The sequence below is a fragment of the Agelaius phoeniceus genome, chromosome 8 (assembly GCF_051311805.1).
Source record: "Agelaius phoeniceus isolate bAgePho1 chromosome 8, bAgePho1.hap1, whole genome shotgun sequence".
Classification (NCBI taxonomy): Eukaryota; Metazoa; Chordata; class Aves; order Passeriformes; family Icteridae; genus Agelaius; species Agelaius phoeniceus.
The window spans coordinates 26927317-27930168 of NC_135272.1; the positions used below are offsets into that span (position 1 = coordinate 26927317).

The 1002852-nt window shown below is 46.7% G+C and overlaps 24 protein-coding genes across 89 annotated transcripts; 16 read left to right on the plus strand and 8 right to left on the minus strand.

Annotated features, from left to right (window-relative positions):
- Positions 1–28750: 28750 nt before the first annotated feature.
- Positions 28751–35492, minus strand: PIF1 (PIF1 5'-to-3' DNA helicase). Its single transcript, XM_077181872.1, has 12 exons — positions 35019–35492; positions 34837–34942; positions 34608–34733; positions 34357–34510; positions 33704–33818; positions 33523–33629; positions 32984–33123; positions 32213–32319; positions 31335–31422; positions 30656–30801; positions 29561–29752; positions 28751–29244 (listed from the first exon to the last, which is right to left on the minus strand). Exons 1-12 carry the CDS (start codon positions 35490–35492, stop codon positions 29188–29190), a joined length of 1812 nt encoding a protein of 603 aa, XP_077037987.1. The 3' UTR covers positions 28751–29187.
- A 144-nt stretch (positions 35493–35636) lies between these two features.
- CFAP144 (cilia and flagella associated protein 144) lies at positions 35637–39191 on the plus strand. Its single transcript, XM_054638145.2, has 4 exons — positions 35637–35796; positions 36504–36563; positions 37803–37906; positions 38924–39191. Exons 1-4 carry the CDS (start codon positions 35667–35669, stop codon positions 39044–39046), a joined length of 417 nt encoding a protein of 138 aa, XP_054494120.1. The 5' UTR covers positions 35637–35666; the 3' UTR covers positions 39047–39191.
- Positions 39192–39361: 170 nt separating this feature from the next.
- EBNA1BP2 (EBNA1 binding protein 2) lies at positions 39362–44171 on the minus strand. Its single transcript, XM_054638144.2, has 9 exons — positions 44022–44171; positions 43855–43938; positions 43455–43612; positions 42398–42521; positions 41145–41234; positions 40858–40933; positions 40537–40627; positions 40046–40235; positions 39362–39695 (listed from the first exon to the last, which is right to left on the minus strand). The coding sequence occupies exons 1-9, from the start codon at positions 44100–44102 to the stop codon at positions 39645–39647; spliced, it is 945 nt and encodes a 314-aa protein (XP_054494119.1). The 5' UTR covers positions 44103–44171; the 3' UTR covers positions 39362–39644.
- On the plus strand, positions 44150–66986 carry CFAP57 (cilia and flagella associated protein 57). Of its 3 annotated transcripts, XM_054638792.2 has the most exons (22): positions 44150–44354; positions 44435–44751; positions 46062–46345; positions 46517–46682; positions 47633–47785; positions 48851–48990; positions 49660–49825; positions 50223–50336; positions 50837–51049; positions 51686–51859; positions 53080–53241; positions 53669–53824; positions 55888–55981; positions 56641–56831; positions 57223–57396; positions 58633–58791; positions 59181–59324; positions 60422–60538; positions 61589–61723; positions 61807–61950; positions 65726–65852; positions 66137–66986. In XM_054638792.2, the coding sequence occupies exons 1-22, from the start codon at positions 44198–44200 to the stop codon at positions 66313–66315; spliced, it is 3666 nt and encodes a 1221-aa protein (XP_054494767.2). In that variant the 5' UTR covers positions 44150–44197; the 3' UTR covers positions 66316–66986. The 3 variants fall into 3 exon arrangements, 2 of the variants coding, with proteins under 2 accessions (XP_054494767.2, XP_077038499.1); XR_013183300.1 differs by lacking the exons at positions 56641–56831; positions 57223–57396; positions 58633–58791; ... (4 more) ...; positions 65726–65852; positions 66137–66986 and adding an exon at positions 54939–55031 and having other exon boundaries at positions 44164–44354; XM_077182384.1 differs by lacking the exons at positions 56641–56831; positions 57223–57396; positions 58633–58791; ... (4 more) ...; positions 65726–65852; positions 66137–66986 and having other exon boundaries at positions 44164–44354; positions 54939–55950.
- Positions 66987–70832: 3846 nt separating this feature from the next.
- TMEM125 (transmembrane protein 125) lies at positions 70833–78317 on the plus strand. Of its 2 annotated transcripts, none has more exons than XM_077182394.1 (2): positions 70833–71216; positions 75487–78317. In XM_077182394.1, exon 2 carries the CDS (start codon positions 75793–75795, stop codon positions 76453–76455), a length of 663 nt encoding a protein of 220 aa, XP_077038509.1. In that variant the 5' UTR covers positions 70833–71216; positions 75487–75792; the 3' UTR covers positions 76456–78317. The 2 variants fall into 2 exon arrangements, with proteins under 2 accessions (XP_077038509.1, XP_077038508.1); XM_077182393.1 differs by lacking the exon at positions 70833–71216 and adding an exon at positions 75164–75377.
- On the plus strand, positions 76615–101619 carry TIE1 (tyrosine kinase with immunoglobulin like and EGF like domains 1). 3 transcript variants are annotated; one of them, XM_077182386.1, is made up of 23 exons: positions 76615–76706; positions 89709–89996; positions 93275–93385; positions 93497–93652; positions 93743–93874; positions 94154–94294; positions 94499–94627; positions 95014–95159; positions 95303–95447; positions 95690–95848; positions 96012–96149; positions 96255–96545; positions 97532–97822; positions 98353–98666; positions 98768–98978; positions 99131–99241; positions 99348–99538; positions 99664–99777; positions 99942–100012; positions 100264–100304; positions 100427–100523; positions 100778–100877; positions 101037–101619. In XM_077182386.1, exons 1-23 carry the CDS (start codon positions 76691–76693, stop codon positions 101106–101108), a joined length of 3465 nt encoding a protein of 1154 aa, XP_077038501.1. In that variant the 5' UTR covers positions 76615–76690; the 3' UTR covers positions 101109–101619. The 3 variants fall into 3 exon arrangements, with proteins under 3 accessions (XP_077038501.1, XP_077038500.1, XP_077038502.1); XM_077182385.1 differs by lacking the exon at positions 76615–76706 and adding an exon at positions 83603–89243; XM_077182387.1 differs by lacking the exon at positions 76615–76706 and adding an exon at positions 83603–89243 and having other exon boundaries at positions 98353–98546.
- C8H1orf210 (chromosome 8 C1orf210 homolog) lies at positions 81140–83638 on the minus strand. The gene is made up of 3 exons (XM_077182674.1): positions 82902–83638; positions 82107–82253; positions 81140–81763 (listed from the first exon to the last, which is right to left on the minus strand). The coding sequence occupies exons 1-3, from the start codon at positions 83311–83313 to the stop codon at positions 81414–81416; spliced, it is 909 nt and encodes a 302-aa protein (XP_077038789.1). The 5' UTR covers positions 83314–83638; the 3' UTR covers positions 81140–81413.
- A 141-nt stretch (positions 101620–101760) lies between the features above and the next one.
- On the plus strand, positions 101761–108505 carry MPL (MPL proto-oncogene, thrombopoietin receptor). Of its 7 annotated transcripts, XM_054638044.2 has the most exons (13): positions 101761–103052; positions 104902–105081; positions 105155–105266; positions 105601–105776; positions 106003–106256; positions 106333–106489; positions 106655–106784; positions 107027–107199; positions 107303–107445; positions 107588–107747; positions 107897–107990; positions 108111–108198; positions 108284–108505. In XM_054638044.2, exons 1-13 carry the CDS (start codon positions 102800–102802, stop codon positions 108485–108487), a joined length of 2124 nt encoding a protein of 707 aa, XP_054494019.2. In that variant the 5' UTR covers positions 101761–102799; the 3' UTR covers positions 108488–108505. The 7 variants fall into 7 exon arrangements, with proteins under 7 accessions (XP_054494019.2, XP_077038503.1, XP_054494020.2 ...); XM_077182388.1 differs by having other exon boundaries at positions 106333–106784; XM_054638045.2 differs by lacking the exon at positions 104902–105081 and having other exon boundaries at positions 105137–105266.
- Positions 108506–108526: 21 nt separating this feature from the next.
- CDC20 (cell division cycle 20) lies at positions 108527–114024 on the plus strand. Of its 3 annotated transcripts, none has more exons than XM_054638051.2 (11): positions 108527–108775; positions 109120–109316; positions 109864–110009; positions 110642–110738; positions 111276–111404; positions 111745–111941; positions 112270–112364; positions 112710–112941; positions 113051–113176; positions 113348–113465; positions 113763–114024. In XM_054638051.2, the coding sequence occupies exons 1-11, from the start codon at positions 108729–108731 to the stop codon at positions 113939–113941; spliced, it is 1563 nt and encodes a 520-aa protein (XP_054494026.1). In that variant the 5' UTR covers positions 108527–108728; the 3' UTR covers positions 113942–114024. The 3 variants fall into 3 exon arrangements, with proteins under 3 accessions (XP_054494026.1, XP_054494028.1, XP_054494027.1); XM_054638053.2 differs by lacking the exon at positions 108527–108775 and adding an exon at positions 109482–109605 and having other exon boundaries at positions 109229–109316; XM_054638052.2 differs by lacking the exon at positions 108527–108775 and adding an exon at positions 109485–109605 and having other exon boundaries at positions 109233–109316.
- Positions 114025–117230: 3206 nt separating this feature from the next.
- On the minus strand, positions 117231–131348 carry ELOVL1 (ELOVL fatty acid elongase 1). Of its 5 annotated transcripts, none has more exons than XM_054638040.2 (8): positions 131276–131348; positions 120931–120992; positions 120305–120495; positions 120066–120146; positions 119803–119859; positions 119370–119475; positions 119081–119217; positions 117231–118671 (listed from the first exon to the last, which is right to left on the minus strand). In XM_054638040.2, the coding sequence occupies exons 2-8, from the start codon at positions 120974–120976 to the stop codon at positions 118417–118419; spliced, it is 873 nt and encodes a 290-aa protein (XP_054494015.1). In that variant the 5' UTR covers positions 120977–120992; positions 131276–131348; the 3' UTR covers positions 117231–118416. The 5 variants fall into 5 exon arrangements, with proteins under 5 accessions (XP_054494015.1, XP_077038512.1, XP_077038511.1 ...); XM_077182397.1 differs by lacking the exon at positions 131276–131348 and adding an exon at positions 130327–130348; XM_077182396.1 differs by lacking the exon at positions 131276–131348 and adding an exon at positions 130193–130214.
- An 11626-nt stretch (positions 131349–142974) lies between these two features.
- On the minus strand, positions 142975–152653 carry MED8 (mediator complex subunit 8). Its single transcript, XM_054638848.2, has 7 exons — positions 152554–152653; positions 149802–149920; positions 148641–148785; positions 148186–148326; positions 147696–147777; positions 146489–146737; positions 142975–143445 (listed from the first exon to the last, which is right to left on the minus strand). The coding sequence occupies exons 1-7, from the start codon at positions 152644–152646 to the stop codon at positions 143381–143383; spliced, it is 894 nt and encodes a 297-aa protein (XP_054494823.2). The 5' UTR covers positions 152647–152653; the 3' UTR covers positions 142975–143380.
- On the plus strand, positions 152625–205773 carry SZT2 (SZT2 subunit of KICSTOR complex). Of its 5 annotated transcripts, none has more exons than XM_054638850.2 (72): positions 152625–152674; positions 152917–153042; positions 153202–153375; positions 153722–153892; positions 155729–155860; positions 157829–157988; positions 158437–158543; positions 158707–158917; positions 159952–160122; positions 165170–165401; positions 166056–166185; positions 167411–167553; positions 168137–168289; positions 168640–168754; positions 171253–171458; positions 171843–172067; positions 172501–172579; positions 172885–172982; positions 173234–173402; positions 173868–173982; positions 174470–174583; positions 175078–175278; positions 175400–175512; positions 176038–176179; positions 176700–176858; positions 177509–177713; positions 177924–178036; positions 178496–178754; positions 180074–180239; positions 180324–180416; positions 180597–180678; positions 180822–181103; positions 181468–181606; positions 181844–181960; positions 182070–182133; positions 182494–182679; positions 182752–183084; positions 183210–183399; positions 183793–183867; positions 184041–184179; positions 184415–184535; positions 184777–184906; positions 185013–185165; positions 185282–185384; positions 185752–185869; positions 186100–186211; positions 186636–186754; positions 187234–187398; positions 187995–188079; positions 190336–190524; positions 190633–190830; positions 191171–191340; positions 191510–191676; positions 192091–192188; positions 193006–193138; positions 193249–193376; positions 193668–193798; positions 193988–194170; positions 194597–194867; positions 195074–195153; positions 195452–195577; positions 197278–197483; positions 197602–197695; positions 199041–199121; positions 199504–199578; positions 200451–200664; positions 200939–201122; positions 201422–201544; positions 201778–202279; positions 202600–202716; positions 202819–202887; positions 205057–205773. In XM_054638850.2, the coding sequence occupies exons 1-72, from the start codon at positions 152645–152647 to the stop codon at positions 205198–205200; spliced, it is 10908 nt and encodes a 3635-aa protein (XP_054494825.2). In that variant the 5' UTR covers positions 152625–152644; the 3' UTR covers positions 205201–205773. The 5 variants fall into 5 exon arrangements, with proteins under 5 accessions (XP_054494825.2, XP_077038515.1, XP_077038514.1 ...); XM_077182400.1 differs by having other exon boundaries at positions 197605–197695; XM_077182399.1 differs by having other exon boundaries at positions 184418–184535.
- A 582-nt stretch (positions 205774–206355) lies between these two features.
- HYI (hydroxypyruvate isomerase (putative)) lies at positions 206356–209315 on the minus strand. 2 transcript variants are annotated; one of them, XM_054638852.2, is made up of 8 exons: positions 209102–209315; positions 208914–209025; positions 207676–207790; positions 207451–207529; positions 207226–207275; positions 206981–207050; positions 206674–206808; positions 206356–206486 (listed from the first exon to the last, which is right to left on the minus strand). In XM_054638852.2, the coding sequence occupies exons 1-8, from the start codon at positions 209295–209297 to the stop codon at positions 206398–206400; spliced, it is 846 nt and encodes a 281-aa protein (XP_054494827.1). In that variant the 5' UTR covers positions 209298–209315; the 3' UTR covers positions 206356–206397. The 2 variants fall into 2 exon arrangements, with proteins under 2 accessions (XP_054494827.1, XP_077038517.1); XM_077182402.1 differs by having other exon boundaries at positions 206356–206808.
- A 52902-nt stretch (positions 209316–262217) lies between these two features.
- Positions 262218–637190, plus strand: PTPRF (protein tyrosine phosphatase receptor type F). 20 transcript variants are annotated; one of them, XM_077182405.1, is made up of 37 exons: positions 262218–262376; positions 351351–351431; positions 392224–392385; positions 443284–443429; positions 446091–446232; positions 530588–530776; positions 538321–538338; positions 547023–547133; positions 563507–563776; positions 566483–567064; positions 567600–567733; positions 568709–568853; positions 573850–574155; positions 577021–577214; positions 583389–583415; positions 585631–585748; positions 587970–588548; positions 589178–589275; positions 594486–594739; positions 595483–595573; positions 598491–598703; positions 601755–601909; positions 602776–602787; positions 605080–605195; positions 607927–607959; positions 610809–610906; positions 618659–618782; positions 620726–620901; positions 626846–626965; positions 628009–628163; positions 629452–629737; positions 631347–631525; positions 633926–634052; positions 634274–634399; positions 634960–635114; positions 635247–635382; positions 635523–637190. In XM_077182405.1, exons 3-37 carry the CDS (start codon positions 392301–392303, stop codon positions 635589–635591), a joined length of 5769 nt encoding a protein of 1922 aa, XP_077038520.1. In that variant the 5' UTR covers positions 262218–262376; positions 351351–351431; positions 392224–392300; the 3' UTR covers positions 635592–637190. The 20 variants fall into 20 exon arrangements, with proteins under 20 accessions (XP_077038520.1, XP_077038519.1, XP_077038524.1 ...); XM_077182404.1 differs by lacking the exon at positions 262218–262376 and adding an exon at positions 262472–262619; XM_077182409.1 differs by lacking the exons at positions 262218–262376; positions 607927–607959 and adding an exon at positions 262472–262619.
- Positions 637191–641876: 4686 nt separating this feature from the next.
- Positions 641877–664736, plus strand: KDM4A (lysine demethylase 4A). Of its 2 annotated transcripts, none has more exons than XM_054638132.2 (22): positions 641877–641987; positions 642303–642455; positions 642649–642824; positions 643957–644071; positions 644831–645024; positions 646456–646505; positions 647006–647109; positions 648176–648313; positions 649200–649450; positions 650231–650421; positions 651378–651724; positions 653429–653549; positions 654110–654288; positions 656552–656756; positions 657048–657124; positions 657834–657889; positions 658671–658779; positions 659650–659838; positions 660509–660679; positions 661128–661247; positions 661851–661943; positions 662949–664736. In XM_054638132.2, exons 2-22 carry the CDS (start codon positions 642318–642320, stop codon positions 663087–663089), a joined length of 3165 nt encoding a protein of 1054 aa, XP_054494107.2. In that variant the 5' UTR covers positions 641877–641987; positions 642303–642317; the 3' UTR covers positions 663090–664736. The 2 variants fall into 2 exon arrangements, with proteins under 2 accessions (XP_054494107.2, XP_054494108.2); XM_054638133.2 differs by having other exon boundaries at positions 641879–641991.
- Positions 664737–675486: 10750 nt separating this feature from the next.
- Positions 675487–851590, plus strand: ST3GAL3 (ST3 beta-galactoside alpha-2,3-sialyltransferase 3). Of its 10 annotated transcripts, none has more exons than XM_077182426.1 (13): positions 675487–677094; positions 681487–681631; positions 716052–716099; positions 717859–717993; positions 725123–725165; positions 743106–743198; positions 781234–781328; positions 793859–793922; positions 801671–801766; positions 806074–806260; positions 825287–825433; positions 835022–835168; positions 847399–851590. In XM_077182426.1, the coding sequence occupies exons 2-13, from the start codon at positions 681517–681519 to the stop codon at positions 847486–847488; spliced, it is 1260 nt and encodes a 419-aa protein (XP_077038541.1). In that variant the 5' UTR covers positions 675487–677094; positions 681487–681516; the 3' UTR covers positions 847489–851590. The 10 variants fall into 10 exon arrangements, with proteins under 10 accessions (XP_077038541.1, XP_077038547.1, XP_077038540.1 ...); XM_077182425.1 differs by lacking the exon at positions 675487–677094 and adding an exon at positions 677164–678961; XM_077182424.1 differs by lacking the exon at positions 675487–677094 and adding an exon at positions 680653–680770.
- Positions 848838–860674, plus strand: ARTN (artemin). 5 transcript variants are annotated; one of them, XM_077182434.1, is made up of 5 exons: positions 848838–848970; positions 852358–852587; positions 858625–858695; positions 858837–859026; positions 859395–860674. In XM_077182434.1, exons 2-5 carry the CDS (start codon positions 852554–852556, stop codon positions 859829–859831), a joined length of 732 nt encoding a protein of 243 aa, XP_077038549.1. In that variant the 5' UTR covers positions 848838–848970; positions 852358–852553; the 3' UTR covers positions 859832–860674. The 5 variants fall into 5 exon arrangements, with proteins under 5 accessions (XP_077038549.1, XP_077038550.1, XP_077038551.1 ...); XM_077182435.1 differs by lacking the exon at positions 852358–852587 and having other exon boundaries at positions 848841–848970; XM_077182436.1 differs by lacking the exons at positions 848838–848970; positions 852358–852587 and adding an exon at positions 854531–854671.
- Positions 860675–860954: 280 nt separating this feature from the next.
- IPO13 (importin 13) lies at positions 860955–892138 on the plus strand. Of its 2 annotated transcripts, none has more exons than XM_054638563.2 (20): positions 860955–861240; positions 870583–871319; positions 876733–876873; positions 877024–877165; positions 878027–878193; positions 878553–878673; positions 878965–879112; positions 879261–879442; positions 880319–880345; positions 880999–881133; positions 881364–881507; positions 881901–881981; positions 882568–882705; positions 882781–882877; positions 884707–884759; positions 890635–890701; positions 890878–890936; positions 891054–891143; positions 891293–891474; positions 891589–892138. In XM_054638563.2, the coding sequence occupies exons 1-20, from the start codon at positions 861175–861177 to the stop codon at positions 891686–891688; spliced, it is 2877 nt and encodes a 958-aa protein (XP_054494538.1). In that variant the 5' UTR covers positions 860955–861174; the 3' UTR covers positions 891689–892138. The 2 variants fall into 2 exon arrangements, with proteins under 2 accessions (XP_054494538.1, XP_054494539.1); XM_054638564.2 differs by having other exon boundaries at positions 860957–861240; positions 891592–892138.
- A 468-nt stretch (positions 892139–892606) lies between these two features.
- DPH2 (diphthamide biosynthesis 2) lies at positions 892607–896295 on the minus strand. Its single transcript, XM_054638442.2, has 6 exons — positions 896108–896295; positions 894700–894812; positions 894356–894576; positions 893532–894170; positions 893225–893410; positions 892607–893135 (listed from the first exon to the last, which is right to left on the minus strand). The coding sequence occupies exons 1-6, from the start codon at positions 896255–896257 to the stop codon at positions 893005–893007; spliced, it is 1440 nt and encodes a 479-aa protein (XP_054494417.2). The 5' UTR covers positions 896258–896295; the 3' UTR covers positions 892607–893004.
- Positions 896296–896493: 198 nt separating this feature from the next.
- On the plus strand, positions 896494–903002 carry ATP6V0B (ATPase H+ transporting V0 subunit b). 2 transcript variants are annotated; one of them, XM_054638253.2, is made up of 8 exons: positions 896494–896662; positions 899562–899610; positions 900093–900176; positions 900618–900695; positions 901268–901337; positions 901680–901731; positions 902120–902310; positions 902685–903002. In XM_054638253.2, the coding sequence occupies exons 1-8, from the start codon at positions 896596–896598 to the stop codon at positions 902706–902708; spliced, it is 615 nt and encodes a 204-aa protein (XP_054494228.1). In that variant the 5' UTR covers positions 896494–896595; the 3' UTR covers positions 902709–903002. The 2 variants fall into 2 exon arrangements, with proteins under 2 accessions (XP_054494228.1, XP_054494233.1); XM_054638258.2 differs by lacking the exon at positions 899562–899610 and having other exon boundaries at positions 896528–896662.
- A 2509-nt stretch (positions 903003–905511) lies between these two features.
- B4GALT2 (beta-1,4-galactosyltransferase 2) lies at positions 905512–912191 on the plus strand. Of its 2 annotated transcripts, none has more exons than XM_054638417.2 (7): positions 905512–905738; positions 907942–908328; positions 908694–908929; positions 909001–909191; positions 909459–909581; positions 910650–910754; positions 910888–912191. In XM_054638417.2, exons 2-7 carry the CDS (start codon positions 908013–908015, stop codon positions 911036–911038), a joined length of 1122 nt encoding a protein of 373 aa, XP_054494392.2. In that variant the 5' UTR covers positions 905512–905738; positions 907942–908012; the 3' UTR covers positions 911039–912191. The 2 variants fall into 2 exon arrangements, with proteins under 2 accessions (XP_054494392.2, XP_054494391.2); XM_054638416.2 differs by having other exon boundaries at positions 905734–905861.
- A 501-nt stretch (positions 912192–912692) lies between these two features.
- SLC6A9 (solute carrier family 6 member 9) lies at positions 912693–930188 on the minus strand. 3 transcript variants are annotated; one of them, XM_054638246.2, is made up of 14 exons: positions 929971–930188; positions 927398–927553; positions 918861–919017; positions 918574–918705; positions 917335–917587; positions 917123–917255; positions 916556–916690; positions 916373–916476; positions 916058–916295; positions 915835–915969; positions 915442–915541; positions 915085–915185; positions 914728–914898; positions 912693–914506 (listed from the first exon to the last, which is right to left on the minus strand). In XM_054638246.2, exons 2-14 carry the CDS (start codon positions 927425–927427, stop codon positions 914294–914296), a joined length of 1902 nt encoding a protein of 633 aa, XP_054494221.2. In that variant the 5' UTR covers positions 927428–927553; positions 929971–930188; the 3' UTR covers positions 912693–914293. The 3 variants fall into 3 exon arrangements, with proteins under 3 accessions (XP_054494221.2, XP_077038555.1, XP_077038554.1); XM_077182440.1 differs by lacking the exons at positions 927398–927553; positions 929971–930188 and adding an exon at positions 923031–923164; XM_077182439.1 differs by lacking the exons at positions 927398–927553; positions 929971–930188 and adding an exon at positions 923019–923158.
- Positions 930189–961080: 30892 nt separating this feature from the next.
- Positions 961081–965403, plus strand: KLF17 (KLF transcription factor 17). 5 transcript variants are annotated; one of them, XM_077182444.1, is made up of 3 exons: positions 961081–961772; positions 962325–963476; positions 964061–965403. In XM_077182444.1, the coding sequence occupies exons 1-3, from the start codon at positions 961770–961772 to the stop codon at positions 964124–964126; spliced, it is 1221 nt and encodes a 406-aa protein (XP_077038559.1). In that variant the 5' UTR covers positions 961081–961769; the 3' UTR covers positions 964127–965403. The 5 variants fall into 5 exon arrangements, with proteins under 5 accessions (XP_077038559.1, XP_077038556.1, XP_077038557.1 ...); XM_077182441.1 differs by lacking the exon at positions 961081–961772 and adding an exon at positions 961838–962082; XM_077182442.1 differs by lacking the exon at positions 961081–961772 and adding an exon at positions 961840–962049.
- Positions 965404–970641: 5238 nt separating this feature from the next.
- Positions 970642–998455, plus strand: DMAP1 (DNA methyltransferase 1 associated protein 1). 2 transcript variants are annotated; one of them, XM_054638740.2, is made up of 10 exons: positions 970642–970717; positions 971090–971245; positions 973782–973873; positions 974275–974470; positions 978812–978970; positions 980075–980242; positions 981191–981376; positions 984236–984307; positions 995210–995282; positions 997111–998455. In XM_054638740.2, exons 2-10 carry the CDS (start codon positions 971144–971146, stop codon positions 997455–997457), a joined length of 1395 nt encoding a protein of 464 aa, XP_054494715.2. In that variant the 5' UTR covers positions 970642–970717; positions 971090–971143; the 3' UTR covers positions 997458–998455. The 2 variants fall into 2 exon arrangements, with proteins under 2 accessions (XP_054494715.2, XP_054494714.2); XM_054638739.2 differs by lacking the exons at positions 970642–970717; positions 971090–971245 and adding an exon at positions 971279–971593.
- The last annotated feature ends 4397 nt before the right edge of the window (positions 998456–1002852 follow it).

Below are 1002852 nucleotides of genomic sequence, written 5' to 3' on the forward strand. Positions count from 1 at the left end.
GAGGCAAATGAAAAACATTCCACCCCCTTCCCACCACCCTCCAGTACCAGCTCTGTAAAGAATAAAAGGAATGAGGCTGGAGAGAAACCATCCTGAAAAGGTCAACCATTTCAACACGTCCAAAGCATTGAGGGGTTTCCAGTGAGTTATATTCCTCAGGGAAAGGCAGAGGCATGGATAGTTGTCTTGTTTTAAGCATCTCTGACATGCTTTGATTCTAAACATCACATCAGACAAAATGTGGTGAACTTTAACTTTTAGACTTTTGGTAAATAGCTATTTATGTTTAAAATACTTCATCATTAGTATGAGCAGCAACAGCCACCCTTCTCTCTTTCTTTCAGGAGAGATATGAGATTTCATTTTATTTTCTCCTTGGGACAAAACTGAAGGTGTGACTTGAGCTGAGATCACCACAAAGAGCAACAGAAAGTCCAGTCTTGGGCTGAGCTAATTTCACCTCAGGGAAACTACACGAGGAAAGGCATCCAGCAAATGATAAAAGCAAACAGCCACTGTAAGCACATCATTCCATGAGTCTCATGAAGTGCTTTACCTGAACTTATGATACCCTTGAAATCAGCTTTAGGCCAAACATAGCTCACATAAATTTCAGTCATGCTTGCAGCTTTCCACCCAAAATTAACACGGCTGTTGTTGCCTGTCAAAGGCAGTGTGAATCTGCCTTTCAAGTCTGAGTCATTGCAACAGGCCACACAAAGTCACTACTTCTAGTTCTGAGGACAAAGACCTTTAGTTCTGGGGACAAAGACCCTGCATGTTTTCCATCTAGTCCAAACCCTTCTGATACATTCGTGTGGTGACACAACCTTGGGGAAAATATGGTTGTGTGGGCAGCAGCCCTTTGCAATTCTAACTCTTAAAAACTAATTCTGTCATAAGAAACCAATCCTTCATGGAGAAGGCTTAAAATTAACCTTAATTTTTTAACCTTAAAATTAAACCTTAATTTGCAGAGGTTAATACTGAGCTCTGTTGAGCTCTCTGAGAGCTGCACAATCCCATCATCCATGCAGGGGTTTGTCATCTCACTGATCATTGAAGTCAGACTCTGGTTCATGTAGTGAAAATGTGCCAAAAAGGAAGAACCTGTTCTTACACTTGCTGCCACTACAAAGTTTTATCAGACAGTGATGACACAAGGTGGCATTTTTCACCTTTCAGGTGCAACCTGAGTCAGTGGCAGAGTAACAGATCCACTCTGCTGTTATCCAGAGATCTCATCTTCCCAACCTTCTGTGCCAACCTTCTCCTTACCTCATGTAACACACTGCTATAAGTAAGAAATTTAAGGTACCCAGCAGCCCAATGCCATGGCAGAGGGAGAGGATGAAATGATTAAAAACCCAGCAGGTTAAGATTTGAACAGGAAATCTTATCAGGTTATCCAAATGCTACATGAAATTTTAATTTAAAAGTCATAATCATGTTAATTTTCCAGGTAAGAAAAAGGCTTAATGAAGCTTGACTAATTAATTTCAGAGGTGAATCTCTGCTACATTCTGGAGTGCAGAAGCTGAGGAGAGCAGGTGGGGCTTGTTACAGCCTAAATTCTACTGTTACTTTTCAGAGCATCCTTACAGCTTAAAGCAAGCTTGCCATGTGCACCTTACCGAAACAACCAGTGTATATTGCCCTGCCCAGCTTCCTTCCCAGCACAATCCATCTGAGCCTTACTCAGCTACAGAACAACCCACAGCCATAAAAAAAAAGTTTTAGTCAGAGAATACTTCTGCATGTGTCAGTGGCAGGAGACAAGGAGTGCCTGGCACCATTCCTGCCATTGGAAATTCAGCTCCTCACCTCCCTGTTACTCAGTGTCATGGCAACAATTCAGCACAGCCACACAGCACTTGCAGACCTTGCATGTCCTGGTGTTCCCCCAGCCCCATTCTAATGCACACACACAAACTCTCAAATCAAGGCTTCCCAACTTTATTTCAACTAAACATTCTTTAAAAAGAAAAAAAAAAGTGTTGGCCACACCTAACAACATGTGAATATTCAGAGATTAAAACACTAAGGTCTGTAGAAGTTCTTGGAAGTAGAAAAAAGCAAACCCTACAAATCAGTAATCTTTTCAGACTGTTGACATTTTATTTTCAATGCATGCTCATCTGAGAGCTTCAGGTTTCTGTTTTCAAACATGGTTATTAACCAGTGATGATTTTACACTGAACCACAGATTATTGGGATTTTTATTATACACCAAAAAGTGCATATCATCTGTTATTTGTAACTTATTTTTTTAATTAAATGTGTTTTAACAGAAACAATGTTGGGGTTTTTTTTAATGCGGGGGGGGAAAAAAAAACAAAACAAAACAAAAACCCCACATGCTTAGAAAAGAACAGTGTCTCTCCCAGACAGCTTTCCTCTAATTAAAACAGTCCAAGCAACTCTAAAGAGTGCTGTGTCTGCTTATGCCACTGGATGTTTTGTCTGTCTAAAAATAGTACAGTAATCAAATCTATGAATTGCTGCAGCCTCCAGGAGAGGAAAACCCACCAGTAAATATTCTGAAGGGTGTTCAAAAGCTAAATGATGTGTTTGAAAATCTCTGTTATTTGCAGGTAACTGCTGAATAGAGAATATGGTTGGTCAATTGGTATTTCTTGTATGTTCTTCAGTAAAAGATGGATTTGGTTTTTCCACTATCAAGTTTTTACATTCTTTGCTCTGTTATCAATGCTTTACACTCCCACTATTTTTATGAGCTATAACTAACATCACAAAAGTACTGATACTGTTTCACACTGAGATATGGCTATGTCACTTTATCCTCTAATGAGATTTTATCTGGAGAATACAGCTGGACACATAAAAGGAGCCTAGGAAAAGGAACCAGCCAAACTCCAATCGTGTGCCATGGAAGGCCTTAAATTAGAACAAAATGTAAAAGCAGCATTTCAGTTTAGGACAATGCCTCCCCCTGAACTAAGGAAGCAGAGACACATCCTGCCTCCTTCCTCCAAAGATCCAGCCTGTTTTTGTGGGCTAAGCTCTGTCCTTATCCAAACAGTTTGTCTTTAAAAAAAAAAGAAATAAAAACACCAAACCTCTCCTCCCTTCCCAAGGCTTTATCTAATGTTTCATTGCACTTGAAAGGAAAAGCTTCAAAGTGCAGCAGAAAAGACAAATATATTTAATTCAGGAGTGAATTAATTTTGGTGCAGGGAAGGATGGAATTTTACACCACTCTCAAGTAACATGGAGAGGGTCTCACCCCCAGCAGTGTCAGAACTGAGTCACCTTGTTCAGCAACATCCTACTCACACCATCACAAAACAGGATGTAAACTAGCCCCAAGTGCAAATGGTGGTCTTGTTTCACGAAATTATATAAATTAGCATTATTTTAGCATGCTATAAATCAATCTTGAACATGATTACCATAATTTTAGGAATAAAAAAGGTTTTCACGGATTTTTTTTTTCCTGTCATGGATATATTTTGTTCAGTTATGGCCACAATGTTTAGACATGCAGAAAAGAATTGGATTTGTGCAACCACAAAAGTAAGCAATATTTTCTCAGTAGCAGAGGTGTCATATGGGGAGTTTTACAGAAGATGGTCAGAGAGTCACAAAAACCACCTATTCCTGTTCTTAAACCTCATTCTGTACTTGATTCCTGAGTTATGAAACCAATTGAATTATACTGAAATCCAACTCTACTCCTTCCATTAAGATTCTCTCAGTGAAATTCTGTTCTTGGCAAATTTAATGTCTTACCTAGCCACAGCACGAGCAACAGCAAAAGCTGCTTTTAGATCTTTAATCATGAGTTTACTCTTCTGAATCCAAATAAATGCTACCCTACTGCTCTGTTCAATCCACACTCCCCTTGGAGCCTTCAGAGGCTCTAAGCAGCCACCATGCTCTGCCCTAGCACCAACAGACTTTGCTCCACTGGATATAAAGTGAAGAAAATAGATTGTTATTGAAGTTATTTTCACCTATAAAAGTTGCCAGTAGCAAAGCACTGCCATACTTTGAATAGTCCACCTCAAATCATTAATATATATATTTATATATATATAGGAAAACACCTTTACATCTTTTCAAACATCTGAAAAGTCTCATGCAAATTTTTAACAAAATCTATCCCATGCAATTGTTTAATTAACAATTTTGCCAGTGTACAGCTGACAACAGTCTTGCCTTTGACAGTTGTCTACACTGCTGTGTACTAGTGAACAGGAAGATAAAAAGATGCATTTATAAGGGAATCTTAAGGTGTTTAATAAATTAAAGAATTTGTGAATATTACCTTGTTGGACAAAACAGCAATAAAATTTGCAATCCAAGTTGCAGCAATGAACACAAGACTAAAGAAATACAGGAACTCAGCCTGAGTGTACAGATCTCAGAATTGTTTAAAGACATGATCACACCATTCTTTCCCCAAAGGAAGTTTTGGGGTTGTGGCTTGTTGTTTGGTTTTAGGTTTGTTTGGGGTATTTTTGGTTGGAGTAAGGAGTGAGATTTGGGGGTTTGAGGTTTTTTTCCATTTGTCCACCCTTTTCTAGTTCAAAAGATGAAACTTGCAAAAGATGAGTTTGAATCAGCATTACATGAATATGCTGTTTCCTACAGGATCACTGCTTCATTTACTAGAAAAAAAATGATACAGAGCATGAGAAATGGTTTTAAAGAAAAGCTGCAGAAGTCTGATGATTTAAATAATTGAAAGCAGCTGTGAAGAGGTAGATTTTGAACCTGTCTCTAACAGAAATCCACTGCAATGGTCTCTGATTTAATAGCTAGGCACTGATATTTTTTTTCCTCATTTTCTGGACTTGGAATTTGAAACCACAAGGGCTTATTTACCAATGCACTGGGTACTTGCAGCTGCAATTGAAGGTAATAGGAGTTACAGTCTGATCATATTAATTGATACATAATGCTGAGTGCTCTGAAGAGGAAAACGAATCTCAGGCACCCGATATTGGACATCAGCATAAAAGGACACATTAATTCTTTTCCCTTGACTCACTTTCTTTCCTATAAAACAGTAATAATTTTTAATGTCAAGGTGTCATATTACAGTGAATGGCATAAGAGTGTCCATTAGGAAATTGGGCAACCTGCCTTCAGGAAGTGCTTTCACTGCCATGAAGCACCACGTGGCCCAGAGCCACACTGGGGCATGGTGGAGCAAACAGAATATTAAATAGCTGCTCTCTACCTGCATCTGGCCAGCCCATGAACATAAATAAGCCAGAACCACTAGAACTATAAGTAACAACGTGTTACTTATAATTTAAAACTATGTTTAGAAGATAATTAGACTAATAATTAAGATATTAAATAATAAATAATTTAAAATAATTAGGGCTGCAGAGGTAATCCCACTGGCATTTTAAATTTTGAATGCTTAGGTTTCTTACTATTTTTGTATCCCAAAAGTCAGAGGCACAAATTCCATCTCCCACCATTACTGGCAACCCTGTGATACACCACTGCAAAGTTTCTAACTTCCAGAACCATCCAGGACTCCCACTCCTGAGAAACCAAGTCAAAGCAGCCATTTCTAGACCCACAGTACAAGGCACACCTTTCCCCTGACAGGAGAAAGGAAGATCCTGTCCTGTGGCACACTCCAGTCTTGTTAATATTGAGTGCTGAATCCCCCAGCTCAGGCACTGAACAGGACACAGCCTAAGCTGTTCCTGTCCCTTGGGACTGTTCTTTCTCAGTTAGAAACTCTACAAAGAAAGCCTGCCACTGCTATGCTAACTTTGAGAAGGGACAAACCCCAACAACTTCCACGTTATTTTAAGAGTCCCAATAATGCAAGAAACAAAGACTCTGAGTAAATCCATTTAACAGGCCAAGTAAAGTACATACAGTGGCCCTTAGAAAATTACAAAAGTGATGGTTGGTAATTTTGATATTTTATGACTTCTGGTGACCCTGATAGTTTGCTCAAAGTTGTTTCTGAATTTTTGAAAAGTTGTTAAGGTCTCTATTAACAGCTTCCCCAAAGTGAAAGTTGAAGATCCACACATCCACTAAAGTGAACAAAACACTAAGATTTGGCACTCTGACTGTTTTTAAAAACCCTTTTTATGAGCAATGCAATCCTGCCATAGATCACTCTAAGCCAAGTAAGAGACTTTATGGACACAGTGGTCTTTGATGTAAAAGACCAGGTTTTGCAAAGTTTTCACTGGAAGCAAGTTCCATATCTCCAGAAGAAGTTGATTAATATTGCTCTGTAATTACAGCCTACATCTCAGGAGCAAAGGAATCAGAACTTGGATTCAACCAGTTTGAGAACATCTAAATAAAATGTGTTCATAATGCAGATTTTTTAAATTAATGTGCATTACAAAGTAAGACCTTTCCTGCCCCTATATTTTCAAGATGATTACCAGCATCTCATTTTTCTATGTCTGTTCTTATTATTGAGAGCATACCACAAGTGTTAGCAGGTCACATAACAACCTATTTATTTTTCACCAAAAGTGGAAGTAATGTTGCATGTCAACATCCAGGACAGGAAAAAATAAGCCTAGAGAGACATACTCTTTGGAAATAAAATCATTTTAATCATTCTCAGGTGGGTAAGATTCCTCATTTCATTTTCCCCCAGATAAATATTATTAGAATTAGTATTAATCTCAATAAAACTACAGTATTTCTGTTAATCCACCAGAGAGCATCAAATTTTAAAATAGCTTGTAATTTATTATGCACAGCATAATACAGTTTTATAACATTTTTATTGTTTTTGAGACCTTATAGGATTTTCCTTATCAAAACGTGACATAATTCTTCCCATAGCTTAGTTGTCTCTTTATAATGCTGCAGCACATGATAAAGAAAATACTTTATAGCTGGAGATAAACTTACTGTGTCTGGCTTTCCATTTTAATAAAATTTACGACAGCATTTGGAAAAACTGCAGTACCCGATTTCACCGACTGAAAAAAAACACACATTGGTAGCTAAGATTTACTTTACACCTGTTCTGGCATTTTGTATAACAGTCATGGAAGCAAGCTATCAGGATAAGGTCCATGAAGGATTTTAGGAGTGGTTTAATTGAAATTCAGGGGTTCAGATGCAAATGGGATGGCTGCTAGCACTGGAAAGTGTCAGAGCATATGGGTTGCCTAGATTTATTTTTTGTGTGAACCTGAAAGCAACACCTACCTACAAACAGAGTTCCTCCATTTTATTAATCTGAAATTAAGTTATCTTTTGCAGTTAAACATTCCTGAAGTGGATTTGCATATCTTTGGAGCTGGGATAGGGGGAGATTTTATTATATTGGACTAATCCACTCCTTTAATTCCCTTAATGAACTATCATTGCAGAAGCAGATGCCACGGGAGAAATGGCCAGATCCAGTGAACTTTGTCCAGGATGATATTTACATCCTTCCTGGTATAAATCAAAGTCTTCTGAGAGTTTTCATGAGAAGCAAGAAATAAACCTGACTGTTAGGTGAAGTCATGACCAACTGGAGTCAGAAATTGAGTGGGAAGAAGGAGGGACAGTGCTCATAGCTCAGACACAGCCTTTGAATTCTTGGACAATTTGCTTTGCAATTTAACATTCCTGTATCTTTTCCTGATAAGAATAAAGAAAATTGCACATTGCTGTGGTAAAAATCTTGGTTTAATATAATAGCAACCAGTAGAGAGCTCCCCTTTTGGAAACACCAAGGCCATCACACTCTCCTTCTGTGAACCCTGCAGTTTGCTGCTGTTGCTGCACTGTGCCAAGCCTGTAACATTAATAAGGTTTCAGCTGGGACTAAAGGTCTTGGAATCATTAATAGATGGTGGAGTGATAAAGATGACAATCAGAAATTACCATGTTGCAACTTCAAGAGCATTTCCTTCCTTCCTTCCTTCCCCTGGTTACTATTTTTAAATCCCACTAAGTGAAGCATCAGGAATTCCTCCAAGGTGACAGCAGCTCTGTGCTAGAAGGGTAAAGGCACCAGGCCACTGACTGGCATAGTTCAACAGAGCAGCATCAGGGCTTGGTAAAGAGCTGACAGATTGGTGCTTAATTCTGTTTTCACAAACAGAAATGGAGACTGTTTTGCTAAAGTGAAAATCTCTTCCTTTAACATAGCTTCCCCAACAGAAGGCCTGGCTAAGTGAGAGCAAATCTGTGAATTTTCAAAGCAGTTCCTTAAACCCACTTGAGATTTTACTGACATTTACATTTCTAGAGCGTGCCCAGTTTATTTCCACCCAGAATTCAGAAGCCATTATTTGCATCGCTTGAAGCTTTTCTTTTGCACAGTCAAAACACACACTGCTACACAAAGTGAGTTCACAGGAGGGGCAGGAGAATTCAGCTTCAAATACATTTCAAACAGGAGCTCTGCTGTACTTTGAACAAAGCTTTTGGAGTTTTATCATGGTATCCTGTCTCTCCTTGAGAATAGCTGCAGAAATATGTGGGGTTTTCCCCAACCTTCCACCTGCTCTCCTTCATCCTTCCTTCCCTGTCCCCAAACAGGGATGCTGACCACAGCCAAACTAGAAAAGTATTAGAGATCACCCACATGGCAGCATATTTATATACCCAGGTAAATGCTGGGAAAAAATAATTTGATACAGCAAGAGGAGATGGGTTGTTAGAGGAAATAATATCAGCTGGAGAACAAGCAACAATCTACAAAAAGCCAGCATTTCTGTTTAACTGTTTGCTTGCTGCAGTTGACAAAAATAATGATTAAACTTTCATGAGGCAAAATGAAACTGGACCAGGACTCTGCAAGTCTGCATGGAAGAACCTGAGAGAGAGAAGACCATGAGACAAGGCTGGTAACACACAGATCTCACCATGACACAGATGGAAATTTAAAGTTTTAAATATTTTAATTTACTTTCTGTGTTAATTTAATTACTATTTCAAGGAGGCATTTGCTCAAGCGTTTAGCACACATTTACAGTTCCTTTCTAAAACTACAAAAGAATTTTCAATGATGTGTAAAAATCACTGAGGAATATTCTCTAACAAAACATGAACCTATTTACAGGAGGTCAAAATTCACCTATTCAAAGATTAGTCAGAAAATTTCCTTATTGTGGCTGAAATGCAAATAAACAGTACTATGCTTTAGCCCACTGAGAAAGAAAACTCCAAGAACTGCTCAGGAAGTTCCTAAATGTGCTATAAAGTAATTCACAGAAGTCAGGATCTGCTCTTAAACAGTTTAGGAACTTAAGACACTAATTATGGTTGCTGATTATACTGCATGGGATGAAATCACAAAAAAGAACCCACATCTCTTTGAGCCCAGATTTATATTGGCTCTTTCAGTTCTCACTTCAGGCCACAATGTCAGTACTGGAACATCTTATTCCAAAAGCAAATTATTTACACATTGGAAAAACAAGCCCCACTAGGTGGTCATGTCACCCACCCCTTCCACAGTGAGTACATGCATTTTTAGTGAGGTAAATGCAAATAAATCTAACAGCTTGCTCTGCTGGAACAGAATTCTTTCCTAAGAAGTTATTTCAACATCTTCTATGCCAAATCTGTGCTGTTGGCTGTTATTTGTGCCTGATGAGAGCTTAAGGCATGGCTGCAAAGCAGCACTGACTGAGCTGCAGCCTGGCTACCTGCACAGCACCATACAGCAGCTCCAGGAATGGTGGCAACCACTTAAACAGACAAAATTCCTTCTGTGTAAGGGCCAGGAGCTTCACTAAGTGTATAGCTGGCAGGGCTGGTTATTAAAAAAGCTCTTAATTATACTATCATCAGGAGAGCCACTTGTCTTGAGCAGCAAATAGCCCATTAGGAGATTATTTTTCTTTAGCCTCGAGTATACTCTAGTTCTCATGCAGTATTATTCTTTGGGATCAGCCATGATACCCACAGATAACAGGATCCTTGCTTCCTTTTCTTGCACACAGTACTACCAATAATCAGTTATCAATAGAACTGTTAATTTTAAAGAAAAACAAGGGTATTTTCCACTTCAACCAGTAAAAGAACTATGGGAGACAAGATGCTATAAACCCTTTTTTCTTTTTAATTAAAATATCTTGGTATTTGAAATACTGATAAAAATTATATAACAGAAATATTTCTAGGTGCATGTCATGACAGACTAGAAGGGTTTCTCCCTTCACCCTGGATTACCCAATGTCACATCAGATATTCCTATGAGGACACTGCAACCCAGAAGAAGAGAAGGATCCAAAAGAGTGTGAGTTTATTAAATGATCTACAACATAATTAGCCACAGTGTGGGTACATATATACGTCTGATTTTACACATGTATGTCTGTGGGTGTATGTATATGAAGTCCTCATATAATTAGCTTCTTTTCTGTGGCTGTGAACACACTTCAGTTTCCTCACAGTAGCCCTCAAAATTGTTTCAGGGTATTTGTCTCACAGCCTTTAATGGCTTAGTTACCTAATGAAGTAAGAATTTAAATTGTGAATACTTAGATTTGTTCTGGAAAGAGAGAAGAAACCTTCCCAGAAAGATAATAAACAGAATTTGTAGTCAAACAGCACTCTAGCAATAACAGAACACAAGAACAATGGTAGAGCCAGGCACTGGCAACCTCCAAGACAGATTATTTGTGATGGGGTTATGTTGTGCTATTAGAGTGCTCAAATTTCTACAGCCGTGTCCTTCCTCCTGGGGGTTCAAAGGCAAACCACTGCCATGGGAGAAAAGTTACTACATTTTGGGCAAGATTTCAGCAGAGGGCAATGAAACATAAAATAACATAGGAGAACAAACATGTTAGCATTGAGCTCTCCAATTCTCACTGAATGCTTTTGCTTGGGAGCACAAATGCAGCAGCATTCAGAGAATGCACCCTTTAAAGTGACAAATTCAAAAGGCACCCAAGCACATACACTGACCTCCACTCCCCTTCATGGTGTTTGGTTGGGTACAACAGCTCACTGCAGTTCTTAAATGCCATTCACAACCACAACAGTGCAATTCATGGCTTGTACTCAACAGTGACTCTCCAGGTGAGAAGATTGAATTACTTTTCCAAGTCAGAGTTTTCTAACTTGCCCTCTCTAACCTTGCTGCTCTCCTCTCCTTTCCAGTAGTCTCAAGTGCAGCATTCAGATGGCACAAAATATCTGAACCCAGCCTGATTTAGCCAGACATTATGTATTTTTACATTTTCAAATAGCTCCATCAGTCTAGATAACAAATCAGAATTAAATATTGCATTCATATTCCTATGTTACTTGTGGCCCAACCAGATTATTTTTGTTAAAAAAAAAAAAACACCACCAAACATGAAAATATTTTTTTTAAATATTGGCATTCAATGGTATGGACCACATCATCAGTTAGATTATAAAGCAAAAACTGTCAGGGACACACTGAGGTGGCCAGGATCACCTGGGCCTGCCTTATCTTACTTTGAAATCAGTCTCAAGAGAAATAAAGGAGTAATAGACATTGGGCATCCTAGGGCAAATACCAGTAGCATGTTGAATATGGACCAAGAGCCAATCTACCATTTCTTCTTGGACTCAAATAATAGAATGGACTTGTCTACCTGAATTTCTCCCTTCAATTAACTGTTGGAAACAACTGATGTTTTCCACTAAAGTATTCACAGTTATTAGGAGCTAAACCACAGAAAAATGCATGCAAATAAAATAAATAAGCTTTCAATAGTCAGAGTCATTATTCAAATTGGATCCTTCAGTTTCTGAGGAATGACTGCCTTTTCTGCAGAGCTGGGGGATACAAATCATGGCAATACTCTTGTCTGTGACCAGCCAAACATGATGCAAGATCACAGAAAGGAGGTACCACCCCTTTTTAATGATCTAGTCTGGATCCTCACACTAAGAAGACATTCATATTGCTTCCATATGTTTTCCATTTCATTTTTCAAAATTCCCCTAAGTTAATCTATTGTGTCATTTGGACTTTATATCACTCAGTCCTGCTGTGGCAGCAGTTCATAACATACTTATGAGAAAAGTGAATTATCTCACTGGAATTGCTGTCCTTTGGAATTAATTATCTTTTTGTGATCCTCCCTGGAAGGTTTTTTGAGAAAAATCCTGTCTCTTTGTTTGCCCCCAGCTGATCCTCACACACCCTGATGGAGTGACATTTCAAATCAGTTGAAAATTCCTGTCCTTCTAAGGAACAGATGAGAAATGGACTGTCATTGATAATCATTTTCAGATTTGTGATTTGTATCTTCCCAATGTTTGCCAGAGAGAGACCCTCCACGTGATTGTTCTCTGAAGCTGTGAGTTCACAAGCGACCCTTAAAAGCTGTTAAAGCAAAATAAACTAAAAAGCCCTTGAGCCATTCTGGATTGACTCAATTTATAGCATACTCCCTGTAGGAAAAGAATAACCACATATGCTTATATAACTAATTGAGATAATTCCAGATTTTCTTTCCCCAAGCTTAACACTCAGAACCTCATAGGGAAGCTTTTGACAGATTTATTTCTTTAGTAAGATTACAGCCTTCACCTATTATGGCTCTTACTCTTCTCAGTAATCAAGTGACTGTTACCTGAATACAAAGCCTCAGACACAACCCTAACACTCCTACTGCTGAACTTCACAATCATATTTTATATCAATTACTTGTTTTTCTGTTATTTAGGGGGGTTAAGTAGCCTTGAATTGACTGATATTAGTCTCCAGAGTGAAGGTGGATGGAGACAGTGATTATTGCACAAATTAACACACCTCCACTGTACTAACTCAATGATTCCCCCACCTTTAGCTAAAATGCTGCCTTGAGCTTTTCACAAAACTCCATAAGCCATGTCTTTGAAGATCTCACACAAGCACTTTTCTGTGGTCACACACTGCCAAGGGTAGATACTCATTACTCTTTTGGTAAAAATCTGTTTCATTAAAAACAGGGGAAAGAGTTATTGCTGCCTCCTTCCTGTGTAATAGCCAGCTGCAGAACATCTGCCAGGGAAAAAGAGACCTCTGCAAACCAACCTTCAAAGAGAGCATAACAACAACCCTAGGGTGCTCTTCCATGGGGGCATCTCCATCTCACACAGCTTGGCCATGGCAGGGTTACCAGGGGACACCAGGGAAGGGATCCACCTCCAGGTGAGGGTTTTTGAATCATCAAGCAGGTTTCAAGCTTTCCTGCTTTACCCTGGAAAGCTGAACTAGGATGGGTGTAGAAGTTGCACCAGATGCACCAGTGAAGCTTGAGCAGCGTCCACCTCCTCCTCCAGGAGCTTTAATTGTTGGCTGCTGTTGGCAAAGCACTGGATGTTGCATACAAGTCACTAAATGCCTGGGAAGCACCCAAATACTGACTGAGGTCATAAATGCCAGGCAAGACCCTGGGAAAAAAACCTCAGCAGAGTTTCAGTGCTGCCCACCTGCCATGACCCTCTTGTCACTGCTGCAGCACCTGAAAAAGCTTTTTGGCAGCCCATAAAAGGGACTTCCAGCACTGACCACCGCTTCCTAAAGCTTGCCTTTGCCAAAGTCTCACAAAGGGTGCACCTACCCACCACCAGATGCCAAGCACAGCAAGTCAGAACATCAACATTGACTCAACTTCAAACTGAACCCTTGCAGTGAACCAAAGGGGAACTGAGCTGCCTGTCTGTAGGAAAAATACCCAACACAGCATCAAGATCCAAGGCTGGCTTGCCCAGTACACAGTAAATACATGCTCTATAAAGTTCTGATTCTGGTACCTGGCTTTCTTGGCCAATACAAGGCTCCCTACCCACTGCTGCCATCCCTGGATCTGTTCATGCTGCAACCCTCAGTTACAAGTCCTCCAAATCCAGCACACTCTCACATAATGCACCAGTTTCTTTAACTAATCAGCAAAAATAGTGCTTAAATCCTGCCAAAGCCTGCAGGCAATCAAGAATTTAGATTTTTCACTCAATTTCATGATTTAGGGAGCCCTCTAAAATAGAAAATACATGTTTGTATTGATAGTTTCTGCACATGACATCACATTTTTGGCATGGTACAAGCATTCTATGTTTTATAGTGTTGACAACTTTTTTCTATCAAAATATATTTGCAAAATCTGTGGAGAAAGGTGAAGTAAAAGGCTTCAACTATTCATTGGCCTTTCAGTCTCTTCAGATGTGCTTGCCCCTTTAAGAACATATTTTGCCCTTTCTTTTAGAACATCCTTCCACTATCCTGCTCAGAATGTGTTACAAGGATTATTCTATGTCAGATGAAGCATGGTAAAACACTGTTATGTGAAACAAATAGAAAACAGATTTGCTTCCATCTTTATGCTGATTTTTTAAATCACAGAATCAAACTGATACAAGCTACCACTTAGGCTCCTTGGAAATGTTCCAGCACATCCAAGAAGTGCTGTCTTCCTGAGAACACACGGCAGCAGGTGACACACAGTAAGACTAAGGCTATACAAATAACTGATATTGCAGGTTCTTGGGGAACACAAAAACTCATTTCTGATTAGTCAAAAGTATTCTCAGTTCTTGGGGGAGGAAAAAAAAAAAAAAACCCTGCTCAAAACAGAAGGCAGCATTCAGCATTTCATACCTAAAGGTTTTAACCTTGTGAAATGTGGCTGCAGAAGACACTGACAGAGGAAACACTTCAAATGTTTATTGCATATTCTGCACAAGAGTCATTAAGACTGTTTTTTAGAGAGATGTTCTGTTTAAAGAGAAAAACTTGAAACACATCAATCCATATGCACAGCTATTATTAAGTTTCCATTCAAACTTTTTATTAATAAAAGAAGATTTGCCACATGGGTTTTATATCTGCTGCATAGAATACAACACCACAATCCATACACTTGTCTCCCCTGAAGAAAACTGAAATTAAACTGTGATTTTTTTTTTTTTCTCCTGGAGCCTTAACAGCATATTTAGCAGAATACTTTAACCCATTAATATCTGTGCCATATTGTTCTGCAGAATGGTATTTGACTTAGAGGAAGAATCATAACCCTTCCATCTAAGGCCTGTTCAGCTGTATTTCCCTGTCCTCTGGGGGTGTAGTGCACATAGTAAAGCTCTGGTGTCTTTACTGGTTTTGCATATATAGATCAAACTTTAAAACAACAAAAAACTATAAAGCATAAATTATATCTGTCATCCATATAAGGACATAAGAGAGTCTCAGGCCAAAAGAGGGGCTTTGACTGCCATTCCCATCACCATCCCTTAGGCATTCTAATCCACATCAAACCCTAAAGGTTTTTAAGCAACCAGAAAAGAGAGACATATTGTTTTCTACAAAGTCATTAAGAAGTTTTCTCTACTAGTCATACTTTGCAGTTCTCCATGGCTTTCATTTTATCTTGAAATAACAAACTTAGCATTATCTAACACAGTGCCTCTAAAAAGTCAATCAGCAGCACTTTCTTCACAGCCCATATTTAATCTTAGCACTTGAACAATATTCTACATCTTCAAAGCAAGCACAGTGAAAATATTTAAGCTAACCCCCACAACACTTCAAGATCTACACTTGTTAAATAATTTAAAATAAAGTGAAAGATTTCTAATACAAAAAAAAATAATTCCAAAAAGGGGAAATAAATACAACATACATTCATTATCCTGAATATGCATCTGAAACTCCAGGCTTGCATGAGAGACAGCATAGCCCACACAAGTGAAGATGTTCTGAAATGTGTTAGTAGTAGAAAGCCAGCACTGCACACATAATGTCTCAAGGAAAAAGCACTCCTAAGAACACCTCACCAACCCAGCTTCATTTGCAAACCAACTTTTACCAGCACATCCCACTCCTTCCACACTTACGCAGCACAATGCCCAGCTTGGTCTCCTGAGTGCAAAGCTGTTGGAGTAGGAAGCAGCTCCCTCCCCTGGATCACAGCCACATCAGCCATGGAGCTCAACCTGCTCGGGCAGCAAATAACCCAAATAACCCCAGCCCACCCTTTCCTGGGGATCCTGGGCAGCTGGGACTGCCACAATCAGAGCTTCTGCTCTGCAGCTGCTTGGCAAAGCCAGTGTAATCTTGTCCTACCTGCTGACTTCTTTAGTAACTGTGCTAGGTTTACAAACTCTGTAACAGCTGTATGCATTTAAGCATTTGAAGACCGGGTTTTCAAAGGTATTTAGGTATTTAACTCATTTGCTACAACCAAAACCAGACACCTAACTCTCTGCAGCTGTAGGCCTTAATTCTGTGCAAACTATTGTCTCCCAGCTTTAGTTAGACTTAATCTGATTATTTGGCACAAACAACTCATTTGTGTCACTTTCTCCAGTCAGGTTCTTTTTGCTTCCTTTCCCTGGCTCTCTTGGTATGTGTTGGCTTCTTCTTTCCATCATGTTAGATTACATAGCTCAAATTGATCCCCACTTGTAGCTTGCTGCTGGGACTCCACTTGGTATCTCATTTCACATTTAATTTCTTTTTAAAGTAGATGCTATAAAACCAATGTGGACAATTGGGAATCTAATTTAGTTAATCAAACTGTGCTGATACTGCCATCAGCTGACCACTTACAGAGACCACGAGAAACTCTTCCAGTTCATAAACTGTCCAAGTTTATTAAAAACAATTTTGTTGCACCTGGCAAGGCCACCACTTCCCTCCCTCACATGTCTCTCAGGAAAAATACTTCAACCACACAGGAGGGAAATGTGCTCTATGAACTTGTTTAGGACTGATAAAGCAAAGCTCCTCAGTTCCTTCTGCAGACAGAAAGGGTCTGGAGCTGCATTTGCAGTGATAAACGCTGCTCTTAACCACAAAGCCACCCAGAGTAAATCACTGTAGAGCCACTTATACAACCAAGTAGTCCCTAACTTCCCTTATCTTGATCAACTGAATAGCCAAAATGTAAATGGAAAAATCAACAATCTCTTTTCTTGCCCTTCTTGCCAGTTGTATCTGCTATGTCAGAGAATCTCTCCCAAATTCTTTCATACAAACTGTTTCCCAGATCTGCAGAGCTGGAAACTTGACTGCAAAAGGGAAAGATGTGGGAGGCAAAGGCACAGATGTTTTTCCCAAGGAAGCTTAATTAATTGTGTTTATAACATATAAATGATCTTAAAATTCTTTGGAAGTGCCAAGTCTTCTTATTTACTACCACAAACAGTCATGGAGAACAAGAAATAGCATGACCACTGTACTTGGTGGTGATTTTAGGTTGTGACTTAAGTGTTCTGTAGCTTTTTCTTTCAACAGATAATCACAGACCACATAATAAAATAGTGGAAATCTCTTCTAGTGCTAATAAAGGATGTGTGGAGGGATTAAAAAAAGAAAACCAACTTAATTTCTGCCCCCTCTAATATGTTTCTATGGTATTGGAACCTCAACCCACCTTTTAGCTATTCATGTCCATGCTGGTTTTATTCTGTTCTGAAAATATCTTTGTTCCATTAGAAGGCACAAAGATTGCTCCCAGGTGAAATAGATAAATACAAAGGATGAGTTTACAATTAAACATTGTTTTCTTCCTCCAGCTTCTACAGAGGGTTTGTCCTTGCTGGCAGTCCCAGCTGGAGGACTACAGTGCCATCTCTCTCTCTGAGCAGTGTTTGCAACATCATTTAACCTGCCCCGGCCATGGGACAGAGTTGCTGTCAGGATGAATTATGTTGGTGTATGCTAAGCAGGCAATCACTGCAGCTATTGTGCATCCCTGCATCTCTTTTATATAGCTACAAACAGTTGCCCCACAGTCATTTTGCTGTGGCCATCCAGTTTCAGCAGCACCTTAGTGAAAGAATGTGAAATCCCATTAGTTACCATCCTCTGTGCCGTGGGATTGAAATACTGCAGTCATGTAGCATGCCAAAACAAGTGACTCCTGCAGAAACAAAGGAGCTGGAGTACAGTGGAATGGAGGTGAGACAAACAGGCTCAGCTGGCATAGCTCTGAGCAGCCTTTGCTGATGAGAACTAGGCAGGCTGATAACACAGGGCTGTGTTCTGGGAACAAGCACAAATACCTGCAGCCAGTACTCCTGACTGCCACCAGTTACCAGCCCGAGCAGAGGCAAAGGTTCAGAGTCTTAAATAGCAAAGAGGAGATTTCTCAAAGCAAGATGGGAACTTTCTGGGGAATCTTGTATATCTGGCTCAGGAAGCTCAGCTCTAGAGATGGTGAGGTTAAATAGGTTGAAAACTGTGTGACCACAGAACTGCAGAAGCAGTCTTGATGTGTTAGGTCTGTGCACTGAAGAAAGTCATTGATTTTTTTTTCACATAAGCAGTTATGCAATTAAGCCAATATGATGTAGAAATTGTCTTTGTCAGCCTTAGGTTGCAGGTCATATGAGGTGGCCTAACAGGATGTGTTAGGAAAATTATGTTAGGAAAACATGGGATGAAAAAGATTACAATTCCAGCTAATCCTGTGAATTAAAATTCAATACACCTGAACAGATACTAGTGAGCAGTGCATGACATCATGCAAACAGAGTTTAAAACACAAACCCAGCACATCTTTTCCCTTTGTCTCTCAGATGACAAAGATTTTCCCAATCATTAACTCCAAAAGGAAATGAATTATTCTTCAGTGACTTAAGATTAAGTTCAAAGCTACTAAAGCAGCAGCTCAGCTGAAGTGAGCCAGTGCTTAGGAAGAACACGTGCTACCAGTTACACACTTGGAGACTAATTTACAGTAGTGCTGAGTGCTCCCAGTGCCAGCTGCAGCCAAGTGGAATGGAAGGAGATCAGCACATCAGAAGATCAGGCTCCTTGATTTAAAGAGCCACAGAAAGGCTACCTGTGGGATGAAAGTATGGATGACAATGACTGTCAGTAAGAGTCAAGCATTTTGGAAAAACAAGTTGAAGCCAACAAAATAATCTGATCTGTGTCCCACTCCTCAGAAAGACATAAAACTCAGCACTCTAATAATCTGGGGGTAAGAAACATCTGTGGAGAGGAAAAAAGTGGTGCTGCAGTAGCTGAGTTTTTAAGGTGACTGCTGGACAGATGCTTGATGGGTGTACCTAAAGGAAGGCTATTATGTCCTCCAGCTGGTAGAACCCATCTCTGCAGATGGTTGGTGTAGGAATTCTTGTATTCCTGCAGAAGATAAAGCACAAGCAGATAGCCACATACACAGCCCTGTGACTTGTCTACCCAGCTGTTCAGTGGTTTCCAAATCTGCACAAGTATAATAAATCATATTTTAATACAAAATATATTCTCTCCAGTGCCCATAAATATGGCAGTTTATTGAAGAATATTGATTCAAGGGTATTTCTATGCCCTCATTTAGTAATTGCCTCACCCACTGACAGCTACAGCTCTATCAAGATTATCTTGGTGATGTTCATTATATAGTTAAATATTAAAACTATGTCACACTCTATTCTTTCCCCTTTCCAACCAAAAAGGAAACGTGACTAAAGCTTTGTGGGTTTGGTAATGACAGAGGAGGAAATGAGTACACCAGAAACGTGTTACAAGTGCTTGGAGTTTGTAAATTAGTTCATTCCCCCTTGTGTCAAACTGCAGGCTCTGGATTGGATCAATGACATCCACAAATGTGAAAATGAAGCAAAGTATTTCAGACTGTTTTGTCAAGCTGGAAAGATTCAATGCTGACCTTCTTTTTAACTTTGCCCTTCCTCATCCTCCAGAGCATGTAACAGCAGATAATGCCTTCACCTGTGCCCTGCTGCAGTTTCTCGAGTGTGATCAATTTTTGCTGCCTCTGGAAATGCAGAGAGAGCCTGAGTAAACTGGACCACAGCAGTATGTAGCTGTAAAAAAAGCCTCATTCTGTTGGATGTAAAACATAAAACTGTGAGAGAACTACTTTGTAGCTCATCCAATATTTTTAAGACAAAGATGTCTCCACCTGTCCTATCACTTAATAACAAAAGTTGAAATGTACACATCTGGAAAGTAGGATACTCCCAGAACCTGTGAGAATCACTGGACATCCACATGAAGCTTTTCTATTCTGTTTTCTTCTTTTTCTTTTCTTTCAGTGTGATCCACACTATAAATCTTCCAAACAATAAACTCCCAAAGCCACCCTGATTGCCTGCATTCAGAAGGCAACTGCAATGTACTGCAGAGGGAGAAAAAGCACAAGTTAATACAGCCTCAAACACCTTTAGATAATAGAGGCTTTCATCTGTCTAGAGAAATAGATGGAGGCAATGCATTTAACCTGGGAGAACAACTCCAAGATAAGCTTCCCCTTGGAAACTGGACACAGAGAAAAACAAGGTGATTCCAAAAGGTAAATAGGATATTCAGAAGAGGCTTGGAAGACAGCATGTGGAAAGGAGGTGCTGTTTTCTAGTTCTTCAGGAAAGATAATCTGTCATGGCTCCCTAGTCACTGAATGCCAAATACTGTGATAAGTACATTGCTTGTATGCTAAAACCCCAATTAAACAGTTTATCTCGTCACACCAATGTCAAGTCAAGTCTCACACATTGCAGTAACACATTTTGAAAGAACAACATTTATGGCTCTTTGTGGAGAGGAGATGGATATAAATGTCTATAATTTCTTTGCTGTGTTATGCATTAATGCTTACTATCAGCTGTTACCAGAGCTGAGCAATTTGTGAATATGTTATTTTAAGCCACCCCTACTGCAGCCTGTAGATGCCTTGAGTTTTGCCTATATTTATGCAATTAAGCAGCATTTAAGTTTCCACTGCCAGGGGTGATTTCTGTGGTAATGTGTTGTGAGCTTCTCTCCAGGACAGGCTTTCAATAATACAGATCCAAGTAAAGCTTTAGTGTAAACACACTGTTGAACCTTGAGGATGAAATGCACAAGATTTGAGCACAGAAAATAAAGGCAGGTTGGGCATCAGTCTTGTTTTTTCTTGTCTGGCTGAGCAAGCTTTGCTGAACAGGAAATGATCTTGCTATGAATTTAATCAGTGTTGCATTTAGTGTGCCCTAAGTTTCACATCTTTCCATATTTTCTTTGGCTATAACTGTTTTCCAACAGCTGTTAGTGAAAACTCCAACAGAAAACCTATATTCTGATAGCCTCTTAAATATATACCCACAAATCTGTATACAGCTTCTCATATGCTTTGACACAAATTTGGATAAAATGGACTATAGGTCCTACATGTCCTCAATGTTCCTTGTAAGAAACTGAAGGAAGAGGAATAATTAGAAAATAAACAGCAGTGAAGATACTTGGAATTAACAGGTTTCTCTAGGATAAAGAACATAATAGTGCCATTAAAGTTTGTATGTTGTTCATGGTTATGGTGGATCATAAAGCTGGGTGCAAACCCTTGTGTCCTACTGGGGCCCACAGGGGATGTTTAATGTCATTTACCCATAACAGTCACACTTTGCATAAAACCTAATCAGCAAATTGATGAAATACACTGAGACTACACTTGCTTAGCTTGAAATATCCAAAGTAAATGTCTAGATAGTGGCTATGTCTGACCAGAATGAAGCTAACACTGTTTACTCCATGCATCCAGGCTCCCAGCTGCAGTCCCAACAAGCCTGATCCACCTTGCCCAGGAGCTTGGACTGCAGCTGAAACTGAAGACCAGCCAAACTCAAGAAAATGTATGTCTTTCTAAACACCAGTTTCCTTAAGCAACTTAAGGAAAGGGTTTTAACTGATGCACTTGAAAAAGAAATATGAGCATATATTTATGCTTTTCCTCAGCTGGTGTACAGGGAAAATACCAGATAAGATGGGTCAGGTAAAACGTTCTACCAATTGCAGTTAAGAAAAACTGGACACAAAATATTTGCAGAATTTGTTTGTTTGTTTTAAAGTGTAGTAATTAGACCTGTTGTAGCCATGTCAATGTGTACATGTTTTGAGGATACTGTACTCTCACCTTTGAGGGAAGAAGCTCAGGGCATGCAAAAGAAAAAAAATCAACAAGAAGTCTATCCCTCATCCCTGAACAAGTATAGCTGCTTTCTGAGTGATGTAGATTGGCATATTTGTAGAAGGGTGGTCCTTCATTCTCTGAATAACCAGATTGTAAAACAGTAGGCATTGCTGAGGGCAGGAAATCAAACTTGATGTTCTGATGGAATATGGCAATTCCTAGAGCACTACCAGTGGTTCATTTCCATACAAAGTCTTCCAGACAGCCAGATAAGAATTTCACCCTCCCATGGATATCTCTGTCAACAGAATTTGCATTGCATGCAATATTTATGGCATCCTTCAGGCGTTCTACAGGACTTGTCTCACACTGGCATCTGCACTTGCCCAGGTGCCTGTCACATTCCCTGACAGGTTACAGAGGAACCCCTTGGCACAAGAGCTCCAAGAGGCAGTCATGGGACTAAGTATCAAAATGTTTAGTTGGGATTATACTGAGACTGTAAAATATTATGAATTAGCCCTGTGAAAATACCTATTCAAGGCAAAAATTAGGACACAGCAGGCATTCCACATAAAGAAACCGTCTGGCACACCAATAGCTAATTGGTTGTTATCGTTTAGTATATTTGCAGAATGGAGCATAAGGAAACAATTAAGCCTGCATACCACTTAAAAGCTGTAAAGTGATTTTTGAAAATCTTGTTTGATAGAAAATAAGAGCAGCTTCCAGCCTGCTAAGTAGGCAATGCAATTTTCTTCTGATGTTATATCACTTACGTAGCATTTAAGATCAGAATGCACACTCTTCCCCTGCTTTTATTGTCAATTATCTTCTCTTTAATGAAACTGCATATTTTAGAGGCAGAAAACAATCCCACACTTCTAAAAAAGTGAACTGAACAGGAGCTGTTTACTTTAGACTGTTTAGTAACATCAGACCAACTTCCCTTCAAACAAAGAGCTGGCTTGTAGTCTATTTCCTGGGCAGCATTTTCTATTCAAATATGTGTTAGGTAGCATTTTCCCCCTCAGTTATTGGAAAGTATGCAAAACAAATCCTAGAAAAAAATGTAGTTTTCATTTCACTATAGAAAGCATACACATTTAGGGGTTTAGCACAGGTAAATTCCCTTTGAAATAAGGAACCCGCAGCCAAAGTCTAGATAAAGGGGAAAAAATGGAGATATAAAGCAGTTTTCTCCCCTGCCAGCATGCTAAGCAGAGAATTCACCTGTGACTTCTAGCAAATATTTTCAGTGAGAACAACATGAGGTCCTTATGAACTGAGAGGTAAAGACAAAATATGCTTCACTGAGCTCCGGAAATAAAATACCTTCCCTTTTAGTAAGATTTACAGGGGGTTTTGTGTCTTTTTCCCCTTGTTTGGGATGAAATATATTTGTATATAACGAGCCTGTGGACATATCATCATCCTATGTATTTTATGTACTTACACGTAGCAAATCTTTTTTGTCATCTCTAAAATGAAATGCCTTCTCCACCCACCTCCTGCTCTTCAAGGAGGCCATCATAGCAAAACATAATTCATGTGAGTCAAAAAGGATTTACTGAAACATGTTGCAGGTTTTCTACTGTTCCAAACACTTGTCCACATGTGCAGTGTATGTGCCCCTAGCCACAACTTCTTTTCAGAGCACCTCACCTTCTCCTCATTGGACTGGGATGATTCTGACAAGGGTTGGAGTCATTTGTCTGCCCCCAGCACCAACTTCACCATAAAGCTTCCTAATGGCATCTGAACAGGCTGTCCATCTGCTGCCCCAAGGTGAGCTGACAAACTCTTCTGCAGCAGAGAACACCAGCAGCTCCTTTGGAATTGGAGCTGATGTCCTTTCTGTGCACAGCATTGCAAATGCTGCTGAACGGCCCTTGCCCGGGGGGCTGCTCCTGTCTCTCCTTCCTCACATCATCACCTCCATTTTTATACTTCCAGCCATTCCACAGTGACACCAAAGATGCTAAAGGATAGTCTTGTGCCTCCCCCTGCTCTTTCAGACACTTATGGACCATATTGGATCTCTTAACTATCCCAAAAGACCCACAGGCATTATTGAATCTGGAAAAATACTTGGTAACTATTCTAAAATTACCTCCCCTGCACTCCTTGATCTGGACATACTCCTGATGATTCCATTGCTCTGGCTCTAAACAGAGTTCTTCAGAGGCTATGGTGCCCTCTTCATCTTCAGTTTTTACATAGCTTTCACCTCAGCTTGATATCCCACTCCTAGCACCCTGCTTGGAGCTGTTAGAGTTGGTACAGTGCTGAATCTGGTTTTTTGCAGGGGTTGGGCTTTTTCTGTTTTGTTGGGGGTTTTCCCTTTTTTTTTTTTTTTACTCAAGAACATCTCATGAAATCTATAGCAGAAGTTGTTAAGGGTCTGGCTCCTCTTTCTCATATTAGTGTCCTGACCCCAAAACTGAACACTGCAAGATGATCTACACTTTACAGAGTTATTGAATGAATATCACACTTAGGAGTTTTTGCCTGAAGCTTCTGAGGTATTACATTTTATGGAGGCCTTGACACTTTCAGGACAAGTGTCAAAACCTGATTATAATTTGTTTTGACAATATTTCTGTTAAAATATATAGGGCATTACAAACAATACTTTTGACCTTGTACTTTTTTTGAGATCCGAGAGTGCACAGGACTTCACAGCAATCTGTCAAAAATATTACTGTATCTTGAACATGAACTTAGAATTGTTTCTACAGAGCCATTTTTATATTTTATTTTTAAAACAAAATGAAGACATGTTGTATTTTTCCCAAAGTTTAAAATTGACAGCAATAATTATGGCTAATGAAGACAAAAGGACAAGATTTTATGAAAGTTTGTCATTTTAACCTGACTGAATCATCTGATGTGTTCTATTTTCAGTGGGGATTTTATGTTAAAATAGCCATAGCTTGCTACCATCACATGTAAAAGGGTTAAGGTTATTGCAAGGTCTCTCTCATCTGGAGAGGAAATTGTTTGGGTAAAACCCAAACAATTTCAGAGCTTCCTCCTTTATTATTAAAGCTTCCTTCTTTATTACTAAATCAGATCTGGTAACATCCCCCTGCCTTATGCATTGACATTCTGGCAATGAATTACTAGCTCATTGCTCAAGATTCAAGATCTGTTTTTAAAATGTACTTTGTATTTCTAAGTGTCAGTTGAAAGGACCTGGTGTTATTAGGGTCAAATATTTTATTACAAGGTGTCCTATTAATCCAACACAAACACAAAGGTAACTTACCTGGAATTTTCTTATGGAACAACCTAAAAACTGGCTGGTCACTACATACTCTCTTCCCAGATAAATCACAACCTTTAGAAGTTGTTTTTTAATCCAAGTTATTCTCATTAATTCACATCAATATTTTTCATATTTGATTTGTTACATTCAGTAAGCTTGTCCAGCCTTTACTTGGAAATACAAAAAGATATGTGATGCCTTGTTTTTGTGAATTATTATCTACTGGAATAATCTAAAGAAGTTTTACTTATGTTTTTAATTTAATGTCTAGCATTGTCTTCAAATAAGTTGTACCCTTTCTAACCTGACATTTAATTAAAGGGAATCACAGATCTTTCAGTAAACAATCCAGAATCCAAAATCTGAAGACCTGGACCAACTCCTAACTTCCAACTGGAAGTCTGTGCAAGTCCCCCTATAATTCTCAGGGTGTTCATAGTAATTTGAAAAACAAAAATTAAGTGTCCTACAGAAAACTGATATACAGATACAGCCCAGTGGCTTAAGAAGCAGTAGATGGAAGGTGTGGTTCCTGTACACATTCACCTGTCTGTTGACAAAAACCACATATTTTGAGAAATAAGAGGGGAAAAAAAACCCAACGAAGTCCATATAATAATTTTTTTAAACCTTCATTAAAAATCTTAAATTTCTGACAGAGACATCTTTATCATAGTTGTCATTGCAGAAATATTGTAATAAGCAATTTAGAAAAAATGTGTGTTACCTTGGAACCCAGTTGCCCACGTGTGGTAGGAAGCTGTTGGTGCCTACAGAGCTGCCACCCCAGGAGGGCTCTCATACATTCTTTGTCACATCTGACTGCCCCCTGTATCAACACCATAAAAAATTTAAAAGAAAAAAGATCAAATAGTGCAGTATTTAAGAATTATAAGTGAAAAACTACTCTTAGACTTCCTATCCACTTATTTTGCCTCTATAACAAGATTTCATAAATTATATACTAGTCAGTAGCTCAGCTAAAATATTCCATACATCTTATGATTTTTAATAGTAACAAGCATAAAATAGTTATATAGGAAACAGCAAAATAGAAATTTTACACATCTAAATGCAATCTCCAGCAATTCAGGTCTTTTCTCATGCTAATAATAGAACTGCTTAGATTTAACAGCAGAAGACAATTACATGTCACGGAGTGGCCTAATATAAAATGAGAAACTTGTAATATCTACAAGAAAAATGACATTATTAGCATTCATAGCACAACCAATAATGTACTGTATTTCCATCACTTAAGAGCAGCATTTTTTTATCTATTCAGAGCAATTCTGGATATGAAGGTCTAATTCCTGGACACAATCTTATTACAGCATCCAAGATCAACAGGACTATTGCTGCCTTTCCTGTGCTCACAGGACTTGTGGGCACAGGCTGTGAGGACACATATTTGTTTAATTATAATGAAAATGTTACATAAAGAATAGGAAGGGTGTTAAATCACCATACAAAGACTTGAACTGGAAGCTGGTAAGGTTTTAATAACACTCTGTTTGTGAATTATGCTTCCAATAACACAAATGTATTATGGAGCTTTAGCTGGTATAAAGCAGTTTCTTATGGTTTAGTGTATTTGAAATGAGAATGGCTGTACTTTGTAGTAACAGAAATACCAATTATGAATCAAACTCTTAGTTTAATTCACTTAATAATAGCTGCAGTTAAGGGAGATGTTGAAAGGCTTAAATTATAAATTGTGGTTTTGTTGTTTTGCTTTTTTTTTTAAATCTCATGGGGGGGGTACTGAGTTCTAGCTCTAGATAGTACCTTTGTAAGAAAAATTAACATGTTGGGGAGAATATGGAAGAAGGGATATTTATTGTATGACAAGATTTTTTTTGCTTTTTTTCCTTGCTCATGTAGGAAAGCATTATTCCATTTTAAAAAGGCCTCATCATAATCCCAACCCAAGGGGAGCCATGACAGAGCCTGTCAGCTCAGATTTGTCCTGACTGCTTCTTTTAGGATTCAAATAGCAGCTTTCAAACTCACCACCCATCCACATATCTGCTGTAGCTGGAAGTGAGAACAGCCAGAGTTTACACAGATGGATACCTTTTGGCCTCAGAGCAGCTGCCAGCCCTTCAAAAGCCACAGTGATTCTGCTTCCACAGTTCCATCACTGAGAATGCATGCACAATATTTCACCTAGATTTAATACTAAATGAAATATTCACCTTTTCATCTTTTAAGTTCTGTTTAGCATTTTACCTCAAATTGGCACCAACCCTACCCCCCAATACATCTGCAAAGATTTCAGTTCCTAAGTCCATGAAAGTTAAGTGAGTTACTTCACAAGATGATTATTAAAAGTTTATTTGCATTGCACATAATCACTAGTCTTACACTCTGAATTGTTTTGCAATTACAGGGGTACAGGAACTTTTTAAGAGTAATTAAAGGATTTGAACCTGCCTTATCGCTCTTACGTAATCAAACAATAAATCAATTTATTGTCAATAACTGGACTTGCCTGGCATATTCTTCATAGCTGTCTACCCCAACAGTAAAACTCAATTTAGCATTCTGGGCATTTCAGGTTCCACACTTTAAAGTCCAATGCAACATAAATCCCTCATTATACTGCAGCATCCCATCTTTAAAAACCCACAAGAATGCTAACTGAAACCAGCCCCCTGGCCAAGCACAAGGTTTGGGACTTGCCTTCCATAGGCTCCAGCTCCACCTCCAGGTACTTCCATCCACTCCCCACCAAACAATGCGCTGATACATTAAGAACCTCTCTGAATAATAGTAACACTTCTGTCTTATACTACTGCTTCCTCCAAGACTCTACCTTCTCAAGCCCAGAAAAAAAAAAATCAAACAAAGAAACCCAAAGCAAAACAAAAAAATACATTTTGAAATCCTATTGAAGTCTGTTTTCTGTTATGTTAACCACTGGCTAGCCAACATCCTTTCCTGGCCTTATGGAGAGCAGCTGCCAAGAAATGGCCTTCAACTTGCTTACACTGCAAAGGCTTTTTTAGAGAATGCCCCTGCAGGAGACAAGTTCCAGCTGGATGTTATTTCATGTTATTCCCATATGTAAAACATTTTAAAATATGCAAGTTACTCTAGCTTTAAGCGAAGTGCTAAAATACAAAGACCAAAGCTTCTCCTTTATTAAGCAGACAGCACGTTAGTTCTGCTCATCTCTGCTTTTGCTGAAATGAGTGAAGTTACAGCACACTTCCCATGTCCTTAGCCATTCCTCTGTTGCACACTCAAGTTCCACCTTATTAGTCAGACATTTTTTCCAGGAGAAACTCCCATCTGAATGGGAGCCTCGTGTGTTTAAACAAGAGGGGTCCCACCAGCACCCATGTCCTCTGATCCCCTTCTTGCTCATGGGGTGATCAATCTTCACAGTTCTTATAGTTCCATAATTATGGGTATAAGATGTAGGACTCCCTCCTATTTTTAAATAGTGCCAGCTCATCTCAAAAGGTTGAAAAATATCACCTCATTGTATGCAACAGACTAATAAAAATGCTATGTATCAGCATAACAGGCCATGTGCAACTCTGACAATTCTGCTTGTGGAAGAAGTTATGCAGACTCCTGGAGTCAGGCAGCAAGAACAGCTCTTCTCTTGCAGGTAAATCAAGTATTCCAGATATTTAGCACTGCTTTCCCTTGTGTCAGCAGCTCCTGTGATCAATCCATCCAAGCAAAGAGGACACACTTTCCATCTCTCCACAGTGGTATACTTGAAGAAAGGCACACAGGTCTCAGTCTATATGCGCAGATAATAAAATACACTGAGCAGGCAGGAGAGAATGGTAGGAAGGTACCTCAGACAGCATAAAACTGTAGAAATGTCCCTCAGGTACATCCTTGTTCAGTCATTTTGTTTGCTAGAGTTGCATGTGTGACACAGGAGTACTCAAGGCTGGGGGCTCAAAAGGGTCTGCAGAAGCCTTCCAAATTCCAGAGATGTGAGATGAGGATAGTTCTACATATCCAGAGTCAGCTGAATGAAGCAAACATCCAAAAAATCTCCTTTGACTTTGTCTGTGTTATCAAATATACACAGCAAGATTGCTGCATCTCAGCAGGCTGAGCTGACCCCTCACAGAGACTAGAAGAGCATTCTCAGTTGCATTTCCAGTTCTCCTTCTCATCAGCATCTGAATGGGTGTGTAGTGAATCCTTGAGGAGAAAGAAAAAGAAGAAACATACCAGAAATTTCTTTTGTGCCCACTACTCCCTCAATCCTTACTGCAAGAGGAGGCTCAAAGAATCCCAACCCATCCTTTCACCCAGAGGACCAGGTTGTGTTACACAACCCCAACTCTACAGGGGTATTTTGCCACCCAGAGCTGCCCTGCTACATGCCCTCTCTGCAGTTTCATCTCTCCTGCCACAAGTGTTGATCTTGCTTAGGAAGTAAAAGAAACATCCTGGTGACCACATCTCTTATCCTGGTGGCACAGGGCAGCTTTGCTAGAGTGGGATTTTCCTTTACCTGGGCTAGAAGCTGGTGATGCCTCAGGTGCCTGTAGAAGTGCAGCACAGCAGGATCAGCTCTCACTGCTTTGGGGTCAAAATCCAGGACACGGAGCCCCGCCAGGCTTCGGGCTCGGGACAGGGCTACGTAGGCCTGGCCACTCTCAAAGACTCTGGCCAGGGAGATCTCCACACAGTCCAGAGACATGCCCTGCCAAAGGTACAGAGGGCTGGGTTACACAGCAAACAAACACTGGGATGTATCAGCACTAACCTGTCCTGTGAGTCTGTCCAAGGTACCATCTTTGGGAAAAGGTTTTGATTTTAAAAAAAAGGGAATCAGTAGAAAGCAAAGACATTTTTCCACTGTCAGGAAATGTCTAGCAGACAGTAGGATCCACTAACTAACTCCAGTGAGGCTCTTGTTGTGTGAAACTCCATAAATCCCATCTAATCAAGATAGCAGGGGAAGAAATCCTGCTGATTTCACTCTTAGTAGTTAACTGGAGCAGGCACCATTCTCAAGCAGTCCTCAGGGAGACCTGAGAGAGAGTTTGGGTAAGGCCTGGCCAGCCCTGCCCCATGGGTTGTCCCAGGTGCAGCAGAATTTACAGCATGGCCTAGTTTAAACTATAAACTCATAGGTCACAGGTCTCCACGACCAGTATTTATCAAATATGAAGTCTTCTGGAAAGAAAGGAACTTTTAAAATATTACATTGTCACATTGAAAGTTATATTGAAAAAATCCCCGCTCTGCACCACCAAAGGGCGAGTCCAGCCCAAAGAGCACAGCTGTGGCTCCAGCAGCCTCCTCAGTGACACTGCAGAGCTCAGGTCCCCAGTGCTCTCAGGGGAGCACTACCCTCATCAGCCCAGAGTGATAAATAATGCTGCTGTATAGCCCAACTCCAACTCTGCAGATGGCAGCGCCCTTAGGGAAACCCCAGCAGTACTGAGAGCCCCACTCTCTGCAGCTAGACACATATTCTGGCCTTCCCCCCAGCAAGGGCCTTTCAGCTTCCCCTCCTGTTTCACCAGCAATACAAGCTCACCCAGGAAATAAGGTTTATACTGGTGTAAAAGTTTATAGACAGCTGTACAAGAACACCCACCTGACTCTTGTGAATGGAAATGGCCCATGCCAATTTTAAAGGTAATTGCTGACGACTCAGATGAACTCCTGATGGTCCTTTGATGACCCATTTCTCCATTTTTATGAGCTGTGTGACCCCACAGAGAAACCTCACCTTAGGCAGCCCTGTAGGAATGGGAGCAGGAAAAAAACCAGGAATGTATTCCTGACATTCAACAGCCAGGATGTCAGCAGCTAAAGAACACCGTTTTTCTGCCTAAACCAAACCTAAATCCACAGACAGTTAATAGCATGTCCTGAAATGATGTTTGACATCTACTTAAGCAGAAGAATTAAAGGCAGGTAATTTTACCAGTCGAGATGCAGAGAAAAATACATTTTGCAGGTAGCAGAAGATTATTCTTTGAGAAAAACAAACAAAAATTAATCAAAACTTGCTTCAGCAGAGCAAACAGGAAATTCAAATGAGCATACACATTTGCATACAGAATACAGAACACAAGAGGCCTACAGATAGCTGTAGCTGATGCAGTGCATGACATCACAGCTCGTGAGAGCCCCAAGCTTGCAGAGATCTCTCTGCTTTCCCTCAAATTATTACCAAGCTGTAAACAAATAAAGAAGTCATTAGCCACCAATGACACACTGTTTTGTTATTTTCCCACTTCCTTCAACAAAAGATCAAAAGGCTTGCTTACCCTTCTGTTCACTTTCAAACCCTACAACAACACCTCGTGCCCCATTCACCAGCCCTTGAGACACATCAAGGTTCTTTGCTAACATCACCTACAGAGAAAAAGAAATATCTTCAATGCACTGCTTCTACAGCCTGTTCAGCTACCTGCAGCTAAACTTCTTGCCAGGAAGCATGAGCACATCAGGCTGATTTGGCCAAATCGTCCTATCCTGCCAATTGCAGCACCATCTCCCATTTGATTGGAATTCTTTCATAGCCTTTCCTTCCTAGGATTCCTAACTACATCATTTTGCAGCATTGAACACTTTACTTGAGCTATTTCTGTCCACAGCTGTGAGCTCAGATCCAGGGAGCAGTTTCCCCTCCACCAGGCATCACCAGCCTATACAAATACAGATTCTGGGAGTAGCAAAGGAACAAGTTTCCAAAGCAAACAGTGCTACTACTAAGTACAATCCCACATCCTTTCCATTCTGACAGCCCCAGCTCAGAGCTAGGTGCCCAGCCCAGCAAATATGGCAAGCTGTGCCCTACCTTTACAGGTGGGGAGGGCTGCTGTACCTGGAGCTGAGACTGCAGGCAAGGACTGCTTATGCTCTCTGCTACTGGAAAGCTTCTAAATATGACTGGACATGTCTGTCAAAGTCACAGCAATCACCACTGTCCTCAAGACATGGACCTGAACTCATCTTCTGTGTGGATAAGACTCTAATCAGAAAAGATACAGGAGATTGGGATCATCTTCTGTTGGCCTGGCATTGTCATTCTAGACTGAATTTGCATTCTATATATTAATCTACTCTATACATTTCTCTGATATTCCTCCATTTTTCTTATGCCATTTGTTCTGGTCTACCATATGTGTGTACGCACACTTACCTGAGCTCCAAGCTTTAGCTCAACTCTACCACCCACAGGACACTGAGCATCAATTAACTTCACTAGCATTGGGTCACTGTCCAAAGCCTCAAACACATGCACTTCTCCTGTTAAGGAAAGACAGAACTTACAACTGTTGAACATACTCTACACAGCATTTCAGGACGTTCAGCATTTATTTCTAACAGCAATTCCTCTTTTAATATCCATTCTGCTCTGCTGCTAGGATATCCTCACACAAACCTAGTCACATCTAACAGCAGAGAGCTCACTATTGCCTCTCTTCCCTATCTAACTTCCAGAGCATGAAAAGGCACAGGAATGAAAGGTCAGCAATAAATAAGAACTGAGTAGACAGCATTTTGAGCAGTTTCACTCACTACCAACACCAGATCTCCAAAGCAGACTAAGGAAGAATCCAAGGGCCAGCAAGGGAGACAAAAAATTAAATAGTCTTTAATTCAAGTCATGGCTGGATAGAACATGGCCTTTCTAAGATGCTATAGAAAGAAAAAGTAGGGGTGTGGAGGCAATTAATTGCCCACCCTACCTCACAGCAAGCAATGAGCTTGCTGTTTCTTACAAACCAGTGACATTGTGGCTTTTTAAACAAAAAACTGAATTTTTTTTCCCCAGACACCTCAACTCTAACACACAGAACTTGGACTGGTGCTGCTGTGCATGACAGAACACTGGTCCCACCCCAGTACCCCCAACTGCACCCACACAAAGCTCAGCCCCAGAGCCAGGAGTTTCCTCCGCCGAGTTCACCTGGAAGCTGTTGCAAGCGTCTCTCGTTGGTTATTTCTACATCATCTTTATGGGTGCACAGCCTCGTAGCCAGGATCCCATCGCGCTCAGACTTGTGAGCAGCTGTCTGCATCAGCTGTCTGGTAACCTCCTCTGTGCACCTGGTAGCCAGGAAAAGGGAATTCTTCTTTAAAGTGATCAGGGACAGGTTCGAGCAGCAGTAACCTCCACACAGCTAGATCAGTCTGTGCAAGCTACAGGCCTCCAGAGAGGACAGAGAAGGATCCCTGCATAAAGTGAGAGAGCAGAGCCAGTGTGTGCCCCAGCCCTGCCAGCTCAGGATCCTTTGAATTAATTCACAGAAATTGCACAGGGACCCTAGGAAGACCCTTCCTTACCAGAGCAGCATATATGAAATCTGTCTATGTTAACTAAAGCATTTATAGCTTTTGCCCACAGCCACACATTCCTGACAGGGTACAGAAAAGTGAAAAACTGCTCTTTACTCTGCTCCACCTGTGGGGAGCAGGGATTACAAAGAGAGATGAGTTTCTCCTCACCTGCCTAAACGGATTGCACTCAGGATTGAGACAAAGGTCTTGTCAGTCTGTCTCCGCACTTCAGTCAGCTCCATGTTTATGTGGATGCATTTCCTCCAGCTTTTTGCCTGGAAAAATCATTGTCTTGTTAAGAAAGAGGCAGACTTGAGGTATGAGAGTGAATTTAGGAACAGTTTTGTACCTGGAAGCAGAACTTGGTTTCTTCATTAGCCTTGCAGACTGGGGGTAGCTGTAAGAAATCCCCACAGATAATTAGCTGAATTCCTCCAAAAGGCTCATCCCGTTTTCTGACAGCCCTGAAAGGGATAGAAGAGAAGTTTTGAATGTCCTCCAGAATCTAGATATAGTCAGGTCCCAGAAGTTGCTTCTTAATCTGTCAGTATATTCAAACCTAGACAACCTGCAGTGAAAGATGTTTATCCCCAGCTACCAAAGAAGAGCTCAAATAATTAAGCAGTGCGAGTACAAGACATTAAATTTTCTTTGCTTACCTAGCCCAGAGGTCAATACTGGTCTTGGTTCCTTAGTGGCTGTTATACTACAGCTACTTCTCTCTGCCAAGAGAGACCTTTTGGGCAGAGCTGTATATTCTGGACTCAGCTCTATAGACACCACTTAGCTCAGGAGAGAACAACCCAAAGAGCCACAACTGTGAGTGAGAAGTGGACATGACCAAAACCTATCTCATAATAAAGATCGACCCAGATGCTACAATTTCATGCCTCCTTACCATTCTGTCGAAGCAGCTGCTTGTATCCATTCACAAAACGAAAGAAAGGAAGCAGACTGGAAGTTCAGAGAAATTCATTGCTGCTAGACCTGACAATTGCTCACCTTGCCACTGCTTCCAGCTTGTCAAAGAACTTGCCATCCACCATTGAGATCTCATCAATAATTAAGTGCTGGCAGGCCAGCCAGTGCTGGCGCACCCCCGGCCTCTCTGCCAGCTGAATGCACTGTTCCAGCGGTGCCTTCCCAGAGCCGATCCCTGTCACAGGACAAAAGAAGCAATGCTTTAGGATGCTCCTGATTCTTTGGGAAGGGAGTAAGAGCTCCCAGCCCCTCACTGTCGGGCAGGCCATCACCTGCAAAGGCGTGGAGAGTTGTGCCACCGATGTGACAAGCCGCCACTCCCGTGCTGGCTGTAGCGTAGGTGATGTTGGGAGGGAGGGAGCCCAAGATCCTCTTCAGCAGGAACGACTTCCCAGTCCCTTCGAGAGAGAAGCAACAGGTCAATGGCCAGGACTTTCCCCGGGGAGCCGATGAGAGTGGCCAGGACCGCTCACCTGCGGAGCCGGTGAAGAAGATGCTCACCTGCAGAGCCGGTGAAGAAGATGCTCTTCCCGCTCCGCACGGCGCCCAGCACCGCCTCCTGCTCCGCCGAGAGCCTCGCCGGGGGCCGCCTCTCCGCGCGGGGCACCTGCGGGACAGGAGGGGCGCGCTGTGAGGCTGGGCAGGGCCGCTCGCCGGGGCCGCCCCCTTGCCCCGGGACTCACCTCCGCCGGGCGCTGCCCGCACTCTTGGCGGCGGCCGGGGCCGCCCAGCAGGTCCCGCTCCTGCACCGGGCTGATGACGGAGAAGGACGGCGGCGGCCGCTCCAGCAGGCGGGGGCGGCGCGGCGCGTCCCGCGGCACGGCGGCCACCTTGACGCGCAGGAGGCGGAGGAAGCGGCGCAGCGCGTCCGGGGGGCAGTCGGACAGCAGCACCTGGGCGCCGTCCGGCCCCACCCGCACCGCCGCCCGCCCCTCGCCCGCGAACCGCGTGAAGAGCCTCACGGCATCACCGGCCAGCACGAAGCTCATCACCGCCGCCGCCGCGCCGCTGCCGCCGGCCACCCGCAGCACGGGCTGCCGCAGCTCGTTGCGGCCCAGCAGCACGGTCGCGTTCCGCATCAGGCGGCGGCGCGGGGCGAGGCCCCCCGGCAGCGGCTGCTCCACGGCCGCCGTACAGCGCAGCTCCGCCGCCTCCATCAGCCCCACCGGCCGTTCAAACGGGCCGCGTGCGCCGCCGCCAATCAGCGCCGGGGGCTTTAACTCGGCGGCCAATAGGAGGCGGGAAGGGCGGGGCGCGAGGCGGAGCGCCGCGCGGGCCAATCAGCGGCCCCGGCGGCAGCACGCGGGCGTTGCTAGGGCAGCCGCGCGGGCATGGCCGCTCGCCGCGGAGAGCGGGATCCGCCGGACGCGCGGCAGAACCGCCTCCAGGCAGAGCGGGCCAGGAAGGAGCGCCGCTGGCAGCTGCTCTTCACCCAGTATACTGTGAACCCCATCCATCCCGGTGAGGCCTCCCGGCCAACCACGGGGAACCGGCGTAAAGCCCCGGGGGCAAAACAAGCGGTGAGGGGAGTGGGGGGGCCGGGGCAGGCCCGCAGCGCTCAGCTGCACTCAGGGACGAACAGCCGCAGCCCAGAGCGGCCAGCGAGGGGGTAAAGCTGGAAAAGGCAACTGGTGCACTTCCCTTTTGCACACTCAGAGACAGAACACAGACATGACCCGCTTGCCTAGATGGTGCCTTCAGTAACCACGTAGAAGTGAGGCAACTATTTAGGGCGTGGAATTTACAAATTCAGTGAAAATACAGAGCCAAGATGGGGTAGAGGGCCCCAACACTACACCCTGTTCCTTCAGGTCCTGATCACTTTCTACCTGCTAATTCACAGTCTGTGCTAGCACAGGCAGGTGATGTAAGTAGATTCTTTCAGGTCTAAGTTTTTCAATAAAACAACAAAGAAAAATGATTTCCTGAGACTTGGCACTCTGCAGGCTATCCCTTGGCTGGGGTGGGACTCTGATATGGTAAGTGCAGGCAGCATCCTATTGAAAGGTCTTTAGCACACTTAATGCCCTTCCCTTCCTAGAAGTTGCCATTAATCTGTATTTCTAACTCATTTTCTTCTATGCACAAGCAGTTCATTAATACATATTCTATACCTGGCTGTGATGCCAAATTCACATTAAAGTCATTCACCTCTCATTTCTCTCCAGTCCACATGGTTTCTAGGAAGCCAATGTCTTGGCACGAGAACATACAGGAGCCAATAGATGGTAAGAAGTCTCTGAAAAGCTTGTGGTAACTACATAAGAAAATTATTAACACATAAGATTTAGTAATTGTAACCAGTCTAAAATAGCATGTATGCGGACACACCTCTGTGACCATATAAGTTAATCTCATAAATGATTTTTGTTTGTAAAGCAGGTTTTGCCCACTTTAAGGCCCTTTCCTATTGCTTTCCATTTTCAGCACAAGTTTGCATCCATGCAACTATGGTCTTATTTTTCTTTTTAATTAAAATATGGAGCAACTGTAAAATAGATAAAATTCCTTATATTCATACTATAATGTGACAGTGTTCACAGGGGTTTTCAGGATGAGGGAAGAGACATAGGTCTGACTCCATATTTCAGAAGGCTTGATTTGTTATTTTATGATACATATATTACATTATAACTATACTAAAAAGAATAGAAGGAAAAAGTTTCATCTCAGAAGGCTAGCTAAGCTAAGAATAGAATGGAATGAATAACAAAGGTCTGTGTCTCGGACAGAGAGTCCAAGCTAACTGGGCTGTGGTTGGCCATTAATTCTAAACATTCAAGATGGGCCAGTCACAGACACACCTGATGCATTCCACAGCAGCAGATAACCATTGTTTACATTTTGTTGCTGAAACCTCTCAGCTTCTCAGCAGGAAAAAATCCTAAGAAAAGGATTTTCATAAAAAGATGTCTGCGACACTATAAAATTTTGGTTGAGAATCTAAACCTGTCAGGAAAACAAAAATACCTAGAAGCATGTTGCCTGCCATTGCAGATTCTACCCAACTAAACTGCTGAAATTACTGTCCAGTCTTACTTTAGATATATAGGGCTCTTATACTGATAAGAGCCCTTAGAGCAGCTACTCCCTTATTTTTAACATGCCAGTTTTGTCTAGGAACCTTAATGGGTCAGGTAAGTTTGGCCTGCTCTATTCAAGGACTGAGGAGGGTGGCAAACCAAACCAGGGGAAGGCTGCAGGTCTCAGGCAACCAAGAAAGTCGAGAGCTGTCATGGAGCACTGGTTTGTACTAGATGTGGTATAGGAAAAGCAAGATGCTGCAGTACAGTAGTCAGGGATACAGAATTACAGGACAGTACTGTCAGGCAAATCTTGAAACTTCCTTGGGAAATATTTGAGTAGAAATGTCACCATGCATTCTGACAGTATGATTCACAGAAGCACAGGGGCTGTTTTTAAACACACTTTCATTTGTATTTGTGTCTCGTTTTTTAAAACAACAGATGAATTCCTGAAACTTCTTCACCGTGCAGCAGTGGTGCCAAGAGAGAAATACTCAGAGCCACAAACTGAAAGCCAAGAAATTGGCTGGCATACAAAACCTTTGGTGAGTAGGATGCTTAAATACTCAGCCCCTTACAGGATTCAGAGATCTTAAGCCTGCCACACTGAAAAATACTCAAGCAGGAAAACAATTTGTGACAAACAAGGAAAACAAGAATTACAGGGAATGAGCAGAGCTGTTCACAGAAAATAAGTTTTTTAAATTTACACCTAAGAGGACTCTTCACACTAGCAGAGACTCGTGAACAGAGAAGCAGTACACTTCCCCTGAGAAACCTGACTGCAAAACATCTACAGACAGTGACAGCACACTGCCAAATGCCACAGGTGTACTCAGGGCTGTTTATTAAAGCATTCAGCCATGAGAAATGGCATAGTGAGCAATGCAAAGTGATGTACTGAAGTACTGTGAAAAGAAACGTGCTGCTGCACAGCATCTTTCAAAGTAATTGCAAGCAGAACCATAAAATTAATAATCATCTAAGTATACCCAAAGCAGATACAACAGTGAGGATTCATCTGGGGAAGTGTGAATAAACAGGAGAAGAAATATGATTAACAAGCTGAGACATCAATCATATCTGGCAAACAGCTGTGATGATGAAGAGCAATTAGCGTTTTGGGAAAGGCAAATTTTGGCCTGTTATAAAGAAAACTAAGATAAATAAGAAAATAAGACAGTCTTCATTGACTTTTCATATTATATATCAAGTAAACTAGTTAGTAATGACAAGAGTGGAGACAGACATCCCAGCTGGGCTCTGTGGTATTAAGGAACTGCTGGTAGGATTAGTCTGGCAGGGTGGAGGCAACTAAACTTGTGTGTAGGGAAGCAAGTTTGATTCTTAGAGTCAGAAGTAATGATACTATTTAATTTGTTAAGTTTTCCGTATTCAGCAGATTTGACCATAACAAAGCAGAGAACAGTACAGTGGTACCCTGCTCTTCTGTCATTTGGACATTTCTCAGCAGTGGAACACCATGCATCACTCCCCTAGGAGGGACTCCTACTACTGATTTTAGTAAGAGCACATGACTGTTTGTCATTCTTGTTTCCCAGGTTCCTTTTGACCGCAGTGATACCAGATTCTACTTCCCACGCCAGACAACTGAGATCACCATCCATGGCTACCCTGCACCACGGGGACAGAAGTCTAAAGACCAGGAGGAAAGCTACAGATAGATGTTGACATCTAATGTGTTAGGTCCTGCTTGTTATCTAGCAAGTCTGGCAGATTTCTAGTGAGAGACAATAGAAAAGAGAATATTAATCTGTCCAGATTTACAACCTGACAACAGTGTCACAAATAAACCTATCTGTAAGGCTCTGTATTTGTCTCATTGCTGTTCCTATACCCATCTACACAGATAATCTAACATCTCAAAAAGCTTCAGACTTCTTATTTTGACATTGGCAACATGACCCAGAACTCAAGGTCACCAACTTCATCTTAACAGTAGTGGTGGAAAAAGCTGTCAGAATGAAGGGAACAAAGGGCAGACTTCAGCCACCATTCATTGAACAGCTAAACATGAATTACACATAGTTCTGTGCAAACCACTTAATGCATTCACACAAAACAGGTTTAAGTAGAAAACAATCCTTCAACAAAACAGACAGTAAGAAAAAAAACTGAGTGATAAGGCACTGTTTCCACTGGCTTTTTTTCCTTGCCACTGCAAAGCATCCAGCTTGTTCCACAGTTAACTGCTTGATGACGGCAGAAACACATCTTGCAACACAAAGAAACACAGGAACCCCTCTGGGGAGCACAGTTCTCTTAGCGGGCTCGGTTCTTCATTTTCTGCCTTGCTCTCTTTCCAGGTCTCTTCTGCAAAAAAAAAAAAGATAGATTCAGATTTTTATTTTCATGTTCTCCATCTTTGTTTTAGCTCTATAGCTTGGGGAGGATACCAAAGAGAGGGTATTTGTCAGAATTGTCTGGAGAAGAAGGTTTTGGCACACAGGTAGCAAACAGCACTTTTGAACTCCCTTTCTGATTTTCCTGCTGATACCAAACCACTGTCCCCAGCTCTGTTAGTAACTGAATTATGCTTAGCTCCCAAAGACAGGCATCACTTCCTGATGCTGAAGGCACATATCATGCACTCATCTCTCCCTGCCAGACATGGACTGGCTTCCAAGCCAACCAGGATCGATTTCATGCAACATTTTACTTACATTAAGGGCTTTTTTCCCTCCTTTCCCTCCTTTTCCTCCTCTTCCTCCTTTTCCTGGGCCTTTGTTGTGAGCCACTTTTGACTGGAAGCTGGATACGTCATTAAAACTCTCCTTTGTGTTCCACTTGGAGCCCTTCTTCTTCCCACCAAAACCAAACTTCTGATTTTTGTATCGTCTTTTGGCATTTGGTCTGAAAAACAACCAACCAGCATCACTGCCTACACTCCTTGTTTCAGAAAGCTCTCAAGACAGACATAAATATGCTCATGGTATCCCATCAACCACCATAAACTTTTCCCCTCTTAACAAAGACGCAGAAATCACATTTCAGTCTCTGCTCCATTTTGGCCATAGTTTTCTTTAGGGAGAGAAAGCCACCTTGGACTTACTTTAACACTAAACAGAACAGTTTTCTTGTTCCCCAAAATTATCCCCTAAAAAGACTAAAAAATCAGACATTCTGTGTTTAACTCTCTTGTTTCTGGTCTCACCCCTTCTTTGTCCGTTGACTTGCATTGCCTTTTTTATTCCCTTGAGATGACGTCTGCTCTTCATCTAGAAAGTCCAGCTTGTCAGAGAGACCTGCAAGAGTGAAGTACAAATTTTCAGTCTAAGCAAGTAAGGTCACCCTCACTGAAGAACAGCTGCTTGGGAGGTTTTTCACTGCCACTGGCACACAATTCTGCACAGCAGCAGCTTTCCAACCTCAAGGCCCAGAATTACAGACACAGTGACTACATCGCACTGCTCTACACTGCTCACACACCACTATTGCCCCTACACATTTGTTCTCTTAGACAAGTTGACTTTACCTTTCTGGTATTTCTTGACTGCATTCAACATATTTTTCTTCTCCTTCTGTCTCCTCTGCAGAACCTCAACTTGCACCTGAGATTAAAAGCAGAATGTTAGTGTTGTTCCTTGCAGCATCCCATACCCTATCTTTTGTTCTGTTTTCCTTCAGAGCAGCTAGACAGGAGACTAGAAGATTCTGTGTGTTTTAGCCAGACTCCTGTGGCTGCATTTTTCCAGCCCCCCACTCAGGCTCCAAATTCTTGTCACAGATCCTTTTGCACATGTCCCTTTTGTAGCTCCTCACCTTCTTGCCATATTTTCTCATTGCACGGAGTTGTTTTGCTTTCTCAGACCTTTCCATTGCTTCTTGTTTACTCTTAAGTTTCTGTCGAATCTAATTAGGGAATAGAAAAACAGAATTTATCAGTAACACAAAAGAAGAAAAAAGAATTTTATAATTTCTGTACTGATCTATAGCCAAAATCTGGCTAAAAAAGACAAAATTCACACAAGAGAGAAGAAAAAGCCTTATAATGGGCTCTAATGGAACTGAGAGTATCATGTCAGTCTATTTGGGTGTATCAAAAAGACTTAATAGTTTCTTTCTTGTCATTATTAAAGGTAAAGCACTGAAGAGAAGACAACAGTCCTGTAGAAAACATTTTTTCTGTTCCTTCCTTGTTCACAAACATTTTTATAAGGATGCTGCCTTATGGAGAATTACAAAGATTTCAACACAGATCTTAGTGATTCAGTCTAGTGACTCCAGTAGGAGATAAAAACTGTTCTTCAAATGAAATCAGCAGAAGAGAACAGTAATGTGCAGGATTGACTTAAGCCTTAGTACCAGCTAATTATCATTCTTCAGCTTATCTAGAAAGGTTCCATCAGAAAGCAGAACAGTGACCCAATAATACATGAACCTTCCAACTAGACTCCAGCTCATGTTTCTTTAATTTATACAATGTAGTCTTTTTTCAAAATCTAAACCAAAAAATAGAGTTCAATTTTGAACAAAGACTACAGTCAAGAAGGAAATGTGTGAAAGACTTATTTCCTACACCAATCTAATTTCCTATCCAAAACAGATTCATTCAATAACATACAATTTAAAATAGCAGAAAACCAGAACACACTGACAATAAACAAAAGGTGATATTTAAATAGGAAAAAAAGGATTGCATTAAAGCCACAGTCAACTGCAAGTTTTATGACAAAGAGCAAAAACACAGGTAACTTTACATCCACTAATACACATACTAATAAAAATTCTCCCTTTTTAATATTAAACACATTCAGGACAAAGTATAAATCACATTTTTCTACTTTATCATCCAACCTGTTATAAAAATCCCCACATTGTACCAAAAACCTAAAGAAAAAGAAATCTCCTGTCACAAAGTTTCAAGCCCAATCATTGTCACAGGAATCAGAAAAGCAATGAAGGTCAATACTTACATATCACACCTTAAATTTAATGGTTACCTTAAATTTAATACTTACCCTATGTTAAAACACACACATTACACTGGAAAGAAAACCATTCCCTGCACATACCTTCTGCATCTGTTGGTCTGATTTGGCCATCTCTGCAAAGTAATCATCCGGCCTCCTCGTGGGAACTTGGAGCTTACGCAGCCTAGGGAGGGCTTCCAGGACAGCTGCCTGCGCCTGCCGGTAGCTGGGAGAGAGCACAGCACGAGCTGTCACTGCCCCGGCCCTGTCACTGCCCCGGCCCTGTCACTGCCCCAGCCCTGTCACTGCACCAGCCCTGTCACTGCCCCCGGCTCTGTCACTGCCCCGGCTCTGTCACTGCACCCGCTCTGTCACTGCCCCGGCCCTGTCACTGCCCCGGCCCAGTCACTGCACGGCCCTGTCACTGCACGGCCCTGTCACTGCCCCGGCCCTGTCACTGCCCCGGCTCTGTCACTGCCCCGGCCCTGTCACTGCCCCGGCTCTGTCACTGCCCCAGCCCTGTCACTGCACCAGCCCTGTCACTGCCCCCGGCTCTGTCACTGCCCCGGCTCTGTCACTGCACCCGCTCTGTCACTGCCTGTTGGGCACCTCAGAGTGCTGACACAAACTGCTCACACAAGCAGGCTGATACTGGGATCTAGCAAGCATTGGTCTGGTCTAGCAAATATTCAGTGCTACTGAAAGCAGCTTAGGTGCCAGTACAACATTAACATTTATGCCTTGCACATATACATTTATCTTATTTCCAGTTATCAAGGGGTTTTGTTGGAATATAAAAGGCAAAGCAAAACAAGAGAACTGTAAGAGCACCAAAACAAACCCACAAAGAAAAATCAGTATCTTGTGTTAAAGTGTTAGTCCTGCTGTCAAGGAGCTTTTAAAATAAACTCAGCAAAGGATGAAGTCTGTTATGAAGAGAGAAATTATTCATTTTAAGTCACACAGGAGTAGAATATACTAGCACTAATTTGTAGTTGTTTTGGAAAACATTCAGAGCCATCGAATGTAAAATAACATGGCCAAGAGCATCACAGTGACAGCCAGTGTAGCAGTCTGCAGCATACTGGTGAAAGAAACATAACTCCAAAAACGCAACAACACAGTGAGACACTACATGAAATGTCTTTTTGACACTTACAAACTCATCTCTCTCTGGAAATCATTCTCAGGGTCAACGGCATCAGACGTAGAAGCATTCTGAGAAACGGGGTCCGCGACCGGGCCCAGAGTTACGTCCAGCCTTTCCACCCAGGCGAGCTGCTGCCTGAATTCGGCCAGGCACTGCTTCAGGCCGTCCTGTGAAAGGAGCCCAGCTCAGCACAGCAGCGCACCGACCGATCCGCACGGCTGGCCCGGCTCAGTGACCGAGTGATACTGCGGGCTGCTCCTCGGGGCCACCGGGGCACATCCGCAGCCCGCCCCGCAGCGCAGAGCGCCGAAGCCCGGCCCGCGGCCCCGCCGAGCCTCCCGCGCCCCGCTCCCGGCGCTGGGGCCGCGGCCCTGGCCGGGCTTTTCCCGGTCCCCGCGTTCCCGCTCACCGTGTCATTGCGCCGCTTCGGCCGCTCCTCCAGCACCACGTTGAGCCCCGGCTTCAGCGCGCCCTTCGCGAAGGCCTCCTGGAGCTGTGAGAGATTGCGGTCAGTCCGCGCCGTCGGCACCGGGCGGCCCTTCCCCACCGGGCTCGCCACGGCGGCCACGGGCTCACCTCCGAGTCCGAGAGCGAGGAATCCTCCGAGTCCGAGCCGGAGTCCGAGAAGGAGCCACGCCGCGCCACCGCCGCCGCCATCGCTGCCGCCCCCGCGCGCCGCTTCCGGCCGCGTGCGCCGCCGCTTCCGGGGCTGCCGGGGCCGCGGTCACCACGGCGACGGCGGCAGCGGCAGCATGGCGGCGGCGGCCGTGCTGCCCGTGGCCGTGTTCGGCTGCCGGCCGCGGGTGGCCGGCGGTGTCTGCTTCCTGGAAGAGAAGGTGGTGCTGCACGCCGCGGGGGCGGGCTGCCTGCGGCTGCACCTCGAGCACAAGTGGCACAACTTCATCCCAGGTGGTCCCGACCCCGCTCCCGACCTTAACCCTTGTGCCGGTCCCGACTGCGGCCCGCCCTGACCGCTCTGCTCCCCGCAGGCACGGAGAAGAGCAGGGGCGTGCAGGCGCTGGCCGTCAGCCCCGACCGGCGGTTCCTGGCGCTGTCGGAGGCGGCGGGCGAGCGGCCGGTGCTGGCGGTCTATGAGCTGTCGGCGGAGCGGGCGCGGCGGCGCAAGGTGCTGGCCGCCGAGGAGCTGCCGGCGCGGCAGGCGGTGTCCCTCGCCTTCTCCCCCGACAGCCGGCTCCTGGTGGCCGCCACGGCCCCCCCCGAGGGCCACCTCACCTGCTGGCTCTGGGAGAAGCAGCAGCTGGCGGCGGCCGTCCGCGTCCAGGCCGCGGGCGACGGGCCCTGCCAGGTAAGGGAGGGCTCCAGCCCCGCCGGCTCCCAAAGCTGCCGAGCCCGAGCTGTGCCTGCGTCCCTGCCGCTCGCTATTAACGCTCCCGTTCGCAGCTGACTGGTTCTTCGGGAGCATACTCCGCTTTTCAAAAAGGTGGATAAAACGATCAAACTTTAGTTCAACAAGTAGCAGGTGCGAGGCTGGACATGCGTTCATCCTTCAGGACGTGTGCACAGTGCGTTTTCCCCTGGCCACATGGCTTTTTATCCACGGCAAGAGGAGAGGGCTCCACACTGTAGATTTCATACACTTTCTCTGACCTTTCTTGACATCTGCTGTTGGTCTCCCTCAGCAATAGGACACTAGGCTAAATAAAGTTTTGCACTGACCCATAATAGACATTCTTGTGTCTGTAGCTGTTATATCACATGAGATTCTCTTACACCATATGAGATCTATGTTATGAGGCCAGTATAACAGGCAGTGAATGTGCAATGTGTCCCTTGTGTCCCTGCAAAAGCACACACTAAATAGATGGGCTGTCCCCAGTAGTAGTAACACACTTTTGGAAGCTCTCAGTGCACCTTTTCCTTCCTGCAGTTTTCTGTGTTCAGAGCAGAGAAGAGTGGCTAGGAGTAGGCTGATGGCACACAAATGATTTCTGCATCCAGGTCTGGGTGCCCCTTTTTAGATTCGTTCATGTAGGGAGTTCTGACACTTTCAGTCCATGTGTTGGTTGAGCTCCAGCTGACATTTTTTCTGGGGTACAGATACAAGCAGTGGTTGGCTCAACTAGTGAATTCATGAGCTCAATTCCTAAAGAGAGGGCAGTGTAAAGACTCTGGCTGTGTAAAGTCCCATAAAGCATAAAAATTAACTCAAACTACCCTTCCTATCCATGTTGAATATTGAGATGGCTATTTTTTTAAATTATTTTCACAAATAAACACCTAATTTTGTGAATTCATGTACATACTGTTAGTTTGAAACACAGGAATACAGAACTTATTCCTGGCCTTTTGAGAACAAATGGTCCCACTTTTCAGGAAGCTTGCTACTGGAAAAAAATTGTTAATCAGTAGTAAAGAGGTATTTTGGCCTTACTTTTGTAATTTAATTTTAATAGACACACTTTCAAAAGGGGGAAAACTGCAGTATGAATTATGATGGCTAATTCTTACTCTTCTTGGTATTCCTGTATGTTTCTATGAACCATCTGCCCTTGTTTGTTTTCCTGTATCTGGTACAGAAAGTCTTCAGAACAGGTATAATATTTGTTTATTTGTGAACATAGTTGGAGAAAAAACTTCCTCTTTTTTGTTCCATAGGTGAGCTTTAATCCTCAAGACAATACCCAGGTTTGTATCACTGGAAATGGCTTTTTTAAACTTTTCAAGTACAGTGAAGGATATTTAAAGCAGATGAATTTACAAAGGGGAGAGCCAGAAAATTACTTGTGCCATGCCTGGCTGTCTGAGGAGGAAGTTATATGTGGCACTGACACAGGCAAACTTAGCTTGTTTGAGACTGGAGAGCTGCACTGGGAGAAAAGTTTGGAGTACAGAAAACCACCCAGGAAACAAGAAGAAGATACAACAAATGAATATGAGAGGTAAATCTGTTCAAAGTTATTAATAATAGTTCCATGCTTTTGCAGGCAGATTAGTTCCTTCCTTCCTATCCAGTTTATGTTGTCAGTTGCTGCTTAGCATTTTTTGATTTTGTGCTTCTTTATTTTTAAGCATCTTTATGCATTTCCTAATTGCATTTCTGGTGTTTCTAGTGGAGTGGCCTTTGAAGATACTGGTTTACAACAGCATTCTTTGCCTCAAATATCTGCAGTTGCAGCATATTCCAAAGGCTTTGCATGTTCACCTAGCCCAGGAGTTGTTCTTCTGTTCGAGAAGACCTGTGAAAAGGAGGCCTACGAGGAGAGACAAGAAGTCTGGGTAAGGAGGGAAAAAGCTTTTGTAAGCAATTATGCAGCAGGGCCCTGTTTGCAGAACTGTGAGTGTTTCTGATTTAGTTATTAATAATAATTTTTAGCACACTGCTAAACTGAATTGTAAGGATTAGCTAACTGTGCTGGTGATGTCAAATGGAGTTGCCAAAGGTCACACTGAAAGTCAGTGCCTGATGACCTTCTGCATGGAAGTTCTGTATGTTTCCTTCCCACATAGAAAATGTGCTTTGAGGCTGCTAAACTTCAGGAAACCTTTAAGAAACTTTTATTTGTGGAGGCTTTTAGGACTAAGACATAGTTTACATCAGTTTTGAAGAACTTGGCTGCTTGTTTTTTTCCAAGGAGAAGCTTTTCTCCCCTCAGGTATTTGTTAGAGCTGTCATGAGACCTGTGCACTTTTAATAATCCTTCTAACTGTTCTATAGCAAACTGTATGCATTGACCTTCTGAAATCTCTGGATAAGAACATTTAACTCTAATGAACTGGTCAAGACTTCATACTCTCATTCTAAAGGGTCAGATCTTCCCTATGCCTGAGATCCTGTAATAAGACTTATGTACCTTAATGATACATTACAAAGAACTGTTGTTCTAATCACAATTTTTAGGCAGTTCTCATTCTGACACTTGCTAGTTTTTTTTCCTTGATATTTTTCTACTACCATTTCAATTCTTGTTTAGTGCAGTACTTCATATTACTGCTGAGATGTCCCCTGCTACTTTATTTCAGCTGTAATGTTATGAATCCCATTATTGTCCTCTTGTCCTCTATTCCATGCCTTGCAGTAGTTATGTGCTATTAAATATCCAGATTGTCTTGCTGATATTATGTATGTGCTTATTAGAGGAGCATTACAACAGAAGTTTGTGTGTGTGCATGCCCACTACCAAAACATGGAAACCTGGCACATCCCACAGGATGCCTTTCTTGTGCAGCTGCCTCAGGACCTGTTCAGCACTGAGCCAAAAAAGTCAAGCAGACAGGACATAACATGTATATGCTTCAGCCCCTCTGAGGAAATGATGGTCATTAGCACAAATAAAAATCAGCTCTACATGTTTACTATGTTCTCCACCAAACTTATAAGGGTAAGTGCAGTTCAGTCACATTGCACATCTTTCATGTCCAGAATTGCAATGATACAGGGTAGTCAGTTGTTTTCTGTGATGCATTCTCATTAAATCCTTCAAATGAACCCTTAAAGCTCAAGATCTGATGTGCTCAGTGTGCTTCTCTGGGGGCAGTATTTTTGTAACCCCTTGCTCAAGGCTCCCTCCCTGTGAATACCTGATGCTATTCAGCAGAAGGACAGAGAACACTTAAGACCATTAAAGAGTGCCTGTTACTGCTGAACCACTTCACTAGGGCTTTAACTGGGATATCCTCCGTGTAACTCTGTGGTTCATGCTCCACTGTAATAGGCAGAAATTTTATTGCAATGATAAAGCTGGAACAGCCATGGGAATCTCATTCTACTCTAAAAGAGTCTTAGTCTTAGTCCTCTAGCCAAGATTTGGTAAAGTCTTAGCTAGAAGTAAAACCTCTCTGTGAAATACAAACATAATGAAAAACCTTCCCTACTCTGAAGGAGTTAAATAATACAAAGATAAGTGAAAAATGTATTATCATTAAATAGACTTCTATGGAATTGAGTTCCTAACCTGTGTACAGGCATATGGAAAGATCTTCACAGGAAGAGGGGTTGTAGTTAGGGGTTCTGTTTCCACATGCAGCCTAACATTTTATTGGTGCTTCACTTCCAGCATGTGGTAACTGGACATCCTAGTGAAGTTTTCTATCACTCAGCACTTGACTTTTTTTAAGTATCTGCCTGATCAGACAATATTAACTGAATTCTTGCAGGTCCAGTTTTATTTATTTATCTAACTTGCTTTTTTTATATACATACAATTATGTTCTGCTCTCACTGCTCTGCCCTGCATCACTTTTCTTGATTATTAATTATGAACTTAAAACTAACATTGTCAGACTTTTAGCATTGTTATGTTTAGATCAGTGCAGTGAAAGGATTAAGTGGTTCCCTCAAATCTATTCTACAACTGTATGCAAAAACCCATGATAGATTTTTTTTATCTGCCTTACTGCCTGCAATAAAATATTTGTGATTTCTTAATGTTCTCATTCCTTCTCAGGAGAAGATATCTTATTTTGCATATATGAATTTCCCATTGCATTCTAATTCAATCACTGGTCTGGACATGTGTATTTGGAAACCCATCCTTGCTACGTGTTCCCTGGATAGATCTGTCCGCATCTGGAATTACAAGAAAAAGTAAAGAGTTGTTTGTATTTGTTATTACATCTTGCTTTTTTGTATATTGTATTTAGGAGGCAACAGCAGCAATTTCATATGAATGAGAGTGTTGTTCTGGTAAAATTCTTGTGTGGTGTGGCATGTAAATGGTATTACTGACATGATTTGGGGAGTGTGAATATGCAGTGCCTTTAACACTGGTGCCAAAAGAATACAAAGCCTTTTCTATTTAGCTATTTTTGTGTCAGACTTCTTGTGTTTTGGAAAAAACTCTTTCATTCAGCTTTGTCTTAAGTTACTGTTGCCCCATATCCTGCTTCTTAGGCATAGGTCTTAAGCAAAATGACTCCAACTCTTGAGGTTCCCTGGAGGGAAAAGCAAATCTCAAGAGATGCTTGTGTAGGATTGCAATCAGCAATTCATTTACCTTCTTCATTATATTACACTACACAAGGATTTGCTCTTGCACCTCCCACACCTTCTCTGTGAACCAGAAAGTCAAATTTGCTTTTGTTTCCTGTAACATCTCTGTGATCATTACTTAACTGAACAACAACACACTTCCTCAAGGACAAGGCAGAGTCAGATTTTAGCTGCAGGCATCCTTGCTGGGCCAGATAATATCCTGTCAAGTGTGCAATGGGGAGTTTGTCCTATTCCATACTGCTCAATGGTTTTCTCTTTCAGCACTTTGGAGCTGTGTAAGGAATATCAGGAGGAAGCATACACAGTATCCCTTCATCCCACTGGCCTTTTCTGTTTGGTTGGGTTTTCTGACAAACTACGATTTATAAGTCTCCTGTATGAGGACATGCGTGTTTTCAAGGAGTTTGCTGTGAAAAAGTGTAAAGAGGTAAGGAGTGGTGCAAAAATGAACCTGGAGAGTTATGTGGAACAGAATGCTGAAGAATGACAGAAAATAAAAACTTCTCCAATACATCCTAGTACTATATATGATGTCCTATATCAAAGCTTACAGAAATTGATTCTGACTATTGGAGAACAGGCCCAGAGGCTGATGTGTAAGTGTAGGCCTGGGAAGCAGCAGAAGGGATAATTTGCTCAGAAATACTACAGAACTGAATTTTACAGGGGAAAGCATTGATTAAGAAAACTGTAAGTGGCTAATTATGTAATGGAGTTTTCTTTTCATGCAACAATTTGATATTAAAGGATGTAATTGAAATTCAATGCATGAATGTTTTTATCCATTCCATCTACAGTAATGGGTGGTTATGTTCTTTTTGTAGTGCTCATTCAGTAATGGAGGCCATCTTTTTGCTATAGTTAATGGAAATGTGATTCAAATTTATTCCAGCATCACCTTTGAGAATGTTACTAATCTGAAAGGACATACTGGGAAGGTAAGTAAACAAATCTTATACAGTACAACTTATTAACATATAACTAGTTGATAAGATGCATTTTGAAGAGGTAAAGTACAATTTTGGATCTTGAGATGGCCCCAGAAAGTAAAAACAGAAATAGAAAACTTAGTTTTCATTGGTCAGAAGGCAAAATGTTCATGCACTAGATACACCTGAAAAGTCTGCCCTTAAATTAAAAGTGAACAGTTGGCAGCTGGCTGGACAAAGTAAAATATCCCAGTAATACATTATAAAAATAAAATCTACTACTCCATATTGAAATGTACTTTTTCCTGATAGCGTGTTCACGAAGTAGTTCTTACTGGGTTTGTTTTTTTCTAATGCTAAAATAGAATTGGTTGAGAAACATTTAGAGGCTTTTCAGTAAGGTTTTGAAGTATGATTCTGAAGTTGTCATGGCTTTAGCAGTACAATGACTCCATGCTGTATGTCTGTAATCTAACATCAAGCTCCTTGGTGTGTTTTGCTTTTGCCAGGTACATGCTATTAAATGGAGTTCAGATGACACTAAACTTGTCTCCTGTGACACACATGGTGCTGTGTATGAGTGGAATTTGTTGACAGGTAAAAAGGAGTCAGAGTGTGTGCTCAAGACCTGCATCTACAGCAGCATTTCCCTGACTTATGATGCCAAAATTATCTTTGCTGTTGGATCTGACCAAACTCTCAAAGAAATTTCAGAGTCTTCGGTGAGCTAACAAACACTCCTGGATATTGCTACATTCTCTGGGGAGGGTACTGGTGCTTTGCTTTCCTTACCATCTATTTGGTAAATAGGAATCAGTCTGGTTTTGAAAGCTGTGGTATTTACTGCCAGTTTCATGTTCTTATGTCTTTTACAATGAGACCTGAGATTTTGTTGTAGTTTTATATTTTTGTCATTTTACTTGCATTTACCTAGAAGTCTTCTAATCCAAGTAACAAACTAGCTAGGCAATATTGTATCAACAGTTCTGCTGAAATACAAGAGTATCTCATCTACCACTGTATCTACATGCATTTTTTCCAGAAAAGTAGTAAATTGTATGTGATAACCATTACATCTTTGAGATCACACATCAGCCTGGCTTGAAATTTTAATACTGGTAACTATAACAAATATAGAGATTTTATATCTAAATATTTCTTTTAAATCTAATTTTTTAAAAATATATAAAACTTAGTACTAATTACTGTTGCGACTATACTTCCATAGGCATATAGATTCTCTTAACTGCACTATGTGCTGCAGGCAGAGGTATAACAATTGCTCATGCAGTATGTAATCAAATATTTGCTGTAATGTGAGGTTTGTGTGGTGGTTTGTGCTGTTGGTTGATGTGCAGATCCAGCACGAAGTGCCTGCCCGTGACGTTGTTTACACCACTGTCGCTGTCTCGCGTTCCGGGCGCCTGATATTTGTTGGCACCTCCCTGGGGACAATTCGAGCTATGAAGTACCCATTAACTCTGAAGAAGGATTTCAGCGAGTACCAGGCCCATGCAGGTGCTGTTACAAAGGTAGCACAGAGTTCTTTCTTTTCCCTGTAATGCCAGCTGCACACAGATCCTTTAGGGCTGATTTTCCTTCTCAATTCATAGCATAATATGTTAAAATTAAGGCTGAGTCTGCACATGGAGAATGAATATCACAGCATTCATAGGAGTCCTGTCTCTAGATATGTCAGGGAATAAGCTGGTGACTAAAAAGTGGCTTGCACCACAAAACATGGCATATTGGATGGAGAACTTTGATACAGCTCCTTCTGAAAAGAGGAAGGTAATTTTGTCATAGAATCTTTTAGGTTGGAAAAGAGCTTTTAGGTCATCAAGTTCAACTGTTAATCCAGCACTGCCAAGTCTACAGTAAACCATGTCCTCGAGCACCACACCCACACATCTCTTAAACATCTCCAAGGATGGTTCCTGTGCCACTTTCTCTTGTAGAGGGGCATCACATTCACCCATTTCCAGAGGGCTAAGACTTCTCTAGTGAGCCAGTACTGCTGCCAAATGACTGAAAGGGCTCAGTGAGCACTTGTGCCTGCTCCCTCAGTGTGCTTTGGTAGGTCCCCATTCTCCAGGAAGCCACATGTTCTGTGTTGTTAAAACTGGTTGTAATTTTGGTATTTTAAGTACCACTGTCAACTACAGCACCTTGACTTATCCTCACACAGTCCAACATGAGAATATGAACTTCAATTACTGTAACTCTACTTTCACCTCATTGTAAGCTGTATCAGCTCCCAGGTACTCTCTGCCAGATCAGGCAGCCACAGGAGGTCTGGAGGAGGTGGCAGCAGTTACTACTACATAGTTCTTGGTGAACTTAGTTGTAGTTTCAAAAGAAAACATTTAGCCATCTGTTGGTCATGCAACTTCTCAAAGAGAAACACTAGAGACCTTTGGAGTTGTCATATAAATGGCCTGTCTGTCCTATAATAGTCTAGAAGGTCTTTTCTGCTTCAGGTTTTTAAAAATCTTGCTATGGCTTTGAGACCAGAAGCAGATCCAGTACCTACACATATTCTTTCCCTTCCCTTTGTTGTTTCAATTGGAGTGGAACAGGAATAGGAGACATAATCAAAATGTTGGTAGTGGAACTGTGTTATTATTTCCACTGTTGAATTTCTGGGGTAGAGATGAAGAGAGTATGGGGGTGGGGAGAAAAATGTGGTGTAAAATAAAACTGTATCTCCATTCTTCCATGTCTCATCTATTATTTTGTTATCTCTTCTAAGATGACAGTAACAAGTGATGACCAATTTCTACTGACTGCCTCAGAGGATGGCTGTGTATTTATCTGGAAAGTGCATGATAAAGAAGGTGGGGAAGTGAAAGGAGAGCAGGAACTTGACTATGCTGAGGAAGTGTTGATCATGAGATCAGATATAGATGAGAAGGTAGGAGGAGCAACTTGTGAACATAAACCATAGGATTTCTGTCAATTGCACTTGCATAATGCTTGTTACCAGCCAGTCCTATATGGCTTTGGTCAAAGAGGTTGCAGCAAGTTGCTGCAGTGGCTTGTCAATATGCAAACAGCATTGTACAAACAGCAAGTGTGGATTAGATTTTTCTCTAATACTTTCCTCAATCTCTTGAAAGCAGTTCTAATGGAGTAGAGAAGTCAGAAGATGCATTGCTATAAACTATCTTCTAAGACAGCAAAGGAACTTTAGTTCTAGGACTTCTTGGTCATCTGTCCGAAGATTCTCTGTGAAGGCTGTTGTTCATAAATATGTGCATGTAAATAAAACATCCTTAACAAGCTGTTGTTAACAGCAAATATTCTCTCTCAAAACTGTTTTCTCATCCATGTCCTAACAGACTCAGGCAATACTAGACCTGCAGAATTGTGTGCGAGATCTACAGACAGAAAGTGAGTATGAGCTACGTCTCAAGGACATTTACTGTGAAGGAAAAATAAAAGCATTGGAAGAGAATTTCACTCAGGAAATAGACTCCCTTAAAACTAAACACCAGGTATGATTCATGTTGCAGAACCAAATACTAAGAAATCTTTCACTGAAGAGTTGAATTCAAGCTTGCATTACATATGTAGAAATGCCATACAGCATCTGAAATCATTCCTTTCCAGTTTAAGATGTTCTTGATATTTATAAAGCATGAAACTATCTTTGAGTTAAGTATCTCATAGGTACAAGGGGATGCAAGAGTTCTCCCAGGTACCCTGTAAGTATTTTCACATAAAACTAGCACAAAAAATACTGCCTGAGCCTGAGGATCAGTAGTAGAAGTGGCACTGTGCCTTAAAAGCTCCTTTCTATATAACGCTGCAGCTGCTGCAAGATCTAACAGTTATTTTCCTTAATGCTGCCTTCTTTATGTCCTGTCTGCTTAGATTTTTAAGAACATCTGCTGAGGTTTCTTGTATGTTTTTTGAAAATAAAAGTAAAATATATTCCCTGCATGTCTTCTGTTTGTGTGCTTATTGATTTCTTTGTGGTCATGAAGCAGAACTCCCCTGAAAAGCAAAGGCTATGATAATTCTTCCCAGTGTCTTATTTATGTGTGTCTGATAATGCTATTCTGTCCATCTGACTCGTGCACACACACACTGGATTTCTGAGCTGTAATTTGTTATATTTCTGGACTTCTTTTAGATGTAGAAGGCAAGGGATCCAGTAATAATTTCTTTGGCAGTACTCAGAGTAAGGAATTATATATCACATGATTCAATCCTGTCAGCCTCATGTTCTTTTTGAGCTTTTGGGTGAATATTGTCCTGTTCTGGTGATTTGTTGCTGCTGATTTTGTCGAGTTGTGCATAGTACCTTCAAGCAGTATTTCTGTTTGACTCCACATAAAGGAGTTCAGTATGAAAGCTTGTCAGGTGACTTATTAGTTGTAGTATTTTACAGGTTTGTAATTTCTAAGTGCTCTCTTTATACCTCTCTTGTCTATTGGCCCTACAATTGTTCCAGTAGGTCTTTGATATTCATTTTTTGAGGAGGTTTAATTATTCATTTTAATGTTTTCTTCAAGTATTTTTTCAGATTCTTTGGCTTGTCTAATTGTGGGGTTTTTTGTCTAAATAACTTGAGTTTAAACCTTTCTATTTTTCTCTCTTTTGTAGAACCTAACCTTGTACAAGAAAACCATTTAAATTCCTCTGTGGATTCCTCTACCTCTGTTTATCTCTGCTGGGTTTTTTTCTGTGGTTCTTCAGGTCTTTTGATAAGTAGTGCTTGGCTATATATTTATAATAATCTCAGCTACACTGAAAATTGTCTAGACTTGTTGATTATAGGCTTGTAAACAAATACCTTTGAAGGTGAATATAATTCTCTAGGCAGGCAAGTTGTACTTCCTGTCCAAGTATCAGTACAAGTTAAGATTAAACTGAATGACAGCTTTAGACTGAAAGCTAAATTTTCTAGTTGTATCCATCAGACAAATGGAATATTTTTGTTTATGAAACACCCATGAAGTTGTTGCAAGAAAAAGGTGAAAATATTGTAACTATGGTACAATTTCTAGCATCTCTGGAAAATTTCTCAGCTGTTTTCTTGCTCCAGTTCTTTGTGCTTTTTTAGAAGATTAAGTGATTTACAGTGGCAGGCTGACATTTCAAGCAAATGGCATTTAAAATTCTCTTGCTTAGGTTTATGTCATAGTATGCAAATGTCAGCATTTTAGGACCTCAAAGTTGCTTCAAGTGAGACAGGAAGCAGCTTGAACTTTAATATCTGGACAATAAATTATGGAACTGCAAATTCTCCTCAGGCAGGCACACATAAAGGAGTGGAGGCTTTTGTAGCTCACAAACTTTTCTTTTTAGATTAGGATCAGTAACTTGTATTATATGAACACTGTCTGCTGCTTTTCCTTAGCTTAACTTGTCAAAACAAACTAAAATGTGGGAAAACTTGTTTCAGTGACACATGGCATCTCAGTTTTGGTGAGAGATTTCAAACATATTGCTGTTTTGTATGTATTCCTCACCAGGGGCAATAGTGCAAACAATTTGGACGTTGCTTTGTCTAGTTTCGACTTAAAATGTATTTTTCTTTTTTTAATCCCAGATTTTACAGGAAGAGAAAGAAAAACAGAAGCTGCAACACGAGGTTCAACTGTCTGAGCTGATGGATAAACAGGCCAAGGAGGTGCAACAGCTAGGTTAGACTGTTACAAATGTTTGTAACTGGAAACTGGGGGAAATGCTGTATTGACAGCAAGTGACAGGGAGGGATTACTAGAGCAGAGGTACAAAGAAAAATGGATGTATGTCATGTAGGTATTTGGTGCAGACCAAATGAGTGTCCAGACTGCACCATACATGTGCTTATGATGAGAACATGCACATGGACCCTGTGTCTTAGAGGTTTGGTACTTGAGATTAGTAATTCCTTCATTAATTTTATGCACAGCTCACTGTGCAAGAACAGTGCAGTCATTCAATTCAGCAAGGAGGTGCACACAGCCTGGAAATACTTGGACTCCAGATTTGTAATCAAGACAAAAATACTGCAAATTAGTACCAAGGAGCCCCCCCATAAATGACTCCATTGCCTACTTTGTAGCAGTTGAGCTCATACAGCTCTGCCATGGTTGTCATCCCAAGGAAGTGCCTAAATTAGTTGTCAATTTTGCACGGCTACAGAGCCTAAAGCCCCTGTATATCTGATGAAGAAAGTGATTAAATACTTCTACTTGTAATTTATTGCAACCAGCTGCCAAAAAGACAGTAAATAATAAGGCAGTGATAGCTGCAGAAGGATAGGATTCAGTCTTCTTTTCTATTAGTTTTATCCATTCCATATGTTTCCTGTTAACAGAATCTGACAGTAGTCAGAAACTCTCAATGGAAAATGAGAAATACCAGGAGCTTCAGGTGAAATCCCAGAAGATGGAGGAGGAATACGAGAAACAATTGCACAATTTGGAGGAAAGCAAAACCAAGGCGTTGGCAGAGCTAAAAGAACATTATGAGAAAAAACTTAAACATAAATCTGTTCTGCTGGAGGAGGTAGGAAGCTTGATTTGCACACAGCCTGGAAGAAACAGCAATTCTAATTGCATCAAAACCAGCAATTTTAAAAGATCCTAAGTGATACTGGGTGATTTCTTGCAGAACAAGTTTGCTGATGTTAGTGTTTGGGCCAGATTCATAACTTGAAGCTTTCAAGTCTTAAGAATTATTAAATTAAAAAAAAAAAAAAAAGAACCTCAATGTGTATGTTATCATACACATAAAGTTGCTTTAATCCACTAAAAAGTTATCTTAGATGATATTGCTGCAACTGAATATTTCACTAAACATAGATTCTCCCAGGAGAAACACAGTTACAAATAACCTTTTATTTCTCTCCTTTATTGGTCTCTTACACTTCTCTAATGTTTGTTTTCCTTAACTGCAGACAAAGGAGAATATGAGGAAGCAGATTGAAGCACATGAAGAAATGGAGAAACAAATTTATGAAGATGGAGACAAAGAAATCTTAGAACTCAAAGACAAGTATGAGAAACAGCTCTTGGAGGAAAAGGAGTCCAACATCCAACTGAAAGGAGAAATAGGAGTCATGAATAAAAGGGTATCTTTTATTCTCTGCTAGTATCAGACCTGCATAGAAGACCTAGAACTGAGGATTGAATGTGATTAATGGCATGTCAGTTTAGTCCATTCATCTAGTCTGTAAAAATGTGGCATTTCATATGAGAGCAGTAGCCCATTCTTAGGTTAGTTTGCATGTTTAGAGTATTGGGCAGAAGAAGCTGTCTGCTGATTGTATTGCTGATATGATTAGAGACAGATGATAAAGGAGGTATGTTTTTATTAGTACACTTTCTCTGATCTGCATAGTTTTGAACTATAAATAATATTGTTCATCCTATGACAGGAAAGAAATTAACTCTTAATTTTTCTATCATTGAATACTTTGCTTTATTAGTAAAATACTTCTACTGCTTAATTCAATGCAATAATCCCTGTGTTTTGTTTGCATCATCATTTTTATTGGCTTTACTGGGGTTTTTAAGGAGACATAAAATATTTTACCTCTTTTATGGTCTGGGTATTACATTTGCCTAAGGATGTTGGAGAGACATTTTTTCTGTTTTGTTTTCTCCAGTATCTATCTGGAGACAGAGAGGTTCTTTTCATACCCTCTACTATCATGGTACTGTCTTTTTAATTTCTTTGTCTTTTAGACCTCAAGGTTTTCTTCATGTGTCCTTACAGTTTGTCCAGTGTCATTCATTGGTTCCAACTTTCTTGGTTTTGCAGATCTTAGTACTGAGGCAGGGATTTTGAGGGTACCCAAGAGCTATGAACTGGGCACCCTTCCAATCTTCCATCTTTAGAGATGTATTGCCTTCACCTTATGAGAATATTCCATGGATTGAGTGTTAGATGGAGCTGATGCTTAGGTATAATATCCATACCCTTCTTGCTGCTGCATGCAATTTCCTTCCTTCCTTCCTTCCTTCCTTCCTTCCTTCCTTCCTTCCTTCCTTCCTTCCTTCCTTCCTTCCTTCCTTCCTTCCTTCCTTCCTTCCTTCCTTCCTTCCTTCCTTCCTTCCTTCCTTCCTTCCTTCCTTCCTTCCTTCCTGTGCAGCAGGTATTCTTGTCAGAATATACAGAAAAAGCAAAACTGGATACTCAACCCCCTTTTGAGTTAGAGGCATTTAACTGGTGAGCTGCTCCTTCCTCATATCTTAATTTGATGTCCTTTATCCCACACTGTCTACAAGGTATCCTACAGAATAGGAGGACCAAGCTGTGCACAGCTTTTGGAGACTGGTAAGGTCTTACTAGTTTGCCTCTCTAGTTGAACAGCCTACAGAAAGAGCTCAAGGACCGAAACAGGGATATTGAGGAAATGAGACTGGAACAGCAGAAGCTGCAAGACATCATTAAATCACTGGAAAAGGATATCTTGGCACTAAAGACAGATGTTAAAGAGAGAACTGAAACTATCCTAGAGAAGGTGAGAAAATGGACAATTGGATGAGGTCAAAATCACCTCCCTTAATTAGAGATATTTATTTTAATAGTATTTATCATGATAATATCACATGACTGAAAAGTCAGTTTCAACTTAAGGAATTTTTCAATCTCCAGTTTGGGATTTTGGTTTTTAGTTGGCATTCTAAGCTTTTCTTGGGGAGCTCAAGTTCAGGATGTTGACTTTCTCATCCCCTGTTCTGGGATCTGTAGATGGCTCAGCATTATTTTCCCCTTCCCATCTAACCTGGAGTTCAATCTTCCACAAGATCTGTGACTGCTGGTTTTGTCTCTTCCATATTTGTGTCTTGTCCTAGGGATCTGTGTGTGAGTGCTGGCTCTGATTCAGCTCTCTGTACTCATTTCTTCCAGGAGAAGTATGTATATGATCTAAAAATGAAAAATCAGGAACTGCAAAATTTCAAGTTTGTACTGAGTTACAAAATAGAGGAGTCTAAGAAGCAAATAGAGTCACGTGAAAATGATATTGAGACAATGAAGAAACAGATCAGTGAGGTGAGTAACACTCTCATTTGGCCTCTGCTACTAGGCCCATTGTCTAAATACAAACATGACCCAACAAGTCCATGAAAGATTCCACCCTGGTTGTTCTTTGACTTCTTTCAAGGATACATAGCACTGATTCAATATCTGTGCAGCTAATAAAAATATCTGTAGGCAATAGCTAATTAATTTTCTATCACATGTTACCAGTGATCCACACAGTTATTTAAGTTCCGTATGTAATTCTAAATTTTGCTTTAAAATTGATCTTATCCTTATGTGGTTGCCTTCCACGTGTCCTATAGCATTTGCAAGACACTGCTTTAACTGATTTGGCAGAAAAGAGTAAATTTCTTCTCTCAGAAATGTTGCAGATTTATGCAAACATAACTCTGCTAGGGGTTAGGTACATGGACAAATTATATTCATCAATTGATACATCGGAAATTTGAATGTATTTATACTTAGCATGCAGCAAATTAATTGAGGGAACTTATTTATGATAGAAGCTTACTATGATCTCTGCATAGGTGTATCCTTAGCTCAACCAAACTAGGACTATGGTGACATAGTCTTTTAAATAAAATGCAAACTAATCAACAATTTGTATGTACTTCAGACTAGCAAGATTAAATCACTGTTGGCTTTTCTGGTCACCACCTTGTGCCATAAGTAAATTCTGTAGTACCCTTATTGTTTTTTCCTGTGTGTTCTGCAAATGTACCCACAGTTTTCAATCCATTTGTTTCTTTTCAGTATCAGGATCTAGTTATTGTTGCCCTTACTCTTTCCAGACTGTCCATTTCTCCCTCATCCATTTTTTGTTCAGATGGAACGGTAGAGCTCCCATTCAGCTCAAGGAATTTAAGGGGTATCACATAATTTAAATTAATGTGACTCAGCAGGGAGTTGCACATTCATTTGTGTGGTTTCTGTATATGCTGACAGAGGGCAGTGTTGTTACAAAATTGACGTTTTTCATGTTGTCGTTCAACCTGAAGGGGGACCTATTCCCTCAAGTCTGTATTTCCAGCCTCTGGTTTTCCTGTTATGTGTTATTTTTTCACGTCTCCTTTTAGCCCTGATTTCCTTGTCCCGCTTCCTTTCAGATGGAGGAGGAGCTGGAACAATTCCGCAAGCAGAGCGTAGAACTGAAGCTGAACATCACCCAGCTGCAGCAGAAACAGAAGGCAACTGCTGGAGAGGTGCACAGAGAGATGGAAAAGGTATGGGGTACCCCCACCCTGCAGGTCCCCCAGAATGGCATTGGTGGGGACACAACACTGGGGAAACACTAATCTGAGCAAACAGATTACTGCAGGGATGCTGTGTCCAAGGACCAGGAGAGTCTCTGCTCAGGGGGGACAAAGACACAAAACTTCCAAGCCTGCAACCAGCTTAGAGCATTCATATTTTTAAAAAATCCAGTTATTTATGAGTCAACACATATTGTCCTGAGTTTAAGGAAACAGTGAGGTGAATGCTGAAGTACTTGCTCCTGCCCAAGCCTGAAATCTGGGGACACTTGGCCTAAACAGGACCAGCATGTAGGATACCACCTAGGCATTAGTAGGATAGCAGAAAGGAAGGTTTCATTAATGGAGGAGTCAAGGACCCCTTGTTTGGCAGCGTATCAGACATGAGGGAGGAAAAGGGACTGCAGGTGAAGGTGGAGGAGCTTAGCAAGCATGAGTGCATCCGTGAGGAAGCAGGTAGGGAGGCCTAGCAGAAACCAAGAGAGAATGAGAAGGCAGTCTTGATGTGAAATCAGCAAGCTGTGCATGTGTCTGATATGTTTTGTCCCTTGCCTTCTCTCCTTAACTGTTGGTGTGTTGTTTCTAAATAAGAAGGTAGGAGAGCATTTGGACAATGCTCTCAGGCACATGATGTGGCTCCTGGGGATGTCCTGTGCAGGGCTGAGTTGGACTCAATGATCCTGGTGGGTCTCTCCCAACTCAACATATTCTGTGATTCTGGGTTTAGGAAAGGACAGTGGGCAACAGCATAATGAGCCACTGTTTTTCAGTTGTCATCTTTGCAGGTTGTCACTGATACTACCTAATAAAAGTATTTTGGCTTATTATTATTCCTAAAATCTAAGACTGCTGTTCAGCAAGTAATGCTTACATTCCCAGTGAGTTGTTAATTAATTTTTTTTTAATGAAGTGCAAGAAAGTATATGAGAGTTTTCACCAGTTCCACTAGACTCTCTAGAAAATTGCACAATGGAGTGTTCTGATGAACCAAATAAGAATGTGACTACATCATTCTTGCAGAGGCAAAATATGGAAACCCTCATCAAACGATTTAAGGCAGATCTTCATAATTGTGTGAGATTCATTAACGATTCCAAAAAAATGAAAGATGGTATCCGTGAGCTCTACACCAAGTATGTGCATCAACCAGACGTGGTGAGTCAGGACCTTTGCCTTCTCCCTGCCCATGACTGTGTCTAGTGGTGTCATTACTGAGACAGCATGCTGTGCCCTCTCAGGTGGAGGCTCAAGCAGAAGATGCAGATTTGCAGCAGCAGTACAAGAAACAGCAAGAGTATAACGAGAGGAATTTGGCAGTTTTGAGGAAGAAGGTGATGAAGGATAAGGAAATGCAGCACACTGCTTACATGCGCATCATGCAGGTAATCAGCCTTTTCCTTGTGCTGTGGACTGGGAACAAAGGAAATGCCTGCACAAAAGAGACTTTATTGACCTTTCTGTTATGGCTTTTTAGGACTTTGAAATAGTTTTGGTTGACTTTCTTGCCAGAAATTCCTACATTTTTCAAGTGCTTCCTTTAACTTTTCTGAACAAAAAGAGTAAGATCTCGAAAGTCAGAAATGGCTTTTGTTTATCTCCCACTCCCTAAAAGGAGATAGGGAACTTCTGTTGCATGGATGTTTTAAAGGAAATTAATGTACCTACTTTTTATTTCAAACAGTATTTATAATTGCCATCATAGTCAATTTGCCCTTGCTTGGATGCCAAGCTATATCTGCTATGTAGTAATGTTTAGGAAGTAATTTTGGAGGAAGAAAAGGAAAAAAAACCCCTTCTTTGTCCACATAGTCCATCCCTACTGGTGTGAATTGAGAAGAACTTTTTGCTTTTCACATCCAAAATTTTCAAGGAAGTTCAGAAATAGATGGGGAATATGTCTATTTGTACAAAGATCTCTTGCTCAGAATCCTTGTTTCTTACAAGGCAAAGTAAACTCGTGACTGCTGGGGTCAAAGATCCAATTTGTTTTTATCTGGAGTGGGAGGACCTAGAGCTCCACACCAGGCATCCTAGGAGGACAGCTGTTCTAGTCTCTTCTTAACATGCTCTCCTTCTGCTCAGTCAGCATTTCCTTTTCCCCTCAGTAGCCCTTTCTACATTGTTACTTTATTATGCTTCCTCTGGATCATTAAATCTCATCCCCTCCTAAGTCATCTGTTGTTTGCTATTTATTCGTAATTTGCTTCTTCAGGGCTAGACAGCAGCAATCTTCTTCCCTGATGCTATTTTAATTTTTTTTTACTCTTTCTGTGAGATAGATGTTTGCCTTGGTGCAAAAGGAGATGGGTTCAGAAAATAACCTGAAGAATTTCCTTACTGGAATAGGGTGACAGATGGTGTTCATAATGATAATACTTGATGTCTTGGATCAGTAAGCCTAAAATGAAATGATGATTAAAACCAAATTAATAAAACATCTGGAAGATGAAGATATCAAAGATTCTAACCAGCCTGGTTTCTTCAAAGAAAAAGCAGTTCTCTGAAGTCCAGTAGATTAATGAGATTTTATAACCAGCAGGAATTATCATGGCCTTCCAGTCTTTCACAGGGGCTTTTAAGACTAGTTTAGACAAACTTCTGTGAGGATTTGCTTTGAAAAAGCAAATGACATCTTGACAGTCTTCTAGCTCTGTATTTCTATTATTCCTCAGTTGCAGTTACATTTTCAGAGCTATGCCCTCCTCTTTGAGAGATTATTCATAGGTACACTCCACTAGTGACTGCTGCAACAGATGGTTAGAACTGTCAAGATAATTTTAGTTATTCTTACCAGTTGACAAGTTGCCTGTTATTCAGCTATTAGTTTTTCCTCCAGCCTTCTGTATTTGTAATAGTTTCTTTGGATTCATAAAAACAGAGACACTGAATAAATTTGAAGTAGTGCTGCTTAAACTGAAGCCCATATGGGATGAAATTTTCTATATGTCCTACCTGTGTCTGACAGGCAGCACTGCAGGGACTTCCTAGACTGTAGATTGCATCCATATGACATGTCATTGTACCTGATGGCCTCATTATCCATGCATTTGATCAGTCCTTTTTCTGAAACAATTGGTTCTTTGACACAACCTCCCATGACAATGAGTTTTCCCATGAATATTTGTTTTATATATCCATTCTGTGACGTTGCATTGCAGTGCAAGCATTCTGTCAGAATGTAAATATTGAATTAAAGGCTAATCTCTCTGGAGAAAAGGCCTCTTCAGGAAAATATTAGCAGTGTCAACCAACAGTCTTTTAGCGTCAAGCAAAGCAAACAAGACATTTTTACATCACCCAGATTGCTTCATCAAAAGACTCTGTATTATATTTTCTGATAGACCAAAAACAAGAACTTCACTTGAACGCAGCAGGTAATCACTTGGAATGAACATATGAAGGTGCTCATGACTGAAGTACACCTAAAGGCAAATGTTATGACCCAACCCTGAAAGCTGGTCAAAAGAAAATTACCTTGACTGATTATTAGAAGTTATCTTCTTCATGTGCTCTTTCAGGATCAAGCTCTGGAATAACTGCATAGAGTCAAATTTCATCTGTATTTAAAGGCTTACATTAGACAAGTCAGACTCAGCAAAATATTAGAGTTCCAGAGCTGCCTGAGCACACCAACTCCTGCTGCATTTATAGTCCAGCATAAGCACTACAAGAGCAACTCTGCTTGCCCAACAAGTTCAGAACTTAATGAATCCCACACTCTTCTTCCAGTCAGTGATTCTCAGCTGAGGAGAAGCTAAAGCACAGCTGCTCTGCTTGTCTTAGTGTGAAGTCTTGATAATCTTGCCACACACATGCCCTGAGCTACTGCTGCCAGCTTGAAGTCCTTGAGTGCAGGCATGTACTGAGAGGTGCAGTGGGCTTTGTACTTCACTAATGACCAGCCTGCAGTTGTGTGGTGCCCACACAACTTTTATAAGTATACTCGAAGGAACTGAGTTGTATGCTTTGCACAATCTTTTGTGGCAACATAATTATCTCTATCAACCAAAATTATCATTAAAACAAAAGTAGAAAACAAGATTTGAAGACTCCATTTTCATGGAAAAATTTCATTTATCCTTGTTCTTATCTCCTGCTGTTTTAGTGGGTTCCCTGCTGCTTGAGACTGGTATTGTGAGGTACCCTAAACATGCCTTTTGCCATCTATCTTTCTTAAATATTGCCACTGTGTTCCAAAAGTTCTAAAAAACACACCTCAGGTAGCTGAAATAGTTGCTATTCTTGGTTCAAGTATGATGGCAGCTGTTTAACATTTTCCCTAGTTACTGATGTGTTATTTCACTGTCCTTGTAAGAGGCAAATATACAATTGTACTTCACTCTCTTGAGTGAATACAGAGAAGAAATATTTAGTTAATGGTGCTCCTGTTTCTAAATCATGAGCAGCAGTGTTATCATCCTTAAATAGTATTAACCATACTGGTTTGGCTGAAGTCTTTGAATCTGTTGCAACAATGGGTAAATTACATTTACTGGCACTTTCACAGCTCCTTCAGGAAGATGCTTCATGGTAGGCTACTAAAAAATTAGAGGATTGAACTTTTATGGGCTGAAAATGGACTTTAAAAAAAAGAACAACTTGCTAACTTTTCCTTATAGCAGCTTGTTAGCAGTAGGTACCCCAAGTCTCCACATGCTTTATAGATTTCCTAATAATTTGGAAGGAGTGTGGAAAAGTAATGTCTGTCAGAACTAATGAAGAGGGCTTTGACTAATTCCAAAGAGATAAAGATAATTTAAGTGAACAAATACATAGTGACAAATGAAAAGTAAAATAATACACACTGGAGAGAGAGATGGGAATTCTTCGCATTAATTCTGAATTAATTGGATCAATTTAGGAAGGCCCTGAGCTTCCCTTTGGAATTGGCAAGGAAGATGATACCTTGGAATGCAGCTGCAGTCAGAAAAGCAAAACAAATATTAGTTTTTTGAGCTAACGTGGTTTGAATAGTCATGTTCTGAGTCACATCTACTGTGACCTTACCTGAAATGTTGTGTACTCTCCTGATTGCCCTGCACCTGCTTGTGATACTGATTCTGTACTGTCCAGTGTCTTTCTCAAAGATATGAAGATGCATCTTGCTCAGCCAGATAGTACCTGTGCCTTTCCTTATAGAGCATGTTGTTTTTGCAGGAAAATGTGAGTCTGATTAAGGAAATTAATGACTTGAGGCAAGAACTGAGGGTGGCCAACGGGCAGGTGCACAACCTCGAGTCTGCACTGAGATTAAACAAGAGCAAAAAGGCAATTCAAGACACAGGTGAATAGCTCTTGTATATTTTCCATATTGTCAGTACTCATGGCAGAAGCTCTTTTGGTCCTTGGTGAACAATTTTATTACTGTCTGTGTTTCATTCTAACTTGTCTGCCTGGTGGTACCTGGTACATTTTAATGTTAATTGTAGAAGCTGCTAAATCCTGCAGATTCTTACTATTTAGATCTACTCCTTCAGCCCTGAAAGATGCTTTCCTTTGTTCATGCCCAAGAACTGTATGAGCTGGACCTTTGTTACTGTACTATGTCCTCTCTGTTTTATCTTCTAGCTCCCTCTGCTGAACTTCCGTCCAACCCAGCTGTCCTGAGGTTGAATCCAGAGATGGAAAGTGAAAAAATCATAGAAATGCAGCAGCTAGAAATTCAATATCTGCGAGATCAAATCCAGGAGATGGGGAAAGCCCTGAACTCTCCATGTTCAGTCTCTTTCAGTCAGAAATCTTCCTGACCTGAATCTGGGAAGAAGCCACAAGACACAGCAACACTGACTGTGGTTCAAGGATGCCTTATGTTATTATATCCTCCTGGCAAGATCAGAAATCCAACAGCATAGAACAGACTTACATCATCCTATACTCTTCCACTAGGAGCATTTATGAAACAATCAGTGCTCTGAACACTTCTACTTTCCTGAAATCTGCCCTTTTCATGAGACTTAGAAGCCTAAAGAAAAAAAAATAAATTCATGCTAGTGTTAGACTAACCTTTGTGTCTTCATACTAGGTATTCATCTTTCTCTTGAAAACTAATGTGTCCTAATTCAGAAGAGCTGGCCAAACTGTAAGCCTTTTCAGCTAGAATTCTAATTTGGTGTCATTGTGCTGCAAAATTCAACATCAGTCTTTTATTTTCCAGTATTAAATTGCCTATGTCCATACAAAGGACTGCTGCTCTTAAGACCGATGTCATTGTTATTCCAAGCAGGTATCCAGTCACAGATTAACAATCAATTACCTTGTGAGGACAACCTTTGACTCAAGCTAGAGCCCTTGGTAAAGCCTCTGCTTTCTGTCTAGAGATGTGTTGCCTCCTCTGCTACAATAATTTCAGCAAGACAAAAAAGGCAGCCCAGTTTCAAATTCCCCAAATCTGGAATAAAGTCCAAACCTTATGTCATAACTCCTATAACTTTGATAAACTGATTTTTGTTTGTCTTTTTTTCAACATCAGCAATCCCTTTAGTTCAGTTTTTCAGTGAAATTCTCCTAATAAGTCACTCTGCAAAGTACTCATACACAGAAAAAGGCAGAGAGTAATTTCTTTAATAATGAGGGGGGAAAAAAACCTAAATTTTTCATCTTTTGTTGTCAGTGCATGACACACTGTGGCACTGAGGAGTATTTCACATCTATCAGAAGTTTGAGCTACTGGTTGAGCATGGAACTATATGGCATTGCAACAGCCAGTATATTTCTGTTTCATTTCCTATCCTGAGTTGTGGAAAAGTGATGAGTGCTTTTAATATACTCCTAATATTATACAGAAGGTGGTGCCAGGGCTGGGTAACATGTAAGCTGCATTACCATCAGGAATACTAGATTCATTTCCAGGGCAATACCATGGCAAAATAGATGGTTCCATGAGCTCCAATGATTTTGGAGACTTAGCTGAATGCTTTGTCCCTCAATGTGGAATTAACTTTCTTTGGTCTATTTTTTTTTCCATTTTGCATCTTTAACCTTGTACAGATCATAGGTTTCACAGGAGCAAAAGGAAGAAGTTAATGGGCTAGTGTAACACCTTTTCTTCCTCCTCCCCATATAATCATCTTGATACTTCCTGTACAGAAAGAGGATGTAATTAATGTAATTAGTAAATATTTTAGAAACTAGTTCCCTCTAAAATTTTCAGGACACACCCATCTTAATTTGCTAGGCTCTCGTGTGGTATAATTTTCTCCTCTCTCTGTCAGGACAAATTGAGTGCTAGAATCATACACCACACTGCTTTAATAGCTGTGGTTTAGAGAAATGCAATCAACTTGTCTAAATAAGAAGAATCTTTTCCTAATATCCCTATACAGATAGTGAATTATTTCTAAATGGTGACTGATATGCTTAAAAATATATCCCTATGTCACCCTTGTTAGCAAATTTTAAAGGCAATACTCAGCCAGTCAGATGAAGCCTAGGTAGCTTCAGCTGCCAGACTTAGGCTGAGGAGGATTTTGAACTTAGTGGCTAAGGGGCAGCTAAAACACTGTTTGTATAGGGGAGCATTAAACATCAGGCACAGCAGAGTGCTACAACTAAACTTCAACAGACCTGCTGGAAGCAAAGTAGATGTACAAGCCCCTTTTATACTGGGAAAAGCAGACCAAGGTCAAACTCCCACACACAAACTCTATAAATGTTTTAGAATTAATCTGGAACTGGATTATGGTTTTGTGTGCTAATGGTCTTCTGAATTCTCTCAGGGTGCAAAATCATTTTCTGCTTTCATCCTCTCTTGACCTTCATTGTTCTGTTTCTCCTACTGGTATCTCCCTAAAGGAGCTGGTAAGGATTTCATGCTCTTATAAAGCTACAGCCCACTTTTTAAAATGACTACATTTTAAAGTCATTTTAAAATGACTACATTTTAAAGTCATTTTTAAAATGACTACATGGCTATCTGAATAAGGTTTCCCCTTAGATGCTTTTTTTGCTAACTGGGCCAACTAAAAACCAGGTTCTTCTGGATAGGGTCATGCTCATTGTTCAAAGGTGTTTGTATAGGAAAACCTATCACATACCATTTGTTTTTTTATGTGTAGGACAACATCCTTTGGACTGATGATATTTCACAAGTCTCCAAAGACGTATCAGATTTTTCTCAGACAAATTCCTGAACCTGTCACACTACTTGGTTTCTATTTGATTAGCATATCCTAAGCTTCCCTTCTCACAGCCTGATAAAAAGTAGCATGTGACTTAATAACCAAACCTCCCTATCCATTAGCTAAGCAAGAGCTGTTGTTCAGTCCTATTCTCTCCTTCCTGCATTTCCCTGGTGATTTTCCAGCTGCTCAGACTAACGGTAATGATCCCTTCTGCCATCATGAAACCTAGCCAGGAAGGAGGGGACATTGATCAGTCTGGGAATCCCATTCCCCTACTGAATTCAACATTCCTGCTACTCCCTTTTGTTATTCTTCAGCTCTTAAATGAATGTTTTTCTGTTTCCCTGATACCTCTCAAAATAGTTACACTTTTTTCCCCACTGGATTACCAGGAAATCAGCTCTTCTGCAGCTTAGTAAACTCTGCTGGTGCTGATGTCTCCCAGGGAGGGGGTTGTGCAGCTGTCTTTTGTTGGGAAGATGTGACGGTAACATCTTTTCTGACTTGAGTGTTTGCCTGAACTTCTGACACAGAAAGAAGCAGTCCTGATATGACTGGATGGCCCTAACCTATAAAGTAAAGCAGGAGCTACCTTATTTAATGCCAAATACCTGCTGAATGTGTCAAATGTCCCCTAGCACTACTCCTTACTGCCTGGGAGCTGCTCTGGCACCGCTTCACCTCCAGCTGGGAGGAAATGAGCCACCTTCCAGGATCGGTGTGTGGCCAGAGGCCAGATCCTGCCCGAGGAGGGAGGGGTGGCACCTGCACACCGGCGCGGCTCTGGAGCGTCTCCAGGAGCAGCAGCAGCTTTGCTGAGACGCCACCCAGCTGGGGAATGCACCTGCCCGGGCAGGAGGCGAGCGCGGCCGCCGGACCGCGGTGCTGCCGCGGCACCGGGAAGGGGAGCCTCGCCTGGCTCTTGGCAGGCACTTGCGAGAGGAAGGGAAGAGATTCTCCCCGTAGGCTCCCTCGTTAGCTGGATCCAGTGGAAGGAAAGCCAGGAAAGACCATTGCTGCCAGCCTGGAGCAGGGAATGTGCCGGGCTGTCGCATGTGGGCAGTGTCTGCTGCAGGTGAGTGATCCCTTCCTCCCTGGGAGCTGTGCAGTAGCTGCTGGCAGGTTCGAGGCTGCTTCAGACTCACTTCTTAAGAGACCCTGCTTCTTGCCTCCAATTCAGTTCTTCCTTGTGCTGTTGTTTGCTCTCACCACGTCAGGCTTGGGAGTTTCTTGTTCCCTTGGAACTCCCAGGCCACCCTTGGCAGAGGTGTATCAGGACAGGCTCTGCGGGGTCAGGATAATGGATGCCTGTGGAGCGTACAAAGAGGAAGGGGAACATGACATTTCACAATGGAGCGTGCCAAAACGGTCTAGATCTGTGTAAAAGGCAGCTGTGCACTGACTCTGTTACAAGAAGCCCTCCACCATCCCTAAGAGCAGAACCCCTAGGCTTGGGGAAAGGAAGGGACAATCCACCATCAGCCAGGGTTCCCTGGGGCTTCCCAAACGGGGTCTCATGGCAGGAGCACTGCTGGGACAGATGCTCACTGCTGGGACAGCATTATCCATCTGTCAGGGGAGAGAGGGTGGGCTCTCCCCAGAGGTGCAGATCAAACTGCACAGGTTTGCATGGATCCTGAGCAGCCCAGGAAAGGAGGAGCATTGGGAATTGGTGGTTGGTGTGGCAGGCAAAGGAGTGTGGCTCTCGAGCTAGGATTTTGGGCAAGACAGATAGATGCCACATAAAAGCCCCATTACTCCCATTCCTTGCATGTTTCTCTATTCCCAGTCCTGAGTTCTCAGAGAGGGAATATTCCCACATGCTCCCAGGTGCACAGACAGGCCTCAAGCACCATGACACTGAGAGCTTCTGGTTTGTGCACCAACAATAATTCAGTCATAAAACAAGATACATGAGCTGTATTCTCTTTGAGCTTATAGGGAGTTAGGACAGAATCAAATATGCTTAGGAAGCATTTCTTTACTGATAAGGTGGTCAAAGACTGGAAGACACTTCCTAGAGAATTGATTGATACCCCAAACCTGTCAGTATTGAAGAGGCTTCTGCCCAATGCCCTAAAACACATTCTTTAATTTGGTCAGCCCTGAATTGGTCAGGCAGTTGGACTAGATGATCATTTTAGGTCCTTTTCCATTGAAATACAATAGAATAGACAACACAATAGGCTAGAATAGACAAACTAGAACACAATAGACAGAATAGAATGTACTGTTTCAGTTGGAAGGGACATACAACAATTCAGAGCTGACTCTCTTGCTAAAGAAATGCTTCCTAAAGCATTGGAGGTTGAAAAAATTACGTGAAATTATGGGAAAATGTTTATGCCTATTCTGGACTAAAGATTTTTGTGAGGCACTGAGTGGCAGCAGGTCCATCCCAAACAGGCTATGGACAGATCAGGTGAAGAAGCAAATAAGCTGTGATGGACTGGGGAAACAGAGGGCTGAGATGGCTTGGATTTGCTTGAGATTGTGAAACTCTGTTGGCTCTCATCCACACTGCTCAGGTAAATAATTTTATGTATGGTTATTTTATAGGAAATCTTGTTGGACTCTCCCAGTCTCCATGATGCTTACAACGTCCACATAAAAGCTGCATGAAACCCTTCCAAGGCTGGAAGTACAAGGAAATACTGCAGGAGCCTGTCTCATCCCCAGACTTCCCCTCCTAAACCCTGTGGGTAAGCATTGTTTCGAGGGGTACCCTGGGTTTGAGAAGAGGAGGGAAGTGAGAAATATTTCAAGAGCTGAATTGCATGTGGTTCTGAAATTGAATTGTTAATTAATGTACAGTCCATGGCCTGTCTGCCAGTTATCAGTCTGTCAGGCACAAAAAGTTTATAAGTTACTAAATATATGCATGTATCACTCCGAGGCGTTCAGCCAGGGTACATCTCCCACACCTGCAGCCAGGAGTGGCCAGGAGCACATTGATGATGACCCTCAATTTCCACTTAAATGTTGTCAGAGCAGGGAAAGAAAAAAACAACCAGCACAATGGAAAAGGAAAAACATGAATATTTTTGTTTTCCTGCATTCCTAGTGCTTTCCTGCTCTTCCTCCACAGCTGCCAGCCAGCAGTGGGGAAGGACAGCATGTCATTTTTTTCCTGAAATGTGCTGTTTGGACTTAAAGCATTGTGTGGCTGTGCTGGTGCTCGCCTCCTTTTTCTCTTGCATACAGTGATAGAAGCACAGAAGGTGCTGGCTTCAGTAGTGAGTAAATGTAGAGATTAATGACCCGTGATCCACACTATCAAATACACCAATCTGATGGGCCACTGGCTTGTTATGGTCTGTCCCAGACCAGTGAGACCAGGTAGCCCAAAGAACACCAAAAGAAGGGGCAACAGCTTTGGGTGGCTGTCCTCCCTCATGGCAGAGCAGGCATCTATATTCCTTCCCTTCTCTCAGTCTGATCTGGGCAAAGTGATGTGCTGCACAGTGCCAAGAAAGCAGATCAGCAAAGCTGCTGTGAGATCAAAGTTCATCCCTTCTTCAAGGACAGTCCAGGATAGGGCTGCTTTGGTTTAACATAGAAAGGGTTTTCTGAAGAGGGTGGGAGGCAATGCACCCAGCCTGAGGAATGAGAAACTGTAGCTAGATTTAAGGAGGAATGTTTTCATGATGAGGGTGATTTAACTCTGGAATGATCCCTGAGGGGCTACAGATCCTCCATCCTTGGCATGTAAATGAATGGGGCCCTGACCTGCTCAGTCTGACTTTTAGGTGAACTCTTCTTTAAGCAGGTGACTTCACAAGGTCCCATCCCACCTTAATTATTCTGTGATTCTAGGAGTAAAAATACTGTTATTAGCGGCACAAGCCCTCAGGGTCTAGAGAAGCAAGTGTGGATGGTTTTAGAGCAAAAGATTATATTCCCAGAACATTTTCAAACAGAGGCAAGGAAACATGAAAGCACACTCCAGTGGAAGCCTTTGCCTCTCCAAATCATTTGTTTAATAGAGGTTAATGCAACACTGGGAAACTCTCCAAATAATCTGCTTAATAGAGGTTAATATAACACTGGGAAATACGTGCTTGTAGAGGTTATACCTAATTTTGTTCCTCAGCCAGATGCTCCTATGGTTTTATTTTGCTCCCTTGTCCTTCTGAGCAAATAAAAACCTAAAATGGTTAAATTTTAAAAAGTAACACGAGAATGCAGTGCTGTATTCAGTGATTTTTGATCACATTTTCCCTCATTGTGGTTCATGCTGTTGTGGTTTCCTTGTTTACTGTTTGACTCGTGTAACTTAGGTCAAGCAGCAGAAGGACACAGACTTTGCACTTCTCCAAGCTTTATGTTCTCTTGAAATCTCAATCTAATCTACAAACATGCTACCTACTAGACTCACCCATTCACTGGTAAGGAGGAGATAAGACACAAGAGAGAGCAATGTTTAGAACCAAGCTGATTTGCATCGGCTAAGGGAACAACTCCAGACTCAATGTCTCCTTGCCTCTCTCTACTTGAATAGTGTCCCGTGACATCCTCACCTTCCTGGGGACTTGTGTCCTGGGCACACACAAGGTATCTGCTGCCTCATGCAAAATCAAAGTGCATCCTAGCAGGCACAAACCAACGCGCCCAGCAGGCACAAACCACGCTCAGCCACAGCTCTTTTCTCTCTCTAACTGCTGCTTTCTGATGTCTCCCACGGTTCTCCCAGCAAGGGTGTCTCCTCTGTGTCCTGGGGGTCTGTGCCGCAGCCAGCGCTGCCCGGCTCCCCGAGCAGGACCAGCCCCGTGCGGGACCCGCCGTGCCCCCGGGCTGCCCGCACCGCACCCGCACCCGCACACGGGCTGCCCGCACACACACCCGGGCTGCCCGCACCGCACCCGGGCTACCCGCACCGCACCCGGGCTGCCCGCACACACACCCGGGCTGCCCGCACCGCACCCGGGCTGCCCGCACCGCACCCGGGCTGCCCGCACACACACCCGGGCTGCCCGCACCGCACCCGCACACGGGCTGCCCGCACCGCACACGGGCTGCCCGCACCGCACCCGGGCTGCCCGCACACACACCCGGGCTGCCCGCACCGCACCCGCACACGGGCTGCCCGCACCGCACCCGGGCTGCCCGCACACGCACCCGGGCTGCCCGCACCGCACACGGGCTGCCCGCACACGGGCTGCCCGCACACGCACCCGTGCAGCCGCTGGCAGCGGGCCCGGAGCCAGGCCACAGTGACCTCATGCTCCATCGCAGCCGGGGAGTGACTCAGGAGGAGCCTGGCCTGACACTGTCAGGCGGTGTCTGGTTCGGCACTCCCCGCACAGTTGTCCTCCCTCTCCCCCCGGCCGTGTTGGCTGGGCCCCGACAGAGGGGTCTGAGGTGTTTGCTGGCAGCAAAGGCATTGCCATAAGGGATGCGGTCTGTGGAGAGCAGAGACAGGAGAGCGATGGGAGGAAAGATCCCTGGTGTGTGCAGAGCTGCCACGTGTGGGGGTCATAAATTGTCCCTGCCTGTGTGTAATGAGCCCTGAGCCCAGTGCCGAGCAGAGCAGGGTACAGAGTGTGTTTGACGTGGGCTGATGGGCTCCTGAGAGCCATTTCTAGCAGGCAGGGTGGCTGTCCTCCCACCCAGAAGTGACACAGCTCTGACACAAGGGACCTGAGTCAGTTCCTGTCCCTGCCATGGGCTCCTGTAGGACTCAGAGCAATTCATGTGTGTGCCTGTGGTGGTCAAGGGTGCATTATCCTGTCTAGGAGGTGACCAGAGAGGCTGTTCTGAGTCTCCAGGGCTTGCCCCATGTCTCCCAGGCTCAGCCATTGCTGACATGCTCCTGTACTGTTCTCTCCAGCACCTCTCCATGGTTTGGGTACTAGCTGGCCTAGAGGGTCCCTGTGGTGCTGTGAGACCAGCTGGAGCACTCACATGCCAGGGAGGAACATTATGTAAGAGAAATGCAAGTGGTTTCCACTCTTAGTCTAAAACTGTACCCAAAGAAGCATTAAGGGAGGCCAGGACAGCAGGGACACAAGCCTGGGACCCAGGAGTGGTGGGCTGAGACAAGGGGCTGGCTGTGCCCAGGGGAGCCCAGCTAAGCACAGCACCTCGGAGCCAGTGCTGCCCTTCCTCTGCTCCCCTCCAGTGGCAAAATGCTTCACAGACCAGTAGCAAGGAGAGCAAAATCTCAGGGTGCCAGGCCACAGCTAAGGGCTCTTTCCAGGGAAGTGCTGAGATCACTGGACATGTAGCTACCATATTTCTGTAGGAAATTTCTGAGGGGAAACCACTGGCAGTGCAGGGATGGGGACAGGGCTGAGAACATGCAGCTAAGGCAGATCTCACTCTTCCAGCCACTGGAGTGGAAGGGTTAAACCCTGGTCCTGACCCCCACCTCCCCTTCTGGGCAGCAGAGCCAGTTGGTGACAAGAGGCTGATGCTGATGAGGGAGCATGTGAAGCCGGAGCTGTGAATGGGGCTTTATCCCAGAAGGGACCTGCCTCTGCTCTGTCCCTGCCCTGCTGCCAGCACCAGCTGCAGGCAGAGTCCTTCAGGCAGCAATGTGCCAGCAGCCTCTGAGCAGGGCACACGGCACTGGGGAGGCAGGAGACTCGAACTTGGGGCAGGCTGGGGTTCCCCCACAGCACACAGAGGTCTCCCACGAAGACATGCAGCTGAAGCACACAGGGCTCCTGTGAGGGAAGCACAGCAAGGTCTGCAGGCCAGCCTGAGCAACCAAGGCCCAGGGTTTGGCACAGGATTATTTGGTACAGGGGAGCAGGGTCTCTGGTTAATGATATCTTCTCTTCTTGACTTTTTCAGATGAAAGACACGGGAAAGGAAGGAGACAGCCCTGGCAGTTCCCCTGTGGTGCTGTTCTGGGAATGCTCCATCATGTTTCACAGGCCTGCCTCAGTGGTGGGCTCAACCCCAGCATGTGGACCATAGCTCCCCAGGTGGCACCACTGCAAAAGGAAATTCCATCAGGATCTAAAGAATGAGACCGAGACATCACTGCTGGAGAAATGCAGCTGCCTTCACCACTGCTGCTGCATTGACCCTCCATTTGCTGTGAGGGTGCAAATTCATCTGTGCCACCCCTGTGCCCTCTTCACCCAGCTGCCCACCATGCCAGAGCTGGCAGAGCTGAGCAGCCCCCGCACCCCTGCGGATGTGGACCACATCCAGAGGAATATCTTGGAAGAGCATGTGGAGCTCTGGTGGTTCCAGGACCCCAAGAAGTCCATCCTGTGCTATGGGATGGCCGTGGTGCTGATCCTGGCCTGCGGGATTGGGGGCATCATCCTGCTGTACAGCACCAGCAGCCGGTCCGGAGAGTGGCGGCTCGCCGTGGGCACCACACTCTGCCTGCTGGCCCTGCTCGTGCTGCTGAAGCAGCTGCTGAGCTCTGCAATCCAGGACATGAACTGCATCCGCAGCCGGGATCAGATCGAGCTCCTCAAGAGCGGAGGCTTCTCGGACTGCCTGGTGCTGCTGCTGAGCGCCCTGGTGCTGCTGGTCTGCGGGGTGGTGCTCACCATCCTCTCCACCACCACCATGCAGCTCAGCCCCGCACGGCCGCTGGCCAGCATGTTCACCAGCGGGGTCATCCTCCTGACTGCCGGCAGTGCCATCCTCCTCTGCCTGCTGCTGTACCTGCTGTGCACCTCCTGCCGCCGGGCGGCTCCCCGGAGCCTGGAGGCCGGCGACATCCGCGTCTTCACCATCTCCGGCCGCCTCGCTGGAAACAGGCGGCTCCCCCCCACCTCCAGCATGGCCAACCTGATCTGACCCAGGACACCTCTGTGTGAGCCTTAGTGGATACAACCTGTCAGTGATGGCCTTTCCCCGAGGAAGGGCGAGAGCTGCAGTGTGCCCTGTGTTTCTGGTGGAGATGACTGGCATTTGCTTTGCCCCAGGCTGGTGGCACAGCACAGACTCAGGGCACGTGGATGGGCTCTGACCTGGCTGGCATTTTATTTCCACAAAGCCTCCTGTGTCAGCTGCTGCCTGCCTGGCTGTGACCATGTTACAGAGTGAAGGTGAGCCTGTCCTGTACCCCTGGGAACCCCAGTACTTGTTTGGTTCCTGCAGTTCCTGGAACTGTGTCATACACTCTCCTGGCAGGAGAGGCTGTAATTGTGGGTGGTATAAAACCAACCTGTGCTCTGGGCAGAGCCTCCAGCTCTTGAGTGAAGTAGAGCCTCTAGCAGCTGGTGAATGGCAGGAGAAACTTTGCGTGTCAGCAGGCACGAGGGAGCCTGGTGGGAGGTATGGCTGCAGGGGCTGCTCCCAAAAGTCACCGGTGTCTGTGGGAGTGAGTGTGGGATTTGCATAGGATTGTGTGTGCCAGAGCCACAGCATGGCTGGACCTCACATGAAATGCTGTTTGTGTTTGCAATGCCAGGATCTGTTCTAGTGTTACATTTCTGCAGCCCACCATCGCCTGTGGTTTATCAAAGGGGTGATCAAGCCATGTTGGTGTCAAGGCCCTGATGGGCTATCTGTACTGGACTCAGTGTTGGGGCTGTGTTATCATGCCAGGATGCTCCTGGCATGAGCCGCATGAGCCACAAACAGCAAGGTGCAGTTGCTGGGAGATGGTGATGAGATGCCCAAATCCTGGGGCTGAGGCTGCCCTTTGCAGAAGCTGTGCCAGGGGAGAGCGCTGTGCCCTCCCACAGGAGTTTCCCAGGCAGAGGCAGGAGCCCAGCAGCCCATCCCAGTCCCTGCTTGTTTCCATGCTGTTTCTGTCTCCCAAGTGCTGCAGCTGCTGCAGGGCAGAAAAGTTCCTCTACTGTCACTTGGGCCTTACCTGGAGTTTTTTTGGTGTTTTATCTTTACAAGGTGTCTTGTTTTATCACCAAGGTCTCTCTACCAGAGGCAGACTAACAATTCACCCCAGGAACTTTTCCTGTGACTTAAGTCTAATTTACCTGACAAAATTCTCACTTCCCTCATAGACTCACTAAACATTTCACTGCCCTTTCCATAGAAATAGATCCCAACCTCCTGCTGGAGATGCTCCTGCATGACCTTCTCTTCCTCTGAGCCAGTTGGTCAGAGCATGGTGCTAATAACACCAAGGTCATGGGTTTGAACCCCACGTGGGCCATTTTCTTCAGAGCTGGACTCTGTGATCCTTCTGGACCCCTTCCAGCTCAGACTGTTCTGTGATTCTTCATCTTGTCTGCTCCCATCTTTCCTTCACCTGAGTTGCTCTGCTCCAGATGTTGGTTTTGCTCATTATTTGCCAAGTGTCCTCTGCAATGGAAAAAGACTGAGCTATTGTTTTTGGTGCCTGATAGCAAAATCATTTGGAAGAGGATGGTAGCTGATTCCCTTGCTAATAGCACAAATCACTGTCCATGTTACACCTGGAGGCAGTGTCAGAGCTTACCATCAGCTGGTCACTGAGGGCTTCACCCCTTCACAGCTCCAGACCAACCATTCCCAATGCAGTGAGATCTCATGAAACCACATCTGTATTCACCTTCTCTTGCTGACTTTCCTCTGCTTGAAGCCTTGGATTGTTTTCCCCAATGTAAAGGTACATAATTTGAGCTTTTCTCTCTGTATCTCTGTTATTTCTACATTTTCCTCTGCCACTTTCACATCATCTGTAGATTTTATTAAACTGCTGTTTCCTCTTCTCTCTGCATCTCCTCCCTTAATCTGCCCAGGAGCTCAAAAGGTGGTGGTGAGCTCAGATCCTCCTGTGCTAAATCTCTTGAAAGCTGAGCTGTTCTTCCCCTCTAGGCTGTTTGGCCTCAGGTCCACCAGGGACCCCTGTGCTTACACAGGAGGGGATAGGCCAGAGCTGAATGGTCTTGCACCACCATCACCATTACTGCTGCTCTGCAGGCTTTTGTCAATGCATGTGCAGTTATGCCTGGCTGCACCCCCTCTGCCAGCACCAGAGGTCCAGCAGTGACTGCCAGCTCCAGCAGCCTGCACGTGCTGGCAGGCCACAGCTGCCTGCACACCAGCTGTTTTGCACATCTGGGCATTTCTGTGAAGAGGCGTGACTGTGCCCAGCTCGCAGCTCCGTGCTGCCTGCGTGTCAATGTGAATCCTGTTCCCTCCGCAGCCCCTTCAAAACGTGCCCCAGGTGCCTGTGACTTGTGCCAGGAAAGGGTGATTGACTGTGGGCCAGCAACCCAAGGAGATAATGGCTAAGAACAGGCTGTGCCTGAAGATGGTGGCTGGCTGTCCAGCTGCCCAGAGGGACAGCCTGTGCTGCCCAATCACTGACTCCCCTCTGCAGCACAGGTGTGGTTTGGTTTTGGTTCCTGCGTTGTGTGTGGACATACATAATAAAGTGTTACAGAAGTTGATTGTGTTGAAGGCTGATACTTGAGTGCAGGCCTCTCTGCAGAGCAGAGCTGGCCTCAGCCCAGGGCAGTAATCACAACAGCCCAGGGTCCCTCGTGTGGCTGTGGTTTTGGATCACCAGCTAGTGTGGCAATGCCACCACAGCCCCAAAAATGCATGTACTTCTTTCACGATACACAATTCCCACCTCCAGATCCATATTAATCTCTCTGCTTAAGAACCCAGATGTATCCCCTTACCACTGCTCTGTGAACCTGAGACCTCACTATGCCCCTGAAAGATGCTCACATGGAGCACACAAAGCCTCTGAATATGTCAGTGCAGGCTAGCTTGTTTACAGAGCAGCTGTTTCACCCTGTGGCAGGGCTGAGCCTCGCACGTGGAACCAGTCTGCCTGCATACCTGCTCCTGCTCCCAGCCAGCCAGCCTCAGCCAGGCCCTCATGGCAGCTTCCTGGGTGGACCCCTGGAGAAGGATCCTCCTTTTCATGCTCTGACCCTTTGTATTCCCAGCTCTGCATGCCAGATGTATTTTCCCCCAAACATGAGTTGCCAGGTTCCTGCTCACTTGCACTGCAGCTGCCTGAGGGCACACACACACACACAAAAAAAAACCTGCCATGTCTGCTTGGCTAAAAAATAAATGAGTGGACTTATGAGCAGGGTCAAAGTAAACAAGCCATCCAATGCTGAGGGACTGGTGAGTAAGATCCTGGACAAATAAGCCCGGGTGCTTGTATTTTTAACTTCTTTTAAGACATCACTGAGACTAAAAAGAAAAGACTGCATCAAGCATGAATTCACGTGATTGAAAAGCATGTTGAAAAGCCCAGAAAATACCCTCCAAAAGATAACTGAAATGCTTTTTCCCAGCCCTCAAATTTAAATCTCTAACCCAAAAGATATTAGAAATTTCCAAAAATACAGTGTATATTGTATTTTCATAGGTAGCTGATGACCCCAAAAGGCAAATTATGAGACAGTAACTGAAAAAGTAAAGCTCACTTTAGAAATATGGTATTTAAGAGCAAAAGCTGGCTGACCACTGAAAGAAGCCAACAGGTTTTCATCCTGCTAAGGCTTCAAGTGGCACATTTGCTTTCTACCCTGTCTCATCCATCCAATACCTGACCCATTTTTCCCCTTTGGTTTGCATTCTCTGAGGTGTATTATTTACCTTTTTTATAAACTAAATGTTTTAATGAATGGAGAAATAGAACGACAGTTAGCAGTGAAACAGAGGTTTAAAGGAGGTGGGGAATTAGCTGTGTGGCAGAGCTTTGAGAAATGCTGTCCTGTGTTATCTCATGCTCTGGAGCATGATGGGAAATCTTCCCAATCAGTTGGTACCAGCCTTATGAATCACTTACTAAAGGTGAATGCCACTCCTGCTCCCTGCTTTTAACTCCAGAGTAACCCATGAAGGCACGACCAACTCCAGCAGAAATAGCTCACAGTTACCTGTGTCTCATGTGCTGTTCATCATACCACAAAGATGACAGGAATGTAAAAATTATTGCATTTGTACAACTCCACAGCTGAAGAGACACATGGAACTCTGTAATGGGTGTTGGGGGAGAGGGTCACCTCGCCCCAGTGCATGGGCCTGGCACTGCAACTAGCAGCACTAATGAGTTTGCTCAGCTCTGCAGAGCTGACAGGGGAAAGGTGTCTTTTAGCTTGTCTTCCTGGAGAGGAAAGAGAGAAAAGAAAGAAGGGCTGTGGCTGAAGAGACATGCACAGAAACCCTGTGATGGTGCACTAGGGCCTACACCAGAGCAGGTGAAATATTTGTTTGGACAAGAGCACTCACTGTGCCACAGATGTGGTCTTTCATTGCCACAGTTAGAGCAATGTATTTATGGTCCTTGAAAGCACATGCAAAAAAAGCTGCACCCCAGCTGTGGGGCTGGGAGTCTCCTCCCAGCACTGCCACTGGGAGAGTCCCACCAAACTACTGCAGGCAGAGGGAGGGCTAAATCATTCTTTAATCACACCTCAGAGTGACAATGCATTGAGGGACAGAGCAGGGCTGATTCTGGCGCCATGGGGCAGTGGGGCCAGGACCCCATGGCAGCACCAGGGCAGGCTCCTCTTCCCAGTTCACCTGGCTTCCCAGGCACAACAGGCACCACCTCCTTCATCTTCAGCATCTGAGCAAGGCTGGGAAAGCAGCACCTGGTTTGGTGTCCCTGTGACAGTGCAGCCTAGTGGTGTCATGCTGGGACACTCTTCGACCAGCTGCCTTCAGCCTCCATCATCATTCCTAGCCCATCCCTCCCTCCCCTCCTCCCTGCTCCCTTCCTCCAGCCCCAAACATGTGGGGTCCAAAGCCAAGGACTGGTAGGAAAGGGGTGGAGCCAGGGAGACAGCAAGAGGCCACAGCAGTGGTGGCTGAGCTGTAAGCTTGTAAGCTCAGATGGAGCGATGCAACTCCCGCTCCTCTTTTGTTGGCAGCTGCTCACTGGGCTGGATGTAGTTGTCCTCGATGAAGCCATCATCATCCTCAGCTTGTAGGTCAGCAGCATCAGTTATGGAATGGCTCCCACAGGAGCCCCTGTCCCAGCTGCTGCTATCCTCCATGGGGCTGCGTCCGATGGAGCTGATTTCAGGCAGCGGCCGGTGGCGGTAGCTGGCGAAGTTCTTGTGGGCAAGCTTGCACTTGGCAGCCAGTGCAATCAGGATGGAGATGCCAATCGCTGTCACCAGGAATCCCACCAGGTATGGCCAGCTCCTTCCCCCCTTCCCAGCAGGCAGTGCAGTGCCTGTGACACAGGAAAGGCACATGGTCAGCCTGTAACACACCCAGGGGGTGTGAACACTGGGGGCAAAACTGCCTGACAGCTGGCTGGTACTGCTGCCTATCACTGTGGAGTCTGTGCTCCATGTGGCTTCGTGGCACCCGTTAACTTTCCTGTCACAAAGCCAGCAAACACCTCCAGGAGTTGGCCACCCTCCCACCAAGCCACTGCACGAGCGTGGCCCAGCAGCCTGAGCCTCTGGGACTGTGGGGCAGAGCGGGGGGTCTCCACCTACAGCCCCACCCAGTATGACAGAGGACAGGAAGGTGCTAGACCCTATGGACACCTCTGAATCTGCACAACTTACTGTTGTTCTCAGTCACTGTGATATTCTGTGGTGTGGTGAGCTCACGAGCAAACCGCTGCTTAACCTGGCAGCCCAGGTCCTGAGAATCCAGAGCTGCGATCTCCTGGCCCCTCAGCTCTGGGGGGGACACGCAGGTCACCTGCACAGCTGGGAGACAAATGGGCTAAGGTGAGATGGGGGTCTGCACCCATCCCCTCTCCAGTTTAGAGAAGATGATCCCCTCTTGCTCCTGGGTTGATGGGTTGCATTGCAAGGTGCTCCTGGCTCTGCCTTACAGATTCGCTGACCCTCAGCATATTGTAGGAAACAACCAAAGGAGAAAATCCCCTGACCAAGGAACCGTGTGTGACTCTGATTAGCAGCTCCTTTAAACTGGATACAGACAAATTCATGGATACCCACAGAAACCCCACTGCTCTTACTTGGAGCTGAGCTCAAATGGTTGGAGCCTGACCTGGCTCCAGAGAGGGAGCTGCCAACTCCTCAACAATGAAAATGTGGTCACTTCACAAAGTCACATAAAGATGGATTTAAAGGCCAAAGTGTACACACAACCCATTTCACAGAAGAGTAGCCAAATTATTCTTCTGACATTCTTAGAAATCCTTGGTATCCTGTGTAACTGCAAGCAAGGAACAGACACATCACATTTCAGTTTGCTGTCCCTCAGCAGGGTAGGACAGAGAGCCATCTCAGACCTTGTCCAGGGATTGAAGCAAATGGATCAAGCAAGACTCCTGCACTCAGGGTTCTGCATGCCTGACACACTCCCTGCCACCCATGCCCTCCACTCACCTCGCCTGCGCCGCAGCCACTGCTGCAGAGTGTGCGCGCTGCAGTCGCAGGCCCAGGGGTTCCCTTCCAGATGGACTTGTGGGACCATCTCCAACAGCTGCAGGCTCCAAGGGTCCACAGAGACCAGCGCATTGTGCTGCAGGTCCAGGTGGAAAAGAGCCTTCAGCGGCAAAAGGAAAGGGACATCAAGCTCTTGCAAGCTGTTGTTTCTTAGAAGCAGGGTGTGCAAGTTTCCCAGGCCCTTGAAAGTGTCCTCATGAATGTGGGTGATGCTGCAGCTGCTCAGGTCCAGCAGACGCAGCGCCCCGAGGTTGGAGAAGACTGCTGGGCTCAGCATGAGCTTGGCATTGCTGGAGAGGTTGAGAGACTGCAGGGAAGGGAAGTGCTTCAAGAGAGTCCTGTGATGGGGCATGACCAAGGAGTTGAAGGAGAGGTCCAAACTGCTGATGTTTCTTGGAAGGGAACTTGGAGCGTGCTGAAGGTTCTTCCCACTGCAGTTGGCCCACCCCTGGGAAAAGAGCTACTGTTGAGATGGGCTATCCATGATGGGGAGTGTCTCCATAGAGAGACTGCTCAAAGGTTCAAACGTCTTAATTACTCTTGCAGAGTTTAAAAAAGCAAAGACCCACACATGTTTAAAAAACACATGAGCTATCAGACTGGAGTGGGCCTAGATAAATGGAGAAAGATGAGCAGGACAGCCCAGGACTGAGAGCAGCTGACTGAAACAGTAAAGAAGGAGCATGCAGGGCTGGAGGAAAAACCCAAATGGATGAGTGAAAAGGCAGCAGGTTGTCACCTCCCTGTCCTTCCATAGAGGGCAGTTGTCATACAGGGTCAGTTTGCAGAGGGCCTTCCTTTTCCTCCCCTGGATCCCCACCTCCAGCCCCCTGGGAGCTCTTGTGTGACACAGGGGCATCCTCCCAGGTGGAGCAGGGAAGCAGGCAAGCCTTGCCTGTTGCAAGGGCAGGCAGGAAGCTGACCAGGCTGCAGAGCTATAGGCACCTGTACCAGTCACCTGTGCCTGGAGCAGCTCCCTGGGGCCTGTGCAGGACAATGCACCAATGCTTCCATCTATGCCACCTTCCTGAGGATACACAGTAGGTAGCTGTGGCTTACTGCTGGCTGGCTGTGTCAGTATCAGGAAACCTGAGGCCAAGGACCATTCACTGTCCCAAAAGACCAGCAGAGCAGGATGGAAGGATGTCAACCCACATGGATGGATTTATTTTTTCCCAGTAAAACAGGGTGCCCCAACTCAAATAGTTCTGGGGAGCAATCCGCAGCATGGGTTACTCTTTCCTGGGCTTTTAGTGGGAGGGGGTCAAGTATCCACACTGAAGCTGCCAGAGTGCAGGTCAGCAATTTAAGTTTGGTTTGGCAGGCACAAGCTCCTGCTAAGTACTGTGTTTGGACCTTGCAAGCAGAGATGCTGTGATTTAAGTCTACTGTGGTCCATAGTCCTGGGTTTCTGTGTTGGCTACATTCCAGCTAGCTGAGCTTTCAGTTTCCTTCACCTGTCTTTTCATCCTCCTAAATCTCCTATCAGACCCTGCTGTTCCTGCTTGGTAGAGGAACAGATATGCCCTTAAAAACCTCAGGTGCTGAGGACTGGGTTATAATTGGGCCCAGCCTCAGGGGCACCACACAGGCCCTGTTTCCAGCTCAAACACAGCTGGGCTCAGGGAGGCTTTGGAAAACAGTGCAAACTTTTGAGTGGAATAACTGAGAGCTCAGTGGAAAGGTCAGTGGCCCCTGACAGCCACTTTCCTTCATTCTCTCAGCTCCTGCCTGATGCAGCCAAGCTGCTGGCTGCAGTGCTTGTCCCAGTGGCTTAGCAGTGTTTCCTGCTCCTTGCCGGGTGTTTAGGGATCCTGCCCCCATGCTTGCCAATCACCCTGGCTCCAGTCACTGCATCACCATGCATTGGGGAAGGGAATGAGGGGTTGGGACCTCCTCAGGGATGTGACTCATGGCTGCTTGCCATGCACCCCTTATGGGCAGCTGTGTTACACCTGCAGCCAAGAGACCCCCACAGTCAGAAATGCTGTGACTCAGACAATGCTCTCCCAGGCCGTGCTCTGTGAACAGGCTGGATAACATGACACGTTCAGCCCAAGGCTGGGAGCAGGACAGCCGGGCTCTGGGCATGAGCAAACCACCCCTGTGGCTGGTGGCCACTGGCACGGCACATCTCCCAATTAACTCTGCTGCCTCCCGTGGGTTTTCATCACTCGTCTTCTCTTGAGCCGTGCAGAGCAGGAGCTGCCTGCCAGGCCCCGCTGCCCGTGACACCCCAGCTGTCCTGCAGGCCCAGGAGCCGGCCCTGCCCACCCCCAGTGCTGCCCGCGCCGCAGCCCCCACGGCCCCCCTACCTGGTGGTCAAGGCTGCAGGGGTGTCCCATCACCACTGACCAGGCGCAGAGGAGGCTGCAGACCCAGCAGAGCAGGCAGGTAGGAGCCATTTGGCTCCAGGAAACTTCCGGCCAGAAAAACAAGTCTCGGGGAAAGCTGGGAAGCCGGCAGAGCCGGCCCTGCCGGGCGAGGTGTGGCCGCGGCCGCACGGTTCTGGGCCGCCACCGAGTCCTCACAGGCCGGCCCCGCACTCAGCAGCGCCCGGGACCCGGCCTGGCTGCCGCCCCGGCCCCGCTGCGCCGCGGCCCCGCTCCTCCCGAGCCGGTGAAAGGTGGCGGTGCCAGTTACACATTAACAGCCGCGCCCCATCACCTCCCAGCCGTGTGGCCGCCCGTGATCGCTGAGCAGGACTGCCGGCTGCGCTGTGGGTGCCGTGGGGGCTGCCGAGGTGGCAGCAGGACCCTGGGAGGGCTGGGGAGCCTCCAGAGGGAGGAGGGGGCACGGCTGTGGCATCTGCCCTGAGACGCTGCACTGGAGGAGAGCAGCCTGAGCCTGGTCCAGATGTTGGTCCACACACCTGGGACAGGGGCACACAGCCAGCCCCGTCGGGGGAAGCTGGGGCTGAGGCAGCAGGAAAGTATCCTACAGGAAAACAAAGGTCTTGCTGGAATTCCAGCAGAAAGGTGTTTAAAGCATGCAGCAAACTGGCAGGTCTCTGGGGCCAGCAGCAGCAGCTCAGTGAACAGCACCTGTTCATGAAGGTCCCAGAGGACGGGAGTGCCCCACCACCTTCGGCACCCCCCATGCAGACCTGCCACTTAACAGTAGTTCTCCCTTCCAATCCTGCCATGGAGTCAGTGACAGTCTGAGAAATCACATCAAAGCAGCATCTCATGGGTGTTTGCTGGCACGCCAGACCTGCTGCTGTGCCCGCAGGTGATGGGGCAGGTGAGTGGGCAAGGCTGGCAGAGCCACAGGCCAGGCAGGGAAAGTGCTGGCTGCACCTGCTCCTGGCTTTGCCTCTGAAGCAGGGGGAGCCTCAAACTCTCTTCCCTGTTCCCCATTCCCTGGTCCCATGCCTGCTCATCGACAGGAAGCCGATTGCCAGCAAGAATACTTCGGAACTGTCAGCAGCTGGGACAGGATGGCCCCTCCTCCCCCAGCTGCCAAAGGGCCCCTCCACAGCCGCACATCCACCCTTTCCTCAGGGAAAGGGCTTCCCAGCAGCCTGTCCTTCATCCTGTGGGCATGTGCTGGATGCTAAGGCAGCAGGCAGCTCCTGCTTCCCAGCTGCCCAGGCGGGCTGGGGATGCTCAAATACCCCACTACCAGGATGCTCCTTTGCCTGGTGGGATGAGTCCTTAGCCCAACTTTGCAGGGCCTCCCCAGGACCCGCTGAACACATAAAACAAAACAAGTATCCAGAGAAGCAGGGCTAGAAAGTGTTGCTGAGGCAGCCCAGTCCACTGGTGGATCTGCAGGGGGGTTGCATTTCCTATCAGGAAGTGTATCTGTGCGTTATGGTTTCTGGCATGTGGTGCCATGCATTAGAATGTGCAAATGAAAACAAAAAGTGATAATTTTTTCAGTCTTTGAGGGATTTTTGTTTTTGGTTTTTGGTTTTTTTTTAGTATGTTGTGATTCAGCAAAAAAGCTGAGGATCATTAAATCAGCAGATATTCAGGTGCTTGGAGTGTCCTATGGATTGGGCAACTGGAGCTTTCCATGTGGCCGGAGAGCAAGTGTGGAGAGCTGCTTCGGCTGTGCTCAGCTGTGCCTATCTCTCTGGTGCCTCCCCTGGAGACAGATAAACTTAAACTGGAGCTGTAAGGTCCTAGCTGACCACAAAACTCCCCAGAAAGGTTTCCTACCCTACCTCCAGCCAAAGGAATCTGCACATATAGCTCTTATCCAGGTGCTCCTAGCAAAAAACACAAGACAACAAATCACATTGGGTCAGATTCCTCAATGGATCCCTGAGATCTCCTGGGTATGGCCTGATGCAGAGAATGACCCCATATGGCTCCAATTCCACAAAAATTCTGCATGAATAATCCCATCCTCAAATGGATCCTCCCGAAAGAGGGCATTTCACTGAATGCACTCTGACTCGGGCTCTGTGTGATGCACTCCCCCACAGCTGCCAGGGAAGCACAGAATGAGTTGCACATGTAAGCACGCAGTTCTTAACCTGACTAGCCCCTACAGCCAGCTTCATTTTCCAAGCAAATGAGGGCAGCTGCACCTGGTATCTACCTTTTTCAGATCCTCTCCCCCCTCCTGCCTGGGGTGGCCGGGCAGCTGCACTGTGGGAGCCCCTGCTCGCTGCCATCCCTTCCTCAGCATGCCATGGGCACCGCGCGGCCCCAGAGCACTCTGTAAATAGTCGGAAGCGATGAATGGATTTCCCTTTCCTCTCCATGTGTACTTTAGATTTTTGGCCGGATACAGCATGGGCCCAGGACACATCAAAACATGAGACTCACTCCCTGGCAGCTCTGGCTTTTCACATGGGAACAGTTTGATTTGTGAAGCAGTGTGAGGTTTGGTGCGTGAAGCTTATGGCGATTTCATGAGAAACACTTTTCGTTTGCCAGGCAAAGAGCCTGGAGCCTGCTGGTGGCTGGCACAGCCTCCACGCTGGGAGGGAGACACTCTGGGGCTGGGCTGTAGCAAGGCCATGCTGTGCTGTGCCCATGCCAGCACTGTGCATGGGAAAGTGCTCAGGGAAAGCCAGGCTTTCTCCTGCTTCCCCTTCCCCCCAGACATGTTTACCACAAACCACAGGGTTTTCTCCTCGGGCAGTGGCCACGCTCCCGTGTGAGCTGGGCAGCTTGCTGGCTCCCTGCCCATGCTCCCACTCAGCCCCTTTGAAGCGGGACAGTGTCCCCCCCAATGGGCCCCTTCAGGACGAGTCAAGCCCTGGCAGTGCACCCCGGAGGCCGGGCGGGCCGTGCCTCGCACCCCGGAGGCCGGGCGGGCCGTGCCTCGCACCCCGGAGGCCGGGCGGGCCGTGCCTCGCACCCCGGAGCCCGGGCGGGCCGTGCCTCGCACCCCGGAGGCCGGGCGGGCCGTGCCTCGCACCCCGGAGCCCGCGCGGGCCGTGCCTCGCACCCCGGAGCCCGCGCGGGCCGTGCCTCGCACCCCGGAGGCCGGGCGGGCCGTGCCTCGCACCCCGGCTCGTGGCGGCGGGAGGCTGAGGCGCCCCGAGGTGTGCGCGGCCTCAGCCCCGCCGCACGCCGCTCCCCGGGGGACAGCCTGTGCAGGGCTGCTCCCGACGGCTCCTGGAGTCAGGGCCGTCTCCAAACAATGGGTGGAGAGCAGGAAACGCCGCATGGGAAACAGGATTTGGCTCCGCCGCCGCCGCCAGCCACGGCCCCTTGGCCCCTTTCCTTTCCCTGCTCCAGAGAGCCCTTCCCACAGCCATCAGCCACGGGGCTGCACCGCGGGGATGGGGATGCCACTGCCCGGGCGGGCTGGGGCATGAGGCGCTCTGAACATTGGACGAAAAGCAGGGTCAGGGCACCTCCTGCCTGGGCTAGGGGCTCAGCATGGCTCAGGGAACCCTGAGCACGCAGCCCTAGCCCTGGAGGGGTGGGCGGCTGCCTTTCCCTGGAAGAGCTGCCACCAGGCAGGGGAGCCCGGGGGCCCCTTGGCCAGCAAGCCCTGCTCCTGAGCAGCTGGCTGGCCACAGAGCCAGAGAAACGGGGGCATCTCTCAGTCCGTGTCCAGGCTATGCACCACAGGAGGTGGTCCCAGCTGCCCTGGAAGTCAAGCAACAGCACGGAGAAGAGATGGGGGACATGGGCAGGGAGCAGTGGACCTGAGCTGCTGCTCACGTGGAGCTCCTAGGCAGCCACAGCCTCCAGCTCTGAGCCCCGTAGCCAGGAAATGCTGGGGATTTTCTGACCTCTGCCAGATTTGGAACAAGCTCCAAGGACATGGGACTCCAGCTTTATCTTCTACTTCTCTTCCCACATCTGGCAGGTAAATTGCTCCTTTTCATCTGACTTAAGTGAGCAGCCCCTGCCTCAGGGTGGCTTGGTGGGAAGAGGCAGCTGTGGAAGCTCAGTGGCGCCATCGGAGCAGGGTTGGGAGGGAGGAAATGTCCCTTTGTGATCAGCCATTTGGAGCTCTCAGAGGCCCTTGGCTGTCTCTCTCTGACATGGGAGGAGAGGCACCCCAAGACCCCCATTCTGATACATGCTTGGCTCATGCTGGGGAGCTGATCCAGCTGGGGTCTCCAAAAGGAGAGCAGAAATGTGGACTGTGTCATCCCAATGTGTCTGCAATGCACCTTGCTTTGCCTTGGCTGTGCCTTCTGGGCTGGGGGTGGCAAAAATGTCCTAGAAAGGGGGGGACATCTGGGTGACAGGATCTGGCCCCGAGGCAGGGCTGGTGTGGCCATGCTCTTGCCCAGCTGTGATGTGCTCTTGTGCTCCCTCACCCCAGGGGCCATCCTGGACATCACCCTGGTTGCCAACGTGCAGAGCCTGTCCCACTCCGACTTCTTCCTCTCCTGCGTCGTGGGGGAGCACGACGTGAGCTACCTGCGGATCGAGCGGGAGAACAAGATCGTGATGACTCACCCCAAAATGGGCTTCCAAAACTACCACAACCGCAGCAACCAAGTCCAGGCCAGGGGCTTCTCCAAGGCTGACCTGGTGGGGATCCTCTACTGCCTGGGGCGCACCCCAACCGAGCAGGCCCAGGTGGTCTATGTGCACAACAGCCACAATGGTGAGTGCCTTCTGGGGGCAGCAGGAGGCCCCTGCCTGCCAGTCGGGTGCACAGGGGACCTGCCTGCCCTGTGCTTCACAATCCCAGCACCAGGCAGGGGGGTGGGGGGACAGTGGTGAGCCATAAGCTATGTTTAGGGTCCACCAGCCCTGGTGGTGGGGAGATGGAAGGGAGGTGGAAGGGATGTTCAGCTAGAAGAGCATGGTCGAGCCCCGTAGAGGAGCAATCTGTATTTTTAATGGGGCTTGGGAGAAGGACAAGGTCCAAGAGGAAGTTGAGTGCCCTTGGAGGAGGTTGTGGGGTCTGGAAATCATTAACTAGAGCAAGGGGTAGCCCTTCGGAGCTGTGCTAGCCCATGCCCCCACCACAGGCTCAAGGGGAGGAGGTAGTGCTGGGACAGATCTTTGGCAGCCTCCCCAGGTGCTGGACAAACACCATCCTGGGGCAGCACATGGCCCTTCCAGCAGTGGGGCTTGCTGAGAGGCACTGCCAGACTGCACTAAGGGCAGTGCTGGGCTTGTCTCCTGCTCCTATTTTGGGCCATAAGAATCCAAAGGGCCTCCCTGGGCTGACCAGCAGCAGGGACACCACCTGGGGCCGCACACTCCTATTAGGACTGAAATTTTCTGTGATATTTGCCTCAGGATGCTTTCTTGCTCATTTTTAGAAAGTCTAGCTAAAACAGCTGTCCTTTTGCTCAGAATAAGAGGAGAGGATACAATTTTCCCTGCCTGTGTTAAGACAGCTTCAGCAAGGAGATTGAGTGTCTCCAAGCTGGGGCACAGAGGCTGCTGGTGTGGCCTAAGCATCCCCCAGGGAGCAGGACTCAGCTTTTGTCCTTGTAAAGAGGCTCAAGCTGAAAAATGGCAGTGGTGCTGTTGGAAACAGAGCTAGATTGTCTGAGCAAGCAGGGTGGCATTGAGGAATGGAGCAGAGGCCAATGGAGACAGTGTGGGAGACATGACCAGCAGCATGGGGTGAGGAGCACAGAGGGATTTCTGCACCCCCAGATGTTCTTGTTTATAAATCATAGATGGAGATGATGGCTCTGGGGCTCCATCCTTGGGACAGTGGGGTGTTCTCAGTCAGCCCCACTCCTGGGTCCACTTAGCCAGGCTAAAATAGTGCTTTGGAGGAGCCCCTCTGGGAGTTACAAATGCCAAAAATGTGTCTCTTTCACAAGTTTCTAAGAAGCTTCTATTGCTCTGTTTTGAGGAGAAGGTAAAAAATAAAGGAATTAGTAAGCAAAAAATTTGCATGTTTGCAGGAGAGCTGGAGACAGAACCCACTGAAGTGACTTGGTGTGTGCCATCTCTCCTGTTTTGCCTGAGAGAACACCAAAGCAGGCCAGGGTGATTAAACAGTGGGTGGGGAATGCTGTTAGAGGAAAGCTGGCAGCTCTCAAAAGGTCATGCATGGAGAAGAACTTAGGAAGTTTGATAAATTTTGGAAGCATTACTGAAAAAACAAAGTAAAGCAAACCAAAGAGATCCTGAGAAGCAATTTCAGAAGTGTTTAAATCTGTCAATAAACTATCTTTTACACTTTCCAGAGCAGAAAGACACCCAGAAAAACAACTGCAGAAAACCAACATTTTAAAAATTTTTGTATCTGTGTGTACAACAGAAAGTTTGGGAAAATTTTCTGGAGGATCTGTCTAAAATGCCACTGTTGTTAGCAAGAGACAGGTGATAAATAGCAGAATGGAGCAGCATGACATCACCAGGCTGGGTGTGTGGTGAGCTAGGCTGTCTTGCTGCCCTTGGGAAACCAGACTTTCCTAAAACTTCTGGGTAGGGAGTTACAGCCTGAAAACTCAAGTCAGAACCTGGAAAAAGAGCACAAACTGTAATAAAGAGCAGATTATATGGTGGTATGGTCCCTGAGAAAGAGTTTGCAGTGGTTGGGTCTCAGGGGTGGCTGCAGTGAGGATGCTGTGAAAGACCAAATTGATACTGTCTGCTCAGATTCCTGGAGAAAACTGGGAAAAATCCCTTTCAGAGTTTCTTTGAGACAAACTTTGCACCCAGGGGGTGGCAGGAGTGATCTTTGCATGGGTAAATAACTGACTAAAAAAAGGGAGAGTAGGAATAGGAGTGGTTCTTGTCACACGAGGCAGTTCCCACTGGCATGGCACAAGGTCTTTGCATGGACCTGTGTCACCAGCTGTGGGTGCAGAGCTGAACAAGCAGCCATGCTGCCTGCTGTCCCTGAGCTGCCTGGGGAGATGGTGAATGCACTATGGAGTGGGAGAGAGGGAGAGATGCAGCTTGGAAGGGCTTCAGTGATGGGGTGACAGGTAAATCTGTGTGCACAAATGCAAAGTGTTGTGTTTGGGGGTCCCCAGGGAACTGTTGCCTTTCGTTCCAGGGAGTGAGGTGGATTGAAACAGAGTGAGTGCCATATCTGTGAGCCCACCACTGAGGGCTTCAAAGTCCATGGAAGAAAGATCCCAACTAGAGGGATAGATGGGGAGGCGATTCTGGGAAATGACTGCCAAGTGTGACCTGCGGTGCCCTTCCCTGGGCGTCTGCAGCGTGTGCTGCTTCCTCCTGGTCCTTGGCCTCAGAGGGGCAGGACACAGGGCTGGATGTGTTTTAGCTCCAGCCTGGCGTGGCTCCTTTTAGTGTGTGCAAGCTGGAGTACTGCCAGGCTCCAAAAACCAGCAGCCGCCTGTGTCCTCCTTTGTGTCTGTCCTGGCACGCCCAGGGCTTGGTTTCCCATGCCTTAAGGTATTTATAGCTCTGTTTGTGCTCAGGCTGGGGTCTGGCTGACTCACATTAATACTCCAGGAGTTCATTGCTGCTGCACACCCCAGCACCTGAGGAATCAGGAAAACAGCCATGATGGGGCTGCTGGTCCTGGGGGCTGGAGTGCAGCCTCCTGCACACTTAATTCCCCTCCCCTGCCCTGCTTTCCCTGCCTGCAGCACTCCACACCTCACCAGCAGGCGGGGTGCACCATGCACACTTGTTCAGATGTCACCTCCCCAGACTGCTGCCACCAGCATCCTGTGCAGATGGCGGGCTGGTCAGAGGGCAGGGTGCCAAATCCCATTCCTTAGTATATGCCTGAAGAGGCTGTGAGGGAGCCCAGTTCCTGCAGAGACTTGGGGGGTCCTGGGTCCAACATGGAGTGGACAGGGAGATGTGTCATTACATTCCAGCAGAAACATACCAGGGTGTGTCCTGGTGTGACCAGGTGTCAGCACTGCCCTCGGGTGTGAGTGCCCTCAGGGGGTGACTGCTGTGCAATCTGTGCCTCCTCCTCCTCTGCAGCCCACCTCTTCCCAGTGAAGGCCACACAGTCTGTGAATGTTGCCGAGGTGGCCACCTTTTCTGCCAGGATCCTCAAGAGGAAGGAGACAGATGTTATGTGGAAAAGAAATGGCAAGTAGTTCCAAGAGCACACAGACACAGGGCTGGAGCTGCTCCCAGCTGGTGCCTGGCACTGGCCCTGTGGGCATGGGAGGTCATAGATAACCCTCTGTCCCCTTGCAGGCACCTACTACCAAACCACGGACCGGGGCGAGGTGCAGGATGACCTCGTCGTCCTGACACTCCCCAATGTCAGTGTCAATGAAAACGGTGTCTACAGTGCCGCATTCATGGGGGACAGCCCTCTGTGGAGTGCCTTCTACCGCCTCATCGTGAGAGGTGAGCAGGGCCCTGGCTGCCTGGGACTGGGGACAGCCTTACCCTGCCCTGTGGCAGGTGGCACCCTGGCCCTCTCTGCTCTCTCTGCAGCCTGCCCTGCGAAGAAATGGGGACCATCCTGTGACAAGGACTGTCCCGACTGTCTGAACGGCGGCATCTGCCACGACCACGTTGGAGAATGCATCTGCCCTCCAGGGTTCATGGGCACCCGCTGTGAGAGAGGTGGGTTCCACCTGCCCAGCACTGGGTGCTGTGCCCAGGGCATATGTGGGGGAATCTCTTGCACCCCTAGACCTGAGCACTGTGTCTAGAAATGCCCTGTTCATCCCCAGCTCCTCCCCACCCTCAGTGCCCTCTGTGGCTGGACCAGCCACATGGGTCCCGTGTCTCCTCGAGGTGGTGATACGGGGCTGGGGGCACCCGAGCCAGCTCTGTGCCACCCACAAGCAGTAAGTGCATGGATGAATGGTGGGTGAGAGCAGACCATGCTTCTTTTTCCAGCCTGCCAGGAAGGCCAGTTTGGCCGCAACTGCCAGGAGACATGCCAGAGAGCCCAGGGCTGCCGGGGGCTGAGCTTCTGCCTTCTCGACCCCTATGGCTGCTCCTGTGCCTCGGGCTGGAGTGGCTCCCGCTGCGACCAAGGTACAGGGACATGGGTGTCCACCAGCTCTCGCCCAGCTGGGCTTCCTCCAGGGCCTGGCTGCTCTCCAGCAGCACCTCTGCAACCCTCTCCACATCTGAGGGTCAACACAGGCTGAGCAGTACAGCTGCCTGCATCAGCTGCTTGCTGTCTCTATGGTCCTGTGCCATGGCCAGGGGTAGCAGTGAGCTCTTCTTTTCCCACAGCCTGTCCCTCAGGATTCTACGGCCCTGACTGTGCCCTGGAGTGCACCTGCCAAAATGGAGGCAGCTGTAACCGCTTCAGTGGCTGTGTCTGCCCCGCAGGCTGGCATGGGCAGCACTGTGAGAAGTCAGGTGAGATTGGCACGGGGCTGTGGCAGGTTTCCATCCCCCACCCTCTAGTGGGTGCTGGCTCTTTCCTCATCAGTGGCTGGGAGGGCCACTGGCTATTGGCCACTAACGCCAGCTGGTTCAGCAGGACCCCTTGGCTGTGGAATTAGACTCCAAGTCTGTAGAAACCAGGACATTGCAAGGGCAACATCTGGTCTGGATCCCAGCATTATCTGTGCTGAGAGTGTTGCTGAGCTCAGCATGTGGGGTGGGGATCAGGGCTGCGCCACAGCATCCATCACCTTTCCCTTGGCACCACAGTCTGGCCGCATCTGGGTCCAAGAAAAGGTGCCAGGTTTTCTTGTAGGGGAGGAGCAGGGTCAGCCCTAATGTTGATTTCTGTGTACCAGACCGGTTCCCCCAGATCATCCAGCTGGCCTCAGAGCTGGAGTTCAACCTGGGCTCAGAGCCCATCATCAGCTGTGTGGCCATTGGCAACCCACTGCCCACCAGGGACAGCGTGGAGCTGCGCAAGGCTGACGGCACTGTGCTCAAGGTACTGCCCCATGCCCTTGCCCCACCACCATCTCCATGTTCACAGCTCCCTCAAGAGTACCTGCAGCTGCTGGGCAGCTTGAGACTCATGGGGGCTGAGCCAGGGGCAGAGTGGAGGGACTGACAGCACCCTCTGTGCCACAGGTCATCAAAACCATCATCGAGCCGAAGCAGATCACCTGCGAGTTTGAGGTGCGGCACCTGACAAAGGCAGACACAGGGCTCTGGGAGTGCCGGGTCTCCACAACGGGGGGCCAGGACAGCCGTAAAGTCAAGGTCAATATCCGAGGTGAGGAAAGTGTGGTGGCATGAGCAGGACAAGCCAGGGTTGCTGCAGGTGTCTGTCAGCATGGTGTGGCGATACAACCCCTGCGCCTCCCATCGTCGGCTACAGTGCCAGCAGACAGGTTTGGGTGATTATAAAAGACTCTCCTGACAAAGCTGGAAGGAGCCAAGAGGTGGCAGATATATCCATGCTCTGCTCCTTGTTGCTCCCAGTCCCACCAGTGTCATTCCCTTCTTCCCCCCAAGTGCCACCAGTGCCCTTGAGCGCCCCCCGGCTTTTGGCCAAGCAGAGTCGCCAGCTCGTGGTGTCACCTGTGGACAGCTTCTCTGGTGATGGACCCATCACCTCCATCAAGCTCTTCTACAAGCCCAAGGATGACAATTCAGCATGGTCATCCATTGTGGGTATGTGCCTACAGGGCTGGGGAACCTGTGTGTGGGAGGGTGAGATCTGGGGTGGGCAGATGTCTCCATACCAGGCCCCCTGTGGTGATGCTGAGGAGGATGCCAGTGTCAGGGCAGGCTGTGGATGATGGGCATGGTTTTGACATGTTTTCTTGACCAACAGTCGACAACAGCGAGAACATCACCCTCATGAACCTCCGGCCAGTCACCGCCTACATTGTCAAGGCGCAGCTGAGCCGGCCAGGGGCTGGTGGGGAGGGCAGCAAGGGTCCCGAAGCCATCATGGTGACTGACTGCCTCGGTGAGCCTCCATCTCCTTGGCCCTGGCCCTGACCCTGCACAGCACAGAGCCTGAAAGGTCTCACAGCTGATGTGCCGTGAGATTTTGCTGCCTTTTTGTTTACAGAGCCCACAGTCAAACCTGTGATTGAAGGCTGGTCCATAGAAGAGAAAAATATGCTTCATGTCAACTGGAAGTTGCCAAGCAACCATGAGCCAGCACATGGGTTCATTGTCCACCTCTTTGACTCTGCAAGGCGGTTGGTCTCTGAGAAAAACATCACATCCATCTCTGTGCTCTCTGCCCGCATCGGGGGCTTGGAGTTTAACAAGGAGTACAGGCTGGAGGTGCTGGTGTACCACTGCACCAGCCTGGGGCCACCCTCTGACCCCTATAAGGTCATGATCAACAGTAAAGGTGAGTCCAGTGGAATGCTGGGAACTGTAACAGGGAATTGCAATGATAAATCAGTTATAATTGTAACAGCAACCATCCCCAGGTCTGGCTGCTTCTTATCCCAGCTGTTAGGGGAAAATGGGCCCTCCTTTCCCCACTAGACCCTGCAGTCTCCAGCACCAAGGAGCTGAGAAACATCCTAAGCTGAATGTGACATTCAGGTCATCATGAGTGATGCTCACAAACAGATCTGTTCTCTACACCCTGCTCAAACCTGTCTATACTTGCAGCCTTTACAATACCCTGTAGCAACTAGTTCCTCTATATCATTATACTCTGCATGAAAAAAATATTTCCCTTTTGGTTTGCTTTAACCCTGCTGCCAGGTAATTTTGCTGTGGTCACTAGGGCTTGGGGAGCCCTGCAGTCCCACCTATGGGCACACACACACAGAGCTCCTGGAGCAGGTGGAAGACCATGCAGAGATGGAGCACCAGCCTGACCAAGCTTTCTGGCAACCAAGGAAGGCATGCATGAGGCCTTTGGGGGGGCTTAGCACCATACAGTACACATTGAGAGGACTGATAGGCATCAGGCTTGAGGGATGACAGGTTTCCTCTGCTCTCTGCTTGTATGAGCTTTGTATGATTTTGAAATTTGGGGTTAGGGATGTGGGCAGGCAGGAGGGGGGGCTCAGAGGAGGTGGTGGATAGGCAGTATGTGACGGAGGCCTAAAGAAATAAAATGTCACAAGAGCTAGTCAATACACAGGCATTTAGACCTCAGATGGTGTGGCTGGAATATTTGGGAGTCCTGCTTCACTGTGGTACATGGAGAGCACCTCCACCTCCTCCAAGCAGGGGCCAGGGATCCCTGAAGATCCCTCAAAGCTGACCTTGCTCTGGTTGCCATTGCCATCCACAGGGTCCAATCCTAGCAGCAGCACTGAGCCCCAGCAGCACGAGGAGCCCCATTCTGGGCCTGACACTCTTCTCTCTTGGTCCCAGGGCCCTCCTCCCCGCAGCTGCTCTCAGCAGAGCCCGTGTCTGACACCGCAGTCAGGCTCTCCTGGCAGGTGCCCGAGTACCCCAACGGGGGCATCACCAAGTACATCGTGGAGCTGCAGCAGGTGGGAGGCACCAGTGAACCGCAGTGGATTGACACCGACAGCGGCGCCGAGACCACCAAGATCATTGGGGGCCTCAATTCCAGCACCAGCTACCAGTTTCGTGTCCGTGCCAACTCCCATGTGCCAGGGGAATGGAGCCTGCCCGTGAAAGCCAAGACCCTCGGGGATGGTGAGAGGGGTGTCCCAGCAGGCAGAGGGCTCACAGCTCTGCTGCAGCTTGGGCTCAGATTCTGATCAGCAAAGAATGATTGGGGTGCTTGTGGCAACCTTTGAGCGTGGCTCTGAAGCAGCAGCCCAAGATCAAAACTCTTGGTGTCTTAAGAAAACCTGCTCCTCCTAGTTCTACAGGGGCAGGGGTGGCATGATGACATCATGGCTCCTACAGAGTGACTCTGCCTTGGGCAGCGGGGGATGTGAATCAAGGGGCTGGGGGAGCAGAGCAGAGCCAGCATGGGAGGAGATCATGGCTTGACCCAAAGCTGGTTGGAGGTCCAGAAACCAGTGGTTCAGTGTCAGGAGCTGGGCGGTGACACTTCCCCCTCTGTGCCACTGTGGCACCAAGAGCTCTGGATGTGGTTATGGTGTCTTCATTGGGGATCTTGGTGCTGGGAGAGGGCTGCTGTCATGGTGGTTGGCCACTAGTGCAGGCCAGGCAGGGCTTGACCATGGACCACAACCCTCCATCCCTCCTTTTGGCAGGAGTGCTGAGCGTCCCGCCCAGCCTGGGCAGCCAGGGCACTGAGCAGGCGGGAACAGACCAGCAGCTGCTCTTGGCCATTGTTGGCTCTGTGTCCGTCACTTGCTTCACCATCCTCTTTGCTCTCCTGGCACTTTTCCTCATCAAGAAGAACTTTTTCCACCGGCGCCGCACCTTTACCTACCAGTCTGGCTCGGTGAGTGCCGCCTGCCCCGCCAGGACCGTGTCCCCTGCTCCCCAGGTCCCAGCCCGATCCAGGTCACGTTCCATAGCCTCCAGCCCGGATGCAGCCAGACCTCACTTCCACACGGAGAGGGTGCGGAGCCCACCCTTGCCCATGACTCCTGTCCTGCTGGGACTGCCGCATGGGCGGGCAGGTGCCCGGTGCCTCTAACCTCACCTGCTTCCATCTGCCAGGGGGAAGAGACCATCCTACAGTTCAACTCAGGGACCCTGACCCTCACACGCCGGCCCAAGCCGCAGCCTGAGCCCCTCAGCTACCCCATCCTGGAGTGGGAAGACATCAAGTTTGAGGACATGATCGGGGAGGGCAATTTTGGGCAGGTAATCAGGGCCATGATCAAAAAGGACGGCCTGAAAATGAATGCAGCCATCAAGATGCTCAAAGGTGAGTGTTGGGGGAAGGAGGCAGGGTGGGCTGACTGCTGCAGCTGTGTCCTGGGCCATGCTTGTGCTGGGGAGCATCAGGACTCTTTTGCAGAGAAGCAGAGGAAAGGCTCCTGTTGTAGCCTGAGGTGTTCATCCCTTCTTTGCTTCCAGAGTTTGCTTCAGAGAATGACCATCGGGACTTTGCCGGGGAGCTGGAGGTGCTGTGCAAACTGGGCCATCACCCCAACATCATCAACTTGCTGGGTGCCTGTGAGAACAAGGGTGAGAGCTGTCCCATTCTACCCTGTCCCACAACCTCTGCCCTTGACTCCTCTATTCCTTTCTGCTGGGGAGAGCCCCAGTAGCCCAACCTCCTCCTTCCCCCCAGGCTATCTGTACATTGCCATTGAGTATGCTCCATATGGAAACCTCCTCGACTTCCTCCGCAAAAGCCGAGTCTTGGAGACAGACCCAGCCTTTGCCAAGGAGCACGGCACTGCCTCCACCCTCACATCCCAGCAGCTCCTCCAGTTTGCTTCAGATGTGGCCAAGGGGATGCAGTACCTGAGTGAGAAGCAGGTAATCCCAGCAAGCCCCTCAGATCACCCTCTCCTTGAGGCCTGGGGGTTCCCCACGGAGGCATGAGGTCCCTGGGACCAGCAGGAGGGAGCATGTAGCTCCTGCTAACTGCTCTTCCTTTTCAGTTCATTCACAGGGACCTGGCAGCAAGAAACATTCTGGTGGGAGAAAACCTGGCCTCCAAAATTGCCGACTTTGGCCTCTCCAGAGGGGAGGAGGTCTATGTGAAGAAGACAATGGTGAGCCAGGAGTGAAACATCCCCATGGGGCCTGCACCAGTGTGGTGGGCAGGATGCCCACCATTGGTGTGACCGACCCACCATGGTAAGACTGGCTGGATCACAGCTGTCTTCCCCCCAGGAGGCACTCCTCCAGCCCTGATGGTGGCTCTCTCTTTCCCCAGGGCCGTTTGCCAGTTCGCTGGATGGCCATCGAGTCCCTCAACTACAGCGTGTACACCACCAAGAGCGATGTGTAAGTGCTGCAGGCAGGGGCACCGGGCTGGGGCATGGCTGTGGCCGCCTCCACCCCCTCTGGTGCAGTCACAGAGGCAATGCTATTGCTCTGGATGCTGCAAGGGCAGGAGGTGATGCTGGTGCATCTTCCTGAGGAGCTGCTGGCTCAGCCCAACCCCTGGCTGCCTGTTCCACCCTGGGCTTTGCCCTGTGCCCATCAGCGAGGCACAGCTGGGCACTCTGTCACAGCCTTGGCTCCTCTCCTTTCAGGTGGTCATTTGGTGTCCTGCTCTGGGAGATTGTCAGCTTGGGTAAGGCTCTTCCCTGTCCCCTGCCTTCACTCAGGTCCCTGTAGGTCTGGTTATCCTGGGGCCCTGGGGGGAACACCCTAGGGACTGTCACCTCCTCAGGCTCTGGGTGTCTCTGGCTGCAGGGGGAACACCGTACTGCGGGATGACGTGTGCCGAGCTCTATGAGAAGCTGCCGCAGGGATACCGCATGGAGAAGCCGCGTAACTGCGACGACGAGGTGTAAGTGGACAGAGCCTGGGCTGGTGGTGGCACCCACGTAACCTAACCCCACTGCCCCACAGGGCTCGCACCACCTTCCAGTAGCTTCTGCCTGGTTGCCTCTGCATTGTGGCTGAGGAATGGGCTGGGGTCCCACACCCAAACACCTTTCCTCGGCTTTAGTTTCCTGCCTGCTTCCCCCATCTCCCACAAGGAGCTTTTCCGTCCCGTCTCCTCATGTGCTCACTGAGCCGCCCACGACTCTCCGCCCCCAGGTACGAGCTGATGCGGCAGTGCTGGCGGGACCGCCCCTACGAGCGCCCTCCCTTCGCCCAGATCTCCATGCAGCTCATCCGCATGCTGGAGGCCAGGAAGGTGAGTGGTGGTAGCAGAACCATGTATGGGGGTTAACTCCACCATCACTTTTTGGGTGCAGGGAGACAACAGGGCACAGTGCCCGTGAGCATGCTAGTGGGGACAGGAGATAGATGTGGACATGCTCACAACCGGCTCCTAACTGGGGTTCCCCCACAGGCCTACGTGAACATGGCCCTGTTTGAGAACTTCACCTACGCGGGGATTGATGCCACCGCCGAGGAGGCGTGAGGCTGCGCTGGCCCCAGCCTGCTGGAACAGTGCTGTGGGGACAAGGGGCTGCTCATCCTCTCCAGGGCCAAGCAGCCAAATGGCAGTGCCCCTTCTCAAGAGTGCCTTCCCTGCAGCAGGACTGTGCCATCCCCTCCCTGGCATGGTGCCAGCCACTAAGAGCCCCACACTGTTGGGACATGCTGGGGTGGCCCCCAAGGACAAGCAGCAGCAGGGTGCTGGCAGCAGAGCAGGCAGGAGAGGGCCTCCCTCAGAAGCCAGGGTACTGCCTAAGCCCATGGACACAAATGCTCAAGCTTTGGGTGAGAGGAGGAAGCAGCAATACAACTGCAGCCCTCAGCATGCTCTGAGCCTGAAATGGTGCCAGGGGTTGTGAGCAGCGCTGCTGGCATGGGATGGGGCCACCTTGCTGGGTGCAAAAAGACAATGATGGCTGTGCACAGCATTCAGCTCTGCAGTGGCCCTTTGGAGATGTCAGCTCTGCCTTATGGACAATAAAGATCATGCAACAGCTGGGTCCAGAGGAGTGTTGGTGGGGACCCACCTCTGCCCCACTGATGGGGAACAGGATCTGCTGCTGTGGTGGGCACTCCTCAGAATCCTGTTCCCACTGGGGTCCTGTGATAATCTCCAGGAATGTCCGAGCATTCCCAGACAAGTCCCGGGTCTCATCATGGTATGGAGATGGGTTTTCTTAGGATCCAACTGGGATCTTTTCCCACATACACAATTTAAGATTTGGTCTTGTCCCCAAACGGATATGGAGAACAGACTATGTCCTTCCTATGCACAGCTGCCTCTTGCATGCTTAAAAATTGTTCCTGCAGCTTCCCCTCAGCTGGTTGGTCTTTAAAGGATGGCCCTGCTCCTCCAGCTGGGTCCTGTGCTCTTTGGTGTGAACTGCAGCTCTGCCCCATCCCTGAGGTCCCCAGTGAATCAGTGATGGGGACTGGCCCTCACAAACAGCCTGATACATACCACTTCTTCTGCACCCTCTCTGCTGGGGACAGTGTCTGGGGCAGTGTCACCAGTCCTGCTTACACCTAGGTCTTCTTTTTTTGACAAAATTTGTCTGTGGCAAGTTGGGGCTGGCACAGCTCTTCCCTCAGTGCCTCTAGTGCTGTCCTCAGCTGCTGGGCTTGGAGAAGCAAACCTGGCCTTGGTGCACAGGGGACACGTGCAAGTGGCTCCTTGTGCCCTGGCTGGTGCTCCCTGGGCTGTGCAATAGAGCTGTGCCCTGGCAGGGTGGGAGACACTCCAGCACCAGAAGTAATGCACTGGTTGAGCATGACTGTGGCCCTGCTCCTGCACCACCAGCACTAGCACCTCTGAGGGCTTTGCCCCCTGTGCCTGCAGCTCTGCTCCCAGCACAGCCACAGAGACAGTGCTGCTGGCAGAGCAGACCTGGAGTACACCGGTGCCAGGTGGCACAGGACACCATGGAGGCAGATCAGCTGTGCCACATCCTGTGCTCCCATGTGGCAGCAGCCCCAACAGCCTGCCCTGCCCCACACAGGGGCCTCCCTAGTTTCTTGGGGGTTGTTTTTCTTCCTACCCCATCCTCCCAGCATGCCAGTAGCCACAAGGGCAGGAACATGCCGCCTATCTGATAGGAGCAGTCTCTCTTGGCACTGCGGCCAGCGGCAGAGGGGCTGTGGCCTTGTGGTTTCAGGCACAGGGAAGTGCTGGTGATGGGGTGGGGGGAGCCCCCAGCCAGGCTTCCTGAGCTGCACAGCCACCACTTCCCAGATAAAGGTATTGCCTGGAGGAGCCGCAGCAGCTCCCAGGATACCGGGAAGGGACGAGTGCGGCACGCGTGGCTCCGGCACACAGGTTGCAGGATGGCAGCCTGCCTGTGCCAGGGCTGGCAGCTCTCACTGCTCCCTGCCATTCTGCTCAGCCTCCGCAGCCCACCATCAGCCCCTGAGCCAGTGACATCCCAAGGTAGGTCCTTGGGGCTATTTTCTCCCCCAAAGGATGGGCCAGAGAGCAGCTAGAATGTCAGGTGTGGGCAGCGAGCACCTCACAGCAGCCAAAATCTATGGGATTGGGAAAGGGGCATTCCAGGAGGGTGTGCAGGGAGTGTTCCAGGAGGGTGAGCAATGGAGTGCACTTCTCACCAGTGGGACACCCTGAGATGCTTGGAGTAAAGGAACATCTATGTTCTTTGCAAGCAGAGCTTGGCTGCCCATGGGCTGCCCCTGAGATGGCAGCCTGGTGCTCCCAGTCCTGCTCAGGTAGCAGAGGGGCTCCTCACTCATCAGAAGTTCTCAGAGTTATGATGTGATGAGGGTTTGAACAAGACTCAAGTTAACATCTGATGGCACAGCTCTGCACCATGGGCAATGCAGTGGCACTGCCAGGCTAACCCCAGGGCTCCTGCACCAGCCTTGCTGTCATGATCTTACTCTCCTGCTGGACATCCTCATTTTAGCTGATAGCTGGCCCCAGTCTGGCTCACTTGCACCTGCCAGAGCCACTCCCCAACTTGGTCTCATTTCAGAATGAAATCATGCATTCTTTAAGCGCCTCTTTAGCCCCTTTAGAAGTTTCTGTAATACCATAAAAAGCATTAATTGAATAAAACCCTGTTGATCTCCTGCTTGTGTCTCCAGCCCCACCCCAGGTCTCTGGCCAGGACAGACTTGGGAGCACATTTTTAGTCACCCCCATAGGGACAGTGGGACAAGGGTCAGGGTTGGATTCTGCCCACAGCCTCTGCAAAAGGGCTTTGTGCCTTGAGCTCTCCACTGGCTTGGCAGCACTGCCCAAGCATGGCTGGTGGGGGATGCAGAGCTGGGCAGCTGCCCCTCCTAAGAAATGGGCTGTGCTCAGCAAAGATGCTCTGATAGCCCACAGGACCAGGGTGGGCTCCCACTGATGCCATGGGTCCCTGCCCCACCGAGCTGCTGGGACCTGGCCACTTCATCTCCTGGTGCTCAGAGATGGATGAGGCCATGGAGCCAGCATGAGGCCTGGGGTGGGGTAATGGGGGCAAAAAGAGAAGAACAGGTGGGGGGGCTGTGGCAGAGATGGGACAATGGACACGGGGAAGAAGGCAACACAGGGCTGGGAAATGAGGAACAAGGCTGGGGGGGGTCAGGGCAAGAGAAGGGACAGGGTGAGCAGGACACCAAGAATACTTGGGAGCTGTGACTTACTCTTTGCCCAGGGTGGGCTCAACTGGCAGTGCAGGGGTGTGTAGCAGAGAATGGATTTACTCAGCAAATGCAGCGGACATTGGCAGTGGGCTTGTGGGATTCCAAAGCTGGGGGCAACCCCTGGGGAAGGCAGCAAATGCTGGTAGGAAGAGGAGGAGGAAGAGGACTGGAGCAGGTCACAGGGCAGAGGGAGTGGGGGGAGTAGGGACTGCTGGAGCAATGCTGGGGACAGCAAGACCACCCCTGTGCATCACACACCTGCATCTTGGGGCTGTCCCTCTTCCACGACAACAGGGGCAGACACCCATATGTTAGCAGAGCTACCAGTGCTTCAGATAGAGATCCTGCAGGGCGTGATGCTGCAGTTTGTCCATGTAATGACAGGGAGCACAGCTTACTGAGGGGGACAGACAAACCCCAGGGGGTTTGGGTATCCCCCCTGCTCAGGATCACATGCCCCCACACCAGCCCCCCAGGCCCTTTCCCTTTCCCTGGGGTGCTGCTCCTCCTTATCTCACTTCCGTGCACCTTCCGGCATGAGCAGGGCAGGGGTGCTTCCCCCTGATCGCTGGGTCCTGAGCTCCCCCCCCCCCGACCGCAGGGCTATTTCGGGATGTTTGTTTGTCCTCAAGGACCTCGTGTACTGAGGAGGGGGCGTGGTGGGGCCGGGGGGAGCCCTGCACCAGCCAGGACCCCAGTGCAAGCCAGCAGCCAGCATGGGCGCCCTGTCCCTCCCCAGTGTGCCAAGCTGGTGGAGAGCACCCGTGCCACGGCCATGCTCAGGCTGCCCCACGTGCCTGAGGTGGAAGCAGGTGAGATGGGGATGGGTTTGTGCCCAGGGGCTCCTTCATGGCCACACTCCTCCAGACGCTGCACTGCTAGCAGGCGTGTCCGAGGACATCCTCTGTTTCTCCCGCTCCTTTGAGGACCTCACCTGCTTCTGGGACGAGGAGGAGACAACAACTGGGATGTGCCACTTCTACTACTGGTACAGCAGGTAGGACATGGTGGGGACACAGCCTCCTCCTTGCCGGACAGAGAACAGTGTGGTCAGGGTGTCTCAGCAATCTGGGCCATCCCAGTGGCTCCAAGCTGCAAGGAGAGATGGAGAGCCCACAGAAGCTATACAGCAGCCGCTGCACACCCTGCAGCAGGGCTGGGGCCTGGCTGTCCCTCAGTCCCATGGGGATGGTGCCCTGCAGTGGATTATGGCACAGGAAAGGAGCTGGTGACACCGAGGTCTCGGTGCTGTGCCCCACATTGCCTTTCCTCAAGTCTGGCTCGAGGCAGGAGGCGTGAGGTGCTGCAAGACCCCACTCTCCATTCCTCAGGGATGTGCCCACAGCGTGCGTGGTCTCCACGTGGCCCCGTGGGGCTGGTGGGAAGCGACATGTCTGCGTCTTCCCCAGCCAGGACGTGCGGCTCTTCACCCAGCTCCACCTCCGCGTCCTGGATGCCACCACAAACCTCACAAAGTACTGGCGGGAGCTCAGCGTGGATGCAGTGGGTGAGTCCCTTTCACTGGGCAATGCCCTGTGACAACAGGACAGTCCCCAGATCTGGGGATCTGGGTCCCCTGACCTTCTGCCTGCCACGGGGGCTGGCAACACCCTGAGCCCTGCATGCACAGAGGCAGCCTGGGAGAAGACTTGCATGCGTCCCCCAGCAGGACCAGGCATTGCCCGGACTGGGGCTGCTGCAGGAGGACAAACACCCTGGCATGTTCTCTGCAGGTCTCATTGCTCCCCCACTGGACATCACTGCCCACTGGGCTGGGGCTGCAGGGCAGCTCTGCGTGTCGTGGCAGCCACCACTCGCTGACTTCCCGAACTTCTTCCTCTACGAGGTGCAGTGCTGCCCTGCCAGCTCCCCAGGGATGCCCTGCAGCACCACATTGAACCCCGGTGGGCAGCACCCTGGGGACCTCTCCATGCAGTCAACTGTCAGCACCCACACGCCCAGGGCAGCCTCCCTGGCACTGGGGCAGGTACATAGAGGGGTCAGGGATTGGCAGGAGGGTTTGGGGCCTGCAGTTGCTCCTCAGCTTGGCCCCTCTCCTGCAGAGGCTTGTCCAGGCCAACACTTGGGTGGTGCTCCGGGACCTGCAGCCAGGGGTGAGGTACCACATCCAGGTGCGCAGCAAACCCGACGGTACCTCCATGGACGGCGTCTGGGGGCCCTGGTCGCAGGCTCTGGCTGCTGAGACACCCCACTCCTCTGGTGAGCAGCCATCCCCTCTGCAGGGGTGCTGGCAGGAACAGCAGGGAAGCACCCACGCCTGGGGCTGCAGGGGGTGGGGGTCCTGTTGTAGGCGAGGTGCGACTCCCAAGTTTTGGGGGCCAAGGGGAAGCAGCCCCCTCCCTGTCCTGGCTGTCCCCTGCCCAGGAGACATCGGGCTGTGCTGCAGTACCCCCGACCTGCGGCACGTGCGCTGCGAGTGGAGCTGGGACCCTGCAGAGACCCACAGCTCCCACCAGCTCTTCTACCGCCCACCTCCAAGTGGGGCTGGTACAAGGTAAGGGGCATGGCAGGCAGATGGCACTCAGGCAGCCACATCCCAGGGACCACTGTGTCCCAATATCACACAGTGGGCCCCATACCCTGCTCTGTCCTGCCCTTCCACCACCAACCTCATACGTCCTCACCACATTGCGCCTCTGACTACAAGCAGCAGTAGCTTTCCTGGGCAAGTGCAGGAGGAATGCTGACTGTGGGTATGCTTTGGTGGGACTGACTGGCTCCCCACTCTTCCCACAGAGAACATGCATGGCAACAGTGTGAGGAGGTGAGCAAGGGGGCACAGGGCACCTATGCCTGCACCTTCCAGCCCAAGGCTGGCAGTGCCATCTCCGTCCTGGTGAATGTCACCAGGACCCACATGCTGCCCACACTGAGCTACTTCAAGGAGCCCTTTTGGCTGCACCAGGCTGGTGAGTCCCAGTGCCACCACAGCCCCTGCCTGGCTCACAGGGGACACAGTGTCCCATGCCCCGTTTCACAGGAGCGACACATGCCTGTCCCCAACACCAACAGTGCTCACAGATGCCCCACAGCTTGTGCAGGCAAGAGTGTCGCAGGGCCGGCTGAGCCTGCAGTGGCTGCCGCCCCTGGAGCTGCTGGCAGAGCAGCTGGACTACCAGGTCCGCTATGCCATGGAGAACAGCCATGACTGGAAGGTAAGGCCTGCCCAGGATACCCCGAGCAGCGCTGCCCACCTCCGCTGCTGACACATGGCAGGCGCGGGGTCGGGTAAAGCGGGACCCGCCCCTTGGTGCCACCCCCCAGCAGCCATGCCTCCAGCTCGGCTCTGCCCCGCAGGTCCTGCAGGTTCCACGAGCCGCTAGGAAAGAGGTCCTGGACCTGCGGCCAGGGTCCCGCTACCACGCGCAGGTGCGGGCCCAGCCCAGCGGGCCGTGGTACCAGGGCAGCTGGAGCGCCTGGTCCGAACCCGTTGTGGTTGATGCCGTGGCTGATGCGGGTAAGGGACAGGGCTGGAGGCTGCGGCCACAGGAGCCACACGGCTGACGGCAAGAGGCGGAGAGTGCTGGAAATGGAGTGGGGAGCACGGGGCTCAGAGGTGGTGGGTCTGGGAAGGGCTACAGTTCCAGCGTTCCTCCTCCGATGCAGATGCAGGCTGGCTCATCCCCAGTGTTACGGTGGTGCCGCTGCTCTTCTCAGCAGTGCTCCTGGGGCTGCGCTGCACCTTCCCCTCCCTCTACAGGTAAAAGGCTGTGCCGGGGGCAGGCGGGGGGGGTCCAGCACCAAGTCTGGGCACCTTGCACGAGGCATTAGGGCACCTCAAGTCTGAAGGTAAATTCGATGCCCCTTCCTCCGTACCCAGCAACGTGAAGCAGAAACTCTGGCCGCCCGTTCCTGACCTGCACCGTGCTCTGGGCAGCTTCCTCCAGGAAAGCAGCAAGCACGGCCAGGTGAGGGGGCGGGCAGGGCGGTTCAGCTGCTCCCGGGGGCAGCTCGAAGGGCAGCTCCTACCGCGTCCACTCCGTGTCCCCCCAGGCCAGCGCCTTCGACAAGCAGCCGCCGGAGGAGGCCGTCCTGCCCTGCCTACTGGAGGTGCTGCCCGGCCCGCGGCGCGAGGCGGGCCCGCCGCCGGAGCACGCTGGGGGCCGCCTGTCCAGCACCGACATCGCCAACCAGTCCTACCTGCTCATGAGCGGCTGGGAGCCGCGGGCAGCCGCGACCGCCCCCATCCCGCCATAAACTCTGTTCCCTCCCCGAGCACCCGCCTGGTCCCTCCTTCTTCGCCCCGCCCCCAGCCCGGATCGCCCCGCCCTAGCAAGAACGCCCCGCCCCCGACCCCGCCCCCTTGTCGCACGCGCGGAGCGCCCCGCCCCGTCCCGCGACTCAGCCAATCGCGTTGCATCGCGCGGCCGTCGCCTGGCAGCGCGCGGCCGTTGGGTTTGAAGCGGCCAACCGGGGCCCCGTCCGCGCGCCGTTTAAAATGCTGCGGCGCAGGCGGGGCGGGCGAGCGGCGGCGGCGCGGCGGAGGTGAGCGTGCCACAGGGCCGGGAGGCGGCCTGGAGGCGCAGTCCCGAACGGGGGAGGCTGTGGTGAGGCGGGCGAGGGAAAGGGAGAATGTCGCTTATCGGAGAGAGCCCCAAAGAGCGGCTGGAAGGGGTGTCGGCTGATAGAAAGGACCCCCGAGGAGCGGAGGGAGGGTGTGTCGGCTGATGGAAAGCGTCCCAAGGAGCGGTTGGGGAGAGTGGGGGGTGTCCGCTGGTGGGGAGGAGCGGCCGGAGCGCTTGCAAGGTCCGGTGGTGGGGAGGCCGGCGGGGCCTGTCGGAGCAAGCTCAGCCCGGCCGGTGGGCACGGCTAACGCCGCCCGCCCGCAGGACCATGGCTCAGTTCCTGTTCGAGGCGGACCTGCACGGGCTGCTGAAGCTGGACACGCCGATCCCGAACGCGCCGCCTGCGCGATGGCAGCGCAAGGCCAAGGAGAGTGGCCCCGGGCCCAGCCCCGTCGGCGTGTCGCCCATGAAGCCGGCCAATCGCTCCCACAGCTCCAGCAAGACGCCGTCCAAGACACCCGGTGAGCGCCGGCTACCAGCGGCAGAGGTTGAGTGCGGGAGCCTCGCCCAGGCCGCTTGTCTGTAGCCATGGGGCTCTGGGCTCCCTGCCACGCTGCCCTACCGGCATGCTGCTCAGGCAGGAGGAGGTGGGCTGTGCTCCTGACAGCCACCCACCTCCTTCCCAGCAGGAGGGGCAGAGCTCTGAGCACTGGGGCTGGCGAGCTGCTGATCGCCCAGCTGAGCCTTGCTGGCACAGCTGCATGCTGGGACGAGTGTGGGCGGGACTGTCAGCTGACAGCTTTACATCCTGTAAGCGTTTTTGTATCTTCCCCTTATCTCTGGACTCTGGAATTGTTGCACTAGACCCAAGGAGTTGCTCCACACAGTCCCTAACCAACTTGGTGGCAGGGAGGAAAATATAAGTTAGTTGTGACTGGGTGGCATGAGATCTCAGAGTCCTACTTGTCTGGTGGGTGTGATATGAAAGAGTGCTGGGTTTGCTCTCGTGAAAGCTCTAATACAGGCTGTTAAATAGCTGTAAGACAATATTTTCATATGCGAATGCAGGTAAATCTGGATCCAAAATTCAAAGCACCCCCACAAAGGCTGGGGGGGATCGCTACATTCCCAACCGCAGCACTATGCAGATGGAGATGGCAAATTTCCTGCTAACCAAAGAGAATGACCCTGCTGAGGATTCCCCTACCAAGAAGGTGAGCATGTTGCTAAGTTACAATTACTTCAACAACCACTCCTCCTTCCTGCCCCTTTACAGAGCAGTAAACTATAGGTTCTATCGAGTGGACACATGAGACTGACAAGTCCCAGCCATCACTACTTGCAGCTCTGGGCTTCAGGAACCTAGGATGAGATTGAAGCTGTAGAGACTGCCATGCACTCTAAGCCTATGCTGCTTCTGGTAGCAAAATTTAGCTTTTGACTAATGAGGCTTTGAAATGTAGCAGGCAACAAAAACACAAAGCTGTGAGCCTATGCAAAGTGAAACTGCTGGTGGTAGCTATTCTAGGACAATGTCTCCACAGGGAACACTTCTGGAATGTTTTACACTGTACTCTGAAAATCTGTTTATGAAGCATTTGGTCGCTTTGTGGCTGTGGCTTTTCCCACTGTCAATGACACTGAATTTGCCATTGTGTGAAAATGTGAGCAGGACAATGCATGAAAGTCTGAGGAAAAACTGCTTTGACCTGGCTGTGTGTGACTGACCCTTGCAGCACAGTCAAACATCTTCAGATTCTAAGAGAAGGGGACTTAGGTGTCTATTTAAATTGCAGTGTGGGAGTTGTTTTAAATGCATTGCACTGAGGGTGATTTGTCTCTGTAGGAGCAACAGAAAGCCTGGGCAGTGAATCTGAATGGTTTTGATGTAGAAGAGGCAAAGATCCTCCGCCTCAGTGGAAAACCACAAAATGCTCCAGAAGGTATGATACAGGGTCTGTGTGAGCTGAATCAGCAGGAGAGATCAGGTCAGCGGAACAGCAACACAGAGGCTCTGTGTGGTCACAGGAGAAATCAAGTGGTTTCTGAGAGCTGTACAGGCTGGAGTCTCCTTTCTTAAGGTTCCTGAGGTCGAGGGAGGGCATAACAGTTACAGTGAATTTATTTAGGAAAGTTGCTATGACTGCCAGTTGGTCACTGCAGTTGTACTGCAGGTTCCAAACCTTCATGAAGTCTGTAAGAGCATCAAACTCTCTGCTGTGCACTTTCTAGCTTAAACTGCAACTAAATATAATGGGATTCAAAAACCCAAGTGTTTGTTAAATTTGTTTCCATGAATGAGGAAATTGTAGCTCACCCCTGTTCAGCAGTTCATACTGCCAGTGATTTTAGCGCACTGCACTCTTGTGAGCGTTTCCCTTAGGACTTTATTTTCACTCCAAGGGATTCCTAGTTGGGTGAGCAGCACTCAGCTGGGAGGAAACTAACTCAGGTTAACAAACCTGTTCCTCTGCACACAGGCTATCAGAATAACCTGAAAGTGCTCTACAGTCAGAAAATGACACCTGGATCCAGCAGGAAGAATAGCAGATATATTCCTTCAATGCCAGACCGGATCTTGGATGCACCAGAGATCCGCAATGACTACTGTAAGTAGGCTACAGGGTTGAGTGCTGGGCATCCAGAACATTCTGCACTGGATTGCTGTTCCTAGGACAGTGTAACTGGGCTGCCTGTATTATTTTATGTACCCAGGCTAGCACAGACCACTTCTGAAGTGTCCCTATGAGCCTTACAGAGCACTGTGTAGATGCCTTAGAGCAGGGTACCTGGCCCCAGCAGCTGGGCATAGTGACACTCAGAGGGCTGCCCCTCACCTGTATGTGTGTGTGTGCACATGTGCACCCACACCTGCTGCATCAGCATGGGTGAAGGGCAGGGCTCTCTAGCCGAGCGTGGTGTGACCTGCATTGCTCTTTCAAATTGTAGATCTGAATCTCATAGACTGGAGCTCCCAGAACTTCCTGGCAGTGGCTCTGGACAACTCTGTTTATCTGTGGAATCACGCTACTGGGGAGATTATCCAGCTGCTGCAGATGGAGAATCCAGATGTTTACATTTCCTCTGTGTCATGGATTAAAGAAGGAAACTACCTTGCTGTTGGCACAAGTAATGCTGAGGTTCAGGTGAATGCAGGAGTAAAACTGGAGGTGTTTTCTAAGGATTGACAGAACTGTGGGGCCTGAGGACAAATCCTTGGCTGGCAGAGGAAGGATGCCATGCACCTGACTTGTCTTCCCTAGTGTTGGGTGGAACTGCCCAGTGTGCAAGGCAGGGTTTGGTTTGGGGGTTTTCTGATACGTAGCGTTACCTTCTGTGCTATAGTCATGAGATACACATTTTCACTGTTCCCTTACTGAGAAAGCTGAATGCCAGAGCCTGTGCAGCGAGGTTCCTAGGGCATAGAAACAGGATTTGGTTACTTCTGAAGAACTTTTTGCTTTGCCTCTCTAGCTATGGGACATTCAGCAGCAGAAACGTCTCCGAAACATGACCAGCCATTGTGCCCGTGTGGGAACCCTCAGCTGGAACAGCTACATCCTCTCCAGGTAAAGCAGAGAGTCAAGGGCAGTTTCCAGTTGTTGCAAACTCCTATCCCTCAATCTATGTGTGGCATGGGTTAGGGATGGCAGAGAGAAGTTTGTCCTGGCTTGGGATTCTTACTCAGCCTTATCTGTTGGGGCTGTGAGGAGAAGGCCTCTTTCCTGTATTGCAATTTGTGCTGAAGTTTTAAAGAGCTTGTGTGGGTGTTTCACTCACACCAACAGACCAGTGTTGCTGGTAACACTGGTTGAAACCCAGTGGCAGGTATAGCAGTCTTGCAACAACAAAAATGGATTTGGGTGAATGAAAATGTGCAGCCTGACCCTGCAAGCCTTCTCTTCTCTCTGCAGTGGTGCACGGACTGGGCACATCCATCACCATGATGTCCGAGTGGCTGAGCATCACGTGGCCACCCTTGCTGGCCACACACAGGAGGTGTGCGGACTCAAATGGTCTCTAGATGGCCGCTACCTGGCCAGTGGTGGCAATGACAATCTGGTGAATGTCTGGCCATGCACCCAAGGTGGGGGTGGAGACTTTGCTCCTGTACAGACCTTCACTCAGCACCAGGGTGCTGTCAAGGTGAGCACAGAGCTGCCACGGGCAGATATGTGTGTGCAAGGCAGGCATGCAGCACTGGCTGGGTGCAGGTTGCCTCTTGTATGTCTTAAAATGAACTCTCCTCTCTCAGGCTGTGGCGTGGTGCCCATGGCAGATGAATGTTCTAGCCACTGGAGGTGGCACTAGTGACAGACATATCCGCATCTGGAACGTGTGCTCTGGCGCCTGCCTCAGTACTGTTGATGCCCATTCCCAGGTGAGAGATGAACATCAGCCTGGAGACAAACACCTTCTGGCAGCACACCTACACAGAGCTGCTGGCTCCTCAGGCCCACAGGCACAGGGAAGGAGGGGGACCATGCTCGCTTCCAAGTGGTGAGCATCAGCACAAGCATCTTGTCTCACCTGTGTTACTGGCTCTTTGCAGGTCTGTTCTATCCTGTGGTCAACAAACTACAAGGAGTTCATTTCAGGCCATGGCTTTGCACAGAATCAGCTGGTTATATGGAAGTATCCAACAATGACCAAGGTTGCAGAGCTGCAAGGTAGGTGGACAGAGCCTGGGTGGGGGGGGCCTGTTAGAGGTTGAAGACAGCTGCACTCCTTGGTTTGAGCCTGCAGCATCTCTGATGCAGGACGGTATCCAGGCCCATGCTGCTAGGAGTAAAGCATGCCCACGGGGCTGTGGAAGAGATACCATTGCTCCAAGTGTATGCTTGGGGTCTGAAATCATGCACAGCCAGTGGGAGGGACAGCTAGGCAAGCTGGCAGGGCTCATGGGAGCATACAGGAGCATGTGCTGATCAGCTCAGCCCTGACTGCACACTCCTTCTCCTCCTCAGGGCATACTGCTAGAATCTTGAACCTGACCATGAGCCCTGATGGTACAACAGTGGCCTCAGCAGCTGCTGATGAAACACTGCGCCTCTGGCGCTGTTTTGAGATGGACCCCATAAAGAAGAAGGAGAAAGAGAAGGCAAACAGTGCCAAAAGCAGTATTATTCACCAGAGCATCCGCTGAGAGCACAGGGTTGTTGTGGGGAGGGGGATATTTGGTTTACACGCTGTACAGTATTTTAAATGTTAATAAACTGCTTAACTTGACTTTTTCTTAATGGAGTCTGATGGAAGAAAAAGCCATGGCTCCTAAACCCAAGTCCTTCTCCCTGAGGCTGGGGATCTGGGCAAGGGGTGGAGATGTAGGTCTTAAGGGCTAGTTTACAGGCCCTTGAGCCTCACACAGCGCTGAAGGATGCTGGGCAAGGGCTGTACTTCTGTTTCTGTCCTAGCAAAGACAGATATGTCACCTGCCCCATCTAGATGCTGACTACAAGTACAGCAGCTCCACCACAGGCTCAACTGAAAGCACAGCATGGCTGTGGCCTCAGTTAGTGTTGTCCTGGCCTCTCTCACAACCACAGACCTTACTGTGGCTCTGCAGGCAGATCTCAGTTTGTCTTGTTAGCTACAGGCAGCCATCACTGCCTGCTTATGGTGCTCTGGAGTAGAATACCTATTGGAAAAAAAAAGGAGGGGGGAAACATACAGCAACAGCTGTACTCACCCCAAAGGCTGGAAAGGGGCTGGCACTGGCATAAAGCCTGATACAAAACAAAAGGTTAGCTTACACTGCCACGGCCAGCCTGGATGTCATGCAAGAGCCACACAAAGCACCACCAACCCTGTACTCAGCCTTCAGTCATGTATTCTTCCAACAACTCTGATCTCTCTTCCCCTCCTGCTGACACGAAGCCCTGGTGCCTTGCTGAGGCTTCATGCAGGGGAGCAGGCACCAGGGCTCAGCTGACATTTATTGGAGCTTGACTCCCCTACACTTGGAAAAATGCCTTTTTCCCATGCTGACCTGTGCAGGAGCAAGTTGCAGGAAACATATTTGAGCCCTTACCTGACCAACAGCCAGCTTAGCCATGCTGCTCTGCATGGTGGAGCCATGGTGTCTGAGGTTGTGGGGCTGCACCAGACCCATCAAGCCTGTCCTTCAGCTGCACCAGCACTGCCAGGGGCTGCTGGGGACACTGCACAGCTGATAAGCACCTTGACCTGTGCAAAGCAGCTCCACCAAGCCTGTGCCTCCCATCAGCCCTCAGTGATTAGCTGAGGGTGGATTATTAACTGTTTTCACCTTTCCCTCAGCACAGTACCACACTGTGCCTAGCACCAGCTCTGCCTCCTGAGCCTTACACCAGCTGGAACCTTGAAAGGTTCCAACTTGTGCTCTGCCAAGGCCAGTGAGTGTGTAACCACACCCACCAGAGCACCCCCCCCCACACACACACGCAAAGCTGATATGGGGGGCACAGTCTCAAAAAACAACCACTGAGCCCAGCACCTTCCCAGAAGTGCTGTACTGCTGGTGCATCCCCACTTGGCCACTTGGGAAAGATCACAGGAGGTCCAAACAAGGAGCTCTCCCTCAGACACAAATCCTAGGACCACAGCTGCCTCTAAAGGGGAAGCAGGCAGGAACTCAGATGCAAGGTTGGGCTCTTCCACAGAGCTGTGCTGCTGTTGTAGGAGCCCTGCCCCACACCCCTGCACTTGGTGCTGGGAGTTAGCACAGACTTGCCCTGTAAGGCCACAGCTGATTAGGCCTTCCCTGGTCCCTGACCTGGAAGGAAAGTTTTATATGCCAAAAAGTTGCTGTCATTTTTTCAGTCCCATGTAAGAGCAGCTCAGCTTTCTCTCACAGACTCTTTCTCCTTAGCACATGCCCCACAGCCAGATGCTGTGCATTACATAGCCCTTAGAGGACCTCTGAGCATTACTAGAGGGTAATGATACTGCAGGGTCTTTGACCCCATGCTGGTCTCTTACAGTCCTGGAGTGAGGAAGAGCAGAGGAAGGAAGTGGGCACTGATCCAGCAGGCCCAGTAAACACAGCCCTATAAGGTGTGAATTCAGTTCACAGCATGACAGCATATTAATTACCAAGTGCCATGGCCAGCCCATAGAAGAGCACAGCTAACAGGAACAATTGGAGGAAGGGAGAGCAGAGCACATGCAGGGAACAGCCCATTCTAAAATACCAAGCATAAGTAGTTTAAAGCATTGTTACTATTTTGGGCAAAAGCAAAGACAATCCTGTCCTTAGCAAGAGCCAGTGGGAGGGGAGAAGGAGGCTTGACAGGAAAAGGTCCATGGCAGCTGGACCATCATCCTACAGCTCCTGAAGTGGTGACTTCTGAGCACTGACCTAACATTACACACCACTTCAGCATGGACAAGAACAAATTCTCATCCACGTCTTTACTCCCAGAGAAGCATCAACAACTGCAAGAATACTGCATGACTTACATACAAGGACATTCAGTGCTGTAGAAGAGGGTGATGGCTGTGTGCTGTTTAGGCATATTAGTCACACCAGTTCAGGGCACTTCAAGATGTTTTCCTGCATTTCAGAGCATGGTCTTGAGGTGTACAGCAGCCCAGGTCAGATGAGCAGAGCTCTCTCACACCAAGCTCTGCTCCAGGGCTTTAGCTGGGCATCCACCAAAGCCCTCCCACCCCACAACCCAACCCTACAGTGAAACTCAGCATCTGGAGGCTGCTGATCTAACACATTCCTCCCAGCCACATGCTGCCCAGCTGGCTCCCCACTCTTCTTCCCAGGCTTGAGTCAGCACCCAGGCTGCCTTCTGCTCAAGAGGGCCCCAGTCATAGGGTGATGGGGAAGGCAGCCCTACACCCCAACAGTACCAAAGGGATACCAGAATGAGACAGTTGGAAAAATAACAAAGCCCAGCCAGGCAAAGATGCACTTCTGCAGCAAAAGCAGACAGCAACATTAACATTCCTCTGACCAACCTGAGCTACATTGTGCACAGAACCATGCTGCAGGGGCATTTACAGATAGGAGCAGTTTTTGCTTTGACAGATTCAGAAAGCAACAAACTGCTTTTTCTCAAGCACTCAGGTTTCCAAAGTCTCTATTCCCTGCTCTGCCATACCTCAAATCCCCATAATTTCTGAAAAGCAGCAGTTCTTCCTGGGCAGGTGGCCCAGGGCCCAGCCCACACCCACACTCCACCCCAGCCATTTTTTGACAGGGTGGAGTCACTTTCACAACAGAAGCCTTGACACACATCCAGCCCTGAGCCCTGCTCTACCAAAACAGTTGGAAACAATCTGCCATCTGCTTCATCAGCACACAACTATCACCCTCTTCCCCCAGCACAAACCTGCTACACCAGCTGTTTCTCCCAGCCCTGCCTTCAACCACGCTGGGCAGGACCAAGCACCTGGAAGAGCTTTTGCTTATAGTGAGCCAAGAAAACAAGAGAACAGAGCCATTTCTCCTTCTGTTTGTTTATTTGTGATAGAAGAGCAGCCCAATCTGACAGGGCCTGGCTCCTTCACCTCGTCCTCGAGGCCATCAGCATGTTTTTGGTTACAATCAGAGCAGGTGTCGGGCACCAGGCCAGGAGAGCTGCTGCACTGCCTTGCTGAAGTACAGAGCACATCTTCACACAGGCCCAGTCAGATCCACAAAGGCAAGAGGTGCTCACTTAAAACCACCCTCTACTATGCTCAGGCTAGGCCAGAGCAGGGCTGGACCCAAGCAGGAGAGGCCAGGAGCTGATTTTAGGGGCAGTTATTGCTCAAGTCTTGAATTTACAAGAATGGAAGTAGTCCAAGACTAGGCTGAGCTTGGTCTTCCCCCACTATGGAGCAAGCCACCAGCTGCCTTAGAGGATCAGGTAAGTGTGGCTTAAGCACACACTGAGCACCCAGCCCAGGCACAAGGACAGCAAGGCAACCTGGGCTTATCACAAGGGGGAAGCCTTTCAGGCTGTCACAGCCCCTGCTATGTACTAGGCACAGGGCATGGGTACCGTACTGGGCAGGTCTGGGCCCTTAAGTCCCATAAGTACTGCCCCTACGTTCTCCACTGACACCTGGGCACAGATATGCCAGGGCAGGACTCCCAAGCTGGGCACACAGGGACCAGAAGGGACATGCAGCACTGTGGCATGGAACAAAGTGGCACAAGGCATCGTAGAGCAGGAGCACTCACACATGAGCTGGCAGTAACAAGCAGCCAGGGATGAATCTGCTCATCCATACAAGCTCTTGTGAGCCAGGGAAGAGGAGAGGGCACCAGGACAGGAAGCGGTCTCTTCTTTTGGTCCTACTCAGAAGGAAATGGCCCCTAGGCAGAAGAGCCAGATGTAGGCACTTGGGGAAAGTTCCTTTGGAAACACTGGAATGGGACTGCAGCCCCACAGCTGTGATGCAGGCAGCTGCCTCTCTGCTCAGCAACACTGAGAAACAGCACAAGCCCTCCCAGGAGCAGAAGTGGCCCATGGCTGCTCAGAGCAGAGGGGCTGAGCATGCAGACAGGGGACAGCAGGACTGGGCACAGGGGTACAACAGTCTGTAGGCACTTTACTTGGCTAGTAGCACCCAGGAGCAGAGGGACAGGTCCCAGCTGCCTCTGCCCCGGGGCTCTCATTGGCTCTGGGAGCACTTTACCCTCTAGTTGGCTTTGACCTTGCCATTGGTGACAGTGCCATTTTCATGGATGCTGCTACCGTTGTGCTGGGCTGCTTGCTGAGCCACCCTGGGCAACCGCTTGCCCTTGGTGTAGGACTGGTACCAAAAGTTGGAGAAGAGGATGAAGAAGATGGTCCCATAAATCCAGATAAGGTGAATGAAGATGGGGAACTGGTATTGGCAGTTTGGCATGAAGTAATACTGGGAGATGTGGACGGAGACAATCACAAACTGTGCCTGGGAGCAAGGCAGAGTAAGAACAAGTTATTAATGGGAGCAGGGCCAGGGAACCCACTAGAGACCTTATTTTTAAAGGCTCCTTTAAAAATAGACTCCTTTCCTAGTCTAAAGCAGAGTTCCTTATGGTGAGGCATTCAGCAGCAGCTGGAAGAGGCAGGCACAAGTCTCAGAGCAGCATGTGCCTCTCACCCTCCCAGCACAGCTACAGCCCAGGAGCTGAACAGCACCCACACCCCAACCAGGCTGGTAGGGCTATCAGAGGCCCACAGTGGGGCAGAGCCGCTCAAAACTCAGAGCAATACACTACAGAGGGGACAACTGCTGCTGGGGCTGCACCTTTCAAAGGTACAAGGGCTGGCCTGCCCTTCACATCAGGCACATGCTCTGCTCTACCATACAGACTCACCAGCTGGATGGCTGTGATGTGCTTCTTCCACCACAGGTACTTCTGAAAGGCAGGTCCTGCTGCTGAGAGCCCATAGTAGAAATACATGACAACATGCACCATGGAATTGATCATGGCATGGAATGAGCCCATTCCCCCTGTTAAGATAGATTTTCCATAGTGTAAGTCAATACTCTACAGCAATCAGCACTACACAGAGCTGCTAAGAGCACAACAGGGCCAAAAACCCCTTCTCAGCATGCTGGGGTAACCCTACCCAATCCCTGCACCCAGGCAGTTGCCATCTTACCTGGACCAAACTTGGCTCCCCACCACCAGCTCCATGGCAGAACAGAGTGGTGGAAAAGGTGCAGGAATGTGACTTGCTCATTCTTCTTCCGCAGGACAAAGATCACCTGCAATGAAAGCCCAACAGCATTAAGAACCTGCAGCCTGGGAGCAGCTAGAGCAGGCTGGGCCACTAATCCAGTGTGTGCTCTCAATGATGCTTCACTCCCTCCCCACTCATTGTCATCACCCATTAGGTCACCCCACAGCTTCCAGAGCTGAAGCATGTAAAGAGTGGCCTCAGCACCAACAATCCAGGGTGGCCTCCTTGGCAGTGATGCCAGACAGAAGCACTACCAGGTCAGACTGGAAGGGCTGCAAAAGCACCTACCCCAAATACACTGGGCTCAGCTCCCTGCCCAGCAAGTGGTGAAAAGGCCTTCTCAGTAACTCACCGTGTCTGTCAGTTCAATGAACTTGGAGAAAACAAAGAGCCAAGCAACACTGACCATCTGTAACAGAACAGGTTAACATCAGAGACCTGCCTCAGCCTGAACAAGCCCAGTGAGTGAAGGGCTTCATACAGTTACCCTGGCATGAAACCAAGCCCCAGAGACTACACATCATCTGCGTCAGGAAAGGCAGGAGCTGTGACCCTGCCATCCAAACAGAAGCACTAAAGGCCCTCCCACTTATCAGGAGAGGGATGAGAACTCACCCTGAGGGCCTTGGGGTCCTGTGAGAAGTCCACAGGGTCACATCGCCAGGTGTACCCAGTGAGCCACCCTGCCATCAGGAACTGCAACAAGAGATCATCAGGGTGAGGCCAAACACATCACCCACTGCACATCAAGTTCTGCACAGAAGGGCAGGGAACAGCCAGGAAAAGGGTTCCCCATCACCCACAGCCTGCACACGCTGCTTTACACATGCCTGACCAAGCTACCAATAACTCACCTCATAGACTATGTAAAGGGAGAGTCCCACCAGAAAGAAGTTGTATAGCACCATGAACTTCTTCAGGTTTAGAGGCTTCCTGTTGGCCATTAGCCGGGGACCCAAGGATAGGACAAAGTAGACATATCCCAGAAGGATGCCCATCACAAGGAATGGGGACTGCATCAGTGGATAATCAGCGATGCGGGGGTCTGCAGAGAGAGCCACAGTGCAGAGCAGTTAGCATCCTCACCCCAGCCTGCTGCCAGCACTGCTACTGCCACAGCAGAGGCACGGGCACGGCAATCCTGCTCTAGGACACGAGTGCAAGTAGGGAAGCAGGCTGGGAGCAGAGGCTGGTGAAGTCAGACTCAGCACAGTATAGCCTGAAGCCATGCTGCAGGGCAGCCTGGAGATCATCTGCCCAGGAGAACACAAGTGCCCCAAAACAATTTACACAGGCACTGATGCAAGACAGCCTCATAACAGGCAGTACAAAACCCCCAGAGTTGCATCTGTGTAAGGGCAAAGGCAGGATGCAGTTACACCAAGGGATGCTTCAGGGATGACAGACCACCCCCCAGAGCCTCTGGCACTAAAGCATGTAGTGCTACCTGTCTGATGGCTGGGCAGAGCCAAACACTGACCTGCTTTCTTCATGAAGTCCTGATACATAGTCACAATCCCCTCCATGGTGGTGGCAGTGTCTCTGTGGAAAGAGGCAGGGAAGATCAAGCAGCTGTTTTCCCAGGCTAGCAGCCTACAGAGCATAGCCCTGCAGACCAGTAAACTCCAAGCCCAATTTCAGAGAAACAGTCATGTATCTGGCCAGTGTTGCTTTCAGCTCATCACACACCAGAATCCACTTTCCAGCTGAGCTACAGGCCTCCTCACTTCTCACAGAGCCTGGCTCTGTTTCCCCAGCTCTGCTGGGAACCCCATCATCAAATGCCAGCAGTCCTTCCCTTCACTCAAGGCAAGAACCCAACATTTCAAGCCAGCTAGGAAAGCTTCCAACCTCAGCACTGTATCTCCAGCCCCTTAATCTTGCTCCTGCTGTACAAGCTCAAGCATTATCATCCACAAGCACCAGGACACTGCCAGCAGCATTGGCAGCCATACCACTCAGCACACTTCTCTGTGTGACCCTGGAGCAGAGATGCAGGGCTGGCCCACACTCTCCACAGCACAGTGCCTTTATGGTCAGCTTTGGGCTCCTGCCAACTCGTTCCCACCACAGAAGCAGCACATCACCACTGGCAGGCCCATTACATGAGGAAGGAAATCCATAGGTTCAGAAACAAACATCACTTTCTGATGTCAAAGTTCCTGGTTTCACATCCTTGCACAAAGCCCTCTGGACAAGAAACTACTACCACATAACCTAGTACCTCAGAGGCCAGGTGCATCCTGCTTGGCAATGGCATTTCCACTCCCCTTCCAGACAAGAGAAAGCCCTATGATGGAAGGCTGCAGAGAGAAGGACTGGCACTCCCCACACTTGCTGATCCTCAGTATGAACACACACTAGAAAGTGATCTGGGCAGATGCTCTCCAGAAAAATCAGGAAGGGTTCTTACTGCTGCAGGTAAGTTTTAAACACCCTCACACATTCCCTGTGCTCCCCAACCTCTCCCCAGCCCACAGAACACCAGAGCAGCAGGAAGGGAGGCAGAGCATAGGCCCAGCCTCATCTGACTCATCCATCTGCAAGGGAGGCATTCCTCACAGCTGCTACCAGACACTCCACCTACCCCTTCCCTCCAAGAAGGTGCACTGGAGTCACAGCCCACGCATGGCCTGGGGAAATGGGTCCCCAGCCCAGTCTTCCCAGGAGGTATATTGCTGCCACCACCAGGAAGCACATGGCCTCTTCCAGACCAGCAGCCAGGAAGCTGAAGCCAGAGTACCCCTCTTCTGAGTAAGGTCCCTGAGTACTTGGCAGCCACTGCCACCTCAAGCCCTCACCAGCCAACACCAGCACTGCTCCTTCAGCTTCACAGCAAGAGGAAGAACTCACTGCCATCTTTGCTGTAGGCAGGGTGGCAGCCGACACTTCCTGTGCAGAGCTACCAGGCACCTCCATGGCAGGCTTTGCCAGCAGTAATCTTCAGGGGGGCCTGGCACACACCATTCTGGCTCACCATTCCCTGCAAATCAGTTTGGTGCAGCAGTGGTGCTGGCTCTGTGCCTGCCCAGTCATCCCTTCTGCATTCCTCCAGACTGGGGAGTGCCACCTAACCTCTTTGCAAGGGCAGCAGGCAGGAAGAGGTCTCCTCCTTCACCGCAATCCTCCAAAACACCCATTCCCCCAAGCAAGGCTCCAGAGCACTCTGCAAAGCCATGCAGCCCAAGGACAGAGCCCAAGAAGTTTTGCTGTGTTTCAGAAAGCAGAGAAGGTGGTCCCTTGTGCCATCTTGCAGGCAGAGAGAGCAACAGGGCAAAGCCCATTTAGGACCGATGCCCCCACATATCAGGGGCACCTCAGCAGCAAAATACCTGTTCACCCTCCCAAGCAAGGTTTCAAAGGGTTTAATAGCAAGTAATACTCACTTGTAGTATCACCGTGATGCAAAGTAATATTTAAAGTTCTGGGTACTGCCAAGATAATCCACTCACCATGTGCAGCAAAGGCCAGCTGAAAGTGCAGCAGGAACTATTGCATCCTTAAGAGACACTCAAGGCTCAGCTGTGGGAAACACAGTAAGCACAAGTCTGGAAAGCTGCTGAGCTTTATGTTGCTCTAATGGCTAAGAGCAAGCTCCAAACTTGTCTGTCTAGTTTTAGCTTTCAACCACTACATCCAGCTACACCTTTATTTGCTAGATTGAGGAGCCCTCAAGAGTCAGTTCCCAGCAGAGGCACCTGACTATTCAAGGTCTGTGTTTATCTTATCAAGGTGAATGAGTCAGCCTTACTACAAGTCCAGGGCAGAGACAAAAGTCCTGCCGAGTACTTGCCGATTTTGAGCAGGCTAGGATGAGAAGAGAGTGTCGGTTGTCTTTGAGCTCAGAGCTACATCTCACACTGCAGGAACACACTTCAGCTCAGACACTATGGATCACTTCCCTGACCCTGGGCCACAGTCTCCAGTACCACTGGCCAACTAGGACCCCAGCTCAAAACAATTCAGGGTCCATGGCAGCTATTCCCCCAAGTAGTGGGAGAAGCCCATTTCAAACCAGGACTGGCACAGAAGTGCCCACCAGTGTGAACAGTAACAAGTCTGTCTTATTGCTGTTTTGTGAAGCACCTCTGACACTCCTACAGCCACACATGCCACAGGAAGTTGGAGGCATTGGACTTGTCCTGAACACAGGCTCTGGGCAAGCACCAAGATGTCTACCAAGACAAAAATAATAGAATTATGCTACTAGTAGAATTATAGGCCCCTATGGAAAGGACATGTAAGTTTTCCTTGGTTTCTCTAGGCAGAACAACATCCTCCTAAATTAAGCTAACAGAGCAACCACATCTCCAGAGAAACCCCTGAGGTCTTCAGGTCTTTGGGAGACCTGGCATCTGTCCCCACTGGCATGCTACATCATCCTACATCAAAGTGGCCAAAGTATGCCTATGCTCAGTGAGCAGATGCAGGTATGTCTTTCCCTCCTCCTCTGCCCCTCAGGGGGCAGCCACTGACCTTGGGGTGTTGACAGCTGAGCAGCAAAGTGGGAGTTGCAGGGCACACTCAAGAGTTACCTTCACTAGGCAAGGGGGTGTGAAGTGCACTTGCCTGCCTAAACCATGACTGCTCCATGCCAGCCTTTCTGCTGCAGGCAGGGGTTTTCCAGCACAGAGCACCAACTGTCCAGGAACCTGAACTCTCCTCTGTGCACAGCACCCTTCAACACTTTGAGAGGGGTTCATCATCCAGACAGGCATCAGCTCTTACTGCACTCCACATCACACACTACAGCTGTTCACAGCTCAGTGGTTGGATCTGTCCTCTCTGCACATGGGGGACACTTTAACTCCTCCTAAATCCTGACCTTCTTAAGCAAGGAGTTGGGAACAGATGCAGAATCCAAAACTGAGCCTTGAACATCTGAAGAGAAATCAAGCAAATAGGTCCAAGCATTCCAAATGAGCAGGAACCCTAGGGGCCCAAACACACCCTAGATGATACAGAGAAACCTTGCAACACATCTCCTATCTCTCAACAACAGGGAGTCGCTTCCCCATGTCAGACAAAAAGTTCCCACTATTTGCAAACTAGGGTATCAGGCCACAATCTGCTCCAGTAACCAACATCAAGGATTAAATACTTGCTTACACCAAGCAATGTGTAGACTGCATATTTCCAGCAAGCTATAGAGCTAATTAATGCAACTTCAGCAGCAACAGCAAGGCCTTTTATGACCAGCCCCAGTCAGGCCACAGCACTGTCAGAACCATGACACTGACAGAGACCAGAGTTAGTTTTGTTAACAGCCTTGCAGGGCACACATCTCCCCACACAACTATCTGCATGCAACAGACTCTGCCCCAGACATTGAACACTCCTACTCCTCATTCAGGAGCATTCAGGTCAGAAATCAGTCCTGTAATAAGTGCAAAAGCAAACACCCTCATCTCCCCACTAGTTTAATTAAAGGCAGCACCAAAACCATCTGCTAGGTGGCCACAGAGCTGCCACCCCAGGGAGAGCTGGCAAAGGGCCCTTGCTGAACTGGCTGAAGCAGGCCTGGCCCTGTAGGGCTTCCCAGGGAGTAGCAGCCCTCAAAGGTCAGGAGATAATCAGTTGGCCAGATGTGAAACTAACTCACATCCCTAACCTACAGGCTGGCAACAAGGCTGGCTGCCTGATGCAGCTTTGAGCTCCACCACCTCTCAGGAAGAGGCATCTTCCTCCCCCAGCTCCCCACCATGGCACCTACCCAATTGCCTGGCATTCCAGAAAGTCACCATGGGGTCCAGCAAAGGCTGCACACAGCCCCATGTGCCCATGGACTATATTCCCCTGCAGAAGAGTGGAACTGATCAAGCCAGCCACAGACAGGGGTGTGTACTGCACACACAAGGCTGGCACCACAAAACATCACCACCAAGAGCTGACAGCCACAGCTCCAGCAGCTTTCCTGAGCTTATGCACAAGCGAATCCAGCAAGATGAGCAACATGCAAATTTATCTGCCCCAAACAACACACAGGCAGCAAGGCAGTCAGAGCAAGACAAGAGAGAGAAGGAGCCCAGCCAGCAATAAGCTGCAAACCCCTGTTTTCTATCAACTCTGTAGTGGGATCACTCTAAGACTCAAGTGTACAGTGAAGCACAGAAAACTGAATTTGGATCCCCACTGTCTGCTGCTCTGTGCTCAATGAAAGGGAGAGGGGCTTGTAACCAGGCAGTACACACTCATTTCACACACAGCATCTCCTAACACCAGCTCAAACACATGCAGCAGAGGCCACTCAACAGGAGAGCTGTATTCAAGTACACTTGCATTCCTGCTAATAATTTCAGCCATTCACTGAAGACTCAAGTTAAGATAGCATTGTCCACATGCTTCCAAAGTAATGTTTTTTCTCAAAAGAAATCAGTATAAAGACATGCCTGTCACCAGCCACAGAAGACAAGTCTGGCAGGACAACCAGAGCTTCTATGTTTCAAGTGTGGAAAGTCACACCAACAGATATGGGCAGTAAAGCAACTCTGCTAGCCTGGCACCTCAGCTCTTGAGGACTTGGGGCAAACTCTGATTGGAATTTGAGAACAACCACTCCCAGAACTCCAGTCACAACTTAACTACAAAGATTTCAAGGAAACTTTATGCTAGCAGCACCAGATAAGTTTTCCCATTTGAATCCTATCCATTAGTCACTTCCTCTGGCTCGCATGCTTCATGCTGAGTGTCAAAGGACATGGCCGACAACCTGGTACCGTATACTCTACACCAGCATATTCTCAAGTCAGTACAGGAGGTACTGTGAGACATAAGGGATGCCAACTCTCAAAGTTGTGATATGTAACAGCTCTTGCAAGAGCTGCCATTGCAACTGGTGAGGGAATCACACTGGCTGGGTGCTGCGCCTGGCACATAGGACCCAAGTGGCAGGAAGTGCCCTGCCTGAAGATGAGCAGTTTCCTCATCCTCACCAAGTGTGTGTTAATACCCTACCACTCTCTCACGAAGTGGCTGTAAAACCCTGAGGCCTTTGGATAGCATCCTACAAACAGATTAAGCTCTCCCCTTCCCATACTCACTGGAAGCAGGGAAAGCAAGAGGAGACTCCCACATTAGCAGGAGAGCTCTGACTGACAGTCAGTGTGGCACCTCACAAGTTTTCAGGGAAAGGGGGACATCCATTGCAATAGGGTTTGGTAACCTTGTACAAAAATCAAGGCAGATAATCAGACTTCAAGGTTCCACAAGAGCACACCAAGAGCAGTAAGATGTTTAATATGCACAGCATACTTTTTGCAGGGGCAGCACCTCCTCAAGCTGTAAAGAGTAGGTTTACTCCTTATCACATTCAAAGCCAGTGGCTGCATATTCAGAGAACCGATATCAGTAGAGATGAGAGCAGATGAGATGAGAAAAAAAACACAGAAAAGGCAACATTAGAAAGAAAATCTGACATAGCAAAGAACAAAGGAGTAAAGAAGTGAAGGAAAAAAGAAACAGTATGAGATACCAACAGAAATGGGAAAAAAAGGTATTTCCTTTCTGAATAACCATATTGATCTCTGTCACTCCCTCATACAGTACCAAGTGAAGGGGGAAGGTAGGGATGGCTGAGCTCCCTCTCTGAAGTGAAAGCACCCAGCAGCCCCCCAGAGTGCACAGAGCACGCTCAGGAAGGACAGAGCTAGGCCAACTTCTAACACCTGCATCCAAAATCAGGTCAGCCTTCTAAAGCCACCTAGCAAAGAAACAGAGTACCTCTATCTGGAGGTGGGACAGGCTGTACCACAGCACTCATCTCTGGTTTTAATCACTATGCAAATGCCCCAATACAAGGTTTCACCTCTGTTCTCACAGCCCTGGCTGTAATCATGACACAGTAATGATTAGTGTGCTCTACCCCACTGAGGCCGGCACATTAATTAGACAGGTACAGCAAGACAAGATGGACATTAAAATCTACAAGGCAAGATGCAGAAAGGAAAGACTCACAAATCCCCCCCAACAGCTTTATTTTGACGATTCAAGAAGACCAGGTATGAACCCAGAGACACTTCTCAACAAGACAAGAGGCCACTGCCTGGAACTTACCATGGCACCAGCTTTGGGTCCTGCACCCTCCACACCAAGAAGGCAGTGCAGTGACACAATCTTCTAACAAGAGAGCAGGACGTTCTCTGACAGTATGAAGATGTCATAGTCCAGTAGCACAGTATATGCACCTAGAACCCAACATGCCTGAGGCTTAATGGTTACTACATTCGAGGAGGTTCACAGCCTTCCAAGCACAAAGAACGTGAAGTATGAAACCTGACTATCTCAACACAGGTGTAGATTGACCACTCAGTCAATCCTCAGTCAATTCCCTGTCTGTACTGCTTCTACAGCTGTACAGACATGGAAAGCCTCTTAGGGTTAAATAGAAGCAGCATGAGTTATAAAATCTGTGTGTGCACAGAGCAAATCTTAAACTATGAGAGCAAGCTAGCTGGTCTGATCCACAGGGTAAGATAGCTCCTTGCCACAAAGCTGGAGAACTTGCTGCCAGTGACAGCTCACCACCCCAAGCCATCCCAGAGCAAAGAATCGATCCTATGACACACAAAATCAAGAAACATCAGACCCAGTTACCACCTCCACCACCCTCAAGCCACTAAAGGCTCAGAATGCAGACAACAGCCTGATGGTGGGGAAGAGGCTGTGGCAGCTGCAACTTGTCATCTCTGAGCAACAGCAGCCCCACAACTCCTGCAGGGAAGAGTCCTGGCTCCTGGGGACCGTCTCCTCCCTGTAAGAGCCCAAGCTGCCTCACCTGTTTGACTGGCAAGAACCAGACTTTCCAGCCCAAGTACTCCCACCATCTGACAGCCAGCAGGGCACAACTACCAGAACTCCAATACAAAAGCACAGAAACACAGAGCATCTCTTGGGCCATCACAGGCACCACTCCCAGTGTCCCTCATAAGCATCTCAGGCTGAGTGTTCACTATGCTGTAACCCCCAGCAGAAAAGAAGAAAGCATTCACCTGTAACATTCAAGGACAGCACCTAGCAAAGCACCTGCCCCTGCCCCAGCTTCAGAGGTCCCTCAGGATGCAAAGCTTTTCTCCACCAGGAGAGAAAGGAGACACTATCCAACTTCGATAAGCTCCCTTACTTATCTCTTACATATGGTAAGAGACACCTCTAGGTCAGAGTGAGCTTTTACTCCTTAGTCTCAGTTTTAACAGTACTTTCATATTACACTTCCTCCCTGAAGGACCACATAATCCCCCCCAACTGGCTTTCAGGAAACAAAAATAAGAACACAACCTAAGGCAGGACCACAGAGGCCCAGGCTGTGTGGGTGGCACAGCTTAATCTCCACAGCAAGATGTAGCAAGTAGATGCTGCAACAACTGGCATCTTGCTGTTTCTCATAGGAACCGGCTATTAGCAGCAGCTCACACCCATGAGCTAGAGGGGCTTCCTAGGAAAGAGATAAGGCACAGCAGTCTCAGCCAAGCCCCAAGGACTCCGCCAGCTGTTTGACTCTAAACTACCCTCAAGAAGCTGCCCAGCAGGTCTGGTGGGAAGGTCAGCTCCATCCAGCTAGGAATCTGCCCTGGCTGCATTCTGGTAGAAGAGAAGGTGGTCAGTTTGGGACAGCACAGCAGGATGGATGCACTGCTGCATAGACAATCCTGGCCTCCAGGATGGGAAGAGATGCTCTGAGGAAATGCACTAGCAGGTAAAGCATCCAGTGTTATTCCATGCTGCCCACTGAGTATAGGAAGGAGTATTCACCCCACTTTTCCCTCCCTGCCTTTCAGATGGCAGAACCAACATGATCAGTCACAGGGAAAGCACCTGACAGCCCCTCTACAGGCAGCAGCCCAGGCACTGGCACATGAGGCATGGACTGCCACCCCCAAAGCTTAGCCTCTTGTTGCAATGCCTATTTATGCTGCCTCATTTAGTCTGTTACAACGTAAAAATAAGTAGCTTTCCCAGCTTCCCCTTCGCTACAACAGAGGAGCTGGCCCACGTAAAGAGATCTACACACCATGCCCTGAACTGCCAGTGGTTATCGAGCCCACAGTGGTCAAGGAAGCACAGACCGCTGTGAACGACCACACCAGTGCCAGGCCAGCCCGAGGCCAGGCAACTGCTGCTACCAGGGGGGCTGACAGTGACCTCCTCCTCCTGCTGCTACCAGGGGGGCTGACAGTGACCTCCTCCTCCTGCTGCTACCAGGGGGCTGACAGCGACCTCCTCCTCCTGCTGCCGCCGCGTTCCAGAGCGAGGGCCAGCGGGAGGCCAAGCACCTACACGAGCCGGCACTCAAAGCTGACATTGTGTCGCAGCAGCGGGGGAGGCCTGGTACTGCCACCCTGCCCGGGGGAGGAGGGAAGAGCCTTCTGAATGGTTACATTGATGCCGACGGCTGGGTAAAAGAAAGCTGCCCGGCCGCCGGGGGCTGCTCGCGTCCCGCTGCAGAGAAGCCCCAGGAGACCACAGCCCTCGGCTGCTCAGCGGACCCGCGGCTCAGCCCGGTGCCTACGGCAGGAGCCGGGCAGTTTCCCGCTCAGCCTTGCTGCCATCCCTGCCAGTCCCTCTGGCAAAGGCCCCGGCCCCACTGCCGCCGGAGTGAGCGCCGGGTCCCCCCGCCCGGGCGGTTCCCGGCCCGGCTCGGGTGTGGCGCGGACGGGCCCGGAAGCGGGGCCTGCGCGGCTGGGAAGGGCCGCAGCGGGCCCACAGAGGCCCCGCGCCGCCGCCGCGATGTGTGCGGGTTCAGCCACCTTCCAGCGAGCCCGCGGGGCTACTCCGCTGCCTGTGGAGCTGGGACAATCCCGCCAAAGCGCCAACAGGGCGATGGCGATCTCGCTCCTGAGGCTGCGCAGCCGGCGGTCCCTGAGCCGGGAAGCAGGCGTACCCTGGGCTCGGGCCACCGGCCAGCAGCGGGGAGACAGCCCCTTCACGGCCGGGACCCAGCGAGGCCTCTGGCAGAGGCCGGTGTTTGTGCCACGGAACACAGCGTGGAGGAACAGTCCTTGCCCTCGGCCGGCCGGGAAGGCATCCCAGCCTCGCACGGAGGGGCCGGCTCTGCCCCGAAGGAGAGCGGCCGACTGCGGAAGGGAATTGCGCCCTTCCCTGGCACCATGGGTGCGCTGAGACAGCGGCACCAGGCTGTGAGCCAAGGAGCACTACAGCTCCTCACAGGACCCTGTTGCTTTTGAGAAAAAAAACCACAAACCCAAAAACCACTTCAACAGCTCAACTCGGACTCCACTTCTGTCTCTCCGTCTGACACGGGCAGGTTTGCACACCGGTGGATTTACCACACGGTACTACGGGTGCCCCCCTTTTCCGGAGGGGTGACAGCCTCTACAGCCGCACCCAGCGTGATCACCCGCCAAGTGCACGTCACAGTACCACAACACCCATCCCACCCATCAGGCCACGGCCTCCCCACCCCTGTGCTGAGGAGACACCACACACCTCCTCCCATGACCGTGAGCATCCCAGGTGAGGGGAAAATGGATATATACACACACGAGCCTCCTCCAGCAGGCGAGTTAACAGGTGCCAAGCAGCACATGGCTTCCCCGGGGCAGGACCCACCATTCCCGGCAGCAAAGCTTAACTCCCCAAAGCAGCTAAACCCTGCTAAGGCCTCCTCAGCATCCTCCGGCTCGGCAACCACCTTCCGAAGCCCCCTCAGCACATCCCAACGACCCACCGCTAACCTCGGACACCTCCACCCAAACTCTCCCTCACAAACACCCCAAATGACCGCTAGAACAGACTAGACATCCCCAGCCCGGCCCCCGCCAGGCCAGAACGAGCCCCACACCCTCCACCCCACGGCCACCCGCACTCACCACCAGCCGCACCCCGTTCTGCCGCCGCCACGGCCGCCCCCGCCATTAAAGCGGGAAGCCCCGCCCCTTTATCGCTGCCGATTGGCAGAAAGTGCAGAGTCCCACCCCCGGGAGAGTCGCGGCCAATCAGCGCGCCCGCCGCGTCCCGCCCGTTCCATGGCCACGCCCGCCGCGGTCGTGCTTGAGGGCCCGGGCGGGCTCTGCCTGTGGAGTCGAGCGGTGTGAGGGGAGGGTGGAAAATGGCTGGGGACGGGTGCGGCTTGCGGCAGGGTCAACGAGCGGTGCGGAGGGCTGGCTCGAGGGTGGTGGTGACGGCATGAGGGAGACCCGTACAGGTCCGTAAACCTGCGGCTCAAGGGCTCTTATCCCCCTCGTGACACCGCAACAGGCACCGCGAGCTTTCGGAGACACCGGACAGAGCCCAGAGACGCCGGCCCGGACGGCGGGCAGTTTCCAGAGTGTTTCCGTCCTGTGGCGCCTCCACATCCAGGCCAATCTGCATCCTAAAAAGTGGCCGGGACTTCAGTCGCGCTCGCCTGCTCTGAAGGCGTTTTCAGAACTCACTATTCTAATTGTTAGGAATCATCTTCTCATTTCCAGCTTAATTTGATGCACGGCTGGTTAATAAACACTTGTTCCTGTGCCAGCGTTGTAATTTATCTCACCACGATCCTGCCTTGGTGTTCGTGCTACAGTGTGTTTGTAGACTGCAATCATCTCCCTCTCAGCCATTACAGGGAAGACTAAACAAGTTTTTCCAGCATTTTCTTACTAGTCTGCCTGTTCCTGCACCTAATGCCATGGTAGCTCTTTTTGCTGTACTGCTGTTCACATTTCCTCTCCTGAAGATGGGTGACCAGGAGCAGTTACAGACTTGTGCTCACCTAGTGAGAGTTTCCCACCTGGACACAGGCAGGGCTGCATTTGCAGAGGCAGGTCAATGTCTATTCTGGTGACTTTCTTGCCCTTTTTTGGTGGTACAGCATTCATTTACTTTCCCCTACATTGTGAATGCGCTACAACATTCTGATTTCATCAGATTACACCTAATATTTATGCCAGTCGTTAAGGAAAATAATTTATAAAAATATCCACAAAGTACCTCAGTAGTAACCCGTGTGTCCTGATATGCTCCCTTTCCTCAGTCTTTGCTTTTGTCTTGACCCGAACCACTCCTTCCCACATGGAATTCCTGTGCTTGTTTCTGCCCCAACACCTACCATGGTTCCTAATTGGTCCCAAGGTTCAGAGCTGCTTCCCTGGAGGACACACAGGGCCTATAGCTTTATAGAAAGAGGGTTTTTTAAGCTATCAAGTTAGTCGACATAATAAATTTTATTTTATCCTCTATTTCGTGCCTGTGTGCTGTGTTACTCTTTAACTGGATACTGTTAACACCAGACTAGCAGAGCCGAAGCAGTCTAGATCACTTTTTCTTCCTTGTTAAGTATAGGCATCAGCCTTGTTTGTTACTCTTCACTGTTTTTCTTTTTTGTTCTTTCATTTTGCAACATTATTTTTAGTTGATTTGTGTTCCAATTCAATGGAAATCTTGCTACAAAGTTTGTCATGAAATTAGAGATCAGTGGATTCCTTCACACTCTCTCATACTGGATTATTTTCCACCTTGTATCCTGCATCACATAGCTTTCTCCAAGCATTCCTCTCTCCTCTGGATCCACCCTTGCTGGCAGGCTTGTCAGGCTCTAACAATGAGCCCCAAATTGCACAGCCCAGTCTCTTCCTGCTATTGGAATTAATTTCCAGGTCACTGTCTTTTCTTCTGCTCTGAATGCAATTCATTTCTCCTGTCTTGGTCCTGGACTCTACTTCCCTGTTGTGTCTGCCACCTCCACCATTACTTCTGTATGGTATTTGCTCATTAGTTTTTTTTCATTTTTACTGCACCTTCTGTTTCACTCCTTAATTCTCCAGCACATTTAGTAGATTTCACCATTTTACTTCTCCTCCATCAGTTTGTTCTTCTTTTCACACTCACTAGCTTTGAGGGGTTCCCTTTGTCTGCACATTGGCCTTTGTTTACTTCCCATGCTCAGCAGGTGTCTGTGTTCCTTGGTGCTCACCCTTCCCACACCGTTGGCAGTGCTGCAGCTCCTGGGCAGGAGCTCCAGCTGGAGCAGGGACCCTGGGCTGCAGGAGCACCCTGGCTGCAGGGACACAGATTCGGTGATTTGCTCTCCAAGGGGTGATGCAGGGTCCCCTCCTAGCCCCTGGGGACAGGCCTCCAGCAAGGACTTGACTAATGTGGTACATGTTGTGGATCTGGGTTTCTGCCTTCCAGCTTCTTTGGAAGCCAGGTAGCACAAGAACACATAGCAAAGAAAATCCCTCAAAAATAAGGGAGGTGGGGGACACAAGTGATGTGACCTGTTGTGTACAGCCTGATCTTCCCAAGGTGTCTTGGGACAGAATCTCTCACAGATGAGTAATCTTCTGCTTCCATCTTGAATCCTGTCCATCTGACCTGAAATCTGGGGAGAGAAGCTGTTTGCAGGCAGCCAAGCGTGTCACCCTGACTACAGTCTGGACCACCAGACCAGAGATGATCCTGTCACATGCCTGCACGAGGGAGTCCTGCCTGCTCTAGCCACTCCTGCAGCTGGCACAGCCCTACAAGTCATTAATTCTTCACCTGCAATTCAAGAAACAACCTGAGCTTGCTCCCAGCAGCCTGGGCTGCACCAGACCCCAGTCTGGAAAAGCTTAAGCTCCTTCCTCCATTTCTTATCCTGGAGAACAACATCAATTTTCACTTTAGCTTTAGTGAGGGTCTTGCCAGTCCTTCTTAGCGTGGGGATCCAGTCAGATGGAGGTGAGTGGGAGCCTCTGCATTCCTCCCTTGCACTGTTCCCTCCACTGCTCCTTGTCTCCTGCTTTCTCCTTGCTCCTTGCAGAGCCAAGGGCGCCTCTCTCTCCCCTCACAGCTCTGCCCTGGTGCAAAAAGCAGGCATAGGCTAATGTAACTTGCTGAAGGCACAAATACTGAAGCCATCCTCAGTGCAGACAATTACCAGACTATCAGATGGGAAGGTCTGTAAGAACTAAGCAATGAAAAAGGAATGAAGTTCATTGAGAGGTTATAACCTCAGGGATTAGTAATGATCATTTTTTCTGCATGTAATGAGAGATGCTGGTGCAGTGTTGCACCTTTTCTGGTGCCAGTCTTGAAGACTGGTTTCAGCCTCACCATGCACCTGGGTGGGAAAAGGGATGTTTCAGTCTCTTCAGGTGTCAAGTTTCTCAGTTTTCTGACAATTTAGAAATTCTAAAAATCTAAAATATCCTTTTTATCATACCTGGTTTATATAGTAAATTTGTATTCTCTTGTTCAATGAATTTATAGCTATAAATTTATTTTTTAAAATACTGATCAATTGAATGGTGAGAGTTTTATTTGGCAAAAACATTAACATTATTCAACTTGAAAAAAATCTAAAAGAAAATAAAAATTTCAAATGAATTCAGTGAAATTAAGCACATAAACAATTGGCCCTGTAATTTTTCAGTAATGTACTTGACACATATAGTTAGTAAATTTACACACCTTAATACACTTGAGGAGTGAGAAGATGATTTACAGATCCTCCCATCTTTTTCTATTTAATTCTGAAAAACCAAAAATTTTGCATTTGATCAGATAAAAACAGTGAATGTAAATTGGCTCTCTAATGTTGTTTTACTCTTCTCCCTTTCCCTGAGGTTGGGCTCTAAAGTAGTATCAACCACAAATTATTGCTGCACACTTTCTCTGTGGCTCCATGGAAAAAAATGGTAAGTTGAATTTGCTCACAATCTCAACACATCCAAGAAATGCTCCTACAACACCTCTGTCTATACTGAGAGAATCAAAAAAGGTTTTCATGGCCACTAAAAGTGGTGAGATGACACCTCTCAGCACCTGAAGGCCCATTAAATGCCATCATGTCACTCTGCAATTTCAGTAAGTGGAGGTGGGCAGGTAGGCCATGCCTGGGCATGTGTTCAGGCTGATGTGTTGCCTCCTTCCACGGCTGATATCACGATTAAGTGACTCACCTTGTGAAAAATTTTTGTTATTTGTGCTGATTACATTGTAGTGGCAGTAAAGGCCAAATACCCCATCACTGTTGCCCTCTTCCCTTAAGCCAAAATAAATGCTTGCATTCCTGGAATCTGAGGTCCTTATAAGCCCCTCAAGCTGCAAGCAAACAACTCACATTTCTGTAGCCAACAGGCATGAAATGACCCTGCTGAAAACCCTGTTGTAACATGACACTTAGATTTACATTAAAATATCAACCTGCAAAAAGGCACTCCCTGAGATGGAAGGGGCAGTGTGAGCATCACCTGGGATCTTGCTGGCACTGTGGTGGTGCCCTGGAGCTTTGACAGCAGACTTTCATCCTGGTGTGTTTAATTGCTGGACTTTGCCTCCAGCTGGGGTGGGCAGCACACATGACTGTTGTTTCCCACTGGGACAAGAATTCTTTGTCAGCTGCATAGCAGCCTCTCCAGCGTGAGCCCTGCCACCCACCTCCATGGGCTGGCAGCACTACTCCAGCAATACAGGGCACCCTGGGGTCCTCCACAGATGTGCCAGAAGTCTCAGCCCACTCTGAACCTGTTAAAGCATCCTTACTTGTTCCTGTGGCCTAGAAGATAGTCTTATGGAATAATGGTGCTTGTTTCAAATCCATGAAATCATGGGGCAGGGGGAGGGAAAGAAGACAAGCCATAGCCAGAGCAAGGTGTCTGAGGATCCTAAAAGCCTGGAGAAGCCCATTCTTCACTGTCTCTGCACGGCAGCAGGCATGGCAGGACCATCTCAAGGCCCAGAGTGCACTGGCAGGGGGTCAGGAGGTTGGAAGGTTTCAGGACATGCAGCTCAACAGGAGTCCTTGGTTACTGTACAAGTATTGGTGCCTGGCCACAGGCCACAGCTTGGCGGATGACCACAGGGACTCTGGGAGCTCTGTCTCTTGTAGGGACATGAAAACTGCCCCTTCTCAGGGACCTTTCAAGGCTGGGCACATGGGCACATGCTCCTGAAGAGAGAAAAAGCAGGTGATGAGAAAGCCATGGTCCTGCTCATCCCCAGAGTCCCCTTTCCATACGAAGTAACTTCATATTACCTCTCTGATTTAAAGCCCACAGGAGCTGATCATCTCTGGCAACCTGTCCCAGACTGCCTGGAGCCTGAGGGAGCAGCTTGGTGAAGCTGGGTGACTTCTTCACTCGGGCAGTGGGAATCACAGTCAGATTTGGTGACTCGACACCCATATGTCACGCTCCACAGCTGTGTTCCAGGACTGTCCTCCTAACTTGTGGAACAGCGGTGCCATGCAGCTCCATGGAGTGACCAAAGGTAGAAGAAAAGACCCCCCAAGTGCTTCAGGCTGTGCTGGGGACTTTCCTGAGAAGATTTTGCCTTGACCTGAAGTAGCCACAGAGTCTCAGCAGAGGCTGCCCAGGGCAGGGGTTGCAGGTGCTGCACCTCGGCCATGGGGCAGTGGGGTGTGAGCTGCCAGGCGTCAGGCTGAGCACACTGCTGGTCACTCCACAGGGACTAAGCCATAGAAGGATATTGTCAGAGCAGAGGATTGTTCTGGGAGAACAGGCTGCACAAAGAGGAATTGTTTTGCCATGAAATGAGGCCATGTTTAGCTCCAGCCAGGGCTGGGCTTTGCCTGCCTGTCTGGGCTGCAGGCTGGCAGGGGATACTCTCCTCTCTGGCCTGCCTGGCATCTTCTCTGCTTCTGAGGTTGTCCACTGACACAGTCAGCAGCACAAGTACATGCCGTGAGACCCAAAGTGGGTAGGGAGAAAAAGGAAATTGAGGGACAAGAAAACTTGTGGCAGGTCTGCCATGGCCCACTGCACCTGTCTGGCAGGTCCAAGGGGCACAGGGAAAGGGGAGAGTAGGAGTAGGGCAGCTTCCATGGCAAGGGGCTGCACTGTTTCTCCCAGTAACAGGTGTATACTCACCTCTCCAAAAAGTATTGTTGATGGCCTCCCTGAATGTGTGTGAGGGGACAAGCATCTTACACCTGAGCTCCAGCAAGACATACCAGAGAGCACAGGACACAGAGGCAAAGGGAGAGGGAGCTGCGTGCTCAAAACGTGGGTTGGAACACTCCTGTAATTTCCTATTGGTTTTACTCCCTGTGTGAGTGAATCCCAACATTTAAGAGGAATGGTGGTTGCACCCACAGAAGCATTCTGTGAGTCATTACTTCCCCAGCAGCTGCAGCGGGGCTTCCGCAGCCAGGACTGCCCGGCTCCTCCCGCCGCGGCCCCGGGGCTGCCCGGCTCCCTGCCAGCTGCGGGGGGCTGCACACGTGGGAGCTCCCGCACATCCCCATGTGAAATCAAGTCACAACCTGATGCATTGTTCTGCTGACAGAGCAAAACAGGCTGTGCCATCATGACAACGATGATGATGAAGATGATGATTGATGCTGTTTCTACTGCTGTGATGTCTTGAGAGTCTAAATACACAAAAACAAGACAGCCAAAATTGGTTCCACAATCCCACTTATGCAGAACATGTTTCTCAGGGGGATGCAAACCGTTCCTGTATTATCTACTGCCACAGGCTCTTGGGGCAGTGCTTTGAAGTCCCGCCACACTGCTGCAGCAGAGCAGGAGACAAGAGCTGTCTCTCATATCACACAGCAGGACCCCGACTTCAGTACCAAAAATAAACTCCACATAAACATCCGCTGCACGTTTCAAAGGCAAATTCCCGTGGGAGCAGCACACCTCTGTGCTGCAGGCCAAGGTGGGCAGAGCCCGAGACTGGCACGTGGCAGTGGGAGACAGACACCTCCCACCAAAGCCATCTGGCAAACAGGCATAGAGGGGACAGGTCTGCCTTCAAAAGAGGAACATCCTGGGAAATGCTGTAGCTTTGAAATAACACTCACAGACAGCAATGCCCCAAAGCATGGCCTTTACCCCAATGCATGGCCAGCAAATAAAAAACTTCATGCAAAAGTACCCTGGGGCACAGCCTTTACTCAGAGGAAAGCAGCTGCCATACCAGGCTGGACTTAGCACCCACTGCTATTTCAGTGCAGAAACTGCTTGGACACAATGGTAGCAAAGGGAGAAGGCTTAGAATCAGCAGGTAAATCAATGACAGAATCTGAGCAGCAGTGATAAGATAGCTGCTGCAGGAACTACAGCTCTTGAACCCCTGACTTTAGAAAATATGCATCTCAGTCAGAAATATACATGCAGTGATTTCCTTTTTTAAAAAACACACACCAAAAAATAAAAAGGACAAAGGCTTCTCCTTCAGAGGAGCCAGACAGCATGCTTTGCATTACACTTATGTACAGGGTTACCCCTAGGGAAACTGCAGGAGGTTTTCATTAATTTCTAAGTGCAGGTTTCCACCAAGGCAGTGTTCCTGGATCCAGCCAGAGAGCTGCAATATCATAGGAACAATAAATAAACTGTGGAATCATATCAGCTTGAACTATTTTTATGGCATGTATTACAAACACATCCAAACATCCCATTTCTTGAGCACGAGCTTTTACCACCACAGCATCTCTGTGAGGTACAAAGTGGTAACATTTTATGTCTAAGACAGTTGAAGATTTATTGCCCTTGTGTGGAAGGAGGAGATCCATGGGATTTTTTGAAAACAGCTGTGTATTCATTCGTAGGCACCAGCTGTCACATAGACAGGCTCTGCCTCTTCTGGGGCCACCAAGCTCATGCAGGGAGCCTGGGGAAAAGCAAAGACCCAGACTGGGGAGCTGCTTCCACCATTTGACCACTTACCCTGTGGTTGTGCCTTTGACTTCCAAGCAGTCTCTGAGCTTTTCACAGGTCAGTTAAAATGCATCTTCTGCTGCTGTTTCCGTGTGCTTGTCTCTCCTCAGTCAGCTGCAGGTGAAGCTGCTTTGGAAACAATGCAGATTAAAAACTTGGCTGAACACCCTTTGGCAGCACTCACCCCATTATCTTGCTTCTTAGCATAAAAAGCGCTCTGGCTTTCTCAACCCAACCACCACAAGACTTCTTCTTTGGTCCCAGATGTTTCTGGCAGAAAGATCCTATCCTAGCAGGAGGATGGAAACCAACCCTGCAGCGCACACCAAAACCCTGCCTTACCTGTGGTATGGATCTGAAAAGTTCCCCTCACTCCTCTGTCCCCCTATCTTTTCAGTTGCTTCTTCCCTCACACCTCACACACTTCACTTCCACTATAAAGGCTTAATGACATCCACTTAAAAGATCTGTAAGTTAAAAAAACAAACAAAATGTTATGTTTTGCTTGTTTAAACAGAAAACATCTGTGTGAACATTGCTGCTTGGGGACGGGACAAGAGAACAAACAAGCAGCAGGTGTTTGTCGTGCTGATCACTGGATGCAGAGAGGTGCAGGGAAGTGGTGGCACCACTCTGAGCTTCATGTCTCCCAGGGATGATGCAGCCCAGGGCAGCAGCAGGACAGGCTGTGGGCACGACCCATCATGGCTGCATGTGTGATACAGACTGGGAACAGTGGGCCTGTGGGTAGCTGGGCAGGAAGGAAAGGCAATAAATATCTCTCTCCTGCATTTGGGAGAAGGCTCGATGAAGCATTCCTGTCAGGAGGGTGAAACACTTTCCACTCTAACTGTAACTCAGGAAGATGTTAAAAAACAGTTGCATAAGGCAAATGTTGAAAACTCTTCAGTCTGGGTATCCTGCATCTAAAAAAATAACATCCATTTTTAAACATCCAAACTATTAATGCTGAGATCCAGTAACACAAGGAAACCTGGAGAAGCTCCAGAGAACAAGCAAGTTGATGTTATGCCAGCATATTAAAAAAGTAAACAGGATGGCCTAGTAAACAGGTGTGTCTATTCAACAGACATCCTATGGAAAATAATGACCAAAAAATATGTGATCATATTGATAAAGACTTAAAGCAGAGAAATGTAAATACCAATCAACAAGGATTACAGACAATAAGTCTGTCAGACTAACATGATAAATTTTTTGGCACTGTACATCTTCAGTATCAGAGAGCTGGTACAGCAGTGTGTGCAGTCAAGGAACCAGCTCATGGGTGGCCTGGCCAAGGTGAGGCAGAAGAGGAGCTGCTCCTCTCTGGGAGCAGGTACTGAGCACGTGTTTGCAGCAGGGTAAAGCTGGTTACGGGTACTGACGGGAGGTTTGGGGGGCCAGAACAAACCTGTGCCCATCTTCCATCACTCTCCTGCACCTGAACTGGAGCCCAGACAGCCCAGCAGCACCTGCCATGCCAGGGCTGAGCTTCCTCCCTGCCAAAATTATCCTGCTTGGAAGAGATGAGTTCAAAAGGGATTGGATAAGGCAGGGGAAAAAACCACAAGAGTTCAGAATGGCAGCACATCCCATGCTCACAGGAAGTGTGCTTCCCAATCACCCACTTGGCTGCTGCAACAGTAGGACACAGCCTGAGCCTTTGCCCTGACCCAGAAGGTCACACTTTTATTCTGACACAGTGCACTGGGAACAGTGAATCCCTGTTGGACATGCAGACCACAGTGGCAAGCAGTGGACCATGAATTCCACAGTGACTTTATGGGTAAAAGGCTTGTTCCTGTTCCCTGTTTAAACATTCAAACACTAGCAGCGACTGGATAAAAGGTTAAAGTTGCTCTACATCTGAAATTCCCATTCCCACAATTAGAATAGCATGTCCTGGTCCAGCGTCCCAAGGGATACAGATGCATAAGATTTGGATGTGAGTCAAGAAATGGAAAATATGCCTTAAAGCAAAAGGGACTTACATCAGTTCAGTCTGTCTTAAAAAAGGATCAGGAAAGCTTGATCATAATATCTGACTCCTCTGGTACTAACAACTCAGAGGCTCAGTTCCTTCCTGAGAAGATCCACTGACTTGAAGGGAATTAAAGAAATGCAGCTTCAGTCTAAGGTGAAACAAGAAAAATAGTTTCTAGAACAACCTACCAGCCACTGTAGCAGGGACACACCAGTTTAAAATCAACTGTTTTCCTAACAACAGTGCTCTAATTTACACAAGAACTAATTTGAGGCAGCCTGTGTCATGCAGGAAGTTACGCTGGGAGCCTGGGAGCCTGGCCAGCCTCCCTGCTTTATAATCTACGGAAAAAAACCTGCCTGTGTTTCCCTTCCTGCAGTCCAATTGTGTGAAAGGTCTGGCCTGCCCCACTGGAGGCGGTTTTGGGAGGCGTGTTACTCGGGCTAGCGTGGGCAGCAGGCAGCCATGCCCAGCCTGTGTCCCGGGCTGCCCGAATCGCTCCAGGCAGCTGCTGGCCCTGAGCTCTGGCACTGAGGCATTTTAGCTTTATAAGGAAGCCAGTCTGAGGGGAAAAAGCAAAGCAGAATCCTAGAGCTGAGGCTTCAAGAATGATGAGTGCCAAGGTTCTGATACATACAGTATTCTGCCTTCCTTTCCAACCGAAGCAAGGACATGAGACAGAGCAGGGAACAGCCATCCCCATGGTTCTCATTACGCCACAGGAATAGCCCTGCAGGCTCCAATTCCCCGGCTGCCAGGCTTGGTTTTGCACAAACCACTCACACTGGAACCAGTAACCTGCCTCCACACCAGTTCCCTGCAGCAGTCAGTGGCATCCCAGAGAGCCAGGACCTCCACATTCATTAGGAGCAAAAAGCAATTCCAGCAGTCTGGCTGGGATGCTGCCACTGCAGACGGACTCATTTGTAGTGGAGCAGCTTTGCTATTGTATAAGCTGTTTATGCTTCCAGCTCAACTTTCTACTTCCCAGCTCAGTGCTTTTCAAGGGCCAGCATGTCAAAATGGGTCAATAACTGCCCTAGTCACAGCTTTGTGGACGGTTTTGTTTTGGGAGAACAGCTCACAGCCTCCACAAATAAACTGGATCTGATTAGCTCAGAGGCAAGCAGTGCAGGAGCAGCTGCAGGCTGTATCTGCTGAGTGGAGATTTCCTCACCCAAAGATTGCTGACAGATGCTATTGAGTAAAACACACTGCTGGCTTTCAACACAAGTCAGAAGGAAGTCCATGCAAGAGCAACCATAGGCAGGACATTTGTCCTTTAGGATAGTGCTATATGTACTGACAGGCTCCACGGGCATGTGCCCCACCCTTTTGTCTCACGGGAATCTCTCATTAGGGAGATTATATGTTACAGCTCAAGGGCATAAAGTAGAACAGGGATGGCTTCACAGAGCCCAGTTCCAAAGAGAAATGGGCCAGACTTCACAACCTGGCCCATCCAGAAGTGTCACAGTCCTGCTCACGTTGGAATACCTTTCTGAAGTGAAATACCTTTCTGAAGAGATAGATGAATCCTGAAGCAGCTAATAAACTTTATAGAAAACAGAAGCTGAGAAGCACGGAAGTGAAATCAGATCCAGCTGGGATTTGCTGCAGCATCAGAATACAAAAGCTCTGTGCTTCTGTTCCTCAAGTGCTGTCTCTTCTTACTGTGGGCCTTGAAATAGTCCTTCCCAGTATTTTGCTTCCTGGGGTAGAGCCATAATTGGTTTTTGATGCACAAGATGTTTGCTGCTTATGTTTGTACCCTGCTGACTTACTCTGCTACACCCCTTTACACACAGACCTGCAGCTCTAGCACTTGGCCTCCAACATTTTCAGTGTGGTTTAGACTGGAGCTGCTCTGTAGCCTCACCCAAAGGGAAATAAGAGTCCTTATGAGCCAAGAGATGGACACAGTGTCTCACAGTGAGTATAACAAGGTCTTTATTAAACAAGACCAAGTAAAGAAAGCACATACCAAGTGAACAAGCAGAAACAATGAGCTCTGTGCAGCTCTTCAGGGTCTCTGTCAGGAAAGGGTAGTGATCCTCCAGAACAGACCTGGAGAAGATGGCATCCATACCAGAAGCAAAGTCCTCTGCTCTGGCTGAACAGAGAAGTACTTGTGTCCAGGAGACACGGCCAGCAGCAGCTCCACACAAGCCACCCAGCACTAAATAAAATCCAGGGAAGGGCCTTATAAACCCTGTCTTCCCAAATATGGTGTGTGGATATGTGAAGGGACTTGGAAGTCCTAGAAGGAATCCAGGTGGGGTGCCTGCAGCAGTAACAAATGTGTCTGTTCCCTGGGTCTGGTTCATCTCAGCTCATCTCTGATACGGATGCATTGAGGCAGATTTTATATTTGTTTTTATGCCACTCGGCATTTTTCCTGCAGAGAGAAAAAGGAAAAAGCAGTACAAAATCAGTAATATGACAGGACATTTGCTCAGGAGCACACAAGACTCACAACAACTCTGTCAAGGCTTTTTCAGTTCCACTCCAGGCTCATTTGCTACAGAACCTTCCAGCTTCTGACCTACCCAATCAATCTCTTGCACAAATTGGCATCTTTCTCTACTGACAAATCTCCTTGACAATTCCTGTGTCCCCCTGCTATCCCATTCAATTCTATTCTTTTTTCATCCTCAGCAATCTTTCTCTTTGTCAGGAGGCTCCTGCCAGATGTGTTAGACTTAGTCTCATAGAAGTTGCTGGCAGCAGCACACACAGAAGAACCCAGACTGTGTCCAGTTCCATTTCAGAGGGTCTCAGCAGCCCTTTCCCTGTAGCATTATTTATAGTCAGGATGTATATATAAATTACTAAGCCTCTCTCAGATTTCGTAATTTCTTGTAGCCACATCCACCTCTTGGGCATTATTACTCTCTGCTGATACCAATCTCACATGGGAGTGTGTTCAAAGACATCTTACTAGCAGCTTACAGTAAGTGAAGAGTGTTAGACAAAACTGAGATGATCTGAAAAATAAACAATGATTAAAGAGCAGCACAGAGGGATATTCAAAAAACACTCCTTCAGTGTCTTCAAACTGAACCAGAAAAAAAATAATAACTTCTGAAAGTTAAAATTATAGTGCATCAGGATGAGAAAAGATTTGATAAGCAAAAGCCTAAACCAATAAAGATTATTAAACTTTCTCAAACATATCCATAGTGGGTCACTGCCAGCAATGAATGGACTGAAAGATATCTAACAGTAACTGATAGATACTAACAATCAGGAGACAAATACTGTTAGATATCACCCTAAAAGCAACAGTGACCCAAACTGTATGGTTAACCCACATCTGAGACACTGTGAGTGGTTGTGGTGTTCCCAGTCTTGAGAGCAACCAGAAAAAGTGCATGTAAGAGTGAAAAGGATGATCCAAGTTATAATTTTCACATAAAGTCATATTAAGGAGAATAGGACTTAGCTAAGGGAAAAACACCTAAAAATAGGTAAAGGAAGGAGACATGACAGATTTCCAAAACATGAAAACTAGTATGCAGGAGGTAACTGAGGAATGATTATTCACCATTTCTCACAACATGGGTAAAAAAAGAAAAATGCAATAAAATTATCAAGGAAAATATTCAAACATCAAAAAGATTTTAAGCAAAATGTGATAAAGCTGTGGGACATACTGCCATAGGTGTTGTAGAAATCAAAACTGAAATTCAATCAGGAGCTGCAAAAATTAATGACTCCTGGACCAAATGGTATCAAACCAAACTCTGGCTTAAAATCCCTAAAAAGCAACTGTGGTAAAGATAAACTTTGTTCTTGAATTTTTTCAGCCTCAGCTATGGACACTATCAAAAGCAGAATAGTGAGACTGACCTTTGCCCAAGCCCACTGTAGCTGCCCTCATCAAGAGGTACTGTCCCCATCACACAGGCTGGCCAAGTGCTCTCCTTACCAGCGCACTCTGCTAGGCCTGCAGAAGTGACTGTCTGCCTAGCCTGGATACAGTATCTCTGGGTATTCAGCCAGGAATCACAGGAGGTCTTCCTTGTTACCAAATTACAGTGGAAATTACTTTCTAACTCTTACATAAATACATATTTAACTTAGGATCAATACTGTTGCTCAAGTACACATCTGAACAACAATCATTATATACAGGCAAGAAAACATCAATTAGGATATAGGATATCCTAAACTGCAATTAACATAAACATTCTGACAATACAGGGTTAGCCTGCAGGTCCCCCAGGCCAACCCCATTCCTGACAGCAGAGGATTTTTAAGTAGGAATACCAGAATAGGGCAAGCCTGCAGTGATATCCCTGCAGAATACCTATTCTGCTTCTAACATATTGTGCCTCAGGGCCAAGGAATCAGAGCTGGTATCCTCAGGATTAGATGTTGACTGATTTTTCATCCAGAAGTCTATTTATTTACTTCTTTTTCCATCTCATATAAACATTATCTGCCTATCACACACTAGGCAATGTGCTCTACAGTGTAATTATTTAGTATTCAGAAAAGTATCTCCCTTTCATTCTAATCTACAAGCCCACATTTTGATTGGTGCATTTTCAGCAATCCTCCTGTATCATGGGAGGCAAATGAGGCCTCCTGCAAATGAGGCAAATCATTCCTCATTTGCCTGCTGTATATAATTTGGGATTTTATATGCTTCCAGTTTCTTCTCCCTAGCCCAAAGCTATGCCCACTAGCACAGGAGATATCAGAACTGCCCATAATATTGCAGATGTGGGTACCCAATGGATTTACAGAATAGCCTAAAGATATCCTGTTTCTCTGTTCCTTTTCTAGAAATTCCTAGCATTTGGCTTGCATTTCTGCCCCATCTGAATACCCAATTATTGTCTTTACAGAACTCTTCTATCATGGATGTATTTCACAAATACAAGCAACTAGGTTAGAGTCCAGGTGCTGGATGTGTAGTCAAATTTCTATGCCTATGTATTTCACTTTATAGTCAATGCAAGTGTCATCTACTGCTGTTAAGCAAAGTCACTTTGTACAGGAAATCCTTCTACCTTTTTACAGAAAACTTTCTTTTCTTACCTTAAATAACTCATTATCATCAAACTTTTCCACTTTATTACCTACCCACAACTTAAATTTCACAGGAAAACCCCCAGTATCCCTGAAAACTACACTGTGATCTCTCTCCATATTGATTCCTATGTTCATTCACTAAGTCTATTATTAAAACAGTATTGCAGTGGGAGTTAAGAAGTTAAGAAGTTGAAGCTGGTTGGCTGGGATCCACCTCACCCTCTGAGCCAATTCTAAACAGGTATTACTCCTCTATTATAACCTGACTCATATCATTAAGGCCCAAAAGGAACCTCATACTTAGTCACATCTAAAAGGTGACTGGGGAAGAATCTCTACATCTGCATTTGTCTTTCCTAGTCCCTGGGTTTCAACTGATCTCAGATATGGAACTTTACCTGGCTGCCCTGCTGGTGCCATCTGCACTCCTGCCAGTATTGGCTGCTGCTGAGCTGGTGCACCTGTCATTGGGACCTGCTGCATGCCTGAAGCACCTGCAATGATGGCACCAGCTCCTGGCTGGCCTGACTGGACAGATGCCCCAGAGCCTGGGGGTCTCCTGTTTGACAGCCCTTTCCCAAAGGCCACAGCTGCTACCAGGGCATTGGTATCTGCAGGGTTGAAGGTCTGCTTGTTCTGTCGTAAACCTGTAAAAAAATGAAGTTAGTTTGGAAGTTATTTTTAGACTCGGCAATCAGGTCTAAAAAGTAGCATAGCTGGTCCTGAATTTACTTTTCTGCTACTTTAGTGCATGCAATAGAGATGAGTTTCTTACAGGCTGTCCTACAAGAGCCTCAGCAAGGTCAAAGAAGCTGCAAAATCAATGGACGCTGGTGATCCAAGAGCTTTTTCACTGAGAGCAGGGCATAATCTGCTCGTGGAAGGAGGACAGAGTGACCTAACCCCTCCATGCCCTTAAGAAGCTGCCACTAAAGGCTATTGCATGCTGAATCCTATGGCAAGTAACACTGTGAATCAGACAAACAATAGCAACATCTCCTTTTGGAAGCTCATAAGCAAGGGGTGTCTGCAAGTTTTTTTGCCACACATGTGCTCAGTTATACTGTTATTCCCAGATAGTAGACAGAACCTGTGCTCAGGTCCTGGGTCAAACATGAGAGTAAAAACAATGCCACTGCCTTTATGACAAGTGTGTGGCACTCTCAGGAATAGTGAACACCACAACCAGAAAAGGTTGGCCATGAGCCTGAAGCACCCATTATCTAGACAGGATCACACAAGAGCCTGCCAACATGGGGACTCCTTCAGAACATAGCTAAAGGGTTTCTCATTCACTGCTGCTGCATTTTCACAGCTATTTTTATTAATTAAAGTTGATTGGGAAATCTTCTTGGTAGATACTTATCACCTCCTCAAAGGTGGATGTGTCAAAGGGCTGGGGTGACCTTCACATTGCACCCCACAGGCTCCCTTCTCAAATTAGGGGGCTCCAGGACAGCCAATCTTGCATCTTCTGGAGTGTTTTCATTTGTGCTGCTCAACTGTGTTTCCCATACTTCAGGTTCTCCAATATACCTATTTTGCCTCTACTCTCTCAAATCTGCTGCTTAAACCCCACACCCCACTTCCACCTCAGTGACATACCTCCACTTTCAGATTCACGCTCCTCCTTATTGATTTTCTCCAGCAAATTTGAGCACATTTTGTTCAGACTTTGGATCTGTTTCTGCAAAATAAAAACTGTCAGAAACTGCCAGGATACCTCCAACTCAGTACAAATCAGCAAGACAAATGAACAAGCTTTCCTTTCCCCAGATCCATGTAACCAAATATAAGTGTTTTGGTAGCTGAGCTTAGAGTGCCCAGTGCTAATGCAGGAGGGCACTGTGGAGATGGGACAGCCTTCGCCTCTGACTGGCTGGAGGGCACCTCCTGTGAACAACCAGAGAGCTGGATACCCTTGTGAAACTGTGGAGGAAACCAAACCTCAGCTACGGTCAGCTGGAGAAACCTCAGACAGGAAAGGACACAGAAGAAAAAGAAAACTGTCAAATGGAAGGGTGGAAGAAGCAGTTAAAAGGCATCTCGTGCCCTAGGGGTAAGAGGCAGAAGTATCAAACCCTTCTTTACCTACCTGTGCTGCATCAGGGCTGATTCGAGCTGCATCTGTGATCAGCTGCTTCTCCTGCTCCTCCACCTCAGGGTCGGGCTTAGTTCGAAGGTGGTCGGGCACCACTTCATGGCTGAACACCGGCACACGCCCCTCTGTCTGCCTCTGCAACGGGGCACAAACCTCACTCAGAGCCTCTCCCTCCAGCCCAGCACCAGGCAGCTCCAGACCAGGGCACAGGCCATGGTGCTGAACAAGGCTACAGGGAAAGCCTTGATCTGGGGAGCCTTAGGAAGTTTCAACAACTTGTCTAGGAATTTGCACTGTGCCTGTTTAGTAACAGCAACGTATTTATTAACAGCAACACCTCCTGTAAAGTGTATCCAGTGCAAGTGTTTGTAGGTGAAAACCCCACAGCAAAGCAGCTCTCAGCCAGAAGTACTTCTTGGCCTTTCTGATACTCAAGGGACGTGTCTTACCATGATCTCCTCATCGCGGTCTGGAGACAGCACTAGCGGGATGATCACCTGGTTCCGCAGCAGCGGCGTCTTCTCGTGCTTTAGCACTTTATTCAAGGTGTTCAGCTGTCCTGAGAGCAATGCAAAGCTGTCCAGAACTGAAGGCCTGGAAAAGCAAATAAAGAAGACAGAACATGGAAAGGGGATGTCACATAGAGCTTTTCTCTCTTCTTCACTCAAATGGCTGAGGAGTGAGGAAACAACACTGTCAGTCCTCAAATCATCTGCTCCGGACAGTAAGCAGTAAAACCTAGGCTGAATATGGAGTTGTGGACAAACCCCAGTCCTAACTGGAAAAGGCTCAAATGCAGCAAATACCTCAGGGACATTACAAGCAGTACCACTGAAAGTGGCAGTTGTGTGGGATTTCAGTAATACACACAGAAGCACTTTCCTTTCACCACCTCTCCCAGTGAAACTCTGGAGCAAGGTCTAAGAAACAATTTCATTCCAAAGCACTACAGTCAGGACAGACAACATTTATAGCTTGGCTATCCAGACTAAGAAACAATGAAGCTAAACAACTGATAATCTTTTCAAGGAGTTTCTCTCCAGCTTAGTCTGTGCTGGATTCATCAACTCTCCTGCCTTCTGCAACATTAACTATAAATGTTAACTTGTCTGTGAAACTTTGCTGCAGTGGCAGACACTAAGATTACCATATAGCTTATTAAGCTATGCTCCATATTCTCCAGGAAGAGAATGCCATCTTGCAAGGCTCTCAAACTGCAGTAAAGCAGAATCAGCAAAACACAAAAGCTCAGTTTATATCAGAGCCACAAAAAGCCAGAAGAGGTCAAGAAATGCAGAAAGAACCATTCCTCATTTTATAATGTATGTGGGTCTCTAAGGTCTTTCATCTGAGAACTTCTACTCACTGCAGATGCAAGTCTAGTTCCCATAAAATGTCTGGATTAAAAGGTGTTAGTGTGACTCTAATTACTCTACAGCATGAAGCCAATGGTTTTCAACTGGTTTTCTTGCAGAAGACGTGTAATGGTTCCTCCAGCACAAAGGTGAAAAGAAAATTGAAACCTATGGACAAGAAGCTAATGTTTTTTAATTAATCCTTTGAGCCAAGTCTGAAGAGCTCTGGCAGTGATCAACAGTGAGACACTTTACCATGTGAGTCGATCATACTCATTCTCCAGCTTGTAGATAAAACTGACCAAGGAGTTCTTCAGGTCGGCCACCTGACTGATGAGTGCCTCCAGGGTCAGCTCCAGCTGCTTCTCCTCTCTCTAAAAAAAGGCAAGACAGACAAGGGAAGAGAACAAAGACATTGTGAATCCACACCCATGCATCCATGATCCAATCTATCCTACAGGCAGCCTCCTTTTCAGAGAAAGCAGAGGCATTGGAGATAAAAATCCCATTATTTCACACTGATCCCTTTCCCTTGGGTCAGACTCCTTAGGCAAGAGACTTGTGCCTGAGACAAATGCTTGGCCAGCTGTCCTGTTAAAGATCTGGATGAGTGTCTGAAGACATCACTTGCACCTACTTTTCACCAGATCAGGCAAAGTCATCAAAACTAGCTCACCTTTGTAAGTCACTTAAGCTAATCCAGATCAAAGTAAGCATTCCCTTAGCCTTTTCTGAAGCAGTTGTGGGTGCTGTGATGCCTTCATCCAAAACAGTCTTTGCAAAATGAGTATTGGGACCGTGGACTACTGAAGACTCCAGTTTGTGTCATTCTTTACTTTCTGCCCATGTGACACTTTCAGCTGCCAAGGAAACTGGCAGCTCCTCCTGGCACTGCCCTCCTGTGACAGACTGGCACTGTACCCACACACACCCCTCACCTCCTGCCTTTTGCTGGGATTATATAGTTTAAGAAATCTTCCCCACTGACATCCCCTTCCGGGTGAGGGAGGATGGTGACAGACAATGTGTCAAGACTGGCGATGTGTTGCTGAAGACATCAAGGCATGTCCTTGACTCTTGCAAAATCCCTCTAAACTCTTATCTACTCTAACTTACTCATGCTACAGTGTTGTGCAAAATATAATTAAAGTCCCAGCCCTAAGGAACTGCTCGTGTAAATTGAGAACAGTACAATAATCCATGAGGAGGGTGGGACACAGCAATCAAATAATAGAAAGGGAATACCGATTGGAGAAGCAGATAGAGTGACTCACACCGTTGGCGTGCTTGCTATTGGGTTTGTTGTTGCTCCGTTTAAATACACTGGCCCAGTGTAAGCTTCATGGAGAGATTATCAGGCACCTTCCATGTTCATGAGAACACAACATTATTCTATTTTATTTGTACTCTGACAAGTCGGTAATCACTGATGGGACTTCATTTCACTTTAACAACCTTAAAACAAACAGCTGAATCAACCTTATTAAAATTTGATCCCCAGTCCATGGAGTGGACTCATGAACAGATTGCTGCTGGCTGTTCCACCTAGAGATAAAAGCACTCTCCTTCATCTTGCGATGGGACTAGTCAGTTCCTGTCCAATGAAGAAATGTGCCTGCAACAGTTTGTGTGCCCTGTGTTTGTGCAAGGAGGTTAACTACTGCCTGTGTTACAGGCTGGGCTGGCAGCCAGTGTTTTACTGCAGAGGTGCCAGGCTGTGCACCCACGGCCATTCCCCTGGCCCCCTGCCTGTGCTGATCCAAGAAGCCCTCAGGAGGATGAATGAATCCCCATTGCACAAGGAGCACTCTCACGGCAGCAGGGCACTCCAAGCCTCCTTCCCCAGGCTCTTCCCAAAGCCATCAGGAGCTGGAAGCAGATGCAAACTGTGCAATAAGCACACAGTAAGATTGGCCAGCGATTCCAAGGAATGCTGTGCTTCTCCAAGAGGACACTTTGAGGAGTTTGTTAGCAATGTTACATTGGCCCGAGGTAGTAAAGGTAGGGCTTATGGTTTTTTTTGATCTCCATATCAGAAGTACCTCCTGATATGGAGGCAAAAAAAACCAAATCCAAAACCTGAGAGGTAAAGGTGAAATTTAGAGTAGGTAAAAGTAAAACAATGCAGGCGGCAAAACAAAGTAGAAAAAAAAAATCCTGACTGGCAAAATAAAGGGGGAAAAAACCCCATGACTTTCTGTATACAACGACATTATCTGAGCTGATAACGTTGTAACTCTACAAGATCTCAGGATTATCTGAGGGTAACCCATGAAAACATCTGCCCAATCCTGGAAAGGCAGTCAAAGAAGTAAAAGCAACCACAGGAGTTATTAGGAAAGCAACAGAAACTAAGCATCATTATGTCACCACATAAATACATCCCTCCTTTACATCTCGAATACTACATGTCACTCTTGTACCCTCAACTGCAAAGGAATAGAGTAGGAATATGTACTGATAAAGGCAACGAGGATGATGAATATTCATAGTTAAAAAAAAAACCAACAAACCCAAAACAAAACAAAACTTGAAAAAAAAAACAAACTGTGAAAAAGCAGTAAAAGACTAGTATGACTAAGTGGCTGAAACAAGGAGAGACAATGTAACAAGCTCTATAAACGAAGAATAGCAGGACAAGCTGTTTTCACTTTCTTTTCAAGCGGGACAGCCAGAACATCTGTATGAGGCCAGCCAGCTGCGCTTTCAAACAAACCAAAGGAGGTGGATCTTTACAGCCTGTCAACCTGCCCTTAATGCTCTTTTCTTTGGACAGTGCGGATGCCACAAATTCACAGCATTTCATAATTAGGTTCTTTTCCCATTAACAACGTTTCATTCAAGCGGGTCGGGGGCACTCAGCCGCACACACGCTCGCCCCACAATCGTGCAGCAGCAAGGGGCTGTGCACAGCAGAGCACCGCACCGGCTGCTCGGGGACGCGCTCGCCACCCGCGCAGGCAGCCACAGCCCCGGCCCGGTCCGATCCCGCTCCCCCGGCCCTCACCTGCATGGCGGCGATAGCGGCGGCGATGGCGGCGGCGGCCCCGCCCCGTGGTCCCGGGAGAGCCGCACTTCCGGGGCGGGGCCGCGCGGACATGGCGGCGGCCGAGCGGCCCGACGGGGAGGTGGGTGCGGGCCGGGAGGGGGCTGGGGGAGCCGCGCCGAGCCGCGCCGAGCCGCGCCGCGCCGCGCCGCGCCGAGCCGAGCCGAGCCGCGCCGCGCCGCGCCGCGGGCGCAGGGGACACGGCCGCCATGGGGAGCAGTGGGGCCGGCGGCGCGGGGCCGGAGCAGCCCGGGGTGAGCGGCGGCGCGGGCGCTGTCCGGGGCTGCTCCGGGGGTGACCTGGGCCGCTGTGCTCCCGCCGCAGGTGGAGGAGGCAGGGCACGTGTTCCTCCTGATGAAGAAGGACTATCGCATCTCCCGCAACGTGCGGCTCGCCTGGGTGCTCAGCCGCCTGCACCAGGTCATCCGGGCCGTGCCCGAGCCCGAGCTGGTGAGTTGATGCTCAGGGCTGCACGGTGTCGCCGCCGCTGGTGCTGCACCACCCAGCAGCACCTGTACCCTGCAGGGCATTTGAGCCCCTTTGCTCTCTCTGAGCCTTCCTTTGGTGTGGCTTGATGTTCTCTCATGTTCCGTTTGCTTGTGCTGGCAGGTAAATTCAGAAAATGAGCTTGATGTTCTCAGCATCCTGCCTAACGGGTGGCAGCCAGACGAGCCGGTCCAGCCCAGGCCCTACCTCCTCGTGCCCTCTACACGGGTCACCTTCCTGGCCCGCCAGTACCGATTTGTGATTGAGCTTGATCTGAGCCCTTCCACGGGGATTGTGGTAAGAGCAGAAACTGCCTCTCTCGGGGGTGTTCTGCGTTGAAACAGAAACCCATTTCTATTTGCTGAGAAAAGGTTTATTGCTCTCAGTGTCAGTCTGAACTTTTGCAGAAGTCTTGCTTTTCCTGGGAGGGAGCCATGCTTTGCCCCTGGCTGGGAGCTTAATGTCAAGTCCTGCTTCTCCATTGGATGCTTAACGTGTGACTTCTGTTTACAGGAGTTGTCACTTTAATCCAGCTGCCATTGCAGAAGGATGTTTCCTGTTGGCTCTGTGCAGTGGGACAACCACCAGTGAGACTAAAGGTCCTAGGAGATGTAAAAGCTGTTCCCTTTCTCTGTTTCTGTAGGATGACTCAACGGGGGAGATAATTTTTGATGAAGTGTTTCATGCCCTTTCCCGATGCTTGGTGGGATTGTTGAGACCCTTTCGTATCCCCGGTTCAGACATTATCTACCAGCCAGAAATCTTTGTTACCATCCAGGTGTATTCCTCCATCATTGGCCTGCAGTCCCACCAGGTAAAGTTCAGGCCCTGCCTTGGCACGGCGTGAACAGCTCGCTGTGCTGTGCAGGTGTCCTGTGAGCACAAGGGAAATGGGGCAGGTGGCAGCTGGGCTCTGCTGTCTATTATACTGCAGGGTTGTCTCACTAAAACATGTGGCCTGGCATGATGCAGAAGTGTGTGTGAGCAACTTCTCCTTCTTGGGAAAGAAGCAGAGGTTTCTCTGGAGAATGCTGCCCTCAGGCAGGATCTTAGAATTGGGCCACAGGGAATATTTGCTTCATGTTGAATCAGTGCTTATTGTTGTTGTTCTTGTTTTGTTGTTTGGGGGTTGTTTTTGTTTTTAATTTCTGTTGATTAATTATTTTTGCCTGTTTTAATTAGCTTGAAGCATTCAAGAAGGGCTTGTATGACCAAAAGCTTGTTTCCCTATTCCAGCTCTGTAGCAGAGATAATTGCCTCTTCCTAAAACCTTGGTTCTTTTTGCACTGGTCTGAATATGCTTCTTCTTGCTGAAGGGAGCAGCCAACCCCAATATTGAGATTTATCAGTGAGGTTTTACTTGTGTTGTGGCAGGTCTGTTTAATAAATTTGAGTCTGGTTTATGGGGCCAGTGTTGTTTTTGGAGTTCGTCCTTGATCTCTTCCACCTTACAGTATTTTCACATAACTTATGTGTTTATGGTGGTGTATTTCATCCCTTTGCTAATACCAGGGGAAGTGTGTGGTAACAGGAGGAGCCTGTTAGTCTGTGCTTGTTCCCTCCCTCCCCTTCCCCAGCCTAAGCCTCCCCCTCCCTGCCTAAGCCTTCTGCCAGGGTTTTGTTGTACCTGAGGAGTGTGGCCATCACTTTGGTCTGTTCTGAGGTGCTACTGGAGTAAGTGCTGCAGGAATTTGTCTATTTGCCATTGATGTTTCGTGTGTCATCTTGTGCAGCAGTCCTGCAGACCATCATGCTGTGCCTCAGTATCTCCCCTATTTACACTATATTGAGCACTCTGAAGTTGCTACATTTTTTTTCTTTGGACCTCTCTAAATTCCCACTTCGTATATGAGGCCATGAACTGTGATCTCCAGGAACAACTGGATAATTCTATTTCTTTTATGGAGGAAAAGGTGTATGTGTGTATGTGTTGCTCATCCAGGAAAGACTCTCTGTGGTGATCATTTATTTCTCCTGTGTCACTGTGAGGTCTTGCCCATATGAGGCTGAGGGATGTGGGTAACATGCAGCACCCCACCAATCTGCTGAGGTCTTTGTCTGCATGTTGTCTCTTTGTGTCTGGGTGTGGACAGGGATTGCCTGTACCAAGGTGACATCTGTAAACACAGGTGTCATGCCTGTCACCTTGGGGAGTTTCTGTGGTGGCAGGCTTACTCTGTCACATCACTCAGCTTCTTGTAATGTCCACTCTTATTGTTTGTTTATTTTAATTTGCTGTTCCCCTTGGAAGATAATTTGATCAGTCTATAGGTAAGGTAGATTAGAACAAACAGGCCTTCCTCAGAAGCATCAGACTACAGTTAATGGTTTTTAACAGTGATCCCACATCACTTTCTCCTAATAACTGATTATCCTGGAGAAAGTCAAATGAAGCAGAAGTTTCTTGCCCAAGAAGGAGATTCCCCAAAGTGTCACATAAGCATCTGCTGTGGCATGCAGAGCAATTGCCATGAGGTACCTCTGCTCACAGGCAGCTGCTTTTGAGCAGGAACAGAGAGGAGTGGCCTGTGCTGTACCTGTGCTTTGTCAGGGACGTGTTTGACCTTCACTGTGTAGAACTGTGTACCATCTTGGGGGCTGGTGCTATAAAACCTTAACTTGATGCCTGACATGTGTGTCCTTGGGCCAGGTACTGTTCCAGGGCTGTCAGCTGGATGAGACGAAGCGTGAGGCCTTTCTGCACCAAGTTTACACACAGCTCTGTGCCTTTGAAAACAAAGTGGCAGAGATGCTTCAGCAACAGTATGAACCCAAACCACAGGTAAGGAGGGCAGGGGTAGCTGGGCTCTCTTGGCTTCCTGGATATGTGCACTCTGAAACCCCTCTGAGGTGGGGTGGCAAGAGGAAAAGCAGCATAGGTGTGCAGAAGGATCAGCTAAGCAGTTGGTGAGATAATGTTGTGGGATCCAGCAATGAGACATGAACACTGAGGAAGCAGAACCATTAAGTGTTTAGAAGGACTGGTGAGGATGGTTACCTTCCCCAAAGTTAATGTGCTGTAAGACAGCCTGACTGTAGGTCATGGGAGAAATGGTAGGATGTGCTTTCTCTCTGAAGAAGGTGGAGGCAGAGGTGATTATGTCCATGTAATTAATCTATAAATAGCTGTGAATATGCCCTTGTTACATTTCTTGAATGAAAATACTTCTTTGTTACCATGAAAACTGGCCATGAGCTGAATAAACAGCCAGTTTTTTTAAGTTCTCCTTGAAATCTGTGACAGATGCTGCTTAGTAGCCATGGATATATGTATCAGCAAATTAATGACAGAGTCCTAGTATGGTGTGGGTTGGAAGGGACATTTAAAGATCACCTCCCTTGACCTGCTGGCCATGCTGCTTTTGATCTTCTTGTAGTCAAGGTCATTGCTTTCATGGCTGAGGTTATTTGGTCCTTAGTCAGCATAAGTTATTAGAGTTCAGGCAAAAAGAAAAAGAAAAAAGGCCCAAAATTACATGACCAAGAGGCTGTTGGTGATGTATTGCAGTTGCATATCTGAACTACTTGAAATCTCGTATTCTAGCTGCAGTTTGTATGTTTCAATGCTAAAACTGCTGGCCCTGAAACAGAAAGTAGATTGCCGGAAGTAAATAACTCAGCTGGTGAGTCCAGATGGTGTTTTTGCAGTGCTTTGTATGCATTCCTGCTTGATGCAATATTTCTCTCATGGTAAACTACCCTGTAACTTCTTCCATGCAAATGGAGGAGAGAGACGCTCTTGCAGGCCAGAGGGACTGGTGAGTCCTGCCACGGGCGGTGGGGTGGAGGTGGGAGGCCCCAGGGGAAGGGCAGGGACTGAAACTTTTTTCACTTTTGAAGTTGCACTTGCTGTATCATTGTTAACAAGTATCTGAATTTCAGGCATCTGGCAAATTAAAGTGATGGACAGTCAATATTTTTTGCTCACAGGCACAAGCTGCTCCCATTTGTGCATAGCAAAAGTTTAGTTGGTTCTAGTTTTATTTTCCCAGCTCCAATCATCTGTAGCTTTGTAGAGGGGTGGCCGTCTCAGCCATTCTGTGCATTAGCAGTAAAAACAAAGCCATGTTTTATTACAGGGTTGAACTGCCAGAGCCTTGTGGGGATTAAGGGACTATGAATACACTCGGTTTCTCACTGGTGTAATTATACAAATTTCAGGCTTTGCCTAGGGGATATTTTTCATAGAAGGTGCAGAAGCTTACCTGCATTTGTTTATATCAACACTGCATAATGAGAGCCATTTGAGTTAAATGCATAGACATTAGACTTTGTCTTTAGGAGGCTCCTTGCCCCCTCTGCTGCAGAGCTTCACAACTGAGATGCAGCTGCCTCTGCCTCTCCAGTGTTTCTGAGCTGAATATAGTAGATTAAGTAGATGCTGAATAGCTGCAGCTTCTAAATGACAGGGGGAGAAAGAAGTATTCACATCTCTTTAACTGGGAACTGCTTTGCTCCACAGAGGAGTTTTAGTGACCCCAAAGTGACCCAAATTTCCCCTTCTATTAGAAATCAGCTTCATATAAAGCTCTGAGCATGCTATCCCTCCACCTTCAAGCAGCCTTGCCCCGCTGCTCTAAGGGGCCCAAGTGACCAGGATTTTACAAGCACCTGGAAGTTAAAGCTACAGATGGAGTCTGCTGCAGTGCTTCAGAGTACCAGACTGAAGGTGTTTGGAAGAGCGAGGAGTTGAGCTGAAATCTGCCCCATGGGGCCTTGTGTTTTGTTTTTTTTTTTTTAACTTTTCCAGGTGGATTTATCCCCCCTGAGCCAAGAGAGCCCTGGTGACGTGCAGGAGTCATCTGGGAGGAAGCCCAGTGTGTCTGTGGTCACTGCTGACGTTGGCCTGGTCAGCATGGTCCGGCAAGGGATCCTGGCCCTGCAGCTGCTGCCCTCCAACTCCAGCGCAGGTTGGCTGCGTCCTCGGGGTTAAGGTTGGCCTGGTTGTTTGTGAAGGGTTGTGTTCCTCCTGCCATAGGCTGAGGTTGATTTTATAAGGGCTGGTGTGTGCATGGACCTTTCTGTTAGGGATGAAATTTCAACTGAGGCATTTACTCTGCATTCTGGGGGAAAATTTTTGTGGTGGTGGGAATGGGGAGGACCACAGTGTGCCAAGTGCCATGTGTCAGTGTTGGGGAGTCTGTGAGGCAGTACAGCTGTGACTGTTGCTCAGGGCACCCTGGGATGTGAAGAGCTGTGCCCTTTCTGTGTGCTGTTCTGTACCTAATCAGGATGTTTGCCTAGCCTCAGGATTTTCCTTCTACTTTTACCTAGCCTAAACATTGCCTGGTAGATTTCCTGGGAGAATGATAGCTGTTTGAGATGGAAGATGGCACTAAGGTGCTGCCTTGTTTACAGGTATTATAATAATTACGGATGGTGTGACCAGTGTCCCCGACGTGGCTGTGTGTGAGACTTTACTGAACCAGCTGCGCAGTGGCACTGTGGCCTGCTCCTTTGTGCAGGTATGTCTGCTGCTACCTGGCAGTGTGGGTACCACAGGGACAGAGGTGGATTGCTGCTGGTGGCATTCACCTCCAGAGGAGAAGTGGGGGTCCTTACCCAGCTGTCTGCTTTGTTCTCAGCACTGCTGTTCTCTCTCAGGTGTCTCCTTTATCCATCCTATAGGTGGGCGGTGTCTACTCCTATGATTGCAGCTTTGGCCACGTTCCCAATGTGGAACTGATGAAATTCATTGCCATGGCCACTTTTGGTGCTTACCTCTCCACGTGCCCTGAGCTGGATCCCCTGAGTCTGGATCTGAATGTGTATCACAAGGCATTTCTGCTGTACTCCTTTCTGCGTACTGGGGAGTCCCTGAACCCAGAATATTACTGTGGTGAGGAATGTGCATGTTCTTGTTCCAGTAGATGGATGTCTTAGAGCACCTCTCTTTGGGGTCACTCCCCAGGCTTGGTTATGCTGATACTCTCCCTTGTCATGCCTTCTGTAGGCTGTGGGCACAGTGGGTCACACAGCCTCCCCTCTGGGTTCCAGGAGTTGGGTGGACCAGGGGAAACAAATGTCCCATTTTCCACCATTCCCCTAGCTCAGTAATCTGCAGTTAGGCCCACAGTGTTGGAATGGGGAGGAGGTTGGAAGCTCTTGCTCACCCTTCTGTGCACACTGGCTAGCTCTCAGGTGGGGCTGTTCTGGAGAGCTTGTCCTAACAGGACTTGCAGATGGCGGTTTGGATTGAAAAACTAGACCCCTGAGAACTGTCCCAAATGCCTCTCCTGGTTGTTCTTATTTTGTGACTGTTAGTGACTGAGAGTGTGCCAAGAGAGATTAGTTTAGTTACCAGTAAGACATGGAAACACCTTTTCATGTCCCAGTGATATGCTGTTGCCATCTGCTCTTTCTGTAACTTGGCAGCAGAAGCCACATAAACTGGCAAGTTTGAAGAGAGTTGGCTTGGGACTTGAAAATGTTGAATCTTAAAAAGATCAGCTGTTAGTGGTTTAAGCTCCACATCCTGATACCTTTTAAAAAGCACCTGGGAGCTCAGGGTTTTCCAGGGAAATCAGTAAAGCCCCAAAGCTTGCTGTGTGACTGTTGAAACAGATGTGCAGTTTCTGCCTGTCTAGGCTGAATGTGGAATTCCAGCGCGTGCCTTATCACAAATGCTGTCCGAGAGGAAGCAGTGCCTGACACTGCATCCTGTCCCTTTCCCAGGCCTCTTGGCCACACTAATGAACCTGTTTGCAGTATTGCAGAATCAGGAGTGGGTGTAGGTGGTGCCTGAAGGATGTACTGTTCCTCAGGCGAGCAAGTGTTCCTGGCAGCTTTCATGAAGCTCTTGGGGAGGCCTGTTCCTACAGGATGGGGCTCAGGGGAGCTGCTCCCTCACAAACCCATCTCTGCCTTTTGCAGTGTCCCAGCACAGGCTGTTCAACGAGCACCTGGTGTCTGCAAGCAGCAACCCTGCTCTGGCGATGCGGAGGAAGAAGCACACAGAGAAGGAGGTGCACGCTGACCTCGTCAGCATTGTTTCGGTCCGGCTGCGCGAGGGCTACAGCATCCGGGAGGTCAACATCACCAAAGGTGACTGCTGCCTTGGGGGCTGGACACAGCTAGGGCTCTGTTCTCAGCTGCTGAGAGGAAAGCACTGGGTCTGCCATCTCACCAGTGATGGTGTTGTGGAGGAAGGAGCCATTTTCCCCAAACTCTGTTTTCATGAATAATTGCCTGATGTAGGGCTGCCCAGTATTGTGCAGTTATGCACTTGCCAGGCTCACTCTCTGAGTGATGCCCTGTATCTTGGAAATGATTCCCCACAACTGCAGAGAAACTAGTGACAGAACTGGGGTTTGCAGAGTTTTTTTGGGATTTCATCTATAGTTCTCCTTTTTTTCATCCCTTTCTATTCTTTGCTAGATGCACTCCAAAATACTAACATGAAGTTGAGCCCTTTGGTACAACAGACTTAATGCCTCCAAACTGCAGTCTTCCAAAAGAAGAAATTGGGCAAAACAAGGATGTTGTTAGGTGAAAATGTCAGATCAGTCAGGACCATAACCAATTCTAGAAGACCATAAAACCTTCCAGTGATCCTGTTCTCTTACCTGACTCACTAGGCATGGCACCTGGAGTGTGAGAACTAGCTGCTGACTGGAAACCTTGAGGGGTTTGATTATCCTTACGAGTGCCAGGAAATCCTACCTAAATTTCCATCTCCAGCTGTGACTAGTGATAGTACTTTAACTGAAGGGGAGATGAAAAAATCCCAAAGCAAGCTTATTAGTACTCTAGAATGTGTTTTATATCAGACAATCAGTCTGTGATCTAACTCCAAAACCATTCTAAACTTGCCATGTGATGTTTTCTGTGAATTTACCGTGGTCTGCCTAAAAAACATATAAATCCCTTCTGCCCCTGCTCTGGTTGGAAGACTGTCCCAGAGCTTCATTGCTCTTTCTTTAGCTTCCGTTCTAAACTCCCCAAGGCCAAGCTAGACCTGTGTGACTATTATCTTTAATTAACTTTATCCTCCTTCTCTGACTTGCACGAACATATTTAACAACATCTTTCTCCTTGTAACCTACCTTTTGGCAGGTTAATATTAAGCAAGCCAATATTTCACCTTTCTTTTGTAAGGGCAGGCTGTGTTGTTTATTCAGGTTAATAGCTCTTATATTTTTTCCCTTAAGTAGTTTTCTTTTCAGTTTGATCTCACATTTCTCAAAACAGTTGATAAAAGTGTAGTAACTGTGGTTTAATCAATGCCTTGTTCAGCAGTATTAATAATTTCCTGCTTCTGAAGTAAAATACCAAATCTGATAGATGGGGAATCACGTGGACTTTCTCCATTATTGTATTGCAGAAATCCCTGAGTCTTTCACACACCTTTTCTTTCAGCTGATGAGTCCTTGGAGGTGTTTTTTGGGTTTTGTTTGTTTAGTAGTCCCTAAATGTGCTGTCCTTCACATGATATTACTCCCAAGTTTATCTTGCTCAGTTCACCTACCTGTTCCTCTGTGATGCCTGGCAATTTCAGTTCATTTGCCTTGATGCATCTTACAAACTGAATGGATCTAAATCACCTCTTTTGGGGGGAAGATTGCTAGCAATCATATTAGGTGGGGTAATTCCTAAAGTTTGTCTTACATGAATCTCTAGTTTCTTGTTTCAAGAATTTTCTGTTAAAAGTCATTCATGTTTCAGGAATTTTCTGCTAAATTTTCCAGGTGAGACAACTGTTCTAGTAATGTTTGCAGGTTGTTTTCCCTAATGTAGGTGAGGCATGAGATTACTTCCCTTAAATCCAGGCAGATGAGATCCATTGCATTCTCCTTGGCTAAGAGTGTCTGTGAAACAGTGTGACAAGTCCATTCCTGTCCTCAATGTCTTTTATTCTTCTGTGCACAAGTTCACTTACAGCTTGAACAGTACTGGATAAAAAGCCTTTCTCTTTAATCTGGCAGCAATGCTGCAGTGCTTTTGGTGGCTGTGTAGTCCTGTATAGAAATGCTGTAAGAGCATTCACCAGGTATGAATCATTCAAAAAGCAGTCAGACAAGTTCATGTTGTATCTTTTTGTACAAAGGTATAGCTACAACCTCTGGGTCAGGATATTTTAAAGCAGTGAATTCCTGCACTCTGGAGGAATGTATTAGAAATATCACCACATGTTACAATTCTCCCTGCATTTTCCTCCAGGTATTTGCCTGCTGGTTTTTACTCCTTGGAATGCTAAATGGATTGGTCTCCCATTTTTACAAGAGCAGAGAGCAGAAGAGCAGCTGCTGGATCAGAGTGACCTTCTGTGGTGAATAACTATGGGCAGGTGTACAGGGAGGAGTAAGAGCAAGATAAGCACACATGATAATAATCTCCATTCTCCTTTACTTTTTTTCTTCCTTTGAAGCCAGAAATAATTTCTGTGTATTTTTTTAGGAGAAATTTAAAAATGAAATGTCAGAGATTTCAAAAACATGGAGTGTATTCCTATGAAGCCTTCAGACTAGTAGCAGATAATGTTACTTAATACTTGGGAAAGGCTAAATGCTCTAGGGAGTTGGTGAAAAATTTGCTGAACTAACAGGTTAAAGTAGAGTTGAGAAATTATTCAAGACATTTAGACATTCAGCACTGCCTTTGCTAAGGAAAAGCATGTTTGGCTAATCAGGGTTCTCTGAGCCATTCTACAGAGAAGTGTATAACAAAGAACAGTTAATTAACCTGCATTGCCAAAACTTGCCAATTAAAGGCTGTTAAGGAGTCAGCTGGCTGTGAAGCAAGAGGAAAAAAGTGCGGCTGTGGACTTTGACACTATCAGTTTTCTCCTTCACTTTACCAAAACCAAAACAGAATAAAAAGCTAGCTTTGTGCTCAGAGTTGCCTGGAGAGGTTGGTTGTGATATTTATAAGTACTCTGGTTACCCTCACTGTTTGGTTTTTAAATATTTAGGTATTTAGGAGGCAGCTTGGTTATTTAGGACTGCAGAAGTGCATGTGAAGGGAAAAGGATTGGAAGGTATGGAAGGGAAAGAAGCTTCAGGGTCATGGTGTGTAATGGAGCCCAGTTCTTTTACTTTCTGGAACATTGTCGGGGGATCTCTCTCTGTAACAAAAAAAAAATTCTCACTGACCATTTTGTGTTGAGAGCAGCCTGGAGGACAGTTTTCAAAACATAATCTTCCTCTGTGAATCAGTCCAGCACCAAAACTGGCTGGGCACTAGCTGAGCAGTGAGAATGTCCTCCTGATTCCTGTCACTAGAGAATAGCCAAAGTAAGCTTTCTGAAAAAATCAGAGCTGGAGGTTGTGAAGGAAATCAAAGTAGAAAAAAATTATTTGCTATTAACTCAGGAACCAGAAAGATATTGCTTTGCAGTAAAAAAAAAGCTAAAGATTAATCTAGATGTTACTTCAAACTAAGTAAATATTTTGCCTGTGTTTTTACTTTTGCTTGTGTGGGATCACAGGAGTGAAGCCAGGATGACTAATGGAAACAGAAGTGGAAGTAGGAAATATTTTCATTTATGATCTAAGCAAAAATGTGGGAATTTACTTATCATGTTTGCTATTGATGAAGTAGAAAGGCTTTATTATGAGAACCAAAATATTGTGCAGAAAGCAATGGATGAGCCCTGAAGCAGTAAGAGCGAGGTGACAGTAAGAAATAAAAGGAGATGAATCTATAAATTCTTGTTTAGCCTCTCTGATAAACAAGACAATCTTCATAGGAAACAACAGATGGTGCAGTCCTGGCAAGTGCATTTGTGGTAACACAAACCATCCATTGTAGAAAATATTACTGACTTTAAATAAAATCCTACTAATCCCCCAGATTAAGTACAGGTAAAATACAGTATACACTTCTGATTATCTTTGTTCAAGAAAGGTGAATTCTTAAGGTGCAGGAAGGTCTGGGTGTGTTAAGGGGAATGAATGTTCTGCCACAGTAACAGCTGAAACTGGGTACGGATTTCTTAGTACTGCACACTCCTTGTCAATGTTATGGAAATGAAGTTTCTCAGAATAAAAAATAATCTAATCAAAAGAACAACCAAGCATGAATTTAGCATGTACTCTGGAAGGTTTCTTCTAAACATCGATGGGGAAGAGTACTTGGAGGGTGCCTCCCTGCAGGGACCATGAGAGCAAAAAGATGGCTTGAAAGTGGAGCTCAATCAGCCCGTGAAGGGGATGGCATGATGTGCCTATGACAGCAGCAAATGCAGCTCTGCAGGAAACAGAGCATCCAGGCTGATGATCTGTTCAGAAGGTTTCCAGCACATCCAATCACTTATCACACAAACCCTGCAAGTCTGGCAAACTGTAGAGCAGGCTGGACATAGAATAGATGATCGAGCAGTTGAAATCACAGCGTGGTCATGTGTTTCCCTGGGATGTTTCAGTACAAATACACATGCACAGTCAGCAAGAGTGGGATAGTTCTCTGCTCTTTTGGCTCAGTGAGGCCTGCTGTCAGGTGTTTCTGTTAATCTTGTTAGATAGGCTCACTTAAAGGGAAAGGTAAAAATGTACAGTTTGAAGAATAGGTGAATATTCCTCTTAACATCTTAGCTTTGGGAAGAGAAGATAAACATGGTGAGAAGCTTTGAAGATTGAAATTCTAGATTGCATGAAATACAGTCTGTGTAGGATGAATAGAGATTAATTCAAGAATTAGGCCTCATCTTCCAGGTTGTTTGTGATCTGTGTCCATCAGATACCTGTGTTTCTGTGATGGGATGGATTAACTCTGCAGTGTGGATGACAAAACTTTATAGTTGAATGGCCCTGCTCATCTGTGCAAAAAACCAGTTTTCTTGGAAACAAAGATGATACTGTGAAGAAGAGAGCCCATTGCAAATGTCAGCACCTCCTCTGAGTTTCAGTTACCTTCTCTAGTGTAGGTAGTGCATGTACACTTCAAGAATTGCAAACTCTTCGTCAAGCGCTTCAGTGCAAGCAAAGCCTCCCTCAGAGGAGAGACAGTGACCAGCTAAAGCAAACAGTTGTTAGATTGCTTTGTTCCCCTCAGCAATCAAACAATCTCATGGTACTCATAAATCCCTGGTGAGAAATAATGCTCAGATGTGTACAGAACAAGCACCTGAACTTTCTCTTCTGCTCCCATGCAGGTGGGTCTCAGCTGGAGGTGAAACTAGTGCTGCTTTGGAAGCATAACATGAGGATTGAGTACTTAGCTGTGACACCCTGGCCCCTGGACCCATCAAAACGCAGCACTTGGGTGGAAGTGACCATGGAGGGAAGCTATGACATTCTGCATGACATCAGCTGCACCATGAGGAAGCCCATCACCAGTCTGTACCGCACCACAGTCATCCGGCGCTTCTGGAACACCCTGCAGAGGTGAGCTGCACCATGCCCAGCAGTTTCCAGTGCCATCAAATAATTCCTTCCTTGGCATGTTAGGATGAGGGTTTTGCAGGTGGCCATCCCAATCCAGGGTTCAAAAGGAATGTGCTCTGAGGAAGGGGCATGACTCATGACTGATTACAAGCTTGCTGTCTAGCCAAGGAAAAGATTTCAATTGGTCTGTGATCTAGTTTGTAAGAATGCTTCAGGGTAATGGTATTGCTGCTCCTGGATCTGGATCCTGGGATGCAAACCTTGCCTCTGACTGCCATCCCATGGAGGTCATGTGTTCTTATAGCACACCCGTGCAGCTCTGCTGCATGGTCACACTGGGAGCAGCAAACAGTCACACACTGGGACTGAAGTGCTTGTAGGTCACAACTGTTTCCTGGCCAGGGTGACTGTTACTCCCAGCTATCCAGCAGATTCCTCTTCTAGCACTTCATTTCCAGCTCTGATCATCCTCTCTATGGATGAGGCTTCCACACAGGAGCCCCTTTAACACATGGAATCACAGCATTCCCTATAAAGCTCTGTTGATGTAGATGGGCTCCCAGGACAGAGTGCTGTGTGTGCAAGCCCTGTGCTGACTGGGGCAGCAAGGGGGAGAGCATGGGCTTTTGTGGCTAACTGCCTCTTCTTTTCCAGCATCAACCAAACAGATCAGATGTTGGTACATCTGCAGTCTTTTGACACAGTCCCAGAACATTTTACCATTCCTGAGAGCACCAAGAATGGGGTTCCCCTCTTCTACATCCCCCCAGGCTCCACTACTCCGGTATGTTCCCTCTCTCTCTGTTTAACATGGGACAGGTTGTCTCCCCTGCCTATTCTTGTACTCAGGCTTCATCTCTTGCTTATCTTGTCTTCATCTTATCCTGCTCAGTCAGAGAGTTCAGGTGTGCTGCAGTGAATATCCCATGCCATACATTTCCCCCTCTGAGACATCACCCTATGTCTTGATTGTTGCAACTACACCTCTAAGCCCAACAGCAAGTCTCCTAAGTGTGCTGTGAAACCTCCTGCAGTGCTGTGGTGTGTGAGACTGATGGGAAGGCTGACACATTTGCTTTTCTGTGCCTTTTCAGTGGATACCCCATAGGCATGGAGTTGCTGCTGGCTGTGCAGCCAGTGCTCTGGAGATGTAGCTCAGTACTGTCAGATGAAGATGCAGGATGTGCTGAATAGTTGTTTAATAGGCTCATTGCTCTGAGCACTCATGTGGAAGGTGCAAGAGAGATACTTGTCATCTGCACAGCAGAAACTAAACAAAATATGAGCTAATAGTTTCCACTGCAAAATTCAAACTCACTGAAAACTCACTAAGCAGAAGAGCCAGCATATTATCTGTTCCCTGCTACCAGTGTCCTTGGCATAGATGGAAGAGGACTAGGAGATCTTAAAGCTAGGAGAGCTTTACCTTCAGAGAACTATCCCTTTTATTTTATTGTCTAAGTTCTTTTTTATGTTTGCCTAGTCTATTTTCCTGATATAGGGTTATGTATCCCACAGTATATCTGGAACATCCCATCTTATGGGTAACCACCACTGGATTTCTATGTCAGCAGAGTTGCTACAGTTGGTGGAATCAATGTCACCATATAAACCTATCAGAGTTGCCCAATGCCACCCATTCTGGCACCCTATTTGCCTGAGGACTTTCAGATGAGTAATCTCAGTGTTTAATTACTTTGCTGACACAAGCCATATATCCCCCTCTCAATCAGAAGGCACACCATTACATATGCTATCTTTTTCATGGTTGATTTACTTGATGCTAAGTAGTTAAATTCCTAATTAACTTGACATTTCAGGAGCCTAATTTATTTTTGCTTACGCTGTACTGCCTGTTTAAATGTGAGCACACTTACTCTATTCAGAGGAAATTACCCAAAGCCAGAGATGTGACCTTCTTAGTCTGCAACAGCTCAGCTGCTGGAGAAATTCTTGCTCTCTCTGGGTGGAGAACTTTTGTGCTGAATATTGTCCCATAATTTTCTCAGGTATTATCTCTGCAGCACAGTGGGTCTGACTCAAGCCATTCCCAGTTTGCCTCCTACTGGAAGCCCATCCTTTCCATGGATGCCAACTTCTGGCAGAGGTGGCTGCACATGCATCGTATAGTCGTCCTTCTGGAGCATGACACGTATGTAATGGGCAGGGGTGAGCTGTGTGCTCACTGTGGGCCAGCCTGGGAAAGCAGGGTGTCCAGGACTTGTAGCAGGTGCCTATGGCCCAGGGAAGGGTCTCACTAGTGGGGCCTGATGGATGCTAATGCTTTGTTTATCTGAGAGGGGCAGTAGGTTGGGAAGTCATCTTTGATTGGAACAATAAATTGTGTCTCAAGTCCCTCTTGGGTTTTGATTTCCCAATTGCAGGGCGTATGGGGCCATTCATTTGGGAGCTAACCCACAGTTTGCTGCTTTCCCAAAAGCATTGCTTTTCTGAGGCTGGTCCTAGTTGCAGAGTAATGTGAATAATAGCCACATATTTCATGGAGGGAGATAGGATACAAGGGATGTGCTCTCTGCAGTGTGGAAATTCCAGTGCACTCAGAAGTGTGACTCTCCTCAGTGCTTGATTAGGAGAGGTGTTTATTCATTGGCTGCCGTGGAGGAAAAAAGGCTGATGGACCAGTCAGAGTAGGATGGATGTAGCAAAGCCTCTGTGGGTTTTGGGGGAAGGAGAGACACCGCAGCTCTGAAATGACTCTGTGTCCCACGCTGCAGGCCTGTGCCCAAGCACCTGCACACGCCGGGCAACAACGGGCGCTACAGCACCATCCAGTGCCGCATCTCGCACTCGGCGCTCACCTCCCTGCTGCGCGACTGGAGCAGCTTCGTGCTCGTGGAGGGCTACTCCTACGTCAAGCTGATCCACGGGTGAGTGCTCTGAGGCAGTGCTGTGTGGGGAGCTGGGCCTGTGGCCAGACCAAGGAGCTGGTTAGACCAGTATGTGGCTATGGGCCTGAAGCAGATGTTTACAGGAGAGGATGACAGCTAGACAAGGGGGTATGAAATCCTGCAGTTTCTGAGCTGTTCCATTGTGTTCGGGTGCAGCCTGGAGGGAGAGGGAAGCCAGCTGAGGGGTTTCTGCATGCTGGAGCTGATATGGGTTACTGTGAGGTTGTGTGGGCTTGTTGGGCTCTGTGGAGCAGACCTCTGCTTGGTCTGCCATGTCAGAGCAGCAAGATCCATGACATTTCAGCCTTGTCCTAATCCCTCCTCCCTAGGTCTGAGGATCTTACCCCTTCCTCGTTCTATGTGGTACGAATCATCTCCAAGGCTCCTTGCATGGTTCTCCGGCTGGGCTTCCCCATTGGCACACCTGCACAGGCCAGGAACAAGGTGAGAGCTGCCCGTCTGCTTCATGGGGTGGGGGCAGAGCAAGAAGTTCTGAATGTAGAAATGATGGGTAGATCACAGGCAACACTGTAGGCAGCTACCCTCTAATAATAGAGCCATGTTAAGGCTTAGATAGGTTTGAATCTACTGTAACAGAAAGGGTCATTTGGGACAAACTTTGTTTGTTAAGTCTATGAAAGATCTAAACCCAAAGACTCGAAGATCAATAGAATGGTTGGTCACATGGATGTTTTTCCCACTGCTTAATTCAGTTGTGGGGCTTGAAATGACTAAGAGGTTATCTAGTCTATCCTTCTGACCAAAGCACAATCAATACCATCTGTAAAGAACAGCAGATACTTGTCTGACTCATCTGCAAAGACCTCTGTGATAGATGTACTGCATGTTCCCTGGGCTATCTCTTCCAGTACATGTATATTGAATCTATTGGGCAGGGAGGAAGTTACTGGTTAAAATGCAAACAATGCCCCACATAAGCAGTACAGGGAGAGAAAAAAAATGAGTACCTAGGAAATGTTTTCAGGATAAAAGTCTGTCAGATAGACTTTAATAACTTTTTTGTATCAAAATAAATGAGCTGCCCTAGTCAGATGCAAAAGGTGGAGTTACTGTGTGAACTCATTCCCCAGTTATAATGGCTGAGACAAATCTAAGTGTTCCTAGGTAAAGCATGACAAAGATACCCTGCTATTAAACTGTGTGAACTTTTTAATATAAACAAGAGGTTTATCATTAAATCTAGATCTTTTATCTTCATGAAAGAAATCTTTGGTTTGTCTAGCTTAGCTTTAGTGTTAGAGACTAGTCTGAGGAGAAGCTAACAAACATGGGAAGGGCCATCTCTTTCTGAGATAATGAACCCAGATAATGCTAAATGTTCTGGCACTCTGGCAGATCTGCTCTTTCATGACTTTAGGGAATCCAGGACTTGGGCACTGGTTGCTGGGTCAACATGTGGGCTTGGTAATGCCAAGTGACAGGTTTTTTTGAAGGAGTTCCCTCTGGCAGGTGCAAATGAAGAAAGTATGAGACAGGCACCATACCCTGCAGCTGTGGGCAAGCTCCAGGTCATTGCAGCAGGAACTATATGTAGATCATAAATTGTATCAGCCATAATATTTTTTTTTGCCTGCTATAGAGCTGATTAACTACTCATTGTGGAGGATGGCAGTAGAACTTAGCCTGCTTTGTTTAAGGGAAAGGGGGTTTTGTGCTGAGCAGTTCAAATTTCCAGTGCTGAAGGAAAGCACCTCATACAGTCGACTTTCAGAAAGCTTTTTGGTGAGACTTTGCATAGGGCATGACTGTAGAACTGTAGGAATGGGATGTCATAAAGCAAACTGCCTTGGGGAACAAAGGAAGGAAATTGAAAAAGTGCTCTGTTTCATCACAGCAGAAGCTGTTTGTGATTTTCCCAATCTTTTTTCTAGTCAAAGGGTAGGGAACTCATTTGCAGAAAGGTAACACGAGCTGAGGAAATGTGCAGGTGGCACAAAGCTATTTCAACCTCGGTGCTTTGGTGACACCTAAGCAGCACAGTCGTGGCTGGAAGCCAGTATGGATGGCTGCAAAATAGTGGGATTTGGGAGCTTAAGCACCATTAGTGATTCTGTGATATCAATATGAAACTATGAAGGGGACCCAAGTGGCAGCACAGTGCAGGAAAGAACTCTTGTTTAACATTTGGGTTTGGGGACATTCCTTTCCTTGAAAAAGACATAGTAATGATGAGAAAAGTTACTGAAATAGTTAATGTTGAGGAAGATGGAGAGCTGCTGTTCTTCTGTTTAACTACAATGGTAATAAAAATTGAAAAAAGTTGAACAAAGATCATGAAAAGAAACCTAACTATAGAAATTTCAAAGAAAACACTGGGCTATTGTGGGAATCAGATGCTGGTGTGGGTTGAACTATATTCAGAGCTACTAAAAGCTTAAAAGAGTAATCAGGAAGTGATTGTGAAAGTATCTTGGAAAAAAATAACCTAAAAAATAGCTCAGGCTCCTGAAACCTTTTGCCATAGAGGTTTGACAAATGAATGTGGTAGTGGGAGAATATATAAGACAGAGCCAGTGCTGTTCCCACAGCTGATATGGACTAGTTTACATTTACTGTAGGTGTTGAGGAGAGGAGGAGGGAAGAATGAGGGTGCATGCTTGGACTGCATCTGTGGAGGAGCTGGCATGCAGTTAATTTGTTTTTAATCTGAGTTTTGGAAGGCAACTTCTTCAGCCTTGAAGTAGTCTCTGGGGGTTTTTTAATCTTCCTTTTGCTTTTAAAAATAAATAGGGACCAGGGAGCCTTGTGTCATCTTGATCTTGGTCTTGCTAGTGCCTCAGAAGTAAAATTACCTTTAACTCCTGCTCTTCAAGGAGTGTTTTGTTCCTTTTGGTCAAGCTCTTGTTCTAGACACTTATTTTGAGTAGTTTATGTCTCCAGACAAAGTTGGTCATGTTTACCTTTTGCTTTTGCCATGACAGATAGTGGAAGAGTTACGGGACCGAATCTTGCAGCTGCGCTTTCCCCACAGGGTCCAGAGCAAGGAGGCAACTCCAAAAGCAAAGAGGAAAATGTTGGGCAGTAGTTCTCCCTCCAAATCCCCACCTGTGGCTGGGGCCCAGTCAGCCCTCTCAGACAGACCCTGCCTTGTTGTGCTGCACAAACCGTTGGAGAAGCTGCTGATCAGGTAGGGATGGAGTACCAGGCTGTCACCTTGCCCTGTGAAGGGGAAAGGAGGAAGATCTGTGGTTGGTGCTGTCAGTTGTAGAATGAGAGTGCTGTGAATGGAACTGGTGCTTGTTGGGATGGGTTTGTGTTGCATGGCTGTAAGCTGCAGCAGGGATTCTTGGTGGACAGGCAGATTTATCACTCCTAATGAAATACAGTGTGGAAGTAATTTAGGTACTGCTCTCTGAGCAGGATCCTGTGCTGGGCCAGTGACGTTTTCCTGCTGGAAGACTCTGTCCTGGGCCCAACAAGTGGGTTGTGAATCCAGACAACTCTGACCCTAAACAAAAAAAAAAAAGGATTTTTTTCCATGTCAGCATGTTACACTTCTGCCCTCTCCTAGGTATGAGAAGCTGCCTTCTGACTATCGAGCCCCCTTCATCCTGAACCTGGAGCATCCCCCCGTGTCTGGTCCCCTCACCATGGTGGCCAATCGCACCGCCTCCTCCACCCTGGCTTCCCTGTCCCGCTACTTCTACCACCAGCGCTGGATCTGGAGTGTCCAGTCAGGGCTGGCACCCGCTGTGCCCATCACTGCTGTGGCCCAGCTCCTTTCCACACTCACAGAGTAAGTTGCACACCTGACAGGGGTCCTCTCTCCAAGCTAGTCCTGGGGATACAGGGAAAGCAAAGTCAACCTTGCTTATTACATTTATGAGGCCTTATAATAGGTAAAGCTGCTGTGCAGAAGGTTTTGGTCCTGTATGCAGCTTCTAGAGCCACTTGGGTCAGTGCTTTACCCAGTTCTGCAGCTGTAATTGGAGAAAATGAGAGAAAATGTCCTGGAAAACATGCAAAAGGCAAGATGTGTCACTGTACCTGGTGTGTGCTGATCTTCACGCAGGCTGTTCTGGCAGTGTCATATCTCCCCATTTTCTGTGTGCAGCTCCCTGTCTTGAGAAGGACAGTGTTTTGGGGTGAAGGGTACAGTCATTCTTGCATTTAAAGCTTGCAGTATGGGTGGAGAAGTCCTACAGGTCTGACTTCCTCTCTGTTGCAAGGGTTCGTCTGTCAGAGGGTTTCCACTTTGCATCCAGTGGGGATGGCATTATCAACATGGTGCTGGAGCTGCCCATGCAGGTGAGCCTGGCTGCTGTCCTCATTGCTGCTCCTGGGGTGGATTCACCTGTGGTAGATTTATCATCTGCTTCTAGCACACACCCTTGACACGTACAGGGAGAAAGTAAAGCCACTTGTGGGTTGGGCATTTTTCTGCCTTCATCTGCATTTAGAGAGCTGCTTTGTGGTAGGGGCGTGCTGTGCTGGAGGAGTTCTTGGGGTTGGGACAGGCTTCCTCTTTCCACCCCTGCTAGTGGGAGCTGTGTGATGGGGCTGTGCTGTGTAAGGGGGTACTGGCTAGGGCTCATGCAGTGTCTCCCCTCCAGATTGATGGCTCAAGTGAGAGCAGCAGTGACAGGGAGAAGCACACCTGTGTCGTCCAATACATCCTCTTCCCACCCCACTCGACCTCCACCAAGGACAGGTGAGGCTGCTCTTCTGCTCCCAGGGGGGGTTGGCAGTGGAGTCACAGCTCCAGACTTTTGCAGTCAGTGTGGAAAGGAGGGAGACCTCCACCATCTGGTACAGATAACCAGTTGTCATTGATCACCAGGTTGCTGGGGCTTTGCCTGCCACTCTTGGTTCCTGTAGTTGGTCTCACAGCTCTGAGAGAAACTACAGTGGACTGCTGGCTCTGTGCTACCTCACAGGACTTTCCTTTTGACTTCCCTCCAGCTTTTCCACAGATGATGACAATGATACAGAAGTAGAAGCCATTGAAGTGGACACAGAACTGAACTTGGTCACTGAGTGCTGGGTAGAGCCACAGAGTGGCCATGTCCACAGTACTGCTGAGAACTGGAAGCACCTCCATGGCTTGCCCTACCAGAAAATACCTAAAGCGGTGAGTCCCTGAAAGGGGAGGGGCATGGGCTCTTTCGTGCAGGGAGAAGGGTTCAGTGTAAGTACAGCACAAAACTGCAGGTAAATACTGAGGGCAGAAGAGATGGGAATGCTAGTCACAGAAGAGTCTGAGATTTCTGAAAGAGGAACTGGCCACTGGCCATAAAAGGTTTATTGATTGCAGTGCAGTGGATGCAATGCTGCTTTGGGATAGCTGGGAAAATACAAATGATTTTGTGAAAAGTCATTCCATTGGAGGAGGAGAGTAAGCTGGACCAGAGCAGGGACTGCAGGTAGTGCTACCAGCACTCCCCCTGAGCAAGGTGAAAACAGGCTAAGGGGCTGGTGGCGAAGGACGGAGCAATGAGTGAGAATAGTGTTCCTTCTCCTTGCTTTTAGATTCTTTTCTTCTGCATTTGTGGGTAATAATTCTGCTGCATAAACTGAGCCTTAACTCTTACTGCAGCTCTATCCCCGGGACCTTGCATGCATCACCACCATGCTGACCTTTGAGTACATCAGCCAGCTGTGCCAGAACAAGGAGTGGGTCTGCCCTCCCTCGGACACCAAAGCTGCTGAAGGTGAGTCCACCATCTGTGCCCTAGCAAGCTTGATGGAGCAAAGAAGAAGCTAGGTTTTGAATGTCTCAGGACCCACAGAAGGTAGAAGAGGTATTTTGACAACTTTGTAGACTTTGATGGCTGTGGGTCACTTTTCTGCACTTATGCTAAGTTGGCAGAGAAATGGCTTCAGCCTGGGAAGGCCAAAAAAGCACTGAGGCTTTCTGCCTAGGCTGGAGAGGTGACAAGGTCACCTTGCTTGAGCAGGGGGGTTGGTCCAGGTGACCTTTCCAACATCAACCATTCTGTAATTGTGTGAGAGGAGCTGACTTCAGGAGCAGGTGGAAGATGAGCTCATCTCTTCAGTGATAGGCCTGGTGTGCCTGGGCAAGTGGTTTTATAGAAGTCATAAAGGATATTAAGGAGGAGCTCCTCTGTTCTCAGTTTCAAGTCATACTTCCTACAGCAGTTTGTGGAATGCTGGTGGTCCTGTTCATCTCTCTTGCAGATCCAGACATGGGGCCTGGTTTTCGAGTGCATGAGATCCCATTCCAGTTCAACCTCATGAAGCTCTTGCCCAGGTGCCAGCAGGTGGAAATGTTCTTTCTAATGCTAACAAAAGGTAGGTGCCCCTTCACCACCTGCCTCCCCTTGTCCTCCCTCCATGGCTATGGACAGCCTGCTCCACCTGCTTGTCTCCCTGGGCAGCAGCATGTGAGCACTGCCATACTTCTTTTAGTAGCTCAGTGCTGTTCTTCCCAGCTCTGCAGCCCCAGGGCTGTCCAGATATATTGCTGCCTTTTCCTGGGATGGTAATTTGTAAGAGCTGCTTTTGAAATCATTAAACCTAGATAGTAGCTTTGTGGTGATGGCTCTTGTGTGTACCCCCAGCATCTCCACAACAGTTAGAGTAGCAGGGTGGGTGAGTGCAGGGTAACTAATGATGCCAAAACTCCAGGGCCTCCTCAACACTACCCAAGTCAGTCTTGCAGAGGTGCTGGGGAAATTCCTGGCTATGTGGTAGTGTTGTTTTGCAAAGGGCTGTCTCCTGGGATTGTGGGCAGGTGGTAGCTATGGAGATGCTGTCTCTGAAGCTGCCATGGTTCTGTTTTGAAGCAGAGAATGAGGAGGTGACCAAGGACTCTTCGTTTGTGCCCAATGAAATGCTACTAAACCTCTTCCATGGCTGCCTTCAGCATGACCTCAGTGACAGGGAGATCCCCATGGCCGATGCTGATCATGTGGCTTTCATGGAGCAGGTTCTGCAACGGGATCGTGATGGCCATCAACCCCCCTTCACCCTCCCTGTCATCAGAGGTAAGGACCAGGAGTGTGGCAGTAGTGACACCAGCAGCAGTGAGGTTTTTCAGAAGCCTTGCTTTCAAGTCTCATTCTCAGCTGGGGTGTCTCACATTGGTTTCTCTGTGCTCCATTTCAGAAGAAACCCTAAAAGCTTCTGGGACCCTGGAGCAGCAGGATGCTTCTGCATCCTATCATCTTGTTGGCAGCAATGGCACCAGGGATATGACTGGCTCCACAAGTACTCTGCAGGTACTGCTGTGCTGCTCTCCTTCTCCTGAACCCCCTCAGAAACCAAGGCAGCAGCTGATAAAGAGCAGGAGAGTTAAAAGGGCTGAGAAAGGCTGAAAGGCAGCTGTTCCTGCCCACTTTTGGCAGCAGTTTAGGCTGTATCCTGGGGCTGAAGTCAAGCAGGAATCTAGAAGGTGTGTGGATAGTTGCATTCACTCTGGGCCAAGCCTGTTACAGCAGCACTGGTACTGTGCTGCAGGTTGTTCTGAAACCATGGGCACTCACTGCCTAGAGTCAGAATCGGCCCCAGCACAGCTGGCTAAGCATCTCCTGACTGTTGTGCTGTACTTCCTGCAGCCAGGCTGCTCCCAGAATGGTGATTGCTAGAGTCAGGCTGCTCTGAGAATCTGCAGAGGTGGCCAGGGTGGTTTCAGTGCTGTGCCAGCCAGCAGGCCTGGAAGAACTTGCTCTGTGTGCTTGCTACCTGCCTCAAGGTGGGCCTGTGCCATATGCCATGAGTTTATCCAACTTCTGCTCTTCCACCAGAGCCTTGGCAACACAGAGCTGCCTGAGGATGATGTGACACTGAGTGACACGCTGGGGCCCTTTCCCCCTCAGTGGCGATGTTATGCCAAGCTGGTCAACCCGCAGCATGTGTTCCTGACCTTCCTGCCAGCCACCTTCTCAGGTGAGGGGGTCTGTTGTGGGAAGCAAGAGGAGGCAGCAGTCCTACACACCTGCTCAGGGAAACAGAAAAGCCAGAATCAGCTCCTGTAGGGTGGAGAGAAAATTGAATAGCAGAGTTCATGCACAGTCTTTTTGCATCACATGGCCAGGAATAGAATAGTGCCAAGTGTTGAATGTCCTGCTTTTCTCTCAGCATGTGGTGCTGCCCACATAGGGTTTTCAGGTGGGGGATGTGGTGTTGAGTTGTTTGCTAGCTATAGCCATTTGGACTGTTTTCCCACTGGGGTTGTTAAGGAATGGATTAAGGAGATTGCTGATGGGATGGTCTGGGAGAGTCCCTGCTTCTGGGCATTGGCACTGGTCTGGCTTTCACTGAGCCACTGGTGAAGGCTACTAGGCTCAGGTGAAGCTGCTTCTACACACAAAAAGGTAGCAGGAAATCTGCTCTCTTGAGAATATAGATTGAGAGGTTAAGCTGTTCTCACTGGACAAAGGATGATTTTTATTTCTTTTTCCTCCAGATGTACAGAAGCTGATGGCTTGTGGGTTGGACAAATCTCCAAAAGATGAGAGTCGATCTGGAGAAGATACCATGGGATCTGTCTGTGCAGAGCGAGTCAGAGCTGAAGAGGGGGATGCTGCAGTGCCATTGCCAACCCTCAGCATAACACCAGCTCATGGTACTGACAGCACCTTGTTAAAGTATCGGTATCCTTGCTATTCTTGAGCATATTGTTGAGCAGATTAAAGCAGGAGGAGTAGCAGGCTGCTGCAGCCTGTCAGCTCCTGCCTGGCAGTAAGCAGAGTTGAGACAAGAGGCATAGTGATGTTCATGGGGGCATGAAGGAATGTAAAGCGAGTTGGGTGCTCATGGCCTAAGGTTGATTCCTTGTAGGCAAGAAGGTTGCAGGCAAGATAGAAGCTACTAGGAATGGCAGTAGTGGGCTGCACTGGAAAGTCAGTGACTCTCATTTCATGATCCAGATTGGCACTGTCAGCAGCACATTGTCTTAGGGAGAAGGGCACAGGTCTTGAGGTGTATAGGATTAGATTGCACAGCCCCTAGGGCAGATCAGACATGCTCACAGTGATGATGAAGGGTTGTGCTGCTGCAGGAGGTAGTGGTGGTGGTGATGAGCAGTCATGGCTGTAAAGGGGATCAAGGTGGCCAAAGCACTGAGCTGAGTGGTTGGGTGCTGGGTGAGGATGAGTGGTGAGAAGCTTGAAAAACCAGTATCTAACTGTGGTGCCTTCTGTGGGAGCTGTGATGTCTCAGACCAAGAACTAGGAACCATCAGAGGCCTTTATCTTAGAACTGTCACTTTTGCAGAAGTGAGCCAGGACCCTGGGGAGCAGAGTGGCCCCTCCCGGAGAGATGTGCACATCTCCTTCTGCCGGCAGAACTCGCAGTCTGAGCTGGCCGAGAGCCGCCGCTTCCGCTGCCCCATTTACATCTACAGCTGCTCCCTGGAGCTGCTGCGAGAGCAGCTCGTCAGCCCACGGGCACAGCGCCCTCCTCGGGACATCTTTTTCAGGTAATGCCCACCATACTTGTACCTAGACAGAAAACAGAGGAGTTTCCTTGGCAAGGGGCTGGTTCTAGCCCTGTCTTCTTGGCTTGGCCTCTCTGCCTTATAGCAGCCACTGCCTGTGCATGCCCTAGGCTCTGCTTCACTGGCACCAGAGCCATTTACAGTTTAAAATGTGCTTCACTGGTGCTAAAGGCTGTGGTTCCTCTTTTCCAGGTCCCAGTCTCTGGAGCGTCCTCCAACTGCTGCCTGGCTAGACCACAAGCACAAGGAGTTGGTGACTTACTGCACTCTGCTGCAAGAGCACTCCCACCAGTGCTATGTGAAAGGTGAGCAGCAGCACAGTGGGACCTGTGGTGGGGTTGGGGTTGGACCCTGGCTCTTCTTCTAAGAAAGCAATGTCTCATTCTCCTTGTGATCTTACTCCAAGCAAAGGGAGGAGCTGTGGGACTGATGTACCACTGGGAGGGATTTAAGATGCTTCTGCATGCCTATGGGCCTTGCAGAGGCTGTTCTCAGAACTCTGGAGTGCTGTGAAGGAGCATCCCTTCTTTGATGCCTTCCTCTCACCTTCAGGGTGACAGATGCTGCGGGCACTCTGGTGTCACCCAAGCCAGGCTAACACATAGCATAGGTGCCCTGGCTGCCTCCTGTCTCCAGCACCAGCACTGACTCCAGCTCTCTGCTGGGACTTGGTGAAGATCCATCCATATGTGGCCACTGCCTGACTCCCACAGCCTCACATCCTTGGGCTGTGAGGGATGCTCAAGCACTGTGTTTATCTCTAGGGCTGTTCAAGAGCCTTCAGCAGTCACACAGCATCAGCTCCCAGGACCTGCTTACTGCCATGGACTACTGTGAGGAGCTGCTCCAAGAGATTGACATCACCAACTTCCTGCTGACAGTGTGCAGCCACGTCCGCTCGTTCCGAGAGAGCCACCAGCATTTCCACACACACTCCAAGGCAGCCAGCTTCCAAGTGGGCAGCATGGAGCAGGAGGAGGAACAGAGCTCTAGGGAACGAGGTGTCTTGGTCTCTGAGTCAAGGTAGGGACCCACCTCAGTCTTCCTTCTGTTCTTAGAATTGTGCCAGGACAAATCTTTTTTCAAGCAACTTCTAGTGCCTGCTAGAAGGAATGCTGTAGGGCAGAGCCACACAGAGGAGCAGACACTTACAGTGAGATACCCACCTGGTATGGTGTCCACCAGGACCCTCTATTTTTTACAGTCTCTGATGACATCCATCCTTTCTTTCTCTGATAGTCTTGGCTCATTGCTGTCCCATCTGGCCTGAGCTGGAGGGCAGTTTGTCTGCAAGCCTGCAAGACTTGTTTCTGGAGAAATTATGCATCTCCTGCTGCTGTTTGACTCATTTGAGTTTGCTGTTGACTCTGGTGTAAATGACAGCTTTGTTATCCTTTTCTAATGAATAAAGTGTCTCTTTTTAAAATTAAAACTCTTGGAAAAAAATGCACAAGGGAAACACCAAGGCAGAATTGAAATATGCTAAACTTCTGTCCTGTTCCTTAGGGTATTTATGAGGTTTCTGTCTCCTCTGAAGGCTTAAGGGAGAAAGAAATGCTGTGCCTTAGTGTCAGTCAAAGAAACAGACAGTTTCTTTATGTGAATTCACTGGCATTTGTTGGGAATATCCAGTGCTATGTCATCTTATACTGTAAATCATTGAGGTGAGACTGTGATTTTGAAGAATTTTCGGTGTTTAAAAAGTAAGGTGATTTCAAGTGCTACTTTCCCCAAGAAAAACGGTGGCAACATTTTTTGTTGTTGTTGTTGTTGATAGGATATTATGAATCACCTATCTGAATGCAAGTTGCATAAACTTTTACTGAAGAATGTACAGCTTGCAACACATTGCACCCAGATCTGCCACCTGTATCACTAATTTGAGTACCAGGGGAGTGCTTTGACCAGTCAACATCCTACTCCCCAGGTTGCTTTTCCTGAGTTTTAGGGACTAATTCTGTCATGGAACTGCTGAGTGAGCATGGGCCTGAGCTTTGCTGCCCAGACCCTGGGGTGCTGACATGGTGGTACTTGCTGTGAGGAGCCCTGGACTGGCTGCTGGTAGTTCAGGTTGCTGCAGGCCTGTCCCTGTAGTTAGTCTGTGTGTGTGTGGTGTACAGACATGGCAATATGATCAGCATGGTGAAACTACCTCAGGCCTGGCTTCAGACAGCAGCTGGGCACATGGGTGGCTGCTGGGCTGTGGAGTTGTGGGTGTTCAGATTGTGTTGACACACATGAGGTTTGGGGAGCTGGGAGGTGGGATACTGGCAGGATGGAGAACATGTAAAACTTGTCTTGTTTCTCAATCTGCCTGTCTGACCTGTCCACAATCCTGTCAGTGCTGAAATGGAAGACTACAGTGAGCAGGACTCCCATAACATTGCCAGCCCCACAGAGGAGCCAAAGAGCAGTGTGGGCACCAGCTGCTGTTCAGAATTTCCCCTCTCACTGCTGGAAATTGGACAGCCCTGCCAGGCACACCCAGACTTGCATAAAATTATCCAGGTGAGGAATGTGCAAGCTTGACCTGGCTTCAACAGGAGTGTGTAGAGTAGGATGTCTGCTTCATACTTGGGATTTCTCTTCTAGGAAAAATTCCTGGAAATTGGAAGCTTACATTTCAAGCCAGTGCCATCAAATCCTCACTATTTCTTCTACTGCCCACCATCAGCCAAGAAAGAGGTAGGTATGGGGCTGTCCTGGAGGTGCCTGGTCCTTGTGGAATAGCTTTTCTTGGTGTCAAATACGGATTTGAGGCTGGCAGGCCCATGGGTGGACTTAGTCCCTGGAGCTCCCATCAACAACCTGATGATGTATTGCCTGGCATGATTCTAGTATGTGCCCTTTCTCTCTCCATCTCAGGAAGAGGCATCTCGGGATCAGGCAGACAGGAAAGGCAGCGAGGACATGGAGGGATCAGAGGCAGAAATGGCAGCTGAAGAAGGTAAAATTTTTCCAAGACAGGTTTGCTCTGCCTTGGAAAAGAAAACGTCTGTCCATGTGGTGATGCCTTTCAGAGCTAGGTGTGTCTGGTCGGGTCTCTGGAGGTGTGGACCTGGTTTGCTGACAGGGAACCTGTACCAACAGGAGCGGTGTCTGGATGCTGCATTGCCACAGAGAGTGACCCAGAGCTGGAGGTGGAGTACCGTGAGAAGCTGGAGCATGAGTTCCCAGACACAGATTCCCTCTCAGACTCCAACACAGTGAACCAGGATGACGACTCCTTCAGCGTGCTGGGAGGGGACTCGCTCAATGAGCAGGAGTTCCTGGAGCAGGAGATGCCCCCGCTCTTTGTGCACCTGACCTGCTCAGTGAAGCTGCGTAGCCAGCATAGCTCCATGCCCGTGCAGTCCCTGCCAACCTGTCTAGGTAAGAACAAGTCTTGCTGGGGGGTTAAATGGCAATAGGGCTTCTGTCAGGTCCCTGCTGGGTGAGCAGCTCCTGGAACAAACATGCTGTGTGTTAAACAGCAATCTCCCTAGACCAGCCTTCACTGTAAACCCCCAGGGTTTGCCATCATCAGACAAGGGCTTTTTCACCAGGTCTCCCACTTGCTGTGGGATTGGTCATGGAAGGTTGAAAGGATCATGGAAGATGATGGTGGCCTTCTTGAGCCTGTCCAGGTGTGTGTGACAGCCACCTCTTGCAGTCTCTGTACTTGCCACCAGGCTGGGTATGTGTGCAAGCAGAGATGTTGGTTGCTTGAGTCCCTTGGTTTGTGATCTCTCCTCAGGGGAAGTTCTGGGCTGCCTGGAAAGCTGCCAGGGCTTGAACACCATTGACTTGGGGGATCTCTGTGTGACCCTGGACATCTTTGTGTTGACACTGCCCCTGGAGATAGAAGTTGTGAACACAGACATCCTCCACAACAGGTAGGTGGAAAGAGGCCCAGTCACCCACGCTCTGCCTGCCCTAGCCAGACAGTCATTATTGGCTCATCTCCATGTACTGAGACTTACAATTCTTCTTCTCACAAAGCCTGTCACAGCCTTAAGAAAACTCAAATATTTCCTAGATAGGCTCACCTTCCCTAGAGATCCCTTTTCGCTCTCTGTGTCTGTTTATCCTCTCTGGCTCCAACTCTCAGGCTGCTCTCTCTCCTGTGACAGATGCACCTCTGAGAGCAGCGTGTCCTTCACGCGCTCTCCAGGGCAGCCATCCTCTTTCCGCTCAGACGAGGACATTATGCACAACCTGGAACGGCTCCCATCCACTGGAGATGAGAGGTAGGGCACTGCACAGCCCCTCACTGCTTCCTTTTACTGCCTGGGAGCTGCTCTGTGGTAGCTGCATGAGTGAGAAGGACTGGTTGATTCTTTGTCTCCTCTCTCCTAGGCACCCTGCCCTTTCCAACCTCCCTGGAGTGCACAGGCAGGCTATTGAAGCCACTATGAATGAGGTAAGCCAGATTTGCCTTCCTGCTTCCAGCTAGAGCACTCAACTCCTCTTCCACACTTCCTAGCCTGCTCCAAGCTGCAACCTGTCAGCTGAACTGACTGTTAGGCTTCCTGGTGTCACATAAGATGTTATCCTTGTGGTTCCCAAAACTGTGGGATTACCCGGAGAAAATTCTTGCTTGCAGTTGGGGTGGGCCAGGCAGAGCTGTGTTCTAAAGGCCTTTTCTTAGCTACATTCAGGAGATGAGGGATGTGGCTGATGAGAGAGGCTACCTTCATCCTATTGGGGCTTGGGTGAGAGCTGGGGGAGGCTTGCAAACTCAGGTGACCTGGATGTTGCTCTGTGTCCTTGCTCTGCTCAGATTCGCTGGCTCCTGGACGATGAGATTGTGTCAGCGCTGCGTCACTCGCAGGTCATCAGCACCTCCATCCTGCACAGGGTGGCCACCCACATCTATAACTCCAAGGGCAGGCCCAGCTGCCACAGCGAGGTGGTGCTGCTCCAGTTTGTCTTTGGGCCTGAGCACTCTCTGGAGAAGTTCAAGGAGGTAAAGAGAAAGCCCTGGGGCAGCACCATGCTTTGCTTGCTAGCAGGATGCTTATTCTTCTCTGTGTTGCAGGAGTTCAGGAGAATGGCTCTGCCAGGCTACATGCTGAATGCAGAAGGCAACGACTACCACTACATCTCCATCAGCCGCCTGCACTCCAGGAGGACTGCTCCAGAGCCTTCAGGGACACCCTGCTTGCAGCAGCCAGCTGCAGGGGGCACCAGGACAGGTGGTGGCCAGGAGGGGACCAGTGAAACAGAAGCAGAAGGCTCTGAGCTGTCACACCACACAAGCTGTGTCCTCCCAGAAGAAGGCCAGGGTCTCTGGGAGTGGCCAGAGAGCGAGACACGCATTGTGCCTGACACAGGGAACCCTGCAGGTGGAGGCAGCCACACACTGAATGAGGTGAGAAGCACTGAACAATCTGTTGGTGAGAAGCTGTGGGACACTGATGACAAGGAAGGATGATGGGATTTTTTTTTTTCAGTGCCTGTTTTTCTCGTCATTTTTGTGACTTTGGCTTTATGCAGGCTCCAGGAGATATGCTGAGACTTGATCAAAACAGAGCACCAGGCCAGGACTCCATGGAAGAGGCAGTTCCAGAGACAACCATACAGTCATTGCCATCATCATCATCTGAAAAGGGAAACAGTGAGAAATCACCACTGGTGACACCATCTGCAGCAAGCCTGTCTGAGTCTGTAACACAGGGCAGGGAAGGTAGGAGTTGCAGTGTGGGCAGGATGTACCTCAACATCAGAAACTTTAAAGGGAAGAGGCTAGTTCTGGCTGTGACATAGATAATATAACTATTACTCCTATTCCTGTCCCTAAATACCTGGATTAGTACCAGGACTTTGGTCTCTTCCTTGCCAGGGTGCTGGCAGTTCAGTGCTTAACAGTACCCAAGATGCTGTGCTGCTGCCCTGATACCCCTGATGACATGCAGTTCCTGGTGACTTCAGAGTGGCTGTGAGAGCCCCATTCCCCAGCACTGCCTCCCCGTGGCCAGCACAGCCTGGCTGTCCTGTGGCATGAAGTTTCTGCAGCGGATGGGGCATGTGATGGGGCTTAGCAAGTACTTTCCTGGTCAAACCCCTCTTCTCCCTGCAGGCTCCAGCAGGCAGCGTCCCAGCCGTGTGCAGAGCCTCGTGTCGAGCCAGGGCAGCATGGACTCCGACCATCTGGGTGAGTCTGCCAGGGCAGGGGGCTGACAGCGTGTGGTGGCACTGACAGTGACACACAGGGGGTCAGTGTGCCTGGGCTGGGGTGAGCCCTGAGGGCAGGGTTTGTGAGTGGCTGCCCTGCCCAGGGAGGAGGTGTTTTGCCAGGCCTAGGGCTGAAGTGAGGCTGCGTTGCAGGTTATGATGGGGGAAGCAGTGACTCGGAGTATGAGGAGGCGTTAATGAGTGACCAGGAACCCAGGTGCCCCCTTATGCCGGATTTCTGGCTCATCATAAAAATCCATCAGGACCGAGTGGAGGTCTACTACCACACACGGTAAGGAGGCTCCCCTGTCTGACCACTGCCTCTCTGCACTGTGACCTTGTTGCCACTCACTCATCTCTGGATACAATCTCCTCCCTGCCCACTGTGGATGGGAAGTTGCAGGACTAGATTGGTGCTCTATAAGAGGAAAACTGCCATCCTTTCCCACTGTGTTCCTGCTCCCAGCACCCAGTGATGGGCACTGTCCAGGTGCCCTGCTGACCCCATTCTCCCTTTATTCATAAAGCAGCCTGAGTGTGGAGAAGGCAGAATCAGCAGAGACAGAAGAGGAGCAGCCAGGGGAGTGCCAGAGTCTCAACCAAGTGGTGGTGAAGAAGATCAGTGAAATCTGCAGGGTTGTCAATCAGGTAATAAATCTTAAGAGGGCACTAACAGAGCTGCCAGTGATTAGACGGCTTAGATCAGAAGGTACCTCTGGAGGTTGTCTAGTCAGGGCTCAGCTCAGAGGGCCTGGGGAGCCAGTTCAGCTGGTGGAGTCCCAGCTTGGGGGGGGTCACAGGAAAAGGGACTCAGTCTGTCCCTAAGCACTTCTTGTTGTCTTCTGTGGCTGTGCAAGCGACAGAACCAATCTTTCCTCATCCTTTGCAGCGCTTGCTGCTGCAGGACCTGCATGACAGCCACATATGCAACTCATTACTTGTGGCAGAAAGTGAGGAGGACATCTGGAAGAGTGAAACACCCTATACTTCATACAGGCAGCGTGTGATGCCCACGGATGGTATGGATATTCCTTTAGCCATGCCTCAGCTGTAGTGCTACAGAGATGCCTAAGAAGATGTTAACTTCCATGCTGTGGCCCCAGCTGTGTCCTATGCTCTTTACAGATTACTCTGTAGAGGAGAGCTACCAGCCCCGGGACTACCTGGCTGCCACCATGCAGTTCATGCCAGGGCACTTTGCTTGTGGGGTGGTGTGGAGCACACTCATCCACGTGCATTCACGCCTCAAGATGGGCCCCAACATGGGCGTCTCACGAGGTATGTACAGCCCAGGTTCCTCTCTCCCGTGTGACGTGTCAGGAGTCCAGCTGCTGGCTGGACTGGCACTCCAGGGAAGGGTATGTGGGATAGCTAATGTCCTACATTGCCCACAGCTATCCAGGCTCTTCGCTCCGTGCTCAACGCCTTCTCTGTGGTGAACAGGAAGAATATGTTTGTCTACCAGGAACGTGCCACTAAATCTGTTTTCTACCTCCGGTAAGAAGCCAGCGTGACTTGTTGGCCTTGCTATGTGTGTTACACAGACTGAGAGCTCCTTGGGACAGAAAGTGTCTGCCCAGCCTCAGGGACCGTGTTGTGACCCAAGCAGCAAATATCTGATTTCTGATGAGTCAGTCACATCAAGCAAGGCCCATCCTGCTCTCCCTGTGCTAAGCCTTTATATAGGAGGAAAAATGGATGGATTTTTTGAGGGGGCCAGAGAGCAATTTCTCCACAAACTCCATATTCTAAGGACTAGTCTCCACAAAGTACACAGGGGAGAGCAAGGAAGATGTGGATCTTCTGTGGATGTACAATACTGTCATCCTTGGGAATGAAGGCTGACATGTCTTTCTGTATTCAGGCTGACTGAAACCACCCACAGTGGGAAGGTGTGGGAAGCAGAGAGCAGCCTTAGTGCATCATCTCGCTCACTGGCACTGACACGCAGCCAGGAGCCCATTTACACTGAGGATCTCATGGTGAGTCTGCTGCTCTCTGTGAGTGGATGTGGGTGCTCATGGTCACAGGAATGGGGGCAGCTCAGTAGTCCCAGCAACCTGGATTTTATGTGGGGTAAAACTTACACTGGAGATGTGTGGAGTGGGGCAGCAGTGGGTGGCATCTGCCTGACCCTGCTGACAGCCTGGGACAATGATGGATCTAGAATTCATGTGAAACTACCTCCACATGGCTGCTTTTGTTTCTCCAGGGTTCTCGTTCCTCTCTGGACACTGCCTCATGCCGTAGTGTGGACTCTGCCCGTCCTGTGGGACAGATAGACAGACACATCCAGCTGATGGTCCATGGTGTTGCCCCAGCAGGTATGTGTTAGAGCACCTGGCAGCAGAACTGTGCTGATGTAAAGCAGAGGAACAAAGCTCTGCTCCCTGCCTTCTTTGCTTGAAGAGAGGAATCTCACTCCTGAGCAAATAGCTTTTCCTTAGCCCAGAGCTGCTCTCTGTTCTGTGTGGGTGAAAATATAAGGAAAGGATCCATAACCTACAATGAAACCTCCTGCAGACCCTGTGCAGGAGTACATTTGTCTTTGCCTACTGCACCAGCAGTCTTCTGTGATCATAAACCCATAGAAAAATACGTCTGAAGAAACTGATGGTGGGGACAGTCATGTTCCCATTAGGAAGTGAGTGTGAGGATGGTACATCTTGAACAGGGAGGGAGAGGTGGCTGTAGTCATTCTTACTAGATGGGGTGAAAAAGCTGCTGTTACCTCTGCTCCCCTGTCAGGGCCTGAGATCACAGACGAGCTGGTGAAGGTGCTGCGCAGACGCCTGGATGAGGCCACCCTGGACATCATCACTGTCATGCTGGTGCGGAACTGCAAGCTGACCCCAGCAGATGTGGAGGTACCTCACTGGCTAATCTGCTCTCTTCATCCCAGGGCACTGTCCTACATTTTCACCTGTCTCAGCTGCTACTGCCCCAGGGGCACCCGAGGCAGTTTGCTGCATCCTGTTCCCTGCTCCCGTGCTTGGTCAGGCTATCATTGAGGGAAATACTGAGGGATATACTGTGTGGGTGCCAGGGTAGCTGGGGGATTCCCTCTGCTGGGTTTGTAGCATGGCAGGACTGTGCCCTCCTTCCCACACCTTGGAATGAATGTCTGCCTGTATCTTGGGGCTGGGCAGGGCCAGGAGTTGGACTTTGATGATCCTTGTGGTCCCATCTAATTCAGGATATTCTATGATCTGTCTCAGGACACTGTCTAGGGTTCTTCCCCCCACACTTCTCCCTTTGCAGAGCCAACTGACACCATTTTTATCAGTATTAGAGCCCCAGGGCAGGCTGCTAGTCCCAGCTGGGTTTTAAAGGCTCCTGTGTGCAGTTTATCCAGCCCCCCGGGACGCCGCCCACCGAGGTCCTGCAGTTCTCGCTGCCACCCTCGGCCGTGCCCTGGCTGCACGCCGTGGCCCATTACCTGCGCCAGAACCTGCTCATCTTCCTGCACACCCCCAAGTACACCGACAGCAACGTGGAGCACCACTTCAAGGTGAGCAGGGCTGGGGCTGGGACAGGAGTCTGCCCAGCTTCAGCTGCTGCTGGGGGCATTCCTTTGGGCAGCTCAGACACCATGTTGCCAGCTCTGCCATGGAGGGTTAGGGAGAAACTGACACTAACTCCTGAGGCCTGGGGGAGTTTTACAGGACTGAGCACATCCTGATGAGCCCAGACAGGCCATGCTTTCATGCCAGGCAGTCACTGTGCAAAAAAGCAGCAACTACAGAACTCATGCCCACAGTCGTCTCCCAGGAGCATGGGAGAAGACCCCCTTTCAAAGCTGAACATGGCTCCGTCAGATCTAAGGACTGAAACATCAGGATTAATAAAAATTTGGGAGCTGCTACCCACTCCTTAGCAGGGCCACAGTAAAGACAGATACGTAGTACCATATTACTCTGTATGAACTGTAAGATGTTCCTTCACCCCAGCAATTGTGAAGGCTGTGTTGGCAAGTGTTTTGAGTGTTTTGAGTAGATCTGGATTTGATTCTATGGGTTGAGGAATGAGCTCTGCATATACACAAGCCTCTTTCCAGTTAAGGTAAGTTCTCTAATCTTTGTCAGTATTCTTCCTTGTTCTCCTTAGCACTACTTCAACCATAATGGGAGCGTCCCTGACCAGGATCTCTATTTGTACAACAAGCCAGGTGGCCAAGGCACTGGTGGAAAAGGTATTGTGCTCACTTCTTCTGAAACAGGGTATGGGGCTGTGTGTTGGGGAAGTGTTTCCATGCTGGAGAGCTCTGTCTGACTGAGGAAGGTCAGTGCTGGGGGAGTGTGTTCCTCCATGGCTGCAGGGTGGGTAAGGTGTGTGCCTGAGGGACTGCACACCTCTGCATGTGTGGCAGAGCAAACTAAGGCCTCCCACAAAGCAGCTTGCTAAACTTGACCTGTTGCTGCAGGAAGCAGCTCTAGACACAGTGAGACCTCAGTGTGGGGCACAGAGGCTCCATAGGGCGGGGAGTGGGAGCAGTTGTGGCAGAAGCCTTGCTGCAGAGGGAAATCTGGGTGTGTGTGGGCAATGTCCTTGTTTTTTCTCTAGACTGCTGGAGAGGGGATTGGATAGGGCTCACCCTGCAGCAGGTTGTCACATCATGTTTTGTCCAGGCCGTATGGTCTGTCACCTGGCCATTGTGTGACTTGTGCCCCTTGTGCACTGTTTGAATGTTCTTCTGTTATGTAGGTACCATGTCGGACCTTGTGCAGCACCTCTTTCCACTCTCTCACTTCCAAGGTAGCTCCCCTGGCTCCAAGTGTTACTCCATCTCCTTTTCCCATGCAGCTCTCTGGTCCCAGCTGTTCTTGTTTTCCTTGTGTTGTGGCTTCAGCTCTGACTCCTCTGTGTGTTTGTGTGTGTATGTCTATAGCTGAGCCCTGTTTCTTGCTGGCTGGATAAAGGAGCAAACAGAACCTGTTGCCTTGAGGTGGCAGCTCAGTGATTCCCAGCTTGCAAGCAGTGAACACCAAAGTCCTGCATCTTTTTTCCCACAGGTCCAAACAGGCATCTCTTCCCTGAGGAAAATGGGAGTCCTGGTGTTTCAAATGTCATTGATGCTCCAGGGTGTAGCATCATCACTCTCCCAGTGGCTGTGTCCTGGTGTGGGGTGTTCCCTTGCTTACCAAAGGGCTGGAGTGGCCAGGTGCTATTAGATGTGTGCTTTGTAATTCAGTGAGCCGGGGTCAGAGGGGCTCAGAGACCCCCACAGATGGGGGATAACAGTTCTCCAGCACCCCACCTCCAGTGCACCAGGCAGTAAGACCCTTGGCAGCTCTTGCTGATGTACCTGACTGAAGCAGAGCAGAGATACAAAAATGGATGTAATAGGGAAATGTGCCAGAGGCTGAAGAGGCTGAGTGTGGGAATTTATCCAGGAGAAGAAAAGGGGAATGGTCTATAATTGCCACATGATCATTCAGCCATTTGGGTGGGCCTAGGGGCGACTGCCAAACCAGACTGTTGAGGAGTTTGTGCCCTTTACTGCTTAAAGAAAGAAAGTCTGGTTGGTAGAGCTCATATTCACTGTCATGTGGGGCAGATTTCCTGCTCTGTATTGGCACCCATGTCCTGGAGAGCTGCTCTGCTGCAGCAAGAGGCTCTGTGGGGGTTGCTCATAGGTGTAGTTTCCTTTCCTCAGTGTGGATGCACATGAGCTGCCCTCTGATTTGAACCTCTCTCCTTTGTGAGCATCTCTCTCCATCCCAGGGCACTCTCCCTTGTGTCTGCTATGCCTTGGAGGAAAGGTTGCTGCAGAGCTTGTGCTTCACAGGGAATGATGGACACTGGGTGGTTGTGCTGCTGAGCCAACAGGCAGGGGCTGAACTTTTCTCTGCAGTGACTCCAGGCTAGTCCTGGGTGTGAGCCTGCCTTATCCCCAGTCCTACCTGGCTGGAGTGCATGGGGATGGCACTTGATCCTGTTCAGGTGTACAGTGAGGAGGGGGCTGTGGGTGTAATCTGCAACAAGGTGTCCTGTCTGCAGGGACTATACATCCTTCACAGCCTGGAGGGGGCTGCTGAAGAGTATCTGGGCCCTGTACTCTGTCCCTTAAGAGGACAGGAATGGTGAGCCCCATCCTGGATCAATCTGCATAAAGGCTCTCCTGGTGCAAATGGAGATACTTTCCTCTTGCATGTGGTGCTGGACAACCCAGGAAGCTCCTGCAGGGCAAGGTGAAATCTGCTGTGACTCTACAGGAGAGAGATTCTTGGAATGATGGGGACACCCTGTGCCAAACATGCTTCTTACCCTGGCTCCCCACAGGCACAGCTAGCCTCTGCTGCCCTGGCTGCCTCCCCTCCTGTGGGCCCTGCCTGTGACACTCAACTCAAGTGGTGACATGATGGTGCCAGCTGGCAAGGTGCAGGCAGGCATGTGGGGCTGTACTTGGTGGGTGTTGATGGAGGCTGTTTCGGGTTCTGCCCCGCAGGAATCGCGTGCATTGCGCTGACGTTCGTGGATGAGCATGGCAGCCCCACCTTGCTGCCCCACGGGGAGAGGCCTGACCCTCTGAAGCTGCCTTCCCCCTCTCCCATCGTGGGCCTGCTGCAGGACAGCGACTTTGAAAGCCTCACAGCCGTCAGCAGGCACCAGCCAGGGGCTGAACCCCCGCCTTCAGGTGGGGAGCAACCAGCAGCTGCCATTGCCCACAGCCCCCACATGCCCTGGGGCACCTCGGGGGCTGGGAAGGCAGGGCCGAAGAGCCAGAACTCCCCTCTCCCCACAGAGCCTTGCGTGCGGGTGCGCCTGGATATCTGGGAGAAGGGCAACATCAGCCTGCTGCAGCTGTTGGAGAAGCTGCGCGGGGCCCTGCGCCACGCGCTCTGCGACGCTGTCATGGAGTTCCTCGTGCTGCCAGCCCCGTTGTGTGTGGAAGCTGCCTGCCCCCTCAGTGCTGCAGACCTGGAGGACCTGAGCTCTGCAGGTGAGAGCCTGGCCAGGAGGAGGCCCCACCTTGGGCCTTCACCCAGCCTTGCTCCTCCTGCCTGGCCTGCAGGAGCTTGGCTGTGCTGGGGGAGTCTGGTTGGGTGGGCAAGGAGGGAGGAAGCTGCTCTCCTGTGTGGTGTCTTGGGGAAGAAGCATCATAGACATTGGTGCTGGAGAGATATTTAAGGTCTGTCTGTTCCCCAGGACTGAATCCACTTTGCTGGATGTTACTGATGGCTCTTTTCCTTCTCCAGCCAGGCTCTGGCCAGACACAATGGGGTACCCAGCAACTTTGCAGGGGGAGGCTCTGCAGAGTTTGATTTGCTTTGTCTCCCCAGGAGGCCTAAGGAGGACCATGTCAGAGACCAAGGGCCTGGCCCTGGCCAGTGGGGGGCCTGGCAGAAGCTGTCCTCCACCCCTGCACTTCACCTCTGCACCTTCACCAAGCTCTGGAGAGCCAGTGACACCCACAAACAAGCTGGGACGCCGCAGCTTCTGGGACATGCTGGTAACATTGCTGAAGGAACATGGCCTATAACATCCTCATAGTGTCAGAGGAATGGACAGTAGGGATCTGGCTGGGAATGGGAAGCCAGGCTTGCAGCAGGGACTTTGAAATCAGGGCACTGACTGGGCTGTGTATGTGCACAACATTAACTTACCCCTTCCTCCCCTAGAGCAAGACAGAGTCCTCAGAGCTGGGCAGCCCCAAGACTACTGATGACATTGTGCTGGAGAGGCCAGAGGAGGCTCGCACGAGACGGCGGCACAAGACAGAGAATGTCAAGCAGCACCTGAGCCAGGATCGGGCCACGGCCACAGCTGAGCTGGAACAGGCACAGAGGCAAGCACAGCCTGCAGGCTGGACAGCCAGGATGCTGTTCCCCCAGTCTGTTGTACATTGCTCTGCATCCTGATGGCCTCTGGACCACATTCCTTTTCCTTGTAGTTTCTCCCTTACACTGCAGTTTAGGAAAGCTGCTTTCCACACACAAAGCCTTATCCCTTACTACTGGAGTGTTGCTGGGAGCACAGCTGTTTCTCCCTGCCAGAGATCCCTTCTCTGCACTGTGGGGCCCTGTGCAACACCTGACACTCATGGCTAGTGATCAAGAGTGACCCAGCTCAAGGATTGTGTCAACCCAAAAAGGAGGCTCCCAGGGCTCTGCTCTGGAGCTATGAGGGGACTGTTGCACTTTTCTACCTTCACTACAGATGGCTGATGTAGTGTAACTGTGCTTCCCTTCCCTCTCCTCAGGCGCCGAGCCTGCCAGTTGGAAGAAGGAGATGTAGGTACCATGCACCCACTCTTCAATCAAACCTGCCAGCAGTGGATGGCATTCATGAACCACCTGGGTATGTGTTTCAGCTCCTCCAGATGGGCTGGGAGTGGGCCTTTCTACCCAGAGCTCTCAGGACAAGTCCTCTTCCAGCAGCATCCATCTTCATTCCTTGCTGGTCCTAGTTACACACCCTGTCTCTCCCCAAACCTCCCCAGACTCACATTGGTCTCAGGGCCAGCATCAGCATTAGAAAGCTGTTGCAGGAGGCCTGGCATGTGCCTGTGCATCAGAACAAGCATTCTAAAGCCTGGGTTATGTCTGCCATGCTCCAAGTCTGGGGCTTGCTGAACTTGCCTGCATCTGCTTTGGAGTGACCTGGACTCCAGCAACCAGCTGTGGTAGTGCTTGAACTCCCAGGTGTAGCAGGGATGGAGGATCTGAGCCTCTGCAACATGCTCTGGGACTGTGAAGTTTCATGGGAGACCCTCTTGCCGGCAGGGAGGGAGATGATTGCAGGGATTTGGGGCTGTATGGCTGCCATGTTCCTACTTTCTGGTTACCTTTCACTTTGGTGTTTGTACATCCTCTCACACTCATGCTGGCAAAGTACGGCTCTCCTCTTCCTCTGATGTGGAGTAAGTCAGGGAACAAGTAATAAGTGGGGGAATAAAGTGCTGTGCTCAGAGCATACAGGGTGTTTGGTCCAGGTCCCACTTTGGGCCAGAACCTGAAACCAGGGGTTAGTTCAGGCTTCAACTTCTCGTCCATGTAATATTCTTGTTCTCCAGCTCTGCCTGCCTCAGGCCCTTTGCCCTCTCCACTGCTCATGTGGGCAGGATGTGGCTCTGGGGCAGCTTGGCACCTTGTCCTACAGTACATCTTCCATGCAGGGTGCCCGTCGGTGCAGCAGTGCTCCTTGGAGATGGTTTCTCGTTTCCTCCTGTCCTCCATCCTAGTGGAAGTGGTGAACCTGGTCACTGCCCTGGCAAGTGACACCTCTGTCAAAGTGTTTGAGCAGATCTGGTGAGTTATGCAATTCACAGGTGGCTGTTTAGCACCAGCAGGTGTTGATCAGCTGTACTTTTACTGCCACAGCTCTACTTGGCAGCCACCTCTGGGGCTTTTCTTTGCAGCTACCATCGGGGCACTGCCTTCCTGCCTTATAAGTCTGGTCAGAATACCAGCCCTTGCCCTGGAGTCATCAGACACTTCATCCTGCTGGGACGCAACTTCCAGCAGTGGCGTTGCAGCACAGAACAGGGTGAGTGCCTGGCTGTGGTCCCTAGGACTGTGCTGGGGTCTTTTTTGGGGGGATATCAATGAACAGGGGTCCCCTCCTTACTGGGACAGGCTGCTTGTGCCCAGAGATGGGCACTGGGTTGTCTGGTTTTGCCCTCTGAGACCGTACTCTTGAATGTGCTTGTGACAGTTTATTTCAAGATGAGGTGAGCAGTACTATGGCAAAACATCCTGTCATGACATCTTAATGGCATGGTGGGACATAAAAGTGGGATGAACCAGTACTGAGGGTCATAACTGTGGCTTCTTCCAGTTCACAAAGGGCTCCAGCGCTTTGAGGCCATGGAATTCAGCTCAGCAGAGAGAGGCTCTGATCCCAGCCTTGTTGGTCGAGACCTGGTGCCCCGGCAAAGGTTCCTCTTCATGGAGATCATTGACAAAAAGGTAGTAATGGCTGTGGCTGTATACAGGGGACTGTAACTGGGGTCTTGCCATTCTCCCTGTTCCAGCCTGTCATCTGAAACTGGCTGCAGCTGTAGCAAGTACCTCCAGAACACCTGGGGCAGCCTGTGCTACCAGGCAGGCTCTCTCTGAGCATGTCCTTAAGTCTTCCTCCCCTTCCTCTCTCTCCAGCTGACTCTCTACACTTACAACTGGTCCCCAGACCTGGGAGCCAACTTGAACTGCTCGCTGACACGCCTGCTGCAGTGGCAGAATGCCCGGTCCCACATCGTGCACTGCCTGATCAGCCAAAAGCTGGGACTGTTCCACCACCACTGCTTCATGGACACACCCTGGCATGAGGACAGCAAGCAGGTAGGGCACCACTCCAGGGCGGGCAGTCCTTTCTTCTTCAGGAAGGGCCTTGGCAGTCTGGGGTTCTGAGGAAGCTTGCAAGCACCTTTTATGTCCTGATTGGCAGGGCATCCCCAGACATTCATATGTCCAACTTCACCATTTCCAGCCAGACTGTTGCCCTGCTCTTGGAGACAGGTGATAAGAGAAGCCAGGTCCTTCTGCTGGCAGCACTTATTGGTGACTGAATTACTTAGAGTGGAGGCTGAGGAATGGGCTCCCCACTTCACATTAGAGTCATGGTGGGCCCAGGTGTGCTCTTTTTGGAACTGGTAGTGAAAAGACTAACACAGATTTCAGCAGATGGCCAGAATTGGGTTTACTCTGGGGGTTCTTGCTCCAGGGCTGGCAGCAAGGAAGCTTTCATGGCTGTGTCTGTTTGCTTAGGAGCCAAATCCTTTCCTGAACTCCACTTTGGAGGTTGATGCACTGATCAGGAGCCCGTGTCCCCCACCCAGCAAGGAGCAAGGCCGTCTGGGCAGCTCTGCCCGCAGCCTCCCGTCCCTGCACTTCCACCCCGACGTGGTGCCCTTTGACGAAGCCCTGCGGGATGTCACCACCATCAGGCGCTTACCCCATGGGCCCGACTTGGGACCTTTTGACCCTGTGGCTCGGCATGGGGCCCAGTTCCTGGAAATCAAGAGCATGGAGAGGAAAGGTAAAGCTGATAGGGGGGGCTGATAGCATGGGATAATAATCTCACTTCTAATAATCTCACTTCTGGAAAAGGAGATCAGAGCAGAACAAGAGTTTTGTCGGGGACAGTTCTCTGTGGGAATGGGTTATGGCCTGTTCAGGATGGGAGTGAAGGAGAGTAGCAATACTTGTGGCTTGATGCTCTTGTGACTGCTCTCTTTCCTTCAGAACTGGAGAAACAGATGAAGATTGAAAACCTCTTTGTCACCTGGCAGCAGAGATCAGCTCAGTCCAACATGCCTATCAGTGTGAGTGCAGCCTGGACAGGTGGTGGGCTGGGCCTTCTTACAGCACGCTGGGAGCACCAGCAAAGGGGAGCACTGCAGCTCCGAGCAGGGTGTGTGATGAGGGTGGTGCTAGGCAGTGGAGCCGTGGTCTCTGCTTGAACTTTTGGGTGTGGGGCCTCACTGCCCAGTACTGGAAAGGCTGCAAAGCAGGGGATTCACCCAGTTATCTCTATTTGAGCAGCACTGCAGTGTCATGGAAAGCTTGTTCCCAGCCTCGGTGAGGGGTGTGTGCTGTAACTGCTTCTCTCATGTCGTGCAGCTGGCAGACCTGGAGACTCTGAAGCAATCCTCACGCCTGGTTCACTACTGTGCCACCCCCTTGCTCTTTGACCCGGCCTTCCGGCAGCAAATCCAGACTGACCAGCTGGGCAAGGTCGAGGGGAAGGTGAGTGTCAGCAAGCACCAGTGGGGTCAGGCTTTATGCACAGGGACAAAGGAGCTGTCTTTTCCCAAAACAGGGTTGCTCTGGCCTCACTCCTAAAATACAGGATGGATTTGAATGGTGTAAGTTGGAAACTGAGAAAATCCTTGGGTCCTCAAAGCTTTTCTCCTGCGGCTACACTATGCCTGGAGAAGATTGATTTCCTTTTCTACTCAGGGAATTCAGGGCTGAGTCTGGAGAAGCCATCAAGGGCATTGTCTGGTACTGATCTGTTAAGGAAGCAAAACTGCCCTTATGCATTCAGCAGCCAGACCTGGTAAGCCTTTTCTGGACCCAACAAATAGCCAAAACAACTGAAGGCAAACCAGCTGAATCCTGAGCAGGTTGCAGCCTGACAGACTAACCAGTGCAGATCCTGTACTGGCTGTTCACACTCTGTATGTGTGTCAGAAGGAAAGAACAGGCTGTTGTAATTTATCAGAATGTCAAAAGGATTTTGACAGTCTTTAAGCAGAAGTTGCTACAGAAATTGAACACTCACAGGTGAAAGGGAAAGTATCATCACAGAATGAAAACTTCACTTTGTTTTTGGAACAGAGGAAAATGGAAATTGGTTATTGGATTTGAAGAGCCTTGCAGCAGGGGTTTCAAGGTGCTGTATTGGTTTCTGTATCTCCAGGTCTTTTGCTGGGACGTATGAGTTGCCAGGCTTTGCAGTGCTGGAGGGCTGTTCAGATTGGTCAGAATGGAAAAAGAATGCAAGGAACTCAAAAGGCACCTGAGTAGCCTGTGAAATGAGAACTTTTGTGGGAGCTGGGACCTGGTTCACAGTAAAATAGCACAATGTGGAGAGAAATTTGAACCCTCTTGTATTGTACACTCACTACAGAGCCTGTACAGAGCACACATCTCAGTGGTTTCTGCAATTTGTGAACAGTTGGGTGCAGCAGACACTGGTTAGAGTACATCAGAAAGAGGTGTTAGTGTAATGGGTAATATTCTAATAAATTTCTAAAATAATTGTGTATTAATGTCTTCATCTGACCAGTTAGTGTGAGACCAAACATCTTGTGGCAAAGGCACTGAACTGGAGAAACTTAGAGAAGGTCAGTGAGTAGCTGGAGAGATGCCAGGTAAAGAGACATCTCTTGTGGTTGGTGGAGCAGATAGGCAGAAAGCCAGATAGAAACATGTAACAGAACTGCAGGCTTAAAGTAGAGAGATCAAAAAAAGAAACCTTAGTCTCTCTCAGCACATAGAAAAGGAGTATTCAAGACATCAAAAGGAGAACTGAGTGTTTAGAAGGAAACACTGTTCCTTTTCAGTGCTACTGAACTGCTAGGAAATCCTGAGAAGTCAGCAGGATTCATAAGGGGATTGGACTCTTACCATGGTAATAGGAGCTGAAGCTCTGAGCTTTGCATGAGCCAGTTGTGAGCCACTAACACTTTGTGGAAGCTGTTCTGGGGGAGGCAGATGTTCTGGGGGAGGCAGCAGGTTATTGCAGCGCTGTTAGGTCAGTGCATGGCTGGGTAGATCTTGGATCTTGCATTTTGGTGCATGCACTGGGACAGTGCTTGGACAAACAGATGTTAGTGCTCTCTGGCAGAGAGGGATCTACCTTTTGCTCGACCAGTGTACCTGGTGTCCTCTGCTGGGGCCAGTCACAGCAGTTCTCCTCAGGAATTTACTTTCTCCTGCAGAAGCGCCACCGCTCCAATGACTCCACAGCTTCGGGGAGGGACCGCAGCCACAGCTGTGACTCGGCAGATGCACTGCCCTGCAAGGTGAAGGAGGAGCCCTGGCTGCAGGAGATGTGCAATGCCTTCTTGCAGCAGTACATCCAGTACCTGCAGAGCATGGGCTTCATTCTGGTGCAGGTGCGGCCACCGTCACCTACCACTCGCAGGTCAGTGATGTGCTGGGAGCCCTGGTGTTGGAGAAGAGCCAGCACACTGAGCTGTGCCCTGGTTTGACACAATAGGGCTTGGCTCCCTGCTCAGGGCTGTCCCTGCTCTCATTTCCAGTAGCACAAGCCGGATCCGGGCTCTGGCAGCAATGGGAGTGGAGGGTAGAGGCTCCTTTTCCTACACAAAGCCAAAACCAGAGGGAAGTCCAAAGGTGAGTGCATTTCTGTTACAAGAGTGGAACTGGGATGGAGGTCAGGCTGTGGAGTGGGCCAGTTCTGGTTGGCTTTTGAGACTGTTTCAGGCAGAAAGGAGGTGGGAGGGCAGAGAAAGCATGTCTAGACCAGCACCATCTTTGAGAGTTTGAATGTGATGAGATCTCCTTGCCCTCCTGCATGTCCTCCTACAGGCCTCCGAGCCCTTTCCTGGCATTGGGTGGAACCAGGGCAAATAATCAGAAGACTGGTAATGGCTTGGAGTGGGTCAAAAGAGGAACAGGATGACCTAGGGCAGGGATAGCTGCTTTTGGGTGAGATTCTGAAGTATTACCTGTCAGAGAACCTTCAGCATCTATGCTTAAGGGCAACTCTAGGGCAGAAGGATGTTTAGTTAGAGTGAAATGAATGCAGAAGTTAAAGAGGTTAGAGAAGATAAGCCTGGAATGGCTCTACTGTGAGAGCAGGCTGAGGTTCCTCATGTATAAAGAAGTGGCAGCTAGGGAGGAACAAGTCAGAGCTCTACCATATTGCAGCTAACCTGGAAAGGGATTGACGCTTTCCTGTCTTATTGAATACAACACCTAGAGACCATTAAATTAAAGTATTTGGAGCCAGTTTTGAAACTAAGGAGAGCGTTTCTTTGGGCAGCAGGTTTTGTGAACACAAAAGGTTTTGTGAACACATGAGTTTTGTGAACATGAGCTTACAAGACTGAATAAGTAAGACCCTGGGAGAGGAACCCATTGGAGTCTCTAGCTAAGTAGAAACTATCTATGGCTTGTGGAATCACCCTGGGATGATGGGAGCATGTAGCATTTACTCACCCTTTTCTGATACTTTATTGGCACCTGCCTTTGGCTGATCTTGGTGCAGGACTGTGGGTAAGACAACACCTTGCAGATAAAACAAGAAGAGAGCAATCTGCTGAGCAAGTTAAGAGGGAGCAAATGAATTTGCTGGCAGCTAAACTCTGAGTTGAGACAGGATGTCTCTGATAGCTGCTGTATCAGGCAGGCACAATGCTCTGGGAACACCACAGCAGGGAGTGAGGTTCCATGGACACTATCATTCCTTGGCTCAGCATCCTACACTCTGGAGACACCTTGTCCTCAGCAAGCAGGAGGTGAAGGGATTGATGTGCCTGGTGTGTTCTCTCAAAGGCTGTTTATTAGGTTTGTTAGGATTCTTTTCACTGTCAGCTCTGCCATCTCCTTTCTTCTCTCCAGTGAGATTGCTCAGTTGATGAGGCCTCTCTTTTTCCACCTCTGCCACAGAGCATTGTGGCAGCTTCACACCCCTGTGAGCCAGAGAACCTCTTCAGCTTTGTCCTTCTCTTCCCAGAGCACAACGCCTGCTGTTGCCACCTACCATCTACAGAGAGCTCTTCCAGGTGGGATTGTGCTCATGGAGTTGGCCTTCCAGGTAAGAAAGAAGAAGAAACAAAGTATGATCTCTGGGGTATGTTCAAAGACAGTGTTTAGGAGTGCAGCAGGGGCATGTGATTCTTCATTTGTCCTGTCCCACTTCTTCCATGGTCCTGCAAGATTGGGATCAGCTGGAGATGATTCTGCAGGGCTCAGAGCAGTAAGAGTTGCCTGGAGGAATGATAATGAAGAGCTCAGCACCAGTTAGGGTGCTCTGTGCTCAGCCGCATGTTGGCTGGTCTGGCTTGGTTCAGACAAGAGGTGAGACAGAACGTGGGGTGAGAGTGTCTGGGCCCCAGGCCAGATGTGTAGTGTAGGGGCTGTGCTCCTTCCCTGCAGGGGCCCAAGGCTGTGCTGTGCTCACATGCTCTCTCCTCCAGGGCTGTTATTTCTGTGTGAAGCAGTACGCGCTGGAGTGCTCGCGCATCCCCATGGGCCAGTCCGTGAACTCCCAGGTAATGGCTTTGCAGGCACAGCTGGTGCTCCTTAGGGTCAGGGGATGCTTCCTGGGGAGGAGTGATCTCTGGAACATAGTGGGCATTTCAGGCATAGCAAGTTCTGGAGACCTCTTCTCCCTTCTCATGGAAAAGCAGAGCCTCACAGAGCCTTCTGCAGCCACGTGCTCTCCATGGCGCTGCTTGAGCAGAGCTGGATTGCAGTAAAAGAGGGTGGGAGGTTTGGTGAGAGGATGACTCTTGTCCTAGCCTGGGGAGCAAGACAGAACAGACTGGGGAGGAATAGGAGCAATTCTGGCAAAGATGCCTGCTCCAAGGAAAGTCAGTGCATGGCTCTCTGCTTCCCTTGGAACAAGAAGGAAGTGGAATGGGAACAGGGATCTGTGAACATGATTCCTGCCCTTTGCTAGAGGATATTACTTTCTGCACCAGAAAGGTTCCTTTATACCTCTGTGCCTTGCTCTACAACACTCTTGGGCTGCCTGCTCTCTTCTTCTTTGTCAGGGTGTCTCCTGCCTGTTCCCAAGGGCACTGGGTGTCTGTGTAGAGGCTGGCCAGCCCCAGCCTGTCTGAGACAGGAGGCATGCATAACCATACTGTCCTTTCCAAGGGAGCTCTGTAGCAAGGCGGCATCTTAGATATGCCAGGAGTGTCTCTCCTAAGCTTAGAGCCTTCCAGGACCTTGTCTGCAGATTTGCTGAGCCTTTCTTTCCTGGAAAGCTTGCACATGCACGGGGCAGTGTTATGAGGCTGCATCCTGCTCTGATGCTGGGGCAGCTGCACTGGCTGTGCCATGCCTTGTCAGCAGGGCTTTGCAGGAGGGTGTGAGGTGCCTGGTAACACTCCTGCCTTGACTCTGTGTCCCTCCACAGCTGTCTATGCTCTTCACGGAGGAGTGTGACAAGGTGCGGGACCTCATGCACGTGCATTCGTTCAGCTACGACTTCCACTTGCGCATAGTCCACCAGTACCTGCTGGGCTCCCACATGGCTCTGCGCCAAGGCTACCATCTCACCAGCTTCCTGGAGGATTTCATTGCCCATCACTCTGACATCCCCAAGTTTGGCCGTAATCACGTTTTCCAAGGTATGTAGGTCAATATATGATCGGTCTGGGATTGATCACCAGCATATAACTTGGCAAAAGTCCTTTACAAATAAACCTTCCTGACCTTTGGAGTATTCAGGGAGATGACAGGGTGAGGATGATGGGAGGGTCTGAGCTCCAGGGCAAGTCCTTGTTGCCCTGTTGTGGAAGGGGCAGGTTGGTTGCTCTGTCTCCTGGAGTAGACGGGAGGACACTGCTCTGTCCAGGTAAGAGGCATAGAGTGTCTCCTGACAGCAATGTATTTTTCCACTAGGCACGCTGGCCCTGCCCACCAACATGATCACTGCACACCAGCTGTACAACTACATTGCTGACCACGCCAACACCTACCACATGAAACCCCTGCGCATGGCCCGACCGGCCACGGGCAACGACAGCAAGAAGGGAACACCGGGCACAGAGCAGAACGAATATGCACTGGTCTCTATTTGGAACAGGTGAGTGCATCTGCTGCAAGTTCCTGGAGGTTGGTGGCAACCTGCCAGTCCTGGGGACACTGCCCTAAGGTGCCAGCAAAGCTGACTCTTCTATACAGTGCCAGACAGCAGTTCTGGCCAGTACTTCTGAGATGGCCAACAGTGGTGCGTATGTGTGCAGCTGCATTTGACATTTCCCATGGCACTTCTGAGGACTCCTGCTGTGTGGAATTCCCCATGTCCAACAGTTCTATTGTGATCAGGAGCCCTGGGAGAACAAAGTGAGGCTCCCTTCATACTGATGTGCTTTTTTATCCCAGCTCGGGCTCCTACAAAGATTCTGAAGGTCTGCGTCACCATGATGACTTTGATGTGTCCCTCCTGGTTTGCCACAGTGCTGCGCCGTTTGAGGAGCAGAGCGAGGCAGAGAGACGCATGCTCCGGTGAGCACTGGGGGCCAGGGACAGCAAAGCTTCCTGGGGAGGAGGGCTCTGGGAGGGACTGGTTCTGTCTGGAATAGCACAGGCAGAGTTGTTGGTGTCTGGGGAGGATCATTGTGAGAACCTGGGCAGAGATGCATCCTTTCTGGCAGGGACAGAGGGTCCTGTGGTTCATTTGCAGTGCAGCTGAGAGGGGAGCAGCCCTTCCCCAGCTCACAGTGTCTCCTTGCTCCCAGGTTGCGTTTCTATGTCATCATGACGAGCCAGCGGGAGCTCTTTCCGCGGCTCACGGCCGACATGCGCCGCTTCAAGAAGCTGCCGCGCCTGCAGCGGGAGGTGCTGGAGCCCGTGGTAGGCCGGGCGGCCTGGGAGGCAGCGGAGCCAGAACCGAGCCTGGGCCAGCAGCCGTCGGCAGAGCGGGAGCCGTGGCAGGACGTGGAGGACAGCAGCGAGTTCTACGCGGGGGGCACGCAGGTCAAACTGGGGCCAGGGCTCTTCTACACCTCTCCGCTCTTCCCCTTGCTGGCCTCTGAGGTGGCCTCAGCCCAGAAGCAGCTCAGCAGCATGGTGCAGCTGGCCAAGTGCCACTGTCGCAGGGACAACCTCTGGAAGCGCCTCTTCCTTCTGGAGCCTCTGGCTTCTGACAAGCTGAAGCTGGGCAAGCTCTCGTTGGTGGAGCTGGAGGAGCTGCTGGATGCCGTGCATGGGAAATCCATCGCAGATGTCGACCCCCAGCTGGTGAGCAGCAGGGATGGGGGCACAGCACAGCAGCTGCTGTTCTGCTCAGGGGATGGAGTGGGGTGCCAGGTGAAGGGGCCTGCAATGCACATCTCTTCCTGCTTGGTGGGAAGGTAGAGGCAGGAACACAGCTCCTAACTGGCAGGGGAAGGGGGATACTGCATGGACTTGCCTATAGAGAGTGAACAGCCCTTGGTCAGCATCCTCAGTGGGCTGTGAAGGTTGCATCTGATCTGGGGTCTGAAGGCTGCTGTAGCATTATGGCTGCTGGTGCCACGGCTAGAGGGAGGCTGAAGATCAGGCCTTTTCTATGCCTTCAGGAATGCTTCCTCACCATGACAGTCTCCTGGTATCAGAGCCTCATCAAGGTGCTGTTGAGCCGCTTTCCCCAGAGCTGTCGGCACTTCCACAATGCTGAAACCGGCACCCAGTATCTGGTAAGACACAGCCCATTGCCCACCTGCAGCCTCTGTCCCTGTGTCCCTGTCCTGGGTTCTGTACTGGCTCCTTTCTAATGTGCTCTGTGACTCTCCTGACAGGTTGTGCTCAACCAGAAGTTCACAGATTGCTTTGTTCTTGTGTTTCTCGATTCTCATTCAGGAAAAACGGTGAGTCCTTGGGAACAGAACAACAGCTATGTTGGCTCAGGCCCGGAATCTGTCTAGATTGATCCAGCAGTGGCCAAGGGCAGGTGTGCATGAGAACATGACCAGGTCAAGAAGCTTGTAATGCTTCTCCTAAATACTGTCCCAGTATCTGAAAATCTATAGCTTAGGCCCATCCTGAGCTAGAAGTGGCCTTTGCATTTATTTAATAGCCCTGCACAGCTTTATTTCCTTTGGTTAATTTCTGGCATCTGTGATTTCCCCTGACTTGCAGCTCCATAAGGCAGTTGCAGTCTAGGTGAAGAAGTTCCTTGGCTTATTTTTGAAACTCTTACTGTTCTTTCCATGTGATGTTCCTTTGTTCTTGTATTAGAAAAGAGTGAACACTTGATCCTCTTTTCCTTCACAGGATTGCTTTTGGATCATTTTCTCAGTTGTCTCTCTATCCAGGCTAAGCAGTCCTTCTGTATTCAGTCCAAAGTCAGATCATACTGAGTCTGGCTGGGAGGGGTCACCAGTGCTGTGGGCTGCTCCTGTCTGGGCAGAAAGGAAGGGGACCTGCACTGTCAGGGTCCTAGCAAACCTGCAAGGGCCTTTGCCTTCACCGAACTTGAGGGCAAAAATACTTTGATTTCATCTGTGCTCCCAGGCAGGGTACAGGATAGGTCACAGGGAATGCAGCTCCATGTGAGAGCAGGGGATCTACAAGAGGCTTCAGTCCACAATAAGGCTTCTGCAGAGACTGCAGAATAACTGATGCTGTATAAAATAAATCATGCTCCATCTGAAAAGCAGGTAGGGGAGACAGAAGAGGTGGTGCTTGCTGGAAGGCTGCTCAATGCCTCCTGCCACCTGATGGTCATAGTGTCACCTTGTGGTCATTGATATGATAAACCCAGAACCTCCATCCCCTCTCCAAGTGACTCTCATTTTGTAACAGAAATCCTTTGTTTTCATAACATTGTATTTTGTGCTTAACATTCATCCCATTCTTGTGGCCTCTCAAAAGTCTCTCAGGGTTTTGTTTTTTGGTGGTTTTTTTTTTTTGCATTATCCCAATTGTCTTTTGTATTAGTGCCTCAAATTTTATCAACATACTCCTCATCTTTGTACTAGACTTGTTAAAGTACTAGGCAACGTGAGTCCCGAAACCTGTTCTGAAGGACCTCTATCTGTAACCTCTCTCCATTTCCCCTTTCAGCATTGCCATGTTCTCATCTTATAATTTTTGAGTTAATTCCTATCTTTTCAGCTTACCTAAATTTCCCATGTGACACCACATCAAATCCATCCTGAATCTCAGATAAGATGTACCATGATTCCTTTGTCTGGAAATATTGCCTTATCAAAGAGAATTTTAGCGTTAGCACATCACTTTGGTAACACTGAGCTGCATTTCCCTCATGGTTCTGTCTCCCCCAGTCTGCTCGGAAACCTTGTATGCTGCTGGAGCTGGTTTCACAAATAACTTCCTTTCTCCTCCTATATGATGGTGGTACATTTGCTGTTTTGTAGTTACACAGCTCTTATCATGGCTTAACCAGTTTGTAGGGGATCCTGGCTACTGGATGTGCTGCATTTCAACTCTGGAGAACATCCTGTCCCTGTGTCTTGCCTCCATGACGCTGATCTGAGTGCACTGAGTCATATTTTTGTTCTGCTTCAGCTCCTGCAACCTCTGCCTGCTCCCTGTTCCTCTCTGCCTTTGCCCTGCCTTTTCAGTACAGTCACTAGTCAGAGTGGAGCAGGCAGCGTTTATTTTTAGGATTGCGGTTATTACATTTAATCTCCTCCCCTTCCCCATTTGTTGCACTCCTACTCTTTCCCTTAGAAGAAGAAATTTCCCTCTAATTTCCCTGGAAGCTCCTGTTATTGTGGAGGCAGTAGGATCCCCTCCTCTCCTGTGGCTGCTGCCAGGATTGGTGTAACTGCAGATGCATGAGAGCTGGGACAGAGTCGGCAAGTCCTTGCACCGAATTTCCAGCAGAAAAATTGGAAGTAGGCTCAAACATGCTCTGTCACAGGAAGAGGCATTAGTTTAGTGCCTTTGGCATTTTGGGATTTCTCCCACTATTTGCCTAACACTGCCAAAAAACTTCCACACACCTCGGCTAGGAATTGCACAGTGCTTGTCTGCATCCTGTCCTCTGACCCTCTCCTCCCTCTTGGCAGAGCCTGACTGTGGTTTTCCGGGAGCCGTTCCCAGTGCAGCCCCAGAACAGCGAGAGTCCTCTGCCACAGCTTGTGTCCACATACCATCACCTGGAGTCAGTGATCAACACTGCCTGCTTCAACCTGTGGACAGGCCTGCTCTAGCACCAGCACCCCCGTCCCGGAGCAGCGCCTGTTCTGACCTCGGCACGGCCGCGCCATGGTGACCTGGGGAAGAGCGGCTCTCTGGGGGGACCTGTGCGTGGGCACTGCAGGCAGCGCTGCCAGTGGCACACGTGGGGATGTGCACCTCCTCACTGGCTGGCTGGTATGGCCCTTGTGTGCTGTTTTCACTGGGTTTGATACTGAATGGCCTTGAACCAAACAGCAAGGGCAGGAACTTGGCTGCTGCAGCCTGGCTGAAGCAGAACAACTCTCAGGGATGTGGCTTTGGCAAGCATAGGTGAGTTCTGCCTGCTGGGAAGGCACTGAGGAGTGTGCATGGCACCATCTTTTGCCCAGGGCAGCACTGCACAGTGCTCTGGCTTCAGGAGGAAAGACTCCTGAGTGCAGGGCTGCCTGACTGGCAGTGAGGACAACTGCTTCTGGCCTTTTGCTTTCCTTGGGAGAGCATGAATGGGACAGGAAGGGTAAACTGGATCACAGGAAGGTTTTATAGAGGTGTACATTTGAGCCATTGGTCTATCTGTGAAATAAACTGAACCAGATCCCTGCTCAGTCACTGTAGGCTGTGGAAAGCTGCCTGTGGAGGATGCAGAGCAGCCCTGGCTATGGGTTGGGTTTGTTCTGGAATCTGACACTTGCTCCAGAGCAGGAGCAGCAGGACAGTCAGCCTTGAGTATCCATGTGCAGGCAGCTCCCAGCCTGTTACCTTGGATCAGACAGCCTGGGAGGAGGAGACTGCTTGCTTCACTTGCAGCCCTGCTACAGAGTCATTGCCGGGCACTGGCAACAGCCATGAGAACTTCAGTACCTGGAAGTCCGAAGTGTTCTTTCCACAACTTCAGGCACCAGCTGGAATGCTCCCCTTACTGGGGAAACTGGAAACCTCTCCCTGGACACCCCTGTAGCCTGGAAGTGAAAGTTTTCTGTGTACCTGAAGTCAGCTACAGTGGTGCCTGAGCCATCACTAAACTGAAGATTCTACAGGTGGTACTTGTGTAGATGAGGGTCCAACAGCTTGGGCTGGGCCAGTAGAGCCTGGGGAAGGGCAATGACATAGACGCTCCTAACCTCATTCTGGGAAATCATCCCACCCACCACACTCCCCTAGTCCTAGAGAAGACACGTGCTCCTCTGTTAAGCCATTGCTTTGTCTTTTATTCTCATGGTTTTCTAGTTTTACTTGGCTGCCTTGCTCGTCCCACCGTGCTGCAGCCCTCGGCTTTCCCAGTAGGATCGCAGCCAGCCCAGACCTTCCAGGGTGTCTCCTGCAGTGACAGACAAGGTCTCCTGCTGCAGCTGGAGCAGCTTCTGTTCAGGACAGAGCCCTCATCCCCAAGTAGGGATGACACCCACTACCTGTGCCCCCAGGACCTGCCTGTCTTTGCACAGTACCCAGCCAGCTGGTCTGTGCTTGGCCCTGCCCGTGGGGCTCAGACCTGCAGGCCCACTCACCCTTTGGAGCATACTCGCACCCCACGTAGCCAGTGTAGCCAAGGGACTCCAGGAGCTCAAAGATGTAGGGGAAGTTCAGCTCCCCAGGGCTATCGGGCTCGTGCCGCCCTGGCACCTGTGCAATCTGGATATGACCTAGGGAGGGAAGGGCAGAGGCCATGCCCAAGGCAGCCCTGCCTGTAGCCTTCTTTGGCATGAGACAAGGTGAGCCAAGAGCAGCCCCACACCCCCAGCCAGCTACAGCAGAGCCTGGAGTAGGAGGGCCCTGTCAAAGCCCCTCCCCAGTGGTCTGGGCACAGGGTGTTACCAATGAGTGGGAAGTACGTCTCCAGGTTGCGTGACAAATTGCCATCCATGATCTGGCAGTGAAAAAGGTCCTGGGGGCGAGAGAGGAAAATGGAGGGTGCAGCTGGTCAGCAGTGAGCAGTTAAGGACAGCTGTGCTATGGTCCCTGTCCAGTGTCCCCAAGATGTATAACAAGCCCATGGCCACCACAACTCCTTAGTGGACCTGCGCAAGTTTCTCTCACTGAGAGTTTCAATGCTGACTCACCAGCTGCAGCTTCAGGTTGGGCCGTCCCACTTTCTCCAGGATGGCAGCAGCTAAGGGGGCAAGAAATGAGAAACTATTGCCCCCAGGGTGAAAGCTTTGCAGAGAAGGTCCAGGACCCCCTTTATCAACTGTGTTCTTTCAGCATCTCCCTCCTTGTGAGGCAACCTCTTGCCTTTCAGACTTTGGAGATCCTTCTCCTCTGAAGGAGACTCTTGTCTGGCTTACCTTGGTGTGGGGTGTTCAGATAGTAGCGAGGGTCAGTGATGCGGTTGTTGATAGGCTCCAACAGTCCAATCATGTCTTCCTGTAACACAGTTATGTCACCCTGTGGAGCCTCCTGTCATCTCTGCAGCAGGAGGCATAACTCCCCTGTGCCAGGCTGGTGGGATATTCCCCATCTTGGGTATCCTAAAAGCTGCACACACAAAGGAGGACCCATTCCCCACTTACCTGGGACAGGAGGTCAGCAGTGTATCTGAGATTCTCAATGAAGGTGGTTTCCATCTCACCTGCCACTGCAGCCCGGTCTGTGCCCAAGGGAACCCGCCCAGCCATCACATGAATCCTACAGGCACAGAAAGATTATCATAGGCAGCAGCTGGCCTGATCTAATACACCTTCCTCTGCTGATGGAAAAGGGGGTCAGGCTGGGGGAGCAGACACAGAAGGGGGTAAGAAGAGCCATCTCTCCTCCAGGAGGCACAACAGCAGCCAGCAAGCTGCCAGCCAGGACACAAATATGCACCATCTCACCTCAATTCAGAGAGGGATGACTTTGAACCTTTTGCCTGACAAATCACAGACCTTGCTTCTTCTCTCTTTTGTTAACTGCCTTCAGCTCTTTCACCCTGACTCTGGAACTTTCTTGGACTCTTGCTCCTTGGCGGGGCCCCAAAGCAGCATGTTGGGCAACTGGCATGCTGCTTCTGCCAGGGGCCTGCCCCATGTGTGGTGTCACTGCTTGCTGGCTGTGAACAGGGAGGGGACAGTGCCCCATGCTGGACTGCCCTGCCATGAAGAGCTCAAGCACCAGGCCATCTTCAGCCATCATTGGGGGAAGGGACACAGCAGAAATAAAAACCTTTTCAATGTGTCTGTACCAGTGTGCAAATGGTGCTGGGCAGCCTCTGGCGTGGCTAGCCCATGCCCTCCACAGGGCTTTGGACTGAGTTGCAACAGGAAAGAATGGTGCAAAGTAAGAGGAATAAAAGGGCCCTGTTGGTTTGCTGAAGGGAGCAGTGCCAGGCTAATTGCATCTTTTACGGTGTCTCTGCTGTGCTGGAGTCAGCGTGGCCTCAACAAAGCAACTCTTGTGATGTCCTGGTGGAAACGATTCGTGCAGTTGAGGAGGAAAAAGGGAGGATTATCCTGGGGACTGTTGTGTGGAGGTGGGAACAAGAGCCTCTACTGCGAAGGGCAGGGTCAGGCTCGTGCCTGGCAGCTCTGGGGCCGAGCACGCTGAAGCCACGGCCCCGCACAGCGGGGTCTGCCCCGAGCTGGCTCCGTCCCGACGCAGCCGAGCAGGAGATGCTGCAGGAGAGGCTCCGTGACCCGGCGGCGGCGGGCACCGCGGGGCAAGGGCAGGCTCCGCTGGGCGCAGCGCTGGAGCAGCCCGGCAGCAGAGGAACGGCCCCGGCAGCCGCGGGGCCGGGGCCGCGGCCGGAGCGGGGGTCCCGCCTCGCACCTACCTGGGGCAGCCCACAGCCCTGGCGTAGTGCACGGCCGCCTCCAGGCCCTGCCGGAAGGCTGCCTGCCGCCCGGGCACGGCGGCCAGCCCCAGCTCGCCCGCCTCCGGGTCCCCTGGGAGAGAGCGGCAGGGTCGGCGGAGGGTCCTCGCTACCCCACGCACGGGGGGGGCAGCGGGACGCGGCCGTACCGGGGGGGGTGTTGAGGAGCGCGATCCGCACCCGCGCCCGCTCCGCCGCCGCCCGCAGCTCCTGGGCCGGGCAGCCCGCCGGCCAAGCCGCCTCCACCGCTCCGAACCCGGCGGCCGCCGCCGCTTCCAGCCGCGCCGGCAGAGCCGGGAGCTCCGGGAAGAGCCATGAGAGGTTGGCGGAGAAGCGCAGCGCCATGGCGGCGGGGCGGGGCGCGGCGGGCCTGGGCGGTGCTCCCGCGGCCACTCCGGGCACCGCGTCCCGCCCGGGCTGCCCCGGCCCGCCCGCGGAGCGCAGCGAGCCCCCATCGGCGGGGGCAGTGCTGGGCTCGGCCTTGCGGGCATGCGGCCCCTGAGGGCTCCGGGACGTGCCCCCGGCCGTGGGTGAGCGGCCCCACGCCGCCTGTGACACGCGTGGGGCTCCCGGCTGCGCCCGAGGGTCTGCGGGACAGGGCCGCGCTGGGGGCGCGGGGAGCTGGAATCCGCTCTGGGAAAGGGGGTTTTGCCCGGTGTTGGCCTGACACACGCGAAGCGCCCTCTTAATTGGTTTCCTGGGGAGCTCGTCTCTGACAGCGTCTCATTATGCGAGAAACGCTCTCTCCTTTTGTCCCATGCTCTGCATATTTTACCATAAAATGTTCATCTCCAGTTCTGCAGAGCTGTGGCTCGGGCGTGCAGGAGTGTGACCCGGCGGTGCCCGCAGGCAGCCCCGCGCTCCCAGTGCCCATTCCCTGTGTGCTCTGTGCGGCCCCAGGCACACTCGCAGGCTGCACGCCTGGGGTGCCTGTCCTGCCCTGGCCATGCCCGGGGGCTCTCCCGTGGCTCACAGAACGGGTACCATGAGCCGTGGACATTTTGCAGCCCCTTGTGTTTCAGTTTGTTCCTGGGGCCTCCTTCCCCGTGCCGGGGGAGCCCCGCATGGTCCAGCTCCTCTGTCACTGCTGCAGTAGCCCTCTGCAGCCCCAGGCAACTGCAAGGCCCAGGAATTCGCTGTGCTGTGGGAGCACAGCCTGGGCAGAGGCCAGACACTGCAATAGGTTTTTGGTGGGGGATCAGTCCCGGGGCAGGGCCGGCAAAGGGGATAGCAGTGGTGAAGCTACCCACTAAGGAGTATCAACTCAATTAAAGCTATTGATTAATCAATTAGAAGAGGCTTGAGTTAACTTCTCAGTAATAATCCAAACTGTCAATTGCAGGGAGTGGCATCCATGTCCTCGGGATGCAAAGGGGCCATGAGATGAAAAGCCTCTCCACAGGATCCAGCACCAACCAGGCTGTACACCAAGACCAGTGTATCCCCATGACGGCTGTGCCCTGAGCCCCATCACCCCTGCTGGGATGTCCCTCACAGCTCCTCGGTGTTGGGGCAGGCTTTGCAGAGTGATGTGACCTGGCTGGCTGCACGTATATCCCCAGCTCCCCTTCTAATCCAGCACACATGTCCCCAGGACACAGACTGCTCCCTGCCAGCGGCCGCCATGCCAGGGGAGCACTGCACCTTACACATGTCCTGGGGCCTCACTCTGTGGTGCACAGGGGTTGGCATCCTCTTCAGTCTTTTCCAGGAGGCATCCGAGTGCAGCTGTGTGGATGGCAGAGCTGCACAGTCATTGGAATCCCTAGAAAGAGAGCTGGTACCTGCCTGGCCTGGGGCTGCAGCCTCACTGGGTTCTTGCACCTCAGAAAGGCATTCACTGAGGCCGTGGATCGCCCCGGCAGCCCTGGGTGCATCTCCAGCTGGAGCCCAGGCTCCTGGCTGGGTCAAAGCCCAGGAGTCAGTGTGTGCGAGCAGGAAAGCTTTGCTGGGTGGGGGTGTCAGTGAATAAACAGAACTGAGCCCCAGCATGTGAGTGACCCGAGCAACCAGATGGGAATGCACAGAGCCCTCATGTAAACCTGCCCTGCGATGGCAGGCGAAGCTGAGGGCTCTGTGCTGAAGCATTAATAGCATCTTTATGTCTCTGGTAATATATTGCATTGATTTTCTCATGTTATAACTGCGGTTCCTGCATTGCAGGCCGGTGTTTTGTCACTTTACCTTGACAGGACGCAGAGGATTTACTCCCTGCCGTGGCACACACAGCTCTGGAGCTGTGCCTCACGCTGCTGCTGGGGCCTGTGTGTGAGGAGCCAGCACAATGAGCATGGGGGCAGATGGGCCCCGTGTCCCCAAGGAGGATGAGGAGGGGGCCAAGTGGGGTGCTGGACAGGGAGGGCAGCTCTGTACCAAGCATCTCTGCTGCTGCCCAGGAATTTTATTAGCCTGAGGAAATCGTAGCTTCTGCACATTTTATTGTCGAGCTGACATTTCGTTGCAGACCCAGCTCTGGCCTCTGAGGTGGCTGGGACGGGGAGGTGGCAGTGCCTTGGGGTGCCCTGGGGTGCCAACAGTGGAAGCTGCCCCCTGAAGTGGGGACACCAGTCCTCCCAGTAGCCCATAAATCTCTCATCTCATTTTGCTGTAGGGCAGGTTTTATCTTTCTCCTTTATGAAAGATGTTTTAATTTAAATTGACATTTCTGTATTTTAACTGCTTGTCCCAAGCTCCCAGGTGGCTCAGCTGGCACCCCAGGGGCCATGAGGGATGAGGTGCTGTGGGCTGGGGTGTCTGGATGGTGCCATCCCACTGACACTTCTTACCCCATCCCTCCTGGGCACCCCCAGACCTGTCCCATTCCCCCCTGCACTCTGTGGCTGTGTGAGGGAATCTGGGGCTCAGGATGGGAGGGGGCATCCCAGGCATCCTTTCCCCCCAAGCTTTCTTCTTTCCTCTAAAGCACCCCAATATTTTGCAGCCATGTTTGGATTTTGGCTTTTATAGGGAGTAAATTCTAGCCTCTTTATGTGTAGAAAATGGCTGGGAAAAATAATCCACATAATTTTGGATTATTTTGGAGGCAGCTGCAGAAGTTTTCCTTGTATTAAATCTCATGATTTTTCACCAAAGATGGTCTTCCTTAAACCTACACCCTCAGGATGCAAAGGGACTAAAAGATGAAAAACCTCTCCACAGGATCCAGTACCAACCCAGCCCTGCCTTCCCAGCTGTACACCGAGGCCAGTGTATTCCCATGATGTTCCCTGAGCTCATCACCCCTGCTGGGATGTCCCTCCCAGCTCCCCAGTGTTGGGGCAGGCTTTGCAGAGTGATGTGACTTGGCTGGCTGCATGTACATCCCCAGCTCTCCTCCTTACCCAGAATCCCACTCAATTTCTTGGACCTCCTTGTTTCCATGGCCATGGGCACCAGGGGTGGTTTGACTCAAGGACCTGGCACTGAAGAGAGGAGTCAGTCCTGGTGCCCACTGGGGACTCCTTGGTGGGATTGTCACTCGGTCAAGTCCTCCCCTGCTTACCCTGGTCAGTGCATACTGTACAGAGTTAATTTGTTAATTAGTGCCTTTCTGCTGCTGAGCCACCTGTTTTCTGCCGTTGAGGTCTGCTGTGCCCTTCAGCCACCTTTCTTGCTCAGTTTCCACCTCCTAAAATGAAGAAGGTAACTTCTGCTGCTAATGATGGAGTGCAGCAGGACTGTGCCACAGCTGGGACTTGACCTGGTCCTGTGGGGTCCTCCCCTCCTGGACCCCCTTTCTCCTCCTCCTCCTCTTCCTCTTCTTCATCTTTGCCTTCTTCTTCTATTTCTTCTTCCTCCTCTGCTCCTTCCCCTCCATCCCTCCAGCCCCTCCATATCTCCTCCATATCTCCTCCATTCTCCTATCCCCTCTGCCTTTCTGTCCCCTTCATTTTTCTGGTTGCAGACACTGCACAGCACATGAGAGATGCAGGGAAAGATGGCAGTCCCTTCCAAAGCTGTGACAAAGATTCCTGCAGGATGCCTTAATGAGCATGTTGTCCAGCTCGAGCCTCACTTTCTTGCAGCCTCCAAAAACACATGGATACAGAAAATCTGTATACAAGTAATGGGAAACAAAAGCCCAACCTTTGCCAACTTACGGCTATTCTTCATCAAGAAGGATTGAACTGGGTGCAAGCATGATATAAATCCCAGCAGAGCCAAGTTAAGGACTGAGCACCCCTGCGTCCCTGCAGCTCCCAGCAGGGGTGGGCTCTCCATCAGCCGGCCAGGATTTTCTTGCTATTCCAAGATTTTGTAGGAAATTAATGAGGAGGCCAAATTCTCCTCCAGCTCTTGGAGGAGGCCAGGGTGGGCGGTGCCTGGGCCCGCTGAGCTGGCAGATGTTGTTTAACATTCCCGGCAGTAATTAATAGATGGTTTCATCACTCTTGTACAATTCAAGCATGTCGTCCTGCTTCTCTCCAAATGCAGAGCAGAAATATTTGTTAAACGTGGCTGGTGTTTTCTCCTCATCATTAGTGCTCGAGCGGTTCCAGCCACTCCAGGATTTATCACCGTGCCAAAATTTTGTTTGGCCTCATGATGCTGCCACCAGCCCTCCCTCCACTGCTGGCTCCTCCTGTCAAGAGGCTCCCTTTATCACTTCCCCTCTGATTGATGTCCTGCTGGTTGCACCCTCTCCTTTACATCATGATTATGGATTCCTCCCTTTTCCATTCATTACACAGCAGGAGAATGGGCTTTGGCCAAACCGTCTCCCTGACCAGGGCACCCTGTGGAATTCAACCCAGAAAGGGTCTGCAGGGATCACTCCCACTACCCAGCACCCATGGTGGGCTGCAGGGGAAGGGCTCCCCTGGGGGTGCTTCACCCCACAGTGTCCAGGTGGGCTGGTGAGGCCACCCCAAGCAATGACATATGTGGGGACACAGCCTGGGTTGGGCTGGGCACAGCATGGTGACATCAAGCAGTGGCTTGGGAGCAGGACAGAGCTGCCTTGAGGGAAGTGGCAGCCCATTAGCCAGCATTGCTGGCACCCCAGGGAATCACTGCAGATACAAATTAATCGGAACCTCCCAGCTCATCATTAGTTATTAATAGTATCTATTAGTTATTAGCTATTAGTTATTAATAGGAGCCTGCCAGCTTGCCAGCAGTTCACTCCAAACAAAAGCAAGCAGGTTCCCCCCAGGAGTGCCCTGCTCACGGCAGTGGCATGGCACAGTGCCAGTCCCCATGCCCAGAGTGGGGACATGGGGAATAGCTGCTCAGGAGTGGCCAACCTGATAGGGGAAAGCAGGACCCAGGGTGGGAAGGGGATGCTCCCACTGTGTGCCTGCTGAGCTGAGGCTGACCAGGTGCCCGGGGTCTGAGTTCAGCCCTTCCCTGCCTGCAGGTGCAGAGATCCTATGCATCTCCAGGGCACAGCCTGGCTCTCACTCCCTCAGTGAGCAGCCCCAGCAATGCCGGCCCCAGCACTCTCAGCCCCGTGCCCGACGCCCTGGGGCACAGGAGCCGGTCCTTGTGGCCCTCCTCCTCAGCACAGCCCGCTGCAGCCCAGTCACCACGTTAAGCCATCTCTTAATTAATCAGGCTGATTGTAATGTGTTTTTAGGGCATTAAAATTCAATTGTGGAATTCTCCGCTGGCTGGGCTCGCAATGAATACAGAAGTTTGCCTAATTAGAGCTGACACGCAGCCGGCGGGAGAACCAGCCAAACAGCCCCGCCAGGGATGCCCACCCCGGGCCCCTCGCCTGGCCCCAACACCCCCATCCCTGCTTCTGTGGGGACCCCAGCACCCACCACCCTCGCCGTGGGCACCCAGCCCCTGCCCGGGGCACAGGGAGGGCAGCCCTGCCTGGCTCTGGTGTCCTTGGGGACAGCCTCATCCGTGTGCCTGTGCCAAACCCCTGCCCGGGCACCAGGCAAGAGCAGAAGAGATGTTTCCTTATCGGCAGCATCAGGTCTTCGTTGTCATTACTACGGCAATTATCATCTCATTTGGAGTCTTTAGCTGCCATAATCTGTCTCTTGCACTGATTTATTCCGCAGGTCTCTTCCCCAGACGTGCAGGAGGGAAAGAGTCATCAATAAGGAGTCAACGAGCTCCGTCTCCCGGGAAAGCCTCTTCCCATCGGGAGCTGAGCAGAGGTGCCCTGCGGCTGGACCATCCTCCCGGAGCAGAGCAGCGCTGCCCACATGGCCGGGGCCGAACCGAAACACGGAAACCTGACACTTCCCAGCACCATTGCAGAGCCATTCCTCCCAAACCCGGTGCTGTTGATGATTTCAGCTGCTGCCGGCACCAGCACACACAGGGCTGAACTGACCGTGCACACACAGGTGGGCTGGGAAGCACAGGAAGGTGTTCAGGGATGGACAGGCACCCAGGGGCCACTGGGCAGGGTTACCTCCCGCCTGGCTCTGGCGTGGCTGTGCCAGCAAAGCCCTGCTCCCCGCTCCTGCTGCTCTGCCCACACCTCCACCCCTGCCAGGAGGGAGCCGTGCTGGCCGGGCGCCAGCCAAGCCGGGCTGTGCTGTGGGGCTCCAGGCTGGTGCATCCCCTGGGAAGGGCCCTGCAGTGACAGGTGATGCAGTGGGAGCCATCTGCTCACTGCCCAGCTCTCCCTGGGCATCCCTGGGGCTGGAGAGGGCTCTCCTGCCTACTGTGGGCAGCCACCATCTCTCTCCATACACAGGGGACCCCAGGCACAGGGCTGGTGGCAGCAGTCACCCGAGCAGTCAGCAGTCATTGCTGAGCACATGGAGCGGGATGCCATCCCTGCAGTGCCCTCAGGACAGATTCTGTGTCTCCACAGCCCATGGTGCCCATCCCTGCTCCCACCCCCAATCCCTTGTTTGTAGCAGGGTCCCTGAGGCAAGTGTGGTGTCAGCAGGACAAGGGGCAGTGACCCGGTTTGGGCACAGGTAGGAAGTCACTGCCCGAGTCCCCACAGCACAGCTGAGCCTGGCAGTGGGGCACAGTGAACTGGGGCAGGCAGGGGGGCAGTGATGCCATCGTTCCTCACAGCTCCTTCCCCAGTTCAGTGACTCGGCTCCCATCCCACCATTGCACCCACCACAGCTCAACCTGCCTAATGGAATCCACTTACATGCAAAATCCCCACAAAAAGTGGTAATTAATGAAGTCCCTTTCATTACCATTATGCAAATGCGATTAATTTCAGCTGTTATGAATATGCAAATATTACAATTATGCTCTAATTGCCAATGTGTGTAAGGGAGTGGGCAGAATATCAAGTCTCAGACCAGGGCCCAGGAGCTTTGGGCTCCAGGACGTTTCAGGCAGGAGGGGGAAGCCCAGCTAGAGGGGCTCTACCTGCTCCTGTGGGCTCAGCAGAAGGGTGTGTGAGGGCACAGGCAGCAGGGACATACATCAGCCACCACCTGCCTGTGTCATGGATCCTGCATGGGCTCCTTCTACCCTCCCTTCAGTGCTCCAGGATAGGCTCCAGAAGCTCTGCACTGCATCGTGACCCCTAACCAGGTAAGCCTGTCCCCAACAGCACTGTCCCTCCACTTCCCCTCCTATTCAGACTCACATGACAGTCACTGGGCTGCAGGGAGGAGGAGGCAGAGGAGGAGGAAGGCTACCAGGCAACGTGGTGCTACAGGGCTGGAGGCAAATGGCAGCGGGGGACAGAGATGTGTCTTGACCCTGCTCCCTGCTGGCTGAGGCAATGCCAGCCCCATGCCCACACACAGTGCCACTGCTTTTGGTAAGCCCCAGCTGCGTGTCACTGGTGCAATCCCAGGATGGAGCCATTGTCACCCGTGCTACAAGGGGATCCTGTCCTCTGAGCAGCTGAGCCCTCCAGCCCTTCACTCACCGTTTAGTTGGGGGTTTGGCATGTCCTGGGGTGCTTTGGGCATGGTGGGACTGGGGGCAGTCAGCACATCGCAGGTGCTCTGGCAGGGCTGCAGCAAGCGGGCTGTGGCCATGTCCCGCAGGGGGCCATGGGGTGTTCTGTTTGGGACTTCAGGGATGCCCTGCGTGGGTCTCCTCCCTCCGAAGGCAGGCACAGCCGGGCCGGGCCGTGCAGCCGGCAGCCAGCAGGCTGTGCTCCTGCTCCCCACAGCGCTCGGGAGTCACGCAGGGAAGGGCCGGAGCAGGGCTCTGCTCGCCGGCCGTGCCGCCGCCTCCCCCCCGCGCTCGGCCTGTCCCGGGGCAGCGCCGAGCCGGTCTCAGCTGTGCTTGGAGCCGGTCCCGGCTGTGCCTGCAGCTGGCAAAAGCATCTTTCCCGAGGCAGAGCAGCCCACATCTGCCCCAGCGCCTCCCAGCCCGGTTCTACCGTCCCCGTCCGGCCAAGCGCCCATCCCGGCCGTCACAGCGGCCCCGGAGCCGCGGAGAGCAGGAGCGGCGCCTGCCCGTCCGGATGGAGGGTGCTGGCCACGGGCCGAGCTCCGTGCAGGGCTTTGTTGTGCCACAAAGGACGGGGGTGCTCTGTGCCGATAGCTCTCATTCTGTCACCCCAGCCCCCCACTGCAGCCTTTGGTCTCCTGTCCCCACTGGTGCAGGCTGCCACGCAGGGAGGGTGGCAGAGGAATAGGGCTGTAAGGACACTGCCATCCCTGCAAGGACCCCAGTGCCTGCTCCCCACAGCCCCAGCAAGCACATCTCCACAGCCCAGTGAGGCTGATGGCTCTGAGCCTGGGGAACCTTTTCTTCACCTACCACCACAAATCTCTTTTCCACAGTGGCAGGGACTGGTTGGAATGCACGTTTACCCCCCTGTTCCTCCCATGTGGGATGAAGCGAGACTCCCCCATTGCTCACGCTGGTTTGAGCACCATGTGCCTTACTGGAGGACTGCTCAGACCTAGGGAGGAGAAACCAAGCAAGGCAACAGGTAGCAGGGTGCCCAGGGGCTGGCAGGGACAGGCAGCCCCTGTGCCTGCACCCAGCGGCTCAGCCTGGGCTTGTCCCCAGCCCCACATCCCCAGACCCCTCTGGCCTCTTACCATGGGGCTCAGCTAAAAGAGAAGGAGAAGGAGGAGATTGAGAGGCTCCTCAGAGCTGCCTCTTGGTTTCCAAGGCGATGAGACATAATGGCTGTTCATCCCGGCAGGGTCATCCCTCTGTGCTGGAGCTCTGGAAGAAGGGGCTGAGGATCAGCTGCAGCCCCCAGCCCTGGCATTCCAGCTCCCCAGCCTGTTGGGACGTGCTGAGCACCCACAGCCTTGTCCCTGCCGGGGCCAGCTCTGCTCCGTGCAGGTCAGCACTAGCCCAGCACTGCTCAGGGGCACAGTTAACTTCACACAAGCTGTTCCCTGTCAGTCGCCATCAGGAAGGAGCACTATGTTTGATTCCCCCACACTGCTGCCACCATGTCCTGCACATGCTGGTGGGGTGCCAGACCTGGGGTGACCCCCGAGGCTTTCAAACCAAGTGTGGGCCACCCATGGGTGCTGTCACCTCTGTGTCCAGTGGTCCTCTAGTGATTCGCAGCAGGTGCTTGGTGCTCTATTCCCTGGGGTATGACGAAGTCACAGTCACAGCCCTGCTCCCTGTGATGCCCCTTGTGTTTTCCCAACTAATTGAATTCAGAGAGATTTCTTCCCAGCAGTGCCAATCGATGAATCCTGTGTTATCAGCCCCTCCTCCCCCCCACCCCGGCCCTTGGGATGGATATGGGCAAAGGGAAAAATTGAATTTGCAGCCATTTTCATTGGGATTTAATTGGGCAGTCTCACCTCGTTGCCTTAATCCCGGGCACTGACGTGCGCAGCAGAGATGGCAGCTCCCCTTATTTATCACTTTTCAAATATTTGCCTCTTTGCAGTTGTGGGAAATCGATGCTCCTGCCTGTGGCATGCCGGGAGCGACCTGGCCGGGCGGCCGGGCGGCTGGGGATCCATCAGCCGCTGCCATCGCTATCGACAGGGCGATTGGGGTTTAAGAGGCACTTTGATAGCAGAACCGGCACACATTAAGTGCTCGTCATCAGGGGATGATCATGACTTATTACTGCTAATTCTCCCCGCGCAGCGGCAGCGCTGCAGGGCTCTTCCCCGCTAATCGCTGCCCGGCTCCGAGCCGCGGCGCCGGCGGGAGCTCTCCCCGCGCTCCCGGGGGACAGGGTGCCGCACAATCCCGGGCTCCGTGCCTTTGGGGGTCCTTGGCCCCAGGGTGTGGGGTATGGCTGGAGGGCTGGGCGTTTTCTCTGCCCCCGCACCACACATCCAACCTGAGGGCGGCTGAGTCCCTGCCAAGCTCCTGCCGGCCCGGGTGGGATGGTGGAGGGACTGCAAAGCTCTGGTGCATGGCCATGGGTGGAGGGGACAGGTGCCCACGCTGTCCCCTTCACCTCTCACTGAGCCCCAGTGGTGGCTGCATTCCCTCCATCGTGCACCATTGCTCCCCTCAAGCCATCAGCATCCTGGTCACCGAGGGTCTCAGCTGGACAGGAGACAGGACCAGCATCTGTGAGAATGGCAGCACTGCCAAAGAGTCCTGTACAGCTGATGTGTAGCCCAGGGATGGAGGACAGCTGGGCTGTATGAAGTGGGGGGGAAACTCTTCCTGCAGTCTGAAGTGCAGGGGAAGCTCTTCCTGAGCTCATTTCAGGTAGCCCTCAGTGCTCCTGGTCACTGTCTTGATAGCTTGGCTCTGGTTCCACTTTCACCTCCCTGGATGCCTCCTTCCTGGGCTGCTCCAGGATCCCCGAGAAAATCTGGGCAGCCTTCAGTTCCCTGGTGGAGATACTGTGGGGCAGCCACATGGGCTCTCGCTGTGAAACCAGCCAGATTAGTGTCATCCAGCCCTGTCACTTGGAAGGTGTCCAGTAATGAGCAACCAGAGAGACAGGGATTCTCAGTGGCAGCAAACAGACACTGCTGTCACCACACAGTGCCTCTGGCACACCAGGGCTACCAGCTGGCAGAGGGACCATGGAGGCACTTCCCAATGGACCTGTGCAAGGGATGGGAGCAGCAAGTGGTCCTGTCCTGTCCCCTGTGGGTGGGAAAGGGGGTCTCAGCCTCCCAACAGCAGCACTGAGACAGGTGGGGGATGCTCCTGGGTCACACAGCACCCCCAGCCCTGGTGCAGAGGACAAAGTTCTTGGCAGCTGAGTGCCAGAGCCTTGCTGGCATGGGGTGGGCACACCCTGAAGGAAGGACATGTTGAATTGGGAATGGCTCCATGCCTGGCTGCTACAATCTCCTCCCTCCCTCCCTCCCTCCCTCCCTCCCTTTCCTCCTCGCTTGGCTCTCTCTTTCCAGCCTGGCTTGAGCTCATGTCCTGGACTGTCCATCTTGGGTCACGCTGGGGCTGGCTGCTCTGGCAGTGAGGACACTGCCTCTAATTTCCAGCTCAAATTCTTCCATGGCCAGTTCAAACCCATGATTCCTATGCCAATGCTGTGCTCCAGCCTGGCAGTGCTGTGCCCTCCTGGATGCTCATCCTCATGTGTGCTCAGAGAGAGAGTCTGTGCCCTCCAAGTCCTGGAAGTTTCCATGGGGACACCCTCAGGTGGATAGTTGGATGCTTGCAGAGGGCCTGAGCTCAGTTTCCCCCCACAGCTCCTTGTCCTGTGCCCTTGCCCTGTGTCCCAGCTGCCTGCTCCAGTGGTTTTTGGTGTGCTGTTCCCAGAGCCACCCCTGGTGTGACAGGCTTCACCTCTTGTGCTCATTGCAGTGGGGCTCACTGCCCTCAGCCCCACAGGCAGCCTTTAACAAGGGACCTAATGAAATACAGGGGTTAAACCAGGCCCACGGGGCTGGTGACATGCAGCTGACTGCTGGCTCCCATGGCCTCAGTGCCACAGCCACCAGGGACTCCAGCAGGGTTCCCCTGGGCTGTGCTGCTCATCCTGGCGTGAGGAGCAGCAACCATCACAGGATGCTCCAGAAAGGGCACAGGGGCCAGCTTCCCTCCCTGCCACTGCCATGTAGGAACCCCTTTCTGGAGATGAAAGATTCAGCAGAGGCTGAGTTGGGGCCTGGGGCTTTGGAGGATGGGAATTTGTTTCCCTGTTAAGAGCTGGGTTTGGCTTTTTTAGCAGCCTGTTTATGGGAATGGAACCGCCCCAGCGTGAATTATTCATGGCCCCTCACAGGCTCATTCTCAAAATATCAATTTCTCCCAGTCATGTCAAGCAGCACTTAAGCCTAAAAGCCTTGTTAAAATGAACCACTGGCCCAGTGAGCTGGGGAGGGGATGGAAGCAACCAGGAGCCGAGCTCTGCAGGGGGATCCTGCCCTTGGCCTCCACACCCACCTCACAGGTCCCGGAGCCACGGGTCAGGAATTGCAGGAGAGGAGCTGGCATGGGGTGGAGGGTTGGCATGGGGATGGCAGGCACCACCCCGGAGGGGAGCAGGGAAGGTGATTGCAGTGCCTGGGGACACTCCCTCGGGCTCTCTCCTGGACAAGCTGCTCTTCTCAGGCAGAGGGGATATGCAGATCTCCCTGCTCTGGGCACCACGGCAGCACTTATGGAGCCATATGAGGAATTAATCAGGTGGAGGAACAGGGACAAGAGCAGGCATTAGCACAGGGAGCTGCTGCAGCACACACCAAGACAGCTGTGGCCACAGATGCCACAGTGATGCTCTCCTCCTGCAGGGCTGCAGCTGGGACTCTGGGGCCCCCCTGCATTTGCACAGAGCCCTGCTCAGCAAATCCTCCTCCTTGGCTGGGGACCATCAATGCCAAACCCTCTGCCCCCCTGCTGGCACAGGGAGGAGGGCAGGGCAGGCAGGCTGAGGGCATCTCCAGCTACCCCAGCAGGGCAGCCCCGTGTGGCAGCAGGGACCTTGCAGGCAACAGCTGGGCCGGAGCAGCACTGGTGGTAATTACTAATTAAAATGCAGATGCTCCCCAAACTGCAACTTTTAGTTTCTCTAGCAACTGCTAAATCGAAAGCAATGAGGCAGGGAAACACCAAGTGATGCTGTGGGTGCCACTGTGCCAGTGCTGGTGTCAGTGCAGGCAGGGGATGCTGGTCCTGCTCTGGGACACCCCAACCACACCCCACAGTCTCCTGTGGCATTTCCAGCCTGGCTGCTGGGAACAGAGCTGGTGGTGGGGCTGAGCCCACAGGGGCCAGCAGGCAGCATCCTGCCCTCCCCCTGCTTCACACAATGCAGTTCCTGCAGCCCCTGGGCAGGAGCAAGGCTGGATTTATTCCTTGTCACCTGCTCCAAGCCCACCTGCTGCAGGTTTCCTGAGCCCCATGGCCCCCAGCAGGCCTGTGCATCCTGCCCTTGCCCTGTGTTCACGGTGATATCAGGTGAGTGGAGAGCCCACAGCCAGCCAGCGTGCCCCAAAGCAGGGATGGGGGCTGGTTTTCCACAGAACCAACTGCTCACAGGAAGGCAAAAAACCTAAACAAATAGAAAACTCAGAGATTAATGTGCCCTGCCCACAGAATTGTGTAGAAATGTGTTTCAGGAAGGAAGACACCCCATTTCTCATTAAACCTCTACCTAAGCACATCACCTCATGTTGCAGCTTGCTCTGCTGTGCTTTTCCTGGCACCTCAGGCTGTGATGCTGCAGCAAACCATCTTCTTCCTCATTTCTCAAATCTTCCATACACCAGGGAAGTTTTCACTTACATTACCTGTTGCTGCAAACAGTAAATAGTTTTAGTCCCCAGGGCCTCTCCTTGGCACAGCCTTTCTCTGAAGTTTCCCCATTAACAAGACCAGGTAGGGAATCTGTCCATGGGCAGGTTTTTAATCCATCTACTGTGTCCTCTTAATTCCTCATAAAACAAGTTTTTAATCAAAATGTCATGTGGCAATAAGTGAGATGCTGAAGGGAAATCCATGGTGCTTTGCTGGTGGAGCTGTCTGTGCCTGCCCGGCTCTGCTCCTGCCCAAAGAGGCAGTGGGTCTGTTGTACAGTGGGGGACATACAGTGGGTTCCCTCTTGGCTTTTTGCCATGGCCCCAGATGAACCCTCCACTGTTTCACTGAGTTCAACATCTCCCCACTTGGTCTTTGCTTTTTGCACCATCCCTTTTTCTTTGCCATCCTCGTCCAGGGGAAAGCAGCTCTGCCTCCAACACAGGGTTTGGGCCACGCTCCAGGTTTTGGGCACGGCTCTGTTTTCCCCTCTTTTGTCTAAATTAATGTCAGGAGGACTCATCAACAAGACCCCTCTGCACGGGGGTGATCTACCTGCACCCGCAGACCTGCCCCTGCTGCAGCTGCAGCTCTTGCCACATTCCCTCCTGCTGCAGGGCTGTGTGGGTCACCTGCCCACTGGCATTATCCACACCAAAGTGAGTGCCAGAGGGGCTGCACAGGTGCCCTGGGTGGGAGGATGTCAGCATGTGACAGTGTGATCATCTCCATGGCAACAGTGCATGACAGCGCCGTGTGCTGCTCCCCGGTGTTGGTGCCGGCGCCTGGAGCTGGGGTGGCCCATCAGGGTGTTCTCCTGGAGGGAGCAGCATGGCAGGGACACCTCCTGCCAAAGGTGGGGTGCAGAGGGCTGCCACGAGCCTGAGATCCCCCTGAGCAAACCACAGCTGGTCCCTGACCCCCTCTGTGAACGTGGGGCAGAGCTGTGCCCACAGCTGGCTCGCTGGAGGCATGGGGAAGGCAGGGATGCCCTTGCCCAGGTCCCCTTGCTCTGCAGGGAGGGCAGAAGCCACTCAGGAGCACCACAACAAGGTGGGTGCCACAGCTCTGCCACCAGCATGAACTCCTGTCCCTGGCAGGCACAGGACAGGGCAGCATCCCCATGTGCCCTATGAATGAAGGCACCAGCAGACACGCATGCCATGCAGACCCTGAGCACAGCACCCTGCTCTGAGCAGAGCCAGCAGGACCAGCTCTCAGCCCTGGTCCAGGGGGGCCTGGCAGCTCCCACTGCCTCTGCTCCTGCCATTCTGCAGCCCACACTGTGCCCAGGGTGAGCCTCCAGGGGCTGGAGCAGAGCGTGGCAGGGGCTTCATGGCCAGGAGGGCATGAACAGGTAGGGAGGGACAGAGGGCAGGTGACCAGCAGGTGAGTGCTCAGCCTTGCTCCCGTCCCCAGCACGCCTGTTGCTCAGAGAGACCTGCCAGGGAGAATGGAGTGGGCACTTAATCTCCCCCTGTAAGTTTAATTAATGGGCTGCAGCACTCATTCTGTGCTGTCTTAATTGGTACAAGCTGCAAACGCTGTGGAGCCTGGAAAAAAACATTTGGAAATGAAAAACATATTAAGCAGGAAACAGATCAATGGTTCTTAATGAAGCTGATTCGGGGGCTGCCTGTCGTGGAGGGACCAGGACCCGGGAGACACAGCTGCTGCCCCGGGGCCATGGCCCAGGCACTGCCCCCCTCAGTGAAATGAGAGCCCTCGGCACAGAGCATCAGCCCCGCTCCTGCCTGCAGGAGACTCCTCTGGGGCTCTTCACCTGCTCTGTGTGGAGGCTGTGGGGGCTCTGGGGCTCTTCCCCAACATTTTTGAGGGCAGCTTGAAATCTCCTTGCAACAGCTGGATTAGCCAGCCCTGCTCAGCTGGAGCCCCCTTCCACCCCTGCAGAGCTGGAGAGGCACCCCAGGCACAGCTGGAAAATCACCTCTGCACATCTTCAGCCCCTGGAACAGCTGTAAAGACCACCCAGGGTACAGCTGGAAGGGCAATCTCAGCACAGCTGGCCCTTGTGGGCTGCCCCAAGAGTACATCCAGCCCCAAGGGCCCGGAGTGGGGTTGCTGGGGGCCAGGCAGAGCTGGCCCTGTTTCACTGTGGTGCTTTAATGGGAATTTCTCCCTTTGCACGGGGCAGGGGCATGGCTGGGCTGATCTCCATGAGGGGGCCAGGGGTGCAGAGCTGTGCTGAGGGCTGTAATTGCCTCAGCTGTGCACAGAACATCAGCTGTGCTTCCCAGATATTTGCACAGGGGAAAAAAAAGTCATAACTCACCAAATAAATCTCCCAGGGGCAGCACCCAGGGAGCAGGTGCCCCCTTGCACTCATGCAGCTGGCTCAGCACAGAGCATCCTCCACCATTGCTTGGGGGCTGGCAGGACCCCTCAGGACACACACTGGGGGGCAGAGAGGGTGCCCAGTGAGCTGAAGGGTGTCCTGGGATGCAGCAGTGCAACCCTCCCCACTGAGGGCAGAGGGGTGAGACACCAAGGACTGGCTGTAGACAGCCACAGGTCCCAGCTCTTGTGCAGATTAGCACAGCTCCTGGACCCTCCAAAGCTGTGGGGCCAGGGGAGCCCTGCAGGTATCCCACATGGCAATGTACACCCCAAGAGCACCCATTGCCCAGAGTCCAGGCCCATGAGACCTATAAATCTCCCTGAGCCCTGCGTGGGAGCAGAATGCCACGTGGGAAATGGGGAGCTCAGCACTGGCCCGTTTCACACAATACATTTCATTTAATATTTGGCATTTTACTTCATTTACTTGACAGCCAGCTAACAAATTAGCACGGCATGGTATCAATAGCTCCAGACTGTGTGGATTAAAATCTGTTTAACCAATAGATCTGAAGAATAAAATAGTAAATGAGAGCAGTGTGGCTGCTCCGCTGGGGCTGCAGCACAGCTGGGAGAAGAGCAAACTGTGTTCTGACATCCAAGGGGGATCAGCCACCAGGTCACCAAGTGGGAGGACCCTGTGGCTCCCAGTGCTGGCAGCAGCAAAGAGGACCCCAGCATAGCTTGGTGCAGCTGTGAGCAGGGAGCTGTGGGGATGAGCAGCCCCTCCCTGCCCCTTGGCTGCCCGGCTGGCTTGGCAATAGGCTGGGGTCTTCAGGGACCACTTTGATTTCCTGATGCTAAATCCCAGCCCCACTAATGTGATTGCTAACAGCATGTGGCCCCTAATAGGGAAAGTACCCTGCAGCCTGCCTGCCCGCCTGGTACAAATTGCAAATCTTGTTATGGGGTTGTGTCCAGATTTTTAACGTGATAATAACTCCCCTGCTCAATTATGCCTCTGGCTCAGAGTCCTGATGGTCCCCAAGAAAGGGTTAAGCAGCTGCACTCTTCAGGAGGCAGAGATGGGGAGGACAGGGGTTGTTTATGGGAACCCCATCATGATGCCCCAGGGTCCCCAGAGCTGCCCTTTGGTGGCAGCAGCCCCACAGGGTCCCCAGTGATTCCTGGCTGGGAAATGCTGCCTGTGCTGCCTCACACGTGGCCCCTGCCCCATGGATCTGGCTCCTGGTGCTAATCCCAGGGCTGGGCAGCAGCAGATGAAGCCCAGTCCTGCATTAGTTTCTCTCCCACTAGCCTTGGGCACAGCCATGCTGCTCCCAGTCAGCCATGCATAGGCTGCTCTTCACAGTGTCTAGTTACAAAAAGAGAGAAAAAAATGGATAAATAATTTAAAACATGAAATCTTTTGCACCTCTTTAATGCTTTGCACTTTCAAAGCCGGGTGTGCCCATTAATTAATGAATCACATCAAACACACTTGCCTTGCATCTCTCCTGCTCTTGGTGTCCCTGCTGTCCCCAACGCTCCCCAGGTCCCCTGGCATGTCACCAACAACCCCTTCCCAGCCTGGGGCTCTGTGGTGGCAGCCCTGGCCTGGACAGACAGGCCCAGTGCAGCACTGGGGTGCCCACAGGCTTCCCAAGACATCCCCCTGTCCTGCCCCTTGCTGCTCCCATTGTCACTGGGATTGCTGGTGGGTGCTGTGGTGGAGGCGCGGTGAGGCTGTCACACTCAGGCTGACATTACATTTTTGTTACTCAATATCTTTTTCAAGCTTTTGAGCGTGTCACAGAATTGAGACCATGTAAGTACAGGGATCATTTTCCTTCTCCCACCTCCAAAACTCAGTCACCCTGCAACAGGGTGTAATAGCTGTTTAGCAACATGCAGGGATGTTACTCAGCAGGGGGAGAAGGATCCCACGTCCCTGAAAGGTGATGGATGCGTAAGTGGAAATTACTCCATCCTGTATTTACCTGCAGGAGTGGTGAGCTGGGCCATGGGGGTTGTGCTCAGCCCCCACTGCGGGTACACTCAGCCCCATGCTCCTCCCCAGCCCTCCCTGCTCCCAAGGGATCACAGCTGTGTCACAGCCCTCCCTGGTCCCAAGGGATCCCAGCCGTGTCACAGCCCTCCCTGCTCCCAAGGGATCACAGCCGTGTCACATCCAGCCCTGCTCCCAAGGGATCACAGCTGTGTCACAGCCCTCCCTGCTCCCAAGGGATCCCAGCCGTGTCACAGCCCTCCCTGCTCCCAAGGGATCCCAGCTGTGTCACTTCCAGCCCTGCTCCCAAGGGATCCCAGCCATGTCACAGCCCTCCCTGCTCCCAAGGGATCCCAGCTGTGTCACTTCTAGCCCTGTTCCCAAGGGATCACAGCCATGTCACAGCCAGCCCTGCTCCTGGGTCAGGAGGGATGCTGGGTGTCCCTGGCTCCCTTGCAGGCAGGCAGCAGGAACAGGCAGGGTTGCTGCCCCCAGGAAGGCCTGGGTGTGTGCCTGCTGCCTGCAGTGTCACAGGAGAAGTGGGGTTTGGTCCAAACAAAGAGGTGTTTTCAGAAGGCTGAAATTAATAACACAAACCCTAATTTAAAATTATATTAGGCTATCAATTACTCCCCAAGCGTCCAAGAGCTCCGCTGCCAGCATCAAATTGCCAGCTGTGATAAATGGTTTTATTGGAACTTCATAAGGTCTGAATTATTTGCAGATAGGAAATTTTCATAGATTAATTAAAATTCTGTAACAAGCTGAAGTGGTTTGTGGCAATCCCCTTCATGACTGGCCTAGGGCAGGGTTGGGACTCTCATTTCCCCAGGTTGTCCCCAGGGACCACCATGGCAGGGGAGCCTTGCTGGTGTGGGAGCATGGCAAGGACAAATCCTGTGTGTTTGGCAAATTGGAAGAGACAATTATCAAACCCTGAATGGATGGATGATTGCAATGTGCTTGGCCTGAGCCAGGACTATCCAGTGTCATTTCTTGTATTAGAGTTCTTCTAATACTTCAGTAAAGAGTGAGTAGAGGAAAAACCACTCGACAGTTTATTCAGATTTTCAAAAAGCCTTTTGACAAGATCCAGCACAGGAGGTTACTATAGAAATTAAGTTGTCGTGGAGCGAGAGGCAAAGTATTGCCATGGATCAAAGGCTCACCAAGAGAGAGAAAACAGAGAAGAAATAAACGGGCAGTTGTCATCCCAGCACAGGGCAGCTGCAGGGGCTTGCAGGCTCTGCCACGGCCCTGTGTCACTTAACATATCTGTGGGGTGCTGGGGAGGAGAAGCAGCACTTTGAGAGACACCATGTGGAAGCTCTAGGAGGGTTTGAGGCTGTTGCATGTGGGAGGTGCAGTGTGGCAGGCAGATCATGGCAGCCCTGCTGGGCTGAGCTGCAGCACTGCTGCCTTGCCTGCCCAGCCCTGCTGGTACCGCCGGGCACAGCAGCAGCAGCAGCAGCAGCATCCAGCTCCTCCCAGCTCCTGGGCTGCTGACAGGACACACTCCCAGGGCTGGTACTGTCCTGGGGAGATGCTTGAGGGTCAGTTTAGAGAGCAGACAGGCTGGCAGTGCCATGCTGCCAGCAGTGCTGTCTTGTCCCTGGAACCACCCTCTGCCCTGGCAGTGTCCAGAGGGGAAAGGCTCAGCACCCAGAGCTGCTGCCCATGGAGCAGAGCCCCCAGGCCCAGGGCACACCTCTGTCTGTGCAGGGCACACACCTAGGGATGTCATGAGCCCCAGCTCCTCCACAGGACCCTCTTGCACATGTGGCTCCCAGTGCAAGGAGCAAAGGGGGGTTGACATCCTGACAGGCAAAGCCAAGCCACACAAGCAAGAACACGATGAAGGGTGGCTCTGAGTCACACACACCCCCAGATGAGGTGTCCAGAGAGGTGCCCAGCCCACCCACCCCGGGCAGACAGAAGTTCAACAGGGCTTTGGCACATGGCTGCCCCATCCCACTCCCATCCCCACCGGCAACCCTGGCAGCCAAGGACTGTGCAGGGTCAGCACTGGCGCCGAGCTCCTGCTTCTCCCCCTTCAAGGAGAACCTGTTCAGCAGGAAAGGGGCCCCTCAGTGCCTCTGTGCAGATAAGGGAGGGAATGTAAACACCCTCCCAGCTCTGGCATCCCAGCTATCTGAAGTAGCAAATGCCTCCAGAGCAAATTCCTCCCGCTCTGCCTCCTGCATCAACTGTGGGGGCCTCAAGATCTGCAGGGACATGCCCACCTCTTGCAGCCCCTCATTTTCATTCGCCCCCCACACCTGTTTGCCCCCTTCACCTCTACCTGACACTTCCCTGGCTCCCTGGGAGCTTTCTGGACCACCCTACACAGTCACCCCATCCCTTCAGGAGGATGAAGGGTGGTGTTGGTCCCCCCCTGCTCTGGCAGCCTGGTTTTGCCAGGTGAATTATCTCTGCCCTACAACCCTGCCAGCAGTCAAAGAGCATTTCTCACTGATTTCAGCCTTTCTCACCAATTTTGGCAGCTGGAGAACAACCATGCTGAGGAAACAGAGGCCTTGGAAGAGGCTCGGGGTGTTCCAGGGCACCCCAGTATGGGGCCCTCAGCATCACTGCCTGGTGCTTTGGCTGATATCAGACAATAAAACTCTCCTCCCCCCTCTGAAATGAGTACATGCAGCTGCTGTTTGCTCCCTTCCTGTGTTTTGTGGGCTGTGGGGGCAGTCCTGCTGCAGCCCTGGGGGATGCTGCAGGGTGTTGGGAGGAGCCACTGGTGCTCACTGCTTCCTTTCTCACCTGTCTGTGGGCTCGGTGCCCCTCCCGTCCTGCTCAGCATCAGCTGCTGGAGCTGCTGCCTTGTGACCATGACCAGGGGCTGCTGCTCCACAGGAGGGATGCAGGCAGGGATGCAAACCGGCAGCACAGGGAGAAGGAAAATGCACCCGGGGACATGCATGGCAATGAAGAATCCCCAGGCAGCAGAGAGGAGAGGGTGCTTGAAGGAGTGCAGGCTGCAGAATCCAGGAGTGCTCGAGCTGGCATCACAGCATCCCAGAATGCTGCATCTGCAGTGAGAGGCTCCCAGAGAACCTGTTGATATGGCAACCCTGCACGGGAGAGTGCCCATCCCACTCACCTCTGCATCCCCTCCCGGGCCCGTCCTCACAGCCCCCAAGCCCTGCAGTGTCCCCAGCCAGACCCATGGTCCCTGGGGGCCACACAACTCAGGCTTGAGGGGTGAAATACAGGCAGATGTACAGCAAAATGCTGCACACAGTGCAAAATAATCCAGCATTCTCAGACAATGCAGGGCTTTCAATTGCCTTTTGGATAGGAGACCCCAATGTCTCCTATCAATGCCTTTTGGATAGGAGACCCCAATGTCACTGCAGGGCTCCTCTCTGCAGTGCCAGTGATGCTCACAAAAACTACAAGGAGAGGGATGGATGGATACTGGAAAAAGAAGAGAAACCACTGCAAAAAGGGGTGCTAGTGCAGCAGAGCCATGGGATGAGCAGTGCAGCTGTTGGCTACCCTGGCTCACTTAGGGACTGAGCACTATCCTGGTGGGGTGACAAGCTGTGAGTTTTGTTTGAGAAGAAATTCAGTAGCCTGGAAGTCCTCAATATTCACTGTGTCTCTCAAAACAAGAAGAGCACCCAAACTAGTTGGCTTGGCATTTTTAAAATCAAGGAAATACTTTCTCATGGCACAGATTGAAACTGCAGACTCATGGGTCTGGTGGGGGCAGAAGGGGATCAGTCCTCACCTCCCCTGTGTTGACCCTTTTTCTGTGTGTGACCACTGGCTTCACCCAGCCCCATTTGGCTGCCAGAGCCCTTTCCATCCCCTCACTTGTCTTTGGAAATGTGAGAGTTTTCCTGACTGTGAAATGCGTCTGCACAGTGAAAATCCCCCCTGTCCTGTTTGGGGGTACTGGGGAGGCACAAGCATCCCCACAGCACCCACACTGGCATTTGGGAATGTTCACAAGGTGACAAACATTGCTGGGCATGTCAGACATCAATTTTTCAGCTACCAGCACTGATGCTGGGTGCTCAGGTGTGGGGGGACAGTCTGGTGGCACCACCAGGTCTGCCTTTGGAAAAGGTGGGAGTCACTGGTGATCACAGATTCTGGCTCTTTAAAATCAAATGGTGCTTTAAATTAAATCTCTTTGCTGGTGACTGAGATTTGATGGATGAAAAGTATTTCTCCACATTTCCAGGAGATTTTTTGGTGGCAGCTCTGCCACTGGCCTCCTTACCCTCACCATGTGTCAGCCTCAAACGTGGTGATGGCCAAGCTGCCTTCAGGGATGCACAGGGCACCCTATGACCCCTGGGAAAGGTGACCACAGGCAGCAAGCAGAGAATTGCTATGAGATGTAACCAAGCCAGACAAGGAGCAATTCCTCACTGCAGAGCTGCAGTGGGCTGCTTTAGAGTGTGATTCAGATCCATTTCAAGAGCTGCTGAGCCTTTAATCCTACCTGCTAATCCCCTACCTGAACCTTTACCTTCATTTTCCAGGGACTTTGGTGCCTTATCACAGCGGGGTGGTCTCTTCAGAGGGACCCCCTGAAGGTTGGTGCCTCCAGCAGTCCCTTTTGTAGGGGCCAGAGCAGGTGTTAACACCACTGCAGATGTTTCTCTCTGGCATGGGGGACAGGGCTGGGTGCCCAAGTCCCAGCACAGCCCCAGCATCTGCAGCGATGTTTGAGCTGTGGCCAAAGGCTTTCCCTCCACATGGGCTTGTTTTCTGCCTCCCCATGGCCTGCTGTGCCCAATGCTACCCCAGCCTCAGACATGTTCAGGCAGCTTGAGAGCACTCGAGGAGCCACACGGATGCAAGCCCCAGGTGTGGGTCTCAAAGGCAGAACATGCATTGGTGCTGATGCAGCACATCACAGCCCCAGCACAGGGAATGCTGGCCCGTGCCAGAGGGCTTCTCCCAGCTGGGAAAACAAACCTGGATGAAAGGTAGGATGGCTCCTTGGTGGAAACCCCAGCTGTAAGGCTGGTTGGTGGATCCCAGCTTGTTTGGCCGTGACCTCCTGCAGGCACTGGGGGCTCCCCAAGGGCCATCCCAGGGCTGAAGCTGTGACCCCACACAGCGCCCAGAGCAGGACCTGGGGTGAGGCATGGAGGGCCCTGGCACAGCCCTGGGTAGGGATGGCACCACAGGGATGACCTTCAGGAGCAGTGGCAGCATCAGCTGGCAGCCCTGCTGCGGGAGGCAGAGCGAGGAGGCCATCAGGAGTGTCAGATGTCTGCGGTGCCATCACACACCGGATGCCTGTCTCTGCACCTGGTTAATTATTAACCACTCCGTGCTGCTGCTGAGGGGGCACAGCCAGGCCAGCCCAGCACCGCCCTGTGCAGTGCCTGCTGCCAGAAGTCACCCTCCAACCGAAGCACAGCCCTTCCTGCAGCAGCCCCCACTGACTGTGGCATAGCAGCAAGGCAGCCCTTGGAGCAGGGAATCCCACATCCCACAGAATTGCTGTGCCACCAGCCAGGGACAACACACGTTCACAATAACGCCTCTCTTTTCTCCCCTGCAGACTTGTGCCTTTTTTTCTCTTCTTCTCTCCTCCTGGCTTTGCCATATGCAATAAGGAGTAAATAAAGAACACTGATGAAAAAAAAAAAATCGAGGGAAAGGCTGGGAATCCTTTCCCTGCAATCTCACTCACACCAGTCCTGGAACTCTGGTGTTCCCTGAATCTGTGATTTACAGGGCTCAGGGACTGCCTGCTCTAAGCCCTTGATGCTGCAGCCAGGAGGAACCAGAGGGAGCCAGGAAAGCACCATCGAGCCCAGCTGGTGGGACAGCATGGGGATGCCACTCCAGGCCAGATGGGAGCTGCAGGAGAGGGGTGACTTGGAGAGGCACAAGAGGTGACTTCCACTCTGAGACACATATCCAAAGCACTGTTGGCATGTTTCTTTTCCTCTAACAAGTCTCATACAAGCCCCAGTCTGGCTTTCAGCTGCTGTTTGAGAGGCTGGTGGGAAAAGAATAAAAGATTTCTGAATTTCAATAAAAGCCCCCTTATCTCATCCCTCTCCATCAAGGCTGCTCCACATTCTCTGCCTTCCAGGCTCAGTGATTTGCATGGTAATGGCCTCTTCATCCCAGGGTCAGATGGGGAATTTCGCTGGAGCCAGACTGCCGGCTTGGCCTTGAGGCAGAGGGCAGGGGCCAGGGGTCTGCCCCAGCAGCCTGCCAGCAGCAAGGTTCAGCAGGAACCAAGCTGGTGAGCGCAGGGGAAGGCACAGGGAGAGCCCTGGCAGTGGGGAGCCCCGGGCCCCCCAACAGTGCGGGGTGTGTGAGGCGTGTGCATGGCACGAGCCTCCTGGCGGGATGCTGGAGCTTGGCTCGGAGCGCTGCTTCTTCCCTGCTCGTGCCAGATGGTGGCTGGTGCAGAAAGGCAGAAATGTTTAGTAGATATTTCTGTTCTGTATTTGGAATGAAGCAGGAGGATATATTCATCTCCAGATGATACTGTGGATGGAATATAAATCCTGCCATCTGTAACAATGGGGGATGTGAGGCATGATCTCCTCGAATTCAGCATTTGCAGATCATCCAGACAGCTGATGCTCAAGAGTCTAGAAGGAACTAGCTCAAGCCAACACCACAGCTTAGGAGATCTTAGAAAAATGGTCTAATTCCAAAAGATTAGAGAAATGTCAGTGTAGTTCCAGTGTTTGGAAAAACTTAAAGGCACAGCCCAGAGACCTGCACATGAACTGGTCGGTTCATGTCTTTTTATGGGGTCTTTTTTTGGACAGCCTTGTAGGTCTGATTGATAAAGACAAGTGTACTGTTATAACAAACTGGGATTCCCCAAAGCATTTTGCCTATTACTACCTGACATTTGGAATGCAAAAACCCACGCTACAGAAGGAATTACCAGAGCAGGAACTAAGTGGACTAAAACCCATCTCAGATCTCACCATGTGGTGGCTGCTGGGGACCCTTCAGGGGACGGAGGTGTCCTCAGTGAGGTCTCCTGGGGGAATCTGTTATTGTTGCAACAATGTGTATGTTTTTATCCAATGGTCAACCTGACCACAAAAAAGCTGTGATGGGGAAGTCTGCAGGTGATGCAGTGATGGCAGGGATGTTAATAACAAGCAGGCCATGTTGCTGCTTTAGTATCTTCTAAATTGCCTGGTAATATGGCCATAATCCAACTAAATGCATTTTAATATGGATGCATGCAAGCGAAGGCAACTGGGAGCAAAGATTGCAGCCTTTATCTCCAGGATGAGGCTTGGAAAGCTGTGACAGAAGGAGGCTCAGGAATGATTTTGGGTAGCTGACTCCACATGAGCTCTCATTTCAACAGCATGCTGAAAGCATCCAACATCTTCCTTGAATATATAACAGGAGAATATCAGACAAAAGCAGGGGAGCATCTCGACTCTTCACGTTACTGTTGAAATGATTACTATGGATGTTATTGGCAACTTGAGTATCTAGAAGTTAAAAGGTCACCAAAGTTCAGGAAAGGAAAGCCATACATACTATCCAGGCATCAGAAAACAAGCTCTGGTACAAGAGTGGAATGGTACAAACTGCTCAGTTTGCTGGAAAGAAGATTGAGGGATGCTCCAATCTCAGCCAGAAATGTTCCTGACAGTTCAGCAGTCTCTGTCTCACAGAGGAGCAACAAGATCTGAAGGCTGAAGCAGCAGTTAGAAAAATTCAGTCTGGAAAGGAAATAGAAGATACTAGCAGGAGGGCAGGAGATGTTGGATCAGCTACCCAGAAGGCAGCAGTTTTACCAATTTTACAACCAGTTCCTGTATGTGAGATGGGTAAATCCAGATTCTGGGGAGGCTCCATAGCCTTGTTGTGCACAAGCCCTTCTCTACCCAGGGGTGCTTCAGCTGTCCCAGGGACACCAGGACCACCTGTGCTGGCCTTGACATGTTCATGGCCTGCATGGCACAGGGGCAGGAGGTGGCTCAGGACTGGTTCTGATTCCCTCTCTCCCTTCTTTCTCAGGGTGTTGAGTCCAGCTCAGCAGGGCTGGGCAGCTCTCAGACACGGGGGTTGCACACCTGTGCAGGTATCACCCCTTGCTAAGCTGAGCCTTGGGCCCAGAGCAGCACACTTTGTGAGTGCCCCTACCCAAGCACCTCTGCAAGGATCCTGCTCCTCTCTTAAAGATAGGAGAGTCTCATTTGGGGAAAAAATGCTGTGGATATAAAGCAATGTCTCTTTTTTAGTGATTTTGGGTTGGGTTTTTTTTTTTAATTATGAAAATGTATCTATTTCTTTGAAAGAAAAAGTTTGGAAGTTTGGTGTGTTATTTTATTTCCCTTGCCTCTTCTCCCATCTCTTTCCTGTTAGTTGTTCCTGCTCTGGAGTGGAGCAGAAGGATAGTGGGTGGGGACTGCCTTATGACTTTTCCCTTTCTAGCTGGAACAATGCCAAACTTCAACTTTGGAAAAGTGACAAGAGAGAAACAAAAAAAAGAAACACTAATTCTGGTGATCTGAAATGGCAGAATAAGAAAAACGAGTTTGGGGTGGGTTGGGTTTTTTCCTGAAGAGGAAAACAAGAGCGGGTAAAGTGAAATCCATAAACACACAGGTGGAGAGAATGTGACACAAGTGAGTGAGGGTGCACAGAGGTGTCAGAGTTTGAAAACAGAAACAAATTAGGGAAAATATTTCATTGGAACCAAGCAAAACAGAAGTAAGATTTTTCATTAAGTTGCTTTTCCATTTTTCTCTCTCTGGGCAGCAGCTAGAGCCCTGTCAGGGGCACAGTCACATCTCTTCAGGGAATGAGCTCCTGTCCTTTGCCAGGGACATCTCCTGGAGAACCCCTGCACCAGGCAGCCCTAAGCTAGAAGAGCCAAAGGAAGTGTCTCCTTCCTTGTCTGCACGTGGATTTCTGAGTCTGCGCAGCCAAGAAAATGTGTCTGTGATGAGATTGGAAACTTAGAGGGAGAATTAGAGAGGGAATAAGCAAAATATGTCAGAGCTGTCTCTGCATTGAGGCTGGAAACCAAGGGAATAGGCAGGAGGAATGAGAAGTTCTCATGCATGAAGTCAATTGTGATTTGGCTGGCATTGCAGAGGTCTGGGGGGAGGGAATGTGACTGAAATTCCGGTGGGACACTGTGCAGAGGAGCCACAGGGAGCAGCACTGGCCTGCCAAGCCCCCAGCAGGCACGCCTGAGAGGGGGAATCAGCACAATCCTGGGGAAGGCAGCAAAGGCAGCTGCCACCATTGCAGCCATGGAGCCCTTTTACACCAGGATGGAGCCTTGGTGCTGAGCACAGGGCACATGGGAGGCTCTGACGTTGTTTAGAAGAAAAGCTCATTTTTATTCATAATTAATTGCAATGCAGATTAGTAGTGGATGCACATGTGATGGGCTTAAACCTTAAAGCTCAAACATAGGATTGTTGAAAACTTAGTGACTCATTAATAACAGACAGACTTGTGTGGAGAGGATCATTAAGTAAATGAGTTACAGAAGGCTGTGAGAAACTGCAATAACCTGAACCTCAGCCAGAGGCTTTTGGGGTGAAATTCAGCATGGGCAGCAGGTCAGCTGCTGGCCTGGGCTGTACACTGCTCTTGCATAGAGATGGGGGGAAAAGCCTGGCAGGCACCAGCAGGGCTCAAATCCCTCTCTCAGAATAAGCAGCTATTTATGCTGCATCGTTTCCAAAACAAAAGGCTAAAAGTGAAGAAAATAAAGGAGGAATGAGACATTTTCTGACAGGCAGGAGTCCCTGTTTGCTGAGTTTTGTTGGAAACACAAGATGAAAATCATATCATATCTAGTCAAATATGGCACAAATGATGCAGAAAATAATTCTCTGTGGTAGTGGTAGAGTTGTGCCAGGGTGATTTCTGGCACAGAGGGTAGAGACAAGATTGCACATGCAGTGAATGCCAGCAGAGCAAACCCTTGTACAGGGGTAAATATGTTCAAATGAGTGGTCAAACTTTACAGTGAAAAGAAGGAGAAATGAGTGTGCAGCCACCAGAAGTTGGCAATGTTGCCAAGCACAGAAACCGTTGCCTCCATCCACCCAAAATATCACATATTTGTCATTATTTGTCTTCCAGCTTCTGAGAAGGCAGTTACATTAGGTTTTAATGCCCTTCTCTGAAGCTTTCTGGGATAGTAACTTATTTCCCTCCCCTACAAGATAAAATAAATTGGTGGGAACTGGGGAATAGATGTGTTTATGGAAGTATCCTTGAAGCTGGAGCCCTGGGCAATGCTGTGCTCAGCCAGCCCTGCCCTGAGGCACAGGCGAGGGCAGGGGGTGATGGGCTGAGAGCCTCCTGGAGGGGGGCAGCAGGCACCTCCCTTGGGGCTGGGCAAAGGCATCAGCCACTCTGGAAATCACTGTCTGAAAGCAGTACAAGGTGCTGCAGTAACAGGAATTAATCAAGAGCCTATAACAAAGACTGCTTTGCATTTAGAATATAAAAAAGAACAATAACACACAACACTGTTTGTCTTTAAACAAGCACCAGATAATGAATTTCCAACAATTCTATCCAGAGGCATCACTTGAGAACCTCTCCTGATTATGAACTTAGAAATATTTTTATTGTAAGTGCCACAGGATGACATATAGGGAGATATTCACCCTGTGCCACTCCACACTCTCTGTGACAGTCGAGTCCCACTTTAGTTCAAAGCTGGTGCACAGAATGTCATTTACATTAAAAAAAATCATCTGCAAAGAAGGAGAAACATTTGCTATAATAGGCTTAGCCCGAGAGGATTCTCAGATATCTGGTTGGACTGAGGCTGTCTGGAAAGGGAACACCACATTGAACTCCAAAGGTTAGTTACTTCAATGATCTCTCCAAACCAAAAAAAAACCCCAAAAAACAAGAAACCCCCCACTCTTAAAAGGTAAAGCAAAAATGCAATGTCATATAGAAAATCTGGGAGCTGTTGAAAGAAGAAAAAATTTCAGATGGAGCTAATTCTGTATCTGTCACTGCCAAGGCAGCTTAAGGAGGGAGATGCTTTGGTTTACATTATTTAAATGCAGCTGCAACACATGAACACTGCTCTGTGAAACCACTATGTGACAGGCAGGTTCCCAGCAAAAGGGGAAAAAATCACTGTGAAATGAAGGGCATTTGCTTCAGCAAATAAACTGTGAAGAGACAAGCTTAAATCTAACTTCAACAAGATCTTTAATATGCTATTTGGATGTTGTAAGGGTATGAGAATGCCCTTTGATATTAGTCCTGCTTCTGAGATATTTCACACAGTAATTGCCTACATCTTTAAGGTACAATGTATTGAAGCTATGGTGATTGCTATTTTAAATTGGGCGATGGTTCTAAAAAAGCAGAACCAAAGAGCCAGGCAAGAACTGGAGAGAGCGGAGGAGACACTTCAGAATGAACTTTAAAAGGTCAAAATTTGGTCTAGCAGAATTACCTGCACTGTCTCAGAGCTGAGCTATGATGGCTTTGTTGCCAATTTAGATAAAATAGAAGCAATAATTAGAATGTCTAGCCTCTAGGATATAAAGCGGATCTACAGAGATTTATGAAAACAATATACTATTTGGCAATATCTATTCCTAAATCTATGGCCAGTATTTCCTCAGGAGAGAAGTGCTGCAGTCTGAAATTGCCTGGCATTGGGCAGGCAGGGCAGTGAGTGCTGGAAAGGCTGAAGCTGTGGTGATGGAGAGCCTCTCCCGTGCCGTGGGTCCCGCCTGCCCTTTGCTGCCTGCCCCAGGGCAGTGGGCAGGCACCCCAGCCAGTGTGCTGGGCTTGCCAGGGATGCCAGGCAGGAGTTTGGCTTGGCAGGGCCATCACTGGAGCCTCTGGGGGGTCTCTGCCTGGTGTCTGCTGGGCAGGTGGGGCGTGCACTGCATTTCCTACAAAAGGAGGCAGCAGGCTCTGCAGCAGGCTCCTGGCCCCCACAAAAGCTGGGCTACCCAGCGTGTGAACACTCGAGCATGGCTAAACACAAACCCAACCAGGGTCCCGAACAGACGGAGGAGGCTCTGTGGGGTTTTGTCCTGCCAGCTCCACCACATCAGAAAGGATTAAAATAGGCTGCACACTATTCCTTCCTTGGAAAAGCCTGCAATTGCTTAAATCTGAGAGGGGCAGCCAAGGGTCCTGGGGGAAGAGCCTTGCTCTGATTCTGTGGATGTGTGGGATGCCCAGACTGGGCTTTTCCCTTCAGTCTCTATAACCACATCAATATACAACTGCTGTTGTTAGCCTCTAAATTTGGGCTACAAAGTGCCATAAGGAAGCATGTCACACATGGGGGCTCACTTGAAATGCTCAGCCTCGTGAGGTGCTAAGCACTGAACAAAACACAACCAGCAAGTGTCTTAAACAGCTCTGGAGTCCTGACACACATAAATTGGATGTGAGGTGTGTCAGAGGCCCTGCTTCATTCACATTCCAATGCTCAGCATCTTGCAGAATCATGCCCATGGTGATCAAAAGGAAATGGCTACTAACATGAAGCTCCAGGTAGAATATCCTTTCCTCATGTCCTGCAGTCCCTTTGGTCTGTAGCAGATTGAAGCCATCCAGGGTTTTCCCCATCACTTTGCTGATGAGTGGGAGCAAATGGAGATGGTGAGCCCCACACCTCCCAAAGGCAGAGGGGCAGCACAGGTGCTCAGCAATGACTTACTCAGCTCCTAGGCCATTCCTAAAGATGCTGCTGCACCTTCATCAGTGCACTCCCTAGACAGAGCTAGGGGGTTGGTGCCCGGGCCTTTGTCCTGTCTCTGTGTAGTTGCAAGTGGCTGATGGATGGTTCTGCCACCCATGGGCAACCACAGCCAGGAGCAGGGAAAATTGCAGTGAGCAGTTCTGCAAGGGAGAATTGCAGTGTGAGTGGCAGGGTGGTGAGAGGAGCAATTCAAAGATAATCCACAGGTATAAAATGTCAGACAAGAAATGCGTAGCTAGGAAAGCATTGAAAACGGCAACAAAATTACAGAAGATGGTTAGGAAACAAGAAATAAGAAAATAGCCCATATATGAGGGCAGAGCTGTGACCTACTCATTTAATCCATCAAATGCATGAACACACCAGGTCCATGTGAAGGTAAGCAAGTGCCAAAACAATGTATACCTGTGGCAGCATATGTTTGAACTGTGCATTTTAAACTCCCTCCATGTGGACAGTTTCGCTCTAGTCACACTGTGGTGTTTGTATATTAATGTTTTCAATTCAAAAACAAGAACAGAAGGACAGAGGAATTAGGGAATAAATCCGAGTCTTTCAGCAACTGAAGGCTGAGTTGGGCTGACTCCAGAGTGGTTTGGGGTGGAAAAAACTGTGCTCACTTACCTCCAGTAATGGTAATGAAGAAACTGGGGATTCTTCTTCAGGAAGCAGAGAATTTATGATAGAGCAACTGGAGAAGCCAAGAGCAAAGGATAAACACAGAGATGGTAAAAGAATATCTGACAAAACTCAGCCTATATATTGTTAATCTGCAGGTCCAGACACAGTGCACCTGAGAATTTTAAAAGAAATCTCTGAAGAAAATATTGAAAAATAATCTTCCCTTCATCGGAGGGATTATCTGGACCCTGGAAGAGAACAATGTGCATCCCATTACAAAAAAATGTTGAGAAGACAGAACCAGAATCTGTTGCCCTTTTGCCTGCAGCACTCTGGCAGGAGAGTTTCAAACTGGGTTTCATCCCTCCATCTTCTTCTTTCCTGCTTCTCCTTGTTACTGCTTTACCTAACCTACAGCCTCTGCCCAGGGCTCTGCAGCACAGCTGGGAGCTTGGAGGTGAGGCAGCCTGCCTGCAGGGCTCACCTCTTGCCTGTGTACACAGCCTTCCTTGTTTCAGTCCTTCCCATGTGGCAGGAGGGGAATGTTTGCTCTCTGCCTTTGCTTTTGCACATGGAGACATTTTTTCCAAGATCCGAAGGGAACTGAATGTCAGTGGGGAGGGAAAGCTAACTCTATATCTTATTTTCAAAGTCCAGCAGCTCACATAACCAACAGCCTTTTTAAGTGCAGTCCCTGGAAAATAAGAATTTCAATAACCTCTATTCTCAGATAACCTGCTGAGCAGCCACACATCTCTCCCTCACCAGGAAGCAGATGTTTTGCTTTCCTCCCCAGCTCTTTCACATTTTGGGAAAGGACTAAGATGTAAGAGAGCTGGTATGAAAGTGGTATGAAGTTTCTTGAGGCTGGGGAATCTGCCCTTCACCCAGCTCCTCCCAGCACACAGCTCACACTACGGATGAATCACAAAGCGCTCTGGCCAAGTGCACTTAACTGTGGTAATGAGGAAGGGGATGTGGGATGCACCTCGAGGCCTTCAAGCAGCTTGTGGTTTTGGGAGTTCTGCAGTAACCAAAGCTGCTTTGCAATCAGTTACTGCCCAGGACCCAGCCACACGCTCCCTCCAGCCCAGGGGACATCCGGAGGTGGGACCGCACTGCCTCCAACCCCATCCATCCCTGGGTCTTACAACTAATTTCCTCCTCCATCTGAACTGATTGCCCTCATTAGCAGCCTGCTCCTCCATTCCCTCTGTGGCCAGTCCTCTCAGAGTTGCTATAACTGAGTTTTCTTAAAGACTGAATGGAAACTCAGTGAAGAATTTGGTGTGGGCTAGAAATTGGTTGGTGAGTCATAGACTCAGATAACCATAAAAATGAGACTTCAAAATTGGGAACAATTTTAGTGACGTTACCACCGGAGACAGGACCGGCACTTGCATTTTAAAGTTTCATTAAACAGAGAATGAGGTAGCACCATTTATATCAGCATCACCAGTGGGCACCCAGTACAGCCTGGGGTGCATCCAAATCTGTCTGGGAACGTTACATCCAAGGGCCGTATGCAGCAAGACAAGATCCAGCACTAACACACAGCAATCTGGAACCTCATAGAGAGAGGAAGGTGATGGGGTGACCCTGACTGGACACCAGCAGCCCAAAAAACTTGCTCCACCACTCCTCAGCTGAGCAAGGGAGATAAAATAGAACAAAAGCCTTATTGGTTGAGGTAATGACAGGGACAGATCACTCACCAGCTACCGTCTCATCAAAACAGGCTTGACTTGGGGAAATTAGCTTAATTTGCTAACAATTAAATCAGAATTGGATAATGAGAAATACAGCTAAATCTTAAAACACTTTCCCTCCACCAATTCCTGCCTCCCAGGCTTAACTTTACTCCCGATTTCCTCTTCCTCCTCCCCTGCAGTGGCACAGGGGAACAAGGAACGGGGGCTGTGGTCAATTCATCATGTTGTCTCTGCTCCTCCTTCCTCTGCTGAGAGGAGATCCTCACACTCTTCCCTCCTCTAATTGTGGATTCCCCATGGGCTTGCAAATCCTGCCAGCAAAACTGCTCCTGGGTGGTCTCCCTCTTCACAGGTCCTGCCAGGAGGACCCTCTCCAGCTCAGGATTCCCACGGGAGCCTTCAGACATCCCCCTGCTCTGGTAAAGGGCCATCCATGGATTGCAGGTGGGTCTCTGCTCCATTGTGGCCCTCCAAAGGCTGCAGGGGCACAGCTGCCTCACCTTGGGTGGCACCATGGGCTGCAGGGGAGTCTCTGTTCTGGCACCAGAGCACCTCCTCTCCTCCTTCTTCACTGGCCTTGGTGGCTGCCCAGCAGTTTCTCTCACACACTCTCATTTCTCTTTCTGGCTGTAGCTGCCATGGTTTTCCCCCCTTCTTAAATTTGTTATCCCAGAGATGCTACCATTGTCTCTGATGAGCTCAGCCTTGGTCAGTGGCAGGTCCATCTTGGCTCTGCCACACATGGAGGAAGTGTCCAGGACCTTCTCACTGAAGTCACTCCTGTAGCCCCCCAGTACCCAAACCTTGCCATGCAAACCCAGCACAAGGAATGGCTCAGGTACTGGAAAGCAGTGAGATCAAGGCTAATGGGTAAGAGCCAGGCTAACACTGTATAATCCTGCAGTTTAACAGCCCTGAGCAGAGCTGATGCCAGCTCAGGATGGAGGGCTGGGAAGAGTCTGTATGTCACCTGCCAGTGCCTGCTCCAGTGTCCCAGCTTGGCAGCACTGCCAGTGTGGTCCCTCACCCCAATCCTTTATGCCAGCCACATTTGAGTGTTTGCCAGCTGTGCACCACACCTGGGCATGGAAACCTCTTGCACTGGACTCTTCTTGCTTGCCTCCTCATGGGGAGAAGAACCCAAGTGGTCAACGGGTGGGCAGCCTGTCATTGTGCATGTCCACTTGCCTGAATGCAGGTTGTTCCAAGTTTAAAATATAAAAAATGTCCCTCTACTTTGAGAAATAGAAATAATAGGAATGATGCCCCGATTAAGGCACATGGTTATGAAAGACTGAAGGAACTGAGGTTTTATAAATTAGCAGTGTGAAGAGTCAGAGGGGATGCAGTCTTGATCTATAAATACCTTCAAGGTAACAATATAAATGAAGGAAGGGAATTAGTTCAGAGTCTCAGAAGATGGTAGGACAAGGAGCCTGAAGTTAAAAAGGAGAAGCTGAGGCTGGATGTAAGGTTTTCTCAGCAGTGAGCATCCCCAGGCAGGGCACTCAGCTCCCCATGGCACACAAGGCTGGAGTGGTACAGCAGCAGGGTGATGGAAGGAGCAGCCCACGTGCCAGCTCCTCACCCACTGGTAAAGGCTGGTAGATAAAAGCAAGAAAGAAGTCTGAAGCTCTGGCTCACCAACAAAATAATACCTGGTAGAGCAGAGACACAATGGGGGTTGTAGGGTTTGTGTGTTTGCTGTAGCAAGAAGCTCCATGGAGGCCCTGGAGGGGGATCTCTCTCCTGTCCCATGCCGAGGCAGTGATGGCACAGGGTCCCAGGGATGTGCCAGCTGGGTCAGTGTCTCCTTTGCAGAGCAGCCACTCCTCGAGGAGCTGCCAGGGTGGGTGCTGGCCACACAGGGCACCTTCCAGTCCAGCTGGGGCAGAAGGAGGACAGAGGCTCCAGCAAGACCTGCGAGCATTGCCGTCCATCCCCATGACTGTGTCCGAGCAGCTGCTTGGAAGGTTCAGTTCTATGACCGCTTCCACAGATCCAGGGCTTACCCTGGCTCGGAGGTAGATGAGGAGAAATCCGGTATCCAGTGCTGCCACACAGTGGTGAAGAGGCATTTCAGAAAGTAACATCTGCAAAAACACCCCTTGGAGGAGTTTTGGTTGGAGCCTGAGACGACTCTAGGTTGGCCTCAGGAGACATCTGGGCCTGTGCTCACAAGAGCTTGCAGGCACAGGCCCAATTTAAAGCTCTTCGGTGACCAACTCAATTCTTCCCCTGTGGACATGATTCCCTGCAAGGTGCTCCCAAAGGCATACCTTCCTTTCCACCATTGGTATCGGGTGTCCTTCGTGGTAGTTATATCACCATGTTATTTTCTTTTTTTTTTCTCCATTTGATTTCAGCCCAGAATTCCTGTTTGTATCCTTACATCATCCAAACCAAGCAGCCTCCCATGTTGGGCTCCACAGACTTCACAGATTCATAACTTAACAGTTTGTGATGCTTTGGAAGTGACCCTGAAAAGTGACACTGTACCAACAGAGCTGGTTCATAAAGTGGGTTTTTAAATGTTGGTACTCAAATATGCAGAAAGGAGCCAAGGAAAACTCCCAAGATATCCAGTTGCCCAACACACACCTCCTTGCAAGGCTCAGAGCCCACCAACAGGAAAAGTGTCCTTGCAAAGATTTACCTTTAAAACAGGATCTCTTGACCAGGCAGATTCTATTCAGCTTTGAAACATTGAACAGGGATGGATCTAACACAGGACCCAATTTCCCCATGGTCTGAACAACTCGCCCCTATCTTTCCTAGGTATGGATTGTTGTGGTAGCTCCTGTTTGTACTGCAGAGGTTCATGATCCTTTTGCATTATTTATATTTTTCACTCGTGTGTACAACACTCCCAGCTTTGGGATGATCTGCATGCACACCATGTGCTATTAATACTCCATTGCAGATCATTACTGTAGAAGTTAATTAATACTTTCCCTAAGTACTAAGCCTGTGGCAACCTGCTGAAAGCTCTGTGTAATCTGCAGGCCATAGTTTACTGTTGCTATCACTCACCCTGCTGGGGTCCCTCTTCCCCTGTTCCACCAGTCTCAATTAACCTCTGAGGTATGACAGTAGCTGAGATTTAGTTGAGCACATCATCCAGAGGCTATGAAATTTGACCAAAAGGAATAATGATATCAAGGAAAGAATAAAGTTTTATGTCATATGTATTAACAATGTAAGCTTTATATAATAAAGCAATGTAGATATTATTATATATAGTAATAAAGAGGCCACACTACAGCCAAGCACAGAGACAATGGGAACTCCTGGCCAGCACTTGCATGCTCTATTTCTACATACCCAAGTTTCCTCTGCTCTTTTGGCCCCAGACCACACTGGCAGCTCATCTGTAAGTGATTCCTGCCAAGACCCATCAGTCCTTCTCAGAGTCACCTCTTCCAAAATTCTCATTCCTTACTCATAGGCATCCTTCTTTGTTTTTAGATAAATAATTGCTTATACTGAAACAGATATTGTTTGCCTGCTCCTGTGTTACACACTGCATTCTGGCTGGCTCAGTAAATGTTTCTTTGCTGTTCATCACCTGTGGTGCCTGGGAGAGTAGCTGTGGCGGAGCAGCCGCCTCTCCTGGCAGGCAGCACAGCAGCTCATGCCAGTTGGAGGGACCTTCTTTCCCAAAGCAGGAAACTGGCAACAGGAGCACTCACTTTCCTCCTTCACCACCCACTCCCCCCGGCAGGCTGGCAGGCAGCATTTGCTGGGTTCCCTCACTTTGTCACGGGCACACAGGCTTCTCCAGGCATCTTCGAAGGAAGCTGAGGGTGAGTAGTGAGGTGACACAGCCTGAAGATGATACAAGATTATTCAGGTTACTGAAATGAAGCTAAACACAACCAAAGCTGATTGCAAAGAGCAGAGAGTGATCTCATAATACTGAGTGAGTTTAAAAATTAAATTCAGTATTTGTAGCTGCAAAATAATACACAGGGAAAAAGCAACCTTAACATATAAAATCATGGGCCCTGAATGAGCTGTCTGTACTATGAAAGGGACTGTGGAGTCACTGCAGATAGCTCCATGAAAACAATACCTCACCACTCTGTACCAGTCTAAAAAGTAAATCTGAGATTATTGATTATTTAGAGAACCAAGCAGAGGAAATCACTAAGTCATTCACTAAGTCTACCTTACAGCCAAATCCACCTTACAGCCATGTTTTGAATACTGCAACCAGAACTGATTCCTTCTTTTTATTTCTTCTTCTTTCCCTCCCTACTTCAAGATCATGGGAGAGGTACAAAAGCCTGTGCTATCAGCAGAGTCACCAGACATTTGGAAAAGAAAGGTTGAGCGGTTAAAAAATTTGTTGATAGTAGTTATTCAAGATTAAAGGACAAGAATTTAACAGGAAGAGATTAGAAGGATCTTACAATTCAAAATGACTGGACAACAAAATGTCTGGACAATAAAATATCACCAAAACCAATGTAGATATCTGCAAAGTGCTGTAATGAGAATATACAAATCTAATTTCAAGTACATGTGTTGGTCTGTGAGTTGACTGTTACCACACAGAGAAAAGATTTTGAGGTTATCACAGAGAAATGCCTGGAAATGTCATGGCAGTGTTCAGCAGAGATCAGAAAAGCAATAGAATAACTGAGAAAGGAATACAGACCAAAGCACTAAGCAGCAGCAGGTCAGCAGCACTGTGGATGCTAGGTGCAGCTCTGGTTCCACGCTGGGAAAAGCAGAGAGCAGAGCTGGAAAAGATGGGACTAGATTACCAAGGGTAGTTCAGAACCCCAGGTACACAGGGGTACCAGAATGGCTGAGCAGATGAGGACTCCTGACCTGAACTGACACAAACCATGCTGAATGTTTATAAGGTCCTTTACAGGCCAGAAGAGATGAATTGGAATTTACCCTCCAAAGACTTTTTCAATACCAGAGGTTGGGGCACCAGCCAAGCAACCAGATGGTGGTTCAAAACCAAGCAGGGGAGGTGCCCCTTAAGAGGAGAAGCAAATGAGGTGAGGAACTTTGCTGCCAGAGGATGCTGAGCATGATGAAGGGCCACAGCATTCAAGAAGCAACTGAGCAGAATAATGCTTATCTTTTCTGGATGAGGAAAAGCCTGAGTTGTGAATGGTGGGATGAGGGAGAATAGACCAGGAAGGTACATACTGCTGCTGTCCATACTGCTGTTGTCCCCTCCTTGGTCTCCACAAACTTTTGGTTTGACTCTCCATAACTTTCTTGAGGCCTCTGAGGGCAGGAAGTCATGGAACAATGCCTGTGCAAGGAACAATAAGGATCATGAACCCTGTAAAAGGCAGAGCTGAGGAGATGCTATAGAAGTCTGTAAAATCAAAAATGATGTGGAGAAAGTGATCCAAAATGAACGACTCATTCTTTCTCACTACACAGGAACTGGCAAGCTCCCAGCTGAAATGGGTCACAGGTGTAAAACCAACAAAAGGAAGCACTTTCCCACACAGGATACATATAGAAAAAATTGTGGAATTCATTGTCACGAGATATTGCAGAGTATAAATGGGTTTAGAATGGGATTAGACAAATTCATGAAGGATAGGCACATTTGTGGCTATGAAACACAGTCCTGTGGTTGCAAGTTTTCTTTTAGAAACTGAAAAGTGACTATGTGTTACAGTTCTAGATAATTCCTCCCTGACCTGAGTGGCTGGATACCTGTTTTTAGGTTTCTATAAACTCTATAATGTTCTGCATACATATTATAAAAAGTATTAAGTGTAAGCTTATGGTTTCTGGTATATTCTTAGCCTTTGATGGAGAATGAAAATACTATTTTAGGGCATACTGTGAAGAAGGCATGTTGCCAAGATAAGCCTTTGGTGCAGACTGTCTTCTTTCATCTTCTATCATGGCTTTCTGCATTTCAATACTTCTACAATTTTTGTGCCATCGACAAACTAATGATTAACCATTTATATTTTCTGTTTCCTTCACTGCTAAAATGTTCAAAATGTGCAAGGGCAGGAACTGATTGCTTTGGGCTCTTTAGTCACATCTCCTGTGAGCATTCCTCATATGCCATTGCAGTGCCAAACATGTGCCAGAACTGTTGAGGAGCCGCCCTCAGACTCATTTAATCTTTAGCATGTTTGCTTGCATGTTTCTAATTTATTAAGGAGAATGTTTGGTATTAGGCAATTAGAAGTCTAGCTGTAGATGGTATTAATAGACTATTGCTTTTTAAAATCGAATTTGTCAGCTATTCAAAAGTATATCAAATTAACTTGGTATTTTACATAAATTCAGTGGGGGTGAGTTATATTTGCCAGTTTTAATTCTTCACCAGAGTGCTGTATTTAATTCTTTTGTTGTGGTTAGTTGTCAAAATGAAGGGCCTACCACTGTGTATTTTCCTAAATACTCAAACTATATTATTTTTTAACAGATCCTGAACTTTCCTTAGTTCTAAAACCTCTTGAAAACCAATGGTAATCATCCAGACATCTTCCTGATTGGCTCCTAAAAGATCCTTGATGCAAATGATCTAAGCTACTGATTTAAAAATGGTGCTGTGCACTGCCTTCCATGATCAACGACAGTTAATTATGTCCCACCATCATTTAACATGACAGTGTGATCTATCTTTTCCTCAGAAGACAGAGGATGATGTTTTATAAAAAATTGTGCTTTTACAATTTCATCATTTCTAGTAATAGACCAATATTACCATTAGGATTGTTTTCATTCCAAATACACTTTCTCCAAAAAAAAGGTTTTAAAAATTAATTATCTTAGGCACAGCTTTACAGTTTCATCCTGACTGATTCTCTTTTTAAAAAATGATGAAGATTAGTCAGGATTTCATGTTCTTCTAGGAACATGAAATCTTCTATGCTGATTCTTAAATTTGTTTGCTTTAATATTATGTTCCAGCAGCAAAAAAATACTGCTCAATGCAAAATTATATGATAATTTGAAATACATATGAACTGGAAGAAAAAAATGCAAATGGGTCAGTACTGGTGAGAGCTTTCTCCCACTTCTGAGCATGGTTCTGATTTTCAATTCCTCTGTCAAATTCTCCCTACCTGATTAGAAACTGTGTATGGAGTTCAATAAATTCATCAGTTAGCTCGGTAAATTAGTTTAGGGAAGGGTGAATTTAGTCACAGGGAGCCATGCAGAAGGGAGCTCAGCAGTGGGATGGAGGCAGATGGGCATGGCCAGGAGATGCTGGAAGAGGTGGAGATGGAGATTCCCACCTCGTGGCCCTCAGAGGAGGTGGGAACTGGGCACCAGCCACACGTCCAAGTATCCCAAAAGTACAGTGCCACCCTCACACTATGGCAAAGGGAAGACAGCTGCTGCCACTGAAATACATTTTACACCTCACTCATTCTTTTCAAGACTTTGTAATTGCCTTTAACCAAACTCTGCTGGATGATGAGTCCTGGCTCAGATTGCATTTTTAAGTCTTTCAACAAATCCATTCTGCTATTTTGCATTTTGCCCAGGCATAAAAACCACACAGACATAGAGCTTTCCATCATAAATTTTGCAGAGGCATAACAAATTGTATTAGAAGGAATTATCTTGGTCAGTTCAAATTAAGAAACTCTGTTTTTCCCAATAACAATAACCTAAAGATTTTTAAATTTCATGTAACTTAAGTGTTCAAGAAATTGAGTTTATTAGCCTCCATATAACATTAATGATACATTTAGGTTTCTTTTTATTTAAGTTAGTACATTAAATAATATTGATGTTTATCATTCTGAAGATGGTCTTAGAAATACTCTCCATGAAATTAGTAGAAATTTTGCTATTGACTTCAATGGGCCCAAGGTTTTACCCCTAGCAATTAGCAGTCATTCTACTGTATAACTTGGCTCCCCAAAGGTCTGCAGAGCTCAGCATAATTATAACAGATTGTGTAATCAGACTGGCAGGACATGCAGCTAGCAAGAAGAACCATGTCTACTGCCCTTTTTCTTAAATTTAAAATCAGATATTTTCCTAAAGCATGGATAAAATTAAATGAATTCATTTTCATTATAAATGCCTAAAATACAAGCTAATGATCAGCATGAGTTACAAGAAAAGATTCAACAAAACATTATGTTTGAAAATATTTACATGTTCTATTTCGTCTCTAATGAGGGAGATGATGTGCAGTTAAGGCTGCCAGGCCATTCTGTAATATGACTGAAGTATTCTCTCTACAAATAGGGAAATAAGAGACAGAGGGTGGGGAAGAGAGAAACAGAGACTGAGAGAGAGCCCTGTGAGTATAGAATGGAGTCAGTCTTAAATTAGAATTTCCTTTAGCTTGCGAGTACATTAGACAACCAGCATACCAGCATTATTCAGAAAGATATTGTCAAGGTTGCTGAGCTCCTGCCTCACTGCCCTTCCCCCTTATGACTGTTTGCAAACTTGTTAGGATTCTTAATATTCACTTTCCTCCCTACAAAATGCTCCAATGCTCTTAGTTTAAACTGAACACACAAGGCAAGCCCCGGTGCTCCTCTCACTCCAGCAGCCACAAGCACTCCCGTTCCCACCCCAGCAGGGGTGCAGCCCCTGAGCAGGGGGGTGCAGTGCCTGCACTCAGCACCCAGCACAGACTCCAAACCTGGTTTTCGAGGCACAACCCCAGCAGGCTGGAATAGCTGTGCATTTGATGGAATTCAGAAGCAATGCCAGGAAAAAAAACAAACCGCAAACCCATGTGCACGCGCACCAGGGGGTGGCGAGAAGTGGTTTGGGGAGGGAAGGGAAGCAGATGGGACATTTAATTCAGGGAACAAACTAATTTAAATCTTTCAAGGGGTTTGTTATTATTTCTAGAGTGTTAAGAATGCATTTTTTCCCTGCCTATGAAATGCAACATCCCTGCTCAGAAAAGCTCTAAGAAAAAAGCCCAGCAATATAGAAAGAAGAAAAAAAGAAATCCAGAATGTTTTAATGATATCCTTTAAGAATACTACTATTTATGTATTTCACAGATTAAAATAAATAATCATAAATGTGCAGTTGGTGTATGTCTCTTGGGTAAAGGAAAAAGCAGGCATATTTATAAAATGGGTTTATGTGCCAGGGTGATTGTAATGGCTCCTTCTGTCAGGTAAACACATAATTAGGATGTTTTCAAATAAATGTATTATGCACATGATTGAAGCCAATCCAGGCTGCAGTATAAATATTATGCCTTTTTTTTTTTTTAAAGTTGTATAATTACATATCTACCCATGGAGCTTCTCGCCTGATAGGCATCTATTTATGCAACACCACACTGTGGCTCTTCCACAGGTGCTGTAGCAGATACTTGCTGAACATGCAGCCCGTCTGATTTTTAAAGTGCAATATCTCAGCTTTCTCTCAAAATACCAATTTTGCCTCAACTCCTTTTTGCCTAATTGCTTCTTAGATTTATTGTTTAATTAAAACCATTCTTGGGTTATACAAACAATAAATCCCACTAATGTGTGTTTTTTTTTGCAGACAAATTATCTTCCAAGGGATTATGCATCTTCAACTTGGGAAAGGATTCCGTCCTCCTTGGCTGGGCTGTCACTGCCAAGTGCAGCCTGGTGGTCAAAGCTCTAAGTTGAAGTTTATGGTGGCAGTGTGACAGAGCTGTATCTATGGAGTCAAAGTGGCAATACTAAATGCCATTTGAAAGACTGATGCAGTCTTTAAGCTGGTGCAATAAAAACTCTTCTTTACTTTATAGCATTTTCATACGGAGTCTCACAGTATGTCTGGTCATGCACTAGGGAAGCATATATAAGATGTGAATGATGAGTTACATGAGGAAACACACCAAGAAGACTCTGAGGGACATCACCTTCATGGTATGCCTTTCCTCAAAGCCTTCCCTACCTGCCAGGGTCCTGTGGGAAGGCACAGCATGGGGACATGCACACACCAGTGCCCACACTGGAGTGTTGTCTGAACTCCTCACCCAACAACAGCGTTTCTACTCCCAGCCTGCACATCTAGATCCCATCTTCAGAGCTGAGGTTTAAACTCCAGCCCCTGTTTGCCAAGTTTTGACAATTTGGAAACCTCTGCTAAAATACCTCCATCTGGAGAAAGTTCAGTGAGACACCCTAGTTTCAGCAGCACAACTGCCCCTCAAAAAGAAAAGAAAAAAAAAGATGCTCAGATATAAACTTTCATTTGGATGTTTGTGTAAGAGGAAGACTGGAAAAATGGTTTTTCCACAAGGAGCATATGCTGCAGTTCCTGAAGCAAGAACCCAGCTCTTTTGAGGATTTTGGCTGTCTGCAGCCTTTCAATATTAAAGGGCTCTATAGCAGATAAGAGCAGGATAATAAAAGCTATTAAAGATGAAATGGGACAAATTCAAACTAGAAATTAAGATACACATTTTAAACCACAATAGAGTAAAACAGCTTCCAAAGGGATGTAATATGTTGCCTGAAGCTGGAGCCCACCGAAGGCACGGCAGTGGTGTCAGCAGCTGGAATTGCAGGTGGAATGAAGGGTGGCTTGGAGAGGGCAGCCAGGCTTCAGGAAGCTCTGGGCTGGAGCAGGAGGCTGGAGAGGGAAATGAGACTGTGGAGGATGTTATGAACAGCAGCTGGAGGTGTAATGCAACCACGTGGAGGGAGGTTTCAGGGGGCAGAGCTGCCAACTTCTGTATCCCTGTGACCACTTCCTCTTTCTTTCTCCATCCTCAGCTCACATCCTACAGCCCAGCCTCTCCCAAATTCTGTAGCTGTCTCCTTTTCCCCCATAGCCTCCATGCTTATCTTCAAGCAGCTCCCTCTTCCACCTGCTCTTCAGCAAGTCAAAACCTCCAGCTGTGGAGGGGATGCCTCAGGCTCAGCATCCTGCTGGGAATTTGGGGTAGAGACTCAAATAGGAAACATGAGAAGAAGGTGTTTGTTGCCAGGGTTGGGCTGGGGGGATTGCAGCTGTTGCTACCGTGAGGGGCTGCCTCCCTGCTCAGAGCTGGAAAAACCAGAGGGTGGAGATGATTCGCTCCCTGGCACGGAGGTTCTCTCTCCTTTTGTCTTTCAGATGCAACATATAAAAAGATGAAGTACGTCCCTGATTTACCCCTGTGTGGGCTGTGTTGTGCCCCAATGGTAATGCAAAGCAGCCTCCTGAATTTATAGCTGCTCTACACAGCCAGCACAGAGCACAGCACCCAAAGCACGCAGAGCCTTCCGTCCTACAGATGGAACTACTGATAGATATTTTAACCTAGGGAAACCTTTCAAAATCAAAGCAGGCACAAAGCAATACCCTTTAGATTAGGCTATAATTTTATCTATAATTTACAGTGCAAAAGGAAGTGTCAGTTGTCCCACAATGAAAGCATAAAAGAGTCCTGGTGTGGAAAGCATCCCTGCCTTCTCCCTGCCATAAGTCCTCAGCCCAGCCCTTCACCTTGTGCTGCTGCCAGCATAAGCAAGGCTGCACAGGAAAATACATAATTAAAACCTGCCTTTTTTTTTTTTTTTCCAGATTAGTTTTAATCCAGAATTGATTTGATTGATAGTGCAGTCACTTCTGTTAATGTAATGGAAAATGTGGTATCAAGTGGGAATAAGATGACATGGATACTTCCCTTGGTGGCAGCATCAGCTTTTTCTGAATTCAGCTGCATGTGAAGGTCAGCTCTTAAAATACTGAGTGTCCCTGGCCACACATGGAGATGCCCCTCATCAGAAAAATGGGGAAGAGCTCATCTCAGTGGCAGCTCTGGTCTGTCCCTCATGCTGGGGATGGCAGCAGTGGGTGGCAAGGAGACATGGAAGAGAATGGGCTTATCTTCCTCCCAGCTGCCTGAAACAAACCCACACCCAACCAGAGGAGCTGAAGCTGGCTTGTCTCCTCTTTGCAGTTTCATTTTTATTAGTTTCGATTGCTCTAAATCAATCCCTAAGACAGTATATGATGCTACAGTGAGCCACAGGAATGCCCAAGGGAACTTATTTGTACAGCCATTTTTACATCTTATGCAAGTGAGATTTTGAGTGGCAGTTTTACTTAATGATCACCAAGATGAATTTAGGTTTCTTTACCTACTTTTAAAAAATCACCTGGTTCATTACACCTTTCCTCCTCAACTCAGTTGTTAGTTTTCTTTTCCACTCAGAAATGGCTGGAGAGTAGGGAGAGCAAAAATTGAGTCTATCACCCAAACCAAGTATGAATCTGATGATCACACTATTTTCTTTTCCAAAGTGGAGTTCTTACTGTAACTGAACCCACCTTCTAGAAGTTATCTTCCTGCTAATATCCCATGGAATGAAAAGTAGGAAAAAATTATATAAGACTATAATTTTCCTGGGTTTGTGGATTTTGGGGGTGTACCTTGAAGAACATCAATGAAGATTTTTGGGAAACAGGACTCAGAACTGTTCAGACCAGTCCAGCCCAGACATCCATGCAGCCCCGTGTCCTGCTATGACCAGCAGAGGTTAATGCAGGGGAAGGTGTAAAAACTGACAGGACATAGGTGGACTGCTTTGTTCTCAGCATGTTCTGGTTGACCTCTAATAGTTAAAGATCGACTTGCACAAAAACAGAAGACAGAATACTTCAGGATGGTTTTAGCCACTAAATACAATGCCAAATATTCTTGGTATCAGAGGAATGCAGTGCAGAGATAACGTAAGAATTGTGAAAATCTTCAACATACCAGCAGAATACATTGAAGGGATGAAAGAATGAAGATTGAGGGTGACACCCCCTGCCTCTCGCTCACAGGAAAATCTCACAAACTGAAACTTTACCCAAACAAAACAAAGACTCCAGCACAGCATGTGCAGCCCTCCTTCTTGGGAGAGAATGGGGAGAGAATGGGAAGAGAGAACAAATCACCCAAGCCTGACATGAGTCACATCAGTTCATGCATGACTGAAAGGTGCTCAGATACTACAGTCATGAGCCCAGGCCAAGAACCTATTTAAAAAAACTAAAGCAAGTGACATGGTAAAACTGTTAAAAAGGCATGGAGACAGAAAAATGTGGGGTAGAAAAATAAATGTGTGGGTGAGTTCAGCAGCTCTGTTTTGGAGTTTGAAGTGGAGGCAGTCTGAGCAAGGAGAGGTTGGAGGAAAGGAGATGGCCAGGCCCCAGGGCAGTCACTCAGCTCTGCAAGTGCTCAGTGGGGAGTGCTTTGGGGGCTGTATTTGTGTGTGTGTGTGTGTGTATTTGTGTATCTGTGTGTGTGTGCGCAGGAGAGAACAGAGTTGGAAAGAAAACAAAGACATAGACAAGCCCAGAGAGCTGCTAGAACAGGGGTCAGCAGATGGGAACAGGCAGGTGAACTTTGGTTTAGAGGCAGGGTGAGAAGGAAGTTTGCAGCTTTCTGTAGGGGCCAGGATTCAAGCAAGAGATGGTCAGGAATGCCCAGCCAGCCCAGTAGGTGCTGAATTCACCTAACCCTTCAGTTTTGGATAAATGCCATCTCAAGTTGCTTTTAACAACAAACACAAACACGGTTCTAATATTTGCAGAGTGACCATGGGAGCCAACTCTTCCCCACTTTGACAGCATAGTTCCACAGAGTGGCACTTTAAAGGATTTCTGCAGATCCTTTATTTCCAAATTTTAACAAAATCACTACCCTGTTTATAGACTGTTCCTCACCCAGTTTATTGTTCTTATTTAAACTTGCAGAGAGACATTTTCAAAGCTGGGACACATTTTCCACATCCATTACTCTGAACACCTTAATGGGAACAATGCTGAGAAATGACACTGGTATTATCACCACGGAAGCAATTGTATGCTAACAGGCTGCACCTTTCTCCTAGAATCATGATAGAAAGGTTAGTTAAATTCAAACAAAATATATTCCCTGAAATTCCAACTGTCTTTAATAGGAAAAGCTATAACCTCCCTGATGCACAAAACAGCCCTTGCAGCTGATGTCTGAAGCCTGCACCTGTTATTCCAACAGAGGTGACCTCTGAACAAGAAAGCCATTCTATATAAACACTGAGTTAAGTGACTTTCCCCATGTCTCCTCAAATAACACCCAAATATCTTTTCTTGTCAAAATCTTGCACTTGTCCCATAGTATACACAGTAAATCATGACAACCAGTGACTTATTTGAAGGCTGAAGCCCAAAGCAAGAGGTGCTGGTGCTGAAAGAAGTTTAACCAGTCACCAGCCTCTAAAATATTAAGCTATAAAATACAAATCTATTTTTATAAAAACATTGTTAAATGACCTGTCAAGACAGCTGGTCCCTGCTGTTCTTTTTTTTTCTTTGGGGTAGCAGAAGAAAATAATTGAAGGAAAAAAATCATTAGGGGATCATTTCAGTTTACTTCTATAATACAAGACTTCTGCAATAGGCTAGCAAAATTCTGAGAAGCATTTAAGTCCTGCTCAAGCTTATGAGATTAAGCAACATATATCCCTCATTCTGGCCTCTTCCTGGGTGTGAATCCTGCCCTGTGAGCACTGCAAGGATTAGTCCTGCAGACCAGCACAGGACTGACTCTTGTACCCACCACAGCCAGTGTTTGTCACGCCACAGTCACACCTTGCAGCACTGTCACCTTCCCTGGCACCGTGACATTCTCATGCTGTTCACACGGACTGGCCACTGCCCTGAGCTTGCATGTGGAGCTTTGCACTGAGGGAACTCACTGCTGGCTCTAAGAGGAGTAAGTACAAGTCAGCTGTGAAATTCTACTCTACCAAGTTCACGGCTGCCTGTTGCACTCCAGGCCGGAGCTGGCGCCTGTAATATTTCAGCTAGGAGATCCCAGCTTTCACAGACACAGCTGGGCAGGACCCAAACCCCTCCTCTGTGCCTTTACTGTAGAAAAATGGAGCACCCAAATGCTTCTCCTTGACTTCTTCACAGACCTCAGCTGTGGAGCAGAGCTATGGTAACCATCCTGTGTCAAAGGGCTCCCAACACCCTCCTGCCATTCACACACAAAAGGCTGAGGATATCTGATGTGGGGGCAATACTTTATTCTTACCACTTTTTCAGGACTACAGTTCTCAAACACTGAGGTAAGAATATGGGATTCCTCATTTAGTGCACCAGGAAAATTTCAGGTCTGATTTTTCAAGTTAAAGAGAAAATTTTGTAGAGAAAAATTGTCAGCTCCTTTTGGAATATAAATGTCAATCCAATATATTTGTCCTGTTTGCCTGTCATTTGTTGCAGCAGAGCTGTGGTCAGGGTGATCCTTCTCCAAGTTACTTTTGCTGTATCTTTTCTCTGAATTACCTTTTTATCTTAGGTGGCTGCTGTCAGTGGATGCTGTTGAATGCAGAACCAAGGGCAGAATCCATCCTGCAGTCAGACCTGAAGTTGATGATATGGTCAAAGAAAAGCACCAGCTTGGCACTCTTATAAAATACTAGAAATTGATGAGAGGTGGAGTTCTCTGAGGAAACAGAAGCCATTTGGGCAGAATCATTTCTGGCACTGGGGAACAGTATTTTGTGATACTTGCTTTAATGTGAAACATTCAGCATGACTTCACCTGCAACTTGACTGTGAGATGAAAATTTGAGGTGGATTTTTATGGCAGAAAGAGAGTGTGGAAAAATTTAGTCAGCCCAAAAGTTTAACCTTGCTAATGTCTATATATCTGCTGCACAGATAAGACAATGCCACTCCCTGTCTCAATGCTTTAATCAAAACCCACTCCTGTACACATGAGCTATATTAATGCCATTATTTGTCTCATACTTACAATTGAATATGAACTTTCAAAAGAGAATTTTTTTAAGGTCTCTGAACATAGTCTCCAGTATTTTCTTAACTGCTTCATGGCTTCTTTTAAATGCTTTCAACATGGTCTGAAAACTCAATATAAAAGTAGGCAGGACTAAAAATTAATAAGAGAGAAAAAAATGATTGGGTTAAAATTATATTTCCAGAAGCTCTTGCTTTCACTGGTGTGAAAGTGAGGAAGGGCGTTCTCAGCCCCCAGACAGATTATCTGGCAAGGCTGAAATCAGACAGAGAGCTTTGATCCAATACCAGGAATTGCTGCTCAACAGTAGTTAGGGAAAAACAAAAACCAAGTCTAAAAGCCCAAGCACTCTGCAAACCTGGGCCAGGCTGGTCCAGGTTTCTGGAGCCAGCTGACTTGGAATTCAGTACAAATCTGTCCCTTCCTAGGTTGCCTTGATCTGAAGGCTTGTGCTTACAGTTTTCTGCTGTGGGCTGCCGTGATCTAAAAGCTCTGAAAGCTCATGCTTTGCCTTTGCATGGGGCTTTAAAAGTCTGTGAGCACTGACAGGGCTTTCTGTCCTCTGGCACATGGCAATGGGGCTGGCAGCTGATCTCATTTCTCTGCTGTGCCACTAGCTCCTGTGCAACATTAGCTAAGTCAATTACCTTCTACTGGCATCTGTTTTTCACCCCTAAAAGGGGGACAGTAGTAATTTCCTATTTCACAGAAATCTTGTGAAGGCAAATACATTAACTTAGGAAGTGCTCAAATACCAGTGTGATCAGGGCTCCTCTCCATCTCTTTGGCAGCCTGTATTTTGTAGCCTGGAAGCCTGTGGTTTGCCAAACCATGAAGGATTGGAGCTGAAGAACACCAGATCGACTCTTGGACTGGCTGAGCACAGATATCTTCACAACAAAAGCCAGAAAAACATAACTTCTCAGGAAACTGACTAGAATGGAAAAAAATGGAGGAGAAACAAACTTTGGCAGTAAACACAGAGTGAAGCAGAGACCATTCCAGCCAAAGCCACTGTATTTTGTGTATTGTTTCCTTTAACTTACATGCACATGATGTATTTTAGTCTTTCCATTGCCATTCATTTAGGGTTAGAAAAGCTGATATTCCTGGGGTGTGAACACATGCAGACCATACTGCAAACACTCATCTGCAGCATGGCTTTTCTGAGTATGTGGTTGCATTTTAGAAGAGTCTTCCATGAGCCAACTGCCATTAGTATTCCAGAATTCAGCCCTTAACAGGAGGTCATTTCAATTTTTGTCTTGGTGACCAGCATCCCCAGGGTCTTCTTCTAGCACATTTTATTCAGACAGGAGAAGAAAACTGTACCCATTTAATAATGCTCAAAATATATCTATACACCAGGACCAAATTTTCTAGTGGTGCTTGATTTTGGTTTGTTCGCTTTTTTCCCCAATGATAGCTTTCTGCTTTGATGTGAGGAGCAGGAAGTAAATGAACTATGAGGATTGTTACTCATGTTTATGTGCTTTGTAGGACCTCTAAGACATCAGTCAAGTGGGGAGCTCCACTGTGCAAATCCCTATGCAAAGCTACAGTAAGAGAGAGCACATACCCTGACCAGAACTGGTCAGCCAGCTGAGATAACCAATGCAGCAAGGGAAAGTCCCTTGAATGTACTTTCTAGAAAGATACATGAGGAACTTAGGGCCTTGGCCAGGAAACAGAAGCAAATACCACTTCAGCACTGTGATTGTACTATTATTATAGCACTGACTTTCATTTCTTCAGAAGTACAAGGTATAGTTAAGCAAAATAAGGGGAAGTTGTTGACCTCCTCTGAAAGATTTTTCAACCCAGACAATTTAGTGCTATGGATGAGGAAACATCAGGGCTCTCTAAGGCTTCAGTTCCTTCAATAGGAAATTAACAGAAATGGGCAACACAGATTGTTTTTTTTATTACTTGGAGCAAAACAGTATTCTAATAATCCTGTCTTACAAAGGAAATGCAAGAGTCTTGGGGGTAATATTGAAAAATGGTGGGCAGTCAGAGTCATGGCCATATGGTCCTCAAGCTGTGCTGTCAAGCAGATCTACAGATGGAGATGTATTATCTTACATGAGCACCAAGTTGAGCATTGCACCAGGCACTTGTGAATCAGACCAGTAGACCTGACAATACAATTGACAATTACTATAAAATCAGGTGAGAAACAGTCAGAAGCAAGAATACTCCCTCAAAAAAACCCAACAGCTAGAGAGAGGACAAGCTTCTGACAGGCTCTGCAGCTTACAGATTCAATCAAGAACATTTAGCAAGTTTCGCAATATCTGAGACAAGAAGGGAAGTTGTCCTGACAAGTCTTAAAAAATCAGCATCCCGGCCTTTTGATCTTATACCAATTTATTATGTTAAAGGCAAACTCCACTGTATCTACACATTAGCTGGCTATCAAGTGGCACACAGGACAAGGGTAGGGGTGTGTGCATTTACCCTGAAGAACTGGATCAAAGGGAAGGAAGAGCTATGGGGAGCAGTGACCTCCAAATGGAATATTGCAAATACACACTGAGACTTTGCTTTCCAGAAAGCTTACCACTGAAATGGCTGAGCAGGCTGGAGCCATGAGAGCTGCTGAGATGATACACTTGGGTGCTATGTGTGAACTGATGGATCATTCTCAGGGCTTTAGGACTCTTGTACAGTTCCTCACAGAATACAGCTCTGGTGACAATATACCACTGTGTCCTGTACTATACAAGCCCCTGAAGAAGCCTTTGCTTTGAGGAACAGTGCCCCATAACTGTGAAGACCTCAGAGAGGTAAAGGGGTGACAAACTGGCCACCCCATATCAAGTGGAGCACAAACCACCAGTTTCTAGTGGGTTTATACTATTCATAGCTTCCCAGGTTTTTATGGCATGCACACATAGAGTGCATGGGGGAGTAACAAAGAGTTTGGGGTGGTAGCTGTATAAGAAAACCCTTTGTTTCATGATTCAGATGATTAATGGCTTACGCCCATGGGACAATCATTTACCTGCAAGTCTTGGCTAGAAGCTTCAGGGCATTGAAAGTTTATGAGGCAGCTCTGTGTCAGTCACATGAATCCACATTGGTGAAGGTGTTTGGAAACCTGCATCTTTAGGTGTCTAAAAAGATGTCTTAAAATTTTATTTAAAAGGTGTCTTAAAATCTTATCCTGTAGATTGGCCAGACATTTCAGTGTCTCCACTCAAAAACTCTTAAACATCTGACAAGATTAGTAAAGGAACAACAAACCACACATCTTCAATTTTTCAAGCAAACTTCAAAAACCTGTTCCTTATACATAAAATGAATGGGGGTTGAGTAGACATGACCCCACTTAAACTTGCCAACATGGGTGCTACAGGAGCTGGGGCTCAGGCAGCTCTATGAATCCCTTCTCTGGAGTAGGGATCTCCTGCTTTCCCCATGGTCTTGCGCTCCAGAGCATCCTGAAGCAGATCCAAATTTTAACACAGAGAGTGGAGCCCATGGGCACTTTGGCAGTGCTGTGTGGCATTCAGCCAGCACCACTTTAAGCTCTGTGGCCTCACTGTGTAATGCACAGAAGGGCTGTTTTGCAGCAATATTTGGATGCCATGTAGGAAGGAAAATATCCCCAGAACCAAAGGCTTTAGGTGCCAGAGCTTCTTGTGCTGTGGCAGGGGTGCAAAACTGACTTTAGGTACTCAGTTTAGGGCCAAGGCAAGTGACACATGAGGGGCCAGGCATCAGATTCAGTAGTGTGAAGTCCAGTGCTCCCAAGAGTGCTTGAGGCACCAATGCCAGGACAGAGGAAGAACCTCTACAAACTATTTGGCTCCTACCAGCACCCTGGCTGGAGGAGATGAGATGATAACGGCCAAAGATCCGCAAAGGAACACAATTACCGCACGCGAGAAGAAATACTGGAGACCATAGAGGGGAAAAAAACCTCCAACACGTCGTGGGAAAAGCCTCAGTGACCCCAGCACGGTGCGCAGGGAATGGCAGCAGAGCGAAACTGCCGAACACCGCGGTGTTGCCCTCGCTGACGCAACCCCGGCTCTTAGGAAGGGTTGGGCAAGGAGCCAAAGAGCACCAACACACCCGGTGCAAGGGCCTGCCTGACTTAACCCTTCCGCCGTCTCAAAAGCCCGCAGAAAATATGTCTCAGTTTCTTCATTTCTCCGTTCAGGGCTCTGGACGGGGGAGCAGGAAGGGCTGGACGGAGTGAACGAGCAGCAGGCAGGCGCGCTGGGCGAGCGCCCGGGCTGAAACACCGCGCTCAGCCACGCCGCGGCCGAACCATCACAGCCCGCAACAGGTCCCAGCGCGGCGCTCACCCGCTGCCGCCGAGAGACCCGCGGGGAGCGAGGAGGGCTCCGTTCTGCAACCCGTCCGCCGCTCCTCGCACCTACGGGGCCACCCCCGCCCTCTCGGCTCTGACCCGCTCCGCGACCCGGGGTTCAGAGCGGAGGAACCGGACGTGGGCAAAGGGCCCGCTCCGAGGCACGGTGCGGCGGTAGCCCCTTCTCCGGCAGCCGGCCGAGGAGAGCGGCGAGGGCCCCCCAGCTGCCAGTCCGGCTCCTTCCGGCGGCGCCTCCAGAGCGCCCGCCCCGGGCCGCGGCCGCGCCCTCGCCCGCCCCACCGGGCCGCCCCCCGCCCTCCCCGCCCACACCTGGCCGGGGCGGGCCCTGCCCGCCGGCTGCGGGCCGACTCGGCGGGCAAGGCGGGCGGCAGCGCAGCGCAGGCCGCGGTGGAGCGGAGCAGGACTCGGCCGGCAGCAGCGCCTCGCCTCGCCGCGGGGCCCAGCGCGGCAGCGGGGGCCCAGCGCAGCGCAGCTCAGGTGAGCCCGCGGGCGGCAGGTGGCGGCGGCGGGGCGGGCAGGGCTGGGCTGGGCTGGGCTGGCGGCGGGGCGGGCGCGGCGCGCGGCCCCGGCGTGGGCGGGCTGGCGGTGGCGCGCGCGGAGCGCGGTCCCGCGCGGCGGCGGCTGAAGGAGCGAGCGGAGCGGAGCTGCCGGCGGGGTGCGGAGCGGCTTCTCGCGCGGCGCCCGGAGGCAGCATGCGGACGGCGGAGCTCCGGAGCCTCGGTAAGTGGTTCGGCTACGTCGCCTCTCCCTCCTCAGCCCCGTGTCCGGTTCCCAACACGGCGGGATCGTCTCCCTGGGAGCCGCCAAACTCCGCCGCCTGTTGAGCCCCGCGGATCGCGGCCCCCGAGCGATGGCCCCGCCGCCCGCTTCGGCCCCGCCGCCGCCTCGGGCGCTCCGCGGGGGCCGCCGAGCGGTACCGGAGCCCCCCTGCCGTCCGCTGGGGCCGCCACGCGGTTTTCCGGCGGCCACCGGCTGCGCCCCGCGGAGCCTCCCCGGGTCGGCGGGGGGCAGCCAGGCACCTGCCGGCGCCGCGGTGCTGGGGGCGCGGGGATTGCCGCCGCGGCGTGACCTTCCCGGGCGGGCTGCGGTGCTCGGGGCAGCCCCGGCGGGCGGACTTCTGGCGCTGGGCTCTGGGGAGAGGGGTCGCGCCCCGCGGGGCGCAGCGCCGACCGCGGCGGGGCGTCCCGGGCGGGGTGCCTGTGCCGGGTGCGAGGCGCGGGGCGGTCGGCAGTGGCCCGAAGCTTTTCCCGCGGCTGGCGCCGGCCGTTTCTGCGGTGGGAGGAGGGAGCGAGGGAGGGCGCTGCAGCGGGGGGCGGCAGACCGCGCCTTTCCCCCCCGGTGGGGTGAGCCGCCGCCTGGGAGAGCGCGGGGCTGCCGGGCGGCGGCGTCTTGGGTGGCGAGAACAAAGGGCCCCCGGCGGGAGCAGGCAGGAGCACCGCCGCTGCTCCCGGGGTGCCAGCTCCCTAGAGCGGGGTGGGGGTAGGGGTGCCCATCCCGGTCTCCCCCATTCGCCCTCCCTGGGGAGTGCGGCTGCAGCTTCCGCGGGGCCAGCTCCTGCCCCGCAGCCGCCTCCGCAACCTGTTGTGCCGCTGCCTGGTCGGGGGTGCCGGTGGGGCGGGCAGTGCTCCCCCGCGGGACACCCGGGGGGGCGGGCGGGCTCGCGTGGAGCGGCGCGGGGTGGGCGCAGGCAGCCCGGGGCGAGCGGGTGGCGAAGGCAGTGGGCGGGTGCGTTTGCCTTCGCGGTGGTTTCTGCACCCAGAAACTGTTAAGAACCAACTTCAAGGAGTTCAAATAGCTGGCGTAAATGAAATTCAATGAAAGAAAGTATTTCAGCGCTGTTAAAGGTCTGTTCCCGCGAACCTCTTGTGTGGGAAAGATGTGGTCTGTTTCCAGGAGACTGACTGGGGCAGCTGTTCTGAAGCGTTTTGGAGTTTCGTGTTTATTTCATCTGTAACCAAATGAAGCCGTATTGTCAGTATCAAATACAATATTCTCTTGTCAAGTTTAGAACTCAGCTGTAAAAAGTGATTTGGGCTGACGATAACTGGATAATCAAACCCTTCAGTTGAATATTTGTTGGTTTAGAGATCTCTAAAGGCAGCTAACTTGTGCAGGGACAGTAAGCAAACAGAGTTTCCTTATGCTGCTTCTGTAACCACCTTTGTTCATTTTTCAAGGTAAATGCTAGAGAAATGACAAATTTAATTTAAGATTACTAAGGTCCTGTGCTGCAAATGACTTATCAACATGTCTGGTTGCTGGGTGATTGTTCCAAGACTGCCAGTTAGGCTTTGAAAACAGATTTTTAAATAAGGTCCATCGCATTCATTATGATAATGCAGGAAATGCGTGGCTCACGAGGTTGGTTTTATGGAAGGAACAAGTGTACTTTAATCCTGATTTTATTATTTCTTGCGTGGTGGTTTGCTGTGAGACTGAGGACGTAGGAGTAATAGATATCCGTACTGTGAAGCGCATGATCAGCAATCTGAACTTCGAAAGCAAAGAGTAAAATCTGTGTGGCAAAGCAGCAAGTTTGTGATCTGAATGTGTGGTGGGTGACAGTGTTGAATTATTTAAGTTCTCAGTTTCTGCCGTTAACCAACCATCTTAATGTGCAAGTTTCTTAGCCTGTGTCTAGCTTTTGAAATAGGATGCAACGCATCCATGTATGTGAAAGGGTTAAAACAGCTTATGGCCAAAAATTAACACATAACTTCAGATCAAGAGATTTTTATATTCAGTTTAGTTACAGATATTCCCATCAGCCATTTTCTTTGCACGTGGGTGTCCATGAATACATCTTGGCTGCATACTGGTTGGGCCATTAGCAAAATAGTAGAAGCCACAGACAACATTTTATTCTCATTCATGTTGCCCATGAAAGTGTCAGTTTCTGGAAAATCAAAGTAGAAGCTGTCCTAAGTTGTATATTGTTTTTGGGTTGAGAGGTATGCAGGTATTTTTAATTTTATTTTTTTAAACTAAGTTCTGCTTTTGGATATGTGAGATAATTGTCATTGGCAAAAGCAGAGAAGACCGTCAAAGCTTGTGACTATAAAGAGAAAGATCTAAGCTTGTGGGTAACGGAGAAGAAATGTTTTCCTCTTTGTGTCCACATAATGCAGGGCTGTGGGAAGATATGCCTAATGAAGATGATTATTGCTGTGGCTTTCCATAAATCCACTTGTAATGGAGGCTTTGTACAGTTACTTCTGAATCTGTACATTTAAAAACTGCAAATAGCGATAATGGAGTTGGCTAATAGCAGACTGTCAAGTAAGTGCAATCCTTGTGATAATGTTCAGCCATAGATCTCCATTTAAGCATTACTTTTAAGCAGAAAATGTTTCTTGTAGGTCATAGTATATGCAATTGGGAGGAAAAAACCCCGGAGTTGTTGCTGCCTGTTGTTGAATCCAGGTGATTCTAATTGGCCAAAGGGTGTTTTTTCTCTCCAGCTTTTTATCAGATGGTGGGAGATGTACAATTCAGTAGATCCCATTTGATGTGAATTTAGGTAGTGGAAAGGAATACTAATAATAACCAGCTTTAAGAGACTGAATAAGTTTACCTGAACAGTAAACCTGTGGCTGTGTGCAAATTAAAACAGGGACTTGTGCCTGTCAAAGTATTGCAAACTTTACTGTGATGTGTTGGAGTGAGCTGGATGCCACCACATGATAGTCTGAGTCTGAGCTGATCTTGTTAGTGGTATTAATCAGAACAAATCTTTCTGTTTCAGTGGTTTTGTAGTGCTTCTTAGAAACCACGGTTGAGAATTAAATTACTCATGTCTGTTTTGCAACTTTAAAGGTAAGGTAAGACAGTAGGGAAAATTTTTAATGTGATATCTTGCCCTAGTACAGAAGGATGTGAAATCATCTATTATTTTCAGGTAAAGCACTTGTAGTAGCTACTGGCTGTTTTATATAGTGTTCTGAATGAATGCAGTTTTAACTTACATACCTAAGAAACAGCTTTTGAAGGAAACTGACAGGAGACTTGCTTATGTTTATGTTTGGAGTAATTCATTGAGAAATATTTGTGATGCTCTCCATCATTGCTTGCCCTCCTTTAAAAGCAATACTTTGACTTTCATCTTTCATACAGTATGTGAGGGTTCCTTCTGTGGATTTACTTCTGCTCAAAATCTGACCATAAAAGTAAGTGTTGTTTCTGCAGCTCTTAGTGCAGTATTCAAACCCAAAATATATGCTTCCTTTCCAGTAAAAACTTGTAATTACATGGAGTGGTAGCGAACTGGAAAGTATTGCAAAACGTATGTAAGAATACTGTCGTACAAACTCTAAAACTGACGAATGACTCACTGCGCCAGTGCTATATCAAATTCTATCTATACACAAGGTTTAAATGACAAGTTTACTTTAGGCAGGGAATATGCAATTTTCTTGTACTCTTTCTTCATCTAATGTCAAGTGAGCTTAATGAAATGGTGCATGTGGGCATACAGGAGGTACCAGTTGTAGAGCTTTAATGAGCAGGGGGAACAAGCACTGCTTGGGTCTATTTGTGAGGGTGATAGATGTAACTACTCTTACATTAAAATGAAGTTTGTGGTACTGATGCTTATTTTGAGACTTATATTTCTTTTAATTTACCTAATTGTCATTTGTTTATGTGCGTTTACTAATGTTAGTTCAATTTTTGTTTTCTATGGGAGAGAGTACTTGGCTTTTTAGCAGTATACATGTTCATCTTTACATATTCATATTAATTGAATATTTTAACTGGCAGTTTGGCAGCATTTTTGTGAACATAAAATTTGGGTCACTGCCAAAATGAAAATGTTATAATGGTCAGCATAGGGAAGGGGCCTATGACTGTAGGTTAAAGAGGAAAAGGCCACTTTTCCACTGCAACAACACAGGTTTTATTCATGCCTTTGACACTGTCATTATGAGAAGCTTCACAGAGCTTTGGAGTGCCCCCTCAAAAACCAAAATGTGTTAGCAGACATTAACATCCTGTACTTGGGAAGCCTGTGTGAGCTGGGAGAAGGACAAGGAAGAGTGAAGTGTGGGTATCAGGGTTGTGTGCTGCTACACTGTGTGTCCCATGTGTATGTGTGTGTATCACCTCTGGATGCTGGGGCATCTGATGGAATGTGGGGGGAATCCCTGCCTGCAAAACTAAGAAGCCTGGTAACCACTCAACACTAGGAGGAAAAGAAACCCGTATTGACTTGGCCCTAGATAGAAGACTTTAAGCTATTCACAATCTTTTCTTGTAATTTCTAATTTAGCCATTCTGCCACAGAGCCTGTCCCTTCTGCTCTCTGTTAATCATCTTCTTTCTGGGCAGTGGGAAAGACGCCTTGGTCTTCGCCTTATGTTGATCATGAGAGCTTTGTGACCACTGCCTGCAAGTGTTTGCTGTCTGTAGGAAGGTCGAAGTCTCCTGGGAGTGTGGAAGGAGGCCAAGTAGGGGAAGCTGGAGCATTTGCTATTTAATGTCAGTGTGCACACAATGTTTATACACCTGTGCCTCAGCAGAAAAAAAGGGTGAAACAGGTCTTGCTACTTCAAGGACTCTATTATCTGAGAACTCGATTCTAAAGATCGGAAATACGGAGATAAGTTAGGGTTTTTGGAGCAGAGGATGGAAGCAATGTTTATAAAAAGCCTGGTTGAGATGAAAATTGACAAAAGTATCTACTAATATCTGGGCACTGTACTCAGAGGAAGCTCTGTTTGGATGCTTTAATCAAGTGCAACCCACTGTGTAGCTGAAATAGAGCAATACCATTAATCTCAGAAGGAATAGGATGGTCCCATTCTTATTCTCGTCCTTTAGCAGGCATAGAAGCTTCCGGTTTACAACCTGTCCAAAAGACATTTATTTCTTGGCACAAAATTTCAGCTGCAGCTGGCAAGTGGGTAAGTGCTTTCTTCCAGCGTTACTGAGAAAGAGGAATTATTTAGGTTGGCACAAGAAGTTTATAGTTTGGAGCTGTCACATGAAATTGAATGGAGGAAAAACATGAAGGCCGGGCATGTGGCATTGTTCTTTCAAAAGCAGTGCTGGAAATCTGGTCATCACTTGAAACCAAACAAAGCATACGTGTGCTTGACCATGGTGAGGAATTATCTATTGTTGGCTTCATGGGCTTCTCTTACTTTTTTTTTTTTTTCTTCCTCCTGCAAGTGCTGTGTTTAACACTGAATTGCATGTGTGTATACAAAGAATAACATCTGTTCTATTTTATGAGATCCACAGAGCAGGGTTGCTTTTCTATCCCTCCTGTGTATGGATTCTTCTCTCATGTGTCATCCTTGCTGCTGAAGGCAGCCAGGCACTTGAGCTTTGCAATGTCTTTTCTCTCTGTAGGAGCAGGAAGTTATTCATGGGATGGTACTTGATTCTTTTGTTAGATTTCCTCACAAAATTAGATCTTACAGTGTTTAGGAAAAGTCATAATTTTCTAGAGAGTTTTCTGAGTAGGTAAAGAAGTGGGATGATCTGCATCTGTTTTTCTGGAGGAGTTTGGTAATCGTTATATCAGTGTGTTAGATTTTCTTCTCCCTAGATGTATTTTGATAGGATGGTTAATGGGGAAGCTAAATTAGATCTGAGAAGTATGAAAAAGGCTAGTCTAGTGTTTAGATTTTAGGCTGCATATTTAAAATATATATATATATTTTACCTGGCAAATATTGTGCTTCTGACCTGTCTTGAAGAATAACTATAGAAGTGGCAAAGGAGCCTTTTGGACACAGTGAGTTAAGAACATATTGAGGTCTTACATACTTCAAAGATGTGAGATGGGGGCAAAGGAGAAAAAAGTGACCTTGTTTTTAGATGGAATTATTTCCTTTTTACAAACCACTGTTTTGTTCAAATGCAAAGGAATTATGTTTGTTTATATCTTAAATAACATTTGTTTCACCAAATTTGATCAAAGGTTTAGTTGTTGCAGAATCAATAATAATTCTGTTACCTTAAGGAAAAATCTGTAATTTATGAATGTACTGTCCATTGTATTTTAACTACTTGTACTACAGAATTTGCAAGATTACACAAATTGACTAGAAGATGCACAGAAAATCCAATAATACATTTATCATGTCAAAGTTCAGTGAAATATGAAACATAATTACCATAAACAAAAAAAATTGGCCTCTTAAACCTATGAACTAGAAGGCGTGGAAATAATTTTGTAATATATATTCTCAGTGGTTTTGTTGAGACTACTTTGGCACCACCAAAATTTCTTTACAGTCTGTGTATGCTAACGCCTGTGTTATGTGGTAAAAAAATGTACTCATAAACTTGTACTTAACCTCAGGATGAAGCATGTATTTTTGAACATGAATTTTAGATATTGAATGTCTCCTTGCTATAGTCTTGTTTGTGAGTAGCTTCCCATTAATAAAATGCAGATTTGAAGAGTTACACTTGGGGACCACAAGTATTTCAGCAGATTTTATGGTGTTACTGCTTCAATTCTGCCTCTTGACACAGAGGTAGGGTTATAAACTTTTGCAGGAAAGTTTTTTTCCTTTAGTAATCTTGTGAGATAGGAGTCTGGCTAGCAACTCTTGTTGGTTTGTGTTTTTTATGGATTCTACTACGTCTTTGGATCCTGTAAAACTAAACTTTATGCTTTTGGTTAAGGTAATGTATTCATTTATGTAATGTACTCTTTTGGCTCAAAAAAGAAAAAAAGTATTTTAGATTAGGCTGTCAATTAGCCTAATTTCCTGGGGTCTGTCCCATTGCAGAGGGCTCATTTTAACAATTTAAGTGCTGGATCCTGCTTCAGTCAGCCAGGCCAAGACAGGGGGAGCTTGCAGAAGCCTGTAGCATGGCCATGATTTCAGCAGCTGTTTTTGGGTGGGTGCAAAGTGTAAGTCTCTTACTTGCAGCTGGATTTTGGATGAGACTGAAGCGAGTGTGGGCTCTCGTTGCCGCCACGCTGGTGCTGTCCTTAGCACAGAGGTGCTTCCATCTCGCTTTGTTTTGCCTTCTGTGCTGCTGATTTCCTTGGCTGGCCAGGTGTTTGGCCAAGGCTGTGGTGGCCAGGGGCACCTCTCGCCTGCACCCAGGAGAAATCCACAGAAGGTGCAGCGAGTGCACCTCCACGATAGAACCCCAGTAGCTCTGTGGGAGCAGCTGATGCTGCCAGTAACTGCTTGGCTCCTGCCTTGGCTCTTATCTGAAACAGCTTCTTTGTAAAAAAGATAATAATAATAAAGTGTGCTGTTACAACTTACCTCCATGCCAGTCTCTTTCTTATGCCTGTAGAAGAAATAAAGAGCATAATTAATTATAAAAAGGAGGAGTTCTGAAGTCTTGTGTGGCAGTCAGCTGTCATGCTCTTCCAGTGATCCCCCATGCTGCTGTCAGGAAGATGGGCATCCTTTAGGACACAGCAGTGTTTTGCTGAAGAGTGATCAAAGGCTTCTTCATTGGCCAGAACCATCAAGGTAGATGGGCAGACGTTTGTTTTTAAATGAGCTGCACAGAGTTGCTGGGATCAGCAGCTTGACTGCAGTGACAAAAAACATGTTCAGCATGCTAGAAATCGTGAATTGTTTTGTTTGCTTAGATCATTGAGTGTTCAGGGCAGGCACCGTGAGTTGTACAGTGTTAAAGAACATGCTACAAAGCAGTTATATTGCTGGAAAGCATTTGTAAAGGTAAGCTTGAATTAAAGAGATGCATTTTTTTCCTCTATTAAACTTTAAAGAGTTGAGCTTTGAAGACCAGTGAATTTTTGATGCTCTTAAATGTTGTCTACAAGGAGCAGGTGAGGGATCTCCTGACCTCCTGTTTTGTTTTTGTTTTTGTTTTCCTCCATGTTTTTCTTTGAGCTGATACTTTTGTGTTGGTTTTAGATGCAACAAGAAATGCAGATATTCTGGCTTTGGCATTTGAGTGATAGGATGGGCTGACATAGCTGTATAGGTTATAAGTGGAATAGAAGCTCTGGAATATTTGCTTTCTTAGTATCTGAAGGGAGTTATCAGGCTCTTGGATTTTTGTTGAACAGTGTAATTAAAATAAACACTATAATGCTAATCACTTATGTATTTTTGCCTGTAGGTAAAGTTTTAAATTGGAATTAGCTATACTTTGGTGGAAGTGGATTTTTTGGTGGTGGTGTTTTTTGTTTGTTTTTTTTAATTATTATTATAATGTTGCCTGTTTAGAGTCTAGTGATATTTCAGTGAGTGTATAAAAATATTGCCAGGCAGATTTGTTTATATTTTTATTGTATATTGTAGTAACGATGTAATTACTGCTTTTAACAGAAATGCCTGACTTGAGTGTTTAATTCTGTCAGGCTCAAGCAGTCGCTGATGAGGTGATAAATGATAGGTTATGTGTAGAAGTGGATTTGCAATTATTTGCTGCTTTTGGGAAAAAAAAAAAGATGCTTTGTTTCTGTCCAATGACTAATGTAGAAAATCAAAGTGGTGCACCAGATGTTTTTTTCTGATGACTGTGGTGCAGTGTCTTTTTTTATACAGAGGAGGGTTTTGACTGAGTTTGTCTCTTGGTTTTTGAAGTTTCTCCTGCTTGTTAATGCAGCACTCTTCTACTCTGGACTTTTCTATGGACGGCCTTTATGGAAAAGCTCCTTTCCCAACCATTCATGCCTGTCTCAGCTCCCTGTCCATCAGGAGGTGGAGAGGCAACGACATTTTTACAGCACGGGCTGATCACTTCCTTTCATTTGTTTTTATTTCATAGAATTCAAACAAGAATAAGTGTTTTGCTTTATTTGTTGATGTCTGATTAGGAATTAGTGGAAGAAACTGAATTGTGGGTGTGATTAACAGTAGTTTTTGTTTCTGGTGTATGAAAGGACTCATTGTCTGAGGCTTTTCCTCCATCGTGCTCTGCCTAATCCTGCTGAAATCACACGAACAACGGCAGCGCTTGAGACTCCTTGTCTTGTGTTCCTGCGTACTTAATCATACAGCTGGAAGAATTCCCTCTTTCAGGGGATGGTTGCTTCTTGTGCTGAGTCTGCCATCATGTCATAGGGGCCTTGCTGTTAAGGTGGGCATTAGTTTGAGGGGCCTGGGGAAGGGAGGGTCATTAATCTGAAATGTGAAAACTGATCTAATTTGTGCTACATTTGGGTTTTTTATATGTGGGCCTTGATGGGTTTGTTGATGCTATCACCTACCTCTTTGCAACTGTGGCTGAAGAAGGTGAGCTGCCTCATTCCAGCTTTCAGTTCCTCCCGCCTTTCTGTTAGATCAACTTTCTGTACTTGCTGTCTAGTATATCTGCAGGGAGGAAGTTTAAAATTCCTCAGTATATGTTTTCAAAAGAAATTTTAAAAGTTTAAGGTTTGTAGAAATGAAGACATTTCTAAAGTACATATTAACTACACATAACAGTCATGACTGATACTCTTTCAGGAAAAACCCAGAAGAAACACAATACCCCACCCCATGAACAGTCTTTCTTTGCCTCTGAATCAGGTTGTCATTCCAAGGTCTTAGAGTGATTTAAAAATATAAAAACGACTCCCCTGAGGAATCTATTAAAAAATTATTTGGTTCACTGAACATTCAGTGCACGTTCAGTCTTGGAATCCATTACATGCCCGTAGAAAGACTTTAAACATCCTCTTTGGCAAAGTTGGTCTGAGTCGTGTCCCTTTGGCAGGTGGGTGTGAGGGAATTTCATTGCTTTATTTTCAAAACAGAAGTGTGTGGAATTAATATTGATTTTTATTATAGCTGCTTGCTAGTGCCACTGTATCCAGAGGTCACGTGTCAGGTCTGCTTTTATAGTGACAGCTTTCCCTCTCCCTTTAGTTTAAGTCTGTAGTTGTGGAGCTCAGGAAATAATTGGGAAATGCTGGGTTTTTTTTTTTTTTTCCTTTGAATTCAATTTGTAAAGCTTTATTACCTAAAATTAAATTCTTATCAGGTTGAAATGGTGCATAAATTCTTGTTGAATGGAGACAAATGCTATTAGAAATCAGTGAAACTAAGCTATATTTCAGTCCTAGGTTTATTTTAATTTCCATTGTCATACACTGAAAATACTTTGCATGTCCTTTGTCCATCCTTTTTGGCAGGTTTGGCAGGTTTTTCTGATGAGTTTTAATGGCTAAGTCTGGGAAAGACGTGTTGGAGTCCCACTTAGAGTGCAGTTTTGTGCTGTGACATGGGTTATATTTCCAGGTACCTAGTGTAGGTGTTGTCAGTTCCCATCAGCATGTGCTGCTTTTGTGTGCTGAAGAGAGTTGTCATATTATTCAGCAAAATTGCCTTTTTTTTAAAAGAACTTTTCCATGTTTTCAGCTCATGACAGAGAGCTCTGGTGTCTCTTTGTTAGGGTTTATGTGCAGATATTCACAGTAGCTCACAGCTTGGTAGTTTTTCAGAGTCTAAAGTCAGGTAAGGACTTAAAGAAAACACAAATAATGGGCAATCCCTCCGGATATGCAAGTTTATTTGATTAACCCATGTGACCTGCAGCACTGGAGAGCAGTTAAATATTTGGACAGTCAGCAGTCCTGTTAGTCATGTTTCATTAGGTGAGAGCCTCCTCCATTTCGAGGCTGCTCTGTTTTGCTGCCGTTGCCAAGTCCTGTGAGATGCTGAAAGGGAGCCATGTGTGGGGGCACGGCGGGTGCTTCTGGGGCTGTGGCTGGACCAGGCTGCCAGGAGGAGCTGGGATGTGTGTCACTGCAGCAGCATCATCTGCACTGGGATGGCAATCAGGGGCAAGGGAGAAAATTGTTAATTGCACATTGTCAACGCCGTAAAGGTTAGCTGGTAGATAAAGTTACCAACCTAGGCAGAAATAGCAGCGCTGCCCTGAGAAGTGTAAAAGACTTGTCAAAACCTAATCTAATCTCCTGCATTAACTGTATATTGTAATAATGGATAAATGAATTTCCAGCAAGCTGAGATAGTCCAATTTTAATAACTTCTCAGAAAATCAAAGGGAAGTATTGTGCTGGAAGAGGCATATCACAGTTATCCAAATTTCTTTCCATTAAACTGTTTTTAATTTTATGTGAGTGTAGTATACAAATGGTTTAAAAACTCATTTGTCTCCTTGTCAGCAGCTTGACCGGTATTTTAATACAAAGGACGTGTTATTATCTCGAACTGGTCTTGTTTCTCAATGTATGTAGCAGCCAGCTGGAAAATTGTTTGACTTTTTAACTGCTGTGGTTTTGATTCAGTGTCTAATGTAAGAAAGTAAAATTTATTTAAAATTAGTGACGCTTTTAATGGTTGTGTTTCCATTTAGATTCAAGGGGATAGGAGCAGATATTTATGCTGAAGCACTCACTCTTCCCCATTTTCTAAAGATCTGTGGTAATTCTCTGTATTAGAGCTAGGTAAAATTCCTGTACTTAAAATCTGAGGAAAGTAAGTAGGAAACAGCTGCATTTAAACTCAGAGCATTTCTGGATGCATTGCTGAAGGTGTTCTGATAGAAATATGTCTATTAAATTTTAGGGGCGAAAAACCTACTACAAAAAAACCCAAACAAACCCCATTGGGATTCAAATGTGGTTTTAAAAATTACGATAGTGCCTTTTTGTCTGTTCTAGCAAGAAGAGAGTATGATTATAGTGTGTTTTCATTATAAAGGTTTTGTGAGTGACTAGACGGGATTCAGCTCTGAATTCCTGACTTTGGAGTGTCCAAATTGTGCATAATTAACTTAAAAGTCAGATTTTTGGAGACTCAAATGTTTCACAGGGAAATTAATGAGAAATGTAGTGTAATGTACTGCTCTTTTCAGTATGGTTTTCTCACCTGAAATTACAGAGTTATAAATATTTTAAATGGAAAATGGTTCTGAAATGAGCTAGGAACAAGTATTCTCCTGTATTTTTGGTCTCAAAGTGAAAAATGCTTTGATTAATAGAGCCACTGCATTAGTTTTTATGGTAGTTTGCTGTGACACAAATGTAGTTTCTAGGTGTACTTAAAAGGTGTAAGTTTGGCAAAGTTTCTGCCCTGTCTTTTCACCTAATTGCTTTATGAGTTTGCATATAATCTTGTTAATTAAATTGTTTTCGCATGATTGCTGAAGCATCTCAGAATGGGTAAAAAGTGCTCTTTATGGACCAAAGTGTTCATGGTTTGCTATCAGCTGTGTGGAGGGTGTTGGGTGCTGCTGTTAGAGGGGACAGCGCCCACCTGGGGCAATGCAGTTGTCTCAGCTATTGGAAAGGAGAACAGAATTGTTTGGTGTGGTGTGAAATAACTTGCACAGCTCAGTTTTGCAGTGCAGTTTTCTGTGTGCATTGGCAGGAATAACAAAGGTGTTTGCAGAGTGGCTTTCTCTGCTGATGGTGGGGTATGGGTTGGTGCTCTTGCCTTGCTTGGAGGGGATGACACCGGGTCTCGGTCAGGTTGTTGCTGCCTTCTGACACTGCTCAGAAGGGTTGGCTCATTCTAACCAGCTATGGATAAGTGGAAGTGAATGACTTCACAGGAGGCCTAAGGGTAAAGCAAGTGTCACTGTGAAGGTAACTCCAGGAGACTGATCCAGGCCCACCACAGGGCTCAGTTTTCTGAGCTCTGGCCGTGACCTTGGATGTGCATGGGTGAACTATGAGAGCTAGTGACAAGTTACAGAAATCCTAGGTGGATGCATGGCCTCTCACTTTGTTTAATAGTGGGGTTTTTTTCTTTTTTGAGGGACAGAGACGCAGCTGAGAGTTCCCAGCTACAACGCTTTTCAGTTCCTTATTTGAAAGTGTTTTAAACAAGGGACATCAGAAGCTGAGATACAAAGCAACCTTTTGAAGTTAAAAGTGGGTCTGCATGAAAATGAACTGCTTGTCTGTGAAAAGAGTCAAGTGTGAAAGGATAGGATGGTTTCACTAAATGAATTTGATAGTCTGAATAAGTGTGGTGAGGCAGAGAGGAGAATCTGGAAAGGTCAGGACTGAGCATGTGACTCTAGATGAGGCAGTGGAAAGACATGAAAGGAATTGTGTGGAAATGCCTTGGTTTACTTTTTTTATACTCAGAAGTGATTTATTTATTTTGGTGAAGGTGGTTATAAAAAGGGAACTTTAGAAGCTTACTGCAGAGAAGCAGGGAATCTGATTCCTTTGGGATCTTGTACCTTTTTCATTCAGCCATTGTGTGGTTTCAAATAACTAGCAGATCAAAGCCTAAAGGAACTCCTTGTTACATGTGCAGTCCCATTTGTAGGATTTCTCTGTCTTGCATGCTTACTGCAGTTGAGTGCTTCAGCAGCTTTTTGTCACAAGTAGGTTTCATTTTATTGCTGTCTTGTTTTCAGTAATTAATATAACTTGGAGATTTTAACTCAAAGAATTTATGACATTTATTTTCTAGGTTCCTGATATTGCTTAAAAGTAAAGTATGAGATATCTGCAATTGGTGTAGATAAATGTGAAATGATTTGCACTGCTAGCAGGAAACTGAAATTCTTGTACAAAGTTACAGATTCCAGGTTAACTGTCACTGCTCATGGGGTCTTGAGACCCACAGTACTTCTGTCAAGCCATCAGCTCTGTGCTTAGGAGTGATTAGAGAAAGCATATCAAGTCCTATGAAATGCTATGAAAAAAAGAAAGAATAAGATACAGAACATTATTATGCCTTGTCTAAATCTGTGGTTTGTCTATGCATTAGATTCTATTTAATCTCCCTTTCATATCAAGATACAGGGCAGCTAGAGGAACTGTGGGGAAAAGCGACATGTGACAGATGTTCCATGTGACTGGGAAAGGTATGGTTGAGGAATGATGTCACAGAGGTCCATGAAATTGTGAGTGGCTTGAAGAGAGTTTGGCTATTTTATCTGCTTCATTCAGTATGTAAGAGCCAAGAAAAAGTTGGACAAACTTGGAAGGAGTCAAGTGCATCCTGGCAGGAGGAAGTCATTCTTCATGCACCTAGAACATTCTGCATGTTCTTCAGGCAGCAAGCGTGGAGAACTCCTGGAAAAGGTCTTCTGGGGATTACCTGGTAGACAAATGCAAGTTTAAGAAAATCTCTTCCAGTGAAAGTATTGAAGGCCACAGATGTGCTTGAGGGAAGTGCAGATGTGCTCGTCCTGTTCTTGCTCTTCTCCAGTGCTGTGCTTAGAGGGTGTGTTGGAGACAGGGTGCTGGGCTAACAGGGCTTGTGGTGTGACTCAGCACGTCTTCATGTTTGTGTCCTGTGCTTGGCCATGAACTCCACGAACTTCGTGTCCTCAGTTTGCTTAACACAGGGCAAGCCCTCTGCAGTAAAGCCTTTACTGTGGAACTTATTTTCTTGGGCTATAGCAATAAATAGTTAAGCTGCAGCTGGCAAAAGCTGAACGCAAGAAGGGGGAGTTGCTACTTTCCCATTCGCGCTCCCAGTTGCTGTGGCTTACTTTATGCTATTTTGGTGTCAGTGCCATTTCACTGAAGCAGCAAAAAATTAACTTCAGGGGGAAGAGCTTAATAGCTTTCTGCTGGTTAGTGGATTAAAGCAGTTCAGAGGTGCAGTAAATGCTGCAGGGGGTGGGACTGTACAGCCCCAGAGAAGCCAGCAAGATATTTTCATTTTTACCATTAGTAAGCCATGAGATGGGTGGGCTGTGCCACATCCAAACTATCTCCCAGATGCACAGTCTTCACATGATTATGCTGACTTTGGTGATTTTTAAGCTAACTCGTGGAAGGCTACAGCCCAGTAACACAAAACTATCAAATTCTGTTGCAGCCCTTCAATTTTTCAGCAAGCTTAAGTAGATCACAAATGGTGCTTGAGTAGGGCTCCATGCCAGTATGGATGATGGCAGCAGTGCCCAAACAGGCATGAGCAGTCCTTTCTGCAGAGGTGGTAACCTCCCTTGCAGAACCAGACTGCTGCTGATGGAAGGGTGGATCTGCCTCCCACAGTTTGGTGGTGACTGCGTTTTCCTCTCCAGAGCACATAAAAAGGGTTGTTACCTGTCCCTGGAACCTTGGGGTGCTCTGGAGAGAAGAGATCCTACCAAAGTGTGTAGGTGGGCAGAAGTTATCTACTCGCTTTTGCACTGAGGAAGTTTCCCAAAAGCGACTGGAAAAAGGGAAGGTGTGGGAATTAGATCGGGAGCAGAGCTTCTTCCTTAGTGTCTGCAAGTGGCAGCGTGGAGATGTGGCTTGCCCAGGGAATAGCACAAAGCTAGTTTTTCTGCTTCTGTGAAAGTGGATTGTTTTCTGTCCTGTTGAAAGGAGTGCTTTTGTGTACAAAATGCTGATCTAGGTCTTAACACATTATTAATGTGTGCAAAAGAGCAGTGTTTGCAGATGTGCCCACTTGTTTTAAAAACAGATGGATCATGCCTTATGCCTCATCCTTTTGACATCAGAACCCCCCCCCCCCAAGACTGTGATCGTCAGGACCTTTTATTTAATTGGATAAGTAGCAAAAAAAGGCTACTATCCAAAATGAAAGAGATCTGCTGAAGGGAGTTACCTTGTGAATGTCAAAGACACCTATAAGCAGTAACGATGTAGGATAAAGATTTGTGTTTGAATTCTTCTAAGAGAACTAACAGTTGAAACTGATGGAAAAAATGTATTTGCTTTTTAAAAATATATTACAATATTAATAACTTCCCACTATTCTGCAAATATCTTCATCTTTCTAGTTAGATTGTTCTACATTACTTATTCCAAAAGAGATTTGCTCTACTGCTTCTATCTAGTGCTGCATGTCAAAATAATTTTTCTTTCGTGGACAGGCCAGCAAAATGTCATGTAGACTTTTTTTTCCATTATCATTTCGGTACAGGCAGGTCAGCAACACTTCATACAGGACTAGAAAATTTCCCTGCTTTTGCAAGGCTGTGTAAATAGGTACATCTGTGGCCTACTTTTCAACACTTCTGTAGTGTTTTAGATCCTCACAAACTTAGATTTTGTATTTTTTAGAAAGCTCTACAAGTCATTTTTAAAGCAGTGGTAATTCAGTGTGTCTAACTAGCTGAAGATCATGAATAGCTTCTCAATTCAGTACACTTATGCAGTAAAACTCCTTCTGGGGTGATGCTATTAAATAATTCACTTATTTTCCTCAACTTTTTTCTCATGGCCTAGCTTTTAAAATCTTTGCTGAAATGTTGCTTGAAATCTTAATCTAATTTCTTCTTTAAAGGTTAATTCCATTAGTGTGTAGTTCATGGAGGAAAATGCTCTATTATGGGTGAAACATACATAACTTCTACGATGGATTGTGAAAGCATCAATATAAATATGGGCAGGAGTGGTGGTAGATAATATCTATAGAAAAGTAGCCCATTTTGTTTAGCTTTTGTAGTGTATGTGTTAGGATTGTGGATATTAAGGTAGGTAAAACAGGCTACATAAATGGAAAGGCATTTAGGGTGGTGGAAAATAAAAACATCTTGATGCACATCTTTTTTGAATTATTTTGATCATAGTCACAAAAGCTTTCAAAATCTACACTGTTTAGTGAAGGGAGTGGGTTGTACTGTGACTCTGACAACCATTTCTTTTGAGGGAAAATTGCTCCCTAAGTTTCTCCCACAGCCACTTTTTTGCAGGGGATATGGCCTGGAGTCATGGTGTGCTTAGTCACCCGTTTTGGGTCCTCAACTTAATTTTAGCCTGAGATTTCTACTGGATTGTTTCATCATTTTGGGACCTGGAGTGTGTTGAGTGATTTGCAATACAGTAACTTCTTCCACATTGCCTGATAGACTTCTTTATTTTACTCCTTGGTGCACTGCCAGAAATAATAATTAAATCCAAGCCTTTAACAGCATTTTATTGAGGGCAGATTTGAACAGAGATCTGATGAGATCTTTGTTCTTTTAGGATCATTGTGTTTTTTGGATGTTGTCCAAACATGTTTAACGGTCTTCAGTCCCATTTTTCCTGGGTGCAAGGAAGAAACTGCCATTTCCTTGAGCTTGGTGACAGTTTTGCCTGGCGGTGGTTATCGGCCTGCCAGGAGTCTTATGTGGGTCTGTGCTCTCTCCATTGTCCTCAGTCAGTTCCCACTGGGTATGGTTAGAGGCACTTCCCTGTTCCTGCTGGTGGGGTGTGACTTTGCTCGCGCTGTGTCTCTGGGGTATCATGCTGTGGGTCACCCCATGGAGATGGTGGGCTCAGGCAGCAAGCTCCTTACTGTGAGCCTGGGAGAGCGCTGCACCTACAGGAGGGGCATCTTTTTTACAGATCACAGTCCCAAGCCTCTCTCACCTTGAGGCCAGGCCTGACTTTTGTTGGAACAGGGTAATCAGCCTGTGCACCTTGGTGCACCTTGTGGGCAGAAGCTGTCTGGGGTCTCAGGAGGGCTTTGCTTGGCTGGGCAGCCAGACCCTGTGGGTGAGCCTCAAGGTTGGCTGTCCTGGTGCCCAGAGCTCTGCCACCTTGGGTTGACAGTTCCTTCCAAGTTACCTTACTTAGCAGTTCTTCACCAGGTTTGCTCTTTTCCCTGCTCCAGGGAGTTGCAGCTCTAGTGCTTGACACAGGATTTCATGGCTGCCACTTTCCACCTGTATTGCTCAGTCCTGACTGTTTGTAGCTGCCAGTAATCTGCTGCAAAGAATGCTGTGGAAAGTGAAACATTACCCACTTGTATATTTCTTTACTGTAGCTTGGAAAACACCATCTGAGTTATTCATAATATGTAGGAAAATATTTATAGTTTTTGAAATGTTTGTAAATGTGTTGCAGATAACAATATAGGCAATGTCTTAAGCCATGTGAAATGTTTTAATTTATGTGAAACTGCTCCCAATATAAATTTTTGATCTTGTAAATACAGAAGACTGACTCAGTGTAGTTCAATCAATTTTACTAATTTTTAAAGTAATAAAAATGGTATTTGATATACCTCCAAATTTGCCAAAATGCTTCAGTTGAAGCAGAAGTTCTTCAGATCTCAAACTCCAGTAACATTCTCTTTATGTAGAAACTTGGCAACAGGAATTAAGAGTTGTTGGAAAGGTGGACGACAGTGATCATCTGTGCCCGGGAAGATTTCACATAAAGAGAAGCTGAACTCTTGGATCAAAAAAGACAAATCAGAAGGAGCATAAAAAGTCCAGAATGTAATAAATTATTTAGGGAATCTAGGTCAACAGACTGTTCCTGAATTGTCAGATAGATAAAAAGGAAATGTGAAACACTTTGAGATTGGTCAGTTCAAGATGGGTGAGATGAAAATCCTTCTTGTGATGTGTTCAGGAAGACCATAGCAAGCACTTATATGAGAAGTCATTTTTTGAAGTTCAGAACGTTAGATATTTGTACAGGTGCTGGGATTTGCGATAACATTTAAAGGCTATACTTGATGTTCTTTTATTTGAGCAATCCCTGTTAAAACACTAGGATGAAGCTTAAACTGAACTGGACCTCTGTTGGAGGTTCCTGCATCATCCCCCAAGCCCTGTAGTGCCTCAGTAACAGGTTGGTGGTGGCTGGGTGGGCTTCAAGGTAGATCCTGCCTTGCTTGTAGCATCCTCTGAGGCTGGACATCTTGTGCACCTCTGTGAAATCAGCAAAGTGCACTTCGTACACTGCTGTGTAAGTATAAATTAGTCAGAGGACATAACCTTCCTGTGGGAAACTGAAAGATTGTGTCAACTATTTGATTGGCTTTTTATCAGTAGGTATAACTGTAATGGATTTTAATATTTAGATTAATATTGGCATCTGCTGTGATTTCTGCTGAGTTGGTGCAGAGATTACCACTGACTTCTGTGGACATAGGTCAGATCTCTTAAAAGCAATCCTTATATCTTGTGTTACCTTATTTGATGGTTTTATACTATTGAACCAAAATATGTTAAATGGTAAGCAGAAATTTTGTATATAGCTAATCCAGAAGGAATTACCCAATTACCACGATCCCAAAAGTCTGCCCAAAAGTCTTGCCAAGACAGAAGTATTTTTAGCAGTCTCTGTCCCTAAAGCAGGTCAAATTTCTATGTGTTCTTTTTAGCTACAGGTTACTACTAAAATTTACTTTGTTTTGGGAACACTTCATTCATTTCTCAGAACTGGGGCAATTGCTGAAGGTCATCTCAGAGAAAAAACTGTTTCTAAACCTTGAAGCTTAACCTTGGGAATAGTGATGGCAAAAACTCAGTGTGCCCCGCAGAACTGAGGTTGCAGCTACCCTGACAGAAACTGTTGCAGCAAGTGGTGATTGAATAGAAAGGACAGGAGAAAATACAGGAGTTGAGATCCTGTGGTTGATGCACATTGTTATGTCCATCTTGGAAACCCATGTGTCAGATAATTAGTGTCCTTTGTCCTCAAATGACAAAATGGAGTTGTACAGATTTAACTTACCTGCAGCTATTGAAAAATTTGATGAAAAAAAATTGTCATTTTTGTGATTGCAGAGCAGCAAATTGGTCTTTAAATGGGTACATTGCTGGGGAGAATACGTATTTCCTTAAAATATTTTGCCTAATCCACAGTTCAAAATAATATATTTAGAATTAGCATCCAAAAAATTCTCAGTGAAAATTGGAATATTTCTGGCAACATTTCCACCCTTATGTTCGTTCCTCGTCTCTCTGTGCAGAAGTAACCTGAAAAGCATCTTCTATTTGAGAAAAGCACCAGCTATAAGATCACAGGACTGCAGCACTGTCAGTGCCAAACCGATGGCAGAACCTCTGTGTACCAATAGGAATGTTCAATAAACATCACTTGGCAAAGTTGTTTAAAAGTTGGAATGTTTGAGAGTTCTAAAATCTTGGTGTTAAATGCACTCGCAGTGTTCTCTGAATAATGCATGTTGCAGAAGTGATCTGTGCTGTGGGGAGATGGGCTGGCTCTACATGGCTGGGCTAGTCAAGCGGTGTGAAAAGGAATGGGAAAACAAAGCAGATGCTGCAACTCAGCTTTTAGTTACATTGCATTTTTTCTTTAAAACACTTGAGTGAAGTTTGTATGCTGCAGCAGTGAAAGAAAACTAGAGCTCTTTCCCTACAAAGTTTATAACTAGGTAGTCAAAGTCTTGTGACATGCCTGTACTAAATGCTGGGGTGGTATTCTTCTGTTTAGACCAGTTATTTGGCAATCATGTTTATTGATATATATCACTGTTCAAGGAAAATATGTGGATTTTGCATGGAGAGAGCTGATCCTTGACACTGTAGAAGGAATAGAGTTTTGTGCCCAGTGTTTTTTCAGCCTCCGTCCCAGTGGTGAGGGACGTGCAGTTCCGCTACACTCCCGTTGCTTTGGGTTTCTTTAAGGAAAGCTAGAAATGCATGCTGTGTTAAGATAAAGCAGTTGCCATAAAAAGAAAAAAAGTCAAATTTTAATACTGTGTATGTGTTTGCTGCTCATGTCTTCTGCAAACAAAAGGAGGTTTACTTTCCTCTTCCTTGATATTGTTATGTAATGAAAGTTGTGCTTAGAAGAAAACAAATATTTACTTAATCATATGCTGAGAAATTAATGACCTTCAGCCAACTTGAGAGCCACCCGAACTCATTGTCTGGCCCAGTATTGAGTTGCTTTGCACTACCTGTATATTCTAACCTTTGCAGGTCTGTGGAGAGGTGTTTGCAGAACAAGCTCGTGGTATTTTCTGTGGGAGACCCTTAAGCACATCTTCAGCTTTCTGCTGCTAATCTCATTTGTTGGAGTGAACTCTTCTTAAGTGGTCATTTAAGTCTCTCTTGTGAGTCTGCTTGTAATATTGGGGCTTCAGAAAGGCATTTAGAAGAAAGCTTTCAGACACTAACCCCTGTTTTCCTTTTTAAACATGTCCTTGTACTACCACATACTAGTCTAAATAAGGCTTGTCTTATCCTAGTGGTATTTGCATTCATTTTATAACTGCAGACTTGTCTGATTATGTTGCTTGCTACCCAAAGTGGGCATATTTAGCTGCTACATCCCTTTTGCTTGATGTGGCTTTTTTTTTTTTGCATGTGCAGCCAAGGTTTCATTAATCTTTCTTGCTACCAGATCACACTGCAAACCTTGTAAGAATTTCTTGGCTCCTCAGTTTGTCACTCCCACTGAATATTTCTTTCAGATTATTTTCCTGTTGGATGTCTTCGCTGCACTTTCCCAAGGAGAACCTTATTTTTAATTGCCTGCTTCTCAACTTTCTCTGTCCTCGCTGGGGCTTGCAGCTCCTAAATTTAGTATCATCCACAGATTTCAAGAACACACTTTTTACTCCTGTTCTGCATGATTAACTAAGATTTTTAGGAGAATGTGTTAGAAAATTCCTTGCATCCTTGAGAGATGCTTTTAAAGTTTCGGTATATGATTTTCATTTTCTTTTGAAGTTTGTTTTTTTTTTTTTTGTACGATGTTCTGTCCACATCAAAATTGGTTTCTTAAATAATTTTGAAACTGTATAATATGATACAGTCAAGTGGTTTACTGACATCCAAGCATATTTTTCCACTCTGTGCTTGCTATGAACTACAATTCTCTATAAAAGTGATGGGCTGCGTCAGATTTTGCACATATTCTATAAGCCCCATTTCTCATTTTGGTTGAGAGAAGATAATAATCTTTGAGGAGTCTCAGGGGCTTGGTTTCTCCTATCTTAATAAAACTATTATTTTTTGAGAAGTCGAATTTGCTTCGTTATATAATTTCCTTGTGTTTTTCTTCTGTGAAGTTGAGGTCTAAATATGTTTTTCATCTCTAGATATTCCATAAAGGAATTAGTGTTTATATCTACTAAGCTTCTTTGCTAATTTGTCTTCAACGGCTCAACTCCATTGTATCATTTATTCCAAGGAGTGGCTCTGATATGTATGTCTACATTTCCTAAGGCATTTATTTGTAATTATTAATGCCCATTTGTAATGGCTATCAATTGGTACTTTACTGAGGTAATACAGATAAAAGCACAGAATTGCAGTAGTGGGTACTGCCAGGAGTGCTCGCTGAGAAGAGCCGTCTGTCATAATTCCGATTTCTCTGGGGTTTTTTGTGTGTTTCTCACCGAAGGTGTCTAAAATGTTGAGTTTTTGTGGTACTGCTCATATTTGTTGCAGCTAAGTGTCTGTGTGTGAGTATATATATAAAAATGTTTTAGAAGTTCATAATTGCATTCTAATTGTTTAGCCTTTCCTTTATTTTCCCTTTTAGATTTTGAAAGGTGGTCAGTGTGGCCAGCTACTTGGGTTTTAGTACCTCCTCCTTCATCATTTATTAATGGCCCAGACTATCCTTGTAATGGTCACAAAGCATTAGCTTGTTTTGGCTTTTATGCTGCGCTTATCTTTCCCTGCAGGCAGTAACTGGCTTTCTAATTCTTGTTAAGGTGTCCTTCCCCTCTCTCATTGAGACACAAATCTGGTAGTCCCCCTACCCGTGGGATGGAATCCACATTGATCACATCTTGATTCTTGTATCCTTGCCTTTGAGAAGGACTGGACTTCGTGTGCTTCCAGGTTATTCTGTAGATATCATGAGGTTGTATTAGAATTTAGAATGTGGTTTCTAAATTTTTTCTTCAACCTTCACACTCTTAATCCTTTCTTCAGCCAGACCTTATTCTGCTTTTAATGCTACATGGCTTTTGTTCTTCAAGTGAAACTCTAGGACTGTAAACTCTTAAGTGTGATGAACACCTTAAATGGTAATCCCCAGTTCACCTATGTGCCAAATCTGTATAATTATTTACCACTAAAACTTGTGTTTTCTTGCATCACCATAACTTGCTGTTGTTGGCAGGGAGCTGGTTCAGGACAGTTTCCCTTCTTAGGAGCAATCTCATAGGTCTGTTTGCTGTGCTTTGTGGGCTGTTGCTGCCTAATTTGTGTGTATGTGTGTTAAGCAACAAGAAGCCAATCTAATGGAAGTCCTTCTGGGTGAGTGATTGTGCTGTGGGTGTTCTGTTGTTTGGGCCAGGAATGTTTTGTCATCTCCCATCACCCAGACCAGAAGCCTGTTACAAACATTGGTACTCTTGCTCTTTTCTTCTCCCTACTGCTCATGCCTTGCTTTCTCTCTTGCATTCTTTCCTTAAACCAACCACCTTCTGTGTCTACAGTTTTTATTCCTTTGTAGTTGGGTAGAACTGCTTCACCTTCCTTTTGTAGCTCAGATTTCTTTTGATAGCTAAATGCTGTAGTCTTGCTTAGTCATAATATATTTCATTGCAGTTCTCATTTGTATCAACTCTCTCAGTTCTGCTGCTTTCTGGGTTACTACCTTTTATTGGATACACGTGTTGGCTTACATTTTTCTGCTTTGTGTTTTTATGGTTGAAACTGATATTTTTTTTTCTTTCCTACCTTAATATATAGTCTCATAGTCTCTGATGGTAGCTTTCTATTTTGTAGACTCTCCCAGAAAATGTAATTGCAAGGCTTATTTCTGTCTCTATATTAAATAAGATACCTAATACAGCCAGACAAAATTCTAATCCCTGTGGCAATGTACTGAACATATTTGTTGGTGTGTAGCATAGCTAACTATTTTAGTCCTTCAGCCATTCTTCAAACCACATCATGGGCTTGGTAGTTAAAGTCATGCTGCTTTGGAGCCATGTTTTGGGGAGGAAATCCTCTCCCTTTATCCCTACCTATATTAATGAGCACTTTATATGGTGATACACACTTGAGCATGACAGTGAACATACAGGTTCACAATTTTCTTGCTTTGTGGGGTTTTTGTGCATGTGTGTGTGAAGTGCAAAGCTTGGTAGCCTCGAGTTAAAAACTTCTGGTTTCTTTGGGCCAACATGCAGCCCCCAGGCATTTTCGGGCTGATCTTATATACCGAAAATGACCGAGAGTGTTCTGCTGTTCATAGTTAACCTCTTTTGGTGGACGGATTTCCTTTAAAGAAAAAACACTATGCAGTCATGAAAATACAGAAGTGGCAAAAGAAAGGGTTGTGATAAATAGCAGAAGGCTGTATTGCTTCTGCTGTCTGAGGATGCTCAAAGTGCAGTGGCACTGACCTGCTGTGCCCAGGGGCAGCTTGCAATCTGAACTTCCCTCTTTTAAGAAGAAATAAAAATAACCAATTTTTGTTCAATAAGAGAGAAAAAAGGAAATTTATTGTTAGATGCAGTGGATCACAGACTAATTTTGTGTGGAAAATTGTGCCTTGCGTTAAGGCCTTTAAACCTAACTTATTTTTTCCTAGCACTGTATTTTTTGCTTCCAGTAGTTAAAAAAAAATCAAATTGCTGAACTTAGGAAGGTATTTCTATACCACCTGGTTTGGAGTTAGTAGAGATGTTAAAGCAGCTGTAGCTCACTCTGCATCTGCAGACAAAACAGTATTGCCCTGGTTTACATAGTAAATTCCATTTGTGGCCTCATTCATACACAGTGAAGCAATGAAAGATTTATTTTTCTTGTACAAGATGGAAAGTTCATTTTTTATTGTATATGAATAGCATGTTCTTGAAAGATGATGAGACTGTTTTGACGTGTGGTAGATAGATCTGTGCTAAATCCATCAGGTTTAAGCTACAGAAAAATATGTACAGATAAACCTTGTCCATTTCATGTGAACCCTTTGAAACACTTGAATCTTTTAAGGGTCACTGTTGCATACTTCTGAGCTCAGTTCCCGTCCAAATTCAGCTGGAACAAAGTTGGAAGAAAAAGGATCAGTAAGTAAGACAGGGAAATAATACTTGGTGTCAGATGCAGAACTAAAATTGAAAAATTTGTGTGAATATACATGTACATGTACACACACTCAAACAGGCAATACAATTTATGTGGATACTTTATGATATAACTACTTCTTTGAAGTTTGGAGCATAGTTTTAGAAGCAAATAATGCTCACTGGTACCAAGTGATCAATAAGAAACCTCATTTCTCTAGAAAATAGCTGGAAAACACAAAAGCAGACAAAAATACAAAGTGCTTCTGTAAATTGTGGGAAGAAAATGAATTCTGTTACTCTTCCAAAAACTCAAACATAATATATTATGTTAAAGTGAATGATACTAAATATTGAGTGGTAATTTTTTAGTCAGTGTTTGAGATACAAAGTCTGGTAAAAAGGTGAAGAACAGATCAGGTGAGATCCCTAAAATTAGGATTATGTTTTATGTCTTATCATTCATAAATGTGTTCTCCATCCTTTGCTTTTAGATAATCTGTGCATTTTAGCAGTCATGGTAAGGATTTCTGTCTTGAAAGGATTTATCCAGTTTACAATAGGCAGCTTGCATGGTCATGCAGCCCAGGTGGGAGAGGTGGTTTAGGCATGGCAGAAAGTCTTGCTGTGAAGCCTGGTTTGTAAGGGAGATTTTGATATGGAAGCAAGCTACATTGCCTGCAAACATTTAGCTCTCCGCTTGAATGAAGATGCATATAATGTATGCAGGACCATACCATGTAGGCTTTTCAGAGAGAAGCTCCAGGCATTGATTCCATTATATTTACTGGGGGGCTGTGGGGTGGGTGCTATCTGGAAAAGTTCACAAAAGGACAGTATTTGGAAGCATTGCCTTGGTGTTAATTAACCAGGGCTTTTCCCTGGACTACAGCTGTCGTGTAGCTGCATTGAGAAGGGCTCTCCTGCAGTCATCAGGATGTCAAGTTTAGCAGAAAGCGGAGCTTCAGCTCGCTGGGCTGTGTGGTTGTGCTGCTGGAGCAGATGCTGAAGCGTGGCTGAAGCACAGCGTGGGGAGCAGTGTGGGCAGTGTGGCCCCTGGCCCTGCACACTGCTGAGGGCCTGCAAAAACCTGCTGGGTGTGTGTTACTGGGGGTTACACACATGCTGGCGTCTGGCTGACATGCCTGTTACAGAATGTTTGAAAGATGGGGGACTCTGAGCCACATCAGCAAGTCCCTGGGTTTGAGAGCTGAGCTTTAGGAAAATGGTAAGGACACTGCGAACATTGTCTGGTCTAGACGGCTCATCTCTCTTAAAATCCATGCTGGGTTGATTTTTCTGTGAATTTTTGTAGCATAGCTGGTTATCTATATCCATGTACCCACTAAGACTGTGAGTGAACATCATCTACCTGGCAAGTTATGTAGTGGTATTTAAAGTTTATGATTTATATTGTTTAGGAAAGTGGCGCAATTCCTGGAGGTGGAAATGTATGTTTTTCTTACACTTGTTAATGTGGAGCTCGTGGTTTGTGTCCCTCTTGAACCTGCAGCCCACAGTGAGATGCTTCTTCCTTCCTCATATTCCTGGCCACCGTGTTGCCTTGGTGAAGGAAAGAACACACCTGACAAAGGAAGGCATGTTTCAATTGTACCTTAGTTTTATGGTCTGTAACCTTCATCTGTTCTGTGATTGTAGAGATTTGGGGACAAGGAATTCTTGGGGAGAGTAAATATTCTCTTTTCTTTTTCTAAGCTGGAAAAAAACCACATAGTTTTGAGGTTTTTTTCCGGTCTAATAACTTGGAAGGATTAACTTTGCACTCTAATAAATAAAACAGCCAAGCAGATTTTGTCCAAACGTTTCTTCACCAGACTTAAATCCTAATCCTGGACTAAAATCTCACAGGCTTGTAGTAAAATTGTTCCAGACTAAAACTTGGCAAAGTAAAAGATCTCTGAAAGCAGGGCTCACAATGGAAATGCTGATGCAAGCATAACTGGAGCATTGCAAACACGACGCCATAAGAACAGCTTTGCATATTGCTCATGAATAGCTCAGAGGTAAAAGGATTAACACTTCTTAATGCTGCTTTGAATCTGCTAGACTTTTTGCTTGCTGGACTCAACACAGATATTCTGTAGTGTATGTAGGCTCCATATATTCGCCTTTTATTCTGATCCCTTTATTTCCCCCTAGCTGAGAGTCCTTTATTGCTGCAAACAGAAGCCTTTGTTACCTCGAATTTCCTGCATCACCTCTCAGGATCTGTTAGGAGACAGAAATTAATACCCGAAATAACAATTTGAGCTCAGTGTGTAGCTATTTAATTTGCAGACTAAAAGAACTTCTGCATGTTCTGTATTCAAAGAGGAGGAGGAGGAATGGGACTGTTGGTGAAGAAGAGGAGGGTCTGGATCTCTTGTAAAATAGCATGCATGCTCCAGTGAGGATCTAGTTCTGTGGAAAAAAATCCTGAAAATGAAATGCCTCTTATTTTGATGGTGTCACTGAATTGGTGCCTGCAGACGTTTTGGTTTCTTTTTGCTTATAGCTAAAGCATTCTGAAGTGAGCATGTGTTTGTGTACACTCTGTTAATGTTGGTAGGTTTAAAGGCTTTTCTCTTGGAAGGTTTTCATCATATAAAAGTTAATGCTGCCTCCTCAGCCCATTTGTTTAGACATGGTTACCTGTTCCTGTGAAAATGAGAGCTTAGAAAAATCTTGTTGATGGTCAGGTAAATCAGTTCAGGGTTGTGTGTGTGTGTATTTGTGTGAGCACACACATGCACGCATATGCATAGATATATAAATATCCTGTTGCGGTTGCCATAGTCACATTCTTGCTGGGCTTTATACCAGCAAGTGTGCAGGGAGGTGTCAACAAAACATGATGTGTTTTAAATATAATCTGAAACACCATCCAGCAGCTAATCAGATGTTTATTAAAGGTCCCTTTCCTCCATCAAGCGTTGACTTAATTTGCCTTCTCACAGAAGGGAACAAACTTGAAATACTTCAGTGTTTAAGCAAATAATATTTTATAAAAATGGTAATATGCATGATTAAAGATAAAATACAAGGACTGTGGCTGGTGGTTATTTACAACAGGCATGGCCCTCAGACAGCAATGGTAAGAAAAGTGAGTATACAGTAACTGTTAATCTACTTGACAACTGATAAGAATGGAAATTATGCTGGCAAGAAAATAGAGGTCTTGCACAAACATGACATTATTTTCTTTGACTTATTTTTTCTTTTTTTTTCCTAATAAAATTAAGATAAGTGTGTATATAAATCAAAGTAATTTGAAATACATACCAAAAAAACCTGTAGCCATGATTGCTATAATTCATGTTGTTGGTACTCCTAGATGTTTTGGAACTTGAGTCTTGGTCATTTATTATGGGTGGGTGTCAGAGATTTTGATGTTGTTAGTTCATTTAAGTGTGCTATGGTACGTGCTGTGTGTGGTGCTGTATATGTTAAAACTAAGAGCATCATGGTAGTCTCTAATTTCTTTGGCTTTGAAAATTACTAAGTAAAAAAATAAGCAAGAAATATACATCGTTAAAATTCACAGTGGAAAAGAAGATCCTTTAGGAAGATTTGAGTTGGTCTGGATGATTATTAAAGTTGCTGGTTAATATTTTTAATATAACTTCTGAAGCAGCTTTTATCAAAAGATCTAGGTGCATATTACAGACTAGTTTAGACTCATAATATCCTTGTGGTGAGCTGGGCAAGTATTTTCAAGAAACTGATGTCCAGAGATGGTTGCCATGCTTGCCTGTGCTAATTTGGAAAGCTGGGTCTTGTTTATGCTTGAAGTGAATGCAGATTAAGGTAGGATGTAAGCACAGTAGTCATTTCTGATTAATTAAATGTGCAGAAATTCTTTCTCTGAAACAAGAGTGTCTTGTTTCTGGTTAGCATATCCTCTTTGAAATGGCAGTCATTACAGAAAACTGCCCACTCGTGGCTTTAATAAAGAGCTGTTGTGTGAGCAGGAAGGTCCTGGTTACTGGGGCTGGGCAAAGAGAACATGGGGTTTCTGCTCTTGGTCCTTTGACCTGTCTGCTGGACCGGCTGGTCCAACAAGTGGCCAGGCAGTCTCAGGGGATCAGTGGCCACGAGTCACTGGAACAGAAGCTCTCCAGTTGTTCTCAGCATAGGTCAGGTGATGTGTCCCAAGCCTGGGAGGTGTGGTGCCCTGCTGCTGTTCTATGAGCAAGGCATTAACAAAATCTAAGGGACTCCATTTTGTGTGGGATGGCATCGAATGTTGCAAGGGAGAAAAGCCCGTATTTTGTAGTTGCTGTAGTGAAACCCTGCTGCAATTCTACACATAATCAATTTTCTGAAAACCAAGGAGACCTCCCAGCTGTTTTCGGTCCCTCAGCATTGTCCTGGGCTAGTGAGATCATCTGAAATTTGAGTTAATGTTGCCATTTGTTAGGAAGTTATTTTCCTTGTCTCACTTGTTGTTCAGCATAGCCAACGTCTTGTTTCTGGGTGGAGTTTCACAGCCCTGAAACAGCCCCTTGTGATGCATTAAAAGATGTGCAGTTGTTGCTTTCCCATGAAGATGTTGCACGAGTCCTTGTCTGTCCAGGTGTCGATGCAGGTACTTGGATACAGCAGCAATACAGGTTGTTATAAGAAATGTGTAGTTATTGATGGATTTTTATCCTTAATAAATCCCTGTGGAAATAGGATCGTAAAAGCCCCATGTCTTATATACAGAAACAGGAAATCTGGCAGATTAAATAACTTGACATTGAGTTTTCAGCTGAGCTGAGAATAAAACCAAGGTATCTTAAGTCACTGCCTGGTACATGGTACCTTGTACAAATTGATGTAATACAACTTGCTGGTGTAGATAGATCAATTTTGGAGGGGTTTTTGGCCTTATTTGGAGGAGATCTGATTTAAAATGGGGGAGACCATGGTTGATTTGCAGAATATTGGATGGTTTGAATGAGCATATATGAAGGTCCTTTCCTAAATGTGTCTGCAGCCACTATGTGAAGCAGGAGTGCCAGGCAAAAGCCGCCCCTCTGCCCATCTCATGAGCAACATGAGGAGCAGCATTGAGTGTTGGTTACCATGGGTTGGACATTGTGGCCCTAAATTTTAGTGGTGTCAATTGCCACAGGAACTGATTGACCTGAAATGTTTTACTTCAGTCTCTGACTGTCTATATAATGGAAAGAAAAAAACTGATATATTGCATTTTAATGTTAAAAATTTTCAGGAAACGTTCTGTAAGTGTAAAGCAATTCATAATTCATTAGGGATAAGTGAGTGCCTTGCTTCTCTGTTCTGAAGTGGGCATTGCTTGTTCGTGCTGTGGTCTGTTTGCTTGTAGTCTTTAGTGCTTGTTTGATCACTTAAACAGCTCATGAAAGCACCCTCACAATACAGGAGAAAAGGCCAGTTTGAGGATCCCTTGTATAATGTAGAAGATTGCAACTAGGAAATACTACATAGTGTTTTGTCCTCACAAAATCCTGCAAAAATATTTCCAGTGATGTCTGTGCACCGGGATCAGCGGCAGCTTACGTGCAAACGGAAATGGCTTTTGCTTTGCAGATGTTGTGCTTGGAAGGAGCAGTCTCCAGGACAGTGCTTGGTGTGATGCTGGTGTCTCTGGAAAATCTAGGAGGTTTAGTGTCTCAGGTGTGGGGTGGGAATTACATTTTGAGAGCTTTCAACATTGCTTTTTGTGTGATTGCCGAATACAGCTGAGGATTTTATGTGGGTTTCAGGAAACATTTTTTATATTAGGAATAAGCTCCCTCTGCTCCTCAGGCAAGTTAGGTTCCTGGGTTTCCATTCCAGTTTTGAGGCTGAAGCAGGGTTAAGACTTGTCTGTGTTGATGGGGCTTTCTGGTATATCCCCTGGTAGCTGTCCTTCATGTGGGATAATCAGCATGCTTGCTGAGCAGAGCTGGTAAAACCAACTCTCACTGTGGAATAGTGTGTCTGCTGGGGCAGTAGACCCAGGTTTTTCCACCACATTTCTTATGCCAAAAGCCTGTCCAGTGGCCTAGGTTGCTGAGGTGGAGGTATAATGTTTTTCCTGCAGTCTTTATTGCTCTCTCAAATTCAATTTTCTTTTCACTACCACGTGTCTTAACACTATCTACAGGATGTGTTACTAATTGCATGTTTTCACTGTGGTAGCACAATTGAAAGCAAAAGTTTCCATCATAATAGAGTACAGCTTGTCCTGTGTAATATTTTTTCATGCTGACATGACATTTTAAGGAGTGTGGAGAAGCCAGTTTGATACCGGGAGAAGCTGGAAGTCCAAATGGGTAGGCAGCTCATAGTGTAACTTGGTATTCACAGAAGGCCTCAGGTACACAGGAGACTAAGGTAAAGAAGTAATTTTGGCGAGTTGAGATCTTGCAGGTGTTCTGGTGATGCTGTTTTTCACACTGCAGGTTTTCCAGTTTTCATTTGGCCAGTAAGAGATAATCAGGGGAACGCATGACGAGAAAAGCATAAAACATCCTGGAGTCTGGGGTCTTGTGACACAGAAGTGAAGAAACCTATACAGAGTGATAGAGAAGGGCAGTCTGGATGGAAAAGGTTAAAGTCATGACTCCTGGGGTTTTTTTCCCACTTTACATGAGTGTCTTTGTTTCTACAGGTACTTTGTTGGCAGTGGTTTAGAAAACAGTAAGGTCATAGCCATATTGAACTTCAGAGGATGATTTTTGCTGTCTTCATCTGCCAAGTTTTAGTGAAAGAATTCTCTCCTTGCCTTTCATCCTGTGTTTGACTCTTTCAGAGGAAAGCCTTGATCAGCCAACAGGGTACATCACATGTGCTACAGTTGCTGGAAGATGAGATTTGAGAAGATACCTTGAGTGTGGCAAGAAATGTAGGTGTAGTGTAGTGACCGATAACAGAGAATCAGATAATGACTGCTGAACTGAATAGCAAGCAGCCTTAGCTGACTTTTACTTGTTAATGTTCAAGAAGTTGAAGTGGAAGAGAGAGAAAATTGATCCTATTCTTCTCCATTGCTCTTTGCATCCTTCTTTGTTCTGTAGTACCTCTGGAGACTCCTTGGGGCCGTGAGTCAGTCTGTGTCAGAGTGATAAGTAACTCCAGGTAAGAATTATTTTGTGTTGGATTGAAGTTGAAGGAAAATGCTTCAATGTTTCTGTCTACAGGTGCTGTGTTAATTTGTGCTGATCTTAGCCTTGCAGATTCAGATACCTGCTGTTTGGTTGATGCTTTGTCTAATTTTGGTTCTTACTTCCTACTTCATGACTTGTTATCCCAGATGGGGTTTTTCTATGCCCTTAGTTCTCTCAAAAGACTCCTGAATATCTTTCAGGCATGTATTTGCTGGAGTGAAAGCAGCAGGGCTTGAAAAAGATGACGTGATAGTGCTGTTGAGCAGGCAGCCCAGGAGGTGGATCATTCTATGACAACCTGTTTGCCCAGGCATGCATCTACTGCCACTATAGATAGATAGATATATCCCCCAGAAGCCTTTAACATAAACTTTTATGCATGTGTGAGAGGTGCAGCTGTACACATCAAGGGTACAAGGACTTTGGTAAGCCTGGGCACAGCTATTGATGCTCTGCTTGGCTGATGGTGACTTCACTTCCCTGTAAAAGGACCTCACTGTACAAATCTTCTTGCATTGTAGGACCTGTCACCCCACAGTTAGGTGTTAAATACTGCATTCAGAGGGGGTTATCACCAGCTGTTCTGCCCTGGCTGCGTTAGAGGAGGACAATGAAGTTGCAGCTCTTCAGTCGGGGAGGAGTAAAGGGAAATCGTCTAATATGGTTGTAAAGTTCAGGAGCAGCACTTTGTGATTCCTTTGGGATGTATCATTAATGTTTGCATTTAGAATTTCATATTTGAGATGGATTTTGATGTAGAACTCACAAAGTGGAGATGTGCAGTTCAATGCTGCATCATTGGAATCAATGGAGGCTGTTCATTGTTGCTGTCTAGTTGACATGACAGTGTCGTAGATCAACATGAATTGTTCTGATGGGCTGTGGGAGTTCTGGACTTGGCTTTTGCAAGATACATAGCTATAGACTGGACCACTGGATGACATGGCTGGAATTCTGCTCTTATGTAACTGTTACCTGGTTGCTGTTGTTTCTGTGGCTAAGTAATGTCTTGAATTCTTCAAGAAGCTAATTTTGTGGAGCATAATATAGCAACAACTTGAGTGTTAACAGAAATCTGGAGTGTTACGTGTGTGTGTAAGTTGCTACTACTGTAATACTTTTCAAAGCTATGCTGAAAAAAAAGAAAACAACAAACAGCAGGAAACATGGATTGCTATCATGGATTTATCCAACCTGAGACAACTCTCCAGCAAGCTTTGCTTGATCTAAGGCTGTTTATACAAACCGAGTATTTTGTAACTGTGTCATCTTGTGAGTTCTAGGCAGTACAAATTAAAAACTGCTTTCTGCATTGCTTCCAACGTAGGATTGCTGGTGGCTTACTGGAGAGCAGCTACAGTGAAAGGACTCACTTGCCCACAGCATCTTCTCTCCAACATTATGGCCTATGTTTATCCCTCAGAGCAGTCCTGGCTTCTGAAGTACTGTACCAGTAGACATGTGTTGCCCATGCAGTGATGAGGAAAACAAGGCTAATACATGCTGCGGGGTGTTTTCTATGCATCTGCCCAGTTTTATTTTTGCATGATATATTTATACACATGTGCTATCTTCCCAGTTTAGCTCTAATGCCCTCTAATTCTGAGTATGCAGTTACAAAGAAAGCAAAAATCAATGTAGAGGGAAGAACATGGACCTTTAAAGCTTTGTAGTATATGAAGAATTCCCAAGTCTTCAAGTGTTTTGCACATTCAAATGAATTAACGCTCCTTGTGAAAGTGTTCCTGCTGATAAGTAGGAAGTAAAACTTTGGCTTGAGAACTGTGGCAAAATACAAGGGAGACTCAAGCTGTCTGATTGTAGGCTTTAAATACCCACAATGATTCATCCTGCTTTTTTGTTGTCCAAACCTGTAGTTAAAAATTACTGTATATTTTAAGTAAATTCAAGAAGGGTTACCACAGAAATGTGAGAATAAACTTGAATGACAAAACATTGAATTATTCTCAATTCCTCCTTTATAAGACTGCTCTTACAGTCAAAGAATAATTCTAAGTGACCTGCAGTGCTATCCAGAAGGAGTTTGTAATTTTCAGCTGAGTTGACGCTGAGGATTTAGCAGCTGCCTATGCAAGAAGAGTGGGCGACATAAGCAAATTGTGAAAGTTGGCAGAATGTGGCTTGGATGGCTACTTATTAGATGAAGACTGGTGTGCACAAGACAGTCTAAACAGACTGCTGATAAATTAGAGCATACCTACTAAGTAGACAGCAAAGAGAAATGACAAGTCTAGGCACTCGAATCTCAGTTTTTCATAAGCGGTGATTAGCAGTGAGCTTAGCCTTTTTATACTACAGTATTTTTGCTCTTCCTCAATCTTTGCTTACTGAAAGTAGGGGACACATGGGAGAAGCAATAGCCCTGTGTGTCTGACTGAGGAAAAATAAGATAATTGGGTATCTAGAACCTGAAAATAATCTGGTCATGCTGCTGTGTCATCTGGTATGTAGTTAAGGCATTTTTCTGCTACTAAAAGCCCAAGCACCTTTGGTCATCATGGGTAAATGTCAGTTTCCATTCAGCTGAGAGTAGCACTTTCTTCTCCTTCAACTGTCTGGAGGGATAAAATTGAGAACCACCTCCCTTACTTCTTCCATCCTATACTGATTACAGACAGGATGGGATCTCACAGGTATCATAGGAAATGTCTTAGATGTAGCTACTTGAGCAATCCAACCTCTCCTCCACTGATCTCCCAAAAGCTTGAGAAGAGGACAAGAAATGAGAAGAACTGTGTGCTGGCTTGTGTTTTGGTCTCTGAAAGAAAGCAGAGCTGACAAGGAGGCATTATGCAAGGTTACCTGTGGAATGTAGGGGGATGAGAAAACTGCTCCAGCATGGCTCTGTGGTGAGCTTAGGATGGACCCTACACAAACTCATTTTTATCCTCTTGTGTAAAAGTAATTAATCCCCTATTGCCTCTTCATAGCTTAGGGAAGAATTGAGCTTGGTCATCGGTTGTGGCTTTTAGGTGGGACAATAACTAATTTTCCTTCATCCCCTGGATGCCTCAGTGATGAGTTCTGAGCCACAGGTTGAAGTGGTTTGGTACATCTTGGCACTCCATGGGGAAGTGGCAGCTTCTCTCTGCTTCTCAAGCGAGAAGGGGATGTCAGAGAGTTCTCTATCTCATGTTTGCTGTCTTGGCTTTTTTCTATCTCCCTTCTAAACTTCAGGGTGTATCTTGCAGTAAATCATATGAAATCCATATACACTGGTATTGCTGTGTAAGTAAGGAAATCTGTTTTGAGACCTCTTTTGTCCTTCTGGGTGAGGAGTGATGGGAGCAAGGGAACTTCAGAAGACCAGTTCTGTGGTTTCTCAGGCAGTGTAGCTGCTGTGTTTTTACTGCATTCAGTGTGAGCAGATGTCTGGGGAGTTGCTTTGACCTTGCTCCTAGGCAGCTTATAAATAGGGAATAGAAATAAATTATTTCTTCAATTGTCATTGTAAGTGAGATATTAAACAGAAAGTCTACAGTTCTGAGAAATGCACTGATGGGTGGACAATAACAGGAAAACTAGTGAGGCGAGAAGAGATTAGGAGCTCAGAATGTTACTTGGGTAAGGATTTTCAACTGGAGCAGCAAAATGTCTGAACCTGGCATATTTTTTAATGAATAAATATCTGTTTATGACTACAGGATGACTAGGGAAGAAAAATCCTTAGATCTCTGTGGAGTGATCTGTGAGTCAGAAAGTTCTGGCACTTGGAGAAGCACTCCTTGCTCACCTCCTACTCCACTCTTCTGCTTTCTCTCTTAAATGACCATGCAGTGGACTGAGAGACAAATCTAAGCAGCACTTGGTCAAGTTCTTAAACAGGACACCTATCGACGTTACATCTCAGCTGTCCTGTTGAACATTAACTTGTCTCCTGCTTTCTGAGTTTCCAGTCTCAGCCAAGGGACAAAGAATTGAATAACCCCTGAAGAATGAGCTCCTTTGTTGCCCACTGAGGCATAGCTGTGGCATTGTTTTCACCATAGGCAGGACAGTGAGTAATAGCGTCGCAGCTGCTTCACTGAGCTCTCTGCTGGAGGATACTTTAGTCTCCTTGGACTTTTCTTTCCAAAACCGTTCACGTGTGGAAAAAGATGAAATGCATTTGTAAGCAAGACTTCATTTTTTTTTCCTAAGTGTAGGAATACTGAGTTGTACTGTGGAAAAAAAATAAACACACTCAGACTTCACTCAGTAGAAATTTGAAGGTGTGTGGCAAGGAGTCAGCACTAACTTTTTTTCAAAATAAATTTTCAAAATATGGATGGAGCTTTCTTTTCATCCTGTGTTCTGCATCTGGTGTTACTAGTTTGGGCAGAAATTTACCTCTGTTCATCAAGGAGACAGCCCTTGCCTAGGCAGCATTTAGCACTGCTTCATCCTCAAAGCCCAACAAGGAGTAGACTGCTCATTACATTGCCTCAAAGCATTTACCTCACAGCATTCCACTTTTATGTTTGATATTTAGTAGCACCAACTACCTTCAAATATGTTTTTGCATTGCTCTCTATTCAGTCTGCCAAGAACTCTTGTCCAGTAGAGTTTAAGCTACCTTTTAAGTGTAATTTAGACATAATTATCTCACCAAGATTGTATCTATTGACAGCAAAACTGTATTAATCAAGGACTCCTTTTAAAATACTTGCTCAAGTGGATTCTTCTCTGTTTTGCCAGACTCAGTTTTCTATGATGAAAGTGATAAGTGTGTTCAGTGTCTTTGCACAGTGTGGTCAGCAGTGATCAAAAAAGAAAACAATTTTATTAATTACTATGAGATGAAAAGAAAACAAAGGCATAATGGTATTTTTGTCTTAGTCTGTGATGAGTCTTGTGCTCTGAATGATGGTTTTTAGTCCTCCATGGAGAGAAAGAGAATTTCAGAGAAATGCAGCAAGGATGACCAGCTGTCTTCCCAGATCTTCTGCAGGAGAACCTGGAGGCAAGGGAGATCATGTGAAACTTGACTAAGTCCTGACAAAGAGCAGAAGGGTAAAGAATGGAAACACTTTTTTTCTCTTCCTCACATAAGGATAGATCACCATCAGGTTTAAGATTAAATACTTCATCCTGTGTGTAGCTTAGGCTGTGAAATGCATGTTTTTTTTAACAAAGAGTATTTGACATCCATCAGCGTTGTCATATAATGCCACTATCACCAGATTGTATTTGGAAGAGGAATGCTGCTCCTAATTTGCCGAGCATCATTTAATCATCTTTGTCAAGTAACAGATTTATTATTGATTTCAGGCTCCTAGTTAGTTTAGAGAATTTTACCTTTGTGCTTCGCCTTTCTTCTTCCCCAGAGCATATAATGCCTCTCTGCAAATTTTGTAAACCAGCTATGTTGACAGAACATCAGGGTTGAAAATTCAAGTATTCAGTTCAAGCACTAAGAACTTAAGCATAAGTTTCATCTGGTTTATTAACTGTCTGTAGTATGATTTTGTGAAATATATTGTGCCTAGAAATGCATTTAGGACAGGAAACATATCTGGAAAAAAAAGCTGGGCTATTCTAATTCTAGAATGTGTATTTTTTTTCTTGTTTGCCTTTGAATTTTCCTGTTTTAAATATCTTTTGCATGTAATAAAAGGAATAATGCTTTGTAATTCTTGATTTACAGAGAAAGTATATTTGGAGGAAAACCTATGGTTTTCTACAAACCTGTGCAGTTTGTCATTAGGGCTGAATCAGAGCCGTTCACAGTTCATGGTGAACAAAGAGTAACTAATAGTATTAGTAGATTCTATCCTTCAACCATGTGCTTTAAGGGGGGATGGTGTTGTTAGATGCCTTATCTGATTTTTCTGTCTATTGCAAACCAATTTCATCTGCTCTGAGGTGTTAACTGATTTCCTAAAGGATATGTTGCTCAAGCTGAAGTTATAGAGAGGAAGAAAATCCTGTTCCGTTAATCTACCACTGAGAGCATGAGAAAGGCAAAACTTGTTTTTTCTGTTTTCATCTGAACTAGCTTCAGCATCTAGTTGTGGTTTCTACTTGAAGTTTTCTCCTGTATGTGGTGGATTTAAACCTCTTACTGTTTGGATATTGTTACCAAGTCACCTTTGCTGACTTCTTGATAAAGAAGAAGCATTGTTCTTCCTGGTCTATAGCTGCATTTTAAGTTTTTTTAGTGAGCTTGTAATGTAGGTAACATGCTCTCTCCTAGTATTTTGTAATGTTTACTTTCCAGTTATAATATCAGATGATAATAAATCATGTTTCACTTGGGTCAGTAGGGTTCTCAGTTGTTTGCTGAGCAGCTCAGGGGTAATGTGATTCATCAATGTTGAATTTGTTGTTAGTGGCTCTCACTACATCTTTCAGTTCTTTCTTGCTGTTATCCCTATCTCATCTTCTGCTCTTGTCTGTCCCCATCATCTGCCCTGCCACCTGTGTTCAGCTCAGGTCACTTTCTGCTATGGATTCCTTCCTGAGTCCACCTGAAGCTGAATCTGGGGGACAGAAGTAGCAGGGAGAGAGATGTTGTCATTCCTGATGTTCACTAAAGTTTCTGAGAGGTAGGAGAGGAAATGGTGAAAGGATCTACTGGATCACAGGGCAATTCAGTTTGTTATCTAGATGAGATGTGCAGTGCAGTGGGTGTATCAGTGTATGGAGTAATGTGCTAGTGGGGTGTAGTAACAAGCTCTGACATAGCATGGAAAGCAGAACTCAGTCTGGTCACAGCACTGACCTAAACTGCAGTTCTGAAGAATTCAACTGAGCTTTGCCATTGAAGTTGGTTTTAAGTTGAAAAAAGGCCACTCACATTATTTTAGCTCTGTTTAAGAGGCATTTGACTTTAATTGTGTAATTTAGGTAGGTTGCATCGAGTCAATAATTTTTACATGTAGCAGACTGTTCTTCTTCCAGAAGAAAAGGATATTTCTATAGATTTAAATGATCCTTATTATGAAATTGCAAAATCACTACCATGGAGAATTTCACTTAGATTGTATATTCAGTTTCCAGAGACAGAATTTAATATTTTGAGGTGGATTTTTTCCCTCTGAAAATACTTAACAATTATACAACACAGCATCCTTTTAAACATTCACACCTCAAAGCTTTTTATTACAATGAGAAGACATTTCTTTGCTCAGAAGCACAGTAAAATTTTCCAGTGGTGCAAATCCTGCTGTCAGTGCTGCTGTTGTGGTTTAACTCCAGCTGGCAGCTCAGCCCCACAGAACTGCTTGCTCACTCCCTTGTGGAGGGATGGGAGGAGAATTGGAAAAATTAAAGTGAGAAAATTCATAGGTTGAGATAAAGAGAGTTTAATAGGTGATGCAGAACCTGCCCATGCAAACAGAACAGGGAATTCCTTCACCCCTTCCTATGGGCAGGCTGGTGTTCAGCAGGGCTCTGTCAGGCATAACTGTGACTTGTGAAGGCAAACGTTGTCAGGGCAAACATCCTGTTTTCCTTCTTCCCTCAGCTTTATAGGCTGAGCATGGCATGGAGTATCCCAGTGGTCAGTGGGGTCAGCTGTCCTGCCTGTGTCCCCTCCCAACTCTTGTGCATCCCCAGCCCCCTGACTGGTGGGGTGATGTGAGAAGCAGAAAAGGTTATGACACTGGACCTTGCCCTGCTCAGCAATAACTGAAACACCCCCAAAATATGAAGATGGCACAAATCCAAAACTCTACCCCATTCTAGCTGCTGTGAAGAAAATTAAGTCTATACAAGCCAAAACCAGCACATCTGTTTTATCCATAACTCAGTTTTCTTAAAAGGGCACTGAAGTGATGGGAGACTCAGCAGGCATTTGTGCTTCATTTTCTTCTTAAAACCACAGAAAAATGGTAGTTTCTGTAATAAAGCGGTATCCATTTTGTTAGGGAAAACACCAAGCTTTTAAAATGGCTTTTTATTATCTTTTATAATCTTAGTTTAAATGAAAATTGCATATGAGAGTGCCAAGCCTACACAGATTTGCCTTTGCAACTTCTAGAATATGCTTTCTCAGGAGACTACAGAAGATTACAAGTATGCTATGCTGTCTCAATGTCTGCCTAAGGGGAGTTTTGCCCTCCAATAAATATAAGTCTACAGATCATAAATCAGCATTTTATTGTCAGCCACCAGGTGACTCTCAAATGTCAAGAAAAGGCTCATGACAACTCCCAGATTTCTGTTGATGGCAGTAGCTGCCATCATGTTGTATGAAAGAGAATTTTGTGAGAGGCAAATGTCACCTTTCCTAAATCTTTCAAGTGTATGCTCTGCTCACACTTTTTTTAAACTGAGACTCTATAAATCCACCTAAAATTTGAACAAAATCTTTTTTGAAGCCAATTTGAAGTGTTTGGAAGAGGAAGATAAGCTGGAGAAGTCTTGGTGTTAACTAGAGAAGACTCCCTACTTGGACTGATGTCTCATGCCAATGTTGTTGAGGAGCATGAAGAAATTATCTGTTCTGCAGTGTAACCTTGACAGAAGGGGTTATTGAATCATTTCTCATATTCATTTGTATCAGCATTTAAAAGTGCCATAAACAAGTCTGGCTAACACCTTGGTAGTGATTTGTATTACAGAAAGAATTGTTGTGAAAACAGTTTAAGAAACTGGAGCCTCAGCTGTTGTATTTATTGCTGAGGTGAGAAATTTTTTGTCTTTATTTAAAACAAAACAACTCCCTCCCTGGTTCCACATTCTCTCTTTTTCACTTCTGCCACTCACAGCATCATGTCACTAAATCATGAAGTGACACAGAGAAAAGTTAATTGTGCATTGCTGGCTATCTGATTAAATCCACTCTTCTGCATTTAGTCTCTAGTGAATTTATGAAGATGAAGTAAAGGGGAAGAAATGACATGGCCACTGAGGGAAAAATGAGTATTAATGTCTTTTCAACAACAGTCTGATGAAATGTTATATGTTTAAGCTACCTAGCTGTTTCAATTACTCATGAAACAGCATGGGTTGGTTGTAATTCTGCTTGGTAGTGCTTGCTAAATGCTTCATAAGTGCTTTTAGGTGACCCAGTTTTGGGATTGATACAAGGAACATGTAATTCTTGAATGTGAAAAAGCACTCTAAAAGGCCTCAGCAAAATCCCTGAATTAGGCTGTATACTCCAGGAAATTTGGTACTGGTGCTTTAAAATGGCAGGTGCCTGTTTATTTGTAAAAGTGAAAAATTTTTACAAGTATGTCATTAATGAAATAATGAGTGGAGCAGATCAATAGGTGAATATTTAAAAGGCTTTTTAGATGATTATGCTACAAGAAGAATGCAGGAGGAAGAAATAGCAGGCTTCTGACAGCTAAATCAAGCATTGGTAATGCAGGTAAGCTTGTCATCGAGATCCCTACCCACATGTGAGGAAAGAACCAAGACAAAACTCTTAAAAAATGTTCAGGCTTCGCTTTGAGCTTTTTTCCCTACATCATCAGATCGTGACTTTGCCTAAATTTAACAAAATAGAGCAAATTAAAGGCATAAAAGTAATACTGGGAAGCTCAGACTAAAGAGGATATGCTTTGGAAAGCCTGTGCCTTTGACATGAGGGTTAGATCAGATATACTGCTCTGCAAATTCAGTTACTAGCTTTATTGCTCTTTCTGCGTCTTAAACTTTATACACAGTTTCTGAGGATGGAATTTGAAAAAGTGCAGAAATTTGCTGGAGCCTTGCATTTAGTGTGCCAAATCCCAATTGCCATACATATTGCACATTCAGAGTACGTGAACAGTCTCATCCACTGAATCTTGCCTTATGAATATTTAATAACACTGAAGTGGTTGACTTTTACAGATCCACACCTTTTCTGGGAGTATTTTGTTTTGTAATGCAGCTCCCATCAGCTGAAGTGGGTAAAAGTTCACTAGTGAAGATCATGAGTGCTAGCTAGCATACTGAGATTATTTACTACTTGCACAGAGGTGTAGTAAGAAACCAACACTTTCTCAGTCTATACTTAGCCTACATCTCCCTCCTCTGTGGAACAGATTTTCCTTACATTATCTTGAGCCTCATACCTCATTTAGCCCAACACAGCGCACAATGAGGTCAGTCTTTTGATGTGTGAGGGTTTCATTTTATGGTCACACTTGAGCAGGCAACAAATCATGGGCGAGCTTTGGTTCGTCCAGGTTCTCGTTAGCATCGTTGTTCCTCATGGTGTTGCACCTCGCAGCTGGACCGGAGAGTTCTGTCATGTTTTGTAACCTGCTGCAGCTTCTTGCTGTAGGCTCCCAGTTCAGCTAGTCCTTCTGTGTGGTGAGACAGTGGAGAAGGTGAAGAGGTGAAATAGGTGGGCCCTTCTTTAGGGGTAACAATCATGTAACTTGCTGTGATGCAGGGCTCTGACTTTGACACTCCATGGCTGGGAAATTTCCCACATGCTGGGAAATGTGTGTCAGCTGTGTGTCCTGGCTGAAGCCAGTGAGGAGCTGCATAGGTGAAGGTCAGATAAAAGACTTAGTGCCTGGAGACACAACTTGCTACCTCTCCTTCCCTTAGAGAGATCCCTGGAGATTTCACGTGTGTTAAACCCAGAACATAATGTCCAAAATCTGTGTTATGGTTTATGGTAGGATCTCCCTCATGGTGGAGATTGACTGGTCCTTTCTAGTTAAAGAGAAAAGTTTTCCATACCTCTCCAAGCATCTCTGCAGTGCACAAAGGTGAATCTTGAAACTTCAATTTCCACTGCTTCTCTAATATTTTGATGTCCCTTGTGGTACAGACATGTGTCCATGTTCTTGTGAGAAACCTGTGTCTGCTGGAGGACAGCCTTTACTTTGTGGATTGCTGACTTTCTCTAATGCTTTGAAGGTTGTTTTCACGGAAGTAATTCCAGCATTTTATTTCTCAGTTTATGGATGGATCCATTTGTTGCAACTGTTGGGATTCTCATTAGCGGAAATTAACACAAGCTGTGACATAAGCTTGGCTTGACTTTTCCACCACAGATCACAGTTACATGAATGAAATAACTCATTACTGAAATCATCTGTAGTTAAGAGAAGCTTTCTGTCAAGTGGATTTGCAGAGAGTGGAGCATGATTACAGCCTGGGGAGTGGTGTAAGGCACAGCACTTACTCCATTGGGGCAGGAAGTGTATGGCAAGCTGTCAGCTGAGCCTGCATCTCTGCCTTGACAGCCCTGATTGCCTCCTGTGAGAGCTGTGAGACAGATGCAGGTAAAAAATGGTGGTGGTGTTAGCGGAAAGGGGGCTGTTGTAAGAGTGCGTGCTTTTAATGCTATGGAGTTCTTGTACTTACTCTTGGAAAATGTGTTAAAAATCTGGAAGGGTTTTAAAGAAGGGGCAGTATGGTATTGAGGTCTATAGAGCCTGTCTTGCCTGAGCTTCTGTAGTCACTCTTGGTGCCTTATTTCCAAGAAGGTTCAGAAATATCTAAGTTACCACCAGCATGCAAGTATCTGCAGGAGTGGGGAATTTCTAATGGAGAGCTGTTTAATTTAGCAGCAGAATGAATGATAAGGTCAGTTGGAGGAAAAAAAAAAATTACAGGCCATAAATACCCTTTCCCAAGGAAGAGATATTTGCACTAGGGATGACTCAGTGAGGGTGACTGGACATAATCACTCTGTGTACTGTTGAAGATGTTGGCTTTCCCCAGCTGCTGCATTGGAAGGAGAAGCCTCATGAGGAGGATGTGTGTACAATGGTGAAAAAGACTCCCTAGCCACTGGGAGTAGATTTGCTAGATGGAACCATGTAGTTTGGTTTGCCATAGCCTGTGAGTCTTGCTTCTCTTGACATGTTCTGTATTTAGCCTGCTTTCTGCCCCCCTCCCTTTTTATAAAATTTAAATAGCAGGCATGGTGGTGTGTGCAGGAGATCCTCTCTGTATTGTGAGTCTTGTTTACTCTAGTTCTTGGCTCTTCAGTCACTAGTTGTTTACATGGTTTTACTGGCAACTGTAGTTCTGCTGCTTGTTCAGCTCCTGGCACACTTAATTAACTGGTGGGCTTGGAAGGAAATGTGCTTCTGTTTTCTTTTTTAAGACCTGAGAATAAATATGTGAAAACTGGTTTTCTTATGCTTTTTATATATGGCAGAAAGATGGGAAGGCAGGTGGAATAATACTGTGTATTGATTTTTCATTTAATCAGTTTGAAGGTAACTTTTCTGTAGCATTGTGTATTGTTGGTAGATGAATCTACTCAAAAAAATGATGGCTAATGTAGAAGGAGTTACTGTGAACCCTTAAATCTAGTGACGTGGTGGATCCATGAGTTCAGCTATTTGGATTTTGTTGTAAACCTCTTAGATATGATACAGTGGAATCCTCTTAAACACAAATTCCATGTAGCAAGTGACAGAACATAATGAAAGCATAAACTCTTACACAAATAAAACTGTCAAATGCATAATACTGCAGCTATAAACAGCTGTGGATTTCAGCATGTTCCATGGAATTTAGTGAGCTGGGTTAGGATGCACATTTTTGGGTCAGTTTTGATTTTTACAGCAGAGCTTGAAACAGTATTGATACTTGCTAAAATAAACTGTCCTTGCTTGCAAAGGAAGCCTTTCTTGTCAATATCTTTAAATATCTGTACTACTGACAAATTAGTAGTTATCTTTATATAATGAATTGCAAAAACACTGAATGGACATAAAATGATATAAATAATAGGAGATACAGCATGTCTTTAATACAGTGCAAGAAGCTTTCTCAGCAGGTGTAGAACAGCGCTACTAAAGAATATTTGAACTAAGACTGAATGAAGTGTTTAGGCTTTACGTATTTTAAAATGTGTAGGAAATATTGTCAGAATTGTCAGAAGTTATTCCAAGGGGCTTTCCAGTGTGTCCTCCTGAGGATTCTGCATTGTTGCTGTTGGGCTCAGTGGCCAGCTGGGCTGTGGAAGGAGCACACCCATCACAGGTCTACCTTGTGCTCTGTAGCGGGGCGGGAGGAGCAAAGGAGGTCCTGAGCCCCTCTGTGCCCTCTGCCCGCAGTCCTCAGAAAAACAGTGTAGTTCTACCAAAACCCTCCTACAGCTGCAGATCTGGGTGTGTGGGGAAGAGCTTTTGGTAAGATCCCACTGCTGACATGGCTAAGTCACGCTTTCCTGCTCTGCTGATGTTTTCTTGCTTTGCGCCTGGCACACAGTTTGGAAAGGATCTTATTCATCATAATTAACCTTCCCCTGCATGGGAGTGAATGATGGAGGCTTTAGCAAAAGACAGGCAACCTGTTCTCTGTTAAACAAACAAACCAACCCCACACCATCCTTCAGGTGGTGCTGGTGCCAGTTCCAGGATGCTAATTCTGGAGTCAGTGGAGGGAGTGTGCATGGCTGCTGCTGATGGTGCCGGTGGGCGCCTTGCCACAGCAACCCTCTCCACTTTGCAGGGTGGTGTTTGCCATGCTGTGAATGGATGTGTTGACACAACTCAAGCGTTCTTGTCTTCACTTTGCCTATCTCAGCTCAAACTCTTCCGTGATGCAGATGTATAAATATCTGAGTCCTGCCTACGTGGCCAGTAACTGCAGATACTCCTTGTGTTTGCAGGCAGATACAAAGCACATGCCTGCCAGTGCTGCTGCTGCAGCTTGGTGAGCCCTTCTTGGCTCAACCTGTGCTGTAAAACAAAGCGTCTAAAATATGGGAGGTGTCAGAGACAACTGACATTTCCAGGTGGGATGCTCAGTATGTTATAGTTGGATATTTGTCCTTTGGATGCTATAAATACAGATTTTCCTGCACTGCGGTGCTTCTGGCCCACAGATACGTTGTATTGGAAAGAAGACTGTAGCTTACTTCAGTGGACCTGAAATGGATTGAAATATTTTTAAGCAGCCTGCATTGTTTTAACAAGGTGATTTTTTTTTTTTTCTCCCCAGGAGAATTGTTCCTATGTAAAATGTAAAGTAATTTGGATGACTTTTGAAAGCATACAGCTCATGTTTTGCATAACGCTGAGTTTTCAGGTGACCTGCTTTGTGACCCAGTATCCTGCTCCTCTGGCAGATTTGTAAATGTTCGTAGTACAAATTTGCAATGCAGGGCACGCTTTTCTTTGCTGCTGGAAGGATGTTTGCTGCCACCAGCGCAGGACAGGTGCCTGTCACCCTCGTTGCATTGTTACTGGCAGGCAGCGTGCGCAGAGCTTGGCGGTGGGAGGCTGAACTGCTCAGCTTCCGGCAAAGAAGCCGAGGCAAGGAGAGTGGGAGAGGAAAGGGGTTTTAGGGTGGTGGAAAAGCCTGCGTGGTTGGCTTAGTTCTGCTTAGTCACTGATTCACTGCAGCCCCGTGATCTAAAGAGAAGCTTTTTACAAATCTCCCAGAACACTGTCGAGGGGGAAATAATGGCTGGTGCTGCAGTGGTGGTCCTCTTGGAGAAAGAGCTTTTAGGAAACACAGCAATTCCCATTTTGTGTAATTTATGGAGAAGGCTTGTACTGACTGCCCTGCTCAGCAGACAGGCAAGAATCTCTTCTGAAGTAGAATCATCCTTGAGCCAGTGTCAGCTTCTATTATGAAAACCAATCATTAGGACTTCATTAAGCCCAACTTCATATGTTAAAGTTTATAAAAGTTACTATTAGCAGTCATGAAGAAAGATCTGTTTGTTTTTTGCAGAGTATATTAAGTATAACATTGATTTTGACTTGAAAATGTCCAAACGCAGAATTTAAGGCAAATAAAATTGACATGAAGGGATATGTTTTGCTTGCATTCATAAAGATGGTACTTCAGGGATTTATTTGAAATAGAAAACCTTCTGCAGGTTGCATGAAATGTAATAAATCATGCCTGAAAACACCCCCAGTTTGACTATAAAGGCCTTATCTCACCCATGTAAAATATTTATGTGTAAATGCATATTTTATATTTTTCCTTTACCATCCTTGGGTTGCTTTATACTTTCATAAATGGCATCTCTCTTGTTTACTTGTAGTGGAGGCAGCAAAAAAAAAATCTCATATGTTTAATCTGATGTTATTACTATGAGTTTTCTTTTGGTTTATTTTGAGTATAAGGAGGAGCAAAAGGCTGATTAGAGTGATAGGGTGTAAAAGTGGAGAGTTGGAAATTTTTTGTGGCTCTTTGCCTTATTGCAACCTAACTCTCAGATATTTGAAGCCAAATTTTTCATATTGTTGTATGTGTCACTTTTCTTTTTCCACTACTTCTACCCTACTTTGTGTTGTATTTACTGGTGCTCTAAGAACATATTACCATCTGTATCTGATTATTTGATTTTTAAGACAATTATCACTGATTTTGTGGTTAAAAGGCATAAAAAATTCTTGAGTTTTAAAGTTGGGAAAAACATTGTCTGGACATTCTAAGGTGATGCCGTCTAAGCATTTGGTAGTGATGTGTTTGCTGTAGGAATAGACATGTCCCGTGTTAATGTCCAAGTTTCTAAAAGCATTCAGTTTTGAGTGTTTTCAGTAAAATCTTAAAGAATGATTCAAGTTTGGGAAGCATTTTAGTGAGTGGTTTAAAGCTCAAACTGTTCATTGAAGAGAAGGTGAAAAGGTGACTTTGCTGTTGCTTAGAAATACTTAAGTAAGAGAAAGAGATCAATTTAGAAGAAAAGGAAAGAAGAAAGCTACAGGAAAAGCCAAATTGATAGTTGAAGCAAGACAATTTGCAGAGAGAACATAGAAAACATGTTTACAGGAGGTAATTAGCAGTTGATGCAATTTTTTAAGGGACTTAGTAGATCAAAGATGCGGCGGCTTTAGCAGCTTTTCACCTAAAAAATTTGTAGTTACCAATTTTATCACAGCGTGCTTTGGACTTCCTGAAGTTGAAAAGTTTATTGAAACATTCCTCTCCCTTTGCCTAGTGTCCTTCTAGTAGTGCTTCAGGCTTTGACTGTCCCACGTCACTGCTTTTATCTGTTGTTTTTCAGTGTTACAGCCAAGGCAACGCAAGGGCTGTTGATGCTGGGGGAGGTCCTGTTCTCGCTGCCAGCCCCTGCTCCTCTTGCACAGTCCCAGTGTCTTGGTGTGCTGGTGGGGAGTCACTCCCTGTGCTTCCTTAGAAGCAAAAATTAGAGGAGCTTTTAGCTCTTTGCACAAGCTAAACCCAAGTGCTGTGAGTGCTGGTCTAAAGGAGGGACCAGTGCAATGAGAAGAGAGAACTGGGACAGTGCGCTTTGGTGGCACCGTTACGTGGGTTTATCTCAGTTGTTCGTGCACCTGCATTCCCAGAGACCTGGAGCAGCCTGCCAAAGCCAGAGGCAGGAAGGTCACTGGTTGAAGGAGTGATCCAGATGGTTGTGCTTCCCAGCCAGTGGATTAATACTGTGTTTTCAGCAGATGCTGTGAAATGGATAAATTTAAGACTGTTGTTATGCACTTTGCTTTCCAAATATCCCAGTGAAATATTTGCAGAGTTAGTCATCTAGAGAGAGGGTGGGCAACTCCTACTGCTTCACAGACACGTGATATGGGAGATGCAGGATTACACCCTTGTGGTATCTTATTCTAAAATGTTTTTTTTCAAGCTGAGCATTGCTGAAGAGGAGAGGGTTGGAAGGATTTTTTTGCTTGCCGATCTGGTCTGTGTTTTATCTGCTGTTTTTCAGAGAAACTGAATTTCATGACCTTAAATTCATAAACTTTGGGGATCCTACTGGTCACTTGCTGATAAATTGTCCTTTTGGGATGAAGAACTTAATTTTCAAGCTAATTCAAGAAAATTTTTTAAGCACAGAGAAATCTCTGGTGTGGCTATTCTAGATTAAATGTCGGGGAATTGTGGTGGTCTGGTTAAGATACTGTTTCCCTGGGTGCTGGAACTAACTGATCCTACAGAGTAAGGAAGTATAAGGAATTGGTGAGAGGAGAGGAGAGCTGTTGCTGTAGGTCTGGCTGTGCTCACTGGGCTTGTTGAGCTAGTCAGACTCTGCACTTGGTGCTTTCATTTTTTTTGACATGGGCCTTATATAATTTTTTATATATATATATGATAAAATACTCAATTCCATCCCTTTATTGTCTAAGTTCTCCAAATAAATAGTTCAGTAGAAGCTTGGGATTGGCTGTTGAGCCATGATAGCAATGGCCAATAGAGATGGATAATTCTTAGCTGGAATGTGAGCATTAGCCTCGTTGATTCCCATCTCAAAAGTTTTTGAAACTTCCAGTAAAGGAGAATTCTTTAATACTTCAAACTCTAAAACACGGGTTTCTGGTGGTTGTTTGGTTTTTTTTTTTTTTTTGTTTTCCCCAGGAAGGGGAAAGCTCCCAAATTTACTTAATTTAACACAAGAGGAAAAATTTGTTCCAAACCAGTCTGAGTGATCTGTTGGCTCTGAATGAATCCAAATTTATTGACATTAAAACTGCAAAACACAAGAGATACTAGAAAGCAGTTCATTTTGATATGCTATTGCTAAGATGGCTGCTTGAATTTACTCACTGTGTGAAACCAGAATACAGATTTACTCTACAGGCCTCATGCCCTGTCTTTGCGGTGGCTTATTGTGTCTGTGTAATTGTTCTTTAGAAGAGAAAAATGAGCTTCTGATTGTAGAAGTACCTTGAGTTTGGGATTGTTTTCTTACAAGTCTAGCTTTCATTCTTGCTATTTCTTGTAAAGCCCTACCCATACTGCTGTGATACCTGTGGCATTATAGTAATGGCAATGTTTTAAATTCATTTTAGCCATTCGTACAGAAATTTTTGTGTACCTATAGAAGAAGACTGTGCTGACTTTAATAAATCAGTTTCTGAATTGGTGGGATTCCTGTGAGCTGGAGGTTGATGGACACATGGTAAGAGGTGGTGGAGGTGACAGGATGAAAAGTGGGTGTGTGGTTTTATTGCTCCTCCAAGACAGATGGGTGCTGCTGGGAAGCCCTGTGCTCCCAGGGGCTCCAGCCTGCTGGTGGGATGCCTGTTCTGGAGCTCAGGGTGTGCTGATGCTCTGGGCACAACCAGCCTTCCATGAGACTGATGCATGTGGAATAGGTCCTGAAAGAGACAAAAACATCTAGTCTGTGTATTTCTGCATTTCATTTGAAAATAAAAGTTGGTAGAATTTAGGATCACAGCTTGGTGGGTGCCTGTTGTCCCATGACTTCTGGAGATGATGGTAATGGTGTAATGTGTACCTGCATCCTCCTTCTGCCAAAAAATCACTTTGTTGTTAAGGCTGTAGTCCCTGACTCTGTGTGGGTGCAATGGGCTTTCACTGCATAGGAATAATTTTGTGTTGTGGAAAGCTGGTAGAAGAGAAGAGGTTAATGAAGCTTCTCAGCTCTCTTCAAAACAAAAGCTCTCTCCTCAGCCCTGGGTTTAGTTTTTAATTAGTTTGGATTACAGTTTGATTTAAAGCAGGTGAAGGGATGATGAGTTCATGTGATCTAGAGGTTTGAACATTATGCTGCTATTTGTACTTTTTGGTTAATAATGTATCCTCTGCTAGAAGGATGACTGGTGGTTTAACAGGATTCCTTCCTGTAAAACATTTTTCAAGAAAAACTAGCCTGTTTTTTGCAAACTTCATTCCAGATTAGAGTTGCCAGACAGCAGTGCAGAATTGTGTTTTATTGTGAAATCTACTTCTGTTTAGGAAAAAATAAAGTCTGTGAAATACTTAATTCTCTGGTGTTATATTTTTTCCCCTTCTTCCTCTAGGCTATAGAGGTAGCATAATTTTATATACTTCATATTGAAAATTCATTCAAATGCAGTCTGGATTTATTTATTTTTACTATCTCATCAGCAGAATATACTTTTTTTACATGAATGTATTTTATAGATATATAAAAAAGGCAGGTTAAAAAGAATGTTCCTGAAAAATTGTTTTATTGGTTAGCACAATATATGTGCTTTTAATGCAATTTAGATTGTATCTAGTGAAAATTGAGCTCAGAATTCTGAAGCTGGTGCTTGTTCTTGTAAATAATGCAGGTTTTAAGTCAACGCTTTGCATCATTATCTTGAGCAATGGGTTAGCTTTGATATATTTCAAAACACATGTATTAGATAATGTGCTGTATATATATATATGGTTATTTATGGATATAAACTTTCTGATTAGATATTAATGTTAAAATATCAGAGTGTTTGCTGAAGATGTCTTCCTTGTTCTGCCCTTCAGTCAAGACACAGTGTTAATACTGAATATAAGTAATGATATGCAGGTACCAGAATTTGTCAACTTCTAGTTAATCAAGTTAAATGCTCTGTTTCTAACTTGAAGCTTTTTTCCTTCAAAATAGTATATTAAATGATGCATAAGATAAATTTAAGAGGGTATGTTTTCTAGCAAGCAGTTTATTGTAGTTTGATTGTTGAGAAGGCCCCATTTTTTTCTGCTGTTTAGAGGAAGCTGGTCCTGAAAATGTCTTAGTGGAACAAATTACCGGATTGTAGAAAATACAATTGATACTCATTATTTTGGAAGGGGAGCTGTTTTTGCAGTCAAAAGACTGAGCTAGCGGTGGTGTCTGGAGAGCATGTCCTTTGTCTAAATGAAAAACCAACCCTGAGAAAGGATTTATATTGGGAGAGAGTTAAGACACCTATTCTTCTGTCTTCACTGTTATACCTTCACCTGAGCATTTCTTTCTCTGTCCTTTCTTGATACACACAAATGATGACCTGTGCCTTATACTGCAAAACTACTTCCCACAATTTGAAGAAAGGAGTAAAAAAGCCCTGTTGTCAGCTTCTTTTGCTAGCCATTATCTGTCTCAGTTGCATGGAACTTAGGTGTAAATGCAAATTTGGTAGTTATTGTTTTTTGAATTACACTTCATTGTTAGTCACTGCTGAGGTTCGTAGGGGTAACATTTTGAAAAAGTCACATTATGTGGATGTGTTCATCTACTTCCATATGAAGAAATTTCCTTTAAGCACATCTAAAGGACATTTCTTAATTCAGAATACCATTGTGTAAAAGGTGGCTATGAAGCTGGTTTTGTTTTCCTAATATAATTCCACTCACAGCCTTAATTTCATTTCTTTCTTTAGTTGAAACAACTGGGTTGCTGACTAATTATACCTGTAGTGCCCTGGTACTCTGTCTTCTATACTGAAATTAAGATGAGAGTTTGTAGTGTTTATTGAGAGGATCTTCACTGGTCCCAGTAGGACAGTATATTTCTGTTGCTGAAAATTGTCAAGAGCTGGGATTTCCTTGGTAGCTCACTCCAGCAGCTGCTATGCAAGACACTCCCCCTTTGGTATTTTGGATTTTGTCCATCAGCACTTTCTAGATAGCTGCTTGGGGAAAGCAGATAGTTGGATTTCTAACTTATGGTCACCTGCAAATACTGGAGCTGCTGATTTGGTGGTAAAAGTCTTTGCTAGCAGTGTATGAAATGTAATTGGAACCTTCCCTTGTAATTTCATATATTGATTGGTTGCATGCATTGGCTAAGTCTGCAGCATACCTTAACTCATCTGACTTTGATAACTCTTGGTCCATGGTGAAGCTGTGCAGATACATCATCTCTCAAGGGATAGTGAGGTATGACAGGGCAGGGGTTGATGTATGAGTTGGTTGACCCAAACTTTCCTCTTCAGCAGTGGCACTGGGAAGTACAGGGTAGAGCAAAAACATTTTAAACTTTCTGAACCAGGGAAGATCTGCCTTGATGCTGTAGCACATACATACTTCATCAAGTTTTTTTATCTAGAGAGTATGCAGGTGTTTCAGGAATCACTGATATTACTTTGTATGTCCAAACTATTCTCTGCAAGTGAAACTAAGGAAATGCAGCTCACAGCATCAGCCTTCCTGGGGTTGTCCAAGCAGTACTTTGTTTCTGTAGGTAGTGTTCTAGGTGGTATCTACAAATAATTTGATGTAAAAAAGAGATAAATTTAGTTGTGAACTTGTCAGGTGCTAAAATAAATGTGATCTGAAGGAAGTGTTTTGTTAATCTGGTACTTGGGGAATAATTACTCTTTTGTTCTTTATGTTTGCTAGGTGTACTGTGAGCTGAGCAAAGTGGGGCCAATCTGTTCACATCAAATATTTGTCTGCTCTCTTCCTGTACCTTTTTTCCATGTATTTTGCATGTAGGTATTGTCTAATAGTAAGGAAAACAGTGGGTAAACAGTTGAGTCCAAAAAGCTTACTTATTAAATATTAATACATATTTAAGAAGGGACATCAGCCATAGAGTAGAATAATGAAGTTTACATAGGTACAGTTTCAATTACCATCTTGGATTAATGGTTATTGATGGTAGAAAGAGCTGCTTGTGCCAAAGTTCTAGTGCTGCTGCTGCTAAAGGATATGAGATGTGCTGCTGTTTCCACAATGAAAAATAATGCATTTCCCTTTTTTTATTTCTTTACTGGAGCTTTGTGCATGAGGAAGCTGGGGGAATTATCCCCAGCCAATGGTGTCTCCAGCCTACCTCTGCTGTGCCCAGCAAATCCTGCTATCCTGTTGTCACCTGTATGGTTATGGAGATGTATGAGACCCCGGCCTCCATGTAATACAGCTCAGGGCAGTGGTGGATTTTCGCTTGAGTTGCTTCGCTCACCAACGCCAACATGTCAGATGCAGTTTACACTGTTTGAATGAACATCAGCCCTCTAGCAGGAACTTATAGAAACATTGCTCAATAAAATTCAGCTCAGAGTTGAGGTAGCAAAGATAATCCTCCATTTGCTTGTAGAACAGGTGTATGTTCTATAAAACAGGATGGCACTGGGGATGGTTTTTAAGACTTACAGTTAGGAGGGAAAGAAATTTGCATGGTAGAGTGTGTGCTGGATTTCATTGTCTTGAGTTAGATTTGAGCTGAAATTTCTGTGTGCTTTGTGGGGAGGGATCTGCTTTAGTCTCTTTTGTGCTACCAGCTTGACAGTTCAAATACTGATTTCTCATCCTCACACACCTTTTGACTTCTCTTAGCTTTGAAGAAATTCAGTTTGTAGAAGTGTAATTTCTTTTCAGTTCTCCTCAAGCTGACCCAGCCCCCTGGTTAATTCGCTGCTTGCTGTAACATTAAGCCTCATAAAACTCAGTATGTGGAGCTCTAAACCTGCATTTGCTATTAGCCCTAAAAGTCAAATCAATAATGGAAAGATCTGTAGTTCCTTATCCCAAAGGATATGCTATGCTGGTACCACACAGCTAGGGCTGTCAAGAGTAGTGCAGCTGAGTACCCCAGTTCTGTCCTGGTGTTTGGGTCAGCTCATGTGGCACCTCAGGAGAAGGTGGCTCTGAGACAGCCTTTCTTTGGGGAAGAGGGCAGCAGGAGGAATAGTGGTCTCTGAAGGAGAGCTCTGCCTTTTTCCAAAGTGGGGAGATAACGCAGTTTGCGAATGCCAATGAAGCATCTATCTCCTGCAGAGTCAACTCTTCCTTTATCTCCATGAGCCTTGCTGGTACTGATTCCCTGCCCAGTATCGTGACCTCATCCTCTGTTTTCTCCATAATTACAGGGAACAATGTTGTGTTTTTCCTAAAGGCAAGTTTGGTGGAAATCTTGGCCAGCTCTCTTGGTGTTGTGTATCTGGCTTAGGCGGGGAGCATCTGGGCAGGGCAAGGAGGAGGATTGAGGCTGTTGGGGAGCAGCTTGGAGCTCTGCAAGGCTCAGTCAGGAAATTCATTAGGGGTTTAGTTACATAGAGGTACAAGGAAATGGAAAACTTGCCAGTGCCAGGAAGGGAGAGCATAGCATTCTATTGACTGCCATGTTTGGACACAACCAAACTCTTTCCCCCTCTCCTCCCCCATAAAAGCAGAGTTACAGAGATGTGCTTTCTTGCATTGCTTTGTATGTGCAGATGTGCACAGCAGAGCCTTCCTGTGAAGAGTGGTATGCAGAGGGGTAGGAAGTTAAGGAATGGTATGGGTTTATTTACAGATAATCTTGGTTACACTGGCTGGTTTCTGAGTTCAGACCTCTTGCCGTTAAAGAATCTCTTTTCTATCTATATTGGAAACATGTGCTGTGTGGCAGCACAATAGTAGGACAGCAGGTGACAATGCATCATTAGCTCATAGACCATCAGTCAAAAAAGATAGTGCTTACATGAATTAGATGTGAGATCATTGCAGAGCAAAATTGATAGAGCAAGTTAATTATGCAGCTCTTATATTAGTCCAAATACCTTTGACTGTGATGAGTCTACTAGCACACTTATAAAATTTTAAGTGTATGATGTCTTCACTGGAGAAGAAGTCTTTTGAGTCTTTTAAAAATTCTGTTGCCTTGACCACTGAGGTCTGATAGCATGCTGGGCTGTCCATGAAGTTGCATTTTGGGAGGTTTGTGTTTCTGTCACTGTTCACAACAGTAATGAATAATGTACTCTTACTGGGTGGTTGTGAGATTTCTGGGGGCTTTTGATTTAAACTTAATGCACAAAAGTGAAGAAATACTAAAGCATTTACTGGAAAAATGGTTCATATTTTTGATGTAAAGTTACTTCCATTTGAACTTTTTGCCAACTTAGAGTAATGGTAGGAAGCACTGGAGCATGCAGACATGCTTTTTGGGGTGACTGGGAGGATCTGAGCTTCAGCATCTGCAGGCTGGCTGGAAAATGTGATGGAGGTAATGTAGAGAGATTGAAGGTTTCAGCAGAAATCTGTGTCTTGGTATGTGTGAGTTTCCATATGTCCATATGTTTCACTTTCCTCTGTGTAATTGAGCTCTGTAGATATATGGAAACCCCTCAAGTGCCCTGTGGTGGAAACACTGTTTAACAGTTTTCTGTTGTATGAAAGAGATGAGCACAGTTTAGTAGATCAGCAAAGTAGATCACAGGAGCTGTTAAGTGTACGAAGGAATGGCATCTTCAGCAAGTGCCTGTAACGTGTACACAGTGTGTATGCGAGCAGAGGGGGAGAAATCCCCAATTTTACAATTGGCTTGTTTCTGCTGTGTTTTGAGGTTATGGATGTAGTGTTGTGTGGAAAACAATGTACAGTTTATTAATTTTGAAATTTAAGTCTATTTTGAGAGACAGACACATCTAAATTATGCTTGCAACAGTCAGAAATGCAAAGGCACATTTTCCTTAGGTGTGGAACATTAGAGATTTATTTCATTGTTTACTCTGGGGTTGATAGATGCTGCAAAGGCTGTAGATGTGGAGTTGAAATAGTGTTCCTTGTCTCTGGGGTGTCCGGGATCAGCCCTAATTTGATTAGAGTCACCGTTCTTTTTAAAGCAGTGACACCTGAAATCTGTAATTTACATACTCACACAGCTTTCACAGTGTTTAGAGACCCCAGGCAATGCTGTCCACCACTTCCCGGTGTTTTAAAGCCTCTGGCAATAGCCATTAGGTAAAATGCATCACTAAAAGCCGTAACCGTGGGGAATGGATTATAGAGAACACTTTGCTGTGCTGGTACTCTGGAGAACTATTGATGGATACAGAGAACATGGACATTTAGCTGGTGTTAGAAGGGGTGTCTTAACACTGTGCCAATAGAATGAGCTATTTAAGGAGAAAAGTTGCTGCTGCTTGTTATTTCAGGTGAATACAAAAGGGAAGTGCCTTAGGGATAGCCGTGACAGAGTGATGGTTTTGAGCGGAGTGACATTGACGATGATGCTCTGTTTCGAGAGAGGATGTCCCCAGTGTCACTGGGGGAGGCAGCTGAGCCGTGCACGGGACTGTGGAGTCACCAGTACTTGTTAGTTCTGGCAGCTGTTAGTTAGGGAAGAAAGAAAAGTATAAAACTCAAATCATGTGGAGGATGCCAGCTTTGCTTTGCTGCTTGGAAATACTTAAGGGTAGCAGCGCTGCAGCTGTACCCCCTCCTGGCACGTGCTGAGGAGCACTGGGCAAACCAGGGAGATGCCTTGTTCCCTCCAGATATGTGGCCAGAAGAGAGTGAGGACTTTTTTCTCTTCTGAGAATCACAGTTGTCCAGTCTTCAGCCAGCAAAGAGAGAAAAGCTTTTAAATGATGGTATCTGTAAGGAGATGAAAACTAGGATGAAAACTTGCTTTTCTCTGTGATCTTGGATTGGGAAAAGAGAAGTCTCCTGCATCAGTTACTTAACTGGCTCTTCAAAAGTGTATATAAAACACAATTTAAAAAGAAATCCAAAACTTGAATTCAGCCCTAGTGTCTCCTGCAAAAGATTCATGGCTTTTTTTATAGTTTTTGGAACAGCTTCACTCACACTCAAAAATAATACCTTTTTTCCCTTTTTGGTAAATTGCATGGAGCATGCTGTGCTGTGAGCTTTGAGAGGACTTATCCTTCTTGGCCACCACTGTCTCTTCAATTAAAAGGAGAAAAAAGCCAAAACAAACCAACCTCAAAGTATGGGACATACCCTTAAGGACATGCTGGGAGCAGTGCAGGGTGGAGGAGCTCATGTGTGGATGCTGGGCTGGTCCAAACTGGGCCACTGCAGCTCTGGGTCTTGGGCAGCATCCACCTCTGCCATGGGAATGTGTGAGACAGGGATGTGTCAGAATCTGCCCTTTGCTCCAGAGTACGAAGTTGCAGTGATGAAGGCAGGGGAAGGGTGCTTGAAGTGAAAGTGACCTTGTGAACCTTAATTACTGATTTATCTGCAGTAGCTCTAATGCTCCCTGAAGCCTCTGTGGCTTGTGTGACTCTTGGTAGAGGCATCCATCTGATGGGAGGGTCTTATTCTTTGTTCCTATCATTTGGGTATTATTACATACACTATTACACCAAAATATTCCTGGTCATCTAGCGAGAGTCTTTTTCCTTCCTTTTCTTCTTGGATTACCTTTGCTGCTCTGGGCGCATTCATTTAGGAAAGTGTTGATGGTGGAGGTAATAGGAAAAATATTCTAATGTTTTAGACTAAGACAAGTAAATTGAAGCTCCATTCTTTGTACCAAGCCCACAGCATACCTTTACATCTCTGAGTTTCTTAATTTGCAAGTTTTGTATGTGTTTTTTCTCACCATGTCCATTTTTGTGAAAGGATGTACTGTGTTATTGAAAGACAAATTAAGTAAGCTTGGTACAAAAATGGTCATCACAAAATGTATCAGTTATGTGCACTAATGAGTACCTAGACCTTGGATGGTGAAGAAATAAATTGCTTTCTCTTTTTACTGATTTTTAAACTTTTACTGGAAAGTAAAACTGAGGCCTGCTGTCCTTCTTTCACCATACTTTCCTTAAATAAAACTCAAAGTAAGATGTGACTTTGTTTCCTATTCTGGTGGAGGCTTGTGTAGCCTATTTTAGATGAGTTTGCCAGGATGTATTTTTGGCACGGATGTCCACTGGACCCTTAGCAGGAGTCGAGACCTTGACAGCGAGCGGAGCCCTTGGAAGAGGGGGTACATGCAGGCAGCCACTCTCCCTCTGCCAGCCCTCACAGCTGATCAATTCATTACTCTGCTCAGTGCCTAAAGAGAATACCCTTGTGGCTGCTCAGCGTAGCTCCAAAATAAAAATGTGTTTTGCTCATTTAATAATTGAAAATACATTATTATGTAAGGCTTCGTTGGTACTTTGTGGTGCTAGAAGAGATGCTGTTACTGGGCTTTAAACCCATATTTAACAGCCTGCTCTTCTGCAGTCTGAAGATGTTGCTTAAATCCAAGCAATTTTAGTGGCTCTGACCAACTTATTTTTTTCTTTTCTTTTTTTTTTCTTTTAAGAATCAGTTATGAGTTTTGGTCTAAATATGTTCTGTGCTCCCTCTGCTGGCTCAGTGGCATGGATTAGTGCTTTGCTCCCCTGGGGAGCCGTGATGGATGTGTGCCCACAAAGTATGAACACTGGAGCAGGAGCTTCATTAAAATTAAAGCAGGAGAGACCTCACTGTGTCAGAAAGGAAAAGGTGGTTTGGGCCAGGAAGCACATTTTGTATTCAGTGGTCGCATAAGGTTTTACTAACAGAGATAGAGCTATAATTTGGAAATAGTATGTCAATAAAAAGGTGGCATCTTTTAAAGGTAGTTAGCTTTTTCAAAAAATAAAATGGGAAAGCAGGTGGTATTGACAGGAAAATAACGTTTTAGTAGTAAGGTTTGGGAAGCTGAAGTTTGTTACCAGGGTTAGAATCGGCTCTTTACATACAATTAAATGAGCAGAGGAAATTAAATGCATTTTAGGTGTAATTTGATGCCTACAGTTTCTTTTTCCTTAGAAACCAATGAATATGTGTTAAATTTATCTTGGCACATGAAAAAGATGTAATGACTTGTACTAACAAGATAAAAGAAGAAGGCAGCACTTAATTTCCTAGGTAATACACAAAATAAAAATTATTTGCATGCCTTCAAATGATTATGCACAACCTTGTTAAATGCTGTACAGTACAAAAGAAGAACAATGAGTTAGCCAGATAAGACACATTTTTGTGACTGCATAATGCCCGTGGACAGGCATGAGGTACAGGACTCATTCTCCACTAGCGCTCAGGTTTTTGATAAGCACTGCTGGCAAGGTGCTGCACTGAGAAACACAACGATGTCAGGAATGTAAAATGGTGATGAAATGTCTGTGTGATATTTCATAGTTACATGATGGTGCTTTGGTTACAGATGTGCTTGTTCTCTGAGTTTGAATTGAGTTGCTCTTGTCTGTGTTCAGTCACCCATTGTTGGGTAAGGTGCAACCCACGGATGATGTCTGCAGCCCTGCTCCCGTTTTCTTCTAGGGACTCTCATCTTAATATGGCATTTACTGCCAGTATTTTATAGGCAAATTGTGCTCTTTGAGATTCCAGAGGGCATTTGGTGTCTTTGTAGGCTACTGTAATGAGTAATGGCCCTCATAGCAATAGTTACAGTGCTGCTTATATTGACTGGCGAGGCACTGTCATGAGGCGTGGAGAGGAGCTTTGTACCCGGCTCACTCCGTTTGAGGCGTCAGTCACTGCTGCATCATGGTTGAAACGGTTTATTGACTATGACTGCCAAATTTTACACAGGTGCCAGATTAATTTTGATGTATTGTAGTTGTAGCAGTGACTCTGGACAGTTCGCAATGTGTCTGCTGGAAGACTATCAATGGAAGTGCATAAGCAGTTGGCTAACATAGCAGTTGTGCTGTAAATAATTTCCTCTAGTATTTTCAAAACCTTTCAAACAAGAAATAGATGAAACAGAAACAGGGCGGAGGTTCCTACTGTAAACAAGACTTCTCTCCAGCTTTGATTGCCTTTTAGATGGGCAGGGGCTGTTCAAAGTGTTGCTTTGCTGCTGTTCCTGTGCCTCTGGTGTGACAAGTCCAGTCTACTTGGGCAAGATGGATATTCAGATTCCTGCTTCTTCCTTTGCTGGGGTCTTTGTCTCTTCCTCCTTCCCTCTCCTGCTTTTTGTCTACTCAAGTGAAGGAAAAACCTTTGCACCCACTGTCTTTAGCTTTCCCAGGGGAGAGGTCCTGCTTTCTCCCAAGATCCATGTCTTGCTTTTGGCAATGGATACCTCCCATCCAATTAAGTGACTAGTTCAGACCTCTGGATCTCATGTGATTCACAAGATTCCTTCTTCTCTTGCTGTAGTCTTACCTGACATCCATGCACAGTTATGTTCATGACTTACCCAGCTTTTGGCATACTTGTAAAACAGAGATCTTTTCCTTGTGTGAGTAATTTGGAGGGGAAACCCGAACCCTAATTTGACAGTGAGTATTAGCCATGTTCAGAAGTTGTTCTTTAAATGCAGAATTGAAAAACAGCTTCTACTGACACAGTGTGATATTTAAAGCAATCTCTACTGACCATACAAATCACATTAGTGATTTTGCTAGGTTGCTATTTGCCTGCTTTGCTATAATTTTACAGCAAGGCACATTGATGAATCCTGCTTTTCAGTAGCAGCCTTCTAAGAATTAAGCTTCAAAACTGATCCAGCTTTGCTTTCTCATTTTGTAATCATATTCCACTCCACAGTGGAAATTTCTTTTATCTCATACCTTCCTACTGTCCCTGGTGAGGTCGCCTTATCATAAATTCATTAATTTCCTTGTGCTATTCCACTGAAATTACTGACTGGTTTGGTTTTTCCTGTCTGTTTTGGTAAAACTTGCAAAGATTTCTAATGAGTTGAAGAAGCATTTTACAGAAACTGTGCTCATTTGATTTCTAGCCTGGCTTTTTTAACAGGGTTTTGTAACCTGGGAGTAAGTGGTTGTATTAGGAAATACATGGTGGGAGCAATCTGGGACAGGGTAACCTTACTGGTTTCTTCTTCTTTTAGCTTTTGGGATTTTTTAATCTTCTAGCTCAGACAAAAAAATTCAAATAAAGTCACCAAAGCCCATAAGTTTCTGGAAGCAGTAATTTTTCATTTTTTATTACTATAGCTTTATGGTTTGCTCTTAGGCAAAAATAAGTGAAAGAATAGAGTGCTGATCATGTAATTCTTGTGCAGCCTGTCTTTGGGACAATGCAGCTACAAATCTCACTATTATTTGTAGGCTTTTTGAAGCTGAAATGTATGGAGTGGGTAATATTCCTGTCTGCTTGTGAAGTATCTTCTTTTTATGATCTGCTTCAATCTCAGCTGGAGGTTTTGGTGAAGTTTCTGTACTACTAATCTTTTCACTGTGGGCCAGTTGTTCAGCCTTCCTCTGTGAACGTGCTGTGGGTGAAACCAAAGGTGCTACTTGGGGTTAATCAATCGAAGATACTTGCATAGTTACTGTGGGGCATCCCATTTCTCTGGATGTAGTAGATGGAAACTGAAATTTTTTTCATACTTGTTGGGGATATGTCTGGATATATCTGGTAGTGATCATTTTTAGTTGAATTACTACAATTATTTTGGCACATCAAGAGCACTGTATACGGTGAAAAGATTACAAAGCTTGTAGGAACTAAAAACTCACCCTGTTACACCCTTATGAGGGCTGCCTTCATGTCAAGACAAGTTTTATGCAGGGATTATGCATGAAATGTGAGCGATGGTTTTGTAGAGAAGCTTGGTGGAGAGTCCCTGAGAAGAAAATCACATCCTGGTGCAGCTGGTTTGTGGAGGAAGTAGAGTAAAGCCACTGCGACAGCGGCTGTCTTGTACTTGATTTTAGAGCAATAAATCCCCCATCACTGTCATAGGCAACTTCTATAATGAGAGTGACATGAAGATTTTGAAGATGAGAACTCTTTCACTCTTTTCCTTTATGAAGGAAACAGCATTAACAGAGGCTCAAGTGGCTGCAGGATGCATGGTGACTGTGTAACGGCAGTGTGTAAAGAGGCTTATACTTGCCACCAATAAAAAAGTGGTTTTTGAAGTAGAATCCAATATTGCCAAACCCAAGCTGCCTACTAAAAGTAAAAAGGCACCTTTCAGAAAGAGGAGGCCATCATAAAACAAGGGAACTTGGAAAGGGCATGAATTCTGGGAAGTTGAATGTGAGGATGAAATAGGAAAGTCTGCTTCCGAGATTGAAGATCATCTTATTAACGGATGTAAGGAAAAACCACCATTGAAACCTCATCCAAATAGATTGGCTTCCAGGTGTAAAAGGAGCATTTAATCAAGATAGGAAGGAAAATGTTGAAACTAAACTGTTTCTTTGCATGTGAGAGGATTGTAGAATGATTGTATACCTTAGACCCTTTTTCTTAGAGAAGACTTCTCTGAGGAACTGTCTCAAATTGAAGTGTCAGTGGAATAGGATTTATAATTAATTCATGAAAGGAACTGTAACAAATCATCAGGACCAGATGGTATTAAATCAAGATTTCCAAAAGCATTTGAATGTGAACTTGATGAGCCGCTGACTCTGGTGTGTAACCTATTACTTAAGTTGGCCTTGATGGTGAAGAATAGAAGATTACAAATGGGATGCCAGGATTTTTTCCCTTTTTTGTCTTTTCTTTTTTCCTTCAGAGCTTGATGAGTACTGCAAGGAGATGCAGACAGTAAATGTACAGGGCATATTGATAGAAACTGTAATAAAGAATAGACTTAATGAGAACGTGGGGAAGAGTCAATATTAGCTCTCAGAGAGGAAAGTTGTTTGAAGGAGCCTGCGAGGATGTGGGTGTAGGCAAACAAGCTGGCACGGCAGGCGTAGCTTTCCAGGAAGGTTACCAGAAGGTCCCTTGCTAAAATCATTTAACAATATAGACCTTCCAGGTAGAGCCTCTGCTTGACCAGTCACCAGTGAGCTATAAGCTCTGTGCCGTTAAGACAAATACGGACAAAAAAAAAGTAAGAAAAACCATGATTTATGATTTCTTGTAGTTTTCTGACAAGGAAGCTTGTGTCTGACTCCTGCACTGACACTGGGGTTCTGAGACAGGAGTTTGAATGTGCTGGCAGGAATACTTTAAAACTCAGAACAGTCAGATGTTCAAGCAGAGGGAGCTAAAGGAGGGTGGTTAGTGCCTGTTAGATCCTGTAACATGAAAAATCCATAACTGACAATTGTGAAAACTGATGCAGAGAGATTTTTTGATACTGCTACTGTTTTTACAGTTCACTTGCTGTAGGCCACTTTGAGAGCAGGGGGCTTAGCTGTGCTTTCAGATCTCGTGTGGCCACCAGATGATTCTGGCTGGCTTATGCTGGCAACAACTTGGTTAATACAGCAGCATTACAGGAGAGCACAGTGGGTTGTACTTCAGTGGCATGCAGATATATAAATACCTATTTTCTTCTCAGGGTTGGAAAAGAGAACATATGGGTTCCCCTCTGGGTATTGTAGTCTTAACTTCAGGTTCTGCAGCGCTTGAGGTTATTTGAATAAAAATATTTAAAGGAAAGAATAGAAGCCTTTTAGAACATGTGAGTCTTGAGCATTATGACAAGATAATGAACATCTAGATTGTTGAAATTATTCCTTTTTTCTGCCACATTCATGAGGTTTAAAGTGAAATGTTCAGAGGCTGCAGAGAGGAGAGGAAACAAAGATGGCATGCTCAAGATTAGGAATTCACATTCCCATGGTTAGCTATTTTCTTGGTGTGAAGAAGCAAAAATGGGTTTGAGCTGCCTGTCCAAAACCTATTTGGATGTTCTGGCAGTAGCTGTCTATTTAATGCTGTATTTTAGACATTAGATGTCCTGGCTTCTTTCCCTTGCTTCTCGTTATGGTTGAAATGTTGCTTTTGATAATCACTGTATTGGGCATAGAGCAGTTCCTTCAGCTGCATGTGTTGTTCATGTTGCACAGGAGGGGTGTTACATGTTGTTATTCCTATACGGGTGTGCAGAAAAGGGACTGCAAATGCTGGAGTGTTTATTAACCATTCAGCAGCACTTTCACTTGAGGTTTGTGATGGAATTTGCCAGCTCCTATAGGACCACTCTTACTTAGTATTTCTGGCAGCGTAGATTTGCTTTTGTTACAAGAAAAAGCTCACAGAAAGCAGGAGCGTGTTTACAAAATGAAAAGTGTTTCATCATGGTGTCTGCAGCTTATAAAAGGCTTCAGGGACTGAATGTGTGCAAGTCTGTATAGGAAGCAACCTTACCTGGAATGGTCTGTATCAGCACAGGTTGTGGTGGGGCTTTTCCCCCTCATTTTCTGGGTCCTGACTCCACCTTTATGTTCTTTACCGGGCTGGCTCAGCCTGGGATGGCTTCTGGATGTTAAAAAATGTTCATGGAAATGTGTTGTTCGATAAATGGCAATTAATGTAGATTATTCATTTCTTTGTTTATATGCAATGTAAGGGCTTCACTATCTTTGTACTGGAAATGCATCATTTTTTGTGGAGAACATAATGATATGCATCTTTTGCTTTTCTCAGGTTGAGATACAAAAGACTTAATAGCTCATTTTAAGGGGCTTGCTTTTTCTTTTCATCAGTGGAACTTCAATTAGGGTTATTTCTGAATAGGAGGAGAACTTGCACTAGTTAAAATAAGGAAAAGAGAAGTGGAAATAATTTTTATATACATCATATGTTTGTATAGAGTGTGTTGACTGACATACTGTAGAATTAATAAGGAAATATTTACATAGTAATCATTTCTGGAATTTGCTTCAGGAAAGATTTAATTTTTTTCCCTCCTACCACAAGAGATGCCAACCCGATCAAAATATAACGATATGTTTACCAACAGTAACAGATCTGCAACACAGAATAATCTTAAGCAGCTTTTATTTCAGTAGAATATAGGATTGCTTGTTTGAGGGATCAGAAGCTGTTGTTCTCACTTACCAGTCTGGTATTTCCTGCTCACTAATGTGCCTTTTCCTTGGTGCTAAAGTGGCTTGCTGGGGCAGCCGGCCTGCTGTGGCTTTGGCCACTCCAGCAGGGCTTGCTCACATGCAGGAGGCCATCTTCTCTCCCCTGCTTAAATGTGACTGTACTAACTAGATTTTGGTCCTTTACAAATTCATTTTAATTCCTCATAGGAGTTATGGAGGCTTGTAGGGGCTTAATAGCTCTTTTACTAGAGGGATGCTGTTAGGTTTATTATCTTATTTTCAGCAGCAAAAAAAGCACAAAAAGCACTGAATTGTCAGGAGTCCACATGTGCTGAATATGCCATCCAGGCTGCCCTGGTGTTCCCTGCTGTTGAAGTGTGAGTTTCCTTGTGTGAGGGAGATATTTGGTTGCATTATCTGGGAGTTGTTACAGCAGTCTGAGCGCGGCAATGCCACTGTAATGGTTACTCCTCTAATCAGTTATCTGTTGGAGCACTTGCCTCTGGCATTAGGTTGATCTAAGGGAAGTCTCTCCACTGGATTTGAAAATTTGGTTCTAAATTAAAAATAAAATAATTTAGCCATGAAGTAAAATGTGTCATTCCTTGTGCCCTCATCTTCTTGTTATTGAAGCGCCTGTAGTGAAGCTCAGATTGAAAAATGATGTTGAGATCAATGTCAGGAGCTAGAATTTAACTGAAGAAAAACATTCTGGGAGAATTTATTAGGGAATTAAGAAATACTTCTGACCTTTCAGGTTTGCAGAAGGCAAACTGGGGGACACCACAGGTCTTATTTATTTTTGGCCTGCAAAGGAAAACAAATCTCTTGCTATTCCTATCACCCTGCTCTGTCTCTTTTCACAAACCTTCTTTTAAAACTGAACTGGTGTCTGAACAGCAGTTTCATTGATATTTTAGGAAGAGGAGAGGATACAGAGAGCTGTGAATTCACTTACCTGCTTCCTGTATGATCTGGTTGCTTCACTAGGTGGCCTTCCCAGTGTATCAAGCACCATTATTCTTTCACCGAGGTACGTGCTGAAGAAGCTTTTAAAGAGAAAAGCAATGCCTATGCCACGTCAGAATTTTCCCTATTTCATGCCCTTTTACCAATACATGTCACATCTGGTCCACTGCTTTTGCAGGCAATTGCATCAGAGCCTTCTTTGTCATCGAATGAAGTACCACTTAAAAAAATTCTTTCTGGTGGCTGTTTGTCTTGGGGTGACTGTATGGTCTGGTACACTGTTGCTTCCTGAATGGGTAAAGCATTCAGAATAAACTAAAAAAAAAATCTGAAAATATAAGAAGATGAAAAAAGGTCCAATTTTTAGTCTAAATGTTTTGAAGGATCCTTCATCTGTAAGGTCTTGTTTTGAAGTAAGGTTTTGTGTATGTGAGTGACCAAGGCTGTGCTGAGCCTCGTGTAATGTAAGCAGCAAAAATGCTTCTCTGGAGCTTTTCCCTGAACTGTGTAACTTACTTGTTCTCCATCTAATATACCAAATTTTTACTTTCTTAATAGTTTTATATGTGAGTGTCCCAGAAATTCCTTCTGTTTCCTTCTCAAGTGCATAGTTTTGTGTGTAGTACTAAGTATTTGGGTCTGTTATTTATTTGTCCCTAAATTTACAATATCGTTAGTGTGTAACAAATTTTATTTTCTACACTGACATTTAGCAAACTTGAGTAGTTTTCTTTTTGTCTTCAAGTTGCTTTTATTTTTGTATATGTATGTGTATACATATAAAGTTATAAAATATGTGTTTCAGGATAAACCCTTGGGGAAAAAATGTATTAGTAACTATTACAACCTCTCTTTTCTTGTGAGTGAGTTTGACCTTTTAACTTTAGCCTTCTTCTTTATTTGTCTTATAATTCTTTTTTTTTTTTAAATTTTCTTCCACTAAATTGGTTATTTCCTACATAACATTGCAGGGTTGTTTTTTGATAGCTGGATAATTGAGACCTGCCACATTATGTTTAGAAAATACTGTGTTTTATTTGCAAAACATACTGGGGAAATGTGGCATGAATTATTGCTGGTTAACCCAACTATGTCTTATCCTGTTTTTTTTTCCTTTTCCTGTAGGTCTCTAATTATCTGTCTTTTGAAATGTTTTAAAACATTTCATTACTCCTGAGATCAAATCAGCCAACATTTAGATAACAAAATTAGTTTTTCATTTTTTTAAACAGACATTTGCATTTGCTGTTCTGTAATCCTCTGGTACCAGTCTAGCTTGATGTATTTGCTATCAGACCTGCAGTAATCACACCCCATGTGAGTGTTTGAAAGGCTTTTTCTGGGTCCCAGATGTGCGGTGTATTGAGGGTTGTAGAGCTGGGCTTACCCTCTGGTTACAGTAATTCCCTGAGTGCCTTCAGCATTCTGCTTTCATCCCCCCTTTCTCATCACTGTTGCAGTCACTGAAGGCTGATGTGAGCCATGCAGGTGGTTTTGGATAATTCATCCATGCATTGAGCAACACAGTTTTTTTTCCAGTTTGCTCATAGGGCTTGAGAATGAACCATTTTTAGTCCATCCCCTCAGTGCAAAAGAAACTGAAACTTTGGCAGTTGCCATTTTGTTCTTGGGCTGCTTGTTCTTTGCCCATCATCGCTTTTCTCAATTTTTATTTCAGTTTCGTGCTTGTTCCCCCAGTCTTTGTGGAACAGCTCTATTTGCAGCAAGGTGTGGAACACTTCTTTCAACAAGTTTTTCTCTGGTGATTAGGATCAGCATTCCAGCGAACTTTTACAGCTTTGTTCTAGAGAAATGCCAAGTTTCCTCTTAATATAAAAGTAACAAGTAAACTTGCCTTGCAAGTATGTACATGTGCATACGTGAGTACCTGTACAAATCACGCGTGCTGCAGGAGACTGAAATAAAAACACTTTAGTCCAAATGTGCTGCAGAACTTTAGGGATAAAGAATGTTTACAGCCAACCTAGCATCCATTAGTGTAGCCTGGCTGCTTTTTTAATCTGACTTACCTATCCCATGGTTGTGTAGATGCTGAACTGGCAGGAGGACTTTGACATCTTCAGAATATTAACTGTAGGCTTAATTAGTTGACAGCACTGAGCTTACCTGACAGAGGAGCAGTGCTCAGGGTGTTTCTTGGTGAGTTAATGTACAGCACATTGAACCTTTGAAGCATGGCTCTACAGAAGGCCTCCAGTGAGAATGCATTCCTAATTGCCAGCAGCAGTGGTTAACAGGTTGTCTAAGCAATTTAATGGCCCAATTTTAGAATAGCTTTAATATATTCTTGTCACCCCATGTGAATAAATTGATATACTGATGAAGATAAAACTGCCTCATTATTCAAATATTGATAGTAGTGGTTTTTTTCGTATTATCTTACTTTCTATTTTCATATTCTTTTGAACTGCTATGCATATTCATGTTCATGGCCAATCAGTGGGAATAAAGGACCTGAAGAAGGTCTTTCTCCTTGTCCAAGGAAGTAAATATTTGGTAACTTCAGATAAGCGAGAAATAACATTTTGTTTTCATAAAGAATGAAGGCTCCAGGATTTATTTTGAAACAAGGTGTACCTTGCCAGCAGACTTTTGAGACAGTGGTGTAATCAGTAGTATTTGGCTGGGTGCCATATTACATATATTTTGCTCAGAACCCCAGATTCAGTGTATTATAGATGATATTTTTTGGAGGATGAGCATTCAGTAATAAAAAGATTCCAGAACAGAGATTGTATGCATAGTATTTTTAGCTGCAGTTCCTGGTGCTTGGTGGTTATTTAGTTAATAGTGGGGGTTTATCTCTCCACCTGTGATGTTGCAGTGTCAAGTTTTACTGTCACTGATGGTGGTTTTCTTTTGGTGGTGACCTTACTCATCTTGGAGACAGGTTCTATGCTGTGGTGTCAGACCTGGACAAGCTTTCAGCTTCGATTTATAGGATATGGTTCCCTCCATCCTCCACTGTAACATGTGAGAAATGCCATTACTAGTCCTTAAACAGCTGTCTTACACTGGAAGAACAAATCAGCCACAGTGAAGTGTGCCTTCTGGGAAGATGAATATGGTCATGGAAAACAACTTGAACTTGTGGTTGGTTTTGCTTGTTTATTTGTTACATGCTTTGAGTATTATGAGTCACATTGCTGAGTGTCGTACTGCACCCGAGATATGAAATTGAGGGATTTTTACTCAATTTTTATTGAGGTAGTATCCAAAATGGAAGATCTCTTCTCCCAGTGTCTCTGTAATACAGAAGAATATCTCACTAGGCTTATAAAACTGTTGGTGGTGATAAGAAATGAGTCTTGCAAATAAAAATCTACACATTTAATTTAGAGGTTTAAATCTGCAAAGGAGGAATAAAACGAGTGGGCAAGGGTGCTTACAGAAATCTGTGGTTCCTTAGATTGCTTTGGTAAAGAGGCAGGTGGCCTTTAGTTAAAGCAGGGCAAAACCTTGGTGAATGCAGTTCTTGTTGAAAATGCAGTGCAAGTGAGTGGCTGTAATTCCCCCTTTCTAGACTAGCTGTATCCTACCTGCCTTTAATGAAGGACCTTTGTGTTTTGGCAATGTGGGAATGGCTAAAGAAACCAAGAGGACTTGAAGGGTATGTATGAGTTCTTGCTACTTGATCACTTGCAACAATTCTTTTTCAATTGTCTAGAAAATAGTAAGAAGGTAGATGGGTTATTATTCCTTTGCCACAAATTGTTAATGTTGAGGATTATATTACATAATGCTAGTTAGATTTCAAAGCATGTAGCTGCTTCTCAGAACTATTTAAGTATTTTCTCCTTAAAGGAGGGAGCTCCTGTGGTAGCTACTATTTTTCTTTATTTGCTCCCTGCCTAGAGGGATTTTTCAGTAGTTAGAGAACTAACTAACTGTGTCTTTAACTTGAGGACTTCCCGCTCTGGCCTTGATTGCTCATTGTATTTCTTTGTTGCATCTTGTCTATATTAGATCATAATGTCTTCAAGACAGGAACTGTATGGTGGAAAATCCAGGATCATGGGGTATGATCTTGGTTTAGGACCTTCAGGCAATATTTAAATACAAATAACTATGCTTGAAAGCTGTTTAACATGTGATCTAAACTGCAGGGCAGCAGTTTACATTCTGCTTGAGCTTAGCAATATACAGTCAAGTTCAAACAAGTTGGAAACTGACTATCCTGACTTACAGTTCTTGCTTTGTAATTTACCTGCTTTTCCAGTCTTAACCAAACTCTGTTATCAGCAAATGAAGCACAAACAGGTATGCTAATACAATATTTATTTGGGGATTTTAGTTACAGGAAAGCCAGAGAATTCTAATATTTCCAGTGGTAGTTTCTTCACTGTAGTACAGCTCTTCACAGTGGGATTTTTTTTATATGCCGAATATGTAGTAGTTCACATTCAGATGCTGTAAAAGCAGTAGAGCTTTATTTAAAGAACTAATTTCTTCCTAAGGGTAGGCGCTTAAAAATTGGACCACAACATTCAGTTTTATGCACATGTTAAAGCGTAGTAAACAGCGGCACTATTGCATTCTGTTTCTCAAATGATCAGATAATGTAATTTTTAATAACTTGTCAACTACCAGTATCAGACAGCTGTGTGCAATTGGTACAGGATCCTCAAAAGTCTTCAAAGTGGAAAAATGTACAATAAAATATCTGTGCAACATGCAATGCATTATTTAACATCATAAAGTGCTGTAATGCTGCAAATTTACAGCTGTCTATAAGGCACATTAATAGGGTGGTAAGTTACCTTCAGAATGAATTTGCCTGGCGTGGGAGCCTCTCTGTGCAGCTGCCTGTGCCTCTTTGCTGGGAGCAGAGCGGGTGCCAGGCTGAGCCTGCTGCCAGCACCTGTGGAATCAAGGCACATCAGGATTTTTTGCACTTTAATTCATTTCTGTGTCCACTGATCTTGGGGTGATTATGAGGACAGTGAAAAAAAATCTAAATAGAATTGAACAACCTCCACTGGTGCAGCTGGTTGTCCTTACTCAAAAGTCCATTTTCCTTTGGTTGATAGGTTGTCTTATCAGGAATTAAATTTTTCAGCTGAGGAAGCCATCTAACTGGAAATGGAAGAGAAACAGGGTTAAGGTTAACTGAACTGTTAAAAAAAAAAAGGTATTAAAAGCATTCTCTTGGCTTTGCAATGGGAGGAGTTGGGTCATCACTTGACTTTCATGGGGAAACATTTGGTGCACTGAATGTTACTGAAGAAATTACTGTGTTTGACAAATTTGTATGTAGGGTAGGGTTGTGTAAAGTCATAAACAGGAGACCGATTAAGGGACATCTGAAGCAGTTTTTATGTGAAATTTAATTTAGAGTTCTGTGAAATGGACAGTGCTGCTACAACACAATTTGTTCTTGCAGCACTAAGTGTGTCCTTATGGCCAGCCTGATTGGTTTAGAGATCAGTTGCTGAGTTTTAATACTGGGGGAGCAGGCAGGATTGTTATCAAATAAACCTGAAGTGGGGCAGTGAGTCATGAAAGTGGTTCCTGGCTGTGGTAGAGCTTCAGTCAAACCTAGTGGCAGGTATGGGGGTGTTTTGGGGTGAGGGTTTGAGACACAGGACTTGTTTGCCTACTAGGCATTTATCTGAGGAGAAAACTGAACTGTGGGTTTGCTAGTGGTTCTTTAATTTTTTGGTTTTTAGCTTGATGTGAAACTTTGAGAAAGAAGGGGCCTTTCTGGGGGGAGTTCATGATACCCGAAGGCAAGACAGTCCTCTGGCCTTGGTGTGTCGTGTCAGGTGTACTTTGTTGGGTTAATACTTGGCAATTTTTGTCACCCTACTGCGGTTTTCAGTACTTCTTCATTTGTTTGTGTTTGTTTGTTTTTCTTTTTTAAACACTTGGTTCTTCTCAGCGTTTGAGAATGGATGAAAGCAGGTTGGATGATAAGAGGTAGCCATAAAACAAAGGTAATAAGCATGTAATAGATGGAGGTTTAAGGGAGTGAGGAATTGTAACCCCCTTGGAAGCTTTTCAGATGATCATGTTGTTTCTCTGGCACATTTCAGCTGTCTATTCCAGGATTAAATTTCCAAATGACTGTATAAGCTATCTTCATGTCTTTTTAAAGGATGGAATTACATAATTAAAGATATCTTGACAGAATGTCACACCATGTTTATATATAATTTTCTAAATGTGATTCACCCAGGGTGTGAATACAGCTATAAAATTGGCCAGGTAGATAGCTGAATAGTTCACCATGAATTTTTGTATTATCACAATTAAAAGGAAGCAAGTTTTGGGAAAACGTGGATTGTTAAGGCTTGATTTTGTTCTGAATGCCAGAGAAATCCAGTATGTTATTGAAAAAGAAAGAAGTAATAAGGCCCTGGGAGTTCTTAAATGTGAATATTAGCAGGATGTTTCTGGGTGAAATCCTTCCAAAATGTGAGCTGTGTCTTGGTGTTACTCTGTAATTGCCCCTTTGTTGGCTGTCTGGGAGAGATCACAGGGCTGAAATTATTACTTTGGCCTTGCACAGAGCCTAGTTTGGGCTCTTTCATTGCTATGTTTGCTTTTTAATAAGTAATTCAGTCTGGGAAATTACTTCTCCAGATCTCTGAAATTGGTGAGGGGAAGACTGAGAATTAGGTGAAACATACAAAGATGTGAAATTGAGGCTGAAACCTAATATCCAGAAAGGCTTTCTGTTAGCATAGAAGAAATGGAGTTAAAGCAAATATAACTTGAAAGTTGTGTAAAGGAGAGGGGGGAAGGAGAATACTTTGTGAGTTTCAGGAGCACCACTTGGACCACTATGTTTGAGAACAAGAGTGCTGCTTGCCCCTCAGTTTTGTTCTGACTTCAAAGATAAGTAATTTCTAAGTAGTGTCGAGTCTGGTGTAACAGACTTCTAGGTTATTTCCAAAAAGTACAGGGCAGTTTTATGATGTGAAATTGTTCATTTGCTACTCCTATTGTTAAACTTTGCTTGTATTCAATAACTGAATCCATAAATGTGAGCATAAGTAGCTTCCATAAAATGCTGCCTTGCAATTTATTTTGAATTTGCATTTGCCTTTTTGATAAAATGGTGAGTTTGGTGAGAGATTTCTCCTTGGTATAAGCTTATTTAAAAAAATTGTGAAGTACCATTGTGCTGTTTTGTAATTATTAATATTATGAAGTAACATTCCGAAGCAGTAGCACGTTTTCAGTGTTGTCTGCCTTTATCTGTATTGAATTTGTACACCGTCATCCTGGTGGGGTAAGAGACAGAGATCCCGTTTTCTTCCTTAGGTGTGCAGTTCCAGCATATCTATGCAGGATTTTATACAACCTTTTCTAGCACTATCTGTAGTGCTGTAGGAGTTTGTTACCTAATGCAGTGCAAGGAGTTTACCTCAGAAGCAGCCTCTTGTTATCATAGAAATTGGTTGCAGTGAAAAAGCATAAATATTAAGAAGATAACTTTCTGGCTGGATAGTGGGAGGAAGCCTTTTAAGCCTTGCAATTTGCTTTCAGTGTTTTGAACTGCACTGTTCTGATAGTGGGAGTAAACAGTGGTGGGGAAAGAGGAGGCTGAGCTTGGCATTACCTGCTTTCAGGTGAACGTAGACTGATCCCTGTGTATATAATTTGGTTTCACCAAAGATTTGAGTGTACTTTTTTCTACAAAAAGTAAAAACCCAGGAGGCTGGTGAATGCAGTGTGGAGTTAAGACTCACCCACAGGTATGTCAGTGGGAATTGTTGAAGAAAGAAGTGATGCTTTGCCAACCCCACTGGTTGAGTGAGGACTGGACAGTATGTGGGTGAGGTGACCTGCTGTGCAGTCTTGCTTGAGATTTGACAGGCCTTCTGTCAAAATATGTCAGTGTCCATCTTTGTGGAATAAAAGCAGATGCTTTTGATTGCTTAAAGAGAAATGAAGTTGAACCATATACAGCTAGAGTGTCAGTCTGTCCCAGACCTTGTCCGTTCCCCTTTGCATCTGGGGTCTGGGAGTGTGCCCTTGTATGGGTGCAGGGGGGACGGTGCTACCCCGGGCACTCAGTACTCCTTCTGATCAGCACTTCTTTGTGCAAACACTATACAAATATTAAATTACTCTTTGTTTTGTTTTGTTTGTTAAATATTTGCCTTCACAATGCAGACAAATTGCTGCTGGCACAGCTATTGTCTTTGCAGGGTTACTCTGGGGATGTATCTGACAGATCTCTGTTGCAGCACATGAAGGAAAATTCTGAGTGGTCTCCTCTTTTGGAAAGTGCAAAAGCTTTTCACTTGATTTTGTTGTATTTAATTAAAATAAATACACCCAGAGGCTTGAGCAATTGCTGGATGATTAAAAAATAGAAATAGGAAGATTAAACAATTGAAAAAAATATTATAATGCACAAATGTATTATACAAAATGTATAAACTTATGTTAATAGGATGATAAAAATTCAGGGGAAAAACTGGCTTGAATATTTAAAAGTGTGTCTTTAGATCCATTGGCCTTTGGATCCCGTGCCTCCAGGAAGAAAAATTGGTTAAATATTTAAAAGTGTATCTTTAGATCCATTGCCCTTTAGGTCCTGTGCCCTCTTTCAGTATTACTTAATCTTTGTATTTATATTTTAAAATATTTAGATAATTATATTTTATGTTGCCTTGTAGAAAATTGGGTTGTATTACACAGGTCCTAACATTTTTCTGTGTATGCATCTGATGAACTTGGGTTAGAGTTCTGCATATGTGTTTGATGGAATGTTACTGGTTTTGTTTATGGGCTTTATTGGATTAGGGGGTGATGGTTTTCTTGTTACTTTCAAAGAAAACCTGTTCCTAAAGGATATGGTTGCTGTTTCTTTTATTTGAAATTACAAGTTACACGAATCATCTCTCAGAATTGAGAAGAAAGGTGAAAACCTAAAACTTTCTGAATTATTTGATGTCTTAAGCTGTCTGCAGGCAGAAGCAGAGTTGTGGCCTTCATGTGCCTTGGCCAGCAGTGCAGGTGATGCTGGCCTCCTGCCCAGCCAGTGGTGCAGGCTGCAGTGATCCTTGCTGAGGGATTTTATCTCCTCTTTTACTGTAGATGACAAAGTGAATTTGGTTTCTGTGGTCCTCAGTTGTCTTCTGGAAGTAGATTGGTGAGTGCTGCTGAGATGGAAACAAGTGATGCTGGTGAGATGGTCCTCAGGCTCAATGACCTGTTTGCCAGAAGACTCTCACCCAATCCCTTTGATTCTGGAGAAGAGATCGTAGGCCTTTAGGAATTTCAAATAAAATATTGGAAGCTTTCTCAGTATAAATATTGTCAGCAGAGATCAGAACATTTCACCCTTTGGTGTCAGGAGGTGGCGCGCATTGAGATCTAAGTGGCACATCTACATATTTCAACAAAATACACTGCCTCTCCTGCCTTCACATTTACTTTTAAGTTTCACTGATAGACAGATTGCCTTTTATGTCCTTTCTGTGCACATTATGCCCGAAGGTTCCTTTGCAGAAAATAAATTTATAGTCACTAGCTGATAAAGGTCTTTCCACAGCGATGCTGCAGAAACGTTTTTGGAGCCATCCTTCCCGTTGCGGTGGCATCGCTCAGCCGTCTCTCGGTGGAGGTGACAGTCTACCTGCACTATTTAATGCTGTATCTTTCCATTGTAATTTTTCACACCACATCGAGGAGAAACTGAAATTTGTAAATGAAGACATCTTGGATAACTTGGTGCAAACTATTTTGCTGACTTGAGCTAGGCAGTCTCATAAAAATGCCTTTTTCAAGGGGGAGCTACAGGTTTATGTGGTCATAGGCAACCATTGTATATGTGCTCCAATGAACACACGTGTGTGTGTGTGTATGTACAATGTCTACTCTTCAAAACTGACATGCAAGCAAAGAACAAATCACTTGTGTTCATGGTGTGCTACTGTGGTTTGATGCCAGTGAATGCTGGAGCTTTTTCGTGGTTAGCAGTGCCTTTGTTTGCTGAAGTAAGCCCATGTTTTGATAACATTACTTTCAAGTTTTGCAAACTGTAATCAGTTTACATATATAAGCTATTCAAGTTTTTGAAGTCTATCAAATGTTCCATTTTACATGCTTCCTTCTTTTTGTGAATAGAGGTAGGCAAATGAAAAATAGCCTAGCAATCAGAAATTGTTCTTCACAAAAGGCTAGTAGTGAAAGTGGAGATGGAAAAACACTTTTAAATAGCAGAGGTAGTGTATGGCATGATTACAAAAAAAAAAGCCAACTTTTTTGTCTAGAGTTCAGTTAAATTGAAAAAAAGATCTTTGCATACAATGAAACAAAACTGCTTTTGTCTCCCATGTTGTAGCATTCTGAACAGAATGTAAAAAAACAAACTAAAAAACAACTCCACAACAACTGATTTGCCATAATTTGCTGAATTCTGCATCTTGATATTTTGCAAGAAGAAAATATTGTGTAATATTGAAGTAAGAACTCTAGCTATGCATTTATTGTTAATGAGGTTAGGAAAAAGTACTTCAAGGTTTTGTTGAAGCTTATCCAGTAACAACATGTATTGTGATGACTTGAATATCTTAATAGCAAATTTTTCGTCTTTTTAATAAGGAAGAAATGTAAAGAATATTATCAAAATAGTCTGTCTGACATGCAGAAAATGTTAAACTTTATCGCATTGCAACAAAAACAAACTCATTTATGGCTGCACAAAAAAAAATTATTATGTCCTGTGTTTGCCTGCTATAAATTTGATTTATTCCTCCAGTAATTACAGTCGCTGATTTTGTAAAAGTTGAAAACGTTTCTTTTTTCCAAGCTTAACAAGACTTCTGCGTTACCATTGCTACTGCAATGCAATACTTTGAACTTGCTTAGCAGACATGACAAAAGGTTTTAATTAAAATACTAGTGAGATAAAAAAATATCATTTGTCTGCATTAACTTTGTACATTTCTCGTAATTCTTTAATTCTTGTAATAAAGGAAAAATACCATGACAGTGATAAGAAGTTGTCCTCCCTCCTTTCTCTCCCTCATCTGTAGGAGATTGTGTTGGAGCTCTGGGATGTTTTGCTTAATCCCACTGTGGGCTCTGAAGTATCATTCAGATGTTCCTTGTCGGTGCAGGATGAGGAGTATTAGAAGGCTTCAGTTCACCAGCAGGAGCACAATCCCAGCATGGATAGGGATATGCTGAAATCTCTTCAAGCACCCCAGCCTTCCCAGCTCCCAAGTAATTGTAAAATAACTCACTCTTGAGTTTTATCCCATCTGAGTATTCCAAAATTAAAAGACTATCAGCTACAAAACCAATAGGATAGCTCAAGGACCTTCAGGAGTATTTCTGCCAAATATATGGTAATTCTGGTATGAGGCTAAAAATAGAGAACATTGTCAGAGTTCATTAAATCTTTCCACTCCCTTTTTTTTTTTTTTTTTGCTACTTTGTAATAAATATCTCATTCTCTGAAACATGATTTAAATGGTGATGTAAATCAGGCAGAAACTTTGAAGTAAATTGGTTCCTTTGATCTTACTTTGTTACATTTCTCAAAGGGGAGGTTAATTTTTAGTAGTTTGGTAATTATTAGATTGCCTTGATTTTTACTGCTAAATACAGCTTTTACAGTAAGGTAGCACCTTATGTCAGCCTTCTAAGCATATGTTATAATTGTCTGGTGATGCCAAATAAGCATCCAGGTACTTCATATTTTTGGTAGTAAAATAGTTGTTTAACATGGTGTGCTAAATATATAGTTGTATTGATGTCAAAATTTGAATTCAGTTAAAATGCATAAAACAACATTGTACAATTAACTAAGGTTTTTTAAAATTTATTTGGTATATGAATCAAAAGCAACAGGGCATTTTGCTTTTTAAATTGGTAAGGGAGGACTTTCAAGTTTTAAAATAGTTGTTAATTCTAAATAGTGACTAAATAGGAAAGTAGTTTTGGCCCTGGAAAATTTTGTAAATGGTAGATTTCATCCTCTTGCTCTAAATGTTTAGATTGGAGATTAAAAACAAAACTTCATGCTATGTTATTTCTTAATTGATTTCTTCTTTTGAGCAAAACAAGTCTTTGAATTGAATTAACTGGATAAACGGAAATTAGGAAAAAAACTATTTCTGCATCAGTCAAAAGGTCAATCATTATTTAGAGTTGGTTTAGTGCATTAATTTTAACCTGCTGATTTGCCTTTCTTGAAGACATGGCAAGCAAATGTAGGTTTTTTTAAAATGTATATTAAATTCACATACTTTCAGTACATAAATTAATTTTAATTTTATGCCTATTTACAAATATATTAAATAAGTTGTAATGCTGTAGAAACATAAACCTAATTTTTATTAAGTATGTTAAGACATTTTTATGTATATATTTAAAATAAACATTTATTTTGCTTCTCAAGGAAAAATCATTAACCATGTGAAAAGAGAAATTAATGTATCTGAGAGTTTCTTTTATTCTGTGTCACTTACGTAAGCATGTGGATAAGCATAAGGATCAAAAGAAATTAGGATTTCTTGTATTTGTGATAACAAGAAATGAGAACTCTGACTATCCAAAGGTGGCCATTGTTACTGTATTGGTACTGTTCATCATCCATCTGAACATGTAGTGCTGATGCAGCCATTATAAGTAGTGTGGGAATCCATGTTGTAGTGTTTGCATTTCAGTGCATGAGGGTATAGATGTGAAATTGTAAGGCAAAATAGATACGTGAGGCATTTATTTTACTATTACCAGTATATTCAAATTTTGGTGCTTTATTCACATATATAAAATTGAAATACAGGCATTTCTGAGGCAGAATTTTGGTGTATTTTGCTAACCATAAAACCAGAGTGTTTGTATTGTAAATAACTTTTTAAAGTGTTCTTTATTTTAATATTTCTGTTATAGGAGATCACTCATTGGGGATTATAATTTATGATAATTTTGGTTTGGGAGTGGGGAAAGATGTTTGTTAATTGAAAATATGCTTGTCTAGACTTCATGAATATATTAATCCACATTTAATATACATCTATAATAGATGCTCTATAGTAGTGAAAGTGTGATAGAGTAAATGTGTTAATCTGTGTTCACTTTAGACACCTGTATTTCAATTTGAAGCTGCATCTCACCTTTGGTAGGGATTGTGTGTTCCAGTGTAATGACTGTTGTAATTCCAGCTCCTTTCAGGGATGGGAGTGTTGCTGCTCTGAAAGGAAAACACCAAAACCCTTTTGTTTTGTGCAGACTGATGCTGTTTCTGATTTTTGTTACTGTTTTAGAGGACGTGAAAGAAAAATCCTAGTATGTTACATAAAGGTGTTAAAGATTGATTATACGTAGAGTGGAGTTTGCTGGTAGCAGTTTACTGGTTTGGACATTGCTGCTGATTCTCCAATGTTAATACATTTTTTGGGTCTTCAGCTTTGTGTCAAAAGCCTTGTGAGACACAGATAAACATCAGCTCTTCGGTGTGATGGAGGACACACTTTGGCAATGCTGATGTGAGCTTGGTCTGATTCAGTGAGTTGTGATGGCTTAAAACCAATCAAGCCATTCCACTGTGTTGCATTAATTTTATAACATTTCTTGTAACACGAAGTTTTTTTCATTACAGTGAGAATTTGTTGTCCTGTGCAATATGCCACTGGGCAATTAAAGAAAGCTGAGAGCAATTAATCCTCAAAAGAGCAATCCTAGTCCTGACTTCATGCTGTCTGTCCTGTTAGTGTCCCTCCTAGGAGGTTGTTTGTAATGTAGTTGTTCAGATCTCTTCGCTTCTGCACCCCAGTGCCAGAGCTGTTCTGCTCTTCTGGTGTTGACAAGATACCTGTGTGCTTTTCTCTTGTTCTAAAACCGTTCAAAGTTCTCTAGAGTCCCTTAAAGTCAGTTCTGTTTAGGAGTCTGCTTGATGTGCAATTAAAACCTTGCAAAAGCAGACATGGTGAACCACTGAGCAGTGCTTGGAGTGTGCTCCTTTCTAGCCTACCCTGGACAGAATGGCAGTAACCACATTCTGTGCTTTTCCTCTTTTCCAAGCTAGCTGGGAATCAGCACAGCTTTTTCTGGGACAACAGTATAAATGTGGCTTATACAATGTAGAGAGCTGAGATTTTGAGATCTTGTGTGTGGCATGAAATACTCCTTCTGCTTTATCATTGGTGTATTCCAAGGTTGAGGTGATTGTTTGGGGAATGGATACTTTGGATGAAAAGAGATCTATCCTCTCCAGTAGCAGTTATTCGGTATGCAAGGAAAGATACTGTAGGCTGATGAATAATAGTGAATTTCTTAAAAAGAGTAACTCTAATCCTAATTACTAATAATTAGCTACTCATAATTCTTGAAACATGTGTCTTTATCCCTTTGATTACTTAGTAGCTAATAATAATTTGTATGCCAGTCATCTGTGTTTCCTCATTCCGTACACCTCTGTTAAGTTCTCCAAGATTCCATTCATATTGTACATTTGTTGATGAGCTCAATACTCTGAGGACGGGAGAGGAGGTACAACATGGGAAACTATATCAGAAAGGAGGCTTCTACTTTCCCACCTGATTATTTTAGCACTGTGATGAAGAGGGCTAGAGGATGACTCTTTGGAGGAGTGAGAAAAGGTGTGAAATGAGATTTCTAGCGAAAATTAGTCTCTTCCAGAGTAATTGTTCATCTTGTTCCAAGCTAGAGCCTTGTTTTGCTTTGCGTCCTCTCTTTGAGAGAACAGTCAAGGAGCAATATAGAGTCATATAATCACTTAAAAGATTCTAGGAAACCAGAAGGTGAACCTGGCCTACCTGTGTTTGATGCTGAAAGTCCAATCTGGTTGCTTCAGTAAACATTGACGGCAACTATTGTGGCTTAGTCATGGAGAGTGTTGCTCTGCAGGGTTACATGTGCAGGAGAAAACACGCTTACCTTCCATCAGCTCCCTGAAGAGCTCCAGCCACTTCTTGTTCTATCAGGCTCGTGTGTGTATTGGTCTACCAGCCTGCTGAAGTACAGGAAAGTATTTTAATCTCTGAACAGGATGACGTAGTTGCTGCCCTTCGGTACTAGCAAGATCTGTGGGCTGAATATTGATATGCACCTCTACCCAAGTCATGCAGATCCATGATTGTTCCCACTCCTTTGACGCTGTCGGAAATGGGGGTGAGATGCACAGCGGTGCTTGGATAAAATACTAGTGTGCCAGTTGGATGTATCTGAAAAAAATTAGCTCCCCTCCCTCCAGCAGTATAGGCAAGATAAGTCTTTGACTCCACATGGGTGTTGCTAATCAATATAGGAAGGACTGTAGGAATTACCTTGTTACAGTAAATGTGTAGCAAGTAAAACATAGGCAGGGACATTATGGGCATCGAAAGTAAAATTCCTGGTCAAACCTTGAATTGCCCAGGGTGTGGGGCATGAATTTCCCCCTTGCCACAGGATCCTCAAAGAAGATAGAGCACATAAGCAATGTTCCTAGATTTTGTTCAAGTGGGAGTAGTGGTGTCATTTCTCCCTGGAAATCCTTGTAACTTATTCATCAAACTTAGTCATACCTGGCACTTGTAGGGAAGAGAGATTGTTCAGAGTATCTCAAAAAATGTTTTGCCTTATGTTGAGAGGTTTGTTTGCTTTCTGCCCAGAACTCTCATATTTCCTGGTTTGACCTGCTCCAAGAACCTACTATCAAAATAACTGATAATGTTTTAAAAGCAATACCAAGAAATCAAATGTTTACCTGCCCTCCCCCCTGCCTTTTTTTACTTTCTCAGAAAAAAGCTACGGATGGTTAGGTAAAGACATGCACATATTTCAGTAGTCCAGCTGTGGCTGAAGAAACCTGGGCTATTGATGATTTTTTGGATGGTGCCAAGGGCTCATCTGCCTTCCATCTCAGAGGGATCTGGAACTGAAAAGGTCATAAAAATGCTGATACTCAGGGCAACTTTCTGGTTATTCTGGGTCTTAGTTAAGCCAAACATGAAATGTCATCTCCTTCAGCTCTAGAAATACTCATGTGACTCCCTAAAGCAAAGGGCCCTGCAAGTATTTGCCCGGTGGTGCCAGACAAAGGAACATGTTTGTGCAGTAGTGTTGTATTCTTTGTAACTTCCTTAGTGTGTAAGGATGGTGTGTTGGATGGCCCAAAAGCTCCAAGCCTGTTAGTGGACATTCTTGCTGTAGTAGGCAGGAACAGGGTTTTCTTCTCAGCCACATGCCTGGGATTTCTTGTGTGCAGTCTTTTGAGCCTTTCTGAATCACGTGGGACTCCTCTATACAATCATGGCTTGCTTTGCCAAGGTCTAACTAGCCCTTCATGTGAATCATGCATTTTGTTGTCTTTTGTGTTTTGTAAAGATTGAAGACTGAAGCAATTGCTGAGCTGAGAGCTCCCTTGTGACACAGAATTGCATTTCTCATAGAAAGAAACTGGCACTTGAAATCATAAAAGATGGATTTTACTTTTATTTTAATTGTTCTGTCCTTGTGCCCAGCTCTGTTTTACACTTTAGGGGAAACATGATATTCTTTAGATATCCGCAGAGTTCTTGAATAAATTAATGCAGAATTTGGAAAACAAACTGACTTTGTTTATTATCAAAGCAGAGGATGCCTCAGCACTAACTCTATCTGCATAGCTAAGACCAGTATAGCTCAGATGTGTTCAACTCAAATGCTTCTTCATCTTCTTAAATAAGTTGTCTCACTGATTTGCTGAATATCAGCTTGGTTCTTTATTATACAATATACAGCTTCTGTGAACTAGATAGTCACCAAAGGTAACATTAGACACTGAGCAAATAATTGTTTCCTGTCACACTGCATTAGTAACTGGGAAGAAAGTGTTTCCTAATTTGTATTTGTGCAGAACTAAATATAGCTCTAGTGAAGCTTAACTTCAGCTCCAGCCGTTCAAGTCCCTAAGAAATTGAGTACCGTGCTTGTCAGTCACTGGAAAAATTACTCCATGTGTGTCTATGCTCCTTGCCCTCCCACTTTGTGGTTTTATAATCTTAGAGACTTGAATGTGAGGCTGTCCAAACTCTGAGAAAATCCTGATAGTCTTGGGTTATTGCTGTCTGCAGGAACTATGGCAGAATTTTTTTTTCTAGTAGGAGTTTGAGGATATCAAGCCCTGACTTCATTCCCCTTTCCATATTTAGCAAGGACAAGGTTAAATTGTCCTGCCATTGTGTTTTCCAGCAAAAACTGCTCTGGCTTTTCATCTAAAATCTGAAATTTATTAGTTCTTCTACTCTAGTTTTCTGTAGAGCTGATAGCCTGATGCACAAGATTTTAAAAAAACCGTTTAAGAAGTATTCAGATTGGGATGTACCAGTGAAATCATGCTGGTAAGAAAAATCTGATGTTAGAGAGAGATGTATTGAATAGATTGTGTCTCCTCCCTGGAAAACATAGACGTTTGTGTCTGTGCCTTGGTATTGAGTCTGGCAGCTGTGGGATAACAACCTTCGTGCTACATTTGCACTGAAAAGGCAGCACTGCTTCCTGAGGTACTGGAAATGCCAAGTGCTGCATTTCAGAGCTTGAGTCTTTCACCTGAAATCTGTGAGGAGAATGCTTCAGGTTCATCTCTTCCAGTGAGGCTAAGTGTGAGCCCCAGGCTCAAAATAGTTCCATTCTTTTTTTTGTATTAATTTGAGTTCATTAATATAAGCTCATCCTCCCTGGCTGTCTCTGCTGGATGCTGAGCAGGAGGAGTGTTCTTGAAAGGTCTGAGGGGTCTTTCATCCAGAGTTTGTAGAAAACAAGACAGTACTTCATCATTCATCTGTGTCACTTCAACCTTAAGTGAACTATTAACTTGTGCATTTTATCTGTGCTCTGCCCAGTTCCATCAGTGTTCTGCCCAACTTTCTCTTGTTATTGGTGATGCACATAATTAGGAGGAGGTTGTTGCTGGTGGGGAGGAAGAGGAATCCCATATTAGGTGTCTGTCTGCACCTGTACCTCTTAATACAGAGAGATCCTTTGAAGAAGTGATCTAAAGAAATCCAAAGAAAATTGCCAAGGTTTGTAACAGCTTTCCTCCTGGCAGTCTGTGGTTTATTTATACTGTAGGATGTGACAGGCAATTCCTGGTGCCTCAGCTCTGTCTGAAGTGTGAGTGATCGCTGGAAATGCGAGTGGTTGCATTAGCAGCTTTCTTCCCTCCATTGGGGAGAAGTTTTGAGATTGAGCTCTCCCCTCACTGAGATCTTTGAAGTTTGGATCTTTAAAATCATTCTCCACGCCAAAGACCTACTAGTGCAGTTGTCATCCTTCCTGTCTAAGGAGGACAGGACCAGCCTCTCGTCAGAGGCCATTAAAGCTGCTCGTTTCATCTGCCAGAGAGGTCAGCAGAGAAAGACATAAGTAAGTAATTATTCCCTTCCTCTCCTCCCAGTAGCTGAGTGAGCTCTGGAAGTTGAAACATCATTAAATCTCTGAGCAGTGTGGACAGTCTGCAAGCCAACCATGGAGCCCATGTCACATGGCAGAGGGAGGGCTGAGTAACAGGTGGTATTTAGAAACTAATTAATATTTGTGAATAACAATGTGCTGTTAGTAAGAAAACAATTCTGTCTGCTTGTGAATATTTATGATGATGACTTTCAACACTGCTTGGATCATGCAATGCTTTTCCAGCTGCTGCACCTCCTCTTGTGTCACAACATTTCACACCAGGGTGAAAATATTCTCTGCTGTGTGGATCCATCCCACAGGACGGTAGCTGGCTGAGCAGCACTGTGGATAACACACTCTTGAAAGAATGCTCTCACCAGTTCAGTATTAGTGGAACTAGATCCCAAACATTTGAAGTATTCTTTCCTGGTGGAGTAAGCCATACAAATTAGCTTGAGAATTCATCCCATTAAGAGCCAAACCATGCACAGAGGTAGTGCTATGTTTGAAGAGAAAGCAGGTGTTAAAGGTTGTTCTACCTCTTAATGTTGTGTGTGAGTGTTTTACAGTAGATCAGACTTGCCTAATGTAATCTTCGTAATGCTTTCATTTAAAAAGCTCCCTGTGGTTTGTATTTGTTGAACTGAAAAAGCAGAATCTACTTTGTAGCTTGGTGAGGCGGGGTGTTCTATTGAACATGTGTTCAGACTGTCATTTGGGAAAGATAATAGATTTTTAACCTCTGTCACTGTTAGACTGAGGTATTTATGGAGCTCTGTTGAAGCTGTGCATCAGCAGGTAACCTTGTGATACAGGTTTTTCACAATTTGCCATTTTCTTGTGATAAGTTGCGGCTTTTCTTGGCCCCTTGCAGTGCCTCTTGCAGCGTCAGCCAGCATGGGAGCTCACCAAGAGATGAGGAATTCCTCGCTGTTGTTGATGCTGCACGGAAAGCTCATCATTGCTGGTGTTGTCTGTTCAGTAAACACTGTCTCACAGATCGAAAACTCTGCCTTGAAGAGTTCCAGAAAATATTCCTGGCTTGGCACATGGAAACTGGCAAACCCCATGGAGATAGTGTTCATGTTTTCAGCAGCAGAGGTGTCCAGGTGCAGCTGGAGGTGCTGGGCTCTTGTTCAGGGTGCTGCAGGGGACGTGCAGCATGGCACTTTGTCTTGGCAGCCTCCCCACTGCTCCTGATGGCCTTGAATTTAACTTGTGGCAGGGGAGAAGCTGTATGTACTTCAGTGTGCTAAATTAGCAGATGGAGACTGCAGCATGCTGCACAGAGGAGGTTATCTCCAGTGAACTGCCATCACCACTTTTGTCACTGCTGATAAATTTTTTTTGTTCATGTTTAATCCTCAGTATCAAGTACCTAATGTTTATATGCCCCTTCCCTATATAAGCAGAACATCTCCTTTATAAAGTCACTTAACACATCCAAAACTGAATCAGTGTAAAATTTTAAATACATCTGTCAGATGAATAGACACAAAGAAATTGAGAGCAGAAGTGATCGCTTCGGCGTGCCCAGATCCACTTCTGGCAGGGATTTCCAGGAATCCTCAATTGCTCATTAAACACTGCTTAATATGGCAGAGAATATTTTCTAAACTCTTAATCTTAAAATTCTTTGCTCCATCCTAATATTTTTAATATGGAAGAGGTTGTTTGGGGTTTTTTGGTTGGGGTTTCTTTTTTTTTTAATTTGTTTGTTTTGTTTTGGTTGTTTGGGTTTTTTTTAAGTGACATGTTTCCACTTCCTATTCTAGCAGTAGTGTCACTGTTGTGTAGCTGAGAATAGTTGACTTGAACTACCCCTGTTACACACATGCAAAAAGCTACTTAAGCTTTTGGGAGAAAGAAGTTTATAGTGAAATACATGAATGTGTACCATGAATGACTGGAACTGTGTGTTAGAACTATAGTAAATTCTATAGGGTTTCCAAGGAGAACGTTTAAAAGAATTCATAAAAAGCAATATAACAATTAGCAGCAGAGACCGATATATTTAAATGAAGTCATTAATTTAAAGTGTTGGCTTACAGAAATTTCAAGCGTTTTTATGCATTTAATAAAGGGTTGCTTTTTAAGTAGCTTAAGTATCCTTCTCTGCATGCAATGTGTCCTGGGAATTAACAAACCACTTACTGCTGGATGGATTCCACTCAGATGCAACTGCCATTCCTGCAGCAAAGGCTGATAAAGAGAGTGGAAAGAGCCAGTACTGAAATGGTCATCCTGTTAGTCTGGGGGAAGGGAGAAAAAAAATCTGTACCATCTCTCTTCTGTTTATTTAGTATACTGATCTGTGCCATGGGCATCAAGGTGGATGCATACATGCCTTAAAAGAGGGCTTTCTTCAAATTTCAGGGAGCCTGGCAGGAGGCGCCAGGGTGTTTGTCTAAAATTCTCTCCTGAGGGATGGAGATCAGCACTGTGAGACAGCTGAAGGTGGAAGTTGGTGATCTGATACTGAGGGAGAGGTGCTGGGATATAAAATTGTGAAAGGAGGAAAAACTTATGACATGTTCTAGATAAAGAAGTTCGCAGGGATAGAAGAGAGAAGGACAGTGTAGTCAAAGTTATGGAAAACATACTAAGGAGCATTGTGCATAGATATTGGCAGGGTAAGACCTCCGGGTTTAGAACAGGAGCACGCTCAGAATAATTACAGTGAAGGCTGCCAGTGTCTGCCAGAAGTAAATATAGTAGTGTAAGCACTGCTACAGAGTCATTGAAGTCAATGCTGCATAACATAAATTGCATAATATATTTATTTGTGAAGGTTATTAGAGCACAGTTTTAAATGGATCCGAGTCCTTGGTAAGGTGAGTGTATTCTGGTTCCCTGGGCTGAGGTTTCCAATACATCCCAGTCTGATCTGGAGGCAAACTGCCAGCAAGAGGGGGGAGGTTGCTGTTCCCCTCCTGCCAGCTCCAGTGCTTGTCTGAGCAGCTCCTGAGCTGGTTCCACACAAAGTGCCAGGAGGAAAGGAACTGCCCTCTGCCCTCAGAAATGGAAAAAACTGGGGGTGTTTTTGTTGTCCTGGTCAGCTGAGTTGTTGAGGGGATGAGAGAGGATCTCCAAGGAGTTGTTTGTATGAGGGAGCAGATGGAGGTGTTTCTGAGCACAGGGGACACTGGGCAGGCAGGCTGTTCAAGCCTCATGTCCCACCTCAGAACTGGAGCAAGCCCTCTCCCACCAAGGCTGTGATGATCAGTGCGTGATGCAGCAACCATCAGACACCCAAATTTCAGGGCACTATCACACTCTCCATAAGAGGACTGAAACTGTTTACAAAATGCGTACTTTGTAAATGATAAAGACTAAATAATGTATTCTGTGCATTTGCATAATTTTGAATCACTTATCCTTCTGAGGGCTGTAGTCATTTGGCTCATGTTAAAATATGCTTAGTGGTGGAGTTGAGCTCAAGCCATCAGCTGTGGGTTGAGTTGACACTGAAGATGGGATTTATGTTTTTAGGGAGAGACCATGCAGGATCCCTGTGATGTTCCTGGCACCACAGAGCAGTGTCCTGAGGGCTCAGAGGTGAGACAGGTAGGAGCCATGGTCAGTGCTGTGAAAGGTCAGGGTGTCTTTCAGAAAGACCTTGAGACCCAGAGCAGTTGAAGTGGGACATAGCTCCATGGTGATGGCATGCCAGGTCATAACCTTAGAAGGCATTCGGAGAGAAGCTTCTACTCTGCACTGGGTGGGATGGAGAGGGTTCCCAGCTGAAAATGCTGGAGAAACACATGTTTGGGCAGGTGCAAGATGACAATGGGCCACAAGGATGGGCTTGGGCAGAAGATGCTGATGTGGGGTGATAAGAACTTGCTTGATTTGGGTGGGAAAATGAGCCCTGACAGGGAGGTGGTGTAATTCATTTTTTATTGTCAGGGAAATAAATGTCAGGGATAGGGAAAAGCTGTGTAAGCTGCTGGATCAATGTTGGCATGAAAACAAATGGATAAAAGCTGTTCAGGAATAAGTGTTAGGCTGAAAGTTTTTTAACTAGTGGAGGAGCTCAGCTCTGCAGTTAGAATTGGATGTGGAGGCTGAGGAAGAGCACTGTCAGTATGTGGGGCTCTGTTGCTGTGACTGGGGTTCTTGGATGTGATACCTGTCGTGGAGGGCTAGGCTAATGATCTGTAAACATCTTTCCTGCTTGCATCTGGTGGTGGATTATCATGATTGTGTCATGTGCAAGGAGAAAAGGGGGAATTGTCCCTTGCTGTCATGGTTTTTCAAGTGCTGCATGGGAATATGTGCTGAACTGAACTGCTTCTTCTCCAGGGTGAAGAATTCACATCATTAAGCAAAGTTTTAATTTTTGCTGTACCTTTAATCTGTGAATGTCTCTGCTGTTTTGGTCACTTCTGACACTTATTCTTATGTTGTTTGCTTTTCCCCTAGGTATTTTTATGGCCTCTGTCACAGTGGTGTCTCAGTGTCTTCCAGGCATTTATGGATTTATTCTGAGAACGTTCCTGTGAGGTAAGGAAATATTATCACTTGGTTTTACAGACTGGGAACTGAGGCAGAGGGAGACAAAGGTTGCCAGGAGTCTTGTAGCATAGCCAGCAGTTAAACCCTGATTGCCAACAAGTTCATTACTGTCCTGATCCCATACCCAGCTACCTATCTCTGGCTCTTTTTCTTTCTTCCTCTTTTTACTTCTTTGCTTTTTTCTTTTCCCTTCCCTTGTCTGAGTTTTAGTAGCAATAATCTGCAAGGAGCTGGGAGGACCTGTGGAAAATATGATTAGGGATACTGGTGTCCTTTTTTTAACATTGTTACTTATGAGTTGAAATTCCTTTCTATAAATATCAGCAGATCTGTTTATGTTAAATGATTAGCATGTTTAGACTTCCACAGATAAGCTGCTGTGCCTTTTTGAGTCAGTAACTCCTTTATCCTACCTGTCTAGGCTTGTGGCTGTTGAATTCTTACCTTGCCTAAGCTAATGCCATCCCAATCACCTAAAGCAGTGCCAAGAATTTCATCATCCATGCAAAGATCTGATTCATGTCAAGACAGGTGTAAAGTTTCTCAAGTACACTTATGTATAATTACTGTTTAACTTTATTTTTCAAAGATCTTTCCAAGCCAGCTAAAATGTGCAGGTTTGAGCTCCCAGATTCTCCCAGAAATTGGATTTCAGTGCCTGATTAGTGATGCTGATCCCTTTCAAAAGTATTGCAAAGTTCCTGACACATGTGTGCTCTGAATTATAATTTAGATCATAAAATCAAATATCATGAATAAGAGATTGAAAAGTGTCTCTTTTCCCTCTTTTAAGTAAGGAATTTTTTAAGTTTGGTCTCCCTTGAGCCTTTTTTTCTATTCAAGATGGTATTTAAAATGTGACTTTTACTACTTGAAGAATTTTCTTAGAGTTACAGCAGTGTTACAAGTTAGAAATACACCAGCAGACTCGTACAAATATTTTTGTTTGTTAAAATCATCAATTATTAAAAATATAACAAACATTGCAAAGAAATACTTAATACTATCTTTCTAATTTCACAATCTGTAAAATACACGTACTAGATCACATTTATGCTCTTTATTAGTGTGTATTACGTGTCCTTGTGTCCCCAAGAATAAGGCCCTAATGACTCATGAACTGTCTCAAAGTGTACTAAATAAAATTAAAGAGCTGGCCAGTGACCTTAACAGACAATTAGTCTATATGTCACTCAGCCTAGTATTTGTTGAGTGTAGAAGAGTAGCAAAAATTCATTAGCTAAGATGCTGATGCTTGAAACAAGCAAGATTTCTCTAGCATCAGAGCTGGTGTTGCTGCTTAAGTGGAGATGGAAGCACAAATGATAGGAATGTCTGTGTGTGTGTGTGTTTGAAAGCACTCCTGATGTGGTCCTGGGGCAGGGAGAAAGCTGCTCCAGGGCCTTTGGGCTCAGAGCCTTGTGGAGGAGATCCTGCCAGCACCTGGTGCTGGGCTGGGCAGGGGCAGCTGGAGATGGTGCTCAGGGTTTGGCATGTGCTGCCTGAGAGGTTGCACAGACACAGCACAATGGGAGGGCTGCTTTCAGAAACCTTGTGTTTCACAGCAGCAGGGCAGGGAAGGATGTGTTGCTGTGATGTATGGCATTGCTTGGTTTTCCTCAGAAGTGAGCCCAGGTTGGTGTGATTGCATTTGGGTGCAGGCAGGAGGTGAGCAGGAAGGCTCTGGGCTGCTGTGCCCGTTGAAGAGCAGAGTTTGAATACTGAACCCCCTTCTCCCTTAGCTCAGGAGACAGGACATGAACAGTGCTGAGGATGCAGAGGTGCAGACAGGTCAGACTCCCTGTTGCCCACCAGTTTCTTGCAGGCTCACCTGTCCCATGGAGCTGTCAGCATGAAACCAGGGGCAGCAGGGCTGAGCATATCCCAGAGATGGGCAGGCTTGGCGAGCTGCAGACCTGGACAGTGTCTGAGTTATGGTAGCATCTGTCATCTTAAGTTCACATTTCTTAATTAATCATCTGCATTTTGTTTTGTATTGTGTTTGGAAGCATCCTAGAGCTTAGTTTGGAGATGGCCACCCCCCTGGGAGGGCACTGTGTGGTGACAGAACTGAACCAGGAGAAGTGGCATTACATGGGAGCTTGGGTGGCAGCTTGGTCACGCAGCTCCTCAGCAAAACAACTGTCCTTGAGGGCTTCTCAGTTTTATAGCACTTCTTTCCTGGTATGTGCAGTTATGAATGCTTTCAGCTGACCCTGAGAAGGTCTTCTGTCATTCTTAAAGTAAACTCAGGTTTTAGGAAAGAAAAGATGACAGACTCAGTCAATAAAAAATGTGGCTGAAAGTACAGTTTGAATGGCATGCAATAATATCATTTAAAGTAAATCAACTTTCTGGAACATATATTGGGCAGAATCTCCCTGTTCTAGGTCATGGTTTATCTGTAGGGTTTTCTTTTAAAATAATTTCCTTAATAATGATTTGGGGAGAGGGGACAGAGAGCCTGGGAACAAAGTAAATGAATGGGCGAAAAAAGAAAAGGAAGCCTTTTCAATCACATCAGGCTGAATCCAGAGCATTGAGGAATGATGTTACAGGAGAACCCCTGAAGATAAAGTGTAGCCTAGATTACCAGAATACAGATTAAGTTTTCAGGAGTTTAGAGACAGCACTCTGTCCTGAAGCAGTGTTTTGCCATTCATTTAAACTAAAATTGTTGTATAGTTGCATTTTCAAGGATATACAAAGATACCTATCCATTTGAATGTTACAGTCGTGAAGTTAAGGAATTTATTAAAGTGAAATATTTTTTATTCCTGAAAAGATTAAAAGAAAAACACAGTTTAGATTTTTCATTTGAACTGGCTGTTGCTAGGGAAATACTGTAATATCTATGTGATCATGGTTTGGGGGATTTTTATACAAGCAGCATTACCCCTGGAATTGCAGTTGAAACTGAGCCTTCTACATGATTAGTCTTTTTCATTCTCACTTGAAAGTAAAAATGTTGTCATTGGGTCACATTGTCCTCTTATAATGCTTAGAACATTTTTATTCATTAGTTTATTTACATTTTGGAAAATGTGGTACGATACCATATTCTAATTGAAGGATTATTTTCTGTATTAGAGGTTACATATTTCTACAGAATGTTGGCGCAAAATTACATGATTCAAAGTGATTTAATTGTGTGTTAATGCCATATTGGCCAGAACATACTTATAATTAATGGAAAACAGTGAGTTACCCCTCACTTTTCATCGTAATCCAGTGAACAGGGTTTCTGGCTGTACTTAAATGACAGGCTCAAAAGGGCATTGGCAGAATTTGTTGGCATAATTCAGTCTTATTTATATATGACTATGTATTTTTTGGACTTAACAGTCTTTGCAAGTTGTTTTATCTCACAAATAAGTAGATTGCTTTAATGTATTAGAACCCGAAGGGCGCAACTACTGGCCATTTACCTGACTTCACATGATGAGTGTTGAAGAATGCATGTGGAGATGGAAGGGTGGGGTTTAAAGCTCCAAATTTGCACTTGTAAAATTCCCTTCTGCTTTGAAGGTGTTTGCTTTAGCTGTCTACAGGGATACATATTTTCCGAAGTTTATTTATGAAAAAAAGGCTCAGGAGATGCTGGGGATGTTACAAGATTTAACCATATTTGCAAAATTGAATATGAGCTTTAGCCCTCTGGTCTTTTTCATTTCCTTTTTGTATTTTATGATGAGTATATCGGTAGGTGGCTTTTGTGTTGTCACTTCACCTGTTTAATTTAAATTTAGGTATCTGAGGGTTGTGCAATAAAGGTAGAATCTCCATAACTGGCAACATAACCTTGTCATCTTGCAGAGTCAGCACTTGCTCATGCTCTGGCGCAACGGCTTTGAATAGCTGCCACCCCATGTGTGTGTTTCCTAAACTCGAGACGAGTGCTGAACTCATTAAATATACATGCTATATAAGTTAATGGGCATAAGGAGTTTTGGAGCTGAGATCTCCTTTGAGGCTACATTTAACTCTAATTAACTTGGTTTCGTTCTGTCTACTATCAGCATAGGCTTGGCTGAAACCCGCCAGTATTGGTTAAACTGTGGGTTTGAAGCAGAGCCCAGTGGGGTGATGGATTAAAAAGCAGGGAGTTGTGACTGTGCTGGGGTTCCCGGTGCCTGTGCCAGCTCCCAGGGCTTGCCATTCCTGGGGCACAGGGCACAGCAGGCGGGTACACATCCCATCCTACTCTGGGCAAAACTCAGGATTTCTAAAGAGACCTGAAATAATGAGGTTTGCTGAGCTGTGACTGAACAATTGCATGACACCAGGCTCCTCTGACTAAAATAGAGTCAGAATTTTTCCACTAGTGGAATAAGGAACAGCAGCAGAGACTACCAGTATTTTACTGTTCTGACTGTTCTCTCTATTTGTACCTTGTTTTTATTCATATTAACTCAAGGATGAGATCCAGGGATTCTGCTAATTATAATCCGTTTTTCAGGGGAGGCAGGCAGCGAGACAGGGATTACTGATGGTGGTATTTGCAGCAGGAACAAGTACCAGCAATATATGGATTGGAAATATGGGGTGGGTTCTCTGTCCTGACATTGTTGGAAATCAAGCTTTATATTATGTCCAGTAAAGTAGGTTTCACTGAAAGCTGATTATAGTATTTTGTGAGAGAAGGTTTTCAGTGTATCACTCTGGAAGAAAATACTCACGGATTCATATTCAAGGGTAGGCTGCTGTATTTTATGTAACTGGAAGAATGCATGGATTTGTTGCATTTTCATCACAGCTGGCGAAAGAAAATTATTTTCCCCCTTCTTTTGACTAGTACTAGGGCTTTCGTTTTGCAAAAGGATTTTCTGTAGAAATACCAGGTGAAATGGATTCTGGATTTAAACATCAAGTGGGGTGGGAACCTCTGCCCAGCAGTTTTTGAGTCCAGAAATTTTTCAATTTCTTGAAAATTGGACCTTGTAAAATATTTTAAGTTGGGTACACTAGAAATTGAGGCATTCAAATCACTAACTGCTTTTAAAAGTGACAGCCAGAATCTCCATTAACATTGCATCTTCTGCCTAGGGGATCACAGAACAGAGCCTTGATGTGTCTTTGAGGATGGAAATGAAGCAGTTTAAGAAGTAACTGTGCTTCAGCTGAAATGTGCACACAACCATGTCTAGTTCATTTTGCTGAAAAACAAAATAGAAATCTCAGAGGATGATCTAAGGCTGTCTGTTTTGCTTTGCATAGAAGCAGACTAGCAGTGATCCCATAATGTCTTGCCACGTCTCAGCCATGAGGATGGTAATTTCCAGCTGATGAAAGGTAAATTATGGCTAGAACAGGTGGATGGATGCATTAAAATTGAATGGGCTTCAAGATACCTCTCAATGTTCATGGAGGAGTGGGACTTGCTGGGCTGGTTTGGGCCAGTGGTCAGTCTATTCAATACACTACCCCAGCAATGGTCAGTGCTGGATAATTTAGGCAATCAACAGGAAATTGTGCATTTGATTATCAAATGTTTTATCTACTGGGGAAGTGTTGGATTATTTTTCTTTCTTTTAACTTATAAAACCAAACCAGGCTGACTTAGTAATTGATAGAGTCCTTTCTAAAATGCAGTTAAAATTTCTCTTTAAATTTTCCTGCACAGACAAAGAGTTTATTGACATTTCTTAGTGTTTTCCCTTCAGACACCCCAGCTTGAGGATTGCTCTAAACCATTTGCAGTCCTCAGTCCAGCTCAGACCAATATTCCTAAATGTTCTTCTGTATCTCCAAAAGGCCATAGTTACAGTACATGAATAATGTGGAGTTGGTTTTTTTTGCTAATGTTTTAGCTGAAAGATAAAATATTAAATAGATATCATGTAGTTATTGTATTGCTTGAGTGTGTCTTCACATTAAATTAATTTAAACAAGGTGATAGGAGTAAAGTGCAGAGTAGAAAAAGGATAGATCAGAAAAAGGAGATAAGATAGGTGTATTCAAATAGGCAGAGCCTGATGAAATTTGCCCTAGGGTACATCAGCAACTAGCCAAGCAACCTTTGAACCATTTACAATTATCTTTTAGAAATTGGGAAGGCTAGGAGAGGTCCTGAAGGACTGAAAAGGGCAATGGCATTACTTCAGTTTGAAAAAGGGAGATCCAGGGAATTACAGACTAGTTAGTCTAACTGCAGTGCTTAGAGAATTGGAACAAAATTTTTAATCAGTTTCTAGGAATCTGGAGGATAAGAAAATGAGGACTTGGGGATATCAGTACCTGTGATGTTAGCTTGACTTTAGTAGTTTCTGATAAAACTTTGTGACATTTCTCTGGAATAAGGAAATAAATGTATCTAATAAAATGGTAAACAAATAATTGTATAAGGACCATGTTTGAAGTGTAGTTACCCATAATTGACCGTGAAAATGAGGGAAAGAAGGGAGATGGCATGAGGCATGTGAATACACCCATGTTTGTCTTGGGCTGAGCTTTATTTGCTGTTCTCTTTACTGGTGTGGACAAGGGAATACTAACTAAATCTGCAAGTAAGTCCAGACTGAGAGGTGCTCAAGCACGGCGAAGCATAGTTCACAGTTAAATGGCTATGGTAGATTGAAAAGGCATGTGGAAATCTGCAGCTTACAACTTAATGAGTTGAAATGAGGAAATACAAAGTGGTGAGGACGTGGCAGGACTGCACAGCACAGGAAGACTGCTTTGGGACAGGCACTGGATCACCACCTGTGCACAAGCTGACAGTTGCAGAAAGGACAGGCTGTGTCTGGAGTGGATGCCCAGGACTGTAACTAAAGGTAATGGTGCTGCTGTCAGTGCTCCTGAGGCCCCCGCTGTGGTGCTGTGTCCAGCTGCAGTGATGGTGCATCAGGGAATGTGGGCAGGCTCCAGGCTGAGGACTAGGATTAGAAGTGGGTATTGTTGACTCTCAGCCTGTGGGTGAGGAGACCAAGTGGTCTGTTGCCATCTCAGCCAAGGGATGGACAAGAGGTGGCCCTAGTTTATGGGGAAGCTTGAATCCCACTTCTGGTCACAAGAATGAGGAAGGCAAGTCAAGCAAGGTGCCAAAACCAGATGAATCAGGCAGAAGACTGGGGGTGGCTGAAGACTGGAGCAGGAGATGTGTGAGTGGGTCCAGGGGAGTAGTGCTTCCCAGGCATGGGGGAGGGAGGGTCTGAGCATGGTCACCCACCCCTGGGCAGGTGGGTGGGGTGATGGCAGTATCCATGATATCCAGAGGGAGCCCAGTGAAAGGAAAAGAAAGTGCATGGGGTGCAGCAAGGAAAGTTCTCTAGCTCAGCTTCAGTGTGAAAGAGCACTGAGCAAGAGTCCAGAAAGCTCATAGTGCTTCCATTTTAGAATGTATTCAAAAATAAGCTGGGCAAGGCTCTGGGCAGCACAGTCTGACTTCAGAGTTGCTCCTGCTTTGAGCATGGATTGGGACATGCCGAGGTCCTTTCCTACTTGCTTTATTCAAGAATTTTAATGAGCTATTTCCTTCCTCCTTATCTTTAGAGGATGAAATTTTTGAATGATATGTGTCTCAGGTGAGTGGCAGTGCTTCTCCAGGTAACCAGCAGTTCAGAAGGGCCAGATACTACTGGGATTGCTTCCCTTAGTGTCTCTTAATAATGTAAAAATGTTTGTTTTCTCAATCTCATCTTAATAATGTAAAAATGTTTGTTTTCTCAATCCTCCTTTTTTCAAGAGGAAACAATGTAATCAAATGTTTAAATGTCTTCTATGCTTCAGCATTTTCTTTGTTAGAAGCACCAGTGTATTTTCTAGGGCACAGGTGTTAAAATTCCTTCAAGCCTTTAAGAAACGTTTGTGTCAAGCACGTGGATTGGATTGGGTGCTTGAAGGAAATTGTTGCCTTATAATATAATAAACATGTACCTAATCAGAGAAGCTGATTATTTCCCATCACAATAAATAGAAAACATGTGATCAGTGACATCAGCATCTATTTTTTTCTTAGTGTTTTGCAAAAGTAACAGCTATGAGCTTGTAATAGTGATATGTAATCTCTAGCATGCAGTGGTTAAATATTAATATACACTGGCTGTGTTTAAAGATCAAGAATGGTTTTTTAGGTAATGAAACGTTAACTCTCAACCTCCGTCTAATTTTGTAAGGTGACCTGTAGAAAAGAAAGTGTGTTGCCATCAGAGTGGTAATCTGTTGCATGAACCTTAGTAAGAATTCTATGCAATTATTAGAATATTGAGAAATTGACACTTAAGTTTTCGGTCAAGGTCTGATTTAATCAGTTAAAAACATAACTTGACAGGCTTCTTGACAGGGATCACATAAAGAATTCCCAAAGACTCAGGGTCTGTGTAGCTCATCTGTCCCATTTCCTTAATCATGTTGATGGGGTTCTGTTTTGATTTTGAAGCGGTGCTGTAAAGCTGACAAGGCCACTTTGTTCAGAGCTGTGGCAGTCCAGATTTATTTTTGTGATACTGAGAAAGTCTGTAGGGTCACGTAGTTACAGAGCTGCCCCATTTCCCTGTTGGGACAGTCTCTCCTGGCACTTGCACAGTGGCACAGAGACTTTAGGCCATATGTGTAATCTTGGTTAATTGTGTTAGATATTTATTCTCCTTGTTTAATGTTTGTCAAAGTCTTGTAAATGAAGTTGTTACAGTGTGAACCTTTATGGTGTCTGAGTTGGAAATGATCCTGCTTATCTTGTTGACTTCCTTCCAAGCTATTACCTGTGGTGGTTCTGCTTTGTAGGCCAGCACGCAGGAGTGGTGAGCACATCTTCCTCCTGAGTTTTAATTGATAGTCATTAACTCCAGATGGCAAATATGATTTTATGCTCTTGTAAAAAGGTGTTTTGTTCAAAAGGAGTTCTGTAACACGTGCAGTGGGATTGAAGTTTTTGAAAATTTCCGTTTATCTGTTTATCTCAGGAGCACCAATTATTAGTGTTGCCAGGGTGGAGACCCTGACTGATGAGGCACACAATGAAGAAGGGCTGATACAATGTACACTACAGATGGTATGACAAAAATGTCATATTTTTTTTTTGGATAGCAGTGACTGATCGGCTGTAGACATTCCTGACACTGCCTGACAGAAAGGGTTATTTTATCTGAAAACAGTGTAGTTACAGATGAGAGACCTCCTGAAAAACATCACTCACTTTTACTAGCGACATCCATCACTTCCTAATTATGGGTGCCTCCAGGTGGAGAAACAAGTTCTTTCCATTGCTTCTCCTGAGCTTTTCTTGTCCTTCCAGCAGTAGCATAGAGTTAAAGTTGGCCTTTTATCCAGGGGCAGAGGGACCTGTGGATTAAATTAATGTATATTGATGTCTGTATGTGTTAGATAGGTATCCCACTGTTAAAGGAATGGCAGTGGCCAGTAACTATGGAGAATGAATAATTCTTTGTAGCTTAACCCACCTGCTTTGAAGCACAGAAGATCTGTTAAACTTACTTGTTTGGAAGTCAGGGCTTTTTACTGTCTTCCAAAAGCTGAGTCAGATCAGAGCAAGTCATGTGTCCAGTGAAGAGAAAAATCCCTGATCCCTGCTGAGAAACAGGAGAGAGTCTCTGAATCTCAGTTTTCTAACATGTGCTAATTTTGGTGGCAAAAGCAAGGCTTCCCTTAAGGGTCCTGGAGTTCTAACCCCTCTGGGTGTCCCTGGAGCTGCCCTGGCCATGGCACCTTCTTCCCCAGTCCCTGCTGGCTGCGGGTTGCTGCTGCCCCCAAGCATGGGATAGGGAAGGGTCTTCTTGCATCTCCTGGCCTGGCAGACAGCACTTGGCATTAGTGCCTTTTGGTCCACGACCAGGATGGAGCCTAAAGTGGGATTTTTTCCAAAATGCTGAACCATCCTGGCCTTTTCCCACTGAATTTGTTGATCTTGGTACCGTACTGTAGAATTTCTCAGAAATTCATATACTTTTGTTTTTTAAAGCCATGTGCATTTTCAGTGCAGTCCCTAGCATTGCCTAGAGATCTGGTGTTGATTCCAAACCCTCTACTGCTTCCTGGCATCAGAGCAGACACTGGCAGCTGAAACCATTATACAATGGCCTAATTGATTGGAAATCATTGTCTCTGCAGGAGCCTTTTCTGTGGCTGGGTGTCTTGCACTCCAGTGTGCTTCAGCTCAACTTGTGTGCAGCGCTTGGATTTTCAGCTCGGCTCTTAAGAAATTCACTTTCCTTTGCCATACTACATAATTCTCTTCTTGTAGTCTTAGAGCAAGAGCAAGCAAGATTTACTTTCTCTATGTGATTCTGTTTACATATGGATAAAAACAACAGTTGGTTGAAGTAGTGTTTGTTTTTATGTATAGATGAGCCTTTGCCCCACCTATGAGTGTTCCTCAGCTTATATTTCTTTGTATTTACTTTGTGTGGCCCAGAGATCAGGCAGGTGTGGAGATGCTGAGGATTCCATAGCAGTATGGTCAGCCTAAGTGCCTGTGTGTGTGGTGTGGCCAGGGAATAAATGAGCATTTTCAAAATTGTTAGTTAATTCCAGTGACTCTGCAGATGGCAAAGTATTTACAGTTGCTGGGGTAATCTCTGCTGCCCTGCTCTGCCTTTTCTCTTTGAAGAGTAGCTGCCTTGCAGCCCTTCCCTGGCTGCCAGTAATAGCAGTAATTAAAGCACACCTGGTAATGAACACGGACGTGCTGTACCTTCTGCTGCCGAGGACACCAATGTCCTGAGGTTGGGAGTACCCATTGCTGCTTAATATGAGCCCTCAATTTAAATATAGGCTACAGTCCACAGATAAGGTGGGAGTGGACAGCTCCGTTCCCTGAGTACATCCCTGGCTCCCTCCTGAGAATTATAAGCAGGACAGATACTGTCCTGTTGAACTGAGTTGGTATTCTTTTGTCCTTAATTCTGTAGTGCTACAGCAGGAACTTTTTGCAGGAAGACCTAAAGCTATATCTGTTCCTTCAGATATAGAGGGAATGCAAATGAGATGAAAGTAATTTAAACCAAAAGTGTAGGCTTGGTGATGGTGTGGTCCCCAGACTTGGCAAACACCTGAGGTGCTGATTGTGGATGAGCATTGCCCATGGGTTGTATCTTCAGAGGTCTGGATAACTAACATATTGAGTAAAAACCCTGAATGTTACTGAAGTTCAGAGAAAGAAGTGAATTGCTCTGATGGCTAAGTTTACCTTTTCCTGAAAGCATGGTTCAGAGTTTATTTTACTTTAGGGAAAGGGGGAGGGAGGAAACAACAAGAACAAAACCCACCCCAAAACCCAAAATACCCCATTGCCCACTTTTTTGAAGTCTCAAAGACTGAAATGGATGGTTATCTATTAACTCTCCAAAGACTAATTTGTGGGGATGGTGGCTCCAGAGCAGAGCCTTTTGCAAGGAAAGTGTGGGAGAGCCCATCTGTCAATATTGTTCTTACTACTTTTCCAATGCTTTTACAAATTGATAGTCTGGGAATTGTCTCTGCTGCAGGTAAAGCCACTTTCAAGCCTGTGCGTGCTGATATTTTATTGAAGTGAGACATGAATGCTCTGGGGGAAAATGGCATTGTGAGATAAAGGGCTCTGATACGTGTATATAGCTTGAATGTCATCTTACAAAAAAGAGATAAAGCAGATGTTAATTGTAAAACTGTACTGTATGTACTCTCTTTTCTTATTACAGTTATTTAATTCAGCATTTATGAACACATATGAAGTCTCTGTGTATCCATCCTAAAAATGCATCCTTGAAACTGTTCTGTGATTATGTAAATATATAGTTTTAATAGAAGAGAGAGTAGATTTAGTAGTCTCTGATTAGAGAGAATATTTTTTCCAAGATTAGGAGTCTGAAATAACAGTCGATTTTATCATTTGTTTTGAAGGAGAGCATTGCAGGTACACATTTTCTTCAAGCTTTATATAAGCAGTCTGACTGGAATAGCAGTTTTAATATGTTTTAATGATGTTTTTCCAATATGAAAGGCACCAAGAGATGCCGAAGTCTAAAGGTCTCCTGGTAATGGTTGAAGTGATGGGCGTTGTTTACAGAACATAGTGACTGGATAGTTGCCTCTTGCTAAGAGCATATGTGTGTGACCTTTGTTCTTGGTTTAAAGTATAATTAAGAAATACATGTCTATGTGTATTTTAAAACAATAAAACCATCCCATTTGCTGACTGTAAGGTATTTAGGGTTGGCAGATACAGAAGCATTCCAGTGAATGCTGGTGTTAACTGTTGTGTTATTGCTGATGTTGAGATGCCTTTCTCCAATGCTGTGAAAATGAGGTCAAATCAAATCTTTATTAAGTGTTACTCAGAGGAGTGAGGTAATCGCCTGTTGTCTTATCTGTATAGGAAAAACTTTCATCTTTTTTAGGTCATCACAAAGTGAAAACTGAGAAACCCCAGCCTAACCTGCCTTTTGCCTACAGTGCATGCCATGACTCTTGCAGATTTGTTATGGAGATACTTAGGGTTTGCTTCTTTGTCTTGCTCTGCTAGTTAAGACTGTGTGCTTTCATCACATAGAAACCTCAGAGAGGCAAAGCTTTGGGCTGTTCACTTCTGAAATCCTTGAAGATTGACTTTAATTCTTCGTATTGTTCCTCAATGCCTGAAATTTCTGTGGCAATCAGGCTTAACACCGGTCACTTTGTTGACAAACCATCTTTCTTAGTCTGTTGTTTTGAGTTTTTACAGGAGGAACTTTTTGCTGCTCCAGCATTTGATGCTGTGTGTCTGCAGCCCCCTTATTATGTGGGAAACAGGAAATCTGTGATGCATGGCAGGTTTGAGAGGAGCAGCTGAGAGTTGCTTGGAGGTTTTGGAAGTGCAGTCCTTATGTGCTAGGTGCCTTTCACAAAGCTGTGCTGTCAGCCTGAGGTCCATAGGGAGGCGGTGCTTTCACTACACCCGGGGCACTGATGAGAACAGCCAGCAGGGCACTGGGGTTGGCAGGGCCTTGCTACTCCTGGAGCTCCCTGCCCAGCCCTGCTGGTCTTGTCTTTCTGCATGCCTAATTTGCTGCTGACCTCTGCCTGGAGGGATGCTTTCCCCTTGCAGTGCTGTCTCCCTTCATCCCTCCTTGCTCCCTAACAGCAGCAGCAGAGCCTGTGGATGGGTTTGATGGAGAAGGGTGTTTACTGCTGCTCAGGTACTGGGGTGGTTCAAGTGTGCTGGTGCTTGGGCAGGTTGGGCACACAGGAAAGGCGCCCATCCTCAGCCCTGGGCTTGCCAGCTCTGCAGCAACTGAGCCATAGTGACTGGGGGTCTATCTGGACAGGGTTCTGTGCCACATTGAATTAACTTAAATATTTTCAGTAATGTGTTTATGTGCATAAATATATTTTTTTCTAATGGCTGCAGTTCTTGAACCACAAACTGCAAAGGGAGTAATGTAACACCTTTAAAACAGAGGAGGCAAGCAAAAGAAATTCCTTAATTTAGCCTCTTTTAGATGGATTGTGAAACTTGATAAACAGCTGCCGTAGCATATGGGAGGAAAAGGGCATCACTAAGAAGGGGGAAAGGACTTGAAAACAAATATCCCATCTCATTCCTCCTATAGCAGAATATCAGCTGGAAAGAAACCTAAGCTTTCTATAACAGGTTAAGCAATAACATTATGAGAAGCAGGTATTTCTTCTCCATGCATGCAGCCACAGTTTGCTGACAACATGAGAAAAGGCCTCTGGTGTGTCAATGTGGTAAATGTAAATGTTCCTTCCTTGTGGTGAAGGAACTCCAGATCTACTCTCAGTAGTGTGCACTAACCGTTGTGCGCACCTCCTTTTCTAAAGGTTGGTAATAAATAGAAAATTGACAACTTCCAGAGAATTTATTAAAAAGGAAATACTTTTTTAAACTTCTTTTTTGGCCCACTTGGAAGAAAATCTAGCCAGGGATCTTTCTCGTCTCTCTTGTGATCCAGGATAAACGCCCAGACCCTTTAAAGGCTATTAGTACAAGGGACAGAAGTTAAAAGAAAACAAAGTCTGGTTTTCAGTTGCTTTCTCAGTTATTCATTTTGGATTCAGTGCATGAACGACTTGTAGTTCACCGAGGGTCTGAGTCACAGGATCAAGGCTACAATGGAAGTATTGTGATCACCTTTCTCTATCCACCACCCTGTGCAGCTGAGTCGAAATCCTGCCTTTTGGCATCCAAGCTGTTGCTTTGGTGACCAATTATCACTCCAGAAGTATACATTGTGGTCTCACTCAATAGCTGAAAGAGCGTAAGGAAGAAGATAAATGTGTTCAAACACAGCTCTGTTTTGCAAGCCTTCAAGGTGATTCAGAATAGAGCTGTTGGCATGTTTGATTTAACGTGGTGTATCAGTGCAGTGTTAGGAATTCAAATGTCAGTGTTACAAATCCAGAAAACATAATTAAAAGTGATTTAACACTCAGAATGCTGTGCCCTTTACATACACGTTATAATTACCTCTAATTTTTGTTAGCATGGAATTCTTGGTTTCTTTAAGCAGCACTGTTTCTCTGCAATTATTTAATTTTAGAAATCACTACGTGTTAATCACTCAAACCTTTGTTTTCTAGAAACCCAAGATGCAGTCTGTAATTTTGGTTTAGTGGGTGCATCTTGTGCTCCTTTATCTTATTGATGGTCCTCATAGTCTTCATGTGAACCTGACAGAGTTGTATAAAATATTTTTGGAATCAAGAGGGAGTTTTATGAGAGTGACATGGCAGGGGTGAAAGAGTGAGAAAAATGGTAACTTCCATAAACACTTGAATATGTAAAGGAGGAAAAAAAATCAAATTAGTGTACAAATACAAGAAAAATGTGTAATTTGAGGGAAAAGAATCACATGTAGTGGTTAGGCAGATTTTTCTTTCTTTGAACATTTTCAGCAATGGCGTTTGCAGGATTCCTTCATTGCTTCCTAGGATGTTTAATCTCTTTTTCTGTGTGTGGTTGGTGAAGTCCCTGGGTTGGAGATGTCTTTGTGTTCAGACACCCCTGTCCATGTCACTTGCACTCACAAGTGACAACTCTAGTGATTCAGTGAGTGTGTCCTCTGTAGCATGCTGACACCACAAGTTACTAATGCTCTTCCTGGGCTTGTGAGAGTGTCTGCTGTCCGTGCTGGGGAGGTGCTTTGTTTGTCCTTCCCAAAGACTGGTGTTTATATTCCCTTGATAAAAGAAGAAGCATTCCAAACATGCATTCAAAATGAAAACTCTTGCAGATCTGGCAGGTGGAACAGTATCACTAATAGCAGCAGATACTTAAGTAGCCTATTTTCATAATCCCACAGGTAGTTGTTAAGAGCATTTTCTCCTACTGGGAGAACAGCTATCCTTCTGTTGAGCTTCTTGTCAGCTATCTCTGTATTTATGACCTTAATGGAGTTTCTAGCAATCATACCAAGATATAGTAGGCTCTATGTATATCCATAATTCAGTATTTTATTTTACACTTAGTAGCAACTCATGTTGGTGTAGATGAGATATTTGGGTTGCATCTGTACTGGTAACACAGACCTGTCCCATGTCCTCATAAATGTTCCTTCCTTGGTGGTGGAACTAAATTTAGACTAGCTTTGTAGCTGCATTTTGCTCTTCTAAATGAGATGATTCTCTTGGGCTAGATGACATCTGCTACTGAAGTGGTAGCTAGGGCAGAATTAGTAAATCAGCCTTTTCAAAGCATTTTTCCAAAATCTGCTATATGGAAGAGCATAGATTGACAAACTGGTAACTTCTCATTGGGGTTTATGGAAATTATTAAGTCAATTATGGAGTGCAAGAAAGCTATACAATGCAGCTCGTTTTCTTTTCCTTGTATGGTTTTTAAATACATTGCAACAGTTTTGAACTGGGAATGGCATTTTAAGAGATGCTTTGGTGCCACTGTGAGTGCAAACCACACAGCGCTGAAGAATCAGATTGTGCAGAGGATTTCAGAAGCTGATAATAAAAGACTGTGCTCATTGGTGATACAGGAGTAACAGCTATGTTGCAAGTCAGATTACAATCTCATTATTTCAAAACAAAAGTTACCTGGGATACATACTCTTGTTTTGATCAATACGCCAATCTTGTGAAATATCAGAGTTTTGCCAGGAAGAATTAAGACTTCAAAATAATGCATCTGTTGCTGAAATCTTAGCCTCTGATCTCTCTATTTAATCATTTGGTAGAGAGAAATAAAATACTCTCCAGGTTATTTAGTCTAAAAAAAATTTTTTTTTTTTTGCATGTTGACCAGCAATTTGTAGGCTGAGAATGGGATAGGAACCCTAATTATCATGACTTAACATTCTATTAAAGCTTTATAAAAATGAGCATTTTGGTAGGGTGCAACCTTGTTGCCTTGAACACTTGTTTAGAAAGCAACATCTAAGGATCAGATGTGAATCATGTACTACATCAGGTTCTTGTCAGAGTTTTCTGATTAACAGTTTGCTCTGAACCACTTCCCAGAACAAATGGGAAAATATTTTAAGAACTTTTGCAAATATGTTCTGTCCGTGGGTTGTTATCCATGGTTTTCTCCAGCTGTTAGGGAACTACAGGTCTGTTCTTGCCACTGCACTGCCATCAGTTGTGATTCCCGGGTCAAAGGCTGCACAGACACAGCCTTTAGTCTGGCTGAGAAAGACAAATCCTCAAAAGTATCTTTTCAAAGAGGGGCTATTCTCATTAGCAGATCTTTATCACATGTGCTGCTTGAAAGAACTTGGTCCAGGCGAGCTGTAAATTCTGAACAGTGTGGTCTCTAAGTTTCTCATAAAAGGTAAGGAAGCATGTGGCAGTGACTCTGATCTGAAAGAGAAACAGAAAGTGTTTTGCTGAAACACAACACTTACCAGAAGATTCTCCCTCTGGAAAGCTGGCAAAGGCTTTAACCTCCTGGCAGTGTTGATGATGAGAGAAGAGCATTGTTCTGCCTGTGGAAGAGTGCTGGGGTTTTCCTTAAAGGTTGTTTCCTGCAGAGGGACCTGGGTTTTTAAATTATTTTTTTCTGATGTTATTAAAATGTAACTGTAGACCCTAGGTGGGAGATTGTTTTGCAAAGAAAAATCAATCAAAACACTGCCTTGAAATTTTTTTTGGAGGTTTTACTGTATGCAATAATTGGGCTGCTGTGGTAGATAGAACCTTTCTTGCAGAGATGATCTGGAATTCACCAGTCTCTGCCCATCTCCTCCTGCTTACTCTAAACCTGTTTTGTCACTAGCAGCAGGGTAATAAATCAGAAGTCTGCTTCAGGTCAAAGAGAATTGTGTTCTTTTTCTGCCTCTTAGTTATTTTTAACTTGGACTGGTTCCCCGATCCAATCCCTGGCACAAAACTATTGATGTGTCTGGGGAGGTGACTGGACTTGGGCGCTGTCACTGCTTTAGCCCTCACTGCTTCAGTGTTGCTGAAGGATGTGCTTACCAAATTATTGCCTTGATTAGAAGAGGTAAATAATCTGTTACACTAGAGACTGTTGTGAAAAGTTGGGGACTATGTCCCCTGGTAGCAGTGAGCTCAGTTGATGTCCAAGAGTCCTGCTTCTCTTATAAGAACCTGTTACGAGTTTTGAAAGCATTGAAGTAAAAGTTAAACTATCTTAAAGTGCATGGTTGCACTCCCAAAGGTTTCGATGCTAGTACTGACCTATTTTACTGAAGAGTTTTGGCACCATGAAGTCAAGCCTCAAAAAAAAAATTATTTTTCTTTTCCCCCTCTCCTTTGTAGATATTGGGCAGTTGGCTTTCAGTGATTTGCCAGTGATACTATCACTTAAAGTTTTATTTGCATGAACTCTAGATTTTTGTTCAAAATATTTGAAGTATAAAGATGTCACCTCAAAACAGATTGATACACTGGTTCTGCAGCAAAGGCTTGTAATTGATACAATTTTCCTCTTGAAGAGATCTTGCGGGTACTTTTTCCAGAAAGTTCATGCACTGGTGGCTGCAATTGCATCTTGCTGTCCATATTATCCAAGGAGACAACTGGTCATTACAGGAATAGTTCCTTAGTGTTTTGAGATGGGCAGTGAAGAGTCTTGTGTTCATTAAACCTCTTGGAGGACATCAACTTCTAGATGACTGAAAAATAATGGGAGGTAGTTAGCTTTTTAAACTTTAATCTTAAGGAATAATTTTCATTTCATTATTGAAATTGGAGTGATGAATAATGCTGAAATCCTATTTGTCTATATTAACTGGAAGTTGGCTGATTGTGCCCTCTCTTGAAGAAGTAGGGACAAGCTTTTTTAACTTTGAGAGCAGATCTATGCTGAATCTCAAATGACTAGACTCATACATGTGTAAAGCACCTGGCTATAGTAATAGCAATCATTTTATTCTGCAGATTTCCTAGCAAAAATAAACTAAATCTCACTGCTACATTTTTATTAAAAGTTTCAAGAAAGAGACTATATCTTACCTTTATCAGCTCCCTACTCCCTCAGCACAGTCATGCTGTGCTTGATGCTCCTGATGATGAGATTTATCATTAAATGGTTATTTTTAAGTTGTTTATATGAGAAATAGCATTCTGTAGTCTGGAATATTACTTTGCTTTTTACCTCGCATCCAAATAGCTGAACTTGGCATTGCAAAGTACTCGTCCTAAGTCTTGTTTACAGGTAGCAGAGGTCTGGAATGCAGAAGTGGAGCAATCATGTTTCAGTATTAAGGAATGTCTTAAAAGAAAACTAAAAACTTAAAACAACTAATTTTTTTAAAATTTTTTAAATCTTGTCTTGTTTGGGGTTGTAGTGTTGAGGCAGTGCCTGGCACAAAGGCATGATGCTTTACTTGGATGAAACCTGTGGAGTAAATGTATCACCACCAATGCCTGTTTTCTCTTCTTCATGCTATTGTTCCATACCCCTGCGAAAAAGATTAGGCATTAGTGTTTGCAGGTCATGAGTAGAATTATTGTTGCTTTTCCTTCATTTTCCCCTTTATTGGATGCGAGAGGAGCCTGTTAGATATTTTAAGGCTGCATTGTTATATGCCCTACAGTCGCATCAGCCTTGTAGGGGCATCAGTTTCAAGTTCTGTACATGGTGTGGGAGCAGTGATGTGCTTTGGGGGGGCAAAGGGGGACGAGGCCATCGCTCCCTGCCCTTGGACTGGGGCTCTGTCCCGCTCTCAGCGCCAGCACAGCCAGCCAGTGGAGGGGGGCTCTGCTGCACCTTGGCTTGTGAGGGACAGTGGGCTGCAGTTTCTTTGGTTCACTTAGGTACTGAACTCTAATGGCCAGGCAATGCTGATGGTGTTGAACCAGCAGATTTTGGGGTAAGATAAAGGTATGCAATTTTTTTTTTTTTGCTTGCACAAAAGAGGATGAAGTGGTTTCATGTGAGACATGTAGGAGGATGGGTGAGAATCAACATTTGCCAAGTAGAAAGGGATAAAATCTGGTGGAATAACAGAAACTTTCTGTGAAGCTAAGAGAAAGGCAATGAATAAAAAATGAAACCCCTGAAACCTGAAGAGATTTGCAGGGGAGGAGAGGAGAAGGGGAGCCACAGCATTTTTTATGTCTGAAGTCAGTTCACGCAGATCAAGAAGTGTGCTTCTGGAGACCACATGAGTGTCTCTGAATAATGTCTCTGAATATTTTGATGATTAGATTGCTCTTTTGTGTGTGTATGTGTGCATATTACAATAATTTTCCAAAAGTACTTGGTCACTGAGGCATGCAAGCTGTGCAGCAGTTTGGCAGTACGTGCTCTACTAAGTCAGTGGGCAAGCACTGTACTGGCATTTGAAAGTTTTTTTTTTTTCTTCTCTCTGAACTTTGGGTTAAAAACAAGCTCAAAACCAAACTGGATATGAGACCCAGGCAATGTAAAGGTGTCTCCAAAGCATTACGTAAACAGTCTTTGCTTATAGCTTAGTTGGTTCATTTTTTGGTGCATGTCAGAGTATCTTTATTCTTGTGAGCTGTGTGACATCATCCACTTAGCAGGGAGGTGTAAGACAGCAGAATAGTATATGAGGTTGTTTGCAGCTGTCCAAGGGGTAGAAGAAAGCAAAAGAAAACCAGCTTTAAGGGTGGTTGGTTTTTTTGTGCTTCATTGGAGAAAGTGTTAAAGTCTAAATTACACTTTTCTTGATGGTTTTTTGGCCAAGGCTGTTGCTGAGAAATGTGTGTGTGTCAGTGGAGTATTTGTAAGAGAGTGGCTGCAGGAGCTCAGAGGTCTGTTTAATTCTTCTCTTCCATTAGCCCATGAAGCAAAACGAGTGGGAGGTCTGTGAAGCCAGATCAGTGTTGATAAGGGAAAACACAGTTCCCAATGCAAGGATTTAAAAACTCTCTTTAATACTGCATGAAAAGCAGAGCAAGATGGTGTGACTGGGTGCGAGAGCCAGCAGTACTCGGGCTGGAATGAAGACACATCTCTCAGGGTCCTGTGACAGGGCAGATGCAGAATAGTGTGTCTAGTGTGTCCTTTCCATGTTGTGATGTCTGTCCTGGGCGTCTGTCCGGATTCCTCCCATACCGAGTCTAGATTTGCTCAAGTCAAACAGGGTTTGGGTTCAGGATAGTGGTAGTTTCCTGATATGTCATGTGCCCAAGGTTGTGAGAGGCTGGGCTAATAATCCAGACTAGTCTTCTGACTTGAGGCACTGTGAATGTGAACTGGAGCGCTGTGCAACAAGCACCGCTGTCTTTGGCCGTGTGGATCACGGCAGCACTGCCCGGGGCTTCCCCATTATAAAGCGGGCAACTCAAGAACCCAAGGTTTTCCTCTGTGTGCACCTGAAATGGAGTGATTGGAACGTGGATGCTTCTGGCCTTGGTGAGTTTTTAGGAGAATGGTGTGATTTTTCTGAAGAGGGAGCCACATGGTTCAGGGAAGATCTGGCTGGTGTGTGACTCTGTGCGTGGTTTGTTTCCCTCTCCAAGGTATCTTTGTTTCTGTTTAGTATTCTGTCTGCTGTGCTGAGACCTGGGTCTTGTTTAATCAGTTTGGTTCTGATTGCTTCCTTGTATCCATGGGTCTCATCTTGAATTCAGTGTTTTGCATTACAAATCTGCTCTCCAGAGATGGACAGGATATATAGCTCCATCTGCCACATCCAGTTTTAGCCCTTTTTCATGGGGCCCTGTTAACAGGTGACATGCACCGTCCAACGAGATTCCAGCTAATTGTTGGTGTGTAATTAGGAAGATGAGTGCTGAGTGGACACTCTTCTGCAAAATGGAGGAACTGCTGCAGAGATGGGGAGTATTGGCAGAACCTCCTGGTGCAGCCCCCATTCTCGCTCCGTCCCGGAGCCAGCCTTGGAATTGAACGGTGGGCTGAGGCAGGAGCTGCATTATTCTCCTCGCGTGCCAGCTTCTAAATGCCAGAGGAGACACAGGGAGGTAGATGTATCATTTGTTCTCTTTTGTTTTGTGACATTTGGATGACAGTGTTCTTGAAATGGTCATTTATGCTGTTTGTGTTGTGAGAAGGAGGTTAGTCTAAAATCAGTATGTGGAAGCCCTAAAAATACAGTGTTTATGCACTATCAGTGGATAGATGACTATTTTGATTTCGTATCTCATTGTTCTGCTAGTGCAAAAACTCTTCTTGCTACAGGATTATAAGAGAGAAACTGTATTTTTAGGCTTTTCTTAAGGTAGAAAAACCAGAATTCAAATGGTTTGCAGCCTTTCTTTCCAAAATGGTGGTATAAATTGTTGCACTTAACACTTAAGGTTTAGTGTAATTTTAAGATTATAATTAGTCCAGAAAATGTTTGCAAGGTGATTTTGTTTTTATAGATGCCTGGTAACTGGAGTAACCATCTATATTTTCAAGATAGCAGTATTTGCTCTTCAGAGTTTCGTAGTGGATTTTGTTTGTTTATTTTTCTGGTTTTTAAAATCTGTTATCACTAAATAGTGTCAGGGAGGCAGAGTGTTATCACTTTATAGTTGGGGAGTGCAAGGTGCAGAGATGAAGGCACTTGACAAGGCTGTGAGAGTCCTTGCACTTGAAAGCAGGGTTGTAGCCCTGCATCTGCCTGGCTTCTGCAAAAGCAGCCACTCTGCTTCACTGTATCAGATGGAAAAGCAAAGCACAACAGGGGTTTTGGGGACTTTCAAAAGAAAATTACAATGCATTCACCATAAAATACATGCAGTGACATTTTTATAGAAATATGTGTATACAGATGTAAAATACACACAAATGGTGTGTTAATATGTGTGCATATCTTGTTTAAAAGTTCTTAGGAAAGAAACTCTAAGTATATCTCTATTAGAGTCGAGTAGAAGAAATGAGATCTGCTGGTTAAGTAAAGTCTGGGGAGTCACAGCAGCTGGGGCTGCAATCTCAGTGCAGAGGAAACCTAACAAGATCTCATGCACTGGCTCATCCCTGCTCTTAGGGAACCTTTTTTGAGATTTTATAGCCTTGTGCTGCGGTCTCAGAGCATGGACAAAATCTGGTCATCCAGTTTAGGAAGACCCCAGGGAAGGAGCTTGTGAATTGTATTTTGAATGGAGCGAGTGGGTTTGTATCCTTTACTTTTAAGTATGTACATTCTTTTGTATATTTGATGACTTGGACAGTTGAAACTAAAAGCTTCCCTTGAAACAATATATTGCGAGATGAAAGTTTTGAACAAGGGCTCTGGCAGGTAGTTCTGAAACACAAGTGTAGTTTAAAGCTGTTCTAAAACAACTGTAATGACAGTACTATCATATATTGCTGTCAGAGAAAAACACAATTTCTTCCTCTGTGGGGAGAGGGAAATAGCTTGTTAACAGCCACAAACTTACCTCCTGAGATTTACCTCTTCAGATGAAGTGTTACGGAAAAGTGTGAGGCTTTCTTATCAAGTAGATATTGTTAGCTGTATTTGTTACTTGCTTTGCTGCCAGGGTTAATGAGGTGACTGGAGGCCAAGTAAATGTAATGTATTCATGGATAGTGGTATTAAGAATGAAGCCTGAAAAGGCTGTCTGGCAGCCAGTCTGGGGTCCCCCTTTTCTCACCATTCCACTTGGAGATAAGCTGTGAAGAAGAGCATCTGTGAGAAACGGGAGGTGAGGCAAAAATGTTCAAAGTTGTAGCTTACTATTTAATTTCCAAACGACACTAGGAGTGCTGGTGCCTGTTTGGTAGTTTATTAGGGATTGTACTGTAAAGTTGTTTCAGCACAGGAAGCTGTGGTCTGTCAGAGTTGCACTTACCACTCACTTCCCACGGCTCATGGAAGCTGATGTCTAACTTGACCCAGTATTTCTGTTGATCTTGAGCTGTGCATAACACTTTGCAGCAGAAATATAAATTTATCATAAAATTAGATATGAAGTTTTACATAGTAGCCTGGTGCAAAACATAGGTGGGGTGAATTTTATTAATATTTATATCTATAAAAGTTAATTTTAGAGATTGTAAAGGGTGAGAACACCACTGTACTGGATTTATGGTGTTTCATGAACAAGATGCCTGCACCTCCAGTTTTAGAAAGAATGATGGTAGAGTGTGGCTTTTAAATTATTACTTAGGCTGTTTTGCCATCCTAGTCGTTTGTGGGGTGATGCTTTGTGTTTTTAATGTATATTTTTGTTTTGATTCATTCTAGTTTCACAGCTACGGCCTTATGTAATTGTTCTGAATAATGCAGATCTGTTCAGGTTACATCAGCAGGGCATTTAATGTCCACACAACTGCTAATCATTCTTCAATTTGTGCAATTAGAATAAAGCTTAGGTTATAAGTGGTAGAAATATGAGCAGGTCTGATGCTGCTATGCTCTTGTCTGCTCTTGGTTTATGTGCTGTGGAGGTGATTCTAGTCTGCCCCTGAGCCAGGATGTATTTACTTCAGCTTAATTAAGCACCAGCCTTCCCAGTGCTTCACCTCCTAGTGCAGTCACTGATCTTGATTCATTGGTTGGTCTGGAAGAAGATAACAACCATGGCATAAAGGATGGGGTGTTTTTTCTTGCTGGTATGTGCTCATCACTGCTAAGTGCTTCCATTGATTACAGCAGCATGAACACAGCTGAAAACAACACAGTTGGTGGTTTCTAGGAATGCTTGTGCTACCTTTACCAAGCCCTTGCCTTGTTGCTTGAGGACTTTATTTTGAAACAGAAGAGGAGATGTCAGGCAAACATGTGCAAATGCTTGTTGTGATTGCTGTTTGGAGGGGCTACCTGCTGACTCCCAGCTGTACATACTGAGCATCCCTAGCAGGCAGGCTCTGGTTGCTCTTAGGGTGTTACTGGAACCAGTCTGCAGGAACAGAGCAGGTACACCAACAACTGGGGTAGCTGGGTGGGTGAATGGAGGTGTAGACTGTGCTGCTCTGGTTGTATGCGTGTCGTGTCATATTAGCCTGAACTTTTAAATGGCAGGTGAAAAGCTTCAGCTAATGCTCCTTTAATAATTAATTGATGTGAACAGGCACATCTTTGAGCCATTTTCATTTTATATGGTATGATAGACTTTTGATTAATTGCCCTAGCTTGTAGAGTTGTAATAGATTAGTGTCTTACTTAAGGGAAGGAAAGGCTGTACTTTCCTTGTCATTGACCAAGCGCTAATGGATCAGGTAGGCTGAAGTGCATGCACCCTCACAGGCACACAGCTCCCCTGCCATGCCACATGAAAAATGTCAGTCTCTCTTGAGTGCATCTGTTTACTTTGCTATGTGTTTGGACTGGACACACCACCACAGGCACTGCTGGAATAGAAATTAATTCTTGTGAAGGGGCAGTAAGCTAATTTAGGCCCCTTCTTTCTTAATCAACTTGGCTACCTCATGTTGTGCCTAATTGAGATTACAAATTGCATCCTCTCAACTGTCTTGGTATACACTTGAGCATTAGGAAATGCATGAGGAAAGATAGCAAAGGGAGGGGAAATGCAGACATAGGCAGTGATGCATGGCACCTCTGGGGCTAGACCTACTGCTGTCAAATTGCCCATGTCGGCTTCCTGATTAGGCTGGTTGCCTCGATTAGGGCAGGCCATGCTCTCAACAAGGTCTTAAATGCTGCTGCTGCAAGACCCCTTGGTGCTGTACCTGTTTAATCTAAATAAGAACGGTGTATTTTTATTGAATTTAGTATGAAAATGAATGATACAGTGGCCTCTAGGGCACTCTTCTAATATAATTTTGTATAAAAAAACGGCTTTTCTCTTCCCCATGTTTTTGTGAATGGACAGAGTAAAGACAGCCCTTTTCAAACTAGTGTTGAACTGGGAGTGTTTGCAGTTTAATCTTGTGACTCCATCCATCTCCATCTCCCCTAGATACTATTAGTCTGAGATAACTTGGCAGTGCTTGGCAACCTTTCATCTCCAGCACATGTACAGCTCTCCCCAAGATGCAGCCATTGCTCTGAAAACACAGCAGGGTCAGAAAAAGGCTTGAAAGCATTTATTAATGGTTCTTTGGTTGTTTTGTAGATGGTGTCCCCCACAGGCAGGGTAAGAGAGCCCAGGAGTGACAGAGGTGCTCTCAGCAGGGGTTGTATCAAGCACCTGACAAGGATTTTCTGGTAGCACTATGCTGGAGCTGGTCTGGTTCAGGCCATTGTTTCTCGCTGTTCTTCAGCTGTGTGAGCTGAGATGAAAGGGTTTGTTATCTGATGCTTTCTCCAGAAGTTAATAAATGTAAAGGACATTTTGCATTCTCTCTGCCCCCTAGATTCGATTGCTGAGCGCGGAATGGTTCAGAAGACTTTGTGTAGTTCAGGATTCAAAGCCACTTGAATAAACTCAGGGTTTAATAAACAAAAGATGGATGAGATGGTTCACTGTTTTTCTCTGCACATTTGCCTAAGGCTTTCAGCTGTCCAGAAAAATGACAAACTACATCAAACAGAACCAGTTATTGGTATCAGGGTGGTGTTTTTTTTAATATTTCATTTCAAGAAAGTTGCTGCTAAGGTGTTTTCTATAGCTTCTGATACACTCTATTGGCCAAAAAAAAAAAAAAAGTCAAAAAATCCTGTTTGAAAAACAGATAAAGTCAGTAATGATAATTATGAATTTACAGAATGTCTCTTGATAGAAATCTTTCTGTATGAATGCTAATTGGAAATGTTTTAAAGGTAACATTTAATAATATTTTAGGACTGTCACCTGTAGTAGGATTTTGACCTTTTCATTGCCCCTGTGAGCCTGGGTTATTAATCAGGGAAATTGCAAATGAGACATGAGGAATGTCTGAGATAATTTACCAGATTCTGCAGGTCCTTTCTTGTGGACAAAAATACCTAAAACTTCTTTAACTCATAGAGGAGTCAAATTACAATAGTAGTACATGGTGTGTGCTTTAACTCCCAGCTTTCTAACAGCTCAGCCGTTGCTGGCTGTTCTGAAAGCTTGGGAGGATGTGAGTATGTGCTGTTACAAACTTGGAGGGGTTAAGAGGGCTTGTAGTTAATCCAAAATATAAAAATGCTACAGCAGCAGAATTGCTTCAAGCTCTTTTAAAAGTCCTTTCAAGTTAAGATGACATTGCTTTTGGTTTAATATAATGAATTCAGTAAAGCAAGAAGGCACTAGCTGTTCTGCTTGTTCTCACTCTCTGGTGAGGAAAAGGGGGCTTATAGGATTCTCGTTCAGCTAAATAAAGTTTGACTTGCATGTAGTGTGATAAATTCAAGTGGCATGCCTTCAAAGATAAAGAGCCAAGTGTCTGCAGCTTTTGTGCCTCCAGTAATTTGCAAGCAACTTTTCTGGACAGTTGATGGAAAAGGTTTTGGGGATGGTGGTCTTTCCCAGGGTAGTCGGTCTGTTGGAAAAAAATAATCAGCTTTGCCTGGTTCATGCAAAGGACTGTCAGTAGTTATTTAGTCTTGGTCTTAGCGATGGCTGCTGCCTCTGAGTCGGCTGTGCCTGTAGTTTCACTTGGCCTTCCTGGTGCATCCTCCCTTCAGGCAGTGATTTGATCAGCTGTCCCTTTCCTGTTTGCACAGCTAAAAAATGAAGTCCTGCTGGCTCCACTTGCAGTGCTGGTGCTGCTGGGCAGTGAAGGCTCTGGAGGAGGCTGCGGGACGGGTGCTTGCAGGTTGTGTGATGGAGTTTGCCAGGCTCTTGAAAGGGTGCCATGGTACAGAGTCAGGATTGATCTTGTAGCTGAACACCAGACAGGACTTGGGGCACAGTCCTGCTGTGGATCCCTTCCTGGAGAAGGTTGTCAGGACAGGCATGTGGCAGTGGTTAAAAGTCTGGCAGTCAGTGGCGAACTTCTCAGTGACAGACACTGCAGTATATCCAAAAGCTTTGTCATGCAATCAAAGTGTTTTCCATGTTTGTTGGCAAAGAAAGGTACAGAGGGATGCTTGCATGTGTAAAGCCCTGACTCTTTCAGCCCATGGGAGCTCACCTCTTAGCTTTGCTCAGAAAGGGTCCCATTTACCAGGGATGGTCACTTTGGTTCAGCTAGCCCTGAGTCTTAATTGGTTTTTAATGAACACTGTCAGGGGAGAGACGTACTTTTATTTTGTATTTTTAATAATCCTCTCAGACAACAGATCAGCCTGGCTTCCTTAGGACATGCCATGTCTCAGGCACACTCATTTGGACAAATGCAGGTTCACTTGACTGTCTGAAGCCTGTAAATCTTGGTGGAAGAGCAAGCCCAGATTACTTTCTCACAGAGATCTACACCACCATGACCCATCTGGTGTGAGGCTTTAGTGCTTCTATGGCTGGACAGAAACACACCTGAGCGGTGGGGAATCTGCAGCACCTTAAGCTGACTTCTCCTGCTGGTGTCCTCAGTGTGACCCAGAAGGCTAATCCTTCAGGAATTATGTTGTCTGTCAGCTTGGAGAACAGAATAAGCTTTATTTTTAACAGCACTGCTTCATGAGGGATAGCTATTCAAACTCCTTCATGTTTTCTTTTTAAAAGGGTTGTACACAAATTATATCTCATAAACCACCTGCATATAAAAGCACATTTTCTGTTGCCAGCATCTCCTAGAGTTGGATTGCTGATCTAGCCCTGACAGTGCCTGGGGTACTTTGTTCTTCTGCTTGAAAAGTTGATCATTGATACTTTTCCGAATGTTTACATGTCATTAATGTTAGTTAAGAATATCTAATGCATTGCTCCTACAGACAGAGAGGATACCAGCTGCATCAGGCAAGTTCCTGTTCTGTTGCTTCCTCCTCTAGAGTCAGGAGTGACCCCTCTTCTTTGTGGAAGATGTTTGGGATTCACTTTCTTTAGAAGACACAGGAAAAATGGTAAAGGAAGAATCAAAAGACAGATGCATGAGTCTGTCTCAAAGCCCTTTTCAGAAACCTTGTCTACCCTCTGAAAAGAGAAAATTACTTTGTACATTGCATATCATTTAGGCTGAGGTTTTTTCCTCGCATTTCAACTCTCAAAGAACGTTTTTTTTTAAGGGATAAAGTACAAAAATAAAATTTAAACCCAACCTGTCAGTAAAGGGTAATGCATTCTGAAATAAAGCTTCTGGGCTTTGAACCTTTGCTGGTTGACCCCTAAAACTTCGAGTGGGGTACTTCTTCCTATAACTATTTCTGAAACACTTAGGGATGCTTACCAGGTAGAAAGACTTGGCTTACTAGCGATGGAGTAAAGAAGCAAGATTCACTCAAGAAGTTTCTGAGAGAGCATCCAGGTCAGTGGGAGATGTCCTAGAATTTATGACAGGAAATCTGTGGCTCTGTCTACAGTATCTACCTTTCTTCTGCTTGGATGATTGAAAGATTAATATTTTTCAAGTAATAGGTGGGCTGCCTTTACTACAGGGAGTGTTACAGCTTCTGTCTAAGGAAGAGAGACTTCTTCATTGCTCTGTCCTCAACCCATCCCATTTTGGGGCCTTTGCTACATGAGATGGGTGAGAGCACTTGATTCTGCTGGACCTGTCCCTACCTTCCCCATCAGTGACACAGTGTTGGCATGTGTCACTTCACGTGAAGTTAACACTGGTGGTGTGGGTGGTATGCGAGGAGCAGAGCTGTCCATTTCCTGACAAGGATCCAGTGATACAGCAAGTCCTGTTCTTGATAGGTGATACTCCCTACACTTTCTAAAATGTAATGCTTTGATGAAGAATTTGGGGAATGAGTGCATTCCAAGCATAGACTGGCCTCCCTTTTGCAGTGTGCATTCTAGCAGCCCCTTCTGCAGGGCTGTCCTGACCTTGTTTATTTTGGACTTAGGCACCGTAAAATAGCTTGTTAATTGCTGCTCATTTAGAATTATAATTAGGTGTTACCAGATGAGTTCTGTAATACACAATTAAAATGTTATAAAAATTTTTGTGGCTTTTAATACTTCATTTATTGGTTAAAATTTAATTCAAAGTACACTGATTGCAAGCTCTCTGTGTATGTGCATAATTACTAAAACCCACAAGGGTAAAACCAAAGCAGGTTTGAGTGATGCAGAATCCATGCACTGCCTGGATGTCAGGCAGCTAGGGATATGAGCTCTGGCATCAGATGACTTTGTCCTGCTTTTTTGTAGGCTTATTAAACATAGGACTGGCATGAATGTGGTGTTGTGTGCTCTTGCTGGTTGGGTAAAACCACCCCAGCTCAGACCTGGCTCAGGTCCACTTTAATGGGCTGGGCACACATCTAGAAGTGATGGATACAGAGCTGCAGGCTTGGGGCACACAAGCTTTCAGAGGGAATGTCATCAAAGCCACTTTGATGCATTCAGTCTGCAGGTAAGAAAAAGCTTGGACATCTGGTGGCATTGCATATCCAAAAGTAAATGGTTAAAACTTGGAGCATGTTCCCCATATATTGCTAAGAGCTTCAGAGCCACTGTTGGCAGCTGAGGAGTTGCTGTGCTGTTGTTAATTTATTATGTTTGGTTTTGATGAACAAGGTGCTGCATTTTGTGTTGTCAGCCCCATGCCAGCATCAGCCATGTGGAGGAAGAAGGGGCTGTTCCTTTTCTTGGAGCTGTACTTAACATGGTCACCTTAAGCTTTCCTTGGTTTTTTGTGAGGCTAGGTAATATCTTTCCCCTTTAAGATCTGTCCTGTTTTTCTGCTGGAAGCTTTTTTCCCCTTTAGGATTTTACATTCTGGCAACTAACAAATTAAAATAGCTTTCCTCCTAAGTACGCTAAAATGTACATTGAATCTGATTTCAACGGCGCCAAGTATGTGTTTCAGAACACTAATGCACGAATGGATTGAAAAAACAGCTAGCAGTAATTTTCTTTCCTTGGGTTTTACTGAATAGTATCCCAAGAAGCTGCACATAATGTGTTATCCTCTTTATGTGTTACTCAAGGTCATGTAAAGGTGAAGGCCTGGAAGGAGAGTGAATAATTTCAATAGTAAAGCTCAAAGTTGCTGCAGATGGCATATGGGATGTCTTATTTTTCAAAGGTCTTTCCATCTGCTATTGGCAGAAGCCTCCATTAGAAAAGGGCAGTTTTGTGTGAGGTACATTATTTATTTATTTTTCAGGTTGATCTTCTTTCAGAATTCAGGTTTATCTTGACTCAGACTGTTAGCATGGGACCATTCTCCTGTTAAAGAGAATGCACAGAAGTTATAAGGTCTGAGTTACGTAGGAAATGCTCTCAAAGTTTGAGGAAGAGGAGCTTTTCAAGACTGAATTATAAAAATCAAAAGCAAGCTGCTGTCTTGTGTAAGCAGACATGTTGTGGTGGGTGAAATTTTTTTGTTTGCCTTTTTTCCTTTGAATACTTAAAGGTTGAATTGCAAAACTTAAATTTTTTTAGAGCCATAGGATATAATGGAGGACCACCAAGAGGTGAAGAATGTCCTATATATCTCTATCTGTGCCTTGTGTATGCTGTGCTGAATGTGAGAACTGATCTCTCCTGCTGCCTCTCCAGTGCAGAAATAACAAAGCCATTGGAAGTAGCTACATAACTGCCATGCACTGAATACCCTTGGTTAGCAAAGCATGCCTTTTCTAGTAGTCAGAAAATTGCTGGATATAAAAAGCAAAGTCACACATAATCTGTGATAAATTTAGCGTGGATTTTATGGTGGATGAGGAGGGTCTGTGGGAGGTTCAGGTTCATGCAAGATGCAAGGAGCAGCAAGTGCTGTGTAGGGGTGGTGATGTACCCTACTTACCTGAGAGATAGTAATGTTTGCCTGGGCTTTATGTTTTGGATTTCTTTCTGAGGTTGGCAGAGGCAAATTATTACAGGTTCATTAACATGTGCAGAATATTGTTAGCCTTCCCACCTTTTCTCATCTTTCTAATCCAAAGCAGATGAGGGTTGTGCATCCTTGATAAGGTGTCAGGCAGCACGGATCCACGGCCATGTGGAGCCTTCCTGTCTGCTGCCTCTAAGTGCTCAGCACTTGGCATGTGGTCCCCATGTAAGAATTTACTTGCAGAATGTGAGTGTGGAAGCAGATTTTGGCCTGTTTGAAAAGTCCTGGCATTTGCTTTGTGGCATGAAAGATGGAAGATGGCTGGTCTGTCCGGAAAGCGTTGGATTTGCTGCAGCCTTGTTGCAGCTGTTATCTCAGTCCCTCTGGACAGGAAATAACTAGGAAACTACTGCTTTGATTTGACAAACAAAGAAGACTTGTAAAATACATTAATTGATTTTCTTCCATCAAAGAGTTTTGAACACACAGTCTCAGATCTGAGTGAGAAAAAAATCTGATATAAATCTGATGTGTATATGTTGTGTGTCTTGCTATACAGAATGCGATGCAAAAAACCAGAGTTTAATTTTTAGCCTGAGGTGCTACTGAAGAAGTAGTTTGGAATAAAAACTTAGGAATAGAAATTCTTGTACTAAGAGTTAATATTGACTTGCCATTAAATCAGGAATTTGACAATATGCAGACCTGTAGTTTCTTCACCTTCAATAAGCATTATATTACTCCCAGGGCTTTTTTTATTTACATCTCTTTAATATGGCTTAGGTGCTGTGTCATATATGCCACCTCAGAGGCTGTTTTCTTATGGCAAAGCAAAGCTAGGGGGGCCTTACTAGAAGGAAGAAATAAAAAGGAATAATCATAAATTTAGCATCTTATTACAATAATCTTGATTGCATCTAGGTTTCTTTAGAGGTTACAGAAACAGTTTTCATTTTTCATGCAGAAGGCAATTGCATGAAACTTGTGCTTTCATACTTCTTGCTTATTAGTTGCGGAGGGAATTTCTGGGTGCTGTCTTCCAAATGCCAAAATGCCTCCAGAGCCAGTGAACTGCAGGATGCTGGGGGCGTTCTGCATGGAGAGAATTCAGTTTAATAAATGTAATAAGTCCGTTTACCCTACTGGGCTCTGTTAACTACCTGCATATAAACCGAGCATCCATAATCTTTGGGCAAAGGTTATAGAAGCAGTTTGCAGGAAGGGCTGGCTCCAGAGCACACCGAAACAGCAGCTATTCTTATTTTAGCCCTCAGTAACACACACAATAATGGGGTTCAAGCAGTATCCGTGGTTGAGGCAGTAATAACAACTGAGATATAATTAACTTCAAAGCCCTTTGGGAGAGAATAATTCCAAAATCTTGCATTGAAAATGTTCATAGTTTCACAAGATGAGAATTACAGGAAGTTTAATTGGATACATAAACCCTCCAGTAGGGCATAAGTTGTCTGCTAAATGATGGCATTAGGAAGAAGCCATCCCTGTGGCAGGCTGCTGCTGCCTTCTCCTGCACGGGTTGGTGCTGGCTGACAGGGGTGCCTGGGACAGGCAGGAATCCCGTCTGGTGGAGCCCTGCTGCTCCTCAGCTGGTGCTGCCCATGTCTGGAAAGGATGGTGGCCAAGATGTATTTGAGAACTGGGCACTTTGTGTGTGCTTGGTGGACCTGTGGAAAAGGATTCTTGTCTCTGTGAGCAGGATCAAAGCAAGAAGTCCTTCCGTACTCGATTGCCGCGTGTGACAGCGGCTGCAAGACAGTGGGTGGGGGGTTTGTCACCAGTGTGTGTGTTCTTTCCAGAATAGGCTGCAGACACAAGGAGTAGCTCTGGATTATTCAATCAGTCCTGGCTTTGTCAAGATGCTGCAGCGTCAGCAAGGTTGAAGGTGTTTGTGGGCTCCTCACATACATCTTCATGAGTGGCCATGACAGTGGTGAATATAGGGCATGAATACATCATTGAGCTCGGAGGGGTGAAGAAGATGAAAATGTTGAGAATTATGGTAAACTTTGGAAAGGCTAACTTACAAGAAAGTGAACAAGTTAGTCAAAGCATCCCTAATTATAATGGGAAAAAGTTAGAGTAGAAAAGAAAAATGGAGGGTGCAAGGGGGGAGTGAATCAGTTCCTTGATGTGGTTTGAAATCAGTAGGGGAACATAAGAAAGCAAATTGGGAAAAGCAGTTAAATTAGTAAGCAGTTAACTGGGAGTAATTCACTCTAGGTAGGTGGCAGGCTTGAGAAGCTGTTTGAGATGAAAATTTGGAAACCCAACTCCCATTTGTCAGTAGTAGAGTGTATAAAGTAAAATGAGTGTAAAAGGAAAATTGAAAGATCCAAGGTGGGCTTTGAAGAACTGCTGACTATACATAGAAGATAAATTATTTAGGCAAATCAGTGCTATTGTCTTGTGTGAAAATTTGTCTTGGTGGATGACGGAAGGTTAAGGAAGGCAGTTAAGGAAGAGGAGTGTGCTGCCAAAGAGTGAAATTGTTACTTTGCATCAGTTTTTAACCACTGAAAATATTGTGGAAGACTTGCTACTAGTATTGTGCCCAGTATTTCTAAATATAAAAGCTAAGCAAATTCCAGAAATTGAGGTCTTGGCAAAAGCAGATTTAGAATAAGCTGTTAATCTGAAAGGCATTAAGTGAGCAGACCCCAGTAGTATGCTATGTTACATAAAACATAACTGAACTTCCAGCAAATGTAAGGTATTTTTTGTTAAAAAGAACAACTTTTTTTCCCTCTGCAGAAAAAAGTTCTTTATGTATCTTGTACTCTGGTTGAAGCAAAAATTACTGCAAAAATAACACCATACCCGAAGATTGTGTTCTCAGCGGGTCCACCTTTGATAGATTCTGCAAAGGAAAATCTCTTGAAGTTGCTCAAAATCTCCAAGCCAGAGAAAGGGCTTGTTCAGATTTTGGGAGGTCTCAAAATTTTTGATGCTGAGGCCTCTAAGGAGGCTGAGTAGATATGTGGATAGACTAAAAGCATTCTTACAAAGAGGAAACGGATTTAATTTTGAATTAAAATTGATTTAGGATTTAGTTTGGCTTCAAGCCATTAGACATCATGCAAATTCTTGAAAGGATGGAAGGACAGGTTATCTCTCATCTGGTCAATCATTTGCATTCTTGCAGTTTTGGTTAAAATTAGTTCTGGTGCTCAGTGGAACTTAGGTCTGCTCTGCCTTGCATGTTCTGTCAGTCTGAGAGATGCAGAACCGGTGTGTTTGACACTGCTGGTTCCAGATGCAGGAATGACAGGACCACAGCTGTACAGTCAGTGGCACTCAGCTGTGGTGTGTTGTAAGCAGCAAGTCCAGAAGGACTATGTTTCTCAGCTCTCCCTCTCTTCAGTTTAAAACCACCTGTCTGCACCCTGGCTGTGCAGAACTTAATGCCCTGAAATTGGGTTTAGAGGAGAGGACTTAGTACCTAGTGATTTTAGTCCTTGCACTGTTTTCTATTGTGCTGAATTCAGTCAAGCCTGTTATAGCACAGTCATTTTCATTTGGAATATATTGTCACATGTACAGTAATTTGTTGAAAAAGCACAGAAATTCTTGCTTTGTGGAAATGTCTGACTAATGAGCATGTTTCTTCGCATGAGTGGAGTTTGCTGATAGTTAAGGAATAGGTGAATTTAGTTTTAATTTTTGTGGGACTTTCTACTGCCCTGGATCTGTAATTCATGCATCTGGATGCAGTGCTGGGCCTATTCTGTAAATGTTAGAGACTTCTGTCGAAAAGCTGATATGCAATAGTTTACTTCTTTTAAGGCTACTTTACAGCAGGCATTAGGAACCTTTACACTTGGGTAGGGTGATCCACAGCAATCTGTGCTTAGTGCTCACTGTGAGTGATAGCTGGGCTTGTGAGGCTCAAGGCTGATCTATATTTTAAGTGGATGTTTTAACTTATCTCCATAGTTATTTAATGGGCCCTGCATAATCCTTGTTCCAGTGGAAAAATTCCTCTTTCTTATCTAGTATTGTCTGCAGGCAATGACACCTTCAGAAATTAATGTCTTCAGAACCAAATGTAGCCAATAAAGCTGACAGGAATATTCAAGTTGTGCTTGTATTCTGCTTCAAAGCTTGTATTCTGCTCCTCTCCTTGGGTCAAGTTGGGATTGGATGTTCAAGATCACAGTGACCTGTAGCTGGGCCAGCTTGTGCTTAAACACTTCTCACTTTTTTGTGCTTTATCAAAATAAGGGGAAACTTTTTAAAGTATTTCTGACTTGTTCTTACAGTTACATATATTGCTCCATAGTAATCAGCCTGTATTAGTTTGTTGGTTTGTTTTGTTTTTTTCACCCCCAGATTGTGGGATATTTTGGGTTTTCTTTTTGCAAACAGGTAATGAAACATTTTCCTTCTGGTAAAAATACTTCTGGGGAGGGGTGTGTTTCCCTCTTTTTTTTTTCTTTTTTGGCTGTTTACAGAGAATAATCTGCATACACTTCTGTTTTCTTTGTCTCATTCTCATGGTTGCATGCCCATGACTAATTATACTCCTCCACTCCTTTCTTGGTGTTTTGTATCCTTCTTGTACTTACAGATAGCTATCAAATCCCTAGCAGTCTGTCTAGTGCTTGTGATTTGACAGAGATTTTTATCCTTCCTTGTTCTTAAATTGCTTCGTTCATTCCTTCTCTCCAGATGGTTTGAGAGTCTTGTTACCGAGAGCACCAGACTGATGCTCTGGGTCTGCTCACTCCTGGGTCCCAGATGTGGTACCTTTGCTCATGTGGCAGTGTCTTTAGCTCTTGGCCTTTTTATTGTATTGCAAGATCATAGAAAGTTCCTCCCTAAATCTATTCTAGTGTTGCCATTGTCACCATCTTCATATATCTCCCCACTGAACCTCTCTAATACGTTCCCTGCATGTGGGAGTTCGGAGTGAAATGAGACTCATTTTGTCTTTTTTGGCCATATTGCTGTACTCCCCAAGTCTCTTTATATTATATTTCTCGCAGAAAAGCACAAAGAAATCTATGCTAAAGGAATACTAATGTAGTGAAGTGAAACATTGAAAAGTCATTATCTTGTGTGTAACTGCTTCCGCAACTTTTAATGTGTGCAATATGATGGTCTTGAGTTATATGGTGTGCCATGGTTTTCCTGTTCCTCCTTCTGAGCACAGATGAGGCATTATGTACAGAGTGAAGCAGCTGAGCTGTAGCCAGTTATTGTTCTCACTTTTAACAGAATAAAGAGCTGCCTTATTGCTCTGCGTGATGCACGATCGCCGTCGCTGATGTGACACCCCAGAATTGATCAGGTGGTGTTGCGTTGATTGCGTCCCTCTGGAGGACTGGCTGCCTTTCAGATACTTGTGTAAAATAAAGAGGGTAGGACTCCAGAAGGAAAATTTGATTGTGTTGCACATGTAGTAGCACTGGGAGAAGCTGATGTAATTTCAGCCCTGTCTTTACCATCATCTGGGTGTGCCCAGTTAGTGTTTAAAGACCTGCATCCTTGGGCTCACCTTGAGAAAGCTCAGGAAGTTTCCGCCTTGAAAAACAAACACAATTGTTTCAGGTTCCTTTTTGAAAAGACACTGCTACATCTCCAGGTCAGATAAGGACATTGCTTATGGACTGGGCTCACCTTCCCACCCTGTAAGTTTCTCTGGAGTCTCTTAACAATGTTTCACAACAAAGGCAGTGTCAGTACTCAAACTCACAACGAAACCTGGCAGTTCCGTGGATGAACAGGGGTTCCTGGAGGGAACTTTTTTGTGCTGACTTCTTAGATTCTTTGGGCTGCAAAGTAGCTTAACCTAAAAAGCGATTTTAGTGCAGTGTTTTTGTCCCTGGTTTTGAATGGGCAGGCTTGCTTTGGGGATGCTGTTCTTCACTGTGCCAGTCTTGGCTGATGACCCACTTGTTTCAGTTCAGTTTATCTTACAGGAAGGTTCATAGAGGACAGAAGCTATTCAGTGCTGGTTTGAAATTCCTCTTGACTCTTTAAAGTTGACTGCTTTTTCTAATCTCATTGCAGTCTCCTGTGAGACGTACTCATTGCCAGAATTTCTTAGTACCATATGAGCTGTTGGTATTCTTGGCTCTGTTTTAAATGAGTCTAGCTTTTACTGCCTGTCTGAAAGAATCAAACCATGTAGGTTTCAAAAAATGTCCTCAAGACCGCCTCTTTTCCATCCACCTGCCCTGCAGCAAAAAACTGATATATTTAAATGAAGATTGCTAGTTTTTTGTTGTGCTTTCCTGCTTTCTAGTTTTCTGCCAAACTAGCTCTCGGTAGCTCTAACACTGAGTTTGGAGCAGAGGCAGGAGTTTAGCTTGCTAAACTCAAAGCTGTTTTTACAAAGCCATCTGGAGTGCTTAGCCTCAGCTAATTTTGGGTTATGTAGTCTAGAGTTTATAATGCCAGGACCAGATGCAGAAGAAGAAATGAGAATGTACGTGTGTTTTTGAAAAACCTTCTTGTACAGTGTCTGGGCTCCCAAACACAGTATTAGTTGTGAGATGTTGGCCAAAGCAGTGAGATTAAAGGAGGCTTTCAAATGAAGGGACTGAGATCATCTGGTGCACAGGAGATCAGTCCAGAAACAAGAGAGAGCAGCCTGAAGAAGCATGAGTCTGCTGGGGACAAGACACATTAAGAATTGTAGGAGCATTATTTGGTCAGTTGCTGTTGTACTTGATTTTGCCAAAGCAATACTGACTTTGTATTTGTTTAGCTTGTAGCCAAAAATCTACCAATATGATCTGGTTTTTAGCTGCTTTCCATCCTAGACTGCCTTCTGCCCCAGGAAAGGAAGGCTTTAGCAATGGTGCAGGATTGCTGATAACACTGTCAGGGTAACACTGGCCCTTCTAAGGGTTAACTGAACTTCAGCTGACACCCTTGCTTTGAGTATTGGGTTGTCTCCTTGGAAAAGCTGAACCACTGGGAGAAGCTTTTTAATGTTTTCACTTTCAAAAGAGAAAGACAGGTACTGAGATTTATAAAATTTTAAAACATTCCAATTTAAAGCTCTTTAATTATTGAATGCAGACAACTTTTCCATAAGCAGAGCAACCATGGAAAGAGGAAGTGGCAAATTTTGATCCTGTTAAAGGCCAAAGGTGGTCTATTAACTTTGGAGGGACAGACAGGAGTCTGGCATAAGAAAAATCTGGCGTTGCTACCAGATGGTAAATTATTTAGAGCACTAAACAGTTGAAAAAGATCAAGTTTATGAAGCATCTGGTAGGATATCTGACCAATCACCAGTTCTGCATAGTGCATGCTGTATGTATCTCATGGGATGGAGAGGAAAGTGAAAAATCTGTTGAAACTGGAGAGAAGCTTGATCACATTTACTGAAAGAAGAGAGAAATCAAGAGACAGACCTATTCTTTAACTGAGGTTTTTGTGTTCCTGAGAGTTACTTCTGAAGGAGGGCTGTGGAGGTGCTATTGACAAGACTCTGAGCAATCTGTGCTCAAGATACACCATTAGATGAGACACTTTGTTGCTAATGGAAGTGAATGAAAGAGGAAAAGCTCTCTGAAAGCTACTCACCCCCACTGTGGTCTGACAAATACCTAAGATGTTTCAGCACCACCTGTAAAACTCATTCTCTGTCCTGATCTTACAGAGCTTGACACACATGATTAGTTTTGACACAGTAATTTCAACCCTTGGTGTCTCCCACCCCCTCCCCAGGAAGAGTAGCCTCTTAGGATTCTGGCTACTGTTGAGCCAGATGTAATGCTGCTTAAAGTGCTTCAGTGGGCTCCCTTTTTCAGGCAGCACAAATTACCCCTGTACATGCAGAATTTAGAACCATAATCATCACTCTTGATCCAGGCATTTCTTCCCATTCCTGTGTAGGCTGTTTTTGGGGAGCTGGCTAACGCTGGGCCACTGCTCTATTCTATCATTGGAATAGATCTTATGCAGCTATAAAGATACAACTACCTGTATCTGTCTTGGCTATGTAAGACATGTAAATGGTGCTTGTAGTAATCCTTTGGTGAGAATTGAGTAGGATGGGGAAGTTGGAGGGCAGCAAAGGTAACTGAGTGTGTGGCTGGTACAAAGAGCCTCTTCTGCAGTATTCAAAATTTTGCTGCTGAGCTTAGTTAGATTTATGCCTTCTCATTGAGACAATAAAAGCAGGATGAGATGATCAGTATTCTCTCTGCATCTAGGTTAGAGCTAGGTTATTTTGTAAAGCATTTTCAGATGTCTTGGCTGGAGAAGATGTTGCATAAATAAAGATTTCTCTGTGTTGTGCGATATTATAACATGGGAAAAGATTTACTGTGCAAATACAGTAACAGAATGGAGAAGAATCATGATCTCCTGTTTGTTAGTACTATGCACTGTAAATATTTGCCAGGGTAGATTCTCTTGAGATTTCTCATGGATTTCCCTAGGCACGATCATTGCTGGCATTCTTTGAGCGCTGTGCTTTTGTCAGAAGTAGACGTGTTTGTAACTTGTGATACTTCCATCAAAAGCTCAGCGGTTTCCAAAAAACACTACGCTTCCAAACCTAGCAAAATTCAGAAATATCTTTGTTAGAGCAGTCCTGAAGGTGTGTTTGAAATGTCTGACAACATGAGTAAGAGTGGCATGTTGGGCCACAAGCAGTGTGAGTGTGCACAGTTGCAGCTACTTTGCTTCAAGGATACTCATGGGGTCCACTCAGGCTGGCATCTGCCAGCATGAGATTTTTTTCACTAATAATGCTGTGTTGGTAAGTTTGGTAACTTCTGCAGCTTAGTGGAGAATCACATCTACTTTTAAATAACTCTTGGGCTTTCATTGAGATGCCTGGCACTGAAAAGTATGAGCCCCTGTCACTGCTGAGTGTGGTTGCTGAGGGCTGGTGCTTGCCAGCTCCTTTAAAGTCTGTTTTAATAGGTAGATCTTAGACGTTGAGATGGAAGTACAATGAGTATATTCACATTAAAACATAAGGCAGATACACAGAAATTGTGTTCTTTTTAAATACTTGCCTTTTTTTTTGGTTGGTTTTCAAAAAATTTTCTGTATTTCAATATTCAAGCAGATGCCCAAGTTAAGGCAATTTGCAAGATGATTTGCTTTGTTTTGGAGAGGGAATATCCAATCATGAATCCTTTTAGGTACTCATTGCCTCTATTTTGGGGAGTTTGAAGCTGAGGTGTTTGCTTTGGGTAAAGCTTCTCTTTATAGACACTTTGCTCAATAACATTCTGCTGTGACTCTCACCCTGTGAGCTGACAGCTGATCCAATTCAGCTTCTGTTTCTTCTGCTGGAACCCGCTGAGACTTGCCTGGTGCACACCAGCCCAGCTGGATGGTCCAAGCTGTGCTTCCCATGCAATTTGATCGCAAACCCTCCCTACACATGCAGTCAACCACGTCTGTCTAGGGCATGTGGAAGGAGACTTAAAGAGCTTAAGACTGTTTTTTGAATGTAATGTGCAGCTTCAGAACTATTTGTTGTGAGCAACAGCAACTAAAGGATGCATTAATGGGCCATAAACCAGATTGTACATGAAGGTAAACTTGGAGACAGGTGCATTTATGCCTGCTGACCCTTGAAATCAGCTTATTGAATTCAGAGGCGTGTGTGGTGCTCTACTGCTCATGCAGGGAAGATAGGTAAATTTCTTTTTAAAAGTGTCTGTAATGATGACTTTGCAATGCAGTTTGGTATATTGGCAGTTAATCTGTGTGTCATAATAATTTTCCTTTTCTTCTTTTTTTGGTTTGCAGGAGTAAGTCTGTGTCTGTAACACTGGATGTACTGACCACTTGCCTCAGACTGAAGAGGACTTGCTCTATTTTGGAATATGGTGCCTAACTTCTGCATCCCAGTACTCACTGTGCCAGCAGCCATCCTCTGCTGCTTGATGCTGCCTTTAGCAGGAGCGGACAGTAAGTAACATTTGGTTTTGGAAAGCTTGAATGCCTTGCAAAATTTGTTTCCAAAAATATTAAACCTTCTTTGTTTGTACTGGAAGCTGAGGGTTAAGAGACAACTTCCCCCCCAGTCTTCTATTTCCCAGTGTGCGCATTGCAGATAAACAGGGTGTGTGTGAAGGGGCACAAGTAGAACTAAAAAGACTGACAAAATTTATTCAAGTGCAGAAAGAATTTCTGCAGAAGCTGTGAGATCAAAACCTGACAGTTTGATTTCTAACACGCACAGATGAGTAAAGAAAATTGGGGGCGGAGGAAGAAAGAAGTATTGGGGTCACAGTAATCCCTGTTACTTTTTCCTTGTTCTTTTGCCAGCTCTCGTAATTTGTGTAGCACTGAGACATCTCTCCTGAGTCAGCAGGCAGTTGCTGTTGGAGAAAGCTGTTGGGGAAGAGGGTGCAAGTTCTTACCTTCTGGTATAGCTCTCCTACACCTATATTTTGGCAGAATTGGAGTACAGTGTTTCCTTGTGGTCATACTTTTAGCTGTTGTGTCCTTGCTGTTGTCCTGGTAGTCCCATAGAGTTGTTGTGTCTGGCTTTAATTAGCCCCATCCAGCCAAGGGGAAATATGTGCACAAAACGCTATTGTGGACAGATGAGGACAAAAAAGGGGCTAATGATAGCCTACTAAAAACACCTTATAGTAGGAATGTTTTATGGAATGGGTTATGCAGAGAGCAGGAAACCTCAATGCTTTTTCTGCATAATCTTGAGGTGTGTATTTGTTAAGCAATCCCCAAGTATTTCTGCAGACCCCCTCCCCCTTTTTTTGTTTTAACCTGTACCCAGATTTTCAATGTCCAAGTGTCTTCACATTCATCACAGACTCTGGTAGTTGTGATCACTTTTTGCCTCTGAAAGTACCCAGGGCCCCTGGGATTCTTGAGCTGGAGATGAGGTGACCATGATGCCCCTCCTGAGGTGCCAGCAGTCATCTCTTTCTCACTGCAGCTTTAGTCACCAGGCTTATAATTAGATGTAATTTTGTGAAAGTTGAAGATCATCTTGATTCGTGTTGGTAGGAGCCTGGCTGAATATAGGCAACGGACTAGGAGTTCCTAAATGTCCTTGACTGAGAGAAAGACCTAAATTTAAGGATTCTGGAGAGAAAAGTGAAGAAGGGATGTGAAGAAACATACAAATTCAGTTATTTTGTTTTCATCAGGGATGACTTGTACAGGCAGCAGATTAATATGGGGGATCTGTATGAGTCTGAGCTGCCCAGTTAAACTGGGGGCAGCAGCTGTCTCCTTCCTCAGCTTACTTTGCTGTCTGCTGGTGCTGTTGGAAGGTGCTTATTCAGATCACTTTGACTGCACATTGTAGCCCATTTTGGAATCTGGCATAGAGAAGTACTTGTTTAGTGTTCTGAGGTGTATAAAAATTCCATGAAATTTATAATTTTCATACTGGCTCCTGCAAAGGAGAGAAGCATCACTCACATCACAGATGTGCAGAAGCTGGTGGAGCTTGAGATGTCCCAGGACAGCTCTTGGCCTGAGGATAACGTGTGGTAGACGTGGTTTGCTAATTTTGTGGAATAATTCCACATGCTTAAATTTGACAAAATTGGCTCTGTTTCTGTGTGGTGTCTCAGATGTGGAACATTTCTGTGTTGAGCAGCAAGTTTATCTGTATGTATGTCTTTTTCTCTGGTGCAGACTTGCTCTGAATTGCTTTTTCCTAATCTGGAAGGCAGCTCTGGAGGGCACTGACCTTTTAACTACCACAGCCACCATGGATTAATCAAGGGTTTCCTAGGATGGAAAGTGGTTTTTAGCAACTTCATGCATTTTAGCAACTTAAAGTTTTTCTATCATCTTACCCACTGAATCTTGCCACTGAACCTCAGAGGATGGGAGCTGTGTGAAAGGACCTGTCTGCTCTGTGACTCTGCAGGGCTAAAATGTCAGCCCCAAACCCTGCATTTTATGGGGCCTGCCCATCAGTGATGCCAACAAGTGATGCAGTAGTGAATCTGGCATTGGAGAGTCCTGATTCAGGAGAGTAATGAAGGGCAAGGGGAAGATATGACAGTATATGGACACTGGAGCTTCCAGAAGAAGCTACAGAGGGATGCTGTGCACACTCCTGTTTTTTAGTCCCCATTGCATCCTGTTGGCTTCAGCAAAAGAGCATTTATTTATTACACTGGTATGGCTGTTCCTAAGAAATCACTGTGATTCTTCCTTTTCCCCATTGCAGTGCTGCTTGGAGTCAGTGGAGGGATGGACAGGCTCTATAGCTGCAAAGCACTCTTGTATTTCCCTTATTAAAAGCAACAGGATAGTGAGAGCAGGGTTATCTCTGGATTTTCTGGAGTCAGTCCCCAGATTGGTTTTTATAGGAGCAGGAAAAGGATGGCTGGAGATGGGCTGTGCTGCATCCCTGGCAGCAGCAGGGCTCATGGCCGGCTGCTCACGGAGCACCCACGCCTGGGTCTTCCCTACCTTCCCCACCTGCTGTTGTTGTAACACATCTCAGTGTTGCTGCTGGAGCTTCCTGACAATGAAGGCAGCTGGCAGAAAGGGGATGTTAACGCCTGAGATAAAGCAGATTTAGTGTGTATTGCCTGGCAGAATTAGCCCTGTGCTGTCCCGGTGCCTCCCCTGGAATCGAGGTCACAGGAGCTGTGAAGAATGTCAGTGATGAGGAGTTGAAGTGGCATCCAGAGGTTAAACTGAGTGGCAGAGTGTCAGAAAAAGAGGGGCTCTCTGGGTGCCTCCCTGGCAGCAGGAGGGGAGTGGTGCTTTCCTGGCTGCTCCGGTGGGGTGCTGGAGGAGAAGGTGAGTGGGAAGGGGCACATGCGCACCAACGGTGGATACAGAAGTGCTAATTTGGCAGACAGCTATTTCAAATCCTCCCCAGCTTTTACAGACTGCAATAAGAAATTATTAAATTTTCTCTGTGATCTGACTGTGTTTCTGTCAGGGTGACCCTAATTCCATTAGAGCAGCTCAGAGCTGATTCAGGATGGCTGTTTTACCCATTCTCTCTCAGCTTGCTTGTGTGGTTTTTTTTATACACTCTGTGCTTCCCTGTCTGTCATCTTTTGATTGTGCATGGGAAAAATGGCTTTGCAGATTTCAGTTAATGTTCAGTGCAATTGTCAACTGAAAGGTGCTTTTTTTTAGCTTTTGAAAATGTGTCATTTATTCTAATAAAAAACCAAAAAATCCCCTCTCAAAACAAAATGCAGAGAAAATGGGGAAAAATCAATACTCTCATGAGAAATCATCAGCAATGTCTTTTGTTGTTCTTTTGGTTTTTTAAAAATTAGGTTTTGTTTTTGAAGTCCTGGGAACAGGTTCCATTAGCCAAAGGAAGAGACTAGGTGACCGATCCAGGGCCTTTCCTAACTGCAGTATATTTTGGTTTGTCTTGCACAGAATTTCAAAGGGCTTAAGGAATAAAACCACTTCAAAAGTGACCTTGTAGAAGGAAAGAACTAAGGCAGAATTAGGCCAACTACCTGTGAATTGATACCTGGTAAACAAACAATTTGCACCTTTTGATTTCTAGAGGTAGAGCAAACTTGGCTTTTATTTGAGGGGGTAGATGAAACATGCCTCAGTGAGCTGGTGTGGTCAAGGCAGAGCTTGGGCTCTCACCACCCCTGGCCAGAAGGGACCTGAGTCTGAAGTATCTCAAGGCTGCCCTGCCCCTGAAATGAAGAGTTTATTTATATCCAAAAGATGTGCATCTTGTACATGTGCTTTTTTTTGGTGTGTGTGTGGTTTGTTTTTTTGGTGGGTTTTTGTGTTGTTGTTTGGTTTTTTGGGTTTTTTTTTGGTGGGTTTTTTGTTTGTTTGTTTGTTTTTGTGGGTTTTTTGGGGGGTGTTTTTTGTTTTGGTTTTGTTTGTTTTTGAGGGTTTTTTTTTTTCAATCAGTGTTTCTTGGATGCTAATTGGATTGAGGAGACACATCATAAAAAAGAAAATAAAAAGATAGTGTGCTGATGCTTGTGAAGGTTGGGAAATGAAAGAGTACTAAGATGGATTTTCTAGATATGGTGATGTCTCAGAGTCTAAGAATAGTAAGATGGTCTTACTAGCTTCAGGTGAGCTCTGTTTTGCCAGGGATTTTGCACTATGCCTCAAGTGCTGTCTGGAGGTTTTGTGTGGAAGAGCACTGGAGGGAACATTTGTTAAGGCACTAGTTTGTCCTTGTCCCCTAACTCTGCTGTCTGCCCTTACTGTTTTGTGCTCCCAAGACCAGCTTGGCTCGTTTTGACTCCCTGATCCAACTCTGCTGCTTTTGCTTCATAACCTGAATGATGCCTCAACAACAGCTCAACCCCAAATACAGCTGCTGCAGGCCATGCTGTGAGATAGACTTGCTGTTGTGCAAGCCTGGAAAATGGCTGCTTTGCAGAGCTGGGCAGCAGGATCCCATTCCAAAAGCTGGACACGAGGCTTCTCCATTGCTGCCTTGCATCAGTTTCTGTTTCCAGGTTTCCTGTTTGCATGCCTGTCCCCAAACACTGCATCTAGTGATTATGTGTAATTGATGCGATTGGATCCAGGTATTGCAGCACAGGTAAATACGAATTTTCTGCAATTCTAGCTTGACATATTCCATCAGCAGAAAGAACATGGAAAAAAATGTTTAGGAAAACCCCTGTACCTGAGGCATTGAGGTGGTGTCATTAAAGGATGGGTTGAAATATTAACCACAGTTATTGTGCAGTGTTTACTTTTGGTGTCCTTACTCATCAAATATATATATTTGGGTAGGAATGGGTTCTACACTTGTGTGTAAAATACCTAAATGCTGCCTGCTTGTAGCTAAATGTTGCAGACATCAAGGTAGAAGGAATGCTGTGAGGACAAACATCATGTACAGAGTAGACAAAGGATCTTTTTCTGCATTTATAGCCCTTTTAGCTCCAGCACTTGCAGAGAGTGTGAATTTGTTTGGGTTGCTACCCACAACAAATCACAGCATGATGATTTGTCTTTTTTATGTATTGTTAAAGCCACCAGCATTCATCAGTCAATGTCAGCTGACAGGTCAAAGGTCTGCTTAGCCCCAAATCCCTCATCCCATAGTGGTCAGTACGAAGACTTATGGAGGGTGTAAAAGCAGAATAAATATATAGTGATCTCTTCCTGTTGTCTTCTTGGAGCCCTCGGTGAGTGGTGGCTCCTGAGCCCAGAGAGGTGCTGTAGCAGCTGCAGCCAAGCTTACTCTGGGTCTTGCTCTCAGGCAGCTCTGAGCGTGTGCTCAGTCTGCAGGGACACCCGAGGGGCAGTGGTTTGCATGGAGACCTGGCTGTGGGCTCTGACTGTTGCCTCTACTCCATGGCTCCCTGTTTAAGCCCCTCACTGCTGCTGTGCAGGGCTGAGCATCCCCACTTGCCATTTGCACCATTTGGACTCGGCTGCACAGCCAGAGGTCCTCTCCTGCCTTCACAAGGCACTTCCTGTGATTAAATATCTGTGTAAATGATCCAGCACAGTGACAAATGTTGAGGGCATGATATATTTAATACTTGTTCTTTGAGAGAGTGTGTGCTTATTGGCTTGGTGGTACAGAAAACCAATAGAACTACCTGCTTACAATTTTATCTTCAGTGTAGATTCATAGATTTTAAGGCCAGAAATCAGATCAGAGTAGTCTTTTACTCTGACCTGTGTAGCACAGGCTGTATAATTTCAGTGGTAATTTCTGTGTCTGCTTTTACAGCTGTGGATGAGCTAGCACGTAGTTTTTGGGAGGCTGTCAAATCATTATTTGAAAACTAAATGATAGAGAATTTACCCATCTCCTATATGATCTGTAAAAATGGCAAGTAATCGTTACTTCTCCAAATGTGTATTTATTTCAAACTACCTTTATGCATTTTTAGGGTTTAGACACTGGATATTAGAACATCTGTCAGTGAGACTGGAGACTCCTGCTGTTTAATGCAATCTCCTGGAGTAACAGCTTGAAGTGGAAGAGTTAGAGAACCTGAAAGTTTGTCCTTCTTGTTGTAGAAGAATGGACACATCTTGGTTTTTTTTTCTGACCAAATAAAATTTTTATTGTTCTTCACTAATCCTCCAGACTTTTCAATATGTTTTTTAAAGTCAAGGGACCAGGACCAAGACAAGTGGCTGCATTTTCCAACAGTACAATGGCACTTTATCGTTTTTACTCACAGCATTCAGCTGGGAATGTGGTCCTCCATTGTGACCTCTGAATTCCTTTCTGGACCTCTGATTCCCAGGATGCAGACTTCTATTTCATTAGTGGGATTTGGCTTTTTGCTCATGAATATCTGCCCCTAGGTAGATGAAAATGTGTTTTGCTAGATCCCAGCTCATTTAGTCATCTGAGTAATTCTTTAAAGGTAATTTTCCCTTTCTGTTTGTAGCTATCAACCTTTGTAAAGCTTACCCTTTACTTTCCAAATCTAATTGCTAGTTAGTTGCATTCATTCACAGATGTTAATCTGTTGTGGCTATTTGCAGAGGCTGCTATGTGTATTTTGAGGAGATATTTAAAATAGCCTGTAGTAGTGATGGTAACATCCTTTGCAGATGGAAAGGGGTGCCAGAAAACCGATAAAATAATACGGTTTGTCGTGATGCTCCTGGCTATTACTACTACTGATGTCAGAAAGGGAAAAAGTATAAGATCTGCTGGAGCTTTCAGTGTTTTAGCTGAGTAGTTGTAAAAAGCAATGATGTGGTAATAGGAATGCTTTTTTTGTTTCTTTGATTATCTCTTCATTATACTGGTGCTTCAGAATGATACTGTAATATAAGATGATCAAGCTCATTTTTGTGAACAACCAAGAGTATGAAATTTGTTTGCTCAAAATGTTAGTCGTATCTTTTTTGATGTTGAACGTGGTTTAAAAAGGAGTGGGAAAAAAAGCATCTGTTCATGGGTGCTTTTTCTCTGGTAAGTTGTCTATCTTTATGTATCAGGAGCTGAAAAGCAGTGGTGTACTCTTAATTGAATGCTCTGTTTAGTCCCTTGTGAGAATCAGTGCTTTGTCTGTGCCAGAGACAAATCTCATTTATTTTGTTGGTGTGAAAACACTGTAGGGTGCTTACTGAAACTTCTAACTCATAGAAATGTCTTTTGCCTTGCACACTTTACTGACATATGATCACTGAATTAAATCAAAGCACTTTTTATAGTGGATGATGGCTTTACATTTGTGTATGAATTGTAGCCTGCAATGCTAGAGCTTTGAATGTGTGTTAGTGTTGTCTTTCTCTCTTGCATCATAACATTAAGACTTCACAATAAGGGGCATTGATGTAGTATTAAAAAGAAATAATTACAGAATATATTTCATTTAGTGTAGTACAGGCTGGAATGACTTTGCAGTCCTGCTGTGCTTTTCAGATGGCCCTTCATTGTTTATATTACTCATTGTTGCCCTGCCCCCCCCAGTAATTAATAATAGAATTTCCATAAAATCTTTTCCAAAAAATCTGTATTTAGTAAGATTGGATTGAGATGTATAGGTAGTACCTGGTCAAATCTTAAAATAAATGGAAATGCCACAATTTTCCAGCAGACATTCATTGCACCAAGGGTGACTCTTCTGAGTTGGTACTTTGAATATTTGAATAAAGTCATCATGTCAGGAAGAGATTTGGAGCTGGTTTGTTTTTGCTACATGAGGTTATTCTACTTGAGCTGATAGTGGATTCTCTGGAAGTAACTGGGGTCTCATGGAAAGGACTATCATCAGTCCACTGTTGGTGCTGGTAAATACTGCAGATTTAAAAGGAATCACTCAGAATTCTTGCTTGCTTTTGCTGCTTTTCTTGCAAATTGTTTTAAATGTTTTTACAAACTCTACATGTGCCAACTTTGTTGGCTCACCTCAAAGATGAGTGATGTAAGCCCTTGGCAGTTAATTGTCATACAGGGAGAAGACAGTAACTGTTGAGCCTCTGCTCTTTGTTTTAAGAACACCTATGTGTTTTCTTCGTGGTTATTTTTAGCCAAATCCACTTCAGCTGTTGTATTACTTCTGTTAAAGGTTGTTTTGAAAAGGGCTTTTAAAGAGACCAGGAAATACTCACCAACTTTACACATGTAGGGATTTTGCCCCTGAAAAACTCCACTTTTAGTAATCATTTTGAGCCTTAGCATTAGCACAGCTGTCCCTGACAGGTGGGGCTGTTCCTTTTCACCCACTTGTCAAAAGTTGGGGACTTGTGTGAGTGGGAGACAGAGTGTGTTGCAGAGCTCTCACTGTGGTGCTGTTCCTAAGACAGGGCATTGACTTGGTTTTCGAACTTGAAACTGAAATTCTGTCTTTTGAGGTAAATGTGAGAGTCACCATGCACTGATTTCAGAAAGGGTTTCAATCCCTGCGTTTGGGGAAAAAAGACATTTTGGAAGTGAGGCAGCTATAGTGTATTGTACTTAGAGAGTGTTTAATTTACAAGAGGGAGGATTCATTGAAAGAACAGAAAGATGAGTAGTGAGATTCTTCTTACATGCTGAAAATGGTTGAAATACTGGTCCGATGATGATGACTATGTATTTTAATCCTATTTAGGATCAAACAGAAGCTTTCAGTTTTTCCAGGACACAGGAAAACCCTTAGAGAAGCAAACTTCTCTCATAAGCAAATACTTTCATATTCCTTTTTAAAGGACTGGGATGCCTGGTCCTGACACAGTGTTCTCAGTCTTGGCATGCTGAGTACAGAGTTTAGTATGGCTCTCAGGAGAATGATGAGGGTAGTCCAAGACCTAGAAAGGCTCCCTTTACTCTTGTTTGATGTAACAGGTAATGGTCCTGGTCGTTGACTTGTCATTTATACTTGCTGTATATAACTTCTAATATCGCTTTTTATGCTCCATTACCCACAGTTTATCAGGGGTTAACATGAAGTTTCTTAGTTATAACCTGTTCTTTTCAGCTTTTTATGAGTTTGTTTCATGGCTGAAATGTGCCCTGCTTGGTCTTCAGGCAAAGTTCAAGTTGAGGGACTGTATTTTATAAGGTTGACATTTGTTTTTGGTTCTTTCTGCAAAAATTGTCTTCGAATGGCTCTTAAAAACAAAGAGAGTGGAAAAATACTTTTGTACCCTTAAAGCTGACTGTGGTGATATTTATAGATCTCTAGTCTAAAATGTCTTTGAAAACATTTGACCACCAAAGCGCATCTGTAGTAGTGTCCAGAGAGAACGGAACCTGATTTGTGGAAGGAGTGACCCATAGAAAAACAGGCTGCTGAATAATATAAAGGGAATTTCACGCTGGATCACTCTGTAAAGGAGGCTGTGTGAGCTCGTGTGTAACTAAATTGCCTGTGTATTCATTTTGTGTGTGTAGCCAGAGCTGCTGTGATCTCAGCTTTCCCAAGAGCCAGAGGTGCCCAGGAGAGGCGTCCTGCAGGTCCTCCAGCACCCAGCCTGGAACATGGGCAGAGAGAATTAATTCACACAGACACCATGAAGTTCCTCTTCTAGTGCATTTGTCTGTTTCTTGAGGCAGCTGTGGAAATAGGGAGTGTTTTTTGTTGAAGTTGCTCTGTGGTTGTACTGCAGGCCACAGGGGCTTGGCCTTGCCTTTCTTGGCAATGCCTGTCCAACCTTTATTCTGTCTTAGTAAATGCATGGAACATTTAACATATTTAACTGCCAAAGTTTTGTTGTTTGGTTTTTTTTCCCCTCAAATGCTAAAATACATCACAGTCTGTAGAGTTGTGTGCCCTATTTTAAGAGCAGAGTATGATTTGGGGTTTTTTTACACATTAGGACAAAATCCCTGTGTTCTTCACTCAGCATCTATGCAGTGCTCAACATCTTTTCTATTAGACACTCACCCTTCTGTTGCAGATAAAGGGTTTTTTTGGAGGCCAGTAGCTCAAAAATTCTGGTATTGTCTGTAATCTGTAGTGCTTTGTGTGAGAAGAGCTTCCTGTGTAATTTTGTGGAATTTAAGAAATACCACTTAACATGAAAAGAGTTACATGCAGTATACCACGTGGTGTTTTCCAAGTTTATGTTAAATTGCAGAATTATTTTGTGTTACAATAATTGCTGGATGGTGTCAAACTCTAAGTCCATTTATACCAAAATTATCCCAGCAGAGGCCTCCAATGATGGCCAACAAATGCTAGATGTGTTAAGGAGGTACAATAAAGACCATCTCATATTCTTGCCTTTTCTCCCCACCCACATTACTTCCCATTTCCTATGTAAAATTAGAAGCTGTTCTCAGAAACTGGACTTGTATTACTCCTTCTGTAGAGCTTTATTAATTGCAACAACTCTAAATATTGTTTTACCCACATGAGCAAAAGAATAATATCCAGTGTACGTTTGTCAAGGTCAGATCCATCTAATTTCCTTTAATGACAGGCTAACAGGCTTTGTGAATGGAGAAGCAGTAGATGTCATTTATCTTTAGTAAAGCTTTCAGTGCTCCCTCATGAGACTTTTTCCTGTGAAACATCTGCTCATAGGGTGGGTATTTGGCAGTTTGGTTGCATTCAGCATTTGCAGTAATGATCTCTCTGATAGAATAGAGAACATGCTTATTAAATTTGCAGGCAACAACAAGCTGGAAGAGAGGCAAGCATGTTGGAGGACACTATTAGAATTCAAAATGATCTTTACAAATTGGCGAAACTGTCTGAGAGGATGCATGTCAATAAGGAAAAATGTGGATAGATGTTTGAAAATAGGAGTAATCAGCTACATAAATACAGAATGAGAGACAACTGCCTAGACAGCTGGTATACAGAAAAGGTCTTGCAGTGCTAATGGATCATAAGCCATACAGGAGTTGAGAAAGCAGTGCTTTTGTGAGGGGGACAGACATCACGGTGACAGGCAAAAATGAGGGCTACCATGCTGAGGACACATTTGATAGTCTTTCTGCTCTGCTCACATGGGTAAGGCTTCCAGTGAAGCATCTCATTTTGAGCATCCCACTGCCAGAATAGAAAGATTAACTGGGGGGAAGGCAGTCCTTCCCATCCACTGCTAGGAGAAGAAATACTGTGCTCGAATTACAGCTGGGAAGTTCAGGTCAGGCACTAAGCAACAGTCACAGACATGCAGGATTGTTGGAATTGAATTTCCAAAGGTATTTCTGGAATTCCGTATGCAAACAGAAAGTGTTCCCTCAGATATGTTCTGAATAGGTAGTGTGATTTTTTAAAATCAATGTTTCTTTGTCTTCATTTATGAACCAGGAAAGGTGCAGTCTTGTAGCCTGTCTCCTCAAGGTCACCTAATAACTCTTATATCTTTATCCTGTCCTTTTTTATCCTCCTCCCAAGTGACAATCACTGTCTTTCCTCTGACTATGTAGCTTTGTGTGAAAATGTTCTCCAGGCCCTTAGTCCTCTTCAGTGCCCTTCTCTGACTTTGTAGCTCTGCTTTAGATGTACTGGTGGGCAAAAGCAGGGGAGAATATGAGACTTGCAAACATCCATTGGTTTTCTCATGAACCCTCGTAGATTTGCTATTGTTTTGCCCACATCTGTGCATGACTAAATGACAGCTGCCTGTTCCAGTGTGTGGTTCATCTTCTGAAGCCATACAGTTAACTCTGCTCTGTGAATTGTAGCAGGTAGTTCTGTGTTTGTTTGTTTTTCTCTCAGTACATGTTATTTATTTATCTGTAGGTAGCTCTCTGCCTGGAGACTTTTCCATGCTGTACAGCTGTTCAGAGGCTGATGTCTGAGCTTTGGTGGTTGCAGGGGCTTTGCTTGCCAAGGCAGGGCTCTGGTGGGTACCTGGTGGTTGCTGCTGTGGTGTACAAGAGCCCTTCTCTCTGACAGCACCAAACATCCGTGCTGTTCTGCACTGACTGTCAGATATTCTAAGAAAGGCAGTGTGGTTGTGCCAGCCCATATAACCCAGAGCAGCAGAGCAGCTTGGAGGGTCTGCATGTGGACCACTCTAGGCAAACAATGCTGCTTCACTGTCCAGAGCAGCACTGACCAGCAGCTCTTTGGGGCAGGGGGAGGGTGGGGATTGAAACAGCTTCTGGCAGCACAAAATACTTTGAGAAGCAATTGCAAAGGATGCTTGTAGGTCTTGCAAGACCTTCTGATTAAAATATGTTTAAATGTTTGTTTATGTGTATGAAAGGGAAAATGTATTAAAAAGTGTATTTGTATAGAATGCTTTTAATGTTAATGGTAGTGGAAGGGAAGATGGGTAAGGTTTTTTACCTTCTCCTTCCAGTAGTCATTCTTGCTATGAATAGCTATACATCAACTCATGAATTCCTGTCTGAGTGAGGTCCCAGGGCTGTATGAGATGGGAGTATCTCATGCTTCTTGTTAAAAGATTACGGTTAATTTATTGCATGTTTGTTGTGGATAAGAAAAAGCTATTTACCCACCTAGGCTTTTCCTTTCCTGGGTTTCATAAAAGAGCCATGTGCTTCTTGCTGAAGAAGTACAGATCAGAAGAGATTTGTCTTTTTAATGAATTGATTTAAATCAAAATGCAGGCCATTACATGAGTTCCTGAATTCTGGAAACTCTAGCATTATGTTGGATGTTTCTTTGCCATCAGACTTTGACTTCAAACTGCAATTATTTTTCACAAGATGAAGAATGAAGTCTGTTGCCTGTTATGAATAATAGAGTATGGTAATATCACAGCTATATATGCAAACTCTGCAGACTGGCAGCACAGCTGCTAAACGTTACGTTTTTAAAATATGTGCAATCTGTTGTCAACAGAATTAAAACCAGGAACATTACATGGTTTGTTTTGTAGGGAAATTTAGTGATGAATAGTTCTATATTTTGACCTTTAAAGTTTTTTCTTAATCTCTGCACCTTATAGTGAACTGGGGAGATTCTCAAATTAAGACATGAAATTCTGATGGCTACCCTGACATTTCCTAGGCCTGGCTGGATACCTGGTCTTGATTAATTTTCTAATGTACCTGCACTGCCAACTTGGAGAGGCTCATCCTCTGCACAGCTGCACTTGAAGTGATTGCACTGTAAACCTCATCCAATTAAAAGGTGAATCCTGTTCTGGTAGTGGAAAGTTGTTTTACTGCTCCTCTCCCCTGATATGGATGCGAGTGAAAGTGTTGAAGGGAAGTGTTATCGCTGTTGCTTTTGTAGCTTGTTATCTTCCATCTTCATATACAAAAAAGTGAGAAATGCAGCCTGCCCAGCTATCTGAGAGCGAGGGTGACTTGGCAAGATAAACCTTCACTGGCTCTAATGGGCCTGACTACAGACCATCATGCAGCCCTTCACTACCATCTGGTAGTGTCCTGGCTTGAACCACAAGCAGCAAGAGAAATAAGGTGGAAATAGAGCAAAGAATAGCAGTCCATCATTTTGGTGCTGAGAAGAGAATAATGCACACTCAGGACATGTTCTGCCCTCCTCCTCCTGACTGTGGAGTGGGAGAGGTAAGAGGGAGGAGCCTAGGAATGTGAGAAAGAAGTAAATGTGAAGAATATAGAACATTTAGGTTTACTGTCCCTCATCAAAAGAGTCTTTGAAGTCCTGCTGCTTGGGAAAAGATGCAGACAGGCACTCCCAAAATGCCAGTTCCAGGGTGAGAGAGCCTGGCACTGCTGAGCAGCTCCTTGAGTGTTTCTGTGCACCATTCCTCTCACCTGCAGAAAGAAATGCCAACATTAGCAGATCTCTGATTGTGTCTGTGCTGGCAGAGGGTCCCAGAACTGATTTATAGCTCTTGTTCAGCTTTCAGCGAGCAGCAAATGCATTGCTTAATTATTCATGGCAGATGTATTATTGCAGGAAATTAAGACATCGAGGAAACAAGTAAAAACTATTACTGAATAGAGCTATAAACAAGGTAAGGTGAAAGGGAATGCAGTAGAAAAGCTCTCAGATGCTAAAATTCCCTCCTTCTCAGGAACGTTTCTCCCCTTTCCAAAAATAATTGTTTAAATTCCCAGATATGCAAGCAATCGTTCATAGTACATAATTAAATATTCTATTAGCTAACAAGTTGGGTTTAATTTGCTACATTTGTCATCTAAATTATCACATTTGTGAATGTGTGGAACCTTCTGTGGCTTCTTACAGTATATCTACTTCTGTAATGACACAATTCTCTTTACGTCTTTGACTTCCCTGAAAAGATTTGACATTTTACTTGTGCAGGAAAATTTAGGTCAACCTTTGGCTTTCTGTATCAAAGAAAGAGGTTTTGGGTTTGTGTTTTGTGTCCTGGAGGTATTGCTGTGTAATGGTGTGCAGTGCTGCTGCAGGCAGTGTGACCCGAGGCCCATCTGCTGGCACTGGATTTCCATTTGAACCCCCTCTGCAGGCAGGCACACGTACATATCTTTCAGAAGCTGATGTAGCATTATTGAAAGATTTATTTATGTGTGTTGATGGCCTGTGCTATGAAGCTGTTCTCTGACACACTCACACAGAGGCCAGAGCTGTTGGCTTTGAGGAGCACCAGCACTTTCTTGCTCATCAGGTGGCATAGGAGGCGTTTGATCACTCTCTATATGCATAGAAGGAGTTTCTCATTATTGCTGCTTCATGTTCCCATTAGCTTTAAACTTTGCACATTTCATGACAATTTTTCAAATATGTAGTCAGTAACTGACCAAACTTCGCTGAGAAGGAGGTGGTTTAAAGACAACCCTTTCAACTTCTCTTTCAAGAATAGAATCATTACCTTTATAATAAAAGTTATGGGGAGCATCTCTTAAGTTTTTGTGTAACCTCAGGCTTCTGAGAGTTTCCATTTCATTACTGTTCATAAGCTCATCATTTTGGTACATATGTAGTAATTTTGAAGCCCTTTACTTTTTAATTTCAATTATGTAGTTTGAAATGATATTAGAAGTCTTGTTATGGAGAATTCAGAGCAATTTTAAGACAAGCAAATGAAATTTAGTGATAAAATAGCCTTGTGTGGTTCCTTCCTGTGATAGGAGGTATTTTAGTTCATTTGTAAACTTTGGCTATTTGGTGATTGCAGATACTGGTGATGGAAGGAAAATACTCTGTAACTTGCCCTATAGGGTTAATTTTCCTGACTCTTGAAAGCATGGTCTATGTGCAGCACATATGTGTATATAACACTTCATACAAATTGGGCAAAAAAGAGATCTTGCAGGAATGCCAGTAAGCCATCGGCAGCGAGGAACGTGCTCCCAGTTGTGTTTTGCTGTTCTGCACACGTGCGTCTCAGGATCGCCTAAACAGAGCTTTGCTTCCAGACCTAATCAATTGGTTCTCGAGCCGTTTAGCTTTTTAATTACTCTTGTCAAAGTGAAAATTATGTGAAAGGACTTGACTGTGCAATTAGCTGCTGAACATTTTCTGCAGCAATAGTGGGAAAACAATACCAAGTCCCAGAATAGCAGTAGATACAACCATAGGAACAAATCTGCTTCAGCAGAGAAAGAGATATTCTAGTAACTAATCTGAATGAGAGATAATTTATTTTTTAAATATGCATATATTCACAGATGTGAGCAGAAAAGGCTGTTTGTGTGAGAAAAGCCTGGCCCCAGCAGAATGCCAGGTTAGTTATCACTTGCTGATTTCCCTCTGATTTGAGGGCCCTGCTATTCATAGGCAGAGGCTGCAGCTCTGTCTTCAGTCAGGTTGAGCAGGTTGGAAGAAGTGCCAGCTCTTTCACCTCCAGACTGCTGGGGGTTAAATTTTAGAAAAAAGGATTCACCTTTCCTCTGCTGCAGCCATGGGAGAATGCACAGTGTGTTTCTTCTGTGGACAGCAAGAGCCTATTTAGTGTTCATTCAGTGATCTATAGATCATCTGCTCAGACAAATTATATGTCTCCACAGCTTCACACTAAACTAATCTGGGCATTCAAAAAATAAATAAATGAGGCAGTGTCTATAAAGAGCTTCCATCTAGGGAAGTGGAGCAGTTGGAGCCTGATTAATGAATTCCACTTGAACACCCTGGCTGTGTGTTCACCGCTCCCCTCTGCTGAGCTCTGCCATCCAGGACAGCCCTTGCTGGAACACACCGTGCATTGCTGGCAGCTCTGCTGGGACCACGAGCCATCATGGTGAGGATGGGACTTTGACCACCTTGGTTGGTTCATGGCCCCAGTGCAGAAGCCAGAGCTTGCCCAGGATATCCTTACAACTGCTGGTCATCTCAGGAGCTGCATGATGCTCTCCTGGTACTTCCATGTCCAGGACCAAAGTGCAGAGGCAGATTTTGGGGAAGTATCATTTGGGGAAGGATCCATTCAATGCTGGTGGCCCTCAGAAGTGTATCTCATTGGCCTTCACCAAGCTAAAGCAGTATTTTCACAAGTGAGATTGAAAACACAGGTTAGATTTACTGGCTGTTAAATTGCTGAGCTGATGGAACAGAGCTGAGTCACTGCATGCTGACTGACTGAGCCCACACTCCTTCCTTGAGAACAGCACAGTGAGGGCAGCTGAACAAATCCCGGTACTCGTCCTCCTGTGTTTGGAAATGCTTAATAGATTTGGAGGCTCAGAATTTTAATGCAGTTCTTTTCTGTATTGACAGTCACTTGAATGCTTTACTAAGCATACATAGGAGAATTTAGGTTCTTTGTATCAGTGGGCTTGAGCTTTCCCATCTTCATTAGGCTGTGTACCAGAAGGTCAGTGTGCACGCACACCTACATGCCCAAAATAATTTATTCTGCTGCCTTTTAGCACCTGCTGCACGTGGAATTGTTACTAGAAAAGGAAATTGTATCTTTTGAATAGTGAATAACAAGATTTCGCTCAAGACACAATGTTTTTTACAAGGACTCAAGTTCCAGGACTATACATGAATGAGGTTTTTTGTTTTGTTTGTCCAGGAGGTGATGAGGGCAAAACCAGCAGTAGCAAGACATCCATTCTTTGTGAAGGTTTGAAAGCAGGTGAAAGGGCTCAGAAAGTAGAGGGATGCTTTTATTAGGTCTGAAATAGTCAGCACACCAACATCTGGTTTTGGATTATAGCTAGAGGCAGCAAGATATGAGTATAGAAAGTTATTTTTAATTATGTGGAATACATTGTCTGGGTCTGTGTGCAAGCTGGCTGCAGTGAAATCAAGGAAGCCAACACATTTTAAGCTTAATTGTATTTTTTGAACAATCTGAGAACAATAAGTATGTAATAGCAGCTCCCTTTTGTGTGTAATACCTATTTAATTCAGTGCTTGAGACAGAAGGGCTTTGGCAGGGAATGGTCTGTGTGCAGGGAAGGACACAGGTACTCTCAATTGCCAGTTTTTCTTCCTGGAGAAGCTGGAAGGAGTATGCTGGGATTCTGGGAGGGAAAAGTCTCATAGTTAAAGCAATTTTTGATGTCTCTCAAAAGAGGTTTGAATTTCAGAAGGCATAGATCTGCCTGTAATTGTCAAAGAGCAGTAATTTTTTTTTAAACAGTAGTGAAATGTAGCCTAAATGAAGATGATATTGCTATTCCTCTACACCAGGAGAGCATTTAGTAGCAGGACAAAACTACCATCAGTTTTTGGATTACAAGGAGTTCCAGATTGTCTCCAGTATTTGCCCACTGTGTGAATGTCAGCTGAGGTGGGTATTGCAAATCCCTTGCAAGAACAGTGAGGAGCTGCATTCTGTCCTGAGACTTGATTAAAATTATGGAGAATTTGAGACTGGGCTGTGAGTATCAAGTTTTAAAGCTGCAGAAAGGGTGAGTAGGAGGGAAAAACTGCATTTGCTTGGGGTAACTTGAATACCTTTTCTCAACATGTTTGCAGATGGATCACCTTACAGGTATGTGAGAAAGATTTGCATTTTAGAGTCCTGAGAAGTGCTTGAGAGATGCTTATATCCTGTCTTCACTCCCCTCCTCCCCCTTTGCTTCTTGTCATTTAACATTTTTGAAGTTCTTTGGGTAGTTACATTTTTGTCTCTGTAATAATTATCAAATTATAAATTATTTTTATAAGCAAACCCTCTTGACTGTGGATAAGCAATCTTCATAAATTATTTGGTGGGATACTTAATTTGAAGTTTCTTCATTGCTTTTGACAAGATGTTTCTGCTGCTGTCACAGTTGATGACTCATTGCTCAAGTGAAGTGCTTAGCACTTCAGAAAAGTTGTAACACAAGCAGTCCTACTCAAAGTCTCTCTATTTATAAAAAGAAAGAAAAAGAAAGAAAAAGAGAGCTGTGGTGGACTGTGCTGAAATGTTGTATGAGCCTGGTCTGCAGGAGTGGCTTCAAAACATGGAGAGGGTGGCAGGAGCTGTTCACTGATACTGAGTCAGAGAAGAAACTGAAGTAACACATTTTCTTAAATCCCTTATTTTCTCCTAAGCACATTTATGAGCAGTCAGGGGAGTTTGTGAGTCTGCTAACTTTTGTATGTATGTGGGAACAGGGTGCTCCCTGCAATCTCATATGATTTAGGGCATTCTGCTTGACCAGCTGGACTCATAGCACTGGATTGCATGTTCTTGCTTCAGCCATGAGGGCTCTGGGTAGGTGATTAGAAGGAAGTGGAAAATGGAAGAGGCTTTAGACTGGTTAAAGGAAAAAGTGCAAGGTGGGGTATTGAAGTACTGGCACCATTTAGTTCTGGCTGATGCTGTGCTCAGTCTGTGTGACTCTGTTGCAGCAAAAAGGGACCCCTATTAAAATTTCACAGACACAAAGCTCAGACCTTTTGGGGGCTGGAGGAGGAGGTAGCTGGATGTTGAAATTCCTGCTGTTTTGCCATTACTGATGTTTTTCTTGTGAGAAGCTTCAGTGAGGAAGTCTGACAGATGGCAACAAAGGGAAAGGTACAAACAAGGCACTCCTGCAATATAAACGTTGGGCTTTAACTGTTTCACTGAAGTGTTTAAAACATGTGTAAGAATTTGGGCAGAACTACACAGGCATGTTACAGCAGTGAGGTGAAATTTCAGAAAAAATAGCAGTGACAGTTGTTTTTTCCCCAGCCAAGCTGAATTCCAAAGATGCCACTGAGAGCAGCTGCACGCACTGAATATTGATGGGCAGCTGGTGCAGGTCCTGCACCCCCACCAACTTCCTTCATGTTTCAGGAAAACTCTCCTGATCTTATTTCAGCCATGACATTATAGGAGTGCATTTGCAGCTGTATAAGTTCAGTGAAAAGAAACAAAATGAAGAATGAGCCAGAAGAGTATAAGGGAGCAGGAATCTGGCTGGTTTGGGGGCTCTGTACTGGCAACCAGTTGGGATTAGGACAAATTCACTTGTTTCAAATGATTATTCCAGGTTTTGGTAGGGTTTTAGCTGTTTGACTACTCTTGTCCTCGTGGAGGGTAGAAGAGACTGGGATATTGAAGGGTTTGTTATTGAAACTGGATAAGGTAAATATAAGTGGAAGAAATTTTATATAAATTGAGGAGTTCATAATGTGAGCTGTTTATAGGTTTCTGTCTTTTAAATTGAAAGTATTGTAGCTGTTGTGTGTTTGGAAGCACTTAAGATTTGAGTGGACCATAAAAATGCGTGCAGATGTTCTTCCTTCTCGGCTCTGAGCATTCAGGATATTCAAACCACTGCAGTGGCTTTCTTCAGAAACTGTTTTATGGGGATCTCCGCAGTATTTTGAAACCAGAACAAGATTTTCATGCCAGTGTTTAAACTTCACTAGAGAAACCATTTTAAAAAACACTCCAGTGTGTGTTTCTGTATGTATAAATTGCACCATTTACACTATAAAGAGAAGCCTTTTTAGTCAAAAGCAAAAGGTGGTGAAGTGGAAAGGTGAGCTGCTGTCCCTCCACATCACTGCCTGATCCTGAGTGCTGGGTTTCTTAACCCCAGCCTTGTGCTGCTGCTGTGGAAGGTGTGACTTCAAGCTGGGCTTATGCTGGTTTTGACTGGGGGCTGTTTGTTTGGAAGTCAATGAGGTTCTATTGAACACAAACTCAATTTAGACCCTCCTAGGACCTTTATTGCCTGTTGCACATTTGCCTGAAATGCTAAAAGAAAAACTAACGTTCTTTTTTAATATTAAAGAACAATAACAACTTATTTTACACTGAGTAAGAAAGAGGCTTTAGCAGTGATGTACTTCAGTGAAATAACGAAGATATTTCTGTGAGCTGCTCTACATCAAAGCTTTATGAAGCAGGATTTCTCTGCCACAATGTGACCTCTGCAGTGCTTCAAAGTGCTGGTTTTTTTACACATCAGCTAGCTCCATGTTTTTACTTTGACTAGTGGTATTCCTGCTTAAACCACAGAAAAGGACTTTTATCTAAGCACTTTCTGGGAAAACTTTTCTTTACACATACGGACTTTGAGAATCAAATGCCACAAATGTTTTCTCAGTTGCCATATGAGCATACTTGGCAGAGATAGAAGGAACTTGAATACAAGGGAGCTTCTTAGGGAAGAAATTCTCTCTTTTGGTGATTTTTGCAAAACTGAATGCATGTCCTTTCAGTGGTATTAATTTTTGCTCTTTTGGAGTGTAGCATGTGAACTTGAGTGGTTTTGATGTACTGCTGATGTTTTAGTACTCTCTCATCAAGAAGCTCTGTCTCATTTGAACATATGAGCTTTATTTCTGCACATTGTGTCATGAAAAGTGAGAGTAATTTATTGTCTCTATTAATGGGATGTGAGATGTGGATCAAAGTTCTCTTGAAACCCATAACAGCCAGCCCTTTATCAGTTGATGTTGACCAATATCAGCCATTTTCCCTACAGGAAATGAAAATGTTCCATCATTAGGCTGGGTGCATAATCGGGTTTCCTTCACATTGCTCCCTTATCTCCATATTTCCATTATGTGTTCTTTGCATTGGAGACCACTTGCATGCTATATAGCTTGGGTTTTTAACATAACCTGCAAACCTGTTTGTTTCCTCTGGATTTTTACACACTGGTAACTTCCAAAAAACCTGGTTCAACCCATCAGTCTCAGAAGCTGTTCTGTATTGGGATTCCCCTTGCAGCGGACTGCATGGTGGGGTACCCTTCTCCATGCGTCCTTGGGAACTTCTTCCCTCATTGCCCTTTCCCAGGCAGGGCTCAAAGCACATGCCCATGGTACATACAGCTCCTTGTATCAAACACAGATAAAACCATTGGTAGCCCATCTATTTTCTTCCTTGAAGAAAGTAGATGAAAACCAGGACTGTCAGTTCAAGCGATCTGTCTTTGTACAGACCCGTTTTATTCTTGGGAAAGCCTCTCACAGAGAGCCTCTGACAGCAGATGTGGCTTAGGTGTCACTGCTCCATCTGGATGTGCAGACAGCTTTGGACTCTGCTTCCCACCCTGCTTTTGGCTTGTTGGGAGGAGGAAGGACTTGGCAGGGATGGTTGTAGTGACACAGACTTTGTCCTTCCAGACGTGGGGATTAAAATGCCTCAGCATTTATGGAGGAAGGTAGTTAACAAGGCTAGTTACAGTTAGTCTCCTTATGCTGATTTCCTTATTTTTAGGTATGTTTTTAGCTATTGCTAATGAATTTAAGAAACAGATGAGTAATTTTTGCTTTAATTAAGAGTAATCTCGTGATTTGAAGTAATATGTTATTTTTTGCAGTGGTTTTTTCCGCTTTAAAAGCTGATATGGAGAAAAAGCAGCTCAATAGACCATTTAATGAAGGGTAGAAATTATCAGGTCATGCATTCTCTCCTTGTATTGTTCGACCATAACATAACATAATATATATTCTGTCATTATTCCCACCCCATCCATTAGCCATCACAGTTCAGAAATAAACAAATTACCTGCTCCCTTCTCCATTAAATGTAATTTTATAAACTGCATTATAACAAAGCTAACTGAGCTATAAGTAGAGAAAAAAATCCTTAGTTTTCAATGTAAATGGCATAAATTTGGTTGTGCAGAGAGGATGTGTGGGAAGGTATTGTTGCTGTAAGGATATTAGATGAATAAATTTTAAAAAAATTAAAGAAGTGTTTTGAAATTCTGTAGTTTCAATCAAGAAGTAAATTTTTTTGAGAGGGGAAATGGAAATGCTTCTGATCCTAGGAGTGCATACTGAAAAACAAGAGTCAAAAAATCACAGTTTGCAGCCAGATGAAAAATGTATGGGGAAACGTTTTCATGGTGAGAGTGGTTCTCAGTTGGAACAAGGAACAAGAGAGGCTTCGGAGTCTTCATTTGTGGAGATATTCAAAGTTTAGTAGGACAAGGTCTTGTGATAGCTTTCTTTAAACACTGTTTTACAGTTAGTATTTCTCTGAGCAGGAGGTTAGATTAGCTGACCTGCACATGTCCCTTCCAACTTAAATTATTCAGTGCTTTGTGCAAGAGACTTAAACAGTTCATTTACAAAATTTGGGACACACATTTGTTGATGCTGTGAGCTTCTGTATGGATCTACTCGGAGCACATTGCAGCAGGGTGAGGGGTGCTGTATTTCCATTATAGCTTGTTTGCAGTTTCTGAGGACACGTGTGAAAAGAGCAGGTGAGTTGAAAATGCAAAAATAAAGCTTTATATCTATGAAAGTAGTACTGAATAGAATGACCTTAAATTTTACCTCTGTTCAGATGTTGTCTTCCTTTTTGGCTGGGGAGCAGGGAAGATGCTTCTCTTCTTTCTCATCTTTTTGACTGCATTTCTGTTTTATGGGGATGGTGAAAGCTGGGGCATAACATTATTCAGTGCAGCATGGGGTGTGCTGTAAATGAGTTTGGATATCTCCTTTCTGGGTTTTGCATTATTTATAGATCAGCCTCTGCATAATTGCTTTTGAATACTAGCAACTAGTCATGTTTGCCATAAAAATAGAAAATGCATATTTCAGACAATTTCTTTAGAAGTGTTTTCTCTTTTTTCTTTCGGTGTCCCTGTCATTCTGAACTTTACTAGACCCCAACTCCTCCTGAGTCTGCGTTGAAGTGATAGCTGCTTTCCAGAGTTAGCCTCCAGCACTGTTGGGATACTCATGGCCCTGAGCTGGCCTCAAAAGTGTTGTTTCTTGTCCCATATCCCAAAACCATTGTGAAATACAGTCTCTTGGTGCCCTCTTGGGCATCCTTGTCTTTGGTGATCCAGTGCTTTCTCCTGACTGCTGGTGCCGGGTTTTGTAGCCATACCATGGAGCTGACACTGCTTCCAGTGGTGGGGGTATCATCTGGCCCCAGTATTTCTACTCTCATTTGAGTCACTCTGAAAGTTTTCCTCTTCCATGCAGATCTGATTGTCTCAGCATAGATGAATGTATGTAAAAATTTAGTCTTGGAGAATCTCGGAGCAAATTTGGGAAAAAAGTGATCTGAGGTGGTAGCCAACAGTTCAAGTGAGAGCTGTTGGGAAGGTTGAGGTTACTGCACTTCAAGTGAAGGCTGTAAGGAAGGTTGAGGTTACTGCTGAGTGTTTGCTAATTAGGAAGGGAGGGAAGTGCTTTGCCACAGAGTGACTGAAAAGCTTCAGACCTGCTTCTGTATATGCACAATGCCCGTTGTTGTGACAGAACACTTCAGAGTGCTTGTGTTTCCACGGCGCTGAGCTGAGTCGTTGTGCCACTTGTGTCCTCCTGACTGATCAGTTTTGTTTCTGTAATTGGCAGGCAGTGATGAATGCAGTCCTTGAGCAAGTTGCTCTTGGTTTTCCTGTGTTAAAAAAACATCAAGTGGACATGTTAAATAATGCCCTCGCCTTCCCTTCTGTGATTTTGAAAGTAACAGGCAATGTATGGCAAGTGAGTTGGGTGGCTTTTGGTCTTTCAGCAGCCCGTTTCCTATAGGGAAGGCATGAGAGCTTTTCTGCTAATTCTCTGCTATTACTGTATTTATTTTAAAATAAAGTATTCATTTCTTTAATCCCTCTCCCCACCTCCAGCCCAAGTCCCTAGCCCTGTGTGTGTTTTCTATGCTGGGAAGGGACTGGCTGCAGAGACTGTCACCATCAGCCTAACGCTCAGGTGTCTGCAGTGATTAGATGTGGGACCTGATTATCATTTCAGGGGCAGAAGACAATCAACATTACACCTAATTACAAATGTGCTTGTTTAATCTGTTAACATTTCTTGTTTGACCTGTGTCATGCCTGATCCTTCGAACCCACATAAATGGTGTTGAGGATTGCTGCCTGCTGCTCACTGTGCCTTGCTGCCCGAGTGTCTTGGCTGTGTGAATCCCAGTCAGTCCTCTCTTTTTCAGATTGAGGTTAAATCCATTTAAGGTAAACAGATTAACACATTTTCCCATGTCTAACGTGAGAGCAGCGAGTCTGTCATTTCCCTAAAAGCATTACATGCGACAGGTCCCAGATGCTGGGCTTTTCTGGGCAGCTGTGTTATTTGCTTGACTGGATGGGTTTTACAGCTGGTGTCCGGCTGTTCTTTGTTATGTTTATCTGCAGTCTCTGGGGCTAATCAGATTAGCAGATAGCATAATCTTGCTAAATATCTGATTCCCTTCTGAGCCCCTGGGTGTCAGCTTTGCTGGTCCTTGTGGTTTCTGTGGGGGGCTGGTGGAGGTCACTCGGAGGCAGCAGCTGCGTCTCGCTGCTCCTGCACTCGAGTCCAGCTTGGGCTTGTTCTGGCAATTTCTGTTACAGCTTTGTGCTGTCAGTGTGTATGTGAAGATAAAGTCAGCTAAAAGGAATTAGCTTGGATGATAGGCCTGAGGATCTGTCCTTGGTCCACATTTTTAAGTTTTTTTTTCTGCAGGTTATTTGACACAAGTTCCTGTTGCTCACTTGTGAGACAGAGGCTCTTGGGTTTCCAGGAACACTGCAGGTGGCTTGGCCTGTTTGGAAATGGCAGCTGGGCCCATCTCCCTGCCTTCTCCAGAGCCTGGGTGTGGGCTGCCAGCATTACTGGACGTGGCTATAAAGATGTCACAGAGAGTAGGGCTGGGACAAGTCTGCTGGTGGGTTGTGACAGAGCTCAGTTCTAAAGTGTATTTGATGGGAAGAAGGAAACAAGTGGAGATGAGAGAGAAATACAAAATCCACTCTACAACTGCAGAAATTGGAGGTGTTGGCATGTCTGACTTGTCTGCAACATGCCATGTACTGAAACAGAGCACAGCACATCTCAGCCTGAAAAAATGGTTTTAGTGACTGTAAGAAGAATCAGTATAGCAGCACTTGTGTTTTTAAAACACATCCAACACATGCAGTGAGAATATTTAGAACAGTATTCCTTATATATAAAATAGCTTTGATTTTTTTCATATTTGAAGAAGTGTGTCATGCTATTAATATAGCTTAGAGCACTACACCAATTGAAACTCTGTTTTTTAAAAAAAAAGTTTTGGCTACCAGAGTCTTAAGTTGCAAAAGCCCTGTTTGTAGATGGTAAATGGTTTTTGGCTGGAACGTTTTGCTGAATGTATCCTGTACTACCTGCTTTTGCCCTCTTTGCAACCAGTACACAGAGCCCCCACATTTGCTGCAGACTTACCTAAAGTGGGAAAAAGCTCACCAGTGCTGATAATTCATGATAATGCTCAGGTAAACCCAGTGTGGATTGCTGACTTGAGGAGCACTGCTATTAAACAGACTTTACCTGCTGTCATCTCCCCTTGAAACGATGCCAGCTTTGTTGTTGGTGGATGTAACTTAAATAGTTTGCAGTCTTTTACAGGATCTTTAGAGTTTGTTAGGTTTTTTTGATTGTATAGAGAACCAGAGCTGACTCTCTAGCCCTCTCCTAAAGCCTCAGTGCTTTCCAGAAAAGGAGGAGGGTCCTTATGCTGCTGTCAGGCTCTAGTTCTGTCAGCCCTCAGTACACACTGATGCTGGTTCTCCTGGAGCAGCAGCAGCATCTTGCCTGTCTGTGCAGACTCCTGCCAGCTTCGAAGAAACTCCAGTGTCTCTCACACATGCAAGGGTCCTTTTCTTCTTTTTCCTTTGTAGCCCTAGGAATGTCTTTATGGGGCTTAAACAGAGAATTGAACACTTGGAGAAACAGAAAAGTGATGGAAAGCTCTGGGTAGAAAAAGTACGGGGCTTATGGACTTCCTAATGCTGTCAGGAGTTTCCAGTCATGCTGCCTCCAGCACTGGAGCTTTTTTTATCCATATTTATGAACAACTTCATTGTGTAACAGTAGTAGGAGAAAAATCAGCAAGCCTAGCGAGATCTCCTGAAGGAGGACACAAGTTTGCTCAAGACCTCTCCACACAAGGTGCAAGGGGCACTTCATGATGCACATACCCCATACATATTTATTTAAACACTTCAGCTACTCCAGCCTGCAGTTTCTGTAGGAACCCCACTGTGTGGCTTGCTGGAGTTTGCCCTTCTATCCACAATGCCAAGACAAGATCTTCACACCACAGATCTCTGACCTAAATGGTTGCCCTTTAAATTGAACTGCATTTTTGAGCATCTGTGATTTTGGGGACAGATTATTGTTGATTAAAAGGGTTTCCAATACTGGAATATATTCTTGAACTGGCAGTAAGTGCTGAGGTCCTTCCTTACAAAAGTGTTCAATGAGCTGGAGAGAAAGTTCAGCATTTCAGAGGCAGCAGAGTGGAGAGAAGGCACTTGCCCTACCCCGATCAGCAGGACTCAGTTCCTGCTTCAAAGATCAGACTTGATCTGTTCCAGGCTCCTCTGAATCAATTTTTTTGTTTATGTTCATTGAAACGTAGTTTTTCCATCAAGGAGACTTATGTGAGGGTACAAGTGGAGTAGTGCAATAACTTGGTTGTACATTGTAGTCACCAAAGTGCTTTTACTGGACTCGTGTCCTGTCAGATTCCAGTGAGGTTTTCTGTGCTTTGGCTCAGGGAATGGCAGGCAGACCTATGGATTAGGCACCAGAGGGGAGCTAGCATTTTAAAGCACTAAACTTTTTTTCTCTATTTGTCTGTCAGCTGTCATCAATATCTGAGGGTGCGGTTGCTGCTGCCGTGGCAGGAGCTTTGCTTTGACAAATGACAATGTGGCTGCTTTTGTTCTTGACCAAGAGGTGTAAAAGTGATGGATGTCCCTGTGTGTGGTTTCCACCATGGCTGGACACAGGAGCAGAGGCAGTGGAGAAGGGGCACATTCTCTGCAGCTCTGGGGTTGTGATACAGGAATGAGTCTCCCCCTCTCTTTCCTCCATCCCTGGATTTCACTGTAGGGGTCTCAGTTACTGCTTGATTCTTGGACAGGTAAGCTGACCCTTTTTATTTTTTAACAGTTTGTCACAGAGGTATCAGTCTGAAGGAAAGTGCATCAGGGTAGGAATTATTGCTCTTGATTTCCATAAAACCCACAGTGAGTTAGAAACTGTTGGAAGCTATATAGATTAAAAAAATAAACCACTAAGTTTTAGGTTCTTATTTTCTGAAAGGATTCCTTTTGGGTGGATCTTAATGCTTGTATTGAAACATATTTAAGCTATGCAGTTCATAAGAATTAACCTTTCCCGAGAAGGGGTCACACAAAAGCTGAACCCATCTAAAATTAGGAATACAAATCCTCCTTTTTTTTCTTTCACAGTGTCACAGAGGTGAGGATAATTAAAAAAAAATTAAAAAATAAGAAAAATGTTGTTTGCTTCCTGGATACTTCTGGTCCACAATTGCTTAAAAATGTATGTTTGGCCTGAACACACTGCTATTCCAAAAGCATTAGCCAATGGGGAGTGGTGTAATGCCATCATCTGTAACATAAAAATACTGCTGACGTACATCATGGAAAACCCCACACTGCATTTGTGGGTGGCCTCATAAAGGGGCAGCCATACCCTGGAAGGGGCCTGGAGAGGGACTGGGAGTGTGCTTTCCTCACCTACTGCATGTGCTCAGGTATCATTTCCCATTTCCTGCTTCTTGGATTATTTGACACAACTGTAGGGTTTATTTAATTCCTGACACTTGGATCTCAGCTCAGTACTTTATCACTAGATCTTGCTGAGCCAAAATTTGCATTACAACCTCTTTAGAGCCTCTGTATTACAAGCAGCCTCTTTTCACCTAGCAGAGAAAAGCCTAACAGGAACCAGAGGCTGGAGGAGCTGGATGAAGCACGTCCTGTGTCAGAATGGAGGTCAGGCTGGATGATAGAGTGGACCATTCAGTCCTAAAAATCTATGAATATTAATATGCATCTATTATAGTATAGAGTACAGTGAGGTCATTGATTAATGCCATTCCTGCCCTAAGCCGTTGTCCTGTAAGGGAATTCTCCAAGCCTTCTGCTTCTGCTGCTGCTCTGGGGCACCTCACTGACTAGAGGTTAATTATCTGTTGTGTGGCTATTAAAACAAAAGACTTACTGTTTCAAATTTATCACTTTTACGTTCAGCTGAATTACTGTTTCTCTTGCAAGTATGAAATGGGATCACCCATCTCACTCTTTTCTTGCAGACGGTTCTCTAGAGTTTTGTCAACCCTGCTGTTCAAGGGCAAGTCACAGTTGATGTAGGTATTAGATTATTTTGCCTTAAAAATTCTCTTTCCTTTTTGCAATAATGTAGCTCTGTCTTCTTCCAAGTCCATATCTTTCCTTTTCTACTTTCATGACCACAACTGCACAGAGCACTTGACTGAAAGCATCTAGGTTAGGCACCTATGTGCCTATGTGCCTTTCTGAGTGGTTACAGTTAATTTGGAATCCAGAAGAGTGTTTGGTTGTTTTAAATTGTTCCCTACAAAACATGTTACTTTAAACTAGTGCTGGCTTTCATCTACCTTTGTTGACCATTTATGCAGTTTGTTACATGGGTAAATAAACCCACCCTACTTCATAATGATTCTGATTTAGTTCCGTCTTGGCAAACTGGCTTGTGTTCATCCACTTTTTCTAATTGAGTACTAAGCTCTGGTCTCAGGTAAAAACTGTGGGATTCTACAGCGCTGGTATTTTTGCTGTGCTAACAATTAAGTAGATCAAGTTGCACTGGGAATTTCACCAGGAAGCAAACAGGCCCTGAGTTAGCTTTATATGGAAATACTGCTCAGAGGAAATGGCTACTCTTGCATCATCACAAAAACCAGATGTTGCTGTGTCTTTTGCAGAGGACTCAGGAGCATCAGAGGGAAACCCTTAGGCATGAGTGGGAGGGAGTCATGTCCTGGCAGCTGCTGATGACAACAAACCTTGGCTGCTCACTGCCGTGGGAAGCTGCCAATGGTTCATCCAGGTCAAAGTGCCCAAGTTTGGGGACAAACCCAAATCAATGCAGAGACTGAGATTATGCCTTAGCAACCTTGAAAACAAGCAATAATGTGGGCATTTTTAGTTCCTGTGGGTGGTGTTCATCGTGTGTTGTTGGCCAACCCTTATGGTTAAGACTTCCTCAGATGGTTTTCCTGTTGTCTGCAGGAGCCTTCCAGGGCTTCCCAGGGGCCAGGCAGAGCATCAGTGTCAGAGGCCAGCACTGTGTTCCACAACAGGAACTGATGCTGCCAGGGTTCAAATGGGAAGAGCTTGTAGAAAGTCCAGTTCCTGGACCTGAAAGGTTTAAGTTATTGGTGGTTTTAGGCTGAAATTATAAATAAATTCAGAATTAAGGTAATTATTAAATGAGTAGTCCAAAATATTACTGTTTAAATGTTTATTTTTTTAAATACATGGAGGACTTACTGAGATTCCTTGCATTAGAAATTTTTTCCCTCTAGCTCAGTAATCCCTTATGCTGCTCAGGAGTTTTCCCTGTCTAGTTTATAGATTTAGTAGTCTGATGTAGAGCTATGCATTCATAAACACTCCTGTAATCTGGTGTAAATCTGAGGTTGTTTTGGCTGCAGTCTGGTTAAATGAGGAGCAGGAGGTGGGCTGCCTGCAGACCATGTCCATGTGCTCAGTGTGGGACTGCCCTTTGCAAGGGACACTGCTTTGGTGGCTCTGCAGGCTCACCTAGTCCAGGCTTGGGGCTCTCTTATCTTCTGGAGCAGGTAAAATATGTCCACAGTAAAGGAATACCTGGTAATATGAGGCTACCATTTGTCAGTGCCAAATATTTTCATCCCTGTGGAGCAAAGGGATGTGGGAGTACCTGGCAGCCCTGTAGCTGCAGGAGCCTGAATCTGCTTGTCTTTAGCTGTCCTCCTGCAGGTATATTGCAGCCCAGAGGTTACAGGTGTGGGCAGGACTGAGCTTCTCTGCAAAATATGAAATAAAACTATGTTTCTTGAACTTGAAAAAGGAATAGAAGATTTCTACTTGCAGCAAATAGTGGTGGAAGGGAATTTCATCTTGCCTTTTTCTTCTCAGACAGGATTGCTCTAAGCTGTTTACAACAGGTGTTTGTCTAGCATGTCCTTAAAAACTTTTGGTGAGAGAAGAGCCCACCATTTCTCCAGCAAGCTGTTCCAGTGTTTAACTGTCAGTATATTTATACCTTGGGAGTATGGTATAGAAGCTTATCCCAAACATCATAACCTTAAACTCCCTTTCAGCAGCTTTGTGACTATGAATCGTTGACCATTTGCATGACATGCAAAACATAAAAAAAGAAAAAAGTTCCTTTTCATCTTGCAGGTTTTTTTCCAGATTCTTGAAGGCTGTTCTCACCCTCCCTGCTGCCACTACTCCTCCTTTAGTTTGTAAGCAGGATAAACTTCATCATTGTTGTCACCTTGTTTTCTTCCATTCTCATCCAGCCTTTCCTGACTGCTGAGGCTCTCCCTGACAGTCTCCCCTCTGGTTGTTTCTTCCACAGTTCATGTGAGCTATCTCACACTTAGCTGGAGTTGTTGGGTGCTTTTTGTTCTGCTCATTTGCTTTCTCAGAGTAGCCAAGGTTCCCTGCAATATGCAGAGTTTGTGACAGTTCTTATTAGTATTCCTGAAAACCATGTGTGCTTGCAATCAGTATGATGCAATATACTGTTGGAGACACTGAATTTCATTGGAAACAGGGAAAAACCAGGAAGATAATGACTGGCTTGATAGGAAATAATTCAGAGGATTATACCAGTAGCGCACCGTGAGCTGTTGTTAATTTCTGTGTGCATGCAGATTACAGCCCATGGCTGTTACCTGTCTGGAGTTGTTCCTGCACACCTGCTCCCTTCCCCACAGAGCTGCAGGAGGGCCTGCAGGCCCAGCCTGGCTCTCCTCATCCCTCCCAGCGCAGAGTCTGCTGCCTTGCTGCTCTGTGCTCTTCAGCTAATGGATGTTAGTTGCTGTATTTAGCTACATCCTTCCTGTGGGCAGCCTTTCTCTAGTGGCTGACCTTACAACTAGATGGAACCACTTGTCATGGTGGATATTTCCTCAGTGCAGGGGTTGAATTGCTGTGGCTATTGGTAGGAACAGGCTCCCTCATTTCCCAGACTTTCCAGTGAAGCTATTAGGCTGCTTCTACTGTTAATATTTTTATTTAGAGAGGGCATATTTCTTGACAGTTGATCATTCCTTCTCCAGGAGGATGCAGCAGGTGAGAAAGGCCCTTTTTTATGCCATGTCCTGGGTGTTTTAAGTACTAGAATAAAAGGATTTGCCCAGCCTGAACACATTCGTCAGCTCCCTCTCCAGCCAGCTGGTTCTCAGTCTGAGCTCCCAGACTGAGCTTTGCAGACGTTAAGCCTTAGCTGCTCTGCTAGTCTCAGTAACATTTCTCTCCCCCTGAAAGATTTAATAACCTCTTCACTTGCACCACACAAAGCAGGTTGTCTTTAGGATCCAGACAAGCCAGGCACATACATCTTCCTCCAGCATGTAGGTTATTACCTGGAGATTGCAGATGGGCACTTCTCCTGTCTTTGCAGAGCCCCTTCCCTGTTCCAAAGAGCAAGGAGCTAGCCATTATGAGAGGACAGCAAATACCCTTGTCTGTACACCCTGAGGGATGGCTAATCAAGGAGGACCCTTCCACAAATGATAGACCTGACTAATTCTGCTTCTTGTTATCACTGGAGAATCCCAGAACTGCCAGGAAAAAGTCAGAGTTCTGAGAACAGGTGGTGGTTACACATTGGCAGTTTCTCTTGTCAGTGCTCAGACTTGAGTCCTTGTCAGTCTAATAATTTCCTGCTGACTTGTACACAAACCTCCATAAAGATCCCGTTGTACCATACTGTGTCTAACACAGACTGTTACACTTTCCCCTTCTGCATGCAAAACAAAGTGGCTTTATCAAGTTGAAAAGTAGTAATAGCTCAGCTTTTCCAGGGAGGAATTTGGAGTTCTGACCATCAAATGCAGTTTCTTCAAAGGCAGGGAGAAAAAAAGATGGAACGGTGCTTTGGTTGGTGCTGTTTGAATACCCCCATCAGTGCATCCTCTTCCAAATGTTTCTCTAGAATCTCCCTCATACTGGGGTTAGTAGGCCAGCAGCACCATTACTTGTCAAATTGGCAAGAATGTCACATGCCTTGTGTGTAAGAGTGAGAAACCAGTGACTGCTTGTCATTGCTCACCTGCTTTGTTGATTGATACTAAGAGATCTGATGATAAAAAACATGGTGTTGAAAGTTCACCTCTTGGTATCCATGAATTATCTCTTGAACCTGTATGTGAGTGGGAATTAGAAATGTCTGTAAGAGCTGGATACAATGGGAAATGAAAGAGCACTTGAGAAATCCAGAAGAAAGATCTGTTTATATGAAAAACATGCAATATATTTCCTATTGCATTTAGTTCTTGTGATGGTGCCAGAATCTAAATAGTTTAGTTTCTCATGGGCAAAATTAAAGTAATTCTTGTGTTAGAGGAAAAAGATTGTCTGCTGTGTTTGCTGCTGGCAGCAGAACCTGGTCTTTCCCTACTTCCATGGTCACATTCAGTGGGCTGGGGAGTTAATAAAAGCAGTTTCCTGAAAATTGAGGCTTGGCAACACTGGCCTCTGTATGCTGCTGCTCTTACTCACCACATGGCTCTTGATAGTGTATCAACAGTCAAAAATAAGCAAAAATACACTGATGCAAGGAGTTAATGGAATTGCCAGTCTGGGATAGTGGTCTCCTGCTTTCATTTTTTCATGTCAGAACTGATAAAGTTTGTTGCAGTCATCATTCACTTTTGATTAACTGATACAGCCTTCTTTTGAGCATTTTATATCTCAGATGTCAACCTCTCTTTTTGCAGTGACAAAGGGCTGGTTTAGTGTACCCAAAAAAAGGCAAAATCTATTGTTTGTGGCTCTAAAATGCTCAGTTACTTGATTACTTATTGGAAGTTGCAACTGGGATTCATTTGGTGCATAGACTTAACATAATAACTGAATGTAAATAGATGTGATGTGTTGTAACAGAAGTGGGAAGTGTCTTTCAAAGTGTTTAAATGTTAGTAGTGTGTGTAGCAGTCCTGTGTAGTGGGAGCCCTATTGAACCACTTTCCCTTTAGAGCGCCAGGGATTCTGAAATTGTAACAATTGTAACCCCCACATTTTGTGATGCACTGTGTGAGCTTCGGTAAATACAGCAGAGGAATTGTTTGTCTCACGACCAGTAGAGCAGGGAAAATAAATAGTAGAAACCTGATTAAAAAATAAATAGAAGATGTGTTGTCTAGCCAAAGGTGTGAGGAATATGACAAGCACCAGGGAATAACACTGTTCCAGAGTACCTGAGAATAACACTCTTCAGGGGCTTGCCATTCCCTGAGCTAGGGCTGCAAGATGTGAAAACATTGGAAATAATTGTAAGTGAAGTTTATTTGGAAGGGATGTGGCTGCTAGTCAAGTAATATTTCTATGTAAGAGAGATAAATTTGCAGGTTGATATCCTGCACTGTTCATATGGTCTGGAAGGTATTGTAAGAAGTCATCTTTCATTAGCAATGGTCATACTTTATGCTTACAGCAGAGAGCTTGTAGATGATTCTGAACACACTTGAAACATTGGAGAGCTGGACTGACTCCTAAATGTAGCCCTTCCTGCTAAAGGCAGGTAGCAAAAAATTTTACCTTCTGATGAGGAAAGGAGTGCAGCATCATGGGCTGGTGTCTGGGCACACCATACACTGGTAGTGAGCTGGTTGAGGGCATTCTGGAGCACCAGCTGTGCCAGGCAAGGTGGGAGGAGATGGGTTTGTTTGGCCTTAGGATGAGCTGCCTGATGGGAGGGGCTGGAGCAGAGGGTGTAGAGCAGGAGTAGTCAGGCTCTTCTGGCAGGTTTGCGGTGATATGATGAGAGCCAACACAGACATAAGCTCCAACATGGGAAATAGTGATAAGCTATAATAACAATTTTTAAAAAAATTCCCTTGCCATGAAGATGGCCAAGCATCATACCAGAGCCCCAGGGATGTTTTGGAATGGTCACTGTTGAAAATACTCCAAGCTTGACTGAATGGGGCCCCAGGAAACCTGATCCAGCTTCGGAGTTGAACCCAGCTTTGAAGCTGGCACTGCTTTAAGTGGATGTTTGGAAAGGATGACCTCCAAAAGTCCCTTCCAAACTAAATTGTTGTATGAATCATAAGCTCTTGACATGCTCAAAACTGTGGCAGGGTGTGTGTGTGCGCACACAGAATGTATACGATGAAACAAATTCAATGTCCATTTTGTTTAATTTCTTCTGTTATTTAATCCACTGCATTTGATTACACTCCAGTTTTTCTTTTATCTTTGAGACATACAGATGGAGTAGAGCTCAGTATTTGTTGAAGCCAGTCCCTGCTGCTGCAACATGCATCCAACCATGTCAAGGAATCCAATTAATAAGTCTATTGATGTGGTGATTAGCTATGTTTGAAAATAGTGGGTTTGTTTATTTAAATGTGGGCTCTGATGGATGCATGCAGTCAGAGTGTCTGCCATCTTTAGTCATCCAGTTGCTCAATAGCTGTCATAATAGATAAGTTTAGCAGAGATGAGGTGGAAAGACAGAGGAGATTGTATTGAAGTTCTCTATTAATAATTGAAATAAGCTTTTCCTCTTGGAGGGCAGAGCAGACTGGAGGAGGCTGTTTAACAAGGTGGTCTGTTCTCATTCCTCAGAGCTTCCCGAGGTTCAGCTGGACATCACCACTGCTCAAGTGATCTAGTGCTGGGGAGAGTTCCACTTCAAGCAGGAGCTTACACTGGGGACCTCTTGAGGTCCCTGCCCAGCTATGGTTTTATGATTGAATGGAGTATTTTCCATAAAGAAGAAAATAGTTTGCATTTTCTCCCATTTCTCGCCTATATTGTTGCAGAAGCGGTTCCAGGCTCCATGGAGACAGTTATATCCGATCCAACTTTTATTTGTGCTGCGTATTTTTCCACCCTTTTCAAGTGCACCTGTCAGAAGGTATCTGAAAACACACAGTTTTCTCAAGTGAATAGGACAAGAATATTTTAGGAAGCTGTCACTTACTTAGGTGACAGGAAATACAGTCAAGTTTATTTCAGCATTTGCTCTGTTTTCCAGCCTGGCCTATAGCATGGGACATTAGGGTTCAGGGTGTCATTACTGGCAAGCAGAGCACATTCTGGATTCTTGGTGGTGGATGGGAAGAGCTGAGCTGCTCTTGGAGCAATGAATGTCTTGCCCTTTCAGAGAACAGGTATCTCAGCTGCATGATCTTTCTTGGCTGTTTATTACCAAAAATTATTGGAAGATAGAAACAGCACCACTCGTCTCCTCTTAAAGTCTTGATACTAAAAAACTGCAAGCATCTAGTATTTACTGAGGATATACTGGCTAAGATTTAATAATATAATTTTCTATGAATTTATTTAGAAAGTTAGCAGAAAGATAGAAAAAAGCAAGTTCTAGGAAGTGTGTGTCACTACTACTGCTTTGCTATGGCTTCCTCCAGATAACAACCCTTTTAAAACTCTTTATGCAGAGTTTTCCTTGTTTCTTTCATAAATGAAATAGCCTTCTCAATGTTAAAGAAAACACAATGAAACAGAAAAGGTTTGCAGTACTCTGAGTCATTTAACTACATTCATTCTCTTTAAATCATGCCAAAATGGCAACAAACCTGAATTTTAAGGAAACTGCAGAATTCTGAAAGAGGAATTACAGAACAGATGTCCCAAACAGTTGAGATCTGATTCCTCAATAAAATGATAAGCTAAGAATTGGAAGAGAGAAGGGGCGTAAAAAGAATGTGTTTCTCATTAATCCTGCTTGTCAAGTCCTAAATTCAGGTTTCTCCTTCCTGTGCAACTGCAAGCTCACACTTGGGCAGCAGTGAAGCAGCGATGAAGCTGTTTCTGTCCTCCTTCCTTTCTGTAGCACACTTGACAATGTGTGACAGTCCTGCATTCAATTTAAGCTGTTTTAATTTTAGCAGTCAGCGTTCTGACTGATCTATTTAAGAATCATTATTCCAGGAAGGAATAAAGACACCACATCTCTGCATTCAAGAAGGAGATAAGAATCAGAAGAGCACCTCCTGAGTTTTTCTGAAGTTCCGAGGTCTGTGTTAAAGAACTGCTGTCCTTCTGCCCTGGGTTTCCTAACCAGTCAGCTGTTCTGCTATCCAGAAGGGATTCCACGAAGGGTGAGCTTGGTTGCCAGCCAGCCCATCAGTGCCTAATGGCATTATGTGCAGTGTGGATATAGTGAGAAGCCACTCTGCATGAATTACATACATGGGTGCCTGTTAATATAGTAAGAACAGCACTAATATTGCTCTATATAATTTTGTGAAGTTTAGTTATTCATAGGTGGACCGCCAAATTAGGAAAACAAAAGTGCCTGTAACATTAATAATTATCACAGCAGTCTGAAAGATAAATCCCTGTCTGCTGCAGTGTCATTGTTGAATTTCTAGTACTTTCAGTGGGGCTTTCTAATACTTGGAATTTAAAACACTGCCCCCCAAATACAATTTGGTGCAACTCAATGAAAACACTTAATAGATTTTAAGATGCCTGGAGTAGGAGACTGTCTTTCCTTAGGGTGGTGGACTGGTGTGTCACTTCTCTCTGGGATGTGGAAGTGTGATGGCTTCACAACACCAAGGCAGTTGGAAGTTTTAAGTTAATGTGTGATTAATTTCCGTACTGTCATCATCCTTTTTCAAACCTTTAATTCATATGCCAGCTTTATCACTAGTAATAGTAGTAAAATGCTTGGCTAAAGGAAACGTGCATCTCGGATTATGACTGTTGGTTTGGGTGATTTCAGCACTTTGCAAATCGTGTTGTCAGCCTTGGTTTTATGCTCTAAGCACACAGAATGTGGGCAGTTGCTCTTGTGCTGGTGGCCTTGTTCTCCCAGATTACCATTCATCTGTTTTTCTACCTTTATCTCACATTTAATTATCTGAGATTATATTCTAACAATGCTGAATTACATGTTCTGTATGACTTGACAGCATAGTTTTGAATTTGCACAGTAACCATGACTTTCAGGCTGCTAGCAAGTCATGAATAAACTTTTTTGTTCCATAACCATGGTTAAAATGGAGATCTGGACATGTAGTTGAATATGCAAGTGCAAGGGTAAGTTTCTAAGTAGTCTTGTTAACAAATACTTCTTGCACATGATCAGCAGAACTGCAAGTTTTCTTGAAGCTTGAAATGGTATTTCATGAGGACACTATAAATGTGATCTTATAAATTAAATTAAGACTGAATGGGTTCTTGGTTCATTTTAAGTTATACAGAACAATTAACAAAAGCCATATCCAGCTGCATAAGTTAATTAAAAAAAAAAAGAGGGAGGGAGGAAAAAAAGGTGATGGTAAGATGATGAATGGTGATCTTGAGATGCCCAAATGCATGTTTTTAATAAGATGATGATGATAAAGTGTTACGGAGTCTGTTAGAAGAAAGTAGGAAGCAAATTCAAAGAATTCTCCAATAATCAACACACAGTATCTTTTTCTCTTTTGTTTTTGTTGTTTGGCTTTTTTTTTTTTTGAATGAGATCTCTAGTCTGTGGAGTCTCAGGGGTTATGTAAGACAGAAACATTTTACTGTTTTAAGAAGGGCGTAAAAATGGATCTGAGGTACATTTTGGAGGAAGGAGAGAAAAGGCACAGAGATGGAACATAACCTTTTTCAGCTGAAGGATTGTGTTTAGTGTGCAAACAAGTGAATATGAGTGACAACAAATGACTTTAACAACCAGTCTGTTTCCCCACAATGTTTCCAAGACCATAATTTTGGAACCGTTTTCCAGTGAGAAGAGTGGTTGAAGCTCAAACCTATTTTAAGCTGCTGCATGATCCCTTTACAGAAGAGGTTGTGCTCTGCAGCCCTGGGGAGGCCGTGGGACAGGACTGGACTTGGGAGCCTCTTCCAGCCCTCTGTGTCCGTACGTTTTGGCTGTCCCCTGTCATGCTTGCTCTGACAAGCTTCAGTGCTCAGTTGCTGCTGCTTAGTGTTTGTGTTTCAAATTCCTCTTTGATAACAGTGACAGGCAACAACCCATTTGATACCGTGTTGGTGTAACTAATTCCAGCTCAGCAAATGGGGAGCCCCCCTTTGATAAACATTTATTCTTGGAGAACAACAAGCAGAGTTGGCAGGCACCTACCTTCAAGTCAGACTTTAAAACACAACATGAAAATCAGCGATTGGTGATAGGCAGGGGATTATTCCTGCATGGGTAATTCTTAGGCAAGATCCATTTTCCTATATAAAGGTATGCTCTCCTCACTGTTAATAGACCTGAGCGACTAATAAAATTCACTTGAGGCAGGCATAATTGGACAGGCTCTTTTGTCTCATCCTGTTCTTTCTAGACTGCATTATGGTGTAGCAATATGCTGACTTGCAGTAGGTTAAGAAAGGCTGACATTCTTTCAAGCCTCAGATTCACAGAGATTTGTGTTTTATCCCAGTGTATGTCCTTCACAAAACATAGTGGGATGTCATATCCCCCAGGTGAAACAGTGCCTTCTTTCTCTTGCATGCAAAGCCTGAGAGGTGCAGTTAACTTGCTGTGAGGTAGCTTGTCATCCTCTTTGCTGGTCTGGATTTTAGTTCAGCAAATTGAGTGTGAAGCCAGGAACCTTGGGACTCAGTCAACAAAGCAACAATGGGTGAGAGAGACTTAGACACAGCACTCTTGGAGACAAATTTGTTTTCTAAATATATCCTCTGTAGTCTCCACAAAGAGCTTAAAAACAAGCTGAACCTTGCAGGTTTGACATCCATGTGTGTGTCCCTTAAGTTTGTAGCATGTGATAGTTTTGTCTGGCAGTGAGAAAGAAATTAAGTGGTGTAGGCAAGTACACTTCTGACAAATACAAATATGGCAAATCTCTGTAAGCAGCATACTTGTCTTCTCACTCTTGTGGCATGTGCAACCTTCCATGTGTTCATCCCCAAACCTGAGATGCGCAAACATCTTTCCGGGCTGCCGGTAGCTGGAGATTTAACATGTACTCCTTTTCTGTTTTTAACTAGGAAGATTTGTTTCTGGGTAGCAGGCAGTGTTAGAGGTTGGTGAGAATAATGCACACTGAAATGTCCCCCCTCCCTGATGGAGTATGTGTGCTGCCTTGCCAAGATACCTGCTGCAGTGGTGATGTTAACTGGTTTTCCCTTTTCCCAAAGACACAGATATTGTCAGAGGTGCTGAAAAAGAGATAATTCATGACGTGGTAGATTTTTCTCCTTTAGACAGATCAGTCCCTGCTGAGCTGTGCACTGCTGTGGAGCCTGTGGCATAATTGTGTTCCCCAGTGGCACCTGCTGGTGTGGCTCCCCAGCCCCACATGTCCTGTGTGCAGCCTTTCCTCTGCAGTGCACCCTCCAGCCTGTACACACATCCTCAGCCAGCTCTGGAAGTTCTAACTCAGCACTTTGTCGTCCCATTACGTGATCTGCCAGGCTTCAGGGTTAAATCTGGTGGCCACAGCAACTTTGTGCAGCGTGGTAAATGGTAACTTCTCCGTGCGGACTTTGGCTTCCTGCATTTCTTGCAACTCTGTGCATAATCAGGTCAAATAATGTAAAAGTTTGGTGCAAGTAAAAGGCCACAGAAAAATAAAATCTGGAACCGTGTCTGGTAGCTGGAGATTTAAGAAACTCAGTTTAGAAGCAGAGGCTGAGCTGGTTGTCTACACAGAGGAAAGGTATTAAAGTGAAGAGAGCTTTTCATTTTATCTGTTAAATTCATAACACAGTAAGGAATGGGTGCTAGAAAAATTAAATCAAGAATGCAGCAAACATGAAGGTGCTTAATTTTGATGTTTTTCTAGAACTCAGTCCTTTCTGAACCAGAAAGCCCTCGGTGATGGAGGGAGCCAGACACCTCCTGGTATGAAGCACCTGCCCTGCTCTGTGCACAGGGCAGAGCTGGGTCATGGCAGCTGTAAAACTCTAAATCTCTGACATCTGCCACTGTTTCTCTTTACTATGGGTAAAGAGACATCCACCTGGTTATATGGAATCAGAGATTTTCCACCTCCATATAGAGTCATTTTGGGAGAGCTCAGGGATGGTTCCTGGACAGGGCACAGTGGCTTCTGGAGTTTTCCTGGCCCTGCAGGATGCACAGCATGGCTGTGACACTCTCTGTAGTCCTTGTCTGTCCAATGTGGAGGGTTCAATTGCTCAGCAGCCCCTTGTCAGCACAGTCTGGCTGCCAGGTGGAGGTGGTAGCCCTGATGTTGAAATTGTACTCAAAGGGCTTTTCAGTTGTGTGAGGCTCTGTGCCTTCATTGCAAAAGTACATCATTACTGGGTAAAAAATGCTCAGTGATGTCTCCCGGAAGTGCTCAAACCTTCATTTTTGAACCTCTGTCCAAGCTTCCAAAGAGACTGACTTGGGAGGAAGCCTTTTAATGGGGAAATAGACCTGTTTTACAGGGAATTTCAGGAAAGACTGTATCAAAATGATTGAGACCCTTAGATTAGCTTCCTTGATTAGAGCATGGTGCTGATCACACCAGGGTTGTGGGTTTAATACCTATGTGGGCCATTCACTCAAGAGCTGGACTTGATGATCCCAGTGGGTCCCTTTGAACTCAGAACATTCTGTGATCTACTTCTTTCTTTCCCCCACTTGAGAGTATTTTGCTTGGGTACCTAGACCTGTGCTCTGGTAACATTTAAATGTGGAAGTTATATTTCTTGGTTTTCTGCAGACTGTACTACAGCTGCTGCATGATGAAAGAATTGACACAAATAGAAAAAAAATAAAATTAGTGTATTACAGAAGTGCCAGCATGCACTTGCTATCATTTAGCAGAAAGTCTTCATCTTTACCAGTAGATGAGGCAGGAATTTGGTTCGTTACTATAGGAGGAGGACAGAGCAACATACAGTGGCATTAAAATGAAATGCAGGTCCTTTCCTGAGAGCCCAGAATGCCTTTGCTTTAGTTACAAATATTCTGAAGAGATCATTTACTCTGGCTCCCAGTTCTGTTTGAATCATTCTACTATGGTATCTGTTTGCAAAATAAGGTTTGCACTCGCTTTTAATTCTTAAAAGCAGAGGAAAAACCTGAACTTGGCAAAGCCTTTTGAACTCCTGAATCAAGAACTAGCTGCTTAGAAAAAAAGGGATTAAAACCTTTTAATCCTTTTGTGTAAAAAAAAAAAAAAAATATGTTTAATGTGGTAGGCATGCTGGCAAAATTAATTTTCATGTTTTTTCAAGCACAAGATTTCGGTTTTGTCTGTTTCCTGGTTCTGCATATCTTAGCGGGTTCTTTACACTATGCAATATGCTTTATTAACTTTGAAGTTTTGAAGAAATTTGCAAATAACAAAATTCAGATATGGAAGGAAAAGTAACTTGCTAGGAGCAGGCACAGCTGTTCTGTGCTGCATTAGGCAGTGTGCTGATGACTTGATTTTAGAGCCCTTTAGATGGGGGTTTTGTCCCTTGTATGTTTTGTGTGCAAGAGAGAGGCAGCCTGAATTCAGGTACTGAATTTTGTGTATGATTAAATGAATGTTCTATATGTATGCATTTGAAAGCCCCTAAGTGAATGTTGTGTAAATGGTGATAATTGGAGACTGTCTCCCTGCAGTCCTTTCTCAGGCTGAATAAGGTCTAAGGCCAATGGCCCAAATGCTTAATTGTATTAAACACAGAGGCTGAAAAATTTATTAACTCAGAAAGTGTGTATTACCAAGTTAATTGGAAGTGCCTTTAAGCTATTACCAGGTGGAAATTTGACTTCAGGTTTCAGTTTTAAATTAAAGCAGAAAACCATTCTGTGAGGCTGCTGGAAGGTCTGCAGTTAGAGCAGCGCTTCTCTCTCTCCTTTGTTTTTCTGCTCTGTGTAATGCTTGGTATAAATGCTGGGAAGTTAAAGCTGAACCCATATATAGCTCTGGCTTTCCCCCAAAATATGTAAAAGGCTGCACACACGAGCTGTGAGTGCTCTAGGGAAACGTAAAGGCAGAAGATGGAAATGAAGGCAACCTCAAGTTCTAGAAGGATGTTTTACTGGGCTGCTTTTCTGCTTTGTTTTTAATCAGTATTCTTCAGTTGTGGCAGGACTGCTTTATGCTTCTTGGAATATTTTTCTTTTTTTGGTTACGTGTTATTTCAGGTATTGGAAGCAAGTAAGAATGATGTCATAGTAGAGGGATTGATTTATTTCCCCCCACCCCCTTCCCATGGATGAGAGTCAGTCAAAGCCCAGGGATTAGCCAGAGTTAGGGATTTTCTTACTAAGATGTAAAGCAGCTCACACTGATAGCTACCCAGGCACTTTGAGAAAGACATTGCAATTACAACAGCCTGGAAAAATAATGGAGAAAATTTGCCACCCTGTGTGCAAAATCTGTAGGCCCCCTGCAGATGTGATATGGAGAAAAACCACCTCCCCACTGAGTTAAGGTCTAAGTTGTCTGCATAAAACTCCACAAATAAATCAGCACCCAGAATGTGCCTTGCACAGCATCCTCCTGTGATGGCTGCCTGAGACAATTCTGGTTCAGTATCGTCAGTTAATTTTAGGCATTTAAACTTTGTCAACAATTTCCATGATTCATAAAGAGACAGAATTAGAAATTTACTAAAGTGCAATACTATGATGACAGGCTGTTGCTGTAGTTTATTAATATCCTGTAATCATGGCCTTTACACTTGAATGAGCTAATGGCTTTTAACCCATATTGCTGTGGAATAAGCAGGTTTATCCAAATATCAGCATTTAACAGGGGAGGCTGAGTTTCTGTTGGTGAAGGTTGATGTATATGTAACTGTCCAGACGTGAACTAGAAGTACACAGGGCACAGGAGGTTTTCAGATGTTTCTTCAAGAAGAAAATTAAAATTTACTTGATTTTTACTTAAACTTGTGAGTATAAATCCTGTGTTGGCAAAAGGGAAAAGAGGGCTTGAAAATGCCTGTCTGGGTGTGGGAGTTCCTGCTGTGTGTCTGTAGAGACGCCTCAGCCCTGTCAAAGGCTTTGCCTTTAGACTGGGCTTATGCTCAGCAAAGAGCCTCTTTGCCAAGATGGTGAAGAAGCAGGAGTTGAAAATGGTCAGAATTTCTGAGCTTAAGTCATTATAAATACTGATAAACGAATATGTTTAACTTTACATGTATCCTTGCATTCTCCTTTACTTAAGCTTACTCCAGACAAACAAAGCATAGCGGGTCTTGCCTGCTGAAATGAGTGCCTTGAACCTTAGTTCAGTGTGTTTCCTGCTGGTGTTTAGGGAGAAGCACAGCTTCTGCTGAATGACTGCTTTTGTTATTTTTGTAATGTGATTTCTTTTTTTACTGAAAGTTACAGAGGTCATTGAACACGTTAAAAGATCTACTTCTTGGAATTTTGGATATTAATCATTCACTTTATTTGATTTCATTTTGTACAAACTCAGAGGTTACATCTGAGTAACTTCATGGAAGTCAGGAGAAGGCGACAAGGAGAAATGCAACTTGCTCTGAGATAATGTTTGTAGATTTGATTATCATGGACATTCACACTTGAAGCTGGAAAACTCAACCACTAAAATCAGATTGAAATAGCAGAATCATTTCTCCTAGCTGTTGGGAATCTCTTAAGCATTAAAACAAAATAAGATCGTAAAAAAGAAGCAATATGCAGGTAACGTGAGGTAACGTGTAATTCAGATTGATCTGAGGAATGTGTTGAATTCGGAGTGCCATTTTCTGTGATTGGGGTGCTATTAAGAGTTTTTTTTAAAGTGAATGGGAGAAAGGGTTATGATCCATATCCTGGATAAAAAGAAAATTGTGCAAGTATCTGAGCATGCAACACCCCACCACATACATTTGCATTTATTTAATAAGTGCTTTGCACCAAACAATAAAGAACAGAAGTTTCATTTACAAAGTGCTGTCATCTTAGTGAAATAAAACCAAAATAGGAGAAATAAGGAATGAATTAGGATTGTGCTCACTGAGACCCACAGAGGCTTTACTAAGCTGTTGTTAAAGAAATGTTATTACAAGGCTCACACAGGCTCTTCCTACGTATAAATTATCCAAGAATAAAAAGTGCAAGTTTGAAAAATTGTATTTTGCCAAACAGTATTCCTGCTAATCACAAAGGGGCAGGAACTACATTTAAATAATGGTGGGTATATTGCAAGGAAAGCATAAGGATGCTAAATGTAAGGATAGCTGGGGAGCCCACTGACTTGTCTCCTGCCCTGCAGTGGATGCTTAGGAGAAGAATCACTGATCAGCTTTTTCCAGAGTATCTTTCCAGTAGGCATCCATCCATGCACAGAAATCAATCACCCAGGATCATAAAGGAATCCTAGAAATACTGTATAGCTGTATATAAAAGCTTGGGCCACCTTTGTCTTCTAGACCACTTCATTTCCACTTCAAAGTCAGTCATGAACATGAGGTCTGTGTCACTGTTGGTTCCTTCCCAGTGTTATAACTGAGCCACATCATCATTTTCTGCATATTTGTCCTGACAGCAGCCATGTGAGAACAGCAGGTTAGCTTTACAAAGGAAGGTGAGGCACAGTTGTGCCTTTGTGTATGTGACAGGGAAGGTTAAAGGCAGGGATTTAAACCTGAATTTCGCAATTTCCAGGCTCAGGAACTGATTTCATTGTGATCTGTTCATTCCGGTGTCAGTAATTTCTTAATATTCATTTAGGCCAGGCACCTAAATAAGATTGCCTATGCCTATTGTATGTCCTTATCCAGTTCATCTTATATTGCAACTGTAATTTTTTTGTTCACAGAGGAGTCTGCTTCCAATCTTAATTTAGCTCAAGTCGTAAAAGCTTTCGGATAAAAATATAAGCTTCCCTCTCCTACAACACAAGTCTTATTTTTGGCTGCCCATCTATTTAGAGTAGTGAGAACTTGTACCATGAGGACACAGATTTTTTCTTCAAAATCTCTCACAGCAGGTGGGTGTTCATAGAACACTTAATTGTAGACGTGTTCAAGAATACATTTTTCCTCAAACCTCTGTGTGACCCTTTGGAAAAATGGAATCCACAAGAACAGAAGGAGCATTATGTTGCCAATCCCTGAATTAAAATTTTTGAATGAGGAATATTTGATGTGGGTGCTAAATCCTGAAAATGCATTCATATTCCATTTAATTTTCCCATTTATTTTAAGAAAATGATGGGTCTTTGAAATAAAACAAGTTAACATTTGTGTATATTATTACAAGGAAACATATTTTATGTGACAATTGTGTGCTTAATGCGTATCAAAATGCAACCATCTGTGCTAATTACCCAGGACCCAGCATTATTTTTCAAGGATCTGGCTAGTATTCAAGTCAGGTAATGCAGATTATACGTTACTCCTCAAAGACCATGGTTCACGTAAAAGACACTTTGCCAAGTTAGAAGGAGGCTACACCTCTGTCCTCAGCCTTGAAGGAAATCTGACAAGAGACACTTTTCTCCCTGGGAAAGTCCTTTGGGTTCACTAAGAAGCTGTGCAGCCTTAAAAACTGCACATGTGATTAAGTGACTCTGAACTTAGCAGCTAAAGAAAAGAAAACCTGGAAAAGGGAACTGAAATTTTACTCTTCTGCTACAGATGTTTGGTAGGGCAGATTTTAAAACAGGTGCTGAGATGGTTTTCTCATTTGTACGAATTCTTTCACAACAAATTTTCCAGAATAGCAGGGAGCAACAGTGATTTTATATATAACATACAGGTGAGAGAGGCATCTTCATGGCTGTGCCTGGCTCTGAAGTATCCTGCAGGAAATGTGTCAGTGGCTCTCCAGGAAACCTGAGGTTGTCTTTGAGGGCTTCAGGTTCCCCTCCCAAACCCATCACACTGTTTTGCAGGGAAGGACAGACAACAGCCATATTGGTTAGAGCCTACCTGACTGTCTCTGGCTTTCTTTGCACGTTCTTGCTGACCTTTTAGAATATAACTCAAAGGAGCTTTTCTTTTGAACCCTTCACACTCCCAGCTCAGGACACTGCATGAGTTTTCTGCTATTTTTCCAGGATAGCTCAGTAGAGCACTGTGTACCTAAATCTCTGCAAGCATCTCGTGCATGCCATGAGGCCCTCTTTGGGATTCACTTTACAGGATTATCCACAAATCTGTGCTTGCTTGGCAAGTGGCTTTTTCAACACTACCAAATGTGGAAGGAAAGTCCTTTTCTTCTGAAATGTTGTTTTTTGGTTTTAATTTCTCAATGGAGAGCATGTCTGAGCAAGTTGTTATTTTTCTGCCCCCAGCCAAATAAGAAGAAGTCAGTTTCTTACAAGAGAAAGAAATACTCTATTTTTTACAGTCTTCCTCCTCAGAACTGTGTTGTTCCCATAAGCTTTCTAGAATAATTTCGTTTTGAGCAAAGACCAAACAGAGAAAATTTCAGGCAAGAAGGTGAAAATTTTCCCATTATCCTGCCTGAAGCTTGTGAGTGAATAGAAATGAGAGCAGTGACTTCTGTTCCTGGTGTAATAGGAACTTGGTTTTGAAGTGAGGAGCAAGAATTAGTTCAGGGTGTGAGGCCTGAAAGTGCTCCAGGTATCTGTCACCAAGCAGAGAGGCCAGGGAGAGAAAGACTGGAGTAGTTTGGACTTAGGGAAACTGTGCCAGTCTGGAGCTGTTACTCCATGTGCTGGAGTGAGTGAAGGTGGGTGTGATGGGCACCCAGCCATCCGGCGCCTCTCCCTGCTGTCAGCCAGGACTTCTCAGGAGGTTTTCTCAGGCTGGTGGTTCAGAGATTTGTCTTTGAAACACAATAGGTCTTTTTCCTTTCCCCCACCCCTTAAACTTTCAACAGAAAATCTTCAGCTTTGGTCCATAGGTTATCAGGGAAAGGACAGGTTTTCACTGCAAAAGACATTTGAGTTCCTTGTATTTATATGTAGCATGTTTGAGCGAAAAACAGTTAAATTAAAACTTCATACATGTATAATATTCTATGGACACTGCTCATTTTGAATTTAAGGAGAGGGAAAGGACAACATGTAGGTTATTCTGTATTTTCAGCGCATCCATATTTTTTCTGACTGTGTTTCTAGGACTACCCTAAGAGTGCAAATGCTTAAAATGGGCTAAAAAAGACAGCTTGTACCATGATCTGGCCCTCTCCCCAGTGTTGCCCCTTGGAGGTAACTAGTGATAGTCTCATGACAGCTTCCTCTAGGCTCTAACTCCAGTAGAGGGGAGATGTGGAGGTTGTCTAGTCCACTTAACATGCATTTTTCACAGACACCAGCAATTTAGTGGATACTCAGTTGTGCTTGTGTTAGCTCTTACTGGGATGAATTTTGGGATTTACTGTAACAGTTACCGGTCAATATAAAAAATATACTCATGCCTGACTCTATTGTCCTGGGGCCAGGACTCAGGATTATAGGTTTGCTTAATTAGTACTTTCCTTCCATTTCAAAATTTCAGAGCATAGAAATGTTTAAAATGCCTTTGTTGAAATACCTTTTCTCAGGCTGAGAATTTGGTTTATATACAGGTGTACTTCTGTGACCAGTCTTGGAGGATTTAGATTGTTTCCAGAAATCAGTGTCACTCAAATGTGCAGGGGAAAAAGGTTCATTGCAACAATGTAAAATCAAGGCAGCAGGTTTTTTTTAGCTTTTACTGCAAGTGAATGTTCAGTTTCCTTTTGTTCTGGTTTTAATAGTATTGATCTTTTTTAAATGTACAAAAGTAAAGTAAGTCCTCAGTGTATGTGCTGGGGAGTAAGTGTAAAGTTAGAGATATAATTGCATTGTATTCTTCAAGGACAAAAGTTTTTGGATTCTGCTGTATTTGCCATTTGAAAAAAATTACACTACTTTACTAAGATCACAGAGTAAATAACAGAAAATCAGAAAACCAAATCAGCTGCTGAAGTGCAATACAAGGCATCAGCTCAGCACACTGCATAGCAAAACAGTCAATCACAATGCCATCACTAGCAGCCTGAATGGTAAATTAACATTTCTCTGGAATAGATGAAAGGTGAATAAACAGAGATATATGTAAATACAAACTAAGTAGAAATAGACATGATTATAGATGAGTAAATATGTGGAATCAGCATCAGTTAAGCAAGCAGACTTAATAATTGCTTGCTGTTCATGTCAGGACAATGTGCCAAAGCCTTTAGACAGCAGCCATCATGTCTTAAAAGGCATTTTCTGGGGTTTGAGCACAGTCCTGGGGACTCCACACCAAGGATGGCAAAATTCAGTACACTTTTGTGAGGAATTTCTGTGGTGAGGCCAGGTCTGTGATACTTCTTCAGAGAAGCTTGTTGAGGACAGAACATGTGTATCCATTTCTGTGCAGGCAGTGCTGGCCATGCTGGATCCACCACCCACCTTTTGGAAATCAGGCTGAGTGAGCTGCAGAGGTCCAGGTCTGCACTGCAGCGTGTCAGCTGTGACCCCCAGATCAGCCAGGTTGGGGCTGGCACGTCCCCACGTGGGTGCTTGGTGGCTCCCCAGCCAGGGCACAGCCCGTGTGGAGCAGTGGCTGTTGCAGGTTTGGGGGGCTCTGCTGTCCTGCAGCCTCTGCAGTGGCTGAGTGCCACCCCCCTGGGTCTCTCTCCGCTGGTCTGGCCTTGTCTCTCACTCTGAAAGCACTGGGTTGTCCTCAGCCAGCTGCAGGCTGCCAGGAAACACCTGCTTCACCCTGGTGTCTCCATGGGCCGCAGGGCACTACCTGCTCAGGCACCTGGAGCTCCTCATGCCCCTCTGGCTTGGTGCTGACAGGCCTGTTCCTCACTTTTTACCTCATTCCTCACTCCTGTGAGGTGTTCTGCCTTTTCTTAACCCGTTACCACAGAGGCACCGCCATGACAAGCCTGGCTGTGCCATGCTGTGGGATCTCTGTGTCCAGCACAGGGCAGCCCTGACCTCTTCTCACAAAGACCATCTTGCAGCACACCCCAACACCCCTCACAGGCAGTGGTGCCATGTGGGAGAAGCAAGAAGCATCCTGGGCCTTTGGCAGACTCCCTGGCCTGGCAGAACCTGGTCTCTGGACTTTGTCAAAAGCAGGGAGGGTTGAAGTAGTTCACTTGGTTGAGTGGCTGTGTGTGTTGTCACACCATGCCACACTGCCAAGACAGGGCTCAGCAGAAGCAGTTAATGTGGGCTAAAGCAGAAGGTGGAACTAGGGTTGAGGAGGTGTCACAGTTTCAGCCAAGTCTCCCAGGACTGCAGTCCAGGGGTGAAATTGTGCTCCACATTTGCTGAAAGGTGCTGTGTCCTGAGCTCTGCCTCATCCTGCCCTGAGCCACTGCTCTCCATGCTCTATTTGTAAAAGAAGAAAAAAGCATCTTTGTGCCAGGTTAGGAGCCCAAATCTGTTCCACAGAGGCTTTGATGATGCTGGGGCTCCTTGTAGGATTCAGGTGCCAGTGTCTGGAGGCAGCAGGGAGGGGGATGAGGAGCAGAGCACTTGCCCCTGCCCTCTTCAGTCACTGCCACCGCCTGCCTGGTTTGGCTGTAACTGCAGCTGCACCCATAGAATTTTAATATCTCATGCATTAGAAAATACATTTAAAGGCTGTTGTCTTTTGGGATCACTGAATTTGTATCCCTCCTAGATCAGGGAAATTCAGCCCTCAGTTTGTCTAGAGGTCAAAGCACCTGGGCTGACAGATGTCATGTCCCTCTCCCTCAAGGACACACTGATGGATGTGTCTGGAATGTGAAGGTGTGGAACTACCAGCAGCTCTGCTGGGGTCATTGGTTTGTTATCTTGGGGTTGAACAGGTTTCTTCTTTTAGTCAGGCTCCTTTCTACATGCCAGCAGTTGTCTCTGACCTCTTTATAGGTCAGGTTCATCTTTGAGGTGGTTGATCAGAATTGTATTTGAAACATGGCCGTAGTGTGACCTGTGTGTGGAATGGCATCATGGGTGGACTCTGTTAACTCTCCCTGTGGAGTTAAATGTTTTAGTGCTTTACAGGAATATGAGATCATCAAATGCTTCTCATGAGGACAAAGCAGTGTTTCAAGATGATCCTCAGATCACATAGTGCAAAATTTTCCCATACAGAAGAATAATACAACCATTCAACCTGCATGCATAGTTTTATCCATCTGAATCTGTTATGCAAATCTCAAAGACACAGCTCAATTTTCATGAGTTTTTAAATTGATTATTTAAATGTTATTTGATACTTTTTTATTTTATTATTTTTGCCAAGTCTTTCATGCCTGAATGCTATTTTGGTTTCTTTGCTGACTTTCATTTCTAGTGATTAGTTTCTTAACAAGCATAGGCTAGCCTCTGCAGGTTTCCAGATACTTAAACTGTAGGATTTTATGTCAGTCCACATTTAAAATGAAACTAAAGGTTGTTGTTTGTATACTTAAAACTGTGTCTGTTAATTTTTATGGATATGTTAACAGCTTTCAGTTAAACTAATGTCAAGATATGGTACATTTCATAGGTTTGGTGTGTCAGCTGTTCTGTAATTGCCAGTGCTATGAGCATGGTACAAATCTGCAAAAATCCATTTATTAAAAAATAAACTGTAAAATTGTTCCAAATTGTCATATACCTGAACGAATGCCCAGGGGGCAGGGGAGAGCCTTCTATTGCCCTCATTTATAGGCAAGCCAGATGGACTTTATCCATTTCAGGAGAAAAAGGTACTCAAGCAGAAACTGTCCTTGTCGTGTTGCAGTCTGCACTGAATTTGTGTGGCTGAGGCCATTCAGCCTGGATTTGTAGTAAGAGCACCAGTTACCTTATAATTTAGATTAACATGACACATTCCATGCTTTATCTGATGTTATGTCCTCATGGGGGTGATTTGGTTATTTTTTCCAGGCAAGCCAACGTTTATGAAGGCTCCTGAAGATCAGATTGGGATTTCTGGAGGAGTGGCCTCTTTTGTGTGTCAGGCAACAGGAGAGCCCAAACCTCGTATCACGTGGATGAAGAAGGGGAAGAAAGTCAGTTCTCAGCGGTTTGAGGTAATTACCAAAAGGGGAAAAAAAAACCCAACAAAAAGCCCAAACCCGAAAATTTGGTGATCAATCTAATCCTCACAGGTCTTAATTGCACAATAATCATCACTGCAACCTGGGTATCTCTTCATCACTACAATACAGAGTGTAAAGCTTTAGTGTAAAGCGAGTTTCCTTCCCTGCAGCAATGCAATCTGTGGAGCAGGTGGTGTCCTTTGAGCATGATGCTGGAAACACACCAACAGGACATCCTCCTTCACATGGGAGACTGGGGCTTACAGAGAATTGAATGGCAGATAAGAGCTGGATCTAGCAGTATTTTTTTCTTTTCATTGTCAGAATTTATAAGGCAGCTCTTTGACCTGCAATCCCCAGTTGAATTCAAAAGTGAGATCCCAAAACACTACTGGAAATCTTTAAGTGATGGTTACTGCCATCCCTCCCCCAAAGGTACTTGGAAGGGTAACGGTGAAGGGTTAATTGATGTCCCTGTGAGCTAAAGCAGGAGAGAAAGAAAGGGAGAAGAGCAAGTATCAGAAACATCTATGAAAAGGGGAAATTTGGTTTATATTTTACATAGCAAATACATTTTCACTGACTTTCTCCACCTTTTTCTCTGCTTTCCTTTTTGGTGTTGGGCTCCCTTCTCTAAAACTGCCCTTGCAAATGTGACTCTTCTGCAATTCTGCTGCCTTTCCTCTAATCCCTTGTCTTTGATGTTTTTGCTTTCCTGACTGGAGCACAAGATGACTTTGCTGCCCAGAATGGATTGATTCAACTCACCAATTTTAATCATGAATTCATATGTGAGCAGAAAACCTTGATTAAAGTAATCAATTTTAATCTTGTTTTACATTGTTATTTTTCCCTGGTAAAGGTTTGTTGTATAGAAACTATCTAATTTGTAAGTAGATACAACCATACAACCATTATAGTGAATTTGGTGCTTGCTGTGGCTTACCAGAGGGCCATGCCATATTATATGCATTTATATTAGCAATTTCATACCTTTGTTCACATCAGTTTGGATGAATAGCTTGTGTCAGGAGATAGTGATTATTTTTTTCCTAAGTAACTATTAATTTTACTTCGTTATTAGTTTTAATTAGGGAAAATTTGGACGTAAGTTTAAATGAAGAAAAAACCCAAATCTGTTGTACACATGCTAAGTTGTGACACAGAAGAGGTATCCATTGTTAGCAAGTTAACAACATTTTGGCCTCAGCATCTGTCTGGCCCTTAGTAGTTGTAGCTCTGTTCCTATCACACAGTATTGGTTCAAAGGATAGTGAGGGCAAAAGAGATTTCTGCTGTTTCATCTCTTAGCTTTTTAGTCCTTATCACTGAAGTGAATTAATCTCTGTAGCTGACTTTGTCTTGTTTTAAAATTTAGCGGTAGCTCTGCCCTTTGTAAAGATTTAGTATATTGTCACAGTTTCATGTTTAATTTAAAGATAAATGTTTTTAAAAAATTAATTCTTTAAAGTGTATTGTGGTGATCTTCATATTTCTCATTCTTTACCTGACTGCAGTAGGGATTTCTTCTTTAAACGGAAGGGCTATTCCTTCCAGCATGAGGAATAACAGATTTTTTAGTGGTCTTGGTTACCTTTTGATTTCTTCCTAATTCTCCTGTCACTGCAGGCTCTTGTGGTGCATTGTTCTCCTCCTTCCTGTTCTCTCTTTTGATCTTTACACCGTGGGAAGTGCTCCTAAATAGGCCCTTGAAAATAGGGTGAAAGTTTTGCATGGGGATAGCAGCCCTAGGTTGACATCCATGTCTGGAACGAAGGATCCTTTAAGTCTCTTCATCTCCCCCTCAGTTCCCAAGGGACAGGAGTGGGTGGCATCTTCCTCTCCCTCATGCTGTCACTGTCTGCACATCAGGTGGTATTTCCAACTTTTGCTGTACTCTGTAATAGGAGAAGGGTGAGTTTTGCATTAATAGTGGCTTGAGGCTGTGCCTTCACATCCTAGCAGTTAAGAAATAGCATATAGTGATCCAGCTACAAACTAATAAATACCTTTTTCTTCCATGTATAAGTCAGAGTAATGCATTTTGCAGCTTAGCAGGATGGATGGAAAGACAATGATTTATTAAAGACTTAATTTACTTATGCTGAAGAAGGAAGTGTAATTACATCATTGTTGATTATGCCAGAGTTGCAAAGTACCCAGTGCTGAGGAGCATTAAAACCCCTCACTGCTGGAGTTAGCACACACTGAAGATGCTCAAGGTTTTATTCAAGTTTTGTTACTGTTTCCCTGCAATCCCACAGGAGTATATCATTCTTCTCTTCCATCAAGGTGAAAGTTGGCACTAAATTGTTACCAGTGATTAGTAAAATCATTAGTGCAAATATGGCTCAGATGTTTTAAATCATCAGATTCACATCTTTATTACCAGGTTGATAATTTGTCAACCTTAATTGATCCATAAAGAACCTCATTGGATCTTCATTTGTTCTGGCCTTCTCAGAGGACAAATGTGTTCTTGACACTGAAATTTTTGTGCTACTGCATTTGGAACACTTAACTCACTGCATGGTATTGTAGGGCTTACAGGACTTGTTTTGGTTTTTGTTCTTCAACCCCTGGGTTGTTTTGACTTGCAGTGTTTGTTGCAGAAGACAGCAGTAATGAAGTGCTTTCTTTTCCTTTTCAAAGGTTATCGAGTTCGATGACGGGTCGGGATCAGTTCTGCGGATCCAGCCCCTGCGAGTCCATCGAGATGAGGCTATCTATGAGTGCACAGCCACCAACAGTGTGGGGGAGATAAACACCAGTGCCAAGTTAACAGTGTTAGAAGGTAAGGGCGAAGTTCTTGCTTTCCTTAAGTGGCAGGAGACAGCTTTGGCAGCTACATGCTGATGTGCTGCATTTAAATGGTGTGGTGATATTCTAGCTTGATTGGGTAAAGCTGTGTTCTTCCTGCAGCAGCTGCTATAATTTCTCCTATAATAGAACATCATATTTTGAGACAATCATGGAAGGATTGCAGATTCTGAGCTGTCTTTAGAGTGTTTTTGTTGTCTGATTGAGAGGTGTCATTTCTGACTTGGAGGGCTATCTACAGAGACATTTGTATACTTTTCTCATCTATTTGCTTTCATATAATACCCATCTTCAGGGTATCTAAGTATTGTATCTGACAATCAGAAACTTAATCTATGCTGCTGTACCTTCTGGATTAAATCAGAACACAGATTTTCAGGTTACTCTTCAGGTTTTTAATGTGATGTGAAATTTAGTTGTGTTTATTCTTCACTGTACTCACAACTTTTAATTCTGTCTCTCCTGTTAAGGAGTAGATTTTCCTCCTTGTCTGCTATATGAGCAGGTTTTATTTTGCTTGCTATGTTGTTTCTGCTAAATGTTTGTGGGAAAGCAGTTTATTAGATATAAACAGGCTTGTGAACACTTGATTTTTTAAAATATTAAATTGTCAGAATTATTTTCTGCTTTTAAGGAAAGATGGGATTTTTCCAGGACATAAATGTGTTCTATCATTTGTTTATATATAGGAATTTGTAAATGTACTGAGATGTTAGAAATCTGGGGCATTTGGCTGAATGGATTTTTTACCCCTTGCATTTTTACCCCTTACAAGCAGGAAAAGGCTTAGGCAAATTGCTTGTGGTTTATAGATTGATGTAGAAACTTCTAAGTAATGAAAAAACCAGACTGGAAAGTGTTTATTGCTGTAGGATTTTGAATCAGAGGAGAGTGGTTATCCCAGTGGTGAGTGTGCCAGCCACACATGACAAGTTGCCTATTGTTCCTTGTTCTCCCATCCCCATTTATAGCATAGAGGTAATCATATTTTCCTTTCTGCTCTGTGACAAAGAATACATTAAACAACTGTAATGTGCTCAGGCACCGTGGTGATGGGAATCATAGAAATCATTCAATACCTGATGTGATTGTGTATCTTGTTTCTGGAGGTGGGGCATCTTAAAGATCAGCTTGCTCTCCAGTAATAGTATTATTAAGAATAGGGTAACAAGTGCTATAGACTTGAAAATTATTGGGGGACAAAAATCACATTCTTTTTGTTACTTCTTGCCTATGCAGCAGTGCATGTGAGTGCACAAAGCTCAGTGGAGCTCTTTCAGCAGTTTATGTGCGGATCTGCATTTAAATGCTTCCTGCAACTGGAATTTTGTGATACTGCATGCTTGAATACCACTCTTCCTTGCACATTCCTGTTCCCTTTGGTTGTAGTTGCCTTTATGTATCTTGGATATGTATGCACATGCACACACACGCTAATAATTTATTTGCTCTGTGTTAAGTGTTCAAAGGCCCACAGAGACATGCCTTGCATCAAGGAGCACAACAGTATTTCTTAGCTCCATGGTGCTCCTGCTGATTTCCTGATGAGGTAAAGCTTGCAGACCACCACATAAATAGGGAATGTTAGGAAATACCACAGACAGGAAAAGACATGCAGGCACACAATTTAACAGCTGCAGAAGCAAAAGTCAGTAGCAGTCAAGCACTGAGCCTGCTTTTCTGTTTGGAAAATTCGTTTAATTGGGAGTAATGATAGTTGAACATGATCCCATCAGGTCAAAAACGATCTGCAGGCTGGGGGGGCTGTGTTTTCCACTCAAACTGAAGAGTATCGACCCCTTGCTGGGCACTCTTGTAATGGGCAAAATTAAGAAACATTTGCTGCCTAACAATTTGTATGTGCTCTTGCATATAGAGTTGTGAGCTTGACTGTGAGGATGAAGAACTACATGTGCCTTTTTTGTTGGCTTAACTAATAAAGAAGATGGGTTCTGTTATGATGTATTTGTATTTAAGAAACTGTGTTTTACATTTTCCTTTTACGAGACTTTTCTACAGACAGCTCTGTAATTTTCCAGTCACGTCATCTTATTTTTCTGCGTTGTCTGATAGAGATTATAATGTTTCTGCATTTTCTGAATATGATTTTTTTTAAAGTTACTATTAATATTCCTTTGCTTACACTTTGGTGAAGGAGATGTTGCCCTGATTGTGCTTGTTTACTCTCAGTGGCTTCAAAAAATAGTGTTAAGTGCACAAATTCTCTGTTACACCATCACTTTTCTAACATTAATTTTGTAGAGGTATTTGAAAATTACACATTTCATGTGGAACCCTTGGCACTCTCCAGACTATCAACTAGGACTGGATTTTTCCCTCTGCTTTTGGGGTTAAAATAATTTCCGTAATTGGTCTCAGATGGCAGTTTGAATGATACAGGCATTCTGCACTTCCTTTCAAGAATTTGACTAATGCAGTCGTCCCTGGTGCATGACAAAGCTTATCATAGGCGTCCTCGTGGTTACATGCTGCTAAATACACAGCATGTATTGATTTTTACATTAAAAATCCTTTATAACAATAAGTTTTAATGCTCCTTCTCGCAATTTGCCTTTAGAACATAGGCCTTAACATTAAATCCAGAAGTCACAGTTAGGGTTTAGCAGGCTCCTTACTAGATGTCTTTGTAGCTAACTAAGCTGGAGCTTATTTTATTTAGATTTCTGCGATGTTTTACAGATCAGAAGCAGGTTATCCTTTCTAATTTCCAACTTGCTTCATTCTGAGTATTAAGAGAGAAGCATGAGTCCAGTCTTCCTGGGGAATCAGGAATTCTCACATAAGTGAATCTCTTTTAACAATTTGGTTCCCTACTGCCCTTTTATTCTTTGCTTCCATGTCTCTCATTTTTCCCTTCTAACTGCAGATCCTGTTGTGACCAAACTATGTATACTTTGTGTAACTGGAAATTATTTCTCCTGTTGATAGTAGAAGAAATAGACATGCGTAGACCTTCTCTTCTCATTTCTCCTGGGTAGCTGATAAGCTGAATTATGTATGAGTCATATTGAACATTTCTATCTTTTTTCCAATTATGACCTGAAGCAGCACAGAACTATGTTTCTGCTTGGCAGAGGAGGAAAGCAGTTCAGGGAGGGGGAAGGCTAGAATCAATAAGCTGACACACATTCTCAAGAAAAGCCTCAGGGACAGTTAGTGGCACTAACAAATTAATAAATATATTATTCAGTGGTAATTTTGAGAATTACAGAACATTTTAAATAGGGAGGTTATATGAAATATAAGTAGAAAGGATGCCAGCGTGCAAGAACGTAGCAACAAGCTGATGGCAGGACTGCAGAAGTCCATGATGTCCTTCCATGAGACTGCTTGTATGCTCTGCATTGCAGCTCTCTTGGGAAAGGTGATGGCAACAGTGTTTGTGTCTGGGTGCCTGTTCATCAAAGGATGCCTTCAGTCTGTTTTCCAGCAGTTTCCACCCAATGGGAAGATAGGGAAAAGCAGTGGAAAAAAAGGTCTTCAAGGGGCAGGGAGAAATATATTGATTCTTTGGGAGAAAAAGGTAGCTCAAATACAAAGTATGTTATCAGTCCCTTCTCCTGGGGCTTTCCAAATGGGACATTCAGTTTTGATTTCCAGAACTGGAAAACCAGTTAATTGCAACTGGTCCTTTAATGCTTTACAAGCAGTCTTTTTTTCACTCCCTTGTAATCCGGAGCATACAGTCATATTCAAGTGACACTAAATATATTCAGTTTCATTTCCCTTTGTTATTAAGTAGGTTAAATGAAAATACCATCTCCAATTTCCATTCTAGATCTATGCAAATCCCCTATGCCTCTATCCCAGACTCCTAATCATGTGGCATGTAGTTATTTGCCTGGAGAGTGCTGCTGGGCTCCACAGGAGAGCAGCTCCTGCTAAAGAGGACAGACAGAAGAACTGAGGAAGTTCTTGCACTTCCTCAGTGGGTTTCGGTCTCAAGGTAACCTGGAAAGTTAAGTTTTGCTGTCTGGCTTTGTGCTGACAGAAGTTGAGGAAGTTTAGGAGCGTTTCACTGCAGCCCTGGTGTTTTACTGTGAACAGAAACATCTTCATGGTATCAGCATTGTGCTCAGCACAAATCCAAAACACAGCCCAATACAAGCTACTACAAAGAAAATCAAGTCTATCCCAGCCAAAACTAGCACACCTAGAAAGTTTCTAAGTGCAGCAGTTGTCCTGGGGTGGCAAGCACTTCTAGCATAACATAATTTGCTGTTTACTGAACCATGTCATGAGCCTTATTTCTTTCACCATCTGCCAGCTGCATTCCAGTTCCTGGGGTTACCCTGTTTGAAATGCTGTAAATGGTAAACATTTGACTGTTACAAATGATTTCTGCAGAGAGCTAGATCTCGGAAGGCCTGAACCAATATGCCCTTTTTGTAAACATCCATCTAAAAGTGATTTTTGTCATTGGAATAGTAAACAGAAGTTAGCTATGTTTAATCCTTCTTTGTGTTTGGTTAGTTACAAAAGGATCAGTTGGATCACTGTACTTTGGCTTCGTTGCTTTTGCATCTTTTTGCCAGGAAGAATTTCTTGCAATTTGTTGTAAAATCGAAACAATTACAGAGTGGAAATTGAATCTGTTTGCATGACTGTGTAAATGAATTAAAGCTCCCTGTGCTCTGCTGCTCCTGGGATTGGTACTATTCTCTTCATGTCTCTGGTCAAGAGAGGACAGGTCTTTCTTCTACATGTTTAATGTTAATTAACTGTTCCAACATCCTTTGGTCTCTCCCTGGGAAGAAAGCCTGCAGTGATCCTACTGCAGAAGTCCTACTCCTGTTCTTAGCTCTCTACACAGGCAATCCCAATTGCACTTCCTGCAGGAGGCAGGCAGTTCATGGATCTCTGCATCTTGGCTTTGCCAAGAGCTCCAGCACAGTGAGACTCCTCGTGCTTCCCTGCTTAGGGAAGTGTCCCAACACGCGGTGATGCACAGAGAAATGAAGAAGTCTGAGTCTGCTTTTCATTGGGTCTTGGCATGTCCCGTGCTTGTTAAAAAGAGAAACATTAAGCCAACTACTCTTGGTGGCCTCACTGCAAAGTTCAGGTTGTCACCTAAAAGAATCTAAATCGGAGCTCATGTGGACTTGTGCTTTTGAGGCCTAAGTAGTGTTCAAGGAAAGGGTGCATTGTGCTGCTTGACAGCAGGTTGCCCAGTATTGGTTGGGTCAATTCAGGAGCCCTGTTATCGTGCTAGCAACTCCAGTTATTTCCCTGGCACTGACCAGTGTGGCTAGAAGGATCCTCCAAGGGGAAAGAGGTGGTCTCTTAGTCTCACGACATACAGAAGATTGAGGAGAGTTTGTGATCAGTTTCAATTAGACCAAGAAAATGTATTACTTGTATCACTATTACGTGCCATGCTGCCAAAACCTAGACTGCCATGGTATCTGAGAAAGTGTTTCAGCTACTTAGGTTTTGGTATCTGTAGAGCACCTATCATTTTAATCCAGGTGTGGAACTCCTGGTTCTGTGCATATTACATTTATTTGCTGTTAAAGGTTGGATTCAGTAACATTAGTCCCACTAAACTATAAAAATAGTTTATTTTTATAATATTTAACAAGAAAGACTTTCTTTGATGTGAGTGAAAGACAAAGAAGTAATTTTCTCAGATGAAGAAAAGTTTTAACTGTTGTTGGTCTCTCCTTCAAACAGGAGAGTCAGCAGATCTTTAGAACGTATCAGACCCAAATGCCATAATTTCCATTTCTTATCTCTGTTTAAATGATTAACTAATGGCACATAACCGTGTAATGTATCCATGATAGCAAGTTCCCTCAGAAGACTGCCATGCTCTAAGGTTAACATCCAGGTTCATTCCACAAGTTTATGAAGCAAGAAATACAACCTTTGAAAAGTTTTATATGAAATATCACATTGTTAATGCCAAGCTGAACCCTTTGGAGCTGTGCACTCCCATAAAACCTTGTGTCTGAATAGGTACTGACCTCTCAATCTTGAGAACGTTTTTCTTTTGCAGCAAATGGCTGTTTCTGCATATTACCTCTCAAATGAGGTCCTATGAGATGACATCTGTAATGGGATGGGATGTTGTCACGTTCTTAGCAGCAAGTTTCTGTGGTATTGCAATGCCCAAAAGCAGCACCTGTGATTTGGGAAGGACTTTCCAGATAAAAACAAGTGAACTTTAAGTGTCAAACAAGTAAGAATAGGAGTATATTCTGCAAAAGCTGTAACACAGGGTTTATATTGCCAAGTAGCTTGAAGTTGTAATTGTGTGGTTATATCCTGTAAAACACTTCTGAGCGCTTCTTGTCTCACATAATTTATTTATTCCAAGTTTATTTAACAGTTTGTAAGTTCTGACTTTGGTACTGGAAATGATGTTCAGCTAAGAAATTCTGTTGCCAGTAGTAGTTGTCTCCATTTTATTTGCTCCATTTTTGAAGTCCCTCGTGAAGATATTCAGAAATGTGCATGTTTATTCAGAGCCTTGTGGCAACCCACTGATATCTTCTGTCTGTTAGGAAAATGAATAATTGAGTCTTGGGCATTATTTTCTCTTTTTTCTTGGGCTCAGGGTGTTGAGACAAGTTGCTTCTCACTCTGTGTTACCTTAGAGCTTCCTGGAAGATTGTCATGAAAAGTGTGTCAGGCTGTTCTAGTGCTGCTCTGCTGTCAAAACCTTCAGCCTATTCCAATAGGTAAATGAGGCACAAGCAGATTAGTTGAACTCTCTGGCAGGGATGTGCTCATGCAGGCAGGTTTCTGTCTTGCTGGAGAGGTGTCCCTGTGGGTTGCCATCTCCCAGCTGAGGCCAGGGATGGCCAGATGACTGCTTCTGCTTCTCTGTTCCAGTTTGAAATCAGACAGGTTAGATTAAATTGTCTGTGGTTTAAGCTAATCTGTTTTGACTCTCTGTTGGAACAGATCATCGGCCCCAGCTGGGAGGCAGCAACCACCAGCGCTGCCGTTCATGTCCCTGCAGAAGGGCTGGCATTCCCATGTGCCCTGGCCCTGCCAGGGCCACAACCGTGTCTGGAAAGCTTTGACAGCACTGGGATTTTGATGATGTCAATAGGCAGTAAAAGCAGGGGGAGGAAACATGGGACCGGCCTAGGCTAAAAAGAGTGGTGGTCTGAAAATGGCAGGAGAATGGAGCAGCAAAGTGAAGGCTGCCAAGGAGAAGGTGGGTGTCCTGTAAAGTTCTTGTGCTAGGTATTATGGAGGAAGAAAAGGCAAAAATAACATGGGTATAATTAAAATATTGTAAATCTTGAAGCAGATTATTTTGTTGGGAAAATGAGTGTTTAGGTCCTAGTTAGCCAGAAGGGGCCATCTAAGCCTCCCCTTGCTGTAAAATTCTGCCTGAGTTTCATGGGAGACAGTCTTCTTTTTTGATTTTCCTGGCCTCAGTGCTTTCTCCTATTCTGCACCTGTTCCTATTTGATTTCAGGGACTTTTCTGAACATGCTTTACTAGGGATGTGCACACAAGGAGTCTTGCAAAGGCCTTTTCAAAAGCACTGATGAATTGATGAATTTTGGAGATAGACATTTGAATGGACTCTAGGATCATAGCTGCATTTTAGATTCAGTTGGTCACTGGCTAGCATAACTTCTCTCCATTTATCTAATTCCCCTCCCCTCTCCTCCCCTCCATGTTTCCAAGCAATATGTGCCAGCCTTACAGCAAAAATTCTAATTATTTCTTATCTTTCATACTATTGCTGTCACTTAAGGTGATTTGGCTCTTCTGACTTGATTTTTTTGGCTGTCATCTTTATTTACAGCATCTCCACAGCACTGTCAATTTAAGCCCCACCTTTTGTGCAAAGGCTGCTAATGAATCTCATCATTTCAAAACTGATGTTTGAGGAACTTGTTGATAGGGACCAATATTGCACGACTAATAAAAAATAGCTAACAAGAGAGTGGAGTTGATTAGGTGACAGTGAGCCCTGATTTGGCTCTCCAAATGTTTATTTGGTAATAACTAGTCTGAGGATGGACCTGGTGGCTCTCAGATGATAAAATTATTTTGGAGGACTGGCAGCCAGAAGAAAATACTTTTATTAATGAACTGTGTATGCAGCGTTCTAAAAGTCTTTCAGAGAAGAAAAAAAAGACCTGAAACCCCATAATTATAAATTAATCATTTACTCATTGTAAAAGGCATTTAATGGAAATTTATTTAATTCATTTAGAGCAGGAAAACAAGAACTTAATTCCTTTAGATAATTTGTGTCACTGTAAACCTTGTCAGAATAACCCACACACATTTCTTGTCAGATTCAACATCTACTGGTGACCATTGGAAACTAAAATAAGAGGTCTTTATCATCAGATGTTTCAAAAGACCTTTCTTATGGCTGAATCTCTTTCAAGATGCCTTGTTCTGAGAGCATCTGTGGCAACCTGTTATTGGCAGATGTGCTCTCTGTGGCTGGTATCTCAGTCCTGCTGCTGTCTCCTGCTGACTAATAAAGTTTGTTGCTGGTGTGCATTTCTGGAGTCTTTGAAGTCTGTTAGGTTGTGGAATAGCCTTCTGTAAGAAGTAGTAACTCATTGCTTAACTACTGGAAATTAATCGGAAATGCTGCTTGATAATGCCACGTGGATTACCTGCTTTGCTTCCAAGGAAAAAATGGAAGGGCAAGAGCGAGGTGTCTGGAAAGCCTTTCTGAGGCACTAACTATTTTTGCACAATTATCTTTTGTAAATGCTCATTACCAAGAGACTGCCCACAGCTTAGTGACCCGTTGTCATTTACTGGCATGCCATGGCTTACAGAAGATCACTTTGGATGGTGATCTTGTGTACCTTCTTGTGTGAAAGTGGGAGAATATATCCCCTTGATAAAACTGGAGAGTAAGTTCTTAAATGTAAAACACAGATTGGAGAGTACAGAATGTGATAACTGTGACTGTGGAGAATGCAGTGCTTACTGCTACAAAAGCAAATACTCTGCGTGCAAGGAAGGCTCCATCCAACCGTCTAAGGTTCAGTGTCTTATCTTCTTCCTCTCACTGAAAAAATAAAGTCATAGCCCAAATTAAGTCATTCTTGGAAAAATCATTTTAAAACGTAAGCCAGAAAAGTGTGAAAGTGGAATATAAGTGCATGCTAATAAATCTGTAGCAACAACAGCTGTTCAGAAGAGAGCATGTTCATGTAGGGAGTACATGTGTTTCTTACTATACCTGTGGAAGAGAACATTCAACAAGTATTTTAAATTTCTCCCCTGTAGAAAAAGGAAAATCACATAACTGCTGCTGATGCCTGCCTTTTGGTCTTAGTCTGGGATGCAAAACAAAGCAGGTTTTGCACTGAAGACCTGTAATATTGATCATTCCAACAGCTGGTTTCTGTGTATGATGCTTATTCGCAAGTGCCATAAGTAGTTATCTTTATGATCTCTTGTTGGTCTTGTGTTGTTTATATACAGTATGATGTCAGCAAGGCTCTATAATTGTGATGCTTATTAAAATGCAGTGCCCAGTTAATGAGCAAAAGGAATAATTTGCCCTAATTTTGGATGCAAGAAGTAATTATTGTGAACATTTGTTTTTAATTTTAACTTGAGCTGCTAGTGACTAAAGTATGTTTGGTATCAAGCATGATAACCGAAAATATATGCATTGTACATGCTGTCTTAGAAGCCCAGTTTTGTAGTAGTGAAATATCACCTTCCCCATAGACTTTTCTAACAGCTGTTTATTCTTGTGGTTATTTCAGTTGGATAATAAAGTAAGTGACTCTTTCTGGCACTCCCACCTGCTCAGATTCTTTCTGCCCAGAGCTCTGGAATAGCTCTTTCAAATCCTTTATCCTAAGGAAACCAGCAGGTGTGAGGTATAATAAGATCTGTCTTTTCAAGATTATCTGGTGCCTTGATGAGGTAGGTTGGATGTTGCAATGGGAAAACACTGCAATGTATTCATCTGTCGTGCTAATCCTGTGCTCTGTTCCTTCAATCCTTTTATCACAAGGGTCCAGCATAGATGAAACCTTTCCAGGTTCTTGGGTGTTAGAGTTGAGTGGAGAAGTCTAAATAGCAATCAGAGCTATAACTTCTTCCAGCTGTAGTGCACGAATGTTCACTGTTGTGTTGCTGTTCCAAGGGGGAGCTGGGGAAAATTTCGTTGTGGTAAAAGTGCCTGTCAGCACAGGATGTAGAATGCTTTAAGTAAAACTGGCTGCACAAAGTGCTACAGGCAGTAGAACTGGTGTTATGATATTATAACTTTGATACTACTGGAAAGGTGTTGGAAATATTAACCTGTTGGAGACCATAAAAACACAGAGCCTTGCTTTTTGGTACTACAGCTCCAAAATGATGTTTTGTTTACAAGCAAGGCAATATTGGAATTTATTTTTCTGTATCTCTTTGGTTTAGACATTTCCACAATTGGTCCCAGTGAGGAGAAAGTCCTTGGAGAGAGAACAGAAATGATAAATATAGTGATGAAAAATGCATAAGCTGCACACGGGGTGGTACTAACAAAAGCTGCTGCAGGGGAAGGTAATGAATTGGGGAATGCACAGTCCAAGGTGACAAGGCATCCAGTATAAAGAAGGTCAGGAGCTGGAACAGAATCAGCCTTCTAAAGAGAGCCTGTATCTCCTGCACTTTGAGTCCTAGGAGGGAGAGTAGTGCATGCCAGCAGTGCTACAATTCATGGAATTGCCTTCCAGATGGAGCTCCACTCTGAATGTGTGACAAACAAGCCAAGCTGAGCAGAGCTGCTTGTTCCCTGGAGCCTGTCTGGAAGGGAAACAAGAGTCCAGCTGAACCCCTGGCAGGTATTAATGCACTGAAAGCCTACATATGGTAGAGATTAAAATGGTTTACCTGGAAGAGTGAGGAGGTCAGCAGGGAGAGCCTTCTCTTGCATGGACCTTGCTTTGTAAGAAGATGGGGTGCTGTTACCTGTCTCCTGGTTAATTTGGAACATAGATTTTCTGTAAGAATATCACTGATGTGGAACCTATCTGGATTATGCATGTCATCAACAAACTCAGCATTGAAGTTGTTGAATGGATTGAGGCCAGGGGGAAACTCAATGTGTGTTCTTTGCAAATAAATTATTTGGTTGCTTGACTTGGACGTGCATTTGTCCCTTCAAAAAGTAGCATTGCAGAGACTCTTAGCTGATGCTTTGCCTGCAGGAGTAATCTGGCCTTGTGGAAAAAGCAGCAGTTGTTTTGCCTAGAGGTGGTAGGCTCAATCAGAGTCCCCCTGATTGGCATGTAGTGCACATCCCAGCATTGTAACTTCTGCTGCCATGTGTTCCTGGTCCTGAGGAGAAACTGCTGATCAGATGAGTAGTATCCAGACTTGAATTTAGCAAACATGAATGAAATCTTTATCCTTTGCAGTAGGACTTTCAAAAGGGAGGAAGGAATAAAAGGGTTCTGGAGGATTCATGTTTTTACTAATTAGACACTAAAAATTATAGAAGTACTAAAAAAAAATAATAAAATAAACCTTTAGCTCTTGCCCCAGGCATGAATTTACTAGCTTTAGTTTGTTGTGCAGTTCGGTTCATTGATCTTGTCACAATTGATGATTCATTAAGTTGTGACTACTGTAGAAATTACAATGCACAGATGTAGCTGAACTGCACATCTGTGTGTTCCCAATGTGTTAATGATTTAAAAATGCACTTTCTCTCTGGCCATCCACTGTGCTTCAAGTGCCAACTGACATTTTGTATTACTGAGCCATTTGTTGTGGTTGGCAGAGGGAAAGTCTTTTGGTTCTCCTTGTACTTTTTTTGTGGCTTCTCTCCATATTTCAGATAGCTGGATTTGATTTTCCCAGCAACCCTGGCCTTGCAGAATGCGAGTTGATGTCTGTCCCTTTGCAGGCTGCCACTTTTTTCAGTGTCACCTCCTTTCTCCTGGTGTTTGCTTGCAGCATTTGGGGTTATTTTGTGCACCGAATCATGGGGAATATGTCAAACTCGGGTTTACTTACTTCCCACGATTCTGAATTTTAATTTTTGAAGTTTGTGTGAGGTGGTGTTGGCTTTTGAGAAGACCTCAGAAACTTTCAGTGTATTGACTTACAAAATAAGACAAAAAATGTCTTAATTGTTAAACCTACCCCTAGCCTCTTCCCCTAATTCAAACCAGTATTAGACTGGCCCTTATTAGCAACTTGCATTTGATAAAAGCAGAAATCTGGATTTGTCTGTCTAATGGAATGTGGCTTTGCATTGATGAGGCAAGCTATACCCACTATTAAATCATAGTAAGGTTATGGCTGTGTTGTGTAGTTAATGCATTTTCTTGTGGTTACATTCTGTCTCTAACACCACTTTCCAGTGCAGCCAAGCCCATAAGACTCCTCCTGCTTCAGGCCTTTCAGGGAGTGCCCAGGGAGGGCAGACTGCATCTGTTCAAGCACGTACCAGCCTGTGTACGTGGCTCTGTGGCCACTGCAGTTTATCACAGGCTCTGGGGTAAGAGGGTCCGTGTCTGCTATCTCTTACTCACATCCTCTTTGGTTCAGCCATGCAGCCATTTCTTAAAGGCAGATTAAAGGATGTCTTTAAGAAATTATATACTATACCATCCAAAAAAAGCGCTAAGCAACTGTAAGTCCAGCACTAACTGGTCAGTTTGCTCCAATCATTTATATATAATTCCATTGCTGAAACTGTATAATCTTGACTCCAATCCAAGCCATTTGTCTCTTCCTGAGATTGTAAAACCTCTTCTCTGCCCTGTGTCTCTGAGATCCCTTTTTCCACATAGGCTTCTATAAACCCTCTTCAACAGGCTGAACATTTGAGCTCATTAAGCCCCTGTTGTTTGGCTTATTTTCTAGCACCTGGCTTCCTTTTTAGATCATCTTGAAATTCTCTGTGCTGTTTTTGTGCTTTTCTAGAAGTACATACATTGCAATTCGCACTGTAATTTGCTTCCATAAGAAACACCTGCAATGATTGAAACTGAAAGTTGGTCTATCCCACTTTTTTACTTTTTTTTTTTTTTTTTGGCCAGGAGTCAATTATGAGTGCCAGAGAAGTCTGCAAGGACCATGCTTGGAGTGACAATTCCTTCAAGTACATGCTTCTTTGGCCTCTACCAATGTGTACTTCAGGCATTTTTGAACTAAAGGCAGTGGGTTTAGTCAAACTAATGAAAGAAGAATCTAGTTATGCTTTGAACTTTAACTTCTGGTGTGCTTATAATATTGCATATAGCAAGATGTTTCCCAGCCTCACTGTGTGGTCTGTAAAAAAAGACAATGTTAATGTCTGATAAAATTTATGACCTGCAGTCTTTGTACTAGAAGGGACAGTGGCTTGTTGTTATTAGTATTAGAAGGGACTCTGGATTTAATTTCTCTCTTTGCATCCATGCTTGTGTCTTCATGCTGAAAAGTGCTGTTATATTTAGTTGTGATTTAACCTATGTTGTTTGCAACAGCAAAATTATGTGTCCTCATGTGGTAGAAACAGGGCTTGGCAGCACTGTGGAGTAGCTTTACCTTGTCTGGCACAGCATTGAATACTGTGAGCCCTTTCAATTGGCATCTTCCAGGACTCCTTCCATCTTGCAGGTTGAGCATATGGTTTTACTCATTCCTGTGGCAGCTGAGTACACATCTGGAAGACTCCAGGAACCCTTTTTGTCCAGGTGATTCAGTGTACGGGGTCAGACTAGACAAAAGATGAAAGTTCAGGAGGGATTTTGTGATAAGCAGTATGAGGGAACTTGCCTCACTGACTCAGGGTATTTTTTTCAAATTTCTTGTGTTCAGATGACTTTGTACTCTCTTTTATTCAGATGTTGTAAGTTGGACGTTGCCTCATTAATCCTGCGCAGTTTGTAGCAGTAGCCTGTCTTTGTTATTTATAATGCAAGATGCTCCACGATTTTGAGGCAGGATGTGCTTTGCATCTTGCCTCAGTAGCTGTGGTGAGGGTGTTTCCCTCTAAGGCAAGAGCTTAGCAGCTGTGGAAGGCCATCTCCAGGTCTTCCTTGCCTTGATTTTGGCAGCAGAAGCATGCACATTCCCCATCTCCAGACTTGACCGAGGGCTTTTACCCATCAGAAGCAAATTTCAAAAGCCATCAAGCACCAGGACAATTTCTCACTCCCTACCTCACTAAAATTCAGCTCTGGATCGGTGAATGTGTCCTAGTATTCAGGATCCCCAGTTCCAGATTTTGAGCTGCTTGATGCAAATGAAGGATGGTAAATGACATTCACCCATCAGTACTTGATTGAAGTCAGTTTCCCATTTTTTCTTAGAACATTTAAACCTGACACTTCTGAGCTGTTATTTGTGAGGTATACAAGACCTAAGCAATGCTGCAGAAAATTGAGGAATGGAGCTGAGCCAGACAGAACAGGTTCTTTTGATCTTTTCTTCCGCTTTTATATGCAGAAAGGCAAGAGAAGTCAGGAGTGTCCTGTGTCCCATCTAGTCCTGTGCTGCTGAAGAGTGCCTTTATCTGACCAGTGGCAAATACATAATGTTCATGGAAAAAAGAAAAAGGCATGTTTAACAAAACTGTCTGAAACATAAGTCACAAAACTTGACAGCTCATCTTCTCCACCTTCCTAATGACTGTGTCACTAACACTCATTGAAGCACAGAATTGAAATGCCTTCTCTTATCACTTAACCTGTTCTTTTATGGTATACATTTTTTTTTAGAATTGCAACACTGTTGGCCTTTAGATCAGTGCTGCTATTCTAAGCCTGGCAAGTGCTGGTTTTCTATGGCTGAAAAATGAGTCTGCAGAATCTGAATATAACCTAGTGATTCATTACTTTATGCACTTTTCAGTTTGAGATATGACATGCTGAATTTCATGGAAACTGGACCTCACTGCCAAATAACAGAGTTTGAACTTGTTCTCCTTGTGGCATTAATTTACAGCTACTATGGAGGATCAGATAGAGGGGTGCAGACACAAGATTCACAGTGGAAATTACCCAGATTCCAATTACAGAGGTAACAATGACTCTGTAGTGCTGTTAGTGTGACCCTTTCGGCATTTTTAAACTTATTTTGGCATTTCTTGTAGAAGGCCGTTCCATCTTCATGACATTCCTGACAGATACTCATGGAAAACTGGGGTCTTTAGAGCTGAAGCTCTGTAGTTAAATACAAGTTTCAGTAGAGTTTTGGCTAAACCATAGGAAGTTTTGCCAGTGTTTCATCCCATCACCAGTGCATGCTCCAGGCTATTTCTCATTCTCAGTTAGGAAGGGAAAGTGAATGTTGTTTCTAATTTAAGTTCTACTGCATTTCCAGTAAGCAGCATTTAAGAGAGTGCACAGAAGTCCAAAGTTTGTTTAGAATTGAGGTGCAGCTCTGTAGGTTGGGTGTGCTTATCTTTAGTATGCCAGTCAGCTGCCTTAGATGATAACCTTTCACTTTGACAATAGAATTAAAAGCAGCTTTTGTTTATTCCTCTACCATAATATTTTTATAAAAGAAGTCTGCATATGATCTGCTGATGCTTTTCTGGGGAGCAGAAGTATACTAAATGCCATTTTTCAGGACATATTTTTGTGTTACCATGTCAGCTGCTTTGTGCAGCAGTGCAGGGTAGGCATTCTACTTGCTGCTCTCTCAATAGATCTGTTGTTTTTCATAAAGATACTTTCCAAGTGCTTTATCAGTCTGCCTTTTTAAGTAACATGTAGAGGGTTCCCTCTGTGAACTCTTGAGTACTTTCCAAAACAAATAAGTTGGAAATTACATTTGGCAAACCCTAAATTCTGAATAATGCAGGCGCAACAAATGCCTTTATTCTGTTTCCTTCAGTTAGAGCTTAATTTCTTGGTGCTGAGCATTTCCACCCATCAGAGAAGTGCTCCTTGCTCCAGCATCTAGGTGCAATTGGGTGGTGCTACTTGAGTAACTGAGTCCAAGGTGACTCTTCTTCATTTGGGGTTAGCTCAGTACTTGATTTACACCAGTAACCTAATTTGCTGCTTCAGTTCTTAGACTATGCTAGGTGGAAAAGCTCTGGATAAAAAAGTGAGCCTTGCACCATCTTACTTGTGCAAGTTGAGTTGGTTTCCTGGATGGCAGTGGAGGAAGAAGGCTCAGCTCACAGAGGGGGCACAGCAGCCTCGTGTGCCATTGCTGACTGTGTCATTAGAGTAATGAAGGCTCAGACTGTGGAGCCTCACAGCAGAGCCCCTGAACCAGCATGGCCACACAGGCACAGTGGGCTGCAGTGAGCTCTGCACAGCCGTCTAAAAGTCCAGGGAGGAGACAGAGCAGTAGGTGGGTACACACAAACCTGTGCATGTGACACAAGATAACACAGAAACAAAATGATAGCCTGGAGTATCACTGGTTACAGCATAATTGTTGCTTGAATCCTGAAGAGATCCAATTGGAAAAGAAGGATTTGTAATCCTGTGTCTTGGTGAATGTGCTGTGGAGGGGCTTCTGTCTTGGCATGGGAAAAAAAATGTGAAGAAGCTTGTGTGAAAATATGAAGTGTGGGTGATGAGGCATTGCGGGTGCCTGGTGAGAGTCAGCACCTCAGTGGAATGCTGTATATCAGGGAGAAGCATGAGCCTTTCAAACAGAAAAATCGTGGAGTCTGTTGTCTTAGAGAGCACAAGATAGTAGCTGGACAGCCCTCACTGAATGGTCAGCAATTTAATATTGGGTAGCTTCACAGATCTGCCTGACAAGGGTATACTTTTATTCTGTTGTGCATTAGTGTAATCCGAAGAGAATTTCCAAAGAGCCTCTGAAACCTTTTTAAGATAACTGCTTTTGAGGCTGCGTGACATTCAGAATGTTAAATGCTGAAAAAAACCTTAAAGGAATAAGAAATTTTATCATGTCAATATTCACATTTTAAATAAAATAAAGCAACTAGTAATGGAAGTAAAGGAAAAAAGAGATAGCACAGTCTTAGGCAAATGACTGGCAGAGTTTCACTAGTTAAAAACAAGGAAGATTCTGAAGTGTAATGGAGTGAATCACTTATGACCAGTTTTACGGTAGAGTAATCTGACATTTACTTTCAATGGTAAATACAGAAAATGATAGTGAAATGCTGAAAATGCGTTGTCATAAAAGTTACAGCCTCCTCATCAAGTTTATTATGCTTTGGGAGATACAAGGTCTTGGTTGCTCCCTGGAATAGTTAAGATGCTTGAAATTTAGACACTGAAATGTAAACTAGTCCTTTGCTACCCATAGGTTTCAAATGGTCAAATATCAGCACAATTACGCAGCCGAGCAGTTCTGCTCGAGTGCCCATTGCCTGCAAGTGGCTGCACATCAGTTGGTTGTGATCTGCAGGTTTCCACGGAAACTGCATGTACCACTACCTGTGAATAATTGAGAATGGCAGTTGTAATGAGAGAATTTGGGGCAAATTGTGTAAATACTTGTAACTAGATTACAGTGGTAAAATATTTTCACTCTAGATGAAGATTTAACTTCCAGGCTTAAGGAGATTAAACTGAAGAGGTCCAGGAAAGAATCTGTCCTTGTGAAATCTGGGGATGAGTGTGTTTTAAAAGCCATTGCAAATTCCCAGAATTTTTGAGCAGGATTTGGGAAAGTTTTTTCTGTGTGCTGCCTCAGGGGTCTGATACCCTTTGTATTTTAGCTCTTGCGGGCAGGTAATTGAAAGGCAAAAGCACTGAATTTGTTGCAGCTCTGTTGGCTGGGAAGGGACAGCTCAGACCCCACTGCTTAGGGGCAGGTGCCTTGTTCCTGTCCTACTTTCAAAGACATGTGAGGATACACCAGGGGCTTGGAATAAAATACCCAGGTAGCACCTGCCAAGTCTCCCCTGATTTTCCTCTTCAGCTTATGTATTTATTTTTTTAAGTTAGATGCAGTAGCTTAATATTCAGAGCACTCCTCTGCTCTTCAGTGTGATCTGCATAAATCGAAGGAGAGATGCTACAAGCTAGCTTTTTCTATAAAGACAGCTTTGTGTGTAATAGAGAGGAAAAGCCAGCTGGATGTAACAGGATTCACTGTGCTTGCTGCTCAGACACTGTAGACGTGTATTTATGTTGGGTTGAAGTGACCTGAAGAATTTCCATTGCCCATCTCTGGGCATACTGTCTCTTGCACTGAGCTTGCAGAAGAAATGTGTGCAGTCATGCCAGCAGGAGATGCTTCTGTTTTGTATTAGCATAAGGTTAAAAAGAAATGGTGGCTGTTTTGTGTGCTGCAGCTAATGAAAAGGTTTGGGCTAAGACATTATAGTTAATTTTATACAGAATTAATTTGTCTTTGAAACTGGTTTTGTTTTATTTTCTGCCAGCAACGGTTTCTCAATACTGGTAAAGCAGTAGAGTCTATTTTTGTGTGAGCCCAGAGCAAGCCAGGGGGTTGGCATTACCTGTTAGAATATCTTCATCTGGGAAGCTTAAAAAGTTGGTGCTAGACTCCCAGTTGTTCTCATTGCCTCTCAAACCACAGGAAGAACAGGGAAGTAGCTGCTTGCACGGTTTAGAGAGAGAATGTTAATTGGTGTAACTGAGCTTTCCTCCTCGGAAGTAGTGAACTCTGAAAAATCCCAAATCCTGGATGTTGCTAGGCTAATTGGATGATTAAATTTAGCAAAGCTTCCACTGTGCCTTACTGAATAAAACAGAGCTGCCATTTATTATTTAAATGTCAGTTGTGACATGAGGCGGTAGCTCAGGGTGGGCTACCTTGCAAGCCAGGCCATGTAGTAAAGTTATTATTGACTTGAAAGATGGAGCTTGTCATGAATTGCATCTGCAGTGATGCTGTCAGTTAATTTCGAGCCAGATAGCTGTAACTAGCTTTCATTCCACTAGCTAATACCTGGGGATATATGGGTTATGTACTGGCAGTGCTTGGCTGAAGAGGAATTAGTTTTGTCTTACAGTCAGTGATCCACAGCATCCAGCAGCCTTAATAATTAAAACCAGAACATGTCTCAAGACTCTGATCTGAGTATGTAAAAAGGAGGTACCTTAAACTCTGTATTTTGTTTTAAAAAAACCTCAACTCGCCAAAGAAATGCTCTGGTGATGACTGAAAGGTTTAATAATAAAGAAGGTTAAATGGGAGGAAATAGTCTTGCTCAGGTTTCCCTCTGCTTATGGTGCCAGAGCCTTGTCAAGAGTGAAATATGTAACACTGACTGAATGGCTGAGCAGCTTCCATCTGCTTCAGGATCTCTCAAAGATAATCAAGAATGATGAAAATTGTTTCTTCATTTTTGACCTCTAACCAACCTGTTAGCCTTATGTCTATAAAGCAAGGGATGTCTCCAGACTGGACATAAATTGTAATGCCAGTGTAGATCACAACTCCTCTATCAATATTTGAACTGGAAAGAGCTTATATCAGTATAGCAGCAGTTTATTGTATTCATGAGAGGAACTTTGTACCCTTAAGACTCATTAATTTGACAGAACCCTAATAGCAGCTTGCAAATCTTACTGCCATTTCTTGCAGGAAGTGAGGTCCTTCAGGGTATGCTGTCCCAAGACTAGAGGAGCCATTTGCAATGTTCATAGCCCATGCCTGCCATCCTTCTGCAAAACAGGAGATTGAGTCTTTGCTGCTACAAAGATTGGTTTCACTGGCTTTACTGATGCTTTTTTTCTTCCCCCCTTTTTTTACTTTATGCTGATGCGTAGCTGACCATATAAAATAATACATTATCTCATACCTCTCATTTCCCCAATTCTGGTTTTAATTTCTCTACATGATTTGTGTGCTTTGGGCTCCAAGCACCCTGAGGAGAAGGAAAGCTTCATGTTTAACTCCATAAAGCCCCATGCAAACTGTTGGTAAGAGGTCTAACAGTACAGGCTTCACTCTGGAGTACCACATCCATGTAGAAATGCTTGCTTGGAGCAGAACAAAGCTTGTGCTAACTCTTTACATTTTCTCCAAGGATGAGTGTCATCATTTTCTGGAGATTTCTGTCTTGTTGCAGAAGTTTTCTACCCTGATGTGCAAATGGTGCATTCTCATGGCTGGGTAGCCCAGCCAAGGCAGCCTGTCTGTCTTACACTACCAAGCCCCTTGCAGTCTGAGCACAGTGAGTAGGAATGTGGATGTTTTCATACACCTCCACCTCACTGTCAGACCTTCCCAACTGTCATTCAGGCATCATTTTGGCTACCATGTACTCAAGTCTCATTTGCTTGCATTTCTTAAATTCTCTGTGGTAACTCTCAAGGGTTAATAATTAAAAAAAAAAAAATTGAGTCTAAATATTTCTGGGGAAATGTTGGAGACTGGTAACCTATTGTGAGAGCGTATTGGCTTAAGAAAGATTTAGAGGCCCTAGGTAACAAAGATCATATTTGCTGTGGAAGAGGAAAAAACCCCTTAAATATTTTTGCAGTAGATGGAAAAATCCCTGGAAAATTGAGTATTTTGGCACAGAAGTCATTGAACTACACATGAACCTGAAAAAGCTGAACTGGAATACACATTGTCTTTTCTGTGTTTCCTCATGGCCAGCACATCATCTGGGCCTCATTTTTAGTGTGGAATAAAAGGAAAGTGCATTGCTGTAGTTGCAGAATCTGAAGTAAGATAAACACCTTCCCTATCTCTAATATTAAAAGAAGGCTCAAATCTTTGAGGCATTGCACAGTGCACAGGCTGGTGTTAGGACTCACCTCTGGTGCTACTTGTTTTGTATGGGACAGATACTCATTACCCTGAGGTCTCTTTGTGGCTGAGTTTCAGATGGAGTACCTGTCCTGAAGATGCCTTTGGTATGGCTTGGAGATCTCACTGTTGGAATATTTTTTCTGACAAACATGGGAAGTGAGTGGTTCATTTGAAAGGCTTGTTTGCTTGGTGGTCCCTCTTTGGTAATTATTTGTGCTGACAACACAGCTGTTGGCTGAAGCAGCCAATGTGCTGCGGGCTTAGTTACAGGCAGCAGTGCCACTGGACTCCTACCAGAGCAATATTTGTTCACCTGTAGCAATGAAGAGAAATTGTGTTTATAATCCTTGCCATTTCCCTGCAGAGCTGTCTCATCCATGCACCTCTGGGGCTTATGTGAAGAGACGCTGTTGCTCGCTTCCCTGCACCAAGTAGCAAGGGAGGGGTCATCCATTGCCTGGCTGAATTTGTCTCCTTCCTTTGCACTGCATTCCACAGAAGCGTCTTTCATAACACTCATGTTAGCTTCTGCTCCCTTGAAAAAGAGCAGAGTCTTGTGGGACACTGGCTGTGTTGTTCTGAGCCCTATCCTTGTGTCCCCCCAGGTCACCTGCTTGGACTGGTGGTGATAGAGACCAGGTGTGCCTGTTACCATGCTCGTACTAAAGGTGTTGTCCCTGCTCAGGGAAGTGATGAGCGTTTCCCTGCTATGTCCCCAGGATATGTGCCAGTCCAGCCTGTAGGAGCTTGTGTTCTTTGATCTGCTGCAACACATCTGCTCGAAAGGATTAGCAAAAAACTCCCTTCTCAGCAGCTTACAGTTGTCATATATTGACACCTGTATTTTGGTATTTGCAAGCTAAGCCTTGCACTTATACAAATAAGCAAGCTCAGTTCTACATGGGTAAAATTGTAGGATGAGCCTGTTTTAATTAGAGCTGGTGAGACTCCTCAACACTCCTGCTGTTTGCTGTCATAAACATCCTGCATATGTTTGCAGCACAGTGAAAAAGACAGACTTATGGGGCAGCTGCTTCTTTTAAAGCAACAAATCAACTCCCGGATAATTGAAAAAGCCACAGTTGTTTTGAGAACAGGTAGAGGATACAGAGGGAAATATCATTGCCAAACATCTGGTCTGCAAATCTCATGAGAGGAGAGTGGGGAATACCTTCAGTTCTGGGTTTCCTAGGATGTTTGTCTTTGGAGTTCAGACTGTTCCCTAGGGGCTTTTTGGTAAGCAACTTTTCTGGTAGGTTTTAAAGCAAACGGGGCTCAATGCCTGGATTTTTCTTTAAGGATCAGTCTAAACTTTTTCTGTGGTCAAATATGGGTACTTAATATTTTTCAGATTTGTTGATTCATAAATCAAACTGAGAAACACTTGCAGTACTAAATAAAGACTATTTAAAATGTTCATCACAGTATCATAGCCTACAAAGCAATGGCTCCATGCTGTACCTGGGTTCAGTCCCTCCTGTTGGGGCCTGCAGCAGGAGCTGGTAGCATCTCCCAGTCAGAATAGTGAACTTGGTTTTTTACCTCAGAACAAAAATACCTCTATACACTAACCTCTTAATACACTATAACCTCTTTGCCTGTTGTTTCACTTGGTCTATATGAAAGCTCCATTGGCCACCTCTTCTTTGGACGTGTCAGCTTTCTTCCTGGGTAAACATCCTACTTTACCTTAATATTATTAAGTAGTAGGTTTCTTCCTTCTAGTTTTCTGTGCTTGTCACTTTAATTAAGCCCCTTGGCTGTATGTTCCTCAATGTGAGGGGAGTCCTGCTCATGCAATATTACTGTTGATATTGGTGACTTATTCTGTTCTCCTTTCTGAACTGACTTGGCTTTGCTGTTCTGAAATCCAGACTGCTGCTCTGCTGCATTTGGAGATTATGGAAGTCAGAAAGCTGTGATCTCTCATGCAGGCTTCTCTGGATTATTCCTGTTTGAACTTGAAAAGATACTCTAGAAAAGCATCTCATCATAATTTAACAGTCATCTGCAATGCACAGTCCTCTGCAATTCCTGGGATATTGTTTCAATTGTTAATGAATCTGTTAAAAGTTTGGCCTTTCAGCCTTTTATCTGTTAAGTTTCTCTAAACTCTAATCACATTTCTCTTTCCATGATGGCATTTAGTCACTTTGAACTGGTTACCTTTCAGTCTTCTCTTTGATAAGGTGAACAGATTGAGACCCTGGAACTTCTTTCCATAAAGTGCTGTTTCTCCATGCTTACACCATTCCCACAGCCCTGGATTCAGTGTTACCAGTATCCTTCTGGGAGGGGTACCAAACCTGGAGGAGACATTGCAGTGTGTCTGCTCATTGCCAGTGTCTGGGTGCAGCCAGAGCTGTCTCCTATGGTTTTCTCCATAGAGACCAGGTTACAGCATCATGTGTTGTGTTCAGCATGTGGCTCCCTTTCACAGAGAGGCTGTTCAGACACAGCGTCTGTAGGAAGAGATAACATTTCTATTAGACTAGATAACACAGATGGAAAAAATAAATGTGAAGCCCTTCATCAAATAAGATCCTCCTCCACCCCTGCAAACTTAGCTTTCCTTGCATCTTTTCAGCTGCCTGGTTATACCAAAACTGGTGGCAATTACTTTGACCTTTGTTTTCAGCCTTTATGCTATCCTTTTGCTGTAGGATTCTTTTGGCCCCACCTTTAGCCTGGCAATGAGGCTCATCATGTCAGGTGTCCACATTATTTAAGGGATCGTGCTATTTCTTTTGCTGGATTGCAGTTCTCCCTGCCTTGAAAATTCTGTAGTTGACATTCACTCCAAGCACTGCAAAAGCAGACTCAAACATAGGAACTAAACATGCATAGCACAACACAGAAAAAGGCCCTTATCTCTTAGCTGGTTTTTCATTACCTCCTGTGGCTCTAATCTGATTGCTTTGCATATATTAATAAAGAAAGAAATAAAATATTTGTAATAATTGATGCATGGCATTCTGAGTTTGATTATTTTCCAAAAAGGCATGTTCCAGTATTTATGCCTTTAGGTAGCCTTGGGATACTGCTGGTAGTTCCTTAGCTGTTCTTGGGGCCATCATGATGCAATGAACTCTGTTCCCTGGTGGCTGTTCTTTTTATAGGATTACCAGTACTTGGGCCATGACTTTGGTTTTGTTCAATACTTTGTATACCTACAAAGGAGATGCCTCCTCACACAGGAATTTCAGAGCCATTCCTCACAAAAACTCCTTTTGAAATGAAGGGCTGCAGACACCACTCCACCACACCCTGGAGACTCACCTCCAACTTTGATACTGAAAAATAAATGCTTGAAAAATCTTGATACTGCTTACTTAATTACAGAAAGCACAAGGGAAAAGCCAGAGGTATTCCGGCAGACACAATGAGAGAAGGATCCAAGCCTTCCATTTCTGGTCTCCTTCATGAGCACCAAATTTTTTCAAATCAGATTTACATTAGGGAAGAACAGATGCTCGCACTGTGAGAATGTGACTGATTTTAACATTATCCAGGGCTGTCAGTGGGTGTTGAATATTTATATGCTGTAAGGAAAAGGTGATGGACTAGTTTGCTTTATGCTAGCTTTTTCTGCAGGAGTGAAAAAGGCAAGAATTCTCAGATGAGGCTTCCTGTTAGTTGTTTTCAATGCATGAATAGCAAGGATCATGTGGAAGACTTTGTGGGTGATGAGAGGAAACTCCCCTGGGTTACGTAGAAAGAGGTTGGGGCAATTCTTACCTCTCAGCATGTTCTTGGTTTGACAGTGAAAATAAATAAGAAGGACCTAAGAATGAGAGTTCTTCTCTTTCTAAAGGAAGCCTATGGAAGAGTTTTGTATCATATTTTGTTACAGTCTATAGAAGCTGACATCCTCTGATTTTAACCTCTACAGAGCTGTAAATGCCAGAACATATTCTGAAGGCACAATGATTGTTGGGTCACTGATTGCCTATGGAGATGTGCCTTTTGAGACACCTAGCTACTGCCCTGGAAAATCATAACATAGCTGCCTCACACTTGAAATGTTTTTGAGTCCTCAGTTTCTTTTCTCTCCCAGTGGTGATAAGTGTAGAAATACTGAAGTGAAAACATCCATGCCTTCTTTCTGTAATAGGTGAGATCCTGAGCAGATGGAATATTTTTACCAGGGGCCAGGTCAGGACAGTCTTTTTACAGTAGGTGTGTGCTCGAGCAGGTCTCTGTTGATGTGTTTTCGTTTCCCCTTGAAGGCAGTTTATCTGCTATGAGTGGGATTGTCGTAACCCTTCTCTTTGAGGGGGAATGTGAGAACATGCATGCAGGCCTGTAGTCTGTCTGGAAGCTGCCTCTGTACCATGCTGGTGCTGCTTGCCCATCACCTTATTTTGACTGCTGCCTTTGGTTTCCTGAAGACTTATCCATAAGCAGTTGGCAGTCTCACAGCAAAGTGTGCTACCTCATGGTGTTGGATGATCAATTAATATCTTTAATCTCGCCCAGTGGTGCAGGAAAGAAACTGCTGGTGAAAAGAAGCTGGCAATTGCAAGTGAAGTTCCCTCTAGAAACAAAGCATTAAACATGACCTACATGCATCTGTGGGAGTCCTGTCCTGGCTGTTGTGGTGATGGGGAGGCTGATCCCAGTGCTGGGGCTGAGCAAGGAGAAGCTGTGAGGAGCAACGCAGGGCTTGTCATGCTGGATGGGTGGGGCTGTGTGGTGGGACACACAGCTCAAGCTGCCCATGTGTTCTCAAGGGAATGGGATGGTCCATGCCAAGAGAAACCTGGGGTGCTTCAGGAGGGTGCAGCTGAGGGGTTTCTCTGCAGGAAGGCAGGAGATGGATGGGATATGGGGGTTATAGATCCAGGTTCTACCTGGACCTGACAGTACCTACATGTATGTCAGTCTGAAGGATAACATGAGAGTGTGTGGGAATTCTATAAACTTGCTAGAACACTTTATGAGAAGTAAAATTGCCTGTGTTTATTAACTTTGTTCATTTGCAAACTAGAGTTGCTCTGAACCAGGTATTCTGGGAAGGACTGGGTTCCACCAGCCAGTCTACATTAACTGTGTATTAACACAGTTTATCACACCAGATCAGCCTGGTGTTTTAAGCAGAAGGATGGTCCTAGGAAATATCACCAGTTTCTCAGCATGGGACTGATGGGCTCAGTGAGCTTTCAGGGTTTTGCCTGGCATTGCTCTGTGGGTTAGGGAGGGTTTGGGATGGAACAGATTTGATCTCCTAGTGAAAATGATGGCTGCTGTGTGTTTCACTCTCATTCTCTGCTGCAGTGAAAGGGGGATTATGGCTGTGCTTTCAAATGTCTGCAAGTTGTTGACAGGGACAGCAAGAAATCTCAGATGCTATCTGTATTGCTGGATCTCAGTTGTTTTATTCAGTTCTAGCTGCAATAAATTTCAATGAGGAGAGGAAAAAAATGGGATGTCTGGTCCCTCTATTCTGTTTCAGTCCCTTTTGGGCAGCTCAGTGTCATCCTTGGGCTGTTAAGCCATTAGCATTTCCAGTGCTCAGTTTTTGGAAGGCTGGGGGTAGGAAGAGTTGCCCAGGAGCCCCAGTGCTATGTGCCTTTCATGGGCCCAGCCTAGGACTGGCTGATGTGCAGCTGTGTGTCACTTCCTATAGCAGGAATGGAAGTTGGGTTTGCTTCCCTCCATGCCTGTGGCAGGCAGGAGGAGGGCTCATCCCATGCTATAGGGCATGGAGATCCACTTTCCCTGAAGAACAGGAGTTTTGGGAGCATCCCAGGGGAGATGAGGCATATTCTCATCCTCAGCTCCCCGGAGCAGGCGATGGTTGGACCACGAGGGTTTCTCCTCAGGTGGAGCAGTGCACACATTGATGTGGGAGAGAGGCGAGCAGTACCACACTGAGCTCAGCTGCTTTGTTCATGCTCGGGTGCTGTCTTGACCAGCATGTTGTGGAGGAGATGGAGGTGTGCATGTTGGGATCATGGGCTTGTGTGTCACCCCACTCAGGTGGGAAGAGGCCAAGGGGAAGATGTGCCTCTGGCCACGTGCCTGTACAGTACAATCCCTTTGGCACTGGGAATGCTTGGCCAGCTGCCCAGCCCGGGCAGGACCCAGCAGAGGAGAGCTGCTGTGGCTGTTCAGCTGTGCTGTACCCGGAGCCAGCCTGGTTTCTCCACCCAGGGCTCTGAATAAATCCCTCATGAGTGGAGTGGGGTTGGCTTCTTCATAGGTGCTTGCTTGAAGGCATGGTAGGCTCATGGAATAGATGGGAGTAGTGGGGGCTGTTTGAGGTATAATTGTTGGAGGTACAATTGCATTCCTTAGTCTTTGACAATCTTTTGGGGCTTATATGAAACCTTAACAAAAGCCACTTTACAAGCTCCTGCCTTAGGAATCCTTTTACCTGAAAGGCACCAGATTCAGACTCTAAATCTTAATCTTCATTTCATGAGGCACCTGCTCATTTTCAGACTGTGACTACTTTAGAGAACTTGGAGCTTACTTTTAAACCCAAGATCCTTCTAGGAAAGGTTTTTAACTTTGGCAGAAGCTGTACACAGTTGTAACACTTTTCCTTTGGGAAAGCTGGCACTGATCATTTATGTTCTGAGAAAAGGCTGGTTTTCATTTTACAAAAGAAAGGGAATTAAACCACAGGTTAGGAAGAACAAGAATAAAGAATTCCCCTGCTTTTCTTTGTACAGGCCACATACTTCCTTACACAGTCCCAGTGGCATGGAAACCCTATGGTGACCTTGTCATTGTGCAGCACAGAATGGAGATTAATCTGGAGAGCAGTAGGTAATGAAATGAGTAGTTTTAGCTTTTTTCATTGTGTTTGCAGTGAGGTTATTAAGGGCTCTAAGTGAGAGAAATACATTGGCCACTCTTTTGGGGGGTGTTTACCTGAAGAGTGAGCTTAAAACATCATTATACAGAAATCTACAACCTCTTCTATTTGTGTGTGTATTTTGGTCAAAGACCAAGAGCTAGGAAATACTTGTTACCAGAAGAAACTGCAGGTGTTTAAGGCTGTGGTATTAACTTCAGCCATTAGGATGGCAAGGGACTGAAGGGTTTTTTTTCCCAGTGCTTTTACTATTCTGCCTCCTTTTGCCTGCTTTTGTGTTCCTTAATCTCTTTGTACCTGGGCTTCCTACCTGTAAATGAGAGTGAAGATTCCTGCTAAATGTTCTGGTTTCCCAGAGAGACAATAAGAACAGACAAGTTAGGGCTGGTTATTCCTGGCTAACAGCATGTTGGAGGCTGTAGTTTGCAGAGAAAAATACTCAGCTGTTGTATTTGCTCTGCAGTTAAATTGGCCTCATAGAGCTTCCTGATTAAAAAAGAAACCTCTGATATTGACGCACAACAAACACTCACTCTGGAGCAGACACTTCATGGACTTGTAGCAAAGTTTGTTGTGCTGCTTTAAGCTGAGGCCAGTGGCTACACAGCCAAGTAGCCCCCTCTCTCCAGGGAGCAGTTGCCTGTGCAAACAGACAGCACTCACTGGAGATCTTGGAACCTGGACAGGCTGTGCTTGGACTTCTGACACAGTGAGGTACCTTCTGGACAAGATCCCAAGCTGCCAGTCTCTCTGAACTATTTGCAAGAAAAATCTGTGTGAAGGTGTCTAACATCTTGATAACTTCTTTTAAAAAATTCTATTACTTCAAAATCTACATGATGTAAGAGTGAATGTTATGTTATTCCTATGCTGGTGTCTCCTGGGGTGACTTCCACATTATATGGAAGTGATGATTTGAAACTAGTCTCTTTACTACTTCTTGTCTCATAATCTTTCTGTTCTCCCTCAAGCATCTCACACCAACCTCCTTTTTGTGCTCCATTTCCTTTGTGATTGCATGGTTCTGCATCCTGAAGATTCTCAAAACTACCTAAATATGTACAGGCAGAAAGGATTTCCAGAAATCAAAATTGCTCAATGTGTCTCTCATTAGCAGAAGCTGCAGGGGAGGGTAGAAGGACCAAAGCTGAGACTCTTCACAGCCCTGTGTGTGCTTCCTTTCCTTGGTCCCTGACCCGGGAAAGTGTCTTTGCATTTGACTACAGACACAGCAGCACTTGTATTGCTGAGCTTTGTAATCAAAGTTTGGTCACTCGGCCTTTCTTTCAGGGCCCACTGTGCTCTGTAGGTGAGGTGGAGATGCTGCTGTGTGCCGCAGATATTGATGCTCTTAGAGTCCTCCCAGTCCTCTGCAAGGCTGGCAGTCCTGAGCTGTGATGCACAGTCCCATCCCTCCCATCCTGAAGGTGTTTTTGACCAGCACCTGCTCTTTCTTAAGACAAGGCTGGGAGCAGTGAATGCAAGACTTACAGGAAATTGTTCCTGGGCTGGAAACAAAAGCAGAGGAGAAGCCTGCCACAACCAGACAGAGAAATTATTGAATTAAAGGCTGCTATCTCCCACTGAGCACTGGATACATGTCATTTGCTGGTCACACCAGTACTGACTTATGTTACATGGGGATTTTGGCTTTGCAGCTTTCTCCCCACTGCCTTGAAGAGCCAGTTTGGAAGTTTAGAGCCCCAGGGTGAGTGAGTAGATGTTCTGGGGAGAGGGTGAAACTGGGAGTGTCACATGTGAGAAACAGGAATCCCACCTTTTCCAGGCCTCTCTGATTTTTTGTGTCATTGGGTAGATAGGACCAGGTGTGCTTTCTGCTCTCTGCATCCCTTCAGGGCTTTTATTCTGAGAGTATGTTGCATTCTTTATGACAGTGGCCTGTGGGAAAAGCATGACAACCATGATAAAAAAGAACTGAAGGAAGGAACTGGGATTTATATTACTTTAAAAGTAATGCCTTCTCTTCTTTTTCATGTTGCTCTGCTTATCTGTGATGTTGGCTCACTCCCTTGCAGCACCTCTGAACAAAATGAATTGTGCATATGGCTCTGCACTCTCGAACAGGCCTGTGGCAGTAATGTCTGTTGGGCTGCTTGCACTTTTGGGTGCCCAGCACTTTTCCTCTCTGCTTCTAACATGTGGACAAGAGACTGAAATGCAAAACGTGTGTGCAGTGACCAGGCTTCCCAGCAGCCTGCACGTGTTGGTGCATGTGTGCACAGTTCCCTGTGGGCAGAAAACTCAACTTTGTGCCCACTGGTTTGAACTTCATCTTTGAAGAGATGTCATGGGTCGAGTGTGATGTGGCTGAACAAAAATGAACTCTTATTAATTGGAGTGCTTATAAAAATCGAACTTTCACGGAGAAATGTTTTTGTAGCCTTCATTTTATACAGCCTCCTCTACAGTTAACAAGTTATTATCAAAGCATTAGAAAAACATTATGTGCACAGTACTCATGCTTTGCATAAACCCAGCATAGCCAACCCAGCAAACCCAACTTCTCCCTTAGTCCCACAGAGACCAGGCAGTGAAAAGCTGATGGAAACTCAGCTTGGAAAGTCAAGATGAGACTTTGCAGTAGAAGGTTAACCAGGCTGCTTTTGTCTCTGTGATGAGGGTTCCGTGCTCTAACAGGACAGGCTGTGCGTGGATGGCAGCTTCGTTTATCTGGATCCTGTAAGAGGAGTTTTGCTGTCATACAGATCCTTTCCTGGAAGGAAGGTGTCAGGTCTGCTTTCCTTTTTAGTAGCTTGTTATCTTAATTCTGGGACTGGAGGACAGGAGCAAACAAGTTAGAAGAGAGCTTTGGAGGTGACCAAGCCCAGCCCCCTGCTCAGGCCAGGCCAGGCCAGCTTCATTTGGTCTGTGACAAGAACTGCTGCAAACTGGGTGGTGCATGCAGCCTCCCAGGGCACAGACATCTGCCAGGAAGGGGTGATGCAAATTCCTCTCTGCATGTGTAATGAATCTTCTGCCTTTTTTGTAATTAGGTGCTCATGCCTGCTCTTCCCTGCAGACATTAAAGGAGGTGGCTGGCTTTTAAAAAGCCAAATACTAAAGAAAGGAAGCCTGAAAGTGTAAGAATGGAACTTTTTTTTTTTTTTCCCAAAAGAAATAAATTTAGGCTAAGTTAGCAGTTAGGTGTTTTTTATATGCATGAGGTGTAAGGCAGCTCATTACATTTCCAGGGCTGCAGGTGAAGAGTGCTTATGCAGGTGCTGGCTACCTGGAGCTTTTTGGTTTTCCCTCCCAAGGAAGGCATGCCTGCAAACCACAAAGACAGACCTTCTGGAAAAGCTGAATTGCTTGAGATACCTCACAATGCTCAGGGAAAGCAAACTGCAGGGTCCTTGTCTAAGAGTATAAGAAAAAGGATAACCTCCACTCATCCTCTGTTTCAAACCACCTTTTGAATTTAATAGGTTAAAATCTCTCAGAAACTCTGACCCCTCTATGGTTGTAATTGATGCTAAATAGAAATATTTCCCTATTAATTGTGGGGATATCTCCAGGTGCACTTCCTGTAGCCTGATCTTTAGCTACTGAACAGCTACTGAACATTTCTTATGCCTCCCACTCTGAGGAAGCTGCAGGTGGGCATACCCTGATTTCAGAGAGATGGAGTCAGTCCTCCCAGCAGTTTAGTCAAGAGAGTCAGTGTTGGTGCCTGCACTGTCTTCACCAGTTATTGAGAGCAGCTTGCACTCAAAGAGATTTCAGGGGGTAAGCAACAGTTAGTTCACTTTTGAGTTCAAGTACAAACAAAAATTATAAACCAATAGTGCTTAATTTCTTGAACTCTTCTGCTAATTGTTGATGCTGTAAGAAGTAGCTTGGAAAGGTAAGTCAGGACTGATTACCTTGATGCATACAGGATTGGACATTAAATATTTCCATTGAATCTTTTGCCTTTAAATGTGTTACTCCACAACACTGCTGAAGAAATGACACTTCAAGTTTGGGGTGATGGGCAAAATGCATTTTTCTTAAACTTCAGATTTATTTAGGGGTAGGATAGTGGGTTTTTTTTCAGAATTAACAAAGCAGAGCATGGGAAAGATGATGCTGTCCACCTACAGTCCCTGTCTATACACACCTCTCCTCCTTACAGGCAGTCTGTGGGCTATAAGAAATGTGACTGCAAGATTCAGTAAATGTGTGCTATGCACAAAAATGATGCAAAGGAAGGGAAGGAGAATTCAAAGACGAATATTCAGTAGGATGATAAATCAGAAGGCTGCATATTGTAATTAGGAGTAGCACTTCTAGATTTTTCATGGGGTGGTAATTTCTTCATAATCTGAAATAATTGAGCCAAATGGTATTTTTTTTTTTCCCCTTCCCTAGAGAGAATAGAAGGGACTGGCTAGTTTGGTCCCACCCATACTTCATTCTTCTGCAATCTATTTATAGCCTCTGCAGAGGGCAGGGAAGGAGGGAGACCTTGGAGAAACAGAGAGGCTTAGCCTTGTTTGTTTTACTGTTGAAACCCTGGCTTTAACTCCTTCCCTGCTCAGCTGCCCCATGAGTATCAGAAATCTTTTACCTTTGTCAAATAAACAAGCACATCTCTTGCTGTCAGTTCTAAAAATGAAATATGTATGTTTTTAATTCCTCGTTATTGCAGAGTAAGTGCCCCTCATTATTTATGAAGCTGTCATGTGTTGTGTGCTGGCCTCCCCTGTGCTGTGGCTGTGTGTGTGTAGCACACACGGGAAGCTCCCACCCTCTCCAGAGATGCTCTGTGGGCTCCACCGCGGCAGCAGGCGAAAGGAAGAGAGAGCCTGGCTGATTCTTTCAGATTCACTGTGCTGAAGAGATAAATGGAATTGCCAGAGGGTTACTAATACCCTTTAAAAGAAGAAATATTCTCTCTCCCAAAAGGATGTGGAAAAAATTAGAGCAATTACATTTGTATCATGAACCTCTGTACTGAAGGGAATGGGGAAGGGGAATAGGGAATGCAGTAGAAGTAACAGGATGGGGAGTTCCCATTCTGTGCTCCACGCTAGATAGCTGGGCTTAAAACTGGGACAGGAGAAAATATTTATCAGAAATTTTATTAAATATGTTTTCTCACAAAGGAGAGGGATGAGCAGGGGGTGGATTTCCAATATCACCAGGATGCAGAGCGTGTTACAGCTGCATATTCTGACACAATACAGCGCTGCTCCTGTGCAGCACTGTTTGTGTACACAAAGAGAGCAGTCTTTCTCCAGCACCCTGTGTTGGTAGAGCAGCACTTCCCAAAGTGGGAATGAAAGCAAAGGTGACTTTTTTTCCCAGGTTAATGCCAATTGATTTTTGCTTGTTAAACTGGGTTGTCTCTGCTGCAGCCTCTGCCACAGCGTAACTGGAGATGCCCTGCTTGCAAATGTCTGGGAAGTCAGTCTATTTTCCATCTGTAAGTAATGTTTGAGCGTTTAATGCAATTTATCTTCACTCACATCGCAGAAGATGTCAACACTAAAACATTTGCTACAGACATCATAAACTTGAGACATTGGCAGGCACTGCTGAACAGAGCAGAAACAGTGGCAGCAAATACATATTTTTAAACCATCTGGTATGCAAGTGGTGTTGGATCAAAAATTAACGTGGTGTAAAAAACTCACCACTCTTTGTCAGATGACCTTTGGGCAGTCAGCAGAGAAGTTGGTACTGCATATAAATGCACTTGAAACAGTACAGTGTATCTCAGTTCATACTTCTGGGCCCTGTTCCCTCACTTGCCAGGTTTTGGAAACTAATAGGCTTATTTAGTAAGGTTTAGAAGCAGCTCAGATAAACGGGTGCCTTGAGGGCTTTGCGCACCACTTGCCTCTCTGCATACGCACTTCCTTCCCTCTGTGGCCTGCAAGGAAGCAGAGTTTTGAGAGCTGTGGGAGGGAATGATCCCTTTTCTTTTTTCTCCCCCCGTGTGTTTTGATGTTTAGCTTTTGATCCAGTTTTTTCTTTATTGGGAGCAGCTTACATAGGTGGTATATACACGTGAATGTGTGCTCACCAACACGGGCACCACTGTGTGTTTTGTCTTTGTGCTATATGGCTGTAGTGGGTAGAGGACTCATGGGGCTCATCATGTTTTGATGGAGAAGCCCCTTGAAAACAAGTAGCCCTGTTATTGCCAGTCTTTGGCAAAGGGTACCATATACTTCAGCAGGGACATCTCTGCAGACAGCGGTTCCCAAAATAAATGTTGCAAAGTCTCAAGATTTCTCCCCTTTTCTTCCCAGAGGATTTCTGGTGCATTTCTGACCATGCATCAGATGAATGTGTGTTTACTGCTTCCTATAAGCAGCAAGCCAGCATGAGAAATTGTAAAATTTCTCAGCTAGCTCCTTAAGCATGATTGAAAGTAGGGGCTATACAAGCTAAAAGTTTGAAAAGCTGTGTGTGCAGTCTCCCTCAGTTACAGGTGTCTCAGAATGACCCCAGAGAAAAGTGGCCCATAGCTCCTTTCATGAAAAAGGCAGCTTCTACAAAAGGCTGGCCACCCCCACACACAGCCAGCACAATTCTGCTTTTAATGGTTAAATTAGGCTTTAAAATACACCGTGTAACAAAGATTGCTTAGAATTCAAAACATGGTAAAAACAATAACAAGAAAATGAAGCTACAATCTTTCTGGAGTAGTGTCAGGTTATTCTACAGCATCTTACTGTCTCAAAATGCATATAAAATAGCATGTCCACAAGAGGCTTTTGAGACAAACACCCCATTACTCCACAAGTGTATGAAGAAATCCTCAGCACCCCCACATTTTCTTTTGCTGCAGCTTTCTCTTTTCCTTTGGAGAAAGAGGTAATTCCCAGATTAATGCTGTCTCTTTGTGAACAGACTTAACTAGGTTGCTCTATATCTCTGTCTTGGAGGCTGAATAATACACAGTGATAGCAATAGGAATCATCTGCTCCATTAAAAGCAGCTGATACTACATTTTCATTAGGAAAAAATGAAGAGGCTCAGTATGGATTAAGCACCTGAGTTTTACAGTCTCTGTTTGGTAGGTTTATGTGTACAGGAAGGACAGCAACATCTCCTGGAACGTGAAGTTACCCTGAATTTACTGTCATCATTTGGAAAGTTCTTCTGTGGACAGATATTCCCTGCTGGAAGAGAGTTGCAGAGTAGGAGGAGGAATGGGATGCCCAGGTGTCTTTGGGATTAGGAATGGGATATGAAATGAGACTTCTTCCAGAGCCCTTTGCAATCAGGGGACAGAGAGATGGGGAAATAACCAAGGACTGGACTTGGCTGCTGCACACAAGCAATAGCAACCTCTGGATTTCTGCAAGCCTTTTGACAGAAATGCACATGAGCTACACATTCTGCCTCCTGGGCCTACTGAACCAAATGGGGAGGTGCCATAGGCTGTGCTGAGGCATTCTTAGATACTGTCTTCCTTATTCTCATAGGAAAGGTACTGATATCGTGGAGATCTCTGGTTCAGGCTTTAAATAACTTAGAACCAAACTACAAACCTATTTTTAGGTGACTTTAAAGTGTCTTGACATGTTTACCAAGCTGGCTTCAAACCAGCTAAAATGTGTAAACAGTTAATACAACATATTGCCGAGACAGAGAATTTTTGCTTTCTTACTGTGTGGGTTACAAAGTGCTTTTCTTCACCACACAGGCACTAAAAGGGAAGAAAAATGTAAATGTAAGCAACAGTGACACCTGACACAGTGTCAGCCTCCAAGCATCCTCCTGATATGTGCTAGCTCCACAACACCTTCTCCAAAGTCACATTTAGTATTCAGGCACACATTGAAAAAAATGAAACAAAACTACAATGCACAGCCTTCAGTCTAGCTTTCTAATGCTATATTGCTTAATAATTTAAGGACAGTGATAGCCTAAAAATTGCAGTCTTAGCAGCTTCACATAACCTACATTAGACAGAGGAGGAATATCATATTTATTACGTACTCAAGATGTCTGACTTTATCAGGACAAAATCTTCCCTGTGTTTGGCACTATATCACTTAGAAGGGTTCAGCTATATGTTATGTATTACTAACAAATCCATCTATAATCGTTTTAAGAGGCTGGTGTTCATGGTCTCTGCTTCCCCCAGCGCTACTCATGGGGCCTCACTGAAATAAACAGCAAATCTTCTGGGAGAGACAGGGAGAGAGTGGAGCCAACTCGATTAGCACAAGCACTGGTGTTGTGCTGTCCTGGTGTCTTGCTCCTGATGGTTTTCCCATTCCCACAGAGGTGCCTGCCCTCAGTGGATCTCTCTGCCTGGCAGCTGTGGCACCAGGAGAAGTGTGGCTGTACTGTCACCAGCTCTGCTGCTTTGCAGACAAAGATGGAATTTTCTGGTGTGATGCTTTTGGAGAAAGCATCTTTCCAGTTTTGAGGGTTTTTTTCCTGTTAAGGAAAATGTTACATCAATGCAGGACTTAGAGGTCACGGGAGCCACTTTTTAGCAAGGTAATTTCTGAGTTCAGGGGTCTTAGAATTCAAATTATAATATATCTTTATGTTCATACACTGCTAAGGTTTTATCAGTACTAAACCAGAAAAATATATTCACCTCTTGAGAATGCAGATGCTTCATGGGGCCTGCTATTGACTGTAGCAAAGAAAGAATGTCATTTCTGGGCTTAGAAGATCTGTAGAAAGAACTGACCCCCTTGGGAGATCACAATATTTCCATAAATAGGGTGGGGGATATTGTGATATTGGCAGTGACACACACACAAAAATCTGTGTTCTTCCTCTCATATTGGTTTCTTCTTGTGACTTTGTATAGGTTTTGTTTTTCGACTGACAGTCATCCTACAATCTTTAGCTCAGCTGGAATTACCTGCTTGGATTCCTCTTGATTTTCTCAAAGAATTTCCAGCCTTCTGGATTTTGGCATTACTGTTAAATGTTTGCCACCTATCTCTCTGAGCTCTGGATTATGCTGCCGGCTGGCTGAGTTGGAAGAGTCTGTTCCCCTTTTATAGTTGTGATGATTAGCTGTTAATTCAGGTGCACTGTGCAGCCTCCAGATGCCTTCTTTGAAAAGGCCTCTGTGTTTCAGGCAGGATGGAATTACTCTGCTCAGAAGTGTTACATCTCCCCTGCTCTGTGCTGCGGCGGGGGCAGCAGCCTTGATTTCCAGCGGGATGGCGTGAGAGTCGCCTGTCACAGCTCAGCTACGGTGCCGTACAATGCACTCGCCAGCCCCAGTAAATCAGCACGGCCAGTGCTTGCTGGGCTGCTGTCTGATTCGGTATATAACTCTTTTCACCACTGCAAAACTCATTGCTGAAATGTGGCATTGGTCAGCTGAATTTGCAGGACAAGGGATCAGCTAAATGTCACCGAACCACGATAGCTCACATTCCTCTGTAATGTGGCAGCGGTGACAGCGTTATTAATAGGTGTAGGTACCTGTTCTGGATGCTTTATGGGAGCACAGTGGGCATAAATGGCAGTGAAGGGATTTGTTTGTGGGTTGAGTGACTTCACAGGATAACAAATGGTATCGGCTGCCACGCTGTCAAGGACACAATTAATTCTGGTTTCGCGGTACAGTTAATTTGGTATGCATCTCAAATGTTTTCAATGAGCTTTGCATGCAGATTCAGTGGACCGTAAGAAAAGTTTCTTTTTAGCCCTCAAATCTGCCTCATCTATTTTAACGTGATTCTAAAGGGACCTGACAGTGTCCCTTTATGTGAAATAGAGCTGCTGGTTGAAGTCAGAGGCACTCTGCTCTGTGCTCTCCCTCTCCCTGGGGGCACTTGGGCTGATTGCCTTTTTGTAAGACTTCAAACTCTGCGGTATCAGCCTCCTAATCAGCTCCTAGAGCCCTCTGGGTGCGGGGCCATCACCCACGAGTGGCCATCTGTAGCCTTCGGGGAGCTGCAGTTAAAGGGTGATGCTGGCCTTTATTAATGGAAATGAAAGCCTGGTTTAACCATTCTGTTCAAATCTCTCGTGTATTTCCAGGCCATCAAATATAAAATTGAAGTGCCTAACACAAGTACTCAGCTTCGTACATGTTGGAAAAAATGTGCTGATTTATTTATTACTATTCTTATTTAATTCATAGTAAGGAAATGGTAACACACAGAGTAACAGATTTTTAATTACCATTCTTCCTAGCCATCTCTGTCTCTTTTGTTTTCCGCTTAAGTAAGAGAAAGTCAAGTTTGTTGTTATAACAGCAAACTCGGTAGTAATGGCAGCAAAGAAAGAATAAAGTCTTTGTTTAGGAACTCAAGTGTGGAGAGGGGGAAAAGCTCCTTGTAAAAAAAAAAAAGGAAGATGGGGAGGGGGTAGTAACTTAAATGCAGCTATTAAGCCATATTATTGGGACCCTGGGTTTGTTCTTAATGGAGGGAAATTAGCAATGCAAATATTTCTAGTCACCAATTATCCATGATATAAATAGGTAGGAAATTTGCACTGTTAATACCAGCCGAGTTGAAACCTTTTCTAAGCAGTTCATCAGCAGAGAGATTTTGGGGTTTTTTTCTGATTTGTATTCCTGTGGCTTGTTAAAGGCTTGAAGAGGGGGAGGAGAACAGGAGTAGGAGAAAAACAAGTTTAATGGGCTGTAAGGAGCAAAACTCTCCTCTGTTACTTCTACTGTAAACAAAACAATCAGCTGAAGCCTGGCTTTGTTTAAAAAAGGGAAAAAAGGTAAATAGCAGTGATTCTCCTGTGCTCTTCGATACTCTAAGTGCCTTCCATACAGGGTTTTATGCTTTAAATATAATCCAGGAGGCATTACAGGCACATAAGTGCCACAACAACTCTCCCCAGCCAATATTTCTGTAGTGGATACAATTAATCCAGGCTGTGGTGAGAGATGTGGCGAGGTTGGGGTGCCATGCTTGTGGGCACCATGCATCAGTCTCCAGAACTCTTCCTTGGTAGGTCTTCAGAGCTTTTCAAGACACCCAAATATTTAGAAACTACTTATACCAAACAGATTTTACTGAATGAAATATCTTATTCAGGCACCAGATGTTTCTGTTGCAAACTGAATACCCACACAGACACATGGAGATGCGCCTGCTTTCCTGTCTGCTGTTTAATTTTTAATTATATGAATCGAGCAATTGTGGATTGCATGTTTTGTTCCAGTCTGCTCTTTCATGGTGAATTCCCACTAAGAAAAACAGCAGCTTTTCTGGTGCACAAAATCACGAGATGGCCCAACACAGTTGTACTGACAGAAAACGGGTTTTTGTGAGTTTGGCATTTTTGGCATTTGTATTATGGCACACGGTAGCTCAGGCTGTGGAATAACTCTTCTATCCTTCAACATACTCACTACCTCTCCTAGAGAGGTGAGCTCCTCAACCCTGGGTAATTCTTTGAAGTAGCCGTACATTTAGAATTTTAAAAATAAATAAAGGGGAAGGTAAAGGAATTTTTAGTCTTGTGTTTATTGTCTTCTTCTAGAGGCTCTAAGTCTCTGGCTTACCCCATGGGAAGAGGTAGGTCCTAAGCGTTTGTTGGGACTTCTGCTGTAATAGTAATGTTCTTCTTTATGATATGTCACAACTGCCCAACGAACTAGGAGAATGGAATTAAAGACTGCACAGATAGCTTGAGTGCTTTCTTCCTCCTGCAGATTCCTAGCAGGCGTACAGATACTCTGTGTGCTGTACCTGCTGTGAGGTGGGTGTCGTGTTCTAGCACTGATGAACTGGGAATTTTGCTATCCCTGAGGTCCACAAAGAGACACAGTCCAAACTCAGGCTTAAAGGCAGAAAACCACTCTATCTTTGGTTTCATTCCAGCAACCAGACCTTGCTGTTGAAACACAGGCACCAAAAGCTCTGTAAACTGCCTTTTGGATCGTTCTGTGAGCAGTTCCTTGGCTTGCAAAGGAAGTGTTCCAGGTGAAGAATTGGCATCATTGATACTTTTGGAGTGACAGACTAGGGTTCAAATACATGTGTTGCTCTGTATGAGTTTTCTCTGCTAGGAGAGATGGTCCTATTGCCTTTACATTTTTTACCACATTGGTTTATGTGGAATTAGCAGGGACGCTCACAGACATTTGTGAATGTGGCATTGAAAAGTCAATAACCAGTGCACTGCACGATACCATTTCCCTGTTGCACTCGTAAGAAGTGTTTCCAAGGGCTTTTCAGTAGTGCTTGGATGTGTTGGCAGGCCAAGCCAGGCTGTGATCCGTGCCTGTAACTTGTCTGGTCCCATGCAAGACAAATTATTTGACAAGGGTGTGAGTTTCACCTGTTGTGAGTCTGCATATTTGTCTGAAGCAGGTCAAAGCAAAGTGGTCCTTTTTCCTGATTGTATTAACCTTGTAGTTAATAAAATGTTCTGCATCAGTGGTTAACCACACTCATACATGGAGGAGGTAGCCAAAGGCTTGGGGCTTATCCTGCTGGTCAGTAGCTGTGTGGTCTGTGCATTATGGATCATATAGTTTTATATGGAAACATATAAAACTGTATGCTACTTAATCTAAACTCACTTTTTAAAGGAACTGCACACGGGGTGGGGGGGGAATGGTGTTCAGAAAGGCTTGTGCTCCTCAACCTTTTCCAAGAAGAGATGTAGCATCTGCTCCTCTCCCTTGGCTGTTCACAGTAGGATCCTGCTGCTCTCATTACTCTCTGTTCTCAGCTGCCATGTCAGATCAGGCCATTGGTCCATCTACTGCAGGGCTGTGCCTGCTCATGTTTGAGAGCTCATCCACATCACTCCTGCACTTAACTCAGTAACTAGCACCAAACATGCAAAGAAGATGAATTTCTCCTGTCCTCCCTGTCCTATCTCCTGGCATCTGCTTGTGCCTCAAAGGACTTGCCCTTCAGTGGGAGCTGAACATGATGTGCTGCCACAGTGCTTCTGCTGACAGAGAGTCCTAAGACTTTAGGGTTGTCCTGTCATCCTCTTCTGTGAATACATCATGTGGTCTATGTGCACCTACGTCTTGGACAATTTGGGAATCCACATACCTTGAGAAGGTTTTATTCTAGTGCTTTAGAAGGGAGCATTATCATCACTTGTCAAAAATAAATTTTCAAGGCAGCTTGTCTCCACATGCTTAACCCAATGAGGGATAACAGCTCTCAAGGGATAGCAGTTCCTATTTAAAAGCTAAAGAATGATAATTTTCATTCAAATATCCTCAGAGATTTACATGTCATTAGCCCATGCTCTCAAAGCTGGCAGACCCCAAAACACTGAAAAGTGAACTAGAGCACTAATTTCTTCCTGAAAATGAAGATGACAGAGATCCTCCCTCACACTCAGAGGTTAGGAAAACAGCACAAGGTTGTTGGGGAAACTAAGCAACTGCAACACATGGAGCTCCAGGAGGGACAGCTTTCCCCTTGTGTGCTGCTCACTGTGGAGCCCCCTGCGCAGTTCAAGGGATAACCTGTATTAAAACAGTTAATAATTGGATCTTGGATGCTTAAAGGAAAATTATCTCTCTGGAGTGTTGCTGGAGAAGTGACAGCAGGAGTGGGGAAGTGTACCCTGCTTGGGATGAAATGAGCCTGTGATGGCATTGCTGGGCTTGAGTTGTGTTGGCTTTAGGGCAGTTCAGGGCAAGCAACAAGAACATTAGGACAGAAATGCAAGGTTAGCAGAGAAGCAAACTTTTTGTTATGTTATGCAACTCTTGGTTCTTAAATCTGTGATTTGGTGATTGGGGATTTTCCTGTCTGCTTTTTTGGTGGGATGCAGATGTCAGGCAGGTAAATGTGAAATTGTGGCAGAGAAGCTTGTTGATGGCATCATCAAACCATCTCAGTCATGTACTTCTGCAGAGAGAAAGTGATACTAATTCACTTAGTCTGTGGAGCCAAGGAAGTCTGGATAGCCCCCAGCCAGGAGAGCTTCTTGTGAAAGCACTGCCAAGTGATGCTTTCAGCACACTTTGTTGGCATGGTACTGTGACAAACTTCTGGAAGGGGCAGAACTGAAGAAGAGAGAAATTGCCAAGTCCCTGTGTATTGGGAAAAGTATGTGTATGTGTGAGTTCACCCACAGAATACTGATAACATCTCTTTCCAGCGTGCTGAGCCAGTTGTCACTGTGTGCCAGTCCCTGAATTTCATACATTGATGTCTTTGCCTAGCAAGCTTGAACTTCTTATCTTTCCCTTCAAGGCTTTCTTGCTTGCATCTTGGTGCTTTTGTCTATCTGTCATGGCCTCCTCCTGTCTCCTTAAAGCTGCCTTTGTTGTCTTTTTTCACACACAACTTCACTTTTCCTGTCCCATAATGGTGACACTGGACTAGCTAGGCTTGAGTACCCCGAGTGTCCTGGTGGGCCAGGGCCACTGGAGTACGAAGTGGTGATGGAGAAAAAGCCTGCAACATTTCAGTCACTGTTCCAGTTGCTCTTGATAAGGGTACAAGAGGACCTGGGTTTGTATTGCGTGCAAATGTTGATTGGTGCTGTTTGCTTAAAATGAAGTCACATGCTACAAGTCACGTACAGAGGCTGTGCATTTTTAAACTTCTAAAAATTGGAAGCTCCTGTTAATAAAACTTAAAATGCTACCAAAGTCCTTGTTAGGCTAATATTAAAAAAAAACCAAACCAACAAGTGGTTGACCCAATTAATTAAGCCTAATATTTTTGTTAGATCAACATTTTTTTTTATTTTGTGACAGATTTTGTCTATAAAGACCCAGGGTGTCTTTATAGGCAAAAAAAAAGCCAATTCCAGTTAGTGTAGATTTATAGAAAGTGTTTCCCTCTTTTGAAACTGCAGGTTTAATTTATTAAGATAACTGTGCAGTAGTGACATACTAACTTTGTAAGGCATTTGACTTAATGCATCTGATTGGAATTCGTGGTGCTGAAAGATGGTGTGTCACCTTTGATCAGTGACCAGAACTAAGAAGCCATTCTTGTTGGACAGTCATCAAACAGGGATGTTTCTAGTGGGACTTGGCAGGGACTGGCACTAATTCCAATGCTAGGCAACTCCTCCATCAAAGAGAGATGGGAAATAAATCTAGTATTTGTGCATGACAAATGTAAGGAGATGATGAGTGCAGAGAGTAAAGTTTTTACATGGCTTTATAACTAAATGCTTTTCCAGAGCCGTGCACAAGGCTGCAGTCTTTGGGCAGAATAATCCAGCTTTCCATCATACAGAAGCAGCCCTTTTTGATGTGGTGCCTGCAGCTGGGTTTTCCTTGTGACTTGCTCAGCATTTCAGCCTGGTGAAAAGGACTACAGTGTGTCCTTGGACCTAGACAGAAAAGTCAAAGAAAAATCCTCACTTTGGTACAGGGAAGAACAAAAGAGCATTTAGTTCTCTGTGTTTTAAGAAGAGTACTAAACTGGAGGTAAGAGAGGTGCAACCATAATCTGAGATCGAGAAAAATGTGATGTAATCGTAGACTGGAGGAGATCAATTTGCTTGCTTTATTAATATGAAGATGATGAGGGATTTGATTATGGTTTATAAATCATTTCATGGGGAGAAAAAGGACTTTTAAAGGGTTTCTTAATCAAGTGAAAAAATGTATTACAAGGACTTAATAGCTGGAAACTTTAAATCACAGCAAATTGAAATGGAAGCAAGGCACAGGTCTCTAGCAGACAAGGTGGTCAAGGTGGAACAATCCAGCACTGGAAGAGAAAAATTCTCCATTTTCATGTGACTTTAGTGTTGCCTAGATGATATTCTTGGAGATGTTTTAAAGCATATAGTTTCTGTATGAATAGCAAGAGTGTGCTGCTTTACAGTCTGTGATGAAACAAGGTATCAGACTGATGATCTTGTGTTCCCTCAAGACCTTAAAATCTCTTTTTGTATCTGGATATACAGCCCTTCTTTGTATTCCTTGGCTGGTATATTGAATAAACTGGGAGGAAAAACCCCAAGTGAATCTGGCACTGTTTCCAATTCAGGGAGGTTCAGGAAGGTCAGCACGCAGAAATGTGCAGATGACAGTCTTAGGCAGAGCTTTGCAGGAAAAATATGGAGATCTTAAATGTGTGAGGGTAAGAAAAGCAGAAGATGGTGCAGTGTTTCCTGTGGGAAGGAGCTTGAGCAGAGCTCACAAAGCATCACCTGAGCAACCAGTAAGGATGAAGATGACTTGCTGGTTTATTGGGTGGATTTAGAAGAGCAAGAGAGGAGCTACTGTACTTGTTGGGAGGCAATCAGTGTGGTAACTTCACAGGGTGAAGATGAGAGAAAAACGGAGTGATTTTAATGTAATATAGGATGTGAGATGCAGAGCAGCCTGGAAGGCCAAGGAACAGGGGCCTCAGGCAGGACAACAGGGACAGCACTAATACTGGCAACTGCTGAGGAAACTGAAAGGAGGAAAAGGAGAACTGGGAAAGATGGGCTGCTCAGCCTTCATCGTGATGATGCTGAGTGACAGCAAGGCAGAATTGGTGTAAAGAAAGGCTTTGAAGGGAGTCCAGCCATGTGATGCAGGGAGAACTTTGAGATTTTTGCAGACCCTCTGCCTCCCCTGCTATGTTGTTTGCATCTTCTGAAAGGGGTTGCAGAAGTTGTGTTAAATAAATATGGTACAATATAATGCCCCTAAGGGTGGCTGTCAGTCAGTAAGGATCTTGCACCATTGTAATGTGTTTACACCACAGTTATCAGAAACTAAAGGGCCAGGGATGAAGAGAATACTCTGCCAGTAATCTTGGCTGCTACTTAGCTAAATGACAGATACAAATCCTAAACCCAAAAAAAGGGAAAAGTTATCTGGGCAAACAGCAGTAATTTGTCTGTAGATTCATTTTACGGCTAATCAAAGTTGGATATAACAAGCTTGTAGCATCTGGCAGTCTGTAAATGGTATGATGAAACCTTTAACTCTGACTTTTTGACAATGCTGCTGTGATTTAAACAACTCTCATGTTAAACACAGAGGAGTGAAAAGACAGGACAGAAAAGAGAAAATTTTTCCATTTTGGAGTGTTACATTTTTTGCAGAGACTGGTGTCCTTTTATGCACAGAGGACTCAACAGAATGAAACTCGAACCTAATGTAAGACCTCTCTGTTTTACAGACACCAAAAACCTACAGCTCTAGTTCTTGCCCACAAAGCTCACTGAGACAGAAAACATCTTGGAAACACATTTTCATCTTCAGGAATTCAGTTCATATCAAGTAATTCTTAACATAAGAAGACCTGCAATTATGTGAAGTATAGTAAGACTGGCTGCTTTATAGCTTTAAAAAAAGTCCTTTACCAAAAAGTGTCACCTTTTAATATCACCCCAGCAGCCAGAAATCTATGGTGTAAACACCCAAGTAGTTAAGTTCAAATGGGTTCTCTGTTCCTTCTGAGGGAATTCTGCTGGGCAAGTCATAGGTGTGTTGCCTGCAGCATGCACACCACTGGGAACTGTGTAATTTCACTGCTTCTTAATGCAGTAGTCTGGATAGAAAGGAGTGGAACCTATGAGAAGTAGTGACTTAAAATTAGATACAATATTTTAAGGCTGAATGATGTTTTGCTTGGAAGAGTAGTTTGAGGCTTTGGCATATGTTATGCCTATACAGATTTGCAGCTAACCTGATAGCAGGAGAGATTATGGGGGATATACAGTGCTTTTTCTTATCCATTTTTTATTAATTCTCTTTGTGTGTATCTCTCTTTCTCCTTGATAGATGCAGAAGGGTTTCCTTAGTGGTGTTTGTAGCTACTCTTCTTTACTCTTCTTATTCCTAAGCACTTACCAGATAAAGTTCCCTGAAATTCTGATGCTGTTTTAATGTAGCTCTTCATCTTAACTTTGCCTTGTCCATATGTAATCATCAATCATTATTATAGCTCGTTAAGCACTCGTAATGTGCTTGGCCTTGTACATTGCAGAAAAGGAGAATGACTGCTGGCAAGATGAGCTAATAGGTTAGGGATGTGCTGGGAAACGTCAGAGGAGGTAGAAATGTGGAGGTCTTAAGTTTTGTATGATTGTTTCTATTGACTCCCTTTTTTTGGCCACTCTGAGTGAGATTTGAGGACCTGCCTTTTCTCGCCTATCCATCCAATTGCTTTGTTTTTATTCTGTTCTGTATTTTAAATTATGGCAAACTAAGGTGGAGGAGGTTTTTATGCTGCATTTCTGCAGCTTTTTATAATTCATCTCTGGTTCTGTATAGGCATGGCTCTGCCCCAGCATGTATTTGTGCAGAGAATTTGGAAGCGGTTCACCAAGGCTTTCCAGCTGTCCACCTGTGTAGCTGTGAACAGAGCAGGCTCTGTCTCAGGGGAGGACAAGGACTTAGGCTCATATTCAGAGTGATTGGCAGGAAACACCATTCTTAGAAATACAGTAGGAATGTCACACCAGAACACTTCGGAAGACAGAGATATATATAGAACTCCCTCTCATTCAGCTATTGTCTAATGGAGTTTCTGCCTATTACCTGAAGCTAGGGAGTGTGTTCATTATCTAGTGCATAATGTGGTTGATTGCAGGCTTTAAAGTAGGCAATAGTGTTTATAAATCAACAGAAGTTGGCCAGAATCAAAGCTGAAGTATCCGTAATGATGTGTAATCAGCTATTAGGAACAGTTATAACAGCAGTCCTCTGTCAGCTTCCCCTAAAACAAAGCATGTAATCTGCCAGTAATAATGATGAATGTCCTCGGAGATGTTATGAATCGAACCTCGGTACTTCCAGTAATATTTATTGAAGATTCCATGACCTGTTCAGTGTCCCCTTATGCACCGCTTATCTTCCATTGCTCTTTGTATCCAAGATCTGTTTTGAATTTTTACAGAATACTCACTTCAGCCGTATTTTTGAAAGGGAACATGACATCTAGTCCCCTGGAGTCCTCTGAATGAGCATTTTATCAGTGAATCAGCCTTGAAATGTTACAATGCTGGCTTAGTATTTGTCAGCATCCGTATAAAACATGCACAAAGCCAAACCATAAAGAACTCAACGCTTAAACAAAGAACTGTAAGCATCTGAATTGCCCTGAGAGCTTGAGAGCTTACTTGAGCTTCAAAGATTACCATGGGCATTTCTTTCAGTGGTTTATCCTGGCTCTTGGTGTAGTTTGCACCTTTGCTTTCGGCAGAAAGCCAGTCCCCCTTCTGTCAGAATAGCCCAGAAACAAGTTACTGGAGGAGCACAGCTTTTCCTAGTCACACTAGAGTACACTGAATTGGTAAAACTGCTGAATACAAGGTTGAACTATCCTAGCTAACAATAGTTTTTCTGATAGAATGCTTGATTCTGATCCTGTTGAATTGATGCCCTTTTTTGGCCTCTCTTAAAAGTAGGAGTTACAGTGGATGTCATCTTGTTTTCTTGAATCACAGAGATTTACTCCCACCTCCATTTGATCTAGCTGTAAGCTTACTTCGAGCTGGAACAAAGCACTCCTTAAGTTTGGGCAGTGATATCTTGAGCTACTGGAAAGGGGCCAGTCCAAAGCGCTTGATGTCAAGGAGATATAATATAAAGTTTCTCCTCAGAAGAATGTGAACTTGCTGCCAAAGGCCTTGATTGAGACCATTTCTAAGCCTGTTGGACATTGTCAAATGCCTTTCTTGGCGATATAATTAGCTTTGTAGGAAAGTTAGTGTCAGCTCAGAAAAGAAATGTGGAGAGAGGGTATTGCTGGCTTTCAACAGTATGTTAAAAGTGTCTGGGTTTCAGAGAATTCAGTTTTAAAAGCTTTTTTTCAAGTATTAACCACATTTCTCATAAATCATGGAGTAACAATTTCAAAATTATCTTATACAGGCCCTGCTGAAGAAATCTTGAATGAAAGCTTGCATGAAATGGTAACTTGGGGTTTGCCTCAACTGTAGGGACTGTGTGACCACTACCTGCTGGGGCATGGCAGAGGAGGTCCTGGAGGATCTTTCACAATGGTGAAGTAAGGAGGAAAGACAGAAAAGCTGGTTGTAATGCAGCTGCCAAACATCATCTCCGTAGAGAGGGCAGAAGGCAGGGTGGTATCTCCTTTTGTAAGAGGAGCCATCAGTAGAGGTGTCCCCCACAGGCACATCCAGGCTCTTCCTCGGGGCCCTTGAGGCAGGGTGCTGCTCTGACACTTCAGCCCTGCTGTCAGTGTGCCAGCTTTCAAGGCAAAGTGGAAATCAGTGCATAGTCCTGCCTTGGTATGGGACAGCTCTGCTGTCCAGCTTGGGCAGGGAAACTCACCTTTTGTAATGTGTACATCTTCTAGAAGTGGAAGCATCATGGGGTGCTGTCCTGTGTGGTAGAGAGCAGAGCACAAAATGGGGACCCCTGCTGTGTGGGTGAGGGGACAGAAAGCAAAGCATGGGTGTGCTGGAAGCTGAAGTCACAGTCTGTCACTGGGGTAGTTGTGTGCACCATTGCAGCATGAGCAATGTACACCTGTCCTAGGGTAGGATTGTAACCAATGCTCAAATATTATTGTTCCATACATCCCCTCCAATCATTAAGGCTTACATGTCTCTTCTATGATTGTTTCTGGGCAAGGCAGACTTTATTTCATACAGAGAAGATTAAAATCTATGTTGCCATTTTGAAAACATAGATGATGATTTCTTCGTCATCTGAAATGTGCTGTTTTCAAGTATAACAGCTTGGCTTGGAGGAGGCAGCAGAGGATCCCACCTGCAGCATGTCTGCACACTTGCACGCAGTCTTTACCAAACGCTGACTCCATCTGTCATGATAGAGTAAAAATAATTCCACAACACTGTATGCTCTGCAGTCTCACTAATATAGAGTCATGCTTAGTAATAAATCAAATGCTTAGGTGTCATGTTTCATCCCATGCAATTAAACTTCATAAAACCTCTGAAAAATGTATTTTCACATAATAGCAGTTCACTGTGAGAACCTCTAGTGTGTGTTTGTCATGGTCAATTCAAAAATTCATGTGATGCACTGAATGTGACAGTGATGGGACGATTGTCATTTCAGTATTCATGCAGCTTCATGATTATTTAACAAAGTTCCAGGTTAGCTGTATGGAAAATGCTAATCTAACCTGTTCTGTATGTGAAATAAACATACAGCTGGGCCCATGTCAGGTCAGTTGGAGTCACCAAGCACTCGCTTTCTTTTTTTCTGTGGAGCAGCATATAGTGACATTTACAGTGTTGGGCTGCAGTGCCTAAACCCTTCCTTAGGCTTCCTGGGTCATGTTTGGAGTGTTACTTAACCTCATCTCATTCCTTGGAATGCTGGCTGTTTAAAAAATAAATTACCTAATGTAATTCCTGCCAATAGAGAGCTTTTTCTGCGTGCTTCACTGTCTTACAGAGGGTCTTTGTGATTTTTGACATTTCTTTGATGAAGCACTAAGTAGTGTAAGTTTGAGGTCATAAGGAAAAACAAAAAATAAAATTTGCTTGCAATTCCTGGTTGTTTTCATAGCTGGTGAATAAGCTCTGGCATTAGGATGTAGTTGTGATTCACTCAAGTAAAAGGTCATCAGATCAAAATGAGAGCTAAATACATTGACAAAAGTAACTACCGTGGGTCATTTTTTAAATTTCTTCTGTGAGCTTTACTTCAGGAAAGTATTATAATAGTCTCTAATATATAACATTTCTACAGTGAACAGGAGCACTCTTATTAGGGCTGTAAAAACTGGCTTGCTGCTGAAACGTTCTGTGGTAGGGAGAACCCCAACAGTGTGGTTTTTCTTAACAAAATAGAAACACAATGAAAGCACTTGAAGGACTTTCCTGGCTATTATTTTTGTATAACAATATAAAAAAAATTAATGTTTTATGGTAGCCTGTGGAGTTACTACTGGTATTCTGTAAATAAAATATTTTGACACAATTGTGATGTGGAGTGTCAAAGCTGTCTGCCTCACATGGGCACTGTGTAATTACCCATCCTAATCACAATTATGTAATCTAGTGTGTTGTTACAAGATTAGGGTATCTATTTATGTAGCTGAATCCCTGAAACATTCAAAGCACCGAAAATTACTGTGGGGAAATGAAGGAAACATAAACATTTGAAAATTCCATTTAGGAAGGGCCATTAGGGTTAGACGACATGCTGCCAAAATCAAGGGTGTGTGCAATCAGAGGGGAGACAGCGCATGCAGGCACAAAGCAGCGCCGCCAGTGCCGGTGCCAGCCTTGCTCTTGTGCGAGTCAGGCAGGCTCCTGCCTTGCAGGGAGCTCTGCAGCCATTTGGCTGTGCCTTTCCAGCCACCCAAAGCCTGTCATGCTCACAAGGGCTCCAGTGGTTCTGCCCTGTGACTGCCTGGAGTTGATCACCTCAGGGGGAAGAAGCCTCAGCTTAGTCTTTGCCACTGCCAAGGAGTGGCTCTGGCCAGCTGCAGTGTGAAGGCTTGGAGGTTGCTCCTTTCTCTCTAATTGTCTGTCTCATCAAGGGAAGCTGTTCACATCAGGTCAAATCTTGGTGCCATTTTCAAATTAAAGTTCATTGTTGAAGGCTCAGGTCTGAGATTTGTTCTTCTGTGACAGTTTTTCAGTTAGAAGTGCAGTGACTTATTCTCCTGCTAGGTAGGGAGTGAATAGATTACCCAGGGTTCAGCCCTTCTGCTGGGAACAGAAGCTTCTTGCTCAAAGGGAGACTGGTCATTGTATGCCTCAACCCAGCCCATCATGTCAGGCTATTTCACTGAGTACAGAGGAGGCACATAGAGAGAATTCAACAAGGAAAAGTGTTTTGTGCTTTAGGGAGACAGCCCTATAGCAGGCTGGGAGAAGAAGCAAAAGAATTATTCACAGTGCTTATAGCTCTAAGGGTCTCAGAAGAATAGAAGTCTTAGACTGGAGGCTTTCATCGTGAATGTGGATTTGAAAACAAGACCAGGTTTTTGACCTAACTTAAGCAATGCACACAGGAAAGATACCCTTGCAGAACTGGTTAATGCAAGCAGAGGGGATGATTAAATGAGTTAGACCTTGTAAAAGGATCTGTTTATCGTGGCTGTGCACTGGGGGAGCTGCCATCCTCAGGAGGCTGGCAGGGGGATTTGCAGAGCCTTGCTTTGTAGGTCATGGCTTTCAATTTGTCTTAACTTGCTGCTGATTAAACGTTAACAGTGAATCTCCTTGTATGAGCTGTCTGAAATGAACTTGTTACCTCAGTGTTGCTCCAGAAGTCTCAGCCTTTTGCAGTGTAGGAGTTGCCATCACAGTGGCCATCTCCCCAGCAGACTCAGCAGACAGCTAGAGACACAAAACCCTGTTTGTCTCTCTGGGGTTGGGTCCCCAGAGACATTAAGGGTGTCTGTGGCTCCACAAGAGATCTTTCAGGTGACTGTAGAAAATTACTTTCTTTCACAGGGCTCCAGGTCTGTCCAAGGGGACTGTGGTGCATCCTCTTTTACAAACCATGGAGCTCTGTTGAAGAGTAGTGCCATGGGAGAAACATGAAGGCAGTGGGGAGGGATTTCTGGAGTGCAGAGACAGTGCACAGGTCAGACTGTATGACATGCCTTTTTAGTGTATTTTCTAGCATTCTTTATATCTGGTCCCCAGTACCACAGCCACTTGTGAAATGCCCTGACAAGGAGCATATTCCCCATGGAGAGGAGTGGGGGGCTAGCAACTTCTCCTGAAGTCATCACTGTTTCATCATCAATGCCAGAGCCTGTGCATCCAGAGCAAAAAAGTGGTCCCTTGGAAACACAAGAGAGGCAACCAACAAGAATATTGGCAATAGCAGATCCCTTGTCCAGAGTTCTTTCGTTCTTTCATAGTCTCTGTGCACTTTTTTTTTTTTTTTTAAATGTACACAGTATTTCACCTCTAAACCAAATACAATTATTCATTAATACCAGTCAAGACTTGCCGTGGAGTTTTCAAGTGAGGCAATTGTGCTGAGTCAGATGGATGACACATCCTCCTTCTCATGTTACATTGCCTAAAATAGAGATCTTCTTAGAAGCAGAATTCGAGTGCATCTTGTCTCATACTTGCACAGGGATGCCAAAAAACTCCTTCTCAGGCCACAAAATTATTTCACCGCAGATTCAAACATCTCCTGTTTAAATAATATATCTTACATGAGTGACTTATTTCAGGTGTTGAAAGAGTAGATAACAATGGTTTAGAGGAAGACTTTCCCAAAGGCTCCAATAGCTGTTCGGTACTTATCTCCCCAGTAGATTTTAATGGGAAATAAGGACCTACAAGTCATTTTTTTGCCTTAGAAAATCTTTCCTGCAGGCTATAGAAGAAGATTGGTAGCATTAAAAATGATGACATTTATCCAAGAAATGGCAAAAGGGAGCACAATAACCCTGCACTTCACAGGTGCTTTTCATCAAAAAAGAAACCCCGCATCTTCACAAATCCAAGATACAAATGTTGCTGTATGCTGACGTTTGACCAATTCGGTGAATTCTTTAAGACCTTGTATCAATGCTACGTGCAAGCTAAAGGCACCAAGTGAGGTGTGTGTGCTGCCTCATCTCTCACTGCAGTGTATTTTGACAGTGAAGTCAGAGCTGTGATCCGAGCAAGCAGGGTGAAAATACAATACAGTCTGAAACGTTTTATAATCCCAAGGAAAATATAAGTGGTGTGTAGGTTATCAGCATAGAAGATTCTGATTCCTCCTCCTCCCATTAGACTCTGGGTGGGTTAGTGGTTAATTATAACCTGCCACTTGGGTTTTCCTCATGCGACTAGCAATGATTTCCCTATTCTAGATTAATTAAAATGTTAAATAAGGTCTGTCCCTAACACCAGTCTCAGGGATAGCATGTTATCATTTATCTTTGCCCTTTAGTTATGGACATTTAGTAAGTTTTCAGCCTTCTCCACCAGGATTTAATCCCAGTCAGCTGCAGGTTTTGGAATGGTTTTAAAGAAGTGCTATAGCACACTTTTATTCTGTTGACTGTGTAATCCAACCAGAAGGAAAAGCTTACTTTACTCTTTCTCACCTGCTGTTTTTGTATCCCAAATGAGTCCTGCATTCCCGCTAGCTCTTCAATATAGGCAGATTTGTCACTCATATTTGTGGTTACAGTGTTGTCATTACAGGGCAGTGATTCATGGATCACCCTTTTTCCTTCTTGCAGTGGGTTCTTTTGCTTTTTGGATGACTTACCTCTCGACATATTTTAAAATAATTTCAATTAATACAGTAAATTTGTTAGCTAATTCCCATAACACGTTGGCATTAAAACTGAGTTTTCTTTCCTATACTTTTTTTTTAAAGTACTGAGCAGCTCAAGCACTTGAATCCTAAATGAAGCTCTGTTCTCCCTTTTTTACCAGACCTATTTTCTGTTACTTAGTTCAGCTATCTTCTCATTTCCCACAACTTTCATGGCAACACTAAGTCATTCTGGATTTTCCACTTTCTTGACTCGTCTGTGCTGTTTTTTCTTGTTTTGATCCTATGTTGTTTCTGTCATGCTTGGGGTTTTTTTTAACTGCTTGTTTTGTTGTGGAGCCACGCTGCCCTCCCCGTTCCCACAGACCAGGCTGACTGAGTTGGTGGGAGAATCTGTCTACACAGAGCATATGTATAACAAATTTAGTTATTAATAAATGACTGTATGACAGTTACTATTTCTGTACCACTTCCTTTTGGAAGAGCTGCATGTCAAAATCTGCACATTACCAGAACTCTCTCTAATTTCACTTTTCTTGTGACTCAGTGGCAATAGCATGTACTCTTTTATTTGGCCGTCGCAGGGGAATGGTAATAGATTTTCCTTGAAACCATTTTCCCTCATCATTTCCAGTTACAGCAGGATACTTGGGCTTATAAGGATTTGCTCATCCCTTCTGCTGAAACAGTTTCTTGTACTGCAGAAATGATGTAGCAGAGTTACATTTGCCTTGAAACTGTCTGAAGATTTTCATACTGTTTTTTTAAGTCTAAATTCCATTTTAAAAAATAACAAAGGAAAACTTGGGAGGAGGCAGAGGAAGGTGGTTTATTTCCTGTGATCCCAAATGGACATTACTCTGTTGTCTCACACTCCAATATCTTGGATGTTCTAAAACCTTTTCAGTTGAAATGCAGGGGGAATATGAACACACATTAAAGCTGGTTTCCCCTGAGAACTGTAGCAATCATGTACTGGTTGTTTTGAAAATGGAGGATTGCAGTAAAAACTAATTCTACCCTGTGATGCCTTAGCAGTGCTTTGAGATTCTGCTACTGTAAGAAATGATGGGCTGGTGAGATTTAAGAGCAGAAAGATGCAAGCACCTAGGAATACAAATAAAAGTGTTTCTGACTTCACCTTAATAATTGTGATCAAAAATATATCCTGGCATTGATAACGAAAGCAAAAGAGCAGCTGACAGAAGTCAGCTGGAAGGCACAAGGATTACCTGGTGACATTCTGATCTGTACAATTATGTGGATGCTATTAACATTTAAATAGTTTAAAAATCAGCTCGCTGAAATACAGAATTGTGTGCTTGAACTGAAAAAATGCTGTTATTCTACCTGACTCAGTGATAATTGCCTAGTAAGTGCTAAACGTAGTGAAATTGCAGCAGAGGCTCAGAAATGCAGTCTAGGAACCAGGGATGGGAATGAAAGCAGCATTCATCTTAAAACAAATTCAAAATAGCACTGAGTTTAAAGGAAAGAGAAAGAGGAAAAAAAAAGCAAAACAAAAACCACCAAACCAGAAAACAGGCTTTTAAAATGCCAAGTTTGATGCAACCAAAAAAGAAAATAAGTGGTGGTGGATTTCAACTGAAGGAATCAAGGATAAAGTCTTCACTTGTGAGTATAGCTGTTTTCTCACTGTCACACACTCATGTGTGTGCATGTGTCTGCCATATGCATGCTGGACCCAAAGGATCTTCCTCCCCCCCCTCATTTTCTCAGCCAAAGTCTGTGCAGATGCTTGAGTTTGCCTGTGTGAAAGCAAATTTGCTGCATAAATCACAGTTCTGTTTGGCAACAAGTCACTGCTGTTGTTAGCACATCTGGAAACTCACTTCTGCACTCTGCATCTTTGCTCCTCGCATTTGGCTTTGCCTGGCTTGGTGGAGCTGATCTGCCTCACTGGGATGGTCCCTTGGAGCTGGGCTGCCCTCTGTGCAGTCAGAACACAGCCCTGCAGAGCTCGTCCCTTCCAGGGGCTTTGCACGTGTGCTGAGCCTCCTCCAAGCACAGAAGGCTCCTTTTCTCCAGGGACCAACTGCAGGAGAACTGGACACAAGATGTGGCGATAATCCAGAGGGTTTCACAGGAATACAGGAGATGGGACCCAGTGGTGGCCTCTCCAGATTAACTCATGGCCCAGTGACAGGACACACTCCCTGTGCTGCTGGGGTTTGGTGCAGCTCGGAGGGCCAGGCAGGACACAGCAGAGGCAGCATTTGCACATTCAGCCTGACTGAGGAATTGCTGTAGGGATCCTAACAGGATAAAGAGCAGCACTTTTTTTCTTCCTTAATGAGAAAGGAAGCATGTATGGGCAGCTGTGACTGTCTCTGTCAGCTTCAGTGCATGGTGCATTCCTCACACAGTTAATGCAGCAGCACCTGGGAGGAAATATGGTCGAAGTCACCTACAGGCTCAGCCAAAATAAGCTGAATCAAGAACCATCTTGCTGTCACCCCAGCAGCTGTGAGAACACCTTGGTAGGAAGAGAAACTGTCTGTCAGTGTGCTTGGAGATGTGTCTGGATTCAGAGTGCATCTCCCTAAATCCATTGGCTCTATTTAAGGCATTTTGCTTGAACATACATGCCAGCTCTTCAGAGAAGCTTGCTTTTTTACTGTCACATTTCTACAGAGTTCATCTTATTTGGAAGGGCGGGGGATGTTTGTTACTTCCATCTTTCACTCCAGATAGGGAAGAAGAAAGGTTTTGACTTCAGAATGAAAAGTTTGCTGGTAGTAGTCTCTCTGTTACCACCATTGCAGGCTCAGTGAAAAACAGAGTAAAACTGGGATATTACTTTAGTGATACAGCAATTCAGGATTTTGCATGTAATTATATTAATGATGTATGAGGCAGAATAGATGCCAGCCTTCTCTCCTAGAGCTACATTTATTTTGCAAAACAATAGGATGGGAAGATGTTTAGCTTCATTTTTGTAAATATACTTAGCAGACATGACTGATTACACACAGGGAACAGAACAGTTATGTTAAAAAAATGATACAGTCATTTTTTCTGCCTATAGCCACATTTCAAAACCACAAAGGATTATTTGTAGATCACTGAGAAGTATTAAATGAGTTCATTGAATATTCTGTTAATATGCAGAGATGCAAAAACAAAAGATGCAAAGGTAAGAATTCCTTTGCATCTTTACTTTTTCATCAGAGAATACCACAGACAAGACATTAAAAAAAAAAAATCACTTCTTGCAGGTTTGGGTAAGGGAGGAATTAGAACTATTCCAGAGGGATAGAAGAAAATTTAGATAAAATAGGACAATTTTCTTTTCCTTGCTTACAGCAATGGGCATTGACTACTGTGAGCAGGCTGCTAGGACTGGGGAGCTCAGCTCCAATGCAGAGGCTCTCCTGTGAGAGTCACCTCAGCAGCAGGTCCTCAGGCCAGGAGATCCTTGATCCACGTTCAGTGGATGTATTTTTGCTGTGGACAGTGCATCAACACTCTGCCAGTGCCAGTGGAGAAGCAAAGTGTGCTTTGGTACACTGCCTGGCACAGATGGGAAGATCCTGTGGTCCTCACACGTGTGTTCTATATTTCTGCATATCTGGAAAGGCTGATCTGTACCGCTGGTTTTGTCAAGAGATTTCATAGTGATTAATATTTGACCAGCTCTTAAAAGGTAATGGAAACTTGTTGTGGTATCTTCCCTATTCAACTCCTGCCACACACATCTGAATGTATTTTCTTCCTGATTGGCTTTAAAGGTGTGTAATCATGCGAGACTTAGACTGTTGACAGCACAATTTTAATTCTTAACAGCCAGCCAACAGGCAGTTCTCCTGCAGCAGGAGCAGAGCGCAGGTTCCCACTGTCCCCTGGCTTTAATGGATGCACTGCTATCTCAGTTTCATTAGTTGTCTCCCCTCTGGATGCAGCATTGCAATGTTAGCAGCTTTTCTCTTGGTCTTTCTTATTCCTGCCATGCTCGTGTGCGGCGGGGAGCGAGCTGGCTGCATCCTTGTAAAGCTGAGGAGACACCTGCACCACATGATGTGGCTCAGTACACAAGTGCTCTGCTGGCTCTCAGAAAGGATCTTGTTCTGATCATGTGGAGATAAGCATGGACTAATTTACCTTGCTTGGGAGTTACCCCAGCTCAGCAGCGGTGTACTTGAGCTGTCTGCCATGGCTTTAGGCCAGGGCTCAGCTTTGATAGACTTGGGCTGAGCTGCTCCAGTACAAACAGGAGATGTTGTGTAGGGACAGATTTGGCATCACTGGCATTCATGTGTGTAGCAGGAACAGTTTCCTGCTTTCTTGTGACAGTAAACAGTCCATGGGTCACAGCTCAGCCAGGACAGGAGTCCAGGGCTGAGTCTGCTGTTGCAGCTCAAGTGGAGCTGCCTGTTCCCTGAAGATTCTTTTTGCTGTTTGCATTAGCTGCTATTTCTTTATTTTCTTCACTTATTTTTCAACTGCAAAATACCAACAATGTCTTTTATTTTCTTTTATTTTTTTTCCTTTTATAGCACCTTTAAGTGCTTCTAGCACTTTGACTTTAGACATATATCTATCATCAGGCAGGCTGTTTTAAGTCTGCCTACATTTAGCCCAATGTATAAAGAGAAGTATTACTGCTGTTCTCATTTTCAAATGTTCCTAAGAGGGAAAATGAAATTACTGTAGGTCATTTTGAAGCAGGAGCAGGGTTTGTAGTCTGAAGCAGTGTTTCAGTGTTACTGGGGGGAAGTGAACTGATGACAAAACCAACAGTGGGAAAGAGACCTTTGCTGCTTTTAGCAGCACCCTGTGCATCCACCTGCACTGTCCCCAGCCTCTCCAGTGACTGGAGACACTGTGTTAATAAAGTGTTCTGGGCAGCCTCAGCTTTGTTTTGAAGGATCATGTTTGAGAAATGTTGATTATCAGTATTTAAAAGGGCTCAGTGAGAAGTTCAAGCATATTACAGAGTGCAGCTAACAAGAGCCATGGTGGGAAATACAACAGCACTCTGGTCATGACACTGTTATGGCATCACAGTTAATGACCAAAATATTAAAGAACTTATTGAAGTTCAATCATCAATCAAGGTAAATTGATTTTTCTGGCAAAGAATGCAAATGTGTTCTTTTGATACTGTGTGAATACCAACAAACTACCCAGGCTTGGCTCACGCTCATTTCTATGGTTATCAATTTATGAACAGCTGTGTGAGCCATGGTGAAAGGGAGAGGGGAGTAGTAATAATTAACATTCCATTTTACTAATTACTGGCTGAAGTTGTCACCGTAATCCTGATTGCTAGATTTTTGCTCAGAGTGTTGCTTCCTCCTTTTTGCATGTTGTCTCCATTATTGTCTCTGTTGAACCTGAGGCTAATTTCAACAAAAGAAGTTGAAGAGGGGATGAACAGTTTTAAGTCTTTCTGCAATCAGTGTTTCCTTCAGACACTTAATGTGTGTGAAAGTGAGACTAAGAGTCTGTCTTGGTCAAAGTTGCCATTATAATCAAGATATCAGTGGAGCAGAGGCTTGTTTCCCTGCTGTCAGGAGGTCATCAGTGCCTCTTCAGATCCTGCTCTGGTTCTCTTTTACCTTTCTCATGCAGTTTGCTCTGTTGGACCCTGCACTCAAAGATCTCACACAACTTCTTCTCTCCAGTAGTTTCTTTTACTTAGTTCTTTGGCTGTGCCAGTACAATCAGCCTTTTGCTTTGTTCACTGGTGTAGATTTTGCCTGTATCTGTGGTGTCCTGGGCACAGAGGTTACCTGACATCCCCACGCTCTGCTGTACACCTGGGGTGTTCTTCTTGTGTCTCTGAAACCCATAAGCACAAGTACAAAGCCTACTGCTTCAGTATGATCCCTCCTTCTCCTAAGCACGCTGCGTTACTGTCACATTGGGGTAAGTTTTGGGGGTTCATTATGTGTTTCAGGACAAGATCAAAATCTTCAGAGGCTGCTGCCAGTTTCCAACAGTGTGACACACTGCAGGTCAAACACGGGGGTTTCAAACATGCCCATGCTTGCATGTCCCCTGTAATCAGCACTGCAGTAGTGGAGCTGAGCCACCCCCCTGTGGCATCCCCCAAGGTGCTTTGTTGGTTTTCCGTGGGGGCAGCAGGATCAGACTGTCCTCTCACCTGAGCCATTGCAGAGGCCTGGTGGGTGTTAATGATAAACACCGAGCTCCTCTCATGCTTCTTATACAAATGTCACTTGTAATGACAACCAAGAACAAGCCATTCCTCACCTTGCAAGGACAAGGAGCTGGCACCGTGACTGTGGCTAGCCACTCCTGAAATCCTGCCAGGACTGATAATATAAAAATCAAAATTGCTGTAGAAAGAATTACATTTGTTATATTTCATAAAAAATACCCTCATTAAACATTTTCTCTGAAAGACCAAACTGTCAGAAATAGACCTGGGTTTATAATTGATTTTTCCTGCGTGGACTGCCCTCCATCCCAGTCTTTGAATGAGCCTTATTTATATGTGAAGTGCATATTGAGTATGTGTAGGAGCTGTAGAAGAAGAGGACAGAAGAGCTAAGTTGTTGCTGGGAAAGGAGGAAGCACAAATGAGAGTGAGAGGTCAGCCATTCTTCCTAGGAGTACAGATTTTATTTAGGAGATGGTTCTTGTCCTTTGTTACACTGCCCAAAGTTACCCTAAGGACAAGTGCGGTAACAAATGTTTCACATGCCCACCTTTATTTCTGACAATGAGGAATGCAGGCCCTGACTGCAATATGGAGTATGTAAAAGGGCACAAAAAGTAATCTGCAAATGAAAAAATATGCCATGCAACAAAAGACTTGAAGCTCTGTGTGCTACACTTAGCAGGAAGAGGAGCAAGAGGTGAAATATTTGTGGAGTACGAGTGCCTAAAGTGAGAAAAGGTGCTAGCTGCAAGGAATGGCTGTTTAATCCATCAGACAGAGCCAGAACAAGAATCAATAACTGTAAGCTGAAACCAGAGAAAGTGAAGCAGAAATAAGGCTCAGATCTCCAACAGTGGGACTGATTTGCCACTGGAAGTATTGGCTTCTCTCTCCCTTGATGTTACCTGACGCTGAACACATTTCTGCAAAACCTTTCAGCCCAGTATATGTGGAAATAGAGCACAAGGTGAGTGTGAAGGGCTGCCACATGAAATTTGCCATGGCAGGTCAGGCAAGGTGACCAAATACTCTTTCTGGTCTTGTAATTTTTACCTGAAAATATAGCAAGTAATTTCTGGATTAACTTAATTTTGTGCTTCTCGTTAGATCTTTTCCTTGGAAGCAGCAAAGAACTGATTTTCACTTGGGTTATTTTGAAGTGTCAATGAAATTAAATTTGTGCTTATCAGTAAGTAACGTCTGATGGGGTGGCATGGAGAAAAACCAGAAAGCAGTCCTACAAATTAGCAGCAAATCATCCTTTCCATCTTTGCAGGCACACTGCTTCAATCACAAGGTTAACTAGGTCCTTCCATCTTGCAATTTCATCTCTGCATCAGATGGCAGCTTAAATTCCTCAACAGTAAAAGTGCAGGTCCCTACTCTGGGGTCCCAGAAGGGTGGTAGCTGTGCTAAAGCCTCACACTGCTGGATCAGTGTGCCTTGAGACTTAGCGGGATATCCATAGTGGATGTTCCTGTTTCAGGTGAGAGTGAGCCATGGAGCTGGCTCAGCAGTGATCCTGGGAGGCTGCTGTAAAACAGACAGTGTGCAGTGCTGGTTTGGGACTTGCCAGTAAAGCCAGAGTAAAGGGAAGGGCTGACTTTTGAGACCATGTTCTGTCAGAGATTGACCACTAACAACAAACCCCTATTCTCCTCCCGTTGACGTGGAACATAACTGAAAACAGCTCGTTCAGGAAAGGAGAGCAGGGATAGATGGGATATGTGTATGCAGGGCTCACATGTCATCATTTTCCCAGAAAAGGAATCTTTCTCAAGGTTACTGGAGAGAAATTGGCAGCCCTGAGAGTGGGAAATGATGTAGCTGCAATACTGCAGCTGGTAGAAAATGCTGTCAAGTTTCTTCAACTGTCAGTTAGGAGGAAAAGAAAACATAGCGCAGAGCTGCCAGCACATCTGGCATAAACTAAAGGTTTAACTAAAGGATCCATCCTCCAGCTTGGCTGGTTACACACTACCCTAGAAAAAACTCTGTGGAAAACCTGACAGGTAACAGATGGTGCTAGCAACCTTACTTTGCTCGTTGGCATAGTCATGCTCCAGCTAGCAAAAGCATCGCTGCTCACCTGAGCTAGGTGGCCTGTAGGAGCACTGCTGTGGGCTAAGCTAAGCCTGTGCCAGCAGGGTTATTCTCAGGTTATTTGACACTGGCTGCCTTGTTTGGCATGTCAGTAACCTCAGTTGTCAGGTATGGATTTTGATATGTCCCTTTTTCCTCTGGTAATGGCTCATAACTACCATGTCACTGTTCCATTTTTAGGTTAAGAACACAAAGCTCACCCTTTCTCCTGCAGTAATTACTCACTATTGGGCTATTTCCATCAAATTATTGTATGTCTCCTATTACTTGTATCTACAGCTAAGATAACACAGAAAGAGGTTAGGGTCATTTTCATGCTTGGTGGAACCAAGACCCAGACCCCAGTGGTCCCATGATATGAACTTGTGTTTCAGGTCAGTTGACCGTGCTCAGGCAGGAGCAATATCTGCTGCACTGAGCAGGAAACAGCTAGTTAAGAGTAAATGGAGCACTCAGAGATGGGAAGCAGAAATATTCCACCACTTATTATCACCATCTGCTTTTTTCCCATTGAGGCCTGTGGCATACTTCACTTGAACCTAATGCCAGCTCTGCCCAGAGGGGTTTAGATGAAACATGAAATTCCTTTCTTCCGAATGCTGTGTTTGTAAAGTTGCCTGACCATAAGTCTTTGTCCTTTTCCCCCAAGGTGAAAACCAAAACAAAATTAAAAAAACAAGTTGTGGGGACCCTGTTACTTTCTACCTCTGTCTGCTTTTCCATAATGACCTAATGCTTTCTCGTAATCAGATGTGGTGAGTGTAGTTTTAGAGGGGATGGCAATGGTTGCATTTGTGTTGAGACTTTCTACTTCATTGCTGGCATCACAATCAGCTTATCTGTGCACAGTCATTGGGATGGTGGAACTGTGAGTTACTTCAGCTTGGTGCCTAGTTAGATTCTTTATCTCTAGAAAGATGTTTAAAGACTTTTCAAACCAGTCCAGTCAATTGTGTTCCCATCCAGTCTGTTCCCACTGAGGAGAAAGTGGGAAGCAAACTGGCAGCTGTGGCCATTTCCACCTTCTGAGCTGAAGAGCATCTTTGACACTTTTGTGGACTTTAGGGCTCTGGGGAGCCATCTGGCCCCGCCTGCACGTCCTTATGAGTTCTTCTTTCAATTGGTGCCTTGCCTACATCTTCCCTGCTCTCCCTCCTTCTCCCATGTAAAATGATGCAGTTCAGTGGCACATTTCCTCATTAGCACAAATTTCTGTGGTGGCTGAATTGTGTGCCGTGTTAAAATCTGGGCTATGGTTGTCAAAGCCAGGATGCTTAGAAAAGAATGGCTTTTTACAGAGCCATATGCAGCTCAAGCAAAATTTGAAAAAGAGAATCTGTCAGTAAAGACAGCGCACGCTTGACTTTTTTTTTTAATATATTTTAGAGAGTCGTGCTTACAAGTACCTACTGTAACCACAGTCCCAGCTTCCTTATGAGCATGCATAGTGGGCAGTAGTTTTCCCTGGGCATTTTAGGATATGTTCCTTGGGGACAAGGCATCAGCTTTGTTGTAGACACACAGCAGCAATGTGTGGAAGCTGAGTTAGGCAGTAGCACATCCTAAATTCCTGTTCATACAGAGCTGCATTGCTCAGGACTGGCAGTCCTGCCCACTCTCTTTGGACGTGCAGGGGTTAATAAGCTCCATGTGCTGCTTCAGCACAGCAGCTTTCCCTCTCCTACCCTGTGAACTCTTCAAGCTTTCTCTATGTCCTCACTGCATTTTATAAGCTCTCTCTGCCAGGGATGCTTTGGAGCACCTTCAGCTTTAAAAAAAGAATTGTCAGGAGTATTTTTAAATATAGACAGCCAATCTCTTAGAAGTACTCAAATACAGATTGTTAAATGAAGAATTCAACTGGAATGCTTTGAGATAGTTTTCTAGGAAAGCTGTGAGAGTTTGCAGCCTTCTCTCTAACTCCAAGATGCATATTTATTTGATTTCAGAATCCCTTTAAAATTTCTGCTTAGTACCTTGTACTAAGTGATTCTTCCACTTGAAAACAGTGCAGGTAATTAGTCATAAATATGCAGTCACTGGCCAGTCACCATGAGTAGATACATACCACTGAAATACAATCTGGGAATTTTGAGATTGCTGTAGGTGCTTTAGAACATTCAAAATTAATGTCCTTAAATGAGTATCCCATGGGAGGTTATGGTAATACTGATGTCCTCTTAAAACTCAGGATTGTTGAAAACACACATGAAATAATGGGTAATAAGAATTCATATAATCATCTCTGAAAGTGAAACATGAATCAGCAAGAATTGATTGCTTTAAAAGACAGGAGTTTAATGATCCAAAGAGCAGCAATAGTAGTACTGTTCTGTTCCTCAGTATGTAGCCCTGCAAAAAGAATTACCGTGATGCCATATAACAAAAACGATAGAAAATCTAGTACAACTGTTTAAAACACCAATTTCAAGAGGTTTCTGATGATTATGGAAGGAATTGCACCAGGTTTCTGCTAGTGCAATAAGTCCCTCTATAGTACAATAAATGGAGCTGTGTGAACTGTGAAGCCTTAGGATTGCAGTTTCATAGAAAGAGGTGCATACCATGCCTCCTACTACATTATGTATTTCCCCCAGAGTGCTTCCTTCTTGATGAAGGTTTCAGGGTTTCAGGTATGGAAAAGACAAGCTGTTACACTTGCAAAAAATCACTGCCTACAATCAAGTATCATTCCAAGAGCTAAGTCTCAGTAATTAGGAGAGGGAGCAAAGCACTTGCTGTGTTGCTGTGGTACAAACTGGTACGAGGCAAATTGAGGCCGGACAGTGTGGGTTTGGATTGTGTGTACATGGGACAGCTGCAGGTGCTGTCACAACTGAATGTGTCTGTTACCACGTGGTATCCCTCCTCTTCAAAGTGTTTTATGCTGGGCTTTTGGAGGAGTTGCCTTTGCTGGCTTGGAGGTTTGTACAGGCAGCTATTCCCGTACAACCAGTAGTTGCAGATGCCAATCCTTTGCAAAGACAGCCAGCTAGGACAGATCCCTGCATTCTTCATTTGGTTTTAGTACTTGTGCACATCCCCAGCAAGGTCAAGATGGGGTCTTGTGCTCACTTGCAATAGGCTGGGCTTAGTCTTTGGCCACCAGCAGCATCCCGTGACACGGCTGTGAGGCTTCCTGCAGGGCTGGACACTCCAGCCACCGTTTGGGAGCTGCATGAAAGAGCTTGTTTAGGTGAGATGTCTATGAAAGAGGCATTCAGTGTCCCACCTCCCTTTCTTCCTACAGGGTGGCTTAATTCAGAGACTGCCACCTGTGGAGAGGGGTATCATTCAGGGTGAAATTACAGACAGCCGACACGATCCCTGTCCTCATATATCCCTAATAATTGTGACAAATGTCTGGAGCGCTGCAGGCTTGCAGTGCTCTGCCAGCTGCCTGTGAGGCAGTGGCACTGTGGCCCTGTCCCAGGGCTGCCAGGACTTGCTGCTGTCACCCAGGCTGGGGCTTTTCACTGTTTTCTGGCAGGCACAGAGGATCAGGTCTGGTGAGAGCAGCCCAAGTGGTAGCAGTTGTTTCCTGCTGCCCGATTCATTCATATTGATTACAGACCCCAGTGGAAACCCACAGCTGAAATAGCAGAGTTTGCTGCAGGTTTCGCTGCATCAGCAGAATCCTGTGATTTTAGAAGCGTGAGATCAGAAGGGAGATTAGGTCATCTGTCCCAATGTCTTCACATCTCAGACAGTCACCAGATAGTCCTGTGATACACACAGGCCTGTTGTTGTGCAGGAGCCTATCCCAGCAGAATGGAAGGCTCCGGGGAGCTGTTCATACCAAGGATACTACAGAGCAAGGGGAGTGTTTGCAAGGGGTTCATGCCATCCCTGCTGCACTGGACTGCTCTGGTGGGGAAGCAGCCTTTTCCCTCTCTCAAGCTCCATCTTCTTTTTCTCCCCAGAGATCTGTTACTATTTCTGATTCCTCAGCTTTCTGTGGGTTTAATGGGATCGTTTCTGATACCACCCCAACAACTGCTCCCAGCCCCATGATATAACTGCATTCTGCTGCTCCAAGGAAAGCTGGGAAGGAAACAAAGTATTGGGCACGATACAAATAAAATTCTTCCCTGGGCAAGGTAAGCAGTTGTTGGAAGCCCTGGGCTACAGGAATTGATGAGAAGCCTCTAGCCCTCTCAGTGATGTGGGTGCTGCATTGGCTTCACAGCCCAGGTGGCACAGTCTGGCCCAAGAGCACAAACTTCTGCATGTGTGCACTAGGGATGCAGCTTCTCCAGCAGTGAAGGAACCATTTATACTTTTTTTTAATCTCTGAAAAATCCCAAGCAGCAGTGAATCCATCATCCTTCCTGGTGATGACTCAGTTTTGACTCAGCTTTCTGAGGAGGATTTGATGCCTGTCCCCAGAGTGTCGTGTGGTTCTGGGGATGGAGGGCAGCAACAGAGCCACACCAGTGCCTGGACATCCATTGAGTCAACACTGTCAAGTGCTGTGGCTGTGTGGTGGAAGGAGATGCAGTCTCTATGATACATTTTCTTTCATGCACTCATATTTGACTCTAATTTTAGCACCTGGTAAAATATAGGCTAAAAGAACATGTGGGGTTTCGTCCCAGTATATTGTTCCTCTCCTTTTGATGTTGCATTGAACTGGTTTACTCAGGAATGTTTTTATTTCCAAATTAAGGATGTGAAAATCCTTTCATTTTAAGATTTATTTTTTTATAAAGATATTAAAATATCTATGGGGCTGCCACATTGCAATCAATTCCTCCAGAAACAGTGGTATTTAAAGCTAATCTTGCTTCAGTTTGTAAATTGCTTATTATGTGTGGTGCTTAGGTCTTGAATTGCTTTTCTTGGCCAGGGTGCTAAGAGCTCTAGGGGAAGAAGAGGAGTATGAAAGGTGCAGCTGCATTTAAAATTGAAGTGCTCATTTTGAAATATCTTCCTGTAGGGATGGGAATTTTTCTCCCCAAAACAAGTATTTGGTTTCAGGCTGGCTGGAGACACATCCTTGAGGAAATAAAAGGAAAAAAAAAAGAACTGTCTGCAGATTCATTTTTCCATTACTTGGAAGTCATCTTGTATATAATTTAGATGGGTCTTAACGAGGCATAAAGTCACTTTCAGAAAATTGATGACACTTCGTTTGCTTCTCTAAAATGAGGGCCTGGAGCCTTCCCTTTGTTCCTTTGGTGGAATCATCGGATCTGATTGCAGAAACCCGATGAAGCTCTTAATCCAAGCACCAAGTAACCACAGCTCTGGCCTTCTCCTCTTTATTGATCTTGCGGCTGGGCCACATTTCTATTTCAGCCTAGTATATACTCCATGTTTCCTTATCTCTAGTGAAACTCATCCCCGGCGTTTTTGAGTCTGTTAACTCTTTAGTCACCAAACGTTGTCTTGTAGGGTTCACAGAGTCTGGGTGTACAGAGAGGACTCCTGCCATCTCCAGCTCTGAATTTGCACTCATGTGGACAGAGCAGGACACAAAGCAACCGGGAAGTTGGGGTCTGTACTAATCACAATATATTCAGAGCCTCCAGTTCCACCTCTTTTCATCTCTTTCTTTCCTACTGCAAAGCGGGGTGCTGGCAACTGTCCTTGTGGCCATATCATGGTGAGTCCCTGGTACTTGCCATGTTCATGACTACAGTAGATTTGCCTCAGCAGCCTGGCAGGTAGGCGATCCCAAAGGATAGCCAGGGCCTCTGAGAGATGCTGCATGTTGTAGATCCCCTGGCTCCTGATTTGTGAGTTCAAGCTCACCAGAGATGCTGGAGGTGTGAATTTTTCATGACTCTGTCCTCCCTGTGCCCCAGCGTGCCATGAGCTGCAGTTTGCCAACTTGCTGCTTCGTAGCAGGAAAGGTCAGGAACCTCATAAACAAGGTGAGAAGCAGAGTGGGGCGGGCACAGCCACCCGGGCTGCTGATTCCTCCTGACATTAGAGTGCTAATGAATGTTCTGTCATGGTCCCGTGAATATTGCAGGAAGCTTTCGCCTCCTGCCTCCCCTGCCTTCGAGTTACCAAGGTTACCTGACGTGACTTTGCCGGGAGAGAGGAGCGATAGCTGCAGGTCGGCTCTCGAGAGCATCCCGCCTGCACAGCAGCGTGGGGAGTGTGGCCAGTGCAGCCTTGCCATCCTCCTGCTCCCTTTGGCTGCTGCCATTCCCCTTGCTCCCACCCCACGCTGCCGAAGGAAGGAGTCATCAGTTTCATTTTATTTTAGAGTTTTTTTGAGTAAGGATCATATTAATTTTGTTTTGCTTGCATAACCCGGACTGTTATCATCCGACTAATTACTCACATTTTCCTTCAGACAGCAAATGGGAGAGATAAAACTGCAGCAGGTTTATGTGATTTCTGCTTATCAAATTACTGTAATTATTTGAAGAATGGCTTAAAATTGTATGGAGTAATGAATTTAATTATGAGTTTGCAGCGATGCCTTGTGTTGCATGCAGCTTGCAAATGGGCAAGTTTACGAGGAGCTCTTCACAAAGCAGCAGCAGGCGGGATTGCAGCACGCTCCTGGGAAGAGCCTCCAGCACCTCCATACCAAGGGGGGGTGCGGCAGGCTTTGCAGGTTGGCTTGACAAATGGTGCTCATCATTCACCGGATCAGCTCACTTAGTCCAATGCTAATACAAAGCAAGGCGAGACAAAGTGCCGGCAGCCACCTGGTTGTGGCATGCTGCAGCTGGCTGCCTTTGCTGATCTCCTCAGCCCCGGGGCGTGCGGGGGACCAGCTCCTTTCCCGCACCTCCACACCCCCATGCTCAGAAGATCAGCCTTGCGGGGAGCTGTCAGGGAAGGCAGCTCAGGCACTGCTGACAAACCTGTCCCACCAGAGCCACAGCCTGTTGCAACCTGCTCCAAACATTCAGAGTAGTGTTTGCTGCCTCTCCACTCCACGCTAAGAACAGCAGATTTTTTTCAGTACAGCTGGGAGGTGCACGGCAACCTGCCTGACTCCTGTGAGCTGTGGAGCACATTCTCTGCTCCCAGGATGTCCCCAAACCCTGCTAGGCAATTAATCTTCCCCACCTGCTTGTACTTTTCTTTACACCCCTGCTTAGTTCCAGGTGCTCTAGCAACGTGTGTACTGCACACCACCAAAGGGCTCCAGCCCCTCTTGAGTTTGGCAGATGGGGACATGGAAGCTCTGCATCCCCACATCCACAGGGCCAGTTAAACAACTCCACATTCCTGTGAGCTGCTTCCAGCCTCTTGTGCACAGATGTGGAAACTTTGTGTTTCCTGTTAGTTGAGGTAGTGACAATATATGAGATTTCAGTTCCTTGGTCTGTTGACTAAAATACAGCAATGAGATGATTGTAGGAATAGTGAGATCTACATTCAGACTGGACAATATCTTTAATGCTTTTTTTCATTACAAGCTGCTGGTATTTGATGCAGCTGGTGCTCAGTAACTGGATAAATAGCTAGAAAGCCTAGTCCAGAAAGGTGCAAATCCAGATGAAATACTGTCTTTCAGAGCAGGATTGTTTAAATGGCAAGAATGTGTTCCTGAGAGACAGCCCAGCAAAAGCAGACCACACTGACATTTCCAACAAAACTATTGTGGAGATAGACATAGGCCAATAGAGTGAAGAGATTTAGGATAGATGCAGCTAGGCAGTGGAACAAAAATGCAACCCCAGAGAATTGAAAGTGGGTGTATAGGAAGTAGAAAAACTGCAGGAACTTCAGATCTCTGCTGAGATGTTTGTTGATTCACAAAGGATTATTGTTTTATCTGGTACAACCTGATTGTCATCATGTTCTGTGTGGCCTCAACCCTCATAACAGGGTTGATAGTTCAGGCTTAATTAGTTAAAATATCACTTATGAAAGACAAAAGAATAAGTGGCCACAGGACATCCAATGTCTGAAACCTTTGCGAGGACAAAATGGCTTAGAGATAAGGCCTATAAATGGTTTTTAGTCTACAGCACAGTGATTACACAGTTAATTTTAGGAGGTTTTAAATTAAAATAAAGTTAGCCACCTTAAGAGGTTACCAAATTTTGTAAGCGCAAGCCTGCCCTAATTTGAGATGTAAGCAAAACAGGCCTCGCATGCAAAGACAAGAAGGCATTAGCAGTCAAAATCCTTGTCTTTCTTGACACGTGAATAAGGGAGTTTGTGTGCAGGATGGAGTTGTACATGATACTGTGTCTGTCTAAATACAAGGTCAAAGCAGATTCTAAATGGTATTGACTTTTCAAAGAGCATGTCACAAGGCAAACCTGAATTCTGCATAATCCCTGCAGTTTTATGCAGGTGAGGAAGAAGTACAATGAGGGCACCAAAAAGAAATGTTGTTGAAGCCATAAACCAGGTGCAATTTTTGGCAGCCTTTCCACAGACCTGCTTAAGGCAGGAAGAAAGAAAAGCCCGCTTTCATTTGGAAAACTCATAAAGATTTGTGCAACGAATGCTGCAATTGTGAGTGTATTGATGGTGGCCATAAATACAGCTGAGTGAGAGGAGATTGCAGGGTGTAGCAGCTTGCCCTGAGTCTGGCTGGCTCTGACTCCCAGGCTTGACCTCCAGCCCTGGCCAGCCCCTGGTTGCGTCTCCAAGGAGAGTTGTTTTCTCCTCCCCATACTGATGTGAATTGTTTCCACACTTCAGTGTGTGGCACAAGTGGAAGAGAATACTTGAAGCACCAGAGTGTGAGGTCTCATTACCTTTAGAGTTTTTAGCCCTTTTAGCTACAAATGTTATTAAATATAAAATTGACCAGGTTTCTTTAAGTTCAGCTCCAGCACTTTTCCCAATTTGTGCTTAGATGAAAAAAGAGGACAGCAAAGGCTATCTATGAAAAAATGAGAAAACAAGAGTTATCTTAGATTCTTAAAAGAAATTTGGAAACATGAAACAAAATTAGTAATAATATTTTGCCGACAAAGCTGCCTTCAGGAGGGATCTGTATCAGAACAAATAATGATGGCTAAGTTTTCTTCTCTCAGTCATTTTTAAAGGTCACTTCATGATCAAAATCTACTTGCTAATTTAATTTCTATTCTCAGTGTAAATGTAAGATGATGCTGTTATTCTGTTTGCAGGTGGTTTGCAGGGGAGGACCAATCCTTTGTGCTCGATGTGTCATGGTTTGGGTCCAAAGCTTGTGCCTGTGGCAGCTCAGCTTCCCAGGCTGGTAGGGTCCTATTTCCCAACCCAGGGTTTCTCAGGTGTTTTAATCAGAGGGCTCTCTGACCTTTCTGAAAAAAAAAATAAAAAATTACACTATCCAGTGTAATGTTGCCTCATGGTACCAAATAAAAATTGTATTTTCACGTTCCTATTTATTTTTCTGGTTTTGCTTGCTGCTGTGTGGGCAGGCAAACTGTTGATTTGCCATTCTGTAGCAAACCAGGGTTGTTCATAAACCACAAGTTGAGGGGGAGCTTTCTTGCTCTCCCTGCCTCATATTACCTTAGAGATTTTCTCTCCCTAGCTCTTTCCATTATTTTAGGATGCATGTTTCTGTCACAAGGCATGGAATCAGTTATGTTGCTGAGCAGAGTTCAGCAAAAACGAGAGAAAGAGAGAAGCCTAGGAAATGAAATGTTTTGGAGAGTTGTATTAGCTTTGTGTCAAGGACTCAACAGACAATATGAAACATGGGATTTTCAGCTCCCACACGGCGACATTAATGGCTTCTTGTGGGACATTCCCATCCTGCTTTGTCACGGGGAATTCATGAGTTCCATAGAGATCTGCCTCAGGTCTGCTGCTGGGGAGATGTGGTGAAAATCCCAACAGCTGCTTGTCTGCTGGAGAGCCCTGTCTGCATTGTGAAGCTTCAACAGCAGTTAGGTCAGATTGCATGGGTTTGTGGTTTCCCTGCCATTTCTGTCTCCTACAGAAGCCCCAGAGATCTTCCTCCAGATGCTGAACCACGGGTCTGGTCACAAGGAACTGAGTGTTGTCTGGAGAAGACTTGGGACTGTGTTGGTTTTCACTGATAGGATGAGAATCTGCTTTATTTTCCCTCAGGCAGGTCATGGGTCTAAAAACCCCTATGTGAAAGGAAAGATGGGATTTTCCCAAGGAGTCTAAGCCCCCTGTGATCATCTCCACCATCAGAGACTCTTTGTGCAGGATGTCTCCTCCTGACATTTTTGTATTGTTGTTGGCTCAGTAAAAAGCAGCTGAGATTCAGCCTATTCCACTTCTGTCCTTGGAAAGGGTGTCCTCTTGTCCCAGGCAAGCTTGAGGTTGGCACCCCATCAGCTCTGAAAATCCCATCTATGTCTCTAGGGCTGCAGTAGAGTTCGCCCTGCAGAGTTTCCTGCTGATACTCTGAAAAGGGACACAGGGTGTTGTTTACTTGGTGCATGAAGGATGCCTAAGGCAGGAGTGCCAGCACTTCTCCTCTAGCTGAACTGTCCTGACACCTGTAACCTATGCACTGTACAGTGAGCTGGAAAATAAGGGTTCACATTATTTTTATCTGCAAGGAGATAACCTGCCTCTGACATCCTGGAGGAAAGACTTACAGCAGCCTCTGCTTACAGAAAGTTTTCTTTTCTGTTAGTGGTTGCAGCTGGGAAAGCCATGCCTCATCTCTTGCTTGTAATTACATCAGTAGAGTGTCTTGGGAGAAGGTTAAATAGTCTTTTGTATATCAAATAAAGCCAGTGAACTTCACTGAAATCATTTAATGAAAACAGTCCTGATTATCTGTATATACTGCTGTGTGGTATTTTAAAAGAAGATCTTAAAGGGAAACATGGAATTGTTTAAGGCCTCTAAAGAATATAGTGCAGAGGCTATGCAGCAAATGCCTTTATAATCTAGGATCTGAAGTAGGCTTTGAATCCAATTGTGTTTTTTGCTGTTGTAAAACATGAGAGATTTTGATACAGTAACTCAGATTTAATACAGAATTTTCTTATTAACTGTTCTTCATGCACATCAGATTTTAGAGACTGAGCTAAAGGGTTCTGCACATCAAGGATGGAACTGACTCAAGGACAGAGCTATTAAGGTGTGTAATAATCAAGAGAGGAGAATTAATTGTCTTTAATTTGGCATAAATCCCAGGGACCATAACTTAGGTTATTAGGAATTCAGGGCCTATTTCCAATTAGTTCTACCCAAGCATGCTCACACATCCAGCTTGGGGAGTGTAATCTGTGAGTGTGTTAGCACAGCCGTGGTTGACATGCTAATAAAGGACAGCACTGCCTGACCCCTGCCTGTGTGGTCACTGCCAGCCCGTGTTTGCCCAGCAGTAAATCAAACTGTGCCATTGCTTTATCATTTCTGACACCTTGCAGTGAGCAGCTCAGTGTGTGTCAGCTGCTTGGGCAGTCTGTGCAGACAAAATCACCTGGGCTGTGCTGGAGCAGGTCAGAGAGGCAGCTGTGCCTTTTACACGCTTTTTTAGTCTTGGGGCTTCCTCCTAAGACATCTGCTCCAGCAAAGCCCGGGTGTCTGCCCTTTAGGTGTATGAAATGTAAATAGTGCAATTGTTATCTGTACCAGAAAATCTGGTCTAACCTGAGCTGGGTTAAAGAAAGATGTAGCAACACTTTTCTGAGTTGGCAGCAGCAGCAAATGCATGCACTGTGACTGCGTGGCTGCAAATGCAACACCTCCATGCTGAAAAGGTGGGAAAGTGTGAGGGACTGCTCAGCCATGGGCAGCCAGTCACCCCTGCACGTACCTGCAGAGTGGGCACAGGTGCCATGTCCTGTCCCTCAACAGGGCTGGCTACTTCATACACACCAGGAAATGGAAAAAACCACAGTAATATCGCCCTTATTGTAAAACTCTGTGTAAACATCTGAGGGTTTTAAGGAAATGTGGCCTGGAGAGGTCTTGCAAACTAGGCTGTGTGTGGCTTCCATCAAAACACTGAAAAAGGGCTGGCAGGAACAGTTGTGGCCAGTGTGTATGTGAGGGGCAGAAGGAAAGATGGTTCAGAGCAAGGCAGACAAACCAATTCATGCACTCAATTCCCCCTGTAATCATTTTCTGAGACCTGCAGCCCCATGGAACTTTAGCCCATGTCTGTCAAATGCTGCCTGCCAATCATTCAGAAATGAAACCATACTCAGATAGGGCAAGAGCACAGTGTCCCCTTATAGCTGTTCTTAATTTTGTTTATCCTGAACCTTGACTTTATTGCATGAGTAGATCCTGAGAAGTCCACAGTGGTTACCTCCTCCTTCTGTGATTTCCCCAAATCAAAAAGAATAAGAATTAGGGAAACCTCAGTAGCTACTGTGTAAAGTGCTCCTTCCAACCACTAATGTATGGAGCTAGTGCAGTAATCTTCCTAAAAAAAGCTGGAATGACAATGCAGTTGCAAAATAGCAGGTTGTCTTTAAGATTTCAAGGCCAACAATCCTTCCATTTTCAAGAGAGGAAAAACCTTTTTAAGGCTTCCCTTAATTTAATTTTCCAGCACAGTGAAGCTGAAGCTTGCCAAATCCAGGTATCTGTGTAGCTTTCCTGGTTTTATTTTGCAGATGTAACATTTTGGGGGAAAAGACAGGGACCATATTTAAAGAAAATGCAACCTTCCACCTGACAAGTCAGAGTTCCTTGCTACCAAACTGTGCAGCCCTCCTCACTTGCCAGGGAAAAGCAGGGGAAACCTACAATTTCTGTAGTAGTCATTTGATAAATTGAACCTTTGACTACCAGCAAATATGTTAATATGTTTTAAGTTAGGGAATGCATTTTCCCTGATCAGGAAAGGAATTTCAGCTGATTTCCTGCATTTGGTTATATTAAGATGAATACCACAGGAGCCAAGAGGTGCCTTTTTTTTTTTTTTTTTTTTTTTAATCCACTGGGTCTTGATGTGATTTCACTGCCAGCTTTCCATTTATCTGTTGTGTGCTCTTTAATTCATGAAGGCCTGCACTGGGGACTTGTTTAAAACCTTGGCTGAAATTGTCAGCCACTCCTTTTATTGCACATCTTTCTGAAAAGATGGGTGTTGTGGCAAAGCAGTAAATAGGATATTGAGCCTCTGCAACACTTGCTATCTGTAAAAAGAGGAGTATGTCCTCTGTTAAACTCTGAGTAATTACATCACCCCAGCATTAAAAACCATCACTTGTCTGGCATCAGTGTCTTACTTGTGTTTGCATGTAGCCATTGGTTTATTGTGGGCCTTTCTACATCCTCCTGTCTCTAAAGGCTGTTAGGGTAACCAGAGTCTCCAGCTAAAGTGATGTTGGAGGCAGTGCAATTAATGGATTTTCTAGAAAGTGATGGTTTAACATAAGACATAAAACATAATAAGAGGATATTTCTGTCTTTGGCTCTGGTCAAGGCTTTCTGTGTTTTACCTTTTATAAAAAGTCAGTGCCCCACCAAGTAAATAAAGATATTTACCCAAGATATTTTCTGTGATGGAATATTTTGAAACTTCTGCATGGAAAGCAGTGATACCATGTCACTGATCTTTGGATGTAGAGGTTAAATTAAAGCTCTTTTTACAGTTCTTGAGGAATTCCATGCTAGCAGACCCTCTGTGCCTGAGCTGGTTGCAACAGAACAAGTCCACTGAAACTTCACATTTATTGTTTCATTTGAAAATAGAATTTCTCTGGCAAAAAGGTACTGGAGAAACTTTATCAGTGTCACAGAGCTACCTTATGTCAATATGTGAATATTTCTTAGAGATTTTTAAAGGTTACTTTCTTTCTGAATACTACAAAGAAATAATGCTTTAGACTATAAATTTAATTTGTGTTTTACTGTATTGGCCTTTACTGGGCCTGGTTCTATGTACTGTTTTTGCTAGCTATTTTATATGATTTATGAGCATTTGCTCAAAACACAGTTTGCTACAAGTAAGGAAATGGCAGACAGAACTGCGTGCACGAGGATCTAATGATAAGGCAGGAAGGGATGGTGCTGGAGGAAGGGTGTAGAGTAAGGGAAGAGGCAATATGGAGAGGTAGCAGAGCAGGCTGTTGAGCACCTGGGCTGGTGCTTTTCAGCTTGTTGGCTGCAGAGGAGCCTTGCTTTTGTAAGAACTGTGTTCATCCTCCTTTCCCACACCCACACACCTTGATTGCTGGCTTTGGGATTCAAAGTTTCTCAGCGTCACAGAGCAACTCCATCCCATAGCTTGGCAAATTTGGAGGTTGATTCCAAAAAGTTTCATTTTAGTCCTTGAGATCAGAGAAGAAAAAGATGTTTCAGGAGGACATTCTTTGGGAGCAGAGGGAATCCTTGTTTTCCTTTAAAGCTCTGGCTGGTTGTGAATGCCTGAAGTAGAGTATTTTTGTGCTTTCTCTAACAGCTCTCTAGCTCCTCCCCAGCACAACTTTTAAGTTTCCATTTCCAAGCTGGGCAGCTTTCCAGCCACTCTGCCCCCAGCCTGTAGCTCTGTGTGGTATTGTTTTGACCCAAGTGCAGGACCCAACACTTGGCCCTGTTGAACATCACAGTTTTGGCCTCAACCAGTCAGTCCAGCCTGTCCAGAGCCCTCCTACCCTCCAGCAGATGGACATTTCCACCCAGCCTGGTGTGGTCTGCAAACTGACAGGGTGCCCTCAATCCCTGTGCTGTTCGCTAACTTCCAGTTACCTGGTACCTCAGGGGGCTTTGTTTTGGGATTCTGGGGAGGGTGAAAGACAGACAAGAGGGAGGTCATTCTCTCCTGAAAAAGTCAGCAGTCCGTGCTCATCCATGTTGTCTGAATACCTTCCTTTTTCAGTAGCTCAGATGCAAGGAAAAGCAGTACCTTTTCTTTCCCGTGTTGGAGCAATTGCTGGAAAAGAAGACTTTTTCAGCAGAACATTTTGTCAAAACACACAACTTGTTCACATCCTTGAACAAAGTTTTTGCTTGAGACTTGCTGGCCAGTGATGCTCTGACAGACTGCAGTGTTCCCCAGAGCAGGAGAAGCCTGGATTGACAATGATGCAACAGGCTGCAGAAAGGAAGCAAATCAGATTTTAGCACGATCGAGCCCTTTCAGCAGGAGTTAAGTGACCGAAAATCTTGCATTCTGGCCTGTGAAGTGGAAGTGAACAGATTTAGTATTCCAGCTGAGTGGCAACAGGAATGCTTCACTTTAATCTGAAACTTGATGTTAGAAAGCGTGGGAGAGCTCTGCTGTCAGATTAACTCCGTTCTCATGCCCTTTTCCCTGCACTGAACTGCAACCAAACATACATGGATCAAAAGTCAAATGCTCTATTAATTTAACCACACGTTGGATTTAATGGCATATGGTAATGCATTATTGATTGCACATCTTAAAACTGAAAATCTTTATGCTAATAACACCTCACATCAGGGCAGGTAGTATGAAAAATGCAGTGGATTAATAAATGACTTTGACTACGAGTAAGAGCTGTTGCCCTGCTTTTCCTTGTAAAGATTGAAGTTTTGGGTGTGTTTTAGTGGGGGTGTGTTTATCTATTTTGTCACAGGGAAATATGCAGTAGCAATAATTATGTTGCATTTCTGAGTATAAAATATTAGAATGCAACAATGGTTTGAAAACAGTTCTACAGGCAGTTATATTCAACAGCTGGTACCAACAAATGGCACAGTCCTGCCTGAAAGCACAGCGTGGTCGACTTTTACTGTTCTTTTACTATGGAGTCTTAATAGCTGGCTGCAAAACCCTTCTGAATTCATGCTTTTGAAGAACTTTTGTGAGTTTTTTCAATGCATACTTCCAGCTGATGAGGGGTTTTTTTGTAGTAGTTACTGAAAGAGCCTAGCCTTATTTATCAGCTGTTGGATATGACCCAGAAAACTCTATTTTTACCTACTTGAAATCATGCTGTAATTTTGAGGGAGGAAATAAATTATTTTTTTTCTCGCCAAACAAGGATTTAAAAAAGAGTGCTTGCTCAGCCAGGGAGTCTTGCAGATATGTTCTATTTCTGTGCAAGCTCTTCCTCATCCACATTTTTGACATTTCTTGATGTAGTTTTTGCTGTGCTATATAGTGAACCCTTAAATGACTCTCAGTGGCATACAGTCTAAGCTCTTGTAGTTCTTCACTAACATTACCAACTAGATGCTCTGGTTTTTCAGGAAAATGCTTGTTTCAATGTGTCTTCAGCTTTGAGTTGTTTGTGGGCACTGCTTTACGTTTGTGGCAGAGTAGCAGGCTTGGAGCAGAGGTGCAGGCTGTTCCTCACATCCCGAGGCTTTGTATCACACTTGCCAGTACTCCGTGAGGCTGTGTCATCACCTTGGAGAAGCTCTGCCCTGTGGCACAGAGTTTGTTTGGCCTAAGCAGAGAAGCTTCTGCTATCATCTTTCCTCTGGAGTTTTTAAATTCTTTTAGATATATTTGGTATCTCGTTCTTGGAAAAACTCGAGTTTAGGACCAAGGCTGCAAGTGTGATTGTCATTATGAGGAAACCAAAATGGAAAGCCAGAAGAGATAGCTGGGTTGACAGAAGGATGTTGTGGTGGTAGGGATTTCGTAAATGCCACCTCTGACTGTTGCAGTCTAATCTGATCAAGCTGTAAATAATTGTTTTCTTCCAGGATGGGTTGAGGTCTCCTAGTTGGCAGCAGACTCTGCAGCTGACACAATACAGGGCAGAAGCTGTTATTACTTAGGAAGATCCCTAAACTAAGAACTGCAACAGTGGGTTGTGGGTGCATACCTTTAATTTGGCCAGGTTTGTGACTTACCTCTGCTCTGAGTCAGCTTCAGCAGCTGTTAATCATCTTTGTGTTGAGCACAGGGTTGTCTGTGAAGGAGAGAGAAGAGTTGCCTGTCCCCCAGTGCCAGTGAACATGGCAGGTGTGGGGTGCTCAGCCCTGGGAGGGGACAGGTTGCTGCAGTGACTGTGTGTTTCCTGAGCCCTGTGTGTGGAGAGAAGCAGCACAGGGACTTGGCAGGAGCACAGCCTGATTCCTCATCAGAGCAAGTTGGGAGGTGCTGCTTTGTCTTACTCTTGGGAGCACCTGCCTCTGCAAAGCCATCCTGCACCCTCTGAGATAACCAGGTCCTTGGGATGGCCACCTGCACTGCTGAGAAACTATTGGTAGCTTGTAAATGGAGATAATTGCTGTCCAGACATGAGAGGCCAATGTCAGCAGTGCCCTTCTGGCACTGGAAGGGTAGCACTGTCTCCATCAGGTGTTTTATGGGCTCATAAGCTCTGGAACAAGCAGGTCCCGTGAGCTCCCACGCTGTGAGCCCCTGGAGCAGGAATCTGCTTGACAGTTTATCCTCTTCTGCCATGTCTAGTCTCGTATTTTCTTGAATTTTCCTTACAGTACTTTCTTTGTTTTGAACTGACTCAGATTCTTTCTTTTGTGAGCTGTTTTGCTGGTGTTGTGATCTTTATAAGAGATAGCAAATACTTTATTTACTGTAAGCTCTTGTGCAGTAATTCATGTGGTTACACCATGAAACAGAGAAGTCCTTCTGGAGCTTGTTTCCACACCCACCCATTCATCTGTGCCCTTCTCCCCATTTTCAGTACACAGCTTCAGCATGTCACGTTGGCATGATGTCATCCAAAGCCAGCAGATTTGTCATAAAAAGCCTTGTCATCAATAGATGACTGTTTGTATTTTCTGCCTGCCTGAAACTGTTTTATACTTACTAACCCAGTAATTAAGAGTGTGCTGCCTTTGAAACAGGTTGGTTTCACTGCCCCACCTTTTCCCTAGGCAATTACAAGGCGGTGCCAATGTCGAGGGGGGTATTCATTAGCCGGGATGAGACTTGGCTCCGCAGCCAGCTCGCACAAATGCGCTCCGCCCGCCACTCCCCGCATGGGCGGTAGCCCAACGCTGGGCAGCCCTTGGAGACCATGAATTTGGATAATATTTGCGGTGCACCTCTTTAGGGACTCGTGTAAGAAGGATGCAGAAAGAGAGCATTGCCTCAAAATGGCTGATAAAATGCTCTTTGTGCAGCTTCAGTTGAACCTGAACAGAGTGATGTCAAGGTTTTCTTATCATGTAAAGTGATGCCTTTCTTCAGGGCCGCTGGATTGCTCAGCTGCTTTTGATTGTCTTGAGGTAATTGAATAGCTGTGCCGTGTAACCTGTGCTGAAGGAATCAGGGCTGTTTATTCAGCAAACAGATGTCCTGCTTTGTGGTGTGCTTACAATGTTACTGGCTTGCGTCTTTCATTAGTAAATATTGCCAACTACCCAGGCTATCGTCCTTGCGCTGATAATTTTGCGTTTGCAAATGCGTTTCTGTGTCGCAAAGAGAGATTTGGAAGCTTGCAAAATTTGCAAAGTTAATTCCTTTGATCCATCAGGGAAAAGTCTGTCAGTAGACAAGGGTTATCCCTGCAACATCTTGTGCTACAGTGCATCAAACCACCACATCTGGGTAGGATCAGTTCAGCCCTGGTGACGTGAACTGGGTGTGATCCCAGCCTGCCTCACCAAATGGATAAGGAATATGTGAAATAGCTTTTGGTTTGTATATCCTGCTCCTGTGCAATGCTGACCACAGTCAAACACATTTATCAGAGATCTCTCTGCCCTCAATCCATTTCCTGGCTTGTCCCTAGCACCACACACTCCTGAGTGGTTTCAGATAGCTGGCAGAACTGAAAACAAAGCAGCTTTGTGTTTTAATCATCCCTGCCGAGACCCTAAAATTGATGTTGATCTGGAAGTTCCTCAGCTGATGGAGGCTGGCGGCAGCCAGTGGCCCAGATAAGCCATTTCCAGCCCTGTGTGGGGATAAGGCCCAATATCTCGCTTGAAAGGAGTTGAGAGCACCCCTTCCAGTGGGGCAGTGGTTTTGATAGATTGTAAGAGATTTACCCTCGCAGCTGTAGCTGTAATGTATAGAAAAGCTACTTTTTCCTATTTTCAAATTATATTTGGTATCATTTTTTAACTCTCCCTCAGCAGTCTGAACAATTGGACTCATGATAGTAAGCAAGCTTGGCTTTTATAGGAAGAAGAATGTGACAAATAACTCCCATAAACGTGTTTACAGTTTGCACTATCATTTCTAAAATACCATTTCCTACGTTGACACAGAGGAAATAAACAGTGGTAGGGGGAAGGTTTTACAGGTGCCAAGTCAGGATATGATCCCCCAAAACACAACAGCTTTGCTGCAAGAGCAGTGAGTGCTGTACAGTGTTTGTGCTACTAGCAATTTGATATTCAGCTCCTCCAAGTTTTCTGTCCTGTGAGAGATTACAAGTTTTCAGCAAAATCCTGGGGGTAATCCTGCAGGATTCAGCTGTCAACAGCTGTGCTCACCACAGACTCCTCTGCAGGCCATTTTTGCAAGCAGCTGTTATCTACACACCATTCCATGCTGGGGCTGATCCGTGCTTCTTGTAAGACGTAAATTGCAATTGCCTCTGTATCCCTTATCATCACTTGATATTTCGAGTGATGCAGAAAATAAGGGCACACCGAGGGGTATGTCTCTCACAGCAGCATCCTCAGGAAAGGTAGTTTTCTGGGGAGCTGGGGAACAAGCCATGTAATTGTAGCTGCTCTAAAGGAGGTCTCCACTCCACTTTGGGGCTGTGGGAAAGGTTTCTTACCTTAGCTTTTCCCTTAAAGATGAGAAATCTTTGGCACAAAAGAGCTGTATGAGAGCAGGGGTTAGATTTCTGTCACCTCAGAAAGAAGATTAGCAAAGGGAGCTGTCAAGTGAGAGGAGATATCCTCTGCCCATGCTGTCATGCTAGATGCCAGAGGGACATTCCTGTCTCCTTGGTGACTGCTGCTAGCAAGACCTTAGCCTGGTTGTGGATTTTCTAAGTTTCAGTTTGTAACTGCCAAACCCACTCGTTTGTTCTTTTCTCTTGTTTTATTTTCCTCTCCTTTCCTCCTGCTTCTCTCCTCAATTCCTGCTTTCCTCTGTCATTTCTGCTGCTGCTGCTCTACACTATGGAGGCAGTTAGAGCTTGCAGTGCCCCCAGAAATCCTGTTGTGCCTACATTTTGCTTGCTCTAACCTAATGTCTACCTTCTGAAAGTACCTGAAACCCAGAAATAAAAACTGGTTTCGATGGTATGCACTTGAAAGCAGATTCATAGCCTGTTCTAATGTGCAGTGAAGGCACACTGGCTATCCTCAAATAAAACCAAGTGCTGACAACCTCATTTTCTCAAATAAGAGTATCCTCGTATTGGCTGCAATAGGAGGTTGGCTATTACTGACAAGCTCCCTGTGCAGACAAGTTAGTGCAGCGAGCAAGGGCTGAAAGGAGCCGAGGCATGACTGAGCCTCATAATTATACCCAGATTAGACTTTTGCCTGAGGGCAAGGCACGGCAGGAGCAGCTCTGAACTGCTATCGTGGTCTGTAGTGTTTGAGCACAGACACATCCCTTGCAGTCCCAGTGAAGTCAGCAGCGCCAGGCCTGGCTGGAACACAGCCCTGTTATCTCTCCAGGAGTGCTGCTGACAGGGCAGGTGTGGGCTTGTTCTGGGCTGGGCTCTATGGTGTGGCCAGCTCAGGTTTGATCCAAAGCCACTCTTTTCCAGGAGGGTTTTGGGGGGCTGCCAGAGACACACAATACAGGGGAGACCTGGAGTGGTTGAGGCTCCCCATTTCATGATGGTACAGGGACACCTTGGACCACCTCTGGAGAAGGTGCTTGTTCTCCTCTTGAGCTATATCCCCAGATGTTCTGAGCTTGTCCCCAGCACATGTTCCCTGAAGCTACCATGGAACTAACAGCAGGTGAACTCCAGCCTCTGGGTGGCTGAGGTGTCATCAGAGACCAGCTGTCAGATTTCCCTAGGCATCTCATCACACAATGATGTGACCTGGGACTACAGCCTCCTGGAATCACACTGCTGCTTCTAAACACCAGTGCTGCCTTTGTGTTTGATTGACAAGGGATCAGGCAAATCCTTGCTTGGTAGATGCAGGCATGCCAGCACTGCTTGCTGGAGTTCTTCCAGGCATGCACAGAAACTGGGCTGTACCAGTACCAGCACTAGCCCACGAAACGTGCTGTGGCTCTGACTATAAAGGATGCACCATTTCTCTACTACTGTCATTTGCCACAATAGTTTTGGGGCTTGTTTGCAGTTAAGAGGGAAAAGACTGTGCACTGCATGAACCTTGCATGGTTGGCTGTGCTTGTCTGTGTCCAGCACAGCGTGGGGTGTGAGTCCTGTGCCCCTCTGTTCAGCGGATGAGTGCCCAGTGTTCTCACCTGGGCTCTGTAAGGACTTGGTCTTGCAGGGAGTAGATGGTGTGGGAGCAGCCTTGAATTTAACTCAAGAGTGTAGAAAAGACTTGAGCCAAGACTTGTAGTAGAGCAGAGGCAGCTTTGCTGCTGGGTGTTTGTAATCAGTGTCTGTCTGTTGTACTCCCTGAAGTCAAGGTTAGAAAGTGTAATTTCTACTGGTCTGTGGCTCATCACAAACTGCTAATTTTGATTGAGCAGTCACTCCAGTGCAGCAGACTGGTCGTGTACCTGTGGATCAGACACTGTGAAGGACTCTCCAGTCTCTCTCCTGTCTGTGGTCAGGGATCATTGCAGACAGGAAAGAGATTTCATGTACAAATGCTGGTTTGTTTCAAGTTTGCTTTTAGCTATGTGCTAAGCCTCTACACAGACTTTGGATGTAGTTAACTGAGTGATACTTTGCTCAGTGCATTCTTTGTAAAATCTTGTGCAAACCAGAAAAGATTGTCAATGATAATCGTGGTGATTAGATTAGATCACTTCAGGGTTCCAGCCTCCCCAGAGTAAACATCTGTTTTCAATACCCTAAATGGCAAGATGCTGCACTATGAGCAAACTTGGCCTTCTTTAATCCAAGGGACTGTCTTTATTTACTGCTTTTTCTATGTATCTTCCTTTGCTTTTAAGTCTGTACTATGTTGTACTTTTGTGTGTACCCTTCTTTTGTTTCTTTTCAGCCATGTAGGAGTATACATTGTGGTTGCTCAGTATTGAGTGCTTCTGTTGCTTGCTATTGAATGCTGGTGCTGGTGTCATTCCAGTTAAGCTCTATGTACCTTTTGTCTCTGAAAATCAATGGAGAGCAAATTTAAAAGGAACTAAATTTCATAGTACCTTCCATTTAAAAAAAAATAATTCCATTTATGTTTGCTCATGATGAGAGAGGCTCTCAGGAGGTCGATCTGGGAGACAAAATACAGTTTGTGCTTTTAATAAACATCAGGAGCCTTTTTTCCTGTAGAAAACCTTGAATGCTTCATAGTCAATCTCATCTAAATTATATTCCCAGGCATTTTTTTGTTTCTAGCAGATGTTGCCTTGTGCTATAGTCTTGATGTGCAAACAAGTCAAGGGTCTTGGGATTTTTCTAGAGATCTTAGGTAGACATGTGCAAGATTAGCTACCACAGGCCATGTTTGTGCTGCAGGCGTGGCAGTAGAGGTAGCAGGAAGCACCTGAGGTGACCTATTGCTGGTATCTTCCTGTGAGGAGTACAGATGTGCAGTGATAGCAGGAAAAATCAGATTGCAGCAAGTTCAGACTCCTCTGGGACTTGGGAAGATGCTAAGGTCTTGTTTGTTTAAACACTGCAGTGGGCTGGAAGCCTTGCAGAATAGAATTTGCCAAAGAAGAAGTTTGCTTAAGGTTTCTTAAAACAGGGGGAAAAGGAACATATTGAAAATAATTGAGTTTCTGGTGCTTTAAAAGCTTCTTAATATTCTTCAAGTTCTTTTTTCTGCGAAAGTATATTCTTTTGATTGCAGTTCAGGCTTAGCAGAGTACAGTACATCTTGCCACAGAATGAATAAGTGAGCTCAGTTCTGCAGCTGCTATTGAATGATGATGTTGGAGCATGCCTTGGCTTATCAGTGAAGGCTGCCTAATGTATTCCACCCAGCCTACCTGAGCGTGCTCTGCAGCAACAAACCCAATTAACTGTTTTTCTACCCACTGTATGAATGATTTCAGCGGTTAAGGGGGTGCTTTGTTTCACAGTATTGTGGTAAGCCATGCCAGAGCATGCACTGGCCATTTCTTGCACGCCTCTGTCGCTTTCTACAGCCCAGAAAATGCACCAGGAGCTTGCCACAGCACAGTCTGGCCAGGCAGCTCATGAGCAGAGTGTGGCTCATTAGCTTTACATTCATTAGTTTCTAAAAGCCTTCGGAATCAGATTTGGAAGCATGAGAAAGAAATTTACAGTCTATCCTACCAATGTGACAGAATGATGCAAGTCAAAAAAAAAAAAAAGGAAAAAAGAAAAACAGTGGGCCTCTCTGGGCCTTTCTAAGGGATTTTATTGTTCAGTTGTTGTTTTTCAAGATGCCTCAAACTATTTGGCTTTGTATTTGTCTGTTACCTTCAATTCAGTCCTCCCACAAAAAGTCAAATACCTGCTTTTACTGAATTATTAACAACAATGGATGGAGCTTACGTATCAATGAAAATTATGAACGTTTCCCAAGGCAATTGATTTAAATGGAGTTAAATTTAGTGGAAGCTTCTATTGGTGTAATGAATGCTCATTATAGAGCCTAATGTGCTTTAAGGGCTTGATAACCTTCTCAGTAGGGAAGTCAGGCTGCTGTTTTCCAGCAGAGGCACAGATGCTGTAGGGTGGCACTGCTGTCACTGCAACTGTGTCCCATTGCTAGGCTGGAGTGTTTCTCTTTAACCTTGTGTGTTTTTTCTCTTGCAGAAGACCACCTCCCAGCTGGCTTCCCGACCATCGACATGGGCCCGCAGCTGAAGGTGGTGGAGAAGGCCCGCACAGCCACGATGCTCTGTGCTGCCAGTGGGAACCCTGACCCCGAAATCTCCTGGTTCAAGGACTTCCTGCCCGTCGACACTGCCACCAGCAATGGGCGAATCAAGCAGCTCCGCTCGGGTAAGGTAGCGAAGCAAGTAAGCCTTCCCAGCCTCCTCACTCTTCCTCCCTTTTCTCTTTACATGCTGCTGTTATGTTTTCCCTGAAATGCAATTCTAAACCCAAATGTCAATTTGCTCTGAGCTTGTTTCTTTTACGATGTGAAAGCGGTTTTTGGAGCTGATCCTCTCTGGCAGGGTATCGTGGCTTGTTAAAATGTCTATTAGAGTGGACGTGCCTTTTGGAACATCACCTGGATATCTTCCTCGGTAGACCGTCTTGATATTGCCCCAAATCCTGGGTAGGCTCAGACATTTCACTACCAACTCAGTGGGTCTCAGGTGTTTTTAATAGGAGCACAGTGCAAATCAGGATAATGACATAGTGGTTGAGATTTTACAATCACTGGTCATATGCAACTTTACTCCTTATACACACTCTGCAAGACAATGCTCTGCTTTCCGTTGAGCTCATTGCCATCCTTACTATGTGACACCACGAGCAAAAAGAAAAATCCAAGAAGCAGCAATTCTGTGGATTTCAAAGGAAATGGACACAGTTTTGAAATATACCGTTTATTTTTGATTCTTTTGTGTGACAAGCCAAATACTAGCTTTTGAAATACAGATGGTTATTTCTTGGGGGTGGCTAAGAATGCACTCATTTTAGCAAGGAATTCTTGTTTTTCTACTGCACTGTTCAATCTCCCAGGACTGTAAGGCCTATTTGAGAATTAAAGAAAATAAAATATTGCTTTAGTCACTGATGAAGTGGAGCTCCACAGTATGAATTAGAGTGGCTGTTTAACAAGGCACAGCACAACTACACAGCAGCTTTAGTCTGGGGAAAAAGCCCCCAGTGCCCTACACAAAGTACAGAAGGGATCAGAGCTGGAACAACTTTGGTCTGGAGAGGTCTCATGCTTAAATGTGAAGCAGACTGCCTTGTTTGGCCACAGTTATCTGCGGGCGCTCAAAAGCTATTTGTTACAAGTGCTGCTGCCAGGGAATCACCATCTTCTAAACAAGGTGAACATCTTGAAACGTTTCTCCATAGCAGGAGCCTTCTGCATACATTTCATGATGCTTGGATGATAAGTAGGTTTGTACTTGGAGGAGTGGGTAAGTGAGACATCACTCTCAGCAAAAATAGAACCCAGCCTGACACTCCTGATCCCACCTTGATGTACCAGTGAATGCTAATTATACTAATGCATTTATAGTTTATGAAATTTCCCAGTGACCTTTAGGTTATCTCCCCCACAGCATGGTTTAATCTTGATCTGTTTGTGCTGGAAGAAAATATCACACTTGTTAATTATTCTGAGAAGCTTTAGGAAGCGCAATAGGAAAGTGCACATGGATGTGTTTCACTTCGTAGCTGACTAAATCAGCATCAGAAATTACCATAAATGAGCATCAAGGCAGCCTCTGATGCACTTGCTGTACGTTCTCCAGCCTCCTTTTCACAGGCACTTGGCTGCCTCTCTACCAGCTGCTTCACAAGTTTGGTGAGACAGAAAGTTTAAAAACAAACTAGTAAAGCCTGTCACAGTGTCCAAGTTTTGATTCCTATTTGCTGTTCTTCAGCAACATCTCAATTGAATATTTCACCTGGGATTCAAACTCAAGAGCTGGCTGCTTGCGGAAGACACAGTAATTACCAAGGGAGGTGTCAAGGGAACCTTTTAGAAATCAATGAGCAACACACATCCTCAGACTCACAAAAGAAATTGATTAGCTCTCTAATGTAGTATGGGAGGTTTTTACAGTTCAAATGCAAGAGATTTCCAAATATGAATTTGAAGTTTTTCTTTTCAGGGATCTGGTGCTATAATGGCAAGATTCACCAAGGCTCTGCTCCACCCTGGCATGAGTGGGGAGTATGAAGTTTGCAGCTTCTCATGGGCCAGAGATGCAACCCCTGTTTGCATTTGTGGTTTTTTCCTGTATTTGTAATGGTCATAAAGTAGAGCCTGCACTTTGAAGTGCCTGAGTCCCACTTAAGTGACTGTAGCACCCTGTATGAGCAATGTGATGGCTTGAGCAGTTTCCCATTCACTCTGCAAGGTGTTAATTGAGCTCTCCAACACTACACCATAGTTGGGCAGAGTTGCTTTTCAAAGAAAAGAATATTTAAATAGATGCCTCATTATATGGTAGAGTTTAATAGTTTGCAAAGTCTCTGCTCCATTAAGATCATATCTTATAGTCAGGCTGGCATATCTGCATGAATGTCAGTATATACTATCTCAATCTTAATATACCCTCATTTAATTTCGTTTAATTAAAACCCAATAAAAGCAAGACAGATGTAATATAGTTAAAATAGCTGCAGCACATTGTGAGCCCAGTACTGTGTATGTAGTGTCCGACCTTCAATGAGTACATAATATATTAGTATTCAGATGTACCAAATTTAGGTCACGAAGGTCAAAGCAGCTTTGGAGTCTGATGTAGAGAGAGGGTTGAGGGATGATTCTGTTTCTTCAGGCTCCTAGTATGGTATAAATAGTTAGAGATAAAGAAGCAGCATCTTTGGGAAAGGTGCTCTCTTCTGACACTCACAGTTATGTGGGATGGCAGTGCTCTGGGGGCTTCAGGCAGGTCTTTGAACTTGCATGCAGTCAGATCATATGCCCCAGGGGGCTCTGAACATCAGTTTCTAGAGTTCTGTTCATCTTCTGTCAAGGTACTAGAGTTTGTGGTTTAAGACATCCAAGCCACCATCATGGACTTTTTTAACCCCAGCAAACTGGTGTTTTTGTCAGGAGCAAATGGAGAGTTTATAAATCTGCCTTGTATCCTACTCTCCCTCTTTTAGTAATTATATCTGTATGTGTGTATATGCACTTTCCCTATTACACCTTCTGATATCATAACTCTATATTTGGAGGGGGTTTAAACTATTTCTTAGCATTGCTTAGTTTTTTCTTCCCAACTAAAGCTTAATTCCGTTTTAAATCCAGTTCTTGGGTAGTTTTGCAAGTAAGTGTTAGGCTAATAGCTATAGAGATGAGAACACAAATAAATACAGGGTTTCATCTCTATTTTCCTAGATCAAGGCAAAAGCAAGGTCTCTGACTCATTCTGGTTGTAGCAAATTCTCCCTTGTTCATCTTGCTAATACTTCCCGCCTCTTGTGGGGAGGCTGCTGTTCTGCAAGTGCAGTGACTCAGGACAACTCCCTGTTCTCCCCCCGGGGTGTGTAGCTTCACTCATTGCCTCTCAGTCAGTGACACAGGATCTGAGGCCAGCTCTGGGCTGAGAAACCTCCCCAGCATGCTAACACATTTAAAATTTGTTTGGCTGAACTGATTTTAAAACTGTCCAGGCACTGTAGTATTGCAAGTGGTGGCACACATGAGTTCTGGCAGCCTAAGTCAATGCTGCAACTCTAACCATGTTTTAAAATCAGTTAATGATGTGGTGGAAGCTCTCGCAGTATAGATCAGATTGTGCTGATGCTTTACAGTTCTTCTGTACAGATTCTTGGATCAGAAGCTCCTAAAGGACTTCAAAGCAACTCAGTTGGAATTCATACTCTCAAAGCTTTTGAATGTCTCCAGTGATTTTCATAGCTGGAGAATTGCTCTTCCACCTAGCTCTTCAGAAAACCTATGAACAAAATGTGAAATTAGAATAAATAGCTAATCTGACTGTTAACATAAGTTTTTCCATGTAAGGAAACACCAGAAATTCAGAAAGTATTATCTTTCATCTAATAGAGAACTTGGTATTACAAAAAGTATCATTCTCTTTTAATCACTTTCAGTTAACTCAATTACAGAACCATGCCCTAGACCCTAGTGTGACTTCCAGACAATTAAGTGCAAGTAAAGTATGAGAGAGGACTCTGCAGGTGACTTCAGTCACTCTCTGGAAAAGTGAAGGTGCCTCTAACACAGAAGCAGTGGGAGCTAGCTCACCATATCACCTTGCTGCATTTGGGCTCTCAGAGTTACCAGCAAGCATTTTCATTTAGGTTTGATCCTATCAGTAGGAACACTACTTTCTTGGAAGCAAAAGGAATACCCAACATGCACAGAGCTAACATGCAGAAAGAGGTGGTGCCTCTTTGTCCCGGTGAAGTGACCATGATGTCCCCATCCTGCTCCAGTGATAATACCCAGCAGTCAGTATCCAGCAGATGTTCAGCTCTTAGCAAGGAACAGCTTCAAGTCCAGACATCAGATAGGCATTGACTTGCGACAAGATGTAAGGACAACGTAAAAAAATGGAGATTGGGTGGTTTCATCCAAAAGGATCAGGGAACCCACACAAGATGGATGCTCTCTCAGAAAGGACTGACTGGAAAAGGGTTGAAGCAATATAGTGGCCAACAACAGCCAGTTGACACCTGAATTTTTGTCTCCTGGAAGAACTTAACTGCACACCTGGGTGTTGCTGTGTGAGGTGCACACAGCAATTGTGGAATACCTTCAGACTCCCAGTGGCATCTGGTGGCAAGTAGTCTTTGACTTTTGGAAAGAGTTTTCACATAACCTATGCTAGGAAGTAGCCAAAAGCACTGTCAGAGTTCTCTCTCTGGGATTCAGTGTTGCGCTGCTCTAGTGCTCAGTTGCTGCTAGCACGAGCCCTGGTTTCTCTGCTGACACTGCTTTGGAGTGATTTTTTGGTGGTTTAGCTTCCTACAAGGAAGTGGTGTGTCAGTAAGCCTGTGGTGAGTTTGTCCGCAGAGTGAAGTCCCTTCTCCAACAGAATTCTCCACACTGGCAAACACTGACACAAATAACCCCAGGGGGTTTTCCAGTGTATCATCCTATGCTTTTCCTTGCTTTGAGTGTCTGACTGGATGCTTCCAGTACACAGAGAATATCAGGGCCAGCACTCATTCCTGACTGAGTTGAATGTAAGGAGTGTTTCTCAGTGTCTGGTATCAAGAAGAGGAATTAAACCTCCCTCCTTATGAGCGTTTCAAACCTTTCAAACACAAGGAATTGGGTTTGAAGTTTGATCTTGGGGTGCCCTTTGCATAAAGCAGCCTGGTGATCACAGGGCACAAGTTGGCCTCAGTAACCATTTGAGTGATGGCACCTTCATCACTTGATGGACTCTCTTATGTTGGCACTCTGTGGCCTGTGTGCTGTGATTTGTCCCTTTGAGGGACACCCTGAAAGGACAACAGCCGGAGATGAATCATCATATGATGTGAAGAATAAAGGGAAACTTCAGTTTGTTCCTTCTGGATGAGAAAATTTGGGGTCCAACTGAAAAGCTTTGTGCACCCTCTGTAAATGGTGTCCTCTGAGTGAAAAGTGAATGTCTTAATTTTGTAAAGGTGAGAGAGACATGGAACAAACACTGCAGTAAATACAGCAAGCCTCTGTGTTGCTCCCACAAGGGTTGGATTGCATTCAGGAGCCAGGAGGATTGGGATTTAACTCATAAAATTTAGCTGGCCACATTTAACATTTTAGGGAATCTGCTTCAAGTATGCAGTTGCTTCTAGAGCTCTGTATGGACAATTGCATAATAGAGAAAGAGTTGAGCCTCTGCAGGGAGTAGATAAAAAGATTTCCTGCAAATCTTTTCAGTTCTAGGACAGAGCAACAAACCCTATTTCAGCCAGATGAGAGATAAGGATGTAATGTTTTCAGCCCCTTGGGCTTGTACTCAAAGTGTTGCACCATTCCCATGGGAAGTGACACATGGTGGTGATGCTTTTCTTAACTCTGAAAATTGGAAAGGATGAGGTGGGGTGGGGGACACACAGTACACTAGAGCAGGAATGCCCTTGACCAAACAGGGCAAAACTGTCACTTGGCAAACTTTCCAAACAGGCAAAAAGAAATAACCCTGTTTTCCATGGCTGTGCTATTCCATGCAAATATCTCTGGGTATAATTGTTCTGTTAAGAGTAGCAGTAGTTACTAAGATACATAAGTAAGCAGCAAATTATTATTCCAAGAGAGAGATTACCCACAGCTTCAGTCTCTGCAAGATTTTTCCTGATGCTTCAGTCATCTCTGGATAGAAGGCATCAGAAAATATAATGAGATATAAAGTTAAAACTGTATAATGTCATCTTGGCAGAGGAAAATGCTAAAATGAGTAGTTTGAGTTGCGCTCCTGCTTCAAAAAAGGGACTCTGCCTAAAGGAAGGGTAGTTAGAAAAGAAAAAGAATAAATATAAATATTGTAATTACTTTTTAAGAGGCAAGTTAAATGTGCTTAAAATATGCCTTCTTTGTATTTACAGAAATTCTTTTCTGTCTTTCTTTCCCATTGGGTGATCATTGTTGTGGATAATGGAATGAGCTGTAAATCTGAGATACACGACACTCTTGTATGCATACTGGTATTTATTAATCAATACACTGAACATGATTTGACACACTGTGTCCTGTTTAACCCTATTTTTCTGTCTGTTTAAACTCCTCAGTTTTCTTTGGTAAGTGCTTGGTATTCAGATCCTACAAATCTGCATAAAACCAACACATACCATGAACTGCCTACAGATTAAATTTGCATGAATCTCTCCCTTATACTAACAGCCTTCATATGTGCAAATTAAGACCAAGGGGACAAAAGTGAGGATTAGAAGGGTTCCCTGCCAATTTGCCCAGCTGGAGCTTCTCCATCATGCTTCAGTATTGATTGTACACTGAACTCAAGACACTGACCAGTGGAGCCTCCACTTGCTAAATACCTTGACCTCATAAAATGAACCTTTAAAGATTATTGCAACAGGATAATTTAACCTTACTCCCAGAGAAGCCCTCCTTATAAGATACTCTTCATTACAGCATGTAAAATTATCTCCAGTGCCTTATAAAGAGGGTAGGGATTCCTTTCTTCTGCAGACATCCAAATTAGACAGGAACAACAGAGGTCTGGCTAGCGTGCCATTGTAACGTTACCAGAAACCACTTCATTTCAAAATATTTCTGTATGTAAAGTTAATTCTGCATGACACCAATTTCTTTGCCAGAGGGAACCCGATGCAAGGGTTATGTGAATGTGGAGAATGACTCAAAACTGATTTATTACACTTTCCTCTTAGTTTAATGTCTTTAAGCGAGCAGATTTTGTCCCACTGGTCATTCTAACCTCAAAGCCAAATTGCACCGAGTGCCCGCAGCCATGCGCTTTCCACCCGTCCTGCCCAGCACACTCACAGTCACAGAGCCCCAGGACACACCCTCCTTGTTCTGTATGAGGAATGAAGGGGCACTGCACCATCTCCCCAAAGTGTCCTCCATCTCAACTGCTTGAACACTGGTGTGGGTGAATGCAAGTGGTGAGGCCAGCCAGCAGTGCCACCTTGGCAGCTTAGTTTGGCCCCAGTTCGTGAGGGTGGGGGTTTTAATGGCAAGATGCAGGGCTGGATGCTGCACTCCTGAAAGCAATAAGCTTTACTAACCTCCTGAGAGTGTCACTCTGACTTTTATTGCACATCAGTTTCTTTTTGTTTATTCCTGTCGCGCTAATACAAATTCTAGCTTTAAAAAAACTTTCTGCTTTTTAGTTATAATTTTCTTCCTTTCCTCTTTGTACTAATGCTTCTCTCTAATCTTATTTGCATTCAAATTACCTCACCAGGTGGTACACCGATCAGAGGTAAGAATGCTGAAATGTGCCTCCAGTTGTCACGTCACTCCATCTCCTGTCTGCCTTGTCCCTTCTCCTCCGGTGTTTCTCATCTCCAGCTTTTACTCTCAGCCCTAACTCTGCCAGTGCTCTCGCTCATCTGCACTCTCCCACTAGTGTGTTTATTTCAGTTGGGTTTCAGCGTGATTTCTTGTAGACTCATCCATTGCAATTTTGCACTGTTGAAAGGGGGTTATTCAACGGAAAGTTTGCAAAAGTTTGGGAGATGCTCCCAGGCCTCCACCACAGGAGAGTTGACATCTATTGCAGCTCCTGAAAGTCTCTGTACTTCCCACACAGTTGTGACCTTCTGAGGTCTTGTGTCTTGGGGGTTTTAGATGGGTTGCTTTGGTGTAAGTGTATGGAGGTAACATTTTCACAAGAGAATAGTCAAATTCATCTGTGCTGCTGCTGATGGTCATGAAACTATAAATGGAAAGAGAAAAATTCTTGAAAGGTTGAGCAAATGTGGCTCTGGGATAAGAGGCGTGTTTGTGTTCCTCATGCACTCACCCTCTAATGTGATGGCATAGTGGAGAACCACTGACCCAGACTCCCCTTTCTGAGGTGGACATTCTGATGTTGTTTTGCATCATTAAGGTTTATTTTAAATAGATAAATCAGAAGCATGTCTGGCTGTTTAAGCCCTCATTAATTAAACCCAGCCCTGGTTTGACAGCCCAGCCCAGTCTGGTGCACAGTCCCTGTAGTTTTCACAGCCTGTGTGCACCAGTAATGACTTTCCAATTGGAGTGTTGTTTTTTCTAGCCTAAACACTCAAAGTTGTCTCTTTAGATTAACTTTAGCGTGTTAATCAGCGTTATGTGCTAAGGCCCTTCTGAATTCTCTTGTGATTTTGGTTACCCCTCTTGATTGACCTCTGGATTTCTTGACAGAATGACTGCTACCTATAAATCAACACAACCTTCGTTCGTTCAGTTTTCCCCCTTCTCCCTTTTCCTTGCCCTTTTCCCCGAATCACTGCTGGAAGTTAATAATCTTACTCTTGGAACTGGTTCTGTTGCTGGGGGTTAATGTTTTCAGCTCCTGTTAAGTGATCTTAGAGTAAATGTGAATTGGTGTTTGATATGTATTTGCATTAAGTTGCCTTTGTAGCAAATCTAGGTCAGGGAAGAAGACTGCAAACCTTATTTTTATATGAATGGGCTTACGTATCTGTCATTCCTCCCTTTGGAACACTGGAGATTGACAGCTGTGATGTTACAAACTCCTTAAAACTATTTCTTCATCTCCTATTTCTACTGGAAATGCTAAAATGAAGTGACAGATGGAATGCTAACTCGCCATCCGCTCTGAGCTGCCGGCCGAGCAGGCTGAGCGTGCAGCCATCCCAGGGCCTCCCCGCACGCTTTGCTGCATGCCCGTCCTAGCTGATGGCATTAGTGACTCAGCACCAGAACCACATGGATGCTCCATACGTCCTGCTTGGGAACCGATGGCATCTCTGTGAAAAGAACCATCCATTTCATAAAACATAAGTTTCCCGCACCCCCACCCCCTTCCCACCCCCGTTTGAGTCCTGATGAGGTATTTTAAGAGTGTTCTTGACATTATTTAAAATATATGTGTCCTGTTTGAATGTCAAATATGACATTTCTGTGAGAGCAAACAGAAGCCACGTGCTGCTCTCTGGCTTCTCCTAGAGGATTTCTGTCAGCCTGATGCCTTTTATTTAAAATGGAGGTCATTGAATTTCTAAAGATAATGACAGATTAGATCAAAGTGCTTTTATGATGGTGAGGTTGTGTCCATGTAGAAGTGACTGTTCTGCCATGTTCTATACCCAGCTGCACTCTTGTTCCTCATTAAGGTAAGTTTGATGCTTTGGAATCCATTAATTTGGTCTGAAAGGAAGGGTGAACTAATTACTCTAAATGAACCCTTTTGGTAATAATGTTCGGGGGGAAGGGGTGGTTTTGGTGTGATTTCATTGCTGCTGTGACTGTGTTGCTAGGAGTTGTGTGTCTGGTGTTCTTGGGATGGTATCCAAGGCATTTCTGTCAGAGCAGTGGCAAGCCCACCTGGAGGGAACAGCATGTGGTTAGACAGAGGATGACCTGAGATAGTCTACCACACACCCCTCCAAACACAAAGAGATTGTTATCTCTAAACAAACGCTTTTGACCTTACCCACACATATTTGGTCCTTTCTGTCCAAGACATCTCTGGCTTCCCTTAAATGGGAGGAACTCCCATCCATAATTCAGAATTTCCATTTGTAGCTTCACTCTTTACCCCTCTGGGACTGCCCCCGATAGTAATTTAATCTTGAAATCACTGTTTGTTCATCTGAAAGACATAGAGCTGGCAAATGCCTGTCAGATTAGGCAAGAGCTGGCTTCTTGAGGTGACCCACAGATAGTATCAGCAAATCCATGTTTAAGCAAGTTCTGCCCCATTTATATTTTGAAAGTAGAATGTAAGATGTTGGTTTCCAGCATTTCTCTGCAATTTAACTCACTCAGCCCTTTGTGAAACCTGGCTGCATTTTCCTGGTCTGGGCTGTAAGAGAGAGGAGAATGCAGTTGTGTTTCTAGTGGGTGCTGGACTGAGCTGACACTAGATTGGATGCACATCAGGAGGTAAAGAAACATCATCATCTCAGGCATTATCCCTTTCCAGTCAGATTTATTTGTTACTTTTCTGTCACCACAGGAAATATCAGAGGTTCCTATACATAAGAGTATTTCTTCTTGCAGACGTCAGCGTAGCAGAGGTCTGTCTGAATTAACTTTAGATCAGCTCACTTGGGTGTCAGAAGCTGTCTGGGAAGCCAGGTAAACACCCGCACCAACTTGTGTATAGCTGCAGCTAAACCTTTCCAGTCCCAAGTGAACTGGTTTAAATATAGCTCCATTATTTCAACGCTATCCTGCGAGCTGGAGCGTAAAGCTATCCAAAGAGATTAGAGGAAGCTAAAAGAATTTTGCTGTCTCTTTTTGAGGATGTGTTTGTACATTTAGTTGTACTTTGTGTATTATAGGATTTTCTTCCTGTTTCTTGAGCTTTTCCAGTCACCAAAGGAAAGCAAAAGAAAAACAATTTTAAAATGAGATCTGCTTGCAGGAGAAGTGTCAGGGGGAGGCTGGGTGGGGTAGTGCCTGGAAATGCCTGTAATGCCGTTTTTCTCACTGTCACATTCAGATTGACTCATGTCCCTATAGAAGCACACAGAGGTGTTACTGTGCTTTTGACAGTGCTGTAGTTTTGCTTCTGAGGCAGAGTCCCCCGAGATTCCCTGTACCTGCTAGTGAGGGATCAGAGCATCCTGAAAATCTCCTGTCTAAGAGGAGGCCTCACGCTGCCGAGAATGTTGGGTCTCCTTCCCTCCCTCTCTGCCTGAGTCCAGCTCCTGGCAGCAGTCAGGTACTATCAGCAGCTGCCTCTGGTGCTCAGAAGAGTGATTTCTCAGCAGTGCTGCCATCCAGAACAGGCCCCTTGTATGCCAATCCCCATCCTCGCAGGCATAATAACCATAATGAACACTAACAATGAAAATACATTTGTAGTTACCTTGTTTTGCATATTTGGCAGTGCCAATAGCTTGTGGAGGCTAGGTACAATCCTCTAGAACAGCTGGGAGATGCTGCTGTTATAAATTACCAAAAATAGTGAATGTGGGAAACGCTTATTTTCATTTTTAGTGACTCTCACATGGTTTGGTGTTTTTTCACAGCTCCCACAGCAAGTGTTTGTTATCTCGGGCAGCAGCCAGGATGTCAGAGTCCAACTCTCCCATTGTCAGGGCTTCACATTGTTTCTTTGTCCACCATATTCACATTTATGAGTCATTATTTGGTCTGGGATTGTCTCTGACCCTACTGCACAGCTGTCTGGATTTATTCAAGAAATTCTCCTTCCCTAGGAGGAAATTTTTAGCAAAAGGGATTGAGACCCTCACCTGAGCACTTGTTGAAGAGGGAACTGGCTGAAGAGGGTGCTAAGAATACTGCTGGAGGATAAGTCAGTATTTTTGTGAAAGAAGCTGATGGGAAGCAGGGGTAGAGAAAAGGGAGGGCTTTAGGATAGCCATGTGCTCTAGTGTGCAGGCGGGCTAAATTTGCCTCTGCTGAGAGGAAGGGCCCTGGTCAGGTAGCTGGGTTCATTGCATCTGCATTACAAGTCCTTTCCTTAGATGAGTGCTGTGTCTACAGCCTGGTTTCTCTGACTCTTGGGTGCTTAGAGGAGCATTTAATTCCATGTCTGATTTTATAACCGGGGCAAAAAGTCAGCCTTGGTTGTGAGCCCAGAGGACTGAGGCTGTGAATGCCCTGGTAGAGAAAAAGAGCTGTTCCCACTGCTGGGGATGGAGCTCCAACCTGAATTGATAAAGAAAAGCATTGCCCCATGAGCTCTAGTGTTTGACTCCCTGTGGTGCTCTCTGGAAGAAGAGAGCACAAGCTCCCAATGAGCTACGGAGCAGGATTTCAGAGAGATCAATTTGTATGGCAGCTCAGAGCCTTTTACATTTGAGTTGTCACCTGGAGAAGGGAGTGACAAGCCCTCCATGGCACAACAGTACCCAGCACTGCCAAAAATTGTCCCTTATCAGGATCTGCCTTCCCCACGCTTTCTCTGTGCAGGGCACTTTTAAATGCTTCTTTTAACCACTGTCACTGCAACTAATGATTCTGCCTGAGCACAAGTATATTTGAATAGATAAGTATCTTGGAAAGCTGCTAACAGGGCTGTTGTCTGTGCCCAAGTTAAAGAGCAAAAGCAAAACTAGGAGAGGAAAGGGAGAGGCTGGCAAGAAGATACCAGCACAGAGTAAAGAGGAATAAGGAATATAAAGTAAGGAATGCTTGTCTGTCAGCAGGGCTGACTCCTGCCCTCAGCCCTAGAAAACTCTGCCTTGTCACCATTCTCCCTGGCACGGGATAGCTGCCAGGATTTTTCTCAGGAGCTGTCAGCTCTCTGATAAGCTGAGATGTGTTATCAGGAGCAGGTGTGAGGCACAAGCAAGACTGGTGTGACATGGCAGTGTGGTGAGGAATTGTTCCCTCTTCCTTTGGAGCCCTGCTGCAGAGGAGCAGCGGGGGTCAAGTGGTGCTCAGCAGGGACAGGTTTCACTCTGATGTGCGTGTGCTGCTGCAGAGCCCCCCAAGCTGCCAAACAAGCTGTTCACTGCTCCTCTGTGTGCTTGTATCCATGTCCTGGTAGATGGTCCTCATGCATCCACCAAAGCCCTGCTGTCTGATTGCACGTCAGGACTCAGCCACACAAGTGGGAACAAGGCACCTGGCACAGGAGCACTGGGGGAGTCCATGTGAGAAGTCTGCAGTAACATCCTGTGTGAACGAGTCCTCACTCAGCAGCTTATGCAACATAAATCCCAAAGTAATGAATAAAAGTAAATCAGCCTTTCTAGCCCTGGTTTGCAGAGGCGCAGAAGATTATGAGATGTTGACAGGGCTAGGAATAGAAATCAGATCCTTTGCACTTGTCAAGGCAAAGAATTCACTGCGCTTTTGAGCGTCTTTGGATGCAGCTTCCATGAGTTTCAGGGAAACATGCTACTCAGAACTCAGCTCTTAACTTTCCTGTACTCTCTGTGTCCTGTCCAGCCTAGACATGAACCCTCCAAGAGATGATGTCTTTCTTTCTCTGGGATCACTGAACTAGGGCTGAGAGTATTTTATAGGAAGTTTTTTCCCAAGTCTCAGATGCATGTCTGTCTCCAGCTTTCTGATTCCAGAAATGTCTGAGCTTTTTAACTTTATTCATAAATCTCTGTTCTCTGAGACACCCTACACTTTCTCGGATCCATCACTTAGTTATAGGTTGTCCTTCAAAAAAACCCCTACAGCCCTGCTGAGTGCAATCAGTTTACCATGATCCTTCCAGTTTCTGCTGGCTGTCAGTTATGCTGCAGGATCTGTATGTTTGTCTAATGATGATTTATTGCAGAACCTATTTTCTTTCTGTTTTATATGAAAGGTTTGTGTTAACTTCCTTCTGCTTTGGGTTCTTGTCTTCCTCTTGACGCACCCTAATTTGAATAGTTGTGCCAACCCAGACAAACCAGAGTCCCTTGCTCAATGTCCCTGAGCAGTTTGTAGGCAGTTGCTGGCACATTGCATGTTTATAGTATGATTTCAGAAATTGGTCCGTGTTGACAGGCAATAACAGCATTTCTTTTGAAACTCCTCTCATTTTCTTCATACTCTTTTTTCTTTCCACTATTGAGGTCCCTAAAGATGAAAAACAGTTTGATTGACATTTAAGAGGCATGGTGATCACGAGTGTAAAGGGTAAAAAAATACCAGTGATATGTATTAAATGGCTAAAAGGGTCACATGTTTACGGCAGAATTATCTAGGGATCTTACTTTTTCTCAGGCAGACACTACTATCACTTGAAGCTGTCTCTGCTTCCAGCCCAGCCAGTTGGGTTTTTTATTAAGCTTGGGTATATTTTGCAACAGACAGCTTTTTCCAGACAAGCTTGATGGAAGCACTTGGAATGAGCTCTGCAGCACATGCATGCCCAAGGAATGATAAGCAGAAATTACAAAGGGGGGGATAATATATGGTGAGTTCCAAGAGAATCTTCCTGACAGAGAGCATAACCAGGCAGTGGCATCAATTCCTTGAGGAAGTGGTGAAAGACCTATCACTTGGCACATTTAAAATGGAATTGGACACAAGACAAGTACATTTACAATAGGGAACTATCCTGCCCTGGCCCCCAGGGATGCACGAGGTAACCTAATAGGTCTTTTCCATTTCTAGATTCTCTGATTCTCTGTATCTTGTCAATGCTGGCAAACTTTGTCCTGCTCCACTGCCTATCATGCTGCTGTCTGCTTGAAGATGTTTTTCCCAGACAGGATGTAGAAATTCACTGTTTTTCCTTGAATCAAGCAGCAGAGTTCTGTAGGCTTCAGCCTGCGGGTGTCCAGAGAGTGCCGTGGCCAGGCAAGCTGGCAGGTCCTTTTGTTAGTAGGTGGAAATACTTTTTGCAAACGAGCTTTCTCTGTCTAGCCTCATTTCCAGCACTAATGCAGCAATAGGGAGGGCTCTGTACATCATTTTTATTATATGGCAGAACCCAGGGAAGTTCATTTTTCCCCATGACATATAGGCTTATGCTACAGTCTCAATTTATCCTTCTAAATAATGTAGGTGGCAGTGGTTGATTCACATTAGTTTTTCTTCTGTTCTGATGATAAGAAAAACTGAGTTTGACCTCTGCAGCTTGAACCAGCAAGAAGGGAGAAGGCAATTTCACCAGCTATTCTCAGTGCAGCTCTCAGTGGTCATTTTCAACAGTGGCAGGCAGAAATGAGTTCAGATCATTACAAGCAATGGGGTTAACATTTTTTAGTTTGGTATATGGTTTGTGAGCAGAGTTCCCTTCTTGCAGGCAATACTAACCAGCAGAATCTGAGCACTTGGAGCCACTTAAAAAATTATTCCCACAATGCCTGGGGAAAGCAGGCTGAGCAGCAGCCACTTCAGTGTCTGGCCAGAGGCCACACACTCCTGCAGTGCCAGGTGGCTGTCATATGCATCCTGCTTCTTTCTTTCTCTGCATCTCCATCTTTTAGTCTGCATATGGAGCCCAGTTAAGGGAGTTTAGATGTGACCAGTTGTGCAGTCATCTATGCTGGGCATGAATTTGGATGAAAGGGCAGGCTGAGTGCTGCTGGACACCAGTGGAATGTGCTGAGTAGATTGAGAGGAAACCAGCTTAGACCATGGCTCACTTCCACATCACTGGTACTGTACAGGTTCCCCATGTAAATTGCTACTCTGTGTGCCCTGACAATTACTGCCATTATTTACATGAGTCCCTCATGCATTTGGCACTTTGGGGATGGGATCAGGTCATATCCCAAGGAATGTGCAGCCTGGGATAAACAGCTATTCCTGACCCAAAGCTGGGGGAGCAGGCACAGCTGGGACAAAGGGAGGGTGACCTTCACATGAGCACTGTGCAGCATTGAGGGTGTACTGTGTTGGGGGGTGTCTTTCATGTCTCAGACTAACTTTCTAATGTTGTTGTATTGTATATGATGAAATCTGAAAAAATATGGAGAGCACTAACATGGAAAAAAGTTGACGAAAGGCAAAGTGTTTTCTCAAAAAGAGCTGTCTTTGCGAGACATTACCAAGGAAGAGTGCTGAGGTGGGAAGGATGGGACTCTGCCAATTTCTGCAGGAAAGTTGTAATTTGTTGAGTGTTTGCTAGGCTTTGTGTGGATCAGATAAGAAACAGCTACGGTTAAATGTGCTTGGTGCTTGCCTGTTTTGATTAAAGACTTATTAAAGGTCCTTTTATTAGGCAGGAGTCCCATATGAAGCTGTAATTAATGTGTGTGTATGTGTATGTTTTCTTCCTTTATTGAAGCAAAAAAATAGAAGTGGTTGGGATGGTTAGAAATAAATCAGTAATTTGTTCCCTGCACATTAGAAAAATAACAATAATCAATTTCACAAGTTTCTAACAGCTGACTGGGTACCTTTGGCTGCATGCTGGTATCTTATGGGTCCAGGGAACATCATGAAATATTTATCCAGGAGGATACCTTAAAAGTGTGGGGCATGGCCTTCCTTTTCAGAGGCTGTTGGTCTGATTACTAGATTTGCCATAACCTGAATTGTCTGTTTCATCTTGTTTGTGTACAGGAGCTCTGCAAATAGAGAACAGTGAGGAGTCAGACCAAGGCAAATATGAATGTGTTGCAACCAACAGTGCAGGAACCCGCTACTCTGCCCCAGCCAACCTTTATGTTCGAGGTAAGAGCAGCTTCCACCCAAGGAGATCATTCTCCTCCTTCCTGGAATCTCTATGGTTTTCAGTGACAGGAGAATGTTCCCTGCCTTCTGCCCTGATTACACTGTGGATTGGGTGATGGGGTCTTTTGTTCAAAAACCAGCAAGTTCAATGATATCTTTGATCTACGTTGTGTTTGACTCACAAAGCAAATCTGTTTTTGCTGTTTATATGGTGTTACATAAAATACTGAAACATGAGCAGAATGGGAATTCCTTTCTCTCTTGAGCTCCTTAACTTCTGTGTCATGGTTATCTTGATTGGGATCAAGGCATGGCTTAATTTTTTCAGCATAAACTAACCTTTGGTGGAGTAGTGTAAAACTAGTCATGCTCTGACCAGCCAGAGGTGCTCAGTTATACTGAGCCAATATTTAGGCCTCTGCTTTGGAATGTGTACCTTTAAAAACTGAACAGTTTTTTGGAGTTGTCCTAATCCATTTTATATGCATCAATGATTGAGCCTCAGGGTATTAATGGCTCACACTGGGAACCTGCTGGAAATTAGCCACAATTCATGTAAGGCAATTTTTCTAATGGTTATGCTATGTTGCCAATTTAAAACTGTTTTCAACATACCAAAATAACTAGGTTTTATATTAGGATAGTCTCCTGGCAGTTTTGTTGCTCTACATTGAAGGTGTTTGAATTAGCTTGGAGAGAAGCAAGTGCTAAATTCCCTGTACACTTTCTGTTAATTTCAGCAAGAATAAAAAAATGCTGCTTCATATGAAACTCTGTAGAACCAGAGTCATTGGTCAGGAGCCCCTGGGAAATGTAGTTATGGGTTTTCCCAAGAAAAGAAAGAATGTTCTTTTGCTGGTGCTTATTAGGAAGTTAGAACCAGATTTTATTTCCATATAGTAAATCAACAGACTAATAATAAAATCTCATATTCATTTCTTCCTTCCTCTGATTTAAAGAAAGAAAATCTTGAGGCTGTGTATGCATGGGTTAGTATGGAAAGAGGACAAGAGAATGATAAAGTCTTCTCATGCTGTGTGTTTGCTTCTAGGGGTGGCTTCTGGCATTGTTTTTGTTTCTTGTTATGGGGGACTGCTTTTTTATTTTGCAGCGTAATTTGGATTGTAAGAGTCTTTGGAAGACTGAAGTATCCAATTAAGCATATTCAGAAGATGAAGCTATATCTGTGCAGTGGAATCACTCATTTCACTCCCACAAAGTATTTATGGATGATTTTAAATTCCCTGTATTCTTGCAATTTCATTTTCCAGGCAAGCTGTACTAAAACTCATCCCAGATTGACCCTTTGCTCTCTGAGAGAAAGGATTCTAGTTACCAGGTTGGCTGTTCTTGCATAGGTTTATGTGGATATCCAGCTGTATTGCTGCAGTATTTGGGATGCTTTTGCTTCCTGTGACATGCTCAGACTGTCAATGTTCTATTTTCTATAGACATGTGGCTGAAAAAGGCACAAAAGCTTCAAGAGGTAGAAAAGCCTCTTCTTAACAACTTTACAATTTCTTACTAATGAACGCTCTTTGTTTAGCACATGAATCCCGGAGGACTGAGGAGTGTACTGGATTTCACACTTGGCTTGTGCTCAGCAAGGTGCATCTGTCTTGTTGGGGCTAAGCATGGGCTCTGGGTGGTCTGCACATGTGACAGGATCCTCATGTTCACCAACAAAAGCATGTTCTTTGACATATGTTTTGCTGTTAACTGTCACTTTTTTACACATAAGTGTTTGGAACAAGCCTTTTTCTTGCACATAATCTTTACAATGTGAATCGCCAACTTACGTGATCCTGATGAAGTGTTTCTGTATATTTACGACATGACACCCCATAAATTATGATGACGTTATCAGATGATGTTTCCTGTGCATACTAGGTCCTAGATGGTATTTTTGCTTACAGTTTCTGATAGCAAATGTTCTACAAAAAAATAGGTCTTACTGTTGCTACATTAGTTAAATACTTCAAAAAGTTACCCAAACCAAGAACAGTATATTATTTCTTTAATGCAAGGAAAAAAATAGAAATATCTTACTTTCTCAGGTCTGGGCTCCAGGATAGAAATCTGGATTTTTTCTTTTTGTGATAGTCCTACAGTATTGTCATTAGACACATCAGTGACTTGTAGTAGGATCTTTAGAAAGTGCCTGCATGTTTACTAGAGGGGACATTAATTAATGCTAAATTACAGTGGAAATTAAGTCTGTGGACTGCACTGCCACTGCTTGGTGGTTTTATAATGATTGACCTCATTGTAGTGAATACTCAAGCAGTCGTCCACTTCCCTGGGAAGCATGGCTGAGTGCTGAGCAGCAGAACTAATTTCCAGTCTGTGTAGTTCTTGGGACTGCTTTTGCCTGCTCTCGTTTACAGCCTATTGCTTTTCTAATAGTTCAAATGTTTGTTTGTCTCTTGACTCTGGGGATTTATGTTTTTGATCATATTCTCCCCTTTCCTAGCCTCCCAGGTAATCCTTTGTGAATGGGCTGTGTTAGAAAGCACAGGCTCATTAGCATCTTTATACTTTTCATGCTAACAAAGGAAGAGACTGGGTGCTGAGAAGGAGTATCTGGGCACTGCTCAGGGCTTTCTATATCAATGGAAAAACAGGAGGAGGAAGTAGCAGGCTACACCAGTGTCTTGTCTCTGTAAATCCTTTAGAGCCAGCACTTCTGCACAGATGGACTTCATTAAAAGTTAAAACATTTCCACACCAGGGATTTGTAAAGGAAAATGGATGCATTTTCCTTGGAGCTATTATTTTCATCTTACTAAGTGTGCTGGAAAGCAATCCTCATAAGCCTTCTGCTTCTGGACTGATGGGTCTATCTGGCTGCTGCTGCTGAGCTGGGAAGGGGCTGGAATCAGCACTGGGAGCTGACTGCCTCCCACTGCTGGAGGCCCAAAACATCCAGACCATCAGAGGAGCAAGAACAGGGAGGATGCCAGGGCAAGGTGGCTATCTGCACCATAGCAGGGACTTTGAAGGGAGCACAGTGGCATATTCCTACCCTGGCCCTTAACCACAAGCACGGTTGCCAGTGCTGGTCTGGATGTTACCATTACCACCATGAAGAAACAATCATCCCTTTGTGGTCCGTGGTTACATCTACCAGGATATACTGTAACAATGATTAGATTTGGGACTTGATCATGCTGCAGGGAGAAGGGAAGGGAATAGAAACATGGAAGATATGATTCCTCTAATCCAGAGAGTTCGCTGTTTAATTTAGCAGCAAAAGATCCAAGATGTTGATTCAAGACATTTAAGAAATTGATTTAAGAGTAGAAGGCAGATTGGACGTAGTATGGGGAAAAAAAGGTGATGTCATTTTGTCATGCTCTCTGGGAGTATAGTGTAATTGCAATGATTCACCTATACTATTGAGTTTTTAGGAACACATTTCACTTTTCATTTGCCTATAACTTCAGGGACATCTGCACCAAGAGAAGAATTTTCAGCCACAAGTCTTGTCCTACGAAATGCCTGTGAAGGTGGTGGCGCGTGTGGTGCACCCCCAATAGATGCACTGTTATTTTCCTCTTTCCCTATATGAAGGGGTTTTCTACCCTTTCCTGTCTACACATGAAGCACATGAGTAGGAAGAGTGTATGTAAGAATACACTGTGGAGTTCACTACAAGTGTTCCCCAGTGCTGCTTACAGCAGTGAGCAATGCCAGTGCTGTTAGAATAGTACTTACAGGAGCCCTGGCTGCATACTTGCCATCAAATGAGAAATCTGCTGCCCAGTTTTCTCTTTTTAAGTGCTGCTTTTCAGACCTTCAAGGCACATCCCAGTGGGGCAAGTGCAGTGAGTTCTCTAGCTCAAAGTGCTACACATACTGTAGAGAAGGAGTTGCACAGCTACCAAAAAAAAAAAAAAAAGTCATTTAAAACTGAATTATCTGCTTTGTCCCTAAATTGCAAACTAGTAAATCAGACTGCAGTAAATAGAAATGGTATTACTGCAAAAAACTGTGCTTTCTTGATCTGCTTTTAGAAAGGCCAGGCTAGTATTTCATTGGGCAGTAGGGAACCCTGCTTGGAGTCTGAAATTTTATTTGCCAAATTTCACCAAGGAGCCATCACCCAAAATGAAATTCGTATTGCTGCTCTGTCCCTAGCAGCAATTCTCTGGCCTCTGCAGGGTTTTACCCTTGAGAACTTGGCAGTAGCTTAGGCTCAGACACGGAGGGAGCTCACTGAAATGGCTACTTGTGGCTGTATGATACTAACTGCAGCAGGGACCTTGTGTAAATAATAATAATTCTGAATGACTGACACGGGCCTGGAGCAAGAAGACTTGACGCCTTTAAAAAGAACATTTTCTGCTTATGTAATATTAAAGCAGCTAAAATAGCAACAGCAGTCAAAGCTCAAGGCTATTGCCAGGAGAAGAGTAAAAGCTGAGGACAGTGGTTGAACAGTCAGCAACCAAAACTAGAGATGTCTGAAAAATGGCTAAATAACAAGGGAATACGTTTGTTTACAGCCCAGCTGTATGCACACTTCTGGCAGTGTGCTCTGTTAAACCTGCCTCTCCTCAGGGTTGGTGAGGGTGACAGTACTTGACCAGAGAGGGGCACTGCCAGTGCTTGAGGGCCTGGCAGTGATCACAGGCAAGCAGAGACTGGAGAGACTTGTGAGGGAGATGTCTGGATGACAGGAAACACGAAGCAGCAGTTGAGTCAGACTGGGTGACCCTGCCTGCTGCTCTGCACAGGTGTGTGCCCTGGACCGTCAGGAGAAGCAAAGGCAGGCTGTGGTAGGGCTGCAGAGCCCTCAGCAGCTGCCACATGGCCGAGGAGGCCGCGGCTCTGACGGGCCGCGATGTCCCTGAGTCCCTGCACGGTCCTGACCTTGGGATAACACTGCAATACAGCAGAGACCAGTGACACTGCTGGAGGAAGGGCACTCCTGTTTATGGCATTTCAGTACTTTTAATTCCATTTCCTCTGCCCCCGGGTGCTTCTCCAGGCTGGAGCTGTGGCCGTGCTGCTGTGACCCATGACCCGTGTGGTGTGGCAGGTACACTTGGCTGGCTGTGAGCAGGCTGGGGCCAGCACAGCCAGGGCTGTGCCACACATGACACTGGCACTGTGGCTCGTGGTGCTGTCAGCTTCAGAGCCAGAGAAGCACATGGAGGCTTCTGACAAGTTTTCTCCTCCCCAAATATTAATATGAATATATGAATATTTTTGTCATATTTTCTCCTGGCAAGGAAGTGTGTTCACCATCAGTGTGTTTCTGTGAGCATTCTGCTATGCTGTAATACTTCTAGCAATCATGGTTTAATAAATAATAGTCCTTTGTCCTTCAGCTAGCACATTCCATCTAAAGATTCCAATGTGCTTTATAGAACCCAACCAAATAAGCTTAATAATTTTGTTCCTTGCAAAGCCCTTTGATGGTTCAAAGTGCATTGCAAGGCTCAAGTATTATTATTTGTAAAATGACCTTTGTGGAAAATAGAAGGAGAGCGACTGGTGGCTCAGTGTACGATAATGCCACACAGAAATGTACTTGAAAACCTCTTTCCCCCTCCTCCCCATATGACCTGCACAGACATCTGTGGAACAATTAGGCCTGCATATCTGTGCCAACTAAATGTCCATTTCCTCCCCTTCCATATCCACTTGCACAAAGGACTAAGAAATACGTCTCTGGTGCTCTGAGATTTTCTGCTTATAATTGAATTCATGCATGCATATGTGTGCACTATGAATGGGGAAATGATGGTTGGGCACCCTGAGCATCCTGTCTGTCTCTCTGGGATGGAATATACTCATCACTGTGGCATGAGAGCATTGTTCCTCGGATATAATGGAAGGTTGTCTTATTTTCATGTAATCTGGCGTAAAAAAGACAATCTGTTCTTTTGTTCCTCTATACCACTAAAAGCTGTAAAGGATAAAATTTGATTTATGTGGAATCCTTGAGACACAAGATGTGCTTTTGGAGATAAGCAGGAACAGGTTCATCCCCCTCTGGGATTTTGTTAACCTCTCTGTCTTTTGGATTCCAAAGTGTATGTGTTGGCCTTTATATTAATGCCTTGCATAGCACCAGAGGGTTTTCACACAGGACAGATTCTGGCAGTTCCCAGTAGAATTGCAATACCAGTTGGGATAATGAACTTTCTTGATGCTTTCAGGGAAGTACTAGCTTCCCACTTTGGAAATGTGTTCCTTTCTTTGAGTTAGTGATCTAAACTCTTAGACCTGTGCATTCATATTCTGGCCACAGCCCTCTGCCTTGTTTCAGGTTGCTAATGACCAAGACTGTTCAAAAGCAGAGCCCCCCATAAATCCAAATTCATTCTTTCTGCAACAAGCTGCTATGGTTGGAGTATTGCTGCTGCTGCACAGACAAGCACATCTGTGGCAGAGTAAAAGCCAAATTCAGTCGGCATAGGAATTTCTGCCTGTAGATCATGAGAGCTGTCTGACAGTCAGGACTGGCAGACGTGTGTCTGATACGGCCTTGCTCTTTACTTCTTTGCTGTTTCAGCTTGGATCTCAAAAGGAGCCCTGTTTCTACCTTCTAGAGTTTGCTATCCTCTGATGGCTTCTCTGCTGTGACTTGGCTTGCACTTAGACTGGCATGTTCAGCTTTAGCTGCCAGGCAGCTCAGGTTCGTGAGGATGCAGCAGCGTGCCTAGTGAGCCGTGGTGTTCTGCACAGGGGATACTCTGGGTAACCCCAGGCTTAAATCCTCTGCCTCTGTCCCTGCATGGTGGGGAGGCAGATGTTATTTACCATCACTGCTCAGTCATTTGTTCTGTAAAAAAGCAGAGAAACCCTTGATAAAACGTGCTTTTTACCTTAGGAGTGACATGGATAGAGAACTGGAGATAAGAGATCATGTGAATGGAACCTGTAAGGAGATGAAACTTTCAATTTACCAGGTTTATCTCAGATAAAGCAGCAGCTGTTTAAGCCTTAACTAAGGGAAGAGCAGAGAGAACTTTCTCCCCCTTGCTTTACAGCTGTTCCAAAATAGCCTGCTGCTGGTTTTTATTGCTTATAAACCACTAATATAAAATGAGATTAAGAGATAATCCAGCAATTAATGACAAATAGCAGGTCCTAAACTTGTTCGTGTTTGACAAACCGGAAAGCTATCCGTTTGAATTAATGTGTTTCACACGTGTCTCCTCACCTTTCCAGCTCTAATCTGAAGTGTCAACACCTGTGGAAAGCCACTGCTGTGCCTACTCCTGTCCATGCCCACTGATGCAGTATGATCCCTGCCAGATTCCCCAAAACAAAGCTGCTGGCTGTCCCCCAGCTGGAGCAGCACCCCTCACTTTGTCCCCAAGCAGGCCAAGTGGCACCACAGTGAGTCCCCTTGATCTGGCTAAGGTCTCTCAGTCCCTCCCAAGGAGAGGGGTTGGCTCTGGGGGCTTCAGCAGCAAGGACAGGTATTCCTGTAGCTGTTCCAGCAGCATCCCTCAGTCTCACACCCCTCACCAGCCTCTTGCCCTTCAGTCTCACATTTCCAGTGGGTGCAGTGGGTTGGTCCATGCTGGCAGCACTTGGAGTTTGTGTTGCTCTATTGCAATATTAGTGCTGCTTTCCAGAAATGAAGCCTTCCACAAGCACACCTGGTTTGCCAGAAGCACTGTCCTTCCTAAGCAAGGGCAGGAAACAAATCCTCCCTGTTGGGAAGAGCTTAGCAGGAGGCAGAGCCCCTCATTGCCTGCTGAAGCCATGCAGATGTGATACGCTCCATTAGATTAGGAAATAAAGTGCTGGCTTGGGAGCAGCAATAAAGAGGTTCCCTCCCATCACGGGGTCTCACAGGATCAAATGAGCCTTATGCTAAGGTTTTGTAGAGCAAGAGGTAAATCCCTTTTCTAAAGCAGGATGAAGAAAACCTGGACTTTAAGCTTAGGACTGTTTTAAAGATGTCTTGGTGGAGCTCCTTGCTCGATGTGGCCCTCACTTACGGGTCAGTTAAGCTCTGAGTTGGCTGGTTCAAGTTTCCTGGTATCAGTTCAATTGAAAAAAAGGTAAATAAGTGTTTTGCTGTTCTCCAGCAAGCTCCATTACACTCCATAGGCCACTGTGGTAGCTATTATTGGTAGCTTGTTGCCTTGCCTGTACTGTGTCAGTGTTGGTTAAAATCCTGTCTTCTGATTGCTGGAAATGGCTTACTGTACTGTTGCACTGTATAATGCCACATGCTGTTCTCTAATTTGCAGTGTTTCTGCTGGAAAGCAAATTCCTTCCCCCACCTTCTCCTTCCCCCATCAAAAATGTGACTCATAAGCAGTCTTTAACTATCAAATCCATTTGTGTATTCTCTCAGCGAGGGTTCGATTACAGCTGGTATGCCACAGATCTGTAGCTGCAGTGAGGTCACTCCTGCCAGAGAAATAAGATCTCCTTTGTCTATAAGGAAAATGCAACTAACCTTCTGCTGTCTCTCCTGCAGGAACAAAAACTGGGACCTGCTCAGTTCTCTGGGTGTTTTTGTCCTTCTGATTTCTTGTCCATCTCTCACTTGCAGCACAATGTACCAATAAGGCTCTCAAAACTGAGCCCAGCTGAGACTGTGCTTGTCTGTCACTTGCCTAATACCTCTCTGCTGCATGTAGCTCTTTGTTTGGAGAGGGGACACAGCTCTTCATGGTAGAAGATTTTCGATTCACCACTTGGAGCATTTCTTTCATACTTTATAAAATTTGGATTTACATATATGGTCTTCCCAGTCTGTGGTCAATGGGTTTAAAGTGCCTTTACCATCATCTCTGTAGCTGGAGTGAGTGTATGGGAGCACACGTGTGATGGCTGGAGTCCTTTGCTCTGTGTGTGTGTGAGTGTTCTGCACATGTAAACATGTCTGTGTGTCCAGCATCTGGCCCAGAGCAGGGCTGTCCCTGAAGCACCCTCCATGTGGGGATGTTGGGATGTGCAGTCCCCTCTGCCCTGCGGCCAGGAGTGGTGAGTGGGTCAGGGAGGCAGAGGGGCCAGCCCTGCTCTGGGCCAGAGCAGTGTGAGTGTGGCCTCTCTTGTCCCTGCCGTGGAGTGGTGTGTGCGTGGTGGGAAGTCATGGCTGACCTCTGTAGTCTTGTCTTGTCGTTTCAGTGGTGTGCGGACAGATGAAGCTTGGCCTGTTTTTACTCTCTGTGTTTTTCCTTGTCTTTTTTTATTCCCTCCTCATCTTCATCGCACTCTGCCATCAAACAAAACAAACTTTCATCTCTCAGATCAGCGAGAAGGTTGGTCCTTTTCACTTCTTATCCATCTACAGTACGCCACGTCAGATGGGACTTTTCCAGTAGGGAGAGGAGAGCCATCCCCGAAAGGGGAGGGGGCCCTGCAGACTGGCTCCTTTCCAGGCACAGCCACAGTGTGCCTGGTGAAATCTGCTTACTGTTTGCTGTGACTCTGGTGATGGCATTGATACTTTGCTTGCATGCCTTTGTTGCTTGAGATTTAAAGTGCACAGAATATATTTTGCATGCAAATACCAGCCAGGGCAGTTTTGTCAAAGGCAGGGTAGGAAGAAGTGCATGCTGCTCTCTGTGGGGTCCTTTTCTAACTCTTTAGTTGTGCTAGGTGCAAGTGTAAATCCTCTAAACTGCTGCTGCTTTCTGGCTGGAGAGCAAGAACAGTCTTTGGAAGCAGAGATCAGAATGATCAGTCCCCTCACAAGCTGCTGGAGAGTGTGGGATCCTTAATTCATCCTGAAGCTTTAAAAGTTTTAGCTTTCTCTAGAGGCAAAAAGCTTACTTTGATCTCAGCTGGAGGAGAACCCAGCATGCTGTCCTCCCTTGCCACAAGGCAGCAGGGGCAGCTGGCTGAGATCCAGATCCTTTGTGCTAAGGCAACTTCCCTGCTCCTCAGCAGTCCCTGCATTGGGGTAGCCCATTTTCCATGCTCTGTCCATGCTCAGACAAGAGCCCTTTGCACAAGCAGGTCTGCCTCTCCTTCCTTCTCTGGGGCTGGGTCTTCCTCCTGCAGGCAGGAGAGCTGGGAACTCTGGCAGTGGTCCCAGCCACACCAAAGGTGGCTCAGGGAGGCCCATGGTGACAGGCACAGGAGCTTGTAGCCACTCAGCAAAACCTGACTGGTGCTTTGCTCTGCTCTGTCCTGCTGCTCTCAGAGAGCCAGAGGTGAATAAAGGACAGTAGTGAAAGGCAGTTCCAGCCTTTAAATTAAATCTAGCTCCAGACCTAGCTCAAGGCACTCATGATTTCATGCTGAGGAAAGCTGGTGTTTCTGGCAGAAGTCTTGATTCAGTTTCCAGACATGATTCCTTCCCTGAACAGGTTCTATGGGGGTCTGTCCTTCCACACCCACTGAAGGTAAGGGATGCTCACACTGCTCCCCAGGTAGCATGGGGAAGAGACCCTGGCTTGTCTCACACAAACTATCAGGCAGCTGGATGAATTGTCTTATGATCATCACTGGAACAAGTTTTAACAAATTGTCATAGCAGCTGTTTCAGCACACTGAGTTCGATCCCATTTCTCTCCCTGGAACATGCTCTCATTTAGATTGTACTGAGGAACGGGACCTTTGTTGTTTACCTTCTAAAAATAGATTTTGTGGAGGATAAAATTACCTCAGCACAAGACAATGATGAAAAATGAGAACAGGGAAGAAAAGAGAGGAAATCAAAGCCAAGGCCCAAAGCCTCCCAGATTTCAGTGAATTTGAAGCACTGCTGTGATGGCTGAGACACCTCTGGAGACTAAACCTTTGACGGGGCACTTAAGTGTTTTAGCCACATGGTTTAGCTGAAGGGAGGCAGCTGAGAATGGGTATAAGGCAGCAGGAGTGAAGAATTTCTCATTCTTTGTGTCAACCCTTCCTTCCCACTCCACCAAAAATACCTACATACACAAATATTTAATGTGAAGCCAGAAATTAGTTTCTAAATATTCCATTGGGGTTTGCCATGCTTATAATTTGTTTGGCACTGATAATTACATCGTACGTTTTTCCAGCTTTACTTAAAACTGTGTACTGCTAACCCATGCATTTAATTATTGCTCTATGACTGCTACAAGGTTATTTATTAACAAGTTATTTTATCTTGATACAGTGGATCTTTTCTCTTATTCCCCTCCTTAATGTTGTGTTATTTTCATCAGAGAAATTTCTGAGAGCAAATGCAAATTGCAGAGCTCCACAATCTTGCTCTTGCTCTCCCTTACTTTGCTATTAGTATGTCAGTATGCTGAATGCTGATGTGTCTCCAGTGCTGCACCACTGTAATGATATATCCTCTTTTATATGTGGTTGTCAGCACAAATAATTAGACCTAAAAGTTATAGCTGAAATATAATCCAAAAATGGCAAGGCCCTGTTTTGGAAATTGTCTATAAAATGTCAGCACTCAAGGATACATTGGGAGCATAAATAGTACAGCATTGTTTGAGCACAAGATTAGACTGTAAATGCATTTTTTCTGGTTCCAATTTTTCCTCTCCTTCTGTTGGTTCTGTCAATAGGTTGTGAGACTTCAGCAACTGCCTTTCTGTTTGAAGTCCTTTTGTAAAATGATAGCACTGGGGAGAGATGAAAGGTGTGTACAGATGAGTAAACCATGCAGACCAATGATCATATTTGAGGATAGCTCCTAAATTCACTCCTTCCTGACTTGGAGGAGGTGGTTCCTGAGGAAGGCAGGAGTTTTGGCAGGTGACCAGTCTGGCAAGGGCAAGAAGGCACCCTGTTCACCAGGGATCCTTCAGCTTGCCTAGCTCGAGTAATGAATTGGACAGTCTCACACTCAGAGATGTGCCCCTGCTTTGCACTCTGCTGCTCATCCCAGCTGGGAGGTTAGAGCAGAGCCCCCTGACCTTGCCTCGTCTGTGCTGGGACTGGGGAGGAGCAGCAGACCAGGCAGTCCTAGTTCTCCTTCAGAGCAAAAGGGACTCTGGCTGCTGTTCCCTTGTGCAGAGGACAGGCAAAGGGGAGAGGATGTCAGGACCTGAGCAGCTGGAATTGCCTCAGAGAGGAGCAGAGAAGCATGCAGAGCACAGGCACAGCTCCATCACCATGGGGCAGCACCCAGTGAGCACGCAGGAAGGAGAAAAATGAGACCCAGAATTAGATGCCAGGTAGGCATGATGCAAAGGAGGCCCGGAAGCAGGAGTGGGCAAATAGAGGTGCCTGGATCTCTGCAAACCAGAGGGAGGGATGTTAGCATTGTCATCTTCTAAGCTTACTGTGGCCAAGGGAGCCAGCAGGAAAATTTGGAAATTTGGTTTCCCCCTTCCCTAGCAGCGCTGCACGACTTTGGAAGCCTGGGTAGTCCTCCTGGCACTTTGTGTTTCTAGCAGAGCCTCACTGGATCCAGCAGGGTCTCAGCACATGAGAGGGACTAACAACACCAGCCTGAGTGCCCTGAGCTTAGAGCCTACAGCTTTTGCAGCCAGCAGCAGGGAGGAGGGTGTCCCTGGTTCTCCAAAGGGGTAACTTCACCCTCGGAGGGAACCTGAGACGTGTGGAAACAGCCACTCTGTGCTGAAAGGAGCCAGGCAATCGATTGAAGCTCTTTGCTCTCACGGCAAGGAATGTGCATGTTAGTGCATGCTGAATTATTAACATTTCTCAACCTTTGTGGCTCTAGTGTTGCTTGCTCCCCTCCTTCCCCCCAGCAGTCCCCCCTGTGAGTGGGGAGCCAGACTCCACAGTGTCTTTTCTCCTGGTCTTGTGAGATCCAGGGCATGGGCTCAGGTTGCACTGCACTCACTGCTCCGAGTTTCACTTCACTTCCTAAGGAATGCTCTCGGTGGGGAGATATGCAGAATAGTGGGCTAGCACAGAGCCCTTATGATGTCTGTTCTCTGGATGAATTATAATGAATCTCATTTTTGACAGTCTGCAGGTTTAGTTAAACCCCTGAATTATAGTATTGTCCATTGAAATAATTTTAATATTCACAGTAGTTTTCCCTGTGCTGTTCTTGCAAAACCTCTGAACCACCTTCTTCTGATCCTTATCCAAAAAGAAGATTAAAAAAATTATTGCAAATTCTAGTCAAGAAAATTGTAATTAAAAGGGAAATTTCATTGCTGCAAAAAATGAAGAAAACAAAATTTTCTGGAGCACTTAAGGTAGAATCATGGACTGTAATAACCCATGTGATTTGACTTGTAAATTGGACAGAAATTCCAAGAATGTTGCTTTTTGAGGAGTTACACTGATTTAAATTATTACCAGACTCTTACGCTAGAGAAGCTAGCAACTTAAATTGCTGGCTTGAGCCTGAGGAATGTGTTGATGGTGCTCTGCAAGCTGCTGTGAGAGCTGTGCCAGCTCTTGCTAATGCTAACTGACAGCATCTCCCCTTCTCCCTCCATACTGACTGGGACAAGAAGCTGCCAATTATCCCCCAAGAGGATGGGAGGCTGATGGAGCCCATCCCTTCCTTTGCATATACTCCTGAGAGAGCACTGTCTGGGCCAGATCTCTTACTGAAGGCACTGCCCTGACCTCCTCCCACCTCTCATGTAGAGAGCTGACCCCTGCACAGGTCATCCATTTTTAGCAGCTGGGTGCCTTGGGCACTGCTGCTCTCTGGTGCAGCGAGCCCATCTCAGCAGCTCTGCTGGTGTGCAAATGAGGGGAAGATGGCTCAGCCATTCTGGGTTGCAGGAATGCACCACAGAAGCCTGTTTAAGCACTCCTCTGTTGCCAGGCTGGAGAGCTGAGGCTCCTCACAGCACCTGCAGGCTGTGGTGTGCAGGAGGCACAGCCCATATCGAGGCTGGTGAGGGGGTCTCCTACTGTTTGATCCACAATAGAGTTTTCCTTGCCATTCATCCCTTTTCTAAGCACAGGAATGCACCAATCACCTCTGCTGCTCCCGTGTGTGTGGCACAGGGGGGGAGAGTGACTTCCCATCACCCTGCAGAGCGCTGCAGCAGGGCCCTGAGCCCCAGTGAAGTGCCTGTCCCCTCCCTGCAGGGCAGCAGGCAATGTCAGCCCTGACATCCCTCGGGAGAGGCAGCACAGCCACCACAGGTCCTGCCCCTCTGCAGGACACATCAAGGGTGACACAGCACCAATGGGACTCACACACACCCTGAAAGCAGGAGCTTGGCATGGGGACTCATGTGGGGTGCAGGGGAGTCTGCAGCAGGCTGTGCTGCCTCTGGTCTCACAGGGCTGGAAGTGAAAATCTGTTTGTGCATGCTGGGCTCTGACCTTTCTGCATGGCCTTGTGTCCTCCAGTTTATTGTCTTTCCAGGTCCTTGTTTGTATTTGTGTGCCTTCCCTCTCCCTGTCCTGCCTTTCCACCATTGTCTGTCTGACTTTGTAGTGGCCTCCGGTGCCTGCTAGCCTGTTTGCCTTGTGCATGTGTGTGAGTGCTCTGTGCACACCTATGGCATTATCCTCAAAGTTTGCTTTTTTTCTGTTTTAATACAGCTTGGGTGGGTGGGTTTGGTCCTTTGGTGGGGACAGAATTTGAACAGCTTCTACCTGGAATAATTCGACGCCATGTTCATTGGAAAATAAACCTGACTCCTAATGAATGGTGCTGGGATGCTTTGGTTGGAAATACATGCCATCATGTTAAACCATTGCCATGTCCATCAGGTTAAGTCTGTATTCTCATGACTGCATAGCATTTGAGTACACTTTCAGTTCTGTCTCATTTGGGGAGCACTGCCCCGTTGGTCAGGTAACACTTCACTGGTGATTGCTCATGTAGGTATTGATTTGAGATTTAATAATTGATTAAAAGAAGCATCCAGCAAGACTTTGGATTTATATGCAAAAAAAAAAAAAATTTGCAAAGGAAGTTATCCTTAAGTTATCCTTACCCTGGTTGGTAAGGAGCTAATGAGCCCTGTTTTGTCACTGAGACGATGTGTAGTACACACACAATGTTGACAGTATTGTTTAATTTATTACAAAGTCTTAGCTCTGTTGTACATGCAAGTGTGGGGGCTTCTGTGTTCAGTCTATTTCTGCAAACCTGATGGTTTGGGGATGAATCATCAAAGAGAGCACTAGTGAAGTTTGATTTGGGTAGAGCCAGCTTGGCAAGCGGAGCTGACACCTCTGCGGCTCACGGGGCTGTCAGCAGCTTTGCTGTCTGCGGAGATGCCGCGGTGGAGGAGCCAGGCCAGCAGAGCTGTGAGTCCCCGGGCCCCCATCGCCCATGGGGCTGGCCACACCCGTGGCCTGTTGTGACCTGGCCCTGCTCAGGCTCCTGCCCCGTTCCCAGCTGCCCCCAGCACTGCAGCAGTCCCTGCCCCACCAGCCCAGTGCACGGATGGAGGAGCACAATTGGCAGGGAGAGGCTCCTCGCAGCCGGTCAGTCGTGACCCCGGCCGCTGCTCAGGGCTGCTTTTCCAGTGGAGGAGGCTAGGGGAGAGCAGAGCTGCTGGGCAAAACACATCCAAGCAGTTTCCCTTTTTAACTACAGACTGAAATGAGCTTGCCCAGAGGAGACAAAGATTTACTGAGCACAGTTGTTTCTCTACCCTTGCTTAAATAGGCCCATAACACTAACCCTGAAGAAGGGACCTCATTTCTCAGTGTCATTTTCCTGACGGGAATGCATATGGCAGGCAGCTTTAGAGCTTTATTGTAGCTGAGAGTTGCTTACAAATAAGTCTTGAATGAAATACCCAGCAAGGGATTGATAGGAAGAGAAGCTGTGCAATGCAATAAGGAGGAATACATCTCCCAAAGAGCTGCCATGAAGGTGGGAAAGGTTCTGCCAGCCCAGCTCTCTTCTGTCAAAATGGATATGATCTCACATCTGTCAGGATTAGTTCTCTCTTGCCCAGCAAGGTGATCTCTTCAGGCCCTGACAATGTCATGCAGCTCGGGTGACTATTTTCTGAGCCAAGGTAGAACCTGAGTTACATTTTGAAAGGAATTATATTTTATTTAGCAGCACACGTGTGCTAATTCAAAAAGAAACCCTTCTGCTGCCCCTGCCCAAACCCTGTGAGGTTTAGGGAATGGGCTGCTTTGCTCCAGAGCTAATAAATTGAGCAGGTGATTCCGTTTTGCAGAGCTTCAGCGGGCCCTGCGCGAAGTGTGTGACTGGCATTTGTGCATGCTCTCTAATTAGAAGGATGTAATTTAAATGGAGGAATGTTTCATGTTAGTAATATGATTTCAAAAGGCTATGTTTGGAGGGAATGGACTGAGCCATCTCTTAATGAGTTCTGCTAATAAGATGCCAGTGGCTAAAGAAGGATAGCAAAGTGTGTGCAATTTGGCAAAGTAGTGAACAGCTTTTGCACTTCATTTTATCTGTCCTGAGGGATAGACAGGCAAAAACGTTGACTGCCCCTCATGTAGCCCCGCAGTGCAGCTGAGTGCTCTCTGCTGGTGCTGTGGCCCTACTAGCTGTCTCCTCCTTGTTTCAGTGCGGCGTGTTGCTCCTCGATTCTCTATCCCTCCGAGCAACCACGAGGTGATGCCTGGGGGGAGCGTGAACCTCACCTGCGTGGCAGTAGGTGCTCCAATGCCCTATGTGAAGTGGATGGCTGGTGTGGAGGAGCTGACCAAAGAAGATGAGATGCCCGTCGGTAGGAACGTCCTGGAGCTCAATAACATCATGCAGTCTGCCAACTACACCTGCGTGGCCATCTCTTCCCTTGGCATGATCGAAGCCACAGCCCAGATCACTGTCAAAGGTAAGGAACTATTACTTGCAGTGCTCCTGTTCGGGTTTCAGCAATGTAGCCCTTTGCCAAAGTTTCTTGGCTGCTGCCAATTGACTGCTCTCTTCTGTGACTTTTCCAGTTTGCAAGGGAGGTTCCCAAACCCAAAACTTTGCTTTTTCCTGCTCACAGTATGATGAGATATTTGCTCTGAAGATCATTTTCCTCTCTCCTGCAAGTGGCATGGTAGACAAGCTTGTGTCAGGCCAGCTTGTGTCCTTATTATGCCATGAGAGAACCTCGCTGAGTCTATGTTGGTCTCAGCAATGTCTGGCTTGTTCAGTGTATCAGCAGGATCAGCTCCACACAGTGGTGGGCCAGGGTGTCTTGGGGCAGGGTCTGTGGATGTCTGCAGTCAGAGAGCTGTTCACAGAGATGTCCTCTTGCAGTAAGGGTGAGACAAGAAAGTTAATCCCAGCAATGTGAAGTGTCTATGAGCCTCAACAGAATGAGCATCCTCCTTCCCTGCAGGGAGGAGCTATATGAGTTCATTTGAAATTTGTTACATAATCCTCTGTAAATGTCTTCCCTTACTGCTCTGCCCCTTTCCCTTTCTTTTTCTTGTGTTGCTGTCCTTCAGCTGTACTTTCTGCTGAGGTTTCACAAGTAGCTTTGCTCCAAAGAGGATATTGTTGCCAATTGCTGACCACAGGGTAGCCCACCCACTAACAGGAGGCTGAAGGTGTCCTGCCTTTCCCATCTGGGGCCTATCAGAGCCGCAGTATCCGTTTCCTTCTCTGCTTGCAGTTGATTTGTAGCTCAGATTACCACAGATATGTCATCTTTTGAGTCTGTCTGTTCTTGCAGGCTCTTTCCTGCACTAAGGCCACCTTTAGCACAGAGTTCCTGCTTGAACAAATCAGAGAATTGAGTGTTAGCCCTCTCTGACCTGGAGATAACAGGAAATTCTCTGGGCTAGTCAGAGGATGCTTTTAACCTCCGCCGCACCCAGCTCCCTTTACTCACAACACCTGCTCCTCAATACCTTTTCCAGCCTCCCTTTTCATACAGAGAACAGTGGTTACCTTGCTGTAGTAGATACAGAAGAGCATGTAGGAAAAAGGGCCATGATGGGATGGTGGTCTGGTCTTGGAGGGAAGAGGTGGGAACTGCACCATTGCACTGATGGTTTGCAGCATTTCATAGCTGGAATGCCTTTGCCTCCATCCCTCACTGCCCCAGGACAGGGAGCAAATTGCTCAGCTCCTTTTGCCCTTCACCTTCCTCCTTGTGTCCTTGTCTGCTTTTTCTACACCTTTATTCTGGATATCTTACTTCCTCTGTCCCAAATTCTTTCACCCAGTGTTGCTTCTCCTGTGCTTGCTGGCAAGCAGAGCATTTTCAGCGCAGACAGGAGCAGCAAGATTACACAGAACTGACTGCACTTAAGTGTGTTGAAAGTACCAGACCTGCCCTTGCTCACATGGAGGCTGCACACCCAACAGCTGTCAGGAGTCAAATTTGTGGCTCTTCAAAAGAAAAGGAGTTTCATCTGTCCTTGAAAGCCTGAGGGATGCCGTGAGAAATCTGTTTCTTGAGGCCATAATACTTTGCAGGTTGGGTTTGCCCTCCCTGAGTCCTCCATGGCAGTGGTGGGGTGTCTGGCTGTGGGTTGTGTGCCCTCCCCTCCCATGCCAGTTCAGCCCTGATGATCTTCTCAGTATTCATGTTGTGGTAGCACTGGAGAAGGCATTCTCTGGTACTCAGAGCAGGCATGCCCTGTGCTAAGGAGCTTGCCTTCCTCAGCTGAACATGTGAAAACTAGAAACCTGATGGCTTTGCCAAAGAATGAAGTTCTTGAGTATCTTAATTTGGGTTGAGCATTTTCCCTAGTTCCTTCTCAAGCATGACTGCATTACAAGTCACTAATTACTTTAGAGTGGTTTGTAGGAGGTTTAAACTTACTGTAGACTTTAATTCAGTCATTGTACTAAAGTATTTGTGTACTCTGCAACTCTCTCTCACACACAGTCATTCTTTTTCTTTGTTCTTGTGGTAAAATGGTAAATCTGGACATGTGTGTTTGCAGTCATTGTGTTCTCATTGACACTTCGGAGGTATCATTGTCAGAGTTCTTCTGTAACAATTTACTGTCTGGTTGCAGTTTGACACACCACCCAGTGAAATAGTGGATATGAAAGTTGGTAATTTCTCTGGCTGTATCTCTCCTGCATGTACTGTAATACTTACAAAGCCTTGCCCCATCAACCCTTCTAACAGCATTGTCCATGAGCTACCTTTGGCCTAAGATACTGCCTCTCTGGAAGCAAGAGCATAACTCCAGATTACTTTGGTGCTCTGATTGCTTTACTGTGTAAATCAGCTGTGCACCTGGCTTCTGGGGCCAGCCCAGCCCAGCAAGCATCTTCCCACTGCTGGGTGAACCCCCATGACAGAAACATTCCCGCATCCCCGTTGAATTACTTTTATTTAGCCTGCTGCTGGTAAGTGCGTCAAGCACATCTAATAACATGATTGCTCTGTTTATCCTTCCATTAAGAACCACTTCAAGCAATATATGGTAATATAAAAATGCATGTTATAGACTATGAAATGATTTCTGCCTTTTAAAGAAGAATGTTAATGGGAGGTGGCAGCTCCATTTTTATCCCCGTGCACATTGCAAGGTTTGAGCTGACTGAATTATTTAAATCACACCTCTCTGCCTTCCAATTGCAGCACTGCCAAAACCTCCAACAGAGCCATTAGTGACTGAAACAACAGCTACCAGCGTGACCCTCACCTGGGATTCGGGCAACTCTGACCCCATTTCATATTACGTCATCCAGTACAAGCCCAAATCCCTGGAGGGCCAGTTCCAGGAGGTGGATGGTGTGGCAACAACCCGCTATAGCATAGGTGGGCTCAGCCCCTTCTCTGAGTACGAGTTCCGGGTCATCGCAGTCAACAACATCGGCAGGGGTCCCCCCAGTGAGCTGGTCGAGGCCCGGACAGGAGAGCAAGCTCCTTCAAGTCCACCCCTCAAAGTGCAGGCACGGATGCTGAGTGCCAGCACCATGCTGGTGCAGTGGGAGCAGCCGGAGGAGCCCAATGGACAGATCCGAGGGTACCGCGTGTACTACACCACGGACCCGCACCTGCCTTTGAGCGTGTGGCAGAAGCACAACACTGATGACAGCCACCTCACCACCGTGGGCAGCCTCATCACAGGCACCACCTACAGCATCCGTGTCCTGGCCTTCACTTCGGTGGGCGACGGGCCCCCCTCAGACATCATCCAGGTCAAAACTCAGCAAGGGGGTACGTATGGAGTGGGGCAGCGGGGCTCAGCTGAGTGTCTGACCTGCACCAGGCATCACAACTGCACTTGCTGCTCAAATGAGCGCATGTCAGAGAGGGTCGGGGGGCATTCCCACCCCACAGCCATCGGATTTATGCTGTCAGATTGTCCTGGGGAGCTGATATCAATCTCCATGCAGGTAACAGCCCCCACACTTTTGTCTGAGATACAGTGGCTAAAAACGTGACACAAAGTCCTGGACACGGGTGTCAGCACCTGTGTAACTGCTGGACCCTTCTGGGGTCTGAGTACACATGTGGAAGGAAGGATCTGGGATGCAGTGAGGGTCTGGAAGTGAGCACGATCCCCATAGTCACCCACCAGAGTGACAGAGATCCTTGCTTGTGGCCTGAGATGTTCTAAGAGCACAGTACAGGAGAGAAGGAATGTTCTGGCAGAAATGAAAGAGGATCCGCACAAAGTGAAATGCTGACTTTGCTATGTCATGCAACTCTTCTCGCCTCTTCTGGCACTAACCCTGTGTTTGTTCCCCAGTTCCTGCCCAGCCAGCTGACTTCCAGGCAGAAGCAGAGTCTGATACCCGCATCCTGTTGACATGGCTGCCCGCCTCTCAGGAACGCATTACTAAATATGAGCTGCTGTACTGGGAAGGGGAGGATGGCACTCAGGTGAGCATCCTGCCTGGCAGCTCTTGGGGCTGAACATGGCAGCTTGGGAAGGGTGTGTGCTCGAGCCAGGGTGGTAACAGAACTGTTTCTTTGTGTTTCTTCTGCCTCAGTGGTGTGCAATAGGAACGTGGCATTCTGGTTTCTGTGTAAGTGACTTCACCAGTTCTTGTTCATGCTGGCAAAGTAGCTAGTGACTGGTTTGGGACTGGAAAGGCTCAGATTGCTGTGACAGCATCCCTGAGGCATGCTTACTGCTGGTGCCTCTGAACAGTCACACTTCCGGGCAAGTCTGAAATGGCCTCCAACGTGTGTCTCTGGCCCCAGGACTGGTTAGATGTAAAAAGCAGATTGAAGGTAGCCTAGAGAGAGCCCTTCCACATTTACTGCAGGTCCCTAAAGGAAGTCTAGTTCAAGATATATCAAAGGTAGTGCTGGTTTCAAGACAGCACAGCAAGAATTGTGCCATGACACCATCACAGTGTCCAATGGTTTTCTCCCTCTCCTCTTATTATAGTGGCGTGAGAGCTGCCAAAAATAAGTGTCTTTCAGGTGAAATGTCAACAAATCAAGCTCTTTTCCAGCAGTGTTTTGGTGCATTAGAGATCCTGAGTGCTGCAGAACAAGGGCTTTACTCTGTTTCACAGGCAATGTGCTGTCTATTGGGAGAAAGCAAACTTGTGTGTCCTGTGCCCCTTGTCTGAACTTGTATAGCTGGACCCAGCATTCCCACAAAGCTCTAGACTAGTGAGTGCAGTCTGGACACCAGACAGTATAGCCTGGCTGTGACAGAGGCCTGCTTCCCTGCAGCGTCCTGGTGTGTCACCCAGGAAGCTCTGTGCTTTGGAGTCCTGCAGGACTGCAAGCAGGTTTGGCAGCGTGGCTGGGACTTTTCGTGGGTCCAGAATGGCTGCGCACCAGCTTTTCTGTGTCCTCCAACTACACCAAATAATCTCTTTCCTTTTTTTTTTTTGGCAGCAAAAGGTGGAGTTTGACCCAACCTCCTCGTATGCCGTGGAAGGTCTCAAACCAGACACATTGTATAAGTTCCGTCTGGGCGCCCGATCAGAGCTGGGGGTAGGAGTTTATACCCCCACAGTGGAAGCCAGAACTGCCCAATCCAGTAAGTGCCTGACACTCAACACTGCTGGAGACAAAGCAAAAGCAGTCAATTTTCCATCTCCTGGGCACAGAGAAGCCAGTGCCTCTGCCCTTGTAGGTTTGCAGGGATGCTGGCATGCAGTTTGCTAAAGGGAGTAATGGGAAAGCCAGCTGGGGTTTGGATCAGGGCTCTTTGGCAGAGTGGGTGAACCCAAGGGGTAAGTTGTTTCTTTGTGTCCCTTTGATCATACTGTCTTTCCCTAAGGGTAGATTCATAAAAACTGATGGAGGAGTAAAACAGGCTGGGAAATTGCTTTGGAGAGATTGATTTGAGTGGGTTTGTGCATCTCTATGAATTTACTCCCATGCAGGCAAGCTGTCTGGACAGGCAGCATATGGGTATTTGGCTCTAAATGTGACTGTCTCCAAACCATTGGATTTTCATCCCTTCACTCCCCATTCCAGCTGCCTTGCTTACACAGGAGTCCATCCCTGGCCCATACAGTTGATTGCAAGGTGAGGCATCCTGTGGGGCCAGGTGTGTCTGTGCCTGTCAGGCAGCTGGAAGAGTCATTTTGGAGAAGTGGCTGTTTGCCAGGGTTGTGTGAGCAAGTGAGGCTGCTGCTTCTGGGACTGCAGTGCTAGGGGAAACCAGAGAAAGCTGCAGTTGAGTTAATAGAGAGGCTCAATAATGAGGTAACCCAGGCAATATCACTTTCATCCTGGCTCTGCCCTGTGTGATCACAGAGCGAGAGTTTGCACTGCTCTGATTGGCAGCTCAAAGTGCTGCGCATAAGCAGATTAGGGCTATCAAAGGGCCCTGCGATAAGCTCGTTTTCACTAACGATTTTTTGGGCTTGCCATTATGCAAAGGGCATTAAAAGGGGGAAAAAAGACATTTCTGTTAGCACCGTCTGTCTGGGATTTACTGCTCTGTGGAGTGAGCAGTTGGCACAGGCAGCCAGCCTTCCCTGCAGGGAGGGCAGCAGCATGCACAGCAACCAGGAGTGTGAGATGGCCATTAGAAAGGGAGCTCTGGCAGGGAAGAGCAGCTCTGCTCACTTTTAGAATGACCTTCTCTTTGAGGAAAACTCAGCTTCATTAACATACCAGTCCCAGGCATTCCTCCACCTCGTTAATTGAGCTAATGATGTCTTAGCGCTGCACAATAGGCAGGTATGAAAATGGAGAAAGGTTCAGATCATATGGTTATAAATATTTGAAAACTGAGAGCAAATTCTGAATATGGGGATTTGTATACGTGTTTCAGATAGCTTTTGTATTGATAGCAAAGGTTGAAGTAATTCTCCTGCCATGTAAATTAATTCCATCAGTGGATGCTCTTATCCTTGAACACACTTAATCAGAGACAGCTCCATGCATAAATGAGTCCTTCAGAGTCTCACAACAGTCCAAGTAAGAGAAACGTTTGTTTCATGGACTCATCAGGGCGGACATCTTATCATGACCTACTCTACCTATTGTCTGCTCACAAGGCATCTCACACCAGTCTGGTTTTAACGTTGTCACTTCATTGGCCAGTGGTGCAGTAGCTGACTGGTTCTGGCTTGTGATTAGTCAGAGAAATGTGCATAGGCTGGAAGAGATTTGGCATTTAGCCACAGGAGTACCTTGGTTTGACCAGCAAAGCCCTCCTCACTGACTGAAGGAACTAAGAATCTTAGATTGACCCAAGAAGTGACCTGGGTCTTGGTTTACAGGCTCCTACTTGAAAAGATTTCTGATGGCACTCTATTCAATGACAGAAGCCATTGGCAGTTGCTGTTCAGTGAGGGTGACAAACCACTGTCTGAACAGTCGCAATGCAGTGTGCAGCCTTGAGTACTGAGGGACTCAAAATCAAGTAGGTCTTTCAGAAAGCTGTGCTTTACCTTGGCAGAAGTTGTGTTCACAGTACACAACTTCCAGGCAGAAATCCTTTGGTCTTTACTTAGCAACACCTTGTATTAGATGGTTCAACTGGTCCCCTTCGGCCTTAGAATTTACTAATCTAGAAACACTACAGCTCCCAGCTTCAAACTGGTTTCCTTCCTGCACTTTTCCATCTGGTTACCCTGAGAAAGGCTGTTAGATCATGGAGCTTGACACGTTCAGGTGGGACACAAGCTGCAGGAGCAGTCAGATTCCTGCTTTCCAAAAAGCCTCTCTTCAGTCCCTATTGCTGTCCCTGACAAACCAGTCATGGGGCAGGTAGGAGGCCCATGATCAGTAATGACTCACTAATGGGCTGGAGAAGGATGCTGGTCTTGCTTTTCTTGTGGCACCCCTGCTCAGGAGTAGTGGCCATGCTTGTGTGGAAGGGCCAGAGGAAGGCAATGCCCTTTTGAACCCTTCAGCAGCACAGCTGAGACCTCATCTCCTGAGCAGGCAGCTGCTTTCTAGGTTGTCTTTCCTGCTAAGCTGCCCACTGAGTTGCTGGGCACTCTGCAAACAGTACAAGCAGTGCTGCTTTGAGGGCCTGAAGAGCAAGGGGGAGTTTTCCAGGAGTCTGCGGTGCCTCAGGCAAGAGGAATGATGCAAGAGAGAAGCATCAGCTCTGTGCCCATTAGGCCTTGGCATTAAAATGCTGTTCTCCCTTGAAATACTAAGGTGGGTCCTAAGTCTGCCTTTTCCCTAGCCTGAGGAGCAGGTGGGTTGGATGGTGCACAGAGTTGCTGTGGGCCATCGGGGGAGGCTGTCGTGAGTAGCCTGGAGGCAGCAGAGGTTTGCACAGTGTGTGTGGGTACATCTGCATGTGTGGGTGCATGCTGGCCACCCAGTCTGCTCTTTGCTGGCCCCAGGAGGGACATTTTTACTCCTTGTGCATTTTAAGTTGATCCTGCTCATGTTATCAAGTTTTATTTTGCTTTCTTTAAGTGTTAATCTGAGCTTTTGACTTGCACATCATATGTGTGACTCTTACCCAGTCAACAGCCAACTTTTGACTTGCCTACACTGCCATCCAAAGCTACCTTTGGAGAATGAGCTCACTGCTGCATGCCAAGGGAAGCTGTGGAGGTTCTGTCAAAGCACATCTCTTCTGTGAAGGGCAGACAGTGGCAAAGGAAAGGTTTGCCAAGCCCCTTGTGTCTCACCTGTCCTAAGGAATGCCACCAGGCACTTTGTCTACATTATGCCCTCCATTGTGGGTGTTGCTTTGGTGCTATATTTTCCTACTCTCTTCCCTGCCACTTCTCTGCTGATTAACCAAAAGAGTGTGAGGATTCACTTTTTACCCCTGCTCCCTTTTCACTATAGCAGATGGCAGGGCTGATCCTGTGCTGCCTCCCTCACATAGGCAACTGTTTGCTTCCACACATTGCTTTGACTTCTCTTTCCTCCAGTGTATCTCCCTTAGAGCAGCCTGACTGCTCAGGCATCGTCTCCTGCAGCTCCATCACTATTTACTCTCCTCCATCTTTCATCTCTCCAGGCATCTGAGCCCAAGCACCAGGAATGTTCCTGCTCTCTGAGCACAGGAGTGGGCATTAAAAGTTACATGCACTCTGCAGCTGTTTCTGCAAGCAAGTGGGCCTTGTTCCCAGCAAGGAGAGGTCACCAGTGGCATTGGGATGTCCTGCTGCCCTCTGCTTTCCCAGATCTTCTGCCACTGCCAACCTGTGCCCAGCAAAGCCAAGGCACCCTTGCTGAGTGCTTGAATTCCCTGAGGTCCTTTATGCCATGTGGAGTGACGTAGGTTGTGTTCACCTGTGAGCAGGCAGGGTTGTTCCTGTGCCCCTGCAAGGCTGGCTCTGCTGCATTGGTGGCTGCAAGGACTGAAGCATGGGGAGGGGCAGCAGTCTTTTTTCAGGCATTTCTATGTTTCTGGATGAACACCCAGGGATGGAGCCATCTCCCTTGTTCTTTCCCTGACTATGTGGGCTCCTTTCCTTCTCCAGATTTCACTCTTGCCTTCTGTGCCAGCATCCCAGGACAGTGAGGCCAAATGACAGGGGGCTGATGCTGCTGTGAGAGGACTCCTATGCTGCCAGAGTCCTGGTGCAATCAGACACAGCAGTTCTGCAAGGCTGGAGAAGGGAATGAACCAGGCAGATGTCATAAAGATGCTTTGCTTTGTCCAGATCATCTTTCCTTTCCCAATCTCTCTTCTCCCACCTGGATTTGTTTTACTGCTCTTCCCTAATGTGCTGTGTAGAGACACTTCTCTCCCAATGATCCCAACAGGAAGCAGCTGTTGCCTGGATCCCATTCCTCCTCCTGTGGACAGATAACATTGCCAGGGCTTAGAAGTTAATGCAAACTACAGGTGCTTTTTTGCCTGGGATGGAGCAAGACCTGCTTACTTCCCACTGTATAAATCCATAGGCCAGGAATTTACTGAGGCAGGTAACCAGTGTGGCAGGCATGAAGCAGTCAGTCACAGATTCCAGGGACATGTGCAAAGCAGCACAACCACATTATCTCCTGTTCTTGCATGGTGCCTGGCCCCACCTGGTTAGGATGCAGCATACAGCTGATGGTCATGGTTTTAAACCCTACCAGGACAAACTCCAACCTCAGTCATCTGCTTTCCTTATCCACTTTTGTTTCCTCCGCTTGTCTAGGAGTGAGTTTTCACAAGCCTTCCTACAATCTGGTGTGTAAGCTTCCCTTCTGCCACTCTTGCCTTCTGCAGCTTCCTACCTCTTCTGGTTTCCATCTGCTTCAGATCTTCACTGAAAGCATCTTTCTTCTCCCTACCAGTCTCTCTCTCACACCCTCCACATGCCCCACTTCCCTTACTGCCATTTGTTGTGTTTGGTAAATTGAGTGTCCAGAACTGCTTTGGGAAGAGGTGTTCTCCGATGCAGAACAGCACTTCCATCTCCATGCTGTTCATCTGGCCTTCAAGTACAAATTGCCCCCCTAGTGCCATCTTTGACGATCTGTGAGGATGGCACGCAGTTGTCCACATGTATGTTCAGTGCTCCGTTGGCTGGGTAAAAGTTCCCTGTGCATTTTGGTTTGTCCTTCCATTCATTTCCCTTCATCTCCCCACTTCATTTATTTATCCCCAGCCCCCTCCGCCCCACCCCAAGAAGTCGAGTGTGTAAGCACCAGCTCCACCACCATCCGGGTAAGTTGGGTGCCGCCGCCCGCCCAGAGCCGCAATGGGCTCATCACCCAGTACTCCATTGCCTACCAGGCAGTGGAAGGAGATGACAACACCAAGCATGTGGTGGATGGCATTGGACGGGAGCACTCCAGCTGGGAGATCAAGGACCTGGAGAAATGGACAGAATACAAGGTGTGGGTAAGGGCTCACACCGATGTGGGGCCGGGACCGGAGAGCATCCCCGTGCACGTGCGCACTGACGAGGATGGTAGGTGCTGCTGAAAGCTCCTTCAGCTACTGCCATGGGTTAACCAGCACTCTGCTAAATGGGTTGCTGGAAAGGGGGGGAAAGGGAGGAGCAGGGACATTGACCTGGGAGCGCCTTTCAAGCAGGACCAGAGGGTGTCAGGAGCAATGCTTCAGGGAGCAGATCTCAACAGTTGCCCTGGAGTGGGGCTGGGGAATTGCTCTGCTGGCCCTTGTTCTGCCTCCAGCTTGTGTCAGATATCTCATTGTGGTTCTTCAGGGTCCTGTTTGTGTCACTGCTTCCTGTGCATGCAGAGAGGCATTGCTCTGCTTTCTATTGTGGTTTTATAGTGGGTGGTGGTGGATTTGTTTTTATTGAAGGTAGAATGAGCTCTCCCAGCCAAAGGCTTCTCTTGGGAGATGAGGACTTAAAGTTTACTTGTTGACCTGAAATCCAGCAAACTAAAAAGGGGGAAAGCAATCCATTTGAAAGTTGTAGATACTGCAGGAAAGCTGCTTCCTGCTCCAGCTTCCAGGCAAGCCACAGCTTATATAAAGCTTCTCTTCCACTCAAGAGTCAGAACACCACACGTACAGAGCACTTTACTGGATACGACAGCTTTAAAGAGAAATTGCTTTGTATTAGCAGGGCCGTCAGTTATGTCATCATGATTTAAGTCATTTCCTTTGAAAGTGCCAGAGCTCAGGGTGACAGTAGGAGCTCCCGTGGCTTCGTGCTGACCCAAGAAAGCTGCAGATTTAATGGGAGAAGAAAGAGATGGAGCGTCCAGGCAAAGAAAGCATGATCTCTGCATTACCCAATCAGTGTAGGAAATTGAAACCAGACATGTTACAGTTTCCCTAAATGGGCTGCCGCTGTCCCCCATGTCTCCATGGCTCTGAAAGTGGCGTCTGGGAATGCTTGCTGACTGCATTCCTGGGCTGGCAAACACATCTGTGTGTGTCCTGCTGCCTGTATTGTTTGCTTCAGTTCTCATTCAGCAGAATTGTAGCCCAGGGGAAGCTGTTAGCCCAGAAATGTCGCAACAAGCTTTCTCAGTTAGTTTTTGGGCACCGTGGTTGGACATTCCAGCTTAGCTGTCAGGAGTGATTTTATATTCCTCTGACATGCTGATGCTCAGTAGATACCCATGATGAAGCGATGAGAAATGCTAAACTGTGGTCTGAAAACAAATTGAACTTTCCCTGTTTGGACCTCAGATACAGCACATAATTCCCATTGTGGGGCAGGACAGAGTTCCTCAAAACACTGTGGTCTGCTCATATTCACATCTTTTTGTGTCCCTGCAACATCCCCATATCATGTCCTGCCGAGGCCTCCCGCCTTCTTGTGCCAGCAGAGCTTGACACACAGCTTCTGTCTGGCTCTCAGGGAGGATCTTGTTTTCCACTTGGACTCCCAGCTGTGTGTGTGGGCAGGTGTCTTGCCAGGGCAGGAGAGCCCTGTGGCTTGTGCAAGGTCACTGCACTAAGTGAATTGTGGATTACAGCATAGGCTGCTCCAGGCAGAAGGGGGTAACTGTTCAAGCACAGCCCCCACCATTCCCACACCTTGAGTTGGCCTCTTGGTGCTAAAATGCTCTGTTCCTCCTTTCTGTATTTTATTAAATTATCTACAATTAGAAGGACATCTGGGGAAAAATAATGAATTGCCCTGCAGCTTAAAAACTGTGCTTACCTGCTGGGTAGCTGTTTCTTCCCATTTAGTTGGTTGAAATAGCAATACTCATTACATCTGCTTGTCAGGTATCCATCCCTAATTATCTAATACTGATTTCTTGCTGTGTTGAGAATTGGGGCGTGTGAGGTTCCAAACCTCCAGATTTTCCCAGGGCAGTGGAAGGTGAAAAGGGTCCTGCAGATGAGGTGATAAGATGGAGCCCAGGTCCTTCACTTGGTACTGGGCACTTGGGTAGGATCAGTATCCTCCAGAGAGTGCACACCTCTACTCCCAGCTGCTTCAGCCAGAAGGAGCTTTCCAGGAGCAACTGAGAAGCTAATTTTTTAGAATTGACATTTTTGTCACAGTCAATGCAAGAGCGAAATATAATAAGGAGGTAATTTTTCCAAATGGTAAATAGGGTATAAATACATTTTTAAACGGGCCTCACCTTGCAAGAAAATTGATATTTTCTGGGCAGTGTAATTTTTCATTTTATTATCAAAAAGCATTCAGCTAGCCGTGCATGAAATACAGTCCCCAGAGCTGTCACAATCCCCACAGGCCCCTTTATCTGGCTGAGTTCAGTGACTGCTGTCTCTGAGCTCTGGGTTATTGTTTTAGGATGGTGCTTTTCCCCCTCATTAACCTCTCACTGTCACAGGGGAAGAGCATGTCTGTGCTCTGGCTGGTGGCAGGTACCAAGGCTCCCTGCAGAAGAGGCTCAGCACCCAGTCATGCTACCTGGGGCTGTTGGGCTTCCTTCAGATGGGTCTGAGAGGAGCTGTTGTGTCAGGCAAGATGCTAAGAAGGCTTTAAAACCCCTGCCTGTGCCCCAGGGCATCCTGAGCTGCAGGGGGTCACCATATTCTTTATATTCTGCTGTATTCTTGTATTCTTCCTTGCTCCCCTACTGCTGCAGATGAGAAAAAGAGAGGACCTTGGGTCTGATTCAGCACAATGACTTTCATCAGGGTTGCTCCTGCATATTACAATTACACTCTTTCTTACTGAGAGCAGCAAAAGGGAAGGGGTCAGGGATGTGGTCATGCTGAAAGACTGCAGTGTGATGTCCTGGGTAGGTACAGGAAGCTTGTACCAGTGGGGCCATCCTGGCAGTGAGGTGGGGGGAAGGTAGCGAGGGAGTGAGAGGCAGTGGCAGTGGTTGTGTGGTGCCTGCTAACTGATCTCCCGTGTGTGTTGCAGTGCCCAGTGCCCCACCGCGAAAGGTGGAGGTGGAGTCTGTGAACTCGACTGCCATCCGGGTGAGCTGGAAGCTGCCCATCTCCAACAAGCAGCACGGGCAGATCCGCGGGTATCAGGTTACCTATGTGAAGCTGGAAAACAACGAGCCCCGAGGGCAGCCAGTGATCAAGGACGTCATGCTGTCAGAAGCCCAGGTACAGTGTGGGGACCACCAGATGGTGGGCATGGCACCTTCCCTCTCTGCAAAGGGCAGGCTGGCTGGGTCCAAGTATTTCTTGGCCTCGTGTTGCAGCTCCAGAGTGTGGGACTCAGCCTCCCTGAGCAAGCAAGCAGTTTGTCCTTAAACTGTGGCTTAAACATGGGTAAAAAGTTTAATCAGGGAAGGATTACTGTAGAAAAGATGATGTTTTGTATGATGTTTCTCTCTTACCCCTTCTCTGGTACGTATCTCTGCCTGCCACATCCTGTGCAGACTCCAGCTGGAGCAAACTGTGCTTTGACAGTCCATTTACAAATGGTCAGAAAGTTTTAAATAAGCCTTGAGTCTTTCTTTTGTGATGCTGATTATGTTCAGGGCAAAATGTCTTTCTTGATAGCATCCACCTGGGTGCTGCCTGCTTGTAGGGCGCATGGGTGGCTCTGCACCCCTGCATGGGCACAGCATGCCAGGCAGAACAGTACTCCTGGCTCAGCAAAGCCTCCCCTCCCTCCTGCTTTTGCAGGGCAGGGACTTGGTGTTGCATTGCTTCTTGAAACAAAACTTTAGGAGAAGCCAACCTAGTCTGGGAAGGGCTGGGGAGGAAGAAAAAGACCAAGGTAGAGGCCCACATCCCCTGTAAATGACTTTGTCTCTGCAATCCCCACACAGCAATCTGTTCATATTTAGGCCATCCCGTGGATACCTCACTGGCTGGGAGCTGCAGCCTCCTTCCCTCACACTGCTCCAGGCACAGCTGTGTACTCTGCACAGTCCAGGAATGTAAAATTGCCTTTTTCCCAAGGTCCAGGGAAGTTTTTGGTGCCCTGTGTGCCATGAAATACAACTCTTCTTTGGAGCAGGGGTCCTTCATCCTGGATGACCCACGCTGTTCTCAACTAAGATAATCGTATAAATGAAGAACAGGATCTGCTGCTGTTGGAAGCAACAAGGAATCGATTCAGAGCTGGCTTGCTTGAATGATGCCCAGTATAAATACTGGAGAGCTGCAACGATTAATTGATCTGTCTGCTGAATGCAGCTGTGAATCATTTATGCTTTGTCAGTGGGGAGTGCAGTGCACAGAGGCAGCTTTAGTCCCCATTCATATTCCGAAGGATAAAACTCAGTAATAATGCGGAAGGGGAAAACTTTAAAGAGACAAAGTACTTTGAGGGTCCTTGCAGTGTTGTCTGGGGCACGTCTCTGTTTATGTTTCAGATGTTGCTTTGTTGTAATAGAGAAGCTGCTTACTGCCCTTTACTTATGCCAGGAGGATATAATCTTCTGTGTTGTTAGAACAATTGAGGCTGTGTTGTTCAGCTGGAGTTTGGAGCTAATGGGTTGGTCCCAAGTGTAGGTGGGCGAAGTTGGCACTGTTTTTCTTCCTGGTGTTTTCAAATATTTTATGCTTGCCCAGCCAGTTCTGCTTTCACTCCTTACTCATACATTTCAGAGAGAGAAATCCCATGCTGATGTGCAGATTGAGGATGCCAGAGCCAGAAACTTTTGAAGGAGTGCTGGATTTTGCATTAGTTTCAATGTGTGCATCAAGGAGGCAAGTTCCTAGAAGTTTCCTGGCCTCTCAGGCCATTTGTCAGTCTTCCATATTTGGTGAATTTATGTGGCAAAGTTCTTGATTTCTGTGATATTTTTTCCTGCTGTGTATGGTGGTGAACTCATCCACTGTAATTTTTGGAAGTGAAAATGATAGTTGCAGAGAAGCATCTACTCTGGAAGAGTCATGTCACTCTTGGGATAAACTAACGACAACCCTGCAGGGAAGAGGTTTCACTGACTTGGCAGAAGAGATCTCTATTTCCCAAAAGAGTGAGAAGCCAGGCATGACCTGTGCTTGTGATGAAATACATCTGCTCCAGATGCTGAAGAACTCTGTAAGAGCTGCCATCTTTCAGTACAGCAGTGCGTGTCTTTGCAAGCAGCCAGATGAAACTTTAACGAGTGGTCCTGGAAGAGTCATTTTCTATGAAAGAAAACAAAAAGATACACTGGAAAACCTGGCCCCTGAAGGTCATAGGATGAAGATGGCCACAGTTCAGTACTCATAAACACTCACAAACATTTATAACAGTGCACAGGGAGAGAATTAAATGGATTGAAAATCTTGGGGTCAGAGAAGAAAATCTCTGGACAGGTAGGCAGAGCCCCCTCCTCCTCCAGCCAGGCTGTCTGCTGATTTGAGTAGGTATGTACCACATAATCTGCTGCCTGCAGACAGTGTGAAGACACTGATACTAAAGCTGACTCATGATTTTTCCTTATTGAAGATGAGAAATGGAAAGAGAGTAAACGAAGATGAAAGGAAAAAGGCGAGGGAACGGAGATGTTAGCTATGCAGATAATACGGATTCGGAGCTTTCAAAACCGTTTGAGCGGAAAGGACTGAAACATCAGCAGAGACGTGGGGGCCCTGGTGCTGGAGAGATCACATTTTATTTTACAGCCTCCTGCCTCGGCAGAGTAATCAGTTGTTAAGAAGGTCCTGTGATGGAGCTGAGGCCTCTCCCTCCCCTCTGTGTCTGCACCTGTGACTGATTACCTCTGTCAGGATTCTGTGTGCCTTCCAGTCTGAGCTCTCACCTCCTACTGACAGCCTGATGGACAAGCAAATGTGACCCTACCCTGTGGAGGAGCTCCCAGGGTTGTGCAGCTGCAGAGCTGGATCAGGTACCTGCAGCACCTCTTGCCTGGGCCATGCCTTTCATGGCTCAGCCGGGTCCCATGGTGGGTGATGGCAGAAGATTCATCTCTGTGCCCTGGGTCTTGCATAAAGCACCAAGAGAGGGCTTTTGAAAGGAAACCAGAGCATTCCACCACTCCTTAAGTCCTCACCAGCTCTAGGTAGCGAGGGATAGCAGGGCCAGGGGACACAAGCATTAAGCTTGACAGGGGCAGACGGGGCCCACCTCATTTCCTTGGTCTCCAATCTCTGGGCAGCTGCTGGATGTTTAGGGGGGGCAGTGGGCTTTAAGCCCACCCTCCCTGCAGATCCAGCCTGCCCTAATAACTTTGCAGGGCTGGCTGGGGACAGCTGGCTGCACAGAGGTCAGGCTTTGTGGAGAAGAGTTTCCTGCCACCTTCTCTTCCTGCTGTGCAAACAGAATCATGGCTCAGGAGGGGTTTGTGCTGCCCACAAGGAGGGCTGCAGGCTCACGGGAGGGTGGTGTGGTCTCTGCAGGCAGCACTTCACCAACCAGCACGCAAACTAAGTGCACATCCCACCAGCTTGCTCCAGAAGAGCAGGAAGAAGAAATGGCAATCACTTCAAGCTATTGGATTGAGATCAAAGGAGAAAGCAGACTTCAATTCTCCCTGAGCAGTACCTACCCCAGGCACAACACAGGAATTTGCAGCCTCCCTTTTCCGTGGTGTGATAGTCAAGGACCTTTCTCTGAATGTACTTGGAACATCTCATACGTGTGTACTTGTCTAGGTGGGAGTCTGGCATGGGGCTGGGATGTTCTCTGTTTCCTAAGTAGAACAAAACTGTAAGGCATCATCCAAGAGGCACTTCAGTGAAGGACCAAGATGAAGTTCTGGTACCCTCAGACCCTCTGCATCTCATTGACCAAGTAACTGAGTTTATGTCTGGAGTTCCACTGTTGCACCGCAGTCACCGAAGAAGAGAGGAGAAGGATATGCAGGAAAACCAATATTGGTTTCCCATAGCTGGGACTGTTGAGGGCTTGAATCTGTCTTTTGCAAGAGCCTTGGTCAGGGAAAACAGCCGTTCCCTGGTGAGACATGACTGTGCTGTGTTGAAGTGTAAAATGAAACATTAAAGCATTGCAGCTGCCATAAATACACACTGTTAGCTTTAGCACTTCCCAGAGCCATCCTGCCTCATGCACACAGCCCTCTCTCAGTTCTTTTTATGACTGCTCCTGGGCTTTTCAGATCAATTTGTCTTACTGACCAACCTTAAACAGTTAAGAAGCAATTGAGCTAGTTTAAGGAAGGAAATGTTTTGATCTGTAGATTAAATTTTTGTAATGAAACTGAATTTCTACCAAGGTATTTATGCAGGCCTGGCTTTTCACAGTTGTTACTCCAGCACAGATCTCAAGGCATTTCTTTGCACTCTGATCTAATGCAAGATTAAAGTCCACTAAAACATTAGAGCAAACAGAGTTTGAACGTTAAACACTCGGTTTAAAATCCTAGGGCATGATAAACTCCCTACTATGGTGTGAGAGGCCTCCTGAGTCCAGCTCTGCTCTGTTGTTCCTTGCAGTGAGGCGTCACATTCTGCCCCTGTAGCTACGTGGAGGCAGGCTGGGTGTTCCCAGCCACGTGGCTTCCACCCACCAGGGACATGCTTTTGTAGGAGAAGTGGGTACCAGGCCTGGGATCCTTCCTATGGCAGGACTTGTGCCAGCTTTTAGATCAGCAGGGAGGAGTGTGTGGCTGCTGACCATGGTGTGGGCAGGCTGGCATGGGTGGGACATAAACAGCAATGACTTGGGTCCAGCTAAGTGTGCAGCAGTGGAAATGGTACTGAGGGTGTGTGGAAAGAGAGCCTTTAGTGACCATAATACTTAGTGAGGGTCTTGGCTTTATAAAAAGTATGTAGGGGAAACTTGACCTCTTTGCTGACATTTACTGTTAGGATGGTTTAGGGAATAATTGCACTCCAGTCTCATGGCATCTAATAAGTGAACTATAATAAAATCTTAGAGAAACATTTCTCCAACAGCTTCTTCTCTCTGAATGTAGAGAATAAAATAGCAAATATTTTGTAAGTATGCCATGTATTTTACAGCCGAGGTGAGTACTATGCCAGTGTGGATAGACTGTAGCCTTCGAAAGCCACCTCAAATAGCCTGAGTTCAAAAGGCAACTTGTATCTTTGATGCCATTTAGTGCTTGTGTTACACTTGCAGCTTCCCAAACACTTCAGCAGTGTTCGCTGAGCTTCCCAGGGTCCTGAGGAAATTGGTATCTGAGCAGTTTCACAGCTGGCAGGTCAGGCACAGAAGCAAGGTTTGCTAGGTCTCACACTGTGAATCAGGGGCAATAATACCTATCTTCACTTTCATCTCTATGCTTGAACCCACGGGCCGGTGCTTCCCCCAGGCAGATTTAGTAACGTGAGCTGTAACACATCACCTTGGCTGAGAGAGTTCTGTGTGATCTCTGCAAGCCTTCCTTTGGAGCACCAACCACAAAGAGCACTGCTGTGGGCACGCGTGCCAGCAGCCAGGCTCTACTGTCTCACCACCCCAACGCACCTTTGATGCCCTACAAGCCCAAATCCAGCCAAAAGAGTTCAGAGCCTGCATTGAGCCTGTATGGCCAGGAATCCATGTGAGCTTTTGGTGGGGATTAGTTTGTGTAGAAGCTTTCCCTGCAGGGCTGCTGTTGCCAAATGAGTGTTTGCCATTTGGTGTTGTGTAATTGGGAGTGAGAAGCTGTTTCCTCAGTACATGCACAAGTTTGAACCTCTCTCCAAGCCACACACCACTGTTGGAGAGGAGCAGCTTAGTGTGAAGCTTTGTGTGATATCTCAGCTTCTCTTGCACTGTTGATGACAGATGGCACTTTTTGGGTTTTCTGAAGTCCCCAGAGCATTTTGCAAATGATACAGGAAGAAGAAGCTCTAGAAATGCTGCATTGGTGCTTCCCTGCAGAGAGTGCCTCTGTTTTGTGTATTGACGTCTTTGGTTCTCAACAAGAGATGGTGACTGGAGGATCACTAGAACAGAAACTGGAGATTAAGCAACAGAACTGTTGTGAGTGACTTGTGAGGCAGCAGTCACCCTCAGAGCCTAGTTGGTACAACCTGTCCCTTCTTGCTTCTGCTCGTGGAAGAGGCAGAAAAATGCAAACAAAGCCAGAAGGGGAAAGTACTGCAAAGTACAAAAAGTAAGGGGGGACTCTCCACCCGAGTGAGAAGGAAGCTCTTTGTCTGTCTGTGTGAATGATCTCAGACTCATTGCTCAGGCTAGCAGCATGTCAAAAATTGCTCTATGCCATTTCTTCCCTTGGCACAGCCTGTGTCAAGTGACCCTCTGTGTATAAGTGTTGTAATTCCCCCAGCCCAGTTCTGCTAACCCTTGCTGTTGTCGTCATTGTCATCCCTTTCCTACACGTTGCCCCTTAAAATTCTGTGTCTCCATTTTTCTCTCCTCCTTCCTTTCTCCCTCGTCAGTGGAGAGCTGAGGACTCCGTCGACCATGTAAGTACCACTTGTGTGTATTCCAGGTTGGAAGAGAGGGGTTTGGTAAATCGATTTGTGAATTTTGTAGACACAGTACTGTCAAAACATTCCTTTCACTCCCTTAATGAGGCTGGAGAGTTACATTGTGAAACCTTCCACAAGCAGCAAATCCAGAGAAAATCGGCATTTAGATTGCTCCTAAATGCAGAAAAGTAATTGACATTTCCTATAATCTCTATTTCCAGCTTGTTGCAGTGTAGTTTTAGCCAGGTTCAAGTGATCAACTCAGGAGGCTCATCCTGCAGTAGTTGGCCCACCAAGTTATGTGGTAAAATTAGATACATAATCTTTAAACCACATTGATCGTAGTCATGAGAAATAACCTACACCCTCAACCATGACCTTTGGTTGAAACACAGATAGTAATAAGAAAACAATCACATTTAAACAGTTAAATTCAATTTTTCCCCACATAATCCTGAGATATAAATTTGGAGGAACAAACTAGAAAATGACCTTTTTAGAGTCAGCAATCCAATTACGTGCCCTACTGTGAGCTTCCCCAGCGCGATGCATTTCTCCTCCTGTTTTATAATGGAGCATTCTTGCTCGGAGTGGCTGTGTCATGACAGCACTGTGTTTGCATTATGCAATCAGACCTTCTTTCATCCATCCCTCGTCTCTCTCCCCTCCTCCCAGCTTGCTTGCTTCGCTCCCGGTGGCATGCTTCCGCGTGAGAACTTCTCTTTGCATGGGTTTGGGAGGAGTGAATTCTCCTGGGACGTTCAGAGTCTGCAGGTTTTGTGAGAGTGCTTCCCCGCGGGTCCACTGGCCCCGGTGGGACTGCGCGTCCACTCACCCGCACGCACCGTCTGCTGCAGGGGCGGAGTGGGGTCGGACTCTGGTTCACACGGTGATTTTGGCGGGGTTCTTGTTGGTGCTTGTTGATACTTCTCTGGGCTGGCTGGTTCTGCGACGGTAATGTGGTGATTTGGATGAGTAAGCCTGGGCAGGTAACCTGAACCAGCAGCACTGACTGGAAATCAGCAGGTTTAATAGCGTGGGTGTTTGTGTGAGTGAGTGATGGGAGAGTGGCTGCAACCACAGGCACCCCTGGTACCCCTCAAGCTGGCAAGGATCCCCTGGGCAGGGGTCAGCCCCCTGGAGCAGCTTCTGACAGTGCCCATGCTGCCTGTTCTCAGCAGCTCAAACTTAACCTGCTCCATCTCTGCTCGTCGCCTTGTCTGAAGGGGTAAATAACCAACATGGAGCCGCTGCTTCCATTCCAAAAGCTTCCCCAGCCCCTTCTCCAGCCTGCTCATCTCTTGCTCCCTGACCCAATGGGTTATTAGTGCTAATGGCCCAGACACTCCCACAGCACCACAGATGAATGCTGCTCAGGGGTACCTGCCCAAGCTGCTGGGAGCTGCTGAGCTCGCTGAGCTCACAGGCCTGGCCAGCCAGGCTTGGCACCAGTCACATTGCTGCTGGAGGCCAGGAGGGAGGAGCAGTGCTCCTCTCTTTGATCTCAAATTGAAGTGCAGAGCCATGCCCTTCTCCTGCCCAGAAGAAGCCAGAGCTTGCAAGGATGCACCCTGTGAGTCCGCCCCCCTCCCAGACCTCCCACGATGGAGGTTTTCCCTCCAGGTCTTGCCAGGGCCTTGCACTGACCTATCCCATCCCTGCAACCCAGTGCCTGGCAAGGAGGGTGAACACAATGCTTGGAGCTGCAGGTGCTCCCTGCCCGGGGCCCCCCACCCCTGCACTGCCTCCCTGTGCTCCCCATGGCTCTGCTGCAAGACACAACTTTAAAAACCCTGGAATTACCCCCCAAGAGATTCTCATAGCCAGGTGAACTGACTTTTGCTCTGGTTCACAGCTCCACAGTCCTCTTACTTAGCTTTCACACAGGCCCATATCTGGATCAGATCTCCCTCTTGGCAGAAGCCGTGGGAGAGCAGAGCTGCTGACATGGGTTGCTGGTGGGTCCCTGGAAAGGCCAAGTGTTAAAGGCAGGGGTTGAAATGAGGCACGTGAGTGTTGGAGTGGCAGCAGTTGTTTGCTGGCTCTGTGCAACATGTGTGTGAGCACGATGCATGAGTGTGAGCCAGAGAGTGTTGTCAGTGTGTTGCTGTTGGAGACACTGACCCTGGTGCCTTCCTTTGGCTCACTCCAGTAACAAGTATTTACTCTTCTCGTTTGCCTCCTCTCTGCCTCGTGAATGTGCTCCCAGGAGACAGTCATTGGAGGCCTGCTGCCAGAAACCACCTACTCCGTCACAGTTGCTGCCTACACCACCAAAGGAGATGGTGCCCGCAGCAAGCCCAAAGTCATCACCACCACAGGGGCAGGTGAGTGTGGGGAGCAGTGTCACAGCCTCATGAGGTGGTGGTAAAACCTCCCAAGAGGTGCGTGGGGAGCATGGCCAAGGCCAGGAGGAAGCAAGAGGGGTGGAGATGCTGCAGAGGTACAAACTCTTGTGATCTCTAGCCCATGCTTAACAGTCTTTGCCACTGGATCACCTGAGCAAACTGCAGCAAACAGATGGAGATACTCTACCAGGGCTGGTGAGAGAACATTGAAACTCATGGGTCTGAGCTCATCTGCATAGTCCAGAGACCTGGGAACAGGAAGCCTGAAAGTCCAGGCTCTCCCTCAGCTTTGGAGTCCTGGCCTGTCCTCACCTTGTTCCTTTAGGCAAGTGCCATTTCTTGCTTCCTGTGGTGACTGCAGTGCTGCCTGGAGGGGCCCCTGGCACAGCGGGCTCCTAAGAGGGGCTTCTCAGCTCCCCTCTGCCATTGATACTGCTTACATGGCTGAGCCTGGCTGCTCCTAGAGCCATGGTAAAACCTGGAATGCAACAAATCTGCCACAGAAGTGCTGCAGACACAACTTCTAGGTCCTGGTGATCCCAGCCAGTTCGGTTCTGCTGTCTCAGTAGGTCGTACCTGCGCCTGGAGCTGGAGCACCCAGGAGTCATCTGGCACTTCCCTCCAGGTGTGGTCAAGCTTGCCTTTGGCAGTGGTACCAACTAATTGACACTGTCTTGTCCACTCACTAGCCTGTCCTACAACCAATAATCCTGCTGCTTCCTCACATCAGCCACAGGAACAGCATTTACCAGTTGTTATGGGAATGCAGCTTGTGCAAACTGAGAGCCTTTGTTCCTGGTGCTTTTAAACAAGGAACAGCTTGCTATCTCCTCCGCGCTGCATATGGGGAGCTCCAGAGGTAGTTTCCACTGTCACAATCTCAAATGCTGTCTCCCTGGTGCCTTGCCATGATGTATTTTCTGTTCATCAAATTGCTACAGCTGTCCTATAAACAGGAAGAGCTTCCTAAACATCCCAGTGTTGTACTGTAAATCACAGTGGATCTTCCCATGTTATGATGCGCATTTTAAGGTTAATATTTGGAATCAGCTTTGAAAATACTGTGTCCCTTAATACTAGCTGCTGTTAGACGTTGTATTATGAGTGCAACGAGGATGGCACTGGCAATGGCAATGTAATTATATGTCTTAAATACCTATAAAAACGCTCTCAGGGCCTTTGTACGGGCTCGACTGCGGGCATGACCTCAAAGGGGAGCGTTGGTGTCGCCCTCTGATGGCAGAAAGCGGGCATCATTCTGGCAAATACGGTTTTCTCTTGTGCTCGACTGTGGGCTCACACATTTCAAAAAACTGCAAGGATATTTAACTAGGTTTGGCTGCAATCCCTTTTCTTTTTTTCTTTTTTTTTCTTTTTTTTTTCATATCTATGGCCCCATGCCTTTGATTCTGAGTATCTTTCCTATCAGTTGATTTGTTTACAAATCAGAGCTGATGTGAAGACACATCCTTTTTTTAACTGAAGGAGATCAAGGTATTAAACCATCAATTTAAAGCCATCAGTTCCTAACCAGTGACGGCGACACCCCTTGACTTGTGCAGCATAAGCAAAAATCCTGTGGAACGCTTGTGTTCACCTCTCCCATCGACACTGACATCACGAATCTGCTTCTCAACTAAACCAAAATATATTCTGATGGCAAACAGCCCACCCAGCTCTGCTCGCTGCCTCTGCAGATGGTAAAACTGCAAGGTTTCAGGATGAAATTTGTCTGCCTCCAGACAGACCAGGGCGCTGGAATCGGGCTTCGGGGTGTCTCTTGTGGTGCAGTGCCTCAGGGCCAGCATGGCCTGGTGCTGTGCACTAGCTGGAGTGTCTGAAGACCACTGATTGGGAGGACGGGATTCAGATCTTCTCTGAGATAAATATGATGCTTTGAGGTACCTTAATCGTTTCCTGTAAAAGGGGATGAATTTTGGGGCTGGATATGGCTGAATTTATATCCTGTTTAAATGGCAGCACGTGGGAAAATGGCAACCGAGAGCTGGCTGGCTCCAGCTTCCCTCGCCACTGGATTAGGGTCAGTCTGCCTCTATCCCTGTGAATTGTCTGTCATCCTCTTCACCCTGTTGTCTGAACTTTCCCACTTTCCTCGCTCCTCATGGACTGAGCAGCACGGAAGCGGTCCTTCCTTCCCTCCTCCCAGGCTATAGATGGTCATTGTGTGTTTATGTTGCAGTCCCGGGGAAGCCCACCATGATGATTAGCACGACAGCCATGAACACAGCCCTCATCCAGTGGCACCCACCCAAGGAGATGGTAGGGGAGCTGCTGGGTTACCGGCTGCAGTACAGACGTCTGGATGAGGAAAAAATGAACACGATAGACTTCGGGAAGAGAGACCATCACTACACAGTGACCAACCTGCACAAGGGGGCCACATACCTCTTCAAGTTGTCTGCCAAGAACAGAGCTGGCCCAGGAGAGGAGTTTGAGAAGGAGATCACCACTGCCGAAGATGTGCCGAGCGGCTTCCCGCAGAACCTGCGTGTGGTGGGTCTCACCACTTCCACCACAGAAGTTGCCTGGGACCCCCCGGTCTTGGCAGAAAGGAACGGCAAGATCGTCAACTACACAGTGGTATACAGGGACATAAATAGCCAGCAGGACCTGGCTAACATCACCAAGGACACGAGTATCACTTTGACAAATTTGAAACCTGATACCACTTACGACATCAAAGTGAGGGCCCGCACCAATAAGGGGGCTGGGCCACTCAGCCCCAGCATCCAGTCCCGGACCATGCCTGTAGAGCAAGGTAAGTGCCCCTCTAACAAACCCTAACAGGAAGCTCTGCCTCCAGGACAGGGACCTTTGCTTTGGTTCATGAGGCTTCGCTCCCCTCTGCTCTGACTGTTGTGATCAGGTACTGTGTGGCTCCCCAGTCTAAAACTAGTTCAGTGAGGGAAAGCTCAGCAAAGATTTTCTAAAGTTGCCATTTGGGGGGAGAGGGGCGTTGGTGGTACCTTAATTGCATCCACAGGCACACTTGGATGTTTTATTTGTACATGAAAGGCTCTTGCTTGAACTGGAGCAGGTGGCTGAGTAGGATCATCTGCAGATCCAATACCTGAATTCCACTGCTGTTTGATCATGACAAAGGGCCAAGGGAGTGTGAGTGGAGTGGGGATAGAGAAAGGCTGCAGCTCAGCCTACAACTTCCTTTCTGTGATGCTGAAAAGTGTAGTCAAAAAGCAGAACTCCTCTGGAGACTGTAGATTTGGTAAAAGGCTACTGCTCTCTTCTCCTCATTTCTTACTTCTCTGCTGTAGCTGAACTCTTTGACCTCTGCTGCTGAGTTAGACAAAGAGACTTGGAGTCGAGCTGCCGCCTGGCTCCCTCCTGACTTGGCTTTGCAGTGCTCAAATACCTTGTTTTTCATTCCAGTGTTTGCTAAGAACTTCCGTGTCAATGCCGTCATGAAAACATCTGTGTTGCTGAGCTGGGAAGTGCCTGACTCCTATAAATCTGCAGTGCCTTTTAAGGTAAGAGTGGGATTTGGAGGGCAGGAAGCTCCACCTGTAGCAGTGAGCAGGACAGTGGGTCACAGCGTCAGCTGGGTCCTGTCAGTCAGGCTCACCACTGTAGGTGGTCACACAAGCTTGTCCTGATGTGTGACATGGAGCTGAGGTCTGAAAAGTTATAAATTTGATTTAAAATCACAAGAAATTAGCAGGACAAAGTGGTCTGATAACCAGCCAGTGAATAAAACTAAGAGTAACCCCTTTTGCAACAAGTCCTCTTTCAAAGATCCACATCACCTTCATGAGTTACTTCAGAGCATCAGGGCAGATGCATAATCTCAGGGAGTGAAGGGAAGAAGCATCATCAAACTTCCTGAAGATCTTAAAGTGTGAGCAGCACAAAATGAGTCAGTACAGAGAGAAGTGTGCAGGAATGCTGCTCTGTTTTCATCAGTACAGTTCTGGATGTGATGTCATCCATCAGGCTGCAGACAACACTGATGACCCTGCCTTCCTGCTCTTGTCTGACCCCCAGTACTTGTCCCTTATGTGGGTAAAGACTGGAGTGTGTACATCTCAGTGCAGTTTCTCTCCTTTAAGAAACAAGGCCAACATGTCACATCATTGAAGATAACCTTCCCAGTCTCAGCACCAATCTGCTGCCTCTGCAAAGGTGCTGGGGTGGAAGCAGTGTGACTTCTCTTTCTTCTTGCATGTGCCCCCTGCCATGCTGTGCCCAAAGTGCAAATACAAGGCCTGCATGAGCTGTGGGGGATCCGTGGCCAGGGGAATGAGGGGAAATCTTGAACTGCATCCACATCAAAGTGTGTGAGTACCTCCCCTTCCTTGTTACTAACTCTCCTTGTTTAAACCCTGAAGCTGAATTACCTTGATCAATAGCAAGCAGTTGTTAACATACAGTTTAGCTGAAGCAGACAAGGCTTTTGTGAAGACCTTGTGGTATTCAAAGCTCTCCCAGATGTAGGGCGCATTAGGATCAGTGTTCAGATGTCTGGCTGCAAGGAACTTCACAGAGCCTCTTACTTGGCACTCTGCTGCAGAGCCAGTGTGCTTCATTTTGCCTTGTCTTGTGGCCCAAAGCCCACATTGCTGTCTGACAGTGCAGTGGAGAGGGACAGTGTGACCTTGGGAGCATTCCTACCACACAGGGATGGGGGAGTGGCTGGAGGCAGCCAGGAGCCAGGGATGTAGTGCTGATGCCCTGTCTGTCTCCTCTCCTGGCTGCATAGCTGTGATGGCTATCACAAGGTGACTCAGGGTCTGCTCCTGCTGTGGGTTAACCCTCGGCTGACATGGGAGATGGCATTAGCCACTTGTTAACTAAGAGCAGTCATGCAAACCAGAGTGTTAAAAGGATATTTCTCTAATAGTGCCTTCCTTTTATGAATATTCCCAGACTTGCAGACACACGTGAGTCAAGGCCAGGAGCTAAGAGGGTCAGCTCTTACCCATTGATTGTGCCAGTTGAAAGAAATCCTTAACCTTCAGGATTCTGTGTTTTTATAAACAAGGTTCACCTCTCTCCTCCAATTCAGGCACATGGGAGGCTGAGGCCAGAGCCTAATACTGTAACTAGCATAGCAGATAAATCTCCATGGGAACAATTAGTATTATCTACACTTGATAAACAGTCTCATGCTAAATCTATGTCCCAAAGGGTGTCATATTCTACTTTAACAGATTTAATTAAAGTAGATATTGTTCTGACAATGAATAGTGAGGCACAGGCAGGACTGGTGCTTTTTTTATTAGAGAATGAACTGAGACCTTAAGATTTTTCATTGCTGCCAAATCAATAATGAAGTTTTGAGATCTCTTTGGGGAATTTTCACAGCTTCTTCTGGTCCAAGAGATAAATTCTTGTAAAATGTTGCCCAGCAGTTGTGGTGGAGCAGAGGCACTATTCCTTTTTTTTATTCCACTGCGGAAGGCTGTTCTGGATCTTTCATGGGAAGTGCAAGACGGATACAACCTTCTCCTTGGGGAAAGTGCATTTTCCTGAGATACATTCTGCAACTTAAGCGTGGGACAGAGGATATATTGGTTAAAGGCAGCATTACAAGGTATTTTAGAAATGGGCAGAAGGAACAGTGCCTTTTGAAAATTATAATGATCTAGGTTTGGAAATAACCCCTGAGAATGCTGGGCAGTGCTTTCTCACAGTGTGTCCCATAGAATGTAGTAATTACTCCTGCCTGCAAATACTCCAGCCTTGTCTACTTTTCCATCGAGTTGTTATCTTTCCCAGTATTGCACACTATGTCTTTTCATCTTTTAGTTCAATACATTCTACACTGCCTTGAAATCAAATGTGAGAACTTCAGCAGTGACATTTGGACCCACCTAGCTTTGCAAATCTTCTCCTCTAGGTAGGAGCAGCAGAGATGACATTTTACAGCAATCTATGGGCTAGTCAGCACTGTTTGGCAGTTCAGAGCCCTTGGGCCAGATTTGCTGCTGACTCTGGTAGTTACCAGTGGGCCATGATGCAATCTCTAAATAGCATTCCTGCTTGAGCTTCCAGGCATCTTCCAGCTGCACATGGATGACTGTCTCTGAGCCCTTACATTAGTGTAAGGTTTATGTAGAGGCCTTAACTAATGGTGCATAACATTTGAGAAGACAATGTGTTGTGGCAGGTAAAGGGATGTGGAACTGCTGCAGCAGCTGTGAAAAGGAGGTATGGCAGAGAATGCTTCAGGAAAGCATTGCAAATGCCAATTTCACTGTCTTTGGATGCAAACTCCTGTGCATGGCAATAAAAATCATCATCCGGTGTTAGCACTGATTCAGAGGCTGTGTCTTTGCCAGTTACAGTGCAGAGCAGCAGGAAAACTCTGAACTGAAATGCTTACCATCTCTTCTGCCTCCTCTTGCTCTAGGAAAATGGCTCTGTCCCAGCACATGCTCATGTGCAGGCAGTTGGTGGGTGTCTTCCCTAGAGCACATTGAGAAGCAGTTGGTGATGCCTTTATTAGGGAAGAATTCATAATGAGAAATCTTATCCAAGAGGCAGCAGAACTCTGTGGGCTTATCATCCTTTCAGCATAGGTTTTAATGTTGGAAGTTTGGTTTTGTTCAAATCTGTGTGGGAGCACATGAAAGAGAGGTCTTGCTGCTCCCCAGAACATGCCCTGACTTACTGGCAGCTGGTGTATCTAGACCTGTACTAGACTAGACCTGAACTACATGTTCCAATGTCATTGGAAGGGGTGGTGCTGGTCCAGACAGCAAAGCTGCAAAGATGATTTGAAGTCTAGTAGTCCTGTTTATGGTGTATCTAATTCTGTGCCAGAGCATCTAGTTATCTGATTCCAGTGCTGCAAGAAGCATTTCTTCATTTTGATTTTTCACTCATTTTAGCACTCAGCTGATGCACATGTCTTCGGAGAAAGGGATTAAAACCTGGGAGAAAATACTATTAAGAGGAGTCACAACAGAAAACAATTCTCTCTGGCTGTTCTACTATGCCACCTTTGACAGCCTTGCTCACATGTGGAGCAGCAGCAGGACCTTTGTCCCTCCAAACCTGTTGCTTTAGTTACTTGGAGCTTACTTTCACAGTCCATTCCTGAAAACTGAAGCACGTCAACAAATGAGATTGATTGCATCTCTTCTCCATAGCTGGCTTTTCTCTGCTGCTGTGTTACCTGTTAGGAGTCTTTTCTCAACAGCAAAGCTGGAGGTCTTTTCCTATCCTGATCTCCATGCAAAGAGGATTGAAGCATGCTGTGGGTATTGCTGTTTGGATAACACAAAAGCTGAGCTGCAAATTCTAGGCCTAGCCAGGTCCTTGTGCTCCGCTGTCCTTCAAATCTCTTTCCAGGACCTCTCTTTTCCTTCCAGCTCCAACACTGAACATTAGAGCAGTGCTAATCAGCTGCCCTTGTCCTAGAATGCTGGCAGCTTTCTGTAGAGTTCAGCCACCTGCTGAAAAGGGGACTTGAAGGAAAGTTTGGTCTCCCCCTTGCTGCCGGCATCAGCCTGAACAGTGGGCTCAGCTGGTGAAAAATTATTTCAAATAATGAGTCTTCCACAGAGCTGTCTTCTCTTTCTTTCAAGGCCACTCTTGAAACAAGCACATTTTACCATGAGGTCTCTGCCTGTAACACCTAGTAATTGGCATGGTTTAACATGCTCCAGCTCTACCATTGCCAGTTTTTGGCATGCTGTGTCTCTACATCACTGTCAGAAATCCAGCACTCCCCTGCCATGCTGAACAGTCCCCTGGTACAAAGAAATGTGCTGGTTTTTCACAGCTGGGACACAACCTATGGCCTCTCTAGCTGTGTACACCCCATTGGTCTCTGGGAACTGTGTGAGGTCTTGCTTTGCAGAGGCAGCACCCAGGGTTTTGGGATAAGGAGTTGTTCCAGCAGGATCAGGATGGAGGTTCCCAGTGCAGATGGGCTTCTGGGTTCAGCTAATCCAGCAGTGCCCATGGCTGCTGTGCCTGGGGGGAGGTGGGGGTCCTGCATATCTGCAACAGAGCATTGAGAAATGTTGTTAGCTGAGGGGTCCATGGGGGAGGCTGTGCATGGGGGGCTGCCCCCTCGCTGCAGGCACGGCAGGGAAAAGCTGCTCCGACCTCCTGCCCACGGCTGTGGCGCCAGCATCTGTTGCCATGACGACAGGGTGTCACACCTGCAGAGCCGCCATCCTGGGTACCAATTTGTGAGCCCTGTGCCGGATTTGTCAGATCATTGGTGAGGCGTGTAACCCCCCCGGTCACCTTGCTGGGAGGGGGATGATCTGCCTTAAGCATCCAACCAGGCATCAGCTGGTAGACACGGGAGTGACACCAATTTAAAGCAGACAGGATTTTACACCACAAGCCTCATGAGACAGGAAACAAAGACCCATTCATTTCCACATGGGGGCAAGGCACAGCCATCTGGATTCCTCCCCCAAGTAGGTACTGAAAAGCAGTGCATGTGGCACCACCAGCCTCACTGCTGGCCTGGCCACCCAGGCTGAGATGACCCCTCTGTGCTCCATCACTGCGAGGCACGGGGAGCACAGCTCACCCACCCTCTGCTGGGGGTTGCTCTTCTTTAGCTAAAGATTTATGGCTGTTTACAAAGCATACAGTAGCCAAACCACCTGAGGGAGGGCCCAGAGCCAGACTGTCATCTCTAGTGCTGCTATTTTGAGTGTGAGTTTGCAGCAGCAGCTGTCAGCTGCATGAACATGTCCTTTTCCTGTTTCAGATTCTGTACAATAGCCAGAGTGTGGAGGTGGATGGCCACTCGATGAAGAAGCTCATAAGTGACCTCCAGCCAGACACAGACTATTCCTTTGTGCTAATGAACCGTGGGAGCAGTGCAGGGGGGCTCCAGCACCTCGTCTCAATCCGCACTGCTCCTGATGTCCTGCAAAGCAAACCCATCGCCACAAACAAGTACATACAGGAAGGAAAATTCACACTAACTCTTCCCAAAGTGCAGACCACTGTGCCAGTTCGGTAGGTGCCATTCCTGGGTGGAGAAGGCAGGGTGGGGGGCTAGGGGTGGGGAGAGAAAGTCAGGGCAGATCTCTGCCAATGTGTGGATTTTGTAACCTGGGAGTGAATTTCCAAGCAGGCTATGGTACAGAGGCAGGCATTTACCCACATTATGGATCACGGTCTTGGCTTTTTCTGAGCAAATATTGATGTGTAATAAAATTAAGACAATTCTCTGACAGTTTGCCCTCACCCTGGTGGGTATACTCCAGATGCTACCGGCAAAAATACAGTTGAGGATCAGGAGGGACTTTCTCTGACACTGTATAATATCCTTTAAATAAATAATGCCTAAAGCCTCAAGGAGATTAAAAAAGCGAGTTTGTGGAAGTCTTATTCGTTACTGTGGTATCCTTGAGCTGAAGCACAATTTCCCCAGGGTTCTTGCTACAATCCGATTATATAAATGTCCTTCTCACAGCTCCTACACCACCCTCTGGAACCCAGTCTGTAGATCTTCATTATCCTAATGAGTGGTAATGAGTATTCTCTTCTCTGGTGCAGCTGGAAGCCAGCCTTTTCCTTACTGAGCTCTTCTGCTGTTCAGAGGCCGGGGAAAGGAGTAGGTCATCCTTGAGTCATATGGCACACATTATTTGGTGACCTGCCAAATGGTCAGGGACACCACTGGGAGATCTGCCAATGGTCAGGGAGCCTAAGATGGCTCAGGGTGCAGTGTTTACACTTCCTTCCTTCCTTCCCAGGTGGTACTACATCGTGGTTGTGCCAGCAGACCAGAGCACCAGCACCCTGACTGCTCGGTGGCGGACGCCTGATGAGATGGAGCTGGACCAGGTAGGAGCCTGCAGCAGCTGCTGTGCTGGAAGTGGTTCCCAAACAGCCCAGCACACTTTGCCCAGGCCTCCTGGCAGCAGCATGGATGCAATAACACAAGATACAGGCTGCACATCAGAGATGAGGGCTGTGTGCCCCCTTAGCCTTTATTCATGAGGCTCTGTAGGAAGGAGGTTGGAGTCAAGCTAAGGAGGAGCCACCTCCCAGAATGTGCCCCCTTAGGAAACAACACCTGAGTGTCTCAGAGCTCTGCCCAGCACAGATCCTGTTACAGTTGTACAGTCCTTGCAGCCTGTTTTGGATGAAATGACCATGCTGATATTTAAAACAAGCTAGGAGAGAAAACTATTGGTTTCAGTTTATTAAGCTTTTTTTGTCAGGAGGCTTTTCCCTCTCTGGACAGGACCTAAGCCTGCAGTGTAGATAAAGAGTTCATTCATGTATCTAACAAAACCCACAAAGCTCCCTTCACACCTGCTTCTTAAAGGCTCTGAGCATTCACCAGCCATTACCCCAAGAGCAGCTTGTCCTGTGCCAGGAGTGCTCTGACACCCAAGGCATGTGCAGGTGTCAGGAGACTCCCACACAAGGGCTTTGTGGGCTCTTTCTTCCCCACACACACCACCCCCAAAATGTAAAGGAAAAATTCCAACAAATCACACACAGAAAGATCCATTAAGGTAACAAAGATGCAAGCTTGAAGCAGTCAGAAATGACAAACAGTCAGAAGCTGCAAGTCAGCCCTTGGCATTATTTACACGACCACACAGTTGTTCTTGTGAGGTTCCAGCTCCACAGTTGTATTTGTGGTTCTGTTCTGCAAATGAAGCACAGCTGTGTGATGGAGAACCATCACCCTGCAGAAGTTTTCCAGCATCACAGATGTCACAAGGAAAAGAGGACCAGCATGAGGAAGGTTACTTTGGTCTTCAGCTTTAGATGGTTGAAAGCTGTCGAAAAAAATAGTTTCTGTCTCTGTCTCACCCAGCCTCGGGCGAATTATTTAAGCCAAAATTTTCATTAGCAGCCAGTGTCTTGCATATGTGATGTTTTTGAGTGCTCAGTTTGAGATCCTGGAGCTCTCATTTGCAAAGCCTAAGCATCCCCAGCTGCAGAGAAAGTCAATAGGAGCTGGATACAGTCAGTGCTATAAAGAAAATACTAAGTTTTCTTGAAAAACAAAACAAGCTGATGTCTTTTCAATTTGACATTCAAATTTTGTGGACTTTTTTTTTTACATTAATGTTTCAGTGTTTCTGTTCTTCATCTGTAAAATTGGGATAATCACTTTTATCTTGACTCATATGGTTGTTTGGAAGATAAGATCATTAATGTTTGTGAAGTGCTTGTAATAGTATAGTGATCAGCGCCATAGAAAGGCCCATGAGGAAATTATTAATTTTGTCTTCAGAGCTGGATTTGAATAGTAAGCAATAAACAAGGCCTCAGGCTGCATAATGCAAAGAAGAAAACAAAATGTGGAATATCTGCTCTTTGATTAGGCACTGTCTGTCCTGTGTATTGAACAAAGCAGAGGACTTACAGAAAAGATAGTCTGTGACTGCAGTCAAGGGTGCAGCACAATGCATGTACATAAGACAGCTGAATTAATTTTGCACAGGCAGTATTAATTTTCTAATTTTTCAGGATCTGAACTTTGCAGGCCTAGCAGTTTTCTGATGCAGTCTTTTGCTGTGCATTACATGTATAAGTGGCAGAAGCCTCCAGCAACCTTAACCACAACTAGAGCCTTGTGGTTTTGTGTACATGCACATAGAGCTGCACGTTCTGCTCCAAAGGGCTCAGCTGTAATCTCAGCCAGATGCAAGAGATGGGTGTAGGAATAGGAAGCCAACTCCACACTCCAAAATCTATCTTTCTGCTTTTCCCCCTTGGGATTACAATGACATTTGTGAAACTAAGATTTCTCCAGCCTCTTTTTTTTTTTTTTCTGGTGCTACTATAATGACAAGGTATAGTTTCCTCAATTGCTTCTATGTGAGTACTGATAAGAGGACAAGGATGGACTGTCAAGGGGAAAGAGTAAGGGGTTTCTTACCCAGCTTCTCCTCCTCAGGGGGAGTAAGCCCAGCTCAGCAGTGTGACTTTGTGTGCACATCTGGTGTTCCCCATCTGCCCTGACAATGTTGCCTTGATAAATTTCTGTGTGAAATGTATTTCATCCCTCCTTCTTCATTTTGAATTAGAATTTCTCTTCCAAACTTGATGTTCATTTTTATTCATTGGAAAAAAAAGATCTTTAACCATTTGAGAGTCATTCTTAGCAGTGCAATTGGATTTTTGTGCATTATATCCTTTTTCATTAACTTGTGGCTATGAAATTTGCCATTTTTACTCTGAACATTCCATGAAATCTGTTACCATTCTGCATGGTTTAAACAAAGCTCTGCCAGCACCACAGCAGCAGGTGAGATACAGGGGCACTGGTAGAAGGAAAAGATACAGCAAATGTCACTTTTTCCCTGAGCATTGGCATCAGCTGTAATTCACATCCAGTGTCTGTAGAGAGTGTGAGCTGCTGTCCAGACCAATAATTAGGCCACAGAACATGGCTTGGTTTTCTCAGAGCCCATTGGGATACATGACTCAGGGGAACAGTCACAGCCAGGCTGTCTCAGCCCTAACATTTTCCATGTCAGCTTCCCAGGACTCAGGACACTTCCAAAGTTGAGATCCTTGTGGAGGTTCTTGCAGTGAGGTTCTGTGACAGATGCCCCAGCAATGCCTAAATGGATAATCCTTGCCTCTGGCTCCTTAATACCACCAGATACAAATCAAAGCCAGTTACCTTCTCCTCCCTTCCCTTCACCCCTGCCGAGTGCTGCAGCCAGGGAGGTGGCAGTGTGAGGTGGAGCCATGCTGTCAGCAGTAGTGATGGCACTTTGTTTGTCCCCAGCTGCTGGAGGCCATCAGCCAGGGGAGTCAGAGCAGGCGGCAGCGACGCCAGGCAGACAGACTGAAGCCCTACATTGCTGCTCAAGTGGATGTGCTGCCTGAGACCTTCACCCTGGGGGATGAGAAGAACTACAAAGGTTTCTACAACAAGCCTCTGTCCCAAGACCTGAGCTATCGCTGCTTCGTGCTGGCCTCGCTGGAGGATGGGGACACGGTAAGGACCCTCTGGGGGGACACAGCCTGTGCTGGCAGAGCTGAGCTGGGCTCAGTGCAGGCAGGGTGAGCAATTGCTGCAAGGCAGGATGACAGCATTTTCTGTGAAGGAAGGAGGGAGGCTGCATGGCTGGCCTGAAGGAGCGGAGGCAGCCGTGGGAATTGACTTGATAAATGGTGTTTTTGGAGGGAAATGGCACCGTGTGCTCCGCATAACAGATGAGTGTGGAGGACAGTGTCAACACACGCGTTCTGCACAAGCTCAGTTCTGGCTTGCAGGGCTGTGCTCAGGACCTTGGCACATGGTTGGGATGGGTTCTCATTCTGCTTTGGTTCAAGTGTCTGTAGAAAACAGTCCACAAAATCCTACCCTGCACAGACTGCTGAGATGCAGTGAACAGGATGTTCTCCCTGCAAGCCTGCCCTCACAGGCACTTCTCTGCCCAGAATTTCACTTTGAGATGACACCTGGAGAAGCAAACTTGTCTCCCATCACAGTGGATTATCAGCAGGGCAAAGGTGCACAGTTCCCTGCTGTGTGGGGATTCCTGCTCCTGCACGTCTCCCTGCTGGAAAGCAGCAGCACACAGGGCCTGGGCACGGGAGGGGCTGATGCAATAAGCAAGGAGCAGCTCTGCAAGAGCTGGACATCAATGTCCAGCTGTAAACACAGGGCAGGAGTGGTGGTGGCAGCAGTAGCAGCTGCCAGTGTGTAAATAATGGAAATAACAGAGATGTACCGAATCCTTTGGTTGGATTCCAAACTGTGGCTTCCTTCCTCAGCCTCATTTGCTTGTAATGCCTAATTAGGGCTGGTCAGGTTCTTCATTACTCATCCAGCTCACATGTTCTTGTGGCAAAATGTGCACACTGGTGAGGGAAGAAGAGTCACAGATTAACAACAAGGTAAGGCAGAGGCCTTGAGATGACTATCCTGACAATCCCTTGCAAGAAGAGGTGACCTTAACTAGTTGATCCCAACTATAATCATCATCTCCTAACTAGTTGATCCCAACTATAATCATCATCTCCTCACTAGCACAGACCTGCCACAGCCCTCTAGTAAGCCACCAGCCAGCGGCAGAGCTCCTACAAACCTCCTATATACCCTGCTCCCACAGACCACCTTTCTGCATCCCCTGCTGCACCACATTCCCTTTCATTTGGAGCATGAGGCACAGGCTGTGCCCTGTCTCCCCCACCCAGCTCCTCTGAAATTGCTTCCTCTCTAAGTGTCAGCAGGAGAGCATAACATTGCCCTCCTTCAAAAGCAGAGGGAATGTGATTGAAACACTGTCTCTGGGAGCAGGGGCACCTGCTCCTCTGAGTCTGCCTTTGGAAATGCCACTGAGATAACAGTCCTTCTGATCTCTTCTGCCTCTGACTTCCCTTGGAAGGCAATGCCTCCAGAGTGTGTCTGAAAAAAGTATGAATCTCCGCCCCTTACACAAAGCTTTGGAGATGGTCACACTTTGCTGCGCACTTGTGTGGGCTCCTTCCCTGCCCCACCAATGCACCTTGACCTTCCTGGGGAGTCTCAGGCAAAGCCTTTTTGCTCCCTCACAGAGCAGCCCCTTGCCCAAGGAAGGGGAGTCACAGGCCTTCTTGTCTGTGCCATGCTCAGAGCTGTAGCTGGCTCCCTGCCCTGTTGTTTGAGCTGGACACAGCAGTGTAGGAGCAGTCTGATGGGTTGCAGTGGTCCTGTGCAGACATCCTCTAAGAACATCATTAAACCAGGAGCTGGCAGCTATTTCAGTTATTGAAACAGGGTCTTGTAGGGCTGAAAGGTTTCACAAAGTGGCAACCACCCCCCACACTTCTTTCCAGAGAGTGGCACCTCTGCTGATAAGTCTGAGGAGAGCAGCTAGGATGCTGAACTAGTGCGTGCTGCCAGAAGGATGTCCCAGATAAGAGCGTTTTCTGTACTCCACACGTTTGAAACCAGCCTGGCTGGGATCAAGGGCACCTGTGAGAGTAGATCAAGATGTGCATTTGTGTGACAGCAGCAGGCTTGATTCTTCCCTTTCTTCTCCTCACATATGTGAAGACATGAAGTGCACATTTAAACTCCAGCCTTAAAGCAGGAGGTTTATAGATCCACAGGCACCTCTTCTGTGACCAAAACTTTCTATGGCAGGAGCAGAGCTTTCTAACTCCTTAATGCCTGGCAGCAGGTGCTGCTCAAAAGCCACAGACATGGAACTGATACAGCTCTGGCCCTCTCTAATAGGTAGAAAGGATTTGTTTTTGCAGCATTTAACCCTTCTGACCCAGCAGCTCTGCGCTGTGAGGATACAACACAGCACTGTAAGCCTTAGAAACAGCAGCAGAACAGCAGGTGTGGTGTCATTTTTCTGCAGGAAGGGTTTGGGTCTCTGCTGATTCTGTCTAGCTGGTGGGGCTAGAAAGCTGTCTCTTCAGGTTATAAATCACTGGGCTGCCACATTGCAGAAGGGAAAGGAACCAGTACGAATGAGCCTCTTTCTAAGGTCTGTTTATCAAAGACATCAGGTGGAAAATGTTCCTGCCATTTCGTTCCTTTAAGAAAACCCGCCTCACCCAGCAGGGGTTTTCCTAATATAACTCTATCCTGAAGAGATGTGTTGATATCAGCACAGCAGGTATTGTAAACCACTTAGGAATCATCAGCCAGACTCATTGTGCAATTCTTTGGGATTCAGAAGCTTGTGATTTGGCTCCAAGAAAGTCCAGGGCTGGCAAGTGACTCTTAGCTGGACTTCTTGAATTTTGCACCTCCAGGTCGGGTTTGTCAGCCCTGAAGTTGCTGGCACTGGAATGTTTCACACCAGTAAAACAGTTCCAGTGTTGCTGGCACCCAGAATGTGTCAGGCCAGGCAGAAACTGTTGCCACAGCATGACCTCCATTGATGCCAAGGGAGGGAGCCTCTCATGGTGTGTTGCTGGGGTTTGAGAAGTGTGACCATTCTCTGCTAGCCAGCAGCAAGGGGAAACCTCAGCATTTCAGGGATGTAGCTGTTGCTTTAGCATAATGTGCTTGCTTTTCTCTCCCTCTGCTGCCTGTGCTGTTCAGAAGAGATATGCAGCCAGCCCCTACTCGGATGAGATCGTGATGGAAGTGGCATCAGCGAAGCAGCAGGATGAGCCAGAGATGCTGTGGGTGATGGGACCTGTCCTGGCTGTGATATTGATCATCATCATTGTCATTGCCATCCTTCTCTTCAAAAGGTGAGATCCAGTCTGGGACATGGCAGTTATGGCAGGAGCACTAGAGGTGCTGGCAACTTCGGGGCCTTCCTTGTAACCTTCAGCTACAGGGTGCTCTGACAGACAGTCCTTGTGGCCATGGGGAGGAGGAAGGTCTCTACCTGGCACAGCAGAAGGCTCCTTTGTAAGAGAGCCGAAGGGCTGGGTCTGCAGAAGGTAGTAAACACCAGGCCCAGGACACGGCTGCTGTGGGCTCTGGAGACATATGAACAGTGGGACAGAAGAGAGCAGCTTTGTCCCTAAAGCCAGTCTGACTGCTCTCTTGTCACAGCTTGGATTGGCAGCCTTGGGAACTTCTCTAGTACTGGTTCTCTGTAGAAATGTCCTGCTTGATCTGTGGGAGCTGCCCCCCCTCCTGTGAATTTTGACTGAAGAGCATTACCTTGGTGGTGAGAACAGGGCATGGATGTGCCAGGCTGAAATCAGAGTGGAGCTTTCTTCTTAGGGCCTCTCAGTCCTGACTACTGGATCAGGACCACCCTCACCCTGTGCTCCCTGTGGGAGCAGACACCTCCTTCTGCCTGTCAGAGCAGTCCTGCTCCAGTTGTAACTGTAGCGTGTGATGATTGTTCATCCTCTGGAGGAGCCATGGGTTGCATTTGCATGTGTTCATGTAGCCTCTTCAATTACAGTAGGTCATTCTCTATCAGCTCAGCTCTGAGGTTCTGCTCCTCCTGGGCTCTCTATTTACATATGTCTCTCTAGCTGGGGAAGGGAGCTGCCTTTGTTGTCTGATTAAATGGAGTTCTGCTGTGCATGTGCAGTCAGTGCCTTTCTGTGTCAGTGATCATCTCCTTTCTTCTGTTCCTGCTTTTCCCTGGATCTAGTAAGCAAGAAAGGTATGAATCCATTTTATCTTTTTGTTTTCCTAAAATTTCAAGTCTATTTCCCTTTTTAAAAATCCAGCCTGAAGCTACTAAGGGGCATCTTTGTTTTTGGGAGTGTGGAGCATGCCAGCCTTAGGAGTTTACAAAGACTTTGTTTCCTCAAAGGTATCAGCATCCTAGCAGTTGCCAGCCTCTCACAGCTCTCAGGGAGAGCTTTTGCAATTAAATTAAAAATCAAAAAACCTGACAATAACAGCAGTTATAGGGGTTCCTTTGTCTTCTCAGTCACTTCAGACTGAGAGCTGTTCCCTCAAGAATGCACGTGCATTCCTGCAGTCTCTAATGAGGAAGCTGTGAGGGAATACTGGACAACTGTAAGAAGCAGCATGTTTGCTTGTCTTTAATGAGAGAAAATGGCCCCAGAGGGGATTTCTGTGCCAGGGCCCCATAGAAGGTATTCCCACCTTGCCTTAGGTTAACCTTGTCCCAGATTTGTGTGGGTGGAGCACCAGGTAGCACTAGCCTGCAGTGCCCAGAGCTGACACACATGTCCCTGCTGCATCCTCACCCATGGGGGAGCAGCAAATCCTCTTCAGCACCACCCATATGCCCAGAGTGATGCTGTGGTTTAGGCTGTCCAGCCTCTCTGAGGAGGCATTTTCTCCCAAAGGTATCTGTGTGTAATACTCACAGTGGCCAGTCTATAATGGGAATGAATTGAAGCTGAGCAGCAGTGGGTAGCTTGGGATCTGCAGGATGGTTTAGGAGTTTCCCTGACTGGGCTAATGAGGCAGAGATAAAGTTTAATTATGTTCTGTGCCCATTCCCCAAAAAAGATGGCCCAGTTTGCTTGAGGACTGGTACACAGCAGCACATTGCACATCATGCTGTGCTCCTGATAGGAGGTTTATTTGTTGGCTGTGTATTCTCCATTCTTTCTATCAATGCTCTCAGTCTTTCAGCTCTTTTGTCTTGGTCCAGGCAGCTGGAAGGCTTCTGAGATGTTGAGATGCCTCAGAGTAGGGTGAGACTCACAAGCTGGTTCTCTCCAATGAACAGCTCCAGTGTTTGCTGCAGCCTCAGGCTGCAGATGAAGCTTACAGGCTGGGCCACACGAGGAACACACACAGATTTCACTCATGATTGATGCACTGTGTCTTCTCTAAGTGCCTCTCATTAGTGGCAGCCCAGCATGCCCAGCCTCTGATGGAAGTGAAAGTGCCCTGTGCCTGTGAGAGCATTTGGGATCCTGCACGGTTCAGGGTCATTACTACCCAGGGATGCAGCTGCCTTTGTGCAGAACCTGGCAGCCCTTCAGTGTGCTTCCAGGGGCCTCACAAGGAGGACCAAAGCACAGACTGATTGTTGCCATTTGCAGGCTGGTAAATGTGCTAGCATTTGTGTACAGCAGCAGTGCTGCAGCTCCCTCTCTTCCAGGAAACATCAGGTCAGCAGAGGGGTTCAGGCAAAATCCATCTGGGGACTGTAGCCAAAAGACAAAGTCTCTGTGTATTCCTGCATGCTCAGTCTATTGGCCAGGTGCCAGGGTCAGCACAGGCTCAGAAGAGAGAACTGCTGTGTTGCTCCTGCCCAACACCCTCCTCCAGCCCTTGGGTATACCCACCATATTTGTAATCTAGAGCTAGAAGTGGGACCTAGAGATTCGCTAGAAACTCTTCTTGCAGTATTATATTTTCCTTAATATTCACTTGTCCACTTTGTGATTGGATCTGTCCCTGCTTTGCCTGTGAATTCCAGTAAGAGCCTGAGGTGGTGGCATCGCTTTAGGCATAAATATAGCATGAAGAGACAACATTGTATTTTATTGTTCCATTAATACACGCCTTGGGTGCCTTCAACCATTCAAGACATGTATTAATGGCCCAATAAAACACACCCTGAAGAGCCTTTACACTATTATATTACAGCATTCTATATTTAAATATTTCTAATACTTGAAAAAAAATTTTATTATATCCTTCCACTACAGGAAATAGTTCCTAGAGACAGTAAGAGGAAACAGTATCTTGCATCTCTCTGCATTTTCTGTAATAAATACTATGCAGAATACCACATTTCAAAACTGCCTCACTAATCAAACATCTGACATTGCTTATATATAATCTTTCCTGTTTCACAGATGGGAAATTGGAGGCACAGAAGATGATATGACTTACCCAGAGCCCCAGGAGCCTGGGATGCTCCTGGCTGTCTGGGACACAGGCACCCAGACTCCTTCCTAGGGTGATTCATGCCAGTCTCTGCCAGAACTCACCTGCTTGTCTCTGCCCTCTCTATCCACAGGAAAAGGGCACATTCCCCCTCTTCCAAGGATGAGCACTCCATCGGCCTGAAGGACTCGCTCTTGGCCCACTCATCTGACCCAGTTGAGATGAGGAGGCTCAACTACCAGACTCCAGGTAAGGAGCAGCTCATCCCCTTGAATCCTGCTTCCTCTGGTTCCCCTTCTCCATGTCCCCATGCCAGAGGCAGAGTTGCAGTCCTTCCCACTCTCCAGGAGATCCACACCTTCTCAGTCACAGTGACACAGAGTAGGCTTTAGACCAAGGATGTCCAAGTATCTCCTCTCTGGGTTGCAAATCCTCCTTGCTGGGCCTGTCACTGCAGGCCCATGAGGCTGGGGAACCTGGATGGGGCTGGTCTGTTGTGTGGTGTGTGTCAAACACGGTGTGGAGCTCATTATGTCCTGAGCTGGGAGGAGCCTCCATGCAGTTGGGAGTTTCCACACCTGAGCTTCAGTGCTGAGCACAACTGGTGTAGTGTTGGCCACATGGGCTGCATCTGGGGCAGTCAGGAGGTACACAGAGCTCTTACACTGCTGAGGGTGTCCCAGCAGCTTCATTCTGGGATCTTTGGTGTGATGACTCTCCTGCTCTGCTCAGCTAAGGGTCAAGAGAAGAGCTACCTGCAGACTACAGTGCTCTGCAGCCAGTGCTGTGGCCCACTGAAGGACTCTGCTGGTCATGGTGGTCTCAGTGCAGAGGACGATAGTTCAGTAAAAGCCATTCTCTGCATGCTGCTTTCACTGGCCTGGGATGCCTCAGGCTGTAGCTTTGCCAGCTCATGGAGGCAGCTGTACTTCACACTGCAGAAAGGTCTTGTGCTGCTGCTTTGTGTCTGCACGTCTCTGATGGCACTGCAAGCACAGTACCTGTCATTGTAGTGATCAGAGACAGGCTCTGCCCTGACTCGTTCAGAGCCTTTCAGAGAGCCCAAGTCCTAGATGAACTGAGGGAGCACTTGGGCTTTTGTGATGGAGGGAGCAGTTCAGCAGTAAATGAGGCACATACAGTTCTGTTCTAACTTGCAGCTCCTCCTGGTCTCTAACCTACTTTCCTTTTCCTCCTGCTGTTCATTCATCTAAGAGCTTTCATCTAATAGGAGAGTTTTGAAGGGGCCATTTCCTGATGTAAAACTGCTGTGTCTGGCAGGGGGGGCAAGAACAGCCTTTCCTGTTGCCACTCACAGCAGTCTGGCTCACATCTGGGTTGAGCTACACCAGCACATCTTTTTCTGTGCCAGGGCAGCTGTCAGGGGTCTGTAGTTAGTGCATCTCCCAGGCAGAACCAGTGGCAGATCTCACGTGTGGGCAGCAGCAGAGCTGGCACATTAATTGGTCACAGCACAGCACAGGATGGTGTCACAGCATGAGAGGAAAATGCTGTGGGGAGCAAGGAAGGCACATGTGCCAGAGGAAGAACATCTCAACAGGCAGATCACCAGGAGCAGCACTAGGGAGGGCATCACACACAGTCAGCAACAGCGTGCGGCTTCTTGAGGAGGAGCACAGTGTTAAACAGGGCTGCTCCAGGACAGCTGTGCGTGGGGACAGGCTTCTGTGACATGTCTCCATGTGGGCACAAAAGCCATCTTTGCTGTCTGCTTGTGGCTTGCATTGTGTGAAGAATTGTTGGGCTTGCATCTGCTCCCATCTTCAGAGAGGTCAGGGTGTTGGCAGCAAGGGTGTCCCTTGCCTTGCTAGACCCGTAGCAAGGTTCAAGAGCTGCCATCAGAGAGAGGGAGCCAGGAAATTTCCTTTTCCTGACTGTGAGTAAGGATAAGCCAAAGATGCTGCTCATTTGTTAAGTTTGCAGAGCTCTGGAGAGACAAAACCAAGCCAGAGTGCGCAGTTCACTCGAGACAGCAGCAGGACCCTGGGATACTGCCAGACACTGCTCCCCCACCAAGAGACAGCACTCTGTCCTCCTCCCCTTCCCCTGCTGCATCCCTTGTGAGTGTCTGAGGAATGGAAGGGGGTGTTGTGCAGCTTGAAGTGACTGTTCCACTCCTGATGAGCTTGTCCTCGTTAATGAGGCACATGAAAGCCACCAAGCCCAGTGGGCCCAAGCTGTTGCCCCTGTCACCTGATGGAGGTCGAGGCAGTGCTGCGAGGATGCATTGACAAGAGGTGCTGGCCACCAGCCCTGGTAGTTGGTCTCCCTGCTGGAGCTTGCTGAGCAGGGAAAACTTGTTTAATGCATAATTAATTGGTCTACTGTTATTAAATATTAAGCTTTTCATTTTTGTGGTTTTTACTTCAGACAAGGGTTATTCCCCACTGTTGGCCGCCCTGTACCAATATACTGCTGTGCCAAGTCACTGAGAGGATACAGGACTGGGCAGTGTCCCAATACACCATGAAAGGAGACTGAGTAGTGCTGCTGATGAGCTGTGAGCAAGCTGGAGGATCAGGGGCACTGAGCAGAGGTGACTGGGGCTGAGTGCAGTGCCCCTGGCCACCGAGGAGCACAGATTCCCCCTGTACCTGCCATCTGCTGGCCCTTGCAGGCTTCCCTGGGGCATGGCACTGGGGCCAGTGGTGTGCAGTGAGAAATGTAGCTCTCAGTGTGACATGAAGGCCTGTGGACTCACTCCCTTGCAAGTAGCTCCAGCTCCAGCTGTTTGCCAGTGTCAGGGGGCAGCACTGGCCAGAGCCAGCAGCTGCAGCCAGTTGCAGAGCAGCCCCAGGGCCAGGCACTCAGTCCTATGCTGGAAGGAAGCTCCCAGTGCTGTGGTATATGGTGCTTTCCTTTTCATCTTCATCTCGTTGTCTTTCCATCTCTGAACCTCTGCAATGATGACTAAAGGCTAATGGGATTTCTGTTCTTGCCCCATTTCTTTTCTTTGCAGGTGCCAGTGTCCCCTGTTGCCCGAATATCTCAAGTTAGTTTTAACTCCTGTTTTTATCTTTCGACACCTTTTGCTTTTTCTTTCCCTTTCTCTCTCATATCTGTATTTTTTGTTTCAATGTCATGAAGATCACCTTCACTCACAGCAGACTGTAACATGGCAGTGATTCACTTTCTGACATGATGTGTGGGGCCAGGCTCGGTACTGCTCGCACGGCACTCCAGCAGCTCACTGCAGGACAGTGCAGAAGGGAAGGTCCCGAGTGATGGGCTGCCAGGAGGCCTCTGCAGCAGCCCTTTCCCTGCTCTCCAGCCTCCTACCCCCTCGGAGTGGTAGGCCAGGCTCTGCCATGGTGCCAGGCCTGCAGCTGGCCCTGCATGGGGACTGATAACCTTGGCCATTCTGGAGGGAGTCACCTGCTAAAAATCCCAGATGGACGAATTGAAGGGGGCTCTTCAGTGGTTGAACACACTCTCTTCCTACCTTGGGCAAACTGGTTTCCCTAGGCTGGGTCACCTCTGCCACAGACAGAGCACATGATGGTCTCTGGACAGCCTGAGTTTGGGTACCAGAATCCCGGGCACAAAGGAAGCACTTACTGCTCTAGCAGCTTGGATGGAGTAGTACCAGCCTGCAGATAAAAGTTCCCCCTTATCACTTGTCTTCTGAGCTTCAAGTTCATCCTCAAACAACCATAAAAGCATGGCCACCCTGTCTTGGGATGTACAGGCATCTGTGTATGCACACAGGAATGGGAGACGTAGGATAAATACTTCCCCTGGGAGCAGAGCCAAGGGCTTTGCTGTGTGTGTTCCCTGCAGGCATTGTGAGACCTCTGAGCTCTTCTAGCCTCGTGGTGAGCTCACTGTCCTCTTGCAAGAGCAATTGGAAGAGCTTGTGGAAGTCCTGGCAGTGTGTACAAATCTCCATCTTGCCCTGCACTGTCAGTGGCTGCTGTTTAGGTTCACCATAATGGGATTCCAACCACCTCTATTCCCCACCTGCTCTTGCAGCTCTTTTGTTGCTGCAACACTTCTCTGACTGGCAAAACACAAGTTTGGAGAGACCACCTTGTGTTTCTCAGCAGAGATGAGGCTCTGCAGCTCTGCTGTGGTCCATGGCTCTGCTGTACATAACCATGTTTGAAGAAGCACATACTGTGGCTGTGTTCCAGTCTCTTTGTCCTTCCTGTCCCACACTTCTGTCTTGGTCCCACACTGTTCTCATCATTCAATTGCTTATGAGTGGCAGCTCTGCAAAGGCTGCTCCTGAGCTACAGCCTCAGAGTTCTGGCATGAGTGAGGAATTTGTGCCAAAACCAGCATCATCTCTGTCCCTTTGAGGGCTTGCTCAGCCACCTCGGGGATCCTGATGGGTGAAGTGGCAAACAGGACCATCTGCAGGAGGACCTCAGCACAAGGCAGAATAGGGGTATTTCCTTCTCCACCTGTCTGTGTGTTCTCAGGCCATCCATGGGTAGCTGTGCACTGCCGAGCAATGGCAGGATGAGTGTGTGTTGGATTGGGTCTTGCTGTGTGCAGTGATGTCAGATGTTTTATGCAGAGGTCTGAGGGTAACACTCCCGTGTTATCACCTTGTGACTTGTCACCACCGTGTAAAATGTGTGTACCCAGCCTGGAGACTGCTCCATCACCTCTGTGGCCCATCACTGCCATCTGTGGCAGTGTTCAGCCTCCTGAGCAAGCTTCTGGCTGTGCTCCAGGCTGTCTCTCTGGGTGTGAGTCAACAGCTTCAGCCTATTAATAATCATCATTACCCATGTGGGGTTTCTGGGAAACCCATAGAGCAGCCGATGGAGTCACGAGCCTTGGGATCTGGATGACGTGTTTCACAATCACGTTCCTGCCAGTTCAACATCTCAGCATCACAGAAGGAGGTTGTGGTGGTTAAGCTCTGAGTCCCAGGGCCTCAGGAGGGCTCCTCCCAGTCCCACATACACACCCTCACAGTACCTGTTCCATGTGTGGGATCTGTGGGATCCCTTCCTCTGGGCCTTTCTGCTGAGCAGGGCTTTAGCTGTGCCCAGGATGAGCTGTGATGTTGCATCCCTGGTTTAGGCAGGGCAAGACTTCTGCCATGGCTTGAGCTGCATCCCAGCTCGCAGCAGCCTCCCAGAAGCTGCTGGAGGGCACATAGCTGCCCATGGTGCCTTGCATGAACCAGCCCAGAGGAGCTGGATTTTGGGCCCTGGAGCGGGCTCTGCCTCTGGAGCATCACTGAAGAGTTACGCAGCTGTGGGCAGAGCTGCTCCTCAGCTCTCAGAACACTGTACAATGTCCTACCAGGGAATGAGCCATTCTTCTGTGGGGCCCTTCGCATCCTTCTCTAATGCCCCGGGGACTGTGACAGCATCTGCCTACCCAAAAAGCTGTGCACATGCACTGCAGAGGTTTCACTGCAGAATTTCTTCATGGCTAATGCCATTGTTAGGGGTAAGCAAGAGGATCAGCTTAAGCCCTTGGCAGTGGGAGCACCAGTGTGTTCAACTTCAGCCCATGCGGGAGCCCGGGAGGCACAGAGACAGCAGTGACAGCAGTGACAGCGTGTCCTCGGCCTGTTCCTGCCGGGGCTGGCCGAGCCCTGCCCTCTGCGTGGCCTGCTCAGTGTGCCCGTGGCTGCACTGTCCGAGCATGCTCACCCGCCATGCCCATTCTGCACATCACCTTTGTGTTCTGTCCACGCTCCGGGACTGCCGCATGCCCTCAGCTCCCCTCCATCCCGCCCGGCGCTTCCATGGTCACACGTGTCCGCCTGCACCCACCTCTGGGCTTTGCTGTGCCCATGCTCTTGCTGAGCCCTCCTCGGCCGTGCAGAGCCCTAACTGTTCTCCTCTCCCTCCTCCCTCCTTGTCTCGCTTGCAGGCATGCGTGACCACCCCCCCATCCCCGTGAGCGACCTCGCTGACAACATCGAGCGGCTCAAGGCCAACGATGGGCTGAAGTTCTCCCAGGAGTACGAGGTGAGCCTGAGAGCGGCACGGGCAGCAGGGTGCAGTGGTGCTGGCCAGGACCCCAGCAGAGAGGGCCTGGTGAGAGCTGAGCTGTGCCTCCCCTGCAGCAATGCTGTGTGGTCAGTCCCCCTGCCAGCTCTCCCTGCCAACCCCACAGTAGTGGGAACTCGCCTTGAGCACTTGAAGCGTGGCTGGTACAGGGAGAAGGCCTTGCAGGAGAACGCACAGCAGCCTGACATGCTGCCACCATGGTTATGGTCTTGGGAGTGAATGGGAGCTCATGTCTGCCTACCTAGAATGTCACTGATTACTTTGTTCTGCTCTGTGAGGGCTGCACTCCATCCAGGTTGGCTGATGTATTTTGGTCTGCAGTATGTGTGCCCATTCACTTCCATCTGTGTTCAAAGCTTTGCTCTCTGCACCGTCCTCTGATGCCAGCAAACATGCCTTGTGAGTTTGCATTCCTGCTTTCCCCAGCTAATCTCCCACTGGACTGTGCTGGCATTAGCCTCTGCCATTCAGCATCAGTGCCCATAGAAACTCTGCTAATGTCCCACTGCCCTGGAGTAGTCCAAGCTATCCTCCCTGCACAGAGCTTTCTGCCTGTGACCTGCAGTCACGAGCTGCAAACCTGCTGCAGTTCTGGATCATGCTCCCACCGTTATCCATGTCTCTGGTGCAGCCCCTGGGTAGGTCCTGCCTGCATCCACCACGATGCTGCCCTTGCTCACACACACAGGCGTGTGCTGGGTGCTTGGGGAACCGTTCCCTCCGCTGCACCTCTCTCAGCCCAGCTCCCTCCAGCCCTGCCCTGTCCTCCCTGAGAACAACTTGACAAAGGGAGGGAATGTGGAGGGAAAGGGGCTGACCTACCTGAGGGCTGCCTCACCTTTTTTGCACTTTCCAGGCTGCATGATTAGGTTGCAACTGTTTAAAATTGGGAAAAGTTCCTCTGCAGCCATGAGAGCAGGAATGGCAGGATGATGTTTTGCTGTGCTTATATGCAGAGCCCTCTTGAGCTGCAGGGGACTTGTAAATAAACCCCCCACTAGTATTAAAGAGGGAATAAATTTGGGAAGTGTTCTTTGCATGTGTTATCACTTCTGTTTGAATTGTTATCTGCCTGTGCCTGTGGCCACCCCTTCCTGCACCGTACCTACACTGATTTATGAGATGAGATCAGAGCATTTGCCCACAAGGTAGGATTATATATGCCAGGAAAGGGAAAGCAGATCTCTATGTTGAGAAGGTAAGAGACAAATTCCAGCTAGTTCAAAGGGTGTGCTGCTTTTACCTGAGGAAGGCACAGAGATCTTTTTTTGCTTTGGGATGCCAGGTGGAGGGTCTTGGCATCCCTCTGCACTTACTGTCTGAACCAGAGAGATGAGCTACAGCATTACGTTGTGACTTGGGAAATGTTTAAAGGAATAACGTGCTTTCCTTGCAGTTACCTGTGTGCTCATGTATGTCCTGCCAATGGAGCCAAAGTGTGCAGTCATATCTGTCTGCCTTGGGCTTTTTGTTACGAGTCCAACTGAAATGTTAAGCGGGGCTGTCCACTCTGCTACAGGCAGGCTGTGGTTCTGCTGCACGGTGGGGATTCAGCAAGATCCAGTGTCTCTGCACTCCCATCCTCACATTAGGCCTGTGCTCAGTAGAGCCTGCAGCATAATACTGAGCTGTGGGAACTGTTTTTGAAAAAATGAGCATTAAATAAATTCTCTTAGCTGCTTTCATGAGCCTCTCTCTTCTCATTTCTCTTTCTTTAGAATATCATGGCTGGTTGAGAGCACCAATCAGTTGTACTTCTCATGTTGAAGCAGCTATTAAGTAGCTGATTGTTGCACATAATTTTTTTCTCCTGGATTCTGCTGTGTTTGACTCCTCATCATCAGAAAATTGCCGAACATGACAGGCTTGTAGAGTGTTTGACACTAGGACGGACCCAAAAGTAGAAGGGGTTGCACCTTGTTGGCATATGGGGATCAATGCAATCATTTTCCATTTGAAATGCCAGTGAGAAGAATCCTGGACTGAGTTTGAAGAGAGCAGCAGCTGCCTGTGCAGGGCTGCTGTAGCAGCAGGTCTGCTCTCATCCTGGTTCCTGTGTGTGTGGGTTTGGCAGGGCAGCAGCTCCCTTTGATAGCAGGGCTGCAGGGCAGGACAGGCATGGTGTGTGCTGCTGACTAAGGGAATCTGCAGAGTGGGTGGGGAAAGAGCAGAGGTGGGAGGGGAGCAGGCTGAGCAGCCCCTGTGGGAGCCCAGGAGGCAGGAACCACACCTCAGCACATGCTTGCATTTTCAGTAAGCATTGATACGGTCCCAGTGTTCACCCTGGGACTCTGTGAGCCCCAGACCTTACACAGAGCTGAGTGGTGACCCAGTGCTTTGAGAAGTGAAGGCCCTGACCCTGTTCCCCATGGCATAATGGTGCTGCCAGAATGGGCATAGCACAGCTGAGCAGGGAGACACAAGGGAGGAAGGCATGGCAGGTGAGCCCCCAAGGCCCATTTGCTGTTTGATTGTGCTTTGAAATAGTTGCATTTTAAGTGTTTTTGTAGAGCAGCCTGTCAGCCTAACATCTCTGTGGGGTGCAGGGCTGTTTATAGATGGCTCACATTCCAGGAGCAGTGGCACCACAGGCAGAGAGCAAATATTTAACAGCACTTTTAACCATTGAGGCCAGCTGGCCTAGAGCCATCAGTCTGGCACTTGCCTCGGCTGTGCAAGCAATAGCAGGGTAACCTAGACACAGGTGACATGAAACAAGACCTGTCAGCACCTCCCCACATGCCTGGGAAGGGGGCAGGAAGGGTGGCAGAGATTTCTCACAGCCATCTGACCTCTATTCCCACAGTGAGAGAACAAATAATACTGCTCACACCAGCGTGCCAGCCCGTGTGGCTGTGCAGCCCATGTGACAAAGCCAGCACAGAGCAAGCTGTGAGCTGGCTGCAGTGAGCAGGCTCATGAGCTGTGGGTTAGCCCTCACCCCTGGCACCTGGGAGCCATCCCAGCTGTACCTCCTGGTACCCCTGGTGCTGCAGGAGAGGCTGAAATGCAGTTGCTGGGAGCTGAGCCGTCTGCAGGCACAGTTCAGTGCTGCCATCTGCTCTGGCACAGGGCGAGCACAGCCCCACCACGCTGCACAGGCAGGCAGCAAGCTGTGGGGGAGCAGGGCACAAGGGTCTGGCAGCTGCTTCTGGCCTGGCTGCACCGGGGAGTATTTCATTTTTAGTGTACAGTGAAAGCTACAGCGAATTTACAGTGTGGGATTAATGGAATTAGATAAGTAGAAAGAAGGCTGAGCCCCCTGACTGTGGATGTGCAGGTGGTGGCAGGCGCTGCCGCTGTGTTGGAGCTCCTCCTGTGGGCACCTTCCCACGCTGCAGCCTGTGCTCCCGGGGCAGGATCCTGCCCTGGGACAAACTGCTGGGCACACACATCTCACACTCCTGCTGTGGGATCCACCAAGCTGAGCATTGCTGTTAGCAAACACGGGACAGGCTGGCTCCAGCCAGCACTGATTCCTGCTCTCTTGTAGTGCTCTACATCCTGCATCACCATCCCAGGAGAAGAGTTTTTGCTTACTCCTTTCCAAACTGCATCCTGAGGCTATTGCTCCTCATGTCCATCCAGTGTGTGGCCCCCAGGAGCAGAGCAGAGCAGGTGATGAGAGCCTGGCAGTGTGGCACTGCCTGGCATGTTAGTTCTTAGTAATCTTTAGGTTGTGTGAGATTTCACTGTGCTCCTGCTTCCTAGTGTGTAGGGAGGCTGCAGACCTTTCCTCACAGTTTCCTGTGGAGAGAAGCACTGGTGGTTTGCCCAAACCCTGTATTCACTTGCATTTCCCATAAAGCCTCTGAGGACACTGCACCTCCCGTGCCTGCAGCCCTGGCAAGGCAGGTCAGGTAGCAGCAGAGGTGCTTGGGTCCCTGGGGCCAGTGAGCCCAGGAGGATCCAGGTAGCACCCAGAGAGCCTTGTTTTAATGGCTTGCCTGGTTTAATGGCTCATTGGAAGCTGCCTGGCAGGCACAGGGCGCTCACCGGTAATAAGAATAATAAGGCTGAAGTGCTGCCAGCCATTGATTCAGAGGCACATTATGTCCTCATTTAAGGCGTGGTGCAGATTGACAGTGGTCAATGCTCCTGCTAATGCGGTTGATTTCACAGGAGGACAGGAAGCACTCAGTGCCTGTGCATCTTCCTGTGCCCGTGCCCTTGTGCAGCTCCCTGAGCTGCTGTGCTGCCCCCGGGCACTGCCTGCCTGGGCTCTCCACGCCTGCAGCAGCAGAGGCAGCAGCAGGGCCTCAGCATGCAGAGAGATTTTGGAACTGCACTAAGGAAGGGGAGCAGCAAGCCCGAGGTGGATTGTATGTGAGAGTCAAACTGGCACTCAGGGATGTTTGCTAGGCATTTGTAAAGTGCTCTAGAGTCTGTCAAGGAAAGAGCCTTTTTCCAATCCCTTTTCAATGGTCTGATTCTGTCTTTATGGCAGTAGCAGCAGGGATCCCTGAACTGCTTTGGTGAAATTGTTCCTTGCACTTCCATGCTGGGAAGGAGGAGTTTTACTAATTGGGCTTTTTCTTAATTTGCACTTGCTGTCTTACAGCATCTCCCTGTCACATTAAAGCAAAGCAAAAGTCATGGTGCTTTTAAGTTTCCTCCTGGCTCATTTCCTTCCAATTTCCCAGGCCTTCTGCTTTCTAGGAAGAGTGTGTTTGTTGGGAGTGTTACTCTGATCAAGTTTTGGGATGAAGCAGTGATTCCCATGAGCCCCCCAGAAAGGAATAGGAGCAGATTCTTGGTGCCAGGGCAGTTATGGAGCAAGGTGGGGAGACGAGGCAGTGCTACTGCAACAGGGGCTGCAGAGCATTGTACAGACATGGGACAAGAGTTGCCAACCACTCCTCCATGTAGGGGTTCCAACTCTCTCCAAGCAGCCCATCATCCTCCCATTTATTTACTCATTTGTTTGCCTTAAAGGGGGGAACAGGTGTACATTAATTCATCACCAGAGTTTAAATTAAATCATTTTACTTCTAAATGAGTCACTAATTTGCAGGAGTATTTAATTAGAGCCTCTTTGCACTCAGGTGCTGTAGTAGTTCTGACTTTCTCACCTGTTTGCCCTCTTAAGAGGCTGATGATGATTAGACCATTTCTGCACATACTCATTGCACATCAAAGCTATTAACCCTAATGGCAACACCTTGATGCTCCTCCTCCATTCTGGAGGCTCTTGGCAGCCTTGTCCTCCCCCAGGAAATAACCCTTTCCTCTGCTGTGGCAGGACACAGATTTGCTGTGCAAAGCACTCCACACCCCACAGCTGGGTCAGCCCTGCAGCCTTTTGGCAGGTATTTGCAGCATAGATTGAGCATGAACAACTGCACTGAGCTCTGCTTGCCTCTGCTGCAGGGGTATGGCTCACTCCAGCACCCACCTGTGCCCATTGAGAGTGTTCACAGAGTGCAGTTACAGCTGGTGCTTCCTTGGGTTGCTTCTTCACAGCAAGAAGATGCTCACTGATACCTTCAGAGCCAGTCTCAGCTTCACCACCAGCTAGTCAAGTCTCTTCATGGGCTGTCTGTGCAGACTAAGGCCACCTTTCTGAAAAATAGGTGTTATTTATGTTTCTAATAGGCATTGGTGGGTCCATATTTTCCTCATTAGTTTGTATATTTGTGCTTCTCCTTCAGTGTGCTCCATATTGATCAGACTGATGTCAAAACCTCACTTACTTATCTCTACTCCAAACCATAAAGTCCTTTCATATTATATGCCTCGTTTTTTTTTTTCCATGTCTTCAATCATGTCTGCCTTCCCCTTGTGCAGTTCAGGCCCACTGTTGGTGGGCAGCATCTTCCCTGCCACACACCTGAGAGTGGGGAGCATCTAAAGAGCAGATCCCCTGAGCAGCCTGTACTGAAAGCAAAATACAGGTGCCTGAATGACATGAAGTGACCCAGAGAGCTGTGAGCTGTGCTGAGATGTCTCTGTGCCTGGGCAGAGGAGTGTGCAAGGCCTGTGGCAGCCAGGCTGTGTGTTTGCAGCCAGAAGTGGTGCTTGCAGTCTCCACTCCCAGCATCCTGGCTGCAGCGCCTCTGAGCACAGCAGCTGCCTGCTTATTACACTGATAATAGAAAATTACAGGTTTTCTCTAGGAAATGTCTATTTACATCCTACATTTCCCAAACTACCTATTAGCATCGCTGTGATGTCACATCCTCCTGTGCCTTTTCGTCAGCACTGGCCCCTCTACCTGCAGGCAGCCTGGGCCACACCTGGGGACAGGCAGCTGCCACCTGGCACAGCACTGGCTGTGCCCTGCATGTGCTGCAACGCCCTCAGGGCTAGTGCAGCAATGCAGGCTCTACCTTGCTCCCTGCTCAAGCCAGTGCCCACACCCACTGCTGGCTGCTTGGGAAGTGCCTGCTGCACAGCACAGGAGCAGAGGGGACATCAGTGGGTGTCATTCTGTGCACAGCTGGTGGTTGGTGGAACTGAGCAGAGGGACCATGGGAGCTGTTCATGTCAGCTCAGTCAAGGAGCTGTGCTTCCCACCTCAGCCTTTTGCTCGCAGCTGATCCAGAGCTGACAGGCATTTCACTGGCTGAGAAACCTTCTGACACGACTCTTCCAGGCAGTGAGCACAGATGCCTGCAGGGAACACAACATGCAGTGCTTTCCTTGGCCTATTTCCCCAGTGCTTTGTCCATGGGCCAGCAAAGTTTCAGAGACCCTGAGCTGGAGCAAGATTTCAAGAAGGTTTTGACAGTGTTGTTAATTTTGGGGGGAAAGGGGTTCATGGCATGACTGATTTCTGGTGTAGCTGCTTGCCCCCAGCTCGCCCAGGGCTGCATGTGCAGAGCAAGTCCCTGCTTGAGGCAGGTGTCTTACCTGTGTGTCTCGCGTGTCTCTCGGACAACAAGAGCATCCCATCTCAGAGGGGTGCTCTGGGGATGGTCCTTGTTCACCTTGCTTTGTGCATGGACTGAGATGATAGAGAAGGCTTTGGGAAGAGGCTGTCCGGGCGTGGAGCAGCCATGGACTGGGTGCACCAGCATGTGGCTCATGGAAGAAGCACTGGGTGTGCAAGGCCTAGTGGGAGTGGGATGTGTGCTTTTCAGGCAGTTACATAGTGTGCAGGCCAAGATTTATAACCACATCTCTTCTCAGGTTTATAGTTTCTTGTCACTCTATTAACTCAAACGAGAGATGTTTACATTGCATAAGTAGCTGGAGCAGTGGATAGTAACCTATTAATTTTCATGACTATTCCCTGGCAAATGCTTACAGACTGTGTTGCAGGACACTAATACCAAAAGCTCCTGGGGCACAAGACACCCAGGGCTTGCTGTATTTCAAGAGGCTGCAGTTCAACAGCTAATAAAACTGCTAGGTCAAGATCTGCACAGTCAGGTCTCTCTGGAATCCTGGCAGAAGACCAAATTTTTGCTGATGGGTAGCTCCAGAGGAAAGGATGAGCATGCAGCAGAGGAGATGAAGGCTTATCTGCAGTAGGCTGCCCCAGTGAGGAACTGCTTTGCCTGCAGATAGTGGGATGCATGTGCCACTGGAAACTGGTTTTCGGTGTGGTCTGGCTTGATGCTACTGCCGTGGACACCCATGGAAGCTGTGTCTGGCCTGGGGAGAGGTGTGCAGGACAGTGCAGATTTCCTGACTGAATCCCATGTGCTGCAGCACTCCAGTGTGCTGGAACTGCTACCAATTCCTTCCTTCTCCTTCTCTCCACAGTCCATTGATCCTGGGCAGCAGTTCACCTGGGAGAACTCCAACCTGGAAGTGAATAAACCGAAAAACCGCTATGCAAATGTGATCGCCTATGACCACTCGCGTGTCATCCTGACTTCCATCGATGGTAAGAGTCACTGCACGGGGCACCCAACAAGCAGCTGAACCTGACTGTAGCAAGAAGACCATCTTTTTCTGTGTTCTAAGCTGAGCAGGGACAAACACCAAGCATTAGCATGATCAAATGTGTGTTCTGGCTGGCCAGAAGAGAAAGGGCACTGTAAAGCTTTCCCAGTGTCCTCAGAGCAGTATGTTCTGTGTGGTTGCTTCTTAGTACTGCTGGCAGCAAACATGTCTGTCCCAGCAGCCTCCTTTCCCACTGTCCTCTCTGTGTGACTTCAGCTGCCTTCCTTGCTACATGGTGAAACATGGCACTGTTAGTGCCATTTGCCATCCTCTGCCCCAGCACAGTTGTAGGGCCAGTATCTTTCTCTGAGACTTGTCAATATATCGGCCCAAATAAGTGCCCAGAGAGGCACAGGGTGAGGGGTGCTCCTTCCCCTGAGACATCAGACTCCATACATCCCTGTCCTCCATGGGAGCATCAGGCCCTGGTGTCCATAGCACTGACCCCCATGACTCCAAGAACCAACCCCACATCCCTGGAGTTTGGGCTAATACACGTTTCTAGTCCTGTTTCACACGGAGGAGCTGGAGCTCACCCATTCCCCTTGTTTTATTAACCAGCACCCAGCTCTGCTCACCCAGATCTGAGCCCACTGATGGAGGATGGGGAAGATACAGCTAATTCAATGCACCCTGCTTGGGGAAGACCTGACTTTGCACACAGGTGGCCCTCCAGTCACTAGCATCCCTTTTTGGGAGATGGAAAAGCCTTCTCTGATGGTAATGCACTATTCATCCTCTTCAAGAGGAGGAGAGGCGGCCAAACAGTCCCTCACAGCAAGCCCTGTTAAGCAGCAGCAGCAGCAGCAATGTGAAGGCCTGGCATGTCTGCTCATGGGCAAACCCTCGCAGACAGCTGTAGGGTGAGCACACGGGGGAATCCCTGCTTTCCAGGCTGACTCAGTTGCTGTAAGTAGTGTCTGTGCCTTCCTGGGAACTGTTCCCAAAGCACCCTGCCAGCCCCGTGCCGCCCGTGCCAAGGAGCCAAGCGCTGCACTCCAGCTGCTGCCGCCCCAGCACTGCCAGCGCTTTGTGTCTGCTGGAGACTGCTGAGACCTGGAGAACAGAGCTGTAGAGTTTTCCCCGGGACAAAAGGACGAGGGGTGACCCCCAGCTTTATTTCCTTTCTCTAATGAAATGCAGATGCTCTCTCCTGGGCAGACAATGAGATTCCTGCTGCTTTCTATCCCTGCAGCCTGGGCAGCCCATGCTGAGCAGGGTTTGGAAGCAGCCTCAGGCCTCTGCTTTGCCAAATTTATTTTAGTGACTATGTGTTTGCATTTTAAAGGCCTTTATGAAAAATTCCTTTCCTTAAAGTGGTGGAGGCTTTGTGGGGGCTGGAGCAGCCTCTGCCAGCAGGCAGCAGAAGGGGTCTCATACTGAAGGGTTTCAATGGTGGTAGGAGGAAGATCTCTGGTTCCTTGGGGATAGTTGTCCCTGCAGGAAGAATGGGGGAACATCCTTGCCTGACATCCCTTGCTAACAGAGACAAGCTAATAAAGGAGCCTCATTTTTAAAAGGTGCTGTAGGACCATAACAAATTGCTGGTGAATTTAAGACAATTATTTCAGTCAGTTGCTTGGGGCCGTATGAGCTCCTTAATATTCCTGCCTGTGAATTTTCCTTTGTGTGCGTGTGGCAGCTGTCTCTCTGCTTTGGTGTTGCCTGCTTGTTGCATTAATGTGGGAGTTACAAAGGGTTCTTCTTTTTTCAGGCATCATCCTTGTGCTTTGCAGGATCCCTGGGAGAGATCCTGACATCACCCCATAAAGGAGAGCCTTGAGAACATGCCAGCCTCTTCTGTTGCCTGTGGGGCCCAGCAGAGCTGTAGGTCCAGGGCTGCGGGCTTACCCCAGTAACTCTTGCCCTCTTTCTCCCCTACAGGGGTCCCAGGCAGTGATTACATCAATGCCAATTACATCGATGGCTATCGGAAGCAGAACGCCTACATTGCCACGCAGGGACCGCTGCCAGAAACCCTCAGTGACTTCTGGAGGATGGTGTGGGAACAGAGAACAGCAACTATAGTCATGATGACCAGGCTGGAGGAGAAGTCCAGGGTACAGTGTGTGCTTTCTCTCTTTTCTGGAGCTGTTGGGGGGAAGAAGGGAGGAATGGGAGCGCTTCACAGCACAGGGCATAAGGGCACCCAGGGAGGGGCAGCTCCAGCAATGTGGCTCACTGCTTTGTGCAGCCCAGCAACAAATGCCTTGTAAGTATATCCCTGTGGGGCAAAAGGGTGGCAAAACCTCCTGTTGCTGGCCTGCTCGTTTAGCTCTATTTTGCCTGCATATCTGCATGTGCAGCCATTCTTTCCTGCCCACATCACATCAAAGGGGGAAAGGAAAGCTCTGAGATGGAGAGTGTGGACCACCCCAGAAGCTGAGAAGCTGCAATAGTTGGGTGGGACCAGCAGCAGCCTGACAGGGTCCAGGCATTTCTGGCAATGCAGGGGAATGGCTGACAGGGTCTCATTGCAATAACAAGACTAATTTGTGCCTTGTCCAATGACAACATGTATAAATTATCAGCTTAGACTGCCAAGATTAGATATTCTGATGTAATAAATGCAAAGCTGCCTGCAGACCATGGGGAAGGCATGAGCTGGAGAAGGAGTGGGAGCCCTCACTGCAGATGATACAGCTTTCGTGACAGAGGTCCTTACTCAGCCCCTGAAGCAGGAGTTTGTAAGCTGTGACCAAGTGCTCCTGCACCCCGATGCACCCTTTGGGCAAAGCCTGCCCAAGGATGAGGCAGCTTCTGCCTCTCATGATTCAGTTTGCTCCTAAAAGTAAAATTTTAGCAGTGAGCATTTGTACTAGCAGAATATTTTAGTGTTGCCATGCCAACAGCAGAAGGGGCTTGTGCACTCAAGCTGTGAAGCACTGATTATTTTTAGCCCAATAAGCTCATTCTTGAGAAGCAGAAACGGTCAAGTTTGGGTTTAGTTAAAACTTTTGCCTGCATGCTCTCCCTCCCTTTCAAAGCTTTAGCACTGAAATGCTCTCAGGGGTGTCCCAGCCCACCCTGACTGGGAGGAAGTGGCTGGAACCACCAATCACTATGGCAAAGCAGATCTGCTTTTCCTAATGTGCAAAAAACAGGCATTATTGATGGGTTTCCTGACATCTTCAAATGCCCTACAGCCTGGAGGGAAAAAGAGCATTCCTTGGAGATGAGCTGTCTCTAGAGATCCAACCCCAGCTGAGCACTGTGCTTCCTGCTGCAGAGCCCTGGCTGTTCTGTCCAATGGCCACTGTCACCCACACAGAGTGACAGGGAAATGATTCTGACCTGCCCTGTGGCTCAGAGATTGGCACACTCAGGGCTAAGCAAGATCAGAAGCTTCTGATCAACTGTGCTCTGCAGCTGAGGGTTATACGAGGACTTTCCTGAGCCTTCACATTTCAATAATGAGCATATATTTGAAGAACAAGGAAAAGCCCTTCTGGGTTGCCAAATAAATCCATGCCTGGAATCTTGACTCACTTAACTTCTGGGCTTCTTAGTTATGGCAAGGCACTCCAAGGTGCATGTTTCTTGAAGATAACAGGTTTCCTCTGACCCCAGAGGGACTTGTCTTAGCCTGAGATGTCTGTGCTGCTGAGCTGTGTGTTATCTCCCCCCAGCACACCCCATCCTATCCTGCAGTGTTTTTGTTTGTCTGTCCCAAACACAGTGCGTGTGATCAGGCTTTTGGTAACATTGAATCCTTGTTATGGGCAGGAGGTGACCAGAGCCCTCAGAGAATCTCAGGCAGCCTGCCTGATTGGGCAGACTGCCCAGGGGCTCCAGGCTGACCTGACCAGACCCAGACCCCTGCATTTGCTCCCTGGCACTGCCGGCCTAAGTCCTGCTGCCTCTTTGGCACAGGCCCAGCACTAATGAGAAGTGGGCATTTTTCTCTGGCTCTGTGGGAGAGGCAGGTTGTCAGGAGAGGCAGTGGAGAAGCCTGGTCACTCCTGAGTTGAACCAGTGATCCACAGCAAGGACTTCCCTGGATGTGTTTGCTGTACCCTGTAGGTGTCTCAGGGCATTCCCTCACAGCAAGGTTCTGGTGGGGAGCTGTGATGTGGACTTCCAGGAGATTATTTTCTCTGGGGGTTTTTGTTGTCTTTTTCAGCATCTTCAAAGGCAAGATTGCTTTTAGCCACCTTCCTGCTCTGCTTTTCCTCATGCCCTTTTGGTGAGGGCTGGAGCTCTCTTGGGAGCACACCTTTTAGGGACCAGTGAAGATCCTAATCCCAGTCATTGCCCATTGCTCCAAACTTTCAACATGAGTCACTGTTTTGCAGTTCATTCTGCTCCAGAGACTTCAAACTTCATCTGATGTAACCCCTTGGGTCCCTGCAGCATTGCTGCCTGCCACTGCTCATGCTGCTGTGGGACAGCACTGCTCCAGGCAGTCACATGGCATCACAGCATTACCCAAGGGTGACCTTGCTTCAAAGTCCCCTTGCCCAGGCGCTTTGGCAGAGGCACAGGACTGTGTGTCCAGCTGCAGAGCCCGGGGTGGGCAGCAAGGCCTCATGGAGAGCTGCCTGATGCAGAGCAGGCTCTGCTGCCTTTCCAGGCGAGCTCCCCAGGTCACCCTCAGCACTGCTGTGATAAGCCAACCAGGACCAGCAGCAGCTTGGCAGCCCTGTGGGGGTGACACTGCTTTAAAGGATTCCTGAGCTGCAGAGGGGAAAAAAAATCTTTAAAGAGCATCAGCTTTTATGGTCTGCAATTTTAGCTGGCTTGATGGTCTAAATCATCCTCCCTTTTTCATGTTTTCACAAAGTGAGAAGCACATAAAGGATAGAAATGGCTGGATTGTGCAATTTAGCTGCCTTCAAAGCTTTACAATCAGTTTCAGAATCATTTGGTGGCAGTTCAGAAACACACATTGTAGATTAGCTTTCCCCAAGCTGGGAGTGTGGTGTGTCCCTGCCGGGCTGTGTTGCCAGGAGAGAGGTATTAAAGCAGGATTTCTCCTACCCTGGGCTATCCCCTAGAGCCTGGCAGAGCCAAGTCTCCCACAGCAGTGCCGTGGGTTGTTCTGTTCCAGCCCAGAGCACCAAGCAGCCTTCTCTGGAGTGTGATCTCCCCTGGCATTTCATGTCCTCGGGAGGGGGTGTTAAGAGGCTGGTGCTCAAGGGCCCTGGGGAAGAGAAGCCTGGCAGCCACACGATGCTCCAGCCCTTCTGCTGACAGCAGTGCCATCTGGAGCTTGTGAGCAGGGCTGGGGGCAGAGCACAGCTCTCAAGCTGAAGAGAGGTGCCCGGCTGCTCTTGGGCTCAGGGCATCAAAGGAGAGGAACAGGAGCCACTCAGCAAAGCTGCAATAAATGGCTGTTCAGGACATTACTGTGCTCCTTAAGTTAATGAGAAACAAGCACTGCCAGAAGAAAACATCTCTTATCTGCTTTAGTGCCACAGTGCATCGGCTTCAGCATAAAATTTACAGAGCTTGAAAATGGGGCATAAACATTATGGGTAAATTTGGCAGAAAATGTGACTGACTCTTATCTGGTCATGAATAAATAATTTTCAATTACCAGCCCAGGCATTGCTATTATCCCACACAGGGAACCTCTGAAGTTTGTTTTGTGCTCGAGTACACAGCCCTGCAGCATGTGGGTGGCAGGAGGGGACTGCTGTCCCTGAGGTGTAGGCTCAGGCACAGGAACAGGCTGTGCTGTTCCCCTGAAACATCCCCTGCAAACCACAGCAAGCAGCTGTCCCCAGCATTTGCAGGATGCCATGCTGCTCTCCTCTCCCTTAGAGAGGGTCACATCCTCCCCAAGCCAGGCAAGACGAACTCAGACCTCATGGAGACAGCCTGCAGGTGGCACCCACTCATGAGGATGGGATCAGTTTAGCTGTGAAATAATGTTTGTGACCTTCAAGCTGCTGGTGCTGCAGCCAGTCAGCACCAAATGCTCTGTGCCAAGTGAGGAAGAGGAATCCTGAGATTATTGCAGGGCCTGCCATGCTGCCACAGATCCAAGGCAGCACAGCAGCCCAAGCAGCAGGAGACCCTGGGCAGGAGGCAGCAGAGCTGTTCTGCTTGCACAGGCACCTGCAGTACCCCATTAGGCAGCCTTGCACCAGGCACTTCTGCCAGGGCAGGCCTTACTGTGAGCAGAACCCAAAAAGCAGGGAGAGGTGCATCCCTCTGACTCCAGGTTGCTGCACTCCAGAGCCAGAGTGCAGGATCAGGGCTCTCAGCTCTCACAAGCCCCACCCTGCTGCAAGTGGTTTCAATTAAAAGGCAGAACTTCATTGATTCCTAATTAAGCTTATTGTTTCCCTTCCCACGCATTCCCCTGTAAACACATTCTGCTAATAATTAAGTTTACTATTCCTTGACAAGCACAGATGATCTTCCATTCACTCCTCTCTCCTAGGGTGGGAAACCATTTTCACTGTGGTGCACATGGGTGGGAATGAAGTCTTCCTCCTGTCAGCCAGGCACTGTGGCTCTGCAGGGTGGGGGAGCCAGGTACCAGATTAAACAGGGATGCTGAGGGTGCCAATTAAATAGGGAGCTTGGGGCTTCACAGAAAAAAAAAAAAAGAAATGGAGGAGTAGTTTGAAAACACTGAGCTGTGAAGAGGAGGAGGAGGAGGAGAGCAGCAGCATGTGAGCAGGGAGGGATGTGCAGGGAGGTGAAGGGAGCAGAGGGATGGGCCCCTGGGGATGTGTTTGGCTGTCTGCCAGGTGGGATGCAACAAAAGCTGTGACCAGTAGCTCAAAGCACCCTGACTGCTGAGTTGGAAAGGGATGATAAGGATGATGCAAGGCAGGAGGTTTCTAGGGAGCAGCAGTGTTTTCATGATGGGACAGTGCTGCCTGCAGGAGGGGGCTGAAGGGGTAGTTTGGCCACAGTCTGTGTCTTCTTGCAGAGGGAGAACAAGATGTGTCTGTGTCTAAGCTGCCATCTGTTCCTTGCAGAACCATTTTGAAACACCTGGGAGATGTAGAATTTCAGGGATGTGCCACCTGCCACAGGGGCAGGTTGGTGTTGCTTGGTGATGTTAGTGATGCTCAATGCACTCAAGCCTGCAGAAGGGCAGGGAGGGTGGATACAGCATCCAGGCTGGAGCCCTGGCATGGGCTGTGTCCCACCTTCACAAGGGTGGTCTGCTGCCCAAGGCCATGCTGGCAGGGCACCCTGGGAGACTATGGATGTTATGGGAAAGGTAATGCCTGTTGCTGTGTACTGTGCTGGACTCAGCTCTGTCCTACCACAGCTGTGGGTCAAGGACACCAGGCTGGCTGGGAGCTGGTGGGGATACAGACTGCATCTCATTCACCTCAGCTGCCCTTTGAGTAGAGCAGTGCCCACAGAAACCACCATTTCCTCCTCCCTGATGCACTAGCTCTTCTCCAGTCATCTCACAACTGTCCACCTTCTCTTCATCCAGGTGAAGCTCAGGCAGGGGGTGGTTCAGGCAAAGCCCCAAAGATGCCCATCTCACCAAACAGGAGGCAGAGAAGTACTACAGCAGGCACAAATCACTGCTAGGAATTGCTGCTCACTGTCTTGGTATCTGGTGTTGCTCTTGCTGCTCTTGTCTGGTGGCCTGGCCCCCTTTGCCACTTCCACCAATGGCTCCAGGGGAAAAGGAAAATCCCTCTTTCAATGAGTAGCCACTCACTGAGATCACCTCAGTTGGTCAGAGCATGGTGCTAATAACACCAAGATTGGTTCAATTCCCATATGGGCCATTCACTTGAGAGTTGGACAAAATTATCCTTGTGGGTCAGTTCAGCTCAGAATCAGAATATTATCAGAATATTATTCTGATTCTGAGCCTTATGGAAAGGGGTCCAGCAGGTGCTGCCTTTTTGTTGGGGGTTGGGACACTCTGGGGGAAGGAAATCTGGATTCTAGAGCCCCCCCCTGCACAAATTACTCATTTCTGTCTCTACCCTTTGAAGTGCAGAGCCCTGTTCCTCATCCCAGATGCCCCAGCCAGCATCCAGTCACTGACCCATTTTCCTCACCTCCCTGCAGGTAAAGTGTGACCAGTACTGGCCGAGCCGGGGTACAGAAACCTATGGGATGATCCAGGTGGTCCTGCTGGATACAGTGGAGCTGGCGACCTACACCGTGCGCACCTTCGCGCTGTACAAGGTATGGGACTGCCTGCTGCTGCTGCTGCTTCATGTATTGCAGAGATGGTTCCCAAGGCTGCAGGGTGCTCCATGGCCCACAGGCAGTGGCCAGTGGCTGCACCTGGCTTGCCCAGGCATGAGCCATCTCTCACAGGTGGGCTGCAGTAGGAGATCAGATGCAGGTTGTGCGTCTGGCTACCACTGGACTTTGGCCAGGATACTTAATGGTCTTTTGTGTGCTTTTTGTGATACTTAATGCTTTTCTGTGTGCTGTTCTTGCCTCTGGTGAGTGTACAGGTAGCAGCTGTCCTCCCATTAGAGGGACAACATGGGAAGCAGTAAATTTTTATCACTCCTGTCACTAATAATGCAAATGGAGGGGCTATTTCTGACATGAGCATAAACCCTTCTCTCCTGCCTGCTGCATTCCTCATTAGTGTTTGGAAATCCCTGGGGGCAGTGCCAGCAGCAGTGTCAATGCAGACAGGCTTTGCAGCAAGTGCTTCTGTGCGTGACTGAGTGTGCGCCAGGAGCCCAGTGCTCAGGGGGGACACACTCGTGCCCCAGGAAGGCCCAGCGATCACCCAGCTGTTCCTACCACTTGCTGCATAGATCACTCAGCCAAGCCCAGAGAGGAGCAGGGCAGTCTGCAGTCACAGGCTGGTCACCCAGCCCAGGGACACCATGATGCAGAGGAGCAGGGAGGGAGCTGGCTGCTGTAGCCCTTCCATGCCCGGTGCCCATTTTCCCTGAACGTGCAGTGAGTACGCAGGCAGTGAACCTGTGCTGTGCAGAAAAGAGTCTTTCACCTTCCCTGCAGTCTGTTCCACTCCTGCAGAGATGCTCTGTTGTCTGTAAAACTGCCTTTCTACAGAGCATCTGTATGTATAGGCGCTTTGCAATAAACCTGTGTTTTTCCTCCAAATTTTCACTGGTGAAAGCCCAGTACATGCATCATCACACAGAGCTTTGCGTGCCTGTGGCTGCTGTTGCCCTATCAGTGCATTCCTGCACTGGGATGAGATGTTCTCATGCAAAACAACTCCTCTTTGTCTTTGACAGAATGGCTCCAATGAGAAGACAGAGCTGCGGCAGTTCCAGTTCATGGCTTGGCCCGACCACGGGGTGCCAGAATACCCCACCCCAATCCTCGCTTTCCTGCGGCGGGTCAAGGCCTGTAACCCAACAGATGCTGGGCCCATGGTTGTGCACTGCAGGTAGGACTGTGTGTTTGTCTTCTGGCTGCAGGAGCTTTAACCTGTCTGAAAGTGGAGTCTCCCCTTCTTGTGAAAAAGGTTTCATGGTAGCACAACCTGCGCTGCATGCTTGGGCTGGCAGCAGAACAGGCTCAGCAGTGGTAATGCAATGGTGGCATTTCTGTTGCTACTGCTGTATCAGATTAAATTAAAAATGTGTTTTCTGAGGCTCTCCATATAGAGGCACTATATGGAGAGCCTCAGAAACCACATTTTCCTGTAAAACTGCAAGTGCCATTTAAAAATTAAATTATCTGTTCCCAGCCTGAGTGGGTGGTACCTTCAGATGCATATCACTGACAGAAATGCATGCAGTGACCTCTATGAACATTCATATGCAATATTTACAGCCATACTCTTTCACAGGGTAGAAAGGCAGCTCTTAAGGCAAAATATTAGTCTACTAAGGCTCAGATTCTTACCCAGCCAAGATTTATTTGTAGCAGCCAAGAGGGGACTGTTACTGAACAAACCACTCCATCATTGCTGTTTCAGCATACGCCTTACCAGCAGTGTTTAATGCTCTTCTTTCATGCTCTGTTTCAGATGGTAGTGGGGTGTAATTAACACACAAACAAGCTGTATTAAAGCCTTGTTAAGGATATGACTTGCACCATAAATGAGGGAATGCCTAGCTCCCTACCTCTGTCTGTGTTTACATGTCACAACAGTGTATCTGCTGTTTTCAGGGTTGTCTCAGAGTGAGTAGCTTGAGGTTTGCTACTGCCTGTCCAGCAGTGGAGAGGCATTTGGTGCTTGAGGAAGGGCTCAGCACAGTCATGCATAACCTCAGCTTTCTGCTTCCCCTCTCAGGCTGGCCATGCTCATTTTATGGGTAAGGAAACAGTGACCCAGGTTAGGGGACAAGCAAGCTGGAAATTACTGGCTTCAGTGCTGTTAGGGCCCAGCCTGATCTTCACGTCTTCTGACTTCACACACACATGTGTGTGTCACTCTCCTGCCTGTTAAGCACATTTCTCCTTCCCTTGTGGAGGGGCTGGCAGCCACCACAGGGATCAGCAGGGTGTCACCATGTCTTTTCCGGGGACAGCAGAAAGACTGAGGAGCTTCTCACATTCTCCAGTGATACTCTCCCTCGCTCCTCCTGTCACTTCTTGTTTGGAGCTTTGCTCACAGAGAGCAGCCTTTACTCCCCTTGTGTGCCCTTGTGTGCCTGGGTGATCTCTGGAGCTTGTGTGACATCTCTAGGAGACGGTGTCATCTCAGACCATGTGCTTTGCTCCTGCAGTGCTGGCGTGGGCCGAACCGGCTGCTTCATTGTCATCGACGCCATGCTGGAGCGGATGAAGCACGAGAAGACCGTGGACATCTACGGCCACGTGACGTGCATGCGCTCCCAGCGCAACTACATGGTGCAGACAGAGGACCAGTACATCTTCATCCACGAGGCCTTGCTGGAGGCCGCCACGTGCAGCAACACCGAGGTGCCCGCGCGCAACCTCTTCGCCCACATCCAGAAGCTGACCCAGGTGCCACCGGGCGAGAGTGTCACTGCAATGGAGCTGGAATTCAAGGTTGGTGGCAGAGCCCCAGCACTCCACTTCTCTGGTGCCCTGTGTCTGCCCACAGAGCTCCACGGGCTGGTCGTCCAGGGGTTGGGAGAGGTGGGCTATGGATCATTACAGGCAGTTATTATTTTGTGTGTTTCAAAAGCAGGTAGGCAGTGATTTAAAATACATTTGAATTGTAAAGCTTGTGTCGGCCGTGGTCCCCCCTGGATTGGCAGATTCTGGGGATGATATAAAAGGCAGATGGATGTGCAGTTCCCAGCAGCACATTCTGCTCTAGGTTCACTGTGCGGCAGGAGCTGCATCTGAAATCAGATGCATATCATGTTAGTGATAATTGATGTTACTGTGAACAACTTGTCTGGAAACAGCTCCAATTTAAATATGTGAGACATTTCTGGTCTCATTTCTTCAATGCTAAGTTCTGTAATCTTTTAACCACCTCAACACCAAGCCTCACTGTCTAGAATTGGTGAAGGCAGTGTTTTAAGGCACACCATTTTTAAGAAGCCAAGCCCATATTTTTCTGCCTGTATCTGTGTATGCCAACTGCAGATATTTATTACAGCCTTGGAGCTGAAGTGAACTCTGTTAAGTGCCCATATTCTCAGATGAGGAGCATTAGTCCAGTGAACTCTTGCAGGGGAATATAGCTCACGCAGGGAGGCAGCAGACCATGCAGGCTGTGAAATGAACTGCAGCAGTACACCTTCACCCTGGGGATTCCCTCCAAGTGACAAAGGAGCAGGAGAGGCAAAATATTGACTTTCCATGTTAGCTGGGAATAGTTGAGAAGCTCTGTCCTGTGGTTATCAGAGCTGCTGGTATCCTGGGGTTGGAACAGTAAAACATGCTGCCTGAGTATCTCATGGTGACACTCCTCAGGAGAGCCACAGAATTGTGCTCAACTCAAGCAATTTTGTTGTAAGAATGACAAAATTTTACTTTCCTTTCATTTCTCCAAAGATGTCTTGAGAACAGTAGTGAAATTGCCCCTCTCTGTGCCCTGGCAGTGTCCACTGCATGGGAAACCTTGGGGAGCAGGATATGGGAGGTCCTCCCATCCATGGCTGAACTGCTCCTCAGAAAGCAACACTGTCCCCGTGCAGAGAGCCTCTCCTGAGGTCAACCTGCCACTCATAGAGAGAAGGGTGGTTCTGGAGATGCTGGAGGCAGTCTTTTGGGGAAGGAAAAAAAAAAAAAGTAGCTGGGGGAAGGAAGAGTGACTTCTGTTTGAATCTGCCAGCAGATCTAGGTAACACATTTACCATTACTCCAGTTTATGGGACTCAAAGAGAGCCATAAAATGTCTCACAGTAACCCAAAATATATCTTTACCTAAAACTGTCACAATTCTCACATTTTCTTGGGTTCTTCTGGGGTGAGAAGTAAATAACAAGACATTGTTGGAAGAGGAAAGAGGAAAAGCTTTGCTTCCCTGCCACCACCAAGCATACATCCCTGGCTCAGAGAGGTACAAAGCCTCTTGGCTCTGTGTGTGTCAGAGAGCTGCTGTGGGTCTTCACTCCACTACATGACTGCTGCCAGGATCCTGATTCTGCCCTCAGACTGCTGCATCTCCAGCAGGGATCTGATGTGTCTCCTCCTCTTTCAGCTGCTGGCCAATTCTAAAGCACATACCTCACGTTTCATCAGTGCCAACCTCCCTTGCAACAAATTCAAGAACCGCCTCGTGAACATCATGCCGTATGAGCTGACAAGAGTCTGCCTGCAGCCCATCCGCGGTGTCGAGGGCTCTGACTACATCAATGCCAGCTTCATAGATGGCTACAGGTAAGGATTACCTTGGGTGACTGTGCCAGCTTGGCCTGCCTGCTTGCCTTCTCTTTCCCAAGGCAAGCAGGTCCTGACCGCCTGAGGTGGGCTGGGGACCATTTTGTTGCATTTTATCTATTTCCTTCTTCTCAGACACTGCAGTGTGTGTAGTTACAATATGTGAAGACTGCCTGTGAGTGAGTGCTGCCAGGCTGGCTTGTGTTGCTGTAGAGAGATGTCCACATGGCTGGAGTGGCAGGCTGTGTTGGCTTCTGTGGAGGTTTTATGGGATATTCTGGTAGGATCCCTTGGCTTGTGTTTTATATCTACAGTACCTAACTCAAACCTGCCTCCCTGCTGTAACAACTAGAGTTAGGAGTGTGCTTCCACTGAGTGGCTGATCCAGGCAGCAGCTCAAAGCTTGTTCCATGTCTTGATTTTAGGAGGAGTCTGGATCCTCAGGCAGGGCTGGTGCTGGACACTGGGAAGCCCATCACTAGGTTACTCTCTCCAGAAGACAGTTTAGAAAGCACCAGTTAAGATCTAGTGGGGCAGTAATGCTTAAGTTTTCTGTATCTGTCTGCTGACATCTCATTCTCAGATGCTGAATGCCAGGAGAGAAGAATAGCCCAGTGGCCACATCCCCTTCCCAAGCAACCCCTTGACAACAATCCAAAGCAAATCACAGTGATGCACATCAAAGGCCTGTTCCTGTCATCTGTCTGTGCACCATCACTGTAAGGTCATCCCTCATGTTCACCATCATCAGTGCTGGAGTGGGGGATGCAATGATAGATGTGGCACATGTCCCTTCCAACTTGGCTTTGCCCACCTGCCTCTTTTGGACTGGTAACCTCCCAGATGCAAAAGGCACTGCCAAAGGGAACAAATGTGGGTGCAGCCAGGCCAGCAGCTCTGTGCCTTGTTGCTGCTCCAACAGCTGAGCCCAGCAAGAGTTCCCAGGGAGAAGGGCAAGAGTGGACAAGGAGCAAAAGAGGAGCAACCCTTGGAGCATCTCAACACAGGAAAACTGAAGCAAGCCAGGCCCCTCAGGGTGGGACAGAGTAATGGGGAGAGATGAAGGGGCTGGAGAAAAGCTGTCACAGAGCAGAGAGAGTCTCCACTACCTCCTGGGTGTGTGGCACAGAGCCACCCACCACCAGTCATTAAGGCGGCTGCCTGGCTGCAGCCTGAGTCTGACAGATGGACTGCAGCCACTGTCCTGGCTCCAGAGCTGATGGAGAGCAACACTGGCTTTGCCTCTTGGTGATGCTACGGAGGGAGGGAGAGGGCTGCCATCACAGCAGGTGGTACCATTTCATGTGCTACTTACTCTATCCCCAAGTTCTGTTATCTCTTCCCATCCCTTCCTTTGAGTTATCATTCTTCTAGTTATCTAAAGAAATCAGTTGGCCCAAGGTCCTGCAGATACCACTGATGCTGCATCTTTACTAGCTTTTTCACTTCATTCTGCATCCCCATTCCCTGTTTTTTACTATGTGTTATAAATCCACCTTGAAGCAGCCCCTGTCTGCATCCCGCATGTTACAGCTGCCCTGCAGCACGTTCATTAATTTAGCACCATTAGAAATAGCACCAGTAGAGGGATGAAGGCAGAACGGAGGGAGGAAGGCAGGATGGAAGAAGCCAGCCCTGGTCCCGCGGGCTCCAGCGCCCCGCAGTGGTGGAGCCAGCTCAGACTCTGCTGTGCCAGGCTGGGAGCTCAGTACCAGCATGCCAGAGCTGAGTCCAGAGCACCAAGGGGGCTTTCTTCAGGGTGGGGGCTGGTCTGGGGCATGTCACACAGAAAATTAGGAGAGGTGCTCTGGTTGGCAGTGGAACCAAAAACAAATTCTGAAGCTTTATAAAAGCAGACAAAACTGTATTAAAGGTTTCCACACTGCCCTCATTATTGTCTGGAGTGTGTAATCCAGGTGACCTGGTTCAGCTGCTCTGTATTTTCCTATGCAATGGGAGGGATGATGGGTACTGCAGAGAGTAAAAGGAATACAGGGGTACTGCTGGGATCATCCCCAAGCACAGTCTCTCCTGCCAGCCCAGGTGGGTGCTGGCAGCCTGCTGGTGGGGGCCTGGGTGCCAAGAGGGCTCTCAGTGCAACAACAGCACTGGAGACAAGAAGCAGCAAGAGGCTGGGCTGGGGACGCCCCAGCAAGGACTAAGAGCTTTTCTGGATCTCCCAAGTTGTGCTCACTGTGTCTGTGGGGAGCACTTAGAGGACAAGTGCTGGACCAGCTCACCTCTCTTCCAGAGCCCATGGCTCGTCCTACAGCTGGATTGTCAGACTTGTTCCCTGATACCAGGGGGCCCTGCTTCCAGCTCACCCAGCCCACCAGCTCCCAGAAGCAGCTGCTGCCCATCTCTGAGGAGCTGCTCTGAGCACCATTTTGTTTGTCACAGGCAGCAGAAGGCCTACATCGCCACACAGGGACCACTGGCCGAGACCACGGAGGATTTCTGGCGGATGCTCTGGGAGCACGACTCCACCATCGTGGTGATGTTGACAAAGCTGCGTGAGATGGGCCGGGTACGAGTCCTGCTGTGGGGGCAGGGGGGCTCTGGGGCTGCTGTCTGGGGGCTCACGCTCTTGGCTCACCCCAGTCTGTGTTTGGCACTACTCACTCTGGGCGAGCCCCCACTGTCTCTTGGCTGACCCTGTGGCCCCACAACCACATAGGCACCCAGGGAGGGGGAGGGAGGAGCAGCAGCTTGTCAGTGCTAATGTCTTACCCTGCTCCTCATCCACAGGAGAAGTGCCATCAGTACTGGCCTGCAGAGCGCTCTGCCCGGTACCAGTACTTCGTGGTGGACCCCATGGCAGAGTACAACATGCCACAGTACATCCTCCGGGAGTTCAAGGTGACGGATGCCAGGGTGAGTGCACCTGCTGGCTCCCCAGCTCCTCTGCCTCTCATGCCTCTGCCCTACCCAGGTCAGTCGAGGAAGTATGCAACAGCTCCTGGAGAAACGGGAAAGCAAATGCTGCCTTGTACTGCCTGCAAAAAGGGCTGCTGCCCACCACCGACTGCTCCTCTCTCTACAGGTTCCTGCTTTGCCTGTGCTGCTCACTTGAACAAGCATTTAACACAGGTCCCCCTGCACCTGGAGTCTGTGTGTACAGCATCTGACCAGGCACAGGACCCTTGTGTTACAGTAAACGTGGTTCTAGGGTAGAGTTAGGCCCCAAACACTGACCCAGTGGACCCTGTAGGGGCCCAAAGGCCTGCTCAGCTAAGCTACCCTGGGGTGAACATGGGAAAACAGAGACAGGTCCCAAACATGCAGCAAATGATCTGCCTGGGCTCACCTGTGGCCTGCGCACCTTCTCACCTGGCCTGTTCAGGGGGTCTGAGAGCAGGTTGGAGCACCAGTGCTGAGGGGAGTGAGATCAGGCCCTCACCGATGGTTCACATCCAACACCCCTCTCCCTGCAGGACGGCCAGTCACGGACCATCCGCCAGTTCCAGTTCACAGACTGGCCTGAACAGGGAGTGCCAAAGACAGGAGAAGGCTTCATTGACTTCATTGGGCAGGTGCACAAGACCAAGGAGCAGTTTGGGCAGGATGGGCCCATCACAGTGCACTGCAGGTAAGGACTGCAGCCTCACCCCAGTGAGCAGGTCCCTGTGCTCCAGGAGCAGTTTTCACTGCTCGTAGGAGCTCTGCAGAGTCCTTCTGGGGCTGGCAGGACTCACAGTGGTTCCTCTTGATCCCTGTGCAGTGCCGGGGTTGGGCGCACGGGCGTGTTCATCACACTCAGCATTGTGCTGGAGAGGATGCGCTACGAGGGCGTGGTGGACATGTTCCAGATGGTGAAGACCTTGCGGACGCAGCGGCCAGCCATGGTGCAGACAGAGGTGAGCTCCCCTCCTGTGCGTGGCAGTGGAGATCTGTGGGAGAAGGGAGGGCCCTGACGTCTCTGGATGTTGGACCCTACCCTACAGCCCGCTGTCCTTGTGTCCCCATTGCTCATGTTTCCCTCGTTGGTGCCTTGCAGGACCAGTACCAGCTGTGCTACAGAGCCGCACTGGAGTACCTTGGCAGCTTCGACCACTATGCAACGTAACAGTGCTTTCCTCCAGTTGCGGTGGGGATGTCTAGGAGTGGAGATGGGTCCCTGTGAGCCAGAGCCGCCCATTCCTCAGTCCTTCTGTACAGGTGGAGGTACTGCCCAGGCTGCAGACCTCCACGCCAACCAGTTCTGACCACGGCATTTAGGAACTTAGCCCCAGCGCCAAATGAGGGAATCCGACTCCAAAAGCATTTCCAGTCTCTGGCTGAATTTCTGCTCATGTGCATCTCTCACCCTCTCTCATGCCGACTGCATTTCACAGCAAGGCTTTAGGTGGGTGGAATGGGATCTTTTTTTTAAACATGTAAAATAGTTACTAGTGGTTTTTATAATCTTCTCTCTTTATTTTTTATTTTTTGCAAGTCTTAATGTTTTGCCCAAGCAGAACTGGACCCGCCAAACCTTTGGGAGTTGGGTTTTGGTTTTTTTAATTTCCTTTTGCTTTTACATTTTTTACTGCCCTGTGTTTATTTCAGCCCAGTCACTGCTGGTTCTGCCCATTTTAGTGCAGCTTCCTTGGTAATTCGCAGCAGCTGGCTTGTGGTTCCTGCCCATCTACATTCCCCATAGGCTTTTTAATCCTCTGTAGAATATGAAATTTCATGGAACTGGACCTAAGCTACCAATTATTTTTTTAGTCTTCTCCCCTCCCCCATTATTTCCTTAGTAGGTTTGGGTTTGGGAGGGCATATGGGGTTGCTGGAGAAGCAACCCTTTGTCAGCTGGAAACTGTTCAGTCCTATTACAATACGTGTTCAACCAATCCAGTGACCGTGTGTATTGGCAGATCCTGATATGACGTGACTTGTCGTCGCCTTGTTTGTGAGAGACCCGAAATCCCGGGCTCCATGCATTGGAACCTCTTTTTGTGTGTCTTGCTGGAAAGGGGGCAGGAGTAGTGAGGGGGTCCCACAGTTCCCCAGGGAGGGGATGGAAAGAGCAAGGCACGGCCCTTTGTGTTAACCCCACGGTTCTGTGCGTGCAAGCGCCATCCTGTCACCAGTGGAGTGCGTCAGAGCATTGACAAAGGCAAGGAGCACAAGCCCAGCTGATCACAGCAGAGCTGGACCATCTCGCTTTGGAAGCAGGGTACTGCAGGGAAGGGGAGGGGAGTACACATGGCTTCAGAGGTTGGGTGTATCTATAATTTCTGCTATCCTGCAAATGTTAAGAGTCACTAGAATATTGTACTTTCTGCTACTTCAGGATGTTCTAATGAACCAATGTGGCAAGACTACTGGACTTAATTTAATGGTACTATATATTAATACTCCTTATTATATCACGCTTGCACTAAAGATGGGGAGTGAGCAGCCCTCTTTTGAGTGCATTGAGTTATGAATAAAGGTGGTGGAAGGGTATCTAATTGTATTATCACATGTATTCCGAATGTTAAGAATCCAAGCTACGTTGAAATCAGCAATCCAGGGTTGGTAATGTTGGAGGACACATTCATTTTTACCTTGTGGATGCATAGTGCTGTAGGGGTCACTGTTGTATACAGTCTGTTTTCTATTTGTTAATAAAAAAAATCTACAGCATCATTGCATAATTCTTGATGTTAATAAATTTGAATAATTGGGTTTCATACAAGCTGGCTTTCCTGTCTGTTTCTTCTGCAATAAGGAGAGGCCACAGAACCCTTTGGCAGTGGGTACACTCCTTAGCCCTTGGCAGGTAAGTTCTTTCCCACAGGTATGTCCCAGTCATGAGTGCGCTGCACTTTCTGCAGGGACCCTGTGCCTGCAGGGAGCTTGGAAACCTTCTGTGACAATTCCCTTTGTGCATGTGTGTGCTCACCTCCTGCCCACCTGCAGTTGTAGGGAAGTGCACTGACTGGCTAGACATGCAGGAAAGAGAGGGGTCGGTGGTGATGGCTTTGGTGGCAATAGCAGTCATTGGCACCCTCCTGGACACTGCAGCAATGCTGCTCTGTAGCACTGAGCACAGTTGTGTATTCAGAGTTAGTGCTCAGCAGTAAAGCTGTCACACAGCCCCTGACTGCAGAGCAGCACCCGTTTGTTCAGGTGTGAAACCTGCTCGGGCTGGCAGCCCTGCCTGTTCTGTGTTAGAGAAACCAGGCCAGCCCTGCCCATGTGTGCACTGCATAGCATGAAATGTCAGCTGGAGAGAGCAGGACCTGCACCCAGCACAGGTGTGTGAGGGGAAACCACTGCAAGGGGCAGAACCACATGGATCAGGGCCCTGGGGTATTTCCATCCTTCCCCAGGGAGCTGAATCTGCCCTGGCCAGCATGTCCACGATGGGTGGGAGTGCATGGTGGGCAGATGAGCTTTTCCTTAGTGTGGCTATGGGCCCTATAGTGATTGCTCAGTGACTGCTAGAGCTCAGTCACACATAGCAGTCCTTGCCAGGCCAGACCGATTCCTGGGTAGGTGCCAGATGCAGGAATGTTTTCCCCTTGCCTGGCTCATTGTTCCTACACTGCTTCGCTACAGAGTGGCCTGAGGGGCTGTTGGGCAGCCTCCCTGAGGATGCAGATCCAAGGGCAAAGCAAGCTCTTGCCCTTGTGAGGCAGCACAAGAGTGCAGGTGTGTGGGGGCATGTGCCAGTGTTTCTGGCAGTGGGATGCCCCCATCGCTGTGAGACCCAGGATGGCAGAGTGGCACAGCCAAGTGAAGCCCTGCTCACACACGGGTGTGTCTGGGGAGGAACGGCACCGTGCTCAGTGCTGGCAGCCAGCCAGCTGAGAGATGGGCAGTGAGCACCTGCCTGTGCTGCAGCAACAGTGCTCAGGCTGTGCTGCCAAACTACAGGTGGTGACAATGCTTCTGCCATTCACTGAGCACTCACCAGGACTGCCACACGGGCAGCACGGAGCTTTAGTCCATGTACAGCCTTGAATGCAGAGATTCTCACCAAACGTTGCCGGAACACTTACAGATATGCACACATGCATAGACTTCTTTCTCCTTGTCCTGGAACACTTTGGACTTCATTCCCCACTTGTAGGCTTCTCTGTGGACTAAGTAGAAGCAGAAGGAGGCAGAGAAAGGGTGGAGAACTTCAGCATGGAATGCACAAAGAATAACATGAGTGAGCCCAGGCCTCAGAGACAAGGCTATTGCTGGTAGCCACATGGCCAAAGCCTCATGCTGACCTCACAGACCAGGAAAGGCTCAGTGCACAAACTATGAGGATGTGCCACCTTGGCAAGGGGACAGGCTCCCAGAGGTCAGCAAAAACAGCTGCTGCTCTGACAGCTTTTCTCCAGCCCCTTTTGTCCACTCTGTCTGCTCACACAAAGCCAACACTTCTCCAAAAGGAATGGACTCATATCATTTTAAAAACACTTATTCTTTGAACATTTATTTTCCATTATTTCTATATATCTCACAAAATAAAAGGGGAACAAAAAAAAACCATGGTGCATGGTGGATCAACAGCAATGCCAGCCTGATCTGCCCCCTGAGCCAGCACCACAGCTTATGGCACACTGCAGGCAGAGCCACCCTGTTTCCTCCCAGGGCTTGGTTACTGACATTCCTGAGCTGCACTGCTCAGCTTTTCCCAGCTAGAAAGGATTGACCACAGCTGGCTTTTTTTTTTTTTTTTTGGCCTCATTTTCTTTGGTATCAGCCTGAGACTTTTCCCACTCTCTGGTATTAGTACTACACTGAGCTCCATATCAGAAGGAATGGTCTGGAGATGGTGCTGTAAGACACTTCAGCTTCTTGTGTTTGGAGTGTCAAACAGATCAATCATATTTGCACTAAGCAATGGAGCTGGGATATTACTGCTGCCTTTTTTTTACCCCTGGTGAAAATTTTCCATTCCTTAGTTATACCAGGTAGCCCCAGTGCAGCCTCAGATAAGCAGCTCTGTAAAGGCCACAGTTTGGCAGGTGGGACAGCAGCTAAATGGCAGCCAGTCAAAGGTGAATTTCTGCTCTTTCTATTTCATATTTTTTATGCATACTGTTGATGCTTGTAGCAGGAGCTGTGCAGGCACTGCCCAAGCTTGGCTTGCCTCCTGGTGATATTAACTCAGGATCATAGAGTGGTTTGGGTTAGAAAAGACCTTTAAAGATCAGCTACTCCAAATAACATCCTGACCAAGCACTATCCCTTTGGGATTCCATTGCTTTAAATTTTGTTTTTCAAAGGCAAAATACTTGTTAAATAAGGAAAAAGAAATAGCTGTAACACTGAAAAAATCTGAGCAGACTCTGCACAGTAACTTGGCAACTCCTTCCCCCACAGTCCTCGAATTTCTTGTCCTCAGCAACATTGCCATTTTCATTTGTAACATTTCCTAGTTGAGAGTGACTTTTTTTTTCATTTTTTTCCTTTTTTTTTCCTCTTTGACCTGGTTCGTTTCTGAGGGCAGAAATAATACTGATCCTTCCAATTAAAAGCTCATTGTTGCCCTTTTGCCAGTTATAATACGCAATCTCAGTCCCCAGTAACAATTACAGGTTATCTTCCATGCCTACACGTTTCTGCTCACAGGAACATTTTGCCACTTGTCATCTTGAAAAGGCTGACTCATGTCTCCTGAGGGCAGCAGGGCAAGGGAGGTGATTCTGCCCCTCTACTTCGCTCTTTTGAGACCCCACCTGGAGCTCTGTGTCCAGCTCTGGGGTCCCAAACACAGGAATAACACAGACCTGCTGGAGCAGGTCCAGAGTAGGTCAAAGATGCTCAGAGGGCTGGAGCAGCCCTCCTGTGAGGACAGGCTCAGAGAGCTGGGGTTGTTCAGCCTGGAAAAGTGAAGGCTCCAGGGAGACCTTACACAATTTCCTGTGCCTAAAGAGAGAATTGGAGCAGGGCTTTCCACAAGGGCCTGTAGTGATAGGACGAGGGAGAATGGCTTTGAACTCAAAAGAAGTCAGGATCAGATTAGATGTAAGGAAGTAACTCTTCCCTACAAGGGTGGTGAGGCACTGAAACAGATTGCCCAGAGAACTTATGGATGCCTCATCCCTGGAAATGTTCCAGGCAAGGTTGGATGGGACTTTGAGCAACCTGGTCTAGTGGAAGGTGTCCCTGTCCAGTGCAGGGGTGTGGAACAAGAAAATCTTCAAGGTCTCTTCCAACTCAAACCATTCTGTGATTCTATGATAATAGAAAGTTGGTGTTTCTTGACTAAAGGATGAGAAGTGAGCTGCCACCAGAAAGGCCAGAAATGCAATTTGTTTCAAAACTGTTACCTGACAGTTGTCTGACTTTTTATAGGAGGCTGTGTGTCGTGCCTGCTGCTGTAATCCACTTTGGGGGTTTGGTCTGTATCTACCTAGCAATTCAACATCTGAGCAGGCCAGAGAGGCAGCAGACAGTAAAAACCTGTGTTGGAGGGGTGTTTTATCAGGCCTTTTGGGGCTGCTGCCCGCCTGTAGCATGACAGCAAAGGAAACAGGTATTAGGAAAAACAGTGAACTTAGGGTTTTATTTAGGCATGAGGGACCAAGTGTGGTCTCTGAAGATAGCTATGAGCTTTTTCAGGTGGGTTGTGCTTACTTTCAAGGTTGCTCAGTGGCACTTGGAGATTTAGAATGCATTTAGCACAGCAGAGTGTGAAAATCGCAGCCAGTCCGAGCCAAGGAGAGGTCAGTGTCCCTAGACAGGCTGTGTTAAGCACTGGGCCCTGTACACGCTCAATAAAGCTGTACTGCCAGGTCCCAGTCCCTGACACGAACGGTGTTGGACTATTGGCAGCACCCGCAGGCTGCGGCGGCTTTTCCTCGGTTCTGGACGGCCGGACGGTGCTGGCCGAGCGCCCTGGCGTGGGCCGGGCCTGGTGCTGCTCCAGCCTCAGTCTGCGTTCGCTGCCAAACGTTTGCCAAGTATCACATTCTACTCCGGCTTTGTTTACACACGGAAGCTGTAGGAGTATGATTAGCGGGGTTCGTGTGCTCGGCTGGCAGGTGCCTGCTGGGTATCACCGCTCCGTGCCCCAAACTCACCCGCTCGCTGCAGCACCCACGCACTCGGGGTTAGCGTCCACCTCGCGCTGGGCGCCAGCGGGACCGGGATCGGTTTCACCCGGCGACACTGCCCGGGCCCGGAGGCGGGGAGCGGGTGGGATACAGAGGGGATGCGGGTGGCCTGCGGGCCGGCGCCCCCGCCGTGCCTGCCCGGGCTGAGGGAGCCCCGGCGCGGCCCCCGCTCCAACGCCCCCTAGCAACTGCCTGGGCCCGCCTGCCTAGCAACCGCCCCGCGCCCGGCCTCCTGATTCGCCGGCCAGCCCCGGCCGGCCGTCGAATTCCTATTGGCTGCGAAGAGGGCAGCGGGCAGCGATTGGCTGCGGCGGCGGAGGGAAGAGGCGGGGCGGCCGGGCGGGGTTCGGGCGGAGCGGAACGGCCGCGGTGGCGTCGGCGGTCCGCAGGATTCTTTGGGCGCGTGGTGCGGAGGGATACGTCGGTCGGACGTAGGTGCGAGGGTCGGGCGGGGGCGGCGGAGGAGCGGGACGCGCTGCCGACGTGAGCACGGCGGGCGGGGACTGGGGTTCCGCCGCGCCGGCCAGGCCGGGCCGGGCCGGGCCGGGCGGGAGGAGGGGGTGAGTCGGTGGCGTTCTCCGCCGTGAGAGGGAGAGCGAGCCGTGGGGTCCTGACGGGCACACGCCCTCCGCCAATGAGAAGGCAGGGCCGATGCGGACCCCGCGGCGATTGGCCGGCGGGCGGGAGGGGCGGGGCAGGCACGGTGTCCCGCCCCCCGCAAGGACACCCCCGCCTCCTCAGCGCAGGGCCGGCCCGGCATCATGGCCTCGGAGCTGGAGAGCCTCAACCCGGGGCAGCGCATCATGACCTTCCGCCCCACCATGGAGGAGTTCCGCGACTTCAGCCGCTACATCGCCTACGTGGAGTCGCAGGGCGCCCACCGCGCCGGCCTGGCCAAGGTGCGACACTCCCTCTCCCCTCGGGCGGAGGCCGCGCCGCCGGCCCCGGGCCGCGCACCGGCCGCCTCCGCCCTTTGTTTACGCCGCGGCGCCGGTGGGGCGGGCGCGCCCCGGCCGGGGCTCGGCCCGAGTTCCCCGAGTTTGACGCTGTCCCCGGCCGCGGCCGCCGCTCCCGGCCCGTGTGTCCCCGCAGATCGTGCCGCCTAAGGAGTGGAAGCCGCGGCAGTGCTACGATGACATCGACGAGCTCGTCATCCCCGCGCCCATCCAGCAGGTGGTGACGGGGCAGTCCGGGCTCTTCACGCAGTACAACATCCAGAAGAAGGCCATGACGGTCCGCGAGTTCCGCAGGATCGCCAACAGTGACAAGTACGGCCGGTCCCGGGCACATAGAGTTATGGAATGGTTTGGGTTGGAAGGAGCATTAAATACCACCCGGTTCCCCACCTTGTCAGGGGCCGGGACTCTTTCCTCAAGTACAGGTTGCTGAGGGTCCCATCCAAGCAGGCTTTGAACACTTGTAGGGATAGAGCAGCTCCCCACAGGGACCAGGTCCTCGTTACGGTCTGGGATCAGCAGTGTGAGCATCATGCCCCAGGCAGTTGAGGTTGCTTGTGTAGCTGTGTGCATGGGGACCTTTGTCACCTGTGCAGCAAGATGGTGTGTAAAGGCAGCAGAACTTTTTGTTTGTGCTGTAGGCTCCTGTCTATCTGTCTCCAGTAGCTAGACCATTGAAATACTTACTAAGTAGTGGAGAAAGGAATGTTCATGACATAAAAAAGGAGATGAAGATCACTTCAAAAGGAATTGAAGCAAAAAAGCCTTTGCAGTAACTAGAAATAGCATTGGAATTGCCAGCTGCCGTCAGTCCATCAAGGCTTGTTTTAGCTTTCAAAAGCAGTACAGACCAGATATTTTAGAGTTCTGTTTAATAGAATAATTTGATGAAAGTTACTGTTTTACATTATATATGTAACTGTCTGGAATCTATGTATATAGACACACATTAAATAGGTGTTAAGACTAAATTTGGCCCCCCAGAGCTACATATAGTCCCATATATGTTTAGCAGGGAATGAGCATCAAGAGCAGGTATTTTGCTGGTAAACAGAGCATGTTTAACCATGGTGAGTCTGTGCACGTTTGCTGGTTTCACAGTGGCAGAAAACTTTGGGTTTGTTTGGGTTTTTTTTTAAGTTGTTCTTTGTATCATTTCTGGTTTTGACTGTGTTGTTGCTTCTAAGTAGCTAGGTAGAAGGTGAAATTGTTCTGACCCCAGAAAAGTGTGCAAAGCAAAAGTGAAAGTAAATTGAGAAATGGGGAAAGTAATTTTCTTCTGATACTTCCGTTCCAAAGTGTAACAGAAACAGAGCCATGGCTGCTATCACATATTAGGTTTTTTTATTGTAGCTTTCTGTTCTTTCAGTCGAGGAAAACATTGGCTCAGAGTTGTCAAATATCAGACTGCAAAGTCTTTACTATCCTTCTTGTTTTTTTTCAGGTACTGCACCCCTCGGTACACAGACTTTGAAGACCTTGAACGAAAATACTGGAAGAACCTTACATTCAATGCCCCCATCTACGGGGCTGACGTTAATGGCACGCTCTACGACAAGGTAAGGAAACTGTTCTGGTTTTCAGGTAACAGTTATCCTGGTACATTGCATTCCATAAATACTAATGTGGCATTTGACTCTTACCTTTTGGAACAAGTTAATGATAGTCTTAGCATAGTTTGAGCTTCTGGAGTAGGCAGCTGACAGAGGAAGCATTCCAAGGGACCTCTGCTAGCACTTCAGTGTGGGGGAGCAAAAACCACTATTGCCCAAGCACTGCTTTGTCCTGAAAGGCATATGAGGGTTGGAAGGGCAGATCAGTGGATACATGCTGCTTTGGTATCCACTGGTGTATGTATTTTTGTGGGGCAGCTCTATAGCCATTAGGTGGTAGGATGATAACTGTCCAAAGACAATTTGCATTCTGCTTGCTTGTCTCCTAAATTCTCATGATTTATTCTTTTAAAAGATATTTGGAATGAAAAGTGGTTTTGTTAAAGAGGGTTCAGACATCAGTTCAAACTCAATCAACATCAGCTATTGTTCTCTGCTCTCTTAAGTCTGTAGCTTCATGATTATTTCTCCTTTGTAATCATTACTTTGACTGGTATTTTTTCCCCTCCTTAAAGGCCAATAAGCAATCACTGTGCAAGCCACCATGCAGAACTTTAGGTTCAGGTGAACTATCTCGCAGCTTGAGCTGTGTCATTCTGTGATGTGCTGTTTCAAAGTATCTATTAAGCTTTTGCAAAGTGTCATCTCAGCTGTGTGATTCTGTACTTTGTAATCCTTGTTTGACATGAGGCTTGTGTTTTTCAGCATGTAGATGCGTGGAATATTGGCAGATTGAACACAATCCTGGATATTGTGGAGAATGAAAGTGGCATAACCATTGAAGGAGTGAATACTCCTTACCTATATTTTGGCATGTGGAAAACTTCCTTTGCTTGGCACACTGAGGACATGGATCTCTACAGTATTAATTACTTGCATTTTGGGGAACCCAAGTCATGGTAAGATTTTTTAAGGAATCTTCTACATGTAGAAAATCAGTACCATAAAATATTGGAGTCAGTCACAAAGCTAAGAGCTCACTAAAATAATTATCAGTTTTCCAGCCTTGCACTGCAGTTCTCTGTGATGACAAGAACACGTAAGGAGCTGCAGAACAGTGCATGTCCTCAGTAGAATTTGTTTGGTAACCTTCTAGAAGGGTCTGGTTGCTGTCCTGATGTAGGGAGTTCTTCTGAATTACAGTATGGATGCTGTCTGCTGTGGTAGGGCCAAAACTTGGCCAATTTGCTTATCATTTCCCAATGAGGCTCTAATTGACCATACAGAGGTATGGTCACACAGGCACTGGGGGAACAGGCAGTTTTTAATAGACTTTGAACTGTAGCTGTTTATCATATATCTAAATATCAGGCTAGTGGATGTCACTGGGTGGTTTGTCCAGTGTCTGAGCTTTCTTAATTCTTTTTTGGGGAGGCTCCTGAGTTTCTCTGTACCATGGGTTGCATTTTAAGAGTGAATCATGCCCTTCTGTTCACAAATGAATTTTCCAAGCAACTTCAACAATTGTTTCCACAGTACTTTTGTTGGAAATTAGTATTTTTGGCTGCCTTTTATTACAAATTTGAAGAAGCAAATAATAGCTAGCACAATGTGACCCATGAACAACCCCATGCAGTGGCAGTAGCAGAGAAACATGAAACAGAATAGTTCAGTCTGTTGAACTATTTGGCCATTGCTTCTTCTACAGTAGTACTTGGAAGAAGTGAGCTTTGCTAGTATCTTTGATTAATTTAGCAAGGAATCTGTTCAGAATATAGCACTGTATTCCAGAGTGAAAGCAAACTAAGTGGGTTGATTTATTTATTGTAGTCATACCAGCCAGGAGTTTTGTGGCACCCATTAAAAGGTGTGTACAGGGAGAGATGTAGCTCTAAAGAGCACTCCGTGAGTTGTGCTTGTGTTAAGGATGTGGCACCTGACCTAGTCCCATCTTTGTCTGAGCAGCTGAAAGAGGTGATTCCATTTCCTTTCTTGCCCTGTGTTCCTCCTTGCCCTGAGTATACTGAGGTTGCACTGCTGTGAAATGAGACAGTTCAGGAAGTGCTCTTCCCTTTCTTGTTGCAATTCATGTTTTGCTGCACAGATCTGCTAATTATGTACGTCAGACTTTTTACTTCCTTGATTGCTTGAGTGAAAGTTGTTAAAATAAGTGGTCAGCTTTTGCATGTTGATTTTTCTCGGGATAGAAAGGTAAAAGTCCTCAATGAAGATTTTTAGGTTTACATCAAACTTTGAAAAAGACAAGTGTAGACATAGAGAATTTTTTTTTAAAGTAATTCACATCTTGATGACTGAATACGATTTCCAGTCAGACTTTGAGATTTTGTTGTTGTCACTTGAACTTAACAGACTTGTTCTTACAACTGCAGGTACTCCATCCCTCCAGAGCATGGGAAAAGGCTGGAGAGACTTGCAAAAGGTAATCGGCAGTTCATGTCCTGCCTTTTTCTAAAGATGGGATGGACAGCTGCAGTGGGTTTCTGCTGTTTTAGAGAGCATAGGTTGGCATGACTGCACTAATAATTTGCCTTTTAGAATATAGATTACATTACTTCTGAATGTTTGCTTACAGGATACACACAAGAGAAATTGTCACATTACAAATAATGAACTTGTGGTCTGTCTGTCCTTAAATGAGAAAATCCTTAGCTATAGATTATTAAAACTGGAAAGTTATGGGCAAGAGAGGATCCTTCTATTTGAAACCTTTTTTATGTTCTTTCAAACTGGCAGCTGTTAAAAAATAAATCTTAGGGATTTGTAATTTTTCTTCAGCATGCAAACCTAGCACGCTTCAAATAAGATGATCCATATTTGTAGGGAAAAAGTGTCTGTACAGTAATTTTTCATAAAACTGCTGAAAAATAAATGTAGTTTGAGCACAATTGTAACATCTCTCCTTGTCTTTATTTTAAACAGGTTTTTTCCCAGGAAGTGCCCAAAGCTGTGAAGCATTTCTCCGTCACAAGATGACTCTCATCTCTCCATCAATTCTGAAGAAATACGGAATTCCATTTGATAAGGTGTAGAAAAGTAATCGTGGTTATACCAGCTTGATCAAGAGATTCCTGCAGCCTTGTCTTGCTTCTGACAGCAGCCAGTAGCAGATGCTTAGAAAGGAAAATAGAAACAGGCAGGGTATAAGGCAATCCTTCCTATTGTACTTCCGTTTGTCTGGCAGTTGGGGCCTGAAGGAGTTTGAGACCGAAAAATCTGTCAAGGGCTCCTAAAAACAAAAACTTAAGTTTCTGTGATTTTTTTTTTTATTTTTTTAACTTAAAACTAAACATTATCTCCTGAAGTGTTAGATTCACTTCACTGTTTAGATGTGTATTCAGTGAAGTGAGATTTTTCTTCTTTTGTTTCCACTTTTCCCCTGTTAATTTTGTTTGTTGTAATCTGCTTCCTCAATAGAAAATAAGGCTTGCCCCCTATTACCTTTTAATTACCTTAGTAACTTTATAGGCTTCCTCACTTTCTCATGTAACAACCTGCCATTCCCCTTCCCACACAGAGATATTAAAGATGTAGTCTTTGAGCTCTTATTCAGAAACACTGTATCATCTGCTTGGGCAGCTGAAGGATTTTGTTGTCATAAGCCTTTACAAGGGGGAAATGTTGAAGAGCGAGCAGTGGAAGGCTGACTGAGAGTTGTACCCTAATGTGAACAGCAAAAAAAAACAGCAATAAATTTTCAAGTTCTGTGTGGATAGAAATTTACTCCAGCTTAGATACTGTTCAGCCAAACCTGTAGCTGATACAGATAAGTATCTTTATGAACTTCATATAGCTGGTGACAGAGTATTTGTATGTATAACCATTCTTGTGCTAAATTGACCAGTTGTGTTGTGTGTTAGTAAAAAAAACTGTTGAGCATGGCTTTTTCAGTAAACAGATATTTAACATAAGTAGCAAAATAGTGAAGGTCAGTAGTAAGTCTGTCCATTGCAGAAGGGAGCTCCAGCCACCATCTGTGAGTTGGATTTTTGGGTGTGCTGCAGAGACGGCTACAGGAGCTCCTTTTAATCATATTCACCAAGTACCTTCTTAAACTCTGAGTAACACTGTGATGTCTCAATTGTCTTCTAGGTGACACAGGAGGCTGGAGAGTTCATGATAACCTTTCCTTATAGCTATCATGCAGGCTTTAACCATGGCTTTAACTGTGCTGAATCTACCAACTTTGCTACTCTTCGGTGGATTGAGTACGGGAAGCAGTCGGTGCTGGTGAGTGGTCTGTTGCCATCATTAAGCCCCCACTGCTTGTTTTAGGAGAGTGGTTTCAAGCCTTTTAAGATGTGATGGATGTCTGCTTTCTCATAAAGTAGCAACATCCAGGCAGAGTCCTGCTTAGTGCCTTGTGTCAACCATGGATAGCATGTAACATGTTTTGTAACTTTGCAACTTTCAGTAAGTTTCTGCAGCTCATGCGAGGCTTCAGAGAAAGGCATGGAACTGCTTCTCTTTCCAGATGTGAAAGAATATGCTTGTTGGGCAGAGCTCATCAGTACTTTTCTCCAGTATTTTAACCATTATTTGTTGACTGTTTACCCTGGAATGCGGCTTTGGAACTTAAATAACTTATAAATATCTTGGCTGAACCTTTAAAGTGAGTAGTGTTACATCCCTGTAGAGGTGCCTTTCAGACAAGGTTTACATTTCCAGAAGCTACATTGAAGTGAATGCTTTGAAGCACTAGTTGTAACCATGCCTAGGGGAAGGGAACCTCTACTGTTCTGGGTAGGCCCAGAGTTTGTGTGGCTCTGATTTCGTCATTATAGTCTCTGGTTTTGTGACCTGTTTCTATATGAGCTGATTTTAAAACACTCAGCTTCTATGAGCAACTGTGTAAAAAGACTGATGAGCTTTCTGTCTGGTTGTTGTGATAACATCTGGTTTTCTGTTTCATGTTTTTTGCTGGCTTTTCTGCCATTTTTAGTAACCTAATATATACCCTTTTGATTTCCTGGGAAAGATTCTTGAGAATTCTGAGGCTCAATTACATGTGAGTGTGGGATCTTTTTCTTTAAACTCTTGAAAGCAAAATGCTAGAAAAATGCAGAGTAGAATTGTTGAGTATTTGGCCTTACCTTATTATTTTCTGTGACTTCAGTGCTCCTGTCGGAAGGACATGGTGAAGATCTCCATGGATGTGTTTGTCAGGAAGTACCAGCCAGATCGTTACAAGCTTTGGAAAGCTGGGAAGGACGTGACTGTCATTGACCATGCTCTTCCAACCCCAGAGGCAGCAGAGTTCCTTAAAGGGGATCTCATGCAAAAAGTCAAGAGTGGGAAACAGTGTGCTGAGGAGATGGAAACAGAAGAGATGTGTAAAGAGGAGGTGGATGGGGATGAGACAAAAAGGTACAGCTTTATATAGTCCTCTGCTTTTCTCTTGGATTCTTGGAATTTGAACCCAGTTGCAATTAAATGTTTGCCATTCTGATAGAACAGTGAAAGTTAGCAATAATCTTTTTTCCTGGAAGAAACAGGATTTACTCTTAATATATTTTTAGTGTTTAAGTCCACATAATTAGATAGTCTGTGGTAAGCAGGAAATACACCAGCTAGGAAGGTAGTTCTTCATCCTGGGACAGACTTCCAAAGCCTGGCTTGGCAGTGTGTACCCTGCACTGACAGGCCAGTAGAAAAAGGGGTTGTATTGAGATCATGGGACAGTACTTGCTTGCAAATTCTGGTACAATCAGTGCTGCAAGCTGTGGTATTGGTGTGCAGTTCTTGGTTGGTGAAGGTTAATCATCTTACATTTTGCAGTTAAATCTTCTTTGGTCAGTGCCAGCTACTGTTCCTAAAGCTGCCTTTAGTGGTGAATTTTTTTGTTCTTTGGTTTGATTCGTTTGGGGTTTTGTTTGGAGGGTTTTTTTTGTTAAAGGTAAAGAGTGCCTGGCTAGAGACAGCTGCCTTAATACATGATTAGCATGCTGAGAAGTCATCTTTAGGGATTACTGATTTTTCTTCTGTAAAGGCAAAGAAAACACTTCAGAATAATTTGGAAACTATTTGGCTTTCCAGAGGCTGTCTCATAAAACGCTGGTCCAAACCAGACTGTGTTTTATGCATTCACACAGAAATGTAACACATTTATGTGTTTGCTAACCTGACATAGGGATTTGTCTTCTGCAGCATCCTCAAGCACCGCATAGGAACAAAAAGGCACAGGGTCTGCCTGGAAGTGCCTCAGGAGGTGAGTGAGAGTGAGGCCTTCCCTAAGGAGGAGCTGAGCTCCACACAGTATGAAGCGGACATGGCAGAGCCTCGTGAGAGGCCCACGAGTGAATTTGTGCAGCAAGGTGAACAAAGGATCAAACTTCCAGGTAATTGTGTGCCTTATATAGTGCTTGTCTGGGGCACTCTTCAATATGATCCTAGTTGATAGGATGCTTTTGTGTCCAAAAAAGCAGAACTGGTTTGTCAGAGCCATTGGTAGCACCTCAGAAATGTACTGTTATAAGACTTGAAATATTACCATTTCCTAGTTTTTTATTTTTACTCTTTATTTTGTCTACCTGCATACAGAAATATATGGGATGCCTCAGCAGTCTAAGCTCCTTTTTATCTCTCTAGAGCAATGTGACCTGTTTATAGGAATTGCTTAGTAAAACATATGCACACTTCCTGGTAGTGTGGGTCTGGTTTGCTTTATAGGTGTGTTACTTGTAATTTTGTAATAAGTAGGCTGGACAAAATTCTTGTAGGTTGTAAAGGATGAGTTATCCTTGCTATTAGGGGAGGAGCAAGAGGCATGTGGAACAACACAAGAACAGGGAAGACGTTTCTGATGCCCCCTCTTGTGTTTTGTTTTCCAGCCCCCTCTTGTGTTTTGGTTGTGTTTTTTTTTTGTTTGCATCTTGTATTTAATAATCTTTTATTGGGTTGTGGGTTTGTTTTTCCTTTTTCTAGTAAGTCTTCCATGAATGTTTGTAGTCACTTACACACAGCAGCATATGGCCAGGAGTTGGGCTGTTTTAACTACATACACGTCTGTATAAAGGATCATCTGTGTTTATTTGCACTCACTGTCTGCTGGTTTGTTTTATATACCCTAGCTCTTGTGACGGGAGAGGCAATGGGCAGATGCTTTTATTCTCTCTCTGACTAAGCAATGTATGACTTTATAGGTGTTTGAATTAATCATCTACTCTTTATGTGACATGCTGTTGCTTTTTTGTGTGTAGTAGTTTGCTTTTCTGTTTGGCTTTGTGCAAATAGTTGCACAAATGTCCTCTTTCTGCTCAGACTTCAGAAAAAGTCAGTCTGTCTCTTCTTCCAGATCGTGTGAACTCGGCCAAATTTGAAGAATTGAAACCGGTGAAGCTTGAGGAAGAAGAACAAGAAGCAGCTGCACTGGATCTCTCCATTTCACATGCTTCAAATTCCACTTCAGTGTTGCCAGCTTCGAAGCAGAGTGCTACATCCAGTGTTCAGTCCAGCTCACCTTCCTACTCTTCTGACTCGGAATCGTGTGATGTGTTGGCGAAGCGAACGGTTCCGGGGCCAGCCGGGGTGTTCACAGTGCACAGCTACGCCAAGGGCGATGCCAGCGGCTCCGACAGCGAACACACCTCAGGGAGGAAAGCCACTGCCAGCTCCAGTGTCAGTGAGCAAGAACTGACAGAGGTATGAGAGGCAAAAGAACTGAAAGCTGGGGGGCTGTAATTCCATGGTCAGGAATTTGCTGTGACAAAACTTCCTATCTGTGCAGATGACAGTTTCATCCCACTGGTGCATAGAAGGTTGCAGCTCTGGGTTTTGCTAAACACACAAGAATTCAGATGAAAGCCTTGTATACTTAGCCCTTCAAGGAAGCAAGGAGATCACCTGTCTTGAGAACTTTTCTAAACTATTTAAGTGCTGTAATGGAAAGGATAGCTTAATGTTTTTGACATGGTAGTGTTACAGAATGATTGAGGTCCTTTTGTACTAAGAGACACCTGTTTGTACCTAAAATGAATCTGGTTTGTTCCAGCCTTTATTGAAAGCACATTCATGTGATGAGGGGTTTTTAGTATAAAATTGCATGCATAGATACATCTCTGTGTCCTTTTAAAAGAGGTGAAAGGATACAGCAAAAATATTGGTTGGGAGAATGAAAATCTGAGTGTTAAAAAGCTGTCAGTGAATGTTTTATTAAACAGCCTAAGAGAAGAGTTAGAATCTTATCTGGTAGTGTCTTTCCAATATTTTGTTTTCCTGTTTAAATCTGTGTTTAGAGAATGGGAGGCCAGTAATGACTTCTGAGAAGTCAAAAATTACACCAAAGGAACAGCAGATAGACCAATCTTGATAATTAAGCTGAAACTGAAGAGTTGTCATGGCTATTTAAACTGAAGATATTCTGTTGCAGATACTGATGTCTCCATCACGTGCTTGGTACAGGGAAAAGGTGAAATTTTGAATGGGTGTGGATTGTTTTCCCCAGAGGGGTGTACTTGGAAACAAATTTTCCATTAGGTGGTGACTGTGAATGCTAAGTTCAGTGTTTCTTAGAAGCCTTGTATGCAACTCTGTGTAAGAGAACAGAGGTCATGATTATTATGCTCTCTTCTGGCTTCATGTATGAAAAGAAGATATTTAAACATATGTAGGATGTATTTAATCCAAGATTCACTTCTTTTTAAAAGAATAACAGATTTTTAAAAAGGTAGGCTGTTACCTAGAGGGAGACTTTCTGGACTGTTGAAATCATTACCTTTACTGACCTGCTTGTCAGGTTAGTAGTAATTTTGTCAGTGTGTCACTTGTTTTTGTATGGGGCTAAGGGAAGAGGAAATAGCTGTTCTTGCAATCTCCTTCTTCCAGTCTGTCTGGTAAGACATGAAGGCAATTAATAAGCGGAAAGAATTAAAGTGCCCTTCATTTAAAATTACCCTTTTAGTTTGACATGTCTATGAGCTCAGTATTTTTTCTATTTTATTTTATTTTTACTTTTAAATTTGGAATATTTTAAGTGATGCACAAACTGAGGCTTCTCCAGAATTCATGAGACTTCTTATCATGGCTCTTTTAAATTGAACCATCCAACTTGTCTTTCTTTGTTTCTGTCTTTTACATGATTCTTTAAAGAAACAGACATGCATGAAAAGCTACACTGGGACCTGTGAAAAGTGTCCATTCTACTGACTCAACAGAACTAGTACAGCTCTGTCCAGTTTTTCACAGCAAAAGTGCTCTGAGCACTTTGAAAAAGAGTTTAGAGCTGAAGTTACTTTGGAAGCATGTGTGCATTTTGAAGTAGTTTCTCTAAGTTCAAAGTAAATTCCTTCCAGAATGGTGTCAAAAGGGCACGTGCTAACTGACAGCTGAATTCCTTTCCTGGTCCAGGTGGGGAAGGAGTACTTAAGCTCCCTGAAGGAGAGTAAGAAGTCCAAGGGCCGTCGCCAGCCATTGAGCAAACTCCCCCGTCATCACCCGCTCCTGGTCAAAGACTGCATCAGTGATGATGGTAAGTAAAGCCTTGTGCTCCTTGGGAAATTGGAGAGAGGGTCTCAGCTTCTGTGGGCAGTGTGGGATATTCTAGTAAGTAACTGGTGATAAACAGGAGTCAGCAAGTGACAGCTCTGCCTGCTAGACAAGGTGCATATCTCATTGTATCATTTAACTTTTCTCTCAAATGGTGTCATCTTTCTTTCCTGTATTTTCTTTGGAAAGCAAAATTAAACCAGTACCAGAGACTGTTGCCTAACTGCGTCTGCCTTAGAATATTCCAGTCACTGATGTAAATGTTCGGGATTTTAAAAACAACCCTAATGCCAAATTCTTTGGTGGATGACTTTAATTTTGATGTAGATGTAATTTGGAGCTGGTTCTGCCCTGTTGCTTGATTAGTAGAAGCCTCTTAGAAAGGAGACTTAGTTACTGGCTTCCATCACCCTTCTGTCAGTTGCGTTCTGGCAGTGTTTCTTTCATCTCCATTCACAGCTTCTTGCCTTATTTAGTTTCATTTACAAGAAGAACATCTATAAAAGGTCATATAGTCACTGAGTGAATGCTCTCTTATCACAGAGGCATCAGAGCAGCTAACTCCTGAAGAAGAGGCTGAGGAGACAGAAGCATGGGCCAAACCACTGAGCCAGCTGTGGCAGAATCGGCCACCAAACTTTGAGGCTGAGAAAGAATACAATCGCAGCATGGCACAGCAGCCCCCATACTGTGCTGTGTGTATGCTCTTCCAGGCATATCAGGTATGAAACCAAGACTCTTCATGCTGTCACAGAGGTAACAGAGTAGGTGCTGCTGTGGTACATAGTTTCAAATATGTGGGTTTGCATATTGCCAGTTAACAAAAGCTGTATCAATGTTGCAGTCTTCCCCAGGAGCTGTTCCAGGAGAGCACAAGGGGGTGGGTGAACATCCTCAGACCTGTGATGGGCCCCTGTGGGTCCCCAGGGCTCGCTCAGCTGTTCAGCAGAAGCTTTTGTGTTTTGTGGCTTTTGCTCAAACCACAGAATGGAGCTTAAATGTTGCTGGAGCTGACTATAAAATCTGACTTCTATAAAAGCTGACTTCTCCTTTCCAGACTGACTCCTTCACTTCTAAAATGTTTTTAAGAAAACACTTTAGGTCCTCTCATAGTACATGGTCTTTGATGAGCTGGCAAGGATGAAAAACTTTTACTTAAAAGCATTTAGGGATGTGTTTGTAGATGGTATGGATTGAAAGCTGTCTGGTCTTGGAGCATATCCATGACAGTAGCATGGGATGGGGTGCAGAAGTCTTTTGTCATGCTGAATAAATGTGCAGGCAAGAGTCCCTCAATTAATTGTTTTTATATACCTAAGATAAATAATTTTAAGGTAGCTTGAATAGTTGTCTGCATGTTTGACCTGCAACTTTGAGGTAGTTTGACCCTTCCCATACGCTAAGCGTATTTGATTTGTGATGACTCTATAGTTGTGGTGGCACTAGAAACATGTTCACCACAGTTTTGGAAATAAAGACCTCACATTTTTGTTGCAGATTTATATTTCATATAGTTCCTAATTTTAATGAAAACCACAGACCGTAGTTTCTGTTCAGTCTTGCTATTTCTATATGAGAGTAAGTTCTTAGGAATGGAAATACTACTTAGGATCTGTATGGTACATGAGGATTTTACTAGTGCTAAAAGGTATAAAGTTAGCAATTTGAGGACAGTTGAAGTTCCCTGAAGATCTTTTTTGTAAGTTGCTGTTGAGCAGAAAACTCTTAGCTGTAGATTTTCAAATGTCTGTCTACACCAGGCAGTGGAGCAGAAACTCTTCCAAGATTTGAACTGTGGTTAGAGTCTTTGTTCCAACTTCAGAAAGTCTATAGCAACTCTGGAAACTCACTTCAGTTACACATTCAAATAAAAAATTGGCACAGAATGCCAGACAAGTATGCACTTTCCTTGGGAAGAAGAAGAGTATCTGCTGCTTGGGGGGGAAAAAAGTTGTTATTTTCTTAAATTTTGTTATAGATTTCCCTCAGTCATTTTGTCTTTTGCTTGACATGCAACGTAAGTTTAAATCAGTAAGTTTTACAGAATTAGATTAAACAAGACTTGTAGAAAAAATGTCAATTTCCTTCCAACTGTGAGCATTACCTGGACTTTTTCTCCCTAGCTTTTGAAGCACTGAAGGAGCGACAGTGCAGATTCATTTTGCTACCATGATTTCTGCTAAAAGTAATTTTAAAAGATTAGGCAAGTTACTTTTGTGATAGCCTAAAAAGGTACAAAAGGTGGTTTGAACATTTTTTCAAAGAGAAAAATTAATTTCTGTTTAACTGTTCAGAGGAGTAGCTTTAATGGAAATACACATCTGTGAATTTTGTATGTCTTAGATGTTTGATTTGACATTGATTTAGAAGAATAAATTATGAAAGATTAGCCTGAAAGTCTCCAGAGCTGTATATTGCATTTTCAGTCTGTTTATTTTCCAGGAACAAATTAGTTTTAAAGCCCATTGGACTTATTCAAAATTACACTGGGAAAAAGTAACGGGGATTGTAGTAGGTGTCTATTTGTGTGTTGGTAATCTTTCCATATTGAGGTAAGATAAGTGTACACTGATGGATAGCAGTACTGTGATCCTCTGTATTACAGGGGGAATATGCAGAAGAGGTGTTGCCTGTAGAGCATGAGGTGAGCTTAGTGATTCTACCTCTTCTGTCAGAAAAAAAGCACTTTGTGTATGTTGTTGCTCGTTAGAGGGATGCAATTCAGACTTTAAGTGTAGCATTAAGCAGAGTAGAAATTAATTTCATTCTGAAGCCACAGCAGCTAAGAATTTTATAAATATAACTATAAATAGTAATAATTAGTTATAAATGTAACTCTATTTTCATCTAACCTACCAACTCTATGATCTTTCAGTACCTTAATTTTTTCTTTAAACTGGATATATGTATGAAATAATGTGTGAGTAAAGATAATGTGAGACCATTTTACTTGTAAAATTTAAATTCCCTACCCATCCCTCACAGGCAGAATGTGAAGGCAGCAGTCAAAACTCTGGAGTAACTCCAGCTGCTGCAGATGGGAAGGTCCGAACTAAACCCCTGATTCCTGAAATGTGTTTTACTGCAACTGGCTGCAGCACTGACCTCAATCTTTCAACTCCCTACCTGGAGGAAGATGGAACCAGCGTACTCATCACCTGCAAGAACTGCCATGTCTGTGTTCATGCAAGTGAGTGCATCCAGATGTTACCCTAAGCCCTGGTGTTCTCCATAGTGAGCCTGTACATCATAGCAGGCTTCTGCCAGTTGACCTAATGTACAAATAGACCAAGTTCAGCCCTTAGCAGAGAAGTATATACTTAGTTGTTGCCCAGTGGGGTAGGCAGTTGGCTGCTTGGGTGGCTTCAAATACACAGCATCATCCTGGGGCTTATTGATTTTAATTCCTGCTCTATTTCTGGGCCCAAGGGAAATGGGTTTGAGTTTAAATAAACTCTTAAATGAGATGTGTCTGTTCTAGGTTGTTATGGTGTATCCCCTGACAAGGCCACTGAAGACTGGATGTGCTCCCGGTGTACAGAAAATGCGTTAGAAGAGGTAAAGTTTTTCACAGATTGAGTCTGGTACATCTGGGAACTTGGCTGCAAAGTTAGTTCACATAGTGTTGTGGTTGTTGGTTTATTTAATTATCCTGTGAAAAGAACACAATTTAGACCATGTTTAGGAGCCAGTCTCTTGTGTTTTGGTACTTTTAAACCATAATGTTATCCTTTTAACTATTGCAAAGTTGCTGAGCTCAGAGGGAAGATGTTCTGCATGAATGTGGGAATAGCTCCATCGTCTGTCTGAGTTTATGGTAGCTACTACTTCTAAGCCAGAAAATAACTTGTGTTAATAACTAGGCAGGTATGCACATGTGAGGAAAGCAAGAAAAATGGGATTCCCTCAGACAGCTACATAGACTCTAGGTCAGTGGAATGGGTCAGCCTTTCGATCATTATTTCCTCATGTTTGTTCCAGATCTTATTGCACATCCTGAAAGGATATAGGGTGTTGCAGATGTAAAAGGAACCTGTAACAAAAAAGTTGGCCCTTCAGTAGTAGGTTCTGCTTGCTTTCAACAGAATTGGAGTCTATAGTTGTTGCCCTAAGGGCAGCAACTTTTGAGACCTGAGGAGCTGATCTGTACAAGGTTGTTAGTTCTCTTCTGACAGCAGAATAATTTTCTTCCTCTGGATGTGCATTTTGAGGTGGAAGTTCTGCAGCAAGTGTTGTACACTAGCTAATGCTTTCTTCTTTACTCCAGGACTGCTGTTTGTGTTCCTTACGAGGAGGAGCGCTGCAGAGAGCCAATGATGACAAGTGAGTATTCCAGATTTTTTTGATTTTAAGGAGAGGCTCAGTTCCTAAGTATCTGAGGGTAAGTTGGTAAACTGCATTTGGTGTAACAGAGTGACCAACAGCACCCATCACACTTTGTGTGTTCATTGCATTCTCACACAGCACTTTTTACCTTTTTAGGTAATGCCTGGTTCTCATTCTGTTGATAGCAGCTGTGAATTGCTTTGCATTTGATAGTGCAGGGCTGTAATATGCAGAGGTATAACCTACCACATAAAAATAAGGTTTCAAATGAATTAGCATCTCTCAGTACCTTCCCTATGGAGGATTTTGATTTTCCATCTTATTTGTGGTTACAGTAATCACAAAGGGCAACCATAGTTTTAAGCAGCACAACATTAAAATTCAAGGTACCTCTACAGCAACATGTGCATACAGCTGCCTGTCCTGTGTCCTTTGGGTGGATCATTAAAGTTATTTGAATGCAACATAGCAGTGGGGCAGACTCGTAGCACCATGGAATAACTGAAACTTGGCCACGCAGCTTTTTATCATGCAGGAGTCACTGAGTTGCTTTCCTGTTAAACCTTTTAGGAGTAGATTTTAAGTATGAAGAAATGTTATGCTTGCCCTACATGTGACCTGTTAGTAGCAGTAGGAAGATTACACTGATTAAACTCAGAGGTTATTTATTGTGGTTTATATGGCAAACTTGAATAGAACTGTATTTACTTTAACTCCAAAGCATCTTCTGTTTGCCCAGTGCATATTAATTTCTTTTTCCTCTCTTTTGCCCTGACAGGTGGGTTCATGTGATGTGTGCCGTGGCTGTACTGGAGGCAAAATTTGTGAACATTGCAGAGCGGAGTCCTGTAGATGTTGGCAAAATCCCCCTGCAACGTTTCAGACTGGTAAGGATCACCTGTGCTGCATCAGTGGTGTCTCTAGTCCATTCAGAATCTGAGGGGTTTTGCTTATCCCATCAAACCCAAGTCATCTTGGTATCAGTCTCCAGACTGAACTGTATAAGCTGCTCAACTCTGTGTATGAGAGATGGCAGATATTCCTACTGCCATTTTTTAAAATTTTTCCTTGTTCTAGTATTTGTCTGTTCACATGAAGATCCAGCAAAAGGGTTTTCAGTATGTGGCAGGTAACATGCTTGTTTTTCTCCTCCCTAGTATTCAATTTGCTTAGTTGACTGCTTTCAAGCACTGAGATGCTTCAGGATATGTGAGGCATTCCTATAATGGGTGAAGGTCTTCAGCCGGAAAGCAACTGTACTTAACTCTTTTAACATCTCAGTGTTGAGGGGAAAATGACTCTGCTGTGCATATGCATTGCAGATAACATTCTTTTCCTACAACTGCCCCTCAGGCCCAACTGAGTTGTTACAGAATTTTAACTGTTAGTACTGTGGTCATTTCCCATTATTCTAATCTTGTTGCTTGTATTTATGTAACTTTTTAGTCAAGAGCTGAAAGGCCCTATTGAGTTGGAGCATTGCAAGCTGATCTAATCTAAGATCTGTTACTGGCATCCTTGGGTTGCATGCTTTGTTCATGTTGAGCTGGTAGATATTTAATTTATGTTTTTCTTCTATTGCATTACTTTACTTTTATGAATTATTGTCTTGTCATAAACTAAAACTGGTAGCTGCCTGCTTCTGTTTAGTCAGAAAACAGCAAATGGCACAGCTGTTCTATGATAAGCTGTTAGCTAGCCCTTGGTATGTGGTAAAACCTAGTACCAACCAATAATCTCTAATTTCCTGTCCACAGAAATGCATCTTCTGCAAGAAAAGGAGAAAGAGAATTGCAGGTTGCTGTGTACAGTGTTCACATGGTCGGTGTCCCACATCCTTTCATGTCAGCTGTGCCCAAGCAGCAGGAGTCATGATGCAGCCTGATGACTGGCCATTTGTTGTCTTCATTACCTGCTTCAGGCATAAGACTCCATCTCAGGCTGAGGTGTGTAGGTGTGTTATTCCCAAGATTTGAACTGCAGTGTCTTGGAGGCACTGAGAAGTTTTTGATTGTGTGATTATTTTGAAACTTCATTGAAGGTTTGGTTGTCTCACAGTAGAAAATGTAATCTAACAGTGTTTGTCTTGGATTCTGATCTCAACCTTGCTGCTACTCTGATCTTAGGTGCTTTATTGTACTTTGGTTTGCAGACTAGAAGGACTGGAAACATCACATCCCTCCTGTGACTGTTGTAATGAGAAACACTGTGGTTCTTGATATGCAGGAGTTAGTGCTGGTACTCCAGCAGTCTGCATGAGTCATCACAGAATTTCACATTTAAGTGATTGATTAGTTTCTAAAGTTGCCATGCAGCCTTTTTAACCAAAACCACAACAATCTGTTAGAGAATGTTTTCTGTAAGGGCCTTCCATTGCTCTGAAGAATGAGAACCTAATTTACTAAGTAAATTAAGGACAGTAGCACATAACAGATAAGACTTTAGGTATTTAACATTCCGGAGGAAGAACTTCTCTAAAAATGTTGCTGATGATGGCTGAAGTAGAGTAGCTCACCTGAACTAAAATGTTTTGCTTTGCTGTCTGCCAGCACTGCAGTCATGGTCTTCAACACGTTTGTTATTGAATCATTGTATAAGTGATTTTTCTCTTCTCAGCGAGCCAAGGCTGCACTCCAGGATCTGTCCCCTGGACAGATCGTCATCAGTAAGCACAAGAATGGTCGCTTCTACCAATGTGAAGTAGTCAGCCTTGCAAAGGAGACTTTCTACGAGGTCAACTTTGATGATGGCTCCTTCAGTGATAACCTGTACCCAGAGGACATTGTGGTATGTTGTGGTATAGGACACATGGTATGAGTCAGTTCTTGCTTCTGTAGAGAATCAGGGGATCTGATAATTGTTCCCTGGCTCCTGTAGTGGCTGAGCTGTGCTGCAGGATGGCCTTAGGGATGTTACCTGAGAGTGACTTAATTGAGGCCATACAGGGACAGGTATAACAGGGAGTGCAACTAATCTCTGGCTGCTTAGCATGGTAGGTCTGAAGGAAAACTTGCTGATGCTTGCATGCCATCCCCACATCAAATACTTTGAAGTTACCAATGTTGGGATTTAAATGCAGATGACATAAATAGATGTCTGTCAGCTAGTTCTCCATCTCCTAAAATGGAGAATTGTTGGGGTGGTGTGCAGTGTAACCCCTTGGTGGTTTGCTGAATCTTCACATAAAGAAGCTGCTTACCTTCCTTGTCTCTCCCATCTTCTCTCTTTCTTCTAGAGTCGAGATTGTCTTCAGTTAGGTCCCCCTGCTGAAGGAGAAGTCGTGCAAGTGAGATGGACAGACGGACAAGTTTATGGAGCAAAGTTTGTCGCATCACACGCTATCCAGATGTACCAGGTATAAAATTGCTGTCTCAAAACTCATCACTCAGAACAAGCCAATCATGTTAACAGGGTTGCTGTAGGGGTGTCATGCTTGAACACTCCAAGGTAACTTACTTTCACTGTGTTAGCAATGACAGATGCTGGCAACAGTTGCTGGAAGTGATTGCTTGCAGCTTTATGTTCCTCTGGCTACCTACTTGAAAGTGTCCACTTCTGAAAACTGCTGGTCTGCAATTCTTCATCAGACTCTTTCTGTAATTTAAACTACTTAAAATAAGTTTATTTTGCTTTTATTTTTCTTTTGGTGAGAGTGCACCGTGCCTTTCATGCTTCAAAAGGGATGAATATTCAGGCTGTATTGAAGTGAACAGGCAGACTGTCTTGTCAGATGTTAAAAGAATGTCCCAAGACTTGCTGGACTGTTACTATCATGAGATTATTGAGGTTTTGATTCAAGTCTTTTGCAGTGTGCATAGCTGCATATGTATCTTATAAATTTCAAGTGGTAGAAGATTATATCACAAGAGAGCTCTGTAGGGAGAAGGCAACTTCTAGGGAGCTGTGGCAGGGTTTTAACTTGAGACTTCTGACAGAACAACTTCTGGTTCTATTCTAGGTGGAATTTGAAGATGGTTCACAGCTGATGGTGAAAAGGGATGATGTATACACTCTTGAAGAGGAGCTTCCTAAGAGAGTGAAGTCAAGGCTGGTAGGTAAACAGGGTGCAAATTCTACTAAAGAAGTAAAATTTGTTTTAATTTGTGCTTGAACAGCAACCTGAGCATGTGGCAGCAGCAGCAGCAAAATACAATCTGGTGCTCTCCTTAATCATTGCAAAGCTAAGTAGTTGATCAGGCTACAAAGTTCTGTCTCACTCTGGAGAGAATTTCTCCTTCTGCAGGGGTGTGAGTTTGTATCACAGAGTCACAGACTGAGAGAGCATGCCTTTTCATACTTGTATTCGTAAGTTCTATTGTGTACTTCCCTTTCAAAGAATGGCCAAGTTCTTTCATTTACCCTCTGTTCTGAGAAGCTCTTAGTAGGGTTGCATCAAAAGAGCTGGCTGTTTCTTGACACTGTAAAATAATTCAGGTGGGAAAGGACCTCTGCAAGTCTCCAGACACCTGTTCCAAACAGGGGTAATTTTCAGAAAGGATTGTTCAGGGGTGTCTCCAATTAAGTTTTGATTATCACTAAGGGTGGAGATCCCACGCTCTGTTTTACCCCACTGCTTTACACTTCCCACTACAAAAGTTGTAGTTACAAACAGCACACTGGGGTGTCATGCTTTACAGCACAAACACACACACCCTGATGCCGATCTGTTGGCAGGCTCACATACTATTAGAGGCTTAAGAAAGAACGTATTATAGCTGAATTCTGTGACCAGGTGTTTAAACATGCCTGCTCCATAAAGCAGAAATTGTACTAGATTATTTGAAATTTGGAACAGCTGACTGTTTATTACTCTGAGAAGTGATTGTGAATTTAAATTAAGTGCTCTGTTACATTTGAAACTTGAGATTCTTTAGATCTCTAATTACAGTTCACTTAAACCTATCCCCAGACTTGTAAATCCAGTTTTCTTAAATATTTTTCTTTTTGTGTTTAGTCAGTTTTTGAAGAAAGCTGCATGTTCCCATGTGTCTTGGCTTGGAGGATGTGGAGACAGGGATTTCATCTGTGCTCTAGTGACTAATTCTTTTTCTCTTAGTCAATTGCTTCAGATATGCGCTTCACAGAGATCTTCGAAGAGAAGGAGGTCAGTCAAGAGAGGAAGAGACAAAGAGTGATCAATTCACGCTACCGTGAAGATTATATCGAACCTGCCTTGTACCGGGCCATCATGGAGTAAACACTGCCTGTGGCAGAGGAAGAAGATGCCCACTCCCCCAAGGATTTAAATGTTCCAGTACAACAGGCCATATTTGGATGCTTTGAATCCAGGGCTTCTTCTGGGGTTTTGTTCTTTTATATTTTAAGGAAGCTAAAAGGCTGATGCTCTGCAGTAGCTGTAAGGCAGCTGTTGTATAGTGAAAGAGATCCCATTTGCTGAAGCTGATGCCTGCAGACTGCTGGTCTGAAGTTGGGTCCTTACCAAATAAGCCAGCTTGGGGATGTTGCTTTCATCTTGTTGAGCAGTCTTGCTTTTTATTTAGAGACAATTTGGACAGGTGGCAAACTCTTTGGGGAGTTGTTGCCAGGAATCCTGGCAGCTGCAGAATAGTGTGGTCTATTGTTTTAACTGAATAATGTTCCTGAATTTAGGAGTCTCCCTGGTGACCACACCTGGGCTTGAGCAGGCAGTATTACTGGTGCTGGAAATGGAACCTCTTTTATATTTATATCCTTTTTTTTTGTCGCAAGCAGCTTCAGTCTCTTGTTTCTCAGCACCTCCTTTCTGAGGTTGAGCTGTAGGCTGTTCAAATCTGAACAGACTGGAGGTGCTTGTGTGAACAGGTGAAATGTGAAATTGAATCCTGTAGGACAAATTATTTAACCTTCCATTTAATATTTTTGTTCTGATAGTGCTTTTGACTTACTTAATCATAAGTTTAATTGTTAATAGTATGTGCCTCAGAACCAGTGAAATCTCTCTGGAGCCTTGTGAAGTGCAGCCTTCTAACAAGAATAGGTGTTCAGCTCCCAATAGACATTCAGCTCCCAAAGAGTTTGTTTTGAGTTTCTCTAAGGCAATATGACTATAAAGGGACAGTCCTAACTCTCCCTTCATGAGATCCAAGCATCACAATGTTGGGGATGACAGGGCAGCGGTATCTGAAGCAGTGCTGCTCTGGGGCAGCACTGTCTATCATGTGTCCACGGGCTTTTGCTTGCAGCAGCTAATACTGGGTCTGAGACAGGTGAAGTGTGCACTGAGCTGTGTGTTCTGACTGAAAGGCTGTGCAGTGCTCTTCTGAAGCCGGAGTGCTGCCGTGTTGCTGTCTGGCAAAGGTTACTGTAGCATTTTTATCCAGTATTAGGACACATCTCAGTTGTGGTGGAGAGAATTTGCTAGCCCAGCCATAGGAGGCTGAGTTGAGCTGGGTAGTAGGTGTACCTGGAAGATGTGCCAACTTGCTCCTAATAATTTAAGCATTAACACACCGCAGTAGGAGCAGTGTAAATATATGTTCCCTTCCCGTTCTGTAGGAAAGGGATTTTAGGCTGTGGAGCAATTGGCCACCTTCTTTTTGCATGGAATGATGGGGTGGATTTTCCTACTGGAGAAAATCATGATTGTGTGTTCTCCAGAAACTGTTCAAGAGGAGAATTTTCTAATGAAACAGACCTAATGCATCCCTGCTTCTATAGGGACATGGCAATGTGTCTGCAAAGTCTGGATTTGTAACTTTTTTCCTTTTGTTACATAGGAACGCTATAAACCAAACCCTTCTGAAACCCCGGTGCATCAATTTGTGATTAGCAATAAAATGTAGTATTGAGTAGTGATACAACTCTTGATCAGAAAAGAAATAAACTGCAACTTTTATACAGAAAATCTTTAGCCCTACGTTTTTATAGGGTCAGGAGGATAAGTAGCAAAGATTTGCACACTTTTGCATAGAGGTAATCTGTCCTATTTTTGTGGTGGAATACCTTGTTCATCAGTATTGGAAGGCCTAAACAGATTCTGAAAGGAGATAATGGGGTTTGGGTTTTTTTGTTTGTTTGTTTTTGTTGTTGTTTTTGGTTTGTTTTGTTTGTTTTTTTTTTCCTTTTACCATGTCCAAAACTCCTGGTCTCAGGGTATTAAATGGCTTTCTGATGAATGGGATAGTTGGCATGATAAAACCAGGATCTGTTAAGACCTGAGTCTGGTAGCTGCAGATCTGGTCCAGGCAATAGGAATGAAACTGCACTTTGACATCTGAGCTTGTATGTAAGCCTCTGAAGTTATGTGCTGTGAGCAAATGTGGAGAAGAGCTGGCCAGGTCTTAACAAACTTGCCTCTGTTCTGTCAGAGTTAATTTGGTATTAACTTCTCATAAGATGAACACTACCTGTGTGTTACTGAAAAATATACTCCTTGTCTCAATCTGCCACTCTCTCTCCAGAGAAAAGGTACCTGCATTCAGTCTTTGTCCCTAAACTGCTGTAGAACTTAAATGCACCTTTTAGGTGCCAGATGCTATACTACCTGTGCTGCAAACACCTGGCTCAACAGCTTCATCCTAAAATGATGACCTAGTAGGAAATAGCTGGATTTGTTTGGTGTGGTGTTCTTGGGGTTGGTTCTTGGAGCTGCTCCATGCAGGGCCAAGAGCTGGATTTTATTGATTTTTGTGTGTCCTTTCCAACTCAGGATATTCTGTGGTTCACTTACAGCAGCTTTTCCCACTCACCTCTGACAGTATTCAGTGACTTTCAGGAGGTCCTATGTATAGTATTTGTTCTGGAACAGGAGCTTTGTTATCTGTTTCTGGCACATTTTCTGCAGGTGCCAGATTTGCTCTTGTTGACAGTTGCATAGTTGACTGCACTGTGTTGGAAAGTGCTGCCATCCTGCACTCAGACAAAGGGCCTTCCCAGTTTTCCTGTCAGTTCTTGTGCTGCATCATTCAAATGTGAGCACACTGTTAACTGCTGCAGGGACTAAACTGTTTTAGGCTTCTCTCTGAACTTAAGATCAGTGATTCTGATGTTTGAGGGGTCTTTATTATCTGACTTTGCAAAAGCAATTTGGTTTATGGCTTGAAGCATAACAGATAACAGTAAAAGTTCTGTACAGAGCAGTTGTCTCAAAAGTACATAGGCTTTCCATTACCAAGTCTTCTATCATGTCTGATAATTTTCTTCAGTGGTTTTGGCTTTTTTGGAAGAGTGTTTATCCTTTTTACAGCATCATTCCAGTGGGGGTGAGGGGCTGCCAGATTATCAGCTAGTCAGGTGCTTCTTGAGTATATTCAGTACAAAATCATGCTCAGTGTGAGCTCTGGTTGCCCTTTGTTGGGTCCATTGCATGTGGTACTGCAGTCACTAGACCTCTTCACTTTTCATGAAACTTCCATCTGTGACTGGTTCAGGTTGGATCCATGAGGAGCAATTTTTGTATTAAAAAATAGTGGCTTGCCCTTAATTTAGGATGAGCTTCACAAGTCAGTGATAACTTTTCATAAGATTTTAAAAGGTGACTATATTCTTTGTAAAGCACCTGACGGCAGTAATGTTTCTGCCTGTGGCTGGACTTCTAGGAGACCTTTTTTTCTATCAGCAGACTTCTCAAATGACCAGAGGCAGTACTGTCAGTAGTAGGACCCATTCTCCTTTCTTCTTCCCTCTCTTTATGGTGTTTTTAGCTGGGTTGAATTGATTCAATTCAACCCAGCACTGTTTGAGGAGCATAGTCACTTATCCTAAGGCTTCCAATGCATCTCTATTCTTCCATTCTTTAACTGGGCTCCTTTTGTCTGACATATCTGCAGTTGTGCTTGTTTTCTAATGAAACATGGGGTGAAATCAAGACTGGTAGCCTGTATATTGTTTTCAGTTTCCTCAAGAAATAAATCTAATTTCAAAAAAGACAATCTGTAAACTAATTTAAGAACTAAAGCAATGGGACTTGGAAATTCTTACCGTGCTTCTAATTTTTCTATTAGCATTATTCTTTTTTAATATTCATCTCCTTAATGCTTATCTAATGAGTTCTCAGGTGTCTTTCAGAGACCTAAGTGGAGTTCTGTTATTTAAGGACTCAGTCTGGCTTGGCTGTTTAGCTAGAAAAGGGATGGAACCACAGAATCATCTCTCCTCATTGAAATACAGAGCTGAGACATCTGCAGTAAGAACTGAGCTGCCTTAGGTTCCTTTTGTAGCTGAGAGGGCCAGAAGAGGAGTCATCAGAAAACCTTACCTGGGTGCAGTCTCAGACAGCTCTGTTCTTTTCTTTGGTGTTGACTCTTGAATTTCACAGAGCTGGTTAAGACATGCTGAACCGGCAGTCAGGGAAAGGAGATTCTTCTACTTTCGCTCAGGGATTTTTGTTACTGATACACCCAGTATATCAGTAACCTTAAGGAATTTGCTTATTGTAGTGTTATTTCAGCTCATGTCTTTGAAACCTAATGTGCCAGGTATTTCTATAGCTAGCTTTTGTAGTTTGGGGAAAATGATAATGGCTCCTTTTCCTTCACAAATTTGTAGCTACTACACAAAGCCTATCAGTGTGGGCATTTAGATTAGTGTAAAGTGTGTAGTATTTTCAGCTGAACATCAACAACAATATTGTTGCATTGCTAAAAGTTAAAATAAGCCTTTTTCCTCTTTTCCCATAATCAGTCTTCATTTTCCCACGTTGCTGTTAGAGCTGTTGAAGAGCTGCAGATTTCTTCCTTGGATGAATGAAGAGCACAACGCTCCAGGTGGCATTTGTTGCTTGGTTCCAGTAATGAGCATAGCTGAGGGTGTGTATCTGCAGTTTCCTTTGACCTCACCAAAATCATCTCCAGAGGAATGGGAAATATTCACCTGATTGCCATCTTTTCATGAAGCTGTGGCAGATCCATGCAGAAGCACTGCCACAGCCTCCTTGCTGCAGCATGAGTAATGTGACAACGCCAGCATCAAAACAGTTCTGACAGCACCTAGCAAATGAGGGAAGCATGTGGGAGGGTACTGGAAAAAGATTTAAATGGTATAGTGTGCATGTTAATTTTGAAACAAAACTGAGTGAGGTAGGAGAGCCTGAGAAGAGGTGTCTTTGGCCTGGAATTTTGCATTTAGGAAACGTTCTCACTCTTATGAATGGTTCTAGTGGCTGTAAATACCTTCAGTACACGGTGCAGGAGAGAAATGAAACAGGCCTGCTGCCTGGGCACTCCTACCTCCCATGAGTTACTCCCTGGCAGCGTGGGCTCCTCATGCTGCCCCACACCCCAGGAACTGGGATGCTCTCACCATTATCCACACTGCTGGCTGAAGGAAGAGCTGCCTCCTCACAGGCTGTAGGCAAGGTGGGTGGCTGGTTTTCATATCCAGGTTGAAGTCCTCCATATGGAGTTGGGCTGTAAAGCCTGTCTTTATAGCCCAACAAGTATGCTATAGACCAAAGCAAACTACTTCAAAACATATAGTGACTCAATCCTACAGTCTTGCTGAATGTAGGGAGGCATGGCAGCGTGTTGTACCCATGCACCTCCAGGGACACTTCAGGCATGGGGATCAGATGGTTGTGAATGAGCTGATATTAGCTCATATGCTTGGACTCTCATTTCCTCAAGTGCTGCTGCTTCTCTTGAATACAGTATCTCTGCAACTTTTGGGCTAATGTTCTTGCCTATCCTCACAGCAGGGGTTAACTCAAACTTCCTCCCAAACAATTAAAAAGAAATTACAGTGTCTTGGGTGCAGGACAGTGTGCATGGATGCCTTTAGTGTGGGTGGTAGGTGCTGATAGGCTGCAGGTACAGGTACAGAGAGCAGTTAACTTGCAGACAGTTCATGAAAAACAGAGTGATGTGATACAGGAGAGCAAGGAAACTGGTGATGGGGAACGGCTACACCAAAGGGGTAAGCAGCCCATGTGGTTTGGAACTGTGGTTGCCTGTGGTGGATGGCTGCCCAGGCTACTTGGCTCTGCAGCAGGAACGCAGCTTTGCTTGTTCAGGCCCAGCAGAGCCAGGGCAGGATGAAGAGAGCAGTTGTGTTGGCAGCCAGAGATGGGTCTGTCCTGAGTCCTCTCTGGCCTTCCCAGTTCCAGCTGGATAGATGTTTCTACACACTGTTTAACAGCTGGTGTCCACAGGGACTGGCAGAAGTGTAAATGCTCATATTCTGCCATTCTTTCATATGCAGAAGTAGCACAGGGCATTCTGTTTAGAACCTCAGCCATCCACACAGTGGGGCTGGAGCCAGCCCTGCTTTTCCTTGCTGGTTGGAGGGTGACTCCTGTGGGAGCAGAGGTCTGCAGTGCTGTCACCAGCAGGGAGACCCCTAACTTGGGCCCTCAGCACTGTGCAGAGCCTGGCAAGGGGAAAGGACAGAAAAAGAGATCTTGGCTCTTCTCCCTCCCCACTAGAAGCGGGTGAGGGGCTGCCAAGGGCTTTGCAGCAGGGAGAAGAAAGACGGCGTTCATGGGAGCTGCGTGACTCCGAGCTGGTGGGCTGGGAGCCAGGCACGTCAGCACCTGATGGGCCAGCACAGGAGGAAGGGCTTCCTGCTCCTCACTCCTCACCTTCTCCAGAGGAGCCCTTTCAAGAGGTCCCAGCCCAGTGTAGTGATGTCGCTCCAGCCCAGAACAGGCAGGACAGTGGGGCAGGACTGTTGCCTGTGTGGGGCATTGCACTGGCACAGTGTGCTGGGGAGGTCTTTCCCCAGGAGCCTGGTTTGTTCACTGCTACCCTGGACCATGCTGGCTGAGACAGCTGCCCAGGATCCCTCCTGCCTGCCTGTGTCCTCCACCAGATTTGGGGGACCTGGATCAGTCCTTTTGCCATCTTTGCAGACTGCAAAGAAGCAGCCTCCACTTGTGCATTAGCTGTGTGGAGGCTGCACAGATCATTCCCAGAGAGAGTGCAAGGCTAGGGCTGTGGGGGTGACCCTGGGGGCTGGAGAACCATCACCTCTCACAGCAGATCCCTGCCCCTTCTCCAGGCAGGCTGCAGCCTGCCTAGAGAATCCTTCCTCTAGAAGCCACTGGACAGAAGAGCCCTTGTGCAGCCTTTTTGGAGAGGTGCCTGGTACCTGCTGAGGCAGACTTTCCACTTCCCAGTGAATAGATGCCTGGCTGTGGCTGGGCCATATGGTGTTTTGGACTCTGCTCTCCCAGCACAACCTCTCCTCCAGCCTTACAAGCAGGTGAGATTGCTCAGGGCTCTGATCCCTGCCGACAGCTCCCTGCAGGCTGTTGGAGCTGCCAACAGTCTGGTGCAGGGGGAGGTGTGACAGGCCTGTGCTTGGAGCGTGTGCCTCTGGGAAGTGCCACTCAATCAGTGTGGCCTTGATGCTGGGTCACTGTTCCTGGAGAGGTTTGGCTGTGCAGGGGGCTTGCCCTGCTGGCCCGGGATCTGAGGAAAGCACACCTTGCGGTGAGGGTGAGTAAACAGCACTTCAGGTTTGTGGTCAAGGTTGATTGTGACATTGTGGGGACACCTCTGAGGCTGGGATGAAATCAGACTCTGCCTGCCTGCCAAGAGTCAATATCAGAGCCAGAATGTCTAGATTCACGATCTTATCCTGTAAGCCATTCCTACATGAGCTGCTACATCCTTCTGATTTCTCCAGCAGTCTCTGCTGCTTTTCCCACTCAGTCAGGTTTATTGGGTGAGCGATTGCCCGAGGCTCAGCGTAAGCAGTTGTGCTCACTGTCAGGCCATGTGGATTTGAGATGGGAAGGGAGGAGCTGGCAGCTTTGCCCTTTGGCAGCATGTTGCAGGGTACAAAGCCAGCCAGCCCTCTTCCTTGCCAAGCTGTAAATTTGGCCTCTTGCTCTAGCGCTTCTCTGGCTTTTCCTGTGGGCTGAGGGTACATCCCACTCATGCTGTGGCTGGTCTGCTAACTTGTCCTTCAGCTCCCTGTGCCCTTATGCTTGCACACACAGTTCTGTCAGCTCAGCTGCCTGGGTGCACTTCTGACTCATCATGTGCTGCCTGGGCAGCTCCCCATTTCATTACTGTTAGGAGTTCATGGCAGGGCTGTGAAACTCCGTTCCCCTCTTCCCCACCCTGCTCAGTCCCATGCACCCAGGAGGGACAAAGCCTATGGAGCTGTCTGCCCTGACCAGGATATCCCTAGCAGTGATGCTGTGCTTGGCTGGGATGCTCTGTGCCCTGGTCTGTCCCTGGCATCTCTCTCCTATGGAGATCTCTGCAGCATAGCACATGATCCCAAGATCCTGTGCCAGTGCAGGGCAGAGGAGCTGGTGCTTCCCCAGACATTCTGGCAGGGACCAGCCATTTCCATCTGCATAATGGAGACTGTAGCACAACCACCATCAACCCACTCTGAGATATTTTTAGGCCTGGCTGTGCTGATGAGGGAGAGATGACAGGCTCACTCCACATCCAAACCATGCGATGCCTCTCCCAGCTGCGGCCACCTGGTGCAATGGGAGAAGCGTGGGCTGTTCCCCCAGAGAAGGCAGCACTGACTGGGTGCTGTGGCTCTGGGCTTGCTGGGAGCAGCTACTGGTGCTGGATACCACCATCCTTCTCCCTCTGAACTTGTTCAGCTTCACTGCTTTTGAGAAAGCAGCTTAATGAATTCCCCAGGTCTCACTAGCTCTTGACATTAAGGGTATTTGCTGGCTTGTGAAGGAAAAGGAGGGACGAAGCTGTGGGACTGAAGCATGGCAGTGACACGCTTGCACATGCTCACTTGCTGTCACAGAATTGGGGAGCCCTTTCAGCTGAGGAGTTTGGCTTTTCTGCAGGGCCTGAGGCTTGCTGGAAAGTTCTATGGAAGAAGATATCAAGGCTTCCCCTTTTCATCAGAGCCCTGTGTGGGGCTGCAGCTGGTGGAGTGGGAGGAGCAGTAGTTTGGAGGTGACTGGGGTGAGCTGATGGAGGACAGGAGATCTGGGGCACAAGGCTGTCTCCTTTGGCCAGGCTTGTCTGAAGCTGGTCCCTCAGCACTGCTGGGGAGGCCTTGCATGAAACAGGTCCCCAATGCCCTGGACACACACAATGACATAGTGCTGCTGGGCGGTGACATTGCCAAGCCATGACTGTGTTGTGGGTGCTGGCAGAGGGGAGAACTGTCCTTCACAGGATCTGTGGCTGGGTTAGAGGGGAGCTGGGCTGGACTGGAGCAGGCTGCTCTACCCAGCTTCACACCAGGGTCAAATGCCAGCCCGGGTGGGTTGCTGGACTCTGAACACAAGACTTGTCTGGGTGACTGCAGAATTAGGTGGTGCTAATCTTCCCCATCCACAGGAACCAGTCTGTCAAAAAGGGTGTCACTGGTACCAGCACCTCACTGTGTTTGTCTTAGCCCATCCCTTCATTGGAAGGACCAGTTCAGCTGCAGCTGCAAACCTCCCTCAGCTGGCTACTGAGACCTGGAAAGCTCCAGCCCTGAGCAGCTGCTTCTGCCTGACCCTGTGGATCTGCCAGTGTCCCCCAGCATAGCTGTGGCTCAGGTGATGGCTGCAGAAAGTTCATATTCCCTTGGGTGTGGCATAGGAAGTTGGTTCCCATGGAGCAGGGTAAAGAAGCTTTGTTGGAGAGGTGGACCTTTGTCCCCACCTTCTTGTGGCTGGGTGGGATGGGCTGCAGCTGAAAACAAGGACTGCTGGCCTGGCTGGTCCTCCATGACTGCTGGGGCAGAGGCAGAGCCCTCCATTGGCTGGCAGCTCTGTACATTCACTGTTTAGGATCCCTCTTACTACACAAGGATCCAGTGTTCCTTAGTCCTGTTCTCACTCATACCAACATAGACTTGTGTGACTTCCAGTGATGTACTCGGGGGGGTTGAGGTGTTTTGGCAGCACCCTTCTGTCTGTGTCCCCTGCCTATGGCTGGCAGCTGCCTCTTCATGGCTGCTATTAGCCACATCCTGCCAGCAAACAGAGCACCCAGAGGCATTTCCCCCTGGCTGCTCTAACTCCCTGTTATGAAAAGCAGCTGCAAGAATGCACAGGTTGTCTGAATCTCCAAAACCAAGCATGTTCATGTCCTGCAGCAGAGCACCAGCCCTTGGCTCCATCCTGCAGCACAGGGGTCAGGACAGTGCAAACTGAGCCCTCAGCCCCTGCACCCTCTCACACAGCTCCTAATGGCCCATGTCATGCTTCTCTCCTTTCTTCCTTTTCCCAAGAGAGACCAGATAAGCCTCAGCACCCAGGAGTGGGGAAGAAAGGCACTGGGACATGGCAGGGCTACCTCAGCTGGCAGCTACCCTGCCAACCCAGTGCCCCAGGCCAGGCAGCTGCTCTCATGACCAACAGGGAAGCACCTCCGCCAGCAGCACCAGCACTTCCTTCCACCACCTTCCCAGTGGCTGACAGTATTTGAGGTGGCTGGTGCTTTCCCTTCTTCCTCCCTCTCCTTGCCCTTGCTACTTCCCATCTCCTTGATCCCTTTCCTGAGCATCATGCTTGCCCTGGTCTCAGAGATGTGTAGGAGGTGGGATGCTTCAAGAGCATCTCTCTGGGCTCATGGCCCTGCACCCTGGGAGGTGTTATGTCCCTTGGTGCATTGACAGGGTTTTCAGAGGGGCAGTCACCCACAGGGGTGCAGCCCGTGGCTCTGCAGACAGGACATGCCCTGGGAGTTGCTTGCCAAAGGCAGCATTGCTGACCATTTCCTTTGGGCACCTGGGGAGGAGATCAGAGTGACCCAAATGGGGAAGGTTTGTAAACCTGAAGTGGACACTGACTCAGGCACTTGTGCTGCTGTGCTTATGCTGTGGGTTTTGGCATCAGCTCACTTGGGCATGTATGGGAGAGACAGGTATGAGTAATAGAGTTGGTTGCTGTGCTGTATGAAGGTTGCTGGTGCATTACTTGAGTTCAGAGGCTCCAGTTCACCATGGAGCAATGGAGAGGAGGTTCAGGCTGAACAGGATGAAAAGAGGAGCCCATGGCTAGTGGCCCCATCACCATAGCAAGGCAGCTGAAGGTACACAAGGGGTTGCTTCAGTGCAAGTAATTAAGTACTAAAGCTCCAGGCTGGAAATTATGCATTCCCTGGGTCAAGGGCTGACAATGAGCATTGCTGCAGGTAGTGTAATGCCACAGAGCCAGCTCAGGCTGTTGTACCTGTTTTTAGAAAGACGTGCATGAGCTGGAAGAGCAGGTGAACAAGATTGTCCTCAGGCAGAGCCCTCTGCACCTTTTCCACTGCCTTCTCTGGCTTGCAGGAATCAGTCCTGGCCTCCTTTTTGCTGCTGGAGCTGTTTGGACAGGAGATCAGGAGGGGTGCTTACAGGTCAGGGCAAAACAGCAAGCACGTCCGTGCAGCATCTCTTCTTCATGCCTGAGCCAGCAGTGTCAAAAAAATTAAGTTGAGCCCTTAAACTTTTTGAGATCTAGTTGAGATCTAAACTTATTTTTCAAGCTGCTTCATGGTAGGGATGGCTGCCCCTGCAACCTTCAGTGACCATGCTATACGTAATTCCAGGCTTCAGTTTTTCCCATCTTCAACTTCTCACCTTTGGCTTCTGCACTTCCTTCTGCCCATACCAGTACTCTGCTCCTTCTGGCAGTGAGGAGACCCTCTCCTGGGGGAATGAAATAGCTTGTACTCCTCACACCCTATGCAGCCTTATTTGTCACATTTCCAACTCTTAGCTCCTTTTTTGTGGTGGTGTTGCTGCTCCTTGGGATTTCTGTGCCTGTTCTGAAGTTTGGATAGCTGTACCAGACATTAAGTTGGCTTTGCCAGAGCTGTAGCTCTGCTTGGAAATCCTCTCCATGCCCCTCTGACTCATGGCCCTCAGGCCAAGGTACTGCAGGCTCATGGCAACAGTCACGTGTGGGGACAGCTCTTTTGTAGCTTTTTTCCTTAATTTCGCCTCCCGCCCTCACTTTCAGGAAGATTCTCCACTCTGTGGTACAGCCTGTCTTCTCCATTCCCAAGAACCTTCCTTTGCAGCCCATCTCTGGGCTGGGAGCTGTTATAATTTTCCCAGGCCATTCAGCTCATGCTGTAGCAGCAAGCAGCATTCAGTGTTTTATCAGCCCCAAATGTAAGCCTTCATCTTGTTATCCAGATTATTGATATTAAGACCTATTAAATGGCACTGGATTGGGGGTCACTGGGGGTCTAGGTAGGCTTTCTGTTGTTGATGTCTCCCCATTAAGCCTTGGCTCATTGACAGATCTCAGAATGCAGCTGTTAATATGTGTAGTTGTTAATCTACTTGAGTCTTATTAATTCTTTATAATACATACTTTAATTAAAATCCTGCAGCATTATTGAAGGCAGTGGAGAAGGCAAAGTGTTCTCTATAAATGCTCCTACTCTCAACACCCAGAACTTTCCTTTTGCCCAGGAAGGATTTTCTCTATGTAACAGCATCAGGATGCCTTTAGCTGTGCTTTCACCTACAGTCTGGGGCTCTCTGCCATTTCTCTGCCCATTGCTTTGACCCTTTAGGTTATGCTGGCCTCCTGCCAGCTGACCATTCATTAACACATGTGTTTGGGAGAGTCTGTGATTAAATCATTAAATTGTTTGCAAATTACTTGGGTCTGTAGCATGAGTGTGGCTGGTTTGGGGAGCTGCAGCCTCTTCTTGTGCCACTGCTTTGCTGAATTCCCTCCTCTCTGTGACAGCATGTGAGATGGAGTCACTCCTGCCATTCCCATTTGAGAGGAGGCAGTGGCTGGATGGTGCCTGCCTGACCTGACTCTTCCAGCTTTTTTTACGGTATGAAAGGGGATGGGGTAATGCCTGTCTTGAGAGCTCAAGATTAAGCCATTGAAGTTCATTGCCATCACAGTTCTAAGCATCTCAGAAATTCAAGTTTATTCAGCAATCATCTCAGAAATTCAAAGACAGCACTTCTGGCTTCAGAGAGGCAGCATGGCCACAGCTGGAGCTGGGTTCATTCAAGGTTCCTGCAGCACTGGCATGAAGAAATGCACTGTGATATCCAGTGATGGCACCTGGGCTGAGCAAGACTCCCTATTTCACTCCCAGATCTCAGGTAGGCTTCATTGGGGAGGCTGCTGGGGGGGAGGTTATTTTACCCGGTTTCTTCAGGAGTAGAATTAAAGAGGGAACCTTCACCTAGCCTATTTTAAGAGGCTGTGTTCATGGTGTGCAGCCTGGTAACTAGTCAGTGCACAGATTCTATGGTGACCATTGTCACTCTGGACAGAATGGGTAAAATATTAACAGGCATTGCAAAATACTTCCCAGACAGTCAAACCAGTCTGCATGCCAGCAGGCACTGCTTGCTTCTGTGCTCTCCTCTCTTTCATGGTGCAGTAACCTACTGGGAGCAGGACATTTGCTCCTGGACAGCTCACCAGGGCTTAGCAAATCTTCCTAAGGCCTGCCATGCTCAGCTCCCTAAGCCCCCCCCCAAATGTGGCAACCATGACATCCATGATTCTAGGACGAGGGAGCAAGTGAGGGAGGTGTGTGGGAGTGGAGGTGTCTGCAACACAGCAAACTCCATTCCTCAGTACCTGGATGTGCAGCTGAGATACAGGTGGTTCTAACCTGCCAGCAGGGGGTCTGGAAAAGATTCGAGACGATCCTGCCTGAATCCTTATCCTGATGCTATGGTAGAAAGGACTAATGCAGCCCTTTAAGTCAGAAAATAGGAAAAGCAGATTAAATCCCTCTGTCAAAGCATTAGGGAGGCTTGTTGTGGGATTCTATATCTTGAAAAGGATTCAGGGAAATCAGAGAGGCTCTATAGAACAGAAACACAAAAAACGGCTTGAGGGTGGGAGGAAAAGCCTGGCAGAAAGAGAATTAAGCGACTCAGTATATTTAGCTTTTCAGAAAGACGGATGAGAGGAGGTTTGCCTGCAGCATATGTGTAGTGTCACAAAGAGAAAATGCCAGGCTCTGAAAGGCTCTTTAATCAAGCAGAAGGCAGAATAAAATGGTATGTCTGCAAGCTGAAGCCAGACACAGGGAGGTGGGATGCTCTTCTGAACGTGAGGGTGAGGGACTCCTGAAACAGACCCAGAAAAGTGGGAGTCTTCAATGATTGTCTTCAATTCAAGCCTACCTCCTCTCTTGGAAACTATGAGTGAACCAAACATAGTGTATTGGAATTACTGCAAGGAGATGAACTGCTGAGCAGGGTGCTGGGCAGGGACTTGCACTTTATGACTGCCTGCCAGGTGGGCCCACTGGGTCACATCATCTGAGGAAGATCCTTGGAAAGCTGGTCCACTCAAGCAGAACACTTGGGGAGGCAATCAGGCAGGCTCCAGGTGTTTACCTGCTCCCAAAGTGGTAAGTGTGATTCTTTGCTGTTCAAAACATCTGGAGGGTGGCAGAATTTTTGAGCCAAGTTCAGATTGTTTTAACTTCTTTTGTGTGGGCCTGGTGCTGATGCTGTATAACATTTCTGTTCCTAGAGTAGCCAGAGCACCAGATATGTAAAGTGTTCTCCACAGTCTGATCATGTTCAGAGTCTGCATTTAAGAATAATACATAAGGAGTGTGTGAGATGAAACAAATTTGGTCAGAGAGATAAGATAAACTACAAGTGTCTTATAACCCAGATTGCATTCCTTGAGCCTGTGCATCAGCAGAGGTAATCTCTGTCTAGCCATTACTGAAAGAGATCTTTGCTGTGGTATATAGTGGTATGTAATTAATCATAAAATATTGCATTAATTAGGATTGGGTCTGATTTGATGACATTTAATTTGGGGAGAAGGATTACAGTGTGAGTATTAGAATAGTAATTTTTATAGGGTAAAGAAACAAAATGAGATTAGAAGTCTCTATGAAGGAAGCCTGGAGGCTGATGTGTGTATTTGACATCTGATGCAGATAGTTACAGCCTAACTTAATTTACTGGTGGGAAAAGATGCTGCTCAGCATCTCCTCATGCACATGAGGGGAATTTGCAGAGCAATTCTGGCATGCCTCAGGTGGGCTCCTTTCAAAAGAAGGGCTGAAGGAAGCTTTGCTTGTGGTCATGGTGGTGTGTCCAAGTCATGCTTAGTCCAACATGAATGTCTCTGCAGCATTGATGCAGGGACATAGGGGTAGGACCCCTCACTGCCTGCTCCAGGCAGTGACCAGCCCTAACTGTTTTATGCTACCTGCTAATGCAGCCACCAGCTGTGCCCTCTGTCAGAGCCTTTTTTCTCCAGGTCATAGCCAGTGCTGCCATAGGAAATTCTCTGCAGACATATGGGTAGCTACAGGTTCAGCTGGTTTGCTGCAAGTGGGTTTTGTTGAGCAGGATGGGCTAGATCACTTGCCTGATCACTTGGTCAGTTTGGCTTTAAAAAGCTCCAGAGCATTCTGGAAAGCAGCACAGCAATATGATAGGATTTAATCAGACTTAATTATTCCCCTGCTGTCTATCTCCTAGCAACATCCAGCTTGACATCTGCCTGCGAATGAAATGTGTAAGCTAAGTAGAAACATGTTCAGACTAAAGTCCTGCTACTTGAACCAAATCACGCCACTAATCATTACCTTAATTCATCTTATGGCCATCAAACAGCTGCCAGGCACTGGTACCTGATTTTCCAAGATGCACAGCGCTCGCCTTGTGAGTTTTTTCCAGGCTGGCAAGGAGAGTGACTTCATCCCGGGCTCTTTGCAGCACACTGACACCTGATAACGGGGTTAGAGTTTCCTGAGTGACAAACACGGGCTCAGGGGCAAGCCCCAGACTTGTCGCTATTTGTCTTCGTGCTGTAGGTCCCTGCTTATCTCATCACTGAAATCACATCACCCGCTGTGCCCACACACCGCGGGGTTCAAATGCGGTACGGGGGCGGTTTAGGTGAAGCTTGGGGACAGCTGGAGCAGATGTGGCGCAGTGGCAGCAGGCAGTGCAGCAGGTCCGTGTCACAGGGACAAGGGCGGTTGAGGCAGGGAGATGAGAGCCAGCTTACGCAGACGGAGGGATGAAGAGGGGAAGAGAGGAGCAGGCATAAAGCAAGCGTTTGTGAAGTAAAACTGGGCTCCAGCCAGACACGATGTGGCACAGGAGCCGGTGGAGCTGCTGGAAGAAATGAGCCCGGCAGCAGAGCTGGGGCCATAGGAGGAGGCTGCCTGCACCAGCCCTGGCTGCCAGCTCGCCCTGAAGCTGGAGGGAAGGAAGCTGCCTCAGAGCAACGAGCATCCTGAGCAGGTCAGCCCTTCGAACTGGGGGTTGATGGGCCAGTAGCTTGGGGGCAGATCTACAGACACACCTCCTCACTGGGATATTGGTGTCAGTGATACCTAGGTGCTTGCATGAGTCTGTTGGTCTCTTGTGCTGTCTCTAGAAGTTTTTGTTGGCATCCAAAAAACCTAATGGTGTATCACTGTGACACATGTCTCCCTTGTGTCTCTGCAGAGGAGCATGATAGCTCTGGAAGCCTGGCTGCATGTGTGCCACACTAGCAACCACCTTGTACTGACTTCATTTGTGCGGAGCACAAAGTGGGGTTTCTGGCTGTGAAAATGGGGCTGTATGAGCCCCCACCAGCTCCCCCTGTGACCAGCAGGAACTTGGCCTTTTGTCAACTGCCTTTGTCAACAGAGCTCAGCCAGCTCTGTGCTGTTCAAGGCAATGTCTGCCGTTCAACATCCGCACCTGGGCTCACCTCAGTGGGAGCTGCCACCATGCCGGACATGATCTTACTAAGATTCCCTTAAAAACACCTTTTGTTTTCCTTCTGTTTTCAGTGACAAATGGAGGGTCACTGGATTGGTCACTAAAGATGCAGGTTTATTCCTCACTGTTTCTTTCCTTTCAGATGACTTTGCCCTTTTTGACTAATAATTTCTCTTTGTCATTCTATCCCTGAGAGGTGTTACAGTAGAATTTGTCACTTGCCCTCTGCCTAAGGACCATTAGATGGCTGTGGGGCCAGCAAGAACGAGGCAATGCTGTGGGAAGGTTGCGTTGGAGGCTGTTCCCAGTGCTGCTGTGCTCAGAGGGCAGCTGTGCAGTGAGGTGGAGACTCACACACCGGGAAGCGCGTGGAAGCTGCACTGCGTGCATGGCGTGAGCTGTGTTGTGCTGAGGAAGGGCAGCTGGGGGGGTCCGTGCCACCCGGCCTGGTGTGGGCCAGGGGTGGAGGCTGTGCCCCAGCGGGGAGGTGGCGCGGAGCCGTGCAGGGGCTGGGCAGCGCCTTGCTGGGTGTGCAGTGCTGGGAGGGTTTGCAGAAGCCGGATTGGTAGTGTGAAGGCAATGGCCGGACGGTGCAGCAGGGACAGGTGCTGTGCGGGGCAGTGATGGAAGCAAACTCAGGGCTGCGTTGCCGTGTGGTGGCTGCAGCTTGGCTGTGCAGAGCGGGGTAGGGCTGAGAGGCCATCGGAGCAGTGCTGGGCGTTCGGGCAGTGCAGCACCTGAGGGGAGGCGCAGAGCAGTCGGTGCAGTGCCTGGAGGGCGGGCGATACCGTGTCACTGCAGGGGCAGCAGCTGAGGTGCCTCAGCTGGCGGAAGGTGCAGCGCTGAGGGGTGACAATGCGGGAGCCTCACAGCGGGTACAGTGCTGGCAGGGGCCACCCAGTGCCATGCTTGGAGGCACCGCAGTGCTCTGGAGGTGCCGCGGCGTGACTGGGGAGCGGTGCCCGGCGGCGGCCGTGAGGGGGGAGCGGGCCCGGGCCGTTTACCGCGGCGCCACCGCCACGCGCTGATTCTGGAGGGGCGCTCTGCGCACGCGCACCGCGGCCCTGCCGCAGCGCTCCTCCGGCGGGGACCCCCTGCCCGCGCGCCATTGGCTGCGGAAGCCTCCCGCGATTGGCCGGGGCGCGACCCCCCGCGCCGTCCCATTGGCCGGCGGCAGCCGCTATGCGGGCGGGCCCCGCCCCGCCCCGGCGCGCCATTGGCGGCCGCGGCGCCCCCCGGCGGCGGCGGGTCCCGCTGGGCGCGCCCGGCATGGCGGCGCCCGCAGCCCCGCGCCCGGGGGGCGCAGCCGGCGGCCGAGCGCCCGGGGCCGGCGGCGGCCGGGTGAGGAGTGGCGGGGGGGAGCGGGCGGGCAGGGCCGCTCACGGCGGCTGGCGCGCCGAGCGGGGTCCGGCGGGGCGCGGCGCGGCGTAGCGTAGCCCGTACGAGCGGAGCACGGCGAGGCGGGGGCAGCCCGGCGGTGGCGACGCTGCTGCCCGTTCAAACCCAGGCTCCAGCCGGCTGCTGGCGGCTGTCAGCTGGCGGACAGCTGCCGTCCTGGCCGGGCCCGGCGAGCCCCTCTCCCCAGGCATCGGTACCGCCTCTAGGGCAGCGCGTCCCCGCAGCGCGCAGTGCCCGGGGCTCCAGCCGGGAGCAGCGCCGCGCCGGCCGCTCCCGCGGGCCCCCCGACCGCGGGACTCCCCGACTCTGGGGGCTCGCTCTGTGGCGTGTCGGCAGGACGCGGTGCTCGCCAGGCCTCGGCGACCAGGGCCGCGCTGGTCTCGTTTGTGTGAGGCGGCAGGAGCGGGGCTGATGCTCGGTCACAGCGTGGCGGTGACCCCCGGCTCTCCGGAGCGGCTCTGACCCTGTGGCGGCCAGAACGGGCGGCTGCCCCGGGTGGTTCTTGTTCCGTTGATACGCTTTGGGGAACGCGTGTGTTTTATCTGGTGGAGGAACACGGTTTGGGATCTGTGCGTTATGGTGGGTATGGGATTGCCCGTTTTGAAGAGGATGCCCGTTGGAGAAGGTGGCTCCAGCCTCAACCTGTTTTTCTTTCTCAGGTCATGTAGAAGAACAGATTTAATGTGAAGATGGGACTCTTGGTGTTTATGCGTAACCTGCTGCTAGCCCTCTGCCTCTTTCTTGTACTGGGATTTCTGTACTATTCTGCTTGGAAGTTGCACCTTCTCAGATGGGAGGATTCAAGTAAGTAGGGGAACGGTGCAACTGTTTCTGGGCTCCCTAAATCGCCTGTTAAATAGTTGCAATAGGTGGTTCCGATTTAGTAGTATTAGAGGGATGTGATTAAGCCCACTCAAATGCTAGAGCTTTTAGTATGCTTAAGGGGTCGAATTTGTGACTACCTAATGCTCTTTATGGCTTTACTTTTATTACTGGGTACAAGAGCAGATTCATGCTTTATAAATCTGGTATTAGAGATCTCAGTTCTTGGAATATTTTGTTAGTTTATGATTCCTAATTGTCAAAATAAAGAGTTTGTATGTTGAGGCTTTTATTTCCTGAATCCTCTGCATTTTAACATATCTAAGAAAAGTTTGGTTTTTTCCCTCTGGTGAATTTTGATTTCTTTCTGTAATCATCTGTGCTGGTTATCTCATCATCTTACTTTGTCCTTCAGAAATCCCCATCTTCCATTTATCTTCCATGTTATTATCTGCCAAGTATCTGTCATCTAAAGGATGTCTTTCAACCTTTTTAAGTCCAAAAAGACATCTGACCTCATTGAATACAATCTGAGGATTGTACTGTGCAGTAAGGCCATAAAAGGTCACAGTTGCAATGAAATTAGGCTGAAGTTTGATTGCTCAGTTGCTGCTCTTATTTTTGTTTGTGTTGAATTTGCCTGCATGCAAGAACTGTTTATTTAAAACATAAAAACAAGAAAACAGTTCCCTCCCCTCCCCTCCTGCCCAAAACACGAGCCAACCTTCCTTGCAGCTGTTCCACAGGCTGTTTCAGATGTCTCAGAGCTGACTGTTGCTCCCTGGATCAGTAGCTGAGAAACACTGATCCAGAACTGACAAGAAGCCGCTGGTCAAATTTCTTCTTTGCTGTACTGTGTTTTTGTGCATACTGGTAGAGATTTCTGCTGCAGTGCTTCTTGAACTTCACATTTTTTCTACCTCTGTGTGGTCCAAATCTGTTGTTGTGTGCTCTTAAGAAGTTTTGCATGATGACGGATGATGACTTGGATATGACACTTGTGCTGATGCACTGATTTTGACAGGGAACTACTAAGGTGCCTTGGACTAGAACAAGTATTGTAAGACTAAATTTGTAAAAGGAGTGTTGCATAGTGTTTTTCTGAGCAGGGATTTTTTTCTTCAGGTTTGTGCTTCAGAGAGGGAGTTAAAAATCTTCATTATGTGTTTCTGCAAAATAGCACTTTTATTGGCAAGATGTAGAAAATCCTTCCTGCATGAAAATAAGTACAGTTGTGATTAAAGAACAGTTTTTCCATATCTGCTATGACATTATGATCTCTTATGAAATTATACCACCTACCATCCTTTACTTCCTTCATGCCACCAGGAAATCATGTTAGACTTCCCAAGGCCTGCAAAAAAAAAACTTTCATGCCACAACTTGCATGTGATCTTTGTTACAAATGAAGAAGCAGCTATGTGTTTGTGTTATGCACCACGGTTCTGGGGAGGGTTCTAACTTTCTGCAATCCTCTTCAGATTTTGTGCCTTGAGCTTTGTGTGCTATTTGTTGTTTTACAGTCCCTGGGAGGTTTTGTGGTAACTTTGGGTTGCAGTGCAGTGTTGCAAATCTGTGTGCAGACGCTGTGGATTTCTATAAATGGAACACTTTTACCTGGAAAGATGACTCTTAAGTTGCAGCCTAGTTACAGTGATTTCTGTTGAGTGCATTGGCTGCTTTTGGGTAACCAGGATGTTCTGACAGGAGCACTGTGAGGTAGCATAACCAACCTTTGGTTTGGTGTGTCTCCCTTTTTTCTGATCTTTTGTGTAAAATGTGTCATTCATTTATTCTTGGAAGTTGCAGTGCTTGCATTAAGCTTCTTCAACCTCTACAAAGAGATGATGCTAGCTTGAGGATTCAGCTTGCTGTTCTTTATCAGTTGCCACAATTGATTTAGGCTGTACTGTTGTTCCTTCTAGACACTTTTGTGGGTTGTGTCTTAAATATTGGATGAAGTTCTTTGAAATATTAGCATAAGCAGCAGCCTAATGTAAAGGGGCAGATGTTACTTTTGAAACAGTAAGGATGGTACCTGTTTTCAGTTGGTCTTCAGACTTTTTTTTATGCATCAAAACCCATTTTATTTATTGTGTAATTTAACACAGGAGGAGCTTATGCAAATATAAAGTAGAAATTTAAAACCCCATTTTGGGAAACTTCATATGAAGAGTTAATGTTAAATAAATAATGTTCTAGAAATCAGCTTTGGAAGTTAACAAATGCCAGATTTGAATTACTTATTTAACTGATTAGGCCTTCTTGAGAATATGTAATATGATACAATGTATAATGGGGCAATTAGACTTTGTATTTGCTGAAGGGGAGCCTTGCTTGCTTAAGTGCCCCAGATAGGTGGTGCGTAACTGTTGTGGTTTTATTTCCTGAATTACAACGTAGTGTGTGACCTTGTAAATTTCCTTAAGATTGATATGATAATGCTGATGCCCCCAAAGGCAAAACTAAGTCAGATGTGTTAATTTTGGATCCTTAGTAATCAAGGATTATTGATTTTGTGTGAGTTATCTTCTTATTAAATTACTTGCATTTTTCTTGTGACTAGTGCCTTTCGTCTGTTTAATAGTGACTCCCTAGCTTCAGCAGTGACATTATTGTTCTGTTCTTTGTTCTAGAGGAGGTATGAAACTAAGCTGATCCCAGCACCTGACACCTTTGCAATCTCTTCAGAGACTGCCTTTAGTAAACTTGACACCTGTGTTTAATAATGGAAATAAACAAATTTGTTGTAGAGTATGGTGGAAAACACTTGATCTGCTTATTTGCTGCTTGTGTGGTTTGTTCACTTAATGTTTTAGAAGATGCCTCTGCTTATCCATTCTCATGGATGAATTTGAATGGTAACTGTAAAGTGGTTTACTGTGTAAACTAGTCTCCCTGACACTCGGATGTTCATGTATTTAGCTGCTAAAGTAAATAAATAGCTAAATTTTTTTGTTTATATGTACATCTGATCTCTACATAAACTTCGAAATAGACTGAAAGATACACATCAATGTTTCTTTTAATGTTCCCTTAACATTAAATGTTCTCCTCTTAATGTTAAATCTGTGATGCCTTAGTGAGTACTGCAAGATTATTCTCCTTCTTGAATGACTCTCCACCTTGCCAAAATACAAAGGAGAATAGGAAATAATTAATTTTTTAAAAGGCTTATCTTTACTGTGACAGGAATAGATCGAATTCGGCTAATGTGAACTAATTAACATTGAATTAAGTTCAACTCCTTCTTCTGTTCAGACAAACCTCCAGTGGTTGCTACCCTTCTCTCATCCTTTTAGTGAGCATCATGACTGGCTACTCTTCCCCAAGCCTTGTTTCATGTCAGTGGCAGAATGTTAGTTCTCAGAGCAGCAGCCAAGTACAAAAATAAGGGGTGTAATGCTGAATGCAGGAGGACCCTTGAGTTCTGGTGATGGTTGGGAGTACATGAGCAGGGTTTAGGACAGATTTCCTTTTTCTCTTTCCTGATGTTTGTAATGCAGCTTCAGTCTCTGACAGTAGTGGTAAGAGACATGCACTGCCCCTGCACATTCTTCCCAGACAGGCAGTAACAGTGGATTCCACTCTCTGATGATGTGTTGAGTTGCACGGAGGTGTGCTGAGCACATAGAACTGATAATGTGATGTGGGAGACACTCAAGGAAATAACTAGTTTGTAATCAGGCTTAGCTGTCCTGAACATTCTAGAAGGAACTTAGAGGAGCAAATAATTGTACTGCTGTTCTTTGTGTTTCTGGCCACTTGGTTGTAGGGGAATTCTTGCAGAGTAATGGTAGTGATAGGAGCAGGCCTTGAAGGTCTGAGACAGGCGCAGCAGCTCCTTTCCTAGTAACTTCCCATCCTGCTCTTTCCCTGATGCATTTGGCTCTGAGGAGGAAGGATGGTGTTGTCTGTACCAGTGTGAAGATACAGCTCGTAGGAGGGTGCACTGTTGTCTTAGAAAAATATGGTGGGAGATGGAGTTTCTTAACCTGATATGTGTGTAGCTGATTTTGCAACTTCAAAATGAATGTGTTGTAAGGAATGATTCCATTACAAAGCATCCTGGCAATGGAAATATTGGACTCATTCCCCCAAGTCAGCTTTTACTTTTTCCCTCTCTCGCAAAGTATTGAAGTATACTTGGGACAAGGACAATGATGCTATTTTCTTGTTCTCTATTGTATTTCTTTCTACATTAGCATTGAACTACTGTAAAGAAATATATACTCTGCATGAGGTACTTTTGCCAAAACCCATGTTAATACAGTTTGAGCTTGTCAGTTTGAATGTGGTTTTTGAAACATCTCCAGGTATGTTCTGTTGATGTCTCCTTAAAAAAGTCAAGTCACTATTCTGTCATCTGTTGCTCTGTGTTATTTTCAACTCTAATTCTGGCAAAGCAGCCAAAGAGATAAAGCTTTGGGAGGAGATTTTCCAAAGGTATTTCAGGACCCTTATCCTTTTTACTCCTTTTTCTTTTTAATGTCTGTTTCCAAGGAAACTGAGGAGACATAAACAGGCAAAACTGACTCACTTCTGGTTGCAGGTTTTTAATCTGCTTGCATTTCCATGGAAACCAGTCATGCAGCAAAAAAGGCTGAATTAATCAGAAGCAATCAAACCTTTATTATCAATATAAATACTGGTTTACCTCTTTCAAAGTAAAATGGTACTTTTGTCAATTCTTGTATTAGGGTCTAACAATGTACTGAAGAAATGGATCTTCTTGCAAAGATTTGGAAAATGTTTACTCTTTCTCAGGTGGCTCGTGGATGTGTGCTGGTATCCAGCGTGGATGGGTGCAGCTGCTGTGTCTTGGGCTGCTGGGAGTGTCTTTTGTTCTGCTTCAAGGGTGTGGATCTTACGTACACTGACATCTGACTTCCCTCTGTTCTTTGTTTAGACATTCATTTGGTGTGTGAGCAACTAGGCCATGGGGACAAACTTGTCCTCTTTGTGGAGAGAGTCATGTAATGGTTTTGTGTTCTGCTCTGACTGTCCTACTTGTCTTTGCCAGAAGATGTGAATGCAGGAGTGCTCCTATAAAAAAAATAACAACTCCAGGCCAGGTCAGCTTGGCACTGGGACCATAAATCTAATGAAAGTGGCTTGAGCTGGGATGGCTGAATTGGTGGTTAGGTGGTTGAGGGAGCATATTTTTTGACAAGGCACTCACAGTGCTGTTGTGAGTGGTAGCAAGCAAATGGTGATGGTAACAATTTTAATTGCTCTCTATCTATGTCTGGAAAGCCTGAGAGACTAACCTTGTGGGCATTACTTTTTTGCTTTGGACACTATTGTGCAGCACTCTAAGTTTCCTGAAAAAGTTGGGGTTTTTTTTTGTTTGTTTTGGTTTGGTTTGGTTTTTTTTCCCTTTTGTTGGGTTGTTTTTTTAAAATTTGTTTGTTTGTTTGTTTTGTAGGAAGAGACCAGGTACAGCACTGAGATGGATTATTGTGAATTCTTTAATGTTTGGGTTATTAGTAACTTCAAGGTTTGTTTCATCCACTTAGTTGTAAAGTGTACTAGTGCTGTACTTTCTGCACCAAAATTGAGAACAAATGTTTAGAAAATTCTTGTAACATGGATCCAGCTACAGTTTTATGGATCTCTTTGCTAGTTTTCAGATGCTTTAGGGATTTGAGGATCACAGTGATGCTTTTTTGAAATGCTAAAAATAGCAAGTAATGTTATTGAGGCAGCAGTGCATATTAGAAACAAAGATGTAAAAATAGAACTTAAAACAAGAGTTGTCTGGTAAACTAGCTTAACTTTTCTAAGTTTTTCTCATATTGGGCTGAAGTATTCCACTTGTGTTCAGTTAGGAACTTAAAGCTAAAGTGTACTAACTATGGTGGATAATTCTTTTATCTGTGCAGAACACAGAAAAAATTGATCTGGTGCCCAGAAATTGTCACTGCTCAAGTTACTTTTGTGCTCCCTCTTAGCCTGCCAGAATAAGGAGCATGGCTAAACTTAAACTCCAGCAACTCCAGGACACTCAGTTGTGCTAGTATCTTTCACAGCTGTAATTGTGCCAGCTATTTCTCTCTTGGCTGGAAGCTGGTGTGTGTGTTCCTGACTGCTCTTGCTGCAGCTGTTAAATGTAACCGCACGGAGCTGCTGCCCGGCTCAGCCACGGCAGCTGCCCGTGTGCCACCAGGACAGAGGAGACAGTCTGCTCTCTGAATGTGAATCACAACTCAGGAGACTTAAAAACCAAATTCAGAAATTCACGAGTGCCTCTCTGTCTTTTAGAAGGCAGGACTTCACAGGACAGACAAGGAACATAGGGGAATGCAAGTGCCTCATCTTTTTCTGATCAGTTGCTGCTTATTTAGTGAAGTACCCAGCATTACTTTATGACCCAGCTGTCTCTCCAGGAATTTTGAGTGCTGCTATAATGTTAACAGTAGTGGAGAAAACTCTGCAGGGGCAATGGGAAATGATGCATGACAGAGCTGTTGAGAGAGGGAGCAAGTATAATGTGCCTTGTCCTTGGGATTTCTCCAGAGGAGGAAACTCCCTGAACACTCTTCTGGCTTTAGGAGCATATAAGGAGCAGGTTTAGTGAAGGTCATTAAGGGCATAACACCCTAAGCATCTTGTGGCTAGAGGGGTGGCTGTAACACTGTATCTTCATTTTGGCTTTTTTGGGTTACTGTTTTAGTTCTGGATGAGTGCTGACCTTTTAGGAAGATGGAAAAGTAAGGTGCAAGAATACTTCTCCATCTCCCCGCTTACTGCTGGGCCTTAGTTTTGCATTTTGAAATAAGTTGCTCTTGCTTCTCTTGACAGTGACTGTCTTGATGCTGTTTGAGCCCCTTTCTATTTCCCCCTCTCTCCATTTGTGTTATTAGGGATGCGTACAATTGAGGAACTTGCCCAGTTTAAAACAGTGTGATTTTTGTTTGTTTCACTCAGTTGACCTCAGCCTTAGTGTTTCACTTGCTTCACTTTCTCAATTTGTGTATTTTCTCCCTGGCCTCCCCACAAATTTTTGGGAAGGGTATGTTCCTGTGACTTTGGATGGGTGCATTGGGAGAGTGTTCATAAGGAACAGCTCAGTGTCTTACATGCAGCCGAAGCTGTGTCCTCCAATATGGATTTGCAGAGGTCAAAGTCAGCAGTTTTCCATATTCTGGAAAGGTACATTGCAGTGAAAGCACTTTACCTCTGGTAGCAATTGCTCTGCAGCTGAGTGCTTTCAGAGGTGAAAGGATTTATTCATCTCAGCTGACTGTGAACCCCTTAGCAATGTGTTCAGCTGGAAACAATACCTCCTTGTGAGAGCTGTGTCATCTGTGTTAGTGAGTGCTTCTCTGCCTCTCCTCCTCACCGTGCATCCCCCACCTCTCACCTGTACCATTGCAGCACTGGCTGTAGTGATTAAGGTATTGCCAGCCTCAGTGGGAGCTCCCCCCACCACTCATTTGATAGAAGAGATGGCACTTTTCCCCTTGGCTTTGATACAGACATGCTGGCTTTGGGCACCTTCCATGCTCATTTCAATTCTGTTTCACATCAGTTCTGCTGAGGTTGGGACAAAGGAGGTAATTTGTGATTTGTCTCAAGTTGGACAGCTGCTGCTGCTGTGATCTGAGTGTGGCCTTGGTACTGATTCTGCCTGTCACACTTAGGGATGTTTCTCAGAGATTTTTCCTAGTTTGTTATCTTCTGTCAACATTGTCACTATAACATCTCATTTTTGTCGTTGCAGTCTGGGTTTACATCACAGTGTCAGGCTGAGGCAATAAAGCAGCCAAACAACCTGGGTATGACTTGCAAGGACAAGTACACTTGGGTCATGAGGTATAGCTCTCTATGAATTATGTATCTCTTCTGCACTTCAGAAGGAATGTAATTGTGCATCCAAGCAAAAAGTAATTTGTACTGTGCATGCATATCCTGAATAGATAGTTTGAACCTGAGGTAGCTGATTTCAAGTGTTTACTCCTTCATGGCAGTGGGTGATTATATTGCTCTTGTATACATTGCTTTCCTGAGAGAGTAACAGGATAGTGCCAAAATCCTAGTCAGGTACAGAAACTACAGGATGTTTCTTAACCAGTTCTTGGTATTTTGCATAACCAAAGGCCTCAACAATCCAGGCAGTGAATATCTCTGAGGGTAAGAATTTAGCATTCCTTGCTCAGTTCCAAAAAAAAAAAAAAAAAAAAAAAAAAAAAATCAGAATATATTAAAATCATCAGTTTCCATTTTTAAGTGCTTATAAACATGCATTTTTAAAACATCTTTCATATTCCGCTGGGATCCCTCCTACTTTAACTTGGTTCTGTTAGAGCATGTCACTTTTTCACAGTTGTTACCCTGTGAGTTTCAGTGTTTGGACACTGATTAAATGTGAGTCATCAGATCTGCAGCAGTGCAGGAAGTGTACCCCTTAATCACTCACAGAACAAAAGAGATCATAACTACAGAAAAGTTTAACTGATGTCTTATCTAACTACAGTGAGTATGCATGTTCCAAGAAGGATCTTCTCTCAAAGCACTATGAACACATGCATGTATGCTTTGAAAGAAGTAGTGAAAAAAAGATGGCACAGAAATTAATAAAAGCTGAGTTTTACTAACAGATAAGTAGCTGATGGCTTCCTACTTCTGAAGGCTTACCCTTACTGTTAATGTAATGATTTATGCAATGTTAATGATTTATAAGTGCAATTGCATTTATTTGTCTTTGTTACAAGTTAATCAATCTCACATAGCTATAAAATACTATGTAAATATTGTTTCTCAGCTGTAATTGTGCCTAGACATACTAATGGAAAAAATGTACTGAGGCACATATCTTAGGATGAAGGGTGATGAATAGACCTGACTCAGGAAGGCAGAGGAAGCTGAGGCACAGGAAAGTCAAATTTTTCTACGTCATGCAGCAGCTCAAGGGCAGAGCTATGAATAGAATAAAGGTCTCAAGGTTTTTCATCTCAGTCCAGTTGGCCAAATGAGACTCACTGTCCTATAATTACACATTCTGTGTCTCTGGTTTAGGAGGACAGCAATAGGTTGAAGTTGCTTGCTTGTGGCAGAGGTCACCTGTGGATGCTTGTAAAAGCAGAGGCGGTATTTCAGAGGGCTGTACTGATGATAAAGCATGGTCTGCATGGGCAGTGCTGGTGGAGTGATGTAGGTGCTGTAATTAGGGTGTGATGTGGCTGCTGTGAGTTGCTGCTAGAAGCTGCCTCAGATGCATCTGTGCAAGTGCTTTCAGAACTATTGTGTGTACAACCCAAACTGTTGTGAATTCTGGTCTGGGGCTTTTCAACCTTCAGATTTACCCCATCAAAGGCCCTGTACTTCTTGCTTTTTAGCTGCTTCAGTACCGGGGAGTATTTTTTTTTAGAGTGGAAAAGTTTAATTTTGCTCTCCATATGTAAGGTCAAGACTCTCTGTTATTCTAAAGTTTAAACTTTAAACAAATACATGTTCAGGTAGACTAAACTTCTAGAATTTCTGCTCAAACAATGAAAGACTGAGCTTTCAGAAAGAGAGGAACAACGAAACAGTTCAGGCTGTTTTAACCATAGCAATCATTAATGCTCTGGGTATAATTAGAAACCTAATTACTGTGAATTTACTTGCAAAGACTTTTCAGCCTTTTGAGACTTGCCCCACACAATTCTATCAGGTTCCAAGTGGAGCATGGGTGGTTCTCCATTAAGCTGCTAGGAAATTAGTAATGCTGCTTTTTTTGTTAGCGCTGCTGCTATAATCTCTGTTTAAAAGTGCCTTATCTGAACAATGGAAAGGCCTTTATTATTTTCCATTATGATTCATTTTAATATTATTTTCTATATATTTGAGTCCAGAGCTTTTGTGTTTGGTTCAGATACTTCATTAGAGGCAAAAGCTTGAGTTAATGCAACGTAATGAGTGCAAATTGAATTACAGTGGAAAAATGTGTTAATTTTGATTGAATTTTCTAATTTTGCCTTTTTATTTAACAATTCTTCAAATATAATTTTAATATTTCTAAACTTTTGAAAGATAGGGTTATGCATTGATTTCAGTTAGGTATGAGGAAGAAATTCTTCACTGTGAAGGCGGTGAGACACTGGAACATTGCCTGGAGAAGTTGTTGATCCCCCATCCCTGGAAGTGTTTAAGGCCAGGCTGGATGGGGCATTGACCAACCTGCTCTATTGAAAGGTGTCCCCCACCCACAGTGGAGGAATTGGAACTAGATGATCTGTGCTCTTAATTTTTTTTCCAATTAAATACTTCATTCTTTGTAAAAATTAAATAACATGACAGAGTAGGTAATGTGAAACGGAATTTCTGTACTGGAAAGTTTCTGCTGAGCTTCTGTCTAAGCAGTTTCTGCTCCTGTGGCTTGCATTCAGATATCTAAAACACTTGTTTGTGTAGTGAATTAGTCCAGGGAACTGATATTGTGTGAAAATACAGGGACCTTCTCTTCCTTCCCTCTCCAACTCTTTAGGAAATGTTATTTTAAATCTGTCCCGGACAGACCGGCATGCTTAACTCAGGATTTTTACGGAAACATGAGGATTTTTACGGAAACAACAGGACTTTTACAGCAACTTGAGGATTTTTACGGAAACATCAGGATTTTTACAGAAACATCAGGATTTTTGCAGACACATCAGGATTTTCCGGGAAGCTCCGCGGGGCCACCCCGCAGGTGAGGAAGGAGGCGGCGGCCGCGCCTGCAGTGGCGCCCGGGTACCGCACGGGGGCAGCAGAGGCCCGGCGCGCCCGCCACGTCACGGCCGCGGCAAAATGTTGGGTTAAAAAACCCACCAAAAACCCCAAAACCAAAAACCCAGAGCATTCTTATTTTCATCGCAGTTACAGAATGGCAGCTGCCGTCCCCTGGGTGAAAATTAAGAAAACCTTCCCTGGATTCATTTGGTTCTACAGTACCTTAATTTGGAGAAACCTTGCTATTTAAATCCACTTACATTTAACAGTCCATTACTGTTACCTATAACTGTTTTCATAATCTGATCATTCAGATGACGTCCTGTGACAAATTTATGGTTTTATCTCCTGACACTGGTGTTCAGAAGGTCTTTCCTAGTGGATTTTTTTTTTCTTTTGTATTCAATTGAAATTCTGTATTTCCCCAAAGAATCTGGAGAGATCACACAGGAATATAAGGTTTTGAGTACCATGCTTGCATTATTGCAGGGGGAAGAAAACGTAGACAAATCTAAAATTTTAGGAAGTCAGACTTTGTTACTTCATTTATTTACAAAACAGCTCATTCTATTTAAAGGACTTCTGCCAGCTGAGGAGAGAGAAGAAAAGTTCTTACTATTTAATCTTATTTCATGGGTTGCTGCTGTGGAGAAAATCTGGATGCTTTTAATCTTGAATAATTGGAAGGTCCATAAAACCTGCAGATCCTTCTGCAGAGGTTGAAGCAGCAGGAGAATAAAGACACATTTGATAATTTGAATTGCTTTCCATAAGGTAGAATTGATATGTGAACTGAAAATGAAAATATGCTGCAGTCCTCTGACAAGTGATTATGGCATGTTTATAATTATTGAAACAACTGCTGCTCTTAGTTTCACGTACTTTAAAGAAAGAAGTAAAATAAAAGCGTTGGGAGACAAGTTTGTGTTAGGAAGCACATCTGTTGTAAATGTCTCTCATGTTTCCTGGCAAAATCTGTGCAGATGAGTTCTGCCCCTCTGTCACTGGTACCAGTCTTGTGTAAGGACGGCTTGGCCTGCTCAGGCCAGAGGCACGAGCAGCAGACAGTGGGGTTTGCAGGTACTGTTGTTTCTCCCATCCTATTCTCTCTTCCTGCAGTGTGTGACCTTTGGTCTCCTGAGATAGATATGTTATCTTTTTATATAATAGTGCCTGTTAAGATTTTCAGACATAAACTTGTCTGACTGCTTTGCAAACCTATATGAGAGATTCTGTTAACCATCTTCACATGGTATTGAGCTTCCCAGACTAATGGTGTTGTCTGAAAAAGCACCTCTAAAGCCTAGTTAAAACATAAATGATTAAGAAGATGGGGAGATAATGAATGTTTCTAGAAATGCTTGATAAAATTGCTCTAAATGAATGGCGAAGTATTCTATTAGTTTGTTTTTTCAAAAGGTGTTTAAGAAGACAGGGTAATAAGTGTTTAACTCTGTGTAGAAATTACAATGAGACTCTTAAGAATTTATCTGGGTTCCAAAAATAATTTAGCATCTACATTGAGGTTGGAAAGGCTAAGAATGTGTGACTAACCAAGACTGTAGAAAGCCAGTTTGGGAAGGAGAATGAATAGTATTTCAAGATACTAAACTTCTTTATGTGAACTTGGAAAAAATATATTGTAATTGAAGCACTTTTGTAATTGAAGTACTTTTTTGTAATTGAAGTAACATTTTTCCAAATGTTTCCTATGTTGTAAGCACCTGAAAGATTAAGTGCACATACTACATTATTTCTTTGAAAGCAACTAATCTTTGTACTACTTAGGTTTGCACATTGTAATTGTTGACATGAGATCAGCTTGAAGATGAAAGTAGATTTATTCTAGCAAAGCAGGGTGAGATTGTGAATTAGTCTTTGGATATATGAGAATTAGCCATATTCATAAATAGAAATATTAGATATGTTCAGAATTTCCATCTCTGTTCTGTTGTTTAAAGCAGAATGTTTTTGCATCTTTCACCTGAGTTATTTGTATATTTCTCTCCGATTCTGTTTAGCCATTATTGTTGCAGGCTTAGTAGTAAAAAGAGCTCTTTTACTAAAGGTAACTGTAGTACACTCTCACATTTGTGTGCCTACATGTGCAATGTATTAAGAGTGGGAAAAATAATCCTTCCCATCTTATATTATGTGTCCAGATATGGTAAACTAGAGGAAAATAAATCTACATGGATTAGTTTTAATGTTCAATTTGTTCAGGTTTAACATACCTTTAAAAAAATCTTAAGTGTTTTTAAGAATAGAGCAAGACTTTGCAAAATTAGAAGATAATAATAGTTGGAATGAATGTAACTAAATTTCTAGTCCAACCTCCTGGTCAAAGCAGCATCAATTATTGGCTGAGACCAAGTCTTTATCCAGTCAGGTTTTGAAAACTTCCAAGAATGGAGACTGCACAACTTTCTGTACAGTCTTTTCCAATATATCACTGTCTTCATGGTGAACAGATTTCTCTTTACATCCAACAGTCCCAACCTCTTGTTTCAACTTGTGCCCACTGCCTCTCATCGTCCCACTTTGGGAACCAGGCTCCATTTCCTGGGGAGCCTCCTGCAGGTGCTGGAGGGCTGCCCTTTGGCCTGCCCCAGGTGCAGGCTAAACAAGCTCATTGCCTCAGTCTCTCCTCACAAGCCTTGTGTCAGTGCCCTGGTGTTTGATCATCTGCACAATCCCTGCACAATCCCTTGTTTGTCTGTAGCCCTCCCTAGGGACCAGGCATGATGTAGTAGAACAGAGGGTTCATTGTCATTTGGAGTGTTTTTTTATATTTGTGTATTCCTGTACCCCTTTTCCCAAACTTTTTTGCTGTTTTATGTCAGTTAAATAGTTCTATATCCTTTTTGGTACCACCTTATGTTTCACACACCTCTTTGTCATGCATTTGTTGCACTGGAGGTGCTCATATTGGAGTTGGTTGAAGAAATGTGAGGTGAATGAGGGGACACTTAACATGGAATGTACAATATTGAATGTATTGAATATACAATAACAATGTAGGTATTGATGTTGCTGCCACAAAGGCCTTATGCTTCTCAAGGGGATCAGTCCAAAAGCAGTTACTTTTAAGGGAGTGTAGAACAGAGAGATGAGTAGAAAAACAGGCTTCAGGTACCAGGCACCCTGTTCCATTGTGCTGTGGTGGAGACCTTTTTCCTAATGTCCAGTCAGAACATCCTAATCTGTAACTTGTGGCCATTGTCACTTCCTTCCCCTGAAGGACTTGCAGGATCGAGTGAGAATTGAATATGTGTTCCATATGCCTACACTTTTTTTTTTGGTTTATGATTGTAGGTATAAAGTGAAGACCAGAAGACAGTGTGAGAAGTAATTACAAAGTAATCAGGGCTGTCTCTTGAAATTTCAGAACTCAACAGATAAGGAGGTCAGTGAGGGAAGGCAGTGGCTGTTTGTGCAATACTTCTGATTTAGGCTCTGAGTGCTTGACACACAGCTGTTTAGTAAGCTCAGAATAACAAAGAACTGTTTGAAAGAGGATGGCTGTTACTGACTGCTGTGAATCAGAAGCTGAGGGCTGGTGAGAAGATGATGGTTGCAAGGGGGGCCATGCATGTTGTGACTGGCTCCCTGTGGAGAAGGCAGAGCTGCTGAAAATGGCTGGATTTGGTGTGAACACTGATGTGTTTTAACAACTTCTGCTGCTACCAGCTATTAATGATAGGCATGTCTGGATTGTGACTAAAAATGTGGAGATATCTGGAGCATTGAACGTAGGTTTGTTCATTATTGAAGTGACTATAAATTTGGGGTTGCAACCTGTTTCAGAGAGAGTTGGGGACTGCAATGTGTTCATTCCAAAAGGAGTGGTGTCCTTAAAGTTTCTCTTTTGTACTTATGTTTGGTTTTTCTAATCCTTTTGAGCATTTGTATTGCTTATTTGATCATGCTTAAACTTTCTGCACATCTTTCTTCAATTTTCTTCAAGTTCTGATTCCTGGTGTAGCACAGATGTTGTTTTCCAAACTATTTTTGAGGTAGTTTATTTTTTCAGTCAGGTATCCACACTAAGCTCTTTAAATCTCTCCCATGAATTGCTTCATTGATTCAAAACTCTGTGGTATAGGAACACTGGAGGTATTTCATAATTGTGCAATAAGATATATGCTGGTGGCAACCACAGTGTTGTATGTGGCAAATTCATTTCCCTTTTGAGTCCTTTTAGCCATTGCACACAATTGTCTGTCTTTCTGCCTGCAGTGACTGCACCAACAGTAGTGATTCTCTTCCTCATAGCACCTCCACTTATTGTCCTTGAAAGGTGAGATTTCCAAAGCTATTAATCCATAACAAATACCATAATTTCTTTTCTTTTAGTAGGAGTTGAGAAGTAAGTGTACTCCTTTTCTAAGATATTTTCTCTTATAATATGTTTAAACTAGTGTGTTCCTGTTTACACTTTGTAACACATTTTAATTAAAAAGCATTATTTGTGGTATTTCCTTTGTCCGTGTCCGGTGGGATGAATGTTTCCAGAAGGCTTCATCTTGCATAGATTGCTGGGTGGTTCCCTTCCTGCATCCTGTACAGTGTGAAGCCTCATCTCTGGAATGTTTGTCTGGTCCAATAAACTGTTTGGAGAATGCAGTTACTTGGAATCACGTGGGGTACAAATCCCCTGCGATTGCATATTGAATGCTGGGCTCTGTCAGGATTGCAAACATGTGGAGGTGCTTGCATACTGCAAGTTTCATCTTGAAGATAGAAGCAAATCTGTGTTTATAATTTTTAATTCTCTTTTCTTCCATATTGTTTGTCCATCAAGGCAAATGTTTTTGGCTTCTTTTAAAGGACAGGCTTGAACCAGTCTCAAATTTCTAGAGGGACGTTGGTCAATTGTACTGAGAAAGAAGTTACATTGTTGTGACTGTAACCTTCTTAGGACTTGGGTAGTATTGAGGAATAATGTTTATTTGGCCATAAAGCAGAAGCCTCCTTTCTTATTGCGGTCCTAATGCTAAAAATGGTTGCAAATTAATATTTTCTTTTTTTTTTTTAAAGCACTGACAGCAGCAAGATAATATCAGCAAGTGAGAATATCAGTCCTGAACAGTCAGTCTGTAGGTAAGAAAGGGATAGTGTTAAGAGGGATAGTGTTAAGCTCCAAAATAATTATTCAAGTTTTGAAAATATAATTAGTATTTATTTTTGATTTATTTTCATATTTATGTTATGTACCTCAGTGCCGTTATCTTGCATTTTTGTATTCCTGGCACTCTGACATTTAGTCCAGTTACCTCAGTGGCATTAAGAAACAACAGGGAGTGAGCTGGAAGTACAAGGCAGTTTTCTTTCTTTCTGCATAACATTTAGAAACTTCCTAAGATACTTTAGTAAATATTTAATTTGAAAAATAATTGTCTTGTGCTTTTTTAAAGTGTAGATTAATACGCTTGATTTCTAGTACTGTGTGTTTTCTTGATTATCTGACCTTAAATGTTACTACTTATTTTAGAGGTTGTATATTTTAATAATGGCCATTCAAAATGTTTTCCTTCATAGGAAATTGTAGCAAATAGCACTGGAAAGAACTACCCCAGGTCTTTCTCTGGGCTTTTAGAAACAATATTTTTAACATCTTTTTATTCCAACATATGTCATAAGTACTCTATAAAATCTAATTACGGGAACTGGTACAATCTGTCCCAGTGCTTAATTGTTCTTCTCTCTAGACAGATTTTTCCTGATGTCTACTCTAAATCCCTTTGACCACAATGAAGTCAATTGCAAGCTTTTCTGACTTTCACCCTCTCTTGTTTTAATTTTTTTTTCTGCCCTCAACATGTGTTTGTGAGTTTTAGATTAGTTGATAAGCTTGTTGTAGTCTTATTTTCTTCAGATTTGGGCTTTATAATCTTTCTAGTGGAGAAATTTTTAAAAAATATTAAACATTGCTACTTCTAAATACTCTCTAACTTGTGTGTACGTTTCTTGGCGTGTATTTCTTTGGAATGAGTGGAATAGAAAAATGTGGTTTGCAGTTGTGCTCTAGCTGATGCTTTTCAGTGCAAAGACATGAGGGTTTCAGTGTTGTGGTGCCAATTCAGATCAGCTTGCTGTTCACTATAAGTCATTACAACACCATTGAGTCCCCTTCTAAGTACTTTGTTCCCTTGCCAAGATCAAATATTTGTATACTTGCCATACACTTGGAAGTTGTGTTGCTGTTAAATGTATGAAAATTTGATTCTAAGTCTGCTTGTGATGGAAAGACATGAAACCAGCCTTGAAGCTTCAAAGTTGTGTCCTTTGGTCAGAGGCAGCTGACTGCTGTCTCCCATCGCTTCGGAAGAAGACTCTGAACTGGGTGGAACTGTCCTGTTGACAATATAGTTAAGGACAACATGTTTTGTTCAGTTTCTTTTGGTTTTAAGCTCTGTAGACATTTTCTGTCATGTGTCACCCTGCCCTGAAAAACTTTTGAGATCAGGCAGTAGAGGTTTCTTTTCCATTGCAAGTTGTACAAATTTGTTTCTTCTCTATACTGAAAGAGTTCTATTTTCTGGTTTGTTTGTTTTGTTTTTTTTTTTTTTTCTGTAGTTCTGGATTATATTTCAGTGTATTCATTCACAGTTCAATTTTGGCACGGTCATCTTAACCATGTAATCTAGTTAGAGCGTTCCTTGTTCTTGTATGTCTTTTCCTCCCTGTGCTTGTTCATACAGGCTGCCTGTGGTGAGATGCCTGTGCCTCAAATCCCACTTGGGGGCATTTTTTCCTCTGTCGTGCTCATACAATTTGTGCCTATCCTCCCTCACATTGCCTTCCCCTTGTGAGGAGATAAGAACAGTAGTACACTCCATTTCTGAATTTCTCTGCTGATGGTGATCATCAGCTGGACACTCTGAGGGTGGTGTCTCCTCAGGTTTGGGGCTTTTGCTGAAGCTTCATGGTGATCCTGCAAGGGTGGGTCTGGAATTTTCATCACAGGGGAATTCCCTGCCTTGCCTCCCTGTTTCTGCTCTTGCTGTGCTGCATCTGCAGTGTGATGGTCCTTCTTGCAGCATGGGAATGCTGGGTTATCAGAGGACATCAGAAGTACACTTCCTATGTTGTTTCCCCTAGGGCCATTTGCCAGATGGGATGTAGCCTTCAAGATGCATTTTGAAAAACCTTGTGGTAGAATATCTGATGTGTGGCTGTTGAGCAATACACTGATTTTAAAATCTAAAACCCCCTTTTGGCTTTACAGAAATGTTCCAGAAAATATTATTGTGGTGTTGACTGGGTCTTGTCTTCCTTAGGGAATAGCCTTCCATTTATTTTGTGTTTGTTAATTTAAAAAATTACTTTAAAAATTATTTCTAAGGCTAAAACTGTATTTTTCTAAACACAGAAGAAGGTCTTGGGACAATAAATATATTAATATTATAACCAACCCAAAACCTGGCTCGTTAGTAGGAAGTAACCAATACATCTGGAACATCTTTACAGGAAGTGGGATAATTAATGAATAAAGCTAGGTGGATGCTTTTGATGGATGGTGTATTCCGATGGTCAGTGCTGGATGTCACCTTATGCAGTGCAGCTTTGGGACAGCAGAGGGTACTGTTGGTGCAAGATAAAAAATGAGGTTTTTCACACCGAGTTTGGAATTTTTTTTTGCTCCTAATATGTTACTCATTGGAACTGTTGACATGTTATTGGTCTTTGTTGGATCGCTGCCCCGTCCTCATAGCATGCATTTATGGATTTACTGAGTAGTTTTGTGGAGAATCACCCAATTAAGTACGAATGTTTTCTCATTAGTTCTGATGTCACAAAAAGTGCTTCAAAGATGTGTATTCTGATACAGTTGTTTGTCCTTCAGTGTTGTGGAAGGACTGTTCCTTCTTTGTTCTAGATTGAGGAGTTGATTATGCTGGAACTTTCCAGGGAGTTTTTCTTCTGGAGATAAACTATAAAAGAACCAGTAAAGGTTTGGGGACAAAGTTGCAATTATTCCATCTCTTGTTGGACAGCCCAGCTCTCTCCTCCTGTGTTTTATTTACCACATTCTTGCACAGTCTCTGGCTGCTGTTCACCAGAGTTGTGTTTTATTTGAATGTCAACAGGTGGGCTGTTATTTAAGACCCGCTTTTAAGGAATGTTACCATTTTGCCAGAGATCATTTCAGTTCTGTGGAAAGGACCTGAGCTTTCCAAATCTAAGTTTCTGAGAGTACAGTTACATAGTGTGTTGATTTTTGTGATAAATCTGCTCTAAGTGACTACTTAATAGTAACATTTTTAAGGACTATTTTTGGTGATTTTTGTCCCATACTTTTTCAGTGATCCAATTTACCACCTCCCCTCAGCCTGTGAGCAGTTGTCATGGCACAGCTGTGCTGGGGGCAATTGCAGTGATGTGCTGGGCCACACAGGGTGTGAAAATCTCCTAAATTTTGCGTTGCTGCCAAAGTATTCTGTCTGGCCTTGAGGCTGGTGTTAATTTGGGGTTGGAATTGGTAATCCTGATGAAGTGAGACATCTTCACTTTGGTCACTGCTGTATTCTGACTCTACTGTAATGCACCTATGCTTACAGAAATGGTTTCAAACTGAAAGTGCAGGTTTAGACTGAATATTAGGAAGAAATTATTTACTGTGAGGGTGGTGAGGGTTCCCAGAGAAGTTGTGGCTGCCTCATTCCTGGAAGCTTTGAAGGCTGGGTTGGACAGGGGTTTGAGCAACCTGGTCTAGTGGAAGTTGTTTCTGCCCATGGCAGGGGGCTGGAACTAGATGGTTTTTAAGATCCCTTCCAAACCAAAACATTCTGTGATTCCATGGAATTCTGGTACGGGCTTATTTGATATTAAGTTGGCAAAAAGAACTGCTCTGTGAGTGAGGTTTTCTGCTTTGCAAAGTGATCTAAGCCATGGTGTCAGAAGATACCCCTTGTAGGTACAAGATATAGTAGGTATAGTAGCAAACTCACTGAAGCACTTTGTGCTCAATCTACCTCTCATCATGGTTTGTCCTCATGGATAATTTTACAGGTACTAACTACAGTGTGATTTCATTGAGAGAAGACCTTATATAGACAGGTTTGAAAAATAAAAAAATATTCAAAGGCCACAATAACTCTTTTCCCAATCTGTCTTCATTCTTCTGCATGTTTTTGGGATGGTAGGTGGCTTTCAGTGATGGAATCTGTTGGGAGCAGAAAACAAGATGCCTGGTAGGAGTAGAGCCACAGTGGAGGAGGAGTGGATAGAAAGGTATTAATGTGCCTTTGGGCTTTGGCTGTAGGAAACACTGCTAGCACTGGCTATAACTGTGTTTTGGAACATCACTCACATTCTTTGTGCTTCAACCCTAGCCCTTATTTCTACAGCTTACCTTGAGCCAGCTCTTTCTGTTTGACTGATGGCACGGCAAACAATGCCAGCCTACTGAAAAACAGCAGAAAACCAAAATGGAAAGTCTGACCTTTCAGCCATGGGAGTCCTTGTGATGGCTCAGAGGTGGGGGCCTAGGGGAATGGGCTGTTTGGGGCTGTGGTGGGAAGCTGTGCCTTCTGTGGCATCACTATGTAAATTTTCACTAGCAGAATGCAGGGCATTATTAATCCACCAGCTTGAAATCTTCTGAAGGGTGAAATTAGATGGGGGAATTTGTCAGTGTGGGACACTTCAGTCATGTTGAATATGTTGAGCAACTGTAGAGAAACTGCCCAGATCCTTCTAGCTCAAAAGACCAAAAACACTCCAGTGTGCACATTGTATTTAATTGGCTGCTCCTCTTGTGAAAGCCAGTAGTAAAACCCAGTTTATTATGGGTAGTAATCATGACCTCAGCAGGATCATTGGATTTTCACTCCTGGACTCAAATAGTAGCCATTAATAATATATTTCATTATACTGGGAAGGAAATTCATTGTAAGTGAACCCTAACCTTGTAGTTATTAGATTTACCTTGTGCTCTATTTGGGATAAATTGAGTTCTCACTTTTTTAAGGCATTTGTTCAGAATTTTTGCCTGGCATCGTCTTACCAGCAGACTGGAAGGTTTGTCTTTTTTTGCAGTTGATTCCTCTTCTTTTAATTTGTTCTGAAGCAATCTCAATTGAGGGGCAGTACTTGCACTAAATTCCTAAGAGCAACGCTTATTTAGAACACAAGGGTGTTTCACAGAGTCACAAAATATTTGTAACTCGGTGGCACCCCCATAGTACAGATGTGTTTTTTTATTAGGTTTAAACAGAATTTCCTGCTTCTCAGTTTGTTCCCATTGCCTATTGTCCTTTCACTGGTCACCTCACCTTTGAGCCCATCTCTGCCTACTTTAATCCTTCCCATCAGGTTAAGTTACTAAGATCCTCCTGAGCCTTTTCTGCTCAAGGCTGAGCAATCCCAGCTCTCTCAGCCTCCCCTCGTGGCAGATGCTCCAATCCTTTAATCATCTTAGCTTGCTGGACTTGTTCCAGTGTGTGTCTCTGCAGAGGGGAGCCCAGCAGTGCCCCAGCCCTGCAGCAGAGCCCCCCCAGTGCTGAGCCAGGGGAAGGGTCCCCCCCTGGGGCTGGGGGCTGCCTTTGTGCCCAGGGCATGCTGCTGGCTCGGGTCAGCTGCTCCACCCGGATTCCCAGGTTCTTCTCTGCAAAGCTGTTTTCCAGTAGGTTGGCACCCAGGCTGTAGGGCATAGTTATTCCTCTCCAGGAGCAGGACTTTGCATTTTTCTTTGCTGAACTTCATGAGATCTGCCTGCCCATTTCTCCAGGCCTTTTCCATATTTTTTTCTCGGCAGCAGGCCCACATTTTCTCTAGTCTTCTTTTTACTGCTCTATTGCTTGTAGAAGCACTTCTTGTCCCTTGCTGTTTTCAGCTCCAGGCAGGATTTGACCTTCCCAAGTCTGTCTTTGCACACTAGGGCAGTGTCTCTACATTTGTCCCTGCTCACCTGACCCCACTCCCACCTCTTGTGTGCATTCTTTTTATATTTGAGTATTGTCAAAATCTCCTTGTTGATCCATGTGGGTCTCCTGGTACCATTGCTTGATTTTCTGCAAATTGGTTCTATGATTCTTGAGCATGGTGGAGGTCATTCTTCAAAATGAGCAAACTCTCCTGTGCCAGTCTTCTCCCAAGGCCCAAATCCCATGGGTTTTTCTCAAGCTGGTCCCTGAATTCTGCTGTTGTGAATCCCAGACTTATGATCCCGCAACTTTCACTGTTTCCTTTGCCTTGGTCCAGACTTAAGGCTTGGTTCCTGGCAACTTCCCTGGCTTAAGTGTCAGCAGTCTGCATTTATTGGAGGTGGCCAGGTCAGTGTTTTAATCTGAATTAGTGTTTGTATCAGATATTCATACCTTGAGCGAACCAGACAGACCAGGTGTGGGTACATGCTAAGTATTCCTGCAGAAGGCTGATTTTTTTTTTTTTTTTTTTTTTTTTTTTTTATGTTCTTGACTTATATTTACTGATCCATCTATTCCTTATGTGTGTTGGTCTCATGTACCAGTGCTGGTACTGATACCATTAGTGTCTCCCACTCCAGTTGCTGGTCAGAGATTTACTTTAGGAAAAAATTTCCATGTAGTTAGATGCCACTAAAATTACTCCTTTTCTAGACCCTTTCTCGTTCCCTTAATGGGGCTTACATTTGCACAGTCTGGCCATACCCTGGATTGTTCTGACATCATGGTATAACCTGAAGCATTTCTTCGTGCTAAACCTGCCCTATCCTGCACGTATCTATAAAAGAAAAACTGCACAACTAGCCTAGAAATTATATCGGCCATTCTGTTTGTTACAGCTCCAAAATCTCCTCAATATCCATGTGATCATTTATAGGTTTCATGTACCATGGGTACGGCCAAGGTATTATGGGATTCTGGCAAGTGATCTACCTGCTTTTTCAGGAGCGGCTTTCTCAGTGGAATTGATCCAACGCCTTTCCTCAAGTTCTGCATCTTCTCCCCCCACTCCATTATCTGTAAACAGTGGCTCCAGTTACCTGTAAGCAGTGGCTGTACCAGGTGATTTTAAAGGAGAGTGGACACACAGCTCTAAAATGCTGTACCTCAGACAGATCCTAGTTCATATCAAGTATCCTAGTTATCACAGATGGTGAAATGCTGGCAAAAATGCTTGCAAAGTGATTTGGGAGGGCTCTGCTTGCTGTCAGTCACTACTGCCAAATTAGCTTAATTAAAACCAGCTGTGGGAAAGTGCTCTGCTGCAGCTGATAACTTTGTTTCCTACTCTGAAGTCTTGTGGGCCTGGGGCTGGTGATAGCGAGTTGCTCAGATGCAGTGAGGATCTTAAAGTGGTTGCAGTTCTCTTACATATGTACAATTTTGAAGTTGGCCCTAAATCCTGCTTTTGGCTTGTGTTTCTCCATATGGAGTCCTTGGCCTTGAGATGCTGAGGTTTGTGTATTGCCTTGAATAGCACCTACTGTGGTTAGTGTTGCCATTTCTTGATTCCGTTTGGGAGAGCTGGTGGCCATGTTTGTTTTAGTATGGTTTAAAAGGAATGTCAAGGTTATCCAGCCTGAGAAAGACACTCTTTCATTACAATTTAAAAACTTTATAAAACCCAAGAACCTCTTCCTCTACAACCAGTCCTTGACTTTATAACCCAACAGCTTAAGCCGTTCAACACAGTTTGCCTTTTCTGAGTGACCAGCAGCCCTTTGTGTTTTGTGAACTGCTGTCTCAGGCTTCTGCAATATTCTTTATTTATAGAATGCCCTACTCATTGCTATCTCCCTTTCCTTAATCCTCTCCTCTCTTTCCCTATCATCTGCTCAGTTGTGCAGGCAATTTCATAGTCAAATTTAGGGCCAAAAAATTGCCAAAATTGATGACTTGTCACAAATCAAGAAAAGGCCTTTTTCCATTTCTGAGTTGATCCCAGACCTGCCAACATCAAGCTGTTGGGTTTTTTTGCCAGTCAAAAGAAGTTGTGTTAGATGAGGCAGCTGTTTTAGAATAAGGTTAATAAAATGACTGTTGCCTTTTATAAGGAGTTCTGCTAGTGGAGTAATCCAGAATTGGTGAAACTCTAAAATTTGTGAATCCCAGTGAGCCTGTGAAATCCTGGCTGGAAGCACACATTGGCAGGTGGCTGGAAATGCTAATAAGGAATGGAGTCTGTTGTGGAGCGCTGTGGAAGTTTTGTCTTTCTGAGATTACAGTAGATTTTCTTTGTGGAAATTGACTTAGAAAGGGAGTTGTTCTTGGCATCTCTCAATTTCTGAAGTTTCAACTTTTAGTGAAGTAGAGTTGGCAGTTTCACAGGATCTTCAACAACAACAAAAAAAATCGATGCTTCAGTGATGCTGCTGTATTGGATGCTGGATTACTGTTTTTAAGCAAGCTTATCCCTTGTCTCCATATTTTCATTAAAGTAGTCCATTGATGTGGATTGGGGTTTTGGTTTTTTTTTCCTTCTGTTTTTGGGGTGGGTTTTCTTGTTTAGTTTTGTTTTCCAGAGGCATTTTGATTGCTTGTTGCAAAGATGCAAGAGACTTTGTGGCTTTCCTGGGTTCTCTGGTATTTTACTGCCTATTCCAGTTTTGCACACAAGCTTTGTGTCATTGTACCCTTCAGTCTGGCTGACAAGGATCTTTTTCATAGAATTGATGCATGGATGGTAAAAGTTTTTGTAGCTGGAGGTGACATTGGCATTTTTTATGTCCTTTTCCCACTTAGAAGAGTGGCTTCTGACTTTTAGTCACTGCTGACTTGGAAGCTACCCTATGAGTTATTTTTTTTAAAAAGGCTGAAACACTTCAGGGAGATGCTCAACAGTTTAATTCCATTGATCCTAGACTGCAACCAACATTTCTTCTTATTTAACCTTCTGGGTGCCTTGGAATTATTTTAATGCTTTATTTGGTTGGTTGCTTTTTTTTCTTTCCCTCACTGGCTTGTTTCTCTGCCAAGTGCTAATTTAAAGGGATTCATTGTATTTTTCTATGTGGTGTGATAGGAGGAACACTGTTCCTTAGATTGTCTCCAGCTGTATTTGTCCAGGGGCTGAGTGGTGTGTGTGGTGATCAACTTCCACTCCTGCAGCTGCTATTTCAGTAAGTTTTTCATTGTCCTGCAATTTCTGCACATGGAAATGAGGCACTACTGACAGTATTTAGTGCATCCCTGGGTTATTTTTCTTATGTTTTGATGAACTCTTTTATTAAAAATTAAAATCAAACACTTCTGTAAAATAAAATAATAGGAAATGAGAATATAGGCACTGTTCAGTTACTGTGGTTCTTGTTTTGGAGCTTTTTATGTTTTTTTTTTTCCTCTGAGTATGGGCGCTTTCGTAGCCAAGCAGATACTCTGGGAACACCTTTATTTCAGATTTGCTTGTGTCAGTGTTTGGTTTAGGATGTGAAGGCTTTTGTGTAGACATAATGTCCTTTTTAGACCAGTTAGTGTGTCAGTAAGGTAAAGACAAATTGTTCCCCAAGCCGTCAGCTTGGGAAGAACTTATGCTCCGTATCTCTGAGTCTGTCTGCTACCTATAAAATCACAAATTGTGTAGGATCTCTCAAATCAAAATTTTCATTTGGAAGTCTCAGCATGTTTTGGAAACTTACTAAGTTTTAGGATTTGATGGGCCAGAAATATTTTCAAATTTTGAAATCAGTTGTGGCAATGCTGGTAAAAGTTAAACAAATTCCCACGAACTTCCCCCTGGCCCCAAAGTACAAAATACATGAGTGAAAAATGGATCCAGCAGACTTTCTGTTCAACATCACCTTTCATGTTTATAAATTATCTAGATCCTTGCTATGCAAAAGAAATTCAAGTGTGGTCATTTTCTGGACAAGATGCATCTAAAACACTTGTATTCAGGAGATGTTTTAGGTTCATACCTCATACCTTAGTCCTTCCTGTAATTTGTTTGTGCTCCAGGCAGAGTCAGGAGAAATGACAAATCTTACTGTAAAAGCTCTACATAGGAGCTTGTTGGCAGTTATTCTCGTAGTTGGGCCAGATATTGCATGCTTTAAGGTTTTGGGAAACTATTGATCACTGGCTAAATATCTTAAGTTGTAGATCATTTTCAAAGAAACTCAAGAATGTGAATTTCCTGATGGAAGTATTTGTACTTCTGCTTTTGAGAAAGAGAGGGTTCCTGAGAGTTAGCTTGGAAAAGGAAAAGGTTTTTTCATGTGAGGGAAAGGGAGGAAAAAATAGTTGAGTTGCTCAATAGGCATAAAACCAAGACCAGCCTATAAAATAGTTGTTGTCCTGATTGTCATTAATTGTGTGCAGGTATCTTCATTTATGTAAACCAGAAAATAGTGCGCATCAGCCTTTCAGAGTTCTCTGACAGTTGTGTGAGTATATGTAAGTTTGAGACACAAACTGTGTTTTATTAAGGTAAAAGCCCATGTCCATATTTAGAAAAAATGCTACAAGACTAAAGCAATTTATTTCAAATTATAAATGCTTTGTGTTTTATAGTATCTAAGCTAACAATATATGCTTTTTGTGCAATATGAAAATACAGAATTAATTTTCTCTGTGCTGTGTAATTCCCCAACTGCCAGTACCTATTTTCTGTCTTGCCACATAGATTATTATCTTCAAAGAGAGAAATTACACTGCTTTGTAATTTATTGCATGATGTTCTATGGAATTTGGGAGTATGACTGACTTTTTGCTACAGTAATAATTGAAACCAAAATATGAGGCCTGTCTTAGGAGATAATGAGCTCCTTAAAATGCTGAGAATCTGTTTGGGATTAGCTATAAAGGATTTCTCATAGTAAAGAAAAGAACTTCTTGGATACCAGCTTTATTGGCAGAGTTTGGCCTGGCTGTTTTTGTGACTTTATGATAGTTCCATACCTTCCCTGGAGTGCTCCTCAAAGCAAGTATATCTTCATTGAATGCCTGCAGCACCTTGATCTCACCTTGTCCTTTGTCTCTGGGAACTGTTCACCTCCCTTCTGCAAAGTGCAAGGGGAGAAGAAGGTGCTGTTGGCCTTCCCCTGGAACAGGAGCTGTGATGGACATGGAGGAGCTGCCTGTCCCTGATGCTCAGTAAGCACCATGCTGATCATGGCTCTGAGAAGTTATGTAGTAGATCCAAATAAATACTGATCTTATGAGCAAAACATACCAGCCCTTCCAGCCACCAAACAGTTATTTGGGCACTGCTGAAGACAATAGCAATGTAATATCCTTCTGAAGCATTTGCCAGCTGGCGCAGGACGCCACGTCTTTTTCATTCCATTCATTCATTGCAGAATAAAGAAAATTGGCATGCTCAAACCATTTTAAAAATACATCTGTTCAGAACATGAGTGTTGTTCACTTCATTTACCACTTCATAACAAACGTCCTGATGAGAAAGGAGTAATGCACAAAACAGCAAGTGTAAAAAGGTTGGTTAGGTTCCATGAAATTCATAAAAATTGCCTAAAGGAATATTACTACATCTCTCAAGTTCAGTATCACTAAGAGAGCTATATTTTCAATTAAATGACAGGAAATTGAGAGGTGATAGAGAACGACTTTTCTGTTTACAGTGTAACCAGTAGACCTTGATGCCACATTAAATTCTCCAGACAAGTGATAATACTTTGCTATATCCATTCTTAAATTTCAAGCCTTTTATCCAAGGGTCTTTGGAAAAAATCAGATTGTTTATTTTTGTGGATGAGAAACAATTTAATCAAAGGACTTGTTCAGGGCTGCATGGGTTATAGCAAAATTGCCCCTGTTGGCTGTGGCTTAGTTTGCAGAGACTCACTGAGAGCCAGCTGTGCCTGCCCTCCCTGCAGCAGAGCTTGTGCTGAGCCTCAGTGCTCCGTGTCAGGTTTCCCGGTGTGGAAGCTGGCTGGCTCCAGGCTGAAGCACAGAAGGGACCTCATGTCTGCACAGAGTGGATGGCCAAGGAATCTGGGTTCAGATCTAAGCTTGGCTGTGAAGTCAGCTGTCAATAAAATGGGTCTTTTGGGTGAGCCACCAAAAATGGAGAGAGAACCTATGGGTCTTCAGTACTGTGTGCTTTGTAAATGGGAATGGTATTTCAAGAGATAGTGGCTAGAGCAACATGCAGAAACTTTTATTTGTACAGTGCATAACTGAATTACTGTTAAGAATGAGATATTTGCATTATTATGATATCTCTCAATGATGTGTGTTCTCAAATGAGGATGAATCTTCCCTCACAGGTACATTATTTGAAACAAGCTTTGTCCTGTTCCCACATCTCCATACCAAAATAAGTATAGCCAGGTGGCACACAGGACAGGCATTCAAATTTAGTGTAGCCCTGTTTTAAGACAATTTATTAAACCCAGAGTTTATTGGAAATGTTCTTTACAATCAGATGTTTCCTGTTGCTGAAGATGTGTCCTGTTGCTGAGTGACTTTTCCCACAAAGGGACTAAGTTTTGAACTTTGAACCTGGATCTCCTATCAGCTGCAGACAGCACTGGACTCAAACTCTGCATGTGTTTTGCTTGCCAAAACTTGCAGTCCCTTTATTTGCTATTTGCTCTCACATCTGGGGTTAGCAAGTGTGCCTGTGCTCTGTGTGTGTGATCTTTATATATAATTTCTCGTCTTAGATATTGAAAATGTTAGAACTATGCTGCTCAAACAATACACTTGAGATCATAACTCCTTGTGGTGTCTAAACACAGGAGCAGTACTGATTGCTCTTGACAGAGTGCATGTGTAGGAGCTGAGATTATCAGTAAGAGTGGTATAATATGTGTTTCCTTTGACCTTCACTGACACTGTGAAGGGGAGCTTAGGTGATGTCTTAGAATTAGTGCCTTGAGTTTTAAATGATGAATATGAGTCATTTGGAACATCCTTGAACTGTGGTACAGAAGATGTTATTATAGTGACCAGTGCCCTTACCACAGAGCCGTCTCACTGTGCTCAGAAAAGAAGGTGTCAAGTAGGAAAATCCTTGGCACTATAGAAGAAAGAGCTTAGTAAAGCAAAATAGACCAAGCTGGGGGAATGGGGAACCCAACATTAATGCAAAAGTAGGATACTTAATAAGTTAGTCAGATGGCATTTATCATTAAACTCAGTAAATTACTTAGCCCTTCCCTAAATCCATCTTCAGCATGCAAAACAATGTGTTAGGAAGTGAAGGTTGCCTTGTCAAGGAATTTTTAAGTGCAGGCAGTTATGTTTTACTGAATCTGAGGAAGGATATTCATACTTTAGATATCTAAGTGAGATCTCTAAGATAGAAATGAAATTATTCAGTTCCCTTCAGTTCTTTGGATATAAGTATTATTCAGTATGATGCAGAGTCATCATAAGATAGGGTCTTATTAAAAATATTTTTTCTTTGGGGCAGGAGATGTTCTAAGATCTTCTTGCCAAATGAATCTCAACAGCAGAATGTGTTTGAGAGTGCTTTTGTATGCTTCATTTCCTGACTAGGTGAAACAAGAATAGTTTTTTGTGTTATTGATCTCTTTGTCAGCAAGTTATGAAGAGCTTCAGTCATTAAATATTCCTTCTCTGGTATGCCACATTCCAGAATATTGATCTCAAATAGAAAATAAATTTTGATGTCTCTTGGGATGTTTGATCCTATACTTTTCAGTACTCAGCAGAAAAAAAGGAGACAGATGAATTGCAGACCCTTAAGAATGTTCTTCTAATTCTGTGATAAAAATGAAGCACCTCATTTTTTTCTTTTCATTCTGACTCTGAATCAAAATTTTGTTGGGTAATATTACTGCAGTTGCCATCCCCAGGCCAGCTGATGCAGCTCTGCAGGATATCTGGTCTCTGATCAAGCTCTGGAGGTATAAATTACATTATTAAGTACAGGTTGTAGTTCTCCATCGGCGTATCTGGAGAACAGGGATGTATGGAATGAGAGACATTGATTATGCATGTAAGAAAGCAATGCAGACCTCAGAGCTTGAACATCTGAGTAAGGATGTGCCAAATCATAGCCTTATGTTGTGATGTGTTCTTGTATTCCCTGTTTGGCTTGGCCTGTGGTGTGTATTGCTGTAATGGTATGTGGTACTGAGGCTGTGTTAAGCCTTTATTATTAAACTCTTATAACTCCAGTGGGACTGACAGTTTGTGGTTTCTCAGGACCACTTCCAAAGCAGCACACAATCATCTTGTTTTTCATGGGGAAGTTATTTTATTGCTGAAGTCTGGTTTTGCATTTCATTTTTTTTCTTTAAAAAAACCCGAAACAATCCTCCCCTCCCCGCCCCCCCCCCCAAAAAAAAAAAAAAAAAAAAAAGAGAAGTTATTGGAAGTTATTGGTTCAGCTTCTTTGGTTTCCAATAGGTTGAGACAAATATCTACAAATCCTTGCAGGAAGAATCTGTAGAAAGCAATAAAAGGTTAGTGGCTTCTCAGAGGGACTTACTATAAAAATCTTAACTGAAATATTGAAACAGCACTTAGGTAAACATACAGTTTATGTACAGTTCTTGTTTGAATGTGGATTATATTTGCAGTTCTCATTATGTGTTGTCACTGCTTGTGTTTTAGTTTGTATATTGCATCTTCTTCAATTATGAAATCAAAGTAAGGATAGTATTTGTGTTGGAAATGAATCCATTGTTCTCCTGCAAATTATTTTAAGAACTTGACACAATTGGGCTTTTAAGAGCTCTTTCCATACATCTCTTCAGTGCAGTACCCATGGTAAATGATTGTCCAGTGATGTGCATAGAGTATGAAACTTCAGATGTTTTTCAGCATGACTTTGTTTGTCTCCTACAAATCTGCAGTTTGTTGGTGAGGATCATCACTCCTTTGTGAAGATCCAAATCTTCGTTTATTTTTCTGTTCAGAAACCAGAGTACTGGAAAAGATACAGCAATGTGTTATGAGTAGCAGTTAAATACTAGACTGGTGTCCAGAAATGCCCTGAGCTAAGGTGCACAATATATGCAGCAAGATGGATGATTTAATTTGTCTGTTTTGGGGGCAAGGGAGTGTGGTGCACAGTTATCCAGGCCCTGAGAAAGGTAAGGGGTTAGCAACACTTGGACGTGCGTCCCTTGCCTTGAAATACAATCAGTCCACATACCTGGATGTCTCAGCTGGAGTGTGGTGTAAGTGTGGCAATAAATGTAGCCATCACAGATTAGCTTGCAGGTGGTTTTTTTTTGAGGTTTGGGTTTTGGTTTTGTTTTTATTTTACTACAGAATAGATCTGTGCAAGTCCAGTTGTGTTCCTTTGAAGGTACATTCAGCTCTGGGTCCTGTACGCAGCATTGTTGGAAATGAGTTTAAATTTGTTCCCAGAGCAGCATTGAGGGTCTTGGCAGAGTCTGTCTTCGAGCTCCTTTTTCCTGAATGAAATGGGACTCTTGTGTTGGTTTCACAGCAGTGGAGCAGGGTCTCATACAACACTCCTCCACACTCCAAAGGGGCTGTGGTGAGTGCATTCAGGTAACCCTGCACAGCACTGTTTTGTGGGGGATGATGGAGCACATTTGTACATTGGTCCAATTTGTGATGCTCTAACTGGATGGTGAGAGTGAGGGGAAAGTGACCCAGAGCATAAGTCCCAATGCAATTTTGGATTAAGTTGACACAAAGTGACCCAAAGTAACTTTGCAATCTGGCTGGTGAGGTCTCAGCCATCATTATTCCTGGCACTGAGTGCCTTCTAAATTGAGTGAGTACTTGTGCTGTCTTTGCTTCTTCTGATGGATTGGATAAGATCCAGAATTACATTTGGATTTTGCTATATCGTGTTGTTTTGGGGTTTTTTTCCTTTTCTTTTTTAAGCTGCTAGAGCAACTGAAAAAAAGATTGTAGTTAACATGAAAACAGATGTAAAAGACTGGCACTGTGGCATGTGCAGCCTTAAGCTGTACATATTGGCAAGTTACTGTGTGTCAGATTTCATGATTTAGGCATAAAGGCGGCCCTTCAGTTAAGGCAGGAGGACAAAAATTTAAGCTTATTTATGGAAATAGGTATCTGAAAGGTTGGGGACTGCTCCTTCAGGCACAAACATTTCCTGGCACCTAAGGCAAGAGTGCATGTAAGTGGGTATGTTTTACATTGTATCTTAATGAGTTTTGAAAGATAAAGCCTTTGAAGATCGCCTTTGGAAGGTAGAGCACACTGGGGCTTGGGGAAAGGCACTGGGCACAGACAGAGCTGCCACTTTGTCTCAGCAAAAAAGACCCCCTAGAAAGTCAGGGAGATTTTGAACTGAGCGATGACTGGAAGAGATTTGAAAATGGAAGCAAAGAAACTTTTCTTCTTGGGTTCTGTGAAGCAGAACTCAGTGTATTTGCAAGTAAATCTGGCTTGCTTCAAAGAAACGTTTATCTCCATCAACTTCTGACAGAAATAACCTGTAGCTCTGAGTTTGGATGTGAGTAGCTTTTTGGGGTAGAAGAAAGGTGACGTATTATTATTTTCTCAGCCTTCTTCAGGTTTATAGTTTATTCACTTTTGGAATGCTAACACCAGAAATAAACACAGCGTTTTAATAAAGATCCATATTTAGTAAAATTACTCCTGGAGGTCGAGGAAAAGTTGACTATAATTCAGGTTATTCACAGTGAATTTGATTAGTTGAAACTAATAGTAGCATGAAGGACTGGATCAGGAAAGGGAAAAGGAAGCTCTTAATCTGCTTGTAAATTGTTTTTTTTTATATGAGGAAGATAATGTTCTCAGTTAGGGGAATGAAACATGATACTATTTTGTGGGTTGCAATAATGTTATTAATTTGGTGCTTGCAGTGCTTTTCAGGCATTTTTAGATAAATCCTAATATTTTCATGTGCAGTGTTTGAATGCAAAATATATTTCAGGAAAATTAACAACTTTTAAATTTGACATTAACTACAAAGCAGTAATTTATGTTGATAAAAATCTCAACAGTTTTTTAAAAGTAGAACCCCACAGAGATACTTTAAAATTGATGACAAATGAAGTTAATGTAGTTAAAATGAATTAAACTCCTTGCTGTTTAGAATAATATAATAATGTCTGAATTTTATTCCCAAAAGAGGAAATACAGTTGTTAAGTCCAGATGGATTTTTATTTTTGTTGGAGTAAGTTTTGAGACTAGTAATATCTTCTTTTTAATTTTTTTCATATTACTACCATAGTGCTGGATCCGAGACAGCACAGACCTTCTTTTTCTAAATTCTTTTAAGCCCAGTCAAATTAACAGTCCTTTATTAAAACAACAGTGTTTATTTTGAAAATTAGCAGTTTCTTATTGCATTTTTAAGAGTTGGAACATAAACACCAGGATAATGTAAAATATAGAGAAACCAAGGGCTCAGTCCTGTCAAGTTATTTTCAGGTCTAACATGGTAACTGCCTCTGACTATAGCCTGCCTAAATTTCAAGCGATGCAGCAGGAGGTTAAGCTCTTCAGCAGACTAAGTCTTCTTGTGCTTGATCTTTTTGCCTTGCACTGAGGGCTTGCACCTTGGCAGCCTTTGTGGTGCTGCAAAGGATGTGTGATGAGTTGATTGCATCCGAAACCTGAGTGACAAAGAGAAATGTCAAAGGATTCAGTCCATTTGTTTAGGTGAAGATGAGAGGCAGTTCAGCTATTTTTGTGTCAGTTTAAAGCTTCTCAGGCCATAAAATTATTAATCCTATAGTGCTGGTTTGTTCTTTTCTGTGTTTTGCCCATTGGCAAATTGTCTCTAAGTTCTGGGCCCTATTTTGCTCCACTGGTAGGGGAATAGAATTTGGCCATCTTTCTCCTTCACTCAGGACTTCCATGAAAATAGATGGGAAACCAGGAGGGTTACTACCAAAATAAATCTTGGTTTGTCTCAAATAAGCATAATGCTGGGGGAAAGTCCCATTATTGAGTATAACATAATGCATCTCCACTTGGAACAGATTATCAAATAATTACCGATGCTTTTGCAAACAAATTCTAGGTTGGAAGGGTCCTATGTGAGGAAAATGAATGACTTATAAAGGGGTCTGGATCATGGGGTGAGCTGAGTGCAAGCAGGCACTAAGGGTTTCTATGTGGCCAAATTTCAAGTTGCATATATAAAAACTATGGTCTTTAAACCACAGTTGAAGCAAAGGGTGCCCCATCATATGAAACAGTGATTAAAAGTGTCAGGCATTAACTGGTGAGCAAGAATTGCCACTGCAGTCATGGATAAAAGCTTTGTTGTGATTCCCAGATACAAAAATAAAAGGGTATCAAGTAGAGAGGTTATATTTTCTTGATGCTTGGCGCATGTGTTGCATATAGTGCAAAGGTGAAAAGATATTGATGAATTGAAATGCATTGAGTTGGAAGTCACTCCTGTGAGTAAAGATGTGGGGAATGTGGTGAGCATGGAGTACAAGGAGCACAAAGTGCTTGGCTTAGCAAACCAAATGTCAGGGAAGAACTGATCATAACAGGCGAGTCCTCTAATATATTAGACAAAATATTGGGAATACATTTGATAAGAAAAAACTCTCTAGGCCAGTAGTTGAAGCATGTTTGATTCAGTTGACCAAGCTTATTAGACATAAAATTAAATTATTTTCAATGAATTGTGGCTACTTCATTGGTTAACAGCACTGTGATTTACTGCATACTGCGTTGTTCTGCCTTTGCTAGGTGCCTGGTCTTTTTTCTGGTTGGTGAAGAAGTTGTTCTGCTTCCTGCCAGAAGGGAGCACAAGGAATTACTTAAGCAAAATAACAAAAAAATGTTACAGCAAGAAATGCTGCTGAAAAAAAGGGGAAAATGAACTTGTACTCTTGTGTTACAGATTCAGTGGTTCTTTCCTTTGACTCCGTTGGACATACAATAGGCTCAGGTACAACATTGCCTTCTTCTCTATCTCCCACCTCATGACAAGGCTTCTACTTAATTGGACATGGTAGCCATGTTGGGAGGCAGGACACTGAGTGAGACTTCTGTGGTAATCAACCACCTAGCCAAAGAGTAAATAGGTCCTTTCCTAAGTGCAGTGGGAGTTTTAAGAGCCTTAGTACGACACAAGGATTAACCTGCGGGACTCTTCCCTTACCCAGCGAGGAAATGACCTGGACATGTGTTGATGATGCAGTTTGTGCTCCTCTTCTCATGTGAAAGGCATTAAGATGATGTCACCTACCAGCTGAAGAAAAACTGTTTCATGCTACTAGGATAGTTTCCCAGCTAAACAAACAGTTGAGTTATTTGGGGAAAAACATGAGGAATGCTTCCAGGAAGGAGAAGACAAAAGAGTCATAACTAAACCAATAGAGCTGGAAACTTTTTTTTGGGTGGAGATTGACCAGCATTATTGAACCCCAGGGCAAATCCTTCCCAATCTCATTTTGTTTGGAACCTAAGTGTGACCTACAATGAAACTGAACCAGAAATTAAAAATTCTTTTGTGCTGGGAGCACTTCACTGGATCAGTAACTCTCCATTTGGCTGTGTGTAATGTGCAAGCTGCAGCCATGACACACCATAGTGAGCATAATACTTGATGAAATTCAGTTTATGGTGTGTATATAATGATATATGAAGTGCAAGGGAAAGACTAAGAATTGCTCCTATAACTTTAAACCCCTTAACACTTAAAAGATGGGGATATTTATTGTCTTCCACAAAAGACAAAACCTTCACTTGGATTTTTTTTATCTTGCTTGCCAGCCTTTCCTCTTAGGTTGATAGGGGGAACATGCTGCCTTCCAACATAGCACCTGTCTTCTGCCTGCACTCTTTGAAAGAGAGCCTGCTGCCTGACACTAACATTGAAGCTTGAACACACATCTGATTTACTAACCCCTCAACTAGTGGTAGTAACTTACTTTGTTTAAAACACCTCAAACTTTTTCTACTCTCCCTGTATGTCCTCTAAAACTTCTATCTGGAAATAGATCTAATCTTAGTGCATGATCTGATGTGGGAGTATCTCTAGGGTGCCAAATGGATATGTTGTTGTGTATATGGGGGAAAGAAACCCCCTATTAATTCTCTCTTACTAATTAATATGTCATAGCTGAAGTGTGTTGTTGCCTGTGTCCTGTATTGGGTGGTGGTCTCTTCAGTCTGCAGAAGTAGGGAGGAAGTTGCATAGGTTTGAGATACCCTTGCTTGAATTTTAACCACAGATTTTGTATCTGTGGAGTTAACGATAAATGTTTCCACCAAATGGAAAGTAAACTTAGTGATGAAAAACAGTTCAACTGCTCTGTGTCTTTTGGAGTTCTGTTAATATGGAGGGTGGGAGACAGGCTCATGTGAGCCATGCACTGCCTGGGCCTGTTTTAAAAGAACTGGTCTTTGTTCTGCTTGCATTTTACAACTCAAGCTTGGATTGGTTAGGAATTGAGACATCTTTTGTAAACCCTTTCACTGCAACAAGACTGACTTCCTTCATTGAAGAGATGTGAAGAAAACTCATATATTTGAGAAAGGAGGCTCAGAAATGCCCAAGAAAGCTGTATGTTTATTGGTCTTGTGTTTAGTACTTTGCACTTACTGTGCTGCAAGGTTCACCTTGCTCTGAACTGGTATGTTAAATAAGATGTCAAGATGTGTGGTATCTGTCCAACTGAGGGATAGCTTTCCTTGTTGAACAGGAAGGAGAGAGAGAAAAACTGTGGCTATTGTGATTCCGCTGTCCATCCCATCTCACCTTGCTGCAGACCCAGGAAAAGACAGAGCCCAGAAAGAACCCACAGAAACCATGGCAGCTCCAGGCCCAGCCATTCCCAGTAGGTGATGTTTCAGCTAAAGTTACATGCTTTGAAACATAAAATTACATATACCTTTTTTTTAATTAGTCAAAACCAGCTGAGAATAATAGTCTCCCTGTTAAGATTTCATGCTGCTTAAAACTGGTACTTATATTTGCATATTAAACAGCTTAGAAGTGCATTTTAGTACCTGTTAATCATGCCATGTGAAGGGCAATGTCTTGTTGCAGCTTCTGTATCATACTTGAATTGACTGTCCTTCTTAACTTTATCCCACATGCAAGTCTCAGTTTTTAGAAATGCTGGAAATCTGTCCTTATGCAACTCAGATTAATGACACTGTCTAGGTTTTTCTGGATAAACTTTCTGAACTGAGTGTTCAGAAGCTCATCTGGCTATGGAGCTTTAAAGCTATAGAGCTTCATAGGAGATTATTGGGTAGAGGGCATGTGAGCCAAATGTGTTTTGAGTGAGGCTGAACCATGAGGTTCATGCTGTGGTCCAGCCTTCACAAGTCCAGATGTTTTTGTAATTCTCTTCATGGCTGTCTGTTCCCTTAAAAGATAAAGCTTGAGCAGCTGAGATAAGTGTTTGATATTATGTCTAGGCCAGTGTTTCAGCTGAAACCATTTCAGAAAGAAGGGTGTCATGCTCTGAAGTTGGGGAAACAATCAGGACACAAGATGTTTGAGGAGACCTAGTTTCATTCACTTGCCATAGTCAACTAGTGCTTCTTTTATTTTTTTCTTTCCTCTCTAGTTACTTTGTTTTACTTTGTTGCTACCAAATCAAACTTTGGACCTTGAAAGTTAGATTTATACCCCTGCTATTTTTGTTCAAGACTTTTTCCTACCTCCTGTGTCTGACAGCAAGCTAAATTTTTCTTCTCTAAGCCTTGGATAGGAGTGCACTGGATGTGCAAGTTTCCCAGATGCTACTGTGCTTGCTGAAAATACTGAATACCTTTGGGCTGTAGGTTATGCTCGTGTTTGATTGCAGTACTGACCACTGATTCATTGCAGATGTTCTCACTTGCAGGCTTAAAACGTGCTAGTTCCAACATTACAAGAGAGCAAGTGTTATCTAGGTCTTGCTCAAATTGTTTTAACTCTTGTATTAACTCAATACTTGTATTAACTCTTCTGGATTCCCAGACTTTGGTTTAGAGTAGCTATCTGCTGCAGCTCATGTGCTTGTGACAGCCCACATGTAAGACCATGCTTCCAAATGCTGAGTTCACCCTGATAGTGGAGTAATCATCTGAGAATTTAAATCTGTGCTTCTTTTGGAGTTTGCTCTTAGTGATTCCTTAAGTCAAAGTCCATAAAACATTTTGGGAAAAGCTGTGAGAACTATGAAGGAAACTTTCTCTGTTCCATACAGCTGCTGAAGATGCTCAGATAACCATTTTGTGAAGGATGAGAATAACCCTGTGTCTGTCCTACCAAATACAACTCCAGAGTGAATTTGGTGACTGCTTGCCTATGTTTTGGATGGAGGCCAGGAATAGAAATGTGTCTGAATGAGGTATCAAATCTATAGGGTAGTGATAGATTCCTAGCATAAGAGAAAAACATTGGTGACTTGCAGAAGATTCTTTGCTGTTTATTTGATTTCTCAATTATATTCTGATAGTACAAATGTCTACAGTTGCACACTCTGGTATTTCCTGGATTTTCAGGTCAGTGGTAATTAACTTTAGGCATTCTTAGTTTGAGGGAAGCAACTTTAATGTTTGGAGCTGATGTGGTTCTAGAGTGTTGGGGTTTTCCACCCAAATTGCATTTCTGTCTTAGCACTATGTGATAATGATGTGAAAGAAGAGATGAACTTACTATGCTGTATATTTCTTCATTCCTGTAAGGCAGAAAGAAAAAAGGGAAATACATGTATTTTCTCTGTTGGTTTTAGTGGCTTTTTTCTGCAGAAATGCTTTTTCCTTTTCATTCTTGATTAATGAAGTTCTACTTCATTCTTTATTTTTCTGAGTGTTGACTGTGGGAGCTGCTTGAATCTTTGCCAGTGACTGTCATGAAGCAGTTTCATAGTCTTTATGTGACTTTGCCAGTGTGTCCAGTATCATCATCTGTCTTCTTATTAATGCTCTATTCCTCCAGTTGAAAATACAGCTGTGAATGATTTGAGGTGCAAATGTCAAGAAGTGGCTTAATGAATGCCTCAAATTAAAAATATTTCAATGTGATTTTTCTCTCTCATGTGACATCTCTGCATCAAATCAGCACATCTTGTAAGTCACTAAAAGCCAGTATAGATTACTGGTTTGTTACTATTGTTCTTGACTTTTATTAGGAAATACAATAAGCTTTATAGAATAAAGAGTATGTTGGGAGACTCAGTAGGGCAGCATTAACTCCATTTGCCAAGTGGACTCATAGCAGCAAATGGAACAACTGTTCAGCAAAGGCTGTAGTGTGGCTTGAAACAGATGACTTCCTGGCAAAAGTGAAAGGGCATATGCAGATCATAGGAGGAAATTTTTCATCTTCCTATCAGAGTCTTTCCTAAATTCAGCTTATAGCAGTCAGTTGCTTTTCTACCATTGGAGGTAGCTATAGTTTTATTAGGATGTGCAGATGTAGACTGATGAGGTGAGCTTCTGGTGCTGGGCTGCACGGGCTGAGCACTTCTGCTCCTTCTGTGGATTGTTACAGAGCAGAGAAAGGCACCATGGACTGGGCTTTGTCTTACCAGTTTTCTTGGTGTTTTTCTTGATGTCACTTGGCAACCTGCAGAAAAAGGTTGGTAAATGCATATGCAAAAGCTTGAGTGCAGGTGAGAAGGAAACTGAAGCATAGACCTGCATGCAGTCCATGCAGGGCTGTGCTGAGAAGCTCAGGTGGCCTCAGCTGTACCCCTCCTGAACTTGCCTTTGCAGTCTTTTTTATTCCCTGGTTATTTAAATAGAAGATAATGTTTTCACCAGTAAATTCCATCTCTGAAGAGGTTAAAGTGAAAATCCTAAGGAAAGGATGTAACATTAAGTCTTTGTTTATCCAGTACTTTGATTGTTACTCAGTAGTCCTGACTGCTATTTTTTTAACCTTGCAATAAAAGCTTTCTTTTGTCCTTTTCAGTTGATCCATTTAACATGACTTTTTTTCATTAATTCTTTCTTGTCTCTCGAGTTATAGCAGAGTTATTTTACATTGGTGAACTTTTATAACTGTCCATATGTGTTTTCTTAGTCCAAGGTGAATGTGATGTGTTTGGCCTTTTTCATTGCAGAATAAGTTATTTTACTTGTGGCCTTTGCTGCAGATGTAGATCTTGCATGTGAATAGTGACCAGGGCTTGGCTCATATAGATCCTCAATTCTGCAGAGACCAAACTGCACTGGACAGGATGAAATATATCAGGGTGGTCTGAGCATCCTTGATAGGACTTCTGTCTCTTGAGAATCATACTGATTTCTTTGACAAACCCAAACGTTTTGAATAAAATAGCAAAATTGAATCTTCTGCCTTCCGTGCTGTACTTGCAATTATCAGTTAAACACAGAGCTAGAACTGCATATAGCCTGTCTTTAAAAAAAGGTTTAATTTTCTATTTCTGCTTCTTTATAGCTGTATTGGCTGCAGATACAAGAGGCAACTTGAATACTGGCTAGATACTGTACACTGGACTTTATGGCTTCCTGGGTGGTCTGCATGGAGTTTTCAGACATGAAACAATGCATCTCTCACTTGCAGCCTGGTAGCTGGATTTCTATTGGATTCTTTGGAGGAATTTCCATGCTAATGCCAACATTGAATTTGGCACAGGATTTGCATAATTTGTAGAAATTGCTATGCTTGGCTCTATTTCTGTTCATGTAATCCCAATTACATGCTTTATTATGAAATAGTTGTCAGTTCTTAGATTCTAATTCAGTTCTGATCTTCCTGGAAATGTAGAAATGCATTTTGGTTTTGACCTAAGATGACCTCTTGTTCTTATAATGCAAGATGGTTCATGATGAAACTTCATTTCCCCTGTTCACTTCTGTGCTTCTGTGCACTGCTGTACCACCTTGTCAACTGAGATCTGTGGGTCCTTAGCACAGGTGATTGTGATCTTTAGAATGACTTGTGCTCTTCTAATAATGTTACTTTTATCCTTCATGGGCCTTTCAGTCTTCTCTGGGCTGATAATATGAAGTTTTGTTCAGATTACTCCATGATGTTCTTCCAGGGGATGCAAACTAAGTTCTTTATTACCTTTACTCATCTTTTGCCTTAAAAGCAGATCCTGTGCCACAGAGCCATAGAAGTGTCTGGTCTGGAAATTGGTGGGTCAGACATGGCCTGGGCTGGATCAGACCTACCAGCATGCTTATATGTGAAGGGAGTTCTCCAGACTGTACCTGTGAGTGGCTCTGCATTGTCCTTCAGGGCAGAGACCCCTAAGGATTGGGGTGCTGGGGGAAGATCATCATGATGATGTTGGTGGAGGCCAACATCAAACCACACTTAACATGGCCAGCTGGTCCAAGCTGATTTTTGGTGGAGAAGTCTTTTTACCTTATTCTCTCTGCCTATTTTGTTCTATTTTCTCTAATATTCCAGCACTTCTTTATTCCACTACACGAAAAAGAGGAGAAATATTTCTGTATATCAAGTGGTTAACTTGGTGAGTAAGGCTTTAAACTAAGGTTATGGAAGGAGGAAGCAACCTGTAAGGGCACAGAGGGGTGGCATGAGTGCCAAGGCAGGCTATTGCCACCTCTATTTTCAATGGAGGAAAAGGTAGGAATGGGATTGCCCCTTTCTTGAGCTGTGAACTATGTGATCAGTTCAGTTCCTCTCCTGTAATTGTCACACCCTGACCAAACTGTATTTTAGATTCAGTTGTACTTTGATTGTGTGGATCTGTGTTTCATCTTGTTTTAATTTAGACACATAACTCCAGACAAGGATTCACTTTTCCTGCAGCTAGGCTCTGTGTGTTTGGCTTTCTTCAGATATTTGGGACTTTATCTGTCTTCTGTGAATCCAGGCTACTTCCAGCCAGCATGTGGGCAGACTTTTGGCCCCTGTATTTGCAGTGATACAGGTAAATGACACTGGAAGTCTGTAGCAGGACTCCAATTTTACTAAAAAGGAAAATTACTTTGAATCTGTAATTTTGGAGGGTCCTAGTGTCTTTCCTGGGGAAACAGCATGTGATAGAGATTGATTTCTAAGCTAATAGTAATGCTGACTTCCAAAAGTGCCCATGAGAGTGAGATGGCCCATGGTGAGGGCAGCATTTCTCTGCCTGCAGTAGCTTGCACATCTCACCTGCCAACAAGAGGAAGGGGCGTGGATGCTTTTGGTTTGATGTTATAGCCTGAAACTGTACTTAGACCCTACTGAAAATCAAGAACATACCCCTGCATCTGGCTTGAAACCAGAAATGTTGTTTTGTTCTGTAATACTTGTTTTTGGAGGTGCTTGTTGCAAGATAGTGCAAAGTAATTTCAGTGAACATGAAAACTTAAAGCCTAGGGAAGGTGAAACGGTTGTGACAAACAGAAGATGAATCTTGTGAAACACTGCAGTGAAGGTCTGTCCTTAGTGTTTAGCTCATGACTGTGTTCTGGTGCTTTGGTTGCAAAGCTGATGAAGTGCTGAGTTAATAGAAAGTCTAGGATGTTGTTGTACTTATGAGGTGATGTATCTCTTATTGCATTTCCTCTTTTTGTATTTCCTGTTGGGAAGAAGGTAGTGTTGGTTTGAATGAGATAAGACTGATGACAGATGGGTCTTAAAAAAATCTTTGTGGTTGTTTCCTTAGTACAGATGTTAGTTTTGGGAGTCTGAAGGGTTAATAAAAATTGAAGGCATTTTTCTTTTTACGGAGTGGATACCTTCCTATGCAAAATCCTACTGGCGGAGGAGGTGAGGTTGTACAGGACATAATTTCTTGTGGGAGGAATAAACTGGGAAGAAATTATGAGGAAAGCAGCACATGGGGGAAACAGAATTTGTCAGTATGTGAAGAGAGGAGGAGAGATGCACAGGTGGAGTGGGGATGGTGGGTGGCACTCGGGTGCTGGCAGGGAACAGACACTATGTGCCAATATCAAGCATGCGCGTGTTCTGCAGCTTCTGTTACCTAAGTGATGTCAAATAGAATACTTCCCTTGGCTCAGGAATTAAACCTTAATGGGATTGAAACCAATGGCACAGTTTACATTGGCCAGTCTGGTGCAATCATTGTGTCTGAGGTACATGTTTAGGCTTGGCTGTTCTGCTGATCTTCAGAGGTAAACTACTGCACCAGAAATCCTAGGGTTGTCTCATGAGAAAAGTAATCTTGTATTTCCACTGAGGTCTTTCTAAAAGCTTATGAGCTTATGAGATTTTTTTTTCTTGTTGTTTCTTTTAATCTCTGATTGAGTTATCTTTTACTTCTCTGTATTTTTTTTTATTGTATAGCTGTGAGACCCGGGGGTCCTCAGTGTGAGGAAGGCCCTGAGCTTAACCCAGAAGAAGAACACCGCACCTTTTCCTTGTGTATCTCATGTGAATTCTAATAGTTTTGATTTTTGTATCCAGTGTTTGATTTACAAGATCACAATATATTCAGGGATGCTGTATTTTGTATATGAGTTGCAGATGTTCTGAGTGATTTTGTTTCTGTAGCTGTCCCCTGTTCATGGCATAAACTGACTTTGCAGTTTTATACTGGACAACACCTGAATTTTAAGCATTTTTGCCACTGTGAGTGGTGAAAACCTTTCTCTTGAAAAAGAGCTGCTTGATTATGAAGTTGTGGGTTGGAATAGACAAGGAATGAAGAAAAATTTCAAAGCTCTACACATCAGATCTTAGGAGGAATGTTTTTCATACAGTTTAGTGTCAAGATTATTTGTACAGCAAGCAGGAAAGCTTTGTTTATCACTGCCTAAGTGGTTTTAGTAATACTTTTTATCACTCTGGATAGCTTGCTTAATTCTGGTGATTTCTGAATTAATGGTTACCCATGTGTTCTCTTGCTGTGGTATTTCCTGGAGACTGAGAAATGTTAATTTAGGAATACTTTGGAGTAACAATAACCTGTTAACAGCTGCTATAAGGACTTGCTGCTGTTTGGTTTTGGTGCCTTTTGCAGAGGAGACTCTTGCAGCTTTTATGATATTGTGTCCTTTGCTTTTGTTTTCCAGAATATGACAAACTGGGCTTTCTCCTGAACCTGGACTCAAAATTGTAAGTAGAACAGTAGGATTCTTCTTCATTTCTGTAGTTGCAGCTTTCTGTTGTAAGCAACTTTTATGTCACCTAGGCAGCTGGCTCACTAGACTCTACACTTCTTCCTGGGACAGCCAAGTCCTGCAGCAACCTGGCAATTACAGCTCCTTTCCTTGCACTAGGCTTTGCAGGCCAGCTTGGATTGTGGTTCACTGTCATTAATTCCTTAATAACTGATCAAGAGTCTATAAATACCCACTTGAAGCCACGACTGTCAGTCTGCTTTAGATATCCTTCTCTTAACCTTCCAAATGAAAAATGAATTACAGATGTGAAAGCAGAAGAAATGTGAATCTACAATTTGCTGGGATGCTTAAGAGTTTATATTTCCTTCCTACTTGTTCCTTTCAAAATGGATATTACTATTTTTGTTGATGAAATAGAGCGGAAGGAACCTCAGCACAAGGCAGGGACCTCTTGCTATGTCAGAAGGACGCTGCAGTGCCTGAAGGATGAAGATGCTTCTCGTGCTTTTTGCCTTAAATCAGTCGAATTGAACCTGGGTTGCCGAACACTAGGGGTCAGTAGCCACCCTGTTTCTGGGGTCAGCAACCTGACGGAATTTTTTGGTATTGGGAGCAAAAACACTGCTAAAAGCCTTCTACTTAAAAGGGTCCAGAACCAATCTCGTGGCTTTGAATGACTTGAGAATGCATCCCCTGCACAGCATGTCATGTCAATATGAACCCCATTCTTAATGTTTTGAAAATATCATTGTACCTATAGGGTGAAACAATTCAGTTTAGTGATCATGAGCAGCCTGTGAGCTTCCATAATGGAATAAAAGCTCCTAAGTGTGTTGGGAATTGCTGCTTGCAGGAGATGAGAAAGTCTCTAGGTAGGAACTTCTTTTGCAGATGCAACTGGGTACATAAACTCAGTTGTATTAACATATGGCAAAAAGATTTCAGAATGCATATGAGAAAGAAGGAATATTGATTATTTGTTTATTAATTTTCCTCCAAAGGTTCTGTATCTTGTTCAGTGGTCAGGAAGGATAGCGTTGAGTGCATGAATAGCTCAAGGTTTCTTTCTACTCTCATTCAATGTAGTGTTCTACACAGTTTTTGTTGCATGCTTTCTGGAACCCATGCTGGTGGCATATTTACCCATTTTCTTTGTTAAATTTTCTGTGTTGGGACATCCTAGTGATTCAGGAACAATAGTGTGTGTACCCATAGATGAGATTCACTTGATACATTACCTTCAATTTATACATGTAGAAGTCAAAGCAAAAAGACAAATCCAAAATTGTGAAATGGGTAAAGTAACCTTTGAGTGAATGTCTGGGTGTTGGAGAGGGAAAATGTTTTTTAGGTTTTTAACTAGACTGATTGTTTTTTTCCAGGCTATTTCGGTGTATTTTGTAATGTCCAGTTTATTGAACACGCCCACTGACTGTCCACACACAGTTGTCATCCCGGTCTGTGCTGCATCCAAACCACTGCTTCAGTCTTCCTCTTCCTTCTCCTTCTGCCTGCTCTGTCCCTTTCATTGTGCTTTTAGCAAATCCCTTGAGTCTTCTGTCCCCTCCGGCCTCTGTTCCATTCTTTTTCCCCTTCTTTGCTGATTTACCTGTTTGATTACAGCACTCCAAGGCACAGTCTGCTTTTTCTTATCCTTCAGCATGAGGCCAAGTGAGGTTTTTACCTGCTAGAGGGCTTCCAGAGCACTGATTTATTTTCTTAAAACCTACCCATTATAAACTCTCCATTGGTTTGATTAAAAAAAGATTTTGTTGACTATTTAAAAATATATATTCTAAATATCCATGTTTATTTTTCAAAGTCCTAGAGTTAACTTCTAGAAAGAGTTGTAACAAAATCAGCATGATTAAAATAAATACTAGAAGTTAGCTTAAGGAAAAAGAAAACAAGTACTGTATGTAGGTGAAATAACTTCTTTTTTAACTGCAGCCATGTTAGGTGTTTATTTTTGGGGTTTTTTTTCCCTTTTCTTGTTGTGGTTGTTTATTTCTCTTGTTGTTTCTTCTCTAAAATTAAAGCTGATCCTGCTTTGAGAATAGAGCTGATGACCTGCAAACTTCACTTCTGGCCTGAATTATTCTGGATTTTTTTCTGTTCTTTCTTTTATTTCTTTTTAATAACACGGAAGACAGAAAATGGCTGAAAATACCAGAAAATGTAGGAAATAAATTTGGGAAGAAAAATGGCTGATAGTGTAGAGGATTAGCTACCATTCTACCAGTTCACCTTTGTTGGTCAGAAATTTTGTGGTACCAAATTTCTAAGTACAGTCTGAATTCAATGGGACTTGGTGGTGAAAAATACTTGCTGTGACTGAGTCAAGATGGTACCATCACAGAAGCACTTTCTGGTTAAAAAAAATGCTTAGAGTTGAAAGGGGTAATATGTTCTGCACTGATGACTTTACTGGCCGAAATAATTGAATTGTGTCTGTTGTTATGATATAATCACTCTGGTGGAATCTTGCCATAAATCATAACTTTATAGGGTTCACTTAATTGACAGCATGTGAGAATCTTGTGTGACTTGAAGCACTTAGGGCAACAATTAGTTTTCTTTGCATTCTTTTTCTTAATCTTTCATTTGCTCAAAACCTGTTGCTGGCTGTGTCAGTTGATGTCATTGAAACTAATGGCCCACAAGACTAACATTTTCTACAAAGGTAGATCTGCATTACACCTTAAGTGCTCTGACTTGCATTTTGGATGTCATACAAAGGAAAACATTTGACATAACTAAGTAGTAATGTGTCCATTTGCCTTTGCATCTTTGCTTTTTTTGTGCATTGCTACTTTAATGTCCTCTACTCTGCAGTTGTCCAGGGCCTTTATTCAGATATAGTACAGTCTGCTCTGGTTACAGGAGTGTAATGGTTTTGTTCTCCCTGAATTCATGGAAATGCTAATGAAACCAGATTTGTTCACTTTGGAAGGAATTCTGTCAGAAGCACTTGAGTAGTGTTTTCTGTGGGAGCTGAGAAATGCCTGGCTGTAATTAGGGAGGCTGGCATCGACAGGAATCTCACCTGTGAGGGGTGGCCACTTTTAAAGATGCTGTATGGAGGCTTCATGGAAATAACAGCTTCTGACCAGTCTTGTTGGAAAGAAGAATATTGAGGTGGAAGATGCCTGAGCCTGGGAAAGCTCTTCTTTAGAAAGTCTAACAGCTTTTAAAGGGCAGGATGGTATCCAGGTGGAGATTGTTAATGACACATAGGGTGAATGGAAAGCTGAGGACTTCCATACACAATGCAGTTTATGAATGAGTTGTTCCCTTAGTCAAAACAAGACCTAAGTCTCCTTACGACCAGGTTAGTGAAAAAGATCTGTTGCAAGAGGAATTTATCTTTTAGTTATGTTTGTAATAACCATAACATCTTTACCAGAATTAGAATATCAAAACAAAATATGCACTAAGTATAGAAACAGGCCAGTTGCATCTGTTTTTCCCTGCTAAAGAGTTTTCCCAAGCAGCAGGAACCTTTTTAAAACCTGTAAGGATAACATTTGCTGGTTGTGCAGAGAAAAATGCTTATACAAAAACTTTGATACAACTCATAGATTTTCATTCTCGGGGGGGGCAATAGTTCCTGAAGAACTTAAGGCTATCAATCACTTTGGTGACTCAGCCAGTGGATTACTGGGTGCCACCAAACGCCAAGATTTGCAGTCACTTCTAACATCTGTGCTTGGCAACGAGTTGCATGCTTTTGTTATTATTAAATATTTATATTGTAGTAGTTCTTTGAGACTGGCCAGGTCTTAGAAACAAGAGTCTCATTCACTACAAATTCTGAATCATTCCCCAAGCAGAATCTATGTTTGCATTGAATTAAATGAGATTTCCAAAGGAGGATCGTGAACGTGGAGTTAATTATAGACTGTATTTAAGGCTTATTAAGTGGGCCAAGCTGAAGGTTGTATTGTCATTCTTCTGTTACTTAGTACTCTCTGAATGCTTGGTTTAGTCACCTTAATGACTGCTTTGAGTCTGCCTTGGCAGATGGCAAGTGTAGGTTCACTTGTGTTGAGCATGTGAAAAGTTCCTTTTTTGTAACCCATGTTATTTGGGGGCTCCTCCCTTGCATTGTGCTTCTGTGCCACCTTTCCTTCCTGCTCTGCTGGTGTGTCATTTCCTCAGTGGGATGGAAGCTTAGTGACTGCTTCTGCCCCTCTTTCAAACTCATCCTTCAGAAGCTACTTTCATAGAGACGTCAGCAGGTACAGTGGGGGTTTGATGCTTCCAACAGAGAAAAGTTCCCCTTAGGAACTTGGTAGATCTTTTGACCTTCCACCATAGTCAGTTCAAAACCTTGGATGTCAAAATCTCACTTAATGAATGATGGAAAAATCTTACCAGGATTTGACTTTGGGGAAGAACCAGTCACTCATAAAGTTTAACAAATGTTAGGCGATACATGTGAGTTTCATGGAATCATTTTGCACTCAAAACAGGGGGTCTTATCATTTTCTTTCAAGGTAGGAATAGGAAAAAAAAAGTTGTTGCTCTTCTCAATTGGAAAAATGGTTATATGATCACTATAGTTAATCACAATAATATAATATTAACTTATATGAGTACACCCTATTAACTATATGATATATATTGTATATTGCGTACTTTGGGAATCTTTAGGCAGAATTTAACTAAAAGAAGGAATATTTTTCCAACAGGCTTTGTCTTTTGCTAGACATTTTGTAATGTTGTGTATTTACATATTTCTTCAGTATAGAATAGATTGGGAAAGTGCAACAAAGATTTTTTGAATATTCATGATGATTTCAATTTTGTATTAAAAAGAAAAGAGAAAAAAATTGTGTCTTGTGGGGGGGAAGGCAGAAATAACAACCTTCACCCTGCAAACTCAAATGAAACTTGATCTAGACTTTGAAAAAACCATAAAAATGGAGGGAGTTTGGGCTAGGGAAACACACAGATTGGGTTACTTATGTTTGTTGAAATTTCTTTACTTCAGAGCTTTAATAATGAAGAACTGAAACAGAGCCCCTTCCCCTCATTTTCTTTCTAGGCTGGGAGGCTGCTTTGAAACTGTTTGTGTCTTTGTGTGGTACTTTGCCATTAAACACTGTAAAAATAAGCAGTAAACGTGTTGGAATGCTGGACTTTCCCCATGCCTGGTGCTGTGGGATTTCTTTCTGCCCTGTGGGTTTTTTTCAATTTGTCTTTTTGTATTCCTGCAATCCTGAATGAGGGACAAAAGAAAAGAAGTGAGAAGTCCCAATGATATCCTGCCCTGTCCAAGACTAAGAGTGTCTCTCACAGGCTAAGTGAAAGGATTCTGACCATCACATGAAGAGTCTCCTGATGCTTTTTCTGAAAGATTATTTAAAGGCTTAGCATGCTTTATGACACTGGAAATTTTTTGGCAATTATTTATTTCTCTTTCATTTTAGATTTTTAATTCATCTCCTTCTACCTAATCTCTTCCATCCTGTACCAATTGTTTGAGCATTGAAATAGTTAAGAAAACTAACCCAAGCTATTTATAGCAATTCAGTTACCTGGCTGTTTGTTGTTCATCCATTGAGCCTCTCCCACATTTGGGTGGGATGTAACTGCCATCCCTGGTTTTGGTTTGCCCTTCTTAATTCATTTCAGTTTGTTTCAATTTTGATCCTTTGTCATTCTGATAAGGATTTTTTATGTGAGTCTTTATTATGTAACTTTGGGATTCCTGTGTTAGACGCAGTCTCAATTGATGAAGAGGAATATAAAAATTATAGAATTCAGAATTGCTGGCAGCTTAGATAGAATTGATTCATTGCTTGATTTGTTAAGTGCAAACAAAGTCAAGAACTTATGTTTGGTGCCTTTAAAAGGGCCAGTTTCCTGAAGCTGGAAGTAATTATGAATCAAACCATGTGGGAAAAGCATGCAAAGCAAGAAATATGAATGGCTGGGCATTGTTTAGACCAGTTTTATACTGTTTGCCCCAAAAGTTCAGTTTCATAAGAAAGAAATGCTCATGGAAAAATAGTTTTATTGAGAGTATAAGGGGAGACAGTGATAATGTATTAATAGAAAAGGTAGAAGTGTGCAGTAAATGCAGAGTTTTGTTCAGCTTGGATGAAGGGAAAAAATGCTCTCCTTAATATTAACAATAAAATTTCAAGCAGTAGATACCAAAGTTTATGTGCTTTAGAATTGGTATGTCTGGATAAGATTTTTGAAAGAATTTCTGAAGAAATAGCAGAGGACTTTTTGGACTACTACAGAGTATTAATAAATCTTCAAACACTAGGGATTCTCCATATCCTTGGCAGAAAGTTGAAGTGCAAATATTTTAAAAGCAAAAGGTAATGACTCATAATCTTTTCAACCCATTTTTGGTTTTGAGATCAATAGCACATTTGCTAATATGAGTTTCCACAGAGAAAAAAGAAGTAATACCTATAGTTCCAGTTATTGTGCACACTAAAAAATGAGCACTTTTTAAAGATGGGCTTGTTTTTCATGTGAGTATCCATGAAGGTGCCTGCTATGTGTGAGATTGATTTCTTTCTTGATGTTTGTCTTAGGCCTAAGTTTGTACATTTTGTGTTCTTCTAACCAGGCAGACAACTTGCATAAAACTGGGAAATCTCAGTTCTTTTTTCCCCCTTTGAATGTGGAAGGTGAAATGCTTACTTTGCTTGTAGTTCTTCACCACAAGTAGCATCAACCTAATTAAATGTTTATTTGTTTTCCAGGATTGAATATGGTTACAACTAGTTACAAGTTTCTACTATTGTTGTTCTAGTTCTGTTGTTTGTGCAAAAAATTTTACAGTTGTTGCATTTACAGAAGGCTAAATTTGCTTTAGTAGCATAACTCTGTTCAGGGAATATCTAATAGCTCATAAATGGCATGGAGGTCATCATGTTCCTTTATTTTCTTGAGATAAGAGTGCATTAAAAGCTACACTTAATTTTCTTCCTTCAGAGATCCTTTTTAAAACTCAGAGACAAAATATCTTCCTAGAAAGATCTTTTTCTTCCCTGAATAACTTCAAAAAATTGAATGAATTGGGCTATCTAAGCATTGGTTATTCGCAAAACTTCAGTTAAAGAGATTTTGGTTTTGATAGAAATTTATGCTAAAACAGTGGCATTCGTCATTTTATTCTGATCTTGGTCATAAAGAGCAAAGCAGCAGCACACATTGTGGAAGCAGTGATGTGTTGCTGCCTCTATTGAATCAAAGCAGTTATGAGCTTATCCTTAAACTGATGCAAGAGCTTCCTCTCTTGAAAATCCTGAAGGTGTTTGTGTGATCACCAAGCATCAACCCTTCTGTGCCTGCCTGCAAGGCCAGCAAAGTTCCACCTCCAGAGGGAAACCTACTTCCCTTTGGTGTTTTCTTGGAAATGTTGTAGGGAGCCCTTATCAGATGATTGAGTGGGAATCAAGTGTATTCCAACAGGTGAATATTGTCTATTTTATCAAGCATTCCTCTGAAGCTTGTCACTTAGTCTGAAGCACACACTTGCTATGGTATCCAGACACAGCTCAGTTGTCAGCCCTTAATTTATAAGCTGGCTCTGAGGAGGTTTTGTAAATGGAGTGTATGGGAAGAGACATATATAGTATACTCAGTCTGCCTCTAATTTTGTTTTCTGTATTGCTATCATGTGACCAGAGACATCAAAGCTTTGCTGTCTGCCTCATTCTGCAAAGATTGCCATACATAAATTTTAGAGTATGTAGCAGGTCATCAAGGCAGGGAAGAGTTTAGTGGAACAAACACATACAGACTTCTTGTGTGCTGAGGAAGGACAGTAAAACCAAGACCTACTTTTAACAGCTGTGATTAGCATCTGTTAGGTAAGAAAACAATGTCTTATTATGCTGTGAGAATGGAAGAAGCCTTATTGTTGTGCTTGGGAGCTGTCTAGCAGAAGAGAGGAATGAAGGACACTGGAGGAACCCTATTAAATATAATCCAAGAGGTATTTTATTTTACTTGGTCTGTTCTCAGTCTTAAGACTGGAAACCTGATAGTAAGTTGTGATGAGTAAAGACCTCTTTATTTTATTGTTCAAGGACTGAAGGACAAGGTAAGTTTTGATTAGATTGATAAATTTAGGATGTGCTTTTTCCTTCAGGAAGCATGATGTTGCTGCTGGCATCCTGGAGAAATCTGCACTGGAGAAGTACTCCAAAGGACCCCAGACCTGACTAGGACTGGTGGAAGAGGTGATGGTGTGTGATGCCCATTGCAATAAACAAGACATGATGAAGGCTACTTTGCAGCAGGAAGGTTAATGGCAGCAGTGTCTGATGTCACATGTTTGGAGAAGGAGTCCTATAACAGTTGTTGCTGTAAGATGTTTTTGAGGTTATGGGTGTTTAAATAAATTATGAGGCTGAGGTGAGGTTTTCTCTACTTGCTTTTGAGAAAACCAGGCAATTAAATTAATTTTAATTAAATACTTTTTACTCTAACATTACAGAGAAGCTCATGTGATTCTTTCCCAGTTCACAGCAGAAATGAAAACATGGAGAAATGCTACTGCTAACACTAGCTTGCAGCCCCACTCTTGTTCTAAGAAATCAGAATCAGGACTACAAAGGGAGGGACAGAAAACTGAGAACATGTATGTACTGTTCCTGCCTTGTCTGCCATGCAATCTGTTCCAACTCATCAAAGAATAAACTGAAAAGCCAACAAACAGTGTTTTAAATTTCCATGTTGAATGTGTTTGAATAATTCTGGTTGATTTCAGACTTCTAAATTTCTACTTAGAAATATCTTCTCCCTGGCTCCTTAAAAGAGTTAATCTTGAAGACCTCAAAGCTGTGAGTGGTGTCCTGTACAGCTGCAAAATGTCAGGTGCCTTCCTCCTGTCCCCTTTCATCTTCTGTTAGTGACTCTTTCTATATCATCGAAGGCAGAAATTCCCAAAGGTGGTTGTGTCACTGGACTGTTTGAGTCAGGGACTCTTGATCTGTACAGGAGTCAAAGCTGCATTTTAACATCTTGGAACTTGGCTCAGATGATTTTGTCAAGTGTTGCTGTTTTGGTGAATTAGCAAGGAGAGGATAGGGTTGGTCCTGTTAGTTAACAAGGGAAACCTATGGCTCAGCCTTGGAGCTCTCCTTTAGCCTGTTCACCAAACAATTTGGAAAAAAACATTTCTCTCTTTCTGTCTCAGAGCCATGAATAACCAGCTGATCTAGGGCTGCTGTTCAGTGGAGTTATGATGATACAAGATGAAGGACAGTCAGATTAATTGAACTATTCACAGTTCTTTGAGACAAACTTTATTGAGTTCTCTGACTCATGGTGCTTACCTATGGCAATTTAGGCACTTGGTTAGGCAGCCTTTTCAGACAAACAGCTGCTCTTTGAAGCCAAGGAAGGAAAAAAAAGGCATTTATCTTAGCAGAAGAACATTCACTAGAACAATGTATGGAGTAAACAGCAGGTCTTTTTTGATCTTAGTGATTCTGCAGCTGTTCTTACTGTTAAAGGTTGCTGCTATTCTCTATTTTCCCTAAAGCAGTTTGGATTTTGTTTAGTTTTGTGAGGGCACTTTTAGTCACAGTAACTGCAAGGGTTCTTCCAGGACAGGGTTGTGCTCTGTATTTACAGCAAAGTTTCTGGAGGAAACATTTTTCCTCCCGTAGCGTTCTTCTTCTTAAGGTTTCAGTGTGGTACTTACTAAATTAATTGATGTCTGCTTGAATTCATGACATCTGTCTCTAATATAGGTCAGTGGAGACAGCCTTTTTTGGACTACTGTTTCAGAAAGAGGAGTGAGGAATATTCAAAACCTCATGACTATATACAGCATTTTTTAAAACTACTGTTAAACCACATTCCCCAATTGTGAGGTCACCTCTGCATACCATCTAGAGCACTTTATTCACTGACCAGTGGTTTTTTTCTCTGAATTTCAGTCCAGTCTGGAGAGGGGGGGAAGCACTCTTGCCATGTCAAGTTGGCTTTTTCTTTTGTTTAGAGGAGTTAAGTTGTTATTTTTTCCCAGGCTGTCCAGACCTTCCAAAGAAGAGTTTAAAGGGCAGCTTTTATCACCCTTAGCCCTGGAAAGTTACTGAAGAACTTTCAGTAAAGAAACTGAAAAGGGAGGATGTTGTGAAGTGTTCGTGTTAGATTTCCATCTCTGTCAGTTGCTGAGAGAGATCTTTCCAAGTGGAGTTCATTCCCCTAAGGTTTGGTGTCTTCCAGCTGTCTGTGCAATAGATCTGCTGCTGCAACAGAAAGGGTTGAACTTCTTTTGGAAAATACAAATGGCCAGACCAAAGACTCACCTGCTCCAATATCTTGTCTCAAAGTGCTCCCCTAGTTTAGGGAAGGAGAAAAATACACAATTGTGACACTGTCCTTGCTCCAGGGTCTCCTCTCCAGCTTCTGAGGGGAGGAAGCTTTAGGGTTCCCAAGTTAGGGATGTTGTTAAACCTCTTAATAGCTTTTGATCCCATTTATATATCTGGTGTCTGGTAACATACTGATGTGGAGAAATCTGCTTATACTGTGTGTTATACAAGTGCTTCCTTTTGTCTGTTTTACAATCTTCAGGGTAATTATGCTTGATGTTTCAACGATATGGGAAATGGTGAATAATAAATCATGGTTGACATATTCCATATTATTCTGCTGTGCTCTACACCTAGCAAAATGCTGAGTCCATAGCCTGGTGCATTCTACAATGAAATTAACTACATTTTTCTGAAGGAAGATTTGATGATTAAAACCTTAGTGTGACTGATGTTCTCATCTGGCATTTAGAACTGCTAAGCGCTGGATTTTGACACTCAAATCTACTAAAGTGTATTATCCACAGACATACAACTGTAAGTTTGGCTAGGCTGCTCCAGGAATTCTTAGGTGACCTTTTTTCCCCCCCACAGCTATAGGCTTTGGGGAAGTATCTTTGTTTTCAGATGTACTGATTCCTGTTAGTTTGAGCAGAGGATTCCTGGATTCTAATTGGATTGAATTATTTATTCTCATCTCTTTAGCACTTGTTTGTCTCTTCTGGACTTACACTGCTGAGTTCATTATACTATAAGTAGAAAAACCCTGTTCCCTGTCCAAAGAAAGCATTGCCTATTTGTAGATGTAACAGACGAGTGTTGCTGAGGAAGATTTATGGGTTACAGCAACAAAATTATGACACTGCAATTTATCTTCCTTCATTCCTTTGTTTGGCAAAAATTGATGTGGTAGGTGAGCATTTTATTTCCTGGCGGGCTTGTAGCTGCTTCATTTTTTATGGCCTTTGCACTAACAGTGGTTTTTAAGAGGCATTTAAATAGCTAATCACAGCATTTAGTTTCTGCAGGCTTTGAGAATACATAGCCTAATATCAGGGTGCACTCTACTTTCTGGCTTTGGAGAAAGAGAGACATTCTTTAGAAGGTTCTTGAAAAAGGAGTTGAGCTAGGAATCCCAACTGGCTGCTGAGAGAGTTTTTATTGGCTATTGAGTGCTAACACATCCCATCTTCAAACTGAGTGGTTATCCTCCATTAGGTTATCCTTGTCTCCTATCTGTAAAACCAGAATGCTGATACTTATCACTGAGGATGGAAACCCAGTAATTTTGGACTTATGGAAATTAGAATAGATAAAAGTATAGTTATATACATTGGGAAATTGTGTTGATTGTCAGCAAGTTACTTCATTAGGTTATATGTTTTTTGTCCAAAGATTAGTAAATAATCAAAAACTCAGGGAGCAGTCATCTTCATTTCTTTGTCTTTCTTTGTTAAACAGCTGTCTTCTGTGAAAATAAAATTTCTGGATTTCATGCTTTTTGTTTAGTCTAATAATTGGTATTCTAGCCAGCTGTTTTTTCCTGAAATGGACTGTTTTCTTTGGTCCTCATCTGTGTCTATTTGAACACAATTCTGCTTTTTCTCTGGGCTACTAGTCTTGAAGGTAAGATGTAACCAAAACAGATTTTTTTTTTTTTAAGGGAAAGTTTACAGAAACCAAAGAAGATTGGGAGATCAGGGATATTACTCAATCTTGGAGGAGTATGCAGCATGAGGTCACATACAAAATGTGCCATGGAGTTTGGTTGCATTTCTTATCTTCATCCTTTAAATCTGTTTTTTGTTAGCGTCAGAATTTTGTTTCTTTATTTACTTACTTAAACAAATAAAAACTGTCTACCTTGAAAGCTTTTAATTCTTTTTTCCACAAGAATCCCAACACTTTTTTAGGTGTTGATAAAAGGTCGTTACTCGAGAAGCTCCAGGCAGGGTTCTTAGTCCTTGGAACTATAAGGGATGGTACAATGAGATATTCCTTTCTGATAGAAAAATCACTTACAGCTGTATTTCTTGAGATGTTTGTGTATTTAGCACGGCTGAGACTAATCTGAAATCATTTCTTCTGCCTAGTGGTCTAATTTCTACTATTGCAAAGACCAGGAATGGAATTTAGTAAGGAAGTAGGATCCTCATGACTTTTTTGTGGGTGGAAGCCCTTTCAGTGTGTTTGTGCAAAGATGGCATTTCAGAGGGTGAGTGGCATTTCAGTGTCACTGTTCTGAGCTGTCCCTCCCCCTCTGCCTGTCCTGCACTTCCCAAGGGCAGAACTGGCTTTGTGTCACCTCTTCCTTCAGGGATGTGAAGGTAGGTCGTGGGTTTTGATGGGATATCTTCAAAACTTTGTTTTCCTGGGCCAATTTAATGCAACCTAATCTTCTTCAGCTGCTGTTCTTGAGTAGTCCAAATAAATAAATAGAACTATGTGTTGATTATCCTTGTAAATTAATTTTGTGAGAAGCCACAGCTCTTGATAGAGAAGCAGAATTAACCATCCATCATGTCATTTTAGAAACAGGGATTTGGATCATCTTTCCTTGTATTTGGCCATACAACCTCCCTGAGCAATTTGCTTACATACTGGAGTAGCATTTAAAATACTTACATTTATTTTGCTGGCTATAGGGCAGTAGATGCAGTTCCCATCTCTTTCAATGTAAGCATTTTGATTTTCCTCTTCTATCTACTCATTCCTTTCATTTGTTTACTTTTTCCTCAGCTGGAAAATAGCAAATATCAAATGATCAGGCTGTGTAATGCTTTGAACCCAAGTTTGCAAACTTGTAAGAACTGTAATTGGAGCTTCTTAAAATTCTGGTTCAGTGTTTCCCAAGCCATACTGGTGAATGTGGATCTCCAGCCATGTACCAGGGGAGAGTTTTGTGGTGGTGTCTTCACTCAAAGAGATTCCACAGAGTGACATGATGGTCACAACTCTACTTATGAAGGCAGAGTTGGAGATGCATTTTTCAGTGCCCTGTTTTATGGGATTGACTGCTCTGGAGGTGAATGTAAATGACTTCTCTTCCTCAGGCTGAGTAGCAGTAACTGAGGGAAACTGAACTGAAAGTTTTATTCCAGGAGTGTACAAACTCGTCCTTTGGCCAACACTGAGCCATGACTGGATATGGCGGATACGTCTGAACCAGGGAGTCCTACCTAAATTTAAATGCTCTGAATCTTACAGGGTATAGCTATGTGGTCTCAGTCTCATTAACTGCTTTGATTTAGTGGTGTGCCAAATTATATACTAATATTTCATTGTTGTTCCGTAATGCCTCACTATGTTTTATATGCTTTCATTTCATGTTCTCATTCCATCTCCTATTCATTCTTCATGTATCATGACAAAAGCTTTGTAGAGCTGCTGTGTAGGCATAAGACCCAGGTTATTTTGAACCAAAGAGAAAGAAACCCCAAGGAGGAGGATCAGCCTAGAGAGCACATTGCCAAGGACTCCTTTTCCTTGTTTGAGAAATGTGTCAGTTCATATATTTTGTGTGTAAGAATAACAGGAAGAGACATCCGTCCTCAAATAAGATGATCTCAAGTAGATGAAGTTTTTTGATTTTTACAAGCTGCAGTTTAAATTCCATGTGAAAGGCAAAGCAGCAAAATCTGTCTCTTCAAGTAGATTTTGTAATATTCAATTACATGAGCTTAGTTGTGGCCATTTTTTTAGTAATCTAAACACTGAGTTGTATTACTAATTTCTTTTTTTAAAAGGATTTAGATTCCAGTCTATGAGGATGACATGCTGTCCCTGATCAGGACACGATGAAGGAATTAATCATGGTGACGTTTTCATATTTGAGATTAAAAGGAGACACACATCTGCCAAATGCAAGCAGAAGGAAAAATCTTGTTACTTTTTCTAAATCCTCTGAAAGCAGCTGGATTTTTAACTTATCCAAATTGTGAAATTTTGTTGAGATTGATGTCCACATAACAGTGTAGAGAAGCACAGAATATCATAAGAATTCAGGATGTGTGCTGGTCTCATAAGAGAAAAGTCAGAAAAAAAAGCAAGAGTGAATTTTCTCTTCAGTGGAATAAGCCAATTACTTCCCTTTAACTTCACCCTCATGCAGGCACTTGTTTAAAAACAGCAGATGTTTACAGTTACTGACTGTGACTTGTTTTTCTCATTTATTCTGGAGAAATTTTTTACTTTACTGGGTTTTTCCTGCACAAAATCTGAGCAAAATTTAAAGGGTCCACAGTGTCATCTAATTACATTATTTCTGCTGTCTCCACTAGCTCTTTAGCTACCTCAGCCCAGTATGAGCATGAGCATTGAGAGCTGGAATAACGTATCTGGACCTGGAAGATGTAGGGGAGATTTGCACCCTTCTGTCATAAGTGTCATGATGCTCCTGGCTGGCTGGCTTATCAGGATGGCCTTGGAGTCCAGGCTCAGTAATGGGGCTAATGAGATGAAGCTATTACTAGCTTCTAAAGGACTAAGAAAGTAAAAGTGTTTGGTTTTCCCATTTGGAAATAAAAGCATTGGCAAAGAGGCACCAATGCAGCAGTGTAGTAGATGCATTGTCATCAAATACAGAGGAGATGTTCATTTGTAGACTTGAGTTCTGTGCAGTTCTTTTATTACAGAACCACATAGCTACAAACACAGTGTGATTTTTCAAAGTTGGATTTGTTTGAAAGATGTGTAGTACTCTATGGGATGCTTAATGCAGGATTTGTGGAGCACCGATCTCTGCAAGATTTGTGGATCTTGCAGGGGAAAATACCCGCAAAGCAAATGTGTGTATCTAAAATGAAGTCAACTTGGATAGCTTCATCTGGTAGCAGAATTGTAAACAGCAAGGCTGCACCCAGCCCTACTCTAAATTTGCTCTGGGTTACACCTACTAGGAGCTTATCATTATGAGCATGTTGGCAGTGACAGTATGCAATGCCTATTTCAAAGAGATTGAACAAATAAAACATGTCCCTAGATGGATTTAAAATGTAGAGTGCCCCTTTCTAGTTTTCTGTAGCTTGGTGACTCAAAATGCAGCACCAAGAAAGGAGATGAGCAAATGTTGAATGATAAGAGATGGCAGCTATGGTTGGCTTAGAGAACTGTTCTGCCTCTGGCACTTTGGATCATGAACTTCATCACATCCAAGAAATGTTAACAGCTCGGCCTGGGGGCTTTAGCAGCTCTGGGAGTCTTTGTGGGTTTGTACTGACAGCTCCCCTCCATCAGTATGCAGCGATTGGCATGCGGGGGGCTCACATGCAGGAGGGTCTCAGCCTGCTATTCTTGTGCAGAAACACCATGATGGGCATCTGAGTGACGTTTTAATTTGATAATGAAAGCACCATTAAATCAGAAAAGAGAAAAATGCCTGTGTTTGTGGCTCAAGATATTTTGTGTGACCACTGAGGTCATTTGAGACAGGCCTGCTGTTGAAATAGTTATACAAGTTTGCCAGCAATGACTCACTACTGTGGTGGCTGCAGATAAATTCCAGTTGCTTTCTACTTGTTTTTGGAGGTTTTGGTATTAGGGGTTTCTGTACTTTGCCTAAAGATTAAAATTCTAGCAAGCTTAGGTTCGGTTGAAAAAAGTTAAAATTTCCCACATTTCTTCATATCTGAAATGCTTCAACAAGCTACGATCAATACATCCTGCTGTCCCTTTTGACTGTGTCAGAAGGGGATATAATATACCTTAGCATCATTAAAGCCTTTTGTTTTGTCAGTCCTTCATGTCCCTATTTATAAAGAGATCCTGACTGGCGTAAGAATGCAAATCATTTTGGATACTCCTTTCTCAGATGTTTTTTCATCTCTCTTATTTAGAGAAATGTATTATGATATCACATCATCACCTATGGAAACCAAACTCATGGATTTGGGTTGTGCTAGATAATATTGCACCTCTCCCTTTCTCTCCATGTCTATATCATATATTTAGAGATATCTATACTTTATTGTAAATAATTGGCAGTGTAAATGGCTAAATATGTTGTTCTTCCATCCTACAGATGAAGAATTTTGGTGGTAAAATACTGCATATTTGGACCATAACCATGCAGGATACATGTGGCAGAATTAAATAGGATCCGTGTTCTTAAGCTTTTTATGGTGCTTTTTAGCTTAAAAAGTCTTACGAAATTAAATACTTACAATGAGTATTTATCTTCTCTTGTTTCTTTTCTCTTCCAGCTGTTGAAAGTTTAGATTTTTATTCAGCAGAAATAGATTTTATTCTTTAAGAGCCACAGAAGTTCTATCTGTATCTATATATTCAGAATTGCAGGGGTTCTGTATACAGAGAGACCATTCCCCTACAGTTTAGGAGCTATAGGAGGTTTTGTACTCTATGCAGCTATTTGTAAAATTAATTGTCCTTCTATTGTCCATCCAGTTGGAACTGGCTACTGGCCTCTTGAGAGGTAATGCAGGACCAGTATAAGAAGAATAGTTATGCCCAGTTCAGCATGGAGTTACTATCCTTCTTATATGTAATTTTGAAACTCTGAATCCACATTCATTGCAGGTAGTAGTAGTTTGCTGTTTAAGTGATAATGGTAATGCCTGGGAAAGAACATGATTGGGATAATAACAGACTCTTCAGAACTGATTTTGTGGTTCTACTCTGTGGGGCCGCACTGTCATCTTCATTTGAGTGTTACTGTTGAGAGGAAGAAACCTTTCATTACTTGCCTGTTGCTGATAATGATGCAGCAAGAACATTGTTATTGATGAGTCTTTGCAGCTTCCACTGAATGTTGAGCATGGAACTGTAGATGCTTTCTTGGTTGTTCTTTGAAGGAATATTAACAATCCTCATATTGTGACTGACACTAAGATATCTAATGTTACTTTGAAAGCACAAGTGAATTAATTATCCTTGTAATGCTTTAATGAAATGGATGAACGTAAAAATTTTGCAGGTCATGAATAGGGGACACAAAATTAAAGGTTTTTTTCAGATAACTCAGTAGACCTATGGTAAATGCATGTGCTGGACTGAAATATCTTTAATTGAGTTGCTACTCTTGTTTCTGTACAGAAACTGAATGAAAAAACACCCATTATTCTAAATTTGGCCCAAGAGTCACTAGCCAAGCTGAATTAAGACACACCTCAACAAAGCAGCAGCAATGTCATCTCTTCCAAATACTGAAATCATTCATCCCTTGATGATACCCTGCCAATACTGCTTGAAGCTTTGTTTCAAATTCCTGAAACTATCTTCAAGTAATCTTCTAAATAATACTTTTCTATAATTTTAACTTCAATCATAACTTAGAAAAATTGCCAAAGCAAAGTGCTGTTTACGTCTTTTTTCCTTTTGAAAGGTTGAAGTCTAAAATGATTATTGATATTTTTCTTCCATGGGCTTTACCTTGCTAGCTATGAAAATCTTTCAGCAAAACTAGTGGTTTAGTGGTATTACAGATATCTTTACCTCTCTGCTTTTTTTGTTGTTCTTCTGTGATGCCATAGTGCAACAAATAAATAATGGTCCGTGTTTGCAATTACTCCCTGCGGCTCTTTTCTGCAAAGCTATAAGGAGAAAAACTACTTGGATGATTCCAAAAACTAGTTCATAGCCAGGAGAGTCCTGATTCTGTACTTGTTTTTTCACAGGCCTCCAGAACTAGCATCAAAGTATGCCAATTTCTCTGAGGGAATGTGCAAGCCAGGCTATGCATCAGCGCTCATGACTGTCATCTTCCCAAAGTAAGTAATCACTGTGGGAGTTTTTCCCCACTTCCCCCAACAACTTCTCATCCTTCAAGGTGGGTGATAGGCAGAGTTTGTCTTGAAAAGTGTCATTGCTCTGTCACTTGATTGGTTCATGGAGAGACCAGTGTTGAAATTCTGGACAGTTTGAGTGGTCAGTGGCAATGGCTTAGTTGACTTCAGTCTGACGAGGACTTTGTTCAAAGAGTAGAGACTCCTGGGTGTTGAGTAATAAAACAAATTATGTTGTCAGTGCATGATACAAACGTGTGGTCAGGCTCACTGCTAGTACCAGGAGATGCAATGCTTTGGTCATGATTAAGTTATCTAGAGTAGATAGTAAAGTGTGATGTTCTGTTGTGGTTGATTTTGTTTTTGTTTTTTTTTTCTTGGGAGAAGCGGGTAAAGCATCTCTCAGGTGCCTGGAGTTTGTAGAATTGCTGGGAGACAGTTCAGAAGATAGATTGGCAGGAACATTAATCTGTTGAGGCTCAAGCATTTCAGTTTGGTGCATTGAATGGAAAATTTGACCAAACAGATAGACCATTGTACAAGCTTCTTGCTCACGTGAAGGAGATGCTCTAGTGCAATGATCTCTTTGGCAAAAGAGATTATGGACTTCTTAACATAACTGGCACTTTTCCAAAAGAGATATTTTATTTCTTTTGAGGAAGGAATTTCCATGACCTGTGCATCTAAAGGTTAGGTTGAGTGATCATGGCCTTCAAGCCAAGCCTGAAACTGGTGGTATCTTCTTTGTTTTTGTTGACAAGCATGGTGACTGGAAGCTTTTTTAAAATAAAAAAATACATCTGACATTGCCTTGTAACCAGTAGATGCAGACATGCCTTAAAAACAAAACAAAACACCAAAGTTCTCCATCACCAGTGTAAACCAAACAATTATCAGTATTATCATCTGTGAGAATTTTGGAACTCTGGGTAGAGTATAAATACTAGAACTGAAAGTGAGTGCTTTTAAATCTGTGTTTGTGTACATACTAAATGTAAATAGTAGAGAGCAGAATGAACTCATTATTACAAAACTATTAATCTTATTTTAATTTTTAAAATATTTTGGCTTTGAGAGGGAGCTTTTTAGCCTGCTAGAATCTGAAGTGATATTTATTCTCTCCCTCAGCAGCTGCTAGGAGATCTCTGTTCAGTCACCTCCCAGTAGCTGACTGCATTGAACTAATTCCATGCAAAGAGGTACAAACGTGTCTCTAGTCGAAGCAAGTGTTCATACATTGAAAAATTGTATTCACAATTTTAAAGACAGCAACTCGCCAGGTATTTATGTTCAGGTGCTTGTTTAGCATGGACCCTAAAACTTAACTAATGTTGACATTTTTTCCTGTGATGTCTTTGATTTCTTTACAAATTCAATTCAGTGTTGGACATTCAGTTATTTTACCCAGTTCTGCTGTAAGGATGGCTGACCAGTAGTTCTGAAAGAAAAATCAAGCTGCACTTAAAATTCCTTCTCCTCTGCAACTTTCCTTGTACTCAGAGAACTATGACAGTTAATATTACCAATCCAGGTATTCAATATATTTAGAACTCTTAAAGCCAAACTATCATGTCTGTTCATTTAAAGATTGGAGCTGCATGATTTGTTTTATTCTAGCTTCTGTTTTCAGTTGATTGTGTCATTAGAAAACCATCATCTCTACAACTGACGTTTTTTAGGCGTGGTCTTTGTGGTAAAATGTGTGTTTTTGTTGGGTGTTTTTAATATTTGGATAAAGTTGGTTTGGCTGTTTTCAAGCATGAATAAAATGAATAAATGTTTTCCCATTTTAAGGTTCCTGACGTTTTAGTGCAATTTTAAATGTGAATAGGCAAAATATGGTGGAAATAGTTGAAATAGAATAAATGTTTCTCAGAGGATGTAGCTGTTCTTGATGCTTTTTTACTGGTAAAAATGAGAATTCAGACTTTAGCAAGCATAAGCAAGTGCTGGATGGATTAAAGGGCAATGGCCTGAGAAATACCAAAATGTGGTTGATGGTTAAGAAAGACTAAGCATTTGTTTGTTTGTTTGTTTGCTTTAATCAAGTCCTCAGTTGATCAGTTCTCATTCTAGCAGTGCTTTATCCCTTCATCAATAATACTATCTGGAAAAAATCCTAGGTTGTGAGTACTAAATAAAGGGTCAGTTATTTCTAAAGAACAATCTGGATTGCCTGATTTAAATGGCCACAGTCCAACAAAATATATATTAATATATCCAACATGAAATAAAACATCTGGGAGGACCAAATACAGATTTTACCTTCAAGATAGAAAAAAATCCTCTATCTTGGAAACAGGCAGAGAAATCTTCATGTCATCTTAACAAAATACCGTTTCCTAAGTGCTATTTCATATGTGCAAAAAAAAAGTTGAGAATTTTGTGTGAAACACTGACTTAAAATTAAAATACGAAACCTCACAATCCAAGATTTCTAGGCTACTGTGTCCAGTTTCAATGGTAAAGTGTGAGAAGGGAGAGGAAATAAGAGATGGAAGAAAAGCCACAAAAATGAACAACGACTTGCTTAAACAGTAAAATAAACAAGACTCCTAGAAATAAGTCATCTTTCTGAAGCAGAAGTTGTATCCAAATGAGGAGAATAGGAAAGAGCATTAACTTTGGCAAGTTAAATATAAACCATAATGAGGTAGAGCAAAAAAAATGTTGAGGAACAACTTTGTAGAGACTTTAAAAAATAATAAAGCTTTTTGTCTAACTGTCAAAGGCAGAAAGCCTGTCAGAGATCCCGATGAGCTGATAGAGGTTCCTAATATTACATGTGAGCTGAGGGAAGGTAAAGCTGGTGCAGAGAAGTTATTTGCATTGCTATTCACTGCAGAACAGTTCCCATGTGGACCCTTCATTTCCAGGGGACAGGCTGGGGGAATGTGACAGAAGCTTGACGTTTTGGAGTGAATTCCAAGACAAAGAATTGCTAGGAAAAGTTCTCACTTTGTGAGGAACTCGGTGTTGATGTTGCCGAGTTACACACGGTTGTGTGTAATCATTGCTTAAATTGGCCTTAGAATGGAGGAATGAAAAGCAGTAAACGTGCTGGGCTTTTCAAGAAGGGTCTGGGGGGTTCTTTGGGAAAGTGGAAGCTAAGAGCAAGCCTGGTTTCTGTATCAGGCTCCTCTTAGAACCTAAAATTAAAGAATAGCATTAGTATTTGTTCACAGATAGAGAGGAGACAAGTTGTCTTCTGCAGCAGGAGCTTCTGCCCTGTAAATCTGCTTGTTGTGTCTCAATGACTGGATCAGCATTTGATAAAGGTAATTTAACTAATACAATACATCTGGATTTCTTTGAAAAACCCATAATACACACATACAAAAAACCCCCAGGCAAACAAACCCCTGCCCAAAAAACTAAAACCAACCAAATATTTGCTGTTTGAAAGATTTTTCAGCAAGTTAAACTGGTGTAATGCTGTACTGATTAGATAGTGACTAGGTAAATAGTGACAACTGTATGGAAAAGATAAGAAGATTGGACGGTACAGGGATGTTACTCCTGGAGTCTTCTGGAAGAAAGTGTGCTGGGATCTGTGGTGTTCTAAGTGCTCATAAACTACCTGGAATGGAGGATGAATAATGAAGCACTAACACATTTTTCCAGGTGGTAAGACCAAAAGCTGACTGTGAGCAATGTCAGAGGGATCTCACAGTGGTAAGTGATGGGGCAAGAAAATGGCAGCCCAAATTCACTTCTGATAGAGATAAGATAGTGTTTGTGGAGAAGACTCATCTGATAGTTTGTGGTATGTGGTGGACTTAGTTGTGCCTTAGTTATACTCTGTGAAGCAGAGCAAGCAGAGGGTGTTCAAAAGCCTGTATAACATAGTGAGTGATGTGGTTTGACAAGATTTGGAGATATTAAATGTAAATATTGTGCTCCAGGTTTAAAATAAATAAAGGTAAGTGCTATTTCTTGTTATTTCCAGTTACATTTTTCTGCAAATGGCTCCATAGCGGGCAAAAGATTAAAAAAAAAAAAAAATACCCTGAAGTATATTTTATATACTTAAAGTACAGAACTCTCTAAGTTACATCCTAAATGGATGTTGAGGGCAGCATGTGGCTTGATGTAGTCCCTCTTTCTTAGGCTTTTTACTGGAGTGTTGTCCCATGGACTCAGACATCAGGTGTTGGACAAAATGGATGGCTGGTCTAATCCCTTGTGCCCATGCCTTTCTTTTCTGGGTTTTTCAATGATAGCAGAGTGACATAGCTTCAGAAAAACATGCTGTAATCTGAGTCACAACCGTGGCTCCACACCAAGAGAAGTGGGTGCATGATCCCAGAACTGCATCTCAGTGTAAGGTCTGGTCAGCTGGGCTGCTGCTCACTGTAAATGAAGGAGCTATCTAATTTCTCACTTTCCAGGACAATAAGATTCTGCCTCTTGCAAATCTCTCAACAGCAGATAATGACTCAAAGTGCCTGAAGTGAAGTTACTGGTTTCAGAATGATACAAAGGAAATGGCAAGTGTGTTTGTTAGAATGGCATCAGTAGGTCGGTGAATTAGACTACTATGTTCAGTGAATTAAACTATTTTAGTTGGTCTGAGGTCACCTACAAGTCTGGAGTTAATGCTTTGACCTTTTTGAAGAAGGCACTAACTTGTATTTGCAGTGGTAACACTGCAGTCTCCTGCGTGTCTGGCCTTGCTGTGGAAACGATGCTGCCTGTGTACAGCTCTTTCTATGCCCTATTCTTTATCAAATGAGAAAAGAGATCTCTGCCCACAGTTTGTGGCTGACATGCCAGCCTGGGACAGTTCAGCTACTCAATACTCAGCTGCAATTTTCCAACCACAAGCTCTTGTAATTTGGCAGCTAATACTAAAAATTAGAGGAGGCGGTAAATAGAGAGGGAATGTCTGCAGCCTGCAGACTTGTGTATCTGTGTGTGGTAGGGGAACATGGCAAAGAATTATTTAAAGAGTATCTGAAAGTATTTCAGAGTAAGGGAGAAAGGAGAAGTTCAATACACAACAAATCTGTTGGTGTTGTGACCAAAACAGTGAATTTATGATTTGTGATTCAGATACATAAAACTGTTTTTGCACCAAGGATAAGATTGTAAGCATTTTCTAGTCAATTGGTGCTAAGAAATAGCCTTATATGAATCACAAACCTTTTAAAGTCACTTCAGATATAAAATCAGTCTGGTTGGTTTGATTATTCTGGTTTGAATTTCTGTTGATTAGCAATTGGTATTTTCTTTACAGTCGTATTTTTCCCCCTCTTATTTTTCAATACTGTAGCCTGCTCGTCACTCAGACAATAAACAGCTCTCCTGTAAAGTCTTCTGGGTTTATATTTTCATGCTGAATTGCTTCTTTGTACATAAAGTTTAAAAATTTTAAAGCTTTCATATCAGCAGAGAGTGCATGACACAGATTTATGCCAGCCACAGAAATTTCAGTGGCTTTCTCTGAAGTCATTCTTCTGTGGGTTTTTTTTCTGATGTTTAGTTCCCCCTTGATTTTGTAGGTCACAGACTCCTGTGCCTTTCTCCACTTCCACAGGCTGGGGGAGTATAGATAGGGCAGCACCAGAAGGTCTTTCTTCAGAGTGTAGACTCCTGTCTCCTTCACATCAGAGCTTGGTAAAAATTTATTTGCCATTTCTTTCTTACAGATATGGTTTTGCAGTTTTTATGCTTTAGGGAAAAAACCCATTCTTATATGCAAATGGGGGATAGGGACTTTGGGTGGAACTGGAGCTTCAGCAAGGGCTTTAGCAAGAGTCAGGATAATTTAAAAATATGGTCCCCTGATCCTAAGTATTTCCACATTCATTTCCATATCTCCTTTCTGGAAGCTGTGCTTCTTATAACAAGCACACAATAGCATCTGTCCATCCCACACATTTCTGCTTTGTTGTTTAGATATTCAGAAAAAAATATTCCAGAAAGAGAATTTTTTAACCCTCTGCTTGGAATTGACTTTCTGCATGTCTGACTGTCTCCATGCCTCATGAATTACTTCCATACCCAGCATGGGCTTGTACTGAAGTGACAGGACATGAGCTCAGTGCTTCGGGGCTGTCAGTGCAGGTGATGGTGATGGCTGCTTCCTCTGTGATTAACTATTTAAGGAGACCAGAGGAAGGCGAAGGATGGCAGCTTCATGTGGCTCCTGAGAGCTCCTGAAGAAATAGGCTGGATAATTAATGTGCCACTGAGGATTGCTACAGGGATTCAAAACTGTTGCCTGACTGTAGTGTGGTGCATCTGCTGCATAGCTTGGGGTCTTCTCAGGTGCAGAGGACAGTATCTCAATATTTTAGAATATCTAAAATTATATATATGCTGAATTAGCTATTGTAGTTATTGATAGTAGGGTTTTTTTTACTTCTAAGTTTAAATATAATGTGCATCTCATTTTGAAATATGCTGAGGTGGTTCATTTTGTTAATGTGAGCTGTGAAAGCAGCTCATGTTCAACGAAGAGTACAGACATCTCAAGACTTCCACTGAAGTCAGGATCCCTGTGTCCCAGACACTGCTGTGAGAGTTTTCTGCTTTCCTTCAAAACAGGATTGATGCTGTTCTGGGAATGGGGAGTACTCAAATCCCTGTCCCTTCTTTAAACCTCTTGTTCTGTGCCTCTGTATTCATTTAGGAATAGTATGTGATGGTGACAGAGATGGTTTCAGAGCTCACTGTTACATTTGGAGTCCCAGTAACTACTGTAATCACAGCTCTGGAAGGAAATTCCTAGGTGCCAGTGCCCAAAAGGGTGTTTAGGGAAGCTGAAATCTTCATCACACCTCCCACCTGTCACCACATCAAAGACTAAGAAAATATCATTGTTGCATTATTGAGGTTTGAATTTGAAGGGACAAGTTAATGCAGGTGTATTTTCTGATAGGCAGTACTGAACATCATCAATTTCCTTCACTTTCTTGGTTAACTGTGGCTAAAAGAGTTCAAGACTCACAGAAGGGGAAAGGAAGGATGAAAGAGAAGTTGTTGGTGCCCTGGTCACTTGAGCTGCCAGGGTTTTCCACCTCTCCAAGCTCCAGGCTGTTAAAAGCCTGCCCGTGCCATGCCAGGGGATTGAAGCCTGCTGCTGCTCACCCTTACCTCCTGTCACCTCCTTGTTCTGTGTTTTGTAAATCCCAGGCTAAACAAACATGCAAACCAAAACACACACCCTCTCAAATCACTTCTGGTGTCTGGGTAGCACCTCCCCACGCAGAGCTCTGTGGCTTTTCCAGTAACACATCTTCCCATGCAGTCAGCTGCTGTTCCACTGTCACTGCTGGCAAAGGCAATATTTTGCACTATCCTACCTTTCTTTCCTTGTGAATTTTATGAAGTGGTGCCTTTTTTTCTCCTTTATATGTTGGTTCTGGAAAAATTTTCTCAGCTTTTTCACCTCTGCAGTTAGTGTGTCAGGTATTCTATATAATTTGAAAGCAGTTACTAAGAGGATGATTTTAAAAATATGTATTAGTGTTGATTTTGAGTGACAATTGGGGTCAGAGTATACAGCAGGTAAAATTCCCATGTTTGTTTTATTGTCAGGGACTCACTTAAGATATTTAAATCTCTCATACTTTGGCCTAAAGGTGACAGGTATGTTATCTCACTAAATATTTTTGCAGAGGCTGGCTCTAGTGAATATACAGCACAGTCTGCTAAGAGATGTTTGCTTTCAATGTTCAAACTAGGCTTGTTGTCTGAGCTCTTGGTGCTATTTATAGCTGGGCCAATTGGATTGCCCTTTACAGCACCCTGACTGCTTCAGTCCCTTGCACCTGCCTTGTCTGTAGGAGGAAGCTGGGATTAAGGAGCAGCTTTTGTTAACTCATGTCCAGAGTGTTGCAAACCTCTGGTACTGAAATGGTGGTAACTAAAGCTTTGTTTAAAGTGTGGTCATATAACTTAATTTCTCTGTGGCAGAATCCCTTCATTCATTTTTTATTGTAGAGAACAGTGCTTGGGAACATAATTCCAGAGAGGAGCAGATGAATCCTGACACATAACTTCACTGCTAGCTCTGAAATTCATGCACTGATTGACCAGCTGGAGCTCAAAATACTTTGTACTTCAAAACAAAATTCAATGGCAGCAGCTCATTGCCTCACTACTGGTGATGTGCATGCTGCTGCAGTCAGGTTGAAGTAGACTTGGCATAATGTAAGAGTAGATATAAAAAAAAAAAAAAAAGAGGAAGAAAAGGAAAAAGGCTCTGGTTTTGTTTCTGCATCCCCACTGTTTGCCTAAGGAGCTTGTGCTGCTCCATCACCTGAGTGAGCAGAGCTGCCTGTGCACAGTGCAATGAACTGGGAAAGTAAAGTAATCCTTAGAACTGAACATGAGTTTTCCCTCCCCCATCCATCTACTCATTTAGTGCAAGATTATTTTTAATCCAGACCAGTTCACTGATTCAGTTTATGAAATTTCCATATCATTATACAAACCCTGCCAAGGTTGCAGCCTGAGAATTGAAGAGCTGAGGTGATGGCACTGCAAAAGCTCTGTCAGCCAGCCTGGGCACCAGGACAGGGGTGTGGGGAGCTGATGCTCAGGAGGCAGAAGTGTGGTTTCACCTTCAGTTCATGTAGGTTGTTCTTTCTATCCCATGTTGAATTTTTAACCTTTAACCAAATATGTATAGTAATACATGCAATTCCCTTGTGCTGATCATGACAGTAGATTCTGTATCAGAGCATTTTTGGTGCTAATATCTTTCATATTTGACCTCTCTCAAGGGTTTAAAATGAAGTATGTGAATCCAGGTGACGTGCAGGCTTTGTGACTGAAAAGTATGTCTTCAGAGTCTATTTTGTGACTTTGGAACTAAGTGAGACTATAAAATGAAAGCTGGAACATGGACACAGGGACTTTACTGAGTATGTGCCTTTCTGGCTTCAAAAGTGATGCAGAGCATATGTGTTCTTGCTTTAATATGAGTACCCTGCATCATATGTTAGGGTGGGAACAGGACAGGTTTGGTTGTTTTGAGGGTGGCTTTTTTTTGCTTGTTTTTGTTTTGAGGAATGCTGAAGTTATTTTAAATTGTGGACTGTTAACAAAAAAAAAAAAAAGGGGAGAGCTTTGAAATGTACAAATAAATAACCATATTTGCGTGAGCATGTAAGATTGTAATAGAAGCAATAAACTTAATTAGTGCTACCAAATGAGCATATTTTATTGTGCATGTGTGTTTGGGCTCTGTTGCTGTGGCCCATCTGCTCTTAAAGCTATACGAGTAAGAATGTTTGACTTCCAGGAAAATCTTGAAAATCTTGCAGGAAAGATTGCTTGAGGTTCTAAATCCATCTGAATGAAGGAAAATATCAGTGAGCATGGGATGCAAGAAATGAAAAATATCAGTGAGCTTGAAGGTTAATCTGTAATATCACTGTGATTTTGATATACAAGTCTTACCTTCTTTTCTCTTCCTCACATTCCTATAAGAAAATGTTTTTATCTCTTTTGATTAAAACTCCAACTCTGCCTTTCAGAAGGTTCATACTTATTGGTTCAGGCCACCATCTCTCCAGAGCCCAAACAAGTTCCTTGGTATCTTTGAGAATCTGTATGTCACTGGTGATTTCCTCTTGCTGTAGAAAAGTGTACAGCTTCCCTCAAAGTTTTCTGAATTGTATTCAAGAGTGAATAATTGTTCCTACTGAACTCCCTACTGGTGGCTTTCATCACATTTCCTATCTTTGGGTAGATTTCAAGTCAAATTATTTTCCTCTTCTATCTTTCCCTCTCCTCTATTACTGCTCACTTTGTTCTATTATTGAAACATTTCAGGAGTGTCAGTGCATGCAAATGCTGTCACTGAGCCAGTGTACTTTGGCTAAGAATATGGATGAAAAGGCAGCCTGATAATTTATGCAAGATTATTAGACCAAATTAGAAACAGTCTGGGGAACCCTCCAACTCTACATTAGGCAAACGAAGGTAAAAACTGAAAAGATTATAAATTCTCTTTGTAGCAATTTGAAAAGTCACTTGAGAGCATTGTTCAGATAATGTTGTAGAAACTCTGGCACCACCACAGAGAGAGCAGCAAAAGCACCTTTGGCAACTATTTTCTTGGTACCTTTACTACAATTCTGAGCTAAGTCCATAAATGATTTGCTAAATACTATCAAAGCAGTGCTGTAACTGTTGCAGTAGTGGCAGGGATCACAATAACTTGGTGAAGTTCCTGTAGTTTCCCAAGTTTGCCCAACCCAAACCACTGGTAATGCTGGAAACCAGGGCAAGGGCATTGCCACACACTGCAGTGGGATAGCAGATTTCACTTCTATTGCACACTGTGGGTTCTTATTCTGCTTCTGTCTTGCTAAATTCTGGAGATTCATGCATTCAGTAAAAGTTGTTTCCTTTTTGTGTAATCTGCTGTACATTTAAGAATGATCACATCCTTTTTCTCCTGAAGCACTTTGAGTTACTTGCACAGGAACTTCCTTTGTGCAAGTCAGGGCTGTAGCTTACTCCAGTGTCCAGCTTGAAAACCAGAAAAACTGTGTCCAGCTTTCTTGAGAAGTGTTTAATTGTGATTCTTCTGAAAATCATTGCATCTGCCGTGCTAACTTGCTCTTCTTTCAAGCATAAATAACTTATGTAAACTTCAGGATTATGCAAGTTTCAAGTAACATGCCTTGTACAGTTCTTGGAAAAGAGAAGATTTGAGGTTTATATGGTTTCCCCTTTCTAAACTGATATTTGAGTCACACCAATTTTAGCATGTTTCTTATCTGTTTATCAGCTGTGCCAGCCTAGGTTCATGTTCACACAGGTGATATCAGTATGATAAAGAGATTGCTCAGAAGTTAGTTAATTTATCTTGGAATGAAACAGATCAAAATATGTGTGACATTCTGAGGGATCTTGGAACACCTGAAACCAGAAGAATATATACTCTGCCATTGCACAAAACCACAGTGATTTTACTCCTGGATGAAAAGGTCTGTGCATCTGATTTACTTTGGGCTTGCCTCTGTTAGTAAGAGTCAATCTCTGGTACTTTTAATGGAAGGTGATGCTCTGTTAGCCACCAGAAGTGTTTGTTTCTGGGCTTGGATATTTTTTCCTTTTTTTTTTTTTTAAGCTGTTTGTGACACAGTGAGTTTCCCTGTCCCTGAAGCCATCCCTGGGCTCCATGATGTGCTGTCCTGGGCTGGCCTGCAGCATCAGCAAGTCCATAGGATGGCAGCTGTTGTGGTGGGAGAGTCTTGCCTCCAGTTTGGAAAGAAAACACCAGCTTTGGAATAGCCTCAGGGATGTTCAAAGCCACACCAGCTGCTCCACCAGGCAGTGAATTAGGGATGAGTAGCACAGCATATCTCTGTCCTGGGAGTTGTGTTTATGTTTTAACAATTTGTTTGTAAATGTGTAACCTCATGCACGGATACAGTATACAGCTCCAGGCAGTCTTAGTGTAACCTGTGGCAAAACAAGCAGCTTCTTAGAGCCAGTGGTGGCCAGCTTTTTTTGCTTTTGATTTGTTTCTTAAACAGTGTCTGTGGGGTTTAGGCATCTGCAGAGGAAGATGCTGGTCCCAAGGGTCTGATTAAACAGGCCAGCTCTCAGTCTGCTGTTGCTGACTTATTCCTGCTGCTCTGGGAACGTCTGAGAAAGGATGTCCAGAATTTGAAGGAGGCAAAATATGCTTACAGGTTCTGGTTTAAGGAAAGAAAACTAAAATAAAGAAACCACAACATTTCTCTGGTTTTTTCCCTTGTTGGGGATTTTTGTCAGTACATGTACCAGGCATTTCTTCTCCTTAAGGCAGATCTGATCTCCTGGGTAATAATGACTATTTATGGAACAACAGGATACCAAACAGTTTATAAACACTAGGCTTGTTTACTTTTGCTCTGTGACTGCTCATTTCACATAGGGGTTTCCTCATGTGTCAAGGGTGAAGAAACTTGTCTGAGTAGACACATCTGTAAAGAAGTAGTTGGTCTTGCTCTGCCATAGTAACCTGGTGGAAAATCTGTCCAGCTCATCTAAAAATTCCACCTGTGCTCAGTAAGGAAGGTATTTTAGCAGGAAAGTGGTCATCATGTATTTTCTAAAAGAAAAGAAGGAACTGTTCTGCTTCATTCTTCCAGCTCTGGCACCTGCTGCTAATGGAGGGTGTGGGTTTGAAGTGCTGATCTCTGTCTCTTCACTGGGAAGGAAATTGTTCATTCTTCAGTACTGCATTACTAGGATTTGGGACAGCTGGAGGACTCCTAAACCATGTCCAGACAGGATATTTAAAAAAACCAAGGCTAATAGTTTGGGTGGGTTTTTTCTCTTTATATTAACAGGACTTAATTTCCAGTCTTTTGCCATCTTTTGTGGGTTGTTGGAGAGAAAACATGGAGGGGAAACAGCACTTCATTCTGTGAAATTAGCTGCCAGACACCACACCCTCTCTGAGGATATGGGAATGATGATGGTTCCAGGCCATCCAGGAGAAAGAGCAGAGAAATCCTGTGAAACAAACCATGTCTGGAGTTCTCTGAGCTACAGAATAATTCATGTAGAAATGCAGAGCTGTGGGAGATGTTCAGTGCTGACTGATGCACCCTGTCTCCATCTAAATGGTGGCTGTGAGATGATGAACTGCTGAGATGTTTTGACAGATGCCAGTCAGAGGGATGCTTTTGACAGGTTTTTTGTAATGATTAACATCACTTGAAGCAGTTGTTTGGGTTTCTGCATGTTTGTTTTAATTCATCTCCTCTTTGTTTCACTTTCACAGCAGTGCCCAGTTTACCATAATGAGATTCAGGAAGCTGGAATCAGTCTCAATTAGGGAGGTTACTGTAAATATTTTCACTGACAGAACTGTCTTTATTCAGTTAAGATCTCAAAATACTTGAATGTCATCTTATGTTAAACTGAAGATCCAGTAATTCAAATAAAGTGATACCAGGAGGGCAGTTTCTTCTGAGATAATCCTGTCTTTAGCTATTCTAATGAAAATGTGCTCCCTGAAGATACAGGCAGCCCAATGAGAGTCAGAGAGAGGTGCATGAGGGAAGAAGAAAAGTTTCCTACAGACAGATCTAACAGTATTCAACAGGTTGCCTGGCCTGTTTAGAAGTGCATAGGCACTGTTGTCTGCAGTTGGTAAACTGAGTAATAATTTGAGTTGTCTGTATCTGGAGAACTTGGAGCAGCTATCAGTGACAAGCCCCTCTTCCTTGATGGGGACAGGAAGCCTCAGTATCCCAGACACCTGGCTGAGGAGGAGCCCTCAACAGCTTATTCACAGTGACTGCTGCAGCTAAGTAAAAAATTAAGTGGGAAAATCAGTGTTAAACACTTGAGACTTTTCTAGAGTTATGGGAATATCTAGCTTGTAGAAGTTATTTTTTAGCATAGCACAGACTTTCAGCTGCTACTGAGGTGTTTCTTTTAATACCCAAGACCTGGCATGCCAGCTAGAGAGTTAGACACACAGGAGGGGAGGTTTCCAAGATTGTTCCAGTTTGTGAGTGTTCAGAGGGTTTGTCTGCTACATTTTATTTTGAGTTTGGTTTGGGGTTTTTGTGGATTACAGTGCATCTCTTCATGTCAGACCATTAAACAAAATTTTTAAAAACCAACCTGATTTCTCTAGCAAATCAGAGTTGAAATTCTTGATCAGTAGCTTGAAAATAGCTACAAAACAAAGCATACAGTTAGCCAAGTAAAAAATTCTGAATATACCTGGCATCAATCTCTTAATTTCATCTGCTGCTAGAAGATTTTGAAGACTTGTCTTGACTGTGGAAGCCAAGTGTCAACTCTTCAATATTCTGACTTCATAATGCTGCCTTTCACTGCAGTGCTAGGGAAGGAGATGCTTGTTCTCTGTCTTGTCTCCCAGGGTTTGTTCTGTGCTGTAGTCCTGGGCTGTTTTCTCGCACATGCAAGGCAATAATTTCTCTCCTTCTCCTGTTTTTTTCTTCTTTTGGGTCCATCTGCCCTTTTGTGTGGATGGAGATTGTGTCACACAGATTGTGTCCCTCCTTTATCTCTCTTGGACTACATCTCTGTTCACTTTTTTGTTTAAATAAGATGCTAACCTTTGTTGTTCACAACATTTTTAAGGCTCCTACAGCAATTTGTAAATCTTGTGACAGACCTCTCTTCTCAGTTTTTTTGGGGGGGGAGTTTTGGATGTAATGGGAGGACGCAGAGGCAGCAGAGGAGAATAAGAGAGCATGTGCTGGTGGACCAAAGGGTTCAGGCTCTCTGGGGCATTTCAAGGGAGCACAAGCACTACTTTGGTGGTTTGTAGTGAGCCACTGCAAAGCTTTGCCTCCCAGGCCCTGGAAATTCTCTCAGTTCCCACTAGCAGGTATAAACTGGTGGGTTTCCTGTAAGCCTTGCTCAGGAAAAGACCCTACAGTTACCATCATCCCTGGAGCATGACAGCCACCTTCCCTCTGCTGAAATGCAGGGAGCTGATTTGTTTCCCAGCAGACTAATTGCTCATGGCTTATTATAGAGACTATTTGGTGCCCTGTTCTGAAGACTCTTTGTTCTGGACAGCGTGTTTTAGAATATGTTTGTATGTGCTGGCAAATTTTTTGAGTTGTGCTGTTTTTTTTTTTTTTAAAGGTCACCTTGGGTTTAGGAGAGTTTAAAGAACTGCAGCAGCTAAATAGATACAAGAAATTCAAACAAATCCTGAAGGTGGTTGGATTGTGGAATTCTTTTCAGCTTTTCAGTCTGAACTTCCTTAAATTTGCCAAATGACTCATTTACATCTGTATTCTAAGGCCTTCCTGGCTTTATTTCCTACAACTGCCTTAGAACTTTCCAGGTTTTCTTCAATTACAGTGTTTCATTAAAATTATCCTTGTAGTATTGCCTTCGTTTCTTCACACCGTGTCATTTCATTCTGATCTAAACCTGTTTCTCAGCTATGGAGCTAAAATAACTACCACCATTGTGCAGTTCCCTTTCTCTGTGAGATTTGTGTTGCCTTTGCCTTATCTGTCCAAATGAATGACAGATGTTTTTGCATGGGCTGGTCCCTGGTTTTATGCTGCACAGCACAATAGGACCTCAGCTTTCATCCTCGACTCTGTGGTGATTAACATTGTGAGTAACATTCCTGGAGGCTACTGGGTTATTCTGATGGCAAAAGATTATTCTGCCCTTTCTGTGCAAAGTATTTCTGCCTGTTTTTGCAGTTTCGCACACTATGCTCTTTGGGTAGCTCTGGGGTTATGAGCCACTGCCTTATCTATCCTTTTCCTTCCATGGTAAAATCTGTTTATTCTCTAGACCACCATGTCTCCTGGTATGCTGTGATACTGCAGTGTGATACTACAAGTATGAAAACACTTGTCAGCTCAATCTGCTGAGCCACTGTTCATGATTTCTGTAATTGTCTGCCTCTGAACCTGTAGGAACTATTTGGCAGCTGGATGACAATGATCTTACTTTAACATTTGATGTGATGCCATGTTTTTTGTATTTGGAATGTATATTGGAAACAGCAGAAATGAGTTTTGGCTGGAACTTCAGTGCAATCTTGCAGGCATTAAATAACAAAGAGTTTAACAGGAAAAGAGAATCCAAACACTTTGTGTTCTGGGTTAGCTTGTATGAATCAGCAAGTCTGTGTTGCTAAATAACAAGATCAGATTGCTAAATGTAACCTGAATAATATAGCCATGTAGAGACATAACCCATGGGATTCTGCTCCAAAGCTGATCTACAAAAAACCAGCAAGCTGCCTCCTTTTCACATAGCTGAGCCCTGAGCTGGGACTTTCTCTTTTTAGCATTATTACAGTAATGTGCTGCTTTCTCCTCTTGTTTACACTTGTATTGCTCCTTTTAGTCTCTTGTAAAACTGCTATTAAGTTCATTCTTCTCATTTGTCATACTTTCAGTGACAAGATCTGCCTCCTTTTGCTAACTCCCTCTTTTCCACTCTAGTAAATTCAGACTTATTGGCCTCTGCAGGACTCTGTGGACAGTTACTGCCAACCACTTAACTGTTAGCTGAGTTAAACGTAAAACCTTTTTGCCTTTCCAAGGAAATCTGGGAACATTCTGACAGGTCACACAAGCTGTTTGCAAGCCTATAGTGGATTTAATTGCAATGATAAATTATTAGATTATACTTTCCTGTAAAATGTTCAGAATTATTTAATCCTCGTATGTGGGTACCTGAGATTAGGGAGAAAAACAAGATAAGGCAGAAGAGAGCTCATCTGTCATACTGAAGGAAAAAGAAACTAGATTTGAATTGCATGTTCTTTGTCTGCCAGATGTTGCCACAAAGTACCCTACGAGTTTGAATGTGGCAAGTTTGAGCAGCATGTTATGTAATGCATATACACTTATCATGAAATGGTGGGCATGAACCTGCCTTTGAAAGGAGGAGAAGCTCATCTGTGGCTCCTGTGCCAGAGCTCATAAGCCTCATGGGTAGCTTTATTCTCTCTGACATGGCTCTCCTGCTTCTGGGACCAGGCTCCTACCTCGCTGTGGCTGTGTGTGCCAGCTTGTCTCAGCAGCACAGCTCTGCCTTAGATAATGGGGATGTGCCATCAGTTTTCTGACTATGAGGCGGGTTGGAGTATCCACTGGGTTTTATGTTGCATTTCTCAGTTGTGATCACTAAACAGAGGGAGGTGGAGTCTAATATATTGTGAGCATCTTGAAGGAAAAGTCAGGGCATTACAGAAGAGTAAAACCATGTTTTATTAACAAGTAATAGAAGTGCACAACAGTGATGGAAATAATTGTAAAGCAAACATGGTACTAATAGAATAGAGGCTGTAAAAGTTACAGTTTAGCCTCATGGGAAATTTGTAAATGTTGAATCCTTTGCTGCCTTGGCTATTTCTTCTTAGAATTTTCATTTCTAGATGGTCTGAATTACATTGATGAGGAAGGAAGAGAGCTGCTTACTTTTCTTGTATTTCAATTTTCAGACAACTAGCAAAAACTCTTGACCAGAGGGAAAGTGATTTTCTTCTTGCCTGTGTTGGTTCAGTGTAGTGTTCTGCTTCTTGAACTAAGCAGGAAAGAAAAGACCAATAATGGGAATTCTTGTAAGCTGCTAATTTAGTGTGTTATGTCAATGTTTTCTGCAGTGCTTGTACCATCTAAGTGGTGCAACTCTGAATTTACTGTGTTGGTTTGTCTACAGTGAGGAGGTAATTAAAAAAAAAGCCCAGTAGTTATGTCTGTGCTTTGGTATGTGGAAGAGTGAAGAGGAAGCTAGAATAATTCAATTACAAGCATAAGAGGTCTGCCTGCTGGGACCTGTGCCATGGAAAAGCATAGATTTCATTTTTTCCTAAAGCACATATCTCCTGCAAGTACTGTAAAATGTACTTAGAGGAGGAGGGAAGCCAGCTGAGGTACCTGAGCAATAGGCAGAGTGTGTCTCACCCCTGCAAGCACTAAAAATTATGTAGGAAAATAAGCATTAGCAGAGCTCTGTGGAAGCAGGCAGTGCATTTCATAGCAGACATTCAATAGTCCATTAGGACTTCTGGTGACATTTCCTCAGTGTCTGAGGTGCTTATTAAAAGCATGTCCATTATGGATTATGCTTCAAAAAGGAGGCATTTGTGGGCATGGATCCCCCACTGCAGTGTAATATTAATGCTGGTTTTTAAAATTTATTTTAAAAGACAGAGAAGAATGTGCCCAATGAAGGTATAACTCAATAAATCTTTACTATGTGCAGGATGCTTTATACTGCTGTGGCATAAATGTGCTAAGAAAAAATGCATAGAAAATATTTTCACAAGCTGACTCTGGTTTCTTTTGTGATCAGTTTCAGATCCTTGACTTTAAACCAACATTTCCGAAGTTTAGTCTATATCCATGTTTTATGAACCTAGTCTCTTTTTTTAAAGCTATATATGCTACAGAGCTGTGGGAGCCGAATGCATTCAGTACCTCAGAAATCTAGGCCAAAGTTTTATAGACTTATTTTACTTCAATTGCCTTAGAAAACTGAACTCTGGGTAGCCTATTTTGAAAATGTTGACCTCTATGACTGAAAGCTGCTGAAGCACAGAATTTCACACAGTGATGGAAAGGCATTCTTCATGCTGACCATCCCTTCAAATGGTGTAATGGGGTAGTGGTTATGAACAGTTTGATAAAACTTAGGCCAAAACAATTTCTGAGTCACTCTTGGCTTAGAATTATTTAATTCAAGAGAAAATAGTCCAAGTAATAGTTTATGAGTAAATTTACTTGGTTCCTACTTTGCAGACAGGGAAAGGATTAAGTTCAGCTTTCTTTCTCCTTCTCTCGGATAGGGAAAGATAATGAAGTGAGGGCTAAGGAGTCTAAGGTGCTTCCAGAAGGAGGTATCAGGGTTCCCTCTAGGATGGCTGCTGGGAAGCAGGAGGGACAAATCTCTCGAGGAAGGGCAGTTCTGTGCCCTGTGGATTACAGAAGTGGGAGTAATTTGTGGGTTTGCCAGCCTTTCCTAAATCACTGAATTGTGGTGTTTGTGTTGTCAGGAACCTTGGCCTCATCAGAAGGATTCTGTCTGGGATTATAGTCCTAAGTGAGCTAACCACTCTTTGGATGTTCACAGACTACTTCATGCTTAGGAGGCTCTGGCCTCTAAGTGCTTTTTGGAGTCAGGCTTTGATAATACTTGTGGAGAATAAAACCTGCCATCTAGCTGCCAGCATAACCCAAGTGCTGGCTGTGTTTCCTGTTCTCCAGTCTCTTGCTTAATACCTGTGTTGGATCAGCTGGATTGATGCAGAAATGATGTAGAAAAGAAGCCACAGATCAGATAAACTGAAGTCCCTATTGTTCCTATGGTGTGTTTGTATTCGAGAAATATTTTGCTTTCTGCTGGCCAAGATGGCTCATGAGTATAAATTATGAAACAGATCATGTGTTTGGGCACATAATTTTGAAATTCCTGACCTCTCTGCCATGAGGCTATTGGGGAGTCTTGACTAATAAAGGGGTTGTTCAATAATTAATTTGACTCAATCACAAAAGTGAAGCATCTTTCCTATTTGTGCTTGTTAGCTGTATAAGTTTATGTTAGTTGCATGGTTCTGTAGTTTGTCAGATGACTGTGCGGAAGAGTAGCTTAGAAAAAAATAAAACATTAGGGAGAAATAGTGGTCACTTTTACAATCTGTTTCCTTTGCAACACAAGTTAACATTTTAAGCAATGCCATAATGTGCACACTCATGGGACATGCTGGGCTTTCTTGTTCTTTTAATCTCTGCTCTGTGACTTCCTTTTGTCCTTGCCTGCAGCAGCACTGCTGGCTGTACCATAGCCCTGAGTCTCCCAGCACACACAGTGGTGTCACACAGCTCTGCTTCTAACTTATTTATCAGTCCTACCACTCCACTTAAATTGTGAAGGTGTGGAATGGAGTTGCGTGTTTGTATACATAGGAGAGCTTTGACTAAACAGCAAATACTTTGATTTATCAAATTATCCTTGTGCAGTTTATGCCAGGTAAATATGACCATTAGCAATGGAATGACATTAGAGCTACAGATTTCCAGTTTTGTTGAATGTCAAATTTCAGCTGTGGTTTCCAGAAGATGAATCCTCTATTTTTATGCATTAATCCAGTTTTCATGAGCTCTTCGTGGCCAAGCATTAGGTCAGTGGAATAGCTACGAGTAATGATCAAATTAAAGCCCTTTTTTTTTCATTTTGTAATCTTACCACTTGATTAGGCTGATTGAGGTCAGCAGGAATTACAGCACTCGTATAAAATGGGGTTTAACAGACCCTTGTTTCTGAGATTTGACCTGGATAGGAATTGAGCTCTTGCAAGTTTATTGTTCCTTGCTTCATGGGGAGAGGGATCACAGCATCACTGACTAGGAGGGTTGGGCAGGGACTTCTGGAGGTGATCTAGTCCAAACCCCTGTTCAAAGTGGGGTCACCTGCAACAGGTTGCTCAGGACCATGCTCAGTTGTGTTTGAACATCCTCTCTGCACAGCCTGTTTCCATGTTTGACCACCCTACCAGTATTATTATTTCCAATGGAACTTCTTGTATTTCAGGTTTTTCCCCCATTGCCCTGTGTGTTGTGCACCCCTGAGAAGAGTCTCTCTGCCTGCTTGACTGCCCCTGTCAGGTGTTCATGCACACTGATCAGAGCCCCCTGAGCCTTCTCTGCTCAAGGCTGAGCAATCCCAGCTCTCTCAGCCTCCCCTCGTGGCAGATGCTCCAATCCTTTAATCATCTTAGCTTGCTGGACTTGTTCCAGTGTGTGTCTCTGCAGAGGGGAGCCCAGCAGTGCCCCAGCCCTGCAGCAGAGCCCCCCCAGTGCTGAGCCAGGGGAAGGGTCCCCCCCTGGGGCTGGGGGCTGCCTTTGCCACAAAGGCACAGCCCTGGCTCGTGCTCATCTTGCCCAACAGGACCCTCACCTTTGCTTGTGATACACCCAGTGCCCCATCTCAGTGATACCCTGAATAAAGGCCTCATTCATCTTTTGAGTTATCTTTCTTCCTTCGGTTTCCTTAATTACACCCTTGCTAATCATTAAAAAAGAACCCCATTGATCATGAGGTAGACTGCCACGGAAGCTGCCACTAAAACTGCTTGGAGGGTGGATTCTTCGTCATGCTTCTGCCCATAACAGCAAGTATTTTTTGTTAGTTAGAGGCATTTTGTTTTCATTTGTACAGCCAGGAAGGAGGTGGAGGATAGAGTGTATCTGACTGAAGCTTTAGCTCTCCTCCCTGTTGCAATTTGTAAAGCTGCTTTCCTATTTTTCAGCTTTCAAGCCTCATATGCTGAGAAACTAACTTCAGAACAGTAAAATACCTCGGAGCAGTGTCTCTGGTCTCTCTCACACCACTAAACTAATCACTGCTAAATCACCCATCCTAGGTTGTATTTATGCAGGAATTTTAAAGAGGCTTAAGAATGTAAAGATTGAGTTGCTAACCGAAATGAGCAATCTCTCATTAAAATCAGACTTTCAGCTGCAGGAATGAAAGAAACAAATATATTACCTAAACTTGCCAATAAACTTGGGAAACCACAACACAATAAATATGGTCTCCCAGGAAAACTCTTTAAAAGGAATGCTAAAAATAGAACTCTAAACATCCAGGTGACCATGGAATGACAGATCAGCACGACTCTGTAATTCAATGTGATGCAGTGTGAACCTATTTGAAGTTTTGCTATATATGTAATGGCTCAAATCTCATTTCAATGCCCTTTTCTTCTTTGCTATGACCTGTTGCATCACTTATGACTATTCATTGTGCTTTTTTTACACTGCCTTGTATTGCTTTTCCCCCTCCATTTGCAGCTGTTTTGTTCTCCCTATCTTCTTTTTACTTGCTTCACTGCTAAGCTTCAAGGACTAATCTCAGATGGGGTCCTAGCAGACTGTAGAGGTGTGACTCTGAAATACAGTTTTAAAAATTAAACCCTCTAGTCCAAGTCACCAGAGAACCTGTCCCATTGTCTGTGGAATCCTGTGTTTATGACTTTTTTTGTTATGTCTTCCTGGTGATGTTTTCTGAGCTGATGTGACTTTACAGGAGGGGGTGGAAGAAGTGTGACAAATTAAAACTGGTGGTCTTTTAGGTTACTTCAGCCAACAGCCTTTACCACTGTCAAGCTGGCTCTTCTCAAAATGTGTTTTTTTCACTGCACTCCTTCACAGGTCCTTCAGAAGTTCTTTCACACCAGTTCTGTAAAGCCTCCTTTAGAAAGATAGTGCTCAGGCACTGCTCCTGTGCTCTTCCTCCTACCCCATGCTAAGAAGAGGTAGTGGCAGTGTGTCTGCAAATCCACTTCAGATCTGATTTCTGATCTAGTCCAAAATAAAATCATAGCATGTCTGTCTAGGAAGGACAGGTTTTGTATGGACAAAAATGTGATGCATTTAGTTTGCAGAGGAAATACCATAGGTGTGTACAATTTAGTGAATGTTAGAAAAGTGGTAAATTGCATTAATATTAAACCTTCTTGGCTTTCAGTTGAATGGAAATAGATCATGTTTCAAACTAGTCTTATGTTATACACTTTATTGAGACAGAATCTGGAAGAGAGATGTAACATCATAAACTAATACAAATATAGAAGTAATAAAACTTCTATAGTTACAGTAGATTTTTTTTAAAAGTAAGAATGTGAATTCCTGCTCTTTAGGGTATTGATTTTGAAGCTGATTGGGGTTGGGAAGAAACTGTCTCTGGTCAGTTTATTCCTCTATGGCTTAGCACAAAGTTATTTTACATTTGTGGGAAGTATGTTGCTGGTTTTTGTTTTAGGTGGGATTGCTTATCTGATTTGGTGTAGCCTTGATGTTTGAAGTAATACATGTCCTACTGTCATCTAATTGAGTAAAAACATGTGCAGCTGCACACATCTTATTCATAGACTCTTTCCAACCCTACCAGCTAATCTAATCTCAGTTAATTGTTTGAGTGATTTCAGTGTCTACCAGAGGTAATTTGTCAACACTTCCCACACAAGACTGGGTTTTAAGTCATTATTGCTGGATCAAAGCATATGTATTCCTGTACTTCTTGCAGGTCCATAGGGACAACATGTGAATGTCTGAGTCAAAGCTGTACAGAAAGTGGGAGAGTGTCTCTCTGGTCACCTACTTTTGTGCTGTCAGATTGAGACTCTGAAGTGGCTCAGTTGGCCAGGGTTGTAGTAGCACCTCTCTTCTTCCTGTGCCTGACTTGTTCACACGCCAGTTCTTTGACAGCTGCAGGACATTGCTACAGAGGAAGTTTTCTTGTGTCTGAGCTTCATTCCCACACTAGCCAAAGCTAAAGAGGAGGAATGTGGTTCTTTGTCATTGGTGTCTGGGCAGACCTCATCTCCTAAAGAAAGATGTCTTTTTGAAAGCTGATGTTTGACTCCTTGTGTGCAGCTGCTGAAGAACATTGGCTCTCTCAAAAGAGCAGGAGAGGATCTTTTGAAGCAGTTGGTAGCTGCCATAATTGCTGTTCCTTGTACAATGCAGTCTGTGGATGTAGTGACTTCATGTTTTTCACCAGCTGGAAGCCCAGACCATTCTTGAGTGTGCCATGATTTCTGTGCATGTGCCTGGTTTCCAGAAAGCAGCTGGGGTTTTCTGTATAGCATAGCCCTTCAGTCCTAAACAGATCATAGAACCATACAAGGCTTTGGGTTGAAGGGACCTTAAAGATCGCGTTCCACTCACCCTACCATGGGCAGGGACCCCTTCCACTAGACCAGGCTGATCCAAGCCCCATCCAGCCCACCCTTGAACACTCCAGCCCTTTATCATCTTCTTGGCCCTTCTCTAGACTCGTTCCAGCCTTCCATGTCCATGTCCTTCCCTGGAGTTTGTAATGGTCCTATCAGGAACTACAGTGTGCAGAGAGAGCTTTTCAGTCATAGGCCATAAATCTGAAACTCTCCAGCCATCTTAGCAGCCAGAAGCATCTTAGGAAAGCTGTCCTCTGTGAACGCAGGAAGTGGCTGGACTCTTTATGAGATGGAAGAGGCAAGACCACCTGCAGTACTCCCCAGTTTAAATGTTGCTGAATGGTCTGCCATGCCAAAGAGGAGAAGGTGCTCACCTGGTGGGTAGGAGCAAGTGGCTTGAGGTGGACATCAGGGGAGCCAGCTGGAAGCTTTAGGAGATACAGTAGGAGCACACATAAGGAACATAATAACTTGATGAAAAGACTTCTGTTGTACAGAGGTGGAATGTACTTCCCAGATGAGAGCTGCATGAAACAAAATTTCTTCAAGCTTGGTAATGTCAGATCCCAAATGCAGAATAAGGGAAGACCTTGAGGACAAAGAGGGACTGAGAGGTAGGGAACAACGTGATTGCTGAGGCAGCTGGAAGGAGATATGATCTTTCGTGGGGGGTCTTCTGGTTGAGCTGCACTAAATTTACCTTTGGCTTTTACTACAGGGAAAAAAGATAGAAGGGAAAAATCATTGCTATAGTCTTTCTGCATAATGTGTTTCTACTTACATGGATCAGAACAAAAAAGATTCAGTTCTTTGTGCATCAGGTCATATACCTGGGCAATTCCTTGCCAAAGCATGTGACAGCTGCAAATTGTCTGTACAAATTCCAGAGGAGTCTGAACAAACATTTGGAGGAGGGATCCATTGCTGGGAGGGAAAGGGGGGTTGCTGATTAGACAAACCACATCAAGCTCAGGAAATCCACTCAGCTGAAAATGTTTGAAAGCTGTGTGAATGTTAGGGAGGAAATATTTTATCTCTTTGCCCTGTTCTTGCTTTACCTTGGACATCCATTTATTGCCATTTTTGGGAAAGAGATTTTGAACTCTCATCTGCCCCAGCACAGTCTCACTCGCATCGTTAGGTGGGATTTTCCTTACTGCTGGGCAATCAAGCTGATGAATTCTTAAAAAAATAATCCCAAGCTAAAAATCAAGCAACACCTTTTTTTTTCCCCTCCCTCAGAGACAACTAGTTCTGGTACAGTGACTGTAATTACCAGGAGAGCACAACTCTGAGCCCTGTGCCTGTCCTGGGGTTGGTGTTGGTGGCTGGCGCTGGCACAGCTCAGTGCCTCGAGGTCACTGCCCTCAGTCCAGGCTCTTCACGTGCATTTCTAGAAGCATCCACAATAGCTTTCAGTGGGTGATTACTGTGAGTAGAGCAGGCAGATTGTTCAGATTTGTGCTTTGCACACATTCAGCATGCTCTTGGTATCAAAAGAAGCAAGTAGCCATGGAACAAAAGCTCCCTCAAAGTGTTATAGATTCTCCAAAGCTGTGCTGGCCCCAGGCAGGTTGGGAAGCAATTTGTTGATACTCCTGCACATCAGCCTGTTCTCATTTCTAGTAGAGCTGCTCTTGTATTTTTATTCCTAATACCCGTTTTCAGGGAGATACTAATCCCTCTAACTAGGGGCACCATTTTTCAAAGTTTAGCTGATAAAAATTGACGGGAATGGACCTGTTCTGCTGCCTCTAAAGCTTGATATCAGTAGAGGGGCTGTCAATTTGATTCACTCCATGGCTGGCCAAGATATTAAAATGAAAACCATTGCTGCAGAGCATGTATCAGGTTGTCATGGTGGGAGAACATCACTGGGAATACTCAGAAATAATTGCTGCAAGACAAGTATGGTAACATGAGTAACCTGATTTGTTGAGAAGACTGGTTATTAGGCAGTTGCTGTTGAATTTAGCAAAGTGCTGATTGTCTCTGAAAATCTTCATTCACTTGTAGACTGTGGTTTAGCAGTGACATTTACACAGCATTGATGAGGATCTGCAGGTTTTATAGTGGTGTTGCTTGTGAACATCACAGCCAAGTGCTCTTAGCCTGCAGCTCAGGGAAAGCAAAGTGTCCAGTGGAAAGGTACAATTTAGGAGGGCTGAGCATGTGCATTACAGAGGCAGGGAGAGTAATGTGGGATGATCCTGTACTGTATTCTCACTCCACAGCTGGCTGCTTGAACACTTGCCCAAAGAGCACCCATAAATACTTGTGGGAAGTTCTCCTTTTGGCCAACAGCATTGCTATTTTGCTGGCTAATGCAAATCTGCTATTTCTCTTGTCATTGAGATCAGCAGATACTTGGCTAATGTAGTCCTTCAACTTTTCTGTTTAGACAAGGAAATTAAAGAATATCCTGAGTTAGATGGGGTTGTGGGCTTTAACTTTTTTTAAACTACTCTAAGTTATATGGGGAAATAATTTTTAGAAAAATCAGTATTTGGGAAAAATTTTGAAGGCCAGTCACCACGTTTTATAGGATTTTCTTACAGCATTGGGAAAAAGTTATTGATTGCCATTATTTATTTATTTAGTAGGTTGAAGCATAGCTTTCTTGTTATTTGTTGTATTGTACATCTCTAAGTTCAAAGAAGAGACTGAGCATTTGTTGACTTATTGAAGGGTAGAGGTACTTAAGACAAAATGATATTAGAAATAGAAACAGCTGGTGATTAAGATTACTCATCTTATGGTCTTCATTTTCTTTGCCAGTGCATTTCAAAGCTTTCACTTTGCAGGCTGAGAGCTTTCATACTTTTTTTCAATTTTTCTTAACAAGGTGATTGTTTTGTTAAAAGTAAGATTAAATGAGGACAAAATGACTGCAATTTGTCATTTCAATGGAGAGATTTCTTGCCCTGTCACACCAAGCGTGTCTGCTTCCAAAATGTCTGTGGTGAAAAGTTTAATGCTTTTACGAAGTGGAAAGAAAACACAGAACACCTTCTCTATGACAGATGTAAATTGAGAGTAGTTGTTTGTGGAGTGCAATCTAAGTGGTTAGACAAACATAAGTGGGCAAACAAAAGAATGAGAAAAAACCCCCAAAACTGGATGATGTTAAGAAAATACAGAGAATGGACTGAATTCCAGGCCAAGGCAGAGACTAGCTGGTGGAGATTCTAGAGGATAAGTTCAATGAGGAGCTGTTGGGGGAGCTGGGGGTATTTAGAGAAAAGAAGGTTCAGAGGGAACTTCATCACTCTCTATGGAATTAGAGACTGAAAGGATGTTCTGGTGTGGTGGGTGTCCTTCTCTTCTCCAGGATACGAGGAAATGGCCTCAATTTGCGCCAGGGGACGTTTAGATTGGATATTAGGAAAATTTCTCCACCTTCTCCAAAATCAAGCAGTGGAATAGGCTGCCTAGGGAGGTAGTGGAGTCGCCATCCCTGGAAGGAGCCGAAGGACATTTAGATGTGGCACTTGGGGACATGATTTAGTGGTGGCCTTGAGAGGGCTGGGTTTATGGCTGGACTCGATCTAAGAGGTCTTTTCCAACCTAAACGATTCTGTGATTCTTTTGTGTCTCCCTGGTGGATTAATGGAGATGCTGAGTTGCTCTCTGTACTTTGTTCCACCCACACTCTAAGGGTATGGAAAACTCCTGGGTGTGGCAGGATTTCTGTGTCAGCTGGCAGTGCTGCACACTGGAGCTGCTTCATGTTGGTTTGCCTGAGGGCGTCACTGGGAGAGTATCAATTGTAGGAGTGAATTTATTGATGCTTTCTACAAAGGCTGAATGCAGTTGACGCAATTAAACGTTGCTACTGGGACAAAAGTAGTGGATCAGCAATGTTCACTGCTCTTTGTAAAATTCAGGAGCAAATACAAATGTGGATGATGAATACGCCTGCAGCATTTCTTTGCTTTGGAATTGGAATCACGCAGACTGCACTTTGTCCATGTGCTAGAGCTCCCTTTGATAACAGCCAAAGATGTGTAATTTTAACTTCAGCCGTTGTGTCTTGTTTTCTTTCCCACAGCTGTAGGAGAAGTGATTTCTCTATCAAGGATACTGAAAGAGAAGGCATATTTGTGTGAGGTTTTTAACCCCTCATCTTCACCATAACCATTTCCTTTAGTAGCTAATAATATTTAGTATTTGTTTCAGTGACTTACATAAATCTCAAATGCATAAACCAGCAGTATCCTTTTTTTCTGCAGTTTTTTCTTGTGGGAAATTGTTGAAATGAACTATCTCATTGAAAAACTCCATTCCTGGAATGAGGACTGCTGTACCATTCTTCAAGTGGAGCAAAAAGAACTGGGAGGGTGTCTCTGCTTTGATTAGTGAGTCAGGGAGGATATCAGTTCTTCCAGGAGATTTATAGCATTTTAGAAGGTAGGTTTTTAAGAGCATACCTTGTGCTCGAGTCTCTATCAAGCCTCTTGGCAGAGTCCTTTGAAGTTACTGCTGTGGGTACTGTTGTTGCTGGTCTCTTGCCAGATGTGTGATGAATTTGGACATGGGGACACAGCAGAGCAGAGGGCCCTGGTTGGATGAGGGCAGTGAGTGTGCTGGCTGGAAGGACAGGCCTTATTTTTCAAGCCTGTTTTTAGGTAGGACCAGAGAAATCCACATGGCTTGTGGTTCTTACTTCATCAGAGTAGTCAAGTTTCACCTCTAGTCTCTTTTCCCTGCCTGATCTCTAACTCAAGCCAGACATTTTCTGTGTGGGGTGATGAGGAAAGGATGGAGCTGTCTGTTTGCAGCTTTCTCCACAGCACCCACTTGCTCTGTGAGTCAGTAAATCCTTTTGGTTTTGTCAGGTGGCCTCTTGCATGGAAACTCTTCCATGTCCAGTCTCTGTGCCTTATCTCTGGAAACAGTACCTAGAAAGAGATTTTACAGGCTCAGAGTCTTACCCTTGGTTTGTTAAAATACTTGTTTATTTTTAGAACCATGGGACCAAAGGGGAGAGGTGTATATTAAATAGTGCTGATATTATCTGGAAGATTTTAGTGCATGTTACTTTACAGATCACCACTCTTAGGCTAAGGGCTGGAATTAATAAGGTGACAGAGGAGCCAGAAATTTACATTAAACTGGACATTAGGTCCATGTCATTCTATCAAGCATTATCTCCAGTTACAGAAGTACCTTCTGGCACCTAGGGGGATAGGTCCCTCTGAAAACACTCTTTCCACTTGGGCTTTTGGGTTTTTTTTTTTTTGTTCAGGCTTTCAGTGAAATCCTTGGAGGTTTTTGCATCTGGTTAAAGGAAGAAAAAAGCCTCTGTCTGAATCTTAAATAATAACAACTGGCTGCCCCCACTTTGTCCTGGACTACAATGTGAAGTCTATTGTGCAGCAGAGAAACAGAAATGCATCTGGAATTTTTCCCTTTGAGATTGATATGGATCTTGTTAATAGCAGCTTTGTGATCTTTCTGTAACTGTTTTTCAGCAAGTGAAATTATTCTGATAGTAATGTTTGGGGTTTCTTTGTGTACATTCTACAAATGCACATCTGGTGGCTGCACCTAGGAAATGGCACTTAAAGCTGCATTATCTTGTTTCACCTAATAGAAGGAAAAAAGCTTAATCTTTGGTTGGATGAATGATGCTGCTTTGACTTCTTGGCAAGCTTGAAAATCACATAATTGCTCCTTGAACAACTTCCTACAAGAAGGAGCATGACAAGCTAAATTGTTTAGACCTTAGGAATTTATGCAATAGAGAACATTTTCACTCTCACTGTTTTTAAAGTTAGGATGTCCAACTGCTGAATGGTGCAAGCCACAGTATGGATTCCAGCCAAAAAGCATTGTCCAGTTTTTGGGGAGAACTGTGCTTGCCCAGCATCTCCTGTGCTTGCCCAACACCTCCCCTGCTTTCAGTCCTTTCTTGTTTCCACTGCAAATTTTGTTCTCATTTCTAGTTCATATCTTCCTGTTTTCTCAAAGGAACTGCAGACCTGATTTGGTCATTGCTATGCCAGCTTTTCACATGAAATGCACATTGTGATAACTTAAAAAAAAAATCTTCTGAAAATAACTGACAAAAATTGTAAGAAACATCTGTATAATTGTCTTTGAGCATCAATTTGTGGTGTGCAAAGAAGATTCACTTCTTGTCTTTGTTTCTTTGCATTTAATTGTCTGCCTGTCTTGTTTGCTGTAGGCAGCTGTCAGAGCAATAGCTTCTGCAGACTTTTTTTCCCTCACATTTACTGTTTTCCTCTCATTTCCTGTTGGTGTGTGAAAGCAAGTTTGTCCCTTGCATGCATTTTCATTGAGGAAACCTTCTCTGGATCACCTTAAAGTCACTGTAGGGAGTTTCACTGATGAGAATTGCAACCAGCAAATAGTCAGTAATAATGAGTCAGGATAGAAAATTCATGCAGTTGAAAAAGAATGGTTTCTTTTTATTCCTCCTCAGGTTTCTGAGCATTTATTAGTTATTGAGGTCTCATTTCCAACTATAAGTCTATAAAAATATTTTTTTATTTGCTGTGGGATTTTTTTAACATGAAGGCTGAAGATTCTCCCAGGAGTGTGATATGAGGAACTGTGACCTGTAGAACTTTTCAGAATGTTGCTCTACATGTAAGAAAATCAGAAGAGCTCACAAGACTTCTGTTAATGCCATGTGTATTTCACAACAGACTAATGTTTTCCATATTGTGTTAATAGGAATTTTTTGTCTGGCTTCTAAAATGGAATTGGTCATTCCAGAAGTGTATGAGCCTTGAAAAAACTAAAGACTATTTTCACTCAGATCAACCCATCTGCTTTAGTTACAATTATTGAAACGTTGACATTTCTTCTGCCAGCATCCTTACTCCTGTAAGACTTACGCAGGGAACTTTTGGCCCACGCAGATTTTTGAGCTGTATAAGAGCAATGGGCCAGAGGTGAAGGAACATCAGGCATTCAGAAACTGAATGAATGATGAAGTCCAGTCTTCTGTCTATGCAGACACCAGATCATACAGCCCCTTTCATAAAATGACCAATCTTCACATCAAGTAATTTGTTTTGTGCTTTCCTGTCTTCATTAGCTTCCATAACAAAGCTGTTCTGGATTTTTTTAAAGATTGATTACCTTATTTTTGTCTTTAGCTGGTTGTATCAGGATCAAGTCTCACTCATTTTGTGCTTAGTTGTTCATTAGCTTCAACAGCTCTTTCCCTTCTGTGCCACATCCCCTGTGCTGTACATCAGCAGAGCAGTCACATCAGCTCTGTGCTGAGCAATATGTGCATTTTTGGCTTAGCTGATGGTGGAAGGCTCTTTTTCATCAGTGTCCTGTTCCCTACATATATACCAATCTCTTTACAGCATTGAGTGTTCCAGGCTCCTTCTACAGCAACATAATTACTTGTGAAGTAATGAATGAAGGCCACTCAAAATTTTACTATTCTCTCCAATGATTTGAAATCTGAAGGTTGGTCTGAGACAGTAGTATAACCTCAAGATAGGCATATACATTAAACAATGTGGTAGGAGAAGATGAGATCAGAGCTTTTGAAACAGAGAAGTGCAATTTGTTGTGCTCCACCATAAGACTGCTGGCAGCTCAGGACAGTCAGACATGGCCAGTGGTGGCAAGAATGAGCAGTGAGTGGCAATAACAGGGATTAACTTCTCTCTGCAGGAAGGATAAAGAGAACATTAAGTTGGCTTTATAAAAGTACTGTGCAGTCACTGCATTTAACAGACTGGTTAATTAGTGTGATGAAAGACAACAGGTCCGTGCTGGGAACTGTGCCCGTCCTTTGCAGTCTTTTGGAATGTGTTAGATCTTCACCAGAAAAAAAGAGATCCCTGGATACCCTGCCTTTTGGGAGTGCAGTGTTGAACAGCAGCAGACCCTCCATGACTGCTCTCCAGTTGGTGTTCATTAGAAAGCACAATCCCCTTCCTGTTCCAGCAGAGTATTAACAGGAACAGAATTGTGCTAAAGCCTGGCCAACTGGCAGAGTTGCTGGCTGGCATCTTCTATGGAAGCTAACTCTTTCTTCTTGGGAGAAGTATTGGACCTTTCACCTTCCCTCTTCATCTCATTTTTTGTTTGCACAGAAGGCTTTGGAAACCCAGGCAGTAATTGCAGTCTGCTTTCGCTCACCTTCATCATGTTTCCAAATACCACATAATCTCATCTATTTGGCTCAGTGCTCCCTCAGAGTTCTTGAACCCCCCACCTGGCTTTTTGTAGGAAGAATGAGCTGTAATTCAATCTTGCATCATTGACAATAACACATGAGAAACAAGCTATGACATTGAAATGATGTTAGAAGACTGGTTTTTAAACTAACAGAACCTTGTGTTGTTGAGAAGTTAGCTTTTCACCCCTGCATAATTGTGTTTTGGTATTAGAGAGTTTTGTGAACAATGACAAATTTTGCATGTTGTCTTATAAGCTGCTGCATGAGGCAGGTCAGGACAAAGCTTCTGCCTGGTCTGAATTTTATAGTTTTTTGGTTTGTTTGGTTTGGTTTTTTTTCCAAGAGGAAGCCAACCTTTAAACCAAGCTTCTTGTTATTTTTGTGCATGCATGTGTGTTTTCTGTCTGAAATGTTTGGAGAATCAGGGGGAAAGTGTGAGGATTTCATCAGAGCAGGCAAACTGATTTCATTTTGTCTTAAATATTATAGTTTATCTGAAAACTTTTCCAGTCCCCATGACTAATTGCATTATGTGGGTAAGCTGCTCAGGACACTTTGTTGGACTTAATGCATGTCAGAACACATTCAGTGAGCAGGAGGGACTGAGCCAATGTTAAATTATTCTTTGATTTTGTGCCTTAGTGGTGCCATAAGCCCAAGACATTAATGACTGCAGAAAGGTTAAACTTTACGTGTCTTCCTGTTTATCACAAAGGTGCGGGGTACAAACAGAAAGCACTCTTGGCAGGCAGCAGGCTGGAAAATCCACGTGCTGCTTATCTGCAGTGATTGTACTGAAACTTGATTACCATATATGAAGAGAAATACTTAAGAAGTGCAAGAATTCTGAAGGGCAGCTCCTGATTCCCAGCCCAGCTGTAGCTTGGCTAGTTGGTCACCTCCTAGCCATGTCAGCCCAGTATGAAAGTGGTTTTAGATGAAATAGACCTGTGCAGAGCTTCAAAAGATCATCTATTTGCATTTCACTCTAAAAAGTAGGCACAGCTATGGCTAACTGGTGTTTAATAGATATAAACTTGTTAAAAATATTACAATCAAATCAGAAAGTGGTGTAGTTAATGTGAGTTCTGTAAGCCATGTCCAGACAGTAGATTTCCATGTGTAATGATCCCAAGCATAAGAAACATTTTTTTAATGATTAAGTTTTCTTTGCTGCATTTTAGGACCAGTGTTACTACTTCTCTTTACCAGGGATATGGAGATTTTATCTTTCTCTTTTGCAGGAGCCTTGTAATATTTATCATGTACTCTTCCAGTTTTTTTCTACACTAAACAAAGTTGGTTTTTTTTCCTAGCTTTCCTCAGACATCATGTTTTCTAGTCCTTAGATATTTTTCAGAGTCTCCTATGGCCTTTTTTCAGTTTGTTCATGTTTTTCACATGAGGCCCAGAATTGGACATGGTCCTTGAGTTGATGCTTTCTGATCTTAAATAAAGTAGATTATTTAACAGGTTTTACAGCTGTAATAGTTACATTTTTCATTCATGATAGGATGTTTATCTTTCCTGCAAGAGTGTAATAATGTTCTTTGTATGAACCACAGCACAGAGGATGGGAGCCTTTTAAGATACATGTTGGAGCAGCTGGTCCAACTCTAAATAGAGCAATGAGAAAATGAGAAAAGGGTTGCACTGATGAGTTTAAACAACTTCTAGGTGATGGAGAGCAGAGGGCAAGAAGGCTGAAGATGTTCCAGAGTGCCTCAAAGGTACAGAGCAATCATTCACAGGGAAGTAGGCAGGGATAACTGCTACGTGGTCTGTGGGGTTTGGGTTCAGTTGATTTTACCTGCCCTTTCCTTTGCTTATGGAATAAAGCCTGTTCAAAGTCATCTTTTAGGAGTGGTGGTGACATTTACTGCAGAGCACTGTTCTGCTGTGTAATTCAGCGGTGTCAGAGTGGGGAGTGGCCAAGTAGCTGAGACCTTTGCAGCCTGAAAGAGGCAGCTGCAGATACACTCAAGGGCCTGTAGGCACACAGGGCAGGGGAGAAAATGGGTGGGGATCTGTGGCTCACACTCTCTTGTAAAGAGTGAGGTGGTCTCAAATGGCACTGGTAGGGTGCTCTGACCAGCCATTCCTCAGTGCTAAGTTCTCTCTACCATATTCTTTTATTTTATACTTCTGCAGTTTGTTAAGATCAACTTAATTTTTGGTGTGATCTCTGCTGTTAAAGATATTCTTCTTGCAGCCATCTTTTTTTTTGTTTGCTGATACAGGAAAAGTGGTATGTTGGTTGTAGGATGGGGTTAATCCTTATTAATGCAGTTTCTTAAATTTTTCAGCTCCTTGAGGAATCTTTGAGCTGCTTGGATTTTTGACAGAGGATTAATGTCAATAAGAAATGTAAAATCAGGATGTCACAAACCTCCTCATTCCTATGCTGTCACACCATGTGGCTCCCCAGAGAAGGGAGGCAAGGGAGACAGCATACCTCTAGGTCTCAGTAAGGAAAAAGGAAAAGGTTAGTTTAGATTCTCTCTCTCCATAAATGCCTGTGTCAGGGCTAATGATTCAGCACTCAAGGGCTTCAGTTTGTATTTAATTAATAACATTGGTAGACTTTGTGCCTTCTGTCTAACCAGGGATGCTTTTGATCATCGGCAAACAGAAGATAGAAGTCATGCCAGAGCAAATAAATAATTTATGTGTGGTTTAAAAAAAGAGAGAGAAGCTGTTCCTGCTCCTTTACAAATGCAGTGTGCAGGTTCTGCACAGCATTATGTTCTAGCACTGTTTGGGCTTTTTTTTTCTTTCAGCTTTCAGTTTTCCAGCACTACTGATTCTCCTTAATTAAAGAATAAACAAAATTACGGGTCACCTTAAAGGAGGATGTTTTTTAAAAAGGGAATATCTGAAATATAAGCTCACAGTGGAACTTGGTGTCTGCCAGTCTGCCTTTCCTTGGTGTTGTGGTTCCTTAGAAATGTGGTGCCATCTTCTCCTTTACTCATTCAGGAACTTGACCTTTTCTTCATCCCTCCTCATTAAAGCCAAAGGCACATAAACCAGTTTATTTCTTTTTCTTTCTCTGAGATGTACATTTTTCTCTTCTACACATTTATGTATTAATTGCTGGAAAACAGCAGATAAGGAGTAGGGAGCAGATTCTGGTCAATATTCAATGTCTAAAATTGTCCCATAGTTACCTTGCCTAGTGACTGCAGGATACCTTGGGAAGTTAGTGCTGCTTATGCTGAGTACTTCTGTGCTCATCAAAGAGGAGCAGCTGTGAAGTGGTCTCAGTATCAGGGACAAAATGGAATGGCTGAAAAACTTGGCTGGGGAGCTTCTGGCAGGCTAGCTCAGCCTTCAGAAATGCTTTGGGGTCACAACTCTTCTTGTCAGGGAGGAAAGAACTGGAAATGTAATGTTTTGTCACAAAAGCCAGAGTCCTTTAGGCACAAATATATATCACATTTTTGTGTGATTATAGATTTCTGTTTAAGAACAGTTTCTGGCAGAACGTTCGCTTCCTTTTGCTGTGCGTGGTGACAAATTGTTAGAGATTTTATTACTGTCTTTGTATGAGGAATTCAAACTTGAGAGCTGGGAGAGATTTGTTTTGTACCTCACAATTATCATGTCAATGCCCATTTAGATGTCATTTGTCTTTTAGCAGGGTATGCCATTCAAACGAGAGATTGTAGATGCTTGGCATTTCTCTCTCAAATTACACAGGTCATAAGTGTCTGCCACAAGCAGCCAAATTCCTCAGCTTTTCAGGGTGTCAGGTGCAATGAGATTGCAATATGTCTGTCCTGGAATTTGGGGTGGAGTAGAGAGGAAGTGCTTGAAATTTAGAAGTGAAAAATCAAAACTTTCACTTTCTGTGCCATTTTCTGAAGGAACACAAACCTGTTTTGGGTCTGTAGCTGTGGTTGCCAGTGAAGCCAATCTGCCTTTAGGCAGCTGTGACAGGCAAAATGCAGCATCTCATACCGAGCTGCTCAGTGCATGCAGAGTTTTAACATCATTCAGAAACATTTGCTTTTTCTCTTTGACAAACTCCCATGCATTCCTTGGAATGTATTTTAGGTGCTCTGCAGAGAGCATTCCCATGGCCTGTTTGAGACAAATCCCAATATTTCCTGAAGGGTCCTGGAGTACGCCAGATGCGGTTCGGAGCTGAGACAGAACAGCCATGCTCCTGGAGAGTCTGGCAGACAGCATTTCCCTGTCACTGCTGGACATCAGCTCTGGCTTGCTCTGATTTATTGAGGTGGCAAAGCACATGAGCTTACAGTATTCATAATTTCTTAATATTTCCGAAATGGAGTTACTTTCAAGATTTATGGGAGCAAAATATCTTCTAACTTGCTCCCTTTTTTCCCATATGGATATAATATTTCCCCAAAACTGTTCTTCCTCCTTAAATGAAGCAAAAGTATGAGTTAAAAGTCCATTTCTCTGGCCCTGTATACAGGAGTATTAAATATTACCAAATAATAGTAGCTAGTCTAAGGCTGTTGTGTTCTTTGCTAGAAAAATCCCTACATTAACTTGTAGCAAATACCAAAAAAAGGCCAATGATCATTTCACCCCTTCCTTGGCATCACTTTGGTGCCCTGGTTGTCACCTGCAGAAGCGATACCACAGAGCATTAGATCAGTCGTGCCTTGAGCTTCAGCTGATTTTGGGGACTCCCCTGGGGTCCAGGGAGTCTTAGGAGGATCTGCCTTCCCTTCTGGTTTTACCAGGCACCTTTTGTAAATGGAAATCTGAATTAGGGAGAGGCATTCCTTATTCCACTTCAGACTTCTGTAAATTGTCTTTTCCAGATGTCACTTGCAAACAGGCCAGTCATTTGCATGTATAAATAACAGCAGCTTCTGAGTTAGGCTGCTGCATGGGGAGAATGGTGGGACCTGGCTTCTGCTGAGAGTTCAAGGGGTGGCTGTAGAGGAAGGGCTGTGAGCATCTCTGCTGTGGCCCTGCAGCTTATAATGCTCTTGCATTGCATGACCAACCTGCAAAGATTCCTCCTGTTGATGTTGGAAGGAGGTGGAGGTAAGTCCCTGGAGACACCCCAGGAATCATAATAATTATATTTTGGTGCACCAAGTTGTGTGAGAAAACACTAAACTAATTTGTCAGGTTATTGAAGTTTTTAGGATATTTTCAGAGTAAATGTGTTACAGTTAATACTGTATTGTTATTTATTTGTTTTTAAATAGGCCTGTGGGGTGTTTTTACTTAAAAGCTTCAGAAGCTTTAATATATCTAACATACCTTCCCCATCTTTTCCCAGATAAAGTTATATATTTTGTATTTTCAGCTCTGGAAAAAACAATCCTTTCCTTCTAGATCAGCCATGTCATCTGTGCATCTTGCTTTTATGGCTATAGATTATCTTATTAAAGATTGCGTGAGTGGATGTGAAGCAGTATGCATGGGTTAATCTGAGACTTCTTGTTTTGTTAAATTCTCCTGGTCTCTTTCCCCTTTCCATAGATTTCTGCATCTGGGCATCTAAGATAGGACTTCACTTTGACCAGTTTATAATTTAGATTTCATTCCATCCTTTCCTCACTGTGCTGCTATTTGAAATTGTTGCTCTGTACCCGGCTGTGGTGTAGTGTAGATGAGTTTATCCTAAATCAGGTAGTTCAAAGGTTGTCTGACTGCAGCAAGAGTTGCATGCTGAGTTCAGAAACAGCCTGAAGGGAGAGCTAAACCCGTGGGTTACACCTGTCCTGCTCCCATGTCTAGGTTGGGAAAGCTGGATCTATTTCAGGGGCATGTACCTTGCTCTGTGGTGGAGGTGTTTTCTCTGACTCTGAACATGTAGTACATTCCTTTTCTTGGTGGGATTGACTTTGATCCAGAACATCTCTGCTACTGTTTTGATATGATTGAATGAACAGATTTCTAATGGTATTAACATACTTTCTAGTACTTGATACACTCAGAAATGGTCCCATATTGAAGTTAATGTTTCTATATTTGCTAATTGTTTCCTTTTCTCTGGCCACTGTAGTAATTGTTTCTAGAAGAGACAAATTTTTACTAGCTGCTGTTTATGTGTTGAGGGTATAATTAGGATAATGTATTTCCATAATGACATGGTTAAGAAGGACTAGGTCTCTTTTTTGTAAGGGATTCTGGATAGATTGTAACTGTTTGGTTTGGCAGGAACCTCTCTTGAATCATTTATGTGTTAATGAATGCTGAAGAAGGCACTGAATTTCCATTTCCTTTCTCTGTAAACTACAAACTGCTTCATGATCTCCTGGCCTGTTTTCTTGCCTGTGTGGTGATAGCTGCTGTGTGTGTGCACGAGTGAGGCCAAAGCAGACTCCTCACACACTCACACAGACAGCCCAGAAGCTGGCTTGGGCTCACAAAGCTGGAACTCAAACTGCCTAAACCCTGCTTGCAATTTACACTTTATTGTAGCTAAATTAATAGCCAAACAGTACTGGGGCAGTTTTAAATTGTTGAGTGGAAGTGAATGCTAGGTCCATGACTTGTGGCACAAATTCTGGCAGTTTTGTCTCACTGCAGTCATCTTTGGGTAAAAGTAAAATCTTCCACATTACTCTGTTGCCAGTGACATTGTAGAATCAGCATTTAGGTATGGATTCTCTCAACATTCCTGCAGAGGTTTATACTTCCTAGTTCAGGAGTTAATTTCTTTCTCATTTTGGTTTTCTCAGGTTCTCGAAGCCGGCACCAATGTTCTTGGACGATTCCTTCAGGAAATGGGCACGTATCAGGGACTTTGTACCCCCCTTTGGAATTAAAGGACAAGGTATGAGAAAACTGCAGCTGTTGGAGAAGAAGGTGGTCTGCAGACGCTTGCCCCATTTTCTTTTCTGTTTTGAAAACTCAGGTGGTCCTTCGAGCTCAGTTTATTTCCCCTGTTTGAGAGAATTATTGTATATGTAGTTCTGAGAAATGCAGAAGGGTTTTTACAGCTGGACCATGGACTCTGGAGGGTGGCCTTAGGGAAGATGGTTTAGTACATGTGGAGAGTCAGTGCAACAATGGCAATTTAGACCAACGACCACATTCAAGAAGAAGCATTTTGACATTGGCTGCCAGAAGACCTTGTAGCAGCTTTGCTGACAGCAGCAGAGGGTTCAAACTGGTTTGAAGTGCCTTGGGCTTGACCACTGATACAAATCTTCATTTTCTTATCATAGAATTTTATAGTTGGTCTACTTATTTACTTATATAACAAGTAAGAAAAGTATGTTCAGATGCTTTGATGATAATTTTAATATTCCCTATCCACCAGCTGGAGCAAGGCAGAAGGGGCTGTGTCTCAGGTGTTCTCAGGAAAGCAGGAGTTGTGGCTGGTGGATGAGATGGGAGCCAGTAGCCCACCCAGAAGATGATCTGGTTTGGGGCGCCAAGCTCCTACTTGTCCCACATGTGCAATCACAGCCTCTGTCTGAGTGGTGGTGGAGCAGAAGGCTTGTGCTCACTGCAGTGATTTATTGAAGACTATCTGAGATCCAGTGTATTTAATAAGTTTTTGTGGCATTGCTTCAACTTGGAAATTTTTTTTTCCACTGACAAACTCAAGATTACAGATAATCCCGTAGGAATTTAAATACCTGGTGGAGAAAGAACTGCAACCACAGAAAGCTTGGCTCTGTATTTCTCCCTGGAAGCAGGTGTGGTAGTTATGGAACAATCTCTGATCAAATCAAAGGCTCTGCTGACAAATTGCTTTTGGCTTGCATCAGTTCCCTTCTTTGTTTTGTCCATTCCTTGTCCAGTCAGTCTTTTGCAGCTCAATAGGAAGCTAATTACTGTCCTCTAAATCAGCCAGCAGAGTTTGCAGCACAGAACTAATGGTGGCAGCACAAGTGGGAGGCTGCTGTGACCACAGCAGGGCTTGTCCCCTTCTAACCAGCACACAAGGTATACAAAGCTAGGGCAAGATGCCTGGCCAGTGTGGAGGTGGGATTTACAGGTTACATGTGATGTCAGCTAGACCTAATAAAAATCATTCCATTAAACTGAATCCAAATAGAGAAATTCACCAAAAGAGAATGACAGAATGGCTCTGGCAGCCTTTTCTCTGGGTTTGTTGCCAGCTTGTATCACCACTGCAATGTTATGTAAATCTGGTGTTTTATATTGGATTTCCTCAGTTAAAAAGAGAAATGAGAAATTGCCATTATTTAAATGGCTGTGAGCTGAAGCCATGGGACGGAAACCGTTGAATAGGTTATTTTTTTAACACCCTCCTGGGACTGAATTTTGTGCCAAGTTTCAGTCTGGAGCAAGTTCTGTGTGTGGGAGGGTTGAATTATAAATCTGTGTAGCCCCGGATTTCTAATGGCCCTGCTGACAGGCTGTGAGTCCTAGCGATGCGAATGGCGCCCTTTCATGTTACACATCACTTGGAATTCTTGCATCAGTCTTTTCTGGCTGTCCCATGGGATGCATTTGGGCTCAGACAACTGATTGGATGATGGAATCAGCACCTCATTAGGGCTTTCAGTCAGGGCCATCTAATGATATCCAAACAAATGATCCAGGCAGGCAGCGTGGAGCTCAGTCACATGCTGGTGCAAGGTGAAAACTGTCAGAGCGGGGATGTGCATGGGAAAAGGAGTAGTCAGGGTGGCTGAGGAAGTGTAAAGAGACGTGGCTGTGTTGAAACAGACGGGGCAGGAGCTCTGCTCTGTGTGTTAGGCAGCCCCATGACACTGTCAGCTGGGGTTTCCGACGTGCAGCACACTGGGAAAGGTGGTTGGTGTTTATAGACACCGACTGCAGCCGAGACGGCAATGGGAAGGCCTTGCTGAGAACTGTGGTGAATATCACCTGCTGTTCTTCAGTCACTGTGATCTGTTCCAAGTGCAAAATGGCTTTTTGTTTGTTTGGGTCTTTTTGGGTTTGCGTTTTTTTGTGTTTGAAATACATCTACAGGATGAGCTCACTTTCAGTGATGCTGCATGTTCCAAGGAACTTCTAGAAACTAATCTGTGGTAGCTTGGAAATGCTACAGTTATGAAACCTAGGGATTCTTAGTAACTTGGAAGCTAATCCACCATTTCTACTTTCTTTTGTTAAAGTTTCTATTCTTACCTAAGTTTTGCTTTGCTTTGTCTCTGAAAAAAAGATGAATTAAGTTGTTTTTTATCTATCACTTTGTGTTTACTGGTCCAAGAAAGGACAGTTCCAAGATTGCTAGAATGAGTCTTGCAATATTTAGGGGAAAGCAGCTTTTGAGGAGTATTGTCTACTGGGTTTCACTAATTTGGAATAACACGTCTCTAAAAATTACATGTAAAAGAGTAGAAATGGCTCAGAAATTTTCAGGGCAGGACTACTGCTCTTTAAAGGTTATCATATCAAAGAGAAGGCAGTATGCTGATCATTTTGACACAGTCCATCAGAGATTTTCATTTTCTTTGATGAGAATCTGATTGTAAAGACAGCTCTCCTATATCCAGATGCTTAAAAGTACTCAGTACAACATAGAAAGTTTTACAGTGCTTCTTTGTGAAAGATTTCTTGCTCCTTCAGTCCAGTGGTTATTTTCTGATTTGGCCATCAGCCCAGGCAAGGAGGTTTTATGGACAGAGTGCTCCATTCTTGGCAAGAGCATTTGTGTGTAGAAGCCCTCAAGGTGAATAGGGTCCTGAATATGAAAGTTTTTAGACTTTCCCTGAATGCTGCTGGTTGTGAAATGGGCTATTGCAGTAGGAATACTGCACATCCTGTGTCAGATGGGAAACTGCTGCTATTGTCAGTTAAAAGCCTTAGTGATTACTTGCATTCTATGAAAGAGGCACAGAATAAGCAGGTGGCAACCCTGCTGCTTTCTGAGATGAGGTGTGTGTATGAAGTCTTGATCAAACTCTCTTTGAACAGTGGTTCTGAGAGTCGTCAACTAGTTATTAGAAATAGATGAAGAGGAACCTAAGAGCAGCTGTTGTACCTTTTTCTTAACCTGTCTTAAATGGGTAGAGTTTTAGTATATATTGTAGTTGTTGACTCTGTTCACCAAAGATCTGGACCAAGGATTGGTCCTAATTACTTGATCACAATGCCCAGGAACCTGGGACAAAAGCAGAGGTGAGAGCTGTCAGGAATGTTGGAGCTGATCCAGCAGGTTGAAGACGTTGTTGCATTCATCATAGGTGTCTGTAGTCCTTGTGGAAAGTCTGGTTTCCTCTGTGTGCAGAGAACAGGGGAAATAATAGGTATGAAGAGGTGTGATTATGTTTTGGCACCTTAAACGGTCACTACCAGTACCTAGTTTGGCCATTCATGTAACAGTGGCTCAAAGTTTTGCCCACTTTTGCAGCTGGCTGTGAACCCATGAGATTATATTTCAGAATCTGGATCAAGATTTTTAAATGAGGAATGGCCGTGTTGACAAACAGACCAGTGTCATGTTTGACTGCACTTTTAGAAACTGAGATTGTCTGCCACATCAAACTTGTTGTCCCCTACTGTGGGATTTGACAGAGTCTGGAAACGGGATGGGCCACTCTAAGTGCTTGGAAACGATGACTCCATCTCTATTAATAAATAAAGTGGTTGTCCTGTGGTCGTGAACGCTGTTGAGCTCATTGTTCAAACAGATTAACTCCCTGCCCCCCACAAAAATAGAGTGGCTATGTCCAGGCTTCCTATCAAGAAAGGTCACTGGCCTGTATTAGCCTGTGAATGCATGAGAATTGTAGAGGAGGATGTTTGTTGGCCCTGGTGAGCATATCTGGGGCTGTGCTAACACTTTGTTAGTGTGGACTCGAGCAGCACCGAGTGGGTCCGTGCCCTGCTGCCAGTGTGTTTGCTGGTGTGTTTATAGCCAGAGTGAGGAACATGATGAAATTGGTCAACTCTCACAGCTGTCAAGAAGATCAAACTGTAACAAGATGTTGGAATTCTAAAAGCTCTAAATGTCAAGGGTTCCTGTGGGGGACAGCTCCAGCTGCCGAGCACCCTCCTGTGTCCCAGGCTATTGTTTTGGCATTAACTTGGATGTTGGAGTGCCTCCCATGTTTCACCATTTGCAAGGGTTTAATTTGCTTGTAGGAATTCTTTCCCAGCACCCACCAAGTCTGTTGTTGCAACTTTTTTCAGTGAAGAGCAGGGAGACTGCAGCAATCTTGGGCTCTTGAACGAGTCACATGGAGTTTTTTTAAAATCTAAATTGAAATTTCTTCTTTTGGATTTGCACCTTTTTCTAGCAGTGCTTCTATCAGTGTAATTATGGAGGTATGAATATGCCCATGCTGTCCACGTAGTTGCAGAGATTCTCTAGCATGTGCACTGCTCTCAGGGTTAAATTTGTCAATGAAGAAGCAATGGAAAAATTGTTTATAGTGTTAGTAAGATTATTAATCCCAGAGGGCCTCCTCCCCAAATTTACCTCTGTAGCTAAAGCAAAAGGAAAGAGTTATTTGGAGAAGGGCAACAAACAAGGCTGGAGAAATACCTGACTATTAATAGAATTTCTCAGTACATGTGGTTTGAAGAATATAAAAGGCTTTCAGAAGGAGTAGCTAGTATCTGGCAATCTCTCTGTGTAATGAGGACGGGAGAGTTGCTGCAGTTTTTTGGTTTTTTAACTTAAGTGAAAACATATGGCACAGCATACACTAAAAAACTAAACAGACGTGATCAGTGTAATATCTCTTCCATGCATTTAGTCAGTAATTTTGTCACTGCTTAGCAGTAATTATATATCTTCACTTCCACCTTTGTTCCTGCTCAGTTGTTTTGGGCAGAGAGGCTGCTTTGTTGGCCCTGAATCAGTTTGTCTTTGAAGGTGATAGTTATTTCTTAGGGAGTGATTCTGTTGTTACCATCTCAGAATTTCCCTCCCATCAAGACGCTAGGAAGCAATTTCTTCCCTATGATGATAAGAGAATATTAAGAACATGTTTGAAATGTTACAGTTTTATCAAATATAATATAAACTAGTGGCCAGGAGACTTTGTATTTTCACTTGATACTGGAGGGATGTCTGGAACTGGTGATACATTCAGTGACAAAGGAATTAAGTCTTTGTCCAGACCACCAATGCTAATGGATGTATTGTGCAATGATTAACTGTTCTTGTACTTGGTTTTATTTGGATGTTTTCTTTTGTGTCAGTGCTCCTGGGAAAAGCCATGGTTCAGTGCTGCTCAGCAGTTGTTCTGTAGTCTCATGGGGCAGAGGTCATTCATCTCCAGTGAAAATGTTGAGTTTTCAGGCCTGCAAAAGTTGGCATATCACAATGTTATTGGGAGAAAATCTCCTCTCTTTCTGTGCATGCTCCTTCATAGCTTTTTCTTTTCCGTTGGCTGTCTTGGCATGAGCAATATAGAATCTCTGAGAAAACATATGCAGTTGGACATGACAATTTGCAGCTGATTTAAGGAAAAAAAAACATTAGAAATGTAGGACTTTTCTAACCTAATCTTCTTGCTCTTTGTAGAGACTGGAGTACCACATGCAGTCGTCTTCCCTGCATTTGACTAGGTCTGAATTAGGCATTTTATGCTTTAATTCTCCAACTTTATCCTCATTTTTTTAGTGGTACTCTGTTGTACAGATGATTTTCTACTGTAAGCATTCTTTTGTTCTTCATGTCTTATTCCTCTAACAAAAAAGCAGAAGAGCAAGCATGTATAGCTATTAGTTCTGTTTAGAGTTGGTATTAACAAGGTTGTTGTTTCTTCCTGAGTTGGAGGCACATTTCTGAACTAGATTCCAGTAGAATTTTGCATTTGACCAAAATTGGTAATAGTTGCCATTATCACATGGGAATATAGATATAAAAATGTTGATGTTTCCCCAGGGAATTTAGCAGATTTTATAGCCTAAAGAAATTAAATGAGTGATTTGAAGAGGAAAAAAAATTGAAAGTTTCAGAAGAGGTAGAGGGTTGACTTTTCATTACTGAATAGAACTTTTAAAGGGAAGTTATTTTGTGAATTTTGAAATTAAATCCCTTCTCATTCTTGAGCTCTCATGATAAAGTACAACAGTGCAGTCCCTCATTTCAATCAAAACTGATGCTTTGCTGTTGAGTGTCCCTAAAAAATAGTCCTGCTCCCAACTCATTGAGAAGGGAGATGCAAACCTTTCTAAGGTTTCATTTAATTGGATGACTCCATATTGGAGTTCTTCACAGAAGTCATGAATTGCAATGGAAACACAGATATGATATTATTCCTCTTTTCTGCCTCCTGAAGAGAAGAGCAGATACTCTCTGGCTGTTGTGTTTTGAAGTGCCATTTATTAATGCTTCTACAAGGGTCAGAAGAATTAGGAATCACTGTAGTGGTTACTGAGTTTTTTGGCCTTGAAGATATTGCCTGGCCACCTGTGAAGGGTCATCAAAAATGTAGAGCCCTCTATAACAACTGTATTTATTTTCCTGCTTGTCTTTAACCAGCACACCGTGAATCTTTCAAGGACTGTTTTTATTTGGCGTGAATTTGCCTCTTTCTGTGGACTTTATTACTTCCTGTGCATTGAACTCGAGTTTAGATAAAAATTGTTAATGCATGGTTATTGCAAAATGTTGCCTATTTTTTTTCATAATTGTTTTTTAAATTAATGTTCCAACTTTCCAAGCCCTGGGATTATGCTGGGAACCAAGCTTGTATTCTGAGAAAACAATCTCTTGGTTGTGAAGAAAAGCTTGGAAAAAAAAATCCCCGAAGGCTCCAAAACGACAATGTAAATGAAGAGTCTAAATGTTATGTATTTTATTTATATCTTGTTATAAAAATAGGCCTTAAGGGCTTTAATGGAGCTTACATTTAATGCATGCCAGGTTCTTCTAAAATTGCTAGGGAGGATACCATGCACATTCAGTGTTTTTTTTCTTTTTCTTTGTGTCTAGGCAACAGTATATGCCTCTTGTCTTAATGCCATTAAAAATCATCAATGGAGATCTTGTGAGGCGTGGCAGTTTTGAGTCCTGCTGTTAGAAAAGTGTGTCTCCAGCAAACCACCTAAACCTAGTACAGCTAGTGACCTCATGAAACCACTCTCTTGTATTTACACACGAGTTTTGATTGGGGGACAGATTCCTCAGTTTGTAGTTAGCTGTTTTTGAGAGCCAGTTCACACGTTTGCAATGCACTGCTAAATTCTGGAATTCTTCGTTGCTTCTTTTCCCTGCATTGACCTCCTGAAGTCAGGTGATCAATAATAAAAAGAAGTGGTGCAAGGAATTTCAGACACATTGTGATACCTGCTGTAACCACTGGATTCCCAGCTTCACAAAGGTATGAATAATGTTGACTGAGTACAGCTGGACATGTTGTTTCTGGAAGAGAGAATAGAAGATGTGGTGAGACTTGGGTCCATGACCTTGTGCTGGGCACCAGGGAGGAAAATCACAGGATGAGTCAGGATGGAAGGGACCACACTGGGTCACCTGGTCCAACCTCTCTGCTTAAGCAGCCTCATCTCAAATCACATTGCACAGGATTGTGTCCAGATGGCTCTGGGATATCCCCAGTGAGGGAGGTCACACACCCTCTCTGGACAGCCTGTCCCAGTGCTCAGTCACCTGCACATTAAAGAAGTTTTTCCCCATGTTCAGGGGAGAACTTCCTGTGCATCAGTTTCTGCCTGTTTCCTCTTGTACCATTGCTTGGCACCACTGTGCAGAGCCTGGTCCATCCTCTGACACCTCCCTTCAGATAGTGACAGATATTGATTAGGTCCCTTCTCAGTCTTCTCTTTTCACCTCTGAACAGGCCCAGCTCCCTCAGCATTTCCTCATAAGGGAGGTGCACCAGTCCCCTCATCATCTTTGTTGCTCTCCACTGGATCTGTTCCAGGAGCTCCATGTCCCTCCTGTCCTGAGGAGCCCAGGACTGGACACAGCACTCCAGATACCACTAGGGTTAAGTAGAGTGGAAGAATCACTTCCCTTGACCTGCTGTAAAGATCATTCCTCAAAAGATGTGAAAACTTTTCTGTTAAAGGTCATTCCTCAGCTCCCATATGGAGCAAGATCTTAAGGTAAAAAAATGCTGAAGGAGGAATTTTATACAGAGCTGAACTTTGGGTGGTGTATTGAAAAAAAGTGTATGCACTGGCTTGTGCTAAGAACTTGTTTGTAAATACTGTGATTTGTTTAATCCATAGCATTGGTAGTGTTTAGTTTACTCTCCCCACAAAGCTGACACACACGTGGCATTCTGTTATGGTGGGATAGGGACCCATGTGCAGTCTCCTGGCAGAGTTCACAGGACGTCAGTCAGCCTCACTCGGGTCAGTCTATTCCCAAAAGCTGGAGCTGGTGCCCAGGACCTGCAGCAGTGCTGGCTGGAGGGGTGGCAGCTGTGTGGCCACCAGAGGAGATGGGCACTGGCCCTGGCTCCCAGGGCAGATAGAGCACTGCAGCAGCACGCTGTCCCCTGTCCCCGAGGCAGGACATTCACACCTTACTGCTGCCAGCAGGGACATGCAGGTGTGCTGGGTTTTGAGGAAGGTGCCTGGTATATAGAACTTGAAAAATTACAGCCTCTTCTCTTGGCCACTTGAGAGTGCACAAACATCCCAGTTTGCCTGCTTTCAAGGCAGGCAGAAGGTAGACCCTGTGAGATGCCTGCAGTAAGCCCTGTGGACTGGAAAGGCCTCCCATCTTTTTTTTTGGTGATACAAGCAAGAAGTTTCTGCATTAGAAACAACAATTTTAAGTATTGTTGACATTTACAGTGAAGGTCTCCTCCATTCCTTCACATAAATAACAGAGAAAAAGGCTAGAATTGAGACTTAGGCTTATTCTCACTGTGTGGTCACTGTCTGCCTAATTTCTAACTATTTAGTTTTTCCAAATGTCTGAAAATTTCAGGGTCAACCTGAAGTCAATATGTACTTGTGTTCAGACAAATCATGCAGTACCGAGCTGCTTTTTGAATCTTCTGATGTTGTAAGGCAAAGTTGATAGAATATGTCAAGATAACTCAGGATTCTTAGATAAATGTAGTCGACTCCTCCTCTAGATGGGAGAAAAATGTGCAGAGGCTTCTTGCTTTGTTTTTATAGTAAGAGTGCATGCATAGTGGTTGATAGATGAATGGGTTAAATAATCTCCCACTCTCCCCAATGATCTAAATTCTCCATGACAAAAAAAATATATATAATAAACAGGCTATGGCTGCAGAAAACTGCTGTATATTGCTTCCCTTGCTGATGTGTTCGTGTAGACAACTTGGCCTTTCTTTTGTCCTTGCAAAATTTCTTTCAGTCATTGACTTCCAGGCAGTGGCTGTGCACAAATCCTGTTACTTGAAGCCGGAAGGAATTTTTCTTTGTAGTATTTGTTATGTGTACTTGCCCTTGCATTATTTTCACTCAGTACATAGGTGTCTAAGGCAGACTGTGCTCATCACCCCTTCAGTTTCTTACCCTGGAGAGAGGATGTCTCATCAATTTACTTTGCATAATGCACCTGCTTTCCTGGTGCCCCATTTCCTTTAGTCACAGCCTGGAGGTGAGCTCTGATATCAGATACCTGTGATAATCTTTGCAGTGGGTGATTGCAAGTGATCCTCCACCTTGCCCCAGCTGTATTAAAAGATCCTGCCAGTGGTTCCTTATTGTTCCTAACTGCTTTGTGGTCTTGTGCAAGGTTGCAGGTCAGCCACAGCAGCATCTGGTGATCCTTCAAACCTTCCTCCAGGAAAATACAGAAAATACAGTAACTCCTTCTGGAGGAGGTCTTGTCTTTCCATCTTCGTGCCAGCATCAAGGTTCAAGTGCAAGTGCCCACCTTAGCAACAGTGCAGTAGAGTTCCAGCTCAACCAGAAAGATCTAGTGTCTGTCCTAGCCATTAGCTTTTCCTGGCTTGTAGCTCCTGCTCCTGGCTTCCATTAAGAGGGCTAGACCAGATGAACTTAGTGTCACTTTCATTCCTGTTGTGGGTGAACACTTGACAGTGAAGTACTTTGTTTTTTATTGAGCTTCATTTGGCAATTTTGAATAGTAACACTGAGATTTGTGCAATTCCAAAACTTTTGGATGCCATTTATTGTTGGACTGTGGAGTCTGCTGAAGAGCTATTTCCTATTTGTCCCTTCATAATCTGTACTGAATGCTCAATATTGTTGTTTGTTTTGTTTTTGTTTGGGAAGCACCTCCATTCCAAATGCTGCCATATCCACTCCTAAAGTAGTTTTATTTTATTTCTGAACAATCACTGAGAAGGCATTGCTAATTATCTTGCAAGATGAGTAAACCAGAATCATTTGAGTGCATCACTCAACTGTATTCTTTTAATGTTTTTTTCCAAAATAACATCCAATGGGATGGTCTCCAAGTAGTGCAGGGTGTAACTTGTGGGTGGTAGAGCAAACCTGGCATAACAAAAGCTTGGTAGATGGGAGGTTGCAGCCCTTGACATGCAATTCTTTGATGTCTTCTCTGAGAATGTGGGAAAACAACCTCAGTAAAGTATGCTGTCCAACAAAAGCCAAGGTGTGAAGCAGGCCAAGGAGAGGACTGTGGCATGATGCCATTACAGGTCACAGCAACCTACTGCTTTTAGGACAGATTTAGGGGAATAGCATTCCTGTTGGAGGGGAAGCCTGCTGCCTATGCATCAGAAGAAATTCTTGAGATGAAGAGAACTAAACACCACTATTTTGTTATCAAAGTTGCTTTTACCCTTATAAATTGCCTCGTCCCTTGCTCCACTCCAAACTATGATCTGAAGGTAATCACACTCCCCAGCTTGTAATGGTTGACAGGTGCTGTCAGTGCTGCCAAATCAAAAACTCCCCCAAATCTCAAAGTAATTGTCAGAATTTTCTGTTTATCACCTTCATGTGTCTGGCCAGCTTGTTGTCATGTTCAAAGCTCTTTGGCACATGGGCTGCCTTGAGCTCCTGTGTTTATCCCACACATTTGTCCTGTTGCTGCTGAAGAAGGATGCAGTGGAGAAGAACAGAATTCTTTCTGTGAAAGGGTCTCCCCTAACTGTGCTAATTGCAGTAATTAGTGTCTGTCAGGAAAGCTGTTTAAGTTTGAGGTGAAAAATCACTTGTTGTCAGTTTTCTTAATGTTTCTGTACCATTTTTAGTCTTTCATAAAGAAATGAGACTTATTTGTTCATTTTGACTGGTGTTTCCTAAGAACTCTTGAATTAGTTGTCTGATGTATTTGAGGATATTAGAGTTATTTGCTATCTTCCAAGCAAAGATGGAAGGGGACTAATTGTTCACAATCTTTTCCAATATAGATGAAGCTCAGAGAAGCCATATTCAAAATTGCAAAGGGAAGTGATTGAATGTCCCTAGGGATCAAGGAGAATTCTGAGCTCATGGAACCAAAATCATTGCAAGTTACCAGATACAAAGAAGCTATGTCTGATATATGAAATCCCAGATTTGAAAACAATTAAATAGCAGAAGAGAATTTCAGGGAAATATATCTATTTGCTCTGGTTTTGTTCTCCTCTTAGGCATCTGCTTAAGACCACAGTTAGAGTCAGGATTTGGAGGCAGATGGACTTTTTGTCAAACTCAGTATAGACATTCTGAAGTTACTGGTACATTTGTAAATACAAACTAGCCAGAGCCTTACTGCTTCTTGGCCCTGGTTGGGTCATGGTAAAGGCGTTTGGATCTCTCTGGGGGAGAGAGGTAGAAAAATTAGGGACAAATGAAGAATCTAGAGGGAAGCAGACTCCAAAGTTTCCATTGCCAATAGAATTATTTATATGTAATCATTGTGCTTCTGCAACTTAATGCATTTAATTTGTGTGTGTGCCTAAGCTTGCATAACTTACATCCCCTGGTTGCTGCAGCTTTTGCAGGGTATCAGCGTAGGCTGCAGTTCCATGGGCATTTCTTTATGCAATTATCGTGCTTTAATTGAAGAAAGACAGACTGAGGAACCTAAACTGAAAGTAACCCACAGAATAAAAAGCATCCGTTTTAGCCTGGTTCTGTTCCTGCGTCCAGTTCACCACTCAGCCACATAAAAGCTTTTCTGAAGGCAAGCAGTGACAGTGATGCTGGCCTTTTCATGTCTGAAGTGTTTGTGAGACTGTCATCTCAGGGCAGGGGATATGAAATCACTGCTATAGAATGTACAGTGCGTGTTCCCTGTGACACTCTCTGTGCAAGGCAATCACACACTGCACCAGAATTTGGCACATAACATGTCTTTGCAGGCTCTGTGTGAAGGTCATTGTCCAGAGAAAATAGGAATTTTCAACTTAGTATTTCTTCCTAATGAGAACCTTTCAGTTCCTTCAAGTAACTGCTTCAGATGCTTTACTCCACATTGTTCCTCATTTCCGTTAGAAGTCAGAACTTGTTCCTAATGTCTTCTTCCTTTCTCCCCAGATAATCTGATCAAAGCCATCCTGTCAGCAACCAAAGATTATCGTCTAACTCCAGCTCTTGACAGGTAAGATGAGACCTTCAGAACAGAAGGAGTAGAAGTGATTCTTTTCCATATGTCCTAAATAAATTTTGTTAGACATATTTTGCCAGAAATTATTGCCAATACATTTGAACGTGGATGAGTAAGTCAGGAGCTGAAAACTGAGTTCTCTTTAGAGTAAATCTGCAGGCTCTGGAGACCTCTGTCAAGTCAAGCATAAGTAGAAAAAAGCATTTAGCTTTTGACTATTTCCTAATCATTTGTTTCATATGTTGTTCCAAGACATCCTCTTGCCCTGTTTTCAAATAGGTAAGTAGCAGGTTTTCAATAAACACTTTGCTCTTTTCCAGCCTTTCTGAAAAAACAACAGAATCACAAGGAACTTTAGAAGGAAAGAAAGGACTGGCTTATTTCAACAATGTCTTTCATTAATACCTCACTCTCAGAGTAGGAATGTTTGGTTGTGTTGGCCAAGCCTGGGCTAGGATGAACAGGATAGCAGTCTCCTGGGTCCTGTGATATTTGAATTGATGCCTTTAGAAGAAGATCCTTTGATTCTTCAGTTCTGTTGTAGAGGTTGTTTCTGAAACTTACTGGCATGTTTACAATCAGCTTCCCAATAATAGCCCTTTAGTCCTTCCTGTCCTTGCTTTTCTGTCATTCCTTCAATTTTTCCTGCAGGTTTGGTTTAGTGCCACCTCCCAGATTAGGGATAGTTTTTTTCAGAAGCTGTCAGAGGTTTTTACTCTGGGACTTGAGCTCTTTTCGAAGTCCTGGTAACACATCTTTTCAGTGGTACTTGATCCAGGCTGACAACACAGTTCCTGCTTTCTAAACACATGGGTTTTATTTCCTGGCCCAGCTCCCCTTCTGCCCACTTTTGGTGGCAAAGTTCATAAGCTTAGCCAGTCTTTCTGTAGGTCTCTGCAAATCTCATGCTGATTGTAGAGCTTGCCTGCTGTAGTTGGGAGTTACTCTCTGTGTGAAAGTTTATTCTTAGTCTTGCACAGTCTATGTGTTAATTTAGGTTTCTTTGAAGTTTGCCTTGCCTCACAGCAGTGCCAGATAGGGTTAGCCTTCAGACTTTTGATTAATTTGAGAAATTATGTCCAGAAGGTAAAACCATTTTACAAATGACCTTCTTAGAGATTTTGCACACAAGTGAGTCTCACCCATCTGGGGTTTATCTCAGTTCTGGTTGGAGAGTTAAGATTTTAATCTGTTGAAAAATCCACATATAGACTCTTTCAGAAGGTTGCTCATATGAAATTAGTGTTAATGACAAAGGGCAGGTGGAAGATTCTTGCAGTGAAGGTTAATGTAGTTGTGACCCTTGCTGCTCACCTGTTTTTGAGGAGTAGAATGTTTCAGGCTTTTTAAAAGTAATTTCGCAGGAGATTCCGAAGCATAATAACTCTGGCATGAGCTGCTCACTTTGGTTTGTGTTCTTTTTAATGAGTTTGGTGCAGAGGTAGGAAAGATCTTAAGCCTCATAAAATGTATGCAAAATCCATGAGATACCAAGTGCAAATGAGACCTCAGGAACAGGCTAGACATTTATTTCTCTGGTTTTGCAGCAACAAGGTTTGGTGGTGTGTAAACACACAGATATCTTGGGGCAGTACTGTTTCCTTGGGAATTGTGATAAATCCCTATCAGTGGATGTTGGTTGTGTAGTACATATGCATCACAATCAAATACCTCCCAAAGCCCTTCCAAGTGAGCAGGTCTTAGGAAGGATAAAACCAGAAGTGTTTATGAGAGAAAGGGACTCAAGGAGGCTTGGGATAGCAAGCTGGAAAGTGAGAGCCTAAAGGAGGAGGTGGATGGAGTTGCAACAGAGGAGTTATTAGGAGAAAGAGCTTCAGAACTGTAGGAGGTGTTAAGTCTGCCATAGTGCTGCTCTGGCAAACCAGCTTGGTGAGTAGGGCACAGATGAAGACTTGGGTATCATTCCAGAGATAATCTTCAGTTGTAGTCATCACTGAATTCCAGTGCTGGCAGCAATGGGTATCTGCCATTTTGGATTCCTAAAAAGTTGGTGCGAAGACTGGTGGATGAAGGCTAGCTCCTTTCTCATCTTGTCTCAAGCTCCAAGCAGATCCTAGGAGCTCCCCTCCATGGCAGCACCAGTGTGCTGGGGGCAGAGCCTTGGGTTTAGCTACTCCTTTCCTGCTCACTGGTCAAGGAGAAAGTCCAGACCTCTCCCCTCTGCTCAACATCGTGAAGCAACTGAAGAAAACCTGACTTAGGGGACCTTGAAAGGTCCTTCCCAACCCAAACCATTCTTGATTCTGTGATAGAGAGCTGAGAAAATGTCCTATTATGGAAGAATTAGATAAGAGACACAAGTCAAGTCCGTGAGGTTCAAGGGGTTGGGCTTGGGAGATCTTGTGAACCCTTCCACCTGTAGGCTCTCAGAAGTCTAGTGGGCTGATTCTAGAAGCAGGAAAAAGGCTTCAGGTTCACCTTCTTTTCAGAATGGAGTTACACCAACGTTTTCTCTGTTCGCAAGTCTGAGAAGCTGTATTTGCTACTGCTGCTGCCCTTCTCCTTGTGCTGCTGCTATTGTTTAAAAGGGGACTTCAAAGTAGATCAGTGAGATGATTCCAGTTTATGAGCTTTTCTCTCAACCCAGGTCATTCCAGTGACTTCATTTCCAGAGCTCCCCTCCCACTGAAGAGCTGTGTGGGCACAGAGCTGAAATGGCAGCAGGAGAGACAGAGGCTGGGATGGGTGGGGAGGGTGAGCACTGCCCAGCCCATTGGAGTAAGTGTTCGTGTAACTATACACTGAAGGCAGCTTTCCCAGGGGAAGGGTGGGAGAGGCAGGAAAGGTGAGGTCAGAGCAGTGCGTGAGAGCACAGAAAGGAAGGAGAGGATTAGAGTTGTGTGGTGGAGGATCTCTACACCAAGCCTTTGGTCTTCTTCCTACCCAAACTTCTTGGTTTGTGCCCTCCTTCACAAAGCTGGTCCTTGAGAAGTTGCATTCACTTGCCTCTCATAAGCCCTGGAAATGAACTCTGTTTGATTATTCCTGTGCTAAAGGGCATCCTGATGCACCTTTCCTGACACAATGTACTGACATGGTGCTGAAATGAGGCAAACGTGATCCTTCCAGGTATGCGTGCACTTTTCATCATCCCACAGCAGCTTTGCCAACTCACTTCCACTAATCCCTCCATTGTGTTATAGCTAGCAGCAGCTGGAGGGCATGTGCACAAAGGCTGTGGTTCACACCTGTAACTGTGTGCATGGTGTCCTGCTTTCTCCATGACTCCTTATTACAGCACCGTTGTGTTGAGTAGTAACCTGCTCCTGCTCCAGGGCAGGGGGCAGGTAAAGCTGCACTGATGTTCAGGAGGGTAGTTAAAACTCACCCCTGAGCTTGTCTGGAAAAGTTTGGAGATCCAGAAGACTTTAGAACCACTGACCTCTTCCTTCTGAGCTGGCCTGTCTTTCTCCCTAACACAGATGTCAGTGGGCCTCATCTTTGAAACTTCTTGCTCTCCATAGACTTTTCCAGGCCCTCTTATATTGCTGAGATTCTCATTGCTTGATTTAGTGGCTCCTCCAGTGGCCTGTCCCTCATTCTGCAAATGGATCAGGGCTTGATTTATAATTCCACCGCCCATCTGCTGGCTGGACTTCAGTGGATTTTTGGGTTACATCTCTGTGGTGATGACATGTAAATTTCCTATGAGAAGACATAAATATAAAAGCCTGAGTGATGTTTTTTGTATTGCCTCCAGCTGGTAATGAAAAAAAACCTGAGAGTTTGAGCTTATAACTATCATAGTCTTTACAAATGTAGTATACTACCTGAACAAGTGAGGAAAGGATTTGATAGAGCAAGAGAGGTGTGTGTCCCCCTCTGGTTCAGGCTGATAGCACCCATTTAAGTAACAGCAGCCAGAACAAACCAGAGTATGTTAAGCCTCCTTAAGCACTACCTACCCTAAAGATGTATTTTTTAATTATTCTGTTATATCTTTCCTCAAAGCCTTCAGATCCAAAGATGTGTAAAGAAAGGCTTTGTGGTTTTTCTCCCCTGACAAATCCCTAAAGCACTTTGATAAGAGAGAAGAGGAAATAGGAATTGCTACAAAGCATACACATGTTTACAGTTCCATATTGTTCAAGAAAATCTGCATGAATCCTGCTTTTGGTGCAGATGAACTGAACCTTGGAGTATCTGTGTCAAGAGTCTGTACATCTGGCTGCAGCTCCCAGCTTAGGGTTTTAGCGAGTATCTGTTGTGGAAAGTCCATGACCGTCCTTCATACCACCCTGGTAGCAAACTGAAACATGGGCTGTGTCTGATGTGCTCAATCCTTGAAATCTTCTGGAAAAGAAATAGGGCTTTGACATACTGTGTAAACAAGCACAAAGGTGTTTGCACACTTCTTTGTGGAGAAACAATTGAGCTGTAACTGATGCTGCTTGCACTGTGTATTTCTTCACCCAGAAACTTGCCTGGAGCCAGCAATGACTGTGCAGGTTTCCCATGCTCAGGCACAATCAGCAGACAGAGTACATTTGAAAGAAATTTAAGCTGTTAGAAGATCAAAGATGAGACCTTGGGGTCAGAAAGTTACTAATGAAAAATCTTATCTGCAGACTTAAGGAAAAAGGAGAATGCATTTAAATATGTCAGAACCATGAGGGTAGAAGAGTGATTCAGACATGAAGCTGGGCAAAAGTGATTAACCTATCAATTACAATGAGTAAAGGCAGAACCATTCAGTTAAGTATTTGTTTCATTTTTGGGGGTAAAGATAGAAAGATGTCTCATTTTACAGCAACAATGAAATACTTCATGATTCTTTTATTAGTAACTACAAGGATATTAAATGACAATTATATGTCTTTTAAAGTCAGTAAACACTGAAGAGTTAAATAAGGAATTCTTGTTGTTATTACTGTTTGCTTTTTAGCCCTTCCTGGAATGTTTGTGAGAACAGCAAATGTTGTCCCATTCCTGGAGAAATATGGGAGATAATACAGAGGTAGCTGTAAGTTCATTCGTTTGGTTTTGCAGGAAAAATCCTGCAGAGGACAGAGCCAGGATGGCAGCATAACTATGTTATGTTACTTTGGGTTTGTGGAAATTAAATCTTGTTATGTAGAAGATATATTTTTAGATGAACTAGAAGCTTGAATGGTAAAGGTAAACTTTTAGAAGCACACATTAGTTATTTGTCTCAGTCCATTATGTTCTGTTTCTATACTACACGATTTAGAGGTATCCTTTTTAGGAATAGAATATGTTACATAGCTTTAAAAAGTTATTGTCAGTGTGGAGAATTAATCCTTTAGTGACACTTGTAGTGTAATCCTGCTGGCAGGTGTTCACAGGGGCTAAAACCAGTCTGGAGTAAATGTGAAATTCCACTAGGAAAATTTTCCAGAACCAAAGACTGGGAAATTTACGAGCAGGAGGGCCAAGTCAGTCCTGACTGTTTTGTTGCATCCTTCACTGGAGCCAAATCAAAAATCAGGCATCACCAAGGCAACAATTCGGGTCATGTTTACAAGATGAGGATTAAATTCTGCAAACCAGTGACTGTAAGAAGAGGATTGGAATGATGTAAGTAAAATCTCTGTGTAAAAGACACTCCACCTTGAGCAGCATTAGGTCTGAATGCTGGTCTTCCAGAATCAGTACTCAGGAGATCTGGGAAGTTGAGAATTGTTCAGGGACATGCTGCAAGTGTGAGTCAAGACCTAGAAGAGCTGCCATACCGTGCAAGATGTCATGAGCTCACTCCAGTTTGTTTGGTGAACAGAAGATTAGGAGTGGGGTTTGATCAGTCTATGAGTCCTGTGTGGGAGCAGGGCCATGAAGCTGCTGGAACAGCTTTGGCTGGTGGAACTGGTTCTTCTATCTCATGTGCAGCAGCTCATGCTGACCAGTCTGCCCTGTGAGAGGCAGATGTTTATACACAGTGCTTTCTCAGTAAGTGGATCTCATGCAGATGTGGAAGGCACTGCTGACAGTAGATGGTGCTTTAATTTAGCAGGAAAGCGAAGAAAGCGATTAAGTGGTTTGAGGTTGAAACAAGCAGATCTGTATTCAGAATTGGTAAGAACATCCTAACAGTAAGTGGGAAGAGGATAGAGTGGAGTGCCTGGAGCTTGCAGCCTTTGGATTTCAGCTCTGTATTCTTCTTCAAAACAGAAAATTCAAAAGGAGTCATAGCTGAGAGACAGCTGAGTAGAGAAGGTACGGTATTTCACCCAGCAGTCTGTTTTTTAGGAGGTCAAACTTTCCTGTCATAATCATCAAAAGAGTGTATTTCCTTCTGAAATATCACTTGGCCAGAACTGAACTATGTCTCTTTCTCCCTCCTACAGCACCTTTTCCTTAAAGGTTTTGACAAAGCTGCTACCATCTTTGTCACTCATTTTGGTGTACTTGGGGCTGACTCTCCCTTCCCTCTTTGTCACAATATACTGCTTGAACCAGATTTTGTGTCTGATTTCTTCTTGTTGCCGGAACTGGTTTGCTTGGGGTTTTTTTGCTATGCCATCATCTATAAAATTCTTTCTCTATTGTGGTTTGATTATCATAAACACACACGTTTCTTTAACCCTTGGGGATACTGGGCTAATATGTCCATGTCCATGAGGAAGCTTTTTCTTTTGGAAAGGCTTGGATCTGCAGTGGAACTTTATCTGGGCAGGGGAAGCTGTTCCTGAGCATTTCTTGGTGCTGCTAATTCTGCATGTGTCTCCAGCTAATGTCTCTGTCAGCAGAGTGACCTTCAGTGGTTTAGCTGAGTCTTCACAGTGCCCTCCAGCCCTGCTCTGCAAAAAGGGACCTCACATAAACACAGCTTTCCTCATGCTGGCTCTTTAGACTTATCACAGAGAGGACAGCCCAGAAGCAACCAGTTGACTGTGCCTGGGACTAGGAAGGCTGCCTAGTTCAGGGATCTGCTCCAAACAACTGATTGCCTTGGACCCTTTCCGAAAAAGGCTCTGCAGACACGTATTCCTTCAGTGAACTACCAGAGCTGGAGGCACACTGCCAGAAGAGCCAGCTGCATTTGGGATTAGATGGCTGGAAAGAAGTCCTTTCTCTGTCTTCAAAACAAAATCGCTTTTTAACATCTGCTGCAGAGTTCTCGTGACTCAGGGTTCCACGAGAAACTGTTCTCTTCCTTCTCTTTCCTGTTTCTTTGTTAATTAAGGTTATTTTCCTTCCCTTTCCTCACCTATTGTGTCTCCATATATATTTCCTGCTGGACAGGCATGTGGGGGGGTGTCTTTTTTTCTCTCAATTGAATGTTTTTCTGTCTCTTGAAGTCTCACCATAACAGCAGCAATTTTGCTCTCAGCAAGGTGAGCACACCCCAGATACCTGGCAATATCTGCCTGCACTCATAAAATTGCTTGGAGAGAAGACTTCCTCACTAAGCCTTTGGTTTGTTGTTATTTCAGTGCTGAATGAATAATGAGATGGTTCAAGTAAACAGATGGGTTTGATTCTAGCCCATCATACCAGGGGTGTGGGGGGAGAGGAGCTGCTTGTCCTGACAGCTCATTTCATTAGGCCACACGTGGTGTGAGGTGTTGAAAGCAGTTTATCACATGTAATGCCTGGGCATGATGAGGTGAGCTGAGGATCAAGTGTATCTCTGTCCCCCTCTTAATTCTTCATATTTACAGAGGTTTCCTGTAGTTCTCAGATGCATGCAAACTAAATATGTGCTCTCTGTGTGTTTGAAATTCTGCTACAAAAATCACTTCTCTCTGTTTCTTCCACAGTCTCAGCTGCCGGCGATGTATTATTGTGGGAAATGGTGGAGTACTTGCAAATAAGTCATTGGGGTTAAAAATTGATGACTATGATGTTGTTGTCAGGTGAGTCTTTGGCATTACAGTTCTTTCCCATATTCAGTTTCTGTATCCGTTCACTTGCTATGCAGGCAAACTTTAACCTGTACTAGTGACAGTATCCCTTTGTATGGAAGCATTAACTTACAGAGAGGGTAAAAATAGCATGAGCTTAAAAAGGTTTGTTATAAATGATGATCACATCAAAGAGTAAAGGCATTCCTCAAGCTTTCTGTTTTCCACAGCTTCTTGGGAATGTGGTCTCTTGTATGATATCACTTGAACCTTCCCTTCATAGCTCCTTTCTAAAAGCTGCTTTTGTGATGCCCTTAGGTGGTCAAGCAGTAACTCACACTGCTGGATCTGCTCCCAGATATATTCCTGTGGTAGCTCAGGACAGTATTATTGGTCATACATGTGTAGCATTCCCCAGGAACTGCACCTCAGAGTTAGGATGGGCAGGACTAAGAATGGTGCAGCATAGGGTGTTAGGAAGCAGGAAGCCTCTATGAGAGAGGACCCAGCAGTGATTAAACAGCTGTAAGTGCCCTAGAAGCTGGCAATACTTTGGCTCTGTGTCTCTGCAGATGACAATGTTGAATAAGGCAGCAGAAGCAGAGTGGTGGGAGTGCCAAGGACCACAGTCAGAGTTAGGACTTCTTGCTTTTGCTGAGGACCTGGATCATGGCCATCTCAGAATGCCTGAAAAACGTGCTGATATGTGAAATCACAGGTCTAGTCATAACTCTCAGTAATAAATCTGTCAAGTCAGGGAGGCGTTCTGGGTGACTGGAGATTAACAAACATAATACCTGTACTAATGGAGAGTGAGAGAGTGCGTGTAGGAGGGAGGGAGGATGTGCTCTAGGGAGCTACAGACCCATTAGTCTGACCTGAAAAAAAATGCACTTTTCTATCAGGTTTTGAGTAACAAAATATTATTATGGTAAATAATAAAAGTGGAATAAGCTGCAATGTTAGTTTATAAAACTGGTTTAACATAGTCCAAGTTAGTATTTTTTTCTTAGTACAAAACTGATTTTGTATTAAAAGAAATATATCTGATGTAATCTCTCTCAAGTTTAATCAGCTTAAAGATGTGGTGACAAATAGCAAATTCTTTGCTAAAGGTAGAAGAAAGAAAGGGATTAATAAAGGAATTTCAGGCAGGTATTATTTATCACAGTCTCTATTCTCTCCCATGTGTAAGAAAAGAATAGGACAGACAAAGAGAAATAAATATCCTCTAACTCTGGAGAAATAGACCAAGAAGATCCCTTTCAGTCTTTGGTTCCTGTGAATGGTTCCCTGCTTCTCCATGAGTATGCTGGACACAGGGATGGCCGTTCAGAACAGGACAAAATTTATACAGCCCTTCTCCTAGCTCATCCCCCTATCAGTTGATAACAAAGAGCTCTTATTCCTCGTCATAGTCAGGTGACTTGTAGTTATTTCAGCTGAATTAAAATGCAGTTTATAGCCTTTCCTTGGGCTCAGGTTATTAAAAAAGTAGCAAAAGAACAGTTTCAATCCATCTGGTCTAAGCCACCCACTAAGATTTACATCAGAAAGGCCACTATTTAATTTCGAAATGAAAACTTCAACTTTTTCTCTCCACATCAGTAAATCTATGTCAGTTTGCAAGCTGGGAGGATAAGAGGGCAGCTAAGCACCTGTGCTGTTGGTGGGATGGATAAAGGAGAGAGAAGTCAACTGGAAAGGTTAAATGAAGCCAGGTGCTTGGATATGTATCTAACTGCTTGCTTTATTCCTGTGGAAGCTGGGGAAGTCCCATGTATTGTAACATCCTTTTTCATACACTGAAGAACTTCTTTGAAGGATGATATTTGGGACCTAGGGAGTGAATTTTAAATGAAAAAATGTGGTACATTTGTGGACAAAGGAGTGATCCAGCAGTATGTGGAGTTCTTTGATGACTCCTGTGTTATCATGTGAGGATTGCTAATTGCAGCAAGAAATTTTGTTCTTTGCAGTGAAGATAGTCCAATTCAGCTTTGTCAGTTCTAAAAGAGCTTGGAGTGAGTTACTGTTTTTCTTTAACTAGACATTATCAGATTTCAGTGCAGATGTTATTCCCAGCTGTCACACTATTTACCTGGCAGGACTTCTTGCAGCAGTCAGTCGTCAGTGCTCTGAAATGCCTCCTTAGAATAGATTGCAGACTGGGCAAAAATAACTGTGTATCAGAAATTCCTGATTAGAACCAGATAGGGATTCACCTGATGGTGATACTTGAGTGGTATCTGAAAGGATCCTCATGGTGGCAGGGTTAGGAGTTAGTGTCTCCATATGTAATCAGCGAATACAGACAGAAAAACACTCTGGAACTTCTTGTGGAGAAAGCTGCCTGTCCACGGGCAGTACAAGGAGGCCTGAGATCCTAACTGAGGTTTTCCAAGATTCAGCTGTGTTTATAACCACCAGTGCATCCTGCCTGGGAGGGGGTTTTGAGCTGTGGAGTCTGCGCCTTTGGGCGCTGTGGCTGCCTGAACTTTCCCTGCTCCATTGGCCTCACTGCCCTGGGCCTTGGTGGTGCTGGCTCTGTCACTGTGGCTCCATCAGCAGCTCACACTCTGGCCCTTTGCTGGACACCTGAGTTCATTTCAGCTGGGGAAATGGTTTGGTTTATTTCCTGTCTAGATACAAAGAAGGGGTCCCAAGTTTTGAGAGTATTAACAAAGTAAACAGCAAAACAGTGAACCCAGAAGCTGTGGATGGGAAAAGCCCTGCCAAAGAATGGCACAGTGACATTTGAAACAACTGCAGACACCTCCTCATCCTAAAGAAAACAGATGAAAAGATGTAAAACTTGCTTTCTTTGCAGAATATTGGTAGTACTCTGTTACCTTTAGAGCTGCATGCTTTTCCTCTGTATAAGGTCATCTGCCCCAAAGAGACACAACACCTTAAAGTTTAAATACTCCCCACAGAAGAAATGAGTGGTGTGTGAATGTGCCATCAGCAACAGAGGAAAAAGCAAGGGATCAGGCTGGCTGGGAGAATTGTACTCAGGTCTAGTTCCTCAAAGTCAGGCTACAAAGGGTTTAAAAACCATGGGAAAAGGCTTCATCTGCTGTATTCATTGTGGTGGTGCTGATTCTTAAATTGTTTTGCCTTTAATATTTTATTCCTGATGATAAAATAAGTATTTTTGCTAAAAATGCCTGAGAATGTTTGAATATGACTTCAGATTGTATAGAGATTTTTATTCTACTAAAAGTTTTCCAATGTAAAATGCTTACCCAGGCTAAAAAAGAGAAATCCAACATTCCTACATGGCAGAATTTGCAGTATATTGAACAACACCAAGTCAAGAATGCTGCAATAATTCAAGCAGGCAATCCTGTGCCGTCAGAGGCTGCTGTTTGATGTCAGCAAGATTTGTATTCCAAGTTACATGAAATTTCCTCAGCTTTGGGTTTTTAGTCTTGAATAGAAATTCTGAAAACTTTAATGTCGTGAAAGTCATCATGGCTGTTCGTGCCAAAGCAGTTTGCTTTTTCAAGGGAAAACACCATTCTTGTTCCTAAGAAATGTTTTAACAAAAGCACAGCTAAATACACAGCATTTCCTTAGAAATCAGCGTCCCCAAGGGCACAGCTGTGTGACTGCTTGAGTGTTTTCAGAGTGGGATGCACTTCCACTGCAGAAACTCCTTGGAGCCCATGAGACTGCAGTGGTGCTGAGCCTTGTCCCAGCCCAACCTCTTCCTTTGTGCTGGCATTGCAAGGCAGCTCACCCTCCTGATGAACCAGTTTGGGGAATTAAAGAGGTGGAGATTGATCCTATGGGATTTTTTTGAGAATTGTTAGTTGGCTTATTTCCCTGTGCAGCCTCACTGCAGGTGAATGGTGTAAGCTCTGGGCTGGGGTTGGAAAATGAGACCAGTTTTAGTTTGTTTAAACTGATGAGGAACTTCATCATCTCTTTCAACACATCAAAGGAGCAATGGGCTGTTAAAATATTAATGCTTAGTTTGTTACTCTAAATGTGCAAGGACAATATTCTTCACTTTCCTTTTCCAACTTCTGTGATCCTATTTAGATCATAGGAGTTGAAATGCAGAAATGGTTTGCATTATCTTCAATGATAGAATTTATGTAACTTCTAATTAAGCTGTCGTCGCTTGGTACAAACCTCCGTAAGTGTTTGTGATGAAGATCTGCAAGAATTAAGATTTGCTACTGTAGCAGCTGCTACAGGGAGCTCCTGCCCAGCAGTGATTGCTGTGTCACCAACACACAGGAGTGCAAGTGGGAATCTGAGTGTAAGTGGGAATCTGTGACAGTGTCTCTTCTCTGGTTGCCCTGCAGGCTGAACTCGGCTCCAGTGAAGGGCTTTGAAAAAGATGTGGGTGGCAAGACAACACTCCGGATCACATATCCCGAAGGTGCAATCCAGAAAATGGAGCAGTATGAGAAGGATTCCCTGTTTGTTCTGGCAGGATTCAAATGGCAGGATTTCAAGTGGCTGAAATACATTGTTTACAAGGAGAAAGTGGTAAGAACGCTGTCAGCTGACACTGTGAAGGTCACCTAAATAGTAATGATGGGCAGACATTGTATCACCATCATATCTGCCACATTTTGGTCTGAGGAGAGTTCCACTCGGTGTCCTGCTGAATTTAAGTGAAGACTTTCTTTACCTACAAGGACTTTAGCTTTGATTAAATATCTTTTACAAAGACATCTCTCTGTAATCTGTGTTGCATCACAGATGAGGCTTGGTATTCAAGATTGTTAGTGTGTACTATGAACAATTAAATTAATTTTTAGTTACCTTAAAGAGTATTTAAAACGACCAGCTTTTGCATGGATTTTATGGACTCTTAGGATTTAAGAGCAGAGGAAGGAAGAGAGCAATGGGAAAGGGAAGAAATGGGAGTTTGGGAACAAGGATGTGATGTCACAGGAGGGGAGAAGGAGACAGCAGCAGCACAACTTGTTGAAAAGGCTACAATCAGACTTAATGTGACCTCCTGAATAGTACAAGCCATTATATTTTTCTCAGTTACTGAGATTCATGATTTGTATTTGGTTAAAGTATCATCCAGAACAACAGTATCAAGTCTCATTTTAAAACACTGAAATGGTGGATACACTGCCTTCCCCATGTAAAAATTTTACCCCATCGTTTGCATGAGTGCACTTCTGAAGCACCATGGACCTGTTAATAGTCAGGGTTGCTCTCTTTAATTCACCTACCCAGAACAGAATCAGGTTATGATCAATGACTTCTCATTCCGTGGATAATTTGTCTGTCAGGAAATCCCAAATAAATAATGCGTATAGTTCTTGTTTTACAAATCTTTTATATATACATATATGTATCTGTTTTCAAATGTTGCTTAATGACTTTTCAGCAAATAAGAAGAAAACTGGATTAGCATTCAGGGCATGGCATATTATATTGTGTGTTTAGAGACAGAGAGAGGAGGTTGGCAGCTCACCACATACATAACGAAACAGTCTGGGAATATCATTGTATACAGTTGTTACACAGAGGGCCTTAAGGGCTCATACTTTGCTCTTGTCTAACACTGGCACCAACTTGCAATTATTTTCTTGCTACCAGACAGATGAAGTTACCTGTCAACCTCTGGGCAAGCACAAGTGGGCTTTCGTAACATGAATAATTGAGTCAAAAGTAATTTTCTTTGCTTTATGTCAGGCTCTTGTTCCTCATTCAGGGAAAGGGAAAGCCCTGGCAGTGTCAGTGCCCTGCAACCCAAATGCGGTTGCAGGGACTCCTAGTGTTTGGCTTGAAGCTCAAAGGATGGGTTGGTTAACTTCAAAACAAATTTAATTTTTGCCTGATGCTTGCAGTCAAGTCGTCATCAGTAGATTCTTGTGTGGTATCCCCTGCTCTTGGAAAGGTGGAGAAAATAGTCTGTTAAAACCTGCTAGACTGGGGAGAGTGATTGCAGTTCTCTTAGCTGTGTGCTTCAGTGCCCAGATTGGCAGAGAACAGAAAGAGCTTCAGCTTTGTGCATTACTTCAGTGTTTTTCTGATTGACTCCTTATCCTTCAGAATAAACACTCTGAGGTTTTTTCAGTTCTTTTAGGTGATGTTTTCCAGATCTCTTAATTCCTGTTGCTCTTTTGAATGTTTGTAGTTAATTCATCTTTTTCTTAAAGAGCAGTGCCCAAAAATTACAGACTACAGCAAAAAGGAGGAGCAAACAGATAATTCATTAACCTCACAGTTCTCATTCTTTATGCATCCACTGCTTCTGTGGCCTTTTCCACAATGGCATGGAACTGGAGGTGATTGTCAGGTTCCTGGAGACTCCAGGTCTCAGGAAGAATTGGAGAGCAGCCACTTCCCCCACTCCACACCCTGTGCTTGTGCTGTTGGCTCCTCGTGCCAAAGAGCAGCACTGTGCACTTGTCCCTCCCGATCCTTCCTTCCAGAACACTCCTCCAGTTTGCCAAGTTCCTTTGGCAGACTTCCCAGCATACGTGCCATTCTTTCCAGATTCATGTCCTCTGCAGTTTAATAAACATACTTTTTACTTCATCATCCAGGTTGATAATGAAAACACTAAACAATGTTGGTTCCTAGGCAGACCCCAAAGTATTAACATCCTTCCATTCCTAGAGTGAGCCCACTGAGCCTCCTGGATAGTTTTTTGGCCACTTCTTGACTTGTATCTCGCTTGTATCATCAATAATGCTTTTGGCATGTTTGTGAAAGTGATCTGTCAGAAGTTTTACTGAATTCCAGTTCGTGTCTTACTTCTCCCCCGAGATAATTTTTTTGTCTGTATAAAGAATTTTTTAAAAAATAATTCTCTCTTGACAAATCCACCTGGGTTGCTACTCAGTCTGTTTTGTTGTTTTGGTGTTTTTTTTTTTTCAGGTGCTTACAAATAATTAATCCTGCTATTCTGGGAATTGAAATCATAATTCAACTCTCTTCCCTTTTTTGCCTTATTAAGTCTAGGCACTACTTCTGTCCATTTTTCAATCCTTTGACCCCCTACCTTTTTTTGGGTTTTGATACCCCAAAGGGAATCAATGCTCGTTCTTGAGACTGCTGAGCCAGTTCATCGAGTACTTTAGGATGCAGCCCAGGTGGCTGGAAAACATCTGTCTTGTGCTCTCTTGTGCTCTCATCTGATTTCTCTCTACTTGAGGCTGAGATCTTGCTGTCACTGGCTTTAGCTGCAAGCAGGTGGCTCACACAGCTGCATTTTCTGGAGGAAACCAATGCAGAAAGTGCTGTCTCTTAGACAGGAATGACCCAATGGAGGATGAGCAGTGCTATGGGAATAGCACGTAGGCGTCTGTTTGTTCTGGTAGTGAGTGTTGGTATTTTCATCAGTGTGTGGTAGGTTCAAAATGACAAATGCTCTCTGTGTGTCAAGGGTTTGTTTCTCTCTCAGCTGATTTTCCAGAGAAAGGGGAGTTTCTTCCTTTCCTGGGTTTATGTAGAGGCACTTGCATGACCTGAGAGCTCTGTATGCCACTACTGCTTATTCCTTATCTGACATGTGCATCTGCAAGACTTCGTGCAGACACACTGCAAACCAGTGGTTACAGTCAGGACTCTGGCCTCAGGATGGAGAAAAGGAAAATGGAAGCATTCTGCTAAAGAACAGAACTGCTGTGGAAGTTGACGCATTCCTCGAAAAAATGGGCTGATCTGTCCTCTGATGTTTCCTTTGTCTGTGACTGTTGGTGGCAACTGCATCTGTCCATGGTACAGTCACAGGTGGGTAATGAGACCTTCTGAATTCCTTCAGGCACCTGGAGCAGCTTGGACTTGCTTGACCAGGTACTGGGATCCTTGCTTAGTCCTCTCTTGAGTAAGTGAAATCAAAGGGAGCTGATTGGAGAAAGAGTCAATGAAAGGCGAGTGGCTATTTATTGCTGGGTCAGTGGTCAGATCAGCTTATTCTCCCTGCAGCTGAGAGGGATTTGCTCTGTGTTGTGTTGGTCTTTTGGCAGCACTTGCATACTGAGAAAGGGATAAGTGCTGTGTAGAGAGGAGGATTTTCAGGAGATGTTATAAGGAAAAAGAATTAATGTGATGCAGAAGCATTAGCAGAATAGTGAGGCAGGGGATTTTATGTGTTACATACAGTCTGGTGCAACAGCCTCCCTGATATTTGTTTGGTGCCTTAGTGCCCTGGGAGACACTGTGTCCAGAAGGAGGAGCAATGGAATTTGAACATAAGGAAATGTAAAAGCTCAACTACTTTTTATTTCACACTAAACCAGAAAAATCTGTAAGCAAGTAAAAACTTGAGAGAAAACATTAACTTGAGAGAAAACATTAACCTAGAAAAGGATAGGTTTGGCTAAATGTTCACTGTCAACAGCAAAACAAATGTAGTCTCCATCGCAGAGTTCTGGCTGAGCTGGCACTCCAGATTGAAGTCTTGTAGGAAGATAGAGCATAGTGTATCACCAGAGAAGGTAGACCTGCCTTTAAGAAGAGGAAGGGTGAGTGAATCCAAGTGACTTAAACACTGGTAACCTGATTTCAGTCATTTGACAAGCATTGGAATAACTAAAAGAGAAAACTAATCATCGCACAGGTTGCAGCTAGAAGTAGTGTGGGATGGAGAAAGGTGGCATGGTTAGCAGAGGGGAGTATTGTATCAGGCTGACCTAATAAGTCAGTGTCCAAGTGGAAAGGAAGTGGGTTGGAGTCCCAGAGCTGCAGTTCCATGAACTCATGGCTGTTGCAGAAGGGTCACAGATGTGAGCTGTTCGTGCCTCTGTGGTAACTGGTCTGGCTGTGCTGACTTGGAATCACTGCTGTAAGAGCCTGTGACACTTCCAGGCATCCCTTTGCTGATGAAACAACTGCTGCCACTGCATCACCAGAGGGGGATTACTCATGGACAGTCACTCAGAACAGTTAAACATTCTCCTGGACTGTTATTTTTGCCAGGAGACATAATCTACATATATTGTAACCCACCCCACTGCTTCCCAGTGCTTGTACTCTCCTGCATCTGCCTGGGTCTTTCAGTGACAGAAACTCTTTCTGAATACACAAAGTACCAGAGGAATTGCAGAGGGATAGAGGCTTGGTCATATATTGCTTCTTAAAATAATGGTCAAAAGCTGAAAGTTTCTCTGTTGCATGGAGATAGATGCTTCCTGAAACAAACAGGACTTTACAAGCTCCAGATATGCAAAGCAGCCATCTCAGCCTGGTACTGAAGCCAGTTCCAGGGTGGTTTCTTGGCTGTCATTAGTCAATTAGAGGGAGCTCTCTGGCTTGTTCACATCCCTGAACATCTGGCACATGGCAATAAAGCTCCCAAGTGAGGGCAAAGGTGCCACTAGAAATTGGCAGCTCACAAGCTTCCTGCTCATGTGTTAATGAGCCTGTGGATGATTCCAGTGGGAATCACTGCAGCCTTTGCCAGGAGGAGTCACTTGTGCAGAAAGTGCCTGTGGCACCTAGAAGTTCCCTTTGATAGTGAAAGTCACAGGAGCAAGTGAGCACCTGCCTGTGAGGGAGGCCAGGCTGGGCTGTCTGTCCCTTGCAGGGACATGTCTCTGACAACTGGCACACAGCAGTGGTGCCCAACAGCCATCATCCTCCAGCAGCAGCCATGACAGTGACCCCTGCTCCTGTGTCACAGCTGTGACTGCTGCTTCAGAGACCTTGTGGATGGGGCACTGGGGAAGGCTTTATTTAACTTTTTATTGGGGAACTACATTGTTGTATTAACGCAACAACACACTCCTAGTTGTGGTAGAATGTGTGTTATGATACCTTCCTGCACAATCAGTGAGTGTTGCTGTGCTGCAGCCAAGGCCAGACTGCTGCCAGCACTTGTGCTGTCTGCTGAGCTTTTGTTTAGAACTCCTCTTCTTCCATCAGTTAATGGCCTTGTCATGCTGCATGTTTGCTAGGGCAGCCTGTGAATGTCACAGCCCTGTAGTTCACTGTGGATTCCTCAGATTATGAAATAGCCTTACCTGTGGGCTGGTTTACATCCTGAAACAAACCTGAGGAGCCATCATGCTCCTCCTGTCATCTTCAGGAAAGCAGTGAGGCTGTGAATCTGTTGTTGCTGTCCCATCCCAGGGAAAGCTTCATTCACATGCCTGTATTTTCAGCTTGTTTGGAACTTGAGCAGGTGGTTTCTCTGGGTCTGCATTAGGGAAGGAAAATCTGCTTTTTCCAATGCTGTCCATTGCCTTTGGTGACAAATTGAGTGGCCACTGCTACTGGCAGATTCACTTTAGAGTTTGCTTTTGAATTGCAAATATTTTGTTTCCCTTTTCTCCTCCAAGGGGCGTGTTGCTTTAAATGTCTTGTGTACAGTGGGTCTTTTAGGTTTTCATGGATTGTGAGAAAGACATGTGGGATGAGTCTTGGGACAGCATTCTGCTTTGGTGGAGCTGTAAACCCACTGCAAGTTTTCTTAATGCATTGTGAATGCAAAGCTTGGTTACAGGTTTGTGGTGCCTCATCCTGTGCTGAAACACAGCTTCAGCCCCTCTGCTTAGAGATGTGCCAGGGTGGGCATTGCCTTGTGTCCTCCTGCTCTCCTTGGACTCAGCTGGAAGGGAACAGAAGCTGCTCCATCATAAACAAGAAAAGCTTTTGAATTGAGAAGTCAGCCTAAGGGTTGTTTAATTTCTTTCACAAATTTGAGTTTTCACCTAAATAGCTATTTATAAATAATCCCTTCAGAAGTGTAATTAAGGAAGGCATGGCCGGTGAGTAAGGCAGCCAGGCTGCTCAAGGGACATGATGAGGCTTGCAGTGAGGAAGAGGCAAGAAAGCCTTTTCATTAGTGGGTGTCCTGTGGTCCTAGCACATGGTTTAAAAACCATTTCTACTCCCAGAGTGTGGGGGAATTATAGGAGGAATTGTAGCAGGGAATACCCTACCACATCATCAGGATCATTCAGCTTCTCAGTCAAGGTGACTGAGCCATGACTAAATGTTGAAGCACAGAAAATGCTTTGTAAGAAAGTGAAAACATGAGGCAAACTTTTCTGGCTTCTCCCAAATCTCTGACTGAGAAGGTGAGGTGGGAGAGTCTCTGTGATGCATTCTGTGGAGAATATTCCATATTCCTTTGCCAGAGAGTAGCTGGAAGTTACCTTGTCTTTTTGGTGTGATTGTTTTGACACCATTGTTTGGGTTTTAAGGTTTTGATCTCTCTGGCTCTGTACAAGGCCAGTCCATACTGCCTGGGGGGTTGTGCTGCCATGGTCAGGAGCTGTTTCACCATTGGAGGCATGGGTGGGAATGGCCCAAGAGAACCATGGAGGACTTGCTTATGAAAAAGAAAATCCTTTCTGTGACTGGCCTAGGAGATCAGAGCAATTTCCAGAAGATTTAAGGAGAAGTATGAACACTGGTACCCTATGAGAGAAGGTAAGCCAGTTTTTTCTAGTCATGGTTAGAAGAGAGGCTGGAAAATATGTAGATGTGCTATATAAAACGTTGTCCCAGTTGACCAATACAGGGAGAAAAGTTTAGTTGTGTATTTTGTGATTTTAACAAGCTTTCAGGTAGCACCGTGGTGAGGACCATACAGCAACTTCAGTAGGCAAATGACCCAGTTTGCAACATGGGCCTTGGGGGAGACTTCCTGGCCAGATTCCCAAAGGAAGGTTGTTGGTATGGGAAGTGCAGGCTGGAGCTTGCCCTTCATACATACCTGCCTGCAACAGCGTGATGAGATTAGGCAGGTCACTGCATAGCTGAGAGCTGCTCCTAGCCAGGCATGCACAGTGTGTCTGTGAGTGCACTGTCAAGCATCAGCTGGTGGCAGGGGCTGCTCTGGTGCCTTTGCAATGTGCCTTCAGAGCATTCAATGTTGCCAGGTGGATGTGTCCAATAAAACAATAAAACTTGTCCACCTGGACTGGGTAGCCATTAATATCTACAAGTCTGTAACCATTCACTTAAGCTCATGGGGCAGATGAAGAAATTAAAAAAATAGCCATGACCACACTATTTCCTGGATTAAAAAAATCCAGGTGTCAAAAGTTTGCAAAGTGTCTATACTTGTAGGAATGACATCATTGATGACTCAATTTTTAGACAGTTTCTCTTTAAAATTAAAATGCAAATTGTTGGTGTGTCTGCCCTTCTAGTCTTTTCCACACTATGCATGGGTTTTGTCCTTTTTTTTTTTTGTCCCTTGTTTTGCTTACTGTTACCTAACAAAAGTCATCCTTGCCCTATACTTTTATTAATGGAGGAGAAGCATTTAGCCATGCTAGGCATCAGCAATCCTTAAAGAACCTTTATCCCACATCTGCCAAGACAGCATCATCTTCATTTCTGGCTCAGTAATCCCAGCTGTAACGTGAAAACCAGAGAGCTCCAGTCAGATTTTTATTTCTTTAGTTTCTATTCCTGTACATCATTCCTAAATGAAGAGACCCAAACAAGATTTACCCCTGAAAAGACTGTATCATTGCCCTAGTAGGACATCCTTTCTGGGATTGCCTACACATCCTGATTTAGCCTGAGACAATTTCTTCCTAATATTGTCACCGTCTAATCTCTTCTGATGTCTATGGCCATACAACTGACAGCTGCTGCTCTCTCCTAGATATTTGATCGCTCCTTCCTTCTCAACCAAAGTCAAAAAAGATGGGCAATTTAGAGTTGCAGTTTTTCCACATCTTGAAAAGTCAGTGTGAGGGCCAGCTGAAGAGCAAGTGTAGATGTCTTGAAAAGGCACCAGGAGGGTGCTCATGTTGCAGTCACTCTGCTTGGCAGGCTCTGGCAATATTCAGACACCAGTATTATGCAAATCCCGGTGGGTGCATTTCAAGGTCGTAGTGCCTGTAGACTCAGGTTGCCTACCTTGACTGGAATAGCTGAGCCAATGTAAAGAAATAAATTCCAAATCTGATGGTGATCTTAATGAAACACACACAATTCCATAAACAGCAGAGCTAACAAAATTGCCTGATTGCCTGTGGATTTGTGTTGTGCTCTCTTTTGCACCACAGTGTCTCGGATGCTTGCATGGCCTCACTTCCACCTGGCCTCTCCAGCAGCAGGGTGTGTGTCTGTCCCCCCCAGCCACAGTTAGTGCAACCCCCAGTGCAGCCCATGAGGGTATTGCATGGCCCACATGTGCAGCAGATGTTGCTCCATGCAGCAAATCCAGCACATGGGAGAAGTGCCAGGACAGTGCCAGCAGTGAAACTGAGACGTCACCCAGAGGGTGTTGGCCATTTGTGCAGCTGCTAGTAGAATGAAGATGTTCTGTGTTAACACTTCAGTAAAGGACTACAGGAATCATTTGAAGTCTGCAAAGCCTCCCTTAGGCTGAGAGATTTGAGTTCAATTTATTTAGTTACGGAGTTCAATTTATTTAGCTTATGCATGAGATTTTGGGGGGATTTACTTGTAGTCTCTCTCTCTACCTAGAGGGAACATTTTTTCTCACAAGAGTTTTTAATTTTGTAGGAAGAAGTGTATCTGAAACTAGGCAAACGACCAAAAAAGGCAGCACATTTATATCAGTATAAGTATTTTTGCTACATCTGCCCTACAGGCTTGATAAATTTGCTCTTGATATCTTGAAATCAGGACTGGATATCTTGGTCCACTCAAACAGTGTGAGAGTAAAGGACTGGAAGGAGAAGTTGCTGAAGGAGGAGCACTGCTCCCTGCTATGCAGAATATCCAGAAGGATTTCAGCAGGGTTTCTCTCAGCCTCTCAAGCCATGCTGAGAAGAAATAGCAGAATGTGGTGGCTAGAAGCTCAACTAGATAAAATCAGTCTTAACACACATAATTTCCTAGAAATCTGTCCCTACAATTGTCAGATGACATACTTGCAGACGGGAGCACTGACTGCTGACATCTTTTTACTGTAATGCAGACTTAATCCGGTATCTGGGAAATTCTGTGTGCTGGGAGTACAAAGGACAGGGCTGCACTCATGTTGCCTTCCCACCCTCCGGTTCTGTGACTCTGGGACCCCCTGTCCTCACTTTCTATGACCCATTTATTGACTATGGGGAGCAGGGTAGCAAGCCAGTAATACACCTGACAGCTTGTCATGGAAGTTATTTGCTTTATCCGGTTGTCGGCAAAGGTCACAGCAAATTTTTCTCTTCTTGGGACACAAGTAGCTAGATCTGTTTCTGCATCCAGAAGGAGAAGGCTTTGTGGAGTCTCTGAGGTGAGCAACCTCCAGCATAACAGAATTCCCCAGAAGAGCTCTTTGGAGAGCATTGCAACACCACAGGATGCTGTAAGTTCACCAGTGTGGGGTATGAAGACTCACAGAGGAAGGGGAAAACACTGATTTGATTTTGTAAATAAAATCACATGCTTTCTGTCAGTGGCTGAAAAGAGACTCCCCTTTCACAGCTCCAGGAATTTTGCTATCTGCATTTTTTATTTAAAGTGAGGAGGGGGAGAAAGTCTGAACAGTAAATATTTATCCAAGATGTGTGGTTGTTAATATGATCCAGTCTTCAGTCATTTTGAATGGTGTCATGATGACAGATGTTAATTCAGAAAGGAATAGATTGGACGATTTATGCCTGAAACATATGTGTTCCTTGGCAGGCTCCATGGATTACTTGCATAGTTAGAGCTGTCTGAGCAATTTGTAACATTTTCTCTGCCTCGAAGCACCAAGGGCTCCAGGACAGGGGGTTGACCTTTATCTTCAGTCTGCTATAATAAACAGAGGTAGCTGAACTCCCCGTGTGCTTTATCTTCCTAAATTTATCTCTCCCCCTGTGCTCCAGCTGTGTGTAGTGCTTCTGGTTCTACCCAAGAGGAATGGCAGTTCTTTCTGCAGGAGAGAAGGATGCTCCTGTGTGTGAATCCCTGCCTCAAGACTCACAGCTATTTAATGAAAACACTTGTGCTGACAACAGAAGTGAAAATAGACCAAGCTATGTGAAGGCAGTAAGCAAGAGGGATTCAGGAAAGACCTGACTTTTTTTTGGTAGTATTTCTATTCTTGCAGTTGTGATTTTATGCCATGTGTCTGAGGGTGTTTCTTCTCTTCTTAATTAAGACAGGTTTGTAAAACTGTTAGTGTCTTAATTTTTATTTGTTTATTTAGTTAGAGGCATAAAATTGGATGAAAATGGCCAAATTGTTGGTTGCACAAGAGCTTGGTAGGTCTACTTGGAAGTTTCTCTGATCTTGGCCATCTCTTGTATTCTGACCATTTTTGATTATATGAACTTTGCCCACAACTGACAAGGACAGAAAATACAGAGCCTGGCCCAAGCAATCAGCACTTCTGCAATTTGGAAAAAAACTCTTTAAATATAAATGTTCTGTTTGGATTACGGTTTATTTAAATGCTAATCTTTTAAGAATATTAAATAATCGTACTTAAAAACTCTTCTTCTGTAAAACACTAATTATTAATGCAAGTCTTTAAAACAAAGTAGGGCAGGAGCTTCCTGGCATCTTCCCAGTTTCTTGTTATTTTGACCTTTCTGCCTTCTCCTCTTAGAGGACACTGAATAATTTGTATATATTCTATATGAACACTCAGTGAATATACAAATGATTTGGCTTCTCATTTCAGCAAAGATGCCAAAATAGGAGAAGACAGATTTTCTGTGTATTCTTGCTGTAAAAACAATGTAAAAATTTCCCTAGAGTCTCCCTTTGAGATAACTTCAGAAAGCAATGAGGGCTTTTAGGCCATAATTCTTCCTGTGGTGATCCTTTAGCTTTTTTTGTTGTAATGTGCCAAGAATTTAGTCTAAATATATGTTGTTTAATGAGTTGCTGTTTGTATTCAAACTCGTGAACCAGTTCAGCTCCCCAAAAAAGACCTTGCTGATGGATGTCCTGGGATGCCCTTGTGCTTTGTCACCCAAGCCTGCAAAGACAGCTTTTTAAAATGTTTTTTCAATTTTTTTCTTCTGAGCAGGCATATGGTTGTAAGTGGAGCAGGTAGCTGAGCTTGTAGTTGGGATCATAGTTTGGATCACCTCATATTTTCTGTTATAAGTGATGGGGAAAATGCTTTATCATTTTTATCATTTTTACACTGGCATCTTTGAGCTGATCCTTTCTGTGCTACATATTTGGCGCAGCCAGAAATTTCAGCTGAAATTACTCAGCTGTCTCAAGTTGAGGCTACTGAAAATGTACAATTGTATCCCTGTTTAAAAAAAAAAAAAGTCTTCCACCCTATTTTGCAGAGGTCGTCCAGTTCTTCAGCCTGGTGTGGCTGCTGCTGTTCTGTGAAATTCCAGGGCTCTGTCTGGTGTTCCATGGGGGCTGTTAGATGCTCTTAGTCCTACTGTGGGTCCCCTGTCCTGCCTGTCCTGTGTCCTCCCACAGTTAGCTGGGATGCAATATCTCCAGGGATGTGAGAACCAAGTAGGATTTTCTCATCAGTCACTTCTCCACAAAGAGTCTGGGGCAAGGGCAGCAGACCAGGGAGCTGGAAATATCTCCTGGGGTCTCAGGAACCCCTTTTCCTCCTCCCTGCCATGTGGGCAATGGGAAGGAGCAGTAGCCTGGTCTGGGACATGGCAAGAGTAGGAGTGATGAGGACAGCAGAGAAAGGAAGGGTTTATAACTGCAGGAAATTCCTAAAACACTGTCACTTTAAGACTTTTTAAAGTGCTGTATGATTATAGAAATCAAGCTGCCAGAAGTTTAAAAAAAGCAAAAAATAACATTGCATTTTCAATGTTAATTCAGTTCTCCTGTGCAGATGTTATCCTTAATTGCTTAATTATATCCTGGCTTGCTTAGAGCCCAGCTGTCTATCTAGTGGAGAGGGAAGACTGAGATTTGGACTAATTTCTGTAATGTAAGGCATTCAGCCTTGTATGAGTAGTTGTAGGAGCTGCAGAACACGTGGATAGCAGAGAGGAAATGTGAAGAGGAAGATTGGTCTCCTGGTTACAGACACTGAGGGTTCCTCTTAAGGAGATGTTAAACACACAAAGTATTGCAGAGATGCTCTAAATGTGAAAGCATGGTTTGTAAAACCCTTAGATACATGGTGATATAAGAAAAATCTTGTGGAAAGGTTGAAAAGTCAGTGTTCTCAACAGCAATCCTGAGCTGAAATTGCAAGACAGTCCTACTTCAGCAATTACTAACAAATGGATCTGACCGTTTCAGCTCTGGTATTCTTTAAATGTTATATGAGTATGACATTTAATAAACTATGTCATAAAAATAGTAACAAAGTAAAGGAGGTGGTCCCTTATGGGAATAAAACACCCTATATAATGTATATAAAGATAATATAGGGCCTATTCTTCTTCAGGATTTTTCTGAAACTCTACTACTTTAGATATTTTTTCATTGAAGGATAATTATTCACAGACAAAAAAAAAACACAAAGCAAACACAAGTTATCGAAATCCATTCCTTTCACTAAAAACTTGCATGTTTCCTAAGACATCTCAGAACAGGAACATTTCTTCAAATTTTGGCTCAAAATCCAGGTTGCATTTTGAACAAAGGAGTCCGTGGGACAGTCTTTCCATCACCCTGTTTGTACAAGGACATGTCTGCTGACACACCGTATGTGAGCCATCTCTTATGCTTCAACTCCTGAAACAGCATTCATCAGAAAAATCTTCAGTTTTTCTGCAGCTCCTCTGACATGTTCCAAGTTCCATTTTCTTCACAGGACAATCTCTTTTTTGGTGGCATTTTGTTATCTTACAACTGTGAACCACATTTTGCCCTCAGTTACGTGGATAAAACCATGAGAATACTTTTTTTAAAGAGGAATTCCTTTTCATTTACAACATGTCATAAAAATAGCTTTGCTCTCCTGACTCCTTAGAGCTGGTCTTGGCCTTGTGCTGTTTAATCCTGTGAATCAGAAGACAGCAGCTGGTATTAGACCAGCCACACAGGAGGCCCACGTGTCTGTATTTGGGTTAGCTGTGGCTACTCAGTTATGTAGGTCAAATGAAGCTGGAAATTCAGTAGGCCTGTTTGAATATGCTTGTCTGCTTATTCACAATATATGTTTGCAGGTAAACAGGGCAGAAACTTCCTGACATCCATGGGAATGAGGACATTGCTGAGTTACAGCAAACTGGTGTGTGACACAGCAGTGCCACCCTCATGTCCCAGGTGGATTTTGTCACCACTGGAGTTGCTGCTTTCTGAGCCAGTATCTGTGCACGGGACAGCTTCCAGTTTCATGTGTAGCCAGGGTGCTGTGTAAGTTACATGTCTGGCACAGTGTTTAAAGTTTGCAGCTGCTGCTTGGAATAAGTAAGTTTCCCTTGTGGTCTTTGACTTGGTTATCCAGCTTAAAGAAACTTATCTCTAGCCAATGTAGTGAGCTATTAGCTCAGCTCTATCAACAAAGAAAATGCTGTTCCTCTAAAAAGAAAAAAAAAAGCTCTAGTAGTGCCATGTTTTGAGGTGCTTTTGTCTCCGTTAGTAACAACATTATTAAAAACTAAATCTGTGGCCTTTATAGCCAGCCAGGAGTTCTTTTAGGTGCTGTGAGGCAGTTGGCAGATGGAGCATACTGACAGGGGAATGACCTGGTAAATTACAGCCTGTTGATTTTAGACTTGGTCAGGGGGAGAATGCCTTGGGAGAAGAAACAAAACTGGTAAAAAATTAGAAGTATCGTGTTGTTGGGTAGTCCGAGAGCTGCATCACTTTTGACAGCAGAACCAAGAGAAGATGAGGGAGAGGCTTGAGCAAAGTTCCTACTTCAGGCAGAGTAAGAGCTTTTCAGTGGGGCAGATAAGAGTGGAACTAGTCTCCAGAGCATTTCTAGGCTCTAGAAACTGAAGATAGGTTCATTCAGAATGAATGCTGGCCGTCAGAGCCATGTGCAGAGAATGGTGAGGGGTTCTCCATAGCTTTGAGAAAGTTGGGTAAATATGCTTGAAGTATGGGCTAGTGGGTCTGGCAATTGACCATTAACCCAGACTGCAGCCTCTCAGCACCTCTGTTCTTGTTGCTAAAAATTCCTTGTTGCTTTGATAATCAGTGCAAATGATGCAACTTCATTTATATTACCACTTGCAGAAGAGCATTTTCTAGGCCTCTGTGTCTACTTGACCGCTGAGAAATGCAGCACTGGCTGATAAGATGGTTATTTTCTAGTGGAAACACACCTTCCACATCTAATCCAGTCATGCCTGAGCAGAAACTTTTCAAAAGCCTCTGCAGATGGATTGCGGTGGTTTTGCTGTACCTTGTTTGTGTGACAGTGAGAGCTTGTGGATGACTGGTAGAGAATAAACCACATTCCAGCCTCGGTGGGGGCAGAGATTCCAATTAACAACGTGCTCACAGGCACCGTGAGGTCTTATGACTAGTGCATCATCTCTTGACTTTTTTTTGCCTCATGTCCTTCTTCCTCTCCATTTCTGGTGTTGGCAGAGTTCAAGAGAGCAGTAATCTCTGTTTACCACAGACTCCCTCTCCAGTCTCTTCATTTGGTTGTTCTGCAGCAAAGTATTGCATACCCAGACTTCATGTTGCATGTAGGTGACCTTTGCAATCCTCCTGTCCCCTTTTCCATCAGAGCTAGATTCATCAGTGAGCTATTGTGCTCATAAATTCAGGAGAGTCACAGAGGCAGCATCTGTATCATCTGGATGCAATGGCATTACCTCTCTTTTTGTTCATTATATTAGAAATGTTGTTATTGTGGGAGACTCAGCCTGCTTCTAGCAGTTTGTATTTTCCACTGAGGTGCTTCTTGGCTAAGGCTCTGAGTTTCCATATCTTATTTTAGAGAATGTTGTGATTTGCCTTGGTAAATCTGAGAACAGGAGATGGAAAACTGAATGGAGACAAAAAATAGTTTACAACTGGCTGTGCCTATTAGCCTTCAGTATTCTGCAAATGGACAGAATGAGGGATTGCAGCTGGATTGTCTTGTCCCTGGAGCTATTTGGTGAGCCCTGCCACTTTTTATCCCTTCCTCCTAATCTCCAATCTTTGGTCTGTTATGTCTGTACCAGTTTATTCCCGGAGTGGTGTCTATAGAGGTGGTGTCTCTTTCTGCCTCTCTTGCTGGGTGAGAACTGTACAAGAGACTGGCTTGAAAGCCCTGGCCTATCTAAATTCTTTTGTACTTTTAAAATACTTTCCTCTAAAGACTTTAGTGATGTCCTTTGCAATTATACCATTTGGATAACATTCCAAGATTGCTTAAAAATGCCATGGCCCTCATAGGCTTGTTCTTCACTCCTGTTCTCCTGTCTGCCTGTTTGTGATGCTTGTTTCTTTATGCTTGTATAGTGTAAGCTTCTTTTGGCAGCCTTTGGGACTGATCCGTGCCTGGCACTCCGGGTGCACAGTAATACCAACAAGTAATAACAGTGGAAGCTTAACACAAGGATACACAGTTTCCAGCCTGGACCTTCTGGTTTCCACCTCGGTACCAGGAGGTGATGAGGCACTGCAGGAGCATCACCTAAGCAGTTTTCAGACTCCTTTTCTGACTGTTTATCATTGTGCTGATCAGGACAGGAGTTATTTCATTGTGACAAGCCCACCCTTAAGCACTGCAGGTTTAGCCACTGCAGCAGGCAACAGAGGATGCCCCCAACCTCCAGCCGCGAGCCTGAGCTGCCGAATCTGGCAGGAAAAGCGTGCCCTCCCTCCTAATGCCGGCTGCTCCTCGGCTCTCCTCCCAGCCAGAAAAAGGGACAGCGTTCCCCGACGGGAAGTGATTGCTTTGGAAGCCTCTGTGAACATCTGGGTGCAATCAGGCTGAACACGCATCCACCCGAGGCGGGCAGCGGCGGAGCCTCCGCGGGGGCTGCGCTGCCGGGGCTGTGTCGGGAGCAGCCCCGGGCTCTCAGGGCTGGTGCTGCGCCCTGCAGCCTGCCCGGGACACGCTGCACAGCGAAACCACAGCGCTGAGAAGGGAGCTCAGGGCCACGGGGCTGCAGAGCCAAACCACAAAGCTGGGGTTTCAGTCATTATAAGCCAGGAAAGCAGTTTTTGTTCTTTAGCGCTGCGCGGGGCTGTGCCTGCTCTATAGGTGGAAGTGAGAGCTGCCTGCTGAGACTCCGTGTTCCTCCCTATAATTGTTTTAGAAATTACAGCGGGAAAATGCACCAAAATGAAAGACTCCCCCAGGTGTCCCTCAAAACTAATCTCAGGGGAACTGCCCAGTGAAGTTACAGAGCAAACAGAAATGAGACAGGAGGGAGAGCCAGAGCAACTTCAGAGCAGTGTGATAGCTGAAGGAAATGTTTAGGGAAATAGTCATGAAGAACAACAGAAGAAACAGCTAAATAGAAGGGAGTAAAGCAGACTGGTTGTATTTCCAGCTAGGGATAGGCACCCCCATTTATTTTGCACTGGCATTGAACTAGCTGAGAGGAGCCCAGGTGTGGTCCTTGTGGTTCACACAATGCTGGGAAGATGGACAGCAGTGCTATGTCTGGTTATTTCAGTTCCAGCAGCAGCAAGGAATAAAATTCTCAAATGTTTATAACTTTTCTTCTTTTTCTTTTCTATTTAATGTTTTATGTGTAATGTAAAAGCCATATAAAACCTACTTAAATCCAAGAACTTATGTAGAATCCCCTATGGAGTGTATGTCCAAACCAAAGGCATCTTCTGTCCACTTTAAATAGCTTGCAGACCTTTGGCTTGAATTGTTCACAGAATTTGGGCAATGCCATATTTAGAGGTGTATGTGAAATCGTAATTGAACGTATAAATTTATTTTAGTTTCAAGGTCACACTCTCCTTTTCCTGGGAGTGCCTGCTTAAACCCATGATAAGATGGTTTCACTGAATGAGTAGCTGTTCACAATTTCTTTTTATCATCTTCATTTTTGTGAGACCTAGAGCATGCTTAATGCAAGTGGAGTCTGTGACCCCTTTTTATTTTTCCCCCTCCTTTCCTGGAACTGAAAGGCCTCTACTTTACGTGTGCCCTTAGGAAATTCCAAAGGTTTAATATTTATCCAATTTTTAATGAATTTTAACAAGGAGGCAAAACCCAGCTGGCATACCAAATCCCTCAAATCCCTTGGTCAAATGGATGTTATACTTTATTAATATTTGTAAAGTTTTTTTTTCCTGTTTTTTTTTTAAATGCTGGGATCACTCAGTGACTGAAAATGTCTTATTATAATGGAAAGTGTTAAACTACTTTGACACCAGGCATTCTTTCTAATTCTACTATGATGAAAGAATGTGAGTGATAATTTAGAATTTTTTCCATTTAGGGTCCCAAGGGCACTTGGCCATTGATGAAATGTGAACTTAAACCCATGGGATGCTTGCCCTGGTTGTCAAAATGTATTGTGTTTGAACAGTTTTGAGGGGGGACAGATAGCAATGGGATTTTGCTTTCCTGGAGTGTTGGTTTGGATGACAGTGTACACCCTCCTCAGGTTTGCTCTGTTAATGCCTTTTGTAGCACGAGCCATCTGCCAAAGTTTCAGTTTCAGGGTATGAAATTCAGCAGCTAAAGATATCCATGGGATTGTTCCATAAAAAACATTCTGTAAGGTGTTTAGCAACATGTGGTGTGAGAGTTCACAGGAGCTGAGCAAGGACAGGGAGTGTGTGAAATGCAGCAGGCATTGGCTGAGGCAGAATTCCAGTCTGTAATTACAGGGGTGATCACTACTGGGCAGAGGAAGCTCCTGAGGATTTTGCAGTGGATAATCAACATTTTCATCAGTGCCTTGAGAGCAGCTGTAAAGTCACTGCTAAGCTGCAAGCAACCCAAAACTGGTGTGTATAATGAATTCCAGAGTGTGTCCTTTTTATGTAGTATAGTGTCTGTTTTTTCTCATGGAGATCTCAGGGAAGATGGCTCAATGCTTCAAGAAGAAGGTGTTCAATCAGGTTATCCTCCCAAGAAGCTGGTCAGCAGATTAATATTCCTTCCATCCTCCCTGTGCCTTGTTCTGAATTAACCCAAACAGAAGTGAAACATTGGAATGCAATTGCTCCTTAAGTCCTGTGAGCACAGAGCCTCTGGTTATTTTGAGGGCACTCTGTGCTGTGCCTGCTGACACCTGGAAAGGTGTCAGTGATGGCAAGCAATGATGCAAAGCCATCAGTGAGCAAGGATGGGAAGCCATGTGGCAGAGTGGCACCAGCCCCTCCCCAGGCAAGGCTGTCTAGGAGTGCAGCACACATCAAGGCCACTGTTCTTCCATGTGTGCAGAGTGAAAACTTGAATTGGGTAAAAATAATAGACATACTTAGTTGTCTCCTCCCTTGTACTGTGAACATTCATGACTGTTCACAAGACAAGATGATACCTCTATAAACTTACAGCTTAATTCACATAAAACCTAACAGGGAAGGACAAATATAGGATAAAGCAGGAAGACCTGGCATGTCTGTCTCCCTCAGCTACTATCCAGACTGGGTCAACTGCATCAGTCCATGCTGCCACCTCTCCATGAGACACACATGCCCTACAATGTCATACTAGTGCCCTGTGGCAGTGAGCAGAGACAATGGAAACTGCTACAGAAGTGCGTTATAATGTACTTCTTAATAAAATAATAGAAGTCTGCTATATTTTGTATATAACTCTGTTTGTGGCTTAATCTTTTTCCTTTTTGTTTTTGTTTTTGTTTTTGTTACCAGAGTGCCTCTGATGGCTTTTGGAAGTCAGTGGCAACCCGTGTCCCAAGGGAGCCTCATGAGATCCGTATCCTGAATCCCTACTTCATCCAGGAGGCAGCGTTCAGCTTCATTGGACTGCCTTTCAACAACGGCCTGATGGGCAGAGGGGTAGGTACAGAGCAAAGGGAGCAAAACCTCACAGAAGGATGTGAGACCAAGCAGCACAGGAGGCTTACATTGTTCTTATTTTTCCTTTGGGTTTCCATTGTTGGACATTGAAAGGGAGGGACTTTGGCTCTGTTACAGTCACAGCTCTCAGACTCCTTCAGACCCAGGCAAGAACCTTCCTGATCCAAGGATTTTGGGGGATCATCAACACTTTAGCAGTGCCTTGAAAGCCACTGTGAAGTTGCATCCCCGGCTGATAGTAGAAGAGGGTAAAGGTTTGCTTTATGAGGCCTTTGGTAGGAAATTTACATATAAAACTTATCCCAACAAGTTTTATATGTAAAAGCTCACAAAAGAAAACAATGCAAACCACAGTTTTAGCTCATATTTATTAACAAGATTCCTTAATGCTCATTCTTGTACCTCTCACCCCCAGTGCAGCTTTTTGGAGTGTTAGTGTTGGAGTAGGTGGTGACTTGGGTTTTCTGGATTATCTCACATTGCAACACTGTCCTCAGAACCTATTTATATTTGCTCTACGTAATATATCAACCATTAGAGTAAGTATTACTTGGGTGGGTAAATTGCTCATGTACACATGTGATATAGTTGTTGATAGAGACCACACGTGACATTTTTGGGCACATTAGCATAGCTGACAAATCCAGAGAGAAGCACTTTTGCTGGACAAGGTCTGCTTGGTCTACCCCTGGCATTGTCCTTCCACTGCTGTCAGTGCAGGAGATTTTCTGTGTCTCAGCAGGGATTTGGACTAGACAGAATAGTGCCTCATGCTCAAATAATTATATCCTGAAGACTTCTGGAATATTAGAGACTTTTGTTTTGTGCAAGTCAGATGGGTGGATGCCTCACAATAAGACATTTCCTTCTCGAAATGCAAAATGCAAGATATGCAGACAGATTCAGCCACATGGAATGGCCCTTTTGAAAAATACACTGCTGTGTACAGAAGCTGTCATGGGATTCTGGGAACTCTGGATTTTTGTTCTGTGCACTGAAGGTATCTTATTGCAAATATTCCAGTCAGCTAGGAATTAACTTACTTCATCTCTCTGCATTCTCCAGAACTTACCCTTAGAACAATGTGGTCTTGATGTGTCTTCCAGAAAATCAGGAGTGGTGTCCCAATAAAGGACAAAAATCATCATACTTTATTTTTCCCCCCATTTATTTTTCTTTTTAAACACGTTATTTTAATACACAAGTTATTGCTTAAACTGGAAGGAGAAGAGAGAATCCGGAAATGAGAATGCTGTGAACTGAAGTTTATGAGGTTTTGATAGGTTGTTTAACACACATCAGATTGGGAAATGAAGGCATCTTAATTGAAACCTGATGTTTCACTTCACAAAAGTCTATTTGAGCATTTAGGAATAGTTTATGGTTCTTTAAGGCAAGCAGTGTTTGCCTGTGACCCCTAGTAGACTGTGTGAATTGTAGTTTATTCCTCCAGATGGGACAACAGGAGCTCTGCAGGTGCCTGTGTGGGGCTGAGATGTCAGGGTAGCCTGGGCGGTCTGTGCAAGAACCCTGGTACAGGGATTCTGCAGGGGACTTAAAACAGGATTAAAAATAGGGAGAGAGTTTCTGGCCTGTGGCTACAATTTTACTGCAAACATCAGCTATGGACTGCTGTCATGGAACTGCTGGGGCTTCACACTTTAGTGAATTCTGCTGCACCACCGCAAGGTTTAGAGCTTTCCAAATGCAAAGGCTCCAATAGGAGCTATTGCTGTCAGGGTAAAGAGGGAAGAGTCTGAGTAAGGCCCTGGTTATACAAATTTGCTACATGTTTTGCTCAGATTTTAAATGGGAGGAGTGGAAATCAGAGCCTGTAGACCAAGAATCCAGCTCTCACTGAAGATTTGTGAGTGATCCAGCCAGACAAGGGGGGCAGCAAGGAGGATTGTTCCACATCTGTGTGACCCAGCAGCTGCACGGCTGGATGGGTTTGGGGTTGTGCTTTAGCACTGAGAGATAGCCTGGAAAACTTTACTCAAGAGAGAAGCATATGAACATGGAAAAGGAAAATGCTGAGGACTAGGAAGCAGAAGCACAGCAAGCAGTGTATGCAGAGTTTCTCCTGGGAGATGGGGCTGGAGGCAGACGGGTGCCCCTGTGCTGCAGTGTGCTGGGCTGGGCTGGGCTGGGCTGTGCTGTCCTGTCCTGTGCTGTGCTGTGCTGTGCTGGGCAGGCTGCACACTGCACGATCAAGGCTGGGGATGCCTTCGTAATCAAGGCCAACACAAAATCCTCATAAAGAGCAGTAATATTCCACTCTCCTTTGGTTCTGATGCCTAAATAAACTTCAGTGCTTCTCTTGCACACCACATATGGTAACAATGTGCTGCCAATTAACTTTGTAATTTGGTGGCTTTTCCAGCAAGGTTGAGCAGAGCTAGTAAAATAGTTTGGGGCTGATCTCAAAGCGTTTTTCCCAGGATTCAATAAAGGGTGAATGTAGTAACATCCTCTGCTTTGATAATATAATTTGGGCCAGATGATCCTGGAGTATAGTAATGGGGTACAACTCAGATGTGCATTTTGATTGCACTCATGGCAGTGGTAGCCAAAAGCCTCAGCGAGGAGCAAAACTCACACCCACAATGAATAGTGACTTCTCTCTGGGACTGGTAAAGCTTTTTAGAAGTTTTCTTCAGTCCTACCGAAGTCTTAAGAGTAGGGGAGCTGTTCCATACTGTATGTAGAATTCTCTGTCATGGGATAAGCTGATCATAAAGAACAAACTTTGGGCTCCTAGCAATATCTTGGGGAAAATAATTGTTAATTAAACCTGAAGATGGTTTAGCACAAAAAAAAAATCTAGTAAAGATCCTCTCTCTGAATAAAGAATTCTGTTAAGGTGTGGGTGCAGGGTTGGCTTTCTCACTAGCCAAATGTGATTTTTGTTCAGGTGGAAAATCTGTTTGTACAGATCTTTGGGGCTTGAAACCAGACATCACTGGTATTGCAGCTGGTGGTTCAAGCTTGCAATAGCACCCCTTTACACTGCAGGCAGTTTACTGGGGGACAAGCATGAGCATCACTCAGAGGTGTCACCTAGGGGTGGTCACTGCTGTGGTGCCTTTGGCTGTGTAGTGAATTGTCCTGTCCAGCCAGCAGCCCTCAGAGCCATGGGAGCAGTGTGTTTCTGGCTCCTCTGGGAGCCCTGAGCCTGGTGTGAGGCAGAAAGGAGAACACTTCAGGTGACACAAATTATCAGAATTCTGAGGACTCCAGTGCAGACTGCAGTGTTTGTTTCTCTCTCTGTGCTGGTGCTGTGCATCCATGTACCTGGTTATGATTTAACCCAACTCTGTGAGCCTTTTGTTTGCTCATGTACTGGAAATGTTTGAATCTATAAACTAAAAAAATAAAGCATCCTTCTTTGGACTTCACCCAGCCTCAGCACTAAGCTGGTGAAGGAGGAGCCATGTGCAGGAGGTGTTACCAGGCTGATTCAGGCACCCAGCCATGGATTAGCACCTCTGCAGGGTGCTGACATCTCAGGGATTAACCTCTGATGCTGCAGTGTTAGCACGTCCTGGCCACAGCTTCTCATAGCTCTTAGATGGTTTGTTTTTCCTGTGGGCAGACTCTTAGATGGTTTTTCCTGTGGGCAGGCAGCCTTTCTGGAGGTGCCAGCAGGAATCCTTTGCTCCTTAGGCACTTTTCAGCTCCCTTGTCTCATCATCATGACCTTATCTCTCATGAGTTGCCCAGGTGTCTGCAAACTTTGTCTCCTGGGCTGTTCTTACTGGACTGTGGCTTTGTGAAGGCTGTGTCTTGGAACCTGTTGGGTCTTTGTGGAGTAGAAGAGAGGTGGGGATGGCAGGAGCAGAACAATCTTCCACTTAGTCCTTTCCAGTCATGTGGCTCTCCCTTTTTTGCACTCTGCTGGCATCTTCTAAGACAGGTGGAGGGACAGGTAAGGGCCACTGCAGGTGCAGTCAGTCAAATGTAGAGACTTAGTGTCACTGTAAAGCTTTGGGGTTGCAAGGCAGCATGTCTGCTTTGTGGGCTGGGCTGTTCCACCCATTGCCACTGCAGTGGGACCAGTCCATGAGCTGCTGGGGAAGGGATGCTCACACAAACTGGTGCTGGGGAGCAGGTAAATGCTCCATAGCAGCTTCTTCTTGGTACAAGCCCAGCCACCTCCTTCTGCTCATGAGAGATGCCAAGGAACTGAAGGGAGTTTGCTTCTCAGTGAAGAGTAGACCATGAACTCCCATTTAGCATGGAGTGTGTATGTGCTTATCACAGAGCAGGTTGAGTGTAGTAAAGTCATGTAGTAAAGTTTGCATTCTGTTAAGTCCTTACATCCTTTAGAAATACTCCCTGCACTGCACAGGAATCTGCTCTATGGCAAATGGTGAATCAGAGCTTGTGCATCAGGTTAGATGTGGTCAAAAATACTTGGACTGGGCTTGGGTGTTGAGGAGCTCAGCAGGGAAGTGGCAGAAGGGAGCCTGCTGGGCTGTCCTGCCTCCAGCCACCAGCTGCTGGCCCTTCCCTGTGCTCAGCTGCAGACAGCCAGTCCTGCAGGCTCTGTCCCACTCCCAGCCAGGGAAGCTGAAGGAAGGGCACTGAGATGCTCTGCTGTGTTTTTTGAAGCCCACTATTGCAGCTCTTTCTGGGCAGGGGTGGAGGTAGCTCTAGGAGCAGCAGTGTGCATTGTAAGCTCCTGTGACAGGAACCACTCCACAGAACGCAGGCATTTGCTTGCTCACAATGAATGACACCAAATTGCTTTCTATGCCATATTTCCAGCTTTTCAGCTAAAGGAAACAAAGGGTAGGTTTGGATTTGCTCTGATAAAAACATAAAGAAACAAAAGTGATAGTTCATGTATGTTGAGATGACTATTATAGTTTTGTTCTGGATTTCTTTTGTTTTGAAAACTTCAATGCTATTAGGTGATCAGGTTTGTAACTGATAAAACTAAGGTAAGAATTTTTCCCAGGTAAGCAAATTTTTGGATTTTTTCCTCAAATCATTTAGTATAGTAGTCAAACCAATTTAAATATCCAGGTGTATTACTGTTTGTAGGGAGTTTATTCTTCAGTAACACTTACCCTTTTATTGAAAAAGGTAACAATTGGAATAGTCTGAACAATCCAATAATACCCTGAACTAAGTAAAATCCCATAAATAACTGGAATTCATTTAACATATTAAGGGAGTCAAATATTTCTAAAAACAGATTTACAGCAGTCATTTCCTTCCAGTCCAGCAGGCAGTGACACAGGAATGACCCAGGCATGGAATGAAAAGCAGCAAGAGCTTTTCACATGCACCAGGCAAAGAGCAGTTCCAGCCCTAGTTCAGTCACCAGCACTGGATCTTCAGCACAAGCCCACGAGGTAATGGTCAGCCTCAACAGAGTCCAGAGGAGTTCCAGTGTTCATTTCTGCTGACTGACTTCTTTCCTTATGTGAGTAGAAGTCAGTCTTTAAAGCCTCTTCAGGGGGCAGAATGGAAGATGAAACATCCATGTCTTAAGGTGAAGCCTTTTTCTTCCTGCTTGCAGCAGAGAACAGTGTAGGAGCAGTCAGGAGAGCCTGTCCTATGTCTGTACTGCTAAAGGCATTTCTGGTCCCCAGAAACCATTGGCACACAGCTTGCAAGGCCAAGCTCAAGACTTGTGGCAGAGAATTGACAAGGAGAGAAGGCTGCCAGTGATTTCTGGGCTTTGCCATTCCCAGCTCACACTGCTTGCTGGGCACCAGTTCAGGTCAGAGTCTCATCATGGCCACATCTGCAGCAGTGGTCGTGTTGGAGCTTTCCAGGTCTAACCTGCACTGGGCAGTCTCTGTGTGGCTGGGAGGCATCCCAAGGGGCTCCTGCCTCAGCACTGGCTGCTGTGGGGCTGTAGCTCTTCAACCATTTGGTTAAAAGCAGCACTGCTTGGTGACACAGGAGCTCCCAAGCACACAGAGGGCCATGAGCAGGAACACAGGCTTTGAACTGGTCTAACACTAGATTATTATCCTGAGACAAGATGGTAGAATTTGGGGGGGTTTTGTCTTAGCAAAAGCCTCAAATAATGAGAGTCCTGCTCAGTGGTTTGAGAGAGTTTTATTTTCATAACTCAACAGAGGAGGTGTGGTGGTTGCTTTGGTATGTCTTTGGGGCACGGCTCAAGGGCGTGTGTGGTGAGATAGCACTGACACATTGTGCAGGGCATTGCAAGCCAGATTTGGCACAGCCATGTCCATGATGCTTAACTTCTTTTGGAGTCACTTGTCCCCCAGCTTGCCCTGTAGGTTGTATATGGTCCATTAGGTCCAGATTAAGGGTTAGCAGCTAATGAATGTAAATGTACAATAAGGAGAGCTTGGAAGCTCTGTAGATGCAGCCAGGGAGTAGTTATAGCCACTTCCTCTCTAATAATGTGTCTCCTCTTATTTGGCACTTCTTTGCTAAGAGGAAAGGAGGGGAGAGCCCTTGGACCTGAGAGTGCTGCTCTGCTGCATTCTCTGCAGCACAGCCTGGGAAATGTCCCTAGATCCTACAGGGTGTTGTCTTTCCCATGCCACAAGCTGGGCATGAGGCAGTGCTTCATTTTCAACAGGCAGCAGGAGTAGCAGAATCTCAGCAGGCTGCCACAGGAGAACAGGGCTCAGTTTCTATAGCTTAAACCAAATCAAGACTAAAGTACTGACACTAAAGTAATGACACATAGTTAATCAACAATTGTACTTTTTATATAGTTTGGTTCAAGGCAGCTCCATTTTCTTCAAGACTGTCTAATTCCCCAGTTACTGTTTAAACCCTTTGATGGTTGCTTCTTTTTTAAAGATAAGCACTTTGGAGCAAGTGCCCGGTTATGTGTATGTGATCTGGGCACGTGTGGATGCACACACACTTTGCACCATGTTCTTCTCTTAGGCAGGTGCTGTTATCCTCACCATTTGCTGTGGGTGAGTTCTGCAAGCGCCCCTGTGCTGCCCTAATAGCTACTGCCCTCAGTGAATAGCAGGGGTGATCATTTTGACAGTATTTTCAAGAGGGACCTCTCTAGCCCACAGGATTCTGACTGCAGCAGTGGGATTGAGGCTGCATCTCACCACTGAAAGCCGCAGAATTTTGCCTTCAAGGGGGACATCTATTAAACTACAGCTACTGCAGTGTTGGAGGGTGCTAACATCAATTCGGCATAATTAAGAAACTGTCATCAGATCATCCGTTTCCAGATGTGATTTTTAGGGTAATGCAAAACAATTTGCTAAGGACATCCTGTGAATTTCTGATAGTTATAGAGGCCAAATCAGATACATCTACTACAATTCAAGAGGTTAGGAAGGTAGGTAGTCTCTGGTATTTTAATCATTTTTGGGAGCAGAGCAGGTGGTACTAAGATAGTGGCATGTCAGGAACTACTGAAGAACAGAAGCAGATGAGAATTGCCTTGTATTTTTCCATAAATATCATTGAATGTATTGTAGAAAGAATAAAGTCAGACAGATATTTGGTGACCAAACGAAAGTTCACTTTCAATTTCTGTCTACTGTTATTCTCCAGACAGAGTATGCCTGAAAGAAAGTTTGGCAGTCCTCCCATAAGGTTGGGTAATGTGATTAATTCTCTGTGGTTTGCAAGACTCACATTAGAAAGTTAGCTCTTAAATGTTAAATTGGCCAGTGAAATTCCCTCCAGGCAAAGACCCCGTGTCTCCCTTGAGCGGTACCGTGGGAATGGGCCCAGTGCAAGTGTGGGTGGTGTTAACACCATGGTGCTCCCAATGACGACACAGTCTCAGGGATGTAACCATTTACTCACTGTGTTTTGGACACTGTAACTACAGCTCTGATGAGGGAAAGGGTTTGTGGCACGTCCGCTTACCAACTGATGCAATCCCAGTGACATACAAATGTCATCTTCTATGCAAAACATAAAGCAGAGAAATCAGAATTAAAACTGTCATGTCTGGAAAGACAGGATGTTCTTGGATATTTTGAAATTTGGGGCAATGTTCTTATCCTTGCCTAATAAACTTTTTCCATTTTTTTGAAACCCCTACTTGATATTTTTTGGCTACCAGTGAATTAACAGTTAACTAAAGTGACTAGAATAAAACCAGTATTGTTTCTGTGAGTATCAATTGAAATTAAGCAGTGAGAACTAAATTATTCTGCTGCTTTTCCTGACATCTAGAGCTGGAACAGCGGGATGTAAGAAGATCTTGTCATTTCAGGTGTGCTCTGTTACTGTTGTGCTGCAAATGTTTGAACTTAATGTCTCATTGATTTAGCCATAAGCAGTTTTTGCCTGTTTGTTTTCAGATCAGAGTAATTCTGGTGCACTGTAATGGGGTTCTACATGGCACATGAGTTGTGCTCCCAGCTCTGCACATCTCAGCTGGGATATGGGTGGCATTCTTTGCTTGGAAAACAGTTTCCTTCAGACTGGTCAGGCAATCAGAAGTGAACACAGTCATGTGCCAAAAAGCCAGTTCCTTTGAATGAGAAGCAGAAACTCAAAGCATTTCAACCTTTTTGAACATGCAATAGCATTGCTCACCAGTTCAGGGTAAATCATTGTAAATGAGAAATATAAGAGTGCAGTTGGTTTCTACATCTCAGCTAAGAGCTGTCACCCTTGGTGACTGTCTGAGCATGTCCTCTGAATTTGTGATATTTCCAATACGACCAGTCTTGGATACTCAACAAATGAAGATGTGGGTGGATTTCTCAGCCTCTCCCTAGGCCCTGGGGCAAAGTTGCCTCTGGATTTATCTATCTGGCTAAAGGGGAGCTAGAAAAGTCAGTGAGCTAGGATTTTACACTGGAAACACTTTGCTGTCCCAGCAGAACACACAGGAGCTGTACAGCACTGCTGTCACAGTGCCAGAGCCCAGTGACATGGGAAGGGCTAAGGCTGGACATCAGTGCAAATTGCAGGTCAGCAGATGGGAAAGGGCAGTTGTGGTATCCCCTGGATGCTACCACCCATCTCTGACTGGCTTCCCACTGCTTCTTGTTTTCCCAGTGTGTGCTTTGGAGGGAATGGCACAGGCCAGAGTGCCCCCTCACTATCAAGGTGCCCCTGAGAAAAGGAAGGGACCTTGGAACACACTGCCTGATCTCCTCTCCATCTCCCAGAGCTGTTTAACAACCTTAAACCGCATTTGCCATCAGTAAAATAAGGTGTTTGTGCTGTTCCTCAGTTTGGCTCCTGTATGGTGACCTGTTTGGGATAAGTATTCTTCCTTAGCCTAGCTGGAAGCCAGTAACATGCATTGACATTGTAATCCACTGTCTGTGTCTGTTTTAATTTCAGAAGGCTGATGTATCCCTTGTGATTCATCCTCCAGCTCATCTGCTGCCCTGTTCTCAGGACAGCAAAGCTGTGGAAGGGGAGTCTGACCATTTGCATTAATTTCTTTACAAGTTGGGAGCCTATCAACCCTGCAAGCTGGCAGGTTGAATATAGCCAAATACCACGTTCCTGATTTTCTGCTTAGTCACAGCAGTGCCCCCATGAGCAGAGACAATAAGAGGAAATTTTTGATGATAAAGATGACAGCCTGCTAATGACTTCCATTGCTGCTTTCTCTCCTCTCAGAACATCCCCACCCTGGGAAGCGTAGCAATAACCATGGCGCTGCACAACTGCGATGAGGTGGCGGTGGCTGGCTTTGGCTATGACATGAGCTCACCCAATGCACCGCTGCACTACTATGAGAACATCAAGATGTCTGCCATCAAAGAGGTAGGGAGCTCCTGCCAAGCACATCCTCCTCCCAAACCCACTGGCCACCCCAACTCCAGAGCCTGACTGGGATCGTGATGTCAGCTTACAGCTGTGCTGTGTGGATCAAAACTCAGCTCTGCTCATGCATCTGCTTGTAAAATTCTAGACATTCTCCCAAGCTCAGTGTATGTTAAAAATGGTTATTACTGCTGGGAAAAGTTCTCTGGAATGTGTATATAATGTAATTTCTTCTTTGAGTGGCAGGGAAAGGATTCACATAAATGTTAACCCAAGGAGTGTGAAAGGGAGCAGTTCTGCTCTGGGGTTGAAAAGATGCTCCCTCTCCTGCTTTTTGATCCATTGGATTGCTCTCTACTCCATAGGCTTCTTTTGTGAGCTGATCCCCTCCTCAGGCCCTGGGAAGTATGGAGGAGGTGAGATCAGCCTGTGTACCTGAGCTCTCAGCTGACTCCTCAGCAGCACCTCACTGCTGTGAGCACCACTGGGTCTGTGGAGACTGCTCTGTAAAGACAGGTCTACATTAAACACATTTTCTGCTACTATCACAGTGAGACAAACAGCATTTTTGGAGGAACAAAATCTCTCATATTGGTATAATGCAGCAGTATAGATGCCTTCAGCTCTGTCCATTTCCTGTACCAAACTAGAGCAAACTTGGACACTGGTCAAAGCTTCTGTAGTAGGAAGGTTTGTGCTTTTATGGGAGAGCTCCTTCTTTCCCAGTGCAGATGTGACCCAGGTCTTCCTAAGATTGCTTCTCCCTCTTCACTGGGTAGGGAAACTTGCTCTATCCTACTCCACACTGTGGAAAGTTGTATTTTTCACGGACAGTAGCTGTCCCCTGGCACCTGGCATTTGCTCACCCCAAGGACTTTACCACTGATTCAGACCAGGAGGGAAGCTGGGAAGTTGTGTTTTTCCAAATCACAAGACTGTACGTGTCTTAGTACTCTCACAGGCTGCAGGCTGCATGACCCTAGGCAGAGTGAGAGGAATTATAAATCAATGATTAGTCAGCTTGAGAAATGAGAAGAGTGTGTCTAATTATCAGAGTAATGAGACTTTGAAGCATGAAGCTCTCCACAGAGGCTAAGGGAACAGAGTTTAGGAAAGGCTGTGAGGAGGTCCTCAGTACAACAAGGGACTTGACACAGTGGTCCTGAGGTACCTTCTGGGCCTGTGGAGGTGGCAAGAGAGTCTGCTTAGCTCAATGGGGTAACCATGGATTTAATTAGTCCTTGCTGGGGAAGTGAGTGCCTATTTGAGGATTTAAGGGGTATGTCCAAAGAAGTAAATTGAATTGAGGTGATGTCTGGCTTATGAAATCTCTGAATGGAAAATAGCCAAGGAATATAACTTTTGCAGTAGTAGAGGAGGTATCACCATCTGCTTATAACCATTGCCAGAGACAGGACCCTGGGCTCCCCAGGCCCAGGTCTGAGGCAGTACAACTGATCCCTTATCTTCAGCAAAGAGATGGCTAGGCCAGAGTGAAAATGGCTACAGATGCCTGAATCCAGCAGGGAGTACAGAGACTCTTCAAGAAAGTTTCAGGAAAAGCTTTTGGTGTCACTGTTTTCAGTCTGGTGAATCAGCTGCCTTTGGTGGAGAATCACTTTTGCCCAGTTGTTCTTCCTGTCTCATAAGGATGTCATTCCCACGGTCAGATTTTGGACATGAGGACACCATTGGAACTAACAAGAATGAAATCTTTTATTTCATCCTTGGACAAATCAATGGGAAAATTTGGCAAAGAGTTGGATAACGGAGTCTCTGGTTGAAGTTGCAGGTCCGTATCACTTGGATCTCTGATTTTGGAGGCCAGCAGCCCAAATGGGATCCAAGGCTGCTGGAAGGCTGGAGGAGGTCACTCTTAGACATTGTATGGGGTCTCAGGAATAGTTAGATGAGGATGAACACGTGAAATGCAACCAGAGAAGTCTCCTAGAGAGAGCAGTTGGTGCTGATTTGCCAGGGCTCTGCTGTCTGGAAGCCATCAGTCATCATGTCCTGTACAGAGGTGAGGGAGCGTTGAAAGGTTCTGGTGAAGCCTCAGTAATTCAGATGTCAGTGGATTTGTTTCTGCAGCTGGGGCTGTTGTTGGGAGCTCTGCAGCCCAGTGGAGCTGGTTCTAGGAGGAAGGTTCCTGTTCCACTTGGAGGCTGGTTACCTGATATGTGTCTGCCCATCCAATCCTCACATCCTCACCCACGGGCTCCTCTTACATTTCACTGCCCTGGTACAAGAAAAGCCATCTGTTCCCAAGTATCAATAATTAATGCTCCTCCTGCCTCAGCCCCTCCCAATATGACAAATTGTTTGTGATATTGTGGAATGTGAAGAGCAAAGAGAGGATCACATTTCTTTCTCTCCTATTTAATATTAATGGTAGCTGGTAATTGTTAGTCATCTGAGGGTGAAGTTGAAAGGTGAAGGGCATAATAGCTGGGTTGTGTCTTCTGCACTTGCCTTCAAAGAATGCAGAAATAGAGATTTGCCCCACTCCAGACTGGAAGCACCTGCTTGATGGAAGGGATTTGACATTGCTGCATGCACCTGCATGCAGCTTGCAAATGGGGAGGCTGGCCTGCATTGGCACCCTGTGTCAAACCTTGCCCTTGGTATTAGTGAAAGAAGACTGACCCAGAGCCAAGATCCACCAAGGATTTGTCTGTTCCATCTGCTCTGACACCCAAAGGTCCAAGAGCATCCACAGGATTTTTCTCAGTGTTTCTTTGGACTTCTGGGATTGTGTCTAGGCCTAGTTCTTCCTGGTCCTCCTCTACATTTCAGCCTCTAAAAGAGCCACTAAAGCAGGCTATACTTTGAAATTATGCAAGTATCATCTTTGTCCTCTGGCCTGCAGACCCATGGAGGCTGGAGTGTTCATTCCTGGGCAGGGGAATGGAACAGGTTTGCTTAACATGGCATCATCACAGCACTGAACTGCAATGGGATTCAGCTGATCCACCACAATGAACATCCCAGGCAGGAACCCCTGCAGTTTGACCAGGCTTTGGTGGGGCAGAATCTCTATTTTTGAAGTTCAAATCTCTTCAATAACTGCCAAGTTCCTCCAGCCTGAGTGTCTAAAAATCTTCAGTGTTTAAGCCTAGAGAGCAGCTGCAGGGAAGCACTCCAGCTCCACCCTGAAAACATCACTGTCTTTACAGAGGAAATGTAAACACCAGCAGTGTCCTGGGCCTGGAGATGCCACACATGTGTGTGTGGATTGTGGGAGCCTGTTGGCAATATCCCTCTAGCCCCATCCCTTGCCTGGTATCTGCAGGGCAAATGGGCTTGCTGGTGAGCAGGAGTCCTCTCAGCAAGGTGTGTCACTGATTTACACTTGAGGCTGCTTGACATCTCTCTGGACACCCTTGAAACCCTGTGAGTCATCTCCAAGGAATTTGTTCTGATTATATAAAAAAAGCCAGCAAAATGCACTCACTTGCTCACGGCTGGGTGGAGATGCCTCTCCCGTGCCAAGACTGAGGTGATAAAATCTCTGTGGAAATGAATCTGATTTTTCCTGTTGCTCTGTGGCACTGGCAGCTGAATTTCCAAAAGGAGAAACAGGCATACCCAGTCCATAGTTTAGCTCAGCCTGTGCATTCCCCACAGGAGTAAAAGCTCTCAAGGTCCAAGATTGTGCTGCTATTGCTACCACAGAAGCCAGCTGCCTGCACTGAGTCTTCTAGGATCTCCAGCTCCTGAGGGCTGGACAGGCATTTCGTGCCCCAGAAGAAAAGGATCTGCAAGGAGGGAGATGCACTGGAACTTGATCACTGTTAATAGTCAAGGAGAAGTGTATGGTGTACTACTATTCTGTAGTATGGCTGCAAACATGTGTGGATTTTCCTGTGCTTGGGAATGCTTGTCAGAGTTAATTTCTCTAATTTAGTACTGGATAGCTTCTTTACCCTCTCTCCTGGGTAGCTCAGTGTACTCTGGCCAGGGTATGTCCAGGTAGACCTGGTGGAGGAGGCCCTTTTCTGTTCCTCAGTGTGCTCAGGAGAGCTGGAAGCACACTGGGGTGGTGCTTCCAGTTTCAGGTGTGAGCTGGAAGATCAATGCAATTGAAACTGTGTCTCAAGGCCAGTTCTTTTGTCTCTGCACTGCTCCCTGTCATGGCTGGGGTGCAGACTCCTGGCCTGCACTTCAGCAGGAGATTTCTGGGTGGTGTCAGGACAAACTTTGTTCTCTGATATGTTACTGGGACTCCAGAGCCCAACAGACCCAGTGCTGTTGTATAAACTCTCACAGGTGATTTTTCAGCTCCTATCCCACCTCTTTGTTTTAGCTTGCAAAATGCAGAATGGCCAAGTGTGTAATCTCTGTTCAGTTACTATTTTCCCTATTCCAAATAACTTTGCAACAGCTTTTGTCCCTTGCCTGCTTCCATGAATGCTGTACAAAAAATTGAGTCTTTGCCAAGGTGTCTGCTCACTTGTTTCTGTTTTCATGGCAATGAATCTATTGGAGCTGGATTTTCATATACTTTATTGTATTTTTATGTCTTGCTCAGGTCCTGTAATGCTTCCTGTCCAAGCACTCCATAAAAATGTATTTTTATCACAGGTCACTGTCTTCTATTAATGTAGAAGTGTCAGACCCACTGGGAGCATAGCGAAGGAAATGTGGAAATGGTGGTGAGGAAAAGGAATAATTTTAAAATAGAGTAAAATAGAAATTATTTAAGGATGGGAAAGTGACTGTTTAGAATAGTAAAAACATATCCATAAGGAGCTTATGAAACTGAGAGAGCAGGGGGCTGTGCTAAATCATGGGAACGAAGCACAAGACAGGCTCCCAGCATCCCTCCTCCATGTGCTCTGCCCCAGCACAGTCTTCCCAAGCCTCATGATCCAGAGGTGAGCTTCTATCCCTGGTCATTTCTTGCAGGAGCAAGGATGTGAGCAAGGAGTTACCTCAGGTGCCATGCAAGGAGCATCCTGGGCTGTCTTCTCAGCAGCTGGCTGCAGACTGCCTCACACACTTATGAGTGGCAAAAAGGCCAATTCATGGTTCAAAGCCACCCTTGCTCATGCCGAGCCTGCCTGCAGTGTTTGTGTCCCACAGGGGAGCTGCTGGCGGGTCTCTTTTTGCTGGAGAAGCAGGTCAAGCTCCAGCACTGCTGTTGGAGGTGTCAGCTCCTTTGATACAGCTGTGCCCAGCACCTCAGTGACTCAGTGCCTGACCTGAGGGGGAGGTGGCAGGGCAGCCTTTGACGGCTTCTTTCTGATCACTGGCCCCTTCCCCAGCAGGTCTTTGTGGGATTCTGAGGACACCATCTTGTAACACTTCTCATTCAGCCTGTGTAAGGGCTGTCACAAGGGCCAGGGGAGGTGGCCTGCAGCATGCAGTGACACACAGCTTTGTCTCTGTCTCTCCCCGACAGCAGCTACCTCTCAGAATAATCCGCAAACATCGAGTTTGGAGTCTTGAACCATAAAGGCACAGACAATAGTGCTTTATCATCATCTGGGCTCTCTCTGGGAAGCCGCCTTTTGCATTTTAAATCAACACAACTTGCTTGGGAGGGGGTGGTAGGGCTGCTTCAGGCTTCCAAGTACCTTAAAGTTTGTGGTAGCCAACAAGAAGAACAAAACTCCTTTGAAAGCCGGGCAGATGTCTGGCTTGGTGATTTATAGACTGAAAACATGGCTATTGGAGCCTGGCTGATGAATTGTGATTGCAGTACAAGGAGTGGTGCAGACTGAAATGGAGGTCAGCTTTTGAGGGGGAGGTTAGGGGCTGGGGCAGGGGCACCTCTGAAAGGGCAGTGCTTTTTCTTGGGGCCGGCAGTGATGACTGATGAAGTTTATACATTTTTGTCTTTGTTTAAAAGCCACCTGTTTGACAGCGTTGGGGCTGAGCAAAGGCCTCACATGCTGTTCCTGTGCATAAGGACTGTGTGTCTATATAAGAGAAATCTGGAAAATATTGTTGGAATAGCAGCCCTGACCAGAGCACAGGTATTGCCTTGTTCAGAAGGACAGAAGTACTGTGACACTCAGGATATCACTGTGCACTAAGAACAGCAAGGAAAGTACAGCTGGAGAATGGACAGAAACAGCATTGGGGTTTGGACAAGTTCTCTATAGGAGAAGGCAGTAAAAGATCTACAGAGGTGGGTTAGAGCCCAGCTGCTGACCCCAGCATTGAACACAGATGTCTGTGGGGTGCTGGGTGCCCCCAGAAATGGCACTGTCAGGGATGTACAGTAGGGCTGTACATCTCCTTGTCAAAAGGAGAGCCCAGGTATTCCCAGACACAGTGGCTGGCACAGCTCTTGTCACCAGCTGGGAGGGCATGAGAAGAGCTGTGGGTTTTCGCAGCTGCTTTTAGCATGTATGAAGATCTGGCAGAGGGACATTTTAGGAAATAGCCTTTGATCAAGTGCCTTCATGGTTAAATTAAATGGAAAGTCAACAGAAGGGATGATATAACTCAGATTTTGCTCCCAAAAGGAGGGAGCTTGATAAGCAGGGCTGTATATAGGCTCAGCAGTGGTGGAGGGGTGCTCAGTGAAATTGAGGCATGCATGCAGAATCTGACCTCTCTGGATTTAGGCCTAGCCTTGGAGAATGGGCTACTAAAAGCACATTCACTGAAGAGTTCATGGACTTATTGTAGACTTGAAGTCTTGTTTGTGGCAGTACAATAATTATCTGTGATTCATATTTGCAGCAAGGGGAAAACTGGCAGAAAAAGGCTGTAAATATAATTTCATAAAGAACTGCTTCAAAGTGGTGTTAGAAGTAATAGAAGAGCATCAAAAGACTTCACTCCTGATAACTGGAAGGGATAGAGATAAAGTAGAAACAGGCAAAAGTCAAGTTCAATTAGATGTTGCAAAGGAAAATTAGCAAATACTGAACAGTGTCACTGACAAACAATTAATAGGGAAGCAAGGAAAGAATATCAGGACTGACATCCAGGGAGGTGAAGGAAGCAGAAGGATTAAAGTAGGAACCACATGAATATATATATATTACCTCTGTCAGGATGATATGATGAATGTGAGGGAAAGGGTCGCTTATGGTGAGAAGTTCACAGAAAACAAAATTACTGGGTCAGCACTGAAAGGCAAAAGCTGTTGAAGCTAATGCAGAAGGTGTGAGAGCCCAAGGGATCTCTGTTCCACTTTGAGCCACTTAAGCTGCAAGTCCAGAGGAAAAGGTCCACAATAAATCTACCAAGTTCCACAGGATTAGCTTGTAGTAGATATAATACCTCTTTTTCCCTTCTTTTTTTTTTCTTTTTTTTGGAGGGGGGAGTGTTATGGGAACAAGTCAAGGAAAATAATCCTGTCCAATTCAGAACTCTTAAACCAACCTCAGAGGTACTATTCAGAACTTCAGAGCACAGTTAAATGAAAGAATATTTAAATCCTGAAAGCAAACACAACATGGATTTACCAAAGGCAGGTTACAAAAACTAATTTAATATCTTTATTTGATTTAAAAGAAAATCATTCTTGGGACAGAGGAAGTGTAGCGGTCCCACCTGTCAGAAGTTCAGGTAAGCATGCAATCCTGTGAGATATTATCATTAGTTCAGCTTCAGAAGCCAGGGTTTGGTGCAACACCTGTACATGAATAGTGTCTGTAAGAGAGAGCACAAAAAGCAGCACTGAATGGACAGCTGGGAGTTCCTCTGCAGGAGGTCATGTTCAGTGTTTGCTTTAATGATTTTTGGCACAGAAGGCAATGGTGTGCAAGTGGAATTTGTGATGAGACAAAGCCAGGTGTGGTCAATACAAGGGAGGATCAAAATACCATCCAGGAAGGCCATGAGCACCTTGAGAACACGAGTGAATTGGGTGGCATGAAACCTAAGATTATGAATGGAAAGTCATGCTTTTTGGGGCAATAACACACATTTTGACTCTAATCTGGGATAGCATTATTTGGCAATGGCAGAGGAGGAAAGTGCTTAGATAGGTACAAATAAATCACTGAATGATTCAGGCTGCCAGACTGTTACTGGGGGGAAAAAGAAGACAAATGCAGCTCTGGAAAGACTAGAGGAAAGGACTTCTTGTTGAGTGAGGGAATTGCCTCTGCATGAGGCACTGATGAGCCTTTTTTCCTAGCTCATGAGAAGTAAATCTGGAGTAAATAGGGGCAGAGGGAGCTACTATAATTCTGTGAGATTTCCCAGTTTTCATGGTGTAAATGAACAGCCTGTTTTGGTAGAAGAAAGGCGTTCCTTGTTTAACTTGGTAAAATGAAGACTAAAAAGAGATAGTTTCTCTCTCTGTGAGTGTAGTAAGAGTAAGCAGGAGCAAAAACAGCTGTTAGAAATTTAAAGTTGATGTAAGAATGACTGGGCATAAAGGAGCTGTGAGTAAATCCCCTAAAGACAAGAAGATGAGGGTGCCCAGCCATCCCTTTTGTTTCAGTATGTGCAGATCCCCAGCAGTTTCAAGCACAGTGGGGCAGTCTGATGATGAAAATTAAGCAGCTCTAGAGACAAGGCAGTGAAGGTTAAAGACAAAGATAAATTAGCACTGGTGGAGACTGGAAACCGACTGTTGCCAGTGAAGTAGCACTTCTTGCTCTGCTCTGGTTTCTGTGCAGGTTTTTGTGGAGAAGTGCTGCTGACATGCAGAAATACAGAGATGTAACAGAACTGAGAAAACTCCTTCTCTACAACTTGCTGTTTTTCTTGAATGCATTCCTCATTGACTCACTCTCTCTAATTTAGTGTTCCTGTATTTAAATTGCAGCATGCTTGATAAGACTAATGTGGTCTGAAGCTGAGGCATTCTCCGACTATAATTGATTACAGACAGGGAGCTTACCTTCCTCCTGGGTTTGTCTCTGAAACATTTGCTTAGGCTTAAAATATTCTACTTGGCTTTTCTTGAAGCGACAGATGATGTTTTGTGCTTCTTTGTGGAATTGTCAAGATAAAAAGGATAGGTGGTTTGGGGCTGCTGCATTTGCATAACCCTGAAAGGTGGCTTTAACTGATGATAAATTTTCATCTAATAACTGTGACCAAGCACTCAGAGAGCCACTGCCACCTCCCTGGGATAAACAGCCATAACAGCACTGGCAGAATAACTCGGCTCCCTCTGCTTTGCTCTCCACTGGAAAAAGGAAATGTCCACTACTCAGAGACAGACCCAAAGCACAGGAAATCCCAGCCTGATCCCTGGAGAACAAGAAGGGGTCTGGAGCCTCCTGGGATGTTCCTGTTGTAACTCTCAAAGTTCATTGCTCCAACCATGGGCTCAGGCAAGCAGCCTGTTTGATTCCACAAGTGGAAGCTGCATTGGATGTGAGCAGCAGAGGAGAGGGGGCAGAGCCACTCTGCCAGGTTGTAGCAGCGGTGGCGATGTGCAGGGACAGGAAGGTGGAGGTGACAGTAAATGCTCCAAACTGCTCCATCACTGTCTTGGAGGTGCAGATTGACAAGAAAAGAGCTGGAGTTTTCTGCTGGCAGTGTTTGCTATTTAAGGTGTATACCCATGGTTCTATTTGAGGTGTATACACCCTGAAACCTTCTGGGGTTTAGGGTGTATTTTGTTGCCTTTTCCTGTCAGAGCAGTGGGACTGAGGTGCCTGCTTTCCTGTCAGTTTTGAGAAAACTGCTCTGGCTCTTGTCCCCACTACTGGTGCTGGAATGCAGCTTCCTCAGTCTGTCAGTGGGATGAGTGAGTCCCTCTGGGTAATCAGTAACCGGAGCTGGTGTTGGAGACATGCCTCATCCCTCCTGCCCGTGCTGCTCATGGGGGAGCAGCACTGCACTGAGTGCCCTGACAGTGCTCTTTGGGAGGGATGAAAGCATGTTCTCACAAGAGAACCTCTTCCTCTGTGGGCTTACATTAGCCACAAAACATTAGAGAGTACTGATGTGGACATCACTAAATCCATGGATCAGGTGGGAGGCTGAATGGCCTTTTGTGTGACTGCTTGTAAAAAGGAGTTAGTGGCAGTGCCTGGGGTATAAAGCAGCCTGGGTGCTGAACAACCACAGGTTGGTACGTGTTGCCAGCAATTTTGCAGTGAGTGCTGGAGCCAGACCTAGCTGTAATGTGAGAGACTGCAATTGTGTCACCCAAAGTTTTGTTATCTACCTACTGAACTTAAATTCCTGCTCCACTTGTACTTTTCACAAAGCAGATTTCCTCCTGCCATCAGATAAGGCACTTGCACATGGCCTGAGGTGGCATTTTAGGTGGTTGGAGTTTGCCTACAAGTGGCTGTTCCCCAGTTCATCTTACAAAAACACAAACATGAACAGTTGTCCTGGCCAAAACCAGTTGGCTTCTCAGACTGTGTGATGAGGCTGAAAGGCATGGAGGAGGGCTCAGATTGTGCTATGAGGTATCAGGCTCCTGGTGCTCCAGGCAGGTTTCAACAACCATCCCAGCCAGATGCAAGTGAATTCACTGAGCCGTGGTGTCCCAGCGTGGCCTCTGTGCCTGCAGGCAGTGCTGCTGCCTGTGGGCAGGAGCTCACCCACACACTCAGGCTGAGCCTTCCCAGCAAGGGCTGTGCTGGCACAAGTGACACTGCTGCATGGCAGGGGCCAAGCCCAGGGCCCCCAGCTGACATGTCACATATGGAACTGTTTCCAGCACATTGAGGGATTCTGGCTCTCTGGCTCCAGCACTCAGCCCTGCTCTCCCAGCTCTCTCTGTGCCACCATCGTTCCCACTGCTGCTTTCTGGAACTGATGCTTTTTTCCTTTTACAAGCCTTTGTAACCCTTATTCCCAGTGCCACTTGTCAGTTTCTGTTTTTACATTAGCTGAAGCCATGCACTGAGTTGTTTCAGGGCAGTACCTTTTCAGTTTAGAGATAGGGCCTTATGCATTTCCAGAGTCCCAAAGAGCACCAACACAGTTCTCCATGTGTGGTCCTGTTCCCTGTAGTGGTGTAGCCTTTCCAGTGTTCAGGTAACAGAGTCACTGGAAGCAGAGGAAGTCAAAGACCTCTTTTACCTGCCCAAAGTTTCTTTAGCAGCTTTAACTGTTGTCATTCCTGTGCACTGAGGGGATGGAAGTGGCTTGTAAAGGTGCAGTAGCAGCAGGAAAGTTATTTCCAAAATGTGCTGGAGATCTAGAGAGGGACCTTGAATCTCTTGTCAGCCCACTGTGTGCATGTCATGCCTGGGGCTGTCAGTGCCACACAGCAGTCATGGCTGAGAGCTGCTTGTCCCAGACAGGACAGGGCAGGATAAGCAGGATGACAGGAGAGCCACATGCACACTGTGCATGATGGATACAACCAGTGCCTTGCAGGCAGGTGCCCATGGTTTGGAAGTGGGTAAACTGGATTTCGATACCTATGACAGAGTACCCTCAGTGGGCTCATGGGGCTGATGCTCTGTTGGTTTGAGGCCATTTCAAGGAGGCTCCTGTAGAGTGATTTTGTCATGGTCCAGATTGTATTTAGAGCTCAGATTACCTGCTGACCAGAGCACTGTGTCAAAATCATGTAAGGAATTCTTGTCCTGTTGGGAGATTTTGGGGAAAGTTGCTTTTTCCTCTTCTGCCTTGGGCTGCAGGGTGTGACAAACCACTTCCTGCTTTCATTAAGTGCTTCAATAGTCCCAGCAGAGGTGAGTGATGGCAGATGCTGTGATCTCAGCTCAAGCCTGCTGCAAGGAACACATCTGGGAGGGCTGACACCAGCTATGGCAATCACTGCTCTGAAGTGCCTGCTGTGAGATGTGGCCGTTTCACCCTTCACATTGTATTAGTGTAACCTTTAGCATGTGATTTCCTCTTGACAGAGCTAGGAGAAGCAAGAGCTGGCTTTGATGGGGGTGGTCTTGGGGTGTTTCAGCTGCATGCACCCCCATGCACCGCCATGGCCTGGCAGGGTGCTGTGTGTGATGGGTACATGTCCTGCCATTGTGTCCTCTGCCAGCTCTGTTCCCTGGCATAGACCATCACCAGTGCTGTGCTGTTGGACTCCTGTGTGCAGTAGTTTGTGAGGGCATGTCTGCCCAAGGGGCCTGGACTGCCCAGATCTCACCATGCCAAAAAACATCCCCTAGCCCACAGGGAAACTTTCTACCTTAGGTACACAGGTCTGACCCTGCTGACTGTGTCAGCCTTACATAAAAGAAGGTCCTTGGTGTGCAAGGGCTGTTCTGATCTACAACAGGATCTGTGTCCTTGCCAGTCTCCCAAGCATGAGGGACAGGAGCATGCTTGGCCAAGGTAGTTGCTGACCTTCTGTCTCTCTCATTTTCTTCCAGTCCTGGACGCACAACATCCAGCGGGAGAAGGAATTTCTGAGAAAGCTGGTGAAAGCCAGAGTCATCACTGACCTAACCAGTGGGATTTGAGTGGCTGCAGCCACTGCGTCCAAGGGAGGAGAAGAAGACATGCTGCAGCTCTGGGAGCAGGCACTGGCAGCCCCCTGCAAGAATCCCACCTCACTGAAGACACACAGAGATGCCCAGGTGCTCTGGGAAGACCCTCTTGCATTGCCAGTCTGCACGAGGGTTACATCTCCCACCTCCAGGCCTAGAGCTGGCTGGAGGTGGGCAAGGGGCTGAGTGGACAGTTCTTGAACTCTGCATCGCAGACAGATCTTCTGCATCCTGAATTAGACAGGAAAGACTCAGGAGAGAGAAGAAAGGTTTGTGAATACAATGATTAGTGCCAAATGGGAGGTGATGCTGCCCCGAGGCAGCAAAGCCTGAATGTACAAAGTATTATTTTTTAAAAGACTCTGCTGGAACCATACTAGAAATACCAAGGTACAAGACAAAGTCTGCTTGCGCACAGCCCTGTGAAAAACCTGGCCTCTTCATGCTCCATCTGCATTGTCACCAGCCTCTGACCTTTCCCCAGGAAAACAAATCCATCCAAAACTTTGGTGTCATTGGTGCTGCTACGATTCAAAGGGAGAATAATGGCTTCCTCTCATTCTCCACTTGGAGCTTCTGGATGGAGATGAGCATGGGTTTGTTTTTCTGCATTTTTCCTCACATCCTCCACAGAGGCAGCAACAGCAGCCACTGACTTGGCTGTGTTTTCCATAGCCATTTGCTCTGCCTCTGCCCTGACCCCAAGGTGGAGCAGGGAGCCAGTGGCTTTCTCTGCCTACAGCAGACCCTCCCCACCTTCCTGCCTGTCACGATGCAGAGGAGCCTGCCCCGTTGTGCTGAAGGCTTTCAGGCCTCTTGGTTTGTGCCTGCTGTGCAGGGCCCCTGAAGAGTCCGTGCAGACTTGTGTCACTGTTTCTGGACAGCATCTCGCTTTGGTTTTGTGTGGGAGGGGAGTAATTTATTCTTTGGAAGGAGGTCAGATCTTGAGCAGAGATCTCAAGCTTTACAGTTTGAGAGCAGACTGCGGAAGATGTTTGTTTTACGTTCCAGACTCAATCATGTTCCCTATTTAAGCGACGTGTGACCTCAATGATGATGGAACCTGATGGGAACTCTCACCCTCTGCTCGGCCCCTGCTCACTCCATTTCCAAGCTCCTCCTGTGCTGCTCTAGCACTGCTGCTCCTCCTGCTCTCAGGAGCACGTCCTTCCTTTGCCCTCTTGGTCCCAAGATGCACTATTTGCACATTTGATTTGTATACGTATTTCAGAGGAGCTGGAATAAACTGATCAACATGGCCAAGTGCGAGGGCAGCAGGGTGGTCTCATCCACCTGAAGAGCGTGGGCAGAAGGGAGGTTGCCAAGGGAATGAGCAGTTCCATGTGGAAAGTGGCTCCTGTGCTCTCCTGGCCTGGAGCAGGCTGGAGTGCACCCACAGGCACTGTCCCAGTACCTGGGTGTCAAGGCACTGGCACACAGCCAGCCGGTGCTGGGGTGAGTGGAGGGGGATCCCAGAGGGATGTGGGTTGGGCTCATGGTCCTGACACTGTGTCTGTCATGGCCCAAGGATTGCAGTCTGCCTTGCTCTGGAGTGAAGGGAGCATGACCCTGGCATGGGCAAGGAATGCTCAGAGCAGGGCTCCCCTAGACCAGCTCTGCACCTGCTGATTGCAGGGATTGTGGCTTTGGACCTGAGACCCCCAAGGGGGTGTGCAGGAGGGGCAGGCAGTGACCCAGGTGTGGGGCAGACCAGCAAACAGTACAGAATGGTTTGAGACCAGGCTGCAGGCAGAGGCAGCTCCCAGGACATGGCACTGAGTGCTGCTTACAGATATTGGTGTGGGATGCCTCCCTCAGGAGCCTCTCCTGCCTGCTGTGCCTGTAGCCAAGGAGCTTGCTCAGGGGAAAGTCCTGCCCAGCTTCTTGTTGTGGCTGCTGTTTCCCTTGTCATCTGGGAGCAGCTCAAAGTTCCTACTGCTTCTGGGCTGCAGAAGGCATGCTGGGAGGCTCTCCTTCCCTTTACCCTTCCCATGTCCCATCCCCACTGCTCTGGCCTCCCAGGGACATGCCTCCTTTCAGGATGCTCTGTGAGGTTTGCAGCAGGTTTTTGAGCATATGCCGTGGCAGATATTCCTTTTAAGTACCTCCCAATTTGTTTATCCTTCTTGAGGACTCCATGGGACTGAATTCCCATGGTTCTCACCAGGCAACCCTCCCTTTGCAGCAGTTCCTGGGTGTCAGCCTGGACTTGGAACCATCTTCTGTTGAGTCCCAGCCACGCTGGCAGGGGGAGTGCTTGGTCTGGGTCTGGCTGAGGCTGTGGCTGGGGAAGGGTTGACACCCACTCTCTCAGTCTTGGTGCTTTAACCAGCTGCCATGAGAGCCCTAGGGCTGCATCCATGGGCTGCAGTGAGCTGAGATGGCAGAGTGGGCAGCTGCATCTGGAAGGAGGAGGGAAGAGCCTTTGGTGTCTCTGCTGGGACCCCCACAAAGGATTGTTCAATTGCTTTATTGAACACTACAAAGCTCCAGGGCACTTTTATCTTCCAACTCACTGGCTCCAGGTCCAAGGGCACAGCATGGCCACTGCTCAGCCTTCCCTGTCATCCCAGCTCTCCATCACAGCCATGAACAGGTCCTGATGGGAAGTTCACCCTACAGACCAGGGAGGTGACTCAAAGCCCTTCTGCCCACCTTGACAAAGGTCTCCAGGCAGAAGAGTCCAAGTGGAATAGATGAGTGCAAGGTCCAGAGTGACTGTGGTGGGTCAGGACCACCTGCATGCAGAAGGAAAGAGCGTTTTGGGGACCAAGACTCTCCTCTGGCTCACTGACACCACAGAGCAGCCCATGGCCAGGTGATGGGGCTCCAGCTCCAGGAGCAGTGCACGGCACTGGGTTTTGCTCCTGGGTGCTGTTCTTTTGGCTGCCTCCCCAGGTGCACCTGCAGCCACCTCCCGCCCTTGAGACGCCGCAGTCCCGGCAGCTCGGAGCGGCGCACGGGTCAGAGCAGGGTCAGTGGGACGGATGTGAGTCTTGGCCTCTCCCTCACAGTGACTCACCTTGTCAGATCGGAAGGGAGAGCCCAGGGGAATTCTCCACAGCCTAAATATAGAGCGGGGTTGCCTGGTGCCTCTGATGCGCTGTGGTGCAGAAAGGCCACTCGGGTGGCAGGGAACTGCCTAGAGACAGCCCAGGGAAACACAGGGAGATCAGGGGCCAGTGACCACTGTGGGTTTTGCTCCAGCTAGTGCAGAGAGCAGGTCTGGGCAGCTGCAGGGCAGCCTGCATGTGCTGCTCTGGAGGACAGGAGGTGCTGGAGAGCTGCTGCTGCTGCTGTGCTGACCACACCATGAGCTGCTTGTGCATTTCTGTCAGTGCCCACCACACTGGCATTGGGATCCCACCACCAGCTCACCCTGTTAGGCCTGGCCCTGTTAGGCCTGGCCATGCTATGGCCTCGAGCTCACACGTGCCAAAGGTAAGCACCATGGCCAGGTAGCATGAGGCAGCAGTGGGATCCAGCCCAGCATTCCTCATCCCAGTATCTCTGGGCTTCCAGTGTCTCCTTCCTTGGAGGGAGAAGTGGAGAGGCCCAGCCTGGCCATGCTGTGCTACCCCTCAGTGTGAGCACTGCTGGGAGCAGGAGGTGTCAGGACAGGGCCATCTGTGTCAGATGGGCACAGTTGGGTTGGGTACGGGCAGAACTGGACATGGGCAGGGGCTTCCAGAGTGTTTGGCAGGGAGGCAGCCACCATGCTGAGCTCCATGGGCACCAGCACAGCGTGTGCTCTCGGTCCAAGTGTGTGTCACTCACAGTATTAGAGACGTGTCCTTCAGTGCAGGAGCTCCTTTGGGGCCACAGCCCAGCCCCTCTGGGCTCTGGCTCCTTGCACAGCCTGCACAGGGTCTCGAAAGGGCCAGTGCATTTGCCGGTACTGTACCAAGCCAAGATGCAAGAACTCAATGAGTTTTTAAAATTAGTTTTAGTTTCTGCATTTTTTTTTTAATTTTCCCTCTAGGCAGGGAGGGTAAGAGTCTTGCAGGCTCCTCCAAGCCGGCTTATGTCACATCAATTCAGTCATATCACAGAAGCAATAAAGCTATCAAACAAGCTTGGCTGGCCTCTTTCTTCTGCTGCCTTGGGCCTTTTTTATGGGAGGCAGAGGGATTCCCCTGGTTGGGCTGTCCTCTGCCTGGTTTCACTGCTGACTCCTCTGGAACAGTAATCCAGCTGCCAGGAGCTGCAGCTGGCCAATGCCACTGGCCTGGTGCTGGGGACAGGAGAGGTCTGTGCTCCTCCTTGCAGGTGACTTTGAGGGGTAGGAGACGGGATTTTGGGTTGGGTTTGTTTAATGTTGGAAGGCACAGGCATCAGAGCTTGTCCTGCCTGTGACTATGGCTGCTCTCCTGGGGACTCCCTGCCAGCAGGATGTCTTCCTGCCAAGGGTCAGAGCAGCAATCGGGCTGGGTGTGGCCCTGACAAAGGCAGGTGTCCAGCCAAGTGACCTTCTCACCACAGTGTCCTGGAAAAGGAAATGGTTTAGGAAGCCAGGGACCGAGGCTGTGTCCAGCTCTCATACCTGCCAAGTCCCAGCTGGAAGAGTGTAACTCCTTAGGCAAGCCCTGGTGATGCCACCAGGCTCCCAGAGCCACAGGATATGTTGGAGACAGTTCCATTGCTTGGAGGCACGGGAAGGCTAATTCCAGGTGGGTGACTGGTCTGCCAGACCTCCCAGCTTCCAAACAAGGGGTGGGTTGTTACTAGCACCAATGGGGCAACAGAGAAGCAACTGCCCAGCCCTCCCTGATGCGTGGTTGCAGGTTTCAGGGAGATGCTGGAGCAGCTCAAATCCTCCTTCCATCCCTCCTCTTTTCCTAGCATTTAAAGAACAGGATCACCACTGCCATCTGGCTGAGCCAGCCCCAGGGATGGCCCATGCCCTGTCCTGGCCGTGGGAGGGCGGAGGAAGAAAAGAGCACAGAGCCTGGGACCAGGGCACACGAGGACGTTCAGGTCAGCTGAGACAAGGAGACTTGTTCAGAGATATCCCTGAAGGAGCCACGTCACTGCTGAGATGGGACACAGCCTGCGTCACAGCTCTCTCCCACGTATGTTTTGTCACACCCAGCCATGGCCTCGGACAGCAGTCACGACGTGCTCAGTTCTGCCATCTGGCTGGTCTGCATCACCCCCTCCTGCCACTCGCAAGGGTGGCACCTTTAGGGACAGATGTCACAGCAGGTCCTGGCTCGGCTCAGCAGGCCTTATTCCAGACCAGACAAGGCACCTGTGACACCCCAGCCCCGGGGGTGCAGGAGCACGGGCTGGCACAGGCAGTGCCCTGGGAGGTACCAAGCCAGGCAGTGCCAGCAGCAGTCAGGGACCAGGTCACCCCTCTGTCTGGAGACCTGTGGGGCTGGAACACTGCCCTGCACCCCAGTACCCTATGCAGCCTGAGCCATGCCCAGCACACCCCATGGCAGAGCCAGTACTCATGGGAGCCCAAGAGGGGAGAGCAGTGCTAGGATTGAGGCACATAGCTGGGACATACCATCCCCTGCCACCACGGCTGTGGGAGGACAGGGAGGAACTGCTGCTGGTAGGCCATTAGCTGACAGCAGCTGCAGGCTTCTCAGGACAAGAAGGAAGAGCAGAGGAGAGAGCCAGTGCCTCCAGGTGTCTGGGATAGCAGCCTCGAAGTGGGCACACCTGGAAGAGAACAGACGCCAGGCTTTGCACAACCACCCCTTCTACATGACTGGGGACACTGGGCTCACCTGTATGGGTGCCCTGGATACCCTGTGCCATGCCCCTGCATACAACCAGCATCACATCCTCAGGACTTCCTGGCTGTGTCCTGGAGGACAAGACGACCTGCCCAACCTAGGCAAGGTGGGAGGGGATGGGCTAACCCCTCTGCTGAGCCAGCACCCGAGGCTGTCTCTGAGCCCTGAGGGTTATCAGTGGGGGAGGCAGCCCTTCCCTTCATTGGCAGCCCTATCTTCCTGGGCAGCTTCCCTACTATGGGCAAGGCTGTGGCCAGACCCAGCTCCATGGGGACAGCCAGGCAACCTGGAACAGGATATGCCGCTCACATTGAAATTTTCCAAGCAGGCAGCTGCATTAGTCTGTAGCCCTGCAAAGCAGAGGAACCTGTTCCCTGTCACTTGCTCCCAGCTGTTTCTCTGCCCCAGGGATGCACCAGGGCCTCCAAAACTCTGCTGAGCCTAGGCATCCATGGGCACAGACTCCAACGCCCGTGAGGACATCTCAGATGGGAGCAGCCCCAGGCCGTGAGGCAGCAGTCCCACGGCAGAGCCCGTGCTCCCACCAGTGCCACTAGCAGTCAGGGAGCCACCCAGAGGCACAGACCAGGTCAAGATGCTTGTGCCAGGACAGGAGTGGGGGTGAAAGGGGGGAGCCGGGGCCGCACGGTGCCGCTCCAGGGCAGGTGAAGCAGCAGCTCCGGGCCGCGTGCCACCTCCGCTGTCCCTGCTCGCGGTGGCAGGGACGGCTTAGTGGGCGCCGCCTGTGCCCGCACACTCCCTGGCAGGTGATGTCGCAGGAGGACGCGGGAGTTGTCACCCCCGCTCCGGATAATCCGAGGAGATGAGAGCAGGCGAGGCGACGGCTCCGCAGGTGGCTGCAGGAGCGGCCACCCGACCCTTCCGCGGGACCGCGGGGCCCGGGCTGCCGGGCGGCGGGAAGGAGGTTAAAGCCACGCGGGTGGCCCGGGGTCGGGGCGACCTGGGCGTGCAGCCGTGGCACAGCCGGCGACCGAGCCGCTGGCCCCGCTCCAGCCGGGGAGTTGCATAAGCCCGGGGAGTAGCGCCGTGGCGGCGGAGCGCCGCCGGGGCAGGTGACACGGCCGGCGGCGTAGCGGGGCGCGCAGCCCGCCCGGGCGCCCTCGGAGCCCGCAGCCATGAGGGCCGGACCCGGGGGGCTCGCCTGGCCCGGGGCGCGTCCCGGAGATCGGCTCCGGCCGGGGGAGCACGTGTGAAGCGGGGCCGAGCGGAGGCGGCCCCGGGATTTGGCACGTTCGCAAGGAGCACTCGAGAGCCCCGGGATGGACGCGGAGGGCCCCGGGCGGTGACGTAAGGACTCGCACGGGCTCGGCTCGACTCGCCAGCCGGCCCCCATGTCCCCGGGGCCAGCGGCGGCCCCGGCGGAGGGAGGCAGGGCGGCGGCAGAGGTAAGGAGCCCGGTGGCGGGCGGCCCAGCCCAGGAGGACCGTGGCGCGGGGCGCGGGCGGGCGGGAGGCCGGACTCCTCCTCCGGCGAGGCCGGACACGAGCGGCAGGCAGACCGGTGCCCCGAGTCAGCTCGGGATGCTTGGGACGCGGGCCGGCCCCGCCGCTGCCGGGAGCTGCCGGGATAGCCCTGACCCTGCCCGACAGCCCATCCCCGCCGGATCCCCACGTGTGCAGGGGGTCCCCCGCGGGGCTCTGCTCCCGGAGCGCTCCGGGAAGGGCTGAACCCTTTCCCGAGCGTGTCCGTGTGTCCGTCCGGGTTGCGCTGTGGTCGCGCTGTCGGGGCAGGAAGCACCGATCACGGGGCGTCCGTCCGTCCAGGCTGCGGGTCCGCCTGCCCGGGGGCCGGCCGACGGACAGGTGGCGGTAGCGGGGGTCGGGTGCCTCCGGGGGTCCCGGTGCTGTTCCCGGCGGGGTGCGAGTTTCCGCGGGAGCTCGGAGGCGGTGCGGATCACGGCGAGAGCCGGTGCTGAAGCGGGTTGGGCTGCGGCTCCTGCGCTGATGGGATTCCGGTGCTCTCCTGATCCCGGTGCGGTCCAGGCGCCCGTGCGGGTCGGAGTCCCGGTGCCACTACGTGCGGATCGGGGCGCCGGTTGGTATCCTGGTGCCAGTGTGAGTCGGGGTCCCGGTGCCGGTGCCCGCCCCGCCGGTCAGGTGACGGCGGCTGGAATTTGACACCGGCAGCCACGACGGGAGCGGGATGGAGCCGCCGGTGCCCCGCACTGCGCGTCCGCCTGACGCCGCCGCCACCGCACCCCGAGACGCAGCGGGAGCGGCACCGGGAGCAGCGGCGGGAGTCGGTGCCGGCGGGGCAGCGCCGGCCCCCGCCAGCGCCCCGCCCCGGCGCAGCGGCGGCGGGCGGCGGGGGGCGGCGGGGAGCGGAGGCGATGCGGGGCAGCGGCGGCCCGGGGGATGGTCCCCACCGCGGGCACGGTGAGTGCGGGCCGGGGTGGCGGGCGACAGCGCCCGCCCCAGCCTGCCAGCGGCCCCGAGTCTCGGCGGAGGCTCGTACCGGGACTACGGGGGGGACGAGGGGAACCCGCTTCGCCGCCCACCTCCCGGCAATATTCGCGGGCCGGTGAGGAGTCTCGGGCCGCCCCCGGGCAAGTCCTCCTAGTTCGGCTACCGGGGTGCCGAGCCCGACCCGGCGGCGGGAAGCGCTGGGGGCCGCGGCGGAGCCGGGGCTCCCTGCCGGGGCGGGGAGAGGCGGCACCCCGCTGCGGGCGCCCGAGGGGCCCGGGGACGGACTCGCCCGCCTCTTCCCTGGGCTCCCGCCCGGCCCGTTGGGCACGTCGGACAGGTGTGCGCCCCGGGCGGTGGGCAGGCGAGAGGCAAGGGGCGGGGGTACCCTGTGCTCCCTGGCTCTGCTGTCCCTGAGTTGGGGCCGAGTTTGGTCTCTGCCGTGTGTCCCGGGTGTCTGAGTCCTCATACGCGGGGTTGATTTCTGACCCATCACTTCTTCTGCCACGGTCAGCCCGAAGGGACGCAGGGCCTCCGCCGGTGCCCGCAGGTGTCCGAAGGGGTCTCTGGGCATCCCCCCGCGCTTCCAGGTGGGGCCCGCGGCTGCAGGGCTGCCACAGCTACTCCGAGAGCGGAGACACCGCGGGCCTGGGGCACCCGCTGGGCCCGTGCGGATGCACTTCGCGAGTGTCTGTGCCTCCCCCGGGGGCCTGGGGCAGCCATGGGACATGGGACATGGGACATGCTCTCCCAGCGCCCCGTGCACAGGGCGGGCAGCGGGGCTCTCGCCGGGCTCTGCACCAGTGAATGTGAGGTGGCTTGCTCAGGGATTGCACCAACAATTGCTGTTGTTTAGCCCCGGGCGGGGGACACATGTGGCGGGGGTCCAGACAGGTGCTCACATGGATGAGCTCGGTTCCGACCCTGGGGAAAAACCCTCCTGTGTCTATGAGTCGCCCGGCAGGGCTCTGGCAGCTGTGTCTGGGGGAGATCCAGCCAGATTTCCCCGTACAGGACATGCGGGTCTGCTGTGGGGTGTGCAGGTCTGGCACCGCCGTGGGGTGCCCAGTTGCTGGGCTCAGCCCTGCCCGCGCTGGGCGAAAGCAGATGCCGAGCGGGGCCAGCGTGGGCTGCGGTCCTGCGCGCTCGAGGAGCTGCCCCGTGGACGGGGCCCCGAGTCTGAGGTGGCGCTGCTTGTGTTAGTCCGTCGCTTCGGCGCTGGGGCTCCCGATGGCGAAGGGAGGCTGCCCTCGTTCGGCGCCCCGCCGGCAGCGCTGCCGCTGCAGAGTCCGGGGCCGTGCTGCCGCCGGACGGGAGAAGCCTGAATTGCACCGGACCGGCCGATCCGTCCCGTCCCGTCCCGTCCCGTCCCGTCCCGTCCCGTCCCGTCCCGCCGGGATGCTGGAGCCGAGGGGCCGCAGCAGGGCTGGCTCCCCGCCGCGGAAGCGAGGACCGGGGAGTCCGTCCCTTTCCAGCAGGGCGCAGGGACCCTCGCCTGGCCCCTCCGGCCTGGGAAATCCATGACCTGGCGGCAGCGGCTGGCGCGGGGCCACGGGCCGCCACGGGAGCGGAGGGCAGCGTGGGCTGTGTTTGCCCAGGCTGTGGCGGCTGGTGCGGCCGGGGGGGCAGTGCGAGCCCTGCAGGCAGCGGGGGCGCATCCCGCCTGGTGCACGGCCCCCGGAGGGGACACATGGGCCGGGCAGCGCCCACTACAGACCCGTGGCCAGTGCAGGGTGGCATCAGATTCCACAATTGGGATTTGGGGACCATCCCCCGAGATGCTAGAGGGACTGGAAGAAATTATGTTTTCTTCTTGTCCCAGCAGTGCCCAGGTATGTGCTTTCACTTTTTTTTGGTCAGGAGCACTCCCCTCAGCATGTCTCCATCCCCTATTGCTTCCTTTGCCATGGAAGCAACTGGGACATGCTGGGGCAAAGCCGAAGTCATAGAGGGGATGGAGGAACTCTTGAATGCAGAATGCCACTAAGCTCCAAGGGGACAGTCCCCTTGAGAGATAGGATATGCAGCAGATGGGACAAGGAAACTACAACCCCTTTTGGAACCACTTCTAAAGCCCTTCAAAGCCAGAGTATCCTAGCTTTGGACACTGGGGCACCCCTGCACCACAGGTGGGAGCTGGGGAAGGAGGCAAAGATGTGGCTGCAAACGGGAGTTGCCGCAGCACCTCCTGGGAAACATCACTCCCCTGAGACCGTGCTTGCTGCTCCTCTGGGACCATGCACAGCAGGGATGCAGTGCCTTTCTGTGTGTCAGGGCAGTGGATGCCAAGCTGTGGTGTTGGGGGGAATGACTACAGTGAGCTCAGCGTGGTGCTCCGTACCCTGCTGTGTCCCCACAGGACCTGCCTGAGCATCCTGCCCCTTGCAGTCCCACTCATCCAGGCTGCTCAGGGGGTGTGTGTCCCAGCTTGGCGCAGGCAGCAGCCTGGGGAGCCAGCACAGGGCCAAGGGGTGGCTGCACCCAAGGACCCTTTGCTAATGGATTTGGAGTTTCCAAGGTCAGGCTCCCACTGTGAGCAAGAAAAACATTCCCAGGGAAGGGCCATGGGAAAGGGCCCCCCCGTACAGCACTCCCAGCCCAGCCACTGCCTCACAGCCCAGCCTGGCATCCCAGGCTGTTCACATGAGGACATGGCTGCATGGCCCCTGAGGAGACGTGCTGTACAAAGGCTGGGTTACCCAAGCTGCCCAATCTCTTGGAAGGGGGGTTCGGTGTGGTGAGGATGCCTGGCTGTGCCAGGAGAGGAGAGGGGTAGGGGTGGGCCATGAACGGGGTACAGGAGGTGTTGTGAGGTTCTGGGGGGTGAGGGAGGGGGTGGCAGGCTTGGCCAGGGCAAGGAGGCATGTGCCAACTCCCAGTCAGCCAGCTTTATACCCACCCTGTGTGGGCACTGACCCCAGCCTCTGTACTTGCAGCTAGCATGGACCAGCGACAGGGGCCACCAGAGCGAAGGCCTGCAGGATCTGCCACGCACCTGCAGCCCAAGGTGAGCCCAGGTCTGTCTGGCTGCCATGGCCAGGACTACATGACCCCATCCCCACCCATCCCCAGCTCATGGAGCATCATTCCTGGTGTGGGGAATGAACCCTGGTCGGGGCTGACCCTGCTGTGCTGTGATTCATTGCAGGAGGGGACACTGTGGGGGTTCTTTGCCATCCTGTCACTGCTGGCTGGGCTGGCCACAGGCACCCTGCGAACACCACACTGCAACGAGACGCTGGACGCAGCCCCCACGCCACGGGGCACAGCCACTGCCAGCCTGTCTGGGGAGGACACTGTGGAGACACCCCTTGCTGCTGCCTGGAGCCAGCTGTACGGTGCGTTTTGGGACACGTCCCCAGCCTGGGCATGGTGGTCCTGTGTGTAGGGCATGGGCACGTTGGGAGCTACTGTGGGGAGCCCCAGCCCATGTGGGGCTGTGGCTGCACTTTGGGGCTGGGCAGAGGGGATCTCAACATGTGGGGCCCTGAGCTTCATGCTGGGCATGTGGCAGAGCCCTAGAAATGAGAAGATGAGAAGATCTTGGCTGGAAGTATCTTCCCACCTGCACACCCTCTCAGGCACCAGCCCTTGCCATGGTGGGTGATCAGGAGGGATCTGTAGGTCACAGCGGGGACCCGCGGGCTCAGAAGAAGGGCAATGGGTGAAGGGTAGGTCATGACAGCGCCATCTCCTCCATGTGCAGGGGACAATGCGACAACAGGTAGCCCAGGCACAGCAGAGCTGGCGGAGGACCTGCTGCTGCGTGCTGAGCGCTCACCGCCAGGTACCAGCAAAGCCAGAAAGGCAGGGGGGAAATCCCCACGGCGCACCCGCGGGCGCAACTGCCACATCCGCAACCTGATGGTGAAGGTGCGTGACCTGGGCCTGGGCTTCAACTCGGATGAGATCGTGCTCTTCAAGTACTGCAGTGGGTCCTGCCACCGGGCACGCAGCAACTACGACCTGACGCTGGGCAGCCTGCTGCGGCAGCAGCTCATCGCCCCGGGGCCGCAGGAGCGCGTCCTCAGCCACCCCTGCTGCCGACCCACCCGCTATGAGGCCGTCTCCTTCATGGATGTGGAGAACACATGGCAGACAGTGGAGAAGCTCTCAGCAGCTGAGTGCAGCTGTATTGGCTGAGGAGGGGGCCGCTGGCTTGGCCCCAGCTCGACACATGCCGACAGACTCCAGCTTGCCACGTGCGGTGGCACTGTGGCTCAGAACAAGGGTTTGGCAGAGGCCGGTGCCCCTGTTGTTACGTGGCCACAAAGAACCGAGGTGAGATGGAGTCATGACTGGGGTGTGGGTGGCCAAGCCCGCTCCTGCTCAGTGCCAAGCAGCTGGTGCCAGCAGCTACATGGGGTCCTGGCTCAGCCCTGGGAGACGAGCTGAAGAGAGTATGGACCATTCCCACCACTCCCAAGGGTCTGCTAGCCCAGTGTCCATCAGCAGCACTCCTGCACCTGTGCTCCAGAGGCCAAGCATCACCCAGGCTTCAGAGGGGGCAAAACCGCCCTATCCCCTCGGGCACCCTGGGGTCAGTGGTGCAGGGGAGGGGTGTCCCTGAGGGCAGGGATGCAGTGGGCCAATTTGCACCAGAGTGGAGTGCGGGGTCTGCACCTGGACCAGCAGCAGACCCTAGTATTCTGCAGGGTGTTCATTCCTAGACACCCACTGGGACCCCCACCCCTGCCTGGTTCCCAGGGTAGTGGCAGGGTCCCCACGCTGCTCCGTGGTGCTGTGGCACTAAACTATTTATTACTCTAAATTATTTATTTATTGTTCTCGAGCGGCAGCTCCTATTTATGACTTTGGGCCCCCAGCGGCCGGGTGTAATTTAACCCCAGCGCTGCACTGAAGCCCTGGGCAGCGCCCCGTGCACCCCGCACCCTTTTTCTATTATTTGTAAAATTTGAGGGATAAACTCTATTTTTGTACAGTCGCCTTTTCCTGTAGCAATAAAGCGATGGGCTGCGCGTCCAACCTCTGCGTGTGCCCGTGATGAGGACGGGGCTGTCCCTGAGGTGGCAGCAGGAGGGTGTCCCTGAGGTGGCAGCAGGAGGGTGTCCCTGAGGTGGCAGCGGGAGGGTGTCCCTGAGGTGGCAGCCGGCTCCGGCCGGCACTGCCCGCCCCGCGCAGGGAGCGGTGCCGGTGCGCGGTGCGCGGTGCCCGGCAGGGGACGCGCCTGGGCCGGGACTACCGCTCCCGGCGTGCGGCGCGGCGCTGCGGCAGGTCCTGGGCTGCCCGGCCGCGCCTGCGGGGCCGCGGGGAGAGGCGAGGCGGGGCCGGGGAGAAGCGGAGCGGGGCGCCGGGGCTGCTCGGGGAGTCCCGCGGGCGCCTCCCGGCCCGACCGCCGCGCCGAGTCGCGCCGCCCCGGTGCCGCCGCCCCCGTCGGGGCGGGAGGCGGGTCCCGCCGCGATGCGGCTGCCCGTGCGCCGCCGCTGTCGCCCGCCCGCCGCCGCCTCCTGAGCGCCGCCGCAGCCATGGAGCGGAGGGCGGAGGCGCCGCCGCCGCAGGGCCTCGACTTCACCGTGGAGAACGTGGAGAAGGTGAGCGAACGGCGCCGGCCCACGGGTGGCCGTGGCGGGGCGGGGGGGCCCGGCGGCGGGATGCTGACGGTGCCGCGGCGCTGCGGGGGATGCGGCTCGGGGAGCGGGGGGGCACCTGCTCGGCCGTGCCGGGCCCGGCGAGGGCGGCGGGCGGCGTCCCCTGTGCCTGCCCGCCCTGCCGCTGGTGGGGTCCGGACACGGGGCTGGAGGGGGAGCCGCCGGGGCGGCCCGGGAGGGAAAATGATGTGGCAGGAATGGGAGCAGGAGGGAGGGGTTGTGTTTCTGACTGGCGTCCTCTAGGTCGCCAGCTGCAGCGCTGGGCAGGGAGAGCCCACGGGTCTGGTCCTGGCTGCTGAACCAGCTGCATCAACGTGAAGCCCATTATCAGTGTCTCCATTAGGCAGGGAAGGAAGGAACTTTTGCCAGGTGCTGGGAATTACTGGGTATTATGGTTGGGAAAAGCCTCCAGCACATGGATGGCCCACTGATACCTTTCTAAACCAGGAATTCAGCTCCTTTGCTCCTGCTGAAGCTCAAGGTCTTTCAAAGTATCTGCAGGGCAACAGGAGTGAGACTGATTGCTGAAATCTGGGATCCAGGGAATTGCCACGGCAAACCAAGGCCTGCTGGCATCACACTGCTGTTGGGATGAGCTCTGAGCAGCTGATGTGGGACCTGGGGTTCATCACAGAGACTAAACAGGGCACCTCAGTGAGCACACCGGAAGGGCAGCTGGGCAAAAACCTCCCCTTAGTCACCTTGGAGGTGATGGGGGCAGGGCAGCAGAGGATGCATCCCTGAAGGGCAAACAGCAAGTGCATCACTCTTCCACTTACCCTGTAGCCAGACACCCAGCAGACATCCATAGCTTGGTCCTCAGACAGTTAGTGGGAATCCCAGTGTCCTCATTTTTCCTCTATAAGAATAGACTGAGATCCTTGCCAAAGCAGTACTCATGGGCGTACTGGTGGGCACATAGAATCATGGAATCATTTAGCTTGGAAAAGACCTCTCAGATCATCTTGTCCCATGGTTAGTGCAATCCTGCCGAGCCCACCAGTAACCCACTTCTGAAAGCTTTTCACACCCGTCCCTCCCCAGTATGTTGCCTGGCCTCACAGGAGATGTCAGGTCAGGGATGTCAGGTTTGTCACTGGGTGCTGGTTGCCTTTGTGGCTGCAGGTGAGACACAGCCCACCTCTTCCAGGGAGATGGAGACAGAGCACAGCCGGGGGATTAACTGATGTCTGGAAAATGCTACGTTCATACAACCTTCTGCAGCTTAATCTGCATCCATCCAGGGCTGCTGGATGATTTTGCCTCTGACTCCCTTTCTTTTCATCAGGCACAAACCGCTCCTTTGTTTGCACCAACAATGAGGCGCACACTTGCCCGGGAAGGGTGGGCAGTGCCAGGGTGGGGGCACCCGGCGCCGGCTGCGTGAGGTGCGGCTGTGCCGAGAGGCAGCTCATCCTTGCCAAGCTGCTCGGGATTTAGTCTCCCAATGCCTGGGAGGAGGCAGAGATGCCCTCCAGGATGCTTCATCTCCCCTCCCCCAGCCTGCCTCTGCCTCTCCTGATCTCTGCAGGCTTTGCCATCTCAGTGGTGTCCTCTGAAGGTGCAGCTGTGGACTGCAGTGGGGCTCTGAGCTGCTGGTGGGGGGCAGCAGCACAGTCCCTGAACAGGGGAAGAAGCATGGGGTGGGATCAGAAGAAAACACAGAGGTTCAGCAGCTTAGAGCCTTCCTGTGTCAGTCTTTTCCAGGAAGGTCTGTGGGGTACAAAGTGATGGGCTTTGCTGGGAGCAGGGTTGGTGGGAGGCAGGTGGGTAGAGCCGCTTTGTCAGTGGTGATGCTGGCAGATGACTGATGCTCCTACTGGCCTGGGTTCTTCCACCTGCCAGGTTTTGTGCATGGTTCTATTAATAATACTGAATACTGATTTAAGTCAGGGTTTGACTCCACTCTGAGTCAGTCAGTGATAAGTGCTGGGGTTAGGAACAGCATGAGGAGCTGGTTATCTTATAAATCATAGGGCTGAAGCCTTTCCAGGTCCACTGCAGTGGAAGTCATCATGTGTGGCAGTTGTAGCTAGGGCAGTCTGAGACTGTGCCTGTCACGCTCTTCTCATGCTTTTCATGGAGAAGATTCCATCCCTGGAAAATCCTTTTGTACCCCTACTGTTGTTTATTATGCAGTGGGGTTTTGCAGGGCTCTAGGGTGCCTGTGTAGCTGAAAAGGATCATTGGTGTGTTTATGTGTAACCAGTGCCAGAGGGAGACACCTCCAGCTGTGAACAGTGGTTTCAGGGAGGCAGGAGGGTGCAGGTGCTGGAGGCAGGGCCAGCTGACAGGTCTAAAAGCCTGTGGACAGGTGCCAGGTTCAGGTGCTGCACTTCAGGAGCCATCTGAAAGTTGCTCCCTGTATTTGTTTTTCCATAGGGAGCTCCCCCGTGGCACAGGAAAGGAGGAAGGCTGCACTGGGGCTGAGCTGTTTTGATACGGTTACTGTGTCAGCATCCCCCAGTCCTAGCTGAGGGCTGCTTGTCTGCTTTTTGTTTTCTTCTGAGCCTGACCTAGATGCTGCTCTGGCTTCAGCACAGCTAGAGCCGGCTGGCGTGGCCACACTGTGCTGGGAGTCCAGCAGCTCTGGACTGGCTCTGCTTCCCCTGCATCTGCTGCTGAGTGGGGTTCTGTTGCTGTGTTTGGAGGGATTGGAGGATAGGGAAGGCTGGGAAAGCCAAGGGCTTCAGGCTGTGAGAATGCTCAACCTTTCACTGCCTAAATGGTGCAATCTGGTTTGTGACCTGCGTGTGCTTTTGTGTGCCCAGGAGCTGTCCCTGGTGTGACTGACAGCCTGGTGCTAGGGTGGTGATGAAGATGGATTGCAGATGTTTAGTCCAGGCTGCTCTGTCCATCTCAGAGGAGCAGTGCACAGGCAGGACTTGTGCCCTGCAATCTTGGTTTCCCTCAGCACTTAATACTGCAGTATTGGACAGGAGAGGAAGAATGTGAGACCCTCCTCACATGTTCTTAGTGCAGTTGAATCTGCTTCAGCAGTATCGCCCTTTCTGAAATAAGAAAAAAGACAGTGCCATTCCTCCGTGAATTTCCCAAGTGCAGGCTCTCGCCCTCTTTTTTTGTCTAATTCCTTCCAGGTCTTTCCTCCCTTGTCCTGCCTCTGATCCTCTGGGGTGTTTGTAATATTCGCTGACGTCTTTTCCCTAGCACATTAGCGGTCTGGCATCTCTGGGCCTTCCAGATTGCCGTGTGCCTCTCTGGAGATGCCTGATGAATGCACGGAGTCTCTCTGGCAGGATGGGTAGGCGGGGTGTCATGGAGCTGACATCCGGAGCCTCCCGCAATGGGAGAGGGATGGCTTTGATCACTGCTCCTCCGAGATGCTGAGCCTCGGGGATGTGGCAGCTGCTGGGGCTGCCTTCTGCCCAGGAGGATGGGGAGGAGAAATCAAGTGCATCTGGTTTCTTTGGAAGGCTATTGCCTGTCTTCAGAAACCTGATCAAGAGAATTACAAATACTCGAGGGTGAGGGAATGGCATCCTCTCTCTGGTAGTGGATTGACCACTGAGGCCTTAGAGGCAGCCTGCATGTGTGAGATGTGGCAGCCACACTGGGGATGGTAAGCTGGGGGCCTTAGGAGGAGAGATTCCTCCAGAACTGGGGAAAGCAGGGAGTCACCTTGTTACATGTTTAAGCAAATGTTCTTGCAGAAGCAGATTCCAGCCAGAGCCAACCTTGGCTGAACAAATGGCTCCTTCCCATGGTGTGGTGGTGATGGGATGAGAGGGCAGCATCTTGTTGTCCAGTGCTGGTCTGAGCTCCACTAGGGCCATCACTGGTGCCTCATCTCAGCTGTGGTGTATTATGGTGCAGGAATGGATGGGATTGGTGCCTGGGCTCCAGCAGAAATTCCTCTCTCAAATCGCTTGTGTACTCCATCATGGAAGTGTTGGGTAGAAAGAAGGGATAGTGGTCAGGGGTGTTTGGCTCACCCTTGTGACTCATCCTGGGCTTTGCATCTCCAGGGTTTCTCTCTGGTCCTACTCACCCTTTGCATTTCCAGGCCCCTGCCCACTCTGGCTGGGAGTGCGCGTGTGTCCCACAGCCCCTGTCCCTGCTGGGGACCACGCTGTGCTCTGCAGAGGGCTGATGGCAGTGAAGCAGTGCGAGTGATGCCAAAGCTGCTGAGCTGTGTTAAGGCTGCAGCCTCTTCTGGACAGCCGAGGACTTGGTGTGGGCAAGCTGGGCTCAAAGAGGTTCAAAGAGGGGCTTCAGAGTGGCAGCATCTTTTATTAGGAGAGGGGAGAAAAACCCTTTTCTTTTGGACTACTGGCAAAATGTGGGTCCTTGAACAGGAGCAGCATGCCTGGCGGCACACACCCAGCTTTATTTTGCATCCATTTGCTATTGTGGGCAGGCTGCCGCCTTCCCGGGGTGCTGGCTGCTGAGCCTGCCCCACTGGGGCCGGGGGGGCCAGCTGCTGCAGGCAGGGGAGGCAGGGATGATGTTCCCTTCGCTTGGCAGAGCCAGGGTAATGGCTGTGCTGCTGCTGCAGGCCTGGAGCACTGACGCTGCGAGTGCGTTCAAGTAGAAAGGACAGGGAGAGACGGCAGCGGGGACATCCCGGGGGTCCTGCTGAAGGAGGCTGGGGGTGCCAAGGGGCCGTGGCCACCGCTGCCCCCGCCATGCCATGGCTGTGGGCACGCTACGAGGAGCAGAGCAGGAATATATTCTGCAGCTTTCTGTTTCTCCAGCTGCGATGCAGACCTCGCTCAGAGCTGTACCTGCTGTCAGCTCTGTGTGCTCAAGCAGACTGGCCCTTGGAGGGCAGCTGTCTCCCCATGGAGCCCCCAAGAACAGGAGGCAGCATGCTCCTGCTCTGGGGTCAGAGCCACGTGTCTGAGGCTTGTCTTGTCACCCCATAACGGCATGGACACAACACCTCTCTGCAGGGTACCCCATGATAATGTGTTTACGCAGTGCAGTGAGGAAGACAGCTTGCTGGCACTGGGCTCCTGCAGAAGCTCTGAAGGGTGAGAGCTGGCGGCTCTGGGCTTGTAGCAGATCCTCTTCTCTTGCTCTACCTGGATGCAGCCTAAGATCAGATGCCTCTGCTTGCCTGTTACTCTCCTTGGACTGCTCCCATTCCACCTGACAAAGGAACCAGCATGGGAGCTCTGACCCGTGTCTTTTGGGCAGGCTGCCCTGCAGCAGAGCAGCTTACTTGAGGGGCTGATGTTTCTCCAGTGATTAAAGCCTGACTGAGGCTTTGGTCACAGCTTTTTAGAGCAGGGAAGAGCCATCGTAATAAGCTAGAATTATTTTCAGCCAAGCAGAGCTGATGTTGGAGAAGGCTCCTTCCCCGGCCAAAGGGCATAGCTGACAGCCAGGCTGTTTACCAGCTCTCACATTACAGGTCTAATTGCGGAGAAGGCAGGTCTGGTGTCAGCCACCCATTCCAATTGGAATGCACAAAGCCTCCCTGTTAGATGTCACCCGATTTCATGCCTTCTGCTTCTCCCTCTTGGCGCTAATGAGTTCCCCTTGTCATCTCCAGTGCTTCCTAATGGGCCCCAGGGTGCTGGCCAGAGGGGTCAGACTAAAGTCCAGCACAGCCGATGCTGGTGCCTGGTCTGGCATGAGGGCAGTATCTCCTTGCTGAGGAGGAGCATGCTGAGGTGTTCACGTGCCCTTCTGCAGGACATGGGGTCCTGCAGTCCCCTGCCCCATGCTCCCAGCAGAGGATGGTACTCAGCTGATGTGCATGGTAGGTCAGGGAGAGAACCTTGCCTGCTCCCAGGGGCTTCTTCTGCTGCTTTGAGCTCAGGATGGTACCAGTATTTATGCCCAGCCTAGGAGGTCCTCTGGAAGGGTCTCCCATGCTGTGCAGAGTACTGGATGGGGTGTGCTGCTGCTAGCCCTGGTGCACATGCTGCCTTTCCTTTCCACCTGGTGTCCTGCATGCAGGCAGGAATAGCCATGCTTTTTTCAGGAGCCGCCACAACTGATCCCCTCCCAGGCAGGCGGGGTGCTTGCAAAAGGGGGCTGAGATAGTGAGTGGATGCTTTTTTCCAGACTATTCATCTGACTTCCAACAGCTTGTAGCTTGAGCTCTCAGCATGAATTTTGCTTCCATCCTCTGAATTGCTTTGTGTAGTTGGTAGATTTTTTCATCTTGCCACTCACCTTCTCACCCATGGTGGAGGCTCCAGTATGTCCTTGGGGGCCTTTGCTGGAGACCTCCCCAGAGACTCCCTGCAGGAGGAGCAGGGCTCTGAGCTGGTGTTGCTGGGTGTGGACACCTCTCCAGAGAGCTCACTGGTGATGGTGGGGATGGTGAACAGGGTGGAATGTGAGGGATGCAGGCAAGATGCTGGGATGGTGGTGAAGAGCTGTCCACATATCTGGAAAGCCGGCCCTGCCTGGGAAGGGGTCTCGCAACCCAGCTGCTCACTGTTGCTCTTAATGCCGGGGTAGTGACATCTCCCCAGCACAAGTGTTGAGGGGAGCAGCTATGACAGTGCTCCCTCTTTGCCATTGTTACAATGCAGCAGCCGGGATTTTTTAGCATAGCCACGGCTGGAATCTCTGACAGGGCTGTGTGCAGGATGTGTGTGTGCTGGAGGTGTGTGCAGGATGTCTGTGTGCACCTGCTTGCATCTCAGCTTCATGTTGGGCTTTTCCTGGTTGCTCGCTCCTCTCCATTCAGTTGGATGATCACATGGCAGCACCAGAGGCTGCTGGCTTGAAGCAGATCCTGTTGGCAGGATCAGGCCTTAGCCAGCAGCACTGGCAGCCCCAGCCAGAGGAGGATGAGCCCTCAGCTGCTTCCCAGCAGGCAGACTATGTTTGCCAACCCCTGCTCTGCTGCCCTGCCACGGTCCCAGTCACTCGTGCTGCTGTGCAAGTCTTGCCCTGCAGGTTCATTGCTCCTGGGGCTCACTGTGGTGTGCCTGGAGTGTGCACAGTGCCATGCTTTGCCTGGCAGTTTTCCTGATGTGAGACTGGCATGCAGCAGCTCTGTGGCCAGCACAGGAGAGCAGCTGGGGAGTTTGTGGGTCAGGAATCCAATGCTGTGGGCCAGGTCCATCCTGCACACATGGTGAGGTCTGTGTTTTACAAAGCTTGTGCAGGTTTAGAGGTTAGGGCTCCTGTGTACACATTGTGCTTGTGATATATGATGCATAGTGATTTTTTCCTCCCCACAATTTTCTAAGCGGTAGTACCATTCAGAATAGAAGAAATAAATTCATTAGGAAGTGTATGGAGATGTAAAAGTAGAGGCTGGGAAGAAGTGGGGAAGGATGCTGGGCTAGGGAGCATGCAGAGGGCACTGCTTGTTTCACCTTGTGACAGTGCCCAGCAAGAGGGAAGAGAAAGAGTGGGCTGTCACTGTTCTGGGAATCTCAAGTGAGATTTATTTGGGAAGAAAAATAAGCAGCAAGCTCTGATGGGAGCAAGAGACTGAGCTGGTAATGGTTGGGAGCTCCAGCTCCAGCCCTGCTGCAGGATGACTCAGTCCTTAGCACAACATCAGGGGTAGGAGCCAGGTTCCTACCCCCAGGAGTGGCTGAGCTTTTAGCACATCTGCAGCTGCTGCTCTATAGTGAAGTAAATTGTTGCTTTGCTTGGAGAGGATGACAGTGCTTACCTCTGCCCCAGGAGCTGAGTGATGCTTCCTGCATCCAAGTCCAAGATAACTGGGAACAGAGCAAAGGTTTGGCTAACTACCGAGGGCTCGTGGTCTCCCCTTGGCTTGCTCTGTTGGGACACATTTCTCTCTCCCATGTCCTGCTTATGTAGGGTTAACCTTTTCTGTGTCAGGGTAGGTGTTTTAGTGGGTCAGATGCTGTCCCTCTGCAGCCCATGCTGGCTGACTCCATCTCCTGCAATGTACTTCATAACCTCTTTCTTACAAAGATTTTTCTTACAAAGAGGTTATCCTCATTTTCCCCCATCACAAAGTCTTGAACAGCAGTGATTCAAATTATGGCCCAGGCAATGCCGACTCTGTAAAGTCCCTGCCATATTGTCCTGCTCCTCAGTCTCACACTGGGAAGCAGCAGGAGGCACAAGCACTTGCTTGGGAAGCTTGTTCCTATGCCCCAAGCTGCCAGTTCTGCATGCTTAAAAATAGGGTTTAAATCCTCTCCTGGGTACAAGAACTGCAAGAATTTCATAGAACTTTTTTAGAGGAGGAGGGGGGGAGGCTATTTGAGACCTGGAGCCAGGGTGGGGACACAAAAAAATCCTCTGCACCTGCTGCAGTCATCCTCTGATTTGCTGGTGGGGTGTGATGGGTGCCTGATTGCCCAACAGGTGCCATGGATTTTCTTTGCTCCTGGTGTATGCAGTCAGCAATCTGAAATGAAATGTGCTGTGCTGGGCAGAAATCCTCACTGCTGGAAGATGGAGCTCAGGCAAGGGATAGTTATTCTTCCCCTCCTTGTGCGAGGACATCACTGGTTGCTGGCTGTACCCACTCAGGATAAGTAGCTAATTAAGGTTGGGCTTCATATCTGTATAATATTCCTCTGCAAATAAAGCCTTGTAGCCTGTGTGAAGCTGTTCATGTGGATCTGAGCTATGCAGAGCAGTAACTAGATCTCACAAAGCTGCAGGAGCAGGTAAGTGATGTTTCCCTTCTCTGTATGGAGAGATGGACTAAGCAGCACTGGACTGTCACAGAAAGCAGTGGCAGAGGCAGGGCTGGATGCCAGATCTCTTGGTTCAGCTGTAACTGGGTGGGCTTGGGAATATTTGAAGGCACTTAATGGAGAGACTAAGCCCTGAATTTAGTGACTGTGGATTTTCAGGACTCTGCATAACCTGACAACAAAGATCTGCAGTGGCTCTTGCATTCCATGGGCTCCTGGATGCAAGCTGTGGACCACAGCACCTTTCAGAGAGCAGGTGTGAGTGGAAAGCAGGAGTGCTGGTCAGCCACATCCCTTACAGTCCTCATGTGGTAGAAGGGTCCTGTGCCCACCCCAGTGGTGGCACATTAACAGGGAAGCAGGCAGACTCAGCATGTGTGAGGGTGAAGATGGGAAATGACTAACGAAAAGACATTTCTAGAGTGAAGCATGAGAGGAGGGGAAGGATGCTTTGCAGGTCCTCTTCTGCTGCCAGATCACTCTCACTTCACTGAGAATGGGAAGAGGGAGGCCAGCTAACACGGGCTGCCCTGGGGAGGGAGGCTGTGCAGGGCAGCCTGGGCGCTGGGCTCCATCCTAGTGAGCCTTCCTGGTGAGCCTTTCCCAGGCAGGACAGGCCACAGTGGTGCTCCTCAGCTGCTCTAGGGTGCTTCCCTCTCTCTTCCAGGCTCTCCATCAGCTGTATTATGACCCAAACATCGAGAACAAGAACTTGGCTCAGAAATGGCTGATGCAGGCACAGGTGTCCCCCCAGGCGTGGCACTTCAGCTGGCTGCTTCTCCACATGGACAAGGTGCCTGAGATCCAGTACTTTGGTGCCAGCGCTCTCCACATTAAAATCTCCCGCTACTGGAACGACATCCCGGCCGACCAGTATGAGAGCCTCAAGTCTCAGCTCTTCACCCACATCACGCGCTTCGCCAGCGGCTCCAAGATCGTGCTGACGCGGCTGTGCGTGGCGCTGGCCTCCCTGGCGCTCAGCATGATGCCGGAGGCCTGGCCCTGCGCCGTGGCAGACATGGTGCGCATGTTCCAGGCCGAGGACTCCAACGTGGACGGGCGGGCGCGGTGCCTGGCGCTGCTGGAGCTGCTGACGGTGCTGCCCGAGGAGTTCCAGACCAGCCGCCTCCCCCAGTACCGCAAGGGCCAGGTGCGCAGCGTCCTGGCGCAGGAGTGCGGCTCCGTCTTCCCTTTGCTGGAGCAGCTGCTGCAGCAGCAGGACTCCCCGGGTTTCATCAAGCAGAAGGTGCTCAAGTGCTTCTCCAGCTGGGTTCAGCTGGAGATCCCGCTGATGGACTGCGAGAACCTCATCCAAGCAGCTTTCACCTCTCTGCAGGACCCAGAGCTCTTTGACACAGCGGTGGAGGCTGTGGTCAATGCCATTTCCCAGCCCGATGCCCAGAGGTAAGGGCAGCCTCTCCTGTGTGCTGCAGGCTGGTGCTCCTGGACATCAGCAGGGAAATGGGGTGGGAGGGAAAAATCTCAGGCATTTTTTCTAGCTGTCGTTGGCTCTGAAGGTAATGATGAGAAGGTTTGGAAGTGAGAGAGTATCAAAAGCAGTTGGAGGCTGTTGGTTTCTCATGGTTGGTCCTGGAAGGCTTTGCACTATGGTTGACTTGTAGGGACCATGAAGTCTTGGCAGCTGCAGCCCATGTCCACGCTGGCCTCTGAGGCAGATGAGGATGCATGGTTCTGGCTCCTCAGGTCAGATCCTGCAGCAGCCAGCTAGAGAGCAGCTGCCTGACTCCTGCCAGCAGGAGTTCAGAGACCTTCCTCTGCTTTGCGCTGCTGGTCCAGCCAAGGAGCTGATTAAATGCAGAGATAATAAAACCAGATCTGTCATTTTTCCCCTCCTCTTGGCTCCAACAGCTTGTGCCAGCCAAGGACTCATCCTTTGTCTGTGGCCATGGCTGCCCTGGGAGCAGCTGAACTGGTCCTGCTGGGGCTGTGCTGTGGGGCTCCGAGCTGTCTGCTTGGCTGCATTGCCTAAGCTGCTGTCAGCTCTTGGGACCAATGCCTGCAGAAGGGACAGTACATCTCCAGTTCCCGTGGCCACATCCCTTCCTGGCTGCTTAGCAACCTTCCCCTGAAGAGGAGGGTTTCCTTGAAGGCTGATCTGAGCTGCTGCCACTGTGCATGCCCTGTGCATGGCTGCACATCGCGCAGGCTCCGACCCTCCGCAGCCGTGGGAATGATGCTGCCACTGCAGTTGTGAGCCCTGGTCCTCCCCTTGGTTGAGGGCAGAGGCAGCCTGCACATTCCCCAGCTCTAGGGCAGCCTGGGGCTGTCCTTTTCAATGACAAGGAATTGCATCTGTGGACTGCAAATCCTGGTGCACAAAGGGACCCAGAAGGATTTTAATGTGTTGCTGGTTGGGGTGAGGGGTTGCCTCATTTGCTAGTGTTTAGAAAGTGGCCAGAAGCTGTTTCTTCTTGTGCCTGGCAAAGGCTGTGGACCAGCTCAGACCCTTGTAGCAGGTCTGGGGCAGAAAGAGAAAGTGAGAAGGTGTGACAAGGTCCCCTGCAGTTCTGAAATGTTGGACTCTGTCTTCCTGCTTTCAATTTCCCTTGAGTCTCTGAAGTTCCTTGGCTGTGATTCCATAGCTTTGTGCAGAAGCCTAGGCCTGCAGTGCTGCTCTTTGATTGCATTAAAGGCTGAGTTTTCTGTTGTGCTTTCAAAGTGAATTGTGGAGAGGTGTGACTGACAGTGCTGTTTCCTCTCTGCTTGTGTGCTGACCTTGTAATGCAGTTTTTGTCCCCATTCAGACCTACCATGCTGGCTGCTCCCTTACAGAATCTTCAGTACTTGTTCTCCACCCCTCTTCCTGAAGGCATCATCAGCTATGCAGAGCACCCTCCTGTCCGTAGGCAGTCGCCAGGACAGGGCAGGCAGCTGGCCTGAAAGGCTGTGCAGTGTGTGAGCCTGGTGCAGCTCCTGCCCTGGCATGTGGGGACAGCGGTGGCATTGTCACAGGGGTGCCCTGCCAGGCAGTGTGTGGTGTCGGCTGCTTCCCAGCCCTGGTGGGTGCTTTCCTCCCCTTTGTTTCTTGTGTCCACTATAATGTGTTCTTCCTCCTGCTTCCCCTAGTGCCAGCTGTCCCACCCCTCTGGCTTTGTCACTCAGCCAGAGTGGATCCAGCTCTTTCCCAGAGCCCCCAGGGAGTCTCCTGACCTTTCTGTCTCTTATGTTGATAGTCTGGGAGATCCCTGCTGCTTTTCAGCTGCTGTCTTGCTCCATGGTCTCTCGCCTTTGTTCCTGCAAGGCCCTTGGCTGCAGGCTTGGAGCATTCTTGGCACTGGACTGCTGGCATGGTCCTCTCCAGAGCTTATTAGGGCATTGCTCCATGAGAGGGTTAGTCTTGGGGCTCACCACTTTGCCATGGGTTCCCTGAGTGCTTTCTATACTGTGTCTTCCCCCCTTTGCTCCCTCCCAGCTGTTTTCACTGATGTTGCTGCAGAGGTGATCATGCAGGTTTCTGCCACCACCAGAAGTCCTAGTGCCTCATGAACTTGGCTTCTGACTTTGAGGGTTCGATAGTTTGTCAGTCATCCGCCCAGGGGAGCACCACCTTGCAAGGCAGCTCTCCTGCTGCAGCACCTGTGTCCACGTGGCCCTGGTGCTGCCTCGCTCTTGGGTTAGTCACTTGTGCTGGCAGCTCCAGTTTCCCTGCTTGCAAGGAGCAGTGAGTGGTTTCCTGCCTCTGAGGTGTTACTAGAAATGATGCACCAGAGATGTGTAGGTGCAAAGTGTTTGATCTCTGTACCTGCCAGGTGGGTGGGAGCCCTGTGAACCCAGAGAAGGGGATGTGCCATGTGTTGCTGGAGTCTTGATGCTGCTCCTCTGTTAGGACATGGCATTCCTGAGAAGAAACCTTGGAGCCTGGCCAGGAGTTGGAACTGAAGCATCTCTGAGCACACCTCTGCTCTTGAAGGTGGTGGGATGCTCCTGAGTTGCAGGAGGGGAGGAATGGAGATGCTGTTGTATCTCATTTACAGAGGAGAGGCTTGGGTTGTATTTTCCATCTCATTTGAGATTATCCCCTCAGCTAAATGGGTCAGAGAGCTTGGCAGCACATGCTGCAAGGGGAGAGCTGATGTGTTGCATTTGGCCACTTGACCTTCCTGTAGGGCATCAGAGTGGGGTAGGAATGCACCTAGGATGCACAAGGATGCACCTCCTTGTGGTGTTTGCCCATGTGAGAGTTACAGACCGTGGATGTTGGACACCGAGTCTCCTCTCTGAAAGCAGCAGGGTGTTGCTACAGTGGTGGACCTGGCAGGACTGCAGGTGACTTAGGGGATTGCCTGGTGTCTTGCCTGCCATGTCTTTCTGGTCTTGGCACCTCATGCTGAATTTTGAAGAGGAATTTCACTTGAGTTTTCCAAGAGCTTCATTCAAAACAGGTTTTTAATAAGATTGGGTTATTATCTCATCAAGATGTGGTTCAGATTTTGGATCAGGAAGGATGAGATTGTCCCATATGCCCATATCTTCCCTCTACAGGTTGTCCCCTACACTGGTGCAGTTTGCAGAGGGTTGTGGGAAGAGCAAGAGTAGGTGCTGGTCCCACAGAGAGAGCTGCAAATGCTGCAGTTCCCTGGGCTTTGAGAAGGGACCAAACAAACTCATGAAAGCAATATTTGCTCAGCTCCTAAATACCAGGATAGCAAATCTTGCTCAGGAAGGCTAAAGCAAATCACTGCAGGGAGCTGCATGGGCAGGAGTCACCATGTGGCTGCCATGTTCAAATACTCTTTCACAGGCATTCACAGGTTTTCGCTGATGGAAACAAGCTGGGCATCCAGGGGCTCTTCTGAGCTGGGATGGTTTTGTCTTCTTCTGCCTGACAGTGGTGCAGGGGGTGGGAAGTGGTGGCTGGCAGCAGCTCCTGGGGCAAGCTCTGCACCTGGTCAGGGATGTGGCATCAGCTGGTCCCTTGGGCTGGAAAGCAGCACTGACCAGGTGGAGTGACCTGGGGCTCCATGCTCCTGGATATGGAATAGAGCATATTCCATATGCTCCATTCCATATTCCTGGCTGACTTGACTGCAGGTCTTGGGTGACTGGTTAAAACAACTCATCTAGAGCAAGCATTTCCCTCCTGGCTAGGGACCTTGCATCCAGGATGCCCTAATGTCTGCAGACCAGTTAGCAGAGCAAGGTGGTGCTCAGGAGATGTTGTTCACCCAACATTTCCAAGAAGTTTGAAATAATATGGGATTGAAGCATGGAGGCAAATCTAGGTGGTTATCTCTGTTGGCTCTGCAGGGATTCCAGAGGATCAGTTCAGGTCCAGTCACTGTGAACATTTCAAGGTAGCTGGCAGAAGCAGGATCCTTGTCAGAAAAAGTCAGAAAAGTCACAAAGCCATAAAAACCTCCCTAGGGTAATGTGAACCCAGTGCTGTGGAGGAGGGAAGGCTGTGGCTTACACTGGAGCAGTGCAAGGTTCCCTGTGGCTTTTGTCTGGGCACTGCCCTGGTTCCCTTGGGCCTACCCTGCATGCAACATTGGTTCCCAGGGAGAGGAGCTATTGAATTTCCAAATTCTCCATCATCACATTGTTCCCATGCTGCCACATGCATAACTCAGAGGCTTGGAAATGGTTTATGCAAAAATAAACCCTTTGCTGTGTGGTTTTCTCTGGGGGAGAGGGAGAGAGGAGGGTAACCCACAGCAGCACAGAGGGAATGTTGGGAGGACAGCTGGGATTGTAGACACCTTGTTTCCTCTGTTCTCTCTTGCTGACCCTGAAGGAAATCTGCCACCATCAGCACAACTCTGTCCCTGCACTGGTGGCACCAATGGCTTTGTTCTCTCTGAAATCATCCATAGCAAAAGCCACCCTGCCAATCTGGGGTGGATGTGTGGCTGTCCTGGTGTCAGCACTCGCATTTCTTCCCCAGGGTGGGCACAACAATCATGTATGCCTCCCACTCCAAGCATCCTTAGCCCCACACCTGCGTGTAGGGGGCGGGCAGAGAGCACAGGCTGTGGCTGCAGATAACACGCCTGGGCGGGCAGGGAAATGGCAGGGAAAAGGCAGGCTGCTCATCAGCCTCCAGCACGGCCTCTCTCCGGGGGCCCTGGGCTGCCTTTCACCTTGGCTGCCTCCTTCTCGTTGCCTTGGTTACCATCCCTTCCAGGCAGCGGAGGGGAGGCTGACGTGCGGGATGGGATGTGGGAGAGCAGCGCTGCTGGCCTGTGGCAGCTGGATGTGCCAGGGGCCTGCACTGCCCCTGGGTGGGACTCCCCAGCGGTGGCTGCCCAGTCCATCCCAGACATGGGGCACAGTCGGGATGTGCCCATGCTGGAGAGTCGCCTGGTTTCCCACTGGCAGCTTGGACTGCCTCTGTGCTACTCTGAGGGCATGGTGGGAAGAGCCCACAGGTCTGCCCTCGCTGCTGTTCTGCTCCACATCGATGCTGCTGGCACAGGCACAGCTCACCCAGAGCTGCTTGTGGCACTGACAGGTTGGAGGTGCTGGCAGCCCTGCTGGCAGCTGTGGGTCGCTAGAGGCAGGGGTCCACACCGTGGTGCAGGGGGGTTGGCTCAGAGCTGATGGCCACTGGCTCAGCACTTCACTTGCAGAGCCTCTGCAGCATCAGTGCTTGGGCTGCAGATTTTGTCCTAATGCCACAGGCTGCAGGGAGAGTTCACGTGAGCAGTAAGGGCTCCTGCATGCATCCCATTGCACAAAGCAGCTTTCAATAGGCAGAGCTGGGCAGGAGCCCTGGGAGAGCATCAGGAGGGATGGATGGCATGGCAGCCCATGCCAGGGAGGTGATGCCTGGCACTGACTCAGGCTGTGCTTGCAGGTACGTGAACACCCTCCTCAAGCTGATCCCGCCCGTGCTGGGGCTGCAGGAGCAGCTGCGCCAGGCAGTGCAGAGCGGGGACATGGAGACGTCGCACGGGATCTGCCGCATCGCTGTGGCCCTGGGGGAGAACCACTCCCGGTGAGTGCTGGGGATGCTCCCTAGGAGGGGCACTGAGCTTGGAGCAGCCTGCTCTTCCCCACATCCTGCTTTGTCCAGGACCTCTCCTGCACCCAGTGACGTGTCAGGGCAGAGGAGCTGGAAACTCTGACCATGCTCTCTGCTTCCCAGAGCCCTCCTGGACCAGGTGGAGCACTGGCAGAGTTTCCTGGCCCTGGTCAACATGATTATGTTCTGCACTGGAATCCCTGGACACTACCCTGTCAATGAAACCACCAGCTCCTTGACCCTCACCTTCTGGTACACGCTGCAGGTCAGTGACTATTGTGGACAGCTTGCCTGGGCTCTGTTCTCCAGGTAGGGCCAGAGGCATCAGTGCATGGGGACTGGAGTCTGGCCTGGATTTAATTGGTCCCAGGGATTTCTGATGTCCCCACTCCTTGCCCTGCACTTGCAGCTGGGGCAGGGCACATACCTAGGAAATGCTGGCCCTGTGGCAGGCTCTTTCTGCCACCAGTCCTCCTTAGAAGTGTGAGCCATCCTTTAAGGGCCTCATTTACAAAACTAATTAAAATTTCATGTTAATTCTTTTCTTCCCAGCAGCAGACCTGGTTGTTTAGCTTCCTTCTGCACACCTGCAGCACGCAAGAATGAGAGCATGGCTCTAGTGGCTGCCCAGTGTGGGGTCCCTCTCCCATGGTCAGTGTTTCCTGGATCAGCAGAGCAGCCCTGCCACACTGTGCTCTATTTTTAGCTCCCTTTCATCCCTCAGCTCCATTCCTCTGCAATCCAGAGGGGTCTGAGATTACAGGTGCATGGAGGAGGGGGCTGTTCTCAGTCAGCCCTCTCACAGCAGTCTGAGGCACCCATGTTCCTGGTGTAGGGGTGCTCCCAAGGATAGGACATGGCAGGACACTGCCACCCCCTATGACGATGCTGTCTGAGAGTCTGCCCAGATTCTGGGGCTTCTGGCATCTTGCCTCCAGATAATGCTGCCACTGCAGAAGGGCACAGCATCAAGTGAATCTTAGGGAGCTGGAAATGCAGCCTCCAAGGTATGACAGGTCCCACCAGCACTGGGAGGTGTGTCTGAGTCCCCTAAGCAGCGGGCATGTTAGCTCTATTTGCCTTTCCCTGCAACACCTGATTTGTTTATTCCTCCTCCTGCCTCCAGGATGATATCCTCTCCTTTGAGCCAGACAAGCAGGCAGTGTACCAGCAGGTCTACAGGCCTGTCTACTTCCAGCTGGTGGATGTGCTGCTGCACAAAGCCCAGTTCCCCTCCGATGAGGAGTACGGCTTCTGGTCTTCGGATGAGAAGGAGCAGTTTCGGATATACAGGTACAAGTGGGAGATTTGGATTTGCTTGTCAGGCTGGTGAGGATGCAGGGGCAGCATTCTGCCACCCTGGACACTGAGTGCTGTATGATGAGCCAAGGAGGGACACAGAGGAGATTCCTTCCATCAAGAGCTCTTTTAGCTGTGGTGGTAATGTGAAAATGAGCTGGTTTGGCTCATCTGGCAAAATTTTGGCACAGCACCAGTCACTCTGCCCAGGAGGCCATGGCATCACTCCATTGGTTGGGACAGTGTGCTTGTATGAGCAGTGCCTGTGCCCTGGAGAGAAAGTGATGTGTCCACACATGGAGCTCTCTGCATGGGCTGGGGACAGCGTTTGGAGACACCCATGTTGTCTGCAGGGTGGACATCTCTGACACACTGATGTATGTCTATGAGATGCTGGGTGCTGAGCTTCTGAGCAGCCTCTATGACAAACTGGGACGTCTCCTGACCAACACAGAGCAGCCGTCCACGTGGCAGGTGAGCAAGGGGACCCAGGGCTGACAGCTTCCTGTCCTCACCCTCAATGGGGCATTGAAAGCAAGGGATGTGACAGAGGTGAGGAGCATGAGCACCTTGCCAGCACACAAACAGTCTCTCTGGGGTCTGCTGTGGAGAAGAATAGGTCTTCTGCCTCTCTGTCCTTAGTTCTGCCAAGGGATCGGCTTCTTCAGCTACTGCGGGGGGGATGAGCTGGTGCCTGGAGTTGGGGCAGGGTTGGGCATCAGGGATCAGTGCAAGGCTCTGACAGTGCCTCTCCCACCCTGGCAGCACACAGAGGCCTTGCTCTATGGCTTCCAGTCCATTGCTGAGACCATTGATGTAAACTACTCGGACGTGGTGCCCGGGCTGATCGGCCTCATTCCCCGGATCAGCATCAGCAACGTGCAGCTTGCTGACACTGTCATGTTCACTATTGGTGAGTGGGCTGGGTGGGCAGGGAAAGCCCCCCTGAGACCACATCTGCCCAGCAATACCAGTGGTGAAAAGCAAAGCTGGGCACCACAAAATGCAAGAGCAAGAACCTGTGGTGCAGTCCTGCAGTCTGACCCCATCTGTGTATGCAGGATCCCTGTCTGAGTGGCTGGCTGATCACCCTGTCATGATTAACAACGTGTTACCACTGGTGCTCCAAGCCTTGGGCAACCCTGAGCTCTCCATCTCCAGTGTCTCCACCCTGAAAAAGATCTGCCGAGAGTGCAAGTACGACCTGCCACCTTATGCTGCCAACATTGTTGCTGTGTCACAGGTAGGAGCTGGATGCTGGACGTGTAGGGATGACCTGGGATGTGCTCTGTGCATGCCTTTTCCTTTGTAATGACCAGGGCAGGGGGACAAAGGAGCAGCTCAGGGCATCTTGCTTGGTGCAGATTTCTTGCCAGTTTTGCTCATAGGCTAGTACATCCATATGGCAGGCCCTGTGTCCTGCTGTGAATGCAGAAATGGCAGCCACTGACAGACACGACTGCCAGGGGTCTGCTGGGGTTGCACGTGGGTGTCTGTCCTTCCCCCAGGGTTTTGTTTGCCTTGTTGGGAGCAGCAGTCTGCCAGTTGTGCACCTGCCACACTGCTAGTGCCACTGCTGGGCATCTTGGAGGGCAGAACCCTGCTGTTCAGGCCTCTCCTTGGAGCCTCAGCTGATCCCTGCAGTGCTGGGGCAGCTTGTTCCATGCTCCTTCTTGACTCTCAAGATTTGGGGCAGGTGGGGCTCAGAGTCCCGGGCACTAGGAGAAGGGCTGGACTTGGGCAAGCTGCCAGGATGTACATGGGAGGAGAGAGGTGAAGGGCTCTTAAAAGCATCTCTGCTTTTAGAGCCTGGGGAGCACTGTCACTGAATAAGGAAACCCTGGCTGAGGTTGACTCCTTGAGCAGTCCTGCTGCAGAGCCCATCCAAGCCAGGAGCTCCCCTTGCTGGGTGGCTGAGTGGGCTGGTTCAGGGGACAGGAATTTTAGTTCATGCCTGTGGCAGGTTGTGGGCAGCACACAATGTTTGTGCTCACACTGTGTTAGTTGTCTCAGCCTCCTGTGTCAGTCCTACCTCCTGTTGTCAGTCCTGCTGCCTGGAAGGAAAGGGCCTTTCTGCAGCACTCACTCTTCTCTTTTCCTCTCCCTTTCCCTTTGACAGGAGGTGTTGATGAAGCAGATTCACAAGGTAAGAGAGGCTGACTCACACCTCTGCTGGTTGTCCTTGCCCCTCCGTGCCCCCTTAGTCATGCTCAGCTGCACTGCATCCATGGTGTGCAGGATCAGGAGGACCTGCTGGCTGCCTCTCACTGCTGCTGGGCTTCACTTCCCCCACACAGGCTGGGCTTGTGCTGGGAGGGTATGTCCCCCTAGAGAGGGAGGAGGAGGCTTAACTCTAGCAGTTCCCAGTCTCTCCAAACCCAAGGATACCAAGATGACAGGCATGTTTTCAAGAGGAGAAAGGGAGATAAGTGTAGGAACTGAGCCCCAGCCTTGCCTGTGCCTAGGACAGGGGTCTGTGACAGGCTATGCAAAGGATGGTGTGCCAAGTTAGGGTGAGTGATGCCAGCTTGGAGATCTCTGGACACCAACTGGTCTTTCCTTGGCAGGTGCTGGGAAGAGGCCAGGTGTGCTGAAGCCAGAGCTCCTGTTCCCTGGGAACAGAAGCTGTTAGGGAGCTGTTACCCTCTCCTGCAGTGAGATGCACCTGGAGGGACCCAGATAGAGCAGCTCAGGAGCTGCAGCACACCCAAGTGTGTGCACACCAAGGACCCTGGCAGCTGTCAGAGCATGGGCTGTGGGCTAGGCAGTGACCTCCCTGTGGTGTCTTCTCTGTCCCAGACAAGCCAGTGCATGTGGCTGATGCAGGCTCTTGGTTTCCTGCTTTCTGCACTGCAAGTGGAGGAGATCCTGAAGAACCTGCACTCCCTGATCACCCCCTACATCCAGCAGCTGGAAAAGCTGGCTGATGAAACGGTGAGTGCCTGTTTGCTGCCTCCATCCAGAAGTGGTTTCTCCTGCTGGCTGTAGCCCTGGGGCTGCTGTGCTGAAGCAGCACTCTAAACATGGGCTCAGGGGAAAATGCAGTGCAGGGAACCCCTCTCTGGCACTTTGCCTCTGCAGTTCAGTTCCTCAGCATCCCAAAGACATGACTATGATTGAGTAGTGCAGTCTGTGTCATACTTTGGCTTTATTTTCCCTGGCAGCCCAATCCCTCCAACAGGCTGGCCATCATCCACATCCTGGGCCTGCTTTCCAACCTCTTCACCACCCTAGACATCAGCCACCACGATGACGACCATGAAAGCACCGAGGTCAAAAAACTGCCAGTGCAGCAAGGACCCAACCCAGTGAGTAGAGCAGTAGCTCCAAGTTCTCTGCCACAGACTGCCCAAAGCCTCACAATTCACTGCACCAGAGGGGGGTTAATGGGAATGCAGCATGTGCCAGCAAGGGGGTAGTGCTAGTCTATTCCAGCTAAAATAGCTCCTTCAGCTCATCCCACTACTCCTGAGGTGGACAGAGATGACTTGCCTCTTGGATGCCTCTTGGCTAGGTGCTGCTCTGGAGGATGGCCTGGGTGCTACCTGCCAACTGTGAGCAGTGCCAGGCTGCTTCAGAAAAAAAGGTCTCCAGCTTTGGAGAGGGGTGGTGCCTGAATGCTTGAGTCCAGGCCATGCTTAGTCTTGAATCTCTCTTTCCCAGAGAGGCCAATTCTCTTCAGTGTCTCTCATTCCCTACAGGTGGTGGTGGTTCTGCAGCAAGTCTTCCAGCTCATACAGAAGGTTCTCAGCAAGTGGCTGAATGATGCCCAGGTGGTGGAGGTAACCTGGTTTTTCACCTGTATACTGCCTGCAACTCTGCCTGTCCTTGCTGACCTGAGTAGGGGACAGCAAGGACAAACTCTGGGTGATGGCCTGTGAGAGGGATGTCTTGCTGGGTTATCTGGACCAGTGCTGCTTGCTGTCACCAGCAGCATCAAGTCATTCTTGTCTGTCTTGTTCCTCCATCAGCTCTGCTTTTCTCCATTAACTGAGGTCCTGCCATGAGCAGGGAGGTGGGATCTACCCAACCTGTGTTCCCTAAGAGAACAGCTCTGTTCTGAACTGAACCTGTATCATCTGGTGCTTGTCCATTTGTTCAGTCCAGTAATGCCCATGTGCAACGTCCCACCAGCCATTTCTCCCTGGCCCTTGGGGACCCTTCCTGCTGCGGTGGGAAGGGTTTTTCCTGGTCACTGGAGCATCCTGTGCTGCAGGGCAGGCCACCAGTATCAGAGCAGGTCTGAGCCCTTTGCCTGGCTGGTCCCTGTCCCCAGTGCCAGCTCTTTGCTCCCCTGGGACCCATCCATTAAGCCCTGGGAGAGGTCTCCTGATACCCATTGCTCATGCAGTCCCTCTCTTCCCACAGTCTGTCTGTGCCATATTTGAGAAGTCTGTGAAGACCCTCCTGGATGATTTTGCCCCCATGGTGCCTCAGCTGTGTGAGATGCTGGGGCAGATGTACAGCACCATACCCCAGGTCTCTGCCATTGAACTCACGCGGCAGGTATGGAACTGTCCCTGGGAGGCTGGGCATGTGCCAGGGCCAGCAGAAGCTTCAATCCTTCTCTCTCTTTTGCAGCTGGTTCACATCTTTGCCCATGAGCCTGCCCACTTCCCTCCCATCAAGGCCCTGTTCTTGCTCGTTACCTCAGTCACACTGACCCTGTTCCAGCAAGGTACGTAGGATGAGCTGTCCCCATGCTGGGGCTGTTGTCAGGCTTTTGCATGCGTGGAGTCTGGAGGCGTCTTACCAGGAACGGCTGTTCTCACTCCTAGCTAAGCTATTTGGGGCCATCTCTCTTTCTTGGATTCATCCCAACCCCTGGAAGGTGGGTACCTTCCCTGCAGGCAACAGAAGCAGGAAGCCCCTGGTTGCTCTGGGCCTCTGTACTGTTACAGCAGCCCAGGCTGGATATCACATGCAGCAAGGGTCAATCTGGAGCTGCAGTCCAGCTTGGCAGGGAGGCTATCCCCACAGGAAGATCTCGGGGCTTCTCCGGGGTCCACTGCTGTTTGTAGTGGCCTGAAATCAAGCCCTCATATGAGCAGGAGAATGTGTGTGTGAACAGCTGGGAAATTAGTTTTTCAGAGTCATTGGTGGCCACTGAATCCCTGCTGTGATGCTGAGGATGCTGGTGTTCTCCTGCAGGGCAGGGGCCCCTCTTTGGCTCACTGCCCACCCTACAAAAAGCAAATGGGGTTAGAACAGGCTCCTTTGCACCATGGCTCTCCTCAGCATCTTAGTGACGTGCCCTGTGACAAATGTACATTGGAGCTGCTGGATCTGGTCCTTCAGCATTACCACATGCGACCCCCAAGGGGTCTTACCCTTTGCTCACAACTGGGTGCCAGGTAGGGTAATGCTGTCCCCCAGCTAAAGGCTCAGAGCTCTCTAGAGATGTGGGGGGAGAGACACAAGGAGCCCTGCTTCATCACCACACCACGGTCCAAGCAAATCCCACTGTGCTCAGGTGTCACTGGGTTCAGTGATAAGCAAGCCAGGCTTCCTCGGATATCAGGCCAGTGGCGTGTGGATGTGTCTGTGCTGGAGCCCTTTTGCCTCGGTGCTGGGGAGCTGGCAGTGCCTCCAGGCAGCAGCAGGCATGTCTGCAGGAGCAAAAGGGAGGGGCCAGAGCCCGAGCTGTGCCCACACTTGGATGCGAGCTTTGCTCAGGCAAGCGGCTGTTCAGCTTGGTGTGTGCCCAGGACTGTCCCCTTGGGGGGCCAGCTCTGAGCAGGGCGAGCCCCTTCTGCTGAGCCCACATGTGGCAGGAGAAGGGGGGCATGCTGAGCCTACCGGGGCCAAGAAGTGAGTGTGCACAGTCAGATGCCAAGGTAGGGTGAGTGGTGCTGGCACAGAGATCTCTGGGCACTGAGCTGCTCTCTCCCATGAGGATGCTGGAGGAGACCTCCAGGAGAGTCCTGGACTCACCGTCCTGGAGAGCATCTGGGAATGGGGTGGGAGGGTGTCTGTGCCAGGGTCTCCTGAGCAGCTGACGCTGGTGACAAGCATGTGCACGCCTGAGCCCAGCCAGGCCTGTCAAGCATTTGCTGAGGTGTTGTCGTTCACTTGCAGTTACCTTCCAGGACCAAACAGTGCTCTGAAGACACCTGCTCAGTCCCCACAGTGCAAAAGCTCTAATTCTCCTTGTGGAGATGGTGCTCAGCTAGCCCCTGCTCCTCCTTCTCTTCCTCCCCAAGGAAACGAAGATCTCCTCCTTGGCTCTGCAGCACCCAGGTGCTAGCTGGAGACCCTGGGGCTTTAGACCCTTTCCTTTGCAGTTTCTTTCTGTTCTTGGGTTCTCCAAGTTTCATGATTTTTTGTATGTTTTGTTTCTTTAACTTGCTTCAAACTGCTCATGTTGCCCATCCCCTTCCCCGCACACCCCTCCTCCCTTACACTCCTGTTTTCACTTGTAAATTCTTTCTGTATCACATAACTATATGATGTTGAGTTGCTGTTTGTATGATTTTTCTCTTAAGTTACATCTTTATTATATTTTAGGGCCCAGGGATCATCCTGATATTGTTGATTCATTTATGCAACTCCTGGCACAGGTGTGTTTTAGTTTCTTATTCATTCACTTTCTGTTCTCTCTCTTTCTCTTTTTAATTCAATTTAAACCTATTTTTAGCTTTCTGTTGACAACGTTTTTTTTTCCTTTTAGTTGAATATCGAGTTTCTCCATCTGTTTCCGTGGAAGTTGAAAACAAAACATTCTCCTTTAGTTCTGGGTTCACACCATCCCCAGGGCAGTGCCCTCCTCTGCAGGCAGCTCCAGCTCCCACCCCCCTGCTGGGCTGAAGCTGGCATGGGGCGCTTTGTGCTGCTGCTGCAGTCACCCTTGGGTGACAGACAAATTAGAGCATTAAGTGGATGTTTTCCAACCCGTTTACCTGCCCTCTGATGGGTCCTCTGGAGCGGGGACAGGCTGAGCTGGCTGCCCTGCCCAGGGGCCAGTGGGAGGAAACCCCTGCTCTCAGGAGCAGGCAGCTGCCAGGGTTTGGCTCTGAGCAACGTGCTTGTGATGGCATCTGGATCTGGCTAGTGCCACATTGCCTCCTGCCCCAGCAGCCTCTCCGGGTGGTGACAGTTCTGTGCAGGAGCTGCTGGCTCAGTGACGCATGGGGACAGTTTGCGATGACGTGGCAGGGGCCGCGGGCTGGCACGTGGGCTGGCACTTGTGTCACTGCTGTGGCACTGGGCAGGCAGGGCCAGTGCTATGCTGTGTGTGTATATACACCTGCCCAGGGTGCTCCTCAGCCCCCCATGGCCCTTAAGGGAGAAGCCCTGATGTCCTTGATGCACTCAGTGTCTCTGTCAGAGATGTGTTCCCTGCCAGGGAACAGGGTGGTCTGTGGTGAGGAGGGGCCTGGCAGAGTTGCTTTCTGCTCTGTTTCTGTGATGGGGAGACCTCTAACCACATGTGCTGGACCAGTGGCTGTGCAGGAGCACTCACCCAGGCTCCTCCCAGAGCTGTGGCCATCCTACCCTTGCTGACAGCCCCGGGAGGGTGCCTGGCATGTCCTGGTGCTAAGCTGTCAGATCCTCCCATAGGTCCTGAGGGTTGTAGTGGGCAGGAGGGCTGCACCTAACCTCCCGCAGGCAGGGTCTTCTCCTCACAGTTCTCACCTTGATGCCCAGAGCCTGCTGAAACCCATTGCATCTCAAAGCCATATTGCAGCCTCTTCCTTCCTGCTTTTCACCATGAAAGACATAACATAATCAAGACTATCAGACTTCTGCTCTGCTTTTGGTTTTGGAAGCTGTGACCTTTTAACAAGGGTTTTGAACATGATAGGAGGGTGGTAAATGGGGTCTGTGCATGAGGTTCTTGGTGGTGTCCTCACTGCTAGCAGGACCTCCATCTGAACACTGTGCCTAGTTTGGGGCACAACATTTCTGTAGATTTATATCAGAGACCACAGAGAAAAGCATCTGGGAAGATGGCCACCTTGTATACATGGTGGGGAGGAAAAGCTGATGGGAGCCTGTGGAGTTGCACGAGTCTGGGAATGTGTAAAAGGTAATGTGGCAGTTGTAGGTAAAAAACCCTTTTCTGTTCTCCTTGAGTGGGACAATCAGTAACGGGAGGAAATCATGGTAAAGGATCCAGGTCTGAGAGAAGCAAGTCTTCCTAAGAGAGCAGGGAAGCACTGGAAGATCCTGTGGGGAGCTGTTGTTGCATGGAGTTCTTGAAAGGACCCAACAAGCCCATTGCTCTTGGATGGTAGGTAGAAGTGATCCTGGCAGGGTGTAAGGCATTAGATGACTCTGAAAGACTTTCCCAAGGCTACCTGTGCAATGTGCTGGCAGCTGGTCCTGTCTCGTGTGTGGATCTCCAGATATCCGTCAGAGATACTCCTACAGGAACAGCTCTGAGGCTCCTACCTCCATGTCTTCTCCATCTTGGATCACTGTGAGACATCTGACATCATGCTGCCAGCCTCACACTGCCCACTCAAGACCTGTTGTTTTCCTGGGTTTTGGTTTCCTGAAACCCCGTGAAAACCAAAGGATCCCATCCCTGTCCTCTCTTCATGCATAGAACTCAAGGTTTCCTGTTCCTTGGCCTGACCCTTCTCACAGACTCATGATATAGTGAGGTGCTTTACAACCCATCAAGAATTGGCCTTAGCATCCCGGATTGACTCCCTGCTCTCAGGACTTTGAGGGCTGTCTGACGGCAGAGATGGGTCTAGCCTGTCGTCTTCCAGAGGACCATACTGTGCAGTGATGCTGTGGAGGATTTGCAGATTGGAGGATTAAATTCAGAGGGAACTGCAGATCTCTTCAGACCAGATTTTTGTGTGGTGAGAGCTGTGTTTTCACCCAGCCTGCTCTGCCTGCAGACCTCTTGGCAAAGTAATGCATCTTCCGGAGCAGCAGTGAATTTGGACACAAGAGTGTGTCAAGGTGGAAATTTCCCACTTCCCTGACCATCTGTTTTTGTGTTTTGATCTGTTTTGATTGCCTTGGAGGAAATATCATCTTCCCTGTTTCAAGTTTATCTGGTTCCTCCTTGCAGGCACTGTTTCTGCCCTCTCTGCCAGTAAGTACTGTCCTGCCTTCTGATAACTCAGGAGAAGCTCATGGGGCCTGCATATCAGCTCTCTGTCACCAGCACACAGGAGCAATCTCTCTCTGTCACAGGATTCCTGCTGACTTTAGCTTTGGGCTTGGTTGCAGATCATGGAACTGCCCAGTTGTTGCAGGTGATCCTTTTGCCACAGTGTTAATTGGCAAATCATTCTGATGGCTGGCTGATCATGGGAGCTGCTGGCTTAAGCCAAATGACAAAGTATCATACTACTCAAGGATAAAATAACCAGTCTGCCATAAAGCTGCACAGAGCAGTGCCAGCATCCTGTTCTCAGCTGCTCCCTCCTTCCTCTGCTGCATGCTGGGATCAGTGCAGAGCATTGCTGCTGCAGTGCCAGGGTGAGCATCCCACCTGGAGGGCGTGGGGCTCAGTTCCCCCCAGGCAGCTGGAGCTCCTCTGCCCAGGACCACGTGCCATGGTGGCTGGGGCTTGTACCCAGTCTGCATTGGCAAAACCAGGCATGTTCTGAAGTTGGGGAACCAGTGGGTATCACATGTGTGCTCCTGGTTGCAGGTAGGATTTTGGGACTCTCCAGCCTGCCTTTCCACCTTATCCACCCCACCCCAGCAGGGCTTCTCACTTGCAGACCTTGGGAGTGTTTTGGTGATCTTTGGGGCAGTCTGGGTGTATGGGGCCTCACTGGGCAGATGATTGACCTCCTGTGATGGCACAGACAGTGCCTGGCCAAGCACAGCCAGCTTCATCCCCACCTCCCTCCCCTTGGGGTCTGCTCCAATGACTGCATGCAGCAGTCATTGAGCTCTCCACCTCACCTGCTCCAGCCAGACTCAGAGAACCCCATGGGGGACATGGGTTCAGCATCCCTGCGCTGAGGCTCACTGCTCCTGCCTGGCCAGTCTTATGGGCCCCTTTCAAAGCAAGAGGCACTGCTCTGCCAGGTGTGGGGTCTGGGAAGAGCCTGGATACTGGGCACTAAGGCCGTGTGTTCTGGAGAGCTGCAGAAACTGGCAGTGCAGTCCCCACTGCCCTTTGTTTACTGGAAGAGTGGGTGTCCCTTCCATGCCTGTCTGCCTATGAAGAAATGGGCACAGAAGAGCCTGCTCTGAAGACTTCTCTGGTGGTCTCTGAAGTGCTGTGGAGAAGAACCCAATGTTCCCTCAATGCTGTCCTGCAGAACAGTTGTTCTTGGAGAGCGAGTGCCTATCTCTGCAGTGGCTGCTCATGCAGAGGATATGGGAGGGATGTTTGAAAGCATTTAAAGACCCTCCCCCGTGTGAGCAGAGGTGCTGTGGCAGAAGATGGGGAAGATGGGCTGGCAAGAAGATGTCCTAGACCTGGAGCAGGGATGCTGGTGCTAGGAAAGACTCGCTGGCATACCTGGTGTTGGGAAAGAGTAGCTGGACCTGCCTGGTGCTGCTTTCTTATGGGAGAAGTTCCACAGGGCCCCATCTTGTGGGGGTAAAAAGCATCTCTTTTTACATTAGACTTATGTATATGTACCCAGGTCTGCATTGGGCTTGCACTCTGCTAAGTGTCATATGGGAAGAAGCTGTCCCAATACTGACATGTTTTTCCCCCTGGCACTGATGGAATGAGGAGCAGATGCTGCAGTGAATCTGCAGGAGAACTGGGGGGGCTCTGCCTGCAGCAGCTCTGGTTTGGCTGGGAGAAGCACCCTGCAGGTAGGTGGGAACCTGAGCACATTGGAAGACTTGTGCCAGATGGAACACTTGAGGCATGCAGGACTCAGGTTAAAACCCATGGATGGGCAGGGTGGAGGAACCTGTGGCTGGGTGGTTATCATGGGAGCCAGCTGCCCTTGAGCAGCATGCTGCTGGGGGGAAAGGCTCACAGTCCCTGCTCTGGAGCTCACAGTAGGGCCCCAGCAGGGGTAGTGTCCCAGGGCTAAAACTGTAACATCTCTTGCAAGTGTTTGTCCTGTATGGGGCCAGCTGTACAGCAGCAGCCTCGATGAGTGGATATGTTCCTAAACCATTGCTCAGCCAGCAGTTCACCTCCTGATGTTGGTGCCAGTGCCTCAGGAGCAGTGGTGCACAGCCTGTATATACACACACAGGTATAACGTGGCCCTTGGTCGCCCCATGAAGCTCTCTGCTTGTATCCAGCAGGGAGAGGTACCTGCAGTTGTGCCATCTCCACCTGGTACAGCGATGCCTTCTGTCCCAAAACTGAATCCTCTTTTGCAGTGTGTGATAGAAAAGGTCAGAAAGGAGATGGAGTAACTCTGAAACTTGCTCCTCATCTTGTTTTCCAGCATCTGCACTGGGCAGATGGCTCTGGACTTTCCCTGGAGAAGATGGGGTGGGAATTAAGTCTGTTTTGTACCAAGTAGAGACCACAGGGGCAGATGGCTGTGTGTCCTGGGTGCTGTTGACTGAGAGCTGTCCCTGCTTTTCTCCCTGGGAAAAGGCTCAGAGGGCAGCAGTGGCTCCACACAGAGCTCAGCCCAAGGGCTGCCTGCCCTGGTATGCTGCTCTCTGATCTCCAGGCACACAGCAGGGCTGCTCCAGTGCTATGGCTGCTGTCCCTGGTGTTGCAGTGACAGCAGGGCAGGAGGCGTGGCTGCCATTCCCAGTGCTTCTCTGCAGCAGTGGGTATGGTGGTCAGGGTATGGATGTGGCTGCCTAATACAGCAGGGCTCACTGAGGCAGGTCAAAAACCCTTCCCATTGAGTGGAGGGTGCAGGCTGAAACATTTCCACCTAGTAATTGCTCAGTGCCAGCACCAGGGGGACTAAGTCATTGCACAAGGTACCACAGCTCAGGGTGTCTCCAGCAGCAGTGCCTGACCCGCGCAGAGGCTGGTGGAATCATTGTGTGGCATCAAAAAACCCCGAGCTTTCTCAATCTCAGACTTGCTGCTCAGGAATTGCCAAGAAATGTTGGCATCTCATCATCTGGTGCAGTCTGGGGCTACTGCTTGAACCAGTTGCTGTGACCCCAGGGATGCCAGCATCTTCAGGAGAGGAGCAAAGTACATGGGTGGCTGGTCTCTGCTGAGCCCTGCATGGCTGCCCTTGTCCTGGGAGCGGGGCTGCTGCCTGATCTGCTCTGATGGGACAGGAGCCCTCTGTGTCTGAGTGTTTGCACACCACTGTGGCACCTATCCTCAGCTCCTGGGGTCAGCAGATCCTGTGTGTAGCAAACTACCTGGCTGTTTGAATTATGTTCTGGGGAGGGGTAAAGTGATGGTTTCCTGCTGTACTGTGTGAATCTGCCCTTTCCTGGGGGTGTGCTCAGGTAAGTGTGTGTCCAGGCAGAGGCTGTCTGGGGCACTGGGTTTCCTTGGAGGCTTCCTGGCTGCCTCTGCAGCGCTGGGTTCATGCTGCCTGTCTGTGTGCCTTGCAGGCTCTGAAAAGGAAGCCGGATCTCTTCCTGTGTAGCAACCTGGATGTCAAAGCAGTGTTTCAATGTGGTGAGTACCATGGGCATGGGCATGGGCATGTGCTCCAAATCACCCTGAGAAGCCAGCCTGCTCCTCCTGTAGAGCTGGGTGCAGAACAGGAAGGGTGAAGGGCAGGGGACCACAGGGCTGATTTGGGATGGCCAGGAGGTTTTCTGGCTGCTAACCTGAGTAATTTTTGCCTGCAGGTGTCCTTTCACTCAAGTTTCCTGAGGCCCCAACAGTCAAAGCATCCTGTGGCTTTTTTGTGAGTATGATGCCATCATGGAGTCCTCTCTGAGAGCTGGGTGTGGGGCTGAGGTTGGGCAGTGCTGCAGTGTGGAGCCTGTGCTGGCACTGAGTGAGCCTGGCCTCTGTGTTGCAGACGGAGCTGCTGCCCCGCTGTGGAGAGATCGCCCCGGTGGGACAGGTCGTGCATGAGAATGGCAAAGCGCTGCTGCAGGCAGTGCTGGAGGTGAGAGATGCTAGACCACGGGCTCCCCAGGCAGCACTGGGCTCTATTCCTGAGAGCATCCCTGCAGAGCCAGGGGCAGAGAGCCCAGCAGCGTGGGTGGGAGCAGGGAGTGACAATGTGGGCTCAGCGTGTCGTTTGCTCTGTGGCAGGGCATCGGTGGCCAGGCTTCCCGCAGCCTCATGGATCACTTTGCAGAAATCCTCTTTGCCTTGAACAAGCACTGCTTCAGCCTCCTGAGCGTCTGGATCAAGGAGGCCATGCAGCAGGATGGCTTCCCCTCGGCCCGAGTAACTCCAGAGCAGAAGGAAAACTTCAGCCAGCAGATCCTCAGGTTTGTGTGCCACTTGCCCTGGCAGCTGTGCCCCACATTTCCCACAGGAATGACCCCCCTGCATGGTCCAGTGCAGCTGTCCTACTTCATGTTTGTCCCCTCCCTCTGTCTCAGCAGAGAGCGTGTGAACAAGCGGCGAGTGAAGGAGATGGTGAAGGAGTTCACCTTGTTGTGCCGAGGGCTGCATGGTACAGAATACACAGCAGACTACTGAGCACCTGGCCAGGACCGTGGACGATTTGCCTGGACCAGCTCTTCCCCACAAGGAAAAGCCCCCCCATCCTCCCTGCCCTGCTGCAGTACGGCTCATAGAATAACCCTCCACCTAGAATTAACCCACTCGGGACGCTCCTCAGCTAGATTTGGTGGCCGCATCTCGGTGTCAGCATCTTTGTTTCCCCCAGCATGCTCCCTCCTCGCAGGGAACAGGAGTGCTGGCTGCAGGAGGTGGTGGCGGGGCAGGGGAAGCCTGGGCAGAGCTGTCCCAGCACAGGCTGCCCTGTCCCCAGGCTACCAGCCCCTCCCCAGCCCTTCCCCGCAGCAGGGAGGCCACCCTGTGCCTGCAGCAGTGGCTGGCTGGGCGGGGGGATTTGCCCCCTGCTCGTTTGTACGTGTGGTTGGGAGGGGGGAGGCCCTGCACCTAATTATATTAAGAATATTTCTACGTTGTGGCTGTCATTATTGCAGTGCCCAGACTTTGCCTCCCTCTTCCCTCTGGGGAAGAACCAAGTGGAGGGGGTAAAATCAAGGCTAGGACACCTCAGTGTCTCCCTGGCTTTGGGAGGGATGGCAAAAAACAGTCTGTCCTGCTTGCCCAGTATGGAACATAAACAGCTCTGCCTCACATGAGAGGGGCTGGGCTCCACTCCTGCCAAACATGTGGTCATTCCTGCAGCACAGGATGTGTGCACCCCATTCCCTTTCATAAGAGCAGCTGAGGGGCTTGTTTGTGCTCAGAGTTCCCCTGCCTTTGCCCTAGTACCCAGCCCAGCCTGTGCTTTTACTGTCAGAGGTCCTGGTTCTGGTTTTCTGTTCCCTTCAGGTGTTGTTAGCTGGGGGGACAGCTAACAACACAGAGGGCTTTGCTCCCCAGTGGGCACCAGGATGCGTTTTTCACTTTGGGACACTGTGCTCCTCAGCCCATGTTTTATTCTAAAAAACAGTTCATTCACAAATCCTCTTCAGCTTTAGTTAGCAGCAGTAGTCCACAAAAGCCTCAAGTCCCAGCACTGTCAGCTCTTGCAAAGTTGTGACCTTTCCATGTAGGGACAAAGCCGCCCTGGATGAAGGAGCCCTCGGAGACTGGGTCTGGGCCAAGTGCTTGTTGCTCCTGGCCCTGCTGCTGCCCTGGCCATGAGCCTCAGGGTGCCACAGGCATTCCTGAACATACATGCAACTCCTGCTCTTCTCCCACTGCAGTATTACTGACCCAAGGCTGCATCCAGCAAAGTGCTGGCAGTGCACCCAGTGGGAGGCAATGGCAGGGCCCCCACACACCCCTGCTCCTGGCTGGGTGCCAGTGGTGCTGAATCAGGGTTGCTCACACCCTTCATCCTCATAGGCAACGGCAATCCCTCGTCGGCCCTGCACCGCCCTGGAGACTGGGGTCTGTCCCAGCTGCTGCTCCAAGCCCCTCCAGCTGCGGGACTCCAGGAAGGAGGCTGGAAGGAGAAAGGGAATTGTTACCCAGAGCAAGAAGGTGGCACTGCCCTGCACCAGTACTCAGCCCCACCACGGTACCAACACAAACCTGCAGGGCTGATCTCTGCGAGCGCCCGTGTCTGGTCCCTGCAGGCCAGGGCGGTGCTGGGGGGCGGCTGAGAGGACGGGGGGCCACAGAGGTGGGCAGCTCGCATCTTCCCTGAGATCAGGGAGACATCGGGAACAGCCTCCTCTGCGGGAACAGCCAGGGGGAGCTCAACATGCGCACAGGCACCTGCCAGGGAATGGCAACATTAGCCTGGCCCACCTGTCCTGGAGCAAGCACAGCTTACAGGCAGGGCAGCTGGGTGCAATATGCCCTGGGAGGGTGTTGGGCAGCTGTCTGTAGCTATTACCTGGCAGCAGGTCTCGGAAGTCTGTGAGGTAGTTCCCTGTCCATTCACGGGCTGGGTTGCAGGCCAGCTCCAGCTCATAGGGGGTCACAACAGGCCGGTAGAAGTCACTGGAGTCCAGGAGGGAGTTCTGAGCACAGGCCACCAGGACAAAGATGTCCACCTCTGGGAAGTTGGCCAGCTTGGCAGGGTTGGGCTTCCCCACGGCCAGGGTGTAGCTGCGCTTGCCGGCCCAGGCCAGCAGCTCTCGGAGGTGCTGCAGCAGGGTCAGGTAGCCCGCCACGCCAAGGGTGCCCACCAGGATGCCCACCACGCTGGCATCCCGGGCACGCTCCACCAGGTACAGGCGCCGCATCAGGGCCCGGTTGACATTGAGGGTCTCGCGGCGGCCGCAGCCGGTGGCAGGGTTGAAGGAGCTGAAAGGACAGTGGTTCCAGGTCAGCATGAAGCTGGTGAGGGCAAGGCCCTCAGCTCCCACATAGAACATGGCATAGTCCTGAAGCCCTCCTGCAGCTTCCACCAGGAACTGGCGACCAAACTTCCGTTCCTCGCCAGGAATTGCGGGGCCAGGAGGGTCTCCACACACCAGCCTGGAGAAGATGATATTGGGGTACTCGGGGCGCAATTGCTGCTCCAGCTCACCTGAAGAAAGAGAAGAGTGAGAACAAAACTTGGCCTGACGTGGAGAAGGTGTAACAGATAAGGGGAGAAGACAGGAATCAAAGCTGCCAGTGTCTGGGGAAGGAATGCCTGCTCGGTCTGACCCTGGGAGCTCTGCAGAGCTCAGAGCAGTACCAGAGCCCCCCTCCCTGCCCCGGAGCACTCACCCATCGCATGGGCGTACACCACATCGCTGAGCACCACCACACGGCTCTGCTGCTCGGGGTAGAGCTCCCGGAACGCCTCTGCGCAGCGCCCTACGTCCAGCGGCTGCTGCCCGAAGATGTGCAGCACCGGGAGCTTCCTGCAGGGGCTGAGGCAGGCTGGGCCGTAGTGCAGCACTGCCTCGGCACCCACGTGCTCGGCAGCCACTTCATCCACGCAGCAGCTGTGAGGAGAACAACGCGGTGTCAGACAGGCTCTGCAGCACGGAGCTCTCCCTCCTCCCTGGCACCGCCCCGTTCCTGCCCGCGGGGGAAGCCCAGAACACTCTCCGGAGCCCCACACGGACCTGCCGTACGTGGTGTCTCCCAGCACGAACATCTCGGCCCCGGTGGCTGCCTCCAGCCCGCCTGCCACCTGCACCGCGTCTGCCAGGAGCTCGTCAGGGAACTGCAGGGCGACCTGGCGGGAACAAGGGGTGAGGCAGACAGGAATGAGGCACTGGGGAGGGTGAGATGAAGGGACAGAATGGATAGAATGGATAGAATATACCCTCAGCAAGTTTGCTGATATGAAACTGGGGGGAGTGGCTGATGCACCTGAAGGCTGTGCCATGCAGCAGGACCTTGATGGGCTGGAGAATTAAGCAGAGAGAAACCTAATGCAGGTCAACAAGGGCCCTTACAGCCACGACAGCCAATGGGATCCTGGAGTGCATTGGCAAGAGTGTGGCCAGCAGGTTCAGAGTGATGATCCTGCCCTTCTACTTGGCCCTGGTGAGGCACATCAGGAGTACTGCCTCCAGTTCTGGGCTCCTCAGGGTAAGAAAGACAAGGAGCTGCTGGAGAAGGTCCAGCAGAGCTCACATGGGGGTCTGGAGCATCTCTCTTGTGAGGAGAGATTGTGGGAGCTGAGCCTGTTTAGTCTGTACAAGAAAAGACTGAGAGGAGATCTGCTGTGGTTTGGAAATGGTGCTCCCCAGTTCAGTGCTCCCAGAGCCTCTCCAAACCATGCTGCCACTCCCCTGCTCCTCCCTCTCCTTCCTCCTGCAGCCAGATGGAGCAGAGAATTGGAAGCACAAAGGATAAAGATCTCAGGTCAAGATCAGAGCAGTTTACTGAAAACAGCAAATTAAATAAGAAAACCAGTGGTAACAGCAGCACTATTAATAACAATGTACAAGAGACAGATGATTCACACACAAGTGCTCAGTGCAGGGCTCTGACAATACCTGACCATGCCACACTATGGGACCTGGGAAGAACCCCTTCCCTGTCTCCAGAAAGTGATGGGAAGTGGGACAGAGTAACCTCTGGGTCGTGGCCATGCCCCCTCCAGGCTACTGCAGAAATTAACCCTGTCCTGCCTGGAAGAGGACAGTATCTCATTTATAATATAAATATCTCAAAGGTGGGTGCCAAGAGGACGGTGCCAGACTCTTTTCAGTGGAGCCCAGCAACAGGACAGCGGAAGGAGCAATGGCCATAAACCAAGGCAAAAGAAGTTTCATGTTAACACATGAACGAGTTCTTTACACTGTGGGTGGCAGAGCACTGGAACAGCTGCCCAGGGAAGCCGTGGAGCCTCCATCACTGCAGACATTGCAAACACATCTGGGCGCGTTTCTGTATAACCTGCTCTGGTGCGCCTGCCTTGGCAAAGGGACAGGATGATCTCCAGATCAGCCTTCCAACGCTAACAATCCTGTGAGGCACCGGCAGAGGGGGCGGCCGCAGCCCACCCTCGGTCCCACTCACCTTGCGGAACCCGCCATCCCGTACGAAGGCGGCGGCCCGGCCCATCTCGTAGAAACCGTCGAGGTCGCTCCGCGGTGCCGCCGCCGCCGCGGCCGTGCGCAGCTCCCGCCGCAGCGCGGCCTCCCCATCGCTGCTGAAGGCCGCGGCCATAGTGGCACGCGGGACCCCGCACCCGCTTCCGGGCTGCGGCGCGGCGCTGGCCAATGGAAGCTCGGCTCTGCATTCCCCGCCCCTATAAGTCCCGCCCACAACGGGGTGGAGAGGTGATGGCAGCCAATGGAAATACGCGCTGGTCGCGGTGTATTATGGTGTGTGTAGTTCCCCCGCCACTGTCAAACCAGGCAGCCAATAAACGGGCGCGGTGGCAGCAGTGGCATTCCGGTACTTCCGTCCGGGCGCTGCAGTTCCGGTCAGGTGCCGCGCGGGGGTCAGGTGACCCGGCCCGATCCGCTCCCGCCGCGCCGCCCGGTGCCGCCGCCGCCGCCGCCATGACGGGGCTCGCCCTGCTCTACTCGGGGCTCGGCCTCGCCTTCTGGACCACGCTGCTCGGCGTCGGTCAGCGCCGGGGGGGGGGACGGGGAGGGCCGTGGAGAAGGGGGGACCGGGGGCTGCGGGGCTGAGCCGGGAGGCGGGAGGGGATTCCGGGCCCGAGGGGCGGCTGCGGTTCCTGCCCGTGCTGCGGAGGGCGGGGAGGGTTGCTTTGGTGTGTGAAAGGCAGCCGGGCGGTGAGGGGTGCAGCGTTGTCAGGCCCCGGTTGCCGCGGCGCTCCCTCGGGCTGGTCCGTGCTCTCCGGCAGGGCCGGGGGTGCTGCTGGGGGCTCCCCAGCCTGGGCAGCGCCCTCGGGCCTGTGGCTGCCGCCTCGGAGCCCCCAGCAGTGCCGGGTCACTCCCAGTCGCTGATGGATGCGCAGCTCTGAGCCTGTCTAGTTTGAGCAGTTGATTTACTTCTCTGTGTGTGCGAGAGCAGAAAGGTGCTGGTGCCCGTCAGGGGGTTCGGTAGATTGGGGGAGGTGAAGGCAAGAGGAGCCTGATGCTTCAGACTGATGGTTGTTGTCTCTCGGGTGGAGAGATCACCTTGCCCTGCCAAGCTGTGGCAGCATGAGAGAACATGCACGTTTGGATGATGGTGGAGGTGCTCCATGGCAGCCCATGCACTGCTGCTGAGGGTGTTGGGCTTTTGGAGGATGGATTTAATGTCCTTAGGCCAGCAGGTGATTTTGTGCTGGGACTGCTGGTTATTTTCTCTTAGCACAGAATGAAGTGACCACAAACCAGGCAGAGGCTGGGGAAAACTTGGCCATTGCTTCAGTGTTTGGGTGAGGGGAGAGAATGAGTCAGAAGTGAAGGGTGTCTCACTCCCTCGTGTTTCCAGGGCTGCCTCCCGGGGCTCTCTGAATCACGTAGCTCACACCAGTGCAGATTCACCTGTGGATGTGAGACTGTTGGAAAATCTTGCTGAGCTGAGCTCAGTTAGTCTGAACTTCCCCTGCCCTGTTGCAGTCCCTTTTTGAGGAAGACCCTGAGCAGGAAGTGGTCTTGCTTCATGCAGTGTTGCAGCAGTGTCTCTTTGTGTTTTCTGTCTTTGTCCTAAGCCCTGATTTGATCCTCTAGTCCTGCTGCCCTGTCTTCTGTCCTTCTGACTTCAGGGCTGCAAGTCAGAGCTCACAGGAGAGTGTCCTTTACCCTGTTTCTTTTGCATATGAATCTAAGGTTACACCTGCTCTTGTATAGATGAAAGGTGCCCTGAGGACCTGCCCTGAGCTGGTTGTAGCTCTCTTTTACCACTTCTGGGGAGTAGAGGCAGCTGAGGCTGGCTGGGTTCAGTTCCTGTTCTGACAGCCAAACAGCAAAGCCAAAACACAAAACACAAGTAACAGACTGGCTGGACCCAGCACTAGAGATCATCCTTGGAGGTTGCCAGACATGCAGGCTGGGCTGTGGCTTCCCTCTGTATTCCCTGGCTGTGCTGGCACCATTCTTCATTCTTCTGTGTTGCTACAGGGGCGGGGGGCACCCCAAATCTGTGGCAGAAAGAGTGATCAGCATTACCACCTCCCATTATGGGGCCTAACAGTGCTTGTGTGCTCCCCTGAGGATGATGAGTGGGGTGCTGAGACCTGAGCTGCACATGGAGGGGTGAGCACACAAGAATAATGGGGACATCCCTGCTGCCAGGGATCTGCAGTGCTGAGGCCTTCCAGTGGGATGAGCTGTCCTGCTGTGCTCAGGGAAGGGCATGGTCCTGCCCCCACATTTCTGCTGGGCAGATTGCCATCACCCCCTACTTTCAGGCTGCTGCTCTGGGGTGACAGGGAGCAGTGGGACATGTCACAAAGAGTGACCTCTTTGCTGCATTGGAGCGTTCCACAAGTCTCCCATTTCCTCTTTTCCCCACCGTACGCGGGATCAGCGTTGCACAGGCAGGGACTGGTTACAGTCAGATATGGCAGAACTGTCCCTCCCCCGTCTGAGCCTGGCATGGAGCACACAGTGCCACAATGCCTGTGCTTATCTGTTCCTTAGGGCTGGGTCACCCTCCCTTTTCCAGCAAAGAGCAAGTGTCTCTCCTGGCCTGCAGCCACATTTCCCACTCATGAGCTCAGAGTAAAGCAGGGTTTTGGTGCAGACACCTCTGCATGTGCCTGGGCTGTACAGGGATGTGACTCTTGGCTGTGGTTCCTGGTGGGAGATGAGCACAGCAGGGCAAGCCCTCCTTGGAAAGGAAGGGCTTTTCTCAGTTTCTCAGGACAGTGCTTTGGTGTCTCCCACCTGTGCTGGAGTATAAATTTAATCTGGAAATTATCCTGGGGGAAATACTGAGAACAACAGTCATGTCTCAAACCCACAGCCTTGGAAAGGGGGTGTTGGAGGGAAGCTGGAGCTTCTTGTGTTGATGGGCTCCCGGGAAGCAGCACAAACACTGATGGGATGGTGATGTAGCAGCATGTGACGGTCAGTCAGGGCTCAGCCTTGCTCCTCTTGTCCCTCCTGTGGCAGGGAAGGGCTCACAGCTGGTCCCTGGAGCTGTGCCTCTCCAGCAGGGCTGAGCCATTGGAGAGCCACAGTGGAGACCATGGCAGGGCACAGGGCTGAGGATTGCCCTTGAGACCCTGTAGCTCAGCATGGTCTGTGGGTGCTCAGCAGGGCCAGGAAATAGAAAATGGGTGTGATAACATCCATGATCATCTTCTGGGCAAGACTGGGATGGGGTCTGACAGTATCTCAGGCCCAGGCTGTCTGTGCTGTGCTGATGTGGAAGTGTTGGCATCATGGGGGTCAGAGGGGACACCCTGCCCCACAGCTCTGCATGCTTGAGCCAGTATTCCCAGTACCCCTCCTTCATGCTGTGCTGTGCTCCTGGGGCTTTGCCTCGGGGCTGTGCAGGTGGGGGAGGAACCAGTGCTGGATCCAGCTGGTGCCTCCCTGGAGGTTTCCATCTTGTTCTTGCTTTCCAGGGATCTGCTACACAATATTTGACCTGGGTTTCCGCTTCGATGTGGCTTGGTGAGTTCCCTGCAAGCTTGGGCATCCTCAGGGCTGTGTGAGAGGCTGGCAGTGCCAGCAGTGTCTCCCAGGAGCAGCACTTGCTATTGGGTGATGGGCAGTGGTCACTGCGTCGCAGGAGAACCAGAGCTGCAGTGAGCAGGAACTCTGCTCCCTGGGAGGTGGGATGGATGCAGCCCCTGTGTTCCTGTGGCTGGCTCCCCACAAGGTCCTGGTGCAGCTATTGCTGCTCTGCCCTCCATGTCTCCAAGCCCAGGCTTCTGCTTCACAGTGAGGGCTTGGGAGGAAGATCTTGATCCATGCAGGTGAGGGTCCTGTGTTTCTGGCAGGCAGACAGAGGTTCTCATGTCCTGCTGTCTGGCTGCCCAACCCATCTTGGGCTTCATGATTTGGTGGAGGGGTACCTATTTTAGGATAGGCTGTGTGGTGTGACTGTGGGGGCTCAGCCTGTGTGCTAACTCAGGACATTTCTTCCTCTCCAGGTTTCTGACAGAGACCTCACCCTACATGTGGTCCAACCTGGGCATTGGCTTGGCCATCTCCCTGTCTGTGGTGGGAGCTGCCTGGTGAGTGGGACTGACTCTTCAGCATTCTCCTGCTGTCCCACCTTGGTAGCTGTGTATACACTGCTGTTTTCCCACAGCAGAGCAAGGTAGAGCAGTGTGTACATGTAGGATTGTGGGTCACCACACCAGTGGGGCTGAATTGCTGGACTGCTGGGGGGTCTGGGTGGACCATCCCATGGGCAGCAGTGGCAGTGGAAAGACAGGGAAGTCTCTGGAAGCTGTACCCCTGAGCCCGGGCTGTCCATGGTGGCTCTTGTGCCCCAGCAGTTCTGCTGGTGTAGGTGGTGCAGCCTGGGGCCACCCATACCCTGGGAGTGGGTAGGCTGAGTGCTCAGTGTCCCCAGCTGCATGCCTGATTCTTTGCTCAGCTGAAAGATCCTGGTTTCTGTATAGAATTCTGCAAGTCCCAGATCTTTTACCAACCACCCTTGTCTGCTACAGGGGGATTTACATCACGGGCTCCAGCATCATTGGTGGGGGAGTCAAAGCCCCGCGGATCAAAACAAAGAATCTGGTGAGGTAAGCACACACCTGGGGTTAGTTCTAGTGCTGCACCTGAGTGGGGCAGGTCACAACCCAATGAAGAGGCTTCTGTCTGCTCTCTAGCTGGGTGCTGCTGGCAGACTGTTCCTAGCTGAGCTGCTGATGCTGTTTGCTTTCAAAACAAAGAGCCCTAAAGGAGCCATAGTGCTGCTTTGAAGGGTCACTGTGTGATATCACACTGTGAATGAGCCCAGTGTGTTCAAAACAAACACCCTGAGATCACACATCCTGTCCAGGCAAGGGTTCTCCTTGCACAACCCTTCCACAAGGAGAGAAACAGGCTGGTGAAGGGCAAGGCTTCCCAGGCCTGCTTCCAGCAGGATCCTTGCAGCTTACTCAGGTGCCACAGCAGAACCAGCATCCAGCCTTTGTGTTTGGCAGCTCCCCTAGTTTGAAAGTAAAGCAGTGGGTAGCTTCCCATATGGCTCTGGAGAGGTCTGGCTGGCTGGGAATGAAGTGGCAGGGGCTCCTTGGGGTGGGGTCTTTCCCCCAGGGCACTGGTGAGACTGACTGATGTACTGTGCTCAGGCTTTGCCTTTTTCCCACAGCATCATTTTCTGTGAGGCCGTGGCCATCTACGGGATCATCATGGCAATAGTCATCAGTAACATGGCTGAGGTATGGGAGCACCTGGGCTGCCCGGCCATCCCTGCACCAGCCCCGAGGCCATGGGGCTGGTGCAGGGATGGCACAGCTGATCATGGGCCAGTATGGTGAGGGGTGGCCCTGTGGGCACTTGGAACACTGTTGTGCCTTTGGGAGCCCCTGGACTGATGGTCTGTGTAGGGATCCTTGCCTGTGATGAAGAGAGGGTTGGGTGAGCACACACAAGGCTGATTCCATGAAGCCATGAGATGGAATCAGGGACTGGCTCTGGCCAAAATGAGGCTTATCAGGGACAGGTACCTCTTCCAGAGACCACAGACTTGTCACTAACCCAGGTCCTGTGTTTTCTCTCAGCCTTTCAATGGAGTCACCCCAGAAGAGATTGGAGCCAGGAACTACCACGCAGGTAAGGACGCCTGGGTCTCTGGTGCAGTCGCTGTGAGCACTGCCACACCCTGACCCCACCTCTGACCCACCCATGGTCTGCTGCTGGTGTCTGAAGGGCATGTGACTCTTCTGCCAAAAGGCAGCTTTGTACTTACCTTCTGGAGGTCCTCATGTGCCCAGCAGGCTGTGCTGTGCAGCAGCAGCACTGTTCCTCCCCTGGGTGGAGCAGTGGCCTGGCACTGTGGGACCTGAGGCACACCTCAGAGCAGTCCTGCTCCCCAAACAGAGTGTTGCTGGGGCTTGGCACCTCCTGGTCTTCTGTCACCTTGAGACAGAGCTTCTGCACCATGTCCTGGGTGCAGGTGGAAGGGGTTGCATCTTATTCATGCAGCATTCCTCTCTCACAGGTTTCTCCATGTTTGGAGCTGGTCTGACCGTGGGTTTATGCAATCTCTTCTGTGGGGTCTGTGTGGGCATCGTGGGCAGCGGGGCTGCCCTGGCTGATGCCCAGAATGCCAGCCTCTTCGTCAAGATCCTGATTGTGGAAATCTTTGGCAGTGCCATAGGGCTGTTTGGAGTCATCGTTGCTATCCTGCAGGTACCTGCTTCCTGAGGCCACCAGGCCTGAGGGAGCACAAGGTGCTGTCGCCTGGATGCTTTCCAGCCCCAGGGAGACACACCTGGGTTTCAGCACAATCTTCTGTATTGGGATGGGGAGGCTGCTTACAAGGTTTGGGGTGGCACAGCTCTTCCCAGAGCTTACTGTGCCTATTTGTAACATTGGGAACCCTTCTGATGGCCCCTCTGTCACCGAGAGCGTCACCTTGCATGCACCTTGTGTGACACTCATGTCAGTGGGACTCATAAGCTGTCTGTAGCTTCTGGATGGTCCTGGGGTGTTTGGGTGGGACTGGGGTGCTGAGCTGAGGTTTGTGGGCCACAACCTAACCTCTCTTCTTTCTTTGTTTCCAGACATCTAAAGTAAAAATGGGCTGAGCCCTCTTGCACTCAGCCTGTTCCAGCACACCCCAAGAGGTTCTGTATATACTTATTTAATGTTTCTATACTCGATTGGGGTGGGAGATGCTGGCACCGGCAGCAGGAGCCTGACCGCGTAGAGCCCCGTCCTGCAGATCAGTCGGCCCCTTGGAAGAAACAAATTTCTCTGTGTGAATTCTGCCCCCAGCAGCCTGGCCCAGCTCGTGGGGCCCTGCTGCTGCCCATCCCCGGTGTGTAGAATTGACCATCAGTGCAATCCTGTGTCAGTGAAATAAATATGGTTCTTGTCCAGCTTTTTCTCTTCCCTGTGCATGCTGGGGAGGTTTGCAGAGAGAAGTGCTGGTTTGGGCTGCCCCAGAGATTCCTCTCTGTGCCTCTGGCAAAATCCCTGTCCTGTTCCAGGAGCCTGGTGGTGTCCTGCCTGTGTGGGGTTAATTCTGTTGCTTTCTCAGGCTGCAAGAGCAGACCTCTTTGGGCTGTGGGAACGCAGAGCTGTGCCTTGATGCCTGGAGCAGGTACAAGGCTGTTGGAACAGGCAGCAGGCAGCTCTGAATTGACTCTGCCAGGCTCCTAGCAGCCCAATGTGAGCCCAACACAAGCTGCTTTGTGCCTTTCAGCTCCTATCCAGGTAATTTAGTGTAGGGGGAGTGTACACAGTGTCCATAGCCCCATCGTGCAGCCGGGGAGCACCAGAAGAACAAAGTGAAATTTTTGCCCCTTCAAAGGACATCCTCCAGCCAGCAGCTCCCTGGTGTGAGTGTTGGCTGTGTGCTGGGGCACTCCAGTCTGCAGTGCCCCTCTGTCCAGGTAGAGGTCCCAGGGGTGGGGACACTTTGTGCTGGCTCTGTTCCCTGTCCCTAGCTGTGCTGAATAGTGTGGGGAAGCTGGCTGTAGACAGCTGGACCTGCAGCTCATTTGCTGCTTGGGGGAAGGGAAGAACAAGGTCCTTCTGCATGTGCTCTGCAGAGAGCCTGGAGGCTGCTGCATCTGCTGTATCCAGCACAAGGCCCTCATGCTGTTCTACCAGCATACCTTCATAGAGAAAGCACTGATCTTCCAGTGCTGTGTCAGAGCAGATGCACACTTAGAGCTGCCCTTGTCTCTTCCTGTGTGGATGCCACAGGCTGGGGCAGCAGTGAGACTGCTGGAGCCTGCTGATTCTTGCCCTTGAACTGGGGCAGCTGCCTCTGCATGACCCCTCTGAGATCTGCTGCTCTCCTGCCTCTGCTCCAGATTATCCTATGAGTTTGGGGGCTGCAGTGAATTTCAGCCCTGGGTGCATGACAGTTGGGGGAGAAAACTAAGCCACTGCCTCTGCTACCTGTGCTGGATGTCCCCTGGGGCTGGAGGCTCTCACAGGAGCAATGTGAGACCTGTGTCTCACATTGTGTTCAGGCAGGACACAAATTGGGCCCTGCCTGGTTTGAAGAAAGCATGTCAGGTGTGGGCAGACTTTTGCCTGTTTTGTGTGGGAGCTGCACAGCCATTTCATCAGACCCACACCAAGCTCAGGACGGAGATGCCTGGAGCTGGAGGGGCTGTGCTGTGCTGGAGTTAGAGAAGCTGCTTTATGGGTTAATCATCTTCCTGGTTAGCAGCTGTCTTGAAAGACTCACCCACTTGTTTTTCAGGGATGGGCCTTGCCCTGCCCTGCCCAGATAGAAATATATCTGCTGTCAGAAATGTGCCTCCGTGAGGTGTTTTCCATTCTCCCAGTCCTGCCTGTGAATATCACAGCTTTGGCAGGGGAATGGGCTCCACTCGCCCCCAGGCCCCTTACAAAGACATGAGACCCATCAGGTCTACTCTCAGGGTGAGCTACAGCCCGCCTACCATAGCCAGCAGTGATAAGGTGAGCACACCCTGTGGTTCTAGGTGTGCACTCTTGGGTTCCAGGGCTTGGACTAAACACCTGCTATACACCTGCTGCTCAAGCAGAGAAAAAAAGCTTAAACAAGGCTCCAGGACCTACACCTAGTCTCATTTAGAAGTAGCAGCAGCAGGAGTTAAAAGATATTTTGGTAACCATGTGTAGGTATCGATGAGAAAAATGCCACCTGCTGAGGAGCCAAACCAAGAGCTGGAGAAGAGTTGGACTGCTTTCAGCAGGGCTTGTTTGCAGGGGTGGAACAGGGCTGGGCTGGGTAGGTGCCATTCGGTTCTCTGCTGAAAGGTTGTCTGCTGAAGGGAGCTGGAAAGCCCTCGCTTGGGTGAGCAGGCAGGCATGGGAGGAGGAGGGGGCTCGGGGCACAGGGTTGTTCTAAACAGGCACAGGTGCTGGGGAAGGGAGCTGAGCGGGTGGCAGAAGGGAAAGGCTGCAGACAGTGCAAAAACTCCTTGTGGTGGGCCGAACTTGTGGTGGGACCAAACCACGATCTTTCACTGATGCCATTGTGGTAAGAAGAGTAAGATTCCCGGTGTTTCCTAGCAATGAAACATAGAAAGGGTGGTGTGGGGGGGAAGGAGCCACAAACAGGTTGCAACGGACGCTGAGCCAGCACCAACGGCCGGGAGCGTGGGAGTCGCCGCAGGTGGGTCCGTGGAAGCGCTGCCTTCCGGCAACGAGGAGCCAGGGAACGGAGAAAGGCCGGGACACCCTGTGCCGGTGTCCCGGAGGTGCTCGGAGGGTCCCCGCTCCCTCGCCTGGGGCCAAGGGCTGAGCATCCCGCGGCGCAGCCGGAGGCACCGCGCACCCCCGGGTGTGTCTGCATCCCTGAGATCCGCGCCCGTGGGCCTCGGTGCCTGCGGGACTGCCCTCCTCGCCCCGCGGCTCCGGGGCGGGCGGCGGCGGCGGCCCCGCCCGGTGCGGCGGCGGCGGGCGGAGCCGGCGTGCGGGCGCGGCCCCGTCTCCCTGCGGCTCTCGGCGGTGCGGCGGCCCGGCCGGCTGGGCCCCCCGCAGCCCCGGGCATGGGAGCCCGCGGGCCGGCGGCCGGGGCTGGAGGAGGAAGAGAAGGAAGAGGAAGAGAAGGAGGCGGCGGCGGGGGCCGCTGACCAGCGCCGGGGCGGCGCGGCAGCCCCGAGGCCGCGGTGAGTGGAGCGGCGCGGGCAGGCCTGGCCGGGCGGGTGAGGCCCGGGATGCGACCCGGGGGATGCGATCCCGGCCACTCATGGGCGGCACCACTCCGGCTCGGGAAAAAGACTGATTTTGAGGTTGTTTCTCATTTTTAAATAAGTTTTTGCATGTGTCGGGGACTGTGAAAAATTAGGGGGTGGGGGAGTGTTAGTTGTGCTGAATGCGGCCCCTCGCCCCACTTTAGGCCGGCAGGTTGCCACCTTTGGGGCATCGGGGCCACCGGGTCCCATCGTGCCTCCCTTCTCCCAGCCCTGGGATGTCTTGTGCGAAGAAGAATTGAGTGCACGGGGTTGAGCACCCACTGCAAAACGAGCATCACCGGCCCCATGGCACATACTGCACTGGCTTGAAACCCTGGGGAGCAGCTCCCCAGCCCCAGGTTGCTTTTGGCCTCTCACACCGTGCACAGATGCTGCGGTGGGGGGAGATGACATCATATTTCATAACCCCCTCCTTAGCAGTTTAAGCCCACTCATGTTCATGGTGTCCTGTAGCCACTGCTTGATGGATAGAGTGCTTTGCTTTTGTTCTTGCTGTCATTCCCTACTTGCCTCATGGACCATTCTACCAAAGGGCCCCTAAAACCAGCTCTGATTTTTCCCTATTGCATCCCCATCTGGATGTTGAGGCACCACCACTCCATGCACTGCACAGGTTTTTGGGGAGGGTTTCTGGCAGGTGCTGGGGGCAGGCAGGTCCCTGTGTCACAGACTGTGTGGGGTGACAAGACACTGTAATCGGGGGAAAGGTCTGAGCAATAACAGCAAAGCCAGCTTTTCTTCAGAGGGCTACTTTGTAGAAAAAAACTGGATGTGAGGTTGTGCTGCTGACACATGCCGGGCTCCCCCTATCCACAGGGGTGCTGCTCTGCATCCTGCAAGGGGAGGGTAGACATGGTTGGGGCGTTGGGCTCAGACCTTTTTCCAGCACCTCTCTGCCTGTGGTGGGTTCCAGGGTCTGCCTTCCAGGGTCAGTCCTGCAACTGGGAGAGGAGCAGGGTTGGGTGAAGGATCCTCCTTCGCACGTCAGCTCCAATCCCCATACCCATGGCCATCACTGCCAACGCAGTGCCCTGTGGCTCCCTGGGGAGCCCCTCTGGGCAGGGCTGGCAGCTGCCAGTGACTGGTTGCCAGCACTTTTGGGTGTTACCTGCACTCCTGTTGGGGGTCTTGCTGCAGACCCCCGGCCACCAAGGTCCCTCCAGGGACCATGCAGCAGCTCTGGCCTGTCCTGAGATCCTCAGGGTTTTGTGAACCCCAGTACCTGTCCCTTGTGATTGCCTTGCTGTGTCCAGCAGGTTCCCTAAAAGCAGGGACTAGCAGGGCAGGGCTCAGGGCAGGAACTGGGGTGCATGGCTGTGCTGTGGCAGGGCTGGGAAAGGCCGGATGGTTTGACTTCTCTGGGACTCTCCAGTGACTCTCCCAGCTGGCTTCCCAGCAGGGCTCTGGCCCAGCTCCAGGCATCATGTGGGAGATAAGGGGACCCTGACTTCCAGCAGTCCAGTGTCCCCAGAGGCCTCACCATCAGGAGGAGGGGAGAGGATCTGCACCGCTGGCTGAATGCCAGATCCCCCTGGATGTGGCAGGGAACCCTGACTCGGGGGGCTGGGATGTCCTGCTCGGCTTAGCTGGCATGACTCTCATTGATGCCCTGCTTTGGTACTGCTGCTGGGGTGTAGCCCTGTGGGGAGGGAGCAGGATGGGGAACAGGGAGGTGGGGTGCCTCAGAGAGGGGTGGCTGGTGGGGACACCTGTGGTGCTCTTGTGACATTCCAGGCTGGCCATGTTTTTGGAGAGCATAGCCTTTGTCAAGGGCTCAAGCCCCGTGGAGGCTCTTTTTGGCATGTCTGGAAGTGTCTGCATGCTCTCTCTGTGTGGGAAAAAGGGAAGGGGAGTGGATCTGTCCTGTTCTGGTCTTGGCCTAGGAAAGCAAGGAGGTGATTTACTATGCGTGGCTGAGGACCTCTCATATCTTCATGGCTGTGCCTTCAGAGCAGGGATCCAGGTGCAGCATTCCCCCTGGGGTGCTCTCTGGCATACCAGTCTGCAAGCCCTTCACATCTGCATCAGGCCTGTGCTGCTCCTGCTGTCCCAATGTCATTTGGGCTGGGCTGGGGGCTCAGGCTCGTGGTGTCCTGAGCGTGAGATGTCTTGGCAGGATCAGGACCGTGGCTGGAGCCGCCCCCCTGCCCCGCCAAGCGCACATGTCCGCCTGCCCGTGCCCAGAAGATGACCAGGCTGCTCTTGGGGGTGACCCTGGAAAGGATTTGCAAGGCCGTGCTGCTGCTCTGCCTGCTCCACTTCGTCATCATCATGATCCTCTATTTTGACGTCTACGCGCAGCACCTGGACTTCTTCAGCCGTTTCAATGCCAGGAACGCCTCGCGCGCCCACCCCTTCTCCAACTCGTCCCGCCCCAACTGCACCGTTCCCAGCTATGGGCCAGCCGGTGCTGAGGCCCCATCCCCCAGCACCAAGCCCAGTACCAACCAATCTGCCACTGAGAAGCCCTTGCAGCCCTGCCAGGAGACACCTCCTGGTTTAGGTGAGATGTGCTGGATGAGCATTGGGGATGAATTTGGGCTCTGACTCTGAACATGGGGCTAAGGTGGGTGCTCATGGCTGACATCCTTATCCCCTGGGCCCTGGGTATGGCTTTCCCATGAAATAGTAGAGAAACTCCAGCCTGTAACTGTATCAGGACAGCTGGTTTCAGGTTTTGTTAGCCCTGTCTCTCTGCCCTGTTTTAGAAAAGGTTCTGAGTGCTCTCTGCCCTCAGCAGTGCCGGTCCCCCCTGCAGGTCCCCCTTGCTGTTTGAGTGCTGTTTACCACTCTGGGCAGGAGCGGCAGGTGACCATGACCCTGACCATGTCCTGTCCTGCGGGCATTGCCCGTCCCTCCCTCTCACAGTTGGGCGCCTGCTCATCGAGTTCAGCTCTCCCATGAGCATGGAGCGAGTGCAGCGGGAGAACCCTGATGTGCGCCAGGGTGGCAAGTACACCCCCCCAGACTGCCTGCCCCGGCAGAAGGTGGCCATCCTCATCCCCTTCCGGCACCGCGAGCACCACCTCAAGTACTGGCTGCACTACCTGCACCCCATCCTGCGCCGGCAGAAGGTGGCTTACGGTATCTACATCATCAACCAGGTGAGGGGGCAGGGGCAAGGGGTGGCAGGGCTGGGGTGGACAAGCAGGCATGGCTGAGCTTTGCCCTGCAGTTCGGTGAAGACACCTTCAACCGGGCCAAGCTGCTCAACGTGGGATTCATGGAGGCACTCAAGGACGACGAGGAGTATGACTGCTTCATTTTCAGCGACGTGGATCTCATCCCCATGGACGATCGCAACCTCTATCGCTGCTACGAGCAGCCACGGCACTTTGCTGTTGGCATGGACAAGTTTGGGTTCAGGTGGGTGCCCTGGGGTGCTGGGGTGTTTCTGCACAGGCAGGGCTGGAATATCTCTCTGGGATGACGTCAGGGCAACCACCCTTGATTGCCACCTGGGGCAGGCATGAGGTCAATGGCTCAAATTGTGGACCTGAGATGGCAGAGAGCACAGAACCGTGGGTAGGAGGGTGACACAGGAAAGGGTTGGTACTTGTATTGGGGTCCCCATGGGGCTCACCTCCATCTTTGCCTGTTCCTGGGGCTGACCCATTTGCTGTCAACCTGCAGGCTGCCCTATGCTGGCTACTTTGGCGGTGTGTCTGGGCTGAGCAAGTCCCAGTTCCTGAAGATCAATGGCTTTCCCAATGAGTACTGGGGCTGGGGAGGAGAGGACGATGACATCTTTAATCGGTAGGTGCCCAGCCCCTCACTAGAACTGACTGGTTGGGGTGTACCAGGCTCCCCACCGAGCACTGAATGAGCACCCTTACAGCACTGGTGTTCCCAGTTTTGTGGGGGATGTACATGGGCCGTGCCACATGTCAGGGAGGGATTTAGTTACACTCTAGCTTTGGGGTTGTGACCCTCATGGTTGGAACTGGCCTTTCCCAGGGTGCTGGGGGGCTACAGGACACTCCTCTGCCTCTCTTGTGGCTGAAGCCTGCAGTGTGGTGTGCCTGTGGGCTCTGCTCTATACAGGGGTGGGATGCTAGACTTGGATGGGTCCAGGGCTGAGATTAAAAACTTGGAAACGTTTCGGTGGTGGCCGTGCAGCCGCCACACAGTTATTTCTGCCAGCAGCCAGCAGGCAGCAGCACAGCTGCAAGCTGAACAAAGCCCAATCTCCCCACACTCTGTGTTGGTTGCCAGAGCTGGACAATGGCCACCTCACCTCCCATGGGTTCCCCCACGGTGCTGCCCAGGGAAGCAGTGTGCAGCCAGTGAGGTGTAACCAGCCTGTAATGGCCAGACTAGCAAAACACCCTTGTGGGAGCCCTGGACACGTGGCACGGTTGGGATTTCCACACAAGGTGGGCTCAGGGTGGGGGACAAGAAGTGTGTGGAGCTCAGGAAGAGCTTCAGGCGGCCCTTGATCTGAGGGGAGGGCTCCAAGGGAAGGGCTGGGCAGCGGCATTCAGGGAATGTAAAGGGCAGGGGCCGCAGAGGGAGAGAGGAAGGGAGGGAGGGAGGGATGGATGGCTGCACATGGATGGCTGCCTGTGTGTGGCACAGGCTGAATGCAGCTGCTGGTTCCTCGACGGGAGTGGTGCTTTGGGCACACTGCCATGGGGCATGTGGCACCCTAGGTCATGACACTGGCCTGGGTGGGGCCTGGCTTTGCTTATCTTGGCTTGGCACAGCTTTGTTTAACCAAGGACAGGTTTATTTTGCCCGGGGTCTGACCCAGGAGGTCTCTGGCCTGGGGAATATCCCAACCTGGTGGCCGCACACTGATCCCACCCTTCTCCTGGCCCCCAGCATATCCCTGAATGGCATGAAGGTGTCGAGGCCCGACATCCGCATTGGGAGGTACCGCATGATTAAGCATGAGCGCGACAAACACAATGAGCCCAACCCGCAGAGGTGAGTGAGCCACGGGGCTGGGGCAGTTGGGACACTGGGCAATCACTTGGCTGCTTACCCCCACAGAGGTCCAGCACTGCTGGCACTACAACAAGACATCCTTCCATCCTCATCCTGCTCTTCTTTCCACCAGATTCACCAAGATCCAGAACACCAAAATGACGATGAAGCGGGATGGGATCAGCTCGCTGCAGTACCGGCTGGTGGAGATCTCCCGCCAGCCCATGTACACCAACATCACGGTGGAGATCGGCAGGCCCCCGCCCCGCCTGGCCCGCGGCTAGTGCTCCTGTCACTGGGAGCCCTGTGCCTGGGGCTGGCTGGCCAGGGCGGGTTTTGCCCCAGCTCAAGAGCCAGGACTGGACAGGGATGTTTCTCCCTACTCTGCTGCCTTCTGGAGACAGCTGCCCCCCAGCCAGCCCTTTGGTCCCTAGGATTTCTCTGTCTCCCCCATCCCCACGAGTGTGTTTGCAGGACCCCTGCCCCATACGTGGTGTGTTGGTGGATGAGCCCAGCTGCCCTGCAAGCAGCTCCTGGCACAGAGGGAGGGGGCAACCCCAGGCCTGGCAAGGAGCCCCCAGTCCATGCCAGCTCCTGCCTGCACCCTGGGTGGGGAGGGTGAAATCCCACTGCTCTGTGAGAGCTGGAGGGTCCCCACCAGCGCTGTGAGAAGTGGGGTGCAGGCTTCCCCCTTTACCGGCGCTGGAGCCACTGCTGCCCCAGCTGGGGATGGGAGCAGCCTGGGGCCCCCAGGCAGGCAGGATCAGGGCGAGGTTGCTGCCCTGGCCAGGCACTGCTCCTGCTGCTGGGCACACAGACGTGGCTTGCTGTCTTCCTCTGCTTTAGTCTGGTGCTTAGAGCCGGGCCCTGTCTCAGCTCTGCCAAACAGAGACCTCTGATTAGTGAATGCCCCTTGCTGTGCCTCAGTTTCCCCAGGGCTGGGGGGATGGCAGCTGTATCCCATCCCCCTTCCCCAAAGGCAGGTGCTGTGTGTGTGTGCAGCCCCTGCCTGTGCCTGCCCTCACCTCCCCTCCCCCCTTTGGTGGGGGAAATAGGGCTGATTTGAACCCCCCAGCACCTCTTGGTGGGGGCTGGTGCAGTGCCCCTCTAGCAGGGAGGGAATCTTCTCCTTGAGGTCTCCCCTTGTCTGCCTTCCCGCTTCCAGGCCAGGGGCAGGGGGGCTGCAGGCAGGAGAGGCCAGGACCATGCAGGGCAGGAGCCCTGTGGCCCCCCCATGGGACTGGGAGCCCAAGCGCCCCTGATGCTCCATGGGGAGCTGGGAGCAGTGGGCTTGGGAGCAGGGCAGCTTGCCAGGGCTGGGGGGCACCGGCGACTTTTGTACATTTGAATGTCTGACCCTTTTTTCAGCGTACGTTGAATGCAGCGTTCGGTCGTAGAGACCGGGGGTTTTGTATTTAATAAAAGTTTGAAAAGTTGGCAGGCTTTGTGGGGGTGGGAGAAAACACCATCTGATGAGGAAGTGGGATTGTGGAGTATAGAGGGGAAGTCCTGTCTGCTGCCTCCAGCTGCTGGCTGGAAGGCAGAGCCCCTGAGTCACCCCCTGCACCCCTTGGGGGATCCCCCAGCTCACTCAGCAATGCAGGGAGGCCTAACAAGGTGCTGGCCTAGGGCAAAGTGTACAGGGCAAAGCCAGCTGCCCTCACTGTGCCATGGATATTTGCTGCCCTCCCGTCCATTTGGGGACAACGCTTTCCTCCAGCAGGGATAAGCCCGTCCTCCATCCTCTGCCTTACCTCCAGCTGGTTTTGTATGTCCAGGTAGGGCAAACGAGAACACCCCAGGACCTAGCTGGCTGTTGAGTACCAATACCTGGCATCAGAGGGGAAAAGAGCTCCACGCATTAATTGTGGTCCCCCACTCTTCAACCCCTCCCTCCCCCCCACATTGTTCCCAAAGAAGGGCACAGCAGGACACAACTTCAGGAATATAAATCTCATTAAAATCTAGGATACTTTAGAACTCTACACCAGGAGAGACACTGGCACAGGCAGCACTGCCCAGGGACACTGGCACAGGCAGCGCTGCCCAGGGACGCGCGCGTTATTGCTAACAATTAGAGGTGAAGAGTAGCGGCGTGACTCGAGGGGCAGGGCACGGGCACCATGCGGGAACCTGCGCCCCTCGCCGCGGCACGACGGGGGGCTCGGGACGGGGAGCTGGAACATCCTGCTGGGGCTCGCCGCCCGCTGCCTCCCGCCACCGTGCCAAGCTGTGCCGTGTCCCTGTGCCAGCCTCGGGGCTGCAACATAGGGAGCACAGGGTGCTGGCTGGGAGGGGAGCAAGCGGGGTAGGAAGGGTCTCATCCCATCCCCCCAAATCAAGAGCTCCAAGCCCTTTGGCTGGAGCTGGAAGACAGATTTAAAACCGCCCGGCCTTTGCCAGTGCATCCTGTTCCACTAATACTGACTGGGGACTAAGCATCCCCAGATGGCTCGGAGCGAGTGGGCTGGTGCAGCCCTTCGTGTCTCCGCTGGTACCTCTTGCTAAGCAGCAGCTGGGGGAGGCCAGTCCATCCTGCTCCCCCTTAGCACCGTGGAGGGTCCTCCCCTGCCAGTGCTGGGGCTGCCAGGGAGAGCTGGACCTCATCCCTGCCTGGTTACCCCCCGGCCAGGCTTAAGTACTCCCCCAGCCTCCTGCCCCACTGTGGGGCAGGCAGCAGCATTGGGCTGTGCCCACGCTGCTTGTGGCTGTGCCCAGCTTTGTAGGCGATGCCTGGCCACCCAGAAGGGCACCCAGAGACCCCAGTGGGGCCACAGGGTGGAGGGGTGCATGGAGGGGAGCATCCCAGCTCACTGCCTGCACAGCCCCGGCGTACCGTGCATATGTGCGTGCCCACGTACGCCACATCTGTGCCCATGCTGTGTCTGTGAGGGACACACACGTGTACACACGTGTGCTCTAAGTGCTTGTGTCTTGTGCCATCAGATCCCCCTGCCGGTGCAAGCAACATGCTTGCCCCCATCTCCCTGTGCTGGCCTTGTGCCTGGCAGCAGCCCTGGGTGTAACCACCCAGTAGGCTCTGAGCCACAGCGGGTGTGGACCCAGGCTGGGGGTCCCTGCAGTGCCAACCCCTCCCATGATGGCCTTGTGCACACACAGGCTGCAGGCAATACTGGCGTGCCCAACCTTGGTCCCACCCCATGGGAATGTCAGGAGGGTGCCCCATGGCAGGGCAGGCTGCCTGACTTAGGGAAGGGGGGGTGGGAGCCTGGGAGCATCCCACCCCCCCCATCCTGTGCATACCCCCAGGTCAAGGCTCCTGCAAAGTGCCTCTGGCTCCCAGCCCTCCCGGGGCTGCGCCCCCTCCTCTCTTGTCCCAGCGTCGAGCACAAAGGTTACCGTAAACACGAGGGTTAACAAACGCCACGGGGGCAGGGGTGGGAGGGGTTAACCGGCGAGGAGGTGGGGGGGTCTCGGGGATGGGTGCTGAGAGCCCCCATGGTCCGGTGCGCCCGGAGCCAGGCTCCGCCAGCGGAAGGTGCAAGAGGGGTTAGAGGGGGTGCGGGGATTGTGGGGGGTCACAGTCTGGAGTCCTGGCTGTGGGCTGAGCCATTGCTGCCCTGCACGGGGGATGCAGCCGCTGCCTCACTCTGGCCCTTCTCTGGCTGCAGGGGCTGCACCTCCAGGTGGGACTCGGTGGAAGGGCTGAACGCCGGGGCGTAGCGCCCGCTGCGGTGCTCTGGCAGAGCTGGGCCCCAGTCCTTGCTTGCCTTGGTAGCATTTTTCAAGCGCTAGAAAGGGAGAGGATGGAGACAAGATTAGCACCCACCATGCTCCCCTGCCCCAGTCTGCACCAACGTGCCAGCAGCTTCCAGGGGTGCACAAACATGTGGTGCCCTATGCATGCTGCCTGCACACAGCCACTGCTGACAGCTCCAGTGACGTCAGGGTAAGCCTTGATGGCAGCCCCAGGCGGGACACAGACAAAGGGGGGTAGCCCCTGGCCACCCACCTCAAGCAGTGTGTCCCCCTCAGAACGGCACACTTTGTAGATGGCGTAGATGGGAATGCAGATGACGGAAGAGAGCGCCATAAGGAAGCCGATGCTGATGGCCCAGGTAGGGTAGACATACTCGTTGTAGGAGATGGGCCGGTACTGGATCACTGTGAAGACCAGGATGAACTGGGAAGGGATAGGCAGGATCAGCCAGTGGGGAGCAGCCAGCTTGCTCTGTACCCCCACAACTTCCTCACTGCCCTATTGCTGGTCTCCTGAGCCCAGCACCCTCCTCTCCAGGGAGTGCCATGTCCAGGTGAGCTCCTCACTCCCTCCTCCCACAGCCCAATACCCGATGGTTGCAATGCTCACAAATATGATGGCAGGTGAGATGAAGCGCCAGCAGATCTGGAAGAAGAGTGGGGGAGGAAAGCCCAGCATCATCTCAATGTCCTTGAAGTAGTTGCGGTGCCCTGGGGAGAAAAGTGACCATCAGTCCTGGGGGTGACCTGAGCCCCCTCACCGCCCACCTGGCTCCAGCCCCAGTGCCATCGTGGGGATGGATGGGACCCAGGAACCTGTCCAGGCCGCAGCTCCTGATTGGGCAACAGCCTTCCCCCATGTAACACAGAGCAAGCTGCTGATTGGCCAGCTGTTGAGGCAAACCCTTCCCCATTGGCTGGCTAGATCAGCCCTACCACCCGATTGGCTGCAGGCGGCTGCACCTACCATAGATGTACATGATGGCCACACACATGATGCAGGAGATGACCACCAGGGAGAAGCTGGCGGCGTAGTTGTCCATTAGCAGGAGCCAGTAGATGCCCGCCTGGAAGACAGACACATTGGCACAGCTGCCCCTGCGGTACCACCACTACTGGCAGGGCACCAGCACAGCCGTGCTGACTGTGCTGGCAACACGCAGCTGGCACACCACCACCACAGCCGCAATGCCTCATGCCAGAGTCAGCATGGAGACAATTCTGGGTACCCTCCCCAGTGTTGGTGTGGCAAGACCAGGCCCTGACTGTCACTACCATCACAGTGGCAACAAAGTGGACGTGGCTGCTGAAAGTGGCCATGGCAATAGCACCCCGTGGCAACAGTCCCATGGTCACCTACCTGTGTGGTGAGCGGGACGCCCAGCAGGAAGCCAGCCACAGCCACTCCCAGCGTTACGAAGGTCTTTTTGCGGATGATCCACTCATTGCCCACCTCATCCACAATGGCCGTGACCAGAGTCTCCAGCAGGCAGAACTACACAGGAGGCAGAGGGGGCAGCATGTCACCACCTTGGCCCCACCATGCCACCTCATCTGAACATGCTGGTCCCACCATGACCTACCTGTGTACCCAGCCCCAGGAGGATGAGCATAAAGAAGAAGAGAATGGACCACAGTGGTGAGATCGGGAGCAAGGTGAGGGCCTCAGGGTAGGCGACGAAGGCCAGGCCTGGCCCGTGGTCAGCCACCTTGGAGACATCCACACCCAGGTGGTTGGCCATGAAGCCCAGGATGGAGAAGATGACAAAGCCAGCATAGACGCTGGTAGCACAGTTGGTGATGCTGATGATAATGCTGTCCCTGTGGGAAGAGGAGTCAGGGCTGGCAGTGGACACGAGGGCAGTGGCAGGGCTGGGGGACTGTGGTCAGGCACTCACCGGTAGCAGTTGTTGTTGAATTTGTTGTAGGAAGCCATGGTGATGAGCCCGCCCCAGGCACAGCCCAGTGAGTAGAAGATCTGCGAGGCTGCGTCACCCCACACCTGTGGCAGTGGGATGGTCAGTGCTGTGCTCCCAGCCCCGCTCAGCCCTGGCTGCCTGACACCCTTTGTCCCTGCTCACCTTGGCATTGAGGATCTTGTCCCACTGGGGTGTCAGGTAGTACATGATGCCAGTGACGGCCCCCTCCAGCGTGATGCCGCGCACGAAGAGGATGGTGAGCACCACGTAGGGGAAGGTGGCCGTGAAATACACCACCTGTGGGGCAGCACGTCAGTGGGGGAGGGATGGGGGCAGGGCTGGGGACACAGGCAGGTATGGCTAAGGTGTGGCTGTGGACTGGGGTTACGGTCCAGAGTGTGAAGAGACAGACCAGGAGGAGAGGATATGGTCCAGGGAAGGGACTATGCTGAAGGAGGTGAGACCATGGCCATATGGGAGGAGCTGTGTCCAGAAGGGATGTGGCCAGGTCACAGGGGTGTGGCCTTTCCCAGAGTGGGAGGAGCACATAGAGGGCAGGGACAATGCTAAAAGAGGAAGAGCTGTGCCCAGAAGGGATTGGGAACATGTCCACAATGGGAGGTTCATTCCCAGTAGGGGTGGGGCTATGCCTAGAGGGGACATGGCCATCTATCCTGAAGGCATGCCCACACCCTCAGGGAGGGGCCCAGAGAGGGAGCACACAGGTACCTTCCCCGAGGATTTCACGCCCTTGATGAGGCAGAGGAAGACAACGACCCAGGAGACACCAAGGCAGCCCAGGAGGGGCAGCCGAACCTCGCCCAGGTTCCCGATGTCATCTGACAGGTTCAGCACATACCTCCTGTATGGGGAGGGGGCAGCAGCGTCAGTGAGGCCCAGCCACCACCACCTCCCCCGTCCCTGATCCCAGGCCCTGGTACCTCCAGTACTCCTCGCTGGGGCTGGTGCGCTTCTGGGTGGTGTTGAGGAGCTGGGTGATGTTGAGGGCAGCCCGGCTGGAGAGGTTCCCGTCCAGCACCCCCACGCAGTCGGGCGTGTTCCAGGGGTTGCTGCAGTACGTCCAGGGCAGCACGCGCGTCATGGACACAAAGAAGTAGTAGAAGGCAATACAGATCACCACGTTGTAGTAGATCCCGATGTATGTGGACACCACCATCATCCCGTAGCCCACGCCTGGGAACAGCACCGGGGAGGGGTGAGCGGCAGGGTGCGGCGGCACGGGCACGGCGCACAGCACCAGGGTTGTGGCACGGGAGGAGTGGGCTGCATGCCATGCTGTCAGCAGCCTTGCAGCCAAGCTGCAGCTCAGAGCCTGGCTTTGCCACAGGTGTGAGGAACGCTGTGCATGGGATCCTCTACCTCCAAACAAGCCTAGTGGTGCTGAGCGTCCCCTAGGATACATGGCAATGCATACAGGCTGCAGGCAAACCCTTGGGGTCTGCAGCTCGAGAGAACAACTGGATGGGGGTCACTCCTGGCTATGGTGACTTGAGGCCTGCAGTTATCTGGTGGCATGTGAGAGGCCACATGAGCACAGGGAAGTGCACCCCAGGCTCAGCATGCCACTGTGCAGGGCACACAAGAGCGTGTGCACGGGCTGGGGAGCACACCAGTAATCCAGGAGATGCACCTGGAGCAGGGTCCAGCCATGGCAGGGCAAGCATGTGGCAACAGCACCTGCTACCTATGGTCCAGGGAGACGACTGGAGAAGCATGCCCACAGCTGGACATGCCACAGTGTGTTCAGGGGACCCGAGTGGCCTCTGCGAGAGTGATGTGCTGGGGACACGTGTGGCGTATGCAGGGATGTGTGTGTAATGCCTGCAGTGGATGCCAGCGCAGGGCCAGGGTTTGCGCAGGAGATGCAGCGCGTGTGCAGGGGCACGTGTAATGCGTGCAAGAGATGCCAGGCAGGCTGTGCAGGGCAGCGTAGCCAGGGAGGGCATGTGCACAGGGGACCAGTGCAATGCAGACCATGATCTATGTGCAGGGCATGTGTGTGCAGGTCTGCACAAGCTGCAGGTGCCTGCACTGGGCCGTGTGATGTGCCAGAGGTGTGCATGCATCCCATGGTGTGTGAGGGTCACACCAGCTGCTGAGCACTGTAACAGCAGGTGTCCCATGCTGGCCTGTGCCAGTACGGACAGGCAACTCCTTACCTTTGAACATGGGGCTGACCCTCCAGACGCCAAGGCAACCCTGGCTGGCAAACTGCCCAAAGGAGAGCTCCATGAAGAAGAGGGGGATGCCGCAGAACACGAGCATGATGAAGTAGGGGAACATGAAGGCACCTGGTGAGCAGGAACCAGAGGATGAGTGAGCACTAACCACAGGCACGGCTGTGCTTCCCATGCCCTGCACCAGCCCAAGAAATACCATGTGAGGCTGGGGTGCACACCCCCACCTCTGCCCAGAGGAACCCCCCTCCCCCGGCCCCGACACCCACCTCCCCCATTGCGGTAGCAGAGGTATGGGAAGCGCCAGACGTTGCCCAGGCCCACGGCATAGCCCACGCTGGTCAGCACAAACTCGATCTGGTTGCCCCAGTTGCCGCGCTTGACGCTCTTCTCCTGCTTGCCCTGCTCCCCGGGCACAGCGCCATTCTGCGGAGAGATGCCATGGGATGTGTCAATTGGGGACCCCCCTGCTGGCCCCATTGGAAGGGTGACAGCCGCCAAGCGGGGCTGGGAGGTCCCCGGCATCCTTCCCCATCCCGCCCCCCTGCCTGTCCCCGCCGCCCGCCACGCACAGGCAGTGCCAAGGAGGGGGAGGGCAGCGGTGTCGGCCCCCCCCCATGAATGGCTCTGCCCAGAGCCCGGCTGCAGCAAAGGGAGAGCCTGCAACTCATACAAAGCAGGTCCAGGCGCCAGAGCACAAAGGGGCCTCTGTTCTCGTGCCCCCCCTCCCTGCATCTAGTGAGAGAGGTCCTGCTGGGTGGCCACTGCCCACGACTGGGAGGGAAATTGCAGGACCCCCGGGTTGAAGCAGGAGCCCCTCTTGATGGGAAGCGAGGTGCAGTGACTAGGGCTGGCAGGGGCCTGGGTATCCCCTGGAAAAAGCACCCTGCTTCAGCCAGGGTCCTGCTGCCAGCTCAGCACTAAGCAAGGGCACCATGCGTGGGGCAGCTCACAGGGGGTCCCACGCAGTTGGGTCCCTCGGGTGGGCAGCCCCAGTGCCCAGGTGTCTCTCACTGCAGGGGACTGGGGGGGAAGGGGGGCAGAAGGGGGCAAGAAAGGGCGCTTTGTGCAGACTGCCACACAATGTGAGCTCACACCAAAGAGGACAACAAAGGAGATGAGTGCCTGTCACCACCACAGGGATGGCACCCATCACCCCATGGCTCTGTCCCAGCACAGCCCTGGGGTCGTACTAATGTCCTGCATGGATGCTATGGAGCTCTGGCACGTTAGGCTGAGGGTAGACAGCATTTTGCAATGCAGGGGTGCCCCAAGCCCTCCCCACCTGAGGCCAGGTGATGGATGGTTGCATGGGGCAAGGGTGCTGGTTGCCAGTCCATAGTCCCACAGCACCCATGCTCCTACAGGAGCAGCACAGGGACCAGCAGCCCTAGGAGCCTGTTGGAACTCCACAGCGCTGGTCTCAGCACCAGAGACACCCCAGTACCCATGCCCACCTCCTGCCTCTCCCGCAGCAGCCCCCCACAATGGCTGAGGCCAGCAGCGAGCGGGCCGCAACTGGGAGCCGTCACTTTGTATCTGCTCAGGCCGGCGGGGCGGGCAGCAGGCGCGGTGCACCTAACCGTGTCATTTGATTAGGGCGGCACAGCCGGGACGTGATGCCCAGCGACTCCGGCACCGCGCTGCCAAACAAAGCCATCTGCTGCGAGCGGGGCCCGCACGCGCCGCGGGCTGCGGGGGGGCTGCAGGGGAGCAGCACAGGGGCCGGGGGCATCACAGGGCACTCTGGGCAGGGATGCAGGGGCAATACGTTGCCCTGCCCGGCCGGGGAACCGGCCTGCCCCCACCTGACTCTGTGAGCCAAGGGGCCGTCAGAAAGAAACTCACAGCAGCTCCAGGTGCTGGGGGACCTCCCTCCCAGCAGAGGTGGGGTGCTGTGCAAGAACACGACTCAGAAGTCCCCAAAGCAGGGGACAGGACACTGGCAGTGTCCCCATGCCAGGGCACGCTGCCCACTCGAGCAGACTGATCCGATCGGGAAGCCTCTGATTAAGCTGCTTGCACTAACGAGGCTCCTAATGAGCAGCACAGCCAGCAGGAGTGAGGGCAGTGCTCCAGCCTCCCTGACCAGGGGTCTGGTGAGGAGACCAGAAACACTCTATGGCCCCGGCTCAGGCAGGAGCCCTGGTGCCCACAGGGAACCTCATCCCTGTTCCAAGCCATCACTCTGCTCAGGTGACCCTGGCTTCACTCCCAAGCCTCATGGAGCACCCCAAATTTGGGTTGCTTGGCACCAGTGCAATGAAACTGCCAGGCCTGTGCTGCTCCCTCCTCCTTTCCTGCAGCACTGGGCTTTGGTGCACTTGTCCCCAATAAGGGGGCAGCCACATGTGTGTCCATGCATGCACAAGCGAGCACACGTGCGCAAACACTTGCATGCTCACCCATCAGCTCGCTACACCCCCCCTCCCCAAATCTAGGAAGGTCATCCTGTCCTTTACACTCATTAACCACCCTCCCAACCCCACATGGTAAAAAAGGAGGTGGATAGAGAGAACCCAGACATCTGGGAAGATGAAACTCCCCCCTTTTCCCTGCTATGGGAAGGGGACAGAGCTGGAATGCAAAGGGAGAGCTGCCACCCAGCAACAGTGCAGTCTCTGGAGGGACCAGATCCTGCTCCCAGGCCCCAGATTTTCTGTGCATGTAACCCAATGCAGCTTCAAAAGATGCCTGGCTTGGGTGATAACATCAGGGAGGAGGAAGGATACCACAGGCACCCCAAATGTCTCCAGAAGGGAAGTTCCAAAAGGGAATGTCCAAAACATCCCAAAAGGGGACGTTCGGGGTGCTCAGGGCATCCTTCTTCCCCCTTCCCCAGGGAACCCCCCATACATCACGGCCAAAACTTCCCCAGCCCAGCAAAGCAGGCATCATCCATCACCCTGCCTGGCACCAAGGTCTTTCTCATGCTAAGCAGCATCGACTCACACAATGACAGCTTGGCTGGGGTGCCCGGATGCGCCCCACTTCCCTAAGGGGCCCTGATTTATGGCTGCTAAGCTTGTGATGGTGGCAGGGTCGATAGTGGAAAAGGATGTCCTCAAGGGAGGCATCTCCAGCATGAACCCCCTCCTCTTTTTTTCCCCATTCAAACTGTCCACATGGGAGTATGCCAGCCCAGCCCTCTGTGGGGAACAAACCTTATCCAGCCCCCCTGAACTAGTGAGGGACCCCCAATTTTTCCAGAGGGTGCCCTGCAGCCTCCAACTCGAGGGCTGTCAGGGCTGCTCCTGCAATGCCAGCAGAGGGTACCAGTACCCCTGATGTCATCAGTCCGATGTCATTGCTCATTGCCATGGCAATGGCAACAAACTCACGGCTGTTTTAGGCAGGAGCTGCTGGAAGATTGAAAATTACGCCAATTACATAATTTCCACAGTAGTGGCTCTTCCAGGGCAAGAAAGAGGGGTGCAGGATGTTGGAGGCAGATGAACCCCAGCTTCAGGTGGGAGTCCCAAAGGATGGAGGGATGGCATCACTTAGAGAGGAGGTGTCCTGGGTACCTTTGCTGACTGTCAACTGATGCTGGGTGCTGGGGGCCCTATATCAGGCCCTGCACTCCTTGTCCCTGGTACATGGGGTAATGAATCCACAAGTGTCATCCCTGCATCCGAGGCTGCTGTGCCCTGTGCAGCCTGACTCTGCCAGCCTCACCAGCACATCCTAACTCTCCCTACCCTCTCTCTTTGCTGCTCAGCCCCATGTTTGCCCCTGTCTCAGTGTAGCAGAGACATGTTGTAGGAGAAAAGGCATCTGGCACGGTGCTGGGGACAGTCCCAGGGCTGGGGTAATGCAATGATGAGGGGCACACCCAAACCGCAGGACGTCCCAGGAGTATTACACTGCCTTCACCACCCCTCATTGCTGAAGGCTGTCCGGCCCCAGGGACAGCCCTGAGCATGCTCTGCGATCCACCAGTACTGCCCTGGGGTGCCATGGGGGAAATGGGGCAAACTTTGACATTGCTCACTGATGCCCATGAAAGGGAACAGGGGAGGGGGGGACAAGGAGGATCTTTGCTATGCTCTGCCCCTGCAGCACTGAGTTGCAACCCAGGTGCTGTGCACCCTTTCTGCAAAATCAGTAGATTCCAGGGATAACAAAAACACAACTGTCAGGCAATCTCTTTGTGCTCCCAACACAACTGAGGCCATGGAGGGGTTTGGTGCTATACTCTCCCCTCCCTCCCTGGAGCACCTTACATCAAAGGCTGTAGGGCTTGGGGGTACCTCTCCAGCATGCCAGGGCACAAATCTACAGCTTCAGCTCCCCCCTGCAGAGCCACCACCCCAAAGACAGTGCAAAGGGTTTTGGAGACCCATGAGTGGTGAGGGGACAGCACTGGCATGGCCACCACTCCGCTTGGTCCGCCCCCCACTCTGTCCCCCAGATGCTTCTCTCACCTGCCCACTGACCTGCTGAGAGGGTCCGAGGGGGCCTGGCTGCTCGCAGCTGCCATCCGGGGGCCCAGGCTGGACGGCTCCGGGAGTCCCCAGCTTCATTGGCACCTCGGGCTCCGGCGCAGCAGCAGCCACCCGCCCTCCCGCCTTCCCCCGCCCACTGCCTCCAGCGCTTGGCACTGCTCCCCCCTTGCCTCCCAGCCAGGCTCGGCCCCCTGTTGCCCGCCCTGATGCAGCACCGGCACCCCACCATGCCACCTGCCCTGGCACCATGCCTGCCTGGCCCGCCCCGCAGGCACTGCAGGGCTCTGCTACCCCCCACGAGCCGTACCCCCACAAACCAGGTGCCCTCCCTGGCTCGGGTAGGCAGGGCAAGGCAAGGCAGAGCAGGCTGCACAGCGGGCTCAGCCCTGTCCCACTTAATGAGGCCTCATTAGCGGGGTCCAGCTGCTCACAGCCCTGCACGCTCCAGTGGGCAGCACTGCCCTCCCTGCGGGCACCGCTGCCCGTCTGGTCGGGGCCAGGAGCTGCTCTTGGAGCATAGCAGAGGATGACATTCCCTCAGAGCCCCCTGTTTCCATGCCTCAACATCCCGAGCCCCACACATGCATTCCCGCCCCTATCCCATCATCCACACAGCAGCTTGGCTCTGCATGCCCAATCCCAACCCTGGGCATCCAAGGGCTGCAGGAACAGGGCACGGCCCTGCTTGGGGATAGGGGCACAGGGACAAACTTTTCTGCTGGCACATCCCCAGCCTGGTGCCATGCTACTTCACTCAACGTCATATTGTTGGTGACATCATGAGCCTCCATGGCAACCCTCACAAGGTCACTGCCCCGAGGGGGACCATCTGGCTGGCAGGAGGGCTATGCCACAACCCCTTCACTGCCCAGGCACCCCACAGCCTCCCTGCTCACCCCTCTGCCAGCGCGAGGTGGGACCCTGGTGGGGTGCTGTGTCCCATAGGAGGCCAGGCAGAGGGTGCCCTGCAGCCAGGCTCGGAGTGCCCCAGCTGCTCCTAGCCCTGTGTCCCGGCTGGGGAGCGTGGCCAAGGCGCCAGCGAGGCATGATGGCGCACGGAGGGCGGGGGGACGGGCGGCGCTTTCGGGCGACCATCTGGGGTCCGGGCAGCAGCGGCCGAGGGCGCACACGTGAACAGCACACGTGTGCGGGGTGGGCACTCCACCTCTCACATGCCAGCACCCAGGGCTTGTTCCTGTCCCCTCCTGCACCAGCCACCCAGTAGCTTGGGACATGCACCACCCATGGGATGGCAGCACTCAACCGTGCCCCCAAGATATCCAAGCCAAGAGCCACCTCATGCTGTGCCAGCCCCAGTGACCCCAGCCCAGTCCTGCCCTACACAGGGGCAGAAGGCCAGGCAGCTCTGTGCCCAGATAGCCTGAAAGGTGTGTGGGCACCTTGTGGGCAACCCTCCATGACCCAGTTCAGCTGCAACACTTTGTCAGGGCCACCTGTGTGCTAGCACCATGTTTTGCCCTGGGCATGTTGGATCCCCTGCTCCTTAGAGCAGCCTGAGCACATCACAGCAGGACCCACCGCCCTGTCCTGGGGATGCCAGACCCTCTGCCAGCCTTGCCCTGTGGGAGCAAAGTGCTGCTTCCCTGGCAGCCCAGCCAGCAGACAGAGGGGACAGCCAGATGCATGGAGGCACACCGCTAGAAACAAAGGACCCTCACCTACCCGGGCATTCTGGTCCCCAACCTGACTGGCTCATGGTGATGAACTAGAGAGACAGGGGGGTGGTCCACAGGTCTTCCAGCCCCTCCCACGGCTGCAGGGTGACTGGGATAGGAACAATGCCCAGGGACCTGTCCCAGTGCCACTATCGCCTAGCTGAGTGCTTCCCGACAGGGCTGCCTTTCTCCGGCCCCATTCTACCAGGGCAGACATGATTCTCCTGGGGCGTTCAGGCAGAAAAATCCCCCGCCAGCCCCCCCATTCCTGCCCCTTGGTATTCCGGGAAGGGCTCCCGGAGCCAAAAGCCACTTCCGCAGCTCCTGCCGCTGGTCAGTGGCACCGCGCCGCTGGGGGTGTCTGGAACAGGCAGGGACCCCCCAGCCCTTCCCCCGTGCAGTGCAGGGGGAGCAGCACCCCAGTGTGTAGTCAGGGTGGTCTGGGGTGACAGCAGGAACCTACCTGAGCTGGGCAAGCTGCAGCCAAAGGCTGCCTGGCCGTGCCAGCAAGGCAGCCCCGGGAGTCAGGAGCCACTGGCAATGCTGGAGTCTGAACAAAGCACCCCAAGGAAAACAAAACAAAACGTCCTTAAAGGCCTGGGAGGGAGAGGCAGTCAGACCCTCCCCTGTGGCTCACAGGGAGCCCCTCTGCCCAGCTGCACAGGGACTGATCCAGCCCCTGGAGCTGTCCCACACTCCGTTGGGTATCCGCAGTCAGAGCATTTCTGGGGGTTGGGAGAAGTAGGCTGGGCACGGCCCCTCCCAACTGCCTCCAGCTCTGGAGGAAGCATTCAGAGCTTCACAGAGGCACCCAAAAACACAGATCCTGCAAAAGCAATACACATCACCCTTGTTCTCCAGGCCTCAGGTGACAGGTGGGGAAACTGAGGCACAGCTGCACATCACCCACCTGCTGCCTCCATCACCCCTGTCCCTCCCCAGCTGGGGCACAGCAGGCACTGTAAACCTGTCCAGCCCCATGCACTGCACACAATGCTGGGCAGGAGTTGCATGGTGAGAGCCCGGCTGGACTGGGGGTGGTGGGGGTGGGAGCTGCACCTGCAGGCAGGGATGAGAGGACAGGCAGGGACCAAACTTTATGAGGTTACTGGCAGGGCCCTGGAGACAGGCCAAGGAGATTATGTTCCTTTCCTGGGACTCAGGCAGCTCAGTGGTCAGAACCTGGCCCACTGCAGCTCCTCCTGGTGCTCACAGGATGCAGGAATGGGGATGCTTCAGGAGCAGGGATGCTCTCACAGGTACCTACCCTTCTCCCCACACAGCCCATAGCACAATGCCCTGTGCAGTGATATCCTTGCACCCTGCAACCAGGGGAGGCCCAGGAAGAGGTCTGAGAGCCAGGGCGGCCAACACAGCACGTGTCAGGCCCTGTTGCATGTGACACCCTGGCCCTGAGGTGGGCTGGTCAGGTACTTCTGAGAAGCAGGTTAAAGATTTATGGGGAGTGGGTGGGCTCTCCAATGTCTGGCTCCTGACATGGGCGTCAGGCTCAGCCCTCGCCCCAGTGTGATGCTGACTGCTCTGGTCATAGCAAGAAAACATCAACAGCATGGAGCAATAGCAAGCACCATGCGCAGAAGCGTGTCCCCATGACAGACCCCTGACTGTGCCCAGATATATCCTCAGCACTTCCCTGTTACTAGCCTAGGGCTTCTTCAGAGGAAATCTGCCTTCCTATCCCACCAGCTGCCCCAAGCCCTCCTCTGTTGGGGGCAGGATGGGTGCTGGGCTGCCTGCTGCAGGCACAGCCAGCGGGGCCATGCTGGGACACACAAGCAGAGGAACTGTGTGCATGCTGGAAGCACTTGCTGGAGCATGCCGCTCCCTTGGCTCTTGGCTTCCCAGGCAAACCCTGGCTCCCAGCCCTCCAGCTGGAGTGTGCAGCTATTTCAGGAAGCCCCCCGGGAAGGGGAGGGCCCGGTGACCGTGTCAATCTCAGCATTCAGCTCCTATCCTTTGGGAAAAAGGGAAACAGCCAAGCCTAGCCTGGGGGCTCACCTGCCCAAGGCAGCACAGCATCCTGTCACAGGAACCTGAACTGCCACAAGCATGGGGCCATCACAGCCTTCCAACAAAGACATGCAGCGGGCACATCCTGCATCTGCCCAGAACACCAAATCTACCCCTGGCACAGGCAAGTGCACGGCAGCCCACAGCACCCTGCAACGCACCGCTAGTGAGGATGGAAGGTCAGGCACTACACCGGTGCCCAGAGAAACCTTTGTCTGCCATTGCACTATCCTCAGAGAGCCCACTGGGTGAAGGCAAGGAGAAACACCCACAATGTGCCCCCTCTGGGGGCACATGGCTTGGAGGAACACCTGCACCTTTTGCTGAACAGCAGGCTGTAGAATTGTCTGCCTGCAGAGCTGGGGTGGGTGATAATGCTGGGCAGAGCGCCTGAAAACAGGCGATAGCATCTCCAGGCACAACGAGACACCACACCCAAAGAGCCCCACAGGCAACAGGCTCATGGAGAGAGAGCATCAGCCTAAAACTCATCATGCTGGGAGAGCACCATGGTGCCCCAACCCCAACTGGAGAACCCAGGAGGGTACACCAAGTCCTACGACAGCCCCAGTGTCTTGCTCCCTGCGCCAGGCTCTCTGGTCCCTGAGGCAGTGGCGCACACCAGCCCGCTCCCCACACCCCTGCACTTACCAGCAGCCCCTCGCTGCACTTATCGGCCATTCCTGGAGGCTGGAGCACGGTGCTGGTCCCGGTGCTGGTCCCGTGCAGGGTCCCGTGCCTGCCCACTCTCTGTCACGCTGGCTGCGGCACCAGCACTAGTGTCCTTCAATCCACCGGCAGAGCGAGCTGGGCAGAGGGGAGAAGACACCAAGAGAGATGTGACTGGTGGGGTGGGCACATCCCCACCCCAGGCCTCCCCCTCCCTCCAGGAACCAGGGGGCTGTGCCAGGCAGGTCACTCCCCTCTACCTGCCCACTGGGTAGCAGGACTCCTGGCGGAGGACGCGGTGCCTGGGGCTGGGTGGGTTGGTGGTGGGGTCTCCTTCTGCTGGCTCCCAGCCCCTGCAGCGTCTCTGAACCTCCTGGCACCCACACGAGCGGCAGCTCCCAGGTGTTTCCCAAGAAGCAGTTAAAGATTTACCCGGTGTGGACAGACGACCTTGCGGACAGCTGGCTGCTGGCCCCCCGGCAGGTGGGCGTCAGGGGCCGCGGGCAGGAGCGGGGGCCCCTTGAGCTCTCCCCCAGCGAGAGATGAAGCTGAAGTGGCTGCAGCACACGACAGCGCCGGGACTGGGCGCAGAGCGGGGCCAGTGCAGGGCTCAGCTGCCGCGCAGGACACAGATGGGAAACGATTGCCTTCTGCCCCGGTGCATCGCATGCACGTGCAGCGCAGGGGGGCCGAGCCGCTGGGCTCTGCCGGGTGCCAGGTGCTGCTGGACAGTGCACGGGCACAGGCATCTGCCTCCCTGGCCCTCACCCCGCCCCAGCCTGGGGCTGCCGGAGGCCCCGGGGGAACACTGAGGCCTGACCTCACTGGAAGGGACAGACGCTCTTGCAAAACACCGGTTTGATTGTCTGTGCAACAAGCACTGGTGTTTGCAGATCCCACACCAGTGCTCAATAACCTTGTTGGCTGAAGAAGGACCCCTGACCCGCACTGAGGGTCCCCGACCACCACCAGCAGCAGTCAAACACCCCAGGGCCTATCCCCAGGCTGCCATGACTCTGAAGCAATCAGCAGAGACCTTAAGACATAAGGAAGGTGCTTGGGCAGTGTAGATAAGGGGCAGGAATCCAGGGGCTGTGGCGTGAGCCCCCAGCCCCTCCAGCACAGACAGGCTGCTGCCGGCAGATACCGCAGATGCTGCACCTCAGTGCCAATGCCCTCCTCGGCAGTGCCTGCATTTCCAGGGGAGCTGAGATGTCATTACTGCCACAAACCGGGCTCCTCTCATGCCACAGGGACCTCTCAAAGGTGGGAGATGCAGGCTCAGTGGGTAGACCTCCTCCCCATCACACACCTACCACCAGCCAGCCAAAAACTGCCTACCCTCCTGCGACCCTGAATTCACACCGGGAACTAGTCCCGTGTCCTGGGAAGGGGGAGTGCCCAAGGGGCCGGACGGCTGCCACTCCCCTCGGGGTCTGCCAGGTGCTGATAAGCCTCCATGAGCACTGCAGGTACCGCTGGCATTGGCTCTCAGCCTGACAAGGACCGAGCGGGAAGCCAGCGGTGGTGTGGCAATGGGACGGATGCAAGGATGCCCGAGGCTGCATCATCCCCTGGGACAGCCCAGCAGGGACGAGGATGCAAAGCACTGGTGCCACGGGGTGGCTCTCCCACAGCTGCGCGATGCCGTGACAGACCAGAGGGCAGCGCAGCTCGTACCTAGAGCCGGCACAGGTGACAGTACCCTGGAAATGGGGACAACTGGGCACCCACAGGGGCTCCCGTAAGGCATGTCACACCTCGGCGCGGGGACGCAGCACACGGCAGCCAGCAGAAGGCCACGGATGTCCGACCGAAGGATGGAGCCCCTGTCCCTTCTCGCCCGGCGGGAGAGCGGCCCGGTGCACCGGTGCAGCCGCTGCCACCTGCGAGGCCGTTTCTTCCGCCAGCATCTGCCGGGCCCACCGCAACCGGGCTTCTCCGGTGCCCGCGGAAGGCGGGAAGCGAGCCGGCCTGCTGCCGCCATGCTCCCCTCCCGCACCGCGGGGGCGGCTCCGGCGGCGGCCCCGCGGGCAGCGCCCGCCTCACGGCTCCCTCCCGCCGCCGCCGCCGCCGGTGCAGTACGGTGGCGGGGGGGCCCGGTTACATCAGCCGCCACGTGGTGGCTGCTCCGCCGCCCCGCCCCGGCACATGCCCGTGGAAAATTACCGCCAACCCCCCCGGCCCGTCACCGAGCCGGGCCGTCCCGGTGCCCGGCGCCGTCCCCGGGAGCGGCGGCGGTGGTCCCGCACTGCGCGCCGCGCCCCCGCGCTCCGCCGGCACCGCGCCGCCGCGCCGCGAGAGCAACAGATGCGGGACCGCCCCGCATCCCGTTATCCCGCTCTTCCGCTCCCGACACCATCCTGACGGGTGGCCGCTCCCGGTGCCGCCACCGATGTCCCCGACCCCGCCGCTCCGGAGGCCCTCGCCGCCCTCGTCCCCTTCTCATCCCTGTTCGGCAGCCCACCCACTCCTCCTCCCGTCCCATCCCCACCGCTGCTACGGCTGCTGGACGGGCCGGGCACCCGGTGCCGGCGGAGGTGCGCGCCCCTTACCGTGCCCATGCCGACGCCCGGCCCCTCCCGCCGCGCCGGGTGGGCCCGAGGGGGCGCCGCTCCGCCGCGCCCAGCCCGGTGTCGGTGTCAGTGTCAGTGCCGGTGTTCCACCAGGCCCGGAACGGCCGCCGCCGGTGCTGCCGAGTTAATGAAAGTTTGGAGGTCGGTGGGGGCTGGCGCCGCCTCTCACCCCCGCCGCCGTGCTCCGCCCTCCGCTTCGCCGCGCTCCCCAGCGCCCCGCCTCGCAGCACCGCGCCTCGCCGCACCGGGGGCACCGCGGGCACCGCGGAGGGCGAGAGCGCACGCGGTACGGCGGGCGAACGGGCTGCGTATGGCACACACACACACACACACACACACACGCGTGGGCACGCGGCTACACACGGCACACACGGGCGTGCTGCACGCATGGACATGCACGGGCACACTCTGCACTTGGCGCACTCGGGCACGCACATGGCATACTTGGCACACACAGCATCGGTATCCCACAGGCATGTGGACGTGGAGGGGCATATGCAGGCTTGCACAGGCATGTGGTGCATGTGAAGGTACATGGGAGGTATGGTCACACAGAGGCTGCCCCTGGGCACACACGCATCCCCGCACACACACATCCCTGCCACACGCGTTTTCACACACAGGGGAACCGCCACACGCAGCGTGCACACACTGCCAGGGCACAGTGCCATGGCAACCCCGGGCAGCGGGATGGCCGCAGGCTCCAGCCAAGATGTGTGAAGTCACTCTGTCAGTTGTGCATGTGTGCCTTGTGTGCGTGTCTGTTGCACACGTGCGTGTCACACAGCTGTGTGTGCATGTCCATGCTGTGCATGCCACAGCAAGTGTGCTTGCTGGCACATGTACACACATGTATGCATGCAAATCTGCACACTTATCCCTATGTGGTTACAGGTGTGTACACATGCAGTTGTACATGCTTACATCTGTATGCACACACATGTCAGGGGGTATCTACATGTGTGTGCAAATGTTCATGCCTGTGTAGGCGTGTCTGTGCACATGTGGACACACAGGTACACATGTATGGGTATGTGGCACACGTGAGCATGCATGTACACAGGTGTGGGGACATGTACTGATACACATGTACCCATAAACACGTATATGTGTGTATGTTTCCCCACACCCATGTGCTTGTGCACACATGTGTGTGCAGCCAGTGCACGCCCCCACATCCCAGGCCAGATGTTTCCAGTAATGCATGACGAGTGCGCCAGGGGCCACCCCTTGCTTGGCCTCTCGCCGAGGCCTCTCTTCCCTCCCCTCTCCATCCCAATGGGCTTCCCACGTGCTGGGATGTGTGCCCGCTCTCCAGCACCCTGCCCTGCTCCCTGAACGCCTTCCAGTTCCTGCACCTCGGGGCCTTGGCACTGCACCCTGTGTCTTCAGGAAGGAGCTGTTTTGGGGAGCTTGGCAGGGGTGCAGCGCAGCACCCCAAGTGCAGCAACAGCACAGCCTTTCCAACATTCCACTGAGAATTCTTTCCAGCTCCACAGCCCTGCACACCATCCCGGGGCTGACCTCGCAGTGTTCCAACCAACTTGGGAAGCATCCCTTGTCTGTCTGTCCACAGATCCCTGCTCTGTCCCTGAGGTCTGCTGCCTGGTTAGGGAAATCCTCCGCAGGGGTGGGGCAGTGATGGGGCGGTGCCCCAGGTGTGTCTGCCCAGGCCCCAGTGCAGCGTGCTGGGCTCCCGGAAGGGAATGCAGACATTCACCACCACCGCTTTCGTTTTGTAAGTGTGGTAAAGCCAGAAGGAGGGCTCCCACAGCAGGAACGGGAAGGCAGCAGTGAAACTGACGGGTGCTCAGGTCCTCCCACACATTCCCAGCACCTACACATGGCTGCTCTACACAAGGAGCCAGGTTGCTCACTAGCACCCTCGTTCCCAGCTGCGTGTGGCCTCACACTCCAACCCTGCAGCCCAAATCCTGCAGCCAGAACCTGAATCCAGCATCCCACACCTGGTTTCCTGAACCCAGCATTCCACACCCAGCATCCCGTGCCAGAGCCAGAATGTGGCTGCAACCCACACCTCTGCCCCAGGATCTGAGCTGTGGAGAGGAGCTGCCAGCTGTGGAGTGGCAGACTTGATCCTTAAGGGTTGGATTTCCATGGATGAAACTCATGCTTTCAAACACCCTTCATAGGATCTCTCTCACTTTTTATGCATCTCCTCTGTGCACTCAACAGGAGCTCAGGAGATGGGGAAAGAGGATGAGGGGCCCTGCAACCCCAGGTGGGTCAGCAAGGGGCTGCTCCTTCTCCTCTGCAATCTCTGAAATGCTGCAGCGTCTTCTAGCAACTTACACCTGGGTGCAAACACCTCCTTCCCAGGAGCCTAGCTGCTTTGTGTGGTAGGTCATGGTCCTACCATGCCAGTCAGAAGTTTCCTGAGCTCTCCTGGTGCCCAGAGAGGCAGCAGGAGCAGAGGCCAAATGTGATCTGTGGGGTGTGAGGCTGCAGTGCCAAAGGGGTTTAGGAGAGGTGCTCCAGCCTGTACTCATGCACCCTTCAGCCCTCTCTCCCCACCTGGCAGCAATCATGCCCCCATTCCCCATCCTGGAGCACTTCTCTCTTTCCTTCCTCACTATCCCCCCCATGGTTGACAGGTGTCACAATGCGCCCCAAATCCTTGCAGGGTGGTGGGGCCACAGCACCCCTACCCTAGTGCCATTCCAATCTGTGAGGCTGGAAGCTTCCGCCTCTGTGGCAGGTGCAGCGACCTCCTGGCGCCAGTGCCATCTCTGTGGGAGACATGGGTCAACTCGCAGGTGGCACCGCTGCCTAGGCAGCACAGCCTCTCCCCTCCTATCTCCACAGCGCTGTTGCCTGGGAAACCATGGGCAAAATGCGGGCAGAGATCCAGAGGGTTGAAGGGTGGAGAGGAAATGCCAGCTCCCAGCACCTTTGAGAGGGATGGGCTGGTTGAAACACCAGCAATCTCTGAAGATTTCCCATACACCAGGCCTGCAGCACGAGCTTGTGATAATCCCCAAGTGGTTGAAGCCCTGACATGGTCCAGGGCTTGTCCTTGAGTTCAGGCATGCATCAAATGCAGCAGGACTTAATCCTGTCCCTGCTGTGTGCCTGACATGGAGGTTGGCTCTCCACCTCCCCAGACAGACCCTGGAGTTGTTTCCCAAGCATTTCCAGAGCACCATGAGCCCCAGGACTGCTGGGTCTGGATCTGGCCTTGATGTGTCCCTATGGTGGGATGCTGCATGCAGAGGGGGCTCCTTTCCCACCCCTCCTGGAATGACAGTTCCAGTGCTTGTGTGTATCCTGGGGTAGGAGGCAGGGGAAAGTTTAAGTTCAGCTTTGGCATGATGGTCCATCACCAAAATGAACCAATTTTATTTTCTTTTAAATAATCTTCTGGGAGGCAGCTTACATCTCCCCAGGCTGCAGGTCAGCCCCAAAGGGCACAGGGCTGCCTGAGGAGCTGCAGAGACTGGGAGACCATACACTCTGGAGTGGCTGTCTTCTCACTCCCCCAAATTTCCACCTATGCACTGGAGCCTGGAAAGGAAGTAAGCTGGTGGGGAGCAACCTCTGCCTTCAGGATGGGAGGAATGGGGATAGAAGTCCCTACACAGGCTGGCTGTGCCCACTCTGGTGATTTCACAGCTGGCCCTGTATTATCAGGAGGGATGCTGCAAGAGAAGCAGCAGAAATGACACACAGAAGAGCCACCAGATTGTTTTGTCCTCCCAGCTTTCCCATATTTATTTTCTCTCTGGCATGTCATCTCCATCCTGCCTGACACATTTGGAGGGACTGAACTGTTCTATGACAGCATGTCATCTCCTGCCCCAAAGCACCCATGATAGTATCAAAGCTCTTGGAAAACCCCCCAAATTGTCCCTGATTTGCCAGCAATTCAAAGCCACCTCGTGAGAGCTGCCTTGCTCCCCAGCATAGGTCTGGTGTGTTTGCAATGCTGTGAGGGCAGTGCCATGATCCTGCTCTGGCACCCCTCTGCATCCTGGCACCCCATCCCTGCTGTGCCAAGGGCTGCCCTTCCCCCAGCCCTGCCCCAGGCTTTACCAGCAGCTCACACCCTCTCCAGGCTTCCACTGAGTGCCCACAGCCTGAGCCAGTGCCAGGACAGGCAAGTGACAAGGGAGGAAATACCACAGGCATCACTGCTTGTGGTCACAGGGAGCTGCATCCCCAGCAGCCACAGCTCTTGGGGACTTTCCACTCCCGTGCCTGCGTGCCTGCTAATGACCTAGGAAAATTCCTTCACGGATTATCCAGACAGCCTGGGAGAAACCCTGGCTTGGATGGGCAGCAAGATGGGTGTGGATGCCCAGGGGACAGAAGCCACAGGGGTTGAAGCCAGGCTCCTACACTGCCCCATTGTGCCCTCCCTGCAGCTTTGGTGGCACACACAGCACCCAGCTCACAACACAGAGCTTGTGTTTGACACTACGGTTACGTGTGCCTGGTGGGGACAGTCCTGGCTACAGACAAAGATTTCACTGCTGCTAGCTCATACTTTGGCTTCAGGTCCCAAGGCTGTTGTTCCTTCCTCTGCCCTGGTGACACCTGTCTGGGAGGCACAGAGCCATCTGGATGGGTTCAGCATCACCCAGGTCAGACCTGCACTGGGCTGCCTTATCCCTGGAATGTGGCTCTTCCCAGGGCATGGGGGGCAACAGAGTGCTGGCTCCCTCGTGGGAAGCATGTCCTCCTCTCCGAGGGCAATGCCCAGCTCCTGACATGACAGCTGTGGTGCCTTGGGCTGCCCAAAATAGCTGTCCCTGGCCCCACACTGCCTGGCTGTTGGAAGCTATCCCATGACAGCGCCCCATGGATCTGGAGCCAGCTGGAAGTGATCACTGTAATGCTCAGCCTGCCATCCACAGGCTGCCCAGCACCCTGGGCTGGGACAAGCATCACCACAGGGCCTGTCTCCTTGCCACAGCCCGGTGCACCCTTGGGCACTCTGCCTGGGGAGGGTGTGTGGCTGTAGCCCCAGGCCTTGTCAAACCCACCTTTGCTCCTCAGACAGGCATAGCTGGTGCCTGGAGGTTCAGCAGGGCTTGCAGAAATGCTCCCATCTCCTGTTGCAACTTGGCAGCCAGCCACGTGCTGCAGGGTGCACACCCTCCATCTCCCAACCCCCATCTCCTTCCCCATCCCCTTCCCCTTTTGCCTCAAGCACCTTCCTCTCCCCAGGCTGGCCAGCTGGCTCTTGGGTCCTGGCAAAAGGGGGTGGCATTGCTGCCTTCTGGGCTGAGTCCCTAGGGAGTGGTGGGCGGGCAGGGACCCAGGCATAAATCACACCTGGCTGCTGAGGCTGGGCTGGGCAGCGTCCCTGGGGTAGTGGCACTCCCACAGAGAATGGGTTGAGGGACAAGGGACCATGGCTGCAGCAACCTGGCCAAGCAGCAGCCAGTACTTGCCCCATATGATGTTTGCCCATGTAAGTCCCTGGAGAGAGGCCCCAAGGCTATCTCTGTTGCATTCTCAAGGGCAGCGAGCAGGATGAGGTGCTGTCCACCCAGCTTACCATGCAGCCCTCCACCCTGCATGACACAGGGGTTTCAGTTCCCTTTGGGGCATGTCTGTGACATTTCTCCTCACCCGTCCTCTGACTTCTGCTGAAATTCCCTTCGGGGAAACCAGCCAAGCATCCCGGAATCAGCCCATTCCCCTGCAGCTCTGACAGACTGCAGCCAGGGTGCTGCTGTGGCCCTGGCCTTGGTGACCCATGGGACAGCAAGCCTGCACAGGCCCAGACCTGTGCTGTGGGCATCCCTGGGCTCCAGGCTAAGCTCATCCAGGTTAGAAACCAGCTTGTAACAGAGGAGTCTGCAGGGAGCGCATACCTGGTACCTGCCATGTGAATATCTGTGCCTTTATCTGAAAAACCAGCAAGAAGTTCTCACATCAGCATCTTTGTTTTGGCAGTAAAATACTGAATAGAGCTGTTTTCTTCTAAGGAAATTTTATAATAGCTCAAATGACTAAACTGACATAACCCTATCTACTGACAGGGTCTGCATGGTGTGCTGTGTGGGGACTGGAGGTCTGTTCAGTGCTGGGCCACCCAGGGTTCCTGCATGTCAAGGGATCTAAGATTATCTACAGTAGTCACTTTATAGTGTGAGCTCTATTAAATAGCATTTTAAATGTCACTTAAGGAATCTGAGTGCCTTTCTCACTGGAATAATGACAATCCAGCACATTCTGGTGCATAAAGTACATCAACTGCATTAGGAGTGGAATTCCCAGAGTGTGAGGGGGCTGGAGAGCTCCATGGTTGAAGCCCATGGACCTCAGGACAGATGATTTTAAATATAATTCCTGTTGCTGGCAGAGATGAGCGGGCTCTATGTCTGTTGCCATCAGGCATGTCCAGACCTGAATGCTGGGGACCCCCTAAGTGGCTGGAGGGGGATGATCTCCCCAGCACACATCCAGAGAGATGGAGGCAGCCATGCCACAGGGACAGAGCTCAGGCGGGACCCAGCCTTGCTCAGTGAGGGTCACCTCTCTGCCTTCTTCGTCCCGCTCAGTGCAGGCGGCCCCGGGGGATGCTGAGCACTCACACTCACGGGCAGAGGTGCCGGGGCCTGAAGGGGAACTGCCGGCAGCAGGAGGAGGAGGAGGAGGGCCGGGAAGGAGCCGCGCTCCCTCTGCGGACAGCTGCTGCTCACTGCAGCTGCCGGCAAAGCAGCGGGACCCCGACCCTGGATGGCTCCTACGGCTCTCTCAGGGATATTGTCCCCCACAGGCAGTGGGCACAGCCCCCGTGGGTCCCTTAGCCCTCGCTGCTGGCAGGTACGAGGGCTGTCTGCCCCTGGGTTGTGTCCCACGCTGGTGTGTGCCGTCCACAACGGCTCATGTCTCCCTTGTGCAGAGCTTGTAGGAGCTCCATGTGTAAAGCTAGAGGGAGGAAGAGCAGATAAAATCAGATATCACAGCAGATAAAATCCAGATATCCCTGCTGAGAGTGTCCCCAAGTCTGAAAGCAAGGTCTGGGATGTCTGAGGACAGGGATAAGCAGCCTCCAGGCAAGGCCAGGCTCTGCCATGCAGAGCTGCCTGTCCTAGGGACACTCACCCCAACATGCTCCAGCGTGCAGCTTCGCAGCTCTTAATGCGACTTGGCAGCAGTAAGGGAAGCAGGGGACAGAGGGGACAGCTGGAAAAGACTGAGAAGGATGGCCCAGGCCTGGGGACCAACCGGGAACATGGTCCTCATGGGATGGGGTGGGGTGCTAGAGAGATGGGCATGCAGGCACTGTTCAGGCTGGCCAGCCCTAAGCTCCCACTGCTCAGAGTCGTTTAGGACTTCTTCTGATCTGTGAGGCAGGGATTTTAGGACAAGCTGGAGGTAAAATGCTTGGTGTCAGAGTAGAATGAAGAGCAGCACATTTATGGAAAGACACAGGGCTGGCTGTCTTAGCTGTCAAGGACAATCACAGGCTGGTGGGCATTGCATTTGTCCTGGAGAAACAGCAGAGTTTGAGATGGGATCTAATTAATAAAGACTGAGTGGGTAGGAATCCTAATGCACGTTGCCTTTGCCTCGTGTAAACTTGACCTCGCCTGTCCAAAACTATTGAAACCCTCTCCAAGACAAGGAATTAACCTGTTAGAGGCACTGAGTACACCAGCAAGGAGTCTGGTGAGATGAGCACGGTGGCACGTCCACAGAGCTCAGAGCTGCAAGTGCCAAAGGGCGCTCGGCTCAGTGCTCACGGCACTGCACAGAGGGTCCACATGGGACAAGGGGCAGCCAGGTCTGTGGGTGCCTGGACGCTGCTCTGTGCTTCACTGCAGAGCAGGGGAAATGCCAAACCTCTTCTCTCCAGATGATGTTGTAGCAACCAGGACAGAGCCACACATGGAGCAGCTGGAACCTGTGGGAGCCAATTGCCGCATTTCACCCAAAGCCGGGTGAAGAAGGGGCAGAAGGGGGCAGCGGGCCTGGCTAGCAGGGGACCGTGCTGCCTCGGCGCTGAGGGACCGCAAGCCCCGGGAGCGGCGGCGGCGAGCGGCGGTGTCCCGCTGCCGGCAGGGGGAGGCAGACACCGCGGCGGCGGCGGGGGATGCTCCGCACGGCCGGAGGGACAGGAGAAGGGGCACGGCCCGCTGAGTCGGGGTGGCACAGCGTGCCCCACGGCCCTGGGCTGTCCCCAGCCCCCCCGGATGAGCTCCGGGCTGTAATTTCGGGATGTAGCCCCAAGATTGTTTCTGACCCAAAAACCAGCCTCACATGGCACTGACCATAGGTGTCAGTTTGTGTCAGAGGAGATGGGGATCTGCCCTGGTGGCACTGGGGTCCTCGCTGCACGGGCACGGAGCCTGTGCCATCATTTTTGGAGAGCCTGTCCCGCCAGGGTCCAGCCTCATCCTGTCTCCATGAGAAGTGCTGCTGTCCCCCCAGCCATGCCCCTGTGCCTCACACCCACAGTAGATATCAGTCCTGGAGGTGACACTTCCAGGGCACACCTGGTGTTGCTGGTGTAGCCAGTGCCTGAGTTGGTGTGCCAGCTCAGACTGCACCAGGAGCTCCCCACGGCTGTCAGCGCTGGATGGGGCCTGGGTGTGTCCCCAGCTAAATTTAAAGGCCTTTGCAGTATAAATATCCTCAGTCATAAATAAACAGAGGCTAGATGTTTATCAGGGCCTTCCTGGCAGCCCCAATCCAACATGCCAGGCACCCCGCACAGCCTCTGTGGTCCTCCCTAGGCTGTCCCCCATGCCAGCAGCACAGCTGGGTACTGCACAGCCCTACAGGGACACGGTCACAGGATCCTGCCCCCACACCATGGCCCTGCTCTGATCCCACCAGGCCCTCAGCTGTAAAGTTCCAGCAGGCGCTTGCTCCTGTGGGGATGCTGTCTCCCACAGTTTGCTGGTGGGAGTGGGGATGGCCCCAGACCCTGTGCTGTCCCCTGCCACCAGCACCGTGTCCCTGGCTCCCTGAGAACAAGTTTGTGTGGGGACACTGGAACTGGCATCGTGGTGCCTGCTGTTGCTGCTGTGGGCACCACTGTAGGGGCCTGTGCCACCAGTGCTGGAGCCCTGGGAACCCTGAGGCATCCTGGGCCTAGCTCCAGAGCTAGTGCATGCAGTGTCCTGGGCTGGGCTGGCACTGCCCCTTGGGCACTGACCACCATGGGACCACTGTGGGACAAGACACACTGCCACCATTAGGAGTGACCACAGTGGGGGAAGGAACCAGACTACAATGTGGGGTGGAGTTCAAGGTGTTGTCAGAGAGCCAGGAACACATGAATGGGAGGTCAGGACCAGGCAGAGGGGCAGAAGCAGCTTCTCGGCAGTGGCAGAAGGTTCCCATGGGCTCAGCACCCATGTTTCTCCTAGTTGTTCCTGGACTACAATTTCCAGCCCGTGTCCTGAGTCCTGCATGTCTCAGGATGTCCCACTGTTCACTTTCATGACCCTCACCAACCTGCCCAAGTTGCGCTGCACAGCCTTCCTACCACAGTTCCCATCATGAGGCCTCTGAAACCCTCCTGTAGCACACAGGGGCTGGAGCATCCCTCTACAAGGGCCAGCATCTTCTCTGCACCCCATGGCTGTGCCAGAAACATGGACTGAGCTGAAGAGGGATGCTCTAAAGGGGATGCTGCTCCAGTCAAGCCCCATTGTGCTATACTGTGAGGTGGTGTCAAGATTTAACCCCAGCTGCCAACTAAGTACCACACAATTGCTTGCTCACTTTCCCTTCCCATTCCTCCACCAACAGCTTGGGGAGGAGGATCAGGAAAGAAAATAAAGTAGAACTCCTGGGCTGTGATAAGAACGTCAGCCTGTGGCTATGCTGAGCTGTCAGCAGCTTGGCCGCACCTTGCAGAGGTGTGAGGGGAAACCTCTGGCACATCCGCTCCTGGTAAAAGGTCACCAGAATTTGCTCAGAGCTGGTCCCCAGCACTGTCAAACCATTCCTGGCTAGCTCAGATCCATCCTCCTCACCATCTGCAGCCCAAGGTTAATGAGTACCTCCAGGGTACACAACTGGAGGGTCATTAAACAGCAGTCGAACAAGATGGGGCTGCCAGCAGCACTCGAACAAAGAGGGCTGATTCACTGTTTGCCCTGCAACAATATTTACCATGGCCGGGAGTGAGGGAATGTTTGTGCGGGACAGGACGGCGCGGCGACACGGGGACCAGCAGGGGAGTGTGACAGTGCTGGGCAAAGGACTGCTCACACTGCTGCAGTCCCACCCACTGCAGGTAGGGTGCCTGGCACGGCCACCTCTGCCCTCAGTTCAGCAGAGTGTCCCCGTGTCCCCTTGGTGTGTCTGTCCATCCCGGGGAACCAAAGCCACTTCCATATGTGCCCAGCCTTCAGCCTGCCAGCAGCCTGCTCCAGCATCCTTGCTGGCATGCTGTCCCCATCATCTCAGCCTGTTTCCCAACGAGAGAGAGAGCTGGTGACAAGGACAACAGGGATGGATATACCTGGCTGAAGGTGGGGAAAATCCTCCCCCAGGAGAGCCTGGTGTGAGGCTGCTTGTGGCACAGGTGTGGCTGAGAGGGATGCTATAGGGGAGCATGTGTCTTCACCAATCCTAATTTTTTTCCTTTGCTGTCCCCAGAAAGCCAATGCTTTCAGGGTCATTTGCTGATCAGCTCACTACCTAATTAGCCCTGACTGAAGATGTGTCACGTGCACAGCCAGAATGCTCATGCTCAGACATATGTGTTCACACACACACACACACACACACACACACACACACACACACACACATACGTGTCTGTGTGTACTCAGCAGCCTGAAGGCCAGGACACCCTGAGAGGAACACGTTGCCTCTCCTGGGAGATGCTAAGACACGAGAGGAGTTCAGCAAAGACGCTGCTTCATGCCAGGGCCTGCCAGGCAGCCGGCTTCCCTAGCACAGCAGTGATGGGCTGGGGCACGCAGGCCATACCCTCCCCATGGGCCCTCCAGCCGCTCTGGCTCCCAGCCCTTTCAGCACTGCCTGGCACAGCCTTTTTCCAAAGCAGTGCATGTACTGCACCTTGCTGGGGCCTCTAAGCACCCCACTGGGATCATGCTCCCCCCCACCCGTGTGCCAGGACAGGAATTGCTGGTTCCAGGCTGTCGGTGGCCAGGAGCTGGTGGGATCAAGAAGCACCCTCCAGCTCATTCCAGCACGTGCACCCAGCATAGGGACAGTGCTGGCTGTGCTGGGTGTGCATGTTCAGCTGCAGGGTGGGTGAGCAGCTGGCACCAACCCTAGTTTTCTCCCCAGTGTCCCATCAGAGTCAGGACTCATGTCAGTGGGGTAGAGGGGACCCACACAGTTATGGCAGCACTGTGGGTGCCCTGCCCAGTGCAGGGTGCTGCCTGCCCTGCCTGTCCAGGCTCACAGTGTAGCAGCCCACCTGCACACCCCTCCCTGCCCCTCTGGGCCCTGCAGCCTCCTGGGCTGAGGGCGGAGGGGGTAAGATTCCTTTCCAGGTGGAAGATTTCTCTCTTCAGGAGCAGTGAATTATCCTCGGCCTGTCACACGCAATCTGTCTGCCTCTCCACTCTGCTGCTTGCCAGCTTGCAGGCACAGCACCTCTCCCATGGGCTGACTGCACCAGGGTCCCACTGCAGGGTCTTGCCTCTGCACATTATGTTCATCCTGGGTTCCCCACATCCTAGCAGCCTCACAGGGTGCAAAACCCCAGCAGGGCTGAGATATGACCAAGCACTGGCTGTGTGACCTTGGTTAAAGTGGGGACCCACACCTCCCCCCCCCGAGGCCTGAGAGCACCCTCAGCATGCACAGGAGTGGAAACCAGTCCGACTCTTCTCCTGGTTCTGTCCTGGCCTCTTCCAAGTACAACAGCCAGCTCAGCCTACACAAGAACCAGACCCTGTTCCTGGCTCCCAGCATCCATGGGCTCCCATATGTTTCCCAAACAGTGCTGCCTGATGTGTCCCCATGCTGGGCCCTGCACAGGTGAGCAGTGCAGGGGGCAACTGTCCCAATGTACCTCTGCAGCCCATAGCACTGTGGCCCAGGGCTGAAGTGAATTGGAGCCTGCTGTCCAGGCATCTGTCCCATCATGGGTAAACCCTGGCCACTAGAAATGTGGTGTCCCAAGACAGGACCTGATAGCTGGATGAGTTTCCCAGCTAGAACCAGGATCCTCAGGCCTGGGGGTGACAGTGCTGGGATGTCCCCCACAGCTGACACACTGGGTCTGGGCAGTTGAACTGCAGCCAGGACTCCCAGGTCTCCAGTCAGGCTCTGGTAGCTGAAGCATCCCCTTAGCAGGACACTGCAGAGGAGTGGGAACAGCCAGGACTTGCTGAGTTCAGCCCTTTGGTACCCACTCCTTGCCTGGGGCATCCTCATCCCCCTGCCTCTGTTGGGAGCAGGACCAGAGGGGACAAAATCCTGTCATTACCTGGCCCAGGGAAACCTCCTGTGCCCAGAGCCAACCCCCTGCCCTGCTAATCACATTCCCCTCATTAGCCAGCCCTCATTCAGTCCTGACGAAGGGGAACAGCAGGGTATCCAATTAGAGACAAAATGACAGGCCAGAGCAAGGATCCTGCTCTACCTGTCCTGGCCCCAGGCAAGCATCACTCATGGGGTGAAGGCTCCGGTGGGACAATTCGGGGGACAACAGGAACATGGTAGGTTTGTTTGCATCTTAGAGTCCAACACCCTTGCTCTGGACCATGATCTGATGGCACTAGAGCCAGGAGAGGGGTTGCAGGTGCTGCCCACATGCTGCTTCAGGGAATCTGCACATCCCTGTATGTGTGTGCCAGGCATGTACAGCCCTGTGCCCAGGTGTGCCAGGCTCTGACACCCTCAGGAATAGGTTCCTCCAGTGATGAAAATTGCTGCTGTCCTTTCTGGGGCAAATGCACCTGGCTCCCTTACACCACAGCAGGCCCCTGCCACTGGCTGCAGTGGCAGACTTGTACCCCAGATATGCACTAAGGGTGCAGCCTGGCCCTTCCCACAGCCCCATCCCTGCACCTCCACCCTACCTCCTTGTGGGGTCCACAAGGTCCTTTGGGTCTTTCCAACATGACCCTCCCCCAAGCCATCCCCCAGGATACTCGTGAGGTTGGATGGGACCACACAAGCTGAACAAATCCAGGCTCTGCTAGAGCACCCAGACTTGTCAATAGCCCTGAAGTCTGGGTCCCCTATGGCTGGTGCATCCTCACCCTCCAGTTGCCAGCCAGGAGAGGATACAGGGCAGGCTGTAGGAGTCCAGGCTGGGAAGGGTTACAGCCACAGAAGGACAAGGTCCCAGCACCTTCACAGCAGGAACTACAGGGCTCATTAGCCAGATATCTGTGGCAGGGGTGGGAAGGACTTCATTAGGGATGGAGAGCAGAGCTCAGTGGCCCAGCCTCTGGGCACTGAGGGGCTCTATCCCTCCTAGATCTGGCCTTGCTTGCCAGGGAGGAGACCTTGAGTCAGCAGTGGTGCTGGTCAGCCCCACTCCTGCATCCCTTGGGCTAAGCCAGTGATCTCAATTTCATTTGCTTCCCGCCCCTGCTGTGCAGTGGCTGGTGGGACACCACAGCCAAGGGGCTCCTGGAAACACCAGGAATGAAGAAAACTTTTTTCCTCCAATGGGGATGCAGCCCCTGGGTCTCACAGGGTATCAGAGGGGACTTCCAGCCTGGGGGTCCCACTGGCTCCCTGCAGGGCGATTGTCCCCCCAGGACCATGCTCCTGACATGAAGAGCTGTGGGTAATTACAGACCCTGTAAGCAATGCTAATCACAGGTTGTGGGAATAAATGGAACAGCTCCGAATGCCTGAGGGCCTGCACTTCCCCTGCCCCAGCCAAAAGCCCTTGTGGCCAGAAGGGAACAGAACCACAGCTTAGCATGGCTTGAGGGACATGTGCCCAGGGCTGTCCCCTGCCTGTTGGGGACACTGAAATGGGTCTGGCATTACCACAGTACCTGAGCTGCACATTCCAGCTCTCCCCAAAGGATGCTCTTGCAGTGTGTGGGGTTGGGCAGGGCTGATGGCTCAACGCCCACAGCTTCTCTGGGACTTAACACAACATGTCTTTTCTAACACACTCTGCTTCACTTTTCCCATGTGCAGAAGGAGGGGTGGGCAAGCAGGCATGTGAGCTGTCCTGCTGCCAGGGTAGGAATGGTGGCATGGTGAGAGTTACCTTGGGCAGGCTGCAGGGACAGCAAGGCACAGCACGACTCAACACCAGCACGGCAAGCGGCTTCCACGAGCCTGCCTGTGGCCAGGGCTACTACACCCTCTGCTCAAAACTCGCACCCCCGGCACGGAGCTGCGAGTGGCTCTGGGCAAGGAAGGGATTTTCCATGGGCAGCGTGAGATCTGGCCTCTCCCCAAGGCTGAGCATCCCCATATGGCCAGTGCCATCCTGCACAGTGGGAGGAAGAGCCGAGCTCACTGGAGCCATCCCAGCCCAGCTTTGCCTGCCCAGCTCCCAGCCCCGGGAGCATGCCCTGCTGCCCAGCCCCTCTGGGGCACCTCTTCCCAGGCTCCGGCACCGGGAGGTGCCCATGCCTACCGGCACTGCTGCTCCCGGCACGTCCCACAGCCACAGCGGCGAGCGAGCGAGCGAGCGGCGCCCGCCCGAGCCTGACTGGCCCAGCCAGTCTGGCCGCCCCAAGCCCCGGCAGAGGCGGCAGCTTTGTCCCCTTTGTGCCTCCCGCCCTGCCTGACTCAGGGCCCGCCCGCAGCCAGCGCCCGCCCGCAGCCCCGCTGCCCCACCACCCCCCTCAAATCACCCAGGCAGGGAGCTGGCCAGCACTGGGGAGGGATTCTGAAGCCAGGGCACGCAGGTGGAAAGGCAGGGCAGGAGCCAAGGAGATGTGCTGCCCCAGCCTGGTGCTCCAGGAACTTGTCCATCCGGATGGGGAAGAGGAAGGTGCCAAGCAACCATCCGGGAAATCGCAGCAAGACCCAACACGACTGGCCTGACAGGCTGGGAAACAGCCGGAAAGAGACAGCCTGGCCCCTGTGTCACGGCTTGGAGCCACCGCTGTGGGGAGAGGCACCAGGAAGGGCTCAGGGCTGCTCCCCAGCCACCTGCTTGCACGAGAGCTCACGGGCTGCTGGCACCGAATGAGCCAGCGGTGCTCCCTGGAACACTGCTGAGTGCTGGGAGCTGCTGCTGTGGACACTTGCCCATGTTTATGTGTGGCACAGGTGGACAGACACACACCTGACATTGTGTGCACCTTGCAGTGCACATGCTGTGTACACACACACACACCTACCACCCAGGAGTGAGGCACATGCCCAGACATAGACCCCACAGGCCCGTATGAGCCTCCCACACCCCTCCAGACATGCTGTGCATACATCAGTATCCCCCCCATGTATCTGCACCACAAAAATGCCCCCATGGGAATGCATGTGCACCCCTCACACACATGCACACCCTGCACATGTATATACATGCCTACACATGCCTACACATGCCCTACACACGCTTACAGCACATACACACTCACCATATCTGTGCATGCCTGGGTGAGCCCAGACCCCATACTGTGTATCCCCCCACATTCCTCATGCCCCTCACATGCCAACCCCTATGTGGCCCACTCACCAGCACCCTTCACCTCACTCCTTTCCTTGCCCCGAGCCACATGGGCTCAGTTTGGGGTCACGTGTGCCTGCACATCACATGGGGATATGGGTGCATGGCCCACCAACGTGGACAGCCGCAGAGCACACACATCCCCATGCTCCCGTGCATCCAGCACTCACACTGCTTCCCCTCCTGGCTGCTCCCCCAGGGGCTGTGTCACTGTGGGGCTGGTGGGGTGTTGTGGTGTGCTGATCACCCAGACTCCTTCAGCCATGCAGCCACACTGCCCTGGGCTCAGCCATGGCTTGGCAAAGTCACTGCACACACTGGCACCGGTGTGAGCCAAAGGCCCACGGTGGGGTGGAATCACATCTGTGTTGGGGGTCACACATCGCTCTGGTGCTGGGTCTTGCCAATCCCTGGCACACTTGTGCCAGGCTCCACAGTGAACTAAAGAGACAGGTGACAGGAGAGGCATGTGCAATCCTTGCTGACTGAGCCATGCCAAGGTGCTGCCAGGGCGTTGTGGGTGGGAGCCCCACACATCTCTCCCTCTGCACCCCACCCCCACAGCCAGCACACAGTGCCCCTTGTCAAGTGCTTCCCATGTGCCTGAGCCCCGGTTGTGGCTACTTTTGCAAATGCCAGTGCAGGCCCAGAGCTGGGAGGTGGCACTCACTGCTGGCATGTCTGGATGGGGATATGGGACAGTGCACATGGAGCTGAGCAGGGGCTGGGGCAGGGCAGGCTGGCCGCCAGCAGGGTGAGGTTGCTGGCAGCACTGTTGCAGTCTTTGAAAGAGTCAAGCACCACAGTGAGCTGGAATAGGAGGCAGCAGCAGGTTAGTGATGCAGTGCCTGGAGCTGGGGAATGGTGGCAGAGGATGCAAACCCCTTCCCTGAGATGTTTGGGGCAAAGGGTACAAAGGTGGGTGTTCCCCATGGGGTGCAGGACCTCCAGCACCAAAGCTTCCCCAGAGCAAGGCAGGAGCATTCCTGCAATTCTCCTGGGGCCAAGGGTGGGAAGCTCATTTCTGAGGCAGGGGAGAGTGCCCTGGAGCAAACACACAGGGATAGGTGCCCTCACCTCGCATGGAGCCATGCACAGCCACTGGAGCCAGCCCTGCCTGCTGGCACAGCCAGGCACAGGTACAGGTTTTGGCAGCAGAGGTGTGGATGACTCAGAGTGGGGCAGAATGTGGAAAATGCAGCCTGGCCGCAGTGCCACGTGAGCAGCAGGCAGGGCTGGGCCTGCGGGCGGCCTGGTGCCGCGTGCCCGCGCTGGGTGAGGGCCGCGCGGCCGGGGCAGCCGGGGCGCTGCTGACGAGGCACTGCCGGGCCCTCATTACCCGCGTGGGCCCAGCGAGGACAGGCTCAGCTCACCCTCCAACGCAGCGTTGAGCAAGCCTGAGGGAAGCTGCCACAGTGTGGCTGCCCACACGTCCCACAGCAGAAACCAGACAGGATGCTTGGGGGCCTAGGGGCCACCAACAAAGCCCCGGCCCGCTGCAGCCCTGTGCTGGAGGTGGTGGTGGGTGGCAGCTCCAATGTGATCACCAGCACGTGGGCTGGGTGAGCAGATGCTGCCTGGCCTTGCAGGGTGGTCAGGTGTGGAGAGTAGGGACCCCAACTCTATGTTTTTGTCCCCCTGTGTGATGTGCCACTGCCCTGGTGCCTGTGGATGCTGTCTGTGGCCACACTACCCTGTGGTACCACAGCCCAGCCCTCCCCAGGTGTATTTGCTCCCAAACAGACACCAGGATGCTGGAAAAAGCTGCCCAGGGACACTTTGGTCTCCCTAGGTGTCATTTTGAGGTGGCATGGGCTGTTCTTTCATCCCAGCTGCCTCCAACCAGCCCAGGACAGGCAAAGAATGGCCCTGGGGACCAGCTACTGCTGGCAAGACCAGAAGCACTGGCATTTGCAGGTGATGTTGCCTTCAGCCAGGGATGGTGACAGCAGCAGCTCCTGCGTGGCCAAATTCTTCACCCAGGGTAGAGCTTGCGAGTCCCTCTGGGCAGGGCCAGCATGTGTCCAAAGGGAAGTGGCCAAGGGATTTAATGCCACAGGGAGAGGAAAATGCTCAGAGAGGTGGATCCCGGATGGCAGCTTTCCTGAAGCATCCCAGGATCACAGACAGGACTTGGGCTGGCAGCAGGGATAGGAACGAGGCCGGCTGCAATCCAATTAACCATGGTGCTCAGTCACTGGGTCAAACGCCGGCTGAGTGAGGCCATTGACTTAGTGGCATGGGCTGAATCCAGGCTGCAAAGTGTGTCTGTTGCCATTTTCTCTTCTAGTTAAGCCTGTGCTGAAGACCCCATCTTGGACAAGGGACAAGTCCTTGGGATCTCAGTGGGGTGCACATAGTGTCCAGAGACTGGATTTGAGGGGAACAGCCATGTGACACTGCTTCTCCTCTCCTAAGAAGGGACAATTTGAAGAAACAAAGTCCCAGGAGCAGAGGAGTTCAGGAACCAGGGAGCACTCCCAGTGGAGTGGTCTCAAGGCCATGGAGGTGTTCACAAGAAGGACTGGTTTGGATGTCTGGAAATGGAGGTGAGAGTCAAGAGGTGAAGCTGTAGCACTTATGAACATCTGGGGACAGAGAGCACCCTCCGGACCACAGGCAGTGAAAGGTGGAAGGGCAGGAAGCTGTGGGGTCAAAGTGACTCAGGTGCAAGTCATGGCCAAAGAAAAGGTGAGGTGCCTGGATAAGAACCGCAGCTGACTCAGAGTTTCCAAGTCTTCCAGAGTGTGACCACAGAGAATGGCCAGGGACTATTTGGTGCTCCCTTTGCATTGAGACAGTGTTGAGAGGAGGTAGCAATTGCACCCCGATGCCTTTGGGAACCCAGAGTCCAGATCTGTGGTGGGGAGCAGCACCCACCGACGCCCCAGGACCTCTACCCAGTGTCAGTTCCCGGGGGAATCCCAGCAGGAGCCCAGCAGCCAGACTGGGAACCTGGGCTGAGAGTCCAACCTTCCTGGAGTGCCTAGGCAGAGGCTGTTTGAATTAAATAGGAGAGATTTCCCCCTTATTAGCAGGCTATTAATCACGTTCAGGTTGGGGTTTCTTTTTTTTTTTTTTTTTTTTTTTTAAATTGAGCTGTTGCACAACACGTTGAGTAACAGCCTAATAACAGGCTGTAAATCTCAGTTTGCTCTTGGGAGATTACAGATGTTAATAGCAGATAATGACCCACAACTCACGAGCTTCTCCACTCCCCCACTTCTTTGATCCCTCTGCTCCTCCCCTCGCTGTACTCAGCTTCCCAGCAGGGCTGCAGGGAGACCCCCAAAAATGCAAACCACCCTGTAATCCTCCCCATCACCACCACCCAGCAGAGCTGATGTCCAGCTTCCTACCTCTCCCTGCCTACCCCACAGTTCCCACCAACCACAACATCTCCTGCAGCTCCCAACCATCACCTGTGCTGTCACCCCACACTTCTCTGGAGCGCTGCTTTTGGGGTCCTTGGCTCCATGTGCTGGTTGATGCAATGAATCTTGAGCCATGGGAGTGCAGGGAGAAGCAAAGCATCGGTGCCTCTGTATTCTTGTCTTTGCATCAGTGCTCCTACAGCCTGTGGGTCCTGGCTGGGAGCTGGTGCCTGCAGGACTCGTGCAGGACAGCTAGGCCAGGCAGGGCTTGGCCCCAGCCCCCAGCCTGCTCCTGCCAGACCCTGGGCATCATCCCACATCCTCCCTGCTGCAATCGGAGTGCAGGGGCCAAGCCCCATGCACACTCTGGGGCTCCTCTTGGGCTTGCTGCCACCCTGGATGTGGCAAGACCAGAGCACATCACACGCTGCAGGAGGCTGTTGCTCTTTAGGGACCCATTTGCTGCCACAGCAGCTGTGCAGGGGAGCTAAACTCTACAGAACCTCTGGGGAGGGTTCCAAAGCCAGTCCCCTCCCCACCTCCTGCCTACTGCCTCACCCCTACCGGGCCCATCTGCGTCTCCCACACCCACAACCCCTCTCCCAAAATGGCAACTCACAACTGGGACACATCCCAACGTGACTTTCCGTTCTCCCTGGATGCATGCAAACGTTGCCTGCATCCTTCCCCCAGGATGCACACACAACCCTGTGAGCCCTGGGGCAGCTTGGTGAGGTGTTGGCTGAGTAGGGCTCAGCTCAGCCCCAGGTACTGCCCTGGGGACCAGAGCAGTCCCAACAGGGCTCCCCCTCTCCCTGTCCCATGCACTGGTTGGGAGCAGGAGGATGGAGGGACTCTGTGGAAGACATTGGGGATTCCCCTTGAGAGGGCGGAAAAACAGGGAAAAAGGAGTGGAGGATGACTTTCTTTTCTCCCTGTCCTGAATCTGGCACCATCAAGCTAGGGCACAGGAACAGGGTGTCAATGGCAGCCTTGGCCATGGGGTGTGGGGTCCCCCAGGCTCAGGGCTTGTCCCCCATGGGTGGCAGCCAGCTGAGCCAAAGGATCTGTGCCCATGGAGGGAGCAGGGACTGGCAATAGCAGTGGGATGGGTTGCAGGAGGAGTCACCCAGCAGGCAGGGCTGGTGAGGGTAGTGAGTCACTGCCAGCTTTCTCTGCCAGGGTGGGACTGCCACAGCCACCTGGCATCCCACTGGTTGCACTGGGAACACGAAACCACCAGCAGGCATGAAAAAAACATGAAAAAACATCACTGTGCCCCAAGAGCTCCCCACCAGCATGGGGGGAGCAGCTCCTGACCGTGCCAGGAGCCCATCCCCACCTCCAGCAGGCCAGATCAGACATGGCTCAGCCAGTGGTGAGTCCCCATCCCTTGTACAGACACTTGAGGGTCCCCACCTGCTCCTTGCCAAAGGGTGCAGCAGTTTGGAGGTTGTTGTGCCCCCCTGAGGCCCTGCAGACCCCAGGGGAGCGCTCCTGGCATACTGTGTGTACCCAGGCTCTGTGTACACATCAGCACCATATGGCAACAGCCTCTGCACCAGGAGCCGGGCATGGAGAAGGATGGGGAAGCAGCTGTGTTTGCCATGAGCAGCGACTGCTGGCCAGGAGCCATGGGCCAGCGCCCTGGATGGCACCCAGCAAGCACAGCCAGCACCCCTGTGCCTCTGAGGAGGTGTCCTCATGTCCCTCCAGAGCACTGTGCTGTCCCTTCAGCAGACTGAGACCCTGCTGTGGATTGAGCAGAGCTGTAGCCAGAAGCCCATCCAGGGAGGGCATGGTTTCCAGTACCTGCCTGTGGCAAGGGTTATCCAGTGACACAAGGGTGCTCTAGGGTCTGCCTGAGCAGGAGGAGCAGGGCCACCAGCCCATGGCGCAGGAGTACCCAGTGCATGCCTCTGGATTCAGGGATGGCTCAGGGCTGTCCTGCCTGCAGGTGCAGCGTGATACCACCTTGGGCAGTGTCCTCTCTGCTCCCAGGGAAGGTTCTCAGTGGTGACCCTGGGGGTGCAGAGGATAAACAAGGAGGAAAGCACTTTCCCAAGAGGAGGAGATGCTGGTTGGTCTGCAAGCACACCCTGGGGGATGTAGCAGCCCCAGCCAGGGCACCCTGAAGTGCTGGCTGAACCACTCAGCTGAGCCTCCAGCACCCAGCACCCTGTTACATGGATGCCAAGCAGTCCTCTCCCTGTTGGTACGTGGCACCAGGGCTGCCAGTCCTTTCTCTAGGGACACCTTGCAGTGGGATGAAGATGGTGCCACTCCCTGGCACAGAGAATGTGGGGCAGGGCTGCCTCAGCCAGTTTTCTTTCAGATATTATTTGTAACCCCATTAATGAGTCAGTGTTTGTGGGTGATCCTGTCCTGTGCTGGCCCCATGGTTCCCTCGGGTCAGTGGTGGGGGCTGTGGCCCCCTCCCCAGTCTCTCCATGGTTATGTTCCTCTACAACATGAATGGGGACAAAAGAAGTCCTATAGGGAAGCAAAGTACAGCAGTGGGGGAGTGACCATGGTGGATGGGGCTTTAAGCAGCCTGCTGTAGTAGAGGGTGTCTCTGCCCATGGCAGGCAGGGTGGAACTAGATGGTCTTTAAGGTCCCTTTCAACCCAAATAATTTTACGATTCTGTGAAAAGGGTGCAGGCAAGGATGCAGCAGTGACCCCATCCTGCACTCAAGGAGGCCTGGGGGCCCTTCATCATCCCTGTTCCTTGGACTTCCCCCAGCCAGGGCTCCCCAGGAGAGGGGTGACAGCCACTCTGGCAGTGATGAAAGGTGGCTGAGGGGAGGTTTGTGGCCGGGAGGCTGCTATAAGGGAGCTGGGGATCTTTGATGTGCAGAGCCCTGGCTCCACTGATTGCATTAACGGGTTTAGTGCCCGAGCAGGCTCCCGGCCCCTATCAGGAGCAGAGGAGCCGCTAAAGGGCCCAGCTCCCATTTTAGATGCAAATGACCCTGCAATTGTGTACTTGGAGGGCAGAAGAACCCCCACACATCACCCTCTGTGGGAGCAGACCCGGCTGGAGACTAAAAGTTCCAGATGGCTGGAGTGGCCCGTGATGGCCACTGATGGCTCCGGTCCGGGGTTCCTTCCCGGAATCAGCCTCTTTATGGGAAGTGCAGATTCCCAGAGCAATCTCCTACCATCCCCACCGGCAGCCGGGGCTGCCTGGATGTCCCCCTGCCTGACACTAATGTCCCTGAGGCAGGCGGCCCGTGCTCCTGCCGGGCTTTGAAGTGCATCAGATTGGGCTAGAGGGAAGGTACAGCCACCTGATCCACACCGGAGGGCTGGAGGAGCGATTCCCCTGCCCAGGGCACCGATGGTGTGGGGGAGGTAACCAGGCATGACCGGGTATCCCCAAGTCCCTGCGCCCGTGGTGGCCCCGTGTGCACCGAGTGAAATTGGAACAGGCTTGCTGGGGCAAAGCCGGGTTCAAGTAATTTTAGGGGCATTCTGGCTTCCTAAATCCGACCAAGGGCTTCCTAAATCCAACCAAGGGCTAAGAGCGAGGTTGGGCCACTAGGATGTCGCAGCCATGGGTGGGGGGCGGGCTGCGACCAACCCATGGATCCTATCCCCCACCCCTGGGCTGTAAGTTTGTGAGGGCAGGCTCTGCAAAGGGCTTGGTGTTGGGGAAAGCCTGGGATGCAAGGCTGGGCTCTCCCCATGTGATCCCTTGCCCACTGACACAGGAATAGCCCAACAAACTGTCCTGTGGAGTCCCCCAGCTCCATGGAGAGAGCTCTGAAGTGCAACAGAACCTCACTTCAGCCCCTTAGAAACTCCCCCTGCCCCCCAGCATCCTCCCCTTCAGAGCAGAGGGAGGGATGGAGGGTCATGCATGGGGGGCAGCAGTGGGTTGGGGTACACTTACAGCTCTAAACCCCTGAGATGCCCGCTCCACCCTCTTCAGTTCTTCCCATGCTGTAGGCAGAGCAGCCTCCTCACCATCACATGTGCCATGAGTTCAGTCAGACCTCATTCATTTTAAGTGTCTGGGAGGGGAGATGAATTTAGGGTAATCACTGGAAAAGCCCCCAGGCTCCCTACATGTCACAGTACATAGAGTCCTGGGGGAGGCAGGAGGGGCTGACACAACATGGTGTGGAGCAGGGGACCTCAGTATCCTGCTCAGTGCCTCGTGGTCACTGCAATTTTCCAAAACAAGAAAACAGGCGGGCAGGTGCACAGGACACAACCTCCATGTCCGTTCCTGTAAAACCATGTGGTTCTGCTTTGATGTAGGTGGAAAATTCCCTGTTTGGCTGTGAATCTGTGGGGCTGGGGACTACAACATTAGCTATGCTCAGTGAAGGATTAAAAGGGTGTTTTTTGGGAAAGATTTTTCCACTCTTGATTGGGGAGGTGACATCCGAACTTTATTTTCCTTTCCACGCTGGGACACGTGCCAGTGGGGCCAACAGGTCCCTGGGGAGCCACGGGACACTGCACTGAGCTGGCACGTGGGAGGCAGTGGTGAAGCAGAACTGAGGCAGATCAGGGAAGATGGAGCCAGGGAAAATGGAGGCCACTAGAGGTTGGGTTTGGGCTCGAGGCTGATTGCCCGTAGCCAGAACACGCGCTGAGGTCGGGCAGGGAGCCGGCTTGGCTGTGGGTTTTCAAATAGAACCTTGTCTGCCAAGGACCCTCCTACTCTGCCAGGGGCAGGGTGGATCCTGCCCCGCTGTGCACCTTGTGCTGCTGGCGAAGCGCTGCACGCCCGGCCGGCTCCTCTCCAGCTGCAGCTGTGGCAGGGCCGGGAGGCAGGGAGCGGGGTGCTGGCTGTGCCTGCCACACGCCGTGCACCAGCTCAGCCCAGGGACAAGCAGCCTGTGGCCACCCTCAGGCACTGTCCAGCCAGGGGACACGTATCCCTGGTCATCCTCAGGACAGGGTGTTGGACTTCAGCTGGAGAGGAGCATCCCCATGTCCTGGCATTGTCCCCAGCAGATGAGTGTTCTAGGGACCGTTCACCTGAGTGGTCTCTGTTTGGGACCACAGTTGTGGGGTGTCACTGCCCTTTCCGCCTACATCCCACAAGGCACTGGCTTAGGGCGGGAGCAAACAGGGTATGCCATACCAGAGCCACCCAGGGAGCAAGGAGGACACTGGGGTGTGAGTGACAGGTCTGGAAAAGCTCAGGCTTCCCCTAGTCTCTGTCCCAGGATATTGGCCCACTATCCCACAGGTTGCAGAAAGCAAACAGGTCCCATGTGAAGCAAAATCTTATGAGAGCCACCCCCCAAGAAACATGGTGCCCTGCCAGCCCTGTGGAAAGCTGGGGGATTGAAGGCTGTAATAAGGATCTTCCTTTGTCTTTTTGGATGTGGGTGCTGCTCTGGGGGGACACCAGCAGTGAGGCATAGGCTGTCCTGGAGCTGGGGTGCTGTGGCACTCACTTGACTGCCTGCAGCACTGTGTGCACACTCCCCTGTGGATGAGTTTGCAGACTTCCTGGGGATTATGCTCACACCACGAATCTTCAAAACTTCATAGGTACTCCAAGGCAATCCCTCTCCATCCCCAAAAATGTCAGTTGTCCCAGGGAAGGGGAGGGTGGCATTCCAGCTCTGGGTCTGCAGCAATCCTTGTTCATTTCTCTCCTGCCTGAACTAACTTATCTCTATCCATCCTTGGATGAAGAGCACCCAGGGGTCCCCTCCATGCCCACTGTCCCCAGTACACACAGGCACAGCCAGCACTGCCAGGGAAGGTGACGCAGCTGGTTCTCTCTGGGTGACTCATGCTGAAATACATGACGTTCACCATATTTCAGGGCTTTCAGCTTGGATGAGAAAAACATCAGGGCTTAAGAAAGTTTCTTTGCGAACTGCTTTTAAAACACTGGAGGGACTTCTCCTCCCACTTGCTCACGCTCTATGTTTTTGGGGGAGATATGTAGCCTTTTTAACAAACAAATCTTTTTGGTTGTTTATAACATGGAAAATAGATGATTAAGTAACAAGTTTTGCCTTGATTTATCAAAAAAAACAAACCCCAAAAGGCCATCTGGGTCCATCCCAAACAACTCCTGGCTGCACACAGTGAGCAGCTAGTGCATGGCTCTTCAGCTGGATGTGCTGACTCCACCACCTCCTCCCTTTACCTGGCCCCTTTGGCTGAGCTTTCGTGTTGGGCCAGGGAGCCATGTGGCCACTGTGCCTGCTTGCTGCCAGCCTGCCCACAGGGCCATGCCGTGGCCACAGCCAGCAGCAGTGCCCATCCCAGCACAGCTCTCCCAGCAGTTCAGTGTGGTTTCGCTGCTGCGTTTGCTCGCAGGGTTATCTGCTCTGGAACTGGTGTTGGTTTTGGCACACAGCACCGGGACCACACCTACTATTTAAATACCGCAGCTAAGGGCTTGGAGGGGGAAAAAAAAAAGGGAAAGAAAGAAAACGAATATGAAGTATTTGTTGCGGTTTGGAGATACACACACACATGTACACACAACACAAACACACCAGCCTGGCTCCGGATTGCTGGCAGTCAAGGAAGGAAGACTCTGGCTAAGATTGTCTTCAAAACCACCCTGGCGGCAGAGTCTGCTGAAGGGAAACCCTTTGGGCCAAAATTAGTGCCTGCCACATGCCAAGCTGGAGCGTGCACTGCCCTGGGCTGGGGAAGCCGGGGCAGCCCCAGTGGCGTAGCTGGGGCCAGGGAGCCATGCCAGCCCTTCCCGGGTGGCTCCCCTCCCAACAGGCTACAAAAAGCTGGGGAAAGGGTGCAAGAGATGGAAATCCCCAGGGAGGCACTGCTTGTGGGGCTGGGAGGGTTTTTCCCCCACAATATCATGGAATCTTGTCCTAGAAATGCCTGGGTGGCAGCACTTGCAGTGAGTCTGAGAGTGGAGACAGGCAGCACTACCACTCGGTGCTGGCTTGGAATAAATGGGAGCCCAGTAGCTAAGGATGGGCTGGGGCTGGGAACAAGGAGGGTAGATGTCCCATGGGAGCAGATGTCCTTACTGGGACAGGTCTAGCTGTACTCTTTCCCCATGTCAGACCTAGTGAGGCAGATTCTGGCATGAAGCCACAGCAAGCTAGCCCAAGAGGCACCGAGTGGCTGTGACACACCATGCCATGCTGTGCCACGTTGTGCCATGCAGTGAGGCCTGCCGAGGCGGCTGGGGCAGGTGGATTACTGCACCTTCCTTTCCCCAGGCCCCTTTGTGGAGAAGTTTTCCTGATGATCTCACTGGATGCACATTTCTAAATCGTTTGGTTGATTGTTTCATCATCAGAGGTCAATTAAAAGAAGGCGAGTTCCTGTCACCCTGCTCCGAACCCCTTCGCTGCCAGAGCCCCAGAACAAAGGGAGGAATTGGGCTTGGGCTCAGCAGCTTGGATTCCCATTTGATTATTTCCAACAAGGGAGTGAATCTATTTTGGAGACGGTATTCCCTGGGGATGAGCTCACCGGCGCAGAGCATGAGCAAGGCTGGGGATAAAAAAAAGTAATACAGCCTTTTGTAATGTGTTGGAAACCTATTTACTACCAGGAGGCTGGGTAATTAAATGCCACTTCCTGGAGCAGAATGAAGCACCCTATGTAATGCCAGTGCAGAAGGGTTTGCTCTCAACACAGGGTGGCCACTGATCCTGCCAGACACCCCACGAGCATTGTGGGTGGGAGGATGCAGTTTTGTGGGCTGCTTCTGTAAAACCACTGCAGCAGCCACATGTGGCTGACTGTGATTGATTCCAGCATCCTGTGCCATAGTGGTGCCCTTGCTGCAGTGTCCCAGGGGAATAGGATGGTGGCAGGATGAGTTTTCCATGCAATGTGCTATGGTATATGTTTTACACTGGCGGGGTGGCTCTGGGCAGATAGCTGCACGGAGGAATAACAAACCCAAATTACCTGGAAAACAGTTTCCACACAGAGTTCTCCAGCTCCCTGTTTGTTCTGCTGTCACCTGGGCTGTCCCCCACTGCCTCACACTGAGCTGTGTCCCCATGGGTGCCAGTGACTCATGGTGCAGACTGTTCACTCAACCCTATCCCACAGCTCCCATTGGAAAATTGTTCCCCCACTGGCCCGGCAGTGCTTGGATACTGCAGCCACAGCAGTGCCCAGGTTCCAGGGCTAGCCAGGCTTTCTCCAGGCTGGGAAATGCCGTATATCTGAGTGGATCAGGTCTGACCAGCACTGGCCTTAGCATCCACACTTTTTCTGCCTCTGTGCATGGCAAGGGAGGTTTTCGTCACTCACTGAGAATCCAGGTCCATTAGAGACTGAATACCTTAGAGTATAGCTGGGAGGAGGGATGGACACTGCTTGGAAAAGAGTGGCAGAGATGTTTACCTGGGCCATTTGGGACTTTTGTAGACAAATTGCTTTTACATGATGTACAGCTATTAATCTCCAGCATGTGAAAGAAGGGTTCTAACATGCACATCCCATGGGCACTGCAGCCATACCATGATATCCTCTGCAAAACTCCCTGTGCAACTTGCTGTGGCACTCTGTGTCCTGGCTTTTTTTTAAAGATTAAGCCAGAAATGTTGGAAAAATATCTTGTGTTCCTCCTCCTTGTTGCTCACAAGGAAAACAACAATTCCTGCTGTTACTCCTGGAGTTGCTGGGGTGTCACAGGTCTTGTCCAGCACTTTTGTGAGTGGCAAAAGGGAACGGCTCCCATGGCTGTGGTCCAGTCCCAGCTGCTGTGGCTGGGGCCAGAGCTCTTGCCGGGCCAGAGGGAAGGAAGGATGGGCCCCTGGGCTGGCACGTGAGCACACGTGTTTGCACGTGAGGCTGCTGCTGCGAGGGCTGCCCGGATGCCTCCAGCGCATCGCAGTGCTGATGGAACCTGTGCTGTGTGCTGTGGGGAGGGACAGCTCCTGGCACCATGCTGAGCACGATGTCCCTTCCGAGAGGGATACCCCGTCCGCTGTGGTGCTGGACCTTGTGGCTCTATGCAGAGCCTGGAGCTTTCAGCTTTCCTGGACCAGTGAAAGTTAAGAAGTGGAGGAAAAACGTTGCTGTATGTTATAGAGGAAGAGAGGTAAAAAGGGCAGGAAATTTGCACCATGTCCATTTCCCCTTGGCCCCCGGCCGCTGCTCATTCCGGATTCGGGATTTGCGTAGGCAGAGTTAAAAATAACAGGGGTATATAAAGAAGGACAGAGAGGGCTGCACTGGCCCCGCAGCCACCAGGGCACAGCCAGGCAGCAGGCAGAGATCAAAGCAGGATGCAGTCCAGGCGATGCAGTGGGGCTGGGACTGTGTTCAGGGTCTGGGGGTGCCGCTGGGCTGTTCTGCCAGGGGTGGGATGCCAAGATCTGCCAGCTCGGCAGCCTCCTGGCCAAGCAGCTGGGCAGCACCCATGTAAGATGAGGCCGTGTATATTCCCGTAGGCAAAGACATCTCTCATGGACCCTGTCCCTCTGTAGCCTTTACTCTGTGCTGACATTCACGGGGAGCAACCTGACCCGTCTCCCGTGGCCAGAGAGCTGCGCAGGGAGGCTGGATATGGCCTCCAGCCAAAGCACCCTGTCCTGGGAGGGAGCTCCCTGTCGGTGCTGCCGGGGTGCTGCCTCGGGTCTCCCCGAGCCCCTGGCAGCCCTGGTCCTCGGCCATGCATCCCGGTGCTCCCCAGACCCCAGGGTAGGCAGGGCGGACACAGCAGCTTGCTGGGCCGGTGCAAACGAATCTGCCCTCTGTGCCCTGATAACATTGTGTTTGTTGCGGAGCAGGAAGAGCCTGCCAGCACACGATAAGAGCAGATGACTTTACTCTGGACCCGCTCTGGATTGAATTATGCTTTAATTTCATTTTCAGTTCCTCTTTTCTTTTCAGGAGGGGAAGGGGGCTTTGGGGGTACAGGCAGGTCTGGGGGCTCCTGGACCCTTCTCTAGGCAGGCCAGTACCATGCAGAGGGGAAGACAGAGAGTAAAACCCAGTCAGGTTCATTTTTTGCTCTCAGGGATATAACCCTGAAGTGTCACAGTTGTTTAGGGTGTTCTGTGGTGTGGATCTCCCTGGCAGCTCTCATGGGGTCCCCCTGTGGAGCTTTTGGGACTTGGGTTTTGCCTCCCACTGAAGCAGAAGCTCTCTGGGCTGTGATGCTGTAGGTGGTGTTGGAGAGGAGGCACTGGAGATGCTCTGAAGGAGAGTCCTTGGGTTTACTCCAGTCTCCCAACTCCGGGTGACAGCACAGAAAAGGGTGCAGGGCAGGTGTTTTTCAGTCCCCAATGTTTTGTGGGGTAGGGGACCCCTCTGGGTCTCCTGGGAGCCCTGCTGAGCAACCTGGGCACCAATTCCACCTCTGGCAGTGCCACAGGGTATTGTCCTTCTGCCCATCCCATCTCTGCTCTGTGCCATTGGAGAGGGTGCCATGGCACTGTGGAAGTGTTGGCAGGGTTGACAATTGCTCTTGTTTTGACAGGGCCACCTCTGGCACACCGCGCTGGGCAAGCCACTCTGCTCATTCCTCTGCTGCCAGATGTGTCAAAAGCAAGGATAACCATTAACCCTTTCCTCTTTAGCCATCACCTGGGTGGGTGGCCCTTCCCACTTTCTGTTTGCTCTCTTGCCTGGCTGCTGTTTGATCTCTTGAGATGCCAGTGACTTTACAGTCTGCCGTAGTGGCGCGGGAGATAACCCATGTTTCCTAAATGGGCTTCTGTCAACAGCGAGCTGTGCATGCACTGTCTGCTCCTGCTTGCCTCCCACTCACCTCAGAGGGGGCTTCTGTGGCCCAGGAGCTGACAAAGCTGTGGCAGGGACCCCCTGTGCCCACCCCATGGCTCAGAGCAGGAAAGCCCTGCCCATGACGCACTGCTGGCTCCCTGCACACTCAGCGCTGGCAGTGCCTGTGTTGCTGCGGTGCCTGGCATGCTGCCGCTCCCCACCACGCCGGCCCTCCCACCGGAGCATCAGTAAAAAGAGTTTCCTGGGGAATATCCCACATTTGCAAGAAATATTGGCTGTAAAAATTAAGCTGATCTGTTGGCAACGCCTCTCAAAATAAGTCAGCATGGGTGCGATGCCAAAACTGCCTATAAAAGGGGAAAACCAAAAGGAATTAGTCTGTCTCCTATGGCATCTTCTCTCACTTATCTGAAAAAGTTTGGGGCAGGAACTGCCTTGCTATTAATTATTACTTGGCAAAGGAACAAGTAATGGGATTAACTGGTGACTTGAATAAACTACTCTGGGAGGCAAGCTAAAAGTAATTTCAACTAATGCCTACATGCTTCTTTGCCACTTTGGAGGTGACTTTTTCCGAGGAAGGACTTTGGAGCCCATGTGTTTTGACCCAATAGGTGCCATTAATAAACCTGCTGCCTTGCCAGCAGACAAGCAGATGGGGCCCAGGCAGCAGCCCAAAATGTGCTCTGGAAACCAGGGCAGGGATTCTTGGTAAAAGGGGGAAGATCTGAATTGTTGTTGTTCCACTGGATTACTGAAATAATTTATTGCAATGCTCCACCCTTATAATTAAAGCACGGTGATGAAAGCAACTGGTAGAGTAGCTTTGGATTCAGAAGCGGCATGTGCGTGTGGTGTGTGTGCACACCTCACCTTTGGTGTTTATATTTGTTTTTTTTTAAATTGACTCCTTGCTTCTGAATAGAGCAGGCAACAGCCTCAGTTCTTAGAAAGGTATCTGGAGATGGACAGCTCCAGAAAGCAGGGAGACAGGCTCCAAGAGATAAGGGACATTGCTTCTTGAGCGCAACAGCAGCAGGGCCATTCCTGGTACTGGTTGGATGGGGGCCAAACAGAGAAGATCTTGCTGTGTGTGCCGGACAAGGAGACAGAGAGCCCCCGGGGAGGCCTGCCCAGTGCCCTGAGTCTCTGCACCATCATCCAACTAGCTAGAACAGGGTGGGTGACTTGAGTGTCTCCTGCAAAGTGGGATAACCTGCTGTCCTTGTGTCCCCTGCCATGGGAAGCCTTCGGGACAGCGCTCTCCCAGGGGCTGCTCAGGGTGGACAGGGTGGGACAGCCGGCCCATGTCCCCCTGTGCCAGGGCGGTCGGAGTCTCACCCACAGCACTGGTTCCTAGGGAGGGCAGACAAACGTGCTGCGGGGGCTGTGGGGCGAGATGAGGCAATGTTGGCAGGGTGCCAGCCCCCGACAGGGTCGAGGAGCAGTTATCTCGGCTCGCACACGCACCCTGCACGCAGCCAGATGCGAGCTGGTACGCTCTGTGCTGCTGATTGCCTCACCGGCAGCAGCGGCGCGGGAGGACGCGGCTTCACGGGTGCGCTTACATGAAACGATTCGCGTGGGGGTGTGGGGGCACCGAGGCTCGGCTTTCAGGTTCATCTCCTATGGAGGCACAAGCACACCTTTTTGGGACTGCACCTTGGCTCGCTGACGCGCTCGGGGTCCCCGTGGCGAGTGTAGTGCCCGGCGCAGTGGCTAAAATGCTTTTACCTGTATGTACCCCTGCGCCAGACCTCTCTGGCACTCTCTGGCTCCACAGAGGGTGCCTGTAACAGAGCCATTGCCCCTGCCCTACTCGGGACAAGGTGCCGGGGGACCTCCTGCTCTGCCACCTACAGCCCCCCTCCCCGCTCGTAGTGTGGGCAAGCCTTAAGGGCGCCGCTGCCCCGTTCACGTCGCGGGCAGGATTCTGGCCTCCGCGATCCACAACAGCACCCTTGTCTCTTCTCCCCCGTGGGACAGTCTCGCAGAGCAGGGCAAAGCTGGACGCGGAGAGCGGGACGTGGAGACCCCGCCGCTCTGCCCCGTCCCGTCCCGCGCGGGCTCTGAGCGCGGTCGGGGCAGTGGCAACCGCCGACCCCCGCCCGCCGGGGCAGCCCCGCCGGAGGGGGCGTGGCTCAGGCTACAGCAGAGCCAATGGTAAGTGGCGGCGGTGAATATCAATGCGGACCGGACCAATCGGGGCGCAGCCATGCTGTTAACAGCTTAGGGGCGCGGGGCGGCGCAGAGCAGCGCTGCTGCCACGGGGAGCGGAGCGGTGCCGGGCTCCGCGCACCGCGCTCCCCCAGCCCGCCCCGGCCCCGCTGCCTCGGCCCGGCTCGCCATGGCGGCGGCCGTGGACGAGAGCGCCCTGCCCTCTATCTCCACTTTCGCCAACTTGATGCCGCTAGAGGAGCGGCCCGCCGACATGCTCCACGTAAGCACCAGGCACCGGGGAGAGGGTGGCAAGGTGGGTACGGGACAGAGCGTTCCGGGCGGGGGCTCAGCCCGGCCATGGAGTGGGGGGCGGGCCGCCTTCTCGCCGTCGGAGGGCGCCCCGAGGGCGGCGCAGCGCAGCCGGAGTGGTGCCGACCCGTCGGACGGGTTGGGGGGAGCCGCCGCCCCGAGCGGGAGGCGCGGGCCGCGGTGTTGGGGCGGCGGGTGCCGCCGCAACCGTCTCCCCGCCGATCCTGACGCTTCATTTTCCCTCAGAGGATGCTACAACAGGATGGCCCCGCTGCCGTCAAGCGGGAGGAGGATGACTTGGGCAAGTTCGTGGACTTGGACTTCATCCTGGCGCACACCAGCAGTGGCGGGCAGGGGCCGACCGGCCCCAACTACCCCCTGCCCGAGACCCCCGAGAGCTGTGGCACCACCTACGACAGCGACGGCTCGTACTCCACGCCGGGCAAGTTCCCTGCGCCTTACCCCGAGGGCCAGGGCCACAGCTACGTGGCTGAGCTGCTCACCCCGGACCTGCCCGGCCACTACGACCCGCAGCGGAGGGAGTACACGGAGCTGCGGGTGCCCGGCGGGCCCCATCACCACCCTCACCCCCATCACCACCCGCCCCTCCACCCAGCCCTAGCCCGCCCACTGCCCCTGGACCCCGCGCAGTCCTTCGGACCCCGCATCAAGAAGGAGCAGCCGGAGGAACGCGCCTGCATGCTGGGGATGTCTGCCGCCGAGTACCTGGGACCGGGCGGCGGCGAGCACAAGCCACGCGTGGCGCCGGGTCCCGGGCCGGGACCGGTGCCGGGGCCGCCGCTGCCCTACCCGGGCTTCCCCCACGGCCGCTTGGGGCCCCCCGAGGAGCCGCTGCCTGGCGCCGATCCCCACCTCTTGGCCGACCTGCCGCCCCACTACGCCGTGGCCCCGCACCGCTATGCGCCCCACTTCGCCCCCCAGCCGCCACCGCAGTTTCATGGACATTTCAGTGTTTACAGGGAGCCCCTGAAGGGGCCGGGCCCGGGCCCGGCGGGGCTGCCCGGGCTGCTGGTCACGCCGCCCAACTCCCCGGTGCTGGAGTACTTCCCGACCGGGGCTCCCCCCGAGGACTGCAAGCCCAAGCGCGGCCGCCGCTCATGGGCGCGCAAGCGAACGGCCACGCACAACTGTGAATACCCGGGCTGCGGCAAGACCTACACCAAGAGCTCGCACCTCAAGGCGCACATGCGGACCCACACGGGTAAGGGCGCGCCGGGGCGGGGACACACACGGAGGGTCCCGGGCGCGGGTACCGCGGCACGTGGTGAGACCGCGAGCGAGGTTCCGGGGGTGTGCGGGGGCGTCGCGGGAGGTGACACCGGCAGTGGGGGGCGTGTCGCGTGGGGAAGACCCCTGCGGTGTGTCAGGGAGTGCACGGTGGGTCCTGTGGTGGGGCTGTGTGAGGGCACCCAGAGACAGCCCTATTGGAGGTGTTCTGCGTGTAGGCAGGGGGCAATGGGGATGGCCCCCGAAGTGCTCGGAAGGACCCCCTTGGTGGTGCTGGGCAGGGACACGTAGGGACCTGGCATGTAGTGAGACCACTCTTGTGGCACCTCCAGTTGCTGGTTTTGGGGCCCTGGGGTGCCTGAGGTGGTAGGACTTAGGGTAATGGAGAAACCCTCCACCTGGGCTAGGGACAAACAGAATAGGGAGACAGACTGGGGGTTGTACGGTGAGACCCTCTGGCCGAGCTGGGACAGGGCACATGGTGCCAGCCCATAGCAGGGATGAGCAGGGCACCAGCCACAGTTTAAAGTGAAGCAGGGGTGCTCAGGAAACAGACCTTGGCACATGGGGAAGGGCAGAAAAATGGGGGACAGAAGGGGAAAGTTGGGCAGGCAGAGGTGCGCAATGGGCCTCCCATCTTCTGGAAGAGGGGGTGCTGGGTAGGGTAGCACAGAACTGAAGGCACAGGGAGGGTGGGAACCTACAAGCCCACTGACACCCCCTCTCCTCTGCAGGCGAGAAGCCCTACCACTGCACCTGGGAAGGATGTGGCTGGAAATTCGCCCGCTCCGATGAGCTGACCCGCCACTACCGCAAGCACACAGGGCACCGGCCGTTCCAGTGCCACCTCTGCGAGCGGGCTTTCTCCCGCTCAGACCACCTCGCTCTCCACATGAAGCGGCACATGTGAGCAGTGGCTGCGGCCGGACTCGATGTCCCCGGAGCTAGCTCACGGTGTAAATAGTGTCGGGCCAGGGATGGCAGTGGGGAGCAGCCTGGCCACCCAGCCCCCTCTGCTTGTAGTTGATAACTAGTTTTCTCCTCCTGCTCCTGTGAGAGCTGGCCCAGCCAAGTGGTGGGGAAGGGCTGCTTTGGGGATGTATGTGGGGAGCAAAACTGCAAGAAACATCTGCCCAGTCATCACCACTCAGCTCCCCATGCCTGGAGAGTTCCCCCCAGCCAGGTACCCAGTGAGTGGTGGAGCTGGTGCATAAGGGATCTGTCCCCAGAACTCCTGGCTTGTATTTGGCATCAGCTTAATCTTCTTCCCCCAGATTCTGGCACCCCCCTGGCTCTAGGGGCTGTGGTGGCTGACTCTCGCTGCTTTTTGGCTGGAGAGCCATGCCAGTTGGGCACGTTGGTTGTGGTGCTGGGAAATGGGTTGCTGGTTGTCTCGGTTGTGATCATCAGAACAAACCTGACCCAAAGCCCAGAGTGGATGGGGTGAGGGTGGGATTTGACTGGCTCATGGCTATAAAGGTTTGCAGGTGTTGGCAGCACAGCGTCACCTTGCACAGAGGATAGGGATGCTCCTGTCACCAGCCTGGGACCCCCCTGGCCATTCCCAGTTTTCCACTCAAGAGCCTAAAATGTCTCTCCTGGCTCTTGTCTGCTTTATTTTGTCTTGTTCTTCCCCTCAGGATGACACCAGGTACTGCTGCAGCTGCCTTCCCCATGCTGCTTTTTAAAATTTAGTATGTAAAGGACAGTGAGTCCAGCTATGAATGCCCAGGTCTCTGCTATACTTGAAATTTTTGTAGAGGGAGGGGACAAAAAGAAAGCTCAAAAGAAAATGAGTCTTTTTATGTGCAGCTTCTGCAAAGCAAGTTGTAAATTAAACAAAGCAGTAATATATAATGTTTCTGGTTTTTTTAATATATTTTCTTCGAGCTGGGAACACAGATGAGTCTCAGCTTTGGGAAGTGCACTGTTCCCGTCTGTGTATATTGTTAATTAACATTTCTCTGCTTGGGCACGTTAGGTCTCTTGCACTCTGAAATGTTACTTTTCTTTATATGCAAACTGTTGAAATATTGTGATCTGCTGTATAATAAATAAACAAGATGTAAACATGAAAGAGCCAGGAGAGTTTACTTTAAAGGTTTCTTCTAAGAGGAGAGGGTGAGGCTGAGCTTGTTTGTCAGTAAATATTTACATCGATGTTCATTTCTGCTTAAGTTAGCTGCGGAGGATCGATGGGGAACGCCCAAGCCTCGGCATCTGAGTAGCATCTCCTGTGCAACAGCTCTTGAGTCACCTCACTTCCCTGTGCCTCAGTTTCCCTAATCTGCAGATGGGGCAATTGCGGCACTGGGATGGTGTGACTGGTCCTGCGGTGAGTCATCTCCGAGGAGAATGGCAGCCGAAACTCAACTGAGAGCCTTGCTGGTCCTGAATTCTTCCTGAGCAGTCCTGTCCCGCTGTGCCTCACAGTGGGAGTACTGGCCTTGTGGTCACAACCAGCAGGGAAGTTGGTGTCAGCTGGCTGGTTCTGGGTGCTGTCTCTGCTGTCCTCCTGGGGATGGCCTGGCAGCTTGGCAGGGTTCAGGTGCTGAGGTTTCCCTGCGTTAATAGGTGGTGACTCAGCACAAGCATGCTGGCAGGTCCCGGAGCTCAGCAAGCAGGTCTGGCTCCATCCCTCCCTCCCTCCCACAGCTGATTACCAGTGATGCACGAATCCCTCTGAAGGCAGGAACTTGTCCAGACCTGACACCATGCTGGCAGTGCAGGGAGCACACAAGCTGTATGATGCCCTGGCCCAGGGTGGTGGTGGCAGTGGCTCCCTCCTCCTGCTCATCTCTGCAACCCCCAGCAGCTGGTCAGGGCTGGAGGGTGTCCTGGGGCTGCTTGCCCTGCAAGTGGAAGTGGGATGTAGCTGGGCTGATCCCACTCAGATGGGAATGGCAGAGCAGGTCTGATGCTCCCCTGAGGAGTGGCTAATATTTTGGTGTTGGGCTCTTTGTTCTGGGACCAGCACCCACCCTTGTGGTCTGCCCTTGAGCAGCTACAAAAGCATGGGTGATTCCAGGCAGAGTGGCAGCAGCTTGGGACATCATGTTCTGCCTGTAGGCCTGAGATTGGACCACGGGGCTGCATCCACAGGTGTCACAGATCCGTCAGGCTCAATCACTTGTCCTTTCCACTGCTGTCTCCGCCCTCTGCTTGCCCCACTTTCTGAGAGGTGCTTGTGCAGGGGTAACTGTGCTGGGACACATGCGGCCTGCATGAGGTAATGGGGGTGTCTTGTTCCTGGAACCACCAGAACCCAAGGACAAAGTTACAATGGTAGGGGATAGCTGGGGCAAAACTTCTGCCTCTTCCCTGGAAACTTGTTCAAAACGTCACATGGAGGGAGAGGGAAAGGTGTGGGCTGTTTGAATTAGCGATGAGTCAGGCTGGCAAAGCCAGATGGGGAGAGTGCGTGCCTGCGTGTTTGTGTGCGTATAAGTAATCTCTGGCTTTGTGTTTTTATTATGATTATTATTTTTATTTCCAGGGGAACGATGAATTTCTCCAACCATCCTGTCTCACTGGAAAGGCTGGCTCTGCTGTCCTGTCCTCCCTAAGCATCCTGGGAGCTGGAGTGACGGTTCACGGCTGTTTTGAGGTTCAGCTCTGAGATCAGAGCACAAACCAGTTCTTTCTCGCCTTTCATCATTGCTGTGCCAGGGCAGGAGTGAGGTCCGGCTCTGCTGCCAGTGCCTACACGGGGAGGCGAGAGCAGGGGAAGGTGCTTTGGCTCCTCCAAACAGAGCTGCTCTGGGTTTGCTCCCCTGTGCCTGGGGCAAGGCACTCCTTCAGGCACATGATGGGGCATGGCAGTCAAATGGACCAGCAATACTGGGAATCACCATTGCATGGCTGGGGAGGAGTGGCTGTAGTGGAAAAGACAATTACGGTTAATTTGTTGTTAATAAAAAACACCCTCTTCCAATTGCCTGGGCCAAGATACACTCTCTATTGGAGAAGGGAGGCCAGTCCTGTCCCCAGCAAAACCTGCCCTGCAAAGTGATGAGGGCAGCAAGAAAACACCTTTGGCAGCACTGAGGGAGGCACGGCTGGGGTGCAATCCCTGTGGTGCGTGCACCTGCAGTCAGCTGGAGAACCCTAAGCTAGGCCATGTCTCCCTCCCTTCCTTTTTCACCTTGGTCACTTCCTGTCAAAAAGGACCCTGGGAACTGTGCAGAGCTCCCCGAAACTTCTGTAACTCTTAAGCCCCATGGTTTTGGGGTACAGCTGACCTGGTCCAATGAGGAGGCAAGGGAATAAAGGAAGGAGCAAGGTATGGAGAAATAACTCCCAGCAGAAGTGTGAGTCATGGCCGCAGTATGGCCTGGCACCTGCCAGTTGGAGCAGTGCCCTGGGGTCTTCAGAGCTGGAGAGGGGTGAAAGAGAAGCTTGAGTGGGTTTCTGTTGTCTGGGGATGACCCAGCTCATGGGGATCCCCTATGCTACAGCCAACAGGTCCCACAGCTGGTCTGGGATTGTTGATCCTTAGGGAGGAGTGTTGCAGATCCGAGGGTTCCTTAGCCAGGGCTTGACCTTCAGCATGCTGTGGTCCATGGGGACAGCACAGAGCTGGGGAGGGGACCAGAGTGCTGTGGGTGGGATGCAGCCTGGGTGCTCTAGGGTGGGAGGATAATTTGGGGGTGCTTGGACAGGCTGACACAGACCATTCCTCACTGTGAGGCCAGAGCTTGGATCCCTAGGACCAAGGTGTCCCTGCTGAAGTTTGCTCCCAGGGCTTGAGTTTCCCATTGGAGGAGCAGTGGGAAGTGCCCCATCTCTGCCATGGGGGGAAGGTCCAGCAACCTGTCCCCGTGTCCGTGCTGCTTGGGGTGGGCCAGGTGCCACGATAACGGGGCTGTGGCTGTCACCGCACCCTTAGGAAACATTTGGCTTCAGGCACCTGAACCCACGGGGAAGCGATAACTCCCGGCTCCCTTGCCCTGCCTGGACCCACACCTGGCGCTGTTGTGCCTTAGTCACACACCGAGAGTTTTTCCACTGCCGGGCCCCAGATAACCTTCTCCTGCCCCACTGGCCACAGTGTTTGCACTTGTCCTCCTCCGCTGGTGCCAGGCTGGGAGACACACACACCCTGAGCCCTGGTCAGAAGGCACGCACACCTCTGGCCTGGGGCCACCTTGGGTCATGCCTGGCGGCCAGGGCAGGGGTAAAGGGCATGAGGTGCATCCTTCCTCAGGTGGGTGAGGAGCTGGCCTGGAGGGGGCCCTCCTGACAGGGCTAAATCTGGGGGCACATCTCTCCCCCAGCTGCTTGGTGGCAGATCACTCTGGACATCCCTGGAATCCAGGACAGCTGGAGGTGGGTGATGGTGTTGCAGTGACAGGACGGTGATGCCAGAGTTCCAGGGCACAGAAGCACTGGGCTCCCCATCACTGCTGGCTTTCCCTGATTCCCTCGATACTCCCTGTGTCCTGGCGAGGCAGGACCCTGGTGGTCAGATCTGGGCACAGTCCCAGTACAGGACTCAATGACGGACCTGGTACTTGACTCAGCCTTCCAGCCTTTTCCCTTTGCTCTGTGCTAGCTGTGGGATGCAGGGGCCATTAACAATAACTCCAGGCCAGAAACAATAACTGCAGCCCCCCCGGAAGCACTGCTAATTGCTCCGCTGATGAGCCCATTAGCAGAAGCACCCGGCTAATGTGTTTCACCTGCGGGTCCATACAGCTCCAGGTGGGACACAGCTCCCTAGGCCCACAGAGGTGTGGGGGAGGCAGGCCAACAAATGGGAGATATAATCAAAAACTAGCACTGAATGGCCCCATCTGTCTCAAGGCTTTATTTTTGGAACTGCTTTTTGTTTTCTTTAAGTGCCGTTTTAACAGGGTGAACGACTGTGAACAACCGAACAACCCGTGGCAAAAAGAGAGGCCCCTTTTTTTTAGTCTTACAAAGCTCTCCATGAAGCCGCAGTGCCAGGCAGGCAGAGACTGCAAAAGTTGGGAAAGCCTTGTCTCCTTCTGCAAGCCCACCTTGGAGGAGTGTGGACCCCACTTCCAGGCCAGCTGTGGCAAGAGAGCAAGGAAATGTACTAGAAATTATTAGCAATGTCCACACACACTGATGGGGGAGGACTTGAGTAGATGAGGCAGAGCTGAGAGCAAATAGGGCAGGTAAAACCTCAGGATCAGCTCTGTTCTTGTGGGAAGGGTGCTAAAAGCCATCCCTGGTAGTGTGGAAAAGGGATTAAATTATCTCTGGGGACAACAGATGGTACTCTGGGGGTGTCACCAGTTCCCATTGTGGCACACGGGCATTGCTTTTGGGCCCTGGTACAGAGCTGATGTGCCAATCCTCATGGGAAGGGCTCACCAGCAGGATGGGAATGGTGGTAACTTCAGCACGGCCTGGCTGGCATTGAGGGATTCCGTGCAAGAGCAAGTGGGGTTCAGCTCATCCCAGGGCTCCAAGGAGGAGAGATTCCACTCAGAGGCACCCCCTCTCCTGGGGTGGCCGGCAGGTCCCAGTGTATCTCTGTGCCCTGTGAAGAAACCATCTGTTTCAGGAGAACCTCTGCCAGGCAGCCTTGCCCTGCCTTGATCTATCACAGGAAGGTGATTCGCGATGTCCCTCCTGGCCCCACACCACACCACTGTTTTCTCCCCTTTCCTTGTTCTGACAGGGAAGAGGAAACAGGACAGTGTTATTAATAAAAGTCTCCCTCCGGGCTGCCTCATGTGAGCCGCGGCCCTGAAGCATAGAGCATGAGGGCGAGGAGCGCATGCTGTGGCACACGAAGCCCGGCCGAGCAGCCCGAGAGTGCCGTGAGGTGCGGCTGGCACCGGGCTGGCCCCTGGCACGGCTGCCGGGGAGAACGGGACAGGGCAAAGCCGCCAGCGAGCACCTCGGGAAAGGAGACGGGAAAACTCCTGATGAGAAACCAGGGTCGGCCCCGAGACCCCGGGAGAGCAGCGACCATCACAGAGTCCCCGCGGCAAGGGGGTCGCAGCAGCTGGGGGCACGGCGGGCGCGACGAGCGCGTTCGCGGCGCCCCCTCCCCGCCGCGCGGGCCGGGCTCGGAGGCGCCGGTCGGGCGCGGCGGTGCTGCCACCTCCTGGCGCGGGAGTGAGCTGCGCCTGCGGCGGGCTGTGCGCCCTGAGCGGGGCGAGGGGTGCTGGGGCCCAGCTGGGGCCGGGCGCTGCCGCAGGCCCGTGGAGACAGAGGCGCCGGCGGCCTCGGGTTAGGCGGCCACGACGTGCCAGGAGCGGGACTCGAACCCGCCATGCTTCTCCCTCATCCCCGCGTGGTGCGTCCCCCAAAGCGCTCCGGGCACTTCCGGGCGCCTCTTGGCGGGAGCGGAAGCGGCGCTGCCCGGGCCGCCGTATGCGCCGCACGTCCCGGTGGCCGCGGAGCCGGCGCCGGTGGGTGCGCGGGTCCCGCTCGGAGCGGGGCGGCCGCGGCCGCGCGGGGAGCGCCGCGTCTCGCACGCCCTCCCGCGGGCCTCCCGGGATCCCCCCGCGGGGCTGCGGGCCGCGGGCGCGGCGTGCGGAACCCCCGGGACCCGCCGGGTGCAAGGCCCCGTTGTTGGGCCTGGCGGGGGGATGGGAGGCGGCCGAGGGGGGTGTGTGTCTATGTAGATATAAGTGTGTGAGTGTGCGTGTGCATGGATACGCGTGTGTGTGCGCGGATATACGTGCGTGTATGTGTATACACACGCACCCACGCGTGTTTGTATGAGTCCGGGACACCCCCGCGGGAGTTAACCCCCGACCCCCGGTTTCCCGCCCTCCCAGAGCTGGAGGGGACGGACAGGACGGCGCAGAGAAGGCCAGAGGGCAGGCGGAGACATGGCGACGGGGGCAGATGTACGGGACATCCTGGAGCTGGGAGGCGTGGAGTCAGAGAACACGGGCACCATCAACAAAAAGGACATCATTAACTCGGATAAGGTGAACTGCAGTGCCCCGAGGGGCTGCTGCGTGATTTCTAGGCACTCACTGACCTTGCATGTGGTGTTTGGGGTGAATATTGGAAGAAAGGATGAAATTAAGCGTGTACTTTCTTAGTTACCTGTGCCGTGGCATCTGGTGTGGGATTTAAACTGGAGCTGGGTAAGCCGTGTCCTGCTGAGCTGGGCCAGGCCCCAGGACATTCTCAGCTGTCTCTAAAACTCTCATTTTGTGATGTATTTAGCCCCAAAACAAATGGAAATAATACAACACAGTCTTGCTCTAGAAGACAGAAAATATTGTCTGACTCGACTGAATGACAGAAGTCTTCCAACCTGTGTGGGGAAGGTGTGTGGCTGGGGCTTGGGACAACTGGGATGCATTGCCTGGGGGAATGTGGCAAGTTAGTAAGCTAAGTAAGGATGTGTGATGTGATGTGCTGCATTGCGTGTTAATGTGCTACACTATCTTCTTGTGTTCTGTGTTTTAAATTTGGGCAGGGTCATGGGCGTCCCATGTTTTGCAAGGTGTTGGGAAGGCCAACTTAAGGGTAGTTATATGATGTGGAGGTGCTTTGAAATGAGCCCAGGGAGCTGTCTGGTACAGAGATGGTCTGATTTGAAGTAAAGGCTGTGTATTTGGGGAAAAAATCAAAACAAAACTGAAACGTTTGTCTCTGAAGAGAAGCACTGTGGTTTCACTGCCCTGCTAGGGCACACAGTATAATTGGTGTGATGGAAAACCAGTGAGTTTCAGTTATTTAAAGGCTGAAATGTTGAAATTGCTGGTCATGGGCTATGTTGGTGAACAGCGTCTGGTGAACAGTCCAGTGGCTGGATTCAGCCTGAGTGTTGCCACTGAGTGTTTGGAGTTGTGAGTTCTTTGATTTAAATGTCTGTGTGTTAAGCAAAAGAGAGCCACTGGTTGCTGGCTGTCTCTTTGGAGCAGGGACCAAGATGGTTTTCTCCTCAAGTTTACTGTAATGGGAAGAGAGAGGAAGGGAAGGTGCAGTGAAAAGTTCTGGGAGGCATGCAGGAGGGATTGAACAAAACATTCTGAATTTCTACAAAGTACAGAAATGAAGCCAAACCAAAGGTGTAAGCTGTTACCACATGGAGAGTGCAAAGTTGCTAATAAGAGTGCAGCTCTCACTCAGGAAATAGATCTGTTCTCAATTAGAAAAGAAACAGATTGATGTCTTGAAATCACAAGAGAACCATGAAGTACTTTCCAGTCCATTAGTGACTGAGAATGTTAAAATAAAAATTACTAGGCATAAAAACATTTAAATCAGCATGACCAAGTAATTTGTTCTCAGCTCCTAAAAGGGCTGGCTGAGCTGATCTCTGGCCTTCTGATATTAACTTTTAATAAATCTGGGAACTTTGGGGGAATTCCAGAAGCCTGTGTTCGTACAGGGTGTGTGGTGACCTGTGGGTAACTGCCTTGGGTGGCCTTACATTGCTGCTGGGCAAAGTGATGGACACACTAGGAGAGAGGTGCTTGATTAGGGATGAAAAGGTGCTGATATAATGTGTATCTGTCATGGAGTTTTATGGAAAGAAGTTGTAGTCCAAGATGACAGGGACTTATTTTTTCAGTGGAATCTTGAATTTGCTTGATAAAGGTGACTGTATGGATTTAGCACAATATATGATGCAATATTAGTTTTACTACTGAAAAATATTCTGATTTAAAATTTGGTAGTGATATAGTAAGCAGGTATGTAATAGTAGTGTCTGGGGTAGTAGTTATAAAGATGGTACAGTTAGACCAAAGGCTCAGTAAACTTTTCCCTCTTAAATGAAATGTAACTTCTTAGTGTGGCTGTTACTGTACCTACCTGAATCCAAAGCTGGTCACCTGATACCGTTGATTACTGATAAACTTGTATGTGGGTATGAGTTGGGCTGTGTCTTAGAGACCATCAATTCTGTCAAGGCTTTAGGGGCCAGGTTGAGTTGTGTACACTGAATCCCTCTTATGAGGAAACTCAAAAAAATTTGTTTGCTGTGTAAATGAGAGAGCAGAATTTTGGGGACCAGAGAACTTTGGTGGGTGACACTGGGGGTTTTACCAAGGGGCTACTGCAAGGGTGTAATTACAGATGGTAAAAACTGAAGCTGCTGCAGAACAAAGTGACAAAAACTATAAAAAACTGGGAAGACATTTCTTACTCAAAAAGGTAGAGAATCACATAATTAAATGCATTAATACCTCTGAGGGAGGACAGTGCTTGCCTAGTAAGAAAAGACTTAGTGCACCAGCCCCTGCAATCTACAGCCAGATGTTCAGCTTGGAATTTAAGTGTGTTATCAGCAAGAGCAAATGTGGGTACTGGTCAGCCCTATCACTGAAAGTGGGTACATTTTGTCTGTCAGTGTCTTCCAGCAGGAATAGGCACTTTCCTGGAGAAATTCAAGGTGTCTAAAACCAGATAAAAGTAAAAACCATCACAGGGCACCAGATTATACAGTTTTAATGTTCCCTCAAGAATTTCTACTTCTGAATCTAAAGTGCAATTTTTTTGTTTCAGAAAAAATCCAAGAAATCCTCAGAGACATTGACGTTTAAGAGGCCAGAAGGAATGCACCGAGAAGTTTATGCACTTCTCTATTCTGACAAAAAGTAAGAGCACATGGTCATCTGTGCAGGTTGTGGGGTGGCCTGGGCTTTTGGTGGCAGGGCAGCATCCTCTTGAAGCCAGGGGCAGTCTTGCTTCTCAGATTGATTCCCCTTTGTGCTCAGCCCATGCTTGTGCCCTTCTCTTAGTCATGGACAGTGTCTGTTTTCCCTCTTCTAAATTTGAGGGGTTTGCTTGGTATAGTAAATTAATTAGATACAGGCAAAACAGTCTAATGCAGACAAACCATTGCTCTTAGCCTTTGTATCTAATTCTTTCTTAATCTCAACTGGGAATAGCAGCTGCAAAAAGAGTTCTGAGCCTGAAATCTCTTTGAGTTTGTCTTGGACTGCTCCTTTCTTCTCATCACCAGCTCCTTTCTTCTCATCACTTTTCTCCCCCACAGGGATGCACCTCCGCTGCTGCCAAGTGATACAACTCAGGGTTATCGAACAGTCAAAGCAAAACTGGGCTCCAAGAAAGTCCGGCCTTGGAAGTGGATGCCTTTCACCAACCCAGCAAGGAAAGATGGAGCCATGTTCTACCACTGGAGGAGGGCAGCAGAGGAAGGGAAGGATTACCCTTTTGCCAGATTTAATAAAGTAAGTGGGAGCACTTTCAAACAAAAGCATATAAACAGCAGCTGGAAAATACCCTTCAGTCAGTTTCTTGTCTGTCCAGACAGGAAGTTGATTCTTTCAACACGTGAAGGTTGAGTTAGATTTGGTAATTGCCTTTTGAATTGCAGCATGACCTGCAAGCATGTGACCATGGACTGATGTCTCCAAATCATTCAGGCAAAGCAGGCTTTGTATGTGGTCAAAGCTTGGTAGAGACCCCGGTGTTTCAGGTGTGCCGCCATGGATTTGGTGAGGAGGACTCGTGATATCTACCTCTGTTCCTGACCAACACCTTCCCCCTGATTACAGACTCAGGGTAGTAAAAGGTGTTCTATTCTGAGTGAGACATAAAAGTCAGAAATCTTGCTATTTTGCTCAGTATGAAAAAAATGGCTTGAGCTTCATGGCCAAAAAGGTGGCTTGGAACCTCTTGGCCAGATTCCAGCACAGATGCTGAATTACTTTTGTGTTCCCTCTGAAATTGCTCTCGTGGTATCAGTGTGGTGCAGTCCCCTGTTCTTTGCATCTTACATTAAATTGTCACAATGTGTTGTTGTAATCTCCTGCTGTCTTTTGTCCCAGATGTATCTGCTTTGAGTGGCTGCGCCTTTTATGTGTATGCACAAAGAAAACTACATCAAGATTTAGACTTCAAAGTCAGGACCTCCAAAGTTAGGAAGGAGCAGAGTTAGGGTGCTTCCATAATGTAATTTCACTCCCTTCATGATGCAAATATGAAAGAGTGAGAAAACCGTGTGCTAACACAATTCCACAAAAGCTCTGCTTGTGTGTAACCGTATACAATATTTTAAGTTTGTAACCCACAGAGCATCAGCTCTAACAAAGCTTGGCTTCCTGCAGAGTTAAGTGGTTGGTTGACCTTATATGTTAGAAGGCTCCAGCTCTGACTGATGCTTTTCCTGTAGCTGGGACATTGGTAAGAGCCTCCTGTGGTATCTCTTCTCTGATGTCTGGGGTGGAAGTCTGAAGTATGACTCACTTAGTCGAGGCACCTACCTAGCTGTCTGAGTGAAACTTTGTGAGGCTAATTGTCTCTAAGACTCTACTGCTGGAACTGGTTTTGGCTGAGTTCAACTGAGTTTATCAGAGGGGGCCACACATCACATCTGGGTGTTTTAATTATATGATTCTCGTTTCCTTTATCAGGTACTGTGAGCTGACAGACAGAAGAGCCTTCAGCAAGGCTGTAACCTTTAGATTAGTGGTACAGACCTCTGCCATCTGCAAATGCACAATTACATAATATCAGGAGCAAGTTGTTACCCTTGTGGTGCTGTAGTTGAGAAAGTTGAAGGCACTGATGAAGAGTTTTGCAGATACTTGCTTTATCAGAGGAAATTTACTTACTGTTCCAGACTCTTATGGGTTTCTTCTCACATACTTGATACCTCTGCCTGAATCTTTCTCTCCCCTTGGCATGAGCCTGTTTTTCTGTGTAGACTGTCTTGTTGGTCTCTCAAGCTCTTTAACCAAGCTCCTGGGTCACTGCTCAGTTGCTTTCCCTTTTCTCTGTGCTTCCAGTCTCCAATACAATTCCCTCCTCTTTGTTGTGAGATCCAAAATGTGAACTTGGGTTTCACCATGTATACTGAGCCTTGTTTCAGGCTGTGAAATAGGGGTATAGAAGCAGCTTTGCTGGTGTCAGAGCAAAGCCCTCTCTCAGCCAGTACTGTTTTTTTTTGACTACCATCAGTAAAGGCTTAGTGAAAGAGTATGAGGATGGGGCAAATACATATTTTCCTATTTTCTGGTGGTCTTTAGCTTAAGGATTTCTTAATTTGAAGTTTGTGTTTAATAATTCTTGCTAGGTACATTCAGGGCAGAAAGCTGCTTCGTGAGTAACCCATGCTAATGAGTTCTTCAGGTTAATTTTGTGTGGTGTGCAAAGGTGCTTTCCTCTGTTCATTTCAAACTGCTGCCTTGAGGTTTAGTCCCTCGGAGATCTTGTGTTACATGATGAAGAAAATTGTCCTTGCTGTGTACTGTGTTTTCTGTAATGTGACATGCCCTCCTGTGCACTCTCTTGTTCTCAAATATCCTTTCTTCTGAAATGTGTGGACTAGGAGTGAGTGTTCCACTTACAAGAGCACAGTGGATTTATGTGGGCTGTTTTTCTCTATTTCTCTCATAAGTTTTACTGTTCAGTTTGAATTTTTACCTCTATTAGGCATTGTGCTGATGTTTTCACAGAGCTGTCTTGTGGCTCCAGGATCCTGAGCAGTTTCAGCTAATTTAATACTCATAATTTTGTGAATTTATAGTGGGAAATGTTGGACTGCAAGAGGTTTTCTGGGCTATTGAATCCTCCTCTTGGCTCTTTTGGGTCCTCCCACAATCCAGTCCCTTTCATAAACTGATCAAGTTCCTTTTGAATAGCACTTGACTTTTCCTGCCCCTGTGCTTCCTTGGAAAGCTCTTCTAGGCTGTCTTTGCTCCATTTCATTTCCAGGTTAAATTTTCCGTGTTAAATTGGCATTTCTTTGCAAGTCAATTTCTTTGTTCTTATTTCAGTTGTTCTTTTCTTCCCATGAGTATTCCTTTCATTTCATCTAGCATACCTGAAGCCTGCAGTCAGATTCTCCTTCAGACTTCCTTTGCTAGGCTGTGTTCTCTTCCAATCTGCTCTAGGAAGACAGGCTCACCACCCCATTACTCATGCTCTTCTCTGTACTTGTTTCCATTTCAGTGCATCTCTCCTGACCAGGGACCAGTAGTGTTGGAGTTGGTATTTCTGCCAGTATTCTTGTTGTGCAGTTGAAACACTGCCAGTTTCTGCTGGAAATCCCTCTCTGGGGATCATATTTGCCTTTTCATGGTTATATTGCATTTGAATGTATTGTCAGCCCGTGGTTGGCTCAAGCTTTCCATCTGTTCCCATCTTCTGATTTCTTTCAGGGGTTCTCACCTGAGCAGCCACGAATGAGGCTGAGGAAGTGTTTTGGAAGTATCTTTGCTCTTGTCACATTCTCTTGTCTACTGAGGCATCTGCCACCTTCCCTTCTATCCACTGCAGAGGGCTCTTCTCATGTGTGTGTGTGCTCCTCTAGAAATTATTTTGTTTCATGATGTGCATGGGACATCCTTACAGTGTCTGGTAAGATGGCTTTGCTCCTGGTGGAGGTGGTACTTGAAGGTTGAGGTTCAGTGCATCCCCAAGAGATCTGCTTCACCTTTGAGTTTCTGTGTCTAAGTGATACAGGAAGGGCAGTAGACCTAAAGAGGCTGTTACTAGGAGGCTCAGAAATGCTCCTGTGAGCTGTAGGGAGTTCATGAGGATGACTTTCCTGATGACAGGACACAAAACCACAGAGGTATTGAAGCACACCTGCTTGCATGCACACTGTTTTCTTCTGGAGGCAGGACCTCCTCAGGCTGAGCAAAGTTTTGCTGCAGGAGGGAGTGAGAGGCAATAAGGGAGGAAAGCACAGGGTTATTTACACTTTTGCTTTACCACATGCTAGGATTTCCCCTAATGTAGTAAGTATTTTTACTGTTTCTTTAGTACTCATGTGACACTTGTGCCCTGGATAGAGGCCTTGCAGAGCAGTCCCAGGCTGGGGACAGGAGTGTGGGCTTGGTCCTTTAGGCACCTGGGACACTGTGAGAGTTGGACTGTCGTTTGGCTCTGTCATTCTGCTGGGGAAAAGATCTATGGGGAAGGGAGGGACAAAGTTATCTGCCAAGTTTATGGCCTTCAGTTGTGCAGTACACAGTCTTTCAGATCTTCATGATACTGTCTGCACCAAACATGAAAGAAGTAATCTGAGTATCAAAGCAGAAGGTGTGCTAAAGGCTGGGGATTACTGCCCCTTGCCTTTCCTGTTCTTCCTGTACAAGGGAGCATGTCCTAGCCTAAGAGTCAAATGTCAGAGCACTTTGTGCCAAGGTATTGGTTTTGCTGTATGGGAGGAATGCAGGGAGGCTGGCTGAATCTTGGTTTCACTGTCATGTTACCCTGAAATTTTGAAACCCATAGTCAGGATGTGGGTTGCTGACCTCTGCCTGTATAAACCATGTGAAATAGGTTTCAGCCTCCTAGGCAGTAGTTCCTGGTAGGTTTCCCTGAATGTCACATTATGGCCTTGGGATCACACATTGCTCCACTTCAAGTCCTCTGCCTGCTCATCATGTTTCCTATCTGGACTCATTGCTCAGGGTCCTGGCAGCCCCCTCCTGTCAGTGCTGTGCTCAGGCTCTTGGCTCAGGTATGTTGGCAGTGAGGAGGGCAGTGCTGCAGGAGCGCTCCCATGGTTTTCTCTCTCTCCACAGACAGTGCAGGTTCCTGTTTCTCTCTCTCCACAGACAGTGCAGGTTCCTGTGTACTCAGAGCAGGAGTACCAGATGTATCTCCACGATGATGCGTGGACCAAAGCTGAGACAGACCATCTCTTCGACCTGGCTCGGCGCTTTGATCTGCGCTTCGTAGTCATTCACGACCGCTACGATCACCAGCAGTTCAAGGTGAGTCCTGGGGGCCAAGCAACCTGCTGCTATGGCATGTGCAGGGTTTTCTGCACTTGAAAGACCAAATTACCCTTTATATCAACTTAATTAGGGGAAAATAATGAATTATTGGCAGCAAGGAATATTGAATTTCCAGCACAAGGCATTGCTGTTTGCTTTGTTTGTAATTAAATCCACTGTGACTTGTTCTCATTCCCTGTTGTGTTTTATTAGAAAGTTGGAAGGTTTGCACCTGCCAGGAGAACAGCTCATTGTTCCTTGAAGACAAGGCAGCTGGGGAGTTTATTTGAGCAGGCTAGGTGTTCTGTATTTCAGTCTAGGCCATTGGAGAAGGATCTGCCAAAACTGTGGGGGCTGGGACTTCTCCCTGGTGCTGCTCCTGACTTGTGGTCTGACATGGTGCAGGTTTCCATCATCTCTGCTGTGAAACAGGGACTGTCAGTGGTCTGAAATTGCAGCCCTGGTGTCATGATTGCTCATCTACTATACTGGTTCCATGCCTCCTGGTGACATAGGGAATGATGTGACATCTACAGAACACCTCCTTGTTATCCTCTGAAATGCTCATATGAAGAGCAAAGTAAAATAACAAGAGTATGCCCAGCTAAGCAGCCCAAACATGTTTTGGGCTTGGGTTAATGGAACACAGCTCAGACTTCATGAAATGATGGGCAGTGAATTGATGCTGCTGATACTCTGGCTGTGATTTGAATGACCATTATCTAGAGCAACTCGGAGAGCTGCACATTTGTTGCAGTTTCCTGCTTGCAGGTTTTCTCTTCTCAACTCTCCTTGCATCCTTTTATCTTCACTGCTTGGGATGCTCCACTGCTGTATTGTCTCTGAACCCTCAGCACTGCTGGATCTTTTGGTGGGTATTTTTAGAGCAGTAGCTATGAACCCCTGGCAGTTAATTCATGCAGCTCACTGAGAAGCTCCTCCTTCCCTGTTATTCCCCTGGCACTGCAAGGGTCCCTCTAGGCCTTCCTCCCAGGCACTGTCTTGTACTGTATGTGACATCCTTGTGGTCCTTAGGTGGCTACTGCACAAGGTTTTGCTTAGTTCTTCCATAATGTTGTCATCTTGTGATGTCTTCCACAGAAAAGGTCAGTGGAGGATCTGAAGGAACGGTATTACCACATTTGTGCCAAGCTGGCAAACATTCGTGCAGCTCCTGGCACAGACCTAAAAATCCCAGTCTTTGATGCTGGCCATGAGAGACGAAGGAAGGAACAGCTGGAAAGGCTTTACAATAGGACACCAGAGCAGGTAACTTGGGGAAGAGAGCATCACTTCTCCAGAAGATTGATAGCTTGAATCAGGAGGTGTATGATGCAGGCCAGAGGGTGGGAAAGGTAAAGAAGGGCTGGACAAGAAAAAAGCAACACCTGAGTACAGCTTTTGTTGTTGGGTTAATGTCTGTTTAAGGAGTTTAAAAGGACAATCATTGAGAAACCTGACTATCCAGGAGAAAGGCCTACATGAACAGAGTAATGGTCTGACCTTCTCAGTGACACTGACTGTATTAGTCCTCTGATAGAAGCAAATTCTCCATGTTGTCATGAGTACCAGAGTCTCGTGGAGAGAGAATTACTTATTTGAGAGTAAAATCTTTCCAGAAAGCATCAAAGACTAAATCTACATGCTTAGTTCTTCTCTATGTTGAAGCTATGTAAGGGTCCTACAGTTCAGAGATTAAGAAAGTGTGTTCTCCATCAGCTGGGAGAGAGCATCAGTTCCAGTTTTCAGTTAGTTCCCTCCAAGGACAAGTTCATATGTGACTTAATCTGCTTCTTCACCCCACTGACAGGTGTCAGTACTAGGCATAGCTGCTCTAGGTTCTATATGCTATGACTGGAGAGGGGAGTTTTTTTCTTTTCACAGCACTGTATTTGCTGTGTATTTGCTACAGCATATTTGGGCTTTTTAACCTTTCTGTGCTTTTGATCTCTGGAAGATGGGATTAGTAATTTATGGATTGTTGAAGGGTGCATCATAAATGTTGTGGTGCAGTACCTGCCAGATTGTAGAGTGGCATTGCCGTGGGTGCAGGGTAAGGTTATAGAGTGTAACATGCTCTACAAATCCAAGAAGTTAGGCAGGAGCATAAAATCATTCCCGGGCTGGCCCAGGGCAGAGCTGCTATCGGTAGATGGCCCCCTTGCCTTGCCAGGCCTCCTCTGCTCTCTGACTGCCCTGACGTGCTCTGGTCTGCAGGTGGCAGAAGAAGAATACCTCATCCAGGAGCTCCGTAAAATTGAAACCAGGAAGAAAGAGAGAGAAAAGAGAACCCAAGACCTGCAGAAGCTCATCACAGCTGCTGACACCACCACTGAGCAGAGGCGTGCTGAGCGCAAGGCTCCCAAGAAGAAGCTGCCACAGAAGAAGGAGACAGAGAAGCCTGTAAACACTTATCTTTCTTTTTTTCCCCCTTTACCCTGTTTATGCTGTGGCTGGGTAACGTTTTCTGCAGCAGTCCTGTGGGAATCAGGCCCTTTCTGGGTGGTGGGAGTAACTGCTGGCTGCCTTCTGGCAGATGTTTTTTGGTTACATCTTTGGAAGGCAGATTGGTGTAAGGCAGTCATTGTCTGAGTCCCCTGGTGTGCTCTCAGTCTTTCTCCCATTTGAAAAATGCTGGTTTAAGTCCTGTTTATTTTTCCCTGCCTGAGAAAAGGGATGAAAATGCCAACTGTTAATGCATCATGGCAAGGAGAAGCATCTGTCTCCCTGCTTCTTCCAAGCATGTTCCGTTACTGCTGTGTAGGGTTGGCCCACAAACCCATTGTCTTTCACCTGCCTTATTTTTCTAGTTCAAGTTTTCCTTTTGTCCCCAGCTCCTGGATCTCAGCAGCATCTCCCCAAGCTCAGTACATGCCTCTCTCCTGATCCTCAGCTGTGATCAGAGCAGCCCTGCTGTAGGACTCTTGTATTCTGGGAGCTATTGCTATTTCTCTGTGAGCTGAACTGCAGTCTGAGGAGCCCAGAACACAGCTTTCACTTCACAGCTACCTCAGCTTCCCTTACTGGAAAGAGGTGGACAGCATGGACTGATCTAAATTCAGCACCTTCAGTAGGAAAGGGCTGTTAAAAAAATCTAGATGTTTCCAGTGAGTCCCTCAGAATGCCTGTCCCTTCACCTTGTGGACAGAGAGTACTTGAGTAATTTTTCTCCAGAAGATTCTGTACAGAGAGCAGGGAGAAGCAGTGAATTCTAGACAGTTATTGCTTGAAGTGTGCCTAATGGCCACCACTTCCTCAAAACACTCTTCTGGTGTGTCGTGTCCCATGTGTGTCCCTGCTGTGTGATGAATATAATACCACTGGGCACCTTCTGCGTTGAATTCCCCAAAGGGTTGTTCTGGGAAAGCTCAGCCATGGTTGGCATATCTCCCTGTAAAGAAGGCAGTTTGTCACTGGTGGGAATGAACAGAAGGGGGCTAGAGAATGGGGCTGGAAAGATGCTGAGGATGCCAAGGCAAGGGAGTCCACCCCTAAACGTTGTCTAGGACCTGTCTGCAGGCATGTAGTGCATAGGCACACCAGGGTGGGCAGAGAAGCAGTTTCTGTTGTTGCAGTAGCATCATTTCATCCATGACAGAGTCCATTAGGAGTCAATTACCAACTATAGCCAGGAAATGTTAAGAAAAAAATTGCATTTTAACTAAGAATTTGAATCGGGAGCTGCATCAGCATCATTTCAACAAAGGAAAATCATTTAGCAAAGAGTCAATTGAGGTTGAAGCGTTTACAGCTTGTACAGGCTGTACAGGCACATGAGGCAAAAGAACCCATTTAATTGCTTATTGCTGAATGCAAGTCAGAGTTGGCTTGGCTGAGGCAGTGATGCTGATTTCCCCACACTGCTTGTGTCAGGGTGTTCAGCAACAGGCTGAGGGGCAGAGTTCAGGGAGTTTGGAAGCCAGCCTTTGTGCATAGGAAGCAGACAGGATTGGTTTTTGATTGCAGCCTTGTTTGTCTCTAATAAGGCAAGCAGGGAGGCTGTATCCTACCAAAGATCACTTTGATCTCTACAAGTTCATTAGCCCTGTTGGTAGTTAGATAATACTTTTTCCTTCATGGTCATGTTTAGGAACCTTTTCCAATGTCCTCTCTTTATTGGACAGACAACAGATAACTGAAATAATCTTAATGCCTGGCCATGCATAGTAGTTTGCAGGGTGCCACCTCAAGACCAAGACCTAGAGATAGCTGATAGGGATGTGAGAGTTATTGGCAGGGAACTTGAGAAATTGAGTCACTGTCCTTCAGCATCTCTTATGATCTTGGGGCAGCCCTGGCTGTCTCAGCCCTGTCTGGAACAAAGAAAGAGCAAGCTGCAGAGCCTCTCTGCAGAGAGATCTGGGTGCAGCAAGGCAAATGCTGTTTCCAGAGAAATGGGGAGATTTGAGGTGACTTGGTTTTGGAAAAACACAATTGTGCGTGTGTTTTGCAGAGGTTGTGGCTATTCTTAGCTTGAATCATAAGTACTGCTGATCCATTCAGGGGAACCCAAACCATTCACTGCACAGATAGCTTGGTTTAGTAGTTTAAAAGTCTGCTCACCTTTTGCTTTCCTCATCAGCATAGATTTTTAAGGGATTGTATTTATTTTTTTCCATTTCATTGAAATGCAACTATATGCTCTACTGTTAGCAGCAGAAACATGGAAGTTTGCTGCATTTTAATGCTGTACTTAAAATATGAAGAAAGAAAGAAATCTGTCTAATGAGTGGACAAATGGCAAAACATGTATGAACAGCAGGCCTCCCTGGGAGGGGGCAGTCCTTGCATCCTCATTAGTGGCCTCAGGTCTGTACAGATCAGAGGTTTCTCAGCTCATTCCTTTGAGAGTTTACAGTCAAAAGGCAAGATTTAGGGAAGTCCTGGGCTGTTTTGATCAGTGAAATGGGTCAAATTTGAATGAGCACGATACTGTGCAAATATGTATAAATACCATGTGGGGTCAGGGTTTCTGTGTGGGTGGATGTGAGTCTCTGTGCAGGGCAGTGCATTTAAACCAACTGACCAAAAATGTTTGAGCTTTCCAAAGATGCTTTGAGTAGTTTTCTCAATGAATTGCTTGGGATTTTCCCACTGAATCCTGTTGCCTGGGATTTTCCTCTTGCCTCAGCTCTGACATGTGGCCATGGCAGGTGGTTCTCTGTCACAGGAAATGGTGTTTCCCCTTCAGATAGTCTCTATATGAAATGTTGTGTTTCTTGTGTTTCCTCCATCAACACATCCTGTTTCAATCTCTTTCAGGCTGTTCCTGAGACTGCTGGCATCAAGTTTCCTGACTTCAAATCTGCAGGTGTCACGCTGCGGAGCCAGAGGGTAGGTTCTTGTCCTGTTCCCATGGGACCTCTGTTAATGTCTTTCACTTTGCCTGGCTCTCTCCTCATCCTTTTATAGCTAAAGAAAGTCAAGTTCTTGCCTCTAAAATAAGAAAGGAATTCTATAAATGTGGAGACTCAGAAACCTGGAATGCTGGCTCTGTGGAAGCCAACTCATTGCCTTGCAGAGGCACCTGAACTAGCTGGTGTTTGTCACTAGTGTGCCTGCTCTGCTGTTAGACACCTGTGACAGAACCAAGTGGAGCTCTCTAGTCCAAACAGAGCTCACAGCCAGAACTAAGGGGCCTCTTGGAGCATGTGTGTTGCTAGCTGAGAGGTTCTTTTGGAGTAGTTTTGGCTGGAAAGGACCTTAAAATCATCTAGTTAAGATGATTAAGAACTGCATGTTCAGGTTGTGTCTTGAAAAAAAACAGGAACACATAAACATAGAATTTTTAGCTTTTCTGTTTACATTATCTTAGAAGATATTTTTTGGAAAAGCCCCAGTGTTCAGTCTGTTGCAGAGATACTCCTGAGTAAAGAACTTTCTTGCTGTTTTTGTAGTGCTTTCTTATATCAGCAAGACTTGACACCTGCCTCTTTGCCACAGGTTTTGGGTTATCAAGTAACTTAAACCTGCTCAGTCAACTGAATGTTTTCAGAGAAGTTTTGATATCAAAATCCTGTGTGCCTATACAAGTACTTTTTGCTTTTTTCCTGCCCCAAAAAAAAAAAAAAAAAAATATTTTAAATTGCTTTATTATAGCAAAGAATAAGTACATTCCTTGCCTGGCATCCTCACTTAGCATAATAAATTTAAAAGACTGTTTTTATGGAATGTTCTTTTGATATCAGACTGGTTTCAGATCTTGCTGGCTGTTAATAGAAATGTGTTTAGGATAATACTGCTTTGATGTACTGGTGCATGTGTGTGTTAGAGGTAGGATGCCTCAGCAGGGTCACTGCTGAGGGGCCCCTTCAGTGTACCAGTGCCACCATCTGCAGGATACGTGTTTGAGTGAGGGGCTACAGCCTTGAGGAAATCACAGTCCAGAGACAAGCAAGATTGCAGTGCAGGTGTTGAGATTTATTGAGATGTGGCAGATGTGTTCTCCAGCACTAAGATAAATAGAGTAATTTATGGAGATTGATTTGGATTTTGAAAACTAATAAGTAACGGTTGATCTTTTCTATTTTTTTTACCCCCTCTGGAAGAGAAGCTGAGCAATAATGTATCAGTGATGGAACCATCTGGCAAAGCCAGCAGCCTTTTTGTGTGCCAGACAGGCAACTCAAATCCCAGCCTTCATGAAAATGGGTGCTACTTGCTTTTATCTGTTCCCTTTAATGCTCACAAGATGCAGTGTTAAGGTGAGGCATGGCAGTCTGATTCAGCAACTTTTAGCCTGCAGTATCCAAGCTCCTGGAGTGACCTAGAGCAACTTTCTATGTTCTTCTTGAAATTTTTAAGGAGATAAATGCTGTTCTTAGAATTACCAGTGGTTTGTGAATTAAAAAGATGGTTCATCGCTGATCTAGGTGAAAAAGCAACACCTTGCTTTTTGGAAGTGTGAAACCTACCTCTAAGCCAGAAAAATGAATTCATTTGTGGCTTTTAGCCAGTCACCTGGCTTCCTTATCCAAGCCTTCCCTGATTTTAAAATGGGAGCTATTAGACTCACTTGCTTCAGAGATGCATGATGGGGAGAATTAATTACATGAGGTCAGTACAGGCCTTTTGAACTGGCAAGAGGTGCTGAAGTGCCAAGTGTTATGGAGTTGACAGTCCATGCTAATCCAAATTATTTTTCTTGTGGGATTTATATGGCAAACCCTCTGATCTCCAGTGATGTGGAATTGATCAGGGTGGAGGCTGAGTAGGACTAAGTGAGGAATTGGAATGAAGTGCTGGAAACTCATACTCTGGCAACATCCAGCATAAGATGTTTTGCCCTTAGCATATTGAAAAAAGATTTCTAAAAGCTTGTTCTGTCCTGCAGTAAGTTCTTTTGCCTGAAGACCTAAAGAGTTCCTCACCAAAAGGCTTCTGTTTTCCTCCTTTGTTTCATACTTTGCTACTGTGCTTTATGCCTTTCGTGGTTAGGTGAAGTTGGATTTTGCAGTGAGATCAGGGCTCAACCTCTGTCATGTGTGAAAAATGTACCATATCATCCCCAGGATAATAGCACTTACTCTTTGATTAGAGATTTTTTTTTCCCTGAGGATTTACAATTAGTCTGAAATCTGAGTTAAAATTAATTTATAGAAATGAGTCCTTGAAGAAAAAGTTAGGAATCCGTATTCAACTTAATTTGTTCCCAGTAGTTTTTGTGACAATAGCCATGGCTCTTCAAATTCCCCATCATTACAGCTTACACAATCTTATGGACAGGCTGAATTTGAAGACTGTTTTTTTTCTCCCCCTGTGAGGATTAATGGTCACTTAGAGCCATTATTCTTCATAACTGAAAGTTTCTCCTTCAGCAGACGCTGAAGAGTAATCTTCTGCAGTGACTTGGACAAGCTGGCTGCTATCAGACTGGCCTCAGTCTCCCATTGTTCTCCATGGGACTGTGGCCACAGGCAAAGAAGGCCACAGCCCCCGTGCCCTTGCTCTGCATGGGATTTCCCTCTGCCTCCTGACAGCACAGACTGCAAGTTCCTCTAAGGCAGTGGGAAGCTGGGCATTATGAAATGCTTCCTCTTAATTCAAGGCAGTGTATTGCCTTGGTGCCACTGAGAACAGGGGGCAGTAGCAGATGTTTGGAAAGGGGTAAGCCTTCTAAGGGTTTCTTGAAAAGAATTTTAGACCTTTGCACTTGATGTTAGTAAAACAGTGTTATGAAAATAACATCAGAAGTGAATTATTAATCCTAAGCATTACTTCTGGAAAGCTTCCTGTTATACCAGCTCTGCTCAGCTGGGAGGTCAGACAGCCAAAGAGCCAGAAGAAAAGAGAGATGTGTAGGGAATTTGAACAGGGAAAAGTGAAGAAAAGACTAAAGGGAAAGCAGGGAGCTATGAGGAGGGAATACTTTGCTGTGGGTCTGCCTGAAGGAAAGGAAGATGGGAGCTGTTAAACTTGGATCTTTTCCAGGATACACACAAACAAACAGTAACTACATGTTTGTGATCTGGCATGATGTTGCTTCAGGAGGGCAGAACTGAGTTTGTTCTGATTTCACCACAGTGTTTCTGTACCCTGTATGTTCAGCTTTCTTTTAAATTTAACCTTTGTCTTTGACTTTGTTGTGTTCAGGGCACTTGACTTTGGCATATTTAACATCTCTGCAGTGTGTTTTAAGTTCTTCTCTCTCAGCTCTGTCAGTGGCTTTTAACTTAAAATTTTGGTAATGCTGTTGAATTGTTGCAGCAGTGGCTTAAGAAAGAAGATGATGCATGGGAAAGGGTGGATGTTTGTACCTACTCCTGCATGTTGAGGTGTATGTCTGTGTCCTTGCTCAGTTCTCATGGGTTTGGAAGCAAAGGAACTGGAAGAGAATTGATTTGAGTGGTGTCTCATCTGGAAACAAAACAAAACCTTGTGATGAGAAGATGTTTGTAGAATTCTCAGTCTGCAGAAAGGATTGAGGGATGCTTCAGCTTAGTCATTCAAAGCTGGCCTCCTCCCCTCAGAAAAGGCTTCCAGCCAACAGCCTGACTCCATCTGCTTAACTGGGATCTTGTAGACAATTTGCCAGTTGAACAAATTAAGAAAGAAGTAAAGGAAGGAAAATTACAAGTAGAGCTTTAGTACCCATTGATTCAAATATTCACACTCACCAGCTTTTAAATGTTTAGTAGCCTTCTGAGCACTTTTTTAGCACTGATTAATGAGTAAGAATTTACTGTGGTTGTGTGGGGAAGCATGTGTGTGAGTTCTTCCTTTTTTTTTTTTTTTTTCTTGGAGTGAGAACTAAGTGCTTCCTGCAAGTCCAAGGTGAATGATTTTTCTAGAGGAAGATGGGGTTGTTTAGGGGGAGGTGTTGTGTTTAGATATGTTTATTCTCTATATTTGATCTGACCAATAATTACATGGCCTAGCACGCTGGCTGTTTACCCTGCACTGGAGGCTTCTGGCTTCTGTTCCTTCCCTGTCATTAATGCAAACCCAGACTTCATTGGCAGTGAGCATGTGACACATCTGTCTGTCCTCCTGTGATCAATACCATCCCTTCAGAGGTTCAGCTTTTGAAAGCAATTCCATAAAATACCAGTTATTCTTATTTGGATTTGATAAATTTAATTACTTGAAGCAATTAATTATTTATTTGCTTTGTATTGATTACACTCCAAGGCGTTCTGACATCAATCTCATGGAGATCAGCACACCCTTATTAGGTGGGGAAAGTTTATGTTTCCAGGTCTGAACATCCCATGGATTAGTTAGCTGAGATGTGCTTGTTGCTTCTGCTAGCAATTTTTCATTAGTGAAGTTGTATGTTTTGTACTCTTCAAGAGAGTGGCTGGGAGTAATTTCCACAGGGAGTCTGACAGGTGTAGAAGGGAAGTAGTTCTCTCATTTCTGTGAATAAAACTTATGAAGAAATGATGCAGGCTGGATCGAATTCATGTTGTGGCATTGCCATCTATTTGTTGTACTATATGCCCTTTAATTAGGGCCAAGAGAGTGCTGGTGCATTTCCTAATCAAACTCCTGTCTGTAGAGAATGAAATAAGATGAAAATATTGGTGTATTTATTTTTAGAGAGAACTGCAAAGGATACAAAATCTTGAATGAACTAGAGAAGGTGAATCCAACACGTCTTTTCCTCCATTCTTGTGTTTAGCTAAACCAAAAGGCACTTAATGTTAAATTGCTGAAAGAAAATCCATCCATCACCTTTTTTTGTGGAGGTTACTGATGTGACAGAGCATCTGGACCAAAGCCCTAGCAGGTTTTCAGGTATAAGGAGAGCACTCTGGCTACAGGACTGGGATCACCCTGGGTGCAGGAATGGGGTCTTTAAAATAAATTTTAGCTCTGGAAAGGACACTCCATGTTGCTGCTTCTCTTGAATCATCCTGTACCAAACAGTGTCCATGCAGTATGAGCCCTCAGGGACCTTTGTCAGTCCTGGATTTGAGAAGCTTTTAGTACCTTTGTGTGCCTCTAGTGACACAGTCTGGGGTGTCATTCATCAGCCAGTTTTATTGTGTGTAACACGTGCAGAGCTCCATATATATCACTTTTTTCTTTCATTAGTGTAACCAATATAATGATTGGACTGTAATTAGTCACTGTGGTTGTTGGTATTTGTGTAAGTGGAGATTCATTTAAATTATTTAAGAGAAAAGCAACATCAATTCAAGACTAGATGCATGTGTTGCTACACTTTGCTATGTCTGATCTGGAAGTTTACATAATGTTCTTGTACTATGGTAGAGTGTCCTTGGAATTCCTCATCCTGTGCCAGTCTTAGGGTCCTCCCTGCAATCACAGCACACACTGCTGTGCTCTTGGTTTGTTTCTGTCAGATGCAGGTTAGAGGCTGCAGCCATTTCCATTTTCTGCAGTTTCAGCTTGGTCTTCATGCCAGTAGTGAGAGCAGGGGTAGGACTATCTGGGAATCTGCAGATCTGCTTAAAACAAACTACTGTAGTGCCATTCTGATAATGTACTTTTAGCATAAAATACCCCCCAGTAAAAATGTCCTGTGCAGTTCTTTCTTCTGCAGCACTTCAGTTCCATGCAGTGAAGCACTTCAGAATTTCAGAAATGTGCAAGTTCATATCTAAAACTGAATTTTTCAGCTGAGGTTTTTCAAATTCCAGAGCTCTAAGACTAAAGTACTTAATATGGTGCTTTCCTTCCTTGTGTCTTAAAACTGTACAGGAGTGGAGGCTCTCTGCTCCTGCAGAGTAGAGCCATGCAACTCAGGAATGTTTGACCTTCAGGCAGAAAATGCAAAGAACATTATTATCTGAAACTTTAGCACTCCTTCCTGGAAATCCACTAAACCATTCAGTACTCTAAAGATATCCATGAAGAAAGTGCCTAATGAGAAAGTTTTCTTGCTGCTGAAATCCATAAGGAAGGTGGTTTTCAATGTCAGTGAGTTGTATTATAATGCTGAACAATACTGGTGCTGGTGCATAAAACCACAGGTACAGCTGTACAGGCTGTACAGGCACAGCTCAGATGTGTGGAGATTTTAGGGTTAATGTTTTTAGGACAGTTATATTGTTTAGGATTGGGGAAGGCTGATTTTAAGAAAAAACTTACCTTAAAATTGAATTAAAATGAAGTGCAGCATCAGGGAGGGTTCATGTGAAATATTTAAATAACCACTGATTAATTTTAAAAACCTTGTATTTTGGTGATAGACCAAACAAAAGGTTTCAGCACAGAAGATTTTTTTGGGGAGGAGTGGGAAATTGGGAGCATCAGAAAAGGAGCATTTATGTAGAAAGTGATGGATTGAGAGCAGGACATTTAAGATGACCATACAAATATAATCACTCACAAGGCCCTGACTGAGTCTGTAGATCCTGCAGACCTCTTCCATTCCTACTGCAGATCCCTATGACAGCCTCTACCTGCCAGGTGGTGATGCTGTGAGGCATAACAGGACTGTGTTGCAAGCTCTGCTATTATTTAGACTTCATTACTCTACTAAAATAGATTCAAATACATTTACAACTATGGTTAAAAGTATTAGCATAAATCATGAAAACTGAATGGCACACAAAAATAAATGAACCAAGTCTGTTTAGGGAGGCTATATCTTCAGTTATTTCTTATCCTGTTTGTTAATTTAATGAATTTTGCCAATTAGCAATTAATTTGCAGTAGGTCTCCTAGTCATTAGTGTGAATTAGCAAGGTTTTGTTGGCAAAATGCCTCGAACATTAAATAAAAACCCTGTATCATGCAAAACCTCAAGGGTAATCCATGGTGAGATCCTGTACAGAAACTGAGCTGCAGAGAGTCCACCCAGTCCCAGCCCTTGCTGTGAAGGTGTGGTGGCTGCTCTGGTCTGATCTTTTTAAACTGCATGACCCAATACAGGTCAGTGCCCTGGATTCCACGTCTCCCAGACCAAGTGCATTCCAGCAGAGGCTGTGTATCCCAGGCTTCTCTCTGCACAGGCAGGCTCTGGTACTGTGGCTTTGTGGTGTTGACTCACAATTTTCTGTAGCTCTTTATTTTTCTCTTGGTACACACAGTTCATGTGTTTAATGCAGGTTGTTTATAGCAAGGACAAAGGATTACAGTCCTTAAATCAAAAGTGATGTTGGTGTAATTATAAGCACAGGCTAGTGTTGCAAAGAGGGCTGTAGGGAGAGGCTGTCAAAGGAGAAGAGCATCCAAAATATAGTAACCTCAAAAATCCCAGCTAATCAGTTTTCTGACGGGAGCAATCTGTTTCCCAGGTATTATTATTATATGGGGACTTTAAAGATAATAAATAACAATAATAGTCTGCTATGAGGAAGGAAAGAAAAGGGCAAATGCCATTCACCTCAGAAGCTGTGGTTGCTCACTGGAGTTCTCAGAGGAACATAATTTTCCTCAGCCCCTGTGGAGGCCTCCATCCATGACAACACCAACAACATCCCAGGAGCTGTGGTGTCAGCAGTAAGGTTGCCTGAAGGGGTGTTTTCATTAATGCAGAGATATGGCCCACAGAAACCACATGTCCCAGTGCAGGCATCATGAGCCAGAGAGCTCTTCTCTGGGCTAATGGCTGGAACTTGTGGCCCCTGCAGATTGCTTTATTCTTTGGGAATGAGGGGCAAGTGAGCACCACTTCCAGCACTGTGCTGCTTCCCTGGATATCTGCTCGAAAGACCAAAACAAAGAAGGGCTTCCTGAAGTAAGCTTGGTCTTATCAGAGCTGTACAGAGCATGAAGACTTCTCTCTTGCAACAAGGCAGCCCAGCTAACGGACCTTGGCTAACAGATTATCAGCAGCGTTTGAGTAATAGACTGCTCATTTAGTTTTAATACATTTTGCATAGAGAGCAATCAGCCTTCATCAGTCTTAGAGATGAATTGGCTTAGCCAGCTAAATTCTAAAGATATTAGTCCGACAGCAGCCACATAAATCATAACATTTTCTTAATGATGGTAAAATTAAAATATACTCTTGCTTTGAGAAACCAATGAAGCCTTCCTGTTTGCAGGCCAGATCCTCCTGCCTGAATTAAAAGGAAGCTTAATTGATGTGGTTTTAAACGAAACTCACAGTCCTCCTCTTCCTCAGCATCTTAAGTGTTCCTTTCTTTGAAGTTAAATTAATTTGTCCTGCCTTTCCCTGCTCCATCTTCTAATCTTCAAGAGTGTCAGTGAAGACCAGACTCCTGTGGGACATGATCCAGATGTGTACAACATCACAGTTGAAGGCTTTGCTAGTGGAGGCCTCCCAGGAGGAAAGCTTGTGCTCTTCCTCTAACCAACAAACCAAGACCTCCTGTCTGTCTACCTAGCCTAGCCAAAGATGAACTTTTCTTGTCCTTTGTTCCTGAAGCTGGCTTGGTGCCCAGCGTGCTTTTGCCAGAAAGGAAATGAACAGAAGAGAATCCTGTCTTTGGCTAAAAAGGCTTCAATGTCTGGTGTTGGGGTAGGAGTGAGGACACTTTCAGGGCTGTGGTAGTCACACAAGTATTGTGTGTCCACAGGCTTTTCAGTGAGGAGATGCTGGGCTCGTTGTGTCCCCCAAATTAAGGGCAGTACCTTCTGACTAGGTCAGCCCTTACGTCCCCAAGCTGAGGCAGAGCTGGGTATGTCACCCATTTAAAAGTTCTGTGTGATTCCTCATGGCACAGAACAATTCTTTGGGCTGAATCCTCTTGCTTTCAGGGATATCTTCCAGATGTTCTAGACTGACTACTCAGTCTTCTGCTGAGCTGTGCAAAGTGACCTTTCCTTCCTTGGCCTCCTGCTGCTAGCTGCAGCATGGCACCCATGGAATAAACAGAATATATCCTGTCCCAGTGCTCTGGGCTGCCTTATCTTTGGGCTCTACCCTCTCCTTTTCAGCAGAGCCTGTGCAAGTAGTCTGTGCAGCAGAGCTCCTCAGAAGACCTCTTTTAGTGAGATTCTGCTCAAGTTGAGACTCTGGGCTGAAGACTTGACTGAAATCCAAATACGTGATAACTTTGACAGCCTTTCTTCTGCTAAAACAATCATTTTGTGGTGAACTGCAGAGAATTGGTTTCTTTACAAGCAGGAAAGAAGTATGAAATTGACTGCTGTGCAGAAACCCTAGCACTAAGCCAAAGACCTTTGGGGTAAAAAAAAAAAGGCAGGGGCAGGCTGGTTTCTTAGAAATCCTCCCCTAATAGTCCTACTGGTCCTTTGCTGGAGTCTTTTTTGTGGTGCTAATATCTGTCAGAAAGGATGGTGCTTCTCAGCCTGTGAAAGGCCCATTCCCCTGGGGTGCTCTGTGGCATCCATACTCTGGTTTCTTGGCTGAAGTGATGTTATGGAAAAGGCAGGATCCTTCTGGTCCTACACAGGTCCTACACAGGTCCTACACTGGTGTTGTGGAGCAGCTGATGGGACATAGCCATAGCTGAGTTAAGATTAGAGCTCTCAGCATTTGGGGATATGTGTGTGCTTGCAGTGCTCCTGCATTGAGAGGAATTAGGAAGTTCCAGATGGAGCCTCTTGGCATTTTTGTGTTGGGGCAGCGAACACTGGGAGCAATGGGTCTGATCTGGGAGACTGATGTTGGGCTGCCTGCTTCAGGCAACTTCAGCCTGTGGCTTATGGGAAGTAAGGTGACCACAGGCCCTCCCAGTGAGCTCTCCTCAGAGGCCAGTTTTAAGGTGGAGTGAATAATGTTCCTTCCTTCAGGTCATTTCCAGCCACATTGCAGACTCATGGCTGGGGGGCTCGTGGCTGAGGTTTGGGCCCCTGGTCAGTAAGTGGTGTGTGCAGGATGGCTGCAGGATGCTCCTGCTTCCTGGCTGCTCAATGGCCTGCCGGGCAACTTGAGTTGGTGATTGGGATCCCCAGGTTGAGGTGTGAGGTCACCTTTCCAGGGTTGGATGTGGAAGGGCAGCCTGTGCCTGTGCAGAAGGGTGTTTGACAATACAGTATTGAGAACCATTTCTTTCCTGGTGCGTCTTCTAGCATAGCCGAGTGCTTTCATTTTTTCTTGAATATGTCCGCGGGGCTTGGAAACCTGTTCTCCCTGCCATATTGTGCCAGCTGCATTTGTGCTGCTGGTAATCTAATAAATGCTTGGTCTGAGCAGCTAGCACTCCTGCTAGAGCCCAAATGAATGCAGAGGAAGGACCCTGCTAAGTGTGTGCATTCTTCCTCTCCTGGCCAGCTCCAATTCCCTTTCATAGCTCACATCTGATGCTTCCTCTCTCACCTAGCCCCTTAGCTCCGATGTAAATGTGTGTGCACACTTCCGCCAGTCAAGTAACTGTGCTCTCTCTGTCTCTCCCCTTTGTTACAAAGCCTGCTCTGTAAATGAATCCCACAGGTCTGGGGCTCAGCAGGTAAAAGGAGAAGTGAGTCTGTTAGCGCATGAGTCTAATCAGGCCGGCTAAAGCGAATAAAGTAGGGCAGCATTGCACATTAGCCGCTGTGTAAATGAGCCCTTTGATGGGCTGGGCACCGCGGGAGAGGGTTTGAAGCCAAGAAGAACTTTTGTTGTTAATTCAGTGACACATGGAAACTGTAAAACAGCGTGTCTTGCACACACACGAGAGAGAAAATAAAAGCCCTCACGACCGGGCTTTTCAATACCTGCCCTCAGACCTAGTCTGAAAACTTTCAGCCCCTGTCTCCCTCTCTTACCACTTGATTTTCCTTTCTCTCCCTTTCTTTTTTTTGTTCCCCCTGCACTATAAAAAGAAAAGCTCTCTTGCCTTTTGAACTAGACGGCTGTGAGTGAGGGCTATCTCTGAGCTGTGTGGCTCTGTTACCTTTGTGTTCCAGATGAAACTGCCAAGCTCGGTGGGACAGAAGAAGATTAAAGCCCTGGAGCAGATGCTGATGGAACTCGGAGTAGGTGAGTAAAGGGGGCACGCGAGAGAGAAAGAGACACACAGAGCTAGCCTTTGTTCTCGAGATGGGCTATTTTTTCCCCTAGTAATACAGCCAGTTTCTTGAATAACAGTATGTGAATGGTTTTTAAAATATTTTATGTGTTTAAAAAAAAAAAGAGAGGGTAAAAGCCAGAACAAGATGCACAGGGTTTTTTTTTTTCCTCCCAGTAGAAAAATCTTTTAAAAGAGCCTTTGTTTCTCTCTTGTTTGGGCCTTTTTAACCATCAAGAGAGGCAGCACAGTATTAGGAAGGCAAATCTCAGCCTTGCCGGGAGAGGTACTTCTAAGTGTGTTAGTGACCACGGCACGCGCATTGTTCAGGGCTGCCCTGTCTTGCTTTTAAGCTTCATTTCCTCTTAATTTACTGCTCACGGTGGCAAGTCCAAAATGCATCTGGGACTGTTCATCCCCCCTTTATAGGTTGCATGCTGTGTGAAAATCTGGAGCATCTCTGCTGAAAGGCGAGTAAACACACATCCCTCACTCTTGAACTTGAGTGTCTTAGCAGCTGAAAGAAGGGTTCACTTAACACGTACAATACCTGCTCGTGGCTAGAGGGGGAGAAGTGCAGCCTGTGGCCAGCGGCTGCTCTCCATGCAGTGGGGACAGTTTGCAGGTATTACAGGTCCCAGCATGCAGTGTCTCTTGATTAGACACCTGATGATCCCTTCCCTCCCGCACTGTGGCTGGAGAGACATTTAAAGGTAGGAAAAGAGAAAAATAGAAAGAAAAAATAGAAGCCTTATTAATGATTTACAGGAGATTACTGAGCCTGTTCCCAGCACTGACTTCTGTTAAGTCTTGCTGGTTTTTTGGGCCAACTGGTTTATGGCTTGATATGTTGTATTGGAGCCTGTGCCATTCTGAAGGACTCCTGTGGCTGGTGAAAGTCATCAGCCAGGATGGTTTCCTCTTTCTGCTGTAGAACTAAGGGAGTTGCTGTTTGTGCTTTGCTTGGGAAGCCTGAGGGAAGCATGTGAGTGCTTCTTGGAGCTCACTTTCCATGAGGTAAGGAGGGGTTCCTGACTCCCTGCTCCTGCCTCACAGAACTCACATATCTTGAGGGTCTCTTGGGGCTTTGGCCCTGCTGTACCTTAGAGTGCAGAACCACACCTGGGCTTTGTGGGGGTGAACACAGTGCCAGCAGGAAGGGGGTCATGTGGGCAGCCCTGCAGACAGGGGCCACTGCTGTGTATCAGAGCAAACATGCAGAGCTTCATCCTTTCCTTCTGCAGAACTTGCAGCTCTTCCTGCCTCTGTGTGTGTGCATGGTGAGGTGCAGCAGAATGCAAGGTGTGGGGAGGTGATCTGATAGTTGCTGCTACAAACAGGTCTGTAACACAGCAGCAGAGCAGTTCTCTGTCTTGGACCTGCCATGGGAGGAGCAGTAAGAGAGGCAACAGAACTCAGCCTGTCCACCTGTTGTTGGTGAAGGTGTAGGGAGCAGCAGGAGCTCTTCTGCCCTTTGCAGCAGTGGGGATCTAATCTCTCTGCAAGACAGAGCTCCCTTCATGTGACCTGGTGGGTGGCAAAGTTCAATTATCTGGTCTTCCATCATCCTTCACTTGCTGAGTCCTGGACTTTGCAGGTTCACCCTTAGTCCTTGGTCAGAACCAAAGGACAGTCTGAGAAGTAGGAGTGCAGCCCTTAGGGATACCAATTGCTGCTGATCCATGTTATTGGAGCTGGCGTATCTTTGTGGGAATGAAACAGCAGCCGAGACCTTTATAGGGATTTTTCATTGTAGGGTTGTAGGTCTGGGTGTTTAACAGGGGGTGTTTTTCTCCCTAGATCTTAACCCTATGCCCACAGAGGAGATTGTACAGATGTTCAATGAGCTGCGGAGCGACCTGGTGCTGCTGTACGAGCTGAAACAAGCCTTTGCCAACTGCGAGTACGAGCTGCAGATGCTACGGCACCGCTACGAGGCCCTGGCCAAAGCTGGGAGCATCGGCCCCCTCAGCGTGGAAGGCGCCCATCCAGATGGCCAGACAGGGCTCGGCATCGAGGAGGGCAAGGGAGATACCAAGGACCAGATCATTGATGTAGTAGGAGCACCACTGACCCCCAACTCGGTGAGGAGGAAGGTCGGGGGGGCAGAACAGGGCGCACTCAGGTCTCCGACGCAGATGCCCTGACAAGCGCTGGGGATGCTGCCCTGCTCTCCTTCCAGGCATGCGCGTCCGAGGGAGCAGAACACGCCTGTTCCCCCCCAAGTCCCAGTGCTGCTCTCTGGGCTTGTCTCCTGTGCTGGACAGTGTTCTTGGTGCTACAGGTGGGGTCAGCAGGGCTTTCTACATCCTGCATGCAGGCAGATGGCTTGGTGTGGGTGCCACTGTGGACCAAAGCAGTGAGGCTTTGGGTGATGAGAGCTTGTTCTAAGGCAGCAACGGTACAGCTGCATACCTGAGGCATTTTCCCTCTAGACACAGCCTCGTAAGGGTTGCTCAGCAGAGGGAAGCAGGTGGGGAAAGCAGTCTTCAGGTGATGAGACATGACCTGCCCGAGACCCTGGAGTCAAGCAGTAGCCCTGCCTGGAGCAGGAGGCTTGGGAAGGACAGAGGTGTTTGAAGAGCAAAGGAGGGTTTTTATACCCTACTTCCAGTGCCAAGAAAGAAAAGCCTGGCCTAGGGCTTCTCCCAGTGCAAGCCCTGTGGCAATGTCCTGTGCATGTACGTCTGCAGGATGTGAATCACCGGCCTCTCCTCCCTGCCTCCAGGAGGGCAGGTTGCCCAGCCCCTCACCACTGCCTCAGGGCCAAGGGTAAGCCTGGGGATCAGCTGAGGCTGCTTTCCCCTCTGTGCAGTCCCCTGGCACAGCTGAGCTGAACTGCCTGATGAAAGCTGCCCATCTCCACACCGTGGCATCCCCGACGCCTCCGACGCACTGCCCCTGGTAGCGGCACAGACCTTTACTTTCTAAAATGTATAATGTATTGCAGGATATTGAGAACACCTTATCTGTCAACGGCAGAGGCGACACGTTAACCTGGACTTGAGTAATGTCCTATTTGATTGTGACAATGTTGAGTCGTAAGGAAGAGTTCCACTGAGACAGGTTCATGTTTGTAAAGGAGTCTTTTGAATTATTATTTTTTTCCCTACTGCATTCAATCTGGAATCTCACCCCTCCCTCCCTGCGGTCTGGAGTGTCCTGGTTTGCCAACTTTTCGGGCTGATTTACAGTACAGTTGGTCTCCCTTGAGAACTGGCTTGTTGGGAAGGTGGGAGAGATGGTGGTGGTAGCCATACCTGTAGGAGGAGGGAGCCCATGTGTGTGTTTCTGACCACATTGTTCCTCAGTGCCACCTCCTGGAATTGGAAACAAAGGCATGGGCCCAGGCAGCACAGAGAGGGTTAAACTGACCTGGTCTCTGACATATTTGAAAGAAATATAATCAAGTTAATTCACTGCAAGGCAAATTCAGTACCTAAAGGGCCCCCATGTTAAATACAGCACTGACCTTTACCGGCTGATTACACAAAGACGACACAATTAGATTAGTCCAAGACAAAAGGTCAAGCACATTCACACTGTGACCATTTTTTGCTACCTTTTGAGGCGGGGGGGAAATTACATCCCAGCTGGAGGAGTATTTTGGAGAGGAAGAGAACAGGGCTGCTGTACCATGTTCTGCCTGGTTTAGATATGTTTGGAGAGTCAGGCCGGGCCTGGCAGCGTGCTTGCCCTGAACCTTTATACAATTGTTGGGCTATGTGGTAGTGGGAGAGAGAGATCAACACCCTGCAGCCCACAGCCAGCTTTTCCCAAGACAGGCCGAGCTGAGTAGAGGTCATGTCCTGGTGATCCTCCCTGCCCTGTCCAGAGCTGGCAGATCCAGCTCCAGTGCCTCTTGTCCAGCATCATGGCTGAAATTTGCCTCTGGAAGATGGTTGGGCTCGGTCAGCACTGAGAAGGGGGATGGCTGGTGAGTGCATGCATGTGTCCCCACCCTGCACAATGTGGGCCCCAAGGTGTCCCAGGCTGTTGTGGGGACAGCAGGGCCAGGACATGGTGTGGATGGCCCTTCCTTCCCTCTCCTCCTGCAGCCATGGGTGCTTGGCCACGACACTTGCCCTTGTCCTGCTGCAGTGGTTTAACCCTGCCATGCCAGCCTTGAACTCCCGAGTTCCAGCGTGTGCTTTGCCACTGAGCTGCCAGGGCCTTTGGGGGAATCATTTAATCTCCCTCCTTCAAATTCCTCTGAGTTGGAGAATCCCTTTGTGCTGTCTAGCACTGCCTGTCCATGGCACTCTACATGTTGGATTAAGCATGGATTAGTTCAGCCTCCAAACCAGCTGCTCCCCTGAAGCCAGATTTGTTTCCCTGGAGAGAAGTATCTTGCTCCAGATGTTGGAGGGAGTGAGTGGCAAAGCCAGGAATAGGACTAGGAGTCCTGACTCCTGAGCGCTGCCTGGCATGTCTGGATTCCTTTCCAGGAATTGGAATGAATGGGCAAAGGCACACCAGGGTCTTTTGAGGTACTGGTTTTGTCAGCAGCTGTCTGCCGCCAGCCCGCTTGGCCAGCAGTGGGGATGGGGGACATGTCAGCAGGGTGTGTGAGCCAGGCTGGGACAGGCATCTGTCTCAGAGCCCCTGGGGCAGTGGGAAGCCTGGTGCTGTCCTGCCCTGCTGTGTCCACCACTTTCCTCCTACCCTGGTACCTGCCCATGCTCTCACAGGGACTGCAGTGCCCATTGCTGACCATTAAAGCTGAGCTGGGATCCCCCCAGTGCTGTTTGAGGCTGACCCCGGTAGGGACTTTACTCGGGGCCTTTGGGAGGTGAAAGGTGAGCCGAACTCGGAACAAATTAGTTCCAAGCAGAAGTTCAGCCAGTTACTCCAGATTGGATCCTTTGATTTCCGCAACTCAGACTCCACTCAGTGATCTGTAATGAGTGACTCTCAGAAATCCTCACATTGCAGCACTTTGTTCCTGAGCTCACAAGTCAGCCCATTAATGGGTAAAGGAAAGGACCTTGAGTCTAAGAAGTCTCGGGTTCAGAGTCAGAATTATTTGACTTTTAAGCTTCCTTTATCTGAACTCCTGCTGACTTCTTGTTTTCTGAGCCTGTTTGAAAGCTAGAAGTTACATTGTTAAGATCAAACATTCTCTCTTTCCAGATGGAGTTACAATATCTGTCTTTTATATATATATATTTTAATATATATAGTGTATATATACCAGGGTGTATATATATTCTTCTCTTTTTTTTAATCGTTCTTTCCATTAAAAGAAACTAGACTTGTAAGCTCTTGTAAATTATAATGTAAAACATTTTTTTTAACCAGACAGTTCCCAATTTTGCCCGAGGCAACTGGAATAGCTGTGCCACGGAAGGCAATAGGAAGGTGATTAATATGAATTTGTGACATATTTGAAAGATGGGTCTTTTGCCATATAAAGATTATCAAACACATGTGCTCTTCCCCATTAATTCTGCAGCCCTCCCAGGAAAGCCACAAAGCCCAGCTCCTTTGTTTCCAGGGTGGGTTTTTGTTTTTTTAAATGTACCTTTCGGTCCCCTTGATTACCCTGTATTTGATTTTTATAGGGCATCTGCTCACTCTGCTGTGTGGGTTCTCTGGCCCTTTTATTTCCCCGTTAATCGGATCCCACGAAGGCAGCGGTGCCAGGGCCTCTGACGAAATCCGTGTGTGTGTTGTATTTAACTTTCAGCCGTGCAAATTCCATGCTCTGTTTGCCGTCTGCCCGGCGGGAACTGGGGGCCGCTTCCCGCCAGGGAGGCAGTGGGGCCTCCCACGACGCGCTCTGCCGCTGGGAGCAGGGATGGGCAGGCCTGGCTCCTTGGGGCCCTGCTGCCTTGTCCGTCCCCTGGGTGCCTGTGGGCTGGGGCAGTGGCTCTGCAGGCCTTGGGAGCAAGGGAGGGCTCTGGGGCACAGCAGGCACCAGACTGCAGTCCCTGTGCCACTGCCTGCCGTGGGGCTCTGGCTCCTCGTGTCCCTGCAGCAGCCAGCACAGGGGTACCTGGTAGCTGTGCATGCCGGGGGCACCCCACACACAGAGCCCAGCTCCGGGTGCTGACCCTGCCATGGTTCTGGGCAGAGGGTCCGTGTGGCACCTGGCACAGTCTCACTGCAGCGCACTGATGGGGCTGGGGAAGGTCCCACCTGGTGACAGTGGCCCTGGCTTTCCTAGGGCTGGGTGCAGCCCTGAACCTTCTCTGTGCAGGGGAGTTCCCTGGAGCTTGCCAGCCTCCTTCGGGTGTGTTGGTGTGCACTGCCCAGAAAAGGAGTGGGTTTTCTGAGGAGCCCTGGTTTTCTGTCAGCCTCCTGATCTGCTCCCAGCACACATCACAGCAGGTCTGGATGGCAGAGGAGCATTTCCAGGCTCTGCCCTGTCCCATGTCAAGCATCCCTGGCACAGCTGCCCATAACACAGAGCTGTTCTGTCCCTCTCTGTGTCCTGCTCCTTAGGGCTTGGTGCATGCTGGCTTGCTTGGTCAGGGCTCCTGGGGCCACTGAGTTCTTGCAGAGCTAAGCCCCTTCCTCCTGACCATCCTAAAGCCCTGTTCATGTGAGGGAGGTAACATCCCCTGTGAGGATGTCATCCCACCCCCTTGTCACTGCTGCATTAGCTCTGTCCCTCTTGTCATGCAAAGACCTGGCTCTGCCTTCAGCCAGGCAGTGTGGTCCATTTGGCACTGCCTGGAATGCTGCTGAAGCCCTGGGGCTAGCTCTGAGACAGGTGGATATGTTTGCCACAGCCCAGGTGCTCCCACCTGCTGTTCCTGGTATTTTTTTTTCTTTCCTGTCTCCCTTTTGGAGCAGAGGAAGTGAAGGGAGTTGGCCTTCAGCTCCTTCTCCATCAAGAGGGCGAAGAAGCCATGAGAACTCTGTGCAGGGTGAGGATGAGGAGGTGCAGGGGCAGTGCTGGCTGTCCTGGAGCCCCTAGGGACTGCTGGCTGCTTCCAGCCATGGGACAGGACAGGAGCCTTGCTGGGGCAAACACTGCAGTGCTCCAGAGAAAAGTGGGAGCTATCCTCTGCCCAGTGCCATAGTCCTGCCCCATCTGACCTCTGCAGCAGGTGCTGGAGAGCTGCCCCAGGGCTGTGCAAAGCTCTGCCCCAGGCCACCCGTGGCTGCCCTGTGGCCACTAGCCCTGGTGCATGGAGCTCTCTCACCCTGGTCCCAGGCTGGCTGGGTGCTACTGACCCTGTTGGGAGCTGCTGGCTGTCCCTGAGCCCATCTGCCTCAGTCACCAGGTGACAGCTGGGGTTGCTGCAGCCCCTGCTGCTTTTGAGGCTACCATGTCCTGAGCCAGGCTGCTCCTGTGCTGCCCACACCAGGCTGGAGAGCTCCTTCCAGCATCCCACCCTTGTGTAGCTGCTCTCTTCCAGTAACTCTGCAAGTGCTGCCTTGCCTTCCTAAGGGGCTGCTCCTGCTGGAAACATTCCTGTTGTCCCTAGCTCACTGTCAGTAGAGTTCCTCCTCCTGCTGCCCCACCCAAGGCTCCAGTCCGTGGTGGGAGGGGCCCCTGGTTCCTGCATCTCACATTTTGCAGGGCCTTGG

Coding starts and splice junctions, on each gene's coding strand:
- DPH2 (XM_054638442.2), bottom strand. CDS start 896,257: ATGGCCGCGGCCTTCAGCAGCGATGGGGAGGCCGCGCTGCGGCGGGAG. Junction 894,813..896,107: donor GGGATGGCGGGTTCCGCAAG/GTGAGTGGGACC, acceptor TGTTCCCGCCAG/GTCGCCCTGCAGTTCCCTGA. Junction 893,411..893,531: donor CTTCCGAGACCTGCTGCCAG/GTAATAGCTACA, acceptor ATTCCCTGGCAG/GTGCCTGTGCGCATGTTGAG.
- ARTN (XM_054638565.2), top strand. CDS start 855,616: ATGCGGGGCAGCGGCGGCCCGGGGGATGGTCCCCACCGCGGGCACG. Junction 855,662..858,624: donor TGGTCCCCACCGCGGGCACG/GTGAGTGCGGGC, acceptor CTGTACTTGCAG/CTAGCATGGACCAGCGACAG. Junction 858,696..858,836: donor CCACGCACCTGCAGCCCAAG/GTGAGCCCAGGT, acceptor GATTCATTGCAG/GAGGGGACACTGTGGGGGTT.
- CFAP144 (XM_054638145.2), top strand. CDS start 35,667: ATGGCCGCTCGCCGCGGAGAGCGGGATCCGCCGGACGCGCGGCAGAAC. Junction 35,797..36,503: donor TGTGAACCCCATCCATCCCG/GTGAGGCCTCCC, acceptor ATTTCTCTCCAG/TCCACATGGTTTCTAGGAAG. Junction 36,564..37,802: donor CATACAGGAGCCAATAGATG/GTAAGAAGTCTC, acceptor TTAAAACAACAG/ATGAATTCCTGAAACTTCTT.
- PIF1 (XM_077181872.1), bottom strand. CDS start 35,492: ATGGAGGCGGCGGAGCTGCGCTGTACGGCGGCCGTGGAGCAGCCGCTG. Junction 31,423..32,212: donor AGCTAAAGCTTGGAGCTCAG/GTAAGTGTGCGT, acceptor TTTTCTCTGTAG/GTGATGTTAGCAAAGAACCT. Junction 29,245..29,560: donor ATCACCAGCTTCTAGCCCAG/GTAAAGGAAAAT, acceptor TTTCTCCTCAAG/GATTCACTACACACCCATTC.
- SZT2 (XM_054638850.2), top strand. CDS start 152,645: ATGGCGGCGGCCGAGCGGCCCGACGGGGAG. Junction 195,154..195,451: donor AGTCCAACATGCCTATCAGT/GTGAGTGCAGCC, acceptor CATGTCGTGCAG/CTGGCAGACCTGGAGACTCT. Junction 201,545..201,777: donor GCAGAGAGACGCATGCTCCG/GTGAGCACTGGG, acceptor CCTTGCTCCCAG/GTTGCGTTTCTATGTCATCA.
- EBNA1BP2 (XM_054638144.2), bottom strand. CDS start 44,102: ATGGCGGCGGCGGTGGCGCGGCGTGGCTCCTTCTCGGACTCCGGCTCG. Junction 40,934..41,144: donor TGAGAAAATATGGCAAGAAG/GTGAGGAGCTAC, acceptor TTTTAATCTCAG/GTGCAAGTTGAGGTTCTGCA. Junction 40,628..40,857: donor AGTCAAGAAATACCAGAAAG/GTAAAGTCAACT, acceptor TCACTCTTGCAG/GTCTCTCTGACAAGCTGGAC.
- PTPRF (XM_077182405.1), top strand. CDS start 392,301: ATGGTGCCTAACTTCTGCATCCCAGTACTCACTGTGCCAGCAGCCATC. Junction 595,574..598,490: donor ATGAGATGGAGCTGGACCAG/GTAGGAGCCTGC, acceptor GTTTGTCCCCAG/CTGCTGGAGGCCATCAGCCA. Junction 626,966..628,008: donor GCACCTTCGCGCTGTACAAG/GTATGGGACTGC, acceptor TGTCTTTGACAG/AATGGCTCCAATGAGAAGAC.
- C8H1orf210 (XM_077182674.1), bottom strand. CDS start 83,313: ATGCCCCATCACAGGACTCTCTTGAAGCACTTCCCTTCCCTGCAGTCT. Junction 82,254..82,901: donor GTGGCTGCGGCGCAGGCGAG/GTGAGTGGAGGG, acceptor TTTGTCTCCCAG/CTGTGCAGGTGACCTGCGTG. Junction 81,764..82,106: donor CACAGTGACTGAGAACAACA/GTAAGTTGTGCA, acceptor CCTGTGTCACAG/GCACTGCACTGCCTGCTGGG.
- ST3GAL3 (XM_077182426.1), top strand. CDS start 681,517: ATGGGACTCTTGGTGTTTATGCGTAACCTGCTGCTAGCCCTCTGCCTC. Junction 716,100..717,858: donor TGGACATACAATAGGCTCAG/GTACAACATTGC, acceptor CTTGTTGAACAG/GAAGGAGAGAGAGAAAAACT. Junction 781,329..793,858: donor CTTTGGAATTAAAGGACAAG/GTATGAGAAAAC, acceptor CTTTCTCCCCAG/ATAATCTGATCAAAGCCATC.
- MPL (XM_077182388.1), top strand. CDS start 102,800: ATGGGGTGGGGGGAGCCCCCAGCCAGGCTTCCTGAGCTGCACAGCCAC. Junction 107,446..107,587: donor AGAACAGCCATGACTGGAAG/GTAAGGCCTGCC, acceptor TCTGCCCCGCAG/GTCCTGCAGGTTCCACGAGC. Junction 107,748..107,896: donor TGATGCCGTGGCTGATGCGG/GTAAGGGACAGG, acceptor CCTCCGATGCAG/ATGCAGGCTGGCTCATCCCC.
- DMAP1 (XM_054638739.2), top strand. CDS start 971,480: ATGTATTTAGCCCCAAAACAAATGGAAATAATACAACACAGTCTTGCT. Junction 974,471..978,811: donor CTTTTGCCAGATTTAATAAA/GTAAGTGGGAGC, acceptor CTCTCTCCACAG/ACAGTGCAGGTTCCTGTGTA. Junction 984,308..995,209: donor TCACGCTGCGGAGCCAGAGG/GTAGGTTCTTGT, acceptor TTTGTGTTCCAG/ATGAAACTGCCAAGCTCGGT.
- SLC6A9 (XM_077182439.1), bottom strand. CDS start 923,117: ATGAAGCTGGGGACTCCCGGAGCCGTCCAGCCTGGGCCCCCGGATGGC. Junction 916,691..917,122: donor GCGTGAAATCCTCGGGGAAG/GTACCTGTGTGC, acceptor GCTGCCCCACAG/GTGGTGTATTTCACGGCCAC. Junction 914,899..915,084: donor TCTCACCTGCCATCATATTT/GTGAGCATTGCA, acceptor ATCCCTTCCCAG/TTCATCCTGGTCTTCACAGT.
- ELOVL1 (XM_054638040.2), bottom strand. CDS start 120,976: ATGGAGGGGATTGTGACTATGTATCAGGACTTCATGAAGAAAGCAG. Junction 120,496..120,930: donor GGACTTCATGAAGAAAGCAG/GTCAGTGTTTGG, acceptor CTCTCTCTGCAG/ACCCCCGCATCGCTGATTAT. Junction 120,147..120,304: donor CCCTTTACATAGTCTATGAG/GTGAGTTATTGG, acceptor CTCTTGTTGCAG/TTCCTGATGGCAGGGTGGCT.
- MED8 (XM_054638848.2), bottom strand. CDS start 152,646: ATGTCCGCGCGGCCCCGCCCCGGAAGTGCGGCTCTCCCGGGACCACGG. Junction 149,921..152,553: donor CCGCTATCGCCGCCATGCAG/GTGAGGGCCGGG, acceptor GCCTTTTTTTAG/AGAGAGGAGAAGCAGCTGGA. Junction 147,778..148,185: donor TCAGCCCTGATGCAGCACAG/GTAGGTAAAGAA, acceptor TTTATTTTGCAG/AAACAGATCCAAAGTCTGAA.
- KLF17 (XM_077182441.1), top strand. CDS start 961,957: ATGGCGGCGGCCGTGGACGAGAGCGCCCTGCCCTCTATCTCCACTTTC. Junction 962,083..962,324: donor ACCGGGGAGAGGGTGGCAAG/GTGGGTACGGGA, acceptor ATTTTCCCTCAG/AGGATGCTACAACAGGATGG. Junction 963,477..964,060: donor GGTGTGTCAGGGAGTGCACG/GTGGGTCCTGTG, acceptor TCTCCTCTGCAG/GCGAGAAGCCCTACCACTGC.
- ATP6V0B (XM_054638253.2), top strand. CDS start 896,596: ATGACGGGGCTCGCCCTGCTCTACTCGGGGCTCGGCCTCGCCTTCTGG. Junction 896,663..899,561: donor GACCACGCTGCTCGGCGTCG/GTCAGCGCCGGG, acceptor CTTGCTTTCCAG/GGATCTGCTACACAATATTT. Junction 900,696..901,267: donor AAAACAAAGAATCTGGTGAG/GTAAGCACACAC, acceptor TTTTTCCCACAG/CATCATTTTCTGTGAGGCCG.
- CDC20 (XM_054638051.2), top strand. CDS start 108,729: ATGCTGCGGCGCAGGCGGGGCGGGCGAGCGGCGGCGGCGCGGCGGAG. Junction 110,739..111,275: donor ACCACAAAATGCTCCAGAAG/GTATGATACAGG, acceptor CTCTGCACACAG/GCTATCAGAATAACCTGAAA. Junction 111,405..111,744: donor AGAGATCCGCAATGACTACT/GTAAGTAGGCTA, acceptor TTCAAATTGTAG/ATCTGAATCTCATAGACTGG.
- HYI (XM_077182402.1), bottom strand. CDS start 209,297: ATGGCGCTGCGCTTCTCCGCCAACCTCTCATGGCTCTTCCCGGAGCTC. Junction 207,791..208,913: donor AGGGCTGTGGGCTGCCCCAG/GTAGGTGCGAGG, acceptor CTGTGCCTGTAG/GATTCATGTGATGGCTGGGC. Junction 206,809..206,980: donor GACGTACTTCCCACTCATTG/GTAACACCCTGT, acceptor TTCCCTCCCTAG/GTCATATCCAGATTGCACAG.
- B4GALT2 (XM_054638417.2), top strand. CDS start 908,013: ATGACCAGGCTGCTCTTGGGGGTGACCCTGGAAAGGATTTGCAAGGCC. Junction 908,329..908,693: donor GGAGACACCTCCTGGTTTAG/GTGAGATGTGCT, acceptor TCCCTCTCACAG/TTGGGCGCCTGCTCATCGAG. Junction 909,582..910,649: donor GACGATGACATCTTTAATCG/GTAGGTGCCCAG, acceptor CCTGGCCCCCAG/CATATCCCTGAATGGCATGA.
- TIE1 (XM_077182385.1), top strand. CDS start 89,198: ATGGGACTCCAGCTTTATCTTCTACTTCTCTTCCCACATCTGGCAG. Junction 95,849..96,011: donor AGCATGGTCATCCATTGTGG/GTATGTGCCTAC, acceptor CTTGACCAACAG/TCGACAACAGCGAGAACATC. Junction 100,013..100,263: donor TACACCACCAAGAGCGATGT/GTAAGTGCTGCA, acceptor CTCTCCTTTCAG/GTGGTCATTTGGTGTCCTGC.
- TMEM125 (XM_077182394.1), top strand. CDS start 75,793: ATGCCAGAGCTGGCAGAGCTGAGCAGCCCCCGCACCCCTGCGGATGTG.
- CFAP57 (XM_054638792.2), top strand. CDS start 44,198: ATGGCGGCGGCGGCCGTGCTGCCCGTGGCCGTGTTCGGCTGCCGGCCG. Junction 48,991..49,659: donor ATCTGGAATTACAAGAAAAA/GTAAAGAGTTGT, acceptor TTTCTCTTTCAG/CACTTTGGAGCTGTGTAAGG. Junction 58,792..59,180: donor CTGAAACTATCCTAGAGAAG/GTGAGAAAATGG, acceptor CATTTCTTCCAG/GAGAAGTATGTATATGATCT.
- KDM4A (XM_054638132.2), top strand. CDS start 642,318: ATGGCCTCGGAGCTGGAGAGCCTCAACCCGGGGCAGCGCATCATGACC. Junction 642,456..642,648: donor ACCGCGCCGGCCTGGCCAAG/GTGCGACACTCC, acceptor GTGTCCCCGCAG/ATCGTGCCGCCTAAGGAGTG. Junction 658,780..659,649: donor CCCTGCAACGTTTCAGACTG/GTAAGGATCACC, acceptor TCCTGTCCACAG/AAATGCATCTTCTGCAAGAA.
- IPO13 (XM_054638563.2), top strand. CDS start 861,175: ATGGAGCGGAGGGCGGAGGCGCCGCCGCCGCAGGGCCTCGACTTCACC. Junction 878,674..878,964: donor AGCAGCCGTCCACGTGGCAG/GTGAGCAAGGGG, acceptor CCACCCTGGCAG/CACACAGAGGCCTTGCTCTA. Junction 884,760..890,634: donor TTATGCAACTCCTGGCACAG/GTGTGTTTTAGT, acceptor TGTGCCTTGCAG/GCTCTGAAAAGGAAGCCGGA.